Consider the following 1,153,433-nt stretch of genomic DNA (forward strand, 5'->3'; position numbering starts at 1 on the left):
CGGTGAGTCCGACATAATGAATCCACTTACACGACACAGCGAATGTCGGTGGTAAACACTCGTGTTCCAATACTCGTGCACGAGTTTTGGGAGGCGTTCCTTTGAAATGAGCTGTGAAGGAGGGGGGTTGTTCTTACGCGCTCATTTCAAAAACTCAGTAACAGTCTTTGGATTCTCAGTCGACAAAAAAATCCTCTCTATCACCTTTAATGCACTGTGAACTAACATGAACAAACAATGAACTGCTGCATTTTTTATTAAAGTTGCAGTCTGTCGATTTTAGCGGCATCTAGCTGTGAGGTTGCGAATTGCAATATAGAGAAGCTACGGTGGCTAACACAGGACAAGGATGACCGACAGCAGAGAGTACCCACTCCAGTACCCATTTAGGGCTACTGTAGAAACATGCCAGCGCAAAATGGCAGCTTAAAGGCCTGTACACACCGGGACGAATATTGCACACGTTTATCGCCAGCGTTTTTGTGTTCACACCCAAGCGATTTTCACTGGCGATGCGCAGAGTGAACGTGCAAATTCACTCCCGGACAGTATGTGGCGCTTGTGCTTAACAGTAGTGCAAATAAACATATTTATGATATTAATAAAGTTAAAGAAGATAAAAAAATGCAGATATTAAATGGTATATATGAGAGATGGTAGTCAGAAACAGTAGTGAAATAGACATTCTCAACTATATTTCTTGAATGTAAAAGAAAAAAAAAACAGCAAAAATACAGAAATAATACACATCTATTGGTGTGGCCAAGAACTGGCAGAGCACCCATAGCATGCGTCTCAATCAGTTCCCTAGTTCACTAGTCAGGGCACTGATCAGGGAGTCGGCCACATTCATTTAACCCTTAAATGCATACCTCGGGTCTTTAGTGACCCAGGACTTCATTTACTACCCTCCTCTTCGTTCATTTTTTAAAGTTAGACATCAACCTTCTTGGTTTTCCTCAATCAATTCATTCTAAAGAATATAACAAGAAAAAAATCATAAAATTATAAAAGAATGCTTATTTTTGCATTCATTTTTTGTAAAAATTGTATAGGGTCACAAATGACCCGAGGTGTGTATGAGTGTACATATATTTTTTCTGCACAACAATAATTGAATCTTAGATGACGGAATAAGTGCAATTCACCTTTATTCCACAAGGTGGCAATGTCTGATACACAATGCTGAAGTGAGATTCATTCAGACAAAATAAATAATATAATAACAACATGAAATGGCTCAGCGATTTACTGCAGAGCAAGTACTGAACGCAATCAAATATGACTGTTACTGGATGAATCTGGTGAAGCTGTTAGCGATCGAAATATTGATTTTGAAGATTTTGAAAATTATATAGTTTTGAGAATATGTTTGAGATCGCGAATGGGCTCATATTCGTGACCTCAAACATAAAACTAGCCCATTATTTGCTGAATTTACTGGGAAATGAGCTCTGACGAGGACAGTGATGATGGCATAAAACATCTGCTCAAACGGAGCCCTTTCAAGCTCCAAAAGGTAACAAAATATGCTTTATTTTATTCTTCTGTAATTGTTACTCTAATATTAGAGGAGTTTTATATTATCACGACAGGTAGAGATCCTTCCGTGTTAGATATAGATCCGGGTCGATAAAGACCCAAATATGTAAGAATGATTGGCGAAACAGTCATGCATTTAAGGGATAAATGGTATACTGATACACGACCTAGGAAGCTAGGGAGCTGTTTGAGACGCAGGGATAGTTTGTAGGGGTCTTCCTCGTCTACTTATTTTCTCTTCGTCGTCTTGTGTGCTCAGCAAGACTGTTTTTTTGCTTGAGCGCCACCAAGTCGTGTTTTACTGTAACTTCAGCAGCTCCAGGCACGTGAACAAAAGCACCACTCTCATTGGTCGGCCAGTTTTTAACACGGCGTGTCAAACCAAAAAAACGAACCCGAGGCATTTTTAAAAAATGACGCTTTAACGCCTCGCGTTTTTCGCGTCAGTGTGCACACTCACATTGGTGCCCGTTGTTTAGTCACGAGGCGTTAAACGTTGGCGAAAATCGCGCACGATATTCGTCCCGGTGTGAACAGGCCTTAACATGTAATGGGACCCACGGTGTATGTAGGTAGAGATGGCTCATTCTAAGGTAATAAAAGCATAACGATTCATTATGTAAGATATTTTTACACCACTGAAAACATAGTATATTACATTGCATTTCATTACATAGATCCTCCTAAAATTTACACATTGCACCTTTAACTAACATTAACAAAGATTAACAAATACAGAAACAGTGTAAAAAGTTTTTCTATCAAGTTTACAAACTGTGTCCCTTTTCCTGTAAAAAGGATCAGTTCCAAGGAGGTTTGATGCAACACAGCAACTTTAGCAAAGCTTAGCTAACCACAATTCCTTCTGCATCTGCTCTTCTGCTTCTCTAGGGTCTTTGTCAAGAAACCACATATTGGTCTTCAAACTTCTTCCTGTTTTTGTCTGTGGTGTCATTGATTCAGTCTTTCACATCACTTCTGAAAATAAATTATTTGGCCAGTTTTCAGACAAATTATTTTGATGAAATGCTAACAACTTTCAGTCAGCTAACCAATCACAATAAGTCTGAAGTAAACATTTACTACAATTGTACATTCTAGTGGGGGCAGAAATGTAAGAATTTTTAATTTGATTGAGGATAACAAGCAAATTAATCTCTCGTTGTCTCTAGCACTTGTTTTTCACCATGAACTACATGAACACTAAAATGTCAATAAAGTTCCCTGTGTGAAGAGGAAGAAGTGACATCTGTTGTACTAGTCATGAACTTCACTTTTTGCTTTGTTATATCTCCCTCTTATGGCTCTTTGTTGTAATTGCACTGAATTCAATCTTTACATGGCTGTAAGATCTTGGTCAAGAAGAAAAAAGAAAACATCGAACTAGTCTCTCTGTGTCAATTTTATGTACACTTTGTCTCCAGGATTATTATTTGTTACATCCATTGCATAAGATGGGTAGATGTTTGTGCTTTATTATTATTATTATTATTATTATTATTATTTGAGCTGTTGGCTATGTGAGTAAAAAACATTCTACCCTGCTAAATGTGGTTTGCTCTTTGCTGGTCCTATGTGGTTAAAGAAATGGGAACTGTCTAGTGCCTAAAACCAAACTGAAACAAGCCAAAAGGGCTGGCCAGCTAGATCCAGCAGAAGGGTAGAATGTTTTTCCATTACAAAGAGGCTTATAAAGAGGGCATTCCTAAAATATTACTACTAATAAACTAGGCTAGTGTAAGATCTTTTATTTCACCAGGGTATATTTCATAACTTATCCATTAACCAGTAGATATTTTCAATTTGATTGTTGCAGAAAGATTACTGCTTTGCTAATAGCCACTGAAACAAAATGCTTGAAATGAAACATGTTTTTCTGATTTATTTGTTTATTTTATTTATTTATTTTTTTTTTTAATACTTGTTACCAGAACTAGGACAGTGGTTTATACCATGTGCACCCCCTTGTGGACCACAGATATACTGCATGGTTCTTTAGTAGGTACATATGTCTTCAAATAATTATTACAGTTTTGGTCAAAATTAAATAACAATTAATTAATAATCTATCCATATTGAATTTTGAAACAGTCAGTATAGTCAAGCTCATTTGGTTAGTTGGTAGAGGTTGGGGATGTATGTGTCACACAAAAAAATGCTGAGTTAAAAACAACCCAGGTTAGGTTGAAAATGGACAAACACAGCATTTGAGTTAAATGTTTGACGAACATGCTGGGCAGTTTTATTTAACCCAACTATTGTTTAGAAATTACTATATGGCTGGCATAAAATGAACCCAAAATAGGTTGGAAATTAAAATAAAAAGACATAATTACTAGAGGCAACAATAATAATCAGAAGGTCAACATTTATTAATAAGCAATTTAGTGAATGTTTATTGTTTAATTATTATTAATTAAACTTATTAATACATGTTCATTTATTAAACATATTAATAAATGTTAATTTACAACATACTTTGGGTTCATTTTAAGCAAAGCAAGCAATAAGTTTTAAACAATAGTTGAGTGAAATAAAACTACCCAGCAGGTTTGGCAAACATTTAACCAATTTGCTGGGCTAAAACAACCCAATTGCTAGGTTTTTCCATTTTCAACTTAATTTGGGTTTTTTTCAAACAAGCATTTTTTAGAGTGTATTTAAATGGATGATGACAGTTGTTTTTCAGTGTGATTATCAAGTTTATCATTCTGAGGCAAGAATGAGGAACCATTGAAGCACACATGTGACACTTTCTAATAAGCTAGTTCACTTCAGCTTTTTAGAGGGTTATGTTATGATTGTCCTCTTCTATGTTCTGTCTCAGCCCACACTATAATACTACTTGCTTGTGCTCTTCTCTTTAAACTCTGGTAAAATCACAAAACCATCACATACCTCTAAAGACATAATTGAGAAAAAAAAGTAAATGACTCAGTGACTGATAGTAAAGATGAAATATCACTGAATAAATCACTGATAAAATCTGAATCTGTTTGTGACTGGAATCTCATTCTGTGGAATCACATATTTGAGTCACTGGGTTTACTCTTTCTTGGTACTTTACGAGTGCTTTAATGTTTTTTTGTCATTTCAGCTCTTTATTATTCAAAAGCTCAATTAAAAAACTCCAGAATAAATTCTATCGTTTAATGAACTAAGACAAATGTGCAATAATCTTTGAACAGCATCAGAAAATATGAACTACTAACTGAGAACCAATAGCTTGAAACGTAAAATAATCCAGAGGTAAGAAATTTGTTGTTGCTGTTTTTGTTGTGAGTCTCATACAGTCACTGCATTTCTTGTTCTTGTTTATAGTTCAAAAACATTGTTGCCATTAGTCGCTCAATAGCACACTGCTCCTCTCTCTCTGAGTGCCTCTGGAGCTCATTTGGATTTTGTCGTTGCCAAACACGTCTTTGGAGGAGCCTTCAGGAGAGGTCCTGACCACGCTTGAGAAGGACATGCTGACTTGCTGTTTGAGCAGTCTGAGTACCTTCTTCTTGTATCCTTTGCAGGCGAAGAAGTAGATGAAAGGGTCGAGGCATGAATTGAGATTCATCATGCAGACGGTGATGTGAAGGGAGATCTGAAAGTCGTGCAGTTCTGAGCAGTCTGGCTTGTACCGCAGCTTTCTGATCATGTACTGCAGGAGGTCGATGTGATATGGACTGTAGCACACCACGAACACGAGAATGACTGTGCAAATCACGCCGATGGCCTTGCGACTGCGACCCGACTTCTCTGTCAGTTTATTGGACCTGGCCAGGAGGCGAAGCTTGGAGCACAGTGCCGAATAACACACCAGGATGGTGATCACAGGGAGGCCGAAGCCGAGCAACACGGCACCGATGAGCATGACGGGCAGGTTGTCGATTTTCTCGAAGTTGGGATACTCCATACATGTTATGAAACCACTTTGCTCGTTGTTCGTCATGGGCATTGACAGCAAAGGCAGCGTCTGCATCAACACCACGACCCATACGGCCACACAGATGTACTTCACCTTCTGAACCTTCCGGAAGCGGGAGAAGCGCAGCGGCAGCACCACTGCAATGAAACGGTCCACGCTCAAACAAGTCATGAAGTTGACGCCGGCGTACATGTTGATGTAGAACAGCAGTGCCACAGCCTTGCATAAACCCTCCCCCATTGGCCAGTGAAATCCCATAGCATAGTAAGCCACACGCAAGGGCAGAGCGAACGAAAACAAGATGTCTGACATCACCAGGTTGGCTGAGTACAGTGTTGTGGAGTTGATTTTTTTTAAATTAGGCCAAATGACATGCAAAGCCAACAAATTGCCCAGCAGTCCCACAATGCAAATCAAAGAATATAGTGCCGGCAGGAAATACTGTGCCCAACTACGATGGTCGTACAGATTGGTACAAATGTCAGAGTCATTGTGAGTTGAGTTTGTAGCTGCTACCATCTTCATAGGGTCAGTTATAAAATCTGAAAAAGGGAAAACACACAGATTACTACAGAACTGAGAGAACACAATCAATGTTTGTATCAGGTTGCATGGTGTTGTTTCACTAAGGAAGTGCAACACATTTGCGTCCTTTTCTGCAACGGGCATACTTGATAGTACAAAGGAAATGCCACAAGCCACTCGTGGTTTCAAAGCAATCACTCACCCCCAAACTCATTACAACAATCTTTTTTATGTGTCAATTTATTTTTACGTGTATGTACGGAAGTTTGGGATACCGCTGTGAATGGCATGGAAGTTTTATGTCAGTCATCAGCGCAAATGCGAAGAATAGAGACCAGACGAGAACTGTGCTCCATTGGAGCAGCAAAAGGTGTTTCCTGTCAGTCCTGCAACTGGCCTCACAAAGACCTTGACTGCAAGAAAAACATGTTTGGGTAGAAAACAATTCTCTGTGACGGGGTAACGGTGATTGTGTAATGGCTAGTATACTTCTGCAAAGCCAATTACTGCTTTTTCAAAGAGAGTTCGAAGAACAATACTCAATCAAAATTTTAATAGTAGCCCAAATCAAAGTTTCGCTTTTTAAAAAAAAATAATATACTGCTTTAGCATGTTGCAATAATTCATAATTGTTTCACTCCATAGTAGTGACCTTGCTATTCACAGTTTTAATCACGATTTGCAGTATGAGTCAGAAATAGGATCTTTTCATCCATTTATACATCCCCACATGATCTGAAGCAACACGGAACACAGCAAACAAGTATGGATATTTCAGATCATTTGTATTCACATTTATGTTTTTGCTTAAATTATGCAAGCTGAATTATATATATATATATATATATATATATATATATATATATATATATATATATATATATATATATATATATATATATATATATATATATATATATACACACACTGTCTGAAGCAAAAAAAAAAAAAAAAAGATGAAAACCGCTTCAAAATATTTATAGAAATGTATGAACTCTCTAGTGAGCTGTCTCCTAGAATATGTATGATTTTTGCCTAAAGTACTATTTGTGTGAACCATAAAAAGTTTAAATGAGTCCTTCACAAAGATTATTATAAAAGCATATGTACTTACCAACACTTACTTTTGCCCCAGTTTTTGTGTTTTTGTTATGTCAAGCAGTCTGATCATGGCAAAAGTGGCACCTCCTGGTCCGGCATTAGCCACGTTTTCTAACACACCCCAACTGATGAAATACTGTTTCCAGCCTGCTTTTGTAACCATGACGACTGACATAATTTCCTGTACTGCTGATTGAGATCTGCCCTTTTTTTTTCTTTTCATTTTTCTCAGTAGTTCTCATTTGAGGACCTCTCACTGTCACATGTTAATTGCCAACCTACACGTGTTCATCTGTGGTTTCAGAAAGATGAAACTCATCAGGACTTAATAATCTTTATTACGGGTTACTTTAATAATGTCATTTGGTTACTAAACTGTGACACAACTAGCAAGAACATCAGTAGAGAAGAAAAAAAGAGAAAATGATTTATATATATTTTAGTGTTATTTTAAAAAAAACATATTTATGTGCATGTATTAACAAGAAGAATCCTGCTTAAATATATTGCTTTATATGTGAATTGTAATGGTCAAAGGTAATGGTCATAGTGGATATTCATACATCTTTCATCAGTTTAAATAAAATGTGTTATTTTGATTCTTTATGGTGCGGTTTTGCACTATTGGGTGTAACAGCAGTTGTGAAAGTGCGCAGTTCTTCGTTCTATTGTTAGAAGTTGAAAATTACATCTGCAAGCTTTTGAAAGACTTCCCTGTTTAGTTTGATACATCCCATATGCACCTGTAGGCATATGTTACAGCCACTTAAAACAAGATTTTGATGAATCAAAGAACATTAAGGCCTGCTTTGTGGTTGTACTTAACTACAGTAGCTAGATATACTGTAAGTTGTAACATATTTGTGACCATGGACCACAAAACCAGTAAAAAGGGTCAATTTCTGTATTTATACATCATCTGAAAGCTGATGTATGGTTCGTAAGGATGAAAATCTGGAAACTGAGGGTGCAAAATAATCTAAATATTGAGAAAATCGCCTTTAAAGTTGTCCAAATGAAATCCTTAGCAATGCATATCCACTCACAAAAATACATTTTTGATTTATGGTAGGAAATTTACAAAATATCTTCATGGAACATGATCTTTATTTAATATCCTAATGATCTTTGGCATAAAAGAAAAACTGATAATTTTGACTCATACAATGTATTGTTGGCTATTGCTACACATATACCTGTGCTGTTTTTTTGGACTCATGGTTTTGTGGTTCAGGGTCACATTTGTGGGAAAGGTTAAGAATACAGGTTGCATTCATGATTTTTTGATTTTTATATTTATTTGTATTGAGGATGTATATTTCCAGTAATGCATATGAGATTGATGACAAAGATGTCCACCAAAAAAAAAAAAAAAAAAAAAAAAAAAGTATTAAAAGTGTTTAAAATACTTTCAGAGCCTATCTACTTTTAATAAACAGAAATTTAAAAGGTTATTTCCGGCTACTGGTTACTGCTGTCACCAAAGCTACCATCCTAACTTTTGAGAGGATGTGGCTTTTGAGAAATCTTTCCATCTTCTGCTAAACACTCTTTAAATGTGTGCAATTAAAATTTGTAACCTTTACTCCGAAGACTGTATAGCTACAGCAAAAGCAATGACTAATTTATTCCCATGAGGTTATCTATGATCTGAATCTGAACTATTAGTCTATTTTGTTTATTTGGTTAGACTTTGTAGGCTACAGAACTATTCCAAAACAACTGAGATCCACAATGAGCGGAGTCCTATTTTATATATTTGCGCGTGACTATATTATGCTCAGTAGTAGTGTTTGGGCACAAGAGCACGAAAGTCTCTTAAATATATTTGTCCTGCAAATATCACCGCATTCTAGCTTTAAAGTTTGGGTTCCATATTTGAAGATTTATTTAATGTCCAATTACAAAGCATCAATTTTTTTTTTTTATATCAGTCAAATTCAGCTCTTCCACATCTTAAAGGTGAGATGTTCAATTCACAATTAACCCTGATTTCTGTGACAAAGTGTGTAGTAAACAGGAAACCCGAAATAAAGCAATGACTTCAGTTTTTGCTATCTACAGATTGACCCCTGTTCGAGAAGCACTGTGGCATACACACCTGCTGCTTCTGCACACTCGAGGTGACAACTCAAAAACACATTTTTCAAATGTGTAAGCAATAAGATCTCACGTCAAGAGCACTGCAAATATAGCTGTTAACTATTTCCCGACGATGTTTTTCAAACATCTCAGGGTGGTTTTCACACCCACTGTGGACTCTAGAACTGTCAACTGTTGAACTTACCGAATGTCAGTGACATGTTGTTTTTATTTGTGTAGTTTCTTTTACATATTTTATTATTTTAGCTATGTTTAGTGGGGAAGGTTATAGTTTTGAACCCATCGAGGGATTGTCCATGAGCCACTTGAGCATGAGTCTTCACTTTACATTACTACTTGAAGACTGGAAATGTCAAAAGTGTGCTGTACAGTAAGTCACTTTGGATAAAACACTCTACTTGCATACATCGCTTACTGTTTCATGAGTCTGTGTCTGAATGGAAAAACAAAAACTGTGTGACTTGATGAGTCAAATGCAACCAGACAGAATGTATCTGCTTGCCTATTTAACTCAGAGCCGATGCTTTTAAAGTCACGCAGACAGATATTTGTTCCTATTAGTGTCATATATCAACAAAATGCCAATACAAATATTTTCTAATCAATTCCTCACTGCAGTTTTGTCATGACAATATCATTTGGGCCACAACCACCACAGATACTGGCAAAATGCTAGCTGAATCTTAAGCACACTAAATAGAAGTTTCAGTTTTGACTCATAGCAAAAGAGAGCTCCATGTTTTGAGCGTCAGCGATGCACTTGAATGTTTTGCCCAGACATCTTGTCTCAGAATCTGTTTCATTTTTAAAAGACAATCATCTCATAGTGAGATCTTTCAAAAAGATAATAAAGACGATGACAATTCTTTTCTTGAAATGCAGTGCAGGTTATATTGAAATGTTATGCAGATTGTCTGTTTTCAGGATATCTGAGATAAAGATTAACTGATTGACAGTTGAGGCTGACTTTTTTTCTTGTCAGTGAAAGCGTGAGGCAAGGCAAATACCAAGGACTCGTGAATTTAATATTGTTAGAAAGAGGAAATCCAGCTTAAGGAAATAAATGATTTGCATGCATTTTTTTTTTGTTTGAAATCCTTGATTCATAGCCTTGCAGCAAGAGGCACAGTGTGAGGTGGATGATGCTTTAGACTGATATGTCTTTCTCTGACGTAATGGGCAATACTGAGCTTGTGTTTACTTACTTTTTTTGTCAGTTTTCTTTGAACTGTGAAAAGGCACAATGTTTTTGAGTTCATGAACTCATTTAACTTCATGTTCTTTGTTAGGAAAACTCATTTATCACTAAGATAATACCTAGAGTTTCTGAGTTGGGGGCTTGTTAGTGAAAAAACATGGCGGACACATGGATTCATACATTTGGTGAAATTAATTAAATTATTGTTGTTTAATTTTACAATAAAACTAAGGTGCAAGCACAATACACAGTAGAATTGTACAATTATGATTTAGTTTATGGCACCTTCATAAATCAAAATAAAAATATATTCTTTATTCATCACTTTGTAGAAGTAGAGTTAAAAAAAAATCTTGCTGTATTTTTTGTAGAAATGGTACATTTTGCTCCGACCAAAGTGACTTGAATTAGCAGTTATGACTACCTCTCATAAATACAAACTTCCCAAGAGGACTTGAGGACTTTTAAAACATGAAACTCATGGTTGCAGGCTTATCATCTAGTGGCTTTGTCTTGTGTGTTCCATTCCATGATAGCTGAGCTAAAAAAAAAAAATTGTCATCTGAAAGTGGTCAGTTTGTGTGTAACACCATGTCTACCCCGGACCCGAGCGGCATGATGAGACACATCAAAAGACAATAGAACCCATTATAATGAGTGATATTGTCTAGACTGGATGCAGCGTGATGCGACACAACCAATTTCCGACAGTAAATAGATTTTCTGTTCTATTTCTGACATAGTCCAAGTGTTTTGACAAAATGACAGAATGTAAATGACAGAATTTTAACTTTTTTGGGGGGTGAACTAACCCTTTAAGTAATTCACCAAGTTGTGCTGCACTATAGTGCTGCTATTAGTTGTAATAAACAACATCCCACTAATTGCTTACTTAAGCCTGCACATAAGTGATCAAACACAGCATGTTCAACAGCATGTCAGCATTACCTTCACCCCAAAACTGAAATATTGTGTTGCTTATGAATACTAAATGGTCTAACAAAATGGAAGTTGTACAAAATGCAATGCATGTACATAATAGTGGCAAAGATAAGATTTCACCACCTCAGCAGGAAGTTAGAGTTTGTGGTAAGAAGGTTCTTGCTGAGTTCACACAACTGGGTGTTGAGTTAGTTAGCGAATGAAAAACATGTTTACCACGATATCCAGTGCCATTTTGCCATTTTGTGGAAACAGAACAGGAATTTGTAGTATAATTCATGGATATCCTACAAAATAAGTTGTTGGTTTATGCCAGTGTTGTTGGAAATCTAACTCATATATATATATATATATATATATATATATATATATATATATATATATATATATATATATGAAAAACCTAAATATTACTGATCTTCCCTGACTGAGTTTTGCATTTCATATTTAGAAAACACAGTTATATGAAAGATTGGCCAAGATACACATTGTTTGTTATGGGTTGTTGTGGGTGTCATGACAGTGGTACAGTTGCATCATCATTTTAGCATATACGTTCAGGAAATGAGTGTTTCTGATAACTTTATTTTGTTTTGGTTGCTTCCTGTCAAAAAGGCTAGTAGGTGCCATCCCCACTGCCCAGGGAGGAGGGCATCCCCAGCTCAGTCTTGAGCTGAATTCAGAAAAGCATACGACTGCTCTTGTTATTTCTGTCTTGGTCCCTCCATTTGGTTTCTTCTTGGAGGATAATAACTTGAGTTATTATTTGGGTTTTGTTTTGAAGGTGCTTTGGAACAAAATGTATTGTAAAAAGCAATTCACAAATACATTTGAATAATTTGAATAATAAATACCTTAGCCCAATTCACAACAGTAAGCTTGTAATAATGTTTAATAAGAGCAATACGTTATTAATAAGAGTGGTTAAATGTGCTAAAGAGGATGTTTTGTTTTATACATTTTTGCAGTATTACTTGAAACTGTCTTTACTAACTGATAAAAGACTATTTATTAGGTGCACTGAAAGTAATAATATTAATATACATCATCTGTGCACGAGGTAGGGCCTTAAAAACATCAGCCAATCGTTTACGCGATCATCACGTAAACGATTGGCCCTCTGGCTTGTCAATCACTGCCGTGACGTTCCTTGTGAGAGACATGCGCGGCTGCGCTCTCCAGTAACTTTCTACACTCTACAGGCGCCGCATGCAATGTTTTTGTCAGGAGACAGGAGTAACAACTGCAGATTATGAGTTACCTTCAGTGAGTCCGACATAATGAATCCACTAACACGACACAGAGAATGCCGGGGTTAAACACTCGTGTTTCAATACTCGTGCATGGGTTTTGGGAGGCGTTCCCTCGAAATGAGCTGTGAAGAAGGGGGGTTGTTCTTACGCATGCACTAACAGTCTTTGGTTTCTCAGTTGATGAAAAGATCCTTTTTAGCACCTTTAAGTTATTAATAAGAGCGGTACTGGTGAGTTTCCACTGGGAATTTGAGCATGCAGTCATTCGTCTTTGCGGCATAACATCATGTCTGTTTACATAAAGAAGGAGTCCCAGCTAGTAGGCTATATGGCATGTGAGGATGATGCTGGTAGATTCAGTCAAAAGCAAAAGACTTCAGACAGTCAGTCACACAATACTGATGTTGTTAACGTTAACAATTTGAGAATAAATTATAATAATAATAATCATTTGCATGGTTTGACGTGATCTGAGCTACGTGATTGTTAGATTTAATCACCATTGGCAGAGCGATTTATTGAAATGTTTTTTTTTTTCAGTTGGTCAGAACAAAGACATGTTACTTGTTCAGATGACATTTTCCAGTGAAAATCCTTATTTTGGTCATAATTCCAGATGTAGAATCTGTGATTCTGAAGTACAGCATCCACACTGATGTGCAGCAAACATTAGATTCATCTGCACTGAGGAGCTGAGCCGATGCACAACCAACGTAAAGATAATTCATCAAATAACTGCAATTGCAGGTTTCAAACAGAGATGGCGACAAAGAGGCAAAACTTACAGACTGCAGCTTTAATATACAAATAAACCGAAAACTGTTTTGCTTTGCTACGCTGGAACCTCTGCGCCGTAGAATATGTCTCTGTTTTCATTTATACTTCTGCGTCGCTGTCCGCATCGACGTGCATGCAGTCATCAGGGCAAAATCCAAAGAAGAAGCAGCTTGTCATGTATGTTGTCAGAGAAGCTTACAAAAAGTGGCAAATCGGAACGACTTTTGTTGCAGTATGACTGCATGTGTCACCTCATCATTTTTAACTTCCATTCCTATGGAGTTCCTATGAGTGTTCCGCACCAGTTTTTTGACCTGAGTTAGGGGTTCAAGCAGACCAATCACAGTGCTTGTGGTTTGCGTAGAATAGACGTGTTGTTACATTTTTGAAGAGGTGCACGTCAGGCTACGTCGTAGGCTACGCGTGGTACACACAGCCTATGCCGTAGCTACAGCATACACTTGATGCAGTAGTAATCAGCCTTGATCATGAATAACTGTTGACTGTGGTATTTTGAGAAGTGATATGTAACTTTTTGGTCTTCATGATGAGCCATTCAAGAGAAATCAGAGATGCAACTAGTGATGTAGCCTAATCCTAATGTAGTTTAATAAGAAGATATTAAGATATTAGAAATAAATTGACTGCTAAAAAGGATTTGTTAGACAGTCAGTAGAAAGTTTCTTTTTATTGTCCTTAGTTTTTGAAAATGTGACCCTAATTGTCTGTCGTCTGTAAACTGTGTCTTTCCAACAAAGATCTGTAAAGCTTATTTGGATTTTGCAAAATTATCTTTATCTTGAAAAATTGACGATTCTTTGGAGTTTATATGATTTTGGCCACAGTAATTTGTACATTAATGTTTGCTGTTACTTTGTTTAGTCACAAGATGGCAGTAACGCTCTATTGTTGCAATGTAAGGATTCTGCAGAAAGCAGTGATGTACTCAGCACGACTCAGCATGAGCCTGACTGTATATTTAGTGTATACATTCATTTACACAGCTACATACAGTAGAGGGCCATGTGTAAACACTTATCATCTCTCTCTTGAAGTGTGCACTATAATTTACCCCTTCACAGCTCTGTGTGGAAAATCAATTCATTGCATGACAGTCTTGACATAATTTCATAATTTTATATCTTAAATAATAAAAAATGTATTTATATATTTATAAAATATTTGTTATGCTTTTCATATGTGCATATAAAGTAAACTATAGTTCACCATTGATTGTGTGACATAGTGAACTAATAGCAGGTGAAAATAGGTTGGAGGCTGCCTTTGATGTGATATCCTGGTCTGTAGATCTATAGACACGGTGCCTCCTTCAGGCTGTGGGTTTGTTCAAATCTCTTACTCCAAGTATGAGCAGTTTTAATGGTGCTCCAATATATATATATATATATATATATATATATATATATATATATATATATATAGTAAAAGTACAACATGCTACTAATTTATGGCCATTATAATTTGAAAATGGAATAATAAATTATATACTTCCTTTCATGTGCAAGTTAAAGTTTGAATAATCGCTTATAGAAACCTGCTCATACAAAAGTTTACATAACACCGTTTCATTCATGACGTGACCTTATTTTGTTGCCACATAGCTTCTTTTCATATTTAGTTTCTCAAATCCCTTTAACACAAACAAGAATAGAATATAAAAGTATGAACAGAAGTGCTTACACTTCTCAGCTAAAGCATTAAGCATGTTTGTATATGTCTTTGCATATGTATATAAATATTTCATATGAAATATAACAGCTCATGATGCAGAAACTGTATATATGGTTTAACGGTGTGCAATAGTGTTCATTAGAGGTTCCGACACTACAGCTTCCTCAAAAACAACAAAAAAAGATAATCTTGTTGTGAGACAAAAGTGAAAAGAACCTTACTAAGTTAACCTGATCTCATGAATATTGATGTGAAAATATGGAACATGGAACACACAAAAATACAAAACACTTTGTTCTAAAACTGAAAAATCATTAGAAGGGGACAAAAAGGTGGAGAATAGACAATCACTGAGGTATCATGGACCTTAGTCAGGGCAGATGCCATATTAAATTTTAAGCAGATTAAAATGAGGCTATGAGAAATAGACTATACAGTCTTTACAGTGGTATGTACTGTATTAAGGTCACTTAGTTTTCAAGACTGTTTTAATTTTTTGTGTAAAGTAGCATTTCTTCTCTTCGCTAGGTTGCTTCCTAATCTAGTTATGAATATTGTTTAAAAAATCGCCTAAAATTGTTTAAATCGTCTAAATTTGTAAATGAATGCTGTTTTGTCAGCTGAACAGTTGTCATGTTGTTAAACTATAGTACAATCCATCAAACACACTGTACTCCTATATCCTCACTGCCAGTGTTGGGGAAAATTACTTTTAAAAGTAATGCATTACAATTGCTTCCTAAATGTGTATTACTTACTTTTCAGGGAAAGTAAAGTTACATTATGTTTGTGTTACTTTTTTTTCATCTGGGCTTGCTTGTTTGTTTTTTAATAACAACAGCAACAACAAAAGTTTTATTTTTGATCAATTTTAAGGCCCTTTCACACCAAAAGCGAAATGAATAAGCCTCAGGCCGACGGAAATGCAAATTTACACCGGTACAGTAGAGGGCGCAGTTCAAACAAACCTTTCAGCTGTGCTGCCATTCTGGATGGCTGAGTAATAGGAGGCAGGAAAGTTCAATACTCTTTCTTCTGTTGGGGGAAACGCATTACAACTTAAGTTATGTAATCAGATTACTGTTTCAAGTAACTTATAAAGTATCACATTACTTTTTCAGTTTACAACAAAATTACTTACTTAACAAATTACTTAATAAGTTACTTTTTCAAATAAGTAACACAAGTTACTTTTTCACATTTATTGACTGACAGCTCTCATGTCCCTGTGTTGAGAGAAATAAAGTACAGAGGTGTTGTGTGCGCTGTGTAAACATAATGGTTATTGTAGTTCTAGACTAAATTTGAACAAGCATCTCACTTGCACAAAAACATTCAGTATTCCTCAAAATGAATAAAAATAATAAAATGCAGTAAAATGTAATCACAGAATTTTACACAAACCTGTAATAAACTATATTAAATTACACAAATATACTTTATGTATTTAATCTCAATTTATTAACCAATGTCTTTGCTGCTGACCTTCAATGATCCATCTAAACCATACTAATAGAGTACCTCAGAGATGTTTTTGTAGGCCAACCCAGAAGTTAACTACGCACAGATTCCCTCATTCATAAGTCCTATGCATTTTTCCCATAGACTTTTGGAAAATTGCAGAAAATAAGCTCTGTGTTTAACAAAGGGTTATGACACTTACACGTTTTGTCTATCAAGATAATCTTTACAAGTTAACACAACATTTATACATTTTGAAGCCTAAATAAAGTAGTCAGATATAAATAAGCTAACAGTATAAACGGACTACAGCACACCATGGTCGCGGATCAACGTCACACCACCAAGCTTCCTCAAACTTTATTTAGAAAACAACTCTATTTAAAAACATGCTCACTGATTATGATCTGTGCTCTGTATGAATACTTGTCCACTTTTTTATGAGAAATGCTGTCCAAATGTCCCGTTTTTAATGATGACCTCTAAAGTCCCCGCCAAAGGAAGTAACAGTTAGTCCCTTTTAGCAATTTGTTAGGAAACGCCGTTTTTAAGACACAATAAAAGTTTTAAAAAATCGCAAGTGGGTTATAACTGGTGTGTTTTATGTCATAGATCAAAACGTCAAAATATTTAGAAGCTTTGTTATCCACAGACCTTATTTCAGGCGATTTAGCAAAAACCCATTCAAAAAACCCATAGACTTTAGGGCAATGGAACCGGAAGTCCTAAACTGCTAACTCGCTTCCGGGTCTTGCACACAAAAAAAACATCATCTCTGAGGTACTCTATAAGCAAAATTTTTAGATTTGATTTAGAAATAAGAGTGTTGAACTTCCTTCTGTATTCTTCTGCAGTCCAGAATAGCAGCAGCTGAAAGGTTTGTTTGAGCTGCGCCCTCTACTGTACAGATGTGAATTTGCATTTCCTTCCACCTGAGGCTTATTTATTTCTCTTTTAGTGTGAAAGGGCCTTAACATTTGCGAAAAATAGAACTTATTTGGGAAACAAAGTCATTTGTGTATTTGAAAAAGTAACTCAGATTTTTTTAAATTTTTTTTTGAAAATTTAAAAGTAATGCATTACTTTAGTTACTTGAAAAAAATTATCTTATTACGTAACTCACGTTACTTGTAATGTTTACCCCCAACACTACTCACAACCTCCTTTTCATTCCTGTCAAACATTAAAAATGGCACTATACTTACTAAGGTCTTTTGAGTTTCAGTCTGAATGAGGAAATTCTGTAGCAGAATGTTACTGAGTCTGTCTGTCATCATTTTAGGAAACTCAGTTAATTTGATTAAAATCAAATGTATCAATTGAAAATCGAACAAGAGTATTAACTGAGGTAATAAATCCATCCAAATTTTAAAAATTCACTATGAAAGACAATATTTAAGGCTAATTTGGTTTACCTTCCCAAAATCCTCTCTAAGTAGAAGAGGTTGAGGCATTCTGGGGTATTATGCATTTTGCAGACATTTTATTCAAGCTGTTATTCATTGTATCAAAGTATATACATTTCTATCAGTTCTTGCATACATGCATGTAATATACTAATTTATCTGTGAAAATCCAAAATTAACATATTCTGTGAAAAACAGGCCACTTAGGCAGTAAGTGACTGACATGTGAACCAAAGTGTGTTTTGTTTTTATGTACTAATTATGGATGGGTTTATCTTAAATAGGTTAGACCACAATAATAGGTTGGCATGTAAAAAAATATATCAGACCAATTTTTCCTTTGCTCAGACTGAGGATTAAAGTGTTATGTTGGAGGTGTGAGCACAGAAAAGAACTGTTACTCAAACAACAGATAAAACCTGATGCAAAAAAACTTCGTTTGAATTAGGGGTCAGAGAATGGTCGAAATTATTACTGCAAAACTAAATTATGTGACTTTTTTATGTGCAAATTATTGTAATTGATACAACCCATTTGATTAGTTCTTCACACATTTTAATCAACAAGATAAAAGATTAAAAAAAAGCTGCTGTCTGTAACTTTTTTGGGGTTAAAAATGATCCAAAATCAATTTTTGAGCAAGTACATAACCAGCCAGTGTTCAAAACTATCTCCTTGCCTTAGCCCGATTCACAACAGTAAGCTTGTAGTAATGATTTATAATTCGGGTGGTACTGGTGGGTTCGAGCATGCCGGCATTTGTCTTTGAGTCATTGTGTCATGTCTGTATTCTTGAAGAAGGAGTCCCAACTAGTAGACTATATCGCATGTGAGGCGGATCATTTATAGCCTCTTTTTCACAGCAGCTGCAATAATTAAACATCCTTTTGATGGCGAATTGTATGGTATGACAAATTAACGTTGAAATTGAAAATTGAAATCTACAGGTAACGCTATACATGCTATACACAGTCACACAATGCTGATGTTGTTAACATTAACGATTTGAGAACAAAGTATGACAATAATAATAATTTGCACGGTTTGACGTGATATGAGCTAAGCGATCATTAGATTTAATCACCATTGGCAGAGCGATTTACTGTAATGCTTTCCCCCCCCTCAGTTAGTCAGAACAAAAGTGGCAGACATTATTTACTTGTTCAGATGACATTCTCTGGTGAAAATTCTTATTTTCGTCATACTTCTAAGGCTACATCCACACGAAGCCGGAGCTTACCCTAAACCAATCTTTTTTTTTCCTCATCTCAAAAAAAATCTGCAATATGTGATTCCGAAGTACAGTATCCACACCGATGTGGTGATTGACAGCAAACATTAGATTCATCCACGCTGAGGAACCATGCAGATGCACAACCCATGTACAGATAACAATTCCGCAAACTGCAATTGCAGGTTTCAAACCGAGATGGCGACAAAGAGGCAAAATTACAAACTGCAGCTTAAAAAATAAATAAATAAATAAATATATATATATATATATATATATATATATATATATATATATATATATATATATATATCAATATTCATGAGATCAGGTTAACTTAGTAAGGTTCCCTTGGCTTATAATGTTTGTTGCCAGGAGTGGCTTGTACCGTGTATTTTGGGAAAATAGATAGTTATGGTGTGTGGTGAGGTTGAGAAAATATTGTTATTGCCTCATTTCATGTTTTAGCCTATTTTAGTGCTTAATTTTGTTCATTGTTAAATTCACATTATATTCTTTGAGTATAGGCTATATTCACTTCAAAGACAATTTTAACACCCACATTACATGCCACCTACATCCTTGTGTTTTGTAGGCTGCTGCATGCTTGCCACATTCTCCGCATTTTTTTATAGACACGTAGCTACATGGAATACACAACAAAGTCTATCAGACCACCTGTAGCAGCTAAAAAAGAAACTTCATGTGCTCGTGGTTATGTTGATATCCTGTTCTGAAGCTCAGGTGAAATTAAGCAGGAAAAGGAACATCGCTGCTATGTGTATGTTTAACACCCACGTGCACCCATCAAACACGTGCTGCTGTGCATTTTTCATCCCCACTGCCCGCACAGAAAAGTGTGACGGTGAAGTCATCGTTGTTTCGTAGTAAAGCCGTATCAGTTGATTTCTTTCATAGCTACAAAGAATGAATCATGTGCCAGGACGTTCTAAGAAATGTTGAGGTGTGATTCTGACTTTAGATAAGTATGTTCTTGTTGTGGTGTTCAGAGTCTTGTTGTGCTTTCCCTGGGGCTGATAACTAAAGGGCAAATTAGATAATCAAAAAACATTTATTTCTTTTAGTGTACCATTGACAGTTAGAGATTATAAGTGATTCAAAATGCAACAAATTGATAATGAACTTTTTTTTTTATTTGTATTCAAAAACAGGTTGAAAGTTGTTTTGGGCAATTGGCAGCTACATAAGCATTTAATTCCCAAATGGAAAATGCCGTTATAGGGGTTGCTCAAAATGTTACACATTTTTAAAGGAAAATGCAGTATTCACACAGCAGCTTACAGAAATGTCAATAGCTATTAACATACACCTACATCACTCAATCTTACTCAGAATTGTCTATTGGTTTTCAAGCATCTTTGACATTTATGTGGGACTTTTCCACTTAATTAATTATTCTGATAACAATTTTCAGTAAAGTCTAATTTGTTAACATTAGTTAATGCATTAACTAACATGAACTAACAACGGGCAATGCATTTTTTTTTTATAGTATTTATTAATCTTTGTTAATGTTAGTTAATAAAAATACAGTTGTTCATTGTTTGTGTTAGTTCACAGTGCATTACTTTTGATTTTAATAATGTAACATTGAAATTAACATTGACTAAGATTAATAAATGCTGTATCTTGGTTCATGTTAACTAAAGTAGTCAATTAATGTTAACTAATGAAATGACTTATTGTAAAGTGTTAACCATTATTCTTAGTCTCTGAATTTTATTTGATGTCAGTGGCAGGCCTACATGACCAAGTAAAAAAAAGAGAAAATCCAACAGCACATTAATCATTCAAAAAATATATATATTACACACACAAAAAAAAATATGCAAATTCACACTGACCTCACAAAAAATGTACTTAATGACAAGAGTATGTCAGTTATCTTAATAAATTCACACAACAATGTCGTCAGAAATCCCAAAACAAATCAAATAACATGGATTCAAAGCCCATTAAATGGTAAGAAATTTGCTTAACACTTAAAGGTAATTATATCTCTGCCGTCATATCAATACAACCACATTTTCACACGTGTGCAGGCATTTCCTCTGCAGTTTCCACCATCTGATTTTACTTTGTATAATATTTGTCCTTACGTGTTACTGCTGCTGTTCTCCTGCATGCTCTTGGAAGATGCCGAAATGGAAATGTAGCTCTTAAAAAGACTCATCACTCTCTGCTTGTATGTTTTGATGGCAAAAAAGTAAATAAGAGGGTCGAGGCAGCTGTTAAAGTTCATCATAGCAACGGTTACCTGCAGGGACATTTTTAAAGTCTTGAACTCCTCACAAGAGGGCTCATGGTACAGCCTTCTCACTGCAAACTGTATGATGTTGACATGGTAAGGGCTGAAACACAACACAAAGCTCAGCAGAATGAGCAGAATCATATTTTTGGCCCTGCTGTTGCTTCCAGACTTGTTGGTCACCGGGTTTTCCTTGGCCGTCTTGTAGAGCTTGCAGCTGACCCGGCTGTAACAGAACAGGATGAGTCCCAGTGGCATGCAAAACCCAATGACGCAGGCAAGCAGAAGACCGTATGCCATCTTGTGGCCATCAAAATTGGAGAACTCCATGCATGTTTTATGACTGGATCTTGTTTCCATAGTGCTCTTGAAGAGCAGTGGGGATGTCTCAAGGAGAACCACCACCCATACCAGAGCACAGATACCTCGCACGACCTTGGTTTTTCTCAGTCTTTGACACCGCTGACGGTGCAGCATGGCCAAGTAGCGATCCACACTGATGCAGGTCATGAAGGCGATGCTAGCATAGGTATTGCAGTAGAAGATCATGGCAGTCAGCCGGCACAACAAATCTCCAAAAGGCCAGTCGAAGCCTCGGATGTAGTAGGTGATCCTGCCTGGAAGAGCCAAGGTGAAGAGGGTGTCGGAGATGGCCAGGTTGATCAGATATATCGTGGTGGAGTTCATCTTCTGCTTTTTCTGACAGGTGATCCAGAGGACAAGGCTGTTACCTGCCACGCTGATGACAAAAACCAGGCAGTAGAAAATGGGGAAGAGGATCCTAGCAGACTCCTTATAGATGAAAACATCGCAAGTCTGGTTTGTGTTGCTGTTATTCATTGGCATCGTCTGAATTTCCAGCCCAGTTCGATCTGTCACGTTCCTGAGACTGTTTGGGGAAATAGAAATAAATATCAAAACATTTGCATGTGCTTCATGTTTAAAAATGTTCAATAAAATTAAATATTTATATACAGTATATCATTTGCATGTGTTTCATGTTTAAAAATGTTCAATAAAATTAAATATTCATATTATTGCTATATATATATATATATATATATATATATATATATATATATATATATATATATAGTGATCCAACAGATTACACAATACATCAAAAAGTCACATTAAATGTCTGATACTCACAGCAAGGTTGATTGTCTGTCTCTCTTTGAATTGGATAGTGATGTGTTTTTTGCTGAATTACTTCAATAGAAACCCGCCCCCTTTAACCTGATTGGTTAAGCTCAGTTAGGATTAGTACGTGTGATTCTTGGAGTTAATAGTAATGAAAAAAAATTTTTTTATCTGTTTAATGTCTCTTTTGTTTTTCTTTTTTTTTTTTTTTTTTTTTTAGTTATATATTTTTATTAAATTGATATCATTTAAATATTGTTTGCCATTATCACATGCTCAGAGAAATTACAAGTAAAATGTACTAAATGTTAAATTAGTCATGTTCGCTGAAGTCTTAAATGTCAATGTCTTTACTAATTTTTCAGTATTAACAGTCAAAGAAACATGCTATAGCACCAGCAATAATACCTCTTTTTCTAGTTATCACAGTTCAGGTACGACCACAAACTCCTGTTTCTGCAGCACTGACCCAGTTAACATGCCAACAAGAATGCTGAGGTACTTTTGCAGGGTCTCACAACATCCCTTTTCAAAAATGGGATGATAAATGTAACACACTGCATGCACAGGGAGCACACACACTGGCAACTGCTTCAGAAGAACCAACAGAAGTAACTTTAGTCATGGAAACATTATGCATAGTTGTGCAACTTTGATTTAGTATGAAAACACAGGTAGTCTGCAGTACCCAGCGAGCAAGTCAAGCTGCTGATTACATCTGTGGTTTATGACCGCACCATACCTCATCCTCATGTTCGATATATGGCAGCAGTTTCCCAATCACTTGGGTTTCTGTTGATGAAAGTAGTAAAAAAAACAAAAAATGGCATTCATTTCAGAATACAAATGTGAAAAACTGCGAGAGATTTTGCATTAAGATATCCCTGTGGTCTTGATCTTGCATAGAGGCTGCATACATGCATAATCTTTTAACAGAACAGCAACTGTTGTGGAATACACTACAAATTATAAACACATTTGCCTCATCATTATAATTAATTCATTAGACTGTAGTTTCGGTAATAATTTACAATAAGGTTTGTTAAAATTAGATCATTCATTCGGTATCATGAACTAATAATGACCAATTATATTAAAGAATTTATAATATTGGTTAATCATAGATTAATAGGCTTTATACCAAACGTCACATGAACAAACAGGAAAATGGGTCGAGAAAGTGTTAATGGCAGTACGAACCGACAACGATATCTATGGACTTTTGAGGTAATCAACTAACCTAGTCATTTTTATTGTTGCCATTTTATTCAATAATTAAATGTTAGTGAGAAGAAGAAAAATAAAACTTTTAGATCTAAATCTGCATATACAATGAGCATCAGTTATGCTCATCTTTGCTCACTAGCTCCTTTAAAGTTATCTTAAATAATATGGCTCTATATATTTAACAAAGCGCATACAAAAAACTAAACTAAACTAGAAGCGAGGCCAGCTGTTTTAGGTGTTAAACTTCAGAATATGGAATTTTGTTGCGCATAACCCCCATTGTCTACCCTTAGGTTAGAGCAGGTAAAAAAAAAAAAAAAGGTTAGAGCAGGTATTAAAGCTGTTAAGTTATTTCTGTGGCCTTAGAGGCACCGAATGGTATCGCAAAAATAATGATTGTTTCTAAATATGTTTCTCAAAATACTTGTTTAAATAAATAGGTAGACTTAAACCAGATTCATACAATTGGTTAATCGAAAAGACATGTCAGGCCACTGACACAAACAATGTGCCACAAAGCCACAGTGTTCACACTTTTCGGAGGAAATCCACCTACAAATGGCTTCAGTTTGCAGAGACAGCTTGTACAGCCCAAAACTGAAAACTGAATTGTGAATTGTTAAGCCACAGTGTTCACACTTTTCGGAGGAAATCCAACCTACAAATGGCTTCAGTATAGAGACAAGCTGTCTCTGCATACTGAAGCCATTTGTAGGTAGATTTCTCTGCATACTGAAGCCATTTGTAGGTGGATTTCTACCTAAAAGTGTGAACACTGTGGCTTAACGCTACATAATTCAGTTTTCAGACCATACAATGCAAATGCAATAAATGAAAAATGTAACCTTCTACTGCATACACGTTGATTGCACATGAAAAAAAAAAAATTCTACATCATACATCAATTTAGTTAATTTGGGAACATTTTATTGATAAAATTATATATTTTTTTATTTTTTTCAGGATTTTTCTTCTCAAGCCATGTGTTCCTGTGACCATGTGTCAGAACAGGACAACCCACCTTTAAATGGTGCTTGATAGTGCCTCCCACACCTTATTGGACTGTTTTTTGGTACTTTCTCAACCTTTCTAATTGGTTGCAATCATTTAAAGAAAAATTACTAAACATATGGCTTAAGAAAACTTTCCATTCATTTTCTCCACTTTTTTCAATTTTACTTTTGCTAAATTATGACTTTAGAAACAATCCTTGGAATAAATGAAATCTAACCTATTTTCTTTTTCTTTTTTTGTCTTGTAATTTGCGCCGTGGGCTGTACCATTAGCACCGCGGAATACTATCATTTCATTGACGTAACTGTTTTATTTACACTGCACGTTGAGGAGTGGTTTAAAAGACTGAACACATAAGATAACCTTTTTCACTCGAAGTTCCATCATTTTCATTATTATTATAGTCTAATAACTGTGCTAAATATAAGGCATTCCCGGACTGGCCATCGCGAGCAGCCGAGAAAATGAAATCGCGGTGGCCTGGCTGATTTGGCACATTGTCTAGCTTGTTTGTACTTACCTACTTATTCGTTATTACTTTATTTTATTAATATACCTCATACTCTTGGTCAGGGGGATGAATTTTACGAGGTACAGTACAACCACAAGATCCCAGTTTTTAGTGGAATAGGCAGCAGACGGAGGCAGCAGAAGCAGCGCTTGCCGAGATTCTTCACTTCAATATAGCATGAAAGATAAAAAGAATACCAAGCTAAAATATACAAAAAAATAAAAAATAATAATAATAATAATAATTAAGCATCATTTAAAAAAAAAATTGTTAGGATTTTATCTCGTTTGTAGTACAATATTTCATAAATCATAATTTGAATGATTTAAGGAACTGTACAGACCCAAATAATAACATTTCTTGTTTTTTTGTGTGTGTGTTTTTTTTACTACTCTGTGAAGCTAAAATCAGACACAGATGGTAAAAATGAGCTATCATTTTTTTTTTTTCAAGCTCTCTGAAATACTATTTAACTATGCATTGTTTTTCTTGAAATTTTGTGACGTTTTCCCATTTAGGGTCATGGACATGCATGCAAAGTTGCGTAAATGTGTGTACAGAAATTTGTATACAATGTTGATGTTCGTGGGTCAATTTGACCCATATAGGCAGCTATTCAAAACTGTACAGACACAAAATAACAACATTTCTTTGTTGTATGTCGTTTGTAGTACAATATTTCATATAGCCCATATAAGTGCTGCAAATAAATTCAAACAATATGGGCTATGTGCATTATGAAATTAATAACTGAAAATAATTAAATAAATCATAGTACTCTTGACTTGCAGCACTTTAAATATATCATCAGATCCGCCTCATCTTCGGCAAACTGCCTCTATACTGTAATAAACAGAGTTAATAAAAAAAAATTAAAAATGAACGTCAGGTTTCAATTTTTCTTTTTTGCATTTGCATTAGTATGGTCTGAAAACTGAATTGTGAAGTGTTACACGGACCCTTTCTGGCACATTGTTTGCTGGGATAGAAAGCATTGTAACACTAAAAAAATTTATACACATGCAAATAATTTTAAGACAGGAAAGCTGTAACATATGTCCACTGGTGGTAAGTTGAAAGAGAGAACCTAGGAGCATTTTATTGGCCTGATAAAATACAAAATGTAGACATTTGATGGAACAGTTGATGGGCCCCATTAACTTCCATAGCATAGAGAATTAAACAAAAAACAAAGGAAGAAAAACTTGTTTGAAACAACTTGAGGGTGAGTAAATTATGACAGAATTTTCATTTTTGGGTGAACTAGATCCCTTTAAGCCTGCAATCAGATAGATAGATGGCACTGGCAAGTGACAGAATACATAGCGTGAGACACTCATGAAAGTCAGTTCTTAGTAGTCTGACCTTTTTCTGTTTGGATAAGAAGGGGAGGGAAATGAAACTGATTTGGAGGGAATTGTTCATTTTAAGTACAACATTAGCTTCAGAAAAACACACAGTAAAACTGAATAAAGAAGTCACTGTTTTTGCTCCAAATTTCAAATCACTTTGAGTTTGGAATTGATTTTGTCTTTAAAAGGCTTTGATATACTAATTTTCTTTTTACTTAAACAGGATTTCAAATGCAATTTTGCAGAAAAATGCTGTAAGCAATTAAGAAAGGTAATTATTTCATTAATCATTCATAACTTTACTTGTTAAATACTGTATAAAATATATATAATCTTCCATGTTTGTATTTGGGAATATTTTTGCATTCTATGCAGTTATCAGTGGAATGGTCTCGATCATCTACACAGGGGCCCAGCACCCAGATGACAGTAATTATTAATGGATATGAAAATGCCATTCTAAATGCCATGGCTACCAGGTGCAACCTTTGTGCGTGTTATTGACAGCAGTTTGTTTAGCCATCTTAATAAACTGCATACTAGCATGCAAAACTGAGGATTAAGTTTAACCCTCGTGTTATGTTGACCAATTTGACACATTTTGATTTTTGAGTTGTCGGAAATATCGGTTAACCTGTTTTTTTGTTTTTTTTTTCACTTGACATTTTGACTTTTTCTCATTCAGGGTGATGAGCATGCATGCAAGGTTTCAACACGCTGATGTGTTTTGCATAAACACACATAATTTATATTATGTTTGTGATGTTCATCTGTCAATTTGACCCACATATTTGAATAATTTAAGGAACTGTACAGACCCAAATAATAACTTTTTTTTTTTTTCTGTGTTTTTTTACTACCCTGTGAAGCTAAAATCAGACACAGATGGTAAAAATGAGCTTTTTTCAAGCTCTCTGAAATACTATTTAACTATGCATTGTTTTTCATGAAATTTTGTGACATTTTCCCATTTGGGGTCATGGAGATGCATGCAAAGTTGTGTAAATGTGTGTACAGAAATTTGTATACAATGTTGATGTTCGTGGGTCAATTTGACCCATATAGGCAGCTATTCAAAACTGTACAGACACAAAATAACAACATTTCTTTGTTGTATGTCAGAGCTCTTCTACTCCTGAAGTGCCAGTGTCTTGCTGAGTTTAACCACTTTTTATTTTCAAAGTTTGTGAAAAAAACTGTTTAACCCTTGTTTAACTCTTTTTACCAGAAAGCAGGCTATGTGGCATGGGTATGTTTAGGAGTAAGTAAGCAGATAACCTCAACTTTTGGTTCCAAAAACAGAGGTAACTTTCAGGGTATGTAAGTAACCATAGCAACTTGCTCTCTGAACATAACCTGCTCCATTTGCTTAAGTTGTATTCAGATGTGTGTAATATAATTAAAATAGTTACAATAATGTAACTAAATTTGTTATATAGTTACAGTTATATATGCAATATTATACTGTATTATACAATTTATATATATATATATATATATATATATATATATATATATATATATATATATATATATATATATATATATATATATATATATATGATTTTACCTAAAAAAAAAAAATTGACACAAAATGATAACTGCAAATCCATGTTTCTCTGTGAATTGCAGTGATCCATTTGCTTCTTTTTTCTGTAGCTTTCGGCAGTCTTTAAATATTTACCTCAGGTTTTGTGTCAAAGCTATTTGTACAGTCAATCACAAAGCTCTTTCCCATTTTGGATGTGTTTTGTCTGTTTTTCGTGGCATTCACGCTGAAAATAAATGTTGCCGCTCAGTCTTTGTGCCACTCAGTGGGCGTGGCCGCAGTCATAACGGTCGACGGTGACGTCACGTGCATACCCTCTATAGGTGGCGATGTACACTTTGGTTATGTAAATCGCAATTAAACAAAAGAAGAAGAAAGTAGAATGGCGCGCTTTTTCTTGCCGTCTGTTTCCATGGTGAATCATCGATTGGTCGCTCGGTTGAGAATGTCTTGTGTGTTAACCGGGAACATACTCTGGGTTGGATGAACTAACTCCCTGAGGCGTTTTTGGAACCAGCATACCTCAAGTAAGCAAGGTTTGGGTTAATCAACCGAGAGTTCAGAGTATATGTGACAGTAAGTTAACTTTGCTTTCTGGAATACCCCCTGGATGGAGCGTCAGTGCTCCCATTAGCGTGTCTCTGTTTAAGAGCCAATATAAACTGATACAAAAATTCTTTTTGCATACAAAATCAGAGAGTTTACACATTCAGATCAAGCCTCCAACATGCTCCTGTTGTGTTGTTTTCACCCTCTAATGTAGTGTTTCTCAACGGGGGTGTTCAGAGAACAACAGGGGGCGTTGGAAGCAAGATTTTTGAAAGGAGGACGTTCAGGTGTTCTTGGAGGGCATTGACGACAATTAAAATTTGTAATTACTTGCAAAAGAATTGCCTACAACATTCTAAAATCTGCCCGTTTAATGCGACATGTAAGCCATGTATCGTTTCTTTTGCAGCGATTATTTCCAGTCATAGACCAGCGCTAAATCGCTGACAAAAAATCACGTGCACAAAAATGTGTTTCGCGCTGACAACAATCCGGTGGTGGCTTAAGAACCACTTAAATTTTCAAAAATGTTCAATAAATCATGTTCCCATTCACTCCGGCGACTAATTTTAAAATGAATTAAACTAAATTCTATTTAAATATAAGAAAAAACTATTACATTTTTAGGTATTAAGTACTTTTCTGGTCAGGCATTATTGTTAACTCACAAGACTGTCAGGAGAAAATTACAATTTGATGGTTAATTAAAAATATATTCTGTAATCACATTTAGGTAATGTGTTAATTCCGCTGTCACATCTGAGCGCGAAACACTGCATGGATAGTTTCAAGATAGTAAAATAATTAATAATACAATAATAATTTCTAATTGTTCAAATGTTTTGTTTTATTTTATTTTATTTTTTTTACTGATTATGAACACAAATTAATCATGACAAACCAAATAAATTTTAATTGAATTAATTATACCATTGATGAAAACAACCTGATAACAAGGTATTTAGGTCAATAACATAATTTTTTTATGAAAAATCATGATTGTATTTATTTATTTTTTTCGAAAGTAAGATTAATGTAAGTAGCTTCTTGCAATACTCTCCTAAATGCGGAAACATTACCGCTTTAATGTCCGTATCCTACGGTTGTTTTTACTGTCCAATGACAGCAGCACCTCATCTACTTTGAGCGGCATGGGAGACAGTCGGAAGTTGATTTGTTGCCCCTACGAGTTTATAACATCATTTTTCATGCCTGTGCTCAAAAAGTGGGACTGACTATTGACAGGTTAATCCTTTAACACCTGAAGTGACATGCACAAAAGTAAAGACTCATAACTTCAAAACTACAGCAAGGAGAGTCAAAAGATAGGTATCGTTTGATAGAACACTTTTTAAATGTTTAGAAAATATAAATTACATTACATTTGGATATTTTCATGCTGAGAAACTGCTGATAAAAGACAAAATATATAGAATTTTTATTATAATTTTTTATTTTATTATTATTATTTATTTATTTTTTATATGGAAAAACTCAGGAAGGAAATGAGATCAGAGAAAAAATCTTTTTTGGTGATGCTCTCCTACATGAGAGCTGCATCTGGTTAAAATTTTGTGGTGATAGCAAGTGTTGAATGAACTATCAGCATTTGTTAGGAATTTATCAAAATGGTTAGATGCATTAAAAAGCTAAGTTTCTCAGCTTTAAAATTATATCTATCTTGTGTTATTCCATGTTGGAAAATGATCATGGATGGTTCCGAAAACATTGGATACACACTGCATCTCGGTAAGATGAGAGACATGTTTTTAGCCAAGTTACATCATTCCGTGAGTAATATAAGATAATCTGCGTCTGCGCATTGAATTTCTTTGATAAATCTGACATTATTATGGCTATTATATTATGTATGTAAGAATAGGAATGCAGGGTTTGTTGTGACAACTTATAAACCTAAAGAATAAGGAATAGCATAAATCAATTTAATTAAAACATAAAAATGTAAATGAATAAATCATTTTAAAATGGACAAATGAGTAGACATTTAAAATTGTTGTGCAATAGGCTATTTGTTTTATGTTAAATGTTTGATTATTCATGGTAAAAATGTTAAATAAAATAGAACAATAAATGAATAGGCCTATATTAAAAATAGACATATGAGACATTTATTCACGTTTAAAACATAGTTTAATAAAGCCAACATTTAAAAACATTTTTTTTTATCATTTGAAAATATAGTTGAAATTGATTTTTCCAACTTAATTTTTTATAAATCTTGAATACTTCAGCACACAGACTTAAGTTTGGTCTATTTTTAAAGGCAAAACATCACAGATTATTATAGAAATAAAACAATGATGAAAACAGTTGAAAACTGTTATAAAAGTAGAGTTATAAAAAGTTTTAGAAGTTTAAGTTAATGAAAATATATATATATATATATATATATATATATATATATATATATATATATATATATATATATATATATATATATATATATATATGTGTGTGTGTGTGTATATCTTTTATATAAAATATATATATTTTACAAAGCATGTTTAACTCTAAAAATAAGAAACAAAAAGCCAAACATCTGAACAAGTCCTGTGCCAAATTTTATATCTCAAAAAATGAACTGTTAAAAAGAGTTTTTTTGGATGCATACCAAACATTTTCATGACATCCAGGCTCCATTGGTGACTGTGGGAGATTTTACCCTATACACACCTGACTTAAGTTTACCTGAGGCGTCTCCAGTCAACACCCAAGCGTGCATTCAACACTTAATAATGTTTATACTTGAGCACTGTGTCTAGTCGACAACTGCCGTTGAGTCAGTCAACGTCCTGACCTGTTTGAACACTATCACTTGGGAATAAGGTCTTTAGTGTTCCCTAAATTGCTGCACAGCAAAAACCCAGACAGACTCTAGATAATGCCTTGGGATATACTTTAATAATGGCTGGAGGACCTCATGTCAATCACAGAGAAACCCACCAGCAAAAATAATACTGCAGTTTGTAAGTATTCTACAATATGATTGGTTCAGCAAAGGTAAAAGCAAATTCAGATCTACCCAAATCATGGGGTTATTAGTTCATTAATTCAGGGTATCCGGAGGGCATTAAAAAGCATTAAAAGTCATTAAATGGATTTTGTGAAATTTAAGGCCTTAAATGGCATTAAAAGGCATTAAATTTCATTCCTACAGGCATTACATTTTTTAGATAGTTTTGAAGAAAAATAGTACTACCAGTTTATTTTGAATATAGCCTTCATAATTAATAACTGATTTGCTGTCGCAAAATATGTACATTGGTGTGATACACACGGAACCAGTTTGGTAATTGCCTCCGGCTGGTGCAAAATTGTCGTAATGCCGTTTTTGATAGCGGTTTACCAGCTTGGAGCAACTGGAGACGGAAGGCTGCAACTTGCCAACTTAGCGACTTTTTTCCAAGAAGGCGCATTGTGAAAAATATAGCAACTTGTTGAAACCTTATCTATCTTCCGAGACCCCCCGGTACTGCCACACGAGTGCGAGATCTTGCTTTCTTGCCGCAGATGCACCTCTCTCTGCGTCTGTTCTGTTCAGTGAGTGACTGAGAGGATCAGCGCATTCAGTTGAGGATGTGCACTCTGTCAGAGAACAAATAAAATAGATACTATTGCTTCTAACCTGAGTGATCATTTTACATTTTACATATAGCCACAATCACAGCAACTGTCTTTATCTTATATGGTGATTTTGTCAGACAACGTCTCAATTACAAATCAGGATTATAACATGTCAGGGCTCGCCACTAATGCTTGTCCATTAGTCCGGGATAAGTGGATTTTTTTGAAGGGGCAAGTAAAAAGAGAGTTTTACTTGCCTGGTCGGACAAGGAGTCTGATTAAATCGCCAATAAAAAAAAACTACCAAAACGCGAGTATGACTGATTTTATTACATTTAGTGTAAGTGGCGATCAAAAGTGGATAATAATAGGCTGTATAATGGACTGATGGTTACAAGGTTGCTCGCGCAGCCTTGTTTTCATTGGCCTGAATGAATCAGCGTTTTGAACGAATCGGTTGAGTCAAAGATTGAATCCCTGCATCCCAATGTGCATACTATCCACCCCATCCGCCCTAAATAGTATTGAATATTACTAATGTCACATACGATTTAGGATGGATAGAATGCACATTGAGACGCAGGCAGTGACTTATTCATAAACAACTGCCTCATTCTTGAATGAATCAGCCATTGGAATGAATCTTTCGAATGAATGACTCAATGACTCACTTATTAAGATTGTTACTTGCCACCACCTACTGTTGGTTTAATTTCATTTTTAAGTATCACTTTCCCCCCAACATTTCTTATTTGAATTTTCAAAAAATATTTAAAACAGTCCCATAACATTATTTAATGCAGTTGTATTTTTTTTATTGTAAATTATTAATTTATTGTAATTATTAATTTATTGTAATTTATTGAACAAATTTAAGAATTTAAAAATAAAAGATGAATCATACATTTTGCATGAATCATACAGGATTGGGGGTGGGTATTGCCCTTTGTAAAGGTAAAACAAAAATGCCCTCAGTGTAAATATCACAAATATGCAGATTTATATATGTCAAATCTGGAATGAAGTCAAGTGAATGACCGATTTACTTGTCGAAGGACAAGCACATGACAAGGCTTAATGTTGAGCCCTTTATGTAGTCTTAATGGGCCGTATTTTCATATTGTCTAACAACAAAACAGAAAAATATATAGATGAAACAATTTTATTGGGAATTTGGCTGTATTAAAATACATTATGTGAGCACAAAGAGGTAGCAGCAGAAAAGCAAACAAATGTACAGGGCTGACACTTCTAATTGCCGTATGATGTCATCTATTGACATTTAGCGACATATATATATATATATATATATATATATATATATATATATATATATATATATATATATATATATATATATGGCATTAAAAAGCATCAAATTAGATTTGATGAAACCTGTAGAAACCCTGTAATTACTCAATATGTCATGGGGCTATTATATTTAGATAGTTGTCTAGCCGTGTCCTTAAGTTTCATTTCCCATTTTGTTATATTCAGATATGATTCATACACGCACTGACTTTGACCCAAGGATTTGGAACATTTAGGTTTCAAACGCATATTAATCCTGCAAGGAAAAAGAAATGTTAGTTATGATTAATTAAAATTCCATCACATGACCATATAAGGACTCTTCAATTTCCATATGGCTTGAGTGATCTCTAAACCATATCTTTCTATTATTTTCAAAATATTTATGAAGTAGATCAAATCTTAATATTTGATTTGAATTCAATCTCGAAAACACACATAAAAACATACTTGAAGAACCAGAGTATGTTATAATTTGGCACTGTATCACAAATGGAGAATCTATCACTATTTATCTATTTCTCTGTATTTTATTTATAATATATATATATATATATATATATATATATATATATATGTGTGTGTGTGTGTGTGTGTGTGTGTGTGTGTGTGTATGTGTGTGTGTGTGTATGAAAAATTTCAGTCACCAAATATGAAAACAACAGTCTGAAAACCTTCAAATGATATATAGTTTGTGAAGATTACCTTAGATTTAGACTAAAATATCATTGTTACAGGTGTGGGGGAGGGTCAGTCTTATAAATAGTGTTTGGATTTTTTTTATAAAGCATAAATTCAGATATGTATTCTTTATAATGTGTGAAAAGTATTGATATTAAAAGTTAATTGTTTTTTTTTTTTTAACCTGATTGTATGTTTTTTGTTTGTTTTTCATAGTGTGATTTTTGGGGAATTGTATTAAATCTAATTAGGGTCAATCTGACCTGCTCCAATAAGGCCATACCCAGAAATCGAACAATGCACTTGATAAGTCAGTACTTTCATTTTAACCTAATAATTCCTTCTCTGACCACTAGAGGGAACCAGGTACTATCAAATTCACTTGAAGGAGCACCTGCTTGGTAAATTCATAAATGCACAAAAAGTTGCATAGAGATAAAATATAGTATATATCACATACAGATTTACAGGTAGGGGCCTAACATCTTTAACCTAAATTTTTTTTACAAGCTATAACATTCACCTCATCATTGATCCAGCAAACTAAACCATGTAGTTTACTTTCTTCACTTTAACAGAGCTGCATTTCAGTCACTAGATGTTTAGCAATCTTTAGCTTCCTAAACTGTGATACTATTAATATTTCTTTTACCCAGAATTATGTACTGATATGAATATGAATTAGCTGATTAGATTATTTAAACAATGGAGATTATCAAATTCAATTAACATGAATTATCAATAAAATTTTACTGCAGATTTCTGCTGGTTAACACCATATACGAGCTGGTGAAAGACCAAATTGTTAAAAGCATTTTACACACAAATAAATGAATAGTTCTTTTGAAAAATGTGTTGAAAATCATGTACATTGACATGAGATGAATGTATGAGCTCATTTTTATTCTACTTCGAGCAGGCCGTCTCCTGGGGGCTGACATGTTGAGATCACATGACCAGCCGAATACAACTCGCTTTACCTTTGTAAACCCTCTGTTATTGAACACTTTCATCGTTCAGCTTTAAGGTAACTAATCTTAACTTCTAACGTAATGTTGTCCACACAAACAGTCTGATGTGACCCATTTAGTCTCGGCCCACCCGGAGTAATTATGATATATCTCTATCTCTCTAATGCAACAGTTCTTTTGATCTTCGACTGTGAATTCATCCAGGCTGAATGATAATGATATGCTGAAATATCACTTTTTAGACGCTCTCTGGGTGTGTGAAGAAGAAAAGAACGACTCTGGCGGGCTTTGAAGCTGCCCTGCCCCTTTCAGAGCCGTCATCTCTCCCGCCAGCCCTTTGTTGGTGGCGATGCTGGTTCTTTGTCAGCGGTCTCATGTGGCTTGTGTCCATTCCCATCATCACCAATTACACGTGGCTTTCTCGGACGCACATCTCTGGCGGTGTCACTCATTTACACTCGTGTGAAGACGCCCTGCGTATCTTTAGCCGCTTGTCAAATTTAGCACTCGCGTTTAGCTGCCTCCCCTCTTACGGGAGCCGACACTCAGGGTTCATTTCAGAAAAGAAAAAAAATGTGTAGGGAGTGTGCGAACACGCACGCTAAGGTAAAAGTGCCCTGCGTATGTTTGCTTGTTTGAGTGCGGATAAGGCCGCGGGCCCTGTGTCGCTGTGTTTCAGACTGACAGTGTCTGTCAGGCCTGGCTCTGGGCTGTGTGCAGAGTAAAGGCAGGTCTGCGCTTCTCAATTGCACTCAGCAGGGGACAAGTGCTCGGCTCTCAGGGACGCCACAGCCAGCTGGCTTCACATAGATGAGCCGTGCCCCGACTGTCTGCCCTGCAGTGTGTGTGTGTGTGTGTGTGTGTGTGAGAGAGAAAAACACTTGAGAGGGAGACAGAGAGCATTTTCCCTACTTATGTGAAAAAGTGTTTGATTCTTCCACTGTGTTTTATATAAAGGAGTTTTTTTTTAAATCTTTTGTAGGGACTACAAATCTATGAAGAGTGGTTTTTTTTTTTTTTTTTTTTTTTTGAGCGAGAGACCCTCAGTATGTGTGTGTGTGTGTATAACTTGAACTTAAATAAAGGGTAACAAATTAGAACATGTCTGAACATTTGATAGCACAGTGATTTATCATATATAATCACTGTGCTATCAAATGTTCAGACATGTTCTAATTTGTTACACTTTATTTAAGTTCAAGTTATGTTATAATATTTTCTTCTATTATTTTTATGTTTTTATTATTTTATGTATGTTTGTATTCCAAGCATTGGCAATATTGTATTATTTACAGTCAAGCCAATAAAGCAATTTTGAATATGAATTTGAGTTTGAGAGAGAGAGAGAGAGATCCTAAAGCTCTTTGCTATGTTTCTGGTGACTATACAGAACATTCCACAAATACGTTACTTTGTGTCCTGTGACTTTTATATAAGCATAAGTCACAAATAAAAATTTAGGGTTATGAGTACTGTGCAGCTATATAAATATAAAATATAATACAAATATTAAATATGATACAGAGATCAAACTGTATATACTTGTTAAACAACAGAAAATATTTTGTGAAATATGCCTGTGTGGTATATGTGGGAATTTATCTGTGGGGGGTTGTGAGTGACACACCAACCTTGTTATTGTTGGAATAATTTTTTATTTTTATTTTTTTTTTTAGTTTATCATTAACTGTAACCCAAAAGTTGGTCCCAAACTAATTTAGATTGAATTTACATCCATACGAAACCCTGCAGGTACCCATTCTGAAAAACTTTTTTTTTCTTTATTTTTAATGTTTTTTTTTTTTTTTTTATGTTATTCATTTTTTTCTATTTAATTTTCAAGTTTATTTAATGTTCATTGTTAGAAATGTTTTTTAGATAATAAAAAAAATTTAAGAGTTGCAGGTCCTATTTTATACCCATGGAAAGTGGCACTATATGAACAGGTTGCAGTTTCAATCATATGCATTCTAATATTCAAACTGCAAACTGATTAATGTTGAATTTAACAGTGAGGTCACCTTCATTTAATTTAAACTTCATTTAATTTAATCTAATTTAATTTAACTTGCTGTGATATATGGTATATATTTACTGATTAAAAATTGCTGTAATGTATGTATTTGGTGCTAGAGCTTTCCTTTAAGTAATTTAATCATTTAAGATTTGCATTTACATGTAATTCTTTAATATTGTTGTAAATACTTCTGAAAGGCCTTTTAACCAAATTACATGGTTTTATACTGTTTATTTCGGTGGATCACTTACTTTTCTTTCTTTTTTCATTTCATTTGCATTTGTTCAAGAAACACTTTTATGCTAGTATAGTTATCTAATCTATGTTAATTTTATAAGTTATAATTCCAAAAACTTCTGCCTGTTAAAAAGCAAAGAACTGTGATATGCTTTCCCTACTAGCAGGATTCAATGTGATTTCCATTAAATGAATATAAAATGAATATATGGGGAATCAATATTGATGTGATTCTGTGTTTGAAGATGTTGCCTTTGTACTTGGTCTATATGGGATAGCCTGTTTTCAGGTCATCTGAGGCAAAGCCCATATTTTGGATGTCAATTTGGCTGTTTTCATATTGTTTTATTCACAGAGAGTGGACTAATTATTCCAGTGGGGCTGCTCTGTGACTAACGGAGTGACAGTTGGCGTTATCGGAGTGATCAGTCTGCTTCTAAGCCTCTGCTTTAGCCATTTGACATATATTAACAGTAATTGGTGCCACAGCCACAATGATGTTTTGTAAACCTTATGCCATTTTCCAGGAGGATGCCCATGCGGAATGCAGGGTGGAGGCTGGTCCGTAAAGACGTCTTCAAACCCACACTTTTCATCCTGAACCTCTACTATGAAAGTTAGTCTTTCTTCTATGCTCTTCTGCTCACACTTGTCCTCTGGCCTAAAGGTTGGTCACACTCAAAAACAAACACCTAATCTAAAGGTGGATTTGTATTTCATATCTGTGATCTGTCTATTTTTTTTAATCACACAAGCAATTATTGATTTTCTTTTCCTGCAAAGAGATGTATTAAATTGTATAATCCTGGATTTCAGTGGTTCTCATCTGGTGGGCTGTGACCCAAAAATGGGGTTTAGGTCTATTCTGACAGTCACAGACAACAGTGCTAAATGCAAATTATAAAATGCAACCATATAGTTGTGCATATATAGGTACATGCCAACTTATTAGGGAGGAGAAAACACTTCCCTAATCTTTCCATATCTTATCCATGTCTTTTTTGGTCAACATTTAGGGCTGTTCATCCAACTATAGCTGACAACATGGATAGGTTGTGTGATAAGCATTTTTATCATACAGGGCACGTTGGGTAAACATTACACTGTACAGCTGTGAATGGCCTCTTAAAGCTTGCGTGCAAATGCATTTTGTTTGTGTGTTTATTTTCTGTGAAACGCACGTAATGTACTCAGAGGTTATTTAATAGTGAAGAGAGGAGTTCCGCGAACTCCAGCAGGTTCTGCAGCTGCCAGATTGTACAAGCGTACGCAGTGGAGAGATGTGTGGTGACAGCACGCCGCTCATTAAACCGCATCAGCATCAGGGGGGTGACAACTGGACGACTCGAGCCTTGCCCGGTCACTCGGCCACTCTTTGTGATCTCCTTGCTGGTATCAGGTCAACAGCGGGCATGGGTTATACTCTCCGGGCTGTGCTGGTGATATCTATTTCAGTCTGCTTCGCCACCTGACATGCAGAATTCCACGTGTACCAGGGCGCTTTCAACACGGTCTTGTGTTGCAGCATCTCCCGCGTCTAGATCGCTTAGCCTCCGACGGGCTCACTCTGAGCCATTCATGGAGGTTCAGACAGTGAGGTAATAGATGTGTGTTGATCTATTCATAGGGTGGTTTATATAATTTTGTCTGTCTCGGAACTAAAGTATGATCCCTTTTAGGCTTCATAGTCCTTACAAGTTTAAAGTAGGCTAACCATGAAATGAATTAGGCCTATTGTTTTTATGTACTATTGCACTATTTATTAAATGATTTATCCGTGCACTTCATTTTAAAAAAATTATTTTCATTTGTAATCTTTAATTAAAATAACTTCCCCTCCCACTTGCAACTAGCTAGCCAACATCTCTTCTCTAATTATGTTTACTGGCGCGAGGGCGGGACAACATGAGATCAGTAGCGATCCACTCAATTCCGAATTTTTAGTCCTACATTTGTTCTTGTTCGAGAACATATTTTTCACTATATACAGCCTACATCACAATATGGAAGAAAAGACTAGCACACCATCCAACCCGATCTCACGGCAATTCGTGCGTATTTTACGAGGTGGCTAATTCGTACGAATTCATACGTTTTTTGCTAAATCGTACATATTTTATGAGTTGATAAATTCGTATGAATTCATACAAATGCCCTACTACCCCAAACCCAACCCCTAAACCTACCGGGGTTTAGACAAATCGTATGAATTCGTACGAGTGAGGTCGTAAGAATTCATATTAATTAGCCACCTCCAAAAAATATGTACGAATTGGTCGTGCGATACCGTTGCAATATCCGTTTGATGTTGACTTCAAAGTTTCAGTGTGTACATTTTAGCGACATCTAGCAGTGAGGTTGCGAATTGCAACCAACAGCTCAGTCCAGGGCTCACCGTTCCCTTTCAAAGCACTTAGAGAAGCTCAGCATCGTCAGCAGCATCGCTTTAAAAACATTTGCCCTGCATGAGTGCCTTCCATCTGGAAAAAGCCACAACGACGTTTATCCAGGTTTCTGCCGGGTGTTATCTTCTGATTTCTTATCCTGGACATCTGTCTGACTTCGTCTGCTGCATCATGTTTTCACTTCTTTGACGATGAAGATTGACACTCTGTTGGCTCTTGTGCAAAATAATACATGTGGTCCTCCATTTGTTCAAATTTCACTTCTCTTCTTCTAACAAAGAACAGTCTCTTCTAATAAATCAGACGACTACTACTACCTACTTCTTCTACGTTCATATTCAACGTAATGACGATGCAAGCTGCCTCTAAAAACACCAATGAAGAAGAGGAACAACATAGTGACGAAACACACTCTGTAGAGCAGTTTGTCCTTTTAGAGCTACTGTAGAAACATGGCGGCGCAAAATGGCGACTTCCATGTAAGGGCACTCACAGTGTATGTAGGTAGAGATGGCTCATTCTAAGGTAGTAAAAACGTAACGGTTCATTAGGTAAGGTCTTTATACACCACTGAAAACATAGTTATGTATATTATATTGCATTTCTGTCAATACATCCTCCAAAATATTACACACTTGTCCATTAATGAAGGCATTTCAGTCATGTGTGCTTGTAAAAAGAATGCAAATACTTAGTACCTTATGTTGTGGAAACGCCTTATGAATTTAATTAAATTACGTTTATATCTTACACCGTGTGCTAACCGGACATGACACCATAATGCAAGTGATAAAATGCTCTTCCATATAAATCTGTGTTTTTGTCCTGCCGTGACTGATTGATAAAAATGCAGGACATTTCATAAGAGGTTTCATGTCAGGTGCCCTGCCCATCCTGAAATCACAATTTGTCCAAAATTCCCTCCACAAACCTTTATAAGGACTGTGCTAATGCCCACACTTTGTGTATTTGCACTTGGCCACTTGTCTTCATACATGATGTATATTTCCTGTATTTGTGAAGACCGCACATGTGCAGAACTTTTGATTACCTAACAGGACACAACATAGCATTGTTAAAATGCAAGTAAAGTTTTTTACAGAGCTTTATTTACACATTTCAGTACTTTACACTTTAAAATACATTTCTGAATGTCTGTTCAATTGACCCTGTTTAACAGATGGCAAAATTTAGTATCTGATGTTTCTAATAAATGTTTTACAAAATACACATACTCATCTCTGCACCAATAAAATGTGCAACACATTACATATAATTTACCAAATTATATATAATATCAATTTACTTTACACTGGAAATTCCCTTGATTTTGAGGTACATGACTTCCTGAACATGATGAATGATGGGATACCCTTAGCCTCAAATACCACTAAGTGTAGATTTAGTATGCTTTAAGGGCACTTAAGACTTTGGCATTTTTCCAACCTGGGACAGTCTTGCGCATTTACTGTCACATGTATGCGTTCTCAGTAGCGGTATACAGAAATGCTATATCCCAAATGTGACAAATTAACTTTAAATATAATAAAATCCAAAATCTGCTTCTTGACTTCTGCCTCTTAAATTGTTCAAGTATATTGTGAAGTTAGCAGTACGCTACTGTTCCATTTTGAACCTCTCTTTGTCAGTAGACTCAAGCGCTCACCTTAATGCAATGTGTGGACACTCAGTGGCATTGATTGGAATGAGAGAAAATGGGAAGAAAATAAATGGTGCCTGATTAAACCCCATCTGCTAAGCTGTTAAAATTTTCTGAAGGGCAAATAGTAAGTGTTGGTGTAAATTTTTAACACCTTGTCAAACTTCTGCCTCCTGAACAGCCCTCAGTGGTGAAAAATGGAAAACAAATGTTCTACTGACAGCTTTCCTATGCCCAGGGTGGGAGGATATTTATATCAAAAAGGTGCGAACATAAAGTGCTTTATAGACCAGCTAGTCAGTGCTAAGGGTGTATTGAGGGGCTGAAGCAAATTTGGTACCTTAAGCAGTTTAAAGTGTTAATTATGTTATTTTATAAGCTGATGGATGGACACAATGAAGATACTTCGGGGATAGTGTGAATTGGTCTTTGTTTGACTAGAGGAAAAGGAAAAACTTCAGTAGGACAGCTCAACCCAGTTGTGTAGAGTGGTTTATCCTCTAGGTGGGGCGATAACAAAAAGTCAGTCATTTATTTAACGCTAATTTTATTTAAATTTTATTGTAGAATTATGTTTACTTTTGTGAAGCACTTAAATACCTTTATTCATGAAATAAACTGCACATCTGGACCTTTTACCAGTTTGACAGGGCCTTTCCAACTTTTCTTTCATACAGACCTGGCAAGCTAATGTAACATTAACAGGCCAACAAGCAACAGATTTGGGGTTTTGTTTCTCCTGTTTTACATAGTACTAGAGGGGTTGGAGAATGAAACTGAAACACCTGGTTTTAGACCACAACAATTTATTGGCATGGTGTAGGGCCTCCTTTTGCAGCCAATACACCAGCAATTCATCTGCAGGGTAGCCAGAGAGATTTTGAGCCATTCCACTTCCAGAACAGTGGCCAGGTCACTATGTGATGCTGGTGGAGGAAAACATTTTCTGACTTGCTCCTCCAAAATACCCAAAAGTGGATATAGATCTGGTGACTGTGCAGGCCATGGGAGATGTTCAACTTCACTTTAATGTTCATCAAACAAGTCTTTTTGTATGTATTGGTGCATTATCATGCTGATACACAGTACTCCCTTTAGGGTACAAAGTTTTAATCATTAGTTGCACATGGTCCTCCAGAATGGTTTAGTAGTCCTTGGCAGTGACACCTTTGCCCATTAAGCAAAGTCAGGAATGCCATAATATTGCAGCCCAAACCATCACTGATCCACTCCTGTGCTTCACTCTGGGCATGCAACAGTCTGGGTGTTAAGCCTCTTTGGGGCTTCTTCACACGTAACTCCCAAGGATGTGGGAAAGACAGTGATGGTGGACTCATCAGAGCACATTGTCCACCGCTGATTTGCACTGTTGGCACCAATGGAACCGACATTTGGCATTCGGATGAATATTGACTCTTTATGTTTTTGGATACAATCTGGGTTAGTACCTGGACATCCCTTTCAGACAGCTTCCTCTTGCGTCAACAGTTACTCCTGCTGGATGCGGTACATCCTACAGTACATGGCGGTATGCCGACATTACCCTGGATACCACAGGTCTCAATACACCACAAAGACTTGCTGTCCTGGTCACAGATGCACCAGCGAGACGTGCAACAATTTGTCCTCTTTTGAACTCTGATATGTCTACCATTATGTTGTGTAATATTTTATGTACAGCTGCTATTGCTCTGCTAATTCAACCTTCACACTCTGCTCTGATGGAATGTAAAATCACTGAAGACTGGCCACCAGTGTTAAACTTCCAACACTATATTGGCCAGTGTTTCAGTTTCATTGACCAATCCCTGTACCTTTAAAATAGTCGCTAGCTACAGGGTGTCATTTTTTCACTCATCGTAGACTGCAAAAGAAAAACTTTTTAATAAGAACATCTTTGGTAGTACTCCTGCCATCCTCAGCTCTGGAGCAACTGACCTTATTGAGATGAGTAATCTCTATGTAAATTGATTAAAAGTATGCATCAAAGAGGTATTAACTAAATGTTTCCTTTGATGTACAGTGTTAATATTTTTAAGTATTTAAACATTTCCCCTTGTAACGTCCCGATCTTTATTGCCTTTATTAAAAAAAATCTATAATAAAAAAAGGTATAATAAATTAAATTAAATAATAAAACATTCCAAATATGCATTAAATAAATATATTTATAATATCCATTTTCTTTCTGCCACTGTTTCACACTATGAGCAATTTTATACTATTCAGCTAAATAATTATCACCATTCTTGAGCTGAAGATATGATGTTGTGTCAATTCAAAGAATACATATGGAACAGAATAAGCTCTCATTGGCGTCTTTAATAATTAGACCCAATTTGTCACATGACCTGCTTTTATGTGTCCAGTAAGTGGAATATAACCTGTTTTCACCTTTCCCCTCATCATCGGCGTGTACTTGAGGACCAATGTATTCATGCTTACCCATGGCTTGGCAGTGGGGCATGTTTCCTCGCCCCAATAATATATTAATAATCAGATACTGCCACCGCATGTCTTGCTGTCGCTGTTTGCTTGTTTTTATAGTTCACGGGTCAGTGGAGTGGCATTTGGTGCATGTCCCCTGTGCAAGTCATGTCTGTACTAACTAGCTAGTTGTGACCACTGTGAGGCCGTGTCGGTGACGAGCCGCTTTCATAATGTTGACTATGTAAGTGACAGGCATGATAGGGAAATGCTTATGCAAAACTGAGTATGAATAATGGATGAACTCATATCAATTCATAGATCACATGACCATGGCATAAGCAAACATATTGTCCTTGTCTGTTTGATGAGAGTGGAAGGTCACCAGAGGGAGGAAAAAAAAGAACAGAACAGAAAAGAGAGAGACAGCATATGAGAATGAGAAAAGTGCGTTTATATAAAGGGGAGGTCATGAGAACTGAATAGAATAGCACAACAATCAATGCTATCTAAAAATATGCAAAATAATAAATTATGCCATAAAACGCATGGAGATTTAAAATGCAACACATGCTTTTTCACTTCAAACATGGCAGGTGCAAAACGCCATTTTTCTCATTGGCTCTTTTATTTTCTGTCTGTTTGAAATGGGCCTGAACCTGCTCATTAATTTAGTTAAATGAGGTGAGAAAGTTGTTTTCGAGGTGGATGGGGGGTTGGGCAATCTTGAAAGCATTTCCTGTGATTTTGTTAATGTGCAGATCAGGTCCACCAACCCTGACTGCAAGCAGCTACTAGGTCATGACCACAATCTTGCTCAAAGACTTTGCTGTACTCCATTTACTTTGGGCCTCTAGGGGCTAATGTTTTGTGACATTGCCAGTTATGCTCAAATCACTGAAGTTCGAACTGTATGCCTGGATAGATTTAGTGCAAAAGCAAAACCTAAACTGTAGAATCGATTGATTTTAAGCTACCATAATGCCTTAAAAGAGCAGATGAGATCTGTATCTCCAGACCAGCACAGATCAATATCGCCATCTTTGTGCTAGAAAATCTCGCAAGATACCTTCGCAGGCATTTGTCTGTTAAAAGCACATATCTGAATTGTTGCTTAACCCAACCAGTGACCCTGCCACTTGCAATCTCCCCCCCTCTGCCCAGATTCACCAGTGCACGATCCCCCTCGGAGGCAGGCGATACAGGGTGTGTCAAAAAGGGCCACCAGAACCAAACAAGAAACCTGTGATTCACAAATCCGAAGGCTCGCTCCGTGGCTGCTTACTCATCTGTTAAAAACAGAGTGATCTGGAAAGTTTGTATGGGAGGCCTTTTGACAGAGCCCTGCTGCTCTGTCAGTGCAGCACATGCTCTAGGCACTGGCATCCCCTATTGCCTTCCAGGTCATTGGGTAGCCGCAGAGGGGGGTCTGCCCCAAGCCCCATGACAAGCTTCTGATTCACAGCTGGATCCGTAACAAGGTATCATAGTAAATGAGTCGGTAAAACATCACTGAACTGAGGAGCGTGACAAATTGCCATGATATCATTTGTAATACTTAATGTGGAAGAAGGCAGTACAGTAAGGATGGACTCTGTACCTCATACAAAACTGAGATTACTGCTAATGCGAGAAGGCAATGAATAAATAGTCTCAGCATCGTGATTTTACAGGTCGTAGGTGTTGTGACCGTGACATGGGTTGTTTGTGACATGTTGCCCTGCTTTAAATTTGGGTTGGGCTCTTCATTATAAATGAACAGTGATAATGTCACAAATTGCTGCTGTCTTGAGTTAGGTCTTCACCGCAGCATAGCACAGCAGTGTTTTGGCAGGTTTCAGAACCCCCAAACCCTCAAAAACAAAAAAGGGGAAACCCCAGACTCATAACTTTGAACATCTCTTTGGCATTTGCTTGCCAATAAGTAAATAAATAATAAGAATAATAAAAAATAACATTTGGGGAAAATCACTCAAATTTTCCTAATATTTCTTTAAAAAGTATTAGATTTTATGTTTATCTGTAACTTCCAAAATATTGTCACCTTGTAATTATAAGGGTCTATCTGACATTTTTGTTAAAACGGAGTTATTTGCATATTCTTTTTTTGTGACTTATTTACATTATGTGATATTTTTAAGTTGTGTACATTTTGGGACTTAAGACAATAAGGTTCTATCTACAAAAGTCGAATGATATGCAAAAACTTTTTTGAAGCTCAATATATTAATATATCATAACTGCTCAGAATGCAGATTGAACCTTATAATTATGTAATTATATCAAGCAAATACTTTTTTGTGCTTATGACAGCTTGTTTAATAATTTTTTGTTAAACCAATGCACTTTCATTTAGTGAAGTTTCATATCATATCATAATTTTGATATCAATCATGAAATATCACACACACACACACACATATTCACATGCAGGTATTATTTCAGAAATATTAATATTTTAACATTAACGTACATGTGTGTCTGAGGAAATTAAAAAAAAAAAAAAATCTTCCTGAAAATCACAATGGATATTTTAGATCTAAATGTCATGGTTTCATACCAAATCCAGTGACATTTCTGTGATGGGACATACCCCTGGGTGAACATTGCCAACATTGATGGCACTCATAAGGGAGCTTTGTGATTTGCATTTGTTAACATAGGTAAAAGACATATATACACAATATATACACAATATTTATCATGTATTAAATTATTTTTTTCTTATGTTTTGGGTTTGATGTTTGTTATATCACCTATTCTTATTTCTTTAATAACATCAAAGGTGAATAAGCAAGTAACTTTTATGAACTAAACCGATTTGCTGGGACAATAATAATAAATCAAAACAGATTTACCATAATTCACATTATATACAATATAAAGCAGATTTAGAAAACATTTGCTTACTTGAAATGCCAGAGTTTGAATGTGACTTTCCATCCATACATTTTGTCCATGTTTTGTTCTTTAATCTCCAGCTTCAGAGTTGGCACTATTTCAAGATTTTCAATCAACCAGACATCCAAGACACCAAACCCTGCTGATTCATTGTCCATTTGTAGCAGGGCAGACCAAAGAGAACAAAGGCGGTCAAGAGCTACTCTATGTATTCTATATATTCTTACAGTACATCAAATCATAACATTCAGCTTCTCTCAATAGTCATTACCCTCTTTTTTCATTATTTACAGTGGCATCAAATAATGCTGGTGCTGCTATATCAGATTTGGTATAGAAAGTGAAATAGTCTGATTATGATTTGCCGCGTGCATATCTGAGCGACTTTCATCAGACGGCACAGGCCCCCTTTTTGGACAACCGAACTCTGGCTTCTTTCGGGGGCTCTGTGGTTCCTAGGGGAGACCAGAATAGAAGTCGTGGATCTTGCTGTGATCCAAAGAAAGTGTGCCAAATGCTATCAAAACTGGATTAACAGATGACAATTGAGGTTGATGAAAGGCATTGAACAAGAAAAAGGGAGTTTCCAAGTAACCCATGAATGGAATTTCGAACTATATGCAATATGTTGAATATGAGTTTCCATTCTACACCTGTTATGTTGTGATATTGTAGCAAACTATTTAGTTTTGGTTGATCATTGCATTACTGTTCTGTATATGCATTTTATTTCATACCTCGTGATAGCATTGAACGTACTAATAAGTGACAGAAGTATAAAGAATATATCTTGATTCTAATTATATGAGAGGTATATCTTCTCTGACATTAAAAATAGACTATTTAAATAGACAAGCTGTCCAAATATAATAGTGCAAAATGATGTAAGAAGTCTGCCATGATTTGCTAACTTATTTTATATTCTAATGCAAATGATTGTGCCATAGTTGTTGTTTTTTTCTTTTGGTATTTTTTTTAGCTCTTACAGAGTTCCTCTCCTGCAAGCACAACCATTGCATATATAGGCAGAGAAAGGGTTTTTGAAACCTGACATTTCCTCAGTGTCCCCTGCTGACTTAATCATGGCAAATATTGCGTGTCATTTGTTTGCCACGCATGGACCTGGCTGATGGTAGTAGTAGTAATTCACCACTGCTGTGCGCTGGTTCCTGGAGTGCGCTACAGTCATGGTGTCGTGCACGTCAGCGCATAGACATGACAACCAGGATCATCACCAAACTGAGGCTATACTTGGAACAGAGTACTGGCTTACTAACTTAGTATAGCTACTATGTTAAAAATGTTCCAACAGTAGTGCTAATCTGTTTTCATGTAATATGCATTTAATTTAGTGAGTGACATTCTATTATCATTATGGAAATAAACATGTTTATTAATTAATTTTGCATTTAAATCCAATTCTGTGTTAAAAATGCAACTCATTGAGATTAAGTAATGTCAAATAGTTTTGACTTTTGTTAAAATTCAATTTTACTTAATGCACCACACTGTAAATAGAGGCTCAGTTTAGTAGTATGTCATGCAGATATTTTATTTACTATAATGTGCACAGTATATATTGCAGAAATTAAATCAGTAGTAGCCAAAGGCAGTATTTTCTGAACATACAGTAGTCTGCAACCATGCATTAATGTATGGCGATTAGACATGGTAATGTAGATCATATTAAAAGGTGGGAAAACAAAAGTAGGCTAAAAGGCTGAGTAATTATATATTAAGAAACAAAAAAAGATAGTAATACTAACAGAAAACATATTAATATTGATTTTTTAAAATGTACTAGTCCAGAATATACACATTTGCCTGCCACTTTAAATCAGAAAAGGGCGGTTATTCATAGGCGTCTATTTTTTAACTGGCCAATCAAAAGTCAGTACTTTTACACACGGCGACACAGGCAGCCAATAGGAACACTTCATGTGAGGAAGCTGAAGACATGGCGCTGCGCATAGGACGTGCTTACAGAAGAGAATCTGTGCTGTAAGTTTGAACCTACTGGAGATTTCTCTCCTCTTTACATTATGCGTTAATGACACTGATCGGTTTTTTAAGTGTATTAGTGATGTAAGGGCGTCCCATATAAACAAGCGAAGAAAATTAAGTGAGAACATGACAAAAACTCCTATTTTCTGAGTATGACATTGACATGTATGTCAATGCTTTCTTTTACAAGAACAGCAGTTTGTCTGTTTCTTTCTGAGGAATTGTTTCTGTCACAAAACGCCTACGTAGCCTTAAAGTCGAAGTTTATAATCCTCCATGTGTCTCGTTTGCTTGTATGTCTTACCAGATATGTAAATAGGTTGATGATATGAAAGCAGTAACGTTATTTTGATGTCCAAAAGTGTTGGCCAAACCTAAGTCCTATTTCCTAATCAGACGTAGAACGGAAACATCCCTGTTTCGAATAGTAGCCAAAGCAAATTAGATATTGTTTTGAGTTTAAACTATTTTATAGCTATGTGAGAAGAAAGAGACAGCAAGGTGTCTTTGGCGCTTAGTGTGTCATACAGTGGCTACACCTGTCATTTGTTTGCGTTCAAGATAAGACTGACGCTGACTGTAAATTATCCTGTGCCTTCATTGTAATTTACATTCAAAGTTTTAAATCTCTCATTGTAATAAAAAAAAAAAAAAGTAATTTAAAAAAACAAGGATGCATGAAATTGATCAAAATATTTATGTTACAAAAGATTTGTATTTCAGTTAAATGCTTTTCTTTTGAAATTTCTAATCATCAAAGTAAAAGTAAAATGTATCATGGTTTCCATAAAAAATATTAAGCAGCACAGCACTGTTATCATCACCGATAATAAGAATTGTTTCTTGAGCGCCAAATCAGCATATTAGAATGATTTCTGAGGGATCGTTTGACACTGAAGACTACTAATGGCTGCTGAAAATTCAGCTTTTCCATCACAGGAATAAAGTACATAATAAATTACAGGAATAAATTACAAAAATAAAACATTATTGTTTATCACTGTTTTTACTGATTAAATAAATGCAGCGTCGGTAAGCGTAAAAGACTTCTTTCATAAACATTAAAAAAGTCTTACAGATCCCAAACTTTTGAACAGTAGTATATATAAAGATATATGTATGTAATATTACACAGCTTTCTCTCTTTATATATACATATATCCTTATATTGGATTAATAAAATATTGAATGAATTTATGATTTTCGTTTATATCTTTTCTATTTTCAGAATTATTGTTGTTGTCTTTGGTTAATTCTAAAGAGCGTGCAGCATGTATTTTAAAATGATTTTTAAATTATTATCGATTAATGCCTTTATTGATTTTGTTGTAAGACACTTTTCAACATGTGAATAAAGTCCCAGTTTTGACAGATCTGTAGGGGGAAGAAAGTGTTTTGGTCCATGACATGCTAAAGACCTGCTTAATGTTATTTTGATAGAGTGTGAATGACTATTAAATGAATGACTATTAAATGACATTACATTTTTTATGCTTAAGAAAATGTACGACAAGCTTGTCTTTTCCAGAGGTATTTCAAACAACCAGTCAAAATCACTAAAGCAAATTAGTACTGTAATTCTACATGGTACATCTGTGTCTAATTCCTCTTGAGAGACTTTAATGAGGGACTTCAAACAGTTTAAATGTCAATTACAAAGAAGGCATGGTTTTAAGGTCCCAGTAATCTGTCCATATTGGGCATTGGTCATCAGGACATGGTGCCAGGTGGCTGTAATTCATAGCAGATGAATTTCCAGAGGCGCTCTACTGATGGGCCAGCTAATGTACAGTGTGAACTGTGACTGTCACGCCAGGGTTTGTCATATTTGCAGTTAGTATGTGAATATGTGGTGCGTCCAATGACAGTTTCGGTGCCCGAGGTCATCCAGGAGGATGTGTTTAACTCTGTTAATTAAACCAGCAGTTCATGTTTGTTATCCCTTGAAGACAAATCCATTTGTTCAGCTTCTCTAAAGGAATGCATTTCTCACACATTTGCTGTTGAGCACATGTATAGAGGACCTGGATTATCATCAGCTTTCCATTTGTTTAATAACTGTGTGAGCTGATGTTAGTGTTTTTTTTTTTTCTTCTTTTTTTTTTCTTTTCCTTCCACAAAAGCCACAAAGCAAACTGAGTTGGCTTGGAAGGAAATTTGAACACATGGCTAACTGCACGGGCTGGACCCAATTCCTAGGGCCGTGAGCGGAATGTGTGTGTGTGCGTGTTTTATGGAGAGCCGAGAGCCACTGGCTTGGAAACAGACTGGGATATGTCACAAACACCCTCATGTCAAAGATGCAACAGCATCCCAGAGGAAACATGGATTGACGCTATGAACTCGACAAGTGATGAAAGTAGCCTAGAGCTTGTCAATTACACTTCCCGGGCCTGGACCCTATAAGTTAATGGGCAGCTTCCCCTTTTGAGGCCTGCCAAGGCTTTATAGTACTGGTTATAAAACCATGAAGTGTAATGTGCTACTATAACTTTGTCAATTAAGAGCAACTGTGCAAATGCCCTTGGATACCTGGAAGCAATGGAAAGCAATTTTAGAGGGTTTTGTTAGCATAAATCAAAGGTGGCGTTCTAGATGCCTTCATTTAGGAAACATTTTAATGAACTTCTCTTCGGGATCCAATCCTGATGGGTTTTTGCTTATATAATACGATTTTCACTTTTTTTTTTTTTTGCTAAATGCTAAATGCCATACCCTAAAATATCCCACTGTGCCCATCACCATCAAGTTAATTGTTCATATTATTTGCTTTTAAACTAGGGGATCAAATATACGTCTTTGTCCCGTGTTTGAATTTTATATCAACTGCGTTGGCAGTGCATGAAAGGGATAAATTAGGGTTGTTGTTGTTTCCTGTTATAATATTCCTTGTGTGTGTGGAAGGACTGTGACATTTCCGAACAAAGTCAACAGGACAGGACAGATCATTTTAAATGTTCAAAGCCGTCGGTCCCCCCTCATCTGGTGCCTTTTAGTGTAGGTGCAGCCTTTGGCATCCCATAGAAAAATAAATGAGTGCTGAGTAAATAGTGATGTGTTGACAACTCATTTCCACATTGATTGGTGCTGGTAACAGGAGCAGAGGTGTGTGGCCTTAATCCAATTACGAAAGAAAACCCGAGCCCCACTGTAACGAAATTCTACCTATACCGAGAACCGAGTAACCGAAATGTGGGTTAACTGGCTGACCCAGTGTGATCAAAGCAAGCCTGTGGTTGTTTTAGTGTGGAATAAGCATACGCTGTATTTATGCCGCTCCCTCATAAAGTGTGTGAGGTTGTGAGATGTGTTTATTTGTCTCTGCACTTTCACATAACCAGAAAAAACAGAAATAATTTTTGTGTCTGTCTTGCTCTCGCATTTCAGATCAGTACGTCAATATATCGGTCTATTACCTGTTATTGACCCCCCTAAATCGGGCCTTTGAAATTTGTTACAGAGCATTAACTTAACACATGTTCTGGGGGAAAACAAAGGGGAGGTAACAGGATTGGGAGCCAGCTGAGTAAACCGAATGTTAGAGGGATGGCAGTTCGGAGCGTTCTTGTCCCGGAGGTAACTGAGAAGGTCCATACGGCCAACAGATGGAGATTTGTGCACTGAGTCGCCACCGACCCAAACAAGTGCCTCTGCTCTTGCATTAAAAGCTTTGATCAACGGAGGGTCTCGGCCAGAGAGCGGCTCCTCAGATAGGCCGTGGACTCGCATCTGTATAAACATGGCCTTTCAGGAATGTGTGAACAATGCAACAATAGAATCTTGTTCTGGAGCCAGACCCCTGGACTCGTGCGGTTCACCGATCGAGCTTGTGCTCGGATTGAATTAACAGTTTTGGGAATATTCACTGTTTTCAGACATAACAGCGATGGGATGTTGAAACTCTGCCTTTGATTCACACGAGTTTGAACGTGAAAGTGGCATGAAAATGATGAGAAACTGTAGAGCCAGTTAGCTATAATTTAACTTTGTTTGACTTTTAGATACATCGTTAAGAATAATACTCATGCGTTTTCTCCCAATTAATAGAAAAAATTTGCAGTATTTTTTATTTTCTCTTTTAAAACTGTTATGACTAATATTACACAGCTCTTAGAATAGTCGTAATGTTTACAATGGAACGAGAAGGTGTTATATCGGACGGCTGTTTTTGATAAACACGCTTTGTTGTGTGCGTGACTAAACCGAAAAGACCAATTATTTGAAAATGTTTACGGAGAAACCACTGAGTCACTGCTTGCATCAGGTGAACTGGCTGCAGTGTGAGGTGTGTGTGTGTGTGCGTTGGCTTGCATGATCTCCTGCCACAGCGTCTGCCACGCTTAGTTCATCATACTCCAGGCAGAGCTCTGGAGAGACACCTGGACTGGCCAGCCTCTGCTGGGAGTGCCAAGCTGAGCCAAGATCAGCCGTAATCAACATGCATTTTCTGTCTTATACATCATAATTATTAACTTTAGTGCTGAGTTTACGGCAGGCAGCTGAAGGAATTTTTGTAGTGGTTTAGGTGCTCAGGTTTGTAGCAGCAGTTCTCTCTCAGTCCCCATGGTGTCAGTGTTTGCAACGTTTGATTATCGCCCTTTGGTCACGCACCAGGTAGGCAGTGCAGGCCCTGTAAGTTAATGAAAAGTTTCAATTTCCTATTTTATTGACAGAAAATACACTTGTATTCTTTACTTGTTTTTGTTTCTCAGTATATATTTGTTGTTGGTTTAAAAGTAAATTGTTGTTATAGCATTTATTATTAGAAATCATATAGCAATAAAATAATATTAGCATTTATAGTAATAAGAATAATAACAACAACATATTAGGTTAATATTAGGAACTAGCAATAACATTATAATTAATATTATTAGGAAATTAACATTTATAATGATTAAAACCGATAAAATCTATAATAGTAACATGCAATGCATTATACAATAAAATGTTATATATTTAATTTTGTTGCTATATCTATAAAACATTATTATAAAATGTGTAAGTAATAACAATTATACTTATCATGAAAAATATACATTGGTGTGCTATATCGGTGATTTATTGGTCACACTTTTTTGTCACTATTAACTACGACTTTTGCCTCAATAAACTCCTAATTACTGCTTATTAATAATTAGTAAGGTAGTTGTTAAGTTTAGGAATTGGGTAGGATTAAGGGATGTAGATTGTAGAATATGGTCATGCAGAATAAGGCATTAATATGTGGTTTATAAGTACTAATAAACAGCCAATATCCTAGTAATATGCAAGCTAATAAGCAACTTAATAGTAAAAATTGGATGCTAAACTAGAGTGTTACCAATTTATTTTATAGCTCTAATTCAGTATTGTTGATTTATTATTTTGAGGGTAATAAGCTCTGGTCTTGTCCTACAAATACATTGTTCTGGTGTAAAGTACAACCGTACAACTACTGTTTTTTCTCCAAATATATATATATATCATATTTGAATAAGTGCATGGCTGATGTATGCCAAACCTAAATCTACTATCTCTCCACCTCCTAAATCACTAGAGGCAGCTAATTTTATGTAGAAACACGGATCTTAAGTTCTAATTTAAAGGCCAGAGCAAACAGCACTTACAGTGAAATTAGTCTCCGGCGATGAAGCGTGCAATGAAATCATATCCATCCCTTTTTTAATGACTGAATAAAATATTAAAAGAACATAAGCAATAAGAGGAGAAATAATAATAGGAGCAGATTTCCCATGGTGCAGCACATGGAAATGGGGAGGTAGGAGCCCTGAGGTTGGGCCGGGCTCCTTCTCTCTGTGTCTGTGAGGCTCCACCAAGCCAGCCAACGTTCCACCGTTTCTCATTAGCTTTGGAAATGAGCACGTTGTGGTTCAGGCTACACAGCAGGAGGTTCGAGCTCTGCATTCGACAATGTTTGGAAGATAGGTGGCGCTGGGGATCCTGAATATCGCCTGCTTTACTGGTCTTATATGGCTTGGATATTAGAATAGTGCCTTTACTCTGTAGCTTATTTACAACCCGGGCAAGCTGTATACTCTCGCAGCGTTTCAAAGTGCTTTGGACTTTTAAAACACCAGTTGTAGATTCTATAAATGCTTTTGTAATTTTCATATTGGTTTAAGGCTCTTTTCCCACTGTGTTGGATGAACTATTGCTATCCCAAATTGAACGTTTGGCTTATGTTGCTAGGGAGTATGTTTATGGATTTGAAAAAGTGATTAAATGTTAATTTTATAGTAACTGTTAAATGTCAAATTTAGGTTATTGGACTTCTCTTTTCATAACAGGCTTTTAATGCTCTGGATTTGTGTTTTGTGGAGAACAACGCTCCTGCCTGTGAATTCTCTTTTTTTTCCTCAGGGAATCGTGTCTATTTAACACTGTTTTATCATCCGAAAGTAACACAGCTGTTGTTAGATTCACAGAAATGCTATTATGCCAAAATGTCAATATAAAACATGCACAGTGTTGCTTATATGGACAAGCTAGTAATTCATATTTTGTTTCTGATTTTTCATTCAGGAAAAAAAAAAATTAAAAGCTTTTTCAAGCACTTTTATTAAAGTACTCCTGTCAATTTCAATTTAGAGATTAGTACTTTTTTTATTTTTATGAATGCAATACTGTCTCCCAATTTGATTTTCAAGGATTGGCTGAACCTGATATTTTTTCAGGTATTCACACGTCTGTGGGATTTGGAGGGAGTTAATCAGTTTTCTCTGCTTTTGACAGACATGTGTTAGGAGCATGACAAACCTGAAAAAACCTACTAATTATGGTGCAATGATTACACCTTTCTTCCTATTTCCTGTTTCTACTCATGCACTCATGCTTTTTGTGTCTTTTAGCTTCACCTTTAGACTAGAAAGTAGTTTGTCCCAGTGTCAGCAGCTATGTGCTTTAGATGCTTGTATTCAGCACAGATAATTTGTACAAGCAATGAATGTAAAAAAAAATGTACATTGAATGTATTTTTTCAGCTGGTTGCCTAAACAGCAAGTTCACCAGTTGAAAAGAAGCCCTGTATAATTAGGCCGGTCAGGTTCACCTGACCTTCATGGGATGCATTTTTAGCAGGTATATACATAAGAAATGGAACAGAAATTGTCTTGTTTTTAAAAGTTGGACTGTTTTTAAATTGAAACTGCATCTTCAAAAAACAAAACAAACAAAAAAAAAGGGGTGATTTGAATTGGGATGCTTTTTTCCGGTTATCTCAATGGCAAAAAAGTGTCCCAATTAAACAGAATTCACCCCTAATGTATTGGCCGAATATGTCAAGCTGCATGTATTTTAAAATGGTTAAAGTTAAAGATTAAACTTTGCAGTATGTACTTTTATTCAAATTAAGAATGAGTAATGTACAGAAAATGAGCAAAGTGCTTTCCCTTTATAATCAATGAAGCTGATATCACTTAACTTCAGCCGCAGCACAAGCCCACTAAGTGAAAACTACTACGTTTAACATGTTAAACAAACATGTCTGTGATTGGCTACAATGCTCAATGCTGCAAAAACGTGCTGTAAATAGAAACTATATAAAATCTAAAATACAAATGGAGCGTTTGAAAGCAGCCGCCTATCAGCGGGTATCGGATTGACCTGGTACTCTGTACTACCGGTACTGCAGAAAGCAGGGTTACATTATGTTATTTTTATTTTTTTATTTCAGTCTCGATTTGGTTCTGAAGTACTGGTACTTTTGAAAACCCCATTAACAATCGACTTAGCCAGTTAGTTAGGTTCACAAGCGTAATAGATTTATTCGACCTAAACTCTGTTCACACTGTAAGTTTTTGTGATTGACAACCGCATTTACTTACAGGTCCTGTTCATAGAGCATCTTACAGTAGCGTCTTGAATACTGTCTGTATGAATGTGCAATGGGAGTCAGGCCATATTCTTTTACTTGTAACCATAGCGACAGTGACCAAAGTAATATCAGGCGATGTCCATAAAACGTGGAGTCTTGAGTTTTTGAGAGTCCAGTCAAGCTTTGAGTTCATCCATCAAATCTTTATTAACCGAAAGCTTTTATATGTGGGTGGACAGCGGAGAATTCGAGTCGTGCATAGAACACCAAACTGATGGAAGTTGCTCCGGTGAAGGACAGTGACTGGCTCTAAAACCTTCAGATTACAAACACCTCAAATCTACATCACACACGAAAACCCACAACACATGGTAGACACACTTTGTGCAGTGCAGAACACTGTATGATTTGACAGACAACTAGTTGTCCTGTCCATTTCCGTTCATACAGTGCAGGTTTTCCGAGAATGCAGTTCTGAGTCCTGAAAATAAACGGATGTGAGTTCTGTTATAGAATCTGGTTGTCACTCCCATAACTGCACTGTGTGTGAACGTATTAAAGATTCAAATACAGGACTGACTTCTGTATTCTTTAGTTGCTTGAACGTGGCCCTATAGTAACTAAATGGCTAGTAGGGTGTTGGACGACAAGCCAAGCATCATAACCTATCCCTGGGTCCCCAAAAGATCCTTGTTCTCTGAAAGGTTTTTTGAATAAATATAACTACTACTAACTCAACTATGTCCCCTTCTGCCCTTCCAAAAGCTCTCTAGGTAGAACCGCTTCTCCTGAAATTCTTGTTCCATATGTTCTGTCCTTTTCCCAGGGGGGTGAACCGGTATGGCCTTTGGAGGTGGGAGGATGCAGGCAAGCAAGACCGTTTACTTGCGCCTCTTAATGGGGAGCGTGATGGGCGCCTGTTCACATCGCTGGGCCGACACTGCCCTACTAGTGCTGCAGCTCATTAGAACAAGGCCAAGATCCTGCCACAAACAGGAACTCGGCAGAGCCAAAGACCATCCTTCCCCCCCACACCTCATCACACTCAAGAGAAAAATCTGTCCTCATAGGACACGTCTGTCCGCATCACTGACCCCCTTAAGATGCCAGTTTCCAGGCTCAGCTGCCTTTGGTTCGGTTACAGTTAGTGCCTCCTGAGTACACGCAATATTTGTTTGGTTAGTTTTTGTTTGTTTATTGTTTCCAGATGGCAGCCCTCAACTTTGCCTGCGTGGCTTTCAAGTTCCCAGCGAGCGTTTTATAGTCTTGGCTGGAGTGCTTATCCTGTTTCCTAGACCCTGCTTTATGATGGCACTTTTTTTTTTACCTTGAAACTAGGAACAACTGTCAGAAGCTGTCTGCATTTTTCTACCGTGAAAAGGTGCAGTGTAGCTTTGTTGTGATGCCTCAAGGTTTACCCTAAGTTTAAGGGTCACTTGTGAAGGTAGTGTCCCATTCTCTGTAATTTAGTTCCATATTGGGAACCGGCCAGATCCTTTTGTTCGTGGAGGTGCAGTGAAATGTGGTCCTTTTGTTATGAGGACTGATGAGGCTGGAAACCTTTTCCCATGGCTGGATCTGGGCACCGTTAAAGCCACGTCACTTATTTACAGGAATACAGGAGGTCAGTCTCAGCTGTAAACTGGGGTTGGATGACTTGCCCTTCGGATGCGGTTAAAACCAGGGGGGCAGCTCAAACTCAGGGTTCAATACAAGTTGAGCTCAATCAATATAATTTGAAGCATAATGTTGATTAACATAAAAATAATTGCAACTTGAAGCAAAAAGCAAAGTTACATTGTAGTACTTGCAATGGAAGAGAATGGGCCCAGTTTAAGCTTATCATTTTATAAAAACACGTACTGTACATTTACTCTTCTGTTAAAACTTATGTTATTTTAACTGTTTAATTCATTTTACAGTAAATTTAGTGATATTGGCCGTTGTGCTATCATAGTGACAGAGTTGTAAAAAATAATATAAGATATTTTTTTCCACACTGAAATTGTGTTTGGTGGCCAGTAATTTTAACATTTACAAATGTTAAACCATTTACATCCAGTACCTTTCTGTAGCCCACATTTTTATAAAAAAAAAAAAAAAGTAATACAAGAGAAAATAAATTTTTGCGGTAATGAACATTATGCCACAAATACTGTTGATTGAGCCTAACCCAGAAGATTCCTGATTACTCTTGCATGCCATTCTGGTTTAACCACAGTCTCCATAGACTGCAGCCCGTTTTGTTCCGACCGTATGTTTGCGTTGCTAAAGCGACTGGAGACCCGTTTCCCGTTGCACGCAGCTGGTGTCAGCACCGAGGTGTCATGGTAACGGTGAGATGACTGTGTCAGGCAGGGCTTAGCTCATGTCAGTCTTAATCACGGGATCATCATGTTGTTAAGGTGCTGAGAAAGCTGCGATACTGTATCGCGTGTAGCACTGCAACACGATCTGGCCTGAGGCTGACCCCTGGGATGAGGTGTGACTGTGACGTAAAAGCTTTATTTTTTTCTCTGGACCTCGTTGTCTGTTTAATCTTTTCCCTGACCGCTTTGCAGCTTGGGTCGGGAAAAGGACAACAACTCTTGGCTGCACTTTTTCTGAACTGTTTTCATGTCATACGTTTCTTTAAATAGCAAGGAAGCCTCATGCATTTAAGGTGTTTAAGAAGGGACAACCGGGTTGTCATGGGGAATGTAATGGTGTTGTGCTCTAATAGCTTTTTAAGTAGTACTCACAGTACACTGTAGTTGCATGTTAAGTCTTTGATTAGGTTGTTTTTGATTAACTGTTGTTCATTAGGCTAACCTGTTTCTGGGACACCAGGGCGTGATACATTAGTTCCTTGACGACTGGTCTTTTTTTAATTTTGCAAAGGTTGAATGCTAAATATGAGTGGTTATGTCACACAAGAGCACAAGAACCTATTCTTTTAGGGTAGTGCAAACTCTGTACCAAAATATTGTTACATTCTTTTTGCTCTGTAATCACATAACATGAGTTGTGAACGAAATTTATATAGGTGTTCTGAAAAAATCCAATAGAAAGTATTTTTTGTGGTGCGTATTGTGGAGACAAAGATATCTGTCATATATCCGTAAGGGGTGATTGTGGGTGCCTCATTATCAACAGAGTATGTAATTTGTGACAACCCTTACGTGATACATATATTGCATACCCCATGTTTTCACTTTGTCGTCACTACAATTCAGAAGTTTGGAAAGGAGTCTACATAAGTCCTAAAAAAAAAAAAAAAAAAAAAAAAAATCCAATATGTAATTTTTGTTGTACATATTGTTTAAAATCCTTTTTTTTTTTACCCTTTTGAGCAGTGGGCTTCAGGTCAAAAATATTTAACTCTGTAAGTGACTTGAGAGATGCGTGTCTAAGAGAAGGTTTAATTGTTACTCAAAACATAGAGGTTCATTTGGGAACTAGTACATAGATCAAACAGCCTTTTTCAAACGTTTCGCTTCTGAACTAATTATCACTTAATAGCTGATGTGCCAACAAACAACTAGGCTAATTATTCTCTGATTTTGCTTCCGTGAGAGCACAAAGTGAATTATTTTAACACCTTTGTAAATGTCCCCAGAAGAGCGTTCTTTATCAGATTCTGCCTCAGCTGCAAAATGTTCTAACAGGTGAGGGTGTCTGTTCATTTTTGGCTTTTTTGCTGTGATTGAAATACTCGTTTTACCAGAGGAAAAAATGTTTGTGACTGGCATTGTTTGGTTTATCTGTAGCTAAGAAGAACTTATGACACAAACTCTTTGTTTGTGGTTACTTCCGAACAAAGAAAAGCAGCCTTGTGAATTTGCCCACAGCAATTTTTTTTCTGTGCTCATGTCTGAAAGGGTTGAGAGGGAACGGTTTGTTTAGTTGAAAAGGTCCTCTAAACGGTTTAACCTTCCCGAGCGGCCCAACAAACAGATAGGCTGAAATTGGTGGTGGCATGGCCGGCCTTTTAAAAAAGCAAAGCCCTTTTATTTGTCTGATCCACATGGATTTGTATTCTGTCGACACGAAGGGCCATGATTATGAAGACGTGTGAATTACAGACCAGGTCATTTGAAAGTGACGACCTGGGAATGGCACCAAAGCCTTTTAGAGGAACAGCCTTTTGAGGCCTTTTTCCTTTAATTCCGGTGCTGGCTAGTCCCCACAAACCCCCCTTAGTCCAGTTGGCACGGCTTTGATCTGTCCGTTTGACAATGAGCCCATCACAAAATTGCAAATTAAGACAACTGGACACTAAATATTAAATGGAACAAAATAACATTTGGGGGTCTTTCTTGTGTTTGAAATGGACTGTTTGTGTTCAGAATTATTGGAAAAAACCTGTTGCGGGGTCACTTTTTGATTCTGTCGAATTTCTGGTCATCCTTTTGGGGTTTTTTGCAACTGTTTTCCAAGGCATTGGATATCATCTCACACTGCTGATAGTAGAGGTCTGCGGCACGACTGCAGGATCCGCGGGACCCAACACAACAGAGTGCAGTGCGGGACAAGTTTTAAAATGCTGAGTGCAGAAACGGGAGGGAAGATACTGATATATGCGCGGGAAGCGGAAGAAAAAATGACCCGTAGGCTCCCGCAAAATACAATTATCTAATAATAACAGCATGCAGAAGTCTGTAACTGGAGATCTAAAGCATTGTGTGTGGGGAAATTGAAAAAAAATCAGCGTAGACCTCTTCCTATGGGATTTTGCAGGTGGGAACGGTACAAAACGTGAAAGTTTCAGGCAGGAGCGGGATAAAATCTAACATAATTTTGGTGGAAGCAGGCAGGAGCAGTACATAATCTTGCAGGAGCGGGATTGAAAAATCCATCCCGCGTAGACCTCTAGCTTTTAGTCAGACCACAGTAACTATCTTTCAGACACATCGCCATGCCTTTTAGGCCCGGCCGCAGCCATGCGCTACTTCCTACAGGCCTTTGTTTACCCTCCTGGGCCCCAGCTGTTTTGATAGGTGATAGCCATGCTCCTCGCCCCGAGGCCGCCCAAAAACCTGAGTCTGTGCACTGTTGCACCCCAAAACCTAAATAGGCGCATTAGACACAGCACATTAAGGGGCCGCTGGTGTGGAGGTGGGTGCGTGTCCCAGAGGCCCTCATCTCTCTCCTCCTTCACACCTCACCCCCTTTTCTCTGTCTGGACAGATCAGGGGCCATGACACTGCGAAAGCTCTAAGCAGGCCTTTGTACTTTGTCTCCCCCATTCTCCCACCTCCATTCACACAGTAGCTTCCTGATTTAGATATATCTCCACCAGTGAAAACGGGTGCCCATTGTTTGCTTCTTTTTCTTGTTACACTGTGTTTGATCTACTATTATGTTGACCGAGAGTCATCATAATGCTGTTTTTGTGCCATTGTTGACTTTACTTTCCTTGCTACACTCCCGTCCCCCCTTTTCGTGCCATATGCACAGGCACAGCATTAGATGCTGTAAAAATACCCACAATGGGTCAAATGTAGCATAGAACTGGGGTCCATCTAAACTTGAAATGTTTTTTATTAATACCGTACTATGGAGGAAGAATGAAGCATAAAGAGTAAAAAAGAGTAAAAAAGTGCTCATAGTTAGGAGTTTCAATGCATAACTAGAATTAAAACTCTTTGAATGGTCAAAATAAAAATATAATCACTGATATAGACCAGACAAGCTATTATGGAGAAGATAAAGAGTAAAGGGCAGAGGAAAACTAACATGGAGATAAACAAACTGCCCAGTTTATCCTTACTGACAATTTTCTCCTCTGTAATGAAGTGTATTTCCCTGTGGCTCGCGTTGAGCACTCTGATTTTGTGCAGATTCTGATTGGTGTCATAGCTGAGAGAGCGCGAAAGATTGGATCAATAACTTGGGCCCGGGATCAGAAAATGAGGAAACCTGTTCCCAAAATAATGAAAGCAATGATGGTGTCTCTCCACTCGTAATGAACTTTACTATGAGCGTACTTGAGCATGACTTTGTCTCAGAGCAATGCAAATGGAATTGCCCCCTGATGGTTTGGAATGCACCCAGCTGGCCTTTAAAAGGTGATAATTGGAAAATACAGGATACAGCCGTGGTCAAAAAAGGGACTTCTTGTTCGACTGCTTTAACCACTGCCGCGTTTGATACAGGCAAGCTTGCTTTGAGCAAGGTTTTTACATTTTTGCATTTTCTTTTTTATGGGAAGGTCACTTTTTTGGTTAATGTTAATTTTACTAACGCATGCAGCATTTGCTGTTAATTATTTTTTATTATTTTATTCTATTAGTAGTGTATTTTTTGGTGAATTGTAGGTGGGTTGAACTTTAAAACTGATTTTTTTTTTTTATATTGTTGTTTTACCATAATTAACCCACTTATTATTATTATTATTATTATTAAAATATTATACTTTAATTTGCTTGCCCTCTGATTATCATAAGAGGTTAAATGTTTGTCTGGGGGGGAATTAAATGAATAAAAAAAAAACATCTCTCAGGCAAATGTAGTTCTCATAGATGAAGGTAAAGTGTGGCATAGATAGGGTAAAACATGCCCTTGACTTGCTTCCCCCTCCTTTCCTCTAGCTTTATTGTAGTCCTACAGCAGTGCATAAAGCCAGACAGCATTCCTCTACATCCACGGAAGGAAGTCATGAGGCCTGGGATTTTGGAAAGCTTCTGTCCCTTACAAGTCTAAATTGAAACCAGTTTGCTACTCCTCCTTAACTCGGGTTAAGGAGGCGCAGACGGACTTCATTAGAGTCACTCAGTGGTAAGGGCTCAGTTATAATCGGACTCTGACTTGAGCGGTGAATACTCTTTAAGTTTGATTTGTGTATGTGCAGGGTGATGCAGTCATGTCTATTTTTGGATTCCTGTCAAAGCACAAACAAGAAGATAAATGTTATCAAATGACGCCACGCTTAGGCAAGCTGTTTTGAAAATGCCAGCATTATCCAAGCAAAATAGCGTGTGTTCGGTGCCATCCTGCCTGACCTGGGTGTCAGTCTGCTGAAGTTTCCATCATTAGCACACCAATGTGCCGCCTGAACAGGAAAGCTTCTGAAATATCACATGGAACCTTTTCAAATAATTTCCTCTGAGTCATGAGCCATGCTGTCGGTGGTTATGTCAGCTGGAGGTGAAAAAGCTGGACTCCAGTTTAAGTAAAAGACGCTCTGGGATTTTCAAAATCACCCCAGCCAATGTTAATTTATAAAGTCCATTCACATCCCAAGATGCTGTCATTTCTCTGCTCGTGTACCTGCTCTTAACGTGTGATGTGTATTTTCCATGTTGATGTGTATCAGGTAGTGAAAATGTTGTGCAGGTGGAGTGGGGAAGGAAGGGTGGTGGTTGGATGCGGCCCACTGCCAAACACAACAGCTTCCATTCCTCAGTTTCCACAACCCTCCCTCCCTCCGTCCCTCCGTCCATCGTACTGATTATCCAGACTTTATTCAGCGAGATGTGAGAATTAATTTTGCTGAGCTTATAAGCATATGAACTGACTGCCAGGGATGAGGGGTAACTAAACGAATGCAACTAAAATAGCAGCTACTAATTTGTATAATTTTTTTCCTGCAACTGTTCAGTTTTTGAAATCCACTAGCAATTTTTTTTTCCAACAAGTAGTTGTGTAGCATGACAAAATGGTACATCTCAGCCTAAAATTAGCCACTAAAATTACTTAAAGTACGCCACAGTCGAGCAACTATCAAAGACAAATGTCTCTGAAACAAAAATGCATGTTGAATTGCACATTAAGCATTTTTCACAATAAACATTGTAGAATGACCCCCAACGGTGAGGGAATCCTGGAGTATGATGTATGAGGGCAACCCCATTACAGCACAGCATTGCACAAGCTATGATATAACATTAAGAAAACAAAGCAACAGAGAGAGATTTATGTCTTTCTCAGATCTAATGTTTGTTCGGTATATCAGCTTAGGTGGGAATAACGTTATAATCTCCTTTGCAGTAGAGAAAGCTGCCTACATATACACAGGGGAAAATAGTAACCGCAAAGACTTTGAGTTAAATGTAAATGCAGTTTCTGTGTCTTAATCAGCTTTTTCACATATATACTGGCTCTGATAATCATAACATATATGACTTGCTCCATTACTCTCTATAGTCCCAGTCTTACTTTATTTTTTCTTAATAATCTTTTTCACTCAGATGTACGTTACAATGCGGAAAAAAAGGTCTGTCGCTTGTTCTATTTCTTCATGACTTTAAGTCCCTGTGCACATCATAATCGTTCACTACCAACATATTATTTAGGTTGGGTTTTTCTGTTTGAATACAGCTGGTATCTTTGAATGAGAAGATGGACTCTCATTTAGTGAAAAAAACTCAATCAGTTGCACTCTACTTAGCTGTTTGGTGTTAGCGCTAATCTGTTGACCATCTATTTAAAAGAGTTGTTTGACTGTATGCCTTTCTCCTTAGGATGAAGGGTTGTTTATCCCCCCTGCCCCCTCTGCTTACACACTGTTGTAGGCCTTCTGGATTTACTGCGGCGTTTCTACAGATGCTGTGAAGTTTGCAGAGTCGAGGCGCCTGCTCTGCCATTTGCATCCACCTGGCAGTTTAGTAAATTCATTAGCCAGAGGCAAGAAAACAAACACGCTGCCCTTTCCACCCTCCCACCTCCACTCTGCCTTTCCACGTTCACTCTTTTTATTCCCTGCTGCCCTCCGCTCAGCATTTGTATTCCAGATTCCATTAGATTCTGTATGTTAATACTGTATTCAGTGGTTTGGAATGTTGGATTATTGCTGTAGCCTTCAGTCATGTTTCCACTGTCACGCTAATTAAACGAAACCCGGTATTTACTTTCAAGAAACGCACAGCAGCATGTCTGTTTAGCATTTTGAGCTGCAATTTCATATTATAAATGCATTTAAATTATCCCTCAGTTTTGAAAAGTAACAATATTCATAATAAATGTTCCTGGAGATGTCTGATATAATGGTAAGCATACCATGCAGACCGCAAGTCCGTGTGGATCGTAGCAGCTCTGAGTTGGAGCGATTCCATGCAGTGCGAGCGATGCTGGATTCATGACCCCACGATGGGCACCAAATATCGTGGTGCTGGAATGTACGTGCTCCACTTCTCCTTTTACGCTGTGCTTGGTGAAAATTAGGCAGCGTTGATTATCTGGATTTGCTTCCGTACGTGCTAGTGGTTAACCCTAGTGAAAATGTTTTGGTTTTCAGCTGTGCATTTTCACCATCAATTCAGGCCCAATAATCTGTAAATTTATGGCCATAATGTGGTTTGTTGTTTGATTTATCGGTAATACTAGCATCGTTAAGAACCTGACGTCAGAACTTCGTTATTTTGCCTGCTTAAGATTGACCGTATGGACCAAATGCTATTGTTTGAGTGAATTCTTATATGGTGAATTCTTATATGGTGAATTCTTATATGGCTATAATATGGTTCATTTTAATTACTGCCTTCACAAGGTCTTGTGTCTGAGTGGAGGTGGGCGGCCTCGGTGGATTTGGTCACTGTGTTGTGGAGCAGAAGTAGGCTGGGCTTCAGGAAACTCCCTGTAGTGTCAGAAGCAATCGGGTCTAAGCCAGTATTAATTAAAGGATCTGGACTGGGCCGAAGGGAGGGTTGCGGGGGGGAGGGGGGTTCAGTCACATAGACTTCTGGGTTACACACACACACACACCCACACACACACACCCACACACACAAACACACCACAACAGCCTCAAAAACAGATTAATACTTGTGTACTTAAAGAGATGTTTCTATTAACGCTCTAAGAGCAGCATTTTATTTTGAAATGTATATTAATCTCAAATGTTATTCCACCATTCCATTCATTGATTTTACAATGCATGTTACTGGTAATACACATTTGCCCTAGTATCTTGCTTGATACAGAGCTCTAGCTAAACGCCAGTCATGCGTGCGGCATTTCAATGGCCGTCCTCTGTTGATATTAGCTGTTTAGATGCTATTAGTGCAGGTCTGGTGGAAACATTCATGCCTGAGAGAGGCTGAATCCTGCTTAAATGTCTAATAGTGCTGTAAATGCACACAGTTCATGACCGGTTTCACTGACCCAGGGTCAGTGCGAGTGTCACAGTCTCTTTGTTAAGTAATCGCACTGCCCGTTTCTGTGTCTTTTCTGGGTGTTTTAGAGGAGAGGGGGACACCTATGAAAGAGGCACCTCTCATTTGTTCAATGTGTAACCACCATCCCAAGCATGCGTGTGTTTATCAGGGCAATTTGTGCACTGGGAAATGTGATTCAATACATTTGTCTTCTGTTCCTATCCATAAATGCATATATAATTGTGGATTTGTTTTTCATTTGTCAGTCACTCTTGGGAGATCAGCCTGATCAAAATCAGTCATGATTTCTCAAGTTCTCAAAGGCACACACAGGTGATACAACAGAAACCTGCAGTACTAGGTCCTACCACTTGAGGGCGAGGTAAACCAATCAGGCTTGTGTAGTGTTAGGCAGCTTTAGTGGCAGTGTTTGGGATTAGATAAAACTGCAACAGAGTAAAAAGACCTATAGGGAAAGCTAATTGCCAATTTTAGATACAGTATTCCTTTTTAAATGGTCCAATATTGAAACTAATACTGATAGCTTATTATATATATATATATATATATATATATATATATATATATATATATATATATATATATATATATATATATATATATATATATATATATATATATAATATATATATATATATATAATTAATATATATATATATATATATAATTAATATATATATATATATATATATATATATATAATATATATAAATATATATATATATAATATATATATATATATATATATAATATATATATATATATATATATAATATATATATATATATATATATAATATATTATATATATATATATATAATATATTATATATATATATATATAATATATTATATATATATATATATAATATATTATATATATATATATATAATATATTATATATATATATATATAATATATTATATATATATATATATAATATATTATATATATATATATATATATATATATATATGAAACGATTGTTATTTCTGAGGATAAAATGAGTAATTATAGCCATTTAACAGTTAAACTTCATTTAAAATGCACTGTTAACATTCATATTTGCACATCCTAATTAGTTTTCCATTTATTAACAATGATTATGAAACAAGGAACTTTTTCCACTTGGAAGCATTATACACAATGCAATCTTCACATTCCAGATTTCTCCAATCATTTAGTGAGTTAAGAATTCAATAATGTTAGCCATTAATTACTTATATGCTGAATAGTGCAAAATATATTATAATATAATGAACAATAAATCTATATTTCCAGATCTGCTCTCTAACATTAACATGCAGCTTGGAGCAGAAATGAACCAAATTCCAACTCAGTCCAATGCGATTTTTTTGGTCTGGTGGGTACAAAACCCAAATGTCCATCATATACATCAGCTCCAGGCTGGGTGGTATGGGAAGATCTTACCTGTGTCTGTCTGTGTCTAAGCGTTCTCACTGTTTGTTCTGCGTTCAGTTGTTCTGTTCAAAGAGCCACATGGGCTGCCTTCATCCACAAAGCTGGAGACAGAGTCTCTCTGACCCGTATCCTCCCTGTGCTGGGCCTCAGCCACCTGTGGTGCAGCTAGGCCATCCATCTTTCTCCTACACGCACACACACATACATGCTGCTATGGGCTGTACCCTGCAGTCATTGCGTAAGCATCCTTCTGATGTCTTAATGTAACACTTAAAGAAATAGTCACTCAAAAATAAAAATGCTTTCATCATATATTCCAAACCTCTGTCTTTCTGTTTTGGAAGAAATATAGAAAATAGTGAAAAATCTTCACGCTGTACTTGTCCTTTCATTGAACTCACACAGTGTCCAGGGGTGGTCAGAAAAGACAAGACAGCACCATTGAAGAAGTCCATACAACTCGTGTGCTGTATTATAAATCTTAAACCATATGGCAAGTTGAAGTGAAGAATAGACTAAATTTTATGTCACTTTTTGGTTAATAAAAAAAAATCATGGCTCTCAAATCACTTTTGCGCATATAAGTTCAAGGTTTAGCAAATCAAGGTTTAACATCAGTGACCAAACAGCATTGATTATCACAAGTCTTGCAACCATCATGGCAAGTTTATGTATAATATGCATATGCACTCTCCAGCTACTTTATTAGGTACACCTGTTCAAATGCTTGTTAACGCAAATATCTAATCAGCCAATCACATTGCTGCAACTCAATACATTTAGGCATGTAGACATTCGAAATCGGCCTGTATACCCGAAATTTGTTTGAAATCAGCCCCTGTATCCTCATTCGCTATTCCCTACATTACTCCACTAATATAGTCCACTTGAGGGAATGAGTAAAAAATTAGTGGGTGAATTCAAACACTGAGTGTGCTGGAAGGGCAGCTGTTTGTTCTTGCTGTTTAATAATCATTTGAAACTTGGCAAACTGGCAGCACCAGTATTAATGCAAAGATTGATCTTCAGTTCTGTCATTTAAATCTTCTTAAATTATTTAATAATTAATCAAAAAGGAATTTATACCTGTATTACGCTGTACCCATATAGGATCAGCAGTTTGGAAAATGGATGGATGATTCGGCTGTGGGCGCCATCTTCTGGAGCGACACAAGAATTAATTCGGCATGACCCTCACAGTTCATTATGGGTATTCTCTAGCCGTTGAGCGTATATCAGTTGTATTGCAGTGCATTTTGGGATTGAATGAGTGCGCGCGATAACATCCACTATGGTTTCAGACACCACCACAAATGGCTGTCCCCATTGAGTATAGGGAGCGATTTCTGACACAACCATCTAGACAATCTGCTGAAGTTCAAACTGAGCATCAAAATTGGGAAGAAAGGAGATTTAAGTGACTTTGAACATAGCATTGTTGTTTGTGCCAGATGGGCTGGTCTGAGTATTTCAGAAACTGCTTATCTTTTTTCATGCACAACCATCACTAGGGTTTACAGAGAATAAGAAAGTAAGTGGCAGTTCTGTGGGCAAAAATACCTTGTTGATGCCAGAGGTCAGAGGAGAATGGCCAGACTGTTTTGAGCTGATAGGAAGGCAACAGTAACTCAAATAACCACTTGTTACAACCAAGGTATGTAGAAGAACATCTCTGAATGTACAACACGTCGAACCTTGAAGCAGCAGATCTAAGTGCCTCTCCTGTCAGATAAGAACAGGAAACTGAGGCTACAACTTTACACCAAAATTGGACAATAGAAGATTGGAAAAATATTGCTTGGTCTGAGTCTCGATTTGTACTGGTGACATTCAGATAGTAGGGTCAGAATTTGGCATAAACAACATGAAAACATGGATCCATCCTGCCTTATAGCAACGGTTCAGGCTGGTGGTTTAATGGTGTGAGGGGTATTTTCCTAGGGGTATTTTCACTTTGGATGCCTTAGTAAGCATTGTTTAAACACCACAGCCTCAAAAGAGCAACAAAGCAAACGCACACCTTATGAGGTGCAAATTAAAGGGAAAGATACCACAGCCTACCTGAGTAGCAAATAATGTGAATAACGGAAAACGTGGAATATCGTGCACGAGTTTCATGGGCGACATTTGAAGTGCTTAACATACTGGGGTCTCTATATGCTATATATGAAAAAGAGCAGCTTGAACGTGCTTCAGAATATATTTTTGTGCATTCCACCGCGAAAATAAGAAAAAATATATATTTATTTATTTATTTATTTATTTATTTATTTATTTATATATATATATTTTTTTTTAAGTTTTTGTCACCTGTCAGGGTTTTTTTAGCTCCTTTGTTTAACACATATATTTGATATTATTTGTTTCAAAATGTATTACTTTTGAACTCTCGAAAAAGATGGTTTGAAAAAATGGAAACAAGATGAAAGAAACAAGTTATGATATGTCCGTCTGGTGTGTGTGCGAAGGATGCAGATTGTTATGGCAGTCAGATGGCAAGTGTTACGCCATGTTTAAGAGCCAATCTCTGGCGCCGGCGTGCTCATCCCTGCAGGTCGCAGTCCGCTGGGCTTTAGTCAGGTAGGCCCTCCATAGAGAGATGACTACAAAGGGTTCAGATCTGTCCATATGGCGGAGGGACAGAGCGAGGCGTGCGTTTGAGGTGCTTTGGAGTGTAGCCAGAAGAGTTGAGCAAGGCATGGAAACGGCAGGGCCTGCCGAGAGTAGAGGTATGACAAAGCAACGCCTCTCTGGGGCTGAGTGAGTATGTGTGAGTCTCTGTGTGTGTCTGCTTCCTTTGACATGGCGTATAGGTTAGATTTGTTTACACACTTGTGTGGGTGCATGCAAGAGTGTGTGGGTGCATGGTTGCAAGCTTAAATGCACACACCTGCATATTCGGAATGCAGGATTAGTGAATACTTAATTAAGTGTTAAACTTTGGAATGTATCTCTTTTTGCAGCTTTTTTTTTTTTTTGCTACAGACATGAATGATACTTCAAACAATGTGGCTTATTAAAATGAGGTGAGATATTACTCTTTTTTTTAAGCTGTTGGACTCTAAAATAAAACAATAAAATGGGCAAAAATGAGTGATGCACCACCAAAATTATTTATGTACTTTTTACCAAATGAACAAAATTGAAAATTTTTGAAAACTAAAACCTTTGTAATTAAATTTAGGTAATTGAACTCTTCATGATGTTCAGAGTGTCTTGTTCTCAGGCGATAAACTAATAGTAAAGTTCTTAAGCAATGAGCCACCTCTCAATGTTTCAGCTGAACAAATTTTACATGTTGCTATTCTAGCATCATTTTTGGTCGTGCTGAAGTGTCTGACATGTTGTTACCTATCCACATTGTGTACACGAAATAGACACTGACACAGTCAAAACACATCATCTGTGAAGCGCTTATTAAATGATGTGGTCAATGATTTTGGCCCTGTTTTTTAAATTTGGCTGAATATTTTTGGTTGTCAAAATGTCTGTGCATCACCCATTGACTTCCATTGAAGGAGGGGTTTGAGTTATAACTAGAGCTCGGAACATCATACAGACTGACAAGGTGGGATCATTTATTTAGTTCAGGAAATGATTATCTTGCAACCTTTATCACCTTAGCACTTTAGCAACCATTTAGAAACTCCCTGGCAACCATCGACAATGCCCTTGCATCATAGCGGTGAGCCTTGCACTCACATTTTCTGAAGAAAGTATAAAAATGTCCCTTTTCGTAGTAATTTGTCATCTAAGTCATTTATGACATCTAATGTCTTTTGTAGTTCATTTGAGTGTGTGGGTGTGAGAGAGTGTCAGGGACGCAGAGCTTCTGGTGGCAACTCGTCAATCTTAGCACTGCTGTTTAAAACAAACGCTAATCAGTCAGCCCTCTCAACCTGTGACAGTCTCGCTCTATCCCTCCCTGTGCTTAAAGAGACAGTCACACTGATCTCTTGTTCCTCCTCTCTCTTTCTCTGTCCTCCACTCACTGCTGCATCTAGAACAATCCCAACCACACCGCTCAAATCACACTGTTTGCCAAACAATTACCACATTTGTTTTGGCAGGCTGTCAGTGAAATGTAGAATTACTTGTATTCGCGTCAGCCCCTTCAATTATTTTCTCATTTTATTTGCATTCAGTTTTATTTCTGATACTAATCATTTTGTTTTTGTAATATATGTTCTTTATTAGGGTTGAAGGAAGAAATAAAACGGAATGATTCGATTAATAAATCAATCAAAGCTGTACTACTAAAGAAACTTGCGTAAACACCAGACCCATGTGGTTATCAAAAACATAATTTCAATACCATCCTAAATTAGTTTATGCTGGATACATTTCTTAAGAGATTTTCAGGAACCTCTGGCTGAGAAACGCTCAGAACAGAAGTGTTCTAATATGTGTTGTGTATTTTTATATGTATACGTTTTAGTGAACCTTCAACTTGGAGCATTTACCGATTATTATACTGTTAAGTATACCGATATTGATGATAATTGTTACAATCTTTCACTCTGCCTCCATACATTCCTATTTTGAATGTGATTCATTGGCCAAAAAAGAGAAAACAGAAATTTGAAGAAAACATGAATTTGACTTTTTTTTTTTTTTTTTTAATTTCTATAGATATTGCAATAATACCGTTAATCCGAATCATGTAGTGAAAATGTGATATCGCAACAGCCCTGCCTCCACCTATCGCAGCAATCTTTCCCCGCAGCACCTCAGCGAGCAGCCAGGCCGACACCTCACAGCCCCCGCTGTCAGGTTAGTGAAAGGCCCGGATCTATTTGCATGAAATAAATAAAACCAATTGCTCGTCAAGCGTGTTGCAGTGGCAAAAGGTTTCTATTCCCAGATGCAGTCTCCATCTGTGCCTCGACCACCCCGTTCTGTCGCGTTACCTCTTAAATAATTTCACTGGAGCACAGGAGCAGTACTTTTATTAACACTGTTTTTTCTCTCTCTTTGTCCCTCTATCTCTCCTTCCTCGTTCTTTTCCTCTCCACTTCAGTTGCGTCCCACTGTGAGGACATTTTATCTTAACATTGGGTGCCCCTGATCACATCGGTTTGGAACTCTAGGAGAGTGGATGTGGTCTAATTAATAACGCGTTGGATAATGATTGGTGAACATGGCGTGGGGCTTCTCTCGTCGTTGTGGCTAATGAAAAGGATGAGGTTTATTAGCGCTCAGAGAAGAGACTGGCCCACTCAACTTCTCTCTCCCTCTTTTTACTCTCTGAAAACGCCCTGTCTGCCCTCTCAGATGAGGGTTGAACTGAAGGGATGGTACACGCACCCACACGCACGAGAACCCAGCGCCTCCACTGTGATTTAGAGTGCCTCAGATAATGAAGCCATATAAGCCTGTTATTTGCTGTTTTACAGCTTGTTTTATGAAGGTGAGCTGACAAGCACCGTCCATAATGGTTCCTGTCAGTTAAACTGACAGCATTACCAAGAGAAAAGAGCCCAAAGAAATTCAGCGCTCCAGAGAATAGCCGGCCTCTTTATGTGGGCTGCTCTCCTTTGATGGCCATCAGGCTGCAGGCTATCATTTTACATTTTACGTCAGCTGCTATTGTCGGGAGACCATTATTGCTGCTGAACTCTGGTTAAATTCACACCTTGCCACTAATCAATTACAGCGTTGATCCATTAATCAGCTAAAGTGAAAGGGAAAGACATAGTCGTGGGTTAAAAGTGGGCTCCTCTTGATTGCATGGGGCAGTGCACGCCTTGATCGCCAGGACCTTTTGCCTGGGAATGTGCAAGCTGGGATGCTGTCTGTCAGCATCAGCAGGAGGAAACGGTAGATCTTATTTTGATTTTTACACTCTGTGATTTTGCTGTAAGCATAAATGACAGTACAATTAATTTTCTATTTACTGATGCTTGCTAAGGCAATGTTTACTATTAGTTGTGATTAGAGGTTTGTTCAAATTCCTAACCCTAAGTTTTAAACGTTAGCATGTACCTTGTTCCTCGAATAATGCAGCATGTTGTGTATTTTACTTTTATAGGTGACTGGATGAAAAAATAGGCAGCTAAACTTACCTTAAATCTTTTCAGGCTTGATTTTCTTTTTTCACTTTTTTTTTTTTTTTCTGTTAGTAACTGATTTTATGAAATATGATTCTTTGCTCAGATTAAGTTTAACTTTATAGTTTGAAAGCATTATCATAGCTTAAAAGGATAGTACATCCAAAAATTTTAATTCTGTCATCATTTACTATGTCGTTGCAAACTTATACTAATACGACTTTCTAAAGTGCAAAACAACATATTTTGAAGAATTTTTCAGCTGTTTTTGTCCATACAATGAAGGTCAGTGTGGTCCAAAATAAAACTGGAGTCATCCGATTTCTACAGAAAAAGAAAGCCATACAGGTTTAAAATGACTATAAACTATGAATTAGAATAAACCCTGCCACAGTTGTAATTTTTAGGTGAATTATCCCTTTAAAATGAAGTTCTTTTAATAACAAGTTTCAAATAGTATGGTTTTATTTGCATATCATAAGTTCTAAGGACAGGCACGCGCAGAACAGTTCAAACCCCGTTATGCATATCTCAAAATTTGTTCTTTCTGTATGCATATCAGCATTAATCTTTCATACTGGGGCTGTGCTTCAGAGCATGCAAATGAACCAGTGCGAAGAGGAGGTGGTCATCGTTTGGAGAGGTTTTATAAAAACATGTCAAACAAATCACTCCCCCCTCTCCTCCTTGCCGGCTTGTGCTCAGATGCTCTCAGTCTTGGAGGTGACACGATTTAACTGTAAATGAAGCCCTGCCACCCATTAAAATGGACAACGCATGCTGGTTCTGGTAAAAGAATAATTTCTGTTCCAACAAAGTGTCGGCAATAAACTGGGGAAAAGTTAGTGGAGGGCATGATAATTATAGATGGGACTTATTTATTTATGTCTGTAGTCATGAGGGCCTTTTTATCAGGACAAGATGAAGGCGATCACCTCTTTAAGCGTCATCCACATGTTGAATGGGTGAGTGGGTGGGGATGAATGTTTCTCTAGGGGTTAAAAGCTAATTGTGTTGATGCACAAAGAGGCACTTCAAAAGTCCTGGAAAAGAACAGAGCGGAGAGTCAGGAATAGTGGTGCTATGGCAGAGCTCTCACTGTGGGAATGCATCAGAGATTGAGCTTCACCTTTTAAAGTGCCTAAAGCAACAGGGGCAACTTCCTCCCTCTTATTCTGTCTCTTTCTTCCTGTATATTACCATCTTTCCTTAAGCAAAACAAGCTCCCCTTCTTTTTTTGCATCGTCTCTTGTCAGTTTCTCTGACTGTTGCTGTTTTCTTCACTTCTCTGGCTATACTTTGCTGTCAGTCTGACGTTGATTCTCTCACTCGTCCTCTTCCCCTCTGGGACACTCTGGCCCCTTGGCCATCCAGAAGTTCCTTGTGGGTTTTTTGTGAAGTGGGAAGAGAAGCACTTCTTGTGTAGATTTTTCAGTTCTTCAGTGTGTCACTTGGCCATGAGTGCCATTGTCTAAGGCTCCTTTTCTCCATGCCCCTCTGCCGCAACGAGTTGTGTCTTTCCCTCATGATCAGCACTTTTGTTGCCTTTGTTTCTGGCTGTACCTCAGAAGTCCATCTCCCCTTTTATGTCCCTCCCATTCAAGCCGAAGGGAACAGTTGTGCTCTGTTGTGGAGATGTTCCACTGGATTTTCACCAGTGGGGTTTCCTTTCAGACCCTTCAAAGTGCTACAATGGAGCTCCAAAGGCCTGAATGGCTATTGCTGAGTGCACACTCTTAGTAGGATCCCTTATTTTGTTTTCCCGGAGTCAATAAAAATGCTAAGTTAAAAGCTAACCCCGTTGCCCTCCCCACACCCATTGCTTGCTCCCTCCTTTTGATGGACCCTTCTCAATTATTTCTAAAGAAAAATTAATGGGAAAATTTTCAGTGTCGATCCTGCTGCAGAAGAGAATCGAACGGAGCAGTCGGTTTCTCGCATTGGTGTGGGTTGGAACTTTAGGTTTTATGCCAGTTATTATTATTATTGCACAGATCGGTTGAAGTTCTTTCAGGACTGAGTAACTTTCGACAACAAGTCATTGTTATTAGTTTTCTTTGGTGTGATGAATTGAATATAGACGTTCCTTTTTGTTGAAGGCAGGCACTCGTGAGTCTTTGGTCCAGAAAACAGAAAAAAATTCTGCTTGACAGCTGAGCCGTCTGTAGTCTGAGCCTTTGTGTGGAGAAGAATTAGAGCTTAGAGTTTGCGGTTTGTCAGCCATTGTGTGTGTGCAGCATTGCGAAAGAGAGAGAGCATGCAACCCTTTTCCACATGGATTACAGGTAGATGCGTAGGCCAGTGCACATAACTGCTATGACTTCACCCTCATTGTGCAGATTAGGGCGTAAAATCCACTCTAATGAGGCAGCGGCAAGGGGAACGATGGAAGTGCGAGAACATGCAACTTCTGGGATACTGTTGCCAGGGTCACCAGCCACCAGCTGATCCTGTTACGAGAGGATCAGATGCGTCTGTCAGCCCAGAGAGGAGTGGGAGGGAAGGAGGGAGGTAAGGGGGTGAAAGAGAGAAGTTTCACTTTTCCTCTCTGACTATCATCAATGCCCCACAGTTAATTTGGCCACATATTTTAGCACTGGCACCTTGTGTCTTCCAACTGGAAAACAAGGCCGATCTCATGCTGAGAAGCAGCTTTTATTGGGATTGTTTTAGCCTGGTGCCAGGAGGAGGCGGGAGGGCAAGACAAGGCCTGGAAATGGGATAAATATTGATGACTCCTTGACCATTTATTTCTCCACCGTCTTCCGAACTTATTTCATGTTTATGCATCACAACATTGATTTGTTTTTGTTATTTTTTTTAACCTTCTGTTTCATCCACCCCCTCCCACCCATTCTTAAATTTAATTTAAAAGCCCAAACACGACAGATCCTGGAAATAGTTTGCATATTAAAAAGATGCTGATTATCGCAGAGTAGAAACACAAATCTTTAATTTTGTGCATTTTAGACACAGCTACTGCTGTTGCTGCCAGACGCTGGAAATAATTGTGAAATCTGCATATTGAAAGAGTTGCTGTTGTCAGTGCTTATATGAGATGGGGAAGGGGGGGTTAAATTGGACAACATATTTATCCATGGTGCCGTGTCCAGGGATTTTTATGAATACATGAAACAGGAGTTCAAAGGCTGAAATTCGTTGCTGTAGCAGACAGACAAAACAGAAGAGAGAATATTTGTTTATTTTGTCTGGAAATGACTATTATGTTTTTACAGTGTTATCTAAAAGGCTATTTTATTTTTGTTGCCACCATTTGATTTTGCAGCCGCTTTAAAGTGGGGTTTTGAAGAAGAATTGGCCTATTGGTTGTTTTGTCAGTGCAAGTTAAGATGAAATGCTGGTCTTTTTGTTTTATCATAAAAAGATGCAAGTTGCATCATAGGACTGGTGTACTTATTATTTAAAATGTCACCAACATGTTTTTAGCCAGAGCCAACACAGTGGGCGGTTAAATGAGTGCATTCTTAGTTTGTCTGGCTAGCTTACAGTATCATTAGGAGAAATATAATAGCTACTTATGTCGACGTTAAAGTTGTGCAGTAAATCTTCACATCATGTCTCCTGGTAAGTTGGCATTTTGAAAGTGATGGTATACAACCCCCATACATTCTCAGACCTCCTACTTAGGGTCTAAAACTCAAGGTTAGAGGAAGAAAAAGAACATCTGAGATTAAATAGGAACATCTGAGAAATGTTAATGTTCAGACATTTCTTTTTCTGACACAACAGTGCAGTTTGGTAGAACAGTAATAGATCTACAGCTAAACAGAATTAGTGTCCAACGAAACCACCAGAGATTTCTGTATTTTCTCGTGGTCCTCTTATATAGGGAAGCCAGACTTATATTTAATGAGGACCAGGCCTGTCTAGAAGCATATAAAAGCAGCAAAGAGGAGAAAACCTCAGAACTCTCACCAGTAAATCCACTAACTGCTAAGCTAACCACCCTGTTATCATAGCCTTTCAAGTCCAGAAAAGTGAGGACTGCAGAAATGTTGTCTACATCAGGGATTGCTAAACTTATAAAATGTATATCATAGTTTAATGACAGGAGAAAATGCTGGACAGATGTAACAATAAAACGGTCCAGATTGCGTATCTCGGAAGCACTGTATGGATCTGGTCGGGAAGGCCAACTCTCTCCAAATGGTTCCAGAGCTGCCGTAGTGCCGCAATAACATTTATTGCTTCTTGTTTTTATTGCCCATGGTCTGTGTTGCTTTTTATGTGAATTATTGTACACTTAATATTGGCCACTTGAGTTACCATTACGTATATTAATTTCAGGGTTTTCTTAGCTAAGCGTGGATTTAAATGAGAAGTGGGCAAATCATGTAATCAAATAAATCACTGGGAGATAAGCTCATTTTTCTGAAATGACTTTCGTGAATGAATTACTATGTTGAAAGTTGGTATAAAAATCTCATTAGCCATTGTTAAACAGGATTCCGGTTGGTTTATAATGTGAGAGTGGTATGCCACAAAGTTTTATGACTTTCATGGCTAAGTAAGCCAACATTGCAAGCTAATGCATAAGCTAATACTAATTACCTCTGCAGTGTTTCAGCATTGTATAGCATCTATACGACATATTATAAACCTTGTGAAAAACATTTGTCACAGACATTTGAAATTTGTCTGTAAAAAGATGATTTTTTTTTTTTTTTTGTGACATGATTTCGATGGTCTGTGTGAACAAAAACTTCATTCAGCAAATACAAAGCTTTTTTTCTCCTTTGGCTAGTCTCTGTCAATTCCTCTACCTGAGAATTAAATTCCCAAGTCAGAATGAATTATAATACTTTTTTCTGAATAAAAATAAAATGGATTTGAAATGTGCTAATTAGACTTAAAGCCACTGACCTAACTAATTTAAATAGTTTTCTTTTTCTATTATCCAATTTATATTAAACCCATTTAATCCCATTTTTTATCGTAATAAAGTATTTGAAGAAATTAAGTAGAGCCAATAACTTTTTCTTTTTATTTCATGCCAACATAAATATATGCATTTTTAAAACCAAGATTACCAAGCAAAAATGCTATAGAAATCTATAGAAGTTCTTTTTTTTTTTTCAAAACAAAAATCTTTAAAATGATAGTTCACCCAAAATTACCCAAAAATGTCATGCAACTCGTATGAAATCTTTTATTAGATGCCTGATGATTATGCATGTATTAATATGACTATGACGTGGACATGTGCATGTCTACAGCACACACACACACACACACACACACACACACACACACACACACACACACACACACACACACACACACACACACACACACACACACACACACACACACACACACACACACACACACACACACACACACACACCTACACACACACACACACAGACACACAGCCAGCATCCTCCCCTGCTGCAAACACATCATCATGCTCTCTCGCGTGAGAGGCCAGCCGCTTGGTTTTCAAAACGCCACCCTCGGAGAACACCAAAAAACCCTTCCTGAATTTACAGACTTGTCTTTCCCTCCTCTATCTCCTTCAAACATAAAAGAGAGAGTAACAACTAAACAAAGCAAACTCCTCGCTTTTCCCTGTGGCAGCTAGGTTGCAGCAAAGTGAAACCCCTACTGTGTTTAAAAAAGGCATAGAGGGAGAGTAGCACTGAATGGCGTTTCTCTATTAGACCCCTTGTACCTCAGTCAAGCGATCTGCGCTCTCTCTCTCTGTCTCTCTGATAAAGATCCATCAAGGAAACCCCTCTCTTCCCCATGGAGCTTTTTTAATGTTTTTTTTCTGCACCTTTATGAAATCTATTTTTTAATTACGAGTGCCATCATTTTGTAAGCCTCCTACTTACAAGATAATTTATTTCTTTTTCAAGTGCCCACTTAAAATGGCTTTTTAACATTTTCACCCTGCAGCAGTATGCATTGAATATAGAAGATTTAATTTGGATCCTCCCTCCCCCTTTTGCTCTACCCATTTCTTCGCCAACCCCCTACACATGTACATGCATAATGCCCTCTACGATTGTTTCATCCAATTTCTCTGTTTGTATTCTTTATCACCAATCCGTGCACTGTAAGGTTTGGGGGTCTTGAGTAATAGTAAGTTCCTCCCCTCTCTCTCTTCTGCATTGAGAGTGGTTTTGCATATCTCCTCCTCCTCCTTCCCCTTGTTGAGCTATTGCCACTGACCAAATCCGAACACTATAGAGTTGAGAATCCCTACCGGGACTCTGTGTACTTAGGCCTGCAAAGTGCTTGCAGCCATAACTACCTGAATTGCTTTTAATTGCCTGGCATAGCTGCATCATCTCAGTCGAGAATATGCTCGCTTGGTTCTTGAGGGCAATTGTAAGCGTGAAGGATTGGATTAAGTGGCTATTGAAGTGACTTTAGCTTCTTTTGACAACAAAGACCAAAAGAGAATACTTCACCCCTTCACTCCCCCCTTAAAGCACTTTGCTACCCCCTTCTTTTTGTCGAGCCGGAAAGGAATACAGTCAACTAATACGGTCCCTTCATGTGCAATCGCAAGGAACCGTCGGGCGAAGACTGTTCCCGGCTGTAATTAGTTGTATGGGATACCAATTATTTGGCGCATTTATTAACGCTAATTGTTTGAACACCCTGACATACCGAAAAAACAATTAAAACGTGTCTGAGGCATAACAGTGGTTATTAGTGTGTGATAAAATGTGTTAGGAGAAAATTAAGCCATAAACGCACACCTCTATTAGCCCTGATGCAGGGGAATCTGCATCTGACAGCTTCAAGAAGTCATTTACCAGACAGATTTGTGGTCTTGTCTTAACTTTGTTGTGTTGGGGTATGTAATCTCTCCCAAGTCTCTTTCACATCATACTGGCTTGGCTCTAAATAGATTTATTCAGCTGTGCTTGCTAAGCCTTTGTGAATTAGCATTAGAGAAGAAGCGTTTGCTCTGATGTTGTCGGAGATAACAGCCTCAGGTCAGCAGTGCTTATCCATTAGAGGACTGAAAGGAAAACAAACCTTGTTTCTTCAGTTTGTAAAGATTTGGAAGGGAAATTGAAGTTCAGGCTAAGTACTTGAGATTAGCCAGAGGTTTGTTACATATGTGCATGCATAAAGAGAGATCAGCAAACAAATGGAAGGCTACAAGGTTTTCTTTTCAAGAATTTTTAAGATACTTTGAAACAGTTATATCAGTATTTCTTTACATTATGCCCACACTGAAATTAAAAACATGCTCATCATCATAAACGAGGTGTATTAAAGTCATTATATGTATGAATTGCATTTTAATGTAAATTAATAAATGAGACAGAAAAACCCATATTGAAATATCCATTATAAAATGCTTGCATTTTCTCAGGGGGATAAGTCGTCTACTTTTGTCAGTGGTTCCCCAGTGTCAGTCTAGCCAGCGTTCCCACCACACTCCTGGCACCTCTCTGAAGTACATACCACGCCGCGCCGTGCTGTATGTTCCCGGCAACGACGAGAGAAAACTGCAGAAACTGACTTCACTGGACGTGGACTGCGCTGTTCTCGACTGTGAAGATGGAGTCGCCCTTAACAAGAAGGTACCAACCGCCCTAACCTCTCATTCTTCATCCAGCACCTGACTCTGTAGGACATAATCACAAAATCCTCATCATTTAAATCTCTCTTTTAGCCAGGTGCTGATCCTTAATCACTCCAAAGAAAGCTACCTAAGCGCAATGCTTAAAACAAGCACATTTCCGTCCCATTATGTGCCAATAAAGGCAAAAATGCCCCCCTATCACATTCACTTGAAACAAGGTGCCCACTTCACACTGAGCAAACAGCAGGACTTCAGCAGATGCTGCAGGTTAAAAGCATTCTCGACCCGCCCACACAGCCAGCCAATTGGCCCTGTTTACCTCTCCATGAAATCGTGATTGGAGCAGGAGCTAAAAGGAGAACTGGTGGAAAAGAGTCAGCTAACAAAGGTTTTTAAGTCATGTTAATAAAGATGATTGATATGGCCAGAGGCTATTCCTGCTTGAGTGGGGAAAAAGTTTGACAGACAGCCTAAACAGTGACCCCTGAAAAAAGGTGATGGATCCCAATGTTTTCCAACACCCACTAATTTCTTTTATCACAGTCAAGTGGGGGAAAAGGTTTCAAGGAAGGATCCACTAAAGCTAGTCAAATAAGACTAGCTTAATGCTTTCAAGACTATTGTGTTGTTTCAGAGCCTTAGTTACAGCCTAATACATCTTTGACGGCCTTTAAGTGTCAAAAACGTGCTCAAAGGATAGAAACATTACAGCATTGTTAACGTGGAAGACCTCATATATCATCGTTAACGTTGTTTTAAAATGACAAGTATAAAAAGATAAGATTGCTGAGCCAAAATTCAGCTCTTCTTTGAGGTTCTGCCTGGATAGGATTATTTTGTTGAGGAATATTAATGCTAGGTGATCTGAGAGGGGAGAGAATGGCATTAGAGAAGGGTTTCGGGTCCCCTCTCTGAGCTGAGCGAGTTTCTTTTTGCTAGCTCATGTTCCTGTCAGGGCTGATAGAATTAACGTTCTCTGTAGTCCCCCAGATAAAAATGCTAATAACTCACTCTGGAAAATAACAATGTACTTCGGGACGAGTCTGAAAAATAATCCCATTGCTTCTCTGCTTTTTGATGGTATAAATCTGTCAAGGCTACAAGCACTTACAATCCTTCGTACAAGATGCAGTCAATTTTAAAGACCATATGTTAGCTTTAAAGAGCCTGGCATGGAACGGGGAAAGCTGTGATCCATTATTTATTTGCTACCACACAACTGCGTAATGTAAAAATGAGTTATTAACTCAATAATAAAACACACTTCGCTCCTCTGCACCCGCTCTTTCACTTCCCACACTCTCAGCTGTTTTCCCCTTCCTGGCAATTGAAAATCCATGGGGGTTTGTATATACCTATAGATAGATGTTTTATTTTCCATGCCACTAAATGACACTCCTCCTGCAGCTCAGTTACTCTTGTATGGACAGAAAAGGAAAGTCACACACATACACGTGCAGTGTTCAAATACACTCAGATTGTGTCTTTATTCAAAATTTTTCAGTTTTGTATAGCTGAGCATTGATTGCATCTTTACTTTGCTTCCAAATGTTTAATATTTAGGGCTTTTGTTACATTTTATTGAAGAGAGAGTAGAAAATAATGGGTAGAGAGATGGAAAAGGGTAATGTCAGCTTGAAAGTCTTGTTACCCATATAAGGACAATGGCTTTAATGTGTCAGAGCATATGCATTAACCACTATGCCACAGCTCCAACCATTATGATTCTATAATATGCCGAAAGCCTACAGGTAGGACAGTTAACACTATTAAATGGATGGTCTGCCCATAAGAATTCTATAATTATTTATTCACCCCCATGTCATTCCAAACTTGTATGACTGTCTGTCTTCTGCAAAATGCAAAAGAAGATATTTTGATAAACACTGGAGTAAGAAAAAAAAAAAGGACTCCATTGACTGTTAATGTATGGACAAAAAACACTAAGAAATCCTGCAAAATATTTTCTGAAAAATTTAAATGAAAGAGTAGAAGTATTGAAGAAAATACAGGTTTGGAATGACATAAAGCTGAGTAAATGAATATATCTTTTTTATATTTGGTTAAACTGTCCCTTTCAGTGGTGGAAGAATTGTTTATTTTGATTCTTTTTAAGTACAAGTTTCATACTTAAATGAACAAATAATTTATTGAATACCCATGCTCTGTTCCAACGTAAAATAGTTTTTCATTCAACACTAAAAAATTTTTTGGGATGAAATTTTTACCCAAAATTTTTATTTTGTGTGTATTATGTATTTTATGCTTTTTAGAATATTTTGCTGTTAGCTTAGCAACATGCTAGCCTCAAACTCTACTGAAATCAATTGACCCTTCGCAAAGACCCCCTTAGTTACTGCTGCTTTGTCCGACAAGCCATGGCGCTGTCACGCCACACAGAGTGAAAAATACATCTGGAGCAAAGAAGGACACTGACAACACGTCGACAGAGCAGGTTACTTATGATATTATACAAAGTCCCAGCTTTCAAACTGTGTCATTTAAGAAATTCGAAAAATAAAAACCGTTTTGTGGCTCTTTAATGTGTTGTGACAGATTGCTGTAGCGCCTCAGCTCAAGTGGCTCGTGAACCGATCATCTCTTCCTACTAGTTAATTTATAGCATCAAATAAACATGAATGAACATGACAAGGAATGTTGTTTCAAACGCGGAAAGACGTCAGTACACACCATTTTTCAAGTTCAAGTCCACTGAGGTTAATCTTCTAACCCCTGACTGCTTTGTCCAACAAAATGGCAGATTCGGCATTATGATTGGTTAGATCGCTTGTCAATCAAACTCCCGGTGAAGGGTCAATTGTCATTTGAGTCATCAAAACAGAGCACTTGCGTGCAAAGAGTTGCTGCCTATGTAGAGCATTTTGAATTAGACCCTTATGGGATTCCTTAGTAGGCCGCAAAGCCACTCACTAGATTTTGGAACATTTAGGAGTCATTTAATCATATTGTTGTTGCTGTCATTTAATAAAAACACTGTTGAGCTGTAGTAGAATCACAACACACTGATTGTGTTTTTTGCTCTGTACATTGATAGATAAGGGTATTTCCCACTCTGAAAGTTGGAAAATGTTTATTTTTTTTCATTAAAGTTGATTGTTTTTGTCTGTGTTCCACAAGCATTATCGTTGTGCTTACCAGCCCACCTGCCCCATCTCAGGGTATTTTCATAACAATAAAGTATATGAATGTCTTCCATAAAGTGGCTTTAAAAACATGCTTTTACATTTTTTACATTGTATAAACCAATCATACAATTGTCATTAGGAAAATATAGGATATATTATTATAGAACTCAAATTATTGTTCTGTAGTGATTTCAATTTCTTAGCCAGTTAAAAGCAAGAGATAAGAAAAAATAAAATTTGTCAATTAGACAAAGGTCAGAAAAAATGTATTACACTTGTCTTTTCTGTCGCCCTCACTTCTGAAATGATGGCTATACCCCTGCACACCAGCACACACTTAGTATGTAAATATATCTCTCCTTACTGATAAGGAGGGGTAGGAAGTTGTCCTTTTCTCCCTCCAGCAGGGGCTGATGGCTACACCTGTCTTTTTTTCGCTCCGGGGGCGAGTTTGTTTATTTGTGTGTTTTGTGGCAGAGATGCCCTATAGACTGCCGCTCAGTTTGGGGCATTCCACTCAACGGCTCCTTTTCCCCCTTTCCTTCCCTGCCCGCCTCCCCTTTCTCTCTGCGGCAGCTTCGCTCCGCACTGCCCCCCTCCCAGCTCCAATCCCTGGAAGTTTGGAACTAATGAACTGACTGCTGAGCTGCCGCCACGGAGCTTGGTCCCAAACTATACTGTACTTCACACTCGATTTATTCTCCAGATGGCAAGACTACGCAGCCCTGCCGGGAGGGGCCACCTCTTCCACTGAAGTGTGAAAGTGGACGGATGTTGTTTTCGGATCCTCTGTGATCAGCTCCGAGCTCCCTCAAACCACCCGGCACCGTATGTAGAGAATAAATCCCCCTGCTTACGGGCACACTCGAGCTGTGATGGCTGTCTGTATGTTTGTGTGTGTGTGTGTGTCCTTGTTGCTTTTCTGAGGTGCAGTGTCACTGGCATCGGCCCTTGTATTATCTGATGCACTCACCTGCGGGTGGCAGCGGCTGATGCTTGGAATCATGACAGTTATCCCTGCTCTTTTTTTTTTTTTTTTTTACCTTTCTCTCTCTCTCTGATTTTTCCCTCCCTTGCTCTTACTTTCTCATCACTTCTCTGAACTCTTTCTTTAGTCAGCAGAGCAACAGGTTTGCTGGTTCGGCTCAGTCTGATGGAGATGTGTTTGCTTCTTTTCGGTTGTGTTTTTGACATTTTTGAAAATCCAGATCAGTGTTGGGGAAGCTACTTTAAATAATAAGTTGCTTGGTATCAGATATTTAAATGATAGTCAAGCTACATTTGAAAAATAGATAGCTTCATTACAAGCTGCTATGAAAAAGTAAATTACCAATCTGAAACTATTTCAGGGGGCAGTACAATTTTAAAATAACATTTTAAATGTATAACCAATTATATCTTTATGATTTCATTTGACTCATAACCTACCATTCAATGGTTTGGGGGTAGTACATTTTTTTGTTGTTGTTGTTGGGAAAAAAAAAAAAACTTTTATTTAGCAAGGACACATTTTGATCTAAAGTGACAGCAAAGACATTTTTAATGTTACAAACGTTTTCTATTTCAGATAAATGCTGTTCTTTTTAACTTAACTAACTTTTTGACTTTAACTGAATCAAAAGTATCACTGTTTCCACAAAAATATTAAGCAACATAAGTATTTTCAAGGTTAGTAATAAGAAAAAATGTTTCTTAAGCACTAAATATCCTTATTAGAATGATTTCTGAAGGATCATGTGACGCTGAAGACTGGAGTAATGGCTGCTGAAAATTCAGCTTTGACATCACAGGGCTAAATTACATTTTAAAATACATTAAAAAAGAAAACAGTTCATTTAAATCGTAATATCACAATATTTCTATTACTACTGTATTTTCGATCAAATAAATGCAGCATTGGTGAGCAGAAGAGACTTTCAAAAAATAGTACAGACCCCAAACTTTTAAATTTTTAGTGTAAATCAAGTCCAGAAGAATGCAAGAACACAAAGTTACTGACTGCATGTCTGTGATACTGAGAGCTCAAATGTTTTGACTGTCACAGCAGACTGTTGTGTGTCTGTTTATGCTGTGCTATTTGGTCTTTTCTTTGTCAGCCCTGGTGGTGGCAGTAGATGAAATGATTTGATGAAAAGAAAAGTCTCACATTGCTTATATTTTTTAACATATGCAATCTCTAGTTCATTTGTCAGATATGACTGAAATATCTTGCAGTATAGCACCATAGCAATGGCACCCTGTGTGAGAACGTTTCTGATATCTTTTGCTTTCATATACATTCACAAGTACAGTATGCATCATCTGTTTGTCAGGACTGGTTCAATAATATACTATTGTAGTCTTGGATTTCAGTTTGAGCTTATTTGAAAGTGTAATACTTTGGCTTCCTGTCAACATTTCCAATTTACCATAATCTATGCAACAAACTGTTATCTGATATAGAAGCTTAAAATGCAACGCTGGTATTTTGAAGTCGTCTCAGATTTCTTCTGCCACGCTCTCAGTGGGTCAGTTCAAAGAGGGAATGCCACATCGCATTGCAATAGTGTAGTGATGTGTAGTTTTAGTGAGCGTTAGTGAAGTCCACATTACAAATACTGCTAAAAAATAAGATTTAGTCCTCTACATTTGAGCTGGGAGGTTGCTGTAGGAAGCTGTAGTGATAATTGGCGGTAGGAGTAGGAAACAAAGCCTGTCTTAACGAGAGAGTTCAATAATGTTATAATTTACTATTCCTCATGTCAAACCTTTTTTTTTAATTTTTTTTTTTTTATATAATTTCTTCAAGGGAGTCTGCTCTCATGTTGAGGGCTGTGATGATGTTCTCTTGAAGCTGATTTAACGAGAGATCAACTTTAGATTTCTTTTACGCTAGGCTATTTATCTGTGTCCCGGGGGAGAGACCGAGTGGTGGAAACGACTCGCCAAATTCCAATTCTTTTAAAAGATTCTCTTTATCACTTATACTTTTTGGCTTGTTAGATTCCACAGGGTAGTGGTCCACAAGTTTCTGAAGACCTTTCTTGGGTTTTTCATTTGCATTTTAGAGTTGTTATAGTTTCGGCTACTTCCACTGATTTAATTCTGTTTTTCTCTTTTAAGCTTGTCTAGTCAAATTTCACTTAAAGTCTTGAAGCATTCCAACGATTTAAGCACTTAAACAAACTAGGTAATCCGTTAAACTAAGCATTTTGAAGGAGTAATGGCCAAAGCCTATATAGAGAAACTTATAACGCATGCGTCTTGTCGCTTCCAAACCTGTATGGCTTTCATGGAGCACAAAAGGAGACATTTAGCAAAATGTTCACTCTGCTTTTTCCATACAGTGAAAGTAAATGGTGACCAGGGTCTGCCAAGTTCAAAAATGACAAAAAGCACCTTAAAAGGAATACAGACAACATGTGTGAGGAAAAGGCAGAAATGAAATCAGTCAGTGTCGATGTGCTACAAATGAATATGTGCATATTAAATTTGCACAAATGAGATTTGAGCCAGAGGAATTTTTACCAAATTGCAACACACATTTCTGTCTGTTATGGTGCACTTTTTTTATTTTTGGATCTCAGATCCAGTCACAGTCCCAACTTCTCTTCTTGTGTTCCACAGAAGAAAGAACATCATACAGGTTTGGAATGATATTAGGGTGAGTAAATGATTACAGAATGCTCATTTTTGGATGAACTATTTATTTACGAAGAGAGAGTTCTCATCAAACAGTGCAGCGGAGGAACATAGGGCACTCTGCTGCCAAGAGAAGCAAACAGCGATCTGAGGCCTGTGTTTTTTGTAGTTTACTTTAAGGAGGTCATTCACCAAAAAAAATTTTCTAATCTTTTACTCACTCTCGTGTTATTTTGAACTTCTGCATGACTAACTTTGTTCCGTGCAAATGAAAATGAGATTTATTTATTTTTTGAGTAATATTAAAGCTGTGTTTTGGCATACACTGAAAAATGACCAAGGGCTGTCAAATTCCAAAAAGGTAAAACAGGCACCATAAAAATATTATACAAACCATACCTAAGATTAGTGTGAGGAATGGACCGTAATTTACTGCCACAAGATAACAGATCCAATGCAGTTTGATAGTCTTGAAATGGAGTGAATATGCACAAGCGCAAATGAGAAATGAGCTATGGAGAATAAACTATTTCATTTCATGTTCATGATGTATCAAGACAAATGACACACATCTGTCTGCTGTGAATCCTGCGGAAGGAACCAGAGTAGTCCAACATAAGTCATAATATCTCATTGTATCACCCTTTTTTTGCAGCTACAACATACGAAGATCTGTCCTCACACTGTCACCAGGGAAGAGAATGCATGCCAGACATAGCTGTTGCATTATATGCTATGCCTGATGCGTGTAACTGAGATAGGTCATAAGATGTGTGTGAAGTGTTTTCTGTGTTAGTGATATCTAGCCTGCTTGATCTCGGGGGATTTCTCTGTTGGCCAGTATGATGAATGCTTATGAGAGGTGTTTAAGACCGTTTGATTTGTAATGGCCTTATTTACGATGAATGGATAAATGTGCTCTGATCAGAATAACAACACGTGATTAGAGATGAGCTCCATGAGGAATTTGATTCAACAACAATTGAAAAAGACTGTCAACTTGATTTTTGTAGGATCTATTATACAGTCTCTAAATCTTTTAAAGTCTTTTATCTAGCATATTACCTAATAAATATACATATTTTAACCCATTTTTATCTTGCAATGCAAATAAAATATTCATGCCAAATCAGCAGTGTAATTTTACTATTTATAATTAGGGGCCAAGGACCAAAGGTGCGAAGGCTCCTATTGCACTTGTTAGTCACCTTCTTTCTTCTTTCTTCTTCTTCTTTTTCGTCTTTTTAATGGCTATACGCCATTTTGAATTTCTTTGAAAACCTACTTTTCAGCACAGCATACCGAGTCAAATGATACCCAATTTTCCCATGTCGGCCATTTTGGGCATCAGCCATTTTTAATTTTGTCATACAATGCTGTATTTATGAATGCATTAGCAAATAGTTATAAAAAAGTCTTTGAAAACCTCCTCCAACACTTGGTCCAATTTTCACCAAATTTGGTTCAGATCATCTTCAGTCTATGCCGGCAAAATGTTATTAAATGTTTTGTAATAGACCAAACCTTTTCAAATAAAGCATCAACAAATTTGATGGCATGGTGCCAAGCTGATTCTGAAACTGTAACTCTGCAACGCTTTGGCATATTGACACCAATCTAGTCATTGTCTCTTCTCACTGACCCTACAACAGTGGTCTCAAACTCAATTCCTGGAGGGCCACAGCTCTGCACAGTTTTGCTCCAACCCTAATAAAACACACCTGATCCAGCTAATCAAGGTCTTCAGGATTACTAGAAACTTCCAAGCAGGTGTGAGTTGGAGATGGTTGGAGCTAAACTGTGCAGAGCTGTGGCCCTCCAGGAATTGAGTTTGAGACCACTGCCCTACAACATCAATTTGGTATCAGCGCCACCTATTTGTCAAAAGTGACCATTCAGCCATTTTGACTAAAATAATAAAAAAAAGTCTTTAATTACTCTGTGTTACAGTTTCTCTGATGCTCCCAGCCATGCTTGCATAACTCATTGTGCTTCTTTGTATTATTATTATTATTATTATTATTATTAAAGGGTTAGTTCACCCAAAACTGAAAATTCTGTCATTTATTACTCACCCTCATGCCGTTCCACATGAATCAGAGTGTCGAATCTTGATCACGTGATTTTGGCGCTCCGAACAGCAGATTCGACACTCTGATTCATTTGTGCTCCGAAGCTTCCTGAAGCAGTGTTTTGAAATCGGCCATCACTATATAAGTCGTTATTTTGTTTTTTTCTGGCACACCAAAAAATTTCTCATCGCTTTATAATATTAATATTGAACCACTATACTCACATGAACTGATTTAAATATGTTTTTAGTACATTAATACTGTAATAAATGACAGATGTTTCATTTTTGGGTGAACTAACCCTTTAAGAAATTTTGTTTCTTGACGAAAAGTGACATAATCACACTCTCATTGTTTGTGTTGGATCAATTCTATGTTGTATAAATCTTAATTGGCAAACGTCAAAATGTTTCAGCTTTTAAGCATGATTTAGCAAGATAATCACATTACATAATTCACTGGACTTGCTCACACGCTTTACTTTGAGGGACTATTACTCTTTGTTGTTTCCTATAGCATGTTGGTTTTGTTATTATTATTATTATTATTATTTAAGTTCTTCTTTACTACACATGGCACACTTGACATGGAAAGGTGACTTTGTTATAAAGCTCTGGCTCTGGCAGCAGGTGTGAACTACTCTAATGGCCAGAAAATTGAAAGTCAGTTACTGCCAACACTCAATGTGCCCCAGGTACTCCATGTAATGCCACTTTTTAAAAATACGACCTTTGCTTTTATAAGTGTCTAGCAAATAATCTGCTCCCTGGTCCTTCCAGCAGGTCATTGCAAGAAGAAACTGGGTAAGAAACACCTTCATGTCTGGAATCTACAGAGCATTGCCAGATAGAGATGGGTTTCCTTGAATAACGTACAATTTAGGTTTCTATTATTATTATGTTTTTTTTCTTTTTTTTTTTAGTTAGATTCTCAAAAGTATTTGAAATCTTAGATACATTTTAAACTGAACCAAAATGAATTGGCCTTCAAAGTTTTCAGGCACAACCCTGCTGTCACATGACTTTTACTCAGTTATAAAAAAATTTAACTTTTTTGTTGTTGTTGTTAAAATTAAAGTAAATAAAATCATTTTCTTACTTTGTACATAAAATTGTAGTGTTGACTGCCTTTAAGCTCAACCTTCTACCCTGTTCCACCATGTCAAACATATATTTTCTTTGTTATATGATTTTTTTGTTTGTTTGTTTTGTTGTTGTACGTTTATCAATTTAATAAGTTTAATTGTGCTGTTTATTTAATGCAACTTGCTTTAATCTATTCTTAAATTATATGCAAATCTTTGGTAACAGTGTTGTGAAATTTTCAATATAATATAATATAATATTCATGTTGAGTAAAAGGAAAATAAAACCACTCATAATATTTAGTTTGACCTCATGATGTTGACAAAAAGAAAACAAATTATTAAGAGTTTCAGGCCCTATATTTGTGTGAAGTATCATATCTTGGAATACTGTTATGATTGCATCACAACTAGAAAAAAAAGTGCAATCAGCTTTGAAAAGTTACAGAGATCTTTACTTTGCAATTCTGTTTAGTGTTTTCTGTTCATCTTTGAATTGTATAAGATATTCTCTCAGAGTTGCTACCTATGAAACTTTGATACAGTACAAAACCCTGAGAAAAACTGAGCTCTGTCATTTCCCCAGAGACACAAATATCTTCTGTTCCCACTCTCAACACAAGCTTAGATGTTTTTCCTTCAGCACTTCAGAAGCAGAAAAGATTCTCTCATGCAGCCTGTATCACAGGGCTACATTGTTGGCACATTAAGTATTATTTGTTTAGGTTGAAATTTTCACTGGCACAGCTATCAAATGTGTAGATTGTGTTGCTTAATGTCAGGTTATGATGACAGACATTTCAAGTACTTCTAGAACAGACGTAAATAGCGCCCATGAACATTAAGCGCCCAGTTGACTGTGAACGGCAGATGTTGAAAGTGGCCTGAAGTCCCATCTGAACGCTCCAATCCCTCAACCTCTCTATCATCTTGATACTGGGAGTCCAGTGCAGCCCAGCGTATCACAAAACGCTGAGTTTTGAAGAAAAGTGTAGATATTGTACCTCTCTCATTATCAAATAACAGCCCTCTGTTTTGATTGGCAGAGCTGGTCAGTAAAATGTGAGCTGCCTGAACAGCGCTCTGAAGTAGTAACAGATCATTCTTCAGCCTCACAGTGTGAGGAGAAGTGGCGGTTTTCTGAGAGAATCTAGCAGCGAGCCTAGAGGGACAGGCTTCCCTCTCATGCGGAACCGGACAAATGCGGAATCAGATGCTGGATCTGTTAGTCATTCATCTGGAATAGAGCTCCAGATGCCCGGTGCGTCACCTGTCAGACACTGTCCATGAGACATTGTTTGCTTATATTACACGTCGTTTTTGAAATTGTACGTGTCATGGTTGGTTGCGAGAAGCTGGGATGAAAAAATAATACAGTGAGAAACGTTAAATGGAAACATATCAAATTTAGTTTCTTTGTGACCCTCCCTCACATTTCTTGCTCTCATTTCTAATAATGCAAATGTATACAAAATCATTATACATTTCAAATGTCATACAAACCACACATCTTTCCGGCGCTTTGATTAAATACTGAATAATCCAAACACAGATTCATTTCTTGACATATCTCACAGTTGGAGTCCAAATTCTCTACAAAAGTAAAAGATCTGGCCTTTTTTTTAAATGAGAAGTCAGCGTCTACAAACTTTAAAGTCTGTCCTTTTTGTTTTGAGTATTTTGTGGACGTGCTGTCATGATACTGTGTTGAGCTTTAATGATGGGCTTGATGGAAGGAATCAAAGTTTCCTCAAACCTGCGATTCTCCTGGTCACTCTGTGGGATGCTGGGTGGTTGGGGAAGGGTCTTTTGAAGCAACTAGTTGGACAGCCTCCATTAATGTAAAACATTTCAGCTTTCAAAGTACTTTTATTCCGGCTCGGAATGGCAGAGTCCCCTCAGGAGCCCAGGATCTTCTCGAGAATGTTCTTTCTGTCAATTTACTGTGAGGAGAGACGAGATAGCGAGCCCTTCCTACTGATAGAAATTCAAATGTTTTGCTGTCTGGAATATCAGTTCAAAGCAAAATATGGTGATAAAAAGCAGAGAATCGTGTGGCATGAAGGTTTCATATAGCATTACGCAGTTCAGCGGTAATTTTACTCTGATTGGTCCATTTCTAGCTACTCTCATGTCTTTTGACTTGATATAGGTGCTTTTTGATGTTGATTTGTTACTCAAAGCCTCATGTTTTTGTTCAAGAGTGAACGTGATACCAAACATACAAAGAAGAGTGGTTCGACAGTGTCTAAGACACTGGATCAGTCTTGGATTATACTGGAGGACTCAAACTGGATCCACCATGGAACAGCTTTACGAATGCTGAGTTATAGCTTCATAAATCCGTCGGCCCTACTAATATTACCACTGTGATCTTCAAATATATTATAGGCTTTAAGCATACACATGGCTTTCTATTGAGGAACCTTTTGTGTTCAGTTTGCAGTTCAACAACTCTGACCATAAACTGTAAGCTGAGGACTACAATGTTAGTTTAGACATGTGAGTGTCTAGACTGTGTTTTGGTTTTAATATGTTTTGCTAGTATATCTGCAATGATTCAGATGTCATATAGAAGACTTCAGAGCTTTGGGCTTGTATACATATTATTTTTTCTAATAAAAATGGTTGACATCGTTGTTATTTTAGCTCTAGTCTAAGGGTGTCTGAATCCAGACCGGTTGTGATTACTAGTTCAAAAGGCAGAGTTTTACGGTCCAGACTCAACTAAAAAGCAAGTTACAGATCTATAGAGAGACTATAGAGAGATTGAATATCTTTCCCTTTTTATAACCAATACGTATAATGGTTATTTTTGATAAGCAGAACCAAATTTTTTATTTTTTATTTTTATTTTTATTTTTGGGCTTTTTGATGCAGTAATACCTGGATGACTATTAGACTAAAAGATTATTCATTTTTATTAATATTTATTTTAAAAATAATAATACTATTATAATACTATTATTATTTAATTGTTATTATACTAATATAATATTTATCATTTTTATTCATTCAATTCATTTTATTAATTATCGCTAATCTTCATATGAATGTCAAAGTTTTTGGGTAGAGGTGACGCTAGTTGTGGCTTATAGAGTGTATGGTGTGAAGATGATCTAGCCCAAAGAGTTCCTCATTCAAGTTGAATTAACCCCTGAGCTAAAACCCCCTCTTCTCTTAGCGTTTCTCATCCTTCCTCTGATCTAACCTGACAACTCCTGAGCTACTGTTTCCTCCTCCTGTTTAACTGAGACCACATTTCCCTTTGGATGGAGTGCTGTGTTCAAACCAATGGAAACTTCATCTTCTGGCCCTTTCCCCTCCCTACATTCAGTCTCTTGAGCTGCATCTGGTTTGAATCTCCTGGCGTGTGTTGCTGTGTCACACTTAGGCCCTGGAACTTGGCTTTAACTTTGATTCTTCCTCCCTCCACTTCCTTTGGTCATGTGTCTGTGGTGTTTGTGTGGAAGACTTGTGTGCAGGGCTTTTCACTTTATGGCCTTTGGTGGATCAGCTGTAGGGAGGTTGATCCCTCTCACTAGATCTTTCTCCGCACCGTAATCCCAGGCGCCAACCACCACTTCCCCGTAAATTCACATAACATCCGCTCGTCTGAACTGATGCATCTTTATCTTTTTACAAGTGCACCAATGGCCAGTTCAAACAGATATGTTCCATGTTGCATTTTTATTGCTTGTAGTTTTCCATACGTGAGATATTTCCTCCTATTTATCAGGTAAACACAAATCATTGTCCAGTAGCAGAAAAGAAAACAATAAATCCTGCCTAACCTACTTTCACTCACGTTTTGCACATTTGATACCCACAAGCCTGTGTTCTTGGTCAAATAGAGAGTCTGAATTGTGTAACATAACCATTCAGTGTTTATTTACAAGCATATTATGTGTTTATTACATCACTGAATACTGACCCAGCTGAGCATAAACATTCCCATTCATTTTGTGGTCCAGCCTGCACTGCGAAATTTCATTCTGTATTATCTGCTGCGGTGAAGTAAGCACTTTTGACACAATGGCACAAGAGATTTCTTTTTTTCTTTTTTTTTTTTTTTGACAGGAGGAAGCTCGGAAAACCATCCCAAAGATGCTGGCCAATCTGGATCTGGGGCGTACGGAGAAGTGCGTACGGTTGAACTCTGTGTCTAGTGGCCTGGCCGAAGCCGACATGGAGGTTATTCTACAGGCGGACGTGCTGCCCACAGCTCTCATGCTGCCAAAGGTGGAAAACACAGGAGAGGTGCAGTGGGTGAGTGAATCATGACTCTTTAAGCATTTTAAACAAACAGTTGACCTAAAAGAGCATTCTGTCATTATTTATACACTTTCTGTGGAATACAAAAGAATACATAGAAACTATACAGTGCAGTGGCCAAAAAAATATTTTAAAAGCACCATAAAAGTAGTCCATATAACCCATGTCTTATTTTAAGTCTAGCTTAAAGGATTAGTTCACTTTTAAATAAACTTTTGCTAGTAATTTACTCACCCCCATGTCATCCAAGATGTCCATGTCCTTCTTTCTTCAGTCGAAAAGAAATTAAGGTTTTTGATGAAAACATTCCAGGATTTTTCTCCTTATAATGGGCTTCAATGGGCACCAGACGGTTCAAGGTCCAAATGACAGTTTCAGTGCAGCTTCAAAGGGATTTAAACGATACCAGACGATGAATAAGGGTCTTATCTAGCGAAACGATCTGTCATTTAAAAAAAAAATAAAAAAAGTTTACGTTTTATAAGCACAAATGCTCGCCTTGCTCTGTTCTGGGATGCGCGTTCGTGACGCCACGTAATACGCAACTACGTTAAAAAGGTCACGCTTGGCACAGGCAGAAGTATGAGTCGGTGTTTACAACTTGAATGTGCAAATACTAACCCTGTGTCTCAATCAGCTTCCTAGTTCCCTAGGTCATGAATCAGTATATCATGAAAGTGAATGTGGCTGATTCCCTGATCAGTGCTGTGACTACTGAACTAGGGAGCCGACTGAGACACACGGTAAGTCAAACGGCGTTTACAAAAAAAGGTAAAACAACTAATGGTTCTTCCATCCTGTGTTGTCAGTGCCATCAGACTGTCATACCCTTCTCCATCAGAACAAAAACACCTCTAAAGGGGGTTGCACACCGGACGCGCACATTATATACACACAAGCTCAATTTTGACTCGACTCCTGATAGAGGAGCTGCACAATGGGAATATTATACATCAACAGGGAAACGTTATTTGCTTTAATATTTCGCACTGAGGTTAGTGTACATGGAAAATGGCACAACAGAGCAAAATGAAAGAAAAGGCTACGTTTATTATACATTTTACATATACTTTATTCAAACTGTTAAAGTGTAAAACTAATGTATCTTGCAGCACAGGGTGAAGTCAGTATGTACATTAACGACGATTTGAGAGAAATATAATATACATTTAATGTAAAACAATGTACATGGCGCTTTGTGGCGCGGCAGGATTTTGAGTCGTAGCTGGGCACCGCGGACAGGCGCCGAATGTCGCCGCCGGTGTGTACACTCATAGAAAACATTGCGTTCAAATTTTAAAGACGTGGCACAGTGCTGAGCTTCGCGTCCGGTGTGCGACGCTGTTGCTTAGTAAAGGTGGATATCCATTTTGTCCGGTAATGCAGCGAGATGGAAAAAGGGACTCACCGACTGATTCTAATGGCGGGATTGAAATGGTCCAATCGTGGCAGCATTGAGATTCTTCCTCTGTTGGCAAAGGTTGGCATTTGCCACATGTGCACCACCACGTCTGCCCGATGCTGGAGAGGTGTGTGTTGCCGCAGCAGTCTCTTCCAACTGCCTAATTTCTTCCTCTGTGTATTCCAGTTCAAAAAGGTAGGGCAGGGTGAAAAACTCATCTTCTCCTCGTCCGACATTGTTGTTTTGCCTTTTTTTGTAAACGGCGTTTGACTTAGTATTTGCACGTTCAAGTTGTAAACTCTGACTTGGTACTTCCGCCTATGTCATGAGTGACCTTTTCAACGTAATTGCGTATTACGCGACGTCACGAACGCGCATCCGAGAACAGAGCAAGGCAAGCATTTGTGCTTATAAAACTTAAATTTTTTTTTTTTTTTTTTTTTTTTTTAAATGACCGATCGTTTCGCTAGATAAGACCCTTATTCATCGTCTGGTATCATTTAAAGCCCTTTGAAGCTGCATTGAAACTGTCATTTGGACCTTGAACTGTCTGGTGCCCATTCAAGCCCATTATAAGGAGAAAAATCCTGGAATGTTTTCATCAAAAACCTTAATTTCTTTTCGACTGAAGAAAGAAGGACATGGACATCTTGGATGACATGGGGGTGAGTAAATTATCAGCAAAAGTTTATTTAAAGTGAACTAAGGATGCATTAAATTTATCAAAAGTAACACAAAACATTTATAATGTTACAAAAAGAACTTTATTCATCAATGAATCCTGGAAAAAATGTATCACAGTTTTCACAAATATTATTCAAAAATATTAGGCAGACAACTTTTTTTCGACATTGATAATAAGAAGAAATAAAAACAAATCTTCATATTAGAATTATTTCTGAAGGATCATGTGACACTGAACACTGGAGTTATAATGTTGAAAATTTAGCTTTGCCATCACAGGAATAAAATACAAATTAATTAAATTATATTAAAAATAGAAAACTGTTATTTTGTTAACTGCAGGCTCTAGGTTTTGCCACTTTGTCACCATCTCTGTTTGAAATGTGCAATTGCAGTTATTTGAGGAATTATCATCTTTATGTGGGTTGTGCATCGGCTCAGCTCCTCAGCACGGATGAATCTAATGTTTGCTGTCAGTCACCGCATCAGTGTGGATACTGTACTTTGGAATCACAGATTCTACATCTTGGAAGTATGACCAAAATAAGAATTCTGAACAAGTAAAGCCCGGAACACACCAAGCTATCGGTCGGCCGTCGGGCAGTTTTTGTTCGCTGGCCGACTAAGTTTTCTCATTGTGTTCCACACCGTTGGCTGCATTTGGTCCTCGACGGCTTTTTTTTTCCGGCTGATTTGACATGTCAAATCGGCTTCGGAGCTCGTCAGTCAGTCGGGCCATCTGATCATTCTAATTGGCTGTTCAGCTACTGCCACCTGCTGGTACGGAAAGGCATTTCTTCTTACGCAGGCGCAGAACGGACGTGCTACTTGGCCGTCGGGTGACAAGCGTAGGTTTGGTGTCTCAGGGCAACTTTGGACCTAGACGCTGCCAACGTGAGCCAACCCCACAGTCTGCTTTGTCGCCACTAGTTCATCGGCATCTGCTTGGTGTGTTCCGGGCTTTAGTAACATGTCTGCCACTTTTGTTCTGGCTAACTGAGAAAAAAACATTACAATAAATCACGCTGCCAGTGGTGATTAAATATAATGACCGCTTGGCTCAGATCACGTCAAACCGAGCAAATTATTATTATTATTGTTATACTTTGTTTTTGAACACTGGCTGTTTATGTACTTGCTCAAAAATTGATTTTGGATCATTTTTAATAAAATTAAATAAAATTGTAGTAATATCTCATAATATTACTGTTTTTACTGTATTTTTGATCAAATAAATGCAGCCTTGGTGAGTATAAGACACTTCTTTCAGAAATATAAAAAAAAATCTTACAGATCCCAAGCTTTTGAATGCAAGTGTGAATTTTTCCCCCCAATTGTATCAGTACATTTTTGCAAACATTGAATTGTACATTGAGGACTCATATGTTTCCATATGATTATGGTTAGATTACAGTTAATGTGACATTCATGATAATTCTATCCCACAAATTGAAGTCTATGCCCTGCTTTATGTGAAAAATGAGAAACTAAAAATACCACTGATGTGCTCTTGCATTTTCCATCATTTGTATAGAACACAACTCTCTGAACTTGCAGGGTAAGATGAAACCACAGGTCTTTTCAAAGCAATAATAACAATCTTTTCTATTAGTCTGTACAGAGGACTTGATCCCTGTAGTCAGGCCCGGGGAGAAATGGGGCTGTATATCTTGGCATCAGCTCAAGAAAGCCATGACATTTTGAAACTAGCTTCACAAGACAGATGTCACAAAATACTTCTTTCCCCTGGAAACACAGGGCCTCTTCAATACCATGAGGCTGTCAATGCTGAGCTTTGATATTTAATGCAAAAATAATCTAAAATTAAAGCAGGTAGACTCTTTAGCCACTCATAGATCTCATTATTCTAGAGACGTTCAGTCAGTGACACTAGCAAATAGATGGTCTCAAAGCTAGCAGACACAGACTAAAAGCCACAAAACACTCATTCCTCCTGATCACCTCCATGTGTGTGTGTTGCAGGAGGTGTTGAGGATTCTTCTAGACGTTTGTTCGTCCATCAAAGCAGGGCTTCCTCTGCCAGTCGGCCCCAGGAGGCCCCTGGTGGACCCCAGCACAGCCAATACACCAGCCCCCAAATCCCTCCAGCTCATTTCCCCCAACCAGCCAACCCAGCCCAAATCTGCAGTATTCATCTACTCTGCATGAGCACTGAAAAGACCTGAAAGAAGCCACTATGTCTTAACTAGGTAGATGAAGGGAGGGAGGGAGGCTGAGAGATGGAGGGGGGGCCCTAGTCTGTTGCTCACAGTTAGTTTAGGCTAGAAGCAGGAAGTTTTTAACTAGTGGTTTTAATTAGCACTCATATATTTCCTGGGCCGCTCGATCTTTCTTACCTTTTTAATTGCTGACAGGTGCTCATATTTCGCTCTCATTCTTGTTCACTGCCATTTTGTCTATTGTTCAAAAATATTTGATGCCATTTGAGTCCATAAGTAGTCCATAAACAAAACAGTTAACAGTATGTTATATTATTATAAATATTATTATATATTTATATGAAATACTGCAACTCTATAATATTTCAATAAATAATATTATTATCTTACTATTATTGTTACATACTGTTGGTATCAGGTATCCTCTCTTAACCACATGTAAAAATAACCCAATTTTCAGAGTTTTGTCAAAAGTAAAATTACCTACGCTATCAGCTATTCACTACCCACTCAAAAATCAATACAACCCCTACACATATGTCACATTGAGTAATACAGTGTGTGTGAATGCATTAAAAAATGCACACATATGTGGTGGGGGTTAGAACATGCTCTCCACATGCTTTGCACACGGTCGAGCTCATAGCCGCAGCAGGATACGGGAGATTGTGAGCGGAGAGGAAGTCATGTAGCACTGACCTGACATGGGCCCACTGCTTTGAAAGTGGCGTGAGACAAACATTAAAGGAGAGGGTGTTTCTCTCTTTCTCTTTCATTCCTTTTTGCTGTCTCTCACAGCTCTGAACAGTTTAGATACATTATTATAATCCTTACCAAAATTGACCATGTTCTGTAAAAAAATACCATAGTTTTTTGTTGCCACAATATATTTTTGTGGTATCTTGGTATTAGTGACAACTATCCTTGAGGGAAAAAAACTGTTTAAAAATGTGTAGGTTAATTCCTCTTAAAAGGACTGTGGTTCTGTGTTGTTATTGGTCTGTTTGTTTGTGCTGTCTGACACAGCAACATTGACTCAACCAATGGCATGAGTTGGGGGGCGGGACTACCTGTTTGACCAATCAATGGCAGACAAACCTTTTTCATTACATTTTCAACAACTGATTATTTTGTATTTCTGTTTGCTTTAAACATTTAAATTAATTTTTTGACTTTATTTTTGGCCTACAACAGTAAGAATAACTGCAGAAACTATGGTTGCTTTTGTGAGGGAAATCTGGACGGACCACAACTTGAACAAAAATTAACATACTGAATAAACTATTTTTAACTGCAGTATTTTAATGCCTTTTACAAAGTTACTTGTTTTAAAAATGGTGTTTTTAGTTTGACTAATCCAGTGGTGGTGTAACATGTTTTACTCTGGAATGAAGAGGGAGCTTAATAATGGTACTTTTTATTGTCAAAGCTGAGCATTACTTTAAAATCATTTACTGTTTTTTTTTGTTGTTTTTTTATACTGTGAAATAATCATTAAGCATTAAATATCTCTTTTTCCGCCGCGTATGTGTTTGTGTCTGTGATGAGCAGTCAGTCTAATCCAACACACAACACAAAGTCGTACCACTACAAGCCTGATTATCTCTCTCTCCTCCTCCTCTTCTTCTCGTCCCGGCAGCCGACCCTAAATCCCTCTGTTGTTTATTTTCTTCCCCTTTTTTCACGTAGATGAGCAGAGGAACCTCCAGACTGATTTGTTGCTAAAAGATGGACTTACTTGTTTCCTTTTGTGTGAAAATCTTCTACTCTCCCTTTCTATCCTCTCTCTGTGTGCTTGTATGACTGACAAGGCTTATTGGACTATAACAGGCGTAACTCTCCCCCCCCCTCCTCCTTTTGTCCACAGACAATTCTCCCACAGATTCTGAGCTGTGCTCATTCTTTGGCCGCCACACTACTGAGTCCTGAAAGGAACCAGCTCGAGTCCGTCCCTCCCCGTCCGCTCCTAATTCTCCCCCCTCCAGCACTACCACCACACGGTGAAATGAGCACTTCAGCAGGCCGGAAACATTTAATCTGGCCCTCTTTTGAAGAGAATTAATTGAAACTTATCCACTTGCCGCCTTTTTCGCTCTAGCGGCTCTCTCGCCCCAAAATCCCTGCCTCGATTCCATCCGGATCATGGCGGATGGGGCCGCCGTGGCACTTGTTGTCGAGAAGTGTGGGTTTTCACAAGAGGCCTATAGCGACCGGAAAAGCTTGTCACCTGAGAGTGGTATTAGCGTTTGCACAAGTGCGGTGCATTGTCCAGGCTGTGTAAATATTGAAAGGGCCGATAGGTCCCGTTACTGCAATGCAGTAGAAGCACACCTGTAATTTGTTGTCACTCGTTGACGTCCTAATGGGACAAAGCTTTTCATTCGATTGAGGGCTATAAATGCTTAATTTCGCTGCCAAGTGGCTATTATTTTGCGCAAAAATACGGGGCCGTCGGAGAGGGCAGTGTGGCGTCTGATAAAAGAGACAGTGAGGAAATGGAAGGGCCGCTAAAAAAGCCCTACCTTCTCCCTCCCTTTTCTCTGTTCGAGGGGAATATTATGCTAAGCCGTTGGCGTTTTTATGTTGCCATAGCAGCATTACTCCTGCAGGGTTGTGACCTCAGATGATTACAGTACAAAGCTTATTGGGTCTTGAAAACCCCTTTGAAGATGAAAAGTCTTTGATGGTTTATATTTATGCAAATCTCTCAGATATGATTTATCCTACTGAGATTGAATGGGGAGATGATTAAAATTCCCCCATTAGAAAAAAATCCCTCAATGAAGGCATATTCTTTGAGCTAATAAAACAAGTGTGTGTGGGATATTTTACCCTTTATTTGGAAAACTAGCCTTGACGTACCTGAGGTTATTTTAATCTGCTGTCCCCAATGTGTGAAAGAGAGACGGAACGGGGGGACAGGGAATTACACTTTTCTGCTTTGAGTTTTTTTTTTTTTTTTCTCTTCCCTTCCCTTCCCTTCCCCCCCTCCTTTTATTTTTGTACAGGCTTTAAAAGAAAATATCTGACAGAGGGAGCTTTTGTGTGTTTCCAGATGATAGATTTTGGAATTTGGGCAACCCCACTGGCAGTCCACGGCTAGCTGTGAACTGGTCTGTTGGAAAAAATCGGAATGCTTTGGTCTTCAAAGCACCAAACTTCATTTTAAAGCCTTCTTAGGTAAGCTCAAATATTAGCGGGAAAATGAATAGCGCGGAGAAGTGTCGTATCACACGTCGCAAGTCTCACGAGTCTGTCCACCGGGGGAAGCCAAGGCTCTGCATAAAACTGAAATGAAATGCACTCCCAGACAGCTCAAATCTCATCCCTTCCCTTTTCATATTCAGCGCTCCTTTCTTTGTAAATTTAGACAGGAACCTGTAGTATATCTCGAGGGCCCCTGTGAAACAGGAGTTGTCCAAAGACTGTGTGAATCCTGTCAAGTTTTTGAAGCATTATTTCTTTATTCATCTTCTTTCTCCAAAACCCTGAGTCAGAAGTTTTTAAATTTAATTAGGCTTGGCTTCTGAGTAATGTCGTCTGTTTAAACTGTTTTTGACTGTGTGTGCGTTTGTTTCAGTTTGTTGACAGTTTTCAGCGGTACTTAAAAGGCAGAGAGCTTGAGGAACCCATCCGCTTGGTCACCTTTGTGGAAACTGCTGTGGGTCTGCTGAATTTTAAGGTAAATAACACCTTATATTTTGAGATAGAAATTTAAAAAATGCCCCTATCAGAAAAAAAAAACGGCCAACGTCATGTTTTTTGTCTACTTATAAAATATGCAGTTCCTTTTTTTTTTTTTTTTTTTTTTTTTTTTCTTTTGATTATTTTTCTTTCCCCCTCCCCCAAAAGCACTGTTGTGCTGGCTAGACGGAATCCCAGAGCCAAGACAGGGAAATATTGCAGAGTCACAGCAAGAAGTGAAATTAATTTGGAACCCAACAAAAGCATTCAAGAAATTCCATCTGCTCCGCTCCTGACACGGTCATATCACATTCCAGACTGTCTCTCACTAGTCCTGGTTCTGGGGTTAGTTGCAGCCTTGGACGGTCTTCACAGATTTCTAGATTTCTCCATCCACAGGGACAGAGACGGTCCATTAATTGTGTGTGTGTGTGTGTCTTTTTAATATCTGATATAGTTCCCTTTCTAAACACAATATAAAGAACAGAGACATGGACAGCGATTAAGGGAGTATTGGTGGAAAATAACAGTCGTTTGACTGGGTGACTTGATTGAGTGCCAAAGTACACACACACACACACAGCTCTTTATTTTCTCTGTCTCTTGAAGGCAGTGTGTGAAGCACTTCGAGATCTTGGGCCAAAGGCAGGTCTTCATCATGACGGAGTTGTCTTTGGGTCAGATGACTTCTGTGCCAGCATAGGTCTGCTATCTTTTTATCTCACTCTTTAATGCACCTTTTTTTCCACTTTCTTGTTTTGCTTTGTTTTATGACAGCACCATAAATAATGATAAGCTCATGTAAAAGATGCAGTTTTACAATAATGTGTCATTAATACCCCTTCAAACTGCTCATTCAAACTGGGATTTTTAAAAATCATATTTTTGATCTCTTTTAACCTGCAGGAGCCACACGCACTAAGGAAGCTAAAGAACTCCTGTACGCTCGGCAGAAAGTGGTGGTCACCACCAAAGCATTCGGTCTCCAGGCGATCGACCTTGTTTACATCGACTATCAGGATGTGGATGGACTGAGGCAGCAGGCCAGAGAGGGCGCGCTCATGGGCTTCACTGGTACGCTGACTGCATCACTTTACTTTTCTGTTCACTTTTCCTTTGAAGTGTGTGTGTACTGAAGTGTACTCCTTGCATCCTGGCCTGGTTCTCCTTTAAGTGAGTGTTTTGGACTCAAATGATTTGGGATCTTAATGAAAATACATGCACTAACATGTGCATAATAGCATATAGAGCATATACTTGCAGAACTAGGTAAAAAATTCTGTTGCACATGCTAAACAAATAAGAGATACTGTGATTGGCTGAAATGATTGACATCATAATATTCCGGTCTTAAAGGGATATTGCAGGTTAAATACAAATTGTAATGGACAACTTGTCACAGATGCGATGGATCAAGCACAACTTGTATTTTACCTGCACAATTCCTTAATATATCTCAATTAAATATTGTGTGGAAAATATTAATTTCATTTCTTAAATTATATATTTTATCCTCTGGAGATTAGTGAGTTGTTTTTGTAATATTTTATTTTTTAGTATTTCTCCCTACATCTTTGAGTTTCTCTACATCTTATATTTTATATTATCTACCTTATTAGTGCTGACATTAGTGCTGGTTGTTATATTTGATATCTGCAACACTTTGTGGCATCTATTTTATAATTGTGTTATTTGTCATTATATAATGCTTCCCATATTGCTTTAGTGATTTTATTTATTACCCAAGCTTTTAATGTCCTTCATACAGTACATGAAATTTCAAAGAAAGTTACTGGCATGTGTTTATCAGTGTGCGCATGCGTGCACGTTTCTTTAATGCCTGTGTGAATGTGTATCCGTTATTTGCGAGTGTGTTTGTGGGAGATAGACGTATGTTCGCAGCTTAGCGCTGTGTGGGTTTGTAGCCAGGCAACGTGTGTGTGTGTGTGTGTGTGTGTGTGTGTGTGTGTGTGTGTGTGTGTGTGTGTGTGGAGTCCTGGTGAGCGGGTAACTGGCCACGGGAGGCCAGACACAGCCCTCCTCTGAGCCTCCGCTAATGAATATGTAATTGCTGTTTGCAGAATACACACTGTTCTCCCTGCACATCTCTGTATACACTTGCACTGCCATTCCTCCAGCACAACACTCCTCTGCTAAAGATCACTCGCTTTTCTCCGGTCTTGTTTTCCTCGTGCCAATTTTTGAAAACTTTTTTAAACATCAAAACTCATCAATAATTCCATCTAACACTGAATTTAATTTAAGCCACCATTTTATTATCATTCAACTCTGAAAAAAAAAAAAACTTTTAATACAAAATATTTTAAGAGAATTCATCGATTCATTGAAGTGCATTAACAACCATTATAGTCTCTCCAAAAATACCATAATATTATTACTACCGTAAAATCATAATTAATTAATATTGGATTGCCTTCAAACTATGTAAAATACTAGTTTTTAAATTACCACAATTTTACTTTAGTGAGTTTTGTATTTTGGCAGATACTGTGATGATCATACTAACTGAATTATTTGCTTTTTATCATTATTTTATGGTTTGTGGTGTCTCGGGATATCCATCAGGGTGCCACTGCAAGGTTGGTTGTTTTTATTTCCCCAGCAGCCAGCCTGCGGGTTGATCATGCCATGTTGCAGCCCATCAGCCGGGCGCTCTGTTCAGCAGCCTGTCATTAGGCAGGTGGGGTCGGGTTTGATGACTCTCTTCTGCCTCTCGTGCGAGTCTGAATTGGAGCAGCTCCTCGTGTAGCATGCGCTGAGCTCACCGCCGTTCTGTTTGCCACTGCTAGTCTGAGGTCCCTGTGTGAGGAGGCCTACAGAAACACTGTTTACAGTTTACACCCTCAGTGTGAAGTGTGTGTCTGTGAGTGTGTGTTTATCCGTAGAGATTGCATGCAGATAAATGTAGTTAAGCCAATTTTTTTCTTTTTCTTTTGCATTAGGCTTGCATGAGCAAATCTATTACTATAATATTTAATGCAAATACAATAATTGGGGTCTCAGAATGTTTATTATTAATGTAATGGTTAGTTGAAATCACACTTTTTTTGTATTTTGAAAATGTATTTTATTTACTTATTTATTTTAAATCAGAAAATTATTTAAAATATTTTCAAATAATTAATCAAGCATTTTATATACCATGAGAAACGTTTTCCAACACATGTTCTTAAGTAAATATATATCTTTGAAAATAATAATTGGGCAAAATACTTTTAAATTAATTAAATTAATAATTTAGCAACAGATAAGCAGTAAAATCTGGTACAAAGCAGAAATGCCAAAAAGTTACAAACTAAGATGTGTCTTACCATCAATTTTATCCTCTTCTCTTGTATGTATTATTGCACACATTGTTTTTAAGCATTATTTCCCTGAACTCCCCACCTGTGAATTGACTTGTTTATGTCTTTAGAAAGATTATTGAGACATAACTACACAGATATGATGTTGTGTAATGAATACGTTTTTTTTTTGTTTGTTTGTTTGTTTGTTTGTTTGTTTTTTTGCTGGTCTCCTATAATGAAAGAATATAAAAAGTTTAAATGAATTAAGGTAATTCTAAATAAGGTTTTGCTCCTTTCTTTTATTCACATGTATCCTTTTCTATTGTTGTTTTTCGGACTTTTTCATAGATTCTGTGCTTCTAAGTGAGATTTTGAGAATCATCTAACAGTGACACTCTGCTAAATGGTAGTGAGCCAACCAGACATACTCAAAACAGATGGCACCCTGTGATTGGCCGAATGGCATTGGGGAACATTAATGATGCACTGCAGCCGGCCAATAGCAGCATGGCGTATTGGCTCACCACGCCCCCTTTGCTCACTCTGTCACTAGCTGGCTCAGAACAGACAGCTCCTGAACAGGTGGCAGTCTGGGGAAGGGGCATATTTTGTTGATGTGAGGGAACGACCCCCTGCCAGTCTTTTCTGGGATGGGCGTCACAAACATGGACCTTGAGCCTCAGCTTTAGGGTGTTGATCCAACAGGCCGTCTCCTCCAGAGCAGCAGAGGGACAGTATACACACACACACACACACACACTGGTGACTCTTCCGTCTGCAGCACTGTTGGCTCAATAAGAAAACACAGTCACCAAGCTGGTTTGGTTTATTTACATTGAAGCGCATGCTTTCCTGTCATTGGTTAACCTGATGCCTCGTTCACTCCCAGCTGCATCATCAGATTGTCGTATCTTAAAGTATTTGGCTTCGGCAATGTGTAAAAGATGCAGAAAGTAACACCTGTGCTGTTGCAAGACCGTGTTAACATATGACTGACATTATGCTGCAATATGTAACATTGTGTGCTAAATTATGTGGGAACTCAATGGATAACACATGGCAGAAGCTGTTTCAGAGGGGTTAACTGGGGAAAGACCCACAGATGGAGCTAATGGTTTTCTCATGTATTCAATTCTACGGCTGTCAGACAGATACCTTTCCGTATTTGTTTTTAAGAGACGAGCTAAAGTAGAACATAACAGTTATTTCTTAAATGTAATCTCATCACCTAGAGGTTTGATCTGGGAAAACGTACTTGATTATTATGGTGCAGCACTGGACAGATGTTATTTTTGAGAATAAGGTTTCAGCCGTCATGACCGTAATCCGTTTTAGCTTCTTAGCCGGTGCTGCAAAGTAGGGTGGAAAAGGAAATGTATATTTGAAAATGGCACCTACATTGTCAATGAAGCTACCTTGGGTTTTAAAAAGGCCCTACATGAATAAAAATAATAATGATACTAATATTGTTAGTTATTATATTGTATTATATTCTTATATTGTATTATATTATTGTTGTTGTTATTTTTTTATTTATGTCTTTCTAAAACCCATTATTATTATATTTTTTAATATCAATATTAACATATTATTAGATTATGGAATAATAAAAATAACTAAATAAAAAAATTAATTTGAGAAATCATTTGAAATGATCAGATGCTCACAGAACATGTTTTTTAGAGGTAGATTTAGTAAGTGCATGGATTTCTCACCTCACATTATGGATCATTTCATGGTCATCTGTTGTAGTCGCCTCCAATTTTTCACCCCAGCGTTGGATCATTAACACACGTAGCTGATGCTGCCGTCCTTGACATCTATATCTATGTGTGGTGTGTATGTATGAAGTGTGTTGAGGTGACTGTGCATGTGTGTGGCTTTCACACAGGCCTGTAATAAAAACAGCAAGTGAAGTCTCACAGAGGCTGCTTCAGATTGGAGTGTAACTAAGCGTGCAGTAAAGTTTCAGAGTTCAGCGGGGCACAAGGCGAAAATCGGGATGACACCCATAATTCATAGCATCCTCTGTCCCTGCTGTGTCCCTTAAATTCATTCTTGGTCAGGGAGCTGTACTGGAGAAAGAGTAGCAAATACCCACCAATGCCTTTGCTTCTACTGAGCCAAAGCCCTTTAAATGTGGAGAAATAATCCTAGATGATGTTTTTTCCCCCATTATTTTTACAGAATAGTCACTTCCTGTAGTGTTGTATGTGAGTGGGCTACACTGTTAATGGTGCACGAAAAAAAAAAAAAAGTTTTACACCTAAATAAATGAATATTTATTCTACATGTTGAGATCACATGACCACTCAAATACTACTCACTCTTATTATTGGACACTATTGGTTGTGGAATGAATTGGCCTGTACATTGCGATAGGTGGTTAAAGGAAAAAGTAATATTTTATTAATACATTTTATTTGTATTTTTACTTTTTATTATAAATGTTTCTGAAATATGGGTGTTTAGGATTTCAGTTTATTTATTTATTCATTCATTCATTCTGAGATATGGCCATTAAATATGTTATTCTCTATTATTTATCTACTGTTTATGTTGTTAGTTATATTTTGTCGCACTTGGTTCTTTCTAGGAAAACAAGTGATTCACCCCAACCAGATCAAGGCCGTTCAAGAGGAATTTGCCCCCAGTCCAGAGAGAATCAAGTGGGCCACGGAGCTGATTGCTGCATTCGAGGAGCATCAGAAGTTGGGAAAGGTGCACATCCAGTAGAGTTTCCACACAGAGATATGTATTATTTTCCAGCCTGATATAGCATCAAGACATCCTCCATGATGCATGCTGCACTGTAGCTTTTGTCTGAGAAAATCAAATGAGGTGTTGAATATTATAGTTCCTAATTTAGTGCATCATTGAGTCCTGTGTTTTCTGCTCGGTAGGGCTGCGCGTGTCTGAGATGTGCTAGTAATGTACAATCTGCCAGTAATTCTTACGCTAAGGATGGCCTGGGGGTGCATCAGCGACACTCTCCCTGATCGGCTCTTTGCTCACAAACTGAGATTCCGGGACACAGTTGCTCGATTTATTTTGTGTTTTCCTGTATTTTTTTTTTTTCTTTTTTCAATCTCCTTGCAAATTTGTTACAGAAAATGTTTGCAAAATACCCACCTGAGGTTTTACTGCCTCTCAACACATCATTTTTAGACTCTACCAGCACAACATTACATTTAGGATACAGCTTAACTGCAGATTTAGTTTCTTTGGATGCATATTCCATTTAATTATTAAAACTCTTTCTTCTTAAGAGGTTATGACTGCGTAGGCTGATTGAAATATCCGATCTCAGTCCAGTGGTGCAGTGAATAGGAATATCTGGCATGCAAATAAAAGACTTCCAGCTCTAATTCCTGCAGCTGATTTTCATTCTCATGCTTCTTAGTAGCTTTTTAGTATTTTTTTTCTTTAGTACTTTTAAATTCCCAACCAGCTTGAATAAAACACTGGCTTAAACTGGAAGCTAACATCAAGTTACTGATTCGCAAACCTGATCTCACGTCAATTTGTACGTATTTTACGAAGTGGCTAATTCGTACTAATTCATACGACCTCACATTTTTTTGATCAATCGTACGTGTTTTACGAGTTGCCAATTTCGTATGAATTCATACGAATGGCCTACCTCTAACCCCGCCCCTAAACGTACTCATCACTGGGGTTTAGACAAATCGTAGGAATTCATACGAGTGAGGTCATATGAATTTGTACGAATTAGCTACCTCGTAAAATATGTACGAATTGGTCATGAGATAGCATTGGATTCACTACAATAAACACCATTAACACAAGCATTTAAATAAATCCATAGATAGATAGATAGATAGATAGATAGATAGATAGATAGATAGATAGATAGATAGATAGATAGATAGATAGATAGATAGATAGATAGATAGATAGATAGATAGATAGATAGATAGATAGATAGATAGATAGATAGATAGATAGATAGATAGATAGATAGAGCGAGCTCTTTCCTTGGATTTCTCCAGGGGATTCATGAATCTTATACTTCTTTCTTTCTGTTATATATACATTGCATTAAAGCTGTGTAGTAGGATATGTTCTTCAAGACAATATCTACCTTTATTTTTATTCAACCTGTGTTCTGTTCTCTTCTCCTCAGGGGGCTTTCACCTTTCATGGCAGTATGATTGACATGCCATCTCTGAAGCAGGCTCAGAACATTGTCACAATGGCTTCAACTGTTCAAGGAAAGTGAGCCAAATCTGGGTTCCTCAGACATCAAACTCTGCACCATGCTGGTCGTGCCGTGCACTTCACGTCAAGAGCTAAAACGATATGTGCATTGTTTAACCAGTAACGGAGATGATGTGCTATGCGATATACTTAATTATTAATTGATTGATTATTTTGGCTTCTGAAATCCCTAGTGCATTACCATTTTATGCATTAGTTTGCATTTGTGTGTGAGTGTCTTGCTCGCCCCTTGCTCGTCTCGTGTTAGGGTAGACGATTGGCCATAGTGAAGGTTGTGCACGCCCGACGAAAAGGGCAAACAAACAGAGCTGCCCTGCCATTGAGCTTCCATTCAGCCCGAAGGCTCCTCCAGGCCCCGGCACATCAAAGCACCATTCGCCAAGAAGCTTCCGTGAATTTACTAAAACCAACATCGAGAGAATGAGCCTGTGAGCTGCTCTAAATTGTAGGCCTTTGTTTCAGGGGACTCAGCAAGCCAGTTTGTTCTTCAAGACAAGGCTTGAATGTGCCTGCAGCCTGGCGTAAGCTCTACGCGGCGTGCCACACGCTCGCTCGCAAACACGTACACAAAGAGCTCCGCGAGGGATCCCTCTATGTAAATATCAGCAGTTTTCCATGGCTTTGTTACCCGGTCAGTGGTTCCCATCTCTCCATCCAGCTTCGGAGTCTCCGTGAACATGGCCAAGATGTGCCGCCGTTGTCTATTTCACCAGTGTTGCTCACACACGCTTTGTCAAGAATGCCTCTTTTGAAATAAAACTTTAGGGTGTCATTCCCAATGAATGACCATCCTTTCCACCCTTGAGGGCGTTGTTGTTGTTTATGTCGTGTTTGTCATGAATACATCCTGCAGTACGCTATGTTCCCGCTCCTTCCTGCTGGTCTCCCACGAGCTGATGAGATATTTGGCAGAAATGACTAGGGCGGATTTGTCTGGGATGGGGGTGGGGGGAATGGTTGATGGTTCAGTTGGTCACTATGGTAATAAAAGCCTCTGTATAAAGCGCAACTGAATATGGCGTGATCAATAGTGTCTGTAGCAAGCGACCTGAGATCCGTGCCAGCCTGGGGACGCAAACAGAAATATGGAAGCCGCTGCTGTGAGCGGCCCAAAGGGCCCGACAGTAAGCTGACGGCCTGGCACCCGTCCCACACCTCTCCACACTCCCCCCACCCCTCCATGCTCTCTGCCTTTTGCACTCATTTATTTTTCATTTTCTATGGAATAGTCTTTTTGGACTCATGTCAGACAAGCCCTTTCGCTCTAAGCGCTCTTTCAGCACGTCTGAAGAATCTCAATCAGATCCAAAGACTGTAGTATTGATAGGCCAATGCAATGAGATTCATCTAGAGCTGTCCTGTGTTTAGTTAGCTAAATTGTACAATTTTCTTATAAATTATACATATATATTAGCGGTCAAATCGATTAATCGCTATTAATTGCATCTATTATATATGTATATATAAAAGCATATGTGTGTGTGTGCGCGCACGTTTTTGTGATTTATGAGGACACAAATTTGTATAATGACATGGGTATTATGGTATTATGACATAAACATGAAATATGAGGACATTTCATGAGTCCTCATATTTAAAATGGCTTTAAAAACATACTAAACAATGTTTTATTAAAAGTGTATGTTTTCTGTGATGGGTAGGTCCAAGATAGTAAAACAAACCTGTGTGTGTGAGTGTGTGTTCTTGTAAACATGGTTTATGAGGACACAAATGTGTCCTCGTAAACCAAATGGCTTAAAAAAACGTACTAAAGTTTTCTGTAATAGAGGGATAGAATATACAGTTTGTACAGTATAAAAACCATTACGCCTATGGAGAGTCCCCGTAAACCACGTATACAATTGTGTGTATTATATACAATATTACAAGCTTTTATGGTAGATGCGATTAATCGATTTGACAGCACTTTATACAAAAAAAAAAAAAAAATGTTGAAACATTCAAACCACACATTTTTCTTTCTTCTTCTTCTTTTTTTGCAGAAGAAATAAATCCATACAGGTTTGGAAGATGAGTAAATGAGATTTTTTATTTTTTTAACCATCCTTTTAACACAACCCAGCCAATCACAAGAGTTCCTACTGAACCTCAGTCATTTAAGCCTGTAGAAAATTTTTGATTGTTGATTGACACTATGGCATGATACTAGACTAGCTTTCTTTTTTTTTTTTTTTTGACCATGTTTCTGTGCCATTATTGTTATTTATGTTTGTAATAGAAGTATGTGATTTTTTTTTTTTTTTTTTTTTTTTTGTTATGTGACATTAAATTTAGCAGTAGAATGAATCCTCTGATCAGTGCACTAAAGCACCATTTATTTTATTAATTAGCTTGAAACTGATCTGTATAGACAAAGATTCAGGGTTTAAAGGATTTACGTACTTATAGGTCAGTGAAATGCTACTTCCTCCCACTTCTTTGTCATTTTTCATGACATTTCTATTATGCCTGTAAGTTGACATAATCTTTTCAGCTCACAAGGCGGAATTATTTAAATACATTTACTAGTATTCCCAAAGAGAGTACAATACAATTAACACGAATAGGACCTTACCTAATCTTGACAGCACTCAATTAGGCTTGAAACACAGTCCTGATGGTTATGTGCTGAGATTGCTCTCATAAATTATCTGATATCAACCCAGCAGAGAAAATGCATGTATGCAAAGTGCTTTCAGAGGAAAATTAAAAGGAAACGTTTTACATATTTTTCATTAATCTCAATGGGACCCGTGTGGCAGAGAGGATTTTGCTCGCCTAATTTCTCGCCAAGGGATCTCCCAATAATGACTTCATTCTTTTTACTAGACAATATATGACAAACTCATTTCAACAACGATAATTCCCCTGCAATAAAACGAATCGTTTACAACAAGAGCAAGCAGGAACCATTTTGGAAATAATGTGTAATTGAAATGAAATTGAATTTATTTGAAATGGGGGTATAATGAGTGAAATTGAACTATAGTAATGTTGTAAAATGTCTGGCGTTTTTTTTTTTTTTTTTTGCATGTAGGTTAATGTGACTTGGATTTACGTGAATAACATTACCAACGAATAACTTAAAAATACAATTGTGGAAAAACAGGTGCAGATTCGACACAAATGCCTAGCTTTCGGTGACATTTGAGAGAGAGAGAAAAAAAAAACATTCAATAATTTTTGCCTTTAGCTTTTTTGAGAAAGTATTAACACAACACTAAAATACAAAGTGTTATTGCATTTGGGGATATTATTGAACACTCCGCTTTATTACCTTAGGGATGATTATAATAGTGGGCTAATATGAGGCTGTTACCTACAGACGCCCATCTTTTTATTTTGTTCGTATCAGTTTCAAAAATAATTTTTATAACGTTTCAAATATCTGTGCAAACTTCATTTTATTCTTTGGTAAATGATTAGAGACTCAGAGTTTGATTTATTTCCCCCTCTGCTTTTTTTATTTGTTTTGCTTTATTTTAGGTGCATTGCAACATATTAAAATATAGTCGGTTAGTCTATTTAATTTAAATTATTTTAGTTTCTGCTTGTGTATATGAGCCTGACACAATCAGAACTCTTGTTTTATCCCTATAGCGCACACCTTGATGTCATACAAATCCAGCGTGAGTTTGTTTATTGTACTATAAATGCATTTATATAAAGTAATAATTTTCAGTAATGTTGCATATTTCCTAATGCTCCATAATTTTAATTATGATAATTTCCCTGTATAACCTGTTAAAAAGCTTTAATTCGTGTGTGGTATTAAAAGCTTAATGTTTTGCCAGAATAGTGAATGTGTGCTTGAGTGAAGGATAGTTCTCTCTGAATAAGCGGAGACTTTGAGCTGACTCTTTATTTGAAATGGAGACAGATCAAAGGACAAACCCCAGTAAACCTCCTCCGGTCTTTGTCTGCGGTTGCTATGGCTTCAAGTCGAGGGGCCACGTAAATCAGACTCGTTACAGTGCGACAAAAAGTCTTCAAAACTTTTTTGTTTTTAGCTGACTTGACCCCATGTATCTTTATTCAAACGAGTTCATTCTAAGAAAAGAAATGCAATGTCAAAAAGTGTTAATTTGTGTCTGTTATATGCCTACTTGATTTATTAATTTATTTGAATAAAATGCATTGTTCACCTTTTTGTTATGGGTTGTGGGATGATGATAATAATAACAATTTACTATGAAGTGTACTCATTTTGGATATAAAATAGACGGCTTCATTACAAAATGGGTTTTCCTTCAACCTGATTACTATTTTTAACGGAATAATATTTTATACTTTAATAACATCTTCATCGTCAGGCCTACAGAGAACTATATGAGCAGATGTAATTTCCACCTCACAGTCTTAGGAACAGCCCATGGGTGGATTCCCCAATTACAAGCCCATAGCAGCCCCCCTTCAAATTGACTTTTCCTTCTGTTGTGACAAAATGGTGCAATTGTCGCGTAGCCTCCAGGATAATCAGAGTATCGTGCTTTTATGTATATTATGGCGGCTGGCTCATTATCACACAACTGCTCGTGAATTAGAGAGAAATTAAAACAATTCTGCTATATCTTTCATGGATGCGATAAAACAGATACGCTTTTGAGTGCTGGTGAGCTTGCTGTGTGACTTGACTGCTTGGCGCAGCTTGTACCATCTCACCCACTGGCTTTCTGATGAAAGAAGAACAGAACTTTAAGAAGTGTGCCGCCGGATGCTGTCAAAATTGGGGGCAGGAAGAGAATGGCTGTTCATAAAGGCGACATTTATTGCTTCTTGGCTGTTAGGACTTTTGCAGTTGAACCCCCCTAGAACGGTGCAGATGCATCCAGACTGAGCAGTCGAGAGGAATATATGATCTGCAAGTTATAATGAGTAACAGGTGCACTGTGAATTCGAGTCGATGCACATTTATAGCTGAAATGCGAAGGTTGGCAGAGAAGAATGTGTAATAGATTGATAAAAGAAGTCATAAAATAGTAGGGCTTATTTTAAGGTGTCCGTAAGGCAACCATTGTCTTCAGTGTCATTTAAAAATTTACCCGGGAGGCCCGTGAAGTCATAGTATTTAATTTAAAGAGGCCTCTACGCTTTGGGTATATCTTGGAGTGACCCTAACCACCTACACAAGCTCGCATCTTTTCCAGTTCACTTAATTGTCAGGTATTGAGTCATGGGAGCACGAGCCGCTGGTTTATCACCTTCCCTTGACACAGGTTCTCTGTTCTTACCGTGCCCGCATTCTTAAACAAGCAATTAAAACACCTACATCTTTACATTCTCTCTTAAATAGTTTCTTGTTTTATATCACATTAACAAACATTACATGTGATCCTGAACAAATCAATTTTCACAGCACAGGTCAAGTTACAAATGTGATATGGACTGACATTAAATCCAAACATGAATATAAATGAAAACGTGAACAACAGAACAAAATTTGATCATGTCTTGTTGAAATGTGTTATCAATAGTTATAAAGAAATTGTTGATCTGGTTTTGATCCCATATCAAAACTTTAACAAAGTTAATAATGGACTATATTAGAAAGACTAGACACTATGGGAGGAGGACATGGGTCCTATGGGACATATAAAGATTATCTGTGTTTAGTGTCTCTTATGATTTGCAGTTGCTGAATTGCTTTCTCCAAAATTCATTCATTTGACAGAAAGTCCAAAGCATTTAATAATTTTCTCTATAGCATATATGTGTTTTGTTTTATTTTTACTATCTGTTAAATGTTAGAATTGTCTCTTTGAGTATAGGTTCTGATTTGTTACTTTGTAAATGCTAGGACTTTGAACTGTTTTAAAAAAGAAAGAAAGAAAGAAAAAAGCTTATAAACCTTGTTCGTGCAGTTATAAAAACACGATTTACAGTAAATTTCATATGCTTGTGTTCCTAACACGTTCAGCGCGTGCCTGTGTTTGCACAGTCAAGCTCTTAATTGTAGTTTATGACATCATCTCTGCTAATCCAATTAAACATGTTTGTCCTATAGACCCAGAACTTTGTGAAGAGTGAATACCGCTATTTAAAGACAGGGCAGCCGACAACTTTCTGCCTTTGAATTAGATAAATATATTTAATTGGTTGAACTTGCTTGGAATGGGAAATTAGGCTATTAATGCTCTTTTGTATTTAGTAAACATGAATGAATGTACAAATTAATTTATGAATGACTGATTACAAAAAAATCCATCGCAACAAAAACATACTATTTTGCCTAAAATGATTTTGAAAGATAAACTGGAATTCGAGGGATCGAATTTTTAAATTATATAGCATGCTATTGGTAAAACCTGCACCACTGCAAAAATGCAACAGGGCGAGAAAAAACTTTCAAACCTGCTAGAAATTGTCATTTTGATAAAGGAAGCACCAGACAGAAGCACCGAAATTTCTAAGTCATAATTCCGCAAAGAAAAAGTACAGTTTTTCGACATTTTAACATTTCTTCATATTTGTGTTCATTCTTCAGTTCATGTCGTTTCTGACAAGTTTTGCCTGTCAGAAAAGACACATTGGAAACGCGACTGCAAGATTAAAAAATATATCTTTGGGTTCGCTGATATACTTTCGATGTGAAAGTTTTTAATTAATCTAAATCAGTATTTCGTAAATATAGTCTCTATATTAACGAAAAAGTTATTTTAACGTTGTGGAAATTTTGGCTTCAATAAAAAAAAAAAAACGTATTTATTTGATGTCTTCGAGAGAGCTGATACCATGGAAATTGAATTCGATTAGAAAAATAAGTCTTTTGAAATACTGATTTGTTCCATGACAGTCTAGTTTTACTCCATAATGAGTGTAACACACTATTTTCGTCGCAAAATTTGACATCTCCACAACACTTTTACGTCACTTGCTTGTTTCATACACCGACATCTGTTCACGTCTGATTTGAAGTTAACACCATTATCTTTACTTAATAATTTAGAATATTAAATACATGCATTTTTCCCCCTAAAAAAAAAAACACTTAGATTATTATGAATTAATTCTTTAATCCGAACATTTGATACAGTGAAGAGTGATATATATTTAGGGCTCATGAATAATTTTCTCATGCCCGTCTTACCTTTTTCTTTGCGCAGTATGACAACCTCGTCACTTTATTTCTCACTTCAAGTTGAATTTTACATTTCAGTTTAACAACCTATTAATACTAATGGTGGTGGCTTCCATTTTATACACGCTTAGTGCCTTGACATTGATATTTGTAGCCTTCAGAACGCTTATTTGAAAATAATAATTTTATCACGCTATAATTAAATATGTTTAAAAGTAGGTTACTAAATCATTTTCTGTCTCCATAACTTAACATAACCGCAGTGCCCACAGAACACCGTATGCATAATATAAAATGTTGCCTCAACAGAAGAGAAACCATGGGGGGATAAACTTAATAAAACCTCAACACCTCAAAGCCCTGTAAGCTATAATGGCAGCTTTATTTGAATATACAGACAGCATAAACACTCCAAATTATAACTAGAAGTGGATTTAAACAAACAAACCCTGGCACTAAAAGGTGTCTCAACTCAAGTCAAGCTAAGTGCTGTCACATACCCCCAGCAAAAGTAAGACAGTGACATTTCACAGGGAACGAAGCGAAATGTATTTTTATCATGTCTTAGTTCAGCAGGCTGTAGTTGAGCGTGAGCTGTCAAATCAGTTTGGCGAAGGCGCGTGTGGAAGCAGTGATGCTCAGGTAAGGAGCCTCTCTTCTCTGAACCACAGCACAGCTGACTGCTCCAGGAGCCAAAGTAATGAGGGTTCCGCTGGGGGCCGCCTGGTTGGAGAGGTGGCTTAACCCTGCCTGGACGAGGCAGGAGCCCGGGCTCTGTTTTTTCAATCGGAGCCCCTTGCAGAGCACGCGGCCCTCACCGAACATTTTGACAATGCCGGTGATAAGCACGAGGTGATGAAAGGAAGCTGTCTGCGAGGGCGTTCCTGTTTTGCTGCATGATAATTCTTCATAAAGAATTGTGGGTTCCAAAACAAGACAAAAAAGCACCCATATTTTAGTGCGGTGATGATTCCCAAACATAAACTTTAAAACACTGCCTAAAATGGACACTTGTTTTGAATTGGACAAAAAGACACGTCTATTTTATTCTTCCCAAAATTAATTCATTCAATGTATTCATCCAAGATATTGTATTTTATTCATGGACTCTTTCAATATTTTTATGCAAATTACTGTACTGTTTAAATAATTTGGTTTTGATTCATGCAAATCTCTCAGAATCATGATGATCTTTATAATCAAATGTAATGTTTCCCTTGAGTGCATATTATCATTTTCATGGGATTTCTCCAAACCAGACTATTAATACAATTGTAAAGAGAATTCCGCTTGTGTCACCAAGATGAATTTGCTCAGTTATTTTAGCAAGATATGCTGTCATTTACCATTGAAGATGTCAAGAAGGGGGCAAAGGTGGCCATCCCCTAAGACAAGCGCCTAATTATATAATTTGTCTTGTGAGTGGGACAGACCACTGTAAGGTCTCCACTGGGATCACTTCTTCAGCAGCCCGAGCCTATCATCAGTTTCATCAACCCTCATTTATGTAAGGGCACAGTGAGCGAGTTCATTTATCTCTTTTTCCAACCACAGGAACTAGACATGGCAAGAAGACATTCAGCAGCCTACAGGATTCAGCTTTTAACATTAGACATATCTTCAGGCGATCTGACAGTGTTGTCAGGTTTCTACGAGATTGAGTGTGAGGATATTTGAACCAACAGAATAGATATTTGCTATTAATGTTCAAAGAAATCTTTTATTTATGCAATTATACTGTGTAAATCCTATCAAAAACTAAAACCAAATATCTATATTCTAGTAAGTAGTACATTTTATTTTGTGCCAATTAATTGCATTGTTCATTCCATTCCATTTATTTGTTTAGCAGTAACTTTTAAAGATTTACAAATGAAAACAATGCAAGCCAAAGCAATTGATCCAAGGGATAGCATATGGTTTGTGATACCAAAAATATCCATAATATAATGTAGCTAAATCATCTCTGAACTGTGGCAATGATGTTTAAACCAAACATCATACAATCACTGATCGTTCTGTGGTAATTCTGAGTTCGTGTTGACACTGTAGTGAGCCAAATTGCTTATCAAGGCTGGACATATGCGTGTGCCAGGGCTTATACTTATTCCAGGATGCGCAAACACAGCACTGTAAATCGCAGACTATGCAGCTCGGATTCGCACCTGCTGAGGGGGAAAGGAAGCATTGCATTCTGGAGATATGGCCTGTGAGCACGCCTAGCGTACCTTCACAAAATGTCACAGCAGTTATGAAAGCAAGTCATTATCAACTCAGGGGGACCCTTGACACTGGTCTATGAGAGATAGTTCCAGTAGTTCAAAGCCATGCCTAATGGCCATTCCAAGGTCAGCTTGAAACAGAGAAAGTGGCTTGTGATGTCTAAGAACATCTAACCACCCTTGTGAATCCAGCGGGAGGTTCTGGTGGCCGGTGACGCACTAGGGGTAGTCCAGGGGATTCTATAGGTGAGCTTACAGGTTTAATAAGAACAGATTAGGCCTTCATTTGGGGGGAAAACCTGTATATTCAAGGTAGGAGACCATCGATCTAGAGTTTTAAAGAATATGTAAAGTCAGTTGCATAGAAGAGGACTGGCTTTTTAAGGGCTTTGACCGTTTGACTGTTCTTCTCTTCTTTTTTCTCATCCCTTCTCTTACACCTGAGGGTTGTATATTTGTACTTGCTCTCTCTTCTTTTCTCTTACTGAGATGATCCAGCACTGTGGTTGTCCAGCTGTGCAGGATGATTTCCTCTCACTGAATGTTGACCTTTTCCTCTATGAAAGATGCTGTATTCAGAGGCACGACTCTGATGTGATGCTCATGGTAGTTCGTCAGATGTGGAATGGATCAGCATCTACAGGATGTAAAATCAAAATGGGAAGCCAGTGCTGTAAAGATGGTTACATGAATGCACATTATTTGTGCATCAAAATATCTCCCAATTTTTACATTAGAGAATGTTTTACTGCCAAATAGTTATATAATTATGTATAAAACTGACGTGTGATATCCCATTACCCCCAAAGCGTTTTTTTTTTTTTTTTTTTTTTTAAAGCCATGAGCAGAACTATAAACCTTCTTTCTCTATCTTATGAATAATTGGTGATGAAATAAGGTTCTTCTATTAATTCAATTTACTTGTCTTATAAAGTATACAGCAACCAGCAATACTGGTAAACAAAACTTATCCATATGTGAAGTATCTTTATATTAATTATGTACACTGTCCTCATTCAAGATGGCTGAATTTTTTTTTTTGTTTGTTTGTTTGTTTTTTTTAAGTTCAAACCACTTTTATTTAAAACATTTACATCCTCTCCTATGTCAAGGCCCGGCCCACAAAAGCTTCTGAACATTTGCCACATGGATTGAGTGTTTTTCTTTTAGAAGTCCAGACCTGCGTTTAAGGCCATTTAAACAGGACCTGTCAAATACAAGGCAAGCAGAGAAATGGTCGCATGGCTCTGAGGTTTGGTTCATGTGCTGCATAGGCTGAACGGACCAGGTGTAGAGCTCTGGCTCTTGGACATGTCCGTGGACGACCTTGCTCTCATCACCAAGAGCCTTGGAAAGCCTCCCAATCCTGGGGATCCATATTTGGACCAGCACCAAGTTTGGAGGCCCACAGATGTTGTGGAGAGGCCAGATATTATGATAGTTGTCTCATGCAGACAGTCAAGCTGATTCATATGTGTGAACGATGAAAAGGTTCATCTCTGTGGCGCATATGTTAAATTCACATTTTATCTTTTTTTTTATCAAGATTTTTTTTATCATGTAGTTTCTTCTTTACACATGATATGCCCACAATATGTACCGTTACACTACACTTAAACAATGTTATAAACACTGTCCTTCCATACTGTCAAAGCTATTTGAGGAAAAAAAGGCAAATCTATTTGCTTATACATGAACACTAATCTCACTAATGATATGAAGTAATGCAATAATTAATTAAGCAGGTTTACTTAAACATTATAAAATAAGAAATATACAAAAATGTTGACACAAATTGCACAAATTCTGCCTTAGACATTCTTATGAATTTTGCAGTCGGTTGACAATATGATAGGCTACTTTTCTTTAATTATAAGTTTTGTTATAATTTTTCCTCTATACTTAACGGACCCTCCAGACATGTTCCTAGTCATACCGGGCAGGCATACCTCACTGATTCAAAAACTCTGTCAGTGTTACGAGAGCTAAATAAAATATAAATTGGTCGAAAGAAAACTTTAAATCTCAACAGTGAACATAAATGTCCTGACTGCATAGCAACCAAATAGGACTGCACTACATTCTTTAAAAAATAAAAATTATTTTTTAAATTAAAAAATACTTTTAGTTCGTGTGGAATTATGACTTTGCAAAATCGGTAACACTTTATAATAGTTTTATGTATAAAGAATATAATATTAACAAGCATAATTCCATTGCTAAACAGATTGTCACGAACTTTTATTCATGTATCTTCATAGTTGTATGTAGGCTATTACTGATCTGTTAAGCTTTTTATAATGTTTGTTAATGACTTCTTCATGAAAGTGTTAGCAAAGAACCTTTTGAGAGATAAGTACAAATAAATGATGATGTGCTCGTGGAGTAATTGATTTAATGAAGTTCCTATGAAACTATTAAAAGCGAGTGGAGGTCATGCGAGCGGCACCCCTGAGAGCTCATTGTCAGATGTTTAACTCAAGCAATCTTTTGGGAAAGACATCGGGGCTAATAGGTGAACTCACAGCTGTCTGAGTCGGGCTCGAGCTTTCAGAGCAAATAGCAAACAACTACTCATCCGGCCTCTAACGTAATGGGACGGCAAACTTTCTCAACAGCCTCATCTTGACACGCATGCACGAAGGACAAGCACGACACCTAATCAATAAGTGCGCTAAACGACTGTTAGTCACAACGATAAAAGCATTTTTTTTTCCAGAGTTGAGCTCATAAAACATGTACTCACGTTTCACTGTATAAACACCCCATGAGTTTTCGCCCATGCGTCAAAAGTTTTCGTGTCCGTGTTTTAGGGTTCAGTCTCGGAGTGCAGGGAGGAAACATGCAGCCCTGCAGCTGCAACTGGATTGTGTTTTCTCACTTATTCTGGAAACTTAAGATAGTAGGCAGGTAGGGTGCTTGGAAGAGTTTGGCAGAGTGCCTGGAGAATGAATATGTGCCCAGTTTTCTTGGTCTTCAAAGCATAGTGTGGTAAAACAGTCAACGGATGTTTATAATACCTCGCATACTTTATGTTGTTCTTATTTTGAAATGGTGAGGAGGAGAAGAGTTTAGTTTGGTTCTTTTAAAATGTTTCTTCGTGGTTGTCTTTAAAGAGAGTCCGACTGACAAAAATTGTCTTTTTCTAGACTGATATTTTAGCAATGTTACAATTCATCAATGTGATTTAAAGTTATGATTAAGTAATACAATTATTATCTATTAATATTTAATATTTAATAAATTAATTGATTAAAAATTATCAAAATTTACATTTTGTGAAAACTACTAATCGTTTTATTGATAAAAATAGATTCATTCTTGATTTATTCTACGTGGTTGACAAGTGTACAGTTTTAATTATCTCAAAGTTAACCAAACCAAAAGGAAAATTATAACAACGTACAATTAATTTAATACGATTTTGGAATTATATTTGTGTTATTTAATATTTAATGCACTTCTCTCGCTCTCTCTCTCTTTCTCTCTCTCTCTCCCTACAGACACTCAAACACCATGGCAAATATTCCATTAGTGCCGTAATTTACCTCAGAGACTTTGCAAGCTCGCAGATGAAATCTGGCAGTGTGAGTTGAACATATGTGCGACGTTCAAACAGATAAAGTGTGAAGTGCATTTTTTTCTAATGGAGAAATTACGGGAAAATTTAATGTTTTCTTTTCATTACAAGTGCTCTTGGTGCATCTCTTAAAACAGGGTGCACAATGACTCGGGTACTTTGAACCCTCGTCAAACGCATAATGAGAAGCTGACGGTGTGAAATCTGACTAGACTGTAGTAAACAGCCTCCTCTGATGTGATCATTCTGTCCAATAAAGGCAAAACGGGAGAGAACTCGCTGCGTTTTCACACTGACTTCTGCTTTGTCTTTTGAAAAGTGGCGTCTGAGAGTCTGACTCTTGGAGTTACTGATTTGCAGGCTGCATGTTAAGGTAGACCATGTAAGTGATTTCCACGGGCATTGCACTAAAGGAGAACAAATCGCTGACAAAGGGGGTAGCTTTTCGATTCAATAGCGTCGTTAGGACGACCGAAAAGTATTCCTCAGATAATAAGTTCTACTTCAAAGCGTCTCCCATTCAGCTGTGACTGCTGCAGCTTTTATGAAGTCCCCCCTTTTCACTCCGACGGGACTATCTCTTTGGTTATTTTTCACCGTGTTTATTTTGCACTATTCAAAGGGCACTTGTTTTAAATAAATAGAAGATCATTCATTCCTTGAGCAAATAATAGTTCGTGGACAAAAGATGGGCAGAGCGCGCGCTTATTTCCGAATTAAACATTAAAGCGCGCGAGGGATTTCAAAGATTTGGGAACAAAATATGAGCGATTCTGATTAAGAGCGAATTGACTGCTCTAACGTAGCATGAAACTAAGGTCAGTGCGACTGTATCTTAATAGAGTGTTTCCAATTGAAGTGGCCTTTTCCCAGTGTCCGGTAAATACACACACGCTTTATGAAGTGCCCTTGAACTTCACACTATTTATGGGGCGTTTCACTGACACAAAACGTTAGATTTACAATCTCAAACGACACACCGACTTGTGTACTTTATTCTACAGGGGTTAGCGTGACGTTCGTTAGCACGAAATTAAAAATCAAACTTTCTTAGGAAGCGTCTTAGAACTTATTCCTCAAGCACATTTTCCACTTGCCAAATGAAATGTTAAAGATGCCTATTTGTATGTTTCTGCGCTTATATAAAATGAAAGAACATGCTGATTTTAAGGGACAAAACGGTTCGTGGGAGAGGTTTCAGCTTTGATGATTGACCATTTAGCGGCAGTTAGTAGTTTTTCTACCACAAATATTCAAATGGGACCCATAGAAGTCCTAACGCACCGTGCAGTCTTCCGTTCTGATGTGGAGCTCTTTGAAGTGGTGCAGGACTTGCGCTGGTCAATTCTGAGTCTATAGTCTGGGACAGGGGGCACTTTGAAAGTGTGATTGTGCGTTTTAATGAAGGAAATAAGACGGGGCACTTTGTTTCATATTCTCCATACTACTTTCTTCTTATTGTCAGGCAGCTTTTATGTCTTATATTCCCATGAATGATTCATGTATTGATGGCTTTGTGCTATTGTACTTTTCACTTTTAAGTGACGGTTCCCTTTTGAACGGACATTGAATGGCTAGAGAATATTTTTATTCAAGAGAAAATAGTTAAAATTGTATAGAAAGTGTGTATTGTAGAACATCGCTGTTTCGTTTGGTTGGTTTGACTTTTCCCAAGTTTTACAGAAAAATAAACATTGTTACTCACTGAATGTTTAGTTTAAATCAAAACTAGCAAATTTGTTGAATTTTGAAAGAGATACGCACACTGATCAATGAATGAATCAAGGCCTTTTTTATTGAAAAGACCATATTTACACGTCCTGCCTTTTATTCAAGTTTTCCATATAGCTATACACAAACATCACATTTCTTCACGACCTTCTTACGGTTTTTTTTCCATCAACACCATCATGCACCTCAAAAGAAAGAGTTACTACACGATTCATGCGAAATATTCTTCACATTATACATCCTATTCAAGTAAGACTTTTTTACAGAACACGATAAAAAGCATCACTTCTTTTCACCAGAATTATATTATTCTTTGGTGTATCTGTACTTCCAGACCAACATTAATACCAGCAAATAAATTACAATGTACAAAACTTGTTGAGACGCTACGAAAACATTCACAAGCATCAATACCATTTACTATTTACAAATCAGTCAGGGACAGGCCTGTCAATGATACATTATTTAGGGTCTCAATGGACATATTTAGTACTCCTTAATCAGAGTTACATTGATTTTGCATAAAATATAGGTTTAAATATTTTAAATATCACAAAAAAAACCGTCCTGACCACAGATATTGTATAAACTTTAACAAAGACTCCACCCATTCATTTTTTTTTTTTTTTTGGACACTGACAATATACAAAAACTCAAAATTATTGTCACTGCAATTTTTTCCCCCTCAGACATTTAACGTGTAGAATGATTCTCTATAAAAGATTTCTGTGCAACAAAGGGGTGTAGTAATAATAAATCAACTTAAACCTAATTTATAAATCCTTTTAGCTCATAATTATTTGATGACAAGTCAGTTAAAATCTTTTTAAAAAATTGACAGTTTTTTTTTTTTTTCATGTCAGTTATTTCATGTTGCAAATTACAACTGCTTATAAACGCGATAATCATATGAAACATAAATTGCATCAATGCTCTGAGCATGTTTTAAGGGCAAACTGGGGGCAAAATCTTTCACCCACTGACATCCATAGGTGTTCCACTTCTTCGAATTGCAACACTTGAATTTTGTATTATTATTATTATTATTATATTATTTATGTGGACAATTCACAATGAATATATTCCTTGCTGTTCACATCAGAGCATTGCCCTTGGATCTGTGTGTCTGAAAGAGTCCTCATCGTCGGATTCCGACGTTGGCACATCGCTGGAGGGGGTGTGTAGATTGTTTGGTCCAGCACTCCCTTGGCACACGTACCATTCGTTTAGGTTGGTCACCTGAGGGGAAAGGTTCGACGAACGGTTCCTGTGGGGATCCAGGTTTGGTGAGAGGGCATCACCGATAGTCGTAGACGAGGGATGGTAAGAGGAGCCCGTGTTGGCGGAAGGGGGCGGAGGAGACTTGCAGTGAACCTTCATGTGTTTGCGTAGAGAGCTCGGGTGTGTGTACGACTTGTCACAACCCCTCACTTTACAGAAGTAAGGCTTATCGCTCGTGTGGACGTGAGAGTGCTTTTTCCTGTCACTGCTGTTCGCGAATTTCCTGTCACAGCCATCAAACTCGCATTTGAACGGCTTCTCACCTGACAAAAGAGAAAAACAGAGCATTTAGATATGGAAATCACGTATACATTTTTAAATTGTGTTGTTTACAGGAAAATAATAGCCAATGCTATGTCCCACGCTCTTTACTAAGTAAGCACTAATGGATGGTTTCGTTTTGAAAATCACAACATTACCACTGTAACCCCACAGTACTTATTTTCTGCTATTACATATGGAATGTTCAGGCGCACCACATGACTTATGCAACCACTCTGTAAATGCTCTCATTTTCTCTGACTGAAGCTTGCCAAATCTCCTCAAGAACTCTTTTTATTGTTTTACTGGATATGCAACTGAGTCAACTACTGATAAAACATTTCGGCTTGACATCAGATTGTCTGGAGTAAAAGAACTGGCCCAGCTTTACAAGATATCCAAATCATACGTCAAACATACATCACACATTGCATTGATTCAGTGTTATCATATAAGTCCTTATTACAAAAATACCACAGGTGACGTTGTACACACATTCATTGCTGATTCAAGATACCACCATGTTACAACCATTATAAATGTATACTCTAAGTGGGTTTGACACGCTAGCCTACAAATTCAGGGCGCAATTTACGTCAGCACGTGTTGAGAGCAGAACACGATGCAGTGGATATAGTTAAAGATCCTAAACAGTACCTGCAACTTCTTAAGAACTGGCAATAACAAAATGTTCACATGAGAGCATATTTGTACTAACTGGACTGGAGGAAGAGCTTTATATTTATTAAAATATCGTCTATATGTACAGCACACTCGTGAAACATTTTCTTATTTCTAATACAGGCATGAGGGGAACACCAGAAGCAGAGGCCTTCCTCGCTCCGCAAAAATGCTAACATAGTTTGGTTAATCAAAATGTGGGAAATGCCCTATGGCTGGCCTATTCTCCATATGTACATATAGCATGGATCTATTCACTCAGTTTGTAATTCCCTGTGGTTTCAAAAGAGACAAACCTTCATGTTACTATTGTAACTGCAGCCTAATTAAATTTATACTTTCCCTGTTTTCCTCTTTAGAATTTACACAAGTAGCACTGAAATGCAACAGCAGCCAGATCTCTTCACCTTAGAGTTTTTGCATGTCTCCTTAATATAAAAGTGCATGCATTAAAGAAAATATAAAAAAAATATAAAACACTTTTCTACTCATAGCAGCGTAGTAGTACAAGTAGAAATATGCAAGTTGATCTCTCGTTGCATTTTCAAAGTGCATGACACAAAACAACACCAAGGGATACCTTTGCTTGGCGAATACGCACTTTAACAAACAGCCCCTTTAACATTGGCTCTGTATGAAAGGGGGATATTTGTGGATACATGAAGTGAGAGGACAAAATGTAACTTTGTTCCCTCATAACTAACGTTGCTACATATCAAGAAAATTCGACTATCTGCCAAGTAGCGCAAAAACGTTCAATAACAGACACCTATGAAGTGTTTTCAAGGAATTTGTTAACTTTTCACTAACCTGTGTGCGTCCTCTTGTGAATCTTGAGATTTTCCGAGCGTGCAAATACTTTGCCACAACCGGGAAAGGGGCACGGGAACGGCTTCTCGCCCGTGTGCACGCGAATGTGATTGATCAGTTTGTACTTGGCTTTAAACGCCTTTCCCTCGCGCGGACACTCTTCCCAGAAGCAGACGTGACTGCTCTGCTCCGGTCCCCCAACGTGCTCCACCGTGACATGGTTGACGAGCTCGTGCATGGTGCTGAAAGTTTTCGAGCAGGGTTTCTTGGACGTCTGCTCCTGGTCAATCCACTTGCAGATGAGCTCTTGCTTGATGGGCTGCCGCATGTATCGCAAAAACGCCCCCGTGGCTCCGTGAGGAGCCGTGGCGAGGTTCACATTTAAGTTCATGGAGTTGTAGCTGTGAAGTGAAGAAGATCCATAGTGCTCGGGCCTGTGGCCGAAGTGCTCTGGCCTGCCGTAGATGTCCCCCGGTAGACCCAGACGCATCTGCCCGTTGAGGGCATGGTGGTGGTGGTGGTGGGCACCTGGGGCCGCTTGCTCGTGCAGTCCAGAGAAAAGTGGATGGGCACCACCTTCCGCGTGCCCATAAGCACCTGTTGGGGAAATGAACATGCCATGGTGATGAGGGGAGGAGGCGGAACTATGCTGGTCGCCAAGTGCATGCATAGCAGAGGCTGAGAGCTCTCTCCTGAGGATGAAGTCCCTGCTGGTGGTGTAGCCTGTGTGGGGGTGAGCCACGGGGAAACCAACTGTGGTCTGAGAAGACGTGAAAGATGCCGCGGTCTGGGCTTCGGGATGGCTTTGAACAGGCTGAGAGGGACTAAGTTTGAGAGCATTGGTCTGTGCCATGTGCTCGGGTCCAAATGGAGTGAGAGCCACTCCGGGGTCGTTGCCCATCTCCCCAGGGTGGAGGTGGGCATGGTGGGAGTGCGGGTGATGCCCCCCTATCCCCGGGAAGCCTGTCATATTCTGATGAGGAAGGGCTTGAGTCGATGCCAAATCCGCTAATCTTATCGCCGAATTCCTCTTGCTTAAAGGGGGCTCCATCACTACGCTGTCATGTCCACGCTCACCGCTATTGTTTTCGCCAACTACGGGCCTTCTGAAACCATTAAAATATATGTATATGGCCGTCTATAGAACTTCTTTTGTCCTGCCTCTAACTCTGCTTGCTCCTTTTCCCACTCTGTCCTCAAGCGATTGGCAGAACATACAACAGTTGGAGGACACAGTGGGGAATAGAGTTTAGAAATGGCACTGCGGGTATTGGACAGATTTCGGTGACTGGCAGTTAAGAGAACGAAGCGATTGGCTGTCTTTCAGCGCAGAGGCTCAGCGGGGTTCCGCCCCCTCACTCTCTTCATCACTGTTCACTCCAGAAAGTTGTGCTCACAAACTTACAGGAAAATCTGTTTACCGAGACACATACACACGTGGAAGGATGTTGTTTTTCTCTGCGCGCAAAACAGTGACACTACACACGCTGGAGCATATTGTGCAAAACTCCACACACCGTTTGATATATATATATATATATATATATATATATATATATTTCAATTAAATTCAAATAAATAAAATTAATAATTAAAACTTTGTCGAGCATTAATCCTGAATTTTTTTTCATCAAATAAATTAAGTATTATTACGCTGACAGATGTACAGATTAAGGATCAATTGGGGATAATGCAAATAAAATAAAAATTAATTAAAATAAAATAACCAGCGGGATACAAACATACACATGCTATACCACACTTTGTTTTTAATTGTTTTAAAGTATATAGATAAAACTAAATTATTAGACACATAAAGCAATATCATATATGTGTTGTGTGTATGCAAAACAAAAAAGCTTTACGCCTTAATAAACAGAAACAGCAAGAAGCTACGTTCATGAAATTATTTCTGCTTTGTCCAGTTTATAGCACTATAATTTTATATAATCAACATTAATAATTAAAAAAAAAAAAAATTCAAATGCAATCAATGTGTTTTAGCATGTTATGTGTGGTTAAAAACACAATTGTGAACACTATAGATCTTCGGTCCACCGGGCGCTGTCAGACACTGATAGATTCATGTGTAGAAAGTACAGAGGAAAAGAAGCGACCCTTGACATACATATTACAAAATATAATCTCTCCAAAAAGCGTTCTGTGACATGATTCTTGCTAATTATATAAAGAAATATTTTCCTTTAAATTGAAAGTTATTTTCTTTTTTCTTTTTTTTAAAAGAATGTCTAAGAAACATATTACTATTCACATACTTTCATCTCATGTTTGTTTGTGTGTGCTGTACGTGTGTGTCATGATGCACGTCCACACCCTTTTAGAGTCCATGTTGAACTCAGCAGGAAGTGTATGCCATTGATTTAATATGTCTTAATTCAAAGACATCTTTTAAAATGCTTCAGGGCAGTTGTTACCATATTCCAAATATTTTTTTTCAAAAACTAATTAACAAAGTACAGCAGAAGGTTAAACTGGAATAACAGGCCCAACCTGTCTTAACAATAGAAAATAACAATTCTACTTACCAATTGTTAGGTCACATGTCTATCTAACAATACTAAAAAATAATTTCAAAATCTTGAAAAATATGGAATTTATCAACATTTTTAGTCAGATAAAACTGCATAATCAAATTCATCAAACCTTGAGAGAAAAAAATATATTTATGAGATTTTGTTATCATAGTAACTGAAAGTGTTGTGATTTCCTGCGTAAGCTATATCATGCCTGTCAGCTTTGTCAGGGTCTTAATTTAGGGTGAATGGAACCACGATGTATGCCGGTTAATGTGACAGAAGCATTACATTCTATGCATTCTAATTGAGATTTACACATCCCAATATTTACCTTCTGAATTCTGTTGGACGAACAGACCGTATTCAAGAGTGTCTTGAAAAATAATTAAATCGTATTAATTGCAGAGTACACTTAGCCTACAATAAAAGTTAATAATGATGACAATTCATAAATAATACATATGTTTAAACTAGCTTGTGAGTTAATCTGAATTTTCGTTGGTTCTTGTTTATGAAACGACGTAACGGAGAGAGAAGGGCAGTACTTGTCTTAAACCTTTAACAGAGAGGATTTCTTAATAAGTTCAAAGGGTAGCATATATTTGTTCTCTACTGGTCGAAGGTCAAACACCCTTGAAATACCCAAGGTCACTAAAAGTAACCAACAAAGCATCGCCATATTGATAATGTCAAAGTTAAAAGAGGTGGCTTGTTGCTTTGTCTAAGAGCATTACACTTTAAAGCAAAGCTATATTTCATGTCAACAGAGTTATGATCGTCAGGTATTCAAAGGTTAGTTGGGATTTTCTGCTTTTTACATAAGAGGAAAAAAATAGGGAATAATATCCAGGCACTGGCGTATATTTTTTAATATTAAACCAAAGTTATTTCCCCTGTTCCAGTGTGCGTGTATGTGTGTGTGTGTGTGTGTGTGTGTGTGTGTGTTATTAGCTTTTTCGAACTTTTTCCCTTCCTTGCTACATGAGAAAAGAAGAACAAAAACTGCGGCTATGTGTTCCGGGCTGACTGCACTCGCAGTCTAATTTCGCTTTCTTCTCCTCCTTGCCCACTGAAAGGGGGAAAGGTTTTTGTGGTTTTCTGGAGAAATAAAGAACTTCTTAGAGAGGTCGGCAGACGTGACTTTGAACTTGGATCAGATCCTGTGTTTCCTGTGGAGAGGGTAGAAATAGTCTTGGAAGAATGGTACATAACGTTCAAACAGCATGGCTTTGAGCTGAGGCACACAGAATTCCCAAAGTTTTATACATCCTCCGCCCTATTATTTACAGCTTAAAACGTTCGGAGAAGAGGAAAGACAAGACAAAGTGTGTTGTGCGTTGGAACGGGACTTTATGGGACTTAGTTTCAATGAAATTGTAAGTAAACCTCCTTTAAATGAATGCATGAATATTAACATTTAAGTAAACGCTGGGGAGCTGTAGGACTATTTCTTAGATCAGAAATGGTCAGTGGAGTGGCTTGTGTACATTGGCCTGGAATCCGTAATGCAGTAACTCCATCCACATGTGCTTGAATAACTTCAGTTGAACGGTTTCGTTATTGTCCGTGAGTGTACAGGATAGTCTACATTGGCTAGTAAAAGCTCGCATTTACGCTTGTTCCGTAACCACAAAATACCGCTGAACTTGATTTTAAATAATGCAGATTCCCTGATTTATTCAATCGGAAAGACTAGGCTCTCGGTCTATGACGTCACTTTTTATATTAAAGGCAGCCTAAATCATATTGTGCTTGTTTGACACAAGCATACAACCATATATAGCTAAAATAAAGCAATTGTCATCCTGGAATGTGCTGAAATACTCAGAATACGCATATTTGGGTGCTTAGGAATAAGTACTGGTGGTAGAAAAAATGTAGGTAGTAGCCTACAAAATATCTCAAATGTATACTGTTGTTGTATTTGCTGTGTTTCAAACAATACCTGAAGTTTACGCTTCTGTTATAATGAAAATACTATTTGCATATTGTTATTCAGAGTAGCTTTGGTACCAGCTACGAATAAGTGCGTTTTTAAACCAAATAAATTAACCCAAGTAGGCCTATTAAAGATGAAGTTGATGGCAATGACGACAATGTACCATCGCTGACTCCGTCTACTGCCCAGTTTTCCATATTATTGATTTTTTTAGTAGGCCTACTTCATGTTTCAATAGGCTAATGTAATAGGCTATTTATTTATGAATACATGTTTGTTTGTTTTTGATGTGTCAATCAACACTCATGTAGGCTAGACATGATCACATCCTGACGAACACATACAAACTGAATGCGTAGCCTACTTGTTTCATATTGACAAAATGTGTTGTCATACTCACGTGCAGATTGAATCAAGGCACCTGGAGCGAGGTTTGTGAGTTTGTATTTCATTCACGCTAACCTTGACTGTTTGTTGGATTACAGTATGCGAAAGTAAGTAATTGGATTTTGCTATAACCTAAATATCTTAGACATTTTAAATCGTTAAATGAGTATGCAAACAATACTGATGTCTCACGAGGTTTTACACGTCCACCAAAGAATTATGGGTTACACTTACTCTTATGAGCCCGCGTGGCAATTGATTTAGATTTATTAAACGATCTGATTAAACGCGAGTATTTTTGCTTTCCCTCTACCTATTCCCCGAAAAGGCTCTCCGAAAAGTAGGCGGTAATTATCGGTGGAAGATGGCGATCAGCGATTAGTTGCCAAAGGAGTGCGTTGGATTGGAGGGGCGCCTAGGATTGATGAGGAGCGGCGGCCAATGAGAGCGCGTCAAATGAATGACCGGGCTCCAGTTAAAGGGGGCGTAAGAGGAGGTAGTGCCAGTCCACTGAGAAAGAGGGACCCTCCGAGATAAACATAGACAAGCGAAAGAAATAAACATTCCAATTCGAGATGCTTCAAGAACAAGGAAGACTTAGTAAGATAATGACTCGTATTTTCGTGTATTCTGAAAATAACGACATCGACTCAGTTTGAAAGGAAAAGCGCAAAGGAATCTTTTCATTTCGTTGCATTGGGGATTTTGAGTAACAAGTTATCCACAAGAAAAATATAGCCTAACTTAATACGCAAAGCTTTTTTTCCTATGAGCGGATCGAACTTCATCGCCTCATGTCGTGTTATCAAATCTGGAAGTTAATATTCCCGTAGCGCATTCGATTTTATTTTTTTATATGTTTTGTTGAAGCGCCGTGCATAGACTGCTTGAAAGAGAATTGGTTTTGCTCAACGAAAGCATGTTACTGGACGCTGGGCATCAGTTCCCTGGTTTGGGAGTGGGCACCTTTGCCAGGCATCATCACTCCTCCAGTGAGATGCAGGACAGAGACTTGAGTTTAGCGCAGAACAGCTTCGTCGACTCGGCACACATGGGCGCCTTCAAACTGAACCACGATCTCTCGCCCGGACAGAGTTCTGCATTTACGAGCCAAGCGCCCGGTTACCCCGCAGCGGCTCTGGGCGCGCACGCGGCTCATGTCACATCATACGCGAGCTCGCCGTTTAACTCCACGCGGGACTTTCTCTTTCGCAGCCGTGGATTCGGGGAATCGTCACCGGCGGGAGGCCAGCACGCACTCTTCGGCCCCACTGCCGGCTCGCTCCATCACTCTCACACAGACAGCCAAGGCCACATTCTCTTCCCTGGCATCCACGAGCAGCATGGATCTCACGGCTCCCCAAACGTGCTCAACGGGCAGATGCGACTCGGACTACCGGGGGAAGTTTTCGGGCGATCAGACCAGTACCACCAGGTCTCCAGCCCGAGGACCGACCCCTACTCAGCCGCCCAGCTGCACAACCAATACGGCTCCATGAATATGAACATGGGGATGAATATGGCAGCGCATCACCATCACCCCGGTGCCTTCTTTCGCTACATGAGGCAGCAGTGCATTAAGCAAGAGCTCATCTGTAAGTGGATCGATCCAGAGCAGCTCAGTAATCCTAAGAAGAGTTGCAATAAAACTTTCAGCACCATGCACGAACTGGTCACCCACGTCTCGGTCGAGCACGTTGGAGGACCCGAACAGAGCAACCACGTCTGCTTTTGGGAAGAGTGTCCCCGGGAAAGCAAGCCCTTTAAAGCCAAATATAAACTGGTCAATCACATCCGCGTGCACACGGGAGAAAAACCTTTCCCCTGCCCGTTCCCTGGATGTGGCAAAGTCTTCGCAAGATCAGAAAACCTGAAGATTCACAAGAGAACACACACAGGTAATTATGATATTTGTTTCTGCTTGAGCTCGTAACATTAACATCTGTGGGTGTTGAATATGTTTTGGAGCTACAACAGTCCATTTTATCAACCCTAGAAATAGTATCGCAAATAGTGGTTCTTACAAAATTAAGCTGATTATGCCAGGACGGTGTATTTTTAGACTTTGAAAGCGCAAGCAGATTTAGATCTTTAAAAGAAAACGGATGTTTGTGTGCACATATCCAATTCGTTTAAGTGAACACGACTGAAAGCGATTATACCTGAACTCGTACGGAGTAGGCTAAATGCGATGTTTTGCAACAATGTGCTGAATTATGTAAGAGACTGTCGAGGGTTTGTGGTTCATAAACTTTAAACGGGTCAAAGGCGACTCGAGGGCTCGTCGCGTGCGCAGAGCAGCCGTAAATCTCTCCAACCGGTTTAATGTTTGCGTGGACCAATGCTCAAGCACTCGGGTGACTACGTCAGGATTTTGAAATTTACACCAGTTTATTTTGTAAGATTTTTGGCCACTTACCGGAGTATTTTAATTGTTGTTAAAATTAGAAACAATGTATATAGCCTATATATATATATATATATATATATATATATATATATATATATATATATATATATATATATATATATATATATATATACACACACACACACTAACAATAATACATTTTATATTTAAAAACAATGATTACAAAGTGTATACATAGCGCATAGCTACACATGCATATATACGAATTACAAAATAAATGCAGACCATTTCCAACACAAAAAAGACAACATAAAAATAAGAATAGGCTATATTTCCTTCTTTAGGAATGGGCGATATGTGGGCCTTTTGTTATTCTTTCCATTGCATTGACAGTCTATGTGTTAGACAGGCCATTACCAGGGTTGCACATTTGAGCAATTTCCTCTTTAGAATACACGGAGGTATTGAGCCTTCTATTTGTCAAGGTGTTAATTGCATTTTGATTATTTCTAAGCAAATGGCTAAGTTTTGTGTGGGGCTGACAAAAGCTGAACGTTGAAAATAGTGTGATTGATTATTTTAATTTTGTTTTGTTTGGACAGGTTGCTGAATAAAGCAAATTCTTGCAAACGTAATGATCAGCAGAATTAAATTGTATATATCTATTTATTGTTGTAACTTTTACACTGCTCATATTTGAAAGGCTTTAGATGAGGCTGTGTTGACCCCCTGTGTCGTTGTAAGGCGTACTACAGCTCTGTATTACAACTACGTGCATATGATAACCCCTTGAGTGATTTCCTTTAAATTTATTTAAAAAGCTTTGTTTTAGATGTTTTGTCTTTAGAAATAATTACATTTTTATATTCTCTTGAATCTATACCTGAATCGCAGATTTATTATATATTGTAATATGGCTATTTTTGTGGTGTGTTTTAAAAAATAAAACTGATTTAAACCTTAATTACTAATCGTGTGAATGTTTATATTGTTTTTTTCTTCTCAGGGGAGAAACCATTTCAGTGTGAGTTTGAGGGATGTGATCGGCGCTTCGCAAACAGCAGTGACCGAAAGAAGCACATGCACGTTCACACGTCAGACAAACCGTATCTGTGCAAAATGTGCGACAAGTCCTACACTCACCCCAGTTCTCTTCGAAAGCATATGAAGGTAATTCCTCTAGAACACAGAATGAGAAATACAGTATTTATTTGTCACTAAACTGTTTAAAGGCAACTTCGTGTATTAACATCAATGATGCATTTAATTAAAAACACTAACAGACATGACTGTTATATATACATAGCAGATTATCAGCTAATGCATTGATATTGTCATATTTGAACGAACTATTTATTTGTCCAGAATTTACTCATGAAAAAGTTTTACCAATACATGCTATTCATGATTAATTCCGAGGATCATTAATTATTTAATTTTTGCGCGCGCGTGTGTGTGTTTAGGTTCACGAGTCATCCCCATCTGCATCTGACTCGTCGCCAGCGGCAAGTTCTGGTTATGAGTCCTCAACACCCCCTGGTCTGGTGTCCCCCTCCACTGAGACCCAAAGCAACAACAATCTGTCGCCTTCCTCAGCGGTCCACAGTTCCAACAACCACAGCAGTTTATCGTCCAATTTCAGTGAATGGTATGTTTAAGACTGTGCCATCCCTGGAGGAACCATTTCAGAAAACCAGGAGATCCATATACAGCTTGTACAAAACGAACGCTCCTATAATACGCGCTTGTCCAGCAGGATTTAACATTCCCACAACGACAGAAGAAACGTGCGCAAAAGCACTAAACATAATCTTTTTTTGTACATACTACCCGCTCTCTTTCCCAATGGTTGTAATAGATTTTGTCGGTTTTTTGGTGTATAGATGTTCCTTCAATGGTAGCTATTTCTCTAACTGGACTTTTTAGTGCACATATTACCATAAAGTTGTATTATCATAATGAATATTGTGATCCCATTAAGGCAAACTGATTGTAAACTAAACAACTATTAACTGGAAAGAGTGCCAAAGTCAACATTTAACGAAGACAGACACAATATTTGCTTGTGAATGTATATCTTAGTTTGCTGGGCTTAACTTGTGATGTTTTGTGCTTTGCAAGTTTGAATTGTGAAATATATTTGGAAGATTGTGGGGCAAATTAATGTCGTGCCGTTAAATATCTGTAACTACACCCTTCTTTTTGTAAATATCGACTGCCATATTTATCCATTTGTAATTAAATTATGGTATTTACTTGCTACAGATGAAACAATATTTATAAAGAATGTTTCTTTACTATAAATATGTACAATTATGGGCTGAACAGGGGCAGTTGTTTTGTTATATGTGTTTTGTTCAAAGTTTGAGAAGTGTTTTCTCCATTATTGTGATAAAAATTTTACTGCATACAGATATAATAAAACGTGGTGCAAGTGTACAATCTTTACAACGCGTCGTGTTCCTTCCATGCTTTCTACAGATTATAAACTTTGACAACTTTTAGGCCATCTTTTTGTGTAGTCTAAACAGACTTTAAAACAGAAATTTGACCGTGGTCAGAAGACGCATTTAGCTGTTGTGTTACAAGGCAGAATTATCTTTCCATAAACATTTCGGCGTTTCAAACACCAATGACCACTAGAACTGATAGAGATATTTCAGCATTTTAAAAGAAAAAAGACAGAAACATTTTAATAGAGCTTTCGCAGCAATGCACAGGCGTACTGAGTGCAGTACGAAGAAAATAGATACACGGAAAAACTGACTTTTATGTCCATAATCTCAGTACCAATAATATAAAGTTTTTCTAATACTTTATACCAATAGTATAAAGTATTAGAGTAGCCTTGTTTAATTTTGCATTAATGCCGCAATTTAATGCCGCAGTCGCCCTTCCCTCCACACTTGGGATAAAATGGAGTTTGAAATCAAGTGGCCGTGAACTTGAACTTGACTCTGGCACTCTTGACAAGCTCTATATTAAAAAATAAATTTAAAAAAATTAAGAGGTGACTGGCAGTTCCTGTGACTTGTTCGCTCGATTGTAAGCCGGATTTTCTATTTAATTCCGTGTGCGCAGATGATGAATAAACCCAATAAAAGCGGAATAAAATAAAATAATTGTAAACGGCACATTTGACTTGCAGCAACGTTAATGAATATTGTCGCAGGCTATTATGATGTATGATGATATCAGTGACAGCACGAAAAGTGTTATGAAAACAATCTTCAGCATAAGTAATTAATAGACTGGAGGTTCTTGAGACTTTGAGCGATCGCATCCATGTCACTGTGTTAAATCTCCAGTGCAGTGTGTAGAACTTTATACAGTGAAGGATCAGATTAATATTCATTTGCGTAAAGCCTGGGGGAAGGGATAGGCTGTAAAATCACCACCCGGTGCCACAGTGTATTTTGAGATGGACACATGAACATAATATATCCTACATATTTTATTCCCAGGAAATACAACTTAAGGCCACTCCCAAGAAGCCAGTCGGTTTGTTTAGAAATCACCTGAACACTGATTATTAATGCGCAGCTGCCTATGGGCTGCTGGGTATATGTTTTCTTGCGTTTTCGGCTTTTGATTGAATCGCCCATTCCTTGGCTTGTGTTAGTATCCGCTGGATATATTCTCTGTTAAGGCATACTTTGACATAGTTGTGTGTTGGTGTGTTGACCTGTTTAGGGGAGGATGGTGTGACCTGTAGGGAGAGTGAAAGGTCAGCGTCCTGCAGTGCTTGGATGGCGTTTCCTTCTCAGCGCACGCTGCTCTGATATTGATCCGTGTAGAAAAACCTGCCCACAAATAAATAAATAAATAAATACTGTTCAAGACTGTACATTCCACTTTAAAACAGACTTTTTTTAAAACACGTAATGTTTGGAAATTTATTCAGAAAATTAATATATAATATATATATATATATATATATATATATATATATATATATATATATATATATATATATATATATATATATATATATATATATATTTTGGTTAGTGATTTCATATTATTTTATAGGGTATTTTGACACTGAAATGCAACAAAGGAAACAAACACAAAGCTTCTACTACTGCATGCATGTAAAAATAGAACTAATAGGTTTAATAATAATAATAAAATATATCCTTTGCATATGCTACAGTTTTTTATTGTGTGCTTGAAATATGCATTTACGTTATGCTTCAAAAGACTTTTCTTCTTTTCTTTCTTACTTTTTTTTTTTGATTTATGACATTGGTGAGTGCTGCCAACTCCCATTCATAGAGCTCATACAGCGGAGCTTACCATTTAATAGACTGGAGGGATAGAGGCCACCAACAAACAAGACACTGGATAACTTTCTTTTCTTTTTCTACCGAAATATCATCATTTACATTTAAGGAACACTAGAAACTATTTATAAAATGATTACACTTTATAAGTTTTTTGTTACAATATGTATTAATTAACACCAAAATGTTAACCAAAAGCTGTAATTGTTCCTAGGCTGTGATAACCTCACTTTCAATGATTAGAGCAATGGCTGCCTTCGTTTTCCAGCCGATTTCATCCACACCTGCAGAAATATGCGCAGACATATATGCGCAGTCTCTTTCTCGCTCACTCACTCACACTCAGCAAAACACGCACTCCCCCCCTCTCTCTCTCTCTCTCTCTCTCTCTCTCTCACACACACACACACACACACACACACACACACACACACACACACACACACACACACACACTAGTTTGCCAACCTATATTATACTGTTTTATTATATATATATATATATATATATATATATATATATATATATATATATATATATATATATATATATATATATATATATTATTTTGATAAAATTTTATTTTTTTTCTCCCCAGGAGAGATCAACAGTTCAAGAGCTATTTTGGTATCATATTTTTTTCGCCTTATTGTACCTCTGTCTAAACAGTTTTGTGCCGTAAAATTAATTCTAAATGATTAGCCTATTAATTCTGTATTATTGTTCTGATCGTTTAATACGCATTTTCCCTACGCATATTGGTTATTGTACAAAATCTACAAAGCGTAGACTATGTGCCAAATGTGTTTTGTGTTACACTCTTAGAGACTGCCACTGAATAACAGAATGATGTTTCACAATCATTATAATATTTAAGTCAGAAAGAGACAGAATTGCCATGTCGGACGTATTTTTGTTAACAGCATGTCTGTAAATCTCAGATGAAATGAGTATAAATAAATGATCAATGAGGCTTTTTTTTAATATTATTTTATTTTTATTGACGCAAATCTCACCGTCTTTTATTGTCTTTGTTAAAAAAAAAAAAAAAAAAAAAAAAAAAAAAAAAAAAAACAGTGCCAACCTGCAATCGAATCAAACCGATTGTCTTTGTGATTGACGTTTAACTCTGAATAACCCTGTTTAGCTATACAGTTTTGGCAGTGTTTTCCACCGATGGTATATTAATGATGTGACTTTAGTAAATATGAATTAGTTATCTGCAAAGAAGAGTCATTTTGTGACAGAATGAGAGAAAGTGCTTTTGCGAAAATAGATGGACAAATACCCACATTAAACGCTACAATTTCTACATTTCAAATGTTCATTTTGCGCTGGGTTACAGAGTGATATGAAGACAAAACAAACTACACATAGGCCTGTAACACGGAAAGCCCACATAACCTTATGTGACCTGCAGTAACCCGACACAGGTCTCTAATTGAGGTCCACAGCAACGGTATTATTCAACAGTAAATTTGCTAATAATTTTAATTAAATATTGATGGAATTTGGACCACCTTAAAATTATGACTGAATATAATTATGATTGAATATAAATGATTAATTTTTATAACAAATTTACAGACAAATAAACAATAATATTTCTGAGGCTCATGTTCAGGTGTTCCAGACGGTAAAAAGGAGAGCAGATTTTCAATTGGTAGTTACATTTTTATTGACTCACACAATCACACTGTAAAACAACAGATATGAGAGTAAAAACAATATAGTTTTATTAGGGAAAAAGCATTTGTTGACACATTTTGTTACTTTAAAATATGCAAACATTAAATTAAATATTAATGTGCGGTAAATATATATAAGAGCAAAAAATAACTTTAAAAAACATATTTCCCCCCACATTGTTTTTTTCCCGGGCAACAGAGTTGGAGATTTTTGTGACTCGGTTCAAAAAGATTAGACTAAGCGAGTAAAACACAAAAATTTCACTTGAAATCACACATAAAGCTGATATATATGCTTATCCTGGCATTACTGAATATATAATAAATATAAATTAATTATGGCTTCGTTTTTGGACAGATTACAACGGGTAGCTAACTTACTGCTGCATCCACACTGTATTTCACTAATCCATATATTGATAGACAATGTCACGTTTATAGCCAAGATGGCTTAAGAGGTGCAATAGCTATAGGCTACTTGTAACTGCTGCAACATGTTACATGTGCATTTGATCTCGCCACTGGAGAAAGAAAATGATGAAAAGGGATGAAGAAAAAAGAGAGAGTGGCAGGTGCTCGTTTAGAAAACACTAAAATCTCAGTTATATATATATTATATATATATATATATATATATATATATATATATATATATATATATATATATATATATATATATATATATATATATATATATATAAACAGTTGTTATTTTAATATCATTATTAAGAATAAATAGGCCTGTCGATTAAAATAATTTAGTTCTGGATATGCTCACAGGCTAACGTCTTGTCTGCCATTCATTCAGGCCTGTCACGTGTCAAGCAAAGCGGGAGGAGTATCTTTTAAAGGCGATTATTTTAGCAAACAAAGATTATTTTATTCTGAATTATAGGGAATATTGGCTTTACAATGATGAAAATGCATTAATGTAGGTACTTTTGTGTACATTTGTCTCTGATAACGTGAGAAAGCAGTTGCATAGCCTATATTTAAGAGTGCTTCAAGACCCACCTTAATACTGACGTTTACTAACAATGATGAAGTGATTTGAGGAAATGTGCGTAGAGACAAACCAGGCAGTACAGTGACAATAAACCTGTAAATAAACCGTGTAAATGTCTATGACCCACACCAAAAAGAGTTCTGTTATTATGAACAGTATACATTGTAAATAGTCAAAATACATGATCTCAACTCATGAATTCGTCACAGAAACAGGTGTGAGGCATGGCAAATTGTTTATTTCATTGTTTTATTGTTGTTCAAATATGCTACAGAGGGGTAGGGAAATGTATAAAATGTTAGTTTTAATAATAATCAGTGAATACATTAAATGATGTTAAAAATCTCTGATTTATCAGTGTGGCAAATTGATCATGTTTCTAAATGGGTTTGTGAGGAAAAACAAATAGACATCACACAATAAATTTAATTAAGACCGTTATTTTGGATCATGCGGTATATAATTTTACTCAAAGCACAGCTCAGGCCTTTCTATCTCCTTTCTCTGTCTCCCTGGCTGTTTGACCACCCTTCTATTATAGTATGTTTATGTGGAAGTCTACAGTTGAGCTTCCTGTTACAGAACTGAGGCTTTCATGTCACAAGGGGTGGACGTAGACACAGCCTTTCTCATGACAAATGTATAAGCTTACTTTGAGCAAGCAGGAATAGCTGTCACTTCTGGCCTATACACAAACAAAAAGCCTAATTCCTGGAGGAAACCCAAGCTGGCACCGCCTATTCAGGGCAAACATGACCGAGCCATTGAAAACCTCCCCTGCTAAACACTTTCCCTTTTATATATGATCACTTTGAACGAGTGTTTTTCACTCATGGGAGTCATTCTGTTGGTGAGTCGCACAAGTTGAGTCTGAATTATGAAGTACAGTCATGCTACAGTACACACCATAAATATTGTATTCTTCTTTTGAGCCACAAAAAGTTGATGTTTTGCCAGATCTAAATAATTTTTATATTTCACACTATTATGAGATTCTGAGAACTGGCTAGTTAAATAATTTCAGTAAAATAATTTCAGTAATTGAATGTATAGAAGGATATGAACATAAAATATGCCGCTAATTGGTCGATTTTTTTCTTTTCTTTATTTTCTTTTGCTGTAATGGATCTTTGATTGTGGTAGGTAGATTTGGGTGAACCAGTTCACACACACCTAGAGATGGACATCAGGAGGTCTAATGACATAAGTCAGTTACTCAATAAAACTCAAAAGGTGCACTTTAATACAAAGTTCTGTCATAAAACCCTAGATGGCACAGGCTGATGGTTCCTTAACTCAATCTGCTTGCAATCATATCATTCTCTGCTGATTATTTCCTGCTGTATCATTAGCCAATGAGCTCTCTCTGCCCAACCTTTAAATACCTGGTCAGCATTTGCTGTAGCAGTGGCAGCACACTTTTAGAAACCCTCCACCTTCCCCAGCTCCACCTGTATAGATCTGCTATGGGTAATTCATGTATGCTATATTGTACAGCAGCAGCATGTCTTACTTGCTGACAGTAGCATGTCATGTTTGTACTGGCAAAAGCAAGTACTTGCTCTGCAGCAGGAATAACCAACAACAGCAGCAGCAGCAGCGTAGATCTATTCTGCTAAGACCAAACATTTCAACATTTTAATATCCATTACTATGCCAAACACTCCAAGAGTTGTCATAACAGAACTCCTGTTTTTGAAAACTATTACTGGGCTGTGGCCTACTTTTTTATGCAGACCCCTCCAGTTTAGGGAAATTTTCAATTTCCCTGCACATATAAACCTAGAGTCACACCTCTACGACTTTGATCTTCAAACACAGCGGTTCTCTGCCTGAGGGCAGCAGCAGGGCTAAAGATGCTCTCAGAGTTTGGTTTTATAAGGACTTAATGACTTAATGGAACAGTACCCCTCATGTTCTCCACCTTTATGTTGTGTTTGCCATGGAAACCGGCATAAGGTTTGGAGTTACCTGTTAATTTCAGCATAAAAAAAAAAAAAAAAAAAAAATCAGATTTAAAGAGGGAAAGATTGGATTCAGTCGGTTGCTTTCACAAATAAAAAACCCTTGACACCGCCAAGCTCAAAACAAAAGAGATACTAAAACATAGAGGAGGAAAAATATGCATTTTATGTCAAAATGAATTTGCTTTAGCACTTAATTCAATCGTTTAATGGAGATAGTCAAAGACTTCTGAAAATGTGTACTTTCGATATGCTGTATCTGAGACGCCCCACGTCTCTCTCCTGCTGTTATTCTTGCGTTTAACAATACTTAGAGCAGGCAAACTCCATTCAGAAGAATTTACACAAGCTGACAGAAATGAGTGTTGATGGCTCTTTTCAAAATATCAAGGAGTGTGCAGATACCCTCCTTATGTCTTGCAGATAAGCTTCTTCCCAGCTGTCTCTTTCGTACTTTCCTCATTGAGCACCTTTGACTAAATCTTAAAAGCAAATGTGAAAGCAAAAAACCCTGGTGTTCCAAGGATTTGGTTTGATATTCCTGCGCATATCTAATATCTTACAAGTTTTTGACTTTGCCCACATCAAGCATTTACAAGTGGCCCTCCACAGGTTATTAAAACACCAGGAACAGTTGAAGATGAACATCAAAACAGTAGCAGTCTGTGTGGAATGGATTCCTGTGCCGTAAGTTGTAGAACTGATCCTTTTTTTATTTTCACTGTCTGGTCGTCACACGAGGAGGCCGTGCGCCCATGGAGCTCTCTGAATACTACAAAAACATCTCTGTCTCATGCAAATATTAGTCCAATTTGATACCTACTCTTCAAAACAATGCTTAAGGCACTGAGAGAGAAAGCATATCTCTGACTTATCGTCATTATGCTGCACTGAATGTTATTCTTTGGAGACTCTTCAAATGGCATTGTTCATGTCCTCCATATTTATCAATGTATGTCTTACCCCATGAGGTGAATGTGAGATCGCTCCGTCGATGTCGTCAGCTCCAAGCTATTGGGTTTGGGCAAGGCTGTTCATTGCTCAGGCTAGTGGACTGGAAGGAGCTAATTTGATTGACTTTGAACGTCAAGTTTCCATGCTGGAGGTCCAGGGTCCCCTGACAGTCTCGACGATCATGGTCAGTGAATTCATCAGCAGCTAGTCAGTTAGCACCTGACATGTCAATGTCTAGAACAACAGTACACGCTAACGTAAGCAAATGCCCAAAGTGATGGTGATTTGAATGAATGGAGCAGATTTAAATTTGTGTGTGCAAATACATATCGTAATGACAGTTCTGAACCTAATGATTCCCCTGTGACCTCAGCTCAAACAAAGTCAATGTAGTTGGACCTGTTATTTCAAAAGAATATAAATGATGTTGTCTTTCAATAGAGAGAACGTTGTTAATAAGAGTCAACTCATTGTTAAATTGACAGCATAACATAATAAAAACCTGAAGCTAATCCTCCACACATTCAGTATATAATATATATAATATAATATTCTATATAATATATATAGAATATTATATTTATATTTAATTTAATAAAAATTTTCAGCTAGAAAAATCATAACTGCAATTGCATATAGATTAATGTGCATAGACTGCACTGACCTCGTAAAACGTTTTATTGAACAACTATCTAATGTGTGTAGGTTTGTTTAAAATCATTCCTATTAATGTCATCATTTACTTCACAAGTTAACATCAGTAGAGGTTGGTTTGGCCGACTCATCTACATTCACACTTATCTGTGATGTCATTCGTGATCTTATACACAGGTGTCATCTTAATACTCCCACTTTTCTATGTGTCAGCCACATGCATGCCCCTCTCTGCTTCATTTCTGTACCTGACATACATTATTTCGCTACTCTCAGGCAGCCACGGTGATAATAAGTATATTGATTTCTTGACAAATCACAAGTGGCAAAAACAACGAGAAACACTGCACATCCCCAAACTCTCAGTCATATTTATGGTGAGAAGGACATGGTCGGCTCGCTCATCCTGACAAGAGGCATTCTTATTTGAGGCGGCACATCTCATCATCACATGAGTGCTTGTGAGGCAGAGGATGACTTCATAAACAGAGAGCCAAACGCAATACACCACAAATTGGTGTTGTGTAGTGACATCCCTCCCGTCTCTTGGCTGTCTGGTCTCTGGGATGCGGCCCTCAAAGGAGGTGTTGAAAAGTAAACAGCGCCTAGCTGGAAGGGAAACGAGTGCATTTACTTCCCACCTCGTGTATAGCTCGTGTGGGAAGTCTGAGTGAAGACGGTCCCCGGTGGGCTTTCTGACGAACTAGGGGATTCTGCTAGGCCCCCATCCTTCTAGCACTCGACAAATAAATGGGAAACACTGTTGACAGCTGTTCACAATGATGCCGAAGAGAGGGAATTGCGTTAAAAGAGTGGCACTGCTGACAGATATTGTCCTGTTGTACAAAAAAAGCACATAAAACAAAGGGGAGGAAAGCTATTTGAAGGTGCAGTGAGCAACAAGCTGTGTTTTTAATGCCAAATTCTGTGCCGCATGAATCCCTCCTCCCCGTCCACAATGCACTGTGGTGGCACTTCACAAAATAAAACAAGCAAGCATATTTGGAGAGCACACTCTGTGCCAGGGGTTTGATAAGAGGGGACTAATTGCTGCAAACCGAAGAACAGTGCAGCTTGTCAGCATGGCGTATAACTGGAGGTAGGGTCCATCCTGAGTCAGTATGCGTGTGTTAGATATTCTGTATTTAATTGTAGGGCCCACAGTACACTGGGGTGAGGCTAAGGGGAATTATTAAGCTTTAACCAGGGGACTTCTGGGAAAAGGACCCTAATCAGGAAGCTGGGGAGCAAGTGGAGGCTGATGAGAATTATGACGATTATGACATGTTAGCACATGTCTGTAGGACAAGTGGACAGACGATGAGTTAATCAAGGGCTAGATTAAATGGCTCCCATGCTGTCAGGAATCTACCCCCATCCTCCAGTGTCAACGTCTTCTTATTAGGGTCAGCCTCTACCTTAATGACTTGTGGATGTGTGTATATGTGGTTTTAAGGCTTGAATTATTTATCACTTGGTGCCTCATCAACAATGCATGTCCATCCTATGCAATGAACTAGCACTTTTCTATTTTCAAATGGATAGTTCGTACAAAAATAAAAATGATTATCATTTACTCATCCCGTCGTCATTTCAAACACACATGAATTTCTTTCAGCTGCAGAACAGCTGAAAGAAAAGAAAAAGTCAGAGACTTTTTCTTTTCAAAAACAAAAAAGTCTCAACATTTGTATGGACAAAGACAAAAATTCTTGAAAATTCTTCTGCTTTTGTCTTCCGACATGAAGGTGAGTTAATACAAAGTTCTTTCATGAAACTCTAGATGGCACATTGGTCAGCATCTGCTGTAGCAGTGCAGCGTGCTTTCAGAAACCCTCCATCTTCCCCAGCTCCACCTGTATAGATCTGCTATGAGTAATTCACGTATGCTGTATTGTACAGCAGCAGCATGTCTTACTTGCTCACAGCAGCGTTTCGAGTATGTATTGACAGTAGCAAGTCCAGTACTTACTCTGCAGCAGCAGCAGCAATAACCACCAGAAGCAGCAGCAATAACAGCAGCAGCCGCAGCGTAGCAGATATATTCTGCGAAGATCAAATATATCAACATTGTCATACCCATTACCATGCCAAACCCTCAGAGAGTAGTGACAGAAATAGGCTTTATGCCGGATGTCACATGAACAAACAGGAAAAACGGTCTCATCGCATCTGCTTATCGGAGAAAGTGTTAACAGCAGAATGAACTGATGGCTGTGGCCTTTTAATCGGCTAACTTAGGTAGTTGTTTTTAGAAAATGACAATATAACGGAGACATGTTTTGAAACTGGCGGAGACCACAGAACGGAATAAAGCCATGCATACCAGCCTCCTATGTTTCTACCGCTGCCTCATAAGACGCAGTAGTCCAGCGCAGCGGCTACACAGTCATGTTGTAAATAAGACGTCATCTGTATTGCAAACCCCTCCTTGTTGTGGTTGTTGTTGTTTTTGACGTATACCTTCCAATGCAACACCATTGCCACTGAAACCAATGCAGATATTCCGGAAAACGAAAGAGTGGCATGGGACACACAAATCAGATCTGAACAGTTGTGATACATAATGTGGACAGTCAATAGTTTTAGATCAGATTCCAATCTGAAACAAAAATAATCAGATTTGGACTGACAGTCTGAACATAGCCTAAAAGACCTGAACCGGAAGCGATGCAACCTGAAACTGAAGTATGTTGTGCTTAACCCATATGGCAGAATTTTCATTTTTGGGGGAATTATCACTAAAGTGTGAATCACACTAGTATATTTGATTAGGGAAGGCCACATCTTTACTGTAGAGCAACAATAACATTCAAGATCCCATGTTACATATGTAAAATGTGTGTTGATATTTCATTCTTTCAAAATGTTTTGTAAATATAAGCTTAGCTACACTAGCCAGTTATTCAGTGAGGATTTCTGTGCAATTCAGTTGATTTCATGATCCCTAAATGACCTAAACCTGAATCTATCAATAGCAAACATGTTTACCATGTTTGTTCTTTAAATCTGCTCATTCGGTTTTCTGAATGTCTCTTCATTAGCCAGGCTCATGTGTTTCTTAGCATCAAGCTAATTGATCGAACCATATGTTAATCCTCCATTGGACAGAACAATACCCTTTGCGCTCGAATTTACTTTTTTCACCCTATCACTAATAAAGCCAACCTCCCTGCTGATGGAAAATTGTCAGTTTACCTCAAGCTACAGGGGGCTTAGCAATCAGGCCTTAAAAAAGCACTGACAGGTTAACCTGCTGTGCACAGGGGTCTCCAGGGACAGGCCTCCACTGCAGTTTTACATGCAACGCTTCTGTTTGCCAACGAGAGACTCACCACATAATAGAGTTGTTACCAGCCACTTGAATCTAACCTTTGCAGACCCAAGGAAAAACTGACATGCTCTAAACTGCTGTATGCTCTTTCTAGTTCTAACCTATTTTGTTTTTATTTAAGTTACGTAAAGCACTCTTTTGTTAAGCAATAGGGCAATTGAGACAGAAAATGTCACAGATGCATCTCAGTTTTGGGAACAAATTAAAGAATGGTTGGTGATGTAATTTGATTTTATTATCATAAATATAGTATTTTAATCATCTCACTGTACTTCAAATTGAGATTTTAAATATTCTAAAATGACTGATAACTTCCATAACCAAAATACAATTGTCAAATATCTAGTTTTCCAGGCTTAAACACTTCCTGTGCTGTAATCTGCAACCTTTTACACAATATCTTACAACTGAATCCAATTTGCCATGGTCATGTCTTAGAAATGGGCTTTTGGTAGATATAGTTTAGGGTTTTCCCAGCTTTTGTAGACAGTCTACAACAATAGACAGCATATTTGCATGCTTGTTCAAGGCGAAGTGACTAGAACACAGCACTCAGAGAGGGCTCTTTATTGTTCCTTCTATAACAGCGGTGTCCAAAGTCGGTCCTGGAGGGCCACTGTCCTGCAGAGTTTAGCTCCAGCTTGCCTCAACACATCTGCCTATCTAGCAGAGATAGTCTTATTATTGGGTGATGCGAGGGTTTGTGGCTCTACCATTGGATCATGTGTGCCTTGACCACCAATCACATTACAGTCTTGACGTCACTGAATTTCGTTCAGATTTGTGCGACAGTCAGTCACTGTTTGTGGATACCATGGAAATGAATGAGAAATGGCAAAAACTGAATTATACCTATCACGCAATTGTCCTTGACGTCTCTTCTTTTTTTTCTTTGGTGTAAACTTTTAAAAGTAGATCAATCCAAAATGAATGTTTAAGAGCAAACATTTTGAAGATTAGCCGATGGGCTGTTGATTCATTAAATGATAAGCCATTTTTCCACAAAAGCAGGTTATTCAGCCTAGTGATTGAGCCTCTCCTCCATTGACATCCATTCAAAAAAAGATCTCTGGTCTGTGTACCGCAGCTTTAGCAGGCCTTGCACTTTTTTTTTGTGCTTACCTTGGAGGCTTGTTCTATAACAACCCATTGCAGGCCACAGAAAATGTAAAATGCCTTCCATAGATATCCATCAAAAGACTTTATCATTACGTCTATAAAACATGGTTAAAACATTAAGTTCCTTTGTGAGACATTCGTGCCTTATTCTGCATTTCATTCAGCCTGGTGTGTATTGTAATATGATTTTCCACGCTCTGCCACGAGTTTTCCTAATGACAATCATTGAGCATTACTAACGACTAGCCATTAGAGCCATAACCACAGAGCGTTCCAAACTCCTCCTGTGTAGCACAATGGATCTGCATCTATCTGGGATCATCCGGTATTGCAGTAGAATTAGCATTTATTGTTTGTGATAGACTTTTTAGCGGCAAAGGTGTGTGCTTTTATCAGACATTTTCAGCTCCTAACAGATATGACAGGCAGTTGTTATCTTGAAACCTGCTTAAATCTCTGGCGATAACATTTGACGATGTCAGTGTAATTTATCTTTTCCCCTTTTGACAGAATTCTGTTCTACTTTTTTGCATCAGATACCCCTTGTGTAATGTCTTTCTTCTTTTTTTTTCCATTTACAATGTTTACAAAATGTCACTTTTAGCATGATTGTTCAATCTACGGCTTAAATTCTCACAGGGCCACAGATTTCCTTACAGTGATCTCAACAGTAACAGCATCATTTCCTAGAAAAAAATATAGTCTCCCTGACAGACAGGAAATAAATCATAAAATTTATATTTATTATATAAAACGTAAAAACAACAACAACAACAACAACAACAACAAAAACAATTACTGTTAATAGTAATTAACATAGTAATAGTAATAACATTTTATCAAAATTTGAGCAAATATAAGTCCCACTGTCAGCTATAGTTCTAGGGACAATTTACCCAAAAATGAAAATCCTGTCATCACTTACTGGTCATTCTAAACCTGTATAAAAACAAAAGATATCTGGAGAAATGTCTTGGTGTTTACAATGAAAGTCATTAACCAAAATTCTTCGAGGCAAGGAAGTGATACAGATTTGGAATGACACAAGGGTGAGTAAATGATGACAGAATTTTATTTTTTGGGTGAACTGTCACTTTCCTGTAATTTTTATTTTTCTTAGCCCAGCAATTCCACCTAAACCATCCTTCAATCTAATACTAAACGTTCCTCATGACAGTTTGTGATGACACCTCTCTAAAAAAGACAGAGATTGCAGAAGCAATGAGTCATTTTAACACTTTAGTGCGAAGCAAAGTACGAACAACTGGCTAATAAACACCTTCTCTTCCCTGCCATGTTGATCCAGTTGTTGATAGTGATTCCTAGGAATGTCTCCCCTGAGTGCAATTGTCTGTCACTTAATTAGCTTAAGTTTAGCACCACATGTTCCTCAGGTGTGCGTGTGCATTTGCTCTGGTGTGTTAGCGTTTTTGTAAGTAGGTGTTTGTACACACAGCACTTGTTCATTGTTTATTTTTTTGCATGTGTATGTTTTTGTTTACGTGTAAAAGACGGAGGGGCTTACCCACACGTTTGTGAATTGTTGAGGACCCTGATCATGTTTTTTTCCTGCTGTCGGTGAAATGAATAGCACCTTAAAGTGATCGCTGTGCTGTTGTTGTTTCAGTTTGTATTCATTTAAGAACACATTAGAAACTATCTTCTATTAGCATAAGGTGGCTTTATAGAGAAGGCTTTGCTGCTAATGGTTGGATAACCGTGTGCACGTATACATCGCAAACAGAAATTAACCACAGAGACAGTTGATATACATTCTACTGTTTAAGTAAATTGATATGTCACTCTTTAGATTAGACTTCAATTTTGTGGGCTTTAACCTGATGCTGTGCAGGGATATTCATTGCATCCTTTTAGTCAATTCATTTAATTATCCCAGTCTTCTTGGGGTGCCTGCTAGTATCCCTCCGTGAACATAGCTTCCTCTGCCTGAAAAGTATAAACGTTGTCAGACGTGACCAAATCATATTTCCTAGCCTCTCAATTCAGTCAATTGCTGGTGTTTAACATATACAGGTGGAAAAAAATAGCCTCAGACTGTCACTCACTAGTAACATGTTGCAATATTTCCATTTTATTTTGCGCACCAATGTCAACGATTAGTCAGATGTGTATTTATGAAAGTATTTTTTCCTTACGTTTTATTCTCCGTCCCTCCTTACTCTCTTTTCATCTTCGCTTCGGCTTCCCTGAGGAGCTCACTTGAAAAATGCGGCTCATTTCATTGTGTGCGAGTGTGTGTTTCCCCCGTTTCTCATCTCCTCTCAGGTGGTGGTGAAAATGGCGGCCTATGGCTGGTCCTGTTTGGCTGGGCCGCGCTAACAAAAGCCAGTGTAATATAGAGGCGGCCACAGAGGCCATGGGCCAGACGGGGAGCCCAAGCTGTGCCTCTGAAAGGCCCTGAGCCCGGCTGGTGCGGCGGCTTAAACATACTCCAAATTCAAACCCCCGGAAAACGAGAGAGAAAAAGAGAGAATGAAGGCTAAAGGGAGAGAGGGACAAAAAATGGGCGAGAAAGAGAGGGCGACTGTTGTTTGATATCCCACATTAGCTGGTGGTTTTTGCGGCTGGTGCGCGGGCGTAAATGTGGCTGGGGTGGCTGCCGCACAGATATCAAAGGGGGCCGGTGGCGTCTGGCTGCGCTAGCGGCGGCTGCTGCAGGTGGCCCCTGGATTCAACCCTCACCACGGGGAGGCAGCTCAGCCCAGAGAGAGATAGAGAAAGAGGGAGAGAGGGAGAAGGCAAATACAGGCTTGAAAAGAAAACAAGAGATTGAGAGAAGCTGTGGTCCGGAGGTTGGGCTGGGAGGTGGATGGTAAGAGAATTAAATTACTGAGCTCTTCATACCCTGATCTGGTAGACCACAAAAGAACCTTGAAAAACCAGGAGCCACAATAGAGAACTCAGAAATTAAGATGTTTTTGCAATGACATTAATAAATTTAACATTTTTACACTTTATACCACAGATATTTGTTCACACAAAGTCCATATTTTCATTGTCATGGCAGGGTGGAGGCTCTGGCACTGTGACTCCTGGTTATGGAGGAGGTTATGGAGCTACAGATTATGGAAGGAATTATGAGGAAGAATTAATTATTTAACAAAACTAGAAACAACAAAACCACAGCAGGGGGCAATGCAGCGCACTAGAGAGAAGGACCGTTCTTATGTTAAGTGAGATTATTCTGCCTTGCTGAAATATGGTATGAAAATACCATATGAAAATGGCTGACGCCTCCAGACACTCGATGCATACTGAATACACTGTAATAAGATGCTCATGATATGCCTTTAGAAAGAGACTAAGAAGGTAAGTGATAATAACAAGATAAAACAATAGCATATTAATGTGTCTTACGGATTTAATTTACTGGCTAAATGACTTCATTAACAAAATTAATATCTTAATCTTTTCATTATGAGTTAAAAAGCTGCCGTTTAAAGGGGTAGCTCACACAAAAAATGAAAATACTGCAATTATTTACTTATCTTCATGCCATGTATAACAAATTCAAATATTTTGAAGAATGTTACAGTGAAAGTCAAAATCAACATCTGACTCATTGGATAGACAAAAAAAACAAAAAAACAAAAAAACAAAACAATAATTAAAAAAAAAAAAAATCTGATCCAAAGGGGGAAAAAAACGTCTTAGTTTAAGTTTAAAACAACATATGGGTGACTAAATAATGACAGAATTTCATTTTTGGTGAACTATATATGTAATTTATTTAAATTTATTGAAAAAAAATAAATGTTTTATTGAAAGTACTGTGTACTTTTATTGGCAGCATTTTCTGTCTCAGAAAAGGTTGTTAATTAGGGTTATTTGTGTTAATTGTGTGTTGGAACCTAGTGTCATACCAATCATAAATGCTCTTCCATCACAGCTGTGTTCTCCTCAAAAGGCTGAATAACAGACACTGTAAAATTTCCTCTGCAAATATTTATAAAGTCTCATATCACAGCTCAGAATTCGGGCAGAGACATATTTTCCTAATATATCCAAATATTTCCACAGAGTGCAACATTGAGTCTACTGATTTGTGGCTGGGTGGAATCTAAAAATTTAAGAATTGTTGGCCATATTTCCAAATCATTCCTCATTCACATACTGTGTTTTTGTCTCCATTTCTCTCTTTACTTAGTCTGCAATTGATGGTCCTTATGAAGGTTTAGTAATTCATAATTGTTTGGCATTATATTTTGTCACGTTTTAATTATGTACTAAATTGGTAAAGTCTCTTTTCAGCCCAGAATGAAAGAAGTTGTATTGCATTTGTATACTTTTTTTCCCCCTCGCTCGCATCATTGTAAGCCACTGGCAGATGGATCTCATTATCAAGGGTCACACAAAATCCTGATTATATTATCAAAAGGTGACCACTGTACTTTATATAGCGACAAAAATATTTGATCTAAATCATACAGATGCTCCAGTTGACACGTTTATGCTGGAATATTATATATAATTGTGCAGGCAATAGTTTATTCAAACAGGGGGTTTTCTCATTCTGACTTGTCTTGCCGTTTCATTTGATAAAATAACCGTCAGTTCAATCCTTCACACACTAACAGACTCAAATAGAGTTTTACGGTTACACGCTCATTGCAGGCTGTAATACCTGGCTTTCTGCATTAACCTTTTACAGTGATATTTAATTAAAGGTTTAAAGGGCACCCAACACCTGCACCATACTCTGAATGCAGCCTCCGCCGCTAAGTGACGGCACGACGGAGGAGTGTGGCAATTAACATGACCTTAAAACCGGCACGGACGCTCTCTTTCCCATGCTGTGCAGAGCCTTGCCTGCCCCATGGCATGCTGGGGTGATCGAGATGGCCCCCAAGCTGACACGCTCCCCTGCAGCAGTGAGCTGAATAGCCCAGGGGTCACTGGGCCAGATAAGGGCCTGTGGGAGGAGGTGGGAGAGCCCTAAACTTAAAATTAATATCACCTGAATTTGTCTGTGAGGTAAATCTAGCAGTAAGGTGGGTTTGAGGGTCATGTAGGCCTACTGCAGTTGATTAATGTTGTTTTAAGATGACAACGAGAGGCCAAGCCAGGCTAGTTTCAGTGCAGCCCATTCAGAGCATGAATTTAAAGGAACAGCCTCATGTTGTTTTAAACCTGTATGACTTTCATTCTAACCTAGAGCACACACACAAAACAAAAAGATATAGAAATTCTCAACATGAGGGTGAGAAAATGATGACGGAATTTTCATTTTTGGATGAACTATATGTTTAATTCAGGAGGCAGTGAATTCAATTTACAGCTTAAAATAAAAATCTTCCAAGAAATGTATGTGAAAATTTGACAGTCATTAAATCATAGTGCATTAATGAAGTGGAATCTGCTGCTACTGCTGGTTTGATGTTCATGCAAAAGCATCCCCCTCACACACACAACTGCCCCCACCCTCCACTGCAACCCCCTGCCAGGTCAGGAGCTCTGGTAGACCCTGGGCTAGCCCAGCCAGGGGATCATGCTGTGCTAATATTTCTGTTAGCTTGAATGGCTCACTGACATGTTGTTTATTTGGATTAGCAAGTTGTTTTCATCAAAATCAATACGTGGTGCAGGAATGGAAAAGCATGGATTGAAATGCAAGGCTTAGTATCGTGATAACGCACCAATCTGTCTTGACATGAAGAGGATGTGTTGACATTGGTGTGGTGGAGCGGATAGGCTAAGAGCAGGTGAAGGCGAATGGAGAGAGAAAGCAGACAGTTTGCTAGCATACCTTGAATCTGCAAAAGATGTCTATATTGGCCAGACAAAAAAAATATATATATATATTATTTATATACAAACCCGATTCCAAAAAAGTTGGGATGCTGTACAAATTGTGAATAAAAACAGAATGCAATGATGTGGGAGTTTAAAATTTCAATATTTTATTCAGAATACAACATAGATGACATATCAAATGTTTAAACTGAGAAAATGTATCATTTTAAGGAAAAAATAAGATGATTTTAAATTTCATGGCATCAACACATCTCAAAAAAGTTGGGACAAGGCCATGTTTACCACTGTGTGGCATCCCCTCTTCTTTTTATAACAGTCTGCAAACGTCTGGGGACTGAGGAGACAAGTTGCTCAAGTATATGTTGTCCCATTCTTGTCTAATACTGGCTTCTAGTTGCTCAACTGTCTTGGGTCTTCTTTGTCGCATCTTCCTCTTTATGAAGCGCCAAATGTTTTCTATGGGTGAAAGATCTGGACTGCAGGCTGGCCATTTCAATACCCGGATCCTTCTTCTACGCAGCCATGATGTTGTAATTGATGCAGTATGTGGTCTGGCATTGTCATGTTGGAAAATGCAAGGTCTTCCCTGAAAGAGACGACGTCTGGATGGGAGCATATGTTGTTCTAGAACTTGGATATACCTTTCAGCATTGATGGTGAGTTTCCAGATGTGTAAACTGCCCATGCCGCACGCACTCATGCAACCCCATACCATCAGAGATGCAGGCTTCTGAGCGCTGATAACAACTTGAGTTGTCCTTGTCCTCTTTAGTCCGGATGACATGGCATCCCAGTTTTCCAAAAAGAACTTCAAATTTTGATTCGTCTGACCACAGAACAGTTTTCCACTTTGCCACAGTCCATTTTAAATGAGAAAATGTCTGCGCTTCTGGATCATGTTTAGATATGGCTTCTTTTTTGACCTATAGAGTTTTAGTTGGCAACGGCGAATGGCACGGTGGATTGTGTTCACCGACAATGTTTTCTGGAAGTATTCCTGAGCCCATGTTTTGATTTCCATTACAGTAGCATTCCTGTATGTGATGCAGTGCTGTCTAAGGGCCCGAAGATCACGGGCATCCAGTATGGTTTTCCGGCCTTGACCCTTACGCACAGAGATTGTTCCAGATTCTCTGAATCTTTGGATGATATTATGCACTGTAGATGATGATAACTTCAAACTCTTTGCAATTTTTCTCTGAGAATCTCCTTTCTGATATTGGTCCACTATTTTTCGCCACAGCATTGGGGGAATTGGTGATCCTCTGCCCATCTAGACTTCTGAGAGACACTGCCACTCTGAGAGGCTCTTTTTATACCCAATCATGTTGCCAATTGACCCAATAAGTTGCAAATTGGTCCTCCAGCTGTTCCTTATATGTATACATTTAACTTTTCCGGCCTCTTATTGCTACCTGTCCCAACTTTTTTGGAATGAGTAGCTCTCTAGAAATCCAAAATGAGCCAATATTTGGTGTGACATTTCAAAAAGTCTCACTTTCAACATTTGATATGTTATCTATATTCTATTGTGAATAAAATATAAGTTTATGAGATTTGTAAATTATTGCATTCCTTTTTTATTCACAATCTGTACAGTGTCCCAACTTTTTTGGAATCGGGTTTGTACATATATATATATATATATATATATATATATATATATATATATATATATATATATATATATATATATATATTTGTGGTGGGCCGTTATTCTCAAAGTTGGGCTGGGAGCTGGGTCTATACTACGCAAGCTATGACGACTTTCACCTTGATATTTTAGCGCGGATGTATAACTAGCTGAATTGACCCTTCACAAAGACCCGCCCCCCTTAGTTACTGTTGCTTTGTCCGACAAGCCCTGGTGCTGTCACGCCACACACAGTGATAATGCATCACGGAGCAAAGAGGATACTGACAACATGTCGACAGACAAGACAGAGCAGGTTACTTATGATATTAAACAAAGTCCCAGCTTTTTTAAGAAATTCAAACAATAAAAACCGTTTTGTTGCTCTTTAATGTGTCGTGACCATTGTCGTGACAGATTGCTGTAGCGCCTCAGCTCAAGAGGCTCGTAAACCGATCATCTCTTACTACGAGTCCATTTATAGCATCAAATAAACATGAATGAACATGAGAATCAATGTTGTTTCAACTGCGGAAAGATGTCAATATACACAATTTTTCAAGTTTAACTCCTGACTGCTTTGTTGGACAAAATGGCGGATTACTTTTAGTCATTATTTGGGTAGCACACATATTCTGAATGTTTTCGGCAGAATTCAAGAAAGCCATTTTAATCTAGATTAATTCCAAGATTAATTAAAAAATGTATCTATGCCCACCACTAATATATAATTATATATATATATATATATATATATATATATATATATATATATATATATATATATATATATATATATATATATATATATATATATATATATATATATATGTCACACACCTTACAATCTTACTTCCAAACAATGTTTCCCTTAAAACTGATTCAATAATAAAAAAAAATTAAGTAATCACAAAGTCAAAAAGAGTCCCAATCAACCTGAATTCACCTCTCTCTCTCTTAATAATATATTAGGTAAGTCGATTTAACGCGTTAATTTAATGCAATTAACGCACCCGGCCCAGACCTGCGTAGTCCATCTTACAACTTACCTCTTGATGGAAATAACATCACAACATTTATTTCCATCAAGAAGTGCATATTTTTTTGGTCAAGATCTTGTATTGACAATGCAAGAGTCAAGCACTCTGTAAAGTCTACTCCAGCACATCCCAAAGACTTTCAATGAATTTAAGGTCTGGACTCAGAGGTGCCAATTCATGTGTGAAAATGATTCTTCATGCTCCCTCCCAACCATTCTTTCACAATTTGATTGTAATGAATCTTGAAATTGTCATCCTAGAAAATGGCCATGATGTGTCTTTCTACATGGTTGTTTAAGAAATGAAAAGCTACACATTCCATCAGTTAGGGTTTGAAGAACTGTTGCTAAACACATAACATGCTAGAAACATAATAATCACTGCAATTTCCTTCTAAAACTACTTTTGTAATGTCTATTCAATGTTTTTCTCATTTAGCACAATAATGACTTTAAATGATCCTTTAGAGGTAATTTCTCAGCCAAATTTGATGTGTGACTAATTTGCAATTAATTAGATCAATTTAATTCAATTAATTTATATTATATATATATATAAAATATAACATAACATAATATAATATAATATAATATAATATAATATAATATAATATAATATAATATAATATAATATAATATAATATAATATAATATAATATAATATAATATAATATAATATAATATAATATAATATAATATATACACACACACACACACATTGGGTATTCAGTATTCAGACCCCCTTAAATTTTTCACTCTTTGTTGTATTGCAGCCATTTGCTAAAATCATTTAAGTTCATTTTTTTTTGCTCAATGTACACACAGCACCCCATATTGACAGAAAAACACAGAATTGTTGACATTTTTGCAGATTTATTAAAAAAGAAAAACTGAAATATCACATGGTCCTAAGTATTTAGACCCTTTGCTCAGTATTTAGTAGAAGCACCCTTTTGATCTAATACAGCCATGATTCTTTTTGGGAAAGTTTTTCACACCTGGATCCTCTGCCATTCCTCCTTGCAGATCCTCTCCAGTTCTGTCAGGTTGGATGGTAAATGTTGGTGGACAGCCATTTTTAGGTCTCTCCAGAGATGCTCAATTGGGTTTAAGTCAGGGCTCTGGCTGGGCCATTCAAGAACAATCACAGAGTTGTTGTGAAGCCACTCCTTTATTACTTTAACTGTGTGCTTAAGGTCATTGTCTTGTAGGAATGTAATCCTTCAGCCCAGTCTGAGGTCCTGGGCACTCTGGAGAAGGTTTTCATCCAGGATATGTCGTCCTGTCCCTGCAGCTGAAAAAACACCCCCACAGCATGATGCTGCCACCACCATGTTTCACTGTTGGGACTGTATTGGACAGGTGATGAGCAGTGCCTGGTTTTCTCCACACATACCGCTTAGAATTAAGGCCAAAAAGTTCTATCTTGGTCTCATCAGACCACTGAATCTTATTTCTCACCATCTTGGAGTCCTTCAGTTTTTTTTTAGCAAACTCCATGCAGGCTTTCATGTGTCTTGCACTGAGGAGAGGCTTCCGTCGGACCACTCTGCCATAAAGCCCCGACTGGTAGAGGGCTGCAGTGATGGTTGACTTTCTACAACTTTCTCCCATCTCCCGACTGCATCTCTGGAGCTCAGACACAGTGATCCTTGGGTTCTTCTTTACCTCTCTCACCAAGGCTCTTCTCCCCCAATAGCTAAGTTTGGCCGGACGGCCAGCTCTAGGAAGGGTTCTGGTCGTCCCAAATGTCTTCCATTTAAGGATTATGGAGGCCACTGTGCTCTTAGGAACCTTAAGTGCAGCAGAAATTTTTTGTAACCTTGGCCAGATCTGTGCCTTGCCATAATTCTGTCTCTGAGCTCTTCAGGAAGTTCCTTTGACCTCATGATTCTCATTTGCTCTGACATGCACTGTGAGCTGTAAGGTCTTATATAGACAGGTGTGTGGCTTTCCTAATTAAGTCCAATCAGTATAATCAAACACAGCTGGACTCAAATGAAAGTGTAGAACCATCTCAAGGATGATCAGAAGAAATGGACAGCACCTGAGTTGAATATATGAGTGTCACATCAAAGGGTCTGAATACTTAGGACCATGTGATAATTCAGTTTTTCTTTTTTAATAAATCTGCAAAAATGTCAACAATTCTGTGTTTTTCTATCAATATGGGGTGCTGTGTACATTAATGAGGGAAAAAAATAACTTAAATTATTTTAGCAAATGGCTGCAAAGAGTGAAAAATTTAAGGGGGTCTGAATACTTTCCGTACCCACTGTGTGTATATACTTTATTAGGAATGTCAATTTACACAAATTCCCATGATCGATCGTCGTTTGAAATTAACAATAAATTAAACAATTAATTGTTAGCCTTAATACTGCAACATGTGTCTATTGCAGTGGTATATAGCCAACAGCATTACAGGGTGTGCAAATGCTTCTCAAAACGCCATGCTCACCACCAAATAAATGAGAAGGGTCACCAACGCCACTACAGATGTGTGCTAGTCAGAACTCCTGTTGCGGATACAGTCTTCCTGGAGCAACGTGCTAAAACACTGCAACTAAACCCAATGAATTCACAAAGATTTATTACAATAGTGTTCCCATTATAATGTTATGTAATATGAATCATGACAGTCCCAATCATATAAGCTGTGCATTGCTGTTTGAGCTGCATGTGCTGAAGCACTGAATGAACACCGGTAAACTGAAGGCCTTTGATATAGCGGTATATTTAACTCTACAAATCACGTCCTATATGAGATTAATCAGATATATACAAAATAAACATAATATTACAAATATGCACAAAATGACACAAATGCACAAGTGAACTTGATCTAAGTTTTCTTGTGGCTCTATCTCACAAGGGAGTTCGAGAATATTCTTGACTGACTCATTAAAAAGAACTAGTTCATAGGAGTCATTTGTTCATTTTTGTATGCAGGAAACACTGGTGTGAAAAATGCAATGAATTAATGCCAACACAAGATGAAACTTCATGTGGAAGCACAGAAACTTTACCTGACTGTCAAAGTGGCTTTTCAATTACTGTTGCAAATTAAATTTTTTGTCATATTTACAGCCATTTTTGTCACAGTCTGAAGCCCTGACGTTAGTCCAACAATGTTTTCCAGCACTGCACAGATTTATAGGATTTCAATAAGTTTCAATTAAAACTTGGCTAAAAATCTCCTCTTCCCATGTGTAGTGAAACTCTGGATGCCAGAATATTACACATATTAAAATGTACTGTTGCAATGAGGGAAAGCAAAACCCTCTGTCCCAGAGGGACAGGCCTGTTCTGCTAATCAATTCAATACAAATTAAAACACTTAGCTAAATGATACACACTTTGATCCATGCTGGTTGTAAGGATGTACGCCAAAACTGAGAAAGAAAAGGAAATGCATGGCAGAACAGAGTAAGTATTGTTTTAGAATAAACATGAAGGCGAAACAGCTTTCCGCGGATCACTTATCGTTTCGCAGCACCATGGGACAAGCTAATGAAATGTCATCAGAGCTAAATGGAAGCTAAGTGGAGGGGAAAGAGTTGAATATTCACGATCATTTAGATGACAGCTGGGGGAGCCCAGTCATTCATCACACATTGATATTCATTGCATTCTACAACCCTCTTCTCCCCTCCTTCGTCCTCTGCCTTGACAATCAACAGCCTTGGCACCTTTTGTTTTAATTTAATTAAAGGTGCGATTGCCATGGTGAAAACTTCATTTGCACACATGCAGAGGGGAAAAAAGAAATAGGAAGGGTCATAAGGAGAAAAGAAAGAACAATTAGTCCAAACTAACAAAAAATTGGTCAAAAGGGTAAAAGGGTTAATGTATGGAAGCTTGCTTCCGCCACTGAATACAAAACAAAAAGGTAATTGCTCACAATTCTGACTTTTTTTCTAGCAATTGCAAGTTTTCATCTAGCAATTCTGACTTTTTTTCTCAGAACTGTGTGATATAAACTTGCAATTGTAAGTTATAAAGTCAGAATTATGAGATATAAAGTCTGAATTGAAAGTTTCTCACAATTCTGCCTTTATTTCTCACTATTGCAAGTTTATATCAATTTCGCAATTTCGAGTTTGTCTTGCAATCCTGACTTTATAACTCGTAATTGTGAGTTTATATCTGCAATTCTGAGAAAAAAAGTCAGAATTGCAAGATGTAAACTCACAATTGCAAGAACAAAAGTCAGAATCGAGAGATAAAAAGTTGCCATTATCTTTTAGCTTGTTTTATTCCGTGGCGGAAACAAGTTTCCATATCAATGACATCAGAGTCACAAAATAAAAGATCTTTTAAAATGAAGAAAATCTAGTTTAAAACATGTACTCTTTGTATACATGTTGGTTTTGAAAAACATTTCATTTTCATAAGAAAAAAAATGAATGACTATTTAAAAAGTACTTCATTTCAATCATTATTTTAAGAAAATGTAAAATGTGTAATGTAAGTAAATATATATATATATATTACTGGCACACCTTTGACCCAAAACAAAAGGAACATGAAAATGGGTCCCTGGTTCGAAAAAAAAAAAAAAAAAAAAAGTAACTCTGGTGCTGCAGTGGTGCTTGAATACAGAAGCACTCCTCATGCACGACAAAGGTGCAGCAGGTAGGGAATAATGAGTTGATTTGAGATTCAGTCCTGGTTCTCCTCTCTGCTCAGGCCCCCAGGCTTCACTCTCTCTCTCCCTCATCTCAGCTAGCTGTGCTGTAGGACAGGCTTATCTTGAGAGGGACCTCTGTGTAGCCAAAGGCTCCTGGCCTGCCCTGATTAAAGGAGCGCTGCTTTTTACCCATGCTGAGGCTAGATCAATGCTGAGATGCTTTCAGCCTGCCTATATGAATTTCAATATTTCCATATCTTAGTTCTCGCCTTGTTGCACTGTTAGATCATTATTAGGGGAGCTGGCCCAACTCAAGCTGTGTGCCATTAAGCAAATGAAGCTGGCCTGGTGAGGATGAGTGGCGTCTTGTTCTCTTTTCTTTTTTAACAGGGCACTAAAGAGCTCTGTCATCTTTATCTTTTATCTAAGAGCTCACCGGTGTTTCTTTCTTCCGATGACCTGCAGATGTGGAATAGCAAAGGAGCGGAGGCTGTATTTGTATGCTTTCCCATGAGTCATTCTGTTTAACATTTAGCTGTGGCCATACCCAATAAAACTGCATAAGCATCTTTTATTGTGGGCAGTTCCGTAAAGTGACAGAGACAAGTACAGCCTGACTAAAAAATGCACTTACAAAATAAAAACGACTCATCAATTCTTGTGCTAATGACGGCAATCATAAGACAATTGCAATGAAAATAGCCCTACTCAAATACAAGGTCATTTCCATGCTAAACATTCCTACTAACAAGAGACAAATCTTTTCCTAATGGAGTGCATAGCAAAAAGCTGCACAATGTTTGCCGTCAGTTGTTGGCTAACAGGCTGGGAACAAACTAGTGGTTTAGGCCCATTTACATCTTGTATTATCATCCATCTTGGGAGATCCAATCTTAAGTGGTCAGCTCTAAATTAAAGGTGCCCTAGAATTAAAAATTGAATTTATCTTGGCATAGTCAAATAACAAGAGTTCAGTACATGGAAATGACATACAGTGAGTCTCAAACTCCATTGGTTCCTCCTTCTTATATAAATCTCATTTGTTTAAAAGACCTCCGACGAACAGGCGAATCTCAACATAACACCGACTGTGATCCGTGGCTAACGGCTAATGCTACACTGTTGGAGAGATTTATAAAGAATGAAGTTGTGTTTATGCATTATACAGACTGCAAGTGTTTAATAATGAAAATAGCGACAGCTCTTGTCTCCATGAATACAGTAAGAAACGATGGTAACTTTAACCACATTTAACAGTACATTAGAAACATGCTAACAAAATATTTAGAAAGACTAAAAATATCATGTTATCATGGATCATGTCAGTTATTATTGCTCCATCTGCCATTTTTCACTGTTTTCCTTGCTTGCTTACCTAGTCTGATGATTCAGCTGTGCACATCCAGACGTTAATACTGCCTGCCCTTGTGTAAAGCCTCGACCATGGGCTGGAATATGCAAATATTGTGGGAGTACATATTAATGTACTGTTAAATGTGGTTAAAGTTACCATTGTTTCTTACTGTATTCACGGAGACAAGAGAGTCGTCGCTATTTTCATTATTAAACACTTGCAGTCTGTATAATGCATAAACACAACTTCATTCTTTATAAATCTCTCCAACAGTGTAGCATTAGCCGTTAGCCACGGATCACAGCCTCAAATTCAATCAGAATCAAATGTAAACAATATAACAGTATACAATACCCACATAATCCGACGCATGCATGCAGTATGCATGACGAACACTTTGTAAAGATCCATTTTAAGGCAAGCGTGAGCTCCGGGGGCGGAGAGCGCGCGATTTAACCACAACCACAACCTGAATCGGCGCATTTCTAATTATGCCCCAAAATAGGCAGTTAAAAAAATTATTTAAAAAAAATCTATGGGGTATTTTGAGCTGAAACTTCACAGACACATTGAGGGGACACCTTAGACTTATATTACAACTTACAACTTTATACAACTTAATAAAACATTCGATGGCACCTTTAAGGTGTAAATGGGATCCAAAACAATTGTAATCTGAACACTCAAGCTTGTATATTCTTATTTAAATCACCATGAAATAAAAATATCTTCCCCTCCGTTTTGCAATGACATGTCTTCTCTGATGATGTGTTTATCGGCACAAGAGCAGGACAAACTCAAATGTCAATCGTGAGTTTACAGCAATAGCAAATAGCAACAATCCAAATGATTGACAACAACCCAATCAATTTCTGATGGACAAAATCAAGTCCTGAGGCCCGCCCAACATTTTTTCTTGTTTAAAGGTGCTAAAGAGGATATTTTGTTTTATACATTTTTGCAATATTACTTGAAACTGTCTTTACTAACTGATAAAAGACTATTTATTAGGTGCACTGAAAGGAATAATATTAATATACATCATCTGTGCACGAGGTAGGGCCTTAAAAACATCAGCCAAACGATTGGCCCTCTGGCTTGTCAATCACTGCCATGACGTTCCTTGTGAGAGACGTGTGCAGCTGTGCTCTCCAGTAACTTTCCACACTCCACAGACGCCGCATGCAATGTTTTTGTCAGGAGACAGGAGTAACAACTGCAGATTATGAGTTACCTGCGGTGAGTCCAACATAATGAATCCACTAACACGACACAGCGAATGCCGGTGGTAAACACTCATGTTCCAATACTCGTGCACAAGTTTTGGGAGGTGTTCCCTCAGAGTGAGCTGTGAAGGAGGGGGGCTGTTCTTACGCATGCGCTCATTTCAAAAACTCAGTAACAGTCTTTGGATTCTCAGTCGACGAAAAAATCCTCTCTATCACCTTTAAAAAGCCACTTCACTTGGATATACTTCACAATAGTGAAGAAAAGACCTTCGCAACTACCATTTCATGCTGCTTTTAAAATAGAAAACATCACAGACAGTAAAGGACCACTTGCTCACATTCACATATCAACCATTGGGCTAAAAAAATCATATGACTACAAAATTAGGAAAATCCTATATATGCACAAAACCTCATGGATTATTCCGGATAGGCTATGCCTGGAATCTACATGCAGAGATCATTAGCTTTGGATAAAAGAATTTGCTAAATGAATAAATGTAAATTAAAGTGAAAACAGCTGTAAGACTAAAGTAACAATGGGCATTCCACCCAAATTCACATTTGTGGTGAGATGAAAATGTAAAAGTATATTTGGGCGCAATAGGAAGCTCACAACCAATGACAAGGCGCCCCCAGCACAATAATATTAATAAAATGTGCTGTAAATTGAAAATGCTGTCCTTTTCATTACCAATTAACTAATAAAATCCATATAATCTTAGGAAAGTAAGCAAAGTGGCATGCATGCTGTGGAATTCATAAACAGGCATAACTATAATAAAATAAACATAAGTTACAACTTAGCATGAAGAATTCAGGCACCCCCAAAACACGGTAATGGTAGGCTACGTTTAATGTTTTGGTGTAGGCCTACTGTGTTTTTATACTCTTTGGTCGGAAAATGTATGCTATTTACCTGCAGCACAGGGGCGTTAACAAGCTGCACGTGTGTCGAAGCTTCTTAGACGCTGTGACGACAGGATGCTTTTGCAAGTTTATTTTAACTAATTGTGGGTAAATATTCATTTCATTCTGCCATCTCTTTGTCCTCTGTGTCCAAAAGTATCACGCTACTTCGAAGTCAGAAACCACTCTACAGATTCTAGTACGTCACTGTATAAATTATTCAGACAGAATCGCGAACCGATTCAGATCGTTATGCTATTCCCAATTCGACTCAAAAGAGAGATTCGTTCGCGAATTGGACATCGTTAGTTCTGAATCTGATTCAAAACAGACGACCAAAAAAAACACTTTTTTTTTTTTAATTCTTTATGGAGGAAAGGAGGAAAGTATTATATAGACTACACCTTATATCTCCCTCATCAGACAAGCATTTAGAAATAAAACATGTTCTTAATTTAGAAATAGTGATCTTTATAACCCATGAAGGCATTTACACCGTTTTCTCAGTTCTGAAGATAATAGCTCCCTGAAGCCAAGCACTAGCTCCTTTGGATCAAATACAATTTTTTGAGCGTAAAATGACATAAATGTTAGAATAGTCAGGGTCTTAACGCCAAGCGTATGACCTAAGTTTGCTCTGTTTTTGCTTCCCAGGTCAACAAATATGAGATTAGCATTGTGGCAAATGTTGTACGAAATGAGGCAAGCACGGCTTTTGAAAGTGAAGTTGTCAAACTGTGAGTACAATGGAAAGTATTTCAATATGGAAAGTCACCGGCTTAAAAAAAGTTATTCATATAATGAAAGGAATTTTCCCAAAGGCCTAGCAGTAACGACTGCCAGAGTTTATCTTCCACAAAATATCATGATATTGAGTCTGATACACAATGTCCCGGTTTCACAGACAGGGCTTAGACTAAGACAGGATTAGGCCTTAGTTCAATTAGGGTATTTAAGTAGCTTTTATAAACGTTCACTAGAAAAAAAACATTATAGGTGTACATCTTGAGACAAAACAATGACACTGGCATATTTTAAGATATGTCAGTACAAGTTGCTTTCAGTTCAAACATGTATTTTAGTCCAGGACTAGCTTAAGCCTTGTCTGTGAAACTGGGGGTATATGTTTATGTCTTTATATTTAATTAATAGGTATTAGCATGCATGTGTCTTTAATGCATACTTTATTTAGATTGATCTGTCAAGTGTAAGTGTGCTTTGAAACTAATCTTATCAAACTGAAGATATGTTTACATACTTTACGTGTGTATGTATGTATGTCTATCTATCTATCTATCTACCCCCCCCCCCCGTATTTGTTTTAAAAATACAGTTATATGAAATTTGTTGAATTTCAATTTATTATAATTCAACTGACTTATATTGAAATTCAAATTGCAATTCTACATCCTATTTGCTACCTCAATTCAAATTTAATAATTGACTTTGAATGGCATTCTCAATTTAATACTGAGTGGTGCACAACCCTAATGGAGACACCTGTTGTCTGCAGCTGCAGTCTTTGGCCGATGGCCCGACTTCTAGTTTAATTTGGTCTGGCTTCCCACATCTTAACCAAGTGTGCCATCCAACCTCCCAGCAGTCTAAAGGGAACCTGGACTCAGGTCAAGCCCTCAGCAGTTTAGTAGTGGAAATCCTCACCGCTGCTCTTGACATGTTAAAAAGGCCATTTTCATCTATTGTCCAGAGAAAAGCAGGAGGAAAGGACTCTCTGTAGCTGTAAATAACTGTAAACATCCAGGTAATAGAGGCTCTTTTGTGTTTCCTGGCCATGGTTGTTACCTTGTTATATCTGGCTTTTATGTTAATAATCAGACACTCACCATCTATGCCATCTTTTCATATGCGCAATCACTATTTTGTCGAGCTTGTTGAAAAGGGGGCGAATCTCCAAAAAAAAGGGGAGGGGTATCTTTGCCCCTGTTACCTGAGGGGATTTTACCCCACCCTGCCCAATTTTCACCTACCTCTGTTTACTCGCAGTCCTCTCTGTATGTCACAACATTTACATGTCTTTTCTTTTGCTTCAATTTGTATGTGTTAGATAAGAAAAAAAAATTGAGGCATGGAAAAAAAATGCCTAATAGAAGAGCAGTCCCCCTGAAACCGTGAAAACCCTTCTACTGGCCAGCCAATGGCCATTCAAGGCAGAACAAACAAAAATCAAATGGGAGCTATGCTTTTAGTTTTTAATTCTAGCCCCAAAAGTTTCCAGCTGCTTCCATAATTATTACCTTTTAAAGAGTAGGAAAATGGCGGGTTAATTCACACAGTGGCTTTCTCTCTCTTTTTGTCTCTTTCTCCCTTACTCCCTGCCTCATTCTCTCCTTCATCCTCTCTCTACCTCTAACCAAAACAGGTAAGCTCTACTGTTAAATGAAGGCCTTTTTTTAGTTGTAATTTGGTTTGAAAACCCTCTGGCCTGCCCAGATTATCCTTAGTTGGCTCTCTGTTTCCTGTCGGCAAGAAGGAGGTGCACCTTGTGCACAGGGACAGGAACAATACGGCCTTGTCCCAGGTTCCTCTGACCCCCTGCTCTGCTTGTCAGTCTGTGATTGTCATGCAAGCCCCCCTCTAGAAACAAAAGGCCTTGATGGGCGTTGTGGCCCACCAGGACCCCAGCATTGTTATTGAGTCCCCTGTGAGTATTTGCTCTTGAGTTTCTCAACCTGTAAGACCTTGATGCCGATGGTTTTGTTAATCTGACGTATAGTACTTAAGTACGTGATCTAGTTTGAGTTGTACCACCATGTGGGGTTGATTTACATTAAAATTGATAAAAAGCCACAGTAAGAATAAGGTGCATTAATGAGGTTGGCATACGATTAAACTGGAGGGTGTGTGAATCTGGAGTATCCTGTAATTGTATTTGTTTGCTTACTATATATCATTGTGTATTTAAGGGGGTTTGGGGGTCAGTACATATACATGGGGAGACATAGCCCTGCGTTATTGTTAAAGCTTGGGTGATGGATGGCTGTGGTCGCACATGATCCCAGCCCCTGCTGGAGAGGGCATGGAACAGCTCAGCTTCATATTGTCCTTGTTCTGTGTGACAATGGGCCACTTGTGGGTCTGACACTCATCACCTGTTAGTCAGCCTCATTCGTATGAAAATACTACCCTGCCACAGTTCCAGCACTGTAGGTGCTTTTTCCTCCAGGCCTGTATGTGTATTTAGACAATGGTGGCCATCACAAAGTGACACTTGTAATTGAGAGCTTTTCATATCAAGCAGAGGTCAATGTCTATCAGAGATAGAATACATTCAGCCGCCCACTGACCTACTGACGTTATAGACAAACTAAATGTTTCTCTTATTATTAATATTATTTATAACATTTTTAGAATATAATTATGTAGGTATAGTTCAACTAAAAACAATGCTGTAATATTAATAAAATAAATACAATTTTTTTATTGTATTATTTTATTAATGCTATAAAAATATTCTCTGAACAGCTATACCAACAAAACTGCATAATAATAATTACAACAACAACAACAATTTTAACAGCAACAAATACATAATAATCATCATATTTTGAAAGTGTTAAATTATTATTATTATTATTGAATATATTTGCTAGCTTGTGCTTCTTGAGATTTTGCTCCCTTAATATATGATTTTAAACATTCTGTTTTTCAAATCCACAAACAAACTGCAAAAAAATAGTGACCACCATAATTCATGTGAATGAATTTATCTACTATAAGAAACAGAATATTCAAGCAAAACATATAATGCATGATAATGTCTTACTTTATATTTTTGTAGATATTTAATAAATAATGATATTTAGTATTATCTCCTATAGGTCTCCAAGGGGTCTGAAAGTCTTGCATGCGGCTTTCATAAAAGGAAACATCTGCTTGTAATAGTAGTCCTGCTCCAGCGAGGCTGAGGGGAGTTAGGCTGGCTGAGGTGACTGACAGCTTCCCTGGCCCTGTTGTGCCTGGCAGATGTGGAGGTGTCACAGTAGTGATGAATTGTTTACACTCACCTGTCTGCCACGTCCTTCAGCGTCAGGGGGATAGGCCCGGGCGACGGGAAAGGGGTGGCGACACTGCCACAGGGTCAACAATATCTTCAGGTGCGTGTATGAACAACTGCGGCAAACGTGTCAAACATGGATGTTCACACAGCAACTTTCACAGGTGTGGGGATTTTCAGCGAGGGCAGGTGTTTGCCATGTTTTGTATATATGCTTGTTGTGTGTCTATTTCGTCTCAGTGTTGCCAGTGAGCACTGAATGGCTTGTGTCCTACGGTGTAATTAAATTCTTTTGTGAGGACGGAAGTGTTTTTGCAAATGGAGTGTATTTTGCACAACTTTTCATATTCCCGCTGAGAAAATTAGCATGTTAATGAGCACGTTGTTTACTCAAAAAATGTGAGGGAGATTTTTGTTCTCTTGTATTTCTCCCTGCTCATACAATATTAAAAAATAAACCGCAAAAAGAAGAAATAAAATATTCAAATACGATTGCATGACAGCTAGCAAGCATGATTTTGAATGGGCCAAACCCACAGTGTGTTCCTCCACGCCAGAGTGACTAAACGAAGCCGTTACGCTGTCCAGTACGAGCATGAGTCTATGAGTAATACAGTAACACGCCGTGACGAAAAACAGAACAGTATTCAGTTTGACAGACAGCTCAATTAAGATGACGTCCTCTTGATTAGAATCTCTCCCAAACCCATATTTACTTGATTCTGGTGTGTCATATCACGACGGCCCGATCGTACAGCGAGTGCTGACAACCATCATGTTTTAATCCGCTGCATCACTCCAGAGTCATACGCTATTCCATTTTAACTGCTTCTGCCTGGGCTATTCTCCCCATTGTTGATTTATTCATTATTAACAACCGTTCCCCCCTTTCAGATCAATGTTGCAAAGCGGCCCCCTGAAAATGTGGACGGGAGCTCTCTTCAAAGTGGCCATGCTCGAGTATTCAGCCATCTGTGCTCAGACGCACAGCAGTATCTGCATTAAATAGCCCCCTTAGTAACAAGCCACGGAAAAGCTATCTGCTCCGTGATACGTTCAAACCTCATTGACTGTGAAGGGAGACGCATCAAAACTATTCTGTGTTGCTATGGCAATGGAGACCTCAATAAGTTAATCTTTGCCATTTTTTTCTCCTTTTTTGTGCCAGGCTCAGTGGTAGTCAAACATGCATTAGTGTGTGTGTGATTGTGCGTGTGTGTGTGTGTTGTGCTATTCAGAGGGCTTTTGGCCCCCCATGCCAGTATTTCATCACAAATCAATGTAGATGCTTCCGAGAACAGGAAAAAGAGAGATAACCATAGTGGGTCAGCGCTACGGTCACTGAAGGACTGGCTACGTGGCGATTCGCATCTAGAAACGGCTCAATATAAAGCTTTTAATGTTGTTTTTATGATGTGTTTTTAGACAAACCATGTGCAAATTCATAAGTCAACAACATTGCTGAATATTTTATAAATGCGGTTTGAAATCGCTGGTGTTTCTGACGTCACAAACTACCTTGTAACCAATCACGTCAACGTGTGGACGTCAACTAGTGGCTCTCTGAACCGTTGTGATTGAGTGCCAGCCAATGGCCATTCAAGGCTAATTTGCATATTCATAGAACCACGTATAGGCCTATTAAATGAGGCAAGGGTGTAGAGTTACATTCAAGCTATTTTAAGGCATGAAGATTTTTTTTCAAGGATAAAATGTTTAAATATGTCATTTTGGTGATCAAACATGAGTTTAAGGGATAAAATAATTGACTACAGGGGGACTTTAAGTCCTACAATCATGCTGGTTTACAAGTAACAGTGCACTGCATCTTATATTACTGTAAATAGCATCTGTGAGCGGAATGACTGTGGGAATACAAATGTGGCTGTGTATGAGTGAAGTACGGCAGAGTTTGATCAGATGTGCTTCAATGAAAGTTTCCTTTGATCCGTACGCTACCAGGGTGAACAGAGTGAAGTCGTAAATGGACGTACTCTGAGGGAATATCAATGTAGTGCTAGTCGTCTCAGCCCCTGTCTGCCTGCTAGCATGTGCTAATTCACAACGTAGCTCAGAAAATGGACTATCTGAAAACCTGCTTTCACATTTCATCCTTTTCAAAATAACCACACTTACGTTCAAATGCAATCTGACCACTGACAGTGATGAGGCTGTGATTTTAAATATCATAACGTAATGCGCAGCTCGTGAAAGCTTGGATTTATTGCTTTTCTAATCATTCCGAGTGTTGTTAGCTGTCGTGATGTGTTGCGGCCTCTGTCGAACACAGCTGCGCTAATGTAATTCTGCTGAGATGAAAGGGACCGGCTGGGAAGTGTGGTTTACTGTTGCTGTGAAACATGGACAGAACGCAGCCAATTAGATCTGCTAAAGTGACATGATCAAGCAGAAATACTGTGTGTGGCTTTTTTAATGGCTGAAGTCGGCTCTGATGCCGGATCACTTTAATGGCTGCCATATGCCATGTTTGGTTTGGCTGGTTTCCCGCAAGATGTTGTGCTTGTGTTTTGCGGCTTTTAGGATTGTCAAGATTTCTCTCATGTCATGTTTAATGTTTCTCACTGCTGTTTGTAAATGTGGACGGACACCTCACATGTCATTTTGACAAGCATACACCAATCTTGAATTGATTTTTAGACCGTTTCTTAAGAATAAAGACATTCAGCAGTGAAACAAAAAAACATGATGTACATTACAGAAAGTTTCCACTATTGTTATTAATTTTAAACGTGACACAATTCATGGTTTAAAGGTTTGGTTCACTCCGATTGAAAATGTTGTCATCATTTAATCATTCTCATGTTGTTCCAAACCGGTTTGACTTTCTTTCTTCTCAAAAAAAGAATGTTGGTAACCTAACCATTTTGGCAACCATTGACTTCCTTAAAAAAAAAAAATGTCTTTTATGTTCCATAGAAGAAAGACATTTATACATTTTTGGAACAACATTAAGGTCAATAAATTATAACCAAATTTTCATTTTTGGGCGAACTATCCCTTTAAATTATGAAGAGACATTGATACAATTGCAATCAAAAGGGTCAGCGCCACTCAAGTGTGTATTTGTTTTGTGGAATAAGAGTAAAGACCCCCATTTGCAGCATAAGTGGCAGGTAAATACATTTGATATTATGGCCCCTGCCTTTGGGGGTGGGGGGTGGTGGGGGTTCATCAGCCCCCTTGCCCCATTGTGCCCTATTTAAAAGGGTTTGTCATGAATGTGAGAGAGCCTCTTTTCCCCTACTGCTCTCCCCTGGAAATGGAGATGTAATGACATTTGCAGCTAAAAGGAGCTCATTCACAGTTTGTACAGTTTAAGAATTCAAATGAAGTGTTTTCTCGTGCTGTATTGCCTGAAGGAGCAGGCGAGAGAGGAAAGCAGATTTCTGAGGATTAGTTCTCCAGGTTCCCTTTATTATGTTAAGAGTCTGTAGTAAATGGTGATGAGGGAAAAGTGAGGTAAAGTAAAGGTTGTGTGTTGGGGAGGGGGCACATATCCTCCTCTGCAGGGCCTCAATGGTATGATAACAGTGATATTAGACACAGTTTACACACACACTGACACACAAATGCCAGAGTGTGCTGCAAAGAGGTTGTTCAGAGCATTGGCAGTGAAACACCTGTTTTCAGTGGAAGAACAGCTCCTGTCAACTCCTCCAGCACCACTCTGGTTTGTTTTTGGTAAACAGAGACCTGTGAAGGGAAAGTGAGTGACATTTGCGAGAGCTTGAACTTTTAATTGTGCTTAATTTGTAAGATGTCACAACAGAGATCACAAGTCTGCGCTATTATCGGAAGCAAAATAAATGATTCCTCTGGGAATGCTAATTTATTATATAAAATGTATAAATATATATATTTTAAAAGTCTCTCTCTCTCTCTCTCTCTCTCTCTCTCTCTCTCTCTCTCTCTCTCTCTATATATATATATATATATATATATATATACTATATATATATATATATATATACTCACTCTGCCTGGCCATAAAAAAAATGTCTGTTTGGATTTTAATAGGCATATACTTAAGATGGATCGTTATTACAGTGATTATTATTTTTCTAGCATGTTATGTGTTTGGCAACAGTTCTTTTAACCATAAAAGATGGAGTGTGTAGCTTTTCATTTCTTAAACAACCATGTATTAAGATGTATCATGGCCATATTCCAGGATGACAATGTCAAGATTCATCAGGCTCAAATTGTGAAAGAATTGTTGGGAGGGAGCATAAAGAATCATTTTCACACATGAATTGGCACTGACCTTATCCTCAGTTTAAGTTTTTGGGATGTGCTGGAGGAGTGCTCACCTCTTGCATTGTCAATACAAGATCTTGACTAAAAAATGATGCACCTCTCGATGGAAATAAATGTTGTGATGTTATTTCCATCAAGAGGTGCATCAATTTTTGGCCAAAATCTTGTATTGACAATGCAAGAGTCAAACACTCTGTAAAGTCTACTCCAGCAAAGACTTTCAACGAATTTAAGGTCTGGACTCAGAGGTTCCAATTCATGTGTGAAAATGATTCATCATGCTCTCTAAACCATTCTTTCATTTCTAATTTCAGTTTTAACCCTGGTGAATCTTGACATTGTCATCCTGGAATATGGTCATGATGTGTCTTCCTACACCTCCTATATATATTTATTTGAAGACTTCAGATGCAAAAGCGTCTAAGTGCCAATTGAAATTTTCTTAAAAAATTAGCATTTTTATCAGGCTCCTATATTTAGGTTCAGTAATTTTACATTAATGGCAATCAATAAGCCCCTTTAATTGCCATTAAAGTGAAATAACTGAACATAAACATAGGAGCCTGATAAAAAATTATAATTTTCTAAGAAAATTTCAGCTGGTACTTAGAGATTTTTGCATCTGAAGTCTTGGAACTTTTCATATATAAATTAATTATGTTATTTATTAATTTATAATTGATATATAATAAATAATAAAGTAACTACTAGAGACTGTGCCATAAATATAAACAATTCTATAGTGAATTAATGTCTTACTGTGAGTAATAGTCTCTGGATATAATATAAAACACAATAAGTTTTGAAATCACTTCAGTAGTCAACAAAACAAAAAAATCTGGTATTACTTGTATTTAATTTTGTAATCAGGTAATCTTTTAATGTCAATTTTTATATCTACAGTATAACTTCCTCTCAGTCCGTATGAATTCCGAAATGCAGTGGGGATGTCAGAGTGCAGGATCATCCTAGCAGACAGACGTATTTTCCACAGCTTCATCTTCAACGTTCATTTCCACCGGCCTGTGTCTTGTACCACTCTGTCTTCCTGCTCAGCTCAGAGTCTCTTCGCCGCATCAGCTGTAATTAACCATTCCCTTCACTGCTGCTGTTCTCTGAGCTAGACGGGCCTGGAGGTCTGCCACGGTACCCACCGCTCTGCTTCAAGCAAATATCTCCAGGTTTGTTCACATGACAATGAGCTGCTCTGAAGAAAATGGGCAGGAATGAGCATATATAGCAGAATTTCTATTGCCCACCTACACTGTCTTTCTCTCTCACACACACACACACACGTATTTACACGAGAGTGAGCATGCTCGGCTTCTACCTGATATGCTTGAGCTGTAAAGGTAAAGCCTTTATTATCTCGGCAGGCAGCAGAAGGTGTCACCTTCATCGGACCTGACACACATGCTACTCAAACCGTGGGAGACAAGATCAGGGGCAAATTAATCGCCAAGATGCCAAGGTCAGTGTCGTGCCCCCATGCGCGTGGGCTGGTCAAAGTGAGGAGAGTTTCATAAGCACACAGACACACGTCTATTCTTTCGGCCACCTCAAATGACTCATCTCACGTCTGTCATTCCGTCATGGGGGCATCGGTACTGATGTGTGTGTTTATAAAGACTAGGTGTTGTCAGTTAGATGTCAGCTCTGGGAATAACAGATTAGGCCTTTTTTGTTACTTTGCCGCTGTTGCAAATTCTTACCTCCCGTGAAATGAGATCCAGAAACTCGCTGTTTGTGGATGTAAATGTGTGTGTGTGTGTGTGGTGGAAGGGCCGTTGCTAATGAGGGATGTTTTGAAAACATTTAAAGCCCTAATGATGCTGCTGCAAAAGAAAAGCCTCTTCCGGGGGCCGTGATTTAAGATGGTTAGAGGCTGTGGAAAAATTGTTTCACCCAATTTAAATCTTGCGTTCCTGTTGTTAAAATATTGGGGTTAGAGGCTAACACAAAGATGAGGAGGTGAACAACCCTGGTATGTGTATGTGTGTGTGTTTTTGAAAGTATGAAAGAGTATTAAATCTCCTTCAATGGCAGCTCTGCGGATTCCCACTTCTCAATTTTGTCTCAAAAGCTCTTAATTGTCTGCATTTGGCAAGTTTAACACTTCCTGACTTGAGTGGCCTTGCTTGAATGTCCTTGCATAACTAAAATTGAATAGGGATAAAGGAAAGGTCTAGATGCAGAACAAACACACTCACACTCACATGCAAATATATTCATAATCCATAGTGACCGAATTAAACATGCCAAGAGGAAATTTCCCACCGAGAAATTTTGAGATTTTATCTGCGCCTAGTTTTGTCTGCCAGCCAATTTTCCATCAGGAATCTCTCATTAGCAGATGTTTTTGGCCACAACACACACACACCTCAGTGTGATCTGGTGAACCCTAAATTTAACAAGCACTTACCAGAGCAGACGAGTTAATGAAAGGAAATTACCTTTTCTGCCAATTTCCCCCTTCCATTCAGGTGCTTTTTACTTCACAATTTAAAATGACAGATACTTTTATTTTATACTAAATAAACCGATAAATCTTTCCGATGTTTCACTATCTCCAGGAAATGTAAGAGTCAGGTATTAACTGCGGTTAGATGATATTTATATCTCCACTGCCATGCTGTCCAATACTCAATTGCAGACTTTAAAGTGTCTGTTTAATTTTTATAATTTCACTCACATGCACATTCATTTTTGTCATTACAGCTTTTGAATAGCTGTCTTTGAATTACTTTTCACAATTCTAGCATCCATTTTCGAGTAAAACTGTGATATGTTTGATTAGTCATTTTAGAAGACAGCGATTCAGGGTGTAGTTTATTTACACCAGTGTCATCTGTTCCCTGCTTAGCAACAAAGCCAATGATTTCCACATAAGAGCAGTGGGGAGACAGAGTATGGAGAGGAGGATCGGGTAGACGGCCCCTCCAGAGCCCGCTGAAGTGAAGCCATAGTTGGGTGTGTTGGCTGGTCTCGCCCGGCCGCCCCACAGCAGGTTTGAAGCCTCCTCTATCACTGCCTCCAATCAATAGAAGAGCTGCTCCCCCTGCTGCCTGTCTCATGCTACAACTTCCTCTTCCCTCACCCCTTACATTGGCACACATCAACTTTCACATTTACTCTACTTTTATCTCTATCCCCCCTCCCCCCCTCTCTCTCTCTGCAGTGAAACAGTCAGGATGGTCCTGATGATACTCGTTTGACAGTGGCTGACATGAGCAGAGGCCTGTAAGGCTAGTGGCGAGACAGAAAAGCCACCTGGGAGGCCCGTTCCTACGGATACAGCTGCTGTTTTCCGGCTCGGTAGTGCTGTGTTTGTGGGTTAAATTTACTCGTACTGATGCTTGCTTAATTCAATCTCCTGTTAGAAATGTTTCAGCGTGCCAACATAATAACTGTAATCACCTTGTCATCAAGTCCCGTTGAACTCAATCATCCGCCTCTCAAACGCATGATTCCCATGTTTGACATCCTACGGAGTCTTCATGTTACTCTGTCTTCATCTGATCATGCTTGAGAGCTTTAAATGAATGTTTTTTAGGCCTCTTCACTGTGGTAGCACGTATCACATGTAATATTAAATGTGGTCAGTTGTCATACTCTTAATTTTACTTGATCAAAGCTTCAAATTCAAGTTGTTCTCTGCTGGTAGGCTTGCTTTCATTACGTGTTGTGATTGTGTGAAAGGGAAATTTCTAAAGCCATTCATTAGAATTTCCCAGATCTCCATTGCAAACAGGGCTGAAAAACAAGAATATAATGTAGTTTTAAAAAGCTCACATTATCTTTATCAATGAACAGTTTCACTTCACACTTTGTTCTGTGTGTTTGTTCACATTCAGACACACAGGCTAAATTAATAATTTGTCTTTTTAAAATTGTTTTTTGCAGCTTGTACTAGTCTGATTTTTGTGAAGATGGACTAATAGACTTTAAAAATTAAATTTCTGTCATTAAGTACTCACCCTCATGTCATCCCAAACCTGTAAGACATTTGTTTGTCTTCGGAACACAAATTAAGATATTTTTGATGAAATCCAAGGGTATCTGATCCACACATAGGCAGCAACAACCTTGTACCTTTTGAGGTCCAGAAAGGTACTAAAGACATCATTAAAACCATTAAAACAAAAAGAACAACTTTATTCAACAAATACGTCTGTCCCCTGTCATACTACTACTCTATTTTCATTGCAGAGCTTCAGTGTATACATCCGAATGTGGGCTCAGTATTGGCCGGCTCCTGCGTCAGTATGACACACATGCGTCGTGATGCTCACATGACCAGAGCTGGCCAATACTAAGCTGCAGTTCGGACATAAACACTGAAGCTCCGCAACGAAAACAGAGTAGCAGTATGACGGGACAGACGAATTTGTTGAATAAAGTTATTTTTGTTTTTGCGCACAAAAAGTATTCTCGTCACTTCATAATATTAAGGTTGAACCACTCACTCGCCGGTTTTAATGATGTATTTAGTACCTTTCTGGACCTCAAAAGGTGCAATGTCGTTGCTGCCTATATGTGAAACAGATACCCTCGGATTTCATCAAAAATATCTTCATTTGTGTTCCGAAGACAAACGAAGGTCTTACGGGTTTGGGACGACATGAGGGTGAGTACTTAATGACAGAAATTTCAGTTTTGGGTGAACTAACCTTTTAATGTGATTGTCTAGGTTCAGATTTTTTTTGTTTGTTTGTTTGTTTTTTAGCAAGGATCCATTAAATTGATCAAAAGTAACAGTAAAGACATTTGTAATGTTACAAAAGATTTCTATTCAAATAAATGTTCTTTTGAACTTTCTATTAATCAAAGAATCCTGAAAATTATCATGGTTTTCAAAAAAATATTAAGCAGCACAATGATTTTTATCATTGAAAGTAATGAGAAATGTTTCTTGAACACCAAATCAGCATATTAGAATGATTTCTGAATGATCATGCTGAAAATTCAGCTTTGCTAACACAGGAATAAATTCAACGCTATCTCAAGACCAATTCGTACGTATTTTATGAGGTGGCTAATTCGTACAAATGTATATGACCACAGTCATACGATTTTGTATGATTTGTCTAGATCCCAGTAACAGGGGTGGGGTTAGGTGTAGGTCATTCGTACGAATTCATACGAATTGGGCAACTCATAAAATATATACGATTTAGCAAAAAAAGCGAATTCGTATGAATAAGCCACCAAGAATTGCCATGAGATTGGGTTCAATAAATTACATTTTAAAGTATATTAAAATAGAAAAGTGTTATTTTAAGTTGTAATAATAATAATTACTGTTTTTGCTGTATGTTTGATCAAATAAATAGAGCTTTGTTAAGCATAAGAGACAGGTAATGCCTGACATGTATTTAAACTTTCAAATATTAAATGATGCGTTGTGTCATGTTGTTCAGGGCATGTTTACATGACTGATGAACACATTGTGCCCGACAATGTTGGATCTTCTCCTAATCACCCTTTCATTCTCTCAAACAGAAGCATTCCGTCCAGTCCCCCATCCATTGATTGTACGCGCCATAAGCCCCAAGAGGAAGCTTATTTGGGCCTGGCTGCAGCATGTGGGTGTGTTAGGGAGCACAGGGTGGTCCTGTGGGCTAGAGAGGGCAGCTAACTGGAGTAAACAGGACTCAGCAGGCTTAGTGTTTGTGTTTACTCTGCTGGAGAGGAGGCCATTAGAGCAAACAGCCAGCGTTTCTTCACATGTTGCTGAAAATCACCCCAACCTTCATTCACTCCTGTTTGGCACTACTAACACCCAGCCAGTGTGCCCAGATGGCCCCGCTTTCCAGATCTCTCACTGTTTCTGCCCTCTCTCCCCTCCCTCCCTGCGCCGTGGCGTCATTAAAAGTGTCTGTGAGCGGGAGGTGTAAAAACCGGGTGCCGAGAGAGGGAGCAGAAAACAATTTAGTGGCATTTAAAGATAAAGTCCTCCCCCTATTTACATGGCCTATCTATCTAATCCAATCTAGGCTATGTCTGCATTTTTAATTTGCACATTCAAGCGAGCTTCAGAGAGGAACCTAGGCTTAATTAGTTTGGTTATCTCCCCTCATGAATGGATAAAGTTCCCACACTGCTGGTGTTTCAGATGAAGCCTAATTGGATTTTGAGGCCAAAAACAAAAGGAGAAATGAAAGAAACGAGGGTTAGATAACGGAGGGGAAGACGGAACTGATAAAGTGAAAGGGGAGTGAAATGTAGTCACAGCTGAGGAGAGAGAAAAATATGTGGTCGAGATCCTCGTTTGATGTCAAAACCGGTGTAGGAGGGTCAATTATACATACCAGGAAAAAAGCTTTTAAAGAAATGAAAACATATTATTTAAAACATTTAGAAATGTGCTCTTTTCTTATTTATTTTATGCATTTTTGAAAAACTTCTGAGAAAACTTTTTCAAGCAAAGTTCTAATTTAATGTGATGTAAGCATAAAAAAAATCTTCTCAAATATATCTGTGTGCTTAATTAAGAAGTTATATTTTTCAAGATAAACAATTTTTTATTAAAATTCATAAATATTTATGTTTTTGGCGAGTTTGCATGACATTGTACACCTGAATTCGCCATATTTAAATATGTATAACAATGTTTACCATTTTAATTTCCCCCCAAATTGCCCCTAAAATGTCAGTAACCAAACAGATCTCACCCCCCATTTACTACCATAGTAGGGAAAATAAATATTATGGTAGCCAATGGGGGGGCGAGATCTGTTTGGTTACTGACATTCTTCCAAATATCTTCCTTTGTGTTCAGCAGAACAAAGAAATTCATACTACTACTTGAGGGTGAGTAAATGATGACAGAATTTTCATTTTTGGGTGAACTATCCCTTTCAGGGTTTTTTTTTCCCAGAATTTAATTCTTTTAATGGGATTTTAGTTTTTTGTTTTTTTCATTATCAGGACTTCAGGACTTCATTGGTGTATTATCTCGACACTTTTTGTCTTAATGCCCCTCTCAAGTATCAAAATATATTTTATTTTTTAGAAATGGAAAAATAAAAAAACATGCTTATCATAGAAGAGGTGTGACTGTATTTATGAATTGCTTTTTAAATAATAATAAAAAAAAATGAGCATCTCGTCATTTGCAAATGCACTCTCTGAGACAGATGAAGAGATACACTCCAAATCATTGCTGCTGTTTTGTCTAAAGTTCATTAGCACATCAGCTTGGGATGTTTTCTATGTTTTATATATAACTGAAACCGTTTGCATTTTAAATGACACAAAATTTAGAACACCCCCTCAAGATCCCTTCAGGGGTTTCAGTGCTATTTGCCAGAAACTGCGCATTTGAATATAAAATCCAGGCCTCAAGAAAAGTAAGCCCACATTCGGTTTTAAATCTCAACCAGTTTTTGCCAGTATCCCTTAATTCGACAAGAGCAAAAGTGTCAGCATGTTTAAAAATCATCATTCTTAAAGAGACAACTGAGCCTGAGTAAATCAATTATTGAACATTACCCTTCATTGTGATATCTGATTCGAACAAGGTCAAGGGAATTATTAATAACCTTCTGTTCTCTTTCACAGGCACGTTTACAAATTAGCACTTCTCACAGGCCTGGGACCAGCTTTACGGAGCCGAGTTTTCTGAGCAGCCTGAAAGTGTGAAAGAGTTCCAGAGGGCAGAGCATTTGGAGAAGTCTAGATAATGAGATTCTTTTGTTAATGCCATTGAACTCGATTCAATTAGTGAAAAGGGCCCATGTTTGTGATATAGTGTGCACAATATACATGTGTTTTTGTATGCAGTTGACTTTGTAAGCCCTCAAGGAACAAACTTTTAGCACTTTTAAACATTCAGTGTTTATCGTCAAGCACAAATGGAGAGCCAAGAACGTTTGTCTTTTTTCTTTTTCTGTTTCGTCTTTAGCCAAGTGAGCTGTTTTGGGGCTGATCTTGTGTGTGCTTGTGTGATGTATAGATTAATTAAATAAGCATATTGATTCCTGTTCTGGAAACACAGAGTGTGGGGTTTTAATTAGCCCACGCTTGAGTGTGTTAAAATTCCTGTCTTATCTGTGTGGAACCAAGTGGAACTGAATGCATGAGGGCTGCTCATCAACTCAGAATCTCCAATAACCTTTTTTTTGTTTGTTTGTTTGTTTTGATTTTGACTGACCCAAAACTCAAACTTTAATGCAAGTAATATATGCAACACTTCCATTGCTAATACTCATTTTAAACGCAAATATTTGTGCCTACTGCCACATATTATAGACAAAAAGGAAGCAAAAAATAGATGCAAAATTACTTTAAAATTATTACAGGTTAAGGTAATTAAGGTAAAGAAAAAATGTTTTTGTGGCAATGTAATAACTAAATTTTTAAGGACACATCAGTCAGATTGCACTTTTCTTTGACTATATATACTGTATATATTAACAGCAAGCATTAAAGGGTTAGTTCACCCAAAAATTAAATTTCTCTCATTAATTACTCACCCTCATGTCATTCCAAACCCTTCTTTCATCTTCGGAACACAAATTAAGATATTTTTGATGAAATCTAAGAGTTTTTTTATCCCCATAGAAAAGTAGTAAAGACATCATTAAAAACTCAACATGACAGTGGTTCAATCTTAATGTTATGAAGCAACGAGAACACTTTTTGTGCGCAAAAACAAAACAAAAATAACTTTATTCAACAATTTCTTCTCTCCCCTGTCATTCTCCTATGCCGTTTACGTTTTGTAGACAGTGCAGAGCTTCCGGTTCTATGTTAGAATGCCAACTCAGTATTGGCTGATGCTGTATACGTGAGCAGCACGACTTGTGCGTGTGATGCTGACGCAGGAGCCGGCCAATACCAATACTCGGTGTCATAGGCGCCGATTTAAGTTTCTGCCGGTGGGTGCCCAGTGCCCCACATCAACCCCCATATATTATATTACAGATAAATCCACGTTCAATTTTCGCATTCCCTAATAGTATAGTGGTAGGATTTTCGTTAATACAGTCAGAGGTCCAGCCGTGCTCTAATTATCAGTGGTTCGAATCTGCCCTCATATCGTTTTTTTTTCCCTCATAAAGTTCAAAGAAGTTAATTCATGTTTGTATATCAAGAGCAGGAAAATGTATGTGTGCATTTTGTTAGTGATTTCCCTGGAAAGAAGAGTCAAGCAATAGATTGACGCGTATGTCAGAAGACTAACTTGCATGAGCCACAATGCATGATTTTGAAAAAAAAAACACGTTTCAGCGATAGTTTCGCTTCTTATTTAACTCAAATCAACGTCAACTTGATGTTTTATCTGCATTATATCCGTGCTGCAATATGACAATTTCGACCCAAAAAGCACATTCTTTTCACGAGTGTTGTCGCGAGTCATGCTCTCGCTGATATCTCATGCAAGGAGAGTTTGAGCGCGCTGATGTATCTGATCGAGAGCAGAGCCATTTGTGCTCGCGCATCACTTGGATGCGCTCTTGATGTTTGCCATTAAAATATTGCCATATAAACGGCTTAATACTTAAATAAACTATAAAAAAGGGTGAAGATAGTGTCTGAAAGCTCCAGTTGATTTTCTATTGGTTAAAATCAATGGAGAATATCTTGTATTTTTCCGTGGGTGCTCGACCATCGAGAATGACAGGGTAGAGAAGAAACTGTTGAATAAAGTCGTTATTTTTGTTCTGTTTTTGACGACATTCTTGTCACTTCATAACATTAAGGTTGAACCACTGTAGTCACGTTGTCTGTTTTAACAATGTATTTTTGTACTTTTCTGGACCTTGAATGAGGTAATTACGTTGCTTTCAATGGAGATTTCAACTTGGATTTCATCAAAAATATCTTAATTTGTGTTCTGAAGAAGGTCTTACGGGTTTGGGACGACATGAGGGTGAGTATTGATGACAGAAATTTCATTTTTGGGTGAACTTACCCTTTAACAACAAATGAAACATGAATTTACTGAATTGCAAAAACCTATGAACCCTAACATTCTCAGATGATCTCCACTTGGAGTTGTTTTAGATATAAAGTGAGCCAGGTTTCTAATGTCCAGATTGTGTTAAGGTATTTTAATTCTTAAATGTGTCTTGTTCCTACAGCTTGTGATTTGAAGGTTTTTTGGGAGCCCTTCATCTCTCCCTTGGCAGCAGACAAGTGTGACGGCACGTTTTTGCACACATCCAAAGAACCTTCTGTCCTGCCTACTGATACCTCGATCTGGTCTCCCTCAGCCATCTTGTTCTTCATAAATTTTTCACCATGCTGTGATCAAAGCTCACCACTGTATTTGTGTTCTGTTGTAATGGCCAAGGATGTAACAAGAAAATCTACTTAAAAATTACAATCTGTCTTATATCAGGCCTAGTGTTGACATGGCTTGTTTCTGTGTGGGTTTTTAACTTGATTGATTTATTTTGTTTAGACGGGCAGAAAGGTGCAGGAATGTTTGATGCTGTAGGCGTGTCAGTGGGTGATCCGCATTCATATGCCGTGCACTTGTCTCAATATTCCAGCCAGGCCATGCAGCTGTGTCAGAAAACACACTCATCTGGGTTTTTTTTTTTTTTTGCAAAGATAAGTGTGAGATCAAGACATTTTCAAATTGCTTTCAAAATGTTCTTTTTAGCATTGTTAAATAAAATGTAATAAATATAGGCTAATGGAATAAAAAAAGAAATGTGTTTTCAATTTTTTCCTATATAGAAGCTGAGCAGAAACATCCCACAGAGGATTGTGGGATTGACAGGAGTGGAGTAAACATTGAGAGTTTCAAAAAATTAAGAAATGCCAATTTGACAAGTGAAAAGCAATAAATGGCAGCCAATTGCTGTGAGTTTGTTATTTTTCCTCCTAAACTGTAATTGTGCCTATATGACTTTATTGATTCATCAGGGGCTGAACTACACACTTTTTGAATGTATTTTTTATGGAATTTCTTCTATGCCAGTGCAATGTGTTTTAAGAAAAGCAGGTTCTCTTTTTCTGTGTGGCCCAGAGTGACTCAAGTAGACTTGCCTTGCTTGTCTTAATGACATCGATTTATCCAGTTGCCAACTGCTGAAGACCTTCTTACCAAGGCTTTACTGCCTTTCATGTTCCTTAATCCTGGACTATGTTAGCATAATGCTAATGCACTGTTTAGTCTTCCTAGCCACTCTGCAGGTCTTTGTGAAGTGGAGAGAAATCTTGGAGAGTTCCATTTGAATCATTGGACAAACCATATTTTGGGGGACTTTGTTCTAACTGCTGTTTAATATGACAGCGGTCATGGTATAATAAAATAAAGCATTTAAAAAGAATGTGTTTTACTGACTGACTGTTATTTTGGCATATTGTAAAACTGAAAGAGTGCAACTTTTTAAACCTTAAAATGACAAAATATATTACAAAATGTATTTCAAAATGCAAGAAAATATTTTTTCAATGTATTTTTAATATAATATAAAATCAAACATAATTAAAAATCTCATAAATATATTTATGGAAACATTTTAAATCTATATTAGCAAAATATTTTTACAATTTTTGGGGTCAGTAAGATTTTACTAATTTTATTCAGCAAGGACATATTCAATTTAAGTGACAGTCTATTTTAAGTCTATTCTAAGTCTATTTTAAATAAATTTGGACAAAATGTTTCACGGTTTCCACACAAATATTAAGCAGCACATTTTTTTTATTTTTTTGTGTTGTTTTTTACATGAGGTTAAGGAAAGGCTACCAAATCAGCATATTAGAATGATTTCTAAAGGATCATGTGACAATGAAGACTGAAGTAATGATGCTGAAAATGTATTTCTGTGATCACAAGAATAAATTACATTTTAAAATATATTAAAATAGAAAACAGGTTTTTTAAATTGTAATTTTTTTTCATAATATTAATTTTTTACTGTATTTTTTTATCAAACAAATGCTGCATTGGTGAGCGTAAGACACATCTTTCAAAAACATTACAAAATTTTACTGACCCCAAACCTTTCAACTATAGTGTAAATATATTATTGTTAATTTATTGATTGATTTATTTAGTCATATGGAGAAGACATGGAATATAGTACATGAGTAGTAGGAGTTTGTATTCCAAGGAAAAAAGGATGTCAGATGGGTTTGAATGACGTCAAGGGGAATAAATCACAGCAGAAGTTTCATTTTTTGGCTGAAGTATTACATTTAAAACTCAGAATAAAACAATGAAGACCCTCTTGTCATACTTGATTGACAAGGCCTACCCAGATGGGTGTGTTAGTGCATCCAAGAGGTCAGTGTTTAATTGCATTATTTTAAAGCTTCCGCCACCCACTATTGCTAAAGAGACACAATGACCACCCTGCCACGTCTGCTACTCCAAAAACACCCTCATCTAAACTGCATTAGAGTTCACTGAAAATAAGCACCATATCTATTCATTGATGTCCATTGTCTCTTGACTTCGGTTCAGACTCACAAGGTGGTTGAGTGAGCAGGAACAGTCTTTTTCTCCCAGAAAAGCTTTATAATTACGACAAGCCGTGTTGGCATCCATACATCCTGAACTACCCATCCCAATGTCTTCACTTCATCCTTCAGAATGTCCCTATAATGACCCGTGTGGTATGTCTTTCTTTCTTTCTCATTTTAGCTCCACAGTGGCTTTTTGTTTTGTCCTTTCGAATAGCCTGTGCCAAGCTTTTGCTCATTAGAGAGTTTGGTGAAGTGTGGCAGGGTCCATTCAAGCCCTCCAGCTGTAGAGTCTTTCACCTATTCCCTGAAAGAATTTAAGGTTGCTCTGCTGGTCAGTCTGTTTATCTGGCAGACACTGGAGAGACAAACAGAGACCTCTTCCCATTCTCCCCACGGCTCCAGTCCCAGTCGCACCTGTTTGCCGTGCTAGTGTCCACGCAAAAAGCCAACTCATTAGAGCCGGAGGCCATTGTGGGGCATCTTTTAGGAGGAGGTGAAGTGGAAAGGTCCAGACTGCTGTGGGCAGCAGGAACCCGAACCTCCATTCTGCACTTGCACAGAGGAGCAGACGTGATCCAGAGCCAGGACAGTTATTAATCGCTGCCGCAACCTGTGCTAATTGCTGTGTTATTTACTGCACTGTTGCTCCTGCACTTTTGCACAATGATCTTTTATGTGGTGAAATTGTGGCTTTGTGAGTAATTAACTGATGCAGCTGTGAATGGAGGCCTGATTTTTTTGAGCATGTACATGGTGTACTAAAGATCCAGTCAGCCTCAATTGTGTATATCAATTGTCATTGTATAAGTGACCCAGGAATTGTTGGAACTAACTGGATTAAGCCTCGCTGCCTTCGCTATGCTGTAGCAAACAGGTCACGCTTCATGTGTGGCATTACGGCTACGCTGTGTGTCATTCTGGGTCGCTTTTACCCGCTCCCTGACCCCCTGAACTCCCTTCAGGGACGGACCCCCGAGCAAACTGACCCTCTTTGGTCGGCACTGGCCAGGTGGCTCCTGACAAGCACTGACAAAAACAGGAAGCATACCTCTGGACACGGCAAGCCCCAGTGGGGCTGTCTGATTGGCTGCTGACTCAGCGCTGCTGCCCAGGAAGTCCTGACCCAGGAAGTGTCCAGGGACTTGGACAAGATGGCTGAATAAATAATGTGTGTGGAAGAAAATGTTAGAAGCAATGAATCAACAGGTCTGGTCGATACTCAAACTACACTTTTGGTGATATTCTGCTATTCAATCTAATCTTAGATAATGGCAGCAGGAAACTGGCATAAATGCTGTCAGCTTTGTGATGACGTTACATTAAAAGAATGTTATGGAACATCAAAACAAGTTTATTTAATACCACCTATGCCATCGTTTTTATGCAAAGTATAGTATATATTGTTATATATACTACCATTCAAAAGTTTTGCGGTAAGACTCTTTTTAAAATAAAATAATATTTTTTATTCAGCTAGGATGCAATTTTTCATTGTTACAAAAATGTCTTTCAAATAAATGCTGTTCTTTTGAATGTTCTATTAATATCCAAAGTATTGCATCTAAAAGATTAATTTTGTGAAGATCAGAGAAAGAAAGGCCAGAAAGAAGTAAGATATTTGCAGAATACAAGGAGAGGAAGAAGAGAAGAAGTAGAACAAGTTTCTTCTGAAACTAAACATTTTATATGCTATGCCTATTGAAAGTACCTATTGAAGCTCTTGGTACTTCTTTTGCAACCATTTAATGATGAAAAAATTCACAACAATGCAAATACAGAAATTCACTGCAAAAGTTCACAATACATCCAAATACAGAAACGCGCTGCAAATAGGCATGCTCACAATGCTCATACGATCAGGACGTTAAGATAAACAAAACCCACCTTTCAGGTGCGCACCACTGAAGAGTAAACATTGAACAATAAGCGGTCCCAGCCATGTACGTTACTTGTTGGTGTTCCCTTATAACATTTTCGTTGTGGTCTGTGCCAGTCCCAGCGCCAGGACAAACGATTTACTTGATTTTATGTCTCAAATCCCAGTCAATTATTCACTGCAGAAAGTGAAACTAAAAACTCCAACTTCAACATGTTCTGATAACACTATTTAACCTTAATTTATTTCTTAATATTTCTCTTGTGGCCCGTAGTGAAAAAATGAGAAGTGAGGTAGATGTTAAACAAGTTTTTTTTTAATGAGGAGTTAGTAATATTAATATAATTAGTAATTTAATGAGGAACTAACTTATTACAGCGTGTCAGTTATGCGTGATGCGCTATAAATTATTGCGGGGCAAATTAAAATATTAATTTAATATTAAAAGTAGCCGCATAATCATCATTCAGATCATCGCAGAGGGGGGCTTGGGATCGCCGGGCCTTAGGTATGTGCTATTTGCAGTGCGTTTCTGTATTTGCTTGTGTTGTGAGTAGCCTATTTGCAGTGCATGTATTTGCATGTGTTGTGAACTTTTGCAGCATGTTTTTGTATTTGCATGTGTTGTGAACTTTTGCAGCACGTTTCTGTATTTGCTTGTGTTGTGAACTTTTGCAGCACGTTTCTGTATTTGCATGTGTTGTGAACTTTTGCAGCACGTTTCTGTATTTGCATGTGTTGTGAACTTTTGCAGCATGTTTTTGTATTTGCATGTGTTGTGAACTTTTGCAGCACGTTTCTGTATTTGCTTGTGTTGTGAACTTTTGCAGCACGTTTCTGTATTTGCATGTGTTGTGAACTTTTGCAGCGTGTTTCTGTATTTGCATGTGTTGTGAGTATTTGCAGCGTGTTTTTGTATTTGGATGTGTTGTGAACTTTTGCAGCACGTTTCTGTATTTGCTTGTGTTGTGAACTTTTGCAGCATGTTTTTGTATTTGCTTGTGTTGTGAACTTTTGCAGCGCGTTTTTGTATTTGGATGTGTTGTGAGTATTTGCAGCGCGTTTTTGTATTTGCTTGTGTTGTGAACTTTTGCAGCATGTTTTTGTATTTGCTTGTGTTGTGAACTTTTGCAGCACGTTTCTGTATTTGCTTGTGTTGTGAACTTTTGCAGCGCGTTTTTGTATTTGGATGTGTTGTGAACTTTTGCAGCACGTTTCTGTATTTGCTTGTGTTGTGAACTTTTGCAGCACGTTTCTGTATTTGCTTGTGTTGTGAACTTTTGCAGCACGTTTCTGTATTTGCTTGTGTTCTGAACTTTTGCAGCGTGTTTTTGTATTTGCATGTGTTGTGAACTTTTGCAGCGCGTTTCTGTATTTGCATGTGTTGTGAGTATTTGCAGCGTGTTTTTGTATTTGCTTGTGTTGTGAACTTTTGCAGCGCGTTTTTGTATTTGCATGTGTTGTGAGTATTTGCAGCGCGTTTTTGTATTTGCTTGTGTTCTGAACTTTTGCAGCATGTTTTTGTATTTGCTTGTGTTGTGAACTTTTGCAGCACGTTTCTGTATTTGCTTGTGTTGTGAACTTTTGCAGCGCGTTTTTGTATTTGGATGTGTTGTGAACTTTTGCAGCACGTTTCTGTATTTGCTTGTGTTGTGAACTTTTGCAGCACGTTTCTGTATTTGCTTGTGTTGTGAACTTTTGCAGCACGTTTCTGTATTTGCTTGTGTTCTGAACTTTTGCAGCGTGTTTTTGTATTTGCATGTGTTGTGAACTTTTGCAGCGCGTTTCTGTATTTGCATGTGTTGTGAGTATTTGCAGCGCGTTTTTGTATTTGCTTGTGTTGTGAACTTTTGCAGCATGTTTTTGTATTTGCTTGTGTTGTGAACTTTTGCAGCACGTTTCTGTATTTGCTTGTGTTCTGAACTTTTGCAGCGCGTTTTTGTATTTGGATGTGTTGTGAGTATTTGCAGCGCGTTTTTGTATTTGCTTGTGTTCTGAACTTTAGCAGCATGTTTTTGTATTTGCTTGTGTTCTGAACTTTTGCAGCATGTTTTTGTATTTGCATGTGTTGTGAACTTTTGCAGCGCGTTTTTGTATTTGGATGTGTTGTGAGTATTTGCAGCGCGTTTTTGTATTTGCTTGTGTTCTGAACTTTAGCAGCATGTTTTTGTATTTGCTTGTGTTGTGAACTTTTGCAGCATGTTTTTGTATTTGGATGTGTTGTGAACTTTTGCAGCACGTTTCTGTATTTGCTTGTGTTGTGAACTTTTGCAGCACGTTTCTGTATTTGCTTGTGTTCTGAACTTTTGCAGCATGTTTTTGTATTTGCTTGTGTTGTGAACTTTTGCAGCGCGTTTTTGTATTTGCTTGTGTTGTGAACTTTTGCAGCATGTTTTTGTATTTGCATGTGTTGTGAACTTTTGCAGCACGTTTCTGTATTTGCTTGTGTTGTGAACTTTTGCAGCATGTTTTTGTATTTGCTTGTGTTGTGAACTTTTGCAGCATGTTTTTGTATTTGCTTGTGTTGTGAACTTTTGCAGCGCGTTTTTGTATTTGCTTGTGTTGTGAACTTTTGCAGCGCGTTTTTGTATTTGCTTGTGTTGTGAACTTTTGCAGCATGTTTTTGTATTTGCATGTGTTGTGAACTTTTGCAGCATGTTTTTGTATTTGCTTGTGTTGTGAACTTTTGCAGCATGTTTTTGTATTTGCATGTGTTGTGAACTTTTGCAGCATGTTTCTGTATTTGCATGTGTTGTGAACTTTTGCAGCACGTTTCTGTATTTGCTTGTGTTGTGAACTTTTGCAGCATGTTTTTGTATTTGCTTGTGTTGTGAACTTTTGCAGCATGTTTTTGTATTTGCTTGTGTTGTGAACTTTTGCAGCATGTTTTTGTATTTGCTTGTGTTGTGAACTTTTGCAGCATGTTTTTGTATTTGCATGTGTTGTGAACTTTTGCAGCACGTTTCTGTATTTGCTTGTGTTGTGAACTTTTGCAGCACGTTTCTGTATTTGCTTGTGTTCTGAACTTTTGCAGCACGTTTCTGTATTTGCTTGTGTTCTGAACTTTTGCAGCATGTTTTTGTATTTGCTTGTGTTGTGAACTTTTGCAGCATGTTTTTGTATTTGCTTGTGTTGTGAACTTTTGCAGCATGTTTTTGTATTTGCTTGTGTTGTGAACTTTTGCAGCATGTTTTTGTATTTGCTTGTGTTGTGAACTTTTGCAGCATGTTTTTGTATTTGCATGTGTTGTGAACTTTTGCAGCACGTTTCTGTATTTGCTTGTGTTGTGAACTTTTGCAGCACGTTTCTGTATTTGCTTGTGTTGTGAACTTTTGCAGCACGTTTCTGTATTTGCTTGTGTTCTGAACTTTTGCAGCACGTTTCTGTATTTGCTTGTGTTCTGAACTTTTGCAGCATGTTTTTGTATTTGCTTGTGTTGTGAACTTTTGCAGCATGTTTTTGTATTTGCTTGTGTTGTGAACTTTTGCAGCATGTTTTTGTATTTGCTTGTGTTGTGAACTTTTGCAGCATGTTTTTGTATTTGCATGTGTTGTGAACTTTTGCAGCACGTTTCTGTATTTGCTTGTGTTGTGAACTTTTGCAGCACGTTTCTGTATTTGCTTGTGTTGTGAACTTTTGCAGCACGTTTCTGTATTTGCTTGTGTTGTGAACTTTTGCAGCATGTTTCTGTATTTGCATGTGTTGTGAACTTTTGCAGCATGTTTTTGTATTTGCTTGTGTTGTGAACTTTTGCAGCACGTTTCTGTATTTGCTTGTGTTGTGAACTTTTGCAGCATGTTTTTGTATTTGCATGTGTTGTGAACTTTTGCAGCACGTTTCTGTATTTGCTTGTGTTGTGAACTTTTGCAGCATGTTTTTGTATTTGCTTGTGTTGTGAACTTTTGCAGCATGTTTTTGTATTTGCTTGTGTTGTGAACTTTTGCAGCATGTTTTTGTATTTGCTTGTGTTGTGAACTTTTGCAGCGCGTTTTTGTATTTGCTTGTGTTGTGAACTTTTGCAGCACGTTTCTGTATTTGCTTGTGTTGTGAACTTTTGCAGCATGTTTTTGTATTTGCATGTGTTGTGAACTTTTGCAGCGCGTTTTTGTATTTGCTTGTGTTGTGAACTTTTGCAGCATGTTTTTGTATTTGCATGTGTTGTGAACTTTTGCAGCACGTTTCTGTATTTGCTTGTGTTGTGAACTTTTGCAGCATGTTTTTGTATTTGCTTGTGTTGTGAACTTTTGCAGCATGTTTTTGTATTTGCTTGTGTTGTGAACTTTTGCAGCATGTTTTTGTATTTGCTTGTGTTGTGAACTTTTGCAGCACGTTTCTGTATTTGCTTGTGTTGTGAACTTTTGCAGCATGTTTTTGTATTTGCATGTGTTGTGAACTTTTGCAGCACGTTTCTGTATTTGCTTGTGTTGTGAACTTTTGCAGCACGTTTCTGTATTTGCTTGTGTTGTGAACTTTTGCAGCATGTTTTTGTATTTGCATGTGTTGTGAACTTTTGCAGCACGTTTCTGTATTTGCATGTGTTGTGAACTTTTGCAGCATGTTTTTGTATTTGCTTGTGTTGTGAACTTTTGCAGCACGTTTCTGTATTTGCTTGTGTTGTGAACTTTTGCAGCATGTTTTTGTATTTGCTTGTGTTGTGAACTTTTGCAGCATGTTTTTGTATTTGCTTGTGTTGTGAACTTTTGCAGCACGTTTCTGTATTTGCTTGTGTTGTGAACTTTTGCAGCGTGTTTTTGTATTTGCTTGTGTTGTGAACTTTTGCAGCGCGTTTTTGTATTTGCTTGTGTTGTGAACTTTTGCAGCATGTTTTTGTATTTGCTTGTGTTGTGAACTTTTGCAGCGCGTTTCTGTATTTGCTTGTGTTGTGAACTTTTGCAGCGCGTTTTTGTATTTGCTTGTGTTGTGAACTTTTGCAGCACGTTTCTGTATTTGCTTGTGTTCTGAACTTTTGCAGCATGTTTTTGTATTTGCATGTGTTGTGAACTTTTGCAGCGCGTTTTTGTATTTGCATGTGTTCTGAACTTTTGCAGCATGTTTTTGTATTTGCATGTGTTGTGAACTTTTGCAGCGCGTTTCTGTATTTGCATGTGTTGTGAACTTTTGCAGCGCGTTTTTGTATTTGCATGTGTTGTGAACTTTTGCAGCGCGTTTTTGTATTTGCTTGTGTTGTGAACTTTTGCAGCGCGTTTTTGTATTTGCTTGTGTTCTGAACTTTTGCAGCATGTTTTTGTATTTGCATGTGTTGTGAACTTTTGCAGCGCGTTTTTGTATTTGCTTGTGTTCTGAACTTTTGCAGCATGTTTTTGTATTTGCTTGTGTTGTGAACTTTTGCAGCGCGTTTTTGTATTTGCTTGTGTTGTGAACTTTTGCAGCGCGTTTTTGTATTTGCTTGTGTTGTGAACTTTTGCAGCGCGTTTTTGTATTTGCTTGTGTTGTGAGTATTTGCAGCGCGTTTTTGTATTTGCTTGTGTTGTGAACTTTTGCAGCACGTTTCTGTATTTGCTTGTGTTGTGAACTTTTGCAGCGCGTTTTTGTATTTGCTTGTGTTGTGAACTTTTGCAGCATGTTTTTGTATTTGCTTGTGTTGTGAACTTTTGCAGCGCGTTTTTGTATTTGCTTGTGTTGTGAACTTTTGCAGCATGTTTTTGTATTTGCTTGTGTTGTGAACTTTTGCAGCATGTTTTTGTATTTGCATGTGTTGTGAACTTTTGCGGCATGTTTTTGTATTTGCATGTGTTGTGAACTTTTGCAGCGCGTTTTTGTATTTGCTTGTGTTGTGAACTTTTGCAGCACGTTTCTGTATTTGCTTGTGTTGTGAACTTTTGCAGCATGTTTTTGTATTTGCTTGTGTTGTGAACTTTTGCAGCGCGTTTCTGTATTTGCTTGTGTTGTGAACTTTTGCAGCATGTTTTTGTATTTGCTTGTGTTGTGAACTTTTGCAGCACGTTTCTGTATTTGCTTGTGTTGTGAACTTTTGCAGCGCGTTTCTGTATTTGCATGTGTTGTGAACTTTTGCAGCATGTTTTTGTATTTGCATGTGTTGTGAACTTTTGCAGCGCGTTTTTGTATTTGCTTGTGTTGTGAACTTTTGCAGCATGTTTTTGTATTTGCTTGTGTTGTGAACTTTTGCAGCGCGTTTCTGTATTTGCTTGTGTTGTGAACTTTTGCAGCACGTTTCTGTATTTGCTTGTGTTGTGAACTTTTGCAGCGCGTTTCTGTATTTGCTTGTGTTGTGAACTTTTGCAGCACGTTTCTGTATTTGCTTGTGTTGTGAACTTTTGCAGCGCGTTTCTGTATTTGCATGTGTTGTGAACTTTTGCAGCATGTTTTTGTATTTGCATGTGTTCTGAACTTTTGCAGCACGTTTCTGTATTTGCTTGTGTTGTGAACTTTTGCAGCATGTTTTTGTATTTGCATGTGTTGTGAACTTTTGCAGCACGTTTCTGTATTTGCATGTGTTGTGAACTTTTGCAGCATGTTTTTGTATTTGCATGTGTTGTGAACTTTTGCAGCATGTTTTTGTATTTGCATGTGTTGTGAACTTTTGCAGCACGTTTCTGTATTTGCATGTGTTGTGAACTTTTGCAGCATGTTTTTGTATTTGCATGTGTTGTGAACTTTTGCAGCATGTTTTTGTATTTGCTTGTGTTGTGAACTTTTGCAGCATGTTTTTGTATTTGCATGTGTTGTGAACTTTTGCAGCATGTTTTTGTATTTGCATGTGTTGTGAACTTTTGCAGCATGTTTCTGTATTTGCATGTGTTGTGAACTTTTGCAGCACGTTTCTGTATTTGCTTGTGTTGTGAACTTTTGCAGCATGTTTCTGTATTTGCATGTGTTGTGAACTTTTGCAGCATGTTTTTGTATTTGCTTGTGTTGTGAACTTTTGCAGCATGTTTTTGTATTTGCTTGTGTTGTGAACTTTTGCAGCATGTTTTTGTATTTGCTTGTGTTGTGAACTTTTGCAGCATGTTTTTGTATTTGCTTGTGTTGTGAACTTTTGCAGCACGTTTCTGTATTTGCTTGTGTTGTGAACTTTTGCAGCGCGTTTTTGTATTTGCTTGTGTTGTGAACTTTTGCAGCATGTTTTTGTATTTGCTTGTGTTGTGAACTTTTGCAGCGCGTTTCTGTATTTGCTTGTGTTGTGAACTTTTGCAGCATGTTTTTGTATTTGCATGTGTTGTGAACTTTTGCAGCACGTTTCTGTATTTGCATGTGTTGTGAACTTTTGCAGCATGTTTTTGTATTTGCTTGTGTTGTGAACTTTTGCAGCGCGTTTCTGTATTTGCATGTGTTGTGAACTTTTGCAGCATGTTTTTGTATTTGCTTGTGTTGTGAACTTTTGCAGCATGTTTTTGTATTTGGATGTGTTGTAAACTTTTGCAGCGCGTTTCTGTATTTGCTTGTGTTGTGAACTTTTGCAGCGCGTTTTTGTATGTGTTGTGAACTTTTGCAGCGCGTTTTTGTACGTGTTGTGAACTTTTGCAGCGCGTTTTTGTATGTGTTGTGAACTTTTGCAGCATGTTTTTGTATGTGTTGTGAACTTTTGCAGCGCGTTTTTGTATGTGTTGTGAACTTTTGCAGCGTGTTTTTGTATTTGCTTGTGTTGTGAACTTTTGCAGCGCGTTTCTGTATTTGCTTGTGTTGTGAACTTTTGCAGCGCGTTTTTGTATGTGTTGTGAACTTTTGCAGCGCGTTTTTGTATGTGTTGTGAACTTTTGCAGCGCGTTTTTGTACGTGTTGTGAACTTTTGCAGCGTGTTTTTGTATGTGTTGTGAACTTTTGCAGCGCGTTTTTGTATGTGTTGTGAACTTTTGCAGCGTGGTTTTGTATTTGAATGTGTTGTGAACTTTTGCAGCACGTTTTTGTACGTGTTGTGAACTTTTGCAGCGCGTTTTTGTATGTGTTGTGAACTTTTGCAGCGCGTTTTTGTATGTGTTGTGAACTTTTGCAGCGTGTTTCTGTATTTGGATGTGTTGTGAACTTTTGCAGCGCGTTTCTGTATTTGCATGTGTTGTCAAACTGATGAAGATGTTTTTTTTATTTGCTGGCGTTTTTGCTATTTGCATGTGTTTTCTTCAGCTGCAGCGCGTTGAGCTCTCTCGGCCACCGTAAACTGTGGTTTTAACACCTTTAAGACCTTTAAAGGGATAGTTCACCCAAAAATGAAAATTATCCCATGACTTACTCACCCTCAAGCAAGCCTATGTTCTTTAAGATGAACACAATTGGAGTTATATTATAAAATATCCTGGCTCTTCAAAGATTTATAATGAATGGTGCTTTTTTAAGCCCCAAAAATGCATCCATCATAAAAGTATTCCACACAGCTCCAGGGGGTTAATAAAGGCCTTCTGAAGCGAAGCAATGGGTTTTTCAAAGAAAAATATCCAGTAACACTTTAGATAACAGCCCGGAAAGTACTGCGTAATTACAACAAATTTACAGCGTAACTTTCAATAATTATAGTGTACCTATAAAGTAAGTATGTGTAAGTATAGGGGAACAATATGGAAAGTCTTGTTTCAAGGCAAGTAGAAAGAATTATTGCAATCTTTTTTAATACATGGGGAAATATGCTTTTGTTTCATGTAGTTACAGGGTAAGTATGACATTGCGGGCTGTAAATTAAAGTGGTGCTTGTTGTTGAAGGGTGATCCCTTTAAGAGAATATTGCAGATCTTGCATTATCTCATGTCTGCAGAGATGGAAACAGACATATTTTGATACCAAGGTACATGCACGTAATTAATTCTAATGGAAAATACATCCGATCTTACAGCACAGAAGAGACACAAAATATCCTACATTTGGAAACATCTCAGAGCATATAGAATATATGTAAATGATTCAAGAAATTAATAACGTAAAAGAATAATCATGTAACATAAGGCATAAAGGGATCTAGACTTCATAAAGAAAAGATAGGATAAGATTCATAAAGATGAAAAATTAATAAAAGAAATGAATAAAAGACATCAATAAAAAGAGTACAATTGAATAGATTCAAATATTCAATTGTTTCTCAAATAATTAATAAGTGCCATGTCTATTCACCAGGTAAAGGAATAAACACTGCACTTGATGCCATTAATAATGTTTTTTTTTCTTTTTGCAATGTGAATGTGTTGCTAGAGCCTCTTAGAAAGAGAACCTCTGCCTCCTGTGGAGTTTGTGTGTGTGTATGTGTTTTTCTTTTTCTTTCTGCCTGTGTGTATGCGCGCTGTGGTCAGAACTGTGGTTTGAAGTGGAGTTTGTAGATTTGGCAGATGAGATGGCTACAGAAGGAAGGCTCTGCGGTATGAGGTGGTAAGGCCAAGGGTTGAGAGGAGATGACCTACACTTCTCTGAGGGAGCGAAACCACAGTTCAAAGGGGCAAAGGTCATTGTCTTCCATCTCTCTCATTCCATTCCCACCCTCAAAACCTCTCTTACCATCTTCTACTTCTCTTTCTACTCCTTTCACAGAAAGTGACACCTGCTGAGCATCTTGGGCCCCGTTGCACAAATTTATGTTGATGTCAGCAATGAAAACAGCACCACATCTCCAAATATTTGTAGAACAGCGGTCCGTCCATTTTCTCTCTTTCTTCTACACCTCTCTCTTTCCCACTTTCTCATTCTCTACCCTCTCTTCCTACTTTATTTTGTTTTTTTATTGATTTATTTTTCCAAAGCCCCAGCCTGAGACGATGCGGCTTTCACACATGATGTGAAATGTTGTTTCTGCAGAGATTATTAACACACGTTTGTAAAGTCTTTTCTCTGGGTGGGATTGGAGCTGGAGGGCGGGATAAACTTGCATTCCTCTATTTTACATCTGTATATTTTTACAGGACTAAAACCAAAAATAAAAGATTTCGACATGAGCACACCAAGTGGCTACCATCAAAGTTAAAGGTGAAAAGAAATGTCCTTAAAATAAAACATTTAAATGTAATATTATTCACACTAAGAACTGACCAAGCACACGTAGGCCTGGCCTACTACATAGGCTACCACCAATAGTGCGCCACCTTTTGGAGGGAGGCGATTTATCGTTCCAACTTGACACATGATTGTGTCATGATTTCGCATGACTCGTGATATAACTGTATACAACCCTAGAAACATTTTTTCTGACTATATTGCACCACCTTGTGCGCCATATTTCCTGCTGGTTGTTTAGAAATACACTGTTCCCAGAGATTGTATATTATAGGGAGATGAGAGGGTCTGTATCTCTTACCATTGGAGAAAGCATCCCTGCTAGAAATTTTACGTTCCCAGAACATTCTCAGAGCGTCCCCAATGGTGTTAAGGACGTTGCCTAGTAACGTTCCTAGTATGTACAGAGACGGTCACGATGTGGAGTTCTTTTAAAGGTGCCCTAGAACTTTTTTTTAAAAGATGTAATATAAGTCTAAGGTGTCCCCTGAATGTGTCTGTGAAATTTCAGCTAAAAATACCCCATAGATTTTTTTAAATTCATTTTTTTAACTGCCTATTTTGGGGCATAATTAGAAATGAGCCGATTCAGGGTGTGTGGCCCTTTAATTCTCGTGCTCCACGCCCCAAGAGCTCGCGCTTGCCTTAAACAACATAAAAAAAGTTCAAACAGCTAATATAACCCTCAAAATGGATCTTTACAAAGTGTTCATCATGCAGCATGTCTAATAGCGTAAGTACAGTGTTTATTTTGATGATTACATTTGATTCTGAATGAGTTTGAGGCTATGCTCCGTGGCTAACGGCTAATGCTACACTGTTGGAGAGATTTATAAAGAATGAAGTTGTGTTTATGCATTATACAGACTGCAAGTGTTTAATAATGAAAATAGCGAAGGCTTTTGTCTCCGTGAATACAGTAAGAAACAATGGTAACTTTAACCACATTTAACAGTACATTAGCAACATGCTAACGAAAAATTTAGAAAGACAATTTACAAATATCACTAAAAATATCATGTTATCATGAATCATGTCAGTTATTATCACTCCATCTGCCATTTTTCGCTGTTGTCCTTGCTTGCTAGTCTGTTGATTCAGCTGTGCACATCCAAACGTTAATACTGGCTGCCCTTGTGTAATGCCTCGATCATGTGCTGGCATATGCAAATATTGGGGCATACAGAGATTGTTGAGATTAACCTGTTCTTCTGAGGTCTTTTAAACAAATTAGATTTATATAAGAAGGAGGAAACAATGGAGTTTGAGACTCACTGTATGTCTTTTCCATGTTCTGAACTCTTGTTATTTAACTATGCCGAGGTAAATTCAATTTTTTAATCTAGGGCACCTTTAAGGTTTGAGGGACGTTATTTGGCTGACCTTCACAGAACATTCAAGATGTTCTCTGAATGTTCAGGGAACCATATTTTATTTGGAAATGTTCTCAGAACATCCCTGCTGCCCTTATCAAAAAATGTTATTGAAAATTAGAGCTAAATTGACTACAAAAGTGGCTGTTCAAACAAAAACTATTTTTTTTCTTTAATGTCTTACAAAAAAGCTCTTCACAGGTAATTCCTGGATTAATATTATGAAACATTTTCTTTAAAATGCAAATCTTTTGCAGCAAGTTATAGCTGACAACAGCACATGCATCAGCTCATGTAACTGCTGTATCACTGCATCAGCAACTACACAGTTACTGCAGTCTTTAAATAAAGCAACATGCAGCAGATCATCAGTGTTTTTGGATCATCACTGACTGTAGCACAGGCTCTACTTTCCAGCAAAATGGTAACCTCACAAAACTCAGATAACAGAAACAGAAAATTAAACACTAAGAGATCTCTAGATCTCTGCATATTCACTTATTACAAATCACTCAGACAATAGATTTGGTTGCTTGTTGATGATTTTATCATCATACAGTGGCCTTATTCGCTGATCTCTGAATGCTGTATTTCTTTTATGTTGTTGTAATTCTATGATAATGCATAAAATCCTGCCCTGCTTTGATATTTTGTAAGTTTTTATCATTATGCACAAATTATTCAGGCAGCATTATGCATACATGTCTATAGACTCGGACAGACAAAGATTCTGCCTATGAACCTCAACTATATACTATAGTGACAAAATTTTCAGAGAAACAGGTTAACTTTGAGCATCACAAAACAAGCTACTAAAGTCACAAAAAAAAGATTTTTGCTTATTGTTACCATTGTTGAGGTTCATATGCTGATTCATAATGTCTGTGTGAGTCTAAAAGACAGTGCTTAAAACTCTATCTGTAATGTATTTAAATAAAAATAAAACCTGTAAAAAAAACAAACAGTTAATACACTCAGAGTTTAGACTCTGAAGAGGATCAGTGAATCACGATCACTAAACCCAAGACATCTGATCAGTCTTTCTCTTGCATTTATTGCTATAACATGTATTTTGAAAACGCAAAGTAGCCAGAGAAAATCTAATGTTACAACATCAAGAATCAAGAGCCCATCTAAAGCAAACGCTCACCTCCATAACGGTGACTTCAAACTTTATTATTTTTTATAAAACACCCACACAGAAGGCAACATTATTGTGACCTTGCGCAACTTTGCTTAAAAGTTCTCTAAAAGTGCCGAGAATTCTGAACCTTTACAGAATATTCGGAACGTTTACAGAACATTCGGGATGTTTATAAAACGTCCTTTTCTGGTAGTGAAAGTGCTGCAGTTCAAGGTTCCTTAAATGACTTTAGGGGACATTCCATTTTGGTTAATTTTATGGTCTCATAAGAATGTTATAAATAAGATATTTGGGACATTAACTGACCATTCCCACACGGTTCTCTGTTGGTCATTTAATAACATAATTCCCGATATGAGTTTAGGGGGACGTTCTATTTTGGTTATTTTATGGTGGCGCGAGAATGTTACAAAGAGGACATTTGGGAAGTTATAAGAACGTCCTATAGTAATAGTCCCCTAAACATTCCCAGAACGTCCTGAATGTTTCCTGAAGGTCCACCAAATAATGTCCCCCAAACCTTAAAAAAACTTCACATCATGACCGTCTCTGAACCTACAGGAGAAAAGAGGACACTGACAACACGTCGACAGACAAGACAGAGCAGATTATGATATTAAACAGTCCCAGCTTTAAAACTGTGTAGTTTTTTTAAGAAATTCAAACAATAAAAAACGATTTGTGGCTCTTTAATGTGTCGTGACAGATCGCTGTAGCACCTCAGCTCAAGCAGCTTGTGAACCGATCATCTCTTCCTACTAGTTCATTTATAGCATCAAATAAACATGCATGATCATGAGAAGGAATGTTGTTTCAAATGAGGAAAGACACCATTTTTCAAGTTCAAGTCCACCACGTTGATCTTCTAACTCCTGACTGCTTTGTCGGACAAAATGGCGGATGAGGCGTTATGATTGGTTAGATCGCTTGTCAATCAAACTCCCAGCGAAGGGCCAATTACTCTTTTACAGTGATGCTGTAGAAATATACAGAGCTGCCGCAAAAACGGAAGTTCAAACAGAAAATTCTAAAGATGGCTGCGCGCTTTTCTCTGGAGCATAAGGTTTATCGTGTATCTTATATTCCGTTGGAACTGTAGAATTCGAACTAGCAATGAAGTTTCACTAATTAATCGCTCTTTTGAGTTTCTTTTTTAAAAGAATTGTTCAAAATGAGTTGCATAACGTTAATCTGAAACGGTTCGCAATTCATTCTATAAATCATTCAGAAAGCACACTCATGTGCAGCATTGTCAAAGACTATAGAATAACACAAGACGTGTCACTCGTATTGTTTTGAATGGGAGAAAGTGTAACGCGCAATATGGCGGAATAAGTCCCGCCTTCTAAATAAGAGCCAATCGCCGACTGGTAAAGTCATCGCGTCACTTCAGCAGCAGTTATTAGAATCACTGGTTTCTATAGAAACAGTCAGACGCGCGCCTCGATCCGAAGAGACGCGCATTTAGGTCTGCGCATGCGCATTAGCTTGATCCAGCCTGAAAAATACAGTTTTTTTCATGTTGCGAGCGTTTAGAAACTAAGTTTATGAGCCGGTTGTTGTTATATTTCACTGGTGATTTCAAATATGAAATTTAATCGTAAGGTTGGCGAACAGTTTTGGAGAATTTGATGTTTCCCCATTCAAAGAGATAGGAGCTGCATGATGCCAGGATGCCCGAGAGGCGTTTCAAAGATGGCCGCCGAGTGAAATGACTTGTCTTAAAGGGATTTGGCATTGTCGAGTGGCTTTTCATTACATAAAACAATGGAATATTAAATGGAATAAAATAATGGAACATTTTTTGCCATTTCGAGATCTTTATCAAGTTCAACACAGGTGCATGTGCAGCATGAGCAACTCACTACAGGTAAACAGAACAAATGCTATCACTAACAGTACACGAAAGCATTTAAAGTATCAAAACGACCATAGCGTTACCATGTTTTGGAAATAGCCTATACCTTGTAACATGTTAATATTATAGTAGGCTATATTCCGTAATCATTCAGTATGCATCAATTAACACTTGACAGCACGACTTTACCACAGTAGGCTTTGGTTTGTGGATTTGGATTTGCATGCACTTTGCATATGCTAATTTTTTGTAATTTTCTTAGTTTATTTTTATGCTTTTTTATACACCCATAGCATGGACTTTGCATATCCTGACATCATTTTTGTTGTAGATATGATTATAGATATCACATTTTAGCATGTCCTCATGACTCTTTTTTTTGTGTAATGTCTTTATAATAACACCTTTTTGACATCTTAAACTTTTAGCCAAACCAACTGCTCAGCGCATATGTATGTGTATATGTATGTGTGTGTGTATACATACATATATATATATATATATATATATATATATATATATATATATATATATATATATATATATATTTGTATGTATATTGTTAGTACCAGATATACTTGAGGGCAGTGATAGGCCAAAAGCTGTGACATGTTTGAATACTCTCTAAACATGGTCTTTTGTTGTGTTTTGTGTTTAGATTTTCCCTGTGAAAACATTATCAGCCATCTCGCCTGTACCGTTGACTCGTGGGGAGCGCCAGTGGTCAAAGGTGTGGTTAACGGCTTAGCTCATCGTCCCAAGCGCTCGGTCACACACTCCTCAAAGTGGCATCGCCTGAAGGGCACTGATAACACGCATCCTGTGCTCCTATTGGCTGATGTCCAGAGAGCCGGCAATCTCACACAGAAGAATCTGTACATTAGAGGAAAGGTAGGTTAGGCTGGAATGTGAAGGGGTTTTAAGGTATTAGAGGGAAAGCCAGGATGGCATGCATTTTCCCGGCCTGTTGTGGATGACCTTTCCCTCTGCCCAGTGCTTTTGTGAAGGATCAGCAGTTTTGGTTCATGTGAATCCCCTCTACCTTTGAAGGGGAGGGGCACAGCAGGGGGACGCTAAAGAGGCCTGAATTTGTGTGTGCGCGCATATGTGTGTTTTAGTACATTTCAAGTGTGGTGTGCATTTGGGCCATTTAAGATCTAATGTAATCCATAATGATGGTTGGAAGAGGCAATATGTAATCATATTTGTGAGATAGCTTTGGCACGTGAAGGGAAGGCTGGAATTGTGGGTTTCTGCACCCCTAGCAGCCTCCCCCGGGTTCACACTTAAGCAGTGTAGGGTTTGGACCAGTGCCATGCCTGCAGGGTTGGTACGGCTGGCCTCTCCCCAGCCCTCTCTTCCTTTCTTTTTCTCAGTCTCTCTTGCTCCGCCAGAGGAATGTCCATTGTTGCAAAAAGTTTTAAATAAATACTGTTCTTTTGAACATTCTATTAATCAAAGAATCCAGAAAAAAATACGGAATCGCTGTTTCCGCTTCACAAATATTAAGCAGTACAGCCATTTTCAACTGTGATAATAATAAATGTTTTGTGAGCATCAAATCAGTATATTACAATGATTTTTGACACTGAAGACTGGAGTAATGATGCTGAAAACTCAGCTTTGCCATTATAGGAATAAATTACAACTATAAATATATTAAAATAGAAAACTCCATCCATCCATCCATCCAAGCAAAATGAAAACAAACTTTTGATAGCAAAAGTAAATTCAAGTCAGCATTCAGTGAAGTGTTCCTCAGTGTCTGGTAAAGACTATATCTTGCATAGGCATGGCTCAGCAGCACAGATGAGGTGGGATATGAAGCTGGATCTTGCACAGGAGCTAGTGAACCTCACAATGGGTGTCCTACAGTAACAGTCTAAGTGAGTAGAGCAACAGTGATTTCCATTCAAAGCTTTCTCTAATGACTCCGCTTTAACACTTTCTTTTTATAGTCTAGAATTTAAGAATCCTGAGATTTTCAGAGTACTGCGGAGATCCCTTTGAGTTTTATATGGAAGTAGGAGCAGTATTTTATAATCAATACAAAACACAGTCAGTGTCGGATAAAATAGGGTTGATTTGGTCTTGATTTTTGGACTCTGGCTGCTTGGTTTTGAACCAGCTGAACCTTGTTTATGGAGGTTGCTATATTCTGAAAGCATGATTGTTTAGGATAATTTAAGTCTAGCTGGTATAGAGCCACATGATTAATCATTAAAAGATTGCATGTTTTTTAAATCGAGACAACGATTCATCTATGTCTGTAATGTTAAACCTTTGCCAAAATGACAGCAGAACATTTAAATCTGTGACCTCTTCACAAGCAGGGGTAAAAGTTAGATAAAAGTTTATAGTTTGGATATAAACCCTGATGTCTACAGAATCAATTAAAAATAGAGCAAATCTTTTGGAAAGTAACTTGGCACTACGATTGTATCAATTACATCATTATGCCACTAGGTGGCGACAAGTGACTTAAAAATGTATGTCATTGAATCATTGCCACCGTTGGGCCGAACGGTTCTAAAAACAGTAAGCAGTTAAAATTATGGAAGCCTGGTACGGCACGGCACAATTACAAACCGTCTTTCAGCCCGTAATTCTCAGCACGTTGGCTATGTGTGAAGTGACGTCTCAACTCAGAAATGGTCACTTGTCTGTTGTCTCGCTATCAGTTTTTCTGTAGCTGGCTAAGCGTGCTATTTGAGCGACATAAACACAAATATAAAAAGAAATATCTGATCATCCTCCATAATGCGTTAGCTATTTACATCTCATATCATCAGTAAACCGCATTACCAAGGCAACGACTGACACATTTGTATTACATTCCAAAGAGCTCTGTTATCAGCTCAGTGGAAAATGAAATGTTCTAGTTTATTAAGGTATAAATATAGATATTTTTCTTACAAAAATGCATTGCTTCACTTCAGAAGGCCTTTATTAACCCTCTGGAGCCATATGGATTACTTTTATTATGGGTGGATGTGCTTTTTTGGGCTTCAAAATCTCAGTTACTATTCACTCCCATTTAAAAGCTTGGAAGAGCCAGGATATTTTTTAATATAACCCTGATTGTGTTTGACTGAAAGTAGAAAGTCATATATACCTAGGATGGCTAGAGGGTGAGTAAATTATGGGATAATTTTCATTTTTTGGTGAACCCAAAAATCTTTATTTTGCTGTCTGTATGTACTGTTGTTTGGCGAATTTTCACGGATGAAATCCAGTAATTTCAATAGGAATCATACCAATTGGGAATGTGTGTTAAAGTGTTAAAGTTTACCCCACACAGCCCTTTTCTCGTATCTCATTAAACTTCAGTAAAGTTTGGATGCGTCTTTCTAAATCTTTAATCTTCACCATCATTGAAGCTGTGATCACATCATGTAAAGCCTTCTCTGCTGTAAGATGAAAACTAAACTTGTTGCACTCAAAGCAAATGAGCAGCTGAAAGGAAGACATGACTCAGCACAGATGTTTGTGTACGACTGCATTTACAATCCTTAACAGGCGAGTTTGAAATCGATAACAGGCTCCGTAACAGTTTATGTGAAATTGAATGCATGGAGTAAAATTCAAAATAAAATGTATTGAAGAAAAGATAAGCAGCTTAGCAAGATCAAAACACAAACTCGTGATACACATTCAACAGCATTAAGAATAAAAGTCAAATGTTTCTTTTTCAAATTTAGTGGTTTTTTTTTTTCTTTTTAATGCTTTTTTCAATTACCATTTTAAAACCTTTATATTTGTTGCTCTCAAAACCAAAGCATATCTCTTACACCCACCCCCTGTAACCATGGCAATGATCACAGTTTGCCTTATTCATGTCTGTGTCATTGTTCCTTGAAATTTTCATGGGAATTTTTTAAACCCTGTGATTAAATTTTCTCCAAGATATAGTCAATAAATCTTACTTATAATTTTCAGAAGGCCATTTTAATAATTTCTTCTCCTGAATAGCTCTGACAGGCTGAATGAAAGAGAAATGAAAGGGCAGTAGTAGCCATGTAGGTATCATTCGAACATTTGTCAAACCCTGTGTAATAACGCAATTTTTCACACTAAAGCGGATTTTTGCTTGAAATGTAAGCATGTTGTGTTAATATACAAGATGGCTTTCCGTAATATTCAGTCAATATGTTTGATGTGCTGTGAATGTGATTCAATGCAGATACATGATTTAAGTCCATGTAAATTGAAACCTTGCAGAAACCTTGTATTTTTCCACTGTTAACACTAAATTACATTTGCATTCACTCTTAGAATGTGATTAATGTATTACTGTGATTATATTTTAATTCATGTAAGCAGAATACTGAGATTAACATGATTGTTCATAATTATAGCAAAATACATTGTGTTACTGCAAAACATGTTAAGTTTTTATCACACAAGGGATTTCCCATTTTTACAGGCTTTTTGGCTTTTACAAAAATCAGAGATATATTATTAAATATTAACATTATGTGGCAGTACAATTTTTAACTGTGAATAGAAAACCTTGGCTTTCCTCCTTAGTAACACTGACATTACATGTAGTTACATCATGTTTGGAAGAGGCGTAACATGTGACATCTTGTTTAACAGAGGTGTAGCATGTCACATTTATCATTTTTTTTCCTTTAGTTTTTTGGGAGCTAATCAGTACTCATGCTTCAAGAGGGGCCAAGACATTCACTTGTTTTATCTGTTTTTATTTTTCCTGAGGTCAACCTTAGAATTAAACAGGCTTTTTTTTCTGTTGCGCTTTTAAACCCTCTATGTAAATGCACTATGCACATGTGACACAAGTAACAACATTTAAATGTTACTCTACTACTTCTTATTACTTACAAGTTAAACAGTTGGAGTGTAAATGGTGGTGATTATTTCTGATTTGTGAGTTGAAATTATCTTTTTGGACAGGGGAGTAACTGGTTTTAGAAAGTTACAGTATTTTCACAGAACAGGAAACTTATTTCTGAAGATCTAGATCAAAAATAGATTTTTCATGATATTACTTTTCTGTTACCCACTATTGTTTATTGTTGGAAATCGTTTTAATGCACCTGCTGTTTAGTAGCCTGTAATCAAACAAAGGAACAGAGGTGTGATTCAAAACAGAGGATGATGAAACAGGTTGATATATACCTACGACCCTGACTTCACCTCTCTCAGCACAATTATGATGACGCCAGTCTGTGATTGGTCAGCACTTAAGTGTCATGGCTGTAAGGAACTAGCAAATGCAGCAGTATGCAGCAAAAGCAACAAGCCCTCTAATGACAATTAAGGGAAAAAGTCTATTTACATTAAAGAACAACAATTAAAAAGAAATCTCTATAGTATTAAATTAATTACATTTCAATCAAATTATTTACATATGCTATTAATCAAATCATAATTAAATTGCTGAGAAAAGCCTCAAAATTAAGATAATTCAAAGTTATGTTATTATGGTAGATGAGCAAACCATTGAATCAGGGCCGTAACCAAAGTATCCCCCCCCCAACCCCAATAATTAGAAATGGCTAAACCCCACCCAATATTTCACATTCTTAAAGGTGCCATCGAACGTTTTTTTACAAGATGTGATAAAAGTCTAAGGTATCCCCTGAATGTGTCTGTGAAGTTTCAGCTCAAAATACCCCATAGATTTTTTTTAATTAATTTTTTTAACTGCCTATTTTGGGCCATAATTAGAAATGCGCCGATTCATGCTGCGGCCCCTTTAAATGCTTGCGCCTGCCTTAAACAGTGCATAAACAAAGTTTACACATTATAACCCTCAAAATGGATCTTTACAAAGTGTTCATCATGCATACTGCATGCATGCGTCGGATTATGTGAGTATTGTATTTATTTGGATGTTTACATTTGATTCTGAATGAGTTTGAGACTGTGATCCGTGGCTAACGGCTAATGCTACACTGTTGGAGAGATTTATAAAGAATGAAGTTGTGTTTATGAATTATACAGACTGCAAGTGTTTAAAAATGAAAATAGCGACGGCTCTTGTCTCCGTGAATACAGTAAGAAACGATGGTAACTTTAACCACATTTAACAGTACATTAGCAACATGCTAACGAAACATTTAGAAAGACCATTTACAAATATCACTAAAAATATCATGTTATCATGAATCATGTCAGTTATTATTGCTCCATCTGCCATTTTTCGCTGTTGTCCTTGCTTGCTTACCTAGTCTGATGATTCAGCTGTCCTTGTGTAATGCCTCGATCATGGGCTGGCATATGCAAATATTGGGGGCGTACACTCCGACTGTTACATAACAGTCGGTGTTATGTTGAGATTCGCCTGTTCTTCTGAGGTCTTTTAAACAAATGAGATTTATAAAAAAAAGAAACAATGGAGTTTGAGACTCACTGTGTGTCATTTCCATGTACTGAACTCTTGTTATTTAACTATGCCAAGATAAATTAAATTTTTAATTCTAGGGCACTTTTAATGCTGATCTGATGCACCCCATTACAATCTGCTGTGTGTTGTTAGGATGACATAATGTTTTAAAAGTAAAATTTTTAGGCTGATCTGCCTCAGCGGTCTAACAACGCTCATCAATGTCATAAAGACTGAAATCAAATCAAAGAAGTCAGGTCTCTTCACAGAAGATAAGTGCGAATTCCAATGTGACGCTTTAGTTTTAACAGTGAAAGATGGTGTGGTAAGTTGTAAGTATATAGCCGATCATTGAACTGTTAATTAACTGTCAATGACAGATAGTAATATCCACTGATGTAAACTATACCCAACTGTAAATTTCACCATTTTGAATTGAAAATATGCTATCATTTACATGATTCATGTCATTCATAACTGAGTGTAACGAGACAAGAAACATTTGGCATTTTTGACATATTAGAAATATGAATTAGAGTGAATGTGGGCATATTTTTAACATTTTTAACATAAAGTACTTTAAATTGATTACTTCACAATTAGGCTACCTAGAACATATTTTACTGTTCTTATTTCTTTTTCTTAATTCCCTTAAATCCCTTTTAATCATTTTATTTTTTTAATTCTTTTAAATCAATAATAGATCAATAATAGTAAAAAAAAAAAAAAAAAACTTTTGTCCCTCTCAATGTTCAAGGCATGGTTACAGCCTTGCATTGAATAGACTTTACCAAAAGTGAAGTAAATATATTGTTTCATTTATTTCCATGTCATTGAACATTATTGGCCAACAGTCCATAACAGTTTATTTTATGATCCAGTTTGTCAACTGATGTCAATATAGGGGCTGTTTACACAGGATGTGTTGTCACCCTATTTTTTTCCATTGTTGGTCTATGTACACACTTTTTTTTATTATCATTATTTATTGTACTAAATTAATTTTAAATTAACAGCCCTGGTTTTATCAGATCTGATCTGAAAATACAGTGTAGTCTGTGCTTTTTCAAAGGGTTTTTATAACTGTAATTAGTGTGTAAACCTCTAGGAGTGAGGAACTACTAAACCATGTCATCTGTTTAGTCAGAGCAGACTGGTCAGAGCAAGAGTGTGCAAGTGAGACGCAGTGGGGATTCTGGGTGACACAGATATGACAGCGTGCAGGAATCCCCCAGCCTTGCAGAGAGACACACTCTATGCTTCCCTCTCCGCTCCTCTGTTAGTGACATCATCTCTTCCAAGTGCGCATACAGAGCGGGGAGGGATGAGGGACGATTGTCAGGTGTCAAGAATGTGTCACTCCATTAAGGACACTCGCATGCCATGAACAGATGCACAACTGGTAAAGCACAGTGCTGGTGGCATGCACTTATGTTTAATTTTAATCTGCCATAGCCTAAAGTTTATAGCTGCAAGACCTGTGTGCATATAGTAGCCTGTGTGTGTGTGTGCATATATGTATGTTTGGTGGTGTGGCCTGTATGTGTGTGTGTATGCATAAATGGAAAACACCTTCTGGGTATCAGGAGGCAGAGCTTTAAGGTATGATATGTTAATAAAATGTGTCAAAATGTCTGATTCCCATTCTCTCTTTATAAACAAACTTGCGGCATGAACTGAGCTAATTAGCGCGCCCATCTGCTCACTTGAGCAAACTTAGTGATACATACCAGAGAAACTGTAAAAAGACAAGCTCAGTTTTTCCCCAGCAGATGACAAGTGTTATAAATTGCAGTTTGTTTTCTCCGTCTGCTCTCTTTTCCTCCGTTTTTCCACCTCTGACATTATTCATTCAATTATTTCCTTGGCATTGACGTGTCTCATTTGCTGTACGTGTATCGTTGTTGTGCCATTGTGTACACACAAGCAATGTATATAAATGGCTTTAATTCAATGATCTGAAGCTGTCTAGATTTTCCTAATCATCCAGGTCTCCGATTTCCCTCAGAGGTGGGCGTTCAGCTAAACGTGTCTGCCAATTTTCCCGGTTTGTGAGGCGCTGGTGGTTTGTGGGGAGAAGACAGGAGGATAGGGGAATATGAAGACGGAGATCGGTATTCCCCGAACAGCATTATGCAAAGCTGTTAGCAACAATTAACTCATAGCACATCGATTGCGACGGGGCCAGGCCCTAGCCATTGTGCGAGCTAAGCACTGCGGTGGTGAGCTCAGAGCCGAGGGGGGAGCGATACAGGAAGATCCATCTGTTCTTTCTGCTCCCCTGCACTGATGGAAGACTACGCTAATCTGGTTACTTGTCAGGACAGGTTAGTGAAAGCAGGCGAATGGAGGAGGCTAGAGCTAAACTGGTTGGCAGCTGCTGGCTGCGCCGTGTCCTGTCTCCCAGACTCGATAGTGTTAGATTTGGCATGGGCCACCTGCAGTCAGTTCGGCCATGGACCAGCCAGTCTGTCACCAAAGGAATACCAGTGCTGGTGGCTGCTACGGCTTCCTGTGAACATGAACAGACTTGTTTAAGAACTAACTCTTTATTTAATTTTTTTTACACGCGTAAATGTAAATGCACAAGACCCAGGAGATGTTTTATGACAGATGCAAGTGGTTATTTTCAGAAAACCTGATCATAATATTAGCCATAAAACTTACAGAATTTGAAGAGTTGAGGAGTGTATACAGAGCCCACAATTACATATAATCTTTCTGAAAGACATACATTATATGGAAATGGAAATATTAAAATATTTAAAAATACATCACTTTGCTCAATTTAATTTTTTTAAAAGACATTTAAAGCAGTAGTTATGCAATACAAACATATGTTCATTCTTTTCAAAAATATTTTGGGTAACACTTTACAACAAGGTTCATTAGTTAACATTAGTTAACTACATTAGTTAACATAAATTAATAATGAACTGCACTTATACAGCATTTATTAATCTTTGTTAATGTTAATTTTAACATTTACTAACACATTATTCAAATCTTGTTAAAATTAGTTTATGCACTGTGAACTTCCATAAACAAACAATGAACAACTGCATTTTCAATAACTAACGTTAACGAAGATTAGTAAATACAGTAACAATTGTATTGCCTATGGTTAGTTCATGTTAGTTAATACATTAACTAATGTTTAACTAATGAACCTTATTGTAAAGTGTTACCAGATTTGGTTTATTTACTTATTTTTCAATAGTTAGCTCCTTACCCAGCCAAATTCCTTGGCCGCATGAGGTTTCAACATATTTTTATAAACTATGAAAATATTATGAGGGAAATTAATGGCCATCTGACTGCTTACTTGGACTCTTAATAGAGCTGTAAAGTTTAATGGGCAAACATTGGCTGGTCTGTACAATATGATGGAAGCTGTCAAACAGACAGCTGTAACATGTACCATGGGGTATGTGATTTTTTACTGTGCCATTAGAAGCAACCATCCCAACAGACTCAAAATCAACCACATTTTCTGGCATTTTATTATCTTCTTCCAGTTCTAACATTATCTATTCTCTTTCTTAATAAACATTGTAAATAATTAATATTTTCAAAGGTAATAAAGATAAATTGATTACAAAGGACTAAAGTTTTCAGAAATTATTATTATTATTTTAGAATAAATTAGCTTGTCTATTTTTCAGTGTTTATAATTAAGCATAAGGGGAAAATGTAATCAAGCAGCCTTTTATAATTAGTGGAATCATCCCTTCAGGTCATGAGTTATGTTCCGTTAATTCTAAATAATGTAAAAAGTAAACTTTTTTTTGAGGAAGCAGCTTCCTTAAATGCTTTCGTTTTAATTAATTATCCTATTAATTCTGCAATTGTCAGTGATTTATTTTAGTTTCTAAACACACACAAACATGCCTTTAATATATTATAGAAATGGTTGTTAAAAATAATAATAATAAAAAATGAATGAATAAGGCGTTCGGAAGATTACTTATTATTGGATTGCAGGAGCTTTTGGGATGGAGAACAACTAGCAGGAAGAGGAACTCTGTTGTGTCTACTTGTGTGGCATTAAAATATTAGCCATTTTTTGGAAATTATTAAAAGTTGAGATTTTAGGCTTCATTTTCACTGTCCTTCAAACTCTCATTTCAAAATTATGGAGAAACCCTAAAACAGATGAGTAAAAGACTACAAACCAACACTAAAGTGTTTGAAAGTCCCAGTGGGCATTGTTGATTTAAGTGGAAGTGAATAAAACCACCCAGGCACTGTCTAAGAAAGGTTGTCTCTAAAACTTTGCGTAAAACAAAGAGACTTATGGAAGAAGCCTCAAAGAGACCAGTGATCACTTTGAAGTAGTAACAAAATTCAGTAGCAAAAAAAATGTGAACCAGTCATCCATATTAAGTCCTCATACAGGCCTGTTTGGGAGGGTAGTATGATGTTATCCATTTGCATTTAGAAATGATTTTGGTCAGCTTTTTTTATTTAAAGTAATATGATGAATTGGACAAATTTTTGACAATGATCTTAAATGGCGAACAGGGGAAGGTTGCAGCCTGGTACCTATAGTTCATATAGTGCAGTCTGAACAAAGTAGCAGGACAGACTGGATGAATGAACCAAAATCACTGGTACATTTTTACCACAAAGACTGTAATATTTATTCAAACATTGCATTTCATTTTTAACAAGGCTTTTGTTTGTCACAATTACTTTTAGGCTTTTTTGAAAATGAAGGACCACAGATGACAAAACTGCAATCTAGCATTTGTATTTGAGTAAATTGACAAATAATTTGGCAGAGGAACGAATAGTCACACACATACATACAAACTCTGTTTCTCTCACTCTCTCATACACACTCTCCATCTGCTGCTAATGGAGCCTCTTGTCTGAAGTGGGTGTGGTTGACGACTGAAGTCTCTGTGTCAGTCAGTCCCCTTTCCCCGCCTCCTTATGTGGTTTAGCTGTTTGGACCACCACAGCATTTTTATTCAATTAAACAGTCCCCCAACCCCAAAAAACGTCCATACTACATCCTGTAGGCCTTAAGATGTTGATCGTCTCTGTAAGCAATTTAGGCCTGTAATGATTTTGTGACTTGTTATGCTAATTATGATGGCCTTCTCAGTCTGTGAGAGCTAGTTTGTAGATTTATTAGTCGCTGACTGAGAGGGAGCGAAAAGAAAAGCGTTAGCGGTAATTAATCCTGTTAACCAAGGATAATTGGGCAAAAAATAGTCCCCGCCAATGGCTTTAGCTCTAAGGAGTGGCAGTTAACCCTGTTTCCTGTGTTTTATTTAACAGTTAATGTTTCCTCCGTTTTCTGCTTCCTCTCAGGATCTCTGCAAATATGCCGACCCTGTTCCCTGAGTGTCAGGAGCTCTGCCTAAAGGGGCCACAGGGTTCTACCTGCTAGTTAATAGCATTGCCACCTCTCTTTGCAACATGTACAGACTGTTATCCATCAGTATGTGCAGTATTTCCTGTGTGTGGCTTCATAGGGCCCTACCTGAACTCATCTGATAATACATTAAAGGGTTAATTCACCCAAAAATACTTACCCTTGTGTCGTTCCAAACCCGTAAGACCTTCGTTAATCTTCAGGACCCAAATTAAGATGTAATCTGAGAGGTTTTTTATATCCTATCCACCTTATTCCTGACTAGCCTACTGCATTTTGAATTATGGGTTGCACTTCAGGTTTGGAGAACTTACATTTAAAAAGGCTGGAACGAATCGTTTAAAATCATAAGGTTGCCCTACAAATAAAGCTTATCCATCAGTTTGACTGATTGAGCGGTCAATGTTTCTTTCATGTTTCATTTTCAGACATCACGAGAATAACATAACGCTTGGTATATTATAACAAGAATATCTATGGCAAGAGCTCTTTTCAGTCGCTGCTTTCTATCCTCGTGATTATTTTCTTTTTTCCCTTTGCATACCGCTGTAATAGTATGAAAAAGGACAAAATAAACTGCACATTTGTAGTCTGTTCTCCCGATATAATTTACGATATATCCCTGGAATGAACGAAGAATCTCTCGTTTTTCTCCTCTAAGCTTCACGTCTCTTTCCAGGTTTGTTTTCACAGGTCACTTTGAAATAGTATCACGCAATGCTGAAGTTCATTAACATTTTTTTATTAAGGCAACATATATTACATAATACAGATATATATCACTATAGTTATGTTTAACCCGTCCGTTATTGCTGTGGAAAGAATCACGGTTCCCATTCAGTCAGTCACGTTCAACGTTACGTCGATACTGACGTAATGGGGTCTCGCTAGGGAGCCCAATCACCTCCAAGGATACAAAACAAGCCAATGGGAATTGGCCTGTGAGATTTACATGCCTGGCCCCTCCCCCGGCATCCGGGTATAAATAGGGCCGGCATACTCACCTTCATTCATACTTTTGCTTCGGAGCCGATCGGTTCGGATCTGCATCAATCACCTCTTAAAAAAGAGTGAATTTCAAAAGAGCAAAAACAGCAATTATAATTGCTACAGGACGAGTTCCTAAAAACAGCAATTTTAATTGCTACTCTGCTGTTCTTGTTCCTGGTGGCTGCTCGGGTCTCTCCAGCTGGTGGAAAGGCACGCTCAGCGGTGGGTGTGACGGCGCGCTGCCCACAGGACGGTGCCACACTCGTCCCTGGGTGCTTCGGCTGGTGAGGTATACTGAAAGAGCAAGCACGGGCGATCAGCGTCTTTTTCAAGATGTCTTTTCGTCCGTGTGTTTCTGGATGCGGTCATTTCCTTACCTCCTCTGACGGCCATGACCACTGTCTCACGTGTCTAGGTAGACCGCACGCTCATGGATGGTACATGTCCTCACTGTGAGGGCATGTCCATGTTGGTGTTGAGATCGCATCTCTCCTTCTTTAACACAGAAGTGAGAGGCCCCTCTGTCACTACCCCAGCGCCGGCGGCTGTAGCGGCCACCGGCCTGGTTAGTGCTCTGGGAGATCTGAGGATCACAGTGGAAGCCACTTCGTCGGGTCCGTCCCCACGAACCTCCCACTCCTCCACAACACCATGTGCCGTCGAGCTGCCGCCTGCTGTCGCGGGGCCCTCTTCGGGGGTGCCCCACGTCACTTTCGGCGCTCCGGAGGAGGATCGGATGTCAATCGCTGCATCAGGGAGTGGGCTGAACGGTTCGGAGTCTGACGATGACTCTGAGCTCCCGCCTTCAGGGGTGGCGGCTCAGTCAGAGGCAGACTCTTACAGCCATGCTTGCCCGGGCCGCCGCGGGCATCGGGCTTGAGTGGAACCCTCCACCCTGCCCCGAGCGCTCGCGGTTGGACGATTGGTTTCTGGGTTCGGGGCGCGGCACTCAGCCACGTCCCGCCCCAGTGCCATTCTTCCCGGAGGTGCATGAGGAGCTCCAGAAGACCTGGCTGGCACCTCATACTGCCAGACTACGGTCCTCTGCCTCCTCCACTCTCACTACCCTCGATGGCGGGGCCGCCAAGGGGTACGTGGACATTCCGCAGGTGGAACGTGCGGTTGCGGTGCATTTATGCCCGCAATCCGCGCCCACCTGGCGGAACCGTCCGCGTCTCCCGTCCAAGGCGGGTAAGACCACGGCCGCCCTCGCTGCCAAGGCTTACTCCGCTGCTGGACAGGCGGCTTCTGCCCTGCACGCCATGGCGATTCTGCAGGTCCATCAGGCGAAAGTGCTGAAGGACCTGCACGAGGGTAGTGCTGACCCAGGGGTTGAGTTGAGGGTTGGCTCATTCGGACAATCAGACTCGGCTACGCGATTCAGTTCGCCAGGCGTCCCCCCAGGTTCAGCGGCGTTCGGTTCACCTCGGTGACAGGTCCCAACGCCTCTGTCCTGCGGGCGGAGATTGCGGTTCTCTTGGTGAAGGACGCAATAGAGCCTGTCCCTGCAACCGAGATGGAGTCTGGGTTTTACAGCCCTTACTTCATAGTACCCAAGAAAGGCGGGGGGTTACGACCAATCCTGGACCTGCGTGTCTTGAATCGGGCCCTTCACAGGCTCCCGTTCAAGATGCTCACGGTGAAACGCATTCTCACGTGCGTTCGCGCCCAGGATTGGTTTGTAGTTATCGACCTGAAGGACGCGTACTTTCATGTCTCGATCCTTCCTCGACACAGACCGTTCCTACGGTTTGCGTTCGAGGGGCGGGCATATCAGTACAGGGTCCTACCCTTCGGGCTGTCCCTGTCTCAGGGTCTTTACCAAAGTCGCAGAGGGGGCCCTTGCCCCGCTCAGGGAAGTGGGCGTTCGCATCCTCAACTACCTCGACGACTGGCTCATTTTGGCCCAGTCCCGAGAGCAGTTGTGCGAACACAGGGACCTGGTGCTCAGGCACCTCAGCCAGTTGGGGCTTCGGGTCAACCGGGAGAAGAGCAAGCTCTGCCCCGTGCAGAGCATCTCTTTTCTCGGTGTGGAGCTGGACTCGGTCAACATGACAGCACGTCTCACCAACGAGCGTGCACAGTCGGTGCTGAACTGCCTGAACTCGTTCTCGCGGAAAACAGCGGTCCAACTGAAACAATTTCAGAGGCTCCTGGGGCATATGGCATCCGCGGTCACGCCGCTCGGATTGCTTCATATGAGACCGCTTCAGCACTGGCTGCACGACCGGGTCCCGAGGTGGGCATGGCACCGTGGCTCACTCCGTGTGGTCATCACACCGAGTTGTCGCCGCACATTCAGCCCGTGATCGGACATTGCTTTTCTACGGGCCGGGGTGCCCCTAGTGCAAGTGTCCAGGCATGTTGTTGTCACAACAGATGCCTCTGCCACCGGCTGGGGTGCCATATGCAGTGGCCAGTCGGGGTCCTGGACGGGATCCCATCGCCATTGGCATATCAACTGCCTCGAGTTGCTGGCAGTACTCCTTGCGCTGCGCCGGTTTCGACCGCTGCTGCAGGGCAAGCATGTACTGGTCCGGACGGACAACACATCGGCGGTAGCGTATATCAACCACCAGGGTGGTCTACGCTCCCGTCGCATGTCGCAACTCGCCCGCCATCTCCTTCTGTGGAGTCAGCGCCGACTCAGGTCGCTGCGCGCCTCCTACATCCCGGGCGAGCTCAATCGTGCGGCTGACGCGCTGTCATGACAGCTCACGCTCCCGGGGGAATGGAGACTCCACCCCCAGGCGGTCCAGCTGATTTGGAGCCGGTTCGGGGAAGCACAGGTGGACCTGTTCGCTTCTCTGGAATCCGCCCATTGCCAGTTGTTTTATTCGCTGACCGAGGGGACCCTCGGCACGGATGCACTGGCACACAGCTGGCCCCGGGGCCTACGCAAGTATGCGTTTCCCCCAGTGAGCCTCCTTGCACAGACACTGTGCAAGATCAGGGAGGACGAGGAGCAGGTCCTGCTAGTTGCGCCGTACTGGCCCAACCGGACCTGGTTCCCGGAACTCATGCTCCTCGCGACAGCCCATCCCTGGCGCATCCCCCTGAGGCAGGATCTCCTCTCTCAGGGGCAGGGCACCATATGGCACCCGCGTCCCGACCTGTGGAACCTCCACGTGTGGTTCCTGGACGGGACGCGGCAGACTTGAGTGACCTACCGCCCGCGGTAGTCGACACCATCACTTCGGCCCGAGCCCCCTCAACGAGGCGTGCTTACGCCTTGAAGTGGAGTCTGTTCGCTGAGTGGTGTTCCTCCCGCAGGGAGGACCCCCGGAAATGCCCGGTTGGTGTTGTGCTTTCCTTCCTTCAAGAGGGTTTGGAACGGAGGCTGTCCCCTTCCACCCTGAAGGTCTATGTGGCCGCCATCGCAGCACATCACGATGTGCTCGACGGCAAGTCACTAGGGAAACACGGCCTGATCATCAGGTTCCTCAGAGGCGCCAGGAGGTTGAATCCCCCTAGGCCTCGCCTCATTCCCTCCTGGGATCTCTCCATCGCCCTCTTGGGCCTTCGGGGAGCTCCCTTCGAGCCCCTTGAGTCAGTCGAGCTGAAACATCTGTCTCTTAAGACAGTGCTCCTGACCGCGCTCGCCTCCTTCAAGAGGGTTGGGGACCTGCAAGCATTTTCGGTCAGCGATTCGTGCCTGGAATTCGGGCCGGACTACTCTCAAGTCGTCTTGAGACCCCGGCCTGGATATGTGCCCAAGGTTCCCACCACTCCCTTCAGGGACCAGGTGGTGAACCTGCAAGCACTGCCCCCGGAGGAGGCAGACCCAGCCCTTGCGTTGCTGTGTCCCGTTTGTGCTCTGCGCGTTTACGTGGACCGCACACAGAGCTTCAGAAGCTCTGAGCAGCTCTTTGTCTGTTTTGGAGGTCAGCAGAAGGGAAAGGCTGTCTCCAAACAGAGGTTGGCCCACTGGATAGTGGATGCCGTCGCCTTGGCATACCAGTCCCAAGGCGAGCCGTGCCCTCTCGGGTTGCGAGCTCACTCCACTCGGGGTGTTGCTTCCTCCTGGGCGTTGGCGCACGGCGCCTCTGTTGCAGACATCTGCAGAGCTGCAGGCTGGGCGACACCAAACACATTCGCGAGGTATTATAACCTCCGAACTGGAACCGGTGTCCACCCGTGTGCTTTCTACTCGCAGTTAGCCATGGGTGTTCGCTTGCTGTGCCATTTCCCTCGGGAGAGGGAATGCGAGCACTTGATTCGCTCCTCAGTTCAGTTCCCCGGAACGGTGAACCCTGTGGAGTTCCTCCCGCATCCTGCGGCAGCCAGACGCGGCGGAGGCGTCTGGCGCCAGGCCCAGTATTCGTGTGTATGCCCAGTTGGTCTACCCTTGTACTGGGCTAGATGCCCATATGCTGTGATTCCCCTCGGGTAATCCCATATGTGTTTGTCCACGGTAAGGTTTCCCTGACGGTAAACCCGTGTCTTTCCCTGGGCAGCTTCGCTTTTGCCCCGTCTCTGATTGCTAGTCGTTCCTCCAGAAAGGTAGGACCTACATCAGAGATCTTCCATATGCGTTACTGTTCTCAGACCAGTCCATATGTGTCTCCACACGTTACCTCCCTTCGGGCAGGGTGTGGTCTCCGTAGCTTTCCCCTCCTCGGGGAATGCTTTCCTGGCATTTTTGTCGTTGCTGGAAAATGAGGGATTGAGTTCCGAAGCACTCTCCCCCGTGGGGTAGGAACAGCAGCTTCGACTTCTCCACGGTAACGCCCTGTCCTCTCCATCCCACCGGTATGGAAGACATTCCTGGGCTTACTCTGGGCGCTGGAGGGTTGCGAGTATGGGCCGCATTTGCATTTGGCACGCCTCAGCCTGCCAGCACCTGCCTCCCTAACACTCGTAACGTGGTTCAGTTGCTATGGCGTTTTCCACGGGACCCCATTACGTCAGTATCGACGTAACGTCGAACGTGACTGACTGAATGGGAACGTCTAGGTTACTAATGTAACCCCCGTTCCCAGAAGGAGGGAACGGAGACGTTACGTTCCCTTGCCATAGCTTTGTGCCACCGCTGAGCGGCCAGATACCTATCTCGGCTCCTCAGCAAAAATATGAATGAAGGTGAGTATGCCGGCCCTATTTATACCCGGATGCCGGGGGAGGGGCCCGGCATGTAAATCTCACAGGCCAATTCCCATTGGCTTGTTTTGTATCCTTGGAGGTGATTGGGCTCCCTAGCGAGACCCCATTACGTCAGTATCGACGTAACGTCTCCGTTCCCTCCTTCTGGGAACGGGGGTTACATTAGTAACCTAGACGTTTTTCATGGTCTGTTGAAAGTACCTTGTTGATGCTTTTACACTTTTAAATGTCCTTTTAATGTCCGTTGGTTGAAGGGTGAGTAGAATAATGTCATCTCATTGTACCCATTTTAAAAAAGAAAAAAATGCATTATTGCGTTCATAGAGCGAGTCTTTCACTGACTGTTTACAGCTAAATGGAAGTTACACCCATAATTCGCGCAAAGCATCATGGGGCATTGGAATAAGGTGGATAGAAAGCAACGAAATTACCACATTCAAGGTCCAGAGAAGTAGTAAAGACATCATTAAAATAGTCAACATGACCAAAGTCCCTTTAAGACAAGTCATTTCACTCGGCAGCCATCTTTGAAACGCCTCTCGGGCATCCTGGGCATCATGCGATCTCTTTCAATGGGGAAACATCAAATTCTCCAAAACTGTTTGCCAACCTTATGATTAAATTTCATATTTGAAATCACCAATGAAATCTAACAACCAGCTCATAAATTTAGTTTCTAAACGCTCAAATCATGACAAAAAAAAGGCTGGATCAAGCTAATGCGCATGCACAGACCTAAATGCGTGTCTCTTCAGAGGCGCGCATCTGACTGTTTCTATAGAAACTGGTGATTCTAACAGCCGCTGAAGTGATGCGATGACTTCACCAGTCGGCGATTGGCTCTTATCTAGAAGGCGGGGCTTATTCCGCCATATTGCGCGTTACACTTTCTCCCATTCAAAACAATACGAGTGACACGTCTTGTGTTATTCTATAGTCTTTGACATGACTACAGTGGTTCAACCTTAATATTATGAAGCAACGAGAATACTAATCTGGTCAGTTTTTTTCCCTTCAATCATTAGTAATCATAGGTATTTGTACTAGCACACGTACATATTTGTACATTTGCATAAATACAGAAATGTACATTATTAACATATTGACATATAAAACAACTTTAGAGAATACAAATGTATATGATTTTTTTCAATTAGTGAGTGTGATTAAATGTTAAATAAATTATTTAAATGCTATCACATTTGTTTAACGTATTCACCTAGTTTTGCTTTATTAGGGCTGGGCATTGACACAAATTTTACGATTCAGTTTGATTTCGATTCACAAGCCTGTGATTCAATTCTGATCTCGATTCATTTGGATATGTAAGGTACATTACATGTCAGTTTTTCTCAAGGAAAAAACTCTCTCTAGGGAACCCTGTATATTACTATAGCATGAAAAGTTAAAATTAACAACTGATTGTATACCAACATTTAAATTAGGTCAAATTTGTTTTTTGAAATATAAACATTTAAACGGTGGCTGTCATTAAAATTTGTTTTTATGGTGGACTTATTCAAACATTAAAATTTGATGAACAAGTAGAAATGTAATGAATATGTTATATAGCGCATGTATTTAGAAAAATGCTCCATCTAGAGTGTTTGTTTGTGTGTGTGTGTGTGTGTGTGTAGCTAACTATCAAGCTATGGTCACTGAATGGCTTTCCTGAGCTAAATGTAGGGTTATGTGACAAGCTTTGTTATTAACGTTTTTTCTGCAGTTGAAACACTGGTGATTACATTAGACATGATACATTTTGTAAATTGTACTGTATATTTCAACATACCTTCTGATGTTCATTCATGTTTTGTTTTATGCTATAACTAGTAGGAAAGATGAAGAGATGATCGGTTCATGTGCTTGAACGGTTCATGTGTCTTTGTTTGAACTGAGGCGGCTACTAAAATTGACAGAATTTGAAAGCTGAGACTCTTTCATATCAAAAGTAACAAAGCACAGGTTATTGCGATTTATTGGATTGTATGTGTGCTACAAATAATGTTTAGGATTACACAATTGTAAACTTTAAAATGTTAAAATGAGTGAACATTTTGTCTCGTATCATAAAAATATCAATATAATAGTGTTTTGTAACAAAATACTTTGTAACTGTACATTTTATGTTGAGAAGTGTTTAGTTTTAGAATGGAGCAGAGATAGGGGCTCAAAAAATCAAAAAATGTAAAAAAATGTAACTATACAAATATATTTTTAAGATAAAAGGAATATCAAGGATTCATAGCTGTGCTTAAAACTATCTTGTTTTTCCTTTAACACAAAACAGCAAGATACATTGCTCAGTTTTGTGATGATAAGGCCTGAAATGGCCAGTGTCCCTTCCTACTCCTTTCTTATCTTGTCTTTTAAACCTTTGAGCAGCTGTAAGTAAATCTGTAATTAATAGCAGACATTTCAGCATCAAGCATGGGAGCAGCTGCAATAACATCCTTCTCTAAAATTTTCCATACACTCTCCCCTTTACAGCCATGTTTACAGCATCCAAAAAGACCTCTATGAAATTGTTTGTTCTTAATTTTTTTTTCTTAGTATATGATTTAGAGAATGTAATGAGATTGCCAGGAAAAATATCTTTTAAGAAACTGTTTTCATGACCTCTGATACGTGCATTGCTTTTAAAGGACATCATGGAGAGCCTGAATGTTGAGAAAGAAAATGTTTAGATACAGTATACTTAAGTTTCAATGTCAAGACTAAATATAACTGAACAATAATTTTTAAAGTAGAGACAGAATAAAAAGTGGGACTCTTTTGTTTTCTGCAAATGTTGGTGCTTTTAAAGGGCACAGGCAAAGACGTCTTGATGCGTTCTGTCACCTGAGGTCACATTCACTTCCAAAGAGAGCAACCATAAGGTGACAGAGCTTTGTTAATTGCACAGGAAAATAATTAAATGGATGAACTAATTCCCCAATATGTATGTGAGTCCAACTTAATTAAAGAAACAAACTCAAATCAACCTTCAGCAAGAAAAAAAGAGAAGTGTGTACACCCAGCGTGAACTTGTCTCGCCCCTAAGTGTCCCGCAGGAGGTAGTTTTAACGTCTTTAGTATGTTTATTGTCACTGTCACATATAGCATAGGAAGCAAGGACATCCACAAAGGAGAGGCCAAAAGAAGAGAGCACTTGACATTTCCCCCTCTGAAGTAAAGAAAAAAAAAAAAAAAAAACTTAATTACACCATTTAAATAATTATTTCCTGGATTTGTTTGTCCCTCATCTTCTCCCACCCTTCCGCCCCCTCCTATATTTATTCATTTATTTTCTTCTCTTCTTCTTAGGGAGGTTTTCACCATATGGTTGCAGATCAAGTAATGTCAAAAATTTTGCCCTTGCAAGTTTTTGCAATTTGCAGTTTTCAAACGTGAGACCTGTTGAAGGCACAAGTGATAATGGACGTGCTCTACCCCCTACTGCCTCTGTCCCACCATATCTTTCTTCAATTAATGCTACAGCGGGAGCTTCATGTAATAACACTTGCGCTTGTGGCCTGTCCACGTGAAAGAGGGAGGGTATGGGTGGTGTGGAAAGAGAGAGAAAGTAGGTAGGGTAAAAAAAACTAATTAAAATGCCACTGTTGTGTGCTCATGTGAGTGTTGCATGTTAGCTGGATGCTTATATTGTGTTTTGATGTGGACGAGAGCGTGCAAAGCTTTGTCTATCATTATTGCTGTGAGCAATCAGTGTGATGCCAGCGGGACAGTGGACGCGTTGACAGCTGTAATTATGTATCTCCATGGTGATCACTTTTGGCCTGTCATGGAGGCCAGGCTGGCTCCTCCTCCTCTGGCATTTAATCAGATTGGGCTGTCACTTGTCAGGTGGACGGCGGCTGGTTGGGGCGTAGTGTGCGTTTTGTGGGAGTGTGTTTGTGTTCGGAAGCATACATGTGTGTATGTGTGGGGCATAAGGAGGGGGTCTCTTGTCTGTCTCACCCCTCATGCCCACAACCGGCTAAGAATGTTTAATTACATGCAGCGGAGCACTTCTCTCTCTCTCTGTCTCTCTCTCTGCGTCTACACCCCCCGGCCTGGTCAGTTCTCTTTCATCCTGTATCTCCTCCACAGGCCGGTTTGGTTGTAAGCTGTCTCATGTGGCTTGTACAGAGGGTTCATCTCTGAAAGAGAAGAGCCAAGCAGAGGAGAGGCACCTCCTTTCACCTAACAAAAAAGGTATATCTCATCCATAGACAGCAATTTAACCATCACTTTCAAGGTGCAGAAAGATACTAAAGACATTGTTAAAACAGTCGACATGACTGCAGTGGTTCAACCTTAATTTTATGAAGTGACGAGAATATTTTTTGTGCACAAAAACGAAACAAAAATGACTTTATTCAACAATATCTTCTCTTCTGTCATTTTCATATGCTGTTTACATTCAGCACTTTCAGGTTCTACATCAGAATGGCGGCTCAGTATTGGCAGACACCGTAACATGTGAGCAACACGACGCATACGTGTGATGCTGACGCAGGAGCCGGCCAGTAATGAGTCTGCGTTCTGATGTAGAACCTGGAAGCACTGGACACAAACAGCGTATGAGAATGACATAGAAGAGAAGATATTGTTGAATAAAGTTGTTATTTTTGTTTAGTTTTTGTGCACAAAAAGTATTTTGGTCGCTTCATAAAATTAAGGTTGAACCGCTGCAGTCACATTGACATTTTTTTAACAATGTCTTTAGTACCTTTCTGGACCTTGAAAGTGGTGGTTAAATTGCTGTCTATTCATGAGTCAAATACCTCTCGGATTTAATCGAAAATATCTTAATTTATGTTCCGAAGATGAACAAAGGTCTTACGGGTGTGGAACGACATGAGGGTGAGTAATTAATGACAGAATTTTCATTTTTGGGTGAACTAACCCTTTAAGTGGTTCTGCATTTTGTTAAGGGGATGGTTTAGCTACACAAAATATTGGATATGTCCTTTACTCACCCTCATGTCATTCCAAATCTGTATGACTTTCTTCAGTTGGTGGTTCCCTTTCTGCAAAGGCACTGTAAACATATAAAAGTGGTCCATATGACTTTTGCTCTGAAGTCCCTGTCCTCTGAGGTTATATGATAGCTTTTACGTTATACAGGTGCTGGTCATATAATTAGAATATCATCAAAAAGTTGATTTATTTCACTAATTCCATTCAAAAAGTGGAACTTGTAAATTATATTCATTCATTACACACAGACTGATATATTTCAAATGTTTATTTATTTTAATTTTGATGATTATAACTGACAACTAAGGAAAATCCCAAATTCAGATTCTCAGAAAATTAGAATATTACTTAAGACCAATACAAAGAAAGGATTTTTAGAAATCTTGGCAAACTGAAAAGTATGAACATGAAAAGTATGAGCATGTACAGCACTCAATACTTAGTTGGGGCTCCTTTTGCCTGAATTACTGCAGCAATGCGGCGTGGGATGGAGTCGATCAGTCTGTGGCACTGCTCAGGTGTTATGAGAGCCCAGGTTGCTCAGCTCTTCTGCATTGTTGGGTCTGGCATATCGCATCTTCCTCTTCACAATACCCCATAGATTTTCTATGGGGTTAAGGTCAGGCGAGTTTGCTGGCCAATTAAGAACAGGGATATCATGGTCCTAAAACCAGGTACTGGTAGCTTTGTGCAGGTGCCAAGTCCTGTTGGAAAATGAAATCTGCATCTCCATAAAGTTGGTCAGCAGCAGGAAGCATGAAGTGCTCTAAAACTTCCTGGTATATGGCTGCGTTGACCTTGGACCTCAGAAAACACAGTGGACCAACACCAGCAGATGACATGGCACCCCAAACCATCACTGACTGTGGAAACTTTACACTGGACCTCAAGCAACGTGGATTGTGTGCCTCTCCTCTCTTCCTCCAGACTCTGGGACCCTGATTTCAAAATTTACTTTCATCAGAGAACATAACTTTGGACCACTCAGCAGCAGTCCAGTCCTTTTTGTCTTTAGCCCAGGCGAGACGCTTCTGATGCTGTCTGTTGTTCAAGAGTGGCTTGACACAAAGAATGCAACAGCTGAAACCCATGTCTAGCATACGTCTGTGTGTAGTGGTTCTTGAAGCACTGACTCCAGCTGCAGTCCACTCTTTGTGAATCTCACCCACATTTTTGAATGGGTTTTGTTTCACAATCCTCTCCAGGGTGCGGTTATCCCTATTGCTTGTCCACTTTTTTTCTACCTCCTCTCTATTAATGTGCTTGGACACAGAGCTCTGTGAACAGCCAGCCTCTTTTGCAATGACCTTTTGTGTCTTGCCCTCCTTGTGCAAGGTGTCAATGGTCGTCTTTTAGACAACTGTCAAGTCAGCAGTCTTCCCCATGATTGTGTAGCCTACAGAACTAGACTGAGAGACCATTTAAAGGACTTTGCAGGTGTTTTGAGTTAATTAGCTGATTAGAGTGTGGCACCAGGTGTCTTCAATATTGAACCTTTTCACAATATTCTAATTTTCTGAGATACTGAATTTGGGATTTTCCTTAGCTGTCAGTTATAATCATAAAAAAAATAAAAAAATAAATAAAAATAAACATTTGAAATATATCAGTCTGTGTGTAATGAATGAATATAATATACAAGTTTCACTTTTTGAATGGAATTAGTGAAATAAATAAACTTTTTGATGATATTCTAATTATATGACCAGCACCTGTACAGTTATTGAGTCAGTGTGTTAAAGGGGAGAATGGCATAAAATAAAAATTCACTGGTGAGGTATTGTGATTTTCCCCAAACATTTAGTCAACTTAAAACCTGCTCCTGTGCTGCCTCCAGTCAGTCAACAACCAATGGATTTTTTGAGCCTGTGACAATTTGTTTCACTTTGATGTACGGCACAATACGGAAGAAAACTTCCGTTGCTATTTCTGTTTAATCGTGACTTTATCTACCATCTCATAAAGGCGTTGGAATTTAATGACCAAGGTAGATAATGACCAAGGTCCATGTACTCAGTCCGCCAAAATTCTGAAAGCATTAACTCAAAAGAACACTGTGGTCTGAATTGGATACGGACATCATGACACGTCCAACACATCACAAGGCGTGGGCTGAAGATGTGAGAAGAGACCCTCATAACCTTCTCAGTGCCCCAAAAGGAAGTAGGCTTGTTTTTATTGCGCCCCCGTGTCCTTTAATGTGTAAGATGAAAGCCTGTGTATCAGTGGTGTTTTTCTTTGCTTTTTATGGCTTGCTAATTCATATTTAGGGAAAAAGGAAAACATAAACGCATTGTTGTAAGAGGATTTTGGATTTGATTCATTTATAGCCCCCTTATTTATGCACTTCCTGAAATCCCAAAAAAGACAGTCACCAACTGTTTCTTTTGTATGGCGTTTTACATTATCAGTGGTGAGCCTGGTTTTACTCTATTGTACACATGGTATTATTTTTACAGCTTATTTTTCTGCATGATGATCACGAAATGCTGTGCAAGGATTTTTATTCTAACTGTGAACTTCCTCTTCTAACAAAGGCCATATGTAGGGATGGCTTTTACATTTTCAGCCAGTCATCTATATCTCACAGATGCGTCTTTAGCATTTGGATTGTTGCTGCTGCTGTGTGGTTATTTATCTGAACTGCTTTGCCTCTGTCTTTCTCTTTGTTGCTGCGTACAGGAAGCAGAAAGTCTGAGGTGCAAGTCCATGGACTGCTAATGAGACTAGATCTACGGTTTGTGGTGAGCCAAGTCTGGCTTCTTTAATACTGTATCAAAGGCCCAATCAAAGGGATAATTTCCTCCAGCCGCCTGCCTCTTAGCATCACTGTGAGCATCGTTCTGCTTTCAGCAGTCTTTTTCTGGCCTTGTGAAATATATAAGAAATCAGTCTATTTTATGTTTTGTGAAAATAAATGTGGATCCCTGTTCTATTGTTCACATGGGTTAGGTGCATTTTCTTTATGTGCAATGGACGTATATAACTAGTGACTGAACAGTCAAGCAATATGGATTAGTGCTGTATGTCATTTTTTGGGCGTGATTGCAATGTTGCCTTTACACTTGGGTGAGTCTCACAGGGATGTATGTTTGATGGACAGCCCAGTGACAACAATTCCTCCTTGGGGGTGAGGCCAGTCTTTGCAGATAAAAAGTGAATCCTTTACTTTTTCTTGCCATTTACCCTGGCCCTCTCTACCAGAAGCACAATTCTGACTGTAATGGTTGTGCTTATGTCAATTTTGCGAGAAGAGACATAGTCATTCCCTCCACGTGCTTCAACATGGCAGACATTTAGTAGGACAAGAGGATTATGTTTTGTCTTGCAGTGAGAGAGACAGTTCATGCTGTATTATCCAGTACACACAAAAACCTTGACGCTTCTCTGTTTAGGTTAAAGGGATAGTTCACCCAAGAAATGACCCTTCGCAAAGACCCGTCCCCCTTAGTTACTGTTGCTTTGTCCGACAAGCCGTGGCGCTGTCACGCCACACGCAGTGAAAAATACATCGCAGAACAAAGAGGATACTGACAACACACATCGACAGACAAGACAGAGCAGGTTATTTATATTAATCAAAGTCCCATCAAAGTCCACAAATAGTCCTTTAATAACCGTGTAGTTATTAAAGGAATTCAAACAATAAAAAACGTTTTGTGGCTCTTTAATGTGTCCTGACCATGGTCATGACAGATTGCTGTACGCCTCAGCTCAAGAGTTCGTTAACTGATCATCTCTTCCTACTAGTTCATTTATAGCGTCAAATAAACATGAATGAACATGAGAATGAATGTTGTTTCAAACGCGGAAAGATGTCAATACACACCATTTTTCAAGTTTAACTCCACCGAGGTTAATCTTCTAACTACTGGCTGCTTTGTCGGACAAAATGGCGGATGCGGCGTTCTGATTGGTTAGATCGCTTGTCAATCAAACTCCTGGCGAAGGGTCAATTCTGTCATCATCAACCAGTCCTTTTCTTTTGGGGAACATAAAAAAATATATTTTGAGTAATGTCTCAGTGTTTTTTTTCTTTTTTTTCTTTTTTTTTCATATGATGGAAGTCAATGGGCACCAAAACTATTTGGCTAACATTCCTAAAAAATATCATCTTTTGTGCTCCGCAGAAGAAAGAAAAGCATACAGGTTTAGAAGACATGAGGGTGGGAATTTTTGTCATAATTCCTACAAGTCCTTTTATATATTACTGGATAATGGTTTAATTGTGCATTTTGGTGCACTCTAACATTATTGCTCCCAGTACTGGATAAAATCGTTCAACTATTGTAAAAATAATAATAAAATATATTTTTTTATATAAAATAAAGTTTTTATTTTATGCTTGGATGCAGAATGAATTTGAAGCATTTAAGTTGTTACCTGAAAAATGTCAAATGTGTCCAAACATTTTACTATGCTAATATACAGTACAACTCTGAGATCTTTTCATATTTTATTACCATTTTTTTAAACTATAGAGAATAAACTGTAATGAATATAATGTTCAAGGTGTCTGAATAAATTTTGGTTTGACTGTATATATATTTCAGATGTATATATATTTATTCATATTTATATTTATATTTATTCATATTCATATTTATATTATATTTATATTTATTCATATTCATATTTATATTATATATATATATATATAATATATTTCAGATATTTTTTAATACAGGAAAATTGACCAAAAAAATCCTGTGATATGTCCTGCCCCAACTTCCTGTTTCAGTAGGAAATGGCAGCACAGGAAAGAAAATGTGTTTGTCAAACCATTTCATGTTTTTATTGTTTAAAAGGTAGCTGCTCATTGTGTTTTGGAACTTCTAGTGTGTATCTTTAGTTTTATAGCCAAGAAACAACAATGACAATTAAGGCTTATACATTTTTCATTTGACAATATTGTTTTCTTACGTGAGCTGTAATTTGATATGACATGCATCTGAATTTTCTTAGCAATTATGGTTTCATCATTTTTCTGCCTTAATCATTTCAAGTTGTAGATTGTTTGTTTACTTGCTCTTTAAAACTAGAATTCACAGAGTAGGCCTTGTGGTGTTTGAAGATACTGTATAGCGTGTAGAAGAAGTTGTCTGAACATAAACTTGGATGAGGTGTGTGAAAAACCCTCCAGGGATTCTCTAAACCAAGGTAAACCTGAGATTTGACTGCTAAAGTAACATGGTTCTGTTTTCAACAAGGCATGCAATGACATTTAGACATGGTGAGGCCTCTAAACATATGGTATTATGACTGAAACCAGCTCGAATCAAATTGATTTTTTTGTCATGTTGGAATAAAACAGAAGCATAACTGAATGAAAATGAGCTGCTGAGGAATTCTTAGTACTGATAGATTTGAGTCAAATAGATGAGATACCTGGCACCATATATGGAGTTTCAGAAACTGCTTTGGCACAAAACAATTATATCGCTGTCGGTTAGTGGTCCAAATTCCTGGTGTGAAGGCCTGGTGGAAATTAGGATGAAATGGCTGGAACAGGTTCTAAGTAACAAATTGAATATGATTTAGTCGATTAACAACAAATTGAAATTTGCAAAGACTTGCATTCATTAGCCTGAATGAAAATGATCTCTTTTACTGTTGAAAACAGTTGAGTTTAGCACCACTTAGCTTGATATGAAAGTTCATAGAGTAAAAAGCTACAGAGAAAAGAACTCACATCTTACCAAATTATAGGGTTTTCACAAGTGCTTTTATCATTCTTGTCAATTGCTATCAGTTGCCCTTACAGTTATGTGATAATGGTGACATTTACCATATCCGTTCATTTCCAATATGATGATTATTATGTTGTGGCGCATTATTATTATGTTCTCTCGCATGCTTTTAAATAATTTACTGATCGCATTCAGCGTTCAACACTAATCATTGGGATCCATTTCAGGTCACCTGGAATGACTCATTTCCCTCTAACAGTATTCAGTAAACAGAGTCGATGAGCGGAGACGTTGTCCTTCAACTGCTAAGATAATGAAGTACTGTGGGATCCGACTTCCGGGCTGGCCAGGGCAGGTTGGAGTAAGTTCGGCCCAGCGCAGGGAACTGCAGCGTGGGGCAGGGTGCCATGGCAGGTGCCTGTGTCAGCAGTACTGCCGGCCAAGGGGAGAGGTCAATCTCACACCTCCAGCAGGTGGGACACAGGCTTGCATTAATGATGCTTACAGTGAGATAGCTGTAGTGTCAGGGGGAGAGGAAAGCATCGAGCCAGGTGTCTCCTCCAGCTCTGAGATTTACACAGGAACACAACACCGCTAACAGGCTTCTAAATTAGGAATTCATGCTTGATGAAGTTGTTGGGACAGTGAAGAACGGCATTTGTGCTCAACACTTTTTTAGAGAAATATAATGTTAATATCACATAATACTATGTATGGGTTTTATATAAAGCCCAAATACTTTATTTAAAATTAAATAAAATATTTGAATTTAATCTTTATTTAAAGGGTTAGTTCACCCAAAAATGAAAATTCTGTCATTAATTACTCACCCTTATGTCGTTCCACACCCGTAAGACCTTCGTTCATCTTCGGAACACAAATTAAGATATTTTTGATGAAATCTGAGAGCTGTCTGACTTCTCCATAGACAGCAATTTAACCACCACTTTCAAGGTCAGAAAAGTACTAAAGACATTGTTAAAATAGTTGATGTGACTGCAGTGGTTCACTGTTTACATCCAGTGCTTTATACATCAGAACACACACAGACGCTGTTCACGTGAGCAGTACGACGCGTGCGTGTGATGCTGATGCAGAAGCCGGCCAATAATGAGTCGGCTTTCTGATGTAGAACCTGGAAGTGCTGGACATAAACAACGTATGAGAATGACACAGAAGAGAAGTTAATGTTGAGTAAAGTTGTTATTTTTGTTTTGTTTTTGTGCACAAAAAGTATTCTGGTCGCTTCGTAAAATTAAGGTTGAACCGCTGTAGTCACATCGACTCTTTTAACAATGTCTTTACCTTTATGGACCACTCTCCAAGTGGTGGTTAAATTGTTGTCTATGGAGGAGACAGCTCTCGGATTTCATCAAAAATATCTTCATTTGTGTTCTGAAGATGAATGAAGGTCTTACGGGTGTAGAACGACATGAGGAGTGAGTAATTAATGACAGCATATTTATTTTTGGGTGAACTAACCCTTTAAAAGACTCAATTAAAAATATTACGAAAATGGCTTATTTTTTGGATATTTCATTAAGGCACATGTGGCTGTGGAGTGTTTGTGTTTGAGTTTTTTATAGGTCACTTTCATGAAAGCTACTAAGATGCACTAATTGAACTAAGGACTAATGCTGGCTTAGTCTATGTCTGTGAAACCAGGCCATAATGTTTTAAAGGCAAAATTTACTTGTAGCATACAACCTATATTTTTTTTTGTGTGTGTTTTAATTTTCTTTTTGTTAAGTATAGATTTATAATGTCTGCCATTTTATCTGTTGTTGTTTTAAAGTGGGCATTAAGTGGAAATTCACCATCTAAGCATTTGCTTCATCAATGCATGTTGAATTTTCTTTGAAAAAATTTTTTGAGCTCGTAATTTTCATATCGTAATCAAAATGTCATAAATCCAACTTTCCAGTGAAGTGAGGAAGACTTCTTTTTGGTGATGTATGTCAGAATTCTCCAGTCATTTAGTCACTTAAACACTGTTTCTGTCTTGCAGTTGACGGAAAACTTTCATTTAGATCTGTCTCCATATTCCATCCAATCGACAACTGATGGATAGAACTAAGTCCTCACACGTTTTCTTTTTTCACGAAAGAAAAGGTCTGTCGCTTCTACAGTTTCATCGTTCCTTTAATGCCTGTGCATAGCTCCTTGTGAGATTGCCAGAACATCTTGCTGATAGCGTGTGCAGTGTTAATTGTGAATGTGGCCAATGCATTTACAGAATAGGGTCAGGAAAGCTTCTTAATGACACATCTTGATATCAGGAGACACTGTTATTCTGTATTCTGTTTGAGTGCTTCCTCCAAACGTTAGATCACCTCAATGACACAATTGGCAAAAATAGCTGTAATGGTTAGTCTTTTTATTTTTTTTGTAAGCTTCCAAGTTTAAAAGCTTTATGTAACCAGTGTCATTTTACTGTTTATATTTCTAATCTACAGCTAAGGTTATCTCTACATTTAAGATTAGGAGCATTTGATGTTCCAAGAGCAGCCCCTGTGGCCGTTCTGCCTCATTCTGCACTCTTATGTCATACATCTGAATAATGAGCTCTTCAGCTCATCTTTCTCCATACCTTTGTGTCCTTCTGCTCTCGTCCATGCGGTAATGGATGAATGAAACGAGGAAGGATCTATTCTGGACATTTCATGCCCCCGTCAGCTCTTTACCACAGATGATCAGCTGTCATGTGTGTTTGCGTGTGTGTGCAATAGCAGAGTGTAATATAAACAGAGATAATGTGAGCGTGTCCTGAAGCCACAGTGAGTGTGCATTCGTATCAGTAATTTATGAGTTTAAATTTCTATCTTAAAGAGATAGTTCAGTCATAAATTAAATTTTTCATGTATTCACCCTCATGTTGTTACAAACCTGTATCTTTTTTTTTCTTTTTTTTTGCTTAAGTGGAACATAATGTATTTTGTAGAATGTTTGTTAACCAAACAGTTTTAAAATTTCTCAAAATATCTTTGTCCCCCAGAAGTAAGTCATACAGGTTTGGAACGCCATGAGTAAATGACTACAGAATTTGCTTTTTTTTTTTTTTGGTTGAATGATCCTTTTAAGAGTTTGCATTATCTTCTATGAGTGAAAGTGGAGATGTTACTTGTACAGATCCATAATAGGCCAGTTTTTCTTATCAGAGCAAGACAGGGTCTGTTTAAATGTGAAATATGAAATGTTATTATCAACCATCAGTCTAACAGTGTAAGGCACTTTAATGTATTTTGTTCAAATCAACATTTTTGCCCTTTCTCTCCTTTTCTCCTCTCTGTGGCCTGACTTGTATTCTCTTCTTCGATTCCTCTGATGGCGGTATCTGGTCTGAAATGTCCTGAAGGAGGGTCTCCTCCTCCCGGGCTTCCATTTTATCTGAGATCAGGAGTATTTGCTGGCCCCATTTGATCCTTTCAGTACGCTTGGGTTTAATGTCTGGCCAGTGTTTTTCGAGCAGCAGGTAGTCACAGGGAAGCCATTCTAGGGTCATCACTCTTTTGTGTCACTGTAATTCATACACAGATGGAGACCTTTAAACTTTGACAGAGGTCATTTTGAAAGTATTACTTTATACATTTCTGGTTTGGTTGGGTGTATTGAAGAGAATGATGTTTTGAGAGATTTTAGAGAAAAACACAACCCTGTAAGGGTTTTGCCTGTGAAGGATTTGTTTTCCTATATGCGAGATCATTATTTATTAGTCTTAAATAGCACTTTTCACACGTTAAACTGTTTTGATACCGGACATTTTGAAGTTTCTGTATGTCGTTTTTATACAAAATGTCATTTGTATAAGGGGGAGGGGGGAGGGGGGAGGGGGGGTATGGGGCTGGTAGACATTTTGGCAAGAGTCCAGCTAGTTCTAGACAGGTTTGATCTTCCTTTTATGGCTTTTTTACATGCTATATTAGAGTGTTGCCGGGGTGCCGCTGACTGTCTGTGGAAAAGCTACATTAACAAAAGCATCTTAACATGAGAGATGAAATGAACAAAGAGAACTGTCTATACACTTGATTCCTTTTTTCTCTTAGGCGTAATATAATCATAATTTAATATAAAAATAATTTGTTTATTGATTTTATGAATTTAGTTTAATATCATATCATATATCAATCATATCATATCATATCATATATCATATCATATCATATCATAGAGTTCATTTGTTTTTGATTTTATAATTTTATAATTTTAGTTGTCTTATTTTCTCTGAGGAAGTACCACTGTTCTGGCAATCCATGAGCTTGTTAGTGTTATTTTACATCAAAGACAAGCTGAAAGTTTAACCTCACTGTGCTGATTGTGTCATGTGATGGATGGAATATCTTGTAATTGGCCAATGGAAGGTTAAAAAGGTTTTATTGTCAATAGTAAATCAGTCTGAGCCATAGGCACAAAGCAGTAGACTTCATAGCATCCTTTTGAACTGAGTTGTGTTAATGACACACATTCATACATAATGCCATCACCATTGTACAATTTTAAGCAGTAAAACTCAATTTGTGCATGATTCGTAACAGTTTGTATGCCCATGTCACTGACCTCTTTTTCGTATTTCGTATTTTTTCTACAGGGTGGTCCCTTTTTCGCTTTGTAATGACCAAGTATCTAGTTCAGGGTGGGCATTAGGCTAACTTCATACCTCATTTGATGTGAGGTCTGTTGATGTGATCAATTGCTTGAGTGAAGTCGCCAGTCTTTCATCAGGCGTCTGCTCACAGAAGGTGGTAAGGACAGAGCTGGAGGCTCAAACCTATCTGCTTTCATGATGTTTGTCTCTCAGCTGACTACAAAACAGTGTTTAGCTTCACACACAGTAGATGGAGCGCTCTCTAGATAATTTACAGCACGGCAGTATCTCCAAAAACTGTCCATGTGTGTCAACCGTATCTCACTGTGTTGCCTTTTGGCTTGCGGCTGCAGGTATCAAGGACTTGTGTTGTCTGTTAACTCAATGTGAAGTTGGCTTTAGTAGACATAATTTAGCAGACAACATGGCTGTCACCAGCACCACAGAGTTGTGAAGTTATTGGCAGTGGTTAGAACTGATCTAACTATAATACTTGTAGCATGTGTTACCCGATTAGATATCTGACATACGCTTGTATTTCCAATCCAGAATTCATTTCTTTTTTTTGGACGGTGGCTCCACCTGGCCACAATCGAGACTGTATAAGGGGTTGACGTCTTGGGACACATTTCACCTTGTCTGTTGATATTGTTTAGTCATGTTGCCCTGATGCTCAGATGAAATTCTGGTGCACTTAAGCTGCAGGTTAGGTTTTAAATATTTATTCAAAGTGGACAACAGCGCCTCTCTCTCTCAGTGGAATTGAGGTAGAATGTGAATCACTTGGCCACATTTTATCGTACCTGCAGGCGTTGTGCACTTACTTACTCAGCTATCTTTCAGTTGCATGTGCATTTGATGTATCTGACTGTCTGTCATCTCATGTTTCCATCATGGTTGTTTAGAGACATTTATAAAACACAAAGTCACTAAAGTCTAAATGAACCTTGTTAAAGGATTAGTTCACTTTAAAATGAAAATTACCCCGTGATTTACTCACCCTCAAGCCATCTAGATGTATATGACTTTCTTCTTTCAGACGAATACAATCAAAGTTATATTAAAAATCACTCTGATGCTCCCAAGCTTTATAATGGCAGTGCACGGAAACCGTTTGAAGCTCAAAAAAGCGCATCCATCCATCATAAGCATACTCCACATGGCTCCAGGGGGTTAATAAAAGCCTTCTGAAGCGAAGCAATGCGTTTGTGTAAGAAAAATATCCATATTTACCATGTTACAAAGTAAAATAACTAGCTTCCGGTCAAACGACCATGCGGATTCTACTTGCGTCTAAATTAACATATGTGATGTATAACATAGGATGTAGTGTAGTGTGTCATGGCGTAGCATAGCGTAATACCAGTATTATACCAGTAGTATGTCACGTAAGTTATGCTTTAGATGTAATTGTCATTATAAAGCTTGGGAGCATCAGGGTGATTATTAATATAACTCTGATTGTTTTCATCTGAAAGAAGAAAGTCATATACACCTAGAATGGCTTGAGGGTGAGTAAATCATGAGGTAATATTCATTTTAAGTGAACAGTGAACTATTCCTTTAAAGGATTAGTCCACTTTTAAACTTTTCCTGATAATTTACTTACCCCCAAGTCATCCAAGATGTTCATGTCTTTCTTTCGTCATTCCAGGATTTTTCTCCATATAGTGGATTTCAACTGCTACAAAAAGGTTGAAGGTCCAAATTGCAGTTTCAGTGCAGCTTCAAAGGGCTTTGTAAAACAACCGTTTATGCTTTATAAACACAAAATATCACCTTGAACGTACTTCCCGTTTCCGCATTCTTCAAAAAGCTTATGCTGTATGTTCAACGCCTTCCCTATTCAAAAAAAAAAAAAAAAAAAAAAAAAACTAAACTGGCGCCGCGTTCGTTTCTTAAGTAGAATACGGAAGGCGAAGAACATACAGCGTAAACATTTTGAAGAATGCGGAAATGGGAAGTACGTTCAAGGCGATCATTTGTGTTTATAAAGCATAAACGGTTGTATTTTTTTTCCGAAAATTACTGATAGTTTAGCTAGATAAGACCCTTATTTCTCGTCTGGTATCGTTTAAAGCCCTTTGAAGCTGCACTGAAACTGCAATTTGGACCTTCAACCTGTTGGTAGCCGTAGGGGTGAGTAAATTATCAGGAAAAGTTTATTTAAAAGTGGAATAATCCTTTAAAAGCCATTTTTGGGCCATTAATATAATATAATATAATATAATATAATATAATATAATATAATATAATATAATATAATATAATATAATATAATATAATATAATATAATATAATAATCCTAGTTGTTTAGTGACATTTATAAAAAAACACTTAAAAGCCGTTTTTAAATTTTCTGTGCTTTGTATTTATTTTATAATTTTGTCAAACATAAATAGGCCTTTTTCACAAGAATCGGAAATCATGTGACGCAGGGTAAAGTTAGTTCCGCTATGCGTCTACGGCTATTAGATTGATATGCTCTTTTCGCAAATATCGCTTCTTACCTTTTCTGTTTTGTCTGTTTTCCAAGTCGCTTTTGTATAATCTACAAAGAAATTTTCTACTGGTTTGTAGCTTGTACGGCCGCTAAGACCGTTGAATTTACCGGCAGGTGGATTATATTACCAGCTGTCATACAGTAAAGGCTACGCAGCTACTCATTCAGCAATTTCCCCGATCGTATTATGAACAACGAACATTATTTATATAATTTATTCATAAAAAAAAAAAAAAACTCCCAATATATACTTTAATGGGGGATATAAAATCGACATACATAATATTGTCGTGAGTTTAATATGTTTTAAATATATATAGCATGTAATCTCATATGGCATCATCCCACATTCAAGCATGTTATAACTAATCCTGATCGATTAAAATGATTAAACTAATTAACCTAATAGACCTAATTAATTTCCAACACCACATTGTACAACTATCAGTCTTTGCATTAATGTTGCAACAGCACAATAATACTGTGCATAATACACACTTTAAGATGATGACGACAGGAAAATGAGTGAGAGACTGAAGTGTTTATATCAGACTGTAAGGTTTATATCCAGAAATATCAGGGTGCGAGTGGTCCTGTTTCATGAATCAGAGGATCTTGAATGTTGGACTTGAATCATATTGTGTTGCCACACAGTTTTATAAATGCAATAACCACTCGAGGAGGAACATGTAAAAGGTTTATTTCTGGCGAATACTGGGTCTCTTTTTACCTCTTCCAGAGCGCTGCTTTGTTTTGTGTCTCTCTCAGTGCATAATGATTGAGAGACAGAGGCCTATACAGATTGAATGTAGATTGAGATGTGCACCTCCACACATTCATATCGACTGCTACATTTACATGGGAAGCTCTCAGCATGTTTGTGCAAACAGGGCAGGAAGTGTTTGTTATAGTGGACGTGTGGGGTAACTATAAGTGTCCCTTTGATTCCTGTGGTTTCAGTGACACACTCCCTCTCTGCGCTGGGCATTGTTCACCCACACTTCTCTCCAGGAGTCAGCAGTGTTTCCTGCTGAGGGTCTATACACTAGCATCTGAAGGGGTGTGTTTCAGCACAGCAAGGCTTTCTTCTCTCTTTTCTCCTCCAATCTTGTCTCTTCATCGTCACATCAGATTGTTTGTCTAATTGTGTGATTGTTCGTCAAAGCTTGAGGTGGGAGGGGTGGCGTTCGTGGGTAAAAATAGCGTGAATTTAGCTAAAAATAGATGAATTTTGTACTCATTCCTTGTACCAGTATGCTTTAAATGAACTGACCAAAAGTCAACTAATTGGTGTTCATTATTTCTTAAGTTATAAATGCATTTATTATAATAAGCAACAGTGACCTCATTTTGAGGTTCCAGATCCAGATGTAAATGAGTTAGCGGTAACCAGCATACTGTGTTCCAGGGACCGGACACACTTAGACCTGTGGAATGACACATCTTATCAGTGGCCCTCCAGGAACCCAAATGCATTTTAGAAAGTGTGATTTCTTTCCTTTTCTTCTCTGTCTGACTTTAATTTTCTCTTCTTCCTCTGCTCCTCCGGGTCAGCAGCTGTCAGGTATTGAGAGGAGAAGAGGGGGGCTGCCCGCTGCTGCGCCACCGTTCGCCGCGACACACGCCCACCTCCGAGTCACATCTGGTGCAAGGAGCGAGCGCTCCGATAAGTGAACCGAAGCCGATGGTGCACCACACAGATGTTGCCCCCGCTACTTCCCCTCTAAGTCTTCCAAATCTCCTTGAGAGAGTCGCACACACTTCGGCCTCCTCCCGATAAAAGTTTGCCGAGCGAGAGTCTTCGTTCTCCACGTGGGTGGTCTAGCCCGTACATTCACCACACCGGTGCGAAGGAAGCCTATGGCATGCTGTACCTGCGCCTCATCCTCCTCTGCCCCTTCTACAATCTCGTTAACTGTGTCTATTACATTCGAGGCCGCCCGAGGGCTTCCAAAATCCTCCCGGATCTCCAGCGGTGGCTGCAAGGCCGTATCTTGTAGATGCACGTCTCTGCAGCCTGGCGGCCAGGGCAGCAGGGTGAAATTGAATTAGCCGTTGTGAACCTGTGGCCTTGAGAAGATAGATGTGTCAGAATCGAAAAGAGAGGGCTGAACTAGAAAGTTCTGAAGTAGTCTTCTTTTTTTATGCACTGAGGGCTGTCTTTAAGCAACTAATGATGACCAGCCCTGAAAGCTGCAGACAGGGGATCTTCTCTCTGTCCAAAGCAGGGGTGAGCTTGGGTCACGCTGTGTTCTTCTGAAGAGGAAGCACAGGTCAGGAGATCAAAGAGGCTTTTTCTGATCCTCTCCATTGGTGTCAACTTCAGTGATGAAGCCACGTGTGTTTAATTGACTAAGGATGAATTTGTCAAAGTATTCGCTTTTGTTTTTTTTGGTCAGTTAATGAGCAAGTAGTTGTTTTTATCAGAAGAAGCTTACAGTGCAGTTTTTTTTACAGGTGTTTTGCTCTCAGGCTCAGTGGTTGTAGCTTGTGGCTCACTCATTGAGTGGAAGGAAGCAACCTTCTGTCTTTCCTGCAGCATCTTTTCTTTATGTGTTCCTGTTATCTTTGTAGAACTTACACTGATGTAATTGTGCTATTGTCTGAAAGTGACTGCTAATTAATTGGAGGCCACAAAATTGAAGGTATTAACCTTTACTAAATCATCCCAGAGCATGTCGATATGGGGAAGAAAATACTGAGAGCAGGGATTTTCAAACTGGGATCCTGGGTTAATTGTTTTATTATAATGACAGGAATAGTTTTGTTTCTCTTTGGGTTTATTCATCTAAAAGTATTCCAATGGTGAAAAAAACTTTTTTTTAATGTTTATTCTTATACACTACTGTTCAAAAGTTTAGGGTACGTTTTTTTTAAATAAACATATTAATATTTTGTTCAGCAAGGATGCATTACTTTGATTAGAAAAGACATTTATAATGTTACAATAGATTTATAAATTAAATAAATGCATTTCAGAATCCTGAAAAAATGTATCACAGTTTCCACAAAAATTATTAATAATATATTGATAATAACAATTTTCATTTTTATTGAGCACCAGATCAGCATATTAGAATGATTCTGAAGGATCAGGTGACACTGAAAACTGGAGTACAGTAATAAATATATATATATTTTTAAATATATTCCAAAACAGTTATTTTAAATTGTAATAATATTTCTCAATATTGCTGTTTTTATCTTTGATCAACCAAATGCAGCCTTGGTGAGTATAAGAGACTTCTTTCAAAAAACATTAAAAAATCTTACCATCCCAAAACTTTAGAACGGTAGGGTACATGAAACTTTATGGCTGCCTTTATATTTTAGGAAGAAGGTTATTATATTTGTGTGTCCATGGCTTAAAAATGATCAAAAAACCCTGACCTATGAATTTCATTAATTCACTGGTCACTCCTCATCAAAGCTGGAGACTTCCTAGTAAATCAATGGCCAGACCCTCATGAAGCTTAAATCTTCTCAGCACAATGGTCTCAAGCAGGTCTCAAAGCACCAGAGGCATGATTCACAGTCTCTGCATTGGGTATGTTTTATGAGTTTTATTTTCATGCAGTTCTGCGCTAAGCGTTCTATTACTATTTGATATGCTTCTGCTTCCTGTTGAGTAGGGTGGGCTGCACTCCAGGGCCCTGTGGCAAATGCCACCTCCAGTGGCTTCCTCTCAGTGCCTGCCAGCAAAGCATCAGGGGCCTCTGATGTCATAGCAAAGGGCCGCTGGAGGTCACCTGGGTGACCAGATCCTACGGCCGCACCAGCGTGTAGGGAAGCTGAGTACGTGTGCTTCCTGCAGGAAACAGCTCGGAGTGATTAATGATGGCTGCATTGTTCAACCTATGCCACCATTTTGTTTAACTTTTCCCTAGTTATGCTCTAATCCATCGGATCTGACCTCATTTTTCCCCACTCCCAGAGCAGACGCAGTGCAATTAAAGCTTTGGATCTGTTTTAGGGTCAGCTCAGACACTCAGTCTGGCACAGGCGTCATTTCCCTCTGGCTGCGTTATAGGCGCTTCTGAAAGTGTTCCTCAGGTGTGGCAGTGACGCGGTTTCTCTCGTGAGGGCACTAACGTTGTGTTGATTCAGTGCCGAGCAATTGCCTCCAGCTCTTCCTGTGTGGAGTTTGTCTTTGCGGGCTGGCTTATTTTTCCACTCTATCGTTTATGTCGATCTCTTGCTTTTATCATCTTTGATGGGGTCAGAGGTCATCAGTCTTTTCAGGGCAATGATGTACATTTGATAGACAGCTGTCTCTCCATTCTTCATTCCCATTTTACATTGGATGTGTGTGTTCCTCATGTAAAATTCTGGCTGTTTATTTACTTTCAGAAAAGAAACTCAAGTTTTTCATTAACCATGTCCAAGTGTGGATATACATGCATTTGAGAATAATTCTGTGAATTTTTCCCCCCCTCCACCACAGATAAGTTTAACCACATCTTAAATTGTGTCCCAAGGACTCTGGTGGAAATGACATTTAAATACTTTTGGAATTATATGGTTGAGACTGTATCCTAACACAATTTCACGAGTTCGTTTCCTCATAAAATCTTTAAGCTAATAAGGTTAAGCGTATTTGGCTTGCTGTCCGCTGTGGAGGGGCTCGAGGAAGCAGCTTCAACTCGAGCTTGGACCCAGGGACTACTAGTGCATGGAAGAGGAGTACGATAGATGAGATGCCTAATTTATGTGGTGGAGTTGGGGAGGTGGAGGGATATCGAAACAACTAATGCCAGAGCAGGGTGAGTAGCTGCTTATATGCTCTGGATGTAATTGAAAGATTAGGGTTCCCTCCTCTTGAGATTATGGTTGAGTTTCACTAATTGAAAGATTAGATGGGTAAATATGTTCTCAAGTAATTTTTTCTTGATTTTTAAAATAAATTCCATGATATTTTATATGTTTATAAACATACTGTGTAAATAAAACACAACACAAACATAAAACCACCCAAAGTTGGATGAGTGTTCAGGATATTTTCCAGTATCCATATCCAAAATTTTTATAGGGATTGGGTGTGTTTGTTCTCTGACGTATTTTCCTGACTGAAAATGGTGCCCTGACCTCAACTGGTCAATGTCAATTTTATTTTGTATCCCACATTTGCCCTACCATTTAAAGTTTACAACTTTGTTGTTTTTGTGAAGTTGTTTTTCTGAAGGCAAACCACAGAAAGATGTCCGCAAGAGGTGATGATCCCTGTTATCCTGGCTTCATGTTTGTGCTGTCCCTCAACCCTTACACCTTTCCAGCCCTCTCTCTTCTTTTTTCCTCCCTCATCTCATTGAACATGCTTTTCATTATGGACATTCGGTTCATATCTGCACATCAGAGCACAGGCCCTCTGCCCCTCTCTGACCCACCCTGGGTCAGCCTGAACCAGGGGCCAGTGCTGCCCTTTGGTGAGTCTGGAGATTTATTCTAATAAGTACTGCGCTTTTGACAGGTTAAAAGCTGACCTCTGCAGCCCGCCAGATATCCAGGTGTCAGCGTCCTTGTGTTCCCTGTCCGCTTTTATCAGCTGGGCAGGGAAATGTAAATTAAAAGAAGCATAAAAATAGATGATGGGACAAGTACCTTTCTCTCCTTTTTTTCCTTGCCTATTTTTTTTTTTTTAATCTCCAGTTGCCCTCTGTGCTTTTGTTCAGGCAGCCTGTTATGTTATGTTTAGGGAAGTGTTAGCTGTCATTTGGACCGTTAGGTAGAGCATGATACCGATGCTAGGAACGACTTTATGCATGTTGCCCCTGTTCTCTACTAAGACCAAAATGATTGAAATGTTGTTTGTGTATCATTAAATACAGTTTGAAAGCATTTAGGCAGTGTGCTGTCCTTTTTTTTTTTCTTTTTTTTTTTTTTGAAGGCCTGTTATTTGCCCTGGCAAATGTATTTCAGTTCCACTTCTTCATTAGATCAACATCTTGATGAGTTTTGGAAAAATACCAGAACCAAATGACGTTCAGTTCCGTTAAATATGCATTCTTCTGCCAACCAATGTAGTCTGATTCCTGAATGAATTACTCCTGTGAACCGGTTCTTTTTAGTGGCTAAAAACATAAAGAATAATCAGTGTAGTCTGATTCCTGAACAAATGACTCTTATTAACTAATTTGTTTTAGTGACTCAAAAATATACATCATAATCAGTGTAGTCAGATTACCGAACAAGTGAATTTATGAGTGAATATATGAGTGAATTTATATGAGGACTCTCCAAACTATTGTCAGATACACATAGAAACTATTGTCAGATTAAATATATATTGTACAGTAGAATGTATTTCTCTATGTAATAGCTAGTAATAATACCGTTTTGTTAATGAATATCACAATTCATCCATGTTATAATTTAATTTTGTAAACCTTTGTGCAGCATTTTGTTTGCAGAAAAATGAAAATAATTGCTCAAATTTCATTTGATTTAATACATGATTAAATAAATTAAAGTTTTATGCATTCTTTTGATTACCGCAGTTGATAATAAATTTGTTTTAAATCCTAAAACACAGAGTCCCGAAAAATTTAAAACGGACAACACAGAATTTCATAGGGCAATAATGTTAAAAAAAAAATGTGAAAATATGAAATTGTTAAAGATTTATGAATTCAATTGATTAGACATCCTTTGTTATTATTAAAATGTAGTTAAACCTTTAAAACAAAATCCAGAAAAATTCAAATGGAAAACACAGAATTTGCGAAAAATTCCTTAGAAGAAATCATAATTCCCATCTTGATATCAGTAAGATTTTTTATGCTTCTCATCTCCATCCCTCTTTATCTTCCTCTGGTTCTGTTTCTTTTACTAAGTGAATCAGGCATAACATTCACTAAACGGTTTGCTGCCTTAATCATTACAAAATTCCAGATCTAATTGTGACGTTAATCTCTCAGATGATAAGTGTTTTTCTTCTTCCTGACGTTGTAATGATGTTCAAATGTACAGAGGGACAGAAGATGATTTAAGGCTGTTATTATGCCAAGGACAAAGGCTAGCACACTCTATAAGAGGCACTGTTCAGTGTTTGTTTCTGTACGTTTTCAGAATACTTTGGATGTTTTCTTTGATGTGCGGCTCAGACGCAGTTGTGCGGGGGGTGGTATGGAGCGTACCGTGTGTTTGGGCGTGTGTTTGTTGGGGTGGGTGGTGGGGTGTTCTTTGTGGTGTCTGATTTTGTTTCTGTATGTTAATAGATTTAAGTGGCACATCTTTGAAGTGCCTACCAGGAGGTCTGTTAGTGGCTATATCGTAACGGCTCACAGATGCCATTGTATACATGACTGTTATTGGTTTAGCAGAGCAATCAGCCACATCCTTGCAACATGGAAGGAAAGTACCACTATAGAATATTTGGACAATGTGATAAAACCTCAAGACATGAATACAGAACATCTCTTTAACAGATCTAACATCCTTACAAATCAGTTGTTCTACATTTATTGCATTCGTCACATTTTCCCATCCATTTTTGTTACATGTTTAAGTGAAGAATTGATGTTTGAATCCATATTTTGTTGTTTTGGTCCCAGTTTTGCCTCAGCTTTAACTATATGTGCATGTTTAGAGGTGCATGAAGAATGTTCTCAGGCAAATGCCAGTGGAGTGACCATTTTCCAGTTCTTCCAGTGCTTTTTGATTTTCTGTTGTTTTTTGCAGTTATTTGACTAAATCCCTTTGGTTCTGACTGAATAAATTGATCAGCACTGCATGGTGATTGGAGATTTTAGGCCGTTAAGTTGCCTCTCCATTGTTGTGTCCATTTCAATTGGCTGGGGTTGTGACCAAGATGCGTTTCCATTGGCTGGACCTGGATAACAGCATCCCACCCCCACTGTCTCAGCAGTCGTCATGGCTGTGAATCTACTTATTTAGGATTCAGGATGAGCGGAAAAATAGGGAGGACTCTCGCTGCAAATATCTCCAATTCTGGCATCTTTGTTTTGCTATTGATTACATTTTCAGAGTGCCCTCCTGTGGTATGGTGCTCCCTGTGGTGTCTGGGCTGGTAAATTCATTTTGGGACAGAGGAGGCATGCATTAATCTGTAGTGTGAAGCCCAGACACATGTCATGCTACCTCGCTCCTGCCGCTTGACCTTTGCTCGAGAAATTCCTTTACAAAGGTCACCAGGTTACCATTGCCCACCTGGAGAGATTCTGGTCTCCACTAAGTCCTGATACATCCATCACCCTGCAGAAAGGGCTGCTGCTCACAGATACTGGGCCACACTGGTTCTAACTCTACACAACATAATTCATAATTTAATTTCTTGAATTTCAAGTTTTTTATACAGTACGCTACTGTTCAAAAGTTTCGTGTCTGTATTTTTTTTTAAAGATATCCCTTATGCTCACCAATGTTGCATTTATTTGTGCAATGGTAAAACTGAATTTTCAGTGCCTAAATCATTCTGAAATGTTGATTTGATGCTCAAGTAACACATTTTATCAGTATCAATGTTGAATATGGTTGTGCTGCTTAATATCTTTGTGGAAACATACATTTTCCCCATGATTCTTTGAATAGAAAGTTTAAAAATTAACATTGTTTAATTAAAAATGTCTTTACTGCCACTTTTGATCAATTTATTGTAGGGCTGACCGATATATCGCATGCGATTGTCATGCACATTTCGTCAGTAAAGCCGGTTCCCTGATTACCGCTAAATCGCCATCACCTGCTTTCAAATGGAGTGGCATTTAATAGACAGAGCCGTAGATCACTGACAAGCTACGCAATATTGCGTTCATATCGCAGATGAATCGCCTTCGATAATGAATGCGATATTGCGTAGCTTGTCAGTCTAATTTATTGCATCCTTGCTGAATAAAAAAATTACTATCTTTTAAAAACTTACTCTTGGTAGTGGAACTTCATAACAAAGATAAATAGGCAGCATTTGACATAGATTTTATTTATATTATAAAATTAATCTCAACCCTAAACCTGAAAAGATTATACATAAATTAAAAAATAATCATTTTACAAAAAAAAAAAAAAAAAAAAAAATATATATATTAGAACATTGTTTGATCAGTTTTAATTCAGTTTTATCATACATACAATATACATTTATCTAACTTACCATCTTATATTGAGTCTTATATAGAGTATTTTAATTTAGTTCAAATCCAACCAATGAATCAATTTCCATTCATCCTGGTTGTTCATCCATTCTGAATCCACTGTAATGAATACGACATGACAATTGAGAGTATTTCTCTACTTTAAAGTGCTTGAAGTCAGATCGAGAATAAAAGATTGGGGAGACCAAGGATGGACAAAAAGGAGCCAGACAGAGCTCCCCTGAGGAGCCTGGATGAATAAGCTGCGGAACAAGCTTGGTGTCAACAGGTGGGATGATTCTTAGCCATTGTGGCTGCCTTTGTCCTTCTCCCTGCACCACAATAGGATGTCCCCTGTTGGCCCCTGAATAAATATTGCCAGTACTGAGGCAGAGGTGCACAGTAGCTGTATTGAGCTTAAGTGGAAATCAATGTTGATCCATTGAGCCAGTGCTGCCAACCCCTGCTTGTAACACAGGTGTTTACGTTAATGGCGATGCTGGCATAATCGCACACTCCCCTAAAGGTCAGACGGGGGCATGTTTACCTTGCAGTGCAGTTCTTTGTGTGGTGCTGTGATTTCAAGCAGTACCTCACAGCTACAGATAATTCTATAAATGAGAAATGGCATTTGGGGGTAACATGAACACAACAGTTCAGAGAAAATTACATATAGCTGTACGTAATCACTCTATTGAGCTTTTCTGCGCACACTCCAACTTCTCTTGCAGAGATTCTTTTGTATTCACAAGTTTTAATTAAGAAAGGTGCACACCTGATTATTATAGATATAGAATAAGTATTGAAGGCACTAAAATGTCATCTCAAAGCCATCCTCAAATCAATCATAGCTAAATTACACTCTCTCTATACAGTACTAAAGGTACTTTATTATTGTAATAAAGAATAACAAGCTGTTGGTTTAGTAACAAGCATTTCAGTCGTCTTTATTCAGGTTATTTTAAGTGATGCTTCCTTTGGAAGAGTAGATTCAGCTGTGGTGGGCTGCATCTGCTGACGAATTTGATTAGAAGTCGAGGTCCGACTACCAAATTTTGTTTTCATTTCTCTGTGGTGAGGAGCACAAGATCTTACTAATTTGATTCACAACAAACTCGTTTTCTTAAGAGTCGCAGTTCTTCGCCCTTGTCTAGTCAAGCAGAACGACTTTGGGTTATGACGGGCAGTGGAGGGGCCTTGGATGGATTTAAAAGGGGTTAATGGTGCAACACTGGTAAATTCTCCACCTAAATCCAATTCATTCTATAGATATTGGGTGGATTTTTATTCTATTAGTACTTTTTCTAGCTCACGTGTGAGCATATGACTGGCATATGGGTGAGGGCGTGAACCAAAGCATTGGTTTATAGTGTGAAAAATAGTTAAGCAGAAGGTTGGCTTCCCCTAACCTCTGTTTGTTGGTCCTGTGGAGAGAAGCCTGGCCGTAGGGGACGCTAGCTGTGGAAATGGATTATGATCACTACAGAGAGACCGTGATATGGCGAATGTGATGAATGAGGTTTGGTAGAGCAGCCAACACCATACTACTCAGTCTAAAGACAGTAGCGACTTCTCGGCTTTGATCTGAAATGCTTTTTTAAATTTTTTTTACCACAACATTTAAAAATAGGTCGCTGTATGAGATGCTTAGTAAAGGCAAATGAAATCACTTATTGGATTTAATCTATTTAATATCCTGTTTTTATTTTATTTTATTTTTTATTTTTTTAATAATTACTCATGCACTCCAGACATTTGATACAGAGCTTGGCATTAATAAATAATGTTCTCTAAATTCATAATATCATCTTGTCCCCAGCAAGGCAACATTTGATATTACATTAAAGGCCTAGAGGAATTTTTTTTTTATTTATATATTTTTTTTTTTGCCAGAATCTCATCCAATCATATTTCTAAAAATACTGCGGAACATGCTTCACTCAAATATCTACTGCACTTTTTTTGGTCCAAAAGAGACAAAAATTCCCCTTGCTATTTATTTTCTTTTTGTGCCCCAGTCTTTTTTGAAAGTCCTTTATTTGATTCCATGACTCCCTCTCTTTCTCTCTTTAACCGATTCTCTTGATAGCAATTTAATTTAATCTGGGGGGCTCCAAGCAGCTACGTCCTTTGATGTTTCTTTGACAGGCTCTCATAACACATCAGATTTGATCTAACCTTTCTTGCTGGATAGAAAGAGAGAATAAAGATCAATTATTAGGTAAATTTGAAGTTGCATTAGAGGCTTTTTTTGCCACTTCCTAGTTGCTTTAAGTGCCCATCTGTCTAAACATCTCTCAATTTTTTCTTCCTTTTTTCTGATCATTTCCTCGACTTATTCATGAGCCATGGGAGCCACGCTTTGTAGTCTCCATGTAGCCGTTTCGGCCTACCCCCACTGAATACAGCTATGTGCCTGCATAAAATATCTTTTTCACTCTGCCTGCAAATTCTCTGAACTCTGTTCACATGAATGGCCCAACTTTCTGAAGCTTTTTTCTTTCTTTACACCCTCTCACACCCTCCCTCACTCTCTTATCCTTTGCGTTGTGTCCTTCGTTTTGGATTTGTATGCAGAAAATCACTGCTGTGGCCACAAAGCACAGTACATCACTCCAGATCATTTTCAGACGCCCTGCTGTGTGAGTTATAAAGAAGGATCCCTTAATGACACTTTGACTATTAACAATGTTTTAAGTCAATATGTCTCTTCTAGTTTTCTCTCTATAGGCCAATAAATGTAAAAAATGGGGTGTTTAATGTAACTGGGTCAGACTTATAGCTGAGTAGAGGTTCTCATGGCTTATGTCTCTACTACCAGTCTCATAATGGTTTAAGAGTGGATCATCATTTATTTCCTGCAGGCTTTATTTTGCTAAGTGTGTGTGTGTGTGTGTATGTATTTGTATATATAAGTGCAGCAAATATATAATGTTTGCCTTAGCAAGCATTACAAATCAAGTACTGTGCAAATTACATTCAAATGTTTTTACATGACTGCCATTTACAGATGGGAGGAGATTGTTTCTGTGTATTGGAACTACTGTTATGGAATCAGGATGCCACAGACAGCAACACAGGAATGTTCCAGTCAGTGAAATCACAGCCAAATACAGTGCTTGTGCCACACTCTGAATTCCCAGCATCCCACACGGGCGTTAGCTGCATCACCTCGACCCGTGGCATGTTTGCGCTGTTTAAACGGCACACCTCAAATGAGAATGACCCGTGGTCGTCGGCGAGGTTGAATCCTCTGGCTGACTGCCAAAGACAGTATTTTCACAGAGGCACCGCACAGGCCATCTCGGGAAGACAGAGCTGTGGTGTGCTTTAGGCTGCCCTTATGGCTGCTCGTCTTAAAACGCTCATCTATCTGATTGCACAGTAAGCAGACTGGGGATGCGGCGCTTGGCGGCTGGTGTCACAATCTGCCCCTCACAATAGCCTGGGCAAGTGCCAACACAGACAATCTGGAAAGGGTTTTAGTCTATTTTCAGTAAGCAAAAGGTTTAAAAATAACATTCACAGCTTTTTATTAACTAAACAGAGCAGAGGAACGGATGGTAAGTGAGAGTGAAGCCAAGGTATTGTATTCTGAATGGAATGTCTGTGTCTGGTAATGCAGTTGTATAAATGATTTAAATGTTTTGTTTCTCTTTTCTGCTTCTCAGTATTCAAATCAGGTGTTCTTATTTGATGAGAAACAGAATAACAGATCTACTGCCACAAATATATAAAATATTAAAACATCTTGCCGTTAATTTTTAGTGCGGTAGTTGCTGAGTGACAGAGTTGTCTTGATCAAATGGATGTTGTCAGGGCGCCAGCATTGTGTCTGGAAGAAGCCGGGCAGAGGAAGAGGAGGATGCTGTGGTGTGCCTCTTTCTCCTGGGCAGGGTACAGGAACTGGAATCAGGCCAGCCTACAATCACCGTGGTAGGCTAGTAGCCAGCTAAGCATTAGAGAAAACCCTCACAGTGGAGCTCAATGAACTCAATGCGTCTCAGTTTCAAGTGCAGTTAATGCAGTTTTGTTGAATGAATGTTGGTGGAACGTTAATGGAACATTGGTGACAATGACAAATACCTGTCTTTCAGAAATACACGTTTTACCAAATGTGGGCCTTTTAGAGGCCATTGTCATCAAAGACACCATATGTTAGATGAAGCATGTATTTGTGTTGCTTTGACTGATGACACAAGACATACTCATGACAGACGTTCTGTTCTGTCTTTCAAATTGTTGTGTTGTTCGTAATACCAGTAGACTTTAAAATACTCCAATATGAATTTAAATAGTTTTCATTTGCTGTTGTTTTCATGTTTCTTTCTTGTTTGCTTTGCATCTTTGAGCTAACTCCAAATTTGCCCGTGACCTAGTTTAGGTCACATTAAGTTATTACAAATTTTGACGGAACCTGATACCAAGTGGAACCTCCCAGAAGCTTGTAAAGTGGATGCAAACAAATGGCTGTCGGTTCCTAATGCATTTGCTTTACGTATGTGGGTGCGCGAGGGTAGCAAAGGGAGCTGTAATGGATCATGTTTGTGTTTTTTTAATAAACCCAAGCAATATTTCAGAATTAAGGACAAGCGAAGTGTACATCTGCATCGGAAGATAAGCAAATTTCGAGGATATTTAAGGCGAACGGGAGTCCGATGTGACTGCGCCGAGGACGTACCCATGTCCTACTCAGCACCTCTTGTGTTGTGTGTGCTCCACACTCCAGCCTACATGTAAGGGTGAGTGATAAATTAGAAAGTGTTGGGTTTAATTGACTGAAGCTCAGTACACATTGCTCTTTGGATGCTGGGGAGGGACGGTGGATAATGGAAGTATTGTTTCACCCGGTCGCCATGTCTCAGCAGGAGGACAGGGGGAGGTTGTGGGAATAGCAAGCCGTCCTGGAGGACAGGGCTCTGACTGCACTTCACATCAACCTTCAGATCCTATACAGACAACCCCCCGCTACCCTTCTGCCTCCAGTATGCCCGGGAACTATTCTGGATCATTCTATATATCAGACACATTCATTGTTGTTTATTCCCTGCATGCTTCCCAGATTCAACAGCCATCCAATTGAGTGATCGACTGAAATGAAAATTCTTCCCTAAAATAGAAAATTCTGGGCCTACTGGTTTGGAAAACATAAACCAATTGTTTTGAATATCTGATAGTTCTATTAATGTTATAATATTAAGCAATTAATTGATTTACACTAACTGCCTTCTGTTAATGTAATTTATAGTGTAAAGTGTGGTTAGCATATGTCAGTGTTGGTCAGAGTAATATTTATTTAAGAAAACCTAATTGCAAACAGATATTTTGCTTTTTGACATACTCTTGTGATACGCAAAACATATTCGCAGTCTCATGAGGACTGTTATACAAGCTTATATCTCTAGTCCTCATTGAGCCTGTGCTGGATTTCTCCACATGCATCTCAAGACGCAAGAGTGCAACAGTGCAGACTCAGTCTCACTGACTACAAACAGTCTCTTTTCAGTAAGATACCATCATCAGCTGGTGTTTATGGTAAAGGGGATTAAACCTCAATCATACACTCTGAAAAATGCTGGGTTAAAAATAGCCCAAGTTGGGTTAAAGATGGACAAACCCAGCAACTGGGTTAAATATTTGACCCAACCTACTGGGTAGTTTTATTTAACTCAACTATTGTTTAAAAATTGCTATATTCTCCATGTCAAAGTTTCTGATATTCGATTTTCTCTTTTTTTCATAAATAAAAGCTGTTTAAAAAAAAAAAATAATAATAATTGTATAATAATAAATTGTATAAGTTTAATATTGGCTTGACTGTGTATCGGTGCGTCTGTGCGTCTCTATCAGTAAGCCATGGACTCGGATCTATCTATGCAAGCAGAAGGCAAAAAGCCTGTTGTTTATGGAACTCTTTCATTTTATCTGTGAATGCCAGTTATATAATAAACCCTTTTCACAGACTGTGATGAGCGTTTCCAAAATTATCATCGCATATCTAGTAGTTTGTCATATTTTCATTTAAAATAAATTTGAATACACATTTATAATGCTATATATTGTTATATTACCTTGTCAGTAAATTACAAAAAATTAATTAGCGCTGCTGCAAGGGTGTTTCTAATATAGCTGAAAGAGTGATGCCAAATTTGACATCTTTCTCTTCTGACAAATGTAATCAAACTCTATTTTTTTTTTTCCCGTTTTTGGAAAGTCGTGGAAATTCTATCACAGATTTTTTTTATAATATTTTGTTGTTGGAACAAATGGAAATACAAATATAATATTTGCTGTCATCTCCTGTTCATCACTACAGAAGTTTATGTTAATGTTAAAAGGGTCTATATTAATGCTGTTAATTACGTCTTGGTAGGGGTTGTGTAGCTGTGCCATTGGAGATGGTCTAACTGGCAGATACAAAACAGATACATGGTTAGTTACTAGCGAGTCAGTCATGAAACTTTCAGATCTTAGAATTTAATATAAACAGCTTGTAAAGATGCAATTCACTAGTCGTGTTTTCACCAATTTATAGGCATAAAATTAGAATTAACATGGAAGCTGTGTCCAAGAGATGTCTATTCACCTCTGTGCTGGCACAGATGCCCATGTTTCTCTGCTTTGACACTAACATCAGTGTGGGGGTGGGATACACAAGGTTTTATGCCTCACCCCACAGAGCAGTAAAATCTTTCTGGACCCACATCACACACTCACTGGTTTTATGGTGTTTGGTGTTGAAACATTTCATTCTGAGTGAGTGTTTCATCCCCTTGTCTTGTGTTTTTATACAACTGTGCACCAGTGATCCCAGCATGCACTTTCTTGGCAAAATTGTGTAATGGTGTAAAAGTGTCACGTTCTGAGAAATTATTGAAATTTGGCTGGGGGACATAGGAATTTTGACGTTATGTCCTTAGCGTTATATTGCTCTTGGTGCACTCGGTGTTGTACTAGGCAGCACAGTGATAAACCTACGGCTTAATATCAGCGAATGCAGCCTTGTGAATTAAATCCTTCAGGGAAATCTTATGGCTTCTAATTAAGTGGATTAGAATTAATCAAACAAGAGCGCTGTGTTGGATACACGTTGGAGGAAATACAGAACATGTACACAAAGAGTATTACATGTCTTACATCTCATTACAAAACTCATTAAAACTTGCTTAATTACAAGCTCTCTTGACCAAATGCGCTTTGTGCGAGCCTTATGAAGTCATTTAGATCAATTAAAAGTCTCTTTTTCTGATAAAAGTTAAAGATCTACATGCTTTTGCTTGCTTGATATACATCACAAGTTGGAGAGAGCTCAAGAAGAGCTCAAGTGAGAATTTTAACATCTTTCACTGTCACTGTCTCTCCAGGTATGTTTTGCAAATAGCTTTTGGTGTTTTGGTTTCCAAATAAGAAATTAATTTTTCAGTATGGAAAAAAAGCTGCAGGTGTTTATAACCAGAGTTCTAAATGTTTCTATAGTGACAACAGTTTGTTATTCTTCATGGTATGGATGCTGTAGAGTAGACTCTTCTCTTTGATTTCTGTTTGATAGAGAATGAATGTCTGTGATTTCCCAAAGGCTTCAGTTGTCAAACGTCCAGTTTGCATTTACAAAGCGAAGAGAAAGGAACCAGAAAGGCTGCCACATCCTGTGCTGCTTGTGTTTTATTGGCTCGTCAATATTCTGAGCTGCACCTGTCTGGGGTGCAGCGGGGCTCGAGGTACCTGGCCAATAGGACATCCATCACCTGCCATCTGAACAAAAGTTCATTACAAAGTCACGGTGGAATGGTATCTAGTGGATTTAGCTGTATTCTGCTATTCTGTTTGTTGTTCCCGTTGTCATAACAAGCCAAGGTTGATCTCGGCAAGGCGGCGTGTGCAGGGTTGCTAGCAAAACAGCAGGAAAATGCAAACGGGGAGGGGGTCTAATCCCCCCCGAGAAGCCCCCGCACCAAGCCCTTTGATCTACCTCATCCTACCTCCTCCAATCACTTCAGCTCCGTGACCCCTCTCTCCCTGAATCTGCCTTGATTACTGCCAATACAATTTTAACATGGTAAAAGAAAATCACATATGTATTCGTGGAATCCGTTTCCCTTTCACTGCCTACCAAGCCTTACCCTCCTCTCTTCTCAAAGGCCCTGAACTAACCCACCTCTCCATTTCCAGTGCTGTACATACTTTTCATTGTAAAGCAGAAAGGTTTTTGGCTTTTAAACTTAAAGATTTTTTTTGGATTGTCTAACCTTTGTAACCTTTGTATGCTAGACTGGAATAGCTTCATGAAGACAAGCTTCTTTATTTTATGGATTGGTAATGAGCACTACCAATCCATAAAAGAGTGTATTTGGATGGCTGGTCTATAAGGCCTGACCTTTAATGTAAAAACTTTGCATGTCTATAAAAATGTCTTCATGGTTTTCTTTTTTCTTTTTTTTTTTCTGTCTGTTCAATGGAAAGGGGTACATTTTTTTTGTTTTGGACATAATGTACTCTCATTATACAATTTTTATATGTATATATATCAAAAAAAAATTATTAAAAAAAATGCTGTTCTTTTTGAACTTTCTATTTGTTAAAGAATCTTCATAATAAGAAATGTTTCTTGAGCAGCAAATCAGCATATTGGAATGATTTTTGAAGGATCATGTGACACTGAAGACGGGAGTAATGGCTGGGCTGCTGAAAATTCAGCTTTGATCACAGAAATAAATTACATTTTAAAATGTATTAAAATATAAAACAGTTGTTTTAAATTGTAAAAAAAAAAAAAAAAAAAAAAAAAAGATGCTTCCTTTAAAGGGGACCTAAAGGGGTCCTACTATGCAAAATTCACTTTTGCATGGTGTTTGGACATAAATGTGTTTTGGCAGAGTGTGTACAATAGTGATAAAAATCAATCTCATAAATCATAAGCAGTGTCTCCCAGCGACCTGTTTTCAGCCATGGTGCTAAATGTGACGTCACATTAGTCATAGGCCCTGCCCACGAATGTTGACAGACACTGCTGTTTTAACATAGAACCACCCTGAGTGAGTTCACAGCGAGTTGTACACAGTCCGCCATTGCTGCACTGACGAGAATGTCTCCCACCGGACTGCTTTGTGAATGAGGGTCTGTGAAAAAATTGCAGATGGAAGCAATGTGAAGTCGATCGCTTGAATTTGTCAAGCTCATATTTTTATCGCGCCGTGCTCCATGTCTGTGTAATTCATAAATGCTTGTTTATTATGCACAGTACAATCAGATGACTGACTTTTGAATTCAGTATGTTTTCTGTAAAGATATCAGGCTTGTACTAATATTGGAATGTTTATTTGCACAGGCCAGCACATCAGAACAGAGTTATCTCTATATGAACTACATAAAAAACATCAACTAACCATTCAGAATCTTCCTGTTGCATTCTATGTGTTGTCACTTCTTCTACAGTCTCTCTTTCACTGTCCAATTCCGGTTCATACACATATATGTCATGTTTTGTTATTGCTGTCATGCCTGAAAAGGGGGGCGGGAGCACCAGCTCATTTGCATTTAAGGGGACAAATACAAAAACAGCGCGTTTTGGCTCATACCCTAAACGTGGCAATTTCAACAAGCTATAAAAAATGATCTGTATGGTATTTTGAGCTAAAACTTCACATACGCACTCTGGGGACATCAGAGACTTATATTACATTTTGTTAAAGGGGGTATAATGGGTGCCCTTTAAGATCTTTGCACATGCTGGACCAAAGAGTCAAATGCACATCTTGTTTTGACACGTGTGCCCCTAGCTTTGGACCAATCACTGCTCCACTAGCCACTCAGCAGGAACAATAATCTAACGGCCTTCCGACACATGGTTTTAATCAGGGAATCATATGGGCCTGATGATGGTTTGTAGCAATAGAATTCTTTCTCCACTCACCCGTACCCAGAGTTGCCAAGACTTCAAACGGCCCAGTCCCCAAAGGTTTTGTAAGGTTCACAGTTTTACTGTTGTTTTGAAGTCAGAGTTCCTCTTTGTCCAAGCAGGAGCTTGTGTTTACACAACTGGCTTGGCATGGAATTCATCTTCCCTTGGTTTTCCAGTCCACATCTGTAAATAATGCTGCCGTCAGACTGAGGTCTCTTTAGCTGAAAGCTCTTGCTAGCTTGATTTTGAGACATATCCCCTGTTTTAACTTCTGCATTATATCTGGCCTTTGGGACTTCTGGGAAGTTCAGTGTCACTGGCCAGCATGCAGGTAATTGGTAATAACTTTCTGGCTTGTCTTGAAATGAAGTAATGAGTGAGTGGCTGCTTTTTCTTCAATTATATTTTGACCATGTAAACATTTTTGAAAAAAAAAAAAAAAACTCTTAAAACACACTTTTTACACTTTGACTAGTTTATTTGTTCCACTTACATGTACAATTTCTATTATACAATATACAGTATCTGTCTTCTGACCTTATAAATTCAGCACAAAGGCCTGAATCAACACACAGCCTAAAGCAAGGAGGTTAGTCGTTGACAAATGTGCAAGATAATGTGCAAGATTATATGTAAGCTACATTAATTATGCCTGATTTGTTGGTACAGTGAGTGGGATTACGGTTCAGATTCAATTAGGCTGTCTCGCAGGTAGCCACAACTACTGACACATTTAAAAATTTTCTGTTTTCAGCCATTTTTTGTAACACCTACCTAAAGCCTTAGACAAATTAAAAGCATGTTCTCAATCCACCAAGAAGAGATGCCAAAAATCATGTTTTATTTTCCTGCTTCTCTGTCTGACAGTTGCTCAAGATGTTTCTGGGAATCCCAAGGGTGCCTCCTCAAACTTGATCATTCTGTTTCTCCTCCTCCTCCTAGTAATAACTTTAAGATTCGCAAGCTTATTTGGATGTCACTGTATGGTGTGTTGGTCTCCTTTGCAACCCATTGTGTATTAATTCTTTGCTCCGTCTTTCTTAGGGTCTATAAATTATTCATTGGGCACTTGAGACTCTTGAGCCACCATGAGCACTTTGATGGCCTTTTGGGTTGCTTGTGGTGTGAAATCATGCTGGCGCTCACTGTAAGAGGCTGATCACAGTGACTCCTGTACATCTTGGAGGCTACAGAGCCTGAATTGAAAGAGTCTGTGCTTGGAGAAAGTAGTGAAGTGGAACACCTGGACTACTGTGCCCAGGAACTTATTTGATATGTTGGGGAAAGACAGTCTGTGAGTGCCAGGAGGCTGCGCGGGGGTCAGGCCACCATCTTGCTTACCCGATGAAGAGAAGAGAAGCCCAGCGGCACCTGCCTTATTAGCACCGTGCCACCTTCAGTTGACGTAACCTCCGCCAACCTCTGGTGGAATATATATATCATCCACATGGGCGTGCCTATACTGTAGGCCATGCAAACGTATTAGTACAAGTTTTTGCCGATTAACTAATTCAGAAGTCAGCTTCATTATTCCACCCTTAATTAAGATCACAATGCAAATTCCTTCATTAATAGTGACACAGACAATTTCTTCTTGGCTCCATGGGGACACGATTATATGCAGGCCCCGTTGAGCAGGTTGCGAGGTGTCACCACGTATTCAAATGGCGTGCTTGTTTAATTGTAGTAAATGTAGCATGTCCGCATAGGTAAAAGAGTTTTGAGGGCCGACGAAGGAGGGGGTTCAGCCCGGGCTGAGGCCCCTCTGCTCCCCCAGGCAGCTGTTTGCGGGGCCCTGGCTGCTCCCTTGGGGCCTCTGCAGGACCGTGTTGTTGGACTCTTGTCTTTTATGGCGGCAGCAGTAAACATGACAGGCTGTTTGGGTACCATCTGTTTAAAATGGCTGCCGCATGGTAACAGGGAGATGAACTTGAGAGCTGGTTTGTGTCTGTCTTCGTGCTAACAGTCTTGTCTCCACGTCTCTGCAGGTGGACGTTTGACGGGGGAGGCGTGGATGTGTCCAGCCAGTGGAACCTGGCGTCTGCTTGAATGCCCGTCAACACTGTACGCACCCACGAATTCACACAAATGCGCACGCATGTAAAGGGGGGGAAAAAAGCTCTTCACAGCTCTTCGGTTTTTGACAGATTGATCGGAGTTGCCAGAACATTCTGTGGCTGTCAGTTTTGTAGCAACTAAATCATTTTCCCCAAAGATTTAAGCATTTGAAATTAAGATTTTACGCAGCGAATCATGTGCCAAAAAACACCTATTGCAAGTCACATGCATTATACATTCAGATGACAATGTTTTGATAAATTACTGACCATCCGTTGACCCCCTGATGTTTGTTTTTGGTCCTCTTCTGACCAGGAACATATTGCATATTTTATATCTTTTCTAATAAGATTGGTCTCCTTTGGCTGTGGGTCACCAGTAAAACACCACCGATAAACTTATCTGGTGATACAGCTTGACAACATAAATAGACAACCTAAAAACTGTAATGCTTAACAGGTCAGTAGTTCATTCAAATAACTAGAAACGTCATTCAGTTTTGTTTAAAGAAATTAGTTTTTTTTTTCTACAGACCCTTTGCAGTATCTCCACAGACCCTCAGATTGAAAACTCTGGCTTTATATGCTGATATTTTTCTGCCAGTATAGAATATCTAGTTTTTCTACTTTTTGGTTGCGTTATAATGCTCTTTTGTTGTATTTGTAAACATACAGTTTTCAACCTGTAGCAGGATCTGTTTTCTCCACCCTTTCCATTTACATTGAATAGGTCATTGGAAGCCAACTAGGTGGAACTAATTTGGCACAGAAGTGTGGAGTGACTGGGCATAGTGTCACATGAAGCCACTGGGATGTAATGAGGAATACTTGATTAGTGTTAAGCAGGAGAACATGTCTGTCTAAGCCAAGCGTGGAATCATGCTCAATGGCATGTGGTTAAAGGCGATGTTTAAGTTTTACAATCTTTGTAATAGGCTACTTTATTTTTTAATTTATTTTGTAGTGCATTTCATATACATAGTTTAATTACATAAATTAGTCATTCAAGTATAAACGTAAAGTTTATGTTAGAATCATTTATCAAATAAGGCAAAATTGAAGCTGTTTATTGTAGGCATTTTAAACATTTTAATATTTTCCAAAATCATTATAAACGTTACCCGCAACACTTAGCATAATATAGACTGAATATTCATGCACTGACCCTGTTCAAAGTTGAGGGTGTTTATTCATGGGTCATGAATACTTAAGCTTTTTTCCTTCAGATTAATTTCCGCCTCTGTCTGTTTTGAATGGGACCATTACAGTTGTGAAGCTCTAATTAAGCACTACCTTTCAATACAGAAGGCTCTACCATCTGGTTGTTGTCGTATGCACCACAAACATAAGGGCACTGACAAAAACCGAGATGAGAATTACAACACAAACCCAAAAAAAAAAAAAAAAAAAAACTCCCTTAACTTTTCATATTAGAAATGCCAGCAGTTTCTCGCACAATAGAATGAAACAATATCTTCAAATGTGCAATGATGTGTTCTTTCATGAGATATCAAGGGGATATAAGCATAATTAATTAATTATAAAATTGTCAATCAATTATCAAATTTTAATCAAATTAATTTGATGATATGCTGATTAAGCCAGTTCAACTAGAAGCATAAATCTCTTTCTTTTAAATGCATTTATAATTATAGGAACATGATATTTTACATATATTACATTTATTACTTATGTAACAACATTACATAAAAAACCCATGTAATTAAGATAATTCAGAAACATTATCTGACATATTTTGGTAAAGATAATCCCCAGATAGCTAACCATAAATGTTCTTGATTGATGGTCAGAATATGTATTATTAATTTAAAGATATTAATATTACATTTTTAGTCTGAAGTCGTAGTGGGTATATTAGAGCCAGACTTACACTTTTACTGCACTGATTGGTTAATTTTTCACCTGTAGTCAAGAGGGATTAAAACATAGCAAATCCTCCCTTATACCTCTATACATACAGTATGTGGTTGTGTTTTACACCTTAGCTGCGACCAAAATAACTCTTTGAGCGCTCAAGGATATGTCAGCCATAAGGAAATATTACATAAATGTTTATCTATCTAATGCAGTGGTTCTCAACATGCGGCCCGCGATATGCCGACCACAATTTAAAAAAATAAATAAATTATAGTTTTACAGTTTATTATTGTTTTTAACCCTTTGATGCACAACATGGGTCAAAAATGACCCTGAATATTTGAAGAATATTTGTCATAAATCAATGCTTTTGGTAACTCTTTATGTCTGTCAATGTTCCTGAAAAGTAACAGTTTTGGACATATACAACATGGGTCTAAAGTGACCTGAAGGAGTTATTATTTTCTATATTGCATATATTACAAGAAATTAATTTCATCATTCATAATTCCAGGTACTCCTCAATAAACAAATCCTTATTTTAATTTTAATTTTTCCTTTCTTACTTTTTTAATATTTTTTTTTTTTGTGTCACTACCCTAAAGTCCAAAGTATACTTCACTTTTTACACGTACGCGAGGGTCAACATACAGTAATTTTTTATAACCGCCGGATTTCTGTGACTTTGTATGTGCAGGTTGCACATGCGCATTTAAATTCTGTTAGACTGTGTACAAAGTATACTTTCAGCTTTATGCACAACATATCCCAGGCATCTTTCGGTGAAATAGCTGTTAAACAAGGTGAAGTTCCTGGGCAGCTCATCAGGATACTTCTTGTTCTACCCTGAGTGGGGGTATGCTCACTCCAGTAAGAGCCCTTTTTACTCAATTTATTGGACTGTGTATGAGTTTCCTCTTCAGAGGACATATCAGGAGTCTTCTTTATCAGGTGAAGCTGGATTTACACCTATAACTCCAGATTGACCCTGTGGCACAAAGTCTGGGTCATCAGCATCAAATATTTCAGACTCTGAATAAGGCTAAGAATTGCCTCATCCTGTTTTGTATGCAGCATCTCTACAACCATATCAGCCATATTAGTTTGGACCAGCCATACTAACACTGGATAAAGAAAATCAGAAGCAAAAGAATAATTTCAAATACACATCAAACCGATGATCGATTGCATATTATATATTTTCACTGTTGGACATAAACCTTGTCCAAAACTGTTACTTTTCAGGAACACTGATAGACATAAAGGGTGACCAATAGCATTGATTTATGACAAAAAATAAAATTGATTAAATATAATATATAGCCTATTATATGACATATAGTATACTTCAAAAATAAGACTCAAATATACAAAAGTAGCCATGTTGAGATGTGAAATGTGTGGCTGATGAATAGTTATGTTGCAGTAAATATGTTTCTGCTAATATGGGTCATTTTTGACCCATGTGTGTAAAATTGATGTAGACATACGAAATCTGTGTTTGTTTATAAAGTAAGAAAGAAAAAATATACATAATGATTAGTGAAAATCAAAATCAAGATATTTAAGGAATACCTGGAATAAATAAATGATAAAATACATTTCTTTCAAATATTCAGCAAAGAAACACTCAGCCATGATTGAAATAACATAGGAAATGAATACGGGTAATTTTTGACCCATGTTGTGCAATTTTTCATAGATTGTGCATCAAAGAGTCAAATTAAAATTAAAATGGATTAAACAAATATAAATTTGAACTGTAATGTTATAATGTTGTAGAAAATAATTTTGGTGGGCATTTATTGTTTTTAGACAAGTGCAGACCTATATGTACTGACCATAGATTGTAAAAAAGGTACTGACTCAATTACGCAGTTAACGAACACTTACATGCATGTGCTTTGGCAGAATTCCAACAGTAGCCATTATTTTTGTAAATTTAGGGATCAGAATGATTAGGAAAATGAAATGAGGAACATACAATGAAGGAACATATGCAAAAAAGAAGAGTTGTAGCGTCAGCAGCAAAGGTAAGAAGAATGGAAGAATCAGTTTGCTGTCAATGAGCGAGATGGGCAGCCTTCCTGTTTGCTCTGTAGTAAAGTAGCCAACTTGACATTTGCAAAACCTACAATTTCAAAAGACGTCATTTGTGAATTCGATGTGTTTGTCTGATGTATTTGTATTTTAAATCAATAAAAATAACCGCATCAGCGCACCCGCTGCTGGAATGAGGCCAACTCGGCCGTTCATTCGCAAATCCGATGCTGCGCGAGGGATTGCGACGTGACAGAATGATAATGGTATTTGATAATGTCAGAGACTGTAATTACAAGGTGCTCAGTGTTGTTTATAAAAAAGAGCTGAGTAACATTTGCATATTAAGGCGTTTGTGGGATTGTTTGGTGACTATTTCGATGCTGTTGAAGAGAGTTTACAGTTGTACAGAGTTAAATAGCTACTTAAAGTGACTGTATACAGTTTGTGTATGTTCATGGAGAATTATTATCTGATTACTGTAAAGCTAATGCCAGTAAGTTAGTTCTTATTTGGTGGAATACATTGTTTGCAATATCTAGGTATAATAATAATATTATCTTCTAATGGCATAACACTGAATCTGACTGGTTTACATTGGTGACGTCATATGCAAATTATAAACCTGCAGTTGGACCATTGTGTGGCCCACTGGGGAAAAAGGTTGAGAACCACTGATCTAATGACTATTAACAATGTGATCCCCATCGCCATGTGATGTCATGTATTATGCAAAGCTGCATCTCATGGCTGTTGACTTCTTTAAATCAATACAGATGTGATGACGTTTGTAAAGCAGTGAACGTGAAAGAACTTCAGCTAGATTTAGCTGCGTGAGGCCTAGATCAAATATTGAGTGAATTAAGGAGGGGCGTTGACACATCAAAGACCTGCCTTCCTTCAGAGAGATTAAAGAAATCCTTGAAGAACTGGGTGAAGGAGACAAAATAGTCCTCCTGTAACCACACCGCTTCGGCCAGTCAATACCTGACCCACTGTACACCTAGAATATCCTTGAACGAAATAAGCTGCAACTGCATCAGATTAGCCAACATCTTCTCAAGGACTTTCTCGGATAACCTTTGATTATGAAAACAGATTCAGGATTGTACAAATTTAGAATTGAAGGATTGGTTCCCTTTCAAGTCATGAGTATGGATTAAAATGGAATTGTCCACACCCTACAGGAAGTTGAAATAAAAAGACAGGAAAAGGAATTTACTGAATTGCAAATGAATCATTTTTACATTTTACCTATGTTCTCAGAAGCAGAAGTCATTATAGTTCAGTCAGGACCACTTAAGTCAAAAATTACAAGAGACAAAATTTAGTCAATTTTTTATTGCCATATTTTGCTAAAGTTACAATTTGGCGGTATGGCTCTGTTCTAAATTCCCCGTCCTTTTCATGAGCTCCATGAAAGCCAAGACCGGGAACAGCAGCAGCTTCTGGGGACAACCTCCCATTTTTTTAAACTGGGACAGCAGCAGAAAATCCCCCTATTGAGAACAGAGCATGCATCAATGACAACAGAATGATACTGATTAAGTTCTACACAAGTTTAAGGAGGAGCTGGGGAGGAGGTGGGTTGCAAGCAGCATGCAGTGGAAGCAGCCTAGCAGGCAGAGAGACGGAAGCTGCGTTTAAGTAATGCGCCTTATTTTAGAGTTGCCAATGGAGTCCATAGAAATCGGATCAGCTGATATGGGTGGGGTTGGAATTTGCGAATCAGCTGATAGTGGAGCCGTGATGATCGGGAGACTACAGCAAATACAACATTTTCTCAAATAGCATAAGAAAAAAAATCAGTCGGTCGGTCTGTCTATCTATCGCTCTGTATATCATTTGATCTATTTATCTATCATTCTTTCTTTTTAAAGATTTATTTTTTGGCATTTTGCCTTTATTATGATAGGACAGTGATTAGACAGGAAGCGAAGTGGGAGAGAGAGAGAGAGAGAGGGGGACGGGATCGGGAAAGGACCATGAGCCGGGACTCGAACTCGGGTCGCCCGAAGCGCATTGGCGCTATATGTCGGCGCGCTGCCCACAAGGTCATCGGCGCCGACAATCTATCATTCTTTCTGACATTCTGTTTTCTTTAATATGTTGTTTATCTGTCTGTCCATCTATTGTCTAACTATTATGATTATTATGAAGACAGAATGTGTCCTCGCCCCTAATCAAGTCCAGCGGGATTAGGCTAATGAAGTCTCTGGGCCATCCTTTTAGGAAACTCACAAGCCATTTCCAGTCTTCCTCTCTCTGTGCCAAAACTTCACAGTTCTGAAAAAGAAGAAGAACCCAGCAGATTAAAACCATCCCAGTCTGTTCTCTCTCCCTGCCTGTTCTTCAAAGACCTGACTCCCAGATTCCGTCTTAGATAATGCAGCTCGGACATGAGGAGATTTATTTTGGAGAGAGAATAGATAACATGCCATGACCAGAACGGTCACTTGAGTGCACAATTATAAATAAACATTGGGTATTCTTTTTCAGTTTTTGGATGTGGTCATGTCTCTTCGCTCCGGCTGCTTTGGCCCACATCTGATTCGGGGCTCGCTGAGACACGGAAAACACAGATGAGTTAAAAAGGTGTGGTAATATGCGTGTGATCTGTGCACGGTAGTGAGACAGTGCTGTGGCAACAGAGGGAAGGGTGACTGAACAAGCACAAACCTCATCCCTGTCAGTTCTCTTTTCCCCGCCGTGACTGGCTCATAAATATGCATTCAGGTAAGCTGCCACATCCCTTTGCTGGCCAAACCCTTTTGCTCTTTTCACTTCAGAGTCCTTCAGAAGTGGCGGCGGTGGAGGTGGCAGTAGTTACCTGATGCACTGGTGCTCTGCGGTGCGGCCTCGTCCCAGGGCCTGCCCCGGCCCCTCCTCTGCAGTGCCGCGGATCTCTGAAGGGATTAAAAGATTTATGTCACAGCAATAAAATCTTGAGTGAGTCTGTGCTTGACTTACTGGGCTCTGGCCCAAAGGCATTGTTTTGAAAAGAATTAACCTATAATACATCTAAAACTTTTGAGGCTTCTCTTGAGAGAGCGTCTGTCTCCCTTTGGCTTAGAAAGACAAACCCACAACAGCTTTATTTTCTGGTTGTTTCAATAGAAATGGTGTGTGTATCTGGGATTGTAGTAAGGACTGGAATTTTTTTTTTGGGCCCCCACTGGTTTCACTAACCTCTTTTCCAAATCTAATGACAGACTCCTGAATACTGAGAAGACGTCCTGTTTATCTGTCCATCTGTCTGTCCACGCGTCCATCCATTGTACTTTTTTATATTCAAATTTGAATTTGCTTCCTGTTTGCTACCTCCATTCAAATTCAGTTCAAACTCTGAGAGTAGTAATAAATGGCACACTTTACAGCACTATAAGTGGGTGCAATTCATTCTCAAAGAATCTTAACTTTACTCCAATAGACCATCACACACATAACAAGGTGACACAATACAACACAATTCAAAAATTTTGTTTTATTTTGCTCTCTGTGTAATACTGGAATTGTACTTTTTTTTCCTCAGATATTTGGAAGAATAAAATGAAGTACTAAAGTATGTATTAAGTATTTAAATATCTTCTTATAATTTAAGTAGTTTCCAAAACATAAAAACAATAAAAATAATAATAATTGCACTATCCATTAAATTTTGAAAGCTTTTGAACCCTGCAGGGTTTTTTTTTTTTTTTTTTTTACCCTGATGTTGTGGGATTACTTTCTATCATTTCTGCTTTATTCTTATGTACATAATAATGGTAGGGATGGTAATTAATCCATCAACACTGAAACATCACATTTTATTTTTCTTCGCCACATCATGCCTTCCAGATTGCAGCCCAATCACAAACAGCTTGTTGAGAAAGTCACACAGCCGAGCAGATGATGGGGTGGTGTCAGATACACATGTCTGTAGCAGGGGCTGATGGGAATCTCACTGTGTTTGGGGAAGAAGGGGTCAGCGGGAAGACGTTGATTGGGCAGTGAGCCAAAGCTCTCCTGCACAAGGCATTGCATTGATCCACACCCATGCAGCTTTGGAGCGCTTTGTGCAACCTTCACAATCACTGCAGGAATAAGCAACTGGGCACTCAGAAGCCATCTCTTTCAGTTCACATCCCTCTCTGTCTCCTGGTCGAAAAATTTAAATATTAGGGCATGGAGAGGAAGAGCCATATTATAAGCTATTTTTCAAAAGGCTTATAAATCATACAGAATGTTTTTTTTTTTTTTTTTTTTTTTTGAGAAAGTAAAAATGTGCATAGTTTTCTGTGATGGGTAGGTTTAGGTGTAGGTATAGTGTAGGGGGATAGAAAATACAGTTTGTACAGTATAAAAACCATTACACCTATGGAATGTCCCCACAATTCATTTTAAAGTCTGTCAACTCACAAGAGTTCAAAAGACCTTCATGCATTGTGTCTGGTAAAGTACATAGCAGGTATCTTTGTAATATAGTCTGCCGCAGGTCTTTGTGCAGGTAAATCATAGACATCTTTGAGGTTGCTAGCTCGACCAAATGCTGCCCATCCTGGGCTGAGTTGAGCCGTAACTCTCCTGACCTTGCTGTCAGCCGTTGAGCCATCTGAGCTGATGTGCCTAGCCTCCTCGGCCTGTCTGTCACGAGGGCATCAGTGCTGTGGAAATGGTTCATTTGATTCTCTGACACTGGATAGCGTGAGTTGGCGGGTGCAGAAACAGAGGTTAGCCTCGCCATCTGACAAGTGGGCACTAGAATGCACAGGAAGCAGAGATAAAGAGAGGTAGAGAGACACAGAGAGAGAGAACTTCTACTGAGCATTTTCATGAAGGACGTCGGGTAATATCCAAAGCCAAGCTACACAGCTGGGGATCAAATCCCATAGATGCAGCAGAGCAACTTAATTAGAATTCATAAGGTGCGAAAAGTGATTTGTGTTTGTGTGGGCACAGTATGAAAAAGATGAACAATAGACATTATGTGCAGAAGAAACTATCTGTAGATCTTAGATTACTAATCAATGACATGTATGTATAGATATATGAACATATATTAAGTGAAAAGATTTCAAGAATACACATAAATATATATATTATATTATATTATATATATATATATATATATATTATATTATATATATATATATATATATATATATATATATATATATATATATATATATATATATATATATATATATATATATATATATATATATATATATCAATGACATACATACAGGTCATTGATATATATATATATATATATATATATATATATATATATATATATATATATATACTGTATACTGTATATATACTGTATATATGTATGTGTTTGAAAGTATATACATTTTACAGTATGAAATATGGATATTTATTTTGAGATTTACAAGTCTCACAATATATAAATATACACATAAGCCTACATATATAGATATATCAGAACTGTCAGATATATATATATATATATATATATATATATATATATATATATATATATATATATATATATATATATATATATATATATATATATATTATAAATAAATGGTCAGTATACTGTAAATATCTTTGGGTATAAGTGTGCTAAATGGCTACTTATTATTTTCAGGCCAGTTGCTGTGGTCAGCAGTCCTGCGGTGTTTGTGTAGCGATCTGACTCGTGTCGTCAGGTTTCACTCCTCAAGACTGTGACAACAGTCTCCAGTCATTCGCTGATCTGAGACAGTGTTACTATGTTGCCGTTGGCTACCTGAGTTCAGCCAGGCCAGACGCCATGACAGAGCAGCCCACTCATGTCCTGCCAGGCTTCAGCCGTTTAGATAAACAGTTTAGGCTTTCAAAGGCTTTCGACAGACACCAATCCGCACATTTTGCTGGGCTCGGTATGGGTCTGTGTGCTAGTGTCAGTTGAGTAATGTCCTTGACCCCCTTTGCTGAAATGATGTTTGTGGATTGTGGGTATGAAGTGATGAAATTTTACTTCCATCGTGTGTGGTGGAAGAACAAAATAATTGCGAAAATAAACCTTTGTTAGAAACCAAAATCACATTCATAAAGGATTTTATTTTGCAGTGAATTACTATAAAATGCCATCTAGGTTGAATGACTTTGTTACTCTCTCTTTTTGTGCAGCGATTCTGAAGAAAATTGGCCCTCATTTTGTGCAAATGGATGTCACCTCACACATCTGCCATTGCTTCAGACCTCAATTATCATCCTGAGAGTTTTAAATTGTACATTAACTTAATGGCAATTGGATTGTGTATGTTCATACCGCATCCTGACACTGGAAATTAAACAGGGTTCAGAATTATTATGCCATAAATTGGCCCTTGATACACAAACCCAATCAAATTTGTAGCAAAACCATTTAGCCCGTGTTAAGGATTAATGACGGCCATCGGAAACAATTTGGAACTTAATCAGTTTAACTGAGGAGGGTAAATTTAATATGATAATTGATCAGCAGAAAGCGGAGTCGCATAGCGGGGAGGGTATGCAAATGAGTGACCCTTACCTAGTGACTAATCGGGCAGATGCGCTGATGGTGGGATCTGTTTTCATCAGGGAACTTTGAGGAACTTCCGAGTTTAGGAGTGCAAGCCCTCCTCGGAGTCCAGGAAGTGAACCTATCCTGTCTCACACTGGGCCCTGTTGTGGTCAACCCACATTTCCATAATTCACAGCTTCCCCTGCCATGATGGCGAGACGCAAATAAGTGTTTCTAATAATATCAAATGGAGTTGTAGAGGACAGTGTTTTAATGCAGTGAAGGGGCTCCCAGTGGGACTGTTATTGCCACTATAGAACATCAGTTACACAGTTGCAACAATAGTCTCTTAATTGATTCATTTAATTAGTGGGAGATGGAGCCAGTGCTGCGTCTTGTCATCTTGTATCTTAGGGGGTCCCATGCAGCCTGTGTGCTGTCTGCCACTTAACAGTCCCTGCACTTGTCACTCTCCTATTAAAGTGTAATTATATGTAAATGAAAAACCACAAAACCTGTCAGAAGTTGCCAAATGAATCATTGTTAGATATACCATGCTCCTGGAAAGATAAGGGGAGAAGGAAGTGCACACACATATTTGTGTGTATGTGCATTTCCTTCTCCCCTTCAACTTTATCTCCTCTTCCTCAAGTGTACTGTAACAATGCTATTGTAGGTGAGCAGGTGGCTCACAATTTTTGAGTTCTTTTAAGTCTGTATGGGTGAAGACCTACTACATATATCAGACATGCTCTGTAGTCATTAACCATCAAAGTCTTTGTACTGTATCATTGTGGACTGAGGAGAATTTTCCCAATTGAGAGATTCTCCCAAGGGAGCTAATCAGATCTTCATACAAAAGGTAATATGGTAAAGGTAAAACCCTTTTACTGTTTCAATGGTAAAAAGAAAAATTATGTTTTGAAATTATAATTTTGTCTAAGGAAAACCTTTTTAATAATGGTACCTGGGTGAAAACATAATTGCCCTCTAAACTTAACCTCTTTTCCACTCTTTAGTAGCAATAGCAATCAAGCAAGTAAGTCTGCCATATCGCTGTGGAGAAATTTTTTTTTGCCCACTCTTTACAGAATTGCTGTAATGTAGCACCATTAAAGGGTTTGTGGGCTGCTTAAATTCCTTCACAGCGATGTGAAAAAAACTGATTTCGAATTATTCGGTTGGTGTTGGAAAACTTTTTTTTTTTTTTTTTGCTTTAGTAACTAATAAATGGGTCTTTTACGAATAAGGTTTTTAAAAGTGTAAAAAAAAAACCTTATGGAGATATAATTAATTTTGAAGTTTCATTAAGTGTTAACAATGAGATTGTGTTTCATTAACACTGTTTTTGTACTTTCTTACAAGATGGACAAAATTTGTCAACAAAAAAATGTCATTCGGTTTAACCAAAATTTTGGTTTTACTGAATGACACTTTTGGTTATACTGAATGACGATATTTTCAAACAATGCTAATAGGCTGATATCTAGCTAGCTAGCTAGTTAGATTGCTAGCTAGCTAGCAAAAGGACAATCAAACATTTTATATTTATTACAAGTTTTTTAAATATTACAATATTTTCCATGTTTTGTAGCGGTTGTACCCAATTACCGGGACATGCGTATGAGCAAGTGAAAACATGAATTTTTCAAATAGTTAAGAGAGAGTTAGTAACTTTGCTTCACAACCATGTGGTCCTTTGCAGGTGTCTGAATGATGTCTCATCCTGTCACATGATATTGAACGCTTGACTTGATCCAAAATGGTCCCTTTATATTGGTTGATCCGAATGACAACAAAGAAATTATTTTTTCTGGACATTCTTTCTCATAATAAAGCAACGACTTCTACACATAATTTTAAAACCATTTATCACTATGTTGATATATGATGTTATAAAATCATGCCAGAATAAAATATATATATATACATTTATTACATTTTAAGATGTTTTAATCACTAATGAAATGGCTGTTTTGGCCTTTGATGGTTAAACCGAATGACCTTTTGACACTTCCAAATCTTTAAAGTACCTTTATATGTAGCAAAATGCCACATACTAGCTAGCAAAACATTTTAATGTATATTTATATAAAGGCAGGCATCCCAAAACTTTTGGCAATATAGTGTGTGTGTGTGTGTGTGTGTGTGTATATATATATATATACATACATATATATTCTTCTAGAAGCGCATTTGTGAGGTCAGGTACTGATGTTGGCAAGAAGGCCTGGCTCGCAATCTCTGCTCTAATTCATCCCAAAGGTGTTCTATCGGGTTGAGGTTAGGACTAGTATGGACTAGGCCAGTCAAGTTCCCCCACACCAAACTCGCTCATCCATGTCTTTATGGACCTTGCTTTGTGCACTGGTGCGGACAGGTCACGTTGGAACAGGAAGGAGCCATCCCCAAACTGTTCCCACAAAGTTGGGAGCATGAAATTGTCCAAAATGTCTTAGTATGCTGAAGCATTAAGAGTTCCTTTCACTGGAACTAAGGGGCCAAGCCCAACCCCTGAAAAACAATCCCACACCATAATCCCCCCTCCACCAAAATGTACACTTGGCACAATGCAGTCAGGCAAGTACCTGGCAATCGTCAAACCCCGACTCATCCATCGGATTAGCAGACAGAGAAGCATGATTCGTCACTGCAGAGAATACGTCTCCACTGCTCTAGAGTCCAGTGGCGGCGTGCTTTACACCACTGCATCCGACGCTTTGCATTGAACTTGGTGTTGTAAGGCTTGGATGCAGCTGCTCGGCCATGGAAGCCCATTCCATGAAGCTCTCTGCACACTGTTCTTGAGCTCTTATAGGTCTGTAGCTATTGACTCTGCAGAAAGTTGGCGACCTCTGCATACTGTGCACATCAGCATGCGTTGACCCCGCTCTGTGATTTTACGTGGCCTACCACTTCATGGCTGAGTTGCTGTTGTTCTCAATTGCTTCCACTTTATGTGTGTGTGTATATATATATATATATATATATATATATATATATATATATATATATATATAATATATAATATGTATATGTATGTGTGTGTGTGTGTGTGTATGTATAAATGTATGTATATATACATAAAAGAACATTTAGTATTAAAGTCTATGTGCTTGCATGTTTGTGACCACTCATATTCCCACACAATAATTTGTGTGGGAATATGGGTGCGCTTCCCTAGTCCAGATGTGTATGGATGCAACCACAATCGTCACCTAACATTGGCACCTCCAGAGTAAGAATGTTTCATGAATAATTTTGTATCTAAAGAAGGGGACCCTCTCTGTACAAGTTCCATCATTCAGGCAAGCTACATTTTTATATAGATCTTTTTTGCAAGTTGTCACCAGATTTATACCCCTTTCTGACATTGTGAATGACAAGTATTGATTGGCCGCTCGCAGTCTATGGACGTGTTATCAGTTAATTCCAGGAAAATGGAGGATTTGCTAAAATTGAGGAAGATCAAAAGGCGGGAGGTGGGGAATTCTGGCCTGCTGAAATACTCCATTCAGAAGACACAAGTAATTGTACATATTACATTCGATCGCTCCCTAAAAGTGCGGTAGACCCCGTGCAAAAAGTCTTGGGGCTTTTTCTATTGACTTGAGCACAGCAGTAACTCTTTGATAAAAGTGCAGAATACGGAGGCTTCTCTGTTCATTTGGCTTGCCCACCCATTCTCCTTTCACAGTACCGTAACACGCTGTGCATTTAGGTCAATACGCGGAAAGAGGGTTCGTGAGCATCATGAGGCTGGTTAATGGACACCCAAATTCACATTAATTTGACCGGATGCATACGAGTTGAACCGAATGACGAGGAACAGCGACCCATTAATCCTATTCAGCCGCGTGTCCTGTTGCGAGACTACTGTCATCCCCTGCACAGGGTTCGCAGATTAATTAATTGATTGAACTGATTTGCCGGCACTTACAGCAGGAAATGTTCTGTATTTGTAAATGTTAACTTTTAAAGGTGAGCCTGTCCCCTCTCGAGAGTGCGTTGAAAGAGAAAGGTTATAGTCACGGACGGGATTATCATTTTCTCAAATCCCATTAAATGCTCTTATCGGTGGTCAACCCAGAGGCGAAATGCTTTCTGCAGCCCTTTCATGCTGACTCAGCCCGCAAAACGAATCTCTGCAACCTGTATCAAAGCTTGATTGTTCTTTACACTTTGTTTCTGTGTGTTTTGGCTTTCCTTTCCTGTCTCAGTTACATAATGCATATTCGTACCCTATTTGAGAAGGATGATTAGAGGTTGAAAGAAGGATATCTACAGAGACGGAACAACTTTCTGGCCTGCTCCTGCTCTCTGCCTTCATCTTGTGTGTTTTGAGTAGTATTGTGTTCAGAGGCTAGGGAGAGCTGTGGAATTTCCTGTTCGGGGTAGGCCAACGTGCAGCTCTGCACTCGTTCCCCACCCCAGCGAAAGAGCGCTTTCAGTGAGTGCTTGGAGCATGATCAGTGGGCTAAGAATATCTCGCGGCCTTTGGGTCAAAACTAAATGTGCTTCGATGGTTGACATTGCTGTGTTTATTTGGAAAAGGAAAGTAAGGATGGGCCAGTTGGATGAGGATGCCCTCTCTTTGCCCACAGGAAAAGGGTGTTGCTTTCATTAATCACAATGATGGTTTGAGCCTTGATTTCATTGGCTGTGGTAATAAAACAAATATGATTTATATTAGAATTCAAGTGGGTAATAGGGTGCACAGAGAGAAGCTGCACAAATCCTTCCTAAGCAAATCCACAGACTGAATAAAGGGCCAATCCTGATAATACGTAAAATCGAGAGGGGTATTTCATATTGGTTATCACGCAATCTGCTAGTATTATCAGTGACGAAACATTTATCAGCGCCACGGCCGACTCAATGTACTTTCTAAATATATTATAGTGTTTTGGTTAAGTCAAAGTAAGCAGTAGGCGTACTGTATCAAAAGAGTTTTAAGCTCAATGAATGTTCGGATTTGAGGATTATCTGGGAATTTCCTGTTCCTTGCTCTCAGATTACACAGGTGACGCTTTGCAAATCTTATCAGCGTTAAAGGACAGAGTTGTTTGTGTATGTTATTATGTGCCACTTCTACTTCTGTAAATGTGAATTCTAAAAAAAAAAAAAAAAAAATCATGCTTTTGATTGCGCACACAAGGGGTCACGTTGTGCTCTCAACAACCAGAGCATGTCTTCCTTTGCCATTTTATACACCCGCACTTTTGCATTTAATGGAAAACCACTTTAGCCCCGTCACACGTTTCCTGAGCTCTCAAAGTTTGTAATCGCATTTGGAGAGCAAAACTCTGAAACTCTTTCAAATCATATCCTACGGAGAAAGTTCCTGTATGCTTTTATGAACTGTGAGTTTGTCAGAGTCAAAGGCTAACATTAAAACCACAGAGATTAGAAAGATTAATGCTGACAATCTCATAGCCTTTCTAATATAAGGAGTGATGTATGGTGTTCCTGCAGAATGACCTCACTCCCATGACTAATGGTTTCACTTGGCTGATGTAGAAAAGGTCATGACCCAGTGGATAGAGGAAATGGCCAGTTAGTGGGAGGTCACCCCACAGGAGATTCCTTTGGAGTGTCACAGCACTGTCACCTGCACTGATTCGCTACTTCAGACCTGGCACCTGACTCCCTACTAGAAAACACTGTACAGTCACCGGTAGAGCCTTGCATTTAGCAGAACCCGGCCTCACCCAGTAGAACAATTGCAAAGTGTCAGTTTCAACAAAAAAATGAAGACAAATTGAAAGAGGAAACAATTCGTTCACAACAGGACACGCGGCTGTTGAGGATAACCTGCCTTCAAAGATGCTGGCCTGTCCGATCAGACTAGTTTAGCGCTATGGCACTTCAAAGCGTCTGGTCTCGAGCAGCTTTCCTGCCATTCTTGTTTACGGCTCTCAGGTTGCTATAAGTAGCCGGGCATCCTGTCCCCTGCCGTCTCAGGTGGATTGACTTTGTTTGTGTAGCTGAGACGCAGGGATTTAGTGGTCCTTGGTGCCTCTAGACTACTGTTAATGGAGCTGTTCAGTTTGTTAGTGCTGTGTCATATATCACTCTGGAACTGGACAACTGAAGGCCATGATATACTCACTGCCAAATTCTTTTTCATTCTTCACTTAGGGTTAAAGAGAAGTTTGAAATACCTGAACAGCAGTATACTGTAAACCAAGATCCTGATGCTGCCCATGCTTTGTATTGCGTAATATAGCACACGAAATCGCTACGCACCAATGGTAGTTCAAAGGTGTTTTCCAGATGGACCAAACTTATGTTACACCAGTTACATATATATATATATATAATAATAATAATAATATATATATATATAATAATATATATATATATATATATATATATATATATATATATATATATATATATATATATATGTTATGCCATGCCCTTGAGAGTCTGGGTGAGTGTTTTAGATAAGTAAAGCAAGTAGGTGTGTAAAATAGCACCTTTAGGGTTACAACAGCTGGGGTCACTGGGCCGGTACCCTCAAAAGGTACACCTTAGGGTGCATATTAGTACTTCAGCGGCCTAATTCACCCAAGTTCTGTAATCTTTTACATAACCTGTAACCTGTACATATTAAATATTTTGAAAAATGTCATTCTTTAAAATATCTTCTTTTGTGTTCCTGCAGAAAAATAATGACATACAGGTTTGGAACAACATGAGGGTGAGTAAATGTTTTACATATTTGGGTGAACTATCCCTTTGACTAGCAGTTGTACCCCTAAAGATACTATTTTTTCTCACAGTGCACACAATGATAGTGTACTTATATATGAACATGGAAATAAATCCATTTTTTTCCTTATCGACAGCAGCTGTCTTGAGATTCTAGACTTTTGTCTCTGCCATAACACATAGTTTTCCATGTTAATTACGCAGGCTGAAGAGGAGGAGGGGGTGGAGAAAAAGAAAGCGAAAAATGAAACCGTATAGTCAACTTCATTTAGTGGTTTCTAATTGCACCCTACAGGCCCCTGGCAGACGGCAGGGGTCTCTCTACGAGTGGGACGCAGCAGTGTCTTTTACACGCGCGCACACACTCCCGGAGAAAGAGAGTGGCGAGAACATGAAACGGGTCAGAGATTAAACACTTTCTTTACACTGGTAATTAAGCCATCATCAGGCTGAGGGGCGTTTATTATCAGCTCGCCGCTTGTCTAGATGGATGTGAATTCTGAGTGAGCTCTTAAGACTTCCATCCACACAAACATGCTCGTGTGCACACATACGCACGCACCCGTGTACACATACGCACACTCATTTCTCTCGGCATAATGATGTCTTCTCGCACAGGGTAGAGACTGCGTCAGGAAGCGGACAACTCAAACTCATTTATTAGGCCCTTTTATTTCTCAATATTAGGTTATTGCTGAAATTATTGTATGGGCAGGGAGGTGCGTTATTTCACACAAGCTTTTATCATTTGCACTCACTTTGCTGTTGGAAATGATTTTAAATGTATTATTTGAATCACTGACATCAAACAGAAATTAATGTAGGTTTTAAAGAAAAGATCTTGATTGTATCCTGATAGCTATTTAAAAAATGGATGGGGGGGGGGGGGTGTATGTATATATATATATTTTCAGACTAACTGGTAACCCCTTAAAAATTCAGACTCAGATTCTAACCTCAGATAGCCGTTTTTAGTAAACATTATATTATCAGTTTCTTCAAAGGGTGCCGACAGCTGTTAATCACAGATTTTTTGGTGCTGTGATGAAAGACAGGGGTCTTATAAATAAATAAATGTGTAAATATACAGTATAGGATCTACAATCACCTGTAGTTTCAATTAATTATCGGACTGACACTTAAAAAGAAGAAATATGTACATGTTAATTTAAGTTTGTATATTTGTCATATATAAGGCCTAAAAGTGTCTTATAAATAATGAGATCTGTATATGAAACAAAGAAGCACAAATAGGGGATGAATACTCACTATGTTTTTAATGTCAGGTCAATAGGATATGACATTTTTAAAAAATAAAAGTAGACTGCATTTACAACAGCCAGTGTAGCTGTCTAAGTTGTCAGTCATCTTTAGAAAATTATAGATGCAGTTTTCCTATAAGATGTTCTTATTTTGAAATTGGCATCATTATAGATATCGAAATAACATACTACTGCTTGCTTATGCCAGCTTAAAGTAATGTTTGAAGTCACAGTCAACACTTACCTTTCATTTTGAGGATTTATTTATCTCTGTCATTCTTTGTGTCCATAGTTGATGTGGTGCATGTGTGTCTTTGGTGGTCTCAGGCCAGTCGGCTCAGCCCACCTCATGAATGGCACACATGTTCAATTGTTAGACCTCTGTGCATAATTGCACACAGTCACACCAACAGGGCGGCAAAAGTGGCACTTAGTCCAGTAAATTACCTTGGTTGGGTAATTACCTGCTTGTTTGGTAGTTTTGTGGTCACCTGTCAGACCAACTCCTGTCCAGAATGTACTGCTACACCTGCACCTTTTGTCAGGACCCCATAGTAACGTCTCCAACCACCTCCTCTTCACCACCCGCCTATTCTTAATCACTTTCGACTTTATCTTCCCTTCCGCCCAAATGGAGGGGTTATCTTCCACATTCATTACCTCACTGCTCTGATTACAGGGGAACAGGAGAGTGGTAGAGGTGTGTGGCGCGCAGCGCCCGCCATTCGCTAAGTGTTTATGTAGTAACGCTTTGTGTCTTTGTTATTAATGACTTGTGTTTTGTATATACCCTTCTGGATCAGATGAGGTGGGGCACAGAAGCAGCCAGAGCAATTATTTGCGCCTGCCCGTCAGCCGACTGGGACAATGAGGGCAGATAGAGGAGTAAAGCTGGAAGTCTGCATTGCATTATGAAATATGCTACATGTGTATAATCCACAGGGTTTTTGCGTGCGCTATGGTGTGTGCCAGGCTCCTAGGCGGGCAATCTCAGAGACAGTAGGGAGGCCCGGTGTTATTTCTAGGCACATTTGGCATGGCCTCCATGGGTGTTAGCCTGTCAAACTGGAACAGAAGTCATAAAAAAGCAACTTTTGATACCATGACTTTGGATACATATATTTAAAGGGGAATGGATCAATTAAAAAAGAAAGACAAAAGGTAAAAGAAAATATAGTCAACATAAAACCATTTAATGTTTGAATCACAATAATGTGTGTAAACACACACACACACACACACACACACACACACACACACACACACACACACACACACACACACACACACACACACACACACACACACACACACACACACACACACACACAAATTCCTGAAAAAAAATCATGGTTTTGACACAAATATTACTGTTTTCGACATAAGAACAAGATATGTTTCTTGAGCACAAGAAACATATCTCAGGATCATGTGAAACTAAAGACTAGAATAATGACTGCTGTAAATTCAGCTTTGCTGTGACAAAAAAAAAAAAAAAAAAAAAAAAACATTAAAACTGAAAACATGCAGTTATAATATTTCACAATATTCATTTATTTTTTTAGGTTTGACCACACAGTTTTACAGCCTACTGTCTGAGTCTCTGTGCTGCTAAATCAAAGATTTTAGGTTCAGTCCAGGGTGTGGGTGACCCACGAGCTGAGATGTACTTAACCATATCATCATTGCACCCTCGAGCAAGGAACACAACACTACAGTGGGTTGTTCTGGGGAGACTGTGCCTGCTATTAGTGTACTGTACGCATCTACTAAATAGCAGGTCATAAAATTACAGCAATGCCTGTCTGACCTGCTCTCTGGTTTTCCACCACTCTCATTCTAATCAGCCTGCTGTCATCATGTTCATAAGTCTCAAATAGAAAAGCCAAAAAGGATTGTTTTTTTGAGACCAGTGTTGTGACATGTTTACCTGGTATAACAGCAGCACTATTCCCAGCTGCCATATAGAACCAATACAAGAGTTGGCCAGAGTTGGTGATGTGAGGCATTTCAGGTTGGATACTGAATGAAACTGTGAGTCTTGTCAACCCTACTGTTGCTTTTGTTGTCACTTGTACAGCCATACAGCAACTTATCTGTCAGTCTGGTCCTGTCATGGTTTTGGGATCCTTGCTGCTTTCCTGAATTTGAGACTATTTCAAGCTGAACAGTTATAGTCAAGTCACATTTATTTATATAGCACTTTATACAATTGTGTCAAAGCAGCTTTACATTAATAATCAGTGAAATTAATGTTGTAAAATTAATCAGTTATGAAACCAATTGAATTTCAGCTGTAAAGCAGCTAGAAGAAGATAATAATGTCATTATTCATCTCAATTTAGTTCTATGTATGCCCCTTTTTACAAGATGTAATATAAGTCTCAGGTGTCCCCAGAATGTGTCTGTGAAGTTTCAGCTCAAAATACCCCACATATCATTTATTATACCATGTTGTAAATGCCCAGTTTTGAGTGGAATGAGTGTTTTCATGCATGTTTCTTTAAATGCAAATGAGTAGCTGCTTCCCATCCCACTTTCTAGAACAGGGCGGAGCCTGTACAACTCCTGCCTCAGAATAATACTCTGCCAAAAACTAACAAAACATCTGTTTGGTTTTGATTATCATCTCTATCGCGGTCATGCTCACATAACATTGCAGTTCTTTGTCATCGTAAAAGTTTATCATCTGCATGCGTTTTAAAGCCATAACAGAAAGCTGGCTGTCAGATGGCACGTCCCGTGAGTATTGATTTGTCTTATTGTAATTAGACTGTCAAATACAAGGTTATGTCAAAAACACACAAAGTTCACATAAACAGTTGGTTTTGTATATGAACATAAACAGCAGGGAAAGAAATCGCATGTATTAGATCTTTGTATTAAAGTGAAAGCAGCTTAATTTATAATACCTACTGCTGTATATACTGTTAATATAAACCAAACAACAAAAGAAAAAAAATGAAAATCACTCATTGCTCTTGACTGAGTAATTTTAGTAGCTTTAACTAGAATTTCTTACTTGAGAGCTGCTGTTAAATGCTGTGGTGAGGAGATAAACATGGCAGACTGTGTACAGCTCACTCAGGGGAGGAGCTAAGCTAATAGGTCAGATTCCGTCACCAGTCATGGGCGGGGCTTCCCCCTAATCTAATGTACGACTGGAACTGCTCATTTTGATAGACTTCTTTTGATTTATGGGAATTATTAAAAAAAGGAGTGTGTGGATTTTTACTATAATAAGCTGGTTGTTTACACATACTGTGGACACAAACACCTTATAAATGTGAATTTTGCATAATAGGTTTCCTTTAATCAAAATCAGAGCGAATTTAAAATCAAAGAACAAACTGGTGTGACATCATTTCGAACAAAATCCGGCCAAAAAAAATTCAGTAGTTCAAAACAGCCGGCCAAAGTGGTATTTCTGAAAAACTTTGCTCTGGCTTGTAAACACCTTCAAACAACTATTGGCATATGGCGATTACATATTAGGTAGGTGTGGCTCAGAGGCTTTGCCGTCTTTGACATGGAAAACTTCACTGGTTAATTTCTTCTTTTCAGTCAGACACAAGTGAACATGAACACATCGATCAACATCGTTGTTAATCCTGAAACGACATTCCAATCAACCAGTCAGATTTGAGGGGGAAGTTTACAGTTTCTGTTAAGTTTAGGCTTAGAACCAGAGTTAGGTGCTTTTATATCAGTATTATTCATCTATCACTTCCCTCTGATTTTAGGGTTATGGGTAGGGTTCGGTTTAGGTTTAAGGCCCCGGTATACTTCAAACAAAGTTCTTTTTCATTCTTCGTTTAGAGGTAAAACGAAGTTCGAAATGCGTGACCAGCGATACACTGTAAACGAACATCAGACACCGCCCACACTGCTGAGAGTGACGTTTAGATGAATATGTAAATATGTGCCTTGCACTTTCTTCTCAGTAACAAAACAAACCCAACAAAAATGAGAAAACATTTTTATTATATTTTTATTATCAACATATTTATTATAGAAAGCATAAGTCAGTCTGATCATAACAACATTGGTATGTTAGCACAAGCTCTGCAAATTAACACGTCACGTCTTTATATAGCACTTTATTTATTAGATTGCTTAAAATCAAGCAGCTTTACAGTATTAAACATGAAAAACAGTGTTAGTGCCTCATTTTTAAAAAATTTTTTTTTGTACAAGCACAACTTCATTTTGTACTATAAAGCGGCTATCCAGTGTGTTCATGTTTTCACCCGCGGAGAAACCTCAACGAGCTCAAACACACGAAATGAATCGGAGACGCTGTCCACGCGAATGAGCGCGGAGCCTCAGCGCACACCTCCTATTACATTATTTTCACTGACCAATGGTAGTACGAAAGTGTTTTGCAGCTGGAGCGAACTTTTCCTGAAAGTTTGCTTTGCCAAGCCGTTTCGAACTTCCAAAAAGAACACAAAACAAACTTCGTTTTGGCCTGATTTTGTTCGAAATGTCGTTCTTCGATTTCGTTTGAAATATACCGGGGCCTTTAGGGGTAGTGATAGGGTTAAGACAAAATTTTCAGACAGGAATGTTGTTCCAGGATTGTTGATGTCTTGCTTGGTAAAATCACGGTGACCCCAAAGGTGTCCACATCGATAAGACCAGATGCTTTCTTAACTGCTGATTTCTCAGTTTTTTTTTTTTTTTTTTATTGAGAGGAAAGTGCGGAGCACATATTAAAATACATGTATTTATCTAAACACTGGATGTTCATCCTGGCTTCAGGATGTTTGCTAACAGTGCATTATGCATTAACAGTGCATATCACTGCTAACATTTTTTTTAACTTCCTTTTTAGCCCAAGTGAAGGATAAAGAAGATATTTTTCATGCATATATTGGGTTGCTTTAAAGGGTTAGTTCACCCAAAAATGAAATTATCCCATAGTTTACTCAAGAGATTTTCTGAAGTAACCCTTTAACTGCCTGCTCTTTATTGTAGTTCTTCAGGGCTTTTTATCATGCAAAAATATTACAAATTAGATATTAACTTTAAGAAGGTAACACTTTAATTCAACGTTTTATAGCTCTCATACAGTTTTATTACTTGGATATAGTTGTAAAGCCAATAAAATCGGCTATGAAGGAACATAATCTTAGCATTTTCTGTTTTTACAGTTGAATTAGTCCACATTTTATAAATAAACCAGTTCTTTTTACTTAACCTATGTTGGATGGTGTGGATGGGGGACTCTGTTGTGTTTCTTATGTTGTGGTTGCTATGGTTACATATGTACAATAGCCTTCCCAAGGTTATGACCCCATGTGACCTGGGTTGAGGAGGAGATTGTGGGGCTTCCTGTGAAGTATAATGGGGAAATGTGCACTTCCCAGACCTTCAAGTGCTCCCCAAAAATGTATGATTTATGGTCTCCAGTGTGGTTTCCCTGATTGGTTTTATGATGGAACTTCCTAGTCTTCTCCTGAAATGTGTGAAGGGTGTCCACACCAGCTATATATACAACAACCGGACAGCTGGGGAGGATGATGCAATGTCCAAGAGTGATGGGCAACATGCTAAAGGTCATGAGGGTCATGTAATAAGGACATGGTCTGAACTCTCACCCTTTCTTGCATTAAATATGAGTTATGATAAGACCATGACTTTCACCCAGTCATGCAGACACAAACAAGGCCATCTATGGTTCACATGCATCAGGCTGCCACCCCCTGGTAGGCTTTCCATTGAATCTATTGATTTTAAATTTTCTGTATTGTGTGAGTTCAAGTCAATAATGCCAAAATATATCCAAAGAGTTATTTGATTATTGTAGTGTTTTTGTTTACTTTGTAGTCTTTGCAGCTTACAACTCTCAGGAACACAAGTATTGTAACTCAATACAGTTTTTCTGTTACACAGTTGATCATGTTTTTAAGTCGAGACAAGAAGCACAACAGGTAATTGTTAGTTTTGTGCTTTTTTAGTTCAAATAGGCCTATATTAGAGAAAAAAAAATGTTTTAGTAGTTCAGTTCTATTCACCCCTTTTCCCAACAAGCACTTGTCTTGTGATGTCAGGATGTGTGTTCCTCTATTGTAATGATCTGTTTATTTCCCTTTTGTTTCATGTACAAAGTCTTTTAATGTATTTAGGAGTGTTTTTGTCATGTAATGTTTTGGCATTATCCATGGGATGTTGACAATAGTCTGCGATAACCAGATTTTTTGTCTTTTATGTTACAGTTCCACATAATAAATAAAGAAGTTGAACAACATGAGGGTGAGTAAATAATGACAGTTTTCATTTTTGAGTGAGCTATCTCTTCCAACAAAATTGTGATAATGTCATAGCAACTTGACATCTTAAGTTCAGTAATGGTAAATTTTATTACAGTGCATCTGCCAAACGCTAATGACTGTCACTGATGCACAGAGAGACTAGTTGTTTTTACAAGGCATAATTATTCAAAAGGATCAGAATTAGTGACTCTGGTTCCCATATTAATGCAATAACAACTTGAACACTGCTTAAAGGATTAGTTCACTTTAAAATGAAAATTACCCCAAGATTTACTCACCCCTCAAGCCATCCTAGGTGTATTTGACTTTCTGTTACCATCAAGTATGAAGCTCAAGAAAGTGCTTTCATCCATCAAAAACGTACTCCACACGGCTCCAGGGGGTTAATAAAGGCCATCTGAAGCGAAGCGATGCATTTGTGTAAGAAAAATATCCAAATTTAACAAGTTATAAAGTAAAATATCTAGCTTCAGACTGCCTTCCATATTCAACTTATAAAAAAGCACAACTGACGTTGCGTCAGTTACGCTTTTTTCTTAAGTTGAATATGGAAGGTGTAGGACTTAGCATAAGCGTTTTGAACTGTGAGAGGCATTACACTTTCTTCGTAGTTTCAATACGGAAGATGGATATTTATTAATATAACTCAGATTGTGTTCATCAGAAAGAAGAACGTCAAATACACCTTGGATGTCTTGAGGGTGAGTAAAGCTTGGGGTAATTTTCATTTTAAAGTGAACTAATCCTTTAACATGTAAAGATTAATTTAGAGCATCCCAAAACTGATAGTATCTTTGAAAAAGAAAAACCCTGATGAAAAGTTCTATTTTGAGAACAAAGGCACCGAGAAGATACACTCGATGAAGGACATGGTGAATAACTTTTCAATTTGGGGGGGCCGTTTTGCAGGGTCAGTGCCTAACAAACCTTTAAATGATTATTAAGCTGACCCAAAGTCCTCAAAGCTGCTAATAGTTGGCATAAAGAAAGCCAGGAGCAAGCATGAAATATGTGCAGCCACCATGACGGGGGAGAATTATGGTCTCCCACATAAGTGGGCCACGCCAGAGACAGATGGTAGCCTGGGAAAGATACTACTCTAGGCTCAGTGGCGAGAAGAATGACAGTGCATCATGTGTGATATGAGAAAGGAACAAAGGAGTATGTCATTTTCACTAACTCTGATTGAAAGCAGGCAGCAGTGCTTAGGTAATTAGACTCCCGTGGATATGAAAAAAATGACTGGGAACTCATGAAGACACTGTGCACTGGCCACGCTTTTTTCTCTTTGCTAGATGGTTTTACCTTCCTTTTTGTGTGTGTTTGCAATTTTAATTTTGTAATTTGTGTACAATTTCTTTTTGCCATGTTCTTTTGCCAATCATTGTGCCTGTTTTGATACAGATTTCCTGTATCAGTGTTAAGTAGCATCTTCAGATGTTCTTACCTGGTGATTAACCAAAGAGAGAAGTTGTTTTCCATGACTTTACAAAGTGGATAATGAGCAAAAGCGCTGTAAAACTCCTTTCAGATCCTTTTTGTAAGATATTTCATTTCCTTTAGTCTCCTTTGCAAATAAGTTGTCAGAACCTGTCTTTTCAAAGGCCAAAGCCAAGGGCGCTAACAAAGGCATTGGCTGTCTGTATCCACAGAGTAACTACATCAAAAAAGAAACTGGTCCAGGGCCTAATTAAAGGGGGAGATGAGTGTCTTCTGGCGTTAGCTCACAATAAGGGGCCGCGGCAAATCAATGGATACCCAACACTATTATTATCATCAACAGCAGTGAATTCAGGGTGATTTGACAGGGACAAAAAGACATATTACAGACAAGTCCAAGGAACTCCAGACACCTGTGTGTGGCTGAACAGCGACACTGTAGACAAACTGTTTGACAAACAAGTCCTGCGTGCTGGAGTGATTTTAAACTATAATATATATATAATAGTAAAATAAGCTAGTTGTTTTTACTAAGTTGCCTGGACCTAGCTGGTTACAGTATACATGGTGTATGTGTAAAGACATAAGTGAAGCTTTGTGTGTGTTTGAGGTAGTTAGTTTCATCTTAGCTGGATCGGGTTGCTTTAAAACATGACCTCGTGAACACTCTATTTTTTGTGTCCAGGATTAGGCATGACTCTTTTAGGTACTTTAAAATTGATTTTGACACACCAGCATGCTTTTAAAATTGGTTTCTTTCATGAAAGTTTGAGGCAGCAATGTGTTTGTGGCCTGTTTGAGAATATTTAGGCCTGGTTTTACAGACAGGACTTAGATTAAGCCAGGGTTAGGCTTTAGTTCAATTAGGATATTTAGCTTTTTTAAACATGCCTTAGGAAAAAGAAAAAAAAAAAACTACTTACTAGTGTGCACCTTGAGACAAAACAATGGCACTGACATATTGTATGACAGTGCAAGTTGTTTTCAGTTAAAACAGCTCAAACATGCATTTTAGTCTAGGACTAGGCTTAAGCCTTGTTTTTTTTCTGGGGGTTAGAGTCATGGGAAGAAATTCAAGAGCACTGAGTCATGGTTGCTGATTTTTTTTCTTCTGATCATCTTTCAATCAAGTCCAAAGCCAACACATTAATATACATATGGAGTTCAGATTTGTCAAGCATAAAAAAATGTAGCTTAATATGAGCTTGTGTTTTGTAAGTGAACATGCCCTCATTTAAGCATAAATTTAAGGCTGTGAATCGTACCTTCAGCCAGGTGTTGGTGAATGCAGGGAAGGAGTCACGGGGTGTTGGACCCCACGTCCCCCACGCAGGTGGTCATTGGTGCCCCCTGAGGTGTGCACAGCCTTGTTTAAACACTTTCTTCAATCCAGGTCCTTTCATCTGCTTTCACTGTTCCTCCCTTCCATATGACAAAGCCATCTTCTCCCTCTGTTTTTCCTTGCTGCTTCTGTTCTCTCTGTCCCTCCTCTCTTCTGTTCCATTTGTTTGTCTGTGAAGTGGTACATGATATACCCTGATTGCTACAGTAATGGGGTTTTAAGCCCTGTGTTCATTAAGCTAGCTCTCGTTTACCTTTGACTGTACACACAAGGCGCATCATGCACCTGATAAAAATATTTTGAATTTGTACGATTATAAATACACAATCGTGCATCACAGGATCCACAAAAAAATCAAGCTGTTTTTAACACTGATGATAATAATAAGAAATGTTTCTTGAGCACCAAATCGGCGTATTAAAAAACATTTCTGAAGGTTAATTCAAAATTCAGCTTTTTACATTTTAAAATATTTAATAAAATAGAAAAAATAATATTTCACATTGTTACTGTTTTTACTGGATTTTTGAGCAAAAAATGCAGCCTTGGTGAGCAAAAGACAACCAAAACAATAACTATGTATTTTATTGTAAGAAAAAGAGCAGTTTTATATTTTGATATTCATTTAAAGGAAAAGTCATAGAAATTTTGAGTGACAGAATTTTCAGTTTAAGGATGCGAGTGATTTTGGCCACATTTTAGGCTTTTTTTTTAATCCAAAAATGTTAAGGTTTGAACACATGCCTCTGCGTTCATGTTTGACATAATTCACGGATCACATGAATCAAATCTGTTTTGAAAATCTGTCAAAAATTATTTATTTAGTTATTTTGGCTGTTGGTGGCCCTTTCTTTTAGATATTTCACAATATCTTTTTTTCAGCTTTTTGCATTTCACTTAAATATCCCTGTGGTTTTAGTGATGTCAATTAATGTGATGTCATAAAAATCACGTATAATTATACAAGAAGAAACAGAAACAAATGTTGTTTAAAATAGTTTGTCACTGCTTAACATTTTAATGGCTGTCTGTGTGTGCATTTTTCCTAAAAAGGAAGTTATTTCTAATAACCAAAGACCCTTTGTTTCTTTCACGTCTCTGTTGTTCATCACTGTTGAGTACATATGGACACACACACACACACATTGCATCTGGTATTCATGCTTCACCACCCTTTTGAAGCATCTTTCTCTTAAATTAAAAGTGTTAGTAAAAAAATTAAAAATCCTGCACTATAGAATTTATCAAGGAAAGTAGTGCTACTAGGCATGTTGAGGAGTATTCAAAGCCATGTCATCTCCATATGGTTCAACCGATAAACCCTTTATCTAGCATCTACAACTCTCTCTCCTCCATGTTCTCGCCCGTGGCTATGTTTCTATCTCTGTATCAATTAGCGCTGTGATTAATACAACAAGCAAGCAGTTTAGAGGTAATGGCAGACAATTAACATCTCATTGCACCATAAAGGGCTATGCTAACTACCCTGGCCACTGCTTTTCTCTGCCTGGAATTGAAATAAGTGTTTGTCTTCATTCGTACACTATCTAATGTGAAGTGGGCCCACTTTGTATGCCACAACACCATTAATCTAATTAGAGTGAGCTGAGAATGAATTCACGTCTCTCCAAAGAGCATGAATGCAGCGTTGTCACTGTTATTTAGCGCTGTGCCACCATGCCGCAGAAGCACCGTGCTTCCAGTGCCGCTCTCGAAAATGAACCGTCTTCAGTGTGCGCACTGAGACTTGTTGCTGTTTTTTTTTTTTCACCTCTCCACATCCTCTCTCTCACTCGCTCTAATTATTAGAACATTGTAAATACAACTGTGCACATCAGTGAATAGAGCCGTAGCTGTGCTGTCATGGGCATTGCAGGAGGAAAAGTCCTTGGAGTGCTGTTGAATTAAATGATGCATTCTGATTGACAGCTACCTTGAGACTGGGCTGATGGAGTCGTCAAGGCAGAATGCTAACAGGCTGCCACCACTCCGCCTGCTAGCACACACACACCCACAGCACAGAGCGCTTTGATCAAAAGCACTCGTGGGCATGTATAATCAGACAATATATATTTGAAGGTTATTGGGGTGTATGTGCCAAAGTTACCAAATGAAAACTGCTCCAGCAATCAAAGAGCACCCAATTAAAAATAACATGGTGTTCTTTCAGTGCCATGCTAAATAAAAAGCCCTTTTTCTAATCATCATGTCATTCCAAACTCAAATATGACTTTATTTGTTCTCCAAAACACAAAAGCAGATATTTTGAAAAAAGTTTCATCTGTTTGTGTCTATGCAAAAGTATCTTCCATTATGTTCCACAGAAGAAACAAGTCATAAAGGTACTGGAATGACACGAGGGTGAGTAAATGATATTGGTTGAACTATTCCATTTAAGCAACTGTATTCTTGGGAAGATTTCTTCCTGGTGTGTTGTTGGTGTTTGCAGCGGGTGAGTGATATTTCTAAATGTCTTCATGTAAATCTGACATGTCATGAAAGGAATAATAGGGATTTATTGATGTTAAAGACAAATTAAGATATTTTTGATGAAATTCGAGAGCTCTCTGACTCCACTTTCAACCACAATGTCTTTAGTACCTTTCTGGACCTTGAAAGTGGTGGTTAAATTGCTGTCTACTGAGGATTAAGAGATCTCTCAGATTTCATCAGAAATATCTTGATTTGTGTTCTGAAGATGAATGAAAGTCTTACGGGTGTGAAACGACATGAGGGTGAGTAATTAATGACAGAATTTTCATTTTTGGGTGAACTAATCCTTTAATGCAGGTTACTTATAGCTTTGTTAGGCAATACTTTGATAATTGGTGAAAAAAATAAATCGGTTAAATCTTATTCTGTTGCATAGAACTGAATGAAGAATATATTGATATTTAACATTATTTTAATACAGGCCTATTTTCTGTTACTTTAAATAAATATGTGGTTATTTTATTTCATTGGCTTGTATTTTTTAAACTCAGATTCAGTAAAATTATTGAATTTAATTAAAAAGTCTAATAATAATAATACAATTATCCCAGAAAACTCATTTAAAATAAGAAATGAATAACTATTTTTTTTAAAAAGTCATTTTCGGATTTAGTTTTCGGCCAAGTGTGCAACTAGAATTTTCGGTTTCAGCCCAAAATTTTCACTTTGGTGCACCCCTAGTTTATTTCACTGGAATATAGAAAGCAGAACAGCAAAGCTTAATACAGTAGAACAGTGGCATTCTGCGATTCTCTGGGCCCTCCTGTGAACAATGAGACAGGGCCCTGCCCCCAACTGGTGATGTCATGCACAATGATTCTTGATGGTTTGTAATCAAGGACTTTCAATATAACAAGATTAATAGGGACTTGGTAACATTTTACAATAAAGTTAAATTCAGTACAAATAAATAATGCATTGGGTATAAACTAAGGGAGAGCAATTTTTACTGTATTTTTAAGGTTTATAAGGTTTTTTAAGGTTTATTTATTCAGGTTAATATTTATTAAGGAGAATTTGAACTAATATTCATTTGAACTAATACAGTTTAAAATTTCATGTTGTATACATTTTAGAATTATTTAATATTTTTTAGTGACAAGTGAAGGCCAAGCATGATAATTTGTCCTCTGCATTTAACCCATCCAAGCTAATGCACACACATTAGGAGCAGTGAGTAGTGAACACATATAAACACACACTGCAAACTGTGGACACACACACCCAGAGCAGTGAGCAGCCGTTTCACTGTGGCAATTGGGGGTTAGGTGCCTTGCTCAAGGGCACCTCAGTCGTGAGTTACAGAGTGCTATTCATTCACTTCCCCTACCTACATTGAGAATCGAACCCACAAGTCTGACTCTCTAACCATTAGACCACGACTGCTACGTTAATGTTATGAATTGAAAATGAACCATTTTCAACAATTTCTCTCTCTCTCTCTGTGTGTATATGTATATATGTATGTATGTATATGTATTATATATGCACTCTAATACAATATACATATATACATTCATGCTACTTTTTAATTAGCATTAAAAAAATCTGCATAAATTTACAGTATATAGGCTTTTATGTTGTGTAGGAACAGCTCTAGATATGCAAATTGAAACCTATTATAATTGACTCATAATGCTGTTAGCAGGCCCCCTGCACAGCATGGACTGTGGGGTCCTCCTTTACACCCTGGAAGGCTTCTAAATCAGTCTCCCGCTCAGAACTCACCTAGTCCAGTGGTCACAGAGAGAGAAGGATAGAGAAACTAGGGATAAAGAGAGAAATCAATGAACAAGGTGAGAGACCCTTATGGTACATGTGATCCGGTGTCTTTCATGATAACTGTTGGCTGTGCAACAGTGTTTAGAGAGAGTCTCTTGATCATGTGTACACCAGGTCAAGGGTCACGACAGCCTGCGAGTGACCACCCAGTCTCTTCATTCAGTTTCCGGACATCAAGCGACCCCCCCCCCCTCCCCCCTTTTCTTCTTTCTTTCATTTTCTGGCCCCTCCTCACAGCGACACTGGTTTTCATCTCTTGAAACAAAAGCTAACTGTTTTGCTCAGCACTAGATCAAGGGCCTCCTTTTTCCTCCAGGAGAGGTGGAAAAACAAACATGTGTACGCCGATACCTTCTGTCGCTTCCAGATTCACATCTGCAAGCTCCACTACTCTTCAGCTCCTCCACCCAGCTGTTGGAGAGCCTACACACACACACACACACACACATACACACAATATCCCATAGGACAGGCCTGTTTATCAGCCAGCCTGCCAACCACATGATGGATCCTACCACGAGCATCAAACATGACACTCGGGAGGGTGGTAGCATGGGTCAAACAACTGCATGAACCTATGGACCAGACCGGGACGCTCGCTCTCAGCTGTGGACACAAATGTGTACAGATGCCCTGGAGATAATGTTACCGAGACTGTGATTCCCCCATTAGGTGTTCCAGCTTTGATGAGAACATTTCATCTCATCAGAATGGCTGATCAATTGGATGTTCTGTACGTTTTTCTAAACACACGTGATCGGCTCTGTTGGATCTGAAGTACAATGCCATGTTTTGATCAGATCTTTGATCCTAGACACTATCAGTTGTCATCTCTTGTCTCTAAACAGGGGTCTGCCACTCTTGATTTAAAGTCATGCACTGGCAAAGAACAAAGTATTAGGTGTGGATTTACATGATCAACTAGTTTCACCAGAAATACAAACATAAAAACAATGTTTCGTTATACTATACACTTAATACTTGGTTATCTTGTGTATGCATTATGAAAGGGTTGAGGGAAATGCTTTCTCTTTAGAATAAATCATGCAATGTGCCACTGAATAAAAAAAATTAAAAAACAAAAAAACTTTATTTAGTATTTTTGACTTGTTTTCTAGTTAAAATATAAAGATTTGTTTTCTTGAATATGTGCATTTTATTTTACTTCACTAGCTATTTTTTCCAACGTAACTTTTTTTTTTAACTTAAAATGCATGAAAAAGACACAATATGCTTACAGTGTATTAAGGATACTGTATCGTGGCTGTCTCAGTAAAGACATGGCGTTGGATCCAGGTGCAGTTTGACAATTATTAAACAAAACAACAAAAGTAAATCCAGGCAAAGAATAACATGAAGCCAGGCAAAGAGCAAGATACTACAAACGTAGGAGAGAACAGAAACTAAAACAAACGCACACAGCATCCATAGCGGACAACACCAGACATAGAACAGAAGAAACTCGGGGGATAAAATACTCAAAACAAGGGACAGGTGTGAGTGATTAATAACTATAGAGACTAACAAGGCAGACAAAAGAGACAAAGGAAACAAGAACTAAAAAAAACATAGGAACAATGGGAACAAAACTACACTTCAAAATAAGAGACCAAAACACAAGACAGGGAAACACAAGACCGTCCCTACGTCCCGATGTGCATACTATCCATCCTAAATAGTATGTGGGATCAGAATAAGTGTGTCCCAAAGCATAGTAGGTTGAAAAGAGTATGCCAAAAGTACCTGGATGGTCTAGTATTTCTGGTAGATTTTCAAAGTGTGGATCCGTGCAACACTCTAATAGCTAATATTGCCATATATTGCCTAATATTGTCTGTTAAAAATGCAATTTAATGACGTGATAGTAAGTCTCAAAGCTACTCTTCTGCCACACACTCAAAAGTATGTTCTTTATCTTCACAAAAAGAGTATATATTAGGACATAGTTTAAGTGGCAAATTGGGATGCAGCAAGTAATCATGACATACGTTGCAATGGCTTTTTGTCAAACCGCAATCATAGGCTTCCTCTTCCACTATAGAGAAATAAGTGTCCACCACATTTTTCCACACAGTACATTGTTTTGTTGCTCTTTTGTGTGAACAGCATAAACCAATTCGTGGTAGTCTGAGGATGATTTTTTTTTTTTTTTTTTTTTTTACAAGGACCATCTATTCCCCATTCCTTCGTCTTCCACTCAATCTTGTCCTCCTTGAGTGTATTTTAATGAGCGCTGCTTTCCCGCTAGCAGTCCGTCCTTGGCGGGCTGCGTTTCCAGCATGCTTTTAATCCAGAGTGTCTTGATGCAGAGAGAGTCCAGCGGAGTAAAGCTTCATTCTAATTTGGTCAAGTCTCATAGTGTTGCGTTTCACTAGTGGCTATTCAACAGTGTTGAGCAAAACCACTGTTCTTCTCTTACCTCTATGCTCCATGTCTTTTCCTCTGAGGATGAAGAGATCATTCCTTTCGTCAAACTGTACAGTAAATACCTCATTATGCATATTTTGAAAGTGTATACCATAAATGGCCCAATCTAGTGTAATTATACACACTTTCAATCTCTTTGTACAATTGCAGCTGGAGTGTCTCACTTGGAAATGGTTCATTGGAGAAGTGAAGGTGACTGGTGGAGGTCTTTTATTCGATTCTTTCAATCTGGTCCAAGTTCACGTCAGTATGCGGTTTTATCTGGCCAGTAATCTCTCAATTCCCTGGATGGCCATATCATTGTGTGTTCACTCCGCTCATGGAATAAGCTAAACAAATGAGCAGGCAGATATCAAATATTAGGTTGTTTACTATGATAAATCTGTAAGTCCTCTTTAAGTGACATCAAGGCTACACAGAGAGGCAGAGGAATAAACCGCTTTAGCATTCAGTTGTATTCATTTTTAAATACGAGGATTTAGAAATCTATCTTGATATTATAAAGTAAATCCTAAGGCTTATTTACCATTTGAGCATGAATGGAGGAAGATTTCAGTGCACTGTATCTGTCAGATGAAGTCGTTTCTCAAAAACATTCGATCAAAAGAATTATTATATGGCTAACTGAGGCCATAGCATGCATTATTAGCAAGACTTACCAGAGCATCACCCTAAAGTATCATCATAAAATATATAAAGCAATAACACTTTGATAAATACCCAAACAAGTGATCAGATGTGCATCAGAGATAGGTTGCCATCTTCTGGATTTTCTGCAAAACTTCACCAGATGATGTTTCTGTCATTTCCTCACCTGACCTGTGCTGTAATTAATGTTTTGACAAGCGAGGTGAGTATTTGTCTTGAAATATTGATATTAAGAGAGCCAAACAGAGGATGGAGATACAGCGTCAGTAAAATTTCACTGTGTAGCTTCGTCTGTTACCTCACCACTCTGTGAATCATGCTGTGGGTGGACTTTAATTAGCGTCGCTCGCGCTGGAGTGCAGCCGTCAGTCGGTGACAAGAGGAGCAGGCCAGGATCTTGGAGTGTGTGCTGCTGTGGATGCGTGTGTGAGTGTTTTCTGTGTGAGTGAGTCTGGTGTAAAGGTGTGGCTGCTGAGTAAGTCTGTGACCACGCTGAGTCGGCACTGGCCCCGGGAAGTGCCAGAAGACAGCGCTGGCGTCCTGCGTTCAGCACTGTGGTGGTGGTGTCCGTCGGGCTGGGAGACGCAGGGAGAACACAACCCCTCTGGCCCTGCTCACTCGTGTCTGACTGGGGCTGCCAGGCGAGCAGAGCACCTTTGAGCCACAAAAATATGTTATCTTCATATCCAAGACAGGGGAAAAAGAGGCCTCCTTTTCTCAAGGTGTGAACATTGTCATTGTTTTCATCATTTGAACTGCCAGCTTACATCTTTATGAGTGTTTTACAGCCAGACTTTTTTATTATTATTATTTGTGAAGGCTTTTACATTTCTAGTTGTAGATATTTTATAGTGTACAAAAATAGTTAAAAATGTAAAGAAAGTATTCTGAAAAGCATAGCCTCCTCTATGAAGTCTTCAGTCCCCGGAGCCACTAAAACAAATGCATTTCAGTACCACAATGAAACTCTTCTGATAATCCTCTATTATAAATAAAATGTATTTAAAATGTGACCACGAAATCTATTATATAGGCTAAATTTAAATAATAATACAATAATATCAATGCCAATTATAGTCGAGATTTTTGTTACTTTAAATATTCAGTTTTTGTGATATAGGATTTTAAGTTTTAAAAAAGACAATTTGTTTTAATGAAATCAGCACTGATGAATTATGAATCAAATAATAAAAATATGCTAAATTTCTATTGTTTTACATGAACCTTTTTGTTATTAAATTGTTTACATTTGACATTTTTTTTTATTCAATATTCTAAGCTTTCAATTTCAAGCCCCCTAAAGAAGATAGTGTTTTTGTCCATTAATAATGAAATGATTTCTATAGGTTCAGAAAACCATATAATCTTCCTGTCATTTCTCCCTGCTCTTGATTTTACTGTCCATTTCAGTACTCAGCAGAGTAAAACTCTGTTTCTATTATTTTTATATTACATTATATGAAGAAGCTTCAGATTTGAATCCCAATCGTCTGACAAAAATTGTTCTATGAATGCTGCATCTCATCAGATCTGCTTTTTAAGCAGAAAATTCAGCTGTCGCACTGAAGTATGTCAGGCCCCTCAAAGTCTTTCAGAAAGCCTCCATTTGATTGCTATGTTTATTCCTTCCTTTTCTGTGGACCTTTGTATTTGCCCTCTGTTGTTAATAATTTAATGGACTGTGAAACCAAGACAAGTGAGGAGGAGTGACACTGATCCGTTTTTGTAGTGTAAAACAGGTTACACTTCTTCTTTTTTCTTTTCTTTTTGGAAAGATTGAGTAATTTATCTGCTCCATGACTTATCCCTGAGACCACCCATCATTAAATCTTTCATACTCTTTCATGTGATTTTGAATGTTTATTCACACTCTTAACATTTAACTTATTTTCTTATTTATATTAGCTCAGCTTTTAGTCATTGTTATTAAAATGCCTTTCCGTTTCTATATGACTGCAGCTCCTATCAGCCTCATTTGCCCTCTGATGATTGACAGGCTGTTGACAGGAGTATTGCCGTAGTATTTAGCGAGGTCTCGGAACCCCCGCTGCTAAAGTGAATTTTATGGAGTCGTCGGTCAGTCACACACATAAAGCAAAGTCAAAGCAGTCTCTAAATTCATGCAAATGAATGTATTTTACATCCTGTCATGTGCGATATGCCACTTGATTGCTTTGTTGAGAGAAAAGAAAAAAACAAAGGGTGCACGGAAAGTCAAGAGGACAATGTGACCCGTGGCCTCTCCCTGCCCTGACGCAGGGGCCCAGGCCGTGTGGAGTATATCATCAGACCTAATTTACAATCTATGGATTCCACCGGGTGGAACAGGGGCAAATATGAAGTAGTTAAGCGCTTGGCTAGCAATGCTTAGCATTCAGTCGGAGGGGAATCTGTTGTGGTTATCTAATGTCTGCAATTATGACTTATTAATGAAGAGATTAGCCAGTGAAGTGAACAGAGAAATAAACATGTAACTCTTTCACAGGGTTATGAAGAACAAATGACTGAACACATTTAGGCAAATAAAGCAAAGCAATTAAAACTGGATTGAAGTGGTAGGCTTTTTATTTATTTTATTATTTATGGGGAAGTATATATATATATATATATATATATATATATTCAGTTTTGGATGTGAGCTCTAATTTTAACCTATTATCTAACATTATTGAATCAAATTGGAATAATTCAGAGCTTATTCAGAAACATCATTTCATGTTATATCTTCAAACATGCAGAGGCACAGAATTATAATATTCTACCAACAGATGGAAAGAATGCTCATTTAGTAAATGGCTTTCTGATTTTACATGTAAATGCTCCAGCTCTGATGTTATCCATCTGCATAATTAGCCTTTTTAGTAATAAGAACACAGTGAGTGAGACATTAATTAGACCCATTTAAATGTTTGGAAATCCAATAGTGCATTAACACAGAAAACAGGGCCTCCTTGGCTCCAGTTTGACTGTTTATTTATTTAGATAGTGTTAATTATATAACACTTCCTCCCCTTGTACTCCTTCCTTTTTGATATGCACATGAACATTTTCAGTCAGTGTTGTTTTTCAGGATTTTGAACAGAGTACATGATTGTGATTGTATTATTATTATTAGTAGTAGTAGTAGTAGTAGAAGAAGTGGTGGTGGTAGTAGTAGTAGTAGCATTATTTGTATTATTATTATTTCACGTCAAAATAATATTGTCTAATTTTTTGCTGGAGTTTGGCAATTTGGGTGATCAAACTGTGATTTTTTTTTTTTTTTTTTTTTTTTAGACAGTGAAGTGAAAAATACTATATAGACATTTTAGAAAGCATTTCAGAAATGTGTCTAATTATTATATTTTTGTAGATATTTGTTTGCTCTTGTTTTAATAAGTAGCAAGCCATTTTAGTTCACAGAAGAGGATTTTTTTGTGAGAGGTTTTGCCTTTTTTTTTTTAAAAAAAAAAAGATTTTGCAAGTAGTTTCTTGGACAGCACTGCTCCCAGTGTTCAGTTCTGGAACTGCATACTTGTTTAATAGAGATTCTGGAGCTGCAGGCTAGTTTAGAGGAAATGCATTGGATATTTTGTGGGTTTTTATTAATTCTCTGTAGCCTGTTTTTTTTTTTTTTTTCATAATTTTTTATACAAACCAAGCATAGTTTTGTTTATATATTTATGTAGTATTTCATTTATTAAGAAGTAAATTCCTTAAAAATGGAAGAAATGTTGTTTTACTATTAAAAGTGAATTAAAAACATTTGCATTAATTTTTTTTTTTACACAATGTTATGTATGGAGCAAATGAGTTCAACTTTAAGCTTGAAAACTGAATAGCTTTTTTTATAATCCAGCAACAAGAATGTAAGATGGGGGAAAAAAAATAAAAAATAAAGGTCCAATTAAAGGATTTTCACTTTGTGGTGCAGGCAGCAGGGTTCTGAGCGATTGTCTTTGCTGGGTAGTTGCTCAGCAGCAGAAGGTAATGGTGGGGTGAACCCCCTTTACCCTCAGAGCCTTCTGTTAAATTTGGCAGAAAAACACCGGGCCCAAGTAGGAACAAAGACGAACCTTTTCTCATAGAATAGGGAAAGGCTTTGAGAAGAATGGTCCAATTTGACCCAATCTTCTAACCAATTTGGTGCCCACTCTTGCAACGGAAACATTTGGCCTTAAATTACCAGAATCGAACCTAGGCTCCTCACATACATTCCCTCTATAGCAGATGTTGCGTATTAATTGGCATGTGCGCAGCTCTGACCCAGGGTCCCTAACTGAGGGTTTAAATAGCTTATCTATTATTTGTTGTAACTCGGCCGACTCGGTAGGCACTTCCAGACGTAGTATTTCACGCTTTGCGGTTTCCAGTGTCGGCGTGGGCTTTTGGGGGGAGCCCAGTGTTTCAGTGGTGATGTCGTAACAGCAGGTAAGCTCTAAACACCATCTATCAGGCACCCATACTCGCCTCTCACACGGCCAGAGCTGTGACTGATGGACCTGTCTGTAGTATGGATGTTTAGCGCAGTGGCAAGCCATATGCCACTGGCACGGTTTCCTCCTCGCTGCCCTCACTGAGCTAAAGAGGGGTGGTGCTGAGAGAGAGACCAAGAAAAACACACAGACACAAAGAACGCAAGAAGCCCCTCGCGACTGACATGAGACAAATACCAAGTCTCCCTTTCTCTGATTTCTGGAAAACCAGATGATAAGAAATTACCCAACAACCTTTCCATTCGATCCCGTCCCGCCCTATTCACCCCCACCCGCCTTAAACCCTAAAAAGCAGAGGATATTGTGTTTTTAATAACAGTGAGAGAGCTCTGATGTATTTTTCCATCTGTTCAGAGCGGCCCACCGCCCGGCCGAGTGGCCGCCCCCTTGTGAGAGGAGCACAGCTGTTACTGTAAACCCTGTCCAGAGAGCAGCTCACACCCCTCTGCACCTCTAAAGGATCAAATGAACAAGTTTGGCTCGGTGCAGTCAGCCTTTGCAGCTGCAATTTCAAACCTCTTTAAATCATTTTTCATGCTTACCAGAAATGAATAATGCACACATTAACTGGTGCCAGTTAATAAATTTCCATCTCAGTGCCCTTTTTTTTTTTTTCAGTAAGATCCAGAGCATCTCATTTTGTTGTACAAAACAGCTAGGGCTCTCCATATTCTCTCCATTTGCCTCCCTGAGGAAAACTTTTTTTAAACAATAAGACTGGCTTTTTTATGTGCATATTTTCATGTGTTTATTCTTTTGTTTTATGCAGTTAAGTTGTCTACTAGATCAATAAGGTGACACTCATTTTTTTGTCCTATCTACATTGTATAAAATTATTTTTCAAAGTTGTAAGAAAAGAATAAGTATGTTTTTCAAGACAATACTATTTCAGTCTGTGTTTTATTGGCCATTTCTTTGTAATTATTTGTGAAATTTACTAGCAATTTCTGATTGAAAATTTTTTAACCACTTTTCCCCCAGTGTATTTATCCAGAAATACATAAAATCCAATTAGGTACTTGAAATTGATTTAGATATTTTGGGGGCTTATGCTCCCAAATTTTCATAATAGAAAAAAAAGCCTCATTAAAATAATCAAGGTGTTTGGCATAACCTTTTATTATTATTTTTAAAAAATATATTTTGGCAAAACTAGAAAGTCAAGTATTAACATCCAAAAAATACAGGAAATGACAAATAGAGGACTTCTGTAGACCCTCATGACTACGTCAAGGTCAACAAGTCTCTTAAAATACCAGATATTTTAACCTTTTTATGACAAGTCAAGGCTATTTCAGGTTGTAAATGTCATGTGTAAAACATAATTTCTTTCATAAGCATACGAAACCAACGAGAATATAAATATAAAGAGCACATTTTTAATAACTTGGCACATATTTTAAACAAATGGTTCCATATCTATGCTTTCAAGATGTTTTTTTTTTTTTTTATATATATTTTCAACATTTAATTGGTTTTAACTGAATCAAATAAATACATGATATAATCAGGAATCAGAAAATACAGTAAAAATACACACAAGCATATGTCTAAACTTGTTTCATGTCTCAAGGACTTGTGAATGACAGGGCAGGGTTGGCAGAAAATGTCCATGATATTAATTCAACAAACCCAGACCAGCAGCTGGCATCAATGGCCTCTACTTGCCCATCGAGAACAATTAATCACAGTAGGGCAGAGGTGGACACGGGGACCGGTGGTGGCAGCGTCGCGTGTGACAATCAGTCCTTTTTAAAATGCCGGGCAGTGTATCGCAGTAATTCGTGGAGTGCTCCTCAGAGCGGGGCGACGACAGTGTCAGGCAAGATGCTCCCTAATGAGTGCCATCCTAATAATCACACGTATGCGTGAATCCTGACCCAGTGTCAGAGGAGCGGATGTACCGTGCCGGATGGCGACTACCGTTCTGGGAAGATCTGCAAAATGTACATCAATTAGACTGGAAGTCGGAGAGCCAACATCACAACCCATTAGTTTTGTTTAAAGGACTGCAGGGTGGGCCAGGGAGCATTTTAGAAGAGCAACATTGACAACATCCTGTCAGATTGATTAGCAGTCTGTCAGAGGAGCTCTGAGCTGTAAAATGTGATTCAGGGCTTGTTCATCTAAACATACTGTGGGGCCAAGCGGCTAATAACGTTCACAAAGCGGCACGTGTCAAGTGCTACACTATGAGCTAGCTGGAGTGCTGAAGCTTAAATAAACCTCAGGTCACTGACTGTAAAAGGATTTCCCTTGTTTTCACTGAAGCTAAATTCTGCCGGCTCTTGGATTCAAAGTATCGCAGACGATTACTAGAACTGCTATTGTTAGGCTTACTGATTTGAACTGGAGAGGTTCAGATTGGTTCATAATGGTTAGATAACATCAAAATATGGAAAATAGTTGACTTCTCACATATTTAGGCATACCTAATATATAATTTATCTCATTTAGTCCTCTTAAATCGTACTAGAGCCATATTTTATAAAGTACCTCACATCAACAATTAATGATCTTTTCCAAAAAAAGAAAAAGAAACTAAAAAAGGCAGCACAGAGATGTTTCTTGAGCACCAAATCTGCACGATTTATGATGGACCATGCAACACTGAAGACTGAAGTAATGGCTGCTTTGCCAACACAGTGATAAATTACATTTTTAAACACATTCAAATAGAAAACACTTATTTTAAATTGTAATAATATTTCACAGTATTACTATTTTTTAATGAATTTGTGATTAAATAATTGCACCTTGGTGAGCATAAAAGACTTCTTTCAAAAATATTTTAAAAAGCAGTCCAAGCAAAAAATGAGTTTTACAAGAGACATGAAACTAGCGCAGCGTAATAAATTGGTGCCAGACCATTGCACAAACAAATTGGTTAGCAAAAATTAAATTTACTTTTTTTTTTTTTCTAATAAAAATAGCTGTGGGTGCTGCCTTGATTACATTAAAGTGGCCCACCTTCATAAAAAAACTTGACAGATTTTCTCAGCCACATATATATATATATATATATATATATATATATATATATATATATATATATATATATATATATATATATATATATATATATATATATATATATATATATATATATATATATTAGATAACGTATTGAATTTTATCAGTACTGTACAGGTTCCTTTACCTGCGCTTTGATCATCCTTTATCAAACCTCCACGATCCAAAAATGTTCAAATGCATAGTTTTCACATATAGGTCGGTGTTTTTTTGTTGTTGTTAACTTGCTCAAGAAACAATGGACCTACTAACCATGCATTTTAGTGCAACTTTTTTCTTTCTCAGAGGCCAGGCAGAGGTCCAATGGATTCCACACACTCAGTAATGTTTAAACAGAACTGGACACACAATCCTTCTATACAACACTATGAAAATATTGCGGGTACATCATGTGAAATTCAAGCAAGAATGGAAAGACACCTGTCCACCCTTGTTGGTTCAGTTTCAGCAGTGTGAAGGGAAGTAGAAGAATAGCATGAAAATAGAGACAGACAATGGTTACCACTGTAATTCAAAGCATTTTTTTGTTGTTCAAAAGAGTGATTCTAGTAATACCTTTGGCTAACTGCTGGCTGATATTTCAGATCTAAGGATGGAATCGTTAGAACCAACAACCCTGTCATCTTAGCAGCATCATCTTTGCGATCCCGGGTCTTCAAAAGTGTCCCGTTGGCTGGAGGAAGCAGGTGAAAAAATAGAAGCACGATGCACTTTAAACTAAGAAGGAGACTTGTTGACTGAAGTTGTCTCGAGGTCAGCCCTCGCTCAGCCCACTAAATTTCAAGAGCAGCCAGCATGTGTGAGATGCCCCTAGGGACTGCGTTCCATCTCCTTTGAAGCCCCCATTCTGAGCTTCACTGTTTTCTTTGCTGTCATGGCTGCCGGCTTCCTACTTGGGGTGACCCTACGGCCCCGGCCTCGGCACATCAGAACAGAGACTCGCAAAACACCTTTCCGACATTAACTACAGAGGACTACAAGGAACAAAAGGCCATGATCCAGTCCTTGAGACACACATGTCAGATACCACAGAAGGCGTGTAAACAAACATGCTAACAAAAACCACTGGCCTATAGTGGTGTGCGACTCAACATTTTAAAATGCAATTTGTTGCAATGTCCACAGTGGGGTACGTTCTTGGTGGATGGCCAAGAGTAACATACTTTGCAATTACAAAGTGTAACAGACTAATAAATAGAGGCCCAGCTGACATAACATGAGGTCAAAGATGAAAGTCAAGATAGTGGATATGTTCCATATGTCTTGAGACTACAGTTACACGTGACAAACTCATTTGAGCCGGTTAAGAAACCAGTCTTGACCTTAAAAGACTATAATGTGGCCAGAATCGAAGCAACCAATAAAAGACAAAAGTGAACATTTAATAAGATGAATTAATTTATTTAGTTATGTAGAGACCGTACAAAGACTTCTATAGCATGCAGTTATCAAAAACAGTGTTATCCAACAGTCCTTTGCCGCTGTTCTAGTTTGCGTTTCAGCATGTTGTAGTTTTCCTTGGTCCCTGGAGCGCTGGGATCCAGTCGAAGAGACAGTTCATAGTGCCGCTTTGCTAAGTCTAGTTTTCCCCAACGGTGATAAAGAACAGCTGCAGGAGCACAAAAAAAGGCCCGTCACTTAAATCAAGGGACTGTACAGTAACACAGCATCGGTCCCCAGTGAATGGGAGAAGAATCACAGCCACTTCGCTTTGTTTATTGATTCAATCGCACCGATTTTTTGCCTGTATCGTGTAACATTGCAGGAGTCAAAACTTGCACAACTGTTTTTGTGACAATACTGAAGTGCCAGCGGGATCCTGGGAGACTTACCAAGATTGCCATGGCAACTGGCAACGTTTGGGTTGATCTTCAGAGCGTTAAGAAAGAATCCTTCCGACTCCTGGGAGAAAAAGGAACATTGGTTATTATAAAGTTTCTTCTGTATCAAAGAAATAGTTTGAGTAACATTTTTACAGAAAAAGCAACACTACATGGAAAAAAAGTATATAGTAACCTTGTATTTTTCTTGTTTCCCAAGGACATTGGCGAGGGAGAACATGATGGTGTGATCTTTTGGCAGTATCTTTAATGCTTCCTTTCCAATCAGCTCAGCCTGAGCCAGATTGCCTATAATGAAAAGACATGACATTTAAATATAACATGAACAGTTACCTCAATTAAACCACTGGGCTTTTACTTTTCCAACAAATTAGATGTAATCATTTTTGGTTGGTGATAAAATGGGTGGGGGAAAAAATACAATTTGGACATGTGTATACCTACTGCTTGCGTATTTTTGCTGAAATCTCAGTGCTACATGATCTTCTGGTATAGTATTCTCCCATAACACACTGTGATAGAAACAAACTCTTTCTGACATATTTCTAATAACTAACAATCACAACTAATTACAGCATACTGTAATATTCCAGAAGCTTTAAATACCTTTAGTGTGAAGGCAGATAGGGGGGGTGAAGGGGGGGGGGGTGTTGCTGCTAAGATCACATAGAGCACCATAGCAGTTGCATAGCATGCTCTGGCTATCATTTAACACCCTACTATGAAATTTTGCACAGGCAAACCACTCATTTACATCTCATAAAATGTAAAAATCTAACCACTTCAAATCAAGAACATTTAACTAGTGTTTAGTAACACACTTTTTAAGCTACGTCTCTTACTCAGGAAAAAGCGTTTGTTGTGTACCAAACTATTTCCAGTATTAAAACTGACCAATAAAAAAAACCCTAAAGAATTGTGAAGGAGAAAATTGATAACATTTTTAAATATAGTTCTTAATGTCACAAAAGGAGAATCATATAGTGTCCTTCTGTAATTTCTGTTGACTGTGCAGAGCAGATTGCTCTGGTGTGTCAGCAGCCTCCAGAAGAGAGTTTTTCCACTCCACACATGGCTGATTCTTTTAGCTTCCCAATTAGAGGGCAACACAAGGGCTAGTGACTTATTGATCTGGATGTCAAAACTCCCTCTGACCACAGACTCAGATAGATCTTCTCTCACTGGCTGGCCCTTAACAAATTCATGAGGTGCTGAGGATTCTTCCTCACTGTTACCTAAACCTAAATATGACTCATGTTTTATGTTCGCACACTTTCTTAATGCTTTTTCAGTTTAATCTTACAAGGAAACAATAGCAGGAGAAAACTCAAATTTCCTGTTTTCAATAATTTACTTATTTTTGGGAGGTGTTTGGGGATCAAGTGAGACTGGAAAATGCAGAGGGTGAGGATGCTGGTGCCAGTTTTTTTTTTTTTTTGGCAAGGAAAATGGACCGTGCCAATACTCTCCAGGGAGGGCCAACCTGCCTGGGAGACGCTTTTGAATAAACGGCTTCTGTCAGGGAATCGCGCCATTCTCCACACGGCAGGGAAGAGTGGCTTTAAAACAACACACAAGGCTTTTAATACATAAATTTCAAGCATTGCTGATTCTTGCTCTTCCGGTCTAATCATGTTGGGTTCTTATGCCGGCATTTCCCGGAAAAGACATCCTCTGTTAATCCTGTAATATCTTGTCAAAACAGAAACATTTAGGAAAATGATTCTCTGCTAATAATAAAAACACAAACACAGAAATATATGCATATAAATATGATCAAATGACCTAAATATATGTTTTTAAATTGTTTTTAGTAGGGCTGGTTGATAAACAAAATGCAAAATATATCTGCGATAATTTTGCTGGTGATACAAATTCAAGAAACACTGTAAATATCATTTTCATCTTTGACGATTAAGTTTTTCAAAGGCTGTCATTAGACTAGTTTCAAAACTTTCATGAATCGCAAAAGGTGTTGGTAAGTTTGGTTCGTTTCTGTGAATCAGTTCTTCAGAACCGTTTCAATGAATCAATTCAAAGCAGATTCTATGATTCATTTGCATCATCACATGTCATTCTGTGACATTTTTCATATATTTAAATGTTTTAGTAAGATATGTGGGTAAATATCGTTATTTATTACCATTAAATGACATTATTAACTAGATTTTTACTGTTTTAGTTAAACATTTTGCTGAATTCTACTTTTGTTTGAAGTTATGGTTCTGATTGTAAATCGTAAAAAGTATGTTAAACTTGCCCACCTATATTACACAATATGCTCATTATATCAAACAAAGAAAAAGCATTAAAAGGTTATTGGATAATTCTAATAGAAAGCTAAGTTGCTAAGTTATCCGTCCCTGTAGGGTCTCTGACGAGATGAGGGGGTGAAGATGGGGTGCAGGAGTTAATTGTTGTAAAGGGTGAACTAATTATGCAGCATGGCCCCATGTGGCAGCGTGCACCTGACGCTCAGCATCTGCAGAATGGAAGTTCACACCTCTCTCTCTCCCTCTATCACACACACAGCTATGAGCCACGCTATACTTGGGACACACCAGACGAAAACGGCAAGGCGGGAAGAATTGGGAGGAGGCCAAGATCATCTGTTTACCCCCAAGGGCAGGGTCAAGGTCACGTTTAATGAGAACACTCACTCAGCTTATACATACATGACTGCCCCTGTCTGTACGTAACAATACGAATCTATACTGCATTGCTAAACTGTGATACATGCAAAAGACAATGTACAGTCAACAAACTAATCTCCGACAGGGTGATAAGGACCTCCTTGACATGAAGCTTACTATACATTAACATGCTTTTATACACCAATTAAACAAACAAATGAACATGAAATATTGAATTAAGTAGGGCTGTCAAACGATTAATCGCGATTAATCGTATACAAAATAAAAGTTTGAGTTTGTATAATATATGTGGGTGTACTGTGTGTAATTAATATGTACATATAAAAACACACAAATTAATGTATATGTTTAAGAGAAATATGTTATTTATGTACAAAATATTTTTATTTATATATAATTAAATTATATAAAAATATAAATAAATACATATACTTGTAAATATTTCTCAAATATATACATGAATGTGTTTGTATTTATATATACATAATAATTACACACAGCACACTCACATATATCAGGCAAACTAAAACTTTTATTTTGTATGCGATTAATCGCAATTAATTGTTTGACAGCCCTAGAATTAAGTTAAAATTATTTTATGTTAGAAGAAAGAGACTGCAGAGTTATATAAGACACTATGTTGCTATGTAGGAACAAGTTGCCTGGCACAATAGCGGTCATTATAAAATAATTGACCATGGAATGCAGCAACAGACCAGTCAGAATTAAGTACTCAAGACTACATGTAATAAGAGAAGTACATCAGAAACAAGTATACTTATTTTCCTGTTTGTAACAGAATGAACTGACCTTTTAATCTAGCTCAATATATAATCAGTTTCCAACTCCACCTTACCAGTGTTGTCCAACAGTATGACCATGTTGTTCCACGCCAGGCTGTGGTCAGGCTTCAGCATGGTGGCGTTTCTCCAGGCGTTTAGCGCGTCAATGCTGCGGTTCAGGTCTGCATACTAGAGAAAAAAAAACAAACAAGCACCAAAAAAAGTCTCATGCTTTACAGTAATTTTTTTAGTAGAAAAGGAAAAAGGGCAGAAATTACGTAGGTGAGATTCAAAATTGTATTGTCAACATAAGCAACAAGGCTCAACATGAGTCTGAAGCATGTTCATTAACCACTAGTCCACATCTTTGATAAAACTGCTCTGAAGTTGATAATTCGTGGAGTTCAGGAATCAAATCTTCATTAACACAAAAATAGCATGTCATTACACATCAAATTGGCAATATTTAGAGCGGAATAGCCAATTTCTTGCCATAATTAATAATAAATTGCACCATGTTGGTTTGTACCCACACAGGAAGAGGGAATATAATAGCGCAGGACCAAAACCACACTAGACATATTAAAAATCCATGCTGTAAGATTTATGAAATTGATGTTTATGGGTAAATGTCTATCATAAGTAAGAAAACATGCTTTAAATGCATTGAAGGCTGCATGCAAATTACAGAGAAATCAAATCGCTTACCAGACGTCCCAAATTGTAATAACAGTCTGGGTACTTTTTCCTGAATCGAATGGCGTTCCAATAGCTCTGTTCAGCCTTGTCAAACTTTTTAAGACTGTTCTGCACAATACCCAAATTCATCCATGCTGCAGCAAAATCAGGCCTAAAACAATCAAAGAAACAAAGCAGAATGATTTACAAGGATGAATTAAAGGTTCATAACAACTACACAACTGATATATTTAAACTAAAAATCTTCACTCACTGGATATGAACCGCAGCCAACAGGAGCTCTTCGGCTTCCCTTAACTCGTTTCTTTCCTTTAATATATTGCCAAGATTGTTCATAGCATGAACGTACTTGGGGTGTAATCTGTACCAACAACAAACAGAAAAAGCATATGTGGTAATGAAGAGAACACTAACTTATTTGTTGTCGCATAATAGACGTTACACTGCACTGTTGAAAGTGCTGAAAGATTCGAGAGTTTTGCTAAACTGAATATGATGGAATCATGACTTTTTCTTTCTTTTTCTTTTTTTTTTTACCTCACTGCCTCCCTGTAGTAGTTGACAGCAGCAGTCTGGTTGCCTCTGTCAGCAAGGCTTTTGCCAACATTATAATGCACCTGTGCAAGAAAGGAGAAAGTCAGAGAGCTCATCAAGCTAATGAACTCACTGGTGTACAAAACTGGACTGAATACAATTGAGAAAAATATTTTATTTGCTTTTCTCAGTTATTTTTTTTTAGTAATTTAGCTGATGCTTCAAATCCAAACTGACTCACAGTACACTTATTACAAGTTCAGTTCCTCTTCCTCAAGGTATTTTGTGTGTTGATGGGTAAGCTGAAGTTACCGTAATGGATTTCACCAATGGAGGAGTTAAACTGCAGTATGATGGGGGAGGTGTGCAGTCTCACCTTGGCGTTGAGTGGGCAGACAGACAGGGCGCTGGTGAAGAGACTCTGTTCAGACCTCCACTGCTGACTGCGCTGTGCAGAGCGAACCACGTTCACACACAGCAGCGTCAACGTGGCCACTCTCAGCAGCCTCTGCGGTCATCCCAGACACAGGCATGAACACAAACTCAACGGAACATTAGTTACAGTGAATTATGGTCTGATGGTGAATATTAGGTGGTGATAAGTGGGAAATTGGTGTCAAACAGGTCACATACCTTGTGTTTCCTCCAGTGGCAGCTACAGTAGCCCACAGCGTAGGCAAGAATGAGGCAGTAGCCTGCCGAGGAGAGGTACAGCACCCGCTCGGCTATCACAAATCCTACCCTGAAGAACAGATTACTGGCTGGCAAGAATGGAATCACCAGCAGGACCAGGCCAAACGTCAGAGTCCTAAAACACAGAGAACATAATATACACTATATATACACACTTTGTTTAAAGAAATGTATGCTTTCATTTATAAAGAACACATGAAATTGATTGAAAGTGACCATAAAGACCTTTTCAAATAGAAAGTTCAAAAGAACAGCATTTATTTATCAAAGAATCCTGAAAAAAAGTGTCAGTTTCCACAAACATATTAAGCACAAACATTTTCAACATTGATAAGAAGAAATGTTTCTTGAGCACCAAATTAGAATATTAGAATGATTTCTAAAGGATCTTGTGACACTAAAACTGGAGTAATGCTGAAAATTCGGCTTTGACGTCACAGGAATAAATGACATTTGTGTGATGTATTAAAATCATAGTATTTAAAAACGAATTAATATTTTACAACCTTACTGTTTTTACTGTATTTTTTCTCAAATTAAGTCAGCCTTGGTGAGTATAAGAAAACATTAAAGAACATCTTACCGTCCCCAAACCTTTAAACGGTAGTGTGCATACTGACATAAAATAAATATATTGATGCAATATTGTAACTCAAAAAAAATTTTATTGTATAATCACAGCCCAAACTTAGTGTATTAAAAATAAAAGAAATAGATTTTAGTTGTCATTACTTTTCCATTAGGAGAATTTGTAGAGTCTTTTTGTTTCAGGGAAAAAAAACCCCAAAGCATACAGGATTGGAATTCAGTGACAAGTGAAGAGTAATATGAAATGAAAATTCTGTTATTAATTACCCTCATGTGGTACCAAACCCCTTTCCATCATCTTCAGAACACAAATGAGAGATATCTGTCCCTCCATAGACAGCTACGCAGCTAACACTTTGACATTTCAAAAAGTTCCTAAAGAGATTGTAAAACTAATCCATATGAATTGAGCGGTTTAGTCCAAGTTTTCTGAAGAGACTCGATTGCTTTATATGATAAACAGATTGAATTTAGGCTTTTATTTACATATAAACATTCATTAATGCACACATCAGTTATGATAAACGGAAGCTTGATCATGTTTGCCTAACGTGCCAGAACCAATGAGGTTCATTCTCGTGGTTACGCAGCACGTTTGAGCTTCTGCAGGAGCCAATGAAGTTTGTTCTTCTGCGTCACACAGGTTCTGTTGAGCTTCTGTTCGTGTTGCTGATTAATGTTTATATGTGAATAATAGGCTAAATTAAATCTGTTCATCATATAAAGCGTCAAAGTAGAAGTTGCGTAGCTGCCAATGGAGAGTACAGAACTGGCTCAGATTTCATAAAAATATCTTCATTTGTGTTCTGAAGATGAACGAAAGTCTTACGGGTTTCGAATGACACAAGGGTAAATAAATGATGACAATTTTCATTTTTTGGGTGAAATAACCCTTAAAAGTAGTATTACAGTATGGCAACTGAATAGAAATAAATGTTCAGATAACAACAACTACAACTAGGCTGTCTTCTTCAAATCATTACTTTTTTCATGTCTACACAAAGCAAAGCATGTCTTGTTTTGAAACAGTGCTGCTTTTACCTTCTTTTATTGCTGTCCTGTGAGCACAGAGCTTGGCTTACCAAGCCCATCAGACAGCACCACAGCACAAGAGGCCAGACAATCCTCCAATCAGTGGTTGATTTAATCAGAGGCACACAGCCCATTGACCAATCAAAACACAGCCACCAGGGACATAGCAGCAGCCAGGCATTCAAGGAGTAGTAGTAATTATAGTTCACAATCTGGGAAGAGAGAGAAAGAAAGAAGGAGAGCAGAAAAGAGGAACATGTGAAAACATGGTATAGTCTGTATAGAGTAAAAATGACTAATATTAAAATGTATATTTATTTCTGTTTTGATAAGGGTTGTCACAATATCAACATTTTAGTACTGATTCCAATGTTTTAAATGTATGGTTTTAGATACAAATTTTGATACCACAGCAAAAACAAATATTATTTTATAAATAAAATGTATACAAATACATTTTTAAAACAATTATAATAATAATAATAATAATTATTATTATTATTATTATGCATATTTAAAACAACTTCAAAAGATAGGGCTTCACTATATTATATATAATATTGCAAATATGCATATCACAAGGGCTTACAAAAACTGAATGATTTTAATATTTCAAAATATTACAAAAGTTTCAGGTCAGTGCAGACAGCAGACATGCTTAACGATATTAGGCGCAACAACCAAAGTACTCATGCGCACAATGGACAGCGCATAATCCCGGTTTCCGTTCTCTTCTGCAGCTTATAAGGCCAAATTCACACAAAATTAAGTCAAAATGCCCATCTTGGTGAGTATTGACATAAAGACAGTATGTTATGTCCTAAGTGGAGAAAAATTTAGAAAGCATGCATGTAACAATATATTGCTCTTAAAGTGACAGCAGCCTAATAAACCTGCTTCTGTCTGTGTGCTTGTTAATCCAACAACAACAAAGAGAAAATCACTCACTGCTTTTGACTGAATAACTTTTGTAGCTTTAAAAAGAATCAGTATATATTCAATTCATACAGTGAAGACTAAGCAGTTTTAATTTTTACATTTGATTATTCAATTTATGTCTGTTAAATAACATTATCGTATCACATATCGAATGTCATATCATTTTACAAGTTATCACATTTTTCTTCAATATTGTGCAGCCCTATCAAAAGGCCTGTTCAAAAACCCAAACTGAAAGGACTACTTACCCTCAGCATAACATTTTCAGCAAAGGATGCTGGGTTATCCACCTCAGTGAAAGATGGAGGCCCAGTTCCCATGATCCTCCATCTTGCATACAAAAGAAAGGAACCACCAAGAAAGAGAAGAGCCAACCTCATAAGCAAACCGCTTCGCACTAACCCCCCAATCTGGTTGTAAAAGAGAAAGTATATATCAATCCAAAATTAGTTTAGGTCTAAAGAGTGACTGTGAATAAGACACTTACATCAGCTGAATTTCTCCTGGACAGCAGGCGCTGAGCGAGCTCATAGATGTTCAGATTACAGACCATGAGAATATCATAAGCAGCATTCACTCCCTTTGGACACGGAAGAACAAACAAGGATATTTTATGGATTAAGGATATTGATGATCAAGGCTCTGTATTGTAAAAATAGACGAGGGATGATCTAACATATATATGCTAATAACATATGCTGTATTTGATCTGCGGCTCTGTCATAAATGTATACATGTTTTTACTCACCAAAACTGTAATGCCTTGCTCCTTGCACAGCATGGCTACAGCACAAAGAAGAATGCTGCCAAATATCCACAACACAGAGAACTTTTTATCACCACCTACAGAGAGAAATTCAGGAGCAACTAAATTAAACAGTATGCTTGGTACAAAGTAAGAGATATATTCAGCAATATTCCAACATGCAGTGTCTGTAAATGAAAGGATTCATTCACCCAAATATGCAAATTCAGCCATTATTTATTCACTGTTCCAAAGCATTACAAACATTACGATTTGCTTTTTATAGAATTACAACAAATGAGAACTGAAGATTTAAAGGTGCCATCGAATTGAAAATTGAATTTACCTTGGCATAGTTAAATAACAAGAGTTCAGTATATGGAAATGACATACAGTGAGTCTCAAACTCCATTGTTTCCTCCTTCTTATATAAATCTCATTTGTTTCAAAGACCTCCGAAGAACAGGCGAATCTCAACATAACACAGACTGTTACGTAACAGTCGGGGTGTACGCCCCCAATATTTGCATATGCCAGCCCATGTTCAATGCATTAGACAAGGGCAAAACGTCTGGATCTGTGCACAGCTGAATCATCAGACTAGGTAAGCAAGCAAGGACAACAGCGAAAAAGGGCAGATGGAGCGATAATAACTGTCATGATCCATGATATCATGACATTTTTAGTGATATTTGTAAATTGTCTTTCTAAATATTTCGTTAGCATGTTGCTAATGTACTGTTAAACGTGGTTTACTACTGTATTCACGGAGTCAAGAGCCGTCGCTATTTTCATTTTTAAACACTTGCAGTCTGTATAATGCATAAACACAACTTCATTCTTTATAAATCTCTCCAACAGTGTAGCATTAGCCGTTAGCCATGGAGCACAGCCTCAAACTCATTCAGAATCAAATGTAAACATCCAAATAAACACTGTACGTGATTAGACATGCTGCATGACGAACACTTTGTAAAGATCCATTTTGAGGGTTATATTAGCTGTGTGAACTGTGTTTATGCAAAGATAGAGTCGAGAGCTCTGGGGGGGCGGAGAGTAGTGATCGACCGATGTATCTGTTTACCGATATTTTTCCCGATATTTAAGCATTTTTCCATAATCGGGTATCTGTTTTGTAAAATCGGATTCGCCGATTTACGGCGCCATCTTGTGGCCGTTTTGAGATTTCCACCATTGCAGCCCGGGCGTCTTGGTTTACTTGGTTTGCTTTAATTAATTAACTTTATTTAACATAACAGACATGCAAAAAATGAGATCTGAGACATAAATTCCTGATATAGTTAATTTCTGCAGCTTGTTTCTAAACAATTGAGACGAACTCATTGAGTCACGTAGTGTAATTCGTCATGTCCTGCCCCAATAAAGACGTAACTTTACATGAATTAAATAAAACAGACATGAATGAGTGCATGTTAAAAAAAATAACAGCGCTGAATTTAATTCTCTATCTGTTGTATTTGCTCACCATTAGACTAAAAGAAAAAGTTTGTTCATATTGCTTAGCAACTGACGGATGATCAGGAGGCTTAAGCATGGCCACTGAATGACACTTTTGACAAGATTATTTTGTTTAAACACCCTAGATTATATTATCATTTACTACATAACAATTATTTCGCTAATAGGCTACACATATAAATATAGCCTACCCCTTTGTGGAAATTAATTATTATCTCCATGTGCGATCGCGGTTGATTAAGTTATAGTCTAACAGCACTTTGTCAGTTGGCATTTCATGATTTAACGTTAGATTAAATTTAGATCATAAAATGCCAACTGACAAGTGCTGTTTAACTTTATATAGTCTCGGAAAAAAAAGTTCGTTCATATTGCTCAACACCTGAATGGGTTGATGATCAGGAAGCCTCAAGCACGGCCACTGCATGAAATTTTTGACAAGATTATCTCGTTTAAACACCCTAGATTATATAATCATTTGATTTACTACATAACCATTATTTAGTTAATACAAATCTAAATAAATGCAGCTCTGTGGAAATTTATTATCTCCACACTCGATCGCGGTTGAGTAGCCCAATTTATAGTTTTGTGTAAATGCATAGATAAGTTACATCACTTTGTCAGAAAGCATTTCATGATCTAGACCGACAATATAAAGTTTTTTTTTTTGTATGCAAGGAGGGAGTGATTGTTATAAATAAAATGGTTTGTTCAGCTCATTTGTGTTGTAATAATTGTCAAAAACAGAAGTATAACAGTAAATAAATATCGGTTCTGCATATCGGTTATCAGGTACATAAACATGCAAATAATCGGTATCAGTATCGGTTATAAAAAATCAATATCGGTCGATCACTAGCGGAGAGCGCGAGCAATTAAAGGGCCATTAGCAATAATCGGTGCATAGTTAATGATGCCCCAAAATAGACGGTTACATTTTTTTTTTATTTTGAGCTGAAACTTCACAGACACATTCAGGGGACACCTTAGACTTATATTACATCTTGTAAAAAAAAAAAAAAAAAAAAAACATTCCATGGCACCTTTAAAACTTTAAATGGCACATAAAAGCACCATAAAAGTATCCTTAAAGAGGTGCATAACGTTCATGAACAAATCATTCTGATCTCTTCTCAGTGGATCAGCCTGTATGATCTCAATGATTTTTTTGAAGAGGTTAACAGCCCACTGAAGGGAAAATTGTCATTGAATAATAACATAATGACAATAATGACAATACAGTACATAAGCTGTTTAACTACTTTTGTGAGTAGATCAACCAGTGCAAGAAAGAGCAACCAGTGCATTTTTCGAAATGTTATGTTCCACAGATCCAATAAAGTTTAGAACAACCGAGTAAATGATGACCGAATTAAAATTTTGAAAAATTCCGTTTTGAATTTTATTGCACTAAATTTAACATAATGCCAGGATAACTGTAACAGAGCCTAAAGCTTTAGTTTAAGAACTGACCTTGAAACGCTCTGCAGTAAACCAGAAAAGAGAGCTGAAAAAAGAGGGCACACAACAAATCTGCTCTGCCAACAATGCCAGCCACCTACAAAACAGAGAGCCAACAAAGAAGATTATTCACAAGATCAACTATTTACTTCAGAGAGCTAAAGGACATTGTCACATCAAGCATCATCCATCATCAAGCAGGTCACGGCTGTGAAATCCACCCCAAGGGCAATTGTTTTAATAGCAGCTACGCATTTTACACCTAAACAAATGAAATCCTGCTTGTACATTAAAGGCAAAAATGGGCAGCATAAAAACATCCTTCGCCCTCCTTTCGTCTGTGAAATTGCCTGTATTTCTGGCAGTGCCAAATTAACGGTGGAGGCAGGAGGCAGCACTCATTACAGAACTGCAGTCGGCCCTGGCTGGAGTCCTGGGGCCACCTTCTTTGATACAACCCGTAGGCCCAAGTCAGTGGTCTCTCTGAACCTCACCCCCTCCAGGTCCAGGGCCGGTCTTTCTGAACCTGATTAAAGAGCAGATACCAGAGCATCGCCAGCCTCTACCATGCTCGGACGCATCCGTGGCAGGTCAGAGCGAGCGTTCGGTAACTGTTAATAGCCACGGCTGACTGTAGAGCCCACCTATGTGATGCACACCAGCTGCGTGAAGCTTTCTTCTCCACGGGCCTTGTAATGTATATTTCATGCAACATCAATGAACATTGTGATATGGAGCATTGCAGTCAGTGATTGTTTACCGGGCAGAGACGACCTGCTGAATCACGTCTTCCCACTCTACTTACACTTTCCGTGTGAACTGGATGTGCAGCAAAGAAGAGTGCAGCCAGAAAGGAAGCTTTCGGACAGAGATTGAGTTTCGCCCCTCTTCCATCTTGAACCAGGCCGCCAATTAATATTGCAAACACATCGATCATTAACACGGAAATAACACAGTGGAGGGCAACGTTGAGCATGTGGAAGCCGATCGGATGTAATCCACCAGCCAAGAGGTAGTTGATCCTGGGAAAATAAGTCACAGCCAAAATAACTAAAACTAACTTTGACTTTGTAAAGTGATCACAAAAGTTTTGTATTTCTGAAACACAAAGAAGCAGAGATACGAGGGCACACAGACATAGAATAACCTTTATGGTCGAGTTGGGATAACGGGCCATTACTGATGCAAAACGATGTCATTCTCATTAGCAGCATGCAGGACATGAATTATGCCCCCTATATAGTTTCCTCACAGTAAGCAGTCAAATGCCAAAGACAATTCTGAATGAGTTTGGAAAAAGGCAATATATGCATCCAATTTTAATGTCAATTATTGTGGCGTTTGGTGAGGAAGCACTTGAGGGACCTCTTTTGATTTCCCACTGAGAATAAAATTACAAGTCCACACATCTAATACATGCAAAGAGGTTTGACAATATTCACTATAAGCAAATTGGACTATTACCTTGTGTTAATCATCAGTCACACAGCAGTAACTGAAAGACACTTTTGTCTTTGTGGTAACGTACCTGAAGGTCAGGACAGTCAGCGGCCGGTAGGATTTGTGACTGGAGTTGCTACTTAAGTTACTTCCCCAAAAGTCATTTTTCCAGATGTTACTCAGAGGAGTGCCAGGATTCAAATCCTACAAAGTGTAGACATCACAATGGCTTGCCATTAAAAAATACTATACATTTGTTTATTATCATATACTACAAAATATAATAATTTAAATATTTTATATTATAAAAGTATTAGATATATATACACACAAAAATATTCCAATCCAATAAGCTTGAGATAACAAAATACACGAGAAATTGGTTGAGACAATGTATATAAACACTGCAAAAGTCTATAAATATCACATACTAAGATAGCGACAAGTTTAGTATGTTGAAATCACAACAGACCATTAAAACAATATGGAAATTTAAAGGGAGAGTTTACCCAAAATGTAAATATTCAATCATTACTCAAACAAAATGTCAAAGCTGTTTTTGTTTTTTTCATATGATGAAAATGAACACCAAATCCTTGGTCCCCATCCATTGTCATTGTATAGAAAACTTCAATGAATATGGGTTTGGAATAACATGAACATAAGTAAATGATATCAGAATTTAGATTTTTAAACAAACTATTCCATTCATAATAAACATCTGAATAAATAATTAAGTAACCAAGGCTTTAATACCTTGTTATTGATGATGGCTTCTGAATCATCAAAGACAAAGTCCCCATCATAGCTGTTTATGAAACAGATCAGGGCAACAAAGGCAGTGACCAGCCTGGAGTGTAAGGGTCCCAGTTTTGGCAGGGGGATGTGATGATCCCAGTAAGGCTCAGAAAGCACCATCTTTCACGTGGTTTCTGTTCATTCTGACCCACCACTGTCTTGCAGAACAAAGAAAGCAGGTGGGAGGTTAAAATAGCAAACGAACACTCCAAAAAGACTTCCAAAATCAAAACATTTCACGAGAAGGGTGCATAGACTGGAAACATACCCACTGTATACGTTACACTAAAGAGATCTGTTAGAAAAGGCAGTGTGACATCTCAGCGCAGTTGCATGCTTTGCTGCATGGTTGTACACACAGATGCATGCAATGCATAGCTACCGGCTGTCAGGGCGAGCAAAGGATACTAAACCATTCACACTTTCTACGTTTTCTACACATATATTCTACTCGCGCGCGAATGACGATCGTTAAAACATGATTCACAAATGTTAAAAGTATAAACGTGCACTGACGTCAATAACTGTCTGCCCGCCGAAGAGGACGATTTGCAATCTATAGGAGACGAGCTATACAGGCTCTAAATCACCGATGTCACATACATACAACGCACGTATCTATAAAACCACACGAATGTAAAAATAAAGGCTTAATACGTGGCTAAACGATGGCTGATCCCTGAATGAGCCTCTGTCGCTTGTACTTCCTGCTAGCGCGCGGAGAAGAAGAATAGACTGTGACGTCACGTGACCTGAGCCAGCCGAATGGATATAATGTGAGACTCATACAAACAAATCAAAAATACTTCACACAGTAAATGGCTATAACATGAAATGTTAAGCGGTAGCAGTGCGATATGGTAAACTTAATTTTAGTTGCCATTTTTTAGTTGCCATTTTTTTGAGAAATATCATTACAATAGATCTAGACTTCATATTAATCAGTCTAACTATAAAAGGATGCTTTACTGTATATGGTGTTCTCTGGGTGTTCCCCCTGGGGCCGCCATTTTGAATTATCACTAGACGAGTTATGAATAATAATAATTAATGATGTTTACATAGACATATTTTTATATATATCATTCATATATATCAGTACATATTCAGACATATCATTCATATCAGTATGAATGAATGGATGAAGCTACTAAACAGTATGAGAACAAACACAATGTACTAAACAACATTAAAAGTGATGAGGATGAGGATCAGACTGATGGTGAATGACACACTAACCTTACACTAAAACAATATTTATACACTAGACGGTAGTGCATATAAGTGCGTAGTGTAGGCTATGGTGCATTATTTGGGCCACAACTTGTAACTTATCAGAATTGAAACCTATTAAAATTGTGTTACATTGTATATCTAAACATGTTCTGTGTAATTTTTATATCACTGCCTGGCTTTATAATTTTAATAAAGGCCACAAAATGTAGGCTTAAACTAGATTTGCAATTTTAAACCCTACTCTTGTGGATCATCCTGAAGGCTAGTGTTTACCTTAAAATGCACCCAGAATAGATACAGTAGTATTTGAGATTTCAGCTACATCGGTGACAACATGTCATAATAATGATTGTCCACTTTCTGTCCTTTTGAACTGCTGACACATCACTAATCAGTCAGCAACACAAATACCACTGCGGCCAGTCCTCCGCCACGCCAGTCCCCATCTCATGAGGGATGACATCACAGAGATTAGCTGTAGCTCTCTGATTCCTGGTACAAACATTTCAAACACAAACACTCACACCAGTGGCAGAGCTTTGCACTATCAATAGAGGCTTTGAGCATGCAGTGAAACCATTCCCTTGTTCCCCAATGGTGCAATGATACATTGTAAGAGCCGTGAATGGAACTGTCCAGTCATACTGCTGACATAATTCAAAGAGGGTAACAGCCCTGAAACTCCTCAAGTTAACAGAAACCAGTTATTTGAGTTACCACAGAGATTAGGACTGAGTTCAGAAGCAGACTAGTGACAACCTGTTGTAATCTCTCAGGAGAATTTGAAGAAGTGTTCCTCATCCACTGCCTTCAAAATGAGGTAAGAACTCTCTATATTTTCTTAGTTTGCCTTCCTGCTGTTCCAAGCTCCGGTCTTTTCCCCTCTTCCAGCATTGTAATTCACTTTAATGAAAGAATGTGTAGTTATAGTGGTGATTGATTTAGTCTGAAGCAGAACATTTGCAAAATAATGTGCTCTATTACCTGCTTAATGAATTGCCTCTGTCCCGTTTGTAGTGTCATAGAATGGAGACTCACATCTTGTCTAATTACACCACAAACTAATAACCTTATTTACATTGCAGTTGTCACACATGTGATTATTATCATGAACAATTTGCGGCCTAAATAAATGTATGAATTTGGATCCCCACAGATCCAATCTCATCCAGTAAACGTGTTGTCCTGTGTGTTTCTCATATCAAGTGTATTGAGTATATACCGTAACTCTGTTATATTACCTGAATTACCTGAGTTCATGTAATGGAAATACTGTCTTTTAAATTAACCCTAACATTTGAGCAGACAGTCCCTGCGTTCCATTCGGAAGGGCTCATCCCTATGCCCTAATCCTTTCAAAGGGTTTATACTCCGGAGTGAGAGCTTCGTAGGGATGAAGGGTGTAGGGGTAAAAAAACCCTCTTTTTTTGGAACGCACTTCTGCGTCATCTTAACAAGACAATCAAGCCTTCATCTTTTTTCCCCTGGTTTACTCTTTGTATTAATACGCATTCAAGCTACTGCTGGCCTTTACGCTAAAAAGAATGTATAATGTGTCTATGTATTTGAAACATTGATAAAGGGAGCTGTAAAGTATTTTTGTTGAAGTACAATGTCATTTTGACCATAATAATCAAATCTAACTTGTATAAATATTACAGTAGTATAGAAAAATACTATACATACATTTATAAGTAAAATTGAACTCTGAGCCTTCTGTACCTATTCTGTGACTTCAAACTTCCCTGTGCAAAGGATCATGGGGGCCCGAAGTGTCCATCAGTTGTACCCTCTGAAATCCTTCATTCTGAAGGGCCCTTTGAAGTGGCCAGTTTTGAGCACTTCGGTTTGGAACGACCCTTCAATATGGCGGCCATGATTATTTTCACTCCGAAGTGCCCTTCGGAGGGCGATATATCCTGTTTGGAAGTAACAAAGTAACCGAGTAACAAAGTATCTTTCTATGTTGCTCTCAAACTGAATGAATCAAAGCATTGATTGAAATAAATTTCAGCTTTTGTTATTGGGGAATTTATCAGACCTAATAATTTTTAATCAGTGAGCAATACCATGCCAGTGTTTAGTAGAAGTATAACAAATATAACTAAAGGTCAACTATGTTTGTGGAGAATTTTATGTATACAGCTAAAATCTTTACTTTTTCTTAATACAACTTTAAAAAAAAAAAAAGATATTATCATATTGAAAAAAAATAAAATAAATATATATATATATATATAGTACAGGCCCATAAGCTCATGTCAAGATAAATTTAGTGATTTGTTTGTACTACCTGTTCTAGAAAAAGGAGTAACACCTTTGCCCGCTGCCCACAGTCCTATTGAGAGAAGAAATCGCAAGTGGGTTTGACTCCACCCCCTCCTTGCAGCCGTTGGCCCCTTGCCGTGGCCATTAGGAAGATTCTCAGTCTTACTGGAGCAATGACAGGTGAAATGAAGCACAAAATACTCTCTGTGTTTCTTTTTTGCTTTCTCTCTCACTTTGACACAAATTGGAATGAAAAGTATAAATATTCATAAGTAAAAACGTGAAGCAGGTGTAAAATAAGTACAGTGAAAAGACGTAAAATATTCTATTTTTATCACTGGCTTGTAATACTTTTTAACATCTCACCCTGGATTTTTTTTTTTTTTTTGATTATTTGAGAGAGAAATGGAATGGATAATTTAATTGCTATAAACATGCACCAAAAGTAACACATTTGTTGCAATTCAAATCTTTTTAATTAGTACAGGCAATATTATTTATTAGCTATGTTTTTAACCTAAATTATTAACATACCCTCATGTAACGCAGCTGTTTTCACTAAAGTTAATAAAATGCGTTTCTTGCATTGTTTAGTTGCGGAAAAGGTTTGTGGCCCGTGACATTGCGTGATATCCTGCCATTTCCTCACTTTCATGCCATTTGACCCTGACCTTTCCTTTCTTTTATCATTACATGTACCGTCAGATTGCAAAAAAATCAATGTCTGTCACCCTTTCTGGGATCACAAGACATTACATCCCCATGTTCTTTGATGACTTGTCTGTCACTTTGCATTTGGGCCATTGGCTCTGGAGCCGGTCAGGAGAGAGGGGAGGAGCCCCTCATTAACAGATTTCCCCCTCATATAAATACCAAAGTGCTGCAACCAGCCAACTGATATTAAATCCATATTTCATGCATTTTGCATATGGGGGCAATTATCAGTGACCGAAAAAAATCAGAACATGAGGTATTTATGCATATTTAGCAGACAAAAACACTGAAATGCAGCTAAATGATTTGCAGGGGTGTCTGCATTAAGTAAATGGTAATAGGAACACATATTAATTGTTTGAATTTTCAGACAGAAACACAATTGCAATATGGTACTGCTGTATCAAAACTGAGCAAATATCTTCAATTAATAAAATAAATATTTTCTTAAAAAAAAATTGCATAAAGTATTGTATCATCATTATCATCACAAAAGCACTATACAATTCTTAATACACTGGTCTTGTATTTGTATATCCTGTGGTGAAATTTTTATTTATTTATTACGTTTTTTGTCATTGTTTTTGTAGACGAAAGCTGTTAAGAGAAAATGTCTCTGAGGGGCCGTCAGAGACCTCCTAAACTGGAGCGACTGGAGTCTGTCATGAGCCAGTTCTCTGGGAGCTTGGACCAAGATGATCTACAAGACGACCCAGAGGAGCTTGACTTAAGTGGCCATACTGACCTCTGTGGCGGTAAACTGCTGGTTCAGTGTGTCTTTGCTTCTATCAGTGACCTCATAGGACAGCTGACCTCTCAGCCTACTGCTTTCATTATGTCAGATGGAGAGTGAGTCAGACGGTTCTATATTGGGCTTCTTCTTTTTTTTGGAGCAGCATATATAGTGCAATAGAAATGGTCTCTGCACAGCTGATACTGAATCTAATGTAAGGAATATAATGTACATAATGCAAGTACAAATGCAGGTGTCCCACTGGTTGCAGCAAGAATAGTTAAGATGCAGGATTCAGCAGTCCCTTTATTTAGCAATATAAACGAAGTAGCACTGGATAAACGTAGGAGAACAAAGTACACATATCCAACTTAAAATCGAAATGAGAATGGACAGGGGTGAAAAGAAAATGAGGGCTATATATACATTGAGTTAGCTAATTAACTGGAACAGAACAGGTGTGTTACTAATCAGAAACCATGGAAGTAAACAAGCAAAAAGAACACAGGCAAACAGGAACAGAACAGACCCAAACCAGAACACAATGAACCAAACATACCCCGACAGCAGGACAAAATAGCTGTGTCTTATTAGGTCGCATTGGGAGGCTGCATACGTCATCAAGGATGTCTTATTTAAGAAAAGTAACTGTAATAAAACTGACTGATATTCATTGTGAAGTGTAAAATACTGTTATTTCTTTCTTACTTTGCAATCTAACGGTTACTCTTCTTAAATATCGATGACATATGCAGCCTTTGAAATGAGACACAGCTAATGACTGTCCACATATTTTCGTTCTCATATACTCAATTAAATGCTACTTTTATTTATTATCATAATTTATCAAAAATGTTGACTTTTTCCCCATATAAAAACTGTAATATTTCTTAAAATTGTGACATTCAAAAAGACATTCAATTATTTTATACAAGTTACTGTGTAAAAAAAAGAAAAAAAGAAAAAGAAAATCAAACATTTTCTTTAATTTATGATAAATATAATTTGATCAATGACTGTAAATTAAAATTTGCTCACAAACCAGCAGTTCCCTACTGAGTGAATTTAGGCTAAATATGCAATCCTCTTACTTGCAACTGTGTAACCCATTGGTCACTGTGATTTGCCCAAGCAAGACATGTTCCTGGATCACAACATATTTTGTTGATCCTGGATTAACATTCCTGTCCGAAAATGTAGTCCTAACCTTGCACCCGTAACTTATCCCTGCAATCAGAGAGAAATGATAGGTGAATAACACTGTTATAGAAGCACCTAACCCTGGTTGTAATCCTAAACTTGACAGAAGCTGTAAACTTGTCCCTCAAATCTGACTGGTTGATGTTGTTCCAGAACAAAGATGTTGATCCAGGAACATGTTGCACTTGGTGAAATCACATTCTGACATTATTTATTTATTTAATTTTTGATAAATTTAGTTTATTGAATTTCAATGTTTCTTTAATGTTTCTTGCTAGGCAAATCCAAGTTTTGTATATACTGTATTTAGACGTGTCAGATTTTGGTAACAGTGTTGCAAAAATTGCAAACCTCATATAAAATAAATAGAAAATCCAGCTCATACAATATTTATTTTGACCTCCTGAGGTTGACGATCAATTTTTTTTCTGAATGTTAAGCACCTCACTGACCATTTTGTTAAAAAAAGATTTCAGGCACTGTCTTTTTAACGTATTCATATAATGTGCTGTTTATGCTCACTTTTAAATCAGTGCATGTTCATTAATATTTCCAGGAACAATATTTCAGCAGGTAAAAGCACATACCTACTAAAATCATTATCTGATACAGAGCAGATTTAGCTTTGAGAAACTTTCAGAGTACACAGCATACCATACACCTCCAGCTGGAGCCTTCAATAGCTATCCTGCTGACAATCAAATGGAGCCTCTCCATGCTATTACTGCACAACTTCAAATGATGAAAAGCCAAACAAACTATTTGTAAAGTAGCTATACTTTTTGATTGCTAAGATGTTATCAGCCAGTCTAAAATACAAGGCCAACATGAGTCTGAATGATTACCACAGCATCTAGGTGTGTGTCAATGTTTTCTTATTGATCTCAGTTAGCTCATATGATTATAACATTTCAATATTATGATTGTTTTCAGAATCAAGGAACATATCGTTTCAAGCAATATACAACTTTCTTCCATTCAATTCCCTGGATGGTGTTATATTTCTTGAAGAAGTGCCAATCCTGGTGCAGGTTACAGAGGTGGAGCGATTCACATCTACAAGGGTAATAAAAATGAAAACACTTCAAGTAAATCACAAACACTAAAAATGTTCTAAAACACTTTTTGAACTATAATGCTACTTTTAATAACAGGATTATTTACTAAAGAATAAAATTAAAATAATACTATGTAGTATTTAAATTTTGTATCCATCCACCTTATTCCTGACTATCCTACTGCGTTTTAAATTATGGGTTGCATTTCCGGTTTGGGGAACTTCCATTTAAAAAGACTGAAACAAATTGTTTCAAATTATAAGGTTGCCCTACAAATAAAGCTTATCCGTCAGTTTGACTGAATGAGTTGTCAATTTTTCTTTCATGTTTTATTTTCAGACTGTTCTCCCGATATAATTTAGATATATCCCATTAATAATTCACTGGAATGCACAAAGTATCTCTCGTTTTTCTCTTCAAAGCCTCACGTCTCTTTTCAGGTTTGTTTTCACAGGTAAATACAATTTATTATCTGTAAAAATGATGGAAATCACTTTGAAATGGTATCACGCGATGCTGAAGTTCATGAACATTTTTATTAATGCAACGTATATTACATAATACAGATATATATATCACTACCCTGCTGAAAAATCCAGCTAAATCCAGCCTAAGCTGGTCAGGCTGGTTTTAGCTGGTCTCCCAGCCTGGTCATAGCTGGTTTTAGAGGGGTTTTGGTTAGCTAGGAGACAGGGAGGCTGGGAAACCAGCTTAAACCAGTTGAACACTTGCTAACCCAGGCTGGGAGACAAGCTAAAACCAGCTACTTCCATCTTATACCAGCTAAGACCAGTCAACCAGCTTAGGCTGGTTTTAGCTGGATTGTTTTTAGTATTTAACCCATCCGTTATTGCTGTGGAAAAAATCTTGCTTTTTCATGGCCTGTTGAAAGTACCTTGCTGATGCTTTTACACTTTTAAATGTCCTTTTAATGTTCGTTGGTTGAGGAGTGAGTATAATAATGTCATCTCATTGTACCCAGTTTTAAAAAAAAAAGTATTATTGCATTCATAGAGCGAGAATTTCACTGACTGTTTACAGCTTAACGGAAGTAACACCCATAATTCGTGCAAAGTGTCATGGGCGTAGCAGGAATAAGGTGGATACATTGGTACCAGATATGTACAAAAACGTATTCAGTCAGTTCTTGTTTCTTGAAATGATCCACTCAAAGGTGCTGAATCCCAACCTGTATACTGTAGAGTTGAGCCACGGAAACTTCAGTTGGAAAATCAAGCGTCGTTTCAAGCACTTCCAGGCACTTCATCAGGAGCTGCTCAAATTCAAGGCCCTCTTAAAAATCCCCCTGCCAAGCCGAATGTAAGATGCACTGTATTCATTTCATCTTTATATGCATACGCTCTCTCACAAACACACCACAAGTCTTACAAAAACGAACTCGCCTCGTTGCTTTTTGAGCTGCTAAGTGTTTTCATTTTTCAGTTGGGTGTACTCAATTTGTCCCAGATGTATTCTTGTTAGTGCCCCTAAACCCTACGAAAAACCTTTTTCTCAGCCTCACTGCACTGTTACCTCTCGGTTAATCAAATCAGAGGTGCTTTCATGGACATGCAACCCAAATCTTGTCAAATATTGACTGTCAGATTTCCTGTTTTTGACAGACACTCAGTCAAAAGGAGGTCATTCAAAGGCCACAAACGGTTTCACGGAGAACACATACCAACATTACCACGAAGACCTGATGCCCTTGTCAAAGAGGAACAGCTCATCAGCAGAAAAGTTAAATTATTTATTTTAACTATTGTTAGAACAGCTTAGATTTGCCTTGGCATGCCATATGTGAATGCCATTGTATATCAATTAGTATATAGAATATATATATATATATATATATATATATATATATATATATATATATATATATATATACACACATTTTATATGCATAATTAGGGAATTTGCTGGGAATATTTATAATTATATTTAAACATGTTTTATTTTTCTTTCTCTGGTCTTTGTTTTGTTCTAACAGTTGCAACTTGAAGAATATCTGAGGAATATATTGAAAAGGCCTTTATACAGGACACATCCTACAACGGTAAGTCATAGCTCCAACATTATTCCTTGTCTTTGCTCCTAGGAAAATTACTGTGGCTGTACCATTTGATGGGAATGTAATGTCATTATGATATACAATGATGCTGAATGATCAAAGAATAGTATTATCATGCTACCATGCTCAAAATATCATAAAACTATGGTACTTTTTGCTAGTGTATTACCATATTGTACTAATATTATCTATATGTGCAGTACTATCATCTAGCAATAGCCCAGGCATTAAAAAAAAGAAAGAAGAATGGTTCAGTTACCATTGTGTCACATGATGGCAGAATGAAGGTTCTGGAAGGCGCTCTACCTGCTGTGTCCCCACTCATTAAAACAGGCTCTTTTGTAGAGAACGTCTCTGAGAGATGATTCCACACTAAGCTTAGTGCTTCACAGGCTAATTCTCTGACAGTCACATAATTAGCATTCGTTTGCAGGGCTAATTAAAGAGTACCTGCACCCAGAAACATTCGCACCCTGCTTCAGTTTTCACCTCACACTTCTCTGGTTAATTATTAAGGTAGAACTGGACTGTACAAAGCAGATTCCAATTTGTGGTTCATTTTAGTCTCCATAAATAAAATGATTCAAAGAACCATGCTTAACTGAAATAATGATAAGCAAATTTGGAAGTAACTGGTGTGAGGCTCATATGCATTTGCCATAAAGCTGCTTTGAGACTTATTGATGCTAACTGAATTTTATTTCAGCTTGAATTTTTGGAAGTGAGTCAAATCTCATTTATTCAGGATCTGGGACCAAAAGGAATGTAAGAATGTACATAGTAACATAAAATACAATAAAACAATCCTTGGCTTGATTAGTATTTGTTCATTCATCATATATTCATTTGCCTTGACAAAAGTGAAGGTCTGATCTTAAAGAAATCTGGAGGAAACACATTCCCTGTATGTTACTGGTGCGGATCCAACAGCGTCTGTTACCGGTGGTCCAAAAGGTGAGAGCTCTTCTACATTCACGTTAGGCTCAGGAAATCATGTTTTTCAGGAAATCATAATACTGTGTTGAAAACCAACCTTTTTATTTTTCACCTTCGTTCACATCGTGAGGACAGAACATACTGTCTTCCTGAGAAAAACACTTCAATCAGTAGTGTGTGATCTTCGTCTCTTGGTTTCATGAGTAAGAACACCAAGCCCTGAAATGAATATTGGTGGATAACAGATGCTGGTGTTGAACTATCTTCATCTGTGCAGACGGGGCTGTTATTGTTTTTTCTTTGACAAGCAGCTACAGTAACATTACACTTACATAATTCGCATGGCTCTTAAAAGCAAACACTGGAAGATTCGGCCCCAATTGAATTTTGCTCCTCGGATTGCGGCCTTGCTGAGCCTTTGGGTCGTGGCATGTCTTCTGTTGCGGTTGTTTACTTATTTAGGTTATTATGATGTTTTCCCACAGCTGATAGAATGGCTCTCCCCCTTGTTTCAGCTCTCATGTGGTGACTGCTTCATGTTTCAGATGGCTGGTGGTAAAAGACTCCTTTGTTCTCTACATGAGGCCAGAAGATGGCCAAGTAGGCACCGTGATTCTGTACGATAAGGGATTTCACATCAAAATAGGGACACGGGAGACCGGAGTCAGGCACGGAGTCACTATTGAAAATCTTTGCAGGCAGGTTGAGATAAATGTGTTTTATACTGCAGATATTTCATCATGCAGTAATTGTTAGGTAACATGCTATCTCTCTCTCTGTCTCTCTCTCTCTCTCTCTCTCTCTCTCTCTCTCTATATATATATATATATATATATATATATATATATATGTGTGTGTGTGTGTGTGTGTGTGTGTGTGTGTGTGTGTGTGTAGTATACTGTTAAATGTGTTCATTAAATTATATTTATTATATATATCATATTTTTTATTGGATTTTGCTTGAAACAATGAAAAACAGTTTTTCAATGGGGTAAAATAAACTTAGTATTTTCAGTATTGTAAGATAACTGTAAGTTAGATAAATTGATCTCGTTTAAAAGGATTTTTGCTTGAAAACAAGTGACAAAAACAAGTATCAATCAACTTTTTTTTTCTTTCTTTTTTGACAGGGCTCTTACTATCAAGTGCTCCACATACAGGCAGGCTCGTTGGTGGGGGCACTCCATAGACGAGTTTTCTCAAATGTTTGGGCAGGACTTTCTCAGGGAAAACCGCCATGGGTCTTTCACACCTGTTAGAGAAAACACCATCTCAAAATGGTGAGCAATTATTCAGTCACAATAATTACTTAAATATAATATTCCAATTAAAAATATTGACATAATTCATTCTTTCTAAATATATTTGAATGTGCAGCATTTTCAATTTAATTTAAAATATTACAGTAATCTCAAAAGTTCAACTAGTCCCCTATTCTTTGTTCTTTTTATGTCAACATGTGAGCAACACGTACCAGAACATTTTCTCTTAAATCTCTGTGAAGTACCCTGACACAGTTCTTAAATGAGATACCCTGTTCTCCCTTTGAAGGTTTGTCAACGCAGCTGGATACTTTGATGCCATAGCTGATGCCCTGGAAGCAGCAAAGGAGGAAATCTTCATCACAGCCTGGTGGTACAGATTAGAATCAGCAACAATTACTTTTCATGTACCTAGCTTTTACAATTCTGTCGCACCTCTTAATGTAGCATACCAGTGGAACATTTTCATTTTTTTGTGTCGGAAATATGATTTTATCAAAGATGGACAGAGATGTTTTAAAATAGGAGATTGTACAGAAAGAATACATTACAGGTTGTTTTGTACTATAGAACTCTGGTTTCATTGGCTGATCATTTTAACAGTTGTTTGGTTCAATAGCTGCTGAACCAAAAACCTGTCCATTTTTTTTAAAGAAATATTTTATTTAAAAGTGAAATTTCTGTCATTATTTACTCACCATGTTGTACGAAACTATATGACTTTCTGTGGAGGCGAATTAAAAAAAAATTATGACTTCCCATGGCACTTTGACAGTAGAAAATTCTGTCAAACTGCATAAGCCCCCCAATGTTCAAACCAAAACTACGCCTTTGGCCAGGACATTCTTAAAAAAATTCACTTATTGTCTTTGATAGAATAAATAAAACCATAAATGTTTGGGATAATGTGAGGCTGAATATGTGGTAACAGAAATTCAGTTTTTGGGAAACCTATGCCTTTAAAATGACAGAAATAAAGAATGAAAGTTGTGTGGAAGCTGTCAAAGCTTTGATTGGTTTTGATATGGCCCTCAGGTTAAGCCCAGAAATCTTCCTCAAACGACCGGTAGTAGATGGGAACATGTGGAGATTAGACCATGTCCTCAAGCGAAAAGCAGTGAGTCTGAACACCTGCTCAAATCTGGACTTCAGCCAGTTTAATTTACTTCTCACACATCCATACATTATGTCACACCTCGCAGTTTACCGAGTTCTTTGGTTTTCCCAGTTTGACAGTTGTTTAACATCATTTTGTCTTTTGTCAACTCAGCAACAAGGAGTGAAGATCTTTGTCCTGCTCTACAAAGAAGTCGAGGTAGTGATGGGTCTCAACAGCGAGTACACAAAGAAGACCCTGATGGGACTTCACTCTAACATCAGGGTGAGTCGATCAGTATGTCAAACATTGTCAAAAGCAGAATCCTGTCCAGAAATGACAGTATTACAGAGGAGACCCGTCCCTCCGAATCAGCGTCCCACTCTTACGTTTACCCATATCTCTCTAAGAACTAAGGTTCAATCAAAACAAATTATAGAAAGCACGAGAGCACTCAGCGTGCCCACTACCTCCCCTCCGGACACTTAGATCGTATTTGGACGTTGCCTAAATCCTCTGTAGTAGAATGAGGGGGATCACTCTGTTGGGAACCCTACGGATTGTGTCTGAAGATGGTCAGGTTCTTCTTAGCCGATTGTCTCTAAAAGAGCCTGAGGCTGCAAGTCTGCTTCCTCCCCTGGTGCCACAGAGCTTCTATGGCACCATAGCGCTGTGGTACTCATCACCGTAGCACCCCAGGCCGGTGCGTGATTGACATGCCGTCACATTATCTTATTGGAGCGCTGGTTGAGTCTGGGCAGAGGAGTGACACTGGGAAGTGGCTTGGGATCCACACCCCAAGGACGTGTGCTGCAAAGCAGCTGGATGGAGGTATTCCTGGGCCCTGCTGGTGTAGAAACACCTGCCAGGGGCGGCGTCCTCCGGAGGCTCCGCCAAAGCTGGTGGAGACGCAGCTGCTTCGCACAAAGGTTAACACCATCTACATTGTGGTGTTATTTTTGGCTGAAGGCCCGCTGTATTTATTTAGCTCATATTTGGGAAATTTGGTTAATTCACAAAAGTTACATTCTAAAAAGTAATGCGTTAGCTCAACAAAAACAATTAACTGTTTGCATCAGTTTTTTTGAGTTATGACAACTTTGAATGAAATTATGTTCAACCAACAAACTATACTGAGTTAGAAGAACTTAATAACTAAGTTTGTAAGAAAAACACAAATTTTAAAATTAAATACTCAATAAATGAAGTCACTCCAACTACTTGTCGTAGCCCTGGAACCAATTAATCTTAAAAAATTTCAGTTAATATCCACAGCTATCATAGCACATACTAAATGTAACTTATTTAGCATGTAAAATTAATGTAATGTAAAGTAATATATTACTTGTCACTGGCATTAGTGCAGTCATTGCTTATAGAGTCAATGTAGTGTTTAATGTAGTGTTTTAGGAATCCACTACCCAGTTTCCAAAGTTATTTAGACAATTTCATTAAGTTACTACAAATTAACTAAAAAAAATCAATTAAAACAAAAATTTGAGTTTATATTACACAATATTAAGTTAATTTAATAATCAACATTACATCATAGATCAAAGAACATTTAGGTGATCATGATCCACACATTCATATATGTTCTGACTGTATATTGTATATTTTGGCACATATTTAGTACATAAGCAATTGTATTCCATGAACACTACCATTTAAATGTTTGGGATTGGTATGATTTTTTTTATATTTTTGAAGATGTCTTTTATGCTTAACATGGCTGCATTTATTTGATCAAAAATACAGTGAAAACAGTAACATTCAGAAATATTACTTTAATTTAAAATGTTTTCTAGTTTATATTTTAAAATGTTATTTACTTAGCTTTTTAATTTACTGAATTACTCCAGTCTCTAGTGTCACATGATCCTTCAGAAACCATTCTAATATGCTGATTTCAAGAAACATTCCTTATTATTTTCAATGTCGAACATTTTTTCATAATTCTTTGATGAATAGAAAGTTCAAAAGAACAGAATTTATTTGAAATAGCAATATTTTGTAACATTAGAAATGTTTACTGTCACTTTTTGATCAATTAAATGCATCCTTGCTAAAAAGGACATACAAACATACAAGAATTAGAATGTAATATTCTGAGCATACCCTCAGTCTTTATTCTTCTTTAATAAAGAATTGCCCAATATCTAGTTCGTTTGAGAAAAGGAACCTGACAAGCTGCCCATCTCTACTGATTGACAGGTCATCCGACACCCTGATCACATGCCCTCCACAGCATTGCTCTGGGCTCACCATGAGAAGTCGGTGGTGATTGACCAGTCACTGGCCTTCCTGGGAGGGATTGACCTGGCCTACGGAAGATGGGATGATTCCCAACACCGACTGACTGATGTGGGGAGTGTGAGAAGAAGCCCTCAGCACAGTCCTGCTCTATCCCCCAGCCTTACTCATGTAAGACCAGCACTATTATTAGTGGTACTTGCTGAGGCAAAAATCACTATTACAATACTACATACAGTTATTTATCTCATAACCCGTTATGCTCCTGTAATACACTACAGTTCAGAAGTTAAACACAGCAAACGCAACTCGCATTTTGTTTAGAAAATGTAAAAATCTTTATTATTCAGTAATGGATCAATAATGGATTTAACCCCTCAAATCAAAGATAGCTTCACAATGTGAGCTACAAAGTTTTGATGAGTCCCTTGAGATTAATTTGTTGGATTTAAATATGAATAAAAATAAGAAAAACCTAATCCTTGTTATTCCCTAAAAGGATTTATATACATGGAGAGGGCAAATCAGAAATAGATGATATTGCTTCTTCACAGAGGCGTAAGTGATTTGGACAGGAATAAACTTCCTGTAAATGTGACCCATTGAGAGTGATGGCCCACAGTGGCCATGCAATGTTTTTCAACATGCCATGCTATTGCCAGCTGGGTGTTTCTGATATCTGTCAAAGAACTCAATGGGGGAAGTCAACACACACCTGACAGAAGCCTGCTAAAGCCTCTTCTAAACATGTGAACCAGTGCTACCAAATCAATTACATTTTATATAACTCTTTTCACAATACATATTGATTCAAAGCAGCTTTACAGAAAATACTCAATCAGTATATTGAAAGTAACATTAAAAGCAAAATGTCAGGTACATTAATCTGTTGGACCGCTACGTATTTGTGTATTATGTTATGAGGTAATTATATTAATCTGTGATTTATACTTAAAAACATTGATGGCTAACCTGAATTACAGTTGTAGTGATTTATATTTTGTATAGCTGTTCTAACAATGGTGATCATAAAGGACTGGTCCAGACTGCATTTGAGTTGTATGCTTACTGGGATTGATTTTGCGGCTGGTGATTCAGGGCCTCAGCCTTCTTATTCTTTTCTTTTTCCAACGAACAAACGTAAAATTGCAATTACGGAGCATCTGGGGCACCCTTGAAGGGCCTGCGGTTGATAATTCCAGTCCTTCTCGCTGGGCCTTTCCTTCCCCCCAGAGAGCTGCATTAAACATAAAGGCCCTACATGGATGAGTGAGTCAACAAATGACTGGGGCCACTAAATGGGAGCTTGATTTCGTCTATATGCCACCTCTCCCGGCCTGCTGCCTACCTGCCTGCCATTGTGTCATTAAATATGGGTCTGAGCTTTTAAATAAACATGATTTGAACCCTTCAGATGAAGGCACTTATTGCATTTACTAAGGGGCTTCTCTTAGCATGCTTGAGTGACTGTATCTATCAATGCGGGGCTTCTCAACTGTAAAATCTTTGCTAATATACATGAAACTGTTACAGCTGTTGGTCTAACCTTTCAAAACGTCTCCTAAGGAGCACAGTGATATTTGCACTTAATAAAATTATGCCCACCAGGAGAATAGTGCTCTGACATTTGCCATTTGTCAAGTCGAGGGCACTATGATCCCCCATGAGCCATTAACTCTCACACATCAGAGGGCATTTTACCCTTGTTCAGACTCCACGCAGCAGACTGGAGTCACTTACACTATCGTTTAAGTCATAGCTTCCCTGGACTGATGCCGCACGGGTGGCCATTACCGCTCCCTGCGTACTGCAGGCTGACAGCTAGCCCGATATAGCAGCCATATAGATAACATGGAAGTTTTCACTGTTGAGTTTTTTAGAATGTGTGTTGGAAAAGATGATCTTGGTTCTTTGGCCCTCTGTTGTGCACCAGTGAGAGTTTAGACTAATGTCTCCATCCATTTAAAAAAATAGTATACCAAAGGTGCCCAGATGGTATAATATTTGTGGTGGAGCATCGGTGTTCCCACAATAATCTAAAAACTAAAATCTAAGAATGGGATAAATGTCATATTTTCAAAGTGAAATCAAATGTTCTAGTTAAGTTAAAAGGATAGTTCACCCAAAAATTAAAATTCTGTTATCATTTACTCACCCTTATGTCATTTTAAACCCATATGACTTTCTTTCCTCTCTGAATCACAAAGAAAGTTATTTTGAAGAATGATGCTAACAGTTTTGGTGACCACTGACTTCCACTGTATGAACAAAAAACACTGAGACATTTCTCAAAATATCTCCTTTTATGTTCCACAGAAGAAAGAATGTCATACAGGTTTGGAATGACATGAAGGTGAGTAAATTATAACAGAATTTTTATTTTGGGGTGAACTATCCCTTTAAAGCTTTAAATAATTTAACTCTCTTCTTGTGTGAGTGCAATTTCTATAAATTTGAAATTTTTCTCTTTTTAATTTAAATGTAAATTCATTTTATTATTATCATTTTAATTATATATTTATTAATGCACAATTCATTTGTTAAAAGATGTAGGAACCCTGAACCCTTTTTGGGGGGCTAATATTGCCCACAACACTTTGCACTATGGAACAGGAGGAGTTTGTGTCAATTTCCTGTCCACTTTTTTAAGAAAATGAGACTGAAGTTTCCCACAGCAATTGTATGAACCTAATAGTATAATTTTTCCTAATGAATTTTTGATCATCAGCAATATTATTGGTCTTATCTATGTTTATACATGTGTTGATTTTTGTTCTGTAGCAGTCAGTTGCCACAGTGGAGGAGGGTGAGGAGATCAAGTTTAATGTGATAGTTGAAGAAATTCAGACTGGAGAAGGAGGAGATTCAGTCTCAGTGGAGGACCAAGGTGAGATCTGTGTGAGCTTCACCCTGCCCATAGAGGAAGAACAGGGAGAAAACAACAGAGGAAGACTGCTAAGAACGCCCTCAGAGAAAAGTCGCCACAGCTCTGATGGAACAGAGTTCAGTAAGAGGAATTCAACAAAATAAATGACTCCAGGTTATATAGATATGATTATATTTTATATACTCTCTAATTATTTTATTTTAGTTTAGTTTAGTTATTTATATATATATATATATATATATATATATATATATATATATATATATATATATATATATATATATATATATATATATATATATATATATATATATATAGATAGATAGATAGATAGATAGATATCTATCTAGCATTTTAAAACTTTATTTTTCTAGTTAATTTTGCTGTTCTGGTGCCGACAGAGGTGCAGAGATTACATAGTGGTGCAATTAATTAGATAACCGAGACTATTTGTGTTTTGTGTGTAGAACATCACAGTAGGAATAGTCTTAATTCCAAGACTCCTCTCACTCGGGAATGTTACACCAAGAGCTCGTCTCTACATTCCAGCGATTCGTACTCTCTCGGCCTGCATCACTCTCTCCCTTTGCCTTACGGTTAGTACACACACGAAACTAAACACATCTGTATGACATGCATATACTGACACATATAACCAGTATATGTAAATTCATACACACAACTAAACCTTATTATTCATTCACTGAAGCTGACGTTGAATGACACAGCAATGCGAACTAATCAATCTTTAATAGTTTATAAATATATGAATTGCTACATCTGTGTAATGTGTTGTGCATCTGTCAATCTGTTTCAGAGACCAGTTCCCTGAGAAGTTACATAGGCAGTACTGAACTCTGTGGAGAGACTCGTTTCTGGCACGGCAAAGACTACTGCAACTTCATCCTCAAAGACTGGGTCAAACTCAACAAGCCTTTTGATGGTACGAAACAGTTGAATTAAACCTGACTGGTGCATATCTGTAATATCACAACCACAGCCAAAATATCTACTTTTTAAAAGTAGATCTCAGCTGATTTATTTTGCATTACAAAAATATCAGGACACCGAAACAGGGAAGCTTTAGGCCTTAAGACAAAAAACAAACTAGTAAACAAAAAAGACAAAAATGACAACTACACTACACATTCTTTGATATTTTAAGTCAAATTCATCAAATGAAGCAATCTCTCCAACACAGGAGTGAGGAAAAGAAGACATAGAAGTCTTTTCCAACAATCCCATTCTGTAGTCAGTATGTGGTTATTTTCCCAGCTCTATTCTCTTGCCAGAGGGAGATAACTTTATTTTTGCATCTCTGCTTTGTAAATGTGAAGTCCTGGTTTTGTACATAGTGCCAACTAGGTAGGACACAGCAGGAGAATGGAGGAGTCTGAGAGATGAATGTAGGGAAATACTCTAAGATGGTTGTGCATTGTCAAAGACGGTGAAAGAGAAAGAGCACACTGGGATGCCTTCAAAAGGCCCGTCTGTCATCTCTGTATAATGGTTTGGTTAATGTTATTATGCATTATAACAGCTGTTTGTTGTTTATTTTTCTCTGGTTAAGACTTCATTGACAGGTATAAGACACCTCGGATGCCCTGGCATGATATAGGGGCGATGGTTCATGGAAAGGCTGCAAGAGATATTGCACGGCACTTCATTCAGAGGTGGAACTTTACAAAGGTAAGAGGAATTAGATATGATCTTGGCAATCTTTGTGTTTTTCTTGTGCAACAATAAAATTAAAGGCAAAGAGAATCCTGAGAAAAAGACTCTCTAGAGCTTCAGAAAAGATGTCCCAAACTGTGCTCAGAATTGTCAAGATATTTGCATCATATTCTTTCAAGATCAAATGTCCTGAGCTGTACGTTATTTTTATAGCTGCACTCTTTCTCTACCTAGATGACTAATTTGTGTCTCTTTTTAAACAATTTTGGAAGAAACCTTTGAGTAAAACATCAGAAATGAGAACCTGCTGAGCTGAAAGAGCAGCCTCTGAGCAACATAATTTTCATCTGGGGGAGTTTTTCATTTGAAAGTACTATAATAGAGTGTTACAAAGTGTATTGGCAACATATTGTATTGTTTGCTATACAGTATAACTATAAAGCATGTCTTCTTGAATGTCCAGGAAACTTTGCTTTTTTTAAACGGTTAGAAGGTGCACAAATACCACCTCCATTCAGAACTCTAATTGTACGAACTAAAGATCAGAACGCATACATGAAGCCGAGGTTTCCACCCTCTCTCAAGTGTTTTTGAATAACCATCTTTATTAGCTTGAGCTTAGCACCCCCTGCAGTTGCTCATTGTGTCCTGTTCTGAATGCCGTCAGCATTCAATGGTCGCCCGCACTCTCAGCCCCCTTTTAGAGCAATTAGAGGCCTTTTTACTTTGATTGTTCAGTAATTGAATTGGTTTGAGGCCTGTATGATTTCCTTTGGATTATGCCAGTCATATTTCAGGCTTGGCTACCGATCAGACACTCTGCTGGTGAATAATTAAAGGAGAGGAAGCCAGGTGTGTGTGTGCGGCAGAGGAGGACAAACAAAAGCCAGCTGAATGCCTCTGATGAGGTGTTTAGTGGAAATGAGAATTTACGGCTCAAAGACAGACTAGTCTCATTTATATCTTTTGCTGTTGATTAGGGAACACCAGTTGTCACATTCACAACAAAGAAAGTATTGTGTAGTGGGAACAATCCTGGAAGTGATTTTTTGTGTGGAAGGCGTTATGAGATATATTTGAGGACTTTTCATATATATATATATATATATATATATATATATATATATATATATATATATATATATATATATATATATATATATATATATTACATTCATTTACAAATAATAATGCATTTGTACACCTGTGCTACACTTGCTATTATTTACTGATGACACCCAACTAGAATTAGCATATTCAACAGTATGATCAGTGTTTTAACTGATAATGTTCAGTACCTGTAATACAAATAAAAAAAAAATTAGTTTAAGTTACGCTTTTTTTTTAGAAGTGTGGTGATTCAGACATGTGATTCACTATCAAGGTCACTGGAGTTATGAGTATCGCTTGGGCAGCTGCCAACAGCCCGTGAGCAGAGTTAATGTTAGTTCTCCCTCATCAGGACTCAATGGATTTTAATCAACACATTATGCCAGTTGTTAATTGCCTGAGAACCATCTGTTTATAACCACACAGCCCAGATTACCGCTTGCCCACAGTGTAAGCTGACATGGCATACAGCTCGCTAATTTGCACCATGAGCACTTCCTTCAAGAGGGGTGAAAACGTCAAGTAAAATAAAACTTCCAAAGAAACTCAAACTTATGTGAACAAATCTTTTTTTTTTTTTTTGCTTTTTGCTTTGTTTTAATAACACTTTTCAGAAAGTCTAGATGAATCAAGAACACATTCGTTTTTAATGTGGCCAAATATCATGGAAAGCATTGAAAATGATAAAAAAAAATATTGTTTCTTCCATATGTAGATAATTGGTAGAGGGTGGCAACATAGTTTTCCTTTGTTTCCCAGGAAACAAAGATTGTCTCATGTTCAAACGACCTTTGAACCATGTGCCGGGCCCAGTTGAAAACAGTCTGAGTGTAGTCTAGTTAGGACAATAGCCATTAAAAACCTAGTTTTCGGAAAACCTTCACACACATGGCCATCAATTTACTGTAATCAGCGGCACTGTCTAAGACTAAACAGAGACTTTTATTCAGCCTCAAACAAGTGCTCTGTCTCTGGGGAGTGGAGGTACCAGGCAGGGGTTGATGGTCAGCCCAACAGGCTATCTGGATGTGGCACAGTAATTAGCGCTCTTTAGGGGTGTGATTTTGGAGTCAACATCGGGCATTCTGTCTGATCCCAATCAACTCTCCTTTTATTTGCTAGTTGGTGAAGAAGCGGTCGGGGGTGACGTGCTACCCCTGCCTCATGCCCAAGTCTCTCTCCGCACCCATGGTGCCAGCTGAGTACGACGGCAAATCCACACAGGCTAACGTTCAGGTGATATTTCTACACCAAATTACATGAGTTCCATCTTTGTACTGGCAATATTCCCCCAGTTTCGCTAGTCCTAGACTAAAATGCACGTTTGAGCAGTTTTAACTGAAAGCAACTTGTACTGATATCTTAAAATATGTCAGTGCCACTGTTTTGTCTCAAGATGTACACCAGTAATGTTTTTTTCTAGTGAACGTTCATAAGAACTACTTAGATGCTCGAATTGAACTAAGGCCTAATCCTGGATTAGGCTTGGCCCTGTCTGTGAAACTGGGCCATTAAGTTATTTTTCAGAATCCAAGCTTGCAGTTATTTGTATTTAGAGAAATGTGTGTTTTGTGATAATCATTCATTGTGATTCTATTCCTTTTTCCCTAAACAAACTAAAACAAGGTTTTGAGATCTGTGTGCCAGTGGTCTATTGGGTCAAAGGTCCATGAGGAGTCGATTCATTTAGCCTACATATCAGCCATCCAGAACAGCAAACATTTCATCTACATAGAGGTAAAATACACATTATAAGTAACGCGAGTTATGCAATCTGATTACATTTTTCAAATAAAATAACGCATTACTTTTAAATGTATCTATTATAAATATCTGAGTTACTTTTTCAAATAAGTGACGCAAGTTACTTTGTTTTCCCATTTATTCATTGACACCTCTCCTGTCCCCGTGTTGAAAGACATCAGGAGTGAGATGCAGAGGTGTTGTGTGCGCTGTGTAAACATTATGGTGATTGTAATTCTAGACTACATGTGAGCATGCATTTACTCATCTCACTTGCACAAAAACAGATTCAGTATCCCTCAAAATGAATAAAAACAGTGAAATGCAAACTCAAAATATTATGCAATAATTAAATATGTTAAATAATACAAAACTTTGTTTTTAATCTCACTTTATTGACCTATGTATTTGCTGCTGACCTTTGAGGATCCAATTCAGCCTTAGAAATAAGAAAAATGACTAGTTAAAAAGATAGTTCACCCAAAAGTGAAATTCTGTCATCATTTACTCACGCTCAAGTTTTTCCAAACCTGTATAAATTTCTTTGTTCTGCTGAACAGGGTTAGGGAAGATATTTTGAAGAATGTTGGTAACCAAACAGTTGATGGGCCCCATTGACTTCCATAGTACTTTTTTCCCCCACACTATAGTGTCAGTGGGGCCCATCAACTGTCTGGTTACCCATATTCTTCAAAATATCTTCTTTTGTGTTCAGCAGAAGAAAGAAATTCATACAGGTTTGGAACAACCTGAGGGTGAGTAAATGATGACAGATTTTTAATTTTTGGGTGAACTATCCCTTTAAATATCACATTTGTCTTTATTTATTTATTTATTTTTTTTATTATTTTATTTTTTTCATTGCTGAAGTAAGAGTGTTGAAATTTCTTCTCCTGCATCCAATTCTTCTGCAATCTAGAATGGCAGCAGCTGAAAGCTTTGTTTGAGCTGCGCCCTCTACTGTACACAGGTGTGAATTTGCATTTCCTTCAGCCTGAGGCTTATTCATTTCACTTTTGGTGTGAACGGGCCTTTACATGTACATTTGCCAAAAACAGAACTTTTGTTTTGAAAAAACAAACAAACAAACAAACAAACAAGCCCAGCCCAGGTGAGAAAAAGTAATGTAGCACATTACGTTCAATAAAAATATCTAAGTAACATAATTAGTTACTTTTTTAAGGAAGTAACACAATATTGTTACTTTTTTTATAAAGTAACTTTCCCCAACACTGACCACAAATACACATCAGCTACACAATTTGGGATTGGGCCTATGCCGTGTCTTGAGAGCAGAAGAAAAGGTTTTTATTTTTTTAGGGGCGTAGTAACCATAGATAAATGTTATGACATTTTATTTACCCGTTTATTCATTTAAAGTATATTATTGTTATTCAAATGAAAAAAAAAAAAAAAAAGCCTTTCAAAAATGTTAAACAACAACAGGGTTATGTAAGCATATTAGGGCAGATTTCTTTGTATGTTTTATTTATTGTTCCTTTTAAAGGCACAATAGGTATCAAGACGGGACTTGAGCAGAAATCATGTTCATGGATGAGATCATTAACATTACTGTAGTGTAAAGCAGAGCATGGCCTAGTGCTGTGAGAGCAGAAATGGGGCCGCTGGAGCGATTGATAATGAGAGTCGAGCGCGACACACGTCTCGAGAATAGTAGAACTTTTATTATGTCAAGTCAGCACTTCTGCTTCTTCCTGTCATTTGCATGTGGGATAAAGCAGTGCTGTTTTATCATATTTATCACTTGTTGCACACTGCAGTAAACTAGATCGATATTAGGCATGATAAAACATTCACTGTAAATCAAGAAAATGAGATTTAAACAATAAGACTTACTGTGTTAAGCTATATAACATGATTAGTTTTCTGTCGATAAATGCATCCACAAAACACATATTAAAGCATCATTGGTGTTTCCATGGTTTCTACAAAATAAAACCCGGAAATCAAGGGTAACGCCTCATTGAACGGCGACTTACGGACATGGTCCGTGTCCTGATTAAAATTGCTTACATTCTTGGAAACATTTGGGAAAATGTAAGGACACAAGTCAACAAAATATATAGCATTTTTCTAGTGTCTTTTGGATAGTTTAATCCAAAAATCTTACATATTGTGCCTTTAAATACTCAAGGTCACTTTATAGACATGACCTTGCTTCTAAGAAAGAATTCATTTCTTTCAGAATAAGTAAGACAAATGCTAACACTTTACAATAAGGTCTCACTTGTTAACATTAGTTAATGTATGAGCAATATTAATCTTTGTTAACATTAGTTAAAACATTAGTAAAAATACAACTGTTCATTGTATGTTCATGTTAGTTCACAGTGAATTAACTAATATTAACAAATACAACTTTTGATTTTAATAATGTATTATTAAATGTTGAAATTAACATCAACATTCTTAGTCCATTAACTAATTCTAACAAATGAAAACTTATTGTAAACTATAACCAAATAAATAAATAATCATTTAAAAAAATAAATCTTACAGCAGACATTCTTTTTTACAAATATTTCAGAATATTATTTTTATATTTACTCTTTTTATAGCATTTTTGATCATATACATGCAGCTTTGGTGGGCATAAGAAAAATATTACTGATCAAAACAATATGTATATCATGCATATTGTTTAAAAAAAAAACTAAAATTAAAAATTTTTAATAAACAATTGATCCGGAACCCTGTTTTACGATATTGTGATTCTTGCACAATGCTTCAGATGCAGTTCTTTTGCCACATTTTCAATGTTTAGTCTTATTTAAACACTTTCACTGCATCTCTCTTTCAATCATCATCTCTCTCTTCTCCCCTTTGTCTCTTCATCTCTCTCAGAACCAGTTCTTCATCAGTTGTGCTGACAAATCCATTCACAACAGCATTGGAGATGCACTCACTGAGAGGATCCTGCGGGCGTACAGGTGCATCGTGACAATAGATACACTCTTTATGAACTTGAACAAAAACATCATAAGGCACAACTAACTCACAACAATTCATTTCCATTTATGACTCGGCCACAGGGAGAAGAAAAATTTTCGGGTCTATGTGGTGATGCCCCTGCTGCCCGGCTTTGAAGGTGACATCTCGTCAGGGGGGGGGCAAGCCATCAAAGCAATCATGTACTTTAATTACAGGTAATAACCCTCCAAACATGCGTCTTCTGTAATCACCAAATTGCCACAATTAAGGGCAAAAATGCAGCCTGAACGGTCGCTTGCAGCAAATTACACGTGTGTAATGTGGAAACAACGGACCCCGCTACTCACGGTCTGCAGAGAGACAATTACAACCCCAGCTTGGAGGCTCAGCACTAGGCTAGATAAGGGGAGCAGAAAGGATGCTGTGGTAACTGGGGTTCAGTGAGCGATGTGATTGGTCGGGTGGAGGCAGAATTAAGACACCTGATTGGTGCAAGACAGAAAGTAGATGAAATGAAACCTCTTTTTCTCCATTACAGGACAATGTGCAGAGGGGAGCACTCCATTATTGAGAGGCTCAAATGTGTGAGTAAGTAGACTAGTATGTAGAAGTATAAATCTAGAATATAGCTGTCACATTTGCAAAGATGATGGCCATCAAATGTGGATTGCATCATTTTAATTTATTATAACAAGATGAGGATGAAGAAAGTATGTGTATATATTTGTATTTGTCTATGCAGTGGCAGATTGCTGGATCAAGTACATCTCATTCTGCGGTCTGCGCACTCACGCTGACCTGGATGGGCGTCTGGTCACTGAACTCATTTACGTGCACAGCAAGATCATGATCGTGGACGATTGCACTGTCATTATTGGTCAGCCAATCTCCCCACACACATACTGAAAAATAAAATTGTTCTCAGGAAATGGTATCATTTGTGCCAGAAAATTTCAGGGATTTATTTAATTTAAAAAAATTATGACAATATTTTCCCACATTTAGCCCAATGAAGCCAATGCTATAACTGAACCATAGGTTTTGCTTGATATTAAGATTAGTGGTTGACAAATATATATATATATATATATATATATATATATATATATATATATATATATATATATATATATATATATATATATATATATATATACTGACTGCCAAGGTGTATTTGGGAAAAAAACAGCATGTGTGTGTGTGTGTGTGTGTTTTCCCAAATACACCTTGGCAGTCAGTATATATATATATATATATATATATATATATATATATATATATATATATATATATATATATAGCCATATATGAGTGTGTAAATCCTGAAACGCACCTTTGTCATGTTGTTTGAAATCTTTGAGCTGTAAAACCATTATTCGCCACTAGGGGGCACTGCACTCATACAAAACACACCTCGTCTTGACATGAGCAGAATAACAAACTCCAACAGATGTTTATGAAAAGAGAAGTCACGCCTGTCTCCTCAATCCCCACAAATGCATTATTAAAATCCCATTAACGTCGCTCAAATCCTGTTTGTCTTTATCAATTCCAATTATCCTCTTATACTTATGAATAGGCTTTGAAGACTAAAAACAAGAAATCTCACTGTTTTTCACTGAGTGTGTCCTTGAGGCTCTCAGTAGAGGTCACACCCAAATACAGATCCAGAACACGCACCCAGCACTCCCCATAGGCATTAACCATGATAGTAGGAAAAGGAAAAGTGTCTGATAGGTATCTGTGATCTGCTTAGGCTCAGCAAACATCAATGACAGGAGCATGCTGGGAAAGAGAGACAGTGAAATGGCTGTGGTTGTTGAAGACACAGAATTCCAGCCCTCTGTCATGGATGGAGAGAGTTATCAGGCTGGCAGGTTCGCCTTGTCTCTACGGGAGGAATGCTTCAGGTCTGCTTTTCTGTTACACGTGAGCAACATGACAACAGGATTTCCATTTGCAGTGGGAGGTTTTACAGTCCTGCGACATAGCCTATATTATTCATTGGATGAATCTCACAAAGAAAGAAATATATATAGACATATTAACATATATAGACACTGTGGCATTTACACACTAAATCAGCACTAAGTTTTAATTTAAAACTAATTACTCCAATTATACACAATAATGAAAGTAATGCAGATGTACTTATAATGTATCTGTAAATATTTGGCGGGTTAAAAAATATTTTTTACATAAAGAGAAGACTCTTTATGTTAAATATATGTTCTTATTTTTAATTTTGAGGTGAAATATGAACTAGATTATATACAGCCTAATGCAACCTATTTGCTTTATTGGTTACACTTCATTTTACAGTACCGTAGTTACATTGTAATTACTCAAATAAGTAGTGTACGATTAACTAACTACATGTACTTACAATAGAGTTACAGTTAGGGTTTGGTTTAGGGTTAGTTACTTGTAATTATGCATAATTTACTGTTATTTCTATAGTAAGTACACATACTGTAGTAACGTGTAACTACGGCACTGTAAAATAAAGCGTTACCGCTTTATTACATTACAAAAGGTGTTATTTGGAGTATGAAAACAATCTCTCTTTTTAGGCTTATTCTTGGCTTGCTGGGAGACAATATAGACATCAGTGATCCCATCAGTGACCGATTCTACAAGGAAATCTGGATGGTGACAGCAGCCAAGAACGCCAGTGTGTATGACAAGGTAAACAAGTCACGCTGACCTTCCTCACCGCACACTTTAAAAAGCCCTTGATTTATTCTTAGAAAAGAGCTTCCTTTTATCACTGATCTGAGAAAATGTGATTAACTGGCTCAGTCAATAGAGCCTGATGTTTACTTGTGGTCTGATTTTGCATTTTCGCCTTGTCATTGAAGTGCTTCAACAATCTAATATTAGATAAATTTGCTGCAGTTTTGGTCTTTTAAAAAAATTATATATATATATATATATATCTTGTATATCTTGACCGTCACTGACTATCTGTGCAGGTCTTCAGATGTCTGCCGACTGATGCAGTCCTGAACTATAAGATTCTGAAGGACTACATGTCACGTCCGTGCATGGCTGGCGAGGACCCTGCACAGGCCTGCGCTGAACTCAAGAAGATACGAGGCTTTCTGGTCCAATTTCCCTTGTACTTTCTGTCTGAGGAGAACCTTTTCCCTTCCTTCAACTCTAAAGAGGGAATCATGCCCATCGAGCTGTGGACATAGACTCTTTGAAACTGTAATGGCTACTCTCTCTTTTGATGCTTGTCATCTAATGATGCTATATGTGCCGTCAGTAGCATGCATACTTTTGTAGAGCAAAAACTACCTCTGAGCTATCATCCATAGACGCTAGCTTTACATGTCGCTGTGAAGTCTCAGACAGTCTTAGCGTGTGCAAACCTTCATTCTTCTGCTGTATATTTGTCCATTGTCCCTGCAGGTTTATAACTGAACTCTCTTAATGAAATATACATGGACACTCTGCAGCTGTTGTAAATAATTAACTTTGTTCATCCAATAATTATTTCTTTACATATATATAGTTCTTTTCATTTGTTCCTGAAAATACAGGGAAAAATGCTTAAAATAACAACACAACCACTTCAAGTAATATCACAGTGACTTTAAATTTAAAAGCACGCAATAACTTGCTGCAATTTTAATTTTTACAAAACATATTAAGTACATTATTTCAATATATTATTTAAATTAATCTTATAACTTATATATATATATATCTTTATTATAATACTTTAACATCTGGAAAAGTCACAGTCACATAGACACATATAATATGGTTACATTAAGTGTCTTGCCATGTAATCTGTAAGCCCACAGTTTTACAACACAAGATAATTGTGGACTTTGCCAAGTCCCATGTAATGAAGACGAATTATGATGGCACAAAGACAAACATAGAGAACGCTATGGCTTTGTTTAGGTGCATTTGCCTAACCATTACAACTAGAGTTCAGATTATTAGCCTCTTATATTACATTACATAAACTTCCTGAGGACACTTTTTTCAGCTGCTCTTTCATCATACATTTTTCCCATTGACAAAATAATGCTCAGTGAAAATTTTCCAACACATTAGAGTGAACATTAACATGGTTAAAACCGGTATTAATGTTTTAGCAAAAGCAAAAGGTGGATTGAACGGGTGCAGGTGGTGCTTTAGGCAGCGTAGAAACACCTGCATGAAGCTTATACAAAGGATCGCGGCTTACGCTAAGAAGCGAATACAAAAGATCCTTTCTGGAAATCTGGAAAATTAGTGAGCGGTTTTGCTTCAAATATCAATAAGGTCATCGCCGCTTTCGTCACTTTCCACTGTCAGTTGACGAGTCCACCACTTTTTGACTTCAGACCCTGAGGAGGCCTCGTCACTCACAGGGTTCATCTTACACACCATGGACTTCACGCTTGTGCGGCCTGTGGGACAAACACAAGACTGTGATGTGAGTCACCGGTTAACCAGCCACACACACACATCAATGTGCAGAATACTAAACACATAGAATAATAAACAATAAACAAGTCTTTGTTCTGTTTCAAACCCATTCAGAGAAACTTGGGAAGACATTCGATAAATTGTTTATACCAAAAACAATTAGGTAGAAACAAATATATTTTTATATTTGCTGCAATTTTCATTGTAAAATATTTATATCAAATTATTTATAATAATAACTTATAATATATAATTAAAATATAATATTTTTTACTTTTACATTTTGAACAATATATTTTATATTTGCTGCAAATTTCTTTTTTATATATTTATATTAATGCATCTTATATGTAAATAATCATATATAAATATTTACAATAACTTATAATGTATATTTAAAAAATTTGTTTTTTACATTTTGAGCCACATATTTTATATTTGCTGCATTTTTTTATTTTTATATATTTATATTAATGCATCTTATATATAAATCATTTATAACAATAACGTAAAAAATTTACACATTTTTATTTTTACATTTTGAACAATATATTTTTTATTTGCTGCAATTTTCATACATAAATATTTATATTAATGCATCTTATATACATCATTTATAATAATAACTTATAATGTCTATTTAAAATATATATTTTTTAACATTTTGAACAATATATTTTATATTTGCTGCAATTTCCATTTTTACAAAATAACATAATATGAAAATAACATGAAAACATTGGAAATATTTTCTTTGTACTTTTGTCAGTTAAATAAAGGTTGAAGAGAATTAACAAATCACAGATTCTTGATTTTATTGCATTTTGCAAAATGTCCTAATTTTTCTGGAAATTGTTGTAATATGGTTACATTAACTGTCTAGCCATAATACCTGTAAGTGTTTTTTATTATTATGTTATTATTATTCCTCATTTGTTAGCTGCTTATCATAAAATCAATCCTTTTGTGAATGTAACAAGCATGTGTAATAGTGAAAGTATATAAAGTTTGGTATAGACCTGCAGGCAGTCTCCACTGTCCCAGCTTCCTCTGGGGTCGGTCGGCGGAGTCCTGCCGGTAGCCGCTGCGGTCTGACAGGGTGGGGCTCAGTAAGGTTTGCAGGCCGCTGTTCTGCTGGGTCAGAACCAGGAAAACCATTTGAAATCATTTCATTAGAATGAAGACTCGACAACACAAAATCTTTAAAGAACAGACGCTAGTACGGTTACCTCTGGCTGAGTGGGATTGTCCTGGTTATGTGCGTTGGTGTCGTCGCTGGGGACGGTGGTCTCAATGCTGGGAGGGTTCAGCAGGCGTCGGAGATCCTGCTGTTGGCTCTCTCTCAGACTGAGAATAATGCTACATGACTGCTGCTGTTTCTGAAGAAGGAAGCTGGTGTCAGTGTTTTCATTCAGTAATATTAAAATCTATCACAGTGCCAGTATGCTGATATGGGACTAATTCCATTGCACAATGAGAATAAAAGCAATTGAACTGAATATAAGCAGTTATATCAGTGATCCAATCACTGTGTGAGTTTTATAGCTTTGACTATGGCCATGTTCATTTCCTACTCAAATCACATTTCTTTGTGAGAGGAGATATCAAAGTCCCATTCAAGAAAAGTCAGTTCATTCAGTGGCTATATTTGCAGTGCCTCCAGAAAGCTATTTTGGACACACAAGTCCAGTTCTTATCAATGTGAATGATGAAATACAGAAATCTCAAAAACTGCTTGACAAACTCACATTTTATGTTGTTTCTTATGCTCAAATAGTTAAAAAATATTTCAGGTTGGTCCGGCCAATGTGCATGTGCAGTTCCAAGCATGTGTCTCTGGACACTGATTATTTCCAATGACATACAGTGACACGATTTACACGATTGGCTCTTTTATTTAAAAGACGGGGCTTATTCTGCCATATTACAAATTGCATTTTCTCCCATTCAGAGTAATATGAATGAGCAGTAGCCTATTGGTATATATTCGGTCTTTGGTGATATTTACAGCTGCACAAGAAAATAAAGCTGCAAAAAGTTGTCTGAGTGAATTTCACTGGAAAAAAAGTGGTATTAATGTCAATCTGTGGTGTTAGATATTGCATGAATTCTCAAACTGACTGTTTAGGTCCCACTGCAAAAAAAGCTTGATCCACATATTAAACACATATTAAAGGCACATTTTTTTATTATTAAAATATCCAAAAACCACTAGAACAATGTTATATTTTTTGTTGACTTGTGTACTTACATTATCCCAAACATTTCCAACCATTTCCAATGTTTAAATCTTGAGAAATTCAGTCATTTTAACCAGGACACGGAGTATGTCATTTTGTTGCCTGTCAATTACATCATATGCGTGCTACCTTCAATTTCCAGTTTTACCAATATCGATCTAGATTACTGCAAAGTTCAGCAAGTCTCTCATATCAGCGAACACACAGAGTAACATTATAACAACTTTTCAACACACTATTTAGTATGATTGTTTTACCCCGCTAGAAATTTTACGTTCCCAGAACATTCTCAGAATGTTCCCAATGGTGTTAAGGATGTTGTCTAGTAACGCCTTGATCACTATCAACACCTCTTTGCCTTCCAAATGGCACTTGTAGCAAGCGAGAGGGTGTTGAACAATCCCTGAAGGTCCAAAAAATAATGTTTCACAAACCTTAAAAGAACTCCACATCGTGACCGTCTCTGAACATTCTGGGAACGTTACTAGGTGCCAGGTTACCCCCCTAGAAATTTTACATTCCCAGAACATTCTCAGAATGTCCCCACTGGTATTAAGGACGTTGCCTAGTAATGTTCCCAGTAAGTTCAGAGATGGTCACGATGTGGAGTTCTTTTAAGGTTTGAGGGACGTTATTTGGTGGACCTTCACAGAACATTTAGGGAACCATACTTTATTTGGAAATTTTCTCAGAACATCCCCACTTAAAAAATTTAATCGAAAATTAGAGCTAAATTGACTACAAAAGTGGCTGTTCAAACAAAAACTATTTTTTCTTAAATTCTTACAAAAAAAAGTTCTTTACAGGTAATTCTTGAATTAATATTATGAAAACTTTTCTTTAAAAAGCAAATCTCTTGCTGTAAGCTGACAACAACACACACGAACTAATATCGCTACTGCATCAGCAACTACACCGTTACTGTCTTTAAATAAGACAACATGCAGCAGATCATCAATGTTTCTGGATCATCACTGACTGAAGCACAGGCTCTACTCTCCAGCACAATGGTAACCTCACAAAACTCAGATAACAGAAACATTAAACACTAACAGATCTCTAGATCTCTGCATCTTCACTTATTACAAACCACTCTGACTTTATTTCTTTCATACAAATCTTCTTAATGAGGTGTTGATGTTTTATCAAAATGTATAATTGTCACCGTTACGGAGGTAAGCGCTTGCTTTAGTTGGGCTCCTGACCCGTGATGTTTTGTCTTTTTTTCTCCAGTTGTTGTAATTGTCATTTCTAAAGCACATTCTAATGGATTTAGTTGTTATCATGCAGTTGTCTTATTCATTGATCTCTGAATGTTGTATTTCTTTCATGTTGTTGTTCTATGAGTGCATAAAATCCTGCCCTGCTTTGGTATTTTGAAAATTTTTATCATTGTGCAGAATTTATTCAGACACCATCATGTAGACTCACACAGACATCAAGGGCACATTCAAGCTCAAACCGTGCGCAACGTTTTGCTGCGGTTTCCGTGTTGAACGACATGCTTCCTGGAAACGGTGTGTAACAGGTTTGAGATACGTTTTCTCTTGTTTGGTGGGTGTGTCAAAAATGTTCGCCCAATCAGCATCAACATGCATATAAACCATGCGGTATTAAAGAAACAGCTCGTAAATGTAATAAACATCAAAATAAATTCACAAGAGCAAGTATATTGTTTGCACATGTTTATTTACATTAATGGCAAAATGACTTAAATAATAAGAGCACAAGTACAGATCTTGAACTTCTTTAAGTCTGTCTAAATATCATTTACTAATTGAAATGTCTTCTGGTCCATATCCTTTCCTTAAGAAGCTAGACACTGATTAATGTAACATAAAAATACTATACTTATATATTTTGCTATTGTATTGTGAATACTTTCATAAATTTTCACAAACAAAGACAAATTTTGGATCACAATAATTAAGAACCACAGTTTCCACAAATCCCCTCACTTAAGGGCAGTGTCTGTAACATACAGCATATTTTGCAGTATTAAACGTGTATTTATACCAATGTCATCAGGCTCCGAAAATTCTTCAAAAAGAACAGCCTTCTCAGCTGCCATCGTTGAACAGGATGTTCAATGCACCACTGTTTCTGATTTAAAAAAAAAAACATTTTGTCGGGACTGAACGCAGCCCAAGATTCTGCGTATGAACCTCAACAATGGTGACAAAATTTTCAGAGAAACATGAACTCTGAGCATCACAAAACAAGCTACTAAAGTCACCAAAAAGATTTTAGTTTATTGTCACCATTGTTGAGGTTCATACACTGATTCATGATGTCTGTGTGAGTCTAAAAGACATTGCTCAAAACTCTACTTGTATAATGTATTTTAAAAAGAAAAAAAAAAACCTAACAGTTAATAGACTCATAGTTTAGTCTCCGGAGAGAAACGATGAATGAAGATCATTAAATAACCGAATTCATCTGATCAGACTTTCTCCTGCATTTTTTTTTCTATAACATGCATGTTTTGAAAACACAGTTAAAGCAGCCAGAAAAAAACACAATGTTAAAAAAAAATCAAGAATCAAGAGGCCATCTAAAGCAAATGCTCACCTCCATAACGGTGACTTCAAACTTTATTATTTTCTGTAAAAAAAGGCCAAGAATAAAGCCCAGAAAAAGAGGCAGAGAGTAAAAAGAGACAGAGCAATAGTTACAATCTTCTTTTACCCCTTCCTTGACCATGTGATTGAAACCCAAATGTGAGACATTCAAACTGACCAATCAGAAGATTAAAACTTCCCCCGCTGTACTAAGGGTGTGACAACTCGTAGACCCCCAATGTACACCCATCTTGGCCTACAGGCCTTGATCACTATCAACACCTCTTTGCCTTCCAAATGGCACTTGTAGCAAGCGAGAGGGTGTTGAACAATCCCTGAAGGTCCAAAAAATAATGTTTCACAAACCTTAAAAGAACTCCACATCGTGACCGTCTCTGAACATTCTGGGAATGTTACTAGGTGCCAGGTTACCCCCCTAGAAATTTTACATTCCCAGAACATTCTCAGAACATCCCCATTGGTGTGTAGGACGTTGCCTAGTAATGTTCCCGGTAAGTTCAGAGACGGTCACGATGTGGAGTTCTTTTAAGGTTTGAGGGACGTTATTTGGTGGACCTTCACAGAACATTCAGGACGTTCTGGGAATGTTTAGGGGACTATTACTATAGGACGTTCTGATAACTTCCCAAATGTCCTCTTTGTAACGTTCTTGCGCAACCATAAAATAACCAAAATAGAACATCCCCCTAAACTCATATCGGGAACGTTATTGAATGACCAACAGAGAACCATGTGGGAACGCTCAGTTAATGTCCCAAATATCCTCAATGTAATGTTGTTATGTGACCATAAAATGAACCAAATTGGAATGTCCCCCTGAAACCATATAAAGTCGAGTTCAGACTGCACAATTTTCAAAGTAGGCGGGTCACTGTTCTTTTCACACTGCATGTCTATCTTGGCCAGCATTCAGTCGCTGCTGTGTTCAAACTGCACGATGGATCGGCGATAGAAGGTTTCACACTGCATGACTTTACATTAGGAAGAATCGCCGACAACTCTGTCTGGCACGCAAACTACGTTTCACGACCAAACAAACGCGAGATGTGACAAGGAAACAACGTGACATCACGCGTGCAAGACCGGAGTTCTCACGTGAGACTGGGATTATTATTAAAAATGGTATCCCGCAAGAAGCTTGCAATACGAATTGCCTGTGTGCTGATTTGCAGCGAAAACAAGAAAAAGAAAGGAAATGGTTGGGGAGACGCTGATATTGTGGTCTATAACTCCTCCCCGAACTCCCCGCTGCTCTGTGTCTTGCTCTCTCATTGGCTGTCGGTCATCGCCGATGTAGTTTTCAGTCAGAACACTTTTCACACAGCAGGATTTTGAATCGCTGACAGGTCCAGATATTTAGCATGCCAAATATCTCACGGACAATTCTCTCAGATCGCGTCTTTGCTTATTTGCCTGATTTAACTGTGATTTCGGGCATTTGTTAGCGATTTCTCAAAACCTGTCGGCGAGCCAAAATCGCGGTTAAAACTCGGCTTAAGGAACCTTAAACTGCAGCACTTTCATTACAAAAGGAGGACGTTTTAGGAATGTCCCAAATGTTCTGTAAAATTTCAGAATTTGTCACTTTTAGAGAACTTTTAGGCAAGGAACTTTCAAGTTGTGCAAGGGCATGAGAACATTGTCTTCTGCGTGGGTGTTTTATAGAAAATAATAAAGTTTGATGTCACCATTATGGAGGTGAGCGTTTGCTTTCTCTGGCTATTTTAACTGTGTGCTTGAGAGACACTTGCTATAGCAAAAAAAAAAAAAATGCAAGTGAAATTCTGATCAAATTAATTGGATTGTTTAGTGCTGGTGATTCAGTCATCATAGAGTGTCTGGATCTTCACCAGAATCTAAACTATGAGTGTATTACAGTTTTTTACAGACGCTAGGACACATTTCCCAATACTTAGGTCACTTTTGCAAAACTCTTCACACAGTGAGCACAACAGAAGACTATGTGGGCTAAACTGAGGATCAATTATCATTGCTTTGGCACAGAATGCGTTCAATGACTACATCTCTCAAATTTCATGAATTCTTTTCTCATTCAGACACAACAACTACCAAAACTCTTTGTACGTACAGGCCAATTTGCACATGCTTACATACTGTTTTCAAAACTGTTAAACTTATGTTCAAAACAATAACATAATACAAAACTGAATACAACAGAAATATGCTGCATTTCTATAGTAATATAGTTATGAAATATATTCTGAATCTAAAAAATCAAATACTATCAAAACAATTAGATGAAACGGAACACCTACACAAGCATTCGTTTTTCAATTTCATTACCATCCAATCAAAAGGGGAAACTTAGGAATAATTTTGTTCTGTAATGTAAACATGGACCATGTAACATGTACTGCTGTGAATTATAAGCAGTAGAGAGTGTCATTCTTGTGTTATAAAGAAATTTAAAAAAAAAGAAAACATGTATAATGCTAACTGATGTTAGTGTTTTTAAGGTCGATGTTTTATGACTGACAAAGTGTGTTTGCTGGGTGAAAACCTTTGCTAATGTTCTGGAAGAATGAGTTGATTTGAGACATGTATGAAGTGTTTTGGTAGATTTAGTGCATTTTGAATGTGAAATGAACTGCTGTGCCAAGATGAAAGTTGGTTAGGAGAACTGTGTGAAAAGATTTTGAAAAAGTGAACTAAGTATTGAGAAATGTGTTCTAGCGATTGTAAAAAACTATAAATATTAGTTTTGCATTAATTATTATTATTTTTTTTTTAAGTCATTATACAGGTAGAGCTTTGAGCTGTGTTTCTTAGACTCAAACAGACATCATGAATCAGTGTATGATCCTCAACAATGGTGACAATAAACAAAAATCTTTTTTGTGACTTTAGTACTTGTTTTGTGATGTTCAAAGTTAACCTGCTTATCTGAAAATTTTGTCACCATTATTGAGGTTCATACGGAGAATCTTGATGTCTGTGTGAATCTACATGATCCTGCCTGAATAATTTCTGCATAAGGATAAAAGCTCTCAAAATGTCAAAGCAGGACAGGATTTTATGTCTTACCATAGAACTACAACATGAAAAAAATATATATATTTTATATTTGTGACCAACCAAATATATCTGATCTTTTCTTCTCTCTTTTTTTTTGGTAACAAATGCTTTAGAAACACACAGTTACAACAAACGGAGAAAAAAATATGGTTAAAATGTCAAGGGTCAGGAGCCCAACTAAAGCAAGTGCTTACCTCCGTAACGGTGACATTTATAAATTTTGATAAAACATCAACCACTCATAAAGAAGATTTGTATGAAAGAAATAAAGTCAGAGTGATTTGTAATAAGTGAAGATGCAGAGATCTGTTAGTGTTTAATGTTTCTGTTATCTGAGTTTTGTGAGGTTACCATTGTGCTGGAGAGTAGATCCTGTGCTTCAGTCAGTGATGAACCAGAAACATTGATGTTATACTGCATATTGCTACGGTAACTGTGTAGTTGCTGATGCAGTGATAAAACAATTACATTAGTTCATGTGTGTTGTTGCCAGCTAATGATTTACTGCAAGAGATTTGCATTTTAAAGAATAGGTTTCATAATATTAATCCAGGAGTTACCTGTAAAGAGCTTTTTTTTTCAAAGATAAAATAGTTTTTGTTTGAACAGCCACTTTTGTAAGTCATTTTAGCTCTAATTTTCAATTTAATTTTGATAAGGGCAGTGGGGACATTCTGAGAACATTTCCAAATAAAATGTGGTTCCCTAAATGTTCTGTGAAGGTCCACCAAATAACGTCCCTCCAACCTTAAAAAAACTCCACATTGTGACCATCTCTGAATGTATTGGGAACGTTACCAGGCAACGTCCTTAACACCAGTGGGGACATTCTGAGAATGTTCTGGGAATGTAAAATTTCTAGCGGGGATAGGCACTCGCCCCCATTTTCATTATTAAACACTTGCAGTCTGTATAATTCATAAACACAACTTCATTCTTTATAAATCTCTCCAACAGTGTGTAATGTTAGCTTTAGCCACGGAGCATAGCCTCAAACTCATTCAGAATCAAATGTAAATATCCAAATAAAAACCATACTTATGCGATTAGACATGTTGCATGACGAACACATTGTAAAGATCCATTTTGAGGGTTATATTAGCTGTGTGAACTTTGTTTATGCTGTTTAAGGCAAGTACGAGCTCCGGCTAGTGCAATTACTAATTATTTGTGCTAACTTGTTTTGATTTGGTATTAACTTTGAAGTGTTACTTTTGCAATGTTGATTAAGCGACCTCTAGTGGCAAAAATTACATATTGTGCCTTTAAAGTGGATCATATTGGAATTGACAATGTCAGATTCAGGGTGAGATCAAATCCGATTTGGGACACATTGAGATGTAGAGTGAATGGAGCAACTGTTTTCAGTTTAGTTGGGTAAATGTCATGACTCTCAGGAGTGTGAGAGCCATGGTGTTTGTGTGGACTCACGGCTCGTATGCGTTTCAGGCACTTCTTTAACCACATGCGTATGGTTTGTTTGGCAACCTCCTCCTCTATAGTGTATTCAAGCTGCTCTCGTGCCAACAGCTCCTCCAGCTGAAGACTCTTCCGGATATCAACCGAGCGGTACGACAACATGCTGAAACACACAATTAACAACTTCAAATAGGCTACAGAAGAAGCTTAGGGACCAATATGAACCACATAATAGCGAATGATTGACCCTTTCAGGGTTTGTTCTTTTTGTGCTGGGGAAGAAGATTAGAGTTTTGATACTAACTCTATTCAAAAACAGGAAATTTTGATTTGTCATGACATGAACTTAAAAATGTGCTATAATGAATACCACAGTCCTTTCTAACCTCAGTACATCATGGAAGGTGACATCTCCTCCATTGTGCAGCCGCTCCATCTCGTAACACATGTGTTTGAAGAGAAGCTTATCTTTGTCCAGGTCAACTTCCAAACGACCCCTCAGCAGACGGAGCAGAAACTTCACCCGAGAGGTTGGAATCACTCCCTGTATCAAAATCATTCAGATCTATTGCTGATGCTGGTTTCAGAAAACTTGTCATAACAGTAAATACCTTCTCAAACAGCAACAACAACAAAAAAGCTAAGCACTATAAGAAGATTCTCAGACTATCGCTCTGTTCCTAGTAGGCTGCCTATCTAGACAGCATTTTAAGGGATCAAAGGCATGTTCCTTTTATTAAATTCTAAAGCATCATTCGTATCCTTAGCAAAGCGGGCAATTCCAGAATGCTTTGTGATTAACTATGGAATAGAAATTATATATATATATATATATATATATATATATATATATATATATATATATATATATATATATAAATAGGTATAAATAGTTTAATCTAAATTAAATTCTAAATTATTTGTATACACAGTGTATTTTATGCATATTAGAGTATTGCGCATTTAGCTTACAAACATGTTAATGACAAACTCTACTGGCTAAAACTGCATTTTTTTTATTTATTTTTTTTGGTAACTTTTGATTTCATCCAAAATAGTTTTGGAGGACAAAAATCACTGACCGAAACAGTGACATTTAATTAGCACTTCTCTGATGATGCGTTTTGGCTCTGTCAGTGTGCTACAACAGGTAAACATGTCAGTCACTTGTCCATGACCACAAAGGATGCTAGAGTAGCAATATGTAAAATCTGTTTGGCTGAAATAAAAAAAAAAGGCAGGCAGCTTGTTGTCGAAGAACTTTACTTCGACTGGTTTAATTTATCACCAAACGCATTGCTAGTAAAATCCGGTTGCTGCCTAATGCAGCGTTACAAATCAGCTTTTCGAGGTTCCATCACAGTCAGGATGACACCGAAGCAGATCACTAGATTTTGGACCAAAGCTCATGTTTCTAATTATGGACCTAGTCCTTCCTGTGCTCAGCTGTTACAGTCTTATGGTTTCAAGTGTTTCTAGCTGATCGCAGAACTGCTGGTTGACTCATTAAGGTCAGAAAATGCCTGGTGTGCCTCATTTAACTCATATACACGAGCAGATATTACTGATCCTACGGGGGAGGTCAAATCTGCACGCACTTCTCTCTGCTGCTCTCAATAAGGCTGTTTCCTCCTAATGAAGATGACAGTTCAACACCTCTCACTATCTGTGACAGGCAGTAATAACCTCCAATTACTCTGGAGGTGAGAATGTCGATGCGTGTGATTCATTCATTTGCAGCTTCAGAGCCGGTGCGGAGAGCACACATGGGTATTAACTCAAAATCATCCCTGCTGACAGCCGCTGATCACAGGCACGTCCCCTCCTCCTCCTCCTCCTCACCTCCCGCTTGTCATCCACCATGTTCCAAATGATCTGGAAGTGACGCAGGTCGTTGTAACTTAGCAACTGGTCCTCTTCGGTAGAGTAGAACAAAGAGAAATTCTCCACAATGATAGCTGAGGGGGAGATAAAGTAATTAGGGTTGGGTTAGCTTTCAGCTAGGCTCTCAGTGCTTAAAGTCCCCATGAAATTGAAGGTTTTTGGCTTTTAGTATGAATATGTTAGCCTTAAGGTTATCTATAAGCTAGTGTGCTCCACAACAATGACAAAACGTACAGTCTCTCTCCTCCGCCAATATGGATCAACGATTTTGATGACATTACTCTGCACTTCAGCTTCTCATCAGATTTTCTGTCCAATCAAATGCTCTCTAGAATCTAAAGCGTCCCTTAGACTATAAATAGACGCTGAAGCTGGGGCTGAAATCGGTCACATGTTCAGAGAATTACAATGTTCTATATGGTGAATGGCATACACTATACAGGGGATAGGGAATGATTCAGAATGATTCAATGATTCAGTGTAAATATGCTTTCCATTGGGCGAATGAAGTCTGGTTTCATGTTACTGTCACGCAAACCATCACAGCACGCACACAGTCTGCTCTGCTCCGGTTCAGAGACACAATAGCACAGAGCGGATCATATGCGCGAGTTGGCACAGACAACAAAACATATCGGACCCATTTGAATTCTACACAGAATGCTATATTTTAAAGCAATATGGAGGAGATTAGGAATAGAAACTGTTAGACAGACTTGGCAATAGAAACAGCACTGATGAGTAGAAGAAATAACACTGGTGCCATGCACCAACATAAATTACACACTTTTCAAACTACATGTCCTCAGCATAATTATGTTCACTATTTTTCTTTAGTAACGGTTTCATATTTAATCCAAAAAGGGGAATCTATTAGACCAGGGGTGTCTAACTCATTTTAAATTGAGGGCCGGATTGGAAAAAAATAACCATGTGTGGGCCGAATTAATTAAAAAATACAAACAACAAAAAAAACCCTTAGTGCGCTGATTAATATTAACCATATGAACAACAAAATAATTTACAAGAAAACTAGTACACTGCTCATTAAAACTGCATTTGTTTTTACAGATGCAGTTATTAAATTACAATAAGGTTAGATTTTTATAATAATGCTTTTTTAAATATTTTTTTATTAGTGACATACCTAGTTTGTTTTTTCGTGGCCAATTCCAAATTTTTTAGAAGCAAATTGGCCAATTCTGATACTGGTTGCAGATTTTTTTTTTTTTTAAGCAAATTTATTTGTTAGTTGTTCAAAAAATATATGTAGCTCTTTGATATTAGAGGCAAAAACTTTTTATCACAATCCCAACAAAGATGTTATGCACATGAGTATGAGCAGTTGTTTTTAATTTAAATTATTGTATAATTTCAAGATTAACAGCAAAAACAGCATGACTTTAGCTTTGTGAAATTATGCTACATAAGACACCTGCACAAAAAAATCAGCAGACAGACTGTCCAGCACAATGGTAACCTCACAAAACTCAGATAAGAGAAACATTAAACACTAACAGATCTCTGCATCTTCACTTATTACAAACCACTCTGACTTTATTTCTTTCATACAAATCTTCTTAATGAGGTGCTGATGTTTTATCAAAATGTATAGATGTCACCGTTATGGAGGTAAGCGCTTGCTTTAGTTGGGCTCCTGACAAAAAAAACAAAAAACCAAACAAAATCGGATCACATGGATTTGGTTGCTCGTTGTTGATGATTTTGTCATCATATTGGTCTTATTCACTGATCTGAATATTGTGGTTTTTTTTCATGTTGTAGTTCTATGATAATGCCTAAAACTCTGTCCTGCTTCAATATTTTTAAAGTTTTTACCATTATGCAGAAATTATTCAGACAGCTTCATGTAGATTCACACAGACATCAAGATTCTCCGTATGATCCTCAACAATGGTGACAAAATTTTCAGATAACCAGATTAACTCCGAACATCACAAAACAAGCTACTAAAGTCACAAAAAAGATTTTTGTTTATTGTCACCATTGTCGAGGATCATACGCTGATTCATGATGTCTGTTTGAGTTTAAAAGACACTGCTCAAAACTCTGTCTATATAATGAATTAAAAAAAAACTCAAAGAAAAAAACAAAAACAAAACATTAAAGGAAAACTAACATTTAATACCCTCATAGTTTAGTCTCTGGAGAAGACCAGTGAATCAAACATCATGATTCAATGATGACGATTGAATCACCAGCACTAAACAGGCCAAGTCATCTGATCAGAATTTCTCTTGCATTTTTTGCTACAATAAATATGTTTTGGAAACAGTTAAAGCAGCCAGAGAAAATCTAATGTTAAAATGTCAAGAATCAAGAGCCCATCTAAAGCAAATGCTCACCTCCATAACGGTGACTTCAAACTTTATTATTTTTTTATAAAACACCCATGCAGAAGGTGACGTTCTCGTGACCTTGCGCAACTTTGCCTAAAAGTTCTCTAAAAGTTCTGAAATTTTACAGAACATTTGGGATATAAAACATCCTCTTTTGGTAGTGAAAGTGCTGCAGTTTAAGATTCCTTATATGATTTTAGGGGAACATTCCAATTTGGTTAATTTTATGGTCACATATAAGAACGTTACAATGAGGATGTTTAGGACATTGAGCATTGCCACATGGTCCTCTGTTGGTCATTTAATAACGTTCCCCATATGAGTTGAGGGGGACGTTCTATTTTGGTTACTTTATGGTGGTGCGAGAATGTTACAAAGAGACTGTATAGACACTTATTGGTCTATACAGATGTAGACCAATAAGTGTCTACATCTGTATAGTCCATAAACCAAAAGTTTATATTTATTTGTTTATTTGTTAAAGTTTATTTGTTAAAACTGGCTTTGACCCAAAGTGATTCAAAGCTTCATTCATATTCAGTAGTGACCAGGGCTGAACTATGAGAGAAAGTCAGGGGAAGGAACCTCTCTGTTCTGGGAAAAAAGAGATAATAAACATGGAAGGACGTCAGGAAGAATAATGAGCAGCGATATTGTATTTTATGAGCTAGTTTGGCTAGCGTCTAAAGCAGGAGGAAATTAGATGGCACCCTGGGAGATGAAACAGGATATTGTGTCAGCAGTCAGGGGAAAGAGGTGCTTACCTACGAGCAGGTTGAGCATGATGTAAGCAATGATGACATAGAAGGAGCAAAAGTAAATGAGGGCGCCAGCATAGTTTCCGCAGTCCGTCTCCCAGTAGCGATGTTTGTCCGGGGTGCAGAATGGCGCCTGCACCTGGGGAACAAGGCAGACAAACAAACATAATTAACACATGGGGCTTGCAGCTGATGTGCTTTGATTTAAATAAATCATTCAGAAGTGTGTAGAATGAAACCAGATTTTTTTAAATGATTTTCACAGCAAGCACGCTTGTTTGCGGGCAAAACGGGGCTGCCATCCAATCTCTTACCATGCAGTCATGCATGATCTTATTCCAGTCTTCACCTGTGACTATTCGAAACAGTACAGTGATGGCTTTCCCCGCGGTGGAGAAGTTTGCATGCCTGTTGGCGAAAGAAGAAAAGGTAACAGCTCAAGCAGAGTCACTTCCTCTCAAGCTGTCAGCTTCACCTGAAAATTGATTCTATGAAATGCAAGTAGGGCGTTCAAGCAAAACGTTTAGACAACACCAATTATATCAGCGCTGTGGGTAGAAGTAAGCGTTACAAATCTCGCCTCTGGCACGCTGACACAGTGAAATCATTGCCTCTGTGTGTCATATGACAGCTCACCTGTTAATGTTTTCGCCGTATTTGACAGTGCCGAAAAGGACAACGCCAGCGAATGCGTAGCACAGCAACAGCAAGAACATGCCCACGATAATGAAGAAACTCTTGTACATGCTGACAACCACAGTTAGCAAAAGCATCTTTAACGTCACCTGTAAATACAAGACAGCTCAGTGGTGAAGGAAATGCACTGTAGGGTTTGGATGAGGAAATATCATTTTCATGTTATGTTGCATATTTTTACAAGCATAATCATTAAGGGAATACTCACATGCTTCCCACATATGGTGAAAAACCTGAATACTATCACACATGTGCCCATCATGTATGTGTAAGCATTCTAAAGAAAGAGAAATTCAAGGCATTTATTTGTAATATAACGCACATTTAACCTCAAAGTGCTGTACTGTGCATCACAAAACAAAGCAAAATCATGTATATTAAATTTAGATCATAATAATTGTACCTTTGTGAATCTGAAATTGAAACAACAGATCATTGTTTTTTCTACTGTTTAAACAGCAGTGCCTTTTTGGTCTGACATGTACGATAGGCTTCAAATTTCAATTAATTTGGTATCGAAGTTTACTAGAAATGCTTTAACCTTTTGTATAACAATTGTAGATGTACACAATCAGTTTTTATTTAATTTTTTATTTTAGCAAACTTTATATTCATAAATGTAAGTGCCTTAAAACAAAGCAATTGTTTAAATCTTTGAGTTTTACAAAAATTAAAGGTAAAGGAAAATTGTTTCCTTTAATTTATCAGAAGACCCCAGTAAAGAAGCTGATGTTGTTTTCATTCATTATTTTGTTAATCTGAAAAACATTGATTTATTTTTGTGTAGTGCTCTTTTATTTGATTTTGTATTGCCTAATTGTAATTGTGCAAGAAATTTCTTTAAAAAGAAGCTCAAATCATTTAGTTAAAAGGTGCAAAACTGCTGAAAATGCATGACATTTTAGTAAGTACCTGTAAAGCAAAGTGCAAAACGATCCATATGACTCCCAGGGATGTGACGAGTAGGTCATATCTGTTTCTCCTGCTCTGCCAGTATCCGGCTGGTGACATGGCTATCAGCTTCATAGTCACCTGCAGCAGAGGAAATTTAATTATGTCATGACCGTACAATACTTCAGAAAGACCTCATGAACTGCAGAGCCTCTGGTGAATTTTAAAATCTTGCTTGGGCTGACTCATGAAAGAACAGGAAACAGTAACACTTTTACCTCCAGAACAAAAATGAAAGTGAAAACCACAGACATTGTGGCCAAGGGAAAAGTAACCAGGTCACCTTCATCCCACTGTAACACATACACAAAAAATAATTTGTAATGTTAGTGCTAAGGTCCAACTAAAATGTGTTTTGTTGCTGTAAACTTCCTCACCTTAACAGACAGAAGGACAGACTGTGCTAACACCAGCACTGCGATACCTCGCTTGAAAAAGGGATGCTGGGTGATGTCGTACATTTTCGCTCGGAATCCACCATTTTCTGTAAAGGCAAGAGAAGGAATTTCAGTTTTGAAAGAACAGAAAATTAGGGCTTTTCAGAATGAACTGCTACTGTAGTTATAAAACAAAGACCTGGTCAAAATCCCCTGACCTTCAGAATAATTTCTGTGCTCTCTTTTATCATCAATGAGAGAAAATCGTCTCAACTGTTCATTCAATGCACTCGGTAAGAGCTTTACCCTTGGCCTTGCTTTTACAGATCCGCCGAATCATCGTTTTGCTGTCTTTTAGCTTAAGGTCACAAGGTCTGAGTGTCATTCATCATACACTGTAATCACAAGTTCATTTCAACAGCCACAGAACACAGACAGATTATTTGAAGCTGGTTTCAATAGAGTTGGAATTGATGTGGTTACTCTGCCGAGTGCTGACTAAGGTATTGATTTTTCTCTTATTCCAATGTGCAGACTACCTGGCAGGAAGCACAAAAAGAAGCTTCGTTGACTGCCATTCACAGCCCTCTATAGCTATCCCTCATTTTAGTACGTATACGGCATGCACTGAATATTATTGCAGCAGTATTATTTTAGCATTATTTATATACTATTATAGCACTTATCACGATTCACGGTCTCTGACGCCCATACACTTTTAGGGCAGAAGGTTGGACTGCTAAATATTATTAGTAGTAGTAGTAGTAGTAGTAGTAATGACGTTTGGTTTTTGAGACTGTTTGAAGGAAATTTAATTTAAGTCAGAAGGTTGCATAACTTGCAGTGTGGCAAAATGCGCTTTGTTTTGTTTGAACAAAATTAGATTTCAGTTATCAGTATTGGAGGAAGAGCACACTGCCTCCATGCTGATAGTGAAAAGCCCTTGGTTCAGCTCATTGTTTACAAAGGCTGCATAGATGAACAATTCTATTGTAATTTACAAAGAACTGCAGCATGTTTTTCTATTGGTTAAAATGATAATTGAACAAGCCAGACGTATTTAATGACTAAGAAAAGAAAAGAAAAGTACTGAAAATCTGTCCATTGCAGCTCTTGGAATTTGGTTCAAAACATATCAATCAAACATGTCAGTAGATTGAAGAATTTTTTGTGTCTAATTGCCACATAAAATATGCCTGGATAATTGCCTACTATGATAATTGTGTTTATTCTTTCCTGCTGTTATGAAACATGTCTTTGAAGTGTCTGTTTCCAGGCGAGCCAACGGCAGTCAAACATAAAAACATAATGAGCTACTGCCTTCACCGCAGAGTCTGCGACTGCCAAATCAATCAGTCAGTCAATCTATGGGAGACACAGGGAGAATCGCTCTTCTCTCTTTGGCTCTAAGGTGCCCACGGAGCCCAAAGTCATTCATACTACAGGCAGCTATAACTTCTGACTCAGAAGTGAAGTGGTTATTATCAAGTGTGTGATTGCCTTGGGGGTGTACCCACCGCTGAAAGCTTAAATTTAGTTTGTTCTCTACTATGGCAGAAGAGAGCTGATTAAATGCTTCAGGAAACACATGCAAAGCAGGGAAGGCTCATTAGCCAGGAGAGGAAGAAGGGAAGATGGAGGGAGGGAAAAAAAGAGAAAGAAAGAGACTGAGAGGCTGCTGCTGAATAATACAGTACACTCGCTGCTCTGGTGACGTTTATCCAGTTACCTGCAGAACTCCTTCTGAAAGACGCTTTAGTTATCTTCAAATGTTTTTGATGGACAAAATAACAAACATTCTGATGCAGTTTATACTTTAATGTAATTAAAATATATTATTATTCTTGCAACTACTAGTCTCTGTTGCTCAAACACATGATGCCATCAAAACGGCAATAAAGCAACCTTATGGTGGTGCACAAATAGATCTTTAAATTCTAGAGACCTCCAGTGAGCACTTACCTGGACGTGGGGGAAGGTGGAGGGGCTGAGCAATCTTCAGACGACTTTTCAAATCTTCCCATCTCCTCTGATCCACAGTCAAAAGAGCTGTGCCCTACACAAACACATTTAGCACATCTGATCAGGGAACAGCATACAAACATAACTACTAATCAACTAACAGTAAGAAAACTGCCCAACCTTATTTTCATTAAAGTTGGCTATGACAACACCAACAAAAAGGGTGAGCCCAATCATACAGCCCAGGAACACAAAGACATGGATGTAGATGCCATGAATCTGAGACAATTGAAGGTCCTGATCAGTACAGCCCAGATCAATTAATTTAGTGGTATAGAGGTCACTGTTTAAAAAAAAAAGTAACTTACCGGTCCCACTCTGTGTATGATGACATCTCTCACCTCCACCCAACCCTTCAGAGATAGCACCTCAAACAGAGCCAGCATGGCATTGCCTACATTATCGAAATTGAAGTTTCGAGGGTTTGCCCTAAAAACAGCAGTAAAAAATTTTATTGAAAGATAAAACAGACATTTATTTGTTATATTCGCCCTAAAGCAGTAACATGAAACCAAGCAATGTGTTGAAAATGTGACTCTTACAAACAATACATTTTTGTCAACTGTTCTCTGAGTTGGTTAAGATCAAAAAACACTAATCAACACATTACAAAACAAAAATTTCAGTCCCTTCTTGTAATCTTAAGTTTTATTCGGTATCAAAATGTTATAGTCTCTGTCTGCCTGTCTGTGTGTGTGTGTGTGAGGACTGGGGACATGCTGCTCTACTGGCTGAACACAAACACAAAAATGCCTTTCCTGTTACCACGCAAAGTGCTCAAAGATAAAAGAGCGTCAATCTCTCTCTCTCTCTCTCTATTTTATTCAGCCTTAGCAGAAACCTTGACCGTTCTAGAAGTGCTATGGACCCATGTGTGTGTTTTGGTGGTCTTCATTATTTAATGTCTTACAAATAATTTGCCATTGTGTTGCCACAAATCTCTAAAGCAATAACAGACTCATTGGTGTGTGGGTGTATGATTGTGTGTTGTTTGTGTTTATGCCTGAGGGAAAGATATATCAGCCCCCTTCTTTGTGCCCACGACAAACCGTACAACTGTACAGCAACTCTGACTATTGCTTATGGGGAAAATACATATAAAAGATTATGAAAATGTGGTGCTGTTTATGCGATGAGAACATTCATAATACTGGTTTGTGCTGCCACAGATGAGATGTTACTACAGGGACCTCAACACTGAACACAGGTTTGGTTTGTGTTGAATTATTCAGTGCTTTTAAAAGAAAATGAATTAAGTTTGTGTGTGAAAAATGAATATCCAAACTATTTTTCTTTCAAAAAACTGAATGGCGCCCATGCAAAAGTCACTGGTGGTTTCTAGGGCTTTGCTATGTGGTTGCTAGGGTGTTGCTAGAGTTTTTGCCGGGACATTGCTATGCTATGTATCAGAAGGATGTTCTTCTAATTTTATTCTGATTTGTTACCACACAGTATTCTGAGTGGTTACCAGTTCATTTCTATTTGGTTGTTATTTTGTTCTGAAGACTTCTGGATGGTTCCCAGGGCATTGCTATACAGTTTCTAAGGTGTTGTCACCTTATTCTGGGTGGGTGCCACAAAGCTACTATGTGGTTTCTAATTTGTTCTTGGAAGCTGCAATCATGCTCTGAGTGGTTGCCAAGGTGTTCCTATTTAGGTTTTAAGGTGTTCTAAGTTGTTGAGAGGATTCAGGGTGGTTGCCATGAGTGTTGCTGTGTGGTCGCTATTTTGTTCTGATGAGTTGCTAGAGTATTCTGAGTGGTTGCCAGGGTGTAACAATGAGGTTGCTATTTTGTTCTGAGGAGTTGCTTGAGTGTAAGCGGGTGTATACTGGTCCTTACTAGTTTTGATGATATTCTGGTCCCTAAATATGACTCGGGTCCCTAATTCAATGTGTTCCTATTGGTTTGTATGCCTGTTTTATCAGTGGACAGACAAAATTAAATATATACTAGTACTTAGTAATAGCACATCTCAGCATGTCACACAGTTTGAGGTATTACTGATATTCGTACAGGATGGAGTAATTTTAAGTACAAGAAAAAGTTAAAGTGATGCTTGCTTTGAAAAAGAGAGAGAGAGAGAGAGAGAGAGAGAACATTCCTGTTCCATTTCATACCAAACTCTGGGCACCCAGAATCCTGGTTTCTTCTCCCCTGGCCTGAGCTTTAAATTCAGGTTTTTTGAAATGCTCACATTGATTCTAAAGATGCCGTGGCAGTCTTCCTGAAAAAGTTCACAAAGCACAATATTTTAATGAAGTACAGAAGAGCCTCCACTCCACTCCACAGTTTGAAAAGTTGCAAGAATTGCCTTATACCTTGCTGGATATATGGGGATCATTACATTTGGCAAGCTTTCCAGCGAAGAGTTGAACCCCAAAGGTTGCAAACACCAGCATTAGTGTCAGAAGAAGAATAGAGACCTGTTTGGGAAATCAATAATCCAGTCTACAGCAAAATGGCTTTCCCACAAAACCTGGTCATTACATTACTCTCATATACAGTAACACTATAATAAGCTCACAGAAAAGTACCCAACGGGAGCAAAGCTTTAATAAAGAAGGTCCATAAAGAAATCTCCAGGACAAATACTGCTGCGTTAATGCATTACATTCCACTACTGCAAAGAAGAGAGCTTCTTGCCTTGCAATTAAAGGGGACATATCGCAATAAATTTAAAATAAAAGACTTTGATGTACTATGTAAACATACGCAAACCTTTATGTCCAAAAGTCTAATTAATTGAAACAATGCTACAATAAACGTATGTGAAACTATAATGCTTAAACGTAAATGTTAAAATAACATAATATGACCACTTTAAAGGTGCCATCGAATTGAAAATTGAATTTACCTCGGCATAGTTGAATAACAAGAGTTCAGTACATGGAAATGACATGCAGTGAGTCTCAAACTCCATTGTTTCCTCCTTCTTATATAAATCTCATTTGTTTAAAAGACCTCAGAATAACAGGCGAATCTCAACATAACACTGACTGTTACGTAACAGTCGGGATCATTAATATGTACGCCCCCAATATTTGCATATGCCAGCCCATGTTCCCAAAAATAATGAAAGGCATTACACAAAGGCAGCCAGTATTAACGTCTGGATGTGCACAGCCGAATCATCAGACTAGGTAAGCAAGCAAGGACAACAGCGAAAAATGGCAGATGGAGCGATAATAACTGACATGATCCATGATATCATGATTTTTTTAGTGATATTTGTAAATTGTCTTTCTAAATGTTTCGTTAGCATGTTTGCTAATGTACTGTTAAATGTGGTTAAAGTTACGATCGTTTCTTACTGTATTCACGGATACAAGAGCTGTCGCATTTTCATTTTTAAACACTTGCAGTCTGTATGATTCATAAACACAACTTCATTCTTTATAAATCTCTCCAACAGTGTAGCATTAGCCGTTAGCCACGGAGCACTATCACACTCATTCAGAATCAAATGTAAACATTCAAATAAATACTATATTTACAAATATGCTAGCACAACCAATACATATCTTAGTAGAATTAACAATAAAATAACGATTCATAATAACCAGTCATCTCTGCTCTTTTTTTACGGAGTGACTAAAGGCAGGAAGTAGACCTGTTTGTTCACTCACCAGGAAGATCTCTTTGAAACCCTTGAGGACTTCTCGAACCACTTTCCTCATCTGTGGCACCAGTTTAAAGATGCGCAGTGGGCGTAGGCAGCGTAGCATCATGAGGAGCTGGGCACCAGACTCAGGGGGCACATTGTTTGGTAGCCAGCATAAAAAGATCAGACTGACCTACAGAGTGGGCAGAAAGATCATCTTAAAGGGCACAGCTCTTCAATGATTCCTGATCCTGAACAGGAAATCACTAACTGCAGATGATTTTGCTATAGCACATTCATATTGCTTCATTAATATAAATGCATTAAGCATTACTTATGAAATAGTCAGCACTGGAGGTGTAGGCTGTTCTATTAAATGCAAAGAATGTTTGTGTGAAACTGGCAGAATTCTTTTGAAATGAGTAAACAGGATGACTGGGTCATTTAAATGAAGCACTGTTTAGGGTCATTAAAATGCAATCTTCAGAGCCTCATTAGGGAAGTGAGTAATCAGATCGAAAGGATGCCATTCGCATGCATCGGAAAGTGGGTTTTTCATTGGAGAGCAGCTAAGAATGGACTTTTACTAAGTAGATGAAGATGTCCATGACGCCACCGAAGTCTCGGATGACTGCAGTGGGAGTGAAGAACAGACCATCTGCCATGATCTTCAGGTTCAGCTCAATGCTCATGAAGATGACGAAGACATATTCTCCGATCTGCAGGGAAAGGGGTGATTTAGTTTACAATAGCATACAATGAAAATGAGCAGTGTTTCATGTATTTTAGTGATTTTACCACAGGTATATGGTGTTCTTAGGCACAACTCAAGGTGAAGTGCCTAAAGCATGTGGTAAATTTCGAAAACAGAGCGTTGAGTGGCTCATTTCGGTAACACTTTATAATAACTGCACACTATGAAGCATTAGTTAAGCATTAGTTAATAGTTATTACATCACTTATAAAGCATTAATAGACATTAGTAAGTAGTTTATAAATACAGCTATAATTGCTTTATTCTTGATTTATAAGCATATATATAATGTGTTTAATAATTGTATTTTCATACTTTATTAATAATCAATTTATCATTTCTAAATTAAGTATTACATTATTTACAAACCAGTTATTTAGGAGGTGTCAGTAGTTCATTTAGGAAGTGTAAGTAAATGATCTAAACATTCATTTATACATCTTATTATTTAGACACATAGTAATAGTTACTTAGTGTGCTAATAAATGTTTTATTAACACATATTCCTACTGCAATTCATGATTAATTCAGGTAATTATAAAACATTTAGAAGTGGTCAGTTAACTATTTTTGTGAGCTCATCTAAAGTGAGGACTATTTATGCTTTGTAAAGCTTTTATAAATGAGATTTAAAGGTTCAGTGATCTTCTGCACTGCTGTTCTCTAATGTTTTAAAGTTAGTATTGAGGTAGTTTTGACACTAGGAATATGTTAATAAAGCATTTATTAACACACTGAGTAACTAATACTATATGTCTAAATAATAAGATGCATAAATGTACATTTAAATATTTTATTAATCATTTACTAAATGATCTTATGAACCACTGACAACTCCTAAATTACTGCTTTGTGAATAATGTAATACATAATTTAGAAATGATAAATTGATCATTAATAAAGTATGAAAATACAATTATTAAACTCATTATAGATATGCTTATAAATCAAGAACAAAGCATTTATAGCTGTATTTATAAATGGCTTACTAATGTCTATTAATGTTTTATAAATGATAAATTAACTATTTACTAATGCTTAACTAATGCTTCATAGCGTGAGTTATTCTAAAGTGTTACCCTTATTTCTTTTAAATAGTTACATTTTATTGGCAATTTATCAGCACTTCTTCTGTAAAGTAATATAGTTCATCAGTCTAACAGTAAGCTGTTTATGGTTGCTAAGCAATGCAGAAGCATTAATAAAGAGCATATGGTGTGTGTTTATCTGTGTTTTATAATGACATTGTATTAGCAGTCATGTTTTTATCTGTATTTTACTAAGGCAATGAACAGAAATCATCCAATCAGAATTTCTATTCTGAACAATCCATTTTGTAATTAATTTTAACTATTCAAGCGAGTTTATATGTGAAAGTGTACATGTAACATACTAGTACTATTGCCATGGTTTTGGGGAACTACATTCAATTTGTAGCCAGCAATGTCAATAATTTTGTTCATCACAACAAAAATACCACAACTATAGGTCATAACATTTCCTTGTTAGTTGGCAAGTTAGAACAGTTTTTAAGACTGGAAGTGTCGAGACACAGAACTGAGGCCAGGATACAAATCTTTTTCTATGCTTAGAACAGGAGTTTCTCTTGAAAATATCTTTATCAGGTAAAGATTAGGTCATCCTTGACAGTCTGAAGTGGAGTGTCAATCAGTGGTGTAGAAAAAGAGACAGACATTCAGGAGCAGCAGGTCAATCAGTTAAATCATTCTGTCTCATAAATGACAGCACAAAGGCACCCTAAAAATATTCACATTCAAAGTCAACATAAGGAAATTCCAAAGTAGCCTAAATCAGTGGGGATCATGGTCAAATGTGCTCAGAAGGGCAAAATTAGTTGGAGTGGCAATCAAAAGTGTTGGACTGCAACAAAAACGAGACATGATGACCAGCCTTCAGAAAAGATATGAGGAATATTTACGAGGTAAAAAAGTTAGTCGGGTGTTTTGTGTGGGATAGAATGGTGACCGGTAGGGTTTAGAATACCTGCAGGGTAGGGACATGCATGACCCTAGTAAAAGGGGACTCAAACATCATGGAAATACAAGAGCAGATGGTGACCACGATCATCACCCAGTCCAGATAGGTTACCAAGCCCAGCAAATCACTGGAGAACACACACAGACACACACACACACACACACATGCAAGGATTAGTGCAGGTTGAATGTGCCAAAACATGGTTTTTCTACTCTGCATTTTTCCTACTCTTTTCCTCCAGTCTGAGCTTATGTAACTGTCTTTATTTTGCAGATCTTTGGAACTGGTGAAATCCTTCTAGGACAATGCAGCCTAAAAGTTTAAATCTAATCCCACACTAACTTACCCTAGCATGTCTTACAGATCAAAACTTTACAAAGCCTATTCTCATATTACATTTGTAGAATCAAAACAGACATATACATTGAGGAATCACAAGAAAACATGTTTTGACCCCAAAAATATGAGGAACAAATAAAAAATACAACCATTACTTTGATATTATTTTTATGACAATTAAGCACATTTCGCCTCCAAATTCTCATTACTGTAATGCTTCTAGAAGTTGTTTACATTTTTTTAATTTTTTTGTATTTTTCACTATTTCAAAATAAATTCTACAAGAATGTATTAATATTTTACAATTTAAATAATATATTATCTCATTTGCATTACATAAGTAAATGTAAATATAAGTGTATGCTGCTATCCTTTTTTATACTGAATTTCACTGCCCTTTCCTGAAAATATGAAAAATAAATCTCTGTGTATATTACCATGCTATCATGCAAAAGCCCTAAACATTTACAGACTTACTATAATTGATGGTATTTTGTGCTGTTCACTGCGCCTGTATTGGGATCCGTTTTAGACCTATTCATAAAAAGTCCATTAGCACAGTGTCAGCAACAAAAAAAAAAAAAAAAAAAAAAAAAAAATGGAAAACACATACACACACAACAGTTTGTGAAACAACATGGCATTTTTTGTGATTATGGTACAAAGGGATTAGTCATCTCTTTGATGTGTATGAAAATGCTACTGTAACTAATAATATATAATGCAATGGATTTGTATTAGCTTTGGTCTTACACATTGAAACGGGCCCGGACAATCATTCGGCAAAAGTTTCGAAAGCGGTGCTCTCTACCAACGATAAAGAGTGGCTTGTCAAAGTATGGATGGTTTTCCCGAAGTTCCTCCTCTTGGACTTTTCTGTGAATAACCCCAAAAAAAATCTGCTTTTACACTCTCAAGGAGGCTTTGGAATACAAACATAGAGTATGAACATAGAAAGATATTGGATGCATAGAAGGGACCTTATATTAGTTTTTAAAGCAAACTGTATCTGTAAATCAGCTAAAATGATTTCACTTTTATAGTCCCTCAGTACATGGCAAACAAATACAGCCAACCAGAAACAAAAACTTTGCTTCTGTGTAATATGTCTTGTTGTCATATACCAATGGCACTATGCCACCATCAGCATACAGTACAAGAGAAAGATAAGGTGTAATAACTCCCACATGGCATGTTTTGTTTGGGTTGATGTGGTGGGCGATAAGATCTGTTTAACTGACCGCATGCCAAGGCAAGTGTATGGACTGGCAGAAATACCGTTTCATCTCAGCCTGCTCCTTTTTCTCTTGTATCATCTTGATTTCACTGTCCTCACGCTGAGCGTTACGGTAACGGACCGTGCTGGAGTGCTGCGGAGTTCACATACGTCATGTCAGAGATCACAGATAGACACAGATAGCACTGTCAGCTATTACTCAGTGATATCTGTGTGTGTGTGTGTGTGTGTGTGTGTGTGCGTGTGTGAACTCACGTCCTGAGTGAGTGTTTCCAGGGATTTCCCTCTGCTGATTCTCTGGCTGGTAGAGCCGTGTCTGAGAGACCTGTGCCAAAAAGAGCGGGTTAATGCAGTGTACACTAGCATAATGTAGTGCACTTCATTAATATGCATCCATTCAGTGCTTCTTAAATAAATTAAATAGATGAGTATGTGAAAGCATGTTAATGTGCATTCCTAACCGGCGTTCTTGGCGGATATGATGCTGGACACTGAGTATGGATCTCTCTTTAGTTGGCTGACCCTCAAAGGAACCACTCAGCATACGTTGCCTGGTGCAGGCTCTGCAGGCAGACAAACCATAACTAGGTCAAGAGCAAATTAATAAAATATGACAGTGTAGTATTCTTTTTTAAAAATGCAATCATTTGGTTGTCTTGCTGTTCATCTGATATTAAGATAACTTTAAATGTCAACTGACTTCTAATTTAATTGTTTAGTCTTACTGCATATGATTCATTAGAATACTAGAATCTATTAACTATCTCCATTTAGAAGTCTCATCCTAAATTATTTTCACTGAGTATTCTGTTTCACTCAGAAATAGGTCACATTACAAAAGCTAATGTGTTTCAAAATGTGTTTTGAACGTCATTTCTAGACGAATGCATTTGTTTGGGTACAGTACATCTACCCTGTATGTATTCAATGTTGGTCCAGGCTAGTTTATGATGATTAGTGCTGGTATAATGCTTGTCTAGGTGGTGGACCAGCATAGTCATACTGTTCTCAAGTACAAACCCGATTCCAAAAAAGTTGGGACACTGAATGCAATGATGCATTCAGTGTCCCAAACAGAATGCAATGATGTGTGAAGTTTCAAATTTCAATATTTTATTCAGAATACAACATAGATGACATATCAAATGTTTAAACTGAGAAAATGTATCATTTTAAGGGACAAATGAGTTGATTTTAAATTTCATGGCATCAACACATCTCAAAAAAGTTGGGACATTCCCTCTACTTTTTATAACAGTCTGCAAATGCTGGGGACTGAGGAGAAAAGTTGCTCAAGTTTAGGAATAGGAATGTTGTCCCATTCTTGTCTAATACAGGCTTCTAGTTGCTCAACTGTATGATGCGCCATATGTTTTCTATGGGTGAAAGATCTGGACTGCAGGCTGGCCATTTCAGTACCCGGATCCTTCTTCTACGCAGCCATGATGTTGTAATTGATGCAGTATGTGGTCTGGCATTGTCATGTTGGAAAATGCAAGGTCTTCCCTGAAAGAGACGACGTCTGGATGGGAGCAAATGTTGCTCTAGAACTTGATATACCTTTCAGCATTGATGGTGCCTTTCCAGATGTGTAAGCTGCCCATGCCACTCGCACTCATGCAACCCCATACCATCAGAGATGTAGGCTTCTGAACTGAGCGCTGATAACAACTTGGGTTGTCCTTGTCCTCTTTAGTCCGGATGACATGGTGTCCCAGTTTTCCAAAAAGAACTTCAAATTTTGATTCGTCTGACCACAGAACACTTTTCCACTTTGCCACAGTGCATTTTAAATGAGAAAATGTCTGCGCTTCTGGATCATGTTTAGATATGATATAACAGTAGCATACAGTAGCATTCCTGTATGTTATGCAGTGCCATCTAAGGGCCTGAAGATCACGCGCATCCAGTATGGTTTTCTGGCCTTGACCCTTACGCACAGAGATTGTTCCAGATTCTCTGAATCTTTGGATGATTATGCACTGTAGATGATGATAACTTCAAACTCTTCACAATTTTTCTCTGAGAAACTCTTTTCTGATATTGCTCCACTATTTTTCTCCGCAGCATTGGGGGAATTGGTGATCCTCTGCCCATCTTGACTTCTGAGAGACACTGCCACTCTGTGGCTCTTTTTATACCCAATCATGTTGCCAATTGACCTAATAAATTGCAAATTGGTCCTCCAGCTGTTCCTTATATGTACTTTAACTTTTACGGCCTCTTATTGCTACCTGTCCCAACTTTTTTGGAATGTGTAGCTCTCATGAAATCCAAAATGAGCCAATATTTGGCATGACATTTCAAAATGTCTCCCTTTCAACATTTGATATGTTATCTATATTCTATTGTGAATAAAATATAAGTTTATAAGATTTGTAAATTATTGCATTCCTTTTTTATTCACAATTTGTATAGTATCCCAACTTTTTTGGAATCGGGTTTGTAAATCTGAGCTGGGGTTGCTTGGCCACGAGCACTCCACCTTCCCATTTTGGGACTAGCAAATTAGCAATCTCCGTTGACCAGCAATGCTGGATTGTTCAGTAAGAGTTTTACATACTGTAAATGTATAGTATTATGTGATGATCATCATCAGTGAACACCCCCTAAGCTATGCCACTATTGACTGTCATGTACTCTGTTGTGTGCCCGACACAGCAGATGGCTCTTATTAGCTTACACTGTGTTGTGCAGGTGGAAACAGTTCTAAGGAACGGGGTGCCCATGGAGAGGAAACTAATTAATCCTTTTTTCAGAGTGGTCAAATGTGACCTGTGGTGCACTAAAAATTCAGGCTAACAGTGAAGTGAAGATGAAGCAGTAGGAGTGAGTTAATCTCCAAGGAAAAAATTGGCACACTTAATATAGGTATTCAAGGTTACATATCTACTAAGATCTAGTACTGACAAAAACATTTATGATGATCAGTTGACTCCATTTAACACAAAGTAACATTCAGTATGCATATGGGACATTCTCAGAAAACAACTCCACTTGTGTTTTCCCATGAGTTAATACTGATTTATTGAAACAGCATATTAAATTTAGTTATATTATTTGGTAGATTGACTCTTGAATTTTACATTTTAATTTTAATCAGTTTAGGGTCCAATTCTCACTATTAACTAGTTGCTTATTAGCATGCATATTACTAGGATATTGGCTGTTTATTAGTACTTATAAAAGCACATATTAATGCCTTATTCTGCACGATTATATTCAACAACCCTTAATCCTACTTCAAGTCAAGTCAAGAAGCTTTTATTGTCATTTCAACCATATGTAGCTTAGGCAGTACACAGTGAAATGAAACAACGCTCCTCCAGAACCCTGATGCTACATAAAACAACAAAAAGTGCATGTGTGCATAAAGTGCATGTGTGCAACCTGGTTGCAAAGACAACACACATCAGTGCAAGACAACATAGGGCAGTGCAGGACAACACACAAAACACAGAATAGCAAAATAGCTCTGCCGGTAAACCTGTTGTAACAAGATAAAGTAAACAGTAACAAAAATGTAAGCAAAATATTGTGCAAAAGAACAAATAGCAGCAGAAGAACAAATACTTAATTACGTACTATACTTAATACCTAAACTTAACAACTACCTTACTAACTATTAATAAGGAATAGTTAAGTAATCAGTAGTTTGAGGCAAAAGTCGTAGTTAATAGTGAGAATTGGACCCTAAAAAGTGTGACCGAAATATTAAATTTCTCCTCATTCATCACATTTCATTTCAAAATGTAAAAAATCAAATCTAAATTTAGCTTTTATTGAAATCAAAATACTATGCTTTCACTATATCGCTGTTTTTCTAAATTATTTATGAATTTTCTGGAAAAAATATAATTTTTTTTAAAATATTGTTTTTGCAAAAGAATACTAACATTAATTTACATTGTGTGATATTTTGTGATATGGTACATTCAAATATATATTTTAAATTATGTGCATTGTATTTGAGGTGAGAAATTATCGTTTCTGGAAAGTCCAACAGGTATAGTCATTTTCCTGCATTTTTCTCACACAGACTGCACCATTTTTTGAAGATGACCTATATTTTGTGTTTGTGACAACTGCTTAAACAGGTAACAAAACACGCAGAATAAGTCTTTTAAAAAAAAAAAAAAAAAAAAAAAACCTGCAGTACTATTAAAAAGAACAAGAGATCTGTGAAAAATGAATAGTCCAGAAGCCCCTTGTGGTGTTTTCTGACAGCTTATTAAAACCAAATCTTTCAAAGCTATGTCAAGATGAAATGTAACTGGTGAGACTATTGCTATAATTGGTATTGGGAGATTGTTCCACCACTGAGATCCCATTGGCTGTTTATGCTCTGAATCAGCGCTGATCTATGTATGCTTTGAAAAGCCTGCTGCTCACCACCGCCTCTCTATTGTCCATTAATTGCAGAGTCATGTACCAGAACACAGCTAATGACAATTTCAGCTTCAAGAGAACATGTCGCCCTTATTTATGGCCACTCAGAGTGATGAGTGCCTGGCTGATGAAGAGTGTGTGCGCGTGCATGTGTGTATGCAGACAGACCGAATGCCCCAGACAGCACAGACGACGTGGGATGGCTACTGATGTGCCGTCTGTCTGCTTAGCAGGAGGAGGAGGGGTGGACAAGGTGAGGTGTATGAGTGTGTGTGTAACACAAGGGAGGTGGGGGACGGCATTGACGTGATCTGAAACTTAACAAAAGAGAAGAGCGGTTGACGCAAAGTGTGGGAATATCTGGCTGCATCGCTGCCAGATTTTTAAATATTTATTTGTTCAGTCACGCTCACAGGTGATCCACTAACAGTTATATTGATATGGAGACGCCATTATCTGCTCTGACTGCTGGGCTGGCTGGATAACAAACATGGAGCCAAAATCATGGAAATGGAGGTTTGAAATAAAAACAAATTTACCCTGTATAGGAATTAATTGTTGGTGGCAGCCAGAGAAAAAAAGCAATGCCGTTTCAAAACACAGAGAATTACATATCTATAATATGAATAAATATCCTAATCCAAATTCAGTGTTTCTGCTTGGTGGAAAAAACAGTGGGTCTCATTCACTAACTGTGTGTATGCACATAATCATGATTCATACTGTAAATACATTTTATTACAGATCTATTAGTTTTGAATAATTTTGTAGCCCTGCCAGGATAAGCATAATATCATAATATATTATGCTTAGCATAATATCAATCTCAGTCATAGAACTATTAAAATAAAATAAATAAATAAATAAATAAAATAAAGCTGATAAATAATAAGTTGCTGAAAATCATAAAGCTCACCGCAGAATTTTATTGACAGTGGTTTCCTTTTCTATGAGGTTACGGGCTCGGATGCTAAATACTGACTTTCGGAGCTAGGAAGAAACAGAGGTTTACACAGTAAGACAGATCAATACGCAGTGTAATTTAAACACACATTTACAAACAACTACTGTATAATTATGTGGGTAAAGCAAAATTTGATATCAACAAACAAAAACATCCCAATATAATCAAAAAAATATTGTTACATAACTGCTGGTTATTTAGGTCTTGTTGCGTGGGAAATAGATCTGTTCCTTTCAGAATTTTCATAAGCTGATTGTTTGGTCCCTTTGTGTATTGAGGGGGCAGACTGTGGGAGTGATGGAGTGTGGTACCTTCTGATCTATGTATTTATTATCCTCAATGGCAGACCTCTTGGAATGGTCGCAGGATGAGGACGACGCTGAGGGAAGGCGACGGAACAGACAGCTGGGGTCCTGCTGCTGTCGGTCGATGAACTGCTTCATGAAGCTCTCCCTGTGGCACAATTAAAGCAATAATTAATCTTTCATGTGTTAGAGTCAAATGGGAATCCACAATTCAAAACTATGTTCCTGAAGAAAAAAAGCAAGATTTTTAATTTTCTGACAAAAATCTGATTGATGCTTCCCATGCAAAACTGGCTGCCACAATGCTAAGGAATTCTAGTATGTAGGGCATTTTAGGGTAACAAGGCATTTTGCATGTAGCCACAGTAGGCGGTTGGAAATCCAGATGTAGTTGCTTACTAGTCGAAGACACCACCAAGAGAGCCCAGTGACACTCTGGCTATATATATAATGGGAGCATCTTGTAATGTAAGTCTCTGAGATTTTTTTTAACATGTTTTATCATCCTTCAAATTAAAAAATCTTTCAGTGTACACAGTACCTGATTCTGGGCACAGTGAAGTCTGAAGGCAGCTTGGAGATTTTCACCATCTGTGGTCTATTGGGGAACTTCTCAAAGATGCGTAATCGCAGAGGAAGTTTCTCTTTTGTATCAGCATTGGCTTCGCTCTGTTTCAGCTGTGGAGAGAAGCCAGGAGATGCACTTGAAACAAATGTTTGATTCTATGACTCAACCGAGAGACACTGATAGGGCCACATTGTGTTTTCACACATAGCCCTCAAAACATTTGGTAGACAGTCCAAAATTGACATAAGTTATCCATCTCTATTTCTGATTATCCCTTTTGGAAACTCAGCTGGTCTTCAAGTAGAATGCATAGATGGTGTATTTTATATTCAGTTCCTCACTTCTGGTGGCGAGAGAGGAAAGGGTTAGCCTGTACGGTGCACTGCTCTGAATTAATGTGCCCCTCTGAGGCTTAACTGACTTTATGTGCCATAACCTTTTATCTTTCCCCATGTCTATCAAGCAACATAAAGGCCTCAGATGATTAGGCCGGAGCACGCTAGAGGATCACTTCTCATTCTCCTGTCAGAAGAGATGCATAAATTAAAGTGAATAAGATAAAACTAAGATGACAGATTGCTTCATATTTTCTAAACATATCTATAAATGCACATAAAAACATCTACTGAATGCCATATTGATTAAAGAACAAAACAAATAAAAATAAAAAAAAACATGTAGCTACAATTTAATTCACTAAAACAATAATCTACAGTAATGCTAACAAAACCTTAACCATAACAACATTAGTTCATTAATTAATTTTTTAGAGAACAAGATGTTCATTTGCCAGGATTTAAAAGCAAAACATCATGTTAACAGACCGCTGTTCTGCTAGGCTGTCCAAAGATGGCAGCAGTGCACAGCCTCAACACAGTTATCTGTCCATTAGAACAATGGCTGTCAACTAGTTTTGTTTATGGTATTGAGGATGCAACCTGTACGTTGACGTCTTCTTATTTGTCTAGCTTCTTTCTTGTGACATCCACAGAGTTGGATAAGCCTATTTATTTTGCTATCTAGGCATGATTATATGGATGGTTTTATTTTATTTTCTCACTAAGGCCCTCGGAATAGACCCACAAACCCTTTTTGGTTCATTATCTACCAACATAGTGCCTATTAGGGAAGCAAAACAAAACCAAAATAAGGACATCTTCACACATGCAAGCAAAAACTGGTCAAACAAACAGAAATGTCACAAATAACAGAGCAATTAATTTAATGGAATTACATATGAAAGGAAAAATATTGAAATTCTTTGGCTGGAAGCATCGTCTGAGCGCCTGCAGATAAATATGATGGATTTCTGATTAGGAGTCAGAAACACCAAAATTAGGTTCTCTGATGATTGCTTATCTTTAGAAATAAGCAGCTGACCTGGACTGTTCAGTGAACAGCATGAAAAGCATTTGCCATGAGTAACCAAGAGTAAACAACAAAAAGAGAGAAATGCTAAAAATGTTATTGCATTATATTATTATATTATTGTATTATGAATCATGATGCTGTTGGATGCTTGAGCCAAGAGGAAATGTGCTCAACACGGACCTTGATGTTTCAATGTATTGGGGGAGAGTAACCGCCTACTCAAACCGAATGTGACATGCCGGTATCAGGAAAAAAAGCTTTAGCACCACCAACATGCTGGACTTTGCAATATAACCAAAATGGCACTAAATCAGTCTGGATGAATGTTTGTGGCCATTGTGAAAGGGATCCATTGTTTTTACACCACAAACATTCACAACAAATATTCAGTCTTGGTATGAATAGAGAGAAAGAATGCACTGAGAAACCAACTGCTTGTTGTGCTTTCATATTCTTGGCTGCTTGGTGAAAAACATAAAACCCAGTTTAGTCTGCACTGTGCACAGGAGCAAAGTTGGATTTCCCTGTCTCCTATCCAAAATAAAGTCTACATCTGTTTCAGGGCAGCTTTATTGTAAAAGAGTGTGCGTTTGAAATCTCACAAGTCCCCAAGGCTCCAATCAATAGCTCTGCACTCTGCAGGGTGGCTTCAACTTTGTGCTTTACTCGGCAACAGCCTCTGATTAGCTCTCACACAGAGACACACACGACACAGAGCACTGCGGAGAGAACAGGCGCTTCTAAGTAATACCAACACAATTTACATCCCTCTAATATAAATAGTTAAAGTGAAGAATCCTCCCTGCTTTGCAATGCCACACACAGCCCAATTTATTCCAATACGGAAGTTAAAATGAGTGTTCGTTTAATCACAATGGATTCAAAGTTTGAACACATTTTAGTTAACTGAAATTTTAAAGCAAAATTTCACCCAAACATAAAAATTATTTAATTTTTTACTGACCCTCATGCTGTTCCAAACCTGTAAGACTTTAACTAATGGTACTTGGTGTCATTTTTAAAAGAATAAGTTGAATTCAATTCAAAGATTCAATCACAAGTTGTAAAGACTAAACTTTTTATGAAGCTTGATAGCCCTGGTCCAGTGTTGTTATTGTTAACTAAAACTAAAACATTAATTGAAATTATGCTGAAATAAAATAAAATATAAACATAAGATGAAAAACTTAAAATGAACAACTTTAAAAAAAAATAGAAATGTTGCCTTGGCAACTAACTGTCAACGACTGTACGACAAAGGAAAATAACTGAAAACAATTTATTTACTAACTCGGAACATTCAGGAGATCTCAGGAAAAACACTAGGATGCAACCACATTAACTTAAATGTCAATGAACAACACCGAACACTGAACAAAGGAAATCAAGGGCTTAAACTGAACATGAAACAGATGTGGAACTCAAATCTGGAACCATGGAAACTAACAATGGATGATGACACAGGCAAACAGCAACAGGGAAAACAAAAGCAAAACAAAGAGAAACTCAACATACTGCTGGCACTAAATGGAATAAAGTAAGTTTAAGAACTAAAATGACTAAAAATGAAATAAAAAGTTAAGTAAAACGAAATAGAAATATAAACAGCACATAACACTAATAAAACTAAAATTAAAATAAAAAATTGGAAAATGAAAATAAAATCTTAATATAAAAAATATTAATAAAAACTATAATAGTATATAAATTATACCAAAATAACACTGCTCTGGTTACTGTGAGCTCCTGGAAGGAAAGATTAGTGTGAATGTTCTTCAAAATATCTCATTTGTTTTCCACAGAAAAAGAAAGCTATTCCAGTTTGGATCGACATAAGGCAGAGCAAATGATGACAGAATTTTAATTTTCAAGATGTGGTAAGTACAGTACATGTGATGGAGTGCTTAAGAGGAAGGGAAAGCCAAATCCAATCAGCACAGCTAGAAAGTGGAATCCACCCTGATCAATAAACAGATCAATATGAAATAGGCAAAATGATATGGGTACACATACAATCTCAAACAGATCATGCTGATTTCCATCTTTATATGACTGCCTGTAGCTAGCTGCATTTCTTATATTTTTCCTCCTGATGGCTTTTGGAAGGTCTGCGTGTAATGCATATTTTTTTGTAAGAATGGCGTATGGCCGCAGCTCTTCATAATGATGAATCATATGTAGCATTTTCCATAAATCATAGCAGTGCGAGCCATGCATCTGAAATAAATGTGTTGGCCTTGGGACACATTAGGGTGATCCATTCACTCCTATTCACACATTCTTTCCAATTTCAGGCTCAGGTGAACCATACTAGGCTATTCTCCAAGTCCCCTGCCTTTCTAGAAGACAAGATTTCTGATTATTGACCAATTGCTGCTTGGTCTGTGGCACATTCATAAAAGAGCCCGTAATAGTGCTCCTGTTCTCTCAGCGTCATGAGTGATTGGTCGGTCTACAAATCTGAATGTCACCGTCCCACAAATTTACTCTACAGGCCATTAGACACATTTATGCCCCAGTTAGGTCACCATAAAACAGTGGAGAGCTAATGTAAACAAAGGTAATAATGTCTAATGGTGTGTATGTGTGTGCGACCTTCAGAGACTGTGTCGGCAGTCAAAATTTCAGATCATTCTGGTTTTAAAAGAACCAGAATATTTGACATGTCAAGCTCAAAAGTCTATGGTCTGAAATTGGCAAGAATATAGCAGCAATAAAAATGATAGTTCACACAAAAATGAAAATTCATTCATAATTTACTCACTTTCATGTCATTTCAAACTTGCATGACTTTCTCTCTGTGGAACACAAAAGAAGATATTTTGAAGAATGAAACTGTTTTTGTCCATTCAAAGTCAATGGGGCCCAAAACAATATGGACACTCCTTGACTTTAATTATATGAACAAAAACACACATATTTAAAAAAAAAAAAAACATATTTAGTGTTCAACAGAAGAAAGAAAATTACACAAATTTGTAATGACATGAAGATGAGTAAATGGTCTAGTGCAGGACAACTCTTTTTAAAAATGGGTCTTTACAATGGGTCTATGTAAACATGCACTAGACACATCATGTGCCATTTAGTTCACGCTGTGTTAAAGTTAAAATAAGGTAAGAAGAAGGTAAAGTTTTAAAAAAGATCCAGACCAGTGAACACATCCTGTGTACAGTAGATGTCCCCTGAGTAGAACATTTCAAATCAGTCACTTTTCAGGTTCCATTTCAGACAGGCTGCTGATTTAGATCTAGCATGCCTGATAAACATACATTACGGGTGCCGCTCTATTCTGCTCCAGACTTGGTGAACTTCCATAAGCAGCTCAGGGGTAGAGGGGTCATTCTCTCCTTCTCATTTAGTATCTAATGAGGCATGGTTCTGCATAGGCTATAAACTCTCAGACCTCTTAGAGGCACACCTTTGCCACCTGAGAGACCGACTGGCGGAATACTTAGCATGGCGAGAGTGGTGCAGCATGGCAAGGTAAACCGTCTGATGCTCCTCAAAAAACTGTGTTTATTGTACAGTGACATTGAGGCCCCTTACAAAAAAGTTTATTCAAGTGTGCTATTAGTATTCTTCTTTTAAACAAACAAACAAAAAAGTATACTTTCAGTCTACTTTTGATATACTTATCAGAAATATACATTATGTACTTCTCAGAAATATACTTAAAATTGTACTTAAGTATACTTGACTTATACTGCCAGAAAAGTCTAAGTATATTTAGCCTAAACTTGTATATACTTGTTTTGATTAAGATATACTTGAAAGTATAATTAAGTATTCTAAGTGTACTTAGAAGTAAACTATTAAATAAGTTTTTTCACATAGTTTTACATACTGTCTTATAAACTTGCAATGTTTAAAAATATTTATAAAGAAAAGAGTTATGTTCCTAATTCTGAGTGTCTGAATTTTTGTGTAGGTTTGTCCACTGTAGTGTACATAGGAATCTACTCTTTTCCCACTATTGACCAAATTATTGTTTTCACTGTTATACGGTAGGGGGCGCTTCTGAAAGAGTACAGAATCTCAGGATCAAAACACAGGAAAAGAAGAAGCTGAAACAATGTTAGAAGACATGTAAATCAAAACTGCCTAACGTTACCGAATGAAATGTTGAACCCATAAGAGGAAATGACTGAAGCTTTGGGGGTGTTGATGGACTCAATCTACTCCATCTGTGTTTTGATCACTGTTCTGAATCACATCCGGATGTGATCCGTAGTGTTTGACAAAAATGCAATTTTCTCAGCTTTTTGTTTAATATGTTGCCTTTTTTTAAAAAAACAAAACTTACCTACATTTAAGTGTAGATAAAAAGGATTCATGAAGCTATGATAAAATGTTTTTAAAATGGAAAGAGTTAAAGTACAGTTAAAGGTATATTTCAAGTATAAAAAATAATACCTAAATAGGAACATGGTAGTATACTTAAAGAGCTAAAATAATATATGAAAAGTAAACTATAATTGTGACCATGGGCGACATTTGACTATTGAGTTAGGGGGGGCAAGATTTTTTTTTTTTTTTTTTTTGCAGGTAAACATCTGTTTGTACCTGCATCAGCAAATTATTCGCGGAAGTTTTAAGCAAACAAGTTTAAGTTTGCTTGTTCTTTTTTTTAACTTATTTATTTAATAATTCACTTTATTGTATTATCACGGGAAATGACGCGGACGATATCTGGAATCAGAGTTCATCATTTTGCGAGCAACAAGTATTACGATTTTAAACCATGAAGCCGAGCCAGTTGATATCACACAAACAATGAGCAAACTTTGCGTGAGAGTTATGCGGATGAAGTCTCACTAGAGAACAGTAGCGGCTCCTTGCCATAAATATACAGGTAGGGCAGATTCTGGGTGTTAACGCTAGTTTATTATAAACATTTTGCAAGCTTTATATTCTAATCGCTGAACACATCAGACACACTTTTGGCAGAATTCGAATGTCCTTGCGTTATTCAGCCTGAGGGTGGCGCTCTAATGATGATTGACAGACTTTAGTACACACAACACACAAAATCTTACAATTGTATTTATTGCTTTTGTTTTTAGAATATTGTTTTAGAATAGTTATGTAGGAATTCGAGAAATGAGCACGTTTAAATTAAAGGGTTTATACCCTCATTAATGTTATACGCTACTCCACATAGGAAGAACAGACATGCCAAACAGTTACTGACCTGATGCAGACACATATCTGAAGCGGACTTATATCGTCTTGGTCTGGAGCGAGGTGTACGTGAGGTGTGTTTAACGTGGAAATAAGCGGGGCAGCCAGAAATCTGCCACTATGGCTCTCTATGAGAGGGTGCTGCAATTCCATTTTTCACCACAGATTTACATAGGAAAGTTGTGTGGCGCTGTAGAGCTGGGATGGGGCTTCCCCGCTTAGTATTATGAATACATGCCTGTCGAATCCATACGCTACAATTTAATATATCCAGCTCACTTTACGACTTAAAGTAGTCTAGAAAATCTGAAAATTATTTGTTGCAGAATGCTGAACACATTTATAATGTATTATTAATTCAGTGTACATAGGGGTAGGCCTATATTTTAGGATTAATATTTTGGTAAGGCTCTGCCCCACCTGCCCATACAGAGCCGCGGCTGGTACAGAAACTGAAAGTAAAAACCATAGACTGTGGTAAAAACTGAGCTTTTGGCATCTGTCGGCGCATATCCTCTTAGAGACTATTAATTTATTTTCTTAATATTTCTCTTGTGGTCCATAGTGAGGAAAAAAATGTAAAATTTTACGAAAATAAACTAGTTGTTTTTTAAATGAGGAGTATCCAACTAATCTTTTATCCTCACTCACAGCGCATCGGTTATGCGGTGATGCGCTATGATATTGTGGGGCAAATTAATTACAATATTATCTGAATAATAAAAGTAGCATAATAAGAAGAATTTAATAGCCCTGCGTGCCCCGTCCGATATACGCCACTGTGAAGGGATAAATGGCCTTTGGGCACGGCATCAAAGCGATTAACTGTTTTATCCAAATCCACATGCATGGACCGTCCAATGTTCAGTACTGCATGTCTCCTGTATCTGATGTTTATCATGTGTTTTCAGAAACGTTTACTAGACGCCGGACTAGCTTTGACTCTCTGAATAGTGGCCGCGTTTTTTGTGACCACGGTCTTTCCGCGCTAACGGGCAAAGGACTTGGAGTAGGCTATCTTTGAAAAGCTCGCGCTCAACTGTGCGCGAGGAGGAGCGATGGAGCTGTAGCCTACCCGAGAAATTATATATATATATATATATATATATATAGATATATATTAACCGCTCCAAATTGTAGTGGACGAGCTGACGGATCACATCGGGAAAAATTGCCCCCTCCCCCCCCCCCAATTATAGTACAAATGCATACAAATCATACTTAATAAATACTTCATAAAATGAACTTCAAGTATACTTCTTTTTCGTAAGGGGACGTTCTCATGACCAGCCATATCCCCCACTAGAGTTTCATTCATGAACACAGTTGGATCTGATCTTTGCTCCCCCAGTGTGACTAATTGTGTCTACTTTGCATTCAAGGACTAATAGAAACATCTGCAATTAAATGTGTCATGGTCCTTTAAAAGAAAACATGTAAAGGCATTCACAACCCATTTTAATTCCCAGAGATCAAAAAATCATTTTTTGCTATTCTTGCCATAACATTTACCAATCAGTAAAATCAACAATTTAGAAAGGCTGCAATACTATTACACCTAGATGGCTGTACGTTTACCAAGTTTACATGCACATCATTTTCAGCTATTGAAATGTTCCTAAATACAGGGTATTCAGCATATTCTTTAAAAAAAAAAAAAATCCTGCTGTTCTTTATTATATTTTAGTAGGCCTACAGTATGAGTTGGCAATTTCATATAAAAATGTACAATTTGTAGGTAAAACGTCCCTATGAACGTCCACACCTATATCTAACACTTAGTGTGGTGCAAGCAGATCAAAAACTTACAAATAAGATTCATATGAATTTGCCATCAATCCAGTAAATTGTAAAACACTTACAAAATGTCAAGAAAGTAAGATTGAATATGACCAAATACTGGTCTGCACAACCTAGTTGACAAAATGTAACAATTACATTTTGATGAAAGATAATTTTTTCTTCTTTGGAATAACGCAAACTGATGAATCATGCATTACCAGAGAAGTGTCAAAGTAAATAAGGTCAATTTTGATTTCATACTGAAACCCTATCATAAAAAAGTGGGCTGCTGAAAGGATGAAAATGGGTCTAGGTGAAAGATGGAACACACACCCACACACACACACTGTCTGGGGCAGCAGACATCTGGATCAGGTGCAGCAGTGAGGGGGGGGGGGGGGGGGGCGTGACTGTTAGATCAGAGGATGGCGCACTGGAAGGCACATTTGATGGACAGGCCTGTTATCGAGGGTCCTTTCTGTCTATCGCAGCCAGAGGGGACCAGCATGTATGTTTGTATGCATGTGTGACAAATTGTTGACGCCACACTTTTTAGTCTGGCTGTGATGATATACAAATGTGTGCGTGTCTGTACATCTGAGCTCCATTGCATTTTTTCGGGGAATTTCTGAGCAGGACCAGATGTGCTTTATGCAGATGAGTGCAAGAGATGGGAAATTAACAGAAAACAAAACGAAAAAATGAAAAAGAAAAAAAGAAACAAAATACTGAAAATTATATTGTCTCATGTGAAAAGAACGCATTGTGTGCTTCAGCTGCTGGAAGCAATTTAATACCCTCAAAAAAACAAACAAAAAAAAAAAAATCTAATTTCTAAATTCCTGCAGTTTGTCTTTGTTTCATCCACAAACGCAGCAATAATTTCAAACTCGACTTCTTTGTCTGTTACTAGACCTGGCTGTATACCACCAAACTGTGTTTGGCCCACTCTGGAACTTCTTCTTACACACTTAGGGTGCTTTCACACTTGGTTCGATTGCCCGGACCGAACCCGAGTTCGAATGCTCCCCCCTCCCCCTGCCCCCACTGGACTGTGTTCACATTATATTATTTGGGTCCGACCCGCAGTTCGTTTGCGTCATCAAAACAGCAGCTGTTTACTCCGTTGCTTAGTAACGATGGCGCAGGAGAAGGCGGCAAAATGCATAACGTTGCTCTCCTCACTTTGATATTTTTGTTTTTGAACCGTTGGTTTTGTTCATAACGACAATTGCCTCTATCTGCTGCGACTGTAGTACGGAAGGTGAGCAGAAATAAGAAGGGCTTACACTAAAGCTCTCGGTTTGCAGCACGTCAGTCACGCTCGGGAAAGTGCGTGAAACACACACACAAACACACATTTTTATCAAATAATGCGGCATTAATAGCGGTTCACTTCCGCAATTTGGTACGTTTGCATTCATATCAGAAGCGAACCGTACCGGAGTTCACTTGAACCGCACCCCAGACCACCCTTTTTAAGCGGACTCGGGTACGGTTCGCGGGTGCGCACCCGAGTTCAGAAGACCGTGTTCACATCATCCAAACGTACCGAACTCTGACGTCAATCGAACCCGGGTGCGCACCAAAAGTGCTAATGTGAAAGCACCCTTACTGTAAACTGACTCCAAGAAGCCAGGCAGTCAAGTTAAAATATCAGTCACACGGGTACACATTTCTGCTAGAACAGTAAAGAAACTAGTTAAGAATATATCTGGTTCATATTAAATCTACTTTTAGGACCATTAAGATTTGTTACATTATTTTCATGGCAAATAAAGATTCCTACACAATCCAATTCTCATTGTTATAGTGCATAAAAATAATTAAAGTGCTCAGCGTAAATGAGTACACCCCCTTTGAAAAGTAAATTTTAAACAATATCTCAATGAACACTAGGGGTTGCACGACTACTGATTTCTGAAAACCATGCTCAAGTTACTCGACTACTAGTGGTTCATGCTACTGTAAATGAAAAGACATGAAATAGTTCTTATCAATAAATGTTTATTAATTCATAGCCTAAGGCAGCAATTATAAGTAAACTCTCAAAACATTATAATTATGACATTACATATTTTAATTTTCATGTTTCATTAAAGCCAAATAAACCCACGATAACCAAAAGCATCAAATATTGGCATTACTATAGTCTATTACTATTAGATTAGGCTACCTTTATTATTAAATCAATATTCATAAATTTGCACCGCAATAATTTCATAGCGCATCACCACATAACTGATGTGCTGTGAGGATGATAAAAGATTAGGCTATTAGCTATCTTTGAAAATGTTTTAAAAAATTTTTTTTAGGTCTATTATACAATGAATTATAGGCCTATAATTAAAATTATTAATAGTCTATAATATTTCCTAACACTGACTGCAATCATCAATGAAAATTAAGAGCTACTTCTAGCACCGACTTAAAAAATACAACCCAACACACAAAATACTATTATTCTCATTTGTTTCACTATATACGGGCCACAAGGAAAATAATGGAATAAATTAAAGGTGCCCTAGAATTAAAAATTGAATTTTCCTCAGCATAGTTAAATAACAAGAGTTCAGTACATGGAAATGACATACAGTGAGTCTCAAACTCCATTGTTTCCTCCTTCTTATATAAATCTCATTTGTTTAAAAGACTTACGGAAAACAGGCGAATCTCAACATAACACCGACTGTTATGTAACAGCACATATGCCAGCCCATGTTCCCAACATTATGAAAGGCATTAGACAAGGGCAGGACATCTGGATCTGTGCACAGCTGAATCATCAGACTAGGTAAGCAAGCAAGGACAATAGCGAAAAATGGCAGATGGAGCAATAATAACTGACATGATTCATGATAACATGATATTTTTAGTGATATTTAGGGCCCAAGCGAAAATTCGCGCAGGGCCCTCTTGTTCTTCTAAGGATTATTATTATTTTTTTTTTTTTATTTTTTTTTTTTATTTTTTTTTTTTTTCCGTCTTCCGGGGCTTTTTGGGGGCCTTAACATGCTCAAAAACTCTTGAAAATTGGCACACACATTGGAATCCCCGGCCATTAGGACGCCGGAGAGGCTGGTACCCGGGCGTGGCAGGGGGGCTCGACAGCGCCCCCTTGAAAAAAGTCTGAAAATTTGGTCCATATATTAAACATGCTTGCACGTATTAGTATGAGACTCGGTACACATATAGACCTCATCGGGCCGAACAACTTTCGCGCTCTAAGTTAATCGCCACGCCAACAGGAAGTCAGCTATTAAGGGTTGTTTGAAAAACGCATGCTCTGGAATTTGATATACTCCTCCTAGACGATTAATCCGATCGCCACCAAACTCGGTCAGCATGAAGTCAAGACACTGATGATTAAAAATTGCCAGGGGATTTTTGATATCTCGAACGGTTTGGCCGTGGCGAGGCAACGAATTTATGGCGAGAAAAAGGAAACAGGAAATGTGTTATAACGTCTTAATACATATATTGATCTTTATGAAACTTCACGAGTGTGTTCGTTATAGGAGTCTGATCACATGGATGTGACTATTGTGAGTCAAAGTTATAGCGCCACCAACTGGCAGCAGGAAGTGTATCACTTTTTGAAATGTTTTGAGATCACCCTCTTATTTTTACCTGATTTGCTTCAAACTTCATCAGTGTAATGTCAATACACAGCAGATGTAGACCTATGACAGGATTTTTGATATTTGAAATATTGTTGCCATGGCAACAGGTCAAACTGTAATAATATTCTTGAGTGTTTTTGAGGCTCTTAACATGCTTCAAATTGCATGAAACTCGACACACACATCAATATTGTCAACCAGTAGACATGGACAAAGCCATAGAAATGGGCGTGGTGGAGGGGCTCAGTAGCGCCACCTTTTGACAAAAGTGGGGGGGTTAGTTTTTCCTACAGTCACCAAACTCGGTACACATATTATTCTCATCAAGCCGGACAATTTTCTAATTTACATTCATTAGCTCCGACCAACAGGAAGTCAGCTATTTTGGTTTGAATGTTAATTTTTTGAAAAAACAGGCTATGAATTTTATACTACTACTCCTACAGGGTTTATCCAATTTACACCAAGCTTTTTTTAACTTGTTGCGAACACATTGAAGTTGTTTAATTGCAAACGGATTTTGGATATCTCAAACGGTTTGGCCGTGGCGAGGCAACGAATTTATGGCGAGAAAAGGGAAACAGGAAATGTGTTATAACTTCTGCATACATTGATTGATGTTTATGAAACTTCAGGAGTGTGTTGGTTGTAGTAGTCTGATCACATGGATGTGACTATTGTGAGTCAAAGTTATAGCGCCACCAAATGGCAGCAAGAAGTGTATCACTTTTAAAATGCTTTGAGATCACCCTCTTATTTTTACCTGATTTGCTTCAAACTTCATCAGTGTAATGTCAATACACAGCAGATGTAGACCTATGACAGGATTTTTGATATTTGAAATATTGTTGCCATGGCAACAGGTCAAACTGTAATAATATTCTTGAGTGTTTTTGAGGCTCTTAACATGCTTCAAATTGCATGAAACTCGACACACACATCAATATTGTCAACCAGTAGACATGGACAAAGCCATAGAAATGGGCGTGGTGGAGGGGCTCAGTAGCGCCACCTTTTGACAAAAGTGGGGGGTTAGTTTTTCCTACAGTCACCAAACTCGGTACACATATTATTCTCATCAAGCCGGACAATTTTAAAATTTAAATTCATTAGCTCCGACCAACAGGAAGTCAGCTATTTTGGTTTGAATGTTAATTTTCGAAAAAAACAGGCTATGAATTTTATACTACTACTCCTACAGGGTTTATCCAATTTACACCAAGCTTTTTTTAACTTGTTGCTAACACATTGAAGTTGTTTAATTGCAAACAGATTTTGGATATCTCAAACGGTTTGGACGTGGCGAGGCAACGAATTTATGGCAAGAAAAGGGAAACAAAGTGTTATAACTTCTGCATACATTAATTGATTTTGATGAAACTTTGGCTTAGTCTTCGTTGTACAAGGCTGATCACATGGATTTGACTATTGTGATTCAAAGTCATAGCGCCACCAACTGGAAGCAGAAAATGTGTCACTTTCAGCATACATTGAGATCACCCTCTTATTTTTACCTGATTTGCTTCAAAATTCATCAGAATAATGTTAAAACTTGGCACATGTAATCCTTTGAAAATGGGCAGGGAGGAGGGGCTCTATAACGGCACCTTGTAGTGCAGTAAATGTGGAGTGAATTTGACATAGTCCTTTGATGTTTAACCGTTTTAAGTGCCTATTGCCCGCTGTGCACAGTTGCCCTGAAGCCACCGGGGTGGCGGTGCCACCGGGCTTGGGCCCGCCATCGCTGCTCGCAGCTATATTTGTAAATTGTCTTTCTAAATGTTTCATTAGCATGTTGCTAATGTATTGTTAAATATGGTTAAAGTTACCATCGTTTCTTACTGTATTCACGGATACATTATTTTCATTTTTAAACACTTGCAGTCTGTATAATTCATAAACACAACTTCATTCTTTATAAATAAATTCTTAAACTCATTCAGAATCAAACTATGGATGCAAACATCCAAATAAATACTATACTCACAGGAATCGATGTATGCATGATGAACACTTTGTAAAGATCCATTTTGAGGGTTATATTAGCTGTGTGAACTTTATGTTTGCTGTTTAAGGCAGTTGAGAGCTCGCGGGGGTGGGGGAGTCGATCTCTCGACTACTCGAATAGTCTATGCAAGCCCTAATGAACACAAAAACAATTTCCAAAATGTTGACAAGACTAAGTTTAATATAAAATCTGTTTAACTTATAACATGAAAGTAAGGTTAATTATATAACTTAGAATACACATTTTTCAGTTTTACTCAAATTAGGGTGATGCAAAAATGAGTACACCCCACAACAAAAAATACTACATCTAGTACTTTGTATGGCCTCCATGATTTTTAATGACAGCACCAAGTTTTCTAGGCATGGAATGAACAAGTTAGCAACATTTTGCAACATCTATCTTTTTCCATTCTTCAAGAATGACCTCTTTTAGAGACTGGATGCTGGATGGAGAGCGATGCTCAACTTGTCTCTTCAGAGTTCCCCATAGGTGTTTGATTGGGTTCAGATCAGGAGCCACTGAATCACTTTCACTCTGTTCTTCTTCAGAAATCCAACAGTGGCCTTAATGTGTGTTTAGGATCATTGTCATGTTGGAAAAGTGCATGACGACCAAGGGCACGGAGTGATGGTAGCATCTTTCAGTATAGAGCAGTACATCTGAGAATTCATGATGTCATCAATGAAATGCAGCTCCCCGACACCAGCAGCACTCATGCCCCACATAAGGACACTGCCACCACCATGTCTTTCTTTGTATTCCTAACCTTTGCGATGCCAGTTATACTTCTTTAGATGACTGCAGTGAACTTGCATGCCAATTTTCTTCAACCCTTCTCATCAGAAGACGCTCCTGTCAAGGTGTTAACTTCCATGGATGACCTGGACGTCTCTGTGAGATGGTTGCAGTTCCATCTTTTTTAAATTTTTGGACCACTTTTGCAACAGTATTCTGACTTATAAGTGAAGCTTTGCTGATCTTCTTGTAGCCTTCACCTTTCTGGTGTAAAGAAAATGTTTTCTTTCTCAGGTCTTGTGATATTTCTCTTCCATGTGGTGCCATTGCTGACAGCATGAAATGGGAAGGGGTTTTAACACCCTTTTATAGTCAACTGTCTGCTGGACACCTGTGTAATGAATAATTAGACTCACCTGTGGTTGAATTCTTGTTAAATTAGACATTTGTAGTCTAAAATTTAGCTTTGCTCCAGAGACGTTCAGTGGGGTGTACTCATTTTTGCATCACCCTAATTTGAGTAAAATTGAAAATTTTGTTCTCTAAGTTATATTATTAATCTTACATTCATGTTATAAGTTAAACAGTTGTTATATAAAACTTAGTCTTGTCAACATTTTGGAAATGTTTTTGTGTTCATTGAGATATTGTTTAAAATTTTACTTTCTAAAGGGGGTGTACTCATTTACACTGAGCACTGTTTATAATATTTAAAATAATTTACAAAAAAGTAGTATACACCATTCCATTGTTTTCTAAGTTATATTTTATAAAAAAAACTCTGAAATAATAAATATAATTACATCCATATGGATGAATTTGATAGTACATTAAAAAGAGTTTTTTCAATGGGAATTAAAAAATATTTCCCAATGCAAAAAAATAAATAAGTAAATAAATCTTAATATTCTTACATATAAGCAAAATATAATTTCTAAATTATGGCAAGAAATGTGATGTGATCTGATTGATATGATTCTTCTGTGAGAGAACTTATTCCATATGGAGTGGGAGCTATAGGCACTAGATGGCAGTGTGGTTAGACCCAAAAGAATATTTGACACCATGCACGTATACAGCAGTTGACACTGTGACCTTTTCTTAAGTTGTATCTTTAGATGGTTCTTTAATGTGTCATAGAAAACATTATATCCAACTAGCTACAGATTAGCTTCTATCTATAGGAAATAAGACTGTTAAACACAACCTGATCACTGCCTCCAAGTAACAGCACCATTCCTTTGTAGAAAAAGTATTCATGAATGGATGCTTCAATTCTGCAATATGGCACACAGTGAGTGTATCTAACTAGTGTTGCTTATTAAAGTATAGTATTGCTCATACTATACGGTTAGGGGTTTTGGAAAAAATGGTGGTGATTTTGAAGAGGCAAGCACTATTCACACTGTCTCAAGGCAATGTAAAAAAAAAAAAAAAAACTATTGGGCTTTTACTGTCAACAAATACTGCTGTAGCCTATACTATATTATTGTACAATTGGCAATAAAACTTTGGCACGCTAGAAAATTTTGATTTAAAGTGTGAAGTATGTAGTTCTTAAAAGAGTACAGGGACCTCAGTTAACCAACCAACCATGGTCCCACCGCCAGACCCTCCCTCCTCTCCTTCCCTTAGGGAAAGTCCTCCATTTGATTTCTGTCAATAAAAAGATAAACATTTCCCCTATCAGCTCTAGACACTTCTCACTGCCATTTAACCGGAGGAAAGTAATGATTTCTTGAGCCGCTAACAACCATCAATCTCTGCCATCAGAGAGGGAAATGACTCGTGACCGGCCGAATGAACAGACTGCATCAGGAGACGTGGCACAAAAGGTGATGTGTAACGAATGGCAGTCAGGTGTCACAAGGGAGACTGGCTTATTCATGTCATGATGTGTACTACTAGAAGGTTCTTTCAACATTTGAAATTCCACTAACCACTTTTGCACTTTTGACTCTTGGCAACTAAACCCAAATATACACAGTATAAATTAGGCTGAAAAAAAAAGTATTTACGTTAAGGTAGATATTCATTTAAAAAAATTTATAAATCCTCATACTTTGAAACATTTCGGTCAACCGAATTCCGTCGTATTTTGTGAAAAGTATTAATCTTGGTAGAAATACCAACAATTTGCCAGACAATATAAAAGTTAATTATTTAATTGAGAAAACAAAATGTGTTTATCACACAATATTTTTCTCACACAGTATAATCGGTTTTCATACAGGAAAATGTGTAGTTGCTTTTTGTTAAAATATACACTATCCTTTAGTACTGTAAATTGGTGTCAGTAAGATTTTTTTAAAGACTTAATTATTCAGCAAGTTTGAATTAAATTGATCAAAAATTACAGTAAAGAGTTTTACATTGTTAAAAAGTTCTATTTCAAATAAATGCTGTTTCTATTCAGCAAAGAATCATGAAAAAAAACTGTAGCATGGTTTCTACAAAAATTTTAAGCAACACAACTGTTTTCAACATTTATAATAAATGTTAGTTGAGCACCAAATCATCATATTAGAATGATTTTTGAAGGATCATGTGACACTGAAGACTGGAGTAAACCTTGCTATAAATTCAGCTGTGTCATCTCAGGAATAAATGACATAACTATTAAAATAGAAAATAGTTATTTTCAATTGTAATAATATTTAACAATAATATTGTTTTTCCTGTATTTTTTTTTAAATCAAATTATTGCAGCCTTGTTGAGCAAAACATAAAAAAAAATCTTAATCTTAGTGTATAAAGTCATATTTAATGATCCTTGGCATCAAAATATTTGAAAACAATTTATTATTTGAAAAAAAGAAAACAACTCTCAGTCATCATGTCACCTCATATGCAAAGCTGTCTGAACAATTCATTAAAAATTATAAATGTAATTTAATGGGAAAAAAAGCATTATTTCAATCGAGGAGCAGAGTGCAGCCTGAGCAGGTACGTACAAGTCCGGACAGAGGGAAGAGGGAAGCTCATTAAACACTTCCTTTTATCACTGGCTGATCTGTAACGTGTGGAACGCACTGGATATTCATTAGCTCTCCCTCCTCTTATCCTGTCGGGTTTAATTGCTAATGATCCTTTCTGTGTGCGTATGCAGGTGCCTGCCGTGATGCCTGACAAATTGAATCTACGCTTACAAAGAGGAGACGTCTGTACAGGGTTGTGTACAATTTCCGAGGTCTTTCCTTCACCCCGGTGGCGGTTGTTTCTAGTATCTCCTTCCTGCTCCTGTACCCATTTGTTGCAAACCACAGATGAGGATATGATGTGGAGCTATGGCTTAAACACTAAGCATCTGTGACCTGTGTTGTTGCTGAGGGAACCAGTTTCTGACGAAGTTGTGCTGTAGTGAGTCGAGGCTTGTGGACAGAGTCAAAATGGCCCTTCTGGGGCCATAAAGCGAGAACTCTAACCTGTGTCTATCCATCAATGCCTGCTAATCCACAAATGTCCAAGCCATTTGTGTCCATGGCTTTGAAATGTACTTCAAATGAAGACAAATCATCTGCCAGTATTGACAGATGCAAGCCATTTTCATGAATCCCATGTACTGCAATCAGCAAATGATGACGAATGTTACCATGGAAAAATCGGATTGATTACCTCGTTGTTTGGTAAATACCATTTCTGTTGGACTGTTCTTTCTCAACACCTGTGATGGCACAGAGGGCAAACCTTGTTGAGATTATTCAGAGCAATTCTAAAAATAATCTTGTATGAGTCAGGCTTAATACACATGTGAGAAAAAAAAATGGATGAAAATGGCTTTGTTTTCTGTTTGAAGAACTTTTGTGAGGTAAAAGCAGGTCAATTTAAGCCAAATTCTTAGCTTTCCCTTTGGAAAAAGAAAAAAAAAAAAGCCTAAGATGGTTTACTGGATTATGAAATGAAATGAAATAAAGAAGACAACAAACAACTTTCCATTAGTAGGAGCTGGTTTAAATGAGTCATATAGTTTATAAAAGATATGGCATGCTATTTTAACCTAATGTTCCACACTAATGCATTTCTAAACTGTATTTTCACCTTAAATGCATGCTTTTACCGGCCAGTCTTGTCCTTTGAAGGGTATACAGAAGCAGGAATACTGACTACCCTCATTTGGAGTGTTACCAAAATTAATCTATGTGATGTTCCAACAAGTTATGAGTCATCATCTCAGTCCTCCGTCTCAGAGCAATAATAGATGCTCAAACTTTAGGTTTGAACATTTGCATTCTTAGCTGCCAGCTACTGTATGCCAAAAATATCAGTTATCGTAGTCAATATCAATGAATACAGATATGGCCCATTCAAAGATCTGAATAAATGAGTCCAACAAGCCACACTACAAGCATATCCTTGAGCCTTGAATCATTCTGACGCAGCCTTTAGAAACCACAGTAACAAATAACATCATGGAGTGCCACACTAGGTCCTCCTGACTGAAGACATGTGAACCGTTTTCACTTTGAAACAGTTCTATTCACTGAGGAAATTAAAGAGGGATACAGACACATGCTGTTCAGTTTGCTTACGGAAAATAAATATGCCACCATTGCTTGTTGTATGGGACAATCACACTAAACTGATGATCTGTTTAAAGCTTTTTCTATGATATGGCTATTACTATCTATATTGATATACTATCATTATCTTTACAAAGTATTATCAATCAAAGTGAGATACTGTTACTGTCCCTAGAGATGTTCATGTCTGACATTTCTAGCATGAAACGAGATGAAAGAAAAAAAAAACATCCTGACCACAAACTAGCTATACATATAACTATGCATATATTGGATCATTATAATGGATTCGTGCAATTGTCTTAAAGTGACAGCAGCCTATATACCCGCAGCTGTTTGTGTCATCAATGTTAATCAAACAACAAAAAAGAGAGAGAAAATGTGCAGTGTTATTATACATTTGATTATTCAATTTTTGTACCTGAATACTGTTAGATTTACCTGAAAAACAAAGCACTGCTTATTTTGTTTGTATCTTTGTTCAGCTGTATTTATCTATGCTTGTAATTTGTATATTATTTTCTATGCAGATTCAATCCCAAACAAAATTACCCCAATCATCCTAGAATGATTAATTATTTACAAATAGAGCTATTCAAACAATCTGGAAGTGCCTGGAAGTTTCTAGTATGCCTAGTAAGACCTAGATTAGCTGGTTCAGGTGTGTTAGGGGTTGGAGCTGAACTCTGCAGGACAGTGGCCCTCCAGGAATAGGATTGGACACCCCTGCCTTACACTAACCCTACCCATCACAGAAAACTTTCTGCATTAATAAAACATTGTTTAGTATGGTTTTTAAGCCATTTTAATTATTAGGACACAGGAAATGTCCTCATAATCCACATTTATGCTGTAATACCGGTGTAATACCCATGTCATTATACAAATCTGTGTCCTCATAAATCATATGAACAAGCCCGCGCGCGCACACGCACACACACACACACACACACACACACACACACACACACACTGTGACATTATTTAAATTTAAAATAACTGATTTCTATTTTCATATAATAAAATATAATTTATTCATGTGATGGCAACGCTGAATTTTCAGCAGCCATTACGCCAGTCTTCAGTGTCACGTTTTCCTTTAGTTTAACACTGAATCTTGTTGAATTGATTCAGACACATTCAGTATGTCATAATAAAAAGATAAATAAAATTAATTGCTTGCGAAAATTTTGGACCCTGCCTTGAGCTATTAAAAGGGATAAGGCTTGAAAGAGAATAATGCATTATAACACATCATGACACATCATAACCCTGGGTTAATTGTTTGAATGAACTGTTTATTGGCTGTGGTAAAGTGAAAATGAGTGGTGAATGAATGCTTCTATTTTCAGTATGGACGTGCTAAAATGACACAAAGCTAAGCCTATCCAAACAGACAAACAGACAAATTTCCTGTCAAGCTTTACAATAAAAAACATGTCTGTGAGGCTGCAACAGATTGAAGGTTAAATATAGTGTCTTGATTAATGTTCCATTTTCAGAAATCCTTCAGGTGGCCAAACTTTTTAGGAGACAGTTACTGATGACTTTATTACAAGGTGACAGAGGTTCTGGGGCAGCAATGGAAAATCCTATGGAAATAAAAAAACAACCTAGGACAGCTGTTATAAAGCCACTATGAGGGAAAGGACAAAAACGCATCCAGTTGTTATTTTTTCCACATCAGCTAGAACTGATTTTGCTTCAATTAAGGTCAGCCGTTGAATTGTGCTTTATAAAAGCCACCTGTATTCTTGGAGAGCAATCACAATCTAGTGTTCTATTTTTGGATTGCCCCCATCTGTGCTTGAAACACCTATAAAATAGGCAATTTTACAGGTGGAACCATGGATCAGTCAGCTGTGTCTGAGGGATAACCAATCTGGGCATGTGAAGATGCCTGGAGCTTGACAGCCTGGTGGATTGAAGGACCATAGAGCTCATGTAATTTACTCGGAATGAGAAAAGCACTGAGAATATGAGAAATCACAAGAAACCAGTAGCCTTCCCTTTCAATTTACACTATTACTTTTACAATTTGTCCTAGCATATCTTGTAACACTGCAGAATGTTATGACAAATTGCAAAAGTAATCATGCAAATTGTGATGAGCCGTTGTTTTCTTTCTTTCTTTATTTATTTATTTGTTTATTTTTTGGCTTCCTTCTCCCCCTCTCTCAACATTTTCAACAATTGTTGAACTACATTGCTGATGTGCTCGAGGAGAGAGGTGACATGCTGTTATCCACAGAGACATCCGACCTCTAATTGCTTTCAAAAGCCATTTCCTATGATACTTGGCCGCAGCAGAAGTTCATTTGCATCCTATGAAGAAGGTGCCTTATTTTTTTTGAAGTGCACTTGCCAAACGGGTCATGCTTTCTCGCGCTAATTATCCTATGAGTCATCATTACCTGTGCATCACAGCCCCATAAAAGAGTAAAAATAGACTGAGAACAAGATGGAGAACTGTACTAATTAACATGGCTCACCGTGTTTGCTGATTTTCCTCAAATGCAGGAAAGACACTTCAAACATTTTTAAGGCTATAATCGTGCTTGTTGAGGAATGTTTTTGGGTGTTTTTGACATGATTTCATGGTTAAGCGACTCTAGGGAGCACATTGTCAAAGCATTATTTTTACGGAGCCCTGGACATGACATGCAGAAAAAAAATATTAGGCTAAATCATGCGCACAATTTACTAATTCGTTCCCTCGATTTACTAAAACGTGCGCACGATTTAGTAAATCGAGGGAATAAATTAGTAAATCGTGCGGACAATTAAATTTTTTTACTTGCATGTCACGCAGAACTCCGTACATTACAAGCTAATTTAGTTTTAAACTATATCTTATTAGTTAGGGTAGGTCTGACAGTGAATGGAGGGATTTAACAAGTTGTATTAATTCTTTCCCCCAGAAAACTAGGAGGACAGGTTTAAATGTTTAAAATGTTACCTACTGACTGCTACAAAATATAATACAAAAACAGGCACTACCATTCAAAAGGGTCAGTAATATTTAAAAAAAAAAAAAAAAGAAAGAAAGAAATTAATACTTTTATTCAGCATGGATGCATTAAATTTATCAAAAGTAACAGTAAAGACTTTAACATTGTTACATATTTATATTTTAAATAAATGTTCTTTTGAAATGTCTATTCATCAAAGAGTCATGAAAAATATTATGCAGCATATAATAAGAAATATTAAAGGTGCCCTAGAATTAAAAATTGAATTTACCTCAGCATAGTTAAATAACAAGAGTTCAGTACATGGAAATGACATACAGTGAGTCTCAAACTCCATTGTTTCCTCCTTCTTATATAAATCTCATTTGTTTAAAAGACCTCAGAAGAACAGGCGAATCTCAACATAACACCGACTGTTATGTAACAGTCGGGATCATTAATATGTAGGCCCCCAATATTTGCATACAGCTCATGTTCAAAGGAATTACACAAGGGCAGCCAGTATTAACGTCTGGATGTGCATAGCTGAATCATCAGACTAGGTAAGCAAGCAAACTGACATGATCCATGATAACATGATATTTTAGTATATTTGTAAACTGTCTTTCTAAATGTTTCGTTAGCATGTTTGCTAATGTACTGTTAAATGTGGTTAAAGTTACCATTGTTTCTTATTGTATTCACGGAGACAAGAGCCGTCGTTATTTTCATTATTAAACACTTGCAGTCTGTATAATTCATAAACACAACTTCATTCTTTATAAATCTCTCCAACAGTGTAGCATTAGCCGTTAGCAAAGGATCACAGCCTCAAATTCATTCAGAATCAAATGTAAACATCCAAATAAATACAATACTCACATAATCCGACGCATGCATGCAGTATGCATGACGAACACTTTGTAAAGATCCATTTTGAGGGTTATATTAGCTGTGTAAACTTTGTTTATGCACTGTTTAAGGCAAGTGCGAGCTCCGTGGGCAGGGAGCGTGAGCATTTAAAGGGGCCGCAGCCTGAATCTGCGCATTTCTAATTTTGCCCCAAAATGGGCAGCTAAAAAAAAAATATTAAAAAAAATCTATGGGGTATTTTGAGCTGAAACTTCACAGACACATTCAGGGAACACCTTAGACTTATATTACATCTTGTAAAAAAATGTTTGATGGCACCTTTAAGCATTAATAATAAAATGTTACGTTCTTATTAGTAAATGTCACCAAATCAGCATATTAGAATAATTTCTGAAGGATTATGCAACCCTGAAGACCAGAGTAATATTTCACAATATTATACTTTTTTTACTATACTTTTGATCAAATAAAGGCAGCCTTCTTTCAAAGATTTCTTTCACAAACATTACAAAAATCTTACCGATCCTAAACTTATGAACAATAATAAAAGCAAAATAAATAGAACAATGTCTTACCTGTTTTAACTTTTTCAGATCTTCATCCAACTCCAGATTGTCCAAAATAACAGCTACAAAAAGGCTCAGAAGAATCTAGAAAACAAGAGCAATTTTGAATTTATCTTTCATTACACTTTGCCAAAACCCACTTAAATGCATTTAGTCTCCTGTCTGGACAAATTAAATAAACCATTTGAGGACATTTAAGACAATTCTTTCACCAGACACACTTAATTGAATGTCTGAAGGTCCCAGCAGTTTTAAAACACAAACATGCAATGTGGCCTCAATATTCTCTGCCATACACTGTCTGTAGGTTTATTTTGCTGATGGGGTGATGTTGACAGATAATCTGTCATGCAAACATGAGTTCTGTCCAAGATGTAGTTCGGATCCAACAATAACACATAAACACAGCAAATGGTACAGGAGGTAGATGTATGCTCAGGACAACAACAAAACAATGATTTACAGTAGTAGATCAATAATGGATGCACAGCTGACTGTGTCTTAGATGTCATCAGTGCTCTGATATTAAATGACAAACTAAAGTGCTCCTCAAATGCATTAGGCATTGCGTCTTTTCTCTTCATCATATTTTCTTTTCTTTTTTTTATGACAGGAAATGAATAAATGATTCAGCCGTGTCTTGATTACATGCTCGATCTGTTCTGTCATTAGTGTGCGCTCTCATTCAAATGTCAAATTTAAACGGCTGCTTCTCACTCAAACTTGTCAAAAGACCAGAGTACATTTTGTTCTCCACAGAGGACATTTCCAAGAAATGGTTAACACGGATCTATAGTACTTCATGTACAAATATTTCATTATCTTCACAGCATACATGTGCATTGCACTGCACTGTGTAGTTTCATCATGTCAATAAACTGCTCCAATGGTTGGTTCAAATAAAAACAACAAGATCAACATCAACAACAAGACACCAATGTCTAAATGTTTGCTTGTAGTATCTATAATGGGGAGTGACAGGGGCCTTGATGTGGCTGTGAAATGCCCCAAAGACATGTTTTTTAAAGATAAAAATATGGGTGAAGGGAGTGTGATGTCAGGTGTGACAATTGGAAAATTCATGTGTGTTGTATTTTGTAGGATATTTCCAGAGGCACTTCACTGCCATATTTCCTAAGCAAGTATTGTTCCTCTTCTTTCTGTTGATGGCTGGGAGGCAGCACAGGAATTTATCCATGTCCAGTCTATACACTACTTGAATCACAGTGAGTTTTTCAGGCTACAAGCAGTTTGATAGTCACAAAACAAACCAGGATTTCCCCCTTGAGGTCCTTATAATTTCTGCCTAACATAGCAGGCAGTTCTCAATTTCTGTTCTACAGAAAGTCCTACACACAGACTGATCGCCTTTATTCACATGCACTAAGTACCTGAGTACCTTAGACATCAGCTAGAGTGCCACATCTCTGCAAACCACACAAAACTGGTCATTAGAGGTAGGAAAACTGCTCTCACTAACATCCAACCTGCTGCAGGATCTCTGAATATGTTCACTTGATGACTAGGTAAGCCAGAAGATCAAGAAAAGGAAAGGAGGATGAAGGATGATTCATTTTCTAATAGTCTGGTTGGCTCCCAGTGGCACAAACACAAGCTGTCTTCATTTTAGATGCATTTGCTTTGCTGCTGTGTCCCTGAAAACATAGAGAATGTGCAACACATAGAACTGGGGGCCTTTATAGGAAGCCATAATGGAAATGAATGGCAAAAGTGATGAGGTAGAACAGGCTTCAGGCATCGCACACTGCTGGCTATCTTTTAAGTGTAAACCCTTTGTAAATCCTATGACCACATGCTCTCATATTTTTACCTTGCCCCAAAGGTGCCAGAGCAACAACTGTGTGCTGATACATTTATTATCATTATTATCATTTTATTTTATTTGATTTTATATTAGTTTCCAGAATTACATTTTAAAACAGATTTTCATTGTGGTCTCAGACCCCACTGAGTATAGAGTACTGCAGGAATGACATATTTTTGTAGGCCAAAACTCAGAAACAAGTTAGCATTTTAGTCCTGGTGCCAATGGGTTTGGTTAAATGCCTGAAATAAGGTCTGAGGTTAACACAAGCTTAAGATATTTTCACATTTTATTCCACAGCATAAAATACATCAGTGATTCTTTATATGTTTTGAAAAGGCGTTGCTAACAAGTGGCTCAATTGGACTACAAAGGTTCCGGGGATATCAAACATCATCATGGCGAACTCGCTAGTTCAATTTCACAGCCTCATTGTTTATAATTGCAGTCTTGCAAACTATTCTAACTTAAACTTTCAGGGAAAGCGTGTTTGCAAATAAAGACTGAAAGAGTTGATGTGATGTTTAAGTCATATCACCATGGTTCATTTATAGTCTATGTTTATCTTTTTATCTCTGGTAATTGAAAAAAAAAAAAGTTGTGTTTATTTGTGAAGATTATTGTGATGAAAAAGATGTGTAAGTATCATAAACTTTTGTCAGTAATCCAAAAGCCAGTGGAAAAATTGGAACCAGGAACCAGGGTGATGCTAACTTCTGGGTTGGCCTACAAAAATATGTCACTCTATAGAATCCCTTTTGTTTTATCTTACAGAAAAAGCACAGCAAATCATATTTACCAGTGTGGCAAAGAGGTGGTAGAGAATGAAGTATATGGCCACCACTGGAGCCCACATCTGTCCAACTGCCACCAGTGTTTGGTCCATGACATCCACCCAACCCTCCTGAGTAAGAATCTGGAACATGGACATAAATGCCTACAGGACAGAAACAGAGAAATGATCAGCCTGTATTCTTTTATTTCTCTTTTATCAGAAAGCAACAATACTAAGTCAAATTACTCAAATAAATTTAAATATGCTAATCAGAATGGCTTCATATAAGTCATCTGGACAACTTATGGCAGCCCCAGTCAATCTGGATATTCTGAAAGTCATATGCAATTGGAACAATATGGGGGTGAAAAAAACATTATGTCTGGTTGAACTAGTCTTTTAATAGACATAACAGACATTAATGAATTTGACAGTTGACACTAATTGTCCTGACTCCGATTTGGCTCCTCCAGTCACCCCAAAAAATGGAAATTTGAAAACTACAGTAATAAGAATTTTACATTTGTTGCTTTTTCTAAATATATTCTCATGTATATACAAGGATTTTTGAGTAACAATGCTGCGACAAAAATAAGACAAGGCAGAGCACAACATTCCCTGAAATGAAAGCAAAACAAAAAAACAGTGCACCCCAGGTCTCTGAATCCTGCGGAGATATGAGACCACATTTTCATGGTCATTTTTCCATGGAAGTCAAATGAAGGGCTAAACCCAGCTGGTCCCAAGCCTGGTTACAGTCACACTGTCTCTGAGTGACTGCAGAGGAAGATAATTTTGCAACAGGTCTATTGACAAGGGAGCTGGGTAAACATCATTATCTTCAATGGTTATCGTGCCACCCGCCTTGGAAATGAGCGTCATCTGTTTATGTGAGCCCCTCCAAATCCCAGTACGCATTGGGATCAGTGGAGTCCCACTAATAACTGAGGATAAAAAGACACCACTAATGAGAACCCCTCTCATGAGCACATCTTATCAAAAAACTTGGAAGAGAGTCTTACATCTACTGACAAATTAGGTATTATAATAGATTTAGAGATATTTTGGTTCACAATGGTTTCTGAAATCTTTTCTAGATTTAACTTTTTTCTGACGTGATAATTGTAAGTATTTTAACATCTACAAAAATTTCCAATCAAAAGTCACAGATTTCAAAAACGTTTCATCTTTTGATCCACAACTGCTTTCTGTGTCTCCAGAAAGAGGGAGCTTTACCCGTGGAAATGTGGTGAAACGATCCAAGTCCTCCACAAAACAGAACATCTGCAGACTGATGGCAGACATCACTATCAGCAGACTGGCAGTGAACACCACTAGACTGCCGAGTTTCTTCCCTGGACCAAAGATTTTATACACAAAATCCTCCAGTGCCGGAGAGATCTTTATTAGACGAACCACTCGCAACACCTGCAGGAAAGATGGAAGAACATTTTCATTTTATTAAATCAACAAACTTAATATTTGATTAAGCTTGGAATGATAAATTAATTTATCAAAGCACTAACCAACCAATATATCCCCCAAAGCATTTCATTACACAATTTTGGCACAAATATTATCATCAAAACTATCACAAGAAGAAGGGCTACAGAGCATAGTGGTGTTTGTTTTATTGATTTTTAATGAGCAAATGCTGATATTGGCTTCTTCCCAGAGTAACTTGGTAACAAATTGCATTGTTGCTCAAGCAGTTACTAAAGTACTTTGGTGACAACAAATTCAAGCAATGATGCATCTAGGTTGAGTTTTGATCAAAAGCAGAGAATGGATATTGATCCATTTGCTTCTAGCAGAATGCGACCTGAGAGTCCTCCTGCTGTTGTTACTTTTAAACCTAGAAAAACCATCCAGTATTCCACAGGAAAAGGTCTTCTGCACAACAAGCATATCAACAAATGTGCTTTTTTAGGGTTTTGTTACTTGAGAGACTTAAAACGACAGTGCTTATCTATTAGTGTTGAGCGACAGTTTTAATTTTTTTTGGAACTATTTCACAAGTTGCTTTGGTTAAAAGCATCTGCCAAATACAGAAATGCAAACAAAAATTCTCCCAAGGAAGGTAAAAAGCTTTATTCGGGGACACTTTTCAAGAGATTTCTTACTGTGTAGTTTAAGAACCAATGGAAATCGAGTTCTAATTAGGCTCTCTAAGAAATGTAAGACTTGTTGTACATGGCAAACCAGAACTCAAAGGATTAGTTTGACCTTTACACTAAAAGAACATGACAGGTCTTTCTAGTAAGGAGCTTGAACAGTAAAACTGTGCATTAAATTATTATCATTTTGCATATTCTGCAAGGTGTATGTAAACTTATGACCTCAACATATTACACACACAATGCAGCTACATGCCACTAATACAATGTGTACAAAAGTCATATTTGTACAAAAAAATGTCTTCAAGAAAGGAATGTCTAAGTAGAAAATGTAAATATAAGCTGTAAAAACTGATTATAAAATATTTAATAATACAAAGAAAAAAGTTCAAAAAGTTTTAGAATATGAGTTTGAAGACAGGCATTTCTATTTGCGACAATGACTCATTTCACTAATGATGGGAAAATATAGAATGCTATTTACAAATCAAATTTAACATGGTGACTGCTCATGGTGAATCATGTGTCTTTTTTCAAGGCAGCTTCATAATGAGCCCAGATATGAATATTCACGGTTGGAGCTCCGCCCCTCCTGCTGAGAGAAAACTGGAGGGAGAGCGCAGGTTGTGTCCTTAATGAGGCTTGTCAACGTGAGCGGGTTTCATCCATTCCCATTCCCTGCAGCTGCATGGAGATGTATGAAAACAGCTCTGCCATGGCCACCAGTATGCATTATTGCTTTGCGTCAGTGCATGATTAGCATCTCAGAATCTAGCAGGTGCTGCACTCATGCAGGGAGCCTTTTACAATGCTGTGGCTGCACATGTCTCACTATAATAAAAAATATATACAGTATATTTTTTTTCTGTGCATAATTTGTCAAAAAGCTGCTATCAGATTCAATAATATCTAACAACTAATCTGGGCTGTGTTTCCCAAAAGCATTGTAAGCCTAAGTAGATCATAGAACCATTACCACTAATGGTCTCTACGATCAACTAAGCTCACAATGCTTTTGAGAAACGCAGCCCTGCGCAGTTTGAACATGGATAGAGAGCTTATTGATTTGAAAACTTTGCCATTTTGTCTTAATTCAGCACGGTGACATGTTGGTAGATGACAGTACTGATGAATCTCTACTATCAAAAGTTACTAAAACACACCATGTTTTTACTGGTCTCACATTATAAGCTTCCAATGCTACACCATAGATTAATTTAGGCAGTATTCAGGAACATGCAGATTTTCTTGAATACTTGCATGATAAATTTCAGTAATGACTAGTTCCATATGATCTATGGATCAGTAACTGTCTCTGACCTGGAAGTAGGTGAACTGCGAATGGTAGAGATCAGGATAGATGTGCAGGGTGGTGCCCACTACTAGCAGTGATTCAAACTTGTGTAGAGAGGAACTGATATAGCCAGTGAAGCCCAAACACCAGATTTTCAGCAGAGCCTCCAAATCAAACAGCACAGTGAAGGCGACCTGAAAGCAGCAGAAAGAGGCAGGAAATATGATAATGGAGAGCTGTTCCTTGTGTGCCCATTTCTTAGTAATTGCTTTTTAAGTGTCCCTAGAGCCCTTAGTTTCTGCAAAGGGAATACGTATGTGAATACATGCACATTCAAACAAAGGGGGCTGAAGAACCATTTCCATTCACAATAACTTTGATTTTCATTTATAAGACACATAGGAAGGGAGATGCATTAAAGGGATAGTTCACCCAAAAATAAAAATCCTGTCATTAATTACTCACCCTCATGTTGTTACAAACCTGTAAGACTTTCATTCATGTTCGGAACACAATAAAGATCTTTTTGACGAAATCTGAGAGCTTTCTGTTCCTCTATAGACAGCTACGCAAACTGACACTTTGATGCTTCAAGAGATTGTAAAACTATTTCATATGATTCAACATTTTCTAAAGAGACACAAATGCTTTATATGATGAAAAGATTTTGAATTTAAGCTTATATTCACATATAAACATTCATCAACTCACATATTAAGTAATGATAAATGTTTGCTTGACGTGTGATAACCAATGAGGTTCATTCTCATGCGTTACGCAGCACGTTTGAGCTTCCGCAAGAGGTTTGTTTTATTCATATGTGAATAAAAGCCTAAATTCAATCTGATTCTGTCTCTTCTAAAAATTTGGACTAAATTGCTCAATTCATCTGGATTAGTTTTACGGTCACTTTATGAACTATTTGAAGCTTCAAAGTGTCAGTTGCATAGCTGTCTATGAGATTTCATCCAAAAAATCTTGATTTGTGTTCGGTAAGATGAATGAAAGTCTTACGGGTTTGGAACAACATGAGGGTGATCAACTAATGACTGAATTTTTATTTTTGGGTGAACTATCTCTTTAAGGCACAGGAATGTCAACAGAAGATGGAAAATAAAGCTAGTGTTTCCCCAGTTTTCCCCCATTTGGTCCGATCCAAATAAAGAGCAGCATGGATTAATGATGAGATGGATCGGCCTGTGAATATGTGGGGTGCCTTTTCCTCCTTATCTCTGTCTTTCAGCTTGGAGTGGGCGGGTGGCCACACTCCTCTGTCTGTCTTTGTTTCCACTGTGCCACCTGCATACTGATTGCAGAGGCAGTGCGTGGCAAACAGGACACATATACACACACATATACCCGCCCGGCACTTGCTAAAATGGAGTGTTGCCCACAAGCTGTTTGCGCCCACGTTGTCACTCAGTTGATTTAATCTCAGGGTTTTTAAGGGTGACAGAAAGTGATGAGGATATGTATATATCAGCTTTCAGCAAAAATCTGATCTGCTGACGCATTTGAGTGCAATAACAATAAGTTAATTTGCCCACCTCATAACAGATAACATACCAGTGTAAAATTATGTCTTTTAAAACTAATAAACATTGCCAAAACAAAGAAAGAGCAGAAAGCCCACCCTAGAATGCAAGAATATGACAAGAAATGTATTTTCAGGAGGTAATTATCAAGTAGTATCTTAACACTCCAATGAATATCTGTAAAAGACGTGAAGACTTTCACAGTAGGATTTAAATTATGCAGCATTTGTAGCACCTAGCATGAAAAGTGATCAGGGTGTGACTAGTAACATCTGTGGCATCCATTTTAGGCATCAGGGGTCGGATTCACGAAACATTCTTAACTGCTATTTTCTTCTTATTTTCTAACTTAAGAAAAAGGATAAGAATATTTTGTTTTCCCAAAAACTTTTATTAAGAATGTTCTTATCTTTTTTCTTAAGATTGTTTCTAAGGCAACATTTAAGAAGTATTCATATTTCTGAAAAGAATGTTCTTAAAAATCATCGTAAATACCTTTTAAAGTTATTTAAGAAGGATAACCACCAAGCACCAATAAAGGATAACCCCAACCTGTCTTAAATCCACAAAGGTAAGATGTTTAATGCATTTATTGTGTTGTTTTAAAGATTAAGCATTACAACATAACCCTAGCTACATATAATATGTGTTCACTCTAGATAGAACTAGCGAGGCAGCACACACAGATAAAGTACACACATTCACTCTAGACTAGAAAGAGCGCAAAATGAAGGGACGCAAATGAATGGGAATAACCTCTGCATGTTCTTAAGACAGGCTCTTTTAAAAAACCATTTTAACTTGACACGGCGCATTAAAAACACGGCGCTGAGTGATTAACTCCCGTCAAGCCAGTTGCAACAAAAAAAGTCTGTGTGCTTAATATAACTACGGTAATTTGCAGGCAGCGCAAAAAGACGGGCTTTGAAGTGTTTTTTCATTCAATGAGTCTTCAGCACTACATACCTTACAATCAAATCAAAATATCCAATTTTGACAGGTCTTACCTCAGCCAGGTAGAACTCGTCATTGGTGAGTTTATGGTCCTCGCCCTTGTGGTAATTGCTAGCAGCTACAATCACATCAACGGCCACCATACTAAGGATGAACATGTGGAAAACTGAAGATCGCATCAGTTTCTGCAGAGATGAGAGAAAGATGCATGTAGTGAGACACAGAGCAAACACAGTGTTGTTGTTAGCTTAGCAACAAGCTAACAAAGTCCCTATGAGAAAAGTTAGGGCAGTCAACTTTGTAAGCTGCACTCTTAGCCTGGATTTTATATTTACTTAAAAATATAATTACAAGATACTTAAAATATTTAAGTTTGGTTGCATTACTTATAAAATATAAGTATATTCTACTCATTTGTGGGTGTATTTGAATGTGTTAATACATGTAAGTTAAATGCACTTAAATTCTGAAGTTTTTCTCTTGACCACGCCTCCTACACACTGGTTTGCGGCAGGTAATGACGCCATTTTGTCGTGGTGTGTGTGAATTCAAGGAGCTGTTGATGAGCAGTTGGAACTTTAAGTTTAAGTCCCTGAAATAAGTTAGTTCGGTTATTTCCTGGATTGCCTATTCTTCTTTAGTGCTCAGGCATTTGTGGACTAAAGGTGTACAGAGCGCCCACCGGCTGCAAGTATGAATTCAAAACACAGTATCCAGCACTCATAGTAATGACAATAAATCCTGAATAAATATTACTCCTCTGTATAGAAAATTGACAAACATATAAGAATCCATCAGTATTTCTCCAAATGTGCATGCTTTTAAGCTAAAAGCCTATATGAAATGCCATAGAGGTAACATAATTGTTCAGACACTTTGCATCACAGAAATACATTATATTTTAAAGAATATAATAGAATACCATTATTTTAAATTGTAATAATATTTCACAGTATTGCTATTTTTCTGTATGTTTGATTTACATTATGATGAGATTTGAGACATGATCAACAGAGGGTTTTTTCACAGCCTACCTGTCTGAAAGAGCTCATTATTTATGCAGCTCATTAGAGCTCTTTATGCAATTCTTTTGTCTTCTCAGGTGAGAATCACCTATTATGCATGAGGATTCACGCCTCCACGCATACTGTGTTTCTTGACCAAAGATGTTTTAGAAAATTTAAATCTCTCTATTGTTTTATATGAACAAGCAGGCATCATAATTTTTACCTCATTTTGAAACAAAAACTCTAGTCTACAACCTCAAATACCCAGAAGTCTTGTGAACAAAGATTTAATATATATATTTTTTGGCCTTATTTCAGTGACTTAAGTTTTTTTGTTTTTTCAATAACCACGCATAAACGTTATTCCTTCAAAAACACAAACATGTACATACATGTTCCTCACATATTATTGTAGCCTAGTTTGTGCTGAATATAGTGTAATGACACTTTTTCCATTAATATGTTTATGAACAACTGAAAAAAGCACAAATGTCAGGGCATGTCAAAACTTCTCCAAGGCCCCAAAAATCCTCAGACCCCTTAAGTTACCATCATCGAGGTCAGGGTTTGTTTTAGTTGAGCTCTTGACCTTTGACTTTTTAATATTAGATTTTGTTTGGGCAGTTTTAACTGCATTAAAACCAACCAGACAAGCAAAGTTAAAAGATGATCAGGTGGTGTTGGTTATGTGTTCACATAATCATTATTTGATCTGAATCACTGAACTCATTTAGAGCCCAATCTCTGAGTTAGATTTACATTATTGATTACAGCAGCACTGTGATTCTACAGCAGAAGATCAACTTTTAAAATACATTTTTTTTTTTTAAAGTTGTCCTTATCACAAAAAAAATGAATATGAATCTCAACAATGGTGACAAGCAACATATTCTGATAAACAGATCAACTTTGAACATTAGAAAACAAGCTACTAAAAATTTAAATAGTGAGAATAAAGAAAATTACTAAAACAATTCAGCTTATAATTTATTCATGCAGCAATGCATGATGGGAGGAATGGATGAATTTTGATTGGTGGCAAGTTAACTGGTGGCAAGTTAACTTGCTTAGTACATTGAACTTAAATATACTATGTGTAATAACTACAAAGTAATTATACAAAACATCTTAAGTTAAATGAACTTGAATTATTAAGTTCACATTACTTAATCATTACTTATTTTTTTTAGGGCAACCAGTTTCCTCAAATTTTTTAAGTAAATTTAACTTATCCGGGATAACAGTGTGTGCGTATATTTCAATATTTCAACTGTGCATGATTTCCATTCCTAAAGCTGCCATACTGAGCATTACAATTTCTGCCATTCATTTTTATATTTGCGGTCTGTCTCCTCTCCCTTTTAATGTCTCGGGATGTATATCCTCCATTATGAACAAGCAGGCTGACCGCTTCCTCATACTGAGTGTAGTTGCCAGAAGAACATTATTTTCTACTTGATTCTCCACTTTTGAATGATGGAAGCTTTTAATCACAGTAAGGACTGAGCTAACTAAATGGACCCTCACTGTCTGAGCCCTCAGCAGGCCAAATGAACCCATCTCAAGCCCATTACAGACCCAGGAACATAAGGCAGTAAAGACAACTTAATTTAAACCCAGACTAAGACACCTGTCTGCGGCCTTTGAAACCTGTCTCTACCTTGAGACTGTGGTAGATGTTTTTTCTTAAAATAATTTGCAACACTGGATGAAGTATAATAGAGGTATTTGATATGAAGAACAACCTCATTAAATCCAAATTGCATTATAAAGAAGTTTTCCTACCAGAAAGCATGATATCTGGAATATTGTAATTGTATTTTTTTCTGTCATTTTAAGATATTACTGAAGGTTAGCACTGAAAGGTTCCAAAAGCCTGTTTCCTCTCGATCTGACATGGCCAGATTTCTTCCAGTGGAACACTGACTAATAACACATAATCTTTTGGGTCATGTGTCTGGAAGCCAGCATTCTAGATAAACAGCTGTCGGTGAAGGTGATATCATTCGTCTCTGAATACAAAATACAACATATTAAAGCCACAGCAGTAACAAATAAGCAAGAAAACAAAATATATAAATAACTCACTGACAAAATGAGAATGTGTTTATTAATATATATATATATATATATATATATATATATATATATATATATATATATATATATATATATATATATATATATATATATACAGTATAATATATATATATATATATATATATATATATATATATATATATATATATATATATATATATAAAGTATTTGCCTATTGAGTTGTATGCTGTTTAGCGAGTGATATTTGTATTATCAGATGGGTCCACACCTATTTTATACCCATTTTTTTATTATTTTCTATAATTTAAAAAACCCAATCAATTACTCTAGGCAGAAAACGAGGGCAAGCTCAAGCTCTGAGTTTGCGTGATGACACATGCTTCAAGTCAACTAAATGAATAAACTATATCAACTAGTCAACTAAATAAATAAATACATATTATTGTGGAATTCCACCAACCAGAGAAGTAACTGTTACCATGGAAACAGGAATAGTGCTTAACAGTGACCACCCACTCCCATGATGCATTGCGAATGATGTAACTGAGTATAGACTAATTACACTCTGAAACAACCTATATTTATATACATTTGAATACATTTACAATTAACATCAAATATATAGTAATATATGGTACTTCTGACCCATTTACATAATTTGCAATGCTTCAAGAGTAATAAGAGTAGTGGCAGACATGGGGCAGGGTGGAGTGTTTGGGGAAACCTGTTTGGAAGCAATAATTATTTTTTCAATTCTGTTGATGCCCCTAATGGCACAAATAGTACGTGTTGCACCTTTAACTCTAATTCATTAGCAATGCACACATATAGGAAATATCCAACATGACTAATGACAGAGGGCCAATTTCTTTTTCATTGCAGTGTCATGACACGGTGGATGGCACAGTCTAACTTGTATAAGCACTCACAGCTTGGGTGCATTTATGTGTTATGAAACATGAGAAGACACAGCAAAGAGATGTAGATAAAATGCAACATGTACACTTGACAATCCAAATACATGAACACAGCTTGTGGGTGGGTGGAAAATCTCAAATGAGCTGGAGAGAGAGGAAATGAAAAAGAGGAAAAAATACTAAGGAAGAGGAGAGAGAAAATGAGAACAGAGGAAGGACCTTTTGGAAGACCAACAGAAAGAATCCCACATCTTTTAGTGCAGCCAAAATAGTCAATAAAAATTACGTAAAAGCGATTAACAGTCTACAACAGCATTAAACTGATACACCTATCTAATAAAAGTAAACTGGAGTAATATTTTATTACTTTATAAACAGCTAAAGCATGTAGGGTAAGCCAAGAATATCCCCTTGTTACAAAATCTATTTTTGTTGCCTTACAGACCACTTTTTCACACTAGTCAAATCGCTGAAAGCAAAATAGAGTATGAAGAAAGTAAATGTCTATTAAGTAGAGAGGTGAAAGACTGGAAGATTCTGTGGCAGGGTTCGTGGGCAGAGACATAAAAAAAGAGACATTCTCCCTCCGGGTTTGACAGCCAGACGGCCACATGTGGAACAATGTGGCCCCGCGCCACATACAATCTTCAAAATAAAGCTTGCCTTTGGAAAGACAATGGCAAAAAGGGCATACAAGAAGAGATTATCTGAGAACAGATTTTCTCTTTTTCTGTGTCCAGAGGCTGTCCATCTGCCTAGAGAGATATATCGACTGCGGTTCCTTAGACTTGTGTATGTTGTAAATAGAAGGTAACGGTTTTTGTAATTGGCAATTAAACCATCCCTAACCCTGCTAGGGTTCTGTTTGGATTGCAGTAGAGTAATCTAAAAAAGCCAATGACTTGAACACTATTGAGTCCCCACTGCATTTTTAAAATTTAAAAAAAAAAAAAAAAACTTTCTTTACTTTAATATTAAATTTTTTTTACAAATGAATATGTCCCCAAAAGGAGGTTTTGGGAGATTTTGTCAGGTATAGCTCACTTCTTGGTGCAAACTTGTCCTCAAATATATGCTGAATTAGGCAAACACACACACACACACACACACACACACACACACACACACACACACACACACACACACACACACACACACACACACACACACACATGTTTGTTTTTGTGAATTGTGGGGACTTTCCATAGACTTCAATGCATTTTACACTGAACAAACTGTACATTCTATCCCCCTACCCTGCCCCTACCCCTAAACCTAACCCTCACAGGAAACTGTGCAAACTTTTACTTTTTCACAAAAACTCATTCTATATGATTTATAAACCCATTTACATTGTGGGGACCGCTGGCTGGTCCCCACAATGTAGGTGAACTCAGGTTTATATTACATCATGGGGACATTTGGTCCCCACAATGTAATATAAACAAAAGCACACACACACACACACACACACACACACACACACACACACACATACACACACACACAAAATAGAATGAAAGCAAAAATAGTTAACCACCCATTGACAATACCGAGCGATAATAAATCTAATAAATCACTTTATCACTAATGCTGTTCTAATTCATTAATTGAATTTATATTTGTTTTTTGGGTTTTTATTATTATTATTATTATTATGTAAAAGGAAGACTAGTAATATGAAGAGTAAACAAAGTTGTTTTCAAGTAATTGATGATTTAAGTCTTTATTCGTAAAAAAAAAAAAAAAAAAAAAAAAAAATTACGATATTTACTAAAAATTACTATAATTACTGTATTACTTTAATCTCAGTTTTTGCAGTCTTCATTGGCTGTGAGGTTTTACTTGTACATTATCATTCAAAAGGTTGGTAGGTTGGTTTTTATGATTTTTAAAATCTCTTATGCTCACCAAGGCTGTTTTTATTTGATCAAAAATACAATTAAAACACTAATATTGTAAAATATTATTGTGAAATATTTCCATGCTATTTGCAGTGCATTTTTCTGTATTTGGTTGCGTTGTGAACTTTTGTCAAATGTGTTGTCAAACTGAGGAAGATGTTTTCTTAATTTGCTGGTGATTTTCTATTTGCATGTGTTTCTTTCGGTTGCAGCGCAATGAGCTGTGTGCTATTTGCAATGTGTTTCTGTATTTGGTTGCATTGTGAGTATTTGGAGCACATGTTGTCAAACTGAGGAAGATGTTTTCTTAATTTGCTGTTGTTTTTTCTAATTGCATGTGTTTTCTTCAGTTGCAGTGCATTGAACTCTCTCGGCCACTATATAAAAGTACTAATTTCTTTAAAAATCTTACTGAACCCACACTTTTGAATAGTATAGAAGGTATATTATGCATTTCCCATTGCTGAGTAAAAATGATAAACAACAGCATGTTGCAGATGCTGTTTATACACAAAAATAACCCAGAATATTCATTTTACAGATTCAAACTACACACCTTCAAGATGTTAATGAATTGAAAATGTTCTGTCAAATCTGTAAATGGAAATTCCGTAGTCATACAGGACTTGTAGAGCTCCAGGAAATGTCCCTAACATCTTACAGTATATCTCGAGAGGGAAAGGTGAGAGAAGGACAGTGGCAGTTTTTGACAGTTTGTCTGCTTCTCTGTTCTGGGATCACAGCTCAGAATTCACTGTGCAGCCTCTATGACTAATATGGGACATGACAAAGCAGTTTGACATTTTCAGCTTCTCAATGTTGGTTTTCCCTAGGGTGTTTCGGCTGAAGGGGACTAACAGGTGACTCCATTTCCTCAGGGCCCTTGACTTCACCCAAAAATGCTCCTGGCTTTCTAAAAGACATGCTTTATAGCAGGGTTTGAGAGCTTGCTTTTGCAATTCATCCATTGTCTACATCAAGACTCAACTGTGATGTGACGCCTATTTCTCTTGTATGGAGAACATAAAAACAGCACTTTCAATGCACTGAAGGTGTGGTGGCCTACTTCTTCTGATGTTGCTGGTGCCACATGAATACCTAGCAGAGCTGTCGCAATCAATTAAATGGCAACCTTTGTGATGGCGGGATGCACCTCTCTCTCTCTCTATTTCATTGCATTTGATGCAGCCCAATTTGTATGCTCCAAATCTTCCTCCAAACAGACATTCAGAGCATCTTGTTACTGCTCCTCCTTGTATGTTTGAAACTTCAGGCTTTACACCTGTCAGCTGACACGCAATTAGTGTTCTTTACAGTAAGGTGCCTGTCATGCTCCATTGGTTCTGTGCGAGAATAAAAGACAGCTACAACTCAAAATGAAGAACATCTCTTTATCATTCAATGCACGTCATCGGTAGTTGACCAAACATTTACCGATTCTTAAAGGAATAGTTCCCCCAAAATTGTGATTTTTACTCACCCACGTCATTCCAAATTAGGGTAGTAAAGGTATGAGATAGTTTTATACAAATATATTATCAAAAACAGTGATAATCAAATGAATGCATACAATTAAATATGTAATTCATGTTTTAAAATGCAATCAAAATGAAAATTTTTGGCACAGTCCTGCACAACAGAGATTTACTAAATTAAAACATGGACAAAAAATATATTCCTAAAGTAAAGTTTAAATAATTTTTTGTTTTATTATTGTCATTATTATTATTTTTATTATTATTTTGAGAAGTACATTCTATTGTACAATAGTAATATATTTCTGTCATAATTTCTTCAAGTTAAACCTTTTAGTTTGATGGGTTGTAATAAAGACTTTTGAGATTCTGTGTATTTGACTGGTTATTCTACAGGTTCTGAACAATGCAAATTAAATTAAACAATGCAAGTAAATTATGACAGAATTAAATTTAGAAATAAAAATTCCAGCTTTTATGTATTCCAGTTAGGGCTTCTGGGTTCATGATACGATACATATCACGATATTTTGAACAAAATTAAAAAATGAAACTGAAATTCAAATAACAGATTTATTTCTGAAACATTAAAGGTGCCCTAGAACATGTTTTTAAAAGATGTAATATAAGTCTAAGGTGTCCCCTGAATGTGTCTGTGAAGTTTCAGCTCAAAACTCCCTGAGGTCTGAAAACGCGCTGGCGCGTTTTGCAGGGTTTTTTTCACATTGCAGCAAAACAGACTTAAAATACTCCGTAATTTTTTGTCATAGAGACATAAGTAATATATCAACTGAAACTATAGAATATCTTTTTTTATTTGTTTACACTCAGAGTAAAAACACAATGTTGTGCTTTTTGCAAAATAAAGAAAACTAAAATGATGCATGATCTCTCGTCTTCCTCTGAACAAAGTCCAATCTGATAGTTCGTAGAAAATGAACTGTAACTTAGTGAATACTAATGACAAAAAAATTTGACTTATGTCAAAAGAAACATTGAAATATCAGGTTTTAAATCGTGCAAGTCAAATAGAAAACAAAAATTCTGTGTTTATGTAATCTGTATGAAAACAGACACATGTCAGAAGTCCATGATTCAGCTCATTATCCGCTAATGCGGCCACGCCCACGGAGCCAGCGCTATTCAGACGCAAATTCAGAGGCAATATAGGCATACATCATCTCAATCATGTATTTATTGTCTTAAAAAGTGTTTATCTGTATGTAAAAGCCATGGTTAACGACCTCTGGAAGACATGCCATTAGTTCCTGATATGTCCTCTTCTTCTTTAGAATAATTTGTGGACATAGGCTGCGTTCCAGTTCGTTTTTTAAAAGCCCTTCCCTCGCTAACTTCCCTCAGCCTCGTTGACTCGGATGTACGTCATTGCTTACGTTGCACAAGTGCCCACTTCTGGCGGAACCTTGCAATGGGCTGAACTGGAACGTCCTAAGGCCTTGATCACTTGGAATCCGCAATGGAGCTGATTTATTATTATTTTTTCCCCTTACAAATTTGTTTAATACAGCATTCTATATGTATATATGTGTGTTTTAAATGTTTAAAAAATAATTAATATATCATAGAATTGTTTGTGGTAGGGTAAATTAAACGCGATATGCGGTAATGTCATAATCGTGTTGCATTGTGGGTTATGGAGCTGCCTGAAGTGTACATGTGAAGTAGACTCACTCCCTCGGTTAAAATCGAGGAAGCGAGGGTCTGTCCATGTAAACTTCCCTCGTCCACTTCATGAAGTGGAACGCACTTCAGAATGGCGGCAGGGATTCCCCCGAGGGGAAGTGTTTAGGGAAGTTCGCGAGTGTCTAAAACTGGAGTGCAACGCAGCCTAAATGTGCACAAAGTGATAACAATGAATATAGAATAAACTCTGTATAGAATAAAATCTGTATAGAAAATTGACATAATCAAATCAGCCTCAGACTCCAGACTTGTTGTATACACAACTTATAGGGTTAGTTCAACCAAAAATAAAAATTCTGTCATTAATTATTCACCCTCATGTCGTTCCATACCCCTAAGACCTTCGTTCATCTTTGGAACACAAATTAAGATATTTGTGATGAGGTATATGACTCGTCCATAGGCAGCAATTTAACCGACACTTTCATGGACCAGAAAGGTACTAAAGACATCGTTAAAAAAGTTGATGTGACTGTGCAAAAACAAAACAAAAATAATGACTTTTTTCAACACTATTGTCCCTGTGTCATTCGCATACATTGTTTACGTCCAGCACTTCCAGGTTCTATGTCAGAATGCCAACTCATTATTGGCCGGCTCCTGCGTCAGCATCACACGTGTGCAGCTTTGGCCAATACTGAGCCCGCATTTGGACGTAAACACGGAAGCCTTCACTGTGCTTACTGCGGCAAATACATAAGGATAATGACAGGGAAGAGGAGAAATTATTGAATAAAGTAGTTATTTTTATTTTGGCGCACAAAAAGTATTCTCGTTGCTTCATAAAATTATGGTTGGACTACTGCAGTCACATTGACTGTTTTAACATTTTCTTTAGTACCTTTCTGGACCTTGAAAAACGTTGGTTAAATCGCTGTCTATACTGCCCTACAAAGCAAAAAGGCAGTAACTACGCAGAGTGCAGAACTGAGAAAAATGACTTAAAAGTTATCCTGTCATCTAGCCTAAGTAGTTGTAGGTAGATTATTGGACATGTTGCTGTTATGTTACTTTATATTAGCTTATTCTTTGTACATATCAATCCTCATATTTAATTTGATATTTTACCCCTATTTTGCAGTTACTGTATTATTGCTTTGTATTACTTACCAAAAACATGACACCATACCAAGAAAAAAGGCAGTTCTACAGATTCTCCAAAAACTATTTTGCCACAACTTGGGCTATGGGTGTCTTAGATACACTGTATTTGAAATAATTGGAACCATTTGTTCCCATTCAGTCGGTCACGTTCGACGTACGTCGGACAGACCGACGAATAGGAATCTCGCTAGAGAGGCCAATCTACTTCGAGTGTAACTAAACGAGCCAATGCACATTGGCATGCAATCATATGCATCAGCTGCTCGCCTCGCAGCGCGGGTATATAATGAGCAGCAGGTGCGTTGCATCTTCAGCTTTTCGCTTCGGAGCCGAACGGTGTTTGTTCCTGTTCTCTGCAAGCGAGTGTCTGCTAGAAGACGAGTCAAGCTTTTTGGTTGAACTTCTCTTTTTTTCCGAGTGCGGGCGAACAGCACAGCAGCGGGGTCGACGTCCTCTCTTTTTCTGTTTCGTTTGCCGTTTTTGAGCAAATAGCTGTTTGACAGCGTCAGAAGGCTGTTCTCACGGCCGGTACGGTGCGCTTTTGAGCGCTGAAAAGCCGTTTTTACGGCTGGTAAGAGTGAGCGCCTTCAAAGAGAGAGAAAGCACATGACAGGCTGCACACAATCCCTGTCTGTGTTGCGGTGGCCGTTCCCCTGCGTGCTTCAGCACTTCTAAAAGAGTAAAGTCCCTGAAAGAGCTTACACAAGTAGATTCGCGTCTTTTTAAAGACGACATCCAACTTGTGTTTCTGGATGCGATCGTTCCTGTCCTCACTGACGGCCACGATCACCGTTTCGCATGTCTGGGCGCGTGCTGAAATGATGTTCGTGGGTGTTCATGTTTTCATATGAGAACATGATCACGTCGACACGCCGGTCGTGACTCTTCTTTCTCCGGGAAGCTTGAGTCCCCTCTGTTGTTGGCCAGCTGCCGCTTGTGTGTAAAAGCACAGCCGCGGCTCTGCCCGACACTCTGGGAGACCGCGGAGATCAGCGAGAGCAAATCTCTCGCTCCTCTGCGTGTCGTGTGCCGTCGAGCTGCCGGGCTGCAGCGCGGGTTGTCACGGCAACCCAGCGCTCGCTCGGCGCTCTAGATGCGCGGTTCCCTTGCGTAATCTCCATTGTAGCGCCCTCTCTGGTGCACCAGAAGAGGTCTACTTTGCTGATATGGCTTGGGTGACATGAGGTTGAGGGGTTCCTTCGGGGAACCAACCCCCTAGGGCCCCTCCCTCTCTAGCGCATTGCAAGCTGTGCAGTTTCTGGATTGGATTGCTGGTCCTTTTTCATAGGGGAACCTAGCATTTCATTCAGAGCTCCAGCTGAGGGACAGACGTCGATTGCAGCATCGGAGAGAGTGCTGTTATGCTCTGGAAATGAGGGTGACGCTGCCCATTGTAATGGTGTGTGCTTATGCTGACTCAGATTCAGAGTTTACAGCCATGCTTTCCTGGGTCTTCCAGATGTGCATGGAAAACTTGGCAGTATGGGGGTATATTGGTGCCATAAATATGGAATGCCAAAGGTGCCAATCTGCATAAGTTTTTCCCCTCTCACTACCCTCTTGGATGGGGTGGCTGTACACAGAACACACCCACCCTGCATGTGAGGCCAAGGCACTCTTTTTGCATGAGGGTAGTTCTGTGCTGGGGTTGAGCTGCGCTTGTTGACTAACCGTGATCAAAGTCACGGCGCAGGCCCTCAGCCAGACGATGTCCACCTCCGTGGTCCAGAAGTGCCCCCTGGCTTACCTTGTGAGGTGTGAGAGGTTGTCAAGCTAAATGCTTTCTCAATGCTCCCATCTTACGAGGTGGCCTTTCGGTGACACTGTCGAGGACTGAGCCCAGCAGTTCTCCTCAGTTAGTAGCGGAGAGGGGAGCTTCCCATGACAAACCATTGAGTTCCTCTTGGGCCGCCCCTCAGTCTGCTCGTCGCCAAGGGTGTCGTCCCCTGCAAGAAACTCCGGCCCAGCAGGCTCTGCTGTATCCATTGCGGGGAGATGACGCCTCCCGTCTCTGCAGCTGTTTAACTGGTTGGTGAGAATCACCCCTGAGACGGGCGACCCAGAGATGGGTGGGGCTGCTCTTCCACCCCTGGAGGAGGGCCAGGTGGTAAATCCTTTATTGGGTTTGTTTCTGTTCCGCCACTGACCCAAGAGGCAGCGGTACCCAAATTTTAAAGAGCAGTTCCTCCATTTCCAGGTCTGAAGAGGGTTTGGAGAGCAGTGGGAGGAGAAAAACCTCACCACTCTCATCCCCCTCTTCTGTCGCCAGCGGACAGCAGCGAGCAGCGGGCAGCCAAAGCCTCGACTGCTCCCTCTGTCCATCCGTGGAGCCAGGTAAGTGTTGCCTAGCACACTGTGACGCCGCTTCGGGCCGCCTCACAAAGAGAGCCCCCCGAGCCGCGTCCCTGTGTTCCACCTCGTTGCCCTGCTGCGGGTACACCGGTGGTCCCTTTGGTCCTGCTTGTACGGTCTCTGCGAGCCGGGTTAGCGCTCCCCAGTCCGTCTCGCTGGCTCCTTCGGACCATCAGGGTCGGCTTTGCGATTCAGTTCGCCCGGCTCCCCCCAAGTTCAGGGACGTCCTCTTCACTACAGTGAAAGATGCCGATGCCCCTGTCCTGCGTGCGGAGATCGCAGTCCTACTGGCGAAGGACGCGATAGAGCCGGTCCCTCCAGCCGATTTGAGGTCGGGGTTCTACAGCCCCTACTTCATTGTACCCAAGAAAAGCGGCGGGTTACGACCGATCTTGGACCTGCGAGTTTTGAATCGGAGCCTCCACAAGCTACCATTCAAAATGCTCACGCAGAAACGCATTTTCGAGTGCATCCGTCCCCGAGATTGGTTTGCAGCGATTGACCTGAAGGACGCGTACTTCCATGTTTCAATTCTTCCGCGACACAGGCCATTCCTGAGATTCGCGTTCGAAGGTCGAGCATATCAGTACAGAGTCCTACCCTTCGGGCTGGCCCTGTCTCCCCGCGTCTTCACGAAAGTCGTGGAGGGAGCCCTTGTTCCCATGAGAGAACAGGGTGTTCGCATTCTCAACTATCTCGACGACTGGCTCATTCTAGCACAGTCCCGGGATCAGTTGTGCAAACACAGGGATTTGGTGCTCAGACACCTCAGCCAGTTGGGGCTTCAGGTCAACTGGGAAAAGAGCAAACTCGCCCCGGTGCAGAGGATCTCTTTTCTCGGTATGGAGTTGGATTCGGTCGAGCAGATAGCACGCCTCACAGAGGAACGTGCTCGGTCAGTGTTGAACTGCCTGAATACATTCAATGGCAGGACAGCGGTCCCACTGAAGTTCTTTCAGAGGCTCCTGGGGCATATGGCAGCTGCTGCGGCTGTAACACCGCTCGGTCTGCTTCATATGAGACCGCTTCAGCACTGGCTTCACGGCCGAGTCCCGAGATGGGCGTGGCAGCGCGGCACATTCCGGGTGCCAATCACTCAGGAGAACCTTCAGTCCGTGGTCGGACCCCTTGTTTCTTCGGGCAGGAGTGCCCCTAGAACAGGTGTCCCGGCATGCTGTGGTGTTCACAGATGCTTCTGCCACCGGCTGGGGTGCCACGTAATACGGGCATGCAGTCTCAGGGGTTTGGACGGGACCCCATCTGCATTGGCACATCAATTGCCTCGAGTTGCTGGCAGTACGCCTTGCTCTGAGCCGCCTCAAAGGCCTGCTTCAGGGCAAGCATGTACTGGTCCGTATGGACAACACTGCGACCGTTGCGTACATCAACCGTCAAGGTGGTCTACGCTCCCGTCGCATGTCACAACTCGCCCGCCATCTCCTCCTGTGGAGTCGGAAGCATCTGAGGTCGCTTCGCGCCATTCATGTCTCCGGTGTGCTCAACCGTGTGGCCGACGAGCTATCACGAGCTGCGCTGCCAGGAGAGTGGCGACTCCACCCCCAGGTGGTTCAGCTGATCTGGAGAGAATTCGGAGAGGCTCAGGTAGACCTGTTTGCCTCACCAGAAACCTCCCACTGCCAGTTGTTTTACTCTCTGACCGAGGGGACACTCGGGACAGATGCACTGGCTCACAGCTGGCCCCGGGGCCTGCGCAAATATGCGTTTCCCCCAGTGAGCCTACTTGCACAGACCCTGTGCAAAGTCAGGGAGGACGAGGAGCAGGTCTTGTTAGTTGCGCCTTACTGGCCCAACCGGACCTGGTTCCCAGAACTCTCACTCCTCGCGACAGCCCCTCCCTGGCCCATCCCTCTGAGGAAAGACCTTCTTTCTCAGAGACGGGGCACTCTTTGGCACCCGCGTCCAGACCTCTGGAAACTCCATGTCTGGTCCCTTGGACGGGATGCGGAGGTTCTAGGTGACTTACCCACTGAGGTACTTAACACCATCACTTTGGCACGTGCACTGTCTACGAGACGTGCTCACGCCTCAAAGTGGAACCTGTTCGTCGAGTGGTGCTCTTCTCGCCGGGAAGACCCCCGAAGATGCTCGACCAGAGTCGTGCTTTCCTTCTTGCAGTAGGGTTGGAGCGTAGGCTGTCCCCCCCCTCCACCCTCAAAGTCCATACTGCTGCTATATCCGCTTACCACGACCACTTAGATGGCAAATCTGTTGGTCAGCACGACCTGGTCATCAGGTTCCTTAGGGGGGCGAGACGGTTAAATCCTTCTCGTCCCCTCTCCATACCCTCTTGGGACCTCACTCTGGTGCTGAGAGCACTTCAGATTGCTCCCTTTGAGCCTTTGCTGTCAGCAGACTTAAAGATTCTGTCTATGAAGACTTTGCTGCTGGTGGCATTGGCCTCCATCAAGAGGGTAGGGGACCTGCAGTCATTTTCGGTCGACGAATCGTGCCTGGAGTTCGGGCTGGGTGATAGCCACGTGGTACTAAGACCCCGGCCTGGCTATGTGCCCAAGGTTCCTACCACTCCCTTCAGGGACCAGGTGGTGAACCTGCAAGCGCTGCCCTCGGAGGAGGCAGACCCAGCCCTGGCTTTACTCTGTCCAGTCCGCGCTTTGCGACTGTACATAGACAGAACCTAAAGCCTCAGGACCTCAGACCAGCTCTTGTCTGTTATGGAGGCCAGCAGAAGGGAAAGGCTGTCTCCAAGCAGAGGATGGCCCACTGGATAGTGGATGCCATCGCCCTGGCTTACCAAGCTCAGGGCGTGCCCTGCCCGCTCAGGTTGCATGCTCACTCCACGAGAGGTGTCGCATCCTCCTGGGCGCTGGCTCGTGGCGCCTCGCTGACAGACATTTGTAGAGCTGTGGGCTGGGCGACACCTAACACGTTCGCTAGATACTATAGCCTTCGTGTCGAGCCGGTCTCCTCCCATGTTCTCGCCACAGGTCAGAGGCACGGAGAGGCCCCGGCTTAGTGTCGGCTTGCTGCGCTACATGCGCTTCTTTTCTCCAGAGAGTCCCTACAAGGCAGACCCTGTCGAGTCCTCCGATATCCCTTCGGCAGCCGACGTGGCGGAGCGTCTGGCGCCAGGCCTATACTCCGTTGTATCCTTGAGAACCGGGTTTAGGCTGGGTTCCATATGTGTGACCCTACGGGGATCCCATATGGTTGGTTCCACGGTTGCTCCTAAACGAAGCCCGTGTCTTTCCCTCTGGGAGAACCTACCCTTCATCGGGTTGGAGTCACCCCAGCTCTTACATATGTAGCACAGCCCTACAGGGTTAGTCCATATGTACTTCTCCACATAACTCCTTCGGGGAAGGATGTGGCTTCCGCAGCGTTCCTTTCCCAGCGAAGGGTACGCTTTCCCAGCGTTATCCAATAGTCTCACTGAATGGGTTTTGGGGAACAGCAGTGATCGACTCTCTCTGTGTTAGCCCTGTCCCACCATCCTCAGGCAAGGGGGTTCAGGTGGTTTACAACAGAGCGCTGGAAGGGGGCAGCTCCTGTGGCGCTTTGGTAGGGATTCCTATTCGTCGGTCTGTCCGACGTACGTCGAACGTGACCGACTGAATGGGAACGTCTCGGTTACAAAGGTAACCCTCGTTCCCTGAAGGAGGGAACGGAGACGTACGTCCCGTCGCCACAGTCGCTGTACCCCGCTGATGCTGCCGCCTATCCGGTTCGGCTCCTCAGCGAAAACCTGAAGATGCAACACACCTGCTGCTCATTATATACCCGCGCTGCGAGGCGAGCAGCTGATGCATATGATTGCATGCCAATGTGCATTGGCTCGTTTAGTTACACTCGAAGTAGATTGGCCTCTCTAGCGAGATTCCTATTCGTCGGTCTGTCCGACGTACGTCTCCGTTCCCTCCTTCAGGGAACGAGGGTTACCTTTGTAACCGAGACGTTTTCCTGCATGGATATACCAAACCCAAACTAATTTGACCATTTTAGGTCAATATTTTCCACCCGGAAGCTGTTCTGGTGCTGAAACGGCTGCTTAAAGTCTCACATTGATAAGCTGTATCAAGGTCCAAATGGGGACCATTTATTTTAGGACCACATTATTATTTGTGAGTATTAGATTAATGTGTGTCTGGGGGTGTTTCTGTATCTGTAATGTAGTATTTGCTATACCTACAAATCACATTAATGTTAAAGCACTCCAAAAAAACTTTTCTTTGGAGCAATATAGGCAAGTTAAACTCCAATTCAACAGAGCAAAACAAAATAATTGTGTCTAAGTGTTTCTAAGGCTTTTTTAAACTCTTAGGATGATAATTAAGATAAACAAGTTGATTTTATACGGTGCAGTATCTGTTTCAGTAGGTTTATAAAAGTACTGAATGAAATGAATACATGGGACAGATATTTCAAATTAGTAAACATACATTTAATAATAGATTGTATATAGATTACAGATTTTATATATATATATATATGACAAAATAATGCATGAATTAGGCTAACACAATAATAAATTAATAATTTTGCACCCTCAATGAAAATAAAAATAAAGCCAACACACAAAAACGCAACCTGACTTCATATTTACATTAGGCCTACAATAATAGGATAAAACATAGAAGCTTGCAGTCATGCAGAGGGACAACATTTTAATATATTTTAGGGGAATCCAAATTAAACATATAATTTTATATTCAGAAGAAGAAGCCGTGCAATAAATAAATGCTTAGGAACAGGAACCAATGTGTTTGAGTCTGAGAGCTAAGGGGGGAGAGGGAGGGGGCGTAAATACCTGCGGAAGTTTGTTTTTTGTTGAAAGCATGGATGCTTACTAAAGAGAAAGATGTCAGTTTTGCTCACAACTCGCTAACTGCTCTAAACAGCGGACATAGTCTTCAAACAGCGGCTGTGAAGAGAGTGCGTTTTAAGTTGAACACCTGTCACGTTACACTGATAGCTGTGTTTATGGACAGTTATATTCTCCTGCTGGACAACAACGCAGGTAAGCAAAGCTATTTAAAACATCGCCTGTTAATTAGCATAATGCTATCTGAATGGACCTCTGAGAGGAAGTCCCGCCCTGGCAGCTGACAAGTGCTTATATTGTGATAGCCGAGCCTCTTAATGTTTAATCTGTCACTGTTACTTACCATTCTCCGGGTATTTTCTTTTCAATGCCAGTTCGACCATTTTCTTTCCTCGGCTTTGTGCCATCTCAAACAAAATGTGTGTGAAGTTAGAAGGGTGAAATCGCAAACGTAAAAACCGTCCCGCGACTCGCGAGGATGCCGCTAAAATCAGCTGTGTGTGTTCACCATGGAAACAGTAACTTCACTGCGCAGCAACACGGTTATTTTTTGTTAGGTAAAACATAACAAGAATACAGTAATGGATGTTACTGTACTTATGCTTTGTTTCACTAGGGCTTTTTGCAGTTACTGTACAAACAACTACCATTTTTCTCCAAAACGACACACATTTCAGATAAGATGTTTTGTCACATAACAAAGGATGCCTTGAATGTCATGAAAATGACAATATTGATTATTAATTATTTTTGACCAAAAATGCAGTTACTGCCTTTTTGCTTTGTAGGGCAGTATAGACAAGTCATATACCTCTCAAAAATATCTTAATTTGTGTTCTGAAAATGAACAAAGGTCTTACGGGTGTGGAACGACATGAGTGTGAGTAATTAATGACAGTATTTTTATTTTTGGGTGAACTAACCCTTTAAAAAAGAATTTACAGTATTTCACTGAACATTAAACTGAAATTTAACATGAAATTACAATTAGGATAGCTGAAACCTAAAAGAGAACTTTTTAAAGCAGTAAAACAATGGTGAAACCAAAATAAATATTCATGATTCTGAACCTGAAAATACAGAATTATACTATACATATAAAAAATGTAAGCCCTTTTTACTGCTAACATAAGACTTGGCATTATCAGGACCTACAAATATTGCCCCATTGCATTATTAGCTAATTTCTAACAGTATTATACTGTATTTTTTTTAAAAAACAGTAACATTCTGTATATTTTCAAAATGTCTGTAAATATACAGTAGTTTTCTGTTTTCAGCCCGTTTCACTCGTAATACAGTATAATACTGTAGAAGCATTGCATTATGGGATTGATTTTTTTTTCCCACGCTCATTTCAAATTTCTAGGCCAGGCATACATTTTAGCTTCTCTCCCAACGCTTTTAGTGTTTCACGTCGACTCGTCAGGGTTTAATGCTATCATTAAACGATATTTGAGTAAATGTAGTGTGCAGTTTTAAGCTTTCGAAGCGTCAGTTTGCCTGAGACATGGGATGACTGGACGGCGCTGCTGAGAAAATGGAGATGTTATTTTCCGCCTGATTAATCAAAATGTTTGCCTATGTCGAGAAGACGTTTAAACGATTGTTTGGCTGAGAATACGGTAAGTCAGTCTTTTCTGGAGCTTTTCGTTCGCGTTTCTACTTCGTCATGAATGGTTTTATCTTGAAATGTTAAACTTCTCATGAGCAAATGGTTAACGTTACTCTGTTCTCAGCGCTTCATGCAGTAACACTGATGTTTCATCTTATAGACAAATATGTTATTCTTACAACCTGATTTTATTTCTCGTTTCAGTCTGAATCATCTGATGCAGCTCCAAGTGTTGTGCTTATTTTCACGTGTATCGGGTTTATGACAAAGAATTCAGTGACTAAACAATTTTATTTTGTCAATTATTTTAAGCATTATTTTAAAATGCATCTTTTCTGAAGTGTAACAGGACACATTTCTGAGATACTTAGCTGTGAGTCCTTGTGTTCACAAGAATGCTATGGTGAATGAATGCACAATATATTTACTTCTCTCTCTTTTCTTTCTCTCTCTGTCTCTCTTTTCTTTTCTGCTTTTAGGCTCTTTGACGTATACCATAAACATGGCTCAAGAACCAGGAAGGGGGGAAAATTGCCTTCTGTGAAATATGGTTTTGTTAATGTAAGTATTGCACCTAATTTCACATGTGATGTAATCAGGTTTATGGCAAAGAATGGACTACTTGCACTGAGGCTTGTAATACAACTTGCCTATTTTTTTGCTTAGTGATCGATGCTGCAGTGTGTGTGATACCTGATGAATAAGATCAAAACAAACCTTCATTTATTTTTATTAAATATGTTAATCCCTATTTTTCATTGACAATCATTTCACTGTATGTAATTCACACAATTCTTAGTATTCAAATTCTTAATATTCAAAGTATATTTGTCAGTCCGCTGCCAGTGTGTTACTGTTTAAAGGGTTAGTTCACCCAAAAATACAATTTCTGTCATTTATTACTCCCCCTCATGTCGTTCCACACCCATAAGACCTTTGCTCATCTTCAGAACACAGATTAAGATATTTGTGAAGCTTTCTGTCACATATCACAGAGAAACATGGATTACTTTAACAATTGGGTTTCCTACCATTCTTGACCTTGAATGTGTAAGTTGCGCTGCTGCCTATGGAGGAACAGAAAGCTCTCAGATTTCTTTAAAAAATATCTCCATGTGTGTTCCAAAGATGAACAAAAGTCTTACGGGTGTGGAACGACACAAGGGCAAGTAATTAACAACAGAAATTAAATTTCTGGGTAAACCAGTGGTGGAGGCAGAAAGTGGATGGTGGGTGGGCCTCTAAAAGTGTGGGTGGGCCAGAATAATTCGCATCATTCCAATGTTTTTCTAACTGGCTTAATTTGGGAGGGGGAAAAATGATGGACCGTCCCTAAGTGGCGTCAATACACAAAAAGTCAAGGTATGGCAAGTTCAACGTTATTTAATATAATATTACATGACAATATCAATTCAAATAAATCTACGAGATAAGAACAAGACAAAACGTCTCGGTTACGTATGTAACCCTTGTTCTCTGAAGGAGGGAACGGAGACGTACGTCAGTAGTGACCGACGAATTGGGATATCGCTTAGAGAGCCCTATCATCTTCGTGTAAACTAAAACAAGCCAATGGAATTGGCGTGCGATATTTGCATAATGCGCACCGCCCCCGACAGGTGTATATAAATAGGAAGCAGATGCAATCGCACTCTGTTTTTCGCTGAGGAGACAACTGGTGTCCGCACTACAGCGAGGGTACAGAAACTGTGGCGACGGGACGTACGTCTCCGTTCCCTCCTTCAGGGAACGAGGGTTACATACGTAACCGAGACGTTCCCTTTCAGTCGGTCACGTTCGACGTACGTCAGTAGTGACCGACGAATTGGGATCCCAACTAAAGCGCCACAGTTACGAAACCCCTTCCAGTGCCCAGCGCAAGCTCAGCCGAGCTTACACCGAGAGAGTCTACTGCTGTCTAACCAATACCCACTAAGTAAACTAGACACACTGGGGAAGCGAACCCGTGAGGGACGCTGCGGAGACCACTACCTACCCAATGGGGGAGGAGTTTACGTGGGAAATACACACATGGACTGGCCCGGGGGGCAGAACGCATATGGAGTCCCTGGGATGGCTCCACCTGGTAGGGGGAGACTCATCTGAAAGGTGACAGCAGAGCTGGCTCTGCTAAGGGAAAGACACGGACTCGGCCCGTAGGGAGTTTTAAACCGTGGAAAATACACATATGGGACCGCTCACGTAGAGGGGTCAAGACATATGGGCCCCAGCCAACAGACAGCGTCAGCGACGGATGTAGGCCTGGCATCAGACACTCCGCAATGTCCGAGCTGAAGGGGGAGGCGGAGGAACTTGACAGGGTTCGCCAAGTGGGGAACACGACTGGAGTGAAAGTATGCACGTATCCGGCCAGTGGCGGGAATGGCATTGCAAGCCGACACTTAGAGTGGGTACAACACGTCTACCGACTAGTGGATGCGAGTACACGTGAGGATACCGGCTCTACACGTAGGCTATAAAACCTAGCGAACGTGTTTGGTGTCGCCCAGCCCGCAGCTCTACAGATATCTGTCAGCGAGGCGCCATGAGCCAGCGCCCAGGAAGAGGCCACCCCTCTGGTGGAGTGGGCTCTCAACCCGAGCGGGCAAGGCACGCCCTGGGATTCGTACGCCAAGGCGATGGCATCCACTATCCAGTGGGCCATCCTCTGCTTGGAGACAGCCTTTCCCTTCTGCTGGCCTCCGTAACAGATGAAGAGCTGATCTGAGGTCCTGAAGCTTTGCGTTCTGTCCACGTAAACGCGCAGAGCGCGGACGGGACAGAGCAAAGCTAGGGCTGGGTCTGCCTCCTCCGAGGGCAGCGCTTGCAGGTTCACTACCTGATCTCTGAAGGGAGTGGTAGGAACCTTGGGCACGTATCCAGGCCGGGGTCTCAGGATGACGTGAGAATCACCGGGCCCGAATTCTAGGCACGTTTCGTCGACCGAAAATGCATGCAGATCCCCTACCCTCTTCAGGGAAGCCAATGCAACCAGAAGAACCGTCTTAAGAGACATTAGTTTCAGGTCGACTGATTGCAAAGGTTCAAAGGGATGACCCCGGAGAGCTGTGAGAACCAGGGTCAGATCCCAAGAGGGTACGGAGGAAGGGCGAGGACGATTCAGTCTCCTGGCCCCCCTCAGGAATCTGACGATCAGATCGTGTTTCCCCAGGGACTTACCCTCAACTGCATGGTGATGTGCGGCAATAGCGGCAACATACACCTTGAGAGTGGAGGGAGACAGCCTTCGCTCCAACCCATCTTGCAGAAAGGAAAGCACGGATCCGACCGAACATGACCGGGGGTCCTCTCGGCGAGAGGCGCACCATTCGACGAACAGGTTCCACTTCAAAGCGTAGAGACTCCTAGTGGAAGGAGCTCTAGCGGAAGTGATGGTGTCTACAACCGCTTGCGGGAGATCACTTAGAACCTCCGCATCCCGTCCAGGGACCACACGTGGAGGTTCCATAGATCGGGACGCGGGTGCCACAGGGTGCCCCGTCTCTGAGTCAGGTGGTCCTTCCTCAGAGGAATCGGCCAGGGAGGGGCTGTCGCGAGGAGAATGAGGTCTGAGAACCAGGTCCGAGTGGGCCAGTACGGAGCCACTAACAGAACGTGCTCCCCGTCCTCCCTGACCTTGCACATGAGTTGTGCGAGAAGGCTCACTGGGGGAAACGCATATTTGCGCAGACCCGGGGGCCAGCTGTGTGCCAGGGCATCCGTGCCGAGCGTGCCGCCGGTCAGGGAATAAAACCACTGGCAGAGGGCAGTTTCCGGGGAGGCAAACAGGACTACCTGGGCCTCGCCGAAATGCTGCCAAATCAGCTGGACCGCCTGGGGGTGGAGCCGCCACTCGCCCGCAAGTGGATGCTGCCGTGACAGCTCGTCGGCTGCACGGTTGAGCACACCTGAGACACGAGTGGCCCAAAGGGACCTCAGATCCTTCTGACTCCACAACAAGAGATGGCGGGCGAGTTGCGACATGCGACAGAAGCGTAGACCACCTTGACGGTTGATGTACGCAACGGCCGCAGTGCTGTGTGAGCGGACTAGAACGTGCTTGCCTGACAACAGCTTCTTGAAGCGGGCCAGCGCAAGACGAACCGCTAGCAACTCGAGGCAATTGATATGCCAATGCAGCTGAGGCCCCGTCCGAAGACCTGTCACTGCATGCCCGTTGTACGTGGCCCCCCATCCCGTGGCAGAGGCATCTGTGGAGACCACAGCGTGCCTGGACACTCGTTCGAGGGGTACTCCGGCCCACAGGAACGAAGGGTCCAACCACCAGACAAGGGTGCGATGGCAGCTCGGTGTCACGGGGACACGGAGCGTGCCGCACTGCCACGCCCATCTCGGGACCCGGCCGCGGAGCCAGTGTTGAAGCGGTCTCATATGAAGCAATCCGAGCGGCGTTACCGCGGCTGCAGATGCCATATGCCCCAGGAGCCTCTGAAAATCTTTCAGTGGAGCCGCTGTCCTGCACTTGAGCGAGCTCAGGCGGTTCAACACCGACTGGACGCGCGCCTCGGTGAGACGCGCAGTCCGTGCGACCGAGTCTAGCTCGAGACCGAGACAAGAGATCCTCTACCCGGGGGCGAGTTTGCTCTTGTCCCAGTTGACCTGAAGACCCAACCGGCTGAGAGCTACAACCATGTCGGGTAGGACTTTGTACTGACATGCCCGACCCTCGAACGCAGACCGACCTAGGAAGGGTCTGTGTCGAGGCAGAATCGAGACATGAAAGTACGCGTCCTTCAGGTCTATTGCTGCAAACCAATCCTGGGGACGGTCCAGGATTGGCCGTAGCCCACCGCCCTTTTTCGGTACAATGAAGTAGGGGCTGTAGAACCCCGACTTCATATCGGCTGGAGGGACCGGTTTGATTGTATCCTTCGCCAGGAGGACAGCAATCTCCACCCGGAAAACAGGTGCACTGTCCAACGACACCGGAGTGAAGTGGACAGCCCTGAAGACCGGGGGACGCCGGGCGAACTGAATCGCATAGCCGAGTCTGATAGTACGAATGAGCCAACTGGACAGGCTGGGGAGCGCTATCCACGCTTCCAGACACTGAGCCAGCGGGACCAAAGGCACCACAGACGCACCGGGGGTGGGGCAGCAAGGCAGAGAGGGACCCGACTCGGATGGCTTGGGAGCGGCCCGGAGTGGGGTCGGACTCTGCGAGGCAGCAGTGTGCATGGGAGACGGCGCACGGGACGCGGTCTGCGCCATCACACTGCCGCCTGCTGGTGAATGGGGAGGGAGCTGTCAGCGGCGAGGCGGAGCCTGGCACACTGGCAGACACCCCTTGTTGTGAGGAAACTGCTCTTTTTGTGGCAAAGTGGGTACCTCTGGACTCCGGAGAGCCAGCGGCGGTAGATGGACAGCCGCCACAAAATCCCCCCCAGCCCTCCTCCGGGGGTGGGAGAGCAGATGGAATACTCTCCCAAAGGGCAGGAACCTTCCGCTCCAGGTCGCCCGTCTCAGGGCCGAGTTTTCCCCGACCGCTTGCCACCTTGCTGGCAGAGACGGGCTGGGCACCACGTCCGCGACCGGCACCCTGCTGTTTGGCTGGTGTAGGCTGCTGCTTTGCCAACTTAGCAGGGGCGGAGGAAGACGCAGGCGGGCGCCCTCGGCGACGAGCGGGCTTAGGCTGAGCCACGGGCGGCTGGGTGGAGGCAGCAGCGGACCGCCGTGGCATGACATGTCTGATAGCCTCAGCCTGCTTCTGTGCAGCGGAGAACTGTTGGGCACAGCTCTCCACCGCGTCGCCGAAAAGGCCGACCGGAGACACGGGGGAATCCAGGAACCGATGTTTGTCGGTCTCCCTCATGTCTGCCAAGGTCAGCCAGAGGTGGCGTTGCTGGACTACCAGAGTAGACATCGCCTGGCCAACAGAACGCGCTGTCACCTTCGTTGCCCGGAGGGCAAGGTCAGTGGCAGCACGCAGCTCCCCAAGCAGCTGTTGGTCAGGACCTTCCTGGGGCATCTGCGACAGCGCTTTTGCCTGATAGACCTGCAAAAGGGCCATCGCGTGCAGGGCAGAGGCAGCCTGCCCACAGGCACTGTAAGCTTTCTCAGTCAGACCGGCTGAGAACTCACAGGCCTGGGACGGGAGACGCGGCTCACCAATTGGTTGATGAAACAGTGACTGAAATTAAGATACAATTTCTACAAAACAAAATTCACTTTAAAGAAAGGCTTACTATAAAACAAGACTTAATGAAGTGGTCAAACTCATGTCTGACCAGCTGCATGTCTCCCGACATTGCGCATCCGTCATGCTATTCACTTTTCATAATCAACATAGGTGAAATTTAACAAATAATATAGGCTCTATAGCCTAATATTTAAATATAAATATGAAACTAAATTGGCTATTTTTATCCCTCTGGCCGACAAACGCGACAGCACGTTCTGATGGATTTTTTCCTCATGACAGAAACAACAAGTCTTTCGTCAAGCCTTCAAATTGTCTACTTTTATTCGTGTATGCTCACAATAACAACAAAACCTTGTACTTTTGTAAAATAAAATAAATAAAAAACAGGGTGCATGTCTCAAAAATGAACACCGCAAATAATTGTAGGCTACCTAAAAGAAAGAAACATCTCCATTCGATAAGAAATTCATATGTCTGTGTTAAATAAGAGGCGATCCATGGGCGTCGGAAGCAAAAACAATGTGGGTGGGTCCTCCCTCCAAATTTTTTTTTATGCAATTTATATATAGATAGATGATAGCTAGATAGAACAATGAGACACAAACCTTTACGTTCAATCGCATTTTTGCTCCCATTTATTTTCACACATTGATCACAGTGCATGCAAAGTTTAGTCCCAAAGTGCGCACAACTGGAGGAATACACGTTTACCTTTGATTTCGTTCGATAGAAAAGAAGCAGTGTCGCACGCAAGGTTTCATAATTACTGAGGTTACAAAATGTGTTATGCTAGGGGGGTTCTGAAAATTTTGATTTCCTTGGTGTACATATATGCATTTTAAGACGTTTTAAGGCCAACAAATTGGATAACAATAGCTTTAAAACCATGTCAATAAATACATACATGCACAGTTTTGAGGTAGCTTTAATCGCATGTTTGGTAATTTCATGACTTAATTTACAACAGAATAACGACGGTGCATGCCCGTAGCTTCTTTTGCGCTTTAGTTAAGCTATAATTAAAGTAATATGCAGCGCGCTCGAGCACAGTAGGCTATACGGCTGATTGGAGATTTACTGGCATAGCCTGACAACATCTCATCTGACCGCAGTTCACTGTTGTTCAACTGAAGCTACCTTTTCCATGCTCGTTTGACTTGCGCCTGGAGCTGAGGAAGTCAGAATGCGCTTCTGAAAAGTGTCCCGTTTGCTGTGGTCGTAAAGAGACATTTCTTTATAAACGCGTTTTACTTGGCGATGTTTTAAAAACTATCTTTATTTTTTATATTTTTTTATGTTCTGTTGGTGGTTTGTGGAGTAGCAACTCCTGGGGGGATTAGACAAATGCTGAATTAGAGACGGTAAAAGTGAGTGGGTCCAATATATTGGTCTTAAAAAGTACAATGGTTACAATGGTTCCGATGCCCATATAATATATATATTTCCTTGGATCTGACTGGGTGGGCAAGCTGTCAATCTGGGTGGACCCAGGCCCACCCGTAGCTCCACCCCTGGGGTAAACTAACCCTTAAAGATTAAATATTTAACATTGCTAAATGTCTTGAGGCAGGTACCATTTATTTAACTATTGTAAAAGACTGGGATGAGACCACCAACACACACAAGCTTGTACTTATTGTTACTTTATTAAATTAATTAAAATGTAAATTCAACAGGTATAAAATATGAGAAAAACAGTAAGAGAAAAACAGTTAATGAGAAGACGAGCACTGGACTGCAGCAGGTTAGTGGTGTAAATTGGTGAGCTGAATGCTTTTACCAGAAACTCCCGAGATGTAGTACGACATACAACGCAGAAGCAGTTGTGCACATAGTCCATTCAATGAATGAATGATGTCATTGAATACAATTATAAGCATCATTTTTTTTTTGTTGCAACTTTTCTGAAGTGCTAATTGGATATTTTAACTTACTGCAATCAAATGCTTAGGCATGTGAAATGCTATGGTGCATATATTCACAATATTCATTACTGTTTTCTCTCTCTCCTTTTTTTTCTCTTTTTCTTCTTTTATAGGTACTTTGACATCAACCATGAACACGGCCCAAGAAAAAGAGAAAGTGACTTCCAAGACTGGCAACACTGTGCAAAAAAGGAGCAGTACTGAAAAACTTGTAGGCCTACTATTTGTTTTAAAAATGTTAAAGGTAAATAAGATTGCTGTATTGTTTATTGATAACTGTTGAGTGCATTTAAAATGTTGACCTTTCAATGTTGCAATTTTCTTCTTTTTAAAAATAAAAACTAAGAGTAACTAAAAGTATGTTGCTTTCTATTTCCTTTGCCATAACATAACAAAAGTATATTTTTAATGATTTAATGACATATATAAGTACAGTATAAAAAGCTGTATAAATGCAGTTAATAGCTGTAGATAAACAGTATAATACTGTACAAGTACATAATATTACAGCAGGATACTGTATTTAGTAATTACAGTACTATACTGTAAATGTTGTTTACAGAAGTAGTACTGTAAAAATACAGTAAATGGCTGGCAACCCAGCTGCCAGTATTTTACTGTAAATTTACAGCGAAAAGTTTTACAGTGTACATTATATTCAACATTAAATACAGTAGTTTAATGTAGTACTATTACTGAAACTTTTGTTTTTTTCTAACACATTACACTTGCACTTTAGTTGAATCTCTTTTACACAGCCCTGTGTAGATTATTACATGATAAGAATAAACAATATAAAATGCTTTGAATCATCATACTACCACACACACATACACTTGAATGGCTGTGTTTATTATGGTATGTGCATTGTAAATCTGTTCATCATATAAAGCCATTTTGTCTCTTCAGAACACTTGGATTTGGGTTTTTTTTATTTATTTTTTTAGAAGTTTTAGAGCAATTGACTTTAAATGGAGGGACAGAAATCTCTCAGATTTTATAATATCTTTTGTATTTGGTTTGAAATTACATGAGGGTGAGTATATGATGACAGAATTTACATTTTTGGGTGAATTATACTTTATAAATCCAGTAAGCTGAGTCTTGGAGTCATATTGTTTACATCAACAACACATATCATCACATATTTATATCACAATATCTTGATATTACTATGTATCGTTATACCCCTAATTCCAGTTAAAATAACAGAAAGATGAAGTAGATGTAGGTTATACTAAAGAATCTAAAAACAGCTAAACAAGACTGGCACTGACTGTTTGAGAGTTCTTCTGTCTGTAAGCAATGTACTGTACATTTAACACACCAGTGCTACAAAAGCACTTTTTGTGAACTCCATAGGCATACCCTGACACTTTTTCTCCACTGTTTAATTAGAAAACAGGAACAAAAATAGCTGATGGGAGACCTGCAGTGTTCAAATCCCACTGCTTATCAAAGTTATTACTGCAGTGAGGTGATTCATGCTCTGTCTGGGACCTGCTGGTTAATTAAAACTGACTGTCCTCTGGAATTCTCCAGCCACCATTCAAGACCAGGTTAGGGATGCAGACAGGCTGGTTCGTGAACGTCACGGTTGCGTTTGTTGATTAGTCACACTGATGGCTGGAAGAAATAGGTCCCTTTGGAGAAATAAGTGTTGAGAGGTCAGAATTGGGGTAATAGAGGGTTTCCTTTATATAAATAACCTTGGTGTGGGAGGGGGGCCAAGGTATTCCCCCTGTGGCCGGCACCTTCAGTTTAACAGGGTTATCAATCATGACGTCCAGGGTTTACAACACAGAAAGGCAGAGCGGGAAAGATACTGAACAATCAGGGAACTGCTCTTAATTGAACTGTATTGTAATTCTAAATGATTAACCAACTGTGTTTAGCTTAATTTGGCCAACTACAACTATATGTTGCTTTCACATTAGAAGAACAATTCACCAAAAAATTTAAATTCTGGGTAACACTTAATTTTACAGTGTCCTTGTTACTGTCAGGGATATTTGGTTATGTTTGTTCTTAGTTGCACTTACATGGACTTTTAGTTATAGTATTCATTGGTTCCTGTGTTCCTTTGTTCAGTTTCCACTCCTTGTTTGTCATTATGGTTACTAATATGATTTGTCATTCATTTTAGCTGTGTTCACCCCATTACCATCTGTATATAAGTTACTCTGTTTCTGTTGTGAAGGGGATGAGTCAGTAGGGGGCGATACTGTTTCTTTAAATACCCTGCAAATTTACTTCCTCTTTGAGCACATGGTGGAAGCCATTGGAAGTTGACTTGAGGCCTAGGAGAGTGGTCTTAACTGGCTTGTTTATGTGGACTGTTTGTGTGCATCAAATGTAAGTTAATTTTGTCTTTTCTTGAGGGGGAATGTGTGTATATATATTGTTGTATAAGACTACTGAATAATTTATACTGATTTTCTTATAAATTTCTTTTCTTTTAAATCTTTCACTCTGTGTTTGCATACATGTTGTTGCTTGCATTGTTTGATTATTGATGTTTGTTAAAATATTGGAACCTTTTGTAATCTATGATTGTTATATATTTTTAACTTGTATTCATATTCTTGTTGCTTCTAGAAACCACATTTGTTCCACTGAGCCTTCAATAAAGAACTTTGCATTCTAACCAATGCCCCACAGTGATTATATTACCAACCAGCATTCATGAAACTTTATGACAAATGGTCCTTTGAGCCGGAGCTGGATAATTGCTGTGGTTCAAGATGGCTCAAGCATCAAGGGGCAGTGATCTCAGACTAGCTGATGTTCGTCCAAAGCGTCGTATCCCCATAGGAGATGAAGACTCTCCTTTAGAACCAAATCCTGCTCATAAGAGTTCACCACAGATTACCTCGCAGTATTCCCAGTCTATGGCAGTTTCCCTTCATCAGATACAAGAGGACAATAAAAGATTGCGATGGACTGTATCAGAGTTACAGAGGCAGTTGACCCAGTGTGGGGTGGTGGCTACTTCAAACACAGTGGAAGCATCATCTTTGGAATATACTTCCCAACCAAGGCAGGAATTGATATGATGAAGGATCTACGAGAGCGTGTTTGCAGACTTTTAAGCAAAGAGAATATCCGAATGTTAAGGTAAAGAAAAAGTCAATGACTGTGCTTCTTGGGTCTGCATGCAATCCTTCTGAGCGCAGCTTAATGCCTCAATCAAAGGAGAAGTCTAAAATGTACTGCCCTTATTGTTGCAACAATACGCATTTTTTGGATCAGTGTGCTAATTTTGTCAAGCTTACTATGGAGCAGAAGAGGGATTGGATAAAGTCCAATAACTGTTGTTGGGAATGAGGATTCCGACATCAAGCTGCTCAATGTCGTTTAAGGATACCTGCAGCATCTGTAAAGGTAAACATGTTCAAGCATTGCATGAAGTAAATGCCAAGCCAACAGAGAATTCGAATTTAGCAACCTGTGGTCTGGTTAGTTCTGCTCCAATTGACATTCTTTATCTGGACTGGAGAGCTGGGTGTTCTCAAGTATTATTGAAAGTCATTAAGGTGCTCTTAAGAAATGGCAATCACACCCATGAAACCTATGAAATATTGGACGACTGCTCTAGAAAGAACGATTCTCCTTCAAGAGGCAGCGGAGAAGTTGAAGTTACAAGGTGAATCAGAGAGCATTACTCTGAGAACTGTGAGACAGAATTTGCGGTTGTTGCAGGGATCTTCAGTGACAATCTGTCTGTTTTCTATCGACCAGCCGAACAAAGTTTACACAATCAGGAACGCGTTTACTGCAAACCAATTGGGTTTGGCGAACATACCTACCCAGTAACTCGACTTCAGCGCCAGTACAAGCATTTTAGGAAATTGCCCTTACCTCATTTAAACTATGTTCGACCACTTATACTGATTGGGTCAGATAATCCACACTTAACTCCTGTCCAACCAGTGAGATTAGGACCACCTGGAGGTCCTGCAGCGGTCAACACTAGACTTGGATGGACGTTACAGGGTCCAGTCAAAGGTCTTCCATATACTGGTAATGCAACTTCCTGTTTGTTCACTTCCAGTGTTTCTCCATCATCTGAAATCTACCGTGGCAGAAATTGTGGCAACTGGATGTATTGCCATATAGAAGTGAGAAACTGGTTACTAGATCCAAGCAAGATCACGAGGCCATTGATCTCCTGCAAGCTAAAACAATCAGAGTAGGAGTTCTGAGGTATGCCACCCCTTTACGATGTGTAAGGAATATGCAAACTCTGTCAGCACCTCCTCAAGCAGTTTTGGCCAACCTTTGTCACACAGAAAAGCGCCTTCTCGGAGATCCAGAATGTGCTGCTGCCTATAATGCAGAAATTGCCAAACTTGAACATGCAGGATATGTAACCAAGGTTGGAAGAGAGATGGATTGCTCCAAAGAATCCTGGTTTATACCACACCATTTGGTAACACACAAAGGAAAGAACAAAATTGTGTTTAATTGTTCATTTTCATATCAGGGGCGCAATTTGAACGAGTTACTCTTACCAGGGCCAAACCTACATCATCCCTTTTGGGCATTCTACTGCGTTTCAGAGGGCATTCTTTCGCTATAAGTAGCGATATTAAAGGAATGTTTCATCAGGTGAGGCTGTTACCATCAGATAAGTCAATCTTGAGATTTATTTGGCGTGATCTTCTGAGGGAAACCCAACCCGATGTATATGAGTGGCAAGTACTTCCTTTTGGTACAACCTGCTCACCTAGTTGTGCCACTTATGTACTGCAAAAGCATATAATTGAACAAGGTCAATCAGAAGATGTATGCACAGCTGTACAGCAGCACTTTTATGTTGACATTTGGTTACAGAGTTTTCCTACAATGGAGATGGCACGAGCTCTGGCTGATAAAATGAGGAAGTTACTTTCTGAAGGAGGCTTTAAGCTGAGACAATGGGCTAGTAATGCTGCAGACATCATTCAGCACTTGCCCAAGGAACTGCTATCTCAAAGTGGTGAACACTGGCTTAATCAGAGTGATATGGAACCTCAAGAACCAGCTTTAGGACTTTGTTGGCTGTGTCAGTCAGACACTTTGATGTACAAGTCTTACATACTGAAATCTTCCCCCATCACTATGAGAAATATTTATTGAATGATTGCTAGTTTATATGACCCTATTGGATACACCACTCCTTTCACTACCAGGGCTAAAATAATAGTGCAGCAACTGTGGATGATCCTTTACTCCCTGGAGACCTCTTAGAGTCTTGGAAGAAATGGGAAAGTGAGCTCCAACACTTGGATGGAATCAGACTTCCTCGATGTTATGTGCGTATGGAAATGGATCATGCTGATTGTGTGCAAGAAATTCACATATTTTGTGACTCTTCAGAACGTGCTTACGGATGTGTGGGATACTTGCGAACAGAGGATCCACTGAAACGGGTGGAAGTGGCCTTTTTAACAGCATGATCACGAGTTGCACTGAAAAAGCAGCTGTTGATGCCAAGACTAGAATTATGTGCAGCACTTACAGGAGCCCAACTTGCTCACCTGTTAAAGAAAGAACTCCCTATTAAGATATCCAGGATCCATTTGTGGTCAGACTCCACAACAGTCTTAACTTGGATTCAATCTGATTCATGTCATTTCAAGGTATTTGTTGGAACCCGAATAGCAGAAATTCAAAAGCTGACTGACTCCCTGGATTGGCGTTATGTAGATTCATTGAATAATCCAGCAGATGATGTCAGAAGAGGTCGGATGTTACGGGAGCTTCTGGAGGAATGTAGGTGGTTCAAAGGTCCCACTTTTCTATATTTGTGTCCAGAATACTGGCCAAGGAATCCTTCAGCCTTGGTAAATGAAGATACAGAGGAACTGCGCAAATCGATCATTTGCCTAAATGTAACTACAGTCTGGGATATTCAATTCCTGAACCCTCACAATTCAGCAGCTTCAAGGATTTAATTCATGCTACTGTGATTCTCTGCAAAGGCTGCTCCATGAAGAGATTTTAAAGTCCTTCCGCTGAAGAGTATCAGGAAGCAGAATTGATGATCTTACGATCTGCACACAGAGACAGATTCCCTGAAGAGATTCAATGTCTTACCAGTGGGAAATCTGTCATCAAGTCATTTGGTAACGTTAGCTCCAGACTTTGAAAAGGTAATGCAAGTAATCCGAGTGGGAGGTAGATTGCGTCATTGCGATCAACTGGAATTAGAACCCATTCACCCTATAGTTCTAGATCCAAGACATCTTGTTACCAAGCTGCTTATTCGACAGTACGACAGCGATTTGAAACATCATGGTGCTGAACGTTTATTCGCAGAGTTGAGGAGGAAATACTGGATTCTCAGAAGTAGAGAGGCTGTGAGAAAGGAACAACATGGCTGTGCAGAGTGTCAAAAATAAGAGATCAACCCAGATTTATCTCTGGCACGTTTACGTTTACATCAACCACCCTTCTTCTCTACAGGAATGGATTGCTTTGGGCCATTTATTGTCAAATTGGGCCGAAGAGATGGGGAATATTGTTTGTGTTTTAACCACAAGAGCTGTACATATTGAAGTTCTAACCAGCCTTGGTACTAATTCCTTCTTGATGTCCTTAAGATGTTTTATTTCCAAAAGAGGAAAGCCGGCTGAACTGTTATCTGATCAAGGAACTAATTTTAAGGGGGCAGATCGGCAACTTGCAGATGCTTTTAATGTCATTCACTCATGCCTGAAAACCCAGTTCCCATTCAGTCGGTCACGTTCGACGTACGTCGGACAGACCGACGAATAGGAATCTCGCTAGAGAGGCCAATCTACTTCGAGTGTAACTAAAACGAGCCAATGCACATTGGCATGCAATCATATGCATCAGCTGCTTGCCTCGCAGCGCGGGTATATAATGAGCAGCAGGTGCGTTGCATCTTCAGCTTTTCGCTTCGGAGCCAAACGGTGTTTGTTCCTGTTCTCTGCAAGCGAGTGTCTGCTAGAAGACGAGTCAAGCTTTTTGGTTGAACTTCTCTTTTTTCCGAGTGCGGGCGAACAGCACAGCAGGGGGGTCGAAGTCCTCTCTTTTTCTGTTTTTATTTCGTTTGCCGTTTTTGAGCAAATAGCTGTTTGACAGCGTCAGAAGGCTGTTCTCACGGCCGGTATGGTGCGCTTTTGAGCGCTGAAAAGCCGTTTTTACGGCTGGTAAGAGTGAGCGCCTTCAAAGAGAGAGAAAGCACACGACAGGCTGCACACAATCCCTGTCTGTGTTGCGGTGGCCGTTCCCCTGCGTGCTTCAGCACTTCTAAAAGAGTAAAGTCCCTGAAAGAGCTTACGCAAGTAGATTCGTGTCTTTTTAAAGACGACATCCTACTTGTTTCTGGATGCGGTCGTTCCTGTCCTCACTGACGGCCACGATCACCATTTCACATGTCTGGGCGCGTGCTGAAGTGATGTTCGTGGGTGTTCATGTTTTCATATGAGAACATGATCACGTCGACACGCCGGTCGTGACTCTTCTTTCTCCGGGAAGCTTGAGTCCCCTCTGTTGTTGGCCAGCTGCCGCTTGTGTGTAAAAGCACAGCCGCGGGTCTGCCCGACACTCTGGGAGACCGTGGAGATCAACGTTGTCACGGCAACCCAGCGCTCGCTCGGCGCTCTAGATGCGCGGTTCCCTTGCATAATCTCCATTGTAGCGCCCTCTCTGGTGCACCAGAAGAGGTCTACTTTGCTGATATGGCTTGGGTGACATGAGGTTGAGGGGTTCCTTCGGGGAACCAACCCCCTAGGGACCCTCCCTCTCTAGCGCATTGCAAGCTGTGCAGTTTCTGGACTGAATTGCTGGTCCTTTTCATAGGGGAACCTAGCATTTCATTCAGAGCTCCAGCTGAGGGACAGACGTCAATTGCAGCATCGGAGAGAGTGCTGTTATGCTCTGGAAATGAGGGTGACGCTGCCCACTGTAATGGTGTGTGCTTATGCTGACTCAGATTCGGAGTTTACAGCCATGCTTTCCTGGGTCTTCCAGATGTGCATGGAAAACTTGGCAGTATGGGGGTATTTTGGTGCCATAAATATGGAATGCCAAAGGTGCCAGAATCTGCATAAGTCTTTCCTCTCTCACTACCCTCTTGGATGGGGTGGCTGTACACAGACCACACCCACCCTGCATGTGAGGCCAAGGCACTCTTTTTGCATGAGGGTAGTTCTGTGCTGGGGTTGAGCTGTGCTTGTTGACTAACCGTGATCAAAGTCACGGCGCAGGCCCTCAGCCAGACGATGTCCACCTCAGTGGTCCAGAAGTGCCCCCTGGCTTACCTTGTGAGGTGTGAGAGGTTGTCAAGCTAAATGCTTTCTCAATGTTCCCATCTTACGAGGTGGCCTTTTCGGTGACACTGTCGAGGACTGAGCCCAGCGATTCTCCTCAGTTAGTAGCGGATCGGGGAGCTTCCCATGACAAACCATTGAGTTCCTCTTGGGCCGCCCCTCAGTCTGCTCGTCGCCAAGGCTGTCGTCCCCTGCAAGAAACTCCGGCCCAGCAGGCTCTGCTGTATCCATTGCAGGGAGATGACGCCTCCCGTCTCTGCAGCTGTTTAACTGGTTGGTGAGAATCACCCCTGAGACGGGTGACCCAGAGGTGGGTGGGGCTGCTCTTCCACCCCTGGAGGAGGGCCAGGTAGTAAATCCTTTTATTGGGTTTGTTTCTGTTCCGCCACTGACCCAAGAGGCAGCGGTACCCAAATTTAAAAGAGCAGTTCCTCCATTTCCAGGTCTGAAGAGGGTTTGGAGAGCAGTGGGAGGTGAAAAACCTCACCACTCTCATCCCCCTCTTCTGTCGCCAGCGGACAGCAGCGAGCAGCGGGCAGCCAAAGCCTCGACTGCTCCCTCTGTCCATCCGTGGAGCCAGGTAAGTGTTGCCTAGCACACTGTGACGCCGCTTCGGGCCGCCTCACAAAGAGAGCCCCCCGAGCCGCGTCCCTGTGTTCCACCTCGCTGCCCTGCTGCGGGTACACCGGTGGTCCCTTTGGTCCTGCTTGTACGGTCTCTGCGAGCCAGGTTAGCGCTCCCCAGTCCGTCTCGCTGGCTCCTTCGGACCATCAGGGTCGGCTTTGCGATTCAGTTCGCCCGGCTTCCCCCCCAAGTTCAGGGACGTCCTCTTCACTACAGTGAAAGATGCCGATGCCCCGTCCTTTGTGCGGAGATCGCAGTCCTACTGGCGAAGGACACGATAGAGCCGGTCCCTCCAGCCGATTTGAGGTCGGGGTTCTACAGCCCCTACTTCATTGTACCCAAGAAAAGCGGCGGGTTACGACCGATCTTGGACCTGCGAGTTTTGAATCGGAGCCTCCACAAGCTACCATTCAAAATGCTCACGCAGAAACGCATTTTCGAGTGCATCCGTCCCCGAGATTGGTTTGCAGCGATTGACCTGAAGGACGCGTACTTCCATGTTTCAATTCTTCCGCGACACAGGCCATTCCTGAGATTCGCGTTCGAAGGTCGAGCATATCAGTACAGAGTCCTACCCCTCGGGCTGGCCCTGTCTCCCCGCGTCTTCACGAAAGTCGTGGAGGGAGCCTTTGTTCCCATGAGAGAACAGGGTGTTCGCATTCTCAACTATCTCGACGACTGGCTCATTCTAGCACAGTCCCGGGATCAGTTGTGCAAACACAGGGATTTGGTGCTCAGACACCTCAGCCAGTTGGGGCTTCAGGTCAACTGGGAAAAGAGCAAACTCACCCCGGTGCAGAGGATCTCTTTTCTCGGTATGGAGTTGGATTCGGTCGAGCAGATAGCACGCCTCACAGAGGAACGTGCTCGGTCGGTGTTGAACTGCCTGAATACATTCAATGGCAGGACAGCGGTCCCACTGAAGTCCTTTAGAGGCTCCTGGGGCATATGGCGGCTGCTGCGGCTGTAACACCGCTCGGTCTGCTTCATATGAGACCGCTTCAGCACTAGCTTCACGGCCGAGTCCCGAGATGGGCGTGGCAGCGCGGCACGTTCCGGGTGCCAATCACTCAGGAGTGCCGCCGAACCTTCAGTCCGTGGTCGGACCCCTTGTTTCTTCGGGCAGGAGTGCCCCTAGAACAGGTGTCCCGGCATGCTGTGGTGTTCACAGATGCTTCTGCCACCGGCTGGGGTGCCACGTACAACGGGCATGCAGTGTCAGGGGTTTGGACGGGACCCCATCTGCATTGGCACATCAACTGCCTCGAGTTGCTGGCAGTACGCCTTGCTCTGAGCCGCCTCAAAGGCCTGCTACGGGGCAAGCATGTACTGGTCCGTACGGACACTGGGCCCGTTGCGTACATCAACCGTCAAGGTGGTCTACGCTCCCGTCGCATGTCGCAACTCGCCCCCCATCTCCTCCTGTGGAGTCGAAAGCTTCTGAGGTCGCTTCGCGCCATTCATGTCCCCGGTGTGCTCAACCGTGTGGCCGACGAGCTATCACGAGCTGCGCTGCCAGGAGAATGGCGACTCCACCCCCAGGTGGTTCAGCTGATCTGGAGAGAGTTTGGAGAGGCTCAGGTAGACCTGTTTGCCTCACCAGAAACCTCCCACTGCCAGTTGTTTTACTCTCTGACCGAGAGGACACTTGGGACAGATGCACTGGCTCACAGCTGGCCCCGGGGCCTGCGCAAATATGCGTTTCCCCCAGTGAGCCTACTTGCACAGACCCTGTGCTAAGTCAGGGAGGATGAGGAGCAGGTCTTGTTAGTTGCGCCTTACTGGCCCAACCGGACCTGGTTCCCAGAACTCTCACTCCTCGCGACAGCCCCTCCCTGGCCCATCCCTCTGAGGAAAGACCTTCTTTCTCAGAGACGGGGCACTCTTTGGCACCCGCGTCCAGACCTCTGGAAACTCCATGTCTGGTCCCTGGACGGGACGCGGAGGTTCTAGGTGACTTACCCCCTGAGGTACTTAACACCATCACTTCGGCATGTGCACTGTCTACGAGATGTGCTTACGCCTCAAAGTGGAACCTGTTCGTCGAGTGGTGCTCTTCTCGCCGAGAAGATCCCCGAAGATGCTCGATCGGAGTCGTGCTTTCCTTCTTGCAGCAAGGGTTGGAGCGTAGGCTGTCCCCCTCCACCGTCAAAGTCCATACTGCTGCTATATCTGCTTACCATGACCACATAGATGGCAAATCTGTTGGTCAGCACGACCTGGTCATCAGGTTCCTTAGGGGGGCAAGACGGTTAAATCCTCCTCGTCCCCCCTCCATACCCTCTTGGGACCTTACTCTGGTGCTCAGAGCACTCCAGATTGCTCCCTTTGAGCCTTTGCTGTCAGCAGACTTAAAGATTCTGTCTATGAAGACTTTGCTGCTGGTGGCATTGGCCTCCATCAAGAGGGTAGGGGACCTGCAGTCATTTTCGGTCGACGAATCGTGCCTAGAGTTTGGGCCGGGTGACAGCCACGTGGTACTGAGACCCCGGCCTGGCTATGTGCCCAAGGTTCCTACCACTCCCTTCAGGGACCAGGTAGTGAACCTGCAAGAGCTGCCCTCGGAGGAGGCAGACCCAGCCCTGACTTTGCTCTGTCCAGTTCGCGCCTTGCGACTGTACATAGACAGAACTCGAAGCTTCAGGACCTCAGACCAGCTCTTTGTCTGTTACGGAGGCCAGCAGAAGGGAAAGGCTGTCTCCAAGCAGAGGATGGCCCACTGGATAGTGGATGCCATCGCCCTGGCTTATCAAGCTCAGGGCGTGCCCTGCCCGCTCAGGTTGCATGCTCACTCCACGAGAGGTGTGGCATCCTCCTGGGCGCTGGCTCGTGGCGCCTCGCTAACAGACATTTGTAGAGCTGCGGGCTGGGCGACACCTAACACGTTCGCTAGATACTATAGCCTTCGTGTCGAGTCTGTCTCCTCCCGTGTTCTCGCCTCAGGTCAGAGGCACGGAGAGGCCCCGGCTTAGTGTCGGCTTGCTGCGCTACATGTGCATTCTATTCTCCAGAGAGTCCCTACGGGCAGATCCTGTTGAGTCCTCCGGTTACCCTTCGGCAGCCGACGTGGCGGAGCGTCTGGCGCCAGGCCTATACTCTGTTGTATCCTTGAGAACCGGATTTAGGCTGGGTTCCATATGTGTGACCCTACGGGGATCCCATATGGCTTTTTCCACGGCTGCTCCTAAACGAAGCCCATGTCTTTCCCTCTGGGAGAACCCATCTCTCACCGAGTGGAGTCATCCCAGTTCTTCCATATGTTGTACAACCTACAAGGTTAGTCCATATGTACTTATCCATATAACTCCTTCGGGGAAGGATATGGCTTCCGCAGCGTTCCTTATCGCATGTAAGGCTACGCTTTCCCAGCGTTATCCAATTGTCGCACTGAGTGGGTTTTGGGAACAACAGTGATCGACCCTCTCTGTGTGAGCCTGGTCCCACCGTCCTTAGGCAATGGGGTTCAGGTGGCTCACGACAGAGCGCTGGAAGAGGGCAGCTCCTGTGGCGCTTTGGTAGGGATTCCTATTCGTCGGTCTGTCCGACGTACGTCGAACGTGACCGACTGAATGGGAACGTCTCGGTTACATAGTTAACCTTCGTTCCCTGAAGGAGGGAACGGAGACGTACGTCCCGTCGCCACAGGCATTGTCCTGCTGATGCTGCCGCCTGCTGGGTTCGGCTCCTCAGCGAAAACCTGAAGATGCAACGCACCTGCTGCTCATTATATACCCGCGCTGCGAGGCGAGCAGCTGATGCATATGATTGCATGCCAATGTGCATTGGCTCGTTTTAGTTACACTCGAAGTAGATTGGCCTCTCTAGCGAGATTCCTATTCGTCGGTCTGTCCGACGTACGTCTCCGTTCCCTCCTTCAGGGAACGAGGGTTACCTATGTAACCGAGATGTTAGCGGAGTATCCGATCAAATTTTCCTTTAATCCACCTCATGCACCACACTTTGGAGGCTCTTGGGAGAGGGAGATTTGGTCTATTAAATCTGCCCTGAATGTTACTCTCAATTCACAAACTGTAACGTTTTTACCACTGTTCTTGTGGAAATTGAGGGGATTTTAAATCCAAACCTCTGGGATATGTGTCCACTGATGTGGCTGACCCTGACCCCATCACCCCAAATCTCCTCCTTATGGGGCGGCAAGATCCTTCGCTCCTACAGGCAGTCTACCATGAGTGCGACTTGCTCAGTCAACAACGATGGAGAACATGTCAGATACTTGCTGATAGGTTTTGGTCACAATTCATTAGGAATTATTTGCCGACTTTACAAACTAGGTCAAAATGGCAAACCGACACTGATGCACTTCAGTCAGAGACCGTGGTCTTAGTGGTGGACCCCCAGCTACCTAGAGCACTTTGGCCTGTAGGCCATATCATTAAGCTAATTCCTGGTAAAGATGGAAGAATACACACGGCAGAAGTAAGGGTGAAAGACAGAACATATCTACGACCAGTTAGTCAGTTGATACGCCTCCCTGCAGTCCCTGACAGTTATAGTTAGTTTCCTTGTAAGTGCAAATTTGTTGGACAAATTTTGGGGGGCGGCTGTTGTGAAGGGGATGAGTCAGTAGGGGGCGATACTGTTTCTTTAAATACCCTGCAAATTGACTTCCTTTTTTGAGCACATGGTGGAAGCCATTGGAAGTTGACTTGAGGCCTAGGAGAGTGGTCTTAACTGGCTTGTTTATGTGGACCGTGTGTGTGCGCATCAAGTGTAGGTGAATTTAGTCTTTTCTTGAGTGTGTGTGTGTGTGTGTGTGTGTGTATATAATATATATTTTATATAATGTATATGTGTGTGTATATATATATATATATATATATATATATATATGTATATGTGTGTGTGTTTATATATATATATATATATATATATATTTATATATTTTATATAATGTATATGTGTGTGTATATATATATATATATATATATATATATATATGTATATGTGTGTGTGTGTATATATATATATATATATATATGTATAAATATATGTTGTATAAGACTACTGAATATTTATACTGATTTTTTTGGATTTTAAATCTTTCAATCTGTGTTTGCATACATGTTGTTGCTTGCATTGTTTGATCATCGATGTTGGTAAAAATATTGGAACCTTTTGTAATCTATGATTGTTATATATTTTTAACTTGTATTTATATTCTTGTTGCTTCTAGAAACCACATTTGTTCCACTGAGGCTTCAATAAAGAACTTTGCATTCTAACTGATGCCCCACAGTGATTATATTACCAACCAGCATTCATGAAACTTTAGGACAGTTTCAGTTCTCATTTATCCGGTCTACAGTTATGTTAGCATCTGTTTGTGGTTTTGTTTCTTCTGTTCCCTGTATTTGGATATGACTTTGAATCTTATTAAATCCTATCTACCTAAATCATCATCTTTGTGTGCCTGTCCTCAACCCTTGCTGACAGTTACACGTTACATGTAGTTACTATAGTAATAAATATAAATTATGCAATGATATATATGTAGTTAATATTACTCAGTACTTGAATGTTTAATTACTCTGCAACAAGGACATCTTAAAATAAAGTGTAACCAAATTCTGTTATCATTTACTCACCATAATGTCATTTGACTTTCTTTCTTTTGTGGAAAACTAAAAATATTTTAAAGAATGTTCCATTTGTTTTTTTTTTTCTATATAACAAGTCAACTATGTCCAATTTTTTTTTTTTTTTTTTAAGTCTAACTCTTATCTAACATCTAACACACTAATCATTAAGAAATACCAAAAAATGCAAATATACACTGTTTTGAACAGGCACGATATACTATGTCAAGAGATACAATAGCCGCTTTTCCACCGTCAGGTCCAACAGTTCCTAGAATAGTAAGGAACTGTTCCAGTTGGGTTTCCACTGGAGCCTGGTATGGCACAGCACAAGCGCTCCATTTGAGTGATGTAAACACAAATTAATAAAAGTTAAAATAAATATCTAATCATTCTCAATAACACAGTCATTATTTACATCTCATTTCATAAGTAAACGGTTGCGTTACCAAGGCATCGACAGACACTTTTATATTACATTCCAAAAAGCGTCCGTTATCAGCCCCACAGTGGAAAATGAAACTGTAATCGTATCAGCTGGCCCGGATCGGCACGGAATGGTTATGCAATGAGAACCGTCTTTCTGTGTTAATCTGCGTTATTGTCTTAACCAGAAATGAACGTCACAAGCAACATGCAACAACACATTATCTTATAAGCATGGTCACAATACATTTACTATGTTCAGATCTCAAAGTACAACAGAAAATTGTCTTACCAAGCAGTCACAGTCTGGGGGAAAAAAAATCTGTACTTGGTTTATTTAAAAAATACTATGCAGACTCAACTGATTTTTATGTTATTAAAGTAAAAATTCAAATCCCGTATTGTAAAGGTCAGTATATAAACTTCAATGAAACATTTATTTTTGAGAGATCTACAGCCTGAATTGAAACTTATAAAAAAGTTTGCAGTAAGACAAGTGCAAAACGCTAGACAAGAAATCCTTTACTTGAGAAACTTGCTTAAAGAATCCAATAGAATAGCTGTAGTGCAATTATAACATAAGGGAATGCAAAGGCCTAATTAACATCAAGGTGGCCTTTGGAGAAGAGATCAAGCAGACCCCATTAACCTTAACCATATAATGAAACACAAATAAATACAGAATAGCCACTGCTTCCAGTTTAAATATATCAGAAAGAAGACGCTGTCTGCCTACAACAGAAACATACAGATGTTAGTCTATACTGTTGATTTATGATATAAAAACTGATTGCACACAATGACAGATAAAATGTATCTGCGGCAGATTTTTAAAATTATTTTTATTAGCTTTTTGTTTTTTTCAGAGTATATTACTATACTGTTTCCCATAAATTAATTTAAAAAAAAAACTATTTTTGAAATCAACTTAATTTCAGATGCTGGTGCAACGGCTAATTTCATTAACGTTTAAAAGGAAATTTTGAAACTGACTAGTCAACTAGTCTAAAGAGACTTTTGAGAAGGCTCAAATCTGCATTTTCTTTCTGTGTGGAACACCATTCTAATATTTGCTATAATTTTCAAAGGAAGTATCAATCCTCATCAGAGATATAAGTATGATAATCCAACGTGGACTCACTATACGGTTTAGTAACATTATTATTGCTAATGGTTTGTATTATTTAATATGTAATTTAATTATTATAGGTTTGCATATAATGTTCAGAGTTTGTACAGTATTTCCCCTATGCTCTTCTATAAACTACTGCAATTATTTTGTAAGCATCTGTTGCATAAATCATTATCTGTCTGATGTTTATAAGTAAAACATACACACAACTCTTATTTTTATTTAGCTATATTGAAAACTGTTGGCATTCATACAGATGAAAAAAAAAAGTAATTTAATTGCAATTATTTATTACGATTTTTACAACCCTTGTTTTTATAAAAAAAAGATAATTGATGCAAAGAGAACAGGGTGTAAATGTAAAATACTGTATGTGGTGACAATATTGATGGAACAAGAATTTTTTATGGAGATTAATTGTAGCCTCTTGTCACCGTTGGTTGCAAACAAAGGAGAGCTGCTGGATCAAAGTGCAGCAGGCTTTTAACAAACAAACTAAAAAAATAATTTAAAAAAACCTTTACAAAAGAGAAACTCCGGGACAGAACAAGTCTAATACACAGAACAAGAAAACCAGCCAAGAATCAAATGGTGAATAGAAACACAAATCAAAAAACAAACTTAAACATGAACAAAACTCAAAACGTGACAGGCAGGCGTGACCTCGCACCATATTACATCCACAAGGGTGGGAGGGTGGGCGATCTGGAGTCTGACGACAAAGCCACTGGAAGGCAAGCCTGCAACCTTTAGCCAAAAAAAACGTAACGGCTAATGCTAGGGACGCAGGGAAGGAGACCAGAGGCCATTACACGATAGGCTAAGAAGTGCCGCACATGATTAAAGTTAACCGTTACACTTTCTCCAATGGTAAGAGATACAGACCCTCTCATCTCCCTATAATATACAATCTCTGGCTGATGAGGACATGGCTAAGCGGGACAGGAAGCCTCCAGGGCGGCGCCGACAGTACAGAGGCCAAAGGCGGTTCAGGGGGCCATGACAGATTGACCTCTGTGGCCTTGACACTAGGCTTGGCCACGGACATATAGCACACCCATTCATTCTTTAATTGTCCATTCTCGTTTGTGTTGTTTTGTTCACACACTGTCACCTTACCTGCTCATCTGCGAATTAATTTGGTTTGTTTTATATAAAACCTTTTTGTTAGTTGAACAGAGCTAGTTGAACCTTGTATCATCTTCCTTGGGACTAAACATTACAATATAATCCCTCTTATATAATTATATTACAATTAGAAGGGGACATACTTCTCATGAAGAAAAAAAAAAAGTAAAAATAAAATAAAAAATATGACAGAAATTTCTTTGAGTTTAAGTTAAAGGAATCTTTTTAAAACTGAAGTGCCCTAATTATATATATAATTAGCTGTATAAATACTGCCCTACCCTTTTTTATTACAACTTCATTCCCTTTCATAAGTAGTAAGGGGAAAAAATGAGTTTCCTTTCATTTCAGTCCAGGTTAGTGCTCATTTGTCTGCCATTTGTGGCACGACTCTTCAATAATAGTTCACATAATTGTGCTGAAAGCCATTGTGATTGAAGTCTATGATGAACTACATCTCCACCCACTTGCTGAATTCTCTCTCGCGTTCACCCCATCCCATCCCTGTAACCTTTGCCCTTCTCTGAGGAAATACAAAAGCTTTCCTTTACCTGATGGGATCACCTCATGAAAACCTGGGCCCAGAAATGTCATTAAATGCCAGTCTTTTTTTTTTTTTTTTAACATACACTGAATATTTTCAAATGCTCTCTACCATGGGCACAATTGAAAAGCCATGTGAGAACAAAATTCAAGCTTTTCACCAGGATTACACTGTTAACCCAAATAGTGTGATGATGCATTAAAATGTATTTTTGGATATTAAATTCTATGTGACTCTGCTGAGGGCCTATTTTCACTGATGATCTCTCTCTCTCTCCCTTTGTGTAGGCAGATCTAAAAGTCAGTTTAAATGTAAGTACCATTAGACTCTCTCCAGATGCTGTTTTTTCTGTTATTATGGTATTATCAACCATCAAAAGCCCACTCCATTCTATGACCATTCAAACCCAATTCATAATTTCTCTGCAGTATTAAAATGAGCCATTTAACTTTTTGTCCATTAAAGTAAACCTAAAATGGTATTTGAAATCCTTATTTTCTTTTGAATAACATGTACTGAAAACTCATGTAGAATAAGACAAGGAACATGGTAAATTGAAAGTAAATTGGGTCAGTATTGATTTCATGTTGACTTATACTCACTGATTTAAAGTAACACAAGAGGAAAGAGTAAAAAAAAACTATTGTGCTTATGCAAAGATATTAAGTATATTAATATGGGTGTCTGGGAATGTGAGTTACTGTATATAGAAAGCATACTGATGTATATATTGTGCATGTGCTAAACTGGGCTCACAATGGGGGGAGGGGGGCATCTTTGCTGTGTTCATTCCACAGTCTATTCATTCTCTGTCAAATTCCTACCAGCTAGTTTGAGCGAAATCTAAATGTGGCTATTGTGTTCGGGCTGCCTGCAGCAAACATTTCTTGCACTCCCACACAGCAGTGTGGCATTAGATGTGGCAGTCAGGCAATAGTAAGGGTGTGCTGACAGTCGGGGGCGTCAGTGCCATTAAATCGCATGTCTGGTACCTGGAGGCAAGCAGGCGCCCGGCCATGTGGTTTATTCACGTCCACTGCCACGAGCTGCCATCCTCCAGACGCGTCCTCGTGAAACATCTGCCACCAGGAGAAGAGATGAAGAGAGAGGGAAAGAATGAAGGAGAAAGGGAAGGCCAATTGTTAACAAGTGTGAATGACTGGCGGTCTGTCAGTTAACATAAAATAATTCTAAATGACATCAAAATGCATATTTCATAACATAAATGTAGCAAATCAAGTGGGGGAAAAATAAGCAAAAGAGTTGGCTTCAAAGACAATTGACAATCACAAAAACAATTGGCAATTATATTGTAATTCTTCACCAACTTCATAACCATTTTGTAAACACAGGCAAGGTCACAAGAAATTGACTTCATGATCCGATGAGCATCTTTTCACATTTCAGAATCTAAATGCACCATGACTTCACCATGACAGATACGAGGAGACAGTGGCGGAGACAGCAGGGACTAGAGGAGGGAGGCGATGCTTCAGCAGGCACCTTGAATCTGGCAAACAACAGAGGCTACTCATATCCATATGTACACAGCCCAGAACTATCAGATGGCTCTACTTGAAGCCTTTTTTTTTAATCATCTGCAATATGAAAATCTAAATAAAACTTATTGTTTAGAAAACTAATAGCCCTCCTCTCTTCAACAAACCACATAATTTGACATACTATTCATGTCCATAGTACAAAAGGTTTCGAATGAGATGCACGTCTATGTGCCACATTAAATGTTGTCGTACATTTTCCAAATATATACTGAGCTTCAGATATTTTGTGCCCCCTCCCATTATTCACATCCCCACCCCCAAGCACAAAAGTAAAATCTGCCTATGGCTGTTCCTAATGTGCACTGCTGCTGTTCCACTTATGTCTGTCTTTTATCAGTTCAGAAGAATAGATAACCAATTAAACCCAAGAGAAATGACAGTCATTAAGCTCACAATGCCCCTTCAGCTCTGACAGATTAAAAAGGTTACCTACATAAATAGATATTTAAAAAGTTTCTCCTCATAGTCTTGTAATTATAACTTTGCCATTCATGTGGTAATCTTATTAAGGGGCCTTATTGAATTATATTATTTTTTATAAGTCAGTCACAAAAGGGATGGTGCAAATCTTGCCAAAGAGTATCATCAGGCCCCAGGAGAACTTTATTCTTTTTATTTCTTTCAGATTAAGGGAATCATTCTAAGTCGCATTGTCTAACACTCAATAAACCAAGGTTTTGTGTACCCGAAGAGATTTTTCTTCAATAAAAACATTTCAGCGTAATTAAAATTAAGACACAGAAAGGCTGTTGTTTTCAAGGTCACAACAGTTAAATTTGTTAACTCAGGGTCATTTTTAATTCTGGGTAGTCAGGGTTCACGATTTCAGACTTTATATTTATAAACCCCGGGTTATCATTCTTATTTGCATATTTATGAGGTCACAATAACATTGTGACCTGCTTTAATAAATGCGTGTCCAAAATTGTATTCAAACGTTACTATGACAGTATACCAATGTAAATTGTTTGTATAAATATGCGCTTATATTTCAAATGGTTAAAAAAAAGACATTGTGAATTACTTTCAAAACAGTAACAGACCCTTTGAATTTAAGCTGGCGTTTCTTGTCCAATATTTCATGACAGGAAATAACAAACCAAGACTCTCACACACATTCCTAGGCTATGTGAAGTTTTAGCCCCCCAAAATAGCCTTACCTAGACCAAGAGCAAAAGACTACATAATACCATTTCACTGCAGACATTATAGATAAGGAATCGATTCAAAGTTCTGTAAATGGAAATGGGCTTGGAAAACTATATTTTACTGAAGACAATTCAACTTTGTGTCCTCAAAATAAGATTTGTCTTATTGCTTTTGGAAGGCTTTACTGTAGATTTGCAACAGAATTGTATTCCATTTTAAAAACACATGGCCATCCTTTTCTCATTTCTTAATCATTTATTTTATGGTAGTATGGTATTCTTTGGTGTAGTGGAGTATTATGAAACCTGTCAAGAACATGTACTGTTCATTACCATTCAAAAGTTTAGGTTTAGTAAGATTTATTTTAGTTTTTTATTCAGCATGGATGCATTAAATTGATCGAAAGTGACAGTAAAGAAAAAATGCTGTTCTTTTGGGATTATTTATATTATGAAAAATATAAGACATGACGATTTTCATGTATTTCAGTAACAAGAACAAGATTTGTTTTGGATTACAGAAATGAGAATTTTAAGGGTCCTTGGATTTCTACATGATTTGTTATTTTTGTTTGAGGTGACATATGTATCAGGCATTTCTTCATGAGATTTACCCTACTAAAGCAGTGCTGGAATAAATGTTCCTAAAACCGTTCTTTTCCAGAGTGCACTTCTACAACCATAAGACTTGAATAACGGTGGTCAGGTCACTCCTGTGCTGCCAAAAAAGCTGCCAGCTCCACTCATGCCAACCTCCAAGGCTCTGCTCCAGGACTGGCTCTGGCACTGTGACTGGCGCAGTCAGGGAGACACTATGCCTCAGTTCACACAATTACACACACAACTTTTCACACCACGCCCCCACTCCAGATTTTCTGTGCATTTGCACCATTAGCTTGGTTAGTGTGAATTTCTCACCAAACATTAGGTAGGCGATGGTTGTATAAAATCAACAGGACAGGTTTCCCCACAGGAGAGCTTTGCAGGCAGGAAAGCAAGAGCATTTAGGGTTAATTGATTATCTATATCCTTTCAGTTGATCAGTCACATCAAATCCAAGCTGAATGACACATTCACCATCTTTTCCTCTCTTTCAGCCTGCTGTGCTTTCAGCCACATTCCTCTATGACTCACCCTTGAGTCTGCCAGCCGCCCAATCAAATCTCTCTGTGCCGTTCGGGGCCCCCACCTGACAAGCAGCCAAATTTATTTAAAAAACAGCTTGCTGTTGGGTGTATCCTGCCTGCTGAAGGCCAGGGAAGCCAGACTCACAGCCTCCAAAGAATTATGGGAAGAATTCCTTCAGATGTCTGTGTTGGTGTGTCGGTCTGTGCTTAATAATAATAAATGCTAATATTGAAGATTTTGATATTTTTGCTTTGGTTGGTTTAATTACATCTGCCCATAAATATTTTGAACAGAGGGATGATCAAAGAGATTAACAAATGTGGAAAATGAATCATACAACGAAGCTAGTTTTTTGCCTTTACCTGTGTAGTAGCTGTTGATGTAGTGCTGCTCCGGGACCCCCACATTTGCTGGAACTGCACTCTGATCTCAGCAAAAGTTTCTATAATCACAGCGATGAACACATTCTGGAAATACAAGCAAATAATTAAATGGATGCCCATAAATGAGGATTTTATTGAATGCTTGTGGTTGCTGTCAGGCATGTAAGTGAATAGTCTGAACACAGATCTGGGTTATTGATAAAATACATACAATATATTATCTAACATGTCAAAACTGTTGTCTTTAATTTGTAGTGAGGTTTGAATTCAAACTGCTGATGTGTCAAAATTATTTCCTTATTAATTGATAACCACAGATTGTTTCAGCAGACATTAACTTGCAGTGAACCCTGAATATTCGTCGACCATCTGAATTTAAGTGTGTTTCATAATACATTTTTCCTCTGAGGTCCATACTACACTTAAACAATTTGTTTAAAACAATAATTTTCATACTTATAATAATATGTATTATTATATTATTACTGTTTTTACTGTATTTTTGATCAAATAAATGAATAAGAGAGAGCATAAAAGAGACCTCGAATAACCCTGACTTTTCTATGACTAGAAATGAAGGAGGAACCATGTGCAGATTATGACTAAGTTTTTGCAGATCACTGGTGTAAGAAGAAAAGGCTTTTTCCACCTTGACCAGCCAGGCGAGGAAGAAGATAAGCGTGATGAAGTAGAAATATGAGCGCCAGCGTGGGAAGCTGTCGATGGCTCGATACATGATGAAGACCCAACCCTCCTGAGACGCGGCCTCGTATACGGTGAATATACTGGTGCCTGCAAGAGGAGAAGACAAGAAGGGTCATGATAGGGACACGAGAGGACAGAGGAGGGGGAAAAGCTCATGTTTGAGATGTTCCTGTGCCCCCAGAGTGGTCTGACTGGGCACTGAGACACAAAAATTCAGACATAAACACAGTCTTGGCATTAGTGAACCTTGTCAGGTGCTTCCTATTACCCAGCTATGTGTTTCTGTCTCCAACAGCTGAATGAGATGGTTATCTGCACTTCTGAAGCACTCTTTGGTTCCATGTTGTGCCGGAGTGTAACAGTATCTGTATATCAAAGGAACTAGGCTATGAAGAACTACACACTCAAGGACGGAATGCATTCATGGCTATGCTGTATTATGTCTTTTTGCTTATGATTATGTATGATGTCTTTTTGATCATACAAGTGTGATTTCATAAAAGATGAGAGGAAAGAGGACAAATCCTCAAGGAACTTATATGAATAGTCTGTTGTTATTTACAGTATTAATTCTGTTATTTAGCCACCCTCACACTGTTCCAAATCCTGTTTTATACAAAGGGAGATATTTAGTATTTTATTGTCTTTTCTATACAATAAAAATGAATAAGGATGAAAGTCATTATGGCACTATCATGGCACAAAGCATTTTTTCCTGGGAATGCCAGTGTGGACAGCACTCTCCTGAAATGACAGACCTCCTTTACCTTAAGTACTGTATAGTAAAGGTTTCTGATCAAAGATCTATCCTTTGCGATTCAAAATTCAAAATAAGCCATGATGGCGTTATACATATGCTCTCTAAGGGCCCTATCATACACCGGCGCAATGCGACGCCAGGTGCGACGCAAGTGTTTTTTGCTAGTTACATCCCGACGCAGTTATCATTTTCACATCCAGCGCCCACCTTGTTTAAATAGCAAATGCACTCGCACCTATCTGTTCACCCATGGGTGTGCTGGTCTGAAAACAAGGTGTGTTCAGGCGCATTGCTGGCGTGTTGCTATTTTGAGACAACTGAAAACGACTGCGCCATTGACCAACAAAAACCTGGTTTAAAGTCAATGGTGCAGTATATATATTTTTTTAATTTAAAGGACGCGTTAGAAATATGCGCCTAAATGTGGGTGCACAACAAGTGCACCTGGCTTTAAAAGGGAATGGGAGATAACAATCTGATTGAAACAAAAAAACAAAAACACGCCCATGACTCATTAAGAGACATTGTATTAAGTACAACCCTTTTGGACCATGTGCCTGGTGCATTAATTAATATTGTAACAGTATAAGTAATATCAAAATAATACTGTTTCTTAAACAGCTTAGAAATTACATCATAAAATGACCTATTTCATATACACTGTATGATGTGCTCTTTAGTTCCAACCTCTCAATGATGTTATCTCTGCACTCATGGTGACCCATGATGCCGTGCTGCGATATGGCTGCCAAAGGCCAGCAGGAAGCATGCCACTCAGTTCTGCTTCCTGCCATTTCCCACCAGGTCTGAGGGCAGAATGGGCCAAGGACACTGGCAGGGCCCTGTAAAGGTTAGATTCACCAACCATACACATATCCTTTACAGGGACCCATATTGATGAAATACACTATTTCAATTGGCTTTTTCACAAAAGTGTGTTAAATTAGATAAAGTACATGCTTTAGTATAAACAGTAACAGAGTTTTTCCCTGGATGAATTAGAGGGAAATACACTTGGCAAACTAAGGACTCCCATTAAAAATCACTTAGGGATAAATCATTGTGTCCAGCAAAGGAAACTCTATTCCCATTTCTTACTGGATGGCCTAAGAAAGGGTATCAAGACTCCAATTTCTGTGAAAAAACACAATATTCAAAAAGCCTTCACTGTGTTCCTACAGTGCTGTTATTTAAGTTTTAAATAAACTAACATCAAATAAATTCAAATAAAGAATACAATTATTAACATGATCTAAAAATGTGACCTCAAAAATGTGATGGGGTCAGTAAAAACGTTGGCAGTCCAACTGGATCTGCATAAAATATATATTAACCCTGATATGTGACTTTTTCCAATCATACTTTATGTTTCTGCCTCCCTGAATCTTGGAAGCCAAAATAAGCCATTGTTGTGGAGGCTGCAAACCGCACTGTGAACACGGATGAATGGACAACAGATCACTGATGCAGGAGCAGTTCTGGTTGACTTACACATGACTTATCTGTGTACTGAACTCTATAAAAAGGACGAAGAAGGGCCCTTTCGCAGATCTAAATGTTCTGTAAGTCAACGGTTCAAAGCCATGACTGTTTTTCTAGAGAAAAGCCTCCCTTCATGGCTATTTGGAGATTAGTGGCAATGCTCTGTGCACCTTTCTAGTGGATTTATCTCAAATGGAAGCGATAAAAAAAAAAAAAATAATGATAAAATGTGGCATGCTGCTGTGTACAGATCATGGTGCTTAAATAAACTGGTCTATTTGTGAAGCTGCCTTCATAATGCTTTGAAATATAAGCTTTGCTGAAAATATAACATTTCCTAAATGCAGAGTGAGAAGGCATTTATCTGTTTGTGTTTGCTTGCACATAATGCATAGATCAACTCAAAACGCTTCAGCCAACAATGCCATAATTAATCACACTTTGTCAAAAAAAACATAATTGCTCTTAATCACTATAAATAATTACAAAGGGCAGAGATGGTATAACTTTTCACAGACAACTAAAACTAGATCAATCAGGCTCATATTTCCTGGTAAATATAATAATAATAATAATAATATTCCAGACATAATGTTTTTAGTGAAGTAAAACAATAATACTCATAATATAATATTTTTGCAACAGCAGGACAAATTTGGAGACATATAAAAAAGTGAATTACAAAGCAGATAGTTCTGATTCTTTATCTTAATTGGATGAGCTGTGTTCAGAACTATTTTACAGTAATGCATATTCTATGTCATATTATTATATGATTGGTAACTGTAATTAACTGCTATAGTACTATAACATTGCTAATATGTAAGTTAGGTTAGGGATTTTAGATTTCAAGGAAGATGTGAGCTGTAATTCTGCACAGGCATATATTCTTCAGAAAACAGAGCGGATGAAAAATTAACATAGAGAAGAAACAAAATCACAAACACCATTTTATCACGTAAGTGCCGCAATGACTCACCAAGCTCATTGAAGCCACTATATCCAAGTTCCTGTCTGCTAAGTCCAAAGTCTTCCAGATCCACACACTTGAACCCCGCCGGACACTGATAACCCTCCCCATTTGGAGAGCAGTGTGTATCAGGGATCGCAAGGCTGTTCCATGTCACACTACTGGAAAAAGACCAGAGTGAGATTTCAAAGAATCATCATCAAATGTTATATCTGATCAAATTAACCATTATATTGTAACAGGCCATCTGGTGTTTTCTCACAGATTAGCAGTGTTATCCTGGTCCTCTCTGGCAACACACACAGTCAGCATTTGGGACTGACAACCGTATTTACTAACAGGTATGACTCTAACTGTACATGAGACAGGAGTTTTACAGGAGAATATACATACAGGAGAATACATGCATACATGTTTCCGTCCTCATCTGTATCCATCCTCAGGCTAAGCAAAAGCTCTTCACAACAATGGTAACCCAGTGTGATTAAAATGATTCTAAATACCAACATAATTTAACATTAAACACTATCAAGCCTTTTTCTCATCTTGCTCAAAAACATATAAAATAATTTTACTCTTCACATTACAGTAAGTCCAATGAAAAGCATGCAAGGAATACAGTTTCAGTAATGTCAACAACAAAAAATATTTTTTTAGTGCTTGATTGGTTCACATTCGACCTACATAATTTAATCTACAGTATTAGATTGCACATTATAGAGAATTACATTAATTTAAAGACAAGAAATCAAGTTTGGAAGGGAAACACAATTTTGTTATGTAAATCAGACAATTTGTGTTTTCTTGTTTTTCTTCTTTACACACACACTTGCTAATTTTATTTAGATTTTCATTTTTAGATTTGCTTAGCTTATAAACTGTATCCGTTCTATTTCATAACTGAATTGTGTATAAACAGAATGGTATTTAGCACTCAAAACAAAACTGATGACTTTAATGTCCCTGAAAGATGATAAAGATACACATATTCTAACACACATACACATGCAGACAGCTTTAGTTTGGACCACAGGTGTTACTTCAGGAGGCACTTGATGTCTCTAATGAAAATTAATGCTTTCAAATTGGCTCGCCAGACATACTTTCAAATTGTTTATTAAAGACTCTGAAACGAGTAGGGATCATTGATTGCAGTATCACAAAGGCCAATCAGAGCCACAACGGCGAATCAAAACAGCTTTAATTATACAGTGATAAATAATCCACCAAAGACATATCCCTGTGAAGAAACTGATAACAAACACTAGTCAAAACATCCTGCTAACGTCATAAAATCCATTTTATTTGAAAATAGAAATGCCTTTTGATTGATACTTCTTTTACCACTATATAATATAATATAAAAATGGTAAGAAATAGACACGGAAACAGAGATGTATTATATTGATCACCTGTCATAACACGCTGCCTGTAATTGAGAGAAATGTGTAGGACATTGGTGGAACAAGGTGACAGTTTATGATTGGCAAGGTCACAAGGCTTGTGCTCATCCATATTGTAAGCACCCAAAAAAATAAAACGTTGAGACATCAAATTTAAAAATGTATCCCCAACAGACACAAGTCTGGCAAACTCCCTAGCACATTTTCCCATTGAATCCCTGTGTAATTCAGATAGCGACTCTGTGCCAAGGACAAGTATTGTAGTTCTGCAAGATAATCAACACTGTGTTTTCTGAAATACACTTCAACTTGCCTGATGCATGAAAATTCTGCCCAAATACATATATTATATGGCAGACAATGTTTTTTTTTACCCTGTGCCTAACACCTTTTGAATGATAATATATTGAATGTCACTGCAGTGAGATATCTCGCAATATAAAAGCTCTTTTCTCTCATGCACATATAGACGGATTGAGGCCAAGCTGCTGAAAAGAGGCGAGCATGTGCATGATGCCCAGGCAACACAGGAAACGTTAATTATTGTGATTAGTGCTCAGCACACTCCTCTGTTGCTGATGGTTTAGGTTCTTTGTTTCAGAGCCGGCTTGACACGCCACTCATCAAGGGAATATTAAATAGGCCTGGGTTTTAAAAGAGAACCACCTCCACAGCTCCATACACACACTGCATAAATACTGCGCTCAACCCTGCTTTCGTCATGCCCTCAAGTTGGGATGCGTGCTTCCAGCAAGATTTACTGTTCATTTTTAGACATGAATTTCCGCTGGCTTATCAAGCGCTTCCATGTGAAATGAATGAGAAATTCAGACAAACATATCATATAATGTGGCCGTTCTTACTGGAGTGTTTATAAGGCCGTGACATCACATGATGAAAATGATGATCTGTTATTAATAACGTTTACAGCTGCTGATGGGATTTGTATTCCAAAGAACAGATGTGTGTGGGAGGTGTACAACAACAGACGCATACTTCTTATCTCGCGCTGATGCCAGGAAAAACTGCAGCATAATGTTAAATCCCCTGATTCATCCCAGGGATAATAAACCAGAAGGAGTGTGATAAAACTGGCCACACAAAGAGAAGTTCTTGATTTCTTGGGCTATTAGGTTAAATGATTTTATTGGATTTAAAGAAAATAGTTGAGAGAATAATGATGATGAAACTTGCTTACCCGTTCTGCGTATCATTGGTGACACAGTGATGATTGAAGGTGCCAAACATCTGAACCCCCAGAATTCCATACAGGAGCAGGAAGAATAGCAAAAATATGGACACACTCCAGATCTGCTCCCCCGACCGCCTGAAAGGAAGCGAATTTTAAGTGGTTGATATGGAAACAAGATGACAATTTTCACATTATTTGCACTTGCTGGGCTCTTACTTGAGAATGTTGGTTATCCGGGTGCGTGGCAGTTCAAATCGGAAGTAGATCCGGAAGGCTCGAATCATAACGAGGGCCCTCGGTATGCGTAACATTCCCCAGGGTGACATTTGGTCCACAATCTCTGCTATTTCAAACACCTTGAGACCATTCAAATGAACAAGTGGATGAGTGGAGTTACCTATGAAGCTCACTCCTTTTTAATTGGAAAGAAACAATTCAATTTGGAAATAACACTGAACACATACCTGAAGCACAAGAGAGACCCAGAGGAAGACCACCATGAAGCCATCAAACATGCACCAGCGGTCTTTAACATAGGAGTTCTCTCCCTGGAAACAGAGGCAGGTGATAAGACACAGGCTGTAAATTAAAGTCCACAGGTGAGTGGCAGCTGGTCTACCGGTCTAATGAAAGATTGTGGCAGCTGTTAACAACAGCCAGCCAAATTCTGCAATGTGAGCACTTCTGAGTATTTATCCAGCCAGACATTGCCTAACAAGCATGCACCCTACCTAGAAAAAGTAAACATGGCACAAAAAATATAGGTAATGAGAACAATCAAACTATGTCTCTAGTGGTAGAGTAAATATTTAGGTGGAAATTTTCAGGTGAAAGCATAACATGCCCATGAAAAAAATAACTAAATGATAAATGTTTCTTGAGAACTAAGTCATCATATTAGAATGATTTCTGGAGGATCATGTGACACTGAAGACTGATGAAAATTCAGCTTTGCCATCACAGGGATAAATTACATTTTAAAATATATTCAAATAGAAAAGAGACATTTTAAATTGTAAAATATTTCACAGTATTACTGTTTTTACCGTATATTTGATCAAATTAATGCAACAGGGGTGAATATAAAAGATCTTACAGACCCCAAAGTTTTTAACAGTTGTATATGTTTTTTTTTTTAAAAAACACTTTAGAATAAGGTTCATTAGTTAACATTAGTTGACTACATTAGTTAACATGAACTTATAATACAGCATTTATAAATATTTGTTTATGTTAATTTCAAAATTTACTAATACATTATTAAAATCTTGTTAACATTAGTTAATGCACTGTAAACTAACATGAACAAACAATGAACAAACAATGAACTAATGTTAACGAAGATTAGTAAATACAGAAACAAATGTATTGCTCATGGTTAGTTCATGTTAGTTAATACATTAACTAATGTTTAACTAATGAACCTTTTTGTAAAGTGTTACCAAATATTCCATATAGTCTTTAAATAAATATGAGGTCAGAAAGGGTTTGTTTTAAATAGAGTGCAGCATGTCACACTTCATGACACCACAGGGTTTGTCATGTCAACTACCTATTCACACATGCAGCTGTTGCACAGGAAATGACATCAGAGGTGTGACGTGCTCAGGTTTGTTTGCTTGAGTACAGATTGTCTTCACGCTCCGGTGGCTCTTCTTTGATAGAGAGACAGATACTTCAGTGGATAAAGCACTTGTTCTCCCAAGACATCTGCCCAGAAATCCCCTGGGATTTTAGAGCCTCTGATCAGCTCCAGTGCTCAGATCTCACACTGTATTAGTAGGCCACAAACATGATTTTTAAATGGATAGCATAAAAATTGTGTGAAGGTCTGACTGACTTTATTAATGGCAACTAGATAATACTGAATTTGAAATAGTTAATGCTGATGAATGAGTTACTTAATAAAATGAAAATAAATTGCCTAATTCACAACATATAATTAATTATTTACATTAAATCAATGTTTAGACTACTGCATTAGTTAACTGTTCATAATGCTGTGTTCAAGTCCAGAATATACCTAATGACCAAAAATATGCCTGGTAACAGTGATAAAGAAAAAACACAAGTCTGATTTTCACAGATCATAAGTGCTCTTAAGATGGAAATACAAAACAAATATACTGGCCTAATTAACTGAGTTGAGGTCACTGTATAATAATGATGTGAGTTACTCTCCTTCAATAAAATTAAAACGCATGTGTTAACTTAGCATTTAATTGCTGCAAGGTTAATCACCCTGTGCTCATACGATCTCAGGGCTAAAAAACAAATTAATTACTCTGTTTTCTACATAAACCTTACTGCTTTCCATGCCAGAAGAAAGATAAAGAAAATCCTGTATGCATCTTGTGGCTGGTTCAGAAGGCAAATGATTCACTATTCAATATCTCTCTATGGGGTTGTTATTCCTGATTCACCAATTAAACTACCCACACGTTATTTAGCCACCTGCCTATTTTATTCACTTCAAAAGGACACAGTCTTTTTTCCCCTCATTTTACACTATAAATCGTGACAATGCTGATTGAGTGTGTTACCTTGATAATGCCCCTGATATGCATTTTAGCGATCATCTCTGCAGTGTAGAGGAACATCAGAAGTGTGTCCAGGGTGAAGGTGACATACTGCAGGGGCGGGTAGTGCTCAAAGGTCTTGGGTGTATTCATACAGACTGAAATGACACTGATTATAGCACAGGCCCGCAGGAGAGAATGAACCCACTGAGGACAAAAAAACACAATCTGTTTTAGAGTGTGGCACATACTCAGGGTTTCAGTTTTGCACCTTGTCCTGACTGATCGGGTACTGTCGAAAAAATGGATAGCGGGTTGTGACTGTCCAAATTTATAAACTAAGCAAAAGGAATTAGTTTAAAGAAATAGTTCACCTGAAAAGGAAAATTCACTATTCACCATCCAAAAGTAATAAAAAAAAAAAAGCTCTTTAAAAGAAGTGAATATGATGTTTGCTCTATGCTCCAAGATTTCTTACGCCAAACAATTTTTCACTGAAATGTGGTCTCTGCTGTACAGTAGAGGATTTTCAATGAATAGCAAGTTATATTTCAAGCTGCTCCTCACAAAAAGCTATTGTATGGTTTCAAAAGACTTGGAGTATAGCACACAAGATGGGCTACATGTATAATCTTTATTTGTCCTTTTTGAAGCTTGAAGGTCTCTGGTCACTGTATACTTTTGTTATACAGTATGAAAAAAAGAGCAGCGTGAACATTATCTTGAATGAATTATTGAATTGAATTATCTTGAAATCTTTTGTGTTCAGTGCCAGAAAGAAAATTATACAGGTTTGCAATGACAAGAGTGCATAATTGTGAATAATTACACAATTTTCATTTCTGTATGAATGTGGGTCAGAAATTAGTGATCAGATTTTGAGATTTGTTCACATACTGGTTTGTTGATCCAAAGAATGTCAGCACTGTCTGTCAGTGTTTCATCTGGCCCAAAATCGGTCATGGGCTGGGCCTCGACCCGCGAGCTCTGCTTCCTCTTCAGCATGCTTGGGCTCGCTGTGCTATAGAGAGAGTGGATCTGAAAGACAAAAGCACATCGACCACAAATGCTAACTTAAACTACACATCAGGCAAAGCTCAAATTCTGTTTGTAGCCATGAGATTTATTATTTATTGGATGCTAATTTGATTGTATATATGCGCTAAGCAATTATATTATAAAAATAAAATATTAGAAAATGAAAATCAATTTCATTTTGGAAAAATTTAGCAACAGCCTAAATGCTAATTACTATAATTATGTGGTATAAAAAGCACCTGAGAGGAAGTGTCATATCAAAAGTCCTAAGCAAAGAAACATAGTACAGTGGCATGCAAACAGATTTCAGCTATGTGTTCATTGTGGCTGTACATTACGACATGAAGACACAGCTCAGTATGGTACCAGACAGCATGTATGGTAGTGTTGCACAGTCACCGTAAACACAATCAAGCACATGATGTACATAAAACACAGACTGTTGACTTCACACAGAAATACTGACTTACCTTCTGCAAAGATCACACTGGATCTTCAGCGTAACACAAACGACAGGCGACCGATAATGAGACTGCATAATATCGGCACTAGAGCCATTCATACCGAGGACAATAATAAAACATGGATATCACACACTCACTGAAACAAAGCGCACATACCAACTGGAAAAGTAAAGCTGAAATTGCTCCAGCACTGCACATAACATGCGATCAGGCATACCCTGTAAATAACACACAACAGTTAGTCAACATGGCATATGGTGTACCAAACGGGTACAATTATATCGACAAATAATGTCCACCACATCAGACAAGGAATATATGCAACATTGAGTGGCGGAGCCATGGACGGATGGGATTGTGGGACCAGGTTACTCACGGTCAGGCTCCTCATTGGTGCATTCATCCCCGGCATAGAGAGGAATGGAATTCAGTACGAAAGACAGCTGATCGGTGGAGCTGAGGCCTGTCCTGCAAGAACATCATTAGCCTTTTATTCTTATTTATAAAGGAGTCCAGTCAATGAATGTTGCATCACATAAGAGCTGAAAGCTTGACCTTTACATGTGATATCAACACAAAAGCAACAAATCAACTCCACCGAACTGTCATGCCCAGTAAGGTCAGGCGGCTTTCGTGCGTCAAACATCGTATAACATGATGAAGAGCTTTTGGTAAACATTTCAAAGTCAGATGTAACACAAAATACACAGACAAGGTCATTCGAAGGTCATTTTGGAACAAAGTGTGCGTCTGATAAAAATGTGAAGTCTACAAAGGAAAGTTGAATCTTAAAAGTTCTTACATTTATGTCAAGAACATAGTGGTCTGCTCAGAACAGCTTCTATGTAGTCACAGGCAATTTTCGAAGTAATTGCTACAGTTAGCATATGTTGATAGATAGAGGTTTGAAGACAAGTGAAAACTAAATTACAGGGTGTAAGTGCAGTAATGTAGGAGTAAGTTGCAGAAGACTACAATTACTTTCACTTTTTCAGATAGGACTATTTGCCTAAAGCCAGGATGCAATCACTAAACACTTTAATGGTGGCTGATGCTGTTTTTTAAGGCTCGCTTGTTACATAAATGTTTTGTCTTTTAGATTTGATTGTATAGGCTATGAGAGGGATAATTATTCTCCCAACGGCTTTTTGGATGAATAATACATTGAAATACTTCAATGTATTATGCTTGATCCAAGTTATGTACAGTATAGTAAAAAAACTATAGCAAAATCTATTTAAAATACATTTATGTCATACTAAGTACACTTCAAATCCATTAACATATCTATTGACATGTCACTTAAGACTTACCAATATAAAATAATATTTAAACTGTATTTGGAGTATTTCTTTATGCACAATGTACATTTCTTAATATTATGCCTAAAAAAGTGTTTAAATATCACTATTAATAATGACTGTATGATCTTTGTTTGTATAATATCAGTCTTTAAATGCAAGATATCTAAAGCGTATCTAAAGTATACTTGCAATAGTTCCACAATCAACTTAAGTATATGTTTAGTGACCTCAGCTTTACTTCTACACAATTAAAGTGCATTAAGTACAAAAATCAGTTGTTTCAGTTTAGCAGACTTTAAGTATACCAGTTTAGTATAGCAAAAGTACAATTGCAGGGTATTTTTATTTAGCACATAAATGTGTAAATGTATTTGTAGTATACTTAGCAAAAAATAAAATGTATTTCAAATACATTTTAGTACTTTTTTTCACTAGAGTAGGAACTACAGAAAGACAATGAGCTCCATATGAATAATATTATCACATTTCTCTCAGCAGCTATCACCATTAAAATTATACAAAAACAACAAAATACATCAAATGTATATCCATTTCAGTACAGCACCAATAACCAAAATAATATTACTTCACTATTACTGTCTGTATTTGCTACAGAGGTCATTATTGCTAAATGTGAAGCTAAAATGATTTAGTTTTTTTCATGGAGAGAAATACAAATCCTAAAAAAATAGTTCTGAAAACACTGAACATTAAATTAAACACCCCCAACAAACTCTGCAACCGCAATTACATCAAATAATACTGTGACAGTTCAGAGTATAATCAAATGTAGAGACCATGAAATTTTTAAAAATGTATTCTAGCAAAACATCTGTTCTGTTGAGATATCTTATTGTTTACAGCTACTTTTCTAATAATAAAAAAAAAATAAAAATAATAATAATAATAATAATAATAATAATAATAATAATAATAATAAAAAAACTTCCCAGGAGGCAAATGTTGTTTATGACACTGGTTGCTACATATTTCCTGGTGGGGACTCCCTAAAATTAAATCAATAAATTATTTATTTTTCTTTATCTGTCTCTCTTCATGTTTAGCCTCTCAGCCCTGTGTTTTTACAAACAACCACCTGGACATTTAAAAAATCCACAGAATCAATATCATTAATCTTAGGTTGATCCAAATAACATGATTATGCAATTAAACAGCCAGCATCTGTTTGACCTACAGACATATTAAAACAAGACCTCCATTTTTACAGGCCAGTGCCAAAAGCCAACTGTCTTCAAAAATTCATCACATATAAAAACAAAGCATGCAAAACAGGCTGACTCGATTTCATGTCTGTATTATTCACGATAGCGCAGTCTTTGATATTAAACAGGAATGAAAGCGAGGCTGTGATGGATAGACCTACATGTCTTCTGTGGGTTGTACTGTTATTTAATGTGTTTTTGGATTGTTCTGCTGACGAAACACTGCGAAAATATCTTTCCAAGAAATTTCAGTATACAAAAAACTCCAGACAATATAATATGAGCAGTGGAAAATTACAGCCTAAGTGATCTAGGATACTGTACGTCTTTTTTTTTTTTTTTTTTTTTTTTTTTTTTTAAGCGGATGCCATTGAACACACGGTAAGTCTATCCCTCACAGACTCGCTTTCATACCTGTCATGGCCCTGCTCTGAATGAGGTCTATACTTGAGGAACACCGGGACACAGTGACATCAGCCATTATGCAGGGAGATTCCTCCTGCTGCCACAGGGTTACCATGGCAACAGATGAGAGCAGGGCTGCTGCTGCTATAGCTCTAGCTAAATAACCTCGTAAGCAAAAACACACGAATTACACAAAATATAATGGCATGTCGATTCGCGCATTGCTTGCGTTACTGTCTAAATTTGTCATAAGCGTATCCAAAAAGGTTTTCAATATATGACAGTGCTGTTTTTTTTTTAAACAAAGGCCTTTTGGCTGCGCAGTCGGTGCATACACTTCCTGGTAGACATGCAAACAAGCCGAATAAAACAAAATACATCTCTTATGCGACACTCTAATCGAACACACACGTAGAAACGACAGAAAAACGCTGTTTGACTTACTGGTTATTGAAGTATCGCCGTTAACGCGGTGTATAGTCCATGACTCGTTGTACTGAGCTCGAGCTTCAGTCACAGCTGCCGCGCGACAGATGCGCACCAGACGCGCGTGACCCGCTACAGCACAGCGCGCAGGTTGAGATCCCGCAGGCCTTGACATGTATAATATCAGTATCTATCGATATAAATAAGTGTGCCATTTTTTTATTAATGTTGAATGAAAATGAAATGCCGATGAATTGAGAAAAAAATCAATAAATCCCATTTTTTTTTTACTGTTAAACGTTATTGAACAGACAGCAGTTTTAGCCTACTAAAATAATAGGAACAACTAGTATTGATTAAAATATAAATATAAACTATCCTGAAACCATCATCGGAAACAATAAATAATAGCCTAATAATAATAATAATAATAATAATAATAATATTAATAACAATGTGTATAACACCGGGGCTAATTGTCACAAGGACTATACAAGCAGATTTTGAATGGAAATTGAGTGAAAAGACCAATTACCCAAATGTCTTTTTTTGCAATTAAAACAACAAACAAAATCAATAATGATAATAATAGCAAAACAAAAATTAATATTACAAATAATATTAAGTATCATTCCACATCATCTGAAATGACAGAAGTCAAGGGTTGAACTGGTACTATTTGACTGGAGGATATTTTTAATATTAATGTCAGAGGCAGGGCAGATTGTGACATATCTTGGACTTAGACTTTTATAATTCAAATTCATTTTTGATTTATTAATAAGAAATTATGGCAAAAACAAGTGTTTGATATTTCTGTATGATAGGCTAATTTGAACAAATTAGCTATTTAATGCACCTCAACAATTATTATATTGTATAATATTAGGCTATTTAAAAGCCACAAATTAGTTCTGCATTCAACATAAGACTTTGAATTTACCCTATGAAACTATGGCTGCACACACAGTGTAAAAAATATATTTTTAACAAAATGTATTACTTTTCTGAACACCCCACAACATTAATGACATATTTAACTTCCAGAAAAACATATTTTCCCATCTGAGGCATCAAATCTCTATTATTATTGGTCATTATTTTAAGTTATGGACACTATAGGAGCTCTCTGAATATTATTATAAAATGTATTTGTGATAAAATCAACATTTTCCTATTAACCAGATGTCCCTCGCACTAATTCAGTAATTGCAAATATAAAAGTTACATAAAATCTCACACTTATATACTAAAGCCTGAATTGGGTTCTTTTTGTGACAGCAACCTCATCATTTTGATCAAAGGCTTAACTTCAGAATTTGAACTAAAATCAGTATTCTTATGATTGCTCTGAACATTTCAAACAGGGTTCAACAAACTTTAAATTACTTTTTCATAAATTTACCAAAAATAAATAATAATAAAAATGTAGGTGTGACAGGGTTGAGTGTGACGGGGTTGTGATTTTTTGTCCAAATTGGCCACTGCTCTAAATCGTGATTAAATGAAGACCACATGGCATGCATGATATTAAGAAATCATGAATAATGTTGAAATAACAAAGATAATTTTCACAAGTAATAGTTTTCTATCTTCAATTGATGTAACGGGGTTGAGTCGATAAGCTTGACAAACACAATTTCACAACATAATTTAGTTATAATTATTAAAGAAGGTGGTAATGTTGTTCAGAAGACATGATGTCACTTCCTATTAATGATGTCACATAAGTATCAGTTCATTATTTTTATAGGGGGAGAATGGTTTGTGTAACGGGGTTGAGGGGTTACTGATACGGAACTAAATGATGTGATTTTAATGAATAATCATGAATTTACTTGGAAAAAAAACATTACCAGCAAAAAAGCAGAGATGGATATTTATGGGAATTGCAAAATTAATGGACTTTTTTTCTCATTTTATTATTCTTATCCCAAGTACACTTTCATAGAAGGTCTTGAGGGACATGACAAAATAGGTGGTCAACTGAAAAAAAAAAAAAAAAAAAAAATTCTAATGAGGATAAAATGTATGTCATGTTTTGGTGAACCAATAGATAAAATACACTGAAAAAGGTCAGAGGGACTCAAATCGTCCCGGTTTTGTGAAATGACTTAATAAATCCACTAAATGATCTAAACGAGCACGGAATACAGAAGTGAGTCTTGAAAGATTACTGACAACGTGCCGGTAACCAACGTTTTGAATTCTCACAGCTATTTAACCCGTTTACCTCGATTTATCCATAGATGTCAAAGCTGTTTTTGGTCGATGTAACATCGGATTGTTGATGTATTGTCTGACTGCCGTACAGGGGCGGAGTGTTTTGTTTTGTTTTGTTTATGCTCATTAAACTGTTGCTGCCAAGCAAACAGAACGTTGCTCGCTCTCTCAGGTGTTATGTATGGATTCCCCGAAGATCATAGGGCTAAATTAATACGATGTGTACATTTGTGAACACGTGAAAACACGTGTTTTTTTTTTAAATGTTCTATTTTTTGGAAGTCAGTTCGTTTCGATGAATTACCGAACTGTGTGTCTTTCAACCGAGACTGAGCGCCCAGTCTAGGCGTGATAAACCTGTAGCTGTAGGCTATAGCTTTAAGGCCATTTACAGGCTAAACTAATTTGACGCCGAAAATTGCAAACAGGAAGTGCATATGTATCTCTTCAATCCAAACGAACCTGGGTGCTTATCTTTGATCTAAGGTTCCTTGTGAAATTGATATATAAAAATGTATAAATAATAGCATAATCATAAGGTAAGTAGTAATCATAATACCCTGCAGTCCTCTGTTTCTTCGAAATTATGCTTGAAGACAATATACGTTACAGCGTGGGCCATATGCTTGTTTGGTGTCTGTAGCTACATATTTGTATTTTGTTTAATATTTACATTTATTTAATGTTTATTAATGTATGGAAAGTGGATTGCAGACATGGAACTACAGTAGGTCTTTTAAGCACAACAGGTTCATGGTTAGATATTATGGCTACATCTCAAATCAGAATAATTGAAATCATTATCATGAAAGAGATCCTAGTTGAGAAAGAGATTATTTAACAACAATCTGTCTTCATTTCATATTTCCTGTTCTGCATCTGTGTAATTGAGGTTATAGCAAACCAGCTTTTACAATACATGCAAGCAAATAAAGACAACATTTCAATTGTGAGATATAGAAGAAAATGACAGCAGTGCAGGGATATGGAAAGAAAAATTCAAAATCATCTGTATGAACAACTGTTTTGAATTATGGTGACCAAGTTTTCTTTTTCTCTTTTTTTTTTTGGTACTTTATCTCTTTCTCCTGCCTTTGCACCGATAGTCACAACTAATCAAAGGCATTCATATGGAGAGCGCCGTTGGCCTCTGAAGCGTTCAAGCTGGATTTGGCCAGCCCGTTCTCCCTCTGTTTTGGAAAGTGGAAATTCCTGAAGGCACTTCACTTCAGGTTTCTGGTGGGGATATAAACATGCATGCAGAGACTTTGGTGAACTCCGTCTTAGTTTCTTTGCTTCTAATTTTGCTCTCTGCCGTTCAAGGAAGTTTACAGCAGTCGCTAAGGTGAGTTTAGCTGTGTTGTTTTTCAATCAGTTTGACTTTTCCACTGTGAAACCACGTTTTGCTGACAGACTGGATTTTTACAGACGGGAAAGTTTCTGTTGTGTAGTCACAGCTAAAGAACTAGTCCAAGGCTTGTATACATCTTAAGCTATTTACTTTTCTTTCTTTTTTGATTCTTTACTGCTATGGGAAGGTGCCAGTGATTTATTTGTTTTACTTGGTGCTCCTTCCAGCTTTTACCTAATAGAGCATGAAGTATTTCTATAAAATCTGCTACATATGTACCTTTTTGATCTCTTTCTTTGGTTTTGGCAAAAGTCCACAATCGTGTGACTGTAATTTTACAAATTACTTAAGTGGTTTAACCATAGCAGGTGCACATTCCATAATACTATCACTTCTGTACCACAATTATTTTTTACTGTATGCTCTTTACACATAATCAGAGACAGATTCTGGAATCAGAGTGTGAATATGCTGTTGTGGCTGACAGACTTGTTCCATGTAAGTGCAACCATATTGTACCAAGCCCCTGCCCTGAATAGTGTTTGCTTAAAAAAAGTTAGAGAGAGAGAGTATTTTTATTACTCTGTAATGTGAGAAAGGCCAACTGCAGAGACGAGAAGCAGGAAAGTAAGAACAGTACCAAATGAAACATTTTTCACAGGGGAACTGTGAAAAATAATAAACAGTGGAATAGTCTGCGGTTTGTTTTTAGTAGGTTCGTAATGAAATTCTTGAGAACAGTTTCTGTTTAGACCCTTAGACCAGCATACTACACTGCTATGGACTCTTTGATATTACATTATATTATATTATATTATATTATATTATATTATATTATATTATATTATATTATATACAGCAGTTAGTTCTAGTTCTTGAATATGATTGGCTGAGAGCCATTTCCAGCCATTCGATATTCTACCAGTATCACCACCGTTTCACCATTTGTATCGTTCTGCTTGCAGCATATCAACACAAGACTGTCACTCTTATTGTTTTGAAAGGGAGAAAGTGCAACGCACAATACGGTGGAATAAGTCCCGCCTTCAAAAATAAGAGCCAATCGCCGATTGTTAAAGTCATCGCATCACTGCAGCGGCCTTTAAAAGCTCAGGTTCCTATAGAAACCACAGCCTATGTGCATCGACGTCACTTTCCCGCCGAAAGCGCGCTCCCTCAGCTGGACTGAGTGGCAAAAGAACCTGCTGCGTGACTGGGAAACTGAGAAAACGCGAGTAAAACAAACCAATTACACTAAAGGTTGAAATTGAATGTGTTCCCTACAACTTGTCAAATAAACCTAATCCATGGATATTGACATGCAGCCAGGAGTCACGTTTCCTGATTTTTTTTTTTTTTTTTGTATGTGCTTGATTTCGACGGCGGGGAAATACATAAAGCAAATCTGCATGTGAATATTTGATATAACTACAATAGGTAGGTTTATATCCGCGTAATCACTTATATCAATGTTATATCGTCATATTGTCCAGCCCTAAAACATATATAGTTTTATAGTATAGTTTTTGTCATTGTTGTTTATTTAAAAACAGCCAATTATGCAGAATATAAGATGGAAAATATTTAATTGATGAGTTGTCAACATAATATATAACAATACAATATATACGGTATGATTTTACCTCAAAATCCAACAATTTGACACAAAATGATAACTGCAAATCCAATGCTGCCGCTCAGTCTTTTGCCACTCGATCAGAGCGTGACCGCAGTCATAACGGTCGACGGTGACGTCACGTACATAACTTCTATTCTAATGATAGAAACACGGTGCGTTCCAAACGGGATATATCGCCCTCCGAAGGCCACTTCGGAGTGAAAATAATCATGAACACCATATTGAAGGGTCGTTCCAAACCGAAGTGCTCAAAACTGGCCACTTCAAAGGGCCCTTCAGAATGAAGGATTTCGGAGGGTACAACTGATGGACACTTCGGGCCCCAATGATCCTTTGCACAGGGAAGTTGTTTGTCGTCACAGAATGGGTTCGATTTTACCTATAAATGTATGTATAATATTTTTCTATACTACTGTAATATTTATATGAGTTAGATTTGGCACATTATTATGGTCAAAACTACATTGTACTTCAACAAAAATACTTTACAGCTCCTTTTATCAGACCATTCATATGTTTCAAATACATAGACATAGTTTTTCAGCTTGCACAATCTACTCCTCATTGATTGTCTTGTTAAGATGACGCAGAAGTGCGCTCCAAAAAGCGAGTTTTTTTTTCCCCCTACACCCTTCATCCCTTCGAAGCTCTCACTCCGGAGGGTAAACCCTTTGAAGGGATTAGGGCATAGGGATGAGCCCTTCCGAATGGAACGCAGGGACAGACAGTCAGACGCGCACCTCCGAAATGAGACACTAGAGACGCGCATTTAGCACTGCGCATGCGCATTAGCACTGCGCATGCGCATTAGCTTGATCCAGCCTGAAAAATACCGTTTTCTTTTTTGTCATATTTTGAGCATTTAGAAACCAAATTTATGAGACAGTTGTTGTCAGATTTGATTGGTGATTTAAAATATGAAATATAATTGAAAGCTTGGCAAACAGCTTTGGATAATTTTATGTTTCCCCATTCAAAGAGATAGGAGCTGCACTTGAATGCCCGAGAGGCGTTTCAAAGATGGCCGCCAAGTGAAATGAGTTGTCGGCTGCATCCGAAAACTGGAAAATGGTACCTTCTGAGGACACATTTCAAGGTAGTAAGGCATCAAAATCACGTCCAAATCCACCGTTAGCTTAACTTCCTGTCTCATGAGATACCTTCATCTGATAGATTTTTGAAAGGAAGCATAGATGTATCCATAGCCTTTTATATCCCACAATCCTGTGCTTCCATTTCCAATCCATTTTGTGACAGTTGAGCTAGAAAAATAAAGATGGTGTCCGAAAGTTGCGTTTGCTGCTCAGTTTGTGTATAAATGTATGATTTTGACCAACATATTTCAATTCGATATCATTTCTATCGAGAAATTACTACTGTAATAATTAAATATTTGTTTAGTTCTCACCAAAGCTCGCGCTATATTGCTGTAGATCATTATACTGTTACGCTGCCTCAGAAGTCTGTCCGAAATCAATTTCGTGAGGTATTCAAGCACAAATGCTGCCATACAAGTCATTCTCTTATAAAACAGCGAGGCAGCAAGACAGCTACCTAGGTTTTCGGACACAGCCGTCGACTTGTCTCTCAGCAAGTGTCATGGTGGACGAGTAAAACACCAAAACTTTACAAATAGCATACTACTGTTGTTGTGTCACGGAATGTAGTTTTAAGAGGTTTTTTAAGGTGAGAATGTATTTGAATGTATTTTCGTTGGTGAAATAGAGCGAATTTTTGATTTTGTGTTTAAAATGCAAGTCAATTAATATAAGGCTGTTTCTCAATTCCAAAAACACAGAGAACGAACTTGCGTTCTCATGGAACAAGAACTTTTAAGCTTACAGGCTTCCGTACGTCGACCGCCCGCAGCGTCTTCTGCGATTTTTAACGGTTCGATTCTATCAAGTCTGCATTCGATGCATCCTCGATAGCAGTTCTGACCTTATAACTCACAATTTCGAGTTTATGTCACGTAATTCTGAGGAAAAAGTCAGAATTGTGAGAAACTTGCAATTGCGAGAAAAAAAGTCAGAATTGTAAGATAAAAAGATGCAATTACCTATATTATTTTTTATTCAGTGGTGGAAACAAGCCTCCATACTCATATCTGGATAGACTGTGAATGCAAGTCTTTCTGCTAGAAGACCTGAATTTGAAAGCAATAAAAAAATAATCTCAGTAATATAAATAAAAAGGAGAGGACAATTGATGACCACAATATAATATAATATATAAGCAATATCACACGAGTAGCCTTGCAATATCTTTCTATATCAGCACGGCTATGATTCGGCCGTAAGCAATCGCAGCTGTGCTGTTATAGAATAAAATTGCACGGCTAAGAGTTTGTTGTTCTCTGTCTCTAGCAGAATCATATCTTATGACTCATGGCTCCACTAGTACTAAAGTAGAAATTTACACATGACCTTATTGTATTATTTATCTCCTATGACTATTTGTTATCTTTAAATATTAGCTTGCAAGCTTACAAGAAGAAACAGACAGGAAATCTGCCAAAATCTCATACATTGCATGACCTATCCTCAGAAAGATTTTTCCTCCAGAAAGCAAGAGGCAGTCTGGTTGTCATTACTGGGGAAAAGGAGGATTGGCAAACCACCACCCACCCATCCAACATCTGGCATATGTTCACCTACATGGGAAGAACGGAGGTTTGATGTAGAAGGCAAAGGTCACAGGGTGACTGAACGCTCTTGTGTCTTGCAGGCAGGTGGGTAGAGAGTGTAAGATCTCCCAGGAATCATCACTGCGGCGCTGTCGGACCTCCGACGGGTTGATATGTAGTGGAAAAGGCGAGTGTGAGTGCGGGATTTGCATATGCCAGGTCACGGAACCTGGAACATTCTATGGACCGCGATGCGAATGCCATGATTGGGTCTGTCCGACATATGATGGGAAGACCTGTGGAGGTAAGAGCTGTCTCAGACTCTCCCAACACACATGTGAACGGGTTTCAATATCTGGTGTCTTGTAAAAAAAAAAAAAAAAAAAAAAAGGCTTTGTAGATGTGTGCAAGACACATATCCAGCTTGTGAAGGCCTTTGATGTTCCATCCAATATTGTGTCATTAGCTACAAGGTCTCATTTGAATTTCACAGTGCCTCTATTCAGACAAACACAGGCAGTTTCAAAGGAGCCTGTTTAGGTGCCATGTTGTTCTGTAGCAACCCTCTTCTTTTTTTTTTTTTTTCAAAGATTGTGCAGACACTACTTCAAAGGATCATTTTCACAGATACTTCTTTTACGGTGTCAAATGTCATTTCAGTAGTTTCCACTGGATGGTGAGTGTGTGCAAAATTTGTTGTGAGCCCACAGAAATCCATTAGCAAAGACTCTTGAATAACCTGACATCCAGACCCTCGACTGACAGCTCTATGACCTGCTGATGGCTTTGAAACATCTAATACATCTTATATAATTATAAGAACACAATAGTGGTGCTAGTTTAGGATACTTACTCTCCACTGAGTGACTGTCCACTTTTCTAAATGTCTTGGTGCTGGAAGTATTATTCTCATTCATTTTTTATTTGAAATATGATTATATATTATATTAATTTGATTATCCTCATTGTTTAGATTTTTAGAAAGCACAGTAGCTTCTTTTCGAGCCACCAGCTGAATGAAAATGCATTTTCACTCTCTGGCAGTAGGTGGTGCTTATGGAACAGCAGAAATACAGTGGTTACCCTGGAAACCCCAGTATAACTATTCTTATTTGCAGGTATGATATAAACACCATATAGTAAACATTGTGATTAATCAACAGTAGATCATAAGCAATTGTTTGGCATAAAAGCTTCTCTGAAAGCGCAAATAGAACAAGTTTTTTTCTTTGAAACATGCAGCACTAACAATTGAATCATTGCCTTTTGAAATTTAATATTTGCATTAAGCCATTTCGTTATTCCTGTTTTTCTGTCCTTAAATTTAATATAAAATTTATATAAACTTACAGAAATAGTGGCAGTGGCAGTTTGTTGCTTTTTGTAGGATTTATGTTCAGGATTATGAGAAGTGTAGTTTTTCTGTGTAATTTGGATATTAAACACATTGTGAACTCGCTTTGACTTCTTCAGAATCATATCATTATTTAATAACCTCACAGCTAGTCATAGGTCTCTCTTGAAAGGTTTATACATGACAACTAAAAATCTAATTTTCCATGAATAAAGTAATTGGACTTATTATTTACATTTTTGTGGTTGCTCTCTATAGCTGTAGTGTGTTGATTTTCTGTACTGATTTTTGTATTCTTGAAAACAGCAATCCACCTTACACAAAAACACTCATCTATTTCTGTTCTACATTCAGTTCTGATCTGTAGACATCTGTAGAGATGTTGAGGACCACTATGTAAAGCTGGAAAGAAAGAAAATGTATTTGTGGGGGCATGCTGTGAGCCAGTGAATAGCTCATTAGCTTTGGACCATAGCTGATAATAGGGTTTCTTTCAAGGTTACGTGTTCTGAAATTGGAGGCCATATATGGACCAGCATTTTTTCTTACGAACATCAAGACTATTTACTGCACATCTCTGTCAAAATACCCCACATCTCATTCTTTAACTATAAGCTGCTTTTCAGAGCTGGATCATGGCAGTTTGGGATATTCTAGACCTGTAAAAGGATTCTGATGTTGTGCCATTGTTCACATCCCTTCACTTAACTGTAATTTAAGTTTTAGAACTGCATCAGGTGGAATTTAAACCACAAATATAGTGATAAAGGCTGTGCTTTCCTTTTGCCTTCTGTTTAGTCATTTTTGGATAATTACACAAAGATAGCAAAATGTGCAAGCTGCAGGATTGTTTGTATGTTGCTCTGAAACACTGTCTGTCCATTTCAAACTGCATTTACGTTAGTTTAGTTTTATAACCATAACCAGCTCTTTTGTAAGTGGTGCACGTGGTATTCCCTGACAATAAGCTGAATTTCTTATCGTCAGCCATCCTTTTTTCTTTTTTTAATAATTCCATTTATCATTACAAGATCTGCATGATAAGTGGAGCATTAAATGAGAAATTTCTGTGACTTAAGAAGAAAAACCTGTCTTGGTCTCTGGAGATTTGTATTTGTTTAGGGAGACTTCATAAATCATTTTGCTTTGAAACACCTGTTTTTGTTCACTGACAAGCAAATACACTGACAAGCAAATAACACAGCTAGACCCACGGATATGACTGCAAACTAGGACTTAGTAAATAGTTTGCATGTAACTACAAAATGTTTTACCTAACAGCTGGTCACCATCTGTGTGTGATTTCATTTTCTTTAGTTTGCTCGCATCTCCAGTGTTTCAACAGGTTACATGTCTAACATATGTAAATATTTCCTTTTCATTTTTTTGTCACCGAATACTACGAAAATCCAAGCATTACCATGAGATTTTAATTGTTTATACAGACTGGGAAAAATGGAGCGCAATTACAGTTTTCCCAGTTTTTATGTGACTTGGTTTTGCTTTTTTCTTCTAGTTTATGGGGACAGAGCTCAACGTGGCAGTTCCTTTCCACTTTTCTCACTCATTTTTCCCTCTCCAAAAAACAAGTTAATTAGGTTTTCAAGAAGCCACGTGAAAGATTTGGCACAGCACTGGCTCAACTTTTTCCCTCTGTAGCTTTTTTCCATCTGTAGAAATGACTTTCCCAGCTAATTGGTACGACCTTCATTTTTGGCCCCTTCAACCCTTTCTCTCCAAGTTTATATAATATATATATATATATATATATATATATATATATATATATACACACACACACACACACACACACACACACACACACACACACACACACACATATCAGTTAAAATGCCTGTGATTTATGATAGTCTCGAGTTCCTTTTTTTGATGTGCTTGAGTGAGCATGTCAGAAGAGTGATATTCCATGTTTTCAGGTCCCAGTGGAACTCTGTCCAAGTCAAGAGCTTTTTCCACAATCTTTTTGTTGTTTGACTTCTGTTCTTCCTTAGAACACTCTGATGGAAAAATGAGTGTTCTAAGGAAAGAATATAATATAACCTGGTGTCTACTTCTGGTCTGAAGTGTTTGGAAAGGTACCTAAAAATTATAACTGCTGATGAAATATCAGGATTTGGTTTTCAAACATTTCTTTTTACAAATATAGTTACAATCCAGTTAGATTGTTAGATGAACAAGGAGTCCGACAACAGAGGTCTGAGGATTACATGAAAAGACAGAAGTAACTGAGACAGTATAAATCTATAGAAAAACTGTGGCAGCTTCTCCATAACACTTAGAACAACTTGTCTCAATGTCTATCCCATGCTGACTTGATCTGGACTGCTTGTTCATAGACAAATATCACTGGATTATTATTATTACAATATTTGAAATCTAAAATTTATACTTCATAGTGGTACATTAAAGCAAAAGATGCAAAATAACCTTCTTAAGCATCCAATAAAGATGTTTGCACACTATATATATATATATATATATATATATACACATTATTAGACATGTGCCGGTATGTGGTAATACAATATATCACGATAATGAATATGCACGATAGTTATTGTGGGCACTTCAAAATACTGTGAATAATTATTTATTATGATTTATTAAAATTTTTAGAACGCATTTTAAGAATACTTTACTCATCATCTGTTTCAAATGCACAACACTGTTGTATGCTGCGTCAAAGAGGCACACACACTGATACAAACCCAACGTGCATGAGCAGCATGGCGGAACGAGTGAAGGAGATGCGCTGAATGAAAATGCACATTCACTCTCTGACAGCAGAGGGCGCTGATGGAAGAGCAGAAATGCAGCGGTTACCCCGGTAACCCAGTAAACAAAGCAGCTGCTCTACAGCTATTAAATGTTTTAAACAGCCATTCAGATTTTTCTATTCGCTATCGTGTTCATCGCAGCACCAAATACTTGAAGACTTAAGGCTATTTATTTTTAAACTTAATATTTTAAATATTTTATTCAGGACTACAGCATGCCCTAAATATTGTTTTAAAGGTGCCCTAGAATCCGAATTTGAATTTACCTCGGCATAGTTGAATAACAAGAGTTCAGTACATGGAAAAGACATACAGTGAGTTTCAAACTCCATTGTTTCCTCCTTCTTATGTAAATCTCATTTGTTTAAAAGACTTCCGGAAAACACTCGGATCTCAACATAACACCGTCTGTTACGTAACAATCGGGATCATTAATATGTATGACCCCAATATTTGCATAATGCCAGCCCATTCGATGCATTAGACAAGGAAAGGCAGTATTAACGTCTGGATCTGGGCACAGACCAGGTAAGCCAGCAAGAACAACAGCGAAAAATGGCAGATGGAGCAATAATAACTGACATGATCCATGATAACATGATATTTTTAGTGATATTTGTAAGTTTTTCTAAATGTTTCATTAACATACTGTTAAATGTGGTTAAAGTTACCATTGTTTATTACTGTATTCACGGAGACAAGAGAGTCGTTGCTATTTTCATTTTTAAACATGTGCAGTCTGTATAATTCATAAACACAACTTCATTCTTTATAAATCTCTCCACAGTGTAGAATTAGACGTTAGCCACAGAGCACAGCCTCAAACTCACACAGAATCAAACGTAACCATCTAAATAAATACTTTACTCACATAATTCGAAGAATGCATACAGCATGCATGACGAACATCTTGTAAAGATCCATTTGAGGGTTATATTAGCTGTGTAAACTTTGTTTATGCAATGTATAGTCGAGAGCTCGTGGGGCAGAGGGAACGCATCTCTTAAAGGGGCCGTGCTGAAAAAATCAGTGCATAGTTAATGATGCCCCAAAATAGGCAGTTAAAAAAATTAATTAAAAAAAATCTATGGGGTATTTTGAGCTGAAACGTCACAGACACATTCAGGGGACACCTTAGACTTATATAGCATCTTGTAAAAAAACAATCTAGGGCACCTTTAATATGTTCAGATTCTTTATTGTTTAGTCACACTTTACAATAAAGCTCCATTATTTAACATTAGTTAATTCATTAGTTAACATAAACTGACAATGAAAAATACTTCTAAAGCATTTATTAATCTTAATTACAACATTTAATAACACTTTATTAAAGGGTTGGTTCACACAAAAATGAAAATTCTGTAATTTATTACTCACCCTCATGCCGTTTCACACCCGTAAGACCTTTGTTCATCTTCGGAGCACAAATTAAGATATTTTAGTTCAAATCCGATAGCTCCGTGAGGCCTTCATAGAGAGCAATGACATTTCCTCTCTCAAGATCCATAAAGGTACTAAAAACACGTTTAAATCAGTTCATGTGAGTACAGTGGTTCAATATTAATATTATAAAGTGATGAGAATATTTTGGCGCGCCAAAAAAGAAAATAACGATTCATTTAGTGATGGCCGATTTCAAAATACTGCTTCAGGAATCACTGGATCATAAATGAATCAGTGTATCGAATCATGATTCAGATCGTGCGTCAAACTGCCAAACGGCTGAAATCACGTGACTTTGGTGCTCCAATCAGCAGATTCAATGCACTGATTCATTTATGATCCGATGCTTCCTGAAGCAGTGTTTTGAAATCGACCATCACTAAATAAATCGTTATTTTATTTGTTTGGCACACCAAAAATATTCTCGTCACTTTATAATATTAAAATTGAACCACTGTAATCACATGAACTGATTTAGATGTGTTTTTAGTACCTTTATGGATCTTGGTAGAGGAAATGTCATTGCTCCCTATGAAGGCCTCACGGAGCTATCGGATTTCAACTAAAATATCTTAATTTGTGTTCCGAAGATTAACGAAGGTCTTACGGGTGTGAAACGGCATGAGGGTAAGTAATAAATGACAGAATTTTCATTTTTGGGTGAACTAACCCTTTAAAGTCAAAAAGTGACCTGAGCTAACATGAACTAACAGTTGTATATAACTTCAACAATTAAATATAGCTGCGAGCAGCGATGGCGGGCCCAAGCCCGGTGGCACCGCCACCCCGGTGGCTTCAGGGCAACTGTGCACAGCGGGCAATAGGCACTTAAAACGGTTAAACATCAAAGGACTATGTCAAATTCACTCCACATTTAATGCACTACAAGGTGCCGTTATAGAGCCCCTCCTCCCTGCCCATTTTCAAAGGATTACATGTGCCAAGTTTTAACATTATTCTGATGAATTTTGAAGCAAATCAGGTAAAAATAAGAGGGTGATCTCAATGTATGCTGAAAGTGACACATTTTCTGCTTCCAGTTGGTGGCGCTATGACTTTGAATCACAATAGTCAAATCCATGTGATCAGCCTTGTACAACGAAGACTAAGCCAAAGTTTCATCAAAATCAATTAATGTATGCAGAAGTTATAACACTTTGTTTCCCTTTTCTTGCCATAAATTTGTTGCCTCGCCACGGCCAAACCGTTTGAGATATCCAAAATCCGTTTGCAATTAAACAACTTCAATGTGTTAGCAACAAGTTAAAAAAGCTTGGTGTAAATTGGATAAACCCTGTAGGAGTAGTAGTATAAAATTCATAGCCTGTTTTTTCAAAAAATTAACATTCAAACCAAAATAGCTGACTTCCTGTTGGTCGGAGCTAATGAATGTAAATTAGAAAATTGTCCGGCTTGATGAGAATAATATGTGTACCGAGTTTGGTGACTGTAGGAAAAACTAACCCCCCACTTTTGTCAAAAGGTGGCGCTACTGAGCCCCTCCACCACGCCCATTTCTATGGCTTTGTCCATGTCTACTGGTTGACAATATTGATGTGTGTGTCGAGTTTCATGCAATTTGAAGCATGTTAAGAGCCTCAAAAACACTCAAGAATATTATTACAGTTTGACCTGTTGCCATGGCAACAATATTTCAAATATCAAAAATCCTGTCATAGGTCTACATCTGCTGTGTATTGACATTACACTGATGAAGTTTGAAGCAAATCAGGTAAAAATAAGAGGGTGATCTCAAAACATTTCAAAAAGTGATACACTTCCTGCTGCCAGTTGGTGGCGCTATAACTTTGACTCACAATAGTCACATCCATGTGATCAGACTCCTATAACGAACACACTCGTGAAGTTTCATAAAGATCAATATATGTATTAAGACGTTATAACACATTTCCTGTTTCCTTTTTCTCGCCATAAATTCGTTGCCTCGCCACGGCCAAACCGTTCGAGATATCAAAAATCCCCTGGCAATTTTTAATCATCAGTGTCTTGACTTCATGCTGACCGAGTTTGGTGGCGATCGGATTAATCGTCTAGGAGGAGTATATCAAATTCCAGAGCATGCGTTTTTCAAACAACCCTTAATAGCTGACTTCCTGTTGGCGTGGCGATTAACTTAGAGCGCGAAAGTTGTTCGGCCCGATGAGGTCTATATGTGTACCGAGTTTCATACTAATACGTGCAAGCATGTTTAATATATGGACCAAATTTTCAGACTTTTTTTCAAGGGGGCGCTGTCGAGCCCCCCTGCCACGCCCGGGTACCAGCCTCTCCGGCGTCCTAATGGCCGCGGATTCCAATGTGTGTGCCAATTTTCAAGAGTTTTTGAGCATGTTAAGGCCCCCAAAAAGCCCCGGAAGACGGAAAAAAAAAAAAATAAATAAATAAATAAATAAATAAATATAGCTGCGAGCAGCGATGGCGGGCCCAAGCCCGGTGGCACCGCCACCCCGGTGGCTTCAGGGCAACTGTGCACAGCGGGCAATAGGCACTTAAAACGGTTAAACATCAAAGGACTATGTCAAATTCACTCCACATTTACTGCACTACAAGGTGCCGCTATAGAGCCCCTCCTCCCTGCCCATTTTCAAAGGATTACATGTGCCAAGTTTTAACATTATTCTGATGAATTTTGAAGCAAATCAGGTAAAAATAAGAGGGTGATCTCAATGTATGCTGAAAGTGACACATTTTCTGCTTCCAGTTGGTGGCGCTATGACTTTGAATCACAATACTCAAATCCATGTGATCAGCCTTGTACAACGAAGACTAAGCCAAAGTTTCATCAAAATCAATTAATGTATGCAGAAGTTATAACACTTTGTTTCCCTTTTCTTGCCATAAATTCGTTGCCTCGCCACGGCCAAACCGTTTGAGATATCCAAAATCCGTTTGCAATTAAACAACTTCAATGTGTTAGCAACAAGTTAAAAAAAGCTTGGTGTAAATTGGATAAACCCTGTAGGAGTAGTAGTATAAAATTCATCGCCTGTTTTTCAAAAAATTAACATTCAAACCAAAATAGCTGACTTCCTGTTGGTCGGAGCTAATGAATGTAAATTAGAAAATTGTCCGGCTTGATGAGAATAATATGTGTACCGAGTTTGGTGTCTGTAGGAAAAACTAACCCCCCCCACTTTTGTCAAAAGGTGGCGCTACTGAGCCCCTCCACCACGCCCATTTCTATGGCTTTGTCCATGTCTACTGGTTGACAATATTGATGTGTGTGTCGAGTTTCATGCAATTTGAAGCATGTTAAGAGCCTCAAAAACACTCAAGAATATTATTACAGTTTGACCTGTTGCCATGGCAACAATATTTCAAATATCAAAAATCCTGTCATAGGTCTACATCTGCTGTGTATTGACATTACACTGATGAAGTTTGAAGCAAATCAGGTAAAAATAAGAGGGTGATCTCAAAGCATTTTAAAAGTGATACACTTCTTGCTGCCATTTGGTGGCGCTATAACTTTGACTCACAATAGTTACATCCATGTGATCAGACTACTACAACCAACACACTCCTGAAGTTTCATAAACATCAATCAATGTATGCAGAAGTTATAACACATTTCCTGTTTCCTTTTTCTCGCCATAAATTCGTTGCCTCGCCACGGCCAAACCGTTTGAGATATCCAAAATCCGTTTGCAATTAAACAACTTCAATGTGTTCGCAACAAGTTAAAAAAAGCTTGGTGTAAATTGGATAAACCCTGTAGGAGTAGTAGTATAAAATTCATAGCCTGTTTTTTCAAAAAATTAACATTCAAACCAAAATAGCTGACTTCCTGTTGGTCGGAGCTAATGAATGTAAATTAGAAAATTGTCCGGCTTGATGAGAATAATATGTGTACCGAGTTTGGTGACTGTAGGAAAAACTAACCCCCCACTTTTGTCAAAAGGTGGCGCTACTGAGCCCCTCCACCACGCCCATTTCTATGGCTTTGTCCATGTCTACTGGTTGACAATATTGATGTGTGTGTCGAGTTTCATGCAATTTGAAGCATGTTAAGAGCCTCAAAAACACTCAAGAATATTATTACAGTTTGACCTGTTGCCATGGCAACAATATTTCAAATATCAAAAATCCTGTCATAGGTCTACATCTGCTGTGTATTGACATTACACTGATGAAGTTTGAAGCAAATCAGGTAAAAATAAGAGGGTGATCTCAAAACATTTCAAAAGTGATACACTTCCTGCTGCCAGTTGGTGGCGCTATAACTTTGACTCACAATAGTCACATCCATGTGATCAGACTCCTATAACGAACACACTCGTGAAGTTTCATAAAGATCAATATATGTATTAAGACGTTATAACACATTTCCTGTTTCCTTTTTCTCGCCATAAATTCGTTGCCTCGCCACGGCCAAACCGTTCGAGATATCAAAAATCCCCTGGCAATTTTTAATCATCAGTGTCTTGACTTCATGCTGACCGAGTTTGGTGGCGATCGGATTAATCGTCTAGGAGGAGTATATCAAATTCCAGAGCATGCGTTTTTCAAACAACCCTTAATAGCTGACTTCCTGTTGGCGTGGCGATTAACTTAGAGCGCGAAAGTTGTTCGGCCCGATGAGGTCTATATGTGTACCGAGTTTCATACTAATACGTGCAAGCATGTTTAATATATGGACCAAATTTTCAGACTTTTTCAAGGGGCGCTGTCGAGCCCCTGCCACGCCCGGGTACCAGCCTCTCCGGCGTTCTAATGGCCGCGGATTCCAATGTGTGTGCCAATTTTCAAGAATTTTTGAGCATGTTAAGGCCCCCAAAAAGCCCCGGAAGACGGAAAAAAAAAAAAAAAAAAAAAAAAAAAATAATAATAATAATCCTTAGAAGAACAAGAGGGCCCTGCGCGAATTTTCGCTTGGGCCCTAATAATCCTTAGAAGAACAAGAGGGCCCTGCGCGAATTGTTAATGCATTAACTAATGTTAACTAATGAGACTTTATTGTAAAGTGATGCCTTTTGTTCTTTGTAATTCTTTTGTACTTTAATCTGTTTGAAACTTTTGTTTACTTATACATTTTTTGTGTATTGCTTTATTGTAGCCTATTTATATGTTCAAGATTCTTTTTACAAGAAAAAAGCTTTTAAACCTGTTATAGTATGACAAACTTTTTTTGTAACTTATTTCAATGTCGTGATAATACCATATACCGTGATAAAAGCTTCAGCAATTATCGCAACTTAAAAATTTGATACCGTCACATGCACATTATGAGTTACCAATAGTAGTTTTAAAATGTTTAGGTGAAGTGTGATGATAGATTGCTACATAAATGATAGGCATGACAGCAGGGTTTAGGTGAACTAACGTATGCATTCTAGCAAGCTTCTGTCAGCATATGGTGTGAGTTCTAGCTCAGGCAGCAGGTTAGATCTATACTTCAAATTACACAAAAAGGTCACATGCCTTTCAGGTCAATGCGCTTGGGGATACAGTGGTAGAGGAAATTGTGTCCACTGTGTCATTTCAGTGCAAATATGAATGATGATGCCAAAATGGCACTTTAATTTCCTCTATGGTCTTTCATCCAATTAGTAACACAATAAAATGTCAGGTGAGAGGAAATAAGCAAAAGATGAACATGACATGGGCCGGACATGAACACGAATCTCCCATATGAGCACTACAGCTCAAAATGCTAGACCGCAGCTCTGACAAGTGCCATAAATCATAGATTGTCTATAAACTTATTACACACAGTGACCCTCATTCTTTAGATGATTTGGCCTGTCTTCATCTCTGCAGGTCTGCTGTAGGTATGCAGCATTATTAGCCAGGACAGATGTCTCCCTCACACCCAGCCCAGCCTAGCACATAATCATTTCACGCTCTACAACGCAAAGCAGGAGAACAACTAGGGGAAATAATTACTTCACTGTCTTGTTTTATACAAAGCCGTTGTTTAACAGGCTGTGGAAAAAAATGTCTTTAAGATCAAGTTACCTCATAGGCCCTGGTTTACTAAAGATTTGTGTGGATAAAAAACATGCAAACTTCATTGCATGAGGATTAACAAAGTCTGCTGGGGACTGCGTCTTTTGTAATGCATAAAAAAAATCAGTTTTTGTGGTTGTTCCTTAATGTGTTTTCGGTAACACTTTATATTAAAGGCACAATATGTACAATATACCAAATATTTCTAATTATTTGTAAATCATGAGAAAATTGCAATTTTAACCAAGGATACAGAACATGTACGGTAGTTGCTTGTGAATGGCGTCATATCCGCGTTACCCTCGGTTTCGTTTTTATTTTGTAGAAACCGTGGAAACACCAAAGACGCTTTCATATATTACATGTTTTATTAGACAAGGGAACAACTGTTTGGTTGCATTTATAGACAGAAAACCAATTATTATTATATAGCTCAACACGTTTAGTTTTCTTGATTTTCCGAGAGTACCATGCTTTTACCGTGCCTCAGAGAAAAACACTATTTTGTCAAGTAGCTAAGCAATACAGCATTTTCTCCATCATACAATACGTTTTAAAATTAATTGCATGCAATTTATCAACACAAGCCACCCAGCATTTATTAATGATATTCTAAAATCGATCTCTCTTACTGCAGTGTGCAACAAGTGTCTCACAGCAGCCCCCGAGCGAATGCATAGAGGAACGTTATAACATAATTTTCAACACAGTCAAATGTATCTAATATGATAAACAGCGCTGTGTTACTTCATACACCTGACCGGAAGAAGCGGAAGCAGTGACTGCGGCATAATAAATGTTCCTCCGCATTCGTCTCTCATTAGCAATCGCTGCTAATTAGCAGCTCCAACATCACTCGGCCCTGCGCTTCCTCATACTACATTAATAATTTCATCCATGAGCATAATTTCTGCTCGATTCCCATCCCAATTCTTTTCCACTGGCTGTGAAGTGAAGACATCTCTCAAGATTCCACGTTCAAACTCGGTGTCATCAAGCTATACATTTGTTTTGAATAGGCGACCTCTAGTGGCGAAAAATCTACATATTGTAGCTTTAAGGTATCATTTATTAGCATTAATTAACTACATTAGTTAACATGAACTAACAATGAACAATACTTCTACAGCATTTATTAATCTTAGCTAATGTTGATCTCAGCATTTACTAATACATTTTTAAGATTAAAAGTTGTATCTGTTAGTGTGAACTAACACGAACATGAACGTTTGTTTTAGCTAAAACTAATAAATGCTGCAAAAATATACTGTTCATTGTTATTTAATGTTTGTTAATGCAGTAACTAATTTCAAGCTGTTTTTATTACAGTATGTTTTAAAGAGCTGCATTTAGGTTCAAAAGTTTCTCGTGAGTATTAAAAGCAAATTTAAAATGGCAAGAATTGACTGGAATAGAAAAACAAATAAGAATAAATAATATTCTTTTTTTAAAGAATGTACAAACCCGATTCCAAAAGAGTTGGGACACTGTACAAATTGTGAATAAAAAAGGAATGCAATAATTTACAAATCTCATAAACTTATATTTTATTCACAATAGAATATAGATAACATATCAAATGTTGAAAGTGAGACATTTTGAAATGTCATGCCAAATATTGGCTCATTTTGAATTTCATGAGAGCTACACATTCCAAAAAAGTTGGGACAGGTAGCAATAAGAGGCCGGAAAAGTTAAATGTACAAATAAGGAACAGCTGGAGGACCAATTTGCAATTGGCAACATGATTGGGTATAAAAAGAGCCTCTCAGAGTGGCAGTGTCTCTCAGAAGTCAAGATGGGCAGAGGATCACCAATTCTCCCAATGCTGCGGCGAAAAATAGTGGACCAATATCAGAAAGGAGTTTCTCAGAGAAAAATTGCAAAGAGTTTGAAGTTATCATCATCTACAGTGCATAATATCATCCAAAGATTCAGACAATCTCTGTGCGTAAGGTTCAAGGCCCAGAAAACCATACTGGATCCCCGTGATCCTCGGGCCCTTAGACGGCACTGCATCACATACAGGAATGCTACTGTAATGGAAATCACAACATGGGCTCAGGAATACTTCGGTGAACACAATCCACCGATCAAAAAAGAAGCCATATGTAAACATGATCCAGAAGCGCAGGCATTTTCTCTGGGCCAAAACTCATTTAAAATGGACTGTGGCAAAGTGGACAACTGTTCTGTGGTCAGATGAGTCAAAATTTGAAGTTCTTTTTGGAAAACTGGGACGCCATGTCATTCGGACTAAAGAGGAAAAGGACAACCCAAGTTGTTATCAGTGCTCAGTTCAGAAGCCTGCATCTCTGATGGTATGGGGTTGCATGAGTGCCTGTGGCATGGGCAGCTTACACATCTGGAAAGGCACCATCAATGCTGAAAGGTATAACCAAGTTCTAGAACAACATATGCTCCCATCCAGATGTCGTCTCTTTCAGGCGCATCATAAAAAGGAAGATGCGACAAAGAAGACCTAAGACAGTTGAGCAACTAGAAGCCTGTATTAGACAAGAATGGGACAACATTCCTATTCCTAAACTTGAGCAACTTGTCTCCTCAGTCCCCAGACGTTTGCTGACTGTTATAAAAAGAAGAGGGAATGCCACACAGTGGTAAACATGGCCTTGTCCCAACTTTCTTGAGATGTGTTGATGCCATGAAATTTAAAATCAACTTATTTTCCCCTTAAAATTATACATTTTCTCAGTTTAAACATTTGATATGTCATCTATGTTGTGTTCTGAATAAAATATTGAAATGTGAAACATTGAATTCTGTTTTTATTCACAATTTGTACAGTGTTACAACTTTTTTGGAATCGGGTTTGTATAGAATATAATGCTTTCCTTTCTGTTTTCTAGGAAGATTTAGTGTCTTTATTTTTATTTTATTTATTTATTTTTTGTTCACAGCTATTATACTCACAGTGCAATCATAGGGGTAACTGCTGTCTTTGAAAGCATTATCAGGCATTGCAAAAGTAGTCCACATAACTAAATTCAGGTTAGATAGAATCTTAACTAACCTATGCAGATTAAAATCAAATTGAAATCAGAATTTGATTTTAATCTGCATAGGTTAGTTAAGATTCTTTCTAACCTGAATTTAGTTAATGTGGACTACTTCTGCAATGATCAACTTTGAATTACTTTAATATAAAAAAACAAAACGCAAAAAGACCACTACTTTAGGGTAAAAAAACAAACAAATAATAAATAATAAAAAAATAATGCTAAATGTAATTATATTTACTGAATAAAAATTTGAATTCTAAAAATGATCTAGATGCTCAGAGACAGCATTGCCTGCAATTCTGTGAAAATGTTGTCTATTCTCGTTTAACAAGACTATTCATTATAACATTAATTTATAAAAATAAAGTGATAGCAGATATTAAGCTGATCTTTTTGCAAAAAGATCTAAAACTAGATCAATTTGTGTCTATTGGTGAATTAAATGTGTTACAAAGAGAGTGGTATTGGAAGCTTGTGATTGTTTTTGTTGAGAGGATGTGTTTAAATATTATTGTAATGTGTACATGTTGTATTTTAAAATTGTCTTACTGTTTGGCAGTTACCTTGGACAGGTCTCTCTTGTAAAAGAAATTTTAAATCTGAAAAAAATTTAAAATGAGACTTCCTGGTTAAATAAAGGTAAAATAAAATAAAAAATACTCTAATGACTGGTAGATGACATGTTACTTATAATTTGTAGAATGTCTAAATTGAACTATGGAAATACATTTATTTGCATCCGAATTCATGCCATACATTCATACTCTTGGTGACCCCATATTCCTTTGTCAGTATTTAACATGGACAGCACTGTCTGAAATGGTAACAGTCATTAGCATCTGATGACTCATTAATCTGCTCACCGTCTACAATTTATCTGATGAGGACACACCATCTATTAATACTGTTCACAGCTGTTTAGAGTGAGTCATACAGCACAGGGTGGCTACACGGCCGTCTTGGCCCATCAGCGAGGAGGGGGTAAATTATGCCCCTGGTGGCACATAAGCAGGGACACAGTGGACAGCAAGGACAAAACTCTTCTTCCCACATATGGGTGGGTGGTAGTTAATGTCAAAGTATTTGTGTCTGGGTCTGCATATAGGATCGAACTCTGGCATAAAACGTATTTCAAAACAAACATGACTAAGAATGTTAAATTGTAACTTCACTGATTTTCAAACCGCTTTGTAAATGAATAATGTTTATTCATTTTCTGTGTTACCTGGAGAAATTCACATTCATTTGACAGCTCCAGGGCTTTCGTAATAATACTTCTGCATTGTTGTACCCCTGCCCAAAGACAGTCCGATTGACAGAGGGTTATTAAAGGTAGGGTAGGCAATTTCAGAGAAGCTGGCAATAGCAAGCTAGCTTTGAAAGCATAAGATCCCACCCTCACTTCAGAGCACTCTCCAAAGCCACGCCTCCTCCAAAACACATGAACGCGCACAGCCAGAGCAGAGTCTGCACAACGTCACGAGAGACGACATTAAATTACACTGTTAAATGTGTCAAAGCACATAACATTACAATAGTAATGAATGTTAACAACTTAAAGAGTGCTGACTTGTACCACCTGACTGCTGCAGATCCATTTCAGTGTTTTGCTTCGAGGAGTTGGTCAGAACTGACAGAACCGAAAGCAGCTCCTTCCCGCTAAATGTTTACTCTGAATTGCACTCAGGAACAATACAAGTTGACACTATTATAATACCATAACTAAAAGTTTGATAAGAAGTATTTCCTACTAAAGCAAGGTGGTATTTGATTCTGGTAAGTGTATCCATAGAAGACTTGGAGTTTGTTGAAGTTTTCCTACTTATTTTGCAAAAGGGAAGACAACAGACTTTTTTCTCTATAGGTAGCACGGATTTGGATAAAAAGAAAAAGTGCCTTTCTACTGCATAGGCAGCCAAGTTTTATTGAACGAGGAATTGTTTCTTTTTTTTTTTCTTTTTTTTCCTGTTTTTAGAGTCATCTATACTTAGTATACTTTAGTTGATTGATCAGATGACCTGTCTGGGTAGAACTTAAAGAGAGAGAGAAAAAAATAATAATAATTATATATATATATATATATATATATATATATATATATAATATATATATATATATATATATATATATATATATATATAAATTCAATGTGTTTGTGTGTGTGTGTGTGTGTGTGTGTGTGTGTGTGTGTGTGTGTGTGTGTGTGTGTGTGTGTGTGTATTACCAATTTTGCAAGTTAAACAATAGTGCTAAGTTCAGCAAGTGTGCAGAAAAGGACATTTGTCCAATTATTTAATGTCATTCATTGGTGTTCTCAATTTTCAAAACAAGTCATTTGAAAATGCATTAAAGGTCAAAGCTGGTCTCTCTGAAAAAGTTCAGAGGAAGAAGACACTGTTCAAGTGTGAAAAAGTTGTTCTGTAAAAATATGTAATGTCTGATCTGTAATGTCTGAAACTATGCCAGTCACACTGAACAAGAAGATGTTGTCCCACTGCTAACAACCTGCCTGATTCAGTAATGATGAGGAATGCCTTTTTAAAAGATCACATCATACCCAAAGGCTTTTTTTTTTCTTTTTTTTTTCAAATAAACAATGATTGGCTCGTAGCTTAACATTTCCAATACCAATTTGCTTTTAAACTATAGGGCACAAGATAGATGTATCCTCCATTTGGTATTAGCATAAATCTTGCCTTTCCCTCCAGATTGGCTATAAAACATTGAATGTTTGTGACAAGCAGCCAAGACTCTCTGGTAATGAGTACAGGAGCAGAACAAGGCTATTGTTAAGGACTGATGGATAGCCCTTGAAGACGACATCAAATTTACATGATGGATTAGTGCAGGGAGTGATTGAGGATGACACTTCAGGATGTGGCTAAAGGAGCTGAATTTACAATAACAGGATGTATTTGTGGCATATTTTGTCTGCCTTTTTTGTGCACCAATGCATTTTCATGCATGGAGTCAAGTATAATGATAGGCAATCATAACAATGGTCTGATATAGAATTCTTTTTCTTGTCTCACTATGGTTCTTTTGCATGCAGATTGAAGAGAAAGATTGAAAGAAGAGGAGGTGCCAGAAGAGAGAGAGTGGTGGAAAAGGAATGAAAAAAAAAAAAAGAAAATTCAGTATTTGTAATAAGTAGAATGACTTGTATTTTTTTTCAGAGAGAACTTTATCATTATTCAGTAGGCTACACACAAAGTGCACAATTGGCAGTAGAAATAGGTGGTTGGAGCTTTGAAACTGCAAGACAGACTTTGATTACATGGTATTAAATCTATTTCCTTCTGTACAACAAGAGTTCCATGGTGTGAGAAGCATTACAGTTAAGTATACTGACCCTGATATTGTGGTTGCACAGACCTGCAGAACCAGGGATGTGCACAGACATTTTGGGGTGCAGGGGCTCAAGTGGAAAAAAGGGCACTTCTCATAATTATTTAATTAAAAAAAATAATAAACCCTTAAATATATTAAAGGTACCCTAGAACGTTCTTTCACAAGATGTAATATAAGTCTAAGGTGTCCCCTGAATGTGTCTGTGAAGTTTCAGCTCAAAATACCCCATAAATACCCCCCCCAGCTCACGAATATAATGCAGTGCATAAACAAAGTTCACACAGCTAATATAACCCTCAATTGGATCTTTACAAGATGTTCGTCATGCATGCTTCGGATCATGTGAGTATAGTATTTATTTGGATGTTTACATTTGATTCTGAATGAGTTTGATAGTGCTCCATGGCTAAAGCTAACATTACACACTGTTGGAGAGATTTATAAAGAATGAATTGGTGTTTATGAATTATACAGACTGCAAGTGTTTAATAATGAAAATAGCGACAGCTCTTGTCTCTGTGAATATAGTAATAAACGATGGTAACTTTAACCACATTTAACAGTACATTAGCAAAATGCTAGCGCAACATTTAGAAAGACAATTTACAAATATCACTAAAAATATCATGATATCATGGATCATGTCAGTTATTATCGCTCCATCTGCCATTTTTCGCTATTGTTCTTGCTTGCTTACCTAGTCTGATGATTCAGCTGTGCACAGATCCAGACGTTAATACTGGCTTGTGTAATGCCTTGAACATGAGCTGGCATATGCAAATATTGTGGTCATACATATTAATGAGCCCGACTGTTACGTAACAGTCGGTGTTATGTTGAGATTCACCTGTTCTTCGGAGGTCTTTTAAATAAATTAGATTTATATAAGATGGAGGAAACAATGGAGTTTGAAACTCAATGTATGTCTTTTTCATGTACTCAACTCTTGTTATTCAACAATGCCAAGGTAAATAAAATTTTTGATTCTAGGGCACCTTTAAGACAACTCTGACTTCCTTACTAATTTATTTTAATTCACTCACACTCACACAATTGTTTTATTCTTGTTTTATTTCTACAAAATAATCAGTTCACACAGAGACCATGTTCTTCTTTAGTATTGACTAGGTTTATCACAAGAGCAGGCAACAGCTATTTTCAAGTAGCTATATATTTAAAATAAATGACTGCACCAAGGATAGGGACATAGTTTCACTAATAATTTGTTTATTTTGCACAAATCAATATTGGAATACTCCTTTCATGTAGTGGACAATTTTAAGATTTTGGTTTATTTTTGCTGCCATGTCTTTTACTCTAATAGAAAGAAAACTTAACCCTAACCCTACACATTTAGATGGTGTTTGTTTTAGGCCTACTACCATCTGTCTGTTTGCATCTCTAGATTTCTTCTAAATTAACCAAAACAAGCTAATCTGCATATTTAAACACATCAAGAGGGTTTCCCCTGAAATGTTATAAATACATTATAACAAATGCCTGCAGAGGGCGCCAAAAGCCTGCTGGTTTTTGTTGTTACACAGCACAGCACGATCAAATCCACGATTTAAGCCAACCACCATCATTAAAAAATATATTATTAAATAGTTAAATAATATATTTTTTTATATATAAATGCTACAGTCACTTTTATTGATGTATTCTCCTGTGTAAGCATAGATTTAAGAATAGCATTATGTAATGCTGTATTATGATTTTTAAATAGTTTTAATAAATCATGCATCCTTAGAAAACAATGATCAATTATTTAGCTACTTCATCATTAAGCAAATAGTCTAACAAAGTGTATAGTAGATGTCATTCAGGCATTAAAGCCTGAACCTGACCTGTTTGAGCGAGACCCTGGCCTGAGCATTTTTCATTTTAATGAGTTGTAAAAATGAAATACATTTACACTGTTCGGATAGCAGACCTCTAGTGTGTAGGGTTGTGCAATTGTATAATAACTATTGTGTGGAAGTAGACCATAAGAAATCTTCAACACCTTTTAGCTGTGAAAAGCACACATGTGTGAAACACATACAACTCCTATCCTCCTCTCTCTCAGGGGTTCCAAAGCATGCGTGCGTGGAGAGTGTTAATGTCTTGCACATCACCCTGCCCTTCTCCTCTCTCCAAACACCTTACAAATGTGTTACTAATCACAAAATCGATCTCATAGGGAGCTCTTTGGCTCCTTCGACATAATATCATTTGTTATCAACCCATTTACTTTTACGGTGTGGTTTTGTACCGTGACTGCATGTTACTCAAAACAATCAATAATTGTAATCTGTATATGTGTCCACTACAGATCATGGGATTTGCAAATGTGGAAAGTGTTTCTGTGATGAAAACTGGTTTGGGGAATCCTGTCAGTACCAGGAGCAATGTTCCCTCTCCAGCAAAACCAGTAAAGACCTCTGCCGAAATGCCCAGGGTGTAGTTTGCTCCAATGCAGGTAAATGTTTGATATTTTGTATTGCATGAGGGCCTAATAGAACTGAAGGTCAAGATATATGGCTTGCAGTTGTCCAAACATTCTTTCTGGGTGGCCTAGAAAATAGCAGCCTGCTTGTATTTCACACCTTGCCCCAAACCCTGTACTTAACCCTGACCTGAACATTAACTTTGGGTGATGTGTCTGTATGTTGTTAGCTGGGGACCCAGCTGGTTCCAGATATGCCTGGTATGTGTCACCATGTCATTAGGGCGTGTGTGTACATGAAAGTGCTGTGCACCAGGATTGATTTTCAAAATGTAATATGTTCATTTATTCTAAGAATTTTTTTGTCTCAACTGATTAGACATAACATTTTTAGTATTATTATTACTATTATTATTATATTGAGAAAATTACAGTGTTCTGGAAATAAAGTGTTCTGCCATCGTTCTGCATTGTACGATAATAACTATACATACATTTATTTAAATTTGAATTAATATAAATTAATTTGTTTTAAATTAATATACATTTCTGTCGGTGAAATTTTCAATATTTCTTTTTATATCATCTAATAATTCTGGGATGGGGGGCGTGACTTATTGTGTTAATGATAACATGTTTATGGGTACTGAAAAATAAAAAAGTGAATTATTAAAAAACACTTTTTTTTTGTTTATTTTCAGTTTAATTCTGAATGGCATGCATTCCAACAGCCTTAGGTCGGGTGTTGTTGTGTGACTCTGTGAGTGTCTTCATATGTAGAAGTGTGGTTGATATGTGACAGCATGAAATCTGTGGATTTCGACATTGATGCATCTCTCCGACAGGCACCTGTCACTGCGGCAGCTGCATGTGTCATAATCCTGATGGGAAGGGCCTGATTAGTGGACGATATTGCGAGTGTGATGACAGCGAGTGTTTGGATGAAGACTCTGGAGAAGTTTGTGGAGGTATGACCACAGGGTGACCAGTGCTTCTATAGATTCATCTACAGTGGTCCTAAAAAAAGTATCTGGACACATTTGTATTAATTTTATTGTTTTAGATAATACCATGTTAAATCAAGTGTCACCTACTTAATTCCTCATTTTTGCTGAAACACTCAAAATGGTGGCCGTAGCAATGGAAGTTACACACTTTTTAAAAGGCATTAGGGACATGCATGCACATTAGATGGCTAGCCTGTAAAATGTAGTATTTATAAAAATCTGATATATTTTTAGTGATCTGAGCTAAAGGATTGAGTTATATCATACCACTGTTGTCAGATTTTGTTAATGGGGTGAGAAAAAAAAGTTCAAATATTAAAATTAAAGTTAACTAAAGTTAAAATATTAGTTAGATTTCTCTGAACGCAAGACTTGTGTCTTTTTCTTGAATCTTATGGAAGTATGTTGTAGTTCCATTTTAGATTATTAATAGCATGGTTTTAATCAAATGACGCCCTAATTCGCATAATGCCTTTGCTATACCTGCATGTTGTCTATGAAGATAACGAGATATTTAAAAAAAAAAATCTAAAAACTCTAAAACTGAATTTCTCTCTTCCCTCTTCCTGTTCGTGGTTGCAGGCCATGGAAAGTGTTACTGTGGAAACTGTTACTGCTCGGCTGGTTGGCATGGAGATAAATGTGAATTCCAGTGTGACATCAGCCCATGGGAGAGTAAGCGGAGATGCACATCTCCAGATGGCAAGATCTGCAGCAACAGAGGTCTGTCTTTGTGCAAGCATTTACCTTACTCTGACTTAACCAATATTTCCCATAACCCATTAACTAATAATAAATTAATCAAGTTTATCCTTAATGCTACTGCAGGGGCATCAAAATCAAATTAAAATTTTATCTGAGGTTTTTCCACACAGAATCTGTAACGAAATATGCCTAATTGTTCTATATCAGCTGTACACAGCATAAGTAATTTCACCCGACAAGCACAAATGAGAGTGGGACAATGTATTCTCCATTAAGATACATCAGGCTGCCAAAAAGCTTTGGCTCTCATATTGCCGGTGAACCTCCAGGGAGCTTCTCTGAAATTGATTACAGCAAAAGGGTGAAGTGGTACACAGTATAAACTCAACCTCACATCTGAACCACTGTCTGTGGTTAAGTAATCTGCCCACAAACCGTATCCACTTATCAGAAGCAACCACGCTGGTTTTCTGCATCAAATGTTAGGCACACAGCATTTGTTTATACTTTCCAATAGAACAAATACAATCATTCATGGTATTCCATAAGCATACTTGTCCATATATTTAAGCACATATGTATTTTTATCAGCAGCATTGTGTTTGAGGGAAAAGTCTTATGGAATTAGTATATCATTGCTCCAAAAAAGTGCACTTGTTTTGTTCAAGTGCACATGGTGAAAGATATCCATTATTTTGGGCACTTTTAAGCTATCCATCCTTATTTTCCTTATTTTATATTCTGTTCATACCCTTCAATTATATGTTTTGCCCTGTGAATGGCAGGTCTCAGTGGATCGCTGCTATTGTGTGAGATGACAGCCTCTTTTAGTCAGTCAGCCTCTCAACCCATGAAATAACTTGCCCTTCACTTTGAAATACATCCATGCAAAGTTACATTTAATAACCTTTTTGGTTAAAAAAATATATGGGAAACAAAATGCTTTGGTATAAAAACAACTAATAAAAGCTATACTTTTAAAACCAGACTCATGAATTACCCTATTTAGGACAACATGTGCAAAAAATCTTATTGGCAGAGTCTGTTAAATGTAATTTTGGCAAGTATGGGATGCCAAAAAGAGGCCTGAAAAAGGTTTCTATTGTTAACCACCTGTCACAGAGACGAACTCTGTGATACCCTCCTCTGGCCATCGGAGGGAACCATCCCCCGAATACTGACACACGCACTTCCATATGCACTACATTACCCACAATCCCATGCCTTGGACTAATCACTATCACAGCTGAAACCCATTACCTGGACTATAAAGGACCCTCATGCACACCAGTACTTCGCGAAGTCTTGTTTTGCCCCGGTGGACATTTCTGAGCGTTTATACCCTCTCTGCCTACCTGTTGCTGTACCTACTGTTACCCGTTATCGACCCTATTCTGCCTGCCTCTTGACCTTTGCCTGGAACATTGATCTGTGAGTGATATCCGCCTGTCCTGACCCACTGCCTGCCCTCTGACTACGATTCTGCCTGTCTCTGCCATACCTGTCTGTCCCTGTTTGACCCTGCCTGTACGACCACTCTGTTCTTTAATAAAAGCATGCAAATGGATCCCGGCTTGAATGATGATTCTTTACAGAAGACTTCGACAACAACAAGATCCAGCTGCTTTCTCTCATCTGTGTGCAACTATGTCTGCCCAAGCCAGCCAACTCGCTGCCCACCAACACCAGCTCAACCGCCTCACTAACCTCACTGAAGAGTTGGTAAAGGCTCTGCAAGGTATTCAGCTGTCCTCCCCAGCGGCGCCGCCACCACTCACCACTGCCGCTATTACCCACGCAGCAGCAACACCATCGCTGGTGAGTCCCCGCCTTTCTCTGCCTGAGAAGTTTAATGGTGATCCAACAAAGTGTAAGGGTTTCATTCTTCAATGCTGTCTATTAACCAGCAACCTGCCATGTATTCCACTGATACCAGTAAGATCGCCTTGGTTTGTTCTCTGTTTACGGGGAAGGCGCTTGAATGGATAACCGCTGTTTGGAGAGACGATGGTGCTGCTTTCACTACATATGATTGTTTTATTCTGAGCTTCAGAGATGTTTTCTACCATCCACTAGATGGCAAGGGAGTGGGTGACCGCTTGCTGGAGTTAACTCAGGGACGAAAATCAGCAGCTGAATATGCTCTCGCTTTCCGCACACTGGCCGCGCAAACAAACTGGGTGAGTGATTCTCTGAAAGTTTGTTTCCGAAGGGGACTGTCACATGAATTGCAAACTGAACTGGCTTGTTGTGACGAGGGTAAAAGCTTGGATCAATACATCGAACTGGCTATTCATGTGGAAAATCTGATTCGTTCCCGAAAGACTAATCAGAAACGCAGTATACGTTCAAGTCGCTCAGCTGATCCGATACCCCAGAACCCCTGCAGATTAACGGCTATCACCTGTCTGAGAAGGAGAAAAGTCGCCGGATGACCCACCTTCTGTGTCTGTACTGCGGAAATCCTGGTCATGTTCTCAACAACTGCCCTGTTCACATCCGCCCCGAGAATCCGCGGTCGGTGAGTGACACTGACCCATACTATAGCGCTGACATGTGCGTTACTGTTCCCTTCACTCTCATGGTTGATGACAGTCACCTAGAAACCACCGCTTTACTGGACTCTGGGGCAGCGGGGAATTTTATATCCCAGGCTTACGTACAGCAATGCAAAGTTCCTGTAATTCAATGTCCTTCCTCTCTCACAGTGGAAGCAATAGATGGCCGGTCTCTGGGCTCTGGACGCATCAACACCATCACACGTCAGATCACAATGCAGATTGGTATATTTCACACTGAGCGCATCCAGTTCCACATTCTCCCCACTTCTACAGCATCCATCATACTCGGGTTTCCATGGCTACGGTTTCACAATCCTCACATCTGCTGGAGAGAGGGACAAATTGTTCAGTGGAACAAGAACTGTTTAAACAAGTGTCTGTCTGAGCCATCACTCCTTCCTGTCAGAACCATCCAAGCTACCGAATCACCAGAGAAGGTTGAAATACCATCTGAACTACAGTTACCTGCCGAATATCAAGATATCACTCTGGCTTTCAGTAAGGTACGTGCCTCTCAGTTACCTCCTCATCGCCCCTTACGTCTGCGCTATTGATCTCATTCCAGGAGCAACACCACCCACATTTCCTCTCTCACAACCCGAATCCGAGTCCATGAAGAAGTATATAGAGGAGGAGCTCGCAAAGGGCTTCATACGCCCCTCCACTTCACCGGCATCCGCTGGCTTCTTCTTTGTGTGGTCTACGACCCTGCATAGATTATCGTGGCCTGAATGAAATAACTGTTAAATTCCGTTATCCTTTACCCCCCGGTCCCTGCCGCATTGGAGCAGCTCTGGACTGCAAGATTCTTCACGAAGCTCGATCTGCGCAGTGCTTACAATTTAATCCGCATCCGGGAGGGGGATGAATGGAAAACTGCTTTCTCCACTGCTACAGGGTACTATGAATATCTTGTTATGCCCTTCAGGCTTGTCAACAGTCCATCTGTGTTCAAGGCATTCATTAACAATGTTTTCAGGGACATGCTTAACAGATTTCTCATTGTTTTTAAAGACGACATCCTGGTCTACTCCGACACCATGGTGGAGCATGTTCTACAAGTCAGACAGGTACTTCAAAGACTTATTGAGTATCAACTATACGCCAAGGCTGAGAAATGTGAATTTCACCAGACATCCACCTCATACCTCGGCTACATCATCAGTTCGGAGGGCGTTGCCATGGATGACAAGAAGGTCTCCACCATCCTTGACTGGCCACGTCCCAACACTCTCAAAGAGATGCAGCACTTCCTGGGCTTCTCCAATTTCTATCGACGGTTCATCCGTAACTTCAGTACCATAGCATGCCCTCTCACTAGCATGGTCAAGAAGGGTCAACATAACCTCAAGTGGACACCTGCAGCCATGGAGGCTTTCCAGCAGCTAAAGGAATGGTTCACCTCTGCACCTATCCTGCACCATCCTGATCCCTCACTCCCATTCACCGTCGAGGTTGACTCGTCCAGCACCGGTCTTGGGGCAGTTCTTTTGCAGAGACAAATCCACCTAAACTATATCCCTGTGCTTACTATTCCAGGAAGCTCTCAGCAGCAGAACGCAAATACGACGTCAGTGATCAAGAACTGCTGGCCATGAAAGCGGCATTTGAGGAGTGGCACCATTGGCTAGAGGGAGCTTTACATCCATTTGTAGTGTTGACAGACCACAAGAATCTGGAATACCTACGCACAGCAAAGAGACTTAACCCTCGTCAAGCTCGTTGGTCCCTGTTCTTCTCTTGTTTCATCTTCACTGTGACCTATCACCCAGGCTCAAAGAACATCAAGGCAGATGCTCTATCTCGCCAGTTTGAAGGTGAGCTCAACGTACAGAAACCTGAAACTGTATTACCTACCTCTCTTGTTGTTGCACCTGTACAGTGGGACATAATGACGGAACTGAATCAAGCCAACGCGGAGACCGAAATCCCAGCAGACCGTTCCCCCCTAGAAAGAGCTTGGTACCACCAACCTTTCGCAACCGCATCATGTAAATGGTACACAACTCACCTGCATCCGGGCATTCCTGGTATTACAGCAACCATCCAACTCCTGCAGAATCGCTTCTGGTGGCCATCCTTATCCAAAGACACAACTCAATTCGTTAAATCTTGTCAAGTCTGCAACACTCACAAACCATCCCATCAACTCCCCGCCGGTTTACTACAACCACTGCCACTGCCTCAACGTCCCTGGTCACACATCGCTGTTGACTTCGTCACAGATCTCCCAGCCTCAGACGGGTATACCACCATACTCACCGTTGTGGACCACTTCTCCAAGGCCTGCCGACTGATCCCCTTATCGAAATTACCACCGCTATGCAGACCGTAGAACATCTCTGTCAATGGGTCTTTCGAGTTTATGGACTACCAGAAGACATTGTGTCTGATCGTGGACCTCAGTTCACCTCCCGCCTATGGGCTGAACATCAACATCAGCCTTAAATCTGGCTACCATCCTCAGTCAAATGGACAGACGGAACGCATGAACCAAGAACTTACCCGCTTCCTCCGCTCCTACTGTAACAGAAACCAAGATGATTGGTCCCGGTATCTCCTGTGGGCGGAATATGCTCAAAACTCATTACGCAAACCGGCAACAGGCCTAACCCCGTTCCAGTGTATCCTAGGATTTCAGCCTTCACTGTTCCCCTGGTCTGGGGAACCAACCGACGTACCTGCTGTCAACGACTGGATAGGTCGCAGCGAGGCCACTTGGGACCAAGCTCACATTCACCTTCAACACGCTGTCCGCCGCCAAAGGGAACAAGCAGATCCCCACCGCCGTCCTGCTCCAGATTATCAGCTAGGTCAGTGGGTTTGGCTCTCTACTCGAGACCTCCGGCTCAGACTCCCCTGCAAGAAATTAAGCCCAAGGTACGTTGGTCCATTCCGAATTACACGGCAGATTACACCAGTTTCATTCCGTCTTGCTCTGCCTAATCATTATCGCATTTCTCCCACTTTCCATGTATCACTGCTCAAACCTTCCGATGGTCTCTGCGAGGAGGGGGAGGAGAGGTCTGGTGATCAGGGCCCCCCGCCCATCTTGGTGGAAGGCGAGGAGGCCTATCAGGTCCGCAAACTGGACATGTACGCCGCCGTGGACATGTACTCCAATACTTGGTTGACTGGGAGGGGTATGGCCCGGAGGAACGCTCGTGGGTCAACTCGGATGATATCCTGGACCCCAATCTGGTGGAAGAGTTCCACACAAACCACCCGGAAAGACCGCGGCGTTGTTTGCCTCCTTGCGCCAGGAGGTGCTCGCAGTGTGCGTGTGAATACTGACACACGCACTTCCATATGCACTACATTACCCACAATCCCGTGCCTTGGACTAATCACTATCACAGCTGAAACCCATTACCTGGACTATAAAGGACTCTCATGCACACCAGTACTTCGCAAAGTCTTGTTTTGCCCCGGTGAACATTTCTGAGCGTTTATACCCTGTCTGCCTACCTGTTGCTGTACCTACTGTTACCCGTTATCGACCCTATTCTGCCTACCTCTTGACCTTTGCCTGGAACATTGATCTGTGAGTGATATCCACCTGTCCTGACCCATTGCCTGCCCTCTGACTACGATTCTGCCTGTCTCTGGCATACCTGTCTGTCCCTGTTTGACCCTGCCTGTACGACCACTCTGTTCTTTAATAGACGCATGCAAATGGATCCCCGCTTGAATGATGATTCGTTACACCACCGTTCATCAGAATTTTAAATCTGTTCAAGGGGTCAAATGGGAGATGCTGGTAGACCAGCATATAAAGAGTTGTTATATTCACTAAATTCTAGAGAGAAAGGTAGGACAAAGGCCTGAAATACACTACCGGTCAAAAGTTTGGGGTTTGGAAAAAAATTTGTAAATGAGAAATTTCTTATACTCATCAAGGTTGCATTTATTTGATCAAAAATCTAGAAAGACAGTAATATTATGAAATATTATTACTATTTAAAATAACTGTTTTCTATTTTAAAGGTGCCATTAAACGTTTTTTTACAAGATGTAAATATAAGTCTAAGGTGTTCCCTGAATGTGTCTGTGAAGTTTCAGCTCAAAATACACCATAGATTTTTTTTAACTGCCTATTTTGGGGCATCATTAACTATGCACCGATTCAGGGGCTGCTGGCCCTTTAAATCTTGTGCTCCCTGCCCATCAAGCTCGCGACTCTGTAATACAGTGCATTTACAAAGTTCACACAGCTAATAAAACCCTCAAATGGATCTTTACAATATGTTCATCATGTATGCTGCATGCATGCTTCGGGTCATGTGAGTATAATATTTATTTGGATGTTTAATTTTGATTCTGAAGGAGTTTGATAGTACTCCGTGGCTAAAGCTAACATTACACGCTGTTAGAGAGATTTAAAGTTGTGTTTATGAATTATAGAGACTGCAAGTGTTTACAAATGAAAATAGTGATGGCTCTTGTCTCCGTGAATACAGTAAGAAATGATGGTAACTTTAACCAACAGTAGCCTACATTAGCAACATGCTAACGAAACATTTAGAAAGACAATTTACAAATATCACTAAAAATATCATGATATCATGGATCATGTCAGTTATTATTGCTCCATCTGCCATTTTTCGCTGTTATTGCTTGCTTACCTAGTCTGATGATTCGGCTGTGCACAGATCCAGACGTTAAATAATGCCTGCCCTTGTCTAATGCCTTTCATAATGTTGGGAACATGGGCTGGCATATGCAAATATTGGGGGCGTACACCCCGACTGTTATGTAACAGTCGGTATTATGTTGAGATTCACCTGTTCTTCGGAGGTCTTTTAAACAAATGAGATTCATATAAGAAGGAGGAAACAATGGAGTTTGAAACTCAATGTATGTCTTTTCCATGTACTGAACTCTTGTTATTCAACTATGCCAAGATAAATTCAATTTTTAATTCTAGGGCACCTTTAATATAATTTAAAATGTAGTTTATTCCTGTGATGGCAAACCTGAATTTTCAGCAGCCATTCCTCCAGTCTTTAGTGTCACATGATCCTTTAGAAATCATTCTTGTATGCTGATTTGGAGCTCAAGTTACATATAGTGTTATTATCAATGTTTACAATAGTTGTGCTGTTTAAAATTTTTGTGGAAACAATGATACATTTTTTTCAGGATTCTTTGATGAATAGAGAGTTCAAAAGAAAGCATTTGTTTCAAACAGAAATGACTGTTATAATATAGCTCATGTCATTCATTTAAACATCCACAGATCAAGTGCAATGTGAGTAAGGTATATTTTCATGAGAAAACAAGTGTTTGACAGGACTGCGAATGATGGCAGCAACAGTGGTCTAGCCCCCTGTTCGCAGGATGCCAGCTGGCTTAGCTCCCAGTGTGCTTTCTTTGCACAGATAAGAGAAAACAGGATTTCCAGTTGTGCTGCAACTGGTCTGGCTAAGATTCATCAGAGTGGAGGTGTTTCCCGCAGCTCTGTTGCCATGACTGTCGCCCCAGCAATAGATTAGCTGGAACTTGGAGTAAGCATCCTCATCAATCCTTGCCATGCATGGCCCCTTTATTGTCAGCTGGGCTCTGGAGGATTTGGCCCCCAGGAGAAATTTGGCTTTCCTTTTCAGCATCACTTCAATTATAGTGCTGTGCAGCTAACTGTTTCACTGAGCTCTAATCCTCCTAACACAGACAAAACAGTTTGAACCCATATTCCAATGATCGGAAAATTGCCTTACCTGGCACAGACCTCTCACAGCACCCTTTGATTTTAAAACGTAGTACATCTTAAATATAATTCATTAATCTAACTTTTATTTTAATACTAGTTAATTTATAGAAGCTGCACTGTATCTCAGTTGCCTTTCAGTGGTTACTTTTGAGAATGTTCAGAACTGAATTAAGAGTTACTGGTTTATGAATTTGAAATTATGTAAAACTAATTAAAATTAAAAAAAAAAAACATTGGAATTGCAAAGAATGTGAACAGAACAACCATTACATAAAGACGATATCACAATGAACAGAAGAAACACAAGGCTTAAATAGACAGACAAATCAATCAAAGAAATGAGAAACAGCTGAGACAGCTTCATCAATGTGTAACCAAGGAAACTAACCAAAAATTAAGACAGAACTAAAACATAATACAAAACTCACCCAAACAGAACACAAACTCAGAATACCTATAACAATTACACATTAATTAATCACATTAATTGATCAAAAAGTATAAGTGCAAAGTATAATGTTACAAAAGACTTATAATTTAAATAAATGCTGTTTCCTATCAGTCTGTAACATTCAACGTTACGTCAGAATTGAACTGACGAAGGGGGATCTCACCTGAGAGCCCAATCACCTTTAAATAAAATGTTCCTGATAGTTTACTCACCCCCATGTCATCCAAGATGTTCATGTCTTTCTTTCTTCAGTCGAAAAGAAATCAAGGTTTTTGATGAAAACATTCTAGGATTTTTCTCCTTATAGTGGACTTCAATGGCCTCCAGACGGTTGAAGGTCAAAATGACAGTTTCAGTGCTACTTCAAAGGGCTTAAACGATACCAGACGAGGAATAAGGGTCTTATCTAGCGAAACGATCAGTCATTTTAGAAAAAAATACAACTGTATATGCTTTATATAACCAAATGTTTGCCTTCTAAGTGCCTCCGCCAAAACCGCGTTTCCGTATTCTCCAAAAAGTTTATGCTGTATGTCCTACGCCTTCTCTGTTCTACTTACGGAAAAAATTTAACTGGTGCTGCGTTCATTCCGTAAATAGAATAAGGAAGGCATAGGACATACAGCTTAAACTTTTTTTGAGAATATGGAAATGCGGTTTTGGCGGAGGCACTTATAGTTATAGTTGGCACAATATAGTTGTATTTTTTTCAAAAATGACCGATCATTTCACTAGATAAGACCCTTATTCCTCGTCTGGTATTCCTTGTCATTTAAACCCTTTGAAGCTGCACTGAAACTGCAATTTTCACCTTCAGCCATCTGGAGGCCATTGAAGTCTACTATAAGGAGAATAATTCTGGAATGTTTTCATCAAAAACAATTAATTTCTTTTCGACTGAAGAAAGAATGTCATGAATATCTTGGATGACATGGGGGTGAGTAAATTATCAGGAAAAGTTTATTTGAAAGTGGACTAATCCTTTAAGCTTTCGCTTCGGAGATGAGCGGTTCTCACGATTCTGCTCTGCAATCACCGTTCGAGTGTGTACAACGAACCAGGAAGAAGCTCTACAGGGAGAGTTGGTGTGACAGCGTGTCAGCTGTGCGCCTCACCGCTAAAATAGCATTTTCCCTAAAAGAATAAGTGGACAGCGAGTGTCTTTTTAAAGACACCTCTCTGTCCATGCATTTCTGGATATGGTTGTTTCCTGTCCTCATCTTACGGCCACAATCGCTGTCTCACATGCCTGAGCATAAGCATGCTGAGACGGCGTTCGTTGGTGGTTCATGTTCTCGCATGAGAACATTACCATGAGGGGCACACTGGTCATGTCTCGCCTTTCTTGTAAAGGCTTGAGCACCTCTACTGTTGACAAGTTGCCGCTTGTATGTAAAAGCACAGCTGTGTGTCTGCTTGACACTTTGGGAGACCGAGGATTACAGTGGTAGCTCTTCCGCCGGGCAAAAGCCCCGTGGACCTCCTGCTCCTCAGCGAGTCGTGTGCCGTCGAGCTGCCAGCTGACAGCATGGGTTGTCACAGCAACACAGCTTGTCATTTGCCTCTCTGGATGAGGATCAGATGTCAATAGCTGTATCGTAGAGAGGGTTATGCTCTGGAGATAAAGTGTTTGCTCATGCTGAATCAGATTCAAAGTTGACCACAGTGGGGTGGTCAGGGGGTTTGTGGGGATTCCGCAAGTTAAGTGGAACGCTATGTCTTCTGGGTCAGGTCCCTGTTCTCCACCTCACGTCCCCCCAGGTTCAGCGGTGTCCGCTACACCTCAGTGGCGGACAAAGATGCCCCTATCCTGTGCAGGGATCGCAGTCCTACTGGCAAAGGACACAATAGAGACGGTGCCTCCAGCTGACATGAGATCATGGTTTTACAGCCCTTACTACATCGTACACAAGAAAGGCTGGCACATCAGTTGCCTTGAGTTGCTAGCAGTACAGTCTGGTACTAGCATGTGCTGGTCAGGACAGACAACACTGTGGCTGTTGTGTACATCAACCGTCAGGGTGGTCTACGCTCCCGTTGCATGTCGCAACTTACCCGTCATCTCATCCTCGGAAGTCAGAAGCATCTGAGGTCACTTTGCGCCATTCACATTCTGGGAGAGCTCAATTGTGTAGCCAACGAGCCCACGCTCCCATAAGAATGGAGACTCCACACCCAGGTAGTCCAGCTGATTTGGAGATGCACAGGTAGACCAGTTTGCCTCTCCGGACATGTCCCACTGCCAGTTGTTTTAATCCCTGACCGAGGGGACCCTCAGCATGGATGCGCTGGCACACAGCTGGCCCCGGGGCCTGCGCAAGTAAGTGTTTCCCTCAGTGAGCCTGCTTGCACAAACACTGTGCAAGGTCAGGGAGGACAAGGAGCAGGTCTTGTTAGTTGCGCTGTACTGGCCCAACCGGACCTGGTTTCCAGAACTGATGCTCAGTGATCTCCCTCCACCCCGAAAGTGTATATTGCCGCTATTGCCGCACATCACGATTTAGTAGGTGGTAGTTCTGTAGGAAAGCATGCTCTGAATATCAGGTTCCTGAGGGGTGCGAGGAGGCTGAGTCCTCCCTACCCTCACCTTGTACCCTCTAGGGACCTTTCCTTGGTCTTGTCAGCCTTGTGGTGAGCGCCATTTGAGTTGCTGCAGTCAGTGAAGCTTAAGTCCCTGTCTTTCAAGACAGTGCTCCTGACTGTGCTCACTTCTTTCAAGAGGGTAGGGGACCTGCAGGCTTTTTCGGTCAACAAATTGTGCCTAGAATTCCAGCCGGACAACTTTTATGTAATCCTGAGAACACCGTCCTAGATATATGCCCAGGGTTCCCACCACCTCCTTCAGGGATCAGGTGGTAAACCTGCAAGCGCTGCCCCTGGAGGAGGCAGACCCAGCCCTTGTTCTGCTCTGTCCCATTTGCGCTTTGCACTTCAGGACCTCGGACCAGCTCTTTGTCTGTTATGGAGGTCAGCAGAAGGGAAAGGCTGTCTCCAAGCAGAGGTTGGCCCACTGGATAGTGGAAACCATAGTCTTGGCATATCAGGCTCCCTTGGGATGAGAACTCACTCCACTCACAGTGTTGCCTCCTCCTGGGCGTTGGCACATGGTGCCTCACTGGCAGACATTTGTAGAACTGCTGGCTGGGTGACACTTTACACGTTTGTGAGATTTTATAGTCTCTGTGTAGAGCCTGTGTCCTCCCTTGTACTCGCCACAAGTAGCCCCTGTGCTAGACTAGGTGCCCATGTGTTGTGGTTTCCCTACGGGTGATCCCACATTTGTATTCCTACATGGTATGGCTTCCCTGATGGCCAGTCCATGTATTTTCCTTGGTAGAGCCAACTCTGCGGTCTCTGCTGGTATTGACTCCACCCTAGCAAGGCTGGATTTACCACAGAGATCTACCACAACTTTCATATGTAGTACTACTCTAATGGTCAGTCCAAATGTATAAACTCCACATGTCACCTCTGAACGGGCAGGATGTGGCCTCCGTAGCGTTCCTTTCTGCTTGGAATAGGCATGCTTTCCCAGTGTTATCCAATAGTCTCACTGTGTGGGGTAAGAAGGAACAGCAGTGATAGACTTTCTCCACATAAAGCCCTATCCTTTGTTCCACTCCAGCAGGTGCGGGGGTCAGGCAAATCACACTCGCCAATGTCCATTGGCTTGTTGAGTTTACACTCGAAGGTGATTGGGCTAGATCCCAATTCAGATCCCCGTTCTTTTTAACTATCTATTCATCAAAGAATCCTGAAAAAATATTAAACAGAACAACTGTTTTCAACATTGATAATAAAAATGTTTCTTGAGCACAAATCAGCATATTAGAATGATTCCTTAAGTATCATGTGACACTGATGACGGGAGTAATGGCTGCTGAAAATTCAGCTTTGCCATTACAGGAATAAATTAAATTTTAAAATATATTCAAATAGAACACGTTTATTTTTTAAAAATATAATATAATATAAAATATACAGTAATAATATTTCACAAAATTACTGTTTTACTGTAATATTTTATTAAATAAATGCAGCTTTGGTGAGCATAAGAGACTTCTTTCAAAAACATAATAAAATCTAACAGAGCTTTTGAACAGTTGTGTATTCAGTAAGTGTAATTTTGAACAGGACAATTTAAGAGTCACACCTGTTTGTCAGTGTTTGACTGTGTGAATGAAATGTCAGTGGTTGACTATTGGAATATAGCTTAATTTGACTTTCAGGACCTTTACCATGCTTCCTATAATTTCACCTTGTCTTTGTAGGCACATGTGTCTGTGGAGAGTGCACCTGCTATGATGTAGATCCATCAGGAGACTGGGGTGACATCCATGGAGAGACCTGCGAGTGTGACGAGAGAAGTTGCCATGCCATGTATGACAGATACTCGGATGATTTCTGTTCAGGTAAAGCACTAGTTGAAACATTTCTGTCAAACTTCTCATTCTTATTATCACATTTGTGTTGTATATATTCAATTTGTATCTCACTTGTCACTCTGGCAGTGTGTTTCTCAAGAAAATAAATGTTGAAATGGTCAGTTTTGGCTTCATCAAACCCCCTCAAAAGGAAATGGTTCACATTCCAAAATCCAGCAGTGAAAATACTGACATTGCTGAAAAAGAGGACAGGGTGGAACTGTTCGATATCCGCTCACTCCACCTATATGTGATCTTGCATAAACACAGGCCATGTGGATTATCCTGAGCTGAAGAACAACAGATGCAGTTCAGAAACATTTCAACATCTGTTTCTAATGCTGAGGAATAACGCTGCTGCCATATGCGAGGCTCACTTCAATCTTATGTTTGCCTCAGAGGACCGTATTTACAATTCATTTTTACATTCATGGTCAGCCAGACCTGTGAGCTGTGCCCTTTAACTTCACATCCATAAACTGACACACATATACACCACCAATGTATAATCTTTGCCTGTATCTAGGTCAGCTTCAGGCAGAGCTTCAGTCGATCGTTCATGCATTAGAGGACTCTAAATCCTGCTATGTGTCTGTTTGAAGGTCACGGCCAGTGTAACTGTGGCAGGTGCGACTGCAAAGAAGGTTGGGCTGGAAAGAAATGCGATCATCCTCTCTCCTGTTCGCTGTCTGTAGAAGCCAGTCAGAAGAAGTGTCGGGGAACCTCCAGCCTGCCCTGCTTTGGCAGAGGTAATTAAGTCTAGTGTCTATTCATCTGTGCCAAAGTGGGTTCCGTCAGCAGCATTTCACAGATCCGAGGTGTTACATTTGTTGGTTGCATGGTAGGCCAGAGGACTCTTAAAGGTGAAGTGTGTAATTTTCGACTCTTCCGATTAGACGCTCTGACATGGCATGATGCAAAGCTTGAGCGGAAAGATCAATGCTATAATTAGCAATAGTGTCATTTAGCATGCCAATCTTAATAGATTGTTTTGAATGAAACACGTTGTTACATAAATAGTGTTTGGCTGTATGCATCATTCTTTGAGCCTGTAGTTAAATTCGAAACAGTGTTTCAGCAATGATTACAATATAAGAGACCAAACATGCCTCTGTGGCAGTTTACTGCTAAACCCAGAAACAACCCAAATACTCAAAACAGATGCAGGATGATGTCTGAATACACAAGACAAACAATGGATTTTGATATGATTTTTACTTCTTTGGATGAATTATTTGTGTGATTTATTATTACATTTCAGAACATTTGCTATGGTAAACCACACTTACAAGCTATTTGTACTTGATCTGACTCTTAAAATTACTTTTGTTAGTGTAGCCTAATGTCCTGTAGTATATTGTTCCGTTACCTAACAAAGCATTTTTTATATACTTTCCACTAAATGCCATAGTTACAGTAATTGGCACTGCAATAAAACTGGTAATTTTTAATTTTTAAAACTGGCTATATACTACTAGCCAGTGGCTAGTAGTATATAGCCACCACTTAAATAAACAAAAACTAAAAACAAAACGATAGAAAATTCTAGCTCTGGAGGCCATATTAATTTGATATGGTTTTATAGTAATAACATGAATTTTACTAAAGTGGCATTTTGTGGGCAGGCATCTTACAATTCTAACACATTAAATATATTTTTAAAACAAATTGCCATAATCATCTGAATTACAGTCTGATATGAATATGTGGTTACAATGTTACTTTTTGTAATGGGTATTGTGAACTTACAGTTTTCTTCAGGTAGAAGTGCTGGTCTGTGCATACTGTCTCTACATGAGTCTTTTTAGAAATAAAAAATAAGTCAGAATAAATGAATCAGAATGAGCGTGATTGTTCTGAAACAATGCTATTTCCATAGTTCCCTGCTGCATAAGAAAGTGAAGAGCGATAATAATAGTCCTGTTTCACTGAGTGAGGTGATAATTTAACTTTAATGGAGCCTGTGTTCTGTGCTCTTGTTTTAAAGGACTTCCACCCCCGTGCTCTTTTATACTCTAGTGACATAGGGCAGATAATATAACTTGTCTCATTTTAAAAGTCAAAAATTAAATAACTTTTGCTGTAATGGCTGGGTTGAAAAAGATGTTGCCTACACTTCCACCAGCTGTTTGTTTTATAGTGCAACAGTAAATACTGAATGCTAGTCTTGTTTTAGACAATGTCAATAATGATTACATCCAGCGTACCTAAGAAATACAAACGTGTAAATGCAAGCTGGAAGAATTTGATACATAGTAGCTTTTGTGTTTCATCCCTCAAGGCTTTAGCTCGGCATGTTCCCTCTGTAGCACCTGAAATAACACTGAATCTGGCAGCAAGTCTTGTGGTGAAACTTAGAAACAAATCTTTTAGTGAACCAGAGGCATTGTATTAGTTTTTTCTTTCTTTCTTTTTCTCAGTACCATGTGTATAAAAAGCTAAATCCGCATAGGGATTTCTAGCTTGGATCTTGGCACTGTGAAAACCATTTGTTCTGGTCTTTAGAGAAACATAGAGAGTAGGATGTGAGTTCTGTCTCTCTAGTAAAAAAGTAATTATTAAATTGTAACAAAGTCACTAGAATTTATTAATTAGCTTTAATTCCTTCAGCTATACCTTTAAAGCATCTAAAATCTGCTTCAGACAAATGGTGGGTTAAATTTAATTAGCTAGAAATAAAAAAAGTAAAAATGTAAGATTTCCTGGAAGGAAGCCAGTTTATGTATTTAATTTATTGCAGCACTAAGTGGTTACACAGCCTGCTGTATTATTTGATACAAAAATTTCCAAATTACTAAAAGGCTTCTAAATTATCAATATGATCAAAATGTTGCTTAAAAAATGGTTGTACACAATACACTACATGTTTTCTACATGTCATCCAGTCTGATTTATGTAGTAAGTAAAAGGCCTTTCATTGTAATTCTAAAAACGTCCCCCTTCAGGTTATGTCACACGTTTTTTGTTTATTTGTTTTATACTGTAAAATACTGTAAACATAAGAATAACTTTTATATTGTTATATTTATATTGTAAAATTTAAGAATAAACACTTACTGGACTGAAGCAACTTAGATTTACTTGATTATCCATACATACAAGGTAATAACGTCTCGGTTACATATGTAATCCTCTTTCCCTGAAGGAGGGAACGGAGACGTACGTCAGTAGTGACCGACGAATTGGGATATCGCTAGAGAGCTTCGAATGAACTAAAACAAGCCAATGGAATTGGCGTGCGATATTTGCATAATGCGCACCGCCTCCGACAGGTGTATATAAATAGGAAGCAGATGCAATCGCACTCTGTTTTTTGCTGAGGAGACAACTGGTGTCCGCACAACAGCGAGGGTACAGAAACTGTGGCGACGGGACGTACGTCTCCGTTCCCTCCTTCAGGGAACGAGGGTTACATATGTAACAGACGTTCCCTTTCAGTCGGTCACGTTCGACGTACGTCAGTAGTGACCGACGAATTGGGATCCTAAATAAAGTGCCACAGTTACGAAAACCCCATTCCAGTGCCCAGTGCAAGCGCTAGCCACCCGTCGCACCAATTGGACGGTGAAGGGGGCGAGCTTACACCGAGAGAGTCTACTGCTGTTCCAACATACCCACTAAGTAAACTAGACTACACTGAGGAAGCGAACCCGTAGGGGACGCTGCGGAGGCCACTACCTACCCAATGGGGGAGGAGTTTACGTGGAGAATACACATATGGCCCGGGGGGCAGTACGCATATGGAGTCCCTGGGATGGCTCCACCTGGGTAGGGGGGAGACTCATCTGACAGGTGACAGCAGAGCTGGCTCTGCTAAGGGAAAGACATGGACTCGCCCGTAGGGAGTTTTAAACCGTGGACATATAGGACCGCTCACGTAGAGGAGTCACAACATATGGCCCCAGCCAACAGACAGCGTCATCGACGGAGGTAGGCCTGGCATCAGACACTCCGCAATGTCCGAGCTGAAGGGGGAGGCAGAGGAACTCGAAAGGGTTCGCCAAGTGGGGAACACGACCTGGAGTCGACACTTAGAGTGGGTTCAACGCGTCTACTGGCTAGTGGAAGCGAGTACACGGGAAGATACCGGCTCTACACTTAGGCTACAGAATCTAGCGAACGTGTTAGGTGTCGCCCAGCCCGCAGCTCTATAGATATCTGTCAGCGAGGCGCCATGAGCCAGCGCCCAGGAAGAGGCCACCCCTCTGGTGGAGTGGGCTCTCAACCCGAGCGGGCAAGGCTCGCCCTGGGATTCGTACGCCAAGGCGATGGTATCCACTATCCAGTGGGCCATCCTCTGCTTGGAGACAGCCTTTCCCTTCTGCTGGCCTCCGTAACAGACAAAGAGCTGGTCTGAGGTCCTGAAGCTTCTCGTTCTGTCTACGTACACACGCAGAACGCGGACGGGACAGAGCAAAGCTAGGGCTGGGTCTGCCTCCTCCGAAGGCAGCGCTTGCAGGTTCACTACCTGATCTCTGAAGGGAGTGGTAGGAACCTTGGGCACATATCAGGGCCGGGGTCTCAGGATGATGTGAGAGTCGCCGGGCCCGAACTTGTCGACCGAAAATGCATGCAGATCCCCTACCCTCTTCAGAGAAGCCAATGCAACCAGGAGGACAGTCTTGAGAGACAGTGCTTTTAACTCGACTGATTGCAAGGTTCGAAGGGCTCACCCCGGAGAGATGTAAGAACCAGGGTCAGATCCCAAGAGGGTATGGAGGAAGGGCAAGAAGGATTCAGTCTCCTCGGCCCCCTCAGGAACCTGACGATCAGATCGTTTTTCCCCAGGGACTTACCCTCAACTGCGTGGTGATGTGCAGCGATAGCGGCAACATACACCTTCAGGGTGGAGGGAGACAGCCTTCGCTCCAACCCTTCTTGCAGGAAGGAAAGCACGGATCTGACCGAGCATAATCGGGGGTCCTCTCGGCGAGAGGCGCACCATTCGACGAATAGGTTCCACTTCAGCGCATAGAGGCTCCTCGTGAAAGGAGCTCTAGCGGAAGTGATGGTGTCTACGACCGCTTGCGGGAGATCACTCAAAACCTCCGCATCCCGTCCAGGGACCACACGTGGAGGTTCCACAGGTCGGGACGCGGGTGCCATAGGGTGCCCCGTCTCTGAGTCAGGAGGTCCTTCTTCAGAGGAATCGGCCAGGGAGGGGCTGTCGCGAGGAGCATGAGGTCCGAGAACCAGGTCCCTGTGTTCGCACAACTGCGCTCGCGAGCTGGCCAGGATCAACCAGTCGTCGAGGTAGTTGAGAATACGAACGCCTTGTTCCTTGAGGGGAACAATGGCCGCCTCCGCAACCTTCGTGAAGACGCGGGGCGACAGGGCCAGCCCGAAGGGTAGGACTTTGTACTGATATGCTCGACCCTCGAACGCAAACCATAGGAAGGGTCTGTGGCGAGGCAGAATCGAGACATGAAAGTACGCGTCCTTCAGGTCGATCGCTGCAAACCAATCCCGGGGGGGGATGCATTCGAAAATGCGCTTCTGCGCATCTTGAACGGCAACTTGTGAAGGTACCGGTTCAAGACGCACAGATCCAGGATTGGCCATAGCCCACCGCCCTTTTTGGTACAGTGAAGTAGGGGGCTGTAAAACCCCAACTTCATATCGGCTGGAGGGACCGGCTCGATTGCATCCTTCGCCAGGAGGACAGCAATCTCCGCCCGGAGAACAGGTGTGTTGTCCAGTGACACCTGAGTGTAGTGGACACCCCTGAAAACCGGGGGACGCTGGGCGAACTGAATCGCATAGCTGAGTCTGATGGTACGAATGAGCCAGCTGGACAGGCTGGGTAGCGCTATCCACGCTTCCAGACACTGAGCCAGCGGGACCAAAGGCACCACAGACGCACCGGGGGTGGGGCAGCGAGGCAGAGTACGGGGACCCGACTCGGACGGCATGGGAGCGGCCCGGAGTGTGGTCAGACTCTGCGAGGTAGCAGTGTGAATGGGAGACGGCACATGGGGTGCAGCCTGAACCACCACACTGGAACCTGCTGGTGAAGTGAGAGAGGGCTGAGAGTGGCAAGGCGGGGCCTTGCACACTACCAGCCACACCCTCTTGGGACCTGGAGGATCAGACAACAGTTCTATTCGTGGGTACCGCTGGACTCCGGAGATCCAGCGGTGGAACAGACCAGAATTCTCCACCTGGTCCTCCTCTGGGGAAAGAACTGTTTCCTTCAGCTGCAGGTCACCATATCCCCAGGACCGCCTCCTGCTAACCAACTGGGTTGGCTGCGGGGAGAGCGGGCTGGGTTTTAGGCCAGCTTGTGAGATGACCACATCGAGAAAGTGTACTTGACGATGACACATCCCAGCAAGACTAGCCAGGGGTGTTTCCGGACCACCATGGTGGACATTGTCTGGCCAGAGGCCTGCGCTATGACCTGCATCATGCGTAGCTCAACCCTGACTCAGAACTACCCACACGCAATGAGTGCTTTGGCCTACCACGGACTTGCCGGGGGCCAAGACCCATGCAGGGCAGAGGTGGTGTGCCCGTAGCACTGCGACCCCACCCTAAAGGGTAGTGAGAGAGAAAAAAACTTGTAATGCAGATTATGGCCCCCTTGGCGTTCCATATTTAACACCAAAGAGGCTACAAAACTGCCAAGTTTTTCCATGCGCGTCCGGGCACAGGGGGCGGGGCAAGGCGAGTGCGCGTCACACAACGCCCCCAGGGGCCCGGGAAAGCATGGTTGTCAAGTCTGAATCTGATACAGCATGAGCACATCACGACTGTGGGATGCTCAGCATTTTCAGAGCCCAACAATACTCTCTCCAATGTAGCAGTCGACATCTTATCCTCTGCTGGAGCTCCGACTAAGACGCTAGGTCCCTCATGAGAAGGACCAGCAATCCAAGCAGAAGCTACCAGCCATGTTGGACAGTGAACGGGGCCGTCCAACTGGACGACACACGGCGCCGACGTGGCCATGTTTTACTAAACATGAACCACCCACGGACATAGTCACAACATGTTTGCGATGCACTAGAGGAGTGGGGGGCCCACGGAGAATGGCTCGGCGGGTATAGCCCCACTGTGATCCTCTGGTCACCCAGGCTTATTAACCAAAGTCGTATTTTTCTTATTCAGAAAAATAAACTAGATCGGGGAATAAGTGAGGGGACTCCACCTCATTAAAGGCGCTCGAGTCTCGACCGTGCATCTAGAGCGCCAGACGACGCGCAGGGTGACGTGGGCATATTCTCATAAGAGAATATGAACCACCCACAAACACAGTCTCAGCACACTAAGCAGACATGAGAGAAAGTGATTGTGGCCGTCAGTGAGGATAGGAAACAACCGCCTCCAGAAACGCACAGACAGAATGACGTCTTGAAAAAGACGCTGTGTCTGTCTGTGAAGCTCTTTTAGAAGGGGAAGAGTCAGCTCTCTCGTGCTGAAGCACACAGAGAGTGACGCGATGTGTTCAGGTACACCACTCCCCGAACACACCGGGAGGAACCGGCCCAAATCGCAACAGACAACTGCGTTTTATATGGGAATTCAGTTGCTTTTAAAACAGCAGTTGAGAGCTTAAGCTCAGGCTCCCGGGAAGCTTGCGACCTCGCTGTTGTGCCTTAACGCCAACACAAACAGACGCTGAATCTCCAAGGCTGTTTAGTCTCACTCTTGTGAAGTCTGAAGCTGGACACCAACTGTTGGCTCCGAAGCGAAAGACAGAGTGCGATTGCATCTGCTTCCTATTTATATACACCTGTCGGAGGCGGTGCGCATTATGCAAATATCGCACACCAATTCCATTGGCTTGTTTTAGTTCACTCGAAGCTGATAGGGCTCTCTAGCGTTATCCCAATTCGTCTGTCACTACTGACGTACGTCGAACGTGAGCGACTGAAAGGGAACTGCGGTTCTTGAGGTAGATTAACTTATAGTTACGCTATTAGTAGAGACACTGCTGCCATGAGAGAAGCACAGACTCAGGTAGGCTAATTCACATATGCTTATTCTCTCTCTCTCTTTCAACTGTGTTAATAACTGTATCAACGGTATTATTCTGCTATCAAGGCTCAAGCCTCTGTTACTTGTTCTGAAATTATGTTTTGGAATTAGCAACGAAGGCTTGGGATGAGATGCGTGAGAAATTAGTCCCACAAACAAGAGTGTTTTAAGGACAAAAACCTAACAAATGTCTTGAAATACAACATCGGTACAGTATCTATATAATTGACTCTGGGCCGTTGAATTCTTAAAAAAGAAGGTAATTGCTAATAAAGAGCTTGGGACTGTGCCACCAGCCAATCAGCACTGTCATGACATTTTCCTGCAGCTCCAGGGTCTATTATTTACATGGCATTAACAGCTCAGGTGTTTGGCTCAAAATTTCAAACTGTGTACTTCTGTTACGTACAGGAGGGGACTGAGACACAGGTATAACGTTAATGATGTTTTATTGAACAACCAGATTCAGACAGGTAAGTGAATGCAGGTAAAGTTTGTGGCAGATGATATTCTTGTGACTGATACTTGTCTTGTCTTCCGATACTTGGTTATCGAAACTTTACTGTAATCTTGTTCAGAGCTCTGTAAGACTAGGAACAGGAAACTTGGGAAAACAGTCAATGAAACATTGGTTACCCCACTTCAGGATTTCTCCTGTCCGCCAGGAGATGATGGGATTGTGCTGCTCTAGCCATGGGCGCCCTAGAATCATGTCAGATGTTGAGTCCTCCAGAACCAGCAGATGAATTTCCTCTTAATGAAGAATGCCAACTTGGAGTTGAAGAGGTCCCACAATGTAACGTACTTGACGGAGGGGTTTTCCCGTTACCGAGTGGATTTGATATATCTTCGGTGTGGCTGTTGTCTTGAGTTTAAGCTGGTGACAGAGGGCTCTGGAGATGAAGTTTCCAGCTGACCCAGAGTCGAGGAGAGCATTAACTGGAAGACAGAAATCAGCAGCAGTAAGGTTAACAACAACAGTGAGTGGTTTCATCTTATTCAACATAGGCATTCAGAGATGTAATGCCCAGGGCGGCCACAATACAAACATAAATTCTGGTTCAGCCTCCTCAGACGAAAGACGTGACTTTTCGATTTGCATGGGTTCGTTGGCTGTTTCTGGGTGACTGACGGATTCAGGAGTATGGATGGAAACAACCACTGGTCCTGGTGCTCTTCGAGACAGCTGCATACGAGTGGCGAATCTGATGGAAAGTTGAATAAACTTCTCGAGCCCGATGGTATCCTCATATGCAGCAAGATGCAACCGCACACAGGGATCCAGTCCTTGACGATAAGTGGTAATGAGGGCTTGTTCGTTCCAACCACTTGCTGCAGCTAGGGTTCTGAAGTGGAGAGCATAATCAGACACAGACATTAAACCTTGTTTGAGTTTACATAATCTCTCACCGATAGATGAATCCCAGGCTGGTTTTCCAAAAACTTCCTTGAAATGGGCAGTGAAGCTTGACAAGGACTGCACAACAGGATTATCTTGTGACCAGAGTGGTTCAGCCCAGCGAAGCGCTTTTCCATCAAGTTGAGAGATTATAATGGCAACATTTGACTTGTCATGGGGATATAAGTGCGGTTGCATCTCCAGGACCAGCGAGCACTGCAGGAGAAATCCGTTGCAGTCCTCCGCCGAGCCAGAGAAGGGCGCCGGTTTGGCCATGGGACTGGCGATCGTAAGCGGTGAAAGAGATGCAATGGGGAGTGCAGAAGTGGTCACTGGTGGTGTTGGCGTGGAAGGGCTGGTGAGAGTGCGGCGAAGTGCATCCACAAGGTCTTGAAACGGATCCAGAATGCTCATCGTGGCTGTTCAGACGGTGTTGGTCCTGTCTTCTGTTACATACAGAAGGGGACTGAGACAGGTATGACGTTAATGATGTTTTATTGAGCAACCAGATTCAGACACCAGAGTGCAGGTAAGTGAATGCAGGTAAAGTTTGTGGCAGATGATATTCTTGTGACTGATACTTGTCCTTGATTTCCCATCGTGGATGGCAGGCAGACGTGGAGCAGACGAGACACAGAGACACTCACAGCAGACAAGGAGAACACTAGGGATCTTGGAGAACGCTGGAGACAGGTAAGTAATCATTAGAGGAGTCCTTGAGGTAAGCATAGCAGGTAGGTATGCGTTAACAAGACCGGACAGTGACAGAATGCCTGTGCGTGTCTTTTGTAGTGCAGCTGATGAGGGAGGGGGTGAGTGTCAGGTGTGCGTGGTTAGTATTCTGGTGAGGGTGTGCGTCGTGATTGGGTGAGAGTAGAGCCTGGCGTGTCTGTGACAACTTCCAGGTGGGAGTGGGGCCTATTTTCAGCCTGGGATTTTAATGCCCAAGACCAAAATTTGCACTCATTTAAAAACATTGACGTAAAAACAAAACACACTCTTTCTGTCTGGGTATGAAGAAAGCAGGGGAGAAGTCATGTGGCTCTCCTTACTGCGTGTGTAATATATTTATATACACCATATAATAATATTTATAACCTCTACGAAGAGCTGTGTTTCTCTTGATTCTTCCTATTGTCACAGATCCCTTGTCTTCCTGGACTCCATATCCCATGATCCTCCTGTTTCATCACCTGCACTCACTTCCCTCGTCAGCTCCTCATCATCACAGATCACCTGCACCTGGACTCTATCATCTGCACTCCCTTTATAATGCACTTACTCCCTGCACTCCTTGTCCGTTCTCTGTTGTGTTTAATGTATGTTTGGTGTTCCTGCCCTGTGTTAATTAAAGTCTCTTACTATTGTGGAAATCCGTATCTGCCTCGTCTCTCTACACCAGCATCCTTAACAGAAGAACGGACCTATTATGCTGGATTTCCACAGAATAACGGAGACTTCCACCGGCTCCCTGGCTCCTGCTCCTCCTACGCCTCTCTCTCATCTGTCAGCCGGCGATCGCCTCATCGGGCTTCTTCAGGTTGGTCGTTCACTGGAGAGGTATGTGGAGGAGTTCGTTGAGCTGGCTTATCTGTCTGACTGGTCCGATGCTAATTTAATCGCCCTATTTTTGGACGGTCTGGATGACAACACTCTCCGTCTCCATGAACCTGATTATCGTCTCTCCTTAAGCGAAACTATAAATTTTATTTTGTTTTTGAATAATTCCCAATTCTATGTGGATGAGTGTTGGTCTTCAGTCCGTCCAGAAACACGGTCAGCCGGGCCAGTTAGTCAGTCTCCGTATTCCTCCGCTTACCCCTCCAGTGAACGTCCTTCCTGTCCCACACGGAACCCACACTCCTCAACTGGGTCCCGAAAGCAGAGGAGGAGGAAACAGCCCGCTCCTGTATCTCCAGAGCCCGCTCCTGTATCTCCAGAGCCCGCTCCTGTATCTCCAGAGCCCGCTCCTGTATCTCCAGAGCCCGCTCCTGTATCTCCAGAGCCCGCTCCTGTATCTCCAGAGCCCGCTCCAACCCTGTGCGAGCCGCCAGATCTGGACTGGCTTATTGACTTTTTTAACGAGCCCTCAGCTCCAGCCGCCGCCTACGAGCCCTCAGCTCCAGCCGCCGCCTACGAGCCCTCAGCTCCAGCCGCCGCCTACGAGCCCTCAACTCCAGCCGCCGCCTACGAGCCCTCAGCTCCAGCCGCCGCCTACGAGCCCTCAGCTCCAGCCGCCACCTACGAGCCCCCAGCTCCAGCCGCCGAGCCCTCAGCTCCAGCCGCCGCCGCCGAGCCTGCCGCTCCAGCCGCCGCCGCCGCCGAGCCTGCCGCTCCAGCCGCCGCCGCCGAGCCTGCCGCTCCAGCCGCCGCCGCCGAGCCTGCCGCTCCAGTCTCCGCCGCCGAGCAAAGTTCTCCAGTCTCCGCCGCCGAGCAAAGTTCTCCAGTCTCCGCCGCCGAGCAAAGTTCTCCAGTCTCCGCCGCCGAGCAAAGTTCTCCAGTCTCCGCCGCCGAGCAAAGTTCTCCAGTCTCCGCCGCCGAGCAAAGTTCTCCAGTCTCCGCCGCCGAGCAAAGTTCTCCAGTCTCCGCCGCCAAACCAGCTCCAGTATCCGCCGCCAAACCAGCTCCATGCTCCTCCACCCACACATTGACTTTATTCCTTGGACTCCGCAATATGATCCTAAACCTCTCCAAGTATTTTTTGGGGGGGGGCCCAAGTACCCGTGGGTGGGGGACATGTGGGCGCCACACATGTGGGTGGGCCTCTGACATGGCCTGCCAAGGCTCCTGACCCGCCGTGGCCTGCCAAGGCTCTGACCCGCCGTGGCCTGCCAAGGCTCCTGACCCGCCGTGGCCTGCCAAGGCTCCTGACCCGCCGTGGCCTGCCAAGGCTCCTGACCCGCCATGGCTCATGGATCCGCCCTGGAGACCTCCACTCCAGTCCACTCATCCCCCGGCACCTGCATGAGGTCTCCAGGGCGCCCGCCCCCCCTCCCGGTTATTCTATTTACGGCGCGAGGACGCGCCTACCGGGAGGGGGAGGTACTGTCACAGATCCCTTGTCTTCCTGGACTCCATATCCCATGATCCTCCTGTTTCATCACCTGCACTCACTTCCCTCGTCAGCTCCTCATCATCACAGATCACCTGCACCTGGACTCTATCATCTGCACTCCCTTTATAATGCACTTACTCCCTGCACTCCTTGTCCGTTCTCTGTTGTGTTTAATGTATGTTTGGTGTTCCTGCCCTGTGTTAATTAAAGTCTCTTACTATTGTGGAAATCCGTATCTGCCTCGTCTCTCTACACCAGCATCCTTAACACCTATGGCCACTCTGAATCTGGTCCTGCACCAGCCGAGCGACTGCCATTGAGATGAATCTGAGTGCTAACAAAAAGCTTTCTCCACGTATTATAGATCTCCTTGAGTGAATCCATTGGAACATAAAGAGTTGTTTCTTGAATACAGTTTGAATGGAACCCTGTGGCTTTACAGTTTAGCATCAGTAATCCATAGATTCACTGTCCCGCCGTGCTGTGAACCTGTGCTATGCGACGTGGCCAGAAAATGATGATTTATACGTCTGTTTACATAGAATTTCACCCATGATTGGAGCTATATGTCTGCTTGCTGCATCCATTATCCTGACAGCAGGTAATTATCCAGGTTTCCTCCGTTCTGAATTTCACTCCCACAATTAAGAAGGACTGTCATCCTAGCTGAATCAATCCAACATTTAGACAGTGCCACGGAGAAGCCCCATATGAGGGATTCCCATGCCACATGGCAGTTTGCTTGAGATTCATGAAGCCTCCGACTGAAAATGGATATCTTGATGTTTTAAATCAGGCTGTGTGCTTGCCTCATTCTTTTTACTTATGTGCCAATTTGCCCTAGTTAAGAATGATGGTCATCACTGCCAGCAACTTATAGCAAATGGACGGAGAAAGCTGGATTCAGTAGAAGAGCTTGTAAATGGTTTTGAGAGGAAACAAAGAGCCAGTTGAGGTGGTGAGAAGTGAAAATCTGGAAGATTCTCTTAAGCCTGGAATGTCTACCAGGAAACACCTGTTCTGAGAGCATTTCTGCCATGGCTGGAAAACCAATTTCAACTGTAGATAAGTTGATTATTTCAGTTCTGTTGTATATGATATTTACGTCTAACATTTGGCATTTAAATGATATCTGAAAGATATTTACTGTATGGTTGTATATCCCACCATTTGAGAAGCAACAAATGAGTGATTACACGTTTTTTTTTTTTTTTTGATGCACGGAAGTTACTAAGTGTTGGTTTTTACACTATTCATTAGCTCACTAATGCACTCTATAGATTACTGTGCGAAGCCCATATACAAAGAATGCATCTTGATTAAACATGCACAGCAGCAATCATTCAACACTCCCAGCCGTCTTACAGGAGAGGGAAAAGAGGCCTAATTTGCCACGCAGATGTTGACTGATATCCAATGTGTTGTAGGAACTGCTTGGTGTGATGAGTGATCTTTTAAAGCAAATCAGCAGAATTAGGGCTGATTGCAATCACTTCCTCTGAGTTTAATAATGGTGGCCTTCTCTGGTGCACAAGGACCAAGTGGTGTTCTGCATTGAGAGGGAATGTACTTTCTGAATGTGTCCAATTAGTGTGGATATGCATATGTATATTTATATGTATATGTATGCTGCTGAATTGTGGGTTGAACTTTCAAGTCAAGTAAAAAATAAATGAATAGAAATATATGCAAATGTAAAAATATACCTTATGCTATAGAAATTACATTTTCAAAACAAATTTGCTATATAAGTAAATTATAGTTATTGGTTTATGAATGTGTTGCATGCACAGTGCTGTGTTATTGTGGTGGTCTTTATGGTTGCTAGTGGGCAGCACCTGAAATGTGGACTCGAGATGCCTTTAAATGTCACATCTTAACACAACTCATACTGTCCTCCCTGACCTTTCATTTCCTGTGCTGATTGAAAGGCTTCCAAATGCTATGTTTCAAAATTGTCTGACAGAAGCGAAATATTGCAAAAGAAAAAGTGGTAAAGCTAGTACTTCTCCCCAGATTGCTCTATATTCAGTACCAGCAAATGATGAGAAGTGGTGCATTAGGAACATAAAATATTAATGCCTCTTAAAATGTGGAAAGCTGTAGTGACTAATTCGGATCATAGAGTATTTTATATTATGAACGAAAATACCGGTAGTTCCAAATGAAGCCAGCGAAAACGAAGGATCTGGTATGCATATTTATATATGCAGTGTTTTGTTGTTGTTGTTGTTGTTTCTGAGTGAAAGAATCAGTTGAATAAATGAGTCAAATTATTATATTATATTATATTATATTATATTATATTATATTATATTATATTATATTATATTATATTATATTATATTATATTATATTATATTATATTATATTATATTATTATATTATATTATATTATATTATATTATATGCTGCAGTGTACAGTTAAGGACTTTCATTTTATATTCATATATACAAACCTACATGCATTTGCATCTAAAAACCTACTGTGAAAGGGTCCACCTCTGGTTCTTTGTGGCTCTTGACATTTCTTAATTGCACTTTAAAAGGCAGACAGTGAGAAACCTCCTCACCCCCTTTAGCACCCCAGAAGCCTCATTTGCATGAACCTCAGTATTTGGCAGGTTCATGCTTCACAGGACACATCAGGATACACTCAGCACGGCTCCAGCACGCTTGTCATTTAATGTCAGAGCTGGCAGTGGTCTATGCAGCTAAACACTGGTGTCTTTACAAGCCTGATTGTCCTTGTCAAGTTTGTGGCACAAGATTGATATAGTCTTGGCATACATCATCAACAGTCTTTCCAGATATGCCACAGAATAACTTCAAAATGGCTGTGTCCCAATCTGCATTTGTCCTAAATAGTATAAGAGATTAGAATTAGTGTGTCCTACACTGAAAATAAGCAGTCCAAATGTGGATTTCATAAGTACACCCAAAAAAAATAGTTGGAATGGAAACTTTTCATTGCACAAAAGGTTCTTTATGGAAAAGAGTTCTTCAGATTATTTAAAAGTTCTTCACACAAAGAAAAAAAATATTTTAACTACTGTTTCATGAAAGGTTCTTTGGGGAAACATGATATTTTAATGTCATCAACACCCTTTGAAACCTTCATTTTAAGTGTATGCCTATTTTTTGGCTATAATATCACCCATGAAACCTTGAGCCCTTGGTGTCAACACGCAATTGTCAGTTGTTCCAATGCAGAACTGCACAGCAATGAGTTTTTATGTGTAGTACAAGTCTGTAAACTGTGACAATATCTAAAGAAAACTGCTTAACAGAGATGATTATATGATAGAAATCCTAGTCTAACACAGAACAGCTGGTGCTGCTCCCTGTACAGCGTTTACTCTAAATGCCCATCTCAGGATTTAAGCACCATGGTCATAAATTTATAATAATGTAACTCTTAGAGATGAATTAGGGGTCGTATTATTGGAAATTGATGATGCTGAGCCATTATGATGTTTAACAATTTAGAGGAATGGGGCTTTTGTCTTGGCACCTGCGCAAGCATGGCTCCCTAGAGAATTGAACTTGCCGGATGGCTGTCTCTCAAATATTGTGAAGGAATTAATTGTTTCGATTCGGACCAAAGCGCAGTACATGATCAGCGAGGGAGCCATTAATCACACTGAAGCTGCCAGCGCTGCTTTCTCCATTTAGGCACACATAATGCCACCAGCCACTGTGAAAGCATATGGAAAGATACACTTTTTCTGTCTAGTGCATCATGTGTTTCATACTGTCCGTATAAAGGCATTGAATAATGTGCAGAATCAATTCATGCTTAGTAGTTTAGTTTGCGATACATCAGTACAATAACTTGTCAATTTTAACTCATTGAGCTCCACTTGTTGCTGACAGTTCTGTATAATTTGGTACTAGTAATGGATTACGCTATTAGAGAAGTAAAAATGAAAGAAATGAGACAGGTGGTTAGTCATTAAATGTTTTTTTTACATGCTCTAAACACTCTCTTGCAGCTTAGCATGAAAGCTTAAGGGAAGGGCTACATGACGTCACTCAAGCTAATCGATAAAGGAAAAGTGTTTTGACATCACCAGTTACCGTGGCAACGGCAGCACGCAGCTTTTATCTGCTTGGCAGGCTGAGAGGTTGTCAGACAGGGCGTTGCTTTGTTGTTCTCCTCGCTTGCACGGAGCTGGAGTTGTAACGGCTGTCAATGTCAAACAACGACAGTGCCACTTTAGCAGACTAATGTGCCCTATGATAAGCATAGACTGAGGCACTCTGTGCTTTTCAGTGCAATGTGCTTTTCAGTTGACCTTGATAAGCCAAATTCAAGGTGAAACGTAGATTTTAACTACCTTCATACAAGAGCTTGATAATAAAAGAGCAAAAATAGCCACGTGTTAGATTGCATTGAGTTTCATTCAGATTTTTTTTTGCTTTCTTGCCAGTCACAGATTATTTGTTTGTTTCAGGGAAGTGTTTGTGTGGCCAGTGCACATGCCACCCACCTGGAGATAAACGCGTACACGGCAAGAACTGTGAGTGTGACGACAGGCAGTGTGAGGACCTGAACGGAGAGATCTGTGGAGGTAACACACACAAACACACACAGCAGGACAGATAAACATAATGGTTCCATTGTTTGACATCTCTATGCTGCTGGTCTATGAAAATATTATGAAAAACTGAATGGCAATTGACCATGGTAATGCAATGCTCACCAAGACTGCATATATCTAATTAAAAATACAGTAACAACAAATTAAAATAACTATTTTCTATTTTAGTATATTTTAAAATGTAATGTATTCAAGTGTTGGCTAAGCTGAGTTTTAAGTAGCCATTACTACAGTCTTCAGTGTAACAAGATCCTTCAGAAATCATTCTAATATTCTGTTTTGGTGCTCAAGAATATTTCTTATTATCAGCAATGGTGAAAACACTTGTGCTGCTTAATATTTTTGTGTAAGCCATTATAATTTTTTTTTTCAGGATTGTTTGATGAAAGGAAAGTTCAATATATATATATATATATATATATATATATATATATATATATATATATATATATATATATATATATATATATATTAGTATCTCACAAAAGTGAGTACACCCCTCATATTTCAGCATCCATTTTATTATATGTTCTCAAGGGACAATACTATAGAAATCAAAATTGCATATACTTTAGAGTAGTCACTGTGCTGCTTGTATCCTCTAAAAATAACTCAACATACAGCCATTATTGTCTAAATAACTGGCAACAAAAGTGAGTATACTCTAAGTGAACATGTCAAAACTAGGGTGACCAGACGTCCCGTTTTTCCCGGGACAGTCCCGTATTTCAGCTCTATTTTTAGTGTCCCGACTTATTAAGAAAAAAATAATGTTTTGTCACGTATTTCATCTTTCAACTGGGTGATGGAGTTCTGTCACACAAGAACAGCCTAATCAATTCGTCATAGAACAAAGTTACCATTCAATCACAATTCGTTATCGATTAGTGAAGGCGGAATCACGCTGAATAACACAGACCAGAAGCCTCTCTCTCACGCTCTCTCTCTCTCTTTCGCGCGATCAGTTCTCCTCGCGCCCGAATGGTCAAATGCACACATAGTTTTTCAAAATGTCCATCGTGTGGAGTATCTCACGTAAATACAGTCGGTTAAGTGGACGTAAACAGGTGGGTAAAAACAGGAAATGTGTCAGTAGCCTATATTACATCCATGGATTCGGTCTTAAAGGGACAGTAGCCTAATTAAATATTTGTCAGTATATTCAAATGTGAAAAAACAAGTTTAATCTCTGTCGTATTTGTTGTATTGTTTGTAACTTGTTTGTAAATTTCTTTTTATATAACAATATATAACAAATATTTATATCTACACTGCCCTCCAAAAGTTTAGAAACGCCCTAGAAAAGTGGGGTTTTGGACAATATTGGCATGAATCCTTTTTAATTTGTGATAATTTTGCACAGGTAAGGGACAACACAAATTATAAAAAAATATTTTATTACATAAACAGTTTATACATAGAAAAAAACTTAAATTTTTGATTCATCAAAATATCCAGCATTAGCAGCTATCTGACCAAAACTGGGTTCTAATTATTTCATTGTATTCTAAACTTAATTGGCAATCAATTGTTGAAGCTATTAAGGTGTGCTGACCCAAAAATCTTTTACAAACCTGGGCCAAGTTTAAACAAGTAACCAGGCATCACAGCTGGCAAAGGGGCATGTCTGACTTTGACATGTATATACTGTCATTATTATGTAATGAAATTAAATGAACACATGAAAATTATTATTGCTGGATAATGTCAAGTTACTGTAATGTATTTGCACCAAAAAATTATAAGGATTTATGCTGATACCGTCCAAAACCAGACTTTTCCAGGGGTGTTTTCAAACTCTTGGAGGGCAGTGTATATATATATATATATATATATAATATAGTGAAATAAAATTTCTTATATCATGGTCATATTGCGCACTCGTCCCGTATTCCACCATGAGAAATCTGGTCACCCTAGTCAAAACTGTGTCCAAAGTGTCAATATTTTGTGTGAGCACCATTGTTATCCAACACTGCCTTAATCCTCCTGGGCATAGAATTCACCAGAGCTGCACAGGTTGTTGCTGGGATCCTCTTCCACTCCTCCATAATGACATCACAGAGCTGCTGGATGTTAGACACATGGCGCTTCTCCACCTTCTGCTTGAGGATGCCCCACAGGTGCCTTAATAGGGTTCAGGTCTGGAGATATACTTGGCCACTGTACTTAACTTTCCAATCAAATGTAATTCAGGAAAAAGATAACATTATTATACATTTGTACATAATTTTTGTCAACTTTAAATCAGGTCCATTGCTCATAACTTAATGAATCTTGCAAACAGCAGAGACTAAATAAGCATAATAAAGTTGTTCATAGCAAGAAATGCTAGCTTTCTTTATTGCTGCTTGTAGATCTTTATATTTAATTACTTTTGGTGGATACAAGCTGTTTTTACACCATATTAGGGGCCTCCAGCAAAACTCTTGCTTCTTCTCTCACCACAACATATGAGTTTTTTTATAATCATGATCATGTACAAGCTTGTGGGTTTAAAAATTAAGCTATAAAGACTCCAGCTGACTGAACAACACATCATTCAATCGACCTAAGGGGATTGACATATTAGGTCTATTTTTTATGCATTTGATGGAATGTAACATACACTTACACCATCTGACTTTAGGGATATTTATAATAAACACCAGGGAACTAATCATGTTATGCATATGGTTCTGCCAAGGGCAAGTAGGTAATTAATAGAGAATCAGCATCTATCCCACTGCCTTAGTCTCCTTTCATGGCCTCTCTCAGAACATACACATTATGGATTGGATCAATACAGGCACAAAGGTGCACCCTTTCTTTAACAGAATTGAGTGCTTGTCAAAAGATCTTACAAGTCACAAGTTTACAGTAGGTTTTATTTGAATTTGAATGTGAGGGTGAGTTGTTAACATCCTCAAACTTCCAGTTGTACCCATTTAGGCTAATTTTCAAACCAGTTGCATACTGGACAGGCAAACGGTGTAAATATAGTGCTCACATGACTTGTCACATGTATTTCGCCACACTTTGATGCCTCTATGAGACTATAACAAGCTACAGGAAATCAAAAAAGATGCTGCCTTCCTCTGAAACTTTATTTACTGGTGTTTCTCTTGGACATTGTTACTTTTGGAAATAGTTTTGTATTATATACAATTTGACCTCATATTTCAGAATATTTGTTTTGCTTTATATCTGTACTGTTAATTATTTTCTCATTAAAATGAAGATGCGCTCCTTGGAGAAAATACCCCTTCTACAAGCCTGCCAAAATGATTAATTAACATTTTTTATTTAATCCTTCTTCTCTGAGAAGTTTGCACTCTTGTTTGAAGTATCTAGGCACAAAGCGTTGACTTGGCAAAGTTTTTGCCAAGGCCAAATCCTCACCACTTTCATTGTAATTGATATTTTCTAAGGATATTTGCTTTTGAACAGCAGCTTGAATCATGTATATCACACTATGTACTGTACTTGAGATGAAGACAGCACAGGAATATTGGCACTGGAAATAATTGACAGTCTTGTGTATTCCTAGAATTTGCAAGACTTTACAGATTCTAGTAATTTCACTAGTTGCTTGAAAGCAATACTAAAAAAAGATGATTTTCAAGCCCTCTTGCTGGGGTTGTGAGGTCATACCTGAGCACGTCTGTTTCATGAGTGCTTTCACTTTAAGAATAAAAAGACTATTGCTTTCCATTTCTTCTCTATACTTCCACCACTACTACAATGATTTCAGCCATAGTGCTAACACTTGACGCAAAATACGTACTTTTCTTTTTTCCTTTTTTTTTTTTAAACTACTAAAATGTATTTGTACACTTAAAGGGATAGTTCACACAAAAATGAAAAATCTGTTATCATTTACTCATGCTCAACTCTGTATATATTTCTTCTTTGGAACATAAAAGAAAATATTTTGAAGAATGTCTGTAACCAAACAGTTTTGGTTACCGTTGACTTCCACTGTATGAAAGAAAGAAAGAAAAAATCAAAATTGACAATTCTTGCAGTATTTCTTATAAATGTTTTATCCATACATATATATTTTTTAATTCACATGCTTTCTTAATGTTTAATCAAAATAACTTACCCCTCTTGTTTTTTTTTTTCTCTGATGATGTGCTTACTGGCTTGAAGGTTAGACAACCTGTCATTCACAGGAGATCACAGCAGTAGCAAATGACAACAATCCAATGATCCAATCAATTCCCAGTGGACAAAATCAAGTCCTGCCCTACATTTTTTTCTTGTTTGAGAAGTAGTTTCATTTAGATATACGTCACAATAGGGAAGAAAACACTATCGCAACATCCATTTCACGGAAGAAAGAATATCACACAGGTTTGGAATGACATGAGAGGTTCCTTCATTCCTTCACACAGGGAATGTTCCAGTTGGAAAGGAGCTATATAAATTTATTAGGTAACACTTTAGAATACTCTTCCGTCATTAATGAACAAAGATGCAAATGATTAATGCACTATTAACATTATAGTAACAAGTAAGTAACAAGAAACTCTGATTAACAAATTAGTGAGCAATAGTGCTCAGTTTAATGTGGTAGTTCACAATTAGAATAACTACAGGTAACCCACTAGTAATGACTCAACTATTACCAAATCCTTCAGAAGGAATTCCTAATTATTTGGATCGGTATTCTAAACTGAAGATCATGATAACTCCTTAATATTGACTGAAGTCATTGTAAACTTCTGGTTCTTGTTTTTGTAAGGTTTTGGATTGTAATGACTCGAGTGTTAGATCACAATTATGGAAAAAGACATACATTTTGCCAATGTTGAACTTTTAAAATATGCTGTTAAAAAAGGACTGGTTAAAATGATTTAGCTGTTTTAATTTCACTATCAATAAAAACAACATAATTTTCCCAGTTATCAGCAAATGTATATCTGCCACCAATATAAATGTTTATCTGTCAAACTGTTATCTATTCAATAGCAGTGCCATTTGAGAAACTGATGATAGATGAGCACAACAGTTTCACCCGTGGTACACGTCGGTATATTAAGAACGACATTCCTCCTCTTTTAGTGGGGATAGAAATTTAATGCTGCTGCTTTCTGAATGCTTATTTTGTTGTGTCACTAAGCGACAAGCCGTCTCAGCTTGGCCGGCTGCCCTTGTGTGGGCCAGCCCTAGGAGATGTTTAAATATGTATAGGGCTCGGGACTGTGACTGCCGGAGTCACAGTCAGACAGATGAGAGCCTGCTAACAGATGAGAAGTGTGGAAACACGCCGTCCCTCCAGCTCTCAGCTCAGAGAGACAGCCGTCACACAGTGATGAAACGTTCATCTCAGCTAATTGCATAGCTGTTCCTGCAGGACTGAATTGGTGTTCAAATGAAGGGCAGCCTTCAGATATGCCTTGCCTATCATGGGATCTTTAGCCCTTGAGAAGCCATTCCAGCTGTATTAACATGAAAGTGTTTTACTAAAATGCAGGATCATCAATATTTCAGATTGGATTTATATCATATTATGAGGCACTTGCATGAGAGTTTAAGACTAGGCTACATTCTTTGGAAAATATCCTTCCAGAGATAGGTGTGAGAAACACCGTGAATTCAAACATGCCCACACTCGAATTGCATTTACAGGCGGGATAATGGGGAATCGCAGGTGCGCTTTAATTGAAAGGACTGGGGTGCCACTCACCAAAGCAATTAAATGCTCTCGTAGGCTGGCTGATTGAAGCAGTCAAGCATGTAGCTCTACCAAGAGCGCATCAAACTTAAAGCCTGTATACCTACACCCACAAAATAAATGGGTTAGCGAGAGGAAGGCAAAGAGCCACACACAAAAATATTTTCTCGCAGTTATTCTAAGCTACAATGGGAATACATTGCCACCCAACCCATTTATTCCAAATAGCCACTACAGCGCCTGGTGATTATTAAATCAATTTGACATTTCATAACCTAACCAAAATAAGTATTTTATAAGAAGTACAAGTATATTTCACAAATGAATCTCCTTTTTGATTTGGCCTACTTTGCACATCCTCCGCAACAACATATATTTCCTCCCAGCTGTAGAATATAAACTATTGAATTGGGTACTTTCCTTCCTACTTTGATTTGGTATTCCAATTTGGTATATCACCTAGCACAAAATGAAAAACATATGAATATATATATAGCTCAGGAAACAGGAACCATGGAGGACACCAGGTTTATTCTTGCCTATTTACTGGGAAAATCTTGTTAAAGCCAAAATTATATTTATCTTCCCATTCATTGACAACCATATATACATATCTCTGTGCTAATTGTGGTCAAATACAGGCTATTTTAGCTGTGTATAAAACATATAATATGCTTTAAATTAATATTAATATATGTATATACGCACTACTTTAACATCAAGATAAAAACTATAAAAAACACAGCAGCAATCGTTCTCCCCTCCGCCATGTTTAAAGTTTATGGCATGCCCAACACGGGAACTATCTAAATTATTCCCGAGCCTCCCAGTGGTAAATATGACTTGAGATAGCGTTCATGTCCGAGTTTTAAGGAACTCGTATTTACAGTATGATAATTCCGATAGCATGTGAAGGCAGCATAACATGCTTAAGACATTCAGAAAACATACTGAGCACTGAATAGACTGTTCAGTGTTGTCTATTTTTTCATTTTGAGGCACATCCTTTTGTTTGGTTTCAATATCTAGAACACATTTCTACCTTGCCAGACGTAGTCTAGGCTAGGGGAATCCCTATTTTTTTTATTTTTTTTATTTACCAATCACTGTTCCAGAAAGTAAGTTGTTGAGAGGAAGAGAGATGTTCTATAGCTCAGTGTCTTACAGTGAGTCACCAACTGCTCTTTAAAGATTAAGAGAGAAAAAAAAACTGTTCAGCTTCAGTGAACATTTTGTTTCCTTACAGCCTACGTGAAATAACGCCCATGCACAAATCTCCAGAAGTGACGCTCTTTTAAATGCCAAATAACCCGGTCCATAAGTGACAAGGACATTTATAATCTTTATAAATTACTACTCCAAACTCTTTATGTCATTAAGTTGTCAACCTGTTTATAGCTAACGCAAGCATGCAAACACTAAAGATTTTCAATTTTCAGTGTTAACAAACCTCAGTACTCAAGGTACTGGCACTGTTGGTTACCTCTAAATTTTTGTCATTTATGCTGCCTTAATGTGCTGTCGGAATTATTGTAAATACCCAAGTTTCCTAGTTAAAGGGTTAGTTCACCCAAAAATGAAAATAATGTAATTTATTACTCACCCTCATGTCGTTCCACACCTGTAAGACCTTTGTTCATCTTCAGAACACACATTACAATATTTTTGATGAAATCCGATGGCTCAGTGAGGCCTCTATTGCCAGCTATGTCACCAAACTTCTCAAGGTACACAAAACATATTTAAAACAGTTCATGTGAGTACAGTGGTTCTACCTTAATATTATAAAGCGACGTGAATACTTTTTGTGCACCAAAAAAACAAAATAACGACTTTTCAGCAATATCTAGTGATGGCCTATTTCAAAACACTGCTTCGAAGCTCTACAAATCTTTTGTTCTTTTGTTCCAAACTGCTGAAATCATGTGACTTTGGTGCTCCGAACAACTGATTCGAAACAAAAGATTTGTAAAGCTTCGAAGCAGTGTTTTGAAATCGCCCATCACGAATTGAAAAGTCGTTATTTAGGTTTTTTGATGCACAAAAAGTATTCTCGTCGCTTTATAATATTAAGGTAGACCACTGTACTCACATGAACTGATTTAAATATGTTTTTAGTACCTTTCTGGATCTTGAGAAGTTTGGTGACATAGCTGGCAATAGAGGCCTCACTGAGCCATCGGATTTCATCTTAATTTGTGTGAACGAAGGTCTTACAGGTGTAGAACGACATTAAGGTGAGTAATGAATTACATAATTTTCATTTTTGGGTGAACTAACCCGGTGCCCTTTTAAAGTGACAGTTCAGTCAAAAATGAAAATTCTGAATCAGTGGTTTTGAACAAATCTTCAGTGAATTAATCAATGACTCATTTCATTCCCGGACAATTTGGTGTTATGAACAGATCAGTTGAACAAATAATTGAATGACATAATTGCGTGCTTTGCAAGGTGGGTAAACAAACTACTGACAGAACTTAAAGGGATAGTTAACCCAAAAATGAAAATTATCCCATGATTTACTCACCCTCAAGCCATTCTAGGTGTATATGACTATCTTCTTTCAGACAAACACAATTGGATATATATATTCAAAAATATCCTTGCTCTCCAAAGATTTATAATGATAGTGAATGGGGGGTATGTTTTGAAGCCCAAAATAAATGCATCTATGCATCATTAATATAATGCATATAGCTCCAGGGGGTTAATAAAGGTCTTCTGAAGAGAGGCAATGGGTTTTTGTAAGAAAAATATCCATATTTAAAACTTTATAATCTAAAATAACTAGATTCCGCCAGATGACCATATGCATACTGCGCATGTCGACTTGCGGCAAATGATTAACCTCTGATGCGATGTATGACGCAGGACGTAGAGTAGCGTAAGCTTAGACACCTCTGGTGGTTCAAACAAATAGGGCTGTGTAACAAACTCAAGCTCTTCTCTTCAGGTCAGAGTTCACTTTTCTGCCGCAAATCGATGCATAAGGCCGTTTGCTGGAAGATAGTAATTTTACTTTATAAAGTTTTAAATATGGATATTTTTCTTACAAAAACCCATCGCTTCATTTCAGAAGGTCTTTATTAACCCTCTGGAGCCGTATGGATTATTTTTAATGATGGATGGATGCATTTATTTTGGGCTTCAAAACATGCCCCCCGTTCACTATTATAAATCTTTGGAGAGCCAGGATATTTTTAAATATATCTCCAATTGTTTTCATCTGAAAGAAGATAGTCATATACACCTAGGATGGCTTGATGGTGAGTAAATCATGGGATAATTTTCATTTTTGGATGAACTAACCCTTTAATAGGTAACAAATTTAGAGATGATAAAATTTTGGTTATATGATCATATTTTCTTGACATGAAAAGAAATCTAGCAGCTGCATTTTAGATTAACTGGAGCTTGTTTTTTGAGGAAGCAGGACAACCACCTAGTAGTGCATTACAATAATCCAGTCTAGAGGTCATGAATGCATGAACTAACTTTTCTGCATCAGAAACAAATAACATGTTCTGTAGCTTAGCAATGTTTATAAAGTGGAAGAAGGCTGTTTTTGTAACGTGAAATTTTATTTTTAAAAGACAAGTTGCTGTGTAATATACCACCCAGATATTTAACTGGAGAGGATGAAGTAATTCACCCTTCTAGATGCAAATTGTATTCTAAGAGCTTCTGTGTACAGGTTTTTGGTCCAATAAGTATATCTCTGTCTTATCCGAATTCAATTACTGGTCATCCAGTATTTTATATCTTTAACACACCCTGTCAACTTGGATCATTTAGAAGTTTCATCTAGTCCAGATGAAATATATAACTGAGTACCATCAGGATAACAATGGAAACGAATCCCATGTTTTCTAATAATATTACCAAAGGGCAGCATGTATATTGAAAATATAAAATTAAAATAAGTAAATGAGTGAATAATTATATACAACAGTACAGTACTATGAGTAGAAAATATAATAAAGTTAATAGAAACTAAATATTTTTTAAATAATATTTGACATTATTAATATGATCTATATGAAACAATATAGATACCTTTTAAATTTTAGGATGGTCATATTTAGGGGGTCCATGGCATCTAAAAGGTTGAAAACCCCTGCTCTAATCTAGATCTATGCATCAAGCTTAAATCAAGATCTAAGCTATAGATTTTTATTTATTTATTTATTTTTTTGAAACAAAAGATATGACTGAGCACAATTTAGACAGCTCGTTACAAATGCCGAAACACCGCCTCATCCAAAGTGATCCGAGAGGCTAAAGAATGTTTTATCCCATGGGATCCATAAGTGATAAGAGCCATATAGCTACCGCAACACCATTATCCAGTCTGGAAACGAATCCCTGTCTGTTTGAACCAATTATATTTACCTGGATCAATCAGACCGTTGCTTTGTTTTGGCAGATACAAATGGTGGTTTTCTTTGGTAAGGAGAGAAAGTGATTGTGTGTGCGCGTGCACGTACGTGTGCGCTGTGTGTCTCCCCCAGGCCACGGCTTCTGCTCGTGTGGCCGCTGTATCTGCAGTGATGGATGGTTTGGGAAGCACTGCCAGTTCCCCCGCAGCTGTGACATGACGGACGAGCAGAGCAAGAGCCTGTGCGAGACAGCCGACGGCATCATGTGCTCTGGAAAAGGTAGGAGGGACGATGCTTCGAGCGGCACCTTAAAAAAATCTCTTAAAAATGAAAGTGGGTTCCCCCATTTGTTTGTTGGGGAGCAAATTGCGCTATTAAATCGATTTCCCTCATATGCTTCTCTAATGAGGTGGATAGCAAACACAACTATTTCCACCAATCGATTGTTATTTGGGGAGGGTTTGTGCCACATTTAGTTGATAGAGACAGAAATTATTGGTGAGAGATGGTCTCCATAAGAGTCGTGGCATAGTGGTTAGAAGCCACGTTGGGTTCAAGTCTGATATATATACAAACTATTATTTTAGGTTTTCTGTAAAGTCATGTCAAAACTGGGGAAAACATGACTGTCTCACAGAAACCTTAACATATAATTTGCTCTTCCAACACAACACTGAAAGCAAAGCTTTAGGTTTTACACTTTAATAAGAGGCCAGATTCAGTATTTTTATGTGACCTGTCAGCATCCTGGAAAAAACAATAAAGCTTAACCAATTTTTTTTTACATGACACATAGTCCTCTGAGTATTCATCTCTTTTCTCTGAGCATGTGAAGTGACACACTAATATGCTTTATATATAGGATTTGTTGGAGCCAATGCCGGAACACTATTTGTTTGCTGTTGCCTGCCTGAAAACAAGTAATTCCTCTAAGGTCTGGTTTCACACGGTCTTCTCGATTTTCTCAAATTAATGCTTGGCAATCAGCAGGAGAGTTGTTCTGCTTGTCATAACATCAGCATTATTAAGAATGAAACATTGCAATAATTAAATTGATTTTTGCACAGTAAAGATTCATGGGTATAGTTAATATGTGGGCTGCTTGTTGTTCCTCCCAGTAGAATAATATTGTGGTAAATGACAAGGGATGTACTGTCTTATGAGCTGTCTACACTTTGATTGACGACTGATGGTAAACTACATGGGATGAAATGTTCTTTTCGAGCTCTTTTAGCATATATCATGTTTGTAAGGTACAGAAACAGCTGTTACAGACAGACCAGTGCCCCTATGTTATGCAGTTCCCTGGATCCTATGTGTAATGTGAGAATCCCAGTTTATAAGTGTGCAGTCATGTTGACTACCATCTAGACCATGGTCTCCCCTAAGCATCATAAGCCTAACAATACTTAGGCTTATGCACTGGGGAAACGAAACCCAGGGTGGTCGGTACAAATTAAAGACAGCAAATGCAATACCCACACAAATAATGAAATTAAAGTAGCTCTTGGGGCCCGCCCCCCTTTAGTTACTGTTGCTATGTCCGACAAGGCATGCCGCTCTCTCGCATCACATCATGTTCTCACGCAGTGAAAAATACATCGCGTAGCAAAGAGGACACTTACAACACGTCGACAGACAAGACAGAGCAGGTTACTTTTGATATGAAGTCTCAAATTTCATCATTTTTAAAGAAATTTAAACAATAAATACCGTTTTGTGGCTCTCTAATGTGTCGTGACAGATCGCTGCAGCGCCTCAGATCAAGTGGCTCATGAACCGATCATCTCTTCCTACTAGTTAATTTATAGCATCAAATGAACATGAATGAACATCATAAGGAATGTTAGCTGTGTCTCATTTCGAAGGCTGCGTCCTCCGGAGGTCGCATTTGAAGGTTGTATACGTCATTTAGGCTGTATCATTTCAGAAAAGTAAGTAGGACACTCTGAATGTGACCTTCAAATGCTCCCTTCTTTCACAGGAATTCGGAGGATGCATGAAGTGTATCCTTCGCTGCTGCAGATAGCCCACAATTCTCTGCGTTGCTGTTAACAACTGTTTTTTTTCTGAAAAAATAATAAAAAATGGCGGCGTCTGCGGATATACATGTACAAGCGTGTTTAAATGTAAGTAGTTTCAAGCTTGTTTTTGTTTTAAACTTTGTTCTTCTTAATATCCTCCTCCTTTGTCTCTGTAACAGATATATGTTGTACATATGCCAGCTCCTCAAGCATTAACCAAAATAAAACAAGTAAATACATTTTCTTTAACAATTACTTTCTTTTTTTTTAACTATTAATTTTCATTCGTTTGCTGAGAGCGCATTGACGCTGCCGTGAAAGCGTTAGCATATCAACGTGATACTTCCTGTTTCCTTTTCTGCCCGTGTGTCCTACGAAGGACGTCTCTTTTAATTCTGGTTAAGGACATTCTGTATATATCCTTCGATCCAGCCTTCGAAATGAAATGAAATGAGACACAGCTGTTGTTTCTATTGTGGTAAGATGTCAGTACACACCATTTTTCAAGTTCAAGTCCACCTACATTAATCTGCTAACTCCCCTGACTGCTTTGTTGGACAAAATGGTGGATTCGGCGTTATGATTGGTTAGATCGCCTGTCAATCAAACTCCTGGCGAAGGGTCAATTGGCCAAGCAGACAAGGTTATTAACTAGGGATGCATATTTCTACCACAACTGTTATCCAGTAATATCATTTTTTTTTTTTTTAATGATCTCATATTAGATATTTAATAGTTTCCCCCTATTTGAAGATTTAGATATCTAGCACCAATTTAAAGGGACTGTCAGATTATGTACAAGTCGCTGTGCACACGTAAAGATATCAGAGTAAATGTCTTTAAAGTTTAAATATTGTTTTTATTTAATTCACAGAAAATTCCACATACACAAATTTAATACATTTATTTATTTATTTTCACAAATTACATTTATAAAATAATTGCTAAAAACTTGGCTTATCAGCATTTGCTTGAATTGTATTAGTGGTGCACCTGTATTATCGACCAATGCAGATTATTTCCAAATGGCCAAATATCGGCCAATTGACTGGCCTAGCTTGTGTTATCGGTCTGTTACTGACTCAGTAGGAACATGAAATTGGACCTTGTAAATAACAGCTGTTTCACACATTGAGAAAAACAATTTACCCTATTTAATTCCAATTAGAAACCGTATCACAGCTTTAAGTGTTTTATAATCACGTGAAATAGCACAGGAGAATAAGCGAAGACTAATGGATCTCCAATCGTTGTGTGACTGAAGGCTAATTTGTTCTTGCAGGCTCTTGTCACTGTGGTCGCTGTATCTGCTCACCACAGGAGTGGTATATTTCAGGGGAATTCTGCGAGTGCGACGACAGGGAGTGCGACAAACATGACGGGCTGGTTTGCACAGGTACGTGTTCAAATGCAGCACCGCTCCTCCAAACACCCACTCGTACGCCGACAGATCTCTTTGTGACGGATATTGAGGTTGTCTGATGTGGCTGCCGTTTGATTAGACAGCTCTGTGTGACTCTTAGGCTGAGCCGTCCAAATCAGTGGGCTCCTGCTGTGTTCTTCTCGCCCTGCTTTTCAATGGGAAAGATGCTCCGAAGAGAGTTGAACTTTTCCTTTAAAGCCCTGAAGAGTTGTCCAGTCAGTGGTAATAAAAAACAGAAATAAATACTTATTATTACAATAGCTCAAGGGCTTGAGGATCTTTGGACAGCTGTTTAGAAACTGTTTACTTATTGGTCTAATGACTTCGTTATCAGTTGCCGTGTCATTCAACCAATTATACAGTTCCTCGCACAGAGATGCGAAATTCATTACAAAACGAGACGAAAAACACAAATGATAAAAAAGAATGCATAAATGTGTCTGTTAAATGTCACTGATTAGCATATTAACGATTAGGGCATATGTCACCATTTCCATATTCATAAAGATTATTAAAACTATTTTCTCATGTTGCTCAGGGAGAACCTTCTTTTTTCTATAGATGAAATGCAAATGCAAACAATCAGCCAATTCTTTTCCTTACCTTGGGTAACAGCAATGCACTCAGCCTTTATAATTATAATCATGCAAAAAATGTGCCTGCCAGTTTCTAAATAATAATCTTCATGGCTTCTTCAGTAAGATATTCTCATTACTCCCACAATTGATGAGCGCTGTGGAAATTTCAATGTATTAGGGAAAGCCAGGGCTTAATTTCATGCACAGCAGATGTGAATTTCAACTGGTTGGGTATTGATACAATATTCAGCTCTCAAGCTTTCTTCTGAACGAAAGCTGCTGTCACATACAGCTTTTCTAATGGCATATGTAAACAACCTCACTTCAGCTGATTTACAAGTTGCAGGCGATTTCATTGGCCAAACCTATGTAGCTGTATATGCTGCAAATGATGTATATTCCCAAGACACTTTTTAGAAAATGTTACTTGGTATAGATCAATATGGTTTGAGTTGTAGTTCAGCCAAAAATGAAAATTCTGTCAGTAATTACTCACCCTCATGTCGTTCCACACTCGTAAGACCTTCCTTCATCTTCAGAACACAAATTAAGTCACGTGAACTATTGAAATTGCGAAACACTTAAGACATAACGAAGCCGTGTTTACTGAAATCACGTGTCTTTGGCACTCCAAACCACTGATTCGGAAAGCTTCGAAGCAGTTTTTTGAAATCGGCCATCACTAGATATTGTTGAAAAGTCAGTATTTTGTTTTTTTGGCGCACAAAAAGTATTCTCGTCGCTTTATAATAGGTTGAACCACTGTACTTACATAAACTGTTTTGTGTTCCAAAGATGAACAAAGGTCTTACGGGTGTAGAACGACATGAGGGTGAGTGATTAATGACAGAATTTTAATTTTTAGGTGAACTGACCCTTTGTGTATAATATACAAATTATACACTTGAATTAGCTCAGTGAGGTTCTACAAATAATGATTTTTTGCACACCAAATTACAATGCTCACTTACAAACGTTGAATAAAAAGGATTAATAACACTTATGTAATTATACCAGTGCTGCCACATGGACTGAATTTGAACTGAATAGACGGGACCCCAGAGATAGTGGTTCCAAAACTTGCATTTGTACTTGGTTTCCCTTTTGCACATTCTGCCAAGGGGGTGTGAAGAGAGAAAGCATGTCGAGACTTGGATAGTGATGATCTGGGTTTCTCAGTTCTGTCTCTCCTCTCAACTTCTGTTTCAGGGAACGGCGTGTGCAACTGCGGAAATTGTGACTGCTGGGAAGGCTGGACAGGAAACGCCTGTGAAATCTGGGTTGGAGAGGAGTATTAACCCCTGGTGGACACACTTAAAGACTGTTTCTGTTGTTAGTCAAGACAAGAAAAGGTGGCTACATCAACAGCAAACAAGGGAAAATTGATTTTAGAAATATGTGCAATGTAACAGCATTCGAATTCTCTTAATTAAATCAATGTGGTTTCAAATCCATTATATGCACATAAAACAGCTGTGGGAGATGACTTCTATAATCCTCTATAGTTTTCCATATAACTAATATATATATATATATATATATATATATACAGCTATGGAAAAAATTAAGAGACCACTCCAAGTTCAGAAATCAATTAATTTTTTCCATAGCTGTATATATATATATATATATATAATGAAAATTGTGTATAATAATGCTTACATAGACTATTGACTGACACATAAGCACAAGTAAAAGGAGAGAATCCATGGAAATGGCCAACAGAGAAATAAGAGCATTTTATTATTATTCAGGTTGCTGTTTTTCAAAGCACTGCTTGTGTGCAAAGTTTTGACCCTATTTTATTTACGGTACATTTCACATGACAAAACTCAAGTTGTAAACAGCCTGATGCCAATAAATTTAACCTGCTCTGAGATTTCATGAGAATGAGGAAGCTCTTTTTTGCAATCTGCATATGTACTATTAATAATTTTACTCTTGTATAAATCACATATTTAGAATTATTTCCTGTCATTTTTTTTTTTATGTCTATGGCATCTGTGGTTTTTGGGACCTGTAGGACTGTAAAATTTCCTAATGTTCTTTCATTTAATGAAAATGTTGGAAAAACTGTGCCTGTGTTGAAGGTGAACAATATTGACACAATTATCAATAGGATGATAAAATAAGAGTAAAATATATTGACCCTTGGTCAGCCCATTACATCCACTGTTTCAATAATATACTTGACCCTGGACCACAAAACCAGTCATAAGTCGCGGGGGTATATTTGTTATCAGTGGGTCAAAATTATTGATTTTTCTTTTTTCTTTTTTTTTACCAAAAATCATTAGGATATTAAGTAAAGATCATGTTCCATTAAGATATTTTGTAAATTTCCTACCGTAAATATGGATATGAATGGCTAAGGACTTCATTTAGACATCTTCAAATAGTTGTATCTCAGCCAAATAATTTCCTATCCTAACAAACCACACATAAATGGAAAGCTTATTTATACAGATTTCAGATGATGTAATAAATCTCAATTTAAAAAAAAAATGTAGACCCTTATGACTGGTTTTGTGGTCCAGGGTCACATATATATTTTCCCAGCATTAGTCCTGCTCATCTGCAGGGACTGCTTCATCGGAATTATCTACACACAATCATTGGATTTGGCACCGGATACCCTTCCTAAGAGTGCTGGGACACACTCACACACTCCTACGGCCACTTTTGGACTGTGTGGGGGGAACCGAACACCCCAGAAGAAACCCATGCTGCCGCGGGAAGAACATGCAAACTCCACACAGAAAAGACTTCTGGCTCAGCTGGGGCTCAAACCAGGAAGCCTTTTTGCTGTGAGGCTGAGAGACACCATGCCACCCTTGGATCAATAATATACGTATTGCAGAAATATCACTTCGTAGAAACATCACATTGAATTGGTTAGAGAGATTTCAGTACCTTTATATAAATATTTTATTCAATATGTTGTATCTGTGTATACAACAAACACAAACTGTACAGTGCAGACAAACTCTTTGCATATATGTATGTAAAATTAGCAGAACATACCAACAGTCCATGATACACATAGCCTACGACATGCAGTTCATATATGCCACCCTCTTCCCATGCAACAGATGAAGTAACTGTCAAATCAATGCTCAAAACCAATCAACAGACAATGGAGACCTTCCTTCACCACTGAAAATCAGAAATACGGAGAAAACACAGAAATGATCAATTGTTCAGCGATTGCTCCTCATTACAATTTAACGACATCACGCACGACCTGAATGGAACGAAACAAACACGGACGTTTGAAAGAGGAATAAACAAACGAACATACTAACAAATGCACACGTACTCACCAGTCACTTACAAAAATAAATTTAACCTTCGTAAAACCAGTTCACTGGTCTGCAGGGCAGCTGTAGCCCAGCATGTAGAGCTCATTGGAGTGAGTGATTTGTTTCGTGTGGAAGTGGGACACCAGCCTCGGAACTGATTTCAAATATGAAGCTACTTTTCCTGTATAGTACTGCATCTCATTCTAGCATTAAATTCGGCTTTGTACAGACAAATATCTATTAAGTCTAACTAATGTGCTTGAACATCTCCTAATATGAAACTAGCTCAAAATCCCAATAAATGAAAATATAGGTCTTCAAATGAAATGTCGAATATATTTGTATTTAGCAGCATAGCCTCGGTCTACTTCATAACATTCTAAACGGTATTCATCATTCAAACTATGAAAACTGTTAAAGCAAGACAGGCTTCGTCAACTTGGCTGATAATTGACTAATCGTTAAAATCCTAAGTAGATGTGAGTAGATGACGATTTCAAACGCAAAGTGCAATGGTCTCAATCCAGAGTATGAGAGAGCCTTATATAATCATGCCCATTCAGTGTAGCCCTACACCTCAAACTATCTTTAGACATTGCTAGCTGTCCCATACTTTGGTCCTTAAGAAAACGCATGCAGGTGATTAGTAATAGGTACCCCGGTCTTGTACTAAATGAACAATCAAAGTGGAGGACATCATTTGGAATCTCCTCGTTTTTGGAATCGAGACGATTAAAAAGTCAAGACAATTGTTCTTTGTAATGAACTCTGGTCACAGTGAGGACAAAAACCGAAGAGGACCACCGTCCTCTGAGTTATTGAAATTGTTCGGCTGGATTCTCGTGTTAACGGACTTTGGTAACAATCAACTTTTGTGTGTTTGTGGGATAAGTTGCTACTGAATATCTGTGTGTGTGTGTGTGTGTGTGTGTGTGTCTGGGGCATGAGGCACCTTTAACCCAGCACAGACTGGGTACATGTTTTTGCATGCTGGGTTAGAGGTCATCACAGGCACATGATGAGCAGTACTGGACTCTGCATGCTGAGCTAGGAAGAACCCCTCTCATTTCAGAATCATAATATCTGGTAGTTAAAAATCTATTTATCTATTTACTTCTGTCTTTTTTTTTTTTTGTCTTTTTTTTTGAAGATTTTTGTTTTATTTGTATACAGTGAAAACATCGTTATAGAAGCCATTTCTTGCACTGCGTCTGCGTTGCAAGAACAGAATGTAATACTAACCTTGCCCATGCCTTTGCTGAACAAAATGGGTGTGCAGCCAATAGTAATGGTACCTACTTACATCGAGTTGTTTTACCGCACAAGTCTGAAGTAGACTGTATTTTTCTACGGCTGCCACTCTCGCCACATTTAATGTGCTCGCCAGAACTAGCCCATAGTTCAGAGAAGTCAGCATGTCAAAGAGGGGCCTTGACCAGAGGCCTACAAGGCCTATAGATATTCCTAGAGCCCACGCTCTAAATTAAGAGCAAAGAAAAGTGGAAATTCACCTAGTTACTGGGATTGAAACCGGTCTGCACCATACTAGATAGTGATATGTACTCTATACACCTTCTCCAGCACATGACAACTCCTTGTGTTTGACTGCAGTGGGCGTGACTAATGCACTCGCTGGCATTTGCTGTCGAAGTATACTTGTGTCCCTTTCTAGACATTATGAGAATGAGAAGACATGAGCGCTGAACCTTGGATAATGAGTTTGATTCTGTTTAGGAGGCTCCGTCCATTTGATCAACGTCTCTTGACTACTGAAGTCGGGAAAGGACTTTAATGATGGAAATCCATCATTGTGTTTGAATAACTGCACACCAGAATGCATCGCACACGGCCCCGACAACAAATTTAGTAAGTAATGGACAAAAGGGAAAGATTTGGTAATTCGAGCTTTAAGTGGGGGGACACCTAGAAAGAAAGAGACACAGGAGCGTACTTGATTAAAAAAAAAAAAGTTGTGGATTGCAGTCCATATATGTATATCTTTACAGTATTACCCCAGAATGTGGCTGGTGTTACTGCGTATATAGAAAATAGATCTGAAATGTACGGTCTCTGCTGCGTCAGGGTTCAAGAAAAGGGTTATAACGGGTGACTGTTAGCAGGCAAAAGAACCGCCACACAAGCGCCTGCGGTACACAATTTCATTCTCGTGGATTGTCTCAATTACAGAAAAAACATCGGCTTTATTGTATGTCAAAAGGCATTCCATATCAGTTAGGGCATTCCATGGTGAAAGTTTAGCTGGTTTATCCAGTTGCATCCTCCTACGTGCACAGCTGACCACTCTTCCGGAGCCAGTCCATCGTCGAATTAGATCGGAACAGTCAGAGGAGTGAAGAGGGTGGAGGGAATGGGGAGGAGAGAGCAGAGGATGCCTGGATCTGATCCACAAACATGGAGAGTCTGACAAAAGGAGCACGGCTCTCCGGGGTTGAGCATGGCCGAGCTGGGATCTGGCTATGTGGTGGGCTTGGTTTCCTTGCTGACAGGTTTGCCACCGTTCATGACGGCCGGCTCTGTGCTTTTACTGGGAGGCACGGCAGGTTTGGGCACTGTCTCCCCCACGTCATGCAATGATGGCTCTCGGTACATAGCGACTGCAAAAGACATCAGAGAAGGCAAGAGTCAGCCAGGTAACCACAGCCGCCCCATTTGTCTCTCTTACTGAAAAGGATTTTTGGGGCCGGCCAGGAATATGACTAAAATCTGCAAATAATTATGTGAAGAAAAGTTTTTCCCAACTCATTTTCATTTCAAAAACTGAAACTTGGCTAAAAAGACAACATTCATTAGGGCGACTCTGACAGTATATGTGTGAGTTTGTCAAATTGCGGGCAAGCTGTCAGCAGGGCTGCATCCTATCCTTAGTTGTGATGAGAAGACGGTCTGATCTCTTGGGATACATTTGACTAGGTTCACTGCCTCAAACTTACTGTATTCTTAGCAGTGCCGTTACAGTACGGGATGCTGGCTGGTGTTTAGGTATTAGCAGAAAAAGTAATGAACACACAACAGGATGAGCCATTGGTTTAAAATATGGACATCTGTACACGGCAATAAAGCATTGCACAGACAGAAACGGGCCACACATCATTGCAAATTACACCTCAAACCGTACATAAAGCATCAATCTCATGCTAGCCAGACACATTTTACAGTGTGGCCATAAAGGAGCTGTAAGGAATATTGGAAAGGACAGGTTGTCCATCATAATGGTACGAAGGTGGGTTTTGAATATGTGGTGCTGTGAAATAATGTTTATTGAGTAATAAATCATTATGTAATCAGATAATGTGAATATAAAGCCAAATGTTTCTTGTCGAACCCAATGAAGAGCTCACTGTCAAGATAAAATGTTAATTTTACATCCTCATGATCCCTAAATCTGAAATCCGTCAGTTCCTGTGTCCTGCGCTTGCTCTGTACAGATGCTTTTCTAACACACATTTCAATATTTTAATTCTACAAACAAAATGGACAGTACCAAGGAATAATGAATTTTGATTTGTTCATTTCACAGTCATCGAATGACTTCAGAAAACTTGCAATTTAGCAAGTATAGCATGTGCCATTTCAAATCATTTTTATGCTACTTTTATGGTAATTTTCTGGATTCACTTTAATGTAAAAGAGCAGTCTGGACATCCTGTTGTGTTCCAAAATAATACAGTGTTTGAACATCATTAGGGATTTTACCCACGATTTTACCCAGAACACAGCTAACAACGCTGATAAGACCTCTTTTACTGATTACAGCGTTGCTCAACTTATTTGACACATTTCTAAAACAAGTCAGTGCTTTCAAAACAATTAGTTCTATTTAATTCAGCAAAATGATTTATTTTCACTGTATAATGAGTGCTGCATTATTTTCGGGCAACACATTTAACAAAGGCAAATATCAAAACAGTTGTGTTTTCTCTTGACTGCACAACATATTCAGGTTATGTTAATTGTAAATAAGATATTTCTTTCCATGCATTTTTTATTTTTATATGGTTATATAAACACATATTAATCAAGTCTCTCATTTGTGTCTAATCAATCAGAGAATTTCATCCACATCAATTCAAGCTCTGTATCTAAGGAAAGAATGGTGTAGATGTTCAATTCACACCTGGCACGTATGTTATACGGACCCACGAGAACACAGAACAGATGGTGATGTTGGGTCTTCCCTTGGTTTTCTTGAGATTTTAGTTAAAGTAGATCTGCTCACATTAGCCTGAACTCTGTCTGGCCTCTACCAATAGACCACGATTCACTGTCAGTTAAACTGGCTTTCATTTCATTTGATACTGATACTAACCTCTTCTTTCTTTGTCTCCTCTTACTCTTTACTCAATTCTTTCGATGTCCTCTCCTCTCCTCATCCTACATGCACTCCTGTTTCTCTTCCATCATCTGTCTTCCACCTCCACTCGCACTCTCTCATCTTTTATCTTTTCTTCCTATTCTCTCTTATCGTCTTCTACCTCCTCCATATCTGTAGTTGTTTATATTAAATGTTTTGAAAGCTTGAACCTTGGACTGGAGATTTTGTGTGTGTGTGTTTTTTTTTGTTTGTTTTTTTTTTTGCTAAAAATGATTTATGTTGTCATTTTTACTAACGCAATGAAAATGGACAAATGTTTTGGAAAAGTGTTCAGATGCCTGTGTTCCTTGTTTTGAAAACCTTGACCTTAATTTGAAGAAATGTGTAAAACCAGTTGAGAAAAGCTGTAAAAAGGCATCAAGCAAAAGCATATCTCTCAGGGACTCTTCATTATCATTCTGCTAGTGTCACAGTGACCTGGATGTTAACCGTTCTCTTGAGGTTTTCAGAGCATGCTTTACCTTCTAATGGCTTGGGCAGGAAGTGAGCAGCTGGTTTAGTTTTCTTCACCCGGTTCCCCTTCATGGCTTGGCCATCTTTATTCAAGCCAAGGAACCATGCTCTCCCCGACTCCTGCTGCCTATACAGCATGGATGAGTAGATCACATAGTAGTTTTCAAACACAGACTCTTTAAACTTGCATTCCGGCGTAAACAGTTCCTGCAAGAAAGAGAGACGAAAGAGAATGGAGTCACACCAGAACTGTGGGAAATTTTGTGTGGGATTTAGAAAAGATAATTTTGTCTTTTGTCTGCTGAACCCCATGAACCTGACCTCACAAGTTGATATCACAAATAATAATTTATAATATGAATAGTGTTTTTTATATGTTTGATGTGGTCATATTTAATAATAATATTTCTAAATATTATTATTATTATTATTATTACTCTTTTTCTGTCTCATTTCACAACACTCCTGCACTTCCATCCCTATAACCCTAAGGGTTTGCAAACCCTAATTTTTAACATTCTGATTTAAGACACATTAAACTCCATATTTAATTTGGCAGTGAGTGAAATTTCCCATCAATCACAGCTATATGATATTTAGAACAGATTGTAATTCTGTCCCTCACATCCTTGTTTCCATTCATTCATTAAATATGGTGTCCACTCTGAATAACATCTATAAATATGTTTATACAGACACTGAATCAGTTTGTGGAGTTTTGGTGTGTGTGTTTAATTAACAGAACAGAAATAGCAAACTTGGTATCAGAACACAGAGACATTCTAGAATAACATTTAAATTCCTGTACATTTTCCTATTACTCTGTATGCATGGCGATATGCCTGAGGTCTAATCTGTAGGCAGACACTGCAGGTCTGTCTGCTGATACCTGAATGAGCATACAGACAAAATAATTGGCCCCAAGACAAAATGTGATATTCGCTTATGACAAATTAATCTCTACTTTCACCTTCACTCCAGGTGCCATGCTCAGCCATGCTAAGTCTATTATTCTCTTCAAATATCCATATCCAATTGCACAATCCACACTTTAGTAGAGTCAAAATCTGCTATAGGGTAATAAAAGAACAAGTTTTAAAAAATGATTTTTCATTATTGATTACAACAGAACTTGCATTTTTCATGGGTTTAAGAAGAGACAATAAAAACAACTTTGTGCATCAAAACTACTCCTTTCCTGAGGAAAAAAAAAAAAAAAGATCCTGATTTTCAAGTCATCAAATTTGGAACAGCTGAATGTAACATTTTTGACAACCCATATATGTCAGTCTCTGAGTAACATGTAATTTATTTAAGCCACGAAATAAACTTGATTCTGTAAAAAAAAAAAAAAAAAGTACAATGAACTACGCAAAAATAATTTTAAATGCTTTCTCTAGCATGTTTTATAATTACACAAAAATTAAACATAGTTCATCACGTCTGTCAAAAACTTAATATGCCTGTCGGTTGAAATATTAGAAATAAAAACATCAACATAACACACTTATGGGCAATCAATCACTGAATACTTGCCGGCTAAGAAATAAATAATTATTACCATACAATCCATCTGTTTTCAAATACACATTGTTTGAATATCACAACATCGATGTCTGTCAAGAAATACATGATAGAATTTATAAAAAGCAAAGGTCCAGGGAGTACACGCATTTCCTGGAAAACTTATACTACCTGATGTTGTGACTAAGTCATCGCTTCCAAAGAAGAGGAAGAAAATGGTGGCCTGAGCAGTTTAAGTCTGTCAGAGACAATAACGTATGTAATCCATACACACGTGAGTATAAAATGAACATGAAATTAGTGAACATCATTCAACATGTTGGTTTTGACGGACATTTTCTATGCACAAACTACGCATTCTGATTTTGACATTCCTGATTTGAATATTTTCAATAATTTTCTATTCTTGACTCTTGAATCTTTTTTTTCTGTAATTTTGGCAATAGATGAACTGGTAAATGAGCAATCTTGACATAAGTCCCTGTAGTTGTCCAATTGTACTCTCATATGCTGATGTAATATATATTATAAACTTGACAGGTAATTTTTATAAAATGTAGTTTGATAACTGTTTTCTCAGTTGTTTAAAAGATTAAGGCAATAATTGAAGTTTGATCAAATATTGTTTAATTTTCCAATTAAAGATGATACAAGATGATATTTACATGGTTTGTTACATTTAATTATGCCTTAGATTTTGTCTATACATATATATATATATATATATATATCATCCTGACTGATTTAAGGATTTTAAACTATTGCTGTGTACGGTCATCTTCAAAATGACTTTATTTAGCCAGTGAAAGCCATTTATCTCCTCTGTATGACCCATTATTTGGTGCCATCTGCAAACACTGTGTGTATGTTGCATTACCCTGCAAATTATTGCATTGATTAAAGCTTCCAGGCTTGCTCTGTCAATTCAATAACCTTCACCACTTCAACAATCCTAGGAGCACTTCTCTCTATTGGTAAACAGCACCAAAACTATCATTTGTAAATCTGCAAGTTCCATTAACACCCCTCATCTGAATCTGAATAGGCAAGCAAGATCTAAATGCATAAATATGCATATCTTCTAATAAATTCATAAATCTCTTCTAATTGGCAAATGAGGCAGATTTTACATAAAACTCTTCCTAAATATTTCCTTGTGAATATAACACTGATCAATATGAGATTATACATCTAATATATTTTAAAAGGTCAGTTAATCACAAATAGAAGTCCCTATGATATATTATAATGAAAGTTAAACCTACTTTCTCTTAGTCTCTTTTAAAAAGATATCAATAACCATTATTAGAATTGTAAACATACATATAGATTATACAAAGGTGCTACTATAAAGTGAATGTTCTGTTTTGGTTTCGTTTTCACTGTTTCCTTTTCTCATTTGCCTGTGTTCTATGTCCCTAGTTAGTTTCCTTGGTTGTTAATTAATCCCCCATGTTCCTAGTTCTGTTAATAATCTCTCCCTGTGTATTTAAACCCTGAGTTCTGTTTGTTCCTTGTCTGGTATGTTGCAAGTGGTTGTGGTTTTCCGTGATTCTCCAGCATGTTCATTATTAGATTGTGAAATAAAGACTTTCTGTTTATTCTCCAATGTTGTGTGCTCATTGCAGCCACCCTACTGTGACTGCTACATTTTTTTGAGAACTATTGTTTGTTTTATTTTGTTTTTCCCCAGCTAAAAAAAAAAAAAAAAAGGCATTTCCACAGACCTCATTCCTGCCTGTTATTTCTGTGTTAAATTGTTTCTTGTCAACTCCAGAAAAGGTACTTGGTTAGAAAAGAAGTGGAGACAGGAACTAAGTGGCGTGTTAGTCAGATGCAATTGCAGAACAAATGGGATGAAATTGCATTATGTAAGGGAGTTGAACTCAGATGTGTTTTGGAGGGCTCTCTTGCACCCTTGATTAAACACTAACAGCTGACTTCATTGACTGCATGCTAACCAAGGGCTTTAACACAAACCAGATCCTACCAACTGGTGATTTTCAGCAATTAATGTATCAAACATTGCCAAAGACATATGCTTTCAGGCATATTGAAAGGTGAAAGTTCAATTGTTGAGTCATTTTATAAGCCACACTTATTACACAAAAGGCCTTGAATTCAGAACACACAAGTAAGGCTAAAGAGTATGTGCAATGTGCTTCATTCAACAGAAATTACCAAAAACAAGTAAACAAATGTTTAGTATAAGGTTAAATTAGTAATAGTAGACACTACAAAATGTTAATCACATCTGACATCAATAGCAAACTAATTAGCCAGTTTAGCCTTACTCCGTTTAACATAACTTCTCAAATGGAGCAAAATGTCTTCAAAGTTTTAAAGGTTTCTTTTCCTCATAAAATGTCAATATATTACAATATTTTTTTTTATTATTAAATAAATAAACCAATATCATTAAAAAATTATTCAGTTTCTTAAAATAAAAAATATAAACTTCATAATGCATTAAACAATATAAATGTTTCATTTATTTTGCCAAAAATAAGCATGTTTATATTGCCAAACAGAAACAATGCAAATGGTGATGTAAATTTAAAAAAAAAAAAAAAGATATAAAAGAATCATGAAGACCAGAGATGTAATTAGTCACTTAATGATTCTAATAAATTAAAAAAGTAAAATGTTAGTATATTAGTAGTAGCTAATGAAGTTTAGAGGATGCCTTTCAGATTTTCTTTCATCTTAGCAACTGTGCAACTTTCCTTTTGAAATAGAATATTATGATGTAGAGAATGTACAAAGTCTCTGATTCACAAAGACTTATCTAATAACAATGCTTGCCTTTCTTTGATGTCACTCAGAAGTCTTGAACATGACTGACTGGCTGAACTTAATAATGAAATAAAAATAAGAATGAATAAATAAAAGAGATAGAGAGAGGTACACAGACTGCATGCAAAAAATAAACACAACCAAAAACAAACTACAAATGATTTTATTTCTATTAAAACTGTTCTAATAATTAATATACAAAACTGTGCAACAATATAAATGTTTCATTTACATCATTACAACATTCAGTTGTTTTCACATACTTTAATAATGTGGACTCCAATAAATTTCACTCTAAAAGTCTCTCTAAATCTGCTGTATATTTAATTCTTACATTTGTCTCTCTCCACCTGTTGTGTTAATCACAAGCAGACTTTAGACACACTTTAGTGATACTGACAGCTTATTGGTTTAAAAGGTTACCACTGATAATGACTGGTGATTTATATGGAAGGAAGCATATTTCAGCTGCATTTTAGCCAAAACAAACAAGGCTAGTGCACATAAAATAACTTAAAATGCATCTTTAGACTGAATTATACACAAAATTGATTAAAGCAACAGTTAATTGTACCGTTTTAGTGTTATATTTATTTAGAAAACATTTTTTAGCAGGCTGAGCCTCCCATGCTTGCTAAACTTGATTGCTGACTGCAAATGTCTCCCATGGGTCGGCACAAAGAGAGCCGGCGGTCAATACAATGAAAGCTTTATTTAATTTTGCATCCTAGCCAACAAATTAGACAGGTGATATGTGCCACACGGTCTAACTTTGATCTCTGGCAGCAAACACTATGAGGAAGAGGCAATTCATGCTTTTAACCGCCTTCTGCCTGATGCTCTTTTCTTGACAGCTCTTCCATTTCACAGCCTGCTATTAAAACAGCACATACCTTTCTATCGTGTAACCATGGTAACGCTTGAAAGGCTCCTGCCTAGCAATTAAGTTTTTTTTCCCTTCTTTCATTTTTATTTTGTCGAAGAGAGACATCAGTATTTTTAGTATTCGAATATGTATATACATGGAGTTCCTGTTTCAAGAGTCACTGTGTGAAACAATGCATCATAGAAGAGTTAATGATCACAATAGGAGCATGCTGAGAACTTAATTACTAACTAATTAGAAGACTGTAAGTAAAAAAAAACTTAAATATATCTCATTTGGCATTTCACCAGGCTATCATTGAACAACCAATCTCCTACAAATGAAAAAAAAAAAAAAAAAAAAAATTTCCTTATATTAACTATTTAAATATTCCAAACCAAGGAAATAACTGAAAAAGACAAGTTAAGAGATATGGAAGATACCTTAACGATAGAAAAGGGGGTAGAAAAAGCTGCTGGGAAGAAACAGCTCATCTACTGCACCTGTGTTTCCCTTACATTCATTCTGCTTTGAATGTGTGGCCGTAATTGACCTTGGCCAGTGCCAGAAAGGGCAGTTTACTTTAGACACAGATAATCAACCCCATCCCTCTCTGAGAGCAGACAGAGACGGGGGGTGGGGGAAGGAGAGAGAGTGAAGGAGTGAAAATACAGAAGTGAGAGAAAAGAAAGGTTAAGGGAGTCTAGGCTGAACTAGGAATACAAAAAAAATAGACAGGGGGAGACAGAGCACGAGAAAGCGAGCAAGACGTGCAAAAACGTGCCAGGCTGGGCTCCCTCGTGCTGGCCTGCCAAACGATTTCTCACTAACAGTGAAAAATTGGAAATTGTTTAAGGTTAAAATTTGAATCAAGTCTATGAATCTTGAAGAGACTGAGCTTCCCTCATATCTCTGTTCATGTTTAAACATCAAAAGAGATCCATATAATGTGAGCTTCACTGAATTTCCTCAACCAGCCAAACACAACACAAAGGATGCTGTTAAATATGGATGGTTGTTCTGTCTCTGTTAGATTGTGCATAATTTGTGATGGACATTTGCATATACAGTATTTCACAGAAGTGAATACACCCCTCACATTTTTGTAAATATTTTATTATATCTTTTCATGTGACAACACAGAAGAAATGACACTTTGCTACTATGTAAAGTAGTGAGTGTACAGCTTGTATAACAGTGTAAATTTGCTGTCCCTTCAAAATAACTCAACACACAGCCATTAATGTCTAAACCGATGGCCACAAAAGTGAGTACACCACTAAGTGAAAATGTCCAAATTGGTCCCAAAATGTCAATATTTTGTGTGGCCACCATTATTTTCCAGCACTGCCTTAACCCTCTTGGGCATGGAGTTCACCAGAGCTTCACAGGTTGCCACTGGAGTCCTCTTCCACTCCTCCATGACAACATCACAGAGCTGGTGGATGTTAGAGACCTTGCGCTCTTCCAACTTCCATTTAAGGATGCCCCACAGATGCTCAATAGGGTTTAGGTACCCTCAGCTTCTTTAGCAAGGCAGTGCTCGTGTGTTTGGGGTCATTATCAGGTTGGAATACTGCCCTGTGGCCCAGTCTCCGAAGGGAGGGGATCAGCACTCATGCAGCCCCAGACCATGACACTCCCCCTACCATGCTTGACTGTAGGCAAGACACACTTGTCTTTGTACTCTTCACCTGGTTGCCGCCACACGCTTGACACCATCAGAACCAAATAAGTTTATCTTGGTCTCATCAGACCACAGGACATGGTTCCAGTAATCCATGTCCTTAGTCTGCTTGTCTTTATTGTGCATCATCTTTAGAAGAGGCTTCCTTCTGGGACGACAGCCATGCAGACGAGTTTGATGCAGTGTGCGGCATATGGTCTGAGCACTGACAGGCTGACCCCCCACCCCTTCAACCTCTGCAGCAATGCTGGCAGCATTCATGCATCTATTTCCCAAACACAACCTCTGGATATGACGCTGAGCACATGCACTCAACTTCTTTGGTCGACCATGGCGAGGCCTTTTCTGAGTGGAGCCTGTCCTGTTAAACTGCTGTATGGTCTTGGCCACCGTGCTGCAGCTCAGTTTCAGGGTCTTGGCAATCTTCTTACAGCCTACAACATCTTTATGTTGAGCAACAATTCTTTTTTCAGATCCTCAGACAGTTCTTTGCCATGAGGTGCCATGTTGAACTTTCAGTGACCAGTATGAGAGAGTGAGAGCAATATCACCAAATTTAACACATCTGCTCCACATTCACACCTGAGACCTTGTAACACTAACGAGTCGCATGACACCAGGGAGAGAGAATAGCTAATTGGGACCAATTTGGACATTTTCACTTAGGGGTGTACTCATTTTTGTGGCCAGCAGTTAGACATTAATGGCTGTGTGTTGAGTTATTTTGAAGGGACAGCAAATTTACACTGTTATACAAGCTGTACACTCACTACTTTACATTGTAGCAAAGTGTCATTTCTTCAGTTGTCACATGAAAAGATATAATAAAATATTTACAAAAATGTGAGGGGTGTACTCACTTCTGTGAGATACTGTATAAACATTATATTTTCATGTTTGTTTAATATTCTTTATAAGATTCGTTTTATCTGCCACTATTATGTAAGTTCCTATGTGAGGACTTTTATTTTGACATGTTTCCACGAGCGCCGCACGTTGGGTAACAGGAAATAGTGAGCTCATGGTGCAGCAAACACTTGACATATGTTTGTATTGCATCTGATTCAATTCTTCTTCTAAACCCTGTCGAAAACAATGGCTGTACGTTTATTTGAATCATCCATCTGTTTAGTACAGAGTTTAACTTGGTATAATCAAAGATGTTTATGTTATTGGCGATCCGCGCTAACGTAATGTATTGATAATGCTTCTAACCTTAGTTAGCGATGTAACTATATACAACATACTATATAACTTAAAATGAGGAATAGGATAGGGATCCAAGAGGCTTGTTGATGGTTTTGTGCACATATTATCTGTCTAAAACGCAGTCCAAACAAAGGAGGCATATCAGAGAAACTTGCTTGTTCCTTTTAATATTGGAGATGAGGGCGGAGCCTCAACCACAGTGCTTTATGTGTTACGGTTCACTCTCTTCGGTGGCAGACGTCTGCATTCACACCATTAATTTCTGTCTTAATAATATTCATATTTGCATATTATTCTACTTTTGCAAGCTTTTTGGTATACAAAATGCTACAATGATGCTTGTTGTTAGTCATCCAGTGACTTACACTTCTGAACACACCATAGATTACCAATTCAAACACATATTTTTTAAAATGCTACTATTAATCCTTCCTCACTGTCATTCATCTCTTTGTTGATTATGGAGTGATTTTTTCCATGATGAATAGCTAAGAGCCCATTGCCTTTTGAAGAGCAGTCTAACCGCAAGCACTTAAAACTCTCCGTTCAGCCTCCCTGAAGAGAGTGACCTTTCGGCTGTGTGGTAGATTTTTAACACCAGCTCTATGAAAGGCAATGTCCCTAGATTCTGAGTGCACTTTAAGTGTCTCTGCTTCAGCTCTTGTGTGTTTACTCAGAAACTGGGGAAAGAAAAAAAAAATTCTGCAAAGCCCCACAGCAAATTCTGTACTGTAGGTCCTAAATCTTAAATCAAGCCTCATCTCTATGCATAACAGATGAGAGGATCATAAATCCAAAATCAACTAAAGTATAGGTAAAAACAAACAAATTATTTCCCAGTTGAGGATATCTCCGTGTCTACAGTATTTATAGCACTCTTGTCTGAGTGATACATCATGCATAAAGCTCTCAAGACAGAGAGACACTAGGACTGAATGTCTGGCTGTGGTCCAGTTCACACTGGCACAGGCTGGAACTGAGGACTGAGGAGGACGCCCGTACTGTAGCAGGGTCATTCTCTAAAAATAGTGCCATTTGAGTACTATGTGTGTCCCTGGGACTTACTACTGAAATATTTAACAGGAAAGTGAACTTATTCACATTATTTACACTATTTAATGTGTAATGCATAAGAACAATTTTATTTTTAATGAATATTGTTTTTTTTTTTTTTTTTTTTTTTTTTTTTTTTTGCTTTTGATTAAATGTCTTTAGTTTTGTGTGTGTGTGTGTGTGTGTGTGTGTGTGTATATATATATATATATATATATATATATATATATATATATATATATATATATATATATATATATATATATATATATATATATACACACACACACACACAAAACTAAAGACATTTAATCAAAAGCAAAAAAAAAAAAAAAAAAAAAACTATATTTTTTTACCACTAAACTTATTTGTGGAAACACATTGCCCTGTGGTGGTCCCTCAATTTCCATGGTACGTTGAGTCTGAGGTGGGAAAATATTATTTCCCTAAAGTACGACAGTAACCTTTTCAAATGACACGATTTAAAAAAAAAAAAATTCTAAAATTTCTAGCATAAATGGAACAGTGTCTTGTGAATGACCCAGCTGCGAGTCAGTCTAGGAACTCCACACAGTGCTCGACCTTGAGGGAGATCTCAATGGATAAACTTCCTGTGAGCCAGCACTGGCCACCAAAGAGTGGTTGATCTTTAAATTGAGGCCAGTCTGGTCTTAAAGGAGTAATCCAGCAGTCATTATTGACTAGCCAAGAGATGTGAGGTCTCTCTAACAAGCTGACAGGCTGCAGGACTCGGGGCTGTGGCAGTCACACGGTGCACAATTCCCTAGCTGTCAGCCTGACAGAGATGTAAATGACACACAGTCCAATGCCCTAAGAGAGAAACATGGATTTTGCCTTTAGGCCTTCAGCTGCATCATGGGATTGATTTGAAAAATGCATCAAATATCTGTGCAGTAAACAACGTCATTTTGTCAGCTTGAGGAAATCCTAAATATTATGCAGTGTGCAACTTGTCCTGCATAACTTTTCCATGCACATGAATAAAACCTCAAATTGTGCAGCTTGATGTTGAGAGGTGCACTATACTTTCCTAAGTGATCCTAAGAAAACAGGTGCAAAAAAAATCCATAGATTTACATTAAAGGAGGGTGACCTGAGTTATATTAACTTGGGGGTAGAAATCTTTGATTTGACCAATTAGCAGCCTCTTAGCAACCACATAGCGACTTCCTAGAATAGTCTAGGAACAACCTAAACACCTTCTAGAGCAACCTAGAAACAACCTAGAAAGAACACCTTAGCATCTGCATGACCCTGGCAATCACTTATAATACCACAGCAATAAATATTGAAAAACAATGAAAATATTATATCAGCAAGGTGTGCAAAGCCAGCCACTCACATTCTCCACAAAACGTAAAAACTGTAGTTTTATGTTTGTTTTTGCTCATATTCTTCCTAAACAACCAATATGACTGATCTTGGGCTTTTGTGCTGATACTTATTGGCATGGATGCATGTTTTTGTCTATAAACTATACTATATGCTAATAGCCCCTTTCACACATATAGTCTTTACTAGGGATGGTTTACTTTTCTTTCTTTTTTTTTTACACATTTATATTTTTACAAAGGTTATGTGTAAATTGCCGTCATGTTAATGTTACATTTTAAAATTAATATATTATTTTGAATCGTCGTATTTCTGGAGCAGAAAACATCATTAAGTTTACCTCACATTTTGCATGAGTTTGTTTTGTCTTTGGCATTCGCAGCGGGTTCAGAGAATTGTCCATTCACAAGATGAACAAGGTGAGGGAGTATTTTGAATGCCTACACAAAACTTTTCCTGTCATGTCAAACTAGTATAAAACAATTAAGCTTGCTTATAGGCTTGTTATACTACCGGTTATGAGGGACGATACGGTATGACATTTTATATCAGATTAAAAGAGAAACAATATGAATTAAACTTAATTGACACATGAACAGTTGCTCTATCAACATCCTAACGAAGAGTCAAGCTTTTTTGTGATTTTGCGGCCCACCATGTGTACAGATACTTTTTATACACAAGAAGCATGTGGAAAACCAGACACACAAGTGGTTGCTGTGGTAATGAACAACAATACCTTAACATGATGACTAACTTTTATTTGAGGAAAGCTGTTTATAATAGGCTTTTTTTATTTTTTGGATGTATAGGTCCTGCGCTCCCTATTGATTCAGTAGATTTGAATAAATATGTCTATAATGGCTTACATTGCTTAAGTGAATGCTAAACACACAAAAATGGTTTCCTTCGACTGAAGCAGATTTAAATACTTACACGCAGCATTTAAACAGACTGTAAACACCGACTGAACACAACTGGCTCTGACTCGGCGCGTTTGGGCATGATCAATCGTAAGTATCAAATTACATTCATAATCAGCCTTACAATCGTTAAGTGTGTCCCCGGCTTAAGTTTAATATACAATGATCATAATGCAAAGCTAGCACATCACATATATCTGACCTATTTTTAGCAGCATTCATTATGGAATTTGACTGTTCATAGATTAAGTAGTCTATTTCAAATGTACCTCATATACAGACTGTCTCCGGGGGGTGGCGGTTAGACTAGTTAACTAGTCGGTCAAAAAATTCTGTTTAAACGTTAATTACCAGTAAATTAACATTGAGAGATCATTCAAAAATACCGGTAAATCAGTCCTGGCAATTTTCAGGTATGAGAAGTTGTCCCAGTAAATTATGCTATGTGTGAACAAACAATAAGAGTGTAACCTGCCTAATATCGAATAAATATATGACTCAAGGAGATCTGTAATACCTGGAGATATCTGTCTGTTAGTATTTCAGTGGCTTGTTTGGCTTGGACGCATAGCCCAACTAGTGAATATGCTGCCGGTGCATGAGCTGAAACGTCAAAGGCAGTAAACAAGGAAAAGTCCATTTCATGCTTTTAAGAGTCCTCCGAAAAACTCTGGTGGGCTGCGGCTTCAAGCTAAAAATATCAGTACAGCATGTTACCAGGGTTGGTTTGAACTTATGTATGCATACATGTGTCTCCCTCGTAGACAGGATTTTCCTCCAGCAGGGATTCCTGTCTGCCAGCGAGCATAGTGAGTCACCTTCCACCTCACATTCACAGCTTGTGTCAGTGTGGGAGAATTTATGCGTGTGTGTGTGTGTGTGTGTGTGTGTGTGTGTGTGTGTGTGTGTGTGTGTGTGTGTGTGTGTGTGCGTGTGCGTGTGCGTGTGTGTGTGAGAGAGAGAGAGAGAGAGAGAGAGAGAGAGAGAGAGAGAGAGAGAGAGAGAGAGAGTGGTAAATTATTATTATTTCCTCTCTTCCATTCAATATATTTTTTGAACTGTTAGCCAGAATATTCACTGAAGTATTTGCAGTTTCCTCTAATCCCTTTATATGCCTGTTTGGCGGATTTGGTACGTGCAGTCTGGAGATATGTACTTTATCACGGATGAAAATCTAGAATGACATTTGCTGGACTGTACTCTTTGAAGATCTGCATTTCATTTCACATAGCCAAAAATACAGGAAGGATTTGAAGATCTACCACTCTAAAGCTCAGGAAATAGAGGAACACTTTATTTCCACACATCCCTAATGCAGAGACAAATAGCACATCTTGATCAAGAAAAAGATCAAGCTTTATTCCATGGTATAATGTATCTGTTGAAACCTTTTATTGTCCTCAGATAACACAGATGGAGTCTGAGTGATATGGCTGATCTTCAGTCAGAGACTCCAACAGGAGATATAGTTTCTCTTTGTTGTTTCAAATTGGGCTCTTACACGCACCCAGGGAGGCAGACTTTGCCTTTCACTGGTCCAGAGCGTTGTTCACAGAGATCTGTCAAACCCTCTACACAGAGGAATATGAACTGCACCACGGGGCATATTTAAACCATCCATCTCCACAAGCATGGGAATAAAGTTCTCTGGCAGTTAAAGAAGCCCCATCGGGGAGACATCTCTGAAGCCCTGAGGAAACTTGTAAATGTAAAATGTAAATGTACTGAAGTCATGCTACAGTAAAGATGACAGATATTCTTCTGTTATTCTGTCTTTACAGTAAAATTGCGACAAGGTGAAAACTAAAGGCATAGTTCACCCAAGATTTTGTCTTCATTTACCATTTACTTACCCTGATATCACCCCCCCCCCCCCCAAACAAAGATATATTTAAGAATATCTTAAATGTTTTGAATCTTTTGTGTTCCCCAGAAGAAAGAAAGCCAAAAAGGTTTAAAACAACATGAGGTAATGATGAGTAAATGATGACAGAATTTACATATTTGGATGAAGAAAAATGAGATATCTTTAAAATCACAGATGCTTCTCCTATAGCAATAAAATAAAATGGAAAGCAGATATGTGTAAATACATTAAAAATACACAATTTCATTTTGCACTTGCATTAAATTCAAAAACAGATGTTTGGGGTGTTTGTATGGGGCTTTTCATTAAGAGAGATGTGTAAAATGCAGCTTATAAACTGTGACATGCTTTGTCCTTTGCTTAAAGACAGGATATACTTATGTGAATCAAAGTAATTATAAATATGCATTAACCTTAAATAGGGCTTTATTACATGACCTGCAAAGGAATAATGCCTCAGTATCATCTCTGGAATATAATTTAATCCTAAACTATCCCATAGCCTACATTAATGAAATTCAGTGCAACTGTTTAAATTAATCAGACATAGTGCCCTCACCGAAAGCTATGAGATTAGCTGCAATGGGTTTTACCCTAAAATAAATTATATTAGAGACAAATCTAGGTGAAACATTTGCTATTAATGTTTGACTGTTGGATCCAATCAGAACAGTGAGATGCTGTCCTGTCTGGATCTTTTCTCATTCCTATATCTATGAGGATTAGGAACATCTCAGTCGCTCAGTAAGACTTAAATTGCCCCTGTGCTCATAGTCTCTAGCTGCATCCCCAGATGTTATAGGTGCTTAGATTAATGATGTAACCCATTAAATGAAACAGGAGACGTCTGCTAAAGGAGGGACTCGCTATGCACAACAGCAGCATCATTACACATTATAAAAAGGCCCCTTTATGTACGGGCTGTAATTGAAATCTACAGTCAACAACCCTGGGTGACATGCAGGAGTTACGACTCCCGGCAGAGCATTTGGACTTTGTTTACTGACACACGTTAGCATGTACGCTTGTTTGCAGAGTTTATTATGATATGATCATTTAATAGGACACCCATTCAAATGAGAAGAAAATCTTTGTGCATTCTGCTAGATAACACTGCCATAAAACGACAGTAATGTTGTCAACACTGTTGTTAACAATGTTTTGGCATGCAATGTATTAAAAAGGCCATTGATATTTCAATACTAGCAACTGTAATACAAATAGATCCTGCTCACGAATACAAGCTGCAAGAGGAGTACTTCAAAAGGGAGTCATAAGGTTGGATCTCTGCTCTCTTGAACATGGTTTGCAAACCAAGCCTGTGGTCTTTCATCCCTACACTCATCTGTTCAACAGTTTTGCAGATCCCGTGAAGCCAAATTTGAGCACATATAAGCCAGGCAGCACAGTCCAAATGTACTGTGTGGTAGAAGAGAGAAGTGATTATGTTGGGGGTCTATCTGTGTTTATAGAGAACTGAGAGCTGCCACCCCCCGTCACACACACAAAAACCATCTAAAGCCCAGAAAAGTGAAGCTGCCAGAGCTGTCAGAGCAGACGTGTATGTGGGAAGGGGAGTGGGTGTTCGTGTATGTTTATAAAACAAGACTGTGGAGGGATCCCGAACGGTTGAAAATATCTCCCCGTCTGGCAGCGAGGATGAGGCACGCTGTTAAAGGTAGCATGTGGGTTGAGCGTCTGTGCTGTGCAGAGCGTTACTGAACAAAACCATCTGGGCCTCAGAGATATCTTCTGAGAAACAACTGGAGATGCCGTATCTCGCTTTTCATCTCATAGCGGGTGCATACAGAAATGCCACGGCTTGCGCTGAGAGCTAAGAAACACCTTCAGACACTCCAATCCGCGGTTATAGCAGTGACATATATAGACCATAACTCAGATTAAAAAGGCCAACTGGTTTTGATTTGAAGAAGAAACTTTGTTTCTGCAGCTAAGCTAGCAAATATTGCAACATTCATAAGTCAGTGTAAATGCAAGCATGCAGGACATTTTAATGCCATTGCATAAACAAAATGCACAATTATAGTGACAGATGTGCACATGCTAATGAAATGCTAGACGAAACATTTGTCTGATATCTGGGATCATGTATTAGTGCTTCTGATGAAGTGGAGTGGATGTTTTACATCAGCTAATAATAACCTCTTTAAATGTAGTGAGATTAAGCTGTCAACTACTTTTATATGGGTGCTCCAATCAAAATGTGACCTTGTTTTTTAAATCACTAACTCAGTGCCCTGCCATTTCATCCACTGTGCACCTCACCCTGATACAACAGCAGCTGTTGTTTACACTATTTTTTTTTCCTTTCTTTTTCTTTTGTGTGTGTTTGTTATTTATGACCCCTGTCAAAGTTCTCATACAAGCATTAGTCTTAAATTATGGCTGGAATACTTAAAGGGGACCTATTATGCAAAATTAATTTTACATGGTGTTTGAACATAAATGTGTGTCTGCAGTATGTGTAAACAACTACCCTATAATGGTAAAAATCCACACACTCCTTTTTTCTATAATACCTATAAATCTGAAACAGTGTCACAACATGAGCTGTTCCAGTTTTCTGCCTGTGATGTAACAGTAGGGCAAGCTCCACCCACAACTGGTGACAATATTTGCCCTATTAGCATAGATCCCACTCTAGGTGATGCACACAGTCTGACATGTTTATATCCTTAACATAAACATTATAACTTTTCTGTTTTTTTAATGAACATAAGAGTCTCCATAAAGCTCCCAGCATCCGAGTCACTGATGACGCAGTGGATTATTTAAATTTACGAAGGGAAAGTGCCTAAGAAATTAGGAATTACAAACTAAATTTGTATATGTTTGTGCAAATCATTTTACACTGGACTGCTTTGCAAAGGAGGATCATTTCATCATTACAAGATATCATTACAATATTTTGTGTGTGTTGTTCATCCATTGTTGCAAAATGACTGAAGAAAAACTTTACAATAATTACATAAATTCATCAACTAGCCATTCAGAAACATCCTGGTTCATTCTCACAGTTGTTACTTTTTTGGGGCACCTGACTCACCTGTACTTTACTTACGTAGTCAGCATCAAGTACCATATATCATTGTAAACAGGAGAACTTTAATCTAGGTTTCAATCTAGCTAATTTAAAGTCCCAACTTTACATTTATTTTGTCTGAGAATGGATGAATTTTCCCTAATTAAGAAAAACGGCAGCACATTTTTTTATTTTTATTTTTTTATTTTTTTATTTTACAGTGAACTCAAAGAGAACCTCCTGAAGTTTAGACTGTTATCTTGGATACACTTGGATGTTTTAGACTTCCAGATGAAATTTTGTCTACATGTAACAATCCCTAAGCAAGTTACGGCTATTTAACATTATTATAGGCACTTTTCAGTGGAAAAACTGGTGTTTTTTTATTTACTGATGATGTAGATGTGTCCAAAAAAAGTTCAGGAAGTAAAGTAAACATAAACATTGTGAAATGATAACAGAACACTGAAACAAAAGTGACTTAGGGCTGTCAAGCAATTACAATTTTTAATCTAATTAATCACAAATTAATAAAACATCAAATTTGGCTGAGAAACTACCCCCAAAAGATAATCTAAAGTCATTCTTGTGTTAAATGAGAAAAGCATCAAATAGACATTATAAAAAGTAGCTTTAAATATATATATATATTTTACTTGATTCGACAGAGTTTATTACACATAAACTGAGGCTTCAATGGTCAGCCATAAGGGTGAGTAAATGATGACAGAATTTTCATTTTTGGGTGAACTATACCTTTAATGTTTTGTTTGTTTGTTTGTTTTTTAATTAATATGCATTTTTTTTTAAATGAATTGATACTCTAAATAAGAAACTATATCTGCCAGTATGTGGTGGTAAGTCATTGAGTTATTCATTCATTCGATTCACTTAAAAGGCTGATTCATTCAGGAATTAAGTAAATGGCTCTCTTTATGAATGGGCCATTGAATCATTGGTTCACCTGGTTGATTTGCTCAAAACGCGGACTCATTCAGAAGAAAAAAACCCGAGACACACAACAGTTCTGCTCTGGCATTATAAGTAATATTTTTGTTGGCAAAACTGAGCAAAAACAGACAATATTTTGTCTAAAATATAACACAATATATTACGTATTTAATGAACTGCTGTGTAAAATCAATATCACATTTGCACTCGTGCTATTCAGGACGAAAACAGCACTGTTTAACTAAATCATGATATAAATATGAGACAAAAACTAATACAGAGGCATTTTTGAAAGTCAAATCTTAAATTTTAGGGGAATTCGAACTGCATTCTATATGCTACATCACTTGTTGTTGTTGCCCTGCCTCATGTTCAACACCAATCAGCTTTATGAAATGTAAGACGAACTATGTAGGTCTGGGACAAGGCAAGTGCGTTAAATCGTCAGCCCTAATATATTTTATTTATTTTTTTGTTCAGTCTGAACATGAAAAACAAGTGCTAATAGTACAGCAAGTAGTGAAATATACAAACAGTGCAAATGATTTTCACAAACAATATAAAAAGTATATTTACATAAAACAAAATTCTGGGCTGTTATCTCCATCAGAATCCATTCAGCTGGGATATTGTAGTGACTCGTTTGAAAACATAAATTTCAATGCCTCATCCGATGTGTACCACTGCTTTATACTTGTTTTTGGTTTGTGTTATGCCAAAGTTATGCTTTGTCAGAGAGTGCTCTCATGCAAATCTGTTGTTTTGAGTTTGTTTTCATGCACGCAAATACGTGCGCACACAACTACTTTCACTTTGTGTTTGTTAAAATTTCCAAAGAAACATGCTGACTGGTCGTTCAAAAGACCAAAACCTATGTTTATTGGTTTATTGGCACGGGGGTGGGATTAAGCATCAACAATCGTTCCTCTTTGGCTCAGAGGAACAAACTGCAAGGGTTTCTTTGACAAATCGATGCAGATCAAAACTTGATGACATAATCACATTCACTATGGAGCCTCTTAATGTCCAACTAAGACTGTGATACCACAAAAAGCAGAGAAATTCCTATTTATGAGACTTTTTAAAGCAATAAGTTATTATAAGTCTTTACGCGTAAATGGTATGTTTTTGCTTCCAGCCAAAAAGGGGCATTTACAGGATGGTATAATAAATTATCTGTGGGGTATTTTGTGCTGTAACTTCACAGACAGATATATATATGTGTGTGTATATATATATATATATATATATATATATATATATATATATATATATATATATATATATATATATATATATATACACACACACACACACATATTCACTTTCCAATAAGGCACTGGCAATGGAAGACTATAACCTTAAATACACAATTTTGAAAGTATAACCACAAGACGTAAACATTATATGTGTTAAAGTGATAAAATTGCTTACTATATCTGTGCAATATAGCTATAACTCCCATCATGCTGCAACAAGTGCACAAAATCAGAAAGGGGTTTATTCCATATAGAATAAGTTCCACCCATTACGTTGGTAAAGCATAACCAAAAGTACATTGACCTACAGTAGTACAGGTTTAGACGAGGTTTAAAGAGCTTTACAGCTCAAATACAACAAAATTTTGTACGGAATAATTAAATGCTTTGTCTTGCCCTTTGACTTCAATTGCAAGTGGATGTGATTTGAAATGTGATTTTTGACCACTGAGAGAGGAGTTCAAATTATTCCATTTTAATCAACAGTATGATAGCTTGAATATCCCTACAGACTGCTTGGAACAGACCAGTTCCTTGATGAATACTGTGTCATTTCATTTCAGAAAGTTCTTTCACTTCATGGATTTTAACCCCCCTTGGTTTAGTTTCCTGCAACAATAACAAAAATTACTAACATGAATTCACAACATGAACAAATTGTGACAACATGTACAGTAGTCATGACATCAAGCAACGGTAGATGATATTGGTACATTTAGGCTTCCTTGTGTGGTTTGTGAGGTAAAATGAATCTGAATGATTCGAAGCCTTTTGGTACAAGCATTCCCTATTGATTTCTGTATAGCCCTTTATAAAATGTTGCTTTCATTTTGAGAGGAAATAAAAGACACTCTATTGCTCTAGGGTCTGTGTGAGTGTATCGTTTGCTGTGAGGGGTGAAGGAGTGCTGTGTTCTTTACATTTTCTGCGCACAGCTTCATCTCTGTGACTGCCTGGTGCAACGACAGACTTATAGAACAGATCTGTGGGAAGCTGTCTGTACTCTTGTGGCCTGAGGGGCTGGCATGGAAACAGCTATTGAGCTTGCAATGGTGCTCATTACACATTCACAAGCAGCCCAAAAACACTGCGTAATAAAAAAAAGGCTGCACTTCTGTAGACAAGTGTGAACGGAGAAAAAAGGAACAGTGAGATAAAAAAGATGAAGGAATATGACAGGGACATCTATAGAGAGGTGATTATTCAAGGTCTGTATAGTGAGATTGAATGACAGCCTTACTACCAAGCAAGGTGATGGGAAAATCAAACACGCTTCACTGGAATGTCCTCCTATTCTCAAGTACTGCTGGGAAATGGGATTTATTTCAGCAAATTGGTTCAATTGGTTAAACAATTTACCAGTACTTCTGAGTCATCATCCCTGAATAGTGTTCACTGAAGTCCTTCTTTTTTGTAACAAATTAAATACTGAGTTTTTTTTTCTTTTTTTTTTCACTATTATTGCTCATACTATGATTGTTGTTCCAAGCAATCAATAAAACTAAATGTTGGAAAAATCCCATTGACTTACGACTGAAGAAGGGACCCAAGTCAGAATGCCATAGAATCTTAAGAGTAGGCCAGTAAACTACCACCCTTTTTTTTAGGAAAACATAAAACTCTAGTACTGTTATTGAGATTTTTTTTGTTTTTAATTTTTTTGTTTTAACTTTCCGAAGCTTTCTGAAGCAGTGTTTTGAAATCGGCCATCACTATATAAGTCGTTATTTAGTTTTTTTGGCACTCCAAAAATATTCTTGTCGCTTCATGATATTTATATTGAACCACTGTAATCACATGAACTGATTTAAATATGTTTTTAGTACATTAAGGGATCTTGACAGAGGAAATGTCATTGCTGGCTATGCAGGCCTCACTGAGCCATCGGATTTAATCAAAAATATCTTAATTTGCTTTCCGAAGATTAAAGAAGGACTTACGGGTGTGCAACGGCATGAGGGTGAGTAATAAATTATATTGTTTTAATTAATGGGTGAACTAACCCTTTAATTTATGCATTAAAGTAATTTTAATTCAGATCTTGATCTTTACCTTTATATACAAATGATGAATACTAAACTGAATACTAAATTGTCATCTACACTATCGTTCAAAAGTTTGAGGTCAGTAATTTTTTTTTTCTTCAAAATAAATGTATACTTTTATTCAGTAAGAATGCATTAAACTGATCAAATGTGACCGTAAAGACATTCATAGTGTTACAAAAGATTTATATTTAAAACAAATGCTGTTCCCTTTCAGTTGGTCATGTTCAACGTCATTTCAGAACTGAACCGATGAATTGGGAGACCTTGAGAGACCAATCCACTTTGAGCGTAAACTAAATGAACCAATACACATTGGCATGCGGATTTTGCATCTTCGTTGCCCGAGAGTTGACGGCTATGCTATCCTGGGCTGCCGAGAGAGTTGGCCACCAGAGTGGTGGCCTCCACAGTGTTCCGAACCCTCGAGGCAGGATGACTGGTTTCTTGGGGCAGCCAGCGCCCCAGTCCCATTCTTCCCAGAGCTATCTCTGACTGAACCTGACGGATATGCGCAAGCCCGACAAAGTTCCATTCCTCAACACCCCCATCTCCAAGGTCAGCCTTTTCGGTGATGCAGTCGAGAACTTCGCCCAACAGTTCTCGGCTGCACAGAAGCAGATGGACACATCCTGCCCTGGTGACCAGCCGCAGCCTCCACCCCCGCTCAACCTGAGCAGAAGCCTCCAGCCATGTCACCCACTTCCATCGCCAGTGGGCAGCAGCGTGTGGCTCGAGGATGCAAACAAGCATTCTCACGCACACTCTGCCCAACCGTGGAACCAGGTAGGTGTTGCACTGCACACTCAGACCCCACTTCATGACTTTACAATGCCTTCCGTGTTGGGTCCCTGCATTCCACCTCGCTGCCCCACTGCGGGTATGTCTGTGGTTCCGTTGGTCTCGTAAATCCAATGTAAATCTGTGGTGAAAAATGGAACTGCAGCGTGCTCTAATGAGAGCCATTGGGGCAGATTTCTTGCTGCCTCGCTCATTTTCACATTAGGTCATATCACCACATCATTTACTGCCATGCGAGCCACAAATTAAAGCTTGGCGAGCCGCAGGAGGCTCACGAGCCACACAATGAGTAACACTGCCCTAGAGGTACCAAGGTCCACCCACCACAGTTTCACAAAATCCTGTGGGAAACACTATAGTATATCTTAATATAGTTGTATAACAGCTATAAAGTTAAGAAAACACTTCCCCCCACATAGCTTTAATGAAGTTTTGTTAGCAGATTGTAGTGTTGCTAGCTACTTTTTCAAAAGCGTAGCCTTAGGCTGATGCTATTTGAGTAGCTTGGAGCTTGGCAAGCAGCAGTTTCAAACTCTGTTAATCGCTGAATGTGTTTGTCTGTAGAGTTGCCAGCTTGATGGCTCTAACATTGCTATCTACCCACAGCATAAAGCAAAGGCAAGAGTTTGTGATGGTTTTATGAAACATTCATCCAAAGCACGCCTGTAAAACTGAGGGTGGACAAGGCTGGGATTCAATCCACAGTACACACCACCCACGATCACCATCAAATCTTCTCTGAAAATAAATAAGATGTTAAGCTAATTACAGGTCCTCCAAGTCCACTCTGACAGTTGCTAAGACTATACGCAAATCAGTGTTATCAGGCTGTTCTGCAAAGACACAACTAATTACATCTTTTCACTTAATGTCCTGGTCAGTTTTGCCATTGTAGTGCCTCTTTTATCCTTCCGTGGGATCATTTAGACGTTTCATGTTCAGAAAGTAACAGGCTGCACTATGCTTTGACATATACCACCATTAGAAAGACAAATTAAAGGAACTATTTCTTCAAGGGTCATAAGTCTTTTTGCATGTGAACATGTTTTATGGCTTTGGCTTGCATTACTGAGTAATATATGGAAAGTAAAAGTAGAAAAAAATGGCCACTGTATGAAGCTTGTCCTGTGGGTACTGGATCTCATGTCCTGTGAACTCAATTTTTCATGTGTGAAGAAGATTCATGGAGGACCCAGTAACATCAGGATCCTTCTAATACTAAAATCTAATGAATATACATTGAGAAAAAGCAGCACTCAATGTGGAGCAGCTGAAAAAATTGCATTTTAGGTTGTTTCATGTATTATGTATTTATGTATTACCATTACAAATGTCCATCACGCATGTTAAGCAGGCTTGCTTTATGAGATGAGAATGCATGGAAAACCTTCATTATCTACTGTAAATTGACGTCAATGTCATTTTCTCAAAGTTAAAAAGTTAAAGTGAGCTAACAAAAGTGAGAAATAGTTTCTGTTCATTAAATGTTCACGTTGCACTCATAAGGTACAAACAATACGTTTTTCTGAGGCATATAATCAAAGATCAATTTTCTGCGAAAAAATTAAACATAACTCCTCAGAAAAAGTGCTAAGTACCAGTCAGTATATTAAACCATTTGTATGTATAATCCAAAACCACTACTGTTAGAGTACACCAGAAATATGTAATCTAGACAAGGTTTATATTTATATACAGTACAGTCCAAAAGTTTGGAACCACTAAGATTTTTAATGTTTTTAAAACAAGTTTCGTCTGCTCACCAAGGCTACATTTATTTAATTAAAAATACAGTAAAAAACAGTAATATTTTGAAATATTACAATTTAAAATAACTGTGTACTATTTAAATATATTTGACAAAGTAATTTATTCCTGAGATGCAAAGCTGAATTTTCAGCATCGTTACTCCAGTCTTCAGTGTCACATGATCCTTCAGAAATCATTCTAATATGCTGATTTGCTGCTCAATAAACATTTATGATTATTTTCAATGTTGAAAACAGTTGTGTACTTTTTTTTTCAGGATTCCTTGATGAATAGAAAGTTCAAAAGAACAGCATTTATCTGAAATACAAAGCTTCTGTAGCATTATACACTACCGTTCAAAAGTTTGGGGTCAGTAAGAATTTTTATTTTTATTTTTTTGAAAGGAAATTAAAGAACTGAATACTTTTATTCAGCAAGGATGCATTAAATCAATCAAAAGTGGCAGTAAAGACATTTATAATGTAACAAAAGATTAGATTTCAGATAAACACTGTTCTTTTGAACTTTCTATTCATCAAATAATCCTGAAAAAAAATATTGTACACAAATATTTTGTACAATTGTACACATTAAATGTTTCTTGAGCAGCAAATCAGCATATTAGAATGATTTCTGAAGGATCATGTGACACAATACTGGAGTAATGATGCTGAAAATTCAGCTTTGCCATCACAGGAATAAATTACTTTGTGAAATATATTCAAATAGAAAACAGTTATTTTAAATTGTAATAATATTTCACAATATTACTGTTTTTACTCTATTTTTAATTAAATAAATGTAGCCTTGGTGAGCAGACGAAACTTCTTTTAAAAACATTAAAGTATATATAACATATAATTTTTTATATATTTTAGATACACTTTGTAAGAACTACAAAAAATGCACAATTCAGAAACAACAGTAGACAAGCACATTGCCATCTTCAAAATTAGAAATGAGGAAATTAGGAAAAAACACTGTAGTAGGCATGATTGTTACAGATGTGACAGTTCTAAATGTGGCACTTACATGACAATGAGAAACTAATCTGGGGTCTAAATGCTTGGAAATCACCAAAGTCTGAGAAATTGGCAAGCTATTTAGACTGCGCAAGTGATGTAATTAAAGCCACAACACGGTCTTAAACAATTACTAAACCACAAAATGCTGCCATTTACAATAAATTTTGCTTTCACTGTTACCTTCAGTGTGAAGCAGCAGTGCTCTAGCACATGTGGGGCTCACACTGACCAGCAGCACCATGATAATGTTTATCATATTGCAGTTCCAATCATTATATTGTTTTGACCAAATTGTTCGATATTGAGGTTAATGCCAATCAACTAACTAGAGTAGCAGCGCAGTTAGATTTCACTTATTACGTGAGATGACTGGCAGGATGATGGTGGAGGATTTTGTGCGCAACAGATACTGACTTTCATTGATAAAATGTGTGGTCAGTACTGCCACTCCCAACTATTTAGCAGAGTTATGTATTGTCTTTATTCTAGTCTCATTATTTAGATCATAAACCTTCATTGGGAAGTAGGTAACAGGTAAGTTATACAGTTCCTGCCAACATTCTGTTAAAAAAATCTTTTATTAAGGGAGGGGAATTATTTTTAAGGGAGGTTGTCAATTGTTTAGTTGTAGGTGCAATTTATCAATTATTATTCAAATAAATACCACTTATTCTATTATACTAACTAGACTTTTATAAAGGTTTTGATTCCATAAAATTAAATCATACTGTCTTTCTTCCACACGGACAGCTCCATCCAATACAATCATTCAATTCATAATCTAACATGACTAAAAACCTATATCTACTCAAACAACTTCAGTCAGGAAAATGAATGCATAAGCCACTAGGTCTTTAGTAGACAATGTCTTAAGTGAAGCCTGACTGCTTGCAACAATATGAAAATCTTCCGACATACCCAAAGATATTTCTCCTGTGCCATCAAGAAGATCCTCCACCTCTCATACTGTCTCCTGCTCTCTAATCGATACTGCGTTCTTTCCACTCTGTTGCACTCAGATTATCTGTCAGATACACATAACGCACCGCTCCAAAAGTAGGCCATCTCTTCTTCTTTTTTTTTTGCAACATCCTTTTTTATGAAGACATAGGCAGATTTTACATAAGTGATTTTACCTGACACAACCCCCCGCCCTTTAATTTGAGGATCAATGTAGATCATCATGGTTGTACGGCCCTTCCAAGGAGGAAAACTGGAAAATCAATTGTCCTGCTTCTGTTTTGAAAAGACAGTTCCAAAGCTTTATGGTTAACATGCCAGTAAATTCGCAAACTTACAACACCTTCATGTCGATAAATACAAGGCCAGTTGTACCCACCACATAACAAATGACATTGGTCATCTTTTATAGATGATGGCCTTTCACCAATTCATGAAAAGTGTCTCATTAAATTGATCAAAAGTGATAACAGTTATAATATTACAAAAGTTTTCTATTTTAAATAAATGCTGCTCTTTTGAACTTTCGATTTATCAAATATTCCTTTTCCACAAAAATGTTAAGCAGCTCAAAATTGATAATAATAAGAAATGTTTCCAGATCAGCATATCAAAGTGATTTCTGAAGGATTTTATTACTGGAGTAATGGCTGCTGAAAATTCAGCCTTGCTGTTACAGAAATAATTTATATTTAAAAATATATTCAAACAGAAAACAGTTACTTTTAATTGTAATACACAACATTACATTATTCACACTATTACTGTTTTACTGTATTTTTGATCCAAGAAATGCATCCTTGGTAAGCATATGTGACTTCTTTCAAAAACAATAATAAATCTTCCCAACCCCAAACTTTTGAATGGTAGTGTTTAACACAAATCCGCTGACTGTATTCTAGACTTAGCTGTACAGGTGGATATATAAATATAACTAAAGGAGAGCATCTTATAGAAACATTTATGACTTTTTCCTACGGGATGTTTCAGGCCCAAACTGCAAAACTATGTAAGAACCAAGGCACGTTATAATCAGAGAGCTATAAATATTGCTCAAGCAGACTACCGTATGCTTCAGTCCATAAAGCCTTTTTTTGTTCACATTTTGTGTTCCAAAGCTCATAAAACTATTACATGGCTGAAAAAAGATGACAAAAATTCATGTTGCGAATATGGCCAAACTTGCCTGAAGATATGGCCAGACTAAAAGAGACAAAACTGGCATGGCTGTAAGGCCACTGTCAGAGAGCAAGCGAAAGATTCCATTTAGATGTTGTCTGACAGTGAAATTGCTTTCACCTCCATTAGTCACCTGACCTTGTTTTGCCTATGTATTTCCAAATAAGACCTGCTTTCTGCTACACAAGCTGGCACAGGGAAACTTTATCAGTGCGCCAAGCTCCATCTCACTGGTGGGGCTCCATTAACTCTGCAACTGGGCTTTCACGTAACACCTTCCTCCTAACCCTCCATCCTCCTATAAACAACTGCATTGGTTTTTAGGTGAGCTAGCCTGCTCTTTATATAATGCCAGTAAAATCCTTGAAGAAGCAAGGACATCTTGTCATGCCATGACCCTTGAGCTATGTGTGCTTAATAGGGCTGGACCCAAATATTTGAATATTCGTGCATTGGGTTGGTATTCAATTTTCAATTTTGGGATTCAAATTATTTTTTTTCGGCACACCTGCCTGGCACCCCTGTCGCAAAATGGTTCTCATTTCGCACTTGAATATGTTTACACTATAAAATCTGGCGAAATACAATAATCTTTTTTACAATTATCTTACATAGCCTAGCCGTTTTTAATAGGATGGACAGTTGAAGAAACCCAACGTTGTTATACTTAAATATATTTGCTCCCTGCAACTGGAGTGTTCTCTGTCTGAAGCGCACAACTGCATGAGCTTGTATTTTGGGTTAAGCTGCATTGCTTTGACATTGTGGAAAATAGAATAATTGAAACAAAATGTTTTAGACTTTTTATCCATTATTATCAATCAAAATGAATCTACTGCGAAATATACAAGCTTGTTAAAACTCAAATGTGAGATTTTACTGGGACGACATGTTCCTTATTTATTACAGTTTGTTCATTTATTTTTCGTTCTTCTTTTATTTAAATAGCCTACCCGTTACTGTGTCAGTAATTGCTGTGCTGCTAATTTCTGATTTGAAAGTGATTTGTTTGTCAGAAAAATGTTAGGCTACCTTATTAAAAGTATGCTCTTAACAGACCTGTGTTTTGTAACACTAGTGCAGTGTCCATTCTCGGAGCATATACATCAGCATATAAGCCCTGCCCGCGTAAGGCACACCGCTTTCAGCTAGTTTATTTTGCTGTTTTGTGGTTTATTAAAAGTTTATTATTTCTGAACTTGTCACATGTCCATAATGCACCAAATGCGACACCACACTCCCTTTGGTCCGTTGTTTGGATGGACGGTTCTCGACATAATCAAAATGCAAACAGACAGACAGACACACAGAGATTCCTGCTGTAACACGTTGTGTACAGAGCAAATAGGGATAGCTCACTTAGCTTGAGTTATTGATATCAGACAGATTGCATGGAGGCGATTAACATTTCACAACTGGAGCTTTATTCCCCATGACACTCGTATAACTGTTTGTCGAAAATATTATGCTGTCCACAGCGTTAAAGAAAATAACTTTAAATGAGCAACAGAGAAACAGAAATAACCCGCATACATGCGGTGATCGAGTCGCACACAATGCAGACCATTCAACTGGGAGCGCACAACTCTTAAAGGGGCCACACCATATTTCTACTCGTTACACTGCCTTTATTAGAGAGAAGAATATGTTTAGCCCCCTCCCTCCGAAGCTTCGTATATTCGGTGTTTATTACTACTGAAGCTTTGAAGCTCAAAAAAAATGGTATTCAGACCAGCCCTAATGCTTAAACTTAGTGATGGACTATTCAAAATATAATTGTTCGCACAATGGACATGGTATTTGGGTTAGATGCAGTTTTGACTATAGTTATATTTATATATTTATATACAGACCAAATGAAATAAAAAAGACAAAGTAATTGTGGTATTATTCAGCTTAGCAGAATAAAAAAACAGGGCCTATTTATAAACGACTTGTCCCCCGATTCTATTTTCCAAGCCAGCTTGTAGTTTTGACCTTATTGTTCATTAATGCATGAAGATGGTTTCTCACCAGTCCCTGGTTCCTCCCTCTGCTGTCTCTGTATTCAGGTGGTACAGATTGGTGAAGCTTATTTAAAAAAAAAAAAAAAAAAGGTCCTCATGATGATTTGCATTCAAGATGCAAATTTAACGAAAATAATAAAAGCTAAAGCATTTTTGCATATTCCATTTAACAAGGTGTTTCATCATAAAATATTATGCTCTGTGATTTTGGTTGCTTGTTCAAACAAAATAAACAAACAAAAATGTGTAGGAAGATTTAGACGTGAGGTTGAGAATAAAAAACACTTGAGAATATAATCAGACTGAGCCATCTACCATGAAATGCCATGTGATGAACTCGTTCATTTCTTATCTATTATAGCTTATATCCTCAGGAGATGGAGAAACATGCTCCTTTAAACAGGGATAAATATGTCTAAAAAGGTGAAGGTATTTTATTTGTTTTAACAGAGCTGATAATCTTCCAATCGTCAGGCAGTGACCGTCAGTGGGAGGGCAGGGATTGGATGGTGCTTATCTCTGATTGGACAGGTTATGTGAAACCTCTGGTTAGATATGAGATTACTGCTCAAAAATATGCTGTAAGAAGACAAGTTCTTATCTTTAACCAACATATATGTCTACCGTACAAGAAATCCTGGCAACCAGCAAACTCAGTGCAGGACATTTGGAAAGATTTGAATGTTTTTTTATAACCCCCCATTGTACAACACCAAATGAGATTACTGTACTGTAGAAAAACATCAAGAGAGTAGAAATATTGTCATTATGTCAGATGTGATTACATTAATTCAAGGGGCTAAAAGCTCTATCATTTAGAAATATACCAAAAAGATCTATAAGATGTATCCATTTATCCAATGTGTTGTGGCTGCAAGTGTTCAGAAAATAAATCAAATACTTAACAAATCAAATTGGCTCTATAGAGTGAACTGAGCTTTGTAAGCAAACTCTGGTAGCAATAGTTCAAACTACACAAGCACCAAAGGGATGTAAGTCTACAGGGGCCAGTCTACTGATGTGAAGAGTCAATCTAACACTCATGAAAGGTAGCTCTAACAAGTGTGGCAGGGCGATAAAGCTATAGACCTGTCTCTCTCCAATCCATAGAGGAGAACAAACAGCTTTGAAGAGAGCCAGAGAGCCACGAAAAGCCAAATCACTTTTACGCCATATAACATCATACAGTGACTAAAATGAATAAATTCATGATTATTTTTTTATGTTCCTTGCCATTTGTTTTAATAGTTACATACAAATTTCTCATTCACTCAAGCAGACAAGTATGTTTGCTTTTCAGAGCAATGCTTTGTTTTGTATTTATATAACTGCATAACTGTCACACCTGCAGCCACCCAGAAAAGCAGCTTGATTATTATTCCAAAGGATGAATCAGTCTATGAACATCAGCAGCAGAGAGGAAAGCAGAGTTTGAGCCCTTTGAATAAAAGAGAGGGATTGAAAAATGGAAGATTATTGAAGTCTTTCTTTTCATGAGTCCATTGTGCAGAGACTCCAGGACGTTTTGATACTATCGGGTCACTTGTACTCCCTCGCTGTACAAAAAAAGGCCTGACAGACAAAAGACCAGGATGCAGTGCTAGAGCTTCTTAATGGAATTCTGCTCTATTCAACAGGACTATCGTATTCTTTCAGCCGGACTCTAAGAGAGAATGGAGAACAACTAATCAAAGCTGGCTGTCAGTGTGCCTTCATTTGTGTCTGACTGATGAAGGCAAATGAGTAACGATTGATCGTACACTATAAAATGTCATTAATCTGTAATACAATAAAATGTTGGAATGACAAAAATAGACACAAAATTGTTTCAAAACTCATTTAAGACAGAGCAGATCGGTTTTAGTGGTTTGTGGTTTTCGTTAGAATAGTAATAAATCTCATTCAGAGGTGCGTTTCGCATACAGCGACATAACTCACTGATTAACTACCATAGCACGAGGCATCATTGGAGTAACTAACCAACTAGTTACAACTGTTTCCCGAAACCATACTAACACGGTCGCACCTCTCTCATTTGAACCACATTGGTTCAAAAATATAGGACTGTCATTAATGACGTCACACGCAGGTGGAGGAGTAATAACATTTTGCTAATTAGTCTATTCGAGATCTCAGAGATGCTGCTGTAATGAACCTAATGACTACCTCATTGTTGTTCCATGTCATTTTGCTTTATTTATTTTCGGGAAACGCCAAATCGTTGAACTATGTTGGTAACGATGGAACTTGTGACCATATACTATTAATTACATTTATTATCATTTTTATTAATTTATCCAAAAAAATTTTAAAACGGTTAAACTCCTGTTTGCTGTAGTGCTTGAATTATGTGTAATTTTTAATTTAAAAAAATGGCCCCTAATGGACGGAGGGTCAGGTAATAACTGCACATTTTCATAGAAAAGCGGAATAATGCCAGATGAATGTACAAACCTCAGACAGGAGACAGAGAAAAGGAGGAGAGCTTTCTCTGCCATTACCTGAGTCATTCACACAGGAATGGAGAGAGTAGAAAAGAAGCAGTGATAGAAAGCTGAGAGAGTGTGTGGGCGCATCCATAGAGTTGATTAGTAAGCCCATTAGGAATGGGAAATATTGTCATTGTGTAAGACTCCACAGTGAAATATGCTGGGTCAGCTGTGACTGAATACTGGAAGTTTAAGCTTGTTACCTGGGAAGAACAGCTTCTGCATATCAACATGTCTAGTCCATATAACTATTATTCTAAAACTAATGTCTAGCACTAAAAAATACCTGTATAATTGGAAACATGTATTGGGCATATACAGAGACACTTTAGACACTCGTAAAAATATGACAATAAAAAATTATATCAAAGCAAGTGTAATTTATATTAAAGATAGTGCAAGCACACTTCAAGAAAAAATATTCACAAAAAAAGTTTAAATTATGAAACAATTGATGAACAACATTTTTTAGACCATCTGGTAATTGTAAAAACAGCAAAGAAGTTTGTTTAGAGAAAAGGACTGAAATCATACGCTTGCATTTTATTGGTTTGACATTTTGTTATTGAATGCAATTGAATCTATTCATCATAATTGTGGCTTAAGTGTCCAAAACTGTCAATACTTTTGGGGGTGTCTCACTTCTGCCCTTTTCTGTATGCAAAGTTATCTGTATATTGTTATGGCTCATTACATTTTAAAGTTACATTTATTAGTTCAGCTGACACTTTTACCAACAATGACTTACAAATGCAACAATGCAAATCATTCTACGAAAGCAGAAACATTATAAGTGCTATAACACAGTTCTGAGATTTTTAGATGGGTTAGTACTGTGCAGTGCTCTGTCAAATAATGACCAGCACCAGAGAGGAATGGTGACACCTCACTGATTGTCATGGTTGCCAGTAATTAATGACCATCTGTTCAAGGTGGATACATTGCACTGTAGGCTAAATGGAATATTTAATGGCAAACATTAAGACTATAATGTAGCACAAGTGTTTCAGCAACATATCTTTTTGATAATATTACTAATGCTAATGTGGGTGTCCATAACTGTGGTGTGCATTTAAAACTAAAACCATAATAGAGACATGCTCTATTATGTATTGTAGCTCCATAATGATTTCTACCATGTAAAAGATATGTACAGTCCTGCTTGAAAATTTGTGAACTATTTGCAGAATCTGTGAAAATGTTAATAATTTAAACAAAATAAGAGGGATCATACAACATGCATGTCATTTTTTTTTTATTTAGCACTGTCCTGAATAAGATATTTTACATGTTTACAATTTATAAATATGACCCCGTTCAAAAGTTTATGAACCCTTGATTCTTAATACTGTGTGTGGTTACCTGGATGATCTATGGCTGTTTTTATGTTTTGTGATGGTTGTTCATGAGTCCCTTGTTTGTCCTGAGCAGTTAAACTGCCCAATATTCTTAAAAAAAAATCCTCCAGGTCCCAAAGGTCCCTCCAGGTCCTTTTGCGTATTTGAACCCTTTCCAGCAGTGGCTGTATGATTTTGAGATCCATCTTTTCACACTGAGGACAACTGAGGGACTCAAATGCAACTATTAAAAAAGATTTAAACATTCACTAATACTCCAGAAGGAAACACGATGCATTAAGAACTGGGGGGTGAAAACTTTTTGAATTTGAAGATCAATGAATATTGTACTTAATTTGTCTTCTGGCAAACATTTAAGTGTCTTCTGTTGCTTCTGTTTTACTAAATTAAAAAAAAAAAATCTTTATCTAAATTTGTGTCCCTAATGACGCACAATACACTATACACTTATACACTATGTACTCATCCATGTAGTGTATAAATTTTATACATTTATTTTGTCATTAAACGTCGGAGTCTGGTCCCCTCTCCCCCTCCGCAATGTAATTAAAGCTGCAACAGTTGAGTGCATGAAGTGTCCAACATTCCACACTTCGTTTTTTCCGTTAATTTAGGGCATCATCTGGGTATTTAAAGTGCACTTTTTCTTTTAGAAATTTTCTGTGTGAACGCACTACTCGCACTATTTGTACTTAAAAACGTCATAGAATATTACATAAGTACGCGAACTGGGATGCACCTATATTCAAGTTTTCATCCCTGACTCTTAATGCATATTGTTTCCTTCTGGAGCATCAGTGAATGTTTAAACCTTTTTTAACAGTTGTGTTTGAGTCCCTCAGTTGTCCTCAGAGTGAAAAGATGGATCTCAAAATCATACAGTCACTGCTGGAAAGGGTTCAAATATGCAAAAGATGCTGGAAATCTGAAGAATTTTCGGGACCTGGATGATTTTTTTGAAGAATATTGGCAGTTTATCTGCTCAGGACAAACAAGGGACTCATGAACAACCATCACAAAAAAAAAAAACAGGTAACCACACACAGTATTAAGAATCAAGGGTTCACAAACTTTTGAGCGGGTCGTTTTTTATAAATTCATCTATTTCTTTGTCTTGTGGACCATATGTAAACATTTTTTATGTAAAATATCTTACTTAGGATAGTACTAAATAAAAAATAACATGCATATTGTATGATCCCTCTTATTTTGTTAAAATCATTCACATTTTCATAGTTTATGCAAGGGGTTCACAAACTTTCAAGCAGTACTGTATGTAACTTCTATCAGCTACCTGTGTACCTATTTGGACAGATTTTGTCCCGCTTCTGTTTATTAGTGCAATATCAGTTTTTACAGAATGAAATAATAGATGACGATGTTCTGCAGTTCTGCAAAATTTGGAGTAGTCACAATGACTCGTCTTTTACCTGCAGTGAGAATATGTTTTCAGATGAGTTTGAGCTCTAGGGGTATAAAGGAGTAGTGAAAAAGGAATCAGCTTTGAGCCTGAGCTGATGTATCATTGTAAATGAGATGGCTATGCCGACATCTGAGAGAGGTCCAGTAACTGATACTGAGAGTGAGGGTATGCAATTTTATATGTTCAGATTTTTTTATGTGTCCAAGATCACAAAGATATGACATTTCACAGTTAAACTATGCTAAATTTAAAATCCAACCACAACCTGTACCAGAACCAAGTAAGCTTTTTTGAGACATACTTCTAATTACATAAGTCTAATTACACTGGAATATCTTATTCAATATTTGTGTGGCTATTGAAGATTAGCATATACAGCTTAGCAATATGCTAACAGAAAAACTTTATTGGAATCAGTCTCCCATGTACAATCAATCAGTTGTTTCAGCTAGTATACAGAATTAGAAGGAGCTTCTGGTACAGAGCAACAGAATCTTGAAGAAACTGCCATCTGTAAGACCTGAATTCTTCAAACACTGTGTACTCACTGATGTGTACAGATGGCCTTCTCCATTCATGGCGATGTACAAGCCCGTCTTCACAGACTGAATAGCAACGACCCGAAGGCCCACAGGGATGAGGTTGAACAACGCTGTAAAACAATACAGGGATTAAAAAATGCCAATTTTCGATTAATTAAAATTTCAACGAATAATATCTAAAATAAGAAGTGTGGAATTGTGGAATTTCTGACAAATTTGAAAATGAAAACAAAACTGTTAGAATTTTTGAAGAAAATGTGAGTACAGTCAAGTGTTTTTGAATGTTGCTATGCAGATCTAAGAGCATTTATGATGTAGAACAAATTTCTAACCCCAATAATAATAGCAAACCTCACTAAAATGGCATTAGAATGATAAACATTGGGCTTCAAATCTGAACCCATAAACTGAACATGAGCTGCACTCTACAGCGTGCATAAACAGGGATAGTGTGGTGCATAAAACTGATACACATAAATTGAATGGAGGCCTCATATTATGTAAAATAATTGTTTTTATGCCCAGTGGGCAGCAACAGAAGCCTGGCGCTACAAGCTGGAGCATAGAAGGCTAGCGATTGGAGGCAGTAGTAGTGCATGGCAGATTTAATGGATCTTTTGTTGTTGGAGCAGCTCTTCGCTCTTGTGAGGTAATGGCCATTGTTTGTACTGGAGGGAAGTAACAGCCTAGCTGGTGACACTAAGTGCATCCAAAGGGGTGATTTAAACCTAAAGTGTAATGAACTCACTTCAACTCACTGGTAATTGGCAGAGCTCCCGGGGTGCTTGAATGAAAATGATTTCAGAAAAGCCCTGGTCTAGAAGACTCTGGTGTGGCAAAATATGAATGGGACAGTTACATCAAAGTGAGTTTCTGGAAGTGCTCCACAGGCACATTGGAACGGATTCTTACAAGAGCACAAAATGGACTTTGCATCCTTGTCTTCCAAAGCAAGCATGATATTGAAATCCCTCATGCAATTTCATTCTTTTCCTTCACCACTGTTTCTCTCTCCCTCCATCTATATATGGGTTTGCAGCTTATATAATTTATATAAATAACCCATCTTAATAACTATTATTTTACCAAAAATGAAAAAAAAAAAAAAAAAAAAAGTCATACAAACAAAAATCCAAGTGGAATTTACACAAGCACTTAGCAACCAGAGCTTCTAACTGCAGCTGCAGTGACGCAATGACTTTACCAATCGATGATAGGCTCTTTTATTTAGAAGGTATTATTGCACAATGCACTTTCTCCCCTTAATAGTAATATGAGTGCACACTGTGCACACTTCTATATATAAAGTCTTTGTAAAGAGGGCAAAAATGTTATTTTGGAGAAAAGGTATAGAATAATTTCTTTGCAGATCACACTTTGTTTGGGATTTTGTTATCTAATGCAATTAAATGTATTAATATATTAACAGAATGTTTCATTTCATCCAAGGGTGGCTTAAGTGTCCAAAACTATCCAAATACATTTTGGATCAATATTTTTTCTATCTATATTTGGGTTAATTTATATAAATAACCAATATAAAAATGATAATTTTACCTAAAATGAAAAACATCAAAAATGTTCTTCCTTTAGGAAAGGAAAATCTAGTTACTGTTGTTGTTTGATTACCTTAGTGAAACTTTAATTACTTTGAAAAATTAATAATCAGTGTGTTTTTATATTGTTATACGCCACCTCTACAGTTGTTTTCTGAATTTGTGTAGGTGTGTTTTTCTTATGTCACAAATGTCAAGTATCATCTTCTCTCAGAGTGTGTGACTGACAGAGAGCCCTCTGTGTGTCACTCTGTCGGTACAGCTGCATATTAAAATCAAATTAAGCAGCTGGCCTGAAGCATTTGAAAAGCAGGCCCAGTAGAGGCTAATAATACACCACTGCCTCCTGAGTTATCACCTCACATGCACACACACGTCTCCCCAAGGACCAGCCTACTGCCATATCAGCAACAGTGATAACTACAGAAAATGAATCAGTAACAGGGATTTTAAAAGTGTGTGCAGTAAAAGTAATGATATGCATTTGTGCACACTTTACCTTTTAAGTGTAGCATTTTTCCCACCATACATATCAAGCAGGTGTCATTCCTTTTGAAACATTTTCATGTTTTGTTTTTTATTATGTGCAATGATTATGAAATTAGAGGAAACTCACAAGAATTACTACTGTCATCCTTGGTCCCATCAAGAGATCCATCTGGGTTCATCTGCAAGTAGTATCCCTGCCTGCAATATAACCTGGTCACTATACCCTTGAGCTGGGGATCTGTGGAGGAAGACAGAAAACAAGTGTTCTTGAACTATAGAATATACAGACACCATGAATGTAACAGTAAGTTTATGTAATCTACCAATACATAACAATAACAATGTAAAGAAATAGGCCACCCAAAATGGAAAATTCTTTTGTGGAAAACAAAATAAGATATTTTGAACAACACTGTGAACCAAATAACACTGGAGCCAATTGACTTTCATTGTATGGAGAGAAAAAAAAAAACACACTTCTCAAAATATTTTATGTTCCACAGAAAAAGGAAAGGGACACAGTTTTGGAACGACATGAGGGTGAATAAATGATGACAAAATTTTTATTTTTGGGTAAGCTATCTCTTTAAGCCTGTTTATGCAGAAGGGTAGCTAAATATTTGTCAAGAAAATCTATCCTAGAAAAACTATGAGGCATTTTGTGCTGTGCAGTGACTTTAATATGAAGGAAAGCAGACTCAGTAGCGCCCTCTTTAGCTGGGCTTGATAAAGATTTATCTTGACCGCCTAGTGCAGTGTTTCTCAACCATGGGTCCATGGACCCCTAGTGGTCCTTGACATAATGCCAGGGGGTCCTTATAAAATATCTGAATTTTAATTTTTGTATATTTTGACATTGACATGTTCCCATAAAAGAGGAACATAATATATGTATAATGTACCTGACAATATGACTAAATATAGGACAAGTCAACAAACGTAGTAGTAGTAAATTGTACTTGATTGCATTTGGTTGTCACAAAGACATTAATGATACCAATGTGTCATTTTTATTCTGGAGTCCTTGAGGATGGTTCAAAATATGATGGGGGTCCATGACTCAAAAAAGGTTGAGATTCACTGGCCTAGTGCTGAGTATCATACAGCAAGGCCATGTATTGGTCTTTTTTATTTATAGAATTAAATAATTACAGGATTAAAAGGGTTTCATGGAAATAAAAAACAAATAAGTACGGCAAAAGAAGTTCTAGGTCTAATTATGAAGTAATCAATTACTATTTTATTTTAAAATATACTATGCATACATTCACTCTTATTCATGTCTAATATGTCAAAAATGCAAAACATTTCTTGTCTCGTCACATTCAATTATGAATTACATGGATCATGTATAGTATATGTTTTCAATTTAAAATGGCAAAATCTCAAAAAAAAACAAGTTGAGTAGTTTGGATTACTAAGATATTACTGTCTATCGTTGAACATCATAAAACAGTTGTAAGTAGCCAGACATTTAATCTTGGATTAAACTACAGCATCACACTGGAATTCACACTCATTTTCTGTGAACATCTCATGTCTATGGTGGTTACAGCCCTGCCATACAGAAACACATTCTTTCTTAATAATAATAATAATAATAATAATAAAAGCATATATTTGCATTAATGTGATGACATAAATGTGAAGCAGAACAGCAAAAGATACAAAGATAATTATAATTTGATATCAACAGGCAGCTTATCAGACAAATCATTGAAGGTAAACAGGCAAGTGAGCTTGCTGAATCGCTGTTCACGAACAGTTTGAGAAGCACTGTAATCTGATTGCTAAACAGAAGCGAAAGGTTTCATAATTATAAATGCCCCTTATTTTGCATGCACAAATTAAATTGGATTTTATGATGTAATACTGTAGTAAGAATGAAGATAATGGAAAGTCTGTCCCCTTTAGTTCTTTTAATGTCAATAACTGAATCTGTATGAATTTGCTCCTGTGTTCATCATGACTTCTTGATTAGAACAGTAAGAGGAACAAATTGTTTTGTCATATGAGAGTGGAAATCTAAAGGAGGTTCTATCAAAACGCTGTCCTTAACACACACATACACACTTTACAGCTACGTTGTTTTAAGATGCGTCTGCTCAGAAGTATCGCTAAGGGAATACCGGACATCTGCATACTAGATGGTGCTAATTCAGAAAGACACAGAACAGCAGTTTGCACTGTTGGAACTCATCTAAACACATAGACGTGGTGGAGGATCGTTCAAAAGCAGCACCAAGCATTCACACCAAATTCTCTCAGTCTTCTGAAGCATTACACGAGGAGACGCGTTTCTCCAGGTTTGACATCAATAACTGTGTGTCTTCAAATCAATCATAATGTACAAAGTTTGAATATTTGAACAGCAGCTAAATTTGCAGTCACACAGTTCAGAATGACATAAAGGAAGAGTAAATGTTTTTTGGGGGAAACTATTCCTTTAAAATTGTAAATGCAGTATGTGTGAATTGGATGGTATGAAACAACAACAAAAACACTACCTTTGGTTGTTTAACTCTGGGGAGGCTGTGTTGCGCTTTAGCAAACACTGCTTGGGGGTAATGACATAAATAGATGCGAGTGACACCAATTTCAAGAGACAGGAAGGATTTTTAACAGCATAAAATGCTGTAGTCTCATTTGGTTATAAGGGTCTCCTGTGATACACTCAACCAGCCTTGTTGTGCTTAACTCCAGGCTGGTAAACAAATAGCTGCCTTGTCATATTGATGTAGGTACAATGCTGCTGTTTATCGTTGGCCTGCTGCCCTGGATTTGCCTGTGTTTTCGCCAGGGCAGGGCTAAAGAAACTGGCACATCAAAGGTAGAGAGAGAAAAAGAAAGAGAGGGCAAGAGAAAAGAACAAAAGAAGGAAGGAGAGGGTGAGTTTAAAGGGAAAGAGAGATACAAAGAATGCTAATCACAGTGGTGCTTTATGATATCTGCCTCCACCTACACAGCGATAGTGCTGAGATGGCATCCTTAAAGACAGACGCTTAAAGACAGCAAAGAGCTCCATTTGAATTTACTTAGACAGGCACTATGAGGGGAAAAAAACATAGGAGGAAAATCAAAGAGATTTCTGGGTGGTGCTAGGCAGTTGCTATGTAGTTGCTAGGGTATTCTGGGTGGTTGCTAGGTGGTTTCTTACTGGGCCCATCTCGAGTGTCTATGATATTCTGGTCTCTAGCTATGGCTCAGCTCCCTCCTTTAATGTAAGCCTATGGGATTTTTTTCAACTGATTTATCACCTTTCAGGGAAAAACCATAGAAAAGTAACAGCACAACTCTGTTCAACAAGCCATCCAATGTGAGGTATATTTCATGTCTGCAGCAAAAATGGTGCAAAATGAGTTATGAAACATTATTGCTACACATTGAAAAAAAATCATAATAAACAAACTTTTAGCAAAATCAATGTTAATGGCATCCAGGTAATCAACACAAGCCGCTTTTCCACCGTCAGGCCGAACGGTTCTCATTGCGTAACCGTTCCATTCCGTGCCGATCAGGGCCAGCTGGTACGTTTACTATTTCATTTTCCACTGTGGGGCTGATCGCGGCCCTCTTTGGAATGTTATAAAGTGTCAGTCGTTGCCTTGGAACAGTTTACTGATGAAATGAGATGTAAATAAAGACTGCGTTATGGAGGCTGATCAGATATTTCTTTTAATTTTATTACTAATTTGAGTTTACGTGCCAGCTAGAGAGTAACTGGTAGCCAGGCAACAGACAAGTGACCAATCCTGAGTGGCGACGTCGCTTCATGGATTCTACCAGCACGATTGTGCCGTGCTGTTCCATACTCAAGTGGAAACACGACTGGAACCATTCCTTACCATTCTAAGAACTGCTCGGCCCGACGGTGGAAAAGCGGCAGAACATAAATCTCATACAGGAGATTTACATACATCTCTCACTCATTATTTCCACAAATAATGCTTAAAATGATAGTTCACCCATAAATAAAACCTGCTGTCATTATTTACTCACCCTAATGTTGTTCCAAAACTATATGACTTTCTTTTCTTCTGTGAATTATTTTGAGAATTATCGGTTTGTTTGTTTTTTCATATATGGAAGTCAGTGGGCTCCAGTGTTGTTCAAAATAACTTCTTTTGTGTTCCACAGAAGAAAGAAATTCATACAAATTTGGAATGACATGAGAGTGAGAAAATGTTGACAGAACTTTCATCTTTGGGTAAATTATCCCTTATAATCATATACTTCACTAATTTTACTGTTTTATTGTCACGTTGAGCATAAAGAATCAAGCATCATGACATTTCTGGAAAATACGTCTATTTTTTTAAAGATGATTGATGTTCTTAGCATTCATCCTTATAAGAGGTAAGCAGCAGGTGTGTGGTTTTGTGTGTGTGGTGGATAGAGAGACAGAAGGAGACAGACAGGTGGAGGCAGCTATCATCAGACAGACGGGGATGGGGGGGGCATGTCTCACTGCACACAGCACCAGCTGCAGACTTAACTACATGTGATTGACCCACTATAGACTTTCAGGAACAAGAGAAGGGCTTTTCCAGCTTTCGTAAGCACACCCGCACTATTCATTGTCACAGGAAGGACTGAGAAAGACCTGCCATTACATTAAATCTTGGAACTACTAGTATTATGAGATTTATACTCTCCTGTATGTATCACTCACCTCTGTACATAACAATGAATATCATTGTTATCACCGTAACATTGTGGAACATGGCGGAAATGAAAACACGTAAAGAGAGTAATTTAGTCATTATAGGCGAACTGACATCAAGCTCATAATTTACACAGTGCAAGAACAAGCACCACCTTACACTCAAGACTAAAGGAGGCGCTGTGCACTTTCAGTCAGGACTAATTGAGTGTATGCAAGACTTTTTAATTAGACTTAGCATAGAGAGAGATTAAAAGCTAGTCTCCACTGGTGGTCTTCCATTCCATTGAGCATTCTAATTGGACGCAACACGTTTCGTCCAAACAGCGTGTTGGACCATGTCTTGCGGTGAAGAATCTCTGTCATATTTATCACTTATCTGGATAATAATCATCAGAGCACTGAACTTTCAACGTGGATAAATAAAGAAGCGCAAAATGAGAGTAAATACCACAAAACTAAGTTCTTGGCAGTTCATTGATTTTTTGATATTTTATCACCCTTCCTGGTTCACTACATGCTTTTAGCAAAACTTGAATACAAGGTTAAAGTTATATATTTTGCCATAAAAGAACTTGTTCAACCTTCCACCTACTAAATTTATAAATTGAATTTGTCACAGGGTATTTTAGTAAGCAATCACTTCACAGCAATGTTTATTTTTTCATGGCCATGGGACATAAAATGTCCTGTGGACTAAAAAAGGTTAAAATTTGCTCCATGGCACAACTCTGAGATGCAAGCAAACAGATAACCTCTCTGTTTTGAACAAAAAGATTTTAAATAAATTAAAGATGTACTTGTTTTCACCGGCATGATGGAGACCTTTCATGTCTGGAGCCATTTCTCAGATATTTTCTGAAGTCATAGACATTTAAAAACAGCTCAACCTCCTCATTTTATTAGAATTGTGCCATTCATTAATCAGATATGGATGGCTTGAAATGGCATAAGGGTGCAACATCCAAATTAACTGGAATATATACCAACAGTTGGTCAATTTCAATATCTGACCTAGTGAGCCTTAATCAAACTTTATTCTAAGATACCTATGCCAGCCTAAACTCATTTGCAATTTTACAAGTGTTGTTGTTGTGACCCCAGTGAAATCTTTTGTAAAAGCTAAAACTTACTGTGCAACAACAACTGTCAGATTGTATAATGTACATTTATCTAAAACTGACAGCATTGACTGAGCATTTGAAGTCAACAGTCTGTGTCCATTCTGACATCTTAAATTGAAATGGTACCTTACAAACAAAAGACCTTGTGCCAATGTTGGAACAGCTTTGCTTAAAAATACTGAGATATTTATCTTTTCTTAGACATACACACGTTATTAAATTCTGTGTTACTATTGATTCTTTATTCAGTTTTGACCTATGAGCAAATAAATATTTTATGATTCCGGAATGTGTGTGTGTGTGTGTGTTTACACATGTATAGAAGTCTGAAATAAACAGCTTGAAAATGTTCAATAATAATAAATTATTGGAACAAGACACATTCAATGCAACATAACACATATCTCTGTCATAATCTGGTCAAAACCTGTCAATAACAGCATTCAGCTTGAGAGTCTAGAAAGTCTAAAGTAGAAAAATAAGTCAATAATAAACAGTATATAAAGACTGTTATAATATAAGGACTTCCTTGTTTAATGTTTTTGGTTGTGGTGCTGGCCAAACCTTAAAGGGTTAGTTCAACCAAAAATGAAAATTCTTTCATTTCTTACTCACCTTCATGTCGTTCCACTCCTGTAAGATCTTCGTTCATCTTCGGAACACAAATTAAGATATTTTTGATGAAATCCAAGAGGTATATGACTCGCCCATTTAACTGACACTTTCAAGGTCCAGAAATGTACTAAACAGTTGACGTGACTGCAGTGGTTCAACCTTAATTTTATGAAGCGACAAGAATTTGTGGGCAAAAACAAAACAAAAATAACGCTTTCATCAAAAATATCTTATTTTGTGTTCTGAAGATGAACGAAGGTCTTACAGATGTGGAAAGACATGAGGGTGAGTAATTAATGACAGAAATTTCATTTTTGGGTGAACTAACCATTTTTTAAGCTTGTGGTCCACACTAGCACTCCAAATGCAGGAGGAAAAAAATGTTTTACCTTTCTTTTGGCAGTCTGATTTTGCACATTATTATCATTGTTCGTTTGACAAACCTAAAGGACACGAAAGATACGCTTGCAGAGGTCTGTCTTCTCTGATTTCTGTTACTACACTGCCACAAGGCAAAATGTCTTAGTTCATGGTCTGTACATGCTTTTCCTTTCTCTGGGGAATATTTCTATTGCCTGCATGTCACGACCTAAAAGTAAGAGTTAAAATGGAGACGAATGTAGCATCTCACCGCCTCGTACGATGGCTGTGCTCAAAAGCTATGTTGAAAGTGTCCTTCTTGTGACCACTACTAAATTACCACCACTAAGCTAACCATTATTTCTCCTGAGTACACAAGCTACATGTGAAAGAGCCTAGGAGGGTGGGCAGGCTAACGCTCAGCTTCATAGAGCCCCTGGTGAGCCCTCAAGGCTGTGAAAATGCTCACTGAAGATTTTGTAAATCTAGCTGCAATGGGAAATTAATGAGGTAAATCCCAGGGGGTGCTCCGTCAAAAGTAACTCAGGCAACAACGCAACAGGCAGAAGGACTCAAAAGTGGCTGTCTAACCAGCTGGGAGCACTGGAAGTCATCTTAAACAGCAAATGCTTAAAGACACCATATTTAAATGTTTTCAATTGTACATAGTGACATTGTTGACCTACAAGATTTCTAAGAAGCAGCTTTCCAAAAAAGTTAAACCTAGGAGTGTAAAGGGGAGGCCATGAGCTGTTCGCCATCTGTAATAAGATGGCCGTCACAGGTGCACGTTAGTCGAGACGTTGCAGGGCTAATTCATCACTCGCAGTTTCTCCTGGCAACAGCTACATCTTTTACTCACTACTTATTTGTGCAAGATTCCCCCCTGGACATCTCTGACAGGTACCATGATATAGAGTATGCCAAATCGCCACCTCTAATATAGTTTTATCAGACTGTAGCTCATCTATTGGAAAAGTTTCCAGCCTACAATGTTTGTTTGTTTTTGTTTTTCTGCATGCAGGCCAAAAATGTACACACAATACACACACAAATATTTTCTGGTTCGTGATTATACATTAACATATTAACTCTATGATATAAGATTTTTCATGAACTGACTGTCAATTTATAAGATTGTTTGTATCTTGGGAAATTGCTTATTTTCTGATTATATAAATATATTCTCTATGTAAATAAAATTGATATATAAAAGTGCTGTATGATTAAAATGTACTAACATTTATAATAAATATTTTTCATTTCGTTTTTTTTTTTTATCTGAACATGTCTCTATTGCTGTGGGGTGACAGGAAGCCTGCATTTTCATTTTCATTTTAATCTTACCTAAACTGAATATTGTGTCAATGGCATTTCCATTAAGATAAGCTGTCATTGGATGTTGTTTACTGATGGTGTGATATAGTGGTAGCATTTTTTTTTCATGCAACACGTTGGGCACCTGCTGCTTTACTTGCATACATTGAAACATGCCAATAATTCAACATCAACACCTCTCAAGGGTATAGCAAAGACTGGGAGAGAGGTTGCCAAATCTCAGAATATTTCAAACAATCTAGCCTAGTATAAAAATCCTATCTAGCACTGATATATGTGGCCTTAAAAAAAACGGAGGAGAAAATACTGAGAATTATTTTGAAAGCATGACGTACATAGATTGAACGCGTGGCCTTATTACTGAATTAACAATTTGTGTTCAAAATAATGACAGATTTTTGTAGACAGATGAAAATAAAAATGCCTGTCAAAGAAATCTGTCAAGACACAATACAAACTCTACAAGCTATTCTCGTCGAGATAAACCATGTTGTCAAAGCTGAATGTGAAAATGAAAAATGTGGGCGTATTATCTCAAGACATTAGACATAGCATAGACTTCTTATGTGCACAATTATGGTTTGTGTACGGAACTTCCCACACCTTGTCGTCGTAGTCTGCGTTTCCTGAGGCCGAAGATTCGCACTTTGGAGAAGATGTCGACCAGGTTCCCATTGCAAAGCCCTTTATTCTTATTTGGGCTTTTTCTCCTTCTGTTGGTGGATGGTCGGTCTATATGCTGCTCCCGTGCCTGTCTCTTCTGGCGGATCAAACCGCTGGCAATCGCCGCTGCCATGTCTCAAAAACAGGGCTGTTGAACTCCTTACACACAAAGCACAGACAACAACAAACCGCCCGATCTGTTTCAATTATTGTCCCATTTTTGCGACTGTTTGTGTGCTCTGCCGTCTGAAATGCACGGACGATGATCAAAGAGATCCACACATCACGAATGGCGAAATAAGACACTGAATTAGCATAATGAATACAAAGGTGAAGTGTTACTCAACTGTCCGTATTTCACATGTTCTCCAATGTTCATTTCGAAGTCACGCAGGTTACTTTTCATTCCTGATTGCACAATGGTTTTCGGAATGATTATGACATGAGTTGCCCGGCTCCTCCAAAATATGGGATATGAAAATATATTCACGTCACGCTTGAGAGTCTCTCCGATCCGTCACTTTCCTTCCTTTATGTTTGACCCGGTCCTGATGAAATTCAGCACCCTGGGCAGCGACGTCCACTCCCGGAGTCTGAACAAACAAAGCGTTTTTCGTTCTGAGCTGTCAAGCGGAGAAACGCGACCACCTTCGTCTCCCAGGTGGAGCCCTGCGACTACACATATTCATGTCTCACATATTCACCAAGTTTAGCAGATATCCACGCCGGTTCTGTTCAAACGTTCACACATCTTCCGACGGCGTAACGACGGTGACTCGAAGTTGCAGCGGAGATGTTTATTGTTGATTCAGACGATCACTCCCCATTCAGTCCCATGTTCTAGGTCGCGTGGTTATTCAATAACGACGTGCGTTTTATTCCTTTTCTAAAGCAGCATGTCTTGTGAGGGAAAAATGTAAGCAAGGCTGAGCGGCTCCGGTGAGAATGACGTCTACCCGGTGTGACAGGAACGACCAAATAAATAAACTCAAATAAAAAAGTCTTTTCCAGAAGCTGGAGTACACGAATGTGCAGCATAGGTGCTAACGTTAGCCCGGAAAGAAAACGTATTCAAGAAATGCTCCTCTTCATCCTCCAACTCGAGCTCATTTAGCGTCTCCAAACGGAGCGACTGAGGCGCACGCGCTTCCCGCCTCAGCCTCATAGATCAACGGCATCAACAAGTCTTAACGACCACGCGCTTCCCGCCTCAGCCTCACTGATCATCAACAAGTCTTAACGACAAACTCCTCCTTTGCCATCATTTCAAAGACGAGAACAAAACCCACCCTTCACTTAATGTCCGTATATTTCTGCAAGGAAGGACTGTTCTCGGTGTGCACGAGCTGATAATAAGATTCGATGACATTTAGCCTACATTAAAAAATATTTAATTTATCTGATATAGTCTAATTTAGTGTTTATAGAAGCTATAAGCATTTGACAGGCGCCAAAAAATATATTAAGATGCCAGAATATATAATTATTCTAATTCCACAGACTTGAGACGCAGAAAAACATGTATTTTTCACTGGATTGTGTGTATTAGGAACTATCCTCAAGCACAATTTCTTTCATGTTCATGAGCCTGAGAACGGAATGTCTGAGAAATTAATTTCCACGACACGCCCCAGGAATGCAAAATGAACCAGGACTACTGCACACCTCTGATGTGCTTTTGAGACCCCCTTTGCTTTAGACAAACACACCTACGTAACGCATTGTGCGGATGAGTGCATGTGTTTTTGCTACAGGCCTACATTTATCAGTCGCCTGTTTCTTGAATCATATGGTAATGAGTGTTGCGATAAGGGCTGGGGTGCCAATTTAATATCATGCCCCAATAACACAGTATTTTCTCATTTAGATTAATATCACCAGAGAAACACAATCACAGAGGAGGAATTTAAAAGAGAGAGAGAGAGGGAGAAAAAAAAAAAAACTCAAGAGGGCCATCTGCTGTTTGTCACTGCAATGAAATATTCAGTCTTTCATCCCCCTGCTGTTTTTCAACCCCTTCCACCTAAATAGACAGACAGTGACTCTGGAATGGTATTTCAACACCGGTCACTGCTTGAGCATATTACAGAGAAAATACAAAAATATATATATGGAGCATGCATTTAAATAATATACGCATTCATATACATTCACAAGAGACTTATTGTATTAAAATGAAATAGTCAGATAATCATACTTAAACTAATCATATGAGCACAGAAATACCAGACTGCTAAAATATTAAGAGCTTAAACTGACTGCATCATTGCCGGTGAGACAGACACTGCAGTTTGTGCAGCCGCCAGCAGCGGACACTGTCAGCTTAACTATGACTCCATTTATTTACAGACAGACTGCATAATTTTTTGCATATGCACAGACAGATCACTAGGTTTCATGAATAAGCAATCCAACACATCTGTACTTCATGGACATTCAAATGTATATATATTTGAAATTATATGAATCAAAAAGCCTTTTTAATGTACATCAACTGATGATATAAAGCATTATATAATGCAATCATTTTGGTTAATAGCTTATTAATTCAAGTTATGCAGCTGCTTATCATTTATATAGTAAATGCAAAACAACATTGCAAGCAACATGACACAAATAGAGGTATTACAGTCTGACAACATGACTTTGTGCACTGAAAAAGAACAAGCGATTATGCAAGATAAAAAAAAAGTCAGTAATCAACGAGACTGCGGTACAAACTACAAAAAAAAGGAATGAAAGAACATGCCTGTGGCATATTTTTACTTAACTTCTGAGTCTCATGAATACAAAATTGCCTTTTAATCTTTAGTGTATGGCAGAAAACTTTACGCTTCAGAAGCGTTTACTCAAAATAAAAGGAAGCAATCAGATGGCAAATGGACTACACAGCAAACCCAATGACAGAATAGGAAACAAGCATTTAAATTCTGAATCAAAATAAAAACAGAGAGAGACAGCTGCATTGTCATGAATATGAGAGTGTGCACATACCCACATGCTTTCTCCTTCTGAACGTGTGAGACTCCATAGTAAACCCATTGCACATTCAACTGAAGTAACAGCACATTTCCCTGCCTGCCTGTCAATGACATGGCCCCATTTATAGGGTCTATACTCACAGATAACATTATTAGTAAGATCTGCCCCAAACAATTGCTGTTCAGCCGGCTGAGACCATCTCCTCCGAGACTTCAGAGGCAAACTCTTAAATAACAATGTTCCACTTTGAACTTTTAATTATGATGAGCTGAAGTGTTCTGTACTTTGCTCAATTTTACCTAGAGTTTAGTGCAGCGGTGCCCATGCGAACAGCAAAGCTCAAAGATCATAAGAGAACAGATGTGTAATTCAAGAGAAGCACTTTTGATGTAGAACTAATTAACTGCTATTTAAACGTGAGCCAACTCCAGCCTCCCGCGCTGTCATCCACCTGGTCTTTTATGAACATTAGCTGACAAGATGAAGGAAACATGGTCATTCTAGTAAATGTCATATGATACAACACCATCAAAGAGAATGGACAGCTAGTCTTTAAAAAAAAAAAAAAAAGGCGCTACTTCTGCTCTATACAAATGTTTAGTGCTCTATATCAAAGGGAAAGAAAGATGGATGAGACAGAGGTTGAAGGGAATAAGAACTACAAATGCACCAAAGCTCAGTGGAGCGATGAGAACGGGAGAACTACATCTTACTTCAAGAAATGTCACAGCAGACAGAGACACCAAATAAACAAGTCGATAGTTTGTATCACTATGGAAGCCTTTAGGGTCGTCCCGCTTTTATTAGCTGTCATGATGACAGCAGTTGTAAATTGGAGTTAACGTCATACAGAAAGAAAACAGGAGGTTTAGCGCTTTGTTTAAATCAAATTGTTTCACACTGTTGGGGTGGGAGAGGAAGTTTAATTTAATTGAGGAGAAAGTAATGATTTTTGGTTAGTGTTGTTGACAACAGGGTTTAATCGGCTTGAAGAATGTCACCGTTCTGAGAAGCTGAAGACAGTGAGGCTCTACGACTTGAATGTGGCAGTGAATGTAGTGTTTCGCACAGAAATCTCACCATCATCTACTTGAACGGCTTAAGCTAATAAAGCAGAGTGTTTGGGAGTAACAAATCACAGGATTAAAAGGAAAATGAGAAATGAGTTTACTGTTTAAGTGGTGGAGAATGACTCTCTCTCATATTGAGGGAATTACTGGAGGATATATCAAAAGTAAGAGAAAAAAAATATCAATCTCTCATTTTCCAGATTTTTTTTTTTTTTTACACTAACTGAAGAAAAATCTAGACAGCAATTCCAAGTCCCATAAACAACATTACAGTAATTCTGGTGATACTGAATGGCTGTTTCAGCATTAAAGATATATACAATAGTATTAGACTATTGTATATATAGTATTAAACCAAATGGCTATCTTATATAAAAAAAAGTTTTATTCTCATTACATCTACAATATAGCAGCAAAGTGTCATTTCATTTTAGAACCAGATTACTTCAAAATGAGTACTAATAATTGACAATATTACTTAAATCTTTCTAAAAGCCATGTGTATATTCTGAATGACATATTACCATATTTCTCATATTATTTTGTATGCAATATGTATACTGTGCACAGTTTGCAAATGTTCTGTTTGCATGGAATGACCTACAACATTTGGCAAAATGCGCAGTACACAAGCAGAGGACACTGCGTGGGATTCTGTATCCCATAATGAAATGCACTCAACAACTTCACCTTCCACTTTCAAAGTGATTAACAAGCCAGAAGCAATAACATAATTTTAATAACTTTTTATTCAGCTATTATTTAATCAGACTGCCAAAAGTGAAGTCATGTTCACACAAAATGACGAAATAACCATATCTGTGAAATAACCAGATGATAACTGGACATGATCTGTTAATTTAAACACATAACTAAGGATGATTACAGTATGTATATATATATATATATATATATATCATTCTCTCACTTTAAGTAAAAACTGATTTGCATAGGCTGTATGGCTTTATGTACAAGCCAGTGTTATTCTACATTATGAAAATATAAAAGTCTCTAAATCAAGCGAAAAGCCAATGTAAGACAAGCACATGTGTTAAATCAAATTGTAGATTAATGAGACGAGAACAAAGAAGATCCAGCAAATCAATACAAGTCTGTTTGAGCTTGAGGGTTTTTCCATTAAGCCTGACATTTAAATATCAACAACAAATCTCATTACAGAGGTGAGAATGTCAAATGTATCTTAATGTAGTAAAATGAGCAAGGACACTTCTCTGTAAACAACCATACATATCCTTCAACTACAGACATTTTATCAGGGGCCAAAAACTGCCGTAGCCTAACAATAAGCAATCAAAATACATTATATTTACTAAATAATATACTGTATTTTCTGGCACTGTTGAGATCAAAATGTAAGAATTGTATTATTTATTGTTATTGTTCAGAGTTATGCTGTTACTTTTCTTAGTGATTGGACATACAATCTACATAATAAACACTCTAGTAACACGTTAACAAATGCACAGCAATTGTCACAACCCTGGTAATGACCCAGAAGACCCAATGGCAAAGCACCACACACTTTTTACTCAGAAAATTAGCTTTCTTCTATTACTAGTACATAGCTTTCTTCTATTACTGGCACATGACACCAGTCTCAGTATGTGTGAACATTGGGAATTCTGTCTTACGTGAAATCTTCGACACCTTTGAATGTGTAAAGTGGTTTTGTGATTTCCTAATGTCATTTTTAGTTGTGGTTTCTCACTGAAATCTGAGAATGGTAAAAGGTTTCATGACATTACTGCAGTTGTGTGTGTGGTGGTAGTGGTGGTGGTGGTGGGGGGGGGGGGGGGGTCCTGAAAATGTCATTTGTTTGTAGTCACTGTTGACATGTGTTCCATATTGTACTGAGAAGAGCAGTGCTCAGTGATGTATCAGCTTCAGTTTTGGCTAATCACTGACCCCTGAACAGTGAGAGCAGAGTGAATTTCTCAGAACACTGTGAGAGAATGTAGTCTAAATGACAGAGAAGAACACAACGCATCACACGCCATTACTCCCACCAGGGGGGTGGGAAATGCTAGGATGAGCTCCAAAGAGATGGATATAGACAGAGCTGCTCCCTTGAACAAGAGTTAAAAATTCTGCTCACGTCTCTGCGTGTCCTTTGATCCGGTTTTAAGTATGCAACATTCAAAAGTGTCTTGTCAGCATTGGAGCAAAAAAAAAGAAAAAAGCTCATCCGAGAAAGCCGGGCAGAGACTGTGAATTTAAATGAGTTGATTCTCTGCCTGGAAAGCCCTCTTTCTTTCTGATCTGTGAGAGAGAAAAGGGAAGGACTCTGCAAAGTAATCTCCCCGTGGAAACCCAAGGGACCTCCAAGCACACAAAATAGGCCAAAAGCGTATAGCCTTGAGAAACCCCTGGAATGATAATTATCTTCAGTTCTGTTTAGTTGAAGTTAAAGCACTGCTATAAAGACCCACGCTATCTAAAATGCGCTCTTTTCAGTTTTAGGGAACATCGAGGTCCAGTGCACAGTCACCGTTAGCTGACATCGGTGTTTCCTACACAGCTCTGCTTTTACAGCAGAGAGCTGCTCATTTTAGAAATACATATAAATAATAAATGATACAGACATCACTGAAAAGAATGATAACTTGCAGTTTAATAAGCAAGTCATGTGTTGATTCATTCGCTCTGATTGATTCAATTCAGTGAAGGATTCAACCCGTCTCTCTTAAGTCTTAACTATTCTTTAAAAGACCCAGCTCATAAGAAACATTTGTTTGTGAATGAGACTACACTGCGTGTTTTTGATTCACAAAAAGAACTGGATCACAAGTCATTTGTTCATTAATCAGACTAACTGCTTGCATTGTATGTTTTTAATTCAGATAAGAATCATTTGTTCATGAACTGAACAACACTGTTGGCACTGTATGTTTTGATTCACAAAATAACCAGATCATAAGAGTCATTTGTTTGTGAATCGGACTACACTGTTTATGCTGCATATTTTTGATTCACAAAAAGAACTGGATCATAAGTCATTTGTTCATGATTCATTGGTTTACACTTCTCCTGCTGTATGTTTTTCATTTTAAAAAATGTATCATAAGTCATTTGTTCATTAATCAGACTAACTGCTTGCATTGTATGTTTTTAATTCAAATAAGAATCATTTGTTTATAAACTGAACAACACTGTATGTTTTGATTCACAAAAGAACCAGATCATAAGAGTCATTTGTTTGTGAATCGGACTTCGCTGTTTATGCTGTATGCTTCTGAGTCACAAAAAAGCCAAATAATAAGAGTCTTTTTTTTTTTTTGTGAATTGGACTACACTGCTTGTGCTGCATGTTTTTGATTCACAAAAAGAACCAGATCATTAGAGTCATTTGACTACACTGTTCATGCTGTATGTTGAACCAGATCATGAGTCAAATTGTACAGTATGTTGTGCTTGAGAGCAGAAGACATTTCTAATTATTTCACTGTACTCGGGCATGACTTGGCATCTGAAAAACAGTGCAGGAAAGACTGGCTGGCATATTATGAAAAAACAAACATATTCATCTCAAACTGGAGCCCAAGGGTAAAATGCAGCCTACCTACAGTCTGCAGTGACATGTGAGCTGTTCAAACATGATGACAGACTCAGTTAGAGTGTGAGAGAGTGAGAAAGCCCTAAAAGGAGAAGTTGGCACACAGGGAACGTCCCTTCAATATACCGTCCGCAGTGTTTTCGCACCCACACACCACATGCTATGGCCCGTTTCTTGCGCTGGCCTGAACCAAATAAAATCAAGTAAGAACACACCCACCTAAAATCCTAACAAAGGCCTGTGGGACACCCACACAAACCCCTACATACAAAACACACACATTATTTAAAATGGCAAATCTGGCAAACATAAGAAAGAGAGACTGAGACAATAAGCATGGAAGCTGGAGAGAGAGATACACATCAGTGCCTCCTACAATTCATGAGATAAATGGGATTTCTATTAGGTACATCCATTGAATGCTAATACCAAGCAAGCTGCTTAGTCTAATGCCCATCCCTAATCTGAACCTTTTTCTCTGGACCGCCTGTTTCAGCAGTTACATGGAAAATCCCTGTTGGTCAACTTACTATAGCTCAGTGGATTTTTTTCCCCACTCGTTTTCGCTTCATGACGGATGATTTTTTACCCTAGCTTGCTCCCAAGGATTTGCTCTCTTGGCTGAAATGGAATGCATAATGAATTTGCACACTGACAACATACATTTGTTATAGTGTAATATGTCCATGTCAGCTATTTTGAATGACAGGGGCAGATTATAATGTGTTAGAAACACATGGCAGTTGAGTCAATATTCCTCTGAGGAAGGTTTATGAATCTCTCATGAACAGCCTTGATCCATTTGTCAATGTATCCCCATGCAGAGTAGCACAGAAGTAACTCTAAAAGCACATACACACACACACACACACACACAGGGCTTATCAGTGCTGAAATCCTTGAACCTGCTTGAAATATTAATACCGCCTTAATTAAATCACTGTGTTGTAATATTATACCTAAGTGAGACTCATTTAAAATGAGCAAAACCACAGATCAATAGAAACTGTACCTTTTGTTGCAGAATTAAATATCGCTTCCCTTGAAAACTGATCTGGAATGGCAAACAATGAGAAAGCTGAAGCTACGTCAACAAAAACCTAGTGCAGGCTGTGAGTGTCAACATGTAGCATTGGAGTCAGATTAGTTGTAAAGCAATAATTTTTGTGTGAGAAAAAGAATAGTGACCATTCTTCTTTTTTCATAACACTGCTTCTTGAAGCGTCAGAGCTTTACAAATCAAATCAGTGGATCGGAGCGCCAAAGTCACGTGATTTCAGCAGTTTGATACGTAATCCGAATCACTCATTCGACTCAAAAGATTCAGAACGCTCTGAAGCAGTGTTTTAAAATCGGCCATCACTAGATATTGTCAAAAAGTCGTTTTTTGGCACACAAAAAATATTCTCTTTGCTTTATAATATTAAGATAGAACCACTGAACTCACATGAACTGATTTAAATGTGTTTTTAGTACCTTTATGGATCTTGAGAGAGGAAGTATCATTGCTGTCTATGCAGGCCTTGCTGAGTCATCGGATTTAATCAAAAATATCTTAATTTGTGTTCTGAAGATGAACGAAGGTCTTACGGGTGTGGAACATTAAATGACATTATTTTATACATTAATTTCACTTTATAACACTTCATAGTAACTCTTTAGGTTACACTTTATTTTGATAGTCCACTTTAAACATTCTATTAACTATATGTAATTTTGCAACTATGTCAACTAACTCTCATTAATTTGCAACTACATGTCAACTAACTCTCAGAGTATTAGTAGATTATTAGGGGTTAGGATTATAGTAGAATAAGTTGACATATACTTGCAAAGTTATTATTATCAAAATAAAGTGTTAGCAGATATTAAGCAGACCGTCTACTAATACTCTAATGACTGGTAGTTGACATGTAGTTGCAAAGTTACTTATAGTTAGTAGAATGTTAAAAAGTTAATAAATTAGGTAATAGTTATATGGCATTAAAATGGCATTAGAAACACTCTGACACTTTACAATAAGGTTTAATTTGTTAACATTATTTAACTTAATATGAAGTAATAATTAACAATACTTCTACAGCATTTATTACTCAGTTTTGGTTCATTTCAAAATTTGCTAACACATTAAAAGAAAAAAGTGTACATTAGTTATTGCACCATGTATGAACATCAACAAACAAAGGAAAATTATACTTTTATTAAATATCATTAAAAAAGATTTGTGCTAGCTATTGCATTAACTAAAGTTTAAAGGGATAGTTCACCCAAAAATGAAAATTCTGTCATGATTTACTCATCCTCAAGTTGCTCCAAACCTGTATGTATTTCTTACCTCTGCTGGACACAAAAGAAAATATTTTGAAGAATGTCAGAAACCAAGTAGTTGATGGACCCCACTGACTTCCATAGTATTTTTCCATACTATGGAAGTCAATGGGGCCCATCAATTGCTTGGTTAACCATATTCTTCAAAATTTCTTTCCATATTCTTCATATCTTCAGAAGAAAGAAATGCCTATAAGCAGGGACGTGCACAGGGGGGTTGCTCAGGTTGCCCGGGCAACTGCCCATATGCCCTTCTCGACTCACGTTGCCCTTCCGAGGTGGAAAAAAAAAATCGTACAATAGATGCAGAATTTCACGTAGGCCTAGATAAAAAAAAAAAATCGCAAAGCCTCATTCACTTCCATATTTGGGCACCCGTCCGAAAGTGAAAGTCAGTAGGGGAAGGGCAAACTCTGTTTCATTGGCTGCAGCGCTGCACGCGACCGGCACCTGAGCTGAGCCTGCATGAGCGGCACTAGAAGGAGATTGTCGCGGTTGTCGGGTGAGACGACTTAACGTTGTCGGAAAGGTGAGTAAGGTTATAATCGTTAACGAAAACGGACGAAAAAACGAAAACTAGGTGGGAAAAAACACCGTCATTAACTGAAATAAAAATAAAAACGAGGCATTACAAAAAACGATAACCAAAACTGTAATGTGTGTTTGGCAAAACTAACTAAAATAAAAATAAAATTATAGATTAAATGTCCTTATTTTTCGTCTTTGTCAATGTCTTTCATAGAGCAAACGTTCAGCTGCATTTCATTTCCCTGCGTCTCTCACTCACTCGTCTCTCTCACTACTCGCGCGCGCACAGCCCCTCCCCTCCGTGCACACCGCGCCTCCATGAGAAGCATGGAGTGTTGGAAGCAAGTTCGCGAAAGGTTGGTATCTCGTGAAAACCTTTACACAATCACACATTAAAAAGTGGTATAAAAATATTTTTAATTCTGAATATAATTTTGTCAGTGTGTTAATGTCGACCCGAGAAGCGATTTCTACTTTAGAAAGTTAACTAGACGCAAGGTTGAGGTAAAATGCACTTGGGGTGTCGATGTCAAAACACTATTTAAGCTGTGATTCAAGTAATGAATAATTGACGACGGGCCGTTGAATTATTAGAAAAATAATACCACGGTTATTCTCAGTCCTTCATATAGCCCGTGGGGGGTGGGGGGGGGTGGGTTGGCGTTGGTAGGGGAGTGCCCTTTTTTTAGGTCAGAGCAACTGCCCCTCAAAATTCCTGTGCACGTCCCTGCCTATAAGATTGGAACAACTTGAGGCTGAGTAAATCATGACAGAATTTTCATTTTTTGGTGAACTATCCCTTGAACAAACACCTTTTGTAAAATGTTTCCGAAAATTCTACAGTATATGTTTTATATATCCTCTTCGCAGGGACCTTCAGGGACCCCTGGTTGAAAGCCCTCACTTTAATACAGCAGGGTTTTTTTTTTGTTTTTGTTTTGACAGAAAAAGTTGATCACAAACATTTCTTGCTTCACAATATCCATTCTAATGTTGCATAATCCTATAGTATTTGTGTTGCCCCATTTATACAATAAATTACAATCTAATCCAAGGCTCAGTTTATCTTGGCCTCAATAGTTAAAAGGTTTAATGCTTTTGTGTCCCTGCAGAGGAACCTTAAGTTCTGCAGAGGCTTGAAAAACTGCTGACCAGGTGCTAAAAGCCAAGGGAAGGTCAGCTGCAGAGAGCACAGAGACAAAGACCAGCCCTGGACCATTCTCATCAGCCAGGAAAAGAGATTAGCTGTCTAGCGTCTGGTCTACAACAGGCAGAAGCGCACTTAATACTGTTAGTGATCGTAGCACAGGTGTGAACTAAGATACGCACACAGTCAACACTTCCACAGTTTGTATCTCCAGAAAGCATACGATAACCTCGCCACACACTGCTCAAAACACTGCTCGTTTACAGTGTGTCTACAACCACAGCAAACACAAACCAGCCATTATGCACCCGTGATAAACTCTCTCTGACATATTTACAGCAAACAGATTCTCCCTAGAAGGAAAACACACATTTAAATGTCATTCCCACAACAGACACAGAGCAACACTGGATATCAGAAGCAGCTCCGAGATCCATATCACCACTTCCCCTGAGAGAAAGAGAGAATAGCTATGCAGAGATTGTATTTTGCTACCCATGGCTATTATAGGAAAACAAAAATTATACAAAAAAAACAAATACAAAATTATCAAAAAGCTTCGGACGATGTTTCGTCTGAAAAGAGCAGCCAGGATAATGTTTAAAAATTCATCTTTTATGTTCGATGGATGAAGGAAAGTCATACAGGTATGGATAAAATTTGACAATAAGTGAACAAAACATTTTTGGATGAACTATCCCTTTAAGTGTGGTGAAGGTTTTTAAATGTAAAAAAACCTAAATAAAAAACTTTAAGTAATCAAAGGGACCTATGAGACCTAAATTATATAAATTGATACAATGACACAAATTATATAAAGGGTTTATGTGATTAGGGGCTTAATCACCTGCAAACAATGATTTATAGTTCTTACAGTCAGATCAGCTAAATTGCAAATGGCTGAAATCCAAAGAATTTCTTTACTGAGCTCCATATAGAAATGGAAATTACTAACATTTGTGAAAGCAATACTGAAAAGGTAGGATATTAGAAGAAGTCCTTGAAGTCCTTGTTGGGAAATGGGAGCACCCACCCAAACACACACACACATAGAAAAATAACAGCACTCCAATGTGAACAGTAAGTGTTCAGAAATCTTTATTTTCAATGGTGATGAATGTTTGTTTTATGCTATGCTGTTATAAAACCACAAGAGGGAGGTCAAGAGCACAGCAGAGACCAGCTCAGTGATATCAAAGGGAAATCAGACACAAACTGCAAAATGTGGCTAAACAATCCCTCATGACAGCCATTATCCATTATGTCATACTGTAATGACTCTTTCAGCCTTCCAGCTGAATCATGACTATAATACAACTGACAACACTCACCATAACATCATAAACAGCCGCTTGACGTATAGGTTCCATGTTGAGGTCCCCCTATAGTTAAAGCAGTTTGGCAACTTGTCTAGAAATGCTATTACTGTAGATTATGTGTCTTATGTGTTGTTCTAACACAAATGTGCTGCAAATACATTATTTGCCTTAAAATTACTGTACTAGTGAATAAAAAAGGAAGATTGAAGGCAGATAGCACAAAAAAGGGCCTTTATATGCATGTTTAAGACAGCAAAGATGCCCTCAAGTGGTCAGATTGGGCTACTTCAAGATTCAAGGGGGGGGGGGGGATCACTGCAGAGACTGCAAACAGTTCCTCACTGATTTAATCATAGCACGCAAAGCACAGCACTGACATGTGAAAGACTGTAGCCACAATTTAAACACACATGCTCTTCGCAATTAAACAAAACAGAAATCAGGTTTTCATGCATATTACAGTTTTTTACAGACGCTAGGACACATTTCTCAATACTTAGGTCACTTTTGCAAAACTCTTCACACAGTTCTCCTAACCAACTTTCAGCTTGGCAAAGCAGTTCATTTCACATTCAAAATGCACTAAATCTACCAAAACACTGTATTCAGGTCTCAAATCAACTCATTCTTTCAGAACACTAGCAAAGGTTGACAGCCGACAAACACACTCTGTCACCCACAAAACAATGACCTAAAAAACACTAACAACATGTAACATTATACAATGTTTTCTTGTGTAAAACAAGGACACATCTCTGTTTATAATTCACTGCAATATATGTTACTGGAATGAATCAGACGTGATGCAGAATTCGTCAATATTTTATGTCGTTTATTTATTTTTATAATTTTTTATAATTCCAAAATACAAGAATTTGTATACACACCATCCACTGATACAGATACAATTCAATTGTTTTTATAGCATTTAATTTTAAGATTTAAAATATATTTCATTAAAATATTACTGTAGGAATGCAGCAAATTGCTGTCTTATTCAGTTTTGTATTATGTTACTGTTTTGAACACAAGTTTAACAGTTTTGAAAACAGTATGTAAGCGTGTGCAAATTGGCCTGTACGTACACAGAGTTTTGGCAGTTGTTGTGTCTGAGTGAGAAAAGAATTCATGAAATTTGAGAGATGTAGTCAATGAATGCATTTTGTGCCAAAGCAATGATAAATGATCCTCAGTTTAGCCCACATAGACTTCTGTTGTGCTCACTGTGTGAAGAGTTTTGCAAAAGTGACCTAAGTATTGAAAAATGTGTCCTAGCGTCTGTAAAAAACTGTAAGTGTCATCAAATGCAACACACGCCGGCACTTTCAGGAAAAGGAAACATCTGGTGTGGAGCTGGATGACATGCTTCCTGTGAACTGCTGCAGGCGCCATTTCTCACATTCAGAATCATTAGGTAATGGCACTGTGTCCTGGCCGACAGAGCTGTTGTGCGGTGAAATGCAGATTGATCTATTGTCCTGTCCTCACCCTGCTATGACATCATCAGCAAGAAGATCATTTGGCGCATGTCATTAGGGAGTGTATTATTTCACTTCCAAAAGTTATATAATACAGACGGTTCTCTGTAGGTGCTCACTGCTTTGAACCCCACAACATGGATTACAGCCTGAAGCCAAATGCGATCTGACAGGAGTGCATGCGTGTGTGTGTGTGTGTGTGTGTGTGTGTGTGTGTGTGTGTGTGTGTGTGTGTGTGTGTGTGTGTGTGTGTGTGTGTGTGTGTGTGTGTGTGTGTGTGTGTGTGTGTGTGTGTGTGTGTGTGTGTGTGTGTGTGTGTGTGCGTGTGTGTATTGGCACAAATTACTACATACATACTGTGCGACACTTTCACACAGACTGTGAGAGAATTAAATGCTTTGTTTGATATGAAGGTGAGATGGAGAGCTTGCGCCCACTGCAAGTTGGGAATACAGAATATCTGTTAACCATGTCATTCATTAAACACATCAGGGTTTTTAATTGATCCATCTATCGCTGTTGCATGTTTAATTTGCCTTCCAATCATGTAGTTAATGGATTTATATATTTATCTTCCTCTCACACATGTCCCCTGATCATCACAACACTGACAAGGTCACCTAGCCATACAAAGCACTTTCTTTTAGTTATAGTTTGCCCAAAAATTAAAATCACAATGGTTTTGTGTGAGAAACAAACCAAAATTTACCTTCCTCTATGCTGTAACTTTCAAATATTCATGTTTACACACACTCAGACTGTTTTTTATATTATGTTTGTGTCTGTTCATCGCATAAAGCTACTTTATAGCTTCAGAAGCCTTGGGAACCACTGCCACTTCTCTGTAAAAAGAGCTTATTTGACATTCTGCAAAATATCAGGATTTAAATGATATGAATTAATGATGACAGGTTCAACTATGGGAGGAAGAAAAAATAGGCTAAGAACATATACACATATCAAAGCTACAAAACTTACAGTTACTTTATCATTTATAAAATATGTCTTTGTGAAGCCACTATCAATTAACACAAATGAAAGCCAAGTAAAATTATTTTGTTATTTCACTAAAAGTTACCACAGTCCACTAATTACAGGTGCAATCGAATTGAAAACTGAATTTACCTCGGCATAGTTGAATAACAAGAGTTCAGTACATGGAAATGACATACAGTGAGTCTCAAACTCCATTGTTTCCTCCTTCTTATATAAATCTCATTTGTTTAAAAGACCTCCAAAAAACAGGCAAATCTCAACATAACACCAACTGTTACATAACAGTCGAGGTGTACGCCCCCAATATTTGCATATGCCAGCCCATGTTCCCAACATTATGAAAGACATTACACAAGGGCAGCCAGTATTAACATCTGGATCTGTGCACAGCTGAATCATCAGACTAGGTAAGCAAGCAAGAACAATAGCGAAAAATAGCAGATGGAGCGATAATAACTGACATGATAACATGATATTTTTAGTGATATTTGTAAATTGTCTTTCTAAATGTTTCGTTAGCATGTTGCTAATGTACTGTTAAATGTGGTTAAAGTTACCATCGTTTCTTACTGTATTCACGGAGACAAGAGCCGTCGCTATTTTCAGTTTTTAACACTTGCGGTCTGTATAATTCATAAACACAACTTCATTCTTTATAAATCTCTCCAACAGTGTAGCATTAGCCGTTAGCCACGGAGCACTATCAAACTCATTCAGAATCAAATGTAAACATCCAAATAAACACTGTACTTACGCGATTAAACATGCTGCATGACGAACGCTTTGTAAAGATCCACTTTGAGGGTTATATTAGCTGTGTAAACTTTGTTTATGCAATGATGGATTCGAGAGCTCTGGGGGGCGGAGAGCGCAAGCAATTAAAGGGGCCGCAGCCCTGAATCGGTGCATTTCTAATTATGCCCCAAAATAGGCAGTTAAAAAAATTATTTAAAAAAAAATCTATGGGGTATTTTGAGCTGAAACTTCACAGACACATTCAGGGGATACTTATATTACATCAAACGTTCGATGGCACCTTTAAGGTTCCAGTAATTTAAGCAGCAGCTGCTGATACAACGGCAACGGCGTTCTGTTGCACATGCGCGAACTGAACTGCTACTTCTGAACTGCTACTGAACTGTCTACAATGGGAGAATAGCTGATTTGCCATAGTCGATAATACATGATAGATTAGATAAGTAAATGTTTTATGGTTATGTGTCATTTAATGCCAAAAGCAACCATTCTCTTGCTTTTATTGAAATGTAATTTATTTTTTTACTATGTTAAATGACTCAATGTGCAAACTGGGAACACTTCCTATAACACCAGATGTACTCGTAACTTCGGAAGAAGAATGGCATCTACGCTAATATTAGTCTTTCTGTTTAACCCGAGGTTTACCGTAGTCAACCGGATCCAGGCTGTATCCAGGTGAGACCAAGGACCTGCACCTTGACACGACCACAACGCAACCCTGAAGTATCAGCAGAGATTGAGTCAACTAGATCATCCGTGAAAGCCTCATCGACACGACAACCAGTAGCGCAGCTCCTCAACAACCGTCCATACCGGCGTGATGAATACGATCCTCAACTGGATGGAACTGAAATAAATACTTTGAATGTTGCGATCCTATCGGACTTATGATAGCATCCTGAGTCATAACAAAGCACTGTTCGCCAGAGGAGAACTGGCCCCCCGACTAAGCCTGGTTTCTCCCAAGGTTTTTTCCTCAATTTTAACACCTATTTGCCACCTGATGTCACCTGTTGGAGCTTGGGTTCCTTGCCACTGTTGCCTTTGGCTTGCTTAGTTGGGGACACTTGACATTTCACTTGACATTTGATATTCAACAGTGCTTTGATCTGCCTGCATTGACACTATTCTTTAAGAGCTGCTGTGCAGCCAAAATAATGTACCAGTTATCAATGTAAAGCTGCTTTGACACAATCTACATTGTAAAAAGCGCTACATAAATAAAGATGACTTGACTAAATGATCTGTTACACTGTCCTCTTTGTTGTTGCTTAGCGATTGTTGCGTTCTTTAGCTACGGCAGTTGACGGTTTACTTTCAGTCGCTGTTGCCGTTCCATCAACAGCTGTTGCTTGTCCCTAATATGTTGACCCAGGAACACATCTAACTCGTCAAATGAGAAAATTGTAAATGGAACCGATAGTTCCATTCTGGGTCTATGACTGACCTCACTGCCTCTCATTTTGAAGACATTTCTCACATTTATATGCTCTTACCACTTATTCTGTTCTGCTGTCAATCCTACAGTCTCCTGCACAAGCCTGCCACCCATAAAGAATGAATTGGCAACACTCGTTCATCTCTGCTCACTATGCACCAGTGGACATGCAGGGTTAGGGGTTTGTTTAAATCCCTAACACCAAATCTGAGCAATAAAAATAGTGATACTAAAAAAAGATAACTTCTCCATTGTACCATCCCACTTTTAAATGTATGTGATGAAGATGGCTCCAGGACTTCAGGACTATCAGGTATCTAGTGATTTATGGACCATTTTTAAAAAATGATTTGTGTGAAAAGAGAAGTTTACTGAAAGCACTGGATGTCAGCTGATGGTTTAGCGCTGTAAATCACGGCCTGATGGGCATCATGTAGCTGTGGCTAAAGAAAAGAGCCAGCAGATCTTTACCTAAGATAGATGAGTGGAAGCAATCTCATTTAAGCCTGTCAATAAGACTTGCTTTCGCTGGAATTGACCACATGTCAAAGAGACCTGGGTAGAAGAGGTGGGGAAAGAAAAGGAGAGGACAAATCCCACCGTTTTCCCCCCTCTAGCTTGGGGCTATATATAGCTAGTGCTAAAAGGTCACATACCTAGTGGAGTAGACAACATGAGCGCTGCTACATTTGTCTTTCTTTCTTTGTTTCTTTCTCTCTTTCTGCCTGTCTATCTGTCTCCTGTGAAATGGATGTATCCTGTCATGCTCCATTACCACTCTTTCTCCATCCTGAAAGATGTCCTCCAATCTCTAAATTGAACTTTTAAGATGTCTACTCTTGTCATTATATTAACCCTGTAGCTTGTAGCTCTTCAGGATACAGAACCATAGTTTGAGATAATTTAGCTCTTTTCCAAAATTCATTGAGCTGTCTTCAAAAAAACCTCATTCGGAACACTGCAGGTATAGCAACTCTGCACAAATAGTTATTTGCATGGAAGATGCAACTTTTACCTCATTTCATTAGTGTTAGGTGACAGCATGTTGCTAGGCTAATTCTGTGAGTCACAAAAGTAAATATAAATTCCCTGGCAACCACCTACAACATCCTAGCATTATGGTAGCAGGTATTATATGAGTAAATGTACATTTACCATTGCTTTGCAGGGGAAATCCAGTCATTTCAATAGGAATCTACGCAATCTGGAATTCTGCATGAGGCTGAAAGATTTCCCCATGCAGATTTCACAATGAGTTCAAGTTGGTCATGTGCTGATTTAAGCTGCTAAAGCTGCTTGGTTTAAAAGTGACACACATTGCTACAATATTAACAATAGACCATTTTTGCCCACAAAATTTCACCAATGTGAATACACCTTTAGTATCACTTCAAAAATCTAGCTTTCTGCTTTGTTCTCTATGATGTAATATTTAAAGTCCCTATTTTGTTGTTCCTGGAACAACATTCCTGTCTGAAAATTTAATCCTAACCATATCCCTACCCCTAAAGCCTAAACCTACCCATAAGTTACCCCTACAAGGTAAGTGATGGGTGAATAACAGTGATGTAGAAGCACCTAGCCTAAACTTGACATAAACTGTAAACTTGATCAAATCAAATCTGATAATTGGAATGTTGTTCCAGGATCCAGGAACATGTTGCACTTGGTAAAATCAGGTTGTGCGTATTATTCAGCCAATACAGACAAATACTCTGACAAAACAATACTATCTCCAGACCAAATTACTCTTATAAGCAGGTTATTTTTAATGAATTAAAAACATTTAGCACAACGGGTATTGTCCAAATCCCAAACAAATGACTAATGATGAATATTTGCATATATATTTTAATAATCAATAATATTACTATTAATAATATTAATGAATTAAACGTTAATACAATTAATTCATTTTTAAAATATAAGTTATTATAAGTTATTAAAATATTAGTTCACCCAAAAATGAAAATTCTGTCATACTGTAAAAGCTGTCATTTACAGTTCTCTCCCTCGAAGAAGGGAATATTTTTAAAACCACTGGGTTCCCAACAACATTGGATCCTATTGACATTCAATGACAAACCAAAAAAAATAAAAATAAAAAATAAAAACACTGAGGCACCTTTCAAAGTCTGGAACATTATTAGGGTGAGTAAATGATGACAAAATTTTAATTTATCCCTTTAAATCCAATTGCTGTAATGGATCTCTCTTTAAAATGTTTACAATCCTTTTAAATTTATTCATCATTACAATCAAAAAAAAAAAAAAAATACTAAATGAAACCGCTAACCGGAATCTTTAAGAACCGGAACCATCAAATTCTTGCTCATAACAACCTAGTGGCGATGACTTGGCGATGCATTTGGGTCATTTACGAATTGTATTTTTAAAAGTGTACAAAAACCTAATAGAGATAATTTTGAAGTTTTATTAAGTGTTAACAATGAGATTATGTTGTTTTTATAATCATTTAACACTGCTTTTGTCATTTTTTTACAAGATGGACAAAATTTGTCACCAAAAAAGTCATTCGGTTTAACCAAATGACACTTTTGGTTATACCGAATGAAGATATTTTCAAACAGTGCTAACAGGATGATATCTAGCAAAATCAAACATTTTATATTTAGTACAAGTTTTTAAAATATTAAAACATTTTCCATGTTTTACAGCGGTTGTACCGAATGACCTGATGTTACTTTGCTTCACGACCATGTGGTCCTTTGCAGGTGTCTGAATGATGTCACATCCTGTCACATGATAGTGACCGCATGACCTGATCCAAAATGGTCCCTTTATATTGTTTACTCCGAATGACATCAAAGAAATTAATTTTTCTGGACATTCTTTCTCATAACAAAACAACGACTTCTACACATAATTTTAATACCATTTAGCACTATGTTGATATGTGATGTTATAAAATCATGCCAGAATAAAAATATATACATCTATTACATTTTAAGATACATAAATCATAAATTAAATGGCTGTATTGGCCTTTGGACGGTTAAACCGAATGACCTTTTTACACTTCAAAATTCTTTAAAATACTTTTATATGTAGCAAAATACACTCTAAAAAATAAAACATTGCTTCAACAAAAAAAAAACATGTTAACGTTTTCCACTAGAATTTTTAACTTAAGCCCATTGGGAGAATTGCACTAATTTAAAGCAATATTTTGAGTTGATCCAACATAATGTTTTAAGTAAGGTGAAGAAGGTTTTTTTTGCCACAATAAAAACAGATTTCAAAGTAACATGAACTTAATAACTGTCAACATGAATGCAACTATTTAAGTTGATCCAACATAATGTTTTAAGTAAGATGAAGACGCTTTTCGGACACAACAAAACTGCATTTCTAAGTAACATTATCTTACCAAGCACAGCTTGTCACCATGATGGTAACTCTCCAAAAACCCACATTAACTCTTCTAAATTAGCATAACAAAACCCTAATTACTGCTAAATCTCCCTTACCATTAATCTTGTGCAAAAAACATTATATAACACTTAATTTTAGCATTAACTCTCCCTTTCAAGTGCCATGGGCAAAGCATGATGGGAAATATAAATCCCAGCCCAGTTAAAAGAAGTGTTCATACAACTCAAAACAATGAAACACTTTACACGTCATCAGAATGTATTTTACATTAACAGAACTTAAAATTAAATACATTTCTGATTAACTGAAAATGTTAAACTGAAAATGTTAAACTATGATAAGTCATGATAGTATATCGAATCAATAGGCATAATTTGTGTGTCATCCAAGCTCAATAAAATAACAATTACAAGTAAAAAGTCTAGCATTTCAGAACTTGATTTTTTATTTCACAACAATATATATATTTAAGTAATGACTAAAGGTCCCCTGAATTAGTTTTTAGAGTGTACCTAAAACCTTTTGGATTCAATAAAAGAGATCTAGTTATACTTCTTTACATACTTTGGATGTCATATCTTTGTTTTTTATTATTATTAAGGCCTTTGGACAACAAAATAACCCATTGCGTCATTGACCCGTTTACAAAAAAACTGTAAAAATTCTGTTTGATGTAGTGGTTGTGGTTTGAGAGGGCTGAATTGATAGGTGGGGTTTGGCTGAAAGCGGCTCTCAAGTATACAGCAGCTCTAGAGTGATCAGATGGAAGTCAGTGTGAGCGACAGACGACAACAGATCTGGGATTCCCCAGTTTACTGATTCTTGACACGTTCCCTCTGCCCGACTTTCCTCCACCCACTCTCTCCCTCTCCTTTCTTTCTCTCTCATCCTTTTAAAAGATAAATGTGAAAGTCTCGATGCGTTGGGAGACCACAGTTGTTAGGTAACAGCCTAAAGGCACGTGTGGACGGTTTATGGCTATATCACTCCACAGGTGCATCCATAGTGCGTCAATACGCTCAAACGCACACGCACAGCACACTCAAACAATCTTCACGCTAAAGTCTGCACTCTAGATACCTGCAAGCACTGTTTACCCATAATACATCAGTAAAGGTCAAATGCCATAAACTTCAGACTGCTATTCCTAGAACCCCGCTATATATGACAGTCTCCATCTACAATGTCTCCTCTGAGCTGTTTCTAAGAGGTTGACAAAAAATACTAACGCAGCCAATGTAACACTTCCTCATGCAGAAAGCTGGCAAGCAGAGCTGGAGTAAAAGAGAAGGCGTGAATGCATGCGTGTTTGGTATAGGGTCTCCATGACGGGCTTCAGACAGTTCTCAAACTAAAAGATTAGGTGCAGAAATAATTTTCACACAGAAATTGCTAGGAAATTTCACAAACAATTACAAAGAAACAAATTACACACTGAATTAAACATGAAATTTTGAAGTAAAAACTGAAATATTATTTTCTTGTAGAATTTATTCCAATAATCTGTTTTATTTACAACTTCAAAAAAAAAAAAAAAAAAAAGAGCAGAAAAAAGAACCCTGTAAGCTTTTACTCATAAAATATTAATCTTATCATGACCGATTCAGACGGGCAGAGGCAATATGGCTCTGGGACGAGGCCCTTGACCACTTAGACTGCCATAATATAAAACCTTGTGTCCTGTGGGCTTGACCTCCTTTGAATAAATGGCCAGGTTCAGCCACTGGGGAGGATCAAGCTGCAATATTTCTGCTAGCATTACTCAATCAGGACAGATTGCACCAACCTGCCATCAGATGATTAAATACCTTAAAGATTCCAGTGATGTTGTAATAGATCAAAGAAAACACAATCAAGGAAGCCATCTGTCCACTACCCTTTTCTGTGTGCCTATATTGGGGTGTAGTATTATCTCTGTACTGTACAAAAGCATCTGACTGGAACGCTCCTATTTCGGTAGTTTTAGCATTCTGGCACAATTTACACAGACAAATGAATGACTGCATCAGATCCACTGATGGTTTGTGCCAGTAAGCCAGAGAGTGATATAAAAGAGTGGATTGATCAATCTTGTGTGTGTGTGTGTGTGTGTGTGTGTGTGTGTGTGTGTGTGTGTGTGTGTGTGTGTGTGTGTGTGTGTGTGTGTGTGTGTGTGTGTGTGTGTGTGCTTTTGTTTATATTACATTGTGGGGACCAAATGTCCCCATGATGTAATATAAACCTGAGTTCACCTACATCGTGGGGACCAGCCAGCGGTCCCCACAATGTAAATGGGTTTATAAATCATATAGAATGAGTTTTTGTGAAAAAGTAAAAGTTTGCACAGTTTCCTGTGAGGGTTAGGTTTAGGGGTAGGGGCAGGGTAGGGGGATAGAATGTACAGTTTGTTCAGTGTAAAATGCATTGAAGTCTATGGAAAGTCCCCACAATTCACAAAAACAAACATGTGTGTGTGTGTGTGTGTGTGTGTGTGTGTGTGTGTGTGTGTGTGTGTGTGTGTGTGTGTGTGTGTGTGTGTGTGTGTGTGTGTGTGTGTGTGTGTGTGTGTGTGTGTCTTAAAGCGCACATTCAATTAAAGCAACTCATCAAAGTGTTACAGTAGATCCAACAAACTGAGAGCAGTCAAGTGGGATCGCTCCTACCAAACACTTTCAAAATATTAGTCTGTTTTTATTCCTTAGAGCAGGGGCAGAACCAGTTTTGTTCCTGTACTGTCCTGTTTATTCTCCTCTGTCCTGTCTAAAAGATGGCAAATAATCCAAAATAACATTTTTTTTAAAATCCCAAATGTTTTAACAGTATTGTAAAAATCAGGGGTGTAAATCGGACAGTTCATCACGATTCGATACAATATCGATTCTCATAGCCAGCGATTCGATAGTTTCCAATACCTCAAAAAGTTCTGTGATATGATTATGATACGATTCGATTCGATCAATATTTGAGCCTATTTTACACAACCAGTTAAATTTTTATTAACTCACAACTGCAACCAAAATATATAACAAACATTTATTTCAAAATTTCACATCCTGAACCCTGATTGGGACATCCACATATAAAAAATTCACACAGTAATCTAATGACAGCTTATGACATGACAACAGTCAAGAAAGTATTTTACTTCTGTGCTAAAATGTGTAATGTCAAAAAACTGATAAACCAGGAATACATATACACACATAATTAAAAGACATTTCTTTTAAATGTGTAGTGCAGGTTTTTAATGAAGCAACAACATATTATAGGTAGGACAAAACAATTTTCATTGTGCAAATTTATTATAAAGGCTCTAATACAGAGCGGCACAAAGCACTTGCGCGCATCCCGTGTGCAGAATGATGGGCTTGAAGCAACACAGAGTCACAGCGCGCGGCGCTCCTATGCAGCAGTTTATTGACCATATTCTTTCTGTGACAGTTCCATCAACTGTCCCGAGTGTCTTTCACAAGTTCTGAAAGGTAGTTTAAATGAGAATGCACGCGTTGGCGATAATGCATAGACTGATATTGTGTGAAAATGTGGAGAGTGCTAAAACAAAGGTGCCTCTACAATTAGCCCACAGGTATCGATTTTTTACACATTGCATCGATATATCGGATCGTTAGACATTAGATCGATATATCGATCTATATCGATGTATTATTACACCCCTAGTAAAAATGAGAGTATATATTTTCTAATCAGTTTTAACCATTTCAACCAACATCTTTAATTAAATTATCAGTAGTTTTATTCCATAATGTCGTCAAAAGTTTACATTTTATCACCTTGTCTTTCTTAAAAAGTTTTTCAATCCACATTTAAAGAACATTCATTTTTAAAATGTTACATTATTAGTAAAACAGTAAAAAAAAAAAAAAAAAGTGCTAAAAGTATTTATAGAATTTTTTCACTCATTCTCTTATTATAGCTTATTACAGTATTCTGTTTTGTTTTGGGGTTTTTTTGTGTGTGTGTGTGTGTTGTTGTTTTTACCCAAAACACTATTTTCTTCAATGTACTGTATGTTTTCAATGAATGTTCATCAGCTAGTGAAAGTGTACAATCCCCACAGACAAATGAGATTTAGCAGAAGAGAGCAGTTATTGATCCATCGGCCTGATGTAGTTTAAACCAAATAGCTGATCAAAGGTTGTCTGCTCTAACATATCCTTGTGGGAAGTTACACATCTGGTCTAAGTGAAATACACTGATAATAATAACACAATGACAGCCTTAGTTTGTATCAGGCAAATTAATAATGATAATAATATTAATAATTTATCAGTCCAGGACAGGTGATGAAATGATCAAAATCCTTTTTCATAGCAATTGAAGAAACAGGCTTGTGCTGACATAAGGGGAGACGACTGCTCTTTGACAAAGACACTGCAAGTAAATCCTATGACACAAATTACAAAGACATAATGAGAGCTATCACTAGCTTCATTTACATTTTTGTAATATGCGCTATCCCTCTGAGTTACTCAGTTGTCACTATGGATGAAAGGGTCTGATTATTGAATTAATGTAAATGTACTGAAGCCACCAATTACAGGCAATCTACTTTAACCTATAGAAACAGGAACTGATCCAGGGTGGTCTCATTTTGCTTTGGGACTGTATAAGATGGATGAGGTTTAAATACAGCAGGAATTATCACAGGGGCCATTTATGTGAAGTCCCTGGAGAAAGGTGATGTTGAGAAATGGCACAGTTGAGCTTAAATGATAATTAAATTCCAAAGACTGCAGAAGGCTTTACTTTTGTGTTAAAGGATTAGTTCACTCAAAAATGGGAATTCTGTCATTTATTACTCACCCTCATGCCGTTCCACACCCATAAGACCTTCGTTGATCTTCGGAACACAAATTAAGATATTTTTGATGAAATCCGATGGCCTGCATAGACATTAATGACACTTCCTCTCTCAAGATCCATTAATGTACTAAAAACATATTTAAATCAGTTCATGTGAGCACAGTGGTTCAATACTAATATTATAAGGCGACGAGAATATTTTTGGTGCACCAAAAAAACAAAATGACGACTTATATAGTGATGGCCGATTTCAAAACAATGCTTCATGAAGCTTCGGAGCGTTATGAATCTTTTGTATCAAATCAGCGGTTCGGAGTGATTTCAGCAGTTTGGCAGTTTGACACGCGATCCGAATCATGATTCGACACAAAAGATTAATAACGCTCCAAAGCTTAATGAAGCAGTGTTTTGAAATCGGCCATCACTAAATAAGTCGTTATTTTGTTTTTTTAGCGCTCCAAAAATATTCTCATCACTTTATAATATTAATATTGAACCACTGTACTCAAATGAACTGATTTAGATGTGTTTTTAGTACATTAATGGATCTTGAGAAAGGAAATGTCATTGCAGGCCTCACTGAGCCATCGGATTTCAACAAAAATATCTTAATTTGTGTTTTCCGAAGATGAACAAAGCTCTTACGGGTGAGGAAATGCATGAGGGTGAGTAATAAATGACATCAATTTTTGGGTGAACTAACCCTTTAAACTCTGTGGTTTGCAATCAAAACATTGCTCTGTTTGTTTCAGCATTCTTATGAGCCCAATAAAGCAATAACGGCTCAACCAATTGCGTTGGTTTGAGTCGAGTGTATCTGTTTGACTGACCAATAGCAGAGTAGTAGGGAAACCTATTTGAAAAACAAACATTATTTTTGCAGTTGTGTCTGTCAGAGTAAAACATAAAAGTTAATTGTGAGATAATGTTTTAAATAAGAAATAAAGTCACATTGTGATGTATGAAGTTACAATTAAGATTTAAAAAAAGGCCATAATTGGAGAAATAAAACAACATTTATAAGAAAAAAGTCACAATTAAAGAAATAAAATCATAATTATGAGAACTAAAGTTGCAATTTGTGAGCTGAAGTTGTAATTACAAAAATAAAATAACAGTGATGAGAAATAAAGTCACAAATGTGAGATATAAAGTCACAATCACTAGAAAATCACTGTGAAATAACATTCTGAGCAAGACACACTTTAAATCAATAATCAGCACTTCAACATTCAATATCTCTGCGTCTGCATTAGTCTGATAGGTATGATCTGTATGCAACATATCTATCACACAATTATAGAAGCAATAGACCATACTGAATTCTCAGTTCAGGAAAACATTATTTTTTACAGCCATCTGTAAAAATCGCAGTTTTTGTACACCATCCCTTCATACGCACATTCATTGAACATTTCACACTCTTTCTGTCACACTGGCTCCATAACCCTGGCACCATTCCACCCTTTCTGCATGTGAACAATCAAAAAAACTATGTCAGGCCTCTGTCATGCTGGTTCAGCGGATGCCTAGCTGATGCGTGGGAATAATCCTGGATCTGATTGTCCCGCCATAATGAGCAGAACACATTAACCACCCTCCTCTCAAACTGAGAACCAAGTCAATAAGGAACAGACAGAGACATTAAAGCATGCTGTTGATTACCACAGAAAATAATTTGGACTTGTACAGTATAATACAGAATATGCAATAGATTAAATGGACGTTCACTTTTCCAGTTCTATAATACTTAAAAATATATATGTACAGTTGCAAGAAATAGTATGTGAACCACTTGCAGAATCTGTGAAAATGTGAATAATTTTAACAAAATAGGAGAAATCATACAAAATGCATGTTATTTTGTTGTTTAGTACTGTCCTGAGTAAGATATTTTACATAAAAGATGTTTACATTTAGTCCACAAGAAAAAAAAAATAGCTGAATTTATTAAAATGGCCCCATTCACAAAGTATGTGAACCATTGAACACAACCATTAAAAAAGGTTCAAACTTTCTCTGAATCTCCAGAAGGAAACGCGATGGAGGGTTGGTATCTTCCGGGAAACATGCAGGTATCTTCTGTTGCTTCCGAAGAGCAGTACTAAATGAACCACAATGATATTTAAACAAAATAAGAAAAATTTGGACATCTTCATCCTATTCAAAAGTTTTCACCCCCCAACTCTTAATGCATTGTGTTTCCTTCTGGAGCATTAGTGAATGTTTGAACCTTTTTAATAGCTTTTTAATAGTCCCTCAGTTGTCCTCATTGTGAAAAGATGGATCTCAAAATCATACAATCACTGCTGGAAAGGGTTCAAATATGCAAAAAATCCTTGAAAACTGAAGAATCTACAAGAACTGGAAGGTTTTTCTGAAGAGCAGTGCTGCTCAAAACAAACAAGGGACTCATGAACAACCATCACAAAACATAAAAACGGTCGTAGATCATCAGGTAACCACACACAGTATTAAAAATCAATGGTTCACATACTTTTGAACGGGGTCATTTTAATAAATTCAACTATTTTTTTGTCTTGTGGACCAAATGTAAACATTTTTATGTAAAATATCTTACTCAAGACAGTACTAAACAAAAAAATAACATGCATTTTGTATGATCCCTCTTACTTTGTTAAAATTATTCACATTTTCACAGATTCTGCAAGTGGTTCACATACTTTTTCTTGCAACTGTATATATGTTGACATGAAAATAAATAGATTGTTTTGCATTTGGAAAATTATTTAAATTAACATTTTGTTTTTCTTATGTCATGTTTACTATATTTCTCACAAAGAAGGGTCCTTTACTAACCACCATAGACATTGACAATAATTAGAAATGGCCAAATTGTCCCCCAACACTTTTATTTGGTCCCGATGAGGAAAACAGCTTAAAATCAAACTAAGTGATGTTTTTTTGGAAAATGTCAAAATGCAGAAAGTTTTTTAGGGGTAGGGTTAGGGTTAGGGAATAGAATATATAGTTTGTACAGTATAAATGTCATTATGTCTATGATGGGCCACAAAGAGCTTATAATATGATTTGCAAGAATGAGCTGTATGTGTGGCGACAGTTAAGGTCAATCCTGCAACCTAACCTGTAACCGTCTGGCACCTAGACAGGGACGTTCATTTATCAAGTCAAAGAGTGGCCACAAATGACTCAGACTTTTCTCCAGAGTGGTGGGGGGAAAGGGCACAATGGAACAAAGCAAATGATATAAGGCATGAAATAGACGAGCTGAATTCAGAGAAGGAAAATGATTCATTAGCACTCTTCTCCATGCCACTTCATTCATCGTAATTCATACTGAAATATAACAGATCTCAGCATTCATGAACAAATCAATACATCTCTGCACCCTGAGCCAAAAAAATAAAAATTAATAATAAATTAACTTGGGCTTTATTGAGCTTCCTCAATTATTCAACAACTGCTCTATTAAACCCCAGGGGGCTTTAAAGATATTGTAAGGAGATGACGGAAGCATTCTGAGCTGTGTTCACTTCCAGGTCTCGGCCCATCTGCTTAACGACAGATCTCTCCGCACACTGCAACCCTCAGGAGGCCGTCGTTAAGAGACCTGCCTCTTTTATCTGCGCACCGTTGATGTATGGCACTCGCGGTCGTACGTCCTTAGCTTTGCGTATTCCAGAGAAGCTTAGCTAGCGAACAGGTTATCCGGCAAAACATCGACTACGCCACAGGGAAAATCGTCTGCCTGATATGTGGCGCCAGATGCTGATTTAGTGCACTAGCTGAGTTCTAAGGGGAAGGAGTGGGGAGTGAATAGGGCATTAAATCATAAGCTGAGCTCAGGGTTTCAGAGCGGCAGAGATGAAGAGAACTACAGTTAAGGAGAGAGAGAGATGTCACCTCGTTTAACCTCCTAGCAAGCTCTCACGGGACCATCAAGCCTCCACCTGCACCCGCAGCCTATGAAGTGGGTGGCACGCTGAGCTGGAATGCATGTGGGCAGTAGGCTAAGTGTTGCTATGGGTAGCATAGAACCTGCTGCAGGAACCCACACTGAGCCATCCCATAACTTCCAGCATGAAGCTGTCACATCATCTCCCCTGCATCCAGGGCAGTACTTTCTAAAGAGGAGCTCTCAGCATCTTAGCTCACTAAAAAATGCCAAAGTGAGTAAATTTGATCATCAGGCTGGTAAAAGCATCAAAAGTTGCCATTATTTATGAAGCAAAGATGCTGTCAAATCTGCCAAGTGTGAACACACCCTAAAAGTAGTGATGCTATTAACTGTATATTTGTCATTTGTGTGAATGTGTTTTGAAAGTAGCTGAGCTAGAATAGCTTTTGCAGTACCAAGCTACTTGGAATAGAGTGACTTGAAGATGAACTGTATAGGCGAGCGAACTGAGGTAATAATAAAATGTGCCAAATGTCCACTCTCTCTCATTTGAAGCATTAGGAAGTAAACGTAATTTTTGTGAATCAATTTATTCAGACCAGTTCACTGAAATTAACTAGTTCAAATATGATTCACCAGTTCGTCCCTATGCAGATGTCTGCATAATATAATATAATATTGTAACACAGTTCGTAGATACGGGAAGAAGAAGGTGGAGACCGAGGAACATTCAAACATAATAAACATAATAAAACCATAAAATAAACATAATAAAACCATAAAATAAGTCCTGGCCTGGTCCTCTCTCGTCCTTCACTGTCGTCGCTCCCCTTTTATGCTTCCGGAGCTCCTCCGTGAGAGACTCGAGACCGGTGCAACGCGCAGCTGACGCTCGTTAACACTTGCGCCCTGCTTGTCACAAATATATTTATTTCTGCTGTTCATCACTATTTTTTTTTTTATCTGAGTTACATAAATGTTTTTTTCTAGTTTGGTTTTGTGCCAGAAAATACTTTTCTGATTACTAAATACTAAATACCACCAATAATACTAGAAAACTCCAACATTTAAATAAGTAAATATAATAAATTATTAAAATATTAAAATATATAAGCTCATTATTTAAATTAGCATCTCCAATATCATTTATGCGCATGAAGTGAATGAGATTGGAGTGGAGACTATAAATAAATAAATTAATAATCAGACCTAATGCAGGGGTTAAGAACCGAGAGGTCACAGAATCGCAGAAAACTATCAAAATGATGTTGCTTCTAGAATGTAATGGAAGCCTGAATTCTGAGAGTGCAGTCATGCAGTATAACTTTAGGAGAGAAAGAAGAGGAGGTCACAGTGGTATCCAACTCATTTAACTCATATACACATATACATATCCATCCATATACTGTAAATATGTATTATTTAGGTTTGAATTTCAAGAAAATATAATCAATTGTGAAGATTATATTATATTATATTATATTATATTATATTATATTATATTATATTATATTATATTATATTATATTATATTATATTATATTATATTATATTATATTATATTATATTATATTATATTATATTGTGGAAGACTTGCTACACTTCCTTTACAGTGACTTTATCTGTGATCTTAAAGAAATGTAAATGTGGTTTTCTTCATTATATATATTATAACTGTGACAAAATGACTCTGTGATATAAATACTATGATTTTTTGTCATACCGCCCACTCTCATATCACAAGTTCTCTGTCCCTTCATTCCTTCCCCCTGCTTGTATAGAGCAGCTCTGGGCTTTAGAGAGCTGATGACAGGCAGAAGCCACTGAGACGGACTGAAAAAGCTGAGAGGAGTTGCCGGAAGAGCCTGCAGGACTCATGGGGATTAGCAGCAGTAAGGGACATTGGGTCACGGCACTGAAAAGCGGGTCAGACTACTGAGGACAGAGCAGTGGGGTATCTCTTTATTCCAACTATATCAGGAGTGCTGGGTCTTCAACTGTGAAACTCATATTAACCCCTGCTGGAGAAATTACGATGATCGCATTAGTTTTTCTAGGTATTCCTAGGCATTCATACATAAAAAATTCTTACTGACCCAAAACTTATGAACAGTAGAATATAAATGTTACAAAAGATTCTATTTCTAATAAATGCTGTTCTTTTGAACTTTCTATTCATCAAAGAATCTTGAAAAAAAAATGTAAACTGTTTTCAACATTGATAATAATAATACATTTTTGAGAATGATTTCATGTGACAGGATCATGTGACACTGAAGACTGGAGCAATGATGCTGAAAACTCAGCTTTGCCAACACAGGAATAAATTACATTTTAAAATGTTAAAATAAAAAAAAAAAATTGTTTAAAATTGTAATGATATTTCACAATATTAATCTTACCGATCCCAAACTTTTGTATAGCAGTGTATGTTTAATCTCATTTATTATAGCTATAGTAAAATCAACCCAAAAATCGTAGAATGCTTCTGCCAGTTTTTTAAAAATGTGTCAGTGTTTAATCCAAATATAAAACAATGTATGTATGCTATAAACACACTTCATGCACAAATAGAACTAATGAGATCACATTTTACTATTATCTGTTTGAATTCAGCACCTTGGACAGCTCCAATAAGTACAAATGCCTGCAGAGATACACAGTTCTCCTAACATTCATCTACATTATGCCCTTCTTGCTGGGTGCTGAATACTACAGCAGAAAATTGGGTTAAATACTTGAAACACATTGGAAAATAAGTCGCTTCATACTAGGGCAGAACAAAAGGATAACACCAAGCATAATCAGCCCATATAGCCTCATACAGTGCTGCTATTTAGAGGATGGTCCATAGAACTAGGCGTTACACAGCTTGGTCGCAGAATTATTATCTATGCATGTTCTATCACAGGGAAATAACAAGATTTATGGACTTTATTGTTTTTCAGAATCAAAGAGACTACAGGCCAAGTTTTCCACATGTGGTTCTTAAAACAGACAGCGACAGCACAGGAGAAACTATGTGCATAGCTATATTTATTTAATACTTCTGAGATGATAGATAGATAGATAGATAGATAGATAGATAGATAGATAGATAGATAGATAGATAGATAGATAGATAGATAGATAGATAGATAGATAGATAGATAGATAGATAGATAGATAGATAGATAGATAGATAGATAGATAGATAGATAGATAGATAGATAGATAGATAGATAGATAGATAGATAGATAGATAGATAGATAGATAGATAGATAGATAGATAGATAGATAGATAGATAGATAGATAGATAGATAGATAGATAGATAGTCAAACATATCATGAGACTTGGGCCTCACTAGTACACACATACACATGGCTCTGTACAGTATGCTTAGTTAGTTGGAGACATCTCCAGTGGGAGAGCACTCTTTGGTGCAGTCTGGACTGATAAGAAGCCAGAGATGTGGGGGTGGTGTGGGCTGGGTCATGCTGACTGCACTGAACTGGCACCAGGACTGATTAAGTTCAGTATCGCTGCTTTGGATCAATGGTTTCAGGAAATCAGATAAGGTCCATCTCATCAAACGCTTTATAGCCACCACCTAACCACCAAATGTTTAACATAGGTCTAAATGCGCTAAGGTGATTTGGCAAGCAAAACGAGCAGCAAAGCAGCACCAGCTGTTGACTACAGTAGTCTCAGCCTCAGACGCCCACAGACCGCTCACTGACCATCTGATGCAAACTGCTTACAAAAAAAATAAAAAATAAAAATAAAAAAAAAATGCAAGTTCTCAATCTGGAAAGCTGTAATCTGATTGGCTGAGTTTACAGAATTTCCGGGAGTAAAGGCACAGCATTACTTTTGGACAGATAATAATTCTTACTAGTCTAAATACATTTTCCATTACTTTTTCATGTTTTCTGTTAGGGATTCACAATACATATCGGCAGCATATCATACATGTAAAATATACTAAAAGCTCAAGTCAAGAGATGATGCAGAGAGAGCAGGTATAATAAAGTTCTCACGCTATTCTTCTGGCACAATCATTTTATTAGTATAATATCGCATCAACTCACAGTTGCGGATTTAAAACGCAACTGACATCATATTTTGCCACGCAGGACAGCAAATGTGAGAAAAATTCAATGTCATCTTTGCAGGAATGTAACACGAAGATTCTACAAAGGAGCATTTATCTCGAGCACAACGATGCCCGTATATTTATAGATATCTATGGTTACAATATGCATCACATGACTAAACATGCATCGTCGTTTTCAAGTACCTCCATTTTTGGCATTCACACTACAACACTTTGGAGATAGTTTTCAAAAAGCTTCATTTTACTTGACAAAAATGCCGTCTTGTGGACAGAAGGCCAAAACGGAGAGAAAAAGATGCGTTTTCAAACAAAAAAATATTTGACCCTGGACCACAAAACCAGTCATAAGTCGCGGGGGTATATTTGTAGCAATAGCCATCAATACAATGTATGGGTCAAAATTATAAATTTTTGTTTTATGCCAAAAATCATTAGGATATTAAGTAAAGATAATTCAAAATTAAAAATCGTTCTGCTTTTTGAAGGCCATCCACTACGCAATATTTTTAAAGGACTTAGAAGCTCTTTTAGTGAGCGATTAATAATGCCTCGGTGCTCTAGTGAACGAATGAGACGGTCTTTTGTCCCTGCAGCGGTCAGATATTTTAATGAATATTGTTAATTTTTTCTTAATTGTGGAACTGTATCATGTCTCACTGGTCTTTAATCATGTATTTATTGTTTCTTAATTTATCTGTGTGTTAATTGTGTGCTGAGTTTGTTGGTTGTATTGTCGAAGTTGGTGGCAAATCAGTTTCCCTACTGGGATTAATAAAGTTTTTCAATTCAATTCAATTCAATGTTCCATGAAGATATTTAATAAATTTTCCTACTGTAAATATATCAAAAATGTATTTTTGTGAGTGGATATGCGTTGCTAAGGGCTTCATTTGGACAACTTTAAAGGCGATTTTCTCAACATTTTGATTTTTTTTTTTGCACCCTCAGATTTCAGATATTCAAATAGTTGTATCTTGGGAAAACTCTTGAGTATTTGTTATTAAAGCCTGTCTCCTTGAAGTATTCCTTGTCGTGCAAATGTCTGATAACCAATAAATGGCATAATTGTTCAATTAAACAATGTCAATAGAGCTTTTGCTATTTAGCAAAACACATCAGCTGCCGTCTGCCAGTAAAAGACACCAATCCAGCACAAGCTCCGTAAAAAAAAACTATTTGCATGCACTGTGGCAGAGTACAAATGATCCTATGGAAAGCACTGAAATGATCTGATCCATGAGAGTCTGCCGAGTGATTCACTCATTCGGAAAATAATACACACTTCACACAGAGTCACTGTTGCGCGTTAGGGTGTAATATGCTATTCGAGAGAAGTACGGTGCGTAAAAGGTGGCATAAAGATCATACACAGCTTCCATTAAGCAATGAACATCCCCTCATTTACTGAGCAGCAGTCACATGGATTCCTGCACTCCGAAGTGCACTTCTGCAGGTATTTTTGAGAGCAAATTACCTCCGGTTTTATGCCCTCTTAAAGTGGTATGATGCTTAGTAATGCAGCTCATTCACATGATTGCCAGGCTTGAAAATGAATGGGCAGAGTACAGAGTGATTAAAATCTACACATTTGTCAGGATTACTTTCCAAACACACAGCAAATGTAAATCATAAACGGACGTTGAGCTCTGCTATAGACTGGTGGGTTTGTATGGTGGCTGAAAATAAAACATTAAACCTTATTACACAGCTTTTGATGCAGTACCACAGTAATTAGTAGTAAACTCTTCTGAAAACTAAAGCACTTGAGAAAGAAAGGTAGATGGAGACAAAGAAGACCAGGCCATGACTTCAAGTGGATCTTTCTCTAGTTGTGTGGAACATGGAGGCTCTTGTCCAAAGATCATTGAGGATTGCAAGGTCTTAGTTTAAATGAGGTACAGAGTCCTCAAATCAATTTGTGCTTTTTTTTTTTTAGAAGAAATACTGTGTTTCAGTACGTTAACCAATAGCTTTCTGACTACCTGTCAGAAGTTTGGAATAATTAAGATCTTTTTTTGTATTGGAAAGAAGACTTTTATGCTCAACAAGGTTGCGTTTATCAAAATAAAGTAAAAATGGCAATATTGTGAAATATTATTACTATTTAAAATGACTATTTTGATATATTTTAAAATGTCAATTATTCTGTGATAGCAAAAATGAATTTCTAGTAGCCATTATTCCAGTCATTGGTGTCACATGATCTTTAAGAAATCTCAATTATTGTTATTGTTGCTCTTGTTGGTATTGGCACTCATTTGTTAAAGGGTTAGTCCACTTTTAAATAAACTTTTGCTGATAATTTACTCACCCCCATGTCATCCAAGATGTCCGTGTCTTTCTTTCTTCAGTCGAAAAGAAATTAAGGTTTTTGATGAAAACATTCCAGGATTTTTCTCCATATAATGGACTTCAATGGGCACCAAAGGGTTCAAGGTCCAAATTACAGTATCAGTGCAGCTTCAAAGGGCTTTAAACGATATCAGACGAGGAATAAGGGTCTTATCTAGTGAAACAATCTGTCATTTAAAAAATAAATAAAAAGTTTCAAAATCGTACAACATCGTTGTTTTACCTTTTTTGTAAACGGTTTTTGACTTAGTATTTGCACGTTCAATCTGTAAACACCGACTCGTACTTCTGCCTACGTCAAGCGTGACCTTTTTAGAGTAATTGCGTATCCCAGAATAGAACAAGGCGAGTATTTGTGCTTATAAAACTTAAACTTTTTAATTTAAACTTAAACTTAAATTTATTTTTTAAATGACAGATTGATTCACTAGATAAGACCCTTATTCATCGTCTGATATCGTTTAAAGCCCTTTGAAGCTGCACAGAAACTGTCATTTGGACCATGAACCCTTTGGTGCCCATTGAAGTCCATTATATGGAGAAAAATCCTGGAATGTTCTCATCAAAAACCTTAATTTCTTTTCGACTGAAGAAAGACAGACATGGACATCTTGGATGACATGGGGGTGCGGCGACCAGAGCGGGCGAGAGCCGTGAGGGAACGGCGCGAGGCCGGTGGCGCGAGTGTTAATGAGCTTCACCTGGGAGGCGCACCGGCCTTGAGTCCCTCACGGAGGAGCTCCGGGAGCATAAAAGGAGGAGCGACTACCGTGAAGGACGAGAGAGGACCAGGCCTGGACTTTATTTTATGTTTTATTATGTTTGTGTGGCTTTACTTTCGTTTTGTTCTTTGTTTATTTTACATTAAAGTTTGTTTGAACGTTCGCCGGTTCCCGCCTCCTTCTTCCCACATCCACTAACCTCGTTACAGGGGGTGAGTAAATTATCAGCAAAAGTTTATTTAAAAGTGAACTAATCCTTTAATAATGCTTCGAAAAACATTTGTACTGCATGATATTTTTTTCAGAATTCTTCTCAAAATAGAAAGTTCAATAAACAGCATTTGAAACCGAGATCTTTTGTAACATTACAGATGTCTTCACTGTCACTTTTGATCAATTTCATATATCATTGCTGAATAAAAGAAATTTTAGTTTTTCTAAGAAATGTTTCTTGAGCACCAAATGATTTTAAAAGATGACACTGAAGACTTTAGTAATTGCTGCTTAAAATTCATCACAGGAATAAATTACATTCTAAAAAGACAACAGTAGTTATAAATTGCAATATTTCCCAATATTACTGTATTTTTGATCAAATAATTGCAGCCTTGGTGAGCATAAACTTCTTTCAAAAACATCTTTAAAAAATCTTAATTATTCCAAACGTTTGGCTGGTGTAGTGTATAAAATTCTCATTAAATACTACTATTTATTTTTGTAACATTTACACTTCTATTTACACAAGCATATGATAAAACCAAAACCAGTCTGAGCAGCTCAAGTGTTTGATGATGTTGCAGTCAATTCCAAATGAACAAATTTTGAGAGACGCTTCTACAGATATCCCCTGCTGAGTGTGTAGGGAGCAGTCAACACTGTGAAGGGACCCTGTGAATCGAAACGCAGCTCATGATTTTGCCAAGTAAGGAATTTTTTTTTTTTTATTCTTGGTCTTGAAACCATATTTCTGTTTAACCAGGGCAGGGATGGGTCATTCTTATTAAGCTACGTCCCTCTGACTTAACACTAGTTAAGTGTTAGGGTACAGGTTTGTGATGGGGTTAGGATTCTGTTTGACGGGAATATTGCTCCAAGACCAACAAAAGATGCTGATCCTGGAACACATCCTACTTGGCAAAATCACAGTCACCATGTGGCATTGTGTCACAGTGCCACAATACACAGGAGCATACGTGTACACAGATGCACAGTTGATGTGCTTTCAATGCCCCTACTGCATGTTGGGATGTCACACTAAAGCTTCAATGAGTCAATGCTAGACAAAGCAGGCCTATAGGCATTTATTGAGTCACATCTAAGTGGCTGGCTCAGCAGAACTGCAAAATCTAACTTCACTTGTCCGTTCTCATTGAGGGATCATAATCATTACTGTAAGCATGTTCTCTAGCTGTACACCATTCATTTCATACAAAACATTACTAGTTACAAATTACATTTCTATTTCAATTCATTTTCATTTTGAATTACAATTCTGCATTCTGCTTGATATTTAAATTCAAATTCAACTCAAACTGAAATTGAAAAGGTATTCTATATTTCTATATCGCCTACTGAAGGAGACGCAAACACACAATGATGAATACAGTTAATATTTATATTGTATGTGCACTTGGAGCTTCTCATAAAAGTACAAAATGGCTGCAACAACAAACAAATCAAAGGAAATAATTACAATCCAATTTGTCCATTTATATGCACTCATTAATATTCATTATTTAAATGAGATGGATTACTCAAAGCTGCTGTTTGTTTTTTTTTATACTTCCTTCTATTGTAGTTGAACGTACTGACACAATACAAACTATATAGGTTAATTTCCCAAATACTGTAAACGCTGTGGCTGTGTGACACTATAAACATTGCTCTGTTTTTTTTGAGAGGCATGACACAGCAACTTTTGCTCAACCAGTGACGTGAGTTTGGGGCGGGACTATCCTTTGGAACCTTTTGGAAACGTTTGTAATGAATGATTTTGCAATTCTGTTTGTTATCCTATTGTGGATCTATTGAAGTCGCCTCATTAACACACAACCAATGCTCAATGAAATGTTAATGGAAAAACATTTCATAAATGCTTTTTTCCATGCGTCAGACAACACAGCAACAGTCTAAATATTCATAAGTTATCAGCACAGCTTTTTAGTGAGTGATAACTGCTCCTCATCTCAAGTGTCATTTAATGTGGGTTTTCTTTTTTGTTTTAAAAGGAAATAGTTGCATCTGTCTGTTCTAACTGTGATAAAAGAGTTACAATTTACACTTCTGTACAACACTCATTACGCCTGCGGTAAACAGGGAATTCAGCGCAAACAAAAACATCTACAGCGCTCCCACACTAAACATCTTCATTCCTCAAAGCGCCACGAAGGGGATTCAGCGTCGCACTCACCATGGAAACAGATCTTTAACTAAAGCTCAGAGGTGAGAAGACACGTGCCCAGAACCACCTCTTTCCTGAGCTCAGCACTTTCAACTAGCATTAAAAATAAATCATGCAATGAAATGTTTGTTCATAACGCCATCTGTTCAACTGCACCTAATGTGTGTCTGACGGTGTGACTAAATGTGTTCATGTGTAATTTAGAGAGATGCTTATAAAAAAAAAAAAACTGCAGTACTTCCTGTACACGTAGCGGAAAGAGGAGGGCTACTGTCAAACGCTCCGTTGTTAGGAGGGCATTATGTGTGGTGTGCATATCCCATGAGTATTTCATCACACCTTTTGAGAACATAACACACATATGCACTGTTATGGGAACAAAAGAGAAATAACACCTGCACCATTTCTCTCTTTTAGTCATTATGTTGCAAATTATTCAGATAATGAACTTGCAAGAGGAAAATATGGAAATGTAGCACTTTTAGTGTATTTTCAGAATGTGTAAAACAGGGTGAAATTATTTAAGTAAGTGTTGATGAGTAAAGGAAAGTGAAACCGAGTCCTGTGAAGCTGTGGTTCTGCAGTTAATGTAGGTACAGGTGATGTATGTTCTCTCCTAATAGCCTAAAATAACATAGAAGAGTCTACTTATCCCATCATTGACTCACTGTACATGAGTCACTGTGTGGCACAGCAAGAATAGCAGAATGTCCTCTACTGGGATATGAAGTACTCCCATAAATTTCTTCATGTGACATTTTCAGGGTCTGAGCTACTCACAGCAACACAGATATGACCAGAAAGTTAAGTAAAGACCAAAGCATGTTAAAAACAGCCCAGCTAAAACCACTTTAGATGTAGTATTCATCTGTTGAATTCAGGTCAGCATGCATGATTTCTTAAGCAGTGCATGGACATACTGATCTTTAACGCTGTATCTAATTGTAAATAAAGAAAATCTAATGATCAAGTAATTTAATACCATGATATGTACCAAAACCCACCATGATGCAATCACTACTAAATACAATTGCTTAGTAATTGATTAGCAATTGATAGTCTTTATAAGTGAGTGACTGATTATTCATTCATTAAATTTGTGGATTCTTTCAGAAACGAAACAAATGACTGTGAGTAGAGGCCCGGTCAGACCAAGGACGATAATAATGATAATGAGAAAGATAGAGTATTAAAAATCATTATACATGTAAAAGAATAGAAGACAGAGTCCACACCACAACGGTAATGGCAGAAACATTAACGTTGAAATCATTTCACAATGATTTTTTTCCAGTTGATGAATGATAAAACATTGAAAGCCAATCAGAATCCATCCTGCTTGAGCTTGAGCATTTAAAGTGGCAGAGAACAAAACTGCAGTGCGTGCTTATAATAAACAGACTATATTGTGCGTTGGTGTGGATGCTAATATAGTTATTGTTATAGTAATTTTTATAGTTATCGCTCTTGGCATGAACTGGCCTTATGTCAATGATTCAATAACCAATTCATTCAAAATTTATTTATTCTGGAAAGAAACAAGTCTGGCTGAATTCAGAATAGCATACTTCCATACCACTTTTACCATTTTGCAATATTAAGCCACTGATTTTAGAGTCACTGAATCATTCATTCAACTGATTTGTTCAAAATTTTGATTCATTCGGAAAGTGTTCTGTGCCCTTAACGCACACTAAATCCATACTATATCTAATACCACTTCGGAGCGGTATTTAAGGCTAAGCGTATCCCATCATTCATCATGTTCAGGAACTCACGTACAGAGAGGCAGCCTTTGTAAATTGGAGAGGAAAAAAAAAACAGACAAAAACCTTGTATGCAATGCGACTACAATTACTTTATCTCTGTTATATTTACAGTGTTATCTCATATTTCGTTCTTAATAGTCTATTTATAAATACATTCTCTTTAACCAGAACTATTGTTACAATCATGACTAAAAACAAAAAAAGCATTCAATCTCAATCCCTCAGCTAAAATGAAATGATACTAACCCTGCCAGTAGGTGGAGGAAAATCATTGTCTTAATAAGTTAATCACTGAATCATTCAGTCAAATGATTCGTTAAAAAGGGCTGATTCATTCAGGGACAAAGCAAAAGTGACTGAGTTGTCGAGTCATTCATTAGAACGATTAGACTTTCATTAGACTGTTTATTGAATTGTTATATAAAATTAATATCACATTTGCAAACGTGCTGATATTCAGGAAAACAGCACTTTTGTTTGTGTGATATTGCTTATAAATATTAAGAATTTAAGAACTTAGACTTTTTTGCACCATATCTTGTTTTTTGGAAGCATTTTTATTCCTTTTTAAGCCATTTTTGCCCCAAGCCGCTGCTAATTTCCGACCCTCATGTGTGTGTGAAGCAAAGGCCCCTTCTGTTGTGAGGCCCGTTTCAAGTGAAACAGGTCAAACATAGCAAAGGCCACTACTGCACTTACCCCAAAATCGTGAGATGTTGAGGAAAATTTTCAATTAATTATATCATTTGAGAGTAAAAAGTAAAGCGCTGCACAAAACTTTTGCAACTGCTTTTTATAACTCAATTAGAAGCACCATAATTAAATTGTGTCATGTGTTACATATACAGACTTTTTAATAGACATTTAGAAGTTGTTGTTTTTTAAAGCGAAAAGAATTGAAAATTAAAATGTTTTAATAAAACTCTGTAAAAACAGAGCTTTCATGATCATTAACATGAAAATAATTTGGTTGCACTGCAGTATTAAGGTTTTTGATTCCGAATCCTAATGTTGAATAATTTAATATTTCATATTAGTCCACATTCGTCCTTTCATCTTCTCGTTAATTACGATGGCAGTGCTGTTTTTCACCATAAAATACTTGAAGACTCCAAAAACAGGGGCAAGGTTAAGTGCTATTCCAAGAACACAGAATTACCTAAAACTCCAGAAGCTAAAAATGTATGCACCTCACTCTTAAAACAAACACACATTCACACAAGCAATTGAAAATAACGCTGTCCCCTGTGCATACTGACTAAACTAAGCATGCATCACTCGGAATTGTCATGTTGGAGAGTCATGAATAAGTCATGAATTCGGTAATAAGAGGTTTGTAATTCCCTTGCAGTCACTTATCATTAGCGAGCTGAAAGTGAAAACAGCATCAGACTGCAATTAACCGACATGTAGCTTCTGCTACTGTAAAACATATGTGACAAACACATTTTTCCACCAGAAACTGCATTGTTTTTTCACCTTATCTTAGGTACACACAGACTGGCAGAAAATGTCCTGCTGAACAACTCCATTACTCTTATAAACAAAGGTATAACAATGGTCATAAAAAACAAACAGAAGAGATTAGAATTTCACGTTGTGCTCTTACCGCTGACTGTAAATCCATACTGAACATGTCTTGGGGCAGTGCATGCTGGGTCCTTTGCTGACACATGCATTTGTGGCTGTTAGAGACGGCTATTATCGAGAGAAGAGATGGAAGCTGAGGTGCTACAATAATGACATTCGTAATTGGATTCGGCACAGATCTTAACATTACTCCAGAACGGTGGTTTCCATAGCTTGGCCAGCATGTCAGTGCTCATAAATGAACAAATGCCATTGTTAGGAAAGAAAATTACTATACTGTACTTACAAGTAATGTGTGCTACACAATCAGATTAAGTATGTAATTTTTTATATTATTTTATATAAATATTTACATTTTATTACTAATATTAAATATTTACAAAACTACATATTTTCAAATAAAACATTGAAAGTGGGCACAGCACAGACATATTTAATTTGAACGTGCAAGACTTCTGGTGTCAACCACTTCCTGTTATTTTACAAACACTGTTGTCTGTTGAAGGGTTCTGTCATTTATTACTCACCCTTGTGTCGTTCCACATCTCTAAGACCTTTGTTTTTCTTCGGAACACAAATTAAGATCTTTTTGATGAAGTCTGAGAGGTTTCTGTCTCTCCATAGAGATCCAATGCAACTACTGTACCAATCCAAGGTCCAGGTGCTTTGTTTGCACAAAAAAAAAAAAAAAGCATATTATAAAACTGATAGTTCTGGCCCTTGATTCTGATTGGTTGAGCCACGTTCGAAGCTGTTGTAAAATTCCCGAAAACATACAGCTGACCGCATTACATAAATATCGCTGCGCCACTGAATGTGTATGTTGCTGCGTCTGTCTTTTAGCAACCACTCTTATCGTTTGAACTCATTTGTTCTCTATTGATTTTGTTCATTGAAGCTTACTGCATTTATGTAGAAGAGTATTGTGAGAAAGATATCGAGTGTCTTACCTCCATTAAAATGTAACATTTTTCTTCAGGTCAGTCCTATGTTCATAATAAAAATCCTTTTGAATGTTTGCTGAGATCTTGTCCCTTTAACATTTAATGGGTTTTCCCATGCCCTGCTGACACTGACAGCGCTAATCAAAGCATTTGTCATTTGCGTCTTGTTCCATGTTCACAACAAGTTTCAATATAAAGGTCTTCGTGACTGAGTGACTCGCTCGTAAAGACAATATTTGTCACCATCTAATGGCGTAATAAATGTAACTTCTGTTGCTGCTCATGGTCAGGGACTATTTTTTTTCCAGCAGAAGGATGCCTTTTAATGATTTTACTTCATGAAAGTTGCATTGATACATATATTTTGGCTTTAATATTTGTATTGCGTGGTAACCTGTGAAGCCGTGGTTTACAGTGAATTTATAACAGCTAAGGGTCCATTCACACAGAACGCGTTTTTCTATTCCAATGCGCTACTTTTCCATTGTTTTTCTATGTAAACGTGCTAGATGGACCTGCATGAACGTTAAGCTCGCGTCTCGAACATAAGCAACGCGTTTTAAAGACGCCGTGCCAAGTTAAAAGAATTTCAACTTTTACACACAGCGCCACTCATCAATGTCAGTTCCAAAACAGTGGACCAATCAGAAAAACTTGGAGGCGGGGCAAGCGTTGCAAGCTTCTGTTTATAGTAGCAAGTTGGCATGACAACTGTTTTATTTGACAGCAACATGGCGGAGGAGGCGTTCATTATTATCTTATTTTCTTTTTTTCCATGTCAAAACTCATATCAATTCTGTTGTTTGCCTATTTCTATTATTTCTGTTATTGTCGTTATTGCATCACGTCTCAAAAGCGCGTCTCAAGACCCTCACATTCAACTTTAAGCTTTTTTTTTTAACCATTCCTGAGCGATGTGACTTGCGTTTTTTTGCAGTGAGAGGTGCCTTTTTTAAAATTGTTTTCTTTTGGCAGTGAGCGTTATGCGCGCTGTTTTTGCACCCTGGGCACCCTGCGTTTTAGCCTGTGTTTTTACAGGAGAGCCTGAAGTTGAAAAAAAGCAACTCTTGAGCAGAAAAGGGCCCAACGTCATTTGCGTTTTTTCCATTGTCCAATCGAATAAATGGAGAGGCAGGCCTTCCATTGTGCTGACGAAAGTTTACAGTTGCTTGGACACTGCAATGATGGAGGAGAAACTTGTTGTGGCTGGCGCGGGTTACCCAGAGCTGTATGACTTCACAAAAAGTAAATACTTACGAAAGTACGAAAGTAAATAATATGACAATTTAACAGCAAACCAAAGAGAGTTTGTGCTACACTGACAGGACTGCTGCTTCAGTGGTTGCCTAGAAACATAAAAATAATGCAGCGCACTGCTCTTTTTTTCTAAAATCAACCAAAAAATGCAGTGCGTTGCGTTGCGCCTCGCGTTCTCAGACCTGAAAAACACGTTCTGTCTGATCAGGGCCTAAGGGGGTTTTAGGCACTCCACTCCACTTAACAACGCACCTTAGCTGTTATAAATTCACTGTAAACCATGGCTTCTTAGAAATTATCGCTTTAATTTACTTTACTTACAAAAATATTGATCTGCAACACGAGTTCACAAGAACTTCACGACGCATGCGTGTTGTGTTCAGACTCATGCACTCCCTTTGGATAATATTATTTTGTAAATAATGTAGTAATTTCTTCTTTTTTTTTAACTGAATTTAAGCCACTGGTGTCACATGGAGTACTTTGATTATGCCTATTTCCTACCTTTCTGGACCTTGGATTGGTTCAGATTGTTACATGTTAGATCTCTATGGAGAGACAGAAACCTCTCAGACTTCATCAAAAAGATCTTAATTTGTGTTCCGAAGATAAACAAAGGTCTTATGGATGTGGAACAACACGCACGGGGGTGAATAATAAATGACTTTTCATTTTTGGGTGACACTTTAAGTTGCTTGATATTACAAACTGTTTTAATTGCCTATCATAATCATAAACACAAAACGTTTACTGCACTTTCTTAATTATATACCTATAGCAGTTACTGAATCAAAAGTCTCACACATTTACAGGAAATATCTTATTTCCACAATGACAAATAAGGTGGAGAGATATGGTGAAAAACCAAGACGATTTAATAGCCAGAGACCAGAAACATCATGAGCTGACTTTGGTGTAAAGGACAGATGTTTATATAATGATTTGAAAGAGAGAAACTGTATTTTATGTCTGTGTACAGCACCATGGATCCAAGACAAATTTCCCCTCAAGGTCAATAAAATATTTTTCATTTTAGGTTATTTAAATATATACCACATACATTTCACAGCAGTCAACTCTTGATTTTTCTAGATAAAAAAAAATCCCTTTATTTCAGACAGATCGATGAAATAAAGTGGCTAGAGTAAATGTGGATCACATCAATACCAGACAGCTCTGTTTATTATAATGAGGCCCATCTAGTTTTGTAGCGACTAGTATAGACAGTCTGAGCCACATCCTTCTATTTATCTAATTTAGCACCAAATACAATTGAAAACATTTTCCTATCCCCCACAACAGTCAAGTAGGCGCAACATCTACACAGTGTGTCTGTGCAAATGCTGTGTTATTTCAGCTACCCAGAAATATAAATATAAATATAAACCATGCCTCATAAAGCTGACAGTATAAGGACAAATGGATTTTTAAAGTACTGATGTATAATAACAGTTTTAAAGTAACTAGGTCCCACTTCATATTAAGTGGCCTTAACTACTATGTACTTACATCAAAAAATAAGTACAACGTACTTATTGGGTTCATATTGAATTGCAAAACACTTTTGCTGCTATTGAGGTGTGATACGGGTAAGGTTAGAGAAAGCTTTGGTGGTATGGGTAGGTTTAAGAGCAGGGGTAAGGTGTAAGGGATGGGTCAACAGTGTAATTATAAATGTAATTACAGAAATTAATTACAGATGTAATTACATGCAGGTGTTTTTAAATATAAATACAATGTAAAAACATGTATGTACACAATAAGTGCATTGTATCGAATGATAATTTAAATGTAAGTACATAGTAGATAAGGCCACTTAATATAAAGTGGGACCAGTAACTATAATATAAAGTAACAATATACAGTACAGACCAAAAGTTTGGAACCAATAAGATTTTTAATGTTTTTAAAAGACGTTTTGTCTGCTCACCAAGGCTACATTTATTTAATTAAAAATACAGTAAAAAACAGTAATATTGTGAAATATTATTACAATTTAAAATAACTGTGTACTATTTAAATATATTTGACAAAGTAATTTATTCCTGTGATGCAAAGCTGAATTTTCAGCATCGTTACTCCAGTCTTCAGTGTCACATGATCCTTCAGAAATCATTCTAATATGCTGATTTGCTGCTCAATAAACATTTATGATTATTTTCAATGTTGAAAACAGTTGTGTACTTTTTTTTTTTCAGGATTCCTTGATGAATAGAAAGTTCAAAAGAACAGCATTTATCTGAAATACAAAGCTTCTGTAGCATTATACACTACCGTTCAAAAGTTTGGGGTCAGTAAGAATTTTTATTTTTATTTTTTTGAAAAGAAATTAAAGAAATGAATACTTTTATTCAGCAAGGATGCATTAAATCAATCAAAAGTGGCAGTAAAGACATTTATAATGTTACAAAAGATTAGATTTCAGATAAACACTGTTCTTTTGAACTTTCTATTCAACAAATAATCCTGAAAAAAAATATTGTACACAAATATTTTGTACAATTGTACACATTAAATGTTTCTTGAGCAGCAGATCAGCATAATAATTCAGCTTTGCCATCACAGGAATAAATTACTTTGTGAAATATATTCAAATAGAAAACAGTTATTTTAAATTGTAATAATATTTCACAATATTACTGTTTTTACTTTATTTTTTATTAAATAAATGTAGCCTTGGTGAGCAGACGTAACTTCTTTTAAAAACATTAAAAATCTTAGTGGTTCCAAACTTTTGGTCTGTTCTGTACATAAAAGTATCTTTTTTACAATGAAGAATAATATATTATTTTTAGTGTTACATTCCTAACACTTACCTACAAAGGCATGCAAACGAAACATATTGGCTTGAACAGAGCTAAGAAGGTACAGTCAGTCCAGGTCATAATAATACACTCTTGTTTCATCTAATGGCTCTGGATTATGTCCGGCAAATAGGGCTTGGATTGGATTAACAATATTTAGGAGATGAACTCCTTTTTCATAACAGATGACGATGGGATAAAAGAGCATCGGACAACAGCATTCCAACAACAAAACAGAAACACAAATGATATTACAGAATTTTGATGTCTGGTTTAAAAGTGTGTGTTTTATATATGTGTCAGGGTTATTATGTGAGGGCGTTAACAGCAGACAGCAGGGTGATTCACACCCGGGACTCTGCACCCTCAAGTCTCACTCAGCACCACTGAGCCATCAATAGTGTGTTATCAGGCCCATCAGGTGACATGCCTATTCTTAGAGTTTCCATTCAGCATGCAGAGAAACAGCCCACCCAGAGCAGGTGCCCGCAGGACACTGGCGCTCAACAACATGACTGTTATAATCTTGGCTTTGGTCATACTCGCACACACCTGCATGTGACGTGCAGACACTGACATGCATTTACACTTACAGCCTCATTAAAGTACACAGAAGGACATGTGAACGTGCATTACTACAAGGTGACAGTAAGGAAATGTTAATACACTGTATAAACGTGTGTGCGCATGTAACAGCAATCTGTGTACTGGACTATGACTTCCTCTCTCTGCAGGGCTGACGTCACCTGTGCAGTCTCTCTGGTCTAGTTAAAGTGAGTGGATCTCTGTCAGGAACCGGAGTAGTAGCGAAGGTAACTTAATGTCTTAAAGTCCCCCTGTAATCAATATTTACTCATCTTTGATCACCAAAATTACATATTTAAATGTTTTTTCCTGTGTAAAAAAATTCTTAATGTCTTAAAGGTGCCCTAGAATCAAAAATTGAATTAACCTTGGCATAGTTAAATAACAAGAGTTCAGTACATGGAAATAACATACAGTGAGTCTCAAACACCATTGTTTCCTACTTCTTATATAAATCTCATTTGTTTAAAAGACCTCAGAAGAACAGGCAAATCTCAACATAACACTGACTGTTACGTAACAGTTGGGCTCATTAATATGTACGCCCCCAATATTTGCATATGCCAGCCCATGTTCAAGGCATTACACAAGGGCAGCCAGTATTAACGTCATCAGACTAGGTAAGCAAGCAAGAACAATAGCGAAAAATGGCAGATGGAGCGATAATAACTGACATGATCCATGATTACATGATATTTTTAGTGATATTTGTACATTTGACACGTTGTCTTTCTAAATGTTTCGTTAGCATGTTGCTAATGTACGGTTAAATGTGGTTAAAGTTACCATCGTTTCTTATTGTATTCACAGAGACAAGAGAGCTGTCGCTATTTCATTTTTAAACACTTGCAGTCTGTATAATGCATAAACACAACTTCTCTCCAACAGTGTGTAATGTTAGCTTTAGCCACGGAGCACTATCAAACTCATACAGAATCAAATATAAACATCCAAATAAATACTATACTCACATGATCTGACGCATGCATGCAGTATGCATGACGAACATCTTGTAAAGATCCATTTGAGGAACTTTGTAAATGCACTGTATTATAGTCGAGAGCTCGGGGGGCAGGGAGCGCGAGATTTAAAGGGGCCGCAGCCTGAATCGGTGCATAGTTAATGATGCCCCAAAATAAGCAGTTAATAAAAATAATAAAAAACAAATCTATGGGGTATTTTGAGCTGAAACTTCACAGACACATTCAGGGGACACCTTAGACTTATATTACATCTTGTAAAAACTGGTTCTAGGGCACCTTTAAAATACACCCTTGCCTAATTTAATATACACGGATCTATGAATATGATAATTAGCCCTGCCTCCACTCACTCGCACGAGCTCAGACGAGATCCACTCAGTCAACTTACTGAGGTAAACGCTGCACAATGGTATCACTTTTTTACAATGTCAGACACATAACGGTAATTAATTTGATTAGCGTTTTCCTTGACTACATTATCAAAAAGCTAATAATGCGTTGCTAATGTTACACAAACCATGTTCACATTCATGAGTTAGACAGCTGCCAATAACAATCAGTATCCGTAGAAACTTTGAACAACTCAGAACCTAAGTGGAGAAAGGCATATATTTAATCATAACATCGTTATATACATCATACACCATATACTGGGATAACCTTCTTTTTAGACTCCCTTGCATGCTGTGTTAATGATATGCTAAAGTACGCCGGCACGTTGACGTGATTGGTTACAAGGTAGTTTGTGATGTCACAGACACCAGCGAATTCAAACCGCGGGTTTGAGACTGTCTTTGGTTCACTGCAGTTTTAAAGAGAAAATACTCAGCAATGGTGTTGACTTATGAATTTGCACATGGTTTGTCTTAAAGCATATTAAAAACACCACACATAAGCAACATTAAAAACTTGATTTTCACCACAGGGGGACTTTAAGGTAACTTAAAATTCAGTGAAACATTTGATTGTCAAACCTAATGGGGTCCAACAAATATATGAGCGGTTTTATTTTCCATTGATTTTATGTGAAGTTTGCTATTTTATACAGTTTAAACCAACAAACATTAAATAAACATCAAAATTAAATAGACAAAATGTGAAAAATATAAAAAAAGATAAATAATACATTAATAATAACCAAGAAAAGTACCTTAAATTGCTGCTTTTAGTCCCACCGCACAGGTCTTGAGCTTCATAAATGTATCCAATTAAAATGAAAAAAAGCAGTCATATTTTTAATACAATAATTTGAAATAATATTCAAGTAATTCTTGTAAAATTAAATATTTTTAAATATTACAACATAATATTCCCTTATTACACAAAAGTAAAATTCTTTAAAATTGTGTAATAAAAATTGTAATATAATTTTTCTATTACATAAATAATATCTAGATAATAGGACACCAAAGTCCACCATATTGATGCAAAGTGTAGGTGGTGTAGGTAGTGCAGTAGTGTAGGTAGTGTAACTACACTAATGCCTCCTCTCAGCTCCTGTCTACTCTCTTCATCATCCTCTCCCTTTTGTTCACTCACTACTGAATGATAGTGGATGCTGTGCACAGGTGAACTGTGAGTGGGGCCGCCTCTTCACTCTCTGTTTATCCTACACAAACAAGTTGTTTTCTGAGTTGCCTTGTTAGAGTAAATACTGTGTTATTTAGCTCTTTAGCATTCTCATGGCCAGTACAGTAAAACAAACAGTAGTATGGAGCAATGCATGCTGCAACAGAGTCACGTACTGTATATGTGCTAACGCTTATATGAAGAGATGTATTTAAACAATACATTAAAAAGTTTGGGGTCGGTACGTTTTTTTTTGTATGATTTTGAAAGAAGTCTCTTATGCTTACTGTGGCTCATCAAAAACACACTAAAAACAGGGTTATCGTGAAATATTATTACAAATTAAAAGAACCGTTTTGTATTTTACTATATTATGAAATGTAATTTATTCCTGTAAAGGCAAGGCTGAATTTTCAGCAGTCATTACTCCAGTTATCAGTGTCACATGATCCTTCGTGAATCATTCTAATATGCTGGTTTGGTGCTCAAGAAACATTTCTTCTTTTTTTTTCCTTTTTTTTTTTTTTAATAATAGAAAATAAAAAAACTGCATTTACCTGAATCTACCTGAATTTACATAAATCTTTTTATAAAATCTTTACTGTCACTTTTGATCAATTTAATGCTTCTATGCTGAACAAAAGTATTCATTTCTTTAAAAAACATATTTCTGACCCCAAAACCTTTGACGAAAGAAAGAAAGAAACTCTGCTCAATTGTTAAGCGTGTTCAACAAAACTACTGTACATTTCCCATCATTCTCTGTTGCTGCAATATAATGACACATACATAAACATCAATTACACAAGTAGTTACACATAATATTTGCACTTCCTTTCCTTGTGAAAAAGACAAAAAAAGAAATATGATGCCAAAATCACTTTAAAGCACATCACTACATAATTACAATTTCTAAATTCATAATGAGGAACTTCTCAGGCAGTAATATTTCACATCTGGTGAGAGCTGGTCATATGCTTTCTGCATCTTGAGGGTTTTGCTAAGGACTTTTTTGCTTGTATGTTTTGTAGAGTAGCCATTAGACATCATTAAGTCTGGCTGACTCTGTGTTCACACCCTATGTAGGTACAATCTCACAGTCATATTCTCTCAGATAAACGTGTGACCCTGTAGGTTACTGAACCGCATCAGGCAGACTCACAGTCACGCAGTCAGTACTAATACGCTCTGACACTAACAGGAGGGGGATAAATTGGTTTGATGTGTGGAGCACTCAAAGTGGAGGAAAGCTATCTGGGTCAAATTCTGCTGACGTCCTTCCACACTTCCTGCGCCAACCTGACCTGAGCAGACTTCATTACACAAAGGTGGGGAAAGCGCTGGTCACCGTTCCGGCGTCACGTGAACTTCAGAAATATAGCTATATCAAACTGGAATACAATGGAAACTAACCAAAACCTGCTTCCACTGAATTCCCCAACATACATTTTACAACACTCAGTTGCTGTCATTCCATTTACAACCTGTTACTCAACATATTACTTCATATTATTTTATGAATATAATAATACAGAAGGCAATGCCCGGCCCACCTGCGGGGAGACAAAACTTACCATAGTTAACCTAGTGACAAAAACCTATACCAACGTGTATTTAAAATACATTCATTTCATACTAAGTATACTACAAATCCATTCACATATTTGCTCACATATTGCTTGAGACTTACTGATATAAATATTATAATTAAACTTTATTTGGAGTACTTCTTTATTGCACAATGCACATTTCTTGATATTACGCCTAAATGTGTTTTAATATCACTACTAGTAAGGATAGTATGATCACTGTATAATATCAGTCTTTAAATGCAAGATATTTAAAGTCTATCTGAAGTATACTTGCAATAGGCCCATTTTAGCACAATCAGATATCCTTAAGTATATCTTTAGTTGGAGCTCAGGACTTTCTGGATAACTAAAGTGTATTCAGTTCAAATTTAGTTGTTCTAATTTATTAGATTTTAAGTACATCAATTTAGTAAAACAAAAGTACAATTGCAAGGTATTTATATTAAGTAGATAAACATGTAAATATATTTGTAATATACTTCTTAGCATAACACATTTTTTTTTTTCCAAATACATTTTGCTATATTTATTTTTCATTAGGGTAACCATTCCCCTTCACTTATTCCAAGTGCAAGGTATCATGTATTTTCTTCTGGTATTTTTTTGCTGTTGGAATGTTAATTATGTATTTTTCATTAAGATACATATAGTTGGATGTGATGATGTGGGTGCAAAACAGGGTTAGAAATACTAATCCAAATATTCTGTAACTAATTTATGTTGACAAGAAGTTGACTCAGTAGGGACTAGCTAGTTTGGAACCAAATATTTGTTTAAATTTTTATAATTTTTCTTACCATAACTTATGTAACAAAGTTGTTTAGTTGAGCTTGACAGACGTAATCAACAATATTTCTAAAAACTGATAAGATGTCTTCCCGCCATGCTGTAGAAAGGAGCCAAATGTGTAATGTATGAAGTACCTAAAGGGACATGGTGAAGGAAAAAATATGACATTGGAGGAAAAATATATATATTTCAATGCTTTTGAGTTCCCCAGAGAAACTTTGTGTTGCGAGTGAATGCAAAGTTTCAAAAACATTTGAAAGAGAATGCAAAAGTTTTTCCTCCCATCTCATATTTTTTTCCTTCACCATGTTCCTATGGTGGCTCTGTACTATGTGCTAATGTCATTTCATTGTTTTTTCATTGTAAAATGCTACATTTTGGTAATGAATTGAGTAACCATGGTAACCAGAATATGCCCCCCCCCCCATGCTAAACCACGCCCCCAGTATATAATAGCTGTCTCTCATTTCAAAGGTCGCATATATTTACCATTATTCATTGTGAAGCATACATTTTTGTAATTTTCTTTATAACTTTGGAATGGAATGATTTCTTTACTGAAATGAAGCAGATTCAATGACCGACAAACGAGACCTCTTGAGGATACAGCCTTTGAAATGAGACATACTGTATCTAATGTGTTGCAGACTGTATCTAAAGCTGAATGTTACAGATCAACCTTTTGATGTTCAGCTGCTACGCCCCAATCAGCATTGTTCTGACTTCAGCTGAGAAAAGGCTCCGTCTACTCTGAGTCTGAACTGAAATAAATGTAATTAGGCAGCTGAACAGACTCAGGTGGGTGATACAGTTTCTCTATGTCACCCTTTAAGAGAGAAAGCTATTACTTAATGTGTAGATTATATAACAAAACAACTCGAGTTCTATCCCATAAGCATAGAGACAGACTCGAAGAGTCCTACTAATTAAAAGAACCATTAATTTCTGAATACTACCTGCACTGGTTGTTCACAAGCTGGAAAATATCAGGAAACTCAGAGAGCATGTTTCCCTGAATATGCCAATATATGACCCTGAATGTATATATATTATCCATGAGAATTTGTAGGGCTTTTTCTTGTAAAGATTTTGACCAAACTGATTACATTTTAAAGATATTAAAGCTGTCATGTAGTGCAGTAAAAACACATGCTGACCAGCTATTTATAGACAATAAAACTTGAAAAAATACTATTGTTCTTTTACAATGGAAATTTCACACAAAAAATCTCTCACCTTCTTGTCTTTATTCTTTTTCTGTTAAGAAATTTGCAGAATGACAATATTTTTTCCATAATCAAGTGAATGGTGATTTACACTGCCAAGCTAAAAAAGATGATAGATACATAGATAGATAGATAGCAACTGTTCATAAGTTATATTCAATATTCAACTGATTTTCTCACCTCTTTCAAAGATTTGAATGAGGTTAGAAAACCTCAGCTCTATTTCGCCAGCATGTGCCTACAACATGCCTGGACTTGCCAGGTTGAAGACAATTAAAGAGCCAATTAGCAGCGCGCTGTGGAGAGTGGGGCGCTCAGCTGTGGGCCAGTGGCGATCAACACCAGCAAGGCCGCCTGTAGAGCATGGCAAAGGTGGAGTATGAAGTCGCTCTCTCAGGGATATGGCCTGCGCACAGATCTCAAAGGGCCATCTATCACAGCCAGACATTTCCAGCAAGTCAGCATTTCTACAGTGGCCACACACGATACACACCACGCCAAGCGCTACCCATGGGCTACAGCAGAGAGATGAACCAGGGAGATAAGCGCTTATATGCATGCAGGAGCTAATAGTACTGTTAGTCCTAATGCCTCATTTTGAGCACTTTGGGGCCAGTTGTATCAAGTATGTTCTCCCTGTGCTACTTTTTCCCCGGGATAACCAAAGCTGGTTGCTCTCAGTTGAAATATGACTAGCATCATTCTTATTTACTCTGTCCATAAACATAACGTTAGTGATGCTTAAGGCAATTTAATTTTTTTTTTCTTTTCTCTCACTCAAGCCTTTTAATGTAAAAAAATAGGGCTATCAAACGATTAAAATGTTTAATCTAATTAAGGCCGTGTGTCCACCAAAGCATTTTTAGCCAGCTCTGCTGAAAACGCCTATCTGTGAGCGCTTGAGAGCGCTTCTGCAGCGCAGCGTTTGTTTCCGTTGAGACGCTTTGTTGCTATGATACGGAATATCTGCGGCACTGTTACTTATAACTGATTTTGCAGGTAATTTGTTTCAGACTAAAAATGTTCACACAATGTGGAATTACTTGCTATGTATGTTCGGAGACCAGAAATATTAATTTCTCATCTATTTTGTTTCTGTTTGTTGATGTCGCTGTACAGCAAGAATGTGACAGTTGGTCGGAGTTGTATTTGTCCCGCCCCTCCTCCACTCTGATTGGACGGCTGGCTAAAAAGTGACAGTGATGAGCGCAGCGTTTTACTCAAAGTTGAACTTTCTTCCACTCGAGGCGACCGGTAAAAAACGCCGAGCTCTCAGCGCTTGAGCGTGAAAAAGACGTTCAGTGCCTCGTTACGCTCCTGGCATTTAAAAAACGTCGCGCTCCCATTGAAAACAATTGAAAAAGTACACTAGCAGCTGGAAAAAATGCTTTGGTGGACACGCAGCCAAAATGTGCTAAAGAGGATGTTTTGTTTTATAAATTTTTGCAATATTACTTGAAACTTTCCACACTCCACGGGCGCCGCATGCAATGTTTTTGTCAGGAGACAGGAGTAACAACTGCAGATTATGAGTTACCTGCGGTGAGTCCGACATAATGAATCCACTAACACGACACAGCAAATGCCGGTGGTAAACACTCGTGTTCCGATACTCGTGCACGAGTTTTGGGAGGCGTTCCCTTGAAATGAGCTGTGAAGGAGGGGGGCTGTTCTTACGCATGCGCTCATTTCAAAAACTCACTAACAGTCTTTGGTTTCTCAGTCGACGAAAAGATCCTCTTTAGCACCTTTAATTACATGATGTGGCGATTAATTAATCTAATTAATCACAAATTAATCACAAATCAATTTTCATTTTGCTGAGAATTTACTCCCAAAAGATAATTTAAAGTAATTATTGTGTAAAGCATCAAATAGATTTTTTGTGAAATATATCTTAAAAGTCTGTGTAAAGGCACTTCTGATAATCCGCTCTTACTGGTGAACCGACAATCTCTCGCCCCGGACATCAACCTCCCATCCCGTCGACATCTGGTGCCATCGTCGGCAGTACGTGCCCATCAATGAGTGCAAGTTCCCAAAAGTGGGCGTTTCAGCACAGTCAGCAGACACACCCCAGCGTTTGAAAGCAGAGAATACTGCTTATTTTTTTAAAGATTTCGATAACTTATTTTATTTACTTGGCAGGGTTTTTTTTTTATCATTCAAATTTGGATCGGTGGTTTGATAACACATTTTTCTGTGGTGTGACAAACCCAGAACACATTTAATATTGCTTTACACTCATTCATTCAATTAGTTCAAACAGCTGATTCATTTTATAGATGGTCCATTAAATCATTATGCTTGTTTGACTGCACAGTCCAATCGGTCTATAACATCAAAGTACCGCGAGAGCAATTACAGAGCAGAATCGCTCTTGTGGTAATTTGATGTCATACACCAATCGGTCTGTGCAGCGCCACTATAAAGGGTCGCTTTATAACATTATGGTTGAACCACTGTAGACACATGGACTATTTTAATGATGTCTTTACTACTTTTATGAACCTTGAATGTGGTAATTTCATTGCTTTCCATTGGAGATAAAAACCTCTCAGATTTCATCAAAAATATCTTAATTTTTTGCCCCATATCTTGAATTTTAGGGACATTCTAACTACATTCTGTAGGCTCCATCACACAGTGAGTTGTTGCCCTGCATCATATTCATCATCAGTCAAATGTATGAAATGTCAGATGACCTATTCAGGTCTGGGCCGGGGCAAAGGCGTTAAATGTGTTAATTTTAACGCACTAATTAATTTAATTATAAAAATTAAAGCAAATTTCCATGAACACATTACTGTATTTTTTTTTTTTTTTTTTTTTACTGAGCATTGAAATAAATTCAAATAAATCACTGCTTGTCTGGGTTAGACAAAGATGAATAAACCAGTCTTTATAAATATAAAGTGTGGATGTTCTTTAATCTAAGAAACAACACTTGACAATATCTCTGTCAACCCCTGGTCAAACAGCAAAGCCCTTTAGAGGTCAGCACTGCATAGTTCTGCATTACAATGCAAATTAATGAATAAATAATAAAGAAGAACTGTTGGCAGCAAAAACAATCAAACTCTCAGAGTAATCGAAAATAACCCTTAAAAACGAATGCAGCATTCCTGGCCAAAAGATTGCTTACATGAGCATTCACTTGATCCAACCAGGAAGCCAAACCCTGAACGTGGGATGCAGCGCTACACCGGAGCCAAAACTCTAAAGGCTGCTGGTTAGGAGCATTTCGAGGCATTTTTAAGCAAACTGTAATGGCCAGTGATGAATTTCCATGACATCCAATGTATGAATAAGTAATATAATTTCTGCTATAACAAATCCGTCATGAATATTTCACAAATACTACTTTTTAAAAATGAGTCAATGAATCGTTAATGTTGTAGCCAAAACTGGTCTTTTTATAGACTTTTTTACTTTCAGTTAAAAAGACTAATTTAGTGCAGTCCAGCCCTGTTTAAAATTCACAGATTTGTGTTTGGAGAAGGTAATGGATAATCATTGCTCATGCCGCTGCTGCATTTCATATGCAGAAAAACATAAATGAGAAATCCTTCTCCTCTTCGGGAAAAAATTAACTCATTTCAACAGAAATATATTACTATAATAGTAAACCTTCATCAGGACATTTGAGAATAGCAGTGACCAAATCTATGCAAAGATTTACAGTGGTTTCATGTGATTTCCAATGAACCAGCTTTAGAAATGGGCCTTAGTTTACTTAAGTTTGATGAGTAACGGAAAGCTACTTTAAAAGTTGCAAGACTACTAAACTTCTACTACTATAGCTACTAACAAAAAACAGCTATCTGCATTTGGGCAATATATTTAAAATATATTTAGATGTAATTTTTGGATCACATACTTTATAATTTAATCAGAGTATTACTTCTCTGTACTGTCTCTGTACATAAACAGATACGTTTACAAAAAAATAACAACAGCAACAACATAGCAGTGTTTAGCTAAATGCTCAGCTATAAAACACTTTTGGAGGGTCGCAGACATTCAAATTTCTTTTTGAATTGATTTACACGACTCAAGCAAAGGAATCAACTCACTAAAACGAATTGGACTTTCCAGTGCAATAACAAAAAATGCTAGTTGTAGAAAAGTACAATAGCTTGTTACTAAAGAAAGCATACCATTATTGATGCAGACTGGAATGTTACCGAAGAGATGTAGTAAAGTCAGTATAGACTCACTACATTTACTTAATACTCAACACTGCTAACTCATACATTCTAGCCCATCTATATAACATCTTGTGTGCATTATAAAAGGATTAATAGTTTAAAGAACCATTTCTTTGGCTATAATATCTAGTATTCATACAGAAGAAACACATCTCCAGACCATAAAAATCTTACAGATATGAAAGAAGGAAGAACCTAGTCCTCAATAACCAACACAGACTATGCTGCAGGAGGGATATGACATTTATGGATTCATAATGCAGTTAAGGCACAATAAAACACACAGTCCTAGTGCTCTGTAGACACACACACATGGCTGAACCAGGAAGTGACTGACTCACTGAAATGAGTAAGGCTGAGTATCAGTCCCATCATTACAATCATGTTGCCCCATTAACTCTATATGTGGCATATGTGACATTGAATCATGCTTGCATGCACAGGTGCTATTACACTTTCCAATGAGGTTTGCTTTATGATTAGCCTTCATATATATCATCATAGTTTATGCATGTTTTCGGCATAGCATTAAAAATGTATCCAACTCATTTGACCGCATACGTTTTTTATGTGCATTTTTAGAATTTATGCCCATCTTGGCGTTCCATCAAGCTTTTTTTTTTTTCAAAATGCGCATAAAAATAGGTGGATAGAAACATAGCTATTGTTCGTGGGCAGCCAATGAAGACCATAATTTGTTATGCACTTGAATCTTTAAGACTTTGCAGACTTTTACATTCACAAACAGCTTTATTACACACTGCATGAAAGATAATATTCAAAAAATAATTAGTAGCACATTAATAGTGGCACATTAAAGGTGATAGAGAGGATTTTTTCGTCGACTGAGAATCCAAAGACTGTTAGTGAGTTTTAGAAATGAGTGCATGCGTAAGAACAGCCCCCCTCCTTCACAGCTCATTTCAAAGGAACGCCTCCCAAAACTCGTGCACGAGTATTGGAACACGAGTGTTTACCACCGGCATTCGCTGTGTCGTGTTTTTTGGATTCATTATGTCGGACTCACCGCAGGTAACTCATAATCTGCAGTTGTTACTCCTGTCTTCTGACAAAAACATTGCATGCGGTGCCTGTGGAGTGTGGAAAGTTACTGGAGCGCGCAGCCGCACTCGTCTCTCACAAGGAACGTCACGGCAGTGATTGACAAGCCAGAGGGCCAATCGTTTACGCGATGATCGCGATGATGCACCTAATAAATAGTCTTTTATCAGTTAGTAAAGACAGTTTCAAGTAATATTGCAAAAATGTATAAAACAAAACATCCTCTTTAGCACCTTTAAGATATTTATCAGATTGTTGTACACACTTTCAATGCTTTCCAAATGGGACATCTAAAACGTATGTGTCCATACTGGGGACTTATTCATTGTTGATAGGTTTTTAGCATTTTTTAACAGCTGTTGCATCAACAGAGGTATCTAAAACCATTAGGCTGCATTGAGACATTTTTCAAAGGACTGCAAATAGTACAAAACTTACTACTAATCCTAAAGTTCTGTTGACCTAGATTCTCAATTAACTAGCCAACCTTTGCCAAATCGTACAATCTGTGATGGAATGTTTTAATTGATCATAACTAACATGTCTTTTTCCTTGCAGGAATAACATTGCTATTGCTTTTGAAACCTAAATGTTCTCAAACCTTGGGCCTAAGTCAGTGTGTGTCTGAATCATGTCCAAAAATAAGAAAAGTGGAAACACTTAGGGACAGCTAGACAACTATCTAAATATAATAGTCCCATGATATTGAGTAAGCAACGAACTAATAAACACATGATTTGGGCAGATCTTTCTTTACCTAGTAACATGAGGGTTTGACATATGAACGAATCATATTGTAGAATGCTTTACCATGCTCCTATCCTATATAAACTGTTGTATTCTTCTTGCTGGTAAGATTCTCTTTGATTGATACGAGGTCCTCTGGCCATGAATAAAGCATATTCTAAAGCATAATCTGGAATCTATCTGGTTATTGCTGCACAGCAAGTTAGGGAGCACTAGGTTCAAAAGGGTCAAGACGTTGACCGACTCGAAGCCAGTTGTTGACTATTAGACGCAGTGCTAGAGTATAAATATTATTGAGTGTCGCCAGTAAACGCTCGGGTGTCGATTAGGAGACGCCCCAGGTGATCAGGTAAACTAGGGGAAAATCTACCACAAATCATATTTACTAATCTATATGAACAATCACATTACTCCAAAAAAGAAAAAGAAAGAGAAGAAACCAAGACAGTTATTTCATTTATGACCATGTTTTCAATAAAGCTGTAGAACAAAATGTATCTCGAAAAAAATATTTAAAACAATTTTGAAAACTATTTCTTTTATAACTTTTAAAAGCAGTTATTTAGCCCTCAGGTAAGTGTCCTTGTCTGTTACCCTTACCTCAACACTCCTGCCTGACTTCAGGAGGGTAATCAAATAAGAGGCTGCGTGAATCAGGGAATCCAACAACAAAACTGACCCCTGATCTCCCCTTAAGTCACCACTGCAGCAAACTACAGCCACCTCAGCAGTCATGTACTTCAAGGACATGCTGGAGTCTCTCGATAATTAGACAGTGTTCACACACAAACAGCATTCTAATAGCAGTCCCACATTCCAATTACACAAATCTGAGGATTTCAAACTGTGAAACAGATTCACTGAATAATAATTTGGTCATTATAGAATTTAAATGGGTCACATCATATATTTTTGGTTTTGTTTTCATTGTTGTTTTCCAGTGAGGTACACTTATTATGTTAGTCACACGCCAGGTTGTCTTACACCAAAATATTCATAATTTAGTTTTTTTCCATGCTGTGCTTTTAAATAAATATTCCTGGTTTATACAAGTAAAGCTCAAATCAGCAGCACTTGTGGTATATTATTAATTACCACAAAACAATTATTTGTCTTCAAAAAAGACACTGGGTTACAATGAGGTACTTACAATGGAAGTGAATGAGGCCAATCCGTAAACATTAAACTACTCACTATTTCAATAGTATAACCAAAACTTAAAGCATGTACAGTGTGTTAACATTATTTTAGTATGAAAAACAAACTAACCTTTTCTTTGTAAAGTTACATTTAATTTTACAACTTTATTGCCATGACAATGTAACACCTAAATACATAAAATGACAAGAACAACATTACAGCTCAAATAACACAGATGATGTTTTAATAGAAGAATTAATGTAAGTGCTTTAATAAAATGACATGCTTCACATTTCTGCTGTTAAATCATCCAAAAATTAGCAATGTAATTTTTCACAAATTTATATCACAAATACTGTCAATTGAGCTTAACTTGTATCAAACACTGAATATCCTTCAAGACTTCAAGATCACTCTATAACTCTGTCTGACTTGTCCATTCTTTATGGCAAACTTTCACTTCCACTTCCATTTGCTAGAGATCCATGCATACCACTACCATCCATTTGTCAGTGTCATCAAAGGATTCGGTTTCTGAGAGATAAGAGTATTTTTCCTCTTCTTGTCTCATTCTCTCAACTTTCTATCCACTCAGAACTGCTGAAGGACAGAGGGAGGTCATCTTAAGAGATTCAACAAGACACTGGCACGCACAATCACAGGTCTATACTCCCCGAGGGGATCGGGTTCTACTGACACCTGCCTTTCCGGGCAGGTCCAGTGTTGAGATGTTGCCCTCGCAGGGAAAATGGATACAGGCCGATAGATTGAGAGGAAGCACAGCTAGCCACAAACAGATTTCCCCCTCTTATAAAGCCAGTAGAGCGGTCCTCTGTAAACACGCTGACATTTGACACGGGAATATTACACCACAGTGAAGAGTGCTTTGTGTGCTTGCGGGCTTTACCAGCTACCACATGTAAATAAAAGTGTTTAAAATAATGGACACATTCAATAAATAAATTCAATCTGTGTCACTGAATCGCTGTCCTCCTGTGCAGTATCCCACAGCACACTTAGCTTAGGATTCATTTCATATGCATGAAAATTGTCTTTGCTGATCTGTAAGTGTAAATCACCAGACACACAATGTGGGCTAAAAAATCCTGTAAAGCAGGGGGTTTTCAAACTGGGCTCCAGGGACCCCCAAGGGTCTCCAAGAGGGTGCCAGAAAGTCTGCAAAAAAGCCCAGAGAAAAATAATGTATATAATAACAATAAATAAAGTAAAAATTTAGCAAATTTAACATTATTTCATTCTGCTCTCTAAAGAATGCAAAAAAGGAAATCAAGCAGAAAAAGATTCAGTGTCAACTTAATACAAAGTAAATTGTTTACAGATAAAAAAATATATATTATAAATATATGTAAAATATTACTTTTCACAGTAAATAACTGACCATCATACATGAAAATATATTGCTACAAAGTTCCATGATGCATTGCTACGGGGTTGCTAGTTTTTGAGGGACAATTAAAGGTGCCCTAGAATTAAAAATTGAATTTACCTTGGCATAGTTGAATAACAAGAGTTCAGTACATGGAAATGACATACAGTGAGTCTCAAACTCAATGGTTCCTCCTTCTTATATAAATCTCATTTGTTTAAAAGACCTCCGACGAACAGGCGAATCTCAACATAACACCAACTGTTATGTAACAGTCAGGATCATTAATATGTATGACCCCAATATTTGCATATGCCAGTCCATGTTCAAGGCATTACACAAGGGCAGGACGTCTGGATCTTTGCACAGCTGAATCATCAGACTAGGTAAGCAAGTAAGGACAATAGTGAAAAATGGCAGATGGAGCGATAATAAATGACATGATCCATGATAACATGATATTTTTAGTGATATTTGTAAATTGTCTTTCTAAATGTTTCGTGCATGTTGCTAATCTACTGTTAAACGTGGTTAAAGTTACCATTGTTTCTTATTGTATTCACGGAGACAAGACTGTCGTTATTTTCATTTTTTAAACACTTGCAGTCTGTATAATTCATAAACACAACTTCATTCTTTATAAATCTCTCCAACAGTGTGTAATGTTAGCTTTAGCCATGGAGCACTATCAAACTTATTCAGAATCAAATGTAAACATCCAAATAAATACTATACTTACGCAATTAGACATGCTGCATGACGAACACTTTGTAAAGATCCATTTTGAGGGTTATATTAGCTGTGTGAACTTTGTTTATGCTGTTTAAGGCAGTCACGAGCTCGGGGCGGGGAGCACGAGAATTTAAAGGGGCCACAGCCTGAATCGGCTCATATTTAATGATGCCAAAATAGGCAGTTAAAAAAATTAAATCAAAAAAAATCTATGGGGTATTTTGAGCTGAAACTTCACAGACACATTCAGGGGACACCTTAGACTTATATTACATCTTTCAAAAAGATGTTCTATGGCACCTTTAATGAAAAACACACTTAGACAATCCAAAACCAAACTTTTACTGAAAAGTTTAAAATACCCTGTTTGGAAAAAAATTAAAGATGCCACATTCAATGTATGTATTTTTTGTTGTTGTTGTTGTCCTCCAAGTTAAAACTGAAAGTCCAGTAACTTTAAAAACAAACAGCATGGCTCAATTTGAGGTCATAATAACAATACACAATAGGATAAACACACAACTCCAAGTATGAACAATAACAATGGTGAAACTTGACTTAGAAAGCAGAGCACAACTAATAATTAATGAGTCTTGTGAACTTAGCTTTCAAAAAGTGCAGTCTATGTAAAGTTAAAGAAATGTGATGCCACTTTTTGGTGGGAAATTTTGGTGCAATGGGAGCTGCTGTTTCAGCATCTGCTTAGTCAACCTAACAATGTCCAGACTGGTAACTTAATTACTTTCAGACCCCTTACTTGAGCCTTCTATAGGAAATGCTGCTGCGTTGGGTAAAACGATCACTTTTGAATCTCCAGAGGGGAATAATGGATGCGGCAACTTTAAGCACTGCCCACAGTCCCATGAGACCAGCTGGCTTCCTTTGTATAAATTAAATCACTGAATTACAGTAATAATAGTGGATAACTTATAGAGGTAATTTATTAGCCTCTACAGTCATTTCACAAATGAATGGTTCCTTACTTTCACGTTACCCAGGGCTATGTGAATATTGCATAAGAGACTTTGGATAAGTCAGGCTTTTTTACTGGAATCTCACCCTGGATATATACGTGACATTTTCCACTTTTGCACATACCAGTCCTCTGAGCTATAAAGACATTAGTGGTAACAATTTTGCTGCCTGGTTCATTGATCTGGAACTTTGAACAAAACCCCCCTCCGTCTTCTTTTTCATGTCATTCTTTTATCTATTAGAGACCTCTTTCTCTTTCAAACATTGACCCTTCACTTGACATAACATGTCGCTCTGTCTGTCTCACTCTCTTCATCCATCTGATAGCTGTGTATAGGGCACAACAATTTGAGATACAGAATGTGGCTTAATAGAGGAAGCCAGTTCTTAATAAGAACCAAGTCTTGATATCCCTTTAAAGGTCCCGTTTTTCGTGTTTTTTTTGAAGCTTTGATTGTGTTTATAGTGTGCAATGTAACATGTGTTCATGTTTCGCATGTAAAAAAACACAGTATTTTTCACATAATTTACTAATCTGTATACTGCTGTTTCCACTGTCATAAAAACGGGCTGATGACTTCCTTGTTCTATGAAGTCCCTCCTTCAGAAATACGTAACGAGTTCTGATTGTGCCAGCGGTTCCTTTGTTGTGATTGGACAGCAGTTTAGCTTACCGGTTGTGGTCCATAAACAACGCCTTCTCCAGACAAAGAGGGAACTGATCCATCTTTGAATAATAATCTTTGTGCGAATCCGGCATTAAACTGATTGAGATTGAGGAAGCTGTCCTCAGCAAAATGTGCTGCACATAGTTTTACATGTGGATTATAATTTTCGGGAACGAGTTAAACATAAATTGTGACCATTGATCTCTAAGTACAGCATCCCTGGGAAGGCCAAACAAAGGTGATTGGACTGCGGGATGAAAATAACAGCGTTTCGACGACATGGCGACAAACACACTCTACAAACGCAACTTTTGCTCTTCTCCGTGGGAGCGCAACAAGACCACGCCCCCTTTTTGTGTATTCCTGTGGCTGGAGGTTAGTCAAAAAACTGTTTTAGTGACGTCATTAAAGAAGGAAGTAGAGGGATGTAGTCCAAACTGGCCGTTCGATGTAGGCGACTTCTGTTAAATAAAATATCTCGCTTGGCATTGAACTTTGAGCTTTAAAATTTTACAGATTTTATTTATACTCTAACAACAACATTACACACTAACTAAAGTTTGAAACATGGGATCACGAAGAACGGGACCTTTAACAGCTGTCAGTTGTTGTAACCCCATATCAGGAAGTAACACACAGCACTGGACAGTCTCATCAAATCAGTGTTCAAAAATGATCATATTCCACATTATTCCTCACTATCTTCCTCTTTGCTTTTTTCTTGCAGTTCCTAAAATGAATGATGAATCATGTAGCAGCTGCTTAGCCCACTCATGGAAGACATTAAAACAATTTCTAAATCAGTTCCCCTGTGGGAAAGTCAGTCAGTGCAACAGGTTAAATGCCTGTGCGAGAGAATGTCAAAGATGATAATTACTCAGTTTTAAAGCTCCAACCTATAACAGAAGACAAGAGCCCTTGAGAAAATTCAGACTATTTTTTTTGTTGTACAACACAACGTCTTTACCTGCCAGAGAAGCAGACCCCCTCAAGAGGCCAGTGTGACATGTCAGTAACTGCTGCTATTTGATTTAGAATAATACATCATCACAGATGAGGCAGCGAAGGAGAGACGTTACAAAACGTATAATGTTGTGACTAACTGTGCACAGATTTCTCTGTGAGAAAAACAGCAATTGTTACTCGGGATGAAAGGAAAATAAAGTGAAGATCTGAAACAACACTGCTGACTGGAAGCCAAAAGCAAAGTAAATCTCAGCACAAATAAACAGTAAAACGTATCCAATTAACTTTCTAAAGTAGGTGTGAGAGTGCAGAAAGGATGTTCAAACGAAATGATTAACGCATTTAATGAAGCCGCTCCGCCCCAGACCTATGTACTGTAGTTAATCTTACATTTCATAAAGTTCTATAAGACTATAGAATAAATCGGATGAACCAATGATTCAATGGCCCATTCATAAAGTGAGCCATTTGCTTAATTCCTGAAAAAATCAAAAGAATGAAAGACTCAATAGCTGTGTCCCAATTCAGGGGCTGCATTCTTCGAAGGCTGTATTCAAAAGCCAATTACGTCAGTGCAGCGCGACGAAGCCTGTCCCAATGCGAAGGCTCCTCGAAATGCATCCATTTCCCACTAATTTAAAACTAGTTCAAATGTTTAAATTAGTTCAAATGTTGAAATTACTAAGATACGATTATATATAGTTTATACTCTATAGCAACGCTCATTCCGAACTTCGTGGCTTTCGAAAGCGTGGCCTTTAATGTGTCCTTCGAAGGATGCAGCCTCTGAATTGGGAGGCAGCTAATGACTTATTCATTTAGATGTTTACCACCACCTACTGACAGTTTCTTCAAGAAGTTTCTTATTTAGAGCATTATTTCATTAAAACCCATTAAAGGTATAGTTCACCCAAAAAAATTAATTCTGTCATTTACTCATCCTCATGGCTGTTGAAACTTAAAAGATTATGTGTAATAAATTCAATCAAAATCAATCAATCAAATAAAATATTTTTTTATAAGGCTACTTTTTGTAATGTCTATTTGATGCTTTTCTCATTTAACACAATAATGACTTCAAATTATCTTTTAGGGGTAATTTCGCAGCCAAATTTGATTTGAGATTAATTAGATTAATTAATCGCCTCATCATGTAAAAATTTGAATCGCTTGACAGCCCTAGTCTATATATGAAGAGTTTGGTTCCGAAACGCTATAAATCCATTTTGATTAATTTGAGTAAAAATGTGTTTTCTTTACCAAGAAAGCAGCAAGATGAAAACCACTATTTTCTGTTTTAATCTTTCACATAGCATCTTTTGGTTATAAAAACATTAAACATTCAAATCTAGATTTTCATTTTCAAAGGTTTATTATAAAAATGTATTTTTTTTCCCCAATAGTCCATGACACATTTATTTTAATTTTTTTTCAAATTGCAATTAATCCAACAATATAAAAGTTATTTTTCATATTGAAAATACACAACAAAGTAAGTTGATTCACATATATGACACTTTGTCAATACTAATCTTATATACAGGAATTTGACTAAAAATACATTCAGTCGTTGCTCCCAAAATGAATTCACCAATTCACCTTGTTAAAGGTGCTAAAGAGGATCTTTTCGTCGACTGAGAATCCAAAGACTGTTAGTGAGTTTTTGAAATGAGCGCATGCGTAAGAACAACCCCCCTCCTTCACAGCTCATTTCGAGGGAACGCCTCCCAAAACTCGTGCACGAGTATCGGAACACGAGTGTTTACCACCTGCATTTGCTGTGTCGTGTTAGTGGATTCATTATGTCGGACTCACCGCAGGTAACTCATAATCTGCAGTTGTTACTCCTGTCTCCCGACAAAAACATTGCATGAGGTGCCTGTGGAGTGTGGAAAGTTACTGGAGAGCGCAGCCGCGCGTCTCTCACAAGGAAAGTCATGGCAGTGATTGACAAGCCAGAGGGCCAATCGTTTGGCTGATGTTTTTAAGGCCCTACCTCGTGCACAGATGATGTATATTAATTTTATAAATAGTGCACCTAATAAATAGTCTTTTATCAGTTAGTAAAGACAGTTTCAAGTAATATTGCATAAATGTATAAAACAAAACATCCTCTGTAGCACCTTTAATGTTAAAAATTAATTATGTCTCCGTTTGTCATTACCGATTAAAGAGTATCTGGCACCACAGCACAGTTAAAATAAACACATTTGCCGAGTACATTGGTATTAAAAACGGCTTTTAAAGAGTTCATGATTCAGTTTTGGGGACCGTGACAGAAGTTTGATGCTGTTTGACGCCGCCATTACTGTTTACAGTGCATGGAATAGTGCGCTGTGATTGGTTGAGCAGATATATCGCATTCTGCAGAGAAAGGAGACTGGCGTTTGTCGTGTTTTGGAAAGAAGGGGAGAAAACATGACAGAATAACATGACGGAAATCACATTTTGCGCAAAATTAATAACTGACTTTTCAATTGGCGGAAACTCGATTTAAAAAAAAAAAAAGGTGTATAACGCGTTTTGGAACCAAACTTTTCATATTTTTCGCCTATATTCTCTGTCTTATCTATAACTTTTTTCATTAAAATTACATTTTTTTGATGTATTTTAAAATCTATTAAAACAACTCAACACCCAGTTACACCACATAACATCACATAACAGAAGTAGCCTACAATGGGTCTTCTTTTAACAATATACCAAGAAACGTCAAAGAAACAAAGACGCATCCATTCTTTCCCAGCGTTTTATGTAACTCCTTAATATATAACATCTAAACAAGACAAAGACAGTGAGTCAAGATCACTCTATTCAAACAGTTTTCAAAAGACAGTTCTGAAGTTCAGTTTCTTTAGTCAATGGATCCCAACTCTGTTGCTATGCCACCTCTGAAAGAACCAACTATATTTAGATGGCCATTATTATGAGGCTTTTCACACATCACGACCAAGATAGATGGAGGAGGTGTAGGTGTAACGACCTATCTTATGTTTGTTAAACGTGCGTTACGCAGCGAGATGCCAATCTGACTTTATGACTTCCCTTTTGATGTGTGCCATAATCTTTGGAGAGAATTAATATGCTCCTACAAATCCGATGGCTCCGTGAGGCCTCCATAGGAAACAATGTCACTTCCTCTGTCAAGATCCATAAAGGTACTAAAAACATATTTAAATCGGTTCATGTGAGTACAGTGGTTCAATATTAATGTTATAAAGCGACGAGAATATTTTTGGAGCGGCAAACATAACAAAATAACGACTTATTTAGTGATGGCCGATTTCAAAACACTGCTTCAGGAAGCATCGCAGCACAGTGAATCTGTGTATCGAATCTGCTGTTCGGAGCGCCAAAATCACATGATTTCAGCCATTGGCAGTTTGACACGTGATCTGAATCATGATTCGACACGCTGATTCGTTTATGCTCCGATGCTTCATGAAGCAGTGTTTTGAAATCGGCCATCACTAAATAAGTCGTTATTTTGTTATTTTTGGCGCTCCAAAAATATTCTCGCCGCTTTATAATATTAATATTGAACCACTGTACTCACATGAACTGATTTAAATATGTTTTTCCTACCTTTATGGATCTTGAGATGAAATGTCATTGCTCCCTATGAAGGCCTCACGGAGACATCGGATTTCAACTAAAATATCTTAATTTGTGTTCCGAAGATTAACGAAGGTCTTACGGGTGAGGAACGACATAAGGGTGAGTAATAAATGAAAAATGAATGAATTTTCATTTTTGAGTGAACTAACCCTTTAAGTAGAGAAAGACTAACAAGCAAGTGCTATGGCTTCTCTTGCATGGACTACATGCAAAAGCCCTCAAAGACTATCCTCTTGAGATCTTGTAGTCTTGTAGAGAAGAACGCTTCCTCGTTTGATGCTAATGTGATGTACTGACTGATATGTGAAATGAAATCATGGACATGATTTAGTGAAATACAGGACATTTTCCACATCAACATCTGAAACAACATTCCCATCAACTATATTTTAGAGTTAGGCTTGGGGCTGGAGCTTGAACAACAATTTAGTCAGTCAATCAGCTCCAAAAATGACAACAACACAATAAAAGTATCATAAAATTGATTGACTCATGCACTATATTCAACGTCATCTGAAGTGACAACATTGTGTGAGGACTCAGAGCAAGCTGAAATTTAAATGGTTGGATGAATTACTGCACTTCCGTGATCCAGACCTCTGGAATGGCCATTTAAGTGCCCAGCGAGAGTGGCTTCAGTCTGTTGAGTGCCACCTGATTATCAAAACATTCCCATGTCAAGCATGTACATGTATGCTTGTGGATAAAGAGAGTTATTTGTGGGACACGGGTGAGTGTGTGAATGAAACTATAAGATAGCCTGCAGAGTGACAGCATAAACCTAAAGGATCCAATATAGTCCAAGTGAAATCGAACGAACAGGAGTGATGTCATTTCAAACAAAATCTGGCCAAAAAAATCTGTATTTTGAAACAGCCCATCAGCTCGACTTTTCGCAACGTTCTGCACAAACTTTCAGTGCAAACGTCCAACAAAGTCTGCAATCAGTATAGCGTTGCTCTACTATTTTGAATTGTTTACCTGACCGACAAACAAAGAACAACTCTGCAGAGAGTATATTAGGGCATTAAAGAGCTGCAAACCAGCCAATGACTGGATCAGACTGAGTATCAGTGAGATCAGAGTACGTGTCCAGAGAGCTGGCAGCCTTGCAACCCTGCAGCACCGGGGTCTGCCCTTCTCTCACCAGCACCTCTAATGAGACTCACTCATCTCACCCTCCAGACAGGTAAGGAGGATGTGAGGGGATGCCAGACGCAGTGAATGCATAATCATATCATTCCCCCTACTAAAAAACTTTTCATTAAAAAAAGTACTAAGATTTGTACTTGACCTTCCAGTTGTATTATCTGCAATGCAGCGATTAGTTTTATCTGTCTGACACTATGTCTGTCTTCCCTGATATTTTAATGTGACTGCACATGATTTACACTTTGATTCAGTGTTTATTTACAACCATGCAGTGAGAGGAAGAGGAAAATGAAGAGAGTTCTGGTCAAATCACTCATGCCTTTGCACGCAGCCCCTGGCCCTATAGTGAGAGAGAGAGAGAGAAAAAGAGAGAGAGGGGAGGGGGTGGCAGATTTTGTTTGCGGATTCTGAAATTTTAATCGTGCAAGATCAGCATATCTGCTGTGGTGTGTGATATTCGGCAGACATACACTGCTTCTCTGACTTACAGCAGATCTCTAGAGCAGAGTTTCTCCGCATTAGTTATACAGTATATTGAAGGCTGTTGCTCAGTTGATTATATAATTGTTTGTTTGTTCATTATCTTAAAAGGCCAGTCTTATACCTTTGGGGGTTTTTTTCTCCAAAAACTTTTTTAAACTTTCTGTTGTAATTCAAATGATATTCAACTCCTAAAAAAAACGGTTAATAATAATAATAATTTCCTTCTTTGTTTTCAATATGTACTAATAAAATATAGCACTATATTATATTATACACAATATAACTACTAAAAATGTCGTTTTTACAGAATAAAAAAAAACGAACAACAATAGAACAACAAATAATTTTTTAAAAAAAGTAATTTTGTTTAGTCATAATTATGATTTTACTAGTATGAATTGCATTTTTACCAGATAATGAGTAGCAGGCATCCTGATTTGAATAAAATTACCACTGTAGAGCTAATTAATTTTTTTTAAATAAAAACTTATTTTTAAATTCAAATGTATAAAACAAAATTAATTATATATATATATATATATATATATATATATATATATATATATATATATATATATATATATATATATATATATATATATATATATATATATATATACTGTATACAGTATATCAAAAAGAAAAAACCAATGGAACTCATATATAAGCATATGATTAGTAAAAAAAACTTTTAATAGTCTGGACTTTTAATAGTCAAAATTGAATAATGCATCTGTTGAACTGGAATTATGGCATCAAAATTACATTATAGACAGTGTTGGGTGTAATGTATTACTAAGTAAGTTACCATTAAAAAAGTAATGTATGGGATTAATCCTACAGTTACATCTGATACAAAACTGTATAGACTATAGAACAATTCTATATAAAACAATAGTGGATTTAACATCAAAATATAATGTCTAATGTTAAAATGTTTTAATGTAACCCTCTACCTTTACATACTTTGGTCAGTTCAAGAATAATTTATGCAATTTTATATTATTTATTTAAAAGAATTAAAAGACCAGTTTCATGTCTTGTCTATCCTTGTATTGTTCAACCGGTTTAAGTTGATATGGGATTTAGAAATAGTAATAAGTAATGCAGTACTTTTTAGAGAGAGTAATTAGTACAGTAATATAGTTACTTTTTTAGAGTAACTCACCCAAAACTGATTATAGATACCATCAATATGAACCAGTACAAGTGAAATTGCATTACAGATATCTGAATTTTGACAAGTCTAAAATGCATTTTAACTTTTAAGGGTATTAAAAGACGAAACAGAGCTGTCAGTAGCAACACAAAATATCAGGTACACCAGGCTGCACTTACCCTGCACATCATGTTTGATTGCACTGCGTATGCGTTTCTCAAAAGTCTCTATTAACCCTGAGGTTTCCATTTGCAGCCCTCTCAACATCAACCAACCTTCACCATTGAGCTGAACAGCCCAGCAGTGAGCTTGTGAATGTTAACCATGCTCTTATGGCCTCTTCAGAGGTAAGCAGATGCTCTGTGGCACTGGTGACCCACTAGAAGCACTGATATGCTGTTGAATAATGATAACCTTTGAGAAATGTCAAGTGTTACCAGTACAGTACATCTCTATCACTTAGATATTATGTTGTGTCTGATATTGTTCTTACAGGTCAGGATAAACCATGTTACCAATTTTCCGTCATAGCAGTCTCACCGTGGAAACATTATGCTTGTTCAGTGCTGCAAAACACGAGAGCTGTACATAAAAATGTTAGTGTTGTTTTGAGAAATCCCTAAACGTTGAAGTTACAACAAAACTCTGTTTCAACTAAAAGTTACAGGGCTCAGAAGGAGGTCCAGCACATCTCTTATTGACAAGGTGAGCTTGTACCTTCAGAGTACAATATTATTCAACCCGTTTTCACTCCCAATGCGTCAAATACTACCGCTTGAATAAGAGCCCAGAAGTCACTATGTAGTCACCAAAGAGGCCTGCATCTTTATAGCGGTGTGGCTGATAACCCCTTTGCTTTTAAAGCGAAACATTTAGTGTCAATATATATACTGACTGAAAGGGCAAGGAAGTACATCATTATGAAATTAATTTCTTACAATATCCCGATTTAAATTGTGTCCACATTAAGAAGAACACTGTATTATATATTGATTACACATTGTTCTGTGCATTTAATAAGCTGCTCCTGTATCTAAAAAAAAAAAGGTGGTGATATTTAGGGATCAATATTTTATTAGAAAAGATTTGATTTTACAACTTTAAAGGGTTAGTTCACCCAAAAATAAAATTTCTGACATTAAGTACTCACCCTCATGTCACTCCAAACCCACAGGACCTTCGTTCATCTTCAGAACACAAATTAAGATATATTTGATGAAATCTGAGGGGTTTTTTTACCCCCCATAGGAAGCAACGTAAGTACCACATTCAAGGTCCAGAGAGGTAATAAATACATAGTCAGTAGTCAACGTTACTACAGTGGTTCAACCTTAATGTTATGAAGTAACGAGAATACTTTTTGTGCTCAAAAACAAAGCAGAGTCGCCGTTCTGACGTAGAACCTGGAAGCACTGCAACATAAATAGCATAGGAGAATGACTGGGCAGAGAAGAAATTATTGAATAAAGTAGTTATTTTTGTTTTGTTTTTGTGCTCAAAAAGTATTCTCGTTGCTTCATAACACAGGTTGAACCACTGTAGTCACGTTGACTGTTTTAACAATGTCTTCACTACTTTTCTGTACCTTGAATGTGGTAATTACATTGTTTTCTATGGTGGACAAAAAAAACGTCACAGCATTTTAAAATATCGGATTTCATCAAAAATATCTTAATTTGTGTTCCGAAGATGAACAAAGTTCTTACAGCTGTGAAACGACAAAAGGGTGAGTAATTAATGACAGAAATTTCGTTTTTGGTGAACTAACCCTTTTTTAACCATAATTTTTGGCATATATGCATGTTGATTTTTTTTAAATTAAAACATTATGAGGTGTACAAATAATTAAAGGTGCTAAAGAGGATGTTTTGTTTTATAAATTTTTGCAATATTACTTGAAACTGTCTTTACTAACTGATAAAAGACTATTTATTAGGTGCACTGAAAGGAATAATATTAATATACATCATCTGTGCACGAGGTAGGGCCTTAAAAACATCAGGCCCTCTGGCTTGTCAATCCTTGTGAGAGACATGCGCGGCTGCGCTCTCCAGTAACTTTCCACACTCCACAGACGCTGCATGCAATGTTTTTGTCAGGAGACAGGAGTAACAACTGCAGATTATGAGTTACCTGCGGTGAGTCCAACATAATGAATCCACTAACACGACACAGCGAATGCCGGTGGTAAACACTCGTGCACGAGTTTTGGGAGGCGTTCCTTTGAAATGAGCTGTGAAGGAGGGGGGTTGTTCTTACGCATGCGCTCATTTCAAAAACTCAGTAACAGTCTTTGGATTCTCAGGCTACGTTTACACATGGGCGGCTATTTTCATAAACGGACATTTCAACCTCGCCGGTTTCAAAAATAACATCGTGCACACATGTCAGTTTTCAGAAAAGTTTTCATTTACACGTACCCGTGTATTTATGACGTCAAGAGTGTAACGAGCAGTTCCCGAAAAAAATCCCGAATTCCTCTTGAAGTGATTCAAAGTTGTTGCAAAATTGCTGATTTCCGAGCACTCATTCGTCTCTGCTCCTCAACATAATGGAGCAGCTGTATTTGCAAATGCAAACACACGAGAAGAGTTTGCAACAACATAAATGCGACTGCTACTCTAAACTCTTCCATGATCACATGTAAACATAGGTCGCACTTTTGACATATGTGCGAGCTCTGGCGCATACTGTGACGTTGGCTTCCTAAACACCCGTTTGTCTGAGTTTACATGCAAACGTGCAAACGAAGATTTTCAAAATCTCTCCACTCTGGCCGGAGTTTTTAAAAAGACTCGTTTTCAGAGGCGAATTCTCCGTTTTCGTGTAAACGAAGGGCGCAAAAGAAGGGAAATGTCTCAGTTTTTCAAAATAACTATGTACGTGTAAACAGGGCCTAAGTCGACGAAAAAAGCCTCTCTATCACCTTTAAAATATTTGGTTACATTTTGGTTTATTTTAATGTGTCCCTATTACAGTGTAATTATACATTTAAGTACTGAGTAATAATAATTAACTACATGTACTTACTACAGGGTTAGGGGTTAGTTTATAGTCAGTTACATGTAATTATGCCTAATTTATAGTTAATAATATACTAAATACATGTAACAAGGTGTAACAAGGACACATTAAAATAAAGGGTTACCAAATATTTTTTAATGAACTTCTACTACTACAATTTCAAAATTCCTGATATTATTGGGTGTTAAAGTGCTCCTATTATGCTATTTTAAAATGTTCCTAAGTTTGTTTTGGAGGTCTCTTACAATAGGTTTACATGAATCCAAGGTAAAAAAAAAAAAAAAAACACTTTAATTTTCTCATAACATACATTGCAGCATCATCTCCTTTCTCTCAGTGTCTGAAACAGTTCGATAAAGGATTTGGTCTTTCTAAACCCCTTCTTTCTGAGAGCCTACTCTGCTCTGATTGGTCAGATGGCCCAGTCTGTTGTGATTGGTCTACCGCGTTTCGGAAACAAAAAACCCATTGTTGAATTGTATGCACAGTGATACAAACAGTAACAATGGTGTCGCTTTTACCACATCAATTCATATCCAAGCCTTCATCATTTAGAAAAGCATGCAAAGTGGATTTGCTTTCACAGCACAGAAAACAGCATCTTCTCAACATGTCGACAACATGAACCACACTCTTCCAGGCCGCAGCTACAAGAGTTTGAGGGAGGGTCAAAGTAGACGTTGTACACAGGCAGCCAATGAAGACTATAGTCAGGCATTACGTTAGTCTGTTACAAACCTACGTAGGGTCGTGCAGGAAGTAAGACTGGATTTACTGACGACTCGCTTCAGGCAGTTCAGAATTTGTATTTCTTTTTGGAGACAATACATCTATTATTGCTCACTTTGATCTTAGAAACTTTGCAGACATTTACATTCACAAACAGCTATATTACATACTGCATAAAAGGTAATATCCAAAAAAAAAAGCATAACTGGGGCACTTTAAAACAGGAGATTTATTATTTAGGCCAATTATAACAAATTACACACTATTTTTAGGAGCCTGTTGCATGCAAATTGTCACTGCACTTTCTTATTCAATTACTATGGTCTTTTACCTTTTGACCTGGAAAAACATTAAAGTTGGTGCTCTTTAAAACCTCAATGTCACCTTCAATCATTTTCCAACTGTCTTTCACTCTCACCAGAAGTCTCCTCCTCCTCTCTATCGTCCCCTCTCAGTTTGAAAGCATCATTATTAGCGAATGCGTTCACTTAGCCCTGGGGCAGATGAGTAAACACTAACAGTCCTCTAAATAATAGTAATTATCCATAAACCTACAATTAGCTGTGCCATGACGCCATACGAAATAGTATCATTACCAATTACCGCAATAAAAAATGCCAAGGGAACTTACTATAGTAAGAGTTCAACACTGCAAAAAGAATTGCGGAATAAGTTGAGCAGCCAATAATGCCGGGAATAATAACTTCCTAAAGGTCAGCATAAAATGTTGACAAAGCTAAGTGTAAATGTATGGCTACAAAGCACAGGGGATGTCAATGATGATGGATGAATACGAAACTTGAGGACTAATGCAATTTTTCTTAAACAAAGAAGTTTGGAGGTGCTCCACAGCTTAGAAGCAGTGCTGCTGCAAAAAGGCAGACATATTCTGCGAGAGGCGGTGTTACAATACTGTCAGCTGCACTGCAGCAAAAATTAAACAGCACAACCTCCAGTAGCTCAGATCCCTGAGTAGACTGCTGGAAAAAAAAGAGGAGAGAGAGAGAGAATCTTCTACTCACACACATAGAGTCATGCTGAGAGACAACTGTTCGCTTTCACAGGTTATTCATACTGTTTGCAATCCAAGTACAGTTACCCGCATTGTAATCAGCTAGCACAAGCTACAGGCTGGAGCTAATATACATTCAAAAAAACATTCTGCTCAGGCACTTTGACAACCAGAAAGAAACTAATAAACCAATACTATAAAGATGAAAAAATACCCTTAGCCTATCGGTTGGCAAACATGCCTTGACACACTGTAATGACTTCATGAAAACGGTATATATTTCAACACTAAATCTTATTCACTGACATTAAGGTATTACCACTGAAAGGTGTTAAGTGGAAATTAATTAAAGGTGGCGAAGAACATGTTTTCAAAAGATGTAATATAAGTCTTAAGTGTCCCCTGAATCTGTGAAGTTTCAGCTCAAAATACCCCATAGTTTTTTTTTATTATTTTTTTTTAACTGCCTATCATTATAAATGCGCTGATTCAGGGTACAAGGCCCCTTTAAATCTCGTGCTCCACGCCCTGAGAGCTCGCGCTTGCCTTAAACACCATAAACAAAGTTCAAACAGCTAATATAACCCTCAAAATGAATCTTTACAATGTGTTCGTAATGCAGCATGTCTAATCGCGCAAGTATGGTATTTATTTGGATGTTTACATTTGATTCTGAATGAATTTGAGGCTGTGCTCCGTAGCTAATGCTAACATTACACACTGTTGGAGAGATTTATAAAGAATGAATTGGTGTTTATGAATTATACAGACTGCAAGTGTTTAAAAAATGAAAATAGCGACGGCTCTTGTCTCCGTGAATAAGAAACTATGGTAAATTTAACCACATTTAACAGTACATTAGCAACATGCTAACGAAACATTTAGAAAGACAATTTACAAATATCACTAAAAATATCATGTTATCATGGATCATGTCAGTTATTATTGCTCCATCTGCCATTTTTCGCTGTTGTCCTTGCTTGCTTACCTAGTCTGATGATTCAGCTGTGCACATCCAGACGTTAATACTGCCTGCCCTTGTGTAATGCATTGAACATGGGCTGGCATATGCAAATATTGGGCCGTACACCACGACTGTTACGTAACAGTCGGTGTTATGTTGAGATTCGCCTGTTCTTTGGAGGTCTTTTAAACAAATGAGATTTATATTAGAAGGAGGAAACAATGGAGTTTGAGACTCACTGTATGTCATTTCCATGTACTGAACTCGTGAAAAAGTGTTTGTGTTCATTTTCTATTGATTGTGGAAATAAGTTATTTATGAAATGATGATCCAGTGATGAAGAAGAATTATAGCTAGCCATGTAACAAGACTTGTAGTGTTGCCACATTCTGTATTTTAAAAAGTCAAATTGGGTAGCCTACCTGGATTGCAGTTATGGAGCGATGATGTACAGTCCCTGCAAAGTATGTCAGGTCACGGTAGTCTGCTACATCCTCCATAACCTAGTACTAAGAAACGGCTCAGAAAACACATGTAACATGCTGTCTTAGTGTTAAAAGGTTTAGGCTAGTAACTGAAAGACTGAGGGTTTAAACTAACAAGGGCTGATCCATTATCTATCATCACTGTGTCATTTTATAATGAATGCACTTAACCTCAGGTTAGCCAACTCCCGAAGATCTGAAACTGTAATATAGAGCTGCATGATTAATCGTTAAAAGATCGCGATCTCAAATGAAAACGTTCCTAAATGACAACGACTAGGCTGTCTTTTAAAATTTTGCCAAAATCAGAGCGGGACATTCAAATCTGTGTTGGTGCTGCTGCTGACCAAAAGAAGGCAGTTATCAGGTATGAAACAGCTTCACAAACTTTTCAACCACACGATATCATTATTTCTGTGTTAAAAAATATTCAAATTATCACAGAAGTAGTGGGATAAAAGGTTATAGTTGGAATATAAACACTGATGTCTATGGAATCAATCAAAATAGAGCAAATCCTTTTGAAAAGTAACTTGGCGCTTCAAATAACGATTGTATCAATTACAACGTTACACCACTGGGTGGCGAAAAGTGACTTAAAAATGTATTTCATTGAACCATTCATTCAAGAGATTTGTTCAAAAACACTGTTTCATCCAGTAATGAAAAAAGTATTTATAAGCGAGTCATTGAATCAGTCATTCAAACCGAATAGACTGTGAAAACTAACATTTTGTCAGAAACTCTAGCAAGTAACATTTTATTTTGTTTAGTTGTCTCTTGTCTTTTCAGAATCATGGGAGAATCGTGATCGCTATTTGAAACAAAAAATTGTAATTCCCAATCCAGAATCTTGCAGCTTTACTGTAATATGTAAGTGATTAAAGCGCCGGCTAAATAAACGTTAATTACCTTTGTTAAAACAAGCAGAGAGGAAACCGTACTGCACCCAACTGAAGAAATCAGAGAACTCTGTGCAATCTGGATCCAATAAACAGCAAAAGAAAACAACAATGTAAAATAATATGTGGTATAATGAGATTGCATCATTTCAAGCTTCTGTTTTCATGGGCAGAAAGAAGTAAAACAAGACACTCTCTCAGCATAGTCATTCCAACATTAACCTGAAATCCATGAAAACAACAATGTCTGACTATGAATCTCAGATATATCTCATCACCTATTTATGTTCCACTATCTATGCTCTTGGAGTTAGTAGGAATCTTTGGTGTATGAGCCATCACAACATTTAATACCTAAAACATACTTTACACAAGTATGTGATTTCACACAATGTTGCATTCTGAAATGTAACAACATTTTCTAATAGAGGTTACAACGCAAGTAAGACACCACAGCAGGCAACACAACTGTTTTTTTAGGTCAACTACTGTCACAGCAACATTTTGGGCAGTTTTTCAAACATTCGCATCTGCGTTTCAGAGTCTGGCCTAAGAAAGGGAGCAAATTTACCAAATACATGTAGCGGGGGGAGGGGCACTTCAAAATCAATGCCGTCTGTATCACGAGAGGAGTGGCGAATGGTTAGGAGTCACCGTCAAGCGCCTTGTGGGTGATTCACATTGATGACTACATAAGGAAACCCAGACGGGTTGCCGAGACGCAGGAAACTCTGTAAGCAGTTCTGACAGATGAAAAGATCTGGCTGGTGCAGAGGAGTTGTTTGATTCCAACAGGGTGCAGCAACCATTTCAACAAAAGGAAGAAAAGGTCTCACACACACAAAAATCATACAACCTACGGATATTTTTTTGTTAGCGTTGCACAGTTATTGTTATACTAGGTCTATGCTGAGACAATTTGGGGGTTTTCTGCAATTTCCAATTTGTTAGAAAGTTGGTAAAAAAAAAAAAAACAATCCCACACATGACTGTTGACATCACCACTACTACAGCTCATCTTTGCTCAATTATATCAAAATATAAAATGTGCTATTTTCAAGAAAGTTATGTAAGTGCAAGCTCCATGTGCTACTAAATTACTCCATTATTATGTGGCCTGGATTGACAAGTCTAATGCAACCAATAAACAGGACCTATTCAGTCAGTGTGATTACCACAAATTACATTTCAAAGGAAATGATGTACCAAACCATTAAGCATGAGGACACAGTGTGTCTGTGTGTCTGTGTGTGTGGGGGGGGTGGGGGGGTGTTCTCTTATGAGGGATCTGATAGGCTTTGGTCATGTTAATAAAATTGTACAGACAGTTTAATGTGTTTGTGTGGACAGATCTGGCTACTATATGTATTACCCCATATGTTATTTTTCTACTTGACACCTGAAATAATAGGATTATTCTTTGCCTTTGTGAAAACAGATTATTTAAAACGGACAATTTCTATGTTACTGTCAGGGTTGGGCAAAATTCATGATGTAAGAAATGGCTCCCTTTTAATCTCTTTCAACCCCAAGGTGAACTGAAATTTTAACTTGAATGAAAGGATAGGGATAATTTACTGAATTGCAATTCAATGAAATTAAACAAAATATGAATTATTAGGCTAGTCTAGTTTTGCAACAAATTTGCAAAATTATTCATTTTGATAAATTGTCTATTCATTGCCTGAAATATAGAGCAACAAAATTGTCCAAAACATTTTACAGTGTTTTTTTTATTTTTTTTTATTTAGTCGTATAACTCCACAATGTCCACAACATTGTCTTCAGATAAGTTTATAAAAATAAGCATTCTGGGAAATACAGTAGAGATGCACAGATACTGAAATCCAGGCCAATACTGAAAGGACAATAATTATTTCCAAGTTTTGACTGATTCCATACTATTTTGTTTAAATAAATGAAAAAATAAAACCGTAAAAACTAAAATCAGTCATTTTTAGTATTATAATGTACAGTAGGAAAAATTGATGTTCATTTTGAGATTTAAATTATTATTAAATGATTAGTTTTTAAATATGAACTTTAACTCTTGAAACAAATTATACTGTATAATCAAAAACATATATTACATAATATCATCTTATATTCCTGGAAATACCCTGTAATCAAATGTTTTCAGGTAATTTATACTAAAAATGATATTTAAAAAAAAAAAAAAAAAATCAATTTCATTCAATTTTATTTCTTCTTTAAATTTATTTGAATTGCCATTCTCCATCCTGCCTGGTTAAATTAAAATTTAAAAGGCATTGTCAATTCATTTCTGAATGGTGCACAACCCTGCTTACTGCAGCATCTCTGATCCAAAGCGGCGCAAAAACATTTTGTGACAAAAACATTTCTTGCTCATATCATTCATTCTAATTTGATTTTCTACCATAAAGTGTGATCTGTGTTACTCTCAGCAAAAGCCTATATCACCATGAATCCATGTCCTGGAGCATGAAGGATCTTGGTGTGCACAAAAATCAGTGCACTGTACCAGATAATGACTGTAGCTCATGCTCGGTCATGTGACCTGGACTCCAGAGCTTGTGAGATAGTGCTGAGATGTTTTGTGGGTAAAACAGAGACAGGTTCAACTGCATAATTCCCCATCCTACTACAGTAGCCCAGGACATGGGAGACTGCGGAAACACTAGTACTGGGAACCTGGGACCCTCCAAATTGCTACATGATTTATTGAGGCAGTCTGAAACATGCTGTTACAAGCCATGTGAGAATGATCCACTTTAATCAGTGGGGATGGTTTTTGACAACATGAAAAAAAAAAAAAGCATGAGCACACCTTTGTTAATGTCACAGTTGCGATATATGTGCATGCAGTGCAGATGATTTATTCCCACTGCATATGATAGAAATGCATCACATCTCAGCAGAGAGAATAAAGGAGCGTCTTTCACAGATCATTTATCTTTGAAATGATATTGTTAAATATTACTTTAAAGCAATAACTGCTGATGAAATAAATGTGATAGCTTAATAGTTAAAGGAAAAATATTATGACTGATAAGTAACAGCAGATTGAATGCATTCAATAAAAGTACAACACAGATTTATGTCTTCTGGAAACATTAACGATGTTTGGGACTACAGTATAAACATGAATGTAATCTGAATTACAGCCTTACTAAATCATGTTTTTATAAAGTAAATATTAACGCCATTTAACTCTAGAGCTATTTGTAATGCACTTGTAAAACAGTACACTTGTAAAAAATTATAATTATATTATAAGTCGATGTTTTTATGTGGTAAACTAATAATAAAAAAATAAACAGTTAGACTTTAGATCTTTATAAATTTACCGGCAATCTTTAGTGTTACTTTATTATCACTGAGTTACAATTATAGTTTTTGTTAATATTTTGAATTAGTTTTTTATTTTTATACTATCTGTTTTCATTTTTAACATCAGTAAAAGGTATAAAATAAATAATTATTGTCCTTTCAGTATTGGGCAGGATTTCAGTGTCTGTGCATCTCTACTGTATTTCCCAAAATGCTGTAATTTACATTTTAAGTCAATATTTATGTTTATAAACTTATCTGAAGACAATGTTGTGGATATTGTGGAGTTATATGACTAAATAAAAAAAACTGTTAAATGTTTTGGACAATTTTGTTTTTATTATTTACAAAAAAAATGTGCTCTATATTTCAGGCAATGAATAGACAATTTATCAAAATGAATAATTTTGAAAATTTGTTGCAAAATTAGACTAGCCTAATAATTCATATTCTGTTTAATTTCATTGAATTGCAATTCAATTCAGTAAATTCCTTATCCTTTCATTTATATATATATATATATATATATATGTTTTTAAATTTTATTTTATTTCATTTAAAAATGTTTTTATGGTTTTAGTTTAGTTTCAGTTAACTATAATAACCCTGCTGGTAATTTGTGTAAATCTATTTGGTGAATAATGAATACATAAGAAACAAGCAAAAAAATACTTTTAAAATCAGAAGGTTTTTTTTTTTTTTTCTGATTTTTATACAAAGAGAGAAAAACGATCTTTGGTATTTAAATAAACATGAAAGCAAGACCTTATGATCCCACATGTTGCATTTATGTTACACTCTAAAAAATGCTGGGTTAAAAACAACCCAAGTTGGGTTTAAAATGGACAAACCCAGCGATTGGGTTGTTTTAAGCCAGCGGTTGGGTTAAATGTTTGCCCAACCTGCTGGGTAGTTTTATTTAGACCAACTATTATTTAAAAATTGCTATATGGCTAGCTTAAAATGAACCCAAAATAGTTGGGAAACTAAAAACCAGATGCAAATAGAGACAACAATAATAGACAAAAGGTGAATGTTTATTAATAAGCTTTAATATTTTATTAATATAAATGTATTAATAAGCAATTTAATAAATGTTTATTGTTTAATAATTATTCATTGAACATTAATAAATGTTCATTTCCAACATACTTTGGGTTAATTTTAATTAAGCAATACAGTAATTTTTAAACAATAGTTGAGTTAAATAAAACTACCCAGCAGGTTGGGCAAACATTTAACCCTACCGCTGGGTTAAAACAACTCAATTGCTGGGTTTGTCCATTTTCAACCCAACTTGGGTTGTTTTTAACCCAGCATTTTTTAGAGTGTATAATCTCAGATTCACAAACACACAAAGAAGAACACAAACGAATTCAGACTATTGTTTAACCCTTGAACACTGATGGATACAAGTACAGAGAGCACTTACTTTGTCCTCTGAGGGTATCAAGGCTAATGCCACCTTCCAGGGCAGCCGGCCAAGAGCCATCAAACTCCACCTGCTTCACTGTGCCGTGTGGAGCTGCAGCATGGAGCCACAGGAGCAACTTGATGGCAGCTTTATGTAAATGTCTACTGCGTCTAATGTGTTGCAGAGAGGCCATGGTCCGTCCTTGTTTTAATTGGACTGCTCTATATGTAAAGTTTATTCCATTAATGAGACCAGGAAGACACATGAGACAGGCCGTGAATATTATCGGCATCACGCAAACACAGCTTTGAGTGCAAGAAGCACTTTCAAAGACTAAGAAGAACTCTTTAACCCTGCAGCATGCTGCAAATGCAGCAGTCGGTTACATCAACTGAGACACTGTGGGCTATTTTAGCTAAATAGCTCAAAAAGTAGGACTTTTAGATGTACAACAACCACAGCTAAAGTTTCATTACATTGACACAGCGGAATTAAAACTGCTGTTGTCGTCGTGAAAAACCCACGGGAGACTGTATAATAATCTCCTTTCAGCTGTGTTCTAATTAGTATGTTTTGCAATATAGTGTATTTCATATATTACTCTGACAGCAACAATGTCTTTTGCACAAACATGAGAATTGCATGAAGCAGATATACTTCAGCAATATTCAGATATTACACGACCCAGCAAGTTCTTTGTCACCCATTAGTGCGAAGTGCGCAATAGAGACATTCACTAACAGAGAGGCAATGCTGATGAATGTTTCGAAACATTCAAAATAGTGGAAACCACTAGTTTAGTAATGGAAAAACAATGCTGACATGGCTATGAACAACAGAAAAGGAAACGGTTTAAACAGAGGAGCCAACAGTTTGGGAAAGTGATGAACAGCGAGAACACGATTCATTGTGCCACTACGAGCAGAAACCCAGCTGTGCTTTACCAATTACAACATTCTCGCTGTCTGCAATGTTTCCTGGGTGATTCTTTATTTAGAGGCACTTGACTTGAAATCTTGAAAAATGAAAATTCTCCATCTCGTCATCTTATCATGACCAAGCTTGACGAGACTCTCAAGTACCTCATGTTTAAAATGTTCAACATATTCCCACCAAATATATTAAATATATATATATATATATATATATATATATATATATATATATATATATATATATATAAATAGATAAAAAAAAAAATATATATATATATATATATATATATATATTACAAATTAAGTTTTTATTTTAGGGTCACGGTTTCAGTATATGTGCTATGTTCAAGAAAATAAGGACTACTGTCAAACAAATAAAAATAAAGAAAATAATAACAAAAAGTAATCAAACTACAAGCAACAGCGCAAATAAAATAAACAGTGCTTTTCAGGTTATTTAGGTATCTAACAGTAGTTTTCAGGTACAGAATTAGAATAAAGTAATCAAATGTAAAACAACATTGCACATAACCTTCACTGTATACATTAAATAAAGATTAATCATTATTAAAGTTACAAAAGCTATTCAGTCAATAGCAGTGACTGATTTCCTTGCCTTTGATTTTTAACAATAAAAAATATTTGGGTGCTGTCACTTTAAGACATAATGCATGGATCCAGTACACTGACAATGATACACATGCGTTGTCTTTCTCAACTGTTTATGTTCACTTAAAACATAACCTACTATGTTTGCTAGGATACTCGCCAAGACGGGCATGTTGACATCATTTTTGTGTGAATATGTCCTTTCAAGCACAAGACTTGAAAAAGATCTCAGTATTTGCATACTGTCTGAGACGCAGCTTTTCGTGTGCACGCTTCGGATCTTCTCACAGCACGCGTGCGAGTTCTCTTGCACATTCTTGCACATCAATGCTCAAATTGGCAAGACTTAAATGAGTTTAGTTTAAACACAGATAGCAACGTGTGCTGCAGTATTTATTATATATATATATTTATTAGGGCTGCACGATATATCGCATGAGATTGTCACACGCATTTCGTCAGTAAAGCCGGTTCCCTGATTACCGCTAAATCGCCATCACCTGCTTTCAAATGGAGCGGCATTTAATAGACAGAGCCATAGATCACTGATAAGCCACGCAATATCGCGTTCATATCGCAGATGAATCGCCTTCGATAATGAACGCGATATTGCGTGGCTTATCAGTGATCTATGGCTCTGTCTATTAAATGCCGCTCCATTTGAAAGCAGGTGATGGCGATTTAGCGGTAATCAGGGAACCGGCTTTACTGACGAAATTCGCATGACAATCTCATGCGATATATCGTGCAGCCCTAATACATATATATATATATATATATATATATATATATATATATATATATATATATATATACACACACATACATACAGAGTCAAAAGTACAGACTACTGAAATTTTCAAATGTGACGCTTTGAGCGCTGTTGAGTGGATTTGTAAACATCTCTGATTGGCCATTGTGTTCACTCGCTCATCGGATATGTCTGTGATTGGCTACAATGATCAACGCACGGCAGCATTTGAAAGCACATGGAAGTGTTTATATTTGAAAGCATTTTGAAAGTGGGAGCATTTGAAAGCACATGGAAGTGTTTATATTTTAAAGCATTTTGAAAGTAGGAGCATTTGAAAGCAGTTGTCTATCAGTGGATTGGTCCGCGATAAACGCCTGCTTTCAAAATACTCCTGTGTGTATCTGTGTAAGCGCTCAGTGAAGAGCGTCATTGACTATTTACAAGTGTATGTTTTTGAAGAGTTGATCACTGAAGCCAAGACATATCCGATAAGCCGTGAACACAATGGCCAATCAGAGGTGTTTACAAATCCGTTCAACGGCGCTCAAAGCATCACTTTTTTAAAATTTCAGTACTGACGTGGTATCAAAGTCAGTACTTTTGACAACTCTAATATATATATGGCTACAGATCTGTCCCACTGATATCATATTCCACTGTACTGAGTTTTTAATGGGAACTACTTTAAATCTTTAGCTTGCCAAGCTACAAGTTTACTCATAATGTAAAGCAGTTACTACAATTAATTGCTCAATATTTCTTTATTTCTTTTTACTAAAACATTATGCATGGTGACTCAGAAAGGTTTCTTTTACCGTTTAGTTGAAATGAACAAATCTATTCACTTAAAGGTGCCCTAGATTCAAAAATTGAATTTACCTTGGCATAGTTAAATAACAAGAGTTCAGTACATGGAAATGACATACAGTGAGTCTCAAACTCCATTGTTTCCTCCTTCTTATATAAATCTCATTTGTTTAAAAGACCTCCGAAGAACAGGCAAATTTCAACATAACACTGACTGTTACGTAACAGTCGGGGTGTACGCCCCCAATATTTGCATATGCCAGCCCATATTCTAGGCATTAAACAAGGGCAAAACGTCTGGATCTGTGCACAGCTGAATCATCAGACTAGGTAAGCAAGCAAGGACAATAGCAAAAAATGGCAGATGGAGCAATAATAACTGACATGATTCATGATAACATGATATTTTTAGTGATATTTGTAAATTGTCTTTCTAAATGTTTCGTTAGCATGTTGCTAATGTACTGTTAAATGTGGTTAAAGTTACCATCATTTATTACTGTATTCACGGAGACAAGAGCCGTCACTATTTTCATTATTAAACACTTGCAGTCTGTATAATTCATAAACACAACTTCATTCTTTATAAATCTCTCCAACAGTGCAACAGTAGCATTAGCCGTTAGCCACGGAGCACTATCAAACTCATTCAGAATCAAATGTAAACATCCAAATAAACACTGTACTTACGCGATTAGACATGCTGCATGACAAACACTTTGTAAAGATCCATTTTGAGGGTTATATTAGCTGTTTGAACTTTTTTTTATGTTGTTTAAGGCAAGCGCAAGCTCCGTGGGCATGGAGCACAAGATTTAAAGGGCCACACACCCTGAATTGGCTCATTTCTAATGATGCCCCAAAATAGGCAGTAAAAAAAATGAATTAAAAAAAATCTCTGGGGTATTTTGAGCTGAAACTTCACAGACACATTCAGGGGACACCTTAGACTTATATTACATCTTTTAAAAAAAAGTTCTAGGGCACCTTTAAATGAATCAGACATCACAACACCACTTGAGAGAGAACATTCTAGATTGTCTCGCATTATTTGTTCTGCTGTGTAAAATACAATGTGATAAAAAGCGATGCAGGAATTTGTCAAGCTAGTCATAAAAGAACAACTACATTACACAAAACCAAACTATTTTGAAATCAGCCGAGTTACTCTCACACTACTGAAAAATGTAGTTAGGTTGTTGGCAAGTCGCTGTACTGTTTGTTGTTAATAAGTATTCCTGGACGACTGCAGTATTCAGCTGTTCCACTCACATTGCTAGATGACGTCACATTGCTGTGCATTTGCATAAAGTTGAACTCTGCTCAACTTTGGTGCGTTGCCAGTGGTCACATATGTCGCCTCAAATCACCAACTGTCATTGAAAACGAATGACTTCTAGTCACTTTGTTGCTGTAATTCACTGTTGGTGTGAATGGCCCTGAACAGGCAGACTGTTTAATCTTGTCTGAACAGGCAGTTAGGTAGTTAGTCTGTTGAAAGGGAAGCACAAAGGAAATAATTAGGAAACTAAAAACAATTACACACACACAAAAAAAATATTTGATTGGAGAAGTATGAGAAATGTACAACTTGCAATCTTACATTAAATTACAAGTGTATTCTAAATGTTAAAATATTGTAATATTTGTGAATTTGATTGTTTTGTTGCGAGTGCAGTCCACTTGCTGAGAGACTCCACCCACAGGCTCCTCTGATTGGATTGTAATTTTTAAAGTGCACTAATGGCAGTACTACAGAACATCTAGCTACTCAAGGGCACCTTTACCTGCACTGCACTTCACTGTATGAAAAAGATATGGATGAGGGTCAGATTGGCAGTGAAAAATTATTGATTACAGCAGAAGCCTAGATTTGATTTTGCTTGCAATTTGTTTGGATGTAGCATAAAGCATAAAGTGCTATCAAGCCATATGTTTTTGTAGGATATGACACAGCTGACACATAAATAGCAACTCAAGGCATTAGCACAGTTCTTAGCAGTTCAAACTTCACTTAGTCATAAAAGATTCAAAACACTGCCACAGTTACAACAATAAGCACAATGGTTGAAACAAGCTAAGCGGACAATCAAGGTAAACATATTTATACTATGCTGTGTCCAAACCAGGCATGATGCAATAAAGCTACAAGTGATCTCTTGCATGTAAATCGGAGTCCTAACCAGCCGTGACGGCAGTGAGCTACAGTACAGTTGCCTGGTTTCCACTTCTGCAGTGTTGAGCTGGATAGCCACACCCACAGTAAAATCTCATTGGTCCACAAACCCACTTCATAACTTTATAATTACACATGTTCTGTGAGTGTGACTGTTTGACTTTCACTGACTTTAAGTGTGTAAAGACAAATTACTTTCTCCTGATGCATCAATCCTGATGAATAAACAGTGCTAGACAATGCCATTTTTAGATACTACAAATCATAAACTACTATTAAAAAGTTTGGGGTCAATAAGATTTTTTTTTTTTTTTTAATACTTTTATTTAGTAAGAATGCATTAAATTGATCAAACATGACTGTAAAGACATTTATAATGTATAAATTATAAATAATTATATATTATAATAATTATAAATACAGCCCTTTCTATCCACCAAAAAAATCCTAAAAAAAGTATCATGGTTTCCATAAAAATATTAAGCAGCACAACTGTTACTGTTTTCAATGCTGCTAATAAGAAAATGTTTTTTAACACCAAATCAGCATATTATGTTTTCTGACGGATCATGTGACACTGAAGCCTGGAGTAATGGCTGCTGAAAATTCGTCTTTGCCATCAGAGGAATAAATAAGTAATTATATTTCACAATATTACTGTTTTTACTGTATTTTTACAGTATCCAATAAATGCAGCCTTGGTGAGCAGAGCCTTCTTTCAAAAACTTCTTACAAGTCAACAAACTTTTGAAAGGTAGTACCTAAAATCAGTTTTTGCCAGGGGTATTGAAAAAAGGGGTGAACAACAAATCCTGTAGACTTGCATTGAAAAAAAGGACCCAAGCCATATCCATGAAACAGTATCATAGAAACTTGGTTGCATGCTACTGAGACTATTGTACCATGCAGCAATGCCTTAGCAACCACCCAGAATACCTTTGTAACCGCATAGCAACATATTAAAAATCATTCAGAGCAACTACATAGCACACCCTAACACCGCCGAATTTTGCACAGATAAGAACCTCTACAATTTTATTATTATTTTTTTTTTTTTTTACTCTTCCATTATAAACCCTCAGGCCAATACAGCACAACATAATCTAACTGTTTACCTTAAAGCTAAATATTTACTCATTGCCCATGTGGAAGAGATAGTGTTTATAATATTTTTTCAAACCCCTGTGTTTCCCCTATGGATCACAAGTTTGAATTTTGAATGGAGAAAGAAACAGCACTGACAAACATGAAATTTCCATTATGAGCTATTACTGGTGCTGTTTTGACCACAGTGGATTAGTAGATAGCAGGCGATTTGGGCTTTTAAGCAGGGTCTGATGAAGCTTTGATCAAAAGAACCAAAAAAAAAAAAAATAAATAAGGACAGCTCACAGCAAGACTGGACTGCTATCTCAGACTGTACTGATCAGTGAGAGTTCGCACAATGAGACATAATTCATCCCACAATAAACTGAGTTATAAACTAGAGGAACCGCCAGATAAATGGACTCATGCATCATACTGTTTAATTCAGGAACTGGATGTCACATTGTTTTAACAAAAAAAAAAAAAAAAAAAAAAGAGCTTTGATGCAATTTTGCTGCAAGTTATTCTTGCGTAATCAAACAGTCTTGCTTCTGATTAGGTTAGTTGTGACATGAAAAAACAACAGACATGTCCACAGAAAAATGTCAACACTGCAGATTCAAATTATTGTTAAGATATGTAGTATATTTAGCTAATTGTCTGCATTTAAAGGGATAGTTCACCCAAAAATGAAAATTCTGTCATCAATCACTCCCCCTCATGTCATTCCAAATGTTTATAACTTCCTTTCTTCTGTAGAATAAAAAAAGAAGAGATTCTGTAAAAATGTGTCAGGGTTCATACAGTGAAAGTCAGTGCTGTCCCAAATGTGGACAGCCTGAACTGACTATGTGTGTGTGTGTGTGTGTGTGTGTGCTTTTGTTTATATTACATTGTGGGGACCAAATGTCCCCATGATGTAATATAAACCTGAGTTCACCTACATCGTGGGGACCAGCCACCGGTCCCCACAATGTAAAATAATTAATAAAAATACTAAATGATGTTTTTGTGAGAAAATAAAGGTGTGCACAGTTTCCTGTGATGGTTAGGTTTAGGGTTAGGGGTAGGGTAGGGTGATAGAAAGTACGGTTTGTACAGTATAAAATGCATTGCGGCCTATGGAAAGTCCCCACAATTCACAAAAACAAACATGTGTGTGTGTGTGTGTGTTCTTAATATTTAATATATTTTCACCACCAGAAGTTACAACAAGATCCACTCTGCCAATTCTACACAGAGGAACGATCTAACGGTGTTATGACAAACTATTCTATAAATAAATGCCATCCGAGAACAGATTGTCTATGTGAAAAAGAGTCCGATGAGAATTATACTCTCACAAAAGAACCAAAAACTAATGCGGCACCCATCACGGGCATTGCTATACTTCATGAATGAAAGGTTATAAGTGCCCCTTCACTTGCGTCCAGAGGGAGAAAGTTCTGTCACGCTACGCAGATTCCAGCAGGTTGAGAACCAACCTGTGTTTACCCCAGTCCTACAGCATCAGCAAACACAAACCTTTATGCAATCCACATTGCCAAGTGCAAGACTTTGTCCCTGCCAGGAAAACATTAGCCAACACAAGGCTATCAGAAAGTGCCATCTGCTGGAACAGAAGACAGCCATTGAAACCACTCTTTAAAACTCAGGAAAAACATTGCCTGTGACTTCTCCCTAAAAAAACGAATACATACTTACATATAAGAAGGAAACTGAAACGTTGAAAACAACAGAACTAAACTACAGTGATTATACTTCATGCGGCCCCTGCTGCATGTTGTGTTTCTAAAAATACAGCCTTGTGTGCCGTAGACTATAACCAGCAGGCCCCGGCAGCACTCTGCTCTCTTTATTAATGTTATGCAGCTAAGACCGTAATAGCCGTGGTAAACTAATCAAAAACCTCACGCTTTGCTACTTCTAATCACTGACAGAGTAAAGAAAATGATGGATTCATTTCACTATGAACAGAGAGAGACAATCACTGCTGGCTATGATTAAACTTTGGTCCTAAACTGTATTTACAGTAACAACTATGAATTTACATAGAGATTTGCTATTAAATTTACTCATCTATATGGTCATTAAATTGTCTATAGGATTTAATCGAATCAATTAAGCGCGTATTTGATATTTGAATAGGTCATGTTTATTTTATTATTATATATGTTTCGATATGTTTTAAGTATTATGTTACAGGTCCTTTCTGTCAAAAAGCCAAAAAATTGTTCTCAAAAGTTTGCAGAGTGACATCGAATGTGTGTATACGGTCCCATAAACATTATCAATGCTTCTGGAATATGGTAGAGTACTAAAATGAAGGCAAGTACGTTGTCCAGGACTGACAGAGCATCCATGAAACTACAATGAAGAAATGTGTGGTGTCAGCATGGGAAAACTGCTGTGATCTACTACGCTGCAGTGTCAACGTCTAGGAAAGAAGGTGTCAACATCAACTTAGGACTCCCACCCTCACGCTCTGCACAGTTTTCCTTTGTGTCAACAGCTTTGTTCAAATAAAACTGCGCAAGTGTGCCCTGCAGAACGCCTTGTTGTGATTTGTTTTCGGGGAATCTGTGTGAAACAAACTGTATCCATCTTGCTGTGAAACAACAGGGCAGCTGTACATGTTTTTTGACTGGAGTAAACTACGAGCTAATGATCTCTTAATGAACGGATTAACAGAAAGAGACAAATGACATGAGGTCTTTGCACTGCACATAATCACGGAAGAATAAATGCTGCACACGAAAGCCAGAGAGCAGCATCACTTTAAGTGATGCAGGACTGAGAAGGATGCTGCAGCATCCCTGAAACGAACCCAAAAGATGTGTTTGACACACACGGCCCAAGTAAGACTGTCTTAACGCTACATACCTGTGGGATTTAGTTGAAAAAAGTTGAATGTTAAAGCCTTCGGCTGTAATATGTGTGATTGGTCTCACCACTAGAGCTCAAGTTATCCTCAGCTTGCCTGCATTCACTGACTTGCTGCACAAATTTGACTGCAGATCAGCACACAACATAGAGGGGAAGAAGACGCAATGGCTCTTACCACTTGGGTTCTTGTTCTTCTTAAGACTCTTGCCACAAAGACACTGCAGCATATGCGTTCCTTTGCTGAAAATGTTCCAAAGAAACCACATTGATTTGGGCGAGGAGCGATCCAACAGCTTAGACACCCTGATAAAGAACAGATCCCTGCGGTTGCATAATAATAAGAACACAATGGGATGCTCAGTTTTCCAGTAGTAACATAGAAAAATATGTATTACTATCCAAGCGTCTTCATGCAAGAGGTAAAATATTCTCTTTAGACCAGGCAAAACAAAGGTATTCTTCTTAGTAATAAAGGTTGGTCGGTCATAAAAATAGATACTCTATAAATTGCATGTGCTGCAGAGGGGGAACGTGCAGCCCGTTATAAACTAACGTGAAAGACACGGCGGATCTTTGCGTTCCCTGTTAGTTCATCACTCAGATGAAGGGTGGATGGATGTGCACGGCATCAGAAGCCTGGAGGGGATGCATCCCATTTAAAAGCAGCGATACCTCCGAGCAAAGAGCACATTTCCAGCATCAGCTTAGTGTTTCTCAGGGAAGTCTTCCTAAAACCTGCTGCTGCTGCTGCTGCTTCTGCTGTTGCTGCTGCTGGTGGTCAGTAATATCCATGAGCTTTCATCAATGTGAAAGCACTGCACTGATCCTGATGCTGAGGATGCGGTTGGAGTGCGGCTTGATGTTTCACCTGTGCATTACTGATCCCGTTGCCTCCTAAAAAGTATCTCGCACGTATTCCTCTTTGCCTTGGATCTGTGTTGGATATAGACAAGAAGGAGGAGGGGTTGAATTGAAAGATTGCCTTTCCATTACGTAAAACACGTGGTTTGGGTTCTGGCATATCACTGACGCTTTCGGCATTTCGGCATAGAGTAGCGTTGGGAAATCCGATGCAATTTAGCGAATCGGTTCGTTCGAACGGCTCGTTTTAGTGGAGCGGTTCGTTTGAATCATCCCTCAGAAAGTCTTCCGCATTTTACGTTTCATTCTTCTGCAGTTCATGAATATTTGGCTCTTATCAGTATGTTTTCGGTGTTTAAGTTACGTGTTAGGTGTATTTAGTATGTTTGTGTAACAACTGCTATTTTACTATAAAAGAGACTGTGTTTGTTTTGTCAGACACAATTTTCCCACGTTCAAATCTGCTTGCTGAAATAAAAAAGAAACTCTGATTTTACAGTTTTACTCTCAAAGAAGGTCCTCACAGGGATTTACAACAAATTGAATCGGTTCCTTTGAACGGTTTGTTTCAGTAGACCTGTTTGAGTCATTGCTCAAAAGTGTTTCACGTTAAGGCACGACATTTTGCCTTTCATTCTTTTGCAATAAAATTGATCATTTCCTAAAGTACTATTATGTTTTCTATTAAGTATTTGTAAAAAAAAAAGTGTACAATGTAGAAATCATTCAATCAATCCATCAGAGTTTTAATCTAAAAAAATCATCTGTTAGCTCTTCTTTGTTGGCATTAACTGTTGTGTTGTAGGCTAACTGGTAAATAAAAAATGAGCAAGTTAGAAAAGATTATAGGCAGAAGGAAAACTGCATACTGTGAGTATCACTGTCATTATGTTCAGCTAGTTTTGTTTGACTTTTAGTTTTATTTCTTCAGTTTCTGTGTTCCTTTGTTTGATTTTCCCGCCACTCATCTGTTACCATGGACACTAACTATCATCACAGCTGTTGTTCATTTAGTTCATCCCCACTGTGTATTTAAGTTCCTCCTGTTCATTTAGTGTTTGTCTGCTCACAGATTATATGGTGTGTTTCTCTGCCTTTGTTGGAGTATGCTGTCTGTTTGGATTAAACTTCATATTGGATTTTAATCCGTCTGACTCTTCGTCTGTTTGTTTGCCACACACACCTAAAAGCAATGCAATCACTTGCAACTGTTTTAAGGGACACACCAAAAATCTATTACAATCTAGTCAACTATTAATAATTTAGTTTAAACTTTCCATTGATGATGAATGTACCTAAAAACCCATACACACGGGGACGCATTTAGCTGTATATGTAAAAATTGTGTATTGTATCAGCATTTCGTCCAGACGGATCTAGCGTTTTGAGAGCCGGAAACTGATACATTTTTAAACTGGGTCCCAGAGTGGAAAAATCTGAAAATGACACTCTTGCGATTTGTGTGTACAGTCAATCTGTATATTTTGTGAAACAATGATGTCATCACCCCATGTCTCGACCTTATGCGCATGGCAAGTTTTTTTTCCCCAAATGCATTCGGCAGAATTCCTGCCCTGAAACCAATTTCATTGGCTGAGGTTACAGTGACGGGTAGGTTTAGGGATCAATGTTTGGTGTAGACAATCGTCACTGAGATAGACATGGCCAATGAAATCTTTAGAATTGGCTCCAGGGCGGGATTTCTGCTGAACTTGTTTGAGGGGGAAAAAATCGTGCATGTGCATGCTCCAAGTCTTCTTCTCCATTTTTAATGTATCTCTGTGGCTGAATTACAGCGCCGCATACTGGTCTGGGATGTAAACTACATCCTTTTGAGTCGGTTTTAGTGATTCCATGTGAACGAATGAAGCCGTGTTTACAGAATGTTTTTAGAATGAGGAAAAAAAGATTGGATAGGGAAATGGTTGTGGCCTAAATGTGCCTTTAAAGTATTCCTTAAAAGTAACGTTATATGGAAAACATTTTAAAGGCAATACAACCATGTTACAAGATATATAACCTGCTTAAATAACAGGCTCCTTTTAATTTTAATAATGCTATCTTTCGTATAATTGTTTTCCTTGAACAAAAACAAAAGAGCAGTGTTCAATTAACAGGAAGCTCCACGCTTTGATTTACTGCATTAATCTACTTTAACGACCTACTTTTTTTCAGCCCAAGACTTGCCACTCTTCTGTGATGTCTAGGTCTTCAGGGAGGTGGGCCCCTTTGAGGCTCAGTGTTTCTTGACTAAATTCCCCATAGAAAGTCTGACACAGCCCAATCATTCCCACTACAAGATGATCACAAAACCCAAATCTATGAGTCATCGAAGCAAGAGGCACTTCCCTGATTAAAGCAACAATACATTGCTGTAAATCCTTAAAAGATGAGCAAAGTGCATCAAATTTGAACACTATAGCACTCCGTCACTGTTTGAACCATACGTGACATCTTTGTGACACAAGGAGTTTGGTAACAGCACTTTAAAAAGACGACATTATGACCTGATTTTGCAGATAAGTGTCTGCAGAGACTGTCTGTGTAAGGGGTAATGCAGTACTGAGGTTTTCGTCTCTGCTCACACTGCCAGGCCTAGTATTGATCTGTTTCATGTAATGTAAAACATCATTGCACCCAAGGGAAGATCATCTGACAATTTTGTCAGGCATCATTATTATTATTCTTTTTGATTATGTTGTAAATTGCTCATGCTGGAAGATTAAGATGTGTTATTATTGGTGTATCTAATATGCATCAATAATTTAAAATGTAAAAATAAAATAAATTAAACTGCTACTTAGCTTAAAGACTTCTCAAGACCATCTCTGCTATATGCTAAAATGAACAGAAAAATGCAACAAGAATAAATGGAAGTCTATAAACAATTTATTACATGGCTCTCTGAAAGACTTCACTCTGATTGGTCAGTTGAAGTATATTGTGGTTGAATATTTAATGACTATTGTCCCTGGCAATCCGATAATTACACTGTGCTAGTTTGGTGTTTTACATCTGACTCTGCTCTTTTTACTTATAAAATAAAATGATTAAAACTTTATTGATTTAAATTAATTAATCCATCTATTTACTAAGCAGCCATGTAATAAAAAGCGATAAATGTACAGTCAGACGCTCATTATCATACAGAGGACCCCTTCAAAATCTTTATCCCTTACATAACTCATAACCCCATGAGTTATGTAAGGGATATAATTTTGTTTTTTAACTTGTATCAAATCTTCCCCCTTCAATGGAAAAGGTGCATGGGCAGCAAATAAAGCTTTAATATGAAATAATACTAATAATACTGTGTGATGAGCACAGTGTCCGTACATTCTCTCTTCCTGTTCATGTGTACAAAACCCTCCAGTTTGTCCCTTCCACATTTACTAATGACTAGCCACTGGATGACACCACAGTACAATTCACTTGAATGAATGTTGGGCATGTCAGGACTCTAGGCGACCAAATTTATCAGGCCTGACCTTCCCTGCAAAAAAAAAAAAAAAAAATTCCAGTACTACGTGACTCTGCATGTAAAATCACTTTTCTACAAATAACAAAAAGGCTGACCCAGGCATTTCTGAGAATAATAAAAAAAAAAGTTTGTTGCATGTTTACAAAATAACCTTGATACTAGGTTTAAAAAATAAGATCTTAGATCATAGTTTTGTTCATTTTCATAAAGGCAAATAAAGTGCAAGTGCCTCCACAGTATGACTAACAGGGCAAGAGCACTGAACCTGACAAAACCCACACACATGTGAAGCAGCACCTCTTCAAATAGTCACTTAGAAATGTTTTATCAGAATGACACATGGCTTCAGTGCTGGCATGCCTGCTTTTACAATCTTTGGGTTTGCTTCTATGTTCATATCAATTTGTGCCACTCTCATGCATGTTAAAAGTCTGGACCAATTCTACATGACTATAATCAAAGACTATAGAATAACACAAGACATGTCACTCGTATTGTTTTGAATGGGAGAAAGTGTAACGCGCAATATGGCGGAATAAGTCCCGCCTTCTAAAAAATAAGAGCCAATCACCGACTGGTAAAGTCATCGCGTCACTGCAGCGGCCGTTAGAAGCACCGGTTTCTATAGAAACAGTCAGAGGCGCGCCTCCGAAATGAGGCATAGGAGACGCGCATTTACGTCTGCGCATGCGCATTAGCTTGATCCAGCCTGAAAAATACCGGGGTTTTTTGTCATGATTCGAGCATTTGGAAAACAAATTATGAGACAGTTGTTGTTTGATTTGTTTGGTGATTTCAGATATGAAATTTAATCGTAAGGTTGTTGAACAGTTTTGGAGAATTTGATGTTTCCCCATTCAAAGAGATAGGAGCTGCATGATGCCCAGGATGCCCGAGAGGCGTTTCAAAGATGGCCGCCGAGTGAAATGACTTGTCTTAAAGGGACTTTGCTATAATGCAATGTTTCATTCAGTGTTTCACAATTCACATTTATTTGTATAGCGCTTTTCACAATACATATCTTTCAAAAAATGCATGTGTCTACATTATAATTTAGAGTGATCTGTTATTAGAGGTGACTGTCTCCAAGTCACATATTTCAGAAATGTACATAGTTAGCTAACTTGCCGACAGTTCACAGACGAGGCCTAGTCCCAGACTAAAATGCATGTTTGAGCTGTTTTAACTGATATCAACTTGCACTGACATATCTTAAAATATGTCAGTGCCATTGTTTTGGCTCAAGATGCACACCAGTAATGTTTTTTTTCTAAGGCATGTTTATAAAAGCTACTAAAATGCCCTAATTGATCTAAAGCCTAATCCTAGCTTAATCTAAGCCCTCTCTGTGAAACCGAATCATAATGTATACATTTTAGGCAGAAACAATGAGCTCACTGAAGTAATTATTACATGTTGTGAACATAAGGATTACAATATAAAGAAAATTTAGCTTTTTTGCATGTACTGTAACTTTACAGTATCTAACAGCATTATACTATCTGATCCAAAAATTCTCTTCCACAAAACCCTGATTTAACCCTGAACATCAACCCATTCAAAAGCAGATTCCTCTACTTTTGGTAATGCGTTTGGCCCAGGTCACCTTAAAATCGAGGTTGCGTAGCATGAGGGATGAAAGATTGTTGAATTATATGTGATTTATCCAAAAGTCCCCAAGAGTGAGAGCATAATGCAAGTGAAACATAAAACGTTAAAAAAAAAACGATCCCTTGGAAGAGCCTAGGGCAAGTTAGACCTTTTACTGTCAGAGTTGCTTTAAAAGCACAGTTGTGATTGAGCAGCAATGGATATAGTGGGCATATCGTCTTTACTGTCCCAGTGTTGCCGATGCACTTTTTCCCCTTCCATCAGATGACTTGACATATGCAACTCTTTGACTATGCCTGTGGATATTTCCCTACAGCAAGAGTACTTTAATGACGCTGTTCTAAACACATGAACTGCTCATGCTCCGAGATAATCATCTCTCAGGGAGTGTAACCAGCACAAACTGAAAGGAGCAACATGTTCCATCACTCAACATAGAAACAGTACTCAAACAGTTCTAAAAGTGCTGCTTTGCTGACGTATTCAGTGTGCCGATGTACTATGATGCATACAAAAATCTCTGGGGTAATGCATATAATCCACTTATAATCATTCAAATAAATAAATAAATCTGAACTCAAAAACTTAAAGACAATCTCTGCTATTTTTAAAAAAAGTTATTGTAATAATTTGATGTTTTTGCATGCAGCATGTAATCTTTACATTAATTTGGGTTGTTTTTGTATGAGTATATAAATTAAAGTAGCTGAACAGTCAACTTAAACAGGTTGAGACCATCTGACTGACATGTAAAATGACCAACCACAGATTTTTTTTTTTTTTTTTTTTTGGTCAGGTAGTTTTAATATGAAATAGTTGATATGACAACGACCCATAGAAAAAATGGCTGTTCATAAAATATTTAAAAAATTATTACTAATTAAAATGAATTATTAGCTGCTATTAAACGGTCTCAAAAAAAAAAAAAAAAAAAAATTATATATATATATATATATATAGATATATATATATATATATATATATATATGATTCCTTCAAATATTTGATGCCACTATCCTCCTTTTGACAAATCTAGAGACTAGTTCTTCATCAGAAATGCTTATTGTAGTAAGCTGGTATCTTGTAAACACACAGTGTAAAAAAAATGCCAGGAATTTACAGGATTAAAGAGTATTATTTTACAATAAATTACTATAGTCAGAAATTTACAGTGAAATTAATGCATGGTGGGTCGTTTTCTTACGAATTACTGTGAATCAACAGCAAAATGATGCTGACATCACAGTAATTTATTACTGCTCTTGTGATTTTATATTGTAAAGTTGTATTTAACCATGATACTGTAGGAAATTATATTGTTTAGTACTGTAATTGTTTTGAAGTCATCATAATTGTGATCAGTGTTCAATTTGCTTTTGATCTTGGAACTTGTATATTCATATTAAAATTTCTGTTCTAGCCAAGTCAGAAGTGTAACAAATGAAAACATTTGTTAAACAATGACAAGCTAGAATATAAAATAAGCTAACTGATTTTAAGTTAGTCAAACTATTAACATTATTTCAGCATAAAGATTTCAGCATAAAGCACAGTAGAAATACAGTATAATTTTGTAGAAGTAGATGATATTGCAGTTAGATAGTATACAAGAGAAGTCCTACTGTGAAATTACTGTGAAAGTAATGCAACTATTAACCTGGAATATACTGTAATTTCACACTAAAAAGACTTTGTTTCCAAGTAGAAGTATGGAAGTCCATTTCTACCACATAAAAAAAAAAAAAAAAAAAAAATCAAAGACATAATTATTTACTGCTGTCTGGAATGCTTAATTCTGACTTCTCTATATATTTGTAATATATTTTTGAATAATATTGAACATTTATTAAATATTTCATGTACAATATATGTTCAATATTTTTGTATAATGCCTGCTTTAACCATTGCTCCTGGCAAACAATCTCCTGCTCTTTGTTTCTCATAACACTCTTTCTCCTCACAAAAATTTGTCATACAGGAAATAACATGTCTTATGTCCCTCTAAACCACCACAAATGAAAATTTGTAACTTAAAAAAGTGTGCTGAAAATTTGTAACTTAAAAAAGTGTGCTGCTATGGGGTGTTTCTGTCATAATTGATATTATAGTTAGTTCCTGGCCTAAAAAAAAAAAAAGTCTTGATGATATTATGATAGTTTCCACCCATTTTTGTTACATACCAAAGTTTAATACTTTGTTCAATTCGCTATCCATAAGTATAAGCAATAATAATAGCGATGCTTGTCCTAGAGATTAGGATAAAACAAAAATATATACATTATACAAGGTATCCTCTGCTGCATTATTGATATGCGCATGTAAACAGCTGCACTGGCACAGACACTTTAGGCATAAACACCCACAAATACTGGGCATCAGACGACTCAGAGTTTACACTGTTAATAAGAGCACACTTCTCAAACAGCGAGAGACCCTGTCGAGGATGTGACCATCACTAGACATTACCCCTCCTGAGACTTGTTGCCTTGATCACTTTCCAACACAGTGAGAGAAAAACACAGATCTCACCGGCTCCTAAAGGAGCACGTCTGGCTCTTCATTCTCAGTAGAGACTATAGTGCTCCCCAGCAAAACAACAGGGAACAATGGGTATTTGTATCAGGCAACGTTGCCAGTTGAAATGTCTTGAGAATGTGCCACACTTCCATCTTCCATGATATTTGTATATACTAATGCAAATTCAAATGACAAGCATTGACTGTTTTTTCTTTACTTGCTCACATACGTTGAAATGAGTGGAAATAATTACTGGATAAATCCCTCACAAAAGACTGCACATGTCCCTGGCTCCAGTGTCTGGCTTATATACAGCAGCATAACAGTAAAGGGCAATTTGTTATATCACACCACTTTTGGGCATCATTATAGAGTATGTTCCTGCAGCCGATGTTCATTTGGTTCTTGAAGTTCGCAGAAGGCTAGGAATAGATCATACTCCACCGCTTGATAATTAGACACCAACAGGTCCAATTGCGCAAGAGGGAATTTTTGCACATGGGCATCATCTTAAGGGAAAGGAGCTTACCAAACACGCTTTCTGCTAATGATGCCTGGCTTTGCCTGCTCCCTTCTGAGTTTCCCTGGAGCTAATTTACTGGAACATCGCCACCGTTGAGACTTTTTCAAGCTCTCGGTCCCTTTGCATACAGATTCGCAAGACATGGATAATGAAGGAAAGCAACTTATGCATGTCAGGGAAAAAGAAAAATGCAATCTTTCCTGGTCACGTCATCAGAAAGGATGATTCATCCTAATCTGATTCATACTGCAACAGGCACAAATTAGGAGTTTTTAATTATGCCGAGCATAATATGTTCTTCGTCATTAATATTACATCAGAACATAATTATAATGACGGAATTCAGAGAAAGCCTTTATGTCTACCAATTAAACAGCCTTATACTAAAACAGGCCAAGAGCAAATTCAATTGCTGAACTGTTGCTCTGTCATATCCGGAGATTTAAAGGAGCTCTCAGTCATATTTTATTTAAACATTAACTTAACTTTGTTTCAGATTTTTCTTCTGAAAATACTTAGAAGAAACTAAACGAGTCAATTATTGACATATAGCAAAAGTAGAGAGATATAGAATTCATGTGGATCTATTGTCTTGGAAGAATTTAATGAAAATTTTTGAATTCAAACTGAAATGTCTGACTTTTGATTGATGACTTTTGTTTCTTGCCAAATCTGAGCACAATTTGAGGACATTATTGTCCTCTTCTGAAGCATACGATTACTAAAGTCTATTGCTAAGGAGAAAATGCTGAGACTTAAGCAAGTCTCCATTTATTTTTTTGGTCTCGTTGCTTTCTAAAAGAAATCTTGAAAATGTCCAAATTTTGTTCATACAAAATTGTTCATACTCTATGTATTACAGAGAAAGGCTGTTTGTTACTGTCTGATAAATCCCAAGGCAATTATTAGACTATTATAAATGTCTCAGATGGGGTTAATTGTGTATTTTGTATATTTCTGCCCCATATGCCCTGCATTAAAGGGTTAGTTCAGCAAAAAATGAAAATAATGTCATTTATTACTCACCCTAATGTCATTCTACACCTGTAAGACCTTCGTTCATCTTCAGAACACAAATTAAGATATTTTTGATGAAATCCGATGGCTCAGGGAGGCCTCCATTGTCAGCAATGCCACCAAACTTCTCAAGATCCAGAAAGCTACTAAAAACATATTTAAAACAGTTCATGTGAGTACAGTGGTTCCACCTTAATATTATAAAGTGACAAGAATACTTTTTGTGTGCCAAAAAATAAAATAATGACTTTTCAACAATATCTATTGATGGCCAATTTCAAAACACTGCTTCGAATCTTTACGAATCATTTGATTCGAATGAGTTGTTTGGAGCGCCATAGTCACGTGATTTCAGCAGTTTGATACGCGATCCATATCACTGATTTAAAATAAAAGATTTGTGAAGCTTCATGAAGCATTTTTTTGGCGAACAAAAAGTATTCTCGTCGCTAATAATTTTAAGGTAGAATTACTGTACTCACATGAACTGTTTAAAATATGTTTTGAGTACCTTTCTGGATCTTTAGAGGTTCGTGGCATTGCTGGCAATAGAAGCCTCACTAATCCATCGGATTTCATCAACAATATCTCAATTTGTGTTCTGAAGATGAATAAAGGTCTTACAGGTGTGGAACGACATGAGGTGAGTACTTAAAGGGATAGTTCACCCAAAAATGAAAATTTGATGTTTATCTGCTTACCCCCAGTGCATCCGAGATGTAGATTACTTTTTTTCTTCAGTCGAACGCAAATTATGATTTTTAACTGCAACCGCTGCCGTCTGTCAGTCAAATAATAGCAGTGGATGGGAACTTCAACTATAACAGTAAATAAAACTTGCTTAGACAAATCAAAATTAAAACCTGCGGCTCGTGACGACACATTAATGTCTTAAGACATGAAACGATCGGTTTGTGCGAGAAACCGAACATTATTTATATAATTTTTACCTCTAATACACCACTATGTCCAACTTCGTTCAGCTTCCTGTTAGTGAGGTCAAAAAATGCGTTCTGGTGCCGGAAGTGATGTCTCACCCATATACTTCAATGAGCGCGAGACATCACTTCCGTTGTCAGAGCGCAATCCGACCTCACTATCCGGAAGCTGAACGAAGTTGGACATAGTGGTGTATTAGAGGTAAAAAATTATATAAATACTGTTCGGTTTCTCGCACAAACCGATCGTTTCGTGTCTTAGGACATCAATGTGCCGTCATGAGCCGCAGGGTTTAATTTGGATTTGTCTATGGAAGTTTTTTCGACTCTTATTGTTCAAGTTCCCAATCACTCCTATTATTTGACTGACAGACGGCAGCGGTTGCAGTTAAAAATCATAATTTGCGTTCGACTGAAGAAAAAAAGTCCTCTACATCTTGGATGCACTGGGGGTAAGCAGATAAACATCAAATTTTCATTTTTGGGTGAACTATCCCTTTAATGACATAATTTTCATTTTCGGGTGAACTAAACTTTTAATCTTTATTATTACATTGCAGGTCAATTTGCCTGTTTGGAACCTGAAAAAAAAATCATGACATCTGATATCTAGATGATATGATGTGCTGTCATATTAACAATATGTGTAACACAGTCAAAATAAAGCTCAAAATGTTTGTTTGTATTGGTTATAAAGGGTAAGAAAGGTAAATAATGAACATTGTCAAATGATTCCTGACAAAAAACAAAACAACTTAGACACTGTATCTGAAGGGAGAACATCTTAAAGGAAAAGTTAATTGTGAAAATTGTGTTTTTATTTCCTAATCTGTATGACATTCTTCTTCTGTGGAACAGAAAAACACCATAAAAGTAGTTCATGTAATTTAATTTCACTATATTATAGTGTGTCTTTTGGTCACTTTATTTTTCGGAACAGTGTGAACATTGTTCAGACCATCTCCTTTGAAGAAAGTCAGTCAATCATGACAATTTTCATTTTTGAAGGAACTATTCCTTTAAAAAAAAACGCAAAATAGAAAGAGCACTGCTGTATGAAGGCGTCTCCTGAGAGTGTCACCATCTTGTAATCCTGCTAGCAGCAGTCTGGACAGCGTCATTACTCACCTAAGCTACAAATTAGACACGTAACGTTTTATTGCCTGTGATTAAATCATGAAGCCATTTTCAAGGCAATAAACTCCAACCTCATTGGAGAATGAGGGACTAATACTAAAGGAAGTCGTCATATACTAAGAAAACAACCAAAGGCAACTCTGCCAAGCATTCATTTTCAATGGAAAAAGAAGTGTGACAACTACATGTATGTTTGTTAGAATTACAAATTTTCTATCAAACAAAGAGAAACTGTAATGTCTAGCACAAATAATAAACTAATGAAACTTTACAACACAAAAATCTATTTAAATTCTTTATTCAAGCATGGAGATTCCTGTTCATCTACAAGTGATGTTGCACTCTTCAGACTATCAAACCCTGGATGTTAACCACTCTCAATACTGTAACAGTTCATAAACCTGCACAGATATGACATTTCTGAAGAAAAGGCCAAGAGATGACTCAGTGCTATGCAAACCAAAAGTCAAGAGAATAATTTGTACTCATTTAATCATTATATGAACATAATCACTGCTGCTTGGAGTGACATACAAAGTACAGTTCAGTAGAGGTTATGTTTACAAGAACCAAACCAATACAAAAGAGACATCAAAGTAACTAAGCAACTGTTGTCGGGTTTTAAACTCTGTTACTAAAAGGCATTATACTAATATCCTTGTGCGTGTATATATATATATATATATATATATATATATATATATATCTATCTATATATATATATATATATATATATATATGCTCATTTAAATTATTAAATTATATCAATTAAATATGCTTACTGATTTAAAATGATCACCCACATCTTACTCTCAGGTTCAAGTTCATCTACGTGTCAAATGAATCACAAAGGCAGTAGAAGCTGGGACATTCTCCACTCTCACTGTCCTTGGGATAGAAAACACAAAATATCACATAACATTAGCCTTTACTTGCATATGGACGCATATGAGATCTGTGCCACCTCTTAAAAGGTTACATAAGATTAAAGTTGCGTAAATTTTGTTGGGTTCACAGTATATTAGAGGGCTTCCAGCTTTTCCGTGCATGCTGCTCTGCTAAAACAACAGAGCCCTGCAGGACACAGAATATTCATATCGGACAAGGACACTATGTAGGCCAGCCTTTAAATGGGTGAGGTTGCCCTCTCAATGGAGCTGCTGGGTTTAACTTCTAGAGAAAGTTTGGATAGGAGGCAAAAAGCAGGCAAAGCTCTTTGCATGCATTTAGGGAAATAAGTATTCATCAAACTGAATGAATGGGACCAATTTACAGTCTCGGAGAGTATCATTTCATAAATGTAGACTAGCAAAGCTGCTTTTTCTTTCTGAATGGCTGCCATGGCAACAACCACATGACTGGCTCAAAACTCAAGCTGAACTCGTATGTCTGTTCATTGTGGTTTGTGGTGCAGCTGGATTCAGGCTACGGCGAAGCCAAATAATGCAACATCAAGCTTACCAACCTGTTTTGCCCTGTGTTAATAAATATCTGCAATACAGATGGGACAAAAACTGCTATGAGATGCACAGGAGCAAGGTAAAATGGCAAATTGCTGGTTTATTTATGGTGGTAATATGCTTTTGGTAATTCAATGGTATTTTTTGAAGTAGCACAGAGAATCATGTTAATACCATGTTATATGACAAATTACCATGGTACTTTTTTTTGTACATGATATGACATAGCCTATTAGCCAAAAAAAAAAAAAAAAAAAAAAAAAAAAAATACATATGAAGTTTAATTACTCTAAAAAATGCTGGGTTAAATATGGACAAACCCAGGGATTGGGTTGTTTTCACCCAGCCATTTTTTTCAACCAATTTTGTATTTATTTTTTTAGCTAGCAATATAGTAACATAGTAAAAGGCATGTTTTTGCTCACCCCCAAATAGGGGCAAATTTGTGGGGTATTTTAAGCTGCAACTTGACCAGACCAGACATCTTGTGAAAGGGGGCATAGTAGGTGCACTTTAACTCAACCTGTTGGGTTTGTCCATATTTAACCCAGCTTGGGTTGTTTTTAACCCAGCATTTTTAGAGTATAAGATTATACCAAGTGCTTCTTTGTATAGTGTTATAAATTATTTGGTGTTAAAATATGTTTGTTTGGGTTTTGGTTATTATAAAATCAATAGCATAAATTTACCATATGCATATTATTTTAAGGTTAAATCCGCAAAACCAACTATCAACACTACTCCCCCGAAAACCTATGGCCATCTACTTGTCAAGTTTAAGAAAAGACAGGTAGGACAACTGAACTACATCGTTTCATGACCACCAGATGTCGACATTTCCGTCGATAATTATCAAAGGAAAACTATCAAAAATAATTATCAAGGAAAGTTAAGTTAATATATGTCAGATCATTCTGTTATCTATCATAACAAGCTCGAAGAAGAACGGATTTCGAGAATCGAAAGAGAAAATCAGATGCTTCTAGATAAAATGTCCCATATAATGCAGACCAACGGGGGAGTTGACTGTAGAAATGACTATGTAAAGAAAAGGTATAAAATATCCAACAACAACATAATATTACATATTTAATAAGTCATATGATATTTAATCATATTGAATATTACACTTCATGGCTTCTGTTTCAGTCTTGGCACAGAAAAAAGACAGCTGGAGCTGCTTCGCATCGCCAAAGAGAATGAGTGGATCCTCCAGCGTTTGTCCAGCTGCAGGCCGCGGTACAGCGTTCATGTGTGGCACGAGCAGTGGCTCAAAAACCTGGAGCTCATGGAGAATATAGGGAGATATCCGCGTCTGTACACAGCACAGGTGAACAAATTATTTCTAAAATGTACAGCAGAACAAATATTTCCAACTTTGTCTTTATGTAAACATACTTGCATGCATTTTTATCCACGCATTTACTGAGGTAGTCATGATCGCGCATAATTATGCATTCTCTGACTTGAGTTTTTTCATATTCTGTGCTATTAAAAGAGATCCCCCTTGCCACCCATTTCAGCAGACAGACATGGGAAGGTAGAGAACGAGAAATATGCAAGAAATGAGGATGAACGGTCTGCAAGGAATGAGAGGAAGGAAAATGATGAGAAGACAAGAGTTACATCTGAAGACGAAGCGTAATTCGTTCAAGACAGAGTTTAAATCTTAAACACTTAATTCGTAAAGATGTTTTCTATATTTCTAGAAGAAGTGATGCTACTACTGCTGCTTTGGACAAGTTTAATGATTTTGCTAATAAAATATCAATCATAACCACTAGGGGTCACTGTCAATGTTCTTGATATGGTTATTTCTTTTTCTTATTTGATCATTTATCTTTTTATTTATTCTTAATTGTGTGTTGTATACTGGCTCTATGCAATATACTCATCACCTGTACAAATTATAAATCTAAATAAAACCATTGTCTGACATATGACCAGATATAAACATAGGCTATGAGTCGTAAAAGTGAACAAACAAATAAAACATGAGATTTTGACATTTTATCAACACATTCTGTCTGTTTATATGAAATATATGGTCTATGAACTCTTTAATTAAATGTTAAAAATTAATACATATAATAAATAGTTTTTTAAACAACAGGCATGGTTTTTATCGATTAGCTATGTCTGACTTTGGGATCACGAGAAGCGCGATCATAACACTGCTCAAACTCTCTGTACTCGACTAAGCGGGTCTGATCAAGTCGCCGAACATCACAAGGGTGGAATTAACTGAAAATGTCTTTTGGTTAAATTCATTAAGGATTAAAGACATCTCTAAACAGCTGACATTGACATGGTGTAAAAAGCGAATGCACAGGTATGTCTAACATTTATGTTATGCCATGATACCTGTATGCTGTTATTATTTTATCAGACAGCTAGCTTTGCTAACTTTACCGGGGCCTTTGATGGATGAAACAGGAAATTTGACGTTGTTGTCAGAAATATAAGTGTTTGTATTAAGTATATATGTATATATATTATGTAAAATAACCGAAACCAAACCTGAATGTGTCTAAATGACAAGCCTAGCAGATTAAATGAATGAAATGCTCTCCTATAGCAGCATCACTGCTTAAATGTGACATATCTCAGTATTCATCTTTAATTATTCGCTCTGTAGCACTCTATTGTGTATTAGCATGTTCGCTAATGTGCATTTTGCAATACGCTAAACCTATTTACAGTTTTTCTCATCCTCTTAGTTCACATATGATCTGTGTTTAGTTTGTTAAAATAATAACACAGCCGTGTTTGTAATAGTAATGCAACATGTAGGGTTAAAGCTCTGCAACAGTCGTAAAATTAGCTCGACGTGTATATGATAAAAGTATAATAGACGCAACTGAATGCTAATGTACTTGTCCTACTATGGCGAAGGCTGATTGACGCTTAACGTTACCTGATTGCGTGAAAGGCAGAAATTAGTATCTTGGCTCTAGTCAGGTGGGCGGTTAGTTGATTGGACGCTGGTACGCTAACGTCAGTATAAACTAATTATTATTCATGAGGAGGCCTTCGCCATAGTACAGTTCTCAGGGAATCACATGACACTATTGAAACTCATGTTTTCGTTTTCCGGTCTTTTTGAGCCATTACTCTGTAGTCTGTACACATCATTTGGTCACACAGAGTTACTCTAAAGTGCTGTTTCTGAAATTAGTGGATAATAGATGATAAATGCTGTAGTGATTTGCTATTAACGTTACTTTCTCACTGACATGGAAGGAAGATAAATTGTTTTATAAATCTTAATTGACTGAGTGTTTGAACTGATGTCCACAAGTCCTATTGTTCTAAGGTCAACTTCCCTTACAGTCTTTCTTGTGATTTTGTTTTTCAGGTTTTGTTCTGTAGTCAGCAATCCTGTGTAATCACATGTCCTTATACATGAGGTTTTATTGTGAGGTTAACATTATGTAGTTCTCATGACTGACTTCCCCATAAACTTGTGCTTTAACCTAGAGTTGCGTTGATATCAGAGAGGTTTTGTGTATGATGTGGATTCATGGGGACCTCAAAAGCAGCGTTTTATCAGACCTGTACCTCTTAATCAAAATTGTGTATAATTTTTTTATTTTTATTTTTATAAAATAATATTTAAGAATATTTGTGAAGCCAATTATTATTTTCCCAACAAATTCATGATGTTGCATTTTCAAATATGTATCTCTTAAAAAGTGTTTGTAATAAAGCTCTACTTTTAAAGGTGCCATCGAATTGAAAATTGAATTTACCTCGGCATAGTTGAATAACAAGAGTTCAGTACATGGAAATGACATACAGTGAATCTTAAACTCCATTGTTTCCTCCTTCTTGTGTAAATCTCATTTGTTTAAAAGACCTCCGAAGAACAGGCGAATCTCAACATAACACCAACTGTTACGTAACCCCCAATATTTGCATATGCCAGCCCATGTTCCCAACATCATGAAAGGCATTACACAAGGGCAGCCAGTAACGTCTGGATGTGCACAGCTGAATCATCAGACTAGGTAAGCCAGCAAAGACAATAGCGAAAAATGGCAGATGGAGCAATAATAACTGACATGATCCATGATATCATGATATTTTTAGTGATATTTGTAAATTGTCTTTCTAAATGTTTCGTTAGCATGTTGCTAATGTACTGTTAAATGTGGTTAAAGTTGCCATTGTTTATTACTGTATTCACGGAGACAAGACTCATTATTATCATTATTTTCAACACTTGCAGTCTGTATAATTCATAAACAGCTTCATTCTTTATGAATCTCTCCAACAGTGTGTAATGTTAGCTTTAGCCACGGAGCATAGCCTCAAATTCATTCAGAATCAAATGTAAACATCCAAATAAATACCATACTTGCACGATTAGACATGCTGCATGACGAACACTTTGTAAAGATCCATTTTGAGGGTTATATTAGCTGTGTAAACTTTGTTTATGCAATGATCGAGATTTCTAATTATGCCCCAAAATAGGCAGTTAAAAAAATTATTTAAAAAAAATCTATGGGGTATTTTGAGCTGAAACTTCACAGACACATTCAGGGGACAACTTAGACTTATATTACATCTTGTAAAAAAACGTTTGATGGCACCTTTAAATGATACATGCTTCAAGTAAAAGTAATATTGAAACATTTAATTATATTATAATAAAGATGCAGTTTATTATTTTTGAAAAGCTTTCAATATCGTCTTCATCAACCAAAACAAATACCACTTTTTATCATGGAAGTTTGTCTGTCTGTATGTGGGTCAATGACATGACGTGCATATTTTTGTGTCCAGATGCATTATTTCCTTTTAAAATAGTTTGATTAATTCATGACATAGGGATATCATTCTATAAAACCTATTTAGTTTGAATGCGTTTTCAGTACATTCAAATAGTAAATATTATTTTATGTTTTGGTATCTTAAACCCCCAAAATGTCAGGTGGTGCACCCATCCGCACCCATAAACAGACTAAGAAAACTATTTAAAATGGTGTTAGATTCAAAATAAAATACTATGGCATAAGTTTATGTTTGAAACCTTGCTTATAAACAAATTGTATAAATATCAGTAGTTTTAAAGCTGTTGAGATCATTGAAAAACTTTTGTCCGGCAATTTGTATTATCTCAGATGTCATGGTGGCACAACTGCAACTGGTATTTTTTTATGAATTGACAAAAGTAGTAACAGTAAGCATGATAATGTGGCATTCAGAGGACCTTAAAGGGTTAGTTCACCCAAAAATGAAAAAAATAATGACATTTATTACTCACCCTCATTTCGTTCCACACCCGTAAGACCTTCGTTCATCTTCAGAACACAAATGTCAAAGTCACATGATTTCAGCTGTTGGCAGTTTGACTCGCGATCGGACTCATGATTCGACACACTGATTCATAATGCTCCAATGCTTTCTGAAGCAGTGTTTTGAAATCGGCCATCACTATATAAGTCATTATTTTGTTTTTTTTGGTGCATCAAAAATATTCTCGTCGCCTTATAATATTAATATTAAACCACTGTACTCACATGAAACGATTTAAATATGTTTTTAGTACCTTTATGGATATTGAGAGAGGAAGTGTCATTGCTCCCTATGCAGGCCTCACTGAGCCATCGGATTTCATCAAAAATATCTTAATTTGTGTTCCGAAGATTAACAAAGGTCTTACGTGTGTGAAACAGCATGAGGGTGAGTAATAAATGACATGCTGAACAACAATTCATTGCTCTATTTGCATTATTGTAAGGGTAAGTTTAGGGTTGGGGTAGGTGTAGATGTTAATATATCACAGGTGTAGATGTTAATATATCACAATCAGATAAGTAGCAATTTTAATTTATTGTTATTTTATGGAGAGATTTTGCATCACTTCGGGCCATAGCTGTATCCCTTCTAGCCACAACTGACCTTATGGCAAAGTGAAAAGGTTTGCATCTCTTTTAAATACTGATCAAAGTAGCTACTTTCAAGAATGGGTAGGATGGTACACTTTACGTGTCAGGTGGTACAACCAATGTAACATGAGGAAAATGCTATATTATCATAAATCTATTGTGTTTAAAAATTCAATGTATGAACTTGCTAGCATAGGCAAAAGTCTTTAAAAGTAAAATTGGATGGTAAAGATACCTGGCCACTTGAATGAAATAATTCTAAATTAATATTTATATTTGGTTGTACCACCTGACAAAAACAGTCAAAAAATGATTCTTACAGTGTTTTTATTTAACAATTGAAACTTGTTTAAACACATTGTTCTTGACTCAAAGACTAAAAGGTTTAAAAGAAAAAATACCTTTTTGTGGCAAGAAAACCATAGCATTCAAATATAATCAAATGTAAATTAAATAAATGTATTTGGAATTGGTTTGTTTTGGTTTGTCCCGCAGGCGCAGTGACATGGCTGCCGAAGACAAGGCTTCCTCCTCGTCCACTGCGATGGACTGGAGCTCTGAGCCGCCACTCTCTCCCACCAGTCCCTCCCATCTAACGCACTTCAAACCCCTGACCCCCGAGCAGGACGAGCCGCCACTGCGATCCGCTTACAGCTCCTTCGTCAGTCTGTTCCGTTTCAACAAAGGTGAAGCAGAATTATTTCACGTCATTATGCCGTAATCAACATCTACACTTGCATTTCTTTTCTTTTCTTTTTTTAAGTCTTTAAATCATTAATTTGCTTTCAAAAGTTCACAGTGTGTTTTCTGTCATCAAACACTTATTCATGGATGTCTCTCTCCATTGCATTGCTTTATGCAATTATGCGAACGTAGTCCTTTTTAATGGCACTTATTTAAGTTGCATAGTATTTTGTATTCCTGATTGGCTGTTTGGCTGTACACACCAAATCTTAAGCGTAATCATTTTTATCATTTGAGTATCTTTTGATTTCTGGAATAAAAGTTCAAGGTTATGTAGTAGTCATTCTTCTTTTAGGGGATGTACTGGATTCTGCTGTACTGGAAATTCCAAAATGGCAGAGCAGGGAATTGTATTGAAGAGTCATGTGACAGTGCTTGAGATGTGCCAAGAACACATTATTCTCATGTTGTTGTTGTTTTGTTTGTTTTTTTTGTCCCTTTGTATAGTATCAACAGGCTATTCCCGCTGGAAGCATTGCAGTGACTGAAAAGGGAATCATAAAAATGAAGTTATAAAAGCTTTGAGAAATAATATTTAGGCGCATCCTGTCCAGTAATCACATAGGAGTTTTACTCCAAACTGTTCATAGGGCCAGGATTAGATGATAGAATAAATGCTCTCTATTAAAGAAGTAGTACAGCCTAAAATGAGGGGTAAAAAGCTTACTGTGAGAAGATGAACACTTCAGACAAGTGAAACTCTATATTGTAAGGAAGAAAATCAAACTGGTTTAACAAGTTCTGCCTTCATAAGTAACACACAGATTCTCTTTTTCTCTGTTAAAATGAAGTTGCATTTGTGTTGGACATTGGTATTTAATGATTATTTTTAGGTAATTTGATCATCAAGTCAGTGGAGCTGAAGAAAAATCTGACTCTACAAGAGAGACGTTTCAGGAATTCAAATTACATATTATCTGTAAAATTTTAAATTCAGACTACATTAATAGTGATCAACTCTCTAACCTCTCCCTTTCATTTCTTTTAGAAAAAACAGGTGCAAACATTGCACCAGCAAAAAAGCTTGCTAAGCTTGGTAAGTCTAGCTTTTGTACAGAAATAAAAGTATAGTAAGTGACATAAAGTAAATAAAAGTATAGACTTAATAAATGGGTAAAATGATTTCAGGATAAGAAGATTAAAAGAAGAAATGTCAACACAATGCAAATTCAGACAATCACCACAAAAATTGTACCTGAATCCACCATTTCCACTTGAATCTTCTACCTTTTGACCAAGCTTTTCTGTTGGTTTCAATTGTTCAGAGGAAGGACGGCCTCCTTCAGTGACAGAGAAAAGTCAGTCGGCTTCATCATCACCGCAGGGGCCACGGCGCAACTGGTCAAGTCCCTCCCATTCCATACATGGCTCTGAAACCCACAGGAAACATTCAGAACTTTTCAGAAGAACATCCACTGCTTCAGGTACAAAAACGCAACTTTACATATACTTGTACCCATGTGTCTTTTAATCTTTCAACTATTATCATCCAGGTTTTAGATTTTTTTTTTTACATTGCCTCTTTTGATTTTTGGGGTGAAATATGATCCAGACATGTTCAGTAACCCTATTCTTTTATAGAAGACAATGCTAAAATCATTTGTTCTTCCATAGACAAGACCATTGTTCTAAATTCCTTTAAACATGCTCTTACAAGACTTAAAAAAAAGGCAACCCTATCAGTGGTCTCTTTGATTGATGACTAATCACTGCAGCCTGGTTCTCACAGCGCTTATCATTGAAGATAACATTGATTCAACGGCTAGACTCTGCCCTCATGTGATCCATACCACTCTCAGGAGGGCTACTGGACATTTACTATAAGTTAAAAAAAAAATCCAGGCTATAGTTCAGGAAATCCATGAAAATGTAGTTTTTGTGTAACACTAATGTTGTAAAACTACATTCTGGAGTTATGACAATTTGAGTGGTAAACAGGTGTGTTTATGTTCTTTTCTGTTCACAGTGGAGTGGGAAGGTGAGGATACTTCACATATTTCACATATATTTCTTCACATATTTCATATGTGTGAAGTCAGTTTTATAAATCCCTGAAATGATTATCTGCTTGTATTCATCAGCACTGAGTTGTATACTGCAAAAAAAAAAATATATATCAGTATTTTTTTGTTTGTTTTAGAGATAATTGTCATTGAGAAACAAATATACTAAAGCTTGATTTCAGATGCTATATCTTTAATTAGGTTTATTTACTACACTGGCTTTGTTAAAAATACCAAAATAAAAGCTTTGTCTTATTATATACTTACGGAAGAGGATTAGGGCCGAGCAATAATAAAAAAATAAAACCATCTCGAGATTAAAGTTGTTAAATTTAGAGAAAAAACTTGTTAAATTTCGAGAGAAAAATTGAAATAAAATGTTGAGAATAAACTTGTTAAATTACGAGAAAAAATTGTTAAATTTCAAGAAAAAAGTCAAGATAAATAGTTGAGAATAAAGTCATTAAATTACGAGAAAAAAGTTGTTAAATTATGAGAACAAATTCCTTAAATTATGAGAAAAATGTTGTTAAATTTCCAGAAAAAAGTCGAAATAAAATTGAGAATAAACTCATTAAATTATGAGAATAATGTCATTAAATTATGAGAAAAAAGTCGTTAAATTATGATAACAAATTCGTAATTTAACAAATTTGTTCCCGTAATTTAACGACTTTTTTCTCCTAATTTAATGACTTTATTCTCAACATTTTATCTCGACTTTTTTCTCGAAATTTGACAACTTTAATCTCGAGATGGTTTTATTTTTTTTATTATTGCTTGGCCCTAATCCTCTTCCGTATATACTTAAACCTAAATTTTGGTTGAGTTTTTTTTTTTTTTTTTGCCCTAAAACTAGAGGAAAAAAAACTACTGGCCAGTTAAATGAAGGTAACATTGATTAAAAACAAGTCTTAGAATCTTATCTGACTCTCTAGTAAATGTTTTAAGGATATTTAGATATGCTTACTGGAAAATAATGCAAAAATACAGATTAAGAAAATAGTTTTTGCAGTGTATAGTTTTAAATTAACCACATTTGTTGCATGTGAAAGGGTGTGCTAAGACTGACTGCCTGAAGTTCTTGCTCGACTCCTTTGGTGCTGTAAACTGAACATTTAGTCGCTGATCTTAGTAATTTCATATGCTTCTATTCATTCATAGTCTATTCATGAGAATCATAATCCCACAAAAAATCCTAAGAATACTCACTGGCTTATGTCGGCTGACATAAGCAATCACTGACTGGACCAAGAGTGCTGGTGTATATTTCACTGCAAGCTTTGGTTTTGAATGAGCATGTGTGCTATGTTTTTTCACCTGCATATTGTACTTTAGAGTAGGATTAACTTCTTAAATTGTACATTACTGGTGCTTTTGTGTTTCTTTGCATTTATAGAGGGTCGACGGAAATCAGAAGCCCCTCTGGGCAGCCACGATCCCCGAACAGCTGTCCAGCTACGCACAGCCCTCAAGAGACTTAAGGAGATCATGGAGGGGAAAAGTCAGGTATTGAACTCCAGCGAACTAGTTGGGAAAATCTCTATAGAGATGACTCAAAGCTTATAGATAAAAGAGGCAATGATTCAGATGTGAATGGAATCCACTACAGAGTACAACAGTGGTGTTTTTTAGTTGCTGTTGTTGCAGTTGGATGTAAGAGTTGTGAATTATGTCTTTATGTTCCAGGACAGTGATCTGAAACAGTACTGGATGCCGGACAGTCAGTGTAAAGAGTGCTACGACTGCAATGAGAAATTCACAACCTTCCGACGGCGTCACCATTGTCGACTCTGTGGCCAAATCTTCTGCAGCCGATGCTGCAACCAGGAAATTCCTGGCAAGTTCATGGGCTACACGGGTGAGTGTTGTTGGGGTGTTTGCTGTGGGGAGCAAGGGTCTCGTTCTGACCGCTGGTTTGTGGACGGAGCCTCTTTAAAGAGGCTTTCGACAAGAAGACGAGCAGCTATGTCAGTTTAAGAGTAAGAGCACCTCTAGCATGCTGAGTGTGTTTGCGGTGGTTTTTTGGGGTTTTGATTTAAATGGGTTGTAGTGTGACTTTTGAACTTTGTGGACTAACTGGTGTGATTCTGAAAAAGGTAAGAATTTGCCTGTGCACTTTGACCTTTTAGGAGGAATCAGAACTTACTTAAAAAGCCTCATTATTTCCTTGATTTTTCAAGTTTTTTTGCAGATATTTTAATGCTGTAAACTCACCTTAACTATTCAGATCATGACATTCAGCTAAATTGAATTCTCTGAGAAACTGTTACATTACTTTGGTTGTTCTTATTAACCGTGTTGGTTTTGGACCCCAAACATTTAACCATAGACATTTGTCAGGGTACAGTAGTCCAGAGGTTTACAAAAGGGGAAGTTCTGGGGGTCACAAGGGAGTCCATTCTGTGGGGTCCATGGTAAATTTCACATACTTTTTTAAATAATATAATAAAAAAAGAAAAAAGCTATCAAAGGTATAACAATTAATATTTAAAATGACTTGCTTATTTTTTTAATGTAACAATTTACCAATTTTATATCATAATCATTCCATTCTTTCTGTTGACAGCCAAATCTGTGTTTTTGAAAATTTGAAAATTTGAAAAAAAAAAATGTACCCAGCATTTTTTTTTATCAAAACTGAAATGGCAAATGTTGCATTTGCAAGTGTATTGTCTGTAACCCTCAGTTTTTGAAAAAAAAATATTAGTTTTTTTTTTATATTGCTATTTTTATTTTATATTAGTTTAGTGCTTATTTATTTCCAGTTAATAATTTTAGTGCCTCAACTTAAGCTTATTTCAGTTTATTACCAGGGTAACATTTACATTTTAATTTAAGTTTTTCAACTAGTATTTATATTTTATTCTATTTCAGCTTTGTCAATTAACTGAAATGCTTTTAAATAATTTTAGCTTTAGCTTTAAGATAATAACCTTGGTTGGTTGTCTAACTTCTTGTCTCTTGGCATTCTGCAGGTGATTTACGGGCATGTACGTACTGTCGTAAGATCGCGTTGAGCTACGCTCACTCAGCTGACTCGAGCTCCATCGGAGAAGATCTCAGCGCACTGTCAGACTCGGCCTGCTCCGTGTGTGTGCTGGAGCCCACTGAACCACGCACACCTGTGGGGGGTCGCAAAGCCAGCCGGAACATCTTCCTGGAAGAAGACCTGGCCTGGCAAAGGTGAAGCCACAGAAAAGGGGCAGGGCATAAGGACATATCACTATCTATTCCATTGTTCCTGCTCACTTTACCTTATCCCTATGGTGTTTCTCTGCTCTGTTATAACACTTCTTTCTTACCATAATCTTTGCTCTTGCTGTTTATCTCTTTCACATTTTCTGCCTGATGATTTATGATTCATTTAAAGCATAGAAGCAAATTGGTAGTTAACAAACAATGTGGGATTCACAACGAAAAGTGAACCTTAAGATGTTGTTTCTTTGAGGTTTATCTCCATTAAAGAATAGTTTGCTGTTAAAATAGTTTTAAATGGAGTAAAGAATGTTGCTGGGTAAATTTAATGAAACCTGTCAAGAACATGTCTGGGGTTATGTTTCACATTAAAAATCAAAAATAAGAATACATTCTATTGTCCTTAAAGAAAATAAAGCCTTTGTTTAGGACCATTAAGATATTTTGCATTATGACATTATCATCATATTAATTAAGCTAGGGACCAATTATTATTTCTGTCATGTAATAAACAATGATAGATTAATTAGATTAGTAAGTATTTATACATCATGGTAGCATTATTTTTACTTTCATTTATGAATGAGTTGAATTAAAAACTGGACAAACCATTGACAATAATTGGAATTACAAAAAAAATGTAAACTGTTTAATGCATAATTGTCATGAAAGTAATTTTACAATCTTTTTTTTTTTTAAGTTTTGGAGTGAAATATGATCTGGACATGTCTTGTGCGATTCCTCCGTGCTGTGTTTTTATTCTACTGTAGTCAATGTTTACTCTTTTATGAACCATGAAAGCTTTATGATCTGATGGTACAACAAGTGTAGTCACAGGACTATTATGATGCAAATAAACTTTAACCCTCTCTGCTCACCTTTATTCAATCAATCAGCTAGCTCCTTCTGCTCATGGGTTGTGAGTCTGTCTCAGTGCTCATCTTTTCTCCTTTCTCTTTCCATGCATAGAAAAAATTCCATTGGGATGAGGAAGAAGTGAGTTTTAGTGTTACTTTTGTTTTGCATGACCTCCTAGAGAAGACATGCTGCTGCTCTTGAGTGTGACTCTGTTTCGTGCAAAGCTTGACTGTCATTTATTAACAATATTTCAAAGGGAAATGATTAAGCTGTTGCTGATGTTTATTTGTGTGATCGCTGTAGTCATCAGGAATCCCAGAACAGTGGTCTCAGTTCCAGACTTACAGCAGTCCAAGAGGATATGGGCAAGTCACCGGCCAGGAAGAGGTGATTATGGATTATATTGACCAAATATTCTTTGCTCATTTCAATGTTTATGTTAACAGACTATACATACAATGTTATCCATCTATTGCTTGTGTTAAGGTCAGCTAGTGTGACGAACCTGGCTTTGGACCGTTCGAGCTCATCCATGGTTCCTGCCTACGAGACAACAGTTAGTCCACAGAACAGCCGGGCCCAATCCAAAACCGACCACAGCGAAGAGGAGCGAAAGATCCTTCTGGTATGAACTGTCTTACACCAATTCCCTTCTCAACTTTCCTTAACATTTGTGTTGTTATAGTATGTTGTTATGTAATAGCTGATTTATCTTGTAGGATTCTTCTCAACTTAAAGATCTATGGAAGAAGATTTGCCACAACAGTACAGGGATGGAGTTCCAGGACCATCGCTATTGGCTGCGTACTTACCCCAACTGCATTGTTGGTAAAGAGTTAGTCAACTGGCTCTTACGAAATGGCACTATTTCTACTAGGTAAGAACCTTAATTTAATTTAAGTCTTCATTTAGCTGTAAAAGTATTTTATTTCCTTTGCGTTCTTCTGAGTCAAGTCACATTTATTAATATAGTGCTTTATACAATACAGATTGTTTCAAAGTAGCTTCACATGAATAAACAGGAAAATAACACTGTTAAACTTTCGATTATTCTGACACAGGGCTCAGGCCATAGCTATTGGGCAGGCTTTGGTAGATGGACGCTGGCTTGACTGTGTAACCCATCATGATCAGATCTTCCGTGATGAGTATGCCCTCTATCGCCCTCTGCAGGTCAGTATAAGCATTATGTGCCAGTTATGTTAAATCCAAAATTCAGTTTCTGTTGAAATTGCATGACTGTAATATAACTGGGAAGACTAGTTACATGCTAACTGAAAACACTATTTTTGTAGTTCTGATTTGGGTTTTTTTATTGTGATGAGCACTAGACAAATAAAGTGGAATTGGTTTGATTTCTTCTGTCATCATCTTAGTAATGTGTTTGTTGACTTTCAGAGCACAGAGTTCTCTGAAACCCCCTCTCCAGACAGTGACAGTGTGAATTCTCTGGAGGGACACTCCGAACCGTCATGGTTTAAAGACATCAAGTTTGACGACAGTGACACTGAGCAGCTAGCGGATGAAAATGACTATGTCACACCAAGTAAGCATCTCATGACTGTTGATATCCTATAGCAGTCAGTTTGTCTTTCCTACACCAACTTGCTGCCCTCTCTCACGATTTTCCAGACTCGGCCAGCCCCAGCAAAAGAACATCCGTCAGCAGTTTCCATTCTGCGGTGGACAGTGACTCAGCCGCCTCCATCAACCTAAACATGGAGCAGGACAATGTCAATTTCCACATCAAGAAGCAGGCCAAGTACCCCCATGTGCCTCCTTACCCAGCCGAGCAAAAAAGTATGGAGCCCCATGACCCGTTCACCCCAGAAACCGACATCCATGCACCAAGTGAGGAGAGGCGGAAAGGCCCATTGGCCATCCTGGTTTGCCTCTGTCTGCTTCAAAAGCAGCACTAACTCACTGGCTTTGTTCCAAACCCTAGTGGGCTGCCTCACTATATACTGTCTACATAGGCAGCTACCTTGTAAGGCTACAACCTAACGGCATAGAAACCTCATTGATGACTTGATGCAGTTTAATATTCAGGGTCAAAGAGTGGATGTAAAATGGTGACGAAAAACTAAATTATTGTGCAAAAAAGTCTTGACTAACAATCCCTTAGGAAAAAAAAAAATAATAATAATGATAATGACCTCTTTAATAAGCACAAAACACATTTTAATTATTATAATACTTTTTTATTAATTATTTTATTTAATGGTTTTTTTAACAAATGCTATCTCAGGTTAAAAAAAATCTACAGAGATCTGCATAATACTTTCTAGGATTGCTTTATCCTAAAAGAATACATGTGCCACTGCCTTAGACTTGAGCTAAAAATGAGGCATTTATGTGACAGAATCATTTTACTGCCTTGTGTTTGTATCAGGCTTTGCATCAGGAGCATGGTGGTGATGCCTGAAAATCCTATCTTAGGTAGGCAGCTCACTAGGGTTTGGAACAGAACCAATGTCTTGCTGATCTGAGACCTACCACTCAATACTAGTCCAACCCTCCAAAATATAATTAACAACGGAAGTAACAGCCCTAAATATGGCATACAGTCCTGCATGACTGATTTCTTCCTTCCCAGCCTCACATGATTTCCCTTCCCACTCCAACATTTCATATTAATGCATTTCAAGTTTGTCTTACTACTTCAGAAGCATGGCTGCCTGCTGCGTCATCCATGCCTCATAGTTACAAAGCAATAACACTGACTTCCACTTCCTCAAAAAGACTTGTTGAAACTAATTTCATCGTCATGTACTAGACTGAGGCATCGCCTTATTGCAACATTTACTCTGTTAAATCGATATAAACCGATGTGTCTTCTGATGTCCACTCATGACTGTCCTGTCTCACATACACTCTCTCTCTCTCTACATCAGTGGAAGTCCAGCTCTCTGAAGATGGAGGTCAGCATATATCCATCAGTGATGCCTTCATAAAAGGTAATTGTTTCTTGCATAATTTATTGCAGTTTGTTGCAGTACTTCTGTTCTAAAGTTTAGAATCACTAAGACATATTTTTTGAAAGCTTGGGGTTTCATTTAAAGTTACAAATAAATCTGAATCTGGTGAGTAAAAAAAGAGTGTAGAATGGTCAAAAAGCAATAAAAGAGTAATATGAATAGATAAATCAAAGTTTGAGCTGTTGTGGTTCCATCATAAGGACACCTATGGGAAGTGCAACAGAAAGCATGGGATGAAACTTCACCTAATTTTCATAAACTGACTGCTTAGAAGGCATTAGCTCTGCACGGCTGTCAGAGTTTAAAGAACAGCAATAAATAGAAAAAGACATTTGTAATTCTGAATGTCTTTACTGCATTTTTAACAATTTAATGCGTCCTTAATGAGCATAAGCATCAGTTTCTTTAGTAGTGTACATGAACTATGTCTTATCTATGCTGATGGGTTTCTCCTCCGTAGAGTCTTTGTTTAACCGGAGGGTTGAGGAGAAAGCTAAAGAAATGCTCTTCACTCCTCTCGGCTGGCATCACAGCTCCTTGGACCAGCTGCGGGAAGAAAACGGGGAAAAGAAAGCAATGGAGCGTTTACTGTAAGACTTCTGAAAATTGCTATTTTTAATGCATAAGATGTCATTTTAGGTCGGTAACTTATATTCATGATCAATTAGGAGCAAAATACTTAAAAAGACAGTGCGGTTGAACAATTCCACTATGACATGATATCATTGATATATGAATTATATGACTTCTGCATGTTAGATTCACTGCTGTACTTTTATCAGCAAGTAAAATACTATATATAATAAATACTAAATGAAATTACTATAGTGGATTCTAAATATAAACAAGTGTTCACACAAGCATCACATAAAAATCACATGTAAATGTGGTCAGGGACTTTTGGAAACACACATCATGATTAATGCTTCCTCTTCAGGGGCCATATTACAGAAAGAACTTAAGAATCCTATCTTATCTGTTTGGTAACCATTGCAATTTCAGTTACAGAATGACATTTTTTAAAGTGCATTATCTTATCTTAACTACAGATAGGAAAAGGGTATTACAGAAGAATCCTAACTCGACAAAAAATCTTAACTTTAGGACAGCCCCACAGGTGTGCTAACTTCAAAATTCACATATTAATACCCCTGTCTGAGATGTTTGATGGTGGAAAGACTTTTTGAACACCCATATGATGTGCTGCACTTTGACGACAAAACACTGATAAATTACCGACTCCCATGAAATTTAGTGATAGGCTTTGCCTTTAGTAAGAAAGATGAGATTTTGTAAGATAAGGATCATAAATCAAGTTAAGATTTGCTCCTGTAATACGAATTTATGAAAAATCCTAAATTTACTTTACTAAATTTTAATACTCCCCCAGGTCTGCTAATCACAGCCACATGATGGCGCTACTGCAGCAGCTGCTGTACAACGAATCGCTGTCTCTATCCTGGCGTGACATCATCGTACCTGTGGTGAGGCAGGTGGTGCAGACGGTGCGACCGGATGTGCGCAGCTGTGATGATGACATGGATATCCGTCAGTTTGTCCACATCAAAAAAGTGAGGAACGCAAGTGGATGCGTCAAATCAATGAATCTGGTTTTGCTATATAAAATTGTCTAATACTGGATATTTTGTAGATTCCAGGGGGAAAGAAGTTTGACTCTGCTGTAGTGAATGGCTTCGTTTGCACAAAGAATATTGCACACAAAAAGGTTTGTATTGATTCAACATTATACCACAGAGGAGGTCATATGATATTTGTGCTAACAGTGCCGAGACTTTCTCAACAGATGAACCCTTACATCAAAAACCCCAAGATCCTTCTCCTCAAATGCTCCATTGAATATCTATACAGAGAAGAGACCAAGTTCACCTGCATTGACCCAATTGTGTTGCAGGTAATGGCCACTAACCCATAAATGATCTCTGTGAATGTGATTTCAAGACTATTTATCATCAGACAATATGCTAAAAACACAGGAATCTGAAAAATTATTTCATTTACAATTTGCTTTTTACAGGAGCATGAGTTTCTAAAGAACTATGTTCAGAGGATTGCTGATGTCCGACCAAACCTGGTATTGGTGGAGAAGACTGTGTCCCGTATCGCTCAGGACATGCTACTGGAGCACGGCATTAGCCTTGTGATTAATGTCAAACCTGTTAGTATACCATCTTTAAGGCATCGTTTAAACATTATTTCCACATTGAACATTGACAATGCTGTAATCAGAGCTGTGAATAGTTATTTTGATCTGGTTTGGGGAAGTTTCAAATAATAACTCTTTAATCACCACAGCAAGTCCTGGACCGTGTGAGTCGAATGACTCAGGGAGATTTAGTCATTTCAATGGATCAACTCCTTACAAAACCTCGTCTGGGAACCTGCCACAAGTTTTACCTGCATTCCTTCCAGCTGCCAAATGGTGAGTCTCTATCCCTATCTGTTTATGATGTATGTCACTGTTTTTTTATTAATGAAGTTTAACTCTCTTCTCATTTTACTAAAAGTTGTTCCCTTTAGGGATGCAATAGGCACCATATGGGCTATTAATTGATTAGTATCTGTTCCTTTGACCTAGTATAACACTAACTAAAAGCTAATCTTTAACATTTAATAACATTGTTCAGTGTAATCTTTAACAAATCTGAAAATGAATATCCATTTTTCATGCTGTACATAACAATTCTGTGATGCAGACTTATGATTTTCATATTTTTCATATTTTTCAGGACTGTCATAATTTGTTGGTTTTATTGGTAATTTAAAAAAAAGTTTTGTAAAATTCACTTTACAGATGAACTGAAGACCCTGATGTTTTTCGATGGCTGTCCTCCTCAGCTGGGCTGCACTATTAAGCTCCGCGGTGCCTCAGAGTATGAACTGGCACGGGTGAAAGAGATCATTATTTTTATGGTGTGTGTGGCATACCACTCACAGCTGGAGATCTCTTTCCTCATGGATGAGTTTGCTATGCCTCCCAGCCTGGCTGAGAGCTCCTCCTTCCCTTGTCTGCTGGAAAGCACCACTTTGGAGGAAGAGGACGAGACTGGCGGAGAAAGGGAGAGCCAAGATAATGATGGGTCCACGCTGGGGGATGACAACGTCACCCTTCTTCCAGATGCAGACTTTGAGCCAGGACTTCAGGAGGTTATCAAACTCCACAGTAGAGAGCCTTCCATCTCTGAATCTTCTTATAAAGATGGAGAAAGCCCCAGAATGCATAAAAATGGTTCAGTTGCGTCCTCTTCTGGAGGAGAGGAAGAGATTATAAAGACTTCCACACCCCTTTCCTCCTTCTCTTCCAGCCTTCCCCAAGCGGTGTCACCACCTTTCCTGAATTCAAACCTGAAAGAGATGTCGCAGGAAGTGAACAAGGGGCCAGGTGAGGAGAAGAAGAACAAAGAGCTGGAGGAGACTCTGGTCCAGCGGGACAGCACAAGCTCTGAGACATCCCTTCCACCAGCCCGGCTCTTCAGGGATCCCTTACAGGATGACACAGACCTGTTTGTGACCGAGCATGTAGCTTCCTCAGATGATCGCCTCAAGTCCATCTCAGCTTTATTTAAACAGGAGCTAAAAGACGTTATCCTGTGCATTTCACCTTTTATTACCTTTCGGGAGCCGTTTTTGCTCACGGGGGCTGGACTGCGCTGTCCTAGCCGGGATTATTTCCCAGAACAGGTTTACCTCTCACCTTTATTAAATAAGGACTCGAAAGAGCTGGACGGACGCCGCAAGAGGCAGCTGCTGAAAGAGTCTGGCCCGAGTTCTGGCAGCCTGACTAACGGTACTGTGTCGCACCTACGGCCCATCCAGATTTTGCCCTGTCACAAACTCACGAGTACCCGTATAGCAGAGCATCTAGGTAGCAGTCGGGAGCTGGCACGCATGCTGGCTGACTACCGTGCCCAGGGAGGACGTATTCGGCAAAAAGAAGGAATGCAATTTCGGGAGGCCCCGCCCACAAAGGCTCCAATAAAGGCAGATAGTGAAGAAGATAAAGGAACAGGAATGAGTGAAATGACATGGGCTACTAAGGTGGGGGTTTCTCATCTGCTAGTATGTTTATTCTGTTACTTTATTCCACATTTTGAACAGTGTGGGGCACTTTCCATGATTAGAGCCTAAAACTCTTGACCCTGGTTTCATAGACAAGGCTTAAAGGCTGGTGCACACTGTGCGATTTTGGCCACGATTTGGTCTTCTGAGACAAATTCTTCTGAGAATCCTAAAAGATTCCTATAATCCTAGGCTAAAATCTGTAGTCTTTGCACACTAGTTTGACATGTTCACCGTCAGCTGATTGGAGATCGCTGCAATTAAATTTTACCTCTGATGAAATTCTGGCACTGTCCGAAGATTTGGCGCACTGTCCTGCAGTGTGACTTCTCCTACGACAAACGTCATATTGTCTTTGTTTTTCAAGACAAGCCGTGATCAAAATTAACGATAGAGATGTCTTTGTTAGCCACCCTTTCAGTCCTGCATGTAATGCAGCTCACAGTCACCGAACATATATGGGTTAATGATGTAAAACTCCAGACAACTTTTCATGCGCGCGTCCATTTTTAACTGTAGTACAGTCTGACATAAATGACATCTGAGATCCCACAGTGTGATATGAGGATCATATTCCTAAAATATATCAGTGCCATTTTTTTGTCTCAAGATGCACATCAGTTAATTTTTTTTTCTATGGCACATTTATAAAAGCTACTCAAATGCCCTAATTGAACAAAGGCCTGCTTCTGGCTTAATCTAGGCCCTGTCTGTGAAACTGGGCCTTAAAATTTTAAAGTGTTAGTTCACCCAAAAATGGAAAATCTGTCATTGATTACTCACCCTGTCATTTCACACCCGTAAGACCTTCGTTCATCTTCAGAACACAAATTCGTAAAGCTTCGAAGCTTCATGAAGCAGTGTTTTGAAATCGCCCATCACTAGATATTGTTGAATAAAGTAGTTATTTTGTTTTTTTTTTGGCGCACAAAAAGTATTCTTGTCGCTTCATAACATCAAGGTTGAACCACTGTAGTCACATGAACTATCTTTAGTACCTTTCTGGGCATCTGAAAGTGTTAATTATCTTGCTGGCAATGGAGACCTCAATGAGCCATCAGATTTTATCAAAAATATCTTAAGTTGTGTTGTGAAGATCTTACGGGTGTGGAATGACATGAGGGTGAGTAATAAATTATACAATTTTAATTTTTGGGTGAACTAACACTTAGTTTATTTTTAAATTTATTGTTTTTGATCAGTGAAAAGAGGTGCTTAACCTTAGGAAAAAGTCAAGGTCAAACGAATTATTTTATAAGGTATATTATCTTTTAATTTTATGAGGTTTGCTGTTTTTGTAACTTGTTCCCAAAAATTTGAATGCAGTGTAGAACCCTGATTTATTAATTGATTTATTTATACTTGTTTGCATTAAACATGGATCCCAAATAACAGAGTTGGAAATGTAGCTAAAATTAAGCTGCTACTCATTAGCGGCCAGCTAGGTATTCACTATTGTGGAAAAAATATTTGTTTTTTAAATTTGTATTATTTTTTTTTTATAAAAATAAATTGTAACTTTTTTGTAGTGAGGGAAAATCATTTTGTAACATCATTGCATGCAAAATGTGGAGTTAAAATGAGTTAATGATCAAATATAATTTTTACTACAATTAATGTACAATTAATTGTTTTTAATTGTTTTAGTTGGACTGTTTAAATCCAATCAACCATCAGAGGCTCTGTGTGTTGTTCAGTAGCTCATCGGCACAATCTAATAATGCCCCAAACCCCTGCGTCAGTCCATGGTAAACTCTCAGTTTATTATTATCATATTGATGTATTCAGAATACTGACTATTCTGAATATGTAAAAATGAATGTCAAGGGTATTTAATGTATCTGCTATGTACTTACAGGATTGTAACAATGGAGTTTTATGGCAAGAATGACTTGACTCTTGGTGTATTTCTGGAGAGATACTGTTTTAGGTAATGTATTAATCTACACATTTATTTTTGTTTTGTTTCCTTTTTTCAGGAAAATGTGCATCATTCCTATGGTTGTCACACAATACCAAAATTTGTCAATATAGAAGTTCTGATACAACAGCAAAAAATGATTAACACAAACCTTTATTTAAATTTGTCATTATAATATATATTCTGATTTTTTTTTTTTTTTTTTTTTTTCTGTTTTAATATGGATGCATTTCAGACCCTCTTACCAGTGCCCCAGCATGTACTGTGAGACCCCCATGGTGCACCACATCCGGCGCTTTGTGCACGGTAGCGGCTGTGTCCAGATTGTTCTGAAAGAGCTGGACTCACCTGTACCTGGATATCAGCACACGATCCTCAACTACTCTTGGTGTCGTATCTGTAAACAGGTAACAGGGAAGCCTTTGAATTAAAAAAATAAAATAAAAACAGAACTAAAACTATTGTGTTACAGTATGATTCATGTGAATTGCTACCTATTTTGTTTCAGGTGACTCCTGTGGTCCCTTTGTCTAATGACTCCTGGTCCATGTCCTTCGCCAAGTATCTAGAGCTCCGTTTCTATGGTCACAAGTACACACGCCGGGCCAATGCTGAGCCTTGTGGCCACTCCATCCATAAAGATTATCACCAATACTTCTCTTACAACCAGATGGTGGCTTCCTTCAGGTGTGCATCTTCACAATATAGATCTCATATCTTTGAATATTGAGTACATTTTTATTAACTTTGTAATGTAAATGTGTTTGCTCTTCTGTCATCTGCAGCTACATCCCGGTGAGGCTACTAGAGATCTGTCTGCCTCCTCCAAAGATCATCATCAGGAACCAGGAGCCCTCTAAAGCCAACTTGCAGCAGGATCTCAAAGACTTCTCCCTGAAGTAAGATTCCCTCTCTGGGCATCTCTCCCCCAGCCTGATTAACCTCCTCCGGATGTCAGCTAAATGAATTGATTGTCCTTTGTTGGTAGGGTGGCTCAAGTGTACCTGGCCATAGATGACCGTCTCACCTCTTTAAAAACTGACACTTTTAGCAAGACCAGAGAGGAAAAAATGGAGGACATGTTCGCACAGAAAGACGTAGATTTCTTTTCATGACTTTACTTATTTCATCCAAAGTATTGACCGATGTTCATTGTACAATTACCAATATTCTTCTGTCTCAGATGGAGGAATCCGAGCTTCGCGGCTGGATAGAGAAGCTACAAGTGCGTCTGCAGACCAGCACGATAGACTCGCCACAACAACTACAAGCTGTTCAGGAGTCAGTGGTGGTCAAAAAGCAGGGCTTGTGTGAGACCTTGCAGTCTTGGAACAATAGGTGAGGACTGCATTCATACAGCCATAGACATGGAGACTAAACATCTTCCATCAGAAAAACAGAACTGTTGTTGTATCTCGTCTTCAGACTTCAGGACTTGTTCCAGCAAGAGAAAGGCAGGAAACGTCTATCTGTTCCTCCCAGTCCTGGAAGACACAGACAAGCTACATCAGATGAGAGCAAGGTCAGTCATTTATTTTGCAAATAATGTATTAATCACAAGGTAGTTTTTTATTGTTTTTTTAATTTAGCATTAACAATGAGATGTTGCTTTTCTAAATTAATTCCATTTAAAGCACCTGAACTAAAAATATTAATGCTAAAAATAAAGAAGAAATTAAAAAAGCTTAGATAAACCTATTACCCATTTAGTCAGTTATTGGACCACTAGTTGCCCTTCCTGATTCATCTGTACTGGGTAGATCTAGGGCTGGTAATCAAAAGGTAGTGGGTTCAGTTCTGCAAGGGTTGGTCCATGAACCTTTGTGTTTAAGTAAGCCACCTCCTGGACTTGAAATAAAAGCATCTACTACAGACTTTTGATCATTATGTTTTTGATTCATAGACTAGTGCTTTGGAGTCCTCTCCTCGTAACTCATCCCAAATGGATGGAGAGAAAGGTGAGTTCATTGGTCCTTTATTCATCTTGAAACAGTTCATCTTGATTGTTAAACACAGTTGACACTGCCTTTTCTCACAGAGGACCGTCATCTCAACACATTTCCGTCAAGTTCAGGGTCGTCATCGTTACTACAGTTACCGTCTCCGGCTGAACAAGCTTCAGATGTCATTACAAGCGGGCCTTCTTTTCCTGATCAGGACTCTGTCAGCATCCCAGAGGGTAACCTTACTTTGAACACTTCCTTGTGTTTGCTATACATAAGCATTGCATCTGATTTTCTTACTCTCTTCATTTCTCTACTTCTTTTTCTATTTAGACATGTTTGATGGACACTTACTTGGCTCCAATGACAGTCAAGTAAAGGAAAAGTCAACCATGAAAACCATCCTGGCCAACCTGTTACCGGGCAACAGTTACAATCCCATCCCTTTCCCTTTGTAAGGCTGTTGTGATATTATGGGTACTAAAAATCAAACCAATGCTCTTTTCAAGCTGATAAGTCTTTTCTTTTTTTGGTATGTTAGTGACCCAGACAAGCACTATTTGATGTATGAGCACGAGAGAGTTCCTATAGCCGTGTGTGAGCGAGAGCCCAGCTCCATCATTGCCTTTGCACTCAGGTACAGCTTTTGTACACTTATAACTATTAATACTATAACACTTGACCCATTGATACGAAAACTTACTATTCTATATATCTAAAAAATAATAATAACCTTGCTACGTTATGTACTTTCCTAGTCACACCACTTTCATATTGTTGCCCTGTTATTGGTTTGATTGTTTCGAAGTCGTCTTGGATAAAAGTGTCTGCTAAATGGTTAAATGTAAATAAGTAAAAATTAGATCTGGATATTTTAAGCCTTTTGATAAATCTCGGTCATCATGAATTTGCTCAGAAATGGCTTAAACAGCTTTATTTCAATTTATATTCGTGTGCTGATATCCAGGTACAGGTGAGTCCATATACATTTATTTTTAAAAATCATTTCTATACATTTTTATTATATTTTTGCCAAGTAGATTCAGTAAATCAATGTTGTGAACCAACATTGTGAATTAAAATAACTGATTTCTGAAAATTAAACTTAGTAGTATCAGCATTTTAAATGAAACACTATTAAAATATAGTGTTAATGTTAACGTCCTACTGGAATGGACTTAAAGTCATGTTAAATTCATTGTGATATTTATGACATTGATTCATTTTAATTTTTTCAACAAATAATATCAAATACTTTGTAAATATTTAATATATAGCTGAACAATCACTGCAGTGTTGTTTCACTGATTGTACCCAGGTGTTTCTTAAACATTGTCCTAATGTTTCTATTTCCATCATCCAGCTGTAAAGAATATAAAACTGCCCTTGAAGAGCTTACAAAGACTACAGCAAAGAGCGGAGGTGATGATACATCTCAGGCCATTAGGTACACTCAATACTCATTCCCCTCATTTGCTGTATTTTCTCAGTGTATATTAGTAAAACAGCAAGCTAATTTCTTTTTTCTTCTTCTATTTTGCCATCTATAGTGCTGGAGAGAGCAGAGCAAAGAACAGCCCAGCCAAACCTAGTGACAGCAGCATGTCTCAGCTGAGCCGCAGCAGTGTCGATGCTGACCCACTCAGTGAGCCAAACCGCACTTTACCAAATACTAGCCACTTACAAATAGCATGTATAATTTTCTCTGTCTAATATGGAATGAGACTAAATGTTTATGGGATCTCTTTTGCAGAGGAGCCTGAAAATGGAGACAAACAGAAGAAGCAAACTGGAAACCCACACATTGAGCTGCGTGAGTATCAGACTCAAATGGCGGTCAAAATTGTGGCTCACACAAACTAATCAATGAGTCCGTTTTTAAAGTTAAAGTTATGCTTTTTCAGATATTACCTTTCATGTAGTTATGTAACATAGCTGTTTGTGAATGTAAAAGGTCTGCAAAATGCATGAAAATGTTATTTTCTCCCAAAAGAAATGATTCTGAAATGCCTGAAACTAGTCGTCACTAATTCCTGCCTTAATTCCAGCATAAACCTAAGTAGGTTTGTTACAAATTTGCATAATGCCAGACTATGGTCTTTATTGGCTGCCCGCAAATAATAATGAAGCCATCCTTACTGTTCATATCACTGTGCATAAAAGTGCTAAAGAAGCCTCCAGAGCTGAAATTCAGATATGGTAATGGGGGTTTAGTTTCCGACACTCGTTGTAATAGGTAGACCAATCACAACAGACTGGGCCATCTGACCAATCAGAGGAGGGGTTTAGAGAGACTGGATCCTTGATCGAATTGTTTCAGAGAAAAGTGGTGATGCTGCAGTGTATGTTATGAAAAAATTTGACCTTGGATGCATGTAAACCTATTGTAGGAGACCTTCAAAACTAAATTAGGAACCTTTAAAATATCATAATAGGGACACTTTAATGTTTTCATAGATTTGATTTATAAATAAATTAGCTGTTTATTAATAATAATAATAATAAGTATAAATATACATAAGAAGAACATAATATTAAATATGAAAATTATACTTTTGATGCAGAGTTCTCGGACGCAAATGCCAAGTTTTACTGCCGGATCTACTACGCGGAAGAGTTCCATAAAATGCGGGAAGAGATCATGGAGAGCTCGGAGGATGATTTCGTGCGATCGCTCTCCCACTGTGTCAACTGGCAGGCTCGTGGCGGGAAGTCCGGTGCAGTTTTCTACGCCACTGAAGGTACGACCTGATTTAAGGGTGCAAGATTTACAGATGATTCTTTACTGAATGTTTTTTTTCATGAAGGTAGTTGTTGTAAGTGAAGACTTGTAGGTTGTTGAATGTATTTTGCTAAAGGTGCTGTTTCTCCTCAGATGATCGGTTTATTTTGAAGCAAATGCCCAGATTAGAGGTCCAGTCTTTCTTAGACTTTGCACCCCACTACTTTACTTACATCACAGGAGCAGTTCAGCAAAAGGTAAGCATATACCGTACGTACCTGTATATGTACGTCTTGTTGTAGCTCTGTATGAGGCAGCATTTTTTAGCTTGTTTATTTCTAAACTTGTTGTTTTTGCATCTGTTTTACAGCGGCCCACAGCACTTGCTAAGATTCTGGGAGTGTTCCGTATCGGCTACAAGAACTCTCAGAACAACACAGAGAAGAAACTGGACCTGTTGGTGATGGAAAACCTTTTTTATGGGAGGAAGATGGCACAGGTACATTTTTTTTAAGCCTTTAAATCTCCAGCTTATAATAACTGATTTGACATTGGTGTTTCAGAAAAACTGTGACAGACAATTTGGGTCTTTTTATGCTCATATTCTTCTATATGGTTTGTGCAGGTGTTTGACCTGAAGGGATCCCTGAGGAACAGGAACGTGAAGACGGATCAGGGAAAGGAGAGCTGTGAGGTGGTGCTCCTAGATGAGAATCTCCTGAAACTAGTGCATGACAATCCCCTTTATATTCGCTCCCACTGCAAGGCCATTCTGCGTGCTGCCATTCTCAGTGATGCCCACTTCCTGTCCAGCCACCTCATCATTGATTATTCCCTGCTGGTGGGCCGTGATGATGCCACGGATGAGCTAGTTGTGGGGATCATAGGTGAGAAAATGTTATATTATTTTAAAATCCATTTTGGACTTTTCTTTTAGTGGTTTTTAAAACTCTTGTTTATTTGAAGATTATATCCGGACTTTCACATGGGATAAAAAGCTGGAGATGGTGGTCAAATCTACTGGGATTCTTGGAGGTCAAGGTACAGTTATGCTATTTAAAAACAACATTCATAGTGCTGATATTCTCAGAAGAAGCTGAAACTCTTACCTGTGTTATTGTCTTTCTATCCTGACAGGTAAAATGCCCACGGTGGTGTCGCCAGAGCTGTACCGATCACGTTTCTGTGAGGCCATGGACAAGTACTTCCTCATGGTGCCTGATCACTGGACGGGTCTTGGGCTCAACTGCTGATGGGCAAGGGAATGTTACAGCTGGAAAGGAATATGCTGCTGTCTTATGTACTTTGCAGTGATTCAATGGAAAAATGAACTCTCCATTTTCTGCAGTGTCTGAAGCTGGGCGAGACTAAACCTCTCTTTTTATGCTCTGTAAAAGTTGACCAAAACTGACATGCCAAGACAACTGAAATGGCATAACTTGATAACTCATGTAGTAGTGTTTGTTTATAACATATTAATCTGAACTGTGGACTATGTAAAAGTTTATAAATGTACAGAGATGTATAATTAAAGATTATTAATACTGATCAGTCTTGTGTCACAGTCAAGATATGCATCTCTTTCTGAGATGTTTTTTCAAAAAGTTTTTTGGTATTCATTCTCTCAAATATAAGACACAAATTAGATTTAGATACTTTACAGTGTAAAGAGAATGAAATCGAAAAAACTGAGAAAGTAGTTATGTGTCCTGTAAACTCTACCACAAAAAAACATAAAATAACCAAAATAGAACATCCCCCTAAACTCATATCGGGAACATTATTAAATGACCGACAGAGGACCATGTGGGAACGTTCAGTTAATGTCCCAAATAGCCTCTTTTTCATTTTTTTTTTAAAAATTCATTATACAGATAGAGTTTTGAGCAGTGTCTTCTCAAACAGACATCATGAATCAGCGTATGATCCTCAACAATGGTGACAATAAACAAAAATCTTTTTTGTGACTTTAGTTGCTTGTTTCGTGATGTTCAGAGTTAATCTGTTTATCTGAAAATTTTGTCACCATTGTTGAGGTTCATACGGAGAATCTTGATGTCTGTGTGAATCTACATGAAGCTGTCTGAATATTTTCTGCACAATAATAAAAAAACTTTCAAAATATCAAAGCCGAACAGGCTTTTATGTGTCGTCATAGAACTACAAAAAAGGAAAAACAACATTCAGAGATCAGTGAATAAGGCTGCTGTATGATGATATTTTCATCAACAATGAGCAACCAAACGCATTTGATCAGACTTATTTTTTTCTCACAAGCTTATTTTGAAACAAATGTGCTTTAGAAACACACAGTTACAACAATTGGAGAAAAAAGAAGTTGAAATGTCAAGGGTCAGGAGCCCAACCAAAGCAAGCGCTTACATCTGTAATGGTGACATTTATAAATTTTGATAAAACATCAACACCTCATTAAGAAGATTTGTATGAAAGAAAAAAAGTCAGAGTGAGGTCAGTGGTCAGGTGTGAGGTTACCATTGTGCTGGAGAGTAGAGCCTGTGCTTCAGTCAGTGATGATCCAGAAACACTGATGATCTGCTGCATGTTGCTTTATTTAAAGATTACAGTAACTGTGTAGTTGTGATAAAGCAGTTATATTATCTCATGCAGGTTTTGTTGTCAGCTAATGACTTACTGCAAAAGATTTGCATTTTAAAGAAAAAGTTTCAAAATAATATTCAAGAAATGATCTGTAAAGAACTGTAAGACATTTAAGATAAAATAGTTTTTGTTTGAACAACCACTTTTGTAGTTAATTTAGCTCTAATATTCAATTCAACTTTTTGACAAGGGCAGCAGGGACGATCTGAGAACATTTCCAAATAAAATATTGTTATATATTGTCGTCTTGAATGTTCTGTGAAGGTCCACCAAATAACGTCCCCCAAACCTTAAAAGAACTCCACATCGTGACCACCTCTGAACTTACTGGGAACGTTACTAGGCAACGTCCTTAACACCAGTGGGGACATTCTGAGAATGTTCCGGGAACATAAAATTTCGAGCGGGGAATGAGATGAGGACATTTAGTGTAAAAGCATCAACAAAGTACTTTCAATAGACCAGCGTGATTCTTTCCACAGCAATAACAAACAGGTATCACTGTTGTATCTGTATTATGTAACATACGTTGCCTTAATCAAAATTTTTCATTTACTTCAGCATTGCTGGATACTATTTTAAACAGAGTTACGTCATTTTGACAGATAATAAATTGTATTTACTAAGGGTGTGACAAGACGAGACACGAGATTGAGTTCACGAGAACGAGACGATATTTTTACACATTATTTTTAAGAAATTCCTCAAAGATGAAATACATGATTAGAAAAATAATCTGCAGGTGTATTTGAAATGTTTAACTAATCATCTTGTAATGAATGTCATTTCAGTTAAACTTTCTGAGTATGAATATAATATGCAGTAAAAGACTACAATATTCAAGCACTGTAAAACGTTTTACCGTAAACTGGCTTCTCTCCTGTATGATTTCATATGAATCTCTTCAGACCTTACTGTACATGATTTTTCTCTTTTCCACAAATTGATCATAGAAATAAAGAGTATAAATAAAAATGGTAAAATTTTACAATAAGGTCTCATTTGTTAACATTAATGTATTAACCAACATCAACAATGAGCAATATCTTTGCTACAGTATCTATTAATCTTTGTTAATGTTAGTTAAACATAAAAATAATCATTCATTGATAGTTCATGATAGTGCATTAAGTAGTGTTAACAAATACAACTTTTGATTTTAACAATGTATTAGTAAATGTTGAAATTAACATGAACTAAAATGGTGTAGAAGTATTGTTCTTCCTTAGTTCATGTAAAGTTAACTAATGTTAACTAATGAATCCTTATTGTAAAGTGTTACCATAAAAATAAATAACAGTTTCTTTCAGTCTTAAGTGTAAACAATAAGTACAACCATAATCAAAGCACACTCTCCATATTCAAAGTGCAAATAGACCAATTAAAATTAATAATATAAAATATAATATAATATACAATATTATAACATATATATTTTAACGTTCCCTTAATGTTATTCTAACGTTATACTAATATTCCCCTAATGTTATACTAACATTCCCCTAACATTATTCTAATATTATTTTAACATTATTTTAACATTGTTTTAACATTTCTATAACATAGTTCTAACGTTCTCCTAACGTTATTCTAATATTATTTTAACATTATTTTAACATTGTTTTAACATTTCTATAACATAGTTCTAACGTTCTCCTAACGTTATTCTAATATTATTTTAACATTATTTTAACGTTGTTTTAACATTTCTATAACATAGTTCTAACGTTCTCCTAACGTTATTCTAATATTATTTTAACATTATTTTAACGTTGTTTTAACATTTCTATAACATAATTCTAACGTTCTCCTAACGTTATTCTAACGTACGTACGTTCTGAGGTCTGTTTAGGGGACTATTACTATAGGACGTTCTTATAACTTCCCAAATGTCCTTTTTACAACGTTCTCGCGCGACCATAAAATAACCCATATAGAACGTCCCCCTAAACTCATATCGGGAACGTTATTAAATGACCAACAGAGGACCATGTGGGAACGTTCAGTTAATGTCCCAAATATCTTCTTTGTAATATTCTTATGTGTCTCTCTTCTTTTTTTTTTAATTCATTAAAATTCATTTGAGTGGTGTCTCTTAGACTCAAACAGACATCATGAATCAGTGTATGATCCTCAACAATTGTGACAATAAACAAAAATCTTTGTGACTTTAGTAGCTTGTTTTGTGATGTTCAGAGTTAATCTGTTTATCTGCAAATTTTGTCACCATTGTTGAGGTTCATACACAAAATCTTGATATCTTATTTTTTTCTTTTATTGTTGCAAGGAACATGTTTTAGAAAAACACAAATACAACAATTGGAGAAAAAGTAAAGCCAAGGGTCAGGAGGCCAACCAAAGCAAGCGCTTACCTCCATAATGGTGACATTTATAAATTTTGATAAAACATCAAGCACCTCATTAAGAAGATTTGTATGAAAGAAATAAAGTCAGAGTGGTTTGTAATAAGTGAAGATGCAGAGATCTAGAGATCTGTTAGTGTTTAATGTTTCTGTTATCTGAGATTTGTGAGGTTACCATTGTGCTGGAGAGTAGATCCTGTGCTTCAGTCAGTGATGAACCAGAAACACTGATGATCTGCTGCATGTTGTCTTATTTAAAGATTACAGTAACTGTGTAGTTGTGATAAAGCAGTTACATTATCACATGCAGGTTTTGTTGTCAGCTAATGACTTACTGCAAAAGATTCGCCTTTTAATGATGTTCCTATAATGTAATTCTAACATTCCGACATTATTCTGACATTATTTTAACATTCACACTGGTGTTAAAGCCTAGTAACGTTCCCAGTAAGTTCAGAGATGGTCACGATGTGGAGTTCTTTTAAGGTTTGGGGGACATTATTTGGTGGACCTTCACAAAACATGCTGATGTTTTATCAACATTTATAAATGTCACCGTTATGGAGGTAAGCGCTTGCTTTAGTTGGGCTCCTGACCCTTGACTTGTTGTAGTTGGTTTCATGATCTTTGACCAATTGTTGTAACTGTGTGTTTCTAAAGCACATTTGATTCAAAATAACATTGTGAGAAAAGTAAGTCTGATAAAATGGCTTTGGTTGCTCATTGTTGTGAGTTCATATGTTGTGGCCACGACATATGTAAGTGAACCGAACATGTCCCCTCCCGCTCACTGTACTAACTGTCCAAGTGAGAGAGGATTGGCTTTTCAAAATTAGGTGAAAGTTGATTGGTTGCTCCCACGTGTGCACTGTCCAATGGCATTTTACCACTTGATTGACAAATGGATAAAGAAAAGCATTTGGTAAATAGAGAAAGAAAAGCATTTGCCAAATTCTTAAAAAAAAAAAAAAAAAAATGATTTAAATGCGCATTTAAAATGATTTACTAATGTACTTTTTATTGTTTTATTGATCTACGTTTTAAAAATTGAATTAAATATCCCATTTCAAATTTGTCTATTTATTTATACATTAAAAAAAGATTTTTAAAATGTATTGTTTTATTAAACTACATTTAAAAACAGGAATTAAATAATAAATATGTCTATTAATTTGCCCAGATAAAAAGTGATTCATTTATAAACATTTTTGTGTTTGAATTATTACATTTTATTAATTCTTCATTTTATTTTTAAGTGGCACTCCTGGTCCCCCATATTGGAAACACAGTTAAAGCAGCCAGAGAAAATCTAATGTCAAAACATCAAGAATCAAGAGCCCATCTAAAGCAAATGCTCACCTCCTTAATGGTGACTTCAAACTTTATTATTTTTTTATAAAACACCCATGCAGAAGGCGACGTTCTTGTGACCTTGTGCAACTTTGCCTAAAAGTTCTCTAAAAGTTCTGAAATTTTACAGAACATTTGGGACATAAAACATCCTCTTTTGGTAGAGAAAGTGCTGCAGTTCAAGATTCCTTATATGATTTTAGGGGGATGTTCCAATTTGGTTAATTTTATGGTCACATAAGAATGTTACAAAGAGGATATTTGGGACATTAACTGAACGTTCCCACATGGTCCTCTGTTGGTCATTTAATAACGTTCCCGATATGAAATACAAGATTCAAGATTCCTTATATGATTTTAGGGGAATGTTCTTTTTTGGTTATTTTATGGTCAACTGAGAACGTTACAAAAAGGACATTTGGGAAGTTAACAGAACGTCCTATAGTAATAGTCCCCTAAACATTCCCAGAACGTCTTGAATGTTTCCTGAAGGTCCACTAAATAACATCCCCCAAACCTTAAAAGAACTCCCCATCGTGACCGTCTCTGAACGTACTGGGAACATTATTCTAACGTTCCCCTAATGTTATTTCAACGTTATTTTAACGTTATTCTAACATTTTAACATTATTTTAACGTTCCCTGATGTTACTTTAACATTCCCTTAACGTTATTCTAACATGTCCTTAACATTATTATAACGTTATTCTATCATTATTTTAGTGTTATTTTAACATTCCACTAATGTTATTTTAACGTTCCTACAACGTAATTCTAACGTTCTCCTAACATTAGGGAAATGTTAGAATAATGTTAAGGGAACGTTAAAATAATGTTAAAATAATGTTAGAATAACAATAAAATAATTTTTGAATAACGTTATGAAAATGTTGGAATTACGTTAGAATAACATTAGGGGAATGTTAAAATAACGTTAAGGGAATGTTAAAATAACATTAGGGGAACGTTATAATAATGTTAGGGGAACGTTAAAATAACGTTAGAATAATGTTAAAATAATGTTAAAATAACGTTAGAATAACGTTAAAATAATTTTAGAATAACGTTATAATAACATTAGGGGAACGTTAAAATAATGTTAAAATAATGCTAGAATAACATTAGAATAACGTTATTCTAACGTTCCCCTAATGTTATTTTAATGTTACCTTTTCATTATTATAACGTTATTCTATTGTTCCCCTAACGTTATTCTAACATTATTTTAATTGTTATTCTAACATTATTTTAACGTTCCCCTAATGTTATTTTAACGTTATTCTAACATTATTATAACATTCCCCTAATATTGTTCTAACATTCCTATAACGTAATTCTAACGTTCTCCTAACGTTATTCTAACATTATTTTAACATTATTTTAACGTTCCCCTAATGTTATTTTAACGTTATTCTAATGTTATTATAACATTTCCCTAATGTTATTCTAACGTTCCTATAACGTAATTTTAACGTTCTCCTAATGTTGTTCTAACATTCCCCTAATGTTATTTTAATGTTATTCTAGCATTCCCCTAACGTTATTCTAACATTATTTTAACATTATTTTAACGTTCCCCTGTTATTTTAACGTTCCCTTAACGTTATTTTAATGTTCCCCTAACGTTATTATAACATTCCCCTAATGTTATTCTAACATTCCTATAACGTAATTTTAACATTCCCCCAACGTTAGAATAACGTTCCTAGAACGTTCCCCTCTTTACTCCGATATCATCACTCTGCTGTACATCAGTAATCATCCAGCACACCTCGTGACCCAGTATATTATATGCAGTAAGGAAAATGGATGTATGGAGGACTATAATCAGTATTACAAGCCATCTTGTTTTTATATATTGTTTATAACATTTGCCTAACATTATTCTATCATTATATTTGGCGCACTTTTTGTGCGCCAAAAAAACAAAATAAAGACTTTTCAACAATATCTATATGGGCCGATTTCAAAACACTGCTTCGGAACTTTACGAATCGAATCAGTAAACCGGAGCACCAAAGTCACGTGATTTCAGTAGTTCAGCCGTTTGATACGAGATCTGAATCAATAATTCGAAAGGAAGCTTAATGAAGCAGTGTTTTGAAATCGGCCCATCACTATATTGTTGAAAGTCGTTATTTTAAAAAGTATTCTTGTCGCTTTATAATATTAAGGTAGAACTCAGATGAACTGTTTAAAATATGTTTTTAGTACCTTTATAGACCATTAGAGTTTGAATGGCATTGCTCTCAATAGAGGCCTCACTGAGCCATCGGATTTCATCAACAATATCTTAATTTGTGTTCTGAAAGATGAACAAAAGTCTTACGGGTGTGGAAAGACATGAAAGTGAGTAATGACATTATTTTAATTTTTGGGTGAACTAACCCTTTCAGAGGCCCTAACACTGATGCAAAATTAATTTTTTGCAATACAATATTTAATTAGAGTCTATCAATATGTTTCTGATGTAATCTGATAGACCTTTTGATCTGATGCTTTAGTTTTAACATTAGGCTTAACTGTTACAGTTTAATGTTCATGCTGAAAAACTAGTAAACTGGTTAAATGCAATGTATTTCACTTAAAATTGAAATGTCCCCACATACTTATGAGTTCATTCACTGAGTGAAATTAATAAATTGATAAACAAAAACAGACTCCACACAAAAACTCTGTTAAAACATTTTATATAATAGTCATACAATTTATATGTATATAAAAAAACTTGAGCTGACAAAAGAACCTTCAAAATCAGAATGGAGGAGAAAACTATGATCTAGATTGTCACACATTTCAAAGCTTTTTTTTCTGTTATAATACTGTTTGACTCCATTCCGCTGCATCCGTCCAATCATAATCCAACAAATTTATGAAAAGAAAAATCAACCATGTGTTTTTGTTACAAGACAGTTGTGTGCAATTTTTGCTCTGGTGATGATAATGTCAATGAGCCGATATGTACAAAGACTATTTTCTATTGTAAATCACACACTCATAGGCACAAACATCAGGACTTGGTAAAAAAAACATTGGCTTATGATTGGTAGGTGTGACCCAGACTTTTCTTCACATCTTCAGACTCTTTCATTACACTCTAATACATACACGCACACAAATGCACACTGATGTAATCTAACAAACTCTGAAAATGCAGAACAAGGCACTGGACACGGAGAAACTGGCACATTGTGGACAAAGGCAAACAGACAAACGTGCTTACATTTTCATTTTCAATTTCAATTTTCTGGAAAGTTTCTGACCAGCAACAATCTTGCTGATATCACCCAAAATCATTTTAGAAACCGGTTTAAAAAGGATTCATATTCAACCAGTGCAAGTCATTAAGAGAATTTCAAAAGGAAAGTGGAAAAAAGACGGTAGGTTACTCATAGTTCTGTATTCAATATTAAATGAATAGTTAACCCCAAAATGCAAATTCTGTCATTTACTGTTATTTACTCCCACTTGTGTCACACCAAACCAGTGTTGTTTTTCTGTTCTTGGAACACAAAAGGAGAATTCTTCTAAAGCCATACAATAATTTTGTGTAAGGAACAGACTGAAATTTAAGTCATGATTCGCTGATAAACTTCCATTCTGTGAGCTGTTAACTGCTGTGACCGTTTCAATGAGTCAGCGAGTTCACTGATCAGTCCAATTAGTGAACAAATCGTTCTTTTGAGCTGGTTCTTTTCAATGAATTGGTTGATTTGATTCACATCTCGAACAAGCCATATTTTTTGATTTGTTCACGATTCAGTTCTTGAGTTCAATTCACTGACGCAATGATCCAGTAGCAATAGCTCACTGAAGAAGAAGACTTTCAGTGGTGAACAGCTTAAATGTCATCCTTCTTCTCAAACAAAGCTTTCATTTGAATTCAGAAGACTTGGAATACAGTACATAGCATTTTTTGAGGTATTTCTATGCCATTTTTGGAGCTTGACAGACATGGTCACTATGAACTGCCGATGTATGGAAAGAGCCACATTTAGTTTGTTCAAAAATGCGGCTTTTGTGCTCCACGAAAACAGAGTTTTCTGCAACAACATGAGTAAATAATGACAGAATTTTAATTTAGGGGTGAACTATTACTTTAAACACCCATTTTCTCCTATACATAAGTGCATACAATTGTAGTACCATTGTTATCTAAATGTTAATAAATATTGGTACAGGCTTGAGAACATCCTGGTTCACATAACACGCCATGTCCTCTGACTAGAATCTAAAATTCAACCTGAATAGAAGTATTATTTGAACACTGTCTCTATGTCTGAGAAGGAACAGAGTGACAAAGCGTCACTCTCCAAAAGCGTCAGATGTAAGCTTAGACCATCAAGGCCTAGAAATCTGCTTATCTCTAGCATAAAAATTCGTCTTCACAATATAAATCTCAAGAGCCTTCTATTCACAACGTGTCAAATTCAATGTGTAAAGTACAAATGGTGCACAAACTGGACATGTAGAACTTGCATTGGGTTTTCATCACATTACAATGGGTTTTATGGACTTACAGTCTAAAGGCTGGAATACACAACACAACTTTTCAAATCTAAACAGATTTTAAAACACAAGTCGTCATACGCTTGCAGACTTTGTAGATAGTTACAGATAAACACTGGTAATTATACACAAAACTACTGAGGATAACACACACTACTACATTTTAAGTCGCTCCAAACACAACAAACTCACAAAGAAACGTGACTTGTTGCTAGGAGACAAATGAAAACAATGTTTTGTAAAGTCGGTTCAAAATATCAAACGTGTTTGATATTCTTAGACACGATGGAATCTTATGGTGCATTCCATTTGTTCTCCGAAGTGGGAAATTCCTAGTTCCCAGTAGGAACTTTTAACTGGAATGCCCCCTCAAGTCAGAGTTGCGAATGGGAAACTCGGGGGAAACACAACAACCCCCACTTCAGAATCCAATATGGCTGCTCAGGACGTCAACCATAGCGAAACAGTAGCAATATATTGTTTATTAGCACGTCTCAAAGTCAGCGGTGCACCTTTTTCCAAGGTAAATGGAACACAGCAATAGTCTAAACTAAAAAAAAAAAAAAACTAGAGTCAGTGCCTATCATATACTATGTGATTTTCTGTGAAATTTGTCAAGTCAAATCTGCAGACTGGCTCTGAATAGTGTTGACTTGTCCAGACTGTAAATTAGTAAAAAAATCTGGGCAAAAGTCATGTGGTGTATTCCAGCCTTTAAATAAATACTAAGTGAGGTTGGTAACAGTGATGGCAATTCCCCTGTTGGTCCAAAAAATGTGATTTCTTGGTTCCTGATTGGTCCCACAGTGTCAACAGGAGTGAAATAACTGTGACCTCACCTTGTGCAGGGTTTGTGCTTTCAAAAGTCCACAGATTAAGACACACCACGCAACACTATAAATTATCGTACTTTGAGCGTGAGAAGTCAGTCAACATTTGGCAATCCTAATCATCCTGTGTTAAAGTGATTAAAATGGCTTTCGAAAAAATCTCCTGTGCAAACAAGTGTGGCAAAACAAAAGCGTACCAAGTGTGCTATGTCATGTTTCATAATCTCTTGTTATAGAAGCTGCGCTCCATAATCCAAAATCTGTACAACTTCTGTAAGGTTCATGACAATATGTGCTTTGAAAACTACGACGGGCGCCTCTAGAAGGAGCCGGGGTCAAAATGTCTCTGAGTCCGAGTCGTTTTCAGTGGTCGTGCCCTCGCTGGAGGGACCGGAGGGGTCCCTTGGACTGCGGGGGCCTTGGGGACTCTTGGCCTGGCGGGGCAGAGATTTCAGCAGGGCGCCTGGGGAAGGAGCTCCAGAGCTGCAAGGGGAGCACAAAGGCATCATGGTAGCCAGAATGAGAGCCAGGCAGTCAGCCACTTCCCTGCTGGGAGCGCAAGCCAGAGCAGGAGTGAGACCTGCGTGGAAAGACAGCCAAAGAGCGAGAGAGACAGGAAAAGGGACAGGATAGCAGAAAGAGGTGAAGGGAGGGACAGAGCAGTGGAACAAAAAGACAGTGGAGGGGAGGTGATGGACGAAAGCAGCATTCCATTAGTGCCTCGCTAGTCAGGGAGCCAAACACATGGTTGGGGGCAAAACGGGACACACATGACGACGTCAAAGCTTTGAAACACAGCCACTGCTTTTGGCAAAAGCTTATGACACTAATAAAAGAAGACTGGCATACACCGACAAGCTACACGTGAAGCAAATCTACTGAGTTTCAGGAAGACGCACCGTTCTCATCTAATACTTGAACACTGGCCCCACGAGAGAGCAGCTCTTGCACTGTCTGCTTCATCCCGCTGCGAGCAGCCAAATGGAGAGGTCTGAGAAAGTGAATAGGAAACAAGTGAGCATCAATTGTAAAAAGCAACACCAAGGTCAAACTGATAAAATGTATTCATTCAATGCAATGCAAGTTGATTAGGATAAAAGCATCTACCAAAAGAATAAATGTAAACATAAAATGTAATATAACATGGAGTGGAACTCACGTTTGCAGTGCAGCGTTTGTAGCAACGAGGGCAGAGTCTGGAAGTTTTCCAAGAATGAGCAATGCGCATTCCTCCATTCCCTGGACACAAGCAGAAAGAACAGGTAAATCATATTTAGAAGACATCAAGTAATGGATTATAGTGATAGTTCACCCAAAAATGAACATTTTGTCATCCTTTACTCACCCACAAGTTTGTTCCTAACCCGAATGAGTTCCTTTTCTTCTGTTGAATGCAAAAGAAGATATTTTGGAGAATATTGGTAACCAGACAGTTGATGGTAACCATTGACTTCCATAAGTAGTAAAGAAAATACTAAGGAAGTCAGTGGCTACCGTCAACTGTCTTGTCACCAATATTCTTTTAAAATATTTTCTTTTGTGTTCAACAGAACAAAGAAACATACAGGTTTGGAACTACTTGAGGGTGAGTAAACGATGACAGAATTTTCATTTTTATTTCAACTATCCCTTTAATATAAACATTCAAAAATACTGTTTGCAGTGTTTGTTTTCATATCTGGTATAATTTTTCAACTGTCAACTGTTGCAGTTAATAAGTGGAAATTTCAACATTTTTTTCCTGTTTTTAAGAAGGCTAAATTATTAAATACACATTATCAATCAATCAATCAATCAATCAATCAATCAAACTTTTATTTATATAGCACAATAATCACAACAGCAGTTGGCCATTGTGCTGTACAAGAGAAAAGAAAAAAAAAGATTTTGGAGCGAGTAGATAATATGAAAATCTTTGTTTTTTATGTTTGTTATGTGAATTTATAATTTTATCATGAAAAATCTATAGTAAAGGTTGCATTAAAAATAGCACCACTTAGTTAGCAATGCTAAAATATGATTTTATCATAAAATAAAACTTAATGGGACCATTTCCTGAGAATGAAACCAATAATGTCAGGCCTGCGATTTCATTTGATTTATGACAAATTATGAAATTACTATGAAAGATCACTGCACCACTGCTGAAACTATAGGGGAAACAATACAATTATAGGGACTGATGAACTTTGCATTCAATAGGCTATACTTACATTACTACAGGCTAGATGAAGTGCTGTATTACCCTTCTGGTCAGTCAGACTGAGGTTCACATTGGCACCAGTAAGCAGAGCTTCTGTTTAAAACACATGCCACACTTTGCATAATTGAGCTCATTTTCATAACCCTTTTATACAAATGAACAGAGCCGTAATGCAAAAGAGGAGAAGAAAAACATGGTGAATACATACCTACAACCTCAACTCTTCCTTTCTCCGCTGCCATTATCAGTGCACTGCTCCCTGATTGGTCAACATCATCCACAAATGCATTATGCGCCAGGAGCAGCTGAACACAGTCAACGTGGCCAGCGAACGCAGCAGCATGGAGAGGTGTCCTGATAAACAGAGACAGCAGTTCTTTAATAAGTTGTTTCAATGCTAGCTCAGAAAGCAATGATAATGATGATCATAAGATACTGGTTAGGCACATTTTAAATTTCCATTTCTATCTTAACTTTTCCTAGATGCATTTGTAATGACTTGTAACCAACAGGTCAAGGTGTTTTTTTACTATATGAAGTCAGTTCCCAAATATCTTAGTTTGACAAGCAGAAAATATCCCATATATCTATCTTAATTTTGAACAGTATATAGTGTAGGATTGTTACTAACCTGCCCTTGGAGTCTTTGAAAGTTACAATCTTTGATCCCATGGCTTCTAATAAAAGGTTGGCACAAGTCTCATGGTCATTGACCCTGTAGGGAAGAGTATTCAGAGACAGACAAGATGAAACAGAGAAGAAAAAAATGCAACAGGTTACAGAGATGAAGACAATCTCATAGCAGACATACACGGCGCAATGCAGTGGAGTGAAGGGGTTTCCATCAAACTGACGAAAGTCTTTTTGTTCGAGTATGACCTCCACACAGCCTTCTTGACCTATAACACAGACAATGGTAGTTCACCATACTTCAAAAACTACATTCTGTTTACTTATAAATAAAAGCATCTGTTTAAACTCATAATGGAGACTGTTAAAACTAACCATAGTAACAGGCCCAGTGTAGGGGTGTGTATCCCTGGTTGTCTCGCAATGGGGGCACTGGGGGTTCAGAGGAGGCGATATTAAACAATTCGCTCAACCAGGACGCGTGACCCCTCGCTGCAGCAAAGTGGATGGCTGTCCGACCTCTGGAGTCCCCCAGTACCACTGATGCCTCCAGCTCCAACAGGGACTGGACACATTCCTCCTGTCCACACAAGAGCTGAGAGAGAGAAAGAGAGTGTAAAATAAATTTAGTTGTGACAACCAAAGAAATATTTAAGAGTGCATCTTAAGATATGCAAAAATTTATTTTTATCAACTTTATTCTTTCGCCTCACACTACCGTTCAAAAGTTTGGGGTATGTTTTTATTTTATTTTTTATTAATACTTTTATTCAGGTAGGATGCATTAAATTGATCAAAAGTGACAGGAAAGACTTTTATAATTTACAAAAATTCTACTTCAAATAAATGCTATTCTGAAAGGTCATGTGACACTGAAGACTGGACTAATGGCTCCTGCAAATTCAGCTTTTCCAACACAGGAATATATTATATATATATATATATATATATATATATATATATATATATATAAAAACAACTGTTATTTTAAATTGCAAAAATATTTTACAATATTACTGTGTTTTTGATCAAATAAATGCAGTCTTGGTGAGCATTAGAGACTTCTCACCAATCACAAACCTTTGAACAGGAGTATATAAAAACTGCAAGGAATCAATGTCTGGAGTTTGTGTATGAGCCATTAGGCAGCTGCTCTAAATGTTTGTATACATTTTAAACTGCAGATTTTGTGTTGCATTTTATTGCCATTTTTATCAACACCAAAATCAAGTAAAAGTCCTTGCATATCCTGGGCTTGAATACAGCTGAGATCAGGAAACTCACCCCCAGGTGTAGAGCAGTCAGACCCTGATGATCAGTCATGTCTACAGTGGCCTCACGCTCCAATAGAAGAGACACAGCGTCCACATGACCCCCCATTACTGCCAGCATTAGAGGGGTCCTGCAAATACACACAGAATGAATACTCAATACACTTTCAAACAGGGCTTAAAATCGGGGGGTGGGGGTCATTTGGTACTGCATTGTCAAAAACAATTGTTTATGTATTTGAGGAGCAGAGAAGAGCGTCTTAGTCTGGTATTTGCCGTATAGTCATAGCCAATACAGCCTGTGCATAGCACTTTATCCTTTTATAACACAAGATTTTGGACAAATGTATTCTGACTGTTCTGAGAGTAAATGTTAAAATTTTGTGTTATTTCAGAATACGACAGGAAAAACTGCACCTAGAGCAACATAGAGCAATAAACTTTGTAACCTGAAAGTTGAGCGTAATGCCAACACAGGCATTTGGATTTGTCAACGTTACATTTGCATAGGCCGTACTCTTTGAATTTATGAATGGCTGATTGCCAAATTAAAATATTAATAGAGACTTGTATGGGTAACTTTTCTTTTTTTTTTTTCTTTTTTTTTTAAGTTTAGCTTGAATGTAGTTACCTTAGCTTGCCAGTCTACAATACCCACTACAGTGTCAACACTGCTAAGATATAACAGGACATTACACACACTCATTCCACACCAAAATCCTTGTAGTATTATAATGAAACACTGGCATGAGTTATTTAATTAATCACTCACTGTCCCTGAGAGTCCGCTGTGTCAACCAGATCTGCATTATCAGAGTCTTCCAGCAGGAGGCGCACACATGATGTATGACCGTTCATTACTGGAAAGAATCAGTGATTCATTTTATTTAAGTTTCAATTAAAAAAAGCACAACTGTGTAATTTCCACCACAGCTAGGTGCAATACCTGCAAGGTGGATGGGTGTACGTTCTCGTACAGTATCTCTGCTTCTCGGCGAGGCCCCGTGGTGCAAAAGTGTGAGAGCGCAGTCAGTGTGGCCCCTGAGGGCTGCAAGGGCCAATGGAGTCCGTCCCACCTCATCCCCCTGATCCACCTCGCAGTGACCCTCCAAGAGCACTTCTAGAGCCTGTGCGTGACCGTGATATGCCTGGACACAGAAAAATACACATGTAAAGGTGTAAGACCAACTGCATGAAAAGTCAGTATAAATATTGGTGTCTTATTTCATGTATTTTAGTGAAGTTAGGCAATGTCTGTAGTAATCGAAACTTGTAATATTTTCAGAAAAACATGCAAGCTGTGCTATCCTATGCAAAAGTAGACACTAGGTTGTAGCCAAGCATTGCAATGCTATAATAAAAATATGTTCTAAAAACATTTTAGAACGGTGGTACACTACCATTCAAAAGTTTGGGGGTAAGTAAGCAATTAAAGTGTAAAGTGTAAGTGAAAAGGTATTTAGACTTACAGCCAGATGCAGTGGGCTTCTGGTTTGGCTGTTCTCCATCTCATCTTGATGGTTCTCATCTCTGTCCAAAAGCTGAAATCAAATTTAATCTGAATTACAGCTGTTCTCATTAAACTCATAAACAAACTAATCTGTATTTATCTAGAACACATTCATTCTTGCACTGACAGGTTCAACAGATTGCAGGCATTAACACGCATATTTTACTACTAAGAATGAAACCACAAACTGAACTAAATTCATTTGCATCTTAGGTTACACATTTAAATCTAATGCCGTTGTGACAGTTGAGTAGAGATGGAGGAAGTGCCCAGAGACACACACTGGAAATATTCGTGTCCTCACCAGTTTCAAACAGTGTCTGTGGCCGTACGCTGCAGCATAGTGAACGGCACTGTAGCCTTGTTTATCTTTGAGTGATGGGGCAGCTCCGTGCTGCAACAGGAACTCAAGACACCTACACACAAATATAAATATATATTTAACAAACTGACAAACTCATATAACACGCATACATATACATGTCTATATGTGTGTAGATGTGTGTATATATATTTATATAACAGTTCTCGAATCTGATTTTTCAGTCATGTGATATTATACTAATATCATATGAAAAAATAAGCAAACATTTCACATCAAGTGTTTTTTGCTTCCCCGTCATGCATTAAAAGTGTTTAATGCACAGCTAGCCATAGATTATCCCTTACATATGACTATGAGTGTGATATTGCTCTATATCAGCACGGCTGTGATGAGGCCATAGGCAATGACAGCCATGCTGATATAGAGCCATATCTCATGACTATGAGTGTGATATTGCTCATTTATGAGATATGGCTCTATATCAGCATGGCTGTCATTGCCTATGGCCTCATCACAGCCGTGCTGATATAGAGCAATATCACACTCCTACTTGTGTGATTGGATGGATGGATGGACATATGTATATGTGTATATGTATATATGTGTGCACATTTTATGTATATATGCATAGGATAACGCTTAATTATGTATGTGCACTACTGTGGAGGCTGAGAGAGGGAAAGTACATTAAGGTTGTTCCAGACATGAAAATGATGAGGTTACATTTGCACGCAGACACAAACACCCAATGTTTTGGCATCAGAGCAGCACACATATAAACAGTACAAGTGACGGTGGGACATGGAGGGGGAACAGAGGGATGAGGCTGAGCAGACATGGACTGATTTGCTCTTTAACTCCAGAGAACTCACAGAGCTGCCTCCTTCTCCCTCTCGGCTTGAACACCGTCACTCTCTGGTTCCAGGACCACACGCCGCCTTCAGAGAAAGCAACATTTACACACAGTCACTTTTCATTCAACAAATCTAATATTTAAAAAAAAAAAAAAAATTCCAAAAAAGCATCAATTTAATACAATATAATGAATATTACAATATTAAATTTAATATTTTTTTTATAATACATATTTGTAATTAATAATAATAATAATAATAATTAAAAAGTGTATATATTTATATACATACATAATTTAATCATTTTTATCTGTGCAATAAAACTGTGATATCTTATTTTTAAAAATAAGGTATACTTTATTTTAAGGTGTCCGTGTGACAGTGAAATTATACATTTAAGTACTGAGTAATATTAATTAACTACAAGTACTTACTATAGGGTTTCGATTAGGGTTAGTTGCATGTAATTATGCACAATTGATAGCAATTACTATAGTAACTACTAGTGTACGCATTACAAGTAACTTGAGTTACGTAATCAGTTACTTTTTCCAAGTAACTAGTAAAGTAACGCATTTCTTTTAAATTTACAACAAAACATCTGAGTTACTTTTTGAAATAAGTAACGAAATTTACTTTGTTTTCCCATTTATTGACTGACAGCTCTCCTGTCCCCGTGTTGAGAGAAATCGGGACTGCAGAGGCATTGTGTGCGCTGTGTGAACATGATGGTTATTCTAGACTAGTTCTAGACTAAATGTGAGCATACATTTACTCATTTATTTCTTCTCCTATGTCCAATTCTTCTGTATTCCAGAATGGCAGCAGCTGAAAGGGTTTGTTTGTATTCAAAGGTCAAAGTTTGTACTAAATTGTCATATACAATATGCTTGTGCAAGTATATAACAATTTAGTTCAAACTTTAACCTGTGGAGGGCAGTAATACACTTAGCAGTGTATTAGAGAGCTAGTTCAATATGAGCATTTATTGTTAAAACTTATATAATTTATTTATTTATTTTTTTTTTTAAGAAAATGAGCGATGGTTTCTCTAGAATAGATAAGACCCTTATTCCTCGTCTGGGATTGTGTAGAACGTTTTGAAGCTGCAATGAAACTGTAAATTTCAACCGTTTGGGCTCCATTGGAGTCCACTATAAGGAGAAAAATCCTAAAGAAAGAAAGACACGAACATCTTGGATGACATGGGGGTGAGTAAATGATCAGGAACTTTTCATTTGAAAGTGAAATAATCCTTTAATGCCTTATTCTGCATGACAAATATTCTACATCCCTTAATCGTACCCCATACCTAAACTTAGCAACTACCTAACTATTAATACGCAATAATTAGGAGTTTATTGAGGCAATAGTCATAGTTAATAGTGAAAATTTGACCCTAATTTAAAGTGTGACCAAACAAAGTGTTATCAAAAATAAACTATAGTAATTAAAATGTTACTAAGTTGTTGTCAGAAACTAGTTACCAACTCATTACCCATCACATTTTTTTTTTGTGCCAGTGAAATCTTGCAGCTAATCCAATTAAAATAAGCACAAAGTTGTTTCCGTAAATTGGCGTCAAACCCGTCTTTGCGAATAAACTATCCCAATGACATGAGACTTAAAAAAAGCCTGTGGTTGCCAAGGTAACACAGATATATGCGTTACTTAGCTGCTAGCAGTCTCTAAAGATGGGGACTGACAGTGCACTCGATTTCACCTGCTGTTGCACAACAGATGCCGATGTCTACATCATTTAATCGTGTTAGACATGCATCAACAGCAATCAATTACATGTTGCTTGGCCACAACTAGCTCCATTTGTGCACTGTAATCTATACATGTGGTGTGGGGATGTTTTGACCCCTCAAGTCATGGAGTGTTTTACTCCACTGTCCCACCATTAAAAGTACAAACTACGATGAGGGTGAAGGATGTTTTAGTTAGACTGATGAGCTGCAGACTTTTGCATTTAAACCCTTCATAATATCATGCCCCAAAGAGCTCCATTATAAGGCTCTCTTTTACTATAAATGTGATATTTGTTTATTTTAAGAAACTCTGCAGCAAATCTATTTTTTAGCTGAATCTTGTAGGAGGAAATCACAGATGTTGCTGTTTGTGTAAATGTGTATACCTCCTGTCCAAGTCAGAAGCAGCAGCGTAGTGCACAGCAGAGCGCCCCCACTGGTCAGTGGCATTAATGCAGGTACCGCAGGACACCAGAGTCTCCAGGCACTGAAAGTGTCGACTAGCTGCCGCATAGTGGAGAGGGGTCCTGTCAACAGCCATAACAGAAAGAGGTAAAATAAAGTTTACAAAATTTAAGTATGATCTAATAGTATGATCAGAGTACAAAAAAAAAAAAAAATCAGAACAAAAGTATGATTTCATTTAATGTATTCTACAAACCAGCTGAGAAAATATCTACAAAAAAACTTGAGATTTGAGTTTAATTTAGCACTTTCTCGTATTCCTGAAAACGTACTTAATCTTTATCTATCATATATCACAATTAAATTAAAAAAATATATTACTTAAAACTTATTTATAACTGATCAAATTTAAAATGCAATAAAATCTGAATATGTTGATAAATTGTTACTGTATTCCAAAAGCAACAGTTTTCCATGAAGCTGATATTTTAAAATACTTTAAAAAAAATAATGCTTTATGTCTTAATGCTTAAAAAAAAATATATATATGTGAAAAAAAATGTGATTACTGCTTCTGAATGCAATGAATAGTGCAGATATTTTACAGTCTATGTAAAAGATTCAGTATTTAACTGCAGCTGAAGAGAGCACAGGAATGAAAAGTGAATGAGCAATTATTCTGACGTAAATGTCTCGCATTTACCAATAACTCACCTTCCATGTTTGTCCCTGCGGTTATGATCAGCTCCACTGCTAAGCAGTAGCTTCACACATTCCACATTACTGAGTGAGAGAGAGAGAGAGAGAGCGAGTTTAGCCATGAGCTGATATACAGACACACAACAGGTCAAACAATACCGCCATTTGTCCGAACAATGGACAATGGGGTAATCATTAGTTTTGGTATTGTATTCATGCATTTTTAGGTATTGTGTTTGGGTATATATATAACTTAAATTTTGTATCACATTCAACATGATATAACTGCTGTTACAAAATGTCCAATCAGAAACAGTATAAGGAAACAGACAGACCATGATTTGCATTGATTTTTTCCTACTTTTTTGCATTTTTGAAAAGTAAGCTTAGTTAGACAACACCAGCACAACAACTGATCACATCACAAAAAACATTGTTGAATAACAAGTGTCCCCAACTAAGCAAGCCAAAGGCGACAGCGGCAAGGAGCCCAAACTCCAACAGGTGACATCAGGTGACAAAAATGGAGAAAAAAAACCTTGGGAGAAACCAGGCTCAGTCAGGGGGCCAGTCCTCCTCTGGCCAACAGCGTGATTATGATTCAGGCAGCTTTACAGGTCATAAGCCCGATCGGGATTGCAGCAGTCAAAATATTTAATCCAAATATACAAGACAGACAGACTCACCCGCCCGCAGCCGCAGCGTGTAGACATGTCCTCCCAAGGTTGTCTGGCGTATCGATTTGAAAGCCTGCAGACAGGACCGAGTCATTATTGAGAGGGCACATTATGGTATACCTCCGTCCTGTAGAGGAATGGAAGGATGGGGAGGAAGGATGCAGTGCACAGAAGAGGAAAGTGCCCCACAAACCAGACGCAGACAGCCACAGTGTCAGAATGCATGAGGGGAAAAGAATGAAATGGGGGGAAAAAGGAGTCCAAAAAAAAGAGACAGTCCAGAAAGAGAGACAGAGAAAGTATGTTAGTGCAGGAAAAACAAACACAGTGCGCACAGGAAACACAAGACAAACACACATCGCTCAAAGAGGTGTGTAACCAAGCAGAACTATTTAAATGTACAGATCTATAGGATCTACAATCTAATGTTTCTTCTACAACAATCCCATGATCAAGAGTCCACGTTTAGCAAGCACACAGAAACAAGGGCATGCCAGACCTCAGCAGAGACATGAGGAAAAAGTCATGCCAGTCAATTAGAGACAAAAGATCTTTAACTCACAGAATAAACCGAATTACATCAGGAATAATAGCATTTAAAGCAAAGAGTCATTTATGAAGTAGTCACGTCAATTTGAGGGGTACCTCATGGTTCAGTACTTGGTCCCTTCCTCATCTCCATATAGACAACACTATATGGCCAAAAGTAAGTGGGCCATAGCCAGTGATTACTGAATATTTCATTTCAAAATCATGAGCATCAATAGGGAGTTAGTCCTCCCTTTGTTGTTGTAATAACTTCCAGTTTTAAGGTTTTCACTAGATGATGGAACATGAATGCAGGGATTTGCTCCCATTTAGACACAAGAGCATGTAAGGTCAGGAACTGTTGATGTACAGAACATGTCAGATGACTTCCTATGTAAAATCATCCGGCATGGATATGAAAGCTTTCTTAGGGAAATGGACATCAATGAGTCATCCTTTTTTTTTTTAATAGCTTGAAAGAACATACAGAATGTATAACGAGCCTCAATAATGAGTACCCAAAGTCTCTCACACCTGGAGGGATTTGTGGTCAATGACATTAAATTTAATACCTTTACAAATAATTTTATTCAGCAAGGATGCATCAAATTGATCAAAAGTGACAGTAAAGACGTTTATGATGTTTCAAAAGATTTCTATTTCAAATAAATGCTGTTCTTTCGAAAATACTATTCATCAATCAATCCTGAAAAAATGTTTGATAATAAGAAATATTTCTTAATCATCAAATAAGGATATTAGAATGATTTCTGAAGAATCATATGACACTGAAGACTGGAGTAAAGATGCTGTAAATTCAGCTGTCATGACAGGGATAAATCACATTTTAAAATATAGTTGAATAGAAAAAACATTCTTTTCAATTGTAATAATAATATTTAACAGTACCACTGTTTTTACTGTATTTTGATCAAATACAAGCAGCCTTGGAGAGCATAAAAGATATCTTTCAGTAGAGTAAAGTAAAGTACTTTAGAAAGAACAGGAAATAATGGGAGAAGTAAAAGGAATGGGATCAGCAAATGTCCAGAGCCAGATTCAACCTTGTACCTTCAGCATGAGCGCTGTCTTAATGTGTAAATTACATGCACATTTTAGGCCAAAAAGTGTACGCTAGGTTTACAATGTTATATTAATGCAGTGTAACTCATTTGATTCGGTGGTATAACTGGTACCTGAGGAGAGGAGTTTCCGGCAGCAGTCGGCATGAGCATTCAGAGCAGCCAAATGCAAGGGGAACATGCCGTGTACACCTCTTCTGCAGAAGAAAGAAAGAAGTCAAGAGTCTATTAGAGACAACAAGTAATGATGCTTGAGCAAAATTTTTAACCAAGATCCAAATGCAGAGTCAAACCTGGTACAGTCAGCTCCACTTGTGATAAGAGTGTTTATTAAAAGTTCATGGCCGTATCGAGCAGCGACGTGCAGCGGAGTGTTTCCATCCTTATCCACACAGTCAATCTCTCCACCTGTATCAAAAACACACAACTGTACTCACAATGTACATGCAAATCAGTCACTATCAGAATCAAAGGCAGTTTAGATTCAGACATCTTAGGAGTCATACACACAGAACACGTTTTTTCCATTCCAGCGAGCTACTTATCTATTGTTTTTCTATGTAAACACATGGTAGACGGACATGTTTGATCGCTGAACTTGACCTGTGTCTCGCATTTTTACCACAAAAACACATTCTGTGTGAATGGTCCTTCAGCCGGCTGAAAACAGCTTTACCGTTTTGGATGAGCGTCTGGGAGCGTGTGAATCGTCCGTGCACTGCGGTCAGATGAAGAGGGCTTTTCCCATCTCGACTCTGAGGAAACATCACAAAATGTTTATTCGCATAAAGCACACAGGATTTGGACTGTCTGTCTATATTTAGTCCAAACTGAACATACCTGAACATTGACATCAGCTCCACTGTTGACCAGGAACTCTAGACACAGGGCACCATGGGTGGACGCAGCAGCAAAGTGGAGAGGTGTGAAGCCCTTGTTATTTGGCTGACTGACATTAGCACCATAATCGATCAGCTCGCTGACCACTGCGTCTTGCCCATTAAAACACGCCACATGCAGTGCTGTGTTCCCAAAGGCATTGGCTTCATCTATCTACGAGTGAAGCATACAATGTAATGGTTAGCTAAAACTAGATGTTTTTCCAATGACTCCATGCTCCCTTCCCTATATGTGTCTATTTGCATCCTAGGTACCTCTACAGCCAGGCTGAGCAGGTGTTTCACCACAGCGATCTGACCGTTGGAAGCAGCAGCGTGTAGAGGTGTGTATCCCCTCTTGTCCTTGCAGCTGATCTCGGCCCCTTGACTTACCAATAAACACACTACATCTAAGTGACCTGCAAGAGTATGGAAAGGAGCTCATGAACACAGATATGGCAGATTAAACAGAGTTCACCCAAAAATGAAAAATCTGTTATTAGTTACTCTCCATCATGTCATTTCAAACACGATTCTGTGGAAAACAAGAGATGTTTTCCAGAATGTTAATTTCTTTCCATAAAACAAAATCAGAAAGTGACCAAGGTCTGTCAAGCTCAGAAAAGGACAAAAACACCATAAAAGCTCTTTAAACTAGTCCATACGACTTGTGCACATGTGAGCCATGTGATAGTTTGAGGAAAAAACAATATGAATGTTCATTTCTTTTTGAAGACTTGGAATATTGCACACAATTAGCATGTTGGGGTGTGCGACATTGACTAGTCACATCTCAATATTTTAGGGGATTTTGGTTAATGACAATTAGACAATATTTTGCTGAGGGTATTTTCATGCTGGTACCTTGACTGGTTTAGAGTTAAAAAACTGACACCTGAAGATTTTCATATTCCTCATATTACAGTGTGTGAGTAAACTGTGCAGTGTTTAGTTCACAGTAGTAACAGAATTTTACATTACCTTATTAAATTTGTCATCTTTTATGTCAAATTCTTACATTAAATCAATAAATTAAATTACAGTAATAAGGCAATATAGGCTATTACCTGTCAAATTAAACCAGTATCAATAAAATGCATTTTTGCACTGCAGAGCATTTGGATGGAAACTCGGCTCTCGGATGCTAGGGTGTTCTGAGTGGTTGCAAGGGAGTTGCTAGGGGGTTGCTATGTGGTTACTAAAGTGTCCTGTGCTAGGCGGTTGCTAGGGTGTTCTGGGTGGTTGATGTGGTGTTGGTATGTGGTTGCTATAGTATCCTGGGTGCTTGTTAGAGTGTTGCTAGGCAGTTCTGAGTGGTTGCTAAGGTGTTGCTAGGTGGTTGCAAGGGAGTGGCTTGGCAGCTGCCAATGATGATACTCCAAAGTCTGCTTATCATGAATGATATAAACAAACCACAATCCCTCTATGACATTCAGATTACGAGATATCCCTCTTTATTGGGTTTGGGTTGCTAGGGTGCTCTAAATAGTTGCTAGGGCATGGCAAGACAGTTAGCAGGGTTAAACCAATAGACTGGATGTCTGCCCAAATCTAAAGAGTCAAACTCACGTTTTCTCTATGACGTTCTTATTCATTTATACCCCTCTCATCTATTTTTTCCAATGGAAGTCTTTGGGGAGGTTGCTAGGGACCTGTAACTGGTTGCTAGGGCAGACTGGGTGTGGCTATGAAGAATTTAGGTAATTACTTATTGGCTGCTTGATAAGATAAGCCAAATGAGTGAGAGAGAGCGAGAAAGAGAGAGAAAGTAAGGGTTCTAAGGCCCTTTGTGTGTGTGAAAACGGCAATGAAATTCTTGAAAATTCTGTCAGTGTTAAGTCTATGGGATTTTTTTTTGTCTGGTTTTTCGTCTGCTGTGTGAAAATCATAGGTCTGATCGCTTAGAAAAGTCACAGCACACCTCTCCTCAATGAGCTGGTCAATTTGACACCTCATTCATGGGTCTATGACGAACGGTGTAGGAGGAGTAGCACACCAAAATTTTGTCATGAAGAATAATAATAAGTATGACGAATAACAATAGTGATGCTTTGCCTTTGGCATGCACCACTAATTATTGTACAGTTAATATGGAAGTAGTATAGACTACTTGAATGGCGATTTTATGTCCTTTTTGCAGCTTATCAGCCCCCTCATAACTATTTTTCACATTTGAATGGAAGTGAGCAGCGTGAACAACTCCTTTTGTGTTCCACTGAAAAAAAAGAAAAGAAAACAAGGGCATACATGTCACAGTTTTTATAGGACTGTTCGCTTACCCATATATGCTGCCCAGTGCAGTGCACGGCAGTCTTTCTTATCAAAGGCGTTGATGTTGGCACCCTTGGCCAGGAGGAGGTTAACCATCTAAAGATAGAGAAAAAGAAAAGTGAATAACAGTGACAAGATGGAGAAACAGAGGAGAGAATGCATGTGTCAGTCTCAACAGGCAGTAAAGCATGAGTCAGTAATGCGGCAGTAATTATGGGTCTCCTGAAGCTCTTATTGTGTGCTGCGTGTTTGTGTCACATTTCATATAATGACTTTCTAAACCATTCTGCATTGTTGAGAGCTCAAGAATTTTCAGGCTGTGCTGACAATGCAGTGCGGGAAAAGTGACATTGTATCTAAAAGTCAGCGTCACTGCCTCTGTTGTGTTAAACAGCAGCAAAATAAAATATGAACTAATTATGTATTGCTATGAATTAAGCAAAAATATTTGCAATACCTCTGTATGCCCATTGAGGGCGGCGTGGTGTAGGGCGGTGCGTCCCCCGCGATCTGAAACATTGACGCTGCTCAGGAGAGGGATGATGACTTCAGCACAGCGCAGGGCCTTGTTGGCGGCCGCGACATGCAGCGGGGTCTGCCAGTTTTTATCCCGAGCATTAACATCGGCAGAATGACGAATCAACACACGAACAGCATCCTAGATTTGTGCAAAAGAAAATGATTGTCGACACTATATAGTGTACTTTATACAGCTGTAGAACTATCGACCAATCAGCATCCAGGGATGGAAAAAAATCTTTTCCTAATCACACAAAGGGTGCTGCATATGATTAGCATCGTTTTATAGGCATCCTGCCGCGTGACAACATCACACAACATCTGTTTCTCTTTCAAACATGTTTGCGTGTTTAACAACTAAGCCCACCTCGCTACGTGAAGCCACTGCCCTGTGGAGTGGAGTCAACCACATGTTGTCTTTGGCATTGACCCGAGCCCCTAAAATGAAGTAGTACAAGAGACATCAAACAATAATAACCTCAATAAATACAAAGATTCGCTAAATTTTTAAAGGAATAGTCCACCCAAAAATTTTAATTCTGTCATCATTTACCCACTCTCATGTCATTCAAAACCAACCTTCATAGAAAACATAGTAAAACAATGACAGATTTTTTATTTTTGGGTAAATTGTTCCTTAATGGATTCAGTGGGTTTTGAACATGCATTTATTTTATATTAGATGCTTTAACTGTGGAAGGGAGGTGGGGAAGGAAAGGAGGGAAGAGAGAAAGAGAGCAGCTCTACCTGACACAATGAGGAGCTCTGTGATCTCAGCATCTCCGAGGAAGGCTGCTGCATGAAGGGGAGCACGCTTCTCAGTGTCCTGAGAGAGATTGAAAAAAAAAGAGAATTTTCAGCAGCCATTACTACAGCATTCAGAGTCACATGATCCTTCAGAAATCATTCTGATATGCTGATTTGGTGCTCAAGAAACATCTTACTATTATTATTCAAAACAGTTGTGCTGCTTAATGTTTTTAGGATTTTTTGATGAATAAAAACTTCAAAAGAATAGCATTTTTAAAAAAAGAAATCTTGACAGCAACAGTGTCGGCCCAGATCCGGCCCACATCTGGTCCGCGTGTAATCCACATGTACCAGATGTGGGCCGGATCTGGGCCACAATATGTTGCTGTCTGTGTTTCAGGCATCATAAATGTCTTTACCTTACTGTTTTTACTTGAATGGTTTCTAGTAATCCCGAAAACCTTGGCTGCGTCCGAAACCTAGGCAGCTGACTTGTTGCCTAGGTTTCAGACAATGACTTGTAAGGCATTGTTTGTGCATGAAGGCACCTCACAAAACTGATTTCAGGCAGACTTCTGTAACAGTTTAATGATCTACCGCAAAATAGCGCACGCTTTGGTGAGAACTAAACAAATATTTAATTACTACAGTAGTAATTTCTCGCTAGAAATTACATCCAAAGTGGAAAATGTTGGTCAAAAAAGTACATTTACAAACTAACTGACCAGCAAATACAACTTTCAGACGGCATCTTTATTTTTCTAACTCAACCAACTGTCACAGAATGGAAAGCACAGGATTGTGGGATATCAAAGGCAGCAAAGGACACATCAATGCTGCCTTCAAAAATCAATCAAAGGAAGCTAACATTGAATTTGGATGTGCCTTGATGCCTTCCAACCTTGAAATGTGTCCTTCCAAGTGCCAGCATTTTCCAATTTTCGGATGCAGGCCTTGATTAATTGGTTCAGGTCTGTTTAATTAGGGTTGGAACTCTGCAGGACAGTGGCACTCCAGGAACTGAGATTGACACCCCTGGTTTGAATGGTAGTGTGCTTGGAGGTGTATACCATTTTTTTTAAATGGACAGAATAAAATGGACCAATAAAATGGACAGAAAATCCTTCTAATACATCTACAACCACATACCAAGTGCAAACAACTAATCATATTTTGCAAGCTGTGTCATAAACAAAAAGCTACTGTCTACTTTTTTTTTTTTTTTTAAAGGATGAGCCATTCTATATGTCTTGCCCTAACTTCCTGTTTCAACAGGATACCGACATCAACACTAAAATTGAATCATTCAAACCAGACTCATGTGATCTAAACAGTACATTCCAGCATTTTCAAACCTCAAAATCTTGTACATTTTCGATGCCTTTCAAAGCCTTCACAAAAAATAGGGCATAGACATGGTCACTGTTAAATGGAATATACTGACTGGGCGTCACTGCAAGGGATCCACCACAACAAAGGAGCATTGACTGGCTCTCTACAATCACTGATGGAGATGTCAATGTGTATTAATGTGCTCACACACTTGCGGTGGTGACATCTCAACGTGTCTATTGTCTGAACCTGTTTGCACATGCAGCCTGAAATTATGACTTGGACCAGCGGCTCAATAAAAAACATTCGGACAGCGAGCTAATTCTTGCTGGAGCCATTAGGGCGGACACAGACAGACAAGCAGAATAAATAAATATTCTGGAAGAAGAATGGCCTTGAAAACTGTTTTGTGTCCTGTCGCCTTTACTGAGACAAATGTATATAAATCTCTGGCTGTTTTCCAAGGGATTTCTCGACTATTGTGCTCCAGGAAACAAAGAGATGAGATGTAGTCATGTGAGAAGAAGAAGAGAAGAAACTTATTCATACCAGTCCATTGACGTCTTCAGATTTGCATATGAGCACACGAATCTCATCGGGGTCTCCATTAAAGATGGCTTGGACGAGGGGTGGCTGTGAAAAACAAGAGATTATTTAAGCGTGGTATTAAAGAACAAAAGCATGAAGCATCACTGTTATTATAGTTCATACAGTCATACTTAAGGTGCAGTCACATTTACTGTTGTTCAGTGAAAATCCAGTCACTTCAATATGAATTCAGGAATTTTTCATGAAAGTGAAAGATTTCCCAAAGCAGACTCCACAACGGTTTCAAGTTGGTCTTGTGTATCTGCTGTGCTGACCAACAAAAAGCTGCTTGGTTTGAAACTGACTCTGCTGCTACAATATTGACTATAGATAGATATATTGCAACTGCAACTTTTAAAAGTTGCAAATTTGAACAAATCCCAAATGCTAACAACCACCCAGAATGAAACCACCTATTATTGCCCTAGCAACCACATAGGAACACACTAAAAACCACTCAGAACACCTTCACATCATACAGAAACATCCTTCAACTACCATAACATTGTGGCAGCATGTTATACAACAGTAAGCACCACAATTTCTCCAGATTATCCTTGTGCCGATTACATAAACGTAATGTTTATATCTATTGGAATAACTTAAAGTTTGTCATTCAGTTCAAATGATAAGTTTCCGTTTCTCAGCATAAATCACTAACACAACCAGAGAAGTAAGCTTTGAAACCACACAGCCTCACCATTTCCATAAAATGGCGTCATAACAGGGAGGCCAAATCGGGACCCAAAGAGCCCCAAGGAAGCTTTGCACCACACACTGAATTAAAGTCATATTTCCTCTATAATTATCATCTTCAATCCTTGTTTATGAAGAGACTAAAAACTAAAGTAATCCCAAATATATTTAGTAACTGTATTTGCCAGTTATTTTCTTGAATTCAAGTGCCAAGTTCCAAACATTAATGGCAGCATAACGAAAAGCATGATAATCTGACATATGCGTGGGATAAGAGAGGTAGTTTGAGCCAAACTTGGCTACATCTATACTTCCAGTGTCTCTATCTGCAATAACCCCCACATCTCACTTCCTGTTGCTCTTTTTCACCTTCTCAGAAGCGACAGAGGAAGCGTGGAAAGCATTTTCACTTCCGCTATACAACAGAACACTTGCAGTCAAGCCAACATGCAAATGAACACACAGGGGTGGTTCAGGGCTCAACACAGGATGGGGAACTTTTAATGTCTTACCAGTATATCAGCACACATTGCAAACCCTATATGAACTGATAGCTGTAATGGAGTTACATAATGGCTTTTTGTAAATACAAGTTATGTTTATTGAAAAATATATATATATACAAAATTCTGACATGTCAAAATATGTTTCTAAGAAAAGCTTCTTTCACTCTTTGACTTTCTCTTAAACATGCACGCATACAAACAAAGGTGTAGAGACAACAGGAAATGTGTTGTTGAGATCTGCTCTATTTTCAGCTGCAGAAACAGGCCATCTCACACCCACTCACTTCAAACTCATTTCATCATCCATAAAAAAAACGATCTCTGCTGTGCCAATTCACCACAAGCCATCAGTCATTTCTGTTAGTCATTTCAAGTTACTCAGCTCTATAAAAGAACCAATGGCTGAACAATTTCATGCATTTTTCTTTTCATGCATCTTACCATATTATATATATATATATATATATAATATGTCTATATGTCTATATATATATATGAAAAATACAGAGATTTTATATCATATCATGAAAAAATCTTTTAGCTCTGTATTTTTCAGGTGCAGTCACAATAGTGAGAACTTTTGTGCAGAAAAAAAAGCTAATATAGTGTATTGATATGAAGCACAGCTCACACAGAAGCCACTTTCAAATCAAGCAACTTTCTGTTGGTCAACACGTGACCAACTTGAACCCGTTGTGAAATCTGAAATCCGTGGGGAAATCTTTCACCCTCATGAGAAATTCCAGTTTGTGTGGATTTCTATTAAAATGGCCCAGATTTCAAGAACGATAAATGTGACCTCATCAGTGTTGGGCTCCTTACTCAAAAAAAAATGTAATTTATTACTCATTACTGCTTTCAGAAGTAATATTATTACTTTACTTATTACTTTCTAACAACAGTAATCAGTTACACCACTAGTTATATTACGTTTCCTTTACGCCCCACAGTTGTTGTAATTGCATATCTTCCCCATAAAATTCTTCTAAAATGTTACTAACAACATATTTCTGCCTCATCATTTGACCAAAATCCACACAGGATCATGTTAAGAAGTTGTTATAAATATTCAATGGTGATTGAATATTAATTAATCTCATTAATTGTCATGTTTACCTTGAAGCTAATTGTAGCTATAATTTCTCTGTTACCCATATACCATTATATTCCATGATGCATTTTATCAAAAGAAATAACAGAAGTGTGTAAGAAAATGTTTCATTTTCCAAAAAGATTTTGAATTATATTAATATAATTTAAATCGGGATCAGAGGGATGTGGGTGGTCAAGCCATATAATGCCAAAGTAAAGTAATACTGACTGTGGAAGTTGTAAAAATCATAAAAATAAAATTTTCTAGGATTTATTGGATTGTTGAATTTCAAATCAGTAGGAGTTGAGGCATTAAAGGGTTAAAAACAGTACATGTGACTACAGTGGTTTAAACTTAATATTATAAAGCGACGAGAATACTTTTTGTGCGCAAAAACAAAAAACAAAATAACGTCTTTATTCAACAATATCTAGTGATTTCAAAACACTGCTTCGAAGCTTTATGAATCGTTCAAAAATGATAAAGTTGCTATTTTGTTATTTTTGGCGCACAAAAAGTATTCTAGTTGCTTTATAATATTAAGGTTGAACCACTGTACTCACATGAACTGTTTTAAATATGTCTTTAGTAGCTTTCTGGGCACTGAAAAAGGACGTGTTATTGCTGGTGATGCAGGCCTCACTTAGCCTTTAATTTGTGTTCCGAAGATGAATGAAGGTCTTACGGGTGTGGAACGACATGAGGGTGAGTAATTAACGACAGAATTCTAACCCTTTAAAAGTAACCAAGTAATGAGCTGTGGATTGTAACTGTAATATTATTACTGAAATCTTATTAGTAATTAGGGTTACACTTTATTTTACAGTGCTGTAGTTACATTGTAATTACTCAAATAAGTACTGAGTACTATCAAAGTCCCTTTAAGACAAGTCATTTCCCTCGGCGGCCATCTTTGAGACGCCTCTCGGGCATCCTGGGCATCATGCAGCTCCTATCTCTTTGAATGGGGAAACATCAGATTCTCCAAAACTGTTCGCCAACCTTACGATTAAATTTCATATTTGAAATCACCAATGAAATCTAATGACAACCGACTCATAAATTTAGTTTCTAAATGCTTGAATCATGACAAAAAAAAAAGATTTTTTCAGGCTGGATCAAGCTAATGCGCATGCGCAGACCTAAATGCGCGTCTCTTCGGAGGCGCGCGTCTGACTGTTTCTATAGAAACCGGTGATTCTAATGGCCGCTGAAGTGACGCGATGACTTCACCAGTCGGCGATTGGCTCTTATTTAGAAGGCGGGACTTATTCCGCCATATTGCGCGTTACACTTTCTCCCATTCAAAACAATACGAGTGACACGTCGTGTTATTCTATAGTCTTTGGTACTATTAATTAACTACATGTACTTACTATTATAGTTAGGGTTTGGTTTAGGGTTAGTTACTTGTAATTATGCACAATTTATTGTTATTACTAAAATAATTACATGTAGTAACGTGTAACTACAGCACTGTAAAATAAAGTGTTACCGTAATTAGCTACACTACTAGTTACTGTAAAAGGTAATATTATTACTGTAACTAGTTACTGCACAACACTGGACCTCATATTTACTGCAAGTTAATCATTAGTCTCAGTTCAAGAAATTTGAAAAGATACATCTGAGACCAAGCTGAAACATCTCCTGAGCGATAAAAGAGGAACATCTGAGCAATTACACTTTCTTCATATAAAAAAATACCCTTTAATAATAATTAGTTCACCATTGAGCTTCCAGAAATTATTTTCTTGGTGACATTTAAATAAGCAGAATTCGACAACAACAACATTCAATAAATTCAAGAAACCAAATGTTTAAGTTTACAAGGCATAAAAAAAAACACATGCACAAGATCAACAAATGTAAGATTTATAACACAGCACTGGCCTAAACTCTCTCACGCTGGCCCCGGGCCATCCTTATTGAGCTCTTTTATGAGTGCATTGAATCTATGAGAACACAATGTTGAATGCTCTTCACTATGAGATGTTGCCTCTGTCTTGATCACATACACAAGCACACATCTCGTCTCTCCCTGGAAAGAGAACACAACAGCTGGTGACAACAGTGCTGTCTGTGTTATGGCACCACAAAGCTTCGGGATGAGATTGCTGAGCACTGGCACAAGCAGGGATCTGGACGGGGCTCATCACAAATGAGGACATTCCCCGACCTCCCAGCACCACTCCTCGCCAAAGCCAAACACTCAAACACTGAAGCCTTTGTTGACATGCATAGGCTACACGGCCTCCCCATAACTCCCAGTCCCCTCGTCGCCCAATCGAAGTGAGCTAAATTTCCTTCTTAACCAATGAAGGCTGAGGTTTCTCCACTTTTGACACTGCAGGCTCTTCTTCAAAAGAGCAGAAATGAGGAACTGCTGATGTCTCATAAAAAATTAACTGCAAAACTGAAATCTAGTTCCTTGTGACAGTGTTTTTCCCAGATGTGTAAGCTCAGCATGAAATGGAAATTCACCCAATCTATTTTCTAAAGGCATGTTATTGATCTTATAGTGAACATTTCATCCACGCATATTTCTTTTTAAAATGTTTTTAAAGTGTAATGTTTAATCAAACACAAGCTTCCAGTGAAACAACAGACTTCTCCAATCACTTAAACCCGCACCTTTTCTTACAATTGACTGCAACTTCGCATTCAGATCTGACAACTGATGGATAGAACCAAAACTATAACTGTCTTTTTGGTTGGATGTGCAGTCACAATAACGTGTAAAAATTAAAAACTTCTATGTTATGAAGAGCATAACTGAACCAAGTCTTAAGCACTGACAAATAAGCGGTAAACACACTATCCTCTATTTCCTCCCTCTCTGGCTCTCTGAACTTGTGTCATATAACCCTCTGAGACTTAAAAAAAGCATGAGAGGGGAATGTTGAGATTCAACAACTTCCTGTTCCTTTCCTCTTTGGGGCAAAGTATGGAAATCAAACTGTACACAAGACCAAAATGACTGTAAACATTACTGACGCTCTGAACACTTAGTGTCACTTATTAACTTTCTAAATAAATGTCATGGGTTTAATGCAAGTTAAACTTCCTGGGGCATGGTGTCAATTACCACACAAAAAATTATTTCAACTTGTGTCTAAGTCTGTAAAAACAAACAAGACATGCGTTTATATTAATGCACTTTTAATGGAAGTCTGGCTAAGCACTGTGCCAGAATAAACGTTAAAATACACAGTTTTTATTGCCACAAGACTTAAACAACTTTACAACATTACACGCTTGAGATGTTCCTCATTTTTATGCCGCTTTGGATGAAATGTCTGCTAAATATATGAATGTAAAATGCAAATGTGTTAAAGTAATCTTCCAACTCCTGTCATGACACAAAAAATAAATCTACTCACCTCAGTAAATTATTCCCTTACCTTTGTTTATGCTTTATCTTTTAAGCATAAACGCAAGTACACTAAAGTTCATCCTCCTAAAAAAGTACTACCACCACTAAAGATTTATTTAGGCCAATTTTTCATACTAAGGACCCCCAAGTATGATGATACTCTTGTGAGGGACCTCATTGATAAATATAAAAGCAACTGTATGTTTTTCTGTATAAAAATCCAGTTTACAGCCTGAGGAAAATATTAAAAATAGTAATATTATGAAAGCAGCTAAATTAAATAATTGTTTCCAAAATTAAACAGTTGGCCTTTACATCATCATTATGCTAAAACAAACTATTTAAATATTTTCTGGAAAATATTTTACTTATTATTAAGAGTAAAAAAAAAAATGACAGCAATTAATTAAAATAAATGCCATGATTTTTGACCAGTGTTAAGAAAGCAAAAAATAATAGCTCAAATATGAACATGCACAAACAAATTAATTTAAGTGCCGTATCAAAAATATGATCTGAACACTTCTGCTTTTAAACCCTCTGGAATCGCTTACCCTTTTTGTAAATGCATTACTGTACACACAGGTTTGTTATTACAAATTGAAGGACAAGTTGGTGTTAGTTTCTGTGGCAATCAACAACATTCAGCTGTCGATAGTTTAACTTGTATGAATCCGAAACCTTCCTTTAACCGTATAGTGTGCGAACATTTAGTCTCTACACTCTCACAGCTGAAAAATCTTCTTGACCTTGACATGAAGTCCATGGGGCCCCTGATAGACATCAACTTACTGGTTGCAAGGACAACCTCCTAGAACATTTGCAATAGTGTCTGTCTAGATATGAGGGCATCACGTGACCATTAAGGAAATCGATCTACTCTTCACAAAAACTAAACCTTCTCACTTTTTTTCCCACCAAATGACACATGAAAATTTAACAATTAGTGGAGGTGACTAGACTCAAAAGATGGAACATATCATTCCAAGTGTGTAATATAGCTTACATAAATAAATAAAGCAGCAGTATTCAATATATCACTGATAATATCAGATGATAATGAATTCAGTCTTTTACTAACTAGGCTGCAAACACAGAGCATTGTTGGAACCTAAATGACTGCTAATGTCTCAACAAAAGATTCAGTGAACAATCAATCATGATGTTCGTGACAAAAAGGAACTTGACAATCTGAGCTTTAACTGGGTGGAGCTCAACCATATATATTGGTATTCAACTTACACTAGTTAAAACAGAAAACTGACTAGGTGTGCTGATAATAATGAATTTAAGCCGTTTTCCTCTCGAAACCTGGATCGGTGTGCAGATTATATCAACATCAGCATCACAGCACACTACAGCAGACAGCAGGAAGTTTGTTCTCTCTAGATGAAAGCAGATAATTTTACACAAGTTATGCAATAAATGTGAACGAATTGCTCACGGTGTTACCATTTTTGTCTTTCAGGAAGAACTTAATCTTCCAAAAATAATGTCGTTTTAGCAAAATCCATGACAGCAGAAACAGACTTGCATGTGCTGACATGCATTTTTATATGGCTTATGCAATACATCATTCAGTTTCTGCAGCAAGAGCATCACATTATGCTTATTATGTTCATTATGTGTATTAGTTAGATCAAAGCAGCATGCCATCTTCTAATTGAGCAAAAATACATTGTTAATTCAAAAAGCCTTGTGCAATTACCTGGTCGACTAGTTTAAGAACAGCCATATCATGTGAAACTGTACATCCAAACTCTTGAAAAGACCTGGAGGTGAAGATTAATAAAATCCAGACGAGGCTGTTCGCTTTTTTCACGGGAGGATGATCCTGCACAATGATGTGGCATCAAAGCTTGCTTCCTGCTTTGCTGTGGATCGCACCCTCCAGGGGCCCGGGGTGATGTGACGGCCGTGGCCGGGTCTGCAGGCGTTATCTTCGGTAAGAGGGAGCAGCTGTGGCCGCTGCCTCACCACCAGCGCTCCGGCGCTCCGGGAAAGAGGAAAAGGGGAGGGAGGAAAGGATGCGAGGGCTGCTGTAAACAATCCGCATTTACAGCAGTGGCAACAGCAGCGATACCGATTTCCGATATTATATCCCACTCACTTATGTTCTGCGTTATGTATTCATTCGTTAGAAAAAAATACAGGAAGTCAGCGTTTTTTGTATGCTTCCCCCTTGCTATTTTCAGGATCCTACTATGGCGAAGGTCTGTCTTATGAATATTAATAAGGTTCCCAAGTTGGCAATTGATTGGCTGAAAGGCAGACGCTGTCAGAGTGGGCGCTGTTGAGATGGCCAATTAACGAATCCTACTGCGGACTTATGAATCAACTACCGTTTCATGAATATTAATTAGGATATGTGACTGGATGCTTCAGGGAGAGTAGGAAGTAACGTCACGAAAACCTGATTGATATTCATGAACTATTCAGTCACCATAGTAGGATTTGTAATTTCGTTTCTCCTTCTGTATCTGATGCACAGTATTGTCAGTTCTTCCGAGGGGCCAACATCATCTCGCCTCACTGATGCCCTCACTAGTCTGACGAACAAATGAATCATTCTAATGAATCTGTTTTTTTTAAATGATTCGTTCAGTGAGTGATGAATCGTGAGTCGTTTTAGTGTCCGAACGAACCGATTTGCTGAATCAGTTCTCAGAATACAGCTATCTCATCTGTTTGAGTGAATATGGATTTGTTTTATCATAATAAATTTTATGGTGCCCGACTTTCAGGAAGCTTGTACGGTTTGTAATTGTCATTGAATCTTTTGATTTACACTTAAATGGAAGATGAACACTTATGTGATTAGATTTTAAACTTTGTTTTAATTTTCTGTTCTATATTAGTCTCGTTGTTAATAAATGACTGCACTGCATTTTTCAAGGAATGAACTTGAAAACAGGAACTTGCCCACAATGTCCCTGGAAGCAAATATCAGTGTTTGTTTGTGCTCTGCTGGATGACATCACCTAACAGACTGTGTGTTACTGACTGATAGAGAGGCTATATTTAAAGAGTTTGGCCTGACAGGTCAAAAGGAGATCACAGGAAGTAGCTGTTGCGTTTACACAGGAGGATATAGTGAAATTAAATTATTTCCTAAAACATTTTAATATTTAATAAAAACAGAGGAAAGTTTGAGTTCAAACATTCCCAAATTTCCCAAAGTCTTCAAGGTAAAAGGCATATGTTTTTGATCCAAATCATTCTTTTATTTAAAATTAGCAGCCAAGGAACATTGAGCAAAAAATAAAAAAAAAAATAAAAAAAATATTTTCCGTCAAGATCAGCTCATATAGTGCAGACCACGATAAACCCCATTGTTTACAATTTCATGGAAAAGAGCAGATGTTATCAGAAAGGATGGATGTAAAAACGATGTCTGAAAATTCTCTACTCGAGTACAGCCTCACATTGTTTCAAATTGAGAAACTCCAGGACCCTCATGTTTGTGCAGAACCACAAATGACATTCTTCCCTCTACGTCTGCTGTTATGTCTAAGCAGAATGTGGGAAATAGGCAAACAAAACCTCATAATGGATGCATTTAACCAACATCCTTCCACAAGGAAATAGAAAAAATAAATATTGTACAAAAAAAAAAAATTCAAACTATAAATTTTTAAAAATATGGTAAGCTTTAACAGTACATGACTTAGGTTTAAATAGTCTTGTAATAAGCTTGATCAAAGGTCTATGTTCACTTGTGATTTTTCAAATTCGAATGTTAGGAATGATTTTACCAATTGTGATTTTACAGGTGATGAAACTTAGCCAGTTTTAGACAACATCTAAAAGGACTTAACACAAAAATAAAATAAAAAATAAATCAGGACTTAATTTGGTTGTGCTAAACCATTAAAAACATCACAGAGGAGCTCAATGACTTTTAATACACAAACGTTTATTCAGCCAAACTAAGCAACATTATAATAAGAACAAATGTGACTGAGCAAGAGTGAACTTGACAGACCAGCACAAGTCTCAAGTTAAAAGACTTACTGAAGATAAATCACATTCCTCAGAAACTCTGCTACAACCTTTACTGTCACTGTGCATGGTGCCACGCCGTAAAAACAGAAACGTCTAATCCAAAGATCTAAAAGCGTCACATTGACAGATTCTTTTTTTCGACATTTTTCTGTTTTTTTAATAAGAAATTAATTTTAGACCACAGAATCTGTGGCACTGGTTGCAATCTACCAGAGAACATAAAAAAACGGACCAAGTCCTATAAACCATGAATTAGACAGATATAGGAGAGAGAGAGAGAGTGCACATGTAAGGGGGTAAACATATTCACAGGAAGTAATCCAGCTCATAGCGAACGTATGAGTTCTTCTCATCGTTGAAGACAAGAGGATAATGTGCGATCAGTGCGTCCTGGGAGCCGATATAGATGGAGTTGTAGATCTTCCAGTACACGTCACGCACTTTGCGAGCAGGATGGAACAAACCCTATTGAGGGAGAAAAAACATTGAGCCATTAGATAACATTTTTTTAAATATATAAATAGCAAACAAATGTGCAGATTCCATGTTGGAAGTGAAATGTACCTGTAAGCAATACTGCAGCATGCGGCAAGGTCCAATTGCCACCCGCAGACCCTCGAGGGCCCCCATTACAGCTTGGATGACATGAGGAGACGTTTCAAAGACATTGGGCCAAACATAGTTGAGCAAATGATTGAGAGAATCTTCACAGCCAAAGCCATAAACTCCCAGAGACATATGCTGCACCACAGCACTGGCTGTTTGTCTGTGTACTAGATCCCTGCAACCGAAAGCAGAAATACAGGAAGTTATAGAGTACTATTGAAAACAATCTGCATGTTTTAAGCGGCAACTGTCTTGTGAAAAGCAACAATCTACTTCCTTACCTATCCATCAGAGCATCCTCCAACAGGGGTGTGACGGCATAGATGTAATCTTTGCCCATTTCACCAATATACTCAAAAAGGAAAGACAGAGACTTTAGGACACCGTTCTGAACGTTAAGCTCAGGAACACGGTACTCATTCATCAACGCAGGAAGCACGGTGAATGGCGAACACGTCTCGGCCACGATAGCAATGGCTACCGTTGTGCACACACGGTTCTGACGCTCCTGCACCTTCAGATTGTTGAGCAGTGTGGCCAACACATCGTGAGGACTAGAGGATTAAGAACAGGACAAATTAAAAGTCAACATTTTCATACCTCTAATAACAGATTCTGCATTACCAAGAAGGATTTTGTCCTTTACCCAATGGCCTTGGCGATGTAGCCGAAAGTGTTGACAGTAGCTCTGCGGATGGCCTTCTTGTGGGCTTTCAACAACTCCAGCAATTCAAAACAGATTCGCATCCATTCCCTGGCAGACACGTACTCAGCACCCCTGGAAAGGACACAATGCGTTTAGGAGGCATTATCAGAATTTTTCAAAAGTTAATGGCTTAAATTCTGTGAAGAACCATAGGACTGACCTGTCAGCGATTCTGCCCACTAGATCAATGCAGTTCTCCTGCACCTTCTCATGTCTGTTCTTCAAGATGGGAGTCAAACGTGGAAGCAGGTCTTTGATAGGTGGGGTCATCTTGTGCATACCTGAGAACGGGACATTTAAACATTTATTCAAAGTCAACAGAAAGCAAAGCAGTAAAAAACTATATTCAAATTTATCAAATTTATTAACATTGATGCACCAAAATGAGTTTAACCAAATCTGAATTTAGAGTTTCCATTTAGCTGCAAACCAATACCGAAAATATAGTTTGGAATTGTGTAACTGAACTCGGAATGCTGTTCAGGATGTTGTGGTAAAGTTCCTTGAGATGCCTCTCAATATTTAAATTGAACTAATTTTACATACTGCTACTCTAGCATCATGTTTAACAGTTGTAACTTATATACTTTGTGCACAAAACAGATGCTGAAAGTCAAATAGCATCATCAGAAAACCAATAATTAAAGGTGGCCTAGAATTTAAAAAAAATATTTATCTTGGCATAGTTAAATAAAAAGAGTTCAGTACATGGAAATGACATACAGTGAGTCTCAAACACTGTTTCCTCCATCTTATATAAATCTCATTTGTTTAAAAGACCTCCGACGAACAGGCAAATCTCAACATAATACTGATTGTTACGTAACAGTCGGGGTGTACGCCCCCAATATTTGCATATGCCAGCTCATGTTCAAGCATTAGACAAGGGCAGGACGTCTGGATGTGCACAGCTGAATCAGACTAGGTAAGCAAGCAAGAACAATAGCAAAAAATGGCAGATGGAGCAATAATAACTGACATGATCCATGATAACATTTTTTGTGATATTTGTAAATTGTCTTTCTAAATGTTTCATTAGCATGTTGCTAATCTACTGTTAAATGTGGTTAAATGTGGTTAAAGTTACCATCGTTTCTTACTGCATTCACGGAGACAAGACTTGTTGTTATTATGCAGTCTGTGTAATTCATAAATAACTTCATTCTTTATAAATCTCTCCAACAGTGTTTAATGTTAGCTTTAGCCATGGAGCACCATCAAACTCGTTCAGAATCAAATGTAAACATCCAAATAAATACAATACTTACACGATTAGACATGTTGTATGACGAACACTTTGTAAAGATCCATTTTGAGGGTTATATTAGCTGTGTGAACTTTGTTTATGCTGATAAAGGCAAGCGCGTGGGCGGGGAGCGTGAGCATTTAAAGGGGCCGCAGCCTAAATCGGCTCATATTTAATGATGCCCCAAAATAGGCAGTTATCGGGGTATCAAAATCGGGGTATTTTGAACTGAAACTTCTCAGACACATTCAGGGGACACCTTAGACTTATATTATATCTTTTGAAAAGACGTTCTACGGCACCTTTAATCATTACGTTTTAAGTCAATGATTTCAGTCCTTCAAAACGATTATGGTGATTTTTGCTGCGCTGGATGAAAATGTTTGGTTGCTGAAATTTCAGTGCATTACTAAAAACAAACGTTGTTGTCAAAGTTTAATACTTTGGAGTAATGCATCAAGGCTAGCAAGCGCACTACTAATGAAATGTTTTTGCCAACACTCACCAATGACATTGACGATAGCTTTAAGAGCTCCAAGAATGCTACCCAGCACTTCTGGGTATTCTTCTCCCAGATACTCGTACAACACCACACCCAAATGGCCCATGAGCTTTTCCTACAGGAAAATGTCAGAGCAGGATATACATTAGTAAGCACTATAAATATTTTCATTTAACCAGTATAAGTATTTTCCAGTCCATAAATGAACATAAGGGCTTCCCTCACCTCTTGGCATGTCTTCATGACCACCGCTGTGCGAGAAATCAGGTCAGCAGCCTGTTGACGGACTTTGGCGGATTTGTTGTTGAGACGCCACAGCACTGTACCGCAGATCTGAGGCAAGTACGGTTTAACTCTCTTACCAAGAGCATTCACCACTGTACCAAAGCCATTCAGCATCACAGAGTCCTGGAGATACAGGCAAAATTATAATGCAAGAAGAGTTAAAGAGCAGGATTGTTTAACTGCAGCAATGTCTGAAACTCACCTCAGTGGTCTGTTCCTGAAAGGCGTACAGGATACCATCAATAAGCTGCTCCTCAAGTTTGTGATCGATGTCAGCAGCACCAAGGTTGCCCATGATTTTCTCAATGGTCTCCATCACCATCTTTCTGTACTGCTCAGCTTCATCCTTCAAGTCATCCACGATACGGGAGATAATCTCAGCTGCGCCTACCTTATTGGCCAGCTCCACTGTAGTGTCCACTAACTGTAAAGCAGGTAAAAAGACAAAGTTAAATGTGTATTGATCATAGTTATAGTTTTTCCTAATTAGGTGATCTCACAAACCTGTCTGTAGTTGCGCCTATCCAACGCCATTCTGTGCTGCCAGAAATGTTTAAAGAAGGGTGGCAAGATCTCTGTTTTAATGTAATTGGCTTCCACACCATCAGTGCCACAGCACTGCTTCACCACCTAAAATGTAAAAGAAAAAAAGGTTAGCCTAAAATGTTCAGAAAATCACGTTTTTAATGCTTCCGAATAGTTTTTTTCCCTGACGCACCTTGAGGACAATCTTCTTCATCTCCTCGTCAGGAGACTGGAACTCTCGGATGAGGATAAGCATCACTTCTCTGGTGTAATAGTTGGCATATTCAGCATCCATCAGAGGAATCAAATATCCAATAGCTTTCAAAAAGGCAGCAAGACCCTGAGATAACACAAAAATAGTGTTAAAAACATTTACTAAAAATAATCCTTTTAACCTACATTTGAAAGCAAACTTACGGTACAAATAAAACAACTACAATTTTCCACTGATCAAACATGCTCACCTTGCCTCTGTGTTGCCTGATACCTTTCCAAAGAGGTTTCAGCACAGAATCAAAGGACTCGATACCGTACGGCGTAGCAGCTTCAGCCAGGGCAGCAATAGCCAGAGCACTGATGGTTCGCACTTTCTGCTGCTCATCCACGAGACCTGAGGGAAAAACAACAGATTGAGAGTGGCCCATATAGCAGACAATGTTGAAGAATTTCGGTACACCCAAATACAGATGGAGTCGGACAGACTTCACCACAATGCCATACTAACCATGCTCGATAATCTCCACCAAGCTGCGGAGATGGGGCAGGATAGCACAGCCCATGAGAATAGCGATCTGCTGTACAATCTTGATGCCTGTGTGACGAGCCTGCCAGGATTTCTTGCTCTTGCAAACAGCCTTGAGGAAAGGCAGGAGAGACGGAATGCCCAGGGCAGACGCCACGACGGCAAAAGCACGAGCTGTTGTATTTCTCACATACTCGTCCATGTTGTCAATGTCAGGCCTCATGGTGGAAATCATGGTGGCCAGACCGGCAGCCTGAGAAAGAAGAAATGTAGATTTGATTAAGGCATTAATAATTTCAACAATTAATTAATAACTGTTACCAATGGGATAATGTTATCAACCAAAGATGATATTTGCTATTTTAAGTCAACCATCTTACCTTTGCCAAGTTGGAGATGATCTCTCTACCCTCTACTCTAGCATAGTAATCTTCATCAATCAACAAAGGCTCAATCACCACAAGAATCTGCAAGAACAAACAGGCAAGTTAGAAAAGACCAATGAAAAGGAACATTTCTCCACTCAAGTTTTAAAACTGATGCTTACAGGTAACTTGGACTTACCTTGTGTACGTATGGTCGAACCAAGTCATCAAGTTTGTAGAGAATACGATCAATGACTTTCACCAATAGATGACGCTCTTGGTCCTCCAGTGTAGGAGACATCAGCAGTGGCAGGATCTGGTTAAATAGGGGTCCTGCACCAAACTCTCTGGCCTTATCTGTGATTTGACGAAGAGCAGCCTGAAAGGAGAGAGCTCGTTAGGGATCATATTTGCAAGATTACATGTTACAGTCCATTAAGTTTAAGAAAGGATACTAACCTTTCTCATGGGAGGTGTTCCATTCTTGATCTTCAGAAGCAGCTTCATGATCTTGCGCTCCTTCTGTTCTTCTGGACTGAGGGTGGACTCATCAACTTCAACCTGCAAACAGAGATGGGGTAATCAGTCAAAAAAAGAATTCAAAATCATATTTTTATTAATATGCTTATTGCAACAACAAATTTGAAAACTACCACTGTTGCTCATGCAGCTGCTGCTACTACTAATGCTAATAATTATTATTTAAAATATTAATTACTAAAATAATAATAATAAAAGACTACAATTTTTTTTTTTTTTTTTAAGTATCTCAAAATTGTACATGGGATATCATTGTTGTACATGTGACTCACCAACAGTTTGTCAAAGTACTGGATGTCATCTGGCTTGAGGAAGGGCAGGTTTCCAGAGGGCTGGTCATTGACTTGTTTCATAGATCTGTCCTCTGTTTGCATGTGGAAGCCAGTCATTCCTCCGATAGGGGTGGGAGTGGCAGCTAGTTTACGCGCCGGGGTGCGGATGGGCACATAGCCTGCTGGTGGAGGCAGCACCTAGAGGAATAGGCAGATGAAAACCAGTCAGCAACAGAGGAATGTTAACCAATTCATTTTCAGACAGAAACAAAAGGTGTTCTATAGATGTAATTACATACTTTGTATCCTTCTGGAAACATGGCATCCAGTTCCTCATCAGTCAATGGGCGGTTCCTCTCATCAATCTCTCGCTCCCAGCGCCAAGCCTGCAGCTGTTCTGGAGTCATGCTCATCAGGTGGCCTGCAAACATAGAAAACTTTACAGCAATGTCCACAAATTGATGCAAAAATCATCATTAAATTCAACAACTACAGAAATAAACAACAGCATTGGTCCTGTACCTGGAGTGGGCGTGGCCATATTCATGGCAGGTGTACCCAGAGGGGTTTTTCCAGGGGTGAGCAGAGGAGTTGAAGAGCCCATCTGACTGGCTGGTGTTTCATCCCATCTTGACTTCCTCTTGCTTGCACCCGGGGTGGGCGTCTCACCCACTGACTCATCTCCTCTATCTGTACGTGGAGTCTCAGCCCAGCCACTGCCATGACCAGGTGTCTCTGAAACACAAAATAAAAACAACTTATAACCACTCTGCTTTAAGTACCTACTATTAGAAATTGTGCAACAAAATGGACAGAAAATAAAAAACCTCTCTCTGTCTTTGGCGTCTCGTCCCAGCGGTTTTTGCGCACGCTGGAAGAGGCCCCTCCATGTCCAGGAGTGGCATGTCCAGGGGTGTCTCGACCAGGTGTGGCAGCTCCAGCTGGGGTGTGACTCGGTGTGGGCTCCCACATACGGGTACTCGGAGTGGCTCCCGGGGTCTCGCTACCTTTGGGACGGCCTGGTGTCTCGTCCCAACGACTGTTGGAAGGTGTGTGTCCGGGTGTATGTCCGGGTGTCTGGGTAAAGTGAAGATCATGATTAGCAATATTCCTGGGTTAAGTGGCTTTGTGATAATGTTGTTTAAGCTGCAACAACTAATTGATAAATATAATAGATAATGAAAACGTAAAAATTTACACTTTGATGAATTTGATTAATAATGTTTGTACATTGTGCACAAAAAAACATTCCCCAGTCTTGTGCCTTTACAGTAGGGAATAATGCATATGTATGGGCAAAACGCATTTTAAATACAGCGAAGGAAACTAATGCATGAACCAAGTTGCCCAAATATGAGAATACTTTTTATTATGTTCTCTAAACAAACTCGTAAGCATATAAGTTGCAGCCCTAACATTGTTAGAGAAAACAGACTGACTTCAGAAGATCCATCTGCCTGGTCCCAACTGGACATTTTTTTGGGTGTGGCGTTGCTGGGGGTTTGGTCGGCTGTCTGATCCCAGCGACGTTTGCGTTTGGCCACAGCAGCCTGAGCAGCAGCAGAGCCGTTCACTGCTTTCAGCTCTCCAGATTTTGCTTTCTCTACCATCTGCAGCCTGATCTCTCTCTGTAGAAAGTAACATGGACAGTTTTAGTCAAAGGAAAATCTATCAATTTTACTTTGTGACTTTTTGAACACTAAAAAACAAGCACAATGACGATGAGAAACATTTACCTCTTCTTTGGACAGATGCTGCTCCTTCATAACATCCATGTACGTCCTGACCTGCATCTTGGGGTCCGGTGTTTTGCCCCCTATGCGAAAGAGCACCAACAAAATGCGAGAAGGTCAGCCAAGTGAGTCTCAAAACCAATGTTTTCACACACAAAACACTACAGTCAACTGTCCCTGAATAGATGGCCTTAAATGTTTAAATTACTGTCCTCTCATAACACAAAACAACCCTAGGCAATAAAAGCTAAGCACTCTTTACAGTCATACATTAAGAACAGGCAGGTACAAAGAGGTTTCTGTTGCTTTTAAGAGGAGATAAGGAGAGGATATAGCCATCACTGATGCAGGGTCCTGGGCTGCGCTCTCCAGAATACGTACACTTTCAGTGCCAAGGGTCCCTCTGCAGTCAGACTTCAACCGGCAGAAAAGAAGCCTAGAAAATTTCTCTTTACCATTAGTAACACTTTGGAAAAGGGTTTGAACTCACACACACAATAGCATACCACCTGTTCTGCTCTTGTCACTCATTTATAAACAAAAATGGGAAAAAAAAAACCTTGTAGTATTCAAAACCGGATTTCTACATTTATTTTACTATATGTGTTGCAGTCAGAGACACTGAACACTCCGGGGAATTCTAATAAAATCTTTAAAAAGTAAAGCACAAACAGATTAAGGACTTAAAACGCACACTTGAGTGCATAATGGTGCATCTGGTTTCATTAAAAAAATAAAACTATGATGAATTGATTTTAAAAAAAAGTTGAAATGAGAAGGGAGGACATGAAGTTGTGAAAATTGTCCTTGATGAGGCCTTAAAAATAACATAACTTCATAAAAGTAATAAAATTTAAAAAAAAGTTTTGTGAAACCATGGTGGATTCCCCTGAAAGGCCCTCTGGCCTCACACCAGAGCAAAACAACCAACTATGGTCTTGATTTATCTGATAAACACGCTTCTTTTTGTTGACCATAACCTACACAGGACGAGTTGCTGCACCCTTAAGAGAGTGCAGACAGGACTGGCATAGCAGTACTGCTGTAGGAGAGAAATTAAGGACAGTTAGTATGGGCCTGTGGAATCTTGGTACACAGATTCTTCAATAGATATATCTCTATTTTATAATAATAAAATAGAAATATATTTACACAACAGTTTTGTAAAGCTTCCTCTGTCTGGGACTACATGCAAGATGTTTTGCCTGATCCAGAATCAATTCCCTCCCATAATCTGATCCTGAATGTTGCAGTTTTGAAAGTGTGCAGCCTGTTTAAATATGTTCTGAACTTCCTAAACTCCTTGCTAATTTGTAGCAGTATAAGCACCCACAGGCCATAGGTTTAAAGATGCTAAAATAGCTGGAAAAATTTTATTGGATGTTCAATTTGACTTTGTAACACAATGCAACCGGTAAACACAGTTAATTGTAATGTTTGTCCACAGGTGGCTCAAGTTTATTTAGAGTTCCACTCTTTTTGGGGAAGAAGAAAAAAAAAAAAAATTACTCATTTTGACACATCAGAGGTGTCTAGAAAACATGCCATTGGGCAAATATCTAGAATATATTATGGAACAAGTGAAAAGTGAAAATAAAACTAACTGCACAACAACAGTATGCTGCAGCCTCTGGTAATAATAAACCTTTGCTAATGCTTCAAAGTGTCTGTGTTGGAGATGCCTGACTATTGTACTGCCTGTTTCACACAAAAAAATACATTAACCCTTCGAACAACACACCTACCTGCAACTTATGCCTGGATGAGACGGATGACACCACCCAATCAACTGTCTCCCAAAACCTTTGCTGCCCAACTCATTTATAACCATTAATCCATCATAATTAGCTCTCAGTGCATTCTATTAAATTATATGTGTCTTACGGAGACAGTCTTACAGGTCAGTTGAGTCCAGAGAGCAAGCTGTTGGGTGGTGTTCGAAGGGTTAAGCAGCAAAAAAAGCCGGTCTGGACCAGAACTTCATGGGCAGAGTAAATACTGATCGGCATGGACAGATAAAATAAACAGGAGAATGATGGTGTGAAATTTACCATCAGCAAACGGGTCATGACGCTCTGGGGAGATGATCATCTTTTGTCTGCGTTTCTTGTACTCGTCCTCGCGGTCCGAAATCTTCTGTGGTCTGTGTTCAGCAAAAGGATCATACTGCAGGGTGGGCAAAAAAGAGAATATTGTATAATCACAGTTTTATAGACTACAACAAACGCATTTGGGAAATACATAAAGTGAAGCTTCATTGAAGACTTCAACAAAGCAAAACAAAAAGAATGTTGGAACTTGAAGATGAAAAACCTGTTAATTACCTGCTCATCTGACTGAGGAATGGAATTGAGAATTGCAACCGGTGCATGATATCCTGGTTTCTTCTGTCCAAGCAGACTTGTGGAAGAATCTTCATCATCATCCTGAAATAAAAATAGAAGGGATCAGAAACATCACCATGATGTACTTTGCACATTCTGACATGGATTCTTCTAAAACTATTCAGAGCATTATGTCATCACTTACTTCTTCCTGCTCATTGGCAGCAATTGAAGTCACATATCCGGCAAAGCGGCTGTCACTGCCTCCGTAGATCTCCTGGTCATAATATCCAGTGGAATCAAGCCCGACTCCCTGATCAGCTCCCTCTGCCAGGGCGGCTTTCATCCCCTGGATTTCCAGGATCTGAGCCTCTATGTCTAAGAAAAACAACAACCAGAGATCAGAACCCCAAACTACCTATAAACTGCTTTCAAATATTTTTAACTTTCAAGAAATTCTTGAATAATTTCTATGTGACCCATATAAAATCTATCTATATATCTATATATCTATATCTATATATCTATATCTATATATATCTATATCTATCTATATCTATCTATATCTATATATATATATTATATAGATAGAGAGATACATCGCAATCTACTATAATATAAACAACAGTGAGTAATGTATATTGTTTATTTTACATAACAGGGATTAACGCGTTTTACATAAACAGCATATATCTGGACAATGAATACTACTCATATTTCTACAAACTAAAGTTTGCCCATTCTGTGGTTTGTTATCTACAAAGAGGATTAAATTGAGTGTGGAATGGGAAAACTTTAGTTCTGTGTTTGACTGTGTTTGCAACGCCATTTTGGTTTCAATACATCGGCGTTTAACCAGTGTATTTAAACATGTACACAGTGAAGGCAGACAAACTGCATAAGGAGTAATACGTATTTCTGCAAATGAATGTTAGATATAACTCTGCTATAGACCACAATACAAATCTCCAGGATTTGTTGATATTTCTCATGTGCGCCACGGCCAAGTTTTATTCAACGACCAGACGCCATATTCTATTCACCGCCTCAAACTGCTCTAATTCTGCTTATTTCCCGCTAATTCCACTTTTAAGACAAGAAACTGCACCCCAACTACAATATGTATGTATGAACGACAAAATACGATACATTCTTAAGTAACAATTGAATAAATTTACCGTCATGTGTTTTGGCGATCTGCGCCATTTTCGTGCTGCTGTGTGCGCCTCAGTACCGGAAGGCCTTTGACTGCACATCCGACTCTACTGCGGTCACAAGAACGCGCATGCGCAGAGCACAAGCACCAGACGTCAACACAGCTGGCAAAATTCAACATTCTGTAGTCTACCCCCTCTTTACTTGAGAAATGTAGCAATAGTGAGGCTTTCTTTGTGCGTACATTTTTACATTGCAGACTCCAAGATATTGATTTTCAAGATAAAATGCATTGAAGATATTTATAACATACCTTAATTAATGAAATATTTATGTGGCAAAGACCACATTATTCCGAGCAATGGCATAAGGACATGTTATTTTCATATCTCCATACGGTACAAAAGAGCAGCTGTTCTAAATCTGATCCAAGCAGAAGGATTATATAAAACTAATATAAAATTATATTGTTTCAAATGGATACGTTACAGTGAAGCAGAGATTCAACTACAGTTTTTAAAAGCATTATGGAGAATCAAGAATAGCGTACATTTTCTCTGAAATGCACTTTTGAAATGATTTTGAAAAACTGAATAAAAAAACATTCAGCATTTACTGATATGAGCCAAGTAATGGCGTTAGTTTGGATCTGGAAGAAATACATAATGTACATGATATATAATTTGTATAATAATTTTATTATTTTAAATATTCTAGTTATTACAAATTAATAAATGTGAGGTTAGCGATCAGCTGCCAGGCAATTTGAATTTTCTTATCAAAATTTGATAGCTTAAAGGGAAATTTAAAGATACAGCACATTAAAATGAGGGAAACCAACTACTATGGAAAATACCTCGTTGTAAAAATTGCATCAGAGCTCACTTATATATATAATTTCATTGATATAATGACAGTCAGTCAGTTTAGTCCAGTAGTATTTTTTATAACAGCTATTATAATACGTGACAGTTATATGCATTTTAAAGTAAGGTAATTTTCCCTAGAGTATTCGTTTTTAACGTATTTTACCTTTTTCAAACTTAATGCTTTTACATTGCGTCCTGAAACAAATTTAGCTGTAACCTTTACTAACTATGCACTGTAGGTCGCGCAGTCTGGGCAACCCAATCCCGCATCCCGTGACAATTCTGCGCACGCAAACCCTCTGCACAATTAAAACGTTTACGTCAGTAGTCTCACTATGTGACGGACGCAGACTTAAACCAATCAGAAGCCAAGAAAAACAGCCTCAGCCAATGAGATCGTAGGGCGGGTCTCTGAGAAGGCTGGTCTTCGAGACGGGAAAAGAGTTCTCGACTGGAGGAGGCGAAAAAGAGGTGAAGTGAAGATGGCGAGAGGCTCCCGGTGTTTGAGGAGAGCGGTGGCGGAATGTATCAGAAACTTACCGTCCACAACCAGTCGAGAAACACCGGGCAGGAATGGAGTGAGGTAATTAACGACGGTTTAATGTTTCGCACGGTCTGTGTGCGGTTATGTGAAGATCGAAGTGTTGAGTGAAATAACTCGCGAGCTGCTGACGATAGTTGGACGGTTAGTTTCGCTTTTACAAGTGGATACAATTTAAGGCCAACCTGACACTTTTGTGTTAGTAAAACCTTTATTTACTGTCAAACAATGTATTAATGGATTTTTCGAGCTCAAATAAAAGTGTAAAAGAACACCAACTTTAGGAGGGAGGGAGGGTGGGAGCGAGTCACATATCTGGTTGCCAGATAAGTGACAGTGGCAAGGTTAAGATATTATGTAATTGACCAGGTGTATCTAACAAGAGCTTTTCTCATTTTTGGAATAACTGATTATCAGCTATATGCAGCTGGTGTTTATTCAAAAAAAAAATTTAATATAGCTCCAATCTCAGATGCAACCATATGCTTTTAAGGGTGGGACACAAAAAGTGTGGGATTTTCAGGTTTTGGAAAATCTGGTCACCAACTGCATACAGCTAGTGTTAATCGGTTTTAACTATTTAATATAGTGGCAGATCAGATGCAATCTTTTTATTGTTAGTATTGGGGAGATAACAAACAAACTTTTGGCACCCATCATGTAACCACATATATAGTGCCACAATGATTTCTTAGTAATTTCTTAGATTTCTTGCATTAGTAATTTCTTAGATTAGTAATTCTTTCCAGACATCTTTGCAGGTATGAGTTTACAGGATTCTGCAGAATATGTGACGTCACAAGCCGATCTGTGACGTTTTATCACCTGTGGCCAGGGACGTAGTGTACCCATACCAAGTGCTGGATGCTATAACTGCTTGGCATAAGGCCATCTGAAGTGTCTGTTCCGTCACCATCGGCTGTCACAGTTACGCCATGCTTCACAGTTTTTAGCAGCACTTGCGACCACATGAATGAATTTGGCTGCCGCTCTTTCCATTGAGGAGATATTGTGCTATTTTTAGAGCAAAGCCCCATCCCCTTGTGTTTCAGATATGTGTACGTGATTGATCTGACATACATCAGATGCATTTTAATGGAATGGCGTGTTAATACTGCCCTTGACTTGGTTATATTGGTCACCCTCTCCTTGTGATTTATGTCTTGACAAATAGAGGGCAGGTGAACGTAATGGATTGCATATCCTATATTTCCTTTAACCATGCTCCCACGGCATGAATGTGCAACTCCATAAGGTTTTGTAGTTAATGATGAACTGTTTGAATCAAGAAGTACACTTTCTAATACACAACAGCTTAATGCAGCTTCTATTGTGGATTGCTTGTGTGGTCTTATTTGTAAGGCTGGTTGAATCACAGTTGTTGGCATTTTTAAGCCCCTCATTAGCTTTTCAAAAGCTTGTCATTCATAGCCTTTGTAAATTCAATTAGTCAGTGCATAACAATTAAAACAATACAGGGAACTCTCAAATTTTTACACAATTGCAAAATTTGCACATGATATTTGCAACCACATCTAGGCTGCACATATTATCACATGCTGTTGACAGCTGTTGGCCTTTTTTTTTTTTTTTTTTTTTTTTTTTTCAAATCTTAGTAACAAAAGTAACAATAAAGAGTCTCCATAATTATAATATAATTTATTAACAATTGTTCAGTTGTTTGTTAGGGATGCCTCAAGTAATTTAGTAATGTTGAGACGGACATCACTGAAAGTGATTCAGTGGTAGCTCATAAGTTTGTGAAACTTATTGAATGGTTCATTAAAAGAACTGTGTGTGCTTGTGCTATATGTTTGTGTGCGCGCCCACCAGGACAACTCGTTTTTTTTTGTTGTTGTTGTTGTAATTGTTGTCTGAAAATGCATGTTATTGGGAATAGATTAAGGCCAACGATCAATTGTTTTCACTATTCTTAATCAAGGCTCTGTCTTGATTAAGAGTCCAAATCTTGTTAATTGCAAACCGCTATCTATGTTGTTCATTGGGTCTCTCCACTCTTATCTGACTCATAGCAGTTGTCTACTATCTTGACATATCCAACAAGCAGATAAATTATCACACTAACATAGTACATAGTCTTGTACAATGCCACTACCTGTCTGTGTATAGTTACTGAGTATGCTGTTGCCGAATGACATAATTTCACCCTGTTTTGTCAACAGATATTTGTCTTCATGTGGAATTCTGATGACCAGAGTGCCGCCCCTCTTCAGGTCTGTGTCAGGTCGTGCTGTGGTGGCTCCTGCCAGGAGCTTCTTCAACTTCTCTGAGTCCTTTAACAAGAGGAAGGAGTACTCTGAAAGACGCATTATTGGGTATGTTCCCAACCAAGTTGGATATGGTGCATGAACTGTTTCTATTTATAATTTTTATCGAGGTCCATGATTACTTTAGCCCCAGTGTCCCGGCAAATGTTGTTTATGTAACAGGGCATGGGAATATTTATTATGTCAGCTTTCTAGGTATCTGGGGTTATTGGAGTATGGATCTGTACTGGTTTACTCACATCATAAGCTACTTAGGAACCGCTTCTGACAACTGATGCCTGAAATATTAGAGCAGAGGATCAGCTGTCCTGCAGAATAGAGCCCCAGCACATGTACACATACTAAATTTAATGAAGAACTTGTCTACAGTCTATGAAGTGTGAACTATAGGTGTACAGATGTATAGTAAATGAATTCCAGGACACACTACATCCACCATGTTGGCATCCTCCTTTGACCCATGTGTTCTTTGACCTGTGACATACTAACAACAACATAAGCAATTCACTTTGGTGTTACTTACACTTGAAAAGAGCCACCTAGCTCACAGCCCCTCTACCTTTGTTTTTTTATTTATTTACTTACTTATTTTGAAAAACCTTTCAATTTTATTTAATAAATGTAATGGTTTCTTTCTTTCTTTATTTTTTATTAAATTTGATAGTTCTACTGACCTTATGGAATAGCAAAATGTCTACAGGTTGCACACTTCAGACTCTTGGAACATGCAGCAAATATAATAAATAATTAGCAGCAAATTGTGCAATTTTGTCTCTAAAATTTTTCACTATAAACTGATTTAATTTGGAGCGAGAGATACAGGGAGTGGATTTATTACATCAGCTGATTGGTCAAGTTTTGGTCTGCGATGCCAGAATAAAACTTGCTCCGGAGCAGGTTAGCCATGTAACTTAAGTTACCATAGCAATGAAACCCTGTAAAAACCAATCCACCTTCATGAGCCAGAAAAAACAGAGTTTGCTCAAACTAATCTTGAACTTACCTGGGTAGAAACTGAAACCGGCTTTGTGCAACAGGCCACAGAAGGCTGTAAGGAGTGAGCCATGAGAATCACCATTGTACCCTTGCATTGAACCATACTTTGCTTCAGGGGAAGTCCTTGTAATAAATGTACCGTCAGTAGCTTTGGATAAAAGCATTATGTGAATATCCAGGAACAATCCTGAGCACCTGTGTTTTGGTCAGATTGTGGCTTACAAGCAAATTTGGAGGGACTTGAGTAATTTTAAGATTAAAAAAAGACCATTTTATCTTATCTTTTATCTTTAACTTGAAGGTCTTAAAATGCTCCAAAATGAGACCTTCAAACATAAGACGTGTCCACTTTTTTACCTCTGACAGACCCTGTGTACAAAAAACTAACTGTAAACAAACAGTGTTTGACCTTTCTTCTTTCTTGATTCCATTCTGCAGTGACGTTCAGCAGTGACTCAATCCCACACTGATATCTGTGCCTTCATATCTGATTGGTTGTCTGAATCAACCGTCAGATACATGTTTCAATGACAGCACTAATTCCATCTTCGTCTTTAGCAACAACCTTTTGTTTGGGTCACACCTGTACGTTGATGAGTTATATTTAAATCATCCAATCTCCTTTGCAGTAAGGTTATGAACTGCCATGACCCCATAGTTTCATTTATAGGAAAGGTCATCGAACTCTTCAGACTAACTGCAGATTCTGTGGTGTTACGTAATGGCTGAAGGAGCTCAGGGCTGGTAATCAGAAAGTTTATGAGCTATCACCATTGTGCCCTTGAGCATTTAACCCTGAATTACTCCACTGTATTCAGTGTACTGTAAATCACGTTGAGCTAAAGTGTCTGCTAAATTACTACGCTTACCTCCGTAGAAAGACCTTTCCCCCCTAAGAGATCTACTCCCAAATTAAAAACTAAACATTTGGTGTGATTTAGTGGTCGACCGATATTGGTATTTTGATGTCCGATGCAGGGTGGCCGATATGTAATTAATATAACTTAATATTTATTTTAACTAATATTTAATAAATTAGACAAAAATAATATGAAAATAAAATGAAAAAATAAATCTTTAAAATAAACATGCTTACACTTCTTGAATCTGCAATCCCATTACAGTATTTGTCACAAATAAAGTAATTGTTTAAAAATATATGAATAAAAAGCATGTAAATACTGTAACAGGGCACTCAATTATCTAGTAAGTTTGTGCGCACTGGCAATCCTTTTTTTTTTTATATATATATAAAGACAAGGTAACACTAATTTTACATACAGCACACAGTGAAAACAATATGACATAGTGGGCAACTGGATATAGCGCAGCATATTTAAAAAAAATAAAAGATTTAAAGTTTGTCGATCATGTCTCCAGTGAAGCTGAGCTCTACTCCTGTCCACATTCACTTTGCACGGACAGACCGTCATGCACAGTAACGTGTGCATGCAGGCTACAAATGCACACTTCACAAGATCTCACAGCTGGATTTGATTAAATCGGCAAGGTTTGTGAAATTAAATTTTATTAGTTATTCACAGATTTGTTTAAATGATATAGATGCGTATTTGCTGATTGATGGTAAATGAGAAAGTATAGCCTAATTGTTTGCCTTTCTGTTACTAATATAAAAGCAAAAGCTATACTTTTTCGCATACTGTTTACTTTCTTGTTTAACAGTTCTATCTAATGAAAAAAAAAAAAAAAATATATATATATATATATATATATATATATATATATATATATATATATATATATATATATATATATATATATATATATATAAATTAAATATGATCGTTAAACAGAGACCGTAAACTAATGAAGACGGAGAATGTGAGCACTGTGTGTGATATTTTAAAAATGCCAAATATCGGGCGATATATCGGCCATGGCGATATATCGGTCGACCACTAGTGTCATTTACACAGAACATTATTGTATTATCTTGGCTAACAGTCTTTTTCTATGGCATACAGTTACTCAATGCAGGAAATGTATGAGGTTGTGGCCAAAGTTGAAGACTACCTGCTGTTCGTGCCCTGGTGCAAGCGTTCAGACGTTGTATTCCGCCGCACAGGATTTTGCAAGGCCAAGCTGACTGTGGGCTTCCCTCCTGTGGTAGAAAACTACACCTCTCTTATTTCTACAGTCCGCCCTCATTTGGTCAAGGTATATGCATCTTCATTTTTTAATATAGATCTGTTGTATGAATTGATTGCAGTGATTTAGTTGCATATACAGTGTTATCAGACTTTGTTAATCTATTGTGTGAGCTACAAGTCTTTTCTAACTTCTGCTCTTAAGGCGGCTTGCTCTGATGGAAAACTTTTCAATCACCTGGAAACGGTATGGCGCTTCAGTCCTGGTCTTCCTGGCTACCCCCGTACATGCACCCTTGACTTTTCTGTGAGTATTACAAACACAAACTGGTTTATCATCCTCAGGTTAAGCTGCAATGACTTTGGGAATGCTTTTGAAACTGACATTCTTTTTAGTTTACTCAGCATTTGTAAATGGAAGAGCAGAATAGAGCTGAAGCTTTTTAGCAGTCTTAAGTATATTTAGTGTATCTTTATCTTTAATATTAAGACTGAAGTATATTTAGGGGTGTTTGCAAAGACTACCATTTTTCCATTGCTCATACTTAAAGGGATAGTTAGAAAAAATCTTTTATTTATTTAGTCATCATTTATTCACCCTCATGTCATCCCAAGCTCTTTAGACTTTCATTCATCTTTGAAGCACAAATGAGGTTATTTTCAGTATTTTTAATTTCTGTCCCTCCATTGAAAGTTTAAAGGGTTAGTTCACCCAAAAATGAAAATTCTGTAATTTATTACTCACCCTCATGCCGTTCCACACCTGGAAGACCTTTGTTCATCTTCGGAACACAAATTAAGATATTTTAGTTGAAATCCGATGGCTCAGTGAGGCCTCCATAGGGAGCAAAGACATTTCCTCTCTCATAATCCATAAAGGTGCTAAAAACATATTTAAATCGGTTTATGTAAGTACAGTGGTTCAATATTAATATTATAAAGCGACGAGAATATTTTTGGTGCTCATCAAATATGTCAAACAGAAGCTGAAATGTACTTGCTTGGCATGCAAGAACAAACCTCAGTGATTTTTGCATGTCAGGCTTGTACATTTCAGCTTCCTCAAGAACCAATGAGGTTTGTGTCCCATTAAATTTCTCTTATGTCTTAAATTAAAGAGTTTTGAGCCTTGAACCAGCTCTGAGGTGTTATAACATTTATGAATTACAATATTTGATAACATTTGATTCAAAGCAGAAGTCTAAAATCAGTAAAAAAAGAAAAGAAAAAAGGCTGTACTTGGCTCCTATTAAAAGGAAATTAATAATCTACTCATCCCATAAAGCACTGTGAAAAATGTAAATGAATCAGTTGGTGTGTTTTTGAATTCATAACAGTGGCTTTGCTATAATGCTGAAACAAGATCCACCAATCAGTTTCATTGCTTCTGGTGTTTGACAGTTAAACCTTTTTGTAATTATTTTGTTTATAAGTTATCACACTGACTTTTAGCGTGTTCCATCATTTAACAAACCTAGAGCTTATGTTAGGTCTCTCTTGAAAGTTTTATGGGTTTTACTTAAGGAACCCTACTTCGGAGCTTTATAAATGTCTAATTGAGACTGTCTGTGATTCCCTGCTTCTGTCCGTTCCTAGATTTCCTTCGAGTTCCGCTCGCTCCTGCATTCTCAGTTGGCCACCGTTTTCTTCGACGAGGTCGTGAAGCAGATGGTGTCAGCCTTCGAGCGACGGGCGTCCAAGCTGTACGGCCCAGAGACACAGATCCCACGCGAACTCATGTTCCATGAGATCCACCACACGTAGTTCATTCCACAGCTTCAGACGGATGGGGAGGGGGTGTCATACAGGGAACTGGGGGTTTTATTGAAAGCATGCGTTTAGAGTATTATAAAGACAGTCGAGAGAGCAGGAACTCTGTGTGCCTGAATATCGTCAGTGCCTGGTCCAAACAAAACAGTTGATTTCATTTTTTTATGCTAAAAAAACATAAGTGGCTGGATCTTTTAATGGGGGACTTGATTGTCCCCACCGAGCCCTGCCCCACTACCTCCATGTTAACTTTTTAAAACCCACTGTCAGTATGGCACCAGGAGCCGTATATTTTTTTTTTTATATGAGGACCTTGACATGGTTTTAAAAACAGCTGCCAAAAACCATCAGGGCTTCATGAATGGCACAATAGGCAAAGGTCATGGGTTTCTTCGAAAGGACATTATGTTGAGGTATTTTAAAGTGCATTATGGAAAGATTGTCATGTTTGTCACAGTTTATGTGACAGGTGAGCAATGTATTTATTTAAAAGCTTTTAGGTGATCCTATAAGATTTCAAGAAAGGGACGAGGAGACTCAACTTGAGTGCATGCGTCACGTGCAGAAGACTGACCGTTACTGCAGCCAAATGCACATAAAGCTCTATCAGGGTATCAAGGCTGCACACCGGACTCAGGTCTGTTGTATTCTTGCATACCAGCACAAACAAGGGCTTGAAAACGTGAAGAGGCTGACAAAAAACACACTGCCTTGCGTTATACAAATTTGCAGTTAAGTTCACTCCTCCGATGGGTGCGAAATCTCATGATTTTAAGTGTCCAGATTAAAGACTGCTTTTCTCTCCTAGAGGTGTGCAATATATTTGTATGTAGTTTTTAACAGACTGCTCACCCATCTACGATATCCACTGCTTCTAAAAGGGCCCAAACTCTGGGAACAGAGAGTGTACCGAATCTTTCCCAGAGCTCTCATCAGATTGTAGTGAGGTATCCGTCGCCACAGACCTTTAAAGATTCCAGTCCATACCCTGCCCGCATCCTCATGCTTATTGCCTTTTTACAGAGAAAGTTACATATTATTTATCCTTATCTTAAAAACATGTATGCGTGTATCCTATATTTATTTTGGTTATGGGTTAACCACGTGTACATATCTGATGTAAGACCACAGACTAAACTTTAGTGCGCAACTGAGCTACAAAAAACAAATGATAATCTTTTTTTTCTTTTTCTTTTTTTCTTCATTTCTTTCTTTTTGGGATCTCTTTTTTGTTTGTTTTAATTGAGGTGTTTTAATGAGTGTGTCGTGGGTGAATATATATATCCTGCCTGCATGGTTTATAAACTATTTTTATATGTAAAACCTAGCCTTGTGTCTAGTGTGGTTTTTGTTTTGTTTGTCAACATCTTGTTCTGAATAGTGTCTAAGATTAAAATAGGTCGATCATGTGAGGGTTAATATTAGAATGCTTCCAAGTAACCCATTTTATGACCCCTAGTGGCCAGTGTCAGTGACGGCTCTTAGATCTAATTACAACACACTGCCCTTGTTGAAATGGAACATTAGTGTCATGAATATGTGCAGAATGCTCAATATGCTGCCTCCTATTTTTACATTTTAAAGAGTGTGTGAAGTGGAATTAATTATGCAATGTAGCATGTAACATTTGTCACAAGACCTCTTATTCAGCAAGAAATTATTTTGCATTGTTATAGAATACTACATTTCTATTATTATTATTATTGTTGCAAGAAATAGTACTGTTTAATAGTATTAGTATAATAGTATTGTTATTCCAAGGCTTTGATCATTGAAGCAGTCATTTATTATTAGAAGTTTTTGATCACACTTTATTACATCCCTGTTACATACAGTATGTTACATGTACTAACGGTAGTAATAACAGTAAATTATTCATATTTACATGTGACTAGCCCTAATTCAAACCCCAAATCCTAACCCTCACAATACCGTATGTAAATGTTCATAATTAATATTACTCAATACTGTAAAAAGGACACCTTATATAAATTGTAACTTAATTTTTTCTGCAAAGTGCAGGAACACATTCACAAAACAGTATTATTGGTAACTGATCATTGAAAGTTATTAAAACTGAAAGTTACATTATAATGCTAACTGATAATTAATGTACATTCAGATATAGTTGTGAGGCTTACCAAGGCTGCATTTATTTGATTAAAAAATACAATAAAAATATTATTACAATTTAAAATAACTTTTAATATTAATAGTATTAATATACATTTTAATATTAATTCATTCCTGTGATGTCAAAGCTGAATTTTCAGCATCATTATTCCAGTCTTCAGTATCACATGATCCTTCAGAAATCATTCTAATATGCTGATGTGATGCTCAAGAAACTAAATATTTTTTTCAGGATGCTTTGATGAGTAAAAAATTCAAAAGAAATAGAAATCTTTTGAAACAGTATAAATGTCTTTACTGTCACTTTTAACCAATTTGAAGCATATTATTGAAGAAAAAAAAAAAGTATTCATTTAAAAAATAAATAATAAATACAGACCCCAAACTTTTTAAAGGAAGTGTATATGAACTAGTGATCCAGGTTAGTTCGTCCAAAAATTTAAATTCTGTCTTCATGTCAGAATTTACTTCATGTGGTTCCAAACCTGACAAGTCAAGGCTTGACATGAAATCAGAATGAACTCATTTCTTAATATGTTCCTGGTTGCATCAGTGCATTTTACAAAAGAAAACAAAAGTTTGTCTTTGTAATCATCAAAACATAACTTCACGATTTTCACTAAGTCACTGCTGGTGTTTTGAGGGGAGCAGTCTGGAATGCCCACTTTTCACAATCCAATTAATTCTTCAATGGATGAAATCAAGCCTGAGTTGTGAGTGGTGTTTTACACTGACTTTATGATAAAATGTCTCAAGTCATTAGTCCTATAATCAGGCCATCACTACAGTAAATCTATAGCTATTTTAAGAGAATTTGCATACATTTTTCAGTATGAAATCTTTCTGAAAAGGAAGTCACTGATCTGCTAGGACATTGTCAATCGACAAAATTCATTTATTTTTGAACACTGAAATTTATTAAATAAAAAATACAGAATTGATGACTATATTGTACAAAACATTGTTGAATGATCATTGTTGCACATTCATAGAGAATGGCTTTAAAAACAAACAAACAAGTAATTCTCTTAACAGCAGCTTTTCAAACACGATTCTGTACCACTAGACTCAAAAGTTAGATCTTTAGAATGAATTTCACACTAATTGCATTCAGTATGTTGTCGGGCAAACCGCCATTTTAAAACTGCTGTGCAACAAAATCACCCATCCCTCCACTCAACCTTCCTACCAAACTCTACACTTGACCAAAAGATGTTTAACCCTCGGATTTTATAAGAATAGTTCACCCACAAATAAAATTCTGTCATCACACAAAAATATTTTGAAAAATATGTTTCTATCGATCTCGCTCTGGAGTCCAGTGTTGTTTTTGACCATTGACAATTATCCAAAACAGGTTTGGAACGACACGAGTCAAATGACAATAAATAACAGTTTTCATTTTTGGGTGAACAATCTCTTTAGATATTAAACCAGAAACAAAGGAAAACATTAGCACAATTCTTCAAGCTGATATTTAAGTATTTCTAATTCAACTGGAAAAACTGTAGCAAATGTAAGGCAAAACAAGTACATGCTTTGTCAATGTTATGTAATCCTCAAATGAGGGTTTTATTTTTATATGAAACAATGAACAGTGTACAAAAAAAATGAACTGATCAATGAAGTGGAATATTTTTTTTTTTTTTAGATACAACTGGTCAAAGTTTCTACTACTTGCTTGCTCATGAGGGCAGACTTTAACCTTAACGTCTGGCTTTTGAAGCCCCTACAGATGGTCTGATTCTGAACCAGCTATATCACACAATACAACAGCATGACAATAGGCAATTTGTTAAATGCACTTTCCCATTAGACATTGGTGAGCACAATGTTACAGAACAAAGAACAGACTCATTATCCCTGGTCACATTATCAGGAACTTGTCTTTAAAGAAATAGGGTGACATCTTCAGCCATGAGTAAAGAGATGAGATCGGACATAGTGGTGGAAGGATGGGAGACTGTAACGTCCATTTCTTTTGCTCCATGTTCAGACCACCATCACTCAGTTTCGGCAGGTTTTTCCAAGTCGAAGGGGAGGGGCAAATCATGTCCCCTGCCCACAACCCTTCCACTAAAGTCAGTGCAGTTCAGTTTAGAATCCCATGCCACCCATTCCGCCCATGCCTCCCATTCCACCCATTCCTCCAGCCGGCATGTCCTTCTCTTCCTTTGGTAGCTCGGTGACAACGGCTTCAGCAGTAGACAGCAGAGATGCAACACCTGCAGCGTCTAGCAATGCGGTCCTCACGACCTGCAGGGGGAGACAAAGAAATTTTAATAAAAGAGCATTATGTTTTTGTTAGGGATGCACAGATTCTGGCAGATATTAAGGAGCCAATAATTATTTCAACTGTTAAATGCCAAATAATAAAATTCAATACTATTTTGTCTAAATTAAAAATAACAGTAAAAACTAAACTAAAAATAATCAGTTCAAATGCTACAAAAATTAATTTAGGCATCACAATGAAATGTTTATAAAAATATATAAGTATAGGGTCAGTACTTTTTTTTTTTTTTTTTTAAATACTTTTGAGCAAGGACAAAGCGACGTTATCAAAAGTGACGTTAAAGATTTTATAAATGTCACAAAAGATTTTTTTTTTTTTTTTTTAAATAGACCAGTTACTTTAAATTGTAATACTATTGTTTTCACGGTTTTTGAGCAAATAAATGCAGTCTTGTTGAGCATAAAACATTTTTTTTTTTAAATTAAAAAATAAATAAAAACACTTTTGAACGGTAGTGTATATAATATTGTTCAATATGGTAATTATGATATATTGTATATGTCTGATATTAATTTAGAAGTTAGAGCAGTTTTTAAGTTTATGAACAACACATACACACCTTTGTGGGATCAATAATGCCCTTTTCAACCATGTTAACATATTCTCCAAGCATAGCATCATATCCAATCTCTGGAGCACTCTGCAAGATCTTTTCCACCACCAGAGAGCCTTCAACTCCTGCATTCTTGGCAATGGTCATTGCAGGAATGCGAAGAGCTCTGCGAATAATGTCGATACCTTGAAGAGAAAGAAAAAAAACAAAACATTAGTTTTCAGAAATTAACAGTTATTTCATACACTTTCTGGAGGATGAGATCTATACTTCAGTCCCTACCAATCGTCTGATCAGAATTGGCTGGCTTGATGTTCTCCAGGGCTGGGATGCAGCGAAGCAGGGCGCATCCTCCTCCAGGAACGATTCCCTCCTCCACAGCTGCTCGAGTGGCATTCAGCGCATCAGTGACACGGTCTTTCTTCTCATTCACTTCAACGTCACTTGTTCCACCAACCTGACAAAGAGAATGGTGGTTTTTGATCACAGATAAATGGAAGATAAATACATTACACTAAACTAAATGCTTCCTGCTTTCATACCTTAATCACAGCCACTCCATCAGAAAGCTTGGCCAGACGCTCGTTGAGCTTCTCCTTCTCGTAGTCACTGTTTGTGCTCTCCAGCTGTTCAGCAATCTCATTCACACGCTTCTCAATGGCTGATGGATCACCGCGGCCTTTGAGGAGCATCGTGTCATCCTTTGTCACAATGACCTCGCCGACCCTGCCAAAGTCATGTGCCTGGATATCCTCAATGGCCAGTCCCATAGCCTCGTCACCAAACACCTGAAAACAGTTCAGGAGTGTTAAAAGATGGCAATGTCACAATACAGTATATGTTGATGCATCACATAAGTGAGACATTTTAAGAGAGTTCATTAAAATCATGAATACAGATGAAGACAAGAACTTGGGTACATACCGTGCCTCCAGTGGAAACTGCCATATCCTGCAGCTGGTTCTTACGGTTATCCCCAAATCCTGGAGCCTTGACAGCCACGACCTGAAGTCCAACCTTCAACCTGTTGGTATTATTTAGCATTGACCTTTAAACCAGAACCTTTAAATAACAGGCTATTCATAAACATCAAAATGACCATAACTTTGGAATACATTGGAGAAGATTTCATATTTATTCATTTCACATATTTCTTGTGGACTTGTTGTTGTTTGACTAACATGTTTCAGAAACAAACCTGTTGAGGACCAGAGTGCTGAGTGCCTCTCCATCCACATCTTCAGCCACGATGACCAGAGGCTTGCGATGCTGGTTGGCAATTTCCAGAGCTGGTACGATGCTCTGTACGCTGGAGATCTTCTTCTCACTCAGAAGCACGTAAGCATCCTGGAACTCACACTTCTGGCCTGCAAGCAAAGCATAAACACTGTTGTCATTCCAGCCTTAATACTGATACAAACACATGACATTCTAATACGAAATACACACCTTTAGTGGTGTTGATGAAATAAGGAGAAATGTAGCCACGGTCAAACTTCATGCCCTCAATGATCTCAAGCTCATCATGTAGGGTTTTACCATCCTTTAAACAAAAATAGCAGTTTGAGTCTGAGATATTTTAAGGACCAAACCATCATTTCATCTGTACTAAATACTACTTTCACTAAAGCAGCCTACCTTCACTGTAATAACACCCTTGCGTCCAACTTTCTTCATGGCATTGGAGATGATGTTACCAACTTCAGTGTCTCCATTGGCAGAAATAGTGGCCACCTGTATCAAAGAAAGATAGATGGAAATCTCATTTGAGAAGTTGTTTCTCTCAGACATATACATCACAATAGGAAAGAAAAGTATATTGCAACTTCCATTTCATGTTGAATTTAAGACCACTTTTTACCTGAGCAATTTCCTCTGGTGTTGTGACTGGCTTGGAGAGTTTCTTGAGTTCATTGATGATTTCTTCCACCGCCATCATTACTCCTCTACGGATCTCCACAGGATTGGCACCTTTGCTGATGGTGTCAAATCCCTCCTTGGCAACAGCACGAGCCAGTACTGTGGCGGTTGTAGTGCCGTCTCCAGCCTCCTCGTTAGTGTTGTTGGCCACATCCTGTACCAGCCTGGCCCCGATGTTCTTATACCTATCTTTCAGTTCGATACTTTTGGCAACTGTGACACCATCTTTGGTGACTTTGGGGCTTCCCCAGCTCTGCTCAATGATAACGGTGCGACCCTGGGGGAAAGAGGCCAGTCTAGTTGTGTTTCTTCCATTAATGATTACAAACTTGACTTTAGAAGCAGTAACATGTCAGTTGTTCATCTAGAAACTTATCAAACTTGGCATACCTTTGGTCCCATGGTGACAGCCACAGCATCAGCCAAAAGGTCAACGCCCTGAAGCATGAGGGCCCGGGCATCTGCTCCAAACTTGACGTCCTTGGCATACGCACGAGTCAGGTGTGGGGCCAGAGCCCTGCACACTGGCCTCATCTGTTTCATTACACTGGGTAAACGCAGCATTTCTAAGAGAAAGAGAGCAAAAGCATAACATTTAATGAAAAAAAAAAAAAAAAAAAAGTTTTCAGAAACACTCCAATCCTTTAGACTAGTGGTTCTCAACCTTTTTAAAGGGTTAGTTCACCCATAAATGAAAATTCTGTCATTAATTACTCACCCTCATGTCGTTCATGCCGTAAGACCCTTCTTTGGAACACAAATTAAGATATTTTTGATAACATTTGATGGCTCAGTGAGGCCTGCATTAAAAGCAATGACACTTTCTCTCTCAAGATGCATAAAGGTACTAAAACATATTTAAAACAGTTCACATGAGTACGGTGGTTCTACCTTAATATTATCATTTTTGTGCGGCAGAAAAAATAAAATAAAGACTTTTTAATGGCCAATTTCAAAACTCTGCTTCGGAGCTTTGCGAATTGAATCAGTGACATGGAGTGCCAAATTCACGTGATTTCAGCAGTTTAGCCGTTTGATAGGAGAGCCTAGGCACTGATTTGATTCATGAAGCTCCGAAGCAGTGTTTTGAAATCGGCCCATCACTATATTGTTGAGAAGTCGTTATTTTGGGGTTTTTTGGCACACAAAAAGTATTCTCGTCGCTTTATAATATTAAGGTAAGACTACTGAACTCACATTTTAAATACGTTTTAGTACCTTTATGAATCTTGAGAGTTACAATGGCATTGCGGTCTATTGACCTCACGGAGCCATCGGATTTAATCAAAATATCTTAATTTGTGTTCTGGAGATGAATGAAGGTCTTACGGGTGTAGAAAGACATGAGGGGGAGTAATAAATGACCATTTTCATTTTTGGGTGATCTAACCCTTAAACTCAAAGGCACCCCATTGCCCACAACCATTTTCAAGGGCCCCTTTTCCAGTTGCTTGTAATTTATTGGATAAGGATTAATGATAACGATTGAATTTTTAAAAATATTTTTACTCAATTTCTACTTAAAATATTTTAGAGCTTGGCATAACTTAAAAAAAAAAACAAAAAAACTTTGTTTCCATTTTCCAAAGCACTGGAAATACTGGTTCTTCAAATACACCAAATAAATTAAAATATGAAATGTAGATTTTTAGTTTGTCTTTGTTAGTCACACTTGGAAGTTTGCCTCTGCACCCGGGTTGAGAACATTTCAGACAAACAAGGTAGCCCCGCCCAAATCTCACGTTATTGGTTGAGGTTGGCAGACAGCCGTTTCTGATTGGCAAATAGAACTCTTTTTTTCCTTTCCTCAATTTACAGAGCCTAGTCACATACCAGCGTGATTTCTCACAACAATTTTAATGATATCTAGTAAGGATTTTTTAAAAACTTAACTGGAAAGGAAAGGAAAGCAAGCAAGGAAGGAAGAAAGAAAGAAAGAAAGCAAGCGTCTCGTGTCGAGCTCACATGATAACACCACCATAAGCCAAAAATTAGACTTTGCCCCCGCTGGTCCTTGCAATGGATTACACTGCCTGATTCATTCATTCGTACCTATTCTCCGTATACATAATAATGACATAATAAAATGTCAAGAAATCCGTAAAATGTTATGATGATCTGGTAATTGTGAAGAAATGATAATAGTTTCATGGTTCTCATGGACAATGTTTCGAGAAAAAAAAAAAAACAGATCAACCAAAAAATGGAAAAAAACGGAAAAAATGTTAGCAGGGTTAAAAGGTAAACTAAAGTGAAGTGAGTGTTCACGTAAAGGTGTCAATCAAAGCCTGTAGATGTAGTGGGTCCCTCATCTACCCCACGTGTGTTCAGGGCGTCCGTCACAAGGTCAAAATCGCTCCGCGTCACGACAGAGACGGAAATGATCCCTTTCATCTCCATGAGTTCACGTTACAAACTTCCCGGGGTATTCCTTTTGTTTTATTAAAAATACCCTCTGTAGCCCTGACAATGATTAATTATTCCATTCATAACATGTATAATATTCTTAGGCCTCAACATCACACAATTCGCTATAGTTAGCATGCGAGCTATAACCATCACTGTATTTCACTTAAGACTGCGCTTTACTTGTTTTGCTTATAAAACAGTAGTCAAGGCAGCAGAAACAACACTAAATGCAGTATAACTGTCAATCAATGCAAATGATATGCGAAACACATTTACTCTAAAGCCAGTTATTCCGATAAGAAGCATCTGAAATAAAATATAAACGTACTAAAATGATTAAATGACAGCTAATTAGACAATAAACATGCACTAAGTTTCCTGCAACTTCAAGAAACAAGCTGACAGTTCTGGCATTACATGATGATGTTACATGTTACGTATCTGCCTGTTTGATAATTTCATCTTTATACCACCGGGCCAGTAAAAAGCGTTATGCAATATAATATGTTCATAGGTTTTATGGAGGAGGATAATGCTATAAGTGACTTACTGCAGAATGGTCTGGAGGTGATTGAAGGGATGCGCGTGTCCGTCAGTTCGGCAGACTGAATGATTCAAGAAGAGGGGCCGCTTTAGAACTGCTGCAGTTACTCTTAACGCACATGTGTTCTTCATCCGGGTAACCTCCGCGCTGCCCTGACATCTGAATAACACAACACTCTCAATGATACACAGGCGTTATTCTCTTTAAATACATGCGTACTTTCATTCACTTTTCGTCTTAATGTCACTGAACATAGTTCATTGATATTGAGGGGAAATATTAATAAAAATATACTAAAATTGGCCATTAAATTGTTATTATGCTCGTTCCGGGGTGTCAAGTTCGAGAAATTTCGCAGATTCGATTGGAGAAAAAAAGACGTCAGAGGTCAGGATTGTGCAACCACACATTTTATTGCGTTTTACAAATGTTTGGGAATTTGTTAATAGTCTTACGATACATTTCCTTTTTTTATATGACATAATTATCAGTGTTTTTTATTTTTTATTTTATTTGTTTTATTATTTAGGCACTTTTATCATTCATTCAAAACCTTTATTTTGCTTTTTACTATTTCTTTGGTTATTTGTAATCCACTTCAGTTTAGATTTTTTTTGGTCCTCTTTTTAAAATAGATATTATACACATATGATACATTTGAATACTTGTAACAATTCTATGTTCAGAAAAACATAAAACATTAATTAAAATACTGCATTAGTTAAGTAACATGTCAAGCGTTTAAACACTTAATTTCTTAACCAAATGTGCAAAAATAAATAAATAAATAAATAAAAAAATACTGAAATGTCTTAGTGTAAAGTTTAGGCGTTCGAGGAATATTCTAGACTGCAGGACGGGGTCGGTAAGGATTGTCTTTTGGCGCATGCGCAGTGCCCTTCCAGACATTTCTTCTTCACGTGGATCGCAGGAGTGAAGTGATCCAGTGTGACTGTTTTATGCTGCTCAGCCGGACGCTGATTTCATAAAGATCAACTAAAATGGTAAGACGTGTAAGATAATTCATCTAGCTGCGTCATCTGAACGAGTTGTTTCTATAATTATTTGATTTTTGTGACTGAGATAGCGCAATGTTTTATAACCCTCCATCAATTGCAACTGCAAGGTCACGGTTAGTAATGTAGTCATGCTCTGACTTTGTGAGATCATGATGTGATGATACATATACATGTAAAGTATGGAAGTTTAAAAATGAGTGGTTTTCTGTGCTCAGGACTGTTGATTAGCAGGTCACCCGATTTGTTTAATGAAAGGCTTAGCTTGTAACGTTAGCTGGTTTATAGACAAGCACAACAAACATCTTATTATAGCATTGTTTAAAAGCTGGTATAGTTATTTTACTACATACTATTTTATATGACAGTCTGTAGTATGAGAATTTCTGTTCACGCGTATAAAGTAGATTTGTTTTGCAGGTATCTGTCACATCTTGTTTATGAAAACTGAACATATTTCCACTATCATTACTAGATAATGTGAATCAGGTTTTCACGCTCATCTAAGCTCCAAGATCATTTCAACCAATAGCATTTCAGCAAGATATGAACTTCCGGGTCATTTTGAATGGAGTGGACACGTGTGATTTGTGATGTACAGTAACTGTGATGCTTTTATCTTTAGTTAGATTGAGCCATAGAGATGAAGTGTTCTCTTAAGCAGGGTTGACTGTTATTCTTGTGTATTAACACTTGTGATAAACGGCCATAGCGTAGTAAAGTATGCTTGCACTTCATTGGCTGCCAACCAGACAGTAGCAAAAGTCATTGTGACTTGAATTATAAATTACATTGAAATGTACTATGAGGCCAGGTGACATGCACAGCTGGTTCATTCTAGAATCTTCTACATACAGTTCAGCCTTGGGGGTTATCTTATTGCCTGTCCTTTTGTCCTTCACTGGGATGGTAAACATTTACAAAACCTCCACACGTTTCTCCTCCCCTACATGAACCCTCAACATCTCCTGACCTATCCCATCAACCCTCCCTCACACACAACCTTCTCTCAAGGTCACACACACACACACACACACACACACACACACACACATCTGTTCTCAGACAACTGCTGCTCATGTCTTTGAAACTGTGATACAGGGTGATTGATGGTCGATTATTCTTTCTCCAAGTTGTCTGCTTTAAGTATGTGTCTACCTCCTTTCAAAGACAAGGCTTCTAAATTAAAGTGAAGATTTTATTGTAACTGAACTTATAGGAGAGGAAAGGGAAGACTTGTGATTAATTAAAACTATTGCTTTTCGCTTTACTGGTCTTTAACGCCCCCTGGTGTTTTTTTTTTTTTTTTGGAACTCTGCTTTTTTTTAGTGTTGCAAAACATGCATTGACTATTTCTGCACTGCAATAAGCATGCATTTTCCCCCACAGCAGGCTTTCCGGAAATTCCTTCCCATGTTCGACCGTGTGTTGGTGGAACGGCTTGCTGCAGAGACCGTTTCAAGAGGAGGCATCATGATTCCAGAAAAGTCTCAAGCCAAAGTGCAACATGCTACAGTGGTAGCAGTAGGTCCAGGATCCACCAACAAGGTAACCTACTCAAAGTTGATCATGTTTTTTTGTTCTGACCGAAGCATCTCTACAGTGTGTGATCTATAGGTTGTGCTTCAGAGTTTAAATGATGTCTGTCTTTCAGGATGGGAAAGTAACACCTGTCTGTGTCAAAGTTGGGGATAAAGTTTTGCTGCCCGAGTACGGAGGAACCAAAGTTGTACTTGAGGATAAGGTTTGAACATTTGTCATGATTAGATCATCAGATGATTGATTTGTTCTTCTTTCTTTATGTATTTCTTACAAACAATGAACATCTATCCATTATTTTGCCAATTTTGTAGCTCTTGGATTTTTAGTGTAGAATAAGACATGTAACTAAATTGTATTATAAAAGTAACTTTTATCTTACAATTGCCATTCTTGTAATTTTCCATTCTTTTGTAGGATTACTTCCTTTTCCGGGATGGAGATATTCTTGGCAAATATGTAGAATGAAGTCTGCTTGTTCAACCATCTGCGTCATTCTGGAGTTCATAGAAATAATGGCTGTTCCATGTTTGTTTTCTTTTTTTCTATGCCATTTGATTGTAAATAAGTATGATCATGTTTTGTTAAAATAAAGTGATCTTGATGTTTCGTCTTTGCTTCTTCGTGTAACAGAACAGTTTGGAATTGGTTATGTGAATGGACTGTCTAAACTGTGTTTATTAAGAAGAAAAATATGAATTACAATGGATTCACAGTCCATATTCATGAACAGTTCGTTTTTGAGTTTGGTCAAATATTAATTATGCTCTTTTAATTCTTAATTTTGTTGAAATTGTATAATGAAATCCGATGGAGTTTGTTAGCTGTGGTTATAAAGTAATTAATTAATTATTAATTCTAGGGTTTGAAAATAAATGTTTTACTGAACATCTTTTATTTTCCTAATAATTTCCTTTCAATTATGAATATGTGCTGCAGGATGTGATCAGAAGGTATAACTAAAATAATGATTGTACAGTGCCTTCTGAAAGTAATCAGACTCCTAGACTTTTTAATCACCTTATAATTCAAAGTGTTTTTCAACTGACATTACATTTTTCATTAAACATGATTGAACTGTTCAAAGAATGGCTTTTACTTATTTGACATGATATAGAATAGTCAGTAGCTATGAACACATGGTGTTGATAAATAGATCTAAGAAAAATGGGTGGAAAAAAGTAGTGTATCCTAGGAAGTTATGTTTACCTAGGCTATAATATAATTGCTTTTAAAAGGAAAACCACCCGAAAAATTAAGAGAAATAAATAAAAAACCTATAGCTTTTTATTTGTTCATGAAGGGCCTTGAGTCATTTAAAAAATATATACTCTACCCAGCAAAAAAAAGAATAAGAATGGTTCAGAGAGCATGAAGAATCATTTACACATATGAATTGGCACCTCTGAGTCCAGACCTTATCCTCAGTGTGAGTCTTTTGGATGTGCTGGAGTAGACTTTACAGAGTGCTCACCTCTTGCAAAGTCAATACAAGATCTTGACCAAAAAATGATGCACCACTTGTTGTGATGTTATTTCCATCAAGAGACGCATCATTTTTTGGTCAAGATCTTGTATTGACAATACAAGAGTCAATCACTCTGTAAAGTCTCCTCCAGCACATCCCAAAAACTTACACTGAGGATAAGGTGTGGACTCAGGTGCCAATTCATGTGTGAAAATGATTCTTTATGCTTCCTCCAAATCATTCTTTCACAATTTGAGCCTGATGAATCTTGACATTGTCATCCTGGAATATGGCCATAATACATCTTAATACATGGTTGTTTAAGAAATGAAAAGCTACACACTCCATCTTTTAGGGTTAAAAGAACCGTTGCCAAACATATAACATGCTAGAAAAATAATAATCACTGTAATTATGATCCATCCATAGACTCTTAAGTATTTGCCTATCAAAATCAAAACAGATACTTTTTTTTTTTGGCTGACTAAAAGTCATATGAGATGCCACCTGGAGTTTACACTGGGGCCAGTTTAATAAATGGCCTATTGCAATTAAGTCATCTAATTTTTTAAAATCATTTTTAATTCATTGGTCAAATTTGAGAATGAAATGTTCATTGGCTAACTGCTAGTTTGTCAGACTAGTTCTTAAGACATATGGCTGTGTTAATACAACTGGCTCCAGGTCAGTTAAGACCTGAGAGTATGTGTACATAATGGCCTTCTCAGCAGCAAAGACTAGAATACTTGAAACCTTTTGAAATAATTACAACTTGTTTTTGAGATGCAATACAAATGACGTGCATTTTGTCCAATATTTGTTGGGGTCACTGTATCTGAGCTCTTCCTGTAGTAGCTCTACTCGTCCATTGGGGGCGCGCTGTCAGTCAAACTCTAAATCTGTCGAGATGGTCATGGCGGAGGGCACAGCTGTTCTGAGGAGGAATAGACCAGGCACCAAGGCGAAGGTAAAATGAACAGCGAATAATAATTTAAAGCGTTTACCAAGCTCGAATCACCTCGCAAGGTATACTGTAATGTAATAATAACATAAAAAGCATTTGTTCTCCTGGGAGCGGAAGCCGCAGATATGCTAAGGAGCTAAGCTAGCAGTTAACCGAGAAAACTAATGATTCCCAAATTAAGGGCTTTACCTGAATATTCTGTTATATTTTTCTGTTCATGATAGGATTTATTTCCTTTTTGAAAGTAGGTGAATAGGAATCAGAAGGTGTCCGAAATGGCATGTTTTCATGATCTAGTTATTTGGCTAACAGCAGTCAGCTAACAGCCGTCTGAAAGTACCCGGATGGACACAATTGCTGATGTTCATTTACATTAAATTATTGTATTTAAAACATAATGAAGTTAATATACCATTATATAGCCGAGTCATGAAGCTTTCAGCTATTATACACTGCTGCTTTGAGTCACTAATACTTTATGAAAATGACATAACCATTGGGGCATTTTGCCACGGGTTTACTATAGATATAAATTATGCTTACAACGTAAGAACTGTAGTAAATTGTCCAAAAGTCCTAAAGGTATATCTATCAAACATGTACTGTCAACAGAAACTACTTATGCAGTATACAGCTGTATTAATTATTCTAGTGCTGGCCCTATTAACATGTTTTTAAAACAGTGGTTTTGTTTTAATCCTTAGGACTTCTATAACTGGTCTGATGAGTCTTTTGAAGAGATGGACAGCACCCTGGCAGTGCAACAGGTGAGAGCTTTTCTTAAGTGGATCACCAAAGAAGATTTTTGAGAGATTTCTTTTCCATACAGTGACCCCAGGCTGTCCAGCTCCAAAAAATCACTGTTAAAATTGACACTATGATTATTGTACGCAGTACAGTAAGTTTACATGAGGAATAGACTAGGGTTATTTGCTGCCACTCCCACTTGAAGCAACATTTTTTTTTCTTTTCTGATGACGTGTTTACTGGCACAAGGGCGGGACAGCCTGTCACTCACATGAGATTGCAGCAATAGAGGGTATGCATGTGGCAGAATTGGTTTTAAGTGTGAATGTAGCAAAAAACACATCAAAACTGGGAAAGAGGTTTGCGATTGACCGTACAAATAGATTTGACAAAAAATCTGAGGTATATATTTGCCGAAAGCTACAGAAAAGAGAAGCAAATGGATCGCTGCAATTCACAGGAACAGCTATACTCCAGGAACAGAAATGTGGATTTGCAATTATCATTTTGTGTCAATATGTTGAATTTTGGGGTAAAATACCATATATATATTCACTCATATACATTACAATAGGTAAGAAAAGATACGCAATAGGGAAGAAAAGATAAGCAACTTCCATTTCTTGCTGACTTTAAAATGTAACTGATCTTTTTTTTTTCCTTTCCAGTATATTCAGCAGAACATCCGCTCAGATTGTTCCAACATAGAGAAGATTATGGAGCCCCCAGAGGGACAGGATGAGGGGGTGTGGAAATATGAACATCTCAGGTATATTATTAGTCTGAATGTCAACTCTGACCATTTCATCCTTCATATCGTCTAGTGCCATAATGACTCATCTCAATGTACTTATTTGTATTCCATTTGTTTTGATGACAAAATGAGTCCTGCTTTATATTAAGTGTACTTAACTACTGTGTACGACTGTGTCAAACAAATTATTCTTTGGTACAATGTACTTATTGTGTTTGTTTTATTGCAAAACATGTTTGCTGCTATTGAGGTGGAAATGAATACAGCTGTAATTACATGCAGGTATTTAAAAAAAAAAAAAAAAAAACATAAGTACTACATAAAAACATGTATGTACACAGTAAGTGCATTGTATCAAATAAGTAATCCAGATGTTAGTACATAATAGTTAAAGACATTTGACATAAAGTGGGTCCACAAAGTGTTATCATATATTCGTTGTTGCAGTGTCCCTGGGAATTGTGGAAATGTAAATATTATGTGCTTTTTTTATATATATATATATAGACAGTTCTGTTTGGAGCTCAATGGCTTGGCAGTTAAACTGCAGGTAATTATCTTTCTTTCACCTATTACTAACAAACAACTCAAGTAGTCTGTACTATTAATTTAAATTAATGCATGTCCCCTTGTCATACCAGATTGTTTTAGTTGACAACCTTTGCAGTTGTCTTAAAATAATATATATTAAGACAATGATGTCTGATGCCTTTGCTCCATAGAATGAGTGTCATCCGGACACATGTACCCAGATGACGGCCACTGAGCAGTGGATCTTTCTGTGTGCTGCCCATAAGACTCCCAAAGAGGTGAGTGTCCTCTAGAGAAGTTCTGGAATCGGATACTTAAGGCTCTGGTATACTTCAAACAAACTTCTTTTTCGTTCTTCGTTTAGGGGTAAAACGAAGTTCAAAATGCGTGACCAGCATTTATACTGTTAACGAACATCTGACGCCGCCCACACTGCCGAGAGCGACAGTTATATGATTATGCAAAATATGTGCTGTGCACTTTCTTCTCAATAACAAAATAAACATAACAAAAGTGAGAAAACAGTAAGCATTTATTATAGAAAGCATAAGAAATGCATCTGATCATAACAGCATGGGAATGTTAGCACGAGCTCTGCAAATTAGCACTCCAGTCACGTCACGTCTTCATATAGCACTTTATTCAATGGATTGCTTAAAATCAAGCAGCTTTATAGTATCAAACATGAAAAACAGTGTCATTGCCTCATTTTTTTACAAGCACAACTTCATTTTGTACTATAAAGCAGCTATCCAGTGTGTTCATGTTTTCACCCGCGGAGCTCTTACCTCAACAAACTCTACAGATCAAATTAGTCAGAGACGCGTCCCACTCGAGTGAAGGCGGAGCCTCGGCGCACACCTCCTGTTACGTTATCGTCACTGACCAATGGTAGTACGAAGGTGTTTTGCAGCTGGAGCGAACTTTTCCTGAAAGTTCGCTTTGGTAAGCCGTTTTGAACTTCCAAAAAGAACACAAAACGAACTTCGTTTTGGCCCGATTTTGTTCGAAATGACGCCACATCAGTTCTTTCTTCGATTTCGTTTTAAGTATACCGGGGCCTTTAAGGTCAGGAATTAATTTCGATTCTGCATATCAATCCCTGTGTGCACTTTTTAATGTGGTTTTAAACCATTAAAGCTCAAGAAGACACTTAAGAGAACTGAATCTGGTACTTGGATGCTGTTTTCTGTGCTGGGTTTCTGCACACAGTTTCTGTGTACTAAAAGCCACCTCTCATATAGTGCACAAATACTGAATTGAGTTCTCTTTTGCATCTTATTGTGCTTAAATGGACAAATACAAAATTTTGTGAAAATATCCTCGTAAACATAGTCGGTTATGTCCTAAGTGAACATAAGCAGTTGAGAAAGAAAGTGCATGTGTAACAGTATATTGGATCTATGCGTTGTCTTAAAGCAGTGATTCCCAACCTTTTGTCCATGAAGCCCTCCGTCCATACATATAATAAACCCCGTCTTCAGCGAGTCCCATCTCTGGCCTCTGTTAATGTCCACACAAATAACATTTTGGGAAATGATTGCAATGTATTTTGTGTGCAAGTCCAGGACAAAAAACGCAACAGGCCGGTTCTGATTGATGGTCGGTAGACCGGTGAATCTCTACTATTGGCAACTCTTCACCTTAAGCTCTAATGACGAGAACATGCTCACATGTTAGGGAAAGAAGAGAAGAGAGTGGAAAAATTCTGAATTTTTGAACCATACACACGTTTTCACTGCGTTATTGTGTACACACCAGCCGCTGCTGACTTTTCATTTTTGCTGCAGCTTTCACAGCTGGTGTGAACAAGCTTGTGTCTTTTGCATCATAAAAATGTCATTGGTCTATGTGATCGGCAAGCTGAGAGACCACATATAGAATCAAAGGACGTAATTGACAACATTTTCGGATAAGTGGCTGATCATTTGGAGCATTCCTAGAAACTATTCAAAAAGGTTTTTCATATCCATGTTTGACCTCAAAGCATATAAACTCTCTCATGTTTATAAAAAAGACGTTGTAGACCATGATGTCATATCACGACCGTTACAGCATCCAAATAAATTTCGCACATTCAAAGTCTAGTGTGACCGCGGCTTAAGGGGGGCGCAGACCACAGGTTGGGTCTTAAAGTGACAGCAGGCTAATAAACCTGTTGCTGTCTGTGTCATTACTGTTAATCAAAGAACAAAAGAAAAAGAAATCCACTCGATCCTGACTGAGTAACTTTTGTAACTTTAATAAGGATTAATCTAGATTTTAAAAAGTAAACAATGCAGTGTTATTTTTTATTATGTTACTATGCTAATTTGCTTATTTGTTCTTATTGTATTACTGACTGAATACTTTAATATTTGAAATTTATATTCTAGTTTATTAGTTAGTTAGTTCTTTAGGCTGCTTTTTTTTCTCCATGGTATTCAGCTGCAACAAAATGCTTTGCAAAAAGACAAATTAAATATGTTTGTCTAAATGTTTGACTTTAAAATAAAAAAATTTAAAAAAAAAAATTGGATTATTGGAAAAATTGGAAAATTAAAAAAAACATATTGGAGTCAAAACTGGGAATTGATAAGTGGAATTGGAATCACTAAAATTCAGACGAGACCCAACCCTGTGGTCCTCTGTATCAAAAGTTTGGAAAGGCTGAATTTATGTTTCCCATGATCTTAAACCTTTTGCTCTAAACTAATTGCTTATGTTAGAAGTTAGTTTTGTTTGACAAAAATTAATTGTCCATGGATGAATTTCAGGGCTGTAACTAACAATAATTATGTCTTCACTTAATTGGATAAAATGGGCTTTTTTGTGCAGAATGTGATTAATCAATAGACAATTGTTGTTAATTTTTTACTATTGATTAGTTGTTGCAGCCCTAATGAATTTCCGACTGAGCAGGCTAAACTGGAGAAGCTAAAATATAGATGATTGTGTCTTAAGTTGATTTGTTTTGTTTACTGTGGATCACAGTGCCCTGCCATTGACTACACAAGGCACACCCTCGATGGAGCTGCGTGTCTTCTCAACAGCAACAAGTATTTTCCCAGCCGGTGAGTTATTGAACATATAATCCATTAAAGCAGGTGTGTTCAGTGTTCCTCCTAGAGATCTATCTTCCTGCAGGGTTTAGTTCCTACACTGTTCGAACATATCGGATAGGTTTTTATTCAATCACAAAAACCTTGATTATTTTCTGCTTAAATCTTCAACCCTGTCATTTTATATGCATCATTTAACCATGGCAGTGATGCACATCACTAAATAGGCTTGTTACTACACACATTTCCATAATTAAACAAAACCTTGCAGAGCTCAAACTGTTCAAAAGTTGCAGACTTCCTTATCACTGCATAATGAATTAACAGCTTGCTCCAACTACTAAAAATATATCCAGCTGTATCCACATACATGCAGAACACTAACATAACATGATATACACTGTAAAGCAAATCTCATCTCTTTGTATCGTCATCATATGAAAATTATCCTATTGCTAAACTGCAAAATGTGGACAATTAATAATTGGTATTACGAATATTACCTTCATGAATTTCTGTAAAGCTCCTTTGAAACGATGTGTATTGTGAAAAGAGCTATATACAAATAAAATTGACTAGTTTCAGGTGAGGGTTGAATCTAAACTACCTAGGAAGGAAGCTCTCTGAGCAGATTTCAGCATCCCTGCATTACTATGTTAATTTCTATGATTTTCTAGCTGTAAACAAGCCATTGATGTTTTGTTTGTGTAGCCACTGATCCTTTCACTGCTTTCTGTGTAGCGTCAGCATTAAGGAATCATCTGTGGCCAAACTGGGCTCTGTTTGCCGTCGCATCTATAGGATCTTCTCCCATGCTTACTTTCACCACCGCCAGATTTTTGACAAGTATGAGGTAAGCAAGATTATATTTTATTCATATGCACATAAACTTTCTAAAACAGAATATTGGCCCTCTTGAAAAAAAGGGAAAACATTCTTCAATTATACAACCGTTTTAACCAATATTTGTGTGCTCTATTTTTATGCTCAACAGAGCAATTGTGAACAGAAATTGTGACACATTAACACAATTTCCAATTGGTCACTTAGGAGATTTCTGTCTTGTGCATTTTTGGAGCCATTACTTTAAATTAAAGTGCTAAGCATGATGATAGTGCTCATGACAAAGCAACTACTGCAAGCAACATTTCCTGCTATGGTCAGTAGGTGGCATCTTCAGACATTTTATCAAGACTATCATCTCTCTCCCACAGAATGAGACTTTCTTGTGTCACCGCTTCACTCGCTTTGTGATGAAGTACAACCTCATGTCTAAGGACAACCTAATTGTGCCCATCCTGGAAGAGGAAGTCCAGAGTGCCACTGCTGGGGAGAGTGATGCCTGAGCCGTATCTTGTGCATTTTCAGCCTCTAGCATCCAGACAGCAAAGGCGTACAACTTTAGTCATTTGTTACTTTTCCACTCACTAATGCTTTGTTTGATCCAAATCTCATGGTTCAGCTGTAACAATCAAAACATAACATCAGCAGCTCCTTGTACATATCTCACGCCATCTCCATTGTAAATCCTGCTTAACCAATAAGAATTTCCTTTCGTTTTTCCCCTCTCTCGACTATAAACGAGTCTGGTGATATTCACCCTGTCTTTTCCCTCGTTGTTAAGTTATTACATGGGTGGAGGGCTCTTATCTGGCCCACTTTGTCTTTTTTTTTTTTTTTTTTTTTAATGAACTAAAATGTATGGTATTTTCATTATGTCAATTGTTAATAAAAGACTTGTACCTAGTCCAAGCTTATGTGTTAGTTTTTTATGTCATGTTCAACTTAGTGACGACACAAACAGACACTTTAATATGAGGTAAATACCCATTTAATAAAATATTACAAAAAATGGTCTGAAACATTCAAATACTACAGTTGGTAAATAATACTGATCAGTTCTGGCTTATTAGAATATAATATCTGAGCTCAGCTTCTGGAGTGGAGAAACATCTTGTTCAGTTTTCCATGGTATCAAAACATTTACAGCAGCTTGATAGTCTGTTTTGCAAGCTAAAATGTGCTTATTCTATTCTGCCATTCCTCAAAGAGGGATAAACATTGTCAAGGCAATATAAGACATAAGTACAATGCTTAATTTTACAGCATACAAATGAATAGGGTGGCACAAGCAGCACCATTGCAGCTCAATTTGAAAAAATCCAGCCTGATAAATCTAATGTGATCACCAGGCTGGGGAGAACTACAGTCAGTTTATACTAAACTGTATAGAGGAAGTACCCTGCTCATAGTCCCATTTCAGTTAATGAAAACTGCATAGTTTCCACTTAATTAACATGCAAATCTGAGTGTATCACCTTTCCCTTTTGGATAGCAGAAATTCCTAGGAGATTAACATACAAATTCAACTCTAGCACCATTAAGTTAATGGCACAGATCAGATAAACAAACTACAGCATCAAGTTCTGCGTTTAGTACAGGCTAGTTCATGGGGTCCCACCTACAGTGCATATGCATTTCCCTTAAACATTTGTGTCCCAAACTGAATTGAGCATTCCTGATGTTTTGACTCAAAAGGCCTGAAAAAATCATTCCAAAAAAAAAAAAGAAAAGTCCCAAATATGCACACCAAATAAACGTCTGCATCCTACAGAGGGGCTGTTTGGACACTCAGTTCCTGAGTTCGTCACACTGAACTGTTGCAGGTGTTAGAACAAACAACTCAATTGTCAGCTGATTTGAAGTTTAAAAAAAAAAAAAAAGGAACAAGGAACAGGAAAATGAACAGTGAGGAAGGACACTCAGTGATAAGGCGAAAAAAAAAAAGATTTGTTGAGGTGTTTGGGCTTTTTTTCTAGTTTCTTCTGTGTTGCTATTGTGCTACAAATGTGATATGAACTGTACATGTGGTGTTCGTGTTGTGTGAGTGCTGTGAAATACTGCTGTTGCAAATAACAGTGAATATCAGTGCTGTTTTGATACTTTGTGTCAGAAAAAAGGACTGCACATACTTTGTGCTTTCAATTAAAAATAAATGGGTAAAATAAAACTGACCTCTATGATATGTTTTGGCTTGTTAAAAAAATAACTTACAAAAAGTTAAAAGTGCTATGAGTCTGTTTCTAATACAAGAATTCCAATCTCTTTGTCCTTGTGATGTGGTAAATTCTAGGGCATTGCTGCAGCTCGTAACCATCAAAGGTTTCTGTTTTAGGTTGACAGAAATTAAAAAGACAGTCACCCTAAAAAGAAATTACGTCTTTGAGTTGGTGCGTCACATACAGGTGACTTCTGCAGCCCCGTCGTCCGGCTCAAATCCTCCCTCATCTAGATGGGAGAGTGCACTGGGATACCCTCCTCCAAATACAGGGAAACCGCCGATCCCCCCTGAACATGGAGACGACAGCTCTGTGTGCGCCTCCTCCACACCTCGACTCACAGAGTGACTGGACACCTCTCGTCGCGTGGATCCCTTCGGGAACAAAATCGATAGGGTTTTAAAAAAAATTTACATTGAAATAAAGCTGAAATACAATAAAATAAATATTAGATGAATAGCTTAAACAAACAACAAAAAAAAAATACAAAAGATACAAATGTTATTTTAGTATCACTGATATACTGTTATGGTTTTTGTTAACATTTTGAATTAGAATAGTTTTACTTCAATATTAGTTAAAGTTTAGTCATTTTGTTCTGTGTTTTTGTAATTTTATTAGTTTGTAGGAGTTTTTTGTTAGCACTTTACAATAAGGTCTAATTTGTTAACATTAGTTAAAACATTAACTAACATGAACTAACAATGAGAAATCTACTTTTGTTAATGCTAGTTAATAAAAATGTTCATGTTAGTTCACAGTGCATTAAGTAAGGAACACGTCAAAATTAAGTAAGTAAGAACAGCATTTTTTGCAAAGACAAGACAAAAAAATCTGAGTTTTTCCTTAAAACAAGCAAAATAATCTGCCAGTGGGGTAAGCAAAATAATCTCAATCCAAACCGAAAACAAGATTATATATCTTATTTTTGGTTTGATATAAGATTATTTTGCTTACTCCACTGGCAGATTATTTTGCTTGTTTTAAGGAAAAACTGAGAAGAAGAAAATAATTTTTACTTGTCAAGAAAATGCTTTAGATATTTGGACTGGAAACAAGACAAAAAATCTAAGTAAGAACAGCATTTTTTGCAGTGAATAATTGGCGACGGGCCGTTGAATTCTTAGAAAATGCACACCCGAGGTGGTAGTGCGGCCACAACGCGAAGCTGAGTGCCATTTAATTATTTCTGACAGACTAAATTACAAGAAAAGCAATGGGTTTGCAAATGTAATTGATTGAACTGACACTGGTAAACAGGTACCTGGTTGTGCTGCGGTACCGATTGGCCTTTGACAGGTCTTTGCAGAAAAACAACTTGCTTAGTGGCTAGATTGCCATCACTGTAGGAAAAGAAAAACAGCCAGCTATGGAAATGGTGATAGGGTGTAAATAAACATAATTATATTGCTTGTACTGTGAGGTTCCCACCTGTCATGGCGAATGATTGGGGTGGGCAGCACACAGGTGAGCAGCCAGCCGAACTCTGCTAACGTGTGGAGCAGAGGACCATAGTCGGTCTTTACATCTGAGCCCTGAGACACAAACCAGAAACCATTAAGATGAACATTAAAAAAAAAACTCTTAATGTGACACCTTTCAAACATTTTATACATGCAGTCACACCTCTATAACAGTCCACTGTTCCACTACAATAGTGTCATTGGCAGGTGGCGCTGTGCTTTTCTCCTCGTAGACAAACAGCCCCTCTAGAGACCTGGGCACTGGCTCACCTGTGAAAACAATGAGTAAACATATACATGATACTGTAAGAAATAGTATATGACAAATCACAGCTAGATTTTTACATTATGTCTGTATGTGTACATGTATATCTGTATGCTCATTTAACTGTTCAAATGCCTAACCTGAGGCATGAGTAATATTAATGATTTCCTTTTAGCATGATTACTCAGATCTGACTGTTATAAGTGGCTGATTTTAACTATTTTATTCTGATGTATCTAGTCACCTACTGAACCACAGCGCAATAATTTGTAGGACTCATTTATTCAGTGCTGGAAGTGTGTCACTGACCTACAAAAGATAATGAAACTGAACTACTTATAAGACAGCAAGAATAATCCATGTGCACAAACATGTGTGAGAGGACAAAGAGAGAGTGAATGAGATTATAGAGCCAACACTGAGAACATAGATTTCTACATTTTTCTGTATTTTTGCAACAAATAGTTAATTACATTTTGAAATAGATTAAAATAGAAAAGAGTTATTTTGAATTGTAATAATATGTCACAATATTCATTTATTTATAATTTTGATCAAATAAATGAAAAGCCCTGCATGACATGGGGACAAAGATATATATCATGGCCACAAGTTAAGAATTTGTTTCCATGATTTATTCCCTTGTTTTAGTAAATTGTGGCCATGCTGAACTAATTTGTTAACTCGATTTAACTAAAACAAGAGAACGAACTAGAACAACGTGGCCACGATTTAGTAAATCGAGGGAATTAATTATTATATTGTGTGCACAATTTACTTAAAGGGTTAGTTTACCCAAAAATGAAAATTGTCATTAATGACTCACCCTCATGTCGTTCCAAACCCGTAAGATCTCCGTTCATCTTCGGAACACAGTTTAAGATATTTTAGATTTAGTCCGAAAGCTTTCTGTCCCTCCATTGAAAATGTTTGTACGGTAGACTGTCCATGTCCAGAAAGATAATAAAAATATCATCAAAGTAGTCCATGTGACATCAGAGGGTTAGTTAGAATTTGTTGAAGCATCGAAAATACATTTTGGTCCAAAAATAACAAAAACTACAACTTTATTCAGCATTGTCTTCTCTTCTGGAATCCTTTCCATTGAATTGATTCCATTGAATTGATTCCATTGAATCCTTTCATCTGTCGGTGTTGGTAATGCACTTTTACGTCGCCGTGGTTGTTTTTGGCGATTAGGACATCCGCGACTTTTTGAAGCATCGAAAATACATTTTGTTCCAAAAATAACAAAAACTACGACTTTATTCTTATTGGTGCATTACCGCCCCCTTCTGCTCCGGAGTGTGGTTCACGACTCCGCAGTGACGCTGCTGATGTAAGACGCTGCTGACGTGTAATCCGGTGCGCCCGAGCTTTGTTTACAGTCTGAGGGAGACGCACGCTGTATTCAAGCTATTCTACATTGTTTGTATTTTGGTATTGCTATATTTTTTTAAATGGTTTGTAAGTGTGCATGTCGCAGATGTTCTAATCGCCCAAAACAACCACGGCGACGTAAAAGTGCATTACCAACACAGACAGATGAAAGGATTCAGTGGAATCAAGTCAATGGAATGGATTCCGGAAGAGAATACAATGCACAATAAAGTCGTAGTTTTTGTTATTTTTGGACCAAAATGTATTTTTGATGCTTCAACAAATTCTAACTAACCCACTGATGTCACATGGACTACTTTGATGATGTTTTTATTACCTTTCTGGACATGGACAGTATACCGTACATACATTTTCAATGGAGGGACAGAAAGCTCTCGGAATAAATCTAAAATATCTTAAACTGTGTTCCGAAGAAGAACGGAGGTCTTACGGGTTTGGAACGACATGAGGATGAGCCATTAATGACATAATTTTCATTTTTGGGTGAACTAACCCTTTAAAACAAGGGAACAAATTAATACAACGTGCTGACTAGGGTTGTAATGATACCCTCATATCATGATTCGATACTAAACTCACAATACAATATTATTGCGATACTCCAAGACATATGGTAAAAGGTTAAAAAAAAATGTACTGCTAAATGCTAAATTTGATATTACATTGGGGTGGAAATTAATAGTTTCGGACTTGGTGCTGGTAACCCAGTGCACAGGACAATGGTGACTCCAGAATAAAAATATTTATGATTCTGAAGCTGAAAATACAGAATTATTTTAGATGAATATGTTTGCACTCTGTCACTGACTAGATATATTTAAAACAATGTTAAATACTTTTTGTTACCTTACGTTACCACTTTTTACTGGTAACATAAGACATTTGACGTTATCAGGACCCACAAATATTCCTCCGTTGCATTATTATACATTATATTCAACATTATATATAGTAGTTTAATGTAGTACTGACACTAAAACTCTGTAAGCTGATAACATACACACACAAACATACATACAGAGAGTATAGAGAGAGTGAGCCCAGATGTCTCAAACACCCACACACACATACATCTGATTTAGCTCCTATTAGCCTGGTGCGAAACAGGAAGCACGGTCGTGAGGTTAGGGATGTGAGCTCTAAATTTAGTTCTGGTGGGAGACGGGAGACGGGAAACATGGCTTTAGTTAAAGCCATAGAGATGTGGAGGGTTTAAAAAGATGAGGATGAAGAACATGAATTCTGAGAATGAAAAGATGTACATGGAGAAAACTAAGTTTAATGACTTTTTTGAGAAGAGCTAAAGAGGATGTTGATATTTTTCTTTCACAATCCGAGAAACACAAACATGTCAGGCAGATGAACAACCAGCTCAAGGAATCACCTCAAATGACAGTCAAATATTTGTCAGAGAGCTACCTTTAGGTGTGTCCCAGTATACAAAGGAGTCGACCAGTGACCAGCCCTTGCGGTAGTAAGTTGCGGTCAGTTCCAGCCAATCAGCTTCCAGGGCACTGACAACTTGACCCTTTCTGGACACGCGCATGGACAGCGCCCCTTGGTGGTAACAGCAGGCGAGAGAGTCCAGCGGGGCACAGCCCGGAGCCCAGGAGTGAAACAGCACCAACAATCTCAGGTCTGAAAACAACAGTGACAGTCGCACATTTTGTATGACAAATGCAAACTAGAATGCAAGCTCAAACTTACTAACATATTTCACCAAAACAAGTCAATGATCATTGCTTTTGGCAACATTTTTTTTAGGTCAAACTAGCAGTCCGTTGACCATAAATAATCAGTCTAATGGGGCAGAGAAATGAGGTACAATACTTGTGTTAAGACGCTAACAGCCTCTGACTGATCTTAATCTCACATGTGGCCACAAAATGGTTGGCATGGAGAATCGAGCGGTTGGTATGATGCCCAGAGGGTGAGGAGGCACTGTGGCTCCACAGAGGGTTATAACAAGATATAACAGGGTTAAACCTAAATTAAACTGACAACACTCAGGATAAACTGAAGAGGAAAAAAATAAGGTCACATAAAGGTTATACAGACTGTTTATTATTTTAACAATGCTATATTTTATGCTAAAAAAAGAAATAACCTCACTTGCAAACTAAAAATTAGCTTTCTGATTCTAGACTGAAATATGACAGGTTCTTCAAATCATGCATTATAGTCCATCTGTGCAGTCAAACATTACTGTTTATCCGATTTAAAACGATAAAAAAAAAAAAAAAAAAATCATTGTTTAATAATGTAGACTTTAATGAGATTAGCGGAAAAACTCACCTGGGCTGTAGCCACGGCCCTCTAGATCCCCATCTCCGGGCGGCGTGCGAGGTGGGGTGCGGGATGGGGAGCGGCAGCCCCTCCTGGGACTGGGCAGTCTACCGTTACACCCCCCTCCTCCAGCCTGCTGAAGCACTGATCCCACAAACCTTACACCACCACGGGCATAGCTGTTCACCTGAGGATGCAGACAAAACACATATGGTTAAGTAATATGAGTCAGTATGTCTAAATCCTCCAAGAGGAACAGAAATTTATGCCAATACATTTTTGCAAAGAAAGACCTTGGACACTTTAAGTCATGAAATGAAAATTCACCCCATCTGTCTTTTAAGTGCATGTTATTGATCTTATTGTGAACAACCTTTTTGAGCTTGTAATTTTGAATCAAAATGTCATCATTTGATATAAATTGTCATAGCTTTTCCAATCATTTAGTCTGCTTAAAGGATTAGTTCACTTTCAAATGAAAATGACCCCAAGCTTTACTCACCCTCAAGCCATCCTAGGTGTCTATGACTTTCTTCTTTCTGATGAACACAACTAAAGTTATATTAATAAATATCCTGACGCATCCAAGCTTTATAATGGCAGTGAATGGGACCAATGAGTATGAAGCTCAAGAAAATGCATCCATCCATTATAAACATGTTCCACACGGCTCTGGGTGGGGGGTTAAAAAGGCCTTCTGAGGCGAAACTATAACTTGTTAAATATGGATATATGGATGAAGTAAAATATCTAGCTTTCGCCAGACCGCCTTCTGTATTCAACTTAGAAGAAAGTAACGCCTGTTGGTTCAAAATGCTTACACTACATCCTACGCCTTCCGTATTCAACTTACGAAAAAAGCTTAACTGACGCAACGCCAGTTACGCTTTCTTCTTAAGTTGAATATCGAAGGTGGTCTGGCGGAAGCTAGATATTTTACTTTATAACTTGTTAAAAATGGATACATTTCTTACACAAATGCATTGCTACGCTTCAGAAGGCCTTTATTATTTATTAATATATCTCTGATTGTGTTCATCAGAAAGAAGAAAGTCATATACACCTAGGATGGCTTGAGGATGAGTAAAGCTTGGGGTAATTTTCATTTTAAAGTGAACTAATCCTTTAAAAGGTGCTAAAGAGGATCTTTTCGTTGACTGAGAAACCAAGGACTGTTACTGAGTTTTTGAAATGAGCGCATGCGTAAGAACAACCCACTCTGCTTTCGTGGGAACACCTCCCAAAAGTTGTGCACGAGTATTGGAACACGAGTGTTTACCACCGGCATTCGCTGTGTCGTGTTAGTGGATTCATTATGTCGGACTCACCGCAGGTAACTCAATCTGCAGTTGTTACTCCTGTCTCCTGACAAAAACATTGCATGCGGTGCCTGTGGAGTGTGGAAAGTTACTGGAGAGCGCAGCCGCGCATGTCTATCACAAGGAACGTCACGGCAGTGATTGACAAGCCAGAGGGCCAATCGTTTACGTGATGATCGCGTAAACGAATGGCTGATGTTTTTAAGGCCCTACCTTGTGCACAGATGATGGATATTAATATTATTCCTTTCAGTGCACCTAATAGTCTTTTATCAGTTAGTAAAGACAGTTTCAAGTTATATTGCAAAAATGTATACAACAAAACATCCTCTTTAGCACCTTTAAACCCCATCCATTTCATACAATTTATGTGTCCAAGCTCACAATCAGATCGGCCTCCAACCAATCAACACACAACAGATAGAACGTCCCCGCCCCACATTTTCATCTTTTCCAATAATCCATTATACTCGGATGTACGCTACAATACAGAAGAAAAATCGGTCACTTTTTCCTTTACAATGTGACTTCAAAATTGCCAGACATCATGTGTTTTATTACTTCAGTCAGTATTACTTTTTGGTAGATCTTACGAGTTTGCTTTTGATTGTAAAAAAGTCTGGCATTCATCAAAAAAAAAAGAAAAGAAAAAAAAGAAGGTATCTATAAACAGCACATTCTATGGACATGCACAGAAAAGTACTTTAATGAAAAATGTATTAATATTGCAATTACAATACCAAGGGAAAAAAGACAATTACGATTATTATAATGGTGCAGCCCTATTAAATATAGCTGGCAAATATAGAGGAGGTTGTGCATTGTTCGACCTATTTATTTTTGTAAAAGCAACTTACCTAAACAAACGTAAACATTTAATGAAAAAAGTAAACATTATTTCCAGTAAATATAAAAATACATGGCTAAAATAAACATTTACAGACCCTGTCTATGAGCAGTCTCACTGTGTCACTGGTCAGAGATTCTCCGGGCAGTGGCCACTCCTCCACTCGCAACACTGGCAAACTGTCAATCATCGGCACTGCGTGATTACTGCAACCACACAACACAAACCAACACACATCAATTAAGGCAGTTGTGTTGGAAATTCACTGCATGAAAACATTATGCATATTTTATAATTGCTGACATTCGCTATTCTTCACATGTCCTCCATTAGCAAAGTATAAATTTGCTGAGAGGTTTAACCCTTCTGACCCCAACTGACTGCATCAGCTGTCCGAATGTCAATGATTTAACAGACAGCGATTCTGTATGAAGCAACACTAAAACAGATTTCAGACATGCACCCTAACATACAATTGAGCCGATTCAAGTGAGCTTTAGATGCAAGCAAACCTTTAATGACAACAATGCTTACTTCTTGGCAGACAAAGGTTCATTAAAAAGCCATATATAAATAAATTCCTGTCAAGCCTATTTCTAGTACATCAGACAGCATTTTATTCTTTGAAGCATTCACTGAATCACACAGACAGTACTGCTGGATATCACAGGAAGCAAAAATACTTCTATGCTGCTTTCCTTTAAGAAATGACAAGATGTAGGCATTTTAGTAGACAGGAAGTTAAACAAACAATGGATGTAGATATGCCTGGATGCCACTGCCTGAGAAGGCAGCTTTTTGTGGGTTTCATTGCCATTGTCTCAGCTTGAAAGCGCATTCAAGCTTATGCTGACTGGATGGAGACATCATTCATACAGCATTACACAGCTCAGTGTTTTTCACACCACAGTACTGTTAACACACTACGACTGTCCCAGACTTTACTTTTGAATAATTTATCGTCACCTAAAGCATCATAGTTGAAATTAGCCTGTCCTGGTCATCCACTGCCGCTTTGCTGGTTCTCATTGGTTGCTGAAAAACTGCACTGTTGTCAGGGCTTTCTTATAACTTAAACTGAATCCAAATCTGCACCCCAGTCTGACTTCACACAAGCCCCACCCACTCTAGCTAGACTGTCTGACCTCCCACTACAGATCTCATTAAATATTCATGCTGACTCATTAAAAGTTAATTATTATTTACTTGGAAGGAGCTGGTCTGGGTTTTTGGGGGTACAGGGGGTGCATTGATGAGGTATGGAGTCATTGACATGATAAATATTACCTGGATCGTGGGCGGACCAGAATGGCCCGGTAGAGCAGGCTGCAGGGCAGAAAGCGGGTCCGGCCCACTGAGAGGATGATGGGATGCAGGGCGGCCAGTACATAGCCTTGGGTGTAGTAGGACTGTAGGGCATGGGGCAGCTCGCACAGCGAGGATAGATACTGCACCGTAGGCCGACTGCCTGTGGAACACAGCAGAACTAAAAATTACAATACACTCAGTGAAAACCATCATTTACTGCTAAAATACACTGGCAGAATCCCACAAGCTGTGCTAATATTATGAAGACATGATGAAAATATTATGAAGCTAGTCTTCCGCAGCTTATTTTGACTAAGAGCCACCCATTTAGACAGTAATGGGTAAATTTTAGGGGCAAGCAAATGTGAAAAATTTTCCTAAAATTGCGTTAACAAGAAAACAGTAAAATTGTGAAATATTATTAAATTATTATTAAATAACTTATCTACTTTAATATATTTTAAAATGTAATTTATTCGAGTGATGGGTGACAGAGAGTTCAGTACATGGAAATGACATACAGTGAGTCTCAAACTCCATTGTTTCCATCTCATTTGTTTAAAAGACCTCAGAAGAACAGGCGAATCTCAACATAACACAGACTGTTACGTAACAGTCGGGATCATTAATATGTACGCCCCCAATATTTGCATATGCCAGCCCATGATCGAGGCATTACACAAGCCAGTATTAACATCTGGATGTGCACAGCTGAATCATCAGACTAGGTAAGCAAGCAAGAACAATAGTGAAAAATGGCAGATGGAGCAATAATAACTGACATGATCCATGATTAAATGATATTTTAAGTGATGTTTGTAAATTGTCTTTCTAAATGTTTCGTTAGCATGTTGCTAATGTACTGTTAAATGTGGTTAAAAAATTACCATCATTTATTACTGTATTCACGGAGACAAGAGCCAGCATTATTTTCATTTTTAAACACTTGCAGTCTGTATAATTCATAAACACAACTTCATTCTTTATAAAGCTCTCCAACAGTGTGTAATGTTAGCTTTAGCCACGCAGCATAGCCTCAAACTCATTCAGAATCAAATGTAATACATCCAAATAAATACAATACTCACATAATCTGACGCATGCATGCAGCATGCATGACGAACATCTTGTAAAGATCCATTGAGGGTTATATTAGCTGTGTGAACTGTTTTTATGCTGTTCAAGGCAAGCGCAAGCTCCGGGGCGGGGGAGTGGGAGATTAAAAGGGGCTGCAACCTATATATCGGTGCATAGTTAATGATGCCCCAAAATAGGCAGTTAAAAAAATGAATTAAAAAAATCTATGGGGTATTTTGAGCTGAAACTTCACAGACACATTCAGGGGACACCTTAGACTTATATTACATCTTTTAAAAAAGTTCTAGGGCACCTTTAAAAAACAGCATTTATTTGAATTACAGGATTAAATACAGCCAATTTAATGTGTCCTTGCTGAATAAACAGCAAGTTTTAATGACTTAATTTTAATTTGATTAAAAATGGCTGAATTTACAATTTGAAAATGTCAATAAAACTGACATTTTATGTAATTAATATAATATTATATTAATTACATTTATTTTATCATTACTTTTAGGTATTTAATGATTTGAATACCTAAAAGTAGTGATAAAATCATTTTAATTACATATTATATTTGACCTAATATTTGTGAAAATTTATATTATAAATATTAAAAAAGGCTACTGAAGTCCAAATTTGTGTCAAGTCAACCACTATTTGTATGATTGCACACTGTTGCTGCCCATTTACAGTCACTGTTACATTTTCAAGTTTCATTCCACTTAAGATGCTGTCTATGTAGGCAGCAAACAGCAAGGCCAGCCACTAGGTTTTGGAACAGCGCCTATGTTAAACACTTTAGTAATGCTTACTGCCATTATAAAGCTCGGATGCGTCAGGATATTTATTAATATTACTCAGATTGTGTTCTTCAGAAAGAAAAGAAGTCATATACACCTAGAATGGCTTGAGGGTGAGTAAAGCTTGGGATAATTTTCATTTGAAGTGAACTAATCCTTTAAGGTTTCTCTAAGCGGCTCTTCAATAGCATGCTACCGTTTAGTTGGCTTCTCTTCCTCCTGTCTGCAGCCTCTGACAGAAGATCACCCTGACGTCTCCCTCCTCTCCCCCAACCCCCCAACACACTTCCTGTGTCCACAAAGAGCTGCTGTTCATAGGGAGGCCTGGCCCCATGCCACACACACTCAGCCTCACAAACACAACATTCCACCGCACACAACACAAACATACTCACGCAAACATTCGGTCTTTCGGTTCCCACACTGGAGCAGACCCGAATTTTAAACTTCACATGGGAGATGATCTCTTGGATCACATAGCTTCTCAAACAGTAAACAGCTGAATGAGAATGAGTTTTCTATTCTCATCCAAGTCTGATTTGGCAGCTACCTGAAAGTTTCATCATCCGAGTGTCTGTGGCCAATAAAGGGCTTTGACAGGCACGTACGCATGTCCGTCCTTCACACCTGAGCTTCAGAGACGTGTCATGGACACAACGACCCCCAGGAGCTGGGGAAAGCGGTGGCTCTTTCACAGAGATGCAGACCTTAGAAAGGCCTGCAATTTGTCCCAAACCCTCCGAACCCCCCTCCTGTCAACTCTCACACAGAGGCCTCTGTTCTCCATAGAGACAGACAGAGAGAGAGAGACTGTGTGTGTTGTTTATAAAAAAGAGAATAAGCAGAATGGTTGAATAAAAAGAAAAGGGGGTGAGAAGACGACATGAAGGAGGAAACTGAAGAAAGAAAAGAAGAGTTTGAAGGTGTGAAAGCTGCAGAAGGAAAATGAGAACCAGATAGACTGGGAAATGAGAGGGAGAAAGAGGAGGTAGAGGGAAGGAATTTATGGGATATTTTATGACCCAGAAAGGGTTTGGGGGAAAAAGATGTCTTGTAGACATTTTGAGAATGTGTAAGAAATGTGGCAAAATGTGCAGAATTTTAATCAAATATTCCAGCAGTTCATTACAACAGCATGGTGATGTTATATATTTCACACCAAAATCAAAATATTTATTAACAGGCATCAGTTTTATTTTGCATGAAGAAAAATTATATTTATTTACTAATTTGTTTTAGGCATAGCAGTATTTGCTGTATTGAATTTTGTTCTGATTTTAAGCTTTTAAAAAGTGCTTACCTTCCATCAAAACAATGTTGCATGCAATGCCTAAAACAGGATTTATTTTTATTATTAACATATTTACAAAACTTGTTTCTTCCTTTTATTGCTTATATTGGTGTGAAAGACATGTTTTCACCCAGCAAAATATTGCAAGGTTATAGTACTTAATTTCATTTACATTCCTTAAAATAACCAGATTAACCAGTCTTGCAAGATTAAATTACATTGACTGGAAAATAATTTTAATACTCATAAATCCATCAGCACGCCACTATGAGATTAACCAAAAGGGAGATTATACCAACATATCCCACATGGAGTATGACTAACTATAATGTTGTATGCTATTTTTAAAGAAATATCTCACTGAAATTTTTTTTTAAATTGTCATCATATATTTGTGTTCACATAAAGAGATGGTGAGACCAAATTTTAATTTATGGGCGAACTAACCCTTTAAAAATACCAATGACCCCTAAATGGACAAGAAAATTCATGAAGGTTTTTCAAATGGTGATTTAAGGCCAAAATGAGACATTGAAACTAATCCCGTTTTCGACTTGACAGCAATGAAACGGATCCAAGGTAGAGATTAAGGCCACTCGTAATTCTGTCTGCTGTCTCTGCAACATGAACATCTGGCCTTCTACAACCAAACATCCAAATTAAGCATCAAGCTCCTGTACATGTAAAAAAAAAAAAAAAAATTTTTGCATTTTAATTTAATAATTAAACAGTACTTGACATACATTCTTTTATACCTAAAAAAAATACATATATTCTCTACCCTGCCAATCAATCTCCTATGCTGTTGACACACAGTGCAGGCTTCCAGGTTCTACGTCTGATCACTGGCTCAGTATTGGCTGACGCTGTAGCATGCGTTGTGCTGCACAAAAAGCATTCTCGTCACTTCACAGAATTAAGGTTGAATCACTGTAGTTGCGTTGTCTTAAATTTTCAAATAATTTTAATTTTGAATTTTATCAAAAATATTTTAATGTGTGTTCTGAAGATGACAAAGGTCTGTTTGGAACATAATGCATAATATAGTGCATAATTAATGACAATAATTTAATTTTTGGGTGAATGAACCCTTTAAAGGGATTTATTTTTTCACCCAAAAGTGAAAATATGATGTGTATCTGCATACCCCCAGCGCATCCAAGATGTAGGTGACTTTGTTTCTTCAGTAGAACACAAATAATGATTTTTAACTTCAACCGTTGCCGTCTGTCAGTCAAACAATGCCAGTGGATGGGAACTTCTACTATAAGAGTAAATAAAACTTGCATAGTCCAAATTAAACCCTGTGGCTCGTGACGACACATTGATGTCCTAAGACACGAAACAATCGGTTTGTGCGAGAAACCGAACAGTATTTATATTTTAACTCTAATACACCACTATGTCCAACTGCATTCATCACTCGATTCGTTTGGTCTGATCGCGCTCTGACAGCGGCAGTGATGTCTCGCGCATATACTTCAATGAGAGCGAGACATCACTGCCGCTGTCAGAGCGCGATCAGACATTACTAACGAGTGCTGCACGCGGTTGGACATAGTGGTGTATTAGAGTTAAAAAATTATATAAATACTGTTCGGTTTATCTCACAAACCGATCGTTTCGTGTCTTAAGACATCAATGTGTCGTCACGAGCCGCAGGGTTTAATTTGGACATGTCTATGCAAGTTTTATTTACTCTTATAGTAGAAGTTCCCATCCACTCGCATTATTTGACTGACAGACGGCAACGGTTGGAGTTAAAAATCATCATTTGTGTTCTACTGAAGAAACAAAGTCACCTACATCTTGGATGCGCTGGGGGTAAGCAGATAAACATCAAATTTTCATTTTTGGGTGAACTATCCCTTTAAGCTTGTCTCATCCAAATGATACATAATTGAGTATCCAAGAGAGCCACACCAAACCTTGGACCTTTCCAGAAACCAAGAAAGAGGAAGCACCCTACAGGAATTTCCTTTAGCTTTCCTCTTGAACAACAGACAAGACCTCTATAGTTATTTGACTACAGTTTACACATTACAGCCCTACACTCTGTTCTTTATAGCCATCTATGGGTCCACTGAAGACCATTAACATCAATGGAATCGTTCTATTCGACAATATTCTTTAGATTATTAAAATGTTCTAATTGAAAAAATAATAATAATGGGAACCCATGCGAACCCAAATGGTTCTTCTATGACTTCGCTGTGAAAACCTAATTTTGGAACCTTTGTTTTTAAGGGAGTAGAAATCAGCTTTGTGCCTGTCCTGACATGAGATGCAGGACAAGACAGGTCCAAGTGAAGAGAGCATGCATGGAGTATGCAAGCTAACAACAACTGTGGTATTTTTTCAAGTGATACACTTCTACCAAGATTTTAGGTAGAGATAGGTGTACTTATCAAGCTCAGGCCTTGCAAATGGCTGCAAAGAAGAACCAAGTCAAAAGGTATCGCCACATCATCTCATAACCCTTCAAACACTCACAGGAACACAGCCGAGGAGGAGTTTCCACAGGTTACATTCGATAGAGCAAGGCAAAGGAGCACAGCCTGTGATGCAGATCTGTCTAAATAATGTGAGCGCTCTGGTGAGCAATGTCAGACACCGTCGCTTCAGGCATCTGTACACCAGGTGTTCTCAGGAATGAAAGGCTGGAATAAAAGGAGAAGCTCACATGCCAATTGACTTCTCCCTCAAATCTCCCACACCCACAGACATGTTTGTTCAGATAAAGTACAATATATGACTGAAGATGTGTTGTATTAAAATATGACTTATTTTTCTGTTATTATTGAGGCTTTTCACATTGACATTTATGGAAACAATCTGAAACAATCCAGGTAGCCTGCTGATTTAGCTCAGTTTCAGCTCAGTTTCAGAGAGAGCAAATAACTTGCCTCTAATCTTCTAAAGTAATGGATTTGAGACCTGGGCAGGTGGAGACACGTGACCTGCATACTCAACATATCTACACTACCATCACAAAACAATGATTTTAAATGTCTGTGCGACCACCAACTAGATTCTTTTTAATATATTTCTAGTCATATAATTGTGTTAATCCCCTTAAAAAGTTTTTTTTTTTTTTTTTTATCAAGTTAATACAAATTTACTTTTAGGAAAAAATGGTCTTAAAAATCTTTAGATTTTTTAGATGGTTTTCACCATGAAAAAAGCCAAAGAAGCTGGCATGGCATTAAAAACAAAGTAACGGACTGAAGTGTAATACTGGACTATACGATGTACATCTCATTTCCCATCATAAAAGTATATTTTATAGTGCTGTGAAGCTGCTATCAGTTAGGCTGCTGCTTTGTACAAACTTAAATGGTCAAATTTAAATCCTGAGGAACAGTTTTGTCATTAAGGAAAATAGTTCCAACGCACATACTAAAATACGGTCTGGAGCAGCATACATGAGTGAAACGGACCAAATGAAGTTTCCTCTCCATGCTTAAAGGATTAGTTCACTTTCAAATTAAAGTTTCCTGATAGTTTACTCACCCACATATCATCCAAGATGTTCATGTCTTTCTTTCTTCAGTCGAAAAGAAATTAAGGTTTTTGATGAAAACATTCCAGGATATTTCTCCATATAGTGGACTTCAGTGGAGCCCAAACGGTTGAAGGTCAAAATTACAGTTCCATTGCAGCTTCAAAGCATTCTACACGATCCCAGACGAGGAATAAGGGTCTTATCTAGAGTAACCATTGCTCATTTTCTAAAAAAATTTAAATTTTATTCATTTTAACCATAAATACTCATCTTGAACTAGCTCTGTTCTTTTTCTTCTTCATTACAATTCCGGCAGTGTAGACGCTGCTAAGTGTATTACTGCCCTCCTCAGGTCAAAGTTTGAACTAAATTGTCATATACAGTATGCTAGTGCAAGCATATAATAATTAGTTCAAACTTTGACCTGTGGAGGGCAGTAATACACTTAGCAGTGTCTACACTGCCAGAATTCTAATAAAGAAGAAGAAGAAGAAGAAGAGAGCTAGTTCAAGATGAGCATTTATGGTTAAAACGTATATAATGTTTAATTTTTTTTTAGAAAATGAGTGATGGTTTCTCTAGATAAGACCCTTATTCCTCATCTGGGATAGTGAAGAACGCTTTGAAGCTGCAATGAAACTGTAATTTTGTAATTTTTCTCCACTATATGGAGAAAAATCCTGGAATGTTTTCATCAAAAAAAAAAAAAAAAAACTTCATTTCTTTTCGACTGAAGAGAGAAGGACATGAACATCTTGGATGACATGGGGGTGAGTAAATTATCAGGAAAATTTAATTTGAAAGTGAACTAATCCTTTAAAGCGTTCTGTAATCACTCCAGCTATTCCAAATCCATTACGGGTTTTTATTTCCCGCTCCCGGCTTGCTAGAGACAGAAACCCGCACCAACTTTCAAACAATCGGTTTCTCCTCCAGGCAAAATTACACAACCCAACAATAATAAACTATACTATACATTACTATACTGTAAATGTAGGCAGCACCGAGTAAGACTGTACATGGTTCCTTCAAACCAAGAAAAACGGTGCTCATGGGAAATTCAGTGAGTGGAAACTGTTGCACGGAGGGAGTCAGTATGAATGTCATCTTGTGGAACAGGCGCGGGTGAGCTGCTGTCTGTCTGTTGTGTGTCTCAGACGCCGTTAATGGAGGTAAAAAAAACCCTGACCTATTTCCACATGCGATATGTGGCTTCAGCACTGTTGCTGGGTAAAACGGAATAAGCTCTCACAAACTCCAATATCATATGAGCTGCCTGCCTAGGAGCATTTTTTGGGCATCACTGGCACGTGCCATTGTTATCTAGCCAGGCAGATTACTAGGTTGTGAGACAGCCGAAATAACTGGATTCTCATCATTTCTCATTCATTGCACCCTTGCAAAACGAAAAAGTACCATGCAAAGCGCAAGTTTCAACAAAAACAACAACAACAAAAAATACCATTCTTACTTAGTTATTGTTGGTACTCTTTCAAAAGCTTTCAGTTGTCAGTTTGTTTAGTGTTTAGTTTCTTTTAAATACTAAGTTAATGCAGTTTTATTGTAGTAAGAATAACGGAAACAACTAACTTAGTATTTTGATGGAAACTAAAGTTACCATGGCATTTTTTTGTAAGCGAACATCACATCCAAACTTTTGTTTACTGAACTCTACCTTCCAAACTGAAGTCCAGAAGCACATACTCGTACACGGAGTCTGTTTTGGTCTCGACCTGTGGTCTCTTTAAAGTGGAGTAGATTTTCCCTGGACTGCTGTCCTCCGGGTCCTCCAGTTTCCGTAGTCCGCATCCCATTATAACGGGATCTCCAGCACACGCAAGGCCGGACACGGGGCGACCCACTCGGCCACACACTCAGAAGACTCTCCTGTGCTTAGTGGGTTTGCTCCATATTCCAACAACTTAATCCTTTGGGAGTGGCACTGAACCGAGGATGACGTGCAGTTTGTCCGATCCCCTTTTAGAAAACGGCTTAAGTCTAAATGAACGAGCAAAGATCACCAAGTCCTCCAGCGAGAGGGTTTATGAAACAAAATACTTTCTGAAGTTGATGTGCAGTAATGAAATCCAGATTGTTTTCCCTTAAAACCTCTACCAGAATAACCACATCACATGCAGTCTCCCTGAATGGCCGCGAAATAATAAAGCAAAAGTTGTAGTAGGCTGGAAGCGTGCTGAAATTAATGAGAGGGCGTGGCGAAGGAAGAACGGGATTGCTGAATAATTAATCAGGGCGGGGCTGCATGTTAATCAGGAGGTGGGGCGTGAATAAATCCAACGTTAACGCAGAAAACACGTTCCACTATCTACTCTTAACGTATTTGAAACACATTTTAAAACACAAATTAACATTTTCAGACAAAATAACACAAATTATAACACTTATTAAAACATCTTGAGATAATAGTAGAATAAACTTGGCAATTTAAATTTTATTCTATAATTATTAAAATTACGTTTTCTATAATTATTAATAATTGCTTTATTAAAGAATGGAATAGTCCTTTTTTCCCTCCACAACCATAATCCATTCTTCCATCCATTCTCCAGATCGCTTTTATCCTTTTTGCAGGGTCACAGGGATTCTGGAGCCTGTACTTCATATTAATCATTTTAAAATGAATTGGTGAATAGTTCATACTAAAATCAGCAGTGAAGCAAATGGCTTTTAGGTCACTTTCTGGCACTTTGACATTGTAAAGCAGGGATGGAAACTCTATAAAGCTATGAAACCACTTTAAGTGAAGACTGTAGCAGAAACATCTGTTCAAACTACGTGGTGAGCTAAATTTGTTCACCATACAAAACTTGAGAGGAACTGAGTAGAAAATTACATGTATGAGCATAAGCAAGAGAGTATTTTTTAAAGATCAATGTCTAAAATACTTAATTTACTAACCACTTGGTAATTTATTTAAAGACATTTCCTTTAAGTGTTATTGTATTTTATATGCTCATGGCATTCATAATTTCATTTTAGTTCAGTTTGAAGTCTACAGACTTACGGAAGGGAGATATTGTGTCATATGTAGGCCTTACTGTGTGTCAGCAGCCATAATGCAGTCCTAATGTTGAGGGGGTGTTTACAGGGCATCTGGATCTTATTTGTGCATTTAATAAGTAGCACATGACTGAAGCACAAACCTGGACCTGCACCATGTGACTGAAAAACAAAGATAACACCTTTTCTCTTACATAAGCAATACGAGCAGAGAAGGAAGGAAGGAGGCCTCTAAATAAGGGGAGCAGAGGAAAGCTAAGAGACACAACTCAGATCCCTCAATGTGTGTATGTGCCTCTATTTTTACACATTTCTCTGAGTCAGAATTCACCCAGGCTAAAGGGGAACAAAAAAACAAAACCAAAGTAGCTCGCTACTGTACCACCTGTCAACCTTACAGCTGAAAACAATACCCACCTGCTGGCCGTGACCTCCACGCTGAACAACAGTCGCATTAACCAGCCACAAGCGGCATATTTTTGAAAGCAGCTCATTTTAGTGGCTTTGTGTCGCTTTATTGTTTTGGCTCTTGCCATTCAAGACACAATAGTTATGATTAGGGATTAGTTTCCATAGTATTCAAAATCAATTCCAAAAACATCTTTGTTTCAAATTTCCTGTAATTCTTTTTAGATTACATGGCCTTGGGTTGCCCTGCAATACAACAGACATCTGATGCATTTATAAATTAAGAGCCAAATCCAAAGTTGGAATAATATGGATTGTATTTGTTAATCTTTCATAGAAATGAAAGAACGTCTACATTTTATTTCTCGACAGTATGTCACACATCTGTCTGCTCATGTGCCTCTTAGTCAGTGCTCAGAAATAACAAGTCTGGGTCCTAGACCGGAAACTGCTGTCATTCTGAGACCACACCCACAGGACACTGGGAAGGAAACCCATGCCTTCTTTAAACACAGTGTAGGACGGAAACAAATATACAGTAGGTAAACCGACACAAAACTTTAATTTTAAACTACTTCTGAAAATCACCTGTCTCTACATTTTCATCCCCAAACGAATACAGACATCTCATCTGATACAAATGACTCCAGCTCTGTTCCTCTGAGATTGAACTGGCCTACACCAGTTGCTCTGACACATAATCCTGACTCTACTACATAACCTATTCATCTATACCTGAGCTCCAGTGAGATCATATCTGATGAGAATCAATTAAGTGTAACTTTTTACAGTCATTTTCAATGGATAGCACCCCCACGGTTTGAGTCCTGGATGGATTGATTTCAACATTTCAAACGGACACTTCTTTGTATTTGCTTTAGTGATGGATTTGTATCTTATTTCATCTTGTCGAGTAATTAAAAGCCACTTAACTACATAATATAGGGGAAACCAGGGGTGTTGTAACAAGATGTGAGTTGTAGCCAATCAGAAATGAAATCACTATCACGTTGACCACCACCATACTAAGGTGGCTGTAGAAGTTGTACGATTTTTTTTTTTTTTAATACTTTAATTTATAGCTGGTAAATATGTGAAGATTATATCAAAGTTTGAGATGTGTGAAACAAAATGTGCAACACTCCCCAATCTCTTCAATACTAATTTTCGCAAATTGCCTTATTGAGGAAATATCTAACAAGAAAATAAAAGTAAATATTAAGGGTAGCTATAATATTGCTTAGTTCTGACTGATCACATATTCAAACTAGGCTTCTTAACGACACAAAGGCCACTAAACTGGAATTCAATCTTACAAATGAACATTACGCGCTTCTTCTCCAATACTTGTGCACAACGCCATCTACCGTTCAACACTTGTAACAACCTTGTATTTAATAGTACTTTAAAGTAATCAAAACAAGTTTATTTCTGTTTGTTATTATAAATTAAGACTTACACTACTGTAGGTACAAAATAACAAGAAGTGGCAGTCATATTGGTTAGAATATTTTTTTTTTTTTATCTCATTGTGTTATAAAATGTGTGTGGATCTTTTGCCACTCATACCCCCCTGGTTTCACAGACAAGGCTAGAGCCTAGTCCGAGACTAAAATGGATGTTTGAGCTGTTTTAACTGAAAGCAACTTGTACTGACATATCTTAAAATATGTCAGTGACATTGTTTTGTGTCAAGATGCACACAATGTCCTAATTGAACTAAGGTCTAATCCTGGCTGAATAATAGTAATCTGTTGCAAAAAAATAAAAAATAAATAAATAACCAAGGCTACATTTATTTAATTAAAAATACAGTAAAAACAGTAATATTGTGAAATATTATTACAATTTAAAACTGTTTTCTATTTGAATATATTTCACAAAGTAATTTATTCCTGTGATGCAAAGCTGAATTTTCAGCATCATTACTCCAGTATTGTGTCACATGATCCTTCAGAAATCATTCTAATATGCTGATCTGCTGCTCAAGAAATATTTAATGTGTACAATTGTACAAAATATTTGTGTACAATATTTTTTTTTCAGGATTATTTGATGAATAGAAAGTTCAAAAAAACAGTGTTTATCTGAAATCTAATCTTTTGTAACATTATAAATGTCTTTACTGCCACTTTTGATTGATTTAATACATCCTTGCTGAATAAAAGTATTCATTTCTTTAATTTCTTTTAAAAAAAATAAAATAAAAATTCTTACTGACCCCAAACTTTTGAACGGTAGTGTATAATGCTACAGAATTGTATTTCAGATAAATGCTGTTCTTTTGAACTTTCTATTCATCAAGGAATCCTGAAAAAAAAAAAAAAAAAAGTACACAACTGTTTTCAACATTGAAAATAATCATAAATGTTTATTGAGCAGCAGATCAGCATATTAGAATGATTTCTGAAGGATCATGTGACACTGAAGACTGGAGTAACGATGCTGAAAATTCAGCTTTGCATCACAGGAATAAATTACTTTGTCAAATATATTGAAATAGTACACAGTTATTTTAAATTGTAATAATATTTCACAATATTACTGTTTTTTTTACTGTATTTTTAATTAAATAAATGTAGCCTTGGTGAGCAGATGAAACTTCTTTTAAAAACATTAAAAATCTTAGTGGTTCCAAACTTTTGGACTGTACTGTGTGTGTGTATATATATATATATATATATATATATATATATATATATATATATATATAGGTATATTTTTGCAACAGATTACTATTATAGAATAAAAAATGATGTGAAACAAACAAAAAAGAAAGAAAGAAAGAAAGAAAGAAAGAAAGAAAGAAAGAAAGAAAGAAAGAAAGAAAGAAAGAAAGAAAAGGAAAATCCAGATATGCAGATATTGACATTTGCTGTTGGCCCTCACCAAATATTTTTAAACAAACCTGTTGTCTGTCGTTAAGTTAAACATGACTATTATTATGACTGAATATAAGGACAGCTAAGACATAATGCAACCCCCTTAAAAAAATGCTTTATGGTTTTTAGCATTTTCCCTCTTGTGAAAATGTGAGAGTTCGTAAAGGAGAGTGAAAGGAGAGTCCTTTACTTGAGTGTTTTCAACACTTTGAGCCAACACAAGAGAAATGCAATTCAGTTTTGAATGATGTGAAGAGATGTAGAGTGCAGAAACCTACCTGAAATAGGTCAGAGATAAGAGGACGGAAATAAACAGTGCTGACAGAAACTCTGTAGAAACATTTTTAAATGAAAAGCAATAATGCCAAGATTGTTGTAGATAATTTAGTCTTTCAAATACTTTTTAAGCTTCTAAAAACTTTTCACGAGTTTAGTGCATTGACCACTTTTGTCCAAAACTTCTTCTAACACATTGTGAACATTTGATTTTGACTTTGTTTTGAAATACAATTGAGGCTCTAACATACTAAAGAATCGAGACAGAAATACTCCCTGCACCTGCTGTTATCTCATTCTTCACCGAAAAGGGAGCAAAGAAGCAGAGCTGAAGGACACAGAGATAAGAGCAACCCGACCCTGACACACATCTGTCACCTCTCACACTCGCCTGTGCTCTCTGGCAATAACAAGCTCTTGTTTTGGAGTGTTTTACCAACACTAACTTCACTTACAAAAAGTACATTGTAGCAACATTTTGAGCACTAGTTTAGCTACTAGGTAAACAATCAGTTTAGAGTTCATAAATCACAGATGTACCTTATTTTCAAAGTATGCTCTATATTTGTTAAATCGTCTGAGGTATCAAATGTCTGAATAAAAAAAATATACTATCAAAAGTTAATTTTAAGGTTTCTAAATCGTTGTAGTACTTCACCTCATACACTTGAGAGCGCTGTTGCTAGTTTCCTAGTTTAAAACGCGGATACATAATTACACTTCCGTGAAAACTGTTGTATGTTTTGTAATATTTCAAGGTATGAATGTACACACATTTAAGTTATTATAGTGGACATGATTGTAACGTCATTTATTTAAAGTTTGCTGAGTTAAGTGTAAACCTGGTTCTAAAATATAAATATATGAAATAAGGCAGATACTGAATATAGCTAATCTTTGTAGGTGATAGTGAAGGACTAGGCCTATAGCCTAAGACTTATATTTTTTTACAGATATCCTCCATATATTGCTCATATAAATGGACACTAACATAAATTTTCTAACATAAATATAAAGTGGCGTATGTTGTGGAGTTGAACTTTGCAATGAGAAGATATAGTTTCCAAACCTTTTTGCCTAATAAACTGTTAAGTCAAACACACACATCCAACATCTTACACCAACGGTCTACTTTTGGGCTGACTAAAACAGACCCTATTCTTACACTGTTGTATTTCTTGTCTGAAGTTCTTTCTCATTTTTCTTTTCTGAGAACATTTCATAACCCTCCTGTGCTACCCAATGTCCTAAAAATGTAAGGTGTGGCAAAGCAAAGTATGATATTAAAACACTACTTAAAGTGTATATTAGAGCTCTCCTTAATGACACTGTTCTCATAGAGAGGGTTTAGTTTAACCATGGCAACTTGACGCTAGGGGAAAAGCTGCAGAGAGGTGTTAGAGTTTTTAGCCCTGCGTTAATGACCCTCGGGCTCTGTCTACTTTTCACAGAGGGCTTGAATCTGGAGCAAGCTCTCATTCACCTGGTACATCAGTTGGCTCGTCATAAGGGCTTCACAATGTTCTTTTACTCTGCGTTTCTGTGCGAGTTTTACGAACCATATTCACACACTTTTGTCACGAGTTCTGCACACACATCAGGCACATAGAGGGCAGTCCAGATATCATTTAGGATTACATTCATCATTTAAGTGTTAAAGGCCTCATCTCAGTGTGGTTCTGCTGTCTATTTTTATTAAATAGGCAATGTCTTATAATGGATAATATTAATATAGCAAAACCAGCTATGTCTGCTATAAAGGCATTTGAAAGACACTCATTTTGTCAGGGACAGAAATAATAAAATCGACTCAGGGACCACCAGTATGTATACTTGATTTTCTTGGATGACGATTATATAATAAATTGCAAATGCAAAGTTCTTTATACATAAAAAAAAAAAGCATTTTTATGAAGTTAAGTTTTATTTTAGCTTAGTAATATTTATGAAGAATAAACACCATTAAATTAGCCTACAAAATTTTGCTTATGAATAATGCATTCTATGTAACTTACTTTACATTTACTTATTATTTTATGTTGTTTTTCATGTATCTGCTCAGCAGTGTTATTTTAGTATCATTGACACTTTTAATCAATATTTTACATTTGTTTTTATTTTTTTAATAGTTTAATTTTAAAGTATTTGTCATTTTGTTGTGTAATGTTGTAAACAATGCAATCGTTTTGGGAAAATTTGTTCTTAAATGTTTTTCACACGAGAGCAAGTCACAAAATTAGAAACTCAAGGTTTGTCGAACTTTATCAAATCTTTCATTTTAAATTCAAATGTCAAACAACAGAGCATGCGTCGATTCAATGACTGCAACATTGTAAGTGAAGAAGTGTGCTATTTGGAACGCTTCCTCGGAAAACGCGTTAATTGCATATCTTTTTGATACACAACACAGACTGTCAATATTATCGGACTATCCCCTTTTTTCTACCCCCAAATACTTCGGGAAAGTAATACCCCAAGCTTCTTTTCTCCCAAACATCTGGTAAACTCAAATGAGTAACATTCCTGAAGCTCATACGCATAGCTCCTCCTCTTTGAAAGATGACCGATTAGAGTTTGTGGAACATTGAGAGTGTCTGATTGGTCGCGACACCAGTCAATCACGAGCTTACGGACGCGAGGGGCGGGTTTAGCGGATCTAAGAGGTTGTGCCAGTGTCAGTGGCGTTCTTCATTCTTGACTAACCAAACAACACAGTGAGATGAGGCGATCAACATCCACAACCATTACTCCGGCGTTTCTATTCCATCATGCTGACACAGAACGCGCACATTTGGGGTTGTTTTGATGCCCGTTAGTATTTGGTGACCCGCATTCCCTCCGCTTTCCTGCATATCTGTTAACAAATGTGCATTTTTGCACGTGTCAGATTCAGATTATTTGACGCACACTGGATCAGTAAGAGAAGTTAGGTACTTTTAAACTTGTTGCTCGGTGATGCTTGAGTCCTGTTGCGCAAGAGAATGATTCATGAGTCATTTATTATACATATAATTTTTTCTTCGAAGTATTTGACTGGCAAAAGTTGCTTTAGGATGGGCTCAAGGAACGAGATCCATTCTCAACCTGCCGTACAGTCTGCGCAATTAAGTTAAATTGGACTACTGGAGATACCCAAAGACGCATATCAAGAGTTGGATGTGGACGTTCTTGGGTCCAAATACGTATCAGAGTAAAATTATATTGATTTCCTAACCAACTAATCCTTGAGATGTCGGAGTCTTACGAGGACGGGGTGTGCGGAGATGGAGCTCCGGACTTCATCCCACCGAGAGCGATTCGATCAGGACGGCGGAGTGGAGTCAGCGTGCCGCTGGTGGAGCGCGATGAGGCGGCTCTCCTGGAGTCGGTGAAAATGGCACCGAGGAGGAGCAGCATCATTAAGGTAAAAGAAGAAACACGCCTATGAGTTGTCAAGAGTTTGGTTCTGTGAATCGTACTCGATCATGTCTGTTCAAATAAAACTTAACAAGAATTCAGACTGTGGAATTGAGTGAAGTGATTAACCCTCAACATGTAAACATCCTCGCAGTTCATACAAGTTATGACAGGTTCAGTTCTCGTGGAGTTACGTTTAAGGGTTTGTGACTTGATCAAGGACGCAGTGTTGAAACTTGTGGGCTTCGAACCTATAACCATTTAGTTACCAGCCAAGAGTTCACAGTGATTCTCAACAGGTTTTGCTTCAGGACCCAGACGTCACATTAAGTGCAACCCAGCCTACTACCGAAACTGTCTGTTGTAAAAGTAAACAAAAATATTCCTAAAATCAAGGGCATGATATTCAACTGGTCCATGTTTGCATCTGGTCGTCTTTTGTTAAAAACAGAATAGAGTTTGATTGAATGTACAGCATTTGATATTAAAATTTTCTGGTCCCTTTTAGAAGAAGAAATTATGCTATTGGTTTTGCAATGATAACTTTAAATTATATGGTTTAACTTATTTTATTTTTTGCGTAGTATTGTTTTTCCCTGCCGTCTGTGACCCTTTTCGCAACCTGGTTTATAACTATTGGTGTAGATTCATCCCTGAATTCTGATATTAGCGTTCCTTATGAATAGAAATGATGTAAAGTTTATCCATAAAAATAACTGAATCCACTGGTTGCATTACAGATCTTAGCATTGTGCCTTGAATCCTTGAAGTTGAACCTTTATCTTGATATTTATAACTCACAGGAGTTTCTTGCTGAATTCACACATCCTCACCTGTGAAATCACATGACAGTAGGAATTTAATTACAAGAGAAATGCTGTTAAGCCTTAGAGTAATAATGATATTGCCATGAGTTATATAGACATTTACAGACTTTAATGGCATTTATTTTTCTATTATCCACATAGGTTCAAAAACATCAGTGCAAGTACGGTTTTGCAAGTCACTAGATCACTAATCATTAAGTAAAATAACCATAGACATTTGGTCTGCTTTTCTTGGATGGAAGCATTTTTGTCCCCTTTAACACACAAGCAGTGAAACGAAACGTGCCAGAGGCCGTTTTCCATATAATGGTTGTTACAGTATGTAAACTGCAAGGCCATTGTGACCTAAAGGTTGACCTAAAACAGTTCCAGATTTGCAAGAGTAAACCAGACGATGACTAAAAAGTGGCACATGAAAGTGGACACCTATTTCATACAAGGATTCCTGAAGAAAATGACATGTCAAGAGGTCATATCAACAGCCAGACATGTTTGAAACACACAAATGCCCGTAGGGTCTTGGGTTTACGAATGCTTTAGATAATCATTGATCCAGTGTTATGGAGCAATGCAGCAATGACTCTCCATCAGTGCTTTGCAGTGAAGGTCAGCCAATTATCGTCAGCCTGATTAGGTAGAAGGATTATGAAGCAAGCCAACGGGGCCAGTGACTGACTGAGGGGCCTCCAGCTACGAGGCATATGTAACATTTATTAAAAAGGGCACTTTCGAGTGACTGTTGCCATGTTGTGACAATAAATGTTAAAGGGTTAGTTTACCCAAAAATGAAAATAATGTCATTAATTACTCACCCTCATGTCGTTCCACACCCGTAAGACCTTTGTTCATCTTCGGAACATAAGTTAAGATATTTTTTATGAAATCTGATGGCTCAGTAAGGCCTGCATAGACAGCAATGGTGCTTCCTCTCTCAAGATCCATAAACATATTTAAAACAGTTCACGTGAGTACGGTGACGAGAATATTTTTTGTGCACCAAAATAACGACTTTTTAACAATATCTAGTGATGGCCGAATTCAAAACACTGCTTTGGAGCTTTCAAATCTTTTGTGTCGAATCAGTGACTTGGATCGCGTATCAAACCGTCAAACTGCTGAAATCACATGACTTTGGCACTTCTAACCACTGATTCGATTCGTTAAGCTCCGTAGCTTCATGAAGCAGTGTTTTGAAATCGGCCTTCACTAGATATTGTTAAAAAGTCGAAATTTATTTTTGTTTTTTGGCGCATAAAAATATTCTCGTCGCTTACCCTTTAACTGTGCACATTGCTTTGTCATTGTCATAATTGCAACTTTTGAGACTTCATTTGTGGCTTTTTCATATTTGTGATGTAATTTCTTGCTGTTTAGACATTAGATTTTGCATTTGTATTTGAATGCTGCCCATAACCAAGTTCAGAACACTCTTGACACTTCAGAGAAACTTTCAGTAAACGGTTCTTAAAAGAACATTAAATGAAATTATTTTTTTTTTTAGTGTGAAGCACTTTTTAAAAATTGAAACAATCTTGTTTTCCTTTTGTGTAATAGAAAGGTTCTGTGGATATTAAAGGCTCTTCATGGAACCATAGAACCAGTAAAGAATTTCAGGTCTCGAATAGGCTTATTTCAGTGAGCAGGAAGTGGCACAGGGTAATTGACAGATGGCAAAGAAGCTGATGATGTCAGTGACAGGCACTGTCGATAGAGCAGAGAGAGGGGGCAGCGTTCATGTGACTCATCCCATCCCGGGTTCTTGGTCCAGTTTGTTTCAGATCCAGAATGAGTAACGTTCCCTGTCCTCCGCCAAAGTACGCAACCCTCCAAGAAAATGTCCAGAGCCATTATTGTTTTTTAAATGGATGCAGAAGTTGTAGCTTACACCTATTTAATAAGACTCGAGAACTTGTTGCTTGCTTGATATCTACAGAGCTCCCCCTGTGCAATAGTGCATGCGCAAGAGCGCACATCAGCGTAATAAGCATAATGGAATTGAAGCCCCCCCCATGCCTCCATGCACTTGACTGAGATGATAGCAAAAACAAATTGATTTGTGACGCAACTTGTGATGTAACTCATTGAAAAAGTTTAACAGATAATTGCTATATATATGTTTTTTGGATTGCTAACATGGTTACAGATTTGCATTTGTTTACAGTATATTAGTGTGGTGCTCCGGAGATAATAGCCACTTGTTGACCTGCTGTTTTTGACCTGCTCTCATGCTTGAATAAAAGAAAAAAGAGGCCTACATGCATTTCTTTGTGTGTGGACAATGGAAGAGGTGTTAAGTAGAGGAGTGTGCTATGAGTAGTACTGTGTCCAATTTCCAAATTTGACTCAATATAAGTCCATTTTAATTGTCCATTCAGATACATACACAAGTGAATGCAAAATGTTTAATTTACTTGTACTTAATTATTTAAAACAAAAATGTTTTTGTTAGCTCTAGAAATCAATCAACAGATTTTCTAGATCTTCTAGAGTGTAGATTTTCTTTTTGAGGAAAGTTTGATACACAGTTATATTTTGTAAACTAACCTATCATTCATTAGATCACATTAATTTGTATTATTTCAGTAAAATTAGGTATTTAAGTCATGATGACTTGTGAAATATGCTATTTGTATTCTAAAGGTCTGAATGACATAAAAAAAATTGTTGGAAATTTACAAGTACAAATAAAATATACATATTCTGTAGTAGTTTAGTAAAAGAAATTTCACAAAAAAAGTGTTATACTTAAGTATAGTAATGAAGTACAGTTCCTTTTGGTGTGATTGAGGAAGTAGGAAACCACTCTGCAAATTTGAGAGTGAAGCTTTAGTGAGTTTTGCCAGTTGAGCAGAAAAACAAACTTGGGGAAGCTCAAGTACAGAGCCCTGGGGAACACCTTGCTTGTTTTCACAGCCTCACGAGCACTTTCCATTTAATCAATGCTGTCTGACCACAGCTTAGTATTGTGTATCCATTACAGTCTTCCATACAATCTCTCCCTCACATTTCACCTTATTTGCTGTAATTCAAGATTCTCTCTCATTTCCTTTTTGTTCTGCTTTGCCATTTTCTGCTAATCTCTGTCCCACTTTTTACTCCCTTACCTCCATGTTTCTCTCTCTCTCTCCTCACAGTTTTCTCAGGAAAACACAAACAAGATTTCTCACTCATTAAATAATGGTTCAACCAAAAATGAAAAATGTCATCACTTCCTGTCTTTCTTCCATATAACACAAAAGGTTTTGAAGAATGAACTAGTCAGAACTGACCAACATCTAATGATATTAAACACTTTGAAAACGACTTGCTGTGAAGAAACCTTCAGGATCCATTATTCATTGTTGTTTACCAATTTAGTAATTTGACATGCTTTTTGATCACAGTAAACTTTGTTCTGTAGTGTTGCACTCTGTTCTGGACAGTGATTGTTTAAAAAGCGTCGCTGGCTGCTGATCAAGAGCAGTGACAATGTAGCTGCTATGACACTCTGTGACTGACTTTGTGGTAAAGTAGGCATGTGTATGTGAGTTTGACGGTGTCCTGAAGGCAGACTGGGCCCTCTGTCCTCTAGTGTCACTCAGATACTGGTGCCACAATCCACTGAATGATGTTATCCTTCCTATCTGATACAAGCACTCATTTAAGTCACTGGGACCTCTCTTGTGATCATGCGGTGTACTGTGTGTTTTTATGTGTCTGTATTACATAAGTTGGTTTATGATCCAAATATATGAGGAAAACTAGATTGGTATGGTGACCACTAAGGTGTTTTATCCCTGTCTGCGTGTCATTTGGAAAGTATACACATTCTTTTATGAGAGGATGCAAATTTTGACATTTCACAGCCCCTTTCCTGTGCATATTTCAGTGAATTTGGCTCTGTTTCCTAGAAGTACCTCAGGTGCCTGCATCCTGAAGACCCTGTCTCATTAACTTCCTTAACACTTCCTTGCTTTTCAGTGCCAGGTGAAAATTGGACAAAAAGTGCCTTGTTTGGCCACTCTATGCGAGTCGAGGCTTTTGAAGAAAAGGCAAAATAATGCCAAACTTTGTTTTTAGACAAACTGCCAAAAGCTGAAGACTATTGTGAAGTTCAAAACACCATTACCCAAATTTTTAAGCTAGCTGCCCTTGGTTGTTGTTTCAGCATTTGATCATGCAAGTAGCATTTTACAGTTATCATCACACCTTGGTGTGGAGATGGCTGGAACGCATTGCAAAGAAGTCAGGAGGTGATACAGAAAGAAATAGAGAGAAGTTCTGAGGTGAAGGAGTGTGATCGCTGAAGGAACTAACTGTTTATAGCTTCCTGTTTAGTAACACCCAACCCACAGCTGATTTTGAGCTTGTCTGGTGCACACTTTTACTTATGATCACCTATCTCAGAAGTACATCTGCGATCTGCACTATGCTTTTCTGCACATTCCCACCACAATAACAGCAATATTCAAAAAAGGGGACTTTAGGGGATGGAGGAAGGCAGAGGTATACTATAAATGTCAGAGCGTGATTCTGAACAGCAGCGACAAGGGAAAGCCATGCGTGCTTAGACTTAGACAGGAAGTACAGTACAAAAGATTGTATGATAGCATGAAAATATGAGCAAGCTGACTGAGAAGGAGGGGTGTTGAAATGGATGGTTGGTAAATTTCATCACTAGAGCACTTTTTACATCAGGGTGGAGCTCGGCATGTGGGCGCTCAACTGAGAGCAGCCAAATTAGAACTTCTCCCCTGGTCAACCACAGCCGACAGGGAAGTAATCTATGGCTGTGGGGGGATGTTAGATGTTTGGGGTTGACACCGAGATATGCTTACAAACACGCTGTCTTCCGTGATACATGGTAAACAAATGAGGGATGAGGTGGCTCGAAAAGGACAAGTATATCTGTTCAGGTTCTTTGCATTGTTGTGTATGCACATCTTGGATGATGTTCTTACCCTGTCAGGGTGAAATTTATTCCAGCCTGCAGTTTGTCATAGAAGTTTCCCAGCCCTCCCTGGGCCTGGCGCACAGGGCACACGCTAGAGTCTGAGAAGACTGACTGAGACCCTAGAGACAAATGTTCTCAGCATGCTAGATGACATGCTCTTCAAATGTTCAGTGTTTTTAGTCACTGAAGCATGAAAGAGTTTTGACATTTGAATTCAGAAAAAAATTACAGCTTTTTTCCAGTGATGATGACCACTAATCTCATTAATGTCAGAGTTTTCAAACAGCCATTAGTATACATTACCGTTCATAAGTTTGGGTTCAGTATGATTTTATTGTTTTTGAGTCCTAAGCTCATCCAGGTTGCATTTATTTGATAAAAACACAGTAAAACGGTAATCTTGAGAAATACTATACAATTTAAAATAAATGTTTTCTATTTCAATATATTTTAAAATGTAATTTATTCATGACATGTTAAAAGTTGAATTTTCAGCTGCCATTTCTCCAGACTTCTTCAGTGCCACATGATCCTTCAGGAATCATTCTAACTCTGTGTCCTAACAACAACAGTTGTCTGTGCACACCAAATACAACACGACTACGAGATGCGACAAAATCTATCAAAAATCACATCCAACAAGATGTGTGTGAACGGCGTCTCTCAGCAAGAGCACTGCACTGTGCGCTCGCAACGAAATATAATCAAATTCATAATTGCACGTTATTAAAAATGTGTACTGAGTGACTGAAACAATCTTTGTCACAGCATAGACTTGCATGTTCACATGGAGTTGACAGTTTGGCAGTTAGGTGTCTTTGACTGTTTAATGTTGCTCAGAGGTGGCATAAATGCATTTACACAGCAATTTTAACTGCATATTGTTATACAAGGTGCTTAGGTGGGTCAGAACAGGCATAATTTAGTCTGGCTTTTATGCTGCATTGCATCTTTACACAGAATTTTGAGCGGGCACAGAGCAGCCTTAACTCAGATGTGTATAGATGCCTTTATTTCCTTGAATTTACTTTCAAGGTCTGAGGTGGATAATCCATTGTCAATTTCATTATTGCTATAAGGGTCATGCAAAATGATATTCAAACTCACATTGGACACTTTTAACATTAAATAAAGCACATAAACAGTACTTATCATTGTCATACTTTGTTGTTGTTTCAGCCCCAATGTTGCGGAAATAGAAACATTGCATACCGCTGTTAAAGTTGGTTAGGACAAAAACTCTGATTAAAGGGATAGTTCACCCAAAAATTTAAATTTTCTAATGATTTACTCACCTTCAATCTTCTTTTAGACAAGCACAATCAGAGATATATTCAAAAATATCCATAGTCCTCCAAGGTTTATAATGGTTGTGAATGGGGGGCCATGTTTTGAAGTAAAAAATAATGCATCCATCCATAAAAAAAGTAATCCACATGACTCCAGTGGGTTTAATAAAGGCCTTCTGAAGTGAAACGATGCATTTTTGTAAGAAAAGTATCCATATTTAAAACTTTATCAAATCAAATAACTACAGTGGGTACGGAAGGTATTCAGACCCCCTTACATTTTTCACTCTTTGTTATATTGCAGCCATTTGCTAAAATCATTTAAGTTCATTTTTTTTTCCTCATTAATGTACACACAACACTCCATATTGACAGAAAAACACAGAATTGTTGACTTTTTTGCAGATTTATTAAAAAAGAAAAACTGAAATATCACATGCTCCTAAGTATTCAGACCCTTTGCTGTGACACTCATATATTTAACTCAGGTGCTGTCCATTTCTTCTGATCATCCTTGAGATGGTTTTACACCATCATTTGAGTCCAGCTGTGTTTGATTATACTGATTGGACTTGATTAGGAAAGCCACACACCTGTCTATATAAGACTTTACAGCTCACAGTGCATGTCAGAGCAAATGAGAATCATGAGGTCAAAGGAACTGCCTGAAGAGCTCAGAGACAGAATTGTGGCAAGGCACCGATCTGGCCAAGATTACAAAAGAATTTCTGCTGCACTTAAGGTTCCTAAGAGCACAGTGGCCTCCATAATCCTTAAATGGAAGACATTTGGGACGACCAGAACCCTTCCTAGAGCTTGCCGTCCGGCCAAACTGAGCTATCGGGGGAGAAGAGCCTTGGTGAGAGAGGTAAAGAAGAACCCAGAGATCACTGTGGCTGAGCTCCAGAGATGCAGTCGGGAGATGGGAGAAAGTTGTAGAAAGTCAACCATCACTGCAGTCCTCCACCAGTCGGGGCTTTATGGCAGAGTGGCCCGACAGAAGCCTCTCCTCAGTGCAAGACACATGAAAGCCCGCATAGAGTTTGCTAAAAAACACCTGAAGGACTCCAAGATGGTGAGAAATAAGATTCTCTGGTCTGATGAGACCAAGATAGAACTTTTTGGCCTTAATTCTAAGCGGTATGTGTGGAGAAAACCAGGCACTGCTCATCACCTGTCCAATACAGTCCCAACAGTGAAACATGGTGGTGGCAGCATCATGCTGTGGGGGTGTTTTTCAGCTGCAGGGACAGGACGACTGGTTGAAATCGAGGGAAAGATGAATGCGGCCAAGTACAAGGATATCCTGGACGAAAACCTTCCAACAAGACAATGACCCTAAGCACACAGTTAAAATAACGAAGGAGTGGCTTCACAACAACTCCATGACTGTTCTTGAATGGCCCAGCCAGAGCCTTGACTTAAACCCAATTGAGCATCTCTGGAGAGACCTAAAAATGGCTGTCCACCAACATTTACCTTCCAACCTGACAGAACTGGAGAGGATCTGCAAGAAGGAATGGCAGAGGATCCCCAAATCCAGGTGTGAAAAACTTGTTGCATCTTTCCCAAAAAGACTCATGGCTGTATTAGATCAAAAGGGTGCTTCTACTAAATACTGAGCAAAGGGTCTGAATACTTAGGACCATGTGATATTTCAGTTTTTCTTTTTTAAAGCAGAACTAAGTAACTTTTTTTACCTTCATAAATAGTTTTCTAAGTCCTTACGATGGTTAATTGACTTGTAGTGGTGTGTTTGAGGTGAGCACTAACCCCCTCTGGCACGTCTATGCCAGAATACAGCACTTGCAAGTTGAGCTGCATTGACCCGACACAATCTCGCCTCATGTTCACGTTCACGCAAGAGTGACAAAATGCTTTATGGTAATTTAAAAACAATGTATGTATTATGATTTTATAAGACAATTTAGAAAATTACCCACCTCCATCGAGTGTACTGTATTTGCAAATTACCCACCTCCTCTTTCTTGTACTGTATTTGCAAAACTACTGTGCTGGTGAGCGTTGTAGTCGTTGTAATCCAGAGCTGCGCTTGGAGTATTTATGACAGTGTGATTCACTGAAGGAAACTGTAGGGGGAGCTTCGCAAATCTTACTGAGTTCAGCTTTAATAAATCTGCAAAAATGTCAACAAAACTGTATTTTTCTGTCAATATGGGGTGCTGTGTGTACATTAGTGAGGGAAAAATTAACTTAAAGGATTTTAGCAAATGGCTGCAATATAACAAAGAGTGAAAAATTTAAGGGGGTCTGAATACTTTCCGTACCCACTGTAGCTTCTGGCGGATGACCAACGCTGCTCAACGCTGCCTCAACGCCGTCCGAAAGACCCAGTTCTGGCTGCATCTATAATTCAGATTTTTAATCCCCGTATCCGCTTACATATATTTATATATAATCTATTTTTAATCTCTATAATAAAAATGTATAATTCAGATTTTGATCTCCATATCCATTTACATATGTTATATATATCTTCCAAGGGGTTTTTTCCCTCCTAGGACTTTTTTCCCAGTGCTAGCACGCTGGGTTTTTCTCCTAGGGGTTTTTTTCCACCCCTGGGAGTCAGCTGACATTGGCTTAATGTAGCACCGTCTTGTATATGTTACATATTACCATGCTTGGTTGTACAGCTTATTTGTAACCACTTCCCTTTTTCTGTGCTTCTAATATGTAAAGCTGCTTTGAACAATTACTAATTGTAAAAGCGCTATATAAATAAATTTGACTTGACTTGACTTGACTTGACCATACGCAGAATACGCAAGTCGACTTGTGGCAAATGAGTAATCCTCTGAGACGATGTATGACGCAGTCTATGCTGTGAAAATCTTTGTCACAGCATAGACTTGTATGTTCACATATAGTTGAGACGCCTGCTTAGACGCCTCTTTATTAACCCACGCCTCTTTATTAAACAAACGTTTTTTGTACTTCACACAAAATATGCGTCCGTTTTCACTCTAGAAAATCACTGTAAGAGCTTAATAAAACACAGTGTAAATGTGCATTAAAATATTGTCCATAAACACTCTCTCTCTCCCTTGCATTATCATAAACATACATAGCGAAATACACAGAAATGCCTGCTACAGCTAACAGTAAACAAATGTATAAAGACCTTATGCCTTTTTCAGGTGGTGCTTAAAGGGTCATGAAACCCCAAAACACTTTTTTGAGATATAAACAGATATGTATAGGCTGCACATCATTGAAAACACTAAAGGTATTCATTAATGTTATTCATAAGTGAAAAATAGTTATTTTTGCATTTTTCAGAGCGATTTCTGTCTTCCGGTTTGAAAAGCTGAGTCGGAGCAACGTCACAAAATCTGACGTAATCGTGTACTTTCAGTCCAAGTATGAGCATGGTCGAACATGCTGACGTAGAGCGATTCTCGACATATATTCATGACATAAAGCTCATTTAATCCAATCACTGCGCTGTAGTATGCATAAGATTATAATTACGATATTATGCATGAGAAAGTATCCCTTTTTTTGCCTCGGTCTCGTCACTCAGAGACATATCGTTATTATAGGGTGGTTGTGTACACACACTGCCAACACACATTTATGTCCAAAAACCATGCAAAAGTGAATTTTGCATAATAGGTCCCCTTTAAATTATAGAAAGAAAGTTGGAAGAAAAAAAAAAAAAAAAAAAAAAACAGCTTTAAAAAAAAAAAAATTGAAATCTTTTATAACATTTGAAATATCTTTACTGTCTGTTTAGATTATTCAAGGCAAGTTTTAATTAAAAAGAAAATGTTGCTGACCCCAAAACGTTTGAAGGGTATAGTATTATTGTCTTTATAGTGTATAGAATTTTCTGCATGTATAATTGTGAAAGTTGCAGGATTTATAGGCTTTACATGGAGATAAAAAATTGTATTCAATAACAATGCACATGTGTCTGTCTATACTTTTGAAATGATGTGTATATGTGACATGCTATGTCTTGGCCCATAGACTTCTATTAAAAGTGTTTTACAGTAAAATTCATGCTTGCAACAGTCTTTCAGCAAGTATTTCCAAGAATATAAAGGGCAGGCCTGCAAGAATGTGATCTTGGATTCTGAATTGCGATGATTTCACTCCATCTTGCCATGGAAATCACTGGCGCGCAGTTGGGCTACCATGGCAACCGATGGGCCTGACACAATCCACCTCAGTGTTCATTGACATGCAGAAAGCGGTTTTGTAGTCTGGGGTGTGGTCACAACTGTGTCAGATGAGGTCTACCAAACATGCACTCATGTTCTTGTTCCTCTGTTAAGCACAGCCTGGCGTGTGTCTCTGTGGGAATGTGATATTTCACTTTGGAAGAAATACAAGGAACACTTAAGAGTTCCGCAGAGTTTCACCCATATGCACTCCATCAAAAGATCTGTCCTCTTCCTGTGAATAACAACAGACAGAGAGATTCTCCATGCACAAGCACTAATTTCCTACTTTAAATTCTTATTTTCATTCCTCCTTCCGCAGATAAAAGCAGCTTTTGGTCCTTTGACAGTTGAGAGAGTATGTTTACGTACAATAGACGCATGTTATGAGAGGTGATTCCTGAACGCAGTTTCTGTAACAGGATTACATTTCTAATCGTCTCTTCATCTACTCAGCGTCTCTGAGCAGCAGTGCAAGGGGAAATGAGAGGAAAATGTGGACAACCAGAGGGAGACATTAAAGCATTTAAATAAGAATATTCCAGGTTAAACACAATTTGGCATGCAGTGGTTTACCATGGTCTCATCCTTCAGCCTTTAAAAACATTCAGTCATTGTGTGTACAGTCAGTAATGCACTTACAATGTATGGGTAGGACATTGCATTGTAATAAACAGACAGTTATTACCAAAAAAAGCAAATTCCTGTTCCCCCTGTTTGGGTTTATTTTTTGCTAATCTAAGATGTCTATAAAAATGTTGAAAAAATGCTATCAGTCAAATTCACCTTTTAACTTTTATTTTGCTTTACTTTCTCTTTTTGACCAATGAAGCAGAATAATAGACATAGACGAATGGTAGCCATTTAGGAATAAGACTGAATGGGTGTTGGAATTGAGATTGCGATCTTTAAACGATTGATCGTGCAGCTCTTAATTGTAGGATTTTTGGGGATTCTGTTAAAAATTGGGGTTTTAACAGAATCCCCAAAAATCCTACAATTAAGAGCTGCAAGATCAATCGTTAAAAGATCGCAATCTCAATTCCAACACCCATTCAGTCTTATTCCTAAATGGCTACCATTCGTCTATGTCTATTAAACCTTTGTCAAGTCCGATCATTCGGTTCTGTGTTGGTGTTTCTGCTGAGCCAGAGAGAGCATTTGTCATGTATAGCAATGCTTCCCACAGGTTTGAAATATACTTGCGGTGGTAACCGGGTGAAAAATCCTCCTATTACCCACGGCACAAAAATGGTCTACTACATGTGACCAACAACAAATAATGTGTGATTTTTAACAGTAATTTTATTTATTGAAATTAATTTTAATTACATAGCATATTACATTTAATTACATACTAATATTATGCATTATTATGCATTGTAAATTATGCAAAATTACAGCATTTAAATGGTTCACATTTTCCTATGTTCTCCTTGCTGTCATATAGTGTCTTTTTCAGTGAATGGGACACAGATTTTACTAGTAAAATTTATATAATGAATAATATATGTGTCAAATAATGTTCTTAGTCTTGTCTTCCTGTGGGGGAGACTACAATAATTTACTATGAATTAAATGGAAATCAAATTAAATACAATTTATTGTGTAACCAAAATACCAATAATGCCCAAAAGAAAAATAAAAAACTTAACGTGTGACTTTAATTATAAACAAGCCCGAAATACACCGAGACTCTTATTTTGAAATGTCTGTACTATTGCAGGCTGATCCTTCAGATTCTTACAATCGTCTAAAACATTTTATATAAAGGCCATGACTTTGTAATAATTCATCAACTTGAGTTCATTAGCAATCGCTTGGCATAAATCTGCGCTTTTCATTTATTGAGAATCACTTTGAAGCAGTCTGAAGGGCTGTTGCGTGAACTTGTAGAACCGGCAACAGCGCCCCCTTGTGACTTTGCAAAATGCAGCGCCTGTGGGAATGTTAGCGGAAGAAAACAGTTCTGACGCACACATAACGAGCAGGTATGAAACGACTAGTTAATCGATCGCAGATGGTTTCATTATCCTGGGCGGATATAAAAGTATAAGAGGATAAATATAATAAAAGCAAAAATGTGTCTCCATATACTTGGGCGGCCGTTATTATACGTGGGCGGCCTGCCCAAGTAAAGTCTATGTGTGGGAAGCACTGTATAGGAATGAAAGTATGTGGACTTGTCTATTAATAATAATAGTAGTATTATTTATTTTTTACAATAATTCAACATATCAAAGAAGTACTGGGATAAAAGTTTGTAGTTCAGATATAAACACTGATGTCTACGGTAGCGATCAAAATAGAGTAAATCACTTTGGACGTAACTTCACACTTCAAATGATTATTTCAATTACATCATTAAACCAGTAGGTGGTGACTATTAAAAATGTAATTGTCATTGAATCATTCAAGAGATTCATTCAAAAAGTCTTTTTGTGTGAGTCATTGAATCATTCATTCAAACCGATTTTTTAAAATAAATATTAAGTAAATGTTTTAAATGGACTGCAGCAATTAGCATTTTGTCAGAATCTGTAGTAAATTATGTGTTATTTTGTTTAGTTGTCTATTCAGAATCATGGGAGAATCATGATCTCTATATTAAACCAAAAAAAGTTGTCTCTACACTCTACAAATCAGAGAACAAATTGGTGTGATGTAATTTTGAACAAAGTCAAGCCGGTAAACAAAAACCGGCTGGTAAACACCTTCGAACTACCATTTGTCGGTGGCAATTGTCCTTTTGCAAAGTTTAGTTACTGTTGCTATGTCCGACAAGCCATGCTGCTCTCACGCCATACATCATGTTCTCACGCAGTGAAAAATACATTGCAGAGAAAAGAGGACGCTTACAATACGTCGACAGGCAAGACAGAGCAGGTTACTTTTGATATGAAACAAAGTCTCAAAGAAATGTAAACAATAAATATCGTTTTGTGGCTCTTTAAAGGTGCCCTAGAATTAAAAATTGAATTTTCCTCGGCATAGTTAAATAACAAGAGTTCAGTACATGGAAATGACATACAGTGAGTCTCAAACTCCATTGTTTCCTCCTTCTTATATACACCTCATTTGTTTAAAAGACCTCCGAAGAACAGGCGAATCTCAACATAACACAGACTGTTACTTAACAGTCGGGATCATTAATATGTACGCCCCCAATATTTGCATATGCCAGCCCATGATCGAGGCATTACACAAGGGCAGCCAGTATTAACGTCTGGATGTGAACAGCTGAATCATCAGACTAGGTAAGCAAGTAAGGACAATAGCGAAAAATGGCAGATGGAGCGATAATAACTGACATGATTCATGATTACATGATATTTTTAGTGATATTTGTAAATTGTCTTTCTAAATGTTTCGTTAGCATGTTGCTAGTGTACTGTTAAATGTGGTTAAAGTTACCATCGTTTCTTACTGTATTCACGGAGACAAGAGCTGTCGCTATTTTAATTTTTAAACCCTTGCAGTCTGTATAATTCATAAACAAAACTTCATTCTTTATAAATCTCTCCAACAGTGTAGCATTAGCCGTTAGCCACGGAGCATAGCCTTAAACTCATTCAGAATCAAATGTAAACCTCCAAATAAACACTGTACTTACGCGATTAGACATGCTGCATGACGAACACTTTGTAAAGATCCATTTTGAGGGTTATATTAGCTATGTGAACTTTGTTTATGCTGTTCAAGGCAAGCGCGAGCTCCGTGGGCGGGGAGCGTGATCATTTAAAGGGGCCGCAGCATGAATCGGCGCATAGTTAATGATGCCCCAAAATAGGCAGTTAAAAAAATTAATTTAAAAAAATCTATGGGGCATTTTGAGCTGCAACTTCACAGACACATTCAGGGGACACCTTAGACTTATATTACATCTGGAAAAAAAAATGTTCGATGGCACCGTTAATGTGTCGTGACAGATCGCTGTAGCGCCTCAGTTCAAGCAGCTCATGAGCCGATCATCTCTTCCTACTAGTTAATTTATAGAATCACATAAACATGAATGAACATCAGAAGGAATGTTGTTTTAAACATGGAAAGACGTCTGTCCACACCATTTTTCAAGTTCAAGTCCACCAACGTTAATCTACTAACTCCCTTAACTGCTTTGTCAGACATTACAGTGGATTCGGCATTATGATTAGATCGCCTGTCAATCAAGGGTCAATTACATAATAGGTACAGTAGATGAGCTCTGGGGCTCTGCCCTCTTTGATGTAGAAATCTACTCTGGTTCATTTCCTCCGTTGAGTCCGTCAAGGTCAGATGTCCGCGAGTGAATGTTTAATACTGTAAAGCGGTTTGGTTTAAAGCATTCTATTGTATAAAATGCTATATAAATAAATGTGACTTCACTTGACTGGAGTGTTGAATGCAAACAACCACATCGCTATTACCAGATGCTTTCTTAACTACCTGTTTTCTCACTGCTGTCATTTTTGTTGCATGTTTATTTTGTTATTGAGAGTGAAGAGAGCGCTCTCAGCAGTGTGGGGGATGTCGGGATGTTAACTAACAGTATTTCAAGCTTCTTTTTACTCTTAAATGAAGAACAAAAAAAAAATCGCTGTGAGTGTATTGGGGCCTTTAAGTTGAGCAGATGGAACTGACAAAATAAATAAAAGACCGTGAAACAGATGGAAAATTTGGGAAGACAAAAGTGCATCGAATTCTGAAAGTGTGTTGTAATCACAAACATTACATGAATCTTTTTAGTCTCTAATTTTTTCCATGTCTTTCCAGACTCTTCTAGTTCAAAACCTCAAACCGAACCCCGTTACAGATCTTTTCTTGTATCCAAAGCAAAACTTTGTTGACTATTACATCTGATTACCCATAATGTTACTATCCTCATGCATGTCTGATTTTGGCTTGAACCTTTTCAATTGGCAGTTTTTAGTCGTCAGGCAGTTGTTCTCCCCTCATTTTCCCATAATTGTTCTTTTGGCTGAGATTCACTCGTTCACTTTCACATCCTTTCTTCTCTATCACTGATGCTTGGCAGTCAAAAAGTAGGCATTTTCTGTGCTCCACCAGGATTTAAAGTGCCAGTGACCCTGTGATCTTTGACTCTTAAAAGAGGCATGTTGGGCAGTTTCCATAGTAATAAATAGGAAATATTGGCTTTTTCAGCTTTATCCGTCTCTCTGTCTCTGTTGCCTTATCTTCATCTCTGCATGCTCCCTGCTGTCCAAGAACGCTCCTATGAGAACTGCAGTTCGACACGTTACAAATCACCACTGCCAAGAACACAGGCTTATCTCTCTCTTTCGGCCTCAGTTTCGCCATCTCTCACTCTGATTTATCTGATCCCTATAGTTTTTTTCAGGGAGAGACGTAGACAAACAGGATGAAACCAAAACAGACATGGCAGAAAGGATCAGGCAGGCAGGCAGAGATTTATCAGATAAACTAGAGAGCGATGGAGAAAGACGGATGAAAAAGGCAGACGGTTTTGCATCATTAATAAAAGTGACCATTTAAAAACAGACGTTTAAATAACTGCATACTACCGTTTTCTTTTTCAGTCCCATCCATCTACCTCTCTGTCTGTTTAGCACATAGATGGATTTGTATTTTGAGTGTTGATATTGTTATTGAGGACATGAGATCAATCTGTCATCTGATATTGCTTATATCCATTAATGTTTGCTTACATTATAGCTTGATATTTATTTTATTCAGTGATGAAATCTTATACTCTGAGTGAATCTGTGACAGTTGTTTTGAGCATAACCTTTCCCTCTGGGCTCTTTAAAACCTGATAATTTCATTGAACTCGACCAAATCTGGGTTAAAGACCCCAATTCTGGTTAAACTGTTTCACACTTGTAATTTTGTTAGAACAGCATTTAAACTATTAAACTCCATCTCAATGCAGTAACTAATGTTAACGAATGAGACATTATTGTAAAGTGTTACATTTTTTTATTAAGCTAAAAAAATGCCCTATTTGCCATAATTTCCCCCTAGAATTGATTTTTCAGGGGCATTTTTGAATCTTTTTTTTTTCCATATGAAAAACATACCATATAAAACACATTGTCCAAATAGCAATCTGTATTTGTGACCTGTGCTGGCAAAATGAGTCGCAATGAGAACATTTAAAAAAATTGGTTATTGTTTTTCTCACATTCTCTATTAAAAAACATTCAAAATGATGTATGATTTGTTGGAATCAGACAAAAAAAATTCTGAGATACACTTGTTTGAAGTCACAAGAGTCAACAAAGTCAATTTTGAGAAAAATCAAGTTAAAGTTTTCGGAAGGCTCCCAAACAAAATCACTTAGCAAATCCCTGTTAATAACACCTAATTTGGCACAAACCAAGTCAAAACCCATATCTATAGGAAATATATATATATATATATATATATATATATATATATATATATATATATATATATATATATATATATATATATTCAGCTTTTTTCCATTGATTCCAGAATTGTTTGATTAACATTAATGAAACAGACAACCTAAAGGCAGGAACACAACAAGCCGACGCCGCCAAACTAGTGGCGACGAAAGCGGACTGCGGAGTTGGCTTACGTCGGCAGCGTCTGGGTCCAAAATTGCCCTGACACACCAAACCGACGCTCGACAGCCGACGGCCAAGTAGCACGTCCGTTTTGCGTCTGCGTAAGATGAAATGCCTTTCCGTACCAACAGGTGGCAGTAGCTGACCAGCCAATCGGAATGATCAGATGGCCCGACGGACCAACAAGCTCCATGTCGAATCAGTCGAATAAAAGCAGACGAGGACCAACTTCAGCTTAGTCGGCCGACAAACAAAAACTGCCTGACGACTGACCGTCGGCTTGGTGTGTTCCTGCCTTAAGTCCTACTGTACCACACGGATCTAATTCTAATATAATGTTACACATCAGATGTTTTTCCCTAAACATTTAACCAAACGTTCACTTAAGACATAACAGATAATGTTTGCGTGAATACTTGCCAAGACAGATTTTTTGAAATACTGTAATTCTGTGTATGTGTATTTCAGAATCACGCACTGTCTGAGCCGACTTTGTGCGCGCTTCGGATCTGTCAGTCAGTGTGAGTAAGATCGTTTTGTTTACATCAGTATGAGTTTGAAAATCGCATTTCATTGGTTCAGACTCATTCCTTCGAGAATTCACTATGAATATTCACAAAGTTGTTTTACTTTGTGAAACAACAAAAAGTTTTACAACAATACCAAACTTGTGCTGAGGAGTGTCACTAGATTTAGTGACTTTTCAGACCCCTTTAGCGACTATTTTTCAAAAAAGCACCTAGCAACAAATCTAGCGACTTTTTGGACAAAACATCAGTAACTTTCCAAATGTCACCAGCACTGTCCTGTGAGCGCAAGGTCTTGCTTTCCTGCTGCCGTTAGGCCTCTCTCAGCGTCTACTCTGTTCAGTGAGTGTCTGAGAGGAGCAGCAGCGCATTCCATTGACCGCACTGCATCTGACAGACGTGAATGAGAGAACTACACATATGAGAGCACAGTGTTGCCACAGACCAAACACTATGTCTGATTCTCCTTTTTTTTAATATTTAAAGAATTTAGTTTTACTGTTTTGATTTCAATTCTTCTTGATTACTATCACAGAACATCACGAACTCTCTGAATTCATATAATTTACATATATGAAAAATGTAGTCATTCACTATATCATACCTATGTATCATACTCGATCTGTTGTCTGACATCATATATATATATATATAAATAAATGAGAACAGCTTTATTTGACATTCGGCTATATTATATTATATTGTATTACAATACAGTATGTGACCACGGATTAGGAGAGAAAACACATTAGGCAGGCAGAATGCAACCAACGTGATGATGTTACGAATATGATAATTGACGCATGACGTCATCTAGCGACATTAAGTGACTTTTTGGACAGGCTTTAGCTACTTTCCTTTGAAAATATTTGGCAACATTGGTACTGAGGGGAAGCGGTAGCCGTCCAGAAGCGAGCAGAGAAAAACTGCATTTTTCATGATCAAAGGAAAGGTACTCCTCTAAGAAAACGTATAAATAAAGATACTTTTAGGTGTTTAATTACTATTTGGAGCATTGGCCCCCAGTTTCACAGACAAGGCTTAAGCTAGACCTAGACTAAAATGCATGTTTGAGCTGTTTCAACTGAAAGCAACCTGTACTGGCATATCTGAAAATATGTCAGTGTCATTGTTTTGTCTCAAGATGCACACCAGTAATGATTTTTCTAGTGTACGTTTATAAAAGCTAGTTAAATATCTGAATTGAACTAAGGCCTAATCCTGGTTTAGGCTAAGCCCTGTCTGTGAAACCGGACCTGGGATTGCTAGATGAGGGCTTAATTAACTTAATGAATTTTGACCAAAATTTATATTTTTTCACTTGTTTTGCCTGTAGCTCAAATTAGCCTGTGCGCATTCCAACTCATTTTGCCAGCATGGGTCACATTTGTATAACAAATGGCTGTTAATTGTAAAGTTTATAATATAATATAATATAATATAATATAATATAATATAATATAATATAATATAATATAATATAATATAATATAATATAATATAATATAATATAATATAATATAATATAATATAATATAATATAATAGTTGACTAATTTTGGAAAGGGACAACTTTCATTATTATATTTATACTACATTATTATATTTATTATAAGCATGCAGCTTTTATGACTTCACATTATTTGTGTGAGTACTTTGTAATATTTGTAATTTTAACATTTTTTTTTTACTCAGCACGAATGTAAAATGCAAAAATTGGATAAAAATGTGAAAACTAAACAGGGAAAGTAATAAGTGCAACAGAATGTAAACATATAATATAATATAATATAATATAATATAATATAATATAATATAATAAATATAATATAATATAATATAATATAATATAATATAATATAATAGTTGACTAATTTTGGAAAGAGACAATTTTCATTATTATATTTATTACGCATGCAGCTTTTATGACCACATTATTTGTGTGAATTCTTTGTAATATTTGTAATTTTAAACACATTTTTTACTCAGCACAAATGCAAAAATTGGATAAAAATGTGAAAACTAAACAGGGAAAGTAATAAGTGGAACAGAATGTAAACATATGCTAAGTAGTATAGAATGTAAACACACCGTATACTGAGTAGACATACACTGAGGTATACATATGATATTAACTGTGGGGTTGAGGTATAAATTGTCAGATTATAATGATGCAATCCTTCAGTTTATGTGTGTGTGTGTGTGTGTTTACCTGGCAGTGTTCAGCTCCTTTATAGGGGTTGGGGTAAAGCTGTTCTTGAGTCTAATGGTCAGTGATGTGACGGACCTGAATTGTTTACCAGAGGGCAGCAGTAAAAACAAGTGAAGTCCAGAGTGGGAAGGTCCTTTTAAGATGTTTGCTGCTCTTCTGAGGTGGTGTGCAATGTAAAGTTCTTTTAGGGAAGGCAAAGGGCAGCTGATGATTTTTGGTTTTATGCTGAATTTAGTTTTAGTTTTTTCTGTACAGTATGTATAAATGACACCCACCCCTCTGTAACAGACCCTGAGCTGCAGGCCAAAACACAGCGACGTACACATGCCTGTACACCGCAAACATGCAGCGAAACAAAAACAACCCTGGGCCTGCATTCAAATACAAACAGGGACTAATTAAACTAATTAGTGTTTTAGTAGTGTAAGAAGATCTATTTGGTGCTGTGGTTTTGCTGCTGTGGCTTTTTTTCCCTTTGCCCCCGAGGCTCTTACCATATTATGGACCACTTCATGTTCGTAGCTTTGTTGGAGTGGGCGAACCATTAGAGGTTCACGTTCGGCCTGTTGTCATACCCATTCCCTCTCTGCACATGCTTCGTTTGAGTTATTTTAATATTTTTTTTACATTGATATAAGTTTGATATTTATTTTTTGTAGTTGTTTTTTTTTTTTTTTCTCCACAAAAAGATTTCCGTGCTGTGTAAAATCTCTCACTTTCCAGTTTGTACAGCTGGTTTACCAAAACTTACACCATACATATGGTGTTGTGGTAGCTCAACTTTTGAGCAGGATGCTAGTGACAGAAAGGTAGTTAGTTTCCCAGGAAACAAACAAACTGTTAAAATGTGTAATGTACCTTGAATGCACTGTAAGTTGCTGTGGATAAAGTGTCTATACCAGCTGATTAAGTATAAACGCATATGTTAACATAAAATAAACAGCACTATAATTGCAGAATGTGGCTGCTATCTGCAATTTACCTCCATTAGTGGAATTTAAATGTGTGGCTTGTTTTTTTTTTGTTTGTTTTTTTTTCGGGATTTCCATGAATCATGTAGTTCCATTAAACAAAACATTTTAAGTTAGCATATGCTTTTATCCAAAGTGACTTTCAAATGAGGAATGCACACGTGATTTTAACACAGAAACGTACAAAATTAAAAAAAGAATAAATTTGGCCAGAAGAAAAAAGAACACTCCATTAAAATAGCGTAGTGCTGTAGATTAATCCTGAGCTAATGACAGAATTCTAATCTCATTATTCATAATCCAACTGAAGCACTACAACAAAGAGAGATTAACACTGGCATTAGAGCAAAATACAGAGCAGGGAAGAGACTTGTTATAGTTTGAATTTTGCTGTCTGTGTAAATGTAAACAATTATATACACATTGCACAAGAAAATAAAATGTATCTTTATTTGTTTAAGTCCTTGAGTTTGTGTATTCATTTGTTTATTTATTTATTATACACACTATCAAATGTTTGATTACAATTAGTTTCCCATAGTCCTAAATATTTGCTCTACATTTTTATGTTTGATTTACTTTATTTATATTTATAAACATATATTTATTTATTTATTTATTTTACAAACTACATATGAAATGTTTTAATTTATGCATTTATTTATGTATTTATCTTTACAAACATATTAAACGTTTGTCCTGACTTGATGGAATTAGTTTCCCATAATCTTAAATATTTGCTCTAGTTTTACATTTATTTATATTAATAAACACACATAATTTGTATCCCAATTTTCCATAATAACCCATCTTGTAAGCAAGCAAGAAAGATGTTTGTAAACCATCATCTTCATCATTATCGTCATCATGTTTCCATTCCCATTTTTCAGTCATGTCACAGTAGATTGAATGTGTTGTGCTGGAAGTGGCTTTGAGTCAGTGCCAAGCAGCTAACCTGTAAATAAACACAGCAGGGCCTTGTGCTTCACCTTTCACCTGTCCTCCACTGATCTCAAATCAGATTACCATTATAGCCTTCCATTGATGACTTCCTATTGCATCTACTGCAGTAATCTTTCACCCTAGTTCAGCCAAGTAGTGCAAATGAGAAGGCCTCCCAGAGAGAAGAAATAACAGCATAGAAAGCTTTTTACAGATATTTTACATTTTATGAACATTTTCTGAGTGCGACTTGCCTGTGCAAAATGATGTTTTGTGTGGTTGCCAGGGTGTTGCTATGCCGTTAAGGTATTCTGAGTGTTTTTTTAACTTGATGAAAGTGATGGACAATGTTGGGCACGTTACTTTAAAAAAATAATTAGTTATAGTTACTAATTACTTCTTACAAATAGTAACTTAGTAACGGAGTTACATTATTATAAAAGTAATTAATTACCAGGGAAAGTAACTATTGCGTTACTTTAAAAAAAAAAAAAAAAAAATCAAATATGTTAAATAACTTGGATGCCCCCAATATTAAATATAAGTCTAAAAATAAATAATTTTTCATAAAATGTAGACATGATTTTGACCATTTCAATAAGTTTTATTTTGTAGGAAACCTTTTTTTAAAGTGAATTTCATTTTGTAAAATTTGTATCTTAATTTGAATCAATGTTTTATCAACCAAGTGCCTGGATTTAATAAATAAGAAGCAAATATAGCAGACAATATAATCATGGAGGTGCCGGCGCGATCAATTGCAAGTGAACTGGAGCGCGTCTTATAGGCTAAATGAACCGAAACTCAGCGGCTACTTGCCTCACAGACATGGGAAATATATCTATAGAAAGCTTGATATGTCTACTTTTAATAGAAATCATTCAAAACGAAAAGAAATAGGCTACTCTGATTATGTAATCCGAATGAATTCCCTCTCTAGGCGCGTCCACTATGCGGAGATGATGAGAGTCAGCAATGTCAACTTCAACTTTGCAGCCGACACTGATTCGGAAAACATTTGTTAATTAATAAACAATTAAAATGTCTCCTTGCTGTTTTTGTCACGTTCATAATCATTACTTTTGCTGGTTCTTTATAGCAAGCTTAATGTGTGCGCTTGAGTGCTATATAGTCTATATTACATAAACACTCATTATCATGGTTTATTCTCTCCAGTATTTAAGAAATTAAATTAATATAAATGTGATAAGTCTACTAATGGCTTAAGTGAACAACTACTAGTCGACTAGAAAAAAATAATTTCACATATTTTCGCAGCATGTCACAAAGGGTGTTCTGGTTTGAGCTTGCGCTCCACTTGCATGTTCTGACACAGACACACACAGCGCATCGCACATTATTATCAGTTTAAAATTATATTTGTGTATGACTAACCTGTACTATTTCTTTACAACAAAATGCTTTGTAGGTGTATCATCTCTAGTAACACACCAGTCGTCATCAGTTAGCATGTGTCCCACCCCAACACACACACACACACACCAGAGAAAAAACTTTGCAGGTCCTGTGGCTGAGAGAGAGACTACTCAGAAAAAAAAACTCTTCAGAGCTCAATTATAGTAACGCAGCATTTTTTTTTTCAGTAACGGTAACAGCATTGCAACGCTAATTTTACACACACAGCAATATTCAAACTATAACAAGTCTCTTCCCTGCTCTGTATTTTGCTCTAATGCCAGTGTTAATCTCTCTTTGTTGTTGTGCTTCAGTTGGGTTGTTAGTTTCCCAGGACCAACTAAATCTCAAACTAACTACCTGAAAAACTTAACTAAATCTTGCTAAGTATGCTCTGAGTGGTCTCTATAATATTCAGGTCTCTAGATATGACTCCGAGTCCCTCCTTCAATATAAGTGTTATATGTATTTGCAAAGGACCCCCTACCCACACATTTCAGTGTTTCTATAGTTACCCAGTTTGTCAGTCAAAGTCACGTACACAGTCTCTGAAAGAGTATCCTCTCTGTATCTATGGTTACCCCAGCTGTCACTCACCCTCTTACTATGAGCCTCCACGCAGGGGTAGAATTGCCAGAAGAGCTCAGGGTAACAAGTAGGGCATGTGTTGACATTGGCTCTTCCTGATGGATCTGGTGTGGAGTTTCAGGTCCAGACAGGAACCTTCTGGAAAGCGTAATCAACCATATGCTCCTTCTGTAACCTTGAGGAATAATTATAAAGTACCTGCAGCCCAGTCTATTATTTGACTCTGTGCAACTGTGCAATTACAAAAAAAAAACACAACAGGAATAAATTACATTTTAAAATATATTAAAATAGAAAATTGTTATATTAAATTGTAATAATATTTTACAATATTACTGTTTTTACTGTAGTTTTCATCAAATAAATGCAGCCTTGGTGACTTTAAAAAACATCTTACCGACTTTTGAATGAGAGTGTATATTAAATAACTTTTTTTTGTGTGTGTGTGCAGCAATTATTTACTTTATGCTTGGTTCCCTGTTTTATTGAGCTATCACCAGTGTACTTGTTGTTTGTATGTGCCATTTTGTACTTGTATTTCGCACTCTTTTCTATTATATAATGTCCTGAATATTGACATATATTACATAAAATTCTACGTTTTCATCCCTTCTGCCATATGGATGGATCTATCACTTCCTCACACTTGCTTTCTCTATCTCCCATGATGTCGACGTATCATAAACATTTCAGTCATACTTAATCACAGCGCTGGCTGATTTATTATGTTTCTGTGCGTCCGTCTGCTCTCTAATCGTCCTGCTCCATCTTAGTCTCTACCTGTCACTATCTTATTTAATGTGTCTGCATACTCCCGTCTCTCCCCTTTCTCTCGGCCCTTCTCTCCTTCCCCCGTCAATCCGTCCGCCCCTTTGCCTTGTCTTACTGCCTGGCTGTCTTGTTTACCGCTCTCAATTCATCATCTTTGCGCCTGTGTCCACGTGTCCCCTCCTTCTTCCAGATCGCGTTTAACATCCGCCCATCGCTTCCGCTGAAAACGGTTTGTCACACTTAACTTGTGTGTCTTCGATCCTCGAGTGAGTCTATGTATTCTCCTGTCATCCATCTCTCTTTCTATTACACTTTCTCTTGTCACCACATCCCCATCTGCCATTCCCACTCCTCTATTTCTCTGTGTCCTCGTTGATATGTCCTTCCTCCTCCTCTTCCTGCTTGCTTCATTACATTGAGCTGTCTCCCACCTGTCCATCCATCTCTCTCGCTCTCATTTTCTCTCACTTTCTCTCTCTTTCTCACCCACTCCCACCATTCGTTCCCTCCTTGGCCTCATTTCTTTTCACAGTTTCATCACTCAGTCATTAATCCTGCTGGCCCCTCCATTAGCGAAGTCTGAGAAATTCTCCTCACAACCTTTTCCAATCTTATCTTCTAGGTTATATAATCTAATAAAACTTAAAGGTGAAGTGTGTGTGTTTTTTTTGTTTTGTTTTTTGGTGTTAAAAGAATATTTAATTGCAAAAATGATAATTCTGTCATCATTTACTCACCCTCATGTCATTTCAAATCTGTGTTTGACTTTCTTCTGTGAAATACAAAATGAGAAATTATGACTCTGCTAGACTCTTGTCCAGACAATAATGTAATAATAATGCAATGAATGTTGACTGAGGCTTTCAAGCCTCATAAAGGTCTCCATAAATGCACCATAAAAGTATTTTAAATGAAGTGTGCACAATATTCTAATTACAGTCAAACCAAAATGTATTCAGACACCTTGAACATTTCATTAATTAATACAGTTTATTCATTGTAGTTTAAAAAATGGTAATAAAATATGACAAGATCTCAGAGTTAAACTGTGTCAGAAAAAAAATAATCTTAATTATGTCAGATAACACTTAAAAATTAGTCCACTTTCAAATAAAATTTTCCTGATAATTTACACACTCCCATTTTCATCCAAGATGTTTATGACTTTCTTTTTATTCAGTCAAATAGAAATTAAGGTTTTTGATGAAACATTCCAGGATTATTCTCCTTATAGTGGACTTGAATGGCCTTCAGACAGGTGAAGGTTGAATTAGTTTCAGTGCAGCTTCAAAGGGCTTTAAACGATACCAGACGAGGAATAAGGGTCATTTTTGGAAAAAATACAACAGTATATGCTTTATAAACACACATGTTCGCCTTGCACATGCTTCCGCTTTCCGTATTCTTCGAAAAGCTTACGCTGTATGTCCTACGCCTTCCCTATTCTACTTACGGAAAAAACAGAACTGGCGCTGCATTCGTTCCGTAAGTAGAACAGTGAAGACGTAGGATATACAGCATTTCTGTCGTCCTACACTACCCCTACCCCTAATATGAAGGTATATTTGGTGCAAAACAACTGAGCACCTGTGACAGCGAAATTTGTAGTTGTAGAGAATAGCCACACATGTACTGATAAATTTGAAGTCACAGAGAAAAATGTTTGCATACTTATAGATTTTTTTCTCTCCCACAAACACAACACAACAGTTACATCTTCTTAAATTCTTCATTGCAGATGCAGAAATCCTATTCTACAAAACACAAATTAAGAAACTCTTACACTCACATTTTTGCTACAGTTGATGCAGTGAATATGGTGCAAAATGCATTCACACACCCGCATCAAAAAATAAATTAAATAACATTATTGATAAATTATCAGTTTATGAGATGGGATATAGTCTTTGTAACATTCATTTGTATTTTTTGTGTATGAACACGCAGAAACACAGAATGGTGATCCATGGATTTCAAACCGGAGGAATAAGACAGCACATACCTCATATCCAAGTCTGTTAAAGAACACTTCATCTGGAAAGCTGTCTACAAATATCTGCTAAACATATTTTCAAGCAGTTTTGCATAACTTACAGTCTAATAAGTCATACACATCTTAAAAGGTGTTTTCTGTATGTCTAGGCTAATCAAATAGCCTGGACTCATCCGCGTAATACGCGTTAAAGGAATTGCCATTGAATTGAAAATGTAATTTACCTCGGCATAGTTGAATAAAAAGAGAAATGACATACAGTGAGTCTCAAACACCATTGTTTCCTCCTTCTTGTGTAAATCTCATTTGTTTAAAAGACCTCAGAAGAACAGCCGAATCTCAACATAACACAGACTGTTACGTAACAGTCGGGATCATTAATATGTATGACCCCAATATTTGCATATACCAGCCCATGTTCAAGGCATTACACAAGGGCAGCCAGTATTAACGTCTGGATGTGCACAGCTGAATCATCAGACTAGGTAAGCAAGCAAGAACAATAGCGAAAAATGGCAGATGGAGCAAAAATAACTGACATGATCATTGATATCATGATATTTTTATTGATGTTTGTAAATTTTCTTTCTAAATGTTTCGTTAGCATGTTGCTAATGTACTGTTAAATGCGGTTAAAGTTACCATCGTTTCTTACTGTATTCACGGAGACAAGAGCCGTCACTATTTTCATTAATAAACACTTGCAGTCTGTAAAATGCATAAACACAACTTCATTCTTCATAAATATCTCCAACAGTGTTTAATGTTAGCTTTAGCCACGGAGCACTATCAAACTCATTCAGAATCAAATGTAAACATCCAAATAAACACTGTATTTACGCGATAAGACATGCTGCATGACGAACACTTTGTAAAGATCCATTTTGAGGGTTATATTAGCTGTGTGAACTTTGTTTATGCAGTGATAGAGTTGAGAGCTCGGGAAGGGGCGGAGAGCGTGAGCATTTAAAGGGGCCGCAGCCTGAATCGGTGAATTTCTAATTATGCCTCAAAATAGCAGTTAAAAAAAATGAATTAAAAAAAAATCTATGGGGTATTTTGAGCTGCAACTTGACAGACATTCATTCAGGGGACACCTTAGACTTATATTACATCTTTTAAAAAAAACGTTCGATGGCACCTTTTAATATTAACACATCAACCTACGCATTTTATGAAGACGTTGCATGTAAACGTAACGAATATATGTCATATTCCTTTGTTAATCTGATAGTGTTGTAAGCCATCACGTTCATGCAACAGTTTGTACAAACCTTTACAAACCTGCATGAACCGTATTTTCTACCCCCCTACACTACCCCTACTATGATTTATAAGCCTTATGTAAAATGGGTACATGGGGTAATGTCCTCATAAGTCACCCTCACCTTTTAATACCTATGTCATACCCATGTCATTATAGAAATTTGTGTCCTGATATGTCACAAAAACACACACACACACACACACACACACACATGAGATAAAAAGATTTATGATTATTTGAAAGAAACAAAAAATGAATATAACCTCTCTCCCTCCTCCTATCGGTTGTCCCAGCTCTGCCCTTGCCCCTCTCTGCCTTCCTCAGCTATCCTCTGACTGTGTCTAGACTTCTTATTAATGTCAATTGGACTGTGCAGCCCACTGTACTAAAATGAGCCTGGAGCATCGGCCAAGAGTAGGTCATCATTTGTTCTCGGAGGTTCTGTATAAGTACATCGCTTTTGTCTAGAACATTATCCCCCGGTTTCACAGACAAGGCTTTAGCCTAGTCCCAGACTAAAATGCATGTTTGAGCAGTTTTAAATTGAAACCAACTTGCATTGACATATCTTAAACTATGTCAGTGCCATTTTTTTGTCTCAAGATCCACACAGTAAACTTCTTTTCCTAGGGGATGTTTATAAAAGCTACTTAAATGCCTGAAATGAAATAAGGCTTAATCCTGGCTTAATCTAAGCCCTGTCTATGAAACTGGGCTTACATATGCATATTAAGCTTAAGTGTACGCTCATGTACAGTATGTTCAGGTTAGCTTGTCATGATTGCAGTCTACTTTTGTATGTGTGTACATACGTATGTGTGCAAATGTGAATAAATGGCTATTGACTGAGAGGCAGGTCTTGTTTGTGAGCAGAGTTTAGCACTGGAGCATGACAATGCAAATAGCACCGTGACTTTACATGCAGATGCTCATTTGTTTATTTCTCTATTTGAAAATATTGTATGAATGTAAAATCAGTGTTGGAGTAACACATTACCTGCAGCAGAGAGCTTGGAAGCAGTCAGATTGAACTGTGCCCCATCAGTACTTAGATTTGACTGTATTTGTGCCATTGGAACCCCCAATGATTCTCTGTTTTGTTCCTCTGTCTGGTTAAAGCACATTGAAAAGGTCTTTCCTATCATATCCTTTCAAAGAGAAGTTAAGCATCATGCTTAAAATTTGACACTTGTTTACATCTCTTAGAAGACCGTTTTATAGGCTGCAGTCTTCCTGGAGCTTCAACCTTCAGTTGAGTGCCTTTCCCATAAGCTCATTGGCGAGAAAGAATATCTGTAATTCCATAGTTAATAGATCATCCTACTTGCATCATTCAGTTTTTCACCTTGTTACATGATCCATTAAATGAGGAGCAGTATTGGTTTCTACCAAAAACCATCACACCGGAGCACTTTTTATAATGGTCAAAAAGACCCTGTCAATTTTCTTTTCCATTTCCCTCTAAATCATCATCTTTTCTATTTAAGATGTCATTCTTTTTTTCTCAAACAGCATCCTATCATGTCATCATGCCCTAAAACAATCATTCCTTTTCTTCCATTTTTCTGTCCTCCTTTTTCTCTTCCATCCTATCTCAATAACTGCTGTTTTCAGCCATGAAAGTGCCTCATTGGCTTTCTTCCGAACCCTAGGGAGCTGCCTACCTAGAGAGCGTTTTAAGTATCAAGCTATTCCAAACACTAGGCAGCAAAATGATGCTCCTCTTTTCTGCCAGAAATGATAGCAACATCACATGTATCCTTCAAAGATAAGGCAATCACAGATTGCATTGTGATGAGCTCAGGGAAATTTTATTCAAGGTGCTGAGAAGTACACATAAAAGCAGTTCAGCCTAATTAAAAATGAACTTGTGATTGTGTGAACTCGTGTGTTGTATGTTGTTTTTTTGTTTTTGTTAGTGTTTTTTTTTGTTTTGTAAGTTGTTAGCTTGACAGCATGCTACTGTTAGACTGACTAAGTGTCAGAATGTTTTACAAATATACTAAGGTTTGGAGTTTGGAGATTTTTTTAATGTGTTTTTTTTTTAGTCTTATGCTCACCAAGGCTGTTTATTTGATAAAGAAACATAGTAAAAAATATTGTGAAATGTAGTTACAATTTAAAGGATTAGTTCACTTTAAAATACAATTACCCTCAAGCCATCCTAGGTGTATATGACTTTCTTCTTTCTGATGAACAATCAGTTATATTAATAAATATCCAGACACATCCTTTATAATGCCAGTTAATGTGGCCAAAGAGTATGAAGCTCAAGAAAGGATCCATCCATCCATCCATCCATCCATCCATCCATCCATCCATCCATCCATCCATCCATCCATCCATCCATCCATCCATCCATCCATCCATCCATCCATCCATCCATCCATCCATCCATCCATCCATCCAATCCATCCATCCATCCATCCATCACAAAAGGCTCCAGGGGGATAATAAAGGCCTTCTGAAGTGAAACAATGCGTTTGTGTAAGAAAAATATCCATATTTAACAAGTTATAAAGTAAAATATCTATCTTCCACCAGACCATTTTCCATATTCAACTTAGGAAGAAAATTTAAGGCTTCTCACAGTTCAAAAGCTTACAGTACATCCTACACCTTCCGTATTCAACTTACAAAAAAAACCTAAACTGACGCAATGCTTTCTTCCTAGGTTGAATATGGACGGCGGTCTGGCAGAAGCTAGATATTTTACTTTATAACTTGTCAAATATGGGTATTACAAATGCATTGCTTTGTTTGAGAAGGCCTTTATTAACCCCCTGGAGCCACATGGAGTACGTTTATGATGGATGGATGCATTTTCTTGAGCTCGTTGGTCCCATTCACTGCCATTATAAAGCTTGGATGCATCAGGATATTTATTAATATAACTCAGATTGTGTTCATCAGAAAGAATAATGTCATATACACCCAGGATGGCTTGAGGGTGAGTAAAGCTTGGGGTCATTTTCATTTCAAAGTGAACTAATCATTTAAAGTAACTGCTTTTCTATTAATATATATTTTTAAATGTTTATTTTTTAATTCATTCCTATTCCCATTTCTCCAGTCTTCAGTGTCACATGATCCTTCAGAAATCATTCTAATATGCTGATTTGCAGCTCAAGAAACATTTCTTATTATCAATGATGAATGTTGAAAACTGAACGTTGTGCTGCCTAATATTTTTGTGGAAACCATGATAACTTTTTTTCATGAATAGAAAGTTCAAAAAGAACAGAATTTATTTGAAATACAAATCTTTTGTATCAAAAACGCGTCCTGTTTGAACGGTAGCTGCGTATGTGGCCAGTAGTAACTGCTCTCTTGGGGTTTGGAACAGAGCCTTTGTTTTCAGTCGTCCTGTTGAGCTTGTTTCCTGAGGTCTTCTAGCACTTTCTCACCAAATTCACACCCTGACTGCGAACCTTATTTTCTCTCTATGTCAGACAGTCAGCTGACCTTCACACCTGAGTAGCAGGTCATGGCTGGCTGCTTACGGATTTATAGAGAAAGAGGCATTTTGGATCTTTTTTAAGGACCTTATGTTACACCGCCTCCACCTTCTACTTTTGCCATCATACAGAAATTATCGCTGAAGCAGGTGTGTGCAATAATTTGCATGTGATTCCCTGTTTCAGGAATTACATCAGTTGCATATTGATTCTCATAGCACATGCCATCCGTGTAGGCCACCGCAGGTCATCTGTTCACCGGCATGATCTTTATTATAAGTTGATAAGCATTTGAAATGGAATAAATTTGCTCTTTGTGTTTCATTTAGGCCGACCGGAGCATCTGTGCACCCGTGTGCCGTAGCCCCCATTGCCATGGTAACCATTACCCAGCAGCACTGATGAAAGCATGTCTCCTGCAGACGCCTCTGTAGGTCCTCATTACCTCACCATGTGTGTCTGCCACCGACAGGCAGAGAGTGAGTGAGAATGTCTATGTGCGTAAGAGAGAGAACGAGGTGAAAATAGAGAGAAAAAAGATTAGGAATATTTATTGCGTTTAGAAGAGCAGAAAGGGGAAAGAGGGATTTGATTATGGAGCATTATGTCTTCTTAAGCTGAGCGCAGGCATATTATTATTTTTAATTCTATCTTTATTATTATTTCTCTTTTAAGCTATTTGTACATTTTGTTCCCATGTAATTATCATTGATTTTATTTGGCTTAACTAATCTGTATAAAATTATTCTTGTCAGCAAAGTATGTTTGACTTTGAACAAAAATGGACAGGAACAGAAAGGAGGAGGATGAAAAGCGGTTGGTCTTTAATCATTTCTCTTCAAATTACCTCTTTAATTGCCTCAGATGTCACACTGACAGACCGCCCATGGACGCCTCATGTAGCGTCTGATGGCAGAAGCTTTTCGTAACGGCAAGCTCCAATCTGATTGAAAGACCTAATACAATTTTTGGGTGTCAGGGTGCACAGGTTTTCATCAGCATGTTCATGTTTACAAGTGGTTGTTGGTTTGCAGGGTTCGTGGCATTGAATTTGTCAGTTTAACAGTTTTGTTTTAGTCAAGAAATAAGATGTCCTTGAGTACATCTGTTTTTTTCTGCTTTGGTATCGGTGTTATATCTGATTAAATCTGATTGAGATGTGTCTCTCATTTATTTACTTATTTTTAGATCAACTCATTTGTCCCAGTACCCTTACACATTGTCCATTAATTAAAATGAAATAAATATAAATAGTAAATGAAAAACAAACTAACTGAAATAAGTTAAAGTACTAAAAGTGGTAACACAACAAAATGACAAACTGAAATTAAAATGAAAGCTGAAAATATAAAGATAAAAGCCAATTTAAAATATAAATAAATACTACAAATCTGGCACATTTACATTACTTAAAGGGTTAGTTTACCCTAAAATTAAATTTCTGTCATTAATTATTCACCCTCATGTCATTCCAAACCCAAGACTTTTGTTCATCTTCAGAACACAAATGACGATGAAATCTGAGAGCGTTCTCTCCCTCCATAGACTGCTATATAACTACCACTTTGACGCTTCAAAAAGTTCATAAAGAGATCATAAAACTAATCCATATTAATTGAGCGGTTTTGTCCAAATTTTCTGAAGGTACTCAGAATTGCTTTATATGATGTACAGTTTGAACATAGGCTTTTATTCACATATAAACATTGATCAACTCACACATCAATTGTGGTAAACTGAAGCTCAAGTTTGCTTGATGATGATGTGCGAGAACCAATGAGGTTCATTCTCATGCGTTACGCAGAATGTTTGAGCTTCCAGAAGAGGTTTGTTCTCGTGCTTCAAGCATGTTCGGTTGAGCTTCTGTTTATATTTGCTGATCAATGTTTATATGCGAGTAAAAGCCTAAATTACATTTTTTCATCATATAAAGCAAAATGTCTCTTCAGAAAATTTGGACTTAACCGCTCAATACATATAGATAGACAATTCACGATCTCTTTATGAAGCATCAAATTGGTAGTTGTGTAGCTGTCTATGGAGGGACAGAAAGCTCTCAGATTTCATCAAAAAGATCTTCATTTGCATTCTGAAGATGAACGCAAGTCTTACAGGTTTGGAATGACATGAGAAACTAAATTTTTTAATTTGGAATTTTACAAAACTAAATAACACCTGTCAGATGAACTGTCTCTGTGTGTTTCATGTGTGCTGGTCTAACACCTCTTGCATTGCTTTCTGGAGAGAACATTTTTGAATAGCAAAAGCACCTGGAGTTATTCGGCATATTATTCGGCACTTTACAGTGACAATCAATCTCTTGAGCTAATCCCTAAAACCACAACAGACTCAATAAAATAAACTCAATTCCTCCTCTCAGCTCACTCATTGGCCTGTGTTCTTATCACTTTGTTTTGATACTTGTTTCATCAGTGCTGCAGAGACAATGGCTCGTTAGCCAATCATGCATCCCGCGGCGACAGTTGTCATCTCGGGTCGATATGGTTACAGTGATGACCTCACGCTGTGACTGTAATCAACAGGACAAACAAGAGACGATTGGACGTTGTTATTATAAACTCGCTCAACAAGAAACCCTTCGGACTGAGTGGTTATTACGGACTTGTCCAATTTAATGTGATTGGACTGGTCTCTGAGGACAGAGACGAGTGTATGTCTGCATGTGTGTGTGTGTCTGTTTCTTGAACAGTTTCGCTGATCTGGCTGATTGGTCCAGTGGGTGTATTAGCAGGAAACTGTACGGGGGAAAGCTCCATGCTGGCTATGTGAACTGGATTATTTCAAATCATGCTTGGTTGGACCAATGAGATCATGTGGAAGAACATACGAGAGGGAATTACTGAGATACTTGTGCTCAAGATGTGACTTAGTGCACTGTGGGGATTTTGGGGATTATATATTTTGGATGTGTGTTTGTGTGTGAATCTTTTTAAAAAATTTTTAATAAAGTTTTTATTTATGGTCAATTATTTATTTATTTTTAATTAAATTATTATTATTTTTTTAGGCTCCTAAGCTTTTTTTTTTTCATTTGAATTGAAGAACGTCATGCCCAGTTTAACCCTTGGCTGTGACCCACGGTGTGTTACATGCTGTTGACGTTTGTAGCTTTGCATGGGGCTCGTGCAGTCTGCGCCGAAGCACATGCCGTGTGCGGGTTTGTAGAGCCATCCGGGTTGCCGTAGTTTAGTTGAAACAGTGTGGGAACTCGATGCAGTGTGTCTCCCTCTGCCCTGTTCCCACGTCGATCTTTGAGCGCTGCTCCCATAAACACACACCACACACTCATAGATACACATCTGGCTTTGGCCTTCAGCTAAGCATTGGGCTATTATGTGTGTGTAAAAGAGAGTTAGAGGATTTCAGAGCATGCACAGCATGTAGGCGTGAAGAGGCATATTCATATTTTGGTAGCATTACCCCCTGATCTGTTTAAAAACCAGTCTTTTTAGCAAATAGTGTTTATTTACTCAACACGGGCTTACTGAATGCGTGTTTGTGTGTTTATTGTGGATGTTTGTTTGTGTGCACACCTTTCATGATAAAACACCAAAAAAGTAGCATGGTGTTTTTTTTTAATTATATTTTTGGGCATTTTTGCTTTTATTGAATGGGACAGTCAAGGAGAGACAGGAAGTGATAGGGGAGGAGAGAGGGCCACAGGATGTTTATGTATGTATTAGAAAGTTTATTTTCAAGATCACTAAAAATTATTAATGTTACAACTGTTTTTTTTTTTTTATATGTAAAACATTTCTCATTATTGATAAGTTTTTTTAAACATAGTACATTTACAGTACAGTAAATTGCTTTTTAATGTGTTCATTTACATACATGAACCATCACAACCACAATGAAATGAACGTACAGTTTTTATTAATCAGACTTCCAACGCTACTAAAACATAGTGCATAGTTCCGGGATTCGTTTACATGATTCATTATGGTTTCATGGGGGCATAAATAAAACATTTTTTTATGGTTGTGTATTAAATAGTTGTGCACTTTATCTGTTTACATGTGAGTTTGACTATGTGATGGCTGGTGTGTGAGAATGGAATAGTTTGTCAGCGTTGTATATGTTTGTCTCTGACGGCCCCCCCAGAGCTGTTGTCATTCATTTGTTTGTGTGTATTTGTGAGGTTGTGTGAATGACGTGAGCAGAAGAGGTCACCTCTCAGAGGAGCGAGAGGCAGAGAGAACAGGAGTGGAGGGTGGGGAAGGATGCTGTGCTCTCTTGCGTATGTTGCATAAGCAGATTATATTATGTAAGAGCTTTTTTGCCCCAAAGGGGGGCAGACAAACGCTTTTGCTTTAGTTTATATGTTGGCTCCTTCCACCATCCTGACTTTCTGCCCCAGTGCCCCTACACACCCTCCAGTTCCCATAATTCATCTGCATGTACTAGTGTTGGGGAGTAGCTAACTAAAAGTATCAATGCTGCTAATTTAACTACATTTTTCAGTTGCCTGTCAGTAGCTCAGCTGCTAAAAATAGTTGAGCTTCTACAGTAGCAAGCTACTTTTGCCAACGATGGCATTGTGGCATGACAAAATGCTACAGTACATCACTGTTGAATTGTTTAAACAGCTTTTTAGCTGACTGAGCTGAGTCAGTAATTGAATGTCCTAAATTGCCCTCTCTTAAATATAGCATTGAGAAGTAATTTTTTACAAATTCATGTAATTAACAAAAATAAATAACAATTCACAGTGTCCCCATAAGGTATTTTAAATGCTGCTACTCACCATGTTTTTAGGCAGTTTTTATTCCATTTTTATTCATCTGTTTGTTTGTTTCGTTAGTTATTTATTTAGTTAGTATTTTATTTATTTCTTTGACCATAACTAATTCTTTCACAAGGAAATACACTGCTGCTCAAAATGCTGGGGTCGGCATATATACAGTATATAATATAAATATAAATATATATATAAATATATGTATATATATATATATATGTATATATATATATATATATATAATATATATATATATATATATAATATATATATATAGTGAACATTTTGTCCTCAAAGTTGATGTGTTAGAAGCAGGAAAAATGGGCAAGCGTAAGGATTTGAGCGAGTTTGACAAGGGCCAAATTGTGATGGCTAGACGACGGGGTCAGAGCATCTCCAAAACTGCAGCTCTTGTGGAGTGTTCCCGGTCTGCAGTGGTCAGTATCTATCAAAAGTTATCCAAGGAAGGAACAGTGGTGAACCGGCGACAGGATCATGGGCGGCCAAGGCTCATTGATGCACAAGGGGAGCGAAGGCTGACCCGTGTGGTCCGATCCAACAGACGAGCTGCTGTAGCTCAAATTGCTCAAGAAGTTAATGCTGGTTCTGATAGAAAGGTGTCAGAATACACAGTGCATCACAGTTTGTTACGTATGGGGCTGCATAGTTGCAGGACTTAAAGGATCTGCTAAAATCTTAGTGCCAGGTACCATTTTCAGGGGTCTAGTGGAGTCCATGCCTCAACGGGTCAGGGCTGTTTTGGCAGCAAAAGGGGAACCAACACAATATTAGTAAGGTGGTCATAATGTTATACAAATTGTGAATAAAAAAGGAATGCAATAATTTACAAATCTCATAAACTTATATTTTATTCACAATAGAATATAGATAACATATCAAATGTTGAAAGTGAGACATTTTGAAATGTCATGCCAAATATTGGCACATTTTGGATTTCATGAGAGCTACACATTCCAAAAAAGTTGGGACAGGTAGCAATAAGAGGCTGGAAAAGTAAGTGTGTACATATAAGGAACAGCTGGAGGACCAATTTGCAACTTATTATGTCAACTGGCAACATGATTGGGTATAAAAAGAGCCTCTCAGAGTGGCAGTGTCTCTCAGAAATCAAGATGGGCAGAGGATCACCAATTCTCCCAATGCTGCAGCGAAAAATAGTGGAGCAATATCAGAAAGGAGTTTCTCAGAGAAAAATTGCAAAGAGTTTGAAGTTATCATCATCTATAGAGCATAATATCCAAAGATTCAGAGAATCTGGAACAATCTCTGTGCGTAAGGGTCAAGGCCGGAAAACCATACTGGATGCCCGTGATCTTCATGCTACTGTAATGGAAATCACAACATGGGCTCAGGAATACTTCCAGAAAACATTGTCGGTGAACACAATCCACCGTGCCATTCGCAGTTGCCGGCTAAAACTCTATAGGTCAAAAAAGAAGCCATATCTAAACATGATCCAGAAGCGCAGGCGTTTTCTCTGGGCCAGGGCTCATTTAAAATGGACTTTGGCAAAGTAGAAAACTATTCTGTGGTCAGATGAATCAAAATTTGAAGTTCTTTTTGGAAAACTGGAACACCATGTCATCCGGACTAAAGAGGACAAGGACAACCCAAGTTGTTATCAGCGCTCAGTTCAGAAGCCTGCATCTCTGATGTTATGGGGTTGCATGAGTGTGTGTGGCATGGGCAGCTTACACATCTGGAAAGGCACCATCAATGCTGAAAGGTATATCCAAGTTCTAGAACAACATATGCTCCCATCCAGACATCATCTCTTTCAGGGAAGACTTTGCATTTTCCAACATGACAATGCCAGACCACATACTGCATCATTTACAACATCACAGCTGTGTAGAAGAAGGATCCGGGTACTGAAATGGCCAGCCTGCAGTCCAGATCTTTCACCCATAGAAAACATTTGGCGCATCATAAAGAGGAAGATGTGATAAAGAAGACCTAAGACAGTTGAGTAACTAGAAGCCTGTATTAGACAAGAATGAGACAACATTCCTATTGCTAAACTTGAGCAACTTGTCTCCTCAGTCCCCAGACGTTTGCAGACTGTTATAAAAAGAAGAGGGGATGCCACACAGTGGTAAATTTGGCCTTGTCCCAACTTTTTTGAGATGTGTTGATGCCATGAAATTTAAAATCAACTTATTTTTCCCTTAAAATTATACATTTTCTCAGTTTAAACATTTGATATGTCATCTATGTAAAAATATTGAAATTTGAAACTTCCACATCATTGCATTCTGTTTTTATTCACAATTTGTACAGTGTCCCAACTATTTTGGAATCGCGTGTGTGTTATAAATAAATAAATATATATATATATATATATATATATATATATATATATATATATATATATATATATATATATATATATATATATATATATATATTAATACTAGGGTTGTCAAAATAACACGTTAATTTCAATGAATTAATCTGATAAAAAATAACGCGTTAAAAAAAATAACGCAGATTAATCCATTCCGTATTGACCTTTGAACCTGGAGCCGTTTTAGCCACCATTCGACTGTAAAATGAAGGAGGGAGACGACTGCTGTGCTGACGGACAGGACGAGCAGAGCTCCTCCCTCGTTCGCGCGAGTTCTCTCTTGCTGCGTTCCAATTCGCCTACTTATACTACGCCCTAAAAGTATGTACTCTTTCTGTGAACAAAAAGTACTTACTTTTGAGTGTGTAGTAAAAGAGTAGACAAGCTTTGGGACATACTAACACGTCATACAATCGCGTCTTTTCTCTCTGTCGCATCCTGTCACCGTAAACTGGCCTGTCAATCATCTTACAGCCTCCACATTTCATTTACTTAATTTCCTACCGTATCGGAGAGAAATACAGCACGTTGATCTGCAGTCGTGGGTCTTTCATGTCTCCTCATATTAATGCATAATGATGCATTTAAAAGTTAATGGCCATTCGGATCTTTATAAAAGTCCACATTGGTATTTGCAGATGAAAACTAACACGGGTAACATTAAATATATATTTTCTATCAGGTTAAACTGATTATTAGTCACTCAAATCTCTCAGCGTCGATCGCGTATATCCGCCATGTTTTGTAGTTTTTTAACACTTTTTACTCGTGTTTGTAGTTCTGAACTGAATCCTCGTCCAATGCGCAATGGGTTGTGGGCAATATTAGCCTGTATAGTGTGCACGGATCCACACTTCGAAAATCTACCGGAAATAGTAGACCATCCGGGGACTTTTGGCATACTCTTTTCAACATACTATGCTTTGGGACACACTTATTTTAATCTCACATACTATTTAGGATGGATAGTATGCACATTGGAACGCAGGGTCTGTCTTCAAACTAAGCACCGTCTTTGCACTCTCTCTACCTCACACATAATAATCTAAATCAACTGACACAATGCTAAAAGTTCGTAAGACCGAATCCATGTTTCACGAGGTTTTTCCTGAATAACCGTTGGGTGTGAATAGTGCTCAAAAGAACTTCACTTCATCTTCTCTGACAGGCGCCCTGCACGTGCAGCTGACGTAAATCACACTTTCAGTAAACAAAAAGAAAATCCTATCCAGTGGTGAAGTGTTTTCTGTATTGACAAATCTTTTGCGATGTCCTAATAACAGTTACGCAACGCGTCAACGTCCGCTAATGTCTAATTCGCAACCTAATGACTCATTTGAACAGATTCATTATAATGAATCATGACAACAACTGATCGGTCCACACGGTCTATAATGAATCATTTACTCGAAAAACTCTGAAATGAGAACATAAGTGTGCTTAACCCATTTAGCAAGAGTGGTTAGTAAAATTAACCTTAATAATCCACAATATTTTCAGGTTATTTAAATGACAATGTGTAGTAAATTAGGCCTACCTATAAAATCAGTTAGTTTAGACTGAAGTGAGGTGAAACCAGAACGAAGCATGTTGTTGTTAGCTAGGTGCATTCAATTGTATATGGTAGAAAATTATATTATTGGTTAATATAACTTCTAAATGCAACCTTTTAATAGTTTTCAGGTTTAGCAAAAAAGCATCTTCTCTTACAAAGCTATAAAATCACTTCTTTTTTTTTTTTTTTTTTTGCAAAGAGGGCAAGAAAGAATTACAGTGAGAGTGACGGGTACTTTATTGTCAGTATCCGGCTCGCAGATCACGTGGGTAGGGCACTTTTACTGTTTGTGTGGATAACCATGTCTGTCACCACCGAAGACCATTTTTGACCCAGACAAAACCCTGCATCGATTCATTTGAATTGAAATATTTAATACTTTCACAGCAAAAATTATGTATGCGATTCATTTATATTAATTAATCACAGAGTATGTAATTAATGAGATTAAAATGTTTATTAATACGTTATAATGTAATTTATTCTTGTGGTGGCAAAGCTGAATTTCCAGCATTCATCACTACTCCTGTCTTCAGTGTCACATGATCCTTCAGAAATCATTCTAATATGCTGATTTGATTCTCAAGGAACATTTCTTAAAAATAAAAATAACAGCATTTTTTTTGTAACATTATAAATGACTTTACTGTCACTTTTTCATTTTAATGCACCCTTTCTGAATGAAAGTAATAATTTAAAAAAATCTTACTGAACCCAAACCTTTGAACTGTACTGTATGTATGTATGTTTATAGCAACTTTATCACTGTCTTTTGGCTCAGGATTCTAGGCTATTATTTCAGTAGCCTTCCCAACATTGTTGTTTGTGCTGCCTGTGCGTATCTAATTCTTCTCTATGCTCTGTCAGAAAGCATAGGTTTTTGTTCCACAGCTAACTACCACTGCTCTCTGTCTTTCTCCATCCCTTCAATCCTACCTTTCGGCAGTAATGCTATTCAACATCCACCGTGGACCTAAATGCGTGGTGGTGTATGAGCAGGCTATATTGAGCAGCAGAGAGATATCTGCTTCCGTCCCACTCCTCTATACATAGCCCTAGATATTCCACCCTCATGTTCTTCAATACTCATCCACAGAGTTTCCCTCACCTTTCACTTGCTTTGTTCCCGCTGATCGATAGAATACATGCAGTATTGCAAACTTTGGGTGAACAATTCACAGACTTCACACAAGCACACTCTAAACTTGTGTATCTTCTTAAAGATTGTTGCATTGTGAAAATATCACAGTGTGATATTTACTGTAGGCACTCTGAAAGCTCTTCTGTTTTTATCTTCTGTAGAAGATTAGATGGATTGCTAAGTTACATGGTTGATTAACTTGTTTGTTAAGCTAATTTACTCTTTATCAGTAAGTCAAAGCAAAGATCATTGGACTCAAACAGTCAAGATTGAAAATTGTCTTCTTTTTTTAAACTTTGGGCATGCATGAATAACCCCCATGGCAGATATATACTGGTGGAGCTGGGAAAGGTGGAGAGCTTCTGAAATCACACTGCAGACTGCTATAGCAAATACTGCCACATATTTGAATGTTGAGCAACAGATCATTGTCTGCTAATGCAACCGCAACCAATCAGCTGCACTATGTAGATAATAATATGATTGCTAACAGATTGAGTCAAGGACCTATCAGCCTGCACCATCTAGAGTTTCATGACAGAACTTTGTATTAATATTGTGAAATATTTTTATTAATCTTTTTTGTTGTTGCTACTTTTCAAGTATCTTTATGTATAGATGTCTATGTTTAGACTGTTTATATGTAAATTCTAGATAAAATGTCCATCAGTTGTAGCATAATTTTGTTCCTAAAAAGTTTTTTTAAGTTGTGCTTGGTTACAAAGGAGACATCAGTGACAGTAAAGAGCATGCATTAGATTAAATATGAGAGTTGATGTGTGGAAAAAGACAAAGAAAAATAAAGGTAAATATTCTTGTGAATACATTTTTATTTTTATTTTAATATTTTATTGTATTTTTGAGTATTTAAGAATAGTTATGAAAGTAGCAAGACAAAGAAGGCAATGCAAGCTGCTGCTGTTGACCGTTGCTGGTGCTGCTGCAGAGTAATTACTGAGATTTGCTACTGCCAATACATTCACAGATATGCTGATTTGAGCATGCAAGACATGCTGCTGCTGCACATATAACATGCATGAATAACCCCCATGGCAGATATATACTGGTGGAGCTGGGAAAGGTGGAGAGCTTCTGAAATCACACTGCAGACTGCTATAGCAAATACTGCCACATATTTGAATGTTGAGCAACAGATCATTGTCTGCTAATGCAACCGCAAACAATCAGCTGCACTATGTATATAATAATATGATTGCTAACAGATTGAGTCAAGGACCTATCAGCCTGCACCATCTAGAGTTTCATGACAGAACTTTGTATTAATATTGTGAAATATTATTTTAATAACTGTTTTGTATTTTATTATATTTTAAAGGTGCCCTAGAATCAAAAATTGAATTTACCTTGGCATAGTTAAATAACAAGAGTTCAGTACATGGAAAAGACTTAGTTTCAAACCCCATTGCTTCCTCCTTCTTATATAAATCTCATTTGTTTAAAAGACTTCCGGAAAACACGCAGATCTCAACATAACACCGACTGTTACATAACAGTCGGGATCATTAATATGTATGACCCCAATATTTGCATATATGCCAGCCCATGTTCAAGGCATTAGACAAGGAAAGGCAGTATTAACGTTTGGATCTGTGCATAGACAAGGTAAGCCAGCAAGAACAACAGCGAAAAATGGCAGACGGAGTAATAATAACTGACATGATCCATGATAGCATGATATTTTTAGTGATGTTTGTAAATGGTCTTTCTAAATGTTTCATTAGCATGTTGCTAATGTACTGTTAAATGTGGTTAAAGTTACCATCGTTTCATACTGTATTCACGGAGACAAGAGAGCCGTCGCTATTTTCATTTTTAAACATGTGCAGTCTGTATAATTCATAAACACAACTTCATTCTTTATAAATCTCTCCAACAGTGTAGAATTAGCTGTTAGCCACAGAGCATAGCCTCAAACTCGTACAGAATCAAACGTAAACATCAAAATAAATACTTTACTCACATAATTCGAAGCATGCATACAGCATTGATGACGAACATCTTGTAAAGATCCATTTGAGGGTTATATTAGCTGTGTGAACTTTGTAAATGCACTGTAATATAGTCGAGAGCTCGTGTGGCAGGGAGCACGCCATTTAAAGGGGCGGCGCTGCCAAAATCAGTGTATAGTTAATGATGCCCCAAAATAGGCAGTTAAAAAAATTAATTAAAAAAAATCTATGGGGTATTTTGAGCTGAAACTTCACAGACACATTCAGGGGACACCTTAGACTTATATTACATCTTGTGAAAAAGCATTCTTGGTCACCTTTAAAATATAATTTATTCATGTGATGGCAAAGCAGAGTATTCAGCAGCCATTCCTTTCTCCCTTCCTTCCCAAATTAATCTAGTGGGAATGTGAAAAGATTTTTTTATGTTTATTTTGTAAAAGTCTAGAGGGCCCATAGTCTCGGAAGCATCCAGCAGTGGATTTCGCATATAGAATTTGTCTGATGAAATCATTGTTTGAGCTTATAGTGTATATTTTGACACTGCCCAGTCCTTTTGCAATGTCCTGATGATGAGCGTTTCTCTGAACCTTGCGTGCTCCGCTGACCTCTTCCCATAGGCGATCTTTCTGCCCTCGATTTTTATCTAGATGCATGCCAAAGCTGGAAAATAATGACATCAGTCATAATCTCTGCCATTCCCCTCTCCACTCTCCATTTATTTTGTGCCTCTGTACATCTGCTTTTCAATCAACTTAGGGCCACTCCCCTTAGTCTAGTCTTTTTTTTTTGTCCCTTCTTTTTAACTTTTTTCTCCAAAGTGCTTTTTATAAAATTCGACGTGAATGATAGACCAATATTTCAATAACATGACAACTCATCAGTAATTATCAATCTTTTTTTCAAACCTCTTTGACTTTTTTATGCAGAACATAAAAGAAGATAATTTTGAAAAATGCCTGGGTTTTTCTTTTGTCTGTACAGTGCTATTTTGGACCCCACTGACTTTCATTGCATAGGCTAAAACATTCTTCAGCATCTTGTTCTGTGTTCCACTGATGATCTGAAATGTTTGGAACAACATGAGGGTGAGTTAATGAAGACATCATTTTAATTTAAAAATACATGGCTCCACTGGAAGCACAGTTTACCATCATTGAATCGTGCTGTTAGCATTTAACCCCCTCAGATGTCAACCCAGCTCAGCTGAGGCCCACTGTGGTCTTTAGGTGCCCTCCCTTTGTGCCACCCCATTCCTGCTGGCACCCAGCCGTTCACACACAGCTGCCAGTGGACAGACGTTTCCAAACACATGGGCAAAAAGAAATACACAGAGTGTACCCAGCTAAAGTACACATTGACTTTCACACTCAGACCTGTGATAGCACAATGTTTTGATGCACAGTATGTATGCCACTATATTAACACAATCAACAGTAGCTATTTGCATAATACACTTAATACACTCAACAGTCTTCTAGCTGTAGCTATGGCCCCACTCCCCCTCCACTGGGCTTCATGTCTTATGCCTTTTCCAAGGCCATCTCCTCTTTCTTTTGGCAAGATTTGCTCTCCAGACCTCTCCCTCTTCCAATCGTTCCATCTCTTTCATGTTGCTTTAGTCCTTTGTGACTGCCTTTTCCCCTCTGGACTGTTTATTGCTCAGTGTTATTATTTCCCCTTTGTTTACGAATAAGCAAAAGATCAATTATGATGCCTGAGAGCTCTCTATCCCGTAGGAAATACTGTGCTCATTGGGGACCAGCCTCCTTTATTGAATGACCTTTCTGTGTGGCTTTCAAGTTGCATTTTAAGTGTCCTTCTTGCACATCTAATTCTCTTTCTCTTTTATCTGCTTCTGTCTTGTGGTCTTTCCTTTCTTCACTTTAGCTTATGGTTGGCTTGAGGATTAATATAAGAGGTTTTTAAGCTTCATGACTTCATGCTAATTTTGCATATTTAGCTTGATAATGTATTTGTTTGTGTTTTCTTTCTATTTCTCCTCGTCCTTAGGAAAAATGGGGATAAAGATTATTTTTTTTGTACGCAGTGTGAATATGTGAATCATTTTACTTGATTGACAGCCCCAAAATTAAAGACTTTTACATTGTTACCAAAAAGTATATATGTATTTTTAAATAAAATCCATAAAAGAATTCTAAAAAATGCATCATGTTTGCTTCAACATTTTCAACACTGATGGTAAAAAATGTTATTTGAAAATAAGCATATTAGAACAATTTCTGAGTGATCATGCCACATTCTAAAATATATTAAAATAGAAAAGTTATTTTCAACATTACTGTTTTTATTGTATTTTTGATCAAATAAATGCAGCTTTGGATAGACTTTCAAAAACATGGTTTTCAAAAGTCAACATCCCACTTTTTTTTATTTTTATTTTTTTTATCTGAGGTAGTTTTATTATTATAGAGGAGATATTTTAAAGACATCTACCCAGTACAGGTTTGATAGTTTTCATAGATTATGAAAGTTGTATTTTGAATGTTGTCACACATTCAGGGCTGTTTTGAGGTTCTGGTATTGAGTCTGTGAGGTACAAGATCCATTTGAGCGGCCTGGCTGAATATCATTAAAGGGACAGAGGTAGAGAGACGTCCTGCAACAAACAAAAGAAGGTACAGTCTTGAGGGAAAACACCAGTGCACCTGGTTAAATCACTTTACACCTCCACAAGTTCATACAGGTCAATTTATAGATCACTGTTGCTGTTTGTTGTTTGTTATGATGTTGTTTTCTCTTCAGTAGTGTGGGTGGCTTTCAAAAAATAACAAAAAGAACAGACTGGTTGAAAAATAAATTGGGATAACTTAAAATAGAGCTCCTCGGGAAGTGGGAAAATCAGTTTTGACAAGAACAGAGAAATTGGAGAGATACAAAAAAAAAAAAAAGGTGAAGTATTGGTCCAATCATGAAGAGGTATTATAAAGGTAGAATAGTTACTAAACACATTGAAAAATTGATTTCATGTACCAAAACGATATTGACGTATATTATATGAGAACGACAGTGAAAAAATAAAATAATGATAAAAATAATATTGAAAGAGTTTATGAAGGATTTTATCTTTGTGTAGACTAGAAAATGATTAGGAGTAAACAACCTCTGCTTTTCATACATGTACTTTTTTATATTTCTGCTTGTTATGGATGGAGCCTGGAGTGTGTCACATTTAGCTTTCCATGAGCAAATATGCCCCCCCCCCCCCAAACTTCACCTCTCTCTCTCCATCTGCCTCTCTCACACTCTTTTCTTTTTTTTTTTTTGTACCTTTCACTATACGTCACACTCATAGCCATGGTGCGCAGCTGAATTCATAGATCCAAGTGTGTTACTTATGCATGAGTAAGTGCCAGCCAGACAGTTAATTCTCTCCCTCACCTCTCATTCCCATCCCCTAACTTCTCTTTTGCACTTGCTTGTTTGGCATGCTGTGATGGCCCGCATCCCTTCACTTGCACTTTCAACAGAGATAAGATTGCTTCCAGGCAAGTGTTTCATTTTGTGCACATTTGAAGGGGGGAAGAAAAACAAATCAAACAGGAAATAGGTGTTACCACATTTGGGTGTAAGTTGATTAAAAAAACAGTCACACAGTCAAATGGATTGCACAGTATTGTGTATAAATCTTATTTATGATGATGACACATTCCCTTTTACAAGTATGGTAAAAGGGTCCCTTATGAACTACTTCAGAACTTATTTTCTGCTAATAAATTAGAAAAAATAAAATGAATTACATTGGTATATGTATTAAATGTATAGGTGTAGTGTGTGTGTGTGTGTGTGTGTGTGTGTATATATATGTAATTCATTTACATTTTTTCTGATCAAGAATTATATGTATATGTACACATTGTATATTTAAATAATTTATGTATATATGCATTTTTTCTTAAAGTATGGGTGATTGGGGAAAAATAACGAAAAATTAGTTGGTTATTGATTTGTAATTTATTTGTAATTTGTATTTGTAAAACTGAATATGCAAGGCTTCCAGGTCTGCCTCTTCCCAACTGATTGACTGACTGGTTGATTGATTGCCTTCAATCAATCAACCAGTCAGTCAGTCAATCAGTTGGGAAGTGGCAGACCTGGAAGCCTTGCATATTCAGTTTACAAATGGCCGCACCCGCTCTTAAATTGAAAATAAGGTGGATAACTACACTCAAAAAAATAGCTCATTGAACGAACATAAAAAATCATGGAAAAGATTTCCACACGCTTAAGTTGCTTTATTTCAGCATTGTGCTATTCTGTTATTCCAATTTAATGTATTTACGTTGGGTCAACTTAATTTATTAAGGTTGATTCATCTTATTTACTATGGTTGGGCACAGCTTAATTTAATAGTGTCAGCCCAACTAATTTGCAATGTTTTGGACCAACTCATTTACTTAATTTCCAATCCAATCTATGCAATTTAAGTTAGCCTAACAAAAGTGCTTAATGCTGAAAGAAAGCCATTTAATCATGCGGAAATCCTTTCCATGATTTAATTACATTAATTCAAAGAATAGCTTTTGAGTATTAATAAATTAAAACCTTTTTACCATACACTCAAAAAAAAAAATGACTTTAAACTAACTCAAGTCAATTATGGACAGTGATTCTACATAACCAACTTAGTTTTTATTAACATTAAAGGTTTATTTTTACTCTATGCAAAATCCTTGAGTTGTGACAAAACAACTGACTAAGGAAGAATCTATGTAAAATAGTTGTAACTTAATTCAATCATGGACAGTGGTTCCACATGATTGAGACAATTAAAATGTTGACAAGTATTGTGTTCATTTAAAATAAAATAAATAAAAAAGCAATAAATAAAAAAAATAATTTATGATTACTTTCTTATTAAAGTTATTTGAAAGTTTCTTAGCAGGTGCTCAACCCAAGCACAAGTGCAACAATTCACCACAATGGTAACCCTAAAACTATTAATTAACAGAAACTTCTAAATACCAACATAATAGAACAGTAAACATTAAAAAGTTTTTCCATTTTCTCATCTTGCTAAAAACTGCTTAAAATAACACTTTATTTCAACATTTACACTTCTAGTTCAGCATCTTTGCAAAGCATGATGGGAAGTGAAAATCCTGTTTAAGTCCTGGTTGGGTTTACTTGATTGAAACATGTTATTTTAATATAAAAACATCAAGTTAAGTCAAAAAGTAATTGAAGAGTTCAGATGCAAAAGCCGCTAAATGCCATCTGAAATTTTCTTCTAAAATGAGCATTTTTATCAAGCTTGTATGTTTATGTTCAGTTATTTCATTTTTATGGCAATGAAAATTAACTATTAATTGACATTAAAGTGAAATTACTGAAGTACACAACTGGTGTAAATCTCCTTCCGTGGGTTGAACAGTTCTCCAGACTTGGCCTAGCTTCTTTCCTCATGTCTGCTGTAATTAACCCAAGGGATTGGGAAAAGCTTTTCTAATTAACAGCCTGGAACAGCTCCTCCGGGTTTGAGGCACTCAGAGCACTCCTTCTTAGTCACTGAACCACATCCCAACAAGAAATCTGACAGTCCTTGACCTTGGGCCAATCGGTCCACTAATACAGCAGCTGCTTAGGTTTGTGCACTTAAACTTGAATGAACATTTTCGGCCCAGGTGATTGTGAATTTATTCTGGAAGGCATTTTCTTCCAAGGTTATGCAGGAGAAAATGCAGCCATTACTTATGCATTATCCAGTTGCATGGTTTTCACCTTGAGTTGCTAGGCAGCAGAGCTTATTCTTTTTGTACCGCTAAACATTTTATGTAACGGTAGCTGTCTTGCCTTGAATTGTTTAACTGAAGATTTTTCTAAAGGGGTCCTTTAGATTGTGCCATACAGTCAATTATTAACATTTCCTAGTTCTCTGTCTAAATCCATGGGGGTGAATAATAAAAGATGTATGTACTTGCTTGTACTCTTCCGTCAGTCCTACTGTGTTGCCTGTGTGCATCTAGAGTTTTGCCTCTCCTGTTTTACTTCATGGAAAACTATTCAGATGTGCTGGAATTTTAGAGAGCATGAATCTCTTGGCAGACCCCTGTGCCAGCTTGGAATGGAGCAGCAGTGTTAATAAGGAATGACAGACCCTTTTGTAAGTCTGCTTTCAGCCCTCACTTGCTCTGGGTGAAGACTCTCAGGAAGGTCTGGACATGTCTTTGAGGCTCTTTGAAGTAGGATACAGGGGGATACAGCAAGTTCAATGGTTTGAAGGGTGAACAAATTCTTTCAAACTAGGTATATATATCAATTGGACATGGGCGTACAAAACAAACAAATTATCCTATATCAAACATGATTTCTTTTTTTTTTAAAGAGGTAGTTCAAAAATGAAACTTTAATCATTTACTCACTGTTTGTCGTTCTAAACCTGTATGATATATTTTTTTTAAAATACAGTTTAACTGTTTTGTCTAAACAATAAAGTCCGTGTGGTTCAGATTAGAACAACATCGGACCACATCAACTTTCATTGTACGGACAAAACAGTTTAACATTCTTCAAAAGATCTTCTTTTGTATTTTGCGGAAGAAAGAAGGCATACATGTTTGGAATGACAAGACAACAATGTTCAATAAATAGTTACATTTATTATTATAATCATTATGATTAATAATCAATATAAAGAATAAATCTGCCAAGTAACATCTTCATTACATTAATTGTAAGTTGCAAAGAAACATAAATTAGGCACTTTAATAGGCATCTTTAAAATGGGGCTCAACCAATCAGAATTTATAGGTGGTTTTGTAATTGAAAATTCTGCATAAACAACAGAAGTGTGATTTACCAGCCTAACAAAAGGAAGACACTGGGCCAAATTTTTTATTACTATTAATCATATAACTAAGTGACAGATGAATGCACCAAAATACTGTAGTTTGATTGGATCTCAGACTTTTTTGCCTATTTAAAGCTGCTGTCCGCAGTTTTTCCTCTTTGTCGCCATCGCTGTTTGAAACAAGCGATTGCAGTCATATGCGGAGCAGTTATCTGTACACGCGTTGTGCCTCGGCACAGCTCGTCAGCACGGATGAATCTTTTGCTGTCAGTAACCGCACCGGTGTGGATGCTGAACTTCAGAATCACAGACTCTACGTCTTGAAAGTATGACCAATATAAGAATTTTCACTGGAAAATATCGTCTGAACAAGTAAATAACATTTCTGCCACTTTTGTTTTGACCAACTGAGGAAAAAAGCATTAGGCCTACAATAAATCGCGCTGCCAATGATGATTAAATCTAACGATCGCTTAGCTCTGATCACGCCAAACCGTGCAAATTATTATTACTGTTATATTGTTCTCAAATTGTTATTGTTAACAACATCAGCACTGCGTGACTGTGTATTTAGTGTGTATTAGTGTTACCTGTAGATTTCAAGTTCTGTATCCACTCCACAGTCCGAAGTCTTTTGCTTTTTGGCTATGGGTGAATCTCCAGTTGTCACTGATGATTGTCATTTGGACCTTTCTGGATTACAATCCGCCATCAAAATGATAAGTTTAATTATTTCAGCTGCTGTGAGATAAGGCTATAAACGTGCCACTACCGGCAGCTTCCTCACATGATATAACTGGCTAGCCTCTCGACGGGACTCCTTTCTTTGTTTACGGACGTGACGTAATGACGCACAGAGGAACTGCTGCATGCTTGAATTTCCCACGGAAATCCGCCAGTTCGTTCTTATTATAAAACATTATTACAAGCTAACCGTCGTGAATCGAGACAAGATAATTAGATAGTTTTGAACACTGGCTGGTTATGTACTTGTTCAAAAGTTGATTTTGGATAATTTTTAACCAAAAAAAGTTGCGGACTGCAGCTTTAATGTTTAGTTGCTCATTATTATTTACATTTAGCACAGACCAGTGACCCAGTTTCGCAGCTCTCCAGTTGAGAACCTCTGGTTTAGCTAACTAGATGTATGTCTTTCTCTCTTCGGTCTAAGAAAGGGTGATTGCTGAGGAGGCTTTTTAGGAAACAAATAGCGCCTGTCTTGGCAGACGTGCGAGTATGTATCTGAGCTTTTCTCTGCTTATTCTGAGTAGCTTTGAAGACTGCCTGAGAACTGATTGTTTTCAGAATGGAACCTGTAAAGTGGTGTAGGCTGATGAATGTGTAGGCTATGTAGGCCGTGGAAAACTGTGATAAGAGGAGGCTGATTGTGGAAATGGTCTGCAATTACTTCAAGTGCTTTACTCTTGAACGTGTGAGACCAGCCGTGCTTCGCAATCACGCCTATCGACTGAGCTGCTTTTCTCTACTTCCAGAGATTCTAGTTGGCTAGCAGAAAACCCATCTGCTGGATAGATAATAAAATCAAGCAATTTGGATAATAAAACCAGGAAATTACTGTATTGAAACTAGATTTGTCTCTAAGTAGATATTGCAAGGCCAATAGAGATCATTGAAGCATTGAATGCAGAATAAAACAATTCATAATTCAAATTATTGAATGCCAGTCTCTTACGGTTTACCATTATCTTCTACAAATAGTTACCTGTGCTTTTACACCCAAAAAAAATTTCATGTTTATGACACAGATTAGATTAGGGCAATTATGCATCTAGGTAGGATGTAATAAAACTATTTCTTAATTCCAGGACAGACAGGTATAACAGAAGGTTCAGTGAGTGTAATCGTATTAAAGTCCTGCGTAAATTTTACATCGTGCATTTAATTATAAAGCAATTTCCGAGTGATGAGTTGGAGCATTGAAACCTCCATAGCTGCCAGTTGTTATTAGGTATGAGTTATTCACATTGTACTGGAAGATTTTTCTTTCACACTCTGCTATACTTTATTAAATTACGTCTCCGTATTACTACAAAAAGTGAAGGCTAGCTACTAGTTTAATTTAATATAGTCTTTATGCACAACCTTCCCTACCATCCTCTACATTTTTTGCTCCTGGGAAGAACAGGTGTTTGATAATCTCTCTTTTGCTGTACTCATATTTGCTTTAACAACACATTTCATCCTTCAAGCTGTTTATAGACAAGCTCAATGTCAGGAGATCAGCTCTGCCTCACATTTCTACTTGACATAATTCTATTTTGACCCACACATCAGCATTTTCAATTAGTTGGACAGTAGGATTGACGGCTTGCTAAACTCATTGTCGGTTAATCTATGAGCGTTCCCCTCTAACCCTACTAAATCACTCTCTCCATCCGGCACGGATTACCCCTCAGGTCTCAAGGGGTGGGAGCAGCACGGCTGCACTAATCTACTGCTTTCTCAGAGCTGGGATCATTAGCTGGATTGGAGTTCTGTTCTGTGGCTTGCCTGGAGCTGGAGTAGATTACGGGCAGCACCAGGTGTTGTCCCAGCTGATGAAGTCAGTGGTACGGGGCGGTAATTTGGGGTGGGGTTAGTGGACTGTGTTGTGAGTGGGTTAATGAGCTGATGGATGGATATGCTGTGTGATTAAAGGGATAATTCACCTATAAAAACAAAATTTGTCATTTACTCATCCTCATGTTGTTTCTTGTTTCGTCTCACTCAATTATATCAATCACGTAAATACATATTTTCAATTTAAAACTTACTGGAAGTTACTGTCAGTCGCAAAACAGTTGATGTATTAAATGTTTCGCTATTTACATCTTACCTCACTCTTTTTCACCATTAAACTGGCGCTTGTCATGGAAATTCTCAATACAAATCTGACTTCACCACTGACAATTTAAACAACTCCTAGTTGTTAATATAATACTACAGTATTTCTAGGTAATTCCCTAAATTCCTGAATACTTGCAATACAATCCAATACTTCCCTGAAGTGTGGTGACGGCGTCCCGTCAAGAAGCTACAGTACTATCACTACCTCAATCACACTTGGCTGTTACTTTTGTTGTCTTTTGAGTGTAGAATCTTTAGTACTTCTATTCCTCACTACCACAATCACACTTAAGCTGTTACTTTTGTTGTCTTTTGAGTGTAGGATCTTCTATTTAGCTGCGCAGCATATACCTGACACGACTTCCAAGTTGCTCTTTGTAGAAATTAAGTTTTATTTACAGCTGGGAGGTCACTCGTTTTTATTTTTTACAAAATTTTTAAATTCATTATTAAAATCTATCTGTGTACACTCATGACATATTAAGAGAGCAAGAGAAAATGAAAATAAATAAAGGTGTGCGTAGGGTTGTAACGGTATGAGATTTCAACGGTATGATAACCGTCTGAGTAAATATCACGGTTTCACGGTATTACGGTATATGGTATTAAACAATCAATTATTATTTATACCATCAATTAAAATGACCAATAAATTAATTAAAATGTTTGTTTTCTGGGGGGAGTGGTTGAGCTAGTTCTGTACGTACCCTGAGATAAAATCCTGCAGGCGCCCCTGACTCCAGTCTTACATGATCCTGCAGAAATCATTCTAATATGCTGATCTGGAGTTTTGAATAAAATGATTCATTTCTTTAAAAAGAATAGTACTGACTCCAAACTTTTTGAATGGTAATCTAACTACAAAATATAGAAAAAAATCTTGACATCGGTCAGTTTGTTGTCACCCATCCTTAAGATACATGTTCTTGCATTTGACAATTTTTGTAAATGAAATCTTACAATTTTTGAATTCACTCTGTTGTCTTTCTTTCAGTCTAGAATGTTTGTATCGGATTTAAGCAGGTGACAGTAGTAAACACTGTGCTGTGTGAAAAAGAGAGTATAGCCTCAGGCAGCAGTGGAAAGGTTCAGTGAGGACTCGGTAGTAGTGAAAGCTGATTCCATTGTGGGTTTTAGCTGCCAAATCACTGATGAGCTTAAAAATGCCCCTTAAAGGCCAGGGACTCGACTGTTATTAAAACCAGTCCGCTCTGGTAGGAATAGACCAAGGGTTATTCATAAAGTCTGAGCCGTCACCAGTGTCCATAAGGACACTTTTTTATTATTATTATTATATTTTCCCTCTTCATTTTCTCCTCAGTCCTCAGTTTCTCTGTCCACCCAACCTCCAATTATCTCCTCCTTTCTAGTGCTTGTGCTCCCTTTCTATTCTCCTCCTCTTTTCCTTGATTAAGTGGAGATGGGAGCACATCTAAATTTAACCACACTTCATCACCTAGCTCCCCCTTGCTGTGTCTGATACTGTTATCCCTCTCAGACTGATGGAGGGAAACTGCTTATAATGTTGGTGTAATTTTCTTTTGTGGAAACAGTATTTTACCTACTACCTACTTTTTGCAGCAGTGTTTTTGTGTGCACTCCTCCCTCCATCTCATTAACTCTCTCTTTTTTCTGCCACCCTTGCTATGTGCCTCACCCTTTTTATTTCGTATTCCTCAGCTGTTCTTCTAGCACTCACTCGTTTACATTCCTTTTCATTCAGTCATTATCACCAGCAGACCCTCCTTACTTTGGTTGGAAAAGAAAAAAAAAGAAAAAAAAATCAACAACATCAAAAAACAAAACAAAATGAATTGTGCTTAGGGGGATTAAGTCTGATAGGTGCCCTTTTAGGCCAGAACGATACATTAAAAGCTTTGCAGACTTGTTGTCATGGTTTCCTGGAGGACCCTGATGGGTAGGTGCCATGGATGGATGGACATATGAGTGACCTGCTTTTTTTGCCCTTGGGAATCTAACCACTAAAACTGCATTTTAGTCTTGCATGGTCATGGCTGCTAACCTGCGCGACTCTACTGCTTGGCTCACCCTGATTGCTTCAGCTCCACTATCACCCAGTCTGCTCAAACACCTGCTGACCTGGATTCACAGCGGCAGGCTGTCGGCTCGTCAGGCAGGTTCTGATCCAGAAGCATGGCAGCTTCGAGGAATGGAGTCTGCCAGCTGCATAAAAAACAGACAAACTAAGACAAATGAACATGTCAGAGTGCTCAGTGGCTGCTCACTGTACTCTCTGACCTGACCTGATCCTCTGCTTATCTGGTCTGAATGTCAAAAAGGTTTTGTTTAGTGGAAGAAGTCCAGAATTGTGGCGTTTTTTTTAAAGGTCCGGGGGTGCTTGTTTTATCTTTGACTCAAAAAGAATATGAATTGTGAAAGAATATGAATAATAAAGAAGCAGAAATTTTAGCATGTTAATGTGAAAATACAGTGTAAGAAAATAATCTGTAGAAAAATAAATAATGTCCTGTCAGAAAATTACCTGTACGTTTACAGACATTTTCTTCAACCCTGAAACATAACAGAATGAAATGCATAATTCAAAATACAGGAAAAACATTTGTGAAAATACAATACAGAAAATGATAACACTTTATTTTACAGTGTCCTCATTAAACGTTACATGTAGATAAGGTAACTGTAAATTATGCATAATTACATGCAACTATCCCTAAACCGGACCACAATCTTAAACCTAACAATATAGTAATTACATGTAGCTAATTATTATTACACAGTACTTAAATGCGTAAATACACTGTAACACAGACACCTTAAAAAAAAAAATTCATTCAAATTAACACAGTATTTTTATATTGTATTTTATTTGTATTTTTGTTAACTAGATAAGCAAAATGCTATTCTTCCTTGTGCAATAAACTTTCTGACATGATGCCATGTGTTGTGGGTGTTTGTCAGGGTGTCGCCTATATGTTCTGGCTGAATGTTGCTGGTCATTTCTAGTTTGTTGCTAGGGTTTTGGGGGTCGTTGCTAGGTAGTTGCTTACTGGCCCAAGTCAAAAGAGCTTACTTCTCAAGTTTACATGATATTCTGGTCCCTAGTAGACAGATATGGTTGTCTTTGTCTTTTTTCTGCCAATTTTATTGTCCACCAGGTAAAAATTATATGTCTGATTGATTTAAAAAGTAATAGTTATGACACACAAAGAAACTGAAGACATTCCAGTGGGAGCATTCATGTCTTGATTGCATTAAGCCATCTTTGAAATTTGGTATGCCTGAGGTTCATTAGCTTCTGCATGAGTACTCCCTGCATCTTTGTTATGAGAGCCAGTCTGATTAGTGCCAAATGGCTTGGGGTGGAAATCCCAGATTACACATTCTAACTACTGCAATGACATAATGTGTTTCCATTAGGAGCCTTTGTTGTGGATTCAATTTTAGGTATTAGTACAAATATAGGCCAGTGCTGCAAGCACGCATTTTTAAACGAGCAACACCCCCAGCCCAAGCCCCAGCAAGTGTAAACTTTTTTTATCTCCTTTCCTTTTAGGTCAGGTGACACTTCCACTGCTTTTTCAACTCTAAAATGAGTTTCATTAACATTTCATCACTCTGAACCTTTGGGGTGAAATTCTTGATAATGAATAACTGTTTTTCAAATATAATAGGCATGGCTGAATTGCTACTCAAGCTTTTTCAGCATGTTACCAAATCATTGTATTTGTATCATTGTATATAATTCAGTAAAACTTGAATATTTCCAAGGCATTTTATATCATTATGAAGGCCAAGATTTTAGGCTTGCTACATAAAAAGTCATTTGGATACTTAAATGGTAGCACATACATGGACAGCAGCAATTTAAAATGAATACAAAATTTAGAATAACAGAGGGAAAAAAACAGGGATATTTTCTGACAATGACAATACACTGTCCAGTGCTGCTGGTCAGTGATGTAATGTAGGATGTGGTTGGTTTATTCTGAATAGGACATAGTTCATAGCACCATTAATCTCCCTTGGATGACAGGAAGCTCCATTAATGTCCAAATTTTGCCACAGACAGTGATTATGTGAAAAATAATTTCATTCTAAAACATGTACATAAAACATAAAACATTTGTTTGGACTTGAACCGAGAGACATATGCTTGAACACAAAGAGCTTTTTGTGATGAATGAGATAATTTCCATCTTGGTTTGTTGTAAGAGGGCCAAGTCTCCATGCTTTACTAGAACAACTCTATGTAGAATGACATAGAAGTTTTCTTCATTTGTGGTTTACATTGTGATTAAAGTTTTTCTCTTTTTTTTCCCCTAAGGACCCTTCAGTGGCCAAGGTCAGTGGTGGGAGGAAGAAAACGGTTTCCTTTAGCAGTATGCCATCAGAAAAGAAGGTGAGCAGTGCTGCAGATTGCCTTGCTTTCATGCAGGGTGGCTGTGAGCTAAAGAAGGTACGACCCAACTCACGCATCTACTCGCGATTCTACACTTTGGACACGGAGCTGTCCTGCCTTCGTTGGGAACCCTCCAAGAAAGATGGTGACCGAGCCCGACTTGACATCTCCGCCATTCGTGAGGTCCGAACAGGGAAAAGCACAGAGACCTTCCTCCATAACGGCCCATCGGATCACCTGGCTGAAGAAGCAGCCTTCTCCATCATTCATGGTGACGAGTATCAGTCTCTGGACCTGGTTGCCCTCTCTGCTGATGTGGCTAATATCTGGGTGACAGGGCTGCGGTACCTATTGTCTCACCCTGGTGCCATTGGAGGAGGGATTGGAGGGGATGGAGGGGTGGGAGAGGCCAGTATTGGAAGCAAGATGAGGCGGAACTGGTTAGCGGCAGAGTTTGCTCTGGTTGATGAGGATGGACACGGAATTGTGTCTGAAGATACGGCAGTGGCCACCATATGTAAACTCTGCCCTGGCATTAAGGAAGCAAAGGTAACACATTCTCTTATTTCTCAGTTTAAACCACAAAATCTTGCATTTCATGACTAAATGGGCGCAGAAAAAGCCAAACAATAGTAAATATGTGACTCTCCAAATTGAAAGCAATCAGAAAAACATATACTGCAGCAGTTTTTATGTAGGACCCATCAAAAAAGAATCATACTACTGTCCTAGTGCAGTGAGAGATGAAAAAACAAGCACTGAGAGAGTCATAAATGTGAACAATATGATTAGTGTAGAATTTAGATGGCTCTTCCAGAACTCGTCTCTGTAGTACTGCTTAGCTTGACTTCTTAGTCAACCCTGCTGTGGCACACAGCTATTGTTGGGTTTTGAATTTGGCAGTAGATTCATGTGTATGTTTGTGTGTGGAATGGACAGCTGGGGACAGGAGGAAGACAGATAGAACCCACAGGGCCAAGTCTCCAAGTATTTGTGACAGCGGGTGTGAGGCATCTGCTTCATGTGTCTAGAGAGACAAGTAAAGGCAAAAAGGGCAAGCAAACAGGGCAATGAGGAGATGACTGGATAGGAATAACTCGCTTTGCTTCTGGCTGTGTCCTACTCTTGAAAAATGCTGGACACAATATAGGCCCTGTGAAGAGCTGCTGTTCCTGAATTTGTATGACTTGTGACATTTTGTCTCTCAAGATTCAAATCACTATTTGCTGTAAGCTGCTTGTTTGATTTGCTTCTTGTCTTTGTAATAGTTTTAGACTGTGATTGCTCATTAAGTTTCAAAAGTTCTATTCAAGGAAGAACCTCACCCTCCAGCATTTATTATTCAAGTAACAAAACCTGAAAAGTGATGAGACAGGCTTACATCATAAACAGATGATAATTACAGTAGACTGCAGAACTCTCAAGGCCTTGGTCATCCGTAACCATCTTTCACTTGACTGTAGTCCTTGTACTATTTTGTTTATCATTCATTATATACTTTCATAGCATTCCCAATAGCAAAGCATTCACCCTTTAGCAAGTACCTTGGTCAGTAGCACAATGGTCAGAGTTTGTGAATTAATCCTTTCCTAATCGCAATTTAAAACAAAAAGATATGGGTTACTAGATCAAATTTTTATCCATAAAAGATCTACCAACACAAATATTTGTACTTAAATACATTAATGCCTCTCTTTTTTCTTTTTATCCAGGTGCGTTTGCGCTTTAAGGAAATTCAGAGGAGCAAAGAGAAGCTAACATCTCATGTTACCCTGGAGGAGTTCCAAGAGGCCTACTGCGAGTTGTGTACACGACCTGATGTCTATTTCCTGCTAGTGCAACTCTCTAAAGACCGAGAGTGCCTTGACGCTCAGGACCTGCGTCTTTTCCTGGAGACGGAGCAAGGTCTGTCATTGGCCACCACTGAGGGCTGCTTGGAGCTTCTTCGCCGCTATGAGCCCTCTGCAGCTGGACGTGAGCGAGGTTTACTGGGCTTGGATGGCTTTACCCGCTACCTACAGTCAGCTGAGTGCCAGTTGTTAGACCCTGAGCATCAGAATGTGTGCCAGGATATGAAAATGCCCCTGTCTCATTATTTCATCAGTGCCTCCTACCGCTCCTACCTGCTGGATGACCAAGTGCATGGCCGGGCTGATCTTGGGGGGCTCACTCGGGCCCTGCAGGCTGGCTGTCGGTGTCTGGAGCTGGGGGTTACCGATGGGCCAGAAGGGGAGCCACTTTTGGGTGTAGACCATGGTACAGATGGAAAGCATCTTCACCACCACCATCATCACCACCATCATCACCATCATGGTTTTGTTACTCTGCGCAGTGCCCTAGAAGTAGTCAACAAGTATGCTTTTCTCACCTCCCAGTATCCTCTGCTGCTGTATCTATGCCAGCGTTGCTCACCTTCCCAGCAATGTACTCTTGCGCAACACCTGAAAAAGGTTTTTGGATCTAAGCTCTATACCCCTGAATCTCTGCCTGTCAGTCTGGGAGGTCGCGCAACCACTTTGCCCTCTCCAGAGCAGCTAAAGGGTAAGGTACTTCTTGTCGGAAAGAAGCTGCCTCCAGAAGAGGAAGGTTCTGAAGGAGAGGTATCTGAGGAGGATGAGGAGATTGGTGGCGGAGGCCCTCTGGCTGGCCGAAGGATGACTATCCCTGGGGAAGAGGAACTAGGAGTGGTTCTTGTTGTCCCCCCACCCCCACAGCCAAGGCGCCTCCGTTTGCGGCGTGAATTGTCCGATCTCGTTGCAGTTGCTCGTACTGGAAGTCGCAACTTTTATGCTCACCGGGCGAGTACTCAGCATTCCCAGCAGCATTCTCCCCCTTCTACTCCTTCTACACCAGGTACACCTATGAACCTTGATCCCCCCTGCTGGACCCTGTGCTCTCTTGGGGAAGGGGAGGCAGGACGGCTGGCTAGCGAGAGCCCAGAGGAGCTTGTGTGCTTTACCAAGCGCAATCTAACCCGTGTGCGGCCCAGCTCAGTAAGGCTAGACTCTAGCAACCCAAACCCGCAAGGCTACTGGAAAGGAGGTGTGCAACTGGTTGCGCTCAACCAACAGACACCAGGTGCCATGCTAGACCTGACCCGTGGCCGTTTTATGCAGAACGGTGGGTGTGGATATGTGCTTCGTCCAGCAGTCATGCGAGAGGAGGTTTCCTACTTCAGTGCCCAGTCACAAGGCTGCGTGCCTGGCGTACCACCGCAAACACTCAGGGTGAAGGTCATTAGTGCCCATAGTCTACCTAAGCCACAAGGCTCTGGTGCCAAAGGTGAGGTCATCGACCCATATGTGGTGCTGGAGCTGCATGGTGTGCCTTCAGACTGCACAGAGCAGAGAACTCGCACTGCTGCCCAGAACCAGGATGACCCACTGTTTGATGAAACCTTTGAGTTCCAGGTGAGAGAGAGAGACTACCAGATCATGAATGTTTATTTATTAGATTTATTTCATGTGTGATTTTGAAAGACTTTATTATACTAAAGCCGCCTTTCCACTATCTCTGACATTCGCATATGATTTTTGCATTTTGCCCCCTAGTGGTAGTCACATTGAACTTTCAGATTGGTAATGAAGCAGCTGTTACCCTCTGCAGCCATGACCTTCTGAGATATTCACCATGGTAAAATGAATGAACAATGAATGTATAAATTATATCCAGACAAAAATTATATCCAGTTTTTTACCCGCAATACATCTGAAAGGAAAACATAGTAGGTTTTCTAAGACTAATCAATGTAAGTAATTATAAAACTCTTATAAAATAATAATTACTGACATAATTATTTATGACCGCCCATTTTACAGAAAGAGCTCTGCACTACTGTCCATTGGAGATGAAGAATTTAGGGTCTGTCATTTGATGTTTGTCTGAGGTAGTGAAAAGATGGTGTAAGACAGAGATTAGAAGTTGAAACATGGGACATATTTCATGATACCTTGCCCTGTGGGTTTTTGACCCTGTGTTCTATGGTGTGGTTGAGTTTCTCTGTGTGTATCAGTCTTGAAGGCAGAAATTAGAATGCTTCAGTCCATGAGGTAGCAACTGAGCCATGTTTCACACTAATTACCAATTGCATGCAAAATTAACACAGTTCCGACTAAGCTCAGCTATGCCATATCATACAACGTAACACATACTCACTGACCTCCCTAATCAAGTTTTTTTTCAAAAATAATGTTGTGCAGATTTTCTCTGTATGTAGTTAAGACATAAACATATCCTGATAGTATGTGGTGAGTTTACAAAATGTTAGCTCTCACAGGTTGCTGCACTTGCATTCATTTCTTAGCATGCATTAGCCTGAGCTGATAGCTATAACATAAATGTATAGAGTACTGACCTGTCACCCAACCAGAACGAGGTTAATGGATGCAGTCTCTCCTCATGGTTGCACAGGGATGACGCAAATGTGTGCAACTTAACACAACTCTTCCTAGATCTGTAATTAGGGAAGATCTCCATCAAAACTTAATAGCCTGCTAACACAAATTCTCTTGCCCTGGATTTTAGTTCAAACCTACGGTCTAGATAACTCATTACACTGCTTTATAAGTGGGTACCAGTTTCTTCCAACATAATTCTTTTTTTTTTTTAATGACGTGACCTTTATTTTAGCAGGGCGTAATTACACTTGCATGCCAAATTTAGACAGCTTTAATTAAAAGATGCAGATTAAGGTAGTTTCTTGGCACAGGTGAGGGTTTGCTTTACCTGTGAAATCCAGTGCAATGAAGTGGACACAAACATGCAGAGCTCTGGGTGTGAAGCAAGACTGCTTGATCCGAACCAGTAAATTTGACATGGTTCATCTGGGGGCAGTTAGTGTATGTTGGAGTGAATTATCTTGCTAGTAATTTTTGGAGAGTAAAAAAAAGAGATGTTTTTGTCAAGTATAGACACACATTCAAGCACTCCATAAAACGCTATTGTCATGTCATTTTTTTCATTGATTTTTTTCATTGAACCAGAATCCATTAGTTGTGCTAGTATCTTTTTTCTTTAAAAAGCAATGGGTACAGGCTTGACAGCTCTGTTTGTCTCTTGTCCCTTTTTGGTCATGTTAAAAATCCTTTTAGAAACTATGCACACACAAAACAAACCAGAGCTGCATTTCCTAAAAGCTTTGTGAGCTAAGTTGATAGTAGAGACCATTGGTGTAAATGGTTCTATTTTTTTTTCTTTTTTCTTTTTTCTCAAGGACATTTGTATAGAGGATGAACAAATCTCCATATCCCTTGCCTTTCATGCTGAAGCTAGAGGAAATTTGATACTTTAAAATTAAGATAACCTATAAAATATCCTTCAATATGTTTAATGCATAAAGTAGTTTTTTATTATTATTATTTATTGGCTTTTTGTCTTTCTTAGTAGAGACTAGAGACTAGATTAGTAGTAGAGACTTTGACAAGAAAGTGCAGGGAAAGAGAATGCATATTTTTGTATTTATAGGCCTTTATCACACTTCTGCGTTCGAAAAGTGGAAGTTTCAAATTTTGTGTCTTAAAGGGGAGCATGCAAGCCATACTGTATATGTGTATGTGCAAGAATTCAATATTTCCAGCCCATACACGATAATTTAAAAATAACTGGTTTGATCATCGTAAACGAGTCATATCCTCCATGTTTGAGTGCAATTATTGGATAGCATTATATTGTAGACAAAAATGGATGGTAATATCATGAAAAAACAAAAACAAAAAAAAACATTAAAAATAAAGTCAAATCAGTCCGATAATTCCATGGCAGTAACTTGAGCTGCGCTTTTCTCGTAAATCTCACGACTGCCAACACCGGCAGCGCTGACAATCGTGTCTCTCAGATAATGTTACACAATAAAACAATAGATGACATACATAGCAGGGTATCATGTCAGTCTAATTAAACAGTTTAAAAATACGTTTATTGTTAAGTTCAGTTCAATTAGTTTATGTTTCTTTTCAATACTGGCATCTGTCCATTGACAGTAATGCAGGCAGAAATTGCTTTACGCTACTAATCGGTGCCGGATGTGACAACACGCAGACTGTGATAAAGGCATTTTTCATGTGGTTACTCTACACAGTGTTTGTGTTTGGCATGTTCAAACCTGTTAAACGCTCTGCACCACTGCTCTTGAAGATATAATAGACTGCAAAAAACAACAACAACAACAACTAATAGTTTAATTAAGTGCTTTATTTATATACTTTTTTTGGCTAACAGAATGTAAAGCAATGTCAATATTAAACACTCTAACAAGATAACAGCAATAGTTTTACAGTATGAATCTTCAGATACTTCCATGTTCAGTAAAAAATGTAGATATGTGCCTTTTGGATTGGTTTTTACACAATAGCAATACCGTTCTGTAAGCAGACAGTGATAAAAAAAAAAGTGTGGGTGAGACTTGCCCTTGGTGCTTATAAATTTAAATCCCTGCTATTGTGATTTAAACCAAAGACTGTGCCATATGGTTATTTGAAGAGGAGGTTTTGTGAGCGATCCAGTGAAATCACAAATATATCTCTCACGCACACACTTATTCTGTCCTGGGGGATTGTGCCTCTTGTTGTTTGCATTTGTTTGTCTCTTGTTGCTTGGAGCTTGAGGACGTCATACAATTATAAGTCATGGGAGGGTGTATACCTATCTGAGTTCCACTAACAAACACACACTCACACACGCAAACACACACACACACACACACACACACACACAGGAGCAAGTGTGCATCCCCTGGTGGGATCTGATAGAATGCTTTTTGCATCTCTTCCTGTGGCCTTTTCCACTAAACGCAAAAGTCACTGAGAGCTCTGTGCCTCTAATGGTGCCAGTTTCACTGTCAAGTCAAGTCAAATGTATTTGTATAGAGCTTTTCTCAATACAAATCGTCTCAAAGTAGCTTTCATGATTTTCATTATGTTAATGTTTATAATTTTGTATTATCTTTATGCCTTATAATCGCATTTAGTAGATTATAGCTAGGTGATAATATAGTTTACATTTTGTGATGATCCAAGCAATTGAGATTTGCTATATAATATATTATATATGGCTTTATGTGAGTATACGGTACAGTATGTATGCAGATAAAGTTCGATATACTTGTATCCAACTTTATAGAAAGAGCTGGACGATAGTGTCTCTGTATCATATGTAATACATGTATTGATCATAGTTACTTACAAAAAATACTGTGATATCTATGTGCCATTGCAATGTTTATTTTCATGGTACTCCTAGGTTATTAAAAATAACATGCTGCCATGGTTTTATTATGGTATTAGCATGGTACAAGTCCGAAAACATGGTAATATCATGGTACAGTTTTGTCTGTGGAGTTAATGAAATTTGTGCATCCATGTATATAAATGTATACGATTTCTGAAGCGTGAAGTAGGTTCTCTGAGATACTGCACACCTGTCTTGAACTATTTTCTCTTGTTTAGAGTTGTCCAGGCGTCTGTGTGGGTGTCTGCTGCCAGCTGAGGCATTTTATCTTTGTTGTCTGTGATTTACTGCCAGATTTCTCTCTTTTTCCTTTCCTTGGTATGAATATGCATATTCAGTGTGACATAACTCTTTTGTGTCTCACTTGTTTTGTGTGTATCACACACACAGACACATTTGTTTTTGTGAATTGTGGGGACATTCCATAGGTGTAATGGTTTTTATACTTTACAAACCGTATTTTCTATCCCCCTACACTACCTCTACACCTAAACCTACCCATCACAGAAAACTCTGCTCATTTTTACTTTCTCAAAAAACATTCTGTATGATTTATAAGCCTTTTGAAAAATGGCGACATGGGGTAATGGAGTCACCCTCTCCTTGTAATACCTATGTCATCATACCCATGTCATTATACAAATTTGTGTCCTGATATGTCACAAAAACACGCACAGCCACACACACACACACCGGGTTTTCATGCTTTATGGGGACTTTCCATAAACATACTGATTTTTAAACTGCACAAACTTACTGTATATTCTATCCCCAATCTCTAACCCTACTCATAAACAACCCTCACAGAAAACTGTCTATGATTTTTAAGCTGTTATCCTCACAGGGACCAAAATGTTCACACAAGGTCACAAATTTTCAGGTTTTACTATATTTGTGTGGACATTTGTTCTCCACAAAGTAGGTTTTACCTGAACCACACACCTCAAACAATATGTTTTCTTTTGAAGATGTGAAATTATTTTCAGGTGCCATTGTACCATTTTTCTGACAGAAAGGAAACAATGAAATTTGACTTCCTGTTGTTCTCGGAGCATCTTGTACGAACCTTTAACAATAGTTACGCAATCATTTTTGTATGTCGTTTCAACCTGTAACAGTCCCTAAGTTATTCATGCTGTGCAAGATGTATTATTTTGTTTAATTGTGTCCTTGCTTATTTGTGTGTGTGTGTGTGTGTGTGTGTGTGTTTGTCCTACATAGCCAGACGCCCAGGTGATGTTGTGTGTGCATGCTAAATATTTCCATATTTAAATAGATGAGACTGTGAAAATGCGCTTTATGCAAACAATCTTTTAACTAGCATATTCTGTGGTGTTGCAGTGGCACGTTTGGCTCAGTGGTCTGCTCTAAATTTTGCATGTTTTAAGTGTCTGTTTTCATACCCTAACCTAGATATTTCATTCTCCTTACAGCTGCATCTGTAGAACTTTTAGTTATAAAAAATGTTGCACACCTGAAGAGGCCAAATAATACATACACTGTTTTCTCTTTTCAGGTGAACATGCCTGAACTAGCCCTGCTGCGTTTCGTAGTTCTGGATGATGATTATATAGGCGATGACTTCATTGGCCAGTACACCATCTCCTTTGAGTGTCTACAGCCTGGTTACCGCAATGTGCCCCTTCTGGGCCTCGCTGGAGACCCTTTGCTCCATGCCAGCCTGTTTGTACACGTCGCCATCACTAACCGCAGAGGTGGGGGAAAGGCCCAGAGACGGGGTCTGTCCGTCAGGAGAGGAGCGCGGCGTGGAAGAGAGTACGTCACCCTGCGTAACACGGGCATCAAAGTGCTGGATGACACTTTCCGCCCAGCTAGCGGACCTCTGCGAGAGGCTACAGACCTGCGAGAGGATGCACTGGTAAGGGATGTGGTGCATGTTCAGACAACAGTAATGCTAGCAATTTAATTTCTTCAATACTTGGCATCCACACCCTGCTGAAAAGGTTACACAAGTAGAAATTTCCACTCTAGTTTCCATTCTCCACTCTTTAATCCAAATCTTTTGAAGAGATAATGTTTGATTGCTTTATATGATGAACAGATTTAAATTTAGGCTTTGAAGGGTTAGTTCACCCAAAAATGAAATTTCTGTCATTAATTACTCACCCTCATGTCTTTCCACACCTGTAAGACCTTCATTCATTTTCGGAACACAAATTAAGATATTTTTGATGAAATCTGAGAGGTTTTTTATCCCCCATAGAAAGCAACATAATTACCACATTTAAAGGTGCCCAATAACTTTTGCCCACGGAGATGGCGCTTGCCTTAAACAACATTAAAAAAAGTTCAAACAGCTAATATAACCCTCAAAATGGATCTTTACAAAGTGTTCGTCATGCAGCATGTCTAATCGCGTAAGTACAGTGTTTATTTGGATGTTTACATTTGATTCTGAATGAGTTTGATAGTGCTCCGTGGCTAAAGCTAACATTACACACTGTTGGAGAGATTTATAAAGAATGAAGTTGTTTATGCATTATACAGACTGCAAGTGTTTAAAAATTAAAATAACGACGGCTCTTGTCTCCGTGAATACAGTAAGAAACTATGGTAACTTTAACCACATTTAACAGTAGATTAGCAACATGCTAATGAAACATTTAGAAAGACAATTTACAAATATCACTAAAAATATCATGTAATCGTGGATCATGTCAGTTATTATCGCTCCATCTGCCATTTTTCGCTATTGTCCTTACTTGCTTACCTAGTCTGATGATTCGGCTGTGCACAGATCCAGACGTGCAATGCCTTTCATAATGTTGGGAACATGGGCTGGCATATGCAAATATTGGGGGCGTACACCCCGACTGTTACGTAACAGTCTGTGTTATGTTGAGATTCGCCTGTTCTTCGGAGGTCTTTTAAACAAATGAGATTTATATAAGAAGGAGGAAACAATGGTGTTTGAGACTCACTGTATGTCATTTCCATGTACTGAACTCTTGTTATTTAACTATGCCAAGATAAATACAATTTTTGAATCTAGGGCAACTTTAAGGTCCAGAAAAGTAGAAAAGACATCATTAAAATAGTCAACGTGACTACAGTGGTTCAACTTTAATGTTATACTTTTTGTGCGCAAAAATAAAACAAAAATAATGACTTTATTCAACAATTTCTTATCTCCCTTATCAATCTCTTATGCTGTTTACGTTGCATAGGCAGTGAAGGCTTCCGTTTTCTATGTCTGAACGCCGACTCGTTATTGGCAGATGCTGTTCACGTGAGCAGCACAATGCATTTGTATAATGCTGACGCAGGAGCCGACCAATAATGAACTGGCGTTCTGACATAGAATGCGTCTATGTCTGTCTATTCAATGTAAACAGCGTAAGAGACTGAACATCTAAACAATGATCAACATACATACATAAAGCAGAGCACATCACATTTGGTAAACAAATGATAGATAATTTTCAAATATTTTATTTCTAAATATTTTATTCTATAATGCTGTACGGTGGCAGCTTACTTTTTTTTTTTTAGTAATGTGTTTCTGTTTAAATGGATGTAGCTGTGATTGGACGAGGCCACTGGTTCACCCAGATTGATGGCTGACTCACCCAGTCAAAACAGTCTGAATGTGATGGTTTGGAAATGGTGGGCAAAATAATTAAGCTGCTTTTTGTCAGTGCTATTACTGCTGTGGGTCATGCAGATAATTGGTGTTGTTTGAGTAAATATGTATCGCTCAATAATAGCATGACCATGTCAGACACTGAAAACAGATATTATAGTGAGACATTAGGTGGATTATTGTAATGGTTTTCTTTTTATTAAACATTTGCTTGGCTCACAAGTAATAGGTTCCACAGTCTAAATTCTCTCACCTGAAGATTTTGACCTCAGTACTTGTTGCAAACCTTTGATACAGGCTGCAGAGTCACTGACAGATTCTGATCCGTTTATTTAATAATCAGCCGATAAAGCTGACATGAATTTCCAGCCTCAGTTCTGAACATGCAAAAACCAGACTCCACCACACCTTCACACTGGAGTTTGGCCATCTATTGTGAAAGCAAAGCTTAGTTTACTTGCCATTTCTGGGGTATGACTAAACTAAGAAATGTAAACGCACTCAATCACACATTTCTTGCATCTTGACGTGTTGATCAGATTTTTCAAACAAGCCCTAGAAATAAAACCAAGCAAAAAAACAAGAGTTTTGCTGGCCTAGACTCTGCAAAGTCAAGGTATGATTAATGGTTGATGGTAAGGGGAGGAAGGAGGGAAGGTAGAGTGTCAGTGGGGTCAGGTGACAGGACTGGGATCAGATGCCACTGCAGTGTGTTGTGTGTTGAGGGAGAGGAGTTACTCCACATCCATAATTACTGTCTTCACAAAAACCTGCTGATCCCAGAGATACACACACAAACACGACAGTGGCCCCAAAAACTATTTGGACCGTTGCTTTAGTCTTATCTTTGCAATTGCTGTTAACCATCTGGTCCCAAGGGCATTTTTTTTATCAGATTTATGAATTTGTTAACTCGCACATCACAGATATGTATCTCTTGACTTGCCATTTAAAACATATCAGACTATTTTCTGTTAGATTTGTGTAATATATTTAGCCCAAAAGATGTACTTGATAACTTTCTTTAAACAAAATACCAGTTTGTTTGATATTTTCTTATCTAATTCAATGGAATTCATACATTTTCAGTATCCAAATACTTTATTTACATACAGTACACACTGGCCCCTCTTTGTCCTTCCATGCCTGTATTTTGCATCTACCATTATTGCTGGACCACAGCAATGTCCAAAACAAGTTTTTAGGCCTTACACTGGACAACAAACTTTCTTTTATCCCACACATAAAATTGTTAAGAAATAAATGCCTCAAGAAAATGAACATCATAAAGGTACTGGCCAAAACAAAATGGGGTGCAGATTGTACTTCACTTCTACGTCTCTATAGAACATTAATCCGATCCCAAATGGATTATGGGAGTACAGTTTATGGGTCAACCAGAAAATCTTACATAAAAATGCTGGATACTATACACCACTTAGGATTGCGTCTTTCGTTAGGAGCATTCAGGACTTCACCTATTAAAGTCTGTATACTGAAGCAAAGGAACCATCTCTTGATAGAACTTGCTCTTTAGTATGCAATTAAGCTGAAATCAAACAAATGCAATCCAGCTTACTCTTCAGTTTTTCCCCCTCAGTGTCCAGATTTGTATGAAGCCAGATCCAAGTATATCAGTCCTTTTGGTATTCTTATAAAATCCCACATGGAGAACATAGACATTAATTTAAATAGACTTACACAAACCCATTTATACCCTATTCCTCCTTGGAACATCAAAACATTTAACATCATGTGGAATTTGGCCTAACAAAAGAAGAATTTGACTCATCCAAATGAATATAAACAAGAATTTGTAGAAATAAAATGTAGTCTTTTCTCCATAGACCAGTGTATACAGATGGATCTAAGACAGAGAATGGTGTGTCTGCAGCAGCAGTGTTTGGTCAAAATATTTTTAGTATCCGTATTCTAAGCAAAAGCTCAATTTTTACTGCTGAAGCTTGTGCATTGCTCCTGGCTTTAGAACAAACAGAGAAAACACAACAATGGATTCTAAATCTTGCCTCCAAACTCTTTGAATCTTTTAAAACTGACCATCCTATAATAGTGAATATAGTACCAAAACTGTTATTTTCAAAGGAAAAATATTTTGATATTATTTTCTGCTGGATTCCGGGTCATATGGGACTAATTGGTAATGAATAGGCAGATGCTGCAGCAAAGAAAGCTCTCTCTTTGAGAATTACAGACTGTCAAATTCCTCCATCAGATCTCAAATGTGTGCTATACTTGTGTATATATGTATGTATATATATGTGTATATATATATATATATATATATATATATATATATATATATATATATATATATATATATATATATATATATATATATATATATATATATATATATATATATATATATATATATATATATATATATGTATGTATGTATGTATGTATGTATGTATGTATGTATATATGTATGTATATATGTATGTATGTATGTGTATATATATATATATATGTATATATGTATATATATGTATATATATGTATATATATGTATATATATATATATATATATATATATATATATATATATATATATATATATATATATATATATATATATATATATATATATATATATATATATCAAAAATGGCAAATGGAATGGAGCAGTTGTGTTAATAAGTTATAAGAAGTTAATCCAATCATAAATGAAAATTGTTTTGTAAATGTTATTTTCGAGAGTAGACATGATCAGACTGTTTACACAAGATGCTGAATTGGTCATTCCAGACTTACTCATTTGTTTTTATTGAAAGGTGAAGTACCAACAGTATGTAATTTTTGTTAAACTCCTCTGTCTATAAAACATATTTTGCTGGAATGTACTGATTTGAATGTCACTAGGAAATGTTTTTACACAGAAAGTTCTTTAAAGGTGCCCTAGATTCAAAAATTGAATTTACCTCGGCATAGTTAAATAACAAGAGTTCAGTACATGGAAAAGACATACAGTGAGTCTCAAACTCCATTGTTTCCTCCTTCTTATATAAATCTCATTTGTTTAAAAGACCTCCGAAGAACAGGCGAATCTCAACATAACACCGACTGTTATGTAACAGTCAGGGTGTACGCCCCAATATTTGCATATGCCAGCCCATGTTCCCAACATTATGAAAGGCATTAGACAAGGGCAGAACGTCTGGATGTGCACAGCTGAATCATCAGACTAGGTAAGCACGCAAGGACAATAGCAAAAAATGGCAGATGGAGCAATAATAACTGACATGATCAATGATAACATGATATTTTTAGTGATATTTGTAAATTGTCTTTCTAAATGTTTTGTTAGCATGTTGCTAATGTACTGTTAAATGTGGTTAAAGTTACCATCGTTTCTTACTGTATTCACGGAGACAAGAGCCGTCGCTATTCATTCTTTGTAAATCTCTCCAACAGTGTAGCATTAGCCGTTAGCCACGGAGCAAAGCCTCAAATTCATTCAGAATCAAATGTAATCATCCAAATAAACACTGTACTTACGATATTAGACATGCTGCATGATGAACACTTTGTAAAGATCCATTTTGAGGGTTATATTAGCTGTTTGAACTTTTTTTATGTTGTTTAAGGCAAGCGCGAGCTCTTGGGGTGTGGAACACCAGATTTAAAGGGCCACACACCCTGAATCAGCTCATTTCTAATGATGCCCCAAAATAGGCAGTAAAAAAAATGAATTAAAAAAAATCTATGGGGTATTTTGAGCTGAAACTTCACAGACACATTCAGGGGACACCTAGGACTTATATTACATCTTTTAAAAAAAAGTTCTAGGGCACCTTTAATGGATGTTTTCAAAAATGTTTCACCAGGAACAATCTTAAGATTTTTATCAAATATTGAGATGAACAATCTTATATAATGTTTGTTATATTTATGCGAGTTGATTATGAACTGTTGTTTTTTACTATTACTGTGCTAATTATGTCTATTTATTTATTTATGTTTAATGTTGTTCTTGCCATGAAAATAGCCATAGATGCTGATAAGGCAATATAAATAAACAAACAAACAAACAATGTCCACAACAATGTCCAGTGTTCACACCCTATGGACTTCTTTCTCATACAAATAAACACTGATATACAGACTGATCACCCTCATTAATCCCCCTGAACACACACATACATCTTTAAATAGCTTTGGTAATCATTGTTGTGGGTGTGTGATTCTGTCAGGTGGAAAATAGGAAAATAGAAACAGGCTCTCTATCCGCCACACAGTAATGAAGGAAAATGTATGATAAAAAGCTGAAATATGATTAGACTCAAAGCTGAGGCCTTTGACAGTCATGCAGACACAAGCAGTTAAATCGCACTGGTGTACCTGTCTGTATAAAGGAAAGCAGTTCATTATTTTGCTTTCGCCTCATGAAAGTAAATTTGCATAACATATTCAGTGTCCATTGTCTTTTTTAAATAATATAAATGTCACCAGTTTTCAGTGACTCTTAGCTCTCTTGTTTTCTCTCCAATATCTTGCAGTTGTGATCATATACTTTGAGCGTATGCTACCCTTCAAATGAGTCTGTAAGATTTTGTTTTTAGTAAAGTAATACTTTTTTTCAGCGAGGACAAACTAAATTAAACAAAAGTGACATTAAAGAGATTTATAATGATATAAAAGATTTCAATTTAAATAAATGCTGTTCTTTTAATTGTAATTATATTTCACAATAATACTGTTTTACTGTATTTTTGAGACTTTCAAAAACTTCTTTCCAACTCCAAACCCATTCCATTTATTTCTTGTTTATTAACATATCAATTATTTAGTTTTGTGCTTTTTGTTATGTTATTTGTCTTTATATCTGTCATTTGGGCTTACTGAAATATTTGTGGTAAACAAGTGTGTGTTTTTTCTTCAGTGTGCTACAGTGGCTTTTAAAGAGCAGTGTGGGCTCCCCCCGATGGCCACACCGAAGCAGTGCATCCAGAGCTTGGCCACAAGGTTGCAGACTCCAGACGGGCCCCCAGGGGCCACACTCACTCTGAAGGAAGGTTATCCATGCCTGGAACCTGTGGGCAACTTGACTGACGCCACTCGTAAACTGCTAAATGGTTATGACACGGTAAGAGACACGCAATTTCGTAGGCTGTTTTAATGTCACGCGTCATTACTATGATTTTTTTTTTGTGTCTGGCTGTTATGGTGATTCCATTTAATAGACTATAATTAAATATAACAGCTTATGCTAAATTTCTCAGGTATCACTAATGTGCTGATAAAACCATTTCCTACAAGTTAAAATGGAGAGACAATTTGTATGCTGACAAAGCAATACTTAAAACATGGTACTGCTGTAAATATGAACAATATCATATTGGTGTGTAATATTTATATATTAGCTATCCTCCTCTCTGCATTACCTGCCATTACAATGGCATTTGTCTTTTTAGCCATCCCACATATGTGTGGGAGTAAGAGCAGGCACATCGCAGTGAGTAAGACATCTGAGGCTTTAGTCACCATCCTCCTCCTCTCCTTTCGTAGGTTCACTTATTCTCTGTCTCTCCCTGTGGGTTGACTCTGGGTCCTGTTGTGTGTTTGAGACCGGGAGAATCAGGCAGCACTGACTGGCAGGACTACATTTTATAAATATCTCAACTGTGGGAGAGGGCAGCGAGGGTCTTCTCAGAAGACAGTTTTATTGCTTAAAGATCACTTTTTCATAGTTCATGATGGAGTTCTCAGATGTGTTATGATTGAGCATCAACTTTGTCTGAGAAATTAGACTATAGTTAGCATACAATAAGAGTATAGAGCTATAAAATGAATGTATAGTAAGTCTCAGAAGAATTTTTGGGTTCACATGATGTTAGCCATATTCATAAATTCTGTGTGTGTACACTATCGTTCAGTAGTTTGGGGTCGATACATTTTTTTTTTGAAAGAAGTCTCTTATGCTCAGCAAAGTTGCATGTATTGATGAGAAATACAGTAAAATTGTAAAATATTACTAAATTTTAACATAACATTTGAATATATTTTGAAATGTAATTTATTCCTGTGATCGCAAAGCAAATTTTGCCAGTTTTCAGTGTCACGTGATCCTTTAGAAATCATTCTTATATGCTGATTTGGTCCTGAAGAAACTTTTCTTATTATCAATAATGAAAAAAAGTTCTGCTGATAAATAGAAAGTTCAAAAAACAGCATTTATTTGAAATGGAAATCTTTTCTAACAATGTAAATGTCTTTACTGTCACTTTTGATCAATTTAATGCATCCTAGGAGAATAAACTTAATAATAGTATTAATTACTTTTTAAAAAAATCTTACTGAAATATATGAGCGTATCATAATGTATTTCCTCTCCCCATCCCCTCAGATGATCTCTGCTAATAGACAGCTGATTGAAAATGCAGATGGAGTGCAGGAGAGAATCGCACAAGTGCAAAAGGAAGGTGAGTAGAGGTGTGTGTGGGGGGGGAGAAGATGAGAGGAGGATGAATCATTTTTGTCTTTTCTTTCAAACAGAATGATGTTTCAGTTAGGCTCCAGAGGATGCTTGAAAATCTTGAAAAAACAATTCACAGATTTTTCAAATTTGCATTCAAAGTAGATCCTGTTATCCACAGTCCCCTGCCAACACTTTAACACATCTGCTTTTATCCTCAAAATTTCTTCACAGTTTTTTTTTTTTTTTTAAATGGTATATTACTACACAGTGCCCAGGGTTGATGAGTTACTAACTAGTGATGCTATTAACTACATTTTCTTGTAGTGTAATAGCAGGGCCATTGCTTGGGTTCTAGCACTTCACTTACTGGTAGCCCCTAGAATTGTCACACCACCTTTCACCATACTATTTTTTTCCAAAGCACATTTGTTTTTGTAGCATTATAAAATACAACACCACCAATATGTGATATTGTATTATAACCAAGTTAGTTGATGCAGTATTCAAAGAATGTAAGTTTTGGAAGTCTGATTCACTTTAGTGACTCTCTTTATTCTGGCGGTATCATGTAAATAAATGAATCATGATTTAAGTAAATGATTCACAGTCCCTGCGTGGAGCTTTTTATATTCAATGTAGGGAATATTTATTTAAATGTTGCTTTTGATCACTATGGTTGCAACCCAGTTTTATGAACTGGGATGCATTCTACTTATTAAAATGTTTAATTCATATAAATGAAATACTATTCAAGTGTCATCTCGTATCTACGGAAGAGGATTAGGGCCAAGCAATAATAAAAAAAAATAAAACCATCTTGAGATTAAAGTTGTTAAATTTCGAGAAAAAAGTCGAAATAAAATGTTGAGAATAAACTCGTTAAATTATGAGGAAAAAACTCATTAAATTTCGAGAAAAAGGTCGAGATAAAATGTTGAGAATAAACTCATTAAATTACGAGAAAAAACTTGTTAAATTTCAAGAAAAATTTTGAGATAAAATGTTGAAAATAAAGTCGTTAAATTACGAAACAAATTCGTTAAATTGAGAAAAATGTTGTTAAATTCTCATAATTTAACAACTTTTTTCTTGTAATTTAATGACTTTATTCTCAACATTTTATCTCAACGTTTATTCTCGAAATTTAACTTTTTTTCTCATAATTTAACGAATTTGTTCTCATAATCTAAATACTTTTTTCTCGAAATTTAACAACTTTAATCTCGAGATGGTGTTATTTTTTTATTATTGCTTGGCCCTAATCCTCTTCCGTACTAACTGACATTCATTTATTTAAAAACCCTTACTGTTGTGGGCTAAAATAATACAACTCTTAGTAAATTATATTAAAATAAAATGATAATAATAATAAACCTTTTTGTTTGAAAATATAAAAATCAACTTCTCTAAAGTAGCTTGTATTTATTAACTAGCTTGTACTGTAGCTATAGTAAGTAAAATAATAACAAAATAATATCTTGATTATAGTTGAACTACTTTAAATTCTGATAGTTTGACAAGTTACAGTTTCAGATTAGCTTCCCAAACAAACTATATGAACACATACTTTTGTTTTTACCAAATTACTGTAGTTATACAGTTATTGGGACTAATGTAAAATCATAATAAATGGATATGACAATCTCAAGCAGTGTATGCTTTAAGAAGTGATGGCATTTGTGGCTAATATCAGGTTACCACATATTTATTGTAGTTTCTTAGGGCATTTTGGAAGAAACTATGGTTGCTGTGATCATTTTAGTGGGACCACTGAAGAATTTAGTTTAAATAGTTTCTGCAAGTACTAGAATATCCTCGCTGTCTGTTCCTAGCCTGAATATCTCTCACACACATATTATTTACCCCTAATTACACACATCTGAGGCACTTAGGTCAAAATACTGTTTCCATGTCCTTATGAGGGTATATTGATGAAATGAGAGAGGGCGAGTACAGACAACACAGCATGCCAAAATTCATCCAGAGAAGCACAATATTATCTAACTAGAGGATGAATGAATACATACTACTGTACATATCATCCATTATTTGGCAGCTCGGTTTCTGCAGAAGCGTGTTCACACCATAAATGGCATTTTAAAAATCTTAAACTAGGACAAAATAAAATGATACATATGTTGTATATGTGTTTGTTTTCTATTTCATTTCCTCTCAGGAATGGTGCTTCATGAAGACCTGCCCAGGTTAGGAGAAAAGGAAAATCTGAAAGGCCGTAAACAAAGTAAAGCTGTGGAAAGTTTCACTTGGAACATCACTGTACTGAAGGTAAATAGCGTGAGCTTTTCCTTCTCTCCCTCAAATAGCCTTGAATTTTTGGATGATGTTTTCACTCTGCTTTTAGACGAAAGAGAGAAGGGCTTTTGTTGTTTTGAAATTCTATCTTCCAAATGTAAGTTGTTTGACCTTATAAATACAGCGTGTGCGGTGGACTTTTGAAATGAGAAGGCAAAATTTGTTTTTTTTTTTAAATGTAAATTCATGTTCCATTTCCACTTGATGTTTATGGCTTAAAAGATTATGCAGCAACATTTGCCTCACACTTGGAACTATAAACAAGCAACATTACTATAATATAGCTATTTTGTATGTTTATGTGAACATACTATTTATTAAAAACAAGTTTCTTCAAAGTGTTGTTGTTTGGCTATTAATAGTTGCTGTCATTATAGAGCTTTAGTCAAAACATTTTCCATGTCCTTTAAAAGGGGACATACTTGTTTTTTCTCCTTGAGGTCTTGTTCTAAAAATCCCCACTGCTTTTAAACTTTACATAATTATTCAGGCTTATTTTTGTTGGCTTAAGGCTTATATGTGAAATAAACAACATCAGCATTCAGAGCTTGCACAAAAAGTGCTGGTGGTAGTGACAGATCTTTTCTTACATATTGTGATGTATATCCGAGTGTAAAAGATTATTGTAAAATAAAAAAAATCTGAGGCAGGGATTGGTTCTATTCAGATTGAGTTATGAGTTATGTGATTTAAATTTATGAGATGTAAAATAAAATCAAAAATGTAACATTTACATGGTTAAATAATTCACAATAAGATCTGTAACATGCATATTAGAAATCAGTAGGATGAATATCCATTTCATGTCAACATTAAAAGGTTAGTTCACCCAAAAAATTTAAATTCTGTCATTATTTACTCACCCTCATGTTGTTCCAAATCCATAAGACTTAATTCATCTTCAGAAAACAAATGACGATCTTTTTAATGAAATCTAAGAGCTTTCTGTCCCTCCATTGACAGCCCATGCAACTACCACTTTTAAGCCTCAGAAAGGTGGTGAAGACATTGTTGATTTAGAAAGCAACACAATTGCTTTATTTGTGTAAAAAAACAAACAAAAAACAAACTTAATTTATCACTTTCTTAACAAAATATTAAGAAAGTGCAAATGCAAAATATTAATCTCTCTGTCTTGAAAGTTGTGTAGACTGTGTTCCGAAGATAAATGAAAGTCTTACGGGTGTGGAACAACATAATGGTGAGTAAATGATGACAGAATTTTCATTTTTGGGTGAACTAACACTTTTATATATAGATTATAATTTTTTTTTTTTTATTTCTTCAACCTTCAGCGATGCTGCTTCTCTTGTTTCCTCATGAAAAGAAGACTTATGAAATATTGTTAACATGTTTAAGGTGATGTGGTTAATTGTTTTCGAAGTGTTATGGTTTATAGAACAGTTCATTAAAGGGTTAGTTCACCCAAAAATGAAAATTCTGTCATTAATTACTCACCCTCATGTTGTTCCACACCCGTAAGACCTTTTCGGAACACAAATTAAGATATTTTTGATAAAATCCGATGGCTCAGTGAGGCCTCTATTGACAGCGAGATAATTAACACTTTCAAATGCCCAGAAAGGTAGACATATTTACAACAGTTCATGTGAGTACAGTGGTTCAACCTTAATGTTATTAAGTGACGAGAATACTTTTTGTGCAGCAAGAAAACTAAAAAACGACTTTATTCAAATTTGGCAGTTTGATACATGCTCCGAATCACTGATTCGAAACAAAAGATTTGTAAAGCTTCGAAACTTCATGAAGCAGTGTTTTGACATGGCCCATCACTAGATATTGTTAAATAAAGGTTGTTGTTTTTGTTTTTTTTACAAAAAGTATTCTCGTCGCTTCATAACATTAAGGTTGAACCACTGTAGTCACATGACTTGTTTTAAATATGTCTTTAGTACCTTTCTGGGCATTTGAAAGTGTTAATTATCTTGCTGTCAATAGAGGCCTCACTGTGCCATCGGATTTCATCAAAAAATATTTTTTATAATTTGTGTTTCGAAGATGTCGAAGATGTGGAATGACATGAGAGAGAGTAATTAATGACAGAATTTTTATTTTTGGGTGAACTAATCTTTAAGCTGCAGTCATTTTGCAATTTCTGGTTTTCTAGCAGTTAATAAAACTGCATGCGTCTTGTGGGAGAGCATTGTAGCCAGAGCTACTTCTCTCTGTTTGTCTATGACGAGTCACAACAGGTACTGTGCTACTCTGCATTGGTGGTCACCTGACCGGTCTAAAATAGTCCTAACACAAACACTTATAGGTGTACCATAGTGATTCAGTATAAAAGAAAACACAGTTTGGAAAATGGTTTTATGATGTAATCGTTCTTTATATAAATTTTGAACACAAAAAAAGTTACAGACTGCAGCTTTAAACAAGAAGCTTGAATTAAAGGTGCCCTAGAATGTCTTTTTAAAAGATGTAATATAAGTCTAAGGTGTCCCCTGAATGTGTCTGTGAAGTTTCAGCTCAAAATACCCCATAGTTTTTTTTTAATTCATTTTTTTTTAACTGCCTATTTTGGGACATCATTAACTATGCACCGATATATAGGTTGCGGCCCCTTTAAATCTCATGCTCTCCACCCACGGAGCTCGCGGTTGCCTTGAACAGCATAAACACAGTTCAAACAGCTAATATAACCCTCAAAATGGATCTTTATAAAGTGTTTGTCATGCAGCATGTCTAATCGCGTAAATACAGTGTTTATTTGGATGTTTACATTTGATTCTGAATGAGTTTAAGGCTATGCTCCGTGGCTAACGGCTAATGCTACACTGTTGGAGAGATTTATAAAGAATGAAGTTGTGTTTATGAATTATACAGACTGCAAGTGTTTAATAATGAAAATAGCGACGGCTCTTGACTCCGTGAATACAGTAAGAAATGATGGTAACTTTAACCACATTTAACAGTAGATTAGCAACATGCTAATGAAACATTTAGAAAGACCATTTACAAATATCTCTAAAAATATCATGATATCATGGATCATGTCAGTTATTATCACTCCATCTGCCATTTTTCGCTATTGTTCTTGCTTGCTTACCTAGTCTGATGATTCAGCTGTGCACATCCAGTTGTCCTGCCCTTGTCTAATGCTTGATCATGGGCTGGCATATGCAAATATTGGGGGCGTACACCCCGACTGTTACGTAACAGTCGTTGTTATGTTGAGATTCGCCTGTTCTTCGGAGGTCTTTTAAACAAATGAGATTTATATAAGAAGGAGGAAACAATGGGGTTTGAAACTCACTGTATTTTCCATGTACTGAACTCTTGTTATTCAACTATGCCAAGATAAATTCAATATTTAATTCTAGGGCACCTTTAAGTAATTATTTTTCCTTCGCGAATCAAAAATGGTTCCAAATGAAGCCAATATCAACAATCAAAAGTTGCGCACCTCCGAAACAACAACATTGTGTGTTTTTTCGTTCCTGAACGAATCAGTGTTGTTGAACAAATCAGTTTAGTGAATGATTCAGTAACTCACTCATAAAAACAATCACTTGTTTCCTGATTGAATCAAACTCTCAGCCTGTCTGGAACAGCAAATCAGATTTATGCACCTGAACTAACTATTGTATAACTTTATAACAAACCTGGTTCATATAATTCATATAATCCATGTCTCTCTCTTTTTTTAGGGTCAGTGTGACCTCCTGCGCGGTGCTAAGATAGATGCTTTGGATACTTTGAGGCAGCTGGCATTGGCCTGTGAGGCATCCGGCCTGATCTTGACCTCTGACGGTCCGTACACCCCTCACGGCCTGTCCTCCAGACGTGGCAGTAGTCATGGCAACGGTCGCATCTGAGCCCCGGAGACACACAGAGGGGATTGAGAGAGCATTTATTCATAGGTGAATGAATGGTTGAATGTTGGACGGACAGAAAAACAGATGTATAAGTGGACAGATGCAAGTAGGGACATTTGTCCTTTATTGCAATGAGTGCTTGTTTTAAGCACAGCAAGCTATTTGAGGACAAAATAAGGAATGTTCTTATCTAGACCTACTGAATGAAGGACGTAAGAGGAATTAAAGCAAATTCCACGCAATATAAAATGGCTAATGTCAAAAACATAGATTTAGCTGGAATGAATATCGTTCCTGCAATATTTAAGAGGACTTTAGTGTTGAACTCCTTGTAGTTCACAGGCTAAAAATAGAGAAATATTCTTTAGAGCATTTTAGAAACATTTATAAACCTAAAACTTAGTGGTTCCCCTAGTTCATGATTAAACCACCAAAGTGTGAGGTTTGTTTACTCAGGTTAGCACAAACACATCTCAGAAGCAATTTTTGGAGGGTCTACCGAGGGTCGGTCTGCATCTCCTCTGTGCTGCCACTGAAACTGATTGACAGGTGACGTCCACCAGCAGGACTGCACTCTTACTGCTCCTAAGCCCTATCCAGCCCAGCATGGATGCGATCGTTCCGTTGGAGGGAACCATATCCTCATCTTCCGTCTTCAACAGTGACACAGATCATTTTCAGCTCATTAACAATGCAGAATGAACTCAAGAAGGCTTTGTTAAAATACTGCTCAGTGCTCCCTAACAGTGTTAACTGAGCCAGTTGCTCAATGGGACGACCTGTACCCATTACACCACATTTCCTTGTAATCCATACAGAGTTCAACACCTGGGATTGGAACAATGTTTGGAACAAATCAGTCAATTACAGTTTGGGTCAATAGTGACTTTATTCACAACGTACATTCCTTGGCTTGATTGGATAAAGATATCCGAAGACAAACTGAGTCCACTTGCAGGGTGGTTGTCATATTATTAATTTTTTTGTCGTAATGAAGGCAAAAACGCTACTAAACATGGAGGATTACTGCCGGATGTTTGATTTTAAAAAAAAAAACTGCTTTAAGCACTGAGAGGACTAAAATCTAAAGTACAAACTGTTTTACACCTTTCATTGTGTAACATTTAACAGTGTTGTGATAGACAAGGTAAACATTGGCAGTATTTTGTCTACTGCCGTCAAAGACACTTACATAGACAAGGTTTTGAAGTTTTCTTTCCATATATTAACAGAATAACAGAAATTATTAGATATGTGAGATTGGAAAACGTACTCGGTTACTAACGTAACCTCGGTTCCCTGAGATACGGAACGAGTACTGCGTATGGGAAAGGTCTCCCTTTTTCCCCGCTGCTGAAGCCTTTTTCAATAACGCAGTGTAACTGCACCGTCATTGGTTCACTCATAGACAAGTTGTTGAACCAATGGCGGCGCGGCATAGCTGCGCGGCCTATGGCGACAAAGCGCGCGAATATTCCCGCCGAAATGGGCGGGGTATAGGGCTATATAAGCAGGCGTTTCGCCATAGGATTTCAGTGTCAATCGACTGAAGCGACGACCCTGAGCCGCAGCCTCGTGGCACGGCAAGTGACGCAGTACTCGTTCCGTATCTCAGGGAACCGAGGTTACGTTAGTAACCGAGTACGTTCCCTTTCGATACTTCACTCGTACTGCGTATGGGGAACGAATTCAACCACGCCGTGCCACGGCTGGGAACGATATAGCTTGCATTTGGCCACCCAGAGGGGGCAAAAAGGACAAGCGGAGGCAAAGCCTAACCGAACCCATGGTTACACTGAAGGAAGATACTTCCTATGGTGGCGTGGAAGCGGGACCTGTTGGAAGCCGCTAATCACACCGACAGGACCCGAGCTTGTAAGGTCGGGACATCGAGGTGATAGAACCTGACAAAGGTGGACGGCGAAGACCAGCCGGCCGCCTCACAGATGTCTTGGATGGAAACTCCGTTGGACCAAGCCCACGAGGAAGCCATTCCTCTAGTGGAGTGGGCCCTGACTCCTATGGGGCAATTAGTGCCCAGTGAGGAGTAGCACAGGTTAATAGCATCCACTATCCAACGGGAAATGCGTTGTTTCGAGACCGGAGACCCTTTGGTGCGGCCGCCAAAACAAACAAAGAGCTGATCCGACAGTCTGAAAGACTGTGATCGGTCTATGTAGGTCCTCAATGCCCTGACTGGGCAGAGTAGCTGCAGCTCTGGTTCGTCCGCCGAGGGAGGAAGAGCAGAGAGCGAGATGACCTGAGCTCTAAACGGAGTTGAGAGCACTTTAGGGACGTAGCCATGCCTAGGTTTCAGAACGACCTTAGAGTCACCAGGCCCGAATTCGAGGCATGCAGGGTTCACAGAGAGGGCCTGCAAATCGCCAACACGCTTTACCGATGCTAGTGCTAGTAGCAGAGCGGTTTTTAGTGTTAGGGGCCTGAGGTCGGCTGAACCCATTGGTTCAAATGGGGCTCCTTTCAAGGCCCTGAGGACCAACGAGAGGTCCCAGGAGGGAATAGTGAGAGGGCGAGGAGGATTCAAACGCCTAGCACCTCTCAAAAAACGGATCACGAGCCCGTTTCGTCCCACCGATTGGCCAGCAATAGGAGCGTGGAACGCTGCAATGGCTGCTACGTAAACCTTAAGCGTGGAAGGGGAGCGCCCATTTCCAAGCGTTCTTGGAGGAAAAGACAGTATGGAAGATACGTCACTCTCCACAGGGTCTATGTTGCGTGTTGAACACCAATCAACAAAGACTGACCACTTCTGGTCGTAGAGGCGCCTCGTAGATGGGGCTCTAGCCTGAGAAATGGTATTTAGGACGTCCTCGGGGAGGCTAGTCGGCTCCCATCGAGGGACCAGAGGTGCAGAGCCCAGAGCTGCGGCTGTGGGTGCCAGATTGTTCTGTTTGCCTGAGAGAGGAGGTCCCGTCTCAGGGGAATCGGCCACGGGGCTCTTAGAGAGAGCCTGAATAGCTCTGAGGACCAAACCTGGTTCCTCCAGAGCGGGGCCACCAGAAGGACTCTGTGCTGGTCTTCTCTGATACGCCTGATGACCTGGGGGATCAGTGCGATCGGAGGGAAAGCATAAAGGAGCGTGCTGGGCCATGTGTGGGCCAGAGCATCTACTTCCTTCGAGAAAAATGTTGGGCAATGAGAGTTGTCTTCTGAGGCGAAGAGGTCTACCTCTGCCTTCCCGAAGAACTCCCAGATCGTGAGGACCACTTGGGGGTGGAGCATCCACTCGTCGGAGGGGATGTTGCTCCGTGACAACATGTCCGCACCCAGATTGTTCCTGCCAGGAACAAGAGTCGCTCTGAGCGACTGAAGCCTCGGAAGAGCCCATTCCAGCAGACGTTTCGCCAGAGCGCATAAGCGGCTGGACGAAAGACCGCCTTGGTGGTTCAGGTATGACACCACCGTCATACTGTCTGACCGAACTAGAACATGACGTCCCGTCAAGTAAGCCTGAAAGAACTGAAGGGCTTTCATCACTGCTAGCATCTCTAGACAGTTGATGTGTAGATGGCTTTCCTCGTGGCTCCACGAGCCGAAGGCCGGTCTGCCCTCGCACACAGCGCCCCAGCCCAAGTTGGAGGCGTCTGTTGAGAGCACCGTCCTCCGTGAGACCGCCTGTAAGGGGACTCCGCGTTGGAACCATACTGGATCCATCCAAGGTTTCAGGGCTAGAAGACAGGCACGGTTGACCGGGAGACCTAGGCGGCCGTGCCGCCATGCGCTGGGAGGAACCCGGAACTTCAACCAGTACTGAAGAGGCCGCATCCGAAGAAGGCCTAGCTGCAGCACCGGGGAGGCGGAAGCCATCAGCCCTAGCAGCCTCTGGAAAAACTTCAGAGGGAGATAGGCTTTGTTCGTGACAGATGCCGTGAGCTGCTGAATTGCCAGGGCGCGCTCTGGCGAGACTACTGCCGTCATACGGACCGAGTCGAAAACTGCTCCCAGAAACGAAATTCGTTGAGTGGGGCATAGCGAGCTCTTGGCTAAGTTGACCCTGAGACCCAGGCATTGTAGATGGCTGAGGAGCACGGATCTGTGGCGTTCCAGCTCGTCTCGCGAACGGGCTAAGATGAGCCAGTCGTCGAGATAATTCAGAACCCGGATTCCCATCTGTCTCAGAGGGGAAAGCGCCGCGTCCATGCACTTGGTGAAAGTGCGGGGAGCCAGAGACAGCCCGAAGGGCAGGACCGTATATTGGTATGCCACCCCTTCGTATGCGAATCTCAAGAATCGTCTGTGACGGGGGGCTATCTGGATGTGAAAATACGCATCCTTCAGGTCCAGCGAGCAGAACCAGTCCTCGGGGCAAATGTGCGCGAGGATCTGCTTCAGCGTCAGCATTTTGAACTTCCGTCTCATGAGGGAGTGATTCAAAAGCCTGAGGTCTAGGATGGGTCTGAGACCGCCATCCTTTTTGGGGACCAGAAAGTAGCGGCTGTAAAAGCCTGTCTCGCTCTCTGACGGAGGAACCATTTCCACAGCTCCTTTTTCCAGCAACGACATGACTTCGGCCCGGAGGACATGAGCGTCGTCCGGATTGACCGATGTTTGAAGCACCCCGGCGAAGCGGGGGGGCCGTCGTGCAAACTGGAGCGAGTAGCCCTGGTTTACGATCCCCATGACCCATTCTGACACATCGGGGATGGCCTGCCAGGCCTCGGCCCGAGTGGCTAGGGGTTGAATAATGTTGGGTGACAGACCGCCGTTGAGAGGGTCGTACACCGCGAGGGGTGGAAGAGGAAATTTGCTCTTTTTGTGATGAGGTAAAAATTTGTCCGCCGTGAAAACGGCGTTTGGAGTGGGCGCAACAGGTGTGGGCCCAGCCGTCACTTGGAGTATGTTTCCCACGCCCGGAAATAAACGAGGCGGAGGGGAAATTACTCGTGGGAGCTTTTGGGGTGGTCCGGTCGTAACGGGACGGTCCCCCCTCCTCTTCCTGTCCGACGAATCAGGACGACTTCGGAGGCACCGGGTCCAGCACAATCCTGGGCCGGGGTCCCTGGCGCCTCGGGAAGGGAGGGCGCTTCGCAGGGCGCGAGCGCTGGCGATGCTCCTGGGGCGGCGCTGCCTGTGTTGCAGGTGGGGCTGGTTTGTTCTGCTGAGCCGGCGCAGTCCTGGGGCGGCTAGACGCAGAAGCGGAGCTGGAGCGCTTAGGCAAGAAATGCCTCATAGCCTGAGACGATTTCTGCGCGGCAGTAAAGCGCTCAGTGAAGCCATCCACTGCAGGCCCGAAGAGACCAGAAGGCGAGACCGGGGCGTCTAAGAAGGCCGTCTTGTCTAGGTCTTTGATCTCCGTTAGGTTGAGCCACAGGTGGCGCTCCAACACGACCAGGCTGGCCATGGAACGACCGATGGCCTGGGCCGTAGCCTTCGTAGCTCGCAGGGCAAGATCCGTGGCGCTGCGGAGATCTTTGAAGGCTGGCGCGTCGATTCCAGACTCATCCAGAGAGCGGAGGAGTTTGGCCTGGAATGCTTGAAATATGGCCATGGTGTGGAGCGCAGAGGCAGCTTGGCCCGCCGAGGTGTAAGCCCGTCCAGCCAGAGTAGAGGTGGTCCGACAGGGCTTGGAAGGAAGGGCCCTCTTCGTCTTCCAACCCACAGCCGCGGGAGGACAGAGGTGAGCAGCCACCGCTTCATCTAGGGGTGGCAAGCGCTCGTATCCCTTCTCCTCGGCGCTGTCGACGGCGGTGAGGGCGGAGCGGTGCGTAGTGTGGAGGCGGGCAGAGTAAGGAGCGCGCCACGACTTCGTCAGCTCTTCGTGGACCTCAGGAAAGAAGGGCGCTGAACGCTGGCGAGGTGCTTGGCGGCGGCCTGGCAGAAACCATTCGTCCAGGCGGCTGCGAGACGGCTCCTCTGGAGGGGCCCACTCGAGGTCCAGTTCTTCAACGGCTCTAGACAGGATGCGGAAGAGCTCGGCATCCATGCCCTGGCCATGCTCGATGGGTTCCAAGGGAGGCGGTGGAGCGGGGTCTTCCGGCTCGCCAGCCCATCCTTCCGCTTCGGAAGCCGCAAGAGACATGGAGTCGTCTTGTTCGCCGTCTGTTCCCCCGAATGAGACGAGGTCACTCGCTTCTGCGGAGGGACGCTGCTCAGGGCGAGAGAACAGAACGGGAGAGAGTTCCCTGGGAGGAGAGGGCGAGGCACGCGGGGGCTGGGCCGGCGTGAGCTCGCTCAACTCCTGGCGCTGAGTCGCTCTACCCCGCTGTCTTTTCCTCGCCGGCTCGCGGGAGGAAGGAGACGGGAGGGCGCGGCGGCGAGATCGCCTTCAGTGAAGAAGGCGACCCGCGGCGCAGGGGAAGCGAGACTCATACACTCGCAGTGCGGGCATGAGTCTCCAGCGAGCGCGCCGTCTGCGTGGGGCTTGCCCAGGGCAAGCGACACACTCGCTGTGTCCATCGTCGTCGTGCAGGGGGGCCCTGCAAGTACCACATGAGTGGCGGGGCATCGTGAGACGCCGCTGCCGTGAAAACGGCAATTGGGTGGCTCTTTTAGAGCGGCGAGGGCCGCGGAAGCTCTTAGAGCGGTGAAAACCGCTGGAAATCGCTCTTTAGAGCGGCGTTTAAGCCGCGGATGAAGCTCTCAGGCGGCGCGCCGGATGGCGGCAGGGGACGCACAGGAAGCGGCCGGAAGCGGGAAGCGGGAGGCGGCGGCTCGGCGACGGCGCTAGAAGCTGCAGTCCGCGAGGGCGCCGGCGCTTTCTTCCACCGGCGAGTCCAGGCGAGTCCGCTGCGGGAGCCTCTTCAGACGGCGGCGAGAGCAGAAGGCGGCGAGCTTCTTCGGCTTCAGGCGGAGATCAGCGAAGAGAAGTAGATGTCGTCGCTGAAGGAGAAAACACTGAAATCCTATGGCGAAACGCCTGCTTATATAGCCCTATACCCCGCCCATTTCGGCGGGAATATTCGCGCGCTTTGTCGCCATAGGCCGCGCAGCTATGCCGCGCCGCCATTGGTTCAACAACTTGTCTATGAGTGAACCAATGACGGTGCAGTTACACTGCGTTATTGAAAAAGGCTTCAGCAGCGGGGAAAAAGGGAGACCTTTCCCATACGCAGTACGAGTGAAGTATCGAAAGGGAACTATATATTATTTTTCTTATGGTAGACAAGTAGAAGTGTTTGTACGTTGTGTGTGTTTGTGAATGTATGTGTGCAAGGGTGCTAATGCAAATGTGTATGAGATGTTTTGGTGGCACATGAATGTGAATGTGACCAATCTGATGCCCGATCGATTCGGGTGGTGGTTTTTAAATGAAAACCTGACTATTGGTTGATGTCAAACATTTTATTTTAGAAAACCAAATGAGCATTTTATAGTGAATGTGTGTGCAAATTGATAAAGAATGGGACAAGAAAAAGCATAACATTTCCACACAAGCAGACTTTTTCTTTTGTTTTGTGTTTCCACAAGACATTTACTCTTTTAAACTCGTTTACTCTACTTTGTACTCTTCTCTATTACTTTTATGTATTTAATTTTCTCTTCCTTTATCTGTGCTCTTGTTCTCTTTCTGACTGAGGGGTGAGCGATCCACACGTCCTGTGACTGTTTGTAGGTGTACATGTCTGAACTGAATGTGTACTGACTCCTAAAGTGTTCCTTAAAAAACAAATTGTTTGCTGAAGAGTGAACAAAAACATTTTGTGAATTATTTAAGAGAAATGTAGATAGTATAGCTTTAAGCTACAAACATAGTTGTCCTCTTTATAATGTCAATGCTTGTGGTGTGCGTGCGTTTCTAACACGTAACCCTTGTTCCTCCGGCCACTGGACCTGCACCCCGAGGATACGTGTACCTGCAAAAGGGCCAAAATCTAAATAATGAATACCCATTTACAGTATTAGCTTTCCGTTCTAGTTTAGATGGCTCTTGAGACCAATCAGACATGCGAAGTGAGTTGTCTCACTTTAGATGGGTACAATTACTCTTATGAGCAATCTGATACAAATACATGCCGTCACTGTCCGTAAGGGGTCGATGACGAGAAAAACGAACCCCATTGAGGTGCACTTTAAACTAAACAGAGCAATCCATTTGGACCGGTCTATTGATTCCTGCAGTATTAGGTAGTGGTCAACATCTCAGATGGTGCAATATTATTCCGCTGTTTGACGTTAAACATAATGACTAGTCTAATGAGGAGCATTAATCCAGCTGTCTTAATTTCCTGTTTCTGCTTTTTTTTTTCCCTGTGTGTGCTTACCGTGCGTTTGATGTGTCTGCCTTTCCTCTGACTCTTAAAAATGAAAGCTATTGTTTAAAATATTGTTCTGTCGCATTCTTGTTAGCAGTTGTTGTCCTTGTATAAATGGAGAGTATTTATTAAAGGTGAAAAGCGTGCATTAAACAAAGTAAACTTCAAAGCAACGTTGCTTTTATTTTGAAATGATGGTTTGTATTTTATAACATTAACAAGCTGATGTAACACAGATGTGCCCCAGACTAAATAAAGCTATCTTTTACTGACTGCTGTCTTTTCTGTTACCCGTAACTGTTTTGTCTTATCAGTACTGCTGGAGCTCTTTAGCCATTTAATGGCTTGTGTTTGGGATGCTTATCCAGACCACTTAACATTATTTTGTAGGGAAACGGTAGTTACATCTATCAATAATGACATAAATAAAAATATCCGGATTAGCCAGCAGGTGGAGTTGTTTCCAGACTTTAAAATCAGATAATTCTTGTAGGCCTATTGCTACTACAGGAGTTACATCCTGCCAAAAGCCTATTGTAAATTATTTATAAAATAAAAAAAAAAAATAAAAAAAAAATCAGTACTTACACACAATTAAATTTCCCAGACAAAATCTTTCTTTTTATTCCTTGCAATTTAATTTAGATTTTCCAGGAACAAATGATATATTTCTCAGGTATAAATATTTCTTTTTTTTTGTCCATCTTACTGAACAAACAAGCTAATTAAGTTACGCTGCCACAATTTTTACATTATTCTAAAATGGATTACATTAGATATAAAAGTGTAATTGACCTCTGTTATTGTCAAACGTCAGTCACCACAACATTGTATTTGACCTAAAGACTTTTTAATAATTGGCAATAATATCCATTACTGAAATAGACTATTTTTTTGAGTAGTGTGAATATGGTTTTAGTTCTCTCAGAACAGTTCCATGTATTGAGAAACTTTGCGTTCGCTTGCAATGAACTTTTGACTGGTTCATCTCCTTTGATTGTTCCAATGTAGTTTACAAACTGTGATTAAAAAACTCACTTTGAATTAAATATAATATTGTTTGATATTTACAGCTTTAGTAGGCAAAAGGCTAAATCTGTAGCCTAATGTCTACTTCTAATTTATTACTTTAACAGTTAAACTAATTAAGAACTAATTAAGAGCAAAATAAAAAAATAAAAATAAAAATATGTGTGTCTGTATATTACACTCTAAAAAATCAATTTGAAGGAATTTTCCAGATTTATTTTTTTATAGGTCTTTTACCCGTATTTTCAATTTTGAACTTCATTGCATTGTGTTTTAGGGTTAATGGAAATAATTAATGGATAATGTCCTGGTAATTTTCTGCCAGTACATTATCTGTTTTTTTTAAATGTATTTTTTATTTTATTATTACAGTGTTTTAAAGTTTTATTACATTTTTGTTACTGAAAATTCACCCTTCTGCTGGGATCAGTATAAGCCAGATTTTTTTGGATAAAAAAAAAAGCATATGGTTCCTATGCATCAAACCTCTAATCTTTGGATTTCATCATTCAAAAGGTAAAGCTTACTTTTGCTTTTTATTTTGTATTTCTAATAATTAATAATGGATACTTGGACTTTTAATTGAGTCATCTGGACACAGTAAGTTACTCAAACTTTACTTTTGCAATTATGATGGATGAACTAAGATTCAAGTAAACTATGAGAAGATACAGTTTATTTTTGCCTGAATGCAGTGCAATCAACAAATTTCCCAATTATTATTATTATTATTATTATTAATCTTTATCTAATTTCTCATATAGGCTGGCTGCTATCAACCGGGAAGCACATTTTGTCTTGTGCTACCAACTGTATCCTGTTGTTAGCAGAATTACCTCTTGGTGGAGACAGTGACATAGAATTATGGTGAGAAATGAATATCCACTTCACTCTCCTCATTTATAAAGGCTGAAAGCAAAAAAACTAAATTAAAATTATATTTGACAAATTAGTAAATTAAATGTAAATTAAAAATATATTTTTCCATTTTCTTTTCTTTTTTAATAGTTTATGCGTTCAGTGTTTTTTTATTTATTTATGTCAATATTAAAAATCACTTTTTCATTCAAGCTGACACACACACACACAAAAACCCCAACGTGGTTCGATTTCGACCCGCATGGTGAGAACTAAAGCTTGGCTGTGGAGTCTCTATCCATTAGCCTACACAGGGCACTAGGTTTTATAGACAAACGTCCCACAGGAGCAGATGGAATAAGATGTGACATTGTGCTAAGCGGACAGGTGAGCCTCTAATGCAGCAAGCATCTGTCTGTTTTTGGTTTGCGTCAAGAGTATGCGCAGATTTAGCCTCCTGTTCCCATCTGAGGCCATGAGAGTCAAAGAGCAGCTTCGAAGACCTTCTTCACTCCTAAAACACTTTTAAGACACTCCAAGGTTCTATAATGCCCACAGTGGGTCAGAATAGGAAAGATGAATGATCTGTCCTGACAGAATCTCAAAATCTTAACCAGGGAACAGATTGAAAATGAGAAATGTGAATTTCTCTATAGAATCTATAAAATCTACACTCTAAAAAATGCTGGGTTGTTTCAACCCAAAATTTGGGTCAAATATGGACAAACACAACCAAGTGGATGCTGCACACTGGTGGTGGATGAGGAGAGACCCCTGATATGATTGTAAAGTGCTTTGGGTGTACAGTAGTACATATGAAAGCGCTAAATGCCTCATTCATTCATTCATTCATTCAGAAGTGACCTTTTATTTTTTGAATGCACCATTTTAGAAAGTGTTTCCCAACCCTGTTCCTGCAGACACACCAACATTACACATTTTCAAACTCTTCCTAATCAAACAACTAATTCAACTCAGATTCCAAGGCCTGAAATAGATGGATCAGAGACATCCAAAATGTGTACTGTTAGTGAGCAGGATTGGGAAACACTATTTTAGATGTTTACCATGAACCTTAGATCTACAGAGAAAATTATTTGTAATGTCCCAAACAATTTTTGAGAAGTGTAGAAGAGTTTATATTGATGTACAGTATGGTAATTAGCACAGTTAAGTTTTAAGTTTAAGTAACGCTCAATGTATTTGGCGCGACTTTTACTTAACAGCGGTGAGAGAGCAATCAAATCCTTGACACAGCTAGTGTTAAAACGGCTAACCATTAGCAGCTGGAGCTCTTCGTGTTTTTGTCAGGATTCTCACAGCAAGTCACTTCGCCGGGACGTTTTTTTGCCAAAGGCGCTCACCAACGATGACGCTGTGCTTTCCCAACGCTAATAGGGCCCTGTTAATTTTAGCCTGGCGTGCGCCTCAGAGGAGAGCCACTTTGAGTTTAATTACAGTCTTCCTGAGGCAGCAATTTCACTATGATTTTGGCGGAGAAGAGGAAAAAAACGCGAGAAATGATCACCTCTTAAAAGTGTCTAAATTGCATCTTATTTTTCCCCTCTTTTTAACCACAACAAAAGGGACGGGCACAATAGCGCGGCATGTTTCCTCCCAATCTAGCGCGCTGTGACCAATTACCAACGCCATTATCTGTGCTGTATTAAAGATGGCACAGGAGGACCGATGAGGCGTGATTGAAAAGTTTGTCATATAAAGTTTCTTTCCAGCATGTTGCGTTTCCTCTCTGAGCCACGGGCTACTGCACATTATTAACTGCCTAGCTTTCCACTATACACTAGATCAGGTTCCTTACAAAGATATCCTTTCATTATGCTTTAAGTATACGACTGTATTGAGTACAAAAATGCACTCCTGAGTCCTGACCTCACTTTATGACATTTCAGGATTGGAATTTTGGAAATGTACTAAGCATCTTACTACCATGAGTAATATCTAAACTTATTGTGATCTGGTTTTGACAGAATCACAATAGGAAAGATGAATGATCTGTCCTGACAGAATCTCAAAATCTTAACCAGGGAACAGATTGAAAATGAGAAATGTGAATTTCTCTATTGAATCTATAAAATCTACACTCTAAAAAATGCTGGGTTGTTTCAACCCAAAATTTGGGTCAAATATGGACAAACACAACCGTTGGGTTACAAAAATGCATTAAAAAATTTAACCCAATGGTTGGGTTTGTCCATTTTTGACCCAAACTTGGGTTGAAACAACCCAGCATTTTTTAGAGTGTAACATATTATATATTTCCTTATTTTCCATTGTAGTCCTATCCTTTTGAAATGGTATAGACAGACATTTACTTATTTGCTTTTGATTGAATTGATATTAATCAAGATTATGTGTGAAAGAAGAAAAATGAAAGGTAAAAATAAAATCAATTAAGTTCAGGGGCAGATTTTTAACACTGATGCTATACGTTGTTATATATTGATAATCTTCACCTCACAACTGGATTGAATCAGTTGAACTCAAGAACCAGATCAGTCTGATTCATGAACAAATGATTCAGACCAGTTTTGTAAAGCAAGTCAATCGATTCATTGAAAAGAAAGATTCATTCACAAATCTGACATTGTCAGGCCTTGAATGAGCTAAAGTGGGTGTCAAGATTTCATATGGATACTTTTAGCTTTTACATTATTTTTGAAGCTTGAAAACAATGTTCATTGTAATTGCATGGGAAAAAGTAATGCAGGATCGGTACAGCATGAGGGTGACGGAATTTTCATTTTTAGATGAACTGTCTCTTTCATAGAGATTTATTGTTTATTTTTCAATGTAATTATGCTGCCTTTACGCTGTAAAAATTGCCATTTCAAATAGAAATACAATATTTATATACATAGTAACATACAGTAACAAATAGATAGTTTAGTCTTAGTCCATTCCTATAAGCCACATTCTGTATTATTTCATGGTGAAGTTGAGAGCCGACTGATGGGTCAAGCTCTGGGCCTCTATAAAACAGCAGTCAGATATAAAGAGCTGCATTTCCTTCCTCAGCTTTTAAAGAAGAGAGACAATGCCTGATGATCTGAAATCATTGCCTATTGTTTAAGCGCAAGGCAGAGTTGAGTTGTTTGGTATGTGTAATTGTCTCTTGGTATCATATGTGTGAGAGTGGACTGAGCACCACCCCCTACTGATGAGAGGATACCTGTGCAATCAGACGACACACCGAGAGCCATTGTATCATAATCACTCTCATTCACACACTTTAGCTTTCATCCTCATGATTCATTATCCTCCTGTCAAAGTCATTTACCTTTTCTTCTTTTCTGGCCCTTCACTTATGTTATCTCTCATGGGTCTCACTTACTCTGTTGTTGTTTCTGACTGTTTCTTCTCTTCTCTTCTCTTCTCTTCTCTTCTCTTCTCTTCTCTTCTCTTCTCTTCTCTTCTCTTCTCTTCTCGTTTCTGACTGTTTCGTCTCAAGTCTTCTCATCTCTTCTTTTGTTTCATTTTCCTCTTTTAGTCTTTTCTCACATCTTTTTGTCTTTTTTCGTCTGTAGTTTTTTCAATCTCTTCTTTTTTAATTTTTTTTTCTCATTTTGTCTTTTCTCATCTGTTGTTTCTGACTTTCTTCTCATTTCTCTTTGTCTTGTTTAATCTCTAGTCTTCTCTTGTCTCTGTGTGTCTTGTTTTATCTCTAGTCCTAATCTTTAAATTTTTCTCTTTCAGTCTATTCCCACATCTCTTTTTTTCTTATTTTGTCTCTCGTATTCTCATCTTTTTTAATTTTTGTCCTTGTCTCTTCTCTTCTTTTCATCTCTTCATCTCTTTTTGTCTTGTTTTTGTATCTAGTCCTCACCTTTCTCTTTTTGTCTCTTATTTGTCTTGTCTCTTGTTTTATATCGTCTCCTCTCATCACATCTTGTTTTATCTAGTCTCTGCTCATCTAGTTTCTTCTCTTCAGGGCTTTTCACACTTGAAATTGTTAACCCTGGGTCATTCTAAATCCTGGGTTAATGGAATCCTGGGTTATCTTGCTTCACATTTCACACTGCTCATAATTTACCCTGGGTTAATAATTAATCCTGGGTATTCATAAGCTGATGTTTCACATTGTACATTCCTAAACCCTAGGTTAAAGCTCTTATTTGCATGTTTGCGATGTCAGTGTCATTGATTGGATAAATGCAGCACACAAGCTATTTACATAGCTTTAGCATTGCGCATCCTTGTATTGTTAACTGTAATAGAGTTTTTGAATGGACATTTTGGACTATAAAGGAATGAAACTCGAATTCTTCACTCAAATTGTTATGTTTTTTTCCTTTCAAACACTGAATGTACTATTTATACATAATGCACAGTGTTCCCATGACTGCCCAAAGAAGGCAAATATGAGTACGCGTCTGTTGCTGAGCGTCTAGTAACATTCTAACACCACATCATTTCACACTGTACAAGTTTGGCACTGCAATGCGGGGTTAACACCGCAAAAGCGGTGCTATCCCTGCTCCAGAGAAGGTTTTCATAACCCTGGGTAAACAGCAGCGCTAACCCTGCACTGTAAAAAAAATTCTGTTGTTTCTACGGAAAAATACCGGCAGCTGTGGTTACCAGAACAATACTGTAAAAATGACATCAAACCGTAAACATACTTACGGAGTTACATGTGAATTTTACATTTTAAATATGTATATTTAACGTCTCGGTTACAAAGGTAACCCTCGTTCCCTGAAGGAGGGAACGGAGACGTACGTCGGACAGACCGACGAATAGGAATCTCGCTAGAGAGGCCAATCTACTTCGAGTGTAACTAAACGAGCCAATGCACATTGGCATGCAATCATATGCATCAGCTGCTCGCCTCGCAGCGCGGGTATATAATGAGCAGCAGGTGCGTTGCATCTTCAGGTTTTCGCTGAGGAGCCGAACCGGATAGGCGGCAGCATCAGCGGGGTACAGCGACTGTGGCGACGGGACGTACGTCTCCGTTCCCTCCTTCAGGGAACGAGGGTTACCTTTGTAACCGAGACGTTCCCATTCAGTCGGTCACGTTCGACGTACGTCGGACAGACCGACGAATAGGAATCCCTACCAAAGCGCCACAGGAGCTGCCCCCTTCCAGCGCTCTGTTGTAAGCCACCTGAACCCCCTTGCCTGAGGATGGTGGGACAGGGCTAACACAGAGAGAGTCGATCACTGCTGTTCCCCAAAACCCATTCAGTGAGACTATTGGATAACGCTGGGAAAGCGTACCCTTCGCTGGGAAAGGAACGCTGCGGAAGCCACATCCTTCCCCGAAGGAGTTATGTGGAGAAGTACATATGGACTAACCCTATAGGGCTGTGCTACATATGGAAGAGCTGGGGTGACTCCAACCCGATGAAGGGTAGGTTCTCCCAGAGGGAAAGACACGGGCTTCGTTTAGGAGCAACCGTGGAACCAAGCATATGGGATCCCCGTAGGGTCACACATATGGAACCCAGCCTAAACCCGGTTCTCAAGGATACAACGGAGTATAGGCCTGGCGCCAGACGCTCCGCCACGTCGGCTGCCGAAGGGATATCGGAGGACTCGACAGGGTCTGCCTTGTAGGGACTCTCTGGAGAAAAGAAGCGCATGTAGCGCAGCAAGCCGACACTAAGCCGGGGCCTCTCCGTGCCTCTGACCTGTGGCGAGAACATGGGAGGAGACCAGCTCGACACGAAGGCTATAGTATCTAGCGAACGTGTTATTTGTAGAGCTGCGGGCTGGGCGACACCTGTCTGTCAGCGAGGCGCCACGAGCCAGCACCCAGGAGGATGCGACACCTCTCGTGGAGTGAGCATGCAACCTGAGCGGGCAGGGCACACCCTGAGCTTGGTAAGCCAGGGCGATGGCATCCACTATCCAGTGGGCCATCCTCTGCTTGGAGACAGCCTTTCCCTTCTGCTGGCCTCCATAAACAGACAAGAGCTGATCTGAGGTCCTGAGGCTTTAGGTTCTGTCTATGTACAGTCGCAAAGCGCGGACTGGACAGAGTAAAGCCAGGGCTGGGTCTGCCTCCTCCGAGGGCAGTGCTTGCAGGCTCACCACCTGGTCCCCTATCACCCGGCCCGAACTCCAGGCACGATTCGTCGACCGAAAATGACTGCAGGTCCCCTACCCTCTTGATGGAGGCCAATGCCACCAGCAGCAAAGTCTTCATAGACAGAATCTTTAAGTCTGCTGACAGCAAAGGCTCAAAGGGAGCAATCTGAAGTGCTCTTAGCACCAGAGTGAGGTCCCAAGAGGGTATGGAGAGGGGACGAGAAGGATTTAACCGTCTCGCCCCCCTAAGGAACCTGATGACAAGGTCGTGCTGACCAACAGATTTGCCATCTAAGTGGTCGTGGTAAGCAGATATAGCAGCAGTATGGACTTTGAGGGTGGAGGGGGGACAGCCTACGCTCCAACCCTACTGCAAGAAGGAAAGCACGACTCTGATCGAGCATCTTCGGGGGTCTTCCCGGCGAGAAGAGCACCACTCGACGAACAGGTTCCACTTTGGAGGCGTAAGCACGTCTCGTAGACAGTGCACGTGCCGAAGTGATGGTGTTAAGTACCTCAGGGGGTAAGTCACCTAGAACCTCCGCATCCCGTCCAAGGGACCAGACATGGAGTTTCCAGAGGTCTGGACGCGGGTGCCAAAGAGTGCCCCGTCTCTGAGAAAGAAGGTCTTTCCTCAGAGGGATGGGCCAGGGAGGGGCTGTCGCGAGGAGTGAGAGTTCTGGGAACCAGGTCCGGTTGGGCCAGTAAGGCGCAACTAACAAGACCTGCTCCTCGTCCTCCCTGACTTTGCACAGGGTCTGTGCAAGTAGGCTAACTGGGGGAAACGCATATTTGCGCAGACCCCGGGGCCAGCTGTGAGCCAGTGCATCTGTCCCGAGTGTCCCCTCGGTCAGAGAGTAAAACAACTGGCAGTGGGAGGTTTCTGGTGAGGCAAACAGGTCTACCTGAGCCTCTCCGAATTCTTTCCAGATCAGCTGAACCACCTGGGGGTGGAGTCGCCACTCTCCTGGCAGCGCAGCTCGTGATAGCTCGTGGGCCACACGGTTGAGCACACCGGAGACATGAATGGCGCGAAGCGACCTCAGATGCTTCCGACTCCACAGGAGGAGATGGTGGGCGAGTTGTGACATGCGACGGGAGCGTAGACCACCTTGACGGTTGATGTACGCAACGGTCGCAGTGTTTTCCATACGGACCAGTACATGCTTGCCCTGAAGCAGGCCTTTGAGGCGGCTCAGAGCAAGGCGTACTGCCAGCAACTCGAGGCAATTGATGTGCCAATGCAGATGGGGTCCCGTCCAAACCCCTGAGACTGCATGCCCGTATTACGTTGCACCCCAGCCGGTGGCAGAAGCATCTGTGAATACCACAGCATGCCGGGACACCTGTTCTAGGGGCACTCCTGCCCGAAGAAACAAGGGGTCCGACCACGGACTGAAGGTTCGGCGGCACTCCTGAGTGATTGGCACCCGGAATGTGCCGCGCTGCCACGCCCATCTCGGGACTCGGCCGTGAAGCCAGTGCTGAAGCGGTCTCATATGAAGCAGACCGAGCGGTGTTACAGCCGCAGCAGCCGCCATATGCCCCAGGAGCCTCTGAAAGAACTTCAGTGGGACCGCTGTCCTGCCATTGAATGTATTCAGGCAGTTCAACACTGACCGAGCACGTTCCTCTGTGAGGCGTGCTATCTGCTCGACCGAATCCAACTCCATACCGAGAAAAGAGATCCTCTGCACTGGGGCGAGTTTGCTCTTTTCCCAGTTGACCTGAAGCCCCAACTGGCTGAGGTGTCTGAGCACCAAATCCCTGTGTTTGCACAACTGATCCCGGGACTGTGCTAGAATGAGCCAGTCGTCGAGATAGTTGAGAATGCGAACACCCTGTTCTCTCATGGGAACAAGGGCTCCCTCCACGACTTTCGTGAAGACACGGGGAGACAGGGCCAGCCCGAAGGGTAGGACTCTGTACTGATATGCTCGACCTTCGAACGCGAATCTCAGGAATGGCCTGTGTCGCGGAAGAATTGAAACATGGAAGTACGCGTCCTTCAGGTCAATCGCTGCAAACCAATCTCGGGGACGGATGCACTCGAAAATGCGTTTCTGCGTGAGCATTTTGAATGGTAGCTTGTGGAGGCTCCGATTCAAAACTCGCAGGTCCAAGATCGGTCGTAACCCGCCGCTTTTCTTGGGTACAATGAAGTAGGGGCTGTAGAACCCCGACCTCAAATCGGCTGGAGGGACCGGCTCTATCGCGTCCTTCGCCAGTAGGACTGCGATCTCCGCACGCAGGACAGGGGCATCGGCATCTTTCACTGTAGTGAAGAGAACGTCCCTGAACTTGGGGGGGGGGGCCGGGCGAACTGAATCGCAAAGCCGACCCTGATGGTCCGAAGGAGCCAGCGAGACGGACTGGGGAGCGCTAACCCGGCTCGTAGAGACCGTACAAGCAGGACCAAAGGGACCACCGGTGTACCCGCAGCAGGGCAGCGAGGTGGAACACAGGGACGCGGCTCGGGGGGCTCTCTTTGTGAGGCGGCCCAAAGCGGCGTCACAGTGTGCTAGGCAACACTTACCTGGCTCCACGGATGGACAGAGGGAGCAGTCGAGGCTTTGGCTGCCCGCTGCTCGCTGCTGTCCGCTGGCGACAGAAGAGGGGGATGAGAGTGGTGAGGTTTTTCTCCTCCCACTGCTCTCCAAACCCTCTTCAGACCTGGAAATGGAGGAACTGCTCTTTAAAATTTGGGTACCGCTGCCTCTTGGGTCAGTGGCGGAACAGAAACAAACCCAATAAAGGATTTACCACCTGGCCCTCCTCCAGGGGTGGAAGAGCAGCCCCACCCATCTCTGGGTCGCCCGTCTCAGGGGTGATTCTCACCAACCAGTTAAACAGCTGCAGAGACGGGAGGCGTCATCTCCCCGCAATGGATACAGCAGAGCCTGCTGGGCCGGAGTTTCTTGCAGGGGACGACACCCTTGGCGACGAGCAGACTGAGGGGCGGCCCAAGAGGAACTCAATGGTTTGTCATGGGAAGCTCCCCTATCCGCTACTAACTGAGGAGAACCGCTGGGCTCAGTCCTCGACAGTGTCACCGAAAGGCCACCTCGTAAGATGGGAGCATTGAGAAAGCATTTAGCTTGACAACCTCTCACACCTCACAAGGTAAGCCAGGGGGCACTTCTGGACCACGGAGGTGGACATCGTCTGGCTGAGGGCCTGCGCCGTGACTTTGATCACGGTTAGTCAACAAGCGCAGCTCAACCCCAGCACAGAACTACCCTCATGCAAAAAGAGTGCCTTGGCCTCACATGCAGGGTGGGTGTGGTCTGTGTACAGCCACCCCATCCAAGAGGGTAGTGAGAGAGGAAAAACTTATGCAGATTAGCACCTTTGGCATTCTATATTTATGGCACCAATATACCCCCATACTGCCAAGTTTTCCATGCACATCTGGAAGACCCAGGAAAGCATGGCTGTAAACTCTGAATCTGAGTCAGCATAAGCACACACCATTACAGTGGGCAGCGTCACCCTCATTTCCAGAGCATAACAGTACTCTCTCCAATGCTGCAATCGACGTCTGTCCCTCAGCTGGAGCTCTGAATGAAATGCTAGGTTCCCCTATGAAAAGGACCAGCAATCCAATCCAGAAACTGCACAGCTTGCAATGCGCTAGAGAGGGAGGGGCCCTAGGGGGTTGGTTCCCCGAAGGAACCCCTCAACCTCATGTCACCCAAGCCATATCAGCAAAGTAGACCTCTTCTGGTGCACCGGAGAGGGCGCTACAATGGAGATTACGCAAGGGAACCGCGCATCTAGAGCGCCGAGCGAGCGCTGGGTTGCCGTGACAACCCGCGCTGCAGCCCGGCAGCTCGACGGCACACGACACGCAGAGGAGCGAGAGGTTTGCTCTCGCTGATCTCCGCGGTCTCCCAGAGTGTCGGGCAGAGCCGCGGCTGTGCTTTTACACACAAGCGGCAGCTGGCCAACAACAGAGGGGACTCAAGCTTCCCGGAGAAAGAAGAGTCACGACCGGCGTGTCGACGTGATCATGTTCTCATACGAAAACATGAACACCCACGAACATCATTTCAGCACGCGCCCAGACATGCGAAACGGTGATCGTGGCCGTCAGTGAGGACAGGAACGATCGCATCCAGAAACACAAGTAGGATGTTGTCTTTAAAAAGACGCGAATCTACTTGTGTAAGCTCTTTCAGGGACTTTACTCTTTTAGAAGTGCTGAAGCACGCAGGGGAACGGCCACCGCAACACAGACAGGGATTGTGTGCAGCCTGTCATGTGCTTTCTCTCTCTTTGAAGGCGCTCACTCTTACCAGCCGTAAAAACGGCTTTTCAGCGCTCAAAAGCGCACCGTACCGGCCGTGAGAACAGCCTTCTGGTGCTGTCAAACAGCTATTTGCTCAAAAACGGCAAACGAAACAGAAAAAGAGAGGACGTCGACCCCGCTGCTGTGCTGTTCGCCCACACTCGGAAAAAAAGAGAAATTCAACCAAAAAGCTTGACTCGTCTTCTAGCAGACACTCGCTTGCAGAGAACAGGAACAAACACCGTTCGGCTCCGAAGCGAAAAGCTGAAGATGCAACGCACCTGCTGCTCATTATATACCCGCGCTGCGAGGCGAGCAGCTGATGCATATGATTGCATGCCAATGTGCATTGGCTCGTTTAGTTACACTCGAAGTAGATTGGCCTCTCTAGCGAGATTCCTATTCGTCGGTCTGTCCGACGTACGTCGAACGTGACCGACTGAATGGGAACATTGGATTTCAGTACACTGTAAAAAAAATCCCAGTAAAATTTACGGTAAAATAACATATTTCATTAACTGATATAATGTTAATTTACCAACCTAATGAAGTACTAATATCTGTTTTGTGCCTTTATAATACACTGACAGTCACCAAACACAGTGGTGATAAAAGTCACATGATGAATCAAAGTTCATCACAAGCAGCTTTTCCACAAGCTGAGGAGGACAATACTAATATATAGAAACAGAGTTATTTCAACAAAAATATATCAAATGTGAAGTGTCACGCAGGGAATTGTGGGAATGACAATTTAAGTTTTTTCACTGTAAATTTTACAATGAATTGTTATTTTTCACTTTCAAAAACGGTGAATTTAACGGTATTTTACCGTAACATTACATTAAATGTACTGTTAGATCTATTACAGTTATTCACCGTATATAGTACGGAACTTTCTGTAAACCAATTAACAGTTTTTCACCGCAGCATTTTTACAGTCTTTTACTGTTAAAATCACGGTAATTTTTTACAGTGTGCTTTTAAGTTACAAGTGTGAAACGTTCCTTTACCCGGGGTTAAAAGCGACGTTTAGAACAACGATAACCCGGGGTTAAGCGCAGTGTGAAAAGCCATTTCTAGTCTCTTTTCTCCTCCCGTTTCTTCGCTTCAATTCTCTTCTTTTCCCATATCCACTTATCTGACCTACTTTTTGTCTCATCTCGCTCATCTGTTCTCTCCTTTCAGCTTGTTTTGTCTCATCTCTTCTCATGTCCTCTTCTCGTCTGTTTGCCACACTTCTCTTGTTGTCTTTTTTTCTCCATACCATTCCTCGTTCTCCTTCCCTCCTCTGTGTAGTACTGTCTTTTCTTGCTCTTTTGCATCTCAGCATCACTTGCTGGGATAAAGAAGAAGCCTGTGTGATTAACACACAATGCCTTTCTGCCATTTATCTTTCATCATTATGGTGACTCCTCTTCGTTCTTTCTTCCCCGCTCTCCATCTCTTATAGCGCAGGAGTTGTTAATGGCCCGCGTTGCTTCAATTGGTTTCTAAATGCTTATGAGCGAGGGTCCAACTGTGCGCTTAATGAACAGGTATGACTGGGTAATTACAGCAATCTCAGCTCCCTCCCAAACACACACACACATCCTAGCCTGGACCACACAAAGCCCAACAGGACTGAGGAACCAGGCCCTGCAGGAGTCTGCAGAGGCGGAAAGAAAGGGCAGGGATATAGAGAGAAACTGAACAGGAAAACAAAGGAGACTGAACAGAGAGATTTAAATGTAGTAACTGGCTATTATCGGTCATTTAGATAAATGCTCGAGATGCTGGAGAGTGTAAATGCTGGAGATGAATTTGGTACGCAAGTGTGTTCATGCTAGAGATAAAACATGGACACTTCACTAAAATGTTTGAATTCTAAAGATACTGAGCATTTTTCAGATAAAATGAAGAACTTTTGTGTATGTTCTTAGCAGAAAAAAGTATTAAAACTTTGTTGTGTAACTCATCCTGCACCATTTGTGTGGCATATTGTAACAGTACCACTCACATTTTTTCATAGAATGTAAGATCTAGACTAAAGAGTGACCTAAAGTTTATATAACTGCTTAAAAATAAAAACGTCACACTCTATTCTCTGAAACATCTCTCCATTCCAGTGGGTCCCTTCCATTCTTCCTCCATCTGTTTACTCCTGTCTGTCTTCAGGCAGTGAGTGGAGTTCTGCTCCCTACGGCCGTATGTCGCAACCACAACAGCCACTGTGCACACACGCCCCAACCAGGGATATTTATCATGGATTTTTATGGAGAGAAGTCAAGTGATTTACTCAGGGATGGGGTAGAGATCACATTAGTGTGGCAAAGTCCACTAAGAAAGAGAAGGAGGGAGAGAGAAAAAGTGTTGGAAATGGAGAACACCTTAAAATTTGTGCAAATAGCAGAGCTGCAGCCTTGAGACTCCCGCTGCTTGTATACATTTGTTTAAACGTGCCAGTTTTTGAAAAATGGAGGCAGACATGCAGGCAAACAGAGAGAGAGAGAGAGAGTCAGAAAACTGTGGCAGTGATGGGGCTAAGAGTGGGGCGACACTTTGCCAGATGCCTTTTTCTAAATGAACGCAAATCCTTGAAGGGGCGTTGGGCATCTTGTTCTCGACGGTCCCAGAGGATGCAATCACGGTGCGCTACTGTCTGCAGGGAGAGCAAGGAGAGTTAAAGGGGCTCGGCACAGGGTGTCTGTTCTGTATGAGCCCTTGGTTTGACACGGCCAGGCAGCTGGTTAATTCATTAAACCAAGGCTCTAATATAAACAGCCATTCATTTCACTCTCTGACAGTGTGCCGTCTGGACAATGTGAAGCACCCAAATATAACTGCCATACTGTGTTTATGTGTGTGTGTGTGTGTGTTCAGGAGGGAAATATGAATGTTTATGTGTACATGATGTTGTATCGGAGCAGTCAGCGAATACGTGGGAGAGAGGCCAGCCAGCGCATTTCGCTCTAAACACAGGACGTTTTGAGCGACGCAAGGAGAGGTTCGGCTAATTGGCAGGGCTTACTGCATTGCTGTGGCATTTCTTTGTACAATGCAAGAGAACCACAGATCTGTATGTAGGTGTAAGCACTTTGACATGTTTCTGCAATGCAGACAGATATTTTTGACATAAATGAGTCCCTTTTGCATTTTTTTTCCATGTTTCTGTAAATAAATGTTAACTTTTGATAGGCGAAAAGAAAGAGGTTAGTTATAAATTATAGATTTATGATTAGTTTATGTTTAAATTCACAATATTTAATTATAAATAATAATCAAACATTTATAATTTAAATAATATTTATTAAAAATAATATATAAACATAATAATAAAACATTGTTTGACACTTTACAATAAGGTCTCATTAGTTAACATTAGATAATGCAATAACTATAACATTAACAACAGGCAAGACATGTATTTATATACAATATTCATTCATCTTTGTTAACATCAGTTAATAAAACTCCTATTGTTCATTGTTATCTGAGGTCCATAAAGTAATATGGTTAACACTTTACAATAAGGCTTCATTTTTTAACATAAGTTAACAACATTACTACGAATGAACAAGACTTCTACATCATTTATTAATCATAGTTAATATTAGCATTTGCTAATACATTTTCAAAATCAAAAGTTGTATTTGTTAACATTAGTGAACTAATGAACAACTGTATTTTGTATTAACTAACATTAACAAATATTAATAAATCTAAAAAAATATATTGTTCACTGTTAGGTCAATTTAGTTAATACAACTAATCTAAACAAATGAGACCTCATTGTAAAGTGTTAACCAATATTATTAACAAAGACAGCTTTTGAAATTAACATGAACTAAGATTAATAAATGCTTTAGACATGTTTTTATTGTTAGTTCATTAAAGTGTTACCAGAAAATGACAGGCCAAACTGAATGCATTGCATTGTGGGAGATAGTAATTTGTGATTTCTGCAGTGTATACTGCAGTTCGGCTATATGCATACAGAAATCCATGCACAGTGTGCATACTGCAGATACAGTATAATACTAGTATACTATACTGAACATAGGCATAGTGATGTGAACATTCCTAAAGTACTATATCATTCGACTACAGTTAAAAAAATTTTTTTTTTTTCTCGAGTTGCGTGACAAAATTCAAGACTGGGACAGGAGTTGTGTTTTAGTTTAAATTTGTATATTTATTGACACAAAGGTCATTTGTTGATTCTTACTTTTAGAAGGCCTATTTATTGTGGTGTACAGAGGCATTTGAAACAGTACATCACGGCTGAACATAGACACAGGCACAGGGGAGTGAATGACAGAGGCCTCCTGCTGTGCCTGCACTGTGTTGAATTGTTTAGTAGATCACTCTCTCCTACTGGAGCTTTTAGCTCCATGTCTCCATTTCATCTTACAAAGATTGAGAGATGTGTGAGAGAAAAAAAAAACAATTGTGGAAAGAGCTTGCTTATGTGTTCTTAAGGTAAAATGAGAGTGATTTTAAAAATGGGAGGACAAACAAGTGCTCAAAAAACTGGAAAGCCGCACACTTCTCAGCTGTTTCCCTCTCGCCGTCTTTTGCAATCTTCAAATTGGCAACTGCATATTCATTACAAATTGTCTGTGAATCATTTTTGAGGACTCACATAGGAAAGAATTGTTTTTCTACCTCGATTGTTTCTCCCAGACAGAAATGCGATTAAGAGAAGAACAAATAGAGAGTCTTCTCCTTTAGAAGGAATATATCTCCTCAACAGTTAAAGATATTACTAATAAAATATTACAGAAAAATTTTATAGCCCTTGCTGTATGTCAACAATCAGAAAAACTGGAGACAATATGTTAAGAAAACATAACTAGGAACTCATGTCATTCATTTTGAAAGCAGCTGAGGTTATTAGTAAAGCATCATGTTGTCAGCACATGCACAAACATTAAGGCTCAGGTGCAAGTGTAACCCTGGACTGACTGGTTTGGGTTGCGAGCAGACGGAGTGTCTGGTGTTAAGGAGCACTGCCTCGTGTGGTTAGCCTGCTAAACACTGGCTTTTCATAGCCCTGTCATTACCTCTCCACCACTGTTCCTCTCTCCATCTTCATCCCCTCAGACGTGGCTGCATTCTCCCTCTCTCTCACTGCAGCACGGCCCTGCATTCCACGGTACGAAGGGCAAAATAAGTGGCAGGTTGAACAAACACAACACCAGCAATTAATGGTTGCAGTCAACAGTCTGTACAGAGACAAATGACTGGGCCGGACCCAGGCAGTGTCCCTTTGACCTCCTCCCAGCATCTACTGTTTTCTCATCTTTCAATCGGAATCCATTAATTTACTCATTCTTGTCTCTCAAAAAGAACATTCTGGGTTAAATACAGTGTGTTAGTACAGAAAGTTTCAGTTTGAAAAAAAGGGTGGGCCATTTAGAATATTTTCGTATTCATATTTAGAATATAGGCTATTGGAGGAAATATTAAGATGGAAATTATATTAGCTAAGATGTACAATTTGTAACTTTTTTTATTTTATTTTCAGAATTAACCAGATTTAAATGAGTCAATACATAATCTGTTTTTCTTCCAAAACGTGTTTTGGTCTAACCCTGATTCCAGTAGCGGCTCCTGTCCATAAATATAAGTAGGGAAATTCTGGGTCTATTCGCCTTATTCACCTGGCGGCCATTTTGAAAACTCGAACGTCGTTGAGGGGTACACAAACCCGGAAGTAGGACTCCAATACAGTACTATCAATCAGTAGCAGCAATGGAAACTTGGTGGACTACGAATCTTGCCATTTTTACATATGATTTGACTGTTTATTTTAATAAATATTAAAAATATAAAAGATGTGTATCGTAGCTGACATGTAGATGAACACTTTACAGTTGTTTTTATGGCTGTTAATTCTTCCCTTCAAATGTTATTGAGCATTAAATTATGGCATATTTATGTATGAGCGTATATAGTGAAAAATAGCCATATTTACACATGATTTGAGTTTATTTGAATAAATATTAAAAATATAAAAGGTGTGCATCATAGCTGACATGTAGATGAACACTTACAGCTGGTTTTATGGCTGTTAATTCTTCCATTCTAATGTTACTTTGGTAAAGTTGTTTTTATATTCGCACAATCGGACATCCGTATTCAATAGCCTTGTTAATCACACTACATTGGACATTCAGTGGACATTCACAAGTAAATATACCATTAAAACAATACTTGCCTATTTTGATCGACTGTGAAAAATGTTGTAAGTTGACAATCGTTGGTTGTCAATATCATGTCGCTGCTTAAAATTCGCAAACATTAATTTATTGCGCATTTATTGGAAAGTGAATTTATCAGAAGTCCGAATGTGCGAATATAAAACCAACTTTACCCAAGTTCAAAACGTTATTGAGCATTAAATTATGGCATATTTATGTATGAGCGTATATACAATAGTGAAAAATAGCCATAATTACACATGATTTGACAGTTTATTTTAATAAAAAATATAAAAGGTGTGCATCATAGCTGACATGTAGATTAACATTTTACAGCTGGTTTTATGGCTGTTAATTATTCCCTTCAAATGTTATTGAAGTTAGAATCGTGCATACCGATGTTGAATGTAACTTTAGAGACAGTCCATAAATTTGCGAATATCAAACGTTTGACGTCAAACCAAATTTATGCCAGTGACCAGGATGCCTTCTGATATTTTTTATCCACTCTCGACGTAGTCCCTTATCCTCTGGAAAACGGTGAAAGGTTTGTCCACTGTTGGATTTTTTTCCTGTGTGACGAGCACTGGGGAACACAGCAGTGCCGCGCCATTGCCGCTAAAAGAAAACGCGAGAATTCCCGGAAGTGGTAGGTGTACCCCTCAAGCTCCTTAGAACGTTCGAGGTGAATAAGGCAAATAGTGCTATGTTTATGATGATAACCATTTTGTAAGCTTTATATTCTAATCGCTGAACACATCAGACACACCTTTTGCAGAATTGTAATGTCCTTGCGTTATTCAGCCTGAGGGTGGCGCTCTAATGATGATTGACAGGCTTTATACACATGACAAACGCATAGAATGCCATCTTCGAATTTCCTAATGTAGTATTTGTTTCCGAATGTTGTTTTAGAATGTTACAAGTTATGTAAGAATTCCAGTGTGGAAAAAAGTCATGTCTATTCTCATACAAACATAAAACAAACACAATACAACTAGTGTATAACAACTAACGTTATTCACATGAGCACAAGTTATATCTCATTAACTTGAAACGCTACTCCACATAGGAAGAACAGACATGCCAACTATAGTTATTCTAGTTACTGACCTGATGCAGACCCATATCTGAAGCGGACTGATATTGTCTTGGTCTAGAGCGAGGTTTAGGTAAGGTGTTTACTAACTGAAAATAAGTGGGGCAGCCAGAAATTTGCCCCAATGGCTCTCTATGTGAGAGCGCGCTCCAGTTCCATTTTTCACCACAGATTTACATTGGAAATTTGTGGGGCGCTGTAGAGCTAAGGAGGGCTCCGAGACCGGCTGTCCATGAGAGAGAAAAGTTGCTCCAGCTTCTTTGACGCGTTTATGGTATGGGACTGGAGTGACATGGGTAGTTGTCACAACGAGTGAGAAAAGTTGATTTGGAGCACGTAAAATAATATCTTCATACATAGATTCTGCTGGCAAAAAAAAAGAGAAGGCGACAGAGCTCGTAATAAAACGAGAATCAACACTGGCTTCGCTTTTCGGAGATGGCGAGAACTGAGGGATTTGAAAAAGCAACGCAGAGATGGTGTTTTTACTACTCAACAGGTGAGTAAGGTTTTATTGAACAGATACATTTCCATATAGCTGTCTAACAGAGTTCATTGTAAAGCATTATCTATTGTGAAGCATTTCATTTTGGTAGGCAGCTGTGCAGGAATTTATTTTTAAGGAAGTACCATGTCTATTGGGTATAGGCTAGGTACAGTCATTTCTTAAGCTAGTCAGCCTGAGATCCTTTGCATCTAAACTTGTTATATATCTTAAGGTTAATGTATTGTGAGCAGTAGGATAATCATATTCATCCACACAGTCATGCAGATATATGCAATAATGCCCCTTTTTGAAGAAAAATATTTCATTTTTTTATTTAACCACCTTTCTCTAATCAAAATGAACAACAAACAACAACATTTTCCCGAGAATATGATTTATTAATTTGTTTAGGCACTTTTTGTTATTAACAAAAGTCAGTTTCTAAAGACATGATCCTCCAGGATCATTTTTGAAGAGACAACAAAAGCACACTCCTCAGTATTAATTGTTCATTCATTAATTGATTTGATTAACTTGGTGATTTTTTTTGTGCTATTACCAGGTTTGATTCACTCTAAAATATTCCATCCTCTTGAATAAAATTACAGAATATACAAAATATCATGATTAACTTAATATAGACACCCTGAGGTAAGCTAACTCTCAATCCCTCAATAAACATTGGTTAACTTCAGCTCTTTATTTACTATTAAATGTTAGGTTGTGTAAATAACATATAACTAATAGATAAAAAATGCCAAATAAATTATTAATACTTCCTTAAATTACTCAAACACAAGCATATTCATTGTTTAAAACTTCTTAAGGCTCTGCATAACAGGAATGACCCATGTGCAGAAGTCAATGGGGCAACATAAATGCATAATTGTAGATAGTGCTTAACTTGTATTTGACTTGAAATATGGCTTTATAGTGCATGTATTCCATGTCCAGACTGTTTCGATTATAAATCACATTGTTTATCTGTTTAGATCTTCCATTTAATCACTGTGTGTGTTTTTTGGCTGAGACAGACACCTTTCTTAGCAGATTCTTGACAAAATTTGACCACCAACAGCGCTGGGCTCTGGTCTTAATGCAGAACCAGTCGGGCCAGTCAGCCGTACGACATCCTACTAGCGGCGTGTGTGTGCCTCACATACCCATGTGTGAGTGACTGCGTGTGGGGTCGCCAGTTCACCGCGCACCATCACCCTGATGGCTTCTGACACTGGCCTCCTCACTCCTAGCTCCCTTCTGCAGCCCCAAATAGAGGATGAAAGCTCTGCCCTTTCTCTTTTCCTCTCTCCCTCCCTCCTCTTGCTTCTGTCTCCTATATGTTTATCTTATCATCAGAGCTCTTTATTGGTAAATAAGGCTAGGCTGCCCGGCTCGTCTCTCCCGACGTTAACCGCCGCTGATGTGCCTGTGTAACCATAGCACTCAGTGTTTAGGCTATTAGAGCTGCCTATTTACAATCTGGAGTTTCCTATTGATTATGTCTGCCTTGAATTCTGTTTACCCGGTATATAAATAACACATGTGTCTCTTCCTCTCTTTTTCTGTCTATCTCTCTTGCTTTACCACTGTTTTTTTTTTTTTTTTGTGTCTCTACCTTTTCACCACCATTTTCCAGTGGTCATCCTTTGAATTCTTGCAGCCTTTGAGCTGTGGTATAGGACGGTTTGTGAGTCATTATATTTTACACAAAACCAACAGCATAGTTAAAGGAATATTCCGAGTTCAGTACAACTTAAGCTCACTCAACAGCATTTGTGACATAATGGTAAAAATTACACTACCGTTCAAAAGTTTAGGCTCGTTAGGAAGTTTTTAATGTTTTTGAAAGAAAGCCTTTATGCTCAACAAGGCATGTATTGTTTTACTTCAGTCTACAGTGTCACATGATCCTTCAGAAAGCAAAACATTTCTTATTATTATCAATTTTGTGTTGGTTAATATTTTTCTGGAAGCCTAACATTTTCCCACTGACCCCAAACTTTTCAAACGGTAGTGTAATTTCCACTTGTGTAACTGAATGGGGCAAATTCTTCATTTTTCTCCTTTTTTTATACTTTAGTTTAGGGTCAAATTCTCACTATTAACTAGTATTAACATATTGCAATGCATATGACTAGGATACTGGCTGTATATTAATACTTAAAGCACATATTAATGACTTATTTGCATGAACACAACCCTTAATCCTGCCCAATACATAAATAAATACCTTACTAAGTATTAATAAGCAGTAATTAGGAGTTTACTGAGGCAAAAGTCATAATTAATAGTTAGTTAATAGTGAAAATTGGATCCTAAACTAAAGTGTGACCATTATTTAATTATTTAAACAGCATTGCAGCTCTAATATTATATATTTAAACAGATCATTTGATTGTAAGTGCTTTTATAAAATAAACTTTACATTTCCAGAAATTGGCTCTATTCACTTCCATTCTATTCATTGTAATCTTAATTTTCCTATTTTAAGTAAATGAGGGAAGAGTCAAAATTAATTTTGGTTGTAGTAAACATCATGCTACAAATGCTGTCGATTGATCTGAACTTGTCTTCAACCTGAAATATTCCTTTTATTTGACAAATAAGCATACATACTGTATACTTTACCCATACTTTGACCCAGTTGCACTGTGATCAAAAGTAGACATGGAGGAAATGTCACCACTGGGGAGAGAGTACATAGATCACCAACAAACAAACAAGCATAGACTCACTTACATTTCCTTTAATGCATTTGTATTTCTGTATGCATGTACTGTACGCTTTCAAACAGACGCACACACATACCTGCTTCCACTCAGCCTTCTATGCTTTGCCTCCTCTCATTGGTAACAGAATCCTATGTTAGAGGGGCGAAGGGCTATGTATGTGTCATTCGTTCCATCCCTCTCTCTCCCCCTTCCCTGATCACACAGATAGAGACGCAGATAAGGAAGCAGTTCATGTTCATATGTTTGTGTAGCGCTGCACGCCACACTGCTCACACCAGTGTCTCATTCAGAAAGACTGCATTAACCCACTCTTTGCTACCCAATCCCATGTGTCTTAATCAGACACTCTGAGTTAACATTTTGTGTGCCACAGCAGAACTTTCCAGGCCTGATCTTATACTAAATGGTCTAACAGGAGAAGGTTGGATTATGTTATATACTTGATTTATCAGGCGGGGACATCTTTCTCAGATTTGATCCTTGAGTCTCTGTAAGGAAGCACATTAACTCTTACTGTCCGTTCAGCCCCAATGTGCTCCTCTAAAAGACTGACACTGGCCTCTAATGAAAAGGCTATGTGAGCAGCTGACTGAGAGCAGCTTATGTTTGTTCTGCCTGTGACCATTATTTGGAGCTATGTAGAATGACCTCAGACGGCTGGCACCGTCGTCATGCTAATAAAGCTTTTCTTGATTTGAATCAGACTGACACTGGAGAAATGGAGTTGACCACAAGACCCAAAAAAAAAAAAAATGCACCAGGCACTGGCGTGATCTGTCATAATACAAACACGAATAGTCTGTTTATGCGTATACACTTTGGGTTACAGCGTATATTCCATTGTTAGTGCTTATTGGGATTCCACAAGGCTCTGTACGTGGACCTCTTGTTTTGACCTTGAATGCATGTCTACACTGTGTTCTCTGCTTATGTATGACTTGCAAGCTCAAATATTTGTATACCAGCACTTTGCTATTACCTTTGTAGCAGAATGTCTTGAAGTGATTAATATCACCACTAGATCCTGTCTTCTTTTGATCCTCGTCTTTGCCACCCCGTTGGAAGTCTTTCATTTATGTGCTGCACACTTCAGAGAAAGCTCGCCTGTTTACAAGTTCAAGGCTCTAGTTTATCTTAACCAAGAAAGACAATAGTAATTATACGTGTGAAGTGAATTGTGTGTTTGTATTGGGCTGATGGTGGGTGGATGGGGAGCGCTGTAATCTTTGCAAACTGAGTACACAACAGCATAAACAGCAAACAGATGAGATCTCATTTGGTTTATCAAAGCCTCACATCCAAGTCTTTGAGATATAAGTTATGTGGTCTGGATCAGTCAGTGTTCTTTATTATGGCTGTTTTGTTTGTAACCTCTAGAGGGAGCTAGAGACTTAGCTAAAGTGTCCTTTACAAAACAACAACAACTTCAGTACTGTATGGTGGAGTATTTAATATTATGATGCATACATGCACATTAAAAATATATGTAATTAATAATTACATAATATATTATGTAATTAATTTATATATATAATTTGTCTATACTTTTTATATGCATTTTATCATTTTCAATTAAGTAGTAATCTTTTCATTTTTATTTATATTTTGCATTTGGATCATTCCCAGATTGTGATGGATAACATGATAATTCCATTTTAAAAATACTAAGAAACTCAACTCAAATTTTCGTTTATATTGTTGATTTTATAATTTGTGGAGAGAAAAAAATCACTAGTGGTCATACTTTTGGACCCCACTGTATATATCCAAGCAGGCTGGGTTTGGGCTGAGTGTTTATGAATTTGTCCTTGGTTTGGACACTGACTCAACACGGACATGAAGATGTAGAGGTGCATGCAAATTTGTGTGGGTTACAGACCGTGTGTGTGTTCGTGTGTATGAGTCTGTGGCTATTTTTACTGGCAAAGCATGAGGTGTTGTACTGTGAAGGATCCATCAGCAATGCCGAGCACCGCTCAGGAAACCAGCCCTGACAGACACACACCACTGACATAGCTGCATATGTGTGTGTGAATTTAATTAAGTTATATTTAGAATTTGTCTATACTTTTTATATACATTTTGCATTTATGATCATTTTCAATTAAGTAGTAATTTTAAAATTTTTATTTATATTTTGCTTTTGGATCATTCCCAAAATTGTGATGGATAACATGATAATTCCATTTTAACAATACTAAGAAACTCAACTCAAATTTTTATTTAAATCGTTGATTATATTATTTGTGGAGGGGAAAAAATCACTTGTGGTCTCAGACTTTTGGACCACACTTTATATATTCAAGCAGGTTGGGTTTGGAGAATTACTCTCTGCCACCTGATTTGCGTATCTCCTGCACTCTCAAAAATTGAGGATAAAAGCTGGTTTCTGCTTATTTCATCAATCAGAATTGTGCTATTATAAAATATTACAGATAGAGGCTTTTGAATAGTAGTCTTCATTTGTGTGAATTTGTTCATTTTATTTCAGTGTGATGAACAGAAAATCACACGTTTTGATGAATGCAATCTTCCTCAGAGGGGTTCATATTTAAGTGAAGTTACAATAAGTGAAACCCAGTGTGGGTTGTTGTTTTCTACTATCTCTCAGCCCTGTCACAGCCACGCAAGAACAGCAACCCGTCAAATTATAGACTAATCAAAATACACTCTGTATCCATGTAAAATAGCAGCAGTAATTGCTATCCTAAGTATAGGGGAACCTTTTGGAATGCGTTTTTATGAGTACACAAATGTGTTGAAAAAGTGTTTTCTCAGTGTGTGTGTATGTGTGTGTGTGTTTGGGTCGTTCTGCATGTGTGGCTTGTGAGAGAAAGTGGGAAAGGCATTGAAGGTGACACTGTGTGACCATAATCAGAACACCGCAAAAACCATGGACGCTCCACACTAAAGCAAAGTCTAACCTCTTATGCTGACCCTAGACCAGTTTGGTCACCATGGTTACAATAACCACGGACGAATGCGTTGTGCAGAGAGCTGATCTGGAGTCTGCGGTTAGGCGCAGGGAGTGTACAGTCGCCATAATGGTGCACTTCCCCTAAAAAAAATACCCTCTAGTCTCTCAAAATCCAGCTTGGCTTTTCCACTCCATTACAGAGCTGAGCGAACATCCTAAACGCTCATCCAAGAGCTTCTGCCTCTATGTAAACATCACAATCCCCATGATTACAGAAGGGTTGAAGGGAAGAGAAGACAGTGAAAGTAATCAAATTAGGGCCACAAATAATTGGGGAGGCCGACCATTTCACTCAATCTTGACAAAAAAATCATTACCTTTTGTTCTTCTAGAACTAGATTAGAATCAAGAGGAGTTGCAAAGAAATAATGGCGGTGAGCTGTTTTTCCTCAGGCATGTGCCTCCTTGGCCCATGCGGTCTACACGCCCTGGTGACAAGTGGCCCCTGATTGTCTGGTCTCAGAGGGGCAGGGCAGGCGCTGTGGGCCATAGTGACCACGCCGAGTTCACGCTGGCCCCACAGGCGCCTGCTCCCCGGGCCAGCTGAGGTCATAAACGGTGGACAGAGCAGGGCCCACGACGGACACAAGACAGAGAGTGGATCTTTCTGACCACATAAAGAGTGGGCACGTTTTGCTCTGTGCCCACAGGGAAAACGCGTTCCCACGGACACTTGCGTTTGCTCATCATGCTTGCAAAAAGTTCATATGAAATACTGATATTTAATACATCCATAATATATGATTATATGTTATATGTTAAATACATATTTATTTACACTATCGGTCGAAAGTTTGGAATAATTAGGATTTAAAAATAATAATAATACTAATGTTTTAATAAAAACTCTCTTAAGCTCACCAAGGCTGCATTTTCTGATCAAAAATATCCTAAACCTTTAGATGGAAGCGTATTATGGTTTCCACAAAATATTAAGTGTTGTAAACATTTATAATAATAAGAATGTTTCTTGAGCACCAAATCAGCATATTAGAATGATTTTTGAAGGATCATGTGACACTGAAGACTGGAGTGATGATGCTGATAATTCAGCTTTGCCATCACAGGAATAAATTACATTTTAAAATATATTAAAATAGAAAACCTATATTGTAATAATATTTTGCATCACTACTGTTTTTACTGTACTTTCGATCAAATAAATGAAGCCTTAGTGAGCATAAAAGACTACTTACAAAAACAAAAATCCTTATTTCAAACATTTGACTGGTAGTATGTATATATATAGCATTTTTGAGATGCATTATGCTGGGCACAGTATTTTAAAGAGATATTTCATCCAAAAATAAAAAATCGTATCATTTATTCACTTTGAAAATGTCTTTAAGTCCATACTATGAAAGTCTATTTGGTCACATGTTGTTTTGATCCCCACTGCCTGTTTCAACAAAAACAGTTGAAACATTTTTAAAAAATATATAATATAAAGAAAATCCAGTAAAAACAGCCACTCAGGTTTGAAATAAAGTGAGGGTGAGTGAATGATGACAGAATTTTCATTTTTAGTATAAATGTAACGTTCATAGTGTAGTGAGTGCTGAGTTTAGTGGAGGGTGAGAGCGACAGCACTATATCATTCCTTAATTAATGCAAGCATGACAGAGATACTTGTGGCTCTAAATCTTTTTAAGCAGTCACAGTTCACTCCCAGCTGCAAAATTTGTGTGAGAGAGGATGCATGTGTTCTGTCATGATCCGAATGTGCCGGAAAATGGTGGCTGCCTTGTGCGCCTCTTTTGAGGCGTGACCATCTGAGGCACCTGTCTGAATGATCATAGTATAAAAGGTGAGCGAATCAGGTGATCCGGCATGTTGCTACGGATATGGCGACTCCACCCTAGTGCCACAACAAGAAACGTGACATTGTATTGGACAAGTTTTGAGATTAATATTTTTAAGTATGTGCATGCTCGTTGTTGTGTTTAAGAGAGAGAGAGAGGAAAATTCATGTGCAACCGTGTGTGGTTCAGGAAAACCTCATGTGCTGCAAAAGTTTATGAAAAATGATTGCCTCGACTCGAAACTTAACTTAATTTAGTTGTGTATCTTGTACTATGGGCCTTGTGTTTCAAGTTAACAACGCAAAAATAAATTAACTCTTGCGACTTGAACGAGCCAAGGTAAAGTGGTTTCCATAAACAATTCAAGTAAACTCAACAAACGGAAAGTGTGTGTGTGTAAAATGCTGGTGAAGAGGGGGGAGGTCTTATGGGAGCTTTATGATGTCATAAATACTTGTTCTGATGCTTGAAGATAAGCAGTTGTATGAGGATGATGAGGAACAGAGCGATGAAGATAACCATGGCCATTAATGATGGCCTTTGCACCAGGTCTCTAAGAAAACATCAAATGTGTAAAGCTGTGAGCAGCTGTTAAATGGATGAATGCTTGTCCTGGTTTTATGCGGTCTGATGGCCAGCCTCTATCTCTCCTATCTGCGCGCTATTCCACTTTATCTCTCAGACCATCTATTCATTGGCTCAAATACTCGTCTGTCTGAGCTTGTTGTTTGACTCGTTCTCACACGGATATTGGTTGTTTTTAAATGGCCTTTTTATAATTGAAATGGTTATGAATAACTTAATAGCTATTAATACATTCCTTATGAATTTAGCGTTTGATCACTGGTGCTGGTGATTTATTTATGCGAGTTTTAATATGCGCCTATTCATGCACAAGCATCTTCTAATTTATTCTTTTTGAATATGAGACCAATCAATCACTAAAATCGTGGACGTAAGTGACAAATTAATAAATGCAGATATCATATTTGATAGTATGAATATATTAATAGTAAACACTGATAAATAATTCTTTGTCTTCAAGACAGACCCACAGACTGTTAAATCTAACCCTTAATTGATATTTAATTTCCATCCTTGCTTTGAAGAGCATGGCGATTGTGAAGTAGTGGATTTATTTGGGAGACTCTAATGATAAAGATGTCGATCGTAAAGGTTATTTTGGCCACATATCACAATATTTGTGATATTGACGTTTGAGCTCTGTCATCAGTCCCACTATTTTATGACCATCAGACCCAAGGCCATGGCAGGTGAGGACAGAGGTTGGGCGTTAATGTTTGTTAAGCCCTTTATACGGAGGGGGTGGATTAAATGCTGTTCCTCATCAGGCAGCGTAGCACGTCCTTGATCGCTTTAAACAGGTCGTTAAAATCATTAAAAGCACAACTCATCAGCACTTTTTGACAGCCCTAGCGTGAGAATGAGCTTTCTTACCCCATCATCTCAAAAATTACATCCATAAAATAGTCAGTTCACCTTTAGCATTACCTCTTTTCAGGGTCTGTTTAAAAACAATAATGCCGTAAAGCACTCGTTAGGTTTACAGTCGCAGTAAAAAAGCAGCGGTAAAAGACTGGGCTGTCTCTCCGTCTTAATGATGCCATTGTTTTATTGTGATGAGACGTATGACTGTCATCAATAGATGGGGTGGATAGTGCACATGATGCTCTCCCACACATTACAGCTTTAATAGGGAATTAAACAACAGGCAGGTAGCACAACAGGCCAACAGGCACCACACTGCAACGCCATCGATTTTCATTGCCTTGTTTCCTCATTGACTTTCATGCTAAAACAAATGGCTAATTGAGGACTATGAGGGAGGTCTGGTCATTGTTTATCCAATTATATATGACTTGTGTAATAACAGGTGATGTGGTTTGTCTTAATAATGTGCCTAACGGTTATGATACCTCATTGTCCGCTTCTATATGGGGACTGGAGCATTTACATTACGTAGAAACATGTTTAATTTGATGCGAAAGACGTTTGTGGAAGTAGATTTGTTTATATAATTTTGTAGGACAGTGTCTGACCTCAGCTTGATCATTATGGTAGCACCTGATGAAGATGGACATCCAGAAGACGCTGTTTTTACAGCCTGACCATAATAATTTACACTTTATGAAACTGCAGGCCCTAAAAACACAATATCCCAGCAATCATTTATCAATCATAGCATTCCATGATCCCACACTGATGGAGACTCTACAAATGTTTGCAGTAGATGTATGAAGTACACACAAGATGTGGAATCAGTGTTGTAAAAATGCATAAAATACATTTATTATGTTGTCTATGTGCATAAGGAAGTGATTTAATGCTGAAGCATTAAATCTAGGCAGCCTGGCACCTAGAAAACGTTGTCAAGAAAGGCGTATTTGTTATATGGATTCGACAAAGTGTATTTGTTATATTGATTGGAGGTCATCAGGCCTTTGAAAAAATCATTTTAATGCATGATGACATCATGAAGTATTTGCTGGAATCATTTTGATGCTGTTATCATGGGATGACAGAGGTCAAAATGCCAGTCACTAAGACTGCCAATAAAACAGGATGTTTATTAAGTGAGACGTACTTCATTACGTTGCTCCATATGGTAATAAAACCATACATGCACTTATTATGTACAGGTAAACTTTGAACACCCAATAAACATTGAGGAGCTACAAATGCTATCAGCATTTTTTAAACACGATTTTACACACAGTATATCTAATAAAAATCCTTTTCCAAAGTCATACTTTGTTCTCATTAACTCAAGCTAGGTGCACCTTTAAACAGACTGACCTTTGATTACACTTCAGGGCACTTTGTCCATCACAGTCCTATTAAAATAAAATGAAATTATGCATGTCTGTGTATTTTGCTGTTTGAATCATATTAATTGATTTTTTGCGTAGAGTACAGATTGAATTAAATTAATACACAGCCGTGGCATTCATTATTTAGACGAATAGCACAACGTTTGCCCTCCTGAATCAATTCTAATTGAGTGTTTCTGTGGTTATATGGTGCAACAGGTTCACAGGCAAACCACAGGGTGTTCAGCTCTGCGGAACATGGGCACTATATTATTTCTCACCATATTACTGATGGGAAAACCATTTCCACCAGTGGTGAGGACTGTGGCTAAACTGTGCATGTATTCCAGTTGCATGTGGTACTGGGTGTCTCTGGCTTCCCTCACTCACTCAAAGCAGATGGCCAGTGGATGTTTTCATTTGACCTTTGCCAGCTAACTTGTATTATCGTCCAATCAATGACATGAGATGCTGTTTAATGAATCTCAAATCTGAAAACTCTCTTTCTGCAATTGACCCTTTGCCAAAGCTCCACTTTAGTATGTTACTGACCACTCCCACTTTAGTTACTGTTGTTGTCCGATATTTTCTCTGACAATCTTTTTCTTTTTCAAAGATGATATGTGTGCTTGGATAGTTTTAAATGCAATTTTACATGAATTTGGCATAATATTGTTTGAGAGGATGCAAGTTTCCAAATCTTCCAAAAATGCTGTTCAGTGTGTTCATGCTGTAGATTAAAGGGATATTTCACCCAAAAAATGATAATTATTCCATGGTTTACTCACCCTCAAGGCATCCTTGGTGTATATGACTATTTTCTTTCAGACGAACACAATCAGAGTTATATTGAAAAAATATCCTCTTCCAAGCTTTAGAATGTTAGTGAATGGCGCTCCTGATTTTGAAGCCCAAAAAAGTGCATCCATCCATCACAAAAGATATCCACACGGCTCCAGGGGGTTAATGAGGCCTTCTAGAGTGAAGCAATGCATTTTTGTAAGAAAAATATCAATTTAAATCATTATAAACTAAAATAACTCACTTCTGGCAGACGGCCTATGCAAATCAAATTGCCCCAAAAGAGTAACACGATATGTGACGTATTGACGAATTTATGAACGCGGAAGAACAGAGAATAGAGCAAAACAAAAATAAACTGTCACAAATAAGTAGTCTAAAATGAGAATTTTTAAAGAGAAATATCGGAGGATTTCGATATAAGAGAAGCTCACTAAATTCACTATCATTTCAAAGCTTGGAAGAGCAAGGATATTTTTGAATATATCTCTGATTGTGTTCCTCTGAAAGAAGATAGTCATATACACCTAGGATGGCTTGAGGGTGAGTAAATCATGGGATCATTTTCATTTTTGGGTGAACTATCCCTCATTCCATGTAAAACATCTACAGTACAATTGCTCCAATATAAGTTAAGTAGGCTATATAAGAGTATAAGTTACTTACTTAACATCATTAACTTGTTGATTCAGATCATATAATTAGTAACTAAAGAGTTTACTTCACCATGTTAGGAAACATTCTGTTGACACTAATATTGTTTGTAATTGCCCTGAAAAACATTACTGCAGACATTTTACAGTTTCTTTAAAGAAAATTGGATGATAAAAATGCTTTGTAATGTATTCTGAAAATCTCATTCAAACTTTTGCATTGTATGTATGAGTTAGCAACAGTAACCAAGGAGGGCGGAGCTTAGTGAAGGCATTAGAGGTCATTTAATGTACTTTCTCTTCAAAACTTTTTTGTATTCGTGTGTAGTGGGTTGAACCCAGTGTGACCAGTAAGATAAATATCCCCTTTTGGAGCCCTTGTGTGGTTTAGAGGTTTGTTTTAGACAAAAAAAACACACAATGACTGAGTTCACCCTTCATAAGTAGCTGGTATTTAAGTATAGGCAGACATGGACACACAAAAATACATAACAAATCACTATATTGCCCTGCCAGTATTGTGGTCATCTGCACACAGGGCTATGTTCAGGCAATATTTTGTAGGCATTATAATACACTGTCGTTCTGACTATTACTACCATTGCTGTGGTTTAGTTCTTTTGACAAGGTTTATCTTGACCCTATCGACATGTGTTGCATGCTTTCATATAATGTATCTAAAATAATCTAAAACAAACAACAAAAAAAACCTAAATATATCATTGACACCACTCAAAGAACGCACCCTCATTAAAATGTTTGATAATTAATGACCACAGTAAGAGCGACCAGCTACAATACAGCTACTCATTACAGGCACTCTAAATTAATGGGGCACAATCAGTAGGTTTTCCAGATGGAGTACAATAAAAAACAACATTAAAACCACAGAGACTATGAGTCCAAATGTATTAAAATTAACAAAACCAATCACACCCTTTTGCATGATGGGAAATCACATTTAAAGGATGCTATTTTAACTTCTTTCTGTGGCAAACCACACCTTTGGTATGTTTGATCCAGAAAATATCACAGTAAATCTGAGAATATTAAATGTAAAGCCACAGCAAATGTGTAGAAAATAGCTTTGCTGCTCAAAAGTGCATGCTAGTTGCTCTACCCAAGAAGGGATAGTTCACCCAAAATTGAAAATTATTCCATGATTTACTTACCCTCAAGAAATCCTAGGTGTATATGACTATCGTCTTTCAGACGAACACAATCGGAGATACATTTAGTCCTCCAAGGTTTATAATGGTTGTGAATGGGGGGCCGAATAATGGGGGTCAAAAATAATGCATCCATCCATAAAAAAAAAAAGTAATCCATATGAATCCAGGGGGTTAATAAAGGCCTTCTGAAGCGAAGCGATGCATTTTTGTAAGAAAAAAATCCATATATCCAAATATTCCAACCGTACGCATAATACGCTAGTCCTCTTGCGGCAAATGAGTAATCCTCTGACGCGATGTATGACGCAGGATGTGTGGGGCTGTGCAACAAAATTAAAATCCTCTTCTCTTATATCAAAATTCTCCGAAATTTCTCTTTAAAAAATTTAATTTTAGACTTATAATCCATGACCGGTGATTTGTTTTGCTCTATCCTCTGCGCCTCCGCGTTCGTCATTGCATTGTGCATCAGGTCAAAGGATACTCTTCCACCGCAAATTGACTTGTGCATTCTGCATATGGTTGTCTGCCGGAAGCTAGTTATTTGAATTTATAAAGTTTTAAATATGGATATTTTTCTTACAAAAACACATTGTTTCGCTTTAGAAGGCCTTTATTAACCCACTGGAGTTGTATGGATTACTTTTTTTATGGATGGATGCATTATTTTTGACTTCAAAACCTTTGAGGACTAAGGATATTTTTAAATATATCTTTGGTCCTGTTTTTATGTAGTTCAAACCTGGAATATATTATGTCCATAGATAAATCAAGATAAATCAGATCTACTTTATACAAAAGGCACTTTTCCCGAAGGGAAAAAAAAAGTCTACTGGGAATTTGAGCCCTAATTTTCATCTGCTGTGTACATACCCTTGCAGTTGTTTTGCAAGTGCATGTACCATTGCTAATTGAATGAGCTTTAAACTAGTATCAGGAGTTACCCAAGCAAGAGGAAATGGGAACAATTAAGAAACCGTGGGCAGATATAAAGACATGGCCATCACCTTCCGTTAGGTGCGGCCCCTATGGTCCCGGCGGCAGGGGGTGTCCGTGTTGATTGCCTGAGCAGTTTAATTAAGAGCCCAGTAAATGTGGCGCCCCCACACCATTGAGTCACATGGTGGAATATGTGATGGGAACAGATGCTGAACTAATGACAACCTGGTGACACCCAACCGCATCCTACCGCCTTCTCAAACTGTCTGTGGGCCAGACCCCCCACATCTTTAAGTCTCTGTGTGTGTGCAAGTCTGTTCTTCTATCTGCTGATGTATAATGCTGGGAAGGATGGCGACTGGGATGACGGGGTGAATGCACATTTATGGTTAAGACAGGAACAATCCCGTCCCTTGTATCTAAGCAGAAAACCTCTGTGGAACTCTGGTTTACCATAAGAAAATACAAAGCAGAGGAAATATAATATGCTTTATGGATGGAGGAAGGGAGAGAATAAGGCTTCAGTGATGGATCTTTCTGAGTAGTCAAGGTTAAACTAACTTATTTGAGGTTCAATTACATTGCTCTTCTCTCTTTGGCCAGGTTAATGTGGGCAGCTCAGAGGTGCAGACACAGTTAGGAGCGGTTCATGATGCCACAGCTTGCAAACAGATGTGCTACCCTGTGCCCTGATGCCCCGTGCCAGTCGTACACATGCAGTTCACCCACCATTCCCAACTCACAAAATGACACATTCAAGCTGTTGTGTTTGAAATCATTCAGCTATGGCTGTTATTTTAGACAAAATGTATGTGCTTGTTTCGTATTTTAAGATAAGCTCTCTGTTTGAGTCTTTCAGTAAATAAGATAGTAAAATATCACACTGGCTCAACCAATAGTATGATTTTTGGGTAGGATTATTTGGTAAACTTTATATTTTGAAACGGCTTCATGAATTGCTTGTTCTTTGTTGCAGTGACCTGTGTGCAGACCTTCTGTATCCAATACACACAAATATGGGTTTTGCTATTTGACCTTAAACACATTTTGAGATACTATAATGTGGCAATAATAATATGTTTTATGATGGGCATAAAACTATTAAAACAATGTATGGGCACACTAAAGCAGGACTGCTTAGATTCACTCACACATAGTCACAAAACAATGATACTTTTTGATATACAACACTAGACAATAACTGATACAATTAAAGTGGTAACACTTTACTTAAATGGTCCATTTAAGACATTCTACTAAATATAAGTTTGGAACTACTGTATAGTACTATGCAAAAGTCTTTGGCATGTTAGTATTTTCACCCCAAAATGGTTTTAAGCCTGTTTTTTTTTTTTTATTACTGTAGTGTGTCAGTAGGAAATATCAGTTTACATTTCCAAACAATCCTTTTGCCATTAATTGTAATAATCCATTAAGATGTTTGTATGCACAAGGAGTCTGACAACAGCCAGTATGCTCCACACGGAGATCTGATCTTACCATCATCGAGTCCGTCTGCGATTACATGAAGAAACAGAAAAAACTGGGACAGACTAAATCCAGAAGAACTGTGGTAACATCTCCAAGACACTAGAAGACACCTACCTGCAAAGCCACAGAACTGTGAAAAGTACTTGTGTAAAAATGCTGTAAAGTCAGGATGCTTTCAAAAATAACGTCATCAAAAGATTTTATTGATCAATTAACTTCTATTAACTATTAATCTAATGAATATTTGGTGTGATCACCCTTTGCGTTTAAAACAGCTTTTGTCATGGGTACACTTGCACATAGTTTTTCAGGTAGCTTTGCAGCTAGGTTTCTTCAAGCGTCTTGGAGACATTGCAGCAATTCTTCTAGATTTAGTCCGTCTCAGTTTTTTCTGTTTCTTCATGTAATCAGAGACTCGATGATGGTGAGATCAGATCTGTGCATACAAAAATCTCACTGGATTATTACAATTAATGGCAAAAGGAACGTTCACAAATGTAAACTGATATTTTCTACCAACACACTACAGCAAAAGATATAAATAACTGGCTTAAAACCATTGTTTTATTTGTGAAAACACGGTGTGCACAGTACTGTCAATTTATTCTATTAATCGGTACCAAACAATCTACTGCAGTCTACTAATACTCTAAGGAGAGTTAAGCTGAGAACACACTTAAAGATTGTAAGGCCAATTATGAATGTAATTTGATACTTATGACTGATTATGCCCAAACGTCAGAGCTAGTTGTGTTCAGTCGGTGTTTATAGTCAGCATTTAAAATCATATACCCCTGGTTTCACAGACAAGGCTTATGCTAGTCCTAGACTAAAATGCATGTTTGAGCTGTTTTAACTGAAAGCAACTTGTAATGACATATCTTAAAATATGTCACTGCAATTTTTTTGTCTCAAGATGCACACTTGTAATGTTTTTTTCAAGTGTATGTTTATAAAAGATACTTAAATATCCTAATTGAACTAAGGCCTAATCCTTGCTTAGGCTAAGCCTTGTCTGTGAAACTGGGCCATAGTGTGTTGAGTTCAGTCTTAGAATGTTTCAGTTTCGTTTCATGTTTCATGTTTCGTTAAGTGTCTCCCCAGCTTTAGTTGACATGTAGTTACTTATAGATAGTAGATAGTCTAAAGTGGACCGTCAAAATAAAGTGTAACCATTAAAGCTGATCTATGTGATTTTCTCAGTTATAATAATTTATTTAATCTTAGTTTAATGTGCATAGACAACTTGTAGGTTTACTTCCCAGAGAGTGTAAACACTGGCTCTGTAGCACATTCAGAAGCCCAGTTTGTTTGAAAGGCCTGACATGTCAACTTCTGGCTCAACCAATGATGTCAATTTGGGGGCGGGGCTAGCTGTTTGTCTGAACAATGTTGGATATTTAATTTGGCGTTTCAGTGCTTGTAAAGAATAAAGCAAGTAATTTACTGTTGAATCTATATCTGATAATCTGTAACTGGACAATGAAATACTGGAACGTTTTTGTTCTACCCCTAATAATTCATTGTTTGCCTCTGGTTTTTTGTTACTTAGTCAGAAAAAATTTACTGTAGCCTAATCCTCCTATACAGCAAGAAATGGAGTGTAGTCTGACAGATAATCATTGGCATGCATGTGTCTTTTTTATCCTCAGTGTAATGCTGCATGTTTATTCTAGTGGGCTGAAATGTGTAACTTTGTGTTGAGTGACTGAAGGCTTCCTGATTGATGAGACACAGACAAACAAACAGATGGCAGAAAAGAGGCACATACATATCTTTTCTCAAAAGCCCATGGGTAGATCGAAGAAACCACTCATTGATACCGAGAAAGCCTTCGACACATTGGTTTTTATCTAATCTTAAGAGATTGGTGCTGTTGAGTCTCATTTGGCAACCACTTTTTAATGGAACAGCCTTTATTTGTGGCTGTCAGGCCAACTACGAGGGACAGACTTGACGTTTGGCAGCTTGTCGCCTTGCTTGGCCCTGATCAGTCTCTCAGGGTCTGCTAGCAGAGTGCAAAATCATGTCGCCTAACACCGTGCTGTTTACTGCCCGGCCCACCAGCAGCCCTGCTAACACGCCGAACATCTAATAAATAATACAGAGCAACAGACGGGTGGGGGAGGCCACCAGTGTTTGTGTGTAAATAAAGAAGTAGGAATGGGTTTGGAAGAACAGTGTCTATTTATTTGCAAAGTTTCAAAATGCAACCCTAATGGTGTTCACGTGCAGGCTGTCATTTTGAATTCATGAATAATTAAGAAAGTAAGTTGTCTGGTCAGTGAGTAAGATCCTGCTCTACTGGAAAGTAGGACCATCTCTAACAGTGATTCACTCGGGTGGACTTGGAAAGATTTTTACTGCTTTGTTAAAACAGGAGGGAAAAATAGTATCTCATTGTGTGTAATGATCAGTTTGATTTCTGTTTCATTCTAATGGACCTTTATGCTGTCATACAGTAAATCCCCTCCCAAGGCTTCACGGGATAGTAAAGTGTCCATCGAATGTGCACTTCAGAATCTCCGCAGGAGTAGTAGGTCATCTGGGGACTTTTTTGAATACTATGTATTCAGCCCTGCTACTCCATTGTCATTGTTTTTCGCATACTATATCCACCTTTTTCCTGAATGCCAGTCTCCGGTGCTTCTAGTCAAATTAGCATATTTCCCGAGCTGATAATGTAACGTTAAACTTATTAAAATGGTTTTAAAAAGCACATCACATTACAGTGTCGCAATGACCGTCTTTTGTCAATGCCTCACCTATCAAAGTTTAATGAATGCGTAGATAACACAAAGCTGCTGAAGGTAGCTACATTTAAACAGATGGACGCTTGTAGAATGGGTTATCAACGCTTATTCAGGAAAAAGGTGGATAGTAGGGAAGTATTTGATTTCGGATACAGGATTAGTTTGTAGATCTTTGTTTCCTGTGTTTCCTTTTTGTTTTCATGGATTCTAGTATGTTCTCACTTGTCATGGCAACTCATTGTTTAATTGATTTGATCCACCTGCTCCTTGTTTAGGTCTTGGGTTACTGTGTATTATAGCCCTTTGTTTTAGCAGAGATTGTATATAATGGGGAGATAAAAGGGTCTGTATCTCTTACTATTGGAGAAAGCATAATGGCTAACTTAATCACGTGCGGCACCTCTCAGCCTATCATGTAATGGCAGTGACGTCATTCGCAACGTTCCCTAGTCTGCCTTCTCTTTAAAAAATACATTTTTATCATGCTAAAATCTACATATAGTTCCCAATGAAAGTATTGTTTAGTGTAAAACATTCTTAAGATTGGCAAACAGGCCGTCGATGAATTAAATGATTAGCTATTTCCCCACAAAAGCTGTTTAATCAGCATAGTGAAGCCTATCATCCATTGACTTCCATTCAAAAAAACAGCCTCCGGTCTCATTCCCAGCGTACCGCTGGGGGCGGAGCGTTAGCTTTAGCCGTTACGCTTTTTTGGCTAAAGGTTGCAGGCTTGCCTTCCAGTGGCTTTGGTTTTAGTCATCAATGTTAAGTTGGTTGTGGTTCTCCTGCGTTTCTCCTGTTTTCCAGTGTGTTTATTTAGTTAGAATTGATTAATAAAGTTATTTAATAAACATTGTAGGTATTAAATCTTGTAGATATTATATAATTTTTATTTTTTATTTTTTATTAATGATAATGATAAATGAGTAGGCCTGTAGTATGAGTTCATATAAATAAATGTCTCATTTATTTTGACAAAGGCTCTTACTGCTTACTTGAGTCTTACTGATGAGACCATGTAACTTGGTCTTATGAAAAGATGTAATCATTTATATGAGATGATGAAATTGTAAGAAATCACATGACTTGGTCCAACCCCTAAACCTAACCATGATTTTATTTAAAAGATCTTTATGTTTTAATTCTGTGTTGTTAAGAGGACCTAAAACATGCTTGCCATTGTAAGTGTCATATTCCTGATGCACATTACTGCACCAGTGGTCCAATTTATCCAGCACCTGCACAGAACAAAAATACATTCAGCATTGTCTTTAATGCTCAAACTAAATCAGCTAGCATGTTTTAAAACAGTTTCTTGCATTTTTAAGTCATGGCAAATAAAAAATTACCACATGTCCTTTAAAAGAGAAATATAGATTCCCCACGGAGAGGTGCAAGAGTTAACTAAATCAAGCCATTAGGGACTGAGTGGGGAAAAGCGAATGAAAAACTAGCTACGGTCTCTTTTATTGTTGGGTTTAATTAAATTTTCAGCTCTAATTACAATTAAGCCACTTAGTATGTATAATAATGTTTGCATCACAGAGCAGCACAGATGCAGTCCATCAGCGCAATTAAATATTAAACCAGTGGAGGCTGTACTAATAGTGGCGCAGCAAGAAGCCTGCTCGTCTGCTCGCCAACCAATGCAACCGGGACTCCCCGTACGGTCGCTCGGAGACCCGCTGAGCTGTTTAGCTGTGCCTTGGTATTTTTTACCCTTTTTTTAGTTAGCAATGCTTTTACATCAAATGCTCCTCGAGGTGAATATAGGTCACTTTGAGGAGCATCCGGTGGAAAAAGCATTACTAACTGGGAAAAAAGGCGGGAAAAATACAGACACATGGGTAAACAGCCCTGGAGAGTTGGCGAGAGTGTTTCTGAGCTGTGAATTTGTGGTCTAATGCAAAATTAGTGTTGTGTTGCCAAATTATTCATAAGCCCAGGAATGAGTGCATTTTAAGCCCAAATGATAAATTTCTTCACTCATCCCTCTCTGCTTCTTTCCGTGTGTGTGCTAATGTCCTGTACTCTCTTTTTCCGACGATAAAGCTTCACTCATCAAGGTGTTTTGCATTATTTAGGACACGGTGACCACCAACAACACTAAACAAGGGTTTATTTGGTTCTGCTTTGTCAAGCACTTTGACAGCACGTATGTTTCCTCTCAAGCATTTAGCAATAAAGAGCAAACTGATGATTTTGGTTTGGGTCACTTCGGTGCTCTTTACAATGATGGATATTCTGCCATGACCCAAGATGTAGTTGCGTTACCTTCCATCTCCAATATTTATTTTAATTTCAGCTGCAACCATTCAAAATGAGAGGCAGCTGATCAAACAGTATTGTTGTGATACAAATCAGTTGTTTTAGCTCAGTTCGTACAGTCATCCACGCCGCCCCTCGTGCCGATTGTTGGAGTCAGTGCATCTCTTGGCAAGCTCGAGCCCTCCATTATGGGCAGAGAGGAATGTGTAAGGGTGCAGGATCTTTGAACTGTAAAGTCAGGCTTTTGGCTCGGCCGGCATCAAGGCATGCCTGGATAAATTTAGCAGCCATAGAATAAACCTAAATAGAAGGCTCCTCTTGGGGTAATAATTGGGTGTTGCTGCCCTACATTGCAAACACTGTCGATTCCAGTGAAATATTTCTGCACTGAGGCACACAAACAAAGCATAAACACAAAATACATGAGAGAGGAAAAAAGACAGACACGATCAACAAGTGGCGTGTTGCGTGAGGGAATTATTATAGCTTTGAGAATTTTGGAGTTTGAGTTTGAGTTTTACTTTAGTTTTGGTTTGTTTTAATAGTTTCATTGTAGTTTTAGTTTTAATCCCTATTAGAATTACTTTACCATTTTTTCCATCTGTCCATGATGACACATGCTAGGTCCGGCTCACGGGGCCTGGACCACCCTGGAAACCACCAAACCTCCCACAACCTCAACTATCTGGCCCACCTTATGTTATAGAGGTCTAATTGGAAAGGATACACTGATAATCAGAGGTCAGAAATAAATTTGTGTGAAGGCTATTTTTTCCTCCATTTTTTGAATGCGGAAAAATGGAATTGAAAGAAAGAAAGAAATACTTTTACCCAAGGACACAATAATTTGATCAAAAGTGACAATAAAGTCATTTATAATGTTACAAAAGATTTCTGTTTCAAATATAGAAATGCTTTTTTTTTTTTTTTTTTTTTTTTTTTATCAAAGAAAAAAACTTATCTACCATTTAAACAATAATGTTAGGCCGCACTACTGTTTTCAACATTGATAATGGCAAAAAATTATTTCTGGAGGATTATGTGACACCGAAGACTAGAGTAATGGCAGCTTAAAACTCAACTTTGCCATCACAGGAATAAATTGCATTTTATAAATATATTGTTACGGTCCCTGATTTAAATGTCTAAGAGTCAGAAGGGACACATAACATAATAGAAGGACAACAGCTAAAGTGTTCCAAATAAATGATTTATTTCAACACAAATTGCTCACAAAAGTAGCCAAAAATAAGAGACAGGGAGCCCAGCAAATAAAGGGGGGGGGGGGGGGGGGGAAATAACTCCACTAATAAAGTCAAGCTGGGACTCCCCGCTCCAAACAAAGATTACAAACTAAGGTGAAAAAATAAAGACGAGACGATATGGCTGTGAAGAAGGCTGTGGCTGGCAGAGAGACCCGAAAGTCTGCCTCCTTTCACTTTATAGCCTCGCTTCCCCAGCTCAGCCAATAGGAAACTAGAAAAGACAAAATACAACAATTTAAATCATTGAGGACTCTGGGCCGGGGCGTTTGCGAAACGCACGCAACAATATAAATTGCAAAAATATTCAAATAGAAAACAGTGACTTTAAATTGTAATAATATTTCACAAAATTACCGTTTTACAGTATTTTTGATCAAATAAATGTAGACTTGTTGCTCATGAGAGACATCTTTCAAAACATTTAAATATCTTACTGAACCCAAACTTTTGAACAGTAGTGTCTATCATGTATGTGAGTGGATATGTCTGTATACACATTTAAATGTTGGAATTGTGTTGAACTGTGTGCATGATATGAAAATAATGTTGCCATCAAAAATTTGTGATGTTTAGGTTAAGAGTCAATCTAGGGGTATCCATACGCGCAAACATACACCCTTCACAACAACCAAATAACATGCGGTACCTTTTGACAAACAGAGCGTGATATACACAAACATATTCAGAGAGCCCCAGTGTCCCATGAAACACTACACCACCACGTCAGACCCGGTGGTGAATGTCTGACAGTAAATGATGATATTCCCTTGTTTTTGCATCATTTTAATTTGATTGTCCTAAAATGTCTTGTATATATTCAGATATGAGGCTTAGGTTGCATTTATTCAGCAATCAGTATTTTTTATCAGTTTGAGGTGTGATAAGCTGCTGTTTATTGGTCACTTTAAAAATTGTATCTGTCTTGCAATCTCTCTCTCTGTGTGTGTGTGTGTGTGTGTGTGTGTGTGTGTGTGTGTGTGTGTGTGTGTGTGTGTGTGTGTGTGTGTGTGTGTGTGTTGTGTATGCTTGCATTTGTGTGTGTGGGCGTGGGTTAGATGGAGATGTTTATGACGAGGGATTATCCATAAGTCCAAAGGGCACCATGACTGCTGTCTTTACGTTTCATCTGCACTGGTTCATCACCCTGCAAAGCCAAACTAAAACCTTTCATGAGATGATCAGCAGGGGTCATCAGTTAGAAAACACTCAAATAGTTGTTTAGTACGTCTGGTTCTCTCCAAAAAAAATAGAGCTTGCCTACATGATTATATGAAATATTATTATGTTATATTAGAGTGTTTTCTAGCTGGAATAAAAACAGTGGAACATGAAAAATGATCTGATAATTTATTTTGTCTTATTTGTCTTGTGTTCTGTCTTTATGATTGTAAAAGGTTCATTTACAGTCATTGAGACAGGGCATTATACACTCACTCAAATCTATAGTGACGCAGGTAATGCGTAAAGATGAATGTGCTTGTGGTTGAATGATCATAAACAATGAAACTGGCACATGCATAAAATAATTTACAATATAAACAATATTAATGAAAGAGGGAAGCAAATGCAGAATATACTTCTCGTTCAGTATAAATAAATATTTAGTGTTTTTGGAAACTAAAGCAAAACTGTCAATCATGAAACAACCAGCACAATTAATATGAGAAGAAACTGGACAGAAGTTATGAATTTAAGAAGGGTTCTTCTGCAATTCTATTAAGAACCTCTGGGGGCAGTATACACACACACACACACACATTTGTGGGGACATTCCATAGGCGTAATGGGTTTTATACTGTAAACCGTATTTTTTCTATCGCCCTACACCTAAACCTGCCCATCACAGGAAACTGTGCACATTTTTACTTTCTGAAAAAAACTAATTCTGTATGATTTATAAGCCTTTTGAAAAATGGGGACATGAGGTAATGTACTCATAAGTCACCCTCTCCTTGTAAGATCTATGTCATACCCATGTCATTATACAAATTTATGTCCTGATATGTCACAAAACACACACGCACACACACACACACACACATACACACACACCTACCATGTATGTTTTATTTGTGTTTATTGTGTGACATTTCCTCAACTGAAAACTTTCATGCTTGAGATTCTATTGCTACATTGATCTTAACAGCAGTTGCATGTTAATATGTACAAATGCACAGACTGACTGTTTTAAACTTGGTGGTAGATTAATATAATAAGGGCTACTGGATGAAAGTTGATATTAATGAATTTGCTGCAAAACATTATCTTTTGTAAACATTACAATGTAAGCGTTTTATGTCGAAGACCTTTGATAAAACTCTAATGGTTAGCATGGATCTATAGATACTATATTTCATATAAGGTCAGCTTTTTATTTCGTGTAAATGTAGGTCAGTATGCTTTTAAAAGTCAATGTGTTTTTCTTGTAGCTACAGCAAAAGAAAAAAAAATTCTCATAGCAAAAAGTGTTTACTCAAAAAATATGAGTAGAGGAAAGCAGGAATACATTTTTATTGTTATTATTCTGAAAATGTTTATACTGAAATGTGTCCCTTTTGGCTTGTAATCTGTCCACACCCATATATTTTAAATTTAAGAGTTGGATACAGTTTCTCTTATAAAGTTAATTAATATAATATAATAATAATAATAAATAAATAAATATATATATATATATATATATATATATATATATATATATATATATATATATATGTCGATATGTGTGTGTGTGTGTGTGTGTGTGTGTGTGTGTGTGTGTGTGTGTGTGTGTGTGTGTGTGTGTGTGTGTGTGTGTGTGTGTGTGTGTGTGTGTGTGTGGAAAAATGATTATTTTTAACCATCATTATGACCCTTTGTCTGAAATGATCAGTTTTTAAAAGGGGCTGCTCCTTTAAAGCTTGTCAGTAAATGGCCACTGTTTTGATTGGTTAACGTGTTGAAAACATTATCCATATAAAACCATCATTTGAAGACAAAGCATTATGAAATAATTTACTTATGGTTTGTGATGCAGCTGCTGTTACATCCAATATTGGCTGCTTCATCTTTCAACAAAATTTTCTTTGCGAACTAGGGCTGCCCCCTAATATTCTTCTAATCATTAGTCGATGAGAATAGGCTTAGTCAACCAAAAATTTTATTTGTTGGTTAGTTGCAGGGAGAAAATGGTTCAGGGTTCTTGTGGCAATTACAGTATGTTGGGCAGGAAATCCAAACGTTCGCCTACCGACCTCAAATATGGCTTATCATTTGAAACGTAAGTAGTAGCAACTTTACTTGTCTGCTCGCTCTAGTGTTAACCTAGATAAGTGTGCGCTATTATTAGGCACATATCCAAGTGTTTGTGTGGCGTGTGGAAGCTAAAGTATTAGTATGCTTACATAACAGCAGAAACAACTTAAAATACTCTATTATTTTTGGTCATAGAGATAAGAGTAATACATCATTTGAAAGGGTCTTTTGTGTAAACTCGGATGCACTTTCTGCCATCTCTGTGTCTGTGAATTTGAGCGTTTCAAAAAAAAAAAACACTCAGTATACTCGCCTCACAGGCATGAGTAATATATCTATAGAAAGCTTGAAATTTCAAACGATTGTCAACCAATTCAAGTGGAAAACAAATATTCTCAGATTATGTAATCTATATGAAACGTTCATATTTGTGCGTCCACTACTGCGTAGGTGACGAGTCGGCATCGTCGACTTAATCTCTGCAGCTGAAAACACAGAAAACATTATCAATAAATTATTAAAATGTTTAGACAGTCTCCTTGCTGCTTTTTCACGACACATTCATAGTTATTACTTTTGCCGGTGCGCTGTGGTAAGCTTTATGCTTGCGCTTGAGCACTGATAAGGCTATGTGTTATATGTAGGCAATTAAAGGCTCATTATTATGATTTATATGGCATATATTGAACGCTTAAATGAACAACGACTAGTCAAAAAGAAAAATCTTTAGTTGAGGGCAGTCCTTTTGCAAACTCTCCATTACACTGTGCCTCGTTTACAAAACAAACTGCTCAACAAACATGTAATCTAGTATAGGCAAATGTCAGCCGTTAAACGACTGAATGCAAGTGGGTGGGGCCTATGGTGTGATGATGATGATGCGATGATTTGTCAGTGTCTTGCTCTGGAGGCAGTTGTGCAAATGAAGACTTCAGATGCAAAAGCCTCTAAGTGCCGTCTGAAATTTTCTTCTAAAATGAGCATTTTTATCAAGCTTGTATGTTTGGGTTCAGTAATTTCACTTTACACTGCGTTCCAAATTATTATGCAAGTGACATATCAGTAAGATTTCAGTTTTTCTAAGAAAATGTTTTTTTATTTATCCATGTCTTTTTAGATAACTGAAGAAACCCTACTTAGAGGTTGTTCCACATTATTAAACAAGTTACAGTTCTTATGCAATATGGAGAGGAAGAAAGATCTTTCTGAAGATGAAAAGGCAAAAGGCATGCAAAAGGCATGAAAACAACTATTGTGTGAAAACTGAATAGAGATTATCGAATTATCATAAGATTTGTGAGTGATTTAGAGCACAGCAGAACTCGGTCAGATAAAGGCTTATTAATGAAAGTTCCTGTCAAAAAAATGTATTGTATTAAAAGGGCCAGTGTTGAGCAGCAAACAGGTATTTGAAGCTGCTGGTGTCTCTGGAGTCTCAAGAAGCTCTCCATGCAGGCTGTCAGTTGTGTGTAAAGATGCATTTCAGCCATCACTAACCAAACCTCACAAAGAGAAACATTTACAGTGGGTTTAGAAATACATTTTCAAACAGTTTTATTGCTGTGGTGTTTTTTTGCAGCATGCATTGCATTTCAGAAGGCACTATCCTCCTTTTTATACCATAGCTGAAAATGGCCAGTTATGAACTCCACATATCTTGCAAAAGTCATTTAAATACCCTTCATCTCACTTCCCAATATTCCAGCTCAAATCATCACTCACCAGCTCCTTGCTGACGTCGCAGTCTTGTTGGAACATGGTGGCCATTCACCAACCATCCAGAAATCCATCCATTTAGACCATCTATTGTAGTAGGGCATTAGTCTGTAAATAAAACTATTTAAAAATGAGTCTGAGTATGTATTTCTAAACCCACTGTAAATGTTTTCTTTGTGAGGTTTGGTTAGGGGTGGCTAAAATGCATCTTTATGCACAACTGCCAGCCTGCATGGAGAGCTTCTTGAGACTCCAGATATACCAGAAACTTCAAATACCAGTTTGCTGCTCAACCAGGGCCGTAGTTTGTGGGGGGGATGGGGGGGAGGTAACCCTCCCAATATTCAAATCCATCAGTTACAACCCCCCCCCAATATTTCAACATGAAAATCACAGTAGATCTATACTAAAATATGTATAATTCATTTATTTTGTTACAATAATTTTGTTTATAATCGAATATGTGTTTGTCATCCCTTGTGAAAAAAAAGTGCACTTTAGTATACTTTTATACAATACAATAAGTGTACTTATTGCAAAAATAATATACTTTAAAAGAACACACTTAAGTGTGAATTAAATGTAATGTTTTCATCGCTTAAGTGCATTATATCTGTACTTAATTTCAAATATATCACATGTTAAGTTCATATTAAATGCAATAAGTTGAACTTAAGAGTGATTTTTTTGAACAACTTAAGTGGTACTTTAATACAACTTTATGACAACCTTCGTAATTGCTTCTAGTACCTTTAAAATATAGTTGAAGTGCACTGCCCAATGCACTAACAAGCAATTAATGTGAACTAAAATATATTTTAATATTAGATATCAATACACTTAAGTGTGAATTAAATGTAATGTTTCATCCGCTTAAGTGCAATCTATTTGTAATCAATTTCAAATATATCACAGATTAAGTTCATATTAAATGCAATAAGTTGAACTTCTGAGTGATTTTTTTAAAGCACTTAAGTAGGACTTTAATACAATTTTTTATGTACTTCAAAATATGGTAAAAGTATACTTCCGAATGTACTGACAAGCAATTAATGCGAACTTAAATATACTTTAATGTAATTTACATGTACACTATTATATAATTTAATACATTTGTAATTACATTTTTTGTACATATAATAATGAAGTTACAATTTAGTATATTTCAAAATATTACAATCAACACAAATGCAAATTGAAACCCTCTACATTTACTGACAAAATAATCTCTAAAACAAATGCACAAAAACCTTTTTGTTGATGCACAAGAAAAACCCAAGAAACACTATACACAATCACAAACAATTACAACACTTTAACTCTCATTTAGAAAGAGTCTGGAGGACTCCATCACATACAAAGGTACCTAAACCTACCATCACAATCTTTCTGCATTTTTACATTTTCAGATAAAATCATTCTGTATAAGATGATAAATAAGATAACACCCATGAATTAATACAAACAAAATGTAAAGAAAAGATTCAAAACTTTGGGTAACACTGTACAATAATTTTCTATTAGTTAACTACTTTAGTTAACATGAACTATGAATGAAAAATACTTTAAGCATTTATAAATCCTAGTTAATATTACGTATTCATTATTAAAATCAAAAGTTGCATATGTTAATAGATAATGCACTGTAAACTAACATGAACAATAACTATACATTTTATTAACTTGAGAAAAAAACCTTTTTTATTGCCTAATGTTAACAAATATTGATAAATACTGTAAAAAAAAAGTCAATGCACATAGTTAGATAATGTTATCTAATATATTAATTGATGTTAACAAGCGAGACCTTTTGTAAAGTGTTACCTTTTGTAAACCTTGTTACTTATAAGCTCTGCAACCCTTACTAGCACAAACATTAAACAGGACAAAAAGGTTTCTTCTAAAATCTTACTCCAGCATTACATTGAATGTAATTTTGAAAAGAAAAAAAAAAGAAACAAAAATTAAACAAAAAAACAATGAATTCCAAAGGCACAAAAACAAGAAAACCAAAATTGTCTGTCACCACCTTTTTTAAAGTTGTATGAAAAAGTGCTGTTTATGTCAATGTCCCAGAAGCTCTTCATCGGCAGAAAACCTTAAATGTCCATGAAGCTGCGAACCACCTCTACACAGCATGCGTAAATGAACATGTTCCAAAGAGGCAAGAAAGTAAAAAAAATAAATACCTGGAGGGAAAAAAAAACAAAAAGAAGTAAGAGTCAGTCCGTTATTATAATTGGTTCAATCGAATGAAATCAATACATATAGATATATATACAGAATTCTAAAGTTTATATCCACCTTTGTAGGTTTGAAAATAATAAAAACCCATTTGGTATTCCCTAAAGGCAAAGAGTTGCTGATAGTGATTGAAGCCTGTGGCCAAGATGTTTACTGTGTACTGATAATTTCCTCCACTTTAATACCAGTTACAGTGTGAAATAAATATGAATGAACATCTGAAGGTATGTTACAAGATACAGTACAACTGATCCATAACATGTCACATTTAATCGCTCAGATCAGTGTTTCAGCGCGTGGCAAGACGTCAATGAAACAGCTTGTAAACAATGTCACGTAACATCACATTTACAAACAATAAATAAACAAACAAACATTTTCTTAGAAAAACTAAAATCTGAATGTTTATTGTACTGAAATCTTACTGATATGTCACTTGCATAATAATTTGGAACACAGTGTAATGGCAATTAATTGGTCATTTTCATTACCATTAAAGTGAAATAACTGAACATAAACATACAAGCTTGATAAAAATGCTCATTTTAGAAGAAAATTTCAGACGGCACTAGAGGCTTTTGCATCTGAAGTCTTCAAATATATTTGCCCGTGTGATGTCAACAGATCCCTCAATATCAAAACTAGCTGTTTTTGAAGCTTGATTAAATAATTGCTTTGCTTACATTGAGGAGGATATTTTAAGCTATGAAATTTGCAGGAAATGCCTATCAATCTACAGTAAAATACAATTTTTTCTCATCCAGACTTTATATTAACAGTATGTATCTTCATGCATTGGATAGTCATTTCTGCTGGCTTACAGACAGCTGTTACATTCATACTGACAAGAATTAATGCTTATTGTTTTAGTGAAATGTGCTGTTTAAATGATCTATGATTTGTAAAATGATGACCTTAAAACTGTGCCACTGTGATTGCATTGTGAATTAAATTAATACCATTGTTACATTTATTGAGCATTACAATTATCCCTGCTCCTGGCAAGATGGTGGTAGATTGAGAGGTAGTTAATGAATGTTGAAAACTCAGATTATAGCCACTCTGGCGCTTGTTCTGTTCAGACTGCTTGTTAGTGGCTTGGTGTGGCCATCATGTCATGTCATCATCTTCAACCTCCAAGGTCACAACGTCTCTGTTCTCACCATCAATGGCCACATTTTTCCTCCGATGTTCCCTCCTCTCTCTTTCTCTCTCTCTCTCTGTAGTCTCCATCTTGCAGCTTGCTTTCCTCTTACCCTCATTGTGCTGTATCATAATTTGCCTAACTGAAAGCAGGTGGGAAAATCATTTGACGGTGAGTGGGCCAGATGTGCTGCTCCCAAGATGTTGTCAGATTTTAAATAATTTTCTCAGCGCTATTCAAACTTCACCAACTGACATGGCTCCGTCCCATATGCTGTCTCTCTCTCTTTCATTCTGTTTCACACACATCTCATCAGCTGCATGGCCCAACAGTGATTACGGGGCAGCTGTGAGTGGAGAGGACGATGTGAAGCAGTTTACACACACACAATTGCTATTAATGTCTAAGACTCGAGGGGCTCCTTTATTTATTTATCTCCCACAATGCCGTTGTTTGGACGTGAAGCGCGACTGATTGGGTGCTGTTGTGTGCAGCAGGAGGCAGCAAACCGTGAGGGACACACCTGTTAGTGTACACCTCTTATCAGAAGCTGCTTCACATCTATTCCTGCATCTATCTATCTATCTATCTATCTATCTATCTATCTATCTATCTATCTATCTATCTATCTATCTATCTATCTATCTATCTATCTATCTATCTATCTATCTATCTATCTATTGTTTTCATTCTCTCTGTCTATCTATCTATCTATCCATCTATCTATCTATCTATCTATCTATCTATCTATCTATCTATCTATCTATCTATCTATCTATCTATCTATCTATCTATCTATCTATCTATCTATTGTTTTCATTCTCTCTGTCTATCTATCTATCTATCTATCTATCCATCTATCTATCTATCTATCTATCTATCTATCTATCTATCTATCTATCTATCTATCTATCTATCTATCTATCTATCTATCTATTGTTTTCATTCTCTCTGTCTATCTATCTATCTATCTATCTATCTATCTATCTATCTATCTATCTATATATCTATCTATCTATCTATCTATCTATCTATCTATCTATCTATTGTTTTCATTCTCTCTGTCTATCTATCTATCTATCTATCTATCTATCTATCTATCTATCTATCTATCTATCTATCTATCTATCTATCTATCTATCTATCTATCTATCTATCTATCTATCTATTGTTTTCATTCTCTCTGTCTATCTATCTATCTATCTATCTATCTATCTATCTATCTATCTATCTATCTATCTATCTATCTATCTATCTATCTATCTATCTATCTATCTATCTATCTATCTATCGTTTTCATTCTCTCTGTCCGTCCATCTATCTATCTATCTATCTATCTATCTATCTATCTATCTATCTATCTATCTATCTATCTATCTATCTATCTATCTATCTATCTATCTATCTATCTATCTATTGTTTCCATTCTCTCTGTCCGTCCATCTATCTATCTATTTATCGTTCATTCTCTCTGTCTGTCTGTCCATCTATCTATCTATCTATCTATCTATCTATCTATCTATCTATCTATCTATCTATCTATCTATCTATCTATCTATCTATCTATCTATCTATCTATCTATCTATCTATCTATCTATCTATCTATCTATCTATCGATTTCATTCTCTCTGTCCGTCTATCTGTCTATCTATCTATCTATCTATCTATCTATCTATCTATCTATCTATCTATCTATCTATCTATCTATCTATCTATCTATCTATCTATCTATCTATCTATCTATCTATCTATCTATCTATCTGTCTGTCTGTCTGTCTGTCTAGACTGTGCAGATTTACCATGGTTATTGAGCACCCTGTGGTAAAATATTTAGCTTAATGCTTTAAGGCATTCTAGTGTTTAAAAAAATCGAGTCATCTAAAGTTGCAGAAAATACTTTCATTTTTTACTCTATAGGCCTGACCAGTCAGAGAAATGTCACAACCGTTTTTGATTTGAATCCTGATCTTTAGTCTGTGGATAGTCTCAGACAATGAGCTGTTCTGAGTTGGGTTTTATGGTTTTATTGTGACAGACAATAATATCAACCATACGCCACTCTACACAAAGAATGGGACCGGATCTCACAGTCGGCCTCTCTCATCCACTAATGACAAGGGTAGCGCTCACTAATCCCTCTATCTTTCTTTTTCTTTTCTCACTCCTTGTCTACTCTCTTGTCTAACCTCTTCAATTCCCCCCCGCACTGCGGACCAGATGCCAGTGTTGGCCAGGAGTCTCCGGAGGCTTCCAGTAACATATTGGTTTATAATTAATGAAATTAGCGCTGTTATCTGTTGTGAAGATCCCAGCTCTGGAATTAGACACTCTGCAGAAAGAGAGAGGGAGAAACAAGACAGGAGAAGGAGAAGGGATGGTGGTTGAGAATGTGGGATACCAAAATGAACAGAATGCCACTAATGAGGAAAAGGAATAGAGGAAAAATAGAGTTGACAGAACAAATGAGTCTCCATCATAGCAAGAAGGACAAAAACAAGGCAACAGGGACGAGCAGGAGGACAAAGCTATCTTGAGCAGAACAGAAATGTTTTATGCATTGTGTATGTTAACAGTCAATCAGCATCTCACAGCTTTTAGATGTTTTTCTGCTCCTAAACTTTTTTGTACATTCCAAGAACAGCTTAAATATATTTGTGGGCTTTGAATAGCTCCAAAATGATTTTATTTAGTTAGTATTTGTTAGTATCAATAATAGTGCATAGTTATTCAGCAGTTGATCTTTAATGGAAAGTGTATCATTACATATTTTAGAATATATTGAATATAGAATGCCATATCATATAGCGTATCGTATCATATATCATGGCATGTAATGATATACATTTTTCATATAACGCTATCAAATTTATCACAGTATATTGTATTATCACGGTATTGAATTAAGTTACCAAAAAGTTTTGTCCTAACAGGTAATAACTTTTCATATAACAAAAAGAACATTTAAATACAATAAAACAATACACAAAAATATATAAATATTAAACAGATTAAATATGAATGTAATAAGTAGGTGGTTTTTCAAAACAACTACTGTTTTACCAGTCTATTCAGTCTTTCACAAAAAATTACATTGAACATTTATTTTTAGTTTATTATTATTAACCATTTTAAAAATCATTGCAGTTCATCTGTAACACATTTCAAATACAGTTTAGGTTGTTAACGCATTAGTTATTAGAAATAATGAGAAACATTTTTACAGCATTTATTAATTAAGATTATTATTTATTCATTGTTAATTCATGATTGTTCTTGATAGTATGACAAGTTAATTTGTACAGTTTTAAATGTTAAAAATATATACAGGAAAATAAGATATAGAAATTAAAATTAACCTTATTAATAAAAGCTGTAAAAGTATTGTTTACGATGCATTATCTTATGTTAACTAATGAAACCTTATTGTAAAAGGTTACTCTTTTTTTCTTTTTTAAATCTGCATGTGTTAATCAATTAGTCTATTTGTCAAAAATACAGATTTACACGAATGCAGGGACCAAACCATTAAGGGCAGGCTGCATTTTTTACGTAATCTATTAGTCCTGGTTTGGGTGGACAGTGTTTGGTCCTGGAGGAGTTGCGGTAATGACAGGGAACAGCACACGCTCGGCACTGAATGAGACACGGCCGCGTCTGCAGACACGTCGGCCCACAGGCAGCCCTCCAACATTCAACCTCAACTGCTCCTTAGGGTCACTTTAGCCAGAGTGCGTGGTTCCTGTTCCGCCCTGTGCCGATCACTGTTCACACATAGAAACACACATACACACATGCCAGTGAAGCATTGTTCTGGTTCATAGGCACATAAACGGACAGTTGGTGTGTTTTAAGGAGAATGTAATTAGTACATTCATAGAGAGGAACAAACATGGGACATCACAGGAACAATTGCCACATGTATTGTTGCGCAGACACACACACACAATAGAGGTTTGTTTAGACGGGGTGGGTAAATTGTTTCTGTTTGGAGGATATTTATCATGCACGGCATGGCCCTGTGGTCCAGTGGCTTCTGTAATGGGTCTGATTAATGGAGCCTTATTAACAAAAGGTGGTTTGTTCAGACCCCGCAGGCGCCATGTAATGCTGCCACTCAACACTGCTGTAATGGGCTGTTTGAGGAACGCTATGATTAAACACCATTACATGCTTACTAAACTCTTTAACTACACTCAACAGAACTGCGTTAGCAAACAATGACACTTCAAAACATAACGAAGGATGGATGGACAGACCGATCAATTGAACGGCTGGCTAGGTAAGTGAATGAATATGTAAATAGTATATACTAATTGGAACAGATAGAGATAAACAATAAATAAGACTAGTAAATAACAATAAAAAGTGACGCTTTAAATACATTCAGCTGTAATCTAATATTTATATTTGCGGTAGGAGGAGTCATTGATGCATGTTGGCACAGTTCCAAAGCACTCCCTGGACAGACTCCTAATTACGGCCGCCCGAGCTGAGGCCGCCTGCGTGTGCTGCCACTAACCTCATTCCGCAATATCTAGTCCTCGCCGTTAACTAATCCAATCAGAGCTCATTTCAAACTTCACACTGGAGCACTAATAGAATAATGCCATCATATCAGCTCTGCACTGAAGGGGGAGGCACGTTCTGCGACCTCTCGCACACACACGGATCAGCCGTATTTCTGGCCCTCCCCCCTCCACATCCTCTGGCACCACAGGGCTGGCAATAATAATTATTATGTAAATAAATACGCCAGCGGTAATCACATTCGTGCCACTGATCCAATTAGAGTGCTGATACTCGTGGGCTCTGTGCAGACCGGTGCCTGATAGGTAGAGTCTATATGTCTGTCTGGCCCCCTAATGCTGGAGCCAAACTTCTGAGCTCACCTGCTCCATAAACATCCATCTACTTACTGAACACAACAATCAGTATCGCCAGTAGTATCTTGACTATATTCCCTCCAAGGCTGCATTTATTTATTTTTTTTTATTCAAAGGCAAACATAAAAATTAAAAGTAAAAAAATAAACGTAATTTATTTATTTATTAATTTATTCTCTTATTTTTCTGATTAGGGTGTCACTTTATTGCAGGGATCTCAAACTGACCAGCAGGCCAAATTTTGAGAATAAATTATAACCACTTAAAGGGTTAGTTCACCCAAAAATGAGAACTCTGTCATTAATTACTCATCCTCATGTCGTTCCACACCAGACCTAATCAAATCAAATAAATGCTTTTGACATTCAAAGAATCCAGAAAACTTTATATATATATATATATATATATATATATATGCACACATATTAATATAGTTTATTTACTATAGTTTAAAAAAGTGGTAATATAATATGACAAGATCTCAGAGTTAAACTGCGTCAGAAAAAATAATCTTAATTATGTAAGATAACACTTAAGCAAAACACGGACAGGCCAAAGAGTCTGAATAATTTTTGGTCCCAAATTTTTATGAATTTTACTGGTAGTCCACTGTATGAAGAATTTTTTTATTTTTATGTCACAGTTTACTTTATTTTGCTGTCCTTGCTTACATAAATGAACTATAGCTTCCTGCACCCACTAGTAAAAATATATAAAAAATGATTTTTGGTTTGACTGTATATATATTTGAAATATATATGTATTTACATATAATATGACAAGCCTGTATACATCACATTTGTCAAAAAAAAAAACTGAACGTGAAACATTGTACATTAAATAATTTGAGGCATTGTTGATGTACAGTATGTGAGTTTGGTTTATGAGTTTTAGACCCCTGCTTTAGACTGTTCCAAAAACAGACAGATGCTCTCATTATTTTATCATCATTTCTACAACATGTCAGTCTTGTTTTTTAAGAAGCACAATGTTGAAGGCACTTGCCTTTGCCATATCACATCTGCTTATGATTTTTGCAATTTTTAGTTATGTTTATAGTGACTCTGAATTGTGCCATTGCATGTGTTTCATGTGTATGAGCAGACTGCTGTATTGAGTTACTCGCAGAAAGGTCCTGCAGTTGAGGAGGCCGAGTGTAGCTGCAAAGGTGCTGCTGTGTATGGCACACCACTAGTAGGTGGAAAAGTCACTTGTCAGTACTTGCACAACAATCCACAAGTAAACAAGAAACAGCCAGCCCTCATGAATAAATGCTGCCGTGCCTCCAGAATGAATATGTAGTAATGAGAAAGGCCTATTAGTTTAAGCGGTCCCTGTTTTGCGTGCATAGTGCCATTGGCCCTGCTGAGAACACTATGGTTAATGCATCATTCTAACGAATGGCTCCCAGAGCTGAGTCCCTGCCTTTTACATCTCAATCAGGTCATTCCTGTTTATTTATGTATTGTACGGGAGGAGGGGGAGGGGACTAGCCCAATGAATAGTGCATATTTTTCCTCTCTATTTAGTAAAAAGCTTTCACAATGACTGTGTGCATCCGTACGGATTTAACATCTGAAATTTGCCATTCCCTCAGAGAGAGCAAATACATGCACACACACAGAAAAGAGAGGGCAGGGGGCTAAATAGATAAACGAAATCTTTTATACAGATGTGTAAAATGTCTGCATGTATTTCCCCCATATGTATTCTTTATATCTACTTTCTCTCTCTCTCTCTCTCTCTCTCTCTCTCTCTCTCTCTCTCTCTCTGCCTCTCTTTTTTTCTCTTATATCCTTCTTTTTCCCAGTTGGTCGCACGCTATTAAACAAACACTCTTAATATTTGGCCTGGCTGGCAGTTTGAATTTCATCTCATGGACGCATCTTGTTTCTTTCAAACCTTGACTGTTTTGACATTCGCTTCAATTAAGATATAAACAAGCAGGCCTCTTGATGGTGATGGCGGAGCCACTAATTTGCCTAATTGTTTGCAGTTGTCTGGGAAGCAGGGGCCTGATCGGCTGAACCAGAGAAGGGGAGACGAGGAAGGAGAGAGAGAAAGAGGAGGGAGGGGGGACGTAAGAGAGAGAGGGAGGGACTGAGTGATTAAGACTCTAAAGACTTCCTTCGCCTGTTTATGTGCTAGATCAGCTTCAAACACGGCCATTAGACCACAATTACAGATTTGGACAAGGCAAGAGAAGCTCTGGGGAGGCAGTGGAGTGAGGATGTGGCCCTGGAGGGTGGGCATCACAGACCCTAGGGACTAAAAGAGCCATCCAGATAAGCACCTCCAGTAAAGTGGTGATAAGAATTTATCAGCTGCTTGAACAGGCGAAAGAGTCGAATGACAGAACTGAAACATCACGGTCTTGAAGGGGACGGTGGAGATTGGCTATGAGACTATAGATTTTTGAGTCAAGTTTAGTTGATTGCTAGAAAAGGATTATCAAAATGGCAAATGCTGAGATATATATATATATAACAACCAAAATTTTTTAAACACCTTGAACATTTTATTCATTAATACAGTTTGTTCACTATATTTAAAGAAAAAAAATGGTTATAAAATATGATAAGATCTCAAGAGTTAAAATGTGTCAGAAAAAAATCATCTTAATTATGTCAAATAACACTTAAGCAAAACATGGTCAGGTCAAAGTGTCTGAATAATTTTTGGTTCCAAATTTTTATGAATTTTACTGCTAGTCCATTGTATGAAGAATTTTTGGGTATAATGTGTCACAGTTTACTTTATTTTGCTATCCTCACTTACATAAATGAACTATAGTGTCCTGCACCCACTAGTAAAAATATATCAAAAATGCCTGAATAATTTTTGGTTTGACTGTATATAATGTACATACAGTACCGGTCAAAAGTTTGGAAACATTACTATTTTTAATGATTTTGAAAGAAGTTTATTATGCTCACCAAGCCTGTATTTATATGATCAAAAATACAGAAAAAAAAACAATAATAATATGAAATACAAGTTAAAATATCCTTCAGAAATCACTTTGATATGCAAATGTATTATCAATGCTGGAAACAGTTGTGTTGCTTAATATATTTTTTATAACCTGTGACACTTTTTTTCAGGAGTCTTTGATCAATAAAAAGTTTAAAAAGAACAAAAATATAATATGAGAGAGAACCCCTAAGTATGATGATCCCTTTGTGAAAGACAGCTACATAGTTTCATGTTTCCAAAATGAAATGATTAACTTTTATTTGTCACAGTACTAAATCCAAAATAAATGATTGAAATATGTGTAAATGATTTACTTTGTGACAAGTTAACACTGTATCCTTTTTTTCTTCCCAATATTAGAATATAAGATAAACATTTTCAATTCAACTTGTTTGAACTTTTCACAATAAGAGTCATTTCAAAGCAGGTTTAGAGAAAACTACACCATTCAACTAGTGAATAAGTGATAGAAAAAACTGAAAATATGCAACACAAATACAAACTGTTCTTCCATATGCGTACTGTAAGTTTAATTCAATTCCTTAAAAATATGTTACATTTATTTTCCACTAGTAGGCATTCCTATAATTTCCCTTGAGTTACAAGTGGGGTTAAAGGTGGGGTATGTATTTTTTCCAACTACACTGTTTGGAAGTTAGTCGGGACACCAACAACAAACTTCTAACCAATCAGCATTAGGGGGCATATGACGGTCGAGGAGAGAGAAACGAGCAAGAGGGAGATTTGAAAATAAGAAAAAAAAAACTGCAGAAAAATAGATGGGGGACACAATACAAAAGAGCTCAAAAGAATATCACTGGAATTAAGGTTTATGACTGGGCAAGCGCTTTAGGGCCTGCGCTTATATTAGAAAAGCTTTCTAGCGCTGGAGAGAGTTGTTTTCAGGAAGGCCTGAAAACAGATGCAGAGGCTGCTTTGATCCCGCTTCTCATGTGAGTAACATGGTTTTGATTGTCTGGAGCTGCTGTGCTGTTTGCGACTAACAACGAATACTTGTTTGTATTTACTCTTGTGTACTATACGTTCATTTTTTGTGCTTCCTTGTCGTTCATTCATCAACTGCGCTTTATTTTTTGTGAAGCATTTTGTTGCATGTCAGCTGTGATAAACAGACATCCACTCGCATTGCGTGTGTAACAGTGGCCAGATAGCGAGACTTTTGCTGTTAAACCACTGCATACTGACGACCGCTAGAGAAAGGGGATGTTTGGCGTCATTGTCAGCGCACTCGCTTCGCATACCAGCAGCGATCGGGCCGGGGTTCGGATTGGAGTGTGAGTTTTGGAGGTGGAGCAATGAAGAGAGGGATGGGTTTGTTTGGGTTGATTTCAAATATCAACAATGTCCAACAGCGTTGTTCAAAATCTACTTACTGCACCTCTTTAAGTGTCTTCCTCAAGTGCATGATGGTAATGGCTCATCGCTTACTTTTTGCAGTGCTCTAGTAACCTTCAAGTTCCCAGCCTTGAGTTTTGTCCACTACATCACACCACCTAATATTTAAAGATGCCAAGTATAAGATATCAACCAGATGATGCAAAACCAGAAGTCAGTTGTGAGAGACAGTGGCGACCTTTGGCTGAATTTGTCACCTCTTCCCTGGTGAAAGTGTCCTTAATGAATAAACCAATGATTCATTCACAGATAATGATGTGTGTTGGGTGAGTGATGACTGTTTGAGTGGTCATCTATTAGGGAGGTCGCTGCCCTTAAAACCCATACAGTGCCACTCAAGTGTGGAGACCGATTCATTATTAACATATACACTTGAGCTGCAAGTGAGAAGAATCATTACCCTTATGAACTGTTGACAATTCAAATTTTACTTTTTTCTTTTTGCCTTTTCACTACCAACAGAACTGAAAGACCAGAAAATGGATTTAAACCAGTGTCACCCACATGAGCACCATTGGTCAATGTATCTGAACACTAATTCTGACTACTATAGGGTTCAGTGCCACCAAACCTGTTCATATTTAAAGACGCAATGAAACAGAAGTAGCTACATGTTTTCTTCCATTTTGTAATGTACATATAAATGTAATGGATATTTTAAAAAATGTATGACGGGGACTTGGTTCTATGCATTAGTTGTTGATTGGATTTTGAGATGATACGGGCATTGCAGTCAAAAGTGGATGCAGATTAGCGTGAACTTAGAGAGGCGGGTATAAGCAAACCTCTCACCCAGATCCTACTCGCCCTGCTCTGTGCGGGCCTCGAACCTGGGTCTCCGGCGTGGGATTCGGATGCTCTAATAAGGAGGCTAAAATCTGCAACCTCTAGCATCAGTCGCTAGAGCATCTCTTAAAACCAGAAGAGTGAGGTTTACTCACACAGCCATTACTAGCTGGCCTCTGTTACACACGCAGTTCAACCATTATATTTAACATTAAAACATAGGCCTAACAACCTGACACAAAAGCTTGTGCTCTCTGTTTTTTGCCTGATGATAAGTGCATGTTAAGTAATGTTTGATTGCTAATGTATTTGCAGTCCATGTGTTTCACTTACCGGCAGAAACATAAATTGCTCTAATTCAGTATCAAATTATGGTCCGAGTCCATAATATGTCTCAAATTGCAATCTTATAAAATTCCCAAGAACCAAAAAGCAACACAATTTAAGATTCACAGTGGATGAATTATACCCTTCAAAACTTTGGAAAAGGCACAAACCATAAGTACTGGAAGCAAATCATGATCCTGGGATATATAGGATTTATAGTGGATTACAAGAGGTCTCTTCCCTGTCAATCTTGTTGATTAGCAAACATTAGCTTCAGCTAGCACTGTTTTCATTGTGACCAATGTTTGCCTTCCCTCTATTTTGACTATTTATTGCAACCCTAACCTGTGTGACCTCTGCTTTGGACAGGTCATAGTAAGGCAGTGGGTGGCCGGTAACAGTTCGTGCCCTTACTTGCTTGTGCTTGGCATCGGGCCAGGAGATGTGCAGCAGATGAAAGTGTCCCGGTGCAGCTGTGAATGCTATCATAGCAGCCATCTGCAGACAGAACGCTGCATGCTGGAGCTGGAGAGGAGACAGCAGCTCAATGCTATCACCGGGGCCATCAGCCAATGGCAGCAAACAAGAGAGGCAGCCCTGCACGCGCTCAGTGGCGGCTAATTGAGTGTGACCGCGGGGACATGAGGCATTGTGCCGCACAGGTGAGCTAATACAGCCGCCCACACAGGGTAATGCAAAGACAATGACCACACGCACGATCGCACACACTCACCCAGCATGTTAGCAAGACTCAAAATAGCGTACGGTTCAAAATATCTCACATCAAATCTTAGCATGAATATGAATAAATGAATGGACTGTGAGTAAGGTCTGTATCTTGTGGCCCTCTGTTCCAGTTATCATACTCTTTTTTTTTTTTTTTTTTTTTTAACACTGGAAGATATCCATGATTCCTCTGGCCATCTTTATGTAACCTAGTCTGAAAGTGGAAAGTTAATACCAACTGCACTTACTGTCTTCATGACTGACATTTAGCCATTCACTACTGCAGGGTCAGAAATCAGCAAAGTTTCTCATACATACTGGCCTGGGAACTCATTAATCACTACTAAAGGGAGGAGAAAGAGATGAGGGCAGAGAGTGGTGTGAGAAAATGTTACATATTAATTCACATATGTTTTTTTGTACACAAAAAAATGGTCATTAATAGAACACTCATAGAATAGAATACTCACTTTTAAACTGAAAACAATTAATTATATGGTTGAAGCTTGCTTATATTTCACAAGTTTTGACAGTCAAGGGTAATCATGGGGAAACTTCTGAGATGTGCAAAAAGACTATTTCATATATTCATATATATGCACATATAGTAACTAAATTCATAGAAATGGTTTCTTTCCTCAAATAGAAACTTAATATGTTAAAGGTGCCCTAGAATTGAAGATTGAATTTACCTCGGCATAGTTAAATAATTAGTTCTGTACATGGAAATGACATACAGTAAGTCTCAAACACCATTGTTTCCTCCTTCTTATGTAAATTTGATTTTTGCAAAAGACCTCTGAAGAACAGGTGAATCTCAACATACAGTAACACCGACTGTGACGCAGTCGGAATCATTAATATGCACGCCCCCAACTTTTGCATATGCCAGCCCATGTTCAAGGGCATTACACAAGCCAGTACTAATGTCTGGAGCTGAACAGCTGAATCAACAGACTTTATGCAGGTAAGCAAGCAAGGACAATAGCGAAAAATGGCAGATGGAGCAATAATAACGACATGATCCATGATATCATGATATTTTTAGTATCATTAGTTGTAAATTGTCTAAATGTTTCGTTAGCATGTTGCTAATGTACTGTTAAATGTTGTTAAAGGTGCCATTGTTTATTACTGTATTCACAGAGACAAGACTGTCATTATTTTCATTATTAAACACTTGCAGTCTGTATAATTCGTAAAACTTCATTCTTTATAAATCTCTCAAACAGTGTATAATGTTAGCTTTAGCCCGTTAGCCACGGAGCACCATGAAACTCATTCAGAATCAAATGTAAACATCCAAATAATTACATGCCATACTTACATGATCTGATATGCTGCATGACGAACACTTTGTAAAGATCCATTTTGAGGTTTATATTAGCTGTGTGAACTTTGTTTATGCAATGTATTATAGAGTTGCGAGATTGGGGGCGGGGAGCGCGAGGATTTAAAGGGGACGCACACTGAATCGGCGTATTTCTAATTATGCCCCAAAATAGGCAGTTTAAAAAAATTTAATAATAACAAATCTATGGGGTATTTTGAGCTGAAACTTCACAGACACATTCAGGGGACACCTTAGACTTATATTACATCTTGTAAAAAAGGGTTCTAGGGCACCTTTAAGGCTGCAGTTTAAGCCTTGCCTAAAATACATTGTGTATAATGTCATGTACTCCATACATGCTTCATAATGTTTGCATAGTAAATCTATTGTTAATTTATCTATTTTCTAATCAAAGAATATTGTGGTTTGCTATAGAGTAATGTAGTTTTCTAAAAGTATTTGGTTTAGTTACTATTCCTAAATGCTGAAAACTTTCAGGCACATTTCTGGAGAATACATGTCAATACAGCTTTTCTGTTATAATAATAATATACAGATTTTTTTGGTTCAGTCCCATTCACCCTCTTCCCAGCATGCAGTGGGACATGGGCGATTTATGTGGTTATATTGTTTGACAATTTGCCAGTTTTATTTACAGAGTTATTTTTGATTTTGTAGTCACACTTCAAGTAATGTTCTTCTACTGTAAATGGTAACTGAGTTTACTTACTTTTGTTGTGTTTCTTGATTTCTGTGTGGCTTTTTTGTAAGTGTTAATGTGATTGTGTCAGCATTTTAAGAAAACAGGCACATTGTTCTTTGTTACATGCACATTACTCATAGAAAACATTAGATAAAGTTCTTTATATTGATTACTTGAAAAGTACTTGAAGGCAGCAGTTTGCATATATCTCTTGTAAGCTGATACAATTTAATGCTTCAGTTGGCTATAATTACAATGATGGCAGACTTGGCAACTTGGCAACTTGACATTTTAAGCCAGTAACTTATAATTAAGTAAATGAATTCAACTCAGTAAAATCCATGCATTTTTCTATGAACATCATTTGAGTGCTTTGTATCAGGGAGGGCCGCTGTTCTCTCAGCTTACTGGACTCAGGCTATTCTGAGCCCTGTTTACGAGCTCTGTGTCTTTTGCTCGGCATTCAATGCTGACCTTTAATACCATGAAGAGGCACAATGAACACCAAGCCCATCATTATTTCCTATTTTTTACACAGACGTTCCTGACCAACAATCACTGAAGCCCACAGATTGTAAACGGCACCATCCGCCACAAGTGTCCACAGAATGTGGCCTCACGGGCGATGTTTGAGACGGCTATACATAGAGCCCCTCTAAAAAAACCTCCATTCCACAGTGGCTGGGTTAGCTGGAGGGGGAGATTAGAGACATGGCAGGCTCTTGGGGTTGGTCTGCTCTGTCAGATGTTAACCAGCGTAGGGTGATTGAGTTGGCGGAAGAAGTGTATTATGTGACAGCTTGCTGATGAATATTGAATAATGTGTGTAGCTACATTAGCGTGGGATTGTGTGGTAATGTGACAAGTGTATATGTGTGCGGCACACATATACAAAAGAGGGTTCAAATATTTTTTTGGGGTGTGTGGACGTAAGGCAAGTTTACCACATGGCCTGGTGCTTAGGACGCTAATCTCAGACTATTCAATTTTATGCAATATACATTAGTAGTGGGGATTTTTCAACAAATCTTTCTGCAGGTTACATCTTCAAACCAATAGGTAGCAACAAGTGACTCAATTTATTGTGTGTCATTGAATCATTGACTCAACCATTTTGTTCAAAACACTTATGCATTCAGGAATGAAACTAGTGACGATTCGTCGAAAAACACTAATTCATTTATGAACTTACGGAGCCCCGGACATGACATGCAGGAAAAAAATAGTAGGCTAAATGGTGCGCACAATGAAATTTTTTGTCTTGCATATCATGTGCGGGGCTCCGTATGAACTAAACAAGTGACTCGCTTAATGAGTGAATCATTCAAACGATTTACTCAACTGATCAATCCTGATTCATTCAGGATTGAAACAAGTGGCTGCATCCGAAATCGCATACTTCCCTAATATATAACAGTATGTGACGAAAGTAGTATGTCCGAATTCACAGTACTCATAAAATAGTAGGCAAAAAGTTCCCTGATGACCTTCTGGCGAGATTTTGAAGTGTGTATAAGATGGACACTTTACTATCCCATGAGGCCACGGGTGAGGATTTGTGAATGGCAGTGAAGCAACATAATGCTGGTGGGTCAAATGATAATTCTTCACCTTAATTCTTAATTATTTTGCAGTTAACGTGTCTTTTCTTCTCCAGCTGTTTTTGTATGACCCCGCTGACCCAATGAGCATTTCACTGTCCAATGGTCATGCTTTAACTTTGCAATTTCTAGTATTACATTAGTATTGCGTCCTTCTCATGAGTATTTAATAATTTTTGACTTTTCAGTCTGAGTTAAATCTCTTTTTTGGCTCATTTTATCTGTAAAAGAAAACCTGCCTAATAATTCTGCACACCTGAATATAGGGCATTTTTCATTTCCAGCCTTCATGAACAATTATATATCACTTAAAAATGATTAAAAACAATATTAATAGTAGTTATTAAGATTGATGTGGATTGGAATTGGAAAAATGTACTTGGAAAAAAAATATGATCAGAAAATCAACTTGCCTAATAATTCTGCACACAGTGTAAGGTTTTAAAGGTGCCCTAGAACTTTTTTTGTTTTTTGTTTTTTTTTAAGATGTAATATAAGTCTAAGGTGTCCCCTGAATGTGTCTGTGAAGTTTCAGCTCGAAATACCCCATAGATTTGTTTTTAATTCATTTTTTTAACTGCCTATTTTAGGGCATCATTTAATTCTTTAATTTAGGCCCTTTAATTCTTGTGCTCCACGCCAACGGAGCTTGCGCTTGCCTTGAACAGTGCATAAACAAAGTTTACACAGCTAATATAACCTTCAAATGGATCTTACAAAGTGTTCGTCATGCATGCGGCATGTATGCGTCGGATCATGTGAGTATTGTATACTGTTATATTGTTTACATTTGATTCTGAATGAGTTTGATGGTGTTCCAAGGCTAACGGCTAATGCTACACAGTTATTATTGCTCCATCTGCCATTTTGCGCTGTTGTTCTTGCTTGCTTACCTAGTCTGTTGATTCACCTGTGCAGATCCAGACATTACTGGCTGCCCTTGTCTAATGCCTTTCATAATGTTGGGACCATGGGCTGGCATATGCAAATATTGGGGGCGTACACCCCGACTGTTACGTAACAATCAGTGTTATGTTGAGATTCGCCTGTTCTTCAGAGGTCTTTTAAACAAATGAGATGTATATAAGAAGGAGGAAACAATGGAGTTTGAGACTCACTGTATGTCTTTTCCATGTACTGAACTCTTGTTATTTGACTATGCCAAGATCAATTCAATTTTTCATTCGAGGGCACATTTAATAACCATTAACAGTTTTCAAGCAACCCAAACGCTGCCCTAACTCGCACAGGGCGTCACACTTTAGTTTTTGGTATAAAGTTATTTTTGCATAGTAAATATTTACAAGAATCTGCTTACTTGGTTAAAGGAACATATTAAGTTTAATATCAGGCTGATTGATAAAAGAATGACAGCCATCAGTCTGGCTTTAATAAGGTAAACACTAAAGGGACAATCAGTGACGGGGAGATGGGCTGCTCAGTCACGTCTGGTACTGTGGTTAATGTCTGAAGCGAGTTCAGCACTTGCCAATGTCACGTCTGAATGGGTCAATCATTCATGGATGATGTGTCACTGCATAAGGAGGATATTAGAGGCAGTGTATGGAAATACATTGAGAGAATAACATGTTAATGGACAGCCCATTGTTTTGATACTATGTCCATAGTGTAGCTTTGCTCATTAGGAACTAAGCCAAGCTGGGTGTAATGATATGTTAATCTTTCATGTTTTCTTGCACTGAACTGTGTTGGAGCTTATACTATTTGTACTGAGATACTATTATAATTTCTATTCATATTTATAATTTGTTTTTCTTTCTATTAACAATTTCATTTTAGTAATTTTGTTGTGCATCTTTATTTCAATATTTATTTTATTTGTCATTAACATAGATGTCTCAAGAAATGTCTATAAAGTACTATGTTTTGAACGGTGTTAAATTTTGCAGCTCTGTCCTCATAAGAGTCCCCGACTGTCAGAAAGCATCAGCTATAGAGAAGTGGAGATGCTTCACCCCGGGACCCCCTCGGGCAGGCCTGCTCCGCACACCTGTCATCATGCCCTGGCCGCCTATGGGCATGAGAGCCGAGGCTGTGATGGCATCTTAGAGCAATCCCATGAAATGCATTCCTTTATCAGAGCCATTCACATATAAAGGATTTTTTATCGATCTTTTTTTCAATCTCATAAGCTTATACAGGAGATGTGCTTACATAAAAAGACAAAAATGTTTAACTAAAGAGTCATGTTTTCTGTGGGTCATGGGACTTTTCTCAAAGCTGAAGAATATAGCCCTACCTTGTGTGCATCAAACAGAATTGCAAAAATAAGAATTTTGTTAATATCTGAAGCCAGGCATACTCTTCTTTTTTCCCTGTACTCAGTTATAGTTTACTTACAGTAGCTACTGTATAGGGGTTATAGTTAGAATAGTTAAAGGGGTGGTTCAGTGTTTTTTTTCTAGGCTTGATTGTGTTTTGGGGGCACAGTTTAACATGTCTTAATGCTTTGTTTTTTTGAAAACGCTGTATTTTTCATATATTTTACGTTTATTCTACACCTCTGTTTCCACTCTCATATGAACGGCTCCTTTGACTTCCTGCTTCTATTAAGCCACTCCCTCTGAAATACACAATGTGCTCAGATTGGTTGGCAGGTTGGTAGCTGGCCCAGTGTAACCTGATTCGCTGAAGCGTCCGGAAACGCCACGCCCCTTACCATTCGTAGTTACTCGCTAAGCTGGAAATGTAAATATATTGCTTTATCAAATTGAGCCGAATCAGACCCAGATGAAGAGGGTAAAGCAGAGCCTCTCCAATCACAGCTTTTAAAGGACGTTTATGAATGGTATTTCATTTAGTATTTGTGTCAAAGTGTTGTTTGTTGTCTGCTGTTTGTTAACTTTCAATATACAGTTTTATCCTGATTAAAGCTTTACTGTAGCCTAATACATGACTGAGTAGTCGCATTTTTGTAAAGGTATCGTTTAATTTATAGCATGAACAACTATTTGTCTATGAACATAGACGTTTGTTGGTGTTTGTTGCACTAGAATACAGCTAACTGGCTAGCAAAAAGGACAATTTGTAAATGTCCTTGATGCATTAAAAATAGCAACAGAACTATAACAGTACGTTTAAAAGACATGTACAAACAATAAAACATACTTACAGTTTGAAGCCAAAATACAGCAGCTTCTGTTTTTAAAGTGGGAATTGCTTCATCTTTCAGTAATAGCTTTTGTGTAAATCCACTTGTGTAGATTCTGGAAGCTGTCTTCAGCGCCGCATCCAGTGTTGAAACTTTGCGCCGCTCGCGTTCGGTGTAAACAACTCTTCCACTTCCATTTTGCTGTGCCACATGGCCTCGCCCACTTTGTTGCGTGTTCCCGGGGGCAGTGTTTATGTTAATAGCAAGGGTTTATGATGTCACCAACCTGGGAAGAAGCTCGTTGTAATCCAAACCGGTCGTTTTTGTAGTCAATAAACTGCCATAACTTTAAAAGACAATATCTCCGTTTGCATTAAACGTTCAGCGCTGTAACTCTGCAGATACTGTTTATGCTCAAGCAGCAACATTACACACTAACTAAAGTTAAAAAAGTGAAATCGCATGCAACCACCACTTTAAAAAAAACTCCAGAAGTTAGATCAATTTAACAAAACCTTTTAGCTCACCCCCATTTACTTTTTTGACTATGTAAACTAATCTAATTGAAATATTTTATATGTTTTGCAATGTTTTTTTGACAGTATACTCCTTCTGAATTACAGGAAAACTGCAGATTCTGAAAAGTTGAAATATCCCATCATCTGTAATGTCATAGATGAGGAATGGGCAGTGCTGAATAACTCTCAGATAGGGTAGGACCTTCTAATGTGTGAGCTGGTGTGTTTGTTCAGGTTTTTGATGGATGAAATCATTACATTTCCTCTCATGTTTTTTTCATGTTACAGAGGAGATTAGTTATTCTGGGATTTAGAGAAATGTGGCGCATTATACATTTTTAATTGCAGCAGCTGTTTGGCCTCTTATATTGAATATCGCGCTTGACGGGGATACTGATTGAATCAGACAAATCAAACTCACTGCAGCCCTTGTTGTTATTTTGTTTTGTTTTTTTTACCACAGATAGCTTTTTTTCTTTATTTTTTTTGCCACACATATCTGACCCTTGCTAATGCATCTCCAGTGCGGACTCCATAAAGCAACCAAATCTGAAAATCCCACTTAGTAAACAAAGTATCCCACCAGGTCCTTGCTTTTGAGGCCAGATATCTAGCTTTGCGAAACACGGAATAAAAGTATTCCTGTGTTTGTCAGAAGCCATTTCTATTTTTGCTGTCAAGCTAATTAGGGGCACCAATCAAACGGAGACAGTTTTGATTTTCATGCTCGGTTGAGGTAATTGAATGTTTGTTCATGAGAGCTGATTGGGTTGTGCTCATGTGAATGTTGTTGTTTGGTGCATTAGTGTCGTCGTATGACACTCTGATACGGGCCAGTGACAGATGCCCTGCTTTAGCCCGTTCTCCCTTGGGACATCATCATGACAGCTCACATTTCCTCCTATCCTTAATCTCTCACTCAAATGATGAGCAGGAACTTCACAGAGCTTCTCTGGCACTTATTCTAGCATCAGAGAACTTGATATATTCGTGCTTAAAGGTATAGTTCACCCAAAAATGAAAATTCTGTCATTATTTCTTTCCAAACCTAGATGACATTTTTTGGGTAACGCTTCATTTTAAGGTGATGTAGTTACACGTTACTAAATGTACTTTGCTATACTAATAACAGTAACTTATAGTAACTAACTCTAAACCCTAACCTTAACCATCTCTATAGCAAGTACATGTAGTTAATTAATATTACTCAGTACTTATTTGAGTAAGTACAATGTAACTAGGTCACCTTAAAATAAAGTGTAGCCCTTTTTTTTTTTTTTTATTCTGTGGAACACCAAAGAAGATATTTTGAAAAATGTATTTCTTATTTGACCCCCATTCACTTTTATCAAAGGGGCAAAAACAGTTAAAAATATCTTCTTTTGTGCTCCACAGAACAAAGTGCTCCAAAAGTCATTTTGGTTTGGAACAACATGGATATATTTTATTTATAGTTAAATTAGCTGTAATTTAAATTTTTAGGTTTAGCAATTTTAATATTTAAACTGAAATTTTAATTCAGTTAGCTGCAAAACAACATTTTTCATCTAATATTTATATTTTATGTTATTTCGGCATTATTTTATTCAACAATTTTGAGTGTAGTTTTTTTAGTTTTAGAGAACAATAACAATTTTTGGGTGAACCATTGATTTAAACATGGAAATTAACACATTTGATATAGCTTATATTTGAAAAAACAATGCAGAATTATGTTTTGTGCATATTTATAAATGTGAGCAAAAAAAAAAAAAAAATAGAGACATAATGTACACGGAGTAGAGCAAAGCCAAACAGTCTGAGAGGAAGCTCACTCTGGGTATTAGTGTGTTTATCAGTGTGTGTATTAATGTGCGGGAGTGAGATTAGGGGGGTGGGTAGCGAGCGTGCCAACGGGAGACCACAGGTGTGTGTTTGCGCTTCACCCCGCTGAATTCTGGGTAATAACAGGCATTGATGCACCTGCGTCCTGTGCCGCCCCCTCTCTCTCACCTCTAATGGCCCCTAATCACGCTGCCATCAGGCCCTAATACCCCAGCAGCAGTGCCCTGGCAGCTGCCCCCTCTCCCCTGGCAGAGAGCTGTCAATCTCAGTTCATCTGTTCTCTGTCCATCACCCTCCATTCTGTGTCTAACTGCTCAGTTCTCATCTAAAAGACACACAACATCAAAACTCCATTAATCTCCTAGACTAGATGTGTATTTGATGTCATGCAATCCCGTAGTGTTGCAAACCATTGTTTTCCAGGATGTTTTTGTCACTTAATCAGGAAATACGAGTCCCTGGCACAATTTAAAAAGCATTAAAGAGGGCTGATACAACAAACAGAATCAAAGTATTTGTCAAAAAGGCCACACACAGACCTGCTCAGAGACGCATTGATGTAAACACAAAGCAACACAGTGAAACCGCATACAGCCACGACCTCACAGCTCTCCGTCACATGGAGTGCGACATCTAAACCTTTCCCACAGAAACAATGATGGCTTTTATTGTGTCCGCTTAAATCCCTCGGCCACATGGGCCCCTTGAGTTTCCTCACACGCACTATTCTGTGGTTTGATAATTACAAACAGACAGCACAGTTTTAGCAAGTTTGGATGGTGCTTTGGTGGGCCAGTATTTATTCAGGGATGTGTGCTTCGCTCATGCCCAAGTGATGCCCAGTTACCCAGAGGCCCTGACCTGATTATCATATTCACATGACAAACTGAAGAAGTTGCTATTATATTGCATACTTTAAGTTTTGTATGTATTTATTTCAGTGTTTTTCATTTGGTAAAGCCATTTCATTACTCATCAAAGTGACGGATGTCGCAGACCTTCTGGCATTAACCATCATCGCTAGTCCTGCAGCTTATTCTTTCCAAGAACCATCTACTTAGACAGGAGTATATGTCAGACCGACATGTAATACGACCAACTACCACAGTTTTTTTTTCTTCTTCTTTTTATTTGTGTTGATTGTTTTTTAAATAAAAAACAAGACTAAATACATAACTAAAACATGCATATGTACAAAAACACATTACATATAGATATATAATATAACTTATAATAAGATTTCATTCTAAAAGGCTGATATTGTCAAGCTGGGTTGTATGAAGAACAGGAGGAAGATGATCAGGTTCAAAAGCTTTAATAATCCACACGAGCAAACAATACAAAAGGCGGGCGAGCAAACACAATACTTGCATTAACATCACTGGACAAATGAGAGCAGAAAACAGAGCAACGTAAATACAAAGGCAAGCGAGGGTAATAATGACAAACACCTGTGATAATTAAATTAATCTCCATGACAACAATTAAGTGGCAGGAAATTAAACAAAGGAAACAGGAACTAATGACTACAAACTAAAAGTCCATGAAAACGAAAATAACAGAACATAACCGTGACAGATAGATCTACATAACTAGAATGTTTACATACCAATCGCAGCAAAAATTACAATCAGTATGATTATTGTATGATTTAATTTATTATATAACAGTAAACTGTGCCCATGTTTTATTTCATTTTTCAAAAATCTTTTTATTATTATTACTATTATTAATTTATGGAATTGCTTGTACATATATGATATATTGTTTAAGTGGTTTGAGGGCTTTTTTTTCAGGGCTTGATTCTCAGACTTGTCTTCCTTTTCCCTAGACTTTGGGTGGATAGAATTCTTGCCACTGGGTGATGTAGTGGTCATAATTTTTATTAGGTGTCCTTAGCCTATGCACTTACATTAAAAAATAAGCACTTATTGTGTTTATATTGTATTGCAAAACACTTTTGCTGCTATTGAGGTAGGATGTGTGCAAGGTTATGAATAGATTTGTTGGTATGTGTAGGATTAAGTGTGTAAGGATAGTTTACACAAAAATGAAAATTCTGTCATTAATTACCCTCCCTCATGTCGTTCCAAACCTGTAAGACCTTCGTTCATCTTCAGAACACAAATTAAGATATTTTTGATGAAATCTGAGAGCTCTCTGACTCCTCCATAGACAGCAATTTAATTTCTACATTCAAGGTCCAGAAAAGTAATAAAAACATAGTTAAAATAGTCCATGTGACTACAGTGGTTGAACAAATTAATTTCTTCCCTGTCATTCTCCTAGGCTGTTTACGTTCAGCGCTTCCAGGCTGAGCTGGCATTCTGACGTAAAACCTGGAAGAATAGGAGAATGACAGGGAAGAGACAAATTTGTTGAATAAAGTCATTATTTCTTTTTTGTTTTTGCGCACAAAAAGTATTCTCATCATTTCATAAAATTAAGGTTGACTTACTGTAGTCACATGGATTATTTTATTGATGTCTTTTCCACCTTTCTGGACCTTGAAAATGGTGGTTAAATTGCTGTCTATGGAGGAGTCACAGATTTTATCAAAAATATCTTAATTTGTGTTCCAAAGATGAACAAAGTACTTACAGGTGTGGAATGACATGAGGGTGAGTAATTAATGGCAGAATTTTCATTTTTGGTGTGAACTAACCCTTTAAGGAGTAAGGGAAGACTTAAAGCGGAACTCAGTAAGATTTGCGAAGCTCCCCCTACAGGTTCCTTCAGTGAATCACACTGTCGTAAATACTCCAAGCGCAGCTCTGGACTACAACGCTCACCAGCGCAGTAGTTTTGCAAATACAGTACAAGAAAGAGGAGGTGGGTAATTTGCAAATACAGTACACTCGATGGAGGTGGGTAATTTTTGAAATTGTCTTATAAAGTCATAATATATACATTGTTTTTGAATTACCGTAAAGCATTTTGTCACTCTCGCGTGAACGTGAACATGAGGCGAGATTGTGTCGGGTCGGCGCAGCTCAACTTGCAAGTGCTGTTTTCTGGCGTAGACGTGCCAGAGGGGGTTAGTGCTCGCCTCAAACACACCACTACAAGTCAATTAACCATCGTAAAGACTTAGAAAACTATTTATGAAGGTAAAAAAAGTTACTTAGTTCTGCTTTAATGGTGTAATTATAAATATAATTACAGAAATTAATTACAGATGTAATTACATGCAGGTATTTTTTAAAATATAAAAATAATATGTTATAACATGTATGTACACAAAAAGTGCATTGTATCAAATTATTATTTTAAAGGGGCCATGAAATGAAAAATCTAAATATTCTTGATCTTTTGACATGTAAATGGTCATACTATAAAAAAAACATCCTGTAAGTTTCAGATCTCAAAACTTCCTTATTGAATCCAAGCTCAGAAAACAACTCATTTGGAATTTTGTCACATTATGACGTATCAGTGTGAAAAAGCCTTTGGGAGATAAAAATAACATTACTTTCCAAAGGATCCTAATGCTAGGAAAGTGGTTATTTATTTTCAACCATGTGAATGTCTCAGTAGAGCATTATTTGTTTGTTCAGTACATTTCACTGTGGATGCAGGCTTTGACAACAAATTTCTAAATTATGACTGATTTTTGATGTAAAAATCATTCTACCATTATAAGTGCACATCAGGAAACACATTTTAAAAAAATGCAGTTCATAACCCCTTTAAATGTTAGTACATAGTAGTTAAAGACACTGATATTAAGCTGAACACTTTTTTTGTGTATTTTTTTTGAAGACTTAAATACCACTATCTAGGCTGCCCTTATATTCTTATCATTTGCCACTGGATAATATCCATGCAGTTATGGAATAACCCTGTCCTATTGATATGTGGTAAAGAGCAGCACACAGATGGCCATTAAAATGTTTACGTCAGAGAGGAAGAAACAGAGAATGAACGAGCAGAGAGAGAGAGAGAGAGAGAGATCCAGGTCGCAAAAGCTATCAGCTGGGACAAAAACTCATCAGCCAGAAAACAAACTGGGCCACACATCCCTCTCTGGGTGGTCTGGCTCCACTGCACTCATAGAATGAGCGCTGACTCTCTTCCAGCGGATGCAACAGCAAATCCTGCCAGGGACCACGGGTTTATAGCTACACCCCTCCAGCTCCTGACGCTCTCGCTGCGACCGAAAAATCTTCTGGCTAATGACATACAGGCCTGAACCTGGAGGGGGAGAAAGGGTTAAAGCAAGCCAATTGAGCGAATAATAAGTTCAATTTAGGAGATTGGAGGGCTGGTGTGGAATGAAAACCAGAGGACACCACTGCAAGCTGTTCTGGAGAGAAGGGAACCATGGTAAGGAGGGAAGCCTGGCAGGTGGCCAGAGACAGGATGCTGAGTTTGGGGGTGGCTTTAGTACTGCAGGGCTGCATGAGGTCAAGGGACTGATGGGGCTTCACATAATTAAACCAATTCTTATTACTGCACAAAACAATAAATAACAAATAATGTCATATATGCTGAGGCAATTCAGTGGAGTTAACGCCAGTGGAAGTTTATCACTTGTATGCAAATGTGCATTTCATAACCCACAATAAGCCCAAGAGAGCACACAATGGAATGAATGCAAAGAAGCCTCCAGCAATCATGTTGTAAAATGCAATAAGGCGTGGAATTATTGATGCAGGAAACTTTTCCTCAGTGTAGTTCTTGTTTATTGTGTTGAAATGAAAGTCAGGTTTGTTTTCAGTTGGGACAAAATGGATATTTTGAATAATGTCCGATTCGAAGGAATTTACTTATGCAAGTGTGATTTATAGAGGCACTTCAGATAGACATCGAAGCAATATGCTAGAATATTTTTCATTACTCACTAGATTGCAGTATCAAGTGATTTATTTATTCAAATTCTCCTAAATGGATAAGCACGAAACACTACATTGCCATTTCCAGTAACATTTTTCCTATTATGGTTTGTTTGATTGCTTTAATGTACAAGTGAAACTGTATTTTGTTTCTTTCCATTCATTTGTCTCCACTTCTAATCCCTCTGCTAACTACAACATAGCATTGTGCATTAGTCACTGCTTTCTTTTAAATTATGTGACTGTAATGTGGACTAAGGATAAAGCAATTTGAGCCAACGACTTGTAGACCACCCAGTTCAGTCAAGAGTTTGCAGGTAGAACAAACCCACACTCAATAGTTCCTTGAATGCACTTTATTTAAACAACAGCATTTGAAAAAACAAAATCAAAAAACAAAACATTGTCATACAAACAAAGAAGCCAAATGATGCACATAAGTTAATTATCACTTAGTGATAATGACAATGCATTCGATTGACAAGGAAAGTACCAATTCAGGAGTGGCAATCCTGATTCACATTGTAGGCGTTTATGAGTACAAAAACGATGAAAACAATGATGAACATTATGAGATCATCTAATTTTGTCATCTCCGAAGCAAAGTACTGGAGCATTGTGCTTAGTTCAGAGGCACTGTAAGATAAACGAAAGCATTAGCAAGATGACCGAGAGCATCCTTTCTCAAAAATCCATGGGGTGCTGAAAATGACCGATGCATTTCCTTCCTCTTTTGTATGTGACATTCTTGTGTACCTGTACATTTAATATCTAAGTGATACATTTTAAACACAAGGGAAGTCAAAGTTAGAAACTGCCCAGATCTAATTGTCTAAATAATGTGTAAATATTAAAAAAAAGTGGCCTTGGAGGCCTTCAGCTTTTCTACCCAAAACTTTGAAAGTCAGCCTAATGTTATAGTGGCTTTGTGGATGAACATATGCCAAACAAATGACTAAAGCCTTTGTCTTAACTGCAACCCTTCTCAGACATGCCACTCCAGGAGTCTGCTGCCTCTCAAGGAACTACCCTCTCCACAAGACATGATCACCTCCACTTAACCTCGACACCACAGCATGGGAGACAACGATTACTTTCCCGCCTGGTGAACGAGAAAATGAGGGAACAGAGAGATGGCACAGAGAACTGAAAAGACAGAATGAAAATGAAAGACATGGATAATTGGGCAGTGACCTTGACCTAGTGCTCATCAGGGACTCTTGGAATCTTTTTTGTTTTCTCTTCAGCGTCACTCTCAGCACTAACTCTGACAAAGATGGAGAGGAGGAGGTGATGGAGTAGAAGAAGTGCGTAGTTGTTTGCTCCCGCTGAGTGGTAAGCCACCCCCATGGTAGGTTAAACACCAGTCTAGGACACACAGACACATGCGTGCACACACTCTCATCATTTATGAGGGTAATTTGGGAGGTGTATATGGACGGACTCATCAGAAGTGCTTGTCTCCAGCTGATCTAATCTCAGCAGGGCGGCGGGATTTGGAGAAGATGCTCGGAGTGTAACGAAAGAGGCGGTGCAGGCCTCCAAAAGTGACTGATGATTGACAGGCTTAAGTAAGGTGTAGATCAAGCAGGCAATCACTACCGTGTTATTAAAGACCTTTTGCGAAACCTGCAGGTATCCAAGATCTCCCAGATTGTGTATCTTGTCATTCAATGCGACATCCAGCATTTGTTCCATTTAAAATACAGAAGACGACAAAGCATTTTTTGAACACTTAAATGTAACAAACTTTAAAAGTTTTTAATGACTGGAAATAGGGTGAAATAACCTAAGACACTGTAGACTGTTGTCAGTGAAGAAGAAGAAAAATAATCAGATTTTTAAGGTTGTTGATTTAAGAATTTATTATTTTTAGGGGGATTACGATCACTTATGATTGACCATAAAGATCAGATTTGGACAAATGCAGACCAGGGAAACTCAAGCAAACAGCAAGAGTGAAAAGGTGACAGTGTAGATGGGTGAATTGGGCAGAAAATGGCTAGAAGAATTCGATCTCTCTGGAGAGGTGAGTAGTAGAGAACCACAACACACTCTTGGGCTGTCAAGGTGTCAATAGTTGCTAGGTAAGCACACCAGGCTCTTGTTCCACCAACAATTTCATATGAATTATTGTCACTCCCTGATCTTATTAGCTAGCTCTAGTCTTTGAGGCCTTACTCTGGTCTTCATTTGAATATAAGTGAAAAATGTTGCATGTGAAATCATAACAAGGTACAAAGGATCTACGCACTGGAGAACGATTTCTCGGGGTTATATACTTAAAATACAACCCATACTTTCTGATAAAAATATGTTTATACCCATTTTTAATTAATGTTCTGCTGGAATGCATTACTTGTAGGCATGTGCAGGTGTGGACACAGCCTATGTGAAAGAGTCAGGATGCTCAAAGTAATTGCAAGAATCACATCAGCATTTTGCACATTAAAGATTCTAAATAAAACATTTCCATTTGTAATAGACAAAACATGGACATAGACCACAATTATCACTTGTTTAAAACAAAAATAGTTTAAGGGTTAGCATAAGGTTAACAACAATATTTTGTCTATTTTCTGTGAAAGAGCAAGTAGCAGCTGATTTTTAAAAAAACAAAAACAAATCAGAACCCTGGATCCAAGTGTTGCCACGGTGTCACGGACGATTTGCAACAGGTGGCCATGTTGCCTCAAGTTACGCTGATCAAAGTTTCAATCAGAATGCAGAGTTCATGCTTGCTGAGTTCTGATTGGCTCAAGAGAAGGATTGTCATCATATGCACAAAAAGATAATAGAAATTCCAATGATTCTTCTTAATTCTATTGTTTTAATATTTAACACCTCATCTGCCAAGTGCTGTTCTCTTTGGAAAAGTACATAATGCTGATAGAATTGACAGTATATATCACATGATTCACTCAGTAACTGCTTCTAATTCTTTCCTCTCTGTTTTGGCAGTGTTTCTTTCTTTCACAATGTCTCTCATTACCAAAACAACTGCTGCAAGCCAAAAGCTGATATTAGACCATGAAAATAGAACTAAAAATAACAACAAGTACAACCATAATAACAATAATAACAATAACAACAATAATAATTGAGGGTGAAGATAGCAATAAATAGTGCTGTGGAGATGGGTGTGGCTAAGTGTGGTCAAATCAGGACATTGTGGGCAACAGTCAGTAAAAGAGAGAGCTGTGGGAGGTGACGGAAGAGAGATGGACTACCGCACTTCCTCACAAGCGCAGTTGCTGAAAATGGTTCACTTTTCTCCACTAGGTCAGAAGCAGATGCAGTTAGACTACACCCTCAACATTGTCCTTCTGTCCATAGCAGTCAGTCATCCTGCCAATTATGTTTAACTCAACACGCTCTGCCTTTTGAAGTGTTGAGAGAGCAAACCTGGAATGAAACCTATGGTCTAAACATATCTGTATAAAGCAAACCTTCAACCACTTGACAGAAGTGACGGATAGTGATGTTGTGCACAGTCTGTGTTGGGTGTGCATGGGTGGTGGGGGTAAAGGAGTGATTTCTTGAACCGTGTGGGACTGCTTGGAATGATCGTTGTGGCTGGTTGTGGGAGGGATGGCGCGGTCTTCAAAAGCGCCATTGGGCTAACTGTAGACCTTTCAGCACACCACATGTTTATAGTAGGGTTCCTGGGCTGGGCTGATGTGTACACCCAAGAGCTCATCTGTACCTCTAACCCAACCAACTGCTTTAGCAGTCAAGCACGGCCCTCCGTTGGCGACCGCCAGAATGCCCCATCATGGAGGGGAAGATGAGGACAGCCACAGCCGCCCACTAGACTCCCTGATTGGGCAGGAGTGAAGTTGTTAGTGTCCTGTAGGAGATCCATGGCTCATCTAAAGCTCTGTCCCTGCCATTTTAACCCTGTAGAGGTAAAGAGGGGGCATGGATAGTGGTATCTTATAAGAGACCCTACACTCTCTGAATAGAAATGAAATACTTGGTGAAAGACTGGCCGTCTTGACATTCTTAGCATGCAAGCTTGAATGCTTGTGACAACTTGGGGTTAAGGCAGCCATCTTGAAACCTGCCTTAATTTGATGATTTACATCTAGGAAATGAAAGCTTTCCAGCCAGCTAAATACTTTCCTTGCAGTACACTGTAGGGACTACTTCTGTACCATCACATTCCTGTAAGTAACTAGTAAGGTATGAGGCCAGGAGTAGCTCACAACTCATTTTTCTACACCAACACTTTACATGCCTCAACCGAAATGCAGATCTGTTTTGATTTGACTTTTACAGGTCCTCAGAGGACACTGTGTCTTTGTCAGTAAATTTCTAAGCTGTCCTCATCACTCTCCTCTACTACAGAATAGTTGTATGTGCTCACTCCTTGCCTCTCCCCACCTACAGTATAGTCTTTGCGGAGGCTGTTTTATCTCTGATATTCTGCTTGATCTCGGGGACTTGAGGATGAACTGCATGGGGGCAGGGAGCTGGGTCTGGCTGAGCCCAGAGGCAGGCCTTTGTCTTTATTCTCTTCTTGGCCAGAAGAAACAGCCGGAGTTGAGACAGAGTTGGCTCCTCCGGCCGGCACACTCTCATGCCCGCTGTAGATCTCCTCGTGTCCATCTTCACTGGACTCTGCATCCTCTGAACTGGAGAGCAGCTCCTCGTCGCGGTATTCGGATACGTCTACACCGCCGCCCTCAGATCCGAGCTCCTTCAGTCGTCCATGATGCTTCACATGATAGCGCTGGTTCTGGAAAAACTTAACGATGGTGTGTTTGGGCAGATCCAGTTGGGCTGAAAGGGTGTGAATCGCTTCCTGGTCAGGGTAGAGGCCCACGTCTTGGATAAAGCTCTGTAAGATGCCTAGAGCCTCCAGAGAGATCTTGGTGCGGGAGCGAGGTTTCTTGGTGACGTTGCTAACCCCTCCGTTGTTGCCTGAACCTGCATTACCCTGAGGGTTTTCTTCGACTCCAGAACTGGGAACAGGTTCTTCTCGGATCGGAGAGTGGTCCTTTAGCGGCTGCATGGGCTGTCTGTGAAGTGCCTAGTGAGAAAGATGAAAAGTTTTATTAGTAAACTTATAAACAAGAGTCAGCAGTATGGAATAATTGAAAACTGCTTAAAAGTTCAAAGTGTCCTTTCAATGAATGTCTCTTGGAGTTAATGTCCTCTCTGCACTTGAGTATGTGATCAACTCTGGTAAAAATCCAACCAGACTGCCCCAGGCTATGATTGTTTAACTATGTATATTGTACACATAATTCCACAAGATTGAATATTTTGTCATTGCATCATGTTTTGAGGGCATCAAGGCAACTAACAGCATCAACCGCATGAAATTCAACAGAGGAAGAAGCTAAACAAATACTCACCAAAACCAAAATAAATTACATCAAAAGAATCTGTTATGAAGAAATGTGTTTAAAGCAACATTACATTTGATGTATAGTGACAAGTTGGTTTTCATCTGTCATTTTGACAGGGATACATCCCATCCCTGTTAGCATAGACAAGTTGACTGCTAAATTTAACAGAAAAAGTAATGCAAGCGCCAAAACACAGCCAGCCAGAAATGACACTTTTGACTTTGACATAAGATGTGAAATTGTTAGCATATGCTATTGTCTTGTACACAAACAGTGTAACTATTAACATTTTCCAACAAGTCAGCAGGCTAATAGAGCTACACTATTGTTTTAACAGAGGTTCTGAGACCCTCAATATGTTTCATATGTCAATAAATCTGCCATTTTCTTCTAGTGTGTGCGCCAAAATACGTAGGAATAGGGAGAGGCACGGAAGGGGGATTGGGGGAATAGAGTGCAAAACAGTGGTAAAACAGGATAAAGAGTAAATAGCATACTGTATATTTAGTGCAGTGAAGAAAGAGGTAGGCTATCTGGTGAGCTCTGATACAAGGGAAGGTGCAGTGTGTCACAGCTGAGCTATCGAAGTCTGTGGCGCTGTCCTGCTGAGTTTATGACCAGGGTGGGGTGCCCAGTGCCTCCACACTGGAATGCTAAGCTATAAATCTGCGGTGCATTAAAATTAAAGGACCTACATAAAGATAATAGTCATGCGCCTCTCTCTCTGTCTCTCTCCTGCTCTCTCTCTATTCCCTAAATAATAACAGGGTATTTTTTAAATAATATTGAGGGCAGGCCAGACCATGAAATTGCTCCGATTTCACTTGTGGGGGCTGTTTTGGGCTGGCGCTTTACAGGAAGTGTGTAGGTTTGTTCTTTTTTCTTCTCTATTTCTCCATAATGTATTACTTTCCATGTCTCAGAGAAACAAACAGAGGCCACAAGAAAGGAAGAGAAAAAGAAATTTGAAGAAGTTTGAAGATGGTGAATAATTAGATTGACCACAAGGCATAACAGCACAAAATACCCGTTAGCTTAGCTAAAGAGACCACACACACACACGCACATTGACAAACCTATTCATCCTGTATATGTTTGCTTGTTGTGTGTATTATTTTATGGGATTCTGGGAACAAGTTAGTTAAGTTCCAAAGACAAATATACGGTACAATCCAAAATGCACAACACACACCTTACATACCATTGCTTTGGCATCCTCGGGTATATTTTCAAATTCAGAGATGGAGAGTGAATCCTCTAAAATCCCATTCATAGTGAACCGTCTAAGAGGCCTGTTCCTGTGCTCTAATGGTGGACGTTAATGAAGAGTTTTTCTGCCAAGCCAGAAGAGTGACTCCATTTCAAAATCCTGCTTTAGCTATAAAGCCAACCTCCGATTTCCTCCACCATCCAATTTATTCACCTACTCAGTTCTTAAACAAAGTCTTCTCAACCACAGGAGTCACATTTGGACAAAGGGCCATTTTTCCCTGAACTCTTTTTTTCTTTCTTTCAATATTCATCTCCATCACTTCCTTCTTTTCTAATTCCAAACTGGGATGGGTTTGTGAGTTAACTGCATTAAGAAAAGTATCTTTTTTTCTTTAAACAGAAATCAAGGCAAATTATGGTGAAGTATGAAAGAATTATAGAACATAAAAAATTCAGTTGATTCTTAATGAGGACTGGCCCTCATGGGGACGGAGGCAGGATTAAGTGGGGCTGTGTTGCCACTGGAGATGCCATTAACAGGCAGATAAATATGTAATGATGAGAAAGACACTTTCCTGTTGGTTTTCTTGTGCATGACTTCACCTTCTCCAATTATCATGTGCATCATAATTTTTCTTTGCCACATTGCAATACCTCAGGAATGGGTGAGTCATGTTTGTGTGTGTCTGTGTGTGTGTGTCTTGATATTTTTTAAGAATAACTCTACTTTTTAAGAAGTAGAGTTTAGGCAATCCACAGAAATAAAAGAAAAAGGCAACAAGTAACTAAGAACAACCCAATGACTTCATCAACACAGTACACATTAATCACTCATCCTAGTGTGAAAGCATGTTACTGCAAAACAACTACAACAAGAACAAAAAAAACTACTATTTTATCTCAAAATTGCTGTTATTTTCTTAGTAAATGTGACTTTATATCTTGTAATTGTGACTTTATTTCTTATTTTACACTTTATCTTAATTTACTGTTTTACTTTTTCACACTAAGGAGGAAACCGGCTTTCATACCCTAGCTACCATATTAAATTAAATCAATACTATATTATATTATATAAATAAAATAACTGATTAATCAAAGGCTGCAGGAATAAAGCTCTGAGTAAGGCCTTGATATCTATATTAAAGGGTCAGTGATGTCCGTGAAAATGTTTGCCATGCTAAGTGTGTGAACATGCAAATATGTGCATTGCTTGCTCGCCTCCAACCCCAGCACTCAATCGGGGTCCCAATCCACATGGCAGGGTCTATTGGGCACTCCAGTGCACATCGCAGCATCCAAATTAGCAAAAACAAAGGAGAAATTATTCATAAGAAATGTCCTGCCAAATGAGCAAAGGGAGGCACTTAAGACCATGCACACGCACTGCAGAAACAGCATGAAGATGATGTGGGACAGGGGCAGCCTTCTAGATTGTGTTAGTGTGACTGAGTGTGTCCCTAAGGTGAGGTAAGCTGCACCCAGGGGCTCACGCGGACCAGTCCTGGAGTGGTTGAAACCTTTAAGCTACATGAAAAAAAACAAATCGCACACTGGAGGTGGCATGATTCGTGATTCGTTTTTTAAAAATGGCATACGGATTCCATGGGGGGCCACAATGGTTGCTATAGGGAGCAGTGTTGGGCACATTACTTTAAAAACGTAATTAGCTATAGTTACTAGTTACTTCTCACAAATAGTAACTGAGTTACATCATTATAAAAGTATAACTAATTACCAATAAATAGCCTACTCTGATTATGTAATCCGAATGAAATGTGCATTTTCTCTCTAGGCGCGTCCACTATGCGGAGATGATGACAGTCAGCAATGTCGACTTAATGTTTGCAGCCGACACTGATTCAGAAAATATTTCATTATTAATAAGCAATTCAAATGTCTCCTTGCTGTTTTTGTCACATTCATAATTATTACTTTTGCCAGTTCTTTATGGCAAACTTGATGCGTGCGCTTGAGGGCTATATAGCCTATATAGCATAAATATTACTTAAACGCTCATTATTATGGTTTATTCTCTCCAGTATTTAAGAAGTTAAATTAATATAAATGTGATTAGTCAACTAATGGCTTAAATGAACAACTACTAGACTACTAGAAAAAAACTTATTTCACATATTTTCTATCCAGCATGTCACAAAAGGTATTCTGGTTTGAGCTCGCACTCCGCTCGCATGCTGACAGACACACACACATGGAGCATCGTACTTTATTATCAGTTTACAATTATATTTGTGTATAACTAACCCCAACACACACCAGAGAAAAAACTTTGCAGATCCTTTGGCTGAGAGAGAGCCTACTCAGATGAAAACCGCTTCAGTAATTTGTTTGATTACTCGTTACTAAAAAAAAGTAACGCCGTTAGTAACTCTGTGTATTTATAACGCCATTATTCCCATCACTGATAGGGAGTCTGCAAAAAGTTGAAAAACTGATTTGACCAAAATCCAAGAAAAAAAATACAAAGTGAATGGCAACTTTCTGCTTTGGAACAATATTTATGCTTATTTATGCTCTATAACTATAAATAACATTTTCTCTTTAGGTCTAAATTTAATCTAAAAGGTTAGAGAAACAATGCTCTGTTATTTTTATACAAAGCACTTTTTTTTTTTAGACAATATTATAATAATTACCTTTTGCTTAAGTACAATGGCAAAAAAAATGCTGGTCTTTTCAACAGGATATCCATGTACACATCACTCATTATGAGATAGAGCGCACAAATCACATGCTTTATTTGGTTTGACACGTGAATGTTACAGGATTTCATGGTTTAAACCAGACAAGGATCTTTGAGTTATGTTATAACTAGTTATATCTTATAAGGTTAAAGTAAATACATCAGTGTAGTCTGTTGGTCACACTGAGGTGGTATGTGCTAAATAAACTGTATACATGTATTTTCTGCATGTGTGTTCATTCATTAACATGCTCATGTCTGCATAAGCAGCTGGTACGCATGTGCTGACTGTGGTGGCAGGCAGGCTGGAGCCGAAGGGGCTGCTGGGGATCTGAAGAGGGTCCCTCATTACTACATCAAAAAAAAAAAAAAAAAAAAAATATATATATATATATATATATTATATATATATATATATATATATATATATATATATATATTGTCAAACCTTTCTAATCTTTAATTTCCTTTAGAAATGAAAAGTTGTTGATCCTTATCAACAATGGCTCAGTGAAATGTATTTTAGGAATTTTTATTAAATGATCAATACATTAATATTACATCACATAAAAATGAATTTTAAAAAGTATGTGTGTGTGTGTGTGTGTGTGTGTGTGTGTGTGTGTGTGTGTATATATACAGTATATATACATATTTATTTATTTATTTATATGAATACTATGAATATGAACAATGCTTTAATAAATGCACTGACTTTCCTTATGCATTTTTATGATAAATATTGTGCAAGAGTTCATGGCCAAAGTCATTGTGGAGTTACTAAAGAAACTGACTGTAGTAAAGTCCCTTGAGTCATTACGCACGTGTGTATGTGCATATATGTGTGTTTCTGTGTGAGTGTTCCTTCTCTTCCCGTAATTATTAATATCAGGGCTGTGGTGGCACTGTCTGTCAGGGTGTGTCCTAATGGGGCATTTCCTTCTGCGCCCAAAACACATAAATGAGTATATTTACACACATACACATGCTGCCAACAGACTGTTTATTCCACTAACATAAAAGAGAAAGCATGCGAGAGAGAAAGAAGCGTAATGGGCAAGCACAGAAACTGAGAGTCACTCTGTCTCCATTTGTTAGTACTTAATCTTAATACGGCTGCTTAACTCAAGTTAATAAATGTTAATAAACAGCAATCATTGTGAGTGAATTAAACTGCAATGCTTTACAGGCAGGGTGAGAAAGAAGAGTAGGTTAAAAGAAGGTGGAAAGCATTGATCCAAGTGGTTGTAGATTTATGTGTATGCGGTTTGTGTGTGAATGTATTTACATATAAGAATTAGTGTGTAGATGTGTGTGCATACTGTGAATGAATGTGTGTCTGTGTTAATACTGCAAAAGTGTGTGTCCACAGTAATGACCCTGGCTGGCATAGGGGAAAGTCCATTTAATCAGTAGCGTGTTATTTGGAATTGTGTGTGTGTGTGATTAAAGAGGTTGGGGTGTGCTGGGTTATTAGGTGTTGGCAGAAATGCTGCATGAATAATGCTGATATTAAAACTAAAGCCTCAAAGATGTGTGCATTCACACAATGAACACACATTTATATGATCTTAAGGGGCCAGTTGTTCAAAAAGTTTAATATGGATCAGAATTATCTGGATTTGGAAATCCCATGTTTTGCTATCCAGGATCAGGTAATCCATCTTACTTTTGTGCTGGCTTTTCAAAGCAAAATTGGATTGGATCTCCCTGATCCAGACACACACTTTTTCAGATTACCAAATCTGGATTACTAGTGCTCTACGGAGCCCCTAAAGGGACATGGTGATAGAAAGAATATGAGATGGGGAAAAAAACACATTTCAATGCTTTTGCATTCTCTAAGAAAAATTCCACGTTGCTTTCACCCGAGAAACTTTGCGTTCGCCTGCAAAGACATTTTGACTGGTTCATCTCTTATGATTGTGCCAATGTAGTTTACAAATAGTGATACACTCTAAAAATGCTGGGTTAAAAACAACCCAAGTTGGGTTGAAAATGGACAAACCCAGCAATTGGGTTGTTTTAACCCAGCGGTTGGGTTAAATGTTTGCCCAACCTGCTGGGTAGTTTTATTTAACTCAACTATTGTTTAAAAATTACTGTATTGCTTAATTAAAATTAACCCAAAGTATGTTGGAAATGAACATGTATTAATGTTCAATGAATAATTATTAAACAATAAACATTTATTAAATTGCTTATTAATAAATGTATATTAATAAATGATTAAACTATTAAATTTATATTAATAAAATATTAAAGCTTATTAATAAACATTCATCTTTTGTCTATTATTGTTGTCTCTAATTGCATCTGGTTTTTAATTTCCCAACTATTTTGGGTTCATTTTAATCTAGCCATATAACAATTTTTAAATAATAGTTGGTTTAAATAAAACTACCCAGCAGGTTGGGCAAACATTTAACCCAACCGCTGGGTTAAAACAACCCAATCGCTGGGTTTGTCAATTTTCAACCCAGCATTTTTTAGAGTGTACAAACACTTGGAATCAAATGTAATATTTTCATATTTACAGCTGTTTGAGGATTTTTTTTATGGCACCAAAATCGCTTTTTTTTTTTTTACTTTAGGTTAGGTTACCCAAAGGCTAAATATGTAGCCTTTGTAGCCTTTTATTTTATAAAGTAATTTATAAAGTAATTTAAAAAATATGTGTATGTATATTACATGATAAAAATGTTGTAATTTTTGACCAGTTTTAAAGTTACATTACATAAAAATTTAATTATTGTTCCTGAAATCCACTCTTCTGATGGGATCAGTATTATCCAGATTTTTTGGATCAAAGGTATCCCGATTTTACTAAAAAGTTTTGAACAACACAAACTGATGATTTTATCCAGATTGAAACCAATATTGAATTTTGTGATCTAATCTGATTTCAGAATCCTTTTTCCCTTTTTAACAACCCATTTTCAAGATGTGATCCAATCAGATAGGCGAAATCCGATCAGATTACATTTGAACAACCGGCCCAAGAGAATTATGCGAAAAACATTTATGTAGAATTTGCTTTTCCTCCACTTTTAACACTAAAGTCTTGTACACTTAGGGGTCAAATTATAAATTTTTTACTTTTAATATTAATCAAAGATTTGTGCAGAAAAAGCACCCTCTCTCTTAGGCCTTTTTTTGGGCAAAAAAGAACAGGCAATAAAGATAACTTTAAATAAAATAAAATATTTTTTATTAGACATTTTACGGACATATTTCAACCTTAGTTACAGCACTCACACATAAGTTGTGTGCTTTCTGTTAAGCTCTGTATAGTTTCTATGACACCATTCTTCAATAAAAAACTAGAAAAATCCTGCTTGACAGTGAGAATAGAATAACAAAACATGCTGAAAACTTAAGGTCAGATTGTTAAAAATTAATTTTCTGAAAACTGAATATCTGGTTTTGACATAAATATGGGTGGTTGTGTTAATTTATACATCTTCCTGACATCGGAAAGTTGTAGAAGATCAAAATGAACATTTATAATGGTTAAAATGATTTATAAATAGTCTATCTGTACTGGGAGGAATCAAGGAACAATTAATTTCTCATAATATGAGTTTCAAAAACTCACCTGAGGGTCAGTGGGCAAGTGTAGTACAGTATGCAGCCGTTCACTGTGGTGATGGCGGGACTCTTCCTCGTATACCAGATCCCTGTCTGTCTGCGGAAGGCTCAGAAACCTCCGGATAGTACACAGGTTCTCCCAGAGAGTCCTGTTCTCTGGGCTGGGACTCTCTTTCCAGCGAAGCAGCTCGCATAGCCATCCCTAAAGAAAGGAAAAGCATTACATATTTTGTTTAGCTGAAGGTACTTTTCCAACAATATCCCTAAATAGTATCAATATATGCCTTGTCTGCTTAGTTGGATACCCACTAAATCTCTGCTATAGAGACTTTGTCACTTTAATGTATAGGGATGATGGCAGAATGTGATGTGAAACAACTCACCACGCGTTCGTATTTATTTTATGACTGTCAAGTTTACTTTACAGTAAACAAGTACCACCACAAAGCATCACAAGTGCACTGAGAAAGCAGAGAGAGTGTGAAAGAGAGAGTGAAATGGTGGCAGATTAGGAAGATTTGATTATCTCTGCTAGACTGGGCCAGTCTTTGACACCAGCTGTTGTGTGCAGCCAACCTCTTCCAGCACACATTGTTAATGACCTGAGCATCTCTCTCTCTCTCTCCTTCTCCCTCAGCTCCTCCTGGCCAGCTGCAGCAGATGGGCGCGTTCAGCCGTGACCCCCCCACCCGACCCCAGACCTATGAGACCTAACCGCATCTGTCACACACACATTCAAATATACACACACCAACAGAGCAGCACTTTGCTGACACATCTCATACACGCAAACATGCGAAGACGACCCTAAAACACATGCCTCTAGATGAGGTGGTCACACCTGCAAAGCCATACCGCAATAACGCAGAGATCCTCAGTAAAGAGCAGCAGAGACCAAAGCTCTCTCAGGCTATTACATGGTAAGAATTAGGCGCAGCTGGGAGTGGGATCATATTTGACTAAATCAATTATCTCTCTTTGATCTAAATTAGAGAGAGACAAACAAATGGTCCAATAGCTTTTGAAAAAAATTCTTTATCAACACTCTGAAATGCATGCCATGCTTTTCCAGCTCATGTTTAAGAAAATGATCATTGTTGTCCTTTGCACTCAGACAATGTGGCCGTTAAAGGGTTAGTTCACCCAAAAATGAAAATTCTGTCATTAATTACTCACCCTCATGCCGTTCCACACCTGTAAGACCTTCGTTCATCTTCAGAACACAAATTAAGATATTTTAGTTGAAATCCATAGACAGCAATGACACTTCCTCTCTCAAGATCCATAAAGTTACTAAAAACATATTTAAATCGGTTCATGTGAGTACAGTAGTTCAATCTTAATATTATAAAACGGCAAGAATATTTTTGGAGCGCCAAAAAAAATAAATAAATAACGACTTATATAGTGATGGCTGATTTCAAAACACTACATCAGGAAGCATCGGATCATAAATGAATCAGTGTGTCGAATCTGCTGTTCGTAGCGCCAAAGTCACGTGATTTCAGCTGTTGGCAGTTTGACACGCGATCCCAATCATGATTCGATACACTGATTCATTTGTGCTCAGAATCTTCCTGAAGCATTGTTTTGAAATCGGCCATCACTAAATAAGTTGTTATTTAGTTTTTTTTTGGCGCACCAAAAATATTCTTGCCGCTTTATAATATTAATATTAAACCACTGTACTCACATGAACTGATTTAAATATGTTTTAGTACCTTTAAGGATCTTGAGAGAGGAAATGTCATTGCTCCCTATGGAGGCCTCACAGAGCCATCGGATTTCAACTAAAATATCTTAATTTGTGTTCCGAAGATTTACGGAGGTTTTACGGGTGTGGACCAGCATGAGGGTGAGTAATAAATGACAGAATTTTCATTTTTGGGTGAACTAACCCTTTAATTTTTTCCATACCTGTCAATGTCAAGTGAACTGAGAAAATTTACCACCCACATGCACATATATGTTTTAGTGGAAATTATATATATATATATATATATATATAATATATATATATATATATAAAGAGAGAGAGATATGTATATATAAAGAGAGAGAGAGAGAGATACATACATACATACTAGTGTTCAAAAGAAATCTAGGCTGCATTTATTTGATAAAAAATTCAGTAAAATCTGTAACATTGTAAAATATTATTACAATAAAAAACTGTTTTCTACTTTATTATATTATATATATATATATATATATATATATATATATATATATATATATATATATATATATATATATATATATATATATATATATATATATATTAACTGTCTCAAATATCCTATCCCTCAGCATTTCAAGCACATAAAAGTCCCTTTATTCTATAGTCTTTGTTAATATGTATTAATTTTTAAATTATTTTCATAATAAAAGCCATTAAGTTCATAAATCCATTTAAGCTGAAGTACCTGAAAAGCACCTCATATAATTTATTCCTGTGATGGCAAAGCTGAATTTTCAGCATCATTACTCCAGTCTTCAGTGTCACATGATCCTTCAGAAATCACTCTAATGTGATGATTTGCTGCTCAAGCAACATTTGCTATTATTATCAATGTTGAAGATAGCTGTGCCGCTTAACATTTTTGCAGAAACTGTGAATTTATTTTTATTTATGTATGACAAAGGAAAATATACATTTAAATTGCTCTTTTTATTTGCTCACCAAAGCCTTTTTTTACTCAGTAGTGGAGTTAGCCAAGTGTTAATTTTGGACTCTAATTTTATGAATAAGCTTAAAAAACAATTTAAAAAAAAAAGCAAAAGTAGATTCCCGTGATGTGCTTTTCATAACTGCTACAATGAAAATTTACAGCTAGTAAATATTTGAGTTTTTTTTTTTTAAAGCCTCAAAAATATTTAAGCCTCAAAGCCAGTATTGCACTTCTATGATATACACATACTTCTAGTCACAATATTCTGCATTCTTTATATACCTATCTGGGAACAAGTGTCAATGTAAAACGTATGAGAACATTAATCAGATCAGTCTATGGAACACTGGATGCATGTCTGTATCACAGCATAAGTCACGATGACTCATGGGATGGGAGAGAAAATCACTGAAAGAAGGAATGAGATTCTTTGGCAGGATCTGGAATGGTAAGTCAGAGATGAACAAATGGAAGACATTTATCAGGCTATCTGTTGATGTTGATGTTGATGTTTTTGTTTATCAACTACAGAGACGCGCCAGAATCAGATATAAGTTCCTGCACAGACGGACACCGTTACTTCCCCTACAGTGACTGAGGAAAGAACATGTAGGCTAAGTGTAAACTTTAGTTTTTTTTTTAGAATAAAACAAATCAGTTTGAAGTAACTGTCTCAAATATCCTATCCCTCAGCATTTCAAGCACATAAAATAGATTTTTAAAATGATTAATATGTATTAATTTTTAAATTATTTTCATAATAAAAGCCATTTAAGTTCATAAATCAATTTAAGCTGAAGGACATGAAAAGCACCTCATGTACCCAACCTCACTTTCACAGTGTACACTTAGTTGACTCAAATACATTACTAACAATAATCATATAAAGATACCAAGTTGATTAAATTCTCCAGTACAATAAAATAAAATGCAAACTTATATATAAGATGTTCTGGAAAAGTAGAAGACAAAAGTATTTTGATTCCCCTGTGTATTTGCTCATTTTTAAGTTCAGTTGAAGGTTTAGTTTTGGCATTATGTTATATGAAAGGATGAAAACGTGTCAGGTTTATAAACAATAATGAGAAAATCTGGGTAAATAATTACTGAATCAGTTCTTACTTGACTCTTATTGGCCGCCACCTTGGCAAAAAGTGCCTGAGACACTTTTGCCCGTTTCATCTCCTGCTGGATTTCGTCATAGATGGCTGAGGTGATATTAACGAGCGGTTCCAGTTTCAGGGGAAGGTCAGGATTAGGACCAGAAGTCTTGGACTGTGAGGGTCCAGCGGTCAAAGTTAACAAAGTAACAAAGGAGACAGATTGGTTAGATAAACATTCATAATTGCTACAGAGAGTACAATATGACAACATTCATGGATCCTTGTTTGTACCTGCAATGTACTACGATTTTAGCAGATAAATCATTAAAGCATCCATAAGTAAACTCTTTGTAGTACGTGTTTGAAGTATGGTGTATTGATTTTAGAGTGGTGTGTTTTCTCATTCAATGTTTGAAGTTGCTCTGCAGGCACAGGCAAGTAATCTCACATTCCCCAGTAAAAACGATTGCAAGATAAACATATACAGACATAATAGTAATGATAATACACAACCACATTCCCTAAGACCAAAGAATGAGAACTTTGTTCTCATATCAGAAGGATTTTTATTATCTGCATGGGTTCATTCACAGTGGTCCTGAGGTTGAAAGCAGGCGCATTCATATGCTTCATACAAGCATTCTGGAAAGTCCACGCACCAGGTTCCAGGTCATTTAATATAAACATGCCATGACAGGAGAAAAGCCATGCTTTCCTGCATTTGTCATTTTAGAGAATCAAGAGCTTGTGAACCTGAAGTTTTTAATGGGTGTGAACCCTGTAATCGCTAACAAACATTAATATAAACAGTATAAATTTGTACCTTCTGTAGTAACTTGACTTATTGAGCATTTATTTTCAAAATGGGAAAAGTGTCATGCCTACAACTGATCACTACTCATACAGATCATGGAGGTCTCGGATGAGGTACACTCTATGAGGAAATGAAGTGAGTGTTGATGTAATCCTCACCGAGTTTGTGATTTTGGTCTTATTCTTCCAAATAGATGCCCACGCGTCAGGAGTTAACTGTTCATCGATGCTGCGCTCCCACACTTTCTGCATTGGGAGGTATGGCGTGACATTAGCAATAAGGAGGTAGCAATCAGATTTTAGCTAGTTTGACCCTTAGAGGGCACTGTCTTGAAACTCAGTGTGGTTGTTTTAGTGAATTATCCATATTGTTATTCTCAGTACGTCAGTATGTATTAATATATTTAAAGACAAAATATAATTTACATCATACTAGAATACGCTTTACCTAAAACTGTCAATGGAACTAAACATTTCACCTTTGTTTTTTGACTGGAATAGGCTGGAATACACTACAAGACTTTTGCCGAGATTTTTGCAGAGGATTCTATGCTAGTTGATGAAAGTCAGAGCCACTCTGCAGATTTTGGGCAGTTGGAATTTACATATTTCACAGATAATTGCGTATATGTAATAATAGATTATGATAGGTACTCAGATTTTTTTAGCTTCAGACTACTTGTGTTCTGAACGACTTGAAAGTCTGGTAGTCTGTGAGTGTTTAGTATTGTATATATATATAGTATTTTAAAATCTCTTCAGATTTTAAAAGTCATGTAGTGCATTCCATCCTTTAATAAACTCAGTTCTTGCATTTTCTTTTTAAAACTTAGCTCTATAACAGCCTGATATGGATTACAAAGAAAACAACAAAGTGTAAGCCAAACAAAACAAGTAAACAGATCACATGAATCCAGACAGAAACAAAAGCAATCTCATAGGCGTACAGATAAACATTTCAGAATCAGACACAACAAAAGCTTTCAGGTATTTCTACACCCAGTTAATCATACAAACACAGACGCAACAGGGGAAGAGGGATGTGTAGGGGGCTGAACCTTATCAAGGGTGGAAAAGTGGGGTACCTGAGAGAGGCGGGCGCCCCCAGGGCTGGGGTTTGTGCTTGGGGGCAGACTCACAGGAGGGTTCATGCTGCGTTCTCGCTCTTCCTGGTAAATGCGGTCCCTCTCGCTCTCAGGTAAGTTCAAGAAGTTCTGCATCGCTTTGAGGTTCACCAGCAAGGACTGAGAGGCTGAACGTGGGTCTTCCTCTTTTCGCAAGATCTCCGACAACAGGCCCTGGTGTACACACATAAGCACATACGTAAGCACAGGGGAAGCACTGTGAAGAAGGCTAATTCTTTCACAACGCATTTATGCAGCAACTTCACCTGCACCATGTAAGTCTCCACCCACACTTTGACTGACTGTGCACTATGTTGGATGTAATTGAACATAATTTAGACCTGCAGTGACTCTGTGAATTCACCAGGTGTGAGAGGGTGTATGAGATCACCCTCTCACACCATGACCAGAGCAATCACACTGACATGCTCAAAGCGACTCACAGATTTGAAACCTTCAACAGAAAAACTCTGACACTTTGATGATCCTCTTGTATTTAGTTCAGTGCCAAATTAAACTTGTTTAGTCCTGATTGGTATATGATTTAGTCTGTGTATGGGATAGTGACTAGGGCTGGCAATAAACCTTATAAATATTATGTTGTGATATTCTTTTTTTGTGATAGATTTTTGCTGATATTCAATACATTTCTCAATATTTATGTATTATGCATAGGTCTTTACAATTAAAGAAAATCTCAGCTTGTTTTTAACAACACATTTCAGTTGTGCGACAAATTGTCAGTTAATTGAATTGAGTAATCTTTAAAGACAGCATGAAATGGAAATTGACCCTATCTATTTTCTAAATGGATGTTTTTGATTTTATTGTGAACGATTCATCCATGTATGTTTAATTTTTATTTATTATTTTTTTTGACCTTGTAATTTTAAGTAAATCTTATGTTTTAAAACGACAAACTTCTCTCTTTTGACATATACCACACTTCTCCAATCGTCTGCTTAAACTCTGCCCCTTTTTTTACAATTGACTGCAAACTAGCATTCAGATCTGTCTCCATCCAATCAACAAAAAGAGGAAGTGCTGAAACAAGTCCCCACCCTATATTTTTTTTATTTTTCGATAATACTTTTTTTTGAGTGTAACTTACAGAAATGTCATAGCCAAATAAAAAGCACATTAAAATCATTGCAATATTCATGTTACACAAGCAAAATAATTATGAAAACATCATGAATATTCAATACATTGCCCCACCCTAGAGACTAGTATGTTCTGAAGAGGTTCTTTGCTATTATACTTGGTGTACCTTGTTTCTCTTTGAACTGTCTCCATCCTGCGAACAATATGAGTACTATTTCAGCACCATGCTGTCTGTACTATACCTGTGTACGGTTGAAGGCAACTCGAGCGAACACTGCTTGCGAGACACTGGCCCTTTTCAGCTCATCTCGCACCTGTTGGTAGATATCAGATGAGACTTCTGCAGCCGAGGGGTTGGACCCGGGCTCTCCGGGGCCACCGGACTTGCTAGGCCGTGGGATGGGTGGGTGATTGAGAAACTGCTGGTTAAGAGCCTGCGGGTGCTGATGCAGGAGACGGCTGACGGCCAGCTGCTGGTTGATAAGATGGGCCATGGCTAACTGCTGTCTCACCAGCTGTGGACTGAGCTGGGGTGAGAGAAGTCCTCCGGGTGCCAAAAGAGGTTGCAAGGCGGCAGGCGGAGGTGGAGGAGGCACCTGGGCCCGTAGAGGAGGACTGTGATGGAGCTGCCCATGAGATGATGAAACTTGGGGCTGCCCTTGGGATGGAGGCTGAGACTGGGCTGAATTCTGAGGTTCTCCAGAGCCACCTTTCACAAGAGAGCTGGCACTGTTCAACGGACCAAGCTGTGCCAGACCAGCCAGGTGAGGGGGCGGACGCTGGGCTAATACACAGAAGTCAGCAAGACTGTCCCTTTCAACTGCAGAGGGATGGAGATGCATATGAGGCACTAGAATAAACTCTCTAGTGTTTCAGTTGACAAATCAATACAGTCCTTTACCCAAAGAAACATCTGAGTGTAGATGCTTACCCTTGATTTCGGAGCTCTCCCGCCCTTGCCACAAATAATCCCCTAAAACAGAGACAAGGAACTCATGGTAAGTGACAAAAGCATTCACTCACTCAATCACGCTCACAGTGAAACAACAACATTCTTTCATGAATAGAAAGTTTTACAACTTTGGCTTAGAATCATATGACTGACACATGAGTCATCCAATAGAGTCTCTTCGCACTGGCACACACATCTGGCAATGCGGGCTGAGTGTTTAGCTCTGGGAGGCAAGGAGCAGAACTAATGGAGGGGGCTCGGTGTAACTCAACACCACTTACTCTGTCAGCGTGCGGAGGATTGCTTTATTCTTTGTTGGCACTAGCTCTCTCGCTGCACTTGGGGTTTAGCCCCCACTTTGATCTGTCCTGCTGTGTAATTATTTCACTTTTTGAAGAGGCAACGAGAGGAGGAAAATTGTCTCAGGCATTTGGATGCTAAGAGGCTTAAACAGTGGAGCTGTGGGACGACTCCCTGTAGGACCTGCCGCTGGGAGACCCCCTGCAGCATTTTGGGGGAAGGAACAGTGGTTTCTATTAGGCAGTGAGGAGGCTTAGGTTACCCCATCCCGTGTAAGAGGAGTCATTAAGAGATAACGTATAAAACGCAGTACAAAGCTCAAGACTTGCTCATGACCCTGAACACCTTACCACACGCTAGAAATGGGACATCTCATTAAAAAAAAAAAAACCCACACACATTCCCTGTGTCTGAATATGCCTACTTCCCTACTATATAGTACTCAATAAAAAATGTTGGGTTAAAAATAACCCAACTATGGGTTAACATAGCACCTTCCCAACTGTGGGTTTAAAATAACGCCATGTTATTGTCAATGCCATGTTAACCCATAGTTGGGTTACTTGTTGTGTTATTTACTAACTATAACTATTTACTTTTATTCATGACATTATTTTAATATATAAAATATACTTTGTTTTCTATATTTTTTAAACAATTTTTTTAACAAATATATTTTAAATTACAAATGAAATATTGTGGAGCCATTCAATGTAAATATACATAAGTGTACATATTAAATTCAAAACACACAAGTGTACATCAATTCAAAACCTATGCAAATTTGTACAAACTGTACACATTCAAAACCTACACAAACATGTACAGAGTAAACTCAAAACATAAATAAAATATGTATACAGAACACAAAAAATCCAAATTAACACTATTTAAACCTACACAAAAGTGTACAGTAAATATTAAATTTAAAAGAAAAAAAAATGATATGTAAAAAATGTATGTCCAAATTCATAGTATTCATAAAACAGGAGGTGAAAAGTACATAGATGACCTATTACTTGACAAAGTACCTGATGACAGGCGAAATTCTGAAGTACACATCTAAGGGACACTTTACAATCCCATTAAGTCACAGGAGAGGAGTTGGCAGTGGCAGTGAAACAACAGAACTGATGCAGTAAGTCACTTGACAGTGACAACATGACGGATACAGTACATCCGGATTTCATTTGTAATATACACATTCAAACTATATAGTACATACGTTTTCAACGGTTACAAAGTAAGTTCTTCATCAAATGTAGTACCTACTCAGACTGCGATTTTGGACACAGCTATGCTTTCCTGACCAGTCTGTGCTGATTTCAGGTTAGCATCTTAACCCTTTTTCCCCACTTGATTTAAGATGGCACCATATAACAGAGGAAGGATTTGAGTCTGGATTTTGGTTGGACAGAGTAAAAATATAACCAAAAAAAGTCATTAGCAAAAGTCTTACCTTTAATTTTTTTGTACTTCTTGTACCAGCGACCAAACTCTTGGCATTTGGCAGTTGAGACATTAGCATAGTAGGAACTATTCACTATCGAGGAAATCATACTCTGGAAAAAAGTCCAAGAAATGAGAGAGGTCAGTAAAAAGGAAGAAATCAGAGTAAAGACAGAGGATAACGGAAATAAACACACATGATCAAGATCTTAAAATTGCAATGATAAATGGCCTATAAAACACATTACTGCGGAAAGCCACCCAGGCAAGGCGGATAGCGAACGCCGCGACAAGCTTCAAGCCACAGTGACACAAGTAGAGATGAAGAGCCACACACATATGCAAACAATTGATATGAGGATCAACACCCACACATAGTTCCATTTAAACACAGCATGCACAGATACATAAATCTCAAAGATTGCTCGCTTACTTGGAAATGAGCACAGCAAGGATCGCGGATGCACACCCACATAGACACACACATGCATACTCTCTCTCATGGTGAAGTAATTTCTGGGTTTTAGAAATGGCCCATGAATTCGGGGAATTTGAGTAAATTTTGAATTGATGAACGAAACATTCTAAACATGTACTGACAATATTGATTGGAACAACTGCAAGCATAGTGCAATACTGAGCCCAACATTTTCATTTATGTTATACTGCTAAGTATTATGTTGTATTTTTGGCATAGTTGCACCAGCAGCCATGCTTTACATATCATTTTAAAGCCAAATCTATGTCTGTTGGATTTGTAAAATTTGAGTGGGTAGCAACTCTACCTGTGAGAGTGGACATTCTTTGGCCAGGGTGCTCTGGTTCATCTCTTTGAGCAGTTCTTTGAGGGCGTTGCGTACTGTAGCGTGGTTCCACTGCTCTGATGGGAGGTCCTCCAGTTTAGCAAAGCTGTATCCATAAAACACTTTTACTCATCCCTCCATTAAAGTAATAATCTTCAATTCCTGATCAATAAACCCTGCAGCAGGCCAGGTCAGCAATATTATCACCATGAAGATACAGGGAAACAAACCTGGATTGTACACAACTACACAATGCCTAAAATCCTCTCAGTCTATGTTTATTTCCTCAGCTTTCAGAAGTAAACTGCAATCAGTGGGCATGAAAGGGCTCATTGAGGAGTGCAGATAAAAGTTTACCGTGGCCTATCTCCTGTTCTTATTTATGCACAGAGCTTTAGAGTCTTGCTCAACAGTCTATTATTGACAAAAGAAAAATAATCCCTTACTTATCCGGACATTTGAAGTGTTATAATATACGGAAAAGGGAAACTTCTGTACATGTTCCATCAATGCACATATTAAAAAAACAAATATTAATAATAATAAAATATATAGCATAACATCAATTAATATCAATAAATTATTTTTTTAATAATATAATAAATTATTATATATAACAAACCAAAATATTATTTTCCCATAGTTTGTGTACAGATGATACAATATTTATCAATTGCATTATATAAACATTATGATTCACATCTAAAAAAATCAAACAAATTAAAGGTTTTACAGCCTGATACCACAAGATAAAAATTCCACAAATAACTTTTTTAGTTGTTTTGTGCTGGTAATTTAAAACTAAAATTGGACCTAAACTTGTTTATTTTATATTACTATTATCATTAATAATTAATAATATGATATAATAATAATATGATATTAAATATAATATAATAATACCTCCCCTCCAATATATATATATATATATATATATATATATATAGATATATATATATATATATATATATATATATATATATATATATATATATATGGTTCTTTTTTGAACTAAGGGACTATTGAAAAACCTTTATTTTTAAGAGTGCTTGGTCATCTCGTACCTCTGTAGCTGGATGCGTAGCGTGACCATGTGGTAAACGTCCAGTAACATATCAGCAACCGTTGCCTCTGGAGCATCTGTAAGGTAATGGATGGGCAGGGGGTTCCAGCGGCCCACCTTAATGATGCCTGTGAAAAGGAAGCAGAGAGAGGGGAGAGTCGATTAACCCCACTTGATCTCATTGTGCAGCAAATTTGTGTAGCATATTTCCATGACATCATCAGAGATGGCCTCATGTCAATGATGGCTGTAATGAAATCTCAATAAGAGAATAAGTTAGGAGGGGCTCCACTCCAATGAGTACTAGGCAGCTCCACCAAACCAGAACCAAAGCTGGCACATTACATCATCACACAAGCACCCACTTACAGCAAAAATCAACATTAGAGGGCACACAAAACATGATGATTGAAAGACAGGGAGACAAGAACATGGAGTGATTGGAAAGAGGGGGTTAAGGTAGGTGGCAAACCAACATGATTTACTGCATATGGCGAAATATATGATTATACATAAGGTATATAAGTGACAAGGAAGAGTAGTGGGAAATGAGTCATATATTTATCATTTCCTAAATAATTTACACTACCTGTGGGTTATTGCATCAAACATTTTGAAAATCATACATTTCGGAGGACTTTGTTTCCTTACTTCTCGTATTCTGCGGTGCTTCATCTTGTGCTATAAAAGCAGACAGCAAGGAGCAATATCACCAATGATAAGGCTTTATCTATTAAATACTTATCAGGTCAGGAAGAAGCACCTATCGTGCATACTGAAAGCTACACCAATAACCGCAGGCCCAGCCTGTGGATCTTTTATAACCAAGGAGTATATATAGGAAGCAGGCGCTCGTCTAGCGCATCGCAGACTCTTATGTCCACCCCCAATCCAACCCCCCACCCTCACCCTCCATTAATGGGCCGTCATAAACACAGGTCAATGATTGTATGATTAACCCAAATTGACTGTTATAAATGCCTCTCATTGTGCAAAGGAAGAGACGGGCATTTATGGCTGAGGAGTAATCTGTAATCGGGGTGTCACTGTGAGACAAAGCCATATTTCTGAACGATGCCATCTGATTGTTTTGTAAATACTCCAGGTAACTAAGGCCGTCCCACAATGACCTGTGTGAAGAGACGTAAATTGCTTCCCATTTTAAAGAGATAGTTCATGCAAATATGAACATTCTGTCATCATTTACTCATGTCATTGGCAAACAATCTGACTTTTTTTTTTTCTTCTGAAAAACACAAAAGCAGATATTTGAAGTCCACAATTTTAAACTACAGCACATGCATTGAAACAACCTCACTGACTCTCATTGTGTGGACAAAAAAAAGAAAGAAAAAAATACCGAGATATTTTTCAAATTATCTTCTTTTGTTTTCCAATGAAGAAAGAAAGTCATTCATGTTTGGAACAACATGAGGGTAAATGAGTAGATGATGACAGAATTTTTGGGTTAACTATCCCTTTAATGGTTAATGAGAAATGTTTTGATGGGTTTAACTATTACTAAATACATTAAAAATGTCAAGCAATCAAGCAGTGATCATCTTTTTAGACTTTATAACTTTTTTAATGCATTTCAGTGCATTCACCTTCAAACAGTGAATCATCCCTTTAAATTATACTGAAGCTGAATAGGTTTACAGATCAGGGTCAGGATAAAACCTAACCAGCAGTGGCATCTACTGAGGGTGCCATAATTTATTTTTTCCAAGAACCACACTGTGCTATTAAAAATGAATTAGCTGAATCTATTATGCCCTCCGCTCTATTTATTTCCAGATGTCGTAATCATTGTCAAGATGCGCTGTACATGTAAACTGGACCCTGCGCTCATTGCATTATTAACCGTTTTCCAAACACTGCACACGTCCGTAAACACTTTTCAACACGCACCGCTCGCATGCATGTGCAGTCAATTCCACATCTCTTGTGCAAATGTATATATCCAACACATCCGACAACAGGACGTGAACCTGACCAAAAAACCAAGGGTGTGCCATGAATAGATACAAAACACATCCACACACACACAAACTCTCACACAAAAGTATTTCCCATGGTCTTAAGAGGGACTGACTGAAGCTGTGAAAACTAAACAATGCTAATCACATTACTTTCCACTAAATGAGACCCAGACGCTGCCCAGCTTCCCTCTCTCGCTCTCTTTCTTTCTCTTTTGTATTTTTTTTTTTTTTTTTGTATTGCTTTAGGCTGTTTGTGTCATCTGAAGAGCTCCAGCTGCTCAATCACACACAGACATGCCGATGGATCACTTACCTCCATCCAGACACTGTGCTGCCATGCCACTGCTGCCACTAAAGCCTGATTGAATGAGTTAGTTTTGGACAGAAACTGTTTTTGCAAATTAGAAATGCTTCTGAATGCTTCTGATGTGGGAGCTTATCAGTGTCAGAATCTAAACAGGACCAGTGGGTTTGCAAATCCTTAGACCCCTATATTATGAAAATGGGCCTCACTGGTGTAAAACATTCATTTGAATTTGGTCTTAATGTAAATATAAAAAAATTGATTTAGTCTTAATATAAAATCCATACAGCAACTGCAACATTGTTCCTCTTAAGTAACTCATACTGTATAGTACGATGTACTTTAGTGTAACAGATTTGATGTAAACAGACAACAATTAAAGTAGAACTATGTACAAAAGTGAATAGGCCTATATAAATTAAATTATATAATTTGTTGGCAAATAAAGAAAAGTGCGCTGTCAATTAAAATTAGGTCAAGAATATGGTACAAAATCAAAAATAATGTAAGAATATAGCTAATTGAGGTAGAACTATGTAAAAAGTAAATAGGCCTATAAATAGATGCCTTAAAAAGATTTTTTTTTTTTTTTTTTTTGCAAATAAAGTAAAAATTTAGTAAATAAATTTGGTACAAAATAAAAATTTTAATAATGCATAAATTAAATTAAATAAATTAAATTATATATATATAATAATAAATAATAAATAAATACTGAAAAAATATTAATTTATACAGACATTAAAAAACAGATTTATCTTATCTTCTCTTCAGCAGTGCTTGAATTCCTTCGACATATTATTCTTGAGAAAGTGTCACAAGCCTTATGCTTTATTTCTGCCATTCAAACCTTAAATGGTAAGCACACCAAAGACTAAAATAGCTTCAGTATAGAATTGTATTTATTTTATTTTTTTTTCTGTCAAATGTAAGAAAATGCTCAGGGTGTGGAATCTGTGAATACGTCTGGGTGTGCAGTACTTGGCATGAATAAATCATGTAAATTACTGTAAACTGTCTACCTTCATTCAATGCTAGTGGAGACATTCAATGATTATAGAGGGAGGGGTCTAGTTTTGTCACTTGCTTCCAGTTATGATTGGAGGCAAAGCTCCTTGTGTCAGAACTTATCTGTTTATTATAGATTATTTTGTGCGCTTCCAAGTATGTCGGGGCCCTAGACAACCACTATATAACGGTCCAACCCTGCTGGTGACCCTTGTAACAACAGTGAACTTCTATCCTCTGAGACACAAGTCTTTGTTCTAAAGGTATTTGTGGAGATGTATTCCCCAGACAGTGAATTAAAGAAGAGAGGCAAGTCAGACAGATGAAGACAATTTGTATGATTGTGCCACGCCCACCTTTAGATCTGTCCTCCTCCTTCAAGTCTGTGTTTATATTACTGGTTTCGCTATGATTTTTGAGGAACGCTGCTGTTTTGTCTCATTGTGCAATGCTGAACGTATGCCCACCGCAGACGTCTTGAGTATTCAAGACATATAAGACAGATGTGCAGTAGCATCAATTAAGACTGAACTGAGACGCTCTTAGTGTACTTTAAGTTAAGCAGTGATTCATTTCAATTGCTGTCGAACATTTCAAAAGCGTTGAATGTCAGTGAGTTTATCCCATTCACATGTTCAATCTTGAACAGACAGCTCACTGCAACCAATCTGAAAAAATCTCTGTTCCAATAAAAAGCGGTTCAATTTATTCCTATTTACAGTATGAGCTAGCATCATACAGAGACTGTGGTAATGTCATTAATGAATCATTTTTAACTTGGAAAGACTCTGTTCCTTGTCATTTTCCTCCCCCAGTACAAACCATTGTTCCCATTGCCACATTAAAATTCCTCCTCCCAGTGCTAGGCTTTCATGTGGTCGGCTGGTGGCTTGGCTAAAACTTATGTGTATCCATCCATACACACTCACACACACAAACGCTACCTCACACACAGTCTGAAAATTTTCCTTAGCATACTTACTCTGTTTGGCAGAGCTAGTTTGGATAGATGCACTGAACTCCAAATGTTTGCTGCTCCGAGTGACTTGGCCCGGTGAAGGGATGCCCCATTATATGAGTCGTGAAATCCATCTCTATACTGTTATTATCAGTCATCAGTAATATACACAGGAGAAATGGATGGAATACTTACAAAATGTATTATGGTTTGGGTTTTACCATAATATCATAATATAAGCATCTTATATCTGTTATGAAATCAGTATTTTGGTGGAAATTCTGTAGATTCATAATTTGTTTTTTGTTTTTTTAAGTTTTAACTGTAATGTGAAAGGTTGTCTGGCTAGACAGGTGAAGACCCCTGGCAACAACAATGACAGAACTGCCTTGTTTCTGATTGGCTGCCAGGGGTGTCAGATGGCAGATGGAAGGCTTACTCGCTTTGGTCATAAATCTAAGTAAATCAAAGGATTCGTTGAAGACTGAGATAGATCTTCATCCAAATATTTTTTCAGAAATTCTCCTGTAATTTTCCATGGAAAAAAAGGCATACAGGTTTCAAACAAAACGACGTAAACGAGGCCAGAATCTTCATTTTTGGGTGACCTATTCCCTATAAGTAAGGCATCCCTGCAAATGTCCACATTACAAGCGGGAATTAGTTAATTACTCAAAGAATGTGAAGTGACGGTTCGGCCTCTATCAGGCAGCAGAGTGAATTTTCATCAAACTGCCCCAGTTCGACCTGTTGTGGCTGCATGTCAAACGTGGCAGCACAACAATGCGCTCGTGCTGTAATCCGTCACCACTGTTAATTGTCTGAAGCCTTAAAGTACAGGTCTGTCCATACAATTCTATAAAAGTACTCAGACCCTTATAATTGAAATAAACAATATCTCCCAGTTAATTACTGGTCAGGCTAATTAAAGAAAGGCAGCGGTGCTGGGAGAGGAGCTTAAATATACCACTAGGAGAGAGCTATGCAGGACACAATTCAAACAGGGAGAAAATAGATGGGACTCTGTGTAATTTTGGTTGTGAACCACAGAGGAAAAAATGTATAATTTAAGCCAGAAATTATTCATTTAACATAAACGCTTGCTTTAAAAACAAAAAGTATTCATTTGAGAGGAGAGCTCTCCCTCTCTCCTTCTATCGCTCATTCTCTGCTCCTTTTAGGAATAAACTGAAGTCAGTACATCTTGTTAGTGTGTGTGAGCGAGTGTGGGAGCCGTATCCCTCACCTTTTCTTTTATCTGGCCTCATCTGAACTGATCACTGTGAGAGGGTGTGTGGATTATATTGAGTCTAAATGGTTTGTTTTCCACTGCTATCCTCTCCTCCTCCATGTCCTTTTGATATTGTTTTGCGACCGCGCAGAGGTGACCTCTCGTATTTCTGCGTTCAGGGGAGTAGCGTCTGGGACTTCCTCACAGATGTGGCGCCATTGTGTGGGCCAGACAGGACTATTCTGACTTTCCAATCATAATGCCGCTTCTATCAATTTGCATACTTGTTTCATTTTATAGCACATTACGGTATTTTTGGAGGTTCCACAAATGGCTTAAGGAGTCGCTGTGTGGGAAACATATTGATCCTGTTTTTGGCTCTTCAAAGGAATTTCTAAAGGGAGTGCTTTGAGTGAATTTATGCGAGTGACTAATGTTTTTTTTTTTTTTCTGTTTTCGTTACTGTGTATATTTAGTTGTCAAAAAAATAGAAAGGATGCTTATTTAACATTATTTTTGATGAATAACAAGCTGCAGTCACACACAAACAAACCACGCAGCATTTAATTTTAAAAACTACAATCACTACAAAAACGTAGCAGACATTTCATCAGTCTGACTTAAATGATCATTTAATTAAAGGTTGAAACGTGGCCTTCAATTTTCGCTCTTTGTTTTTTGACAATACTTTTAAAAACACTTTCAATAAAATGCAACGCCATCAAATCGCACAACAAACTTCAGGACGTGAACTGGGAACACAAACACGACATAAAAATAAGTTCACATAAATGCCAAATGCTCAACTTATGAAGTAAATCGTGATGTCTTTTGTTACCGTGGATCAACATGAAGTAATGACTGTTTTAAATTTTCTTCATACTTTACAGAATCCAAGTAAACTCTCAATCTTCTGGGAGATGACAATCATGTGTGCAACAATAAAATAAAGCATTATATTGCTTCTTTGGCCCACATACTCATAAACATTCTCCATATACACACACAAACAGGCACAGAAAATGGACACATACTATGTGAGTACAAAGACCTCGAGCAGACACAAACATGCATTCCCACAAAGTTACCACATACACACAAATACAGTTCACATGCATCTTTTTGTTACGTGAAAGTACCGCATTCTTTGCCTTGCCATTTCCTTTGTTCTTGTTTAATGAGATTTTCAGACTGTCTGTGATTCAGTTATGTTGAACAAATGCCCTTCCTCCTCAGTGTTCTCAGACACATAAGCCCAAAACAGTATATCCTCCTGTCATCATCTCAACGGCCAGACCTCCTCCCAGCACTCCCTGCCACTCTAATAGCTCTGAACTGTAATGGAATGGAGTACTAGTGTTTTGCTCACTGCGTACTGTGCAGTGCATACTGTTCCTGTGTAGTGTTCCATACCGTATACTGCCTAACATACTGCCTAAAATAGAATGTGAAAGAGCATGTACTATATATGGAAAGATTACAAACTGCATGTTTAATTCAGGCATGTAGTTATATCAGAAATAAATATGATTATTTTGCATTTTGGAATCACTTTACAATAAGTACCATTTCATTAACATAAGTTAATGCATTATGTATATTAATAACATTGGTTATTACAGCATTTACTAATCTAGGTTCATTTTAATTTCTAGATAAACATAACATTATCATTTTATTTTGAAATAAATTAACATTAATTACTGTAATGTATTATGAATGAATGCCAGTTAACAACAAACACTAGTGTATTTATAAATTAATATTAAATTACTAACTTCTAACTTTTTTAAGATATAGATATATTATATATAAACATATAATTAAGATCTTTTCTCATTATATTTCATGCATATCTCATACATGATCTAGTTTTGATTAACTGAATCTTATTTACCCAAATCTGTAATTTACCCTTTGTGAAAAAGATGTACACTTTAGAATACTTTTAAAAAGAGCTCTTATTACTGAAATAATATAATTTAAAAGTATCTAACTGAGTACAAACTGAATGCAATGCTTTCAGTTTTTTTACTATATTTTAAATTAATTAAACTCAAATATATCTTTATATGCAATTGCCTTATGTACTGACAAGCATTTAAAGTAAACTAATGTCATTTCTATTGAATGTAATTTAGTATATTTAAAATATATTCATTTTAAACGTAATATCAAATAACACACTACAGTTAAAATTATAATCAAGTACTTTACATATGATTATTGTTAATCAACACATCAAAATAACTGTATTTCGTTAAAAAAAATCACAAAACGTTATTAAAACAATGATTTAAAATGTACTTTAAAGGAAAACTTTACAAACTTTACAAACAGTACAAAGTTTACTGTTTTAAAAGTGTACTTAAGTGTGTTAAGAAACAGTCATGAAGGTTTACTATCTTTAAGAACATACACTTAAGTGTGCTTTAATTTAATTAATATTATATTAACTGTAATACAGTTGTTTACAACTATATAGATTTTAAGTAAACTACAAGGGAGTTTTGTGTAAAAATGCTTTAACTTTTGGCAGCCCGATTAAACAGCAAATCAAGATAAAATGTTAACATATCTGATATTGTTTCCAGTTTCCGTGGCTTCTGTGATTCCATTTCACACTGGAAATGGAAGTTCAAGTTCTTCTAAGTTTTTTTCTTCTTTTTTAATGAAATTGTAGAGGTAAATTCATCAACTGCTTTATATACGCACTCTGAGTCTGGGCATTTTTGAACTCACCATGTGCCTGGGCTGCAGAACTATGGGAGTAGCCAAGGGCGAGAAGTGCAGTTTCAACAAGTTGAGTGAAAAGGATGTCCTTCCTGACCAGTACAAACTCGGCATGTTCCTCCCGGCTCTCTCCATCTGATATCATCCCTCCATCCATCTGCTCCACCACACAGAAGACTGGAATCATCAGACCTGCAATACAGGAGAGCAGCACGGCATGGAAATCATTCAAGAAACAATGGTCAACAGAGAACAGCTGAATTACTGTTAAAAAGAGAGTCCAGTGACTGAGCTGATATTCTACAGATGGTAATCTGACTAATTTCCATACAATTATTTTAAATATTCCTACAGTACATAAATTCCATCCACTGCTCTATTTCTCAATCAAGCGTAAGTACCATTGTTTTGAACAGTTGCCACATACTATTCAGGAGAAAAGTCTTCATTAAAAAATCAGTAATGATTAATAGGTTCTTCATTGCATTTGAATAAGGTGGACAGGTTCAATCGGTTGTCCCCCAGCCCATGCAAATACTCAACATGGACAAACCATCCAGATTGTGTATCAAACCAACCATCAAACCAGCTCCATTATACTACATTAAAGCTATCATTTTTTTATGATGCCTCCCTCCACTTTGTCAGTGCAGCTGAGCTGATATCTCCACAAGTCAACGAACTGCGTGCTAACGGCATTGGTCACTTAATAAAATTAGTTGCATGAGTCTCCAACGGATATGCAAACGTTTCTGCCTTCAGTGTTTGAGGTTACGGCTCATTGCACTGTAACTTAACACATTATTTTAGTAGTGTTGACTTTGTTAACATTTAAGTTAAAAACGTTTATGATTAACCTGTAAAATATGTTGGCAAGTGATTTGGTGGGTACAGAGTCCCGTCTTTTAATGGGATGTTGGGATGCATAGTCATTCACGGCTTGTTGAGAAATAGTACGCACAACCTAATGATGCCTGAAAAACACACATCCCACCCAAGTTTCCTGGTTAATCTAGGCCTAACCAATCTCCACTGGCTTGTTCAATTTCCCTGAAGTGCTCAAAAGCCTTCAGACTATTAATTAATACCCTTCAGAAATTATAGGCTGAAAGCATTAGGCAAGATCCCAGTTGTACTAATAAGAGCAGAGCAGTACAAAACTCTCTCTCCTAATTTATACACACACACACACACACACACACACATACAAATACATATACGTTTACGCACGGCTCCCAGAGCCCCTTGGTTTAATCAGTCAATTCCTATATTTCTATTTCCTTTCCATTAATCACCCTGGCTTCCAGTTCAGAATGCTCTTGTGGAGTGAATTACAGGCCAGGGGCCGGTGCCAATTCAAGTAAGTGAATTTCCCCCAACAGGGAAATATAACTGTCAACACACAACAGCTCCCAGCAGTCTCTCACTCACTCTCTCTCTTTTCCCGTTAGCTCCCATGGGCTCATCCCTGTACCCTGTATGAGCACGGTTTCATCATAAGATAACAGCATGTGTGCGAAGCCTGTGTCTGCCTCATATTTGCGTGTGTGGGTATTCTCTGTGTCTGTTCGATTGTCTGTTGTAATGTGCATTAATGCCTGCACAGACTTCTGTAGGAATGTTAAAGTGTGTCATTTGTTAGAGTTACAGACTTGTAAGCATATCTGTGGAATTATTCTGTTATTGCATATTTGCTTTTAAACTGTTATAAAAGTGTGACTCTGCCACGGACTAAAGTAACAACATTAAATGTGTTGAAATATAGCAGCAAAGTACTTTCTGCAAATAAACATTTTTAAATCAGCATTTTTGTCTTGTTTCCCAGAAATAATAGATAAACAGCCTCGAAGTGAGATAAATTTACCTGAGACGCAAAATTGCATTAGATAATAATAATCATAATCATAAAATATGTACTGAATTAACATTCATTTTAAGTTTATTCTATTGGCAAATTGTTTTAAAATAATTTGCTGAAGAGGTAAAATACAAACTTAACTAAAATATTCTCTGAAAACCAGACTTAATATCTTGTGCAAATATGCAAGTAAATTAATTTTATTTGAAATGCTTTAGATGGACAACAAGACAAAAAAAAAAAAAAAAAAAAAAAAATTAGGAAAATGATTTTTAGCAGTGCAGGCATGTGTCTGAGTAATTCTGATTCCATGTCTGACTTGTGTGTGGCCACTCTTTATTGTTCCATTGTGGTTTGGAGAATACTGCTTTAGGACAACCTCTTATTAAAACTAACCATTTGGCCCATCTGCCAGGGCACAGGAAGAGAGAGCCCCACTACTTTCCTCCTCCACCTATTCCAAAAAATTCTTAAGAATATAATTTGTTGACATAGATATTGTGTCAAATCAAATCTGCTTCAGAGGTGTACAGCAAATGATACTCTCACACACACACACACACACACACACAGAGTCATGAACAAACACACGGTATGTGTTGCTAAGGTCTTGGCCCCAAAGAAGTATCTAATCTTTATCTGATATGTGGCTTTATGATTGGCTAAACACATTGCTCACTGTCAAGGTGAATTACAGCTTGATCTTGATGACATTTTTGGCCCAATGCATAACATCAGGGATTACATAGTGTGAGTGATGATAGAATATAACACTTGTGCTGTGGCTGTGTGTTGTTTGTTGTTGGACACAGACTGTATGTTTCCTTAGAGGAAAATGTGTAACCATTTTATTGTCAGAACCACTTTACCTTCATGTGTAACTGTATGCAGGTTTGCAGACATGATACTGAAGCAGTAACAGCGGTATCATCCTGTATGGTACGCTATACAACTATATTATATATATATATACAGATGCATTTCTTATGAGAAATAAAAGTAGAAATAAAGGAAATAACTGTTAAGAATTTGGCCCAGATGATTTTGCCTTTTCTCTGAGAATCATGATGCTTGATGATGCAAGTCTCTACTTGCACTCCCAATAAATAAATCTGTCTAGAAGAAAAATTTGCGATATCTGACTTGTCATCTATTTTTTTGAGAAAACGTAGATAAAAACCTCAACGAAAACAGTTCATGTCCATGTTATGTGTCAACTACCCGTGTGTAAAAACAAATTTAAAGCCATTCATTAATCACAGCTGTGACCACACCACTGTATATGGCAATTCGTTAGGGTCACTGTAATCAATATGACCCCCCTTCTGATAAACACGCTACTGTTGCAATCAATAACTGGCCATGGGGAATAAATCAGCTCTATATAGCGTTACTTAATTCACTGAGCTTATAGTGGCCACAACACTCCTGTGAGCTGAACTATTCAATTCAATTCAATTCACATTTATTTGTATAGCGCTTTTCACGATACATATCGTTTCAAAGCAGCTTTACAGAGAATGCATGTCAACATTACAATTTAAAGAATGCAGTTAGCAAATAATGTAATAATTTAGGCAATTAATTTACAATCACTGTTAGCAGTGGTGTTTGGGATTAATTTGATCTGCATCATGCACTATGGGAGGCTCTTTTAATAAAGTCTGATAAAATTGATAACCAAGCTGAATGTGTAGCTAGATGTGCTGTTTGATTTTTTTTTTTTTTTTATTCTAATTCTATAACAATTATATCACTAACTAAATATATATATGTTTGTTGAAGCAGTGGTGTAGTGGTTAGAATCTGTGCTCCACGCACAATGTGCCATGGTGCTAATCTGGGTAATTCTGCTTTCAATTTGGCCTGCAACATGTCCTGATTTCATCTTTCTCAACAGTATTTTCTCTCTTTCTCCACTTTACTATTAATAAAAGAGGGAAAACTAAAGATTTAATAGAAATGGAGGGAAAGGAAAGCGTCTTACCACTGAGAGGTCTCTGTGGGGCCCCATTGTGGCGACTGCGGGGACCTGTAGGACTGCCGTTGAGTTCCAGACGGCCCATCTTTGGTGGGGGGCAGCCGATATCAGGACTGCTGCTCCCACGTCGCTCGGGGCTCTCCCGCAAACGAGGGCTCTCTCCTCCGCCACGCTCCATCCCCCTCCACACTACAGAGGGAACACCAGCCAGAGGATAAGGACCTGAGACAGAGAGGGAAAGAGTGAGAGACCTAATGAAAACACAGCCAATATCAATGCATATGCTTTTTTCTAAACATCATAAATTGTATATCCAATAACAAAAAATAGCTGGAATAAGCATAAGAGTGAATGCATGGAAGACATAATAATATGACATAATAATACATAACACTATGTTCTGTTTGTTTATTTCAAATATCATAGAAAAATAAAAAAAAATATCACAGTATATAAAAAATAAGAGTGTGTCTCAAATCTGGACTGTCTAAATTGTAAAATGTAAATATAAATTGTACTGTAAGAAATTATGATTCCCCCCAAAATAATTTTTTTGGTCCTCACCGTGACTATGATTATTATTCATCATTCATGATTCAGTAAATCATTAATTGGGTTTAACCCTGAAAGGAATCAAATAAGAACATGCTAGCTAAATAAATAAATTAAAAGATCCAAACAAGTTATCATAGTGCTTAAAGATCTTATTTGATTCTTAAAGGATTGCATACAAATTATGACTGAAATTCGAATAGCATATTTCTTTAAAATGTTTAACGAGGAAACTCACACATCAAAGGATTCCCTGTCGCTGACCTTTATGCACAAACTGAACAGCTGCGGCTAACAGACAACAGCACAAGGACATCCAACTCTGTGTCCTAAAATACAGGGAATCGTTTAAGAGGACGCTGGCATCTTATCAAGACTATCAGCAAACAGAGAAGCTGAGGCCCAGTGTCTCGTTCTGCTTCAGCGTCTATGGGGAATGTAAACTGATGTGTATGTGTATTTATATGTGTAGCCAAAATGTCAGACCTCTAAGCTAATATACTATATGAAAGCAAAGATGCTCAAAATTTTAAGTTACTGTAAGATGTTCGGATGATATCTGTATGTGTGTGTGTGCAAATATAGTATTTTTGAATGCACGTGGACGTCTGTACATATTCGTCTGAGCCAGGGAGCTCTGTGGGGACAATTTCCAGGTCTTTGTTTTCCAGCCAAACCTTTAATATTGGTAATGTCCATTAGAGTCAGTGCCAGGCTGTATTGAGTCCATGCCAAAAGTTAAAGACTAGAAACATACTCTCCACTTGAGCGCTTTCATTTGCATATCACTTCATAAATACAGAGTGATGATTATGATAGATAGATAGATAGATAGAGATAGATAGATAGATAGATAGATAGATAGATAGATAGATAGATAGATAGATAGATAGATAGATAGATAGATAGATAGATAGATAGATAGATAGATAGATAGATAGATAGATAGATAGATAGATAGATAGATAGATAGATAGATAGATAGATAGATAGATAGATAGATAGATTTCAATGTCCACCCACTCTGCTATTCTCCTCACAGTGGTTATGCAGAAAACATCACTCTCTTTTCTGGCCTTGACGAGAAAAACATCATCATGGAACATAAAAAAGTCCAAAGAGAATTACAAGCTGGAGCTAAATTTTCAAAATGAATAATAAATTAAAAACATTAGCCTCTGCGTGATTAAAAACCTAACGCGGGTCCAGAAATCAAGTGTCTGAATTCTTTAGAGTTTAATAAGCGGGTGGGAGGAAAAACACTTTAAGAGCATTTGAATGGAAAGAAATGTGTTAGTGTGCTGCTGAGGGACAAGAACTGATGGTCCACACTGTACTCACACTTACACGCAGGCATAAGAAAGAGATTTACAGAGCCTTTGAGACAGTTTAATAAAGCTCAAGTGTGAACAATACTATACAACAATGAACATGCATGCTTATGAAAACACTCGCATATATATACAAAATTAATAGCATCTATTAAACACAGCTTTCCAATTAAAACTGACATTCCCCCAGTGTACATGCAGTCATTACCTCTTATTTCTGTTGTACTCATCACGCCAAAGTTTGAACTGCACTGCACCATACTAACAATAGAGCATAAAGTCCTAAAATATAACAGATACAACACGCTGGTATGTGTAAGATCACTGTGATCCACTTCAACTCTATGAGGCAAACAGATCTGCTTTTAATTAACAGCTTGTCTGTGGGCTTGCCCATTAGACTTGCAGTCCCAGGGGTAAAATAAAATCTCTTCACAAAAAGTGTCTCTAGATGTTTCAGAAACTTGCACAGAACCAAGCAAGAAAAGGATGAAACCGCAAACGGACACAATGTCCATTGTGCTTGATGCATTCACTGCCTTTAGTAACAGCTTTTTGCCTACAAGCTGCACTGTATTATCAAAATGTAAAGTCTTTTATCAGTCTTAGTTCATCTGGCACTGATGGGCTGTCTTTGTTCCTTCCTTCACTGGGCTTCACAGGTCCAAACCTGTCTGATTTTAATGAGTCTTCCGATCCCAATCAAGAGGTTGTCTGAATCTCTTTTCACATCTCTATGCCAATCTCTCTCTCTCTCTCTCTCTATGATCCTCCTCCACCCCAGCACCAAATATTTGATGGGTAGATAAAACCAGTTCCAGGGTGTCTGCCCGACACTCACGTATGGAGATGACAATGGCTATACAAAGATGGTGCAGTAAAAGTTTCTTCGGGTCAATACACACCTGCTGTGACAGATCAATACAAGCTTACTGAAGAGGGACACTAGCTATAATATACCATTTTAGACACTTCTTGCAAAAAAAAAAAAAAAAAAAAACTACTGTGATTCAAAGTTTTGGAATTCATTACTTCAAACAGTTTTTGATGAACTAAGAGTGAAATGGCTTCATCATTGCTTTATCATTACTTGTTTGTATCTGAATTAAAAAATAAACAATTAGAAGACTATAAAGCATACACGGGAGAGTGGATAATAAATGAAATCTGCCACTGTAATTTCAGTTTCGTATTCAGAAAATTTACGTTCTTAAGTTCTTAAAGTATTAGTTCACCCAATAAAAAGAAATTTCTGTCACCACAAGTCAATATTGAAGATATAATTTTCCGCACAAAAAATATATTTTTTCTGTTCAACAGAAGAAAGAAAGTCATAGGTTTGAAGTTGAGAAAATGATGGCTTTTTCAATTTTAGGTGAACTATTCCTTAAGTTTACAGTCGTCATAAAAGTGTGATTGGTCTTAAGTGCTGTCCTTCCAACTGGTTGACATCAGTTAAAAAGAGTGATAAATGTCTAATCAGTATATGGTATCAGGAATCAACAAAGATTATGAACATTAAAAAAAAAATGAAAGCAAGATCTTGATTCAAGATTAAGAAATTGCTTACAGCAGGAAGAGCTGTAAAATATAGAAGTTACAGTATTTAAAATAGTACAGCTATTTCAAATATGCCGTTTTTGTGTGCTAATAAAATACATACTAACCAGCCCTCTTGACAAATGACACACAACATGCAACACAACAGCACCTTACATTTCAGTGTTGTACCAATAGGTATTCCCAACCAGATACACGGTTCCTTTTTTATTTGTAATGCTTGCAGCCACACATTACAAACATAACTAATGACTGTTATGTTTAGGGGTAGATGAGAGAAGCCAGACGAGGGAGTGGAACAGAACTCTGATCCCATGAGACTCAAATTTCCAAACTACGACGACCACACTGCAGAGACTCTCTCTTAAGAATGCAATATACATTTTCTGCTCTTTCCCTCGCTAACCTTCCCCTGCCTTACACATTGCACGTTTTTCTTTGGCAGTAAGAGTGGCCTCTGCCAGTTGTACCACACGCAGGAAGCTGAGGGCAGTAAACGACACAAACTACTGATCTGACTATGCTCACACTGTCAGTCAGTATACACAGATGAAAAAGAGTGATATCCAGAAATGCTAAGAAAAAAGGCAGATGGTTGGGAAATGAGAGAGAGAAATATTGCCTACCAAGATGACAAAAAAAAAATTAGGTATGGGAAAGGCTGTTTGGCATGACAAGAGTGTCCAATTTCTATAGATTTTTTCTAACTCAGAGTAATAAAAGCCCTTTACCCGACAGCAGTTAATAACAACTAATAGAGACACGCATGCAAATGAGCAATGAGATAAAGCCGTGTGTTGTTACAGAACCTGGTGGTATCGTGGTATCTCTGTGTTGACGACATGCTAAGGCATTAACCTTATTGACCAGGGAATAGGGCTGTGATACTCATTTATTGCAGGGTTATTAAAGCATCGCCTCAGTCAGGGTACAGATAAAGCAGGTGAAGATGGTTGAGGGATTTGTATTGAAGGCCCCTCTGTGTCTCACAGGTGTGTGCGTTGGGAAGGGAAGAATAGATAGATAGCAGCTTATCACTCATGAATTTGATGGCAGATCAAACTGTAACCAAGACAGATGATTGCACTGGAAATATAAGTAGTAAGACAAGCTTGACACTGGGACTTCCTTGGATTTATATATATATATGCACATGCACACACACAAACGCACACACACACAAACACACACACACACACACACATATATATATATATATATATATATATACATACATGCATACATACATACATTGCATACTCTATTTAGCAGTAAGACCATGTCATGTTAGATAGAAGGGAATAAGTGTTAATGAGATAATAATGAATTGATTAGTGTGAGAGTAAAGAAACAAATACAGTTGCCATAATGTGGATGAGTGTGAAAATATACTGGTCATGTGCAGAAAATATTTAGATACAAAGAAAAAGTGCAACAGACCTTCCGTTGAGTTCGCTCATTAACATCTTATACAGTAAAAGATAAAGAGTGAGCAGCAGTTTATTATGTTCTCCCTAAATCTCTTGCTCTGACTCGCACATAGACAAAAAGCGGACAAACACAAGTGTACACAAACACTCAACACACACAAACCACAGAGCAGGCTCACTGCTCTGACACTTCCAGGGACCACACATTGACTCACAAAAATCACACATGGTAGACTACAATGAGCAGGGCTATAAAACACACATGAACACACACACATTGAGTTGGTGACTGCGGTCTAGATTTAGGTGTGTAATGTTAAATGGTTTGATGATATATAAACATATATATATAGTGGCTGTAAGGTTTTGAGTTAAAACTCCACTTAAAAAATTTATTATTTCTCTATAAGTGGTTTCGCAAGGTTTCAAACACCTAGTTCAAAACCCTCCTAAATTAGAATATTTTGTGAATTCTGTCCTCCAAGCTAAAAGTTCAAAAAGCTTTTGATAAACACAATAATGCCATAGGCCTATATTCAAGCAAGAGCCAGCTACATAATGAAGACAGATTTTAATTTTAAAACTTTTACAAGGCTATTTATAATACATTTCAAGTTGTCACATTAAAATAAATAAATAAATAAAGTCCTTTATTGGGTAATATTTTCTGGCCAAAATATTTTTTTTTTTTTCGTAACGTAGCCTACATTTGACAAATTTGCTGTTTCAGTTGTTTAGTGTTTGTATTATTAAGGAGCCAAGTAGCCTGATTATAGGGTAAGGGTAATAGTAATTTAAATTGTGACAATTTGCCCACATATAGTGAGAAATGAACGTATTCCTTGGGCAATAACGATCGAAATAATAGCTATATTGTATAGCCAAGACTTACAGGCAATTCAGAAACTGTCTTTCAAAAATAAATCTACTCTGAGAATAATTTAGCCTACTTAAAAAAATATATATATATATTTATTTTATTTATTTAAAAAAATATAGTTAAAAACAATAAAATGACCAATTTCGATTGTCGCCAAAGTGCCATGTCTTTGCAGAAAGGCGAATGAATGGCATACAAATGGCAGTTATTAGGCCTTGACGAGCTATTTGCGGCGAATGAATATATTCTACTAAACTAATAGTTGTGGTCCTGGGCGCTGATCTGCTAATAAGGTCTTCCAATCCTGCTATTTACAATATAAAAACAGCTCTGACAAAACACCTAGCTAACGTATACATCTGTATATCACTGCGTAGCACCCAGACCAGTTTAACCTGTCAGGGACTAGATCTTCTAGCGGAAGGATGGAGTTTCATGAATTTGCATATTAAATAAATTTGTTGAAATTTCATGAAATACAAGTAGCCTATTATGAAGTCACTTTTTTATATATAAAAGCAATAAGTAAATGCTGTATTGTAATAGCAACGCAGTTGGTCACTGCGTGCCATTTTTTTTCCAAACTCTTTTATTATTCTGACATTGCGAGGCACTAAAACTCTCAGCTCCTTTCATACTCATCTTAGCGACAAGTGTCTTATGTATTAAACAAAAGAATTAACAGGTATTGTAAATACAAGCTAGTAAAAAGGTTATGGTGCTAAACTTTCCCTGAAGTCCCTTAAGGTGGAGAAAACATGCCGTAAATAAATGCTGGATTTGATCCATTCTGATGGGTTCCCCAAAGCGCGAGATTAAAGTATCCTCAGAGGCTTCCATCTACTGCAAAATTACTGAGACTATAGAGCCTCTCTGTTACAGAGACTAATTAACTTTTTTTTTCCTTTTGGTCTTGGTTAAGAAAACGTCTCCGCTGGCTATGGGAGCCAAGTTTGTGCAAATGAATAATGGATACATCAATGTAACTTTAAAAAGAAACAGAATGATCTTTAACGCTGATGGCAGCTAGCTATATAGCAACCATACCTCCCTCTTGCACAGGCATGATTTTGTGAGTGACTCTTCAAATACACTGCTCTAAAGTTTTAAAGTGATGTATACATAACTCGGAGTTTGAACTGACAGGGGGAAAATATCGAATGTAACATAATAACAAATCATGTGCACTCGGCATGTGTTTTTTCTTTATTTCTTTCTTCTGATTTTGCCATTTACTTCAGAGTTCAGAGTCTAATAAGAGTACAGTTGTAAACTGTGGTTCCATTTCCATGTGTATTGTTTTCGACAACAGATAGCGATTTCATTTGAGATGCTTTTTTGTTGTCTTCAAGCAAAGACGGTTCGGTTCACTTCCATCACCCCTGATAAAGACAAATCCACGGGTTCTGTGGGGAAAAATCTAAATCACTTTCAAAGACTTGTGTCCATTAAAAAAGAAACACTAACAGAAACAGTAACGAGATCTTTGCTCGAGTAGTTCTGTGCCCAGATAGCCTACTTTAGCTACCTTGAGTAGACAGGTAGGCTATTCGGTTTATTTCGCATTATTACAATTAGGTCTGACTGATTTAAATCTCTCAAAACTATCAGAGGATAATACAAATACATTGTGTGACTGTCTTGATTTATTCTGTGCTATTTGTTTAGATGAGCTAGATTTCACTATTTGCTGAAATTCTAGACTGGTTTCTGGATATTTTAATTAAATAAATGCTAAATTTAATTGAATCAATTTGAAAACAATTTTGTTTTATTTATTTATTTATGTTTTTACCGAAACAAAAAAGTGCAATTATCTTCGAATAAAGCAATCATAGACCTGTATTATGTTCGCTCGATTGCTTCAGGTTCTCCTTACAACGGCTCTTTTTCCTCATTAAAAATAAAAACTCAGTTAGCAGTTGTTTAACAACTTGAGGTAGCCTTCCTAAACAAAATATTCTAAAAAACATGAACCATCAGCGAAATATTGTCTCCCTACCTTTAATGTACCTATGCTATCATCTTTGATAACCTTAGGAAAAACAGCAATAATAATGTTGTTAAACGAAAGAAAGTTTGCGGTTAAACAAATCATAAGCGTCAATTTCTCAAGGCTGAAAATGAACAGAATTAATAGCTGTATCTTTGTTTTGGTCTTCTTCAGTAATTTTACAAAATAATATAAGAAGCCTGACAACATTTTCGATATAAAGTCACAGACTCCTTCTCTTAGAAAATTAGGCTATCAAATAAAAAAGTCTGAAAAGGTCCATTAATATATAGGCCACACACACACACACACACACACACACGACCTGAGGGCGATGAGACCACAGAAAAAATTTCAAACACGTGTAAAGCTAAACTTGAGGCCTAAGCTTGTTGGGCTGTAATAAATACAGGATTTCCCCTCAAAACAAATCTTTATGTCTCAAAATGTTGCACTGTTTCGCTAGCTCTTTAAAATATTAAATAACAAAAACATAAACTCTTTTTAAACCAGGTCAACCTCAAGGCCTTAAACTCTGCTATCAAGATACACACTCGTCGAGAGTAATAAATTATTACAGAATATCAACAATCTGCTTTATTAAATAAATGGTTTAACTTAAACCGAATATAAAGTAGCCTATGCTATATTCTTCAAAGAAAACAGCATTATTAAAATTTAGACACGATCGACAGTGCACAAGGTGCATGACTTTGGTCCTCTTGTCCTAAACATTCCTGGCTTTATAATTGAGTTTTAAACTTAATTGAACGATGCCATAATTCATATCACAATTATTTTTAATGAAATTCAGACAAAAAAATCTTATTATTAGGCTAATTAATAAATGCAATTCTGGCGAATATCAAAATGTTTCATTGGCAAACGTCTCCCTCTAGTCTATTGCATTCTGCAATTTACTCTTTCAACGTCAATCATTATCTAAGCTAATTTCTATAACTTTCAGCAAAATTAGTTGTTAAATAAAGAAAATAACATGACAAAGGTGCTGCACGTGTCTTAAGGACAAGTAGGCTGTTAGTGGGAATATGTAAAACATCCATGGCCCTCTAAACTGCTTAATGGGCTTATATTTATTTTCTTCATAAAGGCCTCAAAGAATTCAGTTTCATATTCAAACACTATATTCAGAATAGTTATAGTTCGATTTGAGATGTTGCTTAGTTGCAATAGGGTATGAACCAGTTGTTACTCTAGCAGTTAACATGAATGCGCTAAGCATCGGATGAAAGAAGACGAAAGTTATTTTCTGGTGCACTTACTGCTTATGGCGTGTCGGTACCTCGGTTGGCCGTTGAGAGGGCTCTGTCCATTGATTAAAAGTATTGAATCCAGGGCTGGGCTTCTCGCTGCCTCGCGGAGGACTGAATACGGCCGGGTTCGGTGTTGGACACTTAAGCTCCGTGCACTGTGCGCTGTGACTGAGCCACTGGAACTGAGAGACTCCAAGCTGAGGGGTACAGGTAGCAGGAGATAGACAGCATGAAGAGAGAGAGAGAGAGAGAGAGAGAGAGAGAGTGCGCGAGAGAAGAGAGAGAGAGAGAGAGAGAGAGAGAGAGAGAGAGAGAGAGAGAGAGAGAGAGAGGACAGTGCACGAGATTGAACACAGCACAGAGATCCGAGAAGTTCCGAGAAGCGACCGACGAAAATCTCTCCTGTAGTACGGAATCTTGTTCACCGTTTACCGCGTGTTTGAGTCACGAGTGTCCGTGGCAGAACTGAAAACCTCAGCAGCGGGCGCAAAGAGAGCATCAAAGTCTGAAAACGTCCATTTGTGTTGCTGCATGCACAGAAAGAGAGAGAGAGAGAGAGAGAGAGAAACAAAGCTAAAACAGACGTGAAGTATCTGCTTTGTGCGATTCGGACATTACCTATTACAACGGCGTAAAATCTCAAGAGCAACAATGTGAGTGTGTCACTTTCAATCTCTCCCTTGAGCGGCGCGCGGACTGACGGAGAGCCGAGAGAGGAGTGGGAGTGGGAGGGGAGGAGGACTGGAGAGCAAACGTGGAAGTGTGACAGGGAGGGAGGGAGGGAGGGACGGGGCTGTACAAGGTAAGTAATTAATGCATTCCATGTATAAGGTATCAATAAAGCGACATAGTTGAACAATTATTTATACCGCCTGTGTTAACGTTTCTTTCAGAAGCTTTCATTTAGTTCAATCATTTGTTTTCATTGCATTTTACGCGATCTGAACGCATCGCTGTCCTGTCATGTTCACTTGTTGTTAAACTCAATGAAATGATACAGAAGTGAGGACTGATCTGCTCGACAGACGTAGCCTAAATAATGATAAGGACATACAATAGAAAGAATGCAACGTGCAGTCTTGTGTGGGAAAATACACACAAGGTTTTGTGGGTTAATGTTAAAACGGATAATGGAAAAATCTTGTTTGGAAATGATGGAAGAGGCACTTTCACATGAACACCGACTGCTAAAAATGCAGCTAATTCAGTTTCTGTGTCGATAGCGGAGCTGTTGTTGTTGTTGTTCTTTTATCGGATTCATCTTCTAACTGCTGATTTTTCACAGCACAAATAACACCATCTCAACTAGCTGTAAACTATACAGAGTGAAAATCTTCAATGTCGGTTTATAATGTGTAGCCTACAGCAGCGCTAGTGTCCAAGAGGAACGAGCAGCGCTGGAAGTGGAACGCGGGGGAAAAGAGCATGGTGCATGTCGAAGCTCAAGGTTTAGGGTATCACCACTTTCAAAACAACATACAAGCTGTCAAAGTTCAACCTGAAAACTTAGTAGCCTACTCAAAAATAGGGACAATATAGTTCCTAAACAGATCATTTACAACAGTTTGACCACAGTCTTTATCTCAGATAGCTTCATATACTGTATAAGCTGCATCACGTGAGGATTTAAATGCATGCATACATTCAGATATACGTTATGTATATGTTTGTACAAAAGTTTCTTACCTTTTTTTCCAAAGTGGTTTAATGGGAACTCATTAACAATGGCGCGTGCAGTTGGCTGGTCTGCTGCTTTGAGACACTCTGGAGTGTGTGAGCGAACGCTGCTGATTCTCCAACCTCATTCGTCGCTATTATAATATAAGATAATGATCACGACGATTATGGTGATGCAGCGTTGCGTGACAGGTAAAATGTAAACGGGAAATGTGTTGATTTGTTGACTAAATAGGCTAATACAATCGATAAATATTAACTAATAAATGGTTAATACACAACTTGATTTTTATTACCTGCTGGTTTGAATGAAGCCACAGAAAATATTTTCAAATATTAGCTGAATGTCATTTACCAACTGTGTTCTTATGTGAATTAACGTAAACAAACTAGGGAATACAGCCTGACGCCTGTGTGTAATCCTGAATAAGGTGAGTGCAATTGTTCCCATTTTTATGTATTGTGGCATCAAGTTTGAGGTCACTAACAAAATGAAAACATCTACAAGAATGTGTTTCCCATCGGCTAAAGTTCTGCTTGTTTCATCAACATGCTCTTTCACTCTCACAACTCCACTAGCCAAATTTAACAATATGGCTAAGAATAGAAATAATTCGTTAAAGAACAGGTCTATATATTCCATAGAAAAAACGCAGTAAACAAATTATTATTGTTGTTGTTATTAGGCTATTATTATTATTATTATTATTAATATTATTATCTCGGTGATTGCCATTGTCTCGTTCATTTTTTTTATGAAAAACGGCACATTTAAGCATTTGAAATTTTCAATGGAGGCAAACAAAGATCCCATCAAAATGAACAAAATTATTTTCTAAATATTTGGGTTAGCTTAGTATTTTAACAAAAAAATATTAAATCGTTGTATCTCTCATCTTGCATGCTCAAGAAAAAATCATCAACATCTATTATACCCTGAATTCACAGAGCGCTCGCTCTCTTTTCCCTCTTTTATGAATATAGTTTTTCTTAGAATTTGAATGCAAAATGAAACTGCTGTATTCCGTAAATACGACTTCGGTGAGAAAATTCATATTATATATATATATATATATATATATATATATATATATATATATATATATATATATATATATATATATATATACAGAAACACTGAAATATATATATATATATATATATATATATATATATATATATATATATATATATATATAAACACAAACTATATAGATAGTTTGATCTATTTACATAGATCTATATAGATAGATATTATTACTTTACATTTGATATTTCAGTGTTTCTGTAAACTTATTAATTATATTATAATAAAGACACTATATTTGTTAAAATATCAAAATATTTTAACAAGTTCATTAAGCTTTGTAAATATGAATAGGCCTATTCATTTTATTTTGTATTAATTTGACAAAAAAATGATATATATGACACTGCTCCCCATAAGAAAATGGAAGCACTCTTTAACCAAATGTGAATGAACATTACTGTGGTGTATTTGTCGTAGAGAATGCTTCTCTAATTGTTGTGAACTTCTTGCACGCAAAAGCTTGGTGTCTCGAACACGTTTAAATTATTGAGCTCTGGTTTTGGGAATCTTTTTTGAGCATCTTTCTTACGGTCCTCGTCAGCTCTCCCTTTTCCATTTCTTGGGTAACTGGGGATCTAAAATTAGCTGACTACTTGGAGTCAAAACAACATTCAAGCAGAAAGAGTCAAACCGTGAAACAATTAAAAATATATGTGCCTGAGACTTCAGAAACAAGAAAACAATTCAGGTTGAGAAAGTAAATAATTTAAAAGAAGACATTTCGCAGATGAATCTGTAAAACATGACAATAATTACATGGAGGTTTGAAACGCGCGCTGCTGCTGTCTCAAAGAAAACACGTCTAAAATTGATTGGATTGACCAAGAAATTAATAATACATTTTCAAAAATTTCACAAGAAATGTAGCTAATTAATAAAAAAACTACTTTGTTGCACAATTATCACTTAAAAAGACCTTCAATTATACAAATGTTCATGACTAGTTTATGCAGATAGACACTGAAAACCTCATTTAAATTCAAGGAAGAAAATAGCTTAGGCCAATTAATAGCCTATCTGGAGCAGTTTTCGCAAAACACTATGTGTACAAATTTGTAACTAAGGAATTTACACTAACTTTGCCTGACAAAAGGTAACATCATAATATTGGGTCACAGATGTTCGTCGTCTTGAGTGAGTTACCTGTGCTAAAAAAGGGAAAATATATTGCCTTCAGGTCATTGCTGATTAGTGACCGGTCTATGAGTAGTACATGTGGAAATAGCATCTTCTAGTGGTCAGAATTAAAACTACACCTCCAATTACTGTAATTTGCAGACGTAGCCTATGTGAAGTTGTATTAAATTGTATTGAATTGAGTGTGATTTTAGGTTTATACACAGGGCTGAGGTGGAGTGGATTTGGTGGGCGATTCAAAGAATAAATGAATACTGAATTCATACAGCTACTAGGCCTAAAAAAGTAACGGATAACCTACCTGTGCAGATTGAAACTCACGTGAACCACTTCAAATCTCAAAGGTGGCTATGATCAATCCATATGAAAAAAAGAACACAGGTTTTGTAAACAGAACATATAAACACAATTTCCGACATTAGTGTATAACGAATTTTATCAAGAGCATTTAAGACAATATTAACGAGTTAATAATACGAGTCAATATAGACAATTAATAAAATCATTATGCTCAAACTATTACTTTCGCTACTTTAATACATATTAATACTGTAGCCTATGTAACTCAATTGTAAATCAGGCCTATGTTTACAGTAAACATTCTAACTAGCTACATTAAAGCAGACTATTCCATCCGTTAATATTCCACATTTATTCTTTAATAATAATAATAATAATAATAATAGGCCTATACATAATCCAAGTATGCATAACGTAAATTATCGAGTCTCAGACCATTTAAGCCGTAAATGGTCTTTGCTTTCAGTGTATCAAAATACTCGAAATGCATTTTGATTATTGCAAAGCAATGTGCACTATTTATGAGAATAATTTTCGATGTAAATCACATCGCCTTTACAATAATATTCTGCACTCTGTGCATGCCACGTGACAGGCCTGAATTAAGGTAGGCTATAACTTAGTGTTTCATTGCATGTTGCATAATGGAGTCACAGTGTCATTAAAGACCTTTCATTAATATGTAGCTAGCTGAGCACTAACATTTCTACTCTGTCTTACTAAACACATAATTGTCATATTTAATAACAACATATTTAATAGTCTACATTTTAGAAATGTCCATATTTGGCCCTTAGTTCAGCACTTTTTGACCTGACAGCTCCTGTAACGATAAACATTAGTTCTACCACTATAACGAGCGATCTGGTTTGGGAAACAGGCGTTACTTCATCGTAAAACGTCCGACAGTTAAGATTAAGATTTTAAAAGTGTGATTTGCAACGTTAGAGACAATTCTGTGCCTTTACGCAGCAGATTAAAACACAACAGAACGTAAAGGAAGTCGCCACTAGCCTACATAAAAGACATTTTGCTGTAGTATCCTAAATCCATGACTTTTATTGTTTGTTTTCCTCTATATTAGCTATAGTCTGTATGATAAAAGTTGTGAATGATCTTATTTTATTTTATTAATATAGCCTAGCTCTTTATAATTATAGGCTATGATATTAGCCGATTATAATTTGGCAGAAACAAAACAACTCCCCAAATAAATGTTAAAGCCATGTTTTATAAACGAAACTCTAATTGGCAGGGCACTAATTGCTTCCACTCAGAGGTCACGATTCCCTGTATTTTCCAATTCTGGTTTAAATTCTACTTAAGACCATTAGGCTATGTCTGCATATTCCACGGGATTTTAAGAAGTCATAATAATAATAATTATTATTATTATTTATTAATATTATTATTATTATTATTAAATAAAGTATCAGGAGATGTTTATAAAAACAAAACCACTGAAAAAAAAATCTATGAAAATTAACCTAAATAATTGCCATCGGTATTCATGTGCCGAAAAATATATTCATGTTTTAATGGACACGTGGTTCTCCAAAAAAAAAAATGTATAGCTATAAAAACAATACATATACTGCTTGTTTTACAAATTTGGAAGAACGTTTCGCACGGAAGTAAACGTTTATACGCACTGAATGAAATAGGCTATATTAGAAAAAAACAACTGCAGTCTTCTCATTTGAGACCCCGTAAAACGTCCTTAACAAAAACTAAAAAACTACAGATGCTGCAAGTCCTTGCATTAGTAGTCTATTTAGCCTACCTGAAATGAAATCCGCCTGACCTGAGACATTCATGCAGGGGTTTGGAAAGCAAACGCGAGTTGTTAAGCGTGAGCACTCTGCACTATGTCATTGAGCAAAAGTATTTGACAGTTGGAATGATCTGTAAATACTTCATTAGACTGTGTATGAGTCCCCCCCTTGTGACTCATGGTCCAGTTCTGGTAAGATTTACAAATGATAACATAAACAGAGTAAAAAGAAATTGATCCAGCGTTTGAAAGCGGAGGAGGGGCCCTTACGAATGTGATCTGCCCACTTAACATGAAAACCAGGACGTCTGTCGGGCAAGTTGATTTTCTGACCCACCACATAACACGCGCAGTGCTGTTCCTAATGAATTTATTCAAGTTCAGCTGATAAGGAACCTCGTCAAAGGACGTCGCAAATCTGTGCTGAAGGTAAGAAATCACAGCACAGTTACTGGACAAGGGGAACCACTATAATGTCGAGGGCTGTGGTTGTTGATCTATAAATCGTTTTTGTTGATCTATAAATGGGAAAAAATGAAGTAGAGTTTAAATATCGTTGTTTTAGGGTACTTGTATTTAAATTATAAATGTTGTTTTGTTAAAGAATATTAAAAAGTCGTCTGTGTATTTCATTCTTCTGAATGAAATACTGTCAGTGTCTTTTACGAGTGGCAAAACCCCTTGTGCAATTCATGTAGCTTAGTAAATTGACATTTCAATCGAATAATTCACTGAATTATTATTTAACTAAGAAACCAAGTGATCATTACAACTTGAAAATTATAATTCAACAAAGGCTTAATCAATGCAACACTATTTTATATAGCATATTTTGCTAATTATGGATATGTTTATATGTATAAATAAAGCAGTATTTTTGATCATCAACTCTTCCTATGCCTATTTCTTTAATACCAAAAAAAAAAAAAAAAAAAAAAAAAAAAAAATCACTGTAATCAGCAGCATAAAGCCCACCAAATTCAAGCCTTAGAAATGATCTTATTTCAGCTCTCCACTGGCCACTGGCCTACCCTTTTCCCTCCCTGACAGTATTTTTCTAAACCCCAGCAATTCAATAGAGTCTTAAGACAAGTTGAGCTTTTCTCTGCATCTCTAGGAAAACCACAAGGAGCACAAGAACAGGCAAGCCAGTAGATGTCTAGACGTAGAATCAACATTTACACAGACACATGATGCACCAAACTCAAGGAGAATGAGCTCTTATCAAAGCTTTGTCTCAGGGACTTGGGTGATGGAAAGGACGGATGGGAGTTGTTTACGGCTACTGATGCTGATGCCATTTGTGTCGTCACTAACTTAATAGGGACCAAAGTCCGCTAGTGCTGGTGACCAGGACAATAAACAAATTCCTAAGAATGAGGTCCACAAACACAGTCACAGCTCTCAAACACAGCCCTGAGTACACAACGATACATTGCTTCTGCAGCAATCAGTAAAACCCACGTGAAATTTGGGCTTTACACTTAATCCTCAGCCAAACATTTGGGCAGATAGGTATCGAATGAAAAGGTCTTACCCATTTTACTCACCACTTGTTACACCAGAACGCAGATTCGGATGACTCTGGACACTCTTCATCAGGCCATCTGGCTTTTCTGACTCTCACAGCCTTCGCTGACAGCAGCTTGGCAGAAGAACGGCCTAGTCAATCAATGAAAGCAAGCGGCCTGCACAAGTTTGGTTTCACGACTGGGCGGAACTATGACACTTAGCGTGAATCATTTACTGCCACTCACCAATGAAGAACCGAGTCATTGCCAGCTAATGTCTTTGATTGGCTTGTCGTCTGTCAAACAGTCTGATTTACGGTTTGCTTTCGGTAGCTGATGGCTAGGTTTGTTCTTGACGAACGTCGATAAAATGAAGGGTAAACCCAAAAGAGGTCTCGTTCAGACTCTGACGAGGTGAGTTTTCTGTCGGGTGGGAACGTCACGTGAGCTGATGAGTTCGTTAAAGTAGGGAGGGTTATGGCAGTGAGCAGTATTAAACATCACTGATCCACCTTCTCAGCTCTAAATCGTCCTTGGCTCTGTGAAGTTTCGCAAAGCTGGAATAGATTTATGTGTTTCTGATGCACTAAAACACTGAGTGAAAGGACAGAGAGAATACAAAGAGAGAGAGAGAGAGAAATGGGGACTGGAGCCAGGTCATATTACTCTTACTTATTAAAAGCTCAATCAGGTCTGAGAGCTCTGGACTAGAGCAGCCTGTCAGACTCGGCTCAGAGCAGCACCACAGAATTTGATCCTTCTCTTTCTCTGTGACATGTTTGTAGTCTACATTTCAGTTCATTTACAATTATGACTCAGTGGCATGCACAAGAGACATGTTTTAATGCAAAGTATCACAGATTTGAAGAAAACGGCTACAGTATTTGGCTGCAAACCACAAAGGCATTTAGTATCCTTCGTTTTGCATTATTTTTCAAAGTCAGAATGGATATTTAGTCAATGTTTAGCGTTACTAAAGAAACAGAGATGTAAGTGCAAATTTTTGTCCTTAAAACAGTAATTTAATTTTAAGAGTTAAAAGGATGGTTACATTTGCATCAAAGCAAATTATATTTCATAAAAAATTAAATTCAAAACTGGTTCTTGTAAAATTAAATTCTTGTACTGGTTCTATTATTGTAATGAAAATTAAACAATCTCTATCTCTTTCTTCCTGCCTTGTTTGGGTCTTTGAAGCTGTTCCGTTTGATAATAATCTATGTGGTGTTGGCCAAGGGTTCTGAGGTCAGGGGTCGCACTGGTTCTGTGATCCTGTGTTTGTTATTGCTATGCTGCCCTTGGCCAGGTTAACACAGCGCCGTCATCTCAGACGTCTCACTGTGCGCCGCAGAGGGGGAAGGTGGAGGTCACCCTCTTAAATGTGTTGATGGGACCCGGGGTGGCTAATCTAAAGTGGTGAAATGTTATCCCACTAAAGAGGGGGAAATGAAATTTCAAAGCACACTTACCACCATTGCGCCTGCTTCCCTTGTCAGAAAGACTGCTTGCCAAATTGTTGCACTGTTGAACAGGATAAGTGACAGCTGGAGGGAGCTCTCACACTTCACAGGGCAACTGTACTGAAACTCTGTGCTGTATAATCATTAGAGTTGAATTTAGTTGAATAAAAATAAAAAAGATAAAAATGAATTTACAGAAAATCTTTAAATTTAATGGATTAAGTTTATGACGCTTAATATTTCAACAATTATTATATATTGCTTTAAAGAAACTTCATTTGTTGTCAGGAGCTCCTTTTTATTATTTTATTATTATTATTATTATTTTGCACCTGATAAACTATAAATTCCTAGATTTGTATTGGTCAAAAACAAAAATAAAATACTAATATACAAAATCTATGACCTATTATAGGGATGCAATGATATTAAATGTTTTTAATGATTTTAATGTTATGGCAGAAAACCAATAAATGGCACATAATTATAATTCTCTACTTAATAAATTAAAAATAAATCACTATACTAAAATCAATCTTTTAAAAATCATCTCTTTTACATTCTAAAAGTGAATTTATGCATCATTACATTATAATGTATACAGTAAGAAAAATGGATATTCATTTTGACATTTTCCAAAGATTATTTAACAGTGTTATTCAATCATAGTGTTTTAAAGATTAACTTTAAGTGAGCATTATGTGAAAGCAAAGGTAATCTAAATGTAAAAATCAATGGTAATACATTAGTTTAAGGTCTAATTCTCACTATTAACTAGTTGCTCATTAGCATGCATATTACTAGGATATTGGCTGTTTATTAGTACTTATAAAGCACATTTTAATGCCTTATTCTCCATGATAATATTCTACATCCCTTAATCCTGCCCCAAACGTAAACTTAACAACTACCTTACTAACTATTAACAAGCTGTAATTAGAAGTTTATTGAGGCAAAAGTCATAGTGAATGGTGAGAATTGGACCATAATTTAAAGTGTGACCAAAAAAAAAAAAAAAAAAGATATCTATATATATATTTTTTTAATTATATATCTTGCATCACTATGATGAAAGAGTTTCCTCCAACAACAATGGCTACTACTGTACGTCACTAATGGCATCTGAGTTGTTGATGCACAGTTTAAAAAAGACATAAACAGAGCAGTTAGAGTGAATGTACATGCATTTGCATCTATAAACTATAAGACTTCTGTAATGAGTTTACTTAGAGTGACATATTTATGACTGCTCACAACATAATATCTCTGCCAAATTTCCTTTGAATCCAGGCACAGTTAAAGCCTGTTCAAATACTTATCAAAAGATGTTTAAATCTATTAAATCCTCTTTCATTGAGGGCTTCCTCCGGCTCATGGGACCAGTCGCCCTGCATTCTCAGTCCTCTTCAGTAATACTAATGCAGAACACATTTAGGGCCACAGAGCTCAGACCCAAGCAGCGGTAAATTGGGCTAAGAGAGCTGGCGTAGCCACTTAATCAGCCATTATTTATGGGGCTCAGTGGTTTAAATCAACAAGAGCAGGAACTGGGGCCAGGCCTTATGGGTTTATAACTGCTGTCAAAATAATCACATACAGATATATTCATCAGAGCGCAAACCAGATCACTTTAGCGCCCTCCCCCCGATGTTAGACCCCCCCCCCCCCCTGCCTGCCAAGCCTTTCACATTCTTGACACTTTCCTCTTCTTCGGTACTCCATCTCAATGACCACGTGAGATAATCTTCCTTCCCATGAAGTGCCCTCTTGCTATGTATTGGCTCAACCCATGTTCATTTCGCTCCCAACACTTTTTTTTTAGCTCTTGGACAATGACAGCATACCCACAGTTCATTAGAGCAAAAGATGTTGGCAGGATTGAGCAGCAAGAAGAGCGAAGGAGGGGCCACAGCCATATTTAAAAGGAATGGAATCTTTGAATGAGTAATACATGACCATTGGATTTGCTTGGTTTGGGAACAGGGGGATTTGGGGTACCGGCCTGGTCTGGCAGTGAGAAACTGACGAAAGGAGGAATAGCAAAGAAACAAGACAATGGGATAAAAACTGCATGAGACTGAGATTCTGGGTGATCCTCATTCTCCATGTGCCATTAATTAACTTAATAGCCTTCAAGCTATTTAGAGGATAAAGACTCTCAGATGAAGGGTGGGGTCCAACAGCAAGTACATTAATGGTTATGCAAACAGCTTGATTTCGGTTCAGCACAATATATCTAATAAAATGAATTAAATGAGTGATGGCACTGAATAATAGTTTGGATTGTACATTTTGTAACACAAGTAAGACATTGTTAAAGCAAAATTAAATGGTTTCTTGTGCAAGACATGCAGAATTAAGCTTTGGAAGTGTCAAAGATTGGTTATATTCCAGCAAATGACAAATATAATCTTGGAGTGGCAATGAGGAACAGTAATGAGCATGAACCTGGCTCCAGTTTTTGGCCTGTGTCATGCAACTACAAGCTTTTTGCTAACCATATCTGACAATTTACCTTCTTCATTTGATAACTCTCACACATCTGGTGATAGATTTGTCCTTTCTAACTGAAATGTTATCAATTACCAATATGGCATATAGTCTGAAAAATCTGGTTACACAAATGTTTGGTTCAAATAACTGCCAAATTTATAATTAACTGCACTATATTGTTCAGTTACACTCAATGTGGCCACATACAGTTCATAAATAACTTACACAACAACTCGAGTCATTATGTTCTGAAAAAAGTCTACATTTAAATGTTCAATTATTGGGGTTAACGTTAGCAGAAAACAATCCAGAGCTAGTTTGGACAAATATAAAATGTATTACTATTGTATTTGACTTCTAGTTGCAAAATATATCCATATGCCTTTTTTTAAGCTGGCTACACAACAGACAAATAATCATGTCCTCATAACCTGGAGATGTCATGAAAAATTGCCTATTCGATAAACCGAGCTGGACATTTTCCACATTATAATTTGCACAGTGCAATTTTGACATCTCTGATGTGACTTGAACTGGAAAGCAAGAAATTGAAAAAGCAAGTGGAAAGGTGATAGTGCGAATGATCCAAGTAGTGGGAAATGGCGTACCAGTTCCAGGGGTGAAAGGAGAAGAACAGCCAACACTATTTCAGCCTCTGTAGCACCTGGTTTCTCTCAGGAAGAGTGTATGGGGAGAGGAGAAGGGAATGGTGGTGAGCTCAGGGGTCTTGTCAGGGACAAGGCCAAAGCTGTCTCTGCTTTGTGCAGCTCTAGGTGGAATCAGAGCTGCAAGGTGGCTTGTGTTTGCAGGCTTGGGGGTCTGGCTAGAAGCAGTGTTCGGGGCTTTCTAACTGATTGGGATCTAATTTGTTGGCCTGACTGCAGGGAACTTTTTCCAGCCTCCACCCAAGGGAGTCTGATACAGGAGCCCTGGAGCACGCTGACTGACAGCCTGTGCAGCCTTAACCAATGCAGCCATCTGGGAAAAGGGGCTGAGGAAAGGTGTGGAAGGGATCAATGAGCTATGATCGATGAAACAAAAATATTACACTTTTCTTAGACCCATGAAATGCTGGTCCTCTATGGAGAACTCCGTACACTTGCGCAGTCACACATTAAAACAGCATTTTCACTCTGGTAATCTACAAGTCATCTATATTTAAAATTCTGTCAAAAGCAACATATACTGTGTTATTGTTGTGTCTGACAAAGTGCTTCCCAAATCTCAGCAATTGTACAGATAATGTCTAGCTTTTTTCAATAGAAAGCAGTCACCTTGTTATCTGTATCAGGATCAGATGGTATTAAGTATGGGACCGAGCAAACAGCTGAATGCCGGGCATCCCTGTCTTCAAGAGCCTTTATCTAATCTATACGCTTGAGGATGAGCTGGACTTTGAATCCCAAACAGACAGTGTATAGCTTGCTTTGTTTGACTACAAAATAAAAGCCATTCGACTCAGGTTTTCCTCATCGAGAGGTCCTTGTAAATGTCAGCCAAAGTATCAATTCGCACTGCAGAGAAAAGCAAAAGAAAAGCATTTAGCATTTTCTGCAGCAGTCTACTTTTTCTGATTACTAAAGTTAAAACTAAAATATAAGTAGGCCTAATTGCACTGTATAAAATACCCAATTAAACTGATAGCTAAAAAAGTGGCAGCTAAGAAATTAATTACCAGAAATAGGTAACAATAGGTGCATTCACACCATGCTGTAATCACTAGTAGATTTTAACTTGTAAAAAGCATTCTCGTCATCGTGAAGCTCGTAATTACAGTTTGTAAAATGGGAAATTTTCTGAAAGCTCCTTCTTGAACCACCTGACAACTGCAGATTCATTTAGGCATTGATAGTGTTGTCATAGAAACACATAATTCCCATTCCGAGGACGTGAACAGTTCCGAATAGAACATCGTGTGTTGTCATCTCGAGACTGCGGTAATTACGACATGGCGTGACCTTATGACACTAAATAATTTAAACATAAATGTACATAACTGATTACAAAAATGAAAAAACAAAACTATTTTAAATGAGATTATATGTAATGCATCTTGCCAGTTTTTTTTTTTAACTTAGTATTTTATAATAAAATAGTGTGTTAAACCATTAATAATGTTTCACTGTATATGGTAAGGTAACTTACAGAAACCACGCTTTTACTATAGCATTTTTACAATAAAATCACAAACACTTTTTTATTTAATTTTTAAATTTTATTTTACATTTTTATTTTATTTTATTTTACATTTATATTTTATTTTAAATTTTTATTTTATTTTAAATTTATATTTTATTTTAAATTGCATTTTATTTTAATTTTTTATTTTATTTTATTTTAAATTTATATTTTATTTTAAATTGCATTTTATTTTAATTTTTTATTTTAATTTTTTAACAGTGTGGAGCATTGATTTGAATCATCTATTCATAGTGTATTCACTGAGCCAAATCATTTATCCAGACCTTGGTATAATAGTGTTACCTGACAATGTAGCCTGCTGCAGAAAATGCAAAATGGTGGCATACAGTTTAGTAAGACTCATTAAAAAGCCTATTAAAGCATCCTAATCTCAAAAGATATGTCAAATAAAGGTGAACCATCACAACACCTTCCCATGCAAGTTTTTTTTTCTCCTCAGGTTTAAGGACATGATACTGGAGCACATGGGCATGCATTCACACACATACACACACACACGCACACACCCTCAGTCTCAATCGGCCAGAGGAAGCTCTGTTCATAGGTCCTGCCTGCCCAGCATCAGGCTAAGTGCTCTTGACAGCCAACCGCACAGTTATTAACTGTGATCCGCCACCACAGGACCCGGGCACCGCGGCTGCGGGGAGGGTGTAGGATGGGCTCCACACCCACACAAAGACTGCTTTCAGCGCTCCAGTCCTCAAACATCTCTAATGCACACTTGCTGTACTTTCACATACATACATTTGGTCTCATTTTTAAAAATCCTGCTGAACTTGTGGGTGTTTCTGAAATTAGATAGCGGGTAATTCCACCAACAACTCGTGCAAGGGCAACCTAACAACCTAACAAAAAATACTGTGGTGTACCATGGTACACTGATGGTATCAAATAGTGTTACCAATGGTACTGAATGATTACCATATTCAAGTATCATGGTATTTACATGTTTCTTAAAAACCATGTCACTAGTGATAAAAGCTGAAGGGGGTAAAATAGGACAGAGTGCCTCTCTCAGTTCCAGTTGAACGCAAACAATTATGGTATATTAGTACAACGTGACCCTGTAAATTTATGTACAGTAGCCTGTATGTGCCTGTAAGGAATAAATGCTCTACTTAACCTTGCGTCAAATGCAGGCCTTTTAATCAAGACCGGTGGTCTGAGCGCTGTTTTGTCTCTGGTTCACATGACTCTACCACCTCTTCCTGAGGATGTGGATGCCAAAGTCCAGTTTCAGCCCCCACAGCGACGCATTAGCCTGTGAAATAGGGATGCAGTATATCTGAGACATTCTTAGGAGACTGTCCATAATGACAGTCATCTATGTTTAGCCCTGAAAATATTTTAAAAAACAGCATCTCGTCCTCACAAACAGACGGACAGAAAAACCCCAAGCCACTTTTTCCTGCCTGCGTTTCCCATAATTAGAGCCCACAACTCGCTGTTAAATAGTTGAGGCTTTTTGCCTTTGAATCGACAGTCTTTTATATAGTAGTATAGCGTACACAGGCTCCCCACACCGTGGTACAGTGCTGGCCGTCCACAGCTGCCTTCAAAGCAGCAGTGGGCTGAAGAGGACTGACATGTATTATTCTAAAGAAGCGCTGCCTTTTGTTCACTTCAGTCTTCTAGCCACAAAATAGCTGGATTTGTCCATCAAGTACGGCTATTTTGGATACACTGTTTTATACTTTCTATATGTTGGTGGAGCACTGATTGCTGATGCAACTAATCATGATGACACAGATTGTTATTCTCATAGCTGAACCCTTGCAAAAAAACATACTGTGGCAGTACTATGGTACAGTAATGTATCAGATGGTAAAAAATTAAATGGTAAAAAGGTTCAAATATACTATAGTACTGAATGATGCATTGTATTTACAGTTAATGGTGATACAAGGTACTACAAAAAAAAGGCTACATAAAATGTAATTATAGTACCATGATATGTGCAATATATATATATATATATATATATATATATATATATATATATATATATATATATATATATATATATATATAGCATCCTTATAGTTCAGATTCAAATGAGTAAGTGGTAGTGCTAGGTGGCTTGGACACAGCACTGCCAGGAAGCCTCTTATTTCCATTAAAATATAATAATAATAATAATAATAATAGATGATTATTATCATTATTATAATATTAGAACTAAACCTATATTCATCCTGTTAAGTGAAATGGGTTTTATTCAACAACAACAAAAATCATAGATTAAATAAAACCTATTTTTATTTAGTAAACATCTAAACTGCATATTAAACGTTAGCCCATTTAAACTAATAACATTCTTAACCTGGTAAAGACTCAAAATGAGCAAAATTAGAGAAAATTAACCAATTAAAACCATTAAATCATTAACAAAACATACTGCAAAAGTGAGGCAATGAGGAAGTGCTAGGTGGCTTTGACCCAGCACCGCCAGGAAGCCTCTGCAATTGTGCCATTAAAATCTACAGCCTGACAGGATTGTTTTGAACCTCCAAGATCTGTTCAAATGTGTTCCCAAATGTGTTCATCATCTCACTCAGTGGCATACATCCCGAATGTGTCTCAGACGGTTCCTGCAATACCATTGTAAAGAGAACACTGCCCTCATGAGGAAACTGTTATGCTTATGTGTCTATTGGGAAAATATTAGTATAGATAAACCAAAGATAACATGAAAATTCGATAACCAATACTTATTAAAGCCTCTACAAATCAGTATGACTGCATTTTCTGTGCAACACTAGTCTTTGATGATCGCTGTACGAGGACTGAGACTTTCCAACTTCAAAAAATACTATACCTATTCCAGTTTCACACGATAGCTTCGTGTCGTAATACACCGATAATCGTGCTCTTCAATGGGCTGTTAATGGTTGTGTTAACTGTGAATTGGATCAGTATGAATCATCTATAATTCATTCACTCAAAATATTTGTTTGTTTGTTCACGAACCAGACATCGCTACTCCTCTCATAATCGCACTGAGGTGAGATAGGCGAATATTTGATATTTATATACTGAATATACTGAAAATGTCTGTTTCTCACAAAATATTTATAAGAAAGCACACTTTAATGGGCAACTTTTATACGTTTATAGAGCTTTTGTGTTCTTTTTTAAAGTTTGAATGCCATCGAGCAACCGATTTTTTTACTTTTTTGTTTTGTGTGGAAGAAGTAGCTCAGTCATACGAGTTTGGAGAGACGTGAGGGTGAGTAAAATTATGACAAAATTGTGTTTTTTTTGGGATGTTCTCAACTTTTATAGAGCTGCCAAGTAAACTACAATTTGTTTGTAGGTATAGGGCACAATAAATGGGGATAAACAAGATTATATTATTATCTATTGCTGCACTTATGCAAGTAAGTAAGACAAACCCACATTCAGAATCTCTGAGGACATGCGGTGGACTTCCAGTAGAAACTCCCCCTCCTACGGTATTAATTTCATTGTGGGAGTGTAAGACATACATACTGTATATACAGCAAGAGCCGTCAACCAAAAGGGGTGTTCAAAATCTATTCTGGAGGCCATATGGGAGGGGAAACTGAGGAATAGGGGAATACGTTTTAGTTGAGAATGATTGAAGGAAACCCAAAGCAGGGTAAATAGCAGGGTAAAAGGAGAAGTCTGTGGCTTGGAGTTGTGGGATGAGGGAATGACTCTCCAGAGCAGATGCTAAGGAGATGTTTGAGAAAGACCCCCCATATTCTCCACGCATATACTACTTTTTATCCTGCTTACAAGACCCTCAAGGAAACGCCTTATTTCATCCCTTTAATTACAAACGCTCGTAACACTCATATACACATTTGGTTTGACTGTCCTTTACATTCAAATGGATTCTCTTCATCCTTGTCACTCCATCTAACAAACATGTGTACAGTGTTCTCACACAGGCTCAGAGATACACAGAGGGGAATTCACAACATGTAAAACCACACTGTAAAACAGTCACACAAACAGATGCCTCTAATAGTTCCAGGCCACACCCTGACAGACGACCTCCCCAAGATAGGCGACCACCCGTCCTCTCACCCTGGACACGCAGTGAGGCTCAGGCCTGACTCAGCGCAACGGTACCGTGCACTTCAGCTCAGCGGCCTCCAACGTAGCGTAAGTAAAACCACCTGCAGCGCAGTCAGAGGTCATAACCACTACCGTAATGGGTGAACCCAGTGTCAGACAAGCTACAGACACACATTCAACTCTGAATGACACCACACACACTGTATTAACAGCAAACATGACAGACACACCAATCTCCACATGGAGTGTTCAGTATGGAAGCTTATTCCTTACCAAAAGGTCATGTGCACACAAGGCATTCACAAGCACTGTAGGTCTTATGAAGCTGGGTGGGATTCCACTGCATGATTAAAGACAGCAAAGGCCTTTGATCTGTAATGAGCTGTAATTAATGCATCCTATAATGTGGGCATTAATAACCTTTCTAAATATGTTGGTATTCTGAGAAACAAATGCAGGTTTGCCTTACTTCTTGCACTTGATTTGGTTTAACATCAGCATTCTTACTTTTTTTTAGGTAATTAAAGGTTAGATATTGAATTAATTGGTAATATATTTTATATACATTAAATATTTTCTTCACACATCCACGATGGGGAACAAATGAAAACACACACACACACACATATGTTGTGACATAATTGCCAAACGCCTTGGGAATGGTATATAAGCCATTGAATAATCCTCTGCTGCCATCTAGTGGCTGTTCAGGTTATTTTAATTTTAAAAGTGTTTGTTTTCCAGTAGATGGCAGCAATCTTCCACCAAACCATGGCACTTTTTCAAAAAAATGTTGCTATTTCATTTAAATTAAATGTATATATTCAAATTATTACAAATTGAGGCAAATAAAAAAACTGCAAAAATACTTATTGTACAGTAAAAACTAAAATAAAGTGGGTGACATTACGTTTGTTTCAAAAATTACATCTTTTTTTTTGTCTGGTGTAAGCTAGTTGGACAGAAAAGTAAATGTTGTTGCTCTATGTGTAATAGCATAGCAAGCAACATATAACACAAGTGATATTAGCCTATGTTATTATACGCATAATATTACTCATAACGCCATGAGTGATAGCTGTATACATACCTTTATTTGCACGTTTCCCCTTTCCAGTTTCCTAATTTAGGCTCCTGTTGGCTTAAAACTTGTTTTATCCATAATTTCAATTTGTGTTGATTTAGAACTTCTGCTCCAACTCCAGCTCTCCCCACTGGAAGCCCTGAGCATAGAGGCCCTGAGGTGACGTAAACCAACCCCTACTCCTCACTTCTGAGTAGCCTAATTCTCAGGACGTACTCTCCGAGTGCGGTGTCATTTGACGTGATGTGCAATTGAGTGGTAAAAACCCGGCCTCGCGGTTTTTGTTTGTTTGTTGTCGTTGTTTTTTTTTGCTCGGCCACCCTGTGCCGCTGCCGTCAAAATGCCGCCAAGATGTAGTCCGTGTCTAAATCTGCCACAGTAGGACTAATGTATATAATATATATATATATATATATATATATATATATATATATATATATATATATATATATATATATATATATATATATATATATATAAAATATGTACAGATCTCGATAGCTCTGGAAAAAAATTGCAAAATTAGCAGTTTCTCTCGATTTACTCATATATATATATATATATATATATATATATATATATATATATATATATATATATATATATATATATATATATATACACACACATACATGTTTGAGTACAAAACAAATTGTTTTATTATAAACTACTGACAGCATTTCATAATTTTAATTTAGAGCATTCAGTTGCAGTAAATGACAACTGGTCAAAATAAAATAAACAAACAAAAAGCCATGTTTTCAGGCCTCTAATAATGCAAAGAAAACACATTTATATTCATCTTTAAACAACACAATACTGTCTTAACTTTGAAAGAATTCAGAAATCAATATTTGGTGCATAAACCAAAATTTTCCAATCACAGCTTTCATGCGTCTTCTCTACCAGTCCGTTACATTGCTGTTGGGTGACTATGCAACTCCTGGCACAAAAATTCAAGCAGCTCAGCTTTTTTCTTTTCTCTTTTATGGCCTGTGACCTTCCGTCTTCCTCTTGATCACAAGAGTTTGTGATGGACGTGTGACTCAAGCCATACACAAGGTTATCCTGGAAGAAACCAGATCAAGACCCTGTCATGGCCATCACAATCTCCAGACCTGAACCCCACTGAAAACTTTTGATTTTGCTCTAGAGGAAAATGGAAGATCACAAGCCATCAAACAAAGCTGAGCTGCTTAAATTTTTGAGACATGAGTGGTGAGCCAGGAACACTGTGTTTGAAAATCAGGGTTATTCCACCAAATATTGATTTTTGAACTCTTCAGAAATTAAAGCATTAGTATCGTTTTGTTTAAAAATGAATATAAACATGTTTTCTTCGCATTATTCGAGGTCTGATTTTTTGTTTTTTTTGTTTTTTTGTTTTGGAAGAAACGTTGTCAGTACTTTATAGAATAAAATTATCCAGAATTTAAAGTTAAAGTTTTCCAGAGCTGTATGTATGACATATATAAATTATAATGCATATATAACATAATATGTATAATAGTTTATATAGGCCCAGTTACACAGACAAGGCATAGATTAAGCCAGGATTAGGCCTTGTTTTTTTTTCCCTAAGGCATGTTTATAAAAACACATTAGTGGTGTGCATCTTGAGACAAAATAATGGCACTGTACAAGTTGCTTTCAATTCAGACAGTTCAAACATGCATTTTAGTCTGGAACTAGGCTCAAACCTTGTCTGTGAAACTGGCCAATGAAGTACTAATCTTAACTATGAGATGACTAATCCTGGAGATTATCATTTGCTGCCCTCTACTGGTCAGGTCAGTTACTGCCTACCTAACAGACTAAATTAAACATGAACATATGAAATACTGTTCATTTTGACTGTAATCCCTTAAGGTTAAGCAAAGTAAAATCTGAAGCCATAAGTCAGAAATCTTCCAAAATAAACAAATACTGTTTTCATATCAAGTTATTTTTTTAATAACTTAAAAAAAATTGCTTTAACCATAATTAGAAATCTTTAATTTTCATTTGAAAATGACAAATTATATTTCCTTCACTTGTGCACAAGTTATCCTAAGATGTTCTGTTTTGTCTGGTGCAATCCACAAAACTGCAAAGGAAAGTGACTAACTAGGAAGAGACCCAGTGGGCTGATCAGGAGGGGTTGTGAAATAAACAAGAAAGTGAGAATGTCATAAAAAAATTCACAGGAAAGAACTGAACTGTACAGCTGAAGAGGTCTTCTGTTTGAACTTCAAATCCCAAAGTAAATGCCTCAGAGAAAACGGACCTGTAACCAGATAGCAAATCTGAACCAGGCAGTCAAAAACCACCCACCCCCACACCCACACCCACACACACACACACCCACACACACACACAAAATGGGTTTTGTAGCTTGATGAACACAAAAACAACACCAACTGCATGAACCATGATAAATCTGTTGTTTAAAACAAGCAGACCAAAGACTGAAGAGTCCAAGTTGAGAGTGTTCAATGAACTTACATTCATATAACCGTTTCTTTTTTAAAACACCTGAAGAAAAAAAAGGTCTTAAAGACATACAGTGCTGAGGCAGGTGTTTAAATTGTCCTCTGGTTTGAAGTTTCAGTCCTCTATCTGTTTTTGTTGTAGGTCTCAGGTCAACTGGCACTAAACATTATGCTGATCCATGAGTAGATGGTGGTTGACCGGTCATAGCTGAAAGTTAGTGTCCAAACACTTAAACTGATGAAAAAATTCTCGAACTACTTACTCCAAATATGGAACCGGGGACCATATAAGGAAAAACTAATAATTTGGGGGGGGGGGGGGGGGCATGTTGAGTCAAATAAAAAAATACTTTCCATGAGAAAAAAAAAGGCTTTTAAAAACTAAAGAAAAAAATAAAAATAATAAAAGCATTAACGTCAACCCTTCCTGAGAACAATCAGAAAAAAATAAATACACCCCATTCCTTGTTCCTCAGTGTGCATTTAAATGTGTATGTGTGTGAAGGGCAGACAGGGACAGGGAAATCAGTTCTGATTTTCGTGGCTGGTTTGTCAGTATCCCTGCAGTCCGTTATAAACCTTCTGAGATGGAGCCTGTTTCAGAAGTTGTCTTATACCTGAGAAAAAAAACATTTGCTGCATTTATTAACTCACAAATGGACAAAAACATACAGAAACACAGATAGTCACACAGAAGAGGGACAATCTCTACTCAAATAAATCCCATTGTTTATATTCTCTATATGTTCTCTTACCATCTTTCTGCTGGTCATCAAGCTGCTCCTTGGGGAAATCTACATCAAAGGTGACTATGAGCGATCCACGGATATTGTTGTTGTCAAAATTTGGTAGGCCTTCACCCTTCTTCCAAATACGAGCTCCTGGCTTAGTGATTTTATCTCTCTCAATGTGCACCTACAAGACCAAAATATGAGTCTCTGTGAGTTTGTGAAGAGTCTTATACAGGACAAATTTTACATTTATAAATTTTACATTCCAACATGACCTTAAATCAAAGGAAAACAGGAAAAAAAAAATCTATCTGGTAAATTAAACATGCCTTGTGGCCATCTAGATGAATGATGTACATCTCAAAACCGACCAAAGCCTCTACCAGAGAGATGGTGACGTTTGTGTAAAGGTCATCACCTCTGCGCTCAAACACAGGATGCCTGGACAAGTACAAATTTACATGTGATGAAATGAAACACAGTCAGTTCTAAGTCTCACTCTTGAAACGGGTACATTCATTGAAAGTATATTAAACACATTAAAGGGTTAGTTCACCCAAAAATGAAACTTCTGTCATTAATGACTCACCCTCATGTCATTCCACACCTGTAAGATCTTCGGAACAGAAATGAAGATATTTTTGATGAAATCCGGAAGGTATATGACTCGTCCATAGACGATGATTTAACCGTCACTTTCAAGGTCCAGAAAGGTACTAAAGACAGTGTTAAAATGGTCTTCTCTTCTGTGTCATTCTAATACATTGTTTACGTCCGGTGCTTCCAAGTTCTACGCCAGAACGGCGACTCATTATTGGCCGGCTCCTGCGTCAGCATCACACGTGTGCATCGTGCTGCTCATGTGTGCAGATTTGGCCAATACTGAGACGGCATTCAGATGTAAACATGGAAGTGGAAGAGATGGGGGAAGAGAAGAGATTGGTGAATAAAGTCATTATTTTTGGGGGGGTTGTGCACAAAAGGTATTCTCGTCACTTCATAGAATTAAGGTTGAAACACTGAAGTCATGTCGACTGTTTTAACAATGTCTTTAGTACCTTTCTGGACCTTGAAAGTGTTGATTATATTGCTGTCTATGGGCGAGTCATATACCTCTCGGATATCAAAAATATCTTAATGTGTCTTACGAAGATGAACAAAGGTCTCGGAATGACATTAGTGATAGAAATTTCATTTTTGGGGGAACTATCCCTTTAAGAGTTCAATTAACCATTCTTTTTGCAATAGTATTATATTATTTTATACTCTTACTTCAAAACTTTGATGCGGAAACGCAGATCTCCAGGCTCACCATCAATGTGAGGTTCACCTGTAGTCAGTCAAACAACAGATACATATCATACACATATTTATCATTTAGCTAGATACTGCAACATAAGTGTTACTGTACTGAGTTATCTGTAGAATTACTCCCTATACCTTCCCCAATGAAAGGGTATTCCATCTCATCTCTCACACCCTGCTCGATCTCCACCTCTAGTGTTCTCTCCTCATTCACAAGCCTGGAAACAATGATACAACGTTTAATAGAATATCATGACATGTCTTGGTGAGTCAACGTTAGAGGGATTATTGGGCAAACTTACTTGATATTGGGGCATTCATCACAGACTACTTCCTGTGTCATCTGGAAGCGACCTGGTCCTAGCTGTGTGGTTCTCATTTCTTGCCGGCAGTTGCATTTTCTTTTGCCTGGCGCTTCTTTTGCAACAGGTTTGTTTCGTACCACCTACGTGTTGAAGAAGAGAGGAAACAGAAGGACAGGAAAAAGGAAAGGAGATTACTGTCCATTACCATGTGACTATGTACACTGCCAAACAAAAGCCTATGAAAGAACACTGAGGGTCTGAATACTTCAGTACATCAGGAAGGAAATGGAGAGGGATCAAGAAAAAAAAAAGAAGCTCACCTCTACAAAATTCCCTGAATACACCTCTTCTAGGGTTACTTCGAGGTCCAGTACTATGTCATTACCCCTTGGAATATCCCGGCCGGCTGGCTGTCTATTTCCACCGAACATAAACCCAAAGTCGCCAAAGAAACTTGCCAAAAAAACAAACAAACAAAAAAACATATTTGAATATCAACACAGTCACATAATGTAGATTGAAAGTGTAGTGAAAAAGTGCAACATTTTTGTTTCAAACAGACATGCTTCTGACTAGATTAACAATTATGCACTAGATTAACATATCAGCAATTAACTGTTAAATAAACTGTTAAGTAGGTGGGTGCCATCTTAATATTATAGGCTAGTTTACCTGGAGAATATATCACCGTGTGAACTTTGATGGCCTTCCTTTAACCCCTCCTCTCCATATGCATCATACTGTTTCCTTTTCTCCTCATCTGAGAGCACCTGCGTTCAAAAAGCACCATAAGAAAAGTCTTTTTACACTGGAAAAACATCATGAACTCACATATAGCCAATGTCAGAAATTAAATGTCACCTGAAGTTGTTCTCTACCTTCATGAGATTATTTTTGTTTAACATAAGAACATACAGGCCACTATAGTTAGATAGCAGATAAACAACATTTTAAATAACTGAAAAATAACTAACTAAATTTTGTGCGTTCTGTGTTGTTTTTGCCCTAAGAAACCCTTGATTCCTTTCTAATTTCTGACCTGTTTATAGACAAATTAAAATTGCACTCTTTCTTTTAAAGGGTTAGTTCACCCAAAAATGAAAATTCTGTCATTTATTACTCACCCTCATGCCATTCCACACCCGTAAGACCTTTGTTAATCTTCAGAACACAAATTAAAATATTTTTGTTGAAATCCGAGCTCAGTGAGGCCTGCATAGCCAGCAATGACATTTCCTCTCTCAAGATCCATAAAGGTACTAAAAACATATTTAAATCAGTTCATGTGAGTACAGTGGTTCAATATTAATAATATTATAAAGCGACAAGAATATTTTTGGTGAACCAAAAAAACAAAATAACGACTTATTTAGTGATGGCCGATTTCAAAACACTGCTTCAGGAAGCATCGGGGCATAATGAATCAGCGTATCGAATCGATTCGGATCAGTGTCAAATCGCCAAACTGCTGAAATCACGTGACTTTGGCGCTCCGAATAGCTGATTCGACACACTAATTTGTGCTCCGAATCTTCCTGAAGCAATGTTTTGAAATCGGCCATCACTAAATAATTTGTTATTTTGTTTTTTTGGCGCAAAAAAAAACAAAAAAACTTGCCACTTTATAATATTAATATTGAACCACTGTACTCACATGAACCGATTTAAATATGTTTTTAGTACCTTTATGGATCTTGAGAGAGGAAGTGTCATTGCTGTCTATGGAGGCCTCACTGAGCCATCAGATTTCAACAAAAATATCTTAATTTGTGTTCTGAAGATTAATGAAGGCCTTACAGGTGTGAAACAGCATGAGGGTGAGTAATAAATGACAGAATTTTCATTTTTGGGTGAACTAACCCTTTAAAGCATCTTGCTGAAGAAAAAAAAAAAATCTCAGAGATGTCATCATATATTCACAATCATCCATAATTTAAAATATATGTTGAAATATAAATATATTTATTTAAATCTATAATTATTACTATTGTATGTAATATTTAAAATATTCACTTGTATATGAAAACAGTATACTTATAAATCCTTTATTCCAATATTGTTTATAATGAAGTTACTATTTTCCTTTAAACAGTAAATCATTTATTGTCTAAGTCCATTTTGTACACATTGTACATTATTACATGCTTCATGAGCGGTCCACGTCACAAATCTTATGAATAACAATAAGCAGATGTTTCAACCAATCAGGTGCGGCCACACATTTCTTCCAACCAATCATATCGCTCCATCGGTTGGTTTCTAACAACAACGCTCATGCTGGTTATATTATATCATGTCATCCCCTAATATACAGCAGTCTTAATATTTATAATATCTAGTAAAAAAAAATAATCGTATTTATTCAAATTATAAAGCGTAAACAAGAAAAAAAAAAAAAAAAAAACACGTGAAATGACTGAACATAAACAATCATACCTCGTAAGCAGCTCCAAGGTCTGCAAATTTGTCTTGGGCATTTGGGTCATCTTGGTTTCTGTCTGGATGAAGCTGCAATGCCAGCTTTCTGTAGGCTTTCTTAATATCCTTAATTGATGCAGATCTACTAACTCCCAAGATTTTGTAGAAATCCCTCCTGAAAATACACATGACTTTAGAACTTTTGAATCACGTATCAGTTCATTCATTCAAATGATCGATGAACAGATACAGCTAACGTTACATGGATACGGATGTCTATTTATTTAACATATATACATCTTGGATGAGGAAATCAGCCAGGGGATAACAGATATCTCTAACAATTATATAAGTGACATCAGTGACAAGCTATCAGCCTTGTTACAGCAATTATCGGTATTTCAAAAACCAGAGTCCTATTTAAAAAAACATTCCGGGTTTTAAATAAATGCATAAGAGTACAATAAATGACGGAGATAATATAAAGTAGTTTATGTCGAGGTTCAGCAGCATGATGCATGAACAGTGGCGTAGACCAATCACAGTGAAACATGTGTACTAGCCAGAGCACTGAGTTTATAATGCACTAAACCCTGAAAATAACACGATATTCACTTACCCGGCCAGCACTGTCGCTATTAAATATAAAAGCAGAAAACACACACTCGACAGCTTCATTCCTCTAACAGCCATGGGTCCTTGTTTCTTTCAGAAGTCCAATAAAACACACCGGCTTTCTGTGATGTCTATCAAAAAGCCTCTTCCTCCTCTGTCACAAGTCCCGCCTCGTGTGAAAAAGGAAGTTATATAAAAGTTCAATCGAATGAAAGCCTCACTGAGTCAAGAAAAAGTCTAAAATTATATTATATTATATTATATTATATTATATTATATTATATTATATTATATTATATTATATTATATTATATTATATTATATTATATTATATTAAACACAATCAGTTCTAATAACAAAAATTCAACAGAATTATTAAAAATAATAGATAACTTTATTTATTTTCATTTTTGCTTTACTTAAATACACATATTTTATAATATTATATTATATTATTGCTATTAAACACAATCAGTTCTAATAACAAAAAATCGACAGAAGAGGTACTATTAAAAATAATAGAGAACTTTATTTATTTTAATTTTTGCTTTACTTAAATACACATATTTTATAATATATTATATTATTGCTATTAAACAAAATCAGTTCTAATAACAAAACAATCGACAGAAGAGCTACTATTAAAAATAATAGAGGACTTTATTTATTTTAATTTTTACTTTACTTAAATACTCGTATTTTATTTAATTTTACTATCACTATAACCCATCGTTCTGCACTCAACTTTTATTTTGTTCTCATACACGGACAAAGTTTACACAGTGTACTTCCGGAGAGAAATGGCATCTTTGGATAGGGTGAAAGTGTTGGTCTTGGGAGATTCTGGTAATAAATATTATCTAAATATCTATCGACGTTCATTTCTGTACCCTTTAATGTGATTACAAATTTAAAATGTAAGGGTGTTATATAATATTCGACTCAACCTGGAGGTATTAGCCTGCCACATTAGCTTGTATTTCTGCAATATTAGTATTATAATCATTATTATTAGAGAATATCTATCATGTTAGGCTCAATATGCCTTTTCTGATCAGTGTTATTTCATGTCTGTTTACAGGAGTAGGGAAGTCCTCGCTTGTACATTTACTTTGCCAGAATCAAGTTTTGGGGAATCCTTCATGGACTGTAGGCTGCTCAGTGGACGTCAGGGTACAGCGACAATAAGTAATCAGTAATTATTATTAATTAACTGTGTTATTATCATAGCAAAACCTGTCTTGACTCTTTGCACAGGTACATGACTACAAAGAAGGCACTCCAGAAGAGAAGACGTACTACACTGAACTCTGGGACGTTGGGGGATCTGTTGGCAGTGCCAGCAGTGTTAAAAGCACTAGAGCTGTGTTTTACAATTCTGTAAATGGTTAAGTATCAAACACAAACTTTAAGGGTTCTATTTGCATGTGTACAAGAAGAACAAGAATGCTGGAACATTTGCAGTGATTGTTCTTTAATGCTTAATCACTATGTTTGACTTTTTTCCTCCAGGTATTATTTTAGTTCATGATCTGACCAACAAGAAATCCTCCCAGAATCTGTACCGCTGGTCACTGGAAGCGCTGAGCAAGGACTCCTCTCCAACTGGCATCATTGTATCAAATGGGTGAGTCAAGGTTAACTTCTGATTCTTATTGCATCAAGCTTTTCTTTAGCTGAAATACGATCCTCTTAATTTGAAAAGCAACATTTGTGTGATATTCTGTCTTGCTTATATTTTGTGGTAAATATAAGTAAATGAATATTTGATTGTCTATAAATTCCTAGATACGTTGAAATAAGTTAATTCTGATGTTTTGCACTTGCAGAGATTATGATAGAGAACAGTTTGCAGAGAACTCAGTTCCTCTCCTGCTAATTGGCACTAAATTTGATCAGATCCCAGAAAACAAGAGGAATGATGTCCTGACCCGCACTGCCTTTCTATCTGAAGACTTCAATGCGGAAGAGATCAACCTGGTGTGTGACTTTTAGTGCTGTTATAATGCTTTTACCTAAAAGAAAAAAAACTGGTCCATTATGAATTCTGTACTTTTTCCTGCTTCTCTTCTCAGGATTGTACAAATCCACGGTATCTTGCGGCTGGATCATCAAATGCTGTTAAACTGAGCCGATTTTTTGACAAGGTAGAGACTGATGAAACTAAAGTCTGTATTTTCTTTCTGATCCTAATGATTCTCTGTCCTTTTGTGAGTAAATATCTGAGCAGTGTATTAACATGTATATACATTGTAAATAAACTATTCTTGTATGTCTTTTAGGTAATAGAGAAGAGATATTTCACAAGAGACTCTAGCCAGGTGAGTGTGCTTTTCTTTGTTTGCATGTGACTATATTTGTGTAACCATAAATGTAGAGCATATTTGTAACAATAATGTTTTGTAATAATTTTATACAATTACTTTAAGATTCTATATCAAATTGTTGATCTATTTTCTCTTCTTTTTCTCCTTAGATGCAGAGTTTCACAGACAGGAGGCGCTTTAATTTCAAGAGTCTGCACAGTGATTGAGTGTACACATGTACTTTAGGTTGGTGGGTTTAGTCCTGTTTGTAATCTAAACAAGCTTATGAATATTCTTCTGTCATCCTGTTTCTCTACAAAGACCAATTAATTTGAGGGATTTTTTGCATTTTTTTTAACATCAACATTCAGTTTTCCATGACAGAAAGATTTATGTTGATTGATCTCATATTCTGAGATTTTCTGTATTTTCCGTATTTTATTTTATGTTAAAAATACAGACCCAAGGTTCAATAGCAACTTGAAATCCATAATTAGGAAATATGAGGGTAGTAGAACCGAGATGTCTTGCTCAACAAAATAATCCTAAATTGGAAATATACATTTTCTTCCTTTCTCATGATTACTAATGAGGTGACATGGACCCTTTTTTTGTAAAAGATAATCTAAACAGATTCCCTGTTTATATTATCATTTAAGGTGTGATGGCAGCTGGGATTTCTTTTTCTTTCTTTTTTTTGAAAAATGAACCATTTCTACTTAATCTGTAGGATTATCTGAAAGGAAAAAAAAAAAAGTAATAGAATCTCAGTGTTTATTGTTGATCTTTGTGATTTAAAAATAATAAGACTTTGCTATATTAGCAAGCTGTTAATTCTGCGCATGTACATAACACTTTACTTGAGACAACATTAAATAAAGATGCATTTGAATGAACTGTGTTTGGCTCTTTTTTCTACTTCTTTATATATTTTAATTTGCAACACTGCAAATCATATATTCTGAACTCGAGTATCGTCGCCACATGATTCTATATTCTGAGGTGAACAACACTTTGAGAGTGACTTCCTGCAGCACTCTTGATGCACTTTCTCCTGGTTAGTACCCCAGCCAGTGGCGTATTCACATAACCCTCTTTGGAGAGAGAATTATCTAGTTCATGTACATTTAAGATTTTTTTTTTTTAATTAACAAATGTAGAAAAATTTCATGTCATGATATTACTAACCTTTTGCTGTAATCAGTCAACTACAAGAAAGTAGTAAGATAAGATAAGAAAGCATCACATTTTACTTCATGTGATAACCTATAGTGAAAAAACCATCTTTTCTATTCATTTTAAATCTAAATAGGTTTTGAAGCCCCGCTCATTGCCCAAGTAGGATTTGAACCGGTGTATAAAAAATACTAACATTAAAACTAGTGGAATCAGCATCATCTAAAGTAATAAGTGTAACAGTTGTAGATGAAAGGATACACTTTCAATAAGACAGACCAACATGTAAAAAAAAAAAAAGTATTTCCTGAGAGACGGTAGTAGACATATCGACACCTAACATGAGTATTCTCAAGTCTAGCTCAAACACCTGACCTCACCACACACTTCAAGAGAGGTGTGCAATCACAAGAGCAACAACTGGCTTTAACAGCAACAGGCTAATTTAAAAAGTATGAAACAATCTCACACAAAACTAAAATAAATAAAAATCAGTAAAAGCAATGTATTTTGTTCTGTTCTACCCATTAAAAGCACTTTAAGCAAAAGCTGCAGTCAGGCTACATTTTCATTGTTAAACTGACTGTCTTTTTGACTTGAGTATTCAATTGGATGTGGTAGGCCCAACCACAGATATGATGGTACGTATATAGAGCCTTTATAGATAATATCTATATATTATAACTAACTATTATTTATGAATGAAGGTTTGTTCTGTTTATACCACTTAAATAAGCTTCTCCTTGTCATCTCCCACAGTCCATCTGGTCATCTAACGAATGGCTTAATGAATTGCAGTTTATTTTAAGGGGTTTTATGGCCAATGAATAAATACTTCACATCAGAAATCAAGTGTTATCACCTGTTTATTAATAACTTCAAACTGGTAAACATGAGGTTTTGACAGTTGCAGCAAGAACAAGTAGTTAGCAGACTTAGATATGCAGACTTAGTTAAAAAAAAAAAAAAAAAAAGTATAAAAGTGAACAAACAAACTGCACCTTTAATGTAAGAGCCCAATTTATGTTCTCTCTCTCTCTCTCTCTTTTTTACCAATTGTCTTTTTAATCCAGGGGAGGAAGTAGGAGATTTTTACATAAGCTTGAGGATATGTTTTATTTGCACAGTTACCTTTATAGGTATATGAAGCAATTGCTTGTGGTTTGGAATTGCAGATAAGAGGACTACCTGAATCACCCTAGTGAATAAGAGGGAGACAGAAAAACATTACTATAATATAATATAATATAATATAATATAATATAATATAATATAATATAATATAATATAATATAATATAATATAATATACCTTACAAAAAGCATGTTTCCCATCTGAAACACTACAGATCATTCTCTCAGAGTTGAAGTAGTGCTGCCACTTGTTTTTACATTCAAAGCTGAACTGCAGTTTAAGAGTGACTTCCCGCAGCACATTTGATCCCACTTCTGTTTCTGGGCTTATAAACCCCCAGCCAGCAATGGAGCATTTTACATTAGCTGGTATTTTTCCATTTTTCTTAGGAAGAGACATGACTTTCACATATTTATTCAGCTTGGCTTTGTTCTTCAGCTACAAATAACAAAAAATCATTTAAAGACAGCAAACAAAGTGCATTATATAAAGTCACTGTAAGTGAAGGTGAAAATACCTTTAGTAGCATGATATCATAGCTGTAGTCATTATTATTCTCATTTTTACGTTCAAACTTTGGATGTTGGATGTATTTTATCACTGGGATTCTCTGCTGGCTCTTCTCGTCTTTCTTGATGTTGTGAGCTCCCAGAACAACCTCAAAGTGGTCCCGACCAGAGTAATCACTGTGACTGGGGGAACAAATTAAAAACTGTTTAAGCCTTGAAACTAAATTACAGATAGATAAACTAAAAGTCTTGAGACTTTAGCTTTTTGAAAAAGCATTATAAATAATCTCATAAATAATACTCACTTGAAACAGTGGGCCGCTGTCAGTACATAATCCTCTCTGATCAGCATCCCTCCACATGTGTGATGTTTGTTTTTAATCTGAATAGATGCCATGTATGGTCTGGAATTCGGTTTAGCCTCTTTTCCACCAATAATACCACTCTCCATCCCACCTGTGACAAAAACATGAGTAGCACCATTATACCAGACTATTGAAGGAGGTATTGAATAGACAAACCTTTTACAGTTTGCATTATATCATTTAATTTTAATTATATTGTAGCTTAAAAATATTTGATCTTTCAGATTTTCTGCTCTTGCATAATGCAAATTCAGGAAGAAAGGGATGAATAATATCTTACCAGCCAAAGAGATACCAATGAGAAGAAGAAAAGAGTAAAGAATCATGGTGCATCTGGAACAGCCTGTGGTCAAGCATAGAGTGAGTATATGCTATCAAAATACTCAAACCCACTCTCTACCCTAGTTGTATCTCCTCCCCCTCTTACCTCAAACCACAAAATGAGTGTACAAAATAACTATAATATGCAGCCATAACTCAGGAGGCATCAGTAAAAAGAATAATGAAATACTCAATTAAAAGTACTATTATTTAAAAAGAAATACTATAAAAAGCACCTTAATTCCAAATATCATGTTAATTGAAATTATTTGTTGGTTTGCAGTTTTGGCTGACTGTGTACATAATATTTTATTTGCAGCCAAGGACTGGACGTTGGTCGTGGCAATGTGTGACACCAAAAGTTACTGGCTAAAAAAAAAAACAACAAAAAAAATATAGCTGCAAGCAGCAGTTAACGGGGTTCAAGCAGTTTAAAGCCTTTAAGCACTTGCACAAAAAGATATTACATATTATTTAGAAAGCATGTAACCATTTACAGCCAATACAGGCAATTTACCATTGGAAATATATGGGTTTTATAGCTTTTTAACAGTTATAGCACCACCTATTCTCAGATCTCCATAAAAGTTTGCATGCAGGTTTAGTATCATATGTTGCATGTGCTCACCTATTTTCGTGAAGTTCAGATTTTTCTTTTAGGATAGGCTTTTCAGTATATTTTGCCACACACTTTTTTTTTTTTTTTTAATAACCCTGTTATACTGTATCCAAAGGGTGAAGTTCAACTTTTTCTCTTTTTTTGATAATTATTGATCTAGAGAGTCCAGAGAATTTTAATGGGTTGGTTTAATTCAGATTGAGTGAAAAACCTATAGTTTGCAAAAGTCGTTTTTTCACTTAATCGCAAAACGTTTTGATTGACAGCAGTGTTTTTTTGAGGAAAAATTGTTCAGCATGAAGAGATATATCAAATGATATGAATATTGTGTGGATGTGTGAAACATTCTCATACGCTGTTTACGTTCAGTGCTTCCAGGTTCTACATCAGAATGGCGACTCATTATTGGCCGGCTCCTGTGTCAGCATCACATAAACCTTTGCAGCCAAAGACCAGGGGCCTGTACCATGAAGCTGGATTAGCTGGCTAGCCAGGTAAGTTTCAGATTAGTTTGCGCCAATTCTGGGTTTTAGGTACCATGAAAGTAACTTGGCTTTTAGTGGTGTTCATCACCATAGTAATTTACGCTCCATGGCTAACCTGCTCCGGGGCAGGTTATGTTCTGGGTTAGAGATCTCAAACTGAAATTGGACCAATCAGACATAAGCTAAGTGACACTGACACACCCAACGCAATAAAGTCACTCCCCCAGTTTCTCTTCCTCCAAATTAAAGGTCATTATATAGTAAAAACAAATATTTAATGATGAAATTGTCTGGTTTTAATGATAATATAATTTATGATTTGTATAATTATATGATCTATATTTTTATTAATCCATTACACACATGCAAGTTTAGTGTAACAGTAGTTAAGCACTTAATTTCAATGAATATTAATATATATAGATCATATGTAATATAGGCCTAAATAAGGAGTAAATATACTCTTTAAAAATGACTACATGTGACCTTGTATGTTTAAGTCTCTATCGCTATATATTATAAACTAACTTCACAACTTTCACTTGCACTGATAGAGAAAATCTTTTTTCTTTTATTTGTCCTCTTTCACAGACAAGTATTTTTCATTAGTGTAAATGCATTTAAATTCTTCTTTTTCAGCGAAAGAGTTTTTAATCGCGCTGGCTCTCTCGCGAGAAGTGAATCACAGTTTATTTCTGTTGCAAGGCATGCGATTGGCTGTTTGCCACTGATGTCACGGATTCATATGCATGTGTTTCACAAACTCAATATCAAAGCCTGAGTTGACAGAGAAAGTTGATGATCAGCATCATGGTACCAACAAAGCCGGATTTGAGTGGTTTGGTTTTGTCAACTCGAAACTAATCCTATAACCCTGAGTTTGTTCATCTACCATCATGGTACAGGCCCCAGGCAAATTCCTGACTGATTTTTATGAAGTAAAAAAAAAAAAAAAAAATGGAAATGGCAGCAACCAAAATTAGTAAAATAGTTTCAGTGTTCAGCTTATCGGTAAGTGATGCAGTCCTTGTTTCTTTTCCAGGAGATCCAATAACTAACAAGCATGGAGATGACAGAGAGCAGGGGATGAGGACAACCAGGACTGCTGGTGGGGACAACTGGTGAGTAGAGCACAGGTAAGACGGTCGTGAAGCTTGACATAGGAATAGACAAAGACCTAAGTTGTGCTTATCCATAGAAAGAGACCTGACAGCGAGTGAAGTGTGTGAGGATCTCAAGAATGGTGTAGAAGATGAGTGGCAGCTGGTGGTGATCAGTGATTGAAAATGGAGTGCAGGTGAGGAACCAGAGGGATGCTGGGAAGTGGAGTCCGGGGAAGGTGAGACAGACGGTGACTGTGACAAAAATAGTATACACAGGTTTGCTGCACTATATTAGTGAAAACATCTTACAGATTTCCAGTGTTTTCATATAAGTTTTGTAATATTAGGTCCTAATAAAGCTGTGCAAATCATTAGATTTAAATATGAACATGATTTGGCCAATTTATGAGCATTTAAACTTAGCGAGCAGTCGCGGACTTCAATCTGGGGAAAAACTTGAACAATTAGATGTTCATGCTTAGGTATACCCTTCACAAGAACCAACTAAAACCTTTTTCAGTAGCCATAAAAAAAATAAAAATAAATAAATAAATAAAAAAACACACTTTAGCTATCCCAGACTACATTCCCATTGTTCAATCAATATAACTATAATATATATATATATATATATATATATATATATATATATATATATATATATATATATATATATATATATATATATATATATATATATATTGTTTTTGTAATTGTCATCATTACCAATAATGTGTGACCAGACGATATCCAAAGATCGCACTTGATTCCGACTACGCCACCGGGGTTTTTGTATATATCCACGGAAATAATTTAATATGGCAACACAAATTCGTTACCGATAGGTGGGTGGGTGAGTAGAGACACAGGCAAAGGATTACTCAGAAGAGGCAGCTTTATTAAAGTGTACAAAAATTTAAAACTGTCGCATCATCTCACAAGGGCTCCATAATAACAGGTCACTAAAGAAACAAAACAACGACTTTACAAAAACTACAATATACATAAAATATAGAAGCGTAAAGGAATAAGATGGTCTGCCGCAACCCTTTAATTGTCACACCACTTAATAAACCATAAACCACATCACTCCAACCTATGAAGCACGGCACTCAATGTGGACACCATTAAACGAGCAGCCAAACTCCTCCCCTTCTTCTGCAAAATACAAACAAATAAATAAATAAAAAACAACAACACCACACTTTGTAACACAGAATAACTCAAATTTAAACTGACAAAAAACATTACTTTCAATGAGTTTACAATTCAAAACAAATACAAGAGAAACAAAAAGGGAAACAAACCAAACCACAATCACCCGCACACTCGAGGCACAAAACGGCCAAAGAATGGCCTCGCTTAACGCATGAGCACTCAATCCACGGCGAGCGATAATCCGGCCTGCAGTCTCGCAGTCACACACACACACACACACACACACACACACACACACACACACACACACACACACACACACACACACACACACACACACACACACACACACACACACACACACCGGTCCTGATAGGTTAACAGTTTACCTGACATCAACCAATAAACCACCCAGGGTATACTTCACACTGCTACAATTGCATGTTGTATTGCTAAATGCACATGTTCTCAGTTTTTAGCCTATGCAAGCCTATATTTTTGAAGCACTGCAAAATCAAACTGATTTAACTTAAATCCATAATTGTGCCAATATAATCTAATTTATTTTCTACATTAATGTTTATATTTTTAAACTATACTTTATTCTTATATACTTATTATACAAGTGCTGGTCATATAATTAGAATATCATCAAAAAGTTGATTTATTTCACTAATTCCATTCAAAAAGTGAAACTTGAATTATATTCATTCATTACACACGGACTGATATATTTCAAATGTTTATTTCTTTTAATTTTGATGATTATAACTGACAACTCAGGAAAATCCCAAATTCAGTAATTATGATTATATACCAGCACCTGTACGTATACTTATTATCATTACCGAAATCAGCAACCTCATTTCCGTATGTATTATTATCGCAACAGGCGTTTATTTAACATTTCTTTAATAAATGGAAAAATAGTAGTTTGCTTTTAAATGCATGTGCAGAATATATATATATAATATGTTCTTTCAGGTTTGCCACATCATTTTGAAAATATGTCAGGTTTTATTGAAATATATAAAAAAATATGTAGTAAATTGTGGAAGGTAATGAGAGAAATAAATAAATAATAATAATGTAATTAAATTATATCAAATAAAAAATAAAATATTTTATATTCAATAAAATAATAATAAAAAACTGTTCATTTAAAAGTAAATATTATTTCAGAATTTCAAGTAACTGCCCATGACTGTTAATAATCCATTTTTAAAAATGTGAAAATGTATTTGCTTTTCTAACAGTGTTGATGTTTTCAGACTGCTTTGGTGTAATTCAGTCAACTATCTCATGTAGAATTTAAATCTGTGTTTTTCCAAATAAAAAGTAAAGTTAAAACTACAGTTGAATCAGCTTCGGTATATTTAAAAGTGCAGTGGTTGTAAATAAAAGCATCTGCTTTAGATAAAACAGACCACCGCGTAAAAATGCCTTTCCTGAAACAGTAGTAGACGTATTGGCACATACAAGTTTTCATACCTCTCACCACAAACTTGCATGCAACCAGGGGCTTCAGAGGGGGACTTTTCACAACATCACTCATAGAGCACAGGGGTGTGAAATAAATGCATGCTTCTCCTTGCATTTGTAATATTCATGTAGTCATCTCAATGGACAGTTTAAGGAATATGCAGTCAATTTTATTTCAAGTTCAAAGAATAAATACTTCACTGAAATCACCTCTTATCACCTGTTTATTAATAATCTCAAACTGGCAAAACAAATTCTCAAACTGCCTAACCTCAAAAAAAGGTTTTGACAGTTGCAACAGGAACAAGCAATTAGCAGACTTTGTGCAGATTGACGAAAGGTAAAAAAATGAAGTCTATGAAAAAAAAACTGCACCTTTAATGTAGAACAATCTTTATTTATTTATTTATATTTAAATTATAAATTAAAAGCAATGTTATCGAAGAAGAAATAAAATAAAAAGTACATTAATTCCAAATCTCATGTTTATTAAAATATTTGTTGGTTTGCAGTTTTGGTGTCCTATTGTCCAATAGGAGCCTAGGAGGCCATACAGACAACAACAACAAAAAAGTAAAATAATGTATTCCTGAACATTTTTATGAAGTTCAAAAAACCAAAAAATAGGGTTCCTAATTATTCACATGATTTAGGTGCATAAATGTTCCTTGTATAAGATGATGTTTCAATCACTTAATGTGCTTCCTAATCCACGGAAGGAAGGCAGATATTTTTATGTAAACCTCAGGATACTTCTTGGATGTACAGTCAGAAGGATATGTGTATGCAGCCATTCCTTGAAGTTTAGAGTCGCAAATAAGAGGACTGCCAGAATCACCCTAGAAAGAAACAAACGAAAGACTTAAAATGTATTCTGAATGTAAAATATCAGGAGATCTTTCTTTTTTTATCATCTAAAGTGACATTTCAGTACCTGACAGAAAGCCTTTTTCCCATCCGAGACACTACAGATCATTTTGTCAGAGTTGAAATGTTCCTTCCACATATGATTACATTCAAAGCTGAACTGCAATTTGAGGCTGACTTCCCGCAGAACACTTGATGCTTTTCCTCCGGGTTTTGTCATACCCCAGCCAGCAATGGAGCATTCCACATGGGCGGGAATATTTTTATTGTTCTTAGGTAGATCAATAACATCCACAAACTTATTCCGCACAGCTTTGGTCTTCAACTGTAACATATTAATCAGTAAATAACTGAATACAAAAACAGACCCACCCCCCCAAAAAGCTCAATTTGAGCACCATGAATACCTTTAGCAACATAATATCGTAGGTGAAGTTATTTTTTGTATAACTGGGATGTGGGATGTACTTCTCTACTTGGATTATCTGCTGGCTGTGCTCATTCTGGTTGATATTGTGAGCTCCCAGGACGACTTCTAAGTAGTCGGAGGTCTGACTGTGAAAACATTTAATGTTGCGGTTATTTTAGTGGAAACGTTCTGTCAGTACATCGTTACAAACAATAAAAACAAAGTAAAGACTAAAAGACCTCATCATATAATCAACTGTTTTTGAATACTACATATTACCCAGTTTATTAGGGATATTTGTATGCATATACAGTACTTACTTCCAACAGTGGGCTGATGTCAGCACATAATCATCCTTAATCAACATCCCTCCACACAAATGTTGTCTTCTATTCTGGAGGGATGCCATGTACGGTCTGGAATGAGGTTTAACCTCTCTGCCTCCTATGATACCACTCTCTAACCCTCCTGTGATAATGACACAAGAGGTTCTTATGGTAAGTATAGAGTTAAAACTTGAGTACAGTACAGTTTAACTTCAAAATATGTCAAATTGCAGAACTAGTTATGAGCCTATTACTATTATTTATCTAAATATATTACAATGACTCAAACTGTTTGAAAGCCATTGGTACACAAATGTGAATACATACAGAAATAAGTCTAGAAAACAAATTGCATCTCATTAAAATATTTTTTCCCAAAACAATCTGCCTGATTGATGCAAGAGGTGAATGTCTTACCGGACAGAGAGAAGACAGACAGCAGGAGACAGACACTGAGCAGCATGATGTACGAATGATACAGGAACAGAACACGAACAGGACTTAACACTCAGTGGCGTCTATATACTCTGTCGCATATGAAAGTACACAACGGAAAGTTGTAGGGGAAAGTTCTGACACGCATGTATTAACACAATGAGTTATACAGCAAGTCTCAGATACTATACTTAAAAGGGTAGTTGACTGAAAAATAAAATTTCATTTATTCACCCTCATGTCGTTTCTAACCTGTATTACTTTACCTTCTTCTGTAGAGGACAAAAGAAGAAATTTTAAAGAATTTTGGTAACCAAGCAGTTTTGGTGATCATTGACTTCCGTTATATGGACAAAAATAACTAAATATATATATATATATATATATATATTTTTTTTTTTCCAAAATGTGTTTTTTTATGTTCCACAGAAGAAAGTCATACAGGTTTGGAACAACACGAGGGTGAGAAAATTATGACAGAATTTTCATTTTTGGGTGGACTATAGCTTTAAAGGGTTAGTTCACCCATAAATGAAAATTCTGTCATTAATTACTCACCCTCATGTCGTTCCACACCTGTAAGACCTTTGTTCATCTTCGGAACACAAATTAAGAAATTTTTGATGAAATCCAAAAGTTTTTTTCCTCCATAGACAGCAATATAACCACCACTTTCAAGGTCCAGAAAGGTACTAAAGACATTGTTAAAATAGTCTACATGACTTCAGTGGTTCAACTTAATTTTATGAAGCAACGAGAATACTTTTTGTGTGCAAAAACTAAACAAAAATAAGGACATTATTCAAACTATATCTTCTCTTCTGTGTCATTCTCCTACGCATTTTACGTTTAGCACTTCCAGGTTTTAGGTCAGAATGAAGACTCAGCATTGGCTGATGCTGTTCACGTGAGCAGCACGATGCATGTGCGTGATGCTGACGCAGGAGCCGGCCAATAATGAGTCGCCGTTCTGATGTAGAACCTGGAAGCGCTGGACGTAAACTGATTTCTTAAGTACCTTTCTGGTCCTTGAAAATGGTGGTTAAAGTGATGTCTATGGAGGATCAAAAAAACTTTCATTAAAAAATATCGTAATTTGTGTTCCGAAGATGAATGAAGGTCTTACGGGTGTGGAACAACATGAAAATTATTGCATGATTTACTCACCCTCAAGCCATTCTAGTATGTATATTACTATCTTCTTTCAAAGAAGCCCCAGTCATTACCCAAGTATTAGGACCTGCATGTGTATTGCAAATACTCAAGTTAAAACTAATGGAATCTGCTCTTTATAAGTAGGATATTTGCAAGTGTAATAGTTGGTTGTGAAAGGATCTGCTTTTGAGAAAACAGTAGACATATTGACACCTAACTAGAATATTCTCAACTCTGGCTCAAACACACCTCTAGTTTTCATACCTATCACCACACACTTGTATGCAAACAGAGGGGCTTCATAGGGGGACTTTTCACAACGTTACTCAGAACAAAGAGTGAAATCACATGAGCAATAACTAGCAGGAACAGACTTTATTCAGTGTATATCAAACAATCACACACAAAACCACAAGACAGTTAAAGTAACTTAAAAAAAAAAAAAAAAACACTCAGTGAAAGCAATGTATTTTGTTCTGTTGTATTTATATTTATATTATATAATATTTATGAATGGGTGTTTTCTGTTTATCCCACTACATAAATAAGCAATTTTCTCTTTGTCATCTCCTACATCTGGTCATCTAAACAGACAGTTTAAGGAATATTGAAGCTAAACACAAATGCACTGAGGTTTTGACAGTTGCAGCAGGAACAAGTAATTAACAGACTTAGATATGCAAACTAAGTCTAGAAGTGGAAAAAAAACCTGCACCTTTAATGTAGGAACCCAATTTGTCTTTTTATTTATTTAACCAATCTTCTTTTTAATCCAGGGGAGAAAGTAGGATATGTTTACATAAGCTTGAGGATACTCTATATTTGCACAGTTACCCTCATAGGTATATGAAGCAATTCCTTGTGGTTTGGAATTGCAGATAAGAGGACTTCCTGAATCACCCTGAATAAGAGGGAGACAGAAAAACATTACTATAATATAATATAATATAATATAATATAATATAATATAATATAATATAATATAATATAATATAATATAATATAATATACCTTACAAAAAGCATGTTTCCCATCTGAAACACCACAGATCATTCTCTCAGAGTTGAAGTAGTGCTGCCACATTCTTTCACATTCTGAGTTCTCCTGCAGTTTAAGAGTGACTTCCCGCAGCACATTTGATCCCACTACTGCTTTTGAGTTTATGAACCCCCAACCAGCAATGGAGCATTTAACATTAGCTGGTGCTTTTCCATTTTTCTTAGGAAGAGACATGACTTTCACAAATGTATTCAGCTTGGCTTTGTTCTTCAGCTACAAATAACAGAGAATAATTTAAGAGAGCAAAGTTCATAATATAAAGTCACAGTAAGTGAAGGGGAAAATACCTTTAGTAACATGATATCATAGCTGTAGTCATTATTATTCTCATTTTTACGTTCAAACTTTGGATGTTGGATGTATTTTATCACTGGGATTCTCTGCTGGCTCTTCTCGTCCTTCTTGATGTTGTGAGCTCCCAGAACAACCTCAAAGTGGTCCCGACCAGAGTAATCACTGTGACTGGGGGAACAAATTAAAAACTGTTTAAGCCTTGAAACAAAATTACAGATAGATAAACTAAAAGTCTTGAGACTTTAGCTTTTTGAAAAAGCATTATAAATAATCCCATAAATAATACTCACTTGAAACAGTGGGCCGCTGTCAGTACATAATCCTCTCTGATCAGCATCCCTCCACATGTGTGATGTTTGTTTTTAATCTGAATAGATGCCATGTATGGTCTGGAATTCGGTTTAGCCTCTTTTCCACCAATAATACCACTCTCCATCCCACCTGTGACAAAAACATGAGTAGCACCATTATACCAGACTATTGAAGGAGGTATTGAATAGACAAACCTTTTACAGTTTGCATTATATCATTTAATTTTAATTATATTGTAGCTTAAAAATATTTGATCTTTCAGATTTTCTGCTCTTGCATAATGCAAATTCAGGAAGAAAGGGATGAATAATATCTTACCAGCCAAAGAGATACCAATGAGAAGAAGAAAAGAGTAAAGAATCATGGTGCATCTGGAACAGCCTGTGGTCAAGCATAGAGTGAGTATATGCTATCAAAATACTCAAACCCACTCTCTACCCTAGTTGTATCTCCTCCCCCTCTTACCTCAAACCACAAAATGAGTTTACAAAATAACAAGCAGTCATCTCAGGAGGCATCAGCAAAAAGAATAATGAAATACTCAATTAAAAGTACTATTGTTTAAAAAGAAATACTATTAAAACAACTTTAATTCCAAATATCATGGACTGGACGTTGTTTGGCAAATGTAACAATGTGTAAAAAAAAAATATATATATATATATATATATATATTAGCAGTTAACAGGGTTCAAGCAATTTAAAGCCTTTAAGCACCTGTGCAAAAATATATTACATATTATTTAGAAAGCATGTAACCGCTTAAATCATAGAGGGAAAACACCATTTACAGCAAATACAGGCAATTTACCATTGGAAATATATGGGTTTTACAGCTTTTTAACAGTTATAGTACCACCTATTGTCAGATCTCCATAAAAGTTAGCATGCAAGTTTAGTATCATATGTCGCATGTGCTCACCTATTTTACCTGAAGTTCAGATTTTTCTGTTAGGATTTATAGGCTTTCAGTATATTTTGCCACGCCCACTTTATTTTTTAAAAATGACCCTGTTATATCAATCCAAAGGGTAAAGTTAAACTTTTTTTTTTTTTTTTTTTTTTTGGATAATTATTGATCTAGAGAGTCCAGAGAATTTTACTTCGTTGGTTTTATTCAGCTTGAGCAAAAAACCAAGGACTAGTTTGCAAAAGTAGGTTTTTCACTTAATCGTGAATATTTAATGAACGTTTTGATTGGCAGAAGTGGTTTGTGGGGCAAAATTGTTTAGCATGAACAGATATATCAACCAATATGAATATTGTGTGGATGTGTGAAACATTCTCATACGCTGTTTGCGTTCAGCGCTTCCAGGTTCTACATCAGAATGGCGACTCATCATTGGCCGGCTCCTGTGTCAGCATCACATGCATGTGTCGTGCTGCTCACGTGAACAGTGTCGGCCAATACTTACGTAGAACCTGGAAGCGCTAAACGTAAACAGCATATGAGAATGACACAGAAGAGAAGATATTGTTGAATAAAGTCATTATTTTTGTTATGTTTTTGCACACAAAAAGTATTCTCATCGCTTCATAAAATTAAGGTTGAACCACTGTAGTCACGTCAGTTTTTTTAACAATGTCTTCAGTACTTTTCTGAACCTTGAAATTGGTGGTTAAGTTGCTGCCACTGGACGAGTCATATACCTTCATCAAAAATATCTTAATTTGTGTTCCAAAGACGAACGAAGGTCTTACAGGTGTGGAACGACATGAGGGTGAGTAATTAACGACAGAATTTTCATTTTTGGGTGAACTAAGTCGCCATTAAGTCGCCATTTTGCAACAGCATGTTTCTACAGTGCCATAAATGGACAAACTGCTCTACAGAACGCGTTTCATCACTATGTTCTTCTTCTTCTTTGTTGGTGTTTTTAGAGGCAGCTTGCATCGTCAATATGTTGAATACACATGAAGAAGAAATAGAAGTAGTCGTCTGGTTTATTAGAAGCAGAGACGTTCTTTTTTAGAAGGAAGAAGAAACCTCTGTGCTTGACTGGCTACTCTCTTCTGTTTCAGACAACATCTTTGTCCTGTGTTGGCCACCATAGGGTCTCTACGTGCTTCGAAAGGGAGGGGTGAGCGATGGACTGAGCCATTGGTTGCAATTCGCAACCTTACTGCTAGATCCGCTAAAATGTAGTCACTTTAATAAAGAGGAAATGTTTGTAACACAAGTAGGTGATTTCTAATTATAAATCCTATTCTGAAGGTTGTTGCTGGCTTTCTAATGACATCTGTACTTCACATCACTTTTATGCACATCTTAATCTTTGTCTATATATATGTATATATACAGTACAGTCCAAAAGTTTGGAACCACTAAGATTTTTAATGTTTTTTAAAGAAGTTTTGTCTGCTCACCAAGGCTACATTTATTTAATTAAAAATACAGTAAATTATACAGTAATATTGTGAAATATTATTACAATTTAAAATAACTGTTTTCTATTTGAATATATTTCACAAAGTAATTTATTCCTGTGATGCAAAGCTGAATTTTCAGCATCATTACTCCAGTCTTCAGTGTCACATGATCCTTCAGAAATCATTCTAATATGCTGATCTGCTGCTCAAGAAACATTTAATGTGTACAATTGTGCAAAATATTTGTGTACAATATTTTTTTTCAGGATTATTTGATGAATAGAAAGTTCAAAAGAACAGTGTTTATCTGAAATCTAATCTTTTGTTACATTATAAATGTCTTTACTGCCACTTTTGATTGATTTAATGCATTCTTGCTGAATAAAAGTATTAATTTCTTTAATTTCTTTAAAAAAAAAATTAAAATAAAAATTCTTACTGACCCCAAACTTTTGAACGGTAGTGTATAATGCTACAGAAGCTTTGTATTTCAGATAAACGCTGTTCTTTTGAACTTTCTATTCATCAAGGAATCCTGAAAAAAAAAAGTACACAACTGTTTTCAACATTGAAAATAATATAATATATTAATATTAATTATATTAATAATATAATAATATAAAAGTTTATTGAGCAGCAAATCAGCATATTAGAATGATTTCTGAAGAATCATGTGACACTGAAGACTGGAGTAACGATGCTGAAAATTCAGCTTTGCATCACAGAAATAAATTACTTTGTCAAATATATTTAAATTGTAATATTTCAAAATATTACTGTTTTTTACTGTATTTTTAATTAAATAAATGTAGCCTTGGTGAGCAGACGAAACTTCTTAAACATTAAAAATCTTAGTGGTTCCAAACTTTTGGACTGTACTGATTATATATATATATATAAAATGGTGCCTATGGTATAGCAATCACAGACAATTAAAAGTTAGAAAAAATATTTATTCTTGACCAATTTTTATGAAGTTCAAAAACTAGAAATGGCAGCAGGTAGTAGCCAAAAATTAGGGTTCCTAATTATTCACATGATTTAGGTGCATACATTTTCTTTGTATAAGATGATGTTTCAGTCACTTAATGTGCTTCCTAATCCACGGAAGGAAGGCAGATATTTTCATGTAGACCTCAGGATACTTCTTGGATGTACAGTCAGAAGGATATGTGTATGCAGCCATTCCTTGAAGTTTAGAGTCGCAAAAAAGAGGACTGCCAGAATCACCCTAAAAAGAAAGAGATGTAATACTCAAAATATATTCTGCCACTATATGAATTTGCCACTATATATGAACACCAAAAGTGACGTTTCAGTACCTGACAGAAAGCCTTTTTCCCATCTGAGACACTACAGATCATTTTCTCAGAGTTGAAATATTCCTGCCACTTTTTTTTACATTCAAAGCTGAATTGCAACTTGACGCTGACTTCCCGCAGAACACTTGATGCTTTTCCTTCGGGTTTTGTCATACCCCAGCCAGCAATGGAGCATTCCACAAGGGCGGGAATATTTTTATTGTTCTTAGGTAGATCAATAACATCCACAAACTCATTCCGTACAGCTTTGGTCTTCAACTGTAACATATTTATCAGTGAATAACTGAATAAAAAATAGTTCCATCCAGAAAAAAAGCACAATTTGAGCACCATGAATACCTTTAGCAACATAATATCGTAGGTGAAGTTATTGTTCGTATAACTGGGATGTGGGATGTACTTCTCTACTTGGATTATCTGCTGGCTGTGCTCATTCTGGGTGATATTGTGAGCTCCCAGAACGACTTCTAATAAGTAGTCGGGGGTCTTACTGTGAGAAAAATATAATGTTGATGTTATTTTAGTGGAAAGTACCATGTCAGTACATTGTTACAAACAATAAAAACAAAGTAAAGACTAAAAGACCTCATCATATAATCAACTGTTTTTGAATGCTACATATTACCCAGTTTATTAAGGCTACACCTGTATGCATGCATAAACTTACTTCCAACAGTGGGCTGATGTCAGCACATAATCATCCTTAATCAACATCCCTCCACACATATGTTGTCTACTATACTGGAGGGATGCCATGTACGGTCTGGAATGAGGTTTAACCTCTCTGCCTCCTATGATACCACTCTCTAACCCTCCTGTGATAATGACACAAGAGGTTCTTATGGTAAGTATAGAGTTAAAACTTGAGTACAGTACAGTTTAACTTCAAAATATGTCAAATTACAGAAGTAAAATGGTTATGAGCCTAGTATTATTGATGTATTTCTCTAAATACTGTATATTACAATGACTTAAACTGTGTGAAAGCTATTGGTACAAAAATGTGGATTTGTACAGAAATTATATTCACTCCCAAAACTGCCTGTCTAATTGATGTAAGAGGTGAATGTCTTACCGGACAGAGAGAAGACAGACAGCAGGAGACAGACACTGAGCAGCATGATGTACGAATGATACAGGAACGGAACAGCATTTGACCCTCAGTGGTGCCTATATACTCTCTGGCCTATACACTGTCACATATGAAAGTACACAACGGAAAGGTGTAGGGGAAAGTTCTGACACGCATGTATTAATAACACAGTAACTTCTCAGGTAAAACGGTAAAAAAAAGTCCCATGAACTTCATTGAAAAAAATGTGAAAAAAAAAGTTCTGTCATTATATATATATTACACTGAACAAAATTATAAATGCAACACTTTTGTTTTTGCCCCCATTTTTCATGAGCTAAACTCAAAGAACTAAGACCTTTTCTATGTACACAAAAGGCCTATTTCTCTCAAATCTGTCTAAATCTGTGTTAGTGAGCACTTCTCCTTTGCCGAGATAATCCATCCACCTCACAGGTATGGCATATCAAGATGCTGATTAGACAGCATGATTATTGCACAGGTGTGCCTTAGGCTGGCCACAAAAAAGGCCAACACATCTCCTTTTTATAGAGTCAATCAGGTTGTTGATTGTGGCCTGTGGAATGTTGGTCCACTCCTCTTCAGTGGCTGTGCGAAGTTGCTGGATATTGGCAGGAACTGGAATACGCTGTCATATACGCAGATCAAGAGCATCCAAAACATGCTCAATGGGTGACATGTCTGGTGAATATGCTGGCCATGCAAGAACTGGGATGTTTTCAGCTTCCAGGAATTGTGTACAGATCCTTGCAACATGGGGCTGTGCATTATCATGCTGCAACTTGAGGTGATGGTCGTGGATGAATGGCACAACAATGGGCCTCAGGATCTTGTCACATTATCTCTGTGCATTCAAAATGCCATCAATAAAATGCACCTGTGTTCGTTGTCCAAAACATATGCCTGCCCATACCATAACCCCACCGCCACCATGGGCCACTCGATCCACAACGCTGACATCAGCAAACCGCTCACCCACACAATGCCACACCGATTGTTGCAGCAGATGTCCAGGTGGCTGGTCTCAGACGATCTTGGAGGTGAAGATGCTGGATGTGGAGGTCCTGGGCTGGTGTGGTTACACGTGGTCTGCGGTTGTGAGGCTGGTTGGATATACTGCCAAATTCTCTGAAATGCCTTTGGAGACGGCTTATTGTAGAGAAATGAACATTCAATTCACGGGCAACAGCTCTGGTGGACATTCTTGCAGTCAGCACGCCAATTGCACGCTCCCTAAAACTTGCAACATCTGTGGCATTGTGCTGTGTGATAAAACTGCACATTTTAGAGTGGCCTTTTATTGTGGCCAGCCTAAGGCACACCTGTGCAATAATCATGCTGTCTAATCAGCATCTTGATATGCCACACCTGTGAGGTAGATGGATTATCTCGGCAAAGGAGAAGTGCTCAATAACACAGATTTAGTCAGATTTGAGAGAAATAAGCCTTTTGTGTACTTAGATTAGTCTTAGATCTTTGAGTTTATCTCATGAAAAATGCGGGCAAAAACAAAAGTGTTGCATTTATAATTTTGTTTATTGTATAATATATATATATTTTTTTTTTCCCCAAAATATGTTCTTTTATGTTCAACAGAAAAGTCATACAGATTTGGAACAACATGAGGGTGAGTGAATGATAAAGGAGTTTTTTTTGGGACTATGCTAACAGTTTAACATTCACATTAACACAGCTTTAAAAAGATTCATATTCATCACTGACTGTAAAACTTCCCACTGGCTTAGTTGTGATATGACAGTAAATGATAGTATGATGACATTTTTTTGTGGCATTTGTGATGGCCATAAACTTTTGGCCCACAAACACATTCATACTCTGAGTCAGTTTGCCCACAGTCTAATTTCTATTTCCAATCTTATTTGAGTCTGTCCACATGTTTCCATTCATTTTTTCTTATATGACAGGTAGTTTCTACAGGTTTTGTTCCAGTTGCAATAAGAATCATGGGGTTATAACAGAACCTCACCTCCCACTCTGAAAAAAACAACATATTACACAATTATCCCGGAATACTACTACTAAATTAATTTTTCATAAACACCCATTAAAAAAATGGATTAATTTTTTTAATAAAAAATTAAACATTGACTCATCTTACAAAGTCAGATCAAACATACAGAATTACAAAATCAGGTTACATTCAAAATATAAATACCCCCCCCCCCCCCCAAAAAAAAAAACAAAAACAAACAAAAAACAAAAACACAACAAAACTAACAAATAAACCACTGCATTTTGAATTTTTAGAGGCTGTTTTTTGCCCCACTTACAGGCCAAGATCATCATAGACCAAAGAATATGTTCTAAGTGATTTTGTGAAACGCAGTTTGGATTTATCCGCTTTCCTTCTTCTTGGTCTTTACGAAGGGTTGGTGCAGTATATCATAAAGCCTTCTTGCCTAAATGAACCACAATCAGGAAAGGCAATTAAGACACATACTCTTGAATAGGTTAAAAGAGTCAAATGGACTTATTGTTAAAATTTGTATTCATCAAAGTATGATGCTATGTATAAAGCCAACAGTTCAAAATATGATATCAAAGTGTCTCTACACACCTTCTGTGGACCGAGTCCAGGGCACAAAACTAGTTCCTCCTTCGAAGCCTTAATGATGCCCTCCAAAGACTGAAGACATAAAATGCCATCAACATAAGAACGTAAAAGTATTTCATGATCACTAATTTAAAATAGGCAGAGTATTTTATATACACTACCATTTAAAAGATGTCTGTAAGATTTTTTTAATGTTATTGAAATAAATCTCTTAGCTGAATTTTCAGCAGCCATTAGTTCAGTCTTCAGTGTCACATGATCTTTCAGAAATTATTCTAATATGCTGATTTCTTATTATTATCAATGTTAAAATAGTTGTGCTGCTTAATATTTTTGGGGAAACCATGAAACATTATTTTCAAGGAACAGTATTTATTTGAAATAGAAATGTTTAACAATGAAAAAGTCGCTTTCAATCAATTTTGTGCATCTTTGCTGAATACAATTAATTATTTCTTTAAGAAAATAATAATCTTTTAAATGGTAGTGTAAGTAATAAAAGAAATAAGATGTGCATCATATAAAGGAAAAGTGCTTCTTACAGAAAAAGTAGACAGCAGAGTCATGGCATCTGTCTTATTGACAGACTTTACCGTGGTTAAACAATCTGTAACCTGTCAAATAAAAATAATTTATTTATGAAAACTGACCAAGAGTGTTTTTATAGGAATGATGGCAACAGTGTTTGATTAAATGAACCACACATAATAATTTCAGATGTGTTAATAGATTTGTGGGCTCTAACCTGGGACAGGTAATTTTTCTCCACTTGTTCTTTCAGAAGATCTGCAGGTTTCTTCTCGTATGATTTATATGTCTCAAGGTAACGACCTGCTTCCTCAGGACTTACACATACAAACAGGTAGTTTTGTTAGAGGAACTAAATTAAAGCACTAAAAACTAACAGGAACTTTAACACCTTATATTTACACAAGCCACTAAGGGAATTCCCCCTCAGCTTGATTATTTAGAACCATCCCCCTACCTCCAGGCCAAAATGAGGGTACAGTCAGCCATGATGCATATGCGAGCAAGCTCTTTCAGTGCATGATGAGGGTCTTTCTGATAAATGAGGAAGAGAGAAATGAGACATCAACATCAACAGTCTTTAACTGAATTAAAACTTCAAAAACAGGCACTAATAGGCTTTTTTTTTAACCAACCATTGCTTTATTTAGCATTTAATTCAGATTTAAATAACACAATACTGTATATTACAGAAAGGACAAAGAAATGTGATTGTGAGTGAAACAAACTCACCACGTCGACTTGGACGAGCAACACTCTGAGGGTGAAACTCTGTCCCAGCTGTTTCAGACGCTCATGGATGTAGTTTGGGTTCAGATTATGGTAACGTACACTGAAAGAGAGCGAGAAAGAGAAACAAAAACATCCCATACAGTAATGATAAATCTTTGTTGAATATAAATACTATTAAAAAACAATTATTTCAATTTGGCATTTGTAATTCAGTAAAATGAAACCACTGGTTAAGGGACTGCAATTATTCATATATTATCACAAAAATCATCTTCTTGACATATACGCAATATTCTAAATCCAATTACAAAATGCTTTTGTTAATTAACATTTCTCAGCTGATTCTACATTGTCTAGTCTGTATTGTCGTACCAGTCATCACAGTCAACCACAACGTTTCCTTCCTTGAATTCTCACCAATTCGCTTTGCAAAGAGAGGTGGAGATTCTGGAGAAGGATGTGGTTTCACACCTGACTAACTGAGAGGCTTCAATTCTAACATAACACTTACAAAATAAGTTTAAAGTGCACGTACATTTACTTTGTCTTAGAGTAACGTTAAACTAAGCAAATAAAGGATACAGCAGAGCTGGCTTCATTTATGAAAGTGGCAATTTCATAAACTTAAAAGAGGACCTATTGTGCTTTATTACATTTTCATCTTTAATTTTTCAGTTTGAGCATGAAAAAGGTCTGCAAAGTAACAAAGCACAAAGTCCACTCCAAAGGAAGTTATTCTAACTCCCTGAAACGCCTGAAACTTGTGGTTATGGTAAGTGGCATGACATTTCCGAAACGTGCTGGAAGCAGTTGCCAATAAATTTTTGGAAAGAGGGGCTTCACAGAGACAGGAACTAAACAGAGCGTTACTGACAGATTGGGAAGATAAGTGCTGCAACAATGTAAAATATGTATTAAAAAAAAAGTAAAATTCAAGCATAAAACCTATTGCAGTAGGTTTTGAGATCATACATACAGGTGCATCTCAATAAATTATAATGTCGTGCAAAAGTTCATGTATTTCAGTAATTCAACTCAAACTGTGGAACTCATGTATTAAATAAATTCAATGCACACAGACTGAAGTACTTTAAGTCTTTGGTTCTTTTAATTGCGATGATTTTGGCTCACATTTAACAAAAACCTACCAATTCACTATCTCAATAAATTAGAATACTTCATAAGATCAATAAAAAAAAGGATATTTTAAACAGAAATGGCAGGCTTCTGAAAAGTATGTCCATTTCTATGCACTCAATACTTGGTTGGGCCTCCTTTTGCATGAATTACTGCATCAATGTGGCGTGGCATGGAGTCAATCAGCCTGTGGCACTGCTCAGGTGTAATGGAAGCCCAGGTTGCTTTGATAGCGGCCTTCAGGTCATCTGCATTGTTGGGTCTGGTGTCTCTCATCTTCCTCTTGACAATACCCCATAGAGAATCAGGTCAGGTCAGGCGAGTTTGCTGGCCAATCAAGGACAGTAACACCATGGTCATTGATCCAGCTTTTGGTACCTTTGGCAGTGTGGGCAGGTGCCAAATCCTGCTGGAAAATGAAATCAGCATCTCCATAAAGCTTGTCAGCAGAAGGAAGCATGAAGTGCTCTAAAATTTCCTGGTATACGGCTACGTTGACTGTAGACTTCAGAAAACACAGTGGACTAACACCAGCAGATGACATCATGGCAGCCCAGATCATCACTGACTGTGGAAACTTCACACTGGACTTCAAGCAACATGGTTTCTGTGCCTCTCCACTCTTCCTCCAGACTCTGGGAACTTGATTTCCAAATGAAATGCAAAATTTACTTTCATCTGAAAAGAGGACTTTGGACCACTGAGCAAGAGTCCAGGGGCCGTATTCACAAAACATCTTAAGGCTAAAAGTAGCTCCTAACTTGCCGTGTCAGTCCTAATTTTAGGAGTCCTAAATTTTTGCTCTAAGAGTATTTCACAAAGCATTTTAGCGCTAAAACTAGCTCCTAAATCTGTGAAACGTTAGGAGTAATCAAGAGGACTCCTAAGTCACTTAGACCAAATCACAAGCAGTCCTAATCCACCCAAAGACACTGAACACCATGAGGCAATAGAGATAGATCCTTGGGTGCTGAACCTTTTCTTCATAAATGCAATGCATTTTGATTTATAGATTTGAATCTACGATGAGACGCCAAAAAAAAAAAATTAACAAATAAATAAATATTGTCTGATTACCTATGCCAGTGGTTTTCATGTATTATATATATATATATATATATATACATACTAGTTTAATTAGTGACACTTAGCCTACATTTTAAAACCTTTATGGCAACATTTGTATTTTAAAACCTTTATTTTAATGTGGAAACATGTCACCTCATTCTACACATCATATTTCTATGATTAAATCGCTGACTCCTCCCCCATTAGCCAATCACTGTGTGTTAGCAACGAGGTCAACCCCACCCTTACTCTTAGCTTAAGACTTCAGTCTATTCCTTAGTCAAAGTTGGTTTCAGCAGCTTTGTGAATAGGTTTTATGAGAAAACTCTTAGTAAGAACTTTTACTGCTATTTAGGAGAACTCTTAGTGGTAAAATAAAATGTTATGTGAATACGGCCCCAGTTCTTTTTCTCTTTAGCCCAGGTAAGACGCTTCTGACATTGTCTTTGGTTCAGAAGTGGCTTGGTACGTGGAATGTGACAGTTGTAGCCCATTTCCTGAAGACGTCTGTGTGCGGTGGCTCTTGATGCACTGACTCCAGCTTCAGTCCACTCCTTTTGAAGCTTTCCTAAAATCTTAAATCAGCTTCACCTGACAATCTTCTCAAGCCCGCGGTCATTCCTTTCACTTGTACACCTTTTCATACCACACTTTTTCCTTCTAGTCACCTTTCCATGAATATTCTTTGGCACAGCACTCTGCGAACAGCCAGCTCTTTCAGCAATGACCCTCTGTGGCTTATCCTCATTGTAGAGGGTCTTGATGATCGTCTTCTGGACAATTGTCAAGTCAGCAGACTTCCCCATGACTGCTGTTGGGATTACTGACCTAAACCCAGTATTTATACCCTGAGAATGCTAATTTAATAGAACTTGAATTTAAATATTCTAATAATTTGAGATACTGATTTTTTGATTTTGATGAGCAGCAAGCTGTAATCATCAAAATTAAAACAAAAAAGTCTGGAAATATTTTACTTTGTCTAAAAAATCTAGAATATATTTAAAGCTGCTGTCTGCAGTTTTTCCTCTTTATCGCCATCTCTGTTTGAAACATGCAATTGCAGCCATATGCGGAACAGTTATCTGTACGTGCATTGTGCTTCGGCACAACTAGGCACGGATGAATCTAATGCTTGCTGTCAGTCACCTCACCGATGTGGATACTGAACTTCAGAATCACAGATTCTACATCTTGAAAGTATGACCAATATAAGAATTTTTACTGGAAAATATCGTCTGAACAAGTAAATAACATTTCTGCCACTTTTGTTCTGACCAACTGAGGAAAAAAGCATTAGGCCTACAATAAATCGCGCTGCCAATGATGATTAAATCTAACGATCGCTTAGCTCGGATCACGCCAAACTGTGCAAATTATTAATACTGTTATATTGTTCTCAAATTGTTATTGTTAACAACATCAGCATTGCGTGACTGTGTATTTAGTGTGTATTAGTGTTACCTGTAGATTTCAATTTCTGTATCCACTCCACAGTCCGAAGTCTTTTGCTTTTCGACTACGGCTGAATCTCCAGTTGTCACTGATGATTGTCATTTAGATCTTTCTGGATTACAATCCGCCATCAAAATGATAAGTTTAATTATTTCAGCTGCTGTGAGAAAAGGCTATAAATGTGCCACTACCGGCAGCTTCCTCACATGATATAACTGGCTAGCCTCTCGACGGGACTCCTTTCTTTGTTTACGGACGTGACGTAATGACGCACAGAGGAACTGCTGCATGCTTGAATTTCCCGCGGAAATCCGCCATGTCGCTCTTATTATAAAACATTATTACAAGCTTACTGTTGTGAATCGAGACAAGATAATTAGATAGTTTTGAACACTGGCTGGTTATGTACTTGTTCAAAAGTTGATTTTGGATCATTTTTAACCAAAAAAAGTTGCGGACTGCAGCTTTAAGTTTTACTTTTTGAATTAAATTACAGAAAGAAAAAAAAAAAAAACTTTTTCATGATATTCTAATTTATTGAGATGCACCTGTATATCAACTTATTACTTTCTTTCCTCCATGTACAGTGCATTTAAAATCCAACAAGAAGTTTGCAATTGGCTTCAAATGTGTACAATGCTTCCATATTTATCTCCATCGGTGTCCTGCTGAAGCTTCTAGCTTTTCAATGTGTACATTCCTATTTTGAAAAAGTACTTTGACTGTAATTTAAATAATTTATTTAAAGACAGACATACTATAATATTAGAAATAATTAGATTTTCAAGCAGGTGTAATTCATCTACTCACTGGTACTGTACAAATACCCACAAACCAACCTGAGAAAAAGAGCACACGTTGTCCGCCCCAAAACATAGTCTGGCACCACTTCTCCGAACTCCCAGGGAACATTTCTCACAAACTTTAGGATAGGGTTGCCTCTCTGTATACAGATAAAAACATAACATTATAATCAAGTTCTATATTTAATTGTTATATAGTGGAAATCAAGTAAAAGTTGCAATCAGTAAGTTTTGATTTACACTACTGTTCAAAAGTTTGGGGTCGGTAAGATTTTATGTTTCGGAAAGAATTCTCTAATGCTCACCAAGGCTGCATTTATTTAATCAAAAATACAGTAAAAACAGTAATATTGTGAAATATTATAACAATTTAAAATAACTGTTTTCTATTTTAATATATTTTAAAATGCAATTTATTTCTGTGACACAAAGCTGATTTTTCAGCATCACTACTCCAGTCTTCAGTGTCACATGATCTTCAGAAATCATTCTAATATGCTGATTTGGTGCTCAAGAAACATTTCATATTATTATCAATGTTAAAAAAAACAGCTGAAATAGCATTTTTCAGAAATACTATACAATTTGTTATGTGTAAAAGAGGGGAAACAATTTTGAAATAACGTGTGTTCATAGAAAATGAACATACGTTATACAGACCTGTCGAGGACTGACAATAATACTGTTCCCGGATCCTAAGAGATGAGGAGGAATGATACAACTCTCCAAACTCTGACCTTCCTCTTTTGTCTGATCTTCTGTTGGTACCTCTGCTGGTCCTTGCTGTTCAGTCTCTGGTTTATTCCCTGAGTCTGTGAATGACGTACTAACTGAGCCACTTCCAGCTGTGGAAGCATCGTTCCTACTTTGGACAGCAGATATTTGTTTCTCTGATCCATGGGCTGCTCCCTGAAGCCCCCTGTTTTTGCTCTGTACAACGAACTCTGCATAGGACAGTGGTTGGCCAGGAGCTGGAACAGATGAGGCTTCTACTTGACCATCTTTGGCTTTAAACAACGATGCCACCTGTGTGAATAAAAGGAACCAGGTTATGTGCATTATTTCAGTGACACTGCCATTTGAATAATTTAATGTATTCTTAAAGGGGCTATATACACATATACACATTTTTTACTTTATTCATCTCTTGCAATTTATATTTTTGTCATTTGAAGATTACATTAAAACGGTCATTAAAGGATTAGTCCACTTTCAAATAAAATTTTCCTGATAATTTACTCAACCCCATGTCATCCAAGATGTTCATGTCTATCTTTCGTCAGTTGAAAAGAAATTAAGGTTTTTGATGAAAACATTCCAGGATTATTCTCCTTATAGTGGACTTCAATGGCTTCCAGACGGTTGAAGGTCAAAATTACAGTTTCAGTGCAGCTTTAAAGGGCTTTAAACGATACCAGATGAGGAATAAGGGTCTTATCTAGCGAAACGATTTGTCATTTTCAGAAAAAAATACAACTGTATATGCTTTATAAACACAAATGATCTTCAAAAAGCTTACGCTGTATGTCCTACGACTTCCCTATTCAACTTACGGAACGAACGTGGTGCCAGTTTAGTTTTTTTCCCGTAAGTTGAATAGGGAAGGCGTAGGACATACAGCGTAAGCTTTTTGAAGAATACGGAAAGTGGAAGCATGTGCATGGCAATCATTTATGTTTATAAATCAAATACAGTTGTATTTTTTCGAAAATGACCGATCGTTTCGCAGGATAAGACCCTTATTCCTCGACTGGTATCTTTTAAAGCCCTTTGAAGCTGCACTTTAACTGTAATTTGACCTTAACCTTGTCAAAGATTCTGATGTTCTAGTGGATTATGAAAATTCATTATAAAACATCAAGTTTTAAAGTATTTTTAAAAATGTATAAGAAATGTATAGCTATATGATCTATAGAACTATGATGATCCAAACAAAAACTGAAATAAAACCATTTTTGAGAAAATCATTTTTATCCATTTTTGAAAAATTAAGATGAATCCACAGTTATGGCACCATTTCCACCACAAATGACAATTTTAATCATTTACTTTCCACAAGTTACTGTTGCCTACTACTTGTTCCGTACAGAGACAACAGTGTCAAGAACATGCTTGATACAAAATAAGATACAATTTGTAAAGAAAAAAAAAAGTGTGTTTAGGGGATTTTATCTGGTTAACGTGCACAGTCATAGCTCAGTGAACGATGTTTGTGTTCTCTCTCTCTCGCTCTCGTGGGGAAAAATAAGTTAAAAAAATCAGGGGGGGGGATGTTTTAAAAAAATAAATGTCTGGCCTCTTAGGGCCTCCGTAATGCGAAGGTCTTCCATGATCCAGAGGAAAAAGGTTATATGGGTTTGGATAAACATGATGGTGAGTAAATAATGATAATAGAATTGTCATTTTGAGTGAACTGCCATATGAATCTAGATTGTTGTGATTTTTTTTTTTTTAAGTTCTGGTAAGTGTCTTCTTCAGTGTTGCACTTACTGATCAAGAGTGGGATATGTAAGTTAACTTTGCGGTGGGCAACATGAGTCATCAACACCTTGTTATGGGCAAACTTGCATAAAGTGTGAAAGTAGCTCATCAAGTTGGTAGATCGTGCATGTGTTTTTATTGATTTAGTCTGTAAGGGTGACGAGCCTCAGTTAACTTTTAACCTTTACTGCCATGTGACCAGAGCTAATGGACGCTGTTTAGTGATTTACAGTAATTGCATTTTCGATTCAGTCCCCCTGGCTTAATATCAGTGGTGATAGTTTATGTATGAACCGATGAACCTTGTTTGAACCTCCAACTAAGACGCTAGTAACTGCTACAACACACCATAGCAACATAATAATAATAGCAAGGAAACAAAACCCACCGGACTTCTTTCCTTTGTGAACGCCGAGTCGTCCAAATTGATATTGAATTTCTTTTTTTCCATTTATTAATTATCAGTAACTGCACAAACTAGAGAAACCAAACATTTGACTCCATCTGCCGCCTCTGCAGCGAAACAAAACAGTCAGTGTCAGACAAATGTAATAAACACAGAAACATCGATCGACTCTGAGACGCTTACTATCCGACAGATGGCGCCCAAAACCGGAATTTATTACATTTTCTCACACTATTAGACAGATGGCGACATTGCAACCGATTTTAATACTTTTCACACACAGGGTCCCAAACGTAGCCAACCGTTTTGTGTTACACAAAAAAAAAAAAAAAAAAAAATAATAAAAAAAAAAAAAAATATATATATATATATATATATATATATATATATATATATATATATATATATATATATATATTATTTTTTTTTTTGTATATAGGCTACCATATACCACAGTAGATTAATATGCTAATTTACATTTCAGACTGAAGCTAGTTGCCACATCATTTCTTTTTCACCCAAAAATACGATACTGTAGTATTGCATGGTATTTGTAAGTCAAAGAAGCCGGTCAATGTGTAAACCCTCTCATTATGACTATGACTATACATAACATTTTTTGTCTTGTAGCCTTTTTTCTTCTCTTAACAAACATTTTCCTTAGGAAACATTGAAGTCTCATTCATGACTTTATCGTCTCCTCTCAGCCCTCAGAACATCATGGTCAATGTTTGTGTTATGTATCCAATTAAGAACCCCAAACTCTGACAGTCATCTGTGTGTTACCCGTTTAACCCAGTTTGTGTGTTTATGTGGATGGCGTTTCGGGACGTCCTGTCCTGCCACCATGCCATAGCATCATAGGTCCCATAGACAGATGGTGCCAGCTTCTTTCTGAAATCATGTTCATGCCCCTCCAAGAGAAGCTAGATGCATTTACACAACACGCACAAACCTTTGGCATCACACCAATGTATGTCAGTCACCGTTCAAGACAAGTCCGACAAGATCATAAGTTGAAAGTATGGACGCACAAAAACACACACACACACACACACACTTCGTTTGAGCAACCATGAAAGATTTGCCTGGTTAAGTAAGGCTGTGACAAGGACACAGTTAGAGTTTTAAGGTGAGTGGGGCTGTAAATTCAGCCTGTGGTGCAAAGGACTGTGGGTAAAGACATCAAGCCAATTAGCTGCTCCATGGATATAACCTTAAATATGTGTCCTCATATTGAAATTATAATAATTATAATTCCCAGAAAATACTTTATTTTATATTCTATTACCCTTACAGATGGAATAGTATTTTATTTCACTTGTTTTCACTGTAGACAAATGAATAACTACACACACAGACACGTAATTACCTGTAATAAATTTTTAGTCGGAACAATTATGACTGTTAAAATTAAATAAAATCAATGTCAAATACAAAAAGTGTCTGGATGTGCAATCAGATCTATTTTATTAATACAATTTAGGCACAATTGACTGGTCCCTAAGATTAGATACCTTCTTATTTCTATCTGCATCATTTTGACATAAGTTTTGGAGTTGTTGGGAGTGTTTTATTCATGTTCAGTGTTCAGAGCAGAATTTTGTTGTTGTTGTTGTTGTTTAATCAAAAAACACTTTAAATCAGCTCCACAATACAGCAATTACAGATATAGTAGCCTAACTCTGACAGACATCTGTTATACTAGTTATATAGGTACTTGATCTATATAACTAAATATTTCTATAATAGAATATTATTAATCTTATGTTAGATAACCGGGAAAAAAATAGATATTTTGCCATCATTTTAAATTTATGGGGCATTTTTTTATCACTTCAATGGCATTTTTTCCTGAAGCCCTGATTAGTTTTTGACACTTTCAGCATATACAATGAAAATTTGCTGCTGTCCTGTAAACGTTTTTCAGGAAAAAGCACAACCAATCACATCCCACACCTCCGTAGACCTGAATTAGCTCAGTTTGTGATGGCAGGAGACATGCAGGATCTATCCAGACTAGTGCCGAATGTCATGTCAACTTTTATTTCTTCCACCAACACTCATTTTCACATTCTTATTAATTTTCTTGTCCAAAAAGAGAGAGGAGAGATGCAACAGCAAAGTTACAGATGCACGAGTGCTTTTTAACACTTAGCTGGTAGCCTATATCTAGACACTGTGTTTTCTGTTTCTCTCTTCCTCTGTCGCTCTTTCTTGCTTTCTCTCTCTCTATATGTTGGCAGTGAGCCTGGCTTTGGCTGCAATAACGGCCACCTCCAGACCTCCGGCCCCTCCCTCAGGTCTCTCCTCCCCTCCCCTCGCAGACCCCATGCTGAGCCGGCTGTGTCGATCTGTCAGCCCCCGGCTGCGGGCTGCTCCTGGGCTCCCGGTGTGGGTGTGTGCGTGTGTGTTGGGGCAGAGGGGTAACGGTCGGGTCCGTAGTGGCCGCTTATCTGCCCTGCCATCGCTGGGCAAGCGAGAGGACAGATTGGCCCTCCAGCTGTCTGACTGAAGGACTCGCAAGACCCCTTACTGAGGAAACCACATGCCCTGATACACAACACGCACATACACACACATATCTTATTGAGATCACCACATTCCCTGATACGTACACACACCGAGTCACCCTCAGCTGTAACATATGCGTTTCAGCAGCACACTGACTGTACCATCCTGTGCCAAATGTGCCAAAGTACCCTCTTACCCATGAGGTTCAGAAAAAAATGCTTTTTTCAGTATGAAAGCACATACACATTATATCAGCGTCGCTCTGCATCATTTAATCACACAGAGCCAAGTGCAGTAGCCAATGTCATTACTAAACTTCATATAGTTTTTTTAGACGGAGAAATAAACCAAGTTAAACTATACACTAAGCTGGTTTTCAGTTTGACAGGCTGGGAGACCATCTTAATAGCACACCATCTAAGGTTGGTTTAAGGTTGATTTTTTTTAACAACAAAGTACTGAAAAGTCCCTTTACAGTGTCATTTCAACCTCATCTCAAATGATGTATTATTTAAACACACAATTTATGGAAATAACAGTGATGGAAATACATTTTTTTTTTTACATTTTTGAAAAATGCTCTTTCATATTTTTATATTATTTAATATTATGTTTATAACATTTTTTATTTTTTTTCTAAAAAAAATGTCATAATTTTGACAAAATTACAGCTTATTTGGAACTAACTCTGCTCACAAGTGATTTACCTTGATTTTTATTATTTTCTATTAGAAACAAAAACATTAGGAGCAGAAATGTTTGTATGTATGAAAACACTATGGGACCATTATAATTTATTGTTGAAAAAATGGATAAATTACTTTTACACAATAAATATTGAAGTGATTTGTTTATTTTACTCTTTATTTAAATGATTATAGTTAGATATTGAACATCTGCATCTGTGACAAAGATAAAACTATACACTCTAAAAACATTCTGGGTAAAAAAACAACCCAAGTTGGGTTAAATATGGACTAACCCAGTGATTGGGTTAAATGTTTGACCCAACCTGCTGGGTAGTTTTATTTAACTCAACTATTGTTTAAAAATGACTATATGGCTGGCTTAAAATGAGCCCAAAATATGTTGGAAATTTAAAATCAGACACATAATTACTAGAGGCAACAATAATATCAAAAGGTGAACATTCATTAAAAAGCAATTTAATACATTTATTATTTAATTATTATTAATTAAACATATTAATAAATGTTAATTTCCAACCTATTTTGGGTTCATTTTAAGTGATCAATAAAGTACTTTTTAAACATTAGTTGAGTTAAATAAATCTACCCAGCAGGTTGGGTTTAAGATTCAACCAAAAAACAATCCAATCGCTGGGTTTGTCCATTTTTAACTCAACTTGGGTTGTTTTTAACCCAGCATTTTTTAGAGTGTAGGATGTATATATAAAAGGCATTTATTAAATATATGAAGACATTTTAATTGATCTCCATATAACAAAAAGTAAAAAAAATTGAAATCTTTTATTTTAATTTAAAAAAAAAATCAACTCCTGGACACAAAAGTGCCCAAAGTTGAAGAAATACCCTAATATGTATTTTAAATTAAATGAAGAAACTATGATAAGGAATTGTATGTATTAATGAATGTATTAAAAGTTGAAAACCCCTAAGCTAGAGCACGAATAAGTAATTACAGTGTTGGTTTATTAGCTAAACAACTTCTACATGTTTGCATCATACCTTGACTTTATGCAAGTAGAAACATATATTTTCTTTTTGTTCTACAGTTTCTGTCACCATGTATCATGGCATTTGTCTCCTATTGCAGCAGACACACTAGGTCAGGAGCCCTGTTGTTGTCTACAACATTAATAACCTCTTCTCTTAGCACATAGACACATAATGAAGTGTGTTTTCTCAGTCAGGTTACAATACATTGGTCCCCACGTCCCAATGCCACATATTATGAGAATTCCCAGTCAGGCTTCGTTACTCTATCTTACCACCCCCACCCTCTAATCCTGGGACCAGCAATTCCCAAAACTGCCTGTTAGCTACAATATCAATGCACAGTTTTTCATTGGCCCCTGGTGGCTCCGTCTTGTGTATGTGTGTGTGTGTACAGATGTACACATAGAGAGAGAGAGTGAGCAAGAAGGAAATTAAGGCAATTATGTGTGCTATACGAATATAACTTAGAAAGTAAAGCCTACAGTAAGTAGGGTTAAATGAGGTGAAAATGCTTTCGTATCTATGTGTGCACTACTTGTGTTTGTTGGTGTGGCCTTCGGGACGACCAGGCCGTCTTGAGGGCCTCCAGGGGCCGATGGTAGCAGGCTGCATGCTGTCTGTGTACGGTCTGTTCTCCAGTTGTGACAGGGAGCAATTCCTTATGAGCGCAATTAACCAGAGAAAGGGTGCGGCCAAGACAGCAAAGTCAAAGATATGCCTTCAGAAAGTACAAGACATACCTAGAGTTTCCTAAAGAAGATAAAATCTTAGTTTGGTGGGAATTAAGTTAGATGAAGAAAAGATGTATTTTGGGAAAGACTGGATGAGCTTGGATGAGAAGGGTAGGTGGAGCCAGGTGTGGAGAAAACCAGGATGCAATTAACAAAGACACTTAAAATGGCCACTAATGAGAATACAACCAAATCTCAAGTGGGAAAGAGCGAGGGCAAACACTGCCCACTGGATTTGAGAGGTCGTCAAGGTGAACATCTCGGGAATACTTCCTCACCAGCCACTAAGCCTCAAATATACATGATATTCCATAACTTTCACGAATCACGCGCACTAAATGACCTCGTCTACCCACAGTGCATCTCCTTCCAGATCCAGGGCTTCTTCCCATGACCTACTTCCCCCCTCGTGTGGTGCATTGTTGTGTGTTTGCGGCTGCTGAATGCGCCCTTCTTTTGTGGCTATTTGTGAGACCAGGGGGTTAAGACCCTTGTGTTCTCCCCAGTCTCCAAAACAGGCCTCTAAACAACCGCAGCAACAATAACAACAAAAAAAGCAAACGTTGATGGCAGCCGAACTAGGAAGCGGGCCGTGACGGCATTGCGCCAACACAGTGCCGCCTTTGTCAGCGCTCACATGCCGTATTGTGTGGCACGACATCATCGCCTCCCAGCAGCTGTTGCCGATGGAAACGAGCATGACTGTCAGCCGTGCTGGATTGTGTAATGCTTGGGCATCGGGCACGATGACTCAATGCTTGTGTGAGTTCAGATCGGGTTACCGTTTTTGCCAGGGTTTCGTCTGGCTTTCATGTTTTACGATGTATGCTGACATTCATTCACATTTTAGTCTTAGGCCAGAAACATACTTTGTGCGAGATAGCACATGTACGTTTCCAAGATGTCTTCATCTGGAAAACATCTGTTGTAATAATCATAATAAAATTATAAAATAATAATTGTAATAAAAAGAATCATTTTAAAGACAGATGTCTATTGAACATCTGACAGGAGGCAGGAGCCCTCCCCTCGGACAGCATGCCAAATATGCATACTTTTTTACTATATCTGATTATATGTAAGGGTAAACTTGTGAACTTAATTCCAGGCGGCTCATGTTGTTATGAAAATATATTGGCGTATTGGAATGCTAAGGGAAGATGACGTAAAATTAGAAAAGCCTTCTGTCTGTGACATCTTGACTTCTTTGCTTGCTTTCATCACTTTTATTCTTGTGCACTGCCTAGTTTGACGTGAGCCTGACTAGAGCCGACGTGTGGAACACACCACAAAAACTAGCTCGATAAACGCTCATTGACAGCCTGGTGTGTCACAATCCTTACAGTGAGTCACTTATCTATTACAGGTCAACAACTGCCATGACGGAGCAACAGATTGAAGAGAATCTTGATGAGCAAGTCAGTTGAAATGAATGAATTTGTCGATATGTTAATGCTAGCTAGCTAAATAACAACAACATTTTAAATAAAATCTTCTCCATTTCATCCCAAAGGTGTTCAATGGGTTCCAAAATATTGCCACATTCTTTAAAACACATAATTCTTTATATTGTCATTGTATGCCATAGCGTTAAGATTTGTCCTCTCTGTATTAGGCAAACTTAGTAATTAGAAGGGGTGAATACCACATAGTTTTGGCCATGGTGGAATGAGTGCATCAGTGGTTTCAAGGCATTGCACATAACAGTTTTGTCATTGGGTGCCTACTTTGGATATCATGAAATGGCACCTCAACGCACACCTTACTTTCTCCTCTCTTTTCCTTACTTCATGTTTTTTGTCCTCCTTCCTCCATCCTTAATTGCTCATAAATGTCAGAGTCACTGAATCTCCAATGTTCTTCTACTAAATTAACCCATGTTCCCCCTACACACACACATTAACACACACACAATTAGCTCTCTTGCGCTGACTCAGAGTTGTTCATTAGTGCGGATAAACACCCAGAATTGGAGTTAAAGTGCAAAACACACCTGACAACATTTATTTGAGCAGATCATCCTCCCCCTGCCTCTTGCTGTGTGTGTGTGTGTGTGTGTTAGAGACAGGAAGAGAGGCTCACTTGGGAAATTAACCCCAATGCATTCACTGTCTCACCTTGTTATTGTTGCTGTTGCTTGCATGCATGGTGCAGACCCTGACTGTCTTTCTAAACTTAGGTTTATAATATCGGTTATTATCACAAGCAGCTAATGCATGTTGCTAATAGAGTGCAACAGTCGGGTTACGGAAGTAAAAATCCCATTCATTTTCTCAATAGGGAAACTGATTTGTAATGATAACTTATAAACGTTTAAAGATAGACCTACTTTAATTGATGCTTTTGTTGAAGTCACCAGCCTGCATTATTTAAATGTAAATAACTTCCCTACGATCTCAAACTTATATATTTGCATATACTGTAAATTTGTAGCATGGCCATTTTAGTAAAGAAGGAGCATTGCATCCAAATGCAGTATAACATTTATTTAAACAAAACAACAAAAGTAAATTCATGGAGACAACAAAATAAATACAGGCAAAGAACAAGATATTCCAGTCACAGGAGAAAACAGAAACTAAAACAATACATATAGCACACAAAACATCCATAGAGGACAACACCAGACCAAGAACAGAAGAAACACTGAGGAATACATTATATTATATTATATTATATTATATTATATTATATTATATTATATTATATTATATTATATTATATTATATTATATTATATTATATTATATTATATTATATTATATTATATATAAAACGGTTAGTTCCTTGGTTCTGATTGGTCAATAGTTGTGTTTTATTCACGATAAAGCACAATGGTTTTGTGTATCACTACACAACCACTCTTAGCAACGTAAACTGATCTCGGTTGATAACATTTATTGAAGCTTACTGTATTATGTAGAAGAGTACTGTGAGAAAGAGATCGATTGAGCGAGCATTTTCCTTCAGGTCAGTCCTATGTTCATCATAAAAAAATCTGTTTAAACATCCAATGTATTATCTTGTCCTTTTAACAGTTAAGGGGTTTTCCCGTGACTGACAGCGCTTGTCAAAGAATTTCCAACGCCGTAAAGTCTATGGGTTTTTTGAATGGGTTTTTGTTAAATCGCCTGAAATAAGGTCTGTGGTTAACAAAGCCTCTAAATATTTTCACGTTTTGATCTATGACATAAAACACACCAGTTATAACCCACTTGTGATTTTTTTTAAACTTTTACTGTGTCTTAAAATCGGCGGTTGCTAACAAATTGCTAAAAGGGACTACTTCCTTTGGCGGGGACTTTAGACATCATCATGACAAACAGGACATTTGGACAGCATTTCTCATGAAAAAGTGGATAAATATTCATACACAGCGCAGATCATAATCAGTGAGCATGTTTTTAAATAGAGTTGTTTTCTAAATAAAGTTTGAGGACGCTTGGTGGTGACGACGTTGATCCGCGACCATGGTGTGCTGTAGTCCGTTTATAGCCTACTGTTAGCCTTTTATATCTGACGACTTTATTTAGGCTTCAAAATCTATAAATGTTGTGTTAACTTGTAAAGATTATCTTGATAGACAAAACGTGTAGGTGTCATAACCCTTTGTTAAACACAGAGCTTATTTTCTGTGATTTTCCAAAAGTCTATGGGAAAAATGAATAGGCTTTCAGCCGAAGGAACCCGTGCGCCGCTAACTTCCGGGTTGGCCTACAAAAACGCGTCATCCCTGGGGCACTCTATTCAGTCTTTTCAATGTAAAAGTCTTCGCTACTGACTGACACACTCATAAAGACAGTCTTTGCCGCCACCTAATGGCATAATAATGTAACTTCTGTTGCGGTTCACGGTCAGGGACTGTTTTTTTCCGGTGAAAGGAAGGCTTTTAGTAAAAGTTTACTTCATGAAAGTTGCATTGATACATATTTTTGGCTTTAATATTTGTATTGTGTGGTAACTGTTTTATAAACATTTTATAAACTCTGCTTCATGTCGTGCCTAACGCCCTTCAGCCATGACTTATTCACAATACAGCACAGTCTCTCTTATTGCTTACATATTACGTCATATTATATTATATTATATTATATTATATTATATTATATTATATTATATTATATTATATTATATTATATTATATTATATTATATTATACATGTGAATATATGCTAAGAATTAACTGCAGATATTTTAAATGAAATTAGTTTCATATAATAATTTTTAGGTGCACTATAAATATATAGTATCTCAAAGTTAACACAAATGATGGAGTTTGGGTTCCTTATCACTGTCGCCTTTGGCTTGCTTAGCATTGATTTGACTGTTACTGACAGTATTGGATGAGAACAAAAGTTTAACTGAATTGGATTGAGTTGGATGATGAGGCCACTGTATTCTGCAGTGCTGCTTTATGACTGATTTGACTTAATTTCATAATTGACATCCAATGACTCAAAGTGAACACTAGAGCTACTTATAGCTGAATTGAACTCATTTCATCATTGATGAACTTCACTGAACTGAATCAACACTGAACTGAGTTCAGCTGAATAACGACACTTTTTTTTTAGCTGCTTTACAAACAAATTTAATTGTTTGCATCATTTATCATTATATTCCTGTTTATCACTGTTAAGCTGCTTTGAAACAATCTGTATTGTATAAAAGATAGATAGAAATAAAGATAACTTGACAAACGGACTTAAAGCCACAAAGCTCTACTTTTAGAAAAACTGACATTTCTCAATAGAAACTTTAGTGGAGATGAAGTGTGAAAGAAAGAAAGATGCAGGTGGTATCTTGTTGCCTAGGTGATGGTTGGTGCAGTCTGGGGGTTTCTATCCCTTTACACCCTGTTCACAGCTGTGTGTGTGAGAGAACCTGCTGGAAAAGACACACACACACACAAACACAGCAATAATGAGCATCTTAGTGAAAGATGGCTCCATAAGCTCTAAGGACTGACAAACACGCTCTCTCTTCTTCTCACTCATGCTGTCTCTTCTCTGTCCTCTGTGACACAGTGGCGTCTCTCTTCTCCAATAGCGTTTCAATACTCTACTGTCACGCCTGCTGTATGGGGACCAGATCTTATTGTGCCGGCTTAAGACGCACACATTGAAAAAGAGGGTTTGTGTCAAAGCTGGGAGAAACAGAGAGAGAGAGCGAGTTAGAAAGAAGAAAAGAGCCCAGCGGGTTCTCTATGATATCATTGCACAGGGAAGAGATGCGTTCCATTGTGATAAACTCTTGGCAGGAATACAATCTGAGATGTAATGCTTTGGGCCGGTCAGGTGTGCGTGTGCCGGCGCGCGCACGCGTGTGTCTGCGAGTCAGTCACAATGTTTGTACTGTGGGGGTTTGTTGACAGATGGTCAGGCTACTCGTAGCTGCTGTGGAACAGACCCGTCTTTGTATCAAAAGAAAGAGAGCGATTGTCATTCTGTAACACTTTCGTATCCGTCCATCCATCAACACTCAAGTCCTCTTTACAAAGTTTTATGGTGATAGAAAGTTTCAACTTTCAGTGTGAATTAGAAATATTGGTTTTGAATAATCAGGTGAGCAGATCTTCAGAAGTTTGGGTTTGGTAAGATTTTTTTAAAAATATTTATAAAACTCTAATGCTCACTTGTATTTATTTGACCAATGTAGTACAGTACAGTAATTACATTTACTGTTTTTACAGTACAGTAAAAACAGTAATATTTTGAAACGTTATTACAAATATTATTATTATAATTTAAACTTTTTAAATTTAATATATTTTACAATGTAATTTATTCCTGTGATGGCAAAGCTGAATTTTCAGCAGACATTACTCCAGTTTTGTGTCACATGAAAAATCTAATATGCTGATTTGGTGCTCAAGAAACATTTGTTACTATTTTTAATGTTAAAAACAGTTGTGCTGCTTAATATTTTTGAAGAAACCATGATACATTCTGGTCACTGGTCTCTGGGGTACCTCAGGGATCAGTTCTTGGACCCCTCTTCTTCTCCATACACTGGGACCCATTATACAGGGACATGGTTTCTCCTACCATTGCTATGCTGATGAACAGCACCTGCAATTTAACTTAGCTAAGACAGAGCTTCTCATCTACTCAGCCTCTCCGCCAGAACAGCACCAGTTTACCATCCAGATCAATGATAATCCCATTGGGTTCAGCCAGGAACTTTGGGGTAATCCTTGATGATCAGCTGACCTTTAAAGATCACATTGCAAGAACAGCACGATCATGCAGGTTTGCACTGCACAACATTAGGAAGATCAGGCCCATTCTAACATGCAACACAGCTTCTCGTCCAGGCCCTTGTCATTTCTAGGGTGGACTATTGCAATGCTCTTCTGGCTGGTCTTCCAACATGTGCAGTCAAACCTCTGCAAATGATTCGAAACGCTGCAGCACATCTTTTCTTCAGTGAGCCCAGGAGAGCCCACGTCACATCTGTTTATCTCTCTGCATTGACTTCTGGTTGCAGCTCGCATCAAGTTCAAGACATTGGTGCTTGCGTACAGAACGGCCACAGGCTCTGCACCCTCCTACTTTTGCTCTCACTTACTTGTGGTTAAGTGAGCGGTACCTCGTGGTTCCATCGTAGAGAGGCTCAAAATCACTCTCAAGGATGTTTTCGTTCACTGTTCCTAACTTCCTAACATCATCTGGCCATCCGAATCCCTCACAATTTTCAAAAAACAGCTGAAAACGAATCTCTTCCATGAGCACTTAACTGCATCCTGTTAAAAAAAATGCTTCTATGCTCTCATTATTCCTCAATCCCTCCCATTTATAGCTTATACTATTTTGAATGATGACTGAAACTTTTTTGTATTACTGGCTCTTCTCCTGTTTTTTGCCTTCTTAAGATGAATTGCTTGGTGTATTCCAAGTCGCTTTGGATAAAAGCATCTGCTAAATGAATAAATGTAAATGTAAATACATTCAGGATTTTTGTTAAGTAAAAATTGAATAAATTGAATATTAAATTGAAAGCTCAGAAACATTTATTTCCCTTTTTATCAATTTTATGCATCCTTTCTGAATAAAAGTTAACATATTACTTAGCCTAAGATTTGAACAGTAGTGTATCTCAACACTATAAAAATGTATTGCTTGGATTTGCCAAGACACAAGATCTATTCTTAAATATAATTATTAATATTGAGATACAATATTATATATAATATTATAATATAATATTGTTTAAAAGCTTGGGATCACAGCATTATTAAGCAGCACAACTGTTTTCAACAAGGATAATCATTAGAAATGTGATCATGGACTATTTTTTCATTGCCCAAATTGAAAATGATTTCTACATTTTATTAATTTCTAATTGTTATACATATAAAAGCTATATATATATATATATATATATATATATATATATACAGCTATGGAAAAAATTAAGAGACCACTCCAAGTTCAGAAATCAATGTTAAGTGGTCTCTTAATTTTTTCTATAGCTGTATATATATATATATATATATATATATATATATATATATATATATATATATATATATATATATATATATATATATATATATATATATATATATATATATATATATATATATATATATAACTGTGCAAAAGTCTTAGGCACCATTATATATTATTTTAGCAATGATATAATGACCATATATAATTATTTCTCACTCTTTATTAGAATATAACCAGAAAATACAGTAAAGTATTAAAAAACAACAGAAAAAAACAGCTTTTATAGGATATAAAGTATTTGGTGACCTCCCCTTACACTTGAGCAATAGCAGGAACCGGCTCACTACACCAAAAAAGTAACACAACACGACTGGAAGGCCAAGAAAACCTTCAAAATCTGATGTGAAGTTTCTCAGAGTTTCATTTTTGAGAAAGAAGTCCAGGAGGTAACACTAAATACTAAACACTAAATTTTGTTCAGAATTGTTTTTTACATTTTGTGTACTTATTTCTTGTATTTTCTGTTTGTGTCATATAAAGAGACTGAAAAATAAATATGGATGGTCATTATATCATTGCTAAAACAACAAAGCTGGTGGTGGCCTATATATATATATATATATATATATATATATATATATATATATATATATATATATATATATATATATATATATATATATATATATATATATACTAAAACTTATCATTTTTGATAATTCAAAGATAATTCAGTTTCCAAGAATCTTCATTTATCAAACCCCGCATTGTGCAGAAAGGTTTCCTCCCTCACTTTGTAATATTTAGTGTTTGCGTGTGTTTCACACCTGTGTGAGGCTCACGCTGTGCTACAAGCCTCCCTGTCCAGAGACACCACGGTAGTAAACAAGCATCAATGTCCCTCAGCAGGAGAGGACAAACTCAGAGAGAAGGTGAGAAAGGGAGGGCATGAGATTCATTTTAGACAGCAATATGTTAAACTAGTACATTCTGGAATTGAGAAATAAATATATAGATGCTTGGCTACTTATCTTGTCTTAAATTATTCTTACTCCTTTACTTTATGTTACGTTTATGCATTTACAGTAGCTTAATATGCTTACACTAAAAGCCTTACAGGCAAGCTTTCCTGACAGTTTCCTTTTGAGGATGGGGCTACGTTTCTACCTAGATGACAATCAATATAATTCCTGTGGGTGGAGAAATATACCATCCCAGTTCACAACAGTATCTTGCATAGATATCAAGATTAGCATTAATAGGTCCAAAATCAAAGTACATTTAAAATAATATTTTAAAGGTGTCCAAATTGCATATGGATTTTCAAATTGTGCATGCTTTTAATTAATTTTTGACTAATATTGCCCACAAAAAGTGTTTGTGAAATTTATTTTTCTCTTTTTTGAACTTTTTCAGATATAGAAAACTACATGAACACAAATGCCATAATTAATAATAATTTTAATTGTAATTTTTATGGTAATTCATTCAGTGTTATCAATGCTCATTAAATGAATTAAATTCATTCAATATATGACATGGTAATATGTGGTTTTAAGACAAAATGAGTGTATTTTCTCATAAACAGTGAAGGACAGTAAAAGATTTTTTTTATTTTTTATTTTATTTTTTTTTTGCATTGCATTATTCCTATTTTTTGTTATTTTTTTTACAAAGTAAATAGACAATAAGTTGGTATATACTGTAAATAACTTGAAATCATACACACTGTAAAAAAATCCCAGTAAAATTTAAACGTAAAAAAAATACAGTAAATATTTACGGTAAAATTTACGGTAAAATAACGTATTTCATTAACTGATATAATGTTCATTTACCAACCTAATGAAGTACTACTATCTGTTTTGTACCTTTATAATACACTGACAGTCACCAAACACAGTGGTGATAAGAGTAACATGATGAATCAAAGTTCATCACAAGCTGAGAAGGACAACACTAACATATAGAAGGTGCACACAGTGTCATTCACACACACACTAAATACCATCATGGTAACATACATGAAATTGTAAAAATGTTAACAACATTAGATGTAACATAAAACCCTAATGTACATAACTGATTAGAAAAAAATGAGAAAAACTAAGAAGAAACAGAGTTATTTCAATGAAAATATATCAAATGCGAAGTGTCACGCAGGGAATTGTGGGAATGTCAATTTGCGTTTTTTCACTGTAAATTTTACAATGAATTGTTATTTTACACTTCCAAAAACTGTAAATTTAACGGTATTTTACCATAAAATTACATGAAATGTACCATAAGATCTATTACAGTTATTCACCATATATAGTATGGAAACTTTCTGTAAACCAATTGACAGTTTTTCACCGCAGCATTTTTACAGTCTTTTACTGTTAAAATCACGGTCATTTTTTACAGTGCATAAATAACTGTAATATTCCTTTAAATAGTTAAAGATCTGCAAGACAAAATGTGGAGTTAAAACAGGATATATTTTAGTCTTATCTCTGCATTTAGAGTTCAAACTGGCAGCATCTCTCTGTCTCTCTCTCTGGTTTTGGGTTAACTCCAACTCTCTGACGCTGTCTGACAGTATGCAAATATATGCAAACGAGGCTCCAGTCAAGCCAAGCAGCACCTGCGGACCTGACCAGTCGAGACCAGTAGTGACCTGTGCGTGTGTGTGTGTTTATGTGTGTGTGTATGTGATCGTGCCCTTCCAACAGAGGGCTTTTTTTTACACCACACACTTTTCTCACTGCCCTCCGTAAGCATAAGGACATTTGTACACAGGCTGAATGAAATGACTTTATAATCAGCACAAGATATGTACAAAATAATAAAATCGTCTGGAATTGAAATCTATTGAGCTGAGACCAAATAAAATTGACTTCATCATCAATAGCTGGGGTCCTCATATTTTTATATATTCTTTATATCCTTATCTATTCTTTAAAAAATGCTGGATGAAAACATGTACTTGTTTGCAGTAGATACATTTTTAAGTACACATACATTAATAGAAACATAATTACTAAACAAATTCCTACAACAGAAGTTGCGATAGTCTTTTCTTCCCCTTTGTGATGTATATCCGAGTGAAACGGATTCTATAGGGCAGGACTTGATTGGATTGTTGAATCGTTGTCATTTTTTTTAAAGCAACTCATATATATTTATATATTTATCACAGTTTCCTCAAAAATATTAAAAGGGTCTTATAATGCCACTTTTACAAGATGTAAAATAAGTCTCTGATGTCCCCAGAGTGTGTATGAGAAGTTTTAGCTCAAAATACCCCACAGATCATTTTTATAGTATGTTAAATTTGTCACTTTTTGAGGGTGAGCAAAAACGCTCCGTTTTTGTGTGTCCCTTTAAATGCAAATGAGCTGCTGCTCCTAAGAAGAGGGCGGAGTTTCAAGAGCATGTGTTAGTGCCAATTACCTCACGCAGACTCACTGAAAATGTCAGAAACTGTTCAGCCTTTTATGTTCAAACCGGAGTCGGACAATGATGGAGAGACTCAAGAAATGCAGCAGGATGTTTCTGAATGGTTAGTTGATGAATTTATGTAGCTGATGGTGGAGTTAACTATCTTAAAGACATTGATTAGCATATTCTGTCATGATAATCTAAATCACTCATGTGAGAATGGTTGTAAGATCCAAAAGAGCCAGAGAATATATGCTGCATGAAGATAGAACAGGTATAATTTAGTTTAATTACGGTTATAACTTATATTGTCATCTTGCTTTTGTGACATGCTTTTGCATTTGTATTACATACTGTATTGCAATAACCTAGCCTCACCCCTTTGTTGCGTGTTCTCTGGGACAGGGTTTATGTAAATTTTAGTGTTAGTGATGTCACTAACCTAGGAAGAAGCTTGTTGTAGTCCCTACCAGCCGTTTGTTGTAGTTCTTAAACAGAGAATTCTTTAAAAGCAAATATCTCCCTTTGCTTTGAACTTTGAGTGTCGTAACTTTGCAGATGTTGTTTATGCTCTAACAGCAACATTACACACTAACTAAAGTTAAAAAAGTGAAATCATAATCAACCACCCCTGTTTTGTGATGGTTGTTCATGAGTCTCTTGTTTGTCCTGAGCAGTTAAACTGAGCTCTGTTCTTCAGAAAAATCCTCCAGCTCCTGCAGATTCATCAGTTTTCAAGCATTTTTGCATATTTGAACCCTTTCCAGCAGTGGCTGTATGATTTTGAGATTCATCTTTTCACACTGAGGACAATTGAGGGACTCAAACTCAACTATTAAAAAAGGTTCAAACATTCACTGATGCTCCAGAAGGAAACACGATGCATTAAGAGTCGAGGGGCGAAAACTTTTGAATTCAAATATCAAGGTAAATTGTACTTAATTTTTCTGCCAGGAAACATGCAGGTATCTTCTGTTGCTTCCGAAGGGCAGTACTAAATGAAAAACAATCATATTTAAACAAAATAAGAAAGATTGTGACATCTTTATCCTATTCAAAAGTTCTCACCCCTGACTCTTAATGCATCGTGTTTCCTTCTGGAGCATCAGTGAATGTTTGAACTTTTTTTAATAGTTGAGTTTGAGTCCCTCAGTTGTCCTCAGTATGAAAACACAGATCTCAACATCATACAGCAACTGCTGGAAAGGGTTCAAATATGCAAAAATGCTTGAAAACTGATGAATCTGCAGGAGCTGGAGGATTTTTCTGAAGAACAGAGCTCAGTTTAACTGCTCAGGACAAACAAGAGACTCATGAACAACCATCACAAAACATAAAAACAGTCGTGGATCATCAGGTAACCACACACAGTATTGAGAATCAATGGTTCACATACTTATGAATGGGGTTATTTTAATAAATTCAGCTATTGTTTTGTCTTGTGAACTAAATGCAAACATCTTTTATGTAAAATATCTTACTCAGGACAGTACTAAACAAAAAAATAAAATGCATTTTTTATTATCCCTCTTATTTTATTAAAATAATTCTAATTTTCACAGATTCTGCAAGGGGTTCAAATGCTTTTTCATGCCACTGTATATATATATATATATATATATATATATATATATATATATATATATATATATATATATATATATATATATATATATATATAGTTCAGAACATGGCATGTGAACATTAATTGATATTCCCATGTATATTAATGTTGGTAAACTTCCATTTGTTAAGTGGATAGGAATGTAAATAGGTATACACCTGCAGATTTTGGTCCGTTTATGAATTCTGCAGAGCGGTGCGCTTTGATCCTGCCTGCTGGTTTTGGCATTCCAGCAAGCTGGAGAGGAGAGAATCTGACCCCTCTCCTCCCTCTCTCCCTCTTTCTCCTCATCTTTCTTTCCTTCCCTCCACTGCCCTTGTGCAGACGTGTCTTTAGGTTTGTGCTGGTCAGCACAACGTCTGTCCACCGTCTGGCTGAGTTCTGCTGTCAGTACAGTTCCAGAGGGTGTGTGTGTGCGCTCTCTGACGCTTGGCATGGATGTCAGTGTTTCCCAAATGAGGAGAGGTGTGTATGTTTGGTTGGGGTGGTAGGGTGGGGAAAAGCTGAGGTAAGGTGGCTCAAGTCCAGACCTTGTCTATAAATGACACAAACCCTCATGTCTCTCTTTCACGCACACACACACACACACTCACACACACACAAAGCGTTTGCCCTTCCCTGTCTCTGATCAGTGGCAGAGTGCACAGGGGAGAAGGAAGAGGGCATGACAGCATCACTCACACTGTGCGAAAAGCACATGCTTTGCACACACACACATGAAAGACTACCGTGGTGGGTTTCTCTGGCTCATACTAAATACTAAATGAGAAAAGTGCTTTCAAAAGAAACATGTCATTGTGGATCAGTTACTTGGAATTACAAACAGACAAGTATGACAAATATGGACCATTCTATAATCTTGAAAACACTCATTTCAAGTTTAACATTTTGCAATACATTAGATTAAATTATGAAACAATATTTGTATAATAGTTCACAATTAAGCATTGGTACACTTTCTGGTTGTCAAATGTGTCAGTGGTACACCTGTGTGAACATCCACTAAAATTCCAATGACACATGTTGGTTAAAAGTAATTGCAAAAACAGTGTGCCTACAGTATATGTGGATTCACATTTAATAATTAGCTTTATTAGTTTCCATTAAATACTTTAAAATAAGATTCATACTTTTAAGGTTACACTTTACAATAATGTTCTACATTTTAACATTAGTTAGTTAGCAGAAAAGGAACATAAGCTAACAATTAACAATACTATTACGGCATTTATTATAATGTTAATTTCTGTTGATGTTAAATGATAAAGTTAATTCACTATGAACTGACATTGGCTACAGTACAATGAACAATAGTATATTTTTAAATTAATATTAATTAAGACTTCTATAAATTCTGAAAAATAGCATTTTCAGTGATACCTGATTCATGTTAATACATGTTGTAAAGTGTAAGAATCATGCGTTCATAAAAATATTCGGTTATTTGTAGTGAAATTAAACTGAATGAATGCACATGAAATACTTGTATGTTTTAGGAGGCATCCCTCAATACACACACACACACTTTTGTTTACTGAGCACTTTCATTTTGTCTTTTGTCTGAACAGATATGCCTGCGAGCCTCTCGTGGTGAAGTACAGCTGCACATAGAATCATCTGGAAAGAACTTTGACTCAAATGAGGTAGATATTTATGGTGTTTGCTTAGCTGTTAGAGTTAAGGGCTCTTTTTCTCAGCACATTTTAAAGAAAAGAAACAATATATTTGATGAAACACTAGAACATTTTACATAATCATTCCACTCATTTATATGAGCACATTTTTGCTCTTTTAAATCATCAAAAGTTTAGTTTAGTTTAGTTTGAGTGCTGATTTCCCACCATACTTTACAATAGAGATTCATATAAAAATATGATGTCTAAAATACAAAATATTGATTGAATTTGATGTAGCTAGAGTATTCCCTCCTAAAACGCATTATATTATTTTCTTTACCGCTCTCTGTCTCTATCGCTCTGTGGAAGATCTAGTCAAGCAGCACTAACAGTGAAAAACTAACCCGTCTAGTGGAGCACAAAGAGCATCTCACACACACTGTGTGTGTCTATACACACACACAGACTCCCCACGCTGTGGCGGCGGGTTGACAAGCCCGTCTGCCAAACAACTCAATTAAGCAGAAAAGAGGCGGAAAAAGAAAGAGAAGGAACAGAGGAGAGAGGGAAAGGGAGAGAAAGAAAAAAGCCTGTTCCCTGTCAGCTGCGCGGCCGCCTCTGCGGGGCAAGAAGGGCAGGAACACGTCAGAGATAAAGAAGAGAAGAGAAGAAAAAAGGGAGGGTGTGAAAAGAGAAAGCTCTGTGATGTGTTAACTGGCATTCTGGACCCCAGGGCAGTGCTGGGGCACAGGTCAAACCAAGAGCCACTGGGTCATTGCCACGCCGACAGGGACACCCGGCCCAAACAGTGTGTCTGTGTGTGAGAGAGAGTGATTGTGAGTATGTGTATGTTTGCTCTTCTCTTCAGTCTGGAGAGAACTCTCTCCGGCCCAAGAGTGAGAGTGAGTGCGTATTTATATTGCACTTCACAGACTCTTATGAGAACTGAAACATGATTGCATTCTTGCTCCGAATGCAGAAAAATGCCCCTTAATTCTTAGCACTAAAGAACTGAAATGCTTTTTCTATGGCATAGCTATCCAGTCATTCATGATTTTTTATTTCTGTAATGTATTGTGGCATATAGTGGCTGTATAGACAATATTTTGACACTTTAGTCAGACATGACGTGTTAATGTCATTGTATTATGCAAAATATCAAGTGCGATATATTATATTATATTATATTATATTATATTATATTATATTATATTATATTATATTATATTATATTATATTATATTATATTAATTATATTATATTATATTATATTATATTATATTATATTATATTATATTATATTATATTTAAATCATAAAGATTCCTCTGGATTTCAAAGATGAAATTAAAAGATTTTTATTCAGTATTACTAGTATTTTATTTTATTCAGACTTTCTGTTTGTCAAACGCTCATATATATATAGAGGGCGTCATCTGTGGTTACTCCACTACTGGACAAAAACTAATTTACCACTTAAATGAACTTGAGATTAGTTAGTTAAAAGTAATTACAAAAACAGCAAGAAAAATAAAGTCAGTTCTCAGAAAATGTCCATTTGGTTTTATATTTTCTTAGATAATGCAATGAAATATACATTTTTTGGTTTAAGTGTCCAAATACAACTGTATTTAATGCCACAACAATTTTGTAGCATACAGGAGAAACCAGAATTAATAGGCCTAAATTTAATGAAAATAACATGTCTGTTTGGTAATGTTTCAGATATCTTTGGCAAGGCATTGAACTCTCTTTTCTAATGTCTGTGTGAGTGTGTTTGACTGTTAGGGTCTGGTTTGTTCCCATGCCACACCACCCTGAAGCACTCACAGTCTTCAGGGGCATAAGGGTAATGAGACGCTGTTATGGAAGCCAATAAAACTGTGTGTGTGTGACAGAGAGAGGGTGTGAGAGGATCGGCGGGTTAATGGCACAGGTCATTACTGGGCCCAGTAAAGTGTGTGTACTGGGCTGATCTGGCCTGGAGAACAGTAGGCAGGAATTTTGGGGTGGAGGGATGAGGGAATACAGGAGGTTTAATGCTCGAAGAGATAAATAAGAGGGGTGGGAAGAGGAGAGGGGTCCCCTGTTACACCCCTCCCTCCCACTCTCTCTTTCATTCACATGTTCCAATTTATGGCTCAGCATTTCCTATCTCTAAGACTCCCCACGTTGAGAAGAGAGAGAGGGAGAGAAAGCAGAAGAGATAAATTTTGTGAAGATGATTTTGAAAAGATTCTCAGATGATAGATCACGAAAAAGGTGTAAAAATACATTTTTATTGAAATTATTTTTATTTAAATTACTTTTGTGTGTGTTATTTTTTATTTATTTTTTATTTTTAGTACATGTTTTAATTTGAAATAATAATTAAATTACACAATAAGATAAAATCATGTTTATCTTGATAAAATATTTTACAGTGCACAATAATAAAAAAAAGATTTTTACATTTTCTGAAAAAAAAAAAAAGCTAAGATGTTCTGGATGGTTACTAGGGTGTTGCTATGATGATGCTAGAGTGTCCAAGGTGGTTGCTAAGTGGTTAATACTAGTTGCTAGGGTTTTGGGTGGTTGCTATGTGGTTGCGAGTGTGTTCTGGGTGGTTGCTTATTGGCTCAAGGTAAATGAACCCACCCCAAGTTTCTATTCAATAAGTCTAATCACCTAGACAATAATCCCCTCTCCTTAGCTGCAACATTTAAGGCATCATTCAAGTTCATAACACAAATTCCACAAAGTTTAGAGAAAGTGGTGTTTACCTTAGCTAATAATGTTATTGCATAGTGAATATGAAAAATATAGTATCAGTTTCCATCTATGTGTGTGGTGTGTTTTGTATTTGTGTGTGTGTGTGTGTGTGTGTGTGTGTGTGTGTGTGTGTGTGTGTGTGTGTGTGTGTGTGTGTGTGTGTGTGTGTGTGTGTGTGTGTGTGTGTGTGTGTGTGTGTGTGTGTGTGTGTGTGTGTGTGTGTGTGTGCTTTTGTTTATATTACATTGTGGGGACCAAATGTCCCCATGATGTAATATAAACCTGAGTTCACCTACATCGTGGGGACCAGCCAGCGGTCCCCACAATGTAAATGGGTTTATAAATCATATAGAATGAGTTTTTGTGAAAAAGTAAAAGTTTGCACAGTTTCCTGTGAGGGTTAGGTTTAGGGGTAGGGGCAGGGTAGGGGGATAGAATGTACAGTTTGTTCAGTGTAAAATGCATTGAAGTCTATGGAAAGTCCCCACAATTCACAAAAACAAACATGTGTGTGTGTGTGTGTGTGTGTGTGTGTGTGTGTGTGTGTGTGTGTGTGTGTGTGAGTGAGTGCGTGCGTGTGATATATCGATGACTCTCTAACCCTTCATAAGTCACAAAGAGGTTGGTATTTTTTGGTCGGGTTGCAGGAATAAAGAACCTGAAGAGGAGAGAAATAAATCCTGGGACATGTGCAGAGGCTTTGAAAGGAGGAGTGGAGATCTTCTCACACTCATCTTTTCACCCATAGCTAAGGATGGATGGCCCTCAATCAGTCTTAAACTTGCCCTGACTCGGACACTTACACACATTTGCATGTTTACCTAGACTTCTATTGTTACTAAATAAAGCAAATAAATGCACATTTTTAAAATGTGCATTTAAAAAAGTTTTTGTTTATTAGTTATTTAACTATTTATTAACCATGTCCTTTGAGGACATCCCCAAAAAGAGGTTTTGCTAGATTGTTTTTAACTTCAGGACAGTTTTTGGCACCAAAGCATTAGAAACAAACTTGCTGATTTAAAGCAAAACATGATTTTTGCATTTTTGCCAATTTGGTATCAAAACTTGTACACACACATTCTTATACACGCTTTATTGACTGGTTTTACAAACATTTCCTCATTTGTGATCAAACTTTGAGATTTTGTGAATTCACAGTGCAGATGTCAGTTCTTCAGCACACACAGACACTCACACAGTGGTTGGTTGGGCCATATATCATTAAAGTATACCAGGACACATTGGCATTTAGTGGAGAACAATAGGACACCCCGTTCTACTTTCTCTTCTTTTGTCTCATTTTGTTTTGGCTGGATTTAGCTGCACTGATGAGCTGAAGAATGAACACAAAGAGAGAGCAGACCCCTACATCCTTCTCACAATACGCCTACCATCATCAGAGAGAAAGTTATCACCTCAGGAGAGTAGGACAGGAGAAGATGGCTTTAAGAAAAGCACTGAAGTGAGCTGAAATTAGTGAGGTAATCTCTTCAAGTTGTCAGCGGACATAAGGCAGCTATATGTAAATTAAAGAGGTGGCAAGTTAAAGTGAGTGTGTGCGTCCTCGCAAAGAGAAGGGTTTTAAGTCGGAGGGTCTTACTTTGATCTTTCCCACTTCTCTGTCCCACCTCTCCCCCCTCTGTACTTCTTTTTCTTTTTTTACCTCCTTGTAAGAAAATCAAGGCCTATTAACCCTAATCTCACTTAATGGCATATACCTCTCCTTTTGTCCTGGGCGATGGGCAACAGACTCTTTCCATTCAGCCTCTCGCCCTCTTTCACGCGCCTGGCCGGACTAATCCCCTTTTGCTGCAGGGCCGATTATTCCTCGTATTTTATCATTATTCTTATGATTATAATCTGCATTCTCATTCATGCACCCCTATCCACAAGATGGAATTGCTTTTCCCCCTCTTTTATGGCTTTCACCGTGCCCTGACATTGAAAGAATTGCTTCTTTTTTTTCAACCGCTGTCCTTTGGAAGGGTGGATGTCAGAGTTTGGGTGTAGGAGAGGGTGTTGTTTGTAATTTAGGTAAGTGAACTCCTTTGGTGGAAACACATTTTCTGGCCGTTTGAATATGTTGTTCACAGAGAGTAATGAATGGCACCACACTGGCCCGTGTAAACGCATTTACCTCGACAAGCAGCGAACGAGGGAGTGGATTATAGACGGTGAGGTTGGAGAAAGAGTGTGGGCTAATTATTATTGGGCTGCCGGGTTTGATGTGGGGTTTGTTAGGGGAGTTGAATGGGGTGGCTTCAGGCAAGGCTGGGGTGAAAGAAAGGCTCTGTCCTTGTGCTGCAAAAGGGGTGCACAATTAATTATTTCAATCCGTTTGGATGCAGCCGAGCACGCAAGCTTACTCTGACAGAGAACAAGATGAAAAAAAAACAGCATATGTGCTAAGAGATGAACTTTTGCACTAGTTTTAAACAACAGGCGCACACATACTGTTTCAGTATAACTAGTTTAATGCTAAGAAAACACAATATGAGAGACAGTTAAGGCTAGGAGATTTTGCAGAATGAAAAACTGAAAACTCTTCCCAAAAAGATTCAGTTTGTTTACATTAGCTAATGCAAATTTGCACATTCAAGTTTAAACCACTTGAAATGTTAAAAATGTATTAGTATATGTAGAAATTAATCAAGATTGATAAATGCTGTAAAAGTATTGCTCAATGTTTGTTTATGAAAATGTATTGTCATTTACTCACAATCATGTTGTTCCAAACCTGTGTGACTTTTTTCTTCTGTGGAAAAAAAAAATCGATTTCATTTTTTGTGTTCCACAAAAGAAAGTCAAACAGGTTTAAAAACATCATGACGTCATTGGGTAAACTACGCATAAGGTTAACAAATTGGACCTTAATGTAATATGTTACAGAAAAATTCAATAACCAAACACCTCACCCTCCACAGAAATAAAAAAAAAAAACGCAAGTTGTTGTATTGTTCTTTTTTAGCCTTTCTCCAAGGCATGTTGGAATCACTTTGGGAAGCGTGTGGCGGGATTAACATGCACCACCCGTGGGGTCCGGCACACCCCACACTGGCACACTGGGCTTTCCGACATGCTGCCTGACCCCCAAGCCAAGGGCTCCTCTTGGGCACCCTGAGGCAGGAGAGGGCACTTTGCTGCACCCAGTTGCTGTTCAGGGGAGGAAAGCAGAAGCTGTCCCGGCCCGGTGAGAAATGGCCACCCTCCTGTCAGCAGCAGACGTGGTACAGTCCCACTAACGCCCATCCCAATGCTGACCTCACCCAGCAGACGCCTCATCTCCTGCAAGGAAGAGCCTAAGAGCAGGATGTAGTTACGGGCCAGCACCAGCGTGGAGATTTTGGATAGGCGCCGTCCGGTTGGAGGGACTCCAGTAGGGAGATAAGGGTGCTGCAGTGTTCCCCCTACACCGGTGGGAGAAGAAGAGTAGGGTACCATGACCTCCCGTAAAGCATCCATGGCCACGTTGAGGTCCTGCATTCTCTTCCTCTCACGGCTGTTAATCTTTCTCCGCAGCTCCTGTTGCTCCTCCGCACTGAGCTCACGAGGGGGTTTCGAAGATCTGAGAGGCCCCTGGAGACCAGCATTTGAGGCTGGTCCTCCTGCTCCTGTTACCCGTACCATTCTTGGCATGAGTTGCTGCAAAGAGCCCTCGCCCTGCTCTCTGCACCTAAAACCAGGCACAGCCTGCATTCTGAAGAAGATATTGAGAAAATGAGTAAGACAACTGAATCAAAGTTTGCAAATATCTTTTTGATTTATGTATTAAAGTTACAGTTTTTTTTTTTTTTTTTTTAATTAAGTCATTATTCACCTTCATGTCATTCCAATCATGTATGACATAACTGATTTGTCCAAATAAAGTCAATGGGGCCCAAAACAACACTGGACTCCTTTGTCAAAGAAAAACACTAAAAACACTGGGACATTTTTCAAAATATATTATTTTGTGTTCCACAGAGGAAAGAAAGTCATACAGGTTTGGAATTACATATGGGTGAATAAATGATGACATTTTCAATTTTGGGTGAATAATCTCTTTAAAGTTCAGTTGTCATGTTGTTCAGTCTTTCAATTAGGCAAATACTTTACCTTCAAGCTCTTGATCCACACACTCCAGATCTTCTTCCAGGGATTCCTCAAAAAATAATAAAGCAGTTTACTTCTTCAAGTCCATATTCTAGTCATGAGTTAATCTTCCCTAAAAACAAGAATTGTTAAATGTTAAATGCTCAATTAGATGGTTTGCTCTCTTGTCCACCTACTGTAGCTGTCCTTTATAGAGATCTTTAAACTGTGGCTAACTAACACACTCCCTAACCATTGGAAGAATATGAGAGAATTACTGCTGTAATGAGCTAATGAGTTACTCTTTCACTCTCTCTCTTTCTGTTCCTGACGCCCCCTCATCTGCCCTCCATGCTAATGATTCGATCATCATTTCCAATGGTTAAAAACCCTGATCGTAAGCACATACCTCATGTTTGTTGAATGGGATCTGAAGATGTCTTCATTTCAATGCAATACTGTGACATTTCCTTGCATGCATAGGATATATTGTGACATTGATTTTCAGCTACTGAATGAGGAAGCAAAGGAACAAGTGAGCCAACAAACAGAATGCCTAATGGTTTTCATCACAGGTGGCACACCGGACATACCCAGTCAAGACTGATTGTAAAACATATAAGCGATGTAATTGTCTCTTTTACCAAACTATTGACACACTTTCATTTAGCCTCCCTCTAAATGTGAGAGGAAGGAAGAGACGTAAACAGAAAGCATGTTGTTCACGTTGAGAGCGGGAGGTGAGAACATAGAATCTCCTGTTTGTCTCACAGGGGTGAGAGGAGGGTAAGAAGGTTGTGGCACCCGGTCCCGGTGAATGGTATCATGGCATCCATGCGCACATACTCGTAGGCTCAGACAGGAAAGAGAATTTAAAGAGCAATCGCAACGCCAGGCACCTGCAGGGCAACAGAACACAACCTGCCAGTGTGTTGGTGTGTGTGGAAGTGTGTGTGCTTTTAGCTGACCTATAAAAGACAGCCTGTGATGGATTAGGGCTGGGATGTTCATCAGCTGTATGTTTGTGAACGTGTGTGTGAAAAGAAACGGCGACCGAAAGGAGGGAGGGCAAGAAGAGAGGGCCGAAAGGGACACCTGCTCTGACACAGAGACAGAGAGAAGAGATGAAAAAGAGAGGGAAAGAAAGAACCTGGTGTCCACCCGCAACACCGCCCCCCTCCCGCTCACTCCGTCCTTCCTTCCAGCTTGTAGGGGGTTGAATGGGGTGGCGCAGTGCCGGGGGGCTCACATCCGCATCCCCTGCCCCCAGCGCCCATTGCCTCCGTGGGTCTCATAGTGAGGCTGGAGCGGGTCAGGGACCGGTGGAGCCAGGCAGCAGGGGAGATGAGGGCTGTCTTTGTGGGGGTCAGAGTGTTCTCCGTCTGGGCCAAGCCGGCGAGCTTGGGCTGGGTCTCTGGAGCTGCACCTGGGGGTTCAATCAGCTCATTCACACCAAGCCTGTTTCCTGTAGTTACCAGTAAAACGCCTGGCTGAGGTGGTGTTCTCTTGGCACTGCTGGGGTTCCCATCTCTGAGACACACACACACACATGCACGATAGCTTAATGCAGTCATGTAAAAACGATGTTCAACTGCCCTCAAGCCAAATTAAAATGGAAAGCAAATGTATTTTCAGCCTAATATCTCTATATCACATGTATGGATTGCTGTAGATTATCAGTGTAAACCACAAACACTTTTTTCTGCTTAAATATGACAATGAATGATACTGTATGTGGTAATTGTTGTCAAACCTGTGATGCGTCTTGCCATTTTGAATGTACACAAATGCAAATGAGATTTCGTAGCCTAAGCAAAGAGACAGTGTCCATGGATCCTTTATATAAATACATATATACACACACACATATATATATATTTATATATACACACTCACTGCCCACTTTAGTTGGCACACCTTGCTAGTACCAGGTTGGACAGCCCTTTGCCTTCAGAACTGCCTTAAATCTTCATGGCATAGATTCAACAAGGTGCTGGAAACATTCCTCTGAGATTTTGGTCCATAGTGACATAAGTTTCTGCAGATTTGTCAGCTGCACATCCATGATGTGAATCTCTCATTCCACCACATCCCAAAGGTGCTCTATTAGATTGAGATCTGGTGAGTGTGGAGGCCATTTGAGAAACCACTTTGAGATTATTTGAGCTTTGTGACATGCCGTGTTATTCTGCTGGATGTAGCCATCAGAAGATGGGTACACTGTGATCATAAAGGGATGGACATGGTCAGCAACAATACTCAGGTAGGTTGTTGCATTTAAACAATGCTCAATTGGTACAAAGGGGCCTGAAGTGTGCCAAGAAAATATCCTCCACACCATTACATCACCACTACCAGCCCAACCCGTTGATTCAATGCAGGATGGATCCATGCTTTCATGTTGTTTACGCCAAATTCTGACCCTATCATGCGAATGTTGCATCAGAAATCGAGATTCATCAGAATAGGCAAAGCTTTTCCAATCTTTTATTGTCCAATTTTGGTGAACCCTTGTGAATTGTAGCTCAGTTTCCTGGTCTTAGCTGACAGGAGTGCCACCCAATGTGGTCTTCTGCTGTTGTAGCACATCTGCTTCAACGTTCGACATGTTGTGCATTCGAGATACTCTTCTGCAAATGTAGGTTTTTAGTGAGTGCTTATTTAAGTTACTGTTGCCTTTCTATCAGCTCGAATCAGACTGGCCATTCTCCTCTGACCTCTGGCATCAACAAGGCATTTTTGCCCACAGAACTGCCGCTCACTGGATATTGTCTCTTTTTGGACATTTCTCTGTAAACCCTAGATATAGTTGTGCATGAAAATCCCAGTAGATGAACAGTTTCTGAAATATTCAGACAAGCCCGTCTGGCACCAACAACCATTCCATGTTCAAAGTACTTAAATCCCCTTTCTTCCCCATTATGCTCAGTTTGAACTTCAGCAGATCATCTAGGCCTATAGGCCTAAATGCATTGAGGGACATTCTGCCCTTTATGTTCTACTGAACAGGTGAGTAAATTGGTGAATTGGTGGTAAATGACAGGTATTTCATTTTGGTGTGAACCAATCATTTAAATTGTAAATAACTCGGAATACTCCTTTAATCTTTGGGACTTTCTGTAATACATTTCCAAGTTTCCATGTTATCAACATTTCATTTTGAAACAAATTCCCCGATCCATTTCCTTATTTCTTTCCTTATTTCATGTGAAGGACAAGGATCGGGCATCACAAAGGCAAGACTGGACACCAAAAACAAACCTGTGCACCAGCAGAAACATCACAATACCTCTGTGACAGACATCTGCGCTTAATTGCCCAGAAACAAAAACACAAACAACAAGGAAACATTGGGCATAAAGAAGTTGGACTACCAGTGCTAACTTTGACAGCTTGCACTGCTAACTGTTTTTCATGATGTGGAAGGTCACAACACAAGCTGATGCAAAAAATCAGCAACATTGAAACGGAGAAGGTCTGCTTCCATATTCATTACCAGACCATGGACGCCGAGAAACGTCTGCTAAATGCCGAGCGTGATATTTCAACCGCCGGCTGGCCAGCCCTTCGCCAGCTTGTGTCCGTACTGCACGTACTGCGGAGCTGTCTCGCACACCAACAAACCTGCATAAAGAAAAGTTCTAATGAGAAATTAACAGATGTCACAACTTTATTCTCTCTTTCTCTCCCCTGGAGGGAAGCAGGTGTGGAGTGCAAGACTGGAGGGCCTCAACCTCCGTCAGACGAGTCACGTTCTCCACAAAGTAGCTTCTAAAAATGAGTGTGTATCTGGTGGAGATGCTGTAAAACTGTTGACATGGGGGAGGTGAGCTGTCTAGAGCTTCAGAGCACTGCGAACCCTGCTTGACGTGTTGCTCTGGGCCGGCGGCCATGGATATGAGAAGATTACAAGCTGTTAATAGGGCGGAACCAATGAGCTGAAGGCTGGGTATTGTGACTCCCAGCATGCTCTGGGAAAGGTTGGCCTGGACAGAACGGTTGGCTTCTCAGATGGATGAATCCAGGCGAAGAGTCACCCCATGGGCCTTTTGTCAAGTTGCCCGAAGAACAGTTGACACTGTTTCAAAATCATACACAGTCGCTGACGTCCAGAGAGTGTTGGGGATCGTTCTTTAACCACGCTCTGAAGTGGTCCTGCTGAGGACACACTGATTATAGCTGTCACGGGCTACTCAGTGCCAGCTGCCGTGTGTGTCACATTTCACTAATAAGAGCACTCACTCTGACACGTCACATTGAACATATGCATTGCAGAATGCTGTGCCAAAAGGCTTCATGCAAAAAAAAAAAAAAATGTAAACCTTTTGTGAGACAGAATTCCATTTCATGGTTTTCATCTTTTTGTTGATCTCTTTACAGCACGGAGGAATAAATGCAAAGACCGTTAAGTTTTGTCAGTTTGCTTCATCATTCCCTTCTTTATTGATTTTGACATGTAATTTGAGGGGTGAGGTAACAATTTCTAGAAATCCAACCCCAAATATTTTCTATGAACACTGCTGTATCTCCAGTCCACCAATATAGCTGTGTGTTGCAAAGCTTCTGTAGATTGATATTCTCATTCATACTAAGGCATTATTAGTTTTTCTGTGTTACAGTTGTACAAAATTCCAAATCGGCTCCCTTTCAGTTCATGAGTGTTAATTTGAATTGAACTGGCCACAATGCCAGGGCTGTAACCACCATAGATTTTGAGGGATCCCTCCCAATACTCACATTTGGCCTTATTGTCCCCCCAATATTTAATTTTGTAGCTACACTTCAGTACACATGCTATAATTCTTAAGTTAATTTTTTAGGATGGTCTATTTCAGCGGTCTAACAGCACTTGTCAGAATGATTGCGATCAAATCAAAGAAGGTGAGCTTTACTATTCACAGAGATCAAAGACGAATTCCAGTGTGATGCTTCAGTTTTAACAGTGAAAGAGTGCAAGGTAAGATGTAAGTATCTATTTATTTGTCTTAGGCCCGGTTTCACAGACAGGGCTTAGCCAAAGCCAGGATTAGGCCTTAGTTCAATTAGGATATTTAAGTAACTTCAATAAATGTACACTAGAAAAAAGCATTACTGGTGTGTATCTTGAGACAAAACAATGATACGGACAAGTTGCAGTTAAAACAGCTCAAACATGCATCTTAGTTTTAGCTTAAGCCTTGTCTGTGAAACTGGGGGCCAATGTTTTAGAACAGAAATGTTACACAACCCAGTGATATTAACTTCTGCTAGTCTCGGCCTCAGACATCACGCCCACGGACCGTTGGCTGAACGTCTGATGCATATGGCACAGTTAACTGGGCTGTGTTCAGCCCCGACAAAATGTTGCGAAACGTTTTTTAAACGGAAACGGTGGTGCGGTGAACACCCCGTTCTGATGACGCAAGAGTTGCAACTATGGCATCTAAGGCCATTCTTTGTGTTCTTTTGGAAGAACTGATAAGCTGCATCTTTACTATAGCTAAAACTCTTAGGATAAACATGTCTTCTAGTATCTTCAATTGTTGCGTATAACAGCTGCAGTGGACACATTTGTAAACAACAACACTTGGACCCATTGTGCAAGCTTTCTCTTTAATACCCCGTGGTTTATATACATGTTGCTACTGATTGGGCTGACATTTTTGACACACCCACCAAACAAGAGAAAATGTACCTCAAACCCCGTTGCACACCGTTTCCAGGAAACATGTCGTTCAATCAGGAAACTGTAGCCAAACGTTGCGCAGCGGTTTGAGCTTGAACGCGCCCCTGGAAACACTTCAGGATTTTCGAAGTCATCATTTGATTGGTTGAATTCTACAGGCTGTCTGGGAGACGTGTGTGTCGCGTTCTTTAACAGTCTGCCTGGAAACAAATGCCATGATGCCAAACCCCCTCTAGAAGATCGAAGAACGTCATTGTGTTTACAACTGTGACAAGGAGCGCTTACCAGGATCAACTGAAGGCTGGAATTGTATGAAGTATGAAGTTTGCGGATCCACTGTTGCAATAAACTTGCACAGCATTCTTGAAAGAATAACACACCAGTCTGTTATTGTAGGGACATTTACATTTGCACGCCCCTAAACATGACTCCGAACAAAGTGAACTGTGATTGGTTGCGTTACATGTCAGTCAAACGTCCTCTTGGGCGGTCCTTGGTCAATGAAAGCTGCGATAGAGTCCATTTTGCCATCAGTCTGAAAGTCTGGCTATATGCTAGACTTAACTACTGCTAAATTTTGCCACTTTTAATCGAAAACTAATTTATAATTTAATCTGACAAGACAAGGAACATTAACTGAGCCATCTTTTTTATTTTACAATAAAATTCAAATTAATACAATCAAATTAATTAGGCTAATTTACAATGAATTCTACTTCTTTTACTCATTATTCTCCTAAATCTCTTTAAATCAACCTCAAAAACTGGTTTGGTCACCAATGTTGGTGATTTGATGTTATTGAAACTTTAGCATTATAAACACTTTTGGCCAATTTCATTTTTTTTCTTTTTCTTTTTTTTTTCTATGTAAATCAATGTCTAGACATTGTCAGGATGGCTGACAAATGGGACTTTGGACATAAGGGAAAGTGTAGGCTCATGAGTTATTAACTGTATAGTAACAATTGCAGTATGCCAGTTTTTACAGTGCATAGAGGTTTGATTAATGATTTGCATTTCTTGTTTGTCTCTTGAAGGCCAGTTTTGCATTATAAACACTTTCAGATTTCAGTGTTTTTCCATTCAAGTCGATAGCAAGGACCATCAGATGGGCTCATTTGCTTTAAAAAAGACTTTGGATTGAACTTCCCTTCCATAAGGGAATGTGAAGGCTCATGGGATATGATAGATGAGTTGACATCACATTAGGTTTGAGAGAAGAGAAGACAAGGAATAACTCAGTGACTAGCTGAACAGATGACAGACAACATGAAAAGCAATAAGCCAGAGGGAAAAAAACAAAAACAAAAAACGGAAGCACACACACCCACTGTCAAGATCATAGGCTAAAGGGCAGAAAGTCACCAATGGTAAAAGTTTACAGGAAAAAAAAAATTAACCAGGTAAAATTCACAATATGCCTATATACAAAGCTTTGTGATGTTCCATTGTTTGGTAATGAACATAGCATGCGTACAGAGTAAATTTCAGAGCTAATTTAGCTTTTCTGTGTTGAAACTTAACTATAGCGCCAGTCTGCCATCCATTCAGGCCTGATGAAGGATGGATTCTCAGATGCTTGTCAAGATGGCTGAAAACGAGTGAAGATAAATGAGAGAAAAGAAGAGTCAGGCGACCCATGCAAACTGAGAGCGGAACACCTCTATCACCCAACCATCCATCAACCACCCTGACACATGCACACACAACACACACATCTAAATACAAGACAGAGCGTGTGTGTGTGTGTGTGTGGTGACAGAAGTGGGCAGAGAAATTTTCTCACTCCATAAAGTTACTAATATGATTTTGCAGAAGGAGAGAGAGCAAGAGTGTGTTCCCAGTGGATTGAAACGGAGAGACATATGCCAGGACAGGATCAGATTGCAGGACAAAGTCATTTAGAGTTTATCGGGTACACACACACACACAGTTTTTTTCTGAAAGGAGGAACACTGCTCATAAGATCACGTCTCTGAAAGGGTTCAGCTGGACAGCAACAAAGACACAAACAAAAGGTCCAGCAGCCACAAACCCTCATTGGCCTGCAGAGCTCCCATGGTGCTCTTTGATGTTAAGTTGTCCAGGCCCTGTCCTCTTTTCACAGCGCATCCATACTCGGCCAGTCATGAATATCCAAGAGTTCAGTCCCTCTTTCCAGGATTATCCCCTCTTTCTTTAACCGCTCAAACATTCCTAATGCACATCTTTCTATCTATCTTACACTCCTTTGACTCTCTTTTCTTTCTTTCTGTTTCTCTGCTCCATCTGTCTAAGTCTCTTTCAGTAAACACATTGACTCTTTCAGTAAACACATTGATCCACGCTGTATGAGAGTGCATTGGCTTTAAATCATAGACTTGTAGCACACAGCACCCCAGATCATGACCTGCAAACAAGCACACAGTCCCGCTGTATACATGCTGGCCATCTCGCTCGCTCTCGCTCCCAAAAGCCCAATAGCACTAGTTGCAACAGAGACAACTTTAAAAAATCCTTTTTTTTTTTCTTTTTTTTTTACCCAAATTGCTGGGTTTAATCTGTTGGGTAATTTTGCTGTTTTTCTTTCTTTTCTTTTTTTCATTATGTTTACCCAGGCAGGTGCTGGGCATAATGTTAAAAGTTTGTCACACTAGTAGTGATGTTTATATTCTTTTTGTATTTAACATAAAAAGACTGCTTAACACAAATGTATTCTCATTCTAAACCAAAAAAGTGCTACGAGCAGTAAATCTAAATGAATTCAAATTAACATCTAAATTAATTATTTTTCCCAAGTCAAAAAAAAAAAAAAAACCCTAAATACATTAAACCAAAAAAGGAAAAAGTGCTGTTTTCTATACAGATTTAATAAATTATTTATATTTCCACTTTCTTGTAGGCCACACTCTAAGAATGTTATGTTAAAAACAACCCAAGTTGGGTTGAAAATGGACAAACCCAGCGGTTGGGTTAAATGTTTGCCCAACCAAACATTTTAAAAATGTAAAAATTTGCACAACCAATTGTTTAAAAATTACAGTATTGCTTTCTTGCTATGTTGGAAATTAATATGCATTAATATGTTTATTAAATGAACATTTATTAAGAAGTTTAATGAATTATAATTAATCAATACACATTTATTACATTTCTTATTAATAAATGTTCACCTTTTGATTATTACTGTTGCCTCTAGTAAATATGTGTCTGATTTTTAACTTCCAACCCATTTTGGGTTCATTTTAAGCCAGCCATATAGTAATTTTTAAACAATAGTTGGGTTAAATAAAACTGCCTATAGCACTATGAGCAAACATTTAACCCAACCACTGGGTTTGTCCATTTTCAAGCCAGCATTTTTTAGAGTGCAGTTTTGATTAAAAAAAAAAAGGGGAAGTAAATCAAGTGTATTGAGAAATAGTTTATTTATGCAGCAGAATTTATCACCCCAATATAGTTCCAATCACTTCTTTTACTCACTTTCCTCAGACTGATTATCACATGACACTTTTTGAATGAATCTCAACAAACTAAAACAAAACTGATTACAATGTCTTTTACATGTACATGTCTTTGGCTTCATGGGGTGTGTTACATAAGGAAGAACAGATGATGGAGGGTGAGATAAACACTTGTCCCAGGGGAAGTGTGGTCTCATATGGCCACTGTACAGGTTCCTCAAATCATCCGTCTGCTCCTCCTCTAAACTGCACTTCTTGGAATGATTATGTGATAAATGACTGACACTTGCTATAACGATGATGGATCAATGAAACTGAGAGGCCGAAAAACACATTCTAGGAGAGGATAACTTTACTTCTCTCCACTCTCTCTTTCTTGTTACTTTCTATTGTCCCACAGTGCTACAGATGCACTTCCTTTATTTGTTTATTTTGGCTCTTTTTTTCTACATTATTTGTGTTTTTCCACCACCTTTGATGCATCTCTTCAATCCTCTCTGTCTAATCCTTTGGGCTAACAAGGCCCAGTGTTTGCGTCTGAATGGCCCAACATCTGTGCTGAATCAGAGGATTTAAGAATGGTTTTAAGATCTGAGTTTAAAACCACCTCACATACATAAATATTAAACATTAACCAATCTGTGAAAATGCATGAGGCTGCTATAGCTTGGCATGGATAAATATTAGCTCAAAAAGTTTCATTTATATAATAACTTAGTAGCAAACGTTTTTACATTATTCAGTGACGTATTAAAGTACCCTTATAATGGCACTTTATGCTCGGTACCTAGAATGATGACACGTTCATCTACGTAAGTAGATTTGCTTTGCAGTAGTTTGTCCGTGCGTTATTAGTATCTATAATTATGTGTCAGTGAGTCAGTGAGTGAGAGGAGACCTTCGTTAAGGTGTTCCCTGTTCAGTGGCTCCGCGGGGGAGGTGCTGCTCTGATTAATTTGGAAACGTGATAGCGTGTAATTCTCATTACCTTTCGAAGTAATTGCATTTTACGCGGAGCAAATGGGCGAGGCGGCTGAAGATTACTAACAAGCAGATGTTAGTGAAGGAAGACAAGACATCAGCAGCCTGTTTGCTTTCATGGAGCTCAATCTGGGGTCGAAATTATTATTACACTGACTGCTACAGGGTGGATGTAATAGGCCTACTGAAACTTTTTTTTTCTTCATTGAAACTTTGAAACTTACGTGAATATTGGTTGATGTTTATGAGCCCTTTCTTGTTGGATTTAGACTTTAGTTGTGACATGAATATGTTATTGAAATGCCCAAAATGCATCTAGGATAAATCGGGAAATAAAATATGCAAATTAAACAGTATAAATAAAGTATCTTATAAAATAATCCGTTAACGCTTGTCCATATACAATAAAAAAATGCCCTTTTGTTGTCCAAAATTAATATAATGAATTATAATAATATAATATAATGAATTTTAAAACAAATAAACAAGTAGCAAATATGAATATTCAAAAGCCAGCTTCACTCCGTATCGTTCCAGCTCAAAAATCCCTTGGAAAACATTGCAACAGAAAGAGCAATCTGCCATCCAGCTGCTGGCGTTTAGTTATGTATTCCACCTAATACTCCTTTATTTATTCCCTCCATCTCGCAGCTCCTTCGTTTTCTGCATATTTTGTGTAGTGCAAGACTGCACATGCGTTTTTTGCATTCTAAATAAATGATCCCCTCCTTGAGGCTTAAAAACATGAAGGTAATCTTATTTTTTTCCAGAATGAAGCGCTTCATAAAAGTTAATAAGCAAATCTACAAGGTCTCATTTGGAAAGCTGCCCAAAGCAGCAGAATCATTGGCTTTGACAGGTAAGGGTGTTCATGAGAAGTGAGGAAATGAAGGCGAGTTCCACAGCTCGATGTCACACACGTGCCAAATTACGGAAAAGTCATTGTGACACATTCTTTCTTATCACAATCAACTTGGTTTTTTTTTTTAACTGACTGTAGGCTGGTTTTATGTTTTGTCCCAGTCTGTCTAATTTTTTTTTATTATTATTATTTTTTTTTTTATCAGTGTTACCGGGTTTTTGTATTAACTCAAACAGTGGCGAAGGCCTAAGTGTGCAAAAGTTGAGCAAATATTCGTTTAATTTCGTTAATACGAATGAACAATACATTGAATTCATATTCTCTCTGTTTTTTTTGTTTTGTTTTTTGTTTTTTATTACTGTTATTTGTATTATAATAATAATAATAATATTCATTTAATTGGCCTATACTTTCTGATAGGATAATGCGTAAATCAGACAGGTGGGCTTAATAATAGCTAAAAATTATTTATAGAATTTAGGCTATCAAGCATTAGTCACTAATATATTACTATATACAAATATAAACTATATCAAATCAAAAATAAACAATTAAACTGTAAATTATGCTATTTAAAGTAAAATCTGCCACACAGAGACTGTGAAATACGGTCTGTCAATAAACTCGGGTCAAGTTATGAAACATTCTCGCTCTTTTTAGACCATCTTTGTTCCAGTCTACAATATATAAATGGTGTCGGTCTGAGCACTCTCTGTTTGTTCTCATCCAGAGCGAATAAGTGATTTTTTGTTTCCGAAAATAGGCAACCAATTATTAAAAAATGTAAAAGAAAATTAAGCTTTTAACTTGACTGCGCATAATTTTCATTTTCTTTCTTTCTTTCTTTTTTTTTTTTTTTTTACGTTTTAAGGTTTTAGATAGATAGATAGATAGATAGATAGATAGATAGATAGATAGATAGATAGATAGATAGATAGATAGATAGATAGATAGATAGATAGATAAAGTCTAATTCTGTTAGAATGTCATCAGTTTTTCACAGCATATTATTTATTTTCTCACATCACATTTTTTTCTTTTTGTTTCGTTTTGTGTTTCCTTCATGTTTCCTTTCAAGAATTGGTTTAATTGATTAAGCACAAACACACGTCACACATGCATCATTTTAAAACATTTATTTTACAGTTATGACTCAAACATTCACCGCACATTAATTTGAAAATACCATCAAAATAAGTAAATAAATATCATTTTGCACTTTATTATAAAAAATAAAAGTTGATCATTCTTCGCATCGGCAATGACGGGTAAGCTTGTGCAGAAAGAAGAAATAAAATAAAAAAAACCAAGATGGAAAGCCAGAAAACTAAAGGAAGAGTGAGGGAGAAGTAGAGAGAGAGAGAGAAAGAGAGAGGTGCATCTTTCCTGTTACAGACAGCGCTTGGCAAATGAATTCTGACCCCAAATATCCTATAAACTGGAGGTAATATAAAATCTCTCAAACTGTACAATCGCTATCTACATATTTACACAGTAGCTATACAGTCCTATTATGTTTTTCAAAACCACAGGACTTTTTAATGTATAATTTCGTTTAATAGCCCATTAAACTATTTAGCCCTCTTTAACTGAAGCATAAATTGGCCGGATTTATTTTATTCTTATCTTTCGTCGCAGTCTCAGGATTGAAGGCTAAAAAGAGTAAGGTATGCTATTTTCACAAACTTCATACACAGAAATGCACATGGATAGTAAACCCTAATATCTCTAAAGTGTTAGAAAACTCTATGTTAGTGGCTTTGATCCATTCTTCTTCGCTTCAGATCTATTTGTGCTTTCCAAATTGTTCAGTCATAAACTGATAAACACGAGATAATACAGTTTTTATAATATATATATATAAGTCTATGGTTCCTTCTCAGAGTTCTTTTATCAAAGTTCAGTACTTTATTTTGAGTCACTGGTCAGTCGTGGCATGCTGACGGTGCTCATACCAGACACATGAGGCGGAGGCACCTGGCACATGCTACACGGACACGGGATCCCAGCACCCCAGTGCTGGAAACCAGCGCCGAGTGGCCCTGAGGCCGATGGTGCCTTGAGGAGTCCGTGATGCGGCCTGACGGCTGACAGACCCGGGCCGGAGAGAGATGCGGCAGTGGAGACTGCCGGTGGTAGCAGAGGATGATGTACCGGGTGAGAGGAATGCGAGACAGTAGCAGGGTGACCCGGTAACGGAGCGGCCGCCGCGTGCGTAAGGGTGCCACAACCGGACGGGTGGAAACCGGCGTGGTGGGCCCCGCTCCCTCCGCCGTAGATCTCGCTCACGAGCCGTTTCATCTCCTCCAGCGAGTTGCTCAGCATAAGGATATAGTTGCGCGCGAGCAGCAGGGTGGCTATTTTGGAGAGCTTGCGCACGGATGGCCCGTGGGCGTAGGGCATGACCTCCCGGAGCCCGTCCATGGCGATGTTGAGGTCGTGCATGCGCTTCCTCTCGCGGCTGTTGATCTTGAGGCGCATACTCTGCAGTTCGGTCTCGGATAGAAGTTTACGGTCCTTTTTGGAGAGCAACTTCAGAGCCACTGCGTCCTCATCGGCGCTGGAGACGCCACGCAGATCTGCGCCTCTTAACTCCGGAGGAGAATCGCTCTGTGTGGAGGAGACGGCGCCGGAGAAACCCACGGACTTCTTGACTGCGGACAGGAAAAGATCATCGCCTTCAGGAGAGGAAGGTCTACTGGACACTCGGCTCGTGTCGGAGTCCATGATGTTCAGTGCGCTCTCAGCTTCTCGCAGATGTCAATATTCCTTTAAAAGAAGGTAATGATTAAAAACTAACTAAAATAATGTTTTTTACAATGTAATAAGAAATTAAAAACTAAAAGTCAAAGTAAAAAAAAACTAAAAACTAATTAACATGGTTTAATTAAATACAATAGGCTACAGCAAATTAAGAGTAGCCTATGCTCTAGAAATTCATATAAACTCTCCAAATAGTTTCCAAAAAGTAAAGCTGTTGTAGTTTGTAACACAGTTCGCCAGTTTAGTATCGGAAAAGCAAACTATAAAAATATAGTTATGAAAACTGTTAGAAGGTCTAATGGCTAAGTCATATAATAGTAGCCTATAACAATTCTCAACTGAATAATTAGAAGGAGAAAATAATTTAATCTTATTTAAATCATGCTTGTCGTTTACTATTTGTAGCTTACATTGATTTATACGGATTAATCAAATCATTGCATTTATTTTCTATATGTTTCAAACTTACCGGTAGCAGGTGCACGCGCCTGTTAATGTGCAGCTTTGCAGAACTCACTAGTTATTCCAGTTCACTCGTGCACTGTTTGTGTTTGGCACGCCCGAGAGTGACGAGGGGTATTTTATAGTAGGTCCCTCCTCCCCATCACCCGGGGGCAAGTCACCGGGACAATGTCA

The 1,153,433-nt window shown here is 37.8% G+C and overlaps 29 protein-coding genes across 91 annotated transcripts; 10 read left to right on the forward strand and 19 right to left on the reverse strand.

The window, feature by feature from the left end:
- Positions 1–929: 929 nt before the first annotated feature.
- Positions 930–7,477, reverse strand: gpr183a (G protein-coupled receptor 183a). Of its 4 annotated transcripts, XM_067410344.1 has the most exons (3): positions 7,098–7,477; positions 6,259–6,396; positions 930–6,000 (listed from the first exon to the last, which is right to left on the reverse strand). In XM_067410344.1, exon 3 carries the CDS (start codon positions 5,981–5,983, stop codon positions 4,883–4,885), a length of 1,101 nt encoding a protein of 366 aa, XP_067266445.1. In that variant the 5' UTR covers positions 5,984–6,000; positions 6,259–6,396; positions 7,098–7,477; the 3' UTR covers positions 930–4,882. The 4 variants fall into 4 exon arrangements, with proteins under 4 accessions (XP_067266445.1, XP_067266447.1, XP_067266443.1 ...); XM_067410346.1 differs by lacking the exon at positions 6,259–6,396 and having other exon boundaries at positions 7,108–7,477; XM_067410342.1 differs by having other exon boundaries at positions 930–6,396; positions 7,098–7,475.
- A 1,884-nt stretch (positions 7,478–9,361) lies between these two features.
- On the forward strand, positions 9,362–115,815 carry clybl (citrate lyase beta like). Of its 3 annotated transcripts, XM_067409510.1 has the most exons (9): positions 48,921–48,957; positions 71,259–71,321; positions 81,706–81,916; positions 95,922–96,110; positions 103,963–104,064; positions 104,676–104,769; positions 104,973–105,140; positions 109,971–110,095; positions 111,522–115,815. In XM_067409510.1, exons 2-9 carry the CDS (start codon positions 71,287–71,289, stop codon positions 111,615–111,617), a joined length of 1,020 nt encoding a protein of 339 aa, XP_067265611.1. In that variant the 5' UTR covers positions 48,921–48,957; positions 71,259–71,286; the 3' UTR covers positions 111,618–115,815. The 3 variants fall into 3 exon arrangements, with proteins under 3 accessions (XP_067265608.1, XP_067265609.1, XP_067265611.1); XM_067409507.1 differs by lacking the exons at positions 48,921–48,957; positions 71,259–71,321 and adding an exon at positions 9,362–9,557; XM_067409508.1 differs by lacking the exon at positions 71,259–71,321 and having other exon boundaries at positions 48,878–48,957.
- si:ch211-184m13.4 (uncharacterized protein LOC798560 homolog) lies at positions 19,569–22,644 on the reverse strand. The gene is made up of 2 exons (XM_067409511.1): positions 22,569–22,644; positions 19,569–22,305 (listed from the first exon to the last, which is right to left on the reverse strand). The coding sequence occupies exon 2, from the start codon at positions 22,260–22,262 to the stop codon at positions 21,264–21,266; it is 999 nt and encodes a 332-aa protein (XP_067265612.1). The 5' UTR covers positions 22,263–22,305; positions 22,569–22,644; the 3' UTR covers positions 19,569–21,263.
- Positions 115,816–127,325: 11,510 nt separating the features above from the next.
- On the reverse strand, positions 127,326–130,311 carry zic5 (zic family member 5 (odd-paired homolog, Drosophila)). Its single transcript, XM_067409107.1, has 2 exons — positions 129,261–130,311; positions 127,326–127,771 (listed from the first exon to the last, which is right to left on the reverse strand). Exons 1-2 carry the CDS (start codon positions 130,309–130,311, stop codon positions 127,326–127,328), a joined length of 1,497 nt encoding a protein of 498 aa, XP_067265208.1.
- A 4,731-nt stretch (positions 130,312–135,042) lies between these two features.
- On the forward strand, positions 135,043–138,152 carry zic2a (zic family member 2 (odd-paired homolog, Drosophila), a). Its single transcript, XM_067409108.1, has 3 exons — positions 135,043–136,021; positions 137,501–137,664; positions 137,958–138,152. Exons 1-3 carry the CDS (start codon positions 135,043–135,045, stop codon positions 138,150–138,152), a joined length of 1,338 nt encoding a protein of 445 aa, XP_067265209.1.
- Positions 138,153–305,302: 167,150 nt separating this feature from the next.
- On the reverse strand, positions 305,303–320,293 carry tmtc4 (transmembrane O-mannosyltransferase targeting cadherins 4). Of its 2 annotated transcripts, none has more exons than XM_067410328.1 (18): positions 319,857–320,293; positions 319,547–319,742; positions 318,879–318,994; positions 318,156–318,372; positions 317,363–317,447; positions 314,411–314,505; positions 314,150–314,242; positions 313,911–314,072; positions 312,733–312,935; positions 311,044–311,218; positions 310,787–310,918; positions 310,414–310,493; positions 310,130–310,237; positions 309,886–310,027; positions 309,252–309,366; positions 305,917–306,029; positions 305,733–305,802; positions 305,303–305,509 (listed from the first exon to the last, which is right to left on the reverse strand). In XM_067410328.1, the coding sequence occupies exons 2-18, from the start codon at positions 319,706–319,708 to the stop codon at positions 305,361–305,363; spliced, it is 2,217 nt and encodes a 738-aa protein (XP_067266429.1). In that variant the 5' UTR covers positions 319,709–319,742; positions 319,857–320,293; the 3' UTR covers positions 305,303–305,360. The 2 variants fall into 2 exon arrangements, with proteins under 2 accessions (XP_067266429.1, XP_067266428.1); XM_067410327.1 differs by having other exon boundaries at positions 319,547–319,746.
- Positions 320,294–321,485: 1,192 nt separating this feature from the next.
- On the forward strand, positions 321,486–347,992 carry si:ch211-168k14.2 (phospholipase D1). 9 transcript variants are annotated; one of them, XM_067408941.1, is made up of 29 exons: positions 321,486–321,644; positions 323,127–323,272; positions 323,798–324,062; positions 324,397–324,561; positions 326,673–326,803; positions 327,972–328,117; positions 328,420–328,537; positions 328,791–328,856; positions 329,578–329,636; positions 329,733–329,825; positions 330,353–330,505; positions 330,938–331,087; positions 331,359–331,442; positions 332,105–332,186; positions 332,340–332,450; positions 334,380–334,589; positions 337,200–337,425; positions 337,773–337,901; positions 338,123–338,248; positions 338,876–338,994; positions 341,212–341,325; positions 341,716–341,826; positions 344,698–344,783; positions 344,886–344,999; positions 345,323–345,372; positions 345,527–345,661; positions 346,541–346,694; positions 347,358–347,472; positions 347,760–347,992. In XM_067408941.1, exons 4-29 carry the CDS (start codon positions 324,417–324,419, stop codon positions 347,982–347,984), a joined length of 3,252 nt encoding a protein of 1,083 aa, XP_067265042.1. In that variant the 5' UTR covers positions 321,486–321,644; positions 323,127–323,272; positions 323,798–324,062; positions 324,397–324,416; the 3' UTR covers positions 347,985–347,992. The 9 variants fall into 9 exon arrangements, 7 of the variants coding, with proteins under 7 accessions (XP_067265042.1, XP_067265041.1, XP_067265045.1 ...); XR_010897089.1 differs by lacking the exon at positions 323,798–324,062 and having other exon boundaries at positions 346,541–346,713; positions 347,760–347,891; XM_067408940.1 differs by lacking the exon at positions 323,798–324,062.
- A 1,049-nt stretch (positions 347,993–349,041) lies between these two features.
- Positions 349,042–476,799, reverse strand: nalcn (sodium leak channel, non-selective). 4 transcript variants are annotated; one of them, XM_067408939.1, is made up of 46 exons: positions 476,705–476,799; positions 473,705–473,796; positions 473,485–473,546; positions 472,724–472,864; positions 471,851–472,033; positions 469,772–469,855; positions 469,524–469,663; positions 469,314–469,442; positions 466,722–466,873; positions 463,445–463,587; positions 462,775–462,879; positions 459,567–459,653; positions 413,867–413,998; positions 411,351–411,518; positions 409,150–409,341; positions 407,938–408,075; positions 405,323–405,397; positions 381,671–381,807; positions 381,136–381,277; positions 380,777–380,850; positions 375,933–376,034; positions 375,727–375,796; positions 375,513–375,604; positions 374,988–375,110; positions 374,712–374,768; positions 373,902–374,022; positions 371,731–371,862; positions 371,169–371,336; positions 369,861–369,965; positions 369,660–369,766; positions 367,849–367,969; positions 367,661–367,759; positions 367,481–367,574; positions 365,519–365,625; positions 365,360–365,434; positions 365,103–365,222; positions 364,399–364,467; positions 364,131–364,279; positions 363,809–363,902; positions 363,501–363,633; positions 360,335–360,450; positions 358,879–359,036; positions 358,505–358,655; positions 350,445–350,594; positions 350,235–350,346; positions 349,042–349,196 (listed from the first exon to the last, which is right to left on the reverse strand). In XM_067408939.1, exons 3-46 carry the CDS (start codon positions 473,524–473,526, stop codon positions 349,054–349,056), a joined length of 5,232 nt encoding a protein of 1,743 aa, XP_067265040.1. In that variant the 5' UTR covers positions 473,527–473,546; positions 473,705–473,796; positions 476,705–476,799; the 3' UTR covers positions 349,042–349,053. The 4 variants fall into 4 exon arrangements, with proteins under 4 accessions (XP_067265040.1, XP_067265037.1, XP_067265036.1 ...); XM_067408936.1 differs by lacking the exon at positions 411,351–411,518; XM_067408935.1 differs by lacking the exon at positions 411,351–411,518 and having other exon boundaries at positions 350,235–350,349.
- A 3,274-nt stretch (positions 476,800–480,073) lies between these two features.
- On the forward strand, positions 480,074–553,211 carry itgbl1 (integrin, beta-like 1). The gene is made up of 11 exons (XM_067410040.1): positions 480,074–480,254; positions 484,627–484,829; positions 504,782–504,928; positions 505,741–505,863; positions 506,485–506,625; positions 519,601–519,741; positions 520,356–520,502; positions 536,645–536,761; positions 546,965–547,111; positions 550,139–550,252; positions 552,067–553,211. The coding sequence occupies exons 1-11, from the start codon at positions 480,163–480,165 to the stop codon at positions 552,153–552,155; spliced, it is 1,461 nt and encodes a 486-aa protein (XP_067266141.1). The 5' UTR covers positions 480,074–480,162; the 3' UTR covers positions 552,156–553,211.
- Positions 553,212–553,775: 564 nt separating this feature from the next.
- fgf14 (fibroblast growth factor 14) lies at positions 553,776–698,148 on the reverse strand. Of its 6 annotated transcripts, none has more exons than XM_067409934.1 (6): positions 697,871–698,148; positions 654,275–654,314; positions 595,285–595,395; positions 593,119–593,222; positions 559,014–559,212; positions 553,776–556,774 (listed from the first exon to the last, which is right to left on the reverse strand). In XM_067409934.1, the coding sequence occupies exons 3-6, from the start codon at positions 595,334–595,336 to the stop codon at positions 556,635–556,637; spliced, it is 495 nt and encodes a 164-aa protein (XP_067266035.1). In that variant the 5' UTR covers positions 595,337–595,395; positions 654,275–654,314; positions 697,871–698,148; the 3' UTR covers positions 553,776–556,634. The 6 variants fall into 6 exon arrangements, with proteins under 6 accessions (XP_067266035.1, XP_067266034.1, XP_067266037.1 ...); XM_067409933.1 differs by lacking the exon at positions 697,871–698,148 and adding an exon at positions 676,780–676,926; XM_067409936.1 differs by lacking the exons at positions 654,275–654,314; positions 697,871–698,148 and adding an exon at positions 696,334–696,363.
- A 12,947-nt stretch (positions 698,149–711,095) lies between these two features.
- On the forward strand, positions 711,096–713,233 carry cfap97d2 (CFAP97 domain containing 2). Of its 3 annotated transcripts, none has more exons than XM_067408825.1 (5): positions 711,096–711,319; positions 711,950–712,030; positions 712,175–712,293; positions 712,390–712,570; positions 712,739–713,233. In XM_067408825.1, exons 1-5 carry the CDS (start codon positions 711,224–711,226, stop codon positions 712,883–712,885), a joined length of 624 nt encoding a protein of 207 aa, XP_067264926.1. In that variant the 5' UTR covers positions 711,096–711,223; the 3' UTR covers positions 712,886–713,233. The 3 variants fall into 3 exon arrangements, with proteins under 3 accessions (XP_067264926.1, XP_067264927.1, XP_067264928.1); XM_067408826.1 differs by having other exon boundaries at positions 712,764–713,233; XM_067408827.1 differs by having other exon boundaries at positions 712,767–713,233.
- Positions 713,234–713,334: 101 nt separating this feature from the next.
- Positions 713,335–739,122, forward strand: pikfyve (phosphoinositide kinase, FYVE finger containing). Of its 6 annotated transcripts, none has more exons than XM_067408821.1 (44): positions 713,335–713,572; positions 715,098–715,250; positions 717,633–717,823; positions 718,870–718,917; positions 719,147–719,305; positions 719,848–719,859; positions 721,284–721,393; positions 721,574–721,724; positions 722,863–723,070; positions 724,244–724,327; positions 724,427–724,565; positions 724,660–724,817; positions 725,002–725,113; positions 725,339–725,486; positions 725,573–725,791; positions 726,835–726,897; positions 727,379–727,508; positions 728,309–728,489; positions 728,570–728,644; positions 728,723–728,830; positions 728,954–729,094; positions 729,232–729,358; positions 729,731–730,974; positions 732,643–732,743; positions 732,854–732,925; positions 733,152–733,323; positions 733,425–733,603; positions 733,702–733,815; positions 733,905–734,013; positions 734,100–734,254; positions 734,342–734,438; positions 734,820–734,874; positions 734,955–735,095; positions 735,193–735,313; positions 735,401–735,496; positions 736,223–736,306; positions 736,410–736,504; positions 736,613–736,672; positions 737,424–737,600; positions 737,735–737,838; positions 737,952–738,080; positions 738,207–738,468; positions 738,548–738,622; positions 738,719–739,122. In XM_067408821.1, the coding sequence occupies exons 2-44, from the start codon at positions 715,162–715,164 to the stop codon at positions 738,832–738,834; spliced, it is 6,411 nt and encodes a 2,136-aa protein (XP_067264922.1). In that variant the 5' UTR covers positions 713,335–713,572; positions 715,098–715,161; the 3' UTR covers positions 738,835–739,122. The 6 variants fall into 6 exon arrangements, with proteins under 6 accessions (XP_067264922.1, XP_067264920.1, XP_067264921.1 ...); XM_067408819.1 differs by having other exon boundaries at positions 713,336–713,572; positions 721,574–721,745; XM_067408822.1 differs by having other exon boundaries at positions 713,337–713,572; positions 721,574–721,745; positions 725,573–725,740.
- Positions 739,123–746,592: 7,470 nt separating this feature from the next.
- ankrd44 (ankyrin repeat domain 44) lies at positions 746,593–775,370 on the reverse strand. Of its 8 annotated transcripts, none has more exons than XM_067408720.1 (28): positions 774,908–775,370; positions 774,442–774,584; positions 767,490–767,573; positions 765,606–765,684; positions 764,797–764,997; positions 764,348–764,435; positions 762,345–762,487; positions 762,031–762,243; positions 761,867–761,945; positions 761,484–761,598; positions 761,305–761,387; positions 759,590–759,707; positions 758,919–758,987; positions 758,186–758,326; positions 756,064–756,129; positions 755,171–755,282; positions 754,826–754,897; positions 754,303–754,504; positions 754,129–754,216; positions 753,370–753,487; positions 752,461–752,680; positions 752,267–752,354; positions 752,087–752,170; positions 751,664–751,809; positions 751,466–751,548; positions 750,412–750,491; positions 750,152–750,243; positions 746,593–749,832 (listed from the first exon to the last, which is right to left on the reverse strand). In XM_067408720.1, the coding sequence occupies exons 3-28, from the start codon at positions 767,546–767,548 to the stop codon at positions 749,588–749,590; spliced, it is 3,084 nt and encodes a 1,027-aa protein (XP_067264821.1). In that variant the 5' UTR covers positions 767,549–767,573; positions 774,442–774,584; positions 774,908–775,370; the 3' UTR covers positions 746,593–749,587. The 8 variants fall into 8 exon arrangements, with proteins under 8 accessions (XP_067264821.1, XP_067264816.1, XP_067264819.1 ...); XM_067408715.1 differs by lacking the exon at positions 774,442–774,584 and adding an exon at positions 765,226–765,296 and having other exon boundaries at positions 774,908–775,368; XM_067408718.1 differs by lacking the exon at positions 774,442–774,584 and adding an exon at positions 765,226–765,296 and having other exon boundaries at positions 759,590–759,653; positions 774,908–775,367.
- Positions 775,371–777,094: 1,724 nt separating this feature from the next.
- On the reverse strand, positions 777,095–788,357 carry sf3b1 (splicing factor 3b, subunit 1). Of its 7 annotated transcripts, XM_067408785.1 has the most exons (25): positions 788,229–788,357; positions 787,256–787,428; positions 787,051–787,152; positions 786,778–786,892; positions 784,730–784,809; positions 784,433–784,621; positions 783,821–784,070; positions 783,516–783,728; positions 783,293–783,414; positions 782,994–783,191; positions 782,641–782,742; positions 782,381–782,560; positions 782,197–782,283; positions 781,799–782,069; positions 781,539–781,684; positions 781,268–781,414; positions 781,054–781,179; positions 780,752–780,973; positions 780,490–780,672; positions 780,268–780,379; positions 778,677–778,797; positions 778,457–778,588; positions 778,092–778,364; positions 777,769–777,985; positions 777,095–777,669 (listed from the first exon to the last, which is right to left on the reverse strand). In XM_067408785.1, exons 1-25 carry the CDS (start codon positions 788,254–788,256, stop codon positions 777,511–777,513), a joined length of 3,948 nt encoding a protein of 1,315 aa, XP_067264886.1. In that variant the 5' UTR covers positions 788,257–788,357; the 3' UTR covers positions 777,095–777,510. The 7 variants fall into 7 exon arrangements, 6 of the variants coding, with proteins under 6 accessions (XP_067264886.1, XP_067264887.1, XP_067264889.1 ...); XM_067408786.1 differs by lacking the exons at positions 786,778–786,892; positions 787,051–787,152; positions 787,256–787,428; positions 788,229–788,357 and adding exons at positions 785,108–785,162; positions 785,711–786,696; XM_067408788.1 differs by lacking the exons at positions 777,095–777,669; positions 777,769–777,985; positions 778,092–778,364; ... (14 more) ...; positions 783,516–783,728; positions 783,821–784,070 and adding exons at positions 785,108–785,162; positions 785,711–785,768 and having other exon boundaries at positions 784,484–784,621.
- Positions 788,358–789,510: 1,153 nt separating this feature from the next.
- Positions 789,511–798,103, forward strand: coq10b (coenzyme Q10B). Its single transcript, XM_067408482.1, has 5 exons — positions 789,511–789,657; positions 791,799–791,951; positions 794,885–795,077; positions 795,213–795,314; positions 796,604–798,103. The coding sequence occupies exons 1-5, from the start codon at positions 789,557–789,559 to the stop codon at positions 796,769–796,771; spliced, it is 717 nt and encodes a 238-aa protein (XP_067264583.1). The 5' UTR covers positions 789,511–789,556; the 3' UTR covers positions 796,772–798,103.
- A 2,355-nt stretch (positions 798,104–800,458) lies between these two features.
- On the reverse strand, positions 800,459–806,764 carry hspd1 (heat shock 60 protein 1). The gene is made up of 11 exons (XM_067408480.1): positions 806,639–806,764; positions 804,070–804,245; positions 803,621–803,956; positions 803,398–803,493; positions 803,209–803,302; positions 802,958–803,126; positions 802,684–802,783; positions 802,302–802,547; positions 802,042–802,216; positions 801,766–801,944; positions 800,459–801,166 (listed from the first exon to the last, which is right to left on the reverse strand). The coding sequence occupies exons 2-11, from the start codon at positions 804,241–804,243 to the stop codon at positions 801,008–801,010; spliced, it is 1,728 nt and encodes a 575-aa protein (XP_067264581.1). The 5' UTR covers positions 804,244–804,245; positions 806,639–806,764; the 3' UTR covers positions 800,459–801,007.
- A 715-nt stretch (positions 806,765–807,479) lies between these two features.
- LOC137036008 (MOB-like protein phocein) lies at positions 807,480–818,433 on the forward strand. 3 transcript variants are annotated; one of them, XM_067409908.1, is made up of 9 exons: positions 807,480–807,636; positions 809,038–809,196; positions 812,324–812,386; positions 813,035–813,135; positions 813,628–813,670; positions 813,843–813,929; positions 816,625–816,704; positions 817,434–817,545; positions 817,907–818,433. In XM_067409908.1, the coding sequence occupies exons 1-9, from the start codon at positions 807,634–807,636 to the stop codon at positions 818,036–818,038; spliced, it is 780 nt and encodes a 259-aa protein (XP_067266009.1). In that variant the 5' UTR covers positions 807,480–807,633; the 3' UTR covers positions 818,039–818,433. The 3 variants fall into 3 exon arrangements, with proteins under 3 accessions (XP_067266009.1, XP_067266008.1, XP_067266006.1); XM_067409905.1 differs by lacking the exons at positions 807,480–807,636; positions 809,038–809,196 and adding an exon at positions 811,527–811,622; XM_067409907.1 differs by lacking the exons at positions 812,324–812,386; positions 813,035–813,135; positions 813,628–813,670; ... (2 more) ...; positions 817,434–817,545; positions 817,907–818,433 and adding exons at positions 809,303–809,392; positions 809,605–810,258.
- Positions 818,434–818,554: 121 nt separating this feature from the next.
- On the reverse strand, positions 818,555–837,441 carry rftn2 (raftlin family member 2). 3 transcript variants are annotated; one of them, XM_067409755.1, is made up of 9 exons: positions 836,995–837,441; positions 828,620–828,800; positions 827,430–827,538; positions 825,176–825,353; positions 824,300–824,518; positions 821,378–821,484; positions 821,183–821,286; positions 821,016–821,094; positions 818,555–820,125 (listed from the first exon to the last, which is right to left on the reverse strand). In XM_067409755.1, the coding sequence occupies exons 1-9, from the start codon at positions 837,131–837,133 to the stop codon at positions 819,928–819,930; spliced, it is 1,314 nt and encodes a 437-aa protein (XP_067265856.1). In that variant the 5' UTR covers positions 837,134–837,441; the 3' UTR covers positions 818,555–819,927. The 3 variants fall into 3 exon arrangements, with proteins under 3 accessions (XP_067265856.1, XP_067265855.1, XP_067265857.1); XM_067409754.1 differs by having other exon boundaries at positions 821,016–821,118; XM_067409756.1 differs by lacking the exon at positions 821,016–821,094 and having other exon boundaries at positions 819,959–820,125.
- Positions 837,442–844,615: 7,174 nt separating this feature from the next.
- On the forward strand, positions 844,616–927,781 carry plcl1 (phospholipase C like 1). Of its 4 annotated transcripts, none has more exons than XM_067409751.1 (9): positions 844,616–845,309; positions 902,997–903,620; positions 904,784–906,481; positions 911,812–912,174; positions 918,803–919,006; positions 920,267–920,342; positions 922,515–922,624; positions 926,323–926,535; positions 926,947–927,781. In XM_067409751.1, exons 1-8 carry the CDS (start codon positions 845,136–845,138, stop codon positions 926,488–926,490), a joined length of 3,417 nt encoding a protein of 1,138 aa, XP_067265852.1. In that variant the 5' UTR covers positions 844,616–845,135; the 3' UTR covers positions 926,491–926,535; positions 926,947–927,781. The 4 variants fall into 4 exon arrangements, with proteins under 4 accessions (XP_067265852.1, XP_067265851.1, XP_067265854.1 ...); XM_067409752.1 differs by adding an exon at positions 890,017–890,120 and having other exon boundaries at positions 845,192–845,309; positions 926,323–927,781; XM_067409750.1 differs by having other exon boundaries at positions 926,323–927,781.
- An 82,490-nt stretch (positions 927,782–1,010,271) lies between these two features.
- Positions 1,010,272–1,062,735, reverse strand: satb2 (SATB homeobox 2). Of its 9 annotated transcripts, none has more exons than XM_067409768.1 (16): positions 1,062,623–1,062,735; positions 1,059,300–1,059,346; positions 1,056,781–1,056,905; positions 1,055,104–1,055,291; positions 1,046,081–1,046,296; positions 1,042,245–1,042,427; positions 1,034,021–1,034,147; positions 1,032,939–1,033,062; positions 1,032,164–1,032,266; positions 1,030,384–1,030,425; positions 1,029,695–1,030,272; positions 1,028,310–1,028,522; positions 1,027,384–1,027,470; positions 1,026,431–1,026,583; positions 1,022,644–1,022,838; positions 1,010,272–1,014,807 (listed from the first exon to the last, which is right to left on the reverse strand). In XM_067409768.1, exons 5-16 carry the CDS (start codon positions 1,046,250–1,046,252, stop codon positions 1,014,187–1,014,189), a joined length of 2,598 nt encoding a protein of 865 aa, XP_067265869.1. In that variant the 5' UTR covers positions 1,046,253–1,046,296; positions 1,055,104–1,055,291; positions 1,056,781–1,056,905; positions 1,059,300–1,059,346; positions 1,062,623–1,062,735; the 3' UTR covers positions 1,010,272–1,014,186. The 9 variants fall into 9 exon arrangements, with proteins under 9 accessions (XP_067265869.1, XP_067265870.1, XP_067265871.1 ...); XM_067409769.1 differs by having other exon boundaries at positions 1,062,610–1,062,708; XM_067409770.1 differs by lacking the exon at positions 1,062,623–1,062,735 and adding an exon at positions 1,061,082–1,061,335.
- A 13,083-nt stretch (positions 1,062,736–1,075,818) lies between these two features.
- dnajb11 (DnaJ heat shock protein family (Hsp40) member B11) lies at positions 1,075,819–1,081,872 on the reverse strand. Its single transcript, XM_067409503.1, has 10 exons — positions 1,081,719–1,081,872; positions 1,081,118–1,081,274; positions 1,079,354–1,079,451; positions 1,079,002–1,079,134; positions 1,078,679–1,078,821; positions 1,078,512–1,078,594; positions 1,078,344–1,078,401; positions 1,077,401–1,077,512; positions 1,077,096–1,077,255; positions 1,075,819–1,076,957 (listed from the first exon to the last, which is right to left on the reverse strand). Exons 1-10 carry the CDS (start codon positions 1,081,790–1,081,792, stop codon positions 1,076,893–1,076,895), a joined length of 1,083 nt encoding a protein of 360 aa, XP_067265604.1. The 5' UTR covers positions 1,081,793–1,081,872; the 3' UTR covers positions 1,075,819–1,076,892.
- A 621-nt stretch (positions 1,081,873–1,082,493) lies between these two features.
- On the forward strand, positions 1,082,494–1,084,900 carry rabl3 (RAB, member of RAS oncogene family-like 3). Its single transcript, XM_067409946.1, has 8 exons — positions 1,082,494–1,082,560; positions 1,082,796–1,082,887; positions 1,082,972–1,083,101; positions 1,083,227–1,083,341; positions 1,083,544–1,083,694; positions 1,083,790–1,083,861; positions 1,083,997–1,084,035; positions 1,084,191–1,084,900. Exons 1-8 carry the CDS (start codon positions 1,082,515–1,082,517, stop codon positions 1,084,245–1,084,247), a joined length of 702 nt encoding a protein of 233 aa, XP_067266047.1. The 5' UTR covers positions 1,082,494–1,082,514; the 3' UTR covers positions 1,084,248–1,084,900.
- A 1,317-nt stretch (positions 1,084,901–1,086,217) lies between these two features.
- gzm3 (granzyme 3, tandem duplicate 1) lies at positions 1,086,218–1,087,542 on the reverse strand. Its single transcript, XM_067410279.1, has 5 exons — positions 1,087,485–1,087,542; positions 1,087,145–1,087,295; positions 1,086,848–1,087,022; positions 1,086,508–1,086,768; positions 1,086,218–1,086,394 (listed from the first exon to the last, which is right to left on the reverse strand). Exons 1-5 carry the CDS (start codon positions 1,087,528–1,087,530, stop codon positions 1,086,218–1,086,220), a joined length of 810 nt encoding a protein of 269 aa, XP_067266380.1. The 5' UTR covers positions 1,087,531–1,087,542.
- Positions 1,087,543–1,092,818: 5,276 nt separating this feature from the next.
- Positions 1,092,819–1,094,491, reverse strand: LOC137036288 (granzyme B(G,H)-like). The gene is made up of 5 exons (XM_067410371.1): positions 1,094,392–1,094,491; positions 1,093,969–1,094,116; positions 1,093,647–1,093,794; positions 1,093,307–1,093,564; positions 1,092,819–1,093,211 (listed from the first exon to the last, which is right to left on the reverse strand). Exons 1-5 carry the CDS (start codon positions 1,094,435–1,094,437, stop codon positions 1,093,062–1,093,064), a joined length of 750 nt encoding a protein of 249 aa, XP_067266472.1. The 5' UTR covers positions 1,094,438–1,094,491; the 3' UTR covers positions 1,092,819–1,093,061.
- Positions 1,094,492–1,095,935: 1,444 nt separating this feature from the next.
- Positions 1,095,936–1,097,605, reverse strand: LOC137036261 (granzyme B-like). Of its 2 annotated transcripts, none has more exons than XM_067410313.1 (5): positions 1,097,548–1,097,605; positions 1,097,208–1,097,358; positions 1,096,911–1,097,085; positions 1,096,576–1,096,836; positions 1,095,936–1,096,465 (listed from the first exon to the last, which is right to left on the reverse strand). In XM_067410313.1, the coding sequence occupies exons 1-5, from the start codon at positions 1,097,591–1,097,593 to the stop codon at positions 1,096,316–1,096,318; spliced, it is 783 nt and encodes a 260-aa protein (XP_067266414.1). In that variant the 5' UTR covers positions 1,097,594–1,097,605; the 3' UTR covers positions 1,095,936–1,096,315. The 2 variants fall into 2 exon arrangements, with proteins under 2 accessions (XP_067266414.1, XP_067266415.1); XM_067410314.1 differs by having other exon boundaries at positions 1,096,337–1,096,465; positions 1,096,581–1,096,836.
- Positions 1,097,606–1,100,680: 3,075 nt separating this feature from the next.
- On the reverse strand, positions 1,100,681–1,102,291 carry LOC137035631 (granzyme B(G,H)-like). The gene is made up of 5 exons (XM_067409105.1): positions 1,101,997–1,102,291; positions 1,101,589–1,101,736; positions 1,101,261–1,101,411; positions 1,100,922–1,101,179; positions 1,100,681–1,100,830 (listed from the first exon to the last, which is right to left on the reverse strand). The coding sequence occupies exons 1-5, from the start codon at positions 1,102,040–1,102,042 to the stop codon at positions 1,100,681–1,100,683; spliced, it is 753 nt and encodes a 250-aa protein (XP_067265206.1). The 5' UTR covers positions 1,102,043–1,102,291.
- On the reverse strand, positions 1,102,098–1,113,317 carry ercc1 (excision repair cross-complementation group 1). 3 transcript variants are annotated; one of them, XR_010897107.1, is made up of 10 exons: positions 1,113,182–1,113,317; positions 1,110,973–1,111,338; positions 1,110,349–1,110,452; positions 1,105,850–1,105,949; positions 1,105,575–1,105,651; positions 1,105,335–1,105,434; positions 1,105,132–1,105,203; positions 1,104,593–1,104,661; positions 1,104,306–1,104,434; positions 1,102,098–1,102,114 (listed from the first exon to the last, which is right to left on the reverse strand). XR_010897107.1 is itself a non-coding variant. In XM_067409104.1 (9 exons), exons 1-9 carry the CDS (start codon positions 1,113,242–1,113,244, stop codon positions 1,104,369–1,104,371), a joined length of 1,017 nt encoding a protein of 338 aa, XP_067265205.1. In that variant the 5' UTR covers positions 1,113,245–1,113,317; the 3' UTR covers positions 1,104,271–1,104,368. The 3 variants fall into 3 exon arrangements, 1 of the variants encoding a protein (XP_067265205.1); XR_010897106.1 differs by lacking the exon at positions 1,102,098–1,102,114 and adding an exon at positions 1,103,539–1,104,009; XM_067409104.1 differs by lacking the exon at positions 1,102,098–1,102,114 and having other exon boundaries at positions 1,104,271–1,104,434.
- A 24,142-nt stretch (positions 1,113,318–1,137,459) lies between these two features.
- Positions 1,137,460–1,139,519, reverse strand: olig1 (oligodendrocyte transcription factor 1). Of its 3 annotated transcripts, none has more exons than XM_067410383.1 (3): positions 1,139,493–1,139,519; positions 1,139,108–1,139,153; positions 1,137,460–1,138,709 (listed from the first exon to the last, which is right to left on the reverse strand). In XM_067410383.1, exon 3 carries the CDS (start codon positions 1,138,706–1,138,708, stop codon positions 1,138,004–1,138,006), a length of 705 nt encoding a protein of 234 aa, XP_067266484.1. In that variant the 5' UTR covers position 1,138,709; positions 1,139,108–1,139,153; positions 1,139,493–1,139,519; the 3' UTR covers positions 1,137,460–1,138,003. The 3 variants fall into 3 exon arrangements, with proteins under 3 accessions (XP_067266484.1, XP_067266482.1, XP_067266481.1); XM_067410381.1 differs by having other exon boundaries at positions 1,139,108–1,139,216; positions 1,139,493–1,139,505; XM_067410380.1 differs by lacking the exon at positions 1,139,493–1,139,519 and having other exon boundaries at positions 1,139,108–1,139,316.
- Positions 1,139,520–1,151,205: 11,686 nt separating this feature from the next.
- olig2 (oligodendrocyte lineage transcription factor 2) lies at positions 1,151,206–1,153,388 on the reverse strand. Its single transcript, XM_067408874.1, has 2 exons — positions 1,153,267–1,153,388; positions 1,151,206–1,152,803 (listed from the first exon to the last, which is right to left on the reverse strand). Exon 2 carries the CDS (start codon positions 1,152,759–1,152,761, stop codon positions 1,151,943–1,151,945), a length of 819 nt encoding a protein of 272 aa, XP_067264975.1. The 5' UTR covers positions 1,152,762–1,152,803; positions 1,153,267–1,153,388; the 3' UTR covers positions 1,151,206–1,151,942.
- Positions 1,153,389–1,153,433: the final 45 nt, after the last annotated feature.

The sequence above is a fragment of the Chanodichthys erythropterus genome, chromosome 14, assembly GCF_024489055.1.
Source record: "Chanodichthys erythropterus isolate Z2021 chromosome 14, ASM2448905v1, whole genome shotgun sequence".
NCBI lineage: Eukaryota > Metazoa > Chordata > Actinopteri > Cypriniformes > Xenocyprididae > Chanodichthys > Chanodichthys erythropterus.

Bases quoted from the DNA above. Each gene is read 5' to 3' on its own strand.
- gpr183a (XM_067410342.1), bottom strand. From the start codon at position 6,127: ATGCCCGTTGCAGAAAAGGACGCAAATGTGTTGCACTTCCTTAGTGAA.
- clybl (XM_067409507.1), top strand. From the start codon at position 9,436: ATGTTTAGTGGGGAAGGTTATAGTTTTGAACCCATCGAGGGATTGTCC. The intron at 96,111-103,962 runs GTGAGTGAATCA...CGTTTGTTTCAG, and splicing joins ACACAGGAGAGGTGCAGTGG to TTTGTTGACAGTTTTCAGCG. The intron at 105,141-109,970 runs GTACGCTGACTG...GGTTCTTTCTAG, and splicing joins CGCGCTCATGGGCTTCACTG to GAAAACAAGTGATTCACCCC.
- si:ch211-184m13.4 (XM_067409511.1), bottom strand. From the start codon at position 22,262: ATGCCAATGAATAACAGCAACACAAACCAGACTTGCGATGTTTTCATC.
- zic5 (XM_067409107.1), bottom strand. From the start codon at position 130,311: ATGGAGCCCCCTTTAAGCAAGAGGAATTCGGCGATAAGATTAGCGGAT. The intron at 127,772-129,260 runs GTTAGTGAAAAG...CTCTTTTGTCAG, and splicing joins TCACAAGAGGACGCACACAG to GTGAGAAGCCGTTCAAATGC.
- zic2a (XM_067409108.1), top strand. From the start codon at position 135,043: ATGTTACTGGACGCTGGGCATCAGTTCCCTGGTTTGGGAGTGGGCACC. The intron at 136,022-137,500 runs GTAATTATGATA...TTTTCTTCTCAG, and splicing joins TCACAAGAGAACACACACAG to GGGAGAAACCATTTCAGTGT. The intron at 137,665-137,957 runs GTAATTCCTCTA...GTGTGTGTTTAG, and splicing joins CTCTTCGAAAGCATATGAAG to GTTCACGAGTCATCCCCATC.
- tmtc4 (XM_067410328.1), bottom strand. From the start codon at position 319,708: ATGGTGCTTTCTGAGCCTTACTGGGATCATCACATCCCCCTGCCAAAA. The intron at 314,073-314,149 runs GTAAGTGTCTTA...TTTTACAACCAG, and splicing joins CCAGGAGAAATTCAGCTGAT to ATTGGGGGGTTAGTGCGAAG. The intron at 306,030-309,251 runs GTAAGGTGGAGT...TTTTCATTATAG, and splicing joins CATACTGTTGGACAACACTG to GCAATCTGGCTCAGGCTGAG.
- si:ch211-168k14.2 (XM_067408941.1), top strand. From the start codon at position 324,417: ATGTCTCTGAGGGGCCGTCAGAGACCTCCTAAACTGGAGCGACTGGAG. The intron at 328,538-328,790 runs GTTAAATTATTT...TTGTTCTAACAG, and splicing joins AACAGCTCATCAGCAGAAAA to TTGCAACTTGAAGAATATCT. The intron at 346,695-347,357 runs GTCTGCTTTTCT...CTCTCTTTTTAG, and splicing joins CTACGGGAGGAATGCTTCAG to GCTTATTCTTGGCTTGCTGG.
- nalcn (XM_067408939.1), bottom strand. From the start codon at position 473,526: ATGTGCAGTGCTGGAGCAATTTCAGCTTTACTTTTCCAGTTG. The intron at 376,035-380,776 runs GTGAGCTTTATG...GTCTGCCTGCAG, and splicing joins ACTGTCAATAAAATTCTGCG to AGCCTGCACCAGGCAACGTA. The intron at 369,767-369,860 runs GTATAAGGCAAT...GAACTTTTTCAG, and splicing joins ATCCCCATATATCCAGCAAG to GAAGACTGCCACGGCATCTT.
- itgbl1 (XM_067410040.1), top strand. From the start codon at position 480,163: ATGCATGCAGAGACTTTGGTGAACTCCGTCTTAGTTTCTTTGCTTCTA. The intron at 480,255-484,626 runs GTGAGTTTAGCT...TGTGTCTTGCAG, and splicing joins AGTTTACAGCAGTCGCTAAG to GCAGGTGGGTAGAGAGTGTA. The intron at 506,626-519,600 runs GTCTGTCTTTGT...TTGTCTTTGTAG, and splicing joins CAAGATCTGCAGCAACAGAG to GCACATGTGTCTGTGGAGAG.
- fgf14 (XM_067409931.1), bottom strand. From the start codon at position 604,053: ATGGCAGCGGCGATTGCCAGCGGTTTGATCCGCCAGAAGAGACAGGCA. The intron at 595,396-603,860 runs GTGTGGGAAGTT...CTTCCTCCACAG, and splicing joins ACGCAGACTACGACGACAAG to ATCCCCAGCTCAAGGGTATA. The intron at 556,775-559,013 runs GTAAAGCATGCT...TGTCTTTTGCAG, and splicing joins CCTGCCCAAGCCATTAGAAG to TCGCTATGTACCGAGAGCCA.
- cfap97d2 (XM_067408825.1), top strand. From the start codon at position 711,224: ATGCAACATCAAGCTTACCAACCTGTTTTGCCCTGTGTTAATAAATAT. The intron at 712,031-712,174 runs GTAGGACAACTG...TATCATAACAAG, and splicing joins TCAAGTTTAAGAAAAGACAG to CTCGAAGAAGAACGGATTTC. The intron at 712,571-712,738 runs GTGAACAAATTA...TGCTATTAAAAG, and splicing joins CGCGTCTGTACACAGCACAG to AGATCCCCCTTGCCACCCAT.
- pikfyve (XM_067408819.1), top strand. From the start codon at position 715,162: ATGCCAGCCCATGTTCCCAACATCATGAAAGGCATTACACAAGGGCAG. The intron at 736,307-736,409 runs GTACACTCAATA...TGCCATCTATAG, and splicing joins GATACATCTCAGGCCATTAG to TGCTGGAGAGAGCAGAGCAA. The intron at 738,469-738,547 runs GTGAGAAAATGT...GTTTATTTGAAG, and splicing joins GCTAGTTGTGGGGATCATAG to ATTATATCCGGACTTTCACA.
- ankrd44 (XM_067408715.1), bottom strand. From the start codon at position 774,934: ATGGCTGTTCTTAAACTAGTCGACCAG. The intron at 758,988-759,589 runs GTGAGTCTGTCT...TCTCTCACTCAG, and splicing joins CACGCTGCGGCTGCGGGCGG to TAATGTGGAATGTGTGAAGC. The intron at 756,130-758,185 runs GTATACACATTT...CTTTCTCTGAAG, and splicing joins GCTTCTGACTTGGACAGGAG to GCGGCGTGTGGTCCTGGAAC.
- sf3b1 (XM_067408785.1), bottom strand. From the start codon at position 788,256: ATGGCGCAGATCGCCAAAACACATGACG. The intron at 786,893-787,050 runs GTAATTAACAGG...CCCACCCTGCAG, and splicing joins TTCCTCAGTCAGATGAGCAG to TATGATCCTTTTGCTGAACA. The intron at 778,365-778,456 runs GTAAAGGACAAA...TTAATCCTCTAG, and splicing joins TACATCGCCAAGGCCATTGG to TCCTCACGATGTGTTGGCCA.
- coq10b (XM_067408482.1), top strand. From the start codon at position 789,557: ATGGCGAGAGGCTCCCGGTGTTTGAGGAGAGCGGTGGCGGAATGTATC. The intron at 791,952-794,884 runs GTATGTTCCCAA...TATGGCATACAG, and splicing joins TCTGAAAGACGCATTATTGG to TTACTCAATGCAGGAAATGT. The intron at 795,315-796,603 runs GTGAGTATTACA...GTCCGTTCCTAG, and splicing joins CATGCACCCTTGACTTTTCT to ATTTCCTTCGAGTTCCGCTC.
- hspd1 (XM_067408480.1), bottom strand. From the start codon at position 804,243: ATGCTGCGTTTACCCAGTGTAATGAAACAGATGAGGCCAGTGTGCAGG. The intron at 803,127-803,208 runs GTGTGTATTTCG...CTTTGCTTGCAG, and splicing joins TTTCATCAACACCACTAAAG to GCCAGAAGTGTGAGTTCCAG. The intron at 802,784-802,957 runs GTTTGTTTCTGA...TAATACCAACAG, and splicing joins AGCACTCTGGTCCTCAACAG to GTTGAAGGTTGGACTTCAGG.
- LOC137036008 (XM_067409908.1), top strand. The intron at 809,197-812,323 runs GTAACCTACTCA...TTTAATCCTTAG, and splicing joins GTCCAGGATCCACCAACAAG to GACTTCTATAACTGGTCTGA. The intron at 813,930-816,624 runs GTGAGTGTCCTC...TGTGGATCACAG, and splicing joins CCCATAAGACTCCCAAAGAG to TGCCCTGCCATTGACTACAC.
- rftn2 (XM_067409754.1), bottom strand. From the start codon at position 837,133: ATGGGATGCGGACTACGGAAACTGGAGGACCCGGAGGACAGCAGTCCA. The intron at 821,485-824,299 runs GTAGCTCTCTGA...TTGTTTTCACAG, and splicing joins ATACTGGGACACACCTAAAG to GTGAGCCAGTGCCCAGGTCT. The intron at 821,119-821,182 runs GTGGGAACCTCA...CCATTTCCATAG, and splicing joins CCAATCATTCGCCATGACAG to CTGGCTGTTTTTCTTTTCCT.
- plcl1 (XM_067409750.1), top strand. From the start codon at position 845,136: ATGTCGGAGTCTTACGAGGACGGGGTGTGCGGAGATGGAGCTCCGGAC. The intron at 903,621-904,783 runs GTAACACATTCT...CTTTTTATCCAG, and splicing joins CTGGCATTAAGGAAGCAAAG to GTGCGTTTGCGCTTTAAGGA. The intron at 912,175-918,802 runs GTAAGGGATGTG...TTTTTTCTTCAG, and splicing joins ACCTGCGAGAGGATGCACTG to TGTGCTACAGTGGCTTTTAA.
- satb2 (XM_067409766.1), bottom strand. From the start codon at position 1,062,671: ATGAAGAGTGTCCAGAGTCATCCGAATCTGCGTTCTGGTGTAACAAGT. The intron at 1,027,471-1,028,309 runs GTACCCCACTTT...CTCCCAATGCAG, and splicing joins GGGGCGCCCGCCTCTCTCAG to AAAGTGTGGGAGCGCAGCAT. The intron at 1,022,839-1,026,430 runs GTAAGAACTGAT...TCCTTTCTTTAG, and splicing joins TGGCGGCCAATAAGAGTCAA to GGATGGCTATGCGAGCTGCT.
- dnajb11 (XM_067409503.1), bottom strand. From the start codon at position 1,081,792: ATGGCTGTTAGAGGAATGAAGCTGTCGAGTGTGTGTTTTCTGCTTTTA. The intron at 1,078,595-1,078,678 runs GTAAGTTTGCCC...CATTGTTTCCAG, and splicing joins GATGAATGCCCCAATATCAA to GCTTGTGAATGAGGAGAGAA. The intron at 1,078,402-1,078,511 runs GTATAGGGAGTA...GACTGACTACAG, and splicing joins ATACCCTTTCATTGGGGAAG to GTGAACCTCACATTGATGGT.
- rabl3 (XM_067409946.1), top strand. From the start codon at position 1,082,515: ATGGCATCTTTGGATAGGGTGAAAGTGTTGGTCTTGGGAGATTCTG. The intron at 1,083,102-1,083,226 runs GTTAAGTATCAA...TTTTTCCTCCAG, and splicing joins GTTTTACAATTCTGTAAATG to GTATTATTTTAGTTCATGAT. The intron at 1,083,342-1,083,543 runs GTGAGTCAAGGT...TTGCACTTGCAG, and splicing joins GGCATCATTGTATCAAATGG to AGATTATGATAGAGAACAGT.
- gzm3 (XM_067410279.1), bottom strand. From the start codon at position 1,087,530: ATGATTCTTTACTCTTTTCTTCTTCTCATTGGTATCTCTTTGGCTG. The intron at 1,087,023-1,087,144 runs GTGAGTATTATT...TTGTTCCCCCAG, and splicing joins ACAGCGGCCCACTGTTTCAA to TCACAGTGATTACTCTGGTC. The intron at 1,086,769-1,086,847 runs GTATTTTCACCT...TGTTATTTGTAG, and splicing joins ATGATATCATGCTACTAAAG to CTGAAGAACAAAGCCAAGCT.
- LOC137036288 (XM_067410371.1), bottom strand. From the start codon at position 1,094,437: ATGCTGCTCAGTGTCTGTCTCCTGCTGTCTGTCTTCTCTCTGTCCG. The intron at 1,094,117-1,094,391 runs GTAAGACATTCA...TCATTATCACAG, and splicing joins GTCTGTCTTCTCTCTGTCCG to GAGGGTTAGAGAGTGGTATC. The intron at 1,093,795-1,093,968 runs GTAAGTACTGTA...ATGTTTTCACAG, and splicing joins ACATCAGCCCACTGTTGGAA to TCAGACCTCCGACTACTTAG.
- LOC137036261 (XM_067410313.1), bottom strand. From the start codon at position 1,097,593: ATGATTCTTTACTCTTTTCTTCTTCTCATTGGTATCTCTTTGGCTG. The intron at 1,097,359-1,097,547 runs GTAAGATATTAT...TTTTTGTCACAG, and splicing joins CATTGGTATCTCTTTGGCTG to GTGGGATGGAGAGTGGTATT. The intron at 1,096,837-1,096,910 runs GTATTTTCCCCT...TGTTATTTGTAG, and splicing joins ATGATATCATGTTACTAAAG to CTGAAGAACAAAGCCAAGCT.
- LOC137035631 (XM_067409105.1), bottom strand. From the start codon at position 1,102,042: ATGCTGCTCAGTGTCTGTCTCCTGCTGTCTGTCTTCTCTCTGTCCG. The intron at 1,101,737-1,101,996 runs GTAAGACATTCA...TCATTATCACAG, and splicing joins GTCTGTCTTCTCTCTGTCCG to GAGGGTTAGAGAGTGGTATC. The intron at 1,101,412-1,101,588 runs GTAAGTTTATGC...TTTTTCTCACAG, and splicing joins ACATCAGCCCACTGTTGGAA to TAAGACCCCCGACTACTTAT.
- ercc1 (XM_067409104.1), bottom strand. From the start codon at position 1,113,244: ATGGAAAAAAAGAAATTCAATATCAATTTGGACGACTCGGCGTTCACA. The intron at 1,111,339-1,113,181 runs GTGGGTTTTGTT...TTATTCACACAG, and splicing joins TCACAAAGGAAAGAAGTCCG to GTGGCATCGTTGTTTAAAGC. The intron at 1,105,204-1,105,334 runs GTTAGAGCCCAC...TTTATTTGACAG, and splicing joins AGAAAAATTACCTGTCCCAG to GTTACAGATTGTTTAACCAC.
- olig1 (XM_067410383.1), bottom strand. From the start codon at position 1,138,708: ATGCAGGCTGTGCCTGGTTTTAGGTGCAGAGAGCAGGGCGAGGGCTCT.
- olig2 (XM_067408874.1), bottom strand. From the start codon at position 1,152,761: ATGGACTCCGACACGAGCCGAGTGTCCAGTAGACCTTCCTCTCCTGAA.